An 862,500-nucleotide genomic window follows, 5' to 3' on the forward strand; every position below is an offset into this window, starting at 1 on the left:
TTCCTGGGTGACTAATGTCCCAGACCTTGACGCAACCCTTCCCTCCAGTGTAGACGTGTCGGGTGGGGTTACTGATGGTAACAGCGCACACCACCTCTCCGTGGTTCAGTGTGTTGATCTGACGGGCATGGCGAGGGATCCCTGGGCCCACCAAAGCATCTGGAGGGAATGGCACTGGCTGCATCTGTCCATCGGCCGCCACGTGAAAAGAGTAGGCACTGATGATGCAAAGAAGGAGGAGAGTAGATTAAACATGAATATAAAGATGGAAGAGGAGGGGGAGAGGAGAGAATATAGAAAAAGTGGAAGGATGAAGAAAGAGGTGGGAAGTAGACAAAAAAATGTATTTTTTTCTGAGAGGAGGTTTTTCTAGGACACTGACAGGGCAATGTGAGCAATCAGTCCTCAAAACATACAAGCAGCCACAGACACACTTACGGTTTGCCACCGGGAATTCCTGTCAGACTGGGAGGCATTCCAGGAACTCGCATATGAGGATGAGGATCAAAACCAACCTTGAGGAGAGAACACAGACATTTTATGATCACAGTGCAAACACATGCCCATGGGCATTGGCAATATGCACACAGGTCAATACTAACCTGTGGAACAGAACACAAACACTCATGAGCACAAAGCAAACAGACACCCTTGAGCACAAACACCCTCTGAATCTGAATGACAAGTATAAGAGTCAGCAAATACACAGAGGTAGAGCTGTCAGTACTTGTGCCCCTCAGTCCAACACACACACGCAGCTGGTGAGTACACAACCTGAGTTTCTATCAAGTGTTGCCCAGACACAGACACAGCTGTGATTCTACTAAACCTATTTAAACAGTGTAATGAACACTATGCAAATACAGCCAAGAGTGATGAGGTGACTGAACGTAATGCACACCAGCACACCCACTGTATAAATACTATCACACAGACAAGAGAAATACAGCTGTATAACTATTGACACTTTCCACACTTGGTAATATAAAATATACAGTGCTTATGAAAAGTATTTACAACCCCTTAACTTCTTAACGTTTCATTATTTTAAAACACTGGTGGATGTTATTCTGATTCTCAACACTGACCAACAGAAAACTTATAAAACTAAACTGTTAAAGTAAATATTCTATGAATAAAAATAAATAGAATATTATTACTGGTTAAAATATAAATTAACAAATATAAAAATTCACTGTGGCAGCCAATTGTTTTTAGAGCTTTGGTAAGTTGGATGGGGATCACAAAAATTAATCAGTGTTCTGCAAACTCAGGGGAAGAATACAACATCTCCAACACACTGGATTTTTCCTCAGAGTAGTGCAAGGTCATAAAAAAATGGAAAGAACATAGTACAGCTGTAAATCTGCCTGGAGCAGGTTATAGGGATTCATGGCTGAGTTGTGAGCACTGTGCATACAACTGTTGCCCGGGTGCTTCAAGGAGAACGGCAAAGAGGAAGCCACAGTTGATAAAACTCACATGAAGGCAGCAGAAGTAGAAGGCATCACTTTTAATTCACTCTGTTCTGTTCACTCACATTACCACGTAACTTCACAGAGCTTGAGCAGTTTTACAAAACAGAATGGGATAAGAACTGAAGCGTCTGATACCAGCCTATCTTCACAGAGTCCGGGCTGGAATGCCCACCAAAAGAGACTCTACTAAATATTGTCGTGAAGGAGGTGAATACTTACGTAATTGATAATTTTGTGCATCATATTTGTACAATTTATTTCACTTCGATATTTCTACTGATTAGGGTCAAAAAAGCCTTATTACCTCCACTGTGATTTCAATATTGTAACACAGTAAATTATGAAAATGTCTCAGTGTGGATAAAGCTTTATGTATGGCATCTCAACAATTAGTAATATAAAAAAAAACACATATCTTATGTACAGTTAACTGCTCATACTGATTTGATGATTTGCAGAGGCTCTCTTTGCACGCAGATATAAACTGTCACTTTACCAAAACGTAAGTCACCCTTTTCCACTCACCATGGGTGAACGGCCATATGCAGCCACAGCGGCCGCTGCAGCAGCACTCATCTGAGGTGACATGTTGTGTAGTCCAGCAGCATAGGCTGCAGCCCCAGCTGCACCCGCCAGCTCCCCGTTCATCCCTGCTGCGTGGGGCAACATGCCAAATGCACCTGGGTATGGACCTGGTACAGCAAGGGGTGTCCGCAAACCTGCAGCTGAGGATGAGAGGCAACAAAATAGTAAGACGCATAAAAAGCTGGTAACATCTAAAAGGGTATTCAAGTTTAATATCCTTTAAATATCTAGAAACACAAGCTTTAAGAAGTAAACAGAGATCTCTGACTCAAACTATGATTGGTGGCCATTAGATTTATCGTTCCTATCAAGCAGTCTCTGGGGAGCTCTGCACTTGCATGAGATTTTTGAGTAAAGGTGTGCCATGAAACCTTGGTGATTAAACTTTACAACAACAGTTATTTTGTAAGTAGGAAAAAAGTCCTGCATCATTTATCCATAGCTCTTTGACCTTTAATTGTGAAGCTGAATTTTTCTAGAGACAAGTTAGACAACACATCTCAATACCATCTTGCAAAAATTAGCATATTAAAATAACACAACCTATCATATTCAATTACAAAGGTTTATACTGGGCTTACTAGGTGGATGTGGTATCTCCATGGAGGGGGGTTTGGATAGACTGGGCCGGATTCCAGGTGTGGAGCTCGGACCAGGGGTGGAGTCACCTCTAGGTGTGGGTGTGCTTGACTTAAGCCCAGGTGTGCCTGCTTTATCTCGCTGCCATACAGAGAGAGACACTTCAGAAATACACAAGAAATATGTACCTCTTGGCATATCTATTCGCCTTCAATCAATCCATCCACCTAGCTTATCCAAGTTACACGCTAAAAATCTGAAACCTGTTCGTCTTATTCATCCCTACCATTGCCATCTCTTTGGACTTCAGGGAGGAGGAGCTAGCTGATGATGCAGTAGAGGCTGGACTACAAGGGTCTTTCTTGAGAAGACGTGCTTTATCCAGGCCATTCTCTCTAGGTGAGGGGAGAGGTGTGCCACGAGGAGAGGCTGGATCCTGGTGAAAGGATAAGAAGTCAGTGAACTACCTGAGAACAAAATCACTGCACAAAAGGGATGTTGGCTTTTCCTGGATAGAACATTTCAGTCCCATGGACAACTGTGATCATATTATAGTCAATTCAAAGAGCAACATCCCCCCACACACTACTGTGATGCCCTTCATTTTAATTTACACTTCCATCCCACAGGAAACAACCACAATTGTCACAACTATTAACAAAGAATAACAAAAAAATATGTATCAAAACTTACTGACCTCATTTGAGACATCCACCACTAAATTGTCATCACTTTTCTCCCCATCACTATCCTGCAAAGACAGACCATCAGTTAGCTCACCATCAAATATTCTCTTCCGTCACTTAAATCTGGTAATTTTCTTTAACAGAAGATTGTCATAAATGTCCTTGTCCTGTTATTAGCTGAAATGCAGACTGTTGCAAGTGACTTACAAGTGAATAAGTGAATAGTTTGAAACATCACTCTTAACATTTTATGTGCAAATATGATACATCTAAACAAACACTCAAAATGCATGTTTCTCTACTTGCACATTTGCACACAACAAAACACACGACAGCAGAACCATTACTTACATAGTGGCTAGAGTCCTTGTCTTCTGCCTTACGTTTCTTTGTGTCGTTTGGAAAATCAGGTCCGTTGCGTCGCTTATCTGAGTTCCTAAGACTTTCTGGCAGCAATGAGTTACTCTGCAGATGAAAGAAGAGAGGAGGAGTAGAAGGACAGAACACAGTGGAACGGGAGTGCAGAGGGAGGAGAGATTAAAGAAAGAAGATAGGGAGCGTAGGAAGGAAATAGAAAAAAGAGAAAGGAGTTTGGAGGACGAAGAAGAAAAGAAACAAGAAAATGGATTCGCAAAGGTAAGACAATTTTTCCAATTACAATTCATGTTGTGCTTTGTTGTGTGTGCATTCTGCATGAGTTCACTGGATCGGCTGATCCATCTACCACTAATTACAAAAGCTATTCAGCTATGTGTAGAGCAGGTTAGAAAAACAGAGTCTTACTTGCAAATAGGTTAACAGTTCACAGGAGCATGAATTAAGTAGCACTAACACTTCAGCACTAACAGCAACCTCTTTTCTCACTTGACCAATGCCAGTCACAGCCACACACAAACACACGCCTCTAAAGTTGATGATTGCATTAAGTGGCTCTCAAAATCTATCAGTGCTCCCTCTCCTGGCTCTGACAAGCTGCACTGGCTGCAGTGTGTGTGTGTGTGTGTGTGTGTGTGTGTGTGTGTGTGTGTGTAATTGACTGTGAAAGCCTGTGTGTATGATCAAGTGTGTAACAGACTGTGTGTGTGTGTGTGTGTGTTACTTGTAAAACACTCATGTGTCTGTGTCCCAAGACTACACGCACACGCGTGCGCGCACACACACACACACACACACGCACGCACGCACGCACGCACGCACACGCACACACACACACACACACACACACACACACACACACACATACACACTGCCCCCCTCTGGCCTCCTGACCAACGGATCCTATTGTTAATGGATTAAAGCTTCATGTTGAGTCCATTATAGTCGCAGCCTGTCAATGAAATGTGCATACACATGCGCGTGCACATATCTAGCAAGGGAGTGGGCTTTGCGGGGGGAAAGGGTAAATGAAGGAGGAATAGCTAAGAGAGGAGGAGCATGGGAGGAGGGTGAGAAAAAAGGGGATAGGGAGGGGATGAGATTAGAGGACAGAGAGGATGGAGGGAGGGTGTGAGAGTGTGGAGGAGAAGAAAGGGTGACAAGAGATTGGGGGGGCTGAAAATCTGTATTCTGCCAAAGGCCTCTTCCTTTACGCCCTCCCCCCTCTTCCCTTCCTCCCACCTCCTCCCCTTTTACTGAAAGGTTTTAGTGAGCTGGGCACAGGAGCACTGACCCGCAAAACATAAGCAATTTCCCCCCTCCATCCCTCCCCTGTTCTCTTTTTGCATAGTCTCTCTCTCTCTCTCTCTCTCTCACACACAAACACACACACACAAGCTCAGTGTCATATGACTGCTGCTCCCTCACCCCCCCACCCTTTCCCAAGCCCTCCCCTCTCAGTGGTGGTGATATTAAACACAATGAGAGTCTTTAAGCGCGGGATCAGGGGCGGTGAGGGGGGGGGGAGTAATCTGCTCACTGAGGTGTTAAATAGGCACAACAATGCAGGCTAGGCTGGAGGAGTGTGTGTGTGTGCATGTCTGTGTATGTGTGTGTGTGTGTGTGTGTGTGTGTGTGTGTGTGTGACCATGCTAAAAAGCTCATTTGGAGGAGAAAGGAAACCTAACAGTTCAGAGCAGATCTAGAGCAGAACCAAACAGGCAGGCCAAAGCTCTCCCCAAGAGATGCTCAAGCACACATAAAAACACACAAGCACACGCACATACACACGCTTTGAAACTGACAGTCAAAAATGTGCTTTTATATACATAATAATATGATGACATGAACTTCATTGATCCCTAAGGGGAAACTGGGTCACTACAGCAGCAGAAGAATGGATAATAAATGCATTTCGATTAAAAAAAAACAAAATCAGCAATAGGTTTAGTTTACGTGAAGTTACAAGGTCAAAGTTTTCATGTTGCTCAGAATAAATGTTCCTTTTTAGATGCTGTAATTTTAAGAAAATACTAAAGCATGTGAGAAAATTAAATGGTTGGCCCATGATGACCATGTCTGTACCTTTTTTTAGCCTTTACTGTTTTAACTGCATAACCACATGTAGATAATTTTGTAAGTGCAATAAGTTCAAACAATCACATTATTACATGTAATCTGTAGATTAAATGTGGTTTATTTACAGTTTAAATTTATTTTGAGCAGAGTTTACTAATCCCAACAAAGTGAATCTAAGAAGTCAAATTCCCCCGAAACCCCTTTAAGAAATACAACAAAATAAACTGAGTGGTTTGTCAGAACAGTAAGAGCAGAAAGAGTGAAGTACTTACGGTGCCAGGCTCTCGCTCTATTGCCATTGGAAATAAATGTGGTGGAGGTCACAGGGGTGGGTGTTCAGCCAAGCAGAAAACAAAAAAATGAGAAAGAAAGGAGACTGTATTGGAAATATGAAATGTTGTACATTTCATTAAAATGATGACTAAGAACCCAAACCTTTGAGAGGAACAAACAATAATGACACTAAAGTAATGCATCTCTAATAATACACAGTTGAATACAAGTTGAATGGCATGATAATTCAGTTATTCACAAACTTCACAGTTATTCACAAGGTGGAGGGTGTCTGTTCACCTCTCAGGTGTTCAGGTCCTCCAGTGTGCGCATCTGGTCCGGACAGGTGGGGCTTTTTATCACCTCCATCTTTTCCCATCAGATGGGGAGGAATAGCACCGAGTGCTCCTGATAGAGCCAGAAGGCCAGCTGAACCACCCAGCTGAGAGGGGTGGAGACCAGCAGGGTGAGGGGTGAGGGGCACAGGGGCACCACCATGGTTATGGGATAGATGCTGCTGCTTTCAGACAGAGAGAAAAAAAACAGATAGAGAGAGGGGTGGTTAGTTGAGTTGAGAAAAAAGATGTGGAACATTCAGGAAATATAATAAAAACATAAACTTAAGTTTTGATGTACCACTAAAAATGAGCAGTGCGTTCACCAGCAGTTTAGTTGTTTGGAGTGTGCTGCTAGAATTCATCATTCATGTTGGCAAGTACTAAAGGGATAAGATGGTGAACTCACTGGATGTAGACAAAAATTGCTATAATATAGCTGCCTTAAATGTGCAAAACACTGACACCTGACCCCTCGTGTGTCAGTGAATGAAACTGAGCCATCAATAGGTAAAAATCAATAACATTCTGTAACCTAATCAATATAGATTTCTGACCCTACTGAAGTCTTCAACAGATGGGACAGTTTCTTCAGTGTCTGGGTTTACACCATCTGAACAAGCTGCTGCAGTCTACAAGGCAGTGAACACATCCTCTCCACACACACACTCACACACACACACACTCCTCCCTCCGAGGTCAAACACTGAACAATACTGACAGCTGGGATCACAGCCCAGAGCCCGAGGATGTGGTGGGAGAAGAGGGGGGAGGAAAAGGAGGAATGACAGAGAAGTAGGGGGAGAGAACCGAGAACCCCAGCTGCTGCGTGCACTGTCAGGTCTTGTGAGGGTGTGAGGCGGCTGAGGAGAGGGGGGTGAGAGAGAGTTTGGCTGGCAGCCCTGCTCTCTCTTTCACACCAAATCAGGCGCTCGTCTGAGCGTGAAATGCCTTTGTGTTCCAAAACATCATTATTGCCTCCTCAGACAGTAGCCGCGGGAATCCAAGCTCACTGATTCGCCGCAGGAAGGGGAGGAGGAAGGAGGGAGGAGAGGAGTGGGGGGCACAGGGGGTGACTCGGCAGGGGTGGAAGGAGTGGTGAAGGTCAAACCGACTTTTATCTCATCTAATTGACTAACCCACTCCCCCTCTCCTGAGCCCCCGCCTTCTCTTTTCCTCTCTATCCACCCTTCACTCTCTGCATCCTGCCCCAATGAATGAAAGCAACACAACAAAATAGTCTTTTAGCCTCAGCCCCCATGCCCGCCTGTGTACACACACAGACACAGACACAGACACAGACACAGACACACACACACACACACACACACACACACACACACACACACACACACACTCAATTTCCTGAGTTGGCTCGCCTGCCAAACAATCAAACATAAACACACCCACATGTCACACTTCATCACACTAACATGCATACACAGAGTCTAGATAAACAAGGAAGACACACACACCCTCACTCAACCATCCTCCCTCTGATTGTTGTTTTCTGGGGATAACAGAAACGTACACTCTGCGACACACAGACACACACACAAACAGATGCAAAAACACACACACACACGGATACACAGACAGGCCCCCTGATGGGAGTAAATGGAGGGGAAGCATTGGTGGAGGCAAGGGGAGCCTGGTTTGTCATGGGATGTTAGTGTGAGCTGGTCTGTATGCATGTGTGTGTGCATGTGTGTGTGTGTGTGTGTGTGTGTGTGTGTGTGTGTGTGTGTGTGTGTGTGTGTGTGTGTGTATGGAGGTGAGGGCAACATGCTTCATTACACTCATTTAACTCACAAATGGGGTGAATGACAGGCTGGCGTGGGAGACGGGAGGAGAGGGGAAGAGGGGAGTGTAAGGGCAACGCTGTGACCCCCCTTTTACAAACACTGAAATCCTGCAATTAAGACTCAAACAGCAACTGCCAAATCCACCTCTCCCCCATCACATACTAACAGAGAGCGCCATCAGTCGACGCCAACTAACAAGCCCACCTCACATCACAAAATACCCTTTAAGCCCAGTGCCACTCTTTGCTAGGCTAAAGCTATGAAGGACACCGCCCCCTCCTCTTTCACCCTAATTTCCCTTAAGCACACGCCCCTGGCGTCCCCAATGGCAACTATTAATCTGAGTATTCTCAACCAGTTTCCAATCCCACCCAGCTCAACTCAGTCTCTCTTTTTAACTAAACATCTTCACTGAACTGCAAGCAAAACTTTTGTTTTTGCAACGTCTTTTTACTCTCAGCATAGCAATCAATCAGCAAACCAGCTACCAATGAATCAATCAATCCTCCCATTTTTATTCCAAGACCCATAGGCCATAAAAAAGAGAAATTGTCTGCCTTTCATATGTCACACATCTGTAATCCAAAAAAAAATTCTGTCAGGGAAAATGACTTTGAAATTAGTTTGGTGATCAAGGTGATTAGCATCTCATTTAAAATTCTGTCAGCCATATGGCTAAAAACTAAACTTATTTGTGTAGGTGTATCATTTATTACACCAGCACTACTGTAAAGACTAGTTGGCATCCTCTTCTTATGTGTGACGTTATAAAAAAAGCTATAGCATTAGCATATACACAGCAAAATGTTTATCAGAGTAATGTATCCTTCCCTCACATTTAAACTATCTTAGTTATACTGCTATACTTGTGTAGCAGTGTAGTATGGCATCTTGTGCTCTTTCAAATCCAACAACATTAGACATACTGACTATCACCGCTGCACACAAAGAACAAGTGCCTTTGGTTGAAAAAAAAAATTGCCGGTGTGGTGGGCAACAAGCATCTGAGAGATTAAAATTACACTACCCAGGAATCAAAATATTTTTTGATTGGTTTTTCATCTCTGTCTTTTCATGTGTGGAGAATTAAATGCATTTATTTTGGATCAAACAGACAAACACAGACAGTCAATATGAGTAAAGAGGAAATAGAGGAATACACACTGTAGGTGGAAGACCTGGCAGTCCACGTACCCCGATGACAGCATTGAGCTCTGCCATGGTCACTTGTTTGGCCCGTTCCACAGCTTGGACCACCTGCTGCTGATGCTGCAAAACCCAGAGACACACACAGTGTAATTGAAGACTGAGAGTAAAAGGCCAATTTATCGGTAAAGCTAGCAGAGACAACTAAAGTGTATAAATAGCATGAAAAACATAGTCTGTAGTAGGGATGTCACAGTACTAGATATTTGGTAGTCATTACCCATAACAATGACATTCCACAGCTGTCAATACCAAATTCAACACCACAGCAAAAAAACTGATAATAACAGAGGCTGCTGCACACAGTGTGCTAACACACACACAAGCACACAACTCTATATAGTCAGTGTACAAGCAGTAGTTTAAACTGACTAAATGACAGATCCATAGTGTTAAAATATTCATTTAGAAAGCCAACATTATATTTTGACAGACTGAACAGTAATAACAGTAGCCTGCTAATATTGTGAGCCTCCAGCTCATGTTATGAGCTGTCACTATGTTAGCCTAAACAAGCTAACGTTAGCCTTTGTGAACATTGTGTGGAGCCTTGCTACAACAGAAGCCAGATGTCACAGTTAACAAACAATAACAGTAACATGTCAGGACATGAACATTTTGACAACATATTGTTAATATTAAGTTAACAACTGAAACTCATAACCCTGATTCTGTGTACAGCACGGGATTTCTATCTTTGTGCTGCTACAATAAGTTTGAGGTATGTCCTCCTTTCATTTGAAATGGTCTGTGGCACCGTTTTCCTACTGGCTTTTGATCGTCTATAACTTGCCCCTGCTGATACACATCAAATGCAAAATATCTCCATACACCAGTCTTGACGTGTTTTTTTTTTTGACAAGTTGTGGTGGACCTGTTCCTGCACCCATACATGCTGCCATTCCAAATGTTGTTGTTATTGTTTACTGTGCCTGCCTTCTTCTTCATCAAGTTTGATGTCACACTAGGACGCTCCTATGGTTATATCTCTGGAAGAATCACATTTCAAGTATCTAAGACATCTGCTGTAAAAACAATTAATGACACATTTCCAGAATTTTGGCATTGACTTGATACCAAACTATCAGTTGTGGTGGCATCCGAAATCTGTAGCTCAAAGTCACACATACTTACCTCCTGAGAGAGGAAGGGAATGACTTGCGCACAGATGGTGTTTAGTCTCTTGGCTATCTCAGTCTGATGAAGGAAGAGACACACACAGACAGAAAGAGACCTAATTGTTAATAGCATAATTACATTCATTTAGAAAAGACAGATGTTCACCAATAACGTAATACAAGCGCAGACATGCACAGACACACACACACACACACACACAGACACACAGAGACACACACACACACCAAAACACTGGAAGTTGCAGGTCACGACAGCAAACCAACAAACACACATATACACTGTACCTACCAGTCTATGATATAACGACACTCATCCATCTCTCTCTACACACAAATCTAGCGTGTGCCATTTTCAGCATCACTAACACACACACACACACTACGATGAGATTTTCCTTTCTAATCATGAGTGTGAGCTCAAGTTTCTCTCTTGCCTGTTGTATTTCTTTTGCTCTCTCTCTATGCTCTGTACTCTTGTCCCTCTTCCCATCAGCACTTCAACATAATCTCATCAGCTACTAACTTCATTTGCTCTCACCCGGTATCCATGCCAACACATCCGCCTGCCCCCCAAACCCCCGGAGTTGGCTACAATTGGCTGAAACCAGATACCCCCACAGTGGCATTAAATCAGATAAGGGAACTCATATTACATATCATCCAATCAAATTGATACTAAGAAGGCCAGGGTGAAGAGGGAATTGGAGGAGCCATGTAACGTAGTAATGGCTCATCAGACACACAACCCATATAAATAGACACGCTGGATGTGAAAGCTTCAACAGGATATTTATTGTTGTTATGTGAAAACCCTGGAAGATTTCTATTGGTATGGGATGAAAACTAATGACACTTATAGCTTATGAAAACTTTTTTCAACTCAGTGAGCAAGGGCAAACAAACAAAGATGACCTTCTTTCAACTTCTTGTTGTATCTCCAAGCACAAAGCAACAATCTGTGGGGATTTAACTGACCCAACAGTTACTTCACCTTGTGTAGAAATAACTGGTTACAATGATACATTTCCCCCTTTTTACAGTCATCAATAATAACATACAGAACTTCCTCTTTCCAAGAGATTTTAGGTTGCATAGGTTTTACAAGACATATATTGCTCCAGTTTCCAATTTAACTTTTGAAATTTGTACTGATATCATGTCAGTTTTCTTCCACCATCAGATGTGCAAGAGACTTGTGGATATTGCTACTATTCTATTATTTGTTACTAATAGGTCAAGTGTCTACAGGCATGCTAGCAATTCTGTGAGACTGGACTTCGACACAATGGTGCTTTGAGCTAAATGCTAACACATCTTAGTTAAGCATGTTGGCATATTATACTAATGTGTAATGAACTACGACTGAAGATCATGGGAATGTAGATATTTGGTCATAAACCACAGTATTGGGCAAATTCAAATTTTGACCTGATGATGATGTCACATGATTGGTCAAATGATCAAAGTTTTAATAATTCACCATTAGAGGGCGCACAAATGTCTGTCAAAATTTTCATGACAATCCAACCGATAGTTGTCAAGATATTTCACTCAAAGTTACAAATGTCAATCTCATGGTGGCATGAGAGGAAAAGACAGAGGACGTGTTTAATCTTGGACCATGACAGTTTGCGCAAAATTTAATCTCAGTCCATCCAGTAGCTGCTGAGATATTTCAGTCTGGACCAAAGTGAGGGACCAACGGACACTGCCTTCCCTAAAGCCATGCCACTAGCTCTATGTGTTATTTAATGGGTTTTACCATTCCTGAAGAGCTGACATTGTGAAGACCCCCTCTTTAGCTGGAGCACACTTGCTCTCACTGGGCCTCTCTCACACACACACACACACACCTGCCAGCTCGCAAACTACCCTGCCACAGTTCAGCCAATTATGTACTTAGATGAGCTAAATAAAGTACTAGCCTATTCAAAACGAGTCCTAAACTAAACAAGTTACTGCTTAATCTATAATATGACTTGAAATATAACTAAAGGTAAAAAAAAAAAAAAAATCAAAGTAAGTAATTATGGATTAACGAACACTAAACACTATAAATAATTGAGAAGAAAATATGAGTTCTGAGAAAGCCTTCTAAACACTTGTAGTTCTATTTGCCATCTATAACTGCATGTGACTGTATATGACATGCAATATGGCATGTCCAATATGGATTTGATAATGTGAAAAGCTTAACATGCTCATTTACATATCTGGGTACACTGGGATATACTAGCTGCATAATGTGAAGAGCTATCAATTAACACTTGTACATCTGTTTTGCAGTGCTTATTATGGAGAACTACATTTCTATATTGCGCAGCAAAACAGGCTGCTGGTGACACAGAGCTGGTCTGATGTTTGTATTTAACTGTGCAGCGTTTATGTGATATGCCTTGGCTTTATTCTCCGTGTAAATGCTGCACCTGATGTACCCATAACTTCAGCGTTTGTACAATTCATCAGCTCAGCTTGTGAGACCTCAACACCATACTTCCAGCCCAGCAGAAAATCTGCACCCTGACCAGCACATGAGACTTCCGCAATCTGTAACTCAATCACATAATACCCAACTTATACTATGCCTAGACAGCAAGAAATAAAGAGCTATTTCAGGCAGACTATACCTGCACATCCAGTCACAGAATCCTGATTTGTAAGCCTATAATTAGCCTTGTAAAAAGGCTCACTGATTAGGCTGTCTGAGAATAGTCTGACTGACTATCAGGTCAGCTCAGCTAATCTAACTAAGCTAACTGACAAAACTAACAAAGATCAAACTAATGAGGCTGTAATCCCCAAGTGAGGCACCATTACAGATCATGACTCAACAACATTTAAGCAAATAAAATAAAGGTGCCAAAAACCCACAACTCACCTATGCTAGCACTTAGAGCAAATTTTTCATTTCAGCTCTTGAATAGCAACATAGGAGAATTGCTATGATGCACAATCCACTTCATACAATTGAGAGAGTAAGTAAACAAAAGTTGAGGATACAGAGAGAAGATGCAAGTATACCCACACAATGTGCTTACAGAAAACAGGCTTCCTATTACACATATAATTGGAGCATCATTGTCTCACTACATGCAAACACACACCCGTACTTCCCCAGCAGGAGGTGGGTTGTTAGTCTGTATCCCCCGTACCCCCCGCACGCCGAAGCTTGTTGCTCTGACAACTGCAGCCCCAAGCTAATGACCTCCCCTGGAGCTTTAGTGTGTGTGTGTGTGTGTGTGTGTGTGTGTGTGTGTGTGTGTGTGTGTGTGTGTGTGTGTGTGTGTGTGTGTGTGTGTGTGTGTGTGTGTGTGTGTGTGTGTGTGTGGACAATAGGAAAGAGATGCAGCTCCCTCGCAATGAAAGAACAGTAGCTTCACATGGGTATAAAACGAAAGAGGAGCCAAGAAAAGAGACACAAGGGTGGGGGTGGAGCTCAAGATCGAAGAGATCACAAAACTGTAAATGGAGAGTGAGGAAGGCAGAAAGAAAGGGAGAGAACTTGGGGTATAAAAAGGGGAGAATAACACAAGAGGAGAAAGAGATCATGAGAAAAAAAAACCTAAAAGAAAGGGAGTGTGACAGAGTCAGAGACGTATCCCCACTCTTCAGTGAAGCAGCCAGGCCAATCCACCTCCAATTTCCTCTGGTCTGACTGGTCGATAGCCGTGGTAATTACTGGTAAACGCTCTGAGCCCTGCGACACTCCTGTGGGGAAATGTGTGTGAGTGTGTGTGCATGAGAGAGTGTGTGAGTTTTCCTCCTCATCTATGTGTCTACATACTTAACCATGTGAGTATGTTTGCCTTTGCATGTGTCAGTGCATCTGCTCATGCATAAATATGTTTGACTTTCTGTGTTTTTGTGTATGTGTCCAATTTTCCCTGTCCATGTGTGTTTGCAAACATTTCTTTTCTGTTTGGGTGTGTAAATTACAACAGGTAAGAGTGTTGTGTATCTGTGTGTTGGTACATGTTTTCCTCCCTGCTTCTAACACAGGGAGCTCCACGCCTCGGTCTCTCCTCTCCTGGCTTCACCGTGATCGATTCCTCTGCCCTCCCCAGCCCTGCCCCTCTAATGTAATAAAGCAGGCCGCTCTCCGAGACAGCACCAATCAATCTACAGAGCCATTCATCCTGCCTCTGGGCTCAGCCGGCCGGCCCTAACTGGGGAAATGGAGACAGAGCCCCATCGATCACAAATAAACACACATCCACACACACACACACAGGGATACAGTAAAACACACACACACACACACACACACACACACACACACACGAATGAATGAACACCCAAATGCATTTGTGCGCACACAAGGACACGTCAACAGGCACACACACCAAATACATCAAAAATCTTTGCCATGAGAGAGAGAGACAGAAAGAGAAAGACAGACAGACAGAGAGAGAGAGAGAGGGGGAAGGAGAGACAAACAGGAAAATGCAAACAATGGACACGAGGCAGACAGATAAGCATCCATACCTGTTTGTGCATTTCGATGTTGAGGCCATAAGACATCTCATAGTACTGAGCGGACAGAAAGTCAGATGGTTCAATTAGTGAGAGGAATTCTGAATCTTTGAAATAAGAAGCTTAAAGAACTAAGAAAATATGTGCAACCTCACAGCTGAGCGTGTTTTACAGGAAAATCAGACAAGATGTTTTTGGAGTAGAGTGTCATGCCAGGTTATTCTCACAGGGCGATCAAACAGAGATCCAAATGAAATGCTTTATACCTTTGTAAAAGTGTCACCATAAAGGTAGAGTCTGTGTATGTGTGTTTGCAAACAGTTTAAGTTTGCTATCAAACTGAAAAAGTATGTACTGTAACTTTTCTTTTGATTGTGTGCATCTTAATATGTTATGCTCTTCTTTCATTCATTATGTGCCAAATACACTCAAGTGCTTTTGACAATTCATTATTTAAGGATCCAGGTTTTCAAGGTATTTTACTTTAGAAAGAACAGATAAATGCAGAACAGCATCCTTTCAACCAAGTGAAAGGTTGGCTTTGCTAAAATATTGAAAAATATGCCTACTGACAAGTGTAAAGTTGAAAAACAGTCTAATATCACACCATAATCATCTTCATTCACATGTCTGAGTGATGAAACTGCATAATAAAAGCAGGTGTTACTGTCAGGTTGTGTTTCTTTTTTTTTCATTAGGCCTCTTTCACTTCATTCACTAGATTTTTCACTTAACAGTGTTTGGAAGGATTAAAGTTCACAGTCAGCTCCAGAACCCACAAAGCTGTTAAGGACACACCATTTTCCTCAAGGACAATTCAAGGCAAACTGCAGTATGTGACATGTGATGATGTGGGGCAAATGAATTGAGTGCAAGGACCTCACCATGACATAGTGTCTCTGCATCTCCGTCTTTTCACTGGCCAGCTTCTCACACTCCAGTTTGAGACTGAAAAATACAGTAATTCAAATTTGATGTTTTTTCAACCCAAGTTCACCAGTATAGACCAGCACGTGTCTCCAACTGCCTGAGAATGTACACAAATATTATCGTCAGCCTTTTTTAATCCATATTTAGTTGTTTTGACCTTGTTTTGCACTATAAACACATTTTATTTCTGATCAATGAATATAAACAAGTATTTTGGACACAAACAGATGTGTGACCATCTCTCTTTTGCCTGAAACAGCTAGTCAGACAAGTGTGAGGATGTTGAATAAGCAATTTGTAGATCCTCCAGGTGTTTTCCTGCAATACAAAATTAACAACGGTGAAGCATAAGATTTGGTAGACAGGCTATAGTCTCCTCTGATTCCTCTTGTTTTTTGCTCATTGATTAAAGCGCCCACAAACACAAAGACTAACCTAAACAGTGTGGGGCACTGAGCAGGTTTCCAAGAGAATAAACGTGAAATGAAGACGATGACTCCTCCTGCCAACTTCTGATAACCATTGTATGTCAGCAGTAGGATGTTGGCTTAAACCTGCTCTCTGTATGTGTAAATCAGGATGTGAATTAGAAACAAAGCAGGCTGCCTTCACCTTTTGTGGCCAACCCTCCCTGACAATACAAATAAGTAAAAGCAAATTCACACAAAGCAAAGAAAAACACAACTGCACACGTACTCAGGCAGTCTCTTTTCCCAACACACAACCACACATACACACACAGGGGAAAATAAGGAGTGATTTATGAAACCCTGAGCCCACACGCCACCCTCTGGCTCTCACCCATCACCAAGACTTAGACCTACCGCAGTGTAAGCGCTAACACTGATGCCTGGGGTCTGCTGCATGTGTGCACACACTTTTGTGTGTATGTGAACCTAATCCAGGTTTATGGGTTAGCATGAGGCCAGAGGTGGGGTTTTGTTCATTATGGTAAGGGGGATGGCTGTGGTTAGGGCAAAGTTTAGTGTTAGACGGTAGATGACAACAAGAACACTGGCCATCGTGCCGCCCATAAAGACAGAGGAGCCTGCCATATGAATGTGCATGTTTGTATTATCCACCTGTGGTACTGTGCCTGAAGAAACTGGAACTCCTCCTTGATGCGGTCCAGTGACTCTGGGATGGTGAACTTGAAGGGCTGGCCTGGAGCCTGGTGGGGCGTCTGACACACACACACACACACACACACACACACACACACACACACACACACACACACACACAGGATTGTTAACATCATAGTGCCTCATTATGTGGTCTACAATTTTGATCCTCTCCAGGCTCACATGTAATGTCAACAACTTTTAATTATTAGGCGTTATTAAACAAACAATATTATCAATCCCACGCTGCTGCTCCGGGCAGTTGCAGAGCCCAATTAACATCCCGAGGGCTGTTAAAACTAAGACAACAGGAGGCGTGGGTAAGACAAAGAGGTAGTGTTATCTCCCGGGCCACGGACACCCAGTCACAGCCAGGTAACTACTGTTGAAGCTGGAAGGGAAGCGTCTTACCGGGTGTCGCCCCTGGGGAAACATTGTTATCTCCTGGAGGATACAACGGTTTCCTTCTTAAAACCCCGTTTCGAGGGATCCACTGGGGTACAATAAGGATGTGGGGTGCTCCCGATCAGGGAGACGGATCCATCCGCCGTTATTATCGGGACCAACTGTCGTTAAATTCGAACAAAACCGCCCGCCGCTCCGTCCGAGTTCACCGACCGTTTAATGTGAATCCCTGCTCCTCTCTATCTCTCGCTGTCTTTCGGTCGTTGTCTCTCCTCCGCTCCACCGGCAGTGCGGCCGTAAATCAACCGGAAAAACACGGGAAACGGCTCATTAGCTGGAGGCAACTAAACGAAGGAGGGGGGGGGGGGGGTGGACCAGGTGAGAAACGAGAAGGCTGGAGCCACCTCAATCACTCCAGGGTTTATTTTTGCGTAGGATCCGATGTATTCCGAGTACAGAGAGACGACCAGACAAACAAATAAGGAAGAAATTCAGGCCAGTGGACCGTCGGCAGACAGCCTCAAACTACCGGCTCTCAGTCGGTGCATCAGACACAAATCCACACAAGTTAATTGCAGTGAAGAGTTCCCACTTGACTCGCCGCGGTCGCCAGTTGGCGGTTGAACAGTCAACAAAAACAGAAATATTTACTTCCCCGCGGAGTTTGGATGCAAACCTGCGCCCCAAAAAAAGGTTTCAATAAAAAAAATGAAATAAAAAAAAAAAAAAAAAAGGAGAAAAGATGTTAGTTTTGATAACAACAACTCCCACAGCAGCGACAACAGTCCACCGTCTAGCTCTGCTTTACCTCAATGGCAACTTTCTCACGCGGTTTCACGCTCCCTGGCTAACCGAAACCGTGGGCCGGCCCACAAAACGGCTCTGGACCAATCAGAGCCGCCGCTCCACGTGGGGATAACGATGTGGAGTACGGAGCTGACCAATAGCCGCTCTGCAAACTGCCCCGAATCCGTTGACCTGGTTGAGCTACGCGGATTCTGGCCAATTAGCGCGCAGCAAAGAGCTACCATTCCGGAGGCGCGCAGGGCGGGCAGTGCGGTGGGTGAAGGCTAGTCTCAGCTGTCAATCAAAGTAACGTGGGCTCAGCAGGGTTGAAGATGCGCGCGTGCACGCACACACACACACACACACACACACACACAAACGAATCAGCCCTCACACAGAAACACAAATACTGTCTTTCCTAGTAGCTGCTGTGAACCTTCCTCACAAGTGTCAGTGCAAATCAACTCAAATCTCTCTCCCTTTCTCTTTGTCTGTCTATGTAATAACATATAGTGTGCAAATGTATTTAGTATTTAGGACTTCAACTCACTTTATGTTCCACTTTCCTTAAACTTATATTGCTCAGCTGTTGGTCACTACAATACACTATGCTCACTACATGTTTACAGTTTATAGTTGCTTTTAATACATTCACTCTTTAAGGTGAGCCACAGAGAAAACTCAGTTTGTTTCATGTTTCCACTGGCATAGGAGTCCAGGGACAATCCCAAAACCCCAAATTTGTTTGAACATTCTGAGGTCCAGAGAGTTATGTCACAGTGTGAATACTATCTCCACACAAAGAAGGGAAATTTGCCAGGGGAAATCCTGATTTGTAGCAATAATGTTCACAGAATTGTATGCTATTATCCAAGCACACAAATACAGACAGAAACACTTGAAAAGTGTTTCCAAGCAGGTCAACAGTGCACATAGGAAGGCAGAGAGGAGTTGTTGACAAATGAAAAAAAAGAGAAAAAAGTAATATGCTCAATTTGTGCAAAAATACAGGCACTAAGATGCAAAACGAGCAAAAAAAAAGATTGGACAAGAAGCTACTTTGGACTGCAACACATTTGAAGCTAGGCACTTTTCCTCAGACAGCATCAAGATGCTTGCTGACGTCTATGTAATAATACAATGTAGTTATGTAATTATTTCTTAGAAATAAGAAATAAGAATGATGTGACATTACAATTACAACATAGCCAAATAGTCATAAATACAAATCAACATTGGCTGTTATACTACAGGAAAAGATAGACATGCTAAACGCATAACTAACCAGAGGTGGCACGAGGTTGTAACTCAGTTATTGCATATCCATGAACCAGCATTTAAGAGTGCAGACTTCACAAGAGAGTAAAGTCAATCATCAGCCAGGTGGCAGTACACTTTACATACCTTACACACTGAAACATATCCAAGATTATTATTACATTATTTACAGTAATAACAACTTTGGTTACATTTCAGTGGAGTAGAGATTCAATTCAAAGCAAAATGTCTATGAAGCCTTCATCAAGTGAAAAGTGAACTTTTGTTGTTATTCAGACCGCACAACAAGGAGCGCAAAGCAGAACAAAATCGAGTTCCTCTGAGCTCAATGTATAAATGACTGACGTAAGTGAGAGAAGTAGGACGTGACAAATAGTGTGCAATGTTTTAGCGAATGTTGTACAATAGACAATCACAACATTGCTGCATTAGATTGGATAAATTCTGTCCCTGTGACTGATTGCACAAATGATGGGAATATTTTTCACTCCAGTTTTCATATTCTACAGTAATACAGCCAAAGCAGATAGTGACTGTTTGTTTTTGTGGGCATGGGCATTAGGTCTGTTGAGGAACCCCGAACTTCCTCTTCAATCGAGACCAAATACCTTGCACACAACATAAATCATGAATAATGCTATTTGAGATAACAAGATATATATGTCCTCATTTATATTCCAGTGGCCTAAAACAACACTACCATAGTCACACTGGTACAGTCAAAATAATGACAAATAGGTTACTTGCACCACTGATCCTGGACTTGCAGTCATGTATTTTTTAGTAAGCTCTGATGAACCTAACTGGTTAATTAACTGCTAAAACACTGAGTGTCTGACTAACAACAGATGTGATAAAGTGACCACGTCATGATTGGTGAGGTGGTTGAAAGTAGGTCGTAAAGCAGGCCTTTCTTCTCCTCCTCTTATGCCATCTAAGCACCACTCACTTCACATAGAAAGCCCCTCAGCCCCACGCCGACCTGTGATTGGCTTAGAAAGCTCAACCCCTAACCCTTTGACCTCTGACCTCTGCTGCGGCTGATCCAGTCCATATGAGAGACTTCTGACTGTGACCAGCCATGACCTTTTTCCAGTCTCACACACATTCACACACACACACACACAGACACAGGTGCTGGTCAGTGGGTGGCAATGTTAGTCACAGTGGCATGCACATGCTACCGCACTCCGTGTGTGTGTGTGTGTGTGTGTGTGTGTGTGTGTGTGTGTTTGATCCCATTTTGTCTTTCTCTATGTTTGTTAACACTTGTCTTGACCTTCCCCCTCTGTCACCCCTTCCTCCCTCAGCTGAACCAATCAGATTGTCCTGTAATATAAGCCAATCACAATGTTTAGCTAGTTGCTGCATTCACAGATGTGTACAGGCAGTATACAGTGGATTTCCATGAAAGGAAGAAGCCACAGTTTGAGACTTTCCGCAACCTGAACTTTTGAGATAAAATTTCGTCAAAGAACTTCTCCTCACAGTGTGGCAATTGAAATAAAAGCAGAACCCAACACAATGGCAACATGTTACATTACGGTTCCCTAAGTTGTTAGAAAAAGAGGTCATCTTTAATATTTTCGGTTCAGCGATTTCTCAGTTCTCTAAACAGCACTTAAGCTATGTCCACACTAATATATTTTCATTTTTAAAACAATCTCCATCCAGACAAGTATGTTATGTTCTGTATCAGCAATAATTTTCGTCCATAATAACACTCCTTAAAATGCATATTATATGACCATTCACATACACTGTGCATGCGCCTGCCGGTGTAACCAGGAAGCAGATTGTTTGCTCCGGAGTTGGTCGGATATTAGAACGAACAAGGAACAGCAATGGCGAAAAATAAGACCAGAGATTTCTCTGCTTGGACCAATGAGTTGGAACTGAGAGTAACATGAGTATAAGGCGGTCATGGTAGTGGAAAACTTGGGAGTCGTTGTTTTCATCTGGAAAAAAGGTCACGCAATAGAACAGTGACAAATCGGGGAAGGGTATGTTGTGACCGATAAGACCGATTCATGAAGCGAAAGTGTATGTCTGTGCCATCGTTTCCAAAAGTCTGCATTTCTACAGGTTCAGAGAACTAAAATTAACAAAAGTCGTATAGCTTGAAAACTCAGGAGTAGTATGGGCCCCAGGTGTAAATGTACCATTGCATTTAAAAACTGAAACATATTAGTGTGGGTGTAGTCTTTGGCACGGCTACAACAAAGTGCAAGATTATCTCCTCCCCACCCACACAAAGAAGCCTCTGCTGTGTAGTATCACATTTGGATGTTGGTCTTTCAGTTGGTCATATTTCCTACACATCTAATGCATCCACCTGGAAACAGCTTTTCCTCACTATAGCACGCATTAGTCGTCAACTCACCTCAAAACCTCCCATCAAAGCAAAGATCTACTGATATCACATCACCAGACAGCAGTTTGTCACACATCCAGCTACAGTAAGTTAGCTGTGGAACGATCGCACATCACTCAGGAATAATCATTTTAAAAATGGCGACTTGCCCAAGAATGCAACACAGTGTAATATCACATTTCTGTGCCCTTAAGAATAGCAAGAGATGTAAATAAAAGCATGAAATCTATTTAACTGCTTTTAGAAGCAAAGCAAACGATCAGGGTGTCCTGTCCTCAGTGATTTATCTAACAATCTCTTATGAATATATTAAGTGATCAGCAAATTAGCTGTATGGCCATTTAAAATGTAATAATTTAGTGAGTATTGAGACCTACTTTTGGGGCTTATAGAAATAAGACATTGCAAAACTGTTGAGTGACTGTAATGAAAGGTCCATGTGTAGGCTAGTGGATACTGCAGACATTCAGAAACAATATCAAATGTTCATAGGAAGTGAAAAAGTGTTCTTTCGTCATTCATTTTCAATTAAACCTAGGTTGAGTTTCCTTTTCAAGAGTTGATGTTTTAAATTGCTGAGAATGAAAAAGAAAAGAAAAGTAATAATGCTGGAAATGTTTGAATAAACTATTCAAAACATTGATACAGCTATGTGAGGAGATGATGTATTTTGCGAAGGTTTTATTACATCTTACTCCAATATACTCTACAATCTTCAGTTCAATGAATAGTGACGCTATGTGGCTCAAAACACTGTGAAAGGTTCTCCTTAAGGTCATGTCGGCACGTTATTAACTCAGACTACAGCCTGTGCAGTGAGTGCAACTTGATTAAGATTATAGGATTAAGACTTCAAGGTAACCATCCATTAATGGCTTACATTGTTGGAGTATATAGCCTCACTTAATGAAGGTGTTCCAGGAGGTCTTGGGATACAAAGTGTGTCCACACTGTGTGGCACACATGTCTCAAATCTGATAGTTGGTGTTCTGCTTTAGTGATCAGACAGCGACACTGACCAGGCAAATAGGTAATTGTACATGAGCTCACTGGCCTCCTGATTTCCTTAACAAATAGCCCTTCCCCTCGTTCACCTCAGAAGTCTCTCACCCCCATCCCCACCCCACCCCCTCTCTCCTAGTCGTTTGTTTAGAGTGGAGAAGCACACAATTAGCCTCTGCTTTGGCTGGGGCACAAGAACCTGCCATATAAGCCTCATTTGGTTTGCAAATTTCCCATTTCTTTCTGATTTTAGTGGCTAAAACAAATGGTTGAGCTTTGTTTACAAAAGAGATGGGGGAGAAAGTGGGTGAGTGAGAGAGAGAGAGGAGCAACATGAGGGAGAAGTGGCTATTTTAGCTGTGACCTGGTCAGCTTGCCTGTAGTGGAGAGAAGAGGCTCTCCCAGATAATGACTTAACAAGCAGCTTTGTGTGGGACCACAAATGGAGTGATCCCACTCTCGGCCCACTTACCACAAGAAGAGCGTTGGTGTGATGTGTGTGTCTTTGTGCGTGTGAGCTTATATGTAAACATTTGTGTTTTTTTGGGCTGTATGCTATTTGAACGTCTATATATGCGCATTTGGTTACTTTAGTTACTCACTATGTGTGTGTGTGTGTGTGTGTGTGTGTGTGTGTGTGTGTACGTGTGTCAGAAGAGGGTGTTAAAGATTGTATTCAGTCAAGAGGTGGTGTGTGTGTGTTAGTGTGTGTGTGTGTGTGTGTCAACAGCAGATGATTTGCGTGAGGGTTCTGGCCGAGCTGTCCCATGGAGCCCTTTTGCTTTGTTTTGACTCTTCTATTTTTAATGGACAACTAAGAACATCATTTGAATACCATCAGCCCCGCCTGTCTGCCACTTTCTCTGTATTTTGGTGGAGGGAGTTGAGGTTCACTGGTTGTTTTCTTATTTGAAAGACTTTGAATGCCTTTGTACCAAATCCAGTTTTCTTGAGCCCAGTTTGAACTTCGGTTCGGTGAAGAGGAGCAAGGGATATAGTATATATTTCAACACTGATAGGAAGGAGCTGTCCCCAAGCTGATGTAGGTCTGAATCTATTATCTCTACATGAAGGAGCACACTTCACATTTCACTATTTGGCAGGATCGGCTTTCACCTAAAGGTCAAAACCATGCAGAGAACAAAGGTACAAATCTGAAGTGTCAACTGTTGCCAGTGAGGACTTTTGATGCAAATGGACAAATGTATTTACTTTGCTCTTTCAGAAATTTACTCATGTGTCTATTTCAATTGACATGTCCTTAGGTCAAGTTCACCAATTCAGTTTATTTTATTTTTTTCATTTTCTGATCCTCAAATATATCCTGAAATTACATATTTATTAAACTTGCCTTCCACCACAAAAATGTGTTTTGATTTTAATTGCTTCGCTCATATGTTTGAGCTTCACTGTGCAGAATCTGTTTCTACATCCTCCTGTAAAAAAAAAAAAAAAACAAGCCCATAGGTCATCTCTGCAAGTAGTTCATTACAACCCATAGTTATGTTTTATTGTTAGGCAGCCTCTAGCAGCTGTAGTAATTATTGAAAAGCAGGGAGTCAGGTGATGTCTGTGTTAGAAGGTGGATGGGTCCAAAATACACAGCACTTAAACTCAGGAGACTGCTGTTCATCCCCCTGTTGAAACATACTTAGCATTGTTTGTTTTTCCATGACCGTACTATTAGTACTTAAATTATCCCAATCATCCAATCAAGTAGTTTTTGTGCCTAAACCTAACCAATCCATGATCAATTCCATAGGCTTAACCATGTGGTTATTACTGTAGCCATGTGGATGAAGGTCCAGGACACCTGTTGCTGTATGGGTGCTATTTCAGGAAATGCTCCCATGGGTCATATCAGAGGGTAGGGAGAAGAGGACTCATTATATATATACACACATACATGATATACACACATCTATATACATATCTCAGATATATGATATATGTATATGACATGATCTCAGACACAGATTATTATTTAAAGCAGAGTATTTGTATGTGTTTTGAAGCATGTCTGGGGGGGATCTTTTAAAACTGAACCTTTCTTTGGTGAGCAAATGATCTTTATAAGTTATTTGAATATGACATGACAAGTCATGATAAAGCTAACGTTGCTTTTTTGTCACTTGAGGCTTATCACATCATTCAAATTTTGTCCCAGATGTGTTTGGTGCTAACGTTCTCTCAGGTGCAGTCAACCCTTTTCTTGTCTCCCTTGTGCATTGTCACATATCCTATCATACAATTAACTGCTCACCTCATAAAAGTGTTCATTGCAACCTCAGTGACTGTGAACTCACTGCAACCTTGTTGGATTTTTTTCTGCACTGCCTACAGGTATGAACCTTCTTCTCCCATACCTTCAGTAAATCACAGCTGTCACATGTCCACAGAGTCTCCCATGCTCAGCGCTAGTCTGCACATGACATCATCCTCACAGTCTCTGGTTTCAAGCCTTTAGAGAGCAATGTTTTGATCGCTGACCAAGGATCACGGATGATGAAGATAACATATGTGAACATAATACTGCACACATTCTTACAGGTAACTTGTCCAAATTAGAAAAGAGGAAACACCAATGAAAATGTGGGATGCAAATCATATTGAAAGCAGATAGAAACCGGCTCTGTTGACTGTCAGAGAGATATTCTAATGACGTCTTTTAGGTCCTGTTCCACCCTCCTATAGGTCTAGTATATGTACAAATGTGCTCCACTACTGTTAATGATCACAATCGTGCTTTTATTGTCCTTTACCCTATTCACATGAGTGCTTTTACCTCATTATCAGCCATGCTTTATCTTTGCACTGTAGGTTCCGATTTTACCCCAGGCTAATTCAGCCCCAGTTTCCTCTCTTAATTCCTGAAGGGATAACTCTGTGAAAAGGTCAAGATAAAGTCTGAAGGAATCAGCATTTTGGTTTTGGGCGATGGCTATAATTTACTGTATTTCCATGTAAAACAGACTCTAATGCTTGGAGGGACTGTTTAATAGTTTGTGTGCTGGGCTGATAACAATCATAGAAAGTGATTCATGGATTAACATATAATCTGCAATGGCAGTATTTTTTGTGCAGTGACTGGAGCATCGTGAAGTGTGTACAGACAAGATCTTAATTTGTTTGTAGTAAAAGGAATGTACTTAAGGTTTTAATTACATTATAAAGAAATAATCAATTATACATGGCTAATTTATTACTAAATATGTATTTAAAATAGGGGATTTTTACTTCATTATGATTGTCGGGGCTTTCTTCATATCTGTGGGAATGAAATAGCCAAGAATTCGCTTCTTCTATAGTTTGAGGGTGTCCAAGCTATGTGAAACAGGTTTTTGGCATTTGTTGAGGCTGCAGTTTGGTGTTCATTCCCAGTTTGCCAAGTTCTTGTATAATTTATGACTGTGCATTAAACAGCCTAGCACCAGGCAGCCTATCATGTAAACAGATCAGGGCTTTTACAGGCAGCTTGCCGGCTGTTTAAACAGACGAAAGGAAAAGGGGAGAAGGAGGGAAATTAAATCCTAAATGGAAAACATGTGTGACTGTGTGTTTGTGTGTGTGTGTGTATGGGTAGGTGTGGGGGGTTGCAACTAGACGATGTGGAAGTGACACAGTGTGAGGCAAAAACGCACACATAAAGACGTGCAAACACATATAAACGTACACGTACAGACGACCATGCATGCACACAGACACACATAGACACACAGACATAAACCTATGTACCACAAAACCTCCAGTTTTATCAAGTCCAGCTGTGAGCGGAGTCGAATCAAAGGCAGCATGTGGAGCAGAGCTGTGGTGCTGCAGAGTAGATCAAGTCCAGATGGGCCTCAGTCTGTCAGACGGACCTGCACGCCTCTCCTGTTTTATCCCGCTCTGTTACGTCGTGCATTGACTGATGTTTTCTCTCCTGCTCTGTTCCTTTGTTTTATTTTTTTTTATTTTATGGCTTTCCCGTTTTAGTGAAGTCAAATGGGAACGACAAGGGTGAGTTGCAACAAAAGCGATGAGCCAGTCGCAAACTGACACTGTGTGTGTGTGTGTGTGTGTGTGTGTGTGTGTGTTGTGTACTTTGGCACAGAGCCACCAGGACGTCCGTCTGTGTTTCTGATCTCAAAGACAATAAGCTGAACCAGGACTAGATATTGTCAGGGGAGAATAAAGAGTACAGAACTGTGTGGATTGTGTGGATGTTTTTTTAAGAGGTTTTGGCGGTTACTCTGTGTGTCCTAACATGTGTAGTGGCAGTCAGAGCCCTGATCTAGAGCAGATGGTTGAGCAAAAGGCTGACAAATCAAGACACAAGTACACACACACACACACACACACACATACACACACACACACACATACACACGAGTTCAAAGCATTGTGCGGGGAGTGCATGGCTTATGGTATACTGTATCACAGTGGATAAAGCATAACAAATCACTTTAAATGCTGAAAAATTAATTCTAATGAAGACATCATGTAACACTGGAGCCATTATACAGCGATTAGTACAGACCACATCTGGTCACATTCATAGTGCTTGATTCCAAAGGAGGAGATTCTGGGGTCATCATTATTGTATGAATGCATGTCAGGATAAGAGTGAAATGGACAAATATGCTCTCAATTTGCCACAGTGACATAATTGTGCTTCCATAACAAAATAAGTGAATCAGGGATTTATCTAAAAGTATGATTGGAAATGGTTCTATTTTATTTTGTGTTGTTTCTGGTGTAAACATGGCAAACTTTTAAAACAGGTGTCTTGTTTCTATGTTGAATATGAGTGTAAACAGTGAATGAATGAAATGATGTGATGTGTATTTGCTTTGGATACTGACCTTAACCAACCTACGACTACATGTCCCCTGATCACTGCAAATGTGGCATAAAACGACACAAGAGGTTGTGTTGGCGGGGGCATGTTGTTTCAGGCACTGGTGGGATGATGAAACGCAATATATGAAGGTCGGTCTGAGTAACTGATCCATGAGTTTAAAGGCTTATCAGATGCCACAATGCTGCACATTGGTTTATAATACCATGAGACAGGATTTTACTACTGTGTAAAGTTATCACAGGAGCAATCATTTTATCATCAGTAACAACAACTGCCAGCTAAATGGTAGACATACCACAAAATATGAGCATATATTTGTCTGGACAGTGTAGCACCTTGCTGGATGATTTTGCGTTTCATTGCAGCCTTAGAGAAACCAGAGTGAATTCTGTTAGTCTGTGATAAAGATTAAAGATGTTTCACTGAGATTAATGACTCAAGAGGTTTATTGTTTCATGGTTTTACACATTTCTACTGAGAAAACAAACAAAAGAAGTATATTATTGGTAACCAGTTTTTACTTGGATTTGTGCTGTGGATTTGAGATGTTGTGTTTCCTGCTGCAACAAGACACTGACCACAATAGTAAAGGATTTTAATGGTGGACACAGCATAGAAAATGTTCCATCAACAACAAGGTGTTATTGATATGGGATTTTTCACTTTTTTAAATAAACACATTTGCCAAACACTTATTTAAACACTCAAAGGTAAAGGGAAACTTAAGGTGGAGTGAGGTTGCTTTGTATCCCCAGCACAGGCCCAATTAGATTATACACCTGTCTGTCTAATTACAAATCAAATATACTTCATTGTACTCTTCACATGCTCTATTAGTGCAGGAGAGGAGCTCAGAAATCAGATCACACAACAGCCTATAATTAAAATTTGTACATTCATTTCTGTGTCGTGAGCTAAAGATAAGCTTCTCCACCAAGTGCCATATGTTGAGGAAGATCTGGAGAACATGTGAGATCAAAATTCAAGGCTCTGCTGTTGTTTCAAAATGTTCTCTGACTTCTTTGTAGGATGTCACACATCTATGTTAACTTTATTTTATTCTATATAGCATCTCATGGTTTTACAGCATCTAGGAATGTTCAAAGTCTAAAGCAGAGAGTCAAACTTTATACCACTGGGGCATTTTGAACCGTCTTTTTGATCTGCCTGTTTGATCTGTCTATTCTTTTTGAAGCACTCTCCTCTCGTTTTCCTCCTCACTTTAACAAGGATAAAACAGAAAGCAGAATTGTAGCTGCCAAGTCTCTCAGCCATGAAAACATGAAGTCTTTTATGTTGAGTGCAGAATGAAAGATAAAGTTGATCTACTTCTGCAGCCTCTGGATTTGAGAAAATGTTGCCTGTTTAAATGCATTCTCTTTGTAGTTGTTGTTGTGATGTGTGTGTGTGTGTGTGTGTATGTGTGTGTGTGTGTGTGTGTGTGTGTGTGTGTGTGTGTGTGTGTGTGTGTTGAGCATGTATCTGCATGACCCTGTCCATGCACTTGCACATACGTTCTATTATTTCTGTCGTTGTTGGGTATGTCCCCAGCATATGTGTGTTGTGTTTATGCAAGGCTGCATACTTGTAGGTGTGTGTCAGGAAGGAGGTGTCAGGAGTGTATTCACGGTCATCAGGTGTTTGTTTTCTTACCAAGCACTATCAGACAATTGTGTGTGGATGTGAGCTATTCATGGATGGCCCTTTGTGTAAAAAGGGAACAAAGATGCCACTCTAGATACACCAACACCCAGTTTGTTTAACAGCCATGCAAACAGGCTTGGGGGAAATGCCCACCATGAGTAATAATCAAAGGCTTGTTATGGTCATGGGAATGCAAATAGAAGTGTGCACGCGAGTGTGTGTGTGTGTGTGTGTGTGTGTGTGTGTGTGTGATCATGCTGTATGTGTGTTATAAAGCTGTGTGCAGTTTTACAACCAGCACTTGCACATTTCATTTCTATACGACATTTTGACGTTACAGTTTGCTTGTTTCAATCATTTGCACACAGTTTGTATGACAATGATCTCTGCGTAAAAAAAGATGCAAATAATAGTGTGTGTGTGTGTGTACACGTGTGTGTGTGTGTGTGTGTGTGTGTGTGTGTGTGTGTGTGTGTGTGTGTGTGTGCGTGCATGCGTCTGTGTGTGTGTGCAGGCTCTGCTCGGTTGTCGTGCTAATCCAAGAGACGGGCTTAGACACTGAGACTCTTGTGACCCTTTAAGTAAGCACTAATATCGTTAAACCACAACTGAGCTCTTACACCCACTGAGAGCACAGATAAAGATAGAAGAAGCTTCAGTGTGTTCTCTCCCTCACACTCACACACAAACACATATATAGGTACACGTGCACATATTGTGCATGAGCCTGTAATCAGCAACTTGCATATTTAGTAAACCATGCCTTTCAGTTGTGGCAGTGGTGGTTTTGAACATGTGTACTTTAAGGACCTCTACGTCAAAGGCCAATCAGGTGGTGCAGTAAGAACAAACAGGGTTTAAGCCCTCATGACAAAGGCATCCATCCTACGTGTCCTTGAGCAAGACATGGAACCTCCACAGGTTACATCAGGTTGGATGTAGATTTTTATCTGCATGCAATGCAAAACAATAATTAAGCAGCAGAAAATAATTTAGGAGGCAAGCTAATTCCCCCGAAAGATCAAAAAAGCTTATTTATTGTTCATTATATTATTTATATTATTCATCATCATTAAATGTGGATTAACAGATATTATGCCAAGGCCAGTGCTACTACATCAGCTAAAGCACAAAGGGGGAAAAACCTTGTAGTTCATTCAAGTTAAAATGTCAACTGGAAAAGCAATTTTATTTGCTTAATAATCAAGAATTCATTCAGTGGATTCTTGCAAGTGAAAGCCACAATCCTTTGATCCCTAAACAGAATCCACTTCCAGTATTGACAGAATTAAAAGTGAATTCTTTGTCTTATTCTTAAACCTCTTCTCTCTGTTTTCTCTAAGAATCAACAGGTTGATTTTTCTCCCCCTTCAATTCTTTCTCCTTTCTGGTGGTTTGAGTATCAAAGTAATTGCTTTCAGGGTGCGTGTGTCCAACTTCACGTGTCTTTGCACTGTATATATTGCCGGTATGGGGTGAAGGGATGGCAGGGTGAAGAAAAGGGGGAGGAATGGGGGAGGGGTACAGTTGCAAAAAAAAGAGAAAGGAGAGAGATAAGGGAGGGATGGAGGGTGTGAGAGAGAGGAAGACAGAATGATGAAGACAGATGGAGGCAGTCAGTGAGGGACTAAAGAGATTTACTGTAACTGAGTTATTCAACACTGATGTTAAAGAGGCTTATGATTCCAGCATCACTCCAACACACACACACACACACACACACACACACACACACACACACACACACACACACACAATCTCTCTTGGTTTTCAACTTCTGGCATACATCTCACAGGTATCTGCAGGCATCTATGGTATTCATAAACATACTGATTTGTTTCTGTTATGTTAAATTACCATCTCATCATCTCTATGCTGGTCATGTCAAAACACAGTCAACATTACACTAGCCTGGGAGAGGGCTCTGTCTGATGCTGCTTCCCTCTGAAGATTCCCTGCTTCTCTTGCCAGTAAACCCTGTGTGAGCATCTGATCAGTCCAGCCCTTCATGATTACAGCAACACTGAACCAGTGCATGTGGAACTGAAAGATGATTACATCTGCCTCAGTGAGTCAATGTTGTTCTTCTGTGATAACAGTAGACAGTTTTCCTTCCACCCATATGGTAGCCCCCTTTTATGCACCTTGTTGTAAAAAATGCAATGACAACTTAACACGTCATGTCTAAAAAGAAACAGTCTCATTTATGTTTAAGCCACTTGTGGTGCTTCTAACACCGCATTAGCCTGAACTGAATGCCGTCATTTTATTTCACATTTACTGCTGTTCTCAGGCAGCTTCCATGCGTGAAGCAGGTGCCATGTAGGGTGCAAGCTTGTTGGTTTGTTTCATGTTACTTCAACCTTGACTGACAAAGGCCTTAAAGTACATTTATGCAATGGAAAACTATGTCTGAATCACAAAAGTTCATTATTTTAGTAAACAGATTAAACCAACAGTGCTGAAAAGGGATTCAATGACATTAGTGGAAAATAATGGATCCACAACACAGTTGCGTGCCAATAAAACTTACATTATGTTGCATTAGCTGTATGTATGACATTTTATGGGAATTTCACTGTTTTACTGCAACCACAGACATTTCTTTAATTTAATTTAATTTATTTAATTACTTCGAGGCATTTGAGGCATTAAAAAGACTAATTGTGTTTGTACACATATATTAATGTGCCACAACAATGCTTTCCACCAGTAAAATTAGCACCTGTAAAAATTGCATGTTTGGGTTAATGCAATATGCATTTAAATGTGTTTGTGTATAGTATGCAGAACTTGTGGCTCTGTTTTATCAAACACGCAGATTGTTACAAGGATGGCACAGATAGAAACAAAGAGAGAAACAGCAAGTGATTAGACAACTTTGGTCCATCTTCAGTTAAAACAATGAAAACACTTTGGTGACAGCATGAAAACACATTGCAGCAAACAGAAAGATGTGTATTTAAATTCACTTTACCAGAGCTCTTCATAGAGCGTCACAACACAAGAGAACAAGGGAAGGGATTAAACAACAAATGCTTAGTGACATAACACCAGAGAGGATACAGGACACATTTCAGTCTCTTCTTATGAAAGCACATTATGCCACTGGTATCCACAGAGCATATCCATAGGATAAGGTCATGTTTAGCAGTAATACAAAGACCACAGTCAGCCACCTGGTCACCATAGCAGCTCTCGTCTTTGACCTTTCATGAACCTTGCTAACCATTTTACAGCCCCACAGATCAATGCTAAATCTATTTGAACGGATTAGCATTAAAGCAGTGTGTAATGGCTAGCCCTGTATCTGTTGGGATCTCAGGTGTAAATACAGACTAGTGCTAATACCACGATTAGCTTTAGATCCGCCATGGCCAGAGCTGAAAGCCATTATAAAACCGAGGTCGCTTTAACAAGGTCAGTACATGTGGGTCAATTCTGAGGCTTGGATAAGGTCACATGACAAAGGTGGTGAGGGTGAGAATGTAGGTGAGATGAGAGAGACTGACAGGACGATAAACATGACATGTGGGTCAAAGGTTACACACACAGAACACACAAAATCGGACCAATGAGAGATTCCTCTCACTCACCCACACACTCCTCTTAACACACTGCTTTCTTGGCCTTCTTCTAGCTCGAAAAGGATATTGAGCCATCGAACTGTAAAACTTAAAAGCAGAAATAAGCCTTTTCTGAATTAGCAGCACGTCTTTAATGTGGGGGAATGAGAGATGGACAGGGAAGAAGAAAGGCGAGGGAAAGAAAAGAGATGAAGGAGAGACTTCGGCAGCTTTGTGGTTTCAAATGGAAAACCACAATCCCAATTTTAAGCCACTTTTTTTTTCCTGACCAGAGCAGTTAACCGGCAGCACATTTGTTTTTACAGTAACAACCACAGAGAGGGTTTGAAAAGGAAAAGGAGGCTTTCTTACGAGGTTAAACAACCTGGGAGGAAGGTTTTGGTTAATTCAGTGTTTTTAGCCAGACTTGCAGCGCTGCTCTGGGGACGCCAGTGTTGGCAGGTCCACCAGTTTGGTCGAGATTGAAATGTCTCCAACAGCGCTTTGATTGCCATAAAATCGAGGGCAGATGGTTGAATCCTATTGACTTTGGTGATCCCTAACATTTCCTCTTGCACCACTAGCAGGTCAGAGTTTTAATTTATCCAGTGAAATAAGATCAGCATGAAATTTGGTACAGACATTCATGGTTCCCAAAGGATGTAGTCTTATTAGTTTGGTTTTTCCCAAACTTTTCTTCTAGCATCGCCAAGAAGTTAACATTTGTGGTTTTGAGTGAAACGTTTTGACATTGCATGAACTGCCATAGCATTTGGTAGCAGCATTTCGTCAAAATGCTTTCATTTAAATACCTGCAAAATGTGCAAACTTGGCATATTTTAGCACGCAAACATGCAAAACAAAGATGGATAAATCATCAAATCAGTCTAAACTGATTTCCATTTGAATTTTATGAATGAAAAATGTTATTCGGACTGAGGGTTTATTGCTTTATCATGATAGTCACAAGGTTAGTGGTTTAGTCCCCTCCTGCTCACATGTCGAGGTCTCCTTCAGCAAGACACTCAGCCACAAAATCTTCTTCAAGGATTCAAGCATTGCTTCATTTGTCACACTGCCATACCACAGGATGTACGGGCAAGTAGTGACAAATATCTCAATCTATTTGTGTGTGAAATAATGTTGGTCACTTTGGTCACAACATCACATGCAAAATGCCAAATGAATGAACAAATTTAATGTAATGTTTTATGTCTACCCCAACTGCTCTGCAGACTTCAGGGTTTATGGAGTCATCAAAGGCAAATATATCAAATGCTGAGCTCTTTACGCTGCATAATCGAATTGATAGGCTGAAAAGGTTGATTCAGGCTCACAATCAGCATAAAAACCATTAAGTGTGATCAAGCTTCAAGGAGTTCAGAAGAGGTACAGTTGCAACACAGCATACGGAGGAGGACAACGATTCATTTACAGCTCCTGAAATCTGGGAGGTAGTTAACAAAACAGCAGAAGCAAGTTATTCAGATAACTAGATTTGAAAGCTATCCTTATTAGCTTCTACTAAACAACGTTAAATTTGAAATAACTCATTGGCATGGCGTGTACCGCTAAATCTAATAAATAAGCTCTTAAATGTGTTCATATACTTGCACTAAATTTTTCTTTATAAAATATCCCCCTGACCTGATGTTTACCATGCACACTGTCATTGAAAACAACACTGGAACACTATGACAAAAAAACAAGGGAAAGGATTCGTGAAGTGCAAAAAGATGATTATTAATGGCTAACAGTGATTTTTTATGCTGTGTTATCAGCATGACATTACAAGAACACAAAGGGTCTCATTGTGTCAGCTGTTACTGATCACTTACTGATGACTTGGTATTTTCTGCTGCCAGTAATACTGCAAATACCCATTTTCAAGGTCGTGGATGTAGAAAAGCATCAGATGCTAGTACCAACAAACACAGCCATTGTTCTCAGTGGCTGGAGGCTAAGTACAGCTGTTAAGTGGTGAGTCAAAGCAGTTTGATTCAGCTCCCAGACTCAGTTCATAACTAAAAGGAGAGCGCAGGTTTTATTTCTAAAGATCAACACAGTGAACAAAGACTCAAAGCATGGATCCCTGAGGTGAATTTCAACCCTCCATCAAGTCTCCTGTATGCAGTCTGAAGGAGTGGCAGTGTGTTGAACTGCTACATCCATACTGTCCAGTGCTCAACAACCATGTCAACACAAACACATGGAAATAGATCTTAGACATCTGCTCTGAGAGATGACTTTGTATTTCAGATAAGAAGCTGTATCTGTGCAGTCAGTGTGTTTGTGAGTCTGCATACAATATTATCCATATTGTAGTGCTGTGTTTCACTTAAATAAATATCACTGTTAAATCACACAATTTACACAACAGTAAAGTAAGAAATCATGGATTCTTGCAGCCTGGAATACAAACGTAATAAACTAACAAATCCTCACCCAGATACCACTGCTTGACAAGATGTGTAGGAATGAGATTATCCTCCCACAAGAAAGACGAAGCCTCGATTCAGCAAATGCCCCAAATATATGTTTATATATATGTTTAAATACATGACATATCCTCTAGCGGATACAGTGACTATGGCAGGAGCAAAGGAGGAAAACAGGAGATTTTGTTATGGAGAAGTCCATGTCGGGAAGAGGTTGGGGTGGATGGATGGATCAACAAAACAAGAGCCTCTAACACAGGATGCTGCTGTTTGTTTTCTCATTTCCAGCCAACAGCCTGAGTTTGTTTCTTTTCACCATGACAATGATCATTTTCTAACCTCAACAATGTGGTTATTATTGTAACCGCAACAACGAAGCTCCCCTAACCTTAGCAAGTTGCTCATCTGAGTCTAAACTACATCGCTTCCCCAACTTAATCAAGTTGCTTTTGTGCCTAAACCTAAAAAGAAACTTAACCATGGAATTGTAACATTGTAGAATAGATTTACAGCAGCTTCAAAACATGTTCAGACTGCTGTATTTCTGCACATTTCATTGTGTTGTAGATTTAAATTTAAATGTTTTGCCCATTTATCTACATTCTACAATCTGTAACCCATCATGACAAAGAGAAAACATGTTTTTAGAAATCTTTGGAATTTTAAATTATATGAGTGCTGCATAGGTCTTTCTAAACTTTCTAAAATCATGTTTTTATGTTTTTATCATGTTTGTGATGCAGCAAATTTATCTTAAGTTGATGCACTTGATATTTTTGTATATTTTTGGTCTGTGGACTTTGGACTACTGCAACAATGTAGTCAGAGGCAGAAGCTGCCCACCATATGTTTGTAATAGTGGACCCTCTGGTGGGTCTGTAGGGTTGGCCGAATGCACATAATCCTTATGGGTACTGTATATGTGATTACTTCAACAAGCAGTGAAAAATAATAGCTAACTAAAATATTTTTCCTTTGAGGGTGAGATGTGCTCAAATTACAGAAATTGGAAAGGAAAAAATAGGGAAAGTCTGCACGTCCCAGCTTTGAAGAAGTGTTGGTTACAGTCAGGGCGCAGAGAACAGTTAGTGATAGGCCTTTGTTGGTCAGAGTTATTGGTTGGGGAATTACTGGAAGCAAAATGAGTGTCATAAGAAGTTTAATAAAATGCATGTGTGCTGATGTGCATGCAGGCAGCATATGTGCATATCATACTTTTGCAGTTTGCAGCCTTATTATTTGTGCCCTGCTGCTGCCTAATCATCCTCTGAAGCAGCAGCTGGGGCAGTGGCTGTGCAGTGGTGTGTGTGTGATGCGTGTGTGTGTGTGTGTGTGTGTGTGTGTGTGTGTGTGTGTGTATGTGTGTGTGTATGTGTGAAACCACTGCACTTGTGGTAGTTAAAAGGAGATTTTCCATGTTGAGAACAAAGCAGTACAGTGGCCGAGAGAACGGCAGCAAACACTGCTGACGCATTAAGTGGGGCTTTGTGTATGTGTGTGTGTGTGTGTGTGTGTGTGTGTGTGCGTGTGTTAAACACTCCTGGGGGAATTAGGGTCTAATGAAAGGCAGACAGACTAAAGTCCCAGGCAGACTGTGAGGTAGCGTGACAACGTGCTAATGACTTTTGTTGCCCTTAAAAATGTAGATTTTTTTTAAGCTTTATCCTGAACTCACATGAACACATGAACTTCATCAAAGAAATATAAGAAGTAACTCTTGTTTTGTAAAACTCCCAATGAAACTGTAGTAAAACCCACAATTCTCAACCCACAATCTGATAGCTGAAAGCACTTTAGAGGGGTTGAATGGTCGAGTGGTTAGCAATGATGCATGTGACACCAGCGGTGCCGAGCTTAAACCCCACATCAGTGAAATTGCTTTTCCACAACCAAAAGCGTTCCAAAAGGAAAGTTGTTGCTCAGACAACCAAATGTCGTAGCATGACAGAAATTACCATCCTAACACTGACAAATTGTGAGCTGAAAATTATAACTTTCAAGGTGCTTCTGTGGAGTGCTGAGAATCAATATTTTGACATCCCAGCTGGCAAAACTTTTAGAAAGTGAAATCTGTCTTTATAACTCAACAAGGCCGGCACCCCAGTTGTACGTTCAAGGCAAAGTGCCATCACAATACTCATACAATTACACATTTTATTTTGTAGCAAGGCCTAAAGCAAACAGAGCCATTCTAGTAGATGTTGGCACTCATGTAACCCTCATATTCAAAATGTGGCTGAAAGAAAGGTAGAGGAGGAGAAGAGTGAACATTTACATCGAAACTGGTTAGCTAAAACAAAAAAAAGAGAGGCACATTTTACATTTCAGGCAACTGTAACCAAATGTCTGCGGTTGCAAAAAGGGATGTGATGTTTGCATATTAGCATATTACTATATGCACCCGAAAACTCTTATTAACAATGCTGTCCATGTAGTATTTATTTTATCCATCATAAAGCCTGCTGAGTTCAGACAACAGTCAACTGTTAGTCAAGACTTGTAAAGTGTAAATCAAGGTAATCATGTACTTGACAGCAGAGCAAGTAATAACAACATCCATGACAAAAATTGAATACATTTATCCAGGTGAGTTGCAAAGCAAGAAGCAAATGGCTGTCTATTTTTTAAGTGTTGCCAAAAAGCAATTTGCAGCCTGTAGAAGCAATGTTAATGATATTGATGGCAACCTCTGAGCCTCTCTTTCTTTAATGAGAAGAAAGCAAACATTTTCTTTTTTTTTTCACTAGCAAGCAGATCCAGTCAGCATTTTATGCCTGGGAACATTGTCATGAAGACCTGTCCAGGAGTGCACAGCTCTGTTTTAGCTACAAGTGTGACTGTTACACTGGGGATATATCTGCGCATAATGGCAGCTTTGTGTGGAAATCCATGCTGCATGTGTGCAAAATACAGTTACACCCATGAGTGGTGGTGGCAGTAAGTTAGGATGTGGGGTTAGCAGGAGACTGTACCCATGACATGAACAATGGTAAAAAGAAGAACAATGAATGTAGCTTGTTGTTACTACCAAGTTAAAATAAACATTTATAAGAGTTAGTTTAATAAGTGCTATGTTTAAATGAGCAGTTCTTAATAAGTATGGGTCAGTGGCAATTTGGCCCTGATCTGTGTGTCATAGACTTTTTAATCCACCAATTCCACACAAAGTATATAGGTAAATATGTGAACAATGTTGCTCATGTCACAGCCACTGGACTATGTATTTACAGTATACTGTATGTGAGAATACCATGAGTCTTATGTAAACAAAAAAAGAAAAGAATAAGATTGGAGGCCAAGGATGGCCTGCTGTTTTTATTTAGCTCAGGCCTTTAAAGACAGAAAACAAAACCTAAGACAGAATTCAACATCACGAAACAATGTGGTAAAAATTAGCATTTTATAATATGGGCATGACCCAGTTTTGTCGAACCATTAAACAGAGCAAATTCTAATTAATAACAGTGGTTCTCTTGCCTTCTTTAAACAGGTATTTTGTTTTCTTATTGCAGAAACACAAATGTTTCTTGTTAAACACTGAAGTGAAGCTGCAAAGAAATAAAAAACAGGGAGATGGTTCTCATTGTTTGATCATCATAAACAAAATAATGTCTCTTTCTAAGTTTTCTACAAAACATCATTGGATGTGTATGTTCTTGCAGGTGTGTGTGTGTGTGTGTGTGTGTGTGTGTGTGTGTGTGTGTGTGTTTGTGTGTGTCTGTGTATGTATATATTTCCTGATTGAGGGTGGGCCGATTAGCCCACAACCTCTCATAGCTTATGGGTCAGTGGTTTAGGAAAAAATGTTCCGAACCACAACTACACTCACAAAAACTCTCTCACACACACGCACACACACACTGACTAACCACAACACACATAACCACACCATCGTGCCAAACTATATATATATATATATACAGACACACACATGCTGAAAAAACACCCTGATCGTGTGACACACATCATAACAAACATTGCTCACATAAACCAAACACCCTGACATGCTGAGCGTGTGTGTGTGAGTGTGTGTATTGTAAGAGTCTTGCTTTATTGAAGTTTTATGATGAAACATGAAGACTGACCCTAATTCAAACCATATGACAGCACCAGTGTTTGATCTCTGCAAGCCCTCTGAGTCACAGAGGGGCTCACCGTGTGTGTGGTCACACATTCACTTTACACATGTGATGGGTTAATGGTTGCAGACACACACACACACACACACACACACACGCACGCACGCACACACACACACACACACACACACACACACACACGGTATCTGTATAATATAACTACCAACCAAGGGCAGTTGAATGAATAATGTGGGAAATGGATTAACCAAAAGGATCAAATGATCTGTTGTTTTTGCATATTTAAGTCCAAAAGTGTTTTTTCATTTCACCACATTGTAAAAATCAGAATTGAGATTCAAGATACAGTTTAATTATCATTATAAAACAGGCGATTATATAACAAAATTACAGATGCAGTCCCTTTATGCTACTCACAAAAAACAATAGTTATATAAATGAATCAATAAATAATCAAGTCATAAAAATGAAACTATTTTCAGGGTGGAGAGTTGAGGATGAATTCAGTAGTGTCACAGCCTGAGGAAAGAAACTGCTCCAAAGTCTGGTGGTACAGCAGCAGATAGTTCTGTATCACTTGCCAGGCAGCAGCAGGGTGAACAGGCTGTGGGTGGGTATTGTTCTTTGCATTGATCTGGTTTGGTGCATTTAAGTTTGAGGATTTGAGAATTAGCTGTTGAAAAAAGTAAAATTCATGAACTCAGGGCTGCAAAATGAAACCCAGAAGACAAACAATTACAATAACCAACCATGGATAATGAAGGTGATAATGTTACCATCTGTTTTTAATTCAATTTTAAAAAACTAGTTAAAATATGGCTATTTAGCATTAAGGACTGTAAGTCCTCAAATACTTCTGTATGCCTTATTAAGCGCAGGATCAAGAAGTTATATTACACTGATGTCCCCACACGTGGTCTGAATGGGATTAATTTGCCCTGGAGTTAGGTAATTTCAAATTAGTTATATTTTGAGGCAGTCATCACCAAATATGGAGTTTTATTGGGACTGTTCATCCTGTAAACTCTTTAAACTGCTTTGCACATGTGCTCCACCCTCTGTCTTCTTCTGTTTTTTGAGTAGTGCTGGCCAAAAATGAACAAATTTATCTCTTCTATTAACACATTTGAAAAAATTGAGTTTCTGCTCAATATAGCATCACTGGTCCTTTCACAGTACATTATTTCAGCCAGGGAGACTCCGATCCATTTGGCAGGATTAAGATTGAATGCTGTAACTAATTTTTGAAAAAAGAAAAAGCTGGATTCTGTGATTGTGGACGGCATCAAATAGTCTTGTCATCACATTGAGGTTGCCAGAGTTTGGTACAGAGTCCAAAAATCTGTGCTCATTGACTGTATCTGGCAACTTGTGCTATAAATGTCTATACTGATTGATGATTGAAATGAATTCAGTATTTCCTACAAAAGAAAACCTTCATTAGTTACTATGGTTGTCTTTCTACTAATATACAATATTCAGGAAACAGAAATACAAAATAAAGTGAAGACAGAAAGTTTGTACAGCAATTAAAACAAATACAGCAGTAACATTAGTCACAAATCGGCTGCAAAGATGTTCAACATCGTAAACACATCAAAATCTTGGCTCTAAATAATATTGAAATGTGGCTGCTGATAGTATTTCTTTTCACTCTGAACATAGCAGCAGCTTCTCCTTTCCTCTCAGATTTATTCTAAGCTAAAATAACCACATCTTTAATTACTGTAACACAAAAACATGCTACTGGTCTCAGTCTTACAATCTCGCTCTCAAAAAGAAAGTAAATTACATGGACCAAAATATTGAACTACCCCTTTAAGAGCTATTTATCTCTCTCTCTCTCTCTCTCTCCTCTCCTCCTTATCTCATTTTCTCATTCCACCAACTTTCTGTATTTTGCTTCTTTTTCCTGTTCACTTTTCTATTCTTCGTCCTCACAAGTTTTTCTTTTCCTCTCCTTTACAATTCACCTGGCATGCCCCTTCTTGCAGCTTTTCCTTTCCTGTCTCTCTCTCTCTCTCTCTCTCTCTCTCTCTCTCTCTCTCCTGAGATATCACTCACTCCTACTCTCTCCTCCTTTTCATGCTTTCTCTCTGTTTCTCATTGGTGGTTCTCTTGTGCTGATAGTCTTTTCTCAGGGGAAATCTCACAGAAGAGCAGTACAAAGCTGCAAACCCCCCGTGACTCTGTCTCTGTTTCCTATCACGGTCTTACAGGATCCACTGTGCACAGAGAGCACACACTCACAGTACACAACCATGCAACCATGCAATAACACAAAGACACAGATAACACATACACACACATTATATCAAAGGCTTATATCACAGCAGCATGTTTGTGTGTGTGTAATAGAGCGAAACAAAGAGAACACATCTATCTGTTTGTATTTATTCCATGTTGACTCTGAGCAACACTGTAATGATGCTTGTCATGTTCCACAGGGAAAAATGAGCTTAGTCTGACGCACACATTCACACACACACACACACATTCACACAAACCACATCCAGAAATACAGAAACATATACTCACAGACACAAAATAGATATAGGAAATTGGATAAACCAAGCAACGCACATATTCAGGCCAACAAACAAACACACACACGCAGTATGTATCTTTGTTCAGGCATAAAGCTCAACAGGCCTGAGTTAAATCCTGTGGGCCTCAATCCACATGCAGGTAAATCTGCTCAGAGAAGAGGAGGTGAGATTCTACTATTTCAGAGTTGAATTTCTACTCTCAGCAAGGATGCTCTCTCTAGGAAAGTTAACAGGTTAACAAGCCCCTATGTTTAGAACTGTCATTTGATCATGTTGTTGTTGTCATCGTCTTAGGGCTGCTCCCATGATGGGTCACCAAAGCAGCTCACCATGCACTTATTTGATTTGGCATAGGTTTTTCACTGAATGCCCATCCTGATGCATCCTGGGTTTAGGGGAGCCAGGGATCAAACCATCAACCAAGGGATCAGCAGCCAACCTGCTCTACCATCTGAGCCATGCCCCCACACCCCCCGTCCCGGGCTTTCAAATGATTATTGCCTCTTTCAAATTTTCTGATGGATTTTTGGTTTGTAGAAAATGAGACACACCTGGCAAAAATTGGTGTAATGGCTTTTGTATGCATAGACAAGCAGCTGCAATGCAATTAGAGTCTTTCACATAAATGGCTGCGAACTTCGTGTGTACCTGGAGGATTAAAACATTGACGGGCTAGCTTCCTTGAGAGCTTGTTATGGTTACTGTTGATGTTGAGATCACAGCAGAAAAAGCGGCAGCAGTGTCATCGTAGATTAGTCTCTCCTCCAAATTTCCCACCATTTGTATCATTTTTTCAGATTATGCTGCTGACCAACCTAATATGGGCTTATACTGCCTACCTCCAGAAGGAATGCAGGACACATAACAGGTAAAGACTGTTTGTGTCACTTTCAGGCCATTTATCTCTAAGTCTGCAGCTATCGTGTATTTTTTATACTTTCAATGGGGAGAACCAAATACATAATTTTATAAAAACCTCCCCAATCTAATTATAAAAATCTCCTTATACAACAAATATCTGTTTTTATTTTGAAACTGAGATGACCTTTACTGGCGTGGATCTTTGTTTGCAGCAGGTTTTACTTTAACATAGCACCAAAGATTATTATTATTCCACATAGCACTCTCCATGTGCCACTTAGTGTAAGAGGGTTTCACCTGCTACTTAGCCATCTTTCAAACTGGTATTTTCAAATAAGATAAGGATTGTTTTGTATTATAGAGTAAAACCTGATGGGTAAGGATGTAGGTTTTCTGTAGTTACTTTATGTATTGATTTTAATGTATGGTCCATAAAAGCATTAACATTACAAGCATCTCAAAATTACTCTAAACATAGATAGAAGCATCTCTTTTGAAACTATGCCCATCTCCATGTGGTGCAAGAGTGTGTGTGTGTGTGTGTGTGTGCGTGTGTGCGTGTGTGCGTGCGTGCGTGGATGCATGTGCGTGGTTTGTGTGTGCATGTGTTTAGCCCTGGGCTGATGAGGGAAGGCATGTGGTGGCCATTTAGAAGGATTAGAACTGTCAGAGACATCAAGCACGACTAATTATTCTGTTAGCACACTACACTGCAGGGACACAGTGTGTGTGTGTGTGTGTGTTTGTGTGTGTGTGTGTGTGTGTGTGTGTGTGTGTGTGTGTGTGTGTGTGTGTTAGCAAAAGAGGGCTGCAGGCATGGAGGAAAGATGGAGGGAGAGTAAAGCTAGAAAAAGATAAAAAAAAGAGATGGAAGACAGATGGAAATGAATCAAGCCAGACAAAAGAGAGCAAGAGGGAGAGAAAGAGAGGAGAACTGAGAGCTACTGTTAATACCCAGAGAGAAATAATTTTCTGTATGAAAGATGGATTGATAGGAACAGAGAGAAGGGCAGATTTAGAGATGTATTAGTGAAAAGCCCTGTGGGAAAATAGTTATAAATAGCCTATAGGTGTAGAGCCAAGATTGAAAAAGAAAGACAACAGAGAGAGAAAAAAATGAGAAAAGGATAATGCGAGGAAGGAGAAAGTAAGGAGGTTTGAAAAAGAAAGGATAGAGAGGAAAGGAGTGACCTACCTCATGCCTTCATGGATGACTGCATTTGTATCCAAACATCCCAACATGCACTGCTCTGCCACTCGGGGACAAAATCAGCCTGCAGCACCCAATCAGCCGTGGCCTTTTACCACCTCGCCGTGGGGCAGAGGGTGCGCAAGTGAGTAAGTGACTGTATTTGTGTTTGTGTGTGTTTGCATGTGTGTGAGCTCAAGCGTGAGTGCGCACACACATCTGTTTGTGTGTGTGTGTGTGTGTTTATGGATATATAGACCTCCTCACTACACTGCCTCTCTGATTTATCTTCAAACAGACAGCTCACCCATCTCCTCTCCTACACCTCCTTTTTCCATCTATCCCTCCGTGCCCTCCCTGTCTCTCTTATGCTCACCACCAATACATCCATCTTCCAAAATACCTTCCCTCTCTCAATCTAACCCTCCCTTCCTAAATCCATCTCTCCTTCCACCCATTTTATTCCTCCATCCATCTCTCCCTGTTTCCATCCCTCCTTCTGCATTTACTTCCCCCGGGGTAGACAATTTCCTGAATCCCACTGAAGTGGAAAGATTTCAGATTTAATACATCCCCCGCTTGTGATGTGCTCAGGCTTCAGAGGAAGGGCTCAGGGGTTCAAAGGAGGAGAGGGAAGGAGAAGGAGAAGAAGGTGTGAGGAAACTTTTAAGAAGAATAGATGGATGGAAACATAACCCAAGGTAGCTTTACGCCGATCAAATACATTGGTTAGTCTTCATCATAAGCCTTTTCTCTTGCAATGTAAACAGTCTACAGCCACGCTTCTAGCTCTCAGGTACTTAGTGCTTTGAGCACTGCTGTGCCTAATGCGAGCTTGTTAGTATGCTAACATTTTCTAATCAGCACTAGACACACTACAGCAGAGGATGATGGGAACATCAGCTTTGCAGGTATCTGGTTATAATCCAAACTAAAAAGTAGGAGTTTTTTCGCCTTTATTTCACCTTTATTTGACAGTCCATAATGAAGAGGCAGACAACAAACAGGGGAAGAGAAAAGGAGGTGTGACATGCAACATAGGTCAAAGGCTGAAGCTCAGCTGTAGACAATGTAGTTGTGTGGCATGCAATGTAACCATTTAGCTAACCCTGACAAACTGACTAGGATTCATTCTCTGGGGACTGTGGATGTCTGCTCAAAATGTTGTACCATTCCAGATAAGTTATAACATTTTACAGGATAAATGAAAATTTTGACCTATTGATGGCATTAGAGGGAAAGTCAGGTAAGCAACAAAATCACTAGGCATCATCCTCCCAGGATCATGAATGTCTGTACAAGATTTTGTCTTGCTCAGTCCAATAGTTGTTGAAATATTTCAGTCTGGACCACAATGGTCACCCAACATTACCATGCCACTAGCATACTAAAAAGTATGTAAGCTAAGCAGTCAAAAAGGGTTATGTTAGAACAAAACAGTCTAATGTTACGTTCTTTCTCATCATACTTAAAATACTAGGACTAACCAGCTCTACAATGCAATGCAAGAACACGGACGTTCCCTTTATTTTCGATGTTAAATACAGATCATCAGCTGATGACTTTGCTTACAGAGACAGGGACATGCAGCTTTAGCTTAAGCCTTTTAGTACAATGTCATGCAGCCAACAACTGTTTTTCACAAGGTTTTCATTTTGAAACGAGTCAGTCGGAAACATCAAAAAGTCACCCTGAGGCAGCATCTTCAACCAGCTCATGAAGCCATCGCGCCACAGACAGTAATTTCAGCCGACATAATCAATGGTCACTGACAGAGATGCTTTTGTCTTACCTCTGTGTCAGATCAAGGTCCCATTGTTTCAAAAATTACTTTACTTTCTGTCATCATTGTAAATTGCATATGTTCTTTATCCTGTTTTTGTTTTTTTGTTTTTTTATCTTAGCAGAGTCTGACAGCAAGAGTGTCACATCACATCACTTACGCTACTCTCTTGCTTGTCCATCTGTATTTACATGTGTGAGTCCGTTGATGGATGTACAGTGCAAGGCCCACACTTTTATTAACACACACATACCGAGCTGTCATGTGTCTTGCCTCTGAGGGATGGTTGTCAAGGTGATATATAATTGTCTGATCAACCTCAGCGTCATCACTGTGAAGACCCTGAAGAACATCAGCTTCAACCAGTCACACTCTCTCGCTTGTTTGTGTAATGTGTGTGTACAGAGGTGTATCACTTTGAAAATCCCTCTCCCCTGTGTTGTGTAGGTAAGTCCTAATCAATTAGCTGCCAGCTGCTCCACTATCATAAAACTGCACTAGCACAATAAACTGTCTGGAAAGTGTCTGAATAACCTGGCAACAGCTGATATTTACTCTAATTTCTGTCAGCTGTGTGAGGTATGAGATAAACTTCACATTTAAAGTGTAATTCCCTGTTTTTTCATGTGGTATCCAGATGGCCTGGGTGGTAATGAAAGCTATGGCTACTGCCAGACAAACATCTGCAGAATTACAGCCTCCACATCTAATGCGGAGTGAATGGCAGTCATGAAGACAACAGACACATTTCGCTTCATGATTAGTTCACACTAAATAAATTTTTGCAGCAGCTCTGATGTCTACATTTTGTCCAAAATGTGAAACCTACCATGGCTGCTCCTATGACTGTCATGTATTAAGCATGCTAGGAGCTAAAATGAGTGAAATTCAATTTTTAAGGCTCTTAACAGAAAGGGGGGCCATTCTTTCTAATTTAACATGGATCTAATACTACATCAGGGTTAAAACATTAACTGGGTACCTGGGTATAATAGAGGTAGTATTAGTATGGAGGAAAGACTGCAACAGTCAATCTCTGCAGTTTTACATTGTATAACTGTATGGGAGTTTCTAAAATAACTGAATACCAACGTGCATAATTTAAGTGTGGTGTCTCCTTGAAGTCAGTGTTTCCATGGTATATAAATCTGCCTCTTTTATTTTGAAGGGCATATGATTTTATTTTATTGGCTGTAGAATCAGAGCTAGCTCAGGCTTAGGCAATGTTATCAATACATCGTCTATAGACTACTACAGACAGGTCAGAAAGGGTCAACTGTGTAATTTGGATGAGGTAGAAGATGAAATGTATTTATATTTTACAAACTATATTTCATCACAACCCTAAAGTTAAGCTTTTCATGAATATGACGGAGGAATGTAGATTGCAAAGGGCGTTTACTTAATAAGGTTTTTGATATAGCAAGTATCAAAGCATGTGCGCATTGTTTTTTAGGTTTTTATCTGGTATATTTTGACACATAGTACCATGTGTCCGCTGGCTATTGTTTTGTTAATTTGACAGTGTGCTTTGTCAGGAGGTATTTCACTTATGTAACAACTCAAAACATGAAATTGATGAAGACAAAACATTCATTTGTATATTTTGTCTCACCAAATTAACCATAAACTCATGATAAACTTATTACAATCCGAATTTCTTCCCCAGTACTGCTCAGAAGATTTATAGGCTAGTGTGTACTGCTCCCTGCTGGTCAGCACAGGGAATCATTCAACATATGACCAAGTGAGAGGTATTGTTGAATGTTTATGTACCTTATGTATGAGGGAGGATTTATATTTCCATCTTGTCCCACAATCTCAGTATATCCATGCAATAAAAGTGGGTGGGAAAAGAGTAAGAAATAGAAAGAGTGTGAGAGAAAGAAACATAGAAGAGGCAGTGATAAAAAGGGGGGACAAAGAGAAATCAAGATGATAGACCATTAAAGTCAAATTATGGGAGCATGCCAAGCAGTTTAGCTACCAAAGCAGATGATTAATCATCATCGTGCGGCTTGTCAGTGGGTAATTTTCACATCTGTAATTGGGACAAATTGGTAACCAGTGGGGCATTTCAACTTCACTGTGTGTGTGTATGAGTGTGCGAGCATGCTTTTTTATTCTCATCAATGTAGTGGGGTAAAATAAAAGTGTCATCGAGAATAAACAGTGTCTTACTTTTCATTCTAGCTAAACATCACAGCAGCTGATGTCACTTCACTAATTAGCACCTCGCTAACCACAGCAGAGAAAACAATCTGTGAAATGAGCAGCTGTGGTGTCACAGCCAAAATAAAACGGTCATGTGTTACTACATTAGAACTACTGTAAATGCAAACTTAAGTATTTCCCTCTGCTGAGAGTCACAGTTTAACTATTGTCATACGCCATAACCTGTCTGTGCTATTACTGAGGCTCATGGTAGCTGCATGGTATTTGTGCCATAACCTTCTGAATATGGCAATAAAACAAACCAGACTCAGCTGCTCTGCTTTTAAATTAAATCAAACATTTCAAACATTTCTGTCCATAAACATATTTGTGTATCAATCCATAAACTAGTGGACCCCTCATTGCGAACAAACTCTACTCCAAAGGACTGCTGCAAATAACTACTTTTAAGTCTGGTGCAAAAAGATGGACATTTTAATAGAAAAACTGGCAACCAAACTTCATCTGTTTTAAAATAAAATTATATAATTTTATTTTTTATATGAGAATTAGAAAAACAATATGAAAGAAAGACACAGAAAAAGAAAGGAAATATTATACATGGCGCTATACAAATAAAATTGAAATGAACTGAATTTAATTTAATTGAAATGAACTGAATTATGTAGAAAACTTTTTTTTCTTTCACACTGATTTAAAAAAAAAAAAAAATTTATAAGTCATATTTACTCATGCAGTGCTTTTTCATCTTTGGCTTTGATGAGGCACAGCAAGGATTTAATAAGTTAATATAAACTGATCAACATAATGCACTATACTCACTGACTAAAACATTAAAAAAAAAATTAAGCCACTGAAATCAGGGTTGTCTGATTTCCAATATTTCTAGGTGCAGAGTTTCTTCAAAATCTATGTCTGGAGTGGAGGTTTACACTCAAGATAAACTGAAATAGTTTGAGGTATGTCATGCACTGATTATAAATCCTACCTCCCTTTGACTATATGCTTCATTGGACATGACATCTGTCAAACACTGAGTTTCTTCTGTTTGTGTAGAGTTGACTCCTACCTTCACCTTGGGAATGATCTTCCCTGCCTTAAGAGAGAACAGAAGTTAGAAGTTATATTTGTAGTTTGGAAACACACAAGACCTAAGATGGCTAAGTATGTACTGTCACTGAAGTCTATACCCGCTGCTGCAGGTTGCCCCATTGCTTTCTTAGATGACATGGGAAAGCTCTGGAAGACATGGTAGACTCAAATTAGTGTTGCCTTGTATCTGAGTAAATCAAATCATATATGTAAATAGTGAAACAGAAAACATCCTATAACCCCTTCATGAATGAGTGTTTGGAAACCCAAGACAGTCACGTTTTTATACAGATTATTATTAAGTCATGCTCAAGTATCTAATTATCATGACCTGTATGAACATTTTACAAACCCATTCATGTTACGCATGCGCAACGCGCCATTGAAGGAAACGATGAGAAGTGAGTGAAGTGGGTCGAGACTTCACATGAAATCTGAGATTTGACTCTGGCTCTATCCGCGCCTTATTTCTGAGCATGTAAGGCTTCAGCTGGCGGACAAAGACTTTTTTTAAACAGTGTTTTCGAAAACAGCTGGACAGAGCATAATCCAGGAGGTACAGAGGATCTGCATAGCCCCACCGCTGGCACGGTAACTTGGGACAGAGGCAGGGCTCTCTCGCTAGCTGCCACACCAGCTAACTCCAGGTAGCGTAAAGTGCTAGCCATTTACATAGCTTTAATTAGTCTCCAATTTTAAACTACATAGCGGGCACTTACCAACCCGTATTTTTAACTGTTGCACGAAATTGTTTTGCTGCTAGCTATCAAAGAAAGTGTTTAAGACATGCCTGTGCTGCGGAACTGGCCATAATAAATAAACAACATGCTAAATACAGTAGCATGCTACGTTAGCAAGTTTGCTATCAACAGTCATCGGCGCTAGCTGATGTTTTTAGTAGCAGGTAGCTAACCAATGTTGGGTCATTGTAGAGTAATAACACCGGGTATTTCCGCTTAGGTTCCTTCAAAATAAAGTCTCATGTGCGCAGTAATGCAGCTCACGTCACTCAGAGCAGTAAATGGCAAACATGCTTCAAAATACATTGTGAGTAATGCGCTTTTATGTTAAATATAGCAGTATTTATCTGTAGGGCTGCGATGAATGATATTTCATTACTCATTAATCTGCCAGTTACCCTGTAAAAGAACTTCAATCAGTCAAAATCTCGAAGATCTTCAGTTCATTATCATGCATGATAGAGTAAAATATGAAATGCTTAAATTTCAGAAGATGAAACCTTGAAATCTATGCTGGGTTTTCTTTAAAAAAATGACTGAAACCTTAAACCAATTATCAAAGTAGTTGCCATTTAATTTTCTGATTCAGTCATGGAGTCACAATTGTGTCTTCTGTCAGATGGCAGGAGGCTGTACACTCTCTGGCAGGGATAGGACGTGTCTGTAACAGTTGCGACGGAGAGAGGATTTTTCTTTACACTTAGCATTAATTGTTTTAAATATTTTAAGTTTGCCTTCAAGAAACTTCACTTTTATTTTGAAGGAAATAAGTGCTTACTTCCGGTTAGTTTGACTCCCATTTGCAGTAACTTCATGTGGTTTTCTGAGCAGACGGCAGCCAGAGTGGCGCCGCTAGCAAGCGAAGGGGAGCCAACAACTTCAACTTTATTTTTAGTCTAATATAACCAGTTCTGTGTTTTTCTAAACTCTCCTTTGAATGTAAAACATGCTGCTCTGTCATGTTATTAGGTCGTTGGTAAGCTACTGTTATCATTACATAGCTAATAGCTACGTTAAAACGTTACAGGTTGTGGTTGTTGCCCTCTGTCAGCCAGACTCAAAACAGTGGTGGAAGAAGTACTTTTACCTTAGTGAAAGTACTAATACCACACTGTAAATATGTTCCATTTCAAGTAAAAGCCCTTCATTCAAAATGTTACATATGTAATAGTATGTGGGTATACTCAGGCAAATGTAGTTAAAGTTTTAAAGGTAAAGTACTCACTGCAGAAAAATGGCCCCTGCGAGGGTTATACTATTATATATTGTTATTATTACTCCTGCTTTAGTGTGTAAGTAACATTTTATGGTTGAATTTAGCAGATCTGTGGGTGGTTTTTAAGTATTTGCTATTGGCTACATATACTAGTCATTTTGGATTAATCTCTTCATCATTTACTCTCTGAACTGATTGTTTTGTTTGTGATAATTCAGTAACTACCTATCACAATTGTCCAGAGTCTGAAGTGACACTGTCACAATACCTGTTTTATCCAACTGGTAATCCCAAAAGAGCAGCAAATCCTTACATGTGAGGGGGTAGAACTTTGCATGGAAAAATAAATTTTATGATTATCAAGGTAAATGCCAAGTAATTTTCTGCCAATCAGCTAATCATTTCACCTGTGCTTGTATGTGCTGTTGTGTAGTTTTATTTATATCAAAGCATCATATTGTATAAGTGCTTCATGTATTTTGCATGCAAAAAATTTCATTTGTAAAGTAACTAGGGAGTAAAACTGTCAAATAAATGTGGAGTAGAAGTAGGAAGTGGCATTAAATGGAAACACTCAAGTAAAAGTACAAGTACCTTAAATTTGTTGTTAAGTACAGTACTTGAGTAAAAAGTACTCAGTTACTTTCCACCAGCAGTTCTGTAATAAATACCTATCTTTAATGTTGCAATATTCAGTTAATAATTGACCTCTCAGTTTAACACAATATAACACCTCTCTAAAACAGTTTAATCTAAAACCTGCATGTTATCCGCTCCTTTCAGATCCCTCTGATGCTGAGAGGTTTGTGAACTGCCTGAAGTAGAGCTGCATTGCTTTTATCGACCCTGTGAAGATCATCTCTGCTTCAGCTTCCTGATGATGTGAAACCCTGTCAACAACATACATATTTTCAGAAATTGCAGTCAGATTCAAAAATCAGGATGTCTATCACTAATACACCTACCAGCAACGATGCTTGCCTGAGCATTGTGCACAGCCTGATGTGTCACAGACAGGGTGGTGAGAGCGAGACGTTTGCAAAGCGGGCCATCGAGAGCCTGGTGAAAAAGCTGAAGGAGAAAAAAGACGAGCTTGACTCCCTCATCACAGCTATCACCACCAATGGGGCCCATCCCAGCAAGTGTGTGACCATTCAGAGGACACTTGATGGACGGCTACAGGTAGGACAATACACCTGTATGGATCATTCATTTAATACTCACAGGCTCATTAGTATTAATTAGTTTTGGCAAGCTCAGGGAATTAAAACAGAACCCATGATAGTCAGTTATCCAGCATGACATCAAAGCCTGCAACTATGATTATTTTCAGTATTCATTGATAGGCACATTTTTTTGTCATAAAATGTCCAAAACAGTGACATATGCCTGTTATTATTTCCTAGAGCCCACAGAGACACCTTCATATAGCTAGATTTATCTGACTAACAGTCTAAAATACAAATTTTTCAATTTTATCTTATTTATATAGCACCAAATCATAATATACATTATCTCAAGGCACTTTACAGGGTAAGGCCAAGACCTTACTTTGTTGTTTAGAAAAACCCAACAGTTCCCACAAGAGCAAGTGCTTGGCGACAGGGGGGAGGAAAAACTCCCCTTTAACAGTTGGAAACCTCCAACAGAATCGGGAGGTATTATATACATTATGGCAAAGCAAAGCATCAAATCCTCACATTTGAGGAGCTTGTTTTTGGTTTCAAACAAAGAGAAGCAATTATAAGAATTATTATTTTCAAAACTATTATCAAAAAACTTCTGTCTTTGTATTTCACCTCCAACAACACCCAACATTTAAGACAGAAGCTTGCCAGTATAAACATTGCAAGCTTTGATTATAAAGTGTAATAGTCAGTAATTTAGCACCAAAAATATCTTGAATATGGGAAAGACGATATTTGTGCTGGAGCCATTTAAAAAACTATTTTTGACCAGTTTGTATTTGTCTTGTTGGAATGTGGTGTTCACCTCAGTGGAAAATCCTCTGTCTTCCAATTGAGTTAGCACCATGTTTGACCTCAGCTGTAAGGACAGTGAGTGAGTTTAAAAATGAATTAACTTTGTTTCCCTGTATCTGTTTCTCTGTGTTGTTGTTCCCAGGTGGCAGGACGTAAAGGGTTCCCTCATGTAATCTATGCCCGGCTGTGGCGGTGGCCTGACCTGCATAAGAATGAACTGAAGCACGTCAAATACTGCCAATTTGCCTTTGACCTCAAGTGTGACAGTGTGTGCGTCAACCCCTATCACTATGAGAGAGTGGTATCTCCTGGCATAGGTGAGAAACGGGAGAAACGAGTATTTCAGTTTGCAATTTTAAAATCTATTAAAATGTACAGTGGGAGGGGTTTAATAGAACTCACTGAAACTAAACAGAACTATAAGAAACTCTTAAGTTTCGCTGTTAGTGTCTCAGTTCTCTGTTTGTCATAGTGTGCTGAGGGGAACTGAGACCAAAAGCTGCTTTGAAAGGAGGAAATTATTGTAAACACTGTTTGTAGCAAATTGTCAGTAACACTGTTTGTAATTTAAGCATATGTACTTATGAATTATTCTTGTTGTTCTAGACGCCATTGTTTTTGTTAGATTTGTCAAACCCACCTGGGATGAGCTTTAGCAATGCACATAACAGCTTTATCCCCCTCCTTGACCCACAGACTTATCAGGACTAACCCTGACAAGTTCTGGACCCAGCTCAGCACTGATGGTTAAGGATGAGTATGATTTTGACGGACAGCAGAGTCTGCCCTCCATCGAGGGAGGGCACTCCATCCAGACCATCCAGCACCCCCCATCCAGCAGCCGCCCGGCCCCCCCTGAATCATTTGCCAGCCCAAACCTACTCCCACCTGCTGAGGCCTCTACCTCTGCCTCAACGTCGTCCTTCCCTGCCATTGCTACTGGATCAGGCAGTAAGATACAGTTGGAAAATATTTCTGTGTGTGTGCTTGTTTGTCATATGTTTATCCATACAGAAAAGGTCTGCAATTCACAGGAAAAGGCCATTATTGCGTCATTTTAGATTTTAGAGTTCATAAAGAAAATAGGTTTAGACATGAAAAGTCTCATTTAACATTTAAGTTCATAAAGAGAATATTTATAGATTTGTTCACTTGAAATCATTAATATCTAACACATTTTCTGCCTCTGTTTTGTGAATTGTTGCTGTGGGTGTTTATGAAGGCAAACAGTATATATGTGAGTTCTGTGCACTTAAATCACTCATCTGTCAATGTCTGACTTCTGTTCTTCTCAGGTGCCAGCTCCACCTGGTCCAGGAACAGCACTTTCACCCCCAACATCCCCCACCACACCAACGGTCATCTACAGCACCACCCTCCTATGCCACATCCAACACATTACTGTAAGTCCACACTGTTACCACAGCTGGAAGCTAATCCAGATTTTAAAAAATCACATACTTGTTCGTTTACAGTGTGGGCGATGGCTGCCATTACTCTGTCTGTTTCTCACAGGGCCAGTGCATAATGAGCTCGCCTTTCAGCCTCCTATATCCAATCATCCAGGTGAGAACACTCAACCCACATGTACCCCTAACCCTGGGCAGAGTTTTCAGGCCTATTCTAGTACAAAACTCATGAATCGATTCTACAAACAGTACATCTTTTCTTTAGGCATTTTTATTCACTCCTAGATTAAGTAGCGTTAAGTACTGCCCTTGCTGGCTATCATTCACATGAGCTAAAGGCAGTGCTGCCCCTTAGAGACAAGTTTAGGTATAAATCCACATTAAATATGCTTAGTTTGATTGCTGCTTATTCACCTCTGTGTTGGCAAAATAGCAAATTTGCTAATTAATTTTATGTTATAACATGTAGTGTTGAAGCAGCTTTTCAGTTTATCAAAAATACTTAATTCTTAGTGTTTTAGTTTTTATGATGAAATTACTCAAATAAATTGAACTAAAGTATTGTTGTTGATAAATGTAGTTTTAGTTCATTTTCAAATGAAAATATCCAACATTTAGTCATCAGGCTTTCATAAATGTGAAATGTTGCCTGTTTTTTTTTTTTTCTCTTCTTCACAGGCAACGCTGCTGTTTGTTTCCTTTTATAACTTGAAACCACTGACATCAGGTTTGTCCCTCTGTTTCAGCTCCTGACTACTGGTGTTCCATTGCCTATTTTGAGATGGACGTTCAAGTCGGTGAGACGTTTAAAGTGCCCTCTTCTTGCCCCATCGTGACAGTGGATGGCTATGTCGACCCTTCAGGAGGAGACAGGTTTTGTCTGGGCCAGCTCAGTAACGTACATCGCACTGAGGCTATCGAGAGAGCAAGGTAGGCTCCTACTGCCAACACACGTTGTACAATGACACTTGACACGCTTAAGTGCGTCTTAACATTTAAAACTTCATAGGTGAGCCATAAATATCAGTCCTATTAACTCATCAGTAAAATCACGCAACCACTCCTTTACACTCAGTTCCTTTTATTGCAATGTTTCATGGACACCACTCCCTCCCATATTGTTGGTATCTCAAATTCTTCCAGCATGTTCTCAATAATTGACATGCATACAATAATGACAAGGAGGATGTGAGAAACATTTCAGGCACCTGTTATCACTTAAACTTTTTCCCTGTTTCCTTTATTCCTTACTTTTCTCTGTCCTCTCTCCCAGGCTTCACATTGGTAAAGGGGTCCAGCTGGAGTGTAAAGGTGAGGGAGATGTGTGGGTCCGATGCCTCAGTGACCACGCAGTGTTTGTCCAGAGTTACTACCTGGACAGAGAGGCGGGCCGAGCCCCTGGAGATGCTGTTCACAAAATCTACCCCAGTGCTTATATCAAGGTAAGGATGAAGGGTTTTACTTCACTTATAATACTTATTCTGTAATGAACTCACTGGACTGTAAAAACAGGAAGTGGCAGAAGGATGACATTTCATAAAATATTTGTTTGTCTCTTGCTGAGTACAAGCTGCAGACACCCTTTCCATCCCATCTCTTTAGCCATTCTACCCCTTCTTGACATTATAATTTTACTATAGTTGTGTTTGTTTAACACAAAAAATTTTTCCCATCCTGCTGGAGTTTACCATCTTTTCCACTCACGTCTCTCATTAGGACTAATCTTGTGTGTACATCCTCACACAGCCCTGCTCTCGCTGAGTTCTTCCCTGTTTGGCAGCCTGTGGTGATATTTACATTTCTCCTGTGCAGGGGGCTAATTGCTGCTGAATGCACAGTTTTTAAATTCTCTTCTCTCCTGCAAGGTGTTTGATCTTCGTCAGTGCCACAGACAGATGCAACAGCAGGCTGCTACAGCTCAAGCAGCAGCAGCAGCCCAAGCAGCAGCTGTGGCTGGAAATATACCTGGACCTGGATCAGTAGGAGGGATCGCTCCAGCTATTAGTAAGATACAGTAACTACAAATACAGATGCTCATTCACAAATAGAGAGAGTTGGAAGTAGAGGTAGTGTGGCAGTGGCTCCAGCTGTCAGGAAGGATGCAGGTCCCTGCAAATGAGCAGTGACTGATGAGAGAGCAGAGAATTGCTCAGACAGATGTTCAACCTAATTTGAATTCAGATAAGAAATTAAAGCAGTGTGCTCTGGTGAAACAAATTTGATACTACAGCAGTTCAAGATTATATTGATTAGTATTGGATGGTTAATATTTGCTGGGTTCATCATTCCAAAAATGTTACTTTCACATAGACTAAGACTTTATAGGAGTAAAGTGGTTAATTGTCAGGCCTGTGATAAACCAACGACCTCTCCAGGGGTGTACCCCGCCCTCGCCCAATGTCAGCTGGGATTGGCTCCAGCCCCCGTGAGACCCTCATAGGATAAGCAGTATAGCTAATGGATGGATGAAAGTGGTTAATAATAGGGCTGCAATTATTTTGACAGTGTAAGTTAACCTGCTGATAATTTTCTTGATAAAAAATTTAGTCTTTTTAAATTTCAGATAGTTTTCATAGTGAAAATACCCATCACAATTTTCTAGTACCCATTTTAACATTTTTAGATTGTTTTGTCAGACCAAGAGTCCAAAACCCAATAATGTTCAGTTTATTCTTGGGTAAATGTAATTTACTTGAATTTTCCTCTCCTCCCGTCCTCTCAGGTCTGTCAGCAGCAGCCGGTATCGGGGTAGACGACCTCCGGAGGTTGTGTATCCTCAGGATGAGTTTTGTTAAGGGCTGGGGGCCCGACTACCCCCGCCAGAGCATCAAGGAGACCCCATGCTGGATTGAGATCCACCTGCACAGAGCTCTACAGTTACTGGATGAGGTTCTGCACACTATGCCTATAGCAGACCCACAACCCCTGGACTGAGATCTTTATAACTGCAGCGTCGCACTGCATCATACAGTGGCAATGGATAGTCTTCCTCAGTGAACTGTTTTGGGTGGAGAATTCAGCTGTGAAGCTGTGACACTGAAGCCGGGTCGTATGAAAAGATACTTTCAGGTGTGTTTAAGGCACCTTTGTGCACTGTGGCCCCTGCTTTTGCTTTTTAAGCAAGATAAACACTAAATCCATCAACACCAAAGCCAAATATCAAAGATATGTTTATCTATAATTTTGATCGGTGGCTTTGATGTGTGGTGACTGTGGTGATGTATGGTGAACTGTAGGACTAGAAAAAGATGTCAGAAGTAACTACAAATATAAAGTACCACACCACGCACATAGGTGACCTGCAGATCCCAAGAAACTGGAATGTACTCGGACACTACTCAGCGTCCTAGAGTCCACGCCCACCAACTACTGACTGGCGTCAGTGTCACTGAACAATACAAGAACATCTAAGTGCTGTTGCAGCTGCGGAATGAGGTGCTCTGCACTGAAGCTCTCATATCCGGTGTCTGGGCCCCAGAGTACTGCTGGTTTTCTGTTGTCAGTCTTCTTTGCTTTACACTTGGGATGACAAGCAAGTTCAGTCGACTGAAAAAGCAGCAGCACTCTGAATTGCAAGGATAATTGCTCGACGTCATGCTGATTGCTGCCTCTCAGCTATTAAACAGTGTTTGGGACCACCCAGCTGGATTAGGTCATACCAGACATCGATTGAAAATGAAATGACGTGCACCACACCTAAAGCCCACTCTAAGCATCTGAACTGAAACAGGTCAAGTCTAGGGACTTTTCTAGGTCAGGTATTGTCAGACTACGGGTTTGGACTTTAGAAGATAGTTTCAGGTCTGTGCCTGGTGGGCGTCCATTGACAAATCTTTTTTACATCCTTCTCTATTAGATAAGATGTGGAGCAAAGCACTCGGTTGAGATATCCTTCTCTACACGTCATAGCTACAATAATGCAGGTTTTTTGGGGTGTTATAACATCATGAAATACAAAGTTGGTGATGCAATATAACTGTCTTTACTGACTTACTGTGACTTTATTATTACTCACTCAAAAAACAAAGACAAGTGATAAGATTCTCGTTTCAGTGATCATTCATCATTGGTCACTTTCCACCCTCTGTTTCAGGTATGGTTACTGTTTTGGAAAATGCCCTCAGTTATGCTGCCACAAAGGATGACACTCATAAGCCTTCTGTGAATTCCTTCTTGCCAGCTGAGATGCTTTTGGTTCTGAGAAAGCAGAGTACAGGCAGACATTTGAGCAGATGTCTGAGATTTAATCACAGGGTTTATCAATGTTTTGGCAAACCAAAAACATACTTTTAAGTCTAGTGTGATCATGAGAGCAGGAGTCCAGCCAGCTGCTGGACTTTGCCCCAGTTATGTTAATATAGAGGTTTCTTTAACTGAATGTTAACAGTAATTATTTTTCTTTGAATTCATTTCAGTTTTATTGGATTTTATCTCCAAGCACGCCCAACAGTCTCCACACGCTAGTTGAGAATCTTTGTACTTAAGTATCTTATGACTTGCAGCCCACTTATGTATTATTTGATTCAGGTCTCTTGTGTATAGTTTACTGACAAAGATGAGAGAATTTAAGACAGTTTCCCATCAATATCAATATATTTTCTTGGTTTTATTTTTGTTACTTTTATTAATTGTATTATATTTTTAGCACTTTACGTTTTCTCTTTATTTTAATTAAATAACCCTTATTTTTTGAGGTGGTTGTCCTGGTTGATATGAATAATAGGGGAGTGAATAGGTTGGTGTATAATTCATGTAGGATTCTGAGCAGAGGCAGCATTGTGATGCATTTGTTTTGAAAATGTCTGTAACACTAAGACACCTTTTTAAAAATGTGTTTTTGCCCTTTCGCACTATAGACATTTACAGACATCTGTAGGGATTCTTTTGGCTGTTCTGAGTTATTCTTTTTAATTTGCAGTCAGCTTTTTCACTTTTTAATCCATGTAAATAACTTTGTTTTTGAAATGCATGTCAATGTTTGCATGAATTTTATTGGCAAATAGACCCTTTTATTCCTACCCCCTATTTGAAATGGCTTACTTCACCTTCCCTGCATTACACAGGAAAACTGGATGATGAAAAGAGTAGAAAGCAGCTTCTGCTGTATACTGGTGAGTTGTGTTGCTGCATTATGAGAAGAGCATTAAAGGCACAGAGGGAAGCTACAAAGTCCTAACTGATGTAAACGATTCAATTGAATTATAAGCAGCCAAGCTCCTTAAAAAAATGTTTTCCAAGACCTAATACAAATACAGAAACTCCTTCAGTCACTAGTGTGCAGTCTCTTTGAAAATAAAATAAGTACAAGCATGATATTCTCTCTCGGTGGTGTTGAAACAGGTGATGGTAGTGTGATGCACAGAAATTTGATTTCAGCACGAGTGCCCCCCTCTTCCCTGCCACACTGCATGTGATTCCCTCTGTTACACTGTTTTAAAGGCTTTTCTTATAGATTACACACATTGATTTAGGAATAGGAATTTCACTTATTCTCATGTTGACACATCTGTTCATGCCTGATAGTTTTCACACCAATATGCCAAACAGTATGTTCTCTTTGATCATCTGGTAACTTCGCTACATGACAAGGATTTTTTTTTTATCTTCTTGTGTTTTTGTCCCTATACAGGTGTCTTCTTTTTTTCAAAATGCTGTTTTAGTAAAACAGATGATATTATAAAATACTCATTGGATTTGTTCACGGTTATGTTGAAATTTGGGGTCTTTTAATCAAAGGAAATTATCCACTTTGGTATCCAGTTGACCAAGCAAAACTAGGCAGAGGGTTGTTTTGCCTCCTCTGTCACATCTTTGATTATTTCACCATAATTTGAAAACCACTGTTAAAAAATTTTGTCCTTCATCAGCAATTAAGAGTCAGACATTGTGAATTATTCACATAATTATGCATTGGATTGATTGAAAGGCAAGAAACAGGATTTTTTCTGATGTTATGTTACTGAAAGAACTGATGCTGAACTCTGGAGAAATAATCTGTTATATTCTGTTATGCTCTAAGGTGGACAGATGTTTTTATATTACATGCAGTTATTATAGAAGCCTAAAGACACAGCTCAGATGAGTTGATGTTGACTACTATGACAGATTGCAGATATAAATTTTACCTGTATTTCTTATGTGAGAGTCTATAATTAAACATGGCCTGATATTCTCTATGTGGTGTTCATTTTCTCAACAAGTTAACATATTTGCAAGGATGAAATTAGTCACACAAATGTGTTTTCAGTTATTCAGATTGCACGTGTGCTCAGATTGAAGTTTGGACCTACAAGGAGACCTTTTTCACAGCAGATATGTTCATGTCTTAGCAAGAAAAGCATAGTAGCATAGTATTTAATACCATTAATGATGTTGCATACTACTTAGTGCAGGTGCTGGTATTATCAGGTAGCCGCAGGTCTTGAAAAGTCTTAAGAAGCATTAAAATTATTTCCTTCAAAAGTTAGTAACAAATGTCTGCTGTAGACTGTAACAGTAGACGGGGTACACCTTCAGCAAACACTCACTACGGCAAGCTACAGTTGGTTTAGTTAATCCATCAATTTTCTGCAGCTCATCTGGTTTAAAGTCACGTTAATTATAGGAGTCATTGTTTTGTTTTCCCATAATTCTTTGACCAGTATGACCAGGTGTTAAATTTCATTCTGTGGTATTTAAAAGGTCTTTTAAGTCTTAAATTTAACCTTGGGGACATTGCAGAGACCGGGATTTTGCTGCAGGCTCACTGGAAGAGCCTGCTGGCAAGAGACATGTACACACTCACACTGGCCTGACAAAAGGTCTAATCACCTGCGTGGCTGCGTGCATATCAATCCATCCTAGCAGTCGTTGACCAGATGCTTTTTGCTGCAGTGAGGTTCAAACATCCCCCAGTTTTAATAATATCACATTGGTAAACATTAAAAACAAGTAAATGCCAGTGGTGGGAGACGTACTTAAAGTATTCCTATTCAAGTAAAAGTCCTGCATTCAAAACCTTACTCTAAAAAAGCATGTAAGCATTTTCAGGTGAATTTCTTTAAAGCATCAAAAATAAAAATATTCATTCAGAAAAATAGTCCCTGTCATTGTTTTAAAATTAGCAGTTACAAACCGGTTGCACTATATGTAACTACTTTACGTACTGCTGAGTAGCTTAATCTGAGGCAAAGCATATTTTATAACGTAGTCACGAATCTCAAGTCAACTTTTCATAGGTTAGAATAAAAGTTTCATGACACTGCAGCCAATCCAAGGGGTTTAATAGTTTCATTAGTCTAAGTCAAATCTTCTCAAACTGTAAATGCACACTTGTCACAGTAGGAAACATACAGGTGTAAGTAATATTGATGATGGCTGACCTTCATTTACTGCTTCAGTTTGAGGGCTGACAGTGGAGCCATTATTAGTGACACCGGTGTTTTTCCTTCTCCAATCAGGAGGTGAAAGTATTTCAATCCTAACCACAGCATAGTGAGCACTGTACCTTGTGTCATTTAAAACCATTCTGTACTGCGAACATAAACCCAGTAATTCAAAGCATACAGGCTACAGGGACTTTTTCTTGTGGCAGGAAGTATGGAGAAGAAAAAAAAAAAACAAAAAACACACAGTTGGAACCAGGGGCCCATTTCACAAAAGCATTTTTCAAGCACTGTTTACAAACAGATCCAAATGGTGGCAGCATCACAAATTATTGTCGTTTGTATGACTTGCAGATGAATGTGCAAGTCATACAAACAGGGCTCTCACAGGCTCATGTATGGCTCCGAAGAATGGAGTTGGTTTTTATTAGTCAAACATGTCCAAACAAGTGAGAGGAAATTCTCGTGTTGCAAATCATAACATGACAACCCTGTAGAATATGGAAGATGTACGAGCACAGATTTTAAAACACTCGATAATGAATCACAGTAGTCTGACGTGGCTTTAAATGAAAGTCTTTATTAAGTAACTTTAATATCAGAAAAATAAAACTCTTAAATTCTCTTTACAGCAAATATATAATATCAGTGCTTTGGCCGCAATAACTTAAAAGGCCATTATAAAATATAGTCTGCTTTTAAACTCCTGACTCAATTTGAAGAATTTATATGCCATAAGACTCCCCCCACATATACATAACAAAAGTGTAGTAAAATTAGCAAATACTTTGAACTGTTGGTACAGCTTAACAATATATGTATTTATACATAGATAAACTAAGATACATTTTACAGTATACCGTTCTTAATTTGGTGGCGTACAGACGTGACAGGCAGCTTGAATCCTTGGCCTTTTTACAGTTGCAGTGTGATGTTTTACATTGGCGGTACGTTATGAAGACATGCTCGCGATGCACATTCCATTTTCCACTAGATTAAACTGCGGCTATCAATACTATTATCATCAATACTGTAAACTAATAACTAGACTACAAGCAGATAGCATTGACACTCTCCTGCAACGTTTCTGGATTTCCAACTCTTCACTTAATCGCTCAGAGAAAAGTAAAAAAAAAAAAAAAAAAAAAAAAAAAATTAAAAAAATCTTACTGTAAACATTTTAATATAGATATATTTATGTATATATATGAAATGTAACAAAATAAAAATAAGTTCTGTATATTTATCAGTCATTAACAGTAATATTATATAATACATACACAAAAATGTCAATAGGTTCATGTCAAACTGAGGGCTGACAGAGTATTGCATTCCCTCAGAGAGAAAGAGAGCAAAGAGAGATCGACCCTTTGTAGAGCTGAGAGAAGTCAAATAAAAGGACGGATAGAAGACCAGAAGGAGCAGAAGCAGATGGGTTTTTTGCACTTTTGGGACTCATTTGGTTCCATTTCCCCAAGAAAGCTCAATCGTCCATGTAGGAGAAGACATTTAGGAAACAGCTAAGCGATGAAATAACTCCCAAATACTGTTTACAGCTGGAATGCTAGAGGAACTGCGCTCCAAAGTCCACACAGTAAAGCAATAGTATTGACCTTATGTAGTGTCAGCACAGTCCAAGATGAAATCATTCCAGCTACTTCCCCTTTGAAATGTCCATTAACTCAGTCAATCCTGCAAAACAAAGTCTAGAAAAAACACTGGTGTTTAAAGCTAAGTTTTGAGATGATTTCCACCAATTTGTACCTTTTCTTCACTTTTCAGGAAGAGGAGTGGACAGATGCACGCGTGTAAGGGGAGAAAAACAAAAATCCGAGTGTTTGGTGTCTCAGCCAGTCAATAGTGTGATTGGATGTGGGGAAGGTTGTGCTTGGTTGGGCACAGGGCAATAGCAAAGAAGCTGATGAAACACAAGAAGCAAAGGGTGTACCATTGAAACATCTCATCAGTGCATTAAAGCAGGTAATGAAGGTTAACCCCAACTGAAATGTTGTTGAAAAAACTGAAGGGATATGTCTGACTACTAGTTTAAGTCCAAGATTGTTTAGGCTCCATAAATAAAACCCACGTGTTTAATTAATCTAGTGCTTCCTCCAGTAGTTACCATACAGTTGATTTTTGCATAGGCCTGGTAAACAAAATATGGGACTAAATAAAAGAGTTAAGCGATTCGCGGGGGGGGTGGGGTGTCACCATCTCAACTGTGTATCCCAATGGAATTATTTTGCTGACTGCTTACTAACAAGTACACGAAATGGCTGTGGTGAGATGGCCACAGGGTGGAGCAGTCCGAGTGACAGAACATTCAAGTGAAGAAAAGGATCCTATTGAGATGGCTGAAGTCCACAGCCTGTCTGTACAGTACAGGGATTTGTGCCAGGTTACATTTGTCTTCATAGTATCGTTTCATACAATATCAGCTCTTTTGGCTCCCAGGTGAGGATCAAGCATTAATTAGCTATACTTATACCATCTGCAAAAGCAACTGCAATACAGGGGAGGAGGAATGTTACCATAGGTACAAGCTGTGCATATCTTTCTGGCTGAGACCCAGCACATGGTTTCCCAAACCACTTTTTTTTAAAAAGGCAAAAATGAAAAAAAAAAACAATAACAGGGAAAAAAGAATGAAAACGGGAGTGTTCAGTGTTAAAAAGATAAAGCAGTAGGTGGTAAATACTTCTAAAAGGCTCAAAAAAATAGGAAGCAAAGGAAACATCCCAGTGATATAATCTTTGTTCCACCAAGATGCGTTTAAGAGATTGAACAGATACATTAAGACTTCAGTCTGTCAGCTTGTGTTCTTTCGAGCCAAGATCTGGATTTGTAGATAGTGTTGTCAGTTAATTACAGGTTTCCCAAAAAGGCCACGAGTTTATTTTAAGACAGAGCAACACTGTGTCTGCTGAACCAGTTGTTTCTTTTTGTTTACTCAGAACGGAATTAGGCACAAGTTTACAGTAAACATTTTTTAAGTAGAAATTGAAAGCAACGTGGCAAAACTGAAGTGGTGCAACATCCTGGTCCTCTACAAAAAGGAGTTACCCACTTGTTGGTTCCAGTCTGGGAGAGAAAGAAACCTGTGGCAACAAGAGGTTGCCACTGGGGAGTGACAACTTTGCAGGTATGGGTTTGACCCACTTGGTTTAAAAACTCTGTGGGTGTGTTTGCATGTGTATCAATATGGTGCTAATATCAGTAATAATAAAAATTCTGATTTATGATCTTGAGCATGTAAACATCATATCCTGTTTTAAGTAGTTAAATTATGCAAATGATCTGGGACAGAGTGGCATTTGCCAGGACAATGTAGCATGTGTACATATCCAGTTTACTGTGATAGGCATTCAAATGCTGTAGTAACAAGGAGAATACTATTAATGTATACATATTCATATGTGGGACTCACTATATGTAAACATGCTCACCTCCTCTTTTTCTTCAGTTTCCTGTCATGAGCACAATAATTGAGAGGCGAAGGGGCTGGGCCATAATTAAGCACATAAAAACAACTGTAGCAGCAAAAGTAAAAAAAAAACAAAACTTTTGAGATGTAGATTTGACCCAAAAAGCCAACATTATGTATCTAATGGAGTTCAACATAGAGTTCTAATAGAGTTCAAAGAATATTTAAAAAAATAATAAAATATAGGTAGGCAAAAACTGATAACTAGATGTTTCAGGGAGAAGAGAATGTAAATCAAAAATCATGATGAAAAAAAATATATATCTATATATATCTATATATATATCCCACCCCACCTGATGCTACATAGAGGGCTTTTGGCCCTCCCATTGATCAATCAATCAAGAAGAAGACTTCACAATAGCAGGCATGAGAACGGGCTGAAGACCCTAACCCATGTCTTGAATACAGATAATTCCTTATTCACCTATTCTTCCTCACCTTTGTCAACACCAGTTTGGACAAAACCTGGGTGAGGACACAACTAGACACTGATTTGGGGCCAGTTTTGTAATCCCCCCCCCCACATTTTATGAGTTGGAAGTGTTGGGGAGGCCGATCCCTCATCTGCCATCAAGGTCAATGGAATAAAATCACATGTTACGGAGCTGAATGGCCTGTGTGACCGGGGACAGGCACACAGGGCACACAGCTTCTGGACCCTGGCATATCTGGGTGGCACAATCGAGACAGAAGAGGTTATGGCCACAGGGAACCAAGGCAGCGATCACCTGGTTATCCATACAGTGGATACATATCTCCTGTCCTCTCCCTGCTGCTGATCCAACTCCTGGTCGATAGGAGAGGGAAGATTCAGGAGGGGAAGAGGAGGAGGCGGTGCTTTCACTGGAGGAGGAGAAGGCCGAGCCATAAGAGGGGAACCTGTGGGCATCAAGGGTCCCAGCTGAGCCAAAAGGCCCTCGGTGAACACGCTGGGCCTGAGGGTGCTCCAAGGCTTCTGTCCCAGGGAAGGTTGGGGAGAGCCGGGGCGTCCCAGGCTGACTAGTCTGGAGACATTGATGACAACAGTTGTTAGATGACTACGATCACAAGAAATATAACATTAGCTTAAAACATCTTGTTTATGACACAAAACAAATGTTTCTTGTCACAATGAATATTTAAAGGGACCTTCATTGTGTAATTAATCACATTAATAACTGAGACAGAAACCCCCACCTAAACTGCTTTTAACTTTGGGCTGGAACAGTGTACTCCTGTTTGAATTTCACCAACCTGAGACTGAAGCACATCGAGGGCCTGAAGGGGCTGGTGGTCCACAAAGGGGCTCCAGATGTGTGGCTGTGCAGCAGGGTGCGGGGCTTGGGCAGTGGAGATGGTTAACGGGTCAAATCCTGAGGAGGGGCCTCCACTTCCCAGGCTGACCAGCTCCTCGGACCCCACAGGAAGAAGACTCTCGCCAAACCATAAAGTTGTACTACCGGCATTTATGTTGTTGTTGTTGTTAGCATTGGCATTAAACGTGCAGGTCGGGCTGAAATCTGCCATCCGATTACCATTCCCGCTGCCGTAGAAAGAATCAGCTGAGCTGGAGCCGCTGCCAAGGGAACTGGAGCTGTCGTTGCGGTAGGTGGAAGACATTCTGACAGCTGTGTTAATATTGCTATTGATTCGCTTAGTACCATTGATGCTCATTGGCAGCAAGCTGCCACTACCACCTGGTGATGATGCACCTGCGTGAAGCCACGCAGCCTTCGCCAACCCAACTGGTGTTGCAGAGCTCTCAAAGCTGACATCTGTCCCGTTGAATTGAAAGTCATTGTTGTCCACACCTGGAGCCTCAATACCTCCACAGGTTCCAGTGCGGAGGGCAATGTGTGCCTCTATCTCCTCTCTCGCCCGGTCCACGTTCTCTGGCATCCCGGTGACCTCGAAAACAGGCTCTTTGTCTCGACTTGGCGTCACGATGTAGGTGTGGGTTTGTTGCTGAATGCGTTTGATGGTTGCCCCTGAAAGACATGACCACGCCAAGATCCTTATACTTAAGCAACAAATCACTTTAACACTGAGTTTAAATAACTGCTCTAGTCACATGGCTACATCAATGTCAAGGATGCACCATTAAAATTTGGTTGGCACAGGATGTGTGTGACCATTCCTGAAAAAGATATGTCTGAGCATAAACAAATGGCACACGGAATAAGAGAAAAGAATAGCTAAGTGTCAAGAAGAAAAGAATAGTTAAGTGTCAATAGTGGTAGAGTACATTAGCTGGAGAACATCAGAAAGAACTACAGGTTGGGCTATTTTGCTAAGTACAAGTTGACAAAATAGTTGTTTTTCCTTGCAATAAAATCCGACGATGAAATCAGAAGAAACAGCTGTGCAATAATTATAGTCCTGAACTGCAGGCTATCCTGGTGACTCAGCTGGCAACAGCACATACTGGCCAACCATAACACGATGAGTTTCAGTCTACTGTAGGAATCTTTTCAAAAGTCAACATTATGTATTACAAGAATGGATGTGTAGCATTTCCCTTTGACATATGGCTCAATGGTAACCATTTAAAACAGAAGCACAGAAACAAATCCATTCACAAATCAAATGAATGTGCCACAGTTAATGGGCAAGTATCAGACACACCTTATATTAATGCTTGTAAACACTGAACAGGGCTCATTAAAATTCCACACGGCCTCTTGCTTTGTGTGGCACAGCATTTCTTTACCATTTTCAGACTTGTTGCCCCCCCCCCCCCCCTCCCTCCTCTCACATGGTTGAGAACCGCTGCAGTGCAATTTACAAATCAACCCCAGGGCCTTCTGACACTGAGGTGGTAATGTCAACAGGGCAATGGGTTAAAGACTCGGTGAGAGCAAAACGTAACCCTCTGGGGAAGAGCTGAACATATTAAAATTCTTTGAGATGCTATGATAACAGGACACAGTAGGTCATCTATTAGACATTTCATCATTTTCTTTAAATGCTCAGAAAGAAACAAAAAGCTCTCATGTATGGCATAGTACACTATTGTGGCTCATTCATTAGAAGAAAGCACTGCATTACTTTCATAATAAAAAAAATAAGTATGAACAAAATCAATTTTTGGGAGTTTACTTTTCCTATACCCCACTCCTCACATTTAAAATATATTATCTAATTGTAAATACTCATACTGCTCCTTCCATTGTGTAAATCAGATCTAATAACTTCTATTTAATTACAATTTGACTGCTTTGGTGTATGTTGGCATACACCTGTCCATACTTGTGTTTGCTAGCATTGTACGAGCTAGTTGTTTTTCCATTCATGCCAAAAAACAATATTAAATTTCAAAGCAGAAATCTTGTGAAGACTATTTATCACAGGAAGTCGAGCAAACAAAATGTATCTGAATACAGAATGAATTAAAGACCCACCTTTGGGACCAACAACCAGTCCAACAACACGATAGGGTACCCGCACCTGTAGGTTGGAAATGACACAGGGTAACTACATATATACTTTCAATGGTAAACACAACCAAGAACATAAAACAGAGTCATCCTTTATAAAAAAAAAAAAAAAAAAACAACAACAACAAATGTGTCTGGATGGTAATATACACTGCTCTTAATGTGATTCACTTCATAAGAATGTCTGCATCGTGTCTTTACACTGAACGACACTGTGATTCATAATCACATGCTCGCTGACCTGAATGGTTGTCTGTCCAGGTAGAGTGGGTGTCCCTGGACCGGTTACAGCAGACAGAGGACCCGTCTTATTTCGAGAGGCTCTGATGAGAGAGAAGTGCTCAGCCGCAGACAGGATCTCCCTCTTAGCCATAGCCACATCTTCTTTGCGCCCTGTCACAACAAAGACAGGCTGCTCGCCCCTCACTGGTGTCTTAATGTAGGTGTTGGTCTTGGCTCGAAGCGCCTTAATCTTACAGCCTGTTGGAGGCAAGCGAAAGAGATACAAGGAAATGCAAGGGAAAATCTGATTATTTCTTCTTTTAAATTTACCACATTAAGCACACATAATATTTAACCCCGATACTCAATATCATCAAGTTGAACTAATAAAAGATAATTGCACATGCAATTTAAGTTTCCAGTAGCTGATGCCATTTAAAAGTTGCATTGCTTATAAATTAAATATTCCTTTCAGCTGTGGTTGAGAGTCCAACATCATTACCAGAGCCATTTCCTGTTGTTGTCAACACTGCAGTCTGTGCACCCTCCCCCAACTGGTCTGAAACGCTACATAATAACACTCTCCCAACCCCACAGCATTAACTTACATAAAGTTCATGCACAAGATCACAAAGGCAGAGGATATATCTTAAGAAAAGCCAGTCGCGTTTAGATGAGCTCAGACGTCTTGGGCATGTCACGGAGCTAACTATAACCTACAGCTGATGTGGCAAAGCAATGGTGACCACCACACCGCTCTTCATGTTCCCCGAGACAAAGCCGAGCCCGGTTCAGCACGACAAGGCACGGCTGAGCGAAACCGTGCTCGCTGTCATCCAAGCACAAGCGAAACATCCTCACATGAACGATGTCTGAAAGCTAGACAGCACAGAGGGGTCCGCTGGTTGGCATAAAACTTGTGATGTAAACTTTTGTTTGAGGGTGTTGGGCGAGGGTGGCGTTGACCCAGTTAGGAGTGCTAAGCTAGCTGGATTCAAGCTAACGTTAACTATTGTGGCTGAAGTTGCTAAATGGTAGTTTGGTTTAATTACAGATAATTTTATGTGTAAACTATACATAAACAGTCAGATGCCTCATAACAAAATACTGTAACTTATCAAAACGATCAGCCTGTGTAAAATAGCGGGTTAACGCGACTACGAGTGACAACAATAAGTTACCAATTAGCTAACGTTACTTCTCCTAAAATAAGGTACAATTTAGCAACGTGTTTTATCATAATTGTTCGTTTTCTAAACGTAATGTCACAATCGCATGATTATCTTCTGCCCTGTTATCACATTTTATCTTGCTTACTTTACCGCTGCCCTAGCAATCTCCCACCAAGTTTCATCCCAACTCCCATTAGCAACTTTAGCTCATGAATCCAACCAAAAAGATCCGACAGACAACGACTCACCCTGTCTGCCCACAATCTCCGCGACGTGCTCGGAGCTCGGCACGGCCACACACTCGGTCGTGTTGACGCTCTTTCGCCGACTCAACAGCGACGGCTCGGCCTCGTATCCCGGCTCCCCGTACACGCCGGACGGCAGCATAGCCATGCTGCTAGCCGGTGGTAGGGCGCTGCCGCCGACCTGCTCATCCTGCTCGTCCCCGTTGTACAATAACACCGTCTCGACGTGCGGCGGGTCCATCCTGGACGGCATCACGGAGCCGCTCGGCCCCGGCGGGAGATGTTGGTGGCGGTGGGCCTGCGCTAGCAACGAGCTGCCGGTGCAACCCGGGGAGTCGACGGCGGCAACAACCTCCGGCTCTTCGTCCTCGGGCAGCGTCGCTGTGTTCACTTCATCTCCGGAGGGCGGCCGGTGCAGAGGCAGGGGCTTCAAGTCTAGCACCGTACCGAGGAGGTTGAAGTGAGAAACCGGGGGCAGTTGGTGGAGGTGGTGAAAGGAAAGGCTTTCGTCTCCTTGTTCGGGGGTTTGGCTCTGGGTGCCGTGGTGTTCGTCAAGGCCCATACCGGCGAAAGCGTGCACTAGCGGCGGTGGGACCTCGGACTCTCCCTCGTCCGTCTCCAGCAAAGACGTGCTACTAGGCATGATGCAAAACTTTTATAATATTGCCGTTAAACAGAAAATAGATATGAATAATTAATCAAATTTGTTTTGGTTTACAAAAAAAATAAAAGCGACCAGCGCCTGTTGGCTGAAATGTGTGGCTTTTGTTTTGTCTCTCCTATTCCCCATGCAGCCCTCCCTACGCTGTGATCTCGCGTTTCCTTTTCACGCGAGATTTTGTATTGGGGTCAGTTGTGCATTCACAATTGTCAAGAGCACACAATCAGGGCGCACCATGCAGTGATAGGGTGCCATAAGAATAATTTATTACACTATATTAATACATCTGTAGGTGCCCGTCTGCCAAAGGTTACACCCCGTCGCACTGAAGGAGTAAATTCATTGAAGCCTCAGAATAAAGTTGCTGTGGCATTTACACTACACAGATTTGCATTAAGACAAAAGTAAGCTTAGACTGAGGACACATATAAGTTTAACCACTTAGCAACTACCATCTATACTCCGGCCACAGGAAGTGTCCAAAGATGCTGTTTCTCTAATTGATACCAGTTTGAAAATAACTTAGTAGGACCACAACTTCATATGAAAAACTCCCCTGCTGACTTTTAAAGACAAAGCAATCAAATACAATAGAAAGCTTTCAGGGAGTTGATACAGAGGTTGTCCAACTCCTAGTGTAATTAGCCTGCTGGACCAGTGGCATCTGAGGACTGCCAGCTCTATCCTCGGGTGTTTAATAGACTCCATGGAAGAGATGAGAGAGAGAAAGTGATGGTTGACCACTACAGTAGGTCTTTTATCACTGCTACTGGAAGGCACTGTTCTCAGTTGTCTACAATAATCAGATAGGCTAGTGTATTGTAAATCAGTCCTTATTCAGTATGAGGATTAGTGTTGGGTATTTTGATACTGTACTCAGGTGTGTAGCAGTGAGAATGGTTTAATGTTGTCTCTAATGTTCTCTCTTATGAAACACAGCACTCCTCTTTCAGGGCAGTATAGCTATAGTAAGGTAGTCCTGCACCTCTGAAATATGCAAAGATGTCAGATTATTCAGGCTTTCTCTATGCTAATATAATGTTTGTGTTTATTTGCTGATTCAGTTATTTGTTCAAGTGTGAAGATGGGTGTATTAAAAGTGGAAAGAGGGCTGACTGAGGCTGCATAATACAGGCCCCAAATTTTTGTGCTGTGCAACTAATTGTGCCATACTTAAATCCATTTCCATCAGTATCTTGCACACAGGTTTCATTAGAATATACTAAATGCATGAAGACAGGACCTTTTTTTTCTCATATGTACAATCATCCCACAAGTCTCATAACAAAAAAATGGCTACCAAATGGAACCACCACTTCTTAGGCGCACATGCCTTTATATAGATGTCAGTAGCATAATAAAAGCTATGGTGCTTACATAATCTTGGGCATTGCCAGAAATTGTGTCACAACTGGATGCTATATAACGAATGATGATCATTATAATTCTGGACATATGTTACAGTCACACGTCTAATTATTTTTGTTGATTCAAATGCGTTTTCAGTGCTCCAGCCTTTTAGTTCAGTGTATGGTATTGTGTAAACTGCCCAGCACAACATAGCTTTCAGGTGTTGCATTACACCTCAAGTGTCAGCCACGTTGGAGTATATTGAAAAACGGAAGAAATGCTTCCGATGTGGACGTGGCCCACGTGATCTCACAAGCGCCCCGCCTCTATTTTTTTGACCAATGAGAGACAGAGAAAGGGGCGGGCTTTTACAGATGACAGCCAATGGCGTGTCACGTTTGTGATACGTTACTTAGAATTAGTTGCATCCGGGTGAGCGTTTCGAGGTGAGTAGCTAATGCTGACTGAGACAAAATAATGAGAAGAAGCCTTAATGTTTGAATTTACTTTAACTTGTATGATTACCAATGCTTTAATAAATATAGGGATACACTAGCTATAGGAAATGTGACAAATCCCAAGTGGCTTTTGCCTCTAAAATACAAAGAATAGCAAGCTAGCTTGTTAGCTTTAAGCTAACAACTTGTCGCTGAAATCAATGTCCGGGTTTGCTTTGTCACCACTTTTGTCTTTTAACCACCCTCATTGTTGATTTCAGTGTCATGTCTGTTCATGTTTATTTCGGCAGGTCCGCTCAGTTGTTTTTTTTAAGTGCTGGCTCTCAGTCTTCAGGATGTACGGATCCTTTCGGGTGCTGCTGCAGGTGCTGTGGGCCCAGCTGCTCTGGGGGTGGGTGCTGGGCTCCGAGCTAACATTTGAGCTGCCAGACAACGCCAAGCAGTGTTTTTATGAGGACATCACCATCGGTACGAAGTGTACACTGGAGTTTCAGGTGCGGTGTCTTCTTTTCATCCTTACTAATCGTCCTAATGAGAAATGGTCATTTTCAGTGTTGAATAGAGTCCAGACTGTCCTCTTGAAGACAACACCAAGCTTCAAAGATTAAAACCCCAAGGCTAGTAACAGCTCTTTAACCATTACGAAAACAGGACTTTGGTCTGTTTTTCCTACTGTATAAATTGATGGTCATACTGCATTAATTAGTACATGTGGTACATATTACTACTACATTTAGGCATTAGGCATCCAGATACTCAACATATAAACTGTTGGGTATCTCAATGGGTAACATCGCCTAGATCTGATTGCTGCACAACTAAGTAAGTTTATGGATATTTTATCATAACATAAATCATATGATTTACACATATTTTCACATTAATCTGTAAGAGTGCTGGTTTCTGTAGTCATCATCTTCATTTTTTTTATTTTCTGTAACAAGCTGAAGGTGCCAAACAATAATTTCAAGGCAAATTTTAGCTATGGCTGAACCTTTAGCTTTCATTAAATTTGTCTGTACTGAAACTATATAGTAGCAGACAGTCGCAGGCCACTGTGTTGTCCTTTCCTATCACTGAGTGATAATTCATTATTAACTACATTGTATTTTATCGTTAGCAGTCTGTTTATGAATTGCATTGACATAATTATATTCAGTTATCATCATCCACAGTTTCCATGCCTAAATAAGACCAAAATTTGTCACAGCTTGAGATATTACATACTTATGAACATATATTTTTTTTATAAGGATATGGTTGTGTTCTAGTAAAAGTATTTGACATTTTACATTTCAGTAAAAGCCATGAGACATATTGTCCACCCTCTTCTTTATCTGTTTACTTCTTGACAAAGTGTATAATGTAAAAAAGTGTCAGTAAATTTTCTTTCTGTCTGTTTCCCAGGTGGTGACCGGTGGCCATTATGATGTGGACTGTCGCTTGGAGGACCCAGAAGGCAATACACTCTACAAGGAGATGAAGAAGCAATATGACAGCTTTACCTTCACAGCATCCAAGAACGGCACCTACAAGTTCTGCTTCAGTAATGAGTTCTCCACCTTCACGCACAAGACTGTATATTTTGACTTCCAAGTCGGTGATGACCCTCCACTCTTTCCCAACGAGAACAGAGTCACTGCTCTCACCCAGGTTAGTTTGTGTGTGTATGCATGAATTCTTATGTGTTTGTGTGTGTGGGAGGGATCGTAACACCTAACTTATTGCACCTGTTAGAGCAGGACAATTTACATCTTTGATGTTTCTTTTGGTCCATGTTGTTTTGTGACCCCTGGCAATTCCCAGCATAGCTCCACCCTACTTTAGCTTTAAAAGAAGTTGCCACAATGACTGAAACACATGTAGGAGTGTGCTTTACATTAGTTAGTAATCTTCTGTCGTTCAATACGAGCATCCAGACTTTTAATCAGGATTGACATGATTTTATTGAGCACCAACTGTGTTATGTCAGGTCCAAATTTGTCAATAGTTTATTAGCTGTAGTTTCTACATATTTTATTGGTATTAACACAATCTATAATGCTTTTCTAAGCTCATTACATCTTCACCCAAGTTTCTTTTCTGCTGGCAGAATAACAGATGGAACATATTTCTTAGAAATAAGGTGGACAAGGAACTACTTCCACCAATCAACATAATGGTTGTGATCCATAAGCTAATTAGACCCTTGATTCCCAACGTAAATTAGCATTTCTTCATTTTACAAGTCACAGGATGTTTTAACATTGGAGTACTTTGCTCCCTCAGTGCCCCCTAATATTTGAATCAAAGTGATCTCTAAAATTGTTTTGATGTTAGTTAGTCAGCCATTAAATTCCAGCCACAGTCTAAATAGCTTACGTTGGTCTTTCCTTCCATTTTTTTGACCAATTCCAGATGGAATCAGCCTGTGTGTCCATCCATGAGGCCCTGAAGTCGGTCATCGACTACCAGACACATTTCCGCCTCCGTGAGGCTCAGGGACGCAGTCGGGCAGAGGATCTCAACACCCGTGTTGCGTTCTGGTCCATTGGAGAAGCCATTATCCTTCTGGTGGTCAGCATTAGCCAGGTGGTCCTGCTGAGAAGCTTCTTTTCTGACAAGAAAACCACTACCACACGTGTTGGATCATAACAGTCTCTGAGCTCTAGGATCTGATTCATCACTGTCTTTATCTTTACTTGGGCTCGGGGGCATAGAGTTGGGTAGAACAGCAGTGCTGATCTGAAATTGGATCATATCAAACTGCCAGGTCATACAATCTGACATGTCATCCACATTCAGCTCTGCTGTTCTTACAAACTTTATGCAACTGAGCCTTGAGCAAAAAGGTTGTGTGTTTAAAATGTTGTTGAGGGGTTAAACAGAAAGCCCTGAAGAAAGGCTTGATGCTGTTGCTTGTAACTATGTGTATTTGAGGCAGATCCAGCCGCTGGTGGAATAGTTAAAGCAAACCTTACATACTTTGAATATTTGAAATTATTTCTAAATGTGTTCTTATTTTATTTGTGTCCTCTGCCCCCATCATCTCATACCCCTCCAAGATCTGTTGCATTTTTCAGCCCCAGTTGTGCACTGAAATGACCAAGGGAGTGGGACTTGTAACTAAATGTACTCATAATGTAACGGTATTGTGGATTTTTTTCCTTATCTGCAGAACATTTTGTCTCAAAAACCAAACTGGCAAGGCAAAGATTGCATTTGTTTCCTTTCCTCTTTTTTGTTATTAAACCTCACTGTATTTAGTGAGAAAGACTAGATATTGTGTTTGCTTTTATCAGCCTTGTCATTTTAGATGAGTTATTTGAAGGGAGTATGCTGTACAGAGAGGAAGTCATTGTTTAATTTAATATTAACTTGAAGTATCTGAACAAAAGTTTGTTTTTGGATTGATAGACTGATGGTCTCTTTAGTGACCACAGACCCAGTTCTTCAAAACACTTTTTACACATCAGGCAAATGTAACATGTTTCAGTTTGACCACACCTATGTGAATTATCCCCTGACAATGTTATAATTAAAAACAGGAGCTTCTTTAATAAATCTGTGTGACTCAGAAAATCTGGGAAGAAATCCCTAATACTATTCTTGTGTTTGAAAATGACACATTTTCTGTGTTAAGTCCATCAACTTTCACTGGTTCCCTGTATCTAGTGCTGCCTTTGCTGTTTAAAGCACATCAACTTATTTATTTTGTGGGCTGATATTGTCCTCTTGGGTTTTATACAACAATTGTAAAATTCATGTTGTTTTTCAAAAATATTGCTTAAATATAAGATCATTCTAGTAACTTTTAGTTGTAGTTGTAATTTGAAATGATCCCCTTATTATCACCAAATACTCAATTTATGTCCAAGGGAAACAGGAAGAAAGATTTAGACAGTGAATGCAATGTCTGTACCTTATATGACTGGTTCTTACTTTTTACATTATTAGTAGTCACTTGTCATCATCTGATTCAATTAACAATACTTAAAGGAAAAATCTGAGTACACAACTTTCAATTTTTTATTTTTTAAAAGAATTTTATTTACCACTGGAAGGAAGCACCACATTCTGTCTCACTATTCACTGATTTAGACACAACATGAGTTTGATGTAACCATTTTGAAGTTCACTTTTAGTATTTTCATAGAACCTAACATCAATGAATGTGAATAAAATCTGATCACCTGTTTAAGATAGAGGACATTACTGTTGTGATGTGAGAGTTCTGTCATAAGCCTTGATAGGCTTCTACGCCTAATCCACTGAAAGATACCAAAAATTCAACACGTTTGGTTTTATAGACAGGTCTTGTTGATCTGTGTAATTTGGTCAGAACTGATTCCATAGATTCTGTTGGTAACTGATTAAAAACAACTAACGTTATTAGTTTTCATAATAATATTTTTTCATTTATTGTGGTTTCATGTTTTTTTTTTTTACTTCGCTTCCCTTGTTATGCTTTCCCCCTGTTGTATGTCAGTTCTTGTAGGTGGTGCAGTGTTGGCATTTCCCTTTAGGTTTGTGCATTTTTTTGGAGACAAATTCGAGGCATTCTGGGAACTTCCTAAATTAAAGGAATGGCTGAATAAACTTTCTGTTAAAATGTCTGGGTACACATTATTTAACTATTATTAATAAACACTTTTCTGTGAGGGATGACATTTCTGGATAAATCCTCTTGTCGTGCTTTTCATCCTTTTAACCTGTAGGGAGTGATATAATCAAGGCCAGAACAGTCAGCTTTGTAGCTATGTAGTATTTCACAATAAGTCTTAATCCTGTATATACAGAGGCCATATTTTAAGCCTTCTTTTGACGTCGGTTTCCCTTTCCATGGTAGCTAATTTTTTCCATAAAGAAAAGTCACAGTGCTTGAGGGGGACCCCTTATGTGATTTTGTTGTTTTTTAATTGGCTACGTAACAGTCTGCCTGCTCTGTGATTGGTCGCTGACACGTCAATCATTTGCTGCGGTCGAGAAAAAAGACTGCGTTGCGTTTGCGATTTGACAGAAACTGAGTCGTGATCATCCGGTCGAGCCGTGGGTGGATAGCCCTCCCTTATTTACCTTCCCCTTCGCTGAGATTATTGTCGTGCCAGCTCGCTGAGTGGCGACATGGACAACTGTTATTCGCTGTTTTCGGGGGAAACGTCTGCCGTTTTTTTCTCGATGTGTGTGTGAAAGAAAAACCTGGATATCGGGGATATCCCCGGAACCGAACGTCGTTTTCCCAGGCTAAGCTAGTAGCAGTTCGGCGTAACGGGTGGGGGTGGATTTTTTTTTTTACGTTTCGGCCCTCGGGAAGCGATTATAAATAACGTCTCAGGAGTATGTTGTGGAACAATGACAAGCACAGGAAGCAGATGTAATGGAGGAGAGCTTCTTGGGGCTGAAGAATCATCAATGGATGGGTATTGGTTGAACGGTCAATAAAGAGGTGTGATGTGGTTCAAGCTAAGCGGAGCTAGTCGGTTAGCTGAATTGATCAAGGAAGTTGACTAGCCACCTTGCTAGCTCGGCGACAAATGTCCTACTGGACCATGGGTCCTCTCAAACGCCTGAGTTATTTATAGAGTTAAAATAAAGTGGTGATGCCAGTTAATAGAGTCAACTAAACCAAATGCCAGTGGTTGAAAGCTTAAGTTTAGAAAGTCGTAATTTGCCTTGGGCTCTCAACCAAAACGCTACCGTTAGCTAGAAAGTCAGAGCTTGTTGTAAACAAAGGGTCCGGATCTCCATCTGTCCAGAGCTACGTTACAACTCGAGTTACCGCTCACCCGTTGTTTCACGGGCAAAGTTGCCTTTTTATCTATCGGTGAAACGAACTCCCAGACATGGATTTAAAGACGGCGGTGTTTAACGCAGCCCGGGACGGAAAGCTCCGGCTCCTCCAGAAACTGTTGGAGAACAAAGATGGACACGAGGTGACCAAACTGATGGGCGAAAAGACAAACGGGGCCACGCCGCTCCTGATGGCCGCCCGATACGGCCACCTGGACCTGGTAGAGTATCTGCTGGAGTGCTGCAGCGCTCCCGTCGAGGTCGGTGGGTCGGTGAACTTTGACGGGGAGACCATCGAGGGAGCACCCCCTCTCTGGGCCGCCTCGGCTGCGGGTCACTTGAAGGTGGTCCAGTCCCTGCTGGGCCACGGAGCTTCTGTCAACAGCACAACCTTGACCAACTCAACACCCCTGAGGGCAGCCTGCTTTGACGGCCACCTGGACATTGTGAAATACCTGGTGGAGCACAAAGCTGATCTGGAGGTGGCCAACAGACACGGCCACACGTGTCTTATGATTTCCTGCTACAAGGGACACAAGGAGATTGCGCAGTACCTGCTGGAGAAAGGTGCAGATGTTAACAGGAAAAGTGTAAAAGGTGAGTGGGTAACAGAGTCAGGTACCTGCAACAACCAAATGGCACCCAGTGACCTCCTTTATCCGCATGATCTCTGGCCATGAGATGAGCTAAACTGATTGTGTAGATTTTTACATTGCAGAGTTGAATAATGGTTTTGTTCCATCTTCCATAGTAACTCGGTAGTGTTGTGTGAGAAATGATAGATGAGTTGATCATGAAGGTATTTAACATTTGTAAGTATTTTTTTTTCAATCAAAGAGGGTTAAATTGTAAACAGCTAAATATTCTCTAATGCCGTCATACATTTGAGGTGATTACATATGTAGATCTAAATGCACACTTGGCTTTAACCAACAGGGAACTAAAGCATTAGATAATAAATCAATCCTTTGCATATTTCCACCTGAGATGACTCAACAGAATAACGTGAACTTCTGGTTTCACAATGGAAAGCTATGAAGATGACTATGTCAGCATGGACATATCTGTGGGTGTGCCTGAAAGATCTCGTTTTCTCCCTATGTGGTATTATAAAAATATCCAAAAAGCAGTGTCCATCTGTTTCTTTAGGTTATTGTCTTTTTGCGCTGACGGACCACAGAGTAGCTCTGTAATGCATTAAAGTGATATCCATGATAATCCAATTTTTGTATCAAACTGTTGACCGCTGTAGATGGAACGTTTGTATTATTCCTTCTGTCATGGAGCTCAGTAGCTGTAGTTGCCACCGCTCCATGTTTGTTACAGTGGATTTCAAACATGAAAAATTTTCAAAATTACCTTTAGAAATGTTTCAGACCAATCCTGCACTTAAGTCCACTTTTCTGCCCATCTAAATGCTCAGTGCTCCAAATTGTTACACTCTGAAAATATGGCTATATATATATATGTGGTAATCCTCATGCAGGATTCTGTCACACAGGCATATGTATTGGGCTTGCACACATTTACATGCTCACCTCCTGTACTTCCATTGGTCAGGGCCACGCTGTTGGTGTTGTAGCTCATCCTTGTCTCGCCTGATGAACCGCCTTTCAGCTGACTTCATTTATCAACATCCACAATATGAGTCAAGACACTTAGTTCTCTTTACCATTAGAAGAGCAGGAGGCAGGTGCTCTATTGTGTACAAACCAATGTATGTGCCTGCAAGCAAGCCTGAAAGCACCATGTGTGATGATTTAGGGAGAAAGCTCTCTTTCCAGCTGGTTTTTAATTATTGCCTTTCCCATAACAGCTGAACCAACAGGAAGGACTAGATGTGTAATATTAGATATGAAGAGGTAAATTTCCAAAAACAATGCACATTGTTTGGATGGAGGAAGGCAAACAAGTCTGGACCCCACAATCACAGCTGATTGAATGGCTTAAAAAGCTGGAGCCAGTTGTTGTCCTCCCCAGATGAACCAACACTTTATTAAATTCCTTCAGTACAACACCTAGGTACCCTCCTCTCTTGAGTTCAAGGTAGCCTAAATTCTGTTTGGAAGCCTGTAATGAGTATTCTGACTAACCTTGGAAAGGAGGTATCATCCAAATAACCCCCCCCTCCCCCATATCATGGCAAATTAATGCCTACATACTGATGAAATGGTGTATTCCATTGGAGAAAAAGATATTTAATATATGGAAAAATATTAAAACATGTACTGTTTATTTACATGTCCATTTGAAAGTATTTAGCCATCCAAACATCAGTATTAGACAAGGAAACATGGGTTAACATTGCAGAAAAATCATTTGTCTCTAATTACCTAGAGGAAAAGCTGCAGCATGGCTGCCCCCAAAGTTTTCTGCATCAAAAGTTTGCTTCAATGGAAAAAAAAGACTCTGACCTGTGTTAAGTTTTGGCAGAAATTGAAGTGTATAAATACTAGTTAATCCCTGACTAACCCTGTTTGGTCTTGTCTGCTTAAATATGGATTAGCCTCCGTGTACAGTGAGCGGTCAGGCTAAGAGGCAAGCAAAGGCAAAGCAGCATGACACAAAAGTGTTACATTGGAAAAATAAGTACTAAGGACAGTGTTTTTGTTGATAATTAACTCTGACTTCCTGGGCTGAGTGACCTGTTTGAAAGAAAGGTTTTCAGGACAAGGATAGACAAGACAAGCTTGGCACTCAAAGTATTACATCTCCAGACTTTCATATTCATTTAACAAATAATATACAAAACGAATTACAGTTCCATATGTCCTTCAGCTACTTGTTGTTACACCATATACTTGAGTGTTACTCACACTGCTCTGTCTTTGTCTTGTTGCTTCAACACTGAAAAGATATAAGGGGGCAACATGTGTGGACACTGTGAAAGGAACCCTGTTATAGGAATCTGGTCTTTGGAGTTAAGTTTAGAGATACTGTATTTAAATTAAAAAAAAAAAAAAAAAAAAAACTACCCAGATTCAGACTGTTTCGCTCTTGAGTAAATACAGTAATACTGAATTAGAGCTCCATGAAAAAAATATTCCTTGAGTATTTTCACTCAGACAAGGATTGCATTCATCATCAGCACTGAGTGGAAGTATGAACCTGAAATTGTCATTTGATGCATTCACAGTCAGGAATTATCAGAACACGACTACATATGTCAGTTCTAAATGTACTCCCTTATATTTTGATAGCTGCTCAAAATATCTCATTGTCTTAAATCACAGCCTTACCAGGTTTCACTTATGTGACACACCCACCAAGTGAAAATTAAAGTCACATGAGTCACAGACTGTGTGGGGAGGAAACAGATTTTTCAGTTTAGAAATGATTGTGAAGCCTTTTGTCTTACTGCATGGGCCCTGGTTTGCAACAGTTGAGCTGAGTGCTCCCACTGGAAGGGATCTATTAGCCAGGCTTACTCAAGAAGTTATGCTAGAGCTGTAGAAAGCATGACCTGCGATTTTCTGTCTGAATGAGAGCGGTGTTGGGAATTACATGCACATGCTGTGACCATGACGCATCTCACCTGAAAGGCTAATCATTGGGTGGAAATGAGCGCACCATACAAGTGGCTTAGTGGCAGCATCCTGGTATCAGCAGATCTGTATTTTGAATATGTTCAGAGTGAAAGCGCTATTTAGAAACACTAAAGAACCTTTTTTTTTTTTTTTTTTTTTTTTTTTTTTTTTTTTTTTTTATAAGCTTAAAACTCTTTCTTCTGTATCAGAAAAGTGTTGTGGCTCAGCAGGGTTTTCCAGTGGTTGTATAACAGCAAAGTCTACAACTACCCCTTTCTCTCGAAGCATGAAAACACAAATGTCAATTACATTTATCTGCAGGTTTTCACATGTTCTCTACTGGTTTATGCTGGCTACACATGTAGCAGAAAGGTTGCCAAAAATTGTAAAGAGTCGACTTATGTAAAGGGAAAGTAAGTTTTATCAAAATAATGTTAAAGGCATAGCATTGTATTTATACGCTTGCCCCATATATATATTTTTCATTTTATATATATATATATATATATATATATATATAATATATATATATACACACACACACACTGTGGATGACACTCCAACAACTTCTATGTGTGTGTGTGTGTGTATATATGTGTGTGTGTGTGTATATATATGTATATATATATATATATATATATATATATATATATATATATATAAAAATAAAAAAAATACCCCCTGCTAAGCATCTGTGTTGTAACACTGTCCCTGTCTGTGTTCTCATATAAAAAACAGTCTATAGCTTTTTTTATTATAAGATGTGTGTTCTCTCTGTTCACAGGCAACACAGCACTTCATGACTGTGCAGAGTCAGGCAGTCTGGAGATCATGCGGATGTTGCTTCAGTATGGAGCTTCCATGGAGCAGGATGGCTATGGCATGACACCCCTTCTTTCTGCCAGCGTCACAGGCCACACTAACATTGTAGATTACCTGACAACGCATCAGCAGGTCAGGCTTTCTGTCAGTTACAAATGAGAGTATGTCCGCATAGATGCGTTTGAGGCTATGATATTTTGAATCTACTGAATATTTAACTTGGAGAAATAAGAAATGTTGTTCTTTCCTCTGCAGACAAGCCACAAGGAACGCATTGATGCCCTTGAGCTCTTAGGAGCCACGTTTGTGGACAAGAAAAGAGATCTGCTTGGAGCTTTAAAATACTGGAAGAGAGCCATGGATCTCAGGTACATGGACAGTAACAACATTGTCCATAAACCGGAACCCAAGCAGCTGATCATGGCATACGACTACGCCAGGGAGGTGAGTCCGGTTTTTTTTTCAACTAGCAACATCCTGAAATGGTTCCATACTGCATTTTAATGTCCTTAAAATAGGATTTATTATTGCTGACATAGTCAGATTTTAATAAAGGAAGTACAGACTTAAGCAAGGTGACTGCATTTGAATTCACTGTGCATGAAAAACCTTGAAAGTCACGCTCTTATTGGTGTATTGGTGGCACAGGCTGCAAATTTGTGCATTTGCTGTCAAGGGATGGAACAAAGAAAACTGGGCATTTAGGACCCTGCTTTATTTGCATAAATGGTTTTCAGGCACTAGGGAAACTGACAAAAACTGACAGATGAGAATTGATCATATTTCACAGAGCACTTACTGCAGCAGTCCCAATTTATATGTATGTTTTGTTGGCTTCTGAAAAATCTGACTTCATTGCCTGTGCATGGAAAATCTTCTACAATGTCTCCACCTTTTAATCTTGTTCCAAGGTAACAAATGGAGAAGAGCTGGACGGGCTGATATCTGACCCGGATGAGATGCGCATGCAGGCTTTGCTCATCCGTGAGAGAATCCTCGGCCCACAACATCCAGACACCTCTTACTACATCCGTTACCGAGGAGCTGTCTATGCCGACTCTGGGAACTTTGAGCGCTGCATCAATTTGTGGAAGTATGCACTTGACATGCAGCAGAGCAACCTGGACCCCCTCAGCCCAATGACAGCCTCTAGCCTGCTGTCGTTCGCTGAGCTCTTCTCCTTCATGCTACAGGACAGGGCCAAGGGGCTCCTGGGGACATCAGTGTCATTTGAGGATTTGATGGGGATCCTTTCCAAGAGTGTGTTGGAGATTGAGCGGGCAGTCAAACAAAATGGGCCGATGCCTCCTGACCCTGCTCAACTCAGCAAGGCCCTGTCAATCATCCTGCACCTCATTTGTCTTTTAGAGAAGGTGCCATGTACTGCAGAGCAGGACCACTTCAAGAAGGAAACCATCTATAGGTGCGTTTCTCTGTAAAGTACTTACATTGGCAACAGTTTGTCTTTTAGTGAGAAAAATCTATTGAAAATGTCCTCAGTAATATTTAAATAAATATTTAAATATCATGGCATCTATGTGCAATACAAAATATGGAAGTTGTGTGGGTGGAGAAAATTTTCTGTAACAGTGATTTTCCGTGACCTTTTTTTTTTTTTTTTGAAAATAGCCCAGTTCGGCAAAAAACAGGATGTCATCTGAACTAAACAATGTCTACCATGTCTACCACATGGTTTTTGTGAATTTGTCAATGAATCATGTACATAAAGATCACTGTCTCATCTTTGTCATAGTTCAGTCAAACCTGAGGTCGTCACTGTCATTTGGAAAATTGTCTTGTACTAGCGCAGTGCTGTTACCATGATGTTTGTGGTTCATTTTTAACTTGGTTCTATTTTTTGACTGAAAAGTTGACATCTTTCCACATCCTCAGATTCCTGAAGCTCCAGCCGTGCGGCAAAAATGGCTACAGTCCACTACACCTGGCTGTTGACCGCAATACCACCTGTGTGGGCCGCTATCCTGTCTGCAAGTTCCCCTCCCTCACAGTCGCTTCCATCCTTCTTGAGTGTGGGGCAGATGTTAACAGCCGAGATGAAGATGACAACAGGTCTGTTGTTTGTTTTTTGGGTTTTAAATTTTCACCTGCATTTATGATAAATAATAAACAAAAAAGTAGACAGTGGTTGAAGAATTGTTGTATTTCTCCTGTCTGTATATCGGAAAGGGAAATGAAGAAGGACACATGCTATAATGAAAATGTTAGACCAGACCAGTCTATGATGACATATGTTGTGCAGTATAAGAATCTATTATCTGTGCCCCTTCCAGCCCCCTTCATATAGCTGCATCCAATGGTCACCCTGACATCATGAACCTGCTGATATCCTGCGGGACTCACTTTGACAGCACCAACGCCTTCCAACAAACGGCCTGCGACCTCCTGGACGAGAAGGAGCTGGCCAGGAATGTCATCCAGCCCATAAACCACACCACACTGCAGTGCCTAGCCGCCAGGGCTATCATCAAGCACGGCCTCGACTACCGTGGAAACATCCCTGAGAAACTAGAGGCCTTCGTCTTGCTCCACAGATAATAATCGTGAAGTAGTAGAGGAGAATGGATGGATGAAAAGAGGAGGGAGTGTGATTACATTGAGTGGACTGGACAGACTGGAGAAGCATTATGATTCAACGCCTGACCCACAAGGCGTTTGAGGAGCTGAAAGACACAGTTATGTGGGTTAGGTTTGAAAATTAAAACTATTTGGAGAGTATGAACTTGATAATTCTTGTGCACAAAAATGTCCTTATTCAACCAGGGTGTTCTGAAAAATGATTGGAGTAAATGGAGGAATGAGTGACTATTTTCTTCCTTTGTTTGCTATTTCATGGAGCCAGAGCTCGTCCTGGTCACAGCCCGATCTGTGAGGATGTGTTAGGAGTGGTTTGCAACATAGGAAAACACAGTTGTATTTCTGGATGAACTGAGCAAAGGGTTTACGTTTTTTGTTTTTTGTTTTTTTTCTTTAGAAAACATGAATTTTTTTTTTTTTTTTGCATATTCCACATTGCTATTTATTGAATGAAACTTGAGAGATTTTTCTCCATGCTGGCTCCAACCCAGCCTCAACTTTGCCTGTTTCTCTCCTTTCAAAGCAAGGATTGAGGCGTTTCTACATATGCTGGGACTTCAGGTTAATTTTTTTTTTTTTTTTTTGTTTGGCCCATCACTGTTGCCAACAGTCATGGACCCTTCCTCGGTCATATTTGGGTTAAATCTTTTTGTACTTTTACAATACATTTAGTTATTGTCATGCAAATCTGGATATCTGCCAAGTGGTATGGATTCTAGACTCATTTGTCGTTCCCACTTAAGTATATAACAAAGCTTTATGAGAAGGGTTAAATGTGTGTGAACACCATAAGTGCTTTATTCTTCCTATGCACAGGCTAGGCTGTTGGAAAGAGAGACTGTTGTATTCTGTGCTGGCACTTGTCTGTGCAATATCTTTCATGAATCTATGTGTTTACCTCATTGCTGCCGTTTCCTTCAGTATCCCCGTACTTCACTCAGAGGAGGCGGGATACACAACCATTGAACTGATTGTTGCAAAAGAGTGAATGAATTGGATTGTGTATGTTTGTATATGTGAAAGAGTGATTGTGAGTTCTACATGGTATGTCTCTTGTATGCAGAGTGTTTTTTGTTTTTTTTTTTTTTTTGAGCTTATACAAATTATTGAGGACAGGAGTTTGAAGTGGCACTCATGGAGATTCCATAATGCACATGACTGCCACTGGAAACCACAGCGGTCAAACTGACTACAACCGCTGGAGTGTGCAGGCTTGTACACTGAAGTGACCTCTTAACGTTCATACATGGCTGACCTTTAAATGCCATCATTGTTTTAATAATCTTGATCAAAAAAGAAAAGTCTGGGTAGGTTACCAACATTAGCCCACTGTGCATGTGCAGCAGCAGTATATCGACCAACCAATCACTGCAGAAAACCTTTCATAAGAACTCCTAGACTCCAAACTAGACTAGAGCTTGGATAGTTCTGCTTATTTGTTCAACGGTCATCCAATTGTATGAGAACTGAAGACACAAATGAGTGGGAGGACATGTTTAGTAAAGCTTTGTGAATTATCTTGTTTGCACATTAGCTTTAGATGTGTGGGTTGAAAAAAGGGCTTTTCATAATTCATAGGATTTCATATTGCAGTCTATTTAACCTGACAGTTCAAAACCAGACAGAAATGTATGAGGACTCCCAGGGCAACTTGATTTGAATCTGCACTTTACTACAGCGGAGTTTAAGATTTGATTATGGCATTAATCAGTTCATGTCTTAATAACCAGTTTGACAATAAACCCATGTTGCACTTGTCTCCTTGTCCAAATGTCTTTTCTTTATTAGATTTTGTATAAGGTCTAAGAACTATTTGGGTTTCAAAATTTTGTTTAAATTAAGTCAGTTTTTAGATGGAATAATTACTGCAGAGTCACTGAGCAATGGACTCATTCCAGATACTTGAACTGGGAGTGGGTGCGCTGAAGACCCCTCTGGACTGGAATGTCTCCAGAGAAACCTTTGACATTGCAGGAGGGTTTGCTCATGTTGGGCATCCAGTCGCTTCCAAGAACTGTCCCAAATTAAAACCTGCTGATTTACAGCTTGTTTGTTCAATACTTGTTGCTTAAAGCAATAAAAGAACAACAGTGGCTGAGTGGGCGCTCTGCAGAGAACTTGGACTGTCTTTCCTTGATTAGGGATGGAATGACAATGTTTACCCGTTCAGTCATAGGAACAAACTAACCAAATATGTTTGCTTTTGGTTGTATTACAAAAAGCACAGTTCCCAGCTTTGTGGTTGAACACAGAAATTAAATTTCCATCTGGTACATTAACGGATAATAATCTACATGTTCTTGTCAAATCTGGCATTACACGCAATAAAGATAAACCAGTTCAAGGATAAGGCTAGTAATATACCATAATTTTATCATTGTTAACAAATCCCATGAAAAGACCAAAGCCAACAATTCTTTAAACATACTAACAAATATTATCTATGTGCCATAGACCTTCATTGCTGTCAAAAAACTCTTAAGCCACACTATTGCAATTGGTGACACACTCCTTCATAACGAGAAACGTAGTTTATTTTGCCTGAATGCTACATATGTATTATACTGCATCAAATGTGATTCAATCGACTTTTGAAAATAGTCCCCAAGAAATACACTATTTACTCCTGTAAAAGTAACCTTTACTACAAACAATGCCCACCTTTTTGTGTGAAAATATTCAACCTTTTTATAAATAAAACTATGTATCTGTGACTTTAAAAAAAAAAAAAAAACCTTTTCAGTAGGAGCAAGTGCTCTTAGGGCTTGGAGTCACAAACAGGCTAGAGAAGTCAACTAATATTTAGAGCTGGACAAAGGCATTGTTGGATTTTAGCTATGCTGGCTGCTTGGTAGATCCACCACTTTGGTCCAGACTGAAACATCTCAACAACAACTTCATGGATTGTGGTAAAATTATGTACAAACATTCATGGTGCCCAGAGGTTGAACCATACTGACTTTTCCTCTAGTGCCGTAAAACAGGCTAACAACTTGATGATGGAGCAACTGATATGCAAAGAATTAAGAAGCTCAGTGGTACTTTGATTATTTATTACACTATATAAACATTAAATTGGAGATATCTCTCGATTGTACGCAAATTCAAGTGCAAAGCTGACTTGGTTTTTTTTTTCCCTCCCACTTCCTCTCTCACAGTGAGGATCTTGCCACCTGTTTCCTCCACACGTACAGGGGCAGCAGTCAGTCCCAGAATGTCACACCTATCCTGAATGTTCTCTGATTAGTCACTGCCAGGATCTCTAGCAAAGTGGAGAGTGGGAATTTCTTCATGAGTCACAATCACTGTAGGTATGTGTGTGTGTGTGTGTACTGAGCAGCTGAGGCAGAACTGAGCAGGTTTGGGTAAATGTTTTTCACCATCTACATGTGTCACAACAGCACAATCCACAGTCCATTTTGTGATCTATAAACAAGGAATTGTTACTTCTGGGGAGTTTTTTCAAACCAGCAGTCTCTAACAAGAATCTGAACATGCATCCATTTGATAACATACTGTACACCGTTACTCTTGCACAACAGAAACAGGACTACAACCCGTCTTGGATCTGGACCAAGAGTTTAACTGACCTGAGAAAACTAGTTGGAAAGAGAAAGAGAAAAAGGTGTAAAGAGGATGTTTTTCACAAACAAGTGGATGTGATTTACTAGCAGGGCCACTCTGAGGAGCGTCAGTGAACTGTGCTGTTTTGCTTTATCATGACCACGCCGCACCCTGTGCTAAAAATAGCACTGATATTATAAAGTGAAAGAGGACACGTGCTTATTTATTTTTACTTAGTGTAAGGACTGACATGCAACTGGGAATTATATCGGTTGGAAAATCAATTTGACTTCAGAGACATCTCCACAACCCCTTTCTTTCCAGCCTGTTATCTCAGTTATGTTACTGTAAGCTCAGTTAACATAGATTACCTCTGCCAGGAATGTTAACATCTCTCATTGAAGGTAATTGTTAGGTATATAGTATAGATGTTTCTGGGTCTCACTACCTGGAACAAGTTGAGGCTTGTCACAGCACAGTGTAAAACATGTGACTGTTCCTGTGGCACAGCCCCATTTAAACTAGTACGGGAGGTTAACAGTGTCGTCAGTTCTGTGGCGTACTAGATGTTGACACAATAAGGGAGAGATTAAAAGGACTGGAGAGAGGGAAAGGAGTATTGCTGAAATGAGCTCTGTGCTACATGAGGAAGATGTGTATTTGTAGGAAGGCTGTGTTCATAACAGCCAGATTTTCTAGAAAAATCACTTGTCAGCTCAGCAGGGAGGGGGTGCAGTGAGTCAGAGGGTTGCCCATGAAGTCCAAACTATGAAGTTGGTGAGAATTTACTTTGCTGAACTGTCTTTGAGCAAGATACAGACTCCCTACCAAATCCAAAAAGAGAGTAATATTAGATGGGCATGCTACAGTGGACATCATACACAGGGAGGAAGTGCAAACAAAGAAATAAAACCCTAATGTTCTGTTTGGGATCCTCTTCAACAGTCCAAACACATACTTAAAGGATAGGTTTACAGCATCTAAAGCCCGTCTTAAAACAACACTGACATGCTGATTTGTACATTAAAAAAGTAAGTAGTCACTGTAGCTGTTCATCCTGTCCATACTGACCATCAAGAAATCCTCTCTTAAAGCAACTTCTGTGAAAGTGACAAAATCCACAGTCTGCATTCTGTACAACAGAAGGCGTCAACAGCCTGAGCCTCCTCAGCTCAAGTGGATATTTTCAAGTTCTTGTCATTTTACTAATAAATTTGCTCTTTCTATTATTATCTCCCTGCTGTAGTTGTCTGTGAAAGCACAAAGGAAGAATTTCATAATAAAAACATTGTAACTTTGGAAGATACCTGCTTGATTTGTGTGGGTCCCCCATCTCTTTCACTGAAATCACTTGAGGATACGGCATTTTTGATGTACAAGTATTGTATTATCACAGAAACACATTATTAACCTTTTTCTAATTTCAGTAGAATTTCTTGTAAATGTTATTGTGAGCTAATAACATGTAGCAGAAGTCTACTTTAGAAAATTGCTGTTGTTTCTCAGAGTCTCCAGCTGTAACATTTACATTTACATTTACCCATTTGGTAGTTGCTTATATCCAAAGCCACTTATAAGTTTAACACATGGTTAAATACGGTGGATTTGATTTGCGTGGATAGTACTTGTAATGCAGAGAGGGGAGTACTATCCCCAAGTCAAGCATAATAAAGTTAATGCGTAAGATGACATCCAAACATCCAGAATATACAAAAAAACCCAACATATTTTTGTGTTCATATATCACATTATTTATAATTTTTTTGGTGGAATAACAATGCCTTATGGTCTTTTTGTGTGTGCAAACTCAGTTTGTTGCACTCTGTGGAGTTACCTCTTCACTACATATCTACATATTGAGTTTTAATAAAGTCAGGAAAAAGAAAAACTAAATATTCAGAAGAAAAATGGTTATGCATTTAAACAACGAGCAAGTGAAAGTTAACAAAACCCGGGGGTGTATGAGTGAACACCTTGTAGGAGCTAGAGTATTTGTAAGTTTTGCTACATAGCTAACATTAGCATGAACAGTTGTTTACTTACAAGTCTTGCCAAGAGCTTCAGCTGTTGTTGTTTTTACAAGACTTCAGGGCAGACTGGACACCACAGTGACTCAGTGTCAGAAAGTGATGAGACAGTCCAATGGGGCCAGGGCTAGCTGGTTAGCATGCTAACTTCAGTACAAGAAAAGGAGTGATAGAAACAGAAGCAAAATAAGAGAGTTGCTTTCCACCGCTGGACACAGCTCTTGGTTAATAAAAGAATGAAGTGTGACATTGCACTCACAGCATTTGTTCTAGACTGGTAAGTAAGCAGCCGTTAATGCAAACATTGCCTATGTAGCAATGACAAAACATGCATATAGCTTAAACCTGAGTCTCTAGACAATATGAAACATATCTGACACAGCCTTCACTCACTGTACACAAGACTTCACACAATGGCTTTTTTTTGTGGCCTTTTGGCTGTGCTGTCAGCTCAACCTACTTCTGTCCTGTCTATATTTAGGGCTGAATAATGCCCTGTTGGAAAGCTGCCCTACATTAAACCAGCTCCTCCGTCTCTGAATACCTGCATGTGAACTCGCCTCCGTCACCAGACACCTCTCCTTTCCCCATGCCTCTGTCTGTCTCCATGTGCCACTCAGTCCATTACAGTCAACTTCTGTGAGCTTTTACAGACAAGTAGAGTTCTACAGGGGCACATTGCCAAGAGCAAAGAAGAAAACGATGAATAAGAAAATTAGGCCTATTGTCTCTTGTAATGTTTTATTACTTTGTCCATTTCCAGTCTCTACTTTTATCTGTCTTTGTCATTTTCTGTATCTCTCAGTCTGCCACCTCCTCACCCTCCATCTTTTCTTATTTTCTCTGTCTTCTTCTCTCTCTTCGTCCCTGGTCACCACGGCAGCAGGAGAAACTGTCGTCTGCTCTAAGACCTCAGAGTTTTTGCTTCTCTTTAGGGATGAATCCATTAGTTAATGACTTAACAAATAGTTAACGCCCACCGTCACTTTTAGAACAAGCAACAAACCAAAAAAAGAAAAAGGATCAATGTAAGGAGGAGAGGAAATTTTTGAAATTTTTTATGAACATAGAGATATTTTTGAGTTTATATACAGTCTATATGCCCAGGTAGATGATCAAGGTACTTTGACAAAGTTTCAATGTGAATCCAGTCAGTGAGTAGGCTACAGTATATTTTCCAGCAATGACATAAGTGAAAACATCAAGTGCTGCAAAATGTAGGGCTAAAGTACCACAAATTTGAGTCTTGATTTTATGTTGTATACAATCATACAATTTCATCATCAATTTCAATCATGCTTAAATATAGTTTATCACACACTACAAATCTACTATAAATCTGATTAACCATGTGGGACCTCACAGACTCACATGGATTCACCATGAATCGATTTCTAGACAGGGGCTTGGTGACCTGTTCCACCATGATTGAATGATTTTAAAGGACTTCACCTGTCAGGCAGGTATCAACACAGAACAGACAATTTTGTGAAACTCTGGAAAGCGTCATGGACTTCCCTGCTATCTTAATTCACTACTGAGATTTAAAACTGAAACAATAGTTGATCAATTGATAAGTAATTCAATAGATATTCAGGAACAATTTGGAAAATCAAGGTGTGTTCAGTTTTTTTTGGATCAAGCCAAAATATCAACCATTCTCTGGGGTTTAGCTTCTCCAATGCAAGGCTCGGTTGTTTTTTGATGTCACAGTGCCTATGACATGGCATGTTTCACTGTTTTTCATAGGCTTAAGAATTAGATTAATCAATTATTAAAATAATTGTTAGTTGTGATCCTAAATATTAGTTACAGTAGTTCCTCTGGCCGTCATTATTCTGGCCTTTCCAAGCATGAAGAACCTCTGGCTGTCAGATTTCTATTTCTGCCTTCTTATATTCTACCAGACCTTTTGGTGCTGTTTGCTGTGGATAACGATCCTATTCCTAACAAAAAACTCTCCCCCCTCACTTTTATTTTGAAGGAGAACCCAGTTTGTTCCACACTCCAGAGTTCTACAAGTGCTGCTTTGTTTTGGGCCCTGCTCCAACCCTGGGACAGTAAACCTACATCAACATTGTCATTTTTAGTTTTAAATGGAGATAGATTTGTCCTCTGCACTGATTCACCACAGTGCCGCTCTTTGTTTTCTTGTTTACTCTGACACTGTGACAGAGCATCGCTATGGATGAGAGAAGCACCTGCTGAATGTAAGATGAGAAGGTGGTGACTGAGAAAGTGGTGTTTGGAGAACGTGACTGATTACATAAGAACCGCTACAGCTAAAATAGATAGGCAGGGTATTAACATGGGGATCACTGTCTACTGAATCTGATACTGGTCTGGACTGGACACCACAGCCTCTCTGGCTCAGTCTCTTTCTTTCTCACAAGCACACGAACTCAAACACACACATACTCTCACATATACACACATGCACACACAACAGATGAGTTATCTGGTGTGTGTGTGTGTGTGTGTGTGTGTGTGTGTGTGTGAGTAAGAGAGAAAGAGAGAAAGAGTGATTGCTGTTCTCCAAGCACACTGGCATGAAGACTTACCACTTAGAGTCAGCTGTCAAAACAACAGTCACAAAAATAGAGAGAGAATTAGCTGGCATGGCAGTGATTATATCAACAGATACACAAATTCATCACACATATATGCAAACAACGCACACACACACAGTCAGTCAGATCTTCTTTTAATGGTGGATTTGACAGCCACTCAAGCTAATCACTGCACAGTGTTGAATCAGCAGGAGTGATTCAGACACTTCAGGAATCACTTGAAAAAAGTATACACATATCAGTACAAGCATCTGCACTTTTATTCTCACTTTATTGTATAATTGACAGCAAAGATTGTTGAGCAACAAAGATGGTCGGGATACTGGAATCAAACCAGGGTTGTTGCTGCTATGTGGTATGCATCTCAACCACCAGGCCACCAGGAGACCCCCCTTTAAGGTCTATTTTTAAACTGTCTTTCCAGTAAGAGTACCACATATTGTTCTAGTATACTTGAGTTTGCTCAGTTGCCTTAATATTACATCAGTATTCATTCACTTTAATGCAATTTTCCGCCTCCGCTATTGTGATTAGAACTGATCTCAATGATCCCAACCATTGAGATCATGGATGGCTATGCATTTTCAAATATGTTGTTATATATTAAAGCCCCCAGTTGGTGTCAAATCTTTAAGAATTATTATTTATCTTTTATATTTTTGGTTTCATGAAGGTGTCCCATATGTTTACAGCCACATGGTGTCAATCAGACACAGACACCAACATGTCCCTCCAGCTAACTGATATTAAATGACCTCTTAGTAATAATAAAATATTGTATAAACTATAATGAACATACACACACACACACACTTCAGCAGCACAGAAAAAGCACAAATACAGAAATCTCCATGAAAGAGCTCATCACTCATAGTTAAGAATCTCTTTGAGAAAATATGTTTTCAGCAGGGCATTTAAAATGTTAAATGTTACAATACTGTAACCTATGCTGAGACAATTTTTTGGAAACCAACAGACAAAGAGCCCTACCGTTAACACCTCTGTTGCCTCATCTGATCTTCTGTGTGCCAGGATAGCTTTCATACTGATGAACGCAAGTCAAGAGCATGTCACCACCTCTCTACTAAAGATACATCAGTCAGCTCAGGAGATAATAAATAAGGATGGCTTTGTTTCTCTGTCTTGTTCTCATGCTCTGGGGAACTCAGGCTAACCTGGGCAGCTGATAGCCTACTGGTAGCAGTGCAGACACAAACATACACAGAAGTGGACATCCTGTAACTTAAGTGCCGCTTCAAGTCAGTGACAGTTGGCAGCAGCGACATGGCCATTTTACACACAGACTTATCAGGAATCCAGAAACCAGGCACTGCTCATGTACAGTTTGTGAAACTCAGGACTTTTGATATTAACAACCAAAGTCAATGTGAACCACACACTTTCTTAATCACCCATATCAGTGTCTCTGGCTTTACTGCATTACATCCTCACTCTCACATATGCTTTCTGCCAAGAGTGTGAAAGCTGGGGTTTTATATAAACGCACATAAGAGGAGTCCTGGAAGAGTCTGAATCTGGGGTTTCACTAACCCTTACTGAAAGTCACATTTAAAGGGCATTGTCGTAGGTTTTTGCCTCAAGAATGCCCTGAGAATTTACCGCAGCCTGCATATCAGAGAATTTTTCTGAATTTCAACATATCTGTTACAAAGGAAGAAAACGGTAAACTGGGCTCTTTATCTGTAATGCCCCATGAAGTTCTGCTATGCTATGTTCTACAGATGCAAGATTGTAAGATTTTGGATGTACATTTCTAAAATAAAAGTTAGGGGCTTCATGCTGAAATAAGCTTCAATATTGGTGTTGTGTTTTGTGAGCAGAAAATGCACAAATTCAGCCCTGTTCCAGCCTCTGTTTAAATAATCTGAACATTTTTTAAAATAGATAATCTGCTGGTGCTTTAACTTTTGTTTGCTTGGTGTTTTGTCATAACAAATAACATGAGTTTGGTTTTTACATCATTTTGTAAATCATAATTTTTCTTGCACGTTATTCTACACAGAGAGTCACTGCAATGAGTTAATTTCCTCAGCAAACTGTCTAGCTTCAGCTTAGTTCCTGTAGACACAGGCTAAGGTTGTAGACATACACTGTTAAAATATATCAGGTTGCAATAATACTTCACCAACAAGAAGCAGTTTTATTACCATTTACTGCATATCACTGCTGTGCTTTGGCAGGGCTGGTGAGAGGAATGAATCAGCAAACGTGAGAAAATAAATACCAAGTCTGTGCTAGTAGTTTTATCATGATGACTTGACTTACCCTTAGCTGCACCGAAAGCTCACGTTGTGGTTTTTATTGCTGGTAAATAAACACTACGTTGAGTTGCCAAAAAAAAAAAAAAAATTCCATCATGTTCTGTTTTTTTTTTTTAAATATGTTTTGTTACTTTAAATAGGACGTTTTACTTTTCATTCAAATGAAACGCATTCAGGTTTAGACAAATATGTTTCATACTTGACCAGGATAAAAAAGCTTTCATTTCATTTAAAATCAAAATGTGCTTTGTACAACAATTCCTTTTGATCAGTTTAAATGTTTCGCTGTGCCCACATTTGTTGCCAATGCCAAACCATCTGCCACAAAGCAACACTGACTCATCAGGCCCGCCTGCGTTCTTTTGAGAATCCATGTTTTCCACAAGGTGCCTCCTTCTCTATCTAATCACCATGTACTGTACCTTCCCCAGTATTTCACTGTGGCTCTGCAGTGCTGAATCAAACACAGATCTGGGTATGTGGGCGCAAAGTGTTGCAGATAAAAGAGCAGTCATGGCCAGAACTGCAGCACTGCAACAAAATGTGTGAATACATAATGCAGATTTTTGTCAAAGCTTATTGAAATTTCATAATTTGTGAAATAGGATAAGGCTCTTCTCTTCTCTTCTCTTCTCTTCTCTTCTCTTCTCTTCTCTTCTCTTCTCTTCTCTTCTCTGTGCCTTGTTTGGTATCTTAGTATTAGTATTTGCCTGTTTATGTTATGCCTCCAGTGGCCAGACACATTATGACTTGTATGTGTGAAAATGTACACACACACACACACACACACACACAGGCATGTTTCCATCACTTCAGAGGACGTTGCATCGACTTATATTCATTTCCTGGAGACCTAAACTAACCCTAACAATAAGTGCTAACTGTCTGACCCTAACCCTAACCTTAAACTAAGTCTTCACCATAGAATATTATGATTTACCTAATTGGGACTTGTTTTTGGTTCCCAAAAGGAAGTTGAGTCATGCACAGTCTTTTTCTGTCTGTCCTACCACCTATCAGCAGCTGATAAATTACACAAAGAGCAACAACAGTGTTTGCTCTGGTCCTGAGCTGCCAGAGACAGATCAAATGTCCTGAGGGTAAACTAGATGCTGCAACCTGCTGGTGTCTGTAACTCATGATCACACTGATGGATGCAGATGATAACCTTTAAAGTGAGGTATCATCTGTATATAATCTTTGTTTCTTTCTCCTTCTCTGTGTTCTTTTTTCATATATTTACCTATATGTAAATACAGATGGACACACATTGTGTGTTTACAGGTCAGTAATATCACATATGTGGAAAAAGTTGTAAAAAGACCTGGACTCAAGCTTGACCACAGACAGAGGAACGTGTTAAACCTGCTGGCCAAAAATGTGTCTTTCTTCTCAGGATGTGGGGCCACAAACCAGGCCTTTTACACCCAGACTATTGTGTTTGACGTAATGTCCCACACAGGGAGTGTCTGAGAGGTTCTCACAATAATCAAGGGCGGTGCACTAAATCACAGCATTGTGTATGTTTGCTTGAGTTTGTTTTCTGTCGCTCCTTCACAGGGCAGAAACTCAGAGCGAAAGTCACTGGCATGCCAAAGGGCGGGGCGGGAATCCCAGTTTGCTGATCTAAGCTCCTGCCAGTCAGAGCACTTTATTATGCTTTTCAAATTGAACCTTGTGTCAATGTGGCTGATGGGTGAAGAATCATGATTCAGAGGTGAACTTTGTATCTGTGAAAAAGAAACACTGGCTCTGACTGCAGCATTATCCCTCCTTATAAGAGACCAGCGGCAGGGTGAACCCTGAGCATCACGTTTGTATTCAACTCCTCTCTTAGCCCCCGCAGGCCCTCTCTGTAACTTCAGCACTGTCTCTCTCTCTCTCACGTTCTATCTCTCCCCCCACACATACACACAAATACAAAGAAAGCCACAACCTTAACTGTGGTCAGTGACACACACACACCCCACCCCACCCACCCCCCATCCCCCAACAACCTCTAGGCTCAATGTAACGTTTTGTTAATGCTTAATCAACCTGTAGAAACCCTACACAAAGGAGCCAGGCCACAGCTGCCGATCGTTATTTAGCAGATGCCATCACGTCAACTGTAATGTGTTTTCCCATCCCAATGAGAAGTCAGTGAAGATGATGTACTATATTGGGATATTTTGGGCATACAAACAGTTTCACATGACATTGCTTCACCATCTGAATTTGTTCAGGCTGATTTCGGGACAGTTACATTCCTGTGGCTCTTCATTTACTGAGAGAGAAAGAAATATATTCAGGAGGCTTGATTCACTGTAATAGCAGTTGTCCTGGTATAAAATGTCAACTTAGATTTAATTTAACTACAATTCTCTGACAACTGAGCAAACTCCAGGACTGAAGAAAACAATGTGATGTGATGGAGAGCACAGCTTTAAAGCAGCAGAGTAAGAACAAGTGACGCTCCCTCAGCGGGTCATATGAGGACAGCAGTGCAGATCACCATGTGGAGAGTGTGGGTAAGGTAAGGACTCATGTCACAGTGGATATGTGAGAGGCACTCCAGATAAGAGCATCACTTCAGTGGTGGATAATATAAGTGATACAACAGTAAGCAGAGAGCTACTGAGCTACCAACTGGTGGAAGATTTATTGGGTTTTCCATGATAAGCAGAATGTATAGCCTACCTGATCAAATCAACCAAATCAGCGTCATATGACGGGAGGTGTGACTGGCTCTCAGTTTAGCTCACTCATACAAGAGTGACATTCAGGGCTGCTAACCCTCTCAAGCCTCTGCTAATTTATGTTTAACATGTAGGAGGCACTGTCATAGCTCTCTTTTTTTAGGTGTATAATTCAATAACCTGTATTTTTGATACATTTTAAAGCAAAAAAAAGTATGCTTCAGTGAAAAAGAAATAAGGCATGAAGGCAGAAATTATGAATGCATCCTGTTCAATTATATATACATCTTTCTTTTCTTTTTTTATCAAATGTGAATGTTATTTCAAAAAGTCCCAATATTTCAAAGCAATGTGCTTTTTCTATAACGATGATAAGACATGTAGACAAAACTAGTCTTCTTTAAATTTTTTAAATGCTTTCTAGGGCTGCAACTCAAGCTTAAAAATGCCACAAAATCAACATTTTAAGACAAGTAAATTTATATAAAAACACCCAAATAGTAGCAATAGATGAGCACATTAATACTAGAAGTCATTTCAAACTATACTGTATGAGCTGCAGTGCTGGATAAGTGGAAACTTTGCCTGCTGGTGGTGTTAGATGAAAGGTCAGAGGATCACAGAAGCAATCAGCATTCAAACTCCAGGGACCATTAAGGTCTCTGTGCCAAAATTTCACAGCAGTCTGTCCAAACTTTGTTGTGTTATTTCTTTCTAGTTCAGTCAGTACAAACCTTTCCTGCCCTACAACCCAAGTAGGGTCAAACTGAGACCCAGCACATAAGTACACACATTAAATTAACTGAAAGTATGAGTAACACCAGACATGTTCCGTTTGACCAAAATGGAGGCTATATTTGGAGAAATGTTCATGTGTGTGAACAGACAGAGTAGGCACGAGTCTGATGCACAGCAGGAGAAGCAATTAGACTGATCACTTTCCCCCTGCCTTCACAAGCTCTTTACCACACACTGCTTAAGTAATTTACTGATATGTACGCATACACACACACACACAAATACATGTGCAGTTGTCTGTCTGAGTTTAACATATGCAACATGTGCAGGGCAAAGCCAGATCGTGTTGCTTTTTCACGCCATATACAATTACAGCACTAGTCAGGTGTCAGAGGAAATTGTGTGTGAGTGTCTGTGTGGGTGTGTGCGTGTTGTATGTTTCTGCAGGTATGCATTTTTGTCTGTGCACGTTGTCTGTGTGTGCTTGTGTTTGTCCACATAGTTAACCCTTATCAAAGCAGGCATGTTTATTGAAACCACTCCCATGTAGTAACAGCCTGCAGGTTTACACACATAAACACACTCACCTGTGGTGCAAGAGTGGGAACACAACTGACACTCTCCCACTGGAAACACACACACACACACACACAAACACTCAAATAAACACAGTGACAGATTTCATAAATAAACATGTCTAATTCAAAGAACTGGCATGGGGGGAAGCTCAGTATTTCACCGTCCATGAATGCAAAACTGACCTCTCAGTTTACTGGGATCATGTCTCATAACATTTCCAAACAGCTCATTAGCTCCTAGGAAGAGTTCAAAGGTCATGTGTTTCTTTCTCTCTTACTTGCCTGCATCAGCTACTCTACATTGGACTCCTCTATTCAAGGCTGCATTGATTCTACTCAAGTTTTAATAATGGCATGAAAGGACAGTTAAGATATAACATCTATTCCAAATGTAAGAGAAGATAGTTTTTTGACGTCGGTTGTGAAGGAGACACTTTGTGAGGGAAACACTGTGTAAAAAAGACCTAAATGTATTAATAGAGTAGAAAAAATATCTAAAGGCTCACTTTCTAGTTATTTCCAGAGCTTTATACTTTATCTTGTGATCCTCCTAAGGGGATAGACTTTGCCCAGATGTCATTGTGTGGCCTAAATTTAAGGTCATGTGCAGTGTTGAAAAGTAACAAAGTACATTCGCTCAAGTACTATGAGATACTTGTACTTTGAGTATTTCCATTTTGTACTACTTTATAGTACTACTCCACTATATTTTTTGAGAGCTTTAGACACTTTGCAGGTTCGGATTATTTATACAAAATCTGATCAAAGATCTGAGTACTTTTTCCACCTGTTCATTTAGGTCACCTGATGACAACTGAGCAAATCCTTTTTTTTCAGTTTGTTTGGTTTTTTTGATTGTTTTTGGACTTACATTGCTTTAATTTGTTCCTTTTTTTCCCCATCCCCATGGACATCAAAAGAATTTTCCTCTATAATGGAGAGAGTTATATCCCATTTTAGAGCCAGCCTAAAACATCGCTGCTCTTTGACATTCACATTTTTGTACCCAAATATACTCCGTCTGGTCTGGAAATGCTGTACTTTGTAGCAGCATGTTTCTCTGATCTGTTATGCCAACCAGCTGATGCTTCATATGATTGTCTCATTTATCAAATTAAGTGAGTCCCTTGGCTGAGGACGGAGAAAGGAAATTGTAACACTCTTCATTAAAGAGAGCGGTTGCTATTTATGTTGCGATGACAACTCTGCCTCTGCACCCATGGGAGAGACCATCCCCAATATCTGCACTCAATAATGGATTCAGGTTTCTATTTATACTCCCTCTCACTGTCTCTTTACTCTCTCACTTTTTCTCTCTGACTGTCACTTGGCCAGTTCTCATATTAATTATAGCTGCTGGCCATCATAAAAAGGCTGTTACAGAAATAACCAAGGCCTCAGTAGACAAGATAGGCAGTTATTTGAGAGAGTGAGATGTGTAGGTAACTCTAACCATCTAGCTGAAGCAGGGTACAGTGAGAGGTTTCTGTACCTCAGACACAGGGCCACAGGACATATATAGAAAATGTCTTAGATCATACAATACTATCTATCCAAGTTATTATCACAAAACCATTTATCAAAAACCAAGTACCACTCTCTGATATGGCACCATTTATAGAGGAGGTATATTTATGGTTGCTAAATCATTTTCTGCTGCTTTACAGACCAGTTTGGATTATTAATAAGAACAATTTTGGGTTGCCAGATTATGGAAAATCAACTAATTGTCTGTAATTTCTTTTCTATATGTTGAGTAATCCACAACCAGAAATCCTCTAGCAAAGTGGTATTATTTTATCATAGCAGAAGTGTAAGGCTGCAACCATCAATTATTAATTGTAATTATCATGATAATTTTGCTTATGAGTAAATTTGACAATTATTGTTTTTAATAATTGATTGCTTTCTTTGTATAAAATGTTGTAGCGTGAGAACATTTAAGACAGGATTTTTTTAGTATTTCATACTTTAAAAAATTACTTAAACGATTAATCAACTATACACACTGTTGCCAATTGAACTACTACCTATCACCTAATTGATAAATCAGCTGCCAGGCTCTGGAGTACAGATCGGTTTGTCTCCCATCCGCAGACCCTGATAGGAGCATGTACAGTACCAGCGCCCCCTGCTGGCGTGAATCACTCCCTGCAGGACAAACCTGCTCTGTCCGTTTAAATAAAGTTTGTTTTGTTTACAGGTTCACTTCAACATGGCCTCCCTAGCAACCACACGATGCGCTGACACAAATTGCTCGGTAGGTATCGTCCATCGCATTTGATATAAAATCGGGATGTATGAGTCAGTCGACAACATTTTAAGTGTCTTAAATGTTTGATTGTCGGACAGCTGACGAGCTAATGTTTCTAATTACAGCAGAGGGTCGCCTCTTGCTAACTTTAGGGCTTTGTTTTAGATATGCTTGCCACCGATATAATGTAAATCCATCCTTATTATATAATTATACAATTATAATTATGTTGTAGGATAGTTGGTAAGATGTCTTGTATTACCCACACCAGCAACCTGTCCGATAATGGGTGCCTATGGTGTTACTTGGTTACCCATAGCTCTGTGGATGCAGATTGGCCATTGACGAAGGACTTAGCGTGTATAATATTGTTGTTTTTATATATTGCCCTGTGGTCAGCTTTTTTATTTTGCTTTCACCAAATGAATGTGAGCAGGGGGATGCTAGAAACTCCAGCAGCGTCCAGCAGCCCTGCAAATCATCCCCGGTCAGCAGTGACAATGTGGACAGCAGGCTGGTCAGACAGAAAGCTGCACAGTTTCTCAGGGAAGCCGAGAAGAACAGGAGGCAGTAAGTGAAACTACTGAGGGTTATTTCACATTTAATGCTGAATCTTCAGTCATTCAGCGTTCACTGCAGAGATACAGTGGGTCAACAAAATGACGATAATATGAAATGAAATCCAACATCACCACAAACTACAGCCTCAAAACAAAATGCACCAAATAAAATTTACAATGTATAAGCTTAAAAAATATAGGCATTTACTGCAGGACTTGTTTATAGGTTTTGCATAATATTATACAGCATTTGCTTTGTTTTGTCCAATCGTGTGTTTCATCTGGGTTTGTATGTAATTTGCAATCCCAGTTGTTTCACACACATTTTGTTGTATAAAGAGTAAACTAATCCTCTCCACAATAGCAAGAACTGATCTGGTACTGTTGAGCCACCACTATAGATGAGACAAGCAAAACCCCTGTAACTTTCAGGTTCAATGTAATAATACGTTGAAAACAGAAAAGTAAGGCAAATTCCTCAGTTTTGCTGTATTCATGAACAAGTTACTAAATCACTGTAACATATCAAATCCACCATTGACCTTTGTGAAGGCTTGACACCTTGATATCAATGTGTCTTTACTTGTCAATGATGTAATATACCCATCTAGCGTTTCTCCTTCCTCTTCGCAGGATTGACAAGTTGGAGAAAGAGAGGACGCTGAGTGTTCAGTGCAGAAAGAATGGCTGGACAGATGTGTATGGAGAACTTGAAGAGTATGAGAAAGTGCTGGAGGAAGAGAGAAATGCAGACAGTAAGTCTATTTGTGTTACAGTAGCCTAGTATTTCCAAGGGGGAAGTTGCAAAGTCGCAAAGCCTGCCATCTTCCCCGTCCATCTCACACGTAGATTGAGTAATTAAGCAGAGATAAACCTTAAATAACTATGAATTAATTTATAATCTGACCTTTTTTTTCTTCCTTTAGAGATGAATATTCAGAAGCAACTGGTGAAGATTCATAATGGTGTGAGGAAGTTTCAGAGACAACTAAAAGATGTGAAGCCAACTCCTGAGTGTAAGTAAAATCAGGGAAGATCTTATTAGACATTTAATACTTACTTGCGGTCATGTTTGTGTTATGAGTATTTTTACTATTCTGCTCTATCCACATCCAAGATGCCATTGTAATTTAATTTACGGTGCAGTCAAACTTCTGTGATTTTTAATGATGTGTTTTGTATTTCTGCTTGTGATTTCAGTGATTGAAAAACTGAAGGAAATAATGTCAGAGGTGGAAATTTCAATCAACAGCCTTAAAGAGGAGCAGCGCTCATGGTAACAGGGCACACTAAACAAAGAAGGACCAATCTAAATTTATTAATCAGGCTGCAGTAGCCAAGTAATTACAGATTATAAACTATAAACAAACAAGATCTTATGGCAGTGCTCCATATCAGGAATAATTACATGCAGTGTAATAAAAACACCATGAATAATTGTCCTTTGTGTTTCTCTGTTCCTTGCAGCTTTGAGGAACTACTGAAGGAGGAGAGGACATGCAGACAGGAGATCACTGCTTATGAGAAGAAAATTGAAAACTGGAGCCTTGTTCTCAATACACACCCCAAACTACCCACAGCTCCCACTGTTAGGGTCAGTCTCTCAACATAATCCTCCTTATTTCCTCTGTTGTCCATCCTAGAATTAGAGTGTGTTACTACTTTTAAGCTCAGAGATGTCAAAAACTTGTCACAAAAAAACAAAAACACAAGAGTGTTTCGGAAATATTAAGAAAGTGTTTATAATCTGTCTTTCATAATATTATGAAAGACAGACAGATACATATTTTTCTGCTGACTTCTGCTTTTCTGCTGACTTCTGCTGTATTTCATAATGAAAGACAGCAGAAGTCAGCAGAAAAATATTTATCTTCTCCTCTGTGACCTTCTTTTTTCATCCAGAATTCTTATTATTATTATTATTACTTATTCAGCACTTCATTCATAGTATTGTCTTTCCCTTAAGACCAAACCCCCAGACAGAGACCTTCCTGCTGAGGTCAGAGCATTGGAGGCTTTCCTGCAGAAGACAGGAGGCCCTTATGGTGGCTGGGATCAATACGACCATCAAGCCTTCCTTAAAGTAAGACATTATTGTCATTCTGTCTCGATAACTTGTGTTGTAATGGAAATTCTTGTTTCCGATCACCTTCCACAATGTTTTGCTTCTGGCAACTTCAGCAGATGCCTGGCCAAACATCGACTGCCTCAAGATCCTTGTCTGACTTACTCTGATCTGTTTGATTTACAGGTTTGGACAAAGCACAGCGGGCAATCAGCCTACAGGAAAGAGGCAAAACTTTACCTGCCTGGTAAAACACTGGAGGAGATAGAGCAACATGAGGACTGGCATCAGGAGCTGATCTATCTGCAGGATAGAAAGAGAGAGGTAGAGAACTTAGGTAATAGTAAACAAAACAGGCCTCATCAAGCTGTGAGCATCACAACAACTGGCAGGTCCAGACATAGATGAAGAAAAAGCAACATGACTGTGTATTTGAAAAGTGAGTTGAATCCAGCTTGTGTTATTTTGACTCATCAGAGTAATAAAAAGTCACCATCACTCGTATTATGTTTTTACATATAATTTTAATCTTCAAGCTTCAGTTGTCAGGACTAATTCATAAAAATTGGATATATAATTTACATTATACTCTCTGGCCTGTGTCAGGTTTTAAATCTTAGGCAAGAATTTGTATTAAGGTATTTATTTTTTTATTTTATTATTGAAAACCTAATTCCACAGTTATTAGCCCACCTTTAGTCAGACAGGAGGAAAACTTTGCCTTTGTCTTTTTGTTGTATGTACTTTTTGTTGTATTTACAGTTAAGTTAAACTTTCACTATAAAGTAATTGGTTTGTAATATTATGTCTACAGTGCATGAACTATTATTTCATTAACCTAGATTTCATCCATCTTTATTCTATATAAACATGATAGAGCCAGGAGATCAGAAAGAGCTTTTATTCTCTGAAGCTGTGGCAATGGTTCTTGTCTTCATACCATATCCAGACTATTCAGCGCTGGAAGGCCAGCAAGCATCTGGAACGCCAGACCAGGATACAGAGTCAGGAGGAAGCAGAGAAGGCAGAAAGGAGGGAGAAGGAGGCCAAGAGCCAGGCCCAGCAATGCAGGTGAGTCAGAAGTAGAATAGAATAGAATAAAAGAGAAAGACAAGGTAGGGCATGCATCAATTCCTTGGCTAAAGCCGAGAAATATACTTCATATGCTGTGCTGTGTTCTATCCTCTTCTGTTTTAGGACTGAAGAGGAGAGAAAGAAGGCAGCATGGCAACTGGAGGAGTGGAGGGAAGAGAAGAGAAGGAGAGAGAAACAGGAAGAGGAGCAGATACTTGCTGAGGAGATACAAAAGAGGAGACGGGCAAAGGTGCTTTTGCTTGTGTGTGTGAAAAGTCATGTGGCTGTTGTTATTGGTATGTACTTACCTGTTTGTTGTATTCCGTAATTTATTTTGTGTAAGAATCAACACACATACAGAGCAAAAGGTGACATAAACAGATGCATTGTTGGAGACCTCAACAGCTATTTATCCTTACCAATTAAAATGATTTATTTTTATCAGGAAGAGCGCCGGCGCCAGCTGGAAGTGAAGCTGACCATTGAGGAGCAGCTACGACTGAGGAGAGAGGAGGAGGAGGAACAGAGGAAGAAGAGGAGAGAGGCGGAACAAAGGGAGATGGACGAGAGGAGAAGGGAGGCAGCAAAGGACATCAAACGCTTTAATGAAAGGGTACAAAGTCTTAGAATCATACACACTTGAACCCAGAGTACCTGGAGCCACTACTTTCAAGGGCCAGGCTTTCCCACTAGATCGCAGATGTTAAACAGCAAGTCTACGCAGGTGCTGTCGTCACACTGACATCAGGTGTTAATTGATATCAGTGTAACTTAGAGAACAGTTTTTGTTATGTGAGTTTGTTTGTTTGTTATGTATTTTAGGGATGTGAGGTTTTACCACTTTTTCAAATGTTGGTGGTTGGTTAATGCTGTGTATAAATACAAAGTTTGTCTCTGCCTTTCTACAGGATCTTCACAAGGTGGAGGCAAAGCTTCAGGAGAAACAGTTGAGGGCAAAAGAGGAAGAGGAAAGACAGAGTAGAATTGCTGCTAAATTGAAGGAGAAGGTGAAGTTTGCCACATATAACAAGTTCGATCACAAGATCTGAAAAATCTTTAATGGACCGGGGTTGAGGATTTAGGAAAATGTTGATGTTTATTTGTTCCTCATTCAGGTGGATGGTCATGTCAGCAGAGACCCCTCCAGGCTTACCCGTCCCACTAAGGGATGGCAGGAGCGAATGAAACACATCGGACCTTCAGGAGGAGGTCCTCTGCTACAGATGTTTCACAGGTCTGATTGACCCAGTGACTTTTTTATAGTCACTGGGTCAGGGCTTTATTAAGGAATGTTTTGGGTAATATTAGATGATTTCTTGCTGAATCACTGAAATCATCTGTTATTTTGTTTCAGAGCTGTTCCCACTTGGAGACAAGGCCTATGATGAGCAACAATGGAAGCCAACAGAACAGTCCTCAAATGCATTCAGTGTCAGAAATCAGATGAAATAGAAATTGACTCACTTGGACTCCATCACCACATTGTGCCTTTATTTGAATCGACTGTGTGCAGCTGTTTGAGGTTTTGTACAGTCTATGAATTTACAAAACAGTTTGTTTTATTTTAAATAAAACCTTTTGTGTAATTTCACAGCTTCTGATCTCCAGTGGTGGAATGTAATTAAGTACATTTACTGAAATGATGATTTTTGCTTATGTAAAGTAACATGAAAAGTTTATACATTGTGAAAAATAAAACTACCCAACCATATATACAAGTAGAGATGAAACATTAGTTGAACATGAATTGGCTACTACTTTCATAATCATTTAAGTCAGTTTTCATCTAAAAATGTCAAACATCATGCTTCCCGCTTCTCTTATGTGAGGATTTGGTGCTTTGCATGTTAAATTTATTTTGAATGATTTTGAGAAGGTGTTAAGTTTCGTGATGGTGTCATTGGAGGCTCTGGGTGTTTGTGAGGGCTATTTGTCACTTTTTTTTGTTTGTTTTTTACAAACCAAACAATCAGTTAATTGACAAAATAATCAGCAGATTAATCCATAAGCAAAATATTCAGGAGTTGCTTAGATGAGATAGTTAAGAATTAAATCCATCTCAACAACAGTAAAATGCTGCTTACACTTGAATGAATGAGCAAAATATAACACTTTATGCCATTTTTCAGCATTAAGTACTTTTGATTTTTACTTGAAATGCATTTCCCTGACTCACATACTTACACTTACATTACTTGCATACAGTAACATTTCAAATGCAGGACTTGAACATGCAATGGGGTATTTTACAGCGTGTCATTAACACTTTAACCCGAGTAAAGAACACTTCCTCCACCACAGATTAATGCCCACACTGCTCTGTCATGTGAGATTTTATTTTGAAAAGTGACTTACCGGAAAAGATTCCTCATAGGTGCGGATGCAAAGATGGCGGAAGAGGAGAGCCAGTTTGAAGAATTTGAGCAAATAGACTTTTTAAGAGATCGACATGTACGATTCTTCCAGAGAACACTTCAGGTGTTACCCGAGAGATACGCCTCGTTGGAAACAACCAGGTAAGTTTACTGGAATTAAAAATGCCGCTCTAGTGTATATGTTTTGTTGAGGAACTTGACTAGCATCCGAGCTAGCTGCGGTTTACCAGCCGTTTAGAATGGAGGCTAGTGCTAGTTAGCTTAGCGTACATGCTAACATCAACCAGGGTAGTGAAGTTAGGACAGAATGACTGGAGTAATATAGGAAACTAACTGTACAGCGAGGCACGACGCCCTATAAAACTTAATAATCAACATTTGCTGGTTACATTTTCACGGGTATAAGGCTCATTTGAAAGTGAAAATGGACCGTTAAGTTGGTCAGGTTCTTCATCTGTAAACTTAAACTCCCTCTAGTTTGCTCAGTTGCTTTTACTAGCACAACTTAACCAAAGCCTAAGCATAAGCTACTCAGGTTTTAACATTGTTTTGAATTGTGCTGTATCATCCAGTAATCTGATGTGATCGATCATTGCCCAAGTTTACACTGACACTGATTTATTGCAAAGTTCAGACCATGCATTCATAGTACGTGTAGCTCCATAATTAGTAAAAATGAATAACATTACTCTCTGCTTTCCTTCCAGGTTGACTATAATCTTTTTTGCCCTGTCTGGTCTTGATGTGCTGGACGCCCTAGATGTGATTGATAGGAACCTCATGATTGAATGGATCTACTCGCTACAAGTTCTGCCCACAGATGATCGTAAGTCTAATATCCTCTCACTGTAAAATAAACTGAGTTTAAACAGTTTATTGATAAAAGGTTTGCACTACAAATATTCGTTGCCAATAAGAATAACAAGGTGAACATGAAGCAGCAAATCAAAAGGTTGATGTCAAAGCAACTAACTACATCAAAGTCAGAAAAACTTGATGATCCCACAGGGAAATTTCTGTTCAACAATCACTGAGGAAAAAGAAAATAATAAGTAAAAAGGTGAAAATTGATATAAAATGGTAATGATAATAATAAATACACAATAGGTAAGTAGAAAAGGTTTTAACTATATGAATCACTGTTTGGACAAAAATGCAAAACATAGAAACATGTAAAGCATACTAACAGTAATTTAAGTGAATTACCTGTAATGTGCAAAGGTAAACTGAATGAAAAGTGTAACCTGGGTTAACAGTAAATTAACAGTAGATTAACAGCAGAGTAATGATGGAGATGTGCAGAAAGGGGAGTAACTGTGTAACTGGATGGCCACAGGAACCTTTACCCAACCCTGGAGCCCTTAGTCCCTGGCTGAACATGCTCCTCTGGCTAACCAGAGTAACACTGTAGCCAGAGTAAACTGAATGAAGCATAACAAAAATAAGCACTGTTAAAGCCTCAAGGCAGCTACATCAAACAAAATAATTATTGTTTTGTCTTCATCAAAATAGCAAGGATTTGGGTTTGGGGACATTATGCATGGACAGGAAATTGTCTAGTAATGTTTGAGCTTTTGAGGAAGACAGAAGAAAGAATTAGTCTTTGAGAAAATATTTTGAGGAATGGAGACTAGTTGTATAGAAGCTAGCATAGAAAAGGTGCAGGAGTAATGCTCCTTGTTGCTGTAACAGGCACACATTGTGCACGCACTCTGACATACACGGTTTCTAATTTCCAGGGCGGAAAGCCTGTGGGGTGGGTGGTAGTGTGTGTGAACGGTCACACCAAGAAAAACATAACCTTTAGGGGTTTGGTGTGGAAACAACAGAGGCAGAAACAATTTCTGAAACATGAGGTATATAAATCTATTGATGTTATGGAATGTGTCTGTGTAAGGGTGTATGGTTTCGACAGAGTATGAGAGAGGGAGGGCAACAAGGGGAGTGCTGGATGGAGGGCAGTTTATGTTACTGCCAATATGAGATTTCCCTTGAGCATACATTTCAAGAAAGTCTCATCAAATTGTCAAACTTCAAAGTCTGTGAAATATTTGAGTACTGTTTGGGTTTTGAAGCAGATATTGGCCTCCAGGTGTTCTCTGCACCTAACCTGTCCAATTGTACCTCTGTTCATCTCAGAAAGTTTGACTCTGAATATTTAATTACTTGTTTTTTTCTGTCTGCTAACAAGCCACTCTGTGCCATCTGTTTAGATGCCCAGTTACTTAATTATTCAAGACAGCAACAGAAATCATGTTTGGATAGCCGTGCTTGATTGGTCTCATTTTTGCTGCTGCCATATGTTTGGTGTCTGCCTGGTTTCTTGTCATTAGATGCAAAAATACAGCTTTAGAGGCACCTGAGATTTCCTAATGTGCCATCAGTATGGAAATACATTTTCTTTTGTTTGAAGCTGTTAAGACATTTAACAGTTGTTGATGGATGTGTTGTTGCTCTCCAAATGAGTGCAGGTGTGTTGAATATAAAAATGTTGATAGATTAATGCAGGCAATTCAAAATGTATTTTGTGTCTCTGCCAGTCTTTGTGTACAGAAGCTTTAGAAAGTATTCTGGCCCCTTCACTTTTTGCACACTTTATGTTGCAGATTTGATTTGAAAGGGATCAAGTTGTCGATGAATCTACAGCCAATAAAGTGACATGCTTATAGAAATCTTTGCAAATCCATTAAAAACCAAAAACTAGGACATCCAATTTACAAAAGTATTCAGTTGTACTGTCTCCCTTGGGGCTTTTTAAAATAAAAAATGGTCAACAGTTTGGTTTTCATTGTTAGAATACTGAAAAATTACATGAATATTGTGGACTTTGCGACAGAGTACAAATTAGCAAAGTGTGCAAGACAACAAGAATCAGAATGGTTTGTCTTATGTTGAAATTGTATTAAAGCATGCTGTTGTGTTTTTGTGCTGTGTTTGCAGTATGATTTCATTTTGTATACTGTGTCCTGTCGTAAACACTGGACCTGTCATGGCCACTAGATGGCAGCTGCACACTTTATTTATAGCTAGTATTCCATCAAGTTGTACATCTTCACAGCACCTTGCTGAAGGTCAATACAATCAGTATTAGACCTAGTTTGAGACGGTAAAACAGAGTACTGCTTTCTTGCTCCAGTTTCTCTTGACATAAATCAGAGTATTTCTCACGTCTCCTCCTTTCCTTGTCTTGTTCTCTTCCAGAATCTAACCTGAGCCGTTGTGGGTTTCGAGGATCATCACATATCGGAATTCCCTACAGCACTAAGGTACTCATCCCAGCAGTTGTATATTACCAGTCTGTCTGTAGACAGCTAAATTCTTGATCTGTCTGGTTCTGTTATTGTTTTTAAATCCCCTTTTTCTCCAGATGTTCATCGTAATAACTACTGTAACCTTATGTTTTTTGTCTTTCCACTGCTTTTGTCTGAATAACATCTCATTTTGATTTATTGTTCAGGGTCCAGGTGTGCTCCATCCATATGACAGTGGCCATGTAGCTATGACCTACACTGGGCTGTGCTCGCTGCTAATACTGGGAGATAACCTGAGCCGAGTTAACAAACAGGCCTGTCTGGCTGGTCTCAGAGCGCTGCAGCTGGAGGATGGCAGGTCAGTATGCACGCACTTACACTCTGACTCAAATGTACCCGAGGTCATGTGAACACCAGCCGTCTTAATGCAAACTGACTTAAACCAACGTTAGGTCCTACATCAGCAGTTACTTTGTCCGCACACACACATACACACATACACATAGACAGACATTGGCAGATAACACTATATCCTCAGAGATAAATATATTTCATTCAACACTTCTTTATTGCAGTTACCATGATGTGACTTGAATGCTCTAAATTTAAACAGTCTGCTAATTTCCAGTTGTCTCTGTAACTGTTGTTTTTCTGGCTTCTTGCTTCCAGTTTCTACGCAGTGCCAGAAGGAAGTGAAAATGATATACGCTTTATCTACTGTGCAGCCAGTATTTGTTACATGCTGGATGACTGGTCAGGCATGGACATCCAGAAGGCCATAGAGTACATCAGAGGAAGTTTGGTGAGTAGATCTTAAAAGCGTAGAATGAGGCACTGAACTGTAGGGAGAGGGTTAAGTTTGGGCTGCACCCTAAATCTGTGAATGAGACCTATATCCCAGGCCAACAGGACTGCCCCAAGCATACAAACAGTGTTTCTGCACCATTCAAAGCAGTGCCTCTAAACTTGAATGAGGAGAATGGGCCACCCACCATCAGTAGGTGGAACTCGGCCTAGAAATACTTCATTTATAATAAATGGAGGGGTTGAGCAGTGCATCACGAACTTAAAGCTGTAGCAGAGATTTTTCCTCCCCACCAGGAGGAAACAACAGCAAGTTCCAAGTTTATGATGTGGCACTTGTGTGATATTTTTGTTAGATTGTTGAGTGATGTTTAACTCAACCCTTATTTTGGCCTCAGTGTTTGTTTTTCCATCAGACGTGGGTTAGACAAGTCAAAGCAGTCGGAGCGAGGGATTGTCTTCATGCACATCATCTCAGTCTCTTGTACATCTCAAGTCTCCAGATCACAGAGATGGTTCCATTCACTCCAACACTTCAGCTTAGTTTAAGCTTGACATTTAACACAAGAGTGTTTCATTACATAGTTTCTTTGTTGTGTGCATGGGTGTGTATGCAACATATCCACTGTCTTTTTCCCACACACGCTAAGAAAGAAAGGGAAAGGAAATAGTCTGTTAATTAGTTAACTGTAAATCATATCTGAAAAGTATATTTATCCACATACTAGTGGGTGGATTCCGAAAAAGTTAGTTGCTGATGAATGTAAGTATGCAGAAAGCACCAGATGATGAGTGGTTATGTGTTAGATGGCCTGGAACAGTGGACAAGTTTACCAGCCACACCAAAAACTTCACTTACATTTGGATGGCGCCAGATATCCATTTACTAACCTTATTGTTATGGTCTGATCAGACCAGACACACACAGACAGAAAAGAACTAAACACTGTTAGTTTTTCCCAAGAGACGGCCATCTGTTGTGTAGTTTGTGTAATTTTGTAGGAACCACTGCTTATGATAGGCAGTTGTTTGAACTAAAATTGCTTCAAAACTTGTCACAGTTTCAGGGAAAATGAGGTTGTTCTAAATCAAGTGTTTAGCTTTTGCAGGTTCATGAAACCTTATTCATTTCCTTTCTGTGAACAGAAATGACCACATCCCATGTGTAGTCCCAAAATAAGAGCATACTCCTTTTTAGCTGCTCTGTTCCATTAAAAAAAAAAAAAAAAAAACTTGGTTTAGATTGAAATACAAGTAAAACCCATCTGGGGTCATTACTATTTCTTTCACAGCATTATTTTAATGAAATGAAAGAGTGACGCTCAAAGGTTGCCAATATGTTTGAGTAAAGCCTGAACAAAAAGCATATTTTAGCTGTTAGATAACAAATAAAACTTGAACTTAATTGAATAATGGCGATGTTGGCTTAACAATAGCAAATAAAAAAAAAAACAAACCTAGACTTGGTTTATTTTAAACCATGTACCTATCCTTTCAATCTGCCTTTCTTATTCTTTTTAAGACAGGAGGCTACTGTCTCCTCAGGACCCAGAGCTATGCTGCTGTGTATCCTGAATGAGATTATGTAATTTCTAACAGCTGGCACTTGATTGCAACACAGTTTAATGCATGAAAGAAGGAAACATAAAATATATCATGTTAGCATACCAGTTGATGATGCATTCAGCTGTGACTTGACCAATATGAAGAAATAGGAAGCCTCGAGATGAATTTTTCCTTTCCTCTAATTGAATGGCTTCATCTTTATTCTCTCCACAGTCATACGACAATGGGTTTGGCCAGGGAGCTGGGCGGGAGTCACATGGTGAGTATGATCTGCTTTTAATGCTTTATACTTAGTTACCGGTACCAGAAATGTGGGTTTGAAACCTTTTATTCGCATTAAGTCACAGCTGTAAGAGTAAAAATGAACACACTTGGCAGCCCAGGTTTAAAAGTCAAATGTATGAAAACCAAGTTGGGTTTTATAGCAAAAGGTTAATATGAGATCAGATGTTTTGTCCGTGCGTAGGCAGTGTCATGGTAGAGAGCGTGAAAGTGGCTGATGGGAATTAACTGGTTTAAAGGATTAGCCATTAAAATCCATCTCTGTAGATACATTGTCCTCATTAATCCCTGCCACACTCAAATCAAACCGTATTATTCTAACACAAAAGCTATCATCCTACAAGTCCACACTCCCACATTTACAATCACCGGTTGAAACATATCCATAGCCACCATTTTGACATGGTGAAGGTAGCATTTCTTGTTAACCTTGTAACTGACTGAGTGCATATATTAAATCTATAGAATTAAAACTGCTTGATGCGGCAGATCCTAGTGCATCTTGGTAATTCCCCTCCTTGCGATAAATTCAGCTATGATTACAGGTTTCAGTGAGACTCGGCTCTCTACTGCAAGCCAGCCAACTCCCTGTCTGAGGGTTGATTACACATCAGTGGAGAGATACAGTAGATGCACATTACCCATCCACCCTTGAAGCTTGTGTTTGTTGAGCACCAAGACCTCCCACACTGTGTGTTCTAAATGTTCCTGTTGTTCCTGGTTGTGTTTGAGCTGCCATGTAGTTTTATGACATGAAACATGGTATTATACAAAGTGTGTGCCAAGGTAAGAAATGAACTTTCTCTGTGTGTATGCATTCAGTGTGGTTGGCTTTTATCTCACTGTTTGAGTGCCTTTTTTTTTCATTTAATCCACTCGATAAATTCCCAGTTGCTTGTTTTCATAAATAAAATGCCCAGATCCATGAGGAAAAATAGTCTCATTCAGGTGTGAATATTTGTCAAATCATAGAAAAGGTTGCCAAAAAGATGCTTTTTAGTACCTTGTCCATCCATTCTTTGTATTTATTTATTTGTGTGTGTGTGTGTGTGTGTGTGTGTGTGTGTGTGTGTGCGCGCGCGCGCGCGTGTGTGTGTGCGCGTGTGTGTATTTTGTTATAAAGCATATGATAGTCACAAACCTAGCTTCAGAGTAAGTGGTTTTGAATTTCCCACTGTTGTATTTGATTCAGATTTGTATTTATCACCCTCTGATCTGTGCCTGAAGCAGATAGTGAGCTAGACATTGTTGATTAGAGGCAAGTGTAACGGGCAGATTTACACCCCTGACCCACACACTTCACCCCACCTTTTCTTTGTTTCCTTCGCTCACACTTGCACACACACAAACACAGATAAGTGGTGGTAATGTTAAAGGCATGGTGATAATGAAAGCAGTTGACATTCGGGTTGTAGAAGGGGATGGATAGCTGCTGCTTGTGGCTGTACCGATAACAGCTTGTCATCAACCGGCAAACACACACACACTCACTGTTTATATGACTCCAGCTGAAAAGACACTTTTGCCTTCTGGTGAAACAATTCATGATATCACCCCAATCAGATCTCAGGCCTGCCTAAAGCATATTTGTTCAACTCAGAAGTCTTCAAATATTGTACAGAAAAGTACAAAAAGGGCCACAGTCATTTTTATCATTAGCCCACATTTTTGCGTATTAATAAGAAACCACATTGTCATTACTTGCAAGGAAAGGTGGAAATGAGAGTAGCAGCATGCCATCAAGGATTTGGCAGTAAAAGAGCCCACATGCAGACACACCCTCTGTTTTTACTGCATTGTAATCATCTACCTGTCATCAAAACATGTCAGGGTGAACCACTGGAACCACTGGCTTTCAGTTTTAATGCTCTTGATTCATTTGTGCATGGTCCCTATCCACGGTGTGAATGTCATGCATCTGCCTGCCTGTGTGACCAGGTGGCTGGACGTACTGCGCCATAGCCTCTCTGTGTCTGATGGGTCGATTGGAGGAGGCGCTGAGTCAGCGGGAGCTGGACAGGATCCGGCGCTGGTGTATCATGAGGCAGCAGAGCGGCTTCCACGGGCGCCCCAACAAGCCTGTAGACACATGCTACTCCTTTTGGGTGGGAGCTACGCTCGAGGTACAGACTGGTGTAACAGACACAGTACACACTCCTTCATGTGTTAAATTGTTAAGTTCATTCAACTATTTTGCCCCTGATTTTCTGCACTTTTGTACTATTTCCTCATGGGAGAAGAGAGAGGAGGGAGAAATTTCTAAAAGTGTAATAGCATGCCCTAAATAGTAAGTAGCATTTTTTAAAAGTAGGACAGAAATATACTTTCAATGTCTAAACACATCTACAAACAAACACCCAAAAAGCCTGTGAGCAAACCATTCAGCATGTGGGTCATAATTATGCCAGGAGTACAAATATGACACACATGAACCAGAAAACTCTGAGCTAAACAACTATGAGTAAGTCAGGGATACACACACACACACACACATATAACACATATACATATATATACATATATATACATATATATATATACACACAATTCAGGATAATTGACTTTCTGGCTTAAAACTGCCAGAGGAAAATACTACTCAAAAATATTTGCACTCAAAAATAGTTGTGCAAATGTGCAGAATGGCAAACGCTGAGGCTTGATGTTGTCTCCACTCCTGTCTGCATCAGTGGAAAATATCAAACGTTTGATCATTGACCATGTGAAATTAAATTCAATAACATCTCTCTAAACACAACATGCTTCAGCATCTTTGAAGTTGAAAATTTTTTTTTAAATTGTAAAAACAATCAAAAACTTTATTTTTTATTGAATATTATTATTTATATTGAATATGTGTAATTATTTTTTATGTTTGCTCCCACATGTTGTGATAAAACTTCTCCCTCGTTCCCTTCTTTTTCTCTCCCACACGCTCCTGTCTGTCAGCTGTTAGACGTGTTCCAGTACACAAACTTTGACAAGAACAGGAGCTTCATCCTGTCCACGCAGGATCGGTTGGTGGGGGGATTTGCCAAATGGCCAGACAGCCATCCAGGTAAATGATTTGACTTGTAAATATGGATATTTCCAGTAAACAGTTATCAGAGGGTGTGCAAATAAGATGACATTACCGGAAAGCTAATTACAGAATGCTGCCAAGCTTGTTTACATAGGTTTGTATCAGTGTTGCTGTTTTCTGTATCTGTGGGAGGATTTCTGTCAAAGTGAGAGTGACACCAACCCCATGTACCTTTACACTGCTGTAAAGGCCACAGGAGTGGAGTACAGGTTGGGTTTGAATGGCATGGTGGGAACAAACAGAGCACAAATGGACTACATCAACATTACTGTTTAACATATTGCAGCTGTTTATTTTTTAGTCGCTTCAAAGATCTGGCATCATGGACAAAAAGATGCTGGAACCAAGTAGTTTCAGTGTCTTTGTTTTGCTCTTTCTCTCTGTTGGATGAACAGTTTTTACCCTGCCCTACACAGGTGCAGAGAGGTCAGGGTGGAGTTGTGGTTGGCAGTTCTTCTTGAGATCAATGGAAAAGCTCTTGTAACCCTAAACTTCAATGGTGTACATGCTTGTGTGTGTATGCATTGGTGTGTTCTTGCTCACCCTTGTAATGTGTAATTGATGAGGTGATTGTGCATGGGTAGCCCGAGGACACAGGAGATCGAGCTCCTCACATTACAGGAACAAGGCAGGGGAGATAGGCTGGAAGAAACAATGAGGCAAAACAGTCACTGCACTGACAAAGCCTCGGAAATAAAAAGAACTCTCCTGCATTATGATAACATTGAACTTGCATGTACTTTAACGGTTGAGTCATGGACGCCTACTGATGCACAGGAACTGGTCTGGGAAGATAGGAGGTAACAATAACAAAGAACAAAAGAAGGTGCTGTGATCTCTCAAGCAGATCTCAGCCCAATATAGCCAAAAAGGTACTTTGGCGGGAACAGTTGGTATTTCGTAGGGACAGAGTAAAAATTTCAGCGCAAATTGAATTGAGTCTTAATAAAAGCATCTGTCGTCATGATCCCAATAAACAGATCCACAGCTCTTTTCAATGTCTGTCTTCATTGCTGTGAAAAATATCTGAATGTAGTAAATGCCCAAGTAATGGACTGCAAATCAAAATATCATGACAAAAAGCTAAGTCCAACAATGGCCAATTTCATGTGATGGTGACAAAGCCACTCGAAAATGATGCATGTGATAGGGACTGTCTTAAAGAGTCTGTAATCAATATTATTATATCGCAATATATCAAATGAAAATGGAAAACAATGTGAAAGGGTTCGCTCAAAGTGAGGAACCTACAGAGGACTGTCAACTGAATCTGTAGCTTTATCTTATCTCAGCTTTATAGTGATTTGTAGTGAGTTTCAGCATGTTGTGTATAGTTTACTGTCCAGCCAGTGTACACTGCCAGCTCAGCAGCAAATGGCAGACAGACACAGTGTCCACTTTGTTCACCAGCAAGTTGCTGGTGAACAAAGTGGAGCATTTAGAAACTAAAGAGCCAGATATATCCCTCAGGAGTTGGTAGAAACCAAATACATAGCTAAGAGAGAGTGAATATTGGACCTGCATTCATTGTTGTTTCTGCATCTGCTCTTGTTTCTGCTGCCCCAAAGTGACCAAAAAAATCAGTAATCACAGGTTTAAAAAGGAAAATGGCTTGTTGATTTATAATAATCAAAAACGTTGCAAATATAAACCGTAATTGCACAGTTAGTTTGGTGTCAACTTATCTTAGATCTCATGTCCAATGGACCCAATAGTCATAAGGGGACGCCAGCCAGTTATTGTTTTTAATTCAACCACCTTCATGGGAGTGAATTGACCGCTAATCTGCTAATGTGTGAAGCTCTGCACCAGCTGTAAGATATAGTATCAAAATCATCCGATAAATAGCTCGTGCTGCGATAATTCAACATAATTACTCACCGATGTTTAGTGAAATGATATCTGGATCTTGCCATGTTAATGTTGTTTATTCTGAGCAAGCTCTCGTCAAACACATCGATTTGATGGTTTCGTGCCACAATTTGTGATATAAATCTTTACCAAAAATATAATTATTGATTAAATCTCACCTCAAACTTTTTTTTTTTCTTCTGTACAACCTTGAGTTTGAGTCCTCATGAGTCCTGATTGATGCAGCTAATGGTGCTTTGATTGATCCTGATGTCTGCTTCCAATCATCTGTCATTTCATTATAATTCAATTACTGCCCCATTTACTGGCCTGTACAGCTTTTACGCTGGTCCCACGGGAGGGAAAGGGCCATAGGGCCAACCTATGTGCATTATGTATGTCTACTTAAAGGAGCAGTACAACAAAAAATGTACCTCTGCATAATGATGGGTTTTGTGTGAAATGAGGTTACTGTTTTCTTGATTCAATATAGGAGAGTGATGTGACAACCATCATCTTTGTCTTATATCTGATTATTCTGATTGTTTCAGACCTGTCACATGCAGGTGCTTGTGCTGTGACACGTTACCATCTCTGACCTAGTTTTTCCCTTTTACCCTCCTTTCTCTCACTCATTCATCCCTCTCTGTGCTCCTCATTCCTCCCTCTCTACCTCTTTCTCTCCACTTCCGGTCTGCCAGACCCTCTCCATGCCTACTTAGGGCTATGTGGTCTGTCTCTGATCGGAGAACCCAGTCTGAGGAAGGTCCACCCAGCTCTTAACATCACCCAGAGAGCCTTTGAGCACCTCGAGCAGCTGCAGCAGACATGGAGGGACAGCACTGGCAGCTGCAGCAGACAGCACTGACAGCAGGATGATCCACAGGTCTGCCTCCGAACAGGTTCAATCTGGAGATCTAACAGCAGTCAGTCAAAGGCAACTGGACTTTTACTGTGTATCTTGAAGATGTTTGGCTACTCATCTGAGAGGCCTTCTCATTTCAGGAATCAAGAAGGCTTTTTGAGACTCCAGTTACACAGTAGAGAGGAGCTCATTTTAAGTTCATCTGAAACAACATTTATTTTAAGCAATATCTGCCACACTTTTTTTGCTGCCTTCTTATTAGTAGACAGTAGTAAATAACAATGTGCATTGTGGTTTATGGGAAAAGAAAAATGTGCCAGAAAGTCCAATATGAGTCGCTGGAGGCTTGAAGAAATTCCAGATGCCCCACTTTTTTACAAACTTTTTAGATTATGAGGTTTTGGAAGCTTTGTGCTCCTCAGCCTCATCATCATAGTCAACAACACCATCTGCTGTAAACCTTCTGCTAAGGATGAGCACTACTGACTTACTTCGAATGCACATAAGAAACATCCTCTAGTAGAAGTTATTAACTGTCTGAGGAGGGATGCCGAGGAGAGCTTAGGGAACATCTAAATTATCATTTTAAATGGTTGCACATTAACATCAGTATATCAAGGTTTTTGAGCTTGCTGGTCTCATGAATCGCCTAGCTAAGCTTTTGCCAAACAATGTCCCTATATTCTCTAAAAAAAATAAAAAAAGACTGATTTTCTTTTTTTTTTTTTACAAACCAGTATGAGCCCAGTGGTATTTTGGGGGGAAATGCTGAACCTGTGGAGACAAATATTCATGTTTCCTTCAGATAAAAATTCTACATTCTCAGACAAAAAACAACAACAATTGAAGGCCCTGTCCTCCAGACAGTGTATATATAGTGTTTTTTGCTTCCTGCCCTCATAAAATCTCCATCTTGCCCCTGACCCTCTTGAAAGCCTCAAGCTCTCCACTCCCAAAGCTGGTACCAGCTTGTCAGGTTTACTCTCCTGAGCTCACTTGAGCATCCTCCAGTTTCACCACTGCAGGCAGTGATCAGGAGAGATTTTAATGATAATACAACTGCTGGGGTAAAATTAACTGGAAAGGCAGCAAAGAGCCAACAATCACATCTGGGGTCAAATCTGTAACTGTTTTTTTTTTGGGGGGGGGGGGTCAAAAACCCCTTAAAAGAAGATTAAATAAAATGTAGCTACAGGGCTTATCATGCCAGATTGCAGAAAATATTATTTATTGTCCAATTTTTTCCTGAAGCTAACAGAAAAATAGATTGGGCCTTAAGGGAATTTGTAAAGATGGGGAAAATTCCTTCTTTTCCTGAAAGGTTATAGCTGTCATTTTTAGCAGCAGATCCCATCCCAACATCCCCTGATTCCTGAACCAGGAACTGATCTTAGCTTCAGCAGCTTCCATACTCCCTTCAAGGCACTAGCTTGCCTGAAATCAATAGGACAAAGATGAGACCGTGGCAGTGTAACTTGGGGAAATGTATTCTTTTGAACAGCACTGGGAATCGACATGTTGTTTTCAGAACAGAAAGGATGCGGGCAAAAACAAAGAACAGTGTACATGAGCAAGAACAATAAGGTCTGAAAGTCTGAGACCACTTTCCCATTCAGTTGAATTTGAATTTGTCCTAAAATGTGGACGTCTAGTAAGACTAGACTAAGGTTTGTAATCCTACCATCTACCCCTAGACTCTCTGAAGCGCTACTTAGCCACTTGCAGCTCATATAAGTGACCTTCCAGCCTTTGTGCCCTTGAGTTGAACTACAAATTGAAAAATTATAATTTTAAATCCTAATGAAATCCTTAAATCATGACACATAGGCACTGAAATTTTGAGCTGAGCACGACCGGCTCCTCTTGTCTCCTGATTACATCAGTGCTCTGGTTCCCAGCAAGCAGCATTCCCAGCTCCACAGATTCCTCCAGCCCCCTGCTGAAGCCACACCCTTTCATTGCAAGACCATTGCCACAGCAAACACCTGCTCCCTGACAGACGAGCGAGGAGGAGACAATATCACAGCATGTCAGAAATGCAGTGGCCTGTCTCCAACATGTTGACTGCGGGAGTCTACTGTGTGTAGCCCCATTTCCGACAGGATATGAAAATAATTTTGGCTCACTGCCTTCCTTTCCACCACCTAAAATGAATCTGTACCTGGCCCTATCTCATTTCCCACCGAGTTGCCTTCTTTTTCAGACTTGGAAACCAGACCAGGCAGACAGAGGAAAGGAGAGACGAGAGGAGGAGAAGTGAATAAATAAATAATTTGACCTATCTATTATTAAAAGTAAACTGTTGGAGACTGGAATCTCCTCTCTGAACCCTGACCAAATCTCCAGTGTTATAGAGCCTTGTTTTGATGCAAAAACCATTGCTTTTTAGCCGCTTGCATCTTATAGTGCTGAATTATTTTGTTAATGCTTTGCCTGTGACAGAAGGCTTTGCTACAGTTACTGTGATCTGGCTGACTTCTTTCCAGCTATTTTTTTTAACAAACATTTTGTTGGTTACCTCAATATTTTTTAACCTTTGTGAAAGGTAAGATATGACTTTCATTTGCTGCTGCTGAATTGAGTCTCAGACACACAAGTAACATGATATTACAAGCTCAACAAAATTAGCTTTTTGAATTATTCATCATATAATATTCTGCTATCATTTTTTTTTTTTTTTGTTACTTAGTTATAAAATGTCCTAAATCTTGAAGTAAAAAAAAAAAAATGCACTGCTAGAAAACGGCTACTGCTGCACCACCACTGTGGAGCCAGATTGTTTGAAATTGAATGATCATGTCTCTCAAGCATCTTCTGAAGTGACATTTATACTACTTGACCTCCCTCAGCTGGGTTCTGTCCTCAGCGTACACAGGCCAAATATCATGGCAAGACCACTCACTCAGACTTGACTGAAATGTGCCTCACGCAGCATTGTTCTGGGTCCCTGCTCTGAATGCTCTAACTTTTGATTGCAGTACATTTACAGCATGCTTAAATTGGGCTTAGCTAGGCTGTATCTATAAGTGTTCTCTAAAGGGGGGAGGGAGGAAAGGTGTGTCCTAAATCTGTGTAAACTGTTAGGAACGCCTACTCCCATCTTATAACTTATCCAGTCAGATGTACTGAAAGCAGACCAGTAGAAGTCATTTTACCAGAATATCGCCACCCCTTTCCTGTCCGATCGATAATGCATTTCCAGAAGGTGGAAAGACTTAATTGTGGCAGAGCCCATAAATGCTTACTCGACTTTAAAAGGGATGAAGGATTGGATGGATGGATCTGCCACTTCCTGCAGATGAAGGCTGCATCTCAGCAGTTGTTCTATTCTGCCTCCTTTTTCCACCACATCAAGTTGCAGCTGATGCTTTGAGTCCCACAGCATGAAAAGAGGGGACCATGGCTCAAAACTTGAAAGAAGGCTACAGTGCAGGCTGTTTGGATAGTCCAGAGATGTGAAAGGGTTGTTTAAGTCTTTTAAGATGCAGCCAAAATGCCACGTGGTCGATCATGAACCCTTGCTCTGTCACCAACTAATATACATAATGTAATAATAAATGATGTAACAATAAATGTAATTGAATTTATTTTTTCTATGCTTTGTAGAAATATTGAGTGTAGATAAATATGTAAATGTCTATAAATATGTGACTTCTATTGTGCAAGTGCTCAAGATGAAAAAATGTTTACAACTGCATCAGTGAGACGGACGGGGGGAATTGGATATGCAAATGTTCATATGTGATGTATTATAGTACTTCAGCTTTGTATTTGAGGACAGTAATGTTGATTCTAGCTTGGCAGTGCATACTGTATTTATGGTGAATAAAAACACATACTAACTTTTACAGTAGTTTTGGTGTCTGTGGGTTTGTTGTGCATAAAGATGTCATATTTGCCTCTGGTGTCAAGACTAAAAGTTGAAGGCTGTGGGTATGTTGCATTAGGGGGCATTTTATCACCTTGAAAGCATGAATATACTCGAAAGATTTCATGGCAACCCACAGTTTATATGATGTCTTGTGTGCAAAGTTGGCTTGACGAAAAGCTCATGGAGCCACCAAATACTTTTAGAGACATCATCTAGGGATGTAAATGAAATCAAACTATTAATTTTAGTTAAGTCTTTGAGGGGTTGGCCGAGGGGAAATTGTGGCTTTGATGATGATGCCAAACAAAAAGATCATGTGGTCTTCAAAATCATTGAAAAAAAAAAACACACACAAAAAAGACACTTGTTCTTTGGCTTACATCTTTCCAACATATTTAATTGAAATCATCCTCTTTGGACCACTTATATTTCCATAAAGGTTGCATAGCTATCTGGCCAGTCGATCTCCAGATACCTTGCTCTGGACAGAAGTGTTTGACAGACAAAAAAACACTATCACCCTGCTCTCACAAGGGCAAAATATGTAACTTTACCCATTTGGAGATAAACAGGTAAAACAATCTCTGTGTTGACAATCAATCAAATCAAATGACAAATGACAACAAAGCTCTGGCTCTAACATGTCTGCTCCGTACATCATGTCCTAATTTTAAGGCTTAGGTGGGGTTTTCCTTTCTTTCCTGTACCAATTTAAGATGTCAGAAGTCTAATGTGTAATATGTCTTCTTTCCTTAAGGAAAAAAAAGAAAGAAATCCTGTCATCATTCATTTGGGGGGGTTGCATGATTACCCACAACAGCTGAGTTTTTGTGTGAAAGACCAAGTCCTTACTCCCTCTCATGGTAGGCTCTCTGTGGCTGGATGACTCAAAACCATTTTTAACTTCAAAGATAACAGCTGGTCAGCGTTGTTCCTAATTTTCCACATTTGCCTTTCATTTTTCTGCCACGAGGGTGAGTTGTGCTTCAGAGTAACACTGATGATTTTTTTCTGTTCTTTGCAAGGTCAGTGACTAAGATGTGATTAAAAGCCTTGGGGGAAGGGGCATTTCACTGGCTGCAGAGCAAACATGCAAACACACTATATATTATATATAGAGTCCCACCTGGGAGCTGCATAGCACAGTCACAGACTTCACTCTTGGCACTGACTAGGAAATGTGATCTTCACAAATTTGGCCGAGTGACTCTTAGCTAAAAAGAATTTAAACAGCACATGATTATATTATTTTTCAACTTTAGGAAGCAAAAAAAAAGGTTTGAAATGTTTTTTTCTTCCCCTGTGAATAGAACCAAACCCAGATGGAAATTGTCTGGAGATGCTCCCTCGGCAGCCAGCTGCTGCAGCTGTAGTTTGGGTGTGGTTATGGTCCCCTGTTCCACAGACAACTTACACCTGTGACTTCTCTATAGCACATGCAACCCTATAATACCACCAGCTAGGAGAGGCTGACGGGCACAAAACTCAAGTTCAAATCTGGTTCGGTCAACTTTGATGACTCAGATTTTCCTTCGGTCTTGCAGTAAAAATAAAACTGAAGCTAAGATTATTGTCAAGTTGAAGTATTTTATTATTCAAGCACAGGCCTTGATGTTTGTTGAATGGAGTTGTTGCTACCACACAAGTATAAAGATGTATACAGTGTGCTTACCACTTTGCACCATGTGATATGAATGACTAATTTTTAATGATCCACAGGCCCTTAGGTGATTTAACTTGAATCAATTATACTTAGTAAAACACACTAATCAATGCACTCTATTGATTATAGAGTCAAGTGGAGGGCACTGTGACTCAGTAATATGGCTTTTTATGGGGTGGTCAAGTGTCATCTCCACAGATATTACACATGAGCACTTGGCTCATCTTTGCCCCAAGAGTCTATTGAAATGGTCATGAAATGCTGGATATAGTCAATTTGCTTGCTGCAGTTACCAGTGAGCCAAAGTGGTACAGCTTTCAAATGAGGCAGCCTTTACACAGTGTATGTATGTGTACCTAATACCTTTACAAATGGTGATTAGTTAATTTGCTTATGTTATAGATTGGTCAGAACCCTTTAGGAAGGAAACTGTCAGGTTGTGGGAAACAAATATTAATGGACCATTCAACTGGACCATCCATTTATACCATTATATTTAAAGATTTGATAGATTGTTTTTAAAAAGTCTTTCATTCATTATTGACTTGCTAACCTTTATAATTGCAGATGACTTTCTGTCCTTGAGGAAGTGTGAGAGACATTCACGGCTCACAGAAGATGAATCTTATTTAATGTCCAGAGAGAAATTTCTCAACAACTACTGGATGGATTCCCATTAAATTTTGACCTGATATTTGTGTTCCCCTGAGGCTGAATTGTAACCATGGTAATCCCCTAATTTTTCACAGTTGTTTAGATTATGCTTGATAATGTCTTATAACTGATCTATAAAGCATTAGCAAATGATTTAAAGCCAGGTAAACGTGTTATAAGTTACAACTTATAACTTGCATTAGAGGAGGTGATAGACTGCTGTTAAATTGTATCCCAGTTTCAGTTCCAGTTCCCAGTAATTTCAAAGTAACATTTCTGTAGGCCATTTGAAGGAAAACTGAATTTTATATTTTCAGTGATTTACATGTATACACCAATTTTCAATGAAAAACACAAAATCCAGATGAAAAAAAAAACTCTTTACATGTGAATAGACTGTATTTTAGTCTTTCTTTCATTTTTGTGGTATAGCCTAGTTTGTGTGTGTGAACAGTGAAACAATATTTTTACAACCTTGAGCTCTTGCATAATAACATTTTGAATGATTGTCACTAGAGATTTGTACATTTTTACAGGCGCCCGTGCCATTTTTCTTTTATTTTTGGGTTCTGGCAGCTTTAAACGTCTAAACTGACAAAATGAGAAGTCAGACAAAAAAACATGCATGAGAGGTAAGGGTAGCATAAAAGGGAGGGTTAAAATTTAGAGATGGCACCAGCTTTCCCTAAATGAGACCATGTTGTTCCACTGAAGTCAGTGAACAGTGATCACCTCAGTGGTCGGGAGCTTTTGGGAACACTGCTGGTTGGTAGATGAGTTATTAGCACCGTCCCCCCCCCCACCCCCCACCACCACCACATGCTCAATGGGGTGGAATATATCTGCATGAAGCCATGAGGCCATCTGGTGACGCGGAACAAGTGGCAGTGCCAGAAAAAAATTAAAAACACGAACTTAATCCGGCCTCACACAGTCGCCTCACATTCCGGCTCAGGGCTCTTTGAGTCTGTCACATTCATGGGGCGTCGGGCAGAGGCAGCTCCTCCCCAAACCCTCCAAACAACAGAAGACAAACCACTTAGAGACGGCAGACCCGCAGCCACAGATCTGGGTCGCAGTGAGGTGATATCAGTCCATTTAAAGCAACATATGCACATGTGAGTGCGCTGCCAGCCATGCGTAAATTCCCAACTTGACTGAATGCAGCACTAATAGATTTAAGACCCCCCCGCCGCCACGCCCCTTTAATCTCCGGACTCAGATTATTATGATCATTTCTAGTGACTGATGGATAAGCGGGAGTCATTCTCTGCGGGTTGATAAGTGACAGATCAGGCGGATACAAAGGGCTCTGTGAGTCGAGACGTCGGCGCTGAGGGATGATGTAGAGAGGGAAGGAGGGAGATGGTACAGTAGGTACTGGGGAGGCGAGGGCGGGGTTTCTCCTTCAAGATGAGGCAAACTAAAATAAAATTGGCTTCTCGTTGCGGGCGCATGTACTTTAGACTCTATACGGACAAACATAAGCCTGTACAGAGGGAGGGAGGGGGGAGGATGGTGATGAGGATGCGGACAGAGGAGCGGCTCTTCTCTTTTCATGTCATCTCACCTCTCTCTCTGTGAAGCTGTGAAGCTTGTGATCCAACTGTTTCTTTAAGCCGCAGCTGCCGCTTGTGTGTCTTTCTGCATTTTCATATTTCTGTGCGCCTTGACCGCTCTGTGTACCTCACTGTAGTATATCTATCATCATCATCATCATCATCATCATCATCTGTAACCATGTCGGACTCTGAGGACATGACGGAGTTCGCCAGCATCGTGGAGCGGATCGAGCGGGGAGAGGTGAGTCTCATCCGGATGATTTACGGTTCTTCTGACAGCAGCGGTCTGTCTGTCAACATGCTCCGACAGCAGCAGCGCCGGGCCGGCCTGCAGGGCTGACAGAGGACGGGGAGGGATGCTGACTAACCCAGACCTCTGTCTATTCTGTTCTATTAGGACCAACATTCAACTATTCATTGATATCACATTCTAGGTGGCCTATTATAGCATATAATATTATACACTATCTACTATCTACACTCTATGCTGATGTTGTAGCATGATCAGAATTAACAGATTATCTTCTCTTCTATTCATTGAATTGCCCATGGTTAGGTCCACACCTTTTCTGTTTCTCTAACATCATTTCAAGTGTCTGCCTCTGCTGCTGTAATCTTATTGATACAAAACCTATTCAGTTCAAATCAATCCTATTAACCATTTATATATTATATCATATTGTAATATGAAATAATGATATACTTCCATATATTCTATGCTTTATTCAAACATTGTATTTATAGTGATAGACTTACTTTTGCTCAAGACCCACGCATGCTATTCTATTCGATTCTATTGTATTCCATTGTATTCTATTCTATTCTATCCCTGTAAAATATGTCAAGTGTGTGCCAGTGCTACATTAACCATGTTAATGCCAACACTTTGCATTTCAAAAGTATGAATATAATCTTATATTTTGTTATATTATTTTGCATTATATTATTAAGAACTGACATATCCCAATAACTCTATTCTGATAATGTAAGGTTTTTTTTATTTCTATCTAACCTATAGATAGCCTAACACGTTCTCTATTCTGTGTCAAGGCTTTGTGGCTTTAAGGCACAGGCTTCTTTTCTATTCTTAGGAAAAGAAGAAAAAAAATGCGAACATAAAGAGTTTAATTAGAGGCTTCAGTTGCTGAGTGTGTTGGTAGTTAGATAGTGCTGCAGGCAGATCACAGTCTCTTGTCAATATGGGACACTTGGCAGCAGCTGTGTGGTGAGGCAGGCCACCGGGTTACTGAGGTGTGTATATGTGTCTGCATGGGGGGGGGGGGTCTTTACCCTTTTCACCCATTTCAGACTGACAGAATGTGTTGAAATGCACCTCCCCATGCTCACACAGTCTCTGACAGTCATCCATGCATGCATGAGCTCTGTGTGTGTGTGTGTGTGTGTGTATGTGCTTTATATGTCTGATGAAAAAAAGCAGATTGTACACCCGACTGACTTACTGGCCTGCTACAGTTGCTGAATTCAGTGATATTTAAAAATTTAATTAGGCCTGTCTGGCACAATGGGCAACAAGGTTTATTCATATCTCTGTAGTGTCACAATGATCACAGTGAATAAGATAAATGAAGATACCTATAAATATAAACACAACGTACAACAATGGTTCTATTGTTAGGTATTGATTGTTGGGTCTCTTTCTGTAGGTTACAGTATCAAAATACATAACAGCACAGCAAGAGGCTGTACAGACATAATGTACCCTTGAGTGTCTTTGTGTTGTCATTTTCAGCATGCTAAAAAGTGAGGATGTGTCACTAAATTCCTAATGGCTGTGTGAAGCAGTAAAATATATTTAATTATCTTGTTAAGTATTAAAGTTTGTCAAATGAACAGTAAGTGATTGTCTTTAAGGCTTTGTTGTATGCCCAGAAAATACACATACAGGCAGTAGTGAAAATTTTAAACCTTTTGCTCTGAGAATGAAAATAGATCAAACACTGAAAATGATGCAGACTTTTTTTGGAGACATCAGGATGTTTTAGCGAGCAGACAAGTGCTTATCCCTTTCCCTGTGTTTCAACTCCCATGGGTCCTTTAGGTCCCTGCAGGCTGCAGCCACAGAATATTCAAGTGAAATGTTTTGCTGTTGAAAAGCTGTGGCAGAAAGTAGATATAGAAGAAAAGACATAGAAATCTAGAAATGGGGCCTGTGTAGCCTCCTGAAACTGCCTATAATGTTTGCTGCCAACAAATGCTGTTGAAAAGTGAATGGATGCCTGCAGTGCCCTCAGTGACTGTGCACATTTTGGCCAGTAGACCTAGATTAATTCAAATACTTCATCCACTTCATTCTGTGCTGCTGCACAAAGCTGTCCATGCTACATTTTATTTCCTAAATAAATTGCATCAGCTCCCACCCAAAACTCACAAAAGACGTTTCATGGTCCATTTGGTTCTCAAACCAAAACATTGTTAAAATGACCTCTTAGGGGGGCCCGATGGACTAAAAGATGAACTGCAGACCTGACCAGTAGCCACTGCACCAAGCGATTAGTAGAGAATAAATCTCTTGAAATAATGGAATGGACTCTGACATTAGTGGAGACTATAAAGAAGACTACAACAGAAGTTATAGCTTTCATTGGCCCCTTTTATAGAGTATAGAAACCTTACGTTGGAGTTGGACACAGTAGCCTACTATCAGACCACAGACTGAATTAACCTATTTCACATAAGCACGAAGCAAGATTGTGTGTGGAACTTGACTTTTTTTTTTTTAAGGTACTTACAGACTCTTCAGTTGCCATTTTTCTCTGCAGAATAACTGGATAATGGAGTGTAGGTCATTCACACTGCCAACCTGCTGCATTATAAAACAGATACTTCTCACATGTTATTTTTGCTGCTACATGTGCTATAACGGTAGTTCATGCTGCAAACACTGCTATCTGCAGACACAAGACACTTAACCTATACTGCCCAACTCCGTTTTTCATTGTAGCTCCATTGTCTCCTCATTTTATTTGCATCAATCTTTGTTTCAGTCCACTCATGCTTTATTTTGTGTATAACAGATGCTTATGATGTTTACAGTATTGTAGTTTTTGCCCATGCTGGCTGTGTGGCATTATGCATGGCAGTGTTGATCAGTCCACTTTGGTCCAAATATTGGATCAACTGCAGCGTATTTTTGTGCAGACGTTCATGGTTCCCAGAGGATGACTCCTACTGACGTTTGCAATCCCCTGCTTTTACCTTTAGTGGCAACAGGAGGTTGACATTTTTTGGTGAGGATGGAAATATCTGCTGTATCTGCTCTATAACTACTGGATGGGTTGTGGTGAGATTTGTTACAGATATTCATGGTCCTTAGATAATGACTGGGGATCCCCTGACTGCTCTGTCAAGTATCAACAACAGGTCAGTGTTATTCAGTCAAACAACTTCATATCTGCTAGTTGAATTAGTGCAAAATTTGGTTCAGACATTTGCCTCAGGATGAAAAGCAATGAGCTTATTGCTCCCCTGACTTTTCCTCTATTTCCACCAGCAGGTTGACATTTTCGGCTCAGTGTGAAATATCTCAACAATTATCAGATGGATTAGGACATTTTGAACAGACGTTCATGTTTCCCAGAGGATGTTGCATGCTGACTTTGGTGATTCCTTGATTTTCAACTCTGCTTTATTTATAACCGAATGCTGTGCATTCCCACAACCCTCCTGTGTTTTCTGTTTAGTAAATGTTAGCCTATCATACTAACACTTAACTAAAACGATGAGCATGGTCATAATCTGCCAAAAATCTGCATGCAAATGTGAACATTTAGCCCAAATTACACAATAAAGCACAATAAAGTTGAGCTCTTTGATCTCACTGATTGCTGATTTAACAACACTGGCTTTCACCTGTGACTGACAAATGCAACTAGCTGGATTAATGACTTAAATCAAGTTAATGTGGAAAACATGGAGTCAGAAATAGTTCCTGTGGAGATTCACCCCCCTCCCTCCCTCTCTCTCTCCCCACCCCCTGCGTGGGTCCGCCTGCCCGCTCCCTGCAGCAGTGAATTGGCTGCTGATTCACCACAGCGCTGCCTCTCTGCGCAGCGTCACTGCGTTTAAACTCACCCAGCCGGCCGCTGTCGGCATCTCTCGCTCGCCGCTCAGAAGTCGGTTCTTAGGCGGAACAAAAAAAACGCCGGTTAAGGTGTTTTTTTATTTTATTTTTTAATTTACTCCAGCACACACACACACAGGCTACACTTTCTCCCTCATCATGTCTGCAGAGATGCGGCGCAGCAGCACAACTGCGGTAAGTGGCCGAGGATAAACAAAACCTCTGCGACTCGTCGTTGTTCAACAGCCTGTAAGAGGCCGAAAAAGTTAACCACAGTTAGTAGAGCTGTAAACTGCTGCTAGTTAATGTTTGTTCTGCACTGTTGGCGAGTCATTGTTTCATTTTTTTTTCTTTGAACAAGCTTTGGGAATGAGCCGCTGGCGTCTTTCTGTTTAAACTTCCTCTATGCTTCTGGGTATTGTCTCTAACACGCGTGGAGGCGTTTTTCCCCTTTCAATGTTTGTGCAAGCGGAGGGAGGACAGACTTCATTATGCTGTTCTATCACCACCTGAAAGAAATGAGCTGATCGGTCCTTAAATAGGGGAGGAAAGTTTGAATTTGGATATGGGGGGGAGGGGGGGGGGGGCTGGAGCTTGTAGAAATGTTTGTAATCGTGATTGAAATGTTAAAACGTGAGCTGCAGGAATCATGCGTTTTGCTGTTTGTCTATATTTAGCCGGGCTTAATCCTGTCTTATGTAATGTATCAGAAACATGGTAAAGACACCGTGGACTGCTTGTGATTGCGACCATCAGTGTCGCTTCAAAGTGAAGTTGAAGCTGTGCTCCGGCAGCGTAAAGAATGAATACTGGCCTGAATTTATCACCCAAAAGGCCAGTTCTTCCTTCTCAGTGACAAAGCAAATTATTGTTGTCACAGCTTGAAGTGACGGCGATAGGCCGATTTTAGCTGCATCTAAAAAAAAAAAAGGTCCTAATAATAGGTTGTTATCCTGACAATCAAAGAAAGCTGTGTCCTTGCTTCCAAACACTGAAGCTGTCATTTCTGTTTTTGTGTTCACCTTCTATTCTGTATTAAAGGATGACAGCAGTTGTGGTAGTGTCTCTAGCAAAAAAAAAAAAAAAAAAGCCTTAATGTGAAAGCACAGTTTAACAAGTGTCCATATGGCACCTCAGTAATCATATTTCCATCGCCAGGTCCCGATCAAGAACATCGAGAGGGAGCTGATCTGCCCGATCTGCAAGGAGCTCTTCACCCACCCGCTGATCCTGCCCTGCCAGCACAGCGTCTGCCACAAGTGTGTCAGAGAGCTGCTGATGCTGAACCATGAGGACTCTTTTGATGCCGGCTCGGAGTGTTCCCTGCCGGGCAGCCCCAGGTCCAGGGTGCCCTCCCCCTCCATGGAGAGGCTGGACAGACTTGTGAGATCAGGTGGGTCTCGGGGTAAGGAACCAAGAATATTTATTTTCCTCTGTAGACTGAATAAATGTGTTCTTCATAGGAGGACTTTCACTGTGTGCAGATTAGTGAAGGGAGCTGGATCTTGAATTTCTCCAAGGTTAAAGGCATTTCACAACAGTGTGTTGAGGCATTAGTAGGAACTGTGCTCATGCTGTTGTGGGGCAGGCCGGTCAGCCCGATTATCTGTGTTATGTGAGCTGATGGAAGCTCATAATAAGTCAATTACTGCATAAGAAATGCAAGTATCAAATGCATCTTGGGCCATTTGCGATTAGCTACCAAGGAAGGCAATACTAGTTTTGTGTCAGGAAAGCCAACTTCCTGTTTCATTGTCTTCCTCCCAATTCCCTCAACTTCAGTTTTTAGATCAGTTTTCATCTCTGCAGCTGCACTCCACAGGTGGCTAGATCCTGGGATATACCTCTATAAAGAAGAACAAAAGGTTTTAAAATATTTCTCAAATAAGGAAATGTATTCAAACAGAGCCTGAAGTGCACATTCGATTCCCTGGGTAGTGCCAATGTGAACAGGATTACATGAACCAATAAGCAAATATTTACCCAATGCAAATTTAAAGTTGCCAGTGAGTAGGGTTATGGAAACTGTGAGCAAGACAAAAAGCATTATTGTATGATATCTGGGCAGACATCACCCCTCCTCCCTCTCATGTCCTAGATAAACTAGAACAAACACAAAAATGATTTGATAATTTCACCTCTCAGCTATGATAATGTCAGTCATAACTTCTTGTTTTAATCCTGTCTGCTTTTACAGGCTTCATTAAAGAGACAGCAGAGGAACTTGACAAGCTGTAGTTTTGTCTACCCAGAGAAAAGAAATGTTAACAAGCTCTCTCAAGCCCTAATTGTCTTCACTGTCTGCCTCTAATGGCCCAGGGGCATCAAACATCCCCTTCAATCATGCAGGGACTCATGTATTCATTTGAAATGTTTTAGGAACAGAAAGAAGAGTAGCTAGCAACTTTTAATCAGATATACAGGCATGTTTGTGTATTTTTATGTATACATGAGTGAACAAAGCACATCCGTAAGCTCCTTTTTAAGGCATTTTAAACTCTCAAATCCAAGCTGAGCTGGAGGAAGGGAAAGCTGTGGGTTGTCACATCATTTTGAAGTTTTCTGCTAAACATGTGGCACTGCTGCAGCCAACCTTTAGTTGTAAATGTCTAAATCTTGAAAACAGCATGGTGGGAGCTCTGGGGCTCAGGCCATTTCCATAAAGATGTTGTCTCATTTGTACTCTTGTCCACTCTTCTTGACGAGATCAGAGTTGCGTGCGACTTCCATACTGCGTACTAATTCTAAGCAGGTTTTGCTTATGTACTGAAAAAGTGAGTAAATTAAGTAAAGTCAAAACTGTCAGTATGCATACTAAAAAGAAAGTTTTTTTAGTTTACTGTTTGTGTATACACACACTGCATTGCACAAAAACAGGAGCTACTTTACATAGACAGCTATGTATAACATTTTATGTCAGTATATGAATTAATAAACTTTTTTTTTTTTTAAACTTACAAAGTGCAAAAGCAGTGTGTTATCACAACTGGTATATAGTCCTGTTCATGCTGTATATGGTTAGTATGTAGTTTGGAATTGGGACACTATATCGCTGACATTTAAATGTATTATTTGTGACTTTAAATGCATCTTTAGGTTTGGTGTTGATAATAAACACTTCTGTATGTTCAGTGGCTGAGTCTCAAATCCATACTGCACACATGCTCTAAGCAGGGTTTCAGTATGTGGTGTGTTCATACTGGGAAAGTGACAAAATAAAGTATACTCACAGCAGTCTGTATGCATACTAAAACACAGTAAGTGATTTGGTGCTACCTGGTATCCATTAAACTAAGATGCCAAGTAACCTTAAAGCAAGACTGAGAATCTAAACCAGAAGACCAGAACTAAACGGACCCAGAGTACACCGAGGTGAACAGCTTTTTGGGAGTTATTCAGCCATGGTTCAGAACCACTGAGTCTGGGCTCTCAAACACAGCCTCCCTCATTCAGACTCACCCCCTCCTTCAACCTGAATGAGTTCATTCTTCACTGGCAGGACTGCATCTGTTGACGCAGGAATAATCAAATCCTGCTTTTGAGTAAACAAATCTCACGGCAGTTTGTGCACAAAGGGCAACTCTTGTGTCAGTGCCATTTCAATATTCTCATCCTGACTTAGTGTAAATTGATGCACCCTTTGTCATTTAAAGTTTAACATAAACTTGATTTTATTAGTGTCTCAAATGAAGAAACGTTAAGCTGAGTCTGTTAACATGAACCATTAACGGATCATGTACAACTGGAATTCCCTTGAGGATTATTCAGGTTGTTCCTGCGTTTAAGTGCATTTAATCAGCAGATTACAGAACACAAATAATCAGTGTGTTTAGGAATATTTAAGAAACCTTTAAAGGCGTTATGAGCTTTACCTCCAAAACAGAACACCAGTTATTCTGCAGAACGCCTTCAACACTGCGAGATCAGATCATTGGTAGTCATGGTGACAGAACCTGCCTGTAAGGAATGAATGAGGGATTAGGTGAAGGGAGAGACAGAAAAGACTTAAGGCTATATTTATCAGTGTGCAGCTTGAACAAGGCTTGCTGTGCTTGGGCAGGGGAAGGCGTTTACTAAAACTCCATCAGTTTTTCACCTCCATCTTATTTTATGTTATTGGGGTTCAAACAGAGTGTGAGGCCTTTATGATCAGTTAACTCTTGACAAGTGCACTTCTAAGTTGGTGTAAGTGCTCATAATGGAATAGTTTGACATGTTGGGAAATATGTAAAGGAGACTTAAATATGCATTTTAATGGCTGCATCTAGGATATCATGATTAAAGACTGAGGCTAAAGCTGCATGCTCAAGGTGAGGTGTTTAATGAAAGGTTAATTTAATCTGTAAACAAACTGAACTGTAAAAGGCTGGTAGTAGTGTAGTAATGCTGGTAGGATGTTTTCACCTTGGAAAAGAACCAAGCTAGCTGTTCCCAGTCTTAATGCTAATTAACTGGCAGAATAAAGCTAACCATCTCCTGGGTCTAGCTTCATATTTACTGTACAGACATGAGATTTCTTCTCGTCTAACTCTCAGCAAGAAGGCAAACTACATGTGCTACCCAACATGCCAAACTGTTCTTTCAGTGCAAATTGTGGATCATAGATGTCTTGACAAGTACACTTATATCACAGTTAAATCATTTTTCTGAAACAGTCCCAGTCCTGAAAAGCTGATTATATTCTGTTTTTAAGTTGCAGGGCTTTGTACTCACATGGAGACCATGTATGTTAATAAGTGCACAAATCAAGAGTTAATTTTACTTTAATAACTGTGTATTTCAAACGCTCTGTTTTGTATTTCACTCTGAACTGCATTACCACATTTTTTTTAAAAACCAAGTTCTTTTTTATTCTTTTTGTTTTACTTTTAAGTTGGCTTTGTTTCTCCAATGTCATGATGTTTTAAAAATTAACTGGTTCCACACCTCACTTCACATTATGTATTGTTTCATTTTTCTCATTGGTCTCACCTCACTTCTCTGTTCATTGCTTGCAGCCACAGTGCGAAGGTCGTTTGGAAGTCGAGGTAGACGCGGGCTCCGTGTTTTGAGTAGCTGTAGTGAGTACAGTGTTACTAGAACCCCTGTTAAACCCTAGTTTGGTTCTACTCTTTTCCTCTATGTAGTCTACCTTAGCTCTGTCAACACAACCATCCAAACTCACACCACTCCTTAGGTATAAAATAGATTTTTGCTGTAGTTACCGCATTTAATGTTGAAAAGCATGCTATTAATTCTTTGTGAGACACTAGGTAATAATAATTGAAATTTAAAGTCATATGCCCCTTTTTAAAAATGTCCACTGAGCATAAAAGTAAGCTGATTTTAAAAAAAAAAAAAAAAGGTAGCAAGAGGAGGCAAAATGCTTCAGGTAAAATTTTCAAACCTTGGAATTTAATTAATTTTCTTAGTAGGTTAAGAAAGACAGGGCAACAGTGAAAACCTTAAAGCGATGAGTCAGCATACAAGGAGGGCAACAAAAAGGAGTGGAGTAAAGTAGGAGAGACGAGAATCGAAGGGAGGTAGCGTAAAGGGGGGTTGGCAAGTGACAAAAAGAAATTAAAAGGAGCCAAGACTGAAATTGGTGAGAAGGGGGTGAGGATGTTGCCTAGGAGTTGAAGTGGGACAGGAATTTGTGTGTGTTTGTGTGTGTCCTGACACCCTGGTGTGTGTGTATCTGTGTACACTAGCTAAGCTTTGCATTCATTTTGTAAAACATGAAAGAACAGTAAAGCTGCTTTATTGCGATGTAGAACTGTAGGTGTGTGTTGTTTCTGAGTTAAACACACACTCATAATGAGGGAAAACCTGTAATATGTTTGGGCTTGCTAAGATTCTTAACTGACTTTCTGACTGATATCTGTGCCTTTAGGGTACTGTTTATGCTTCACTTGACAATCATAACTGTTTGAGAAACAGATTGTAAGAACGCAGACCTGTTTCAGCTTACCTCTAATCATTTTAGTCAAGATGAATTAGAACATGTCAGATTGCCGTCCAAGTAAAACAATCCTGAATACCATTTTGTTTTTGGTTTGATTAGGGCAGCTAATGCAGTAATTTGACATGCTCAGTGGATGTTTTTAAGAAAAAATGTCTATCTTCTGTGTTTAAAGCACAGGGGAGAATTATGTCTCAAGAAACTGCCTCTCGATACAGATAATCGAAGCTACCTGGAAATTCAACCAAAAAGCAGCAAATAATGACATAAGACGTGGTGTCATCAATAACAATATAATCTTGAATGAAAAAAAAAAAGCAGGAGAAATAAGAAGTAAAGTGATTTCTTTTTCTTTAGCCTTTCAGGGACTGGATTAACATTGGCTTCAAATTTTATATTTGCATAAGAAATGAGGAAACATTTCCTGGATTTCCCCATTTATTCAATTTCTATACAAATTACAGTCATATAAATGTTTGGATAATAAAATAACATTCAACAAGCCTAAACAAACAGGACTCAGAACAGACCAGACAGACTGGAACATAAAAATACTACTGCATCAGTTCAGGCATCAAACTGTGTCTGAGAAAAGACAAGCCCTTTTTGCTCAATAAGACTGTAGCAGTGCTGCAGTGACTCGTCACTTTCTGCCTTCGACTCTACCTCCCTCCTGCAGATGCTCAAATCAACACACAAACACACGTACACCCTTTGCTGCAGGCGTCTCCTGTCTGCTTCTTGTTGGCTCACACCTGCTGCAACGTCCCAACGTGACACGCACACGAATAAAGACGTGTCCACACGGTACATATAGTTACTGTCTCTGCCAGACTTAATTCATGTAGTGACATCACATGTCTTAACAAGACCATGTCACCTTCATCACCATCATCAGACAGAAGTTTTTCATCATTACATCACAATACAATGTTAAATTCGCCTTTCTCACATGGTTGCAGGTAGGAAGGGCAGTCGATATGTGGCAAACAAAGCTCAGTAGTTCAGTTTGCTGTCAGATCAGGAAAATTTTGCCTCTTGGTGGTAAACTGTCCCTGCACTGTCACAGTCTTCGGTTCTGCTCATGTCAGTCGTTCACACGGCATGCACATGGCTACTCGTATCCCATAATTTATATGTTTGCTGTTCTGCCACTGCTTTTCCCTCAGCTGCACCTTTTTGTAACGTGCTGTTTTGAAATAGTTTTCCTGTATTTCGCTTACCTGAGGAGTGTTTGATTTAATTTTCAGGTCCTCGGAAACGGAGTGGAAAAACTGGTTTGCAAACTGAGATAAATCCAGCACTCCTCGCTTCCCCTGTCCCCCCAAAACGTGAAGCAATATTTTTATTTCTGCGTGTATTGAATTAAGTTTGCTGGCTTTCAGTGTGTGGTAACAGTGTTTTACAGACCCTGCTTGTGTCTGTGATGTGACCTTGTGTAACAGATCCTTTGTTTCCACCTCATGTTACTGTGTTGCTGCCTTGTTATGATGCTGCTGCATCAGTAACAAGCACAATATTGTGAGAAACTCTTGAAAGCAGTTCTGCTTTAAGAGATTTGTCATGCGAAAATAAGTGTTGTTGCATTGAACTGGACAGGTTATGATAAAGTTCAATTGCTGGGATTTTTTAAATTTAAAACTTAAGTTCTGTTTCACTTTGTAATTCAGTTGTATTGCTTGATTTTTTTATTTTTTTTAATTGTGGTTTGTCATATTTTTTTTTCTCATTGTCTCATTTATTTTTTTGAAAAAAAAAAAAAAAAAATTCCTTTTGTCCAGATCATTGTGAGCACTTAAAATACTCTTCCCTCCTGTGGAAAACATTGAATGACTTGCAGTGTTAAACTGATTTCTCATAAAGACAACGTATTCTCTATAAGCTCCAAGGATGCTATTCTCCCCATGACTATCCTGCATCTCATCACTCCTCAACCTGCCCCAGTAGTCTTGCACTGTCTCTTGCTGGACTTTTTTCCCCTATGTGACAACTACTCAATTATATTGCCTGTATTGGTGTTTTGCTCCATACATCCATGTCACTATTGAGTAGTGGTCAGTGTGGAAATAAACCACAAGGGAGACATGCTGAGGCCCTGTTTGTGAAGACTTGATATTTCCATACGGGGTATCAAAGGGATTTTTGTCTTAAGATCATACTTGGAAAGTCAGTGCTGATGATGTAATGCTGCTTTTGTGAAACTCGGCCCAGAATCTGTTGAACACAAATGGGGCCGCACATTTTTCATAGCCCCAATTTGATTCTCTTGGAAACAATTCCTTGGCTGTAATTTTAAAGTCAAAGAACATTGTTGTTCAAAATGTCAAAATGGAGCCTCAGACAAGACTGGAAACTGGGTGACCCAAGGCCAGGAATCTATAATACACACTTTCTTATCTCATTTTTCCTCCTTTGCCCTCCTCCAGGCTCTATTTCGTCCCCAGGGTGGCGCAGAGGGTCTGTGACTCCTAGGGTCACCACCATCCCATGCCCAGGCTGCCAGCATGACATTGACCTTGGCGAGCGTGGCATCAGTATGCTATTCCGTAACTTCACCCTGGAGAGCATTGTTGAGCGCTACCGCCAGGCTGCCCGTGCTGCCGTGGCAATCATGTGTAACATCTGCAAGCCTCCACAGCAGCAGGAGGCCACGAAGAGCTGTATGGACTGCAAGGCTAGCTATTGTAACGAGTGCTTCAAGTTGCACCACCCATGGGGCACCCCCAAAGCTCAGCATGAGTATGTTGGTCCCACAACAAACTTTAGGCCCAAGGCAAGTGTCATCACTGGTCATCTTTTTCAGTATTTGTCTGCAATTTCCTGAAGACCCAAGGGTCCCCAAACTATATTCATGCAGTTGGACTATGAACATTCTCAGGTGATAAGTTGTCACATGAGTCAAACATAAACATTAACAAGTATAGATTTGTATTTTAAAAGGCTGAATGGATTAGAAATGTCTGATAAGGGTTCAGACGTTGAAGGTGAATGTAAACAGCTTGAAATCTGTCCCTGTCAAGTTATATTGATCATTAATTGCTGGCCAGCAATGTCTTTCTTACTTGAGTGGCCGTCCAACAGTCTGATTCACTGATCTTAGAACACTTAAATACTCAGATTAAAATCTGATGGGGATCTTGGGAGTAAAAAAGTCCTGATTTAAATTCTATTTTAAGACACTTCAGGAAATGGCTCACAGAGGGCTGTCTAGAAACTTTTTAAAGTATGGGTCATCTTCCTGTTTCACTTAGGCTAGTTTTTGATCACTTATGTGTAAAAGAACCACACATTAACCTGTGCTGTCAAATACTGCAGTTAAGTGGGTGTATGTGTAATTTAACTCCTTGTTTTGTTAAATATCCCAGGTGCTCATGTGTCCGGAGCACGAGATGGAGAAGGTGAACATGTACTGTGAGGTCTGCAGACGTCCTGTGTGTCACCTCTGCAAGCTGGGAGGATCCCACGCCAACCACAAAGTCACCTCCATGAGCAGTGCCTACAAGATCCTCAAGGTGCCACAATCAGACGCTGTTGCACTTTGAGAACAGATAGTTTGGCTACTGTGTGTGCTGGCTTTGTTATCTGTAATAACTAACACAATACTGGTTTATGATAGCAAGGATTAAATTGAGCTTGAATACAATGCCATTGTTAACTAAGGCCTGAAATAGTCATGGCCAAGCAAATAAGCTTTGCTACTTGAGATTATTCAAGTTTTAACACTGAAACTGCCAACAAACTGTTTACTGAATGAACCCCTCTAGGCAGATTGCTCCTCAGAAGTTCAGTTTAGTGTCATTTAATAACCTGAAACTGAGTAAAAGCCTTTTGAAGAGTTATATCTTCCCATTCAGTGGGATTAGTGTTGGGTCTTCGTTAATCTATTTAACAAAATCTTAGATGCAGGTTTTTTGTTGTGCTGCTGACTGCTCTCTGAATCTGTCATCTACTGCTGTAATATTAATGCCTGACCTGTACCTGTGCTGGCATGCACAGAGACTAGACTGGAGATATAAATCTCTTTGTTGGAAACTGAAACCCCCTTTTGGCTTACTGGGTTAAAACTAATTGGCCTTGCATGTGGTCATCAGATTTTTATGGTCATCAGTATAATTAATTTCAATCAGTCTGAGTGTTTGCTTTAGCTTATGTGCATTTTGATTGTGTTTTAGGACTATCTGGTTGCTCTAACAACACTAAGCAAAAACCCACTAAACCTTTTGACAGAAAAGGTTTAGGTGACATGTGTTGAATAGTAATTTAATCTTGTTGGCATGGGCGTGCCAGTTTAGACTTGGTGCTTGGTAGTTCAGCAAGTAGAGGCAGAATCTGTATGTAATTCAATCTGCAGGTCTGTGTTGACACAAACACTATGGTGCTTAAAATTTAATGAGACCATTTGTTCCCCATGATTTTGTGTGCACTGTATCTTCAAATTGTTGTAAGGTGTATCAGATGTCCTGACCAGTCCTGGAAACCTTTGCCATTTAGGAATTACTTTGGTTTCAGTTGCTCTGACAAACAGCAAAGCACTGTCATATCATCGTGATACTATCGTGAATGTTGTTTGACGTGCATCATCCACTGAAACAGGCTCTCATACTGCGTCATAGGGTCACACAGGACACTCTCCACGTGTCCAGAACTTCACATCCATCAGGGAATACTTCTGGTTGCAGCTGCACTCATGAATATTGTAAGATGAGACGAAAATGGTGTGAATCATGTCAGACCTAAAGCTTCGGAATGTGAGCACATAAGTTGCAAGTTGATAAAATCCCACCCTACTTTACAGTAGGACATATTTTAATGAAGTTTTGCATATGGCTTTGCAGTGTAATGGGCAGACGTCCCTTTAGTCACCATTTTGTATGCCATATCCTCTTTGTCCATGTGTACGTGTTTCTGGCCTGAAAGACCTTATGAAACCTGCTGTAAATACTGCTGATCTATTCTCTCACCAGGAGAAGCTGGCCAAGAGTATCCATTACCTCATCAGCAAAGAGGACCAGGTCAGGACTCAGATTACTGATCTTGAGGTGCTCATCAGTCAGACTGAGGTGAGAGAGCTGACTCATGCTGCTGCAACGCCAACATCCTTTATCCACTCCACTCCTACACTGCGCTACAGAGTTTTTACTTCATTTTCAAAATCTTTTTCTTCATTTATTGTCCTCTTATTCTTTTTTTTTATTCACCAAATTTATTCTATTTAAATGTTTTAATTCATTTCCACTTGCATTTTCTAATTTTAGACCCATCCTTTCAGATCTTCAACTTCCCCTCTCTCCTTCCTTTCAAAGAGAATTCACATTAATTGTATCAACATTTCTTAAAATCTTTCCTAATGCTGTTATAAAAATGGTAAATCACAACTCTTATCTCCCCTTTGAATATCATTGTTAGTTGTACAAAGCATGTGTGTTAATCTCTCTACATGGGTCTTTTCTTACAGAATACAAATATTTATAGAGCATTCTCAAAACCAGTCTGTTAAGCAGTGGAACAATTACATGTCTGTGTACGAATAAGGAAGGTCACTAAACAAACCATATGCAAACCACACAAACAAGGAAACACAGGATTTGCTGACTAGTTTCCCTCATGCATGTCTGGGTTTCAGCCTGTGAGCTTGTTCCCCCTTTTCTTTGATGCAGTTCTAAATGGATAGTGTTTAAATACGCCTATGCTTTCATGTTTGTAAGAGCATAGTGTGTTTGTCTAATTGAGACGATTGTTATGTTAGGGATACTCCTTGTTTTGTCAGTTCAAATGTTGTCTCTATACTGTGGTGTCCTAAAAAGTCAAAATGCTGTAACTACATATTTGATCTTTTATACCATGTAAGATTATTATACCATTAAAATGTGTTGTTTTGATGTTACATTTGCAGGAACATTTGGTAAAACTCAAACTGCTATGGCAGCTCTCCAGGTAGTTAAGGTTAACTGGAGTGCCATCAGAGCGTTAAAGCTCATTTACCAACTTTTTCCACCAATTTCCTGTAACTGAAAAGTACGTATCTTTAACTGATATTATTATATTGCAATAATGCAGCAGTGAAACGTAACCCTAATCAAGAAAAAAAAAAAAAACATCTGATAAACTAGTCCTAAAAGCTAGAGGTAACTAGCCTAACCAAAATTAGATGCACTTTCCATTATCGGAACATTGATTGTCCAATAGGATAATCGTTTGAAAAGCCAGTGTTACTGTGAGGTAATCCTTTAGGCTTCTTCTTAAGTATTAAATAATAATATTACCTACATCTACTCTAGAACTATTAGGTTCCACCTGTGTTTATTTAACTCAAACAAAGGCTTAAATACTATCGTAATGCTGAATGATTATAGTTGAATTAAGTAAAACTGTACCTTTACTGTTACTGTTTCCTCAATAGTCTTGTGAAGAGTAGAAAAACAAAGGCAATCATGATCCATCACACAGTTTAAAATTGTAAAAATAATGACGATGAGCTTTGACTGGCCACTCTGAAGAAGTGTTTATGTATACTACACCCTATATATTTATTTAGGGTGGGAAATATGAAAAGAGAATTGATTTGCTTTGCTCAAATTAATATCAAAACTTTGTCTCCTTTTTCTTAAAGGAAAATGGCCAGCTAGCAGAGCGCAAAGCCAACGAACACTTTGAGCGTCTGTTTGAGACGCTGCAGGAGAGGAAGTCAGAGATGCTGAGGTCCATTGAGCAGTCTCGTAACAGACGCTTGAATCATCTCAAGGCCCAGGTATTAAAAAAACCATGACTGAGTGTATTTTCCACTGAGTATCTCTACATACATGTATGATTCTTTACTTCATCATGTTCTTTGCTACTGACAGAGAGTACTTTTTTATGGTGTGTTTTTAATTTTTATAAACTTTCCTAGATCCATTTTCTCAAGATGCTGTTAGGATGACTGTAGTTACAAAATGCAATGGCTTATTGTTTGTTTTTGTTTTAATATTTCCCAGGTGGAGGAATACCAAGGCATGCTGGAGAACAGCGGCCTAGTGGGCTATGCCCAGGAGGTGCTGAAAGAGACCGACCAGTCCTGCTTCGTACAGACTGCAAAGCAGCTGCATGTCAGGTACAGCTGGGTGATAGTGGCATAATCATTTATCACAACATTTTTGACTGAATACATCAATTTAGTCAATTAGAGACAAAGAAACAACAACATTGAAGCAGTATCACAATATTATAAGGAAAAAGGAAAAAGTAACTGGTTAGGGTTACCCCTGACTCCTATCCCTCCTATCCTGACTCCTGCCAGCTAATGGCTTGCATCAAAGAAAGCATTTTGACAAAACTTAGTTAGTAACTTATAATATTGATGGATCATTTATTAAAAAAACAAAAAAAAAACAGGAAATATTTAAAATAACATTAAAATGAATTTAAAAAGTAAATAGAATTGAATAGACCATGATAGTAAAATTAATTGAATAGACTTAACATTACCTACAAAATTTTATACATAAAACTTAAGCATCATAATCATGTAGAGTGAAATAACAACAATAACAGTGCACTTAAGCCTCTCTCTGGAGTCTTGAAGTTGTCCTCCTTCAACCTAATAGCAGGATGCTGGGCCAAGACAGACAGTAATGGTTATCCATGGCTTTTACCCACTAAAAGTCCTGACTGTAAACTGTCAAATTAATAATTAAGCAGCTTAGTCCTCATTGTCTGATATAAATCCATTACAGAAGATAAACATGATTATTTAACAAGCTCCGCAGGTACAGACTGAAGTCTGTTACCATGAGTTGTGTTGGCCACATACATTATTAGCAACACCTTCCTGTGTCCAGTGGGATTTATAAGTGGGATTTGGTCAGTTTTATTTTAGTGTTGAGAGCATCAATCTGATTATGTGTTTGAGGGACTGGAGTGTGTCAGGAGCAGACAAAGCCACGTGTACAGAGGTTACCAAACTCAAGGGCATTTAAGGAAAGACTTGTGCTGCAGTGTCCAGTCAACACTATGTCTGGGAGTGTCTTCTGCTCTAAGCTTGATCTCTATTAACAGCTTTGGATAATCAGGGAACCTTTTCACTCTCAGGAGCATGATACTGTGGCCTGTTCAGTTTCCTCCTGTTGACAAAGACTTGGTTTTTAATCCCCTTTTCACTTATGAAAGACAATATAAATATAGATACAACTGACGATTTAAAATTATGATGGAAGATGCCTTATCTATTGAGAGGAAAAGTCCTCCTGCAGTGAATAGAGGTCTGTTTTGTGTCCTTGGTACAGTGAACTTACAAAAGTTAAAGTTACTCAAAATCAGCCTCCAGTGGCAGTGATTTCATCATGTTATGCCTGCCTTGTGTGTTTTCAGGATCCAGAAGGCCACAGACTCTCTGAGGACCTTCCACCCTGCAGCTGACCCCTGCTTTGATGAGTTTGTGCTGGACACATCCAGAGAGGAAACACTGTTAAAAGAGATGTGCTTTGGTGGAGGTATAACAAATTTTATCTGTTAAATGGTGCGAGATAGAAATGAACATTTTCTTTTGCTCACTATTATTTTCATGCTCCATGCTTTCGCTTTCCCAGGAACGCTCTTGCATCAGATTTTACCATAAGCAAGTTTGTGCTCAAATATTCTACCACTGATTTGTTTCCACATATAATGTCTTTCTGAAGAATTCTTAAAGAACAAGCTACTGCGTTGATGTCTGGAAAATATGATAATGTTTTCTGCTTCTATTCATCAAGATGAAGGCAGTGTTGTTATTGTGTCTACTAGACCATGGAAAAACATGGCTGAATTATGTAGAGCCTAGCCATGTCAGAAGTTAGTTCAACAAATAAGTTTGTTCTTTAAAATGTGACAAAAGCACCACAATAAGCAGTTTATCATCCTCTGTCCATCGCACGCACAACTCTGTGAAGTGTACTGTGCTAAAAGGTCAGAGATCATCTGTGGGTAGCTAAATTGGATAAACAGGTAGAACCCTGGATATAGTCAAAGCAGACTTTACTCCTCTGTGAAGCTTTGTTCTGGTCTGCTGATTAACAAAAGCTCGTTGTGTAAAGGACTGCTCAGGTAGAAGTTTCCCAGGGATGAAAGGATACACACTTTTTTGATATCCTTGTACAGGGCCTTTAAAATGGATAGCTAGAGGTATAATTCCACATTATTTTAGATTTACTCAGGTTTGTGAGACTGTGAAGCAAAAAACCAAGTTGTTACTGAGCAACAGGAACATTCATGTGTCCAATGACAGTTTGACCATTTCTTTTGTAAACTGCTGATTTTACTTCTATAAATTTAATCCTGATTATTTTGATTATAATTTTGAAATTTAACTTATTTTGAGAATAAAGATAAATATCTCAATAAGCTATAAAAGACTGAGCTACTTGTTAGGTTTAGAAATGTTATCAGACACAACAAAAAATAATCATTTAAAAGTTTCCACAGGCAAAAGTTAAAAGTCCGCAGATAATCGGGCAGGTTGCAAAATTGTCTAAATAAGGAAGTGTAAATAATCACAGAGCGTCACTGAAAGATGGCATCAACAACATGCAACATCAGCACCTTAGAAGGTGATAGTCATTCGCATGACTCATAAGGCAGCTGGATTGATGTGCACATTGCAAAATATGGTCAAAATTTAGTCATTCAGATTAAGCTGTTTGCTAGCATATCTAGAATTCAGTTTATATAGTTAACTAAAGCTGGAGAATTGCACTATACTGCAGTTATGCTTCGTCTAATAGTCCATTATTGCATTAACATTAACAGAGAACAACGTTTATATTGGATCCACTGTACTAACATTCATACCTTAGGTATGAGATGATTGGAGATCAGAACAGACTTGTTTCGGTTGAGTGATGGTTGGTGACATCTGGCTGCATGTGACTGAGGCTTGTTTCATATACCTTCAGTGTGGCTTGTTCTAATGTGACAACATTATATGTGTCAGTGACTTGGAGGGAGAGCAGTATTGAATATCATTGTTGCAGATAGAGACAGTAAGTTGTGACACATTCAGTCATCGTAAGTTGATAACAGATGACTGGTGTTTGAGGTTTGGGGCATCCTAAAAAATGACGAGCCGGTTATTGTCGACACTTAGCAAAGTGTTAAGTTTTGAGTGGCAGCTGTGCTTCCAGACCTCAGCCTTCAAAAAATGTCATATTAGTGAGGGATTAAATGTTGCTGACATTGTAGACAAACCTGAGGCCTCTCTTGGTGCAGAGCCATTATCCCTCCAGTGGATGCATCTAAACAACTGACAGTTATTCCAGTGGCCGTTGGTGACAAACAAAGCTGGAAGTAGCACTAGTTTGTGGCTGTGGGCCTTTGTGGCAACACTGGAGAGCCCCTGTTAGTTTGTTTAAAATCACTGATGTGAGATTCATCTCGGAGGCTGCAGTTGGCTTTGCACTTTCTGTATAGTTGGATAATTATCAAATTACAGTGGAGTCGATGGTTTGATAAATAACCACTTTAGACTACTGTGCTCACGGACATTAGACACTTGTTAATGGATAGAAAGTGTCAGAAAGATCTTTCTGGCAAAATTGTCATCAAATCATCAATATTCATTGGACACTGTGAAAAAAGCAGCAGTAAGATGTAATAAAGCAGAAACGAGTCACATTAAACACAAGGCAGTGAACTATAGTATTACCACAGCAGACAGTGTAAAGATGACTTTGAACTGTTTACAACATCCACATTGGAAGAAACTGATCTGACTTCACTATCTGTGATGAAATACAAACCAATACAATATTAAGTTTGATTAAGTGAACAGAGTTTAGACTTTAGACTTAAAAATTTAACCTGGAAAAACTAGAAAATCTCGTCGTTGTTGTTGTTGTTGAATTGTTATGTATACATCATTCTCTTGTGGAGTTGATTTGTGTCATAAACACTTTGAGACGTAAACTCTATATGAGACAGAAATAATGTAGATATTCAGTGCAGACGAACAGTTTTACTACATAAGGATTTGAAATAGAAATAAATCTGCATCTCCCAATCCTCAAATTATTTTTTTCTTTGGGTTTTTTTTAAATGGCTAGTCATCAATTGGCTCATTTGGGTATTAATTCTTTTATAAAGCCTATACTGGAGAAAATGCGTTTTTTCATATAAAAAGGTGCCCTAAACGAATCACTGCTGCATCACTTTTTGGGAAAGTGCTGCATGCGGCAGTTGGGTGGCCGTCATATTGATGTGTGTCTTTAATCTAAGTGGGCTGCAAGACTTAATGGTGCTCTTAGTCCGAGCTTAGAGAGAGAAAAGAAGCAGTGAGGGCATTTATCTACCGCAGTAATTTAATTGAAGTGTTGGCAGCAGTGAGGAACCACTACAGTGTCTCTGAATGATGCCCCTAAACCTTCATAGATCCATTATAGAGGAAACTGAAAACACATTTATGTTCAGTAATAATGGTGTTTTGAAAAACTTGAGACTGATTTGTTTTTGAACTGACTGTAAACCTGCCTCTATTATTGTCCTTGTGCTGTCCTCTGCTCAAGTGTCATAAAAAACATCACTTAATGTCCCATTTTCAAGTCTTGAATGTGACTGCCAGCTGTCTTGTTGATGTATAATGTTGTAAGTGTTGGATTTTGCTCTGCTTGTCCATGTTTTCTTGAGTCATCCCTTCCTCTTTTGGATAACGGCGTGTTTGTGCTCGCCCACGTAACCCAGCTGTGCCCTTACTGCAGCTTTTGACCCCATGCTCTTCTTCTCAAGAGGCTTTGAAAGGCTGTTCTGTCAAGTCTAAATGCCCATTTGTGGTCCATTTCAAACTCAGGTTTCCTTGAAAATGTCAGGCTGAGAAGAGTGTGTCTTAGAGATATCACAGCACAGGATACAGTTTATTTGAACAGATTGTAAGAAAATAACAAGTTTAAAGTCCAGTTCTCTCACATTTGCAGAGGGAGCAGTGGAATGAAAATGGACACAAGAGAAAGCAGCTCCCTGCAGTGTAACTTGGCCTTGGTGCTGTCTGCCTGGCAGCAGCCTGTGCTATATGTGATCAATAGTGCTGTTTTTTGCTGAACTCTGGGGACTACAGCCTGCTGTGCTGGATGGCTGACGGCCCTGTTTGGTCCTTGCCTCTTGGTCCATCTGTTGGAAACAGGTGGAAAAAAAGACATTATTCATAAGACATAATACAAAACATGTATCTTATTTGTCATTTGTATGTGATTTACACTTGAGTGGTAACTCATTATGTTCCTTGCTTTACTACTCATCTGACATGAGGATGAGGCATAATTCTGTTTTTGCAGGGGTTAAGATAGGAGTTAAAGTCTTGAGTGTCTTGACTCAGGAAATTTAGTTTATTTTGTAAGAGGCAGTTCCCAGTGGTCAACAGATGAAAATGAGAAGTTGGAGCTAGAGTTGACACAGAAGAGGATTTTCCATCCATTCTCCTTTGCAGTTGTATTCTTATTTGATTTTTAGGGTGCCTTTTTAGCTTTTTGCAATGTTTGAGCATGGCAACAGAAACAAGAAAGGTTACCAATTTTAATCCTGCATTATCTAATAAAGTACTCTCCATTTGCACATTACAGTATGTAATCAGATTGGCAGGTAATTGTATGTGAAAATGTACTGGGTTATAAAAGGACACAAGCTTCGTGAAGGACAGCTGTGCCCACAAGAAACAGACTTTGGAGACTGAGGATTAGCCAAGTGTCTTTTGAGAAAGCTCAGCAGCAGTGGTGACACTGGTCAGAGAGGGGATCCATCTGTACAGGAAGAGAGCTTTTAGAAGTGGAAAAAAAGTCAAACGATGAAGAAAATGGGAAGGGTAGAGAACTAGACAGGGCTTTATTACAAAGGAGGGAGGGCAACTGTAAATGATAAGGTAAGGAAATCCTTACACAATGGATGTAGCTGACATAAGTGAGAGGACGGATGGGAAGTTGGTGAGTATGAAGATGAATGTAAAGTCAGAGATAGACAGATTGATGCTTTGTAGGAAATCCTTGCAACCACCAGTAGAAGGAAAAAAAAGACAATAAATCGAGAAAGTAGAATGAAAGAACGGGAAATTGGAAGAGAGATGGTGGTGTTGGTGGGGGTGCTTTACAAAGTGCATTTCCTGACACTGAGTCTGTGTGAAAACCTCTTAACAGGCTCCATTATGTAACAGTTTTGTCCATTGTCCTGAGTGGATAGTCCAGATCCTGACAAACCTAATCTTTGCTGCACTTACACTGCCTCATTTGCTTAAGCTGAAGTTATTGAGCTGAAGTACTGTACTTAGCATGATTAAGACATTTTACTTGAATTCCCCTGTGTTCACAGTAGTCTTTCCCTTTATGCATAAGGTCTGCTACATCTTGCTAATCACCACAAATGAGTGTTTCAGTATTAACCTCTGTCATGTGCAGTGTGTTTTACAGCCTGGATAAGAAAGTATTTCATTTCTCAATTTTGGCGTGTGTGTGTATATCACACACACACACACAATGATATTTGGGACCCCTTCTTTGTCACACACTGAAAAAAAATCTACTTGATTACTCCATTCAATTCACTAAAGGATCTCTATGTTGAGTCTTGATTCTCTGATTTACATTCTACTAACTGGTTATCTCCATTTGGTTCTCTTCATGCAGTTCCAGACCCTCCTCTCATTGACCTGTCCCATAGCAGAGTCTATAATGAGGCCTCAATTTGCTGGAGGCTGTCTGATGATCACCTACCAACAGATCACCACGTGGTTGAGTACCGCAGGTGGGTGCAAACATACAAAGAAATAACAGCAAGATGAACAGATAAGCTATTTGGAAAAACTGAAATTAATTAAACTCTTTTTTTTTTTTTTTTTTTTTTCCCCCCAGACTCAGGGGCCCGGGCCAGTCCCCATCCCAGGAGGACGGTGAGGACAGTGGGGTCTGGAGAGCTACAGACAGGGTGTATGGACCCAGCACTGTAGTGTGTGACTTGGAGCCTGACAGCCTGTACTCCTTCAGGGTTCGAAGCTGCAGGAACTCTATGTTCAGCCCCTACAGCCCTGAGGTCACCTTCCACACACCACCTGCACCTGGTAAGCAAGAGTGGCGTGGTGAAGTTTTCCCTATAGTTGAATGTTTTTTGCATATCTCTGTTCCCCTTCTTCTGCCATGGGTGGTGTGTGTTCTTTGTCTGTCCTTTTGGAGTCTTTAGTTGGGTGTAGATATAAAGGAAGAGAGGGATTCAGGCAGTCTGAAGATGTTGAGAAGAAGCTGAGGTCTTGAAGACAAAATGTTGAATGATTTTAAAAAAAAAAAAAAAAAAAAAAAAAAAAAGGTTGCGATAAACTTGATGACTGTAATTATTTTTAAGCTCAATCATTACAATCTGTGATGTGATCTGTGCCAAGTGCATTACTTAATCCACAAAATGTTAATTATGCTCGGGATTAAGCTCCGGACTGTCGAAGAACCAGTCCCTGTTATTGGGCCTCTTTTGGCAAAGGCCACAGCTAAGCTCCTCTGTCCCTTTTTACTTCCCTGAGCATGTGTGTGTTTTGCACTGGGCTTGATTTTTAGGAAGATTATCAGCTGGCAGATGCCTTGCTGTTTTTAAATTTTGAAGTCTCTTGCAGCCAGCATGTTCAAGGTTATGAAGCACAATGGTGTTTTAGTTTATCACCATGGTAATGGCTTTTGTTTCAGATGGCTGAAACCAATATAGCTTTTGTTTGAGTGTGTGGGGGTGGGGACAGTATGACAGCTTGGACGAAGAGACCTGCAGTTGCATCTGTTGCTGGCATTTTAGGCTTGCCTGACAGACGCAAGGTGGAATTCATTAAAAACGATCATCATCCCCAACCATCTGCTGAACTTGAATTTGAATCATATTCTCCCAGTAGGGGACTGTATCACTTTGATTTTTATTCTGCCTAGCAATCATTACAGTCTCTTCATTTTGGACCGCTTGTGCACATACCTGCCCACTCTAGGTGTAAAAAATCTTGGCAGAGTTGTTTTTTGTAGTAGTGTCACTTTCCAACAATTAGAATATTTTCAGAGTACATTTTCCCCTTCCGTAACAAATCTCTCTGATCTGATACAGCTGTGCTTTGATTTGTGTCCTCATCATTTGTGTTGTGATTGGAGCTTCCACATTCCTGTGCTCTCTCGTTCATGTAAGACTGAGCAGACGGATTCACTGTGCGTCAGTAATGAGGTGGAATTTCAGGCCGGGGTGAAACTCGGACGACAGAACATGCATGCTTGTGCTTACACACACGCACCCTATTACTCATGATGCATATGAGGGGACACAGGCTTTAGTCAACAAAAGGCTTCTTCTGACGTCCCATGCTTAAAATTAGGTTTTGTTGTAGTTCAGATAGTTTTCTGTCCCAGGTGCTGAAAAGTCAACACTAACCTGCTGTTAAAAGTTCCCTTCAGTAAATATCAAGGTCTGCTTAACTGCATGTAAAATTTTAAACATAGTTTCTTTCGGACTAAATGAATGCTGCATCAAATGTGTTTGCCACCATTTTTATTTTATTTTCATAAAATGACAGGTAACATCAAATTACAGTACTAAGCAAATGTCACAGGTTCTTTTGCAGCATGGATGTGGATTGGCTCAGCTGGTCTGTTATTTTTGATGACAAAACTGGTGTCAACAACAACAATTGAGTCCAAATTTCATCATTAGAGAAGCTTGCATGTGCCAAAAATGCATAAAATTAAGCCAGTTTACTTATGTGTCTGACATGGCATTGCATTACATGTGAGGATTCCAGTCTTGCCCGACATGATGGCTGTCAGTATCACTGCATCCCGGCTACATAACTACACATAAAGCTGCACCATTAGTGGCTGTTCACCCTTTAGGCAGGCTTATACTATTATCATTATCATGCCCTAGTTAGTATAAGGACTTCCCTAGACGCATGCAAATTAACCATTCTTTCCTAGTATAGACCTCAGATTTCATGGGATGGTTGAGTGAACAGGCATAATCATGTCAGCCTTCATGCATCTTGGATTATGGTAATCATGGCCTTTGACCTATAAACTATTTATAGAATGTGTTTAAATTGCATCCAGATGAGAAATATAAATGGCAGCTACACATAAGTGAGGATTGAGTTTCATTATGCTGTTATTCTTCATGGTGCAATGATGATAGTAAGTAGGTCTTTTTAAGATTGTGCTATAGCGCCCTCTTGTGTCAGCCTTTGTGCCTACTCCTTGTCAAACTTGAAATGGAGGGAATAAACCATTGGATTTTTGTGTATGTGTTCGACAAAATGATTTATCTTAACTTGTCTCCTCTTTCTGGATTTTTCTTTATCTTTCTGTCCTCTCCTCCAACCCCGTCTTCCTTTGTCCACCTTTCCTGTGTCTTCTCTCCCGTTTGTTTATCCCCTGGCTCATTTGCCTCCATCTCTTCACATCCAGCTTTTGGTTTCCTGTTCAGTGATAAGTGTGGCTTCAGTACAGAGCGGCTCATTCTAAACAAGCAACGGGACACCGTGGAGAGCGTAGCAGGCATGGGCTTCCTCCTTGCAGCAGAACGTGTGCAGACGGGCAGCTATATTGGACTAGACTACATAATTGGGGACACGGGCATCTCTCAGGGAAGGTATGCCAAAAACAGACAACACTGGGACAAAGAAACTATTATTTAGCAAATAAAGCACGCTGCTGGACACAAACTACTGTTGCAAAGTAAGCCTTAATATATGATTTTCTCGAAAGAGGGCGAAAAAAGAAATGAGCTGTGCGCACATTAGCCATTTATAGTTAAATCAAGTAAAAAAACGACAAAAAACAAGCAGTGGAACACACAATGTGGGAGCCTACCTTGCTCATTTGAATAAATGAGAATATAAAATATTCAAGAGTCCAGAGATTAAACTTTATATTTGAGCACAAGGTGGTAGGTATATTAAATTGTCATTTCTGTTCCATCTTTATCAGCCTCCATGCAGAAAGAGCAACATTCACGAATCATTCAGGAATTCAGATTTCAGAACTTTGTCTTTCAGTAGGCAATGATGGGGCATTATTATAATTTCCAATTAAACCGGAAGTAAAAAATGAATTGCTCTGTTTATTTCGCAGACACTATTGGGCCTTCAAGGTGGAGCCATACTCCTACATGGTTAAAGTTGGTGTGGCTTCTGATTCCAAGCTGCTTGAATGGTTTCACAATCCCAGAGATACCAGCAGCCCAAGGTAAGTCCAAGAAGGCGTCAATAACACATGGTTATCATTTATAGTTTGTCCATAATCAAGACATTTTGAGAAACTGAAACCAAAATGTACAAAGTCTTTTGTTTTTTAACTTTTACATACCTGACTGCAGCACACATGGACACAAACAATCTCATTACAGTGATAAGTGTGTTTGAGTCACACCTAATCCTGTGATGTAAGAGAACCAGCATAAACTGGTTAAGAGCTTACTCACAGACAAAGCCTGCCTTTCTCACTAGACCAGCTCATGTAAAAACATGTAAAGGAGCACATTATTTACGCAAATACATTTTAATTCTATGGTAAAATGCATACAAGGTGAAAAATGTCAGGCAGCATTCAACCACTCGTTAGAAGGTTGAGTATTTATATAAAAGTTAACATGACCATAATGTGTCCAAATTCCCACATCTGTGTAGATCTCTCAAATTTTACAATGGGGATGAAATGATCAGCAATAAGTTAATTGACAGAAAACAAATCAGTATCAATTTGCGACAACTGGTTCATTGTGTAGAATTCAGTTTAAAACCTTAACATTTGAATATTAATATTTGTTGAGTTCTCTTTGTCTTTCTTTGATTTGTACATTGAATGTATTTGTGTGTTTTGGACTGTTGGTCAGACAACATATTTGAAGACATCATCTTAGGCTCTGGGAAAATGTGATGTGATTTTTCTGTTATTTTATCGATGAAACAGTTAATTGAGGAAATGATCAGCAGATAAATTGATAACAAAAATAATCATTAGTTGTAGCCTTAATGAACAATGTTGGCCAGAACCCGTTCTTTACATACTCAGGAATGAAATGGGGCAGATTATCACTCTGCTGTCTGTTTTTACACATGATTATGACTCTGGCTTTGGTATAAATTTGTAACCATTTTGATGAAATGTTTAATCCTCTTTGCCCATCTATCCCCCTTGTCTCCTCCTTCATTCAACAGGTATGACCATGATAGTGGGCATGACAGCGGCAGTGAAGACACATGCTATGAGCTCTCCCAGCCCTTCACCCTCCTCACCCTGGGCATGGGCAAACTCTTCATCCCCAAGGCCTCCTCATCTTCCTCTGTTTCCACAGCAAACGCATCATCCAGTGACCCTGGCAACCGCATGCTTCCTATGCCACAGCGCTTGGGGGTATGCCTTGATTATGATGCATGCCGGGTGTATTTTTATGATGCCGACACCATGAGGTGCCTTTATGAGAGGCAGGTGGACTGTTCGGGAACAATGTATCCAGCCTTCGGTCTCATGGGCAGCGGCAAGGTTCAACTGGAGGAGTTCATCACTGCGAAGAGACTGACCTTCTGAGGAGGGATGGAGTATGATGATGCATTAGGACCTGGATCTATTTAATGTTTGGCATATTCTAGAAAGAGGAGGTTTTATTGACAGGGTGATGGAATACAATCCCAAACCATTTTTCTGAAGGTCAGATGAGGCAGATGAGATCAGGGCCTTTGGTCCTAAATGCGAAAATGGGATCTCTGCCAGAGACTGGCCTATTTAGACTTGGCATGTATAATGTATGACCCACACATAAACGATGACACTGTATATCAGTATAAATGTGAAAGGTCTTCTCTACATACCAAAGTCTCTGTATCTCTTAACTTTATTTACCTATTTTTAGTTACCAGCTATGATCAGCTGTTAGTGTGGTGGAATTGGCTGCAAAGTTAGTCTTCAGCCACTTTAAATCTTTGTTTTAACAAGAAACGCCTTCGAGCTTACACTTGTGCTTCCTCTTTTGCCAGGTTTATGTTTATAGATTACTTTGTGTCTGTTAAGTAATGTTGATCTTTGTTTCTTTGGCTCTTTTCTGTAACTATTTGTCTAACCGTAGCACCATATGTTTAGAAGTAATCTTAGTGGACCTGAAAGAGCCTTGTAGCGACTTTGAAGCTAGTGCCTTTGTGCCTTTTTTTTTTTTCTTTAGAAAGGGTCACTTAGTTTGCTAGCAAGCAGATATTGGTGTCACTGCACAAGCATTATGGAAATGATTATCAGCATAAATACTGTATGTGAGTTTTTACTGTAGGCATAGTTTGATCACAGACACTGGTGTAAAACTTAAAACAGCGAATGGTACTCTTCTGACTTGTTGTTTATCTATTTACTCTTGGATTTGTCACAGAAAACACTACTTTTTCTCCTTGTCACAGTTATGTTCAGCTCTTTTTGCACAATATGATGAATGAAGCCTCGCACATGATAACCTTTACAATCATCACATTTAAATCACTACCTAGTTGGCATCATTGGCGTGATTGTTTTGTTTCACACTGACTGTCACTCTCTCAAGCGTTCACCTTGGATTTAAAAGCCTCTCACTGTTTGCACTCTCACATCTGTTACACTGAATGTGACTTTTGATATCATAAAACTAGCAGGTACCAGAATATCATGTACTTGTAGTTAACATTACTTTTACAGCTGCAAAGTCACTAATAATAGCCAAAGCTTTTTGGTTCTGGTGCTGACTTAAGTGCAACACACAGCTTTGTGGCCTCACAGCCTTTAAACTGTTACAAAAAAAAGACCACAGTAATTCAGGTTTTACAAAAAGTGCTATCACAAAACACAGTTCACATACAGTTGTTCAGTACCTTTGCTATCAAGACCACAGTTTACTTGCAGTGCAGACACATGATGTGTAGCATATTAGCATCTTGCTGGTGAGTTTGGCACACCTAAGTGGTTGATTGGCTTTGATTAAAGCAGCTCAGACATTTTAAGTCTAAGAGAGCACAGGATAGACTGTTCACTGGGCAAACACACTTGGTTTTTTTTATAGACGTGTATTGTATATGTGCCTGCAAATGGGTTTGTTTGTACATTCATGTATATTTTGATTTCTGGAGGGTTAGGGTAACTGGTGTGTGTATGTGTTTTCTCAGGTTTCTGGCCCTGACTGGGGCCCAATGCTACCTACCTCTATCTGTCAGACCTGGAAAACCTTAACTACTTTACCTACCCACAGAAACAAGTTTGGTTTGATTTGCAGCTTTTGTCCGTAACAGTCAGTTCAATATATCCGCCTTCTCTTTAAATGTCAAATAAGCTGATCTTTCAAAATATTTGATTTTAACTTCCATGTACATATTAATCCAGAGTATATTATTTTAGTGAAATAAAGTACATGTTAAATGTTCAAGTTATTAGTTGGTGTTTGCTTGTGGACTTGAAAGAGATGTGCATCACTATTGATGGAAATTACTGTTACCCTGTTCAGCTGCCTTTGTCAAGGGAGTGTTTTTGGAATGGTACGAACAACCTTTTATTCCTCTTCTTTTGTGGTGTTGGGTCAATAAGTCAGTTTAAAGGTTTTGGTTATAGCATATGAAGCACATAATGCGTTTTTGTTTTGGCTAAAAAACACTTAATAAATTCATGTTCTTACATTTAGCTGGACAGAAATGTCTCAAAATGAAATATTGGATTTCTGTAACTGTGCATATTTTGTCTTGCATGTGTTGCTGCTGATTATTTTCACTCCAGTCCTCACAGACCAGAGCTCTGATTCCTGTATTTTAAAACTGTTTCAACATCTCTGTCTGTGCATTTCTGAATTGGCAGAGCAGGTTTAGGGGCTTTATTTCCATCACAGAATGTATTCATGATAATTGCAGAACAAACAGCTGAATGTCTTTCGTTTTTAAGGTGGTTTCCTTCTATTGGTTTGTCACAGCACAGTTGTATGTAGTTCCAGAAACCTGTGAAAAGGCTTGTAATCTCAACTGCTTTTCAGTAAAGAATTTAGAACCAAATATTTTGCTGGCTGTCAATCTAATTCCAAGCTAGCACTTAAAAAAAATCTGTAGCATGTCAGCAAGTGTTCGGCTCTGCAGGTGTGTATAATAAATGTGTGTGTGCAATATTATTCAACAGGCCGTAGAGCAGAAGAGAAAAGTGTAGATGGACATAAGCCTGTCAAGACAATTTGCACTGTTAATAGTTTATAGTTTACCTTGTGGTTTTAAATGGGTTTTTCCTTGATACAGTGAATTTTAAACACTACTTGATTTGTAGTATCACTCAAATATTTCTGAACTCTAAATTAGTGACAGTGCACTTGTTTGTTTGTGTTTCCTCCAGAGGATGTGGATGTGGTGTGTAAATGGTGGGTTTCTGTATGTGTAGTATGTAAAGATGTGGAAATACTGTTCTTTGCTCTGATTCCTGGAAATGCTACACTCTATAATTTACTGTGTGGGGATTTCATCAAATAAAACTAGTGTGTTTTTAAATCAATTTTGTCTCTTTAATATTATTCATATTTATGCAGATGTATAGTTACTCTGATACATTTAACAGCTGTGGCTTGTGCAAATGTTCAGGCAGTGACTTTATGCCAGTTAAGTATATCTGTTCTTGCATTCGAATTTGCTCCCCGTTATTCCTTACAGATTGGTTATAATTTCAAAAAGCTGTCTGACCACAGATCTTCCATATTTACTTATCTGGGTCCTATGGAAGGATTGTAAAAGTTATTTTCTTTTAAATGGTTAATTTTTTGAGGTTTGTTTAGGATGTTTGTCCTGTAACACTTCTCAGACTGGATCATTTGCTTTAAGAATGCATCATGCATAAAATAAGATGTTGAAAGATGAGAGAGACAGCATTCATTAAGCTCTGGAGCTGTCTTTACTTACTGTCAGTTGATGGTATGTTCAAGAAAAAATTACACAAAATTGAGTTTATTTTAGTTTTTTGCAAATCCTGTATTCATATATCACTGCTATTGCCACTATCTGCTATATGCAGACTTGTGACTCTTACCACTACCCAATTCCACGCCCTTAGGTGCAATTTTTTATCCTAATGCACTTCATTATTACCATGTAGTACATATACATATAGTATTTAGTAGCCTTCTGCAATGGTACTGCAACAGATGGTGTGGCCCCCACAGAGCCCTGATCTCAACATCATGGAGTCAGTGCGCAAGTATGCAAGTGTACAGATGTTGGTGGTCACAGCACTTTGTAAGATAATTTACAAATAAAAACTGTTCATGGAATTATTTTTAAAAGCATCCTCACTTTACTTGTAGTGCCTAAAACTAAGTATGTATGGCCTATATAGTATTATATTCTTATTCTCTCTTATATACAAAACATAGCATACATGTGTCAAAATATGACTTACCTATAATATTACTTATAGGGCTAATAATTAGAGGGGTCGATTTTAATGACAATGGATGTAGCGATGGTGTTCGCCAGAGAAAGACTGAATCATCCATCCATCCATCCATCCATCCATCCATCCACCTGCTGAATGATGCTGAACTGCGGGAGCAGGAGGAGGGGGAGGTAGGACGTCACGGCCGGGGCCTGTCGGTGCAACGCGGAAGAGACGAAGCAGGAAAAGAGGCTCCACGTCACTGAGGTGTAACATTGGCGTCAGCGCCACACAAGGTGCTACCTCGGTACGGTTTCAGTACCATCGTACACTGACAGAAATCCATATGCGGGTAGCAATAACACGTATGACCGCAGAGCGAAGATATATTCGGCTGTTTCTGCGCTGAGCGGCCTCGGCAGAGACCCCGGGAATCCGCTGAAGGTAACGTACGATGTTGGACGTTGGTGTCTGTCCGCCGCCTGCTAGCCTGCCCGGCTGGAGCCCGACCACAGGACGGTGTTTCCTCTGGACACCGGTGACCTTTGCAGCCCGGGGGAAAAAACGACGCAGGGCATTTTCCTGATCTAATGTCGTAGATATCATTAGTTCAGGGGTTTTACTGTCAGCGGCTGAGTGTCGGTGTATTGGCACAGCTAGCTAGTCTGTATTTAAGCTCGGCGGGCTTCAAAGCGTTGTTTCGGTTTGACAGTTGTTGGTGTCCCGCTGCTGCTGCTGCTGCTGCAGCTGCTGGTTACATGGATGTACCTGTCCGCATCTCATCTCATGTAGACTGTATTATCTGATAACCACCTATGAATAATTCGTAGGCAGAATAAAAAGCACCCGGGCCCGCTGGACAGTTGTAGGGACTGTTGGTCACACTGTGAGCACACAGTGACAACATGCTAAGGCCCATTCATTGTTGTCATTTTGATGTTGTAGACACACTGTAAAACGTGGAGTAACCCCCAGTGTCCATCATTATAAGGTGCCACAATATAAGCAACCACTGTAAATACATACATGACAAATATGTAAAAACATATTTTCAGTGGGGACATGCAGATGCATGCCCATAGTATACCACTAGTGCTTAGAGCTGAAACAATCAGTGGATTAATCACTTAGTTGATATAAAATATTCTTTATTTGCAGCAAATCAAAATTAAGAATTAGTTGCTGTTTCTTGATCTCACATTATTGTATACTGAATATGTTTGTTGGGTTTTGAACTGTGGACAGTTTTGGCTCTGTGAAAAAGTCACAGGGAATTTCTTTTTAATGTAGACTAAACAATTGATTGTCCTAATAGAATTAATAATTGTGAGATTAACTGATAATGAAGATAACTGTTAGTTGCATCCCTTGTTTTGAATTTTGATACTCGTGTCAGTACGACTGATATAAAAAAAGATGAATCCACCTGATCTCGGATCACATCCTGACCATGAACAGTTCTTAGTGCTCCAATAGTTGCACCTCTGCTGCTGCTGTGTGTACGCATGGAGTGACAACCTCTGTCGTTCAAGTCACATCATGAACATTTGTTACCATTAGAAACTGTTTAAACTTGCATGTGATTAAATCATTAACAGCGAATATGTAATAGAAATGTGTCAGGTTTGACAAATTATTTGATGGTTATTAAAATATCCAGAATTAGCATATTAATAATGAATTCACCTCATAAATCACAGCATATTTCTCTCTCTGACATGAGTACATTGGCTGTTTTTAACAATAAACAGTATCAATATTGGTATTGATATTACTAATAGTAGTACTGCTTTGTACCACTTCTTATCAGCTCAAATAGACACAGATTTTGTGGTAATGACCACCCCTATTTTACAGCTAAAGATGAGGATTAACCTCCTCAGAGGCCCTGGGGCAAAAATTTTTACTTGACAGAAAATTAATGTCAAAAACTTTGATTTATTGTGTAAGTCCATTTTCAAGCAAAATTCACTCACCAGCTTCTTAGATATTAGTTTCCTGGTTTTCTGTGATAGTAACTCAAACGTTGGGGGTTTTGACTGTTGAAGATGAAAACTTGGGTGTCAGGGAATAATTATGGGCATACTTAACTACTACATACTTGACATTTTGTAAACGAAACAATCGATCATTCATTGATCATTCAAAAATAATTGTCAGACTAACTGATAATGAAAGAAACTGTTGGTTGCTGCTTTACATTTCTCTGATGGAATAACATTACCTTGCCTAAGGTTTTCTGTGTGTCTTGCGTAAGGGTTGTCTTGGCTTGGGCTCCGAGATTTATAGATAACCCATTTTTGGTCAAATGCATCTTGTAAATATTTGCAAGTTGTGGTCGGCCTGTTGAAACACTGATGCAGTGTTTGCAGATGAAGAAGTCGTTATTCTAGCATGTGCCATGACACTGTTCAGTATATTCTGTGATCACAGTGATCAATATTTATTCATTACCCCCATCATGACATCATATTATATTCCTGTACAACCTGCATCAGTTCAGTACTATGACTTGTAGCTATGAATTTAGGCTCTGATTAATAACATCGACCTCACCTAATAAGAATGTTTGTCTCTTCACCATCTATCACATATCTGCTCTGCTACAGACGTCATTATCTGAGTTACGTAATTGTATCCTGTGTTACCGGTTTGTCGATCTCTTGTCTTTTGGTAACATCCATCAGCATATCTGTATCTGCTTGTCTTTTCCTATTTGCAGCATATTTCTCTTTGCCATGCATATGTTGTCAAGTTAGTGAATGTGTTTTCTTTTTTTTTCAGCATGCTTTCTAAGTATGACATACAGAATGTGTTGTCACAGTGCTTGCTTATGTTTTGCTTGTTTTCTGTCCTTTTGCATTTGTTTCCTTATGTGGCATATTGAGCTCGCTTGAGTTTTCTTTGTTAACATGTGCAATATCCAAATGTCACACTGATGCTGATGTAATGGGATGTGTAGTCTGAATTAGAAAGGGTTTCTTCAGTGGCCCAAAACTGGATGGTTGTCATGTGTTTAGGAATGCAATGTTTTTGTTGCGCCAGAGGTAGGAGATTACATCTGTCATTTGAGCCACTGGTTAACAAGGCGACCTCTTGCTCAAGATAGTGTGTTGTTTTGACCGCATGTCCTCGCTTGCACAGATAAGGTTTTGCCTGCCATGAGGGAAAATATTTTGAATACAGTTTATCCAATGAAATATAGAACGATTGAAATGTACCTTATGTTTGTGTTTTCTGGTCTGAAAATCATTTTCTTAGATGTCTAAATAGTGTAAATTTTTGGAATCAGTCAACTACTGTTGTACATGTTTTGCCATCTTATATTTCCATGTCTCAGTATAGAGGTATTCAGTCAAAAATATTTGGATGTTTTGTTTTAAACACATCACCCACCCCAACGTTGGAGCCAGCTAACTTCTATGAAAATGTACACCCTGCAGAAGAGTCTTTGGATGATGGCATATCTGTCACCAGGGCACTGTGAAAGCTTCTATGAAGCATATTGTTTTCAGCTTCCACTCCACACTAAGCAATAGCCTACAGTGTTGCCTTATATGTCTTTCATGACATGTAGCAGAAGATATTGGTTTGTGCATACTGTTGTGAAAAAGAACCTGCTGTATAGGAAACACCCAGTTATTCACACCCCATACACGCCTTTTATTCTTCCAAACTGACAATCACGTGTCAGTGTAAAATTGCACTGTAATGGGAGTTTGGACTCATACATTAGCGCTCTGATAAATTACTCTATGTAAATATTGTAGGCTCAGGCTTTAGGGTGTGTTGATAAGACGGCGCAAACGATACAGTAGCGCAGGAATAAAAGACTTCAAGCTAAGCTGGTTTATTTGGCATATGGTGTGATCATTAGGCGCATGGCAGGGGGCTCCCCTGAACTCCTAGAGCTATTGATTTCAAAGCAGTGCATTACCAACATATCTTGTGTTTTGTATGTGAGAATATCAATTTTTTTTTAAACTGAACTGTTTTTGAAACTGAAAAATGGTGCTACAGTCGAGCACAATAGCCCTGCACTATCTTTCTGTCGTTAATGGAAAATCTTACAAGGTATTGAACAGAGCACAAACTTTTTGTAAGGAGAAAGATCAATGAGTAGCTGTATCTTTGTGGTTGTTAAGAATAACAATAATGTTATAAAAACAGCTCTTTTTTGAAGTTCCTATCGGGCCAAAACCTGTTAGGGTGTTTCTGATGCTCCACACCCTTTACACCAATGTTGCACTGATTGGCATTGTGTTGTTTACCAATCAATATCAGTAGCATTTGGCTGACTCTGAATGAGCATGGTGGCCCGAAAATGAAACTACTGAAACACTGAGAAAATGAAGCACTTTAGAAACCAGCAGGTGTCTGCACAGCTCAGAAATATTAGTCTAGTCCACTCTGAATGAGCTTAATTTATTTCAGTCAGTTTATAAGTCCACATTCAAATGAAAGCCAATAAAACTCACAGAAAATCAAAGTGTGTTTGCACTGCACTGTGTTATTCAATACAGCAGCACTATCAATAACTGCAGTATAGAGCAAAGGGAAGAGGAACTGAGATGTGGTAGAGTTTTGCTTCTCTAACAAAGGTAATTTTACTTATTTTGCAGTGGCTGAGCAGAGAGGAAGTAAGCCGCTGCTTCAGTGCAGAACTACTTTCTTTTACGTACCTTAGAAAAAACCTTAGCCTGGACAGAGTTCTTGTGCCTGTGCTTTATTGCTTAGTGCCATTAATGCCAGATACAATTGTAGGTAAGTTCATTAACAGTTGGTCAGTTACCGTGAGCATTTATCTTTGACATTTTCCTACGCAGAAGGCCTGACACCTCTTAGCCATTGATTCAAAGAGTTTTTTTTTATTACTGCTGATGGGTGGTAAATAAAAGCTGTGTTCTCAGTCTGTTTTAATCTCTCTCAAATTAGTTGGAAAATGTTTGCCAGGTCTTAAGGAACTGGGGTCAGACTGTCATGACCTGGTCAAATGGCTGTGTGGTAGTGTTCAATGCTGGCTCATCTGAAAAGAAAATCTCAAATGTTTCAAAGTGTTTGACAAGGCTGCTAACCTGCAGCTTTTATTTACACCGACGGCTCGAAGTGACCCAGGACAGACAGAGCAAAGTATAACAACATTTTATAATGTATGTGCATCTCATTTGTTTGCTTACGATGTCATTACTATAAATGTTATTGGCCTCCTCTGTCTCTGACATCGTTATTTACTTTACATTAGACTGAGGTAACCTGGTATGAAAATAGGAACTGCATCACTGTTTATTTAGAACTTGATCAAATTTACTTTCAAGGAGGCGACACACTCATAAGCCACTTCAGTAAAGGGTGTTAATGTAAGCTTATTACACAGAGATTGAAAACAAAACACTTCAGTGGCTCTCACAGGGGCAGCTTCGTCAACATTACGAGGACCACACAGTCACTTTTAGGCTCATTAACTGCAGAAAACAGTGAAAACGTGAGTATTTATTGAAATGAATGTCTCCCTTTAATCTATGCCTCAACATGTGGGACTTTGGTCGGCTCACACAATCAGTGAGACATTAACCTGGCTTTTAATGCGTTAACTGAGAGGCTTGCTAACAGTCAAATTTTAGACATTTAATGACTGCTGCATAAATCAGCTACCTGACACCCTAGACTTTATTCTCAAAGGGTAGATTGTTAATATGCCAAATGTAGCCCTGCCCCAGCCAGGACATTAAGGCTTGACATAACTCCCTGACTCCTATGTCCATGATTCCTGTTTATTTTTCTGTCAATATATCATATTTTTTCATGAAAAGACACGGTGAGAACTTTTATATCTACTTTTTACAGTCTATGGGTGAGAACCAATGCAAGCACCAGTACAATTAAGTAGTAAGCACTGTATGGTTTACCTCCCTCACTTTCTTTCAGTCTCTGTCTCTCTTGCTCTCCCTTGTTAGTCCTGTCTTTATTCTTCTCATGTGTAGATGTACCAGATTTGAAAACCACTTTATATGGAAAGAATTGGAAATGAATTTATGTTTTGGCTGTATACATTTTTAGGCAGTTGCATTTCGACATGGTTTCAACATACAAACTTCATGGAGAGCAACAACAACAGTAAACAGCACTGCCTAAATATCAAAAATCTATCACAACACACACCACAGTTTGCAGCAGGGTTATGATTTTTTTTTCACTTTCATTGTTTTTTGTCACTGGAAAATTATTATCTTTGGGTTTTGGACTGTGGGCCAGAGAAAGACACTTGAAAGACACTTGAAGCAGTCACCTTGTTAGCTACTGTCCCAATTTTTAGACAATTCACAGGCTGAACAATTAATCAAATAACTGAACAGATTAATCACTATGTAACATAAGATAGAGGTTTAATGTAATCTAGTCTATACCCCAGAGCTGTAGAGATTTTTCATGTGCCATAGTAGAAAGCATATTGCATGGTCAAAATTGTGACTGACTCAGATATTAAGTGTATTATCATTTATTAATCACGTACTACTCAGATTTGCAAAATTTAATACTATTGACCAGGTGTTCATTTGGTTACATTCTAAATGTGAAGCTGTTTTCATTTCCAAAAAACATTCAAATGTTATTTGTGTTTGATTGTTCCCTCAGAGTCCCCCACTGCCTCAGCTTCTAAATGGGTGAATCAGGCTCACGCCGTTCCACACTTGTGTCCCGCCTGCCAATCTTCCGCCGCAGCAGCAGTAAGAGGCAGGAGTCTCTCCCTTCCTCTCCGTCTTCAGGCGGAGTGGGAAATGGCGTCCACACTTCTTCGCCCTCCAGCACTAACTCCAGTTCTGGCAGTACTGGGAAACGCCGGAGTCTTTTCCGTACTCCATCTCTTAGTTTCACAGCTAAACGGAACAGTGAACCCCGTGTCCAGCCAATCAACCTAAACCTCACACCTCCACTGACACAGGGCACTGACGCAAATGGAAATAACCAGCAGACGATACCAACATCAGTGTCAACAGGGTTTAGTGAAGGTGGTGGACGTCCCAAGTCACGCCACTCATTTGGGTTTGGCAGCCACAGACAAAAGAAAATCACGCGTTCACAGACCGAGGATTTTGAGAAAGCATCCTCTTCGTCCTCCACAGCCAATCGAAATGTGTTTATAAACTGCATCAGTGGCTCAGGGGCCAATGAGGGTGACGACTCCGGGTTCCTCGATGACTACAGCGGTGGCAGTAATAACAACAAACGGTCATCACGTCAGAAGAAGCAACTGCTCCCCAAATCTTTCTCAGCTCACCACCGCTTCTCCCGAACCTCCGACCACCACAGACCTCCAGAGGTGAATCTTGAACCTCCAAGCTCCACCACCGTCACTCCAGGGGCAGGAGGGCTCACCCCAGGGTCATGGCCAGGCGAGTTGCTTGGTGCTGGTGGTGAGAGCTCACTTCAGTCCCCTATGATATCAGAGGACCGAACCACAGCCATCACCCCTTCAGAGTTCGTCCCCATCACGGAGGATTCTGTATCTGAGCAGGATGCTCTGCCAGCTCCCAGCCCTGCATCTGGTTTAGCCCCTGGACCTGTCTCTGTGCCTGGACCGGCTGCTGACACAGCTCCACCTGACCCTCCACCTGCTCCAGAGAACTTCAGCGTGGCTGTCTCTACCTCCCAGGTAGTGTGCCCTGTTTTACACTTTTTACTGTCTTTCTGACTCATCTCAGGGTCTTTGAAATGAAATGGGTTAATCAGTATAGACACACATTTTGTTTCAAAGGTTGCGTGTGATAATAATTCAACAAGTTTCATAATTAAAATGCAACATTTTACAAGCATTTTAAGTTATCTGAACAATCCGTCTTTCTGCTTGGAATTTATTTGTAAAGCCATTGCAATATTAGTGCTTCAGGAAAAGAAAAAAAAAAAAAACAACCACAGGTGCCTTTGGATGTCAAGAACAAAACCCACAGAAGAGGAAAATTTATGACCACTGTGTGGAATCTGTGAAATGTAGCATAAAAATTGAGCAGTGGGCATGAAAAGTCATTTTATTGAAAGAGCTAAGGCATGAAAAAGAAAACCTACGTATGTCTGCAAACTGTCCTCCATATTTCACACCTTTGTGCTCCCAACTTTTCCTCCTTCAAAGAATTTATTCTATTTTATTTCCTGGTAGAACAGGTATCTCCGGAAAAGAAATCATCTACCAAGTATAACAGTTGCTAAGACAAAGCTCTTTACTTAGGCCATTGAAGAGTAAATACAGCATGACTGTGCTATCTAAACATACACACATTGCAGATTGAGTACACAAATATCCACCTGTTAAATGAAGTGGGTTCTCTTCTCTTTGGGTTCGCTTTTTGAGTCATTAGGGGCACATTTTGTTTTTACACATGCTCAATAATATGTCATCTTTTCAGGTTTTTTTCACCCCAGCTCAGTCCAGCACTGAAAAACCCTTACTCCCTGACACCAGCACAGCCAACAACACAGACTATGAGACTGCCATTTCCCTATCTGAGCCAGAGACAGCTGTACCCTGCCTACCTCCGCAGGAACAATCACTGGAAGAGAGGAAGGAGAGGGAGGAGGAGAGAAAGGAAGCTAGGGAAGAGGTGTCAGCAGAGGAGAGGAAAGAGTTGGTGGAGAGGAAGGCGGGTTACCTCACAGAGACCACAAGTGAGAGCGAGGCATGTGTGGGACGCAGCGAGGGCTGTCACTCAAACCCAGAGCAATCGGAAAGGAGGGCGAGAAACACGCGCTCTGTGCAAGAAAGAGGAAGCTTCTGTGGCTGCCACGAACCCAGGTCATCTCACTTGAGGAAACCACACGCAGGTATGAAACCCATGCAAACACTAGCAGGTAAATCACAGATTTACATGCAAGGGCCACAGCCACTGACACACTCATAGACAAGTGTACAGTGGGAGTGACACAACCAGGATGATAACTGCATGATAACTGAGACACAGACACAGACAGTTACAAATATAGCTTTCATACTTGTTTGACGTTCTTTGGTGATGAGGGGTTCCTTGACATTGCTGACCAGGATTGTTATCTCAAAGGCAGCTGTTAAGTTCACTATACATGTAGCCGACTCTTACAGTTTCTTTGTTGAGTACGTATACGCTTTATATTCCATTCTCTCTTTATCTTTACTTCCTCACTTGGAGAAGAATTACATGATTACATTTACCATAATCACTTTTTGTCATTCATTAACAGAGGAACAGAGAACATGTTGGACATGTTAACAGTATGTCTACCATCATATATGAAGTCAATAAAGTAATACATGTTTCAAACATCATTAATGAAAGGAAAAACACTGTATAGCTGTAAAAATATAAGGTAATAGTTCAATCTTTGGTGATGTACATTCATAAGTATATGGTCAATATTATCATCAAAACATTCACAATGATCTCTACCAAGTGAGTCTGGAGGTAAACATTTATTAGGTGGTTGAAGTGATGCCATGTTTCTGCTCCTTCAGTGTTGTTTGTTTTTATTACTTCCTGACGCATGACTGAACCAAAGAGTGAATGTCCAGTAAAAATCTTTGCGATTTCATTACCACTCAAAGAGATTCCCCCATGAAATTGGTAAGTGGAGGTGGTGTGAATTAGTTTAAATGAGAATCAAAGAATTACAATAGTCATGTCTCACTTAGCTTGATGATTGAAAACTACTAACTGAATAGTATGCACAACATAACGTTTCCCCCAACTTCAAAATTCTTTAGTTATTCAAGGTTTGGATAAAGGTTGCAAATGTTTCCAAACATAAATATTACAATTTTACAGCTTCACACCTTCCAGCAGACTTCTGACTCAGAGAGTTAATTTTAAAAAATGCCTCCAGTCTAATAAATCAGTGCCAGTTGTGGGTTAACAGTAGTGAAACAGTGTGTGTCATACTGAAAACTTGTTCCTTAGCCAAAGATGATTTGTTACCATCCCCCTCACTTCTGCTATAGCTGCTCTTACTTATTAAAGAGGAGGTTGTTTTTTTATTTTAGCCAGGGCTTATTCAGTAACAAAAAAAAAAAAATTCTCTGTGAATCTGCAGCCCATTTCTATGTTTTTAACAGTTTTTACCCAATATCCGACACTGAAAAACTTTAAATTCTGGCTCAGTTTATTACCCCTTAAGGAAAAGACATAGATTATGCCAACTGATAAGGGGTGTTAGCATATTACAATTTCACTCAGACTCACTAACCAAGAAATTAGACATCAGAGATTAGTTACTGCAACCGATAATTGCATTTTTTCGATTATGAAATAACACTTTATTAATGCTGTGCTTGCAGTTGAAACTCTGGAGGCATTAATAAAAGATGTGGAAACTAATGAATATCATCAAACTTCAAATACTGTCTTCAATATTCAACAAAAATAATAAAGATTTCACTCATAAATGTGGACATTTACACACATGCCAGCACGAATGCTGCTGTAGGAAGTATAGGAGGAGCAGGAGTTATAGCTGACATGCTCAGTTTGACAGGCTGTTATCTTTATATCGCTGGGAAACTCTAACTGTGACTGATACAACTGCTCAATATCTTGTGTATTTTTATACACACATACTCATTGTGTTGCAATACATGCTTGCAGGAAAGGAGCTGAATTCCAGGCAATGGAAACCACAGACTTTATGGGCCACAGGGACAACAGGGTTGTCTGCTGGACTCAACAAAAACATAATTTTACTAGACATGGGCCGATCCACATTTTTTCAGTTCCAATCCGACTCCGATACACAACTGCTGATACAGATACAAATTCTGATACAAGAGCTCTTTTTACTTTAATATTATTATCATTGCTGGGATTGTGCTTAAGGTTACTTTACGAGGCTAAACTAAACCAGACAGCACTTCCTTTTAGAGGAGTAAAAAATTATATACAAATGCATTGAATTTAAATGCATTCTAAAGTAATTTATTTGTTACACTTAAGGTAGTAGCAACAGGTGTAACGTTTTTATATATTATAAACTTATGATAAACATCAACAATAAGCTTGGCTGCACCATCTGAATAGGTCAAGTATTAGGACAATTGTAAGGATTGTATAGTTCGGGTATAGCTGTCTCTGAAATGTATTTCCTTGAGGGCAGATTATACCTGGGCTCCAAGTGCTCCAACAGGTTGCGAAATCTGACATTTTCCACAACAAATAGTTGTTGGTCATCGAGTATAATGAAGTTGAGTAATTTCTCTGTAATCCCTTTAGCCTTTGGGTCGTCTGCTGGACGTTTATCGCGTTTCTGGAAAGCATCAGCACCTGGTGGTGTCGTCTTGTCCCTTAGCTAGCATGAAGTCCTGGCGCTCTTTCACATGAAACCTCTGCCGGTTCTTGATTAAATTGGTTGTATTGTACGACGCAACCTCGTCGACACGCAGGCTTAACACAAATTACAAGTAGCTGTCTTACTTTTCAGCGTTTCCAGGCTAAAATATCTCCAATCTCCATAACAGCTAACGTTATTTGCCCACTCAGTTACGAACTGAAGTTGCCGCGGGTTGCTGGTAAGATGTGGAATGGAATCTGAATCGGTGACGTGTCTCATGTTACGCTGTGGCGGGTTCATGGTCCAGCGCAAGCAGCGGACTGGAATATGGATCGGTAATTGGATCGGCCCTGTCCGTCCGATATCCGAATAATGAATGATACCGATATAGGATCGGATCGGGCCCATCTCTAAATTCTACTATATTTATTTTAACAAACACTGGCACAGGCCTTTGTTACGTTGTCTCCAGTGTACTGTAGGTTTGATATTCTTTTTGATATACCCATTCTGAGCCCCTCACCCTATCAGAGGACACGGTATTGTGTGTCTGTTTTCACATCTATCAATGGCAGTCCTCTGTCTGACGGTGAGTTTTGTCCCTGAAATCTCACAGTCCTCCTCCATTTAATTTTATTGTTACACAGCAATGTTAGTGTAGGCACTCTGTCCTCAACTTAATTAAAAAAGCAGAATCACTGTTAAAAGTTAAATTAATTCTTTCTCTTTGTTAATCTGCCTTTGTGCCTCCCCTTATTTCTTTCTGTCCTTCAGCCTCTCTGTGTAGCAGTGTCAGCCCCTATCATGAGGTGATGCGGATGGAGAGGCGTCTGCGCTCATCGTCTGAGGGCGCAGGTGGGCCGCGCATCCATGGAAACCACAGAGATGCCCCGGGCATGGAGGGATGCGGTCTGCTCAAACATAGAAACAACTCCTCATCATCCAAACTGGGAAGTCTGGTAGGTCTTGAGCTGTGTGATTTGTGTCAATTAGAATGTTTCTGTTCCTTTTACACACACACACACACACACACACACACACACACACACACACACACACACACACACACACACACACACACTCCAGTGTATGTTTTCACACACACAATGTTTCTGCTAAGTGTGATATGATGGTAATTGAGTATGACCTAGAACCTGTAAAAGAAACCACATAACCACATACACACATGCGCGCAATTAGCATGACTAATTAGCTTCGTATGTGACACTTCTTCTGTACATGCTCACAGGAATGCAAAGCCTGTTTATTTTCACAGAAACACACAGGCAAGCGAAAGTACTTTACATATGGCAAAGAAATGCATCAGAACAACATTTAAAAACACATTGAAGAGGAAAATAAAATCAATTGGATTAGAAAAATGAAATATAATTTTTAAGCTTTACACACATAGCACTAAACACTGTGTGCTATAAGGTGAGATGTGGAACAGAATAGAGGGGGAGAAAAAATAAATGTAGCCATTTCAGTCTTCTTCTATGCCTTGCAGCCACTTCCCCACACATGGGAAGAGAGGAGAACAAGTAACTGCAGATGTGGGCATTGTGTAAAATTACACACAGATATTTAATATGTCCACAAACTTGAAAAGAGACACCATCCATAGCAGTTTATTTGGATTGCTGTTGACTCACACTTAAAACTCTCTATATCCAGGACAAGAATAATAGTTTCATCATAGAAAAACTCACCACTTGATTACTAAATTGCCACAGTATCACTACAGGAAGAGCCCTGCTTTTAAAGGGGATGAAAAGAGCGGATGTAATTGGGCTCAAGTGTAACCAGCTGCGAACGCACTCCCTTATTATATACTGCATGATAAGGGATCTTTCCTAATCCTCACCCAGTACCCAAGTGTGCTGGTATGCTGCCTGCCTCTGGCCGTGAGAATACAGAGATTGGTCCAGCATGCTTTGGATGCAGTGCACTTAGAGCTTTCTCAAAAACAGTGTCTTTACTTTTCCATTAACTTTGATTAATTGGTGGACATTTAGGATCCTGATGTCACTTAATTTCACTCAATTTTAGATGTACAAGTTATTTAATTGAATGTGAAGAAACCTAAGTGAGAATTGTCACACATTTAATGGTGATCTACAGTGCTGTATTGGCTTAAGAAACTGGCATGTTGATGTGTTACTCAGTACAGACATACTTAAGTTCAAGTTAAGCATAACAATCTTTAAATAAGTAATATTGTATTTGTGTACACATGAAGTTGAAAAACATAAAAACATTACATTTGATGCTATTAAAGGCAAAGCTTTAAAATAAAGTAGTGAATGGATCAAGCACTCTGAAAACCATCTGCAGTCATTTGTAGGATTTTGGCATTATATTCTGCTTGTTGGCTTAGGCTGTCGAACAAACATTGCACCCGTCTTTGTTGATGCATGCTGTAGCTCTTTGTTTCTGGGGATAGTCTATAGCTCTTATTGTGCATGGGCTGCTTTTCTTACAACACACATGAGCAAGCTCAGTGGCAGGAAAGCTGGTCTGAGTCAATCCCATTTATTTTACCGGGGACTATAGGCTTTTGCTGAGAGATTAAAAAGGGCACGGATATACAGAGCACGTTCCTATGTACTTTAGAGACTGCACATGCTTCAGGACATACACTCCACCAAAACGTAGAATAATCTCTTCCTTTCCTGCTCTGGGCCTATGAAGGGCCCTTCAGGGGTCTGAGTCGTGGAGGAAAGGAAGCAATCTTGGAGTATATATTAAATTATGTGCCACCACTCTCTTAGCCTCATAGAAGTTTTTGGTTAGCAAAAAGCACTCGAAGTTAATGAAAAAAGTGCCTTTGCCTTAGTGCGTTTTCCATATCCCACAGAATGCAAACCTCTACATCTTTTACATAAAAAAGGAATAGAATGGTCTGCTCATTGTTTATGGTTATACACTGTGACTGACTGTGATGTGTGTTTAGGAAGCTCATGTGACAGGGCACCTGTGCAGGGCAAAACAGAGACAGACTAAAGCACACTATACTAAACAGTGTGCTATGTGAATATGCTTTATTGTTGCTGTGTCATTACATCCCAGACAGAATATAATTATCATAAAGCAATTGAAGAATTGGTTTGCAGAGACAAATGGCTAATTTGTTGAATTCTCAGAGAGAAACTGTGAGGTACCTCTGTGAAGCGAAGCAAGAATGTGTTTGCTTGAGCTGTTTGGTGCTCTCATCCCAGTTGTTATTGTTATAATATCCCTTCAGGAAGCTTTGGGACATTTATTGTACCAGCATAATCAGTGTTGGTTTTTCATAAGTTTCTCAATGACAGCTGAGGCTGACAGTGATTATGTTCAATACCAGCGGACAAAAAAGAATTACTTAAGATGATCTTGAGAAATTCTCTCTTATCTCAGAGACAAAATGACAAAATTGTTTGTAGTTTGACTGGCAGAATAGTTCAACTCCAATCCACTTTACTTTGGCTGTGGTAGTTATACATATCAACAGTTGCTTGGCAGCTTGTTTGCTAGACAGTGTTATAATGCAGTGCACTTCTTGTATTCATATACTCCAGTCTGAGTGCTTCCTTGTAAAGGCTAGAAATCATAAGTGAGGTTTGTATTAATCACACAGCCGATAAAGGTTCACCTCCTCTCCCAGACAGAATTTCTAATAACCACAACTAGACAGTTGGGCTTTTAAGTAAAAAGACAGTTTTCTCTGAGGTTGAGTTTCCTAATGCAAAATGGTCAGACTGTAGAATGCTGAGAATAGGGGTATAAATTCATCTCAGGATTAATACGTAACCATTTATTACCTTACCTGCTTTATTACCAAGGAGGTTATGTTTTCACCTGGGTCTTTTTATTTCTCAGCAGAATAATAATAGTACTGAAACCTACTGAACCTGGACGAATGGCCCAAAGAAGAGCCCATAAAATATTGGGACAGATCTGGATCTATTACTATGAATTAGAATTTTTTTCCTCTGAAGTCTGGTGTATGTTGTTGGACATTGGCCTTGGCAGAGGTCTGTGCTTTCTGAGTGCCCTTCTAGTTTTTATGGGCAACCATGGTTAGATGAGCAAAAAACACTGTAAAATAAGAGGCACTATTATTATTATTATGTTGTTAAAACATTAATTAAAGACCAGAGAACACGGGGCAAATGCAGTAGTATGCAGTGATCAGAATCAGAATCAGAATCAGAATCAGAATCAGTTTTATTGCCAAGTATGTTTTCACATACAAGGAATTTTTTCTGGTGATTGGTGCAATTGATCAGCAACAGTGGGGCTCTCTAGCCTTGTTGATGAGGCTAATAGCAGATGGGAAGAAGCTATTTTTGTGGCGAGAGGTTTTGGTCCTGAAGGACCGAAGCCTCCTGCCAGAGGGGAGTGTCTCAAAGAGTTTGTGTCCAGGGTGGGAGGAGTGGGAGGAGTCAGCTACAATCTTGTAGCTGACTCTTGTGATTTGCACCATTATTGCGATAAAGAACCATCTGTGTATCTGTGCATGTTCTTATGAAGCGTAATCGTCATGCTTTGTGTATTACAAAGAATAATAGTAATAAAGAATGTAAGATTGGGACGTTATATTAAATGAATGTGTTAAAACATTGAACAGTTTATAGGCTAATAATGGCAAATGTACCTAGAAAGAATGGCACTGATGGTCAATTAGGGGCTCATTAGCTATTAGGGAAGAACAAGTGTCTGCACAACTCATACCCTCCAGGATTTGGATTGACTACCTTTAAGAGATTCATTGAAAACTTCTTCTCACGTACAGCTATATGACTAAAGGATTCAAAGCTCAGTCTTAATATTTTAGGTTCATTCAGGGAGTTTTTATCTTTCTTATTTTTAAAAGACTATCAAGAGTGAGCTCATAAGCGGGCTATAGCTAGCTCACGAAACTTAAATGAAATTCTTCAAATGTAATTATAAACTGGTAGTGTTCAGTCATAAATTAATCCAGTACTTTGTTCTAGTGTTCACGTGTAGCTACTCCAAGCTGGTAAATTTAAGGCTCTGTTCTGTTAGTGCTCAAGTTATTGCAGAGCTTTGAAATGTATTTACCTTCTTCTGGTAAATTTTGTGACCAATCATTGCAGAAAAGGCACAGGTGTCCCACTGAAGGTTACTGCAACGCTGTAGCAAAAGTCAGACAGGACAGGAAATAGTGTGGGTTTGTTATTAATTACATATGCACTTAATCTTTGAGAAATCCTTTTCATGTCAAGACTACAAATTACACAAGCAGGAAATGTAAATGTTTCACTCTAAGTTATGACTGTGGACATATTTTCTGCCTCAGCAGCCTCAGTCACAAAATATTCTAATGAAGTTGTCGACCATATAATACGTGATAGAACTCGACTAAAATATACATATTTGAGATGCATGCACCTCAGATTTATGGCCATGGTGAAAATATGGATTCTTACAAAGTCAACAGTATAAAGCAGCGGGATTTATTATTTGTCTCTCTTTTAAATGGCATTGCTTGTTAAATATTAAAAGGACGTTTGCTTTGCTCTGGGATGAGTGATTATTCTGTATTGATAAGAGCAGACAGTTGTTAAAAAATAACAAATGCTAGGTGATATAAGTGAGAAATTGTGGGTAACAATCACTTTCTTTTCATTCAATAAACACATTTCTGATTTGACTGGACATTCAATCCTTTCTTCCCTCAGGCACATCGTAAACACAAGTGAAGTGTCTGCTCAAACTGAATGAAAGTCATTTGTTAGTCCATATATTTTCCATTGCTGGAAGCCATAATACCTGGCTGCACAGCTAAATCCCTCTCCCTTGATCTTAATGCATTTACCACCCTGAAGCAAATATAATTTTAATAGACTGTATATGTGATTTTCACAGAGTGTGGATAGAAACCAGTGGTTTTTAATGGACAAAAAGAACCTCTTGCTTCCCTTTTATCCCTGTTTTGAATATCTTTCTTCTTGGCCGTTAAGAGATGGATCCACCTTTGAATGAGACCTGAGTCTGATATTATCTCTATTAACTCAAGGATTACACTCACTCAAATCACACAAGCAAGGTAAAAAGGTGACATCTCTGTGTTATAAAATCATATTAACACATTTCTGTGGTTAGAAGGGCACATTAAAATGGGTAATTTAGCTTCAAATGAAGTCTGTCTTCAGTAGTATGACACAGTATGGGTCTTCATTTCTTTTCCAATACGTTTTAGCTATTAGCTTTAATGCCTAATGTAATGTGATCTTGTGTTCTATTTTATTACCCTGAAATACACTTTGGTTTTCTGATGTTTGCTACACTGAGCAGCTGATGAAACAGTGGAAAATACAGCAATGTTAAATGTTGTGGCCTTGAAGAACATTGACATAACTGTTTGGAGAAGCTGTGTGGTTGAATGGTCAGGCATACCACTAAGTACTGAGGCTCTTGTACTCAGATGGGAGGAGAGCGATACAGAGCGTGGCTGTGAGGTTCTTTATGTCCAAACAACAGTGATGAAAGCTGAACAGAGCTGGTTATTGGATTTTAGAATCCATCTGCATCTGCAGGTTCTTCGTGTGACTGGTGTGTATTATTTTTTGGCTCTTAATATTTCACCGTATGGTTTTCATTTTTTGTGCACAAAGTTTAGGCAAGATCTTTAAACCAATATTAAGGGGTCTGAAAGCCTGTGGCAAACATCACCTACTTATTTTCAATTTGAAAAAGGTTGTTTCAGGTAATAAAGTATATTCAGAACCAGTTCAAAGCACTTTTTACAGTATATAATGGTTATTTATAATAATAAGTAATAATAATTTATAATAATATACATATATATATATTTGCCTTGTGGGTTTATCAGACTGAGATTTACTGCACCAGGACAATTCAGTACCACTGGTATTACAGCCCACCTACTTGTTATGCCGTGTAAATCAAATAAATATATATGTAAGTCAAATATGCTGAATTATTTCCAAATATTGTTTGACCTTGGTATTACCATATTCTTTTGGGTCCAGATTAATTCTAAAGAAACCTTCTGATGGTGGTTGCACATTCTCAGTGAAGCTCATTTCACTGTTGAGAGCTCTTCACAACGCCTGGATGTGTGTGTGTGTGCGTGCGTGTGTGTGTGTGTTTGTGTGAAAAATGTAATTGTTGATGGACATGCACAATAATTCCTACTCGTAGTCTGGAACATCTTTGTCATATTTTGTCCTTTTTTGACCAGTTAATTTCCCTGCTACATTTATTTGCATACAGCTGCAATCATTATTCGTTATGCTTGGCTATGTGGTGTTTTAATCAATTTATTTGCCACCCTTTATTCTTGTAAGCAACTTTTTTTTCTGCAGTGGATTTTCCTTTCATGGCCATCAGATGGCAGCCTTGACTTTTGAAATGCAACTATGGGGAAAGAAACGTCATCTTCCTGCATCATTATAACCTCATAATAGTACCAGAGAACAGGGGAGCATTTACTGAAAGCCAATAATAAGAGGTGAAGCATTCCTCACTGCAGTCTTGTGGCTGTAGCTCATTTGGCACATAAAGGATTGGGAAAATATTATCAGTAATTTCTAAAGTTTAAAGCCTTCTCAAGAAATATTAAATCTTTCATGTTAGTGGGGATACTGTTGATCACTTAGGGCCACCCGGGTTGGAAGAGGCTTTGTAAAACATTGATTGTCATGGCTTTCTTTAATTGTTATTGCTGGATTTTGGAGAACATTGTCACTGATATCTGAGTTTATTTAAAAGGATATTTGAAAGTCTTGTTTTTAGCACAGTCAAGTTAGATTTAATGCAGATTGAAAGGTGGGAGGTAGATAAAGGCAGGTTGACATAGGCTTTGATATGACAAAGCATATGACAGGGACATTTATGTGTTTGTGATAACTTGGCACATTGCCAAACTTAATCGTATTTTTCTGCAATTTGCATATGATTATTTTTGGTTTCCTTTTACTTTGAATTTGATTATTTTACGATGAGTCCATTAGATTTGTAAGCAAATAGCCTGCATTGAATTCTGTTGCATTTATTATCTTTGAGTGAAAAGGTTCTCCTAAAAATACAAACTTCTGTTAAGTATTTAGATTGTGTGCTTTTTTTCTACTGTAATCTGAAACGTATGTCTGTTTATAAATATTTATGTCGGAATTAAGCTTTTGTCTTTTGCTAAGGTACATGCTACTGCACAGTAGTATTAGAATAGTTTGATTTATAGCCTTTAAGAAAAAGTTAAACATTAGTCAGGGTATTCCTGCAAATTATATTTTCTTCTGTGCTTTTTGTCTCTTTTTTTGAGTAAGTAAGTGCGCGCTGTTAGTTATGTCGCACTGGCTAGGAACATCCATTCGCTGCATGATAGATGAGATAATGAAAATTTGGATTATACAATCTTGAAAATCACTGGACCTTTCTTTATCATGGAGAGTAAATACTGCAAATTTTCAAGGTGTTTTTTCAGCAACAATTTTAACTTGTTTTTTTGCAGGAAACACTGACAGATGTTACACAAAACTACAGCCTCAGTTGCCACTGTCATTGCTTCCGCAAACCGAACAGTAATGATTCCCACATAACAAGCTTGGATGCAATGATGAGGGACTAAATGTCTCATTAAGTGTAGGCAAAGCGGAAAAAATCCAATGCCTTCATAAGAAAATATATATATATAAATGTAATTATGTCTTTTGCTAGTGTTAATAAAATGTAGTGTTTTTCTGGTTGGAGAATCACTATTATAATGTTATGAGCCACCTGAATAAACTTGAAGAAAATCAGTTGATAATTTGCTGTAATGTTGTCATATCTTCACTATATCTTTTAAACAGCATCAGTTTTTATTCCCAAAGTTTGCAGAACCTATAGGATAAATGAGTGTTTCGTAGTAACTGTTTTAAAACTGTTCATCATAATGACTTGTTTAGACCAAAGTCTTAGGTCCTAAAGTATTTTATTCCTGTTAGGACTTTAAGTGTATGTGTTTTTGCTTTTACTCTTCAGGATGTATTAAACAACCTGGGCTCCTCAGAGCTGGATGAAGATGATCTTATGTTGGACCTGGACCTCTCTGACGATCAGCGACATCGACATGGTAACTCTCACTGCATTATTACACGGAGGTCTTTATGGCAAGTGTGTGGGTGAAGGAAACAGGCGCGAGAGAAAATACAGATGACCAGACTAGCTCACTTTTTTACACTTAACTGTATGAAGCATGCTGATTTTCTGCATCTGTCTAAATACTGCATGCATTTGTGCTTACTGGACAATTACAACCATAATACAGGTATAGGGTTAAAGTCAAATGCAGAATTCAGAACTATCAGCACTATTTTTAAGTTAACTTAAGTTTAAGTTGATATTTCCAAAGTCATTGTATTGTTGTTGCTCTGGGAAGAAGCTTAAGAGTTTTTAGAAACTAAGAATTTAAATCAGAATCTGTCACATACAAACTCTTGCCTTTATCTATCCCTCCCTCTATTCAAGTGAATGTCTGCTCATATTTTCTCATTGTCACAGATTTTTTTCCCTCCTTTCTTGCTTTTCATCTCCTCACCCCCTCTTTGCTGTCTTGCTCTCTCTTACCCTGCTTCTTCCCTCACTCTGTCTCTCTTTTTCCTCATTAGGCCACCTCTATTCTATCACCTTAAATCATAAAACCAGTCCTCTCCCTGTTTCTCTCAACATGTGCCACCACTTTGATGTAGCTGCCTCATTTACAGCGATTTATCTCCTTTGTTGTTTTGGCATTTCAGTCACACTCCTCCTGTCTCCATGCCTCATGGTTGAAAAGTGACTGTCAGAGGAGAATTATTGCTCGTGCTCTTCCACAGTGCAGCATGGAGTGCCAAACACAGTAACCCTAGCTTCCTTTCGTAAAAACACATTTGGAAACTGTTACATTGAACGAGTGTGGTGATTGGCTGTAACCACACCACATGTGAGTGTGTTGAGAAGGACTTTAAGTATTTCTGATCAAACACATATGTTAATTCTTATCACATTCATGTCTTGAGAAGAAGGAACTTACTATTTTACTCTTGTGTATGGATGTAGTGAAGTGAAAGGATTGATTTAAAATGAAAGCACTATTCTTATTTTATCATTACTTGGAGTAACATCTTGTCAATTAGGCATAACTGTAAGCTCTTGTAAATACTGTCAGTATTGATCATGTTTCTGGTGATCTCAGATTGCAGATGTTTGCTTTGTGTTAATACTCATCAAAATGCAAAGACACAATATGTAGACATCAACTTGGGCGTTCAGTGTTTGGCTGAGTTTTACCCATGAATAAAAATCACTGAAGTGGGTAAACATGACATTGAAAAGTTATCACCTTCCATTTCTACGCTTCATGTTAATCAAATATAGGGACTACATGTTTAACAGTAAACAAAAGGTGACAGGATACATTTACCCTTAAGCTTGATTCTCATCATGTGTGAGCATGTTTGGCTTTGACTCTCACTTAACATGTTTCTTAATCAAATTCTATGTTGCTGTGAGGTTCATCTATCCCCTGTCAACATTTTAGCCCCAGATGGACTCAGAATATTACAGTTGCAGTCGAATAAAGTAAAATGCTCAGCTGCACTGTGGAGTAAAGGCTGCTACAGGAGTTTCAGCCCTAATAAAGTGAAATTTCTTGTGCTTGTGGGAATTTTCTCCGTCGGGGAGGGTGGGTTTCACTGAGCACTCACACAAACACACACACACACACACACACACATACACATACACACAGATTTATAACATCTCTAAAGGCACTAACTGATGAAGAGCTAAAGGAGGCACCATCCTTAATACACACTCTAACACACAAGCGTGAATGCTTAGTCATTAGAGCTAATGGTTTGCAGACTGTAGCATGAAATTAAAGGTTTGACAAATTGTTCTCATAAAGTCAAGGGACTAAGACTTTGTGCTGGTGATGGAATGGTAAGGTTCCTCCACACATTCAAATTAAAGGAACTAATTTAAAGACACACATACCTGCACACACATTCAGGCGTTATGCACAAAGCAGACAGAGTCAGATTTATGCACAGCTTCGTATACACTTTGTAAAGATGTATACACAAATCCCACACACCCACAGGCTCTCATTGGCTCTCCTCATTTTTACCTCTCTCAGGTGGCTTGTTGGAGCCTTTATTAAAAAGCAAGCAATTTCACAGCAATTTATGGCCAAGAGTGTTCAGCTGCAGGGCTGTGTTCCTACTCCAACTGTGACTCATGCCCTGTGGAATCAGAGAGGGACAGAAAGTGAGACAAGGGGACCGTTAGAAAGACATGAAGAACTGCCAAATCTTGGTTTCAACATCACTTTTTTTCCAGACTCTTTAAAAGTCTGCCATTTTAAAATAACTGATAGTGTCATAATTACTCAAATCTATCACAAATGAATTTTAAAAAGTTATTTGGTGACACAACTCTGTGCTTTACAGCTCTAATCCATGAGATTTAGAGAGAGTTATTACTGTATGTTTGATAGCTAAAATATGTGGTGCTAAGGTGAGGTACTAGTTAAACACCAGGAACACGCTGCTGAACTGCTGTGGCTCGCATGACTGCTTGTCTGCTGCGTTGCTCTGTCTGTCTACTATAGAGTTTGCCTTGGATTTAATGTTGGAATTCTCTTCATTTTAAATTCATTACTGATTTATTTTTGACAGAAAATGTCACTAAAATGCCACTGTCTTCACATGTAGCTGCTAAAGTGGTTGAAAAATACATGTATATTTTTTCAAGTCTGTGACATCCTCTGATTCAGCCTAGACATGGACGACTAGTGAAAGGCGTCAGTTTTATGTAATGTTGGTGGTATAACATCAATATGACTATCGACTGGTCTTTTCCCTGTCTATGTTTGCTGGGAGCCGCAAGTCACACGTGAAAAATAGATGGGAATGAGTCTGTAAATAACATTGATGCAGCTGCGTGTGTCTGCTCTAACCTGTTAACATGGGCCCTGAAATGACAAGACGTTTTGCAGTCGCCACAAACGCGCCACACAGCCAGTGTGTTTCTGGCCTAAGTGTCAGCTGAGATTACAAAATCAACTTGATGTAATGACTGTGTGTTTTGGTGTGTGCGCAGTGTCCAGAGAGGACTCCAGTCAGTCCCTGGCCTCCTGTCTCAACTTGCTTCCTTCCCCCATGGATCCATCAGGAGATCGCATCCCAGGGAAAGAAAACAATCAGAGGTTTGTTTCAATATACTGTATGTGCTGTTGTATTTTCCCATTTTCTCCAGGGAAGATTAATAAAATTGATTACATATTTTGTGATTAATTAATTATGAATGTAAACATAAGGTATGTGGCACTGCAAGTCACATTGCTTTGTGCTGTTGTTGTGATTTATTAGTGTTTAATGATTAAAGTTTTCAGTTGAATTGGCAAACTCACTGTAGTTTTTCCCACAAATGTTGGGCTGCACCAAGAGTAGGTCTCTCCTGATTCCTTGTGTGAATTGTCCTCATCTGAAATTTGGGACCACAGTGGCATAGGAGGGTCTGAATTATCTTTTCTTTTGAAAAGTGAATCGATAGTTTATTTCATTGTCACCAAAGGGATATAATATATATTCAATCACCTACATTTAGAGCACATGGATGGTACATGGGGAGATCTGTTTTGATGCTCTTACCAATTTGGCCAAATCGGTATGTATCCCTGGTACAGTACATCTTCATTACATTACAGCAACAATGTAGCTTCTTTTTTTTTGCACCACACACTCCATTGCCACGTGAGAGGCAAAGAGAGAGGGTGGTTATTGTCTATTCTAGGAATTGCTGATCTTGAATGTTCCCTGTAATGCATAACATGTTTTATGTCTTTCCCTCCCTTGGAGATGAGACAAGATTCTAGCACAGAAAGACAGAGGGTAAATAAATAAATAAATTCTGTTGGAATAAATATGCAAGCTGTCTTTCTGTTCTCCTCTGTCTCCCAAGTAGCCGACAGCTGAAAGAGAGCACTTAGAGTTTCTGTTTGTATGTGTGAGTACCACTGCCAAGGATAGTTCCATATCTGATTTGATTTGGAAACTTGTTTCTTCTTGATGCTCAGGAATCAGGATAGGTCTTACTGGGCACACACAGAAATGCATGCAGGCACACACATTTTGTGCAGAAAAGCATCCACATACACACACACACAGCAGCTCTGTGGATAGGGCTTATTTGGTTTTATGGAGCCAGTGGGTAATAAAGGGGTTGTATCACCAGTGGTATCATCTGGTGGTGTGTCTGACAAGCCACCAAATGATTATTACTTTACCTCTCTCCACTCCCTGGTTGACTTTATTTAATTTCTACTTGCACCCATAGAGTAGGTATATTTGTCTATAAATATTTTCCCCTGAATAAACTGGCTATGATTTTTTTTGTTTACAGAGACACTGCAGGTTAACTTGTGCGAGTGGTTTTGAAGTAGAGGTTGAAGGATTCATACTACACTGTTGAGACATTGGCCTTAGCCTGGGCTATTTCTGAGAAGGGTTTTTATCACACTTCTAACACTCTTTGAATGTTTCGCCAAGTAGAGAGATGTTTTCTGCATCTAGACAGTAAATCATATGAGTCAGGAGTCAACCGTTTCAACCTATCCAAGGTTTTTGTCAGATAGTTCATTGGTTGTTTCATTTATACTGAAGTCCCACTTCTTCACTTGTCTTTGAAAACACTGGAGGAGCATTCAGGTCTACACACACACACTCACACACACACACACACACACACACACACACACACACACACACACAAACACACAAACAAATATTTGCATTATTCCCTCTGCATATGAGGTCAATGCTGAAATGTCATTTGTGTGGAGCCAGCTTTCTTCTGATTGATTGGGTTTGTCTGGACTGCAGCATTGCAGTTCTGGCTAAAAATGTCATAATATGTGGAGGTGCCTCCATCCCTTTCAATCCAATGAGAAACACAGTATTACCATTGTAGCCCTTTAGCAGAGCAAGGAGGTAGTGAATAGGGAATAAGATTTGAGCTGTGGTGTGGAGCTAGGAATATCCTAAGCCTTATCTTTGAAGAGTAGCGCTGTAATGATCATTGGTTAATGTTTAGACATATTTTTAAACAAAATTAGTCTACATTCATGCCAGCAGCTCTATGAGTCTGTACTTACAAACAGCACTGCTTTGAGCCAAATGCAAACGCCAGCATGCTGATCTCACTTAGTTTAACGTGATACCACGCTAACATTTGCTAATTAGTACTAAACAGCTGAGTACAGCTGAGTCTGTTGTAAATGTCATTAGATTTGTGTGTGTTGTGTGTGTGTTTGTGTGACAAATTACAATTTTGACCTGTTGATGCCGCTTGATAAAATGTTGTGACATTACAAAAGTTGTTATTACTCATCCTGAGGGAGGCATGACTGCGCATACCAAATTTCAAGGCAGTCCATCCAATAGTTGTTGAGATGCAGTACTTAAGTTTGGACAGAAGTGGAGTGCTGACAGGCCAACAGATCCATCCACAGAGCCATGCTTCCAGTGTAGCTTAAAAAGCTATGCACTAGATTCACATTTAAATCATGGTATCCTGGAGTGATGACCTCATTAGCTCCTCTTTTGTATGCCATATTTACAGTAACCAAACAGTCTGCATTAAAGCCTCAACATTTTACTCCAAGCCTCCAAAATTGTAGACCCGTCACACAATCTGACAGTGCATGTGCTGCTGACAGTGAGACGGTGACATGATATAGTGGGCTTAGTGAGAAGTGTGTGTTCAGTTAATTTCTTCACAGCAAGAGAGCAGTTTTCATAGCTGAAGTGCAGAGCAGCAGAGTAACCTTAGTGAATATTGAATAAAGGCTGGATGGAAAGTGCGGCTACACTTCAATAAAGCAGACAAATCACACCATTGAGGCATAGATAGAATTTCAGCCTCTTCTCTCTTTTGATTTCAAAGTCAATTTAAACATTATGGCTTACTTTAAAAAAGCATAGAATCCATGCCAGTGAAATGTGTTTTGATCGGTTTTTACCCTTGAAATAGTCGGGTAGGTTAAATGATGGAGCAAGGTCTAAATTTCTTTATCCTAATCAACCAGTAGCTGCTGGCAAATGTTAATTTCCCACTGTGGTAGTTCAGTTTCTGATTTCTTCTTACAGAACATTTTCACACAGATTTTCCCGCAAAATGTGTTAAGTCTGTGAGTGAAGGAGCTCAGATTGGAGAGGGGAAAGAGAGCAAAATGTGTTTGCCCAGGGCTTGCTCACCGTCTTTCTTTCTCTCTCAGTCTCACTTGCTCTTTGTCTCAGGTTCCACATTCCCTCGAGGAGACATTGATTTGCTGGAGGCAAAGCCAGCTCCCTTCTGTTCGCACACAAGAAAACACAAACACATACACACACACACACGCATGCACGCATGCACGTACACACACACACACACACACACACACACACACACATATACATTCACCTGTCAGTCAGTCAGCCTGTCCAGAGAGAGCATCAGCTGCAGGATACTGCTGGCTGTCTGACAGGCTGCACAGAACATCTGCTGCACACACACAAACACAAACACATGCACACACATGCACAGTCTTGCACGTATACCTCCTCTTTGATGTATGACAGTTGAACGATTTTGATGGCAGGCATTTAATTCTCTGTGTTTACGACTTTGTAAACAGGAATACCTCAGTAACAAAGCTAAAGCATTAAACAGCCATGCACTAAATATTAGTTTCTACGTTTTGTGGCTGCATGGGTGTGTAGAGGAAGAGAGACAGACAGAGAAGGGGAGATGTAAGGAGAGTAAGGGGAAAAGAGAGACTGGAAACAGTCCTGTGTCCTATATTTACTTGAATGTAGGACAAAGAAATATGGAGTCACATTGTCCCTCATCACCTGGTACATGCTGCAAAGTAGCTGGTGAACAGAGATCATACAACAGAGACACAGTGTACTCTACAGTAGTTTTTAATCATGTAATCATTGACAGCTTGAGATAAAACTTAAGGGGTCAGAATAAAAAAGAATAGAGTATTTAAATGCTGAAAACACCAAATTGATGCAAATAGATGTTTTAGGGCTAAGACTAACAATTTATTCTATTATTGATTAAGCTGCTCATTATTTTCTAAGTTAATTGATTAACCATGTGTGGAAATTGTGAAAAAATACCCAGAGCTCAAATTTTTTATAACATATTCACATCCATATTCACATCATATATTGTCAGACCAACATTTTAAAGGCCAAAATACTACCATCATAGAAAAAAAAGAAATTCATTTTTGAGTCACATTTGAGTAACAGCGAATGTTTTGAATTTTTGCTTAAAAAAAAAAACTTAAACAGTTGCAGTATCAAAATAGTAACCTATTAATTTTCTGTCATTTCAGTGGAATTGAGTAGTTGACTAGCTTATGGCAGCTTTAGGTGCTACCACTGTAATGGCTTTGCAGAATCTTTATAGTAACAACAGCAAGGTCAAAACTGAGTATATAACTTTGCAGCCTATGGTCAAATCCTGATTTTATAACCGCAGCATCCTCCAACACGGTGACGTGGCATTGAGCTGACCAGTACTGGAAATATGATCAGTCAGTCAGGGACATTCCAGATTATAGGACTGGCCCCGCTGCTGCGGTCAATCCAAAAAAAAGTTTTTAGAATATATCATATTTGGGTCATGTTTGTTTTAGCAGAGCTTATTGTTGCTCTCAAATAAACTTTTAACACAGCATCTGGTTTGCTGCTCCTTCATGCTTGCATTTCATATTTAAATGCTGCATACAGGAAACTTATTGACAGAATGTAGATGTGCCAAAAATATTTTTGGCAACATCTACATCTTTTTTTTGTGTGCCCTCGTGAGTGTGCAATGCTCTTTTGCCAGTTGCTAATACTTACTTTAGATAGTGTTGCCCACCTTCACTGCAGGACAATGAGTGCTTTTTGGTTGGAGGAAGAAGGGGATGCAATGTCTATTTTCTGTTAAGACTCCTCCCTTGTCATTCCTATAGGAAGAGAAAATTACATTTTGACAGGAGGGTTATAGCTTGCCTGTTGCAATGTTATGGCAGCCTCTCTGTGGGTTGTTCCCCCTCCCTTATTCTTTTCCTTTTCCTCTTTTTGTTGCTGTGTATTATGATGCAGAACACAGGTGGTCCGAGGAGAGGACATGCAAACACTCAGCAGTGTCCTTGTCTGTCAATATACAGTGAACACTCATGAAAATCTCAATTCCCATATCTTCATCTCTTCACTTCTGATATTAGGATTATTGTGCAGCTAAAAATTCACATGCTTTTGTGTTGGCATGATAAGACTTTTCATTAAACTTCAAGTCTTAAGTTACAGGGTTACTTCAGCTGTCCTTGACTTTCAGTTTGTACTTTTCATGTGTTACATTTATTGTGTTTACTCAATTTGTGCCTATCTGAATGTAAGGGAAGGGGAGCAAGTAAAACAAAATCAGCCAGGTCTTGTCTACTACACCCAGCATATGCAGCAAGTGTGAGAAAGGCAGTGTACTCATAGTAGTTGTACTTGAGTCAGTTGGTTATTAAAACAGTGCTGAGCAGCAAAGATAAAAGCGGAGAAGGCGTATTATGGTACGAAAAGACACCCTCCTCTCACATTCGGGTAAATATGGTGCACAGTGATACACTTTCACTTGGCCCTGTAGTCTCCCACAAAGTCATGTAATCCATGATTATATAGAACTCACTCATACACACATTAAAAGAAGAACAAATTTGTTTAATGTTAATAAGATTATAAAGTAATTTATAGCATATAGTCTTTCAGCCAAGTTGTTTTCTAATCCCACCTGACTTGATACCGTCAGCAAAAATAACGCACTTCTCCTCCTACAGTAAGTCATATGCTGACAGACATTCACTCATACACACACATGCATATTTATAAAAATAGACAAGCATAAAAAATCCAACTGAGACTTGGGTTGGAGCTGGGGACTGATAAAATGCACTGCAGCATAATTTTCAGACATGTAGACGCAAACATCATAAAGTGGGAGTTAGTGGGAACATAGAGTGAATTCTATCTTCCCTCTCTGTTCAATTTGCAGTTGATGCCAAATGATACCATACCTGTTAATCCAACAAGCAGAGATGAAATTTAGTCTTTGATATTATATTAATCTGTGGTTTCTGAACTGCTTTTATTCTGCTCTCGGGTTGTCCATTCACCCGACCCATTCTCATGATTCACGAATCTTCATGAATTTTCATACCAGCCTAATAAGCTAAACATGTTCAAAATCCTGTAGTATGGGTCTGTCGTCATGCATATTTCTTTTGTGCACTGCTGTGGTTTAGTTTCTAATGTACTTAACTATTAGGTTTATTAAATGTTCATCACAGGGAGGCTAATTAGTGTTGGCTTTCATTTTTTGCAGCTGGCTTGGATCACAACAGAAATCTAAAAACCCTAAAATTGTGGGAGTTATGTGTTGTAACAATTTCTTCCAGCTAATCTCGCTGGATTAGCTGGATGCAGTGATTGAGCACAGCATTCTGAAGTCTTGTTGTCACAGTAATGTTGCCAGGTTTGGTACCATTGTGCCTGTGCAGAGACCAAACTTAAAACCTGTGCTCACTGACCCTGTCAACCCATTCTATAGCTGGAGATGCTGCACAGAAGAGCTGAACAGCTGCATTAACTTGTGGTCATCAGGAAACAGTGTCTTTTTTTTTTTTTTACATCCCTGCCTGGGTCTGGATAAAACAAAATAAATTCAATGTGTTAATTAGTAAGCTTTAGAGGTGTCAGCAGGCGTATTTCTGAACTTTGACTGTTTTCCCAGCACCAGTAATTCAGACAGATCTCATACTTGTCAGATCCTATTATTAACTTGTGTAAGGGTACAATAAATTACATGTTGAGTGCAATCAAAGCAAGATTCCACTTGCTTTCAGTGTAGCCTTTTATACACACAATACCTACTTAAGCTGCTCCTAGTTATTTTGATTAAAGATTCATTTGCAGCTTTATATTTTACTCACCAGTGTCCCTCAGTGCATAAATATACAGCATATTTTATTTAATCATATTCGGAGCTTAGGCAGGTATTTGTAAATGGGAAAAAGTGTATATGTGCACCAACTCAAAAAAAAAAAAAAAAAACATGACTCATGACTAAAAGATCCAGAATTAATAAGGGGATATTGGTAAACATTTATTTAGAATTGCTGTCAACAAGAATATCAGGTGTGAATATTTGAAATCTGTTTGATCTGATGAGTGCAGAGTTTGTTACAATAAAGGCACGCATACAGAGTATCATTGTAATGTAAATCATCCGTACCTTGCTATGATTCAATATGGACACTTTTGTTCATCAGTGCTGTTATTTTGTCACAATAACAACAAATCAGGACAATGACTCATCTTAGATAATATATTTGGCTCTGTGAAAGGAAATCAGGCAGCCTGACAGTGACAAGAGGAAATGAGATTAAAGGAGAGAGAGAAACAATATTTTAATTTATTTTGGTGTTGTTGATGTCACAGACCATCATCACAAAACATTAGCCACATACTGTGTTTGTCCACTTACCGAAAACATGTCCTCGAATGGGAATTAGCAACTTAAGTGTCAGATCCACCTCTGTGTTTTCTCTCCGCTGTTTACTAGAGAAAACCCACACTTATAATGCACCTTTTAACCGTGTGAGCTCTTTGTTGCTCTGTTAACCAGCACTGTTGGATTGACAGCATAATCTTATCTACTCCCGACTGTGATACATATTACCAATTTAGGCTTAGAATACATTATCATACACTTACTACATAAAGTCGATTTTCATGGTGTTACTGTAATATTTCATTTGCGAATCTCATCTGAACATTTGCACGTTAGCTTCTTGTAGCTGCAGGCTCAGGTAAAGCATAATAAGGCTGAGATTTCTCGAATAAACAAAACCCCACCACATTATAAAGTAATTGAAATTGTAGTCCTTTATTATCAGGGCTTTAGAATAAATAGTCCAGAAATTTTTTTTTCCTTAAGTAATGAATGCAATAGATAAACATTAATGTGCCCTCTAAATAATAATTCCCTTTGGGTGGGGAATTAGCATTTTTTAACATGGATTTGTTGATTTGAGTTTATTTAAAAAACAAAACAAAAAACAACAACAAAAAAAAAAAAAACAGTCAGTGGTTGCTTTTGTGATCTGTTGTCACCTTTGGCACTCTTGGTATTGGACTTTGAGAACTCATAGCAGTGTTTTTAAGTGAAAATGTTCTACTTTAGTGGAATATTGCTTTAAGGCATTAGTACTGGATAGAAGGTCAGTTTGGTTGGCAAAGCTCTCTGAAACTGGAAAATGTAATGTGACACATGGCACCAATATTAAATAGATCTCTCCAAGCTGCAAGAAGTGTTGCCAGTAATTATTGCAGGTACGTTCTGATAACTCTGTTGCTCCTCCACAAAAAGCTGCAGTTTTGGTCCTCAGCCTTTTTGTAGGCGATTATTATCATGATACTCACAGATACCAAAGTAGTGGAGAGTGGAGACTCTCAGAAGTTACCAGATACTAAGTCAGGGAGAGAAAAATAGAGAAAAGGTTAAAGAAAAAGCATAGATTTTGTTGGGAACAAGCACAGATTCGGAGTCCAGAGAGTAAAGGAAAGCAGAAAGGACAATTAGGTTAATCAGAAAGTTACCCCTGCCATATTACATTAGTTTTATATTCTCTCCCTTTCTGTGTCTGAAGACTTGAATTCACCATTAGATTCACTGCCTGGAGCTTGGCTTGTGCTCACTCTTTAGTCACAGATGCACTTTATGTTGGAGATGAGTTTAATGGCAGCATTAAACATCCGTAGCCTCAGGTGCAGAATGCAAATGAGTACACTGTGTCTGTCAGGTGGAAAGAAGGAGTGACAAATGGGGGCAATCATTCTCCCATAGCTGTGGTTTACTGGTGTACTTTACTTCAGCATGCACACAGGCACACACATGATGCACAGATGTCTACATTACACATATTTACACAGCCACACACACATACTGTATATTGGATTGTCCCCATAAATATGTTCCTCATTGTCAGTAAAAAAATAATGAGGGAAAAGTTGGCATAGGGGACTGACCGCCTCTCTCACTGTGTCTCAGTGTTAAAGTGTCCTTTATTATTATAACTGCTGAAACAATGCAGTCTTAACACTGCTGACTGACAAGGGTGCGCCCCACTACTACTTACTGCTGCTAAAGATAATGCACTTCGATCACACATAATTTATCTGTTTGACTTCACACACTGAACTGAACATTATGTAAACCCAGACTTTGTAGTGTGCATTCAGGAATGTGTTTATCTGTTTGTTGTTGTCCCTGTGTGTGTTTTGTTTATTGCCTATGTGGATGTGTATACTCATGTGCATGTGCAGGTATATGTCAATGCTGGGAGCCGAGGGCCCTGTAATATAACCTTGTGTGAGTGGTAAAATAATGAAAGTCATAAAAGGGCAGATAATTGGCTTTTTCAGGTTGGTGAAATGGATCACTTCTAATGCTGCTGTTGAGAAATAGCTTCTGAGAGGAGAGGAGAGCAGTGAGTCACAAGGATGGAGAGGGGAGTGCAGGGGAGGGAAAGACAAAAGGTGAAAAAAGTATGTGTTGAAAGGAGAGGAGAAAACAAAAAGAGATGGCATGAGCAGGGGAAAAGAAAGTGGGATGAAAAGGAATGAAGGGGAAAAGAGAATAGAGGAGAAAATGTATTGTGAGAACAGGAGTAAAAGACAAACAGTGCCAAGGAAGGGGGCATTTTTCACTTCCTTTGTGTAATTAGTCTGAAAAGACTTTATAAGGAAAATCAAACTGCACTTTAATCCATGTATTCGGTTGTAATTAGCTCTGCGTTGACATGGTCATGCAGTACCACTTTTAGCCACTAGCTGGTGTAGTAATACATCTTTATGAATTCAAATTAGCACTTTGTCCACTTGTGTAATATTCTAATTGACTCTTATCTCAGAATCCTATTCTCTGCACTCACACACATATAACCTGTTCAGAGGTGTGTGCATGTGTGTGTGTGCGTGAGAGTGAGACAGAGAGAGAGCAAGCTGTAAAAAAGAGAAATAGAGTGAGAGTGTCGGGCTATTGGCCCATGACAGTGAGAAGACGGATGACCCTGAGTAGAGGAACGGCCTCCCTGCCTGTATAACATCTATCATCACTGAACAGACTTGTCTTCAGCTGTGCTGTGCACTTCCTGGTGTGTGTGTGTGTGCATGCTCTTGCACTTATATGTGTGGGGTAATTACCTGCAGATGAGACTAGTTCTTAGCTGGAAAACATTGTCTATTTTGTAACTGCAGTCAAAAATATATGCTTTTACATGGTCATGTGCGTGCACATACACACACACACGCACATGCAAATAACACACACAATAACGGCAGCTCAGCAGTCTTTGCTGAAGCTGCTGTCACTGATGTAATCACTCGGTTCTAGGTTTTGTTCCTCTCTCAGTGAGACCAGGGTTTCTTTCAGTTCAACAGGTTTCACACAGTTTATTCTTCTGAAACTGCTGAAATGAGATTAAAGGTCCAAAATATCAGACCACAGGTAGTGTTAACATTGGTTGCAGGAAATAGCCCATTTGCTGGTACAATTCTCCTAAAAATATATCATTATTCTTAACTTTTGCAAATTTTGTTGGAATGTTTTCATGTTTTATTCCTACAGCATCTGTTTAGAGTAACATTGTGGTCATGTTTAACTATTGCAAATCCAAAAATGGACTTCTGGTACAGAATTAGCAGGGATGTGAACCTTGGTGTCAAGGATTTTGTGCAGCACATCTGTCTTAGCTAAAATTCACATCCTTAATTTTGCTGTGCACTACATGACCTACTTGCTGCATTGGCACTGAATATTGCCAGCACATGCAATAAAATACTGTCGGAAATTTGTTGCAGATTGTTGCAGTTTTTCATTGGAGATAAGGCTGAATAATTTGTTGAAATCATAAAGTCACCACAAAGTGCCATTTCTGCTGCAAGAGACAGCTTGGCAGTGGACCCAGAATGGACTGCGAGAGTGAGATTTAGTGGTATTCCCTTTTTTTTTTTTTTTAATGTTGCCTAAAGTAAAACACATTTACTGCCCTCAGCTGCTCAGTTTAACCAGAAATATTCCACTTTTAGTCCCCTGAAACAGTAAATGCTTTCCATAAGCATTATTGCTTCGGGAGAGGTGAGTGTTGTTTGAACCCTTCTCCCACTCATTTTCTTATCATGCTGTGGATTTGATGTGCACTATGTAGGTAAAAGAAAAATCCAAACTTGAACCCTGGTGAAAACTAGAGAAAGGGCTATAGTGTCAGGCACAGAGAAACACAGAGAAATAGAAAAAGAAAAAAACAACTTTGAGAGAAAAAAAAAAAACTTTCTTATGGCTCTGCAGTCTGCCACTTGACACAAGCTGTCAGAAAGAAGAGCGTGTGATTGATCATATGTCATTTATTTACACTCAATTCATCCCGTCTAGATAGCAGGGTGGACCAAAAGAGAAATAAATGGAGAAAGTTCACTTTAACTTCAGATGCCAAGCAGGAACAAAAGCTACAGTTTAAGAGGGAAAAAAAGCACCCATGGCTGCTTGACAGACAAAGCTCCCCTGTCCTCAAAAGACAGCCGGCTTCATCGACATTTGTCTGAGGTGCTCAGCAGAATCCCTGCGGGGACACCTTAGGCTTTGATACTGCATCAGTTTAGTGTAGAGATTGTCAGAGTGATGGGGGGAGGTGGGGTTGTTGAGACAGAAGACAAGGGCTAGACTGGGAGGGGCAAATGAGGGAAGCGCAGGTGAAAATGAAAAGTAAGATAGCGACAGGGTTAAAGATTGATGAACAGAAAGAGTGAGAGGGAGGGGTAGACAGAGGGAGGCGTGGTGGAAGAAGGCAAATGGATGACAGTGAAAAGAAGAAAGAAGGGCAGGATGGTGAACCTGCGAAGAATTCAGTATGAGGGCAAATGACAGAGCAATTTGGTACGACCTCTCCGGTCAGAAGTCTTTGGAGTGGCTAATGTTGATCGATATTTTAGTGATATGGCCTTGTTTTGCTCAAAGAACATTTTTCCTTGAGAATTTGCTGTCTGACTTAATGCTCCCCGCTACTGTTTACTTGGTTATTTTTCTAGGAGAATGGGACAAAAGGCATCTAATTTCCTCTCACCTCTCCTCTAAATGGCTATCAGTCAAAGTGAACGCAGTCTGTTGATGATAAAGAGCTCCTCATTTCTGCGATTATGTCTGCCTCTCTTTACTGCCACCCCTCCCTCTCTTAACTATTCTTGACATGCAGACTGTGAGCTCGCTGGTTGTCTTTGTGGTTTTCAGACAGGAGGTTGGTATTTCTCATCTCACCTTTTGAAAATGTCATAACGAAAGTGAAATACACAGTCCCCCTTTTATGCACTTCTGTCAGAATATCACAATTTGGCAGAGAAATGTTAATGCAGAAATTTAGCTTGATGAAATTTCAGTTGTTTTTGCAGTTTCTTGGTGGCACTTTTTATTTGACTACCTGAAATAGCTTAACTGTACATAACCATAAATTTGAGCTTTAATCTCATTTAACAAGGCATGGGGAAAATTTCTGTCCACAAAGATTCTTGATATTGTCCAAGATATAACATGGAAAAATATTTTTTATAAGAATACGTTACATTTACAGCATTATTCTATTACTATAGTTAAGTTAATAATCTAAAACTGCTTTAACTGCATATGGTATGTTTGGTTGTTTTCATGTCTGTATCGTAGTTTATATCATGCTATGGCGCTTCGAGAGTATTTGATTTGATAACTCAGAGGAGGGCCTCACAATCAATTAACATCAAAAAACTGAAAGTCAGATTTTATCATTCTGTGCTTGTGAGAAAGGAACACAACCTATTCGTTGTTAATAGTTTTTCTCTTTCGGACCACATTGGCCTTGAAGCTGAAGATTCAGGGCTTTTGTTATGTTCCCAGTTTTGACATTTGGAAAATCTCTTTGGGTCAAGTAAGAGTCATCATACACATTGTTACTGATTGAAAAGCTGACTGCAATTGCATTTTAATTGTTGTAAATTGGAAAAGGACACATTCTGCTTTTTAAAGGTTCACTCTTCAGCGTTTACTGAACATGGGATTGAGGTTATTTTCACTAAAAGTCAAATACTGTCAGTTATTTTTCCATTAATCTGTAGTTTTACTCTTACCAGTGTCTTCATTAGATTCTCCAGTAACTTGTTTCTTCACAGTTTGTTTCTATGAACATATCCAGGCCAAGTTAATAATAATAATAATAATAATAATAATTCCACAGCTTAGACGTGCTATCCCTGTATAATTATTGCTGTGTGAAAAGAGTGCTAAATGTACCCATGGACAGCTGTTAACCGAGGGCCAATATTAATACTAATGTGTGCATCTTTTTACAACCCCATAATTATCAAATCGTAAATATAGTAAATCATCCAATAGTAAGTATCGAAATTACGAACCACAACAGCTGCCATGCTGCCCTGATGTGACATTCATAATTGCACAAAACTGTCATCAAGTATTTCTTTTCCTAATGTATTTGACATTTTGTATGAGTGGCCAGATAAGGCTTAACGGACTGAATTAAAACATTAGTCACATAATTCTTCAGTTGAAACTACACAACAGAAGGAGAGCTTGATCTTTGCTTTGAGAGTGTTTTCATGGCAAGTGGAATATAAAGTAGTCTTACATCATAAGCAGTTAAAAAATATGCTTCTGGTGAAACTTAAACTCTAAAACTGTCATAACAAGTAACGTGGGCTCCGAGCAACGAATGACTATGAAAATGTAGTTTTTATAGCTAAGGTCATTGTTTGTAGTTTTGGTGCCTTTATTGGGCCTTAGTGTTGGCTGGAAGGCAAAGAAAGATAAAGAAAGTGGTGACACTGAGCAACCCTGACTCCTGCTGAAAGTTCCTGGCAGTATCTGCCCTTTGCTTTGCTAAATAGGTGTTGAAGGTAAGGCAAAGAACAGAGGCCATGCACTAGAGACCAGAGACATACTGCTTTAGAGCCCTGTTTACTGTTTAATGGACTGTGTTCTCAAATGGGACAGATAATTAAAACAGTGCTTTGGTTGATCTCCCCCTACTGTTTATGTTCATGTGTGTCTAAATCCAACCCCACACTACCACTTAAGTGTCATTGCGGCGTAGAGGAATAGAGAGTGACATCAGTTCAGAGGCTTGTTAATAACCAGTACTTAAACACTGACTTATGAACTTGTCTTTTTTTCTGAGAGTTTTCATCTCATCTATCCGTCAAGTAGCCAGGAGCTCTGCTGCGCTTAACTTTGAAAGCTTTGTTAATTAAAAAGGTGTTTGATATGCAGTTTTCCAACTGAGGGACCTCCCACACTCACAAACACCAACAGTCATACAATCAGCTGCATGCACAAACACATACATGGGGTTGTTTTTGCAGTAAAGTAATTGTGAACATGCACGAATACAAAACTCTATATTAAGAATCTTCAAAATATAAGAAGGACACACCAACAGGATCACACAGCCATGATGGGCTATAATGATTCAAAGCTCTTGACAATGAATCATCCTTTTGAGTTGATAATGATGATGAGACACAAGATTAGAAGATGGACTTGTGCGCTGTGGCCCCTTTGATCTTTGAAAGTAATAGCGTGCATTTGTCTACACGTACAAGCAGTTGAATGTGCTTTTATTTTGTCTGTTTGTGTCCTTGGTTTTAAATTATCCTTAAAAAAGACTTATAGAAATCAGTCCTGCTATGTACTTGAGGTCTTGATCTCCTTCCTGACCATTATAAAAATCTCTCCTCTGTCTGTCTTTTTGTTGTTCTGTCTCCTTTCTCTGGTCTTTTCACTGCTAGCATCCTTTTTTTTTTTTTTGATTCTACAAGGTGCCAAAGATGAGAATTTAAAATCTTTACATAGCAGTTTTAATAAAGTTGATCCAGATCCAGTATGTCTTTCAGTTTGATTAGCTCAGAGACTAACCAAAAGACAGATCTCTTTTCCGGGTTTAATGGAAGAAAAACTGCCAAAGTGATCAGTTTTAGCCCTGTATTGCTCAGCCTGCTTTAGCTACTTTCTAGTTCTTTTCAAATACAATTTGTATTGACATGGCCTGTAGAGTGGTGTTTTGTTGCCCTCTCGTACTTGATTTTGGGTTTAGGCAGTGTCATTGTATTCCATGTGTCTAGCCTGGCTCCACCAAATTGGTACATCCAAATTTTAGTGCTTCAGTGATCTATAAACATTTAGCCATTACGCCTGTAAGAACACTACAGTTTATTTGTTGTAAGAACCCCCCCCCCCCATAAAAAAAGCAAAAATAAATGCTTTGTCCAAAGAGTGGGCTCCTGACCTGGGCCATTTTTTCACTCCCACCCCTGGCTCTCAGTATAATGCAGACAGATCTTTAAAATACCTCTGTTGAAGGTGTTGTTTTCTGTGTTGCACATAATTGTCCACATTATTGAATTTTTGAGTGTTGTATTCCAAGTTACTTTGCTTGAAACTGGAAACTTTGGTTGCATATGAAACAACAATTTTCCTCATGTATCACACTGCCTTGTTTCTCTCCTTCGATCCATCTTTATTGATCGTGCACTGAAAGCTAGCATGAAACCCTGCAATAGCAAAACTAATAACGCTTCTTCACGAATGAGCAGTGTTGTCAGAGTGCTGACAGTTTTTCCCCTATTTGAGTAGTATCATTTAGGGATTTTGTAAAAGCCCAGATATACAAGGAAATTTGACATGCCTATGGTGCAGTGTACTGTATATATGTTATTGTAATCACCCCAAATTATCTTACACCAGCTCTCTATTTATGTACCCATCTGCTAGCATCTCACGAATGTGGTGCTCTGGATGTCCATCAAAACTGGTCACACCACAGTGAGGTAGGGTGGGTTGACCTCATGTTTGTAGCCTATACTGCCACCTTGTGTATGCATTGTGTAGCTGTAATTGTAGCTTTGAGTATTTTAGGCCTTATGTGTATTAACTGCACTTACATACACACATTTAACATTATTTGCTACTGCCAATTAAAGCTCGGTGAGCTGAATGAAGCTTGCAAGTCAAACAATGAATATTACTGGTTTAGATCATGTTTGTATAGTTGTTGTCAGTCACACATGATAGCACACAGGATTCTGGGAATTATTGGAAGAAGCAGCCGATATCTTGACATTGCTCTGTAATGTATCATCTTCACCATCGGTAACCACCAAAGGCAGGGATGAGATTTCGCTGGTTGCCTGTGGAGAGTGGAGGAGAACGATGAAGACAAGTCAAGTTTTCACACTGACTCATACTAACATTAAAACTCTGTTCTCTCTTTTCTTTTCACTCTGTCTCTCCTCCAGGGAGCCCAGCCGTCCCACCAGCCTGCTTCCTACTGACTGGACCTCGGGGCTGGGTTTGGGTTTGGGGAGGGAAGATGAGTCCTTACCCCCAGGGCTGGAGTCCCTTCCACTCAGACTGATGCAGCAGGACTGTACTGCCGTCAAAACCTTGCTTTTAAGACTGAGACGGACACTGCAGGAGGTGGGTGACACGCATACACACACAGGGTGCAGACACCTCTTAACACAACTTTGTACTCAAATAAAAGCATTAACTCTAAAGATTAAGATTACATCACAGTACGCTATTGTGTTAAGTGACATTTGATTGTCACAAAGCACATGAATAACACAACTAGAAGCTGAAATTCATTGCTATTTCTCTTGCGCCACACTGACAGGCCCTTCTCTGATCAAGTTATAAATGCATCAAATTGTTTTAAACCAGTAAGGGTTAGGGGTTAGAAAATAATATGAAGCCATTTCATCTGGAACCATAGCAGTATAGTTCTCTACTGACAAATTCTTCACTCTCTGTTTTAATCAGCTCTATTTCAGCTCCATGAAATCATCTCAAAGTGGATGTTTTTCCGCCTATAAAAGGTCTCTGTTATCACTTTGTCTTGTAAATTTAATCAGATTCTACATTTGGAGGACGAAACTGGGAGGCTTATTTGAGCATTTGCCATCATATTCTTTGTATGCATACATACACACTTCACACAATAATCCCCCTGCTCTGGAGTGGCACTCTGCTCTTCAAATGCTTTTCCCTGCTTAAAGCTAAAGTTTTACCTCAGGCTATGAGACCATCTCAGTGTGAATGTCAGGAAACCAGTAAAATTACATCCACACCATTATAGACGCGATTAGCTGTAACGGTCACTTAGTAAAGCACTGACGTGTTGCAATAGCTGCACAGGGTTTAACTGTAAAAATCAGGGAACCATATTGATGGCCACCCTGTGCAGTCATGCAGTCTTTTTAATTGTGGGACTACTTTTACACTAGAATGTAAATACAATGAAACTAGCTTTTAAATTTGAAGAACGTTTACATTCTATAATTTATTGAGATTTTTTTATAACATAAAATTATTGTAAATGTGATTTGGATGGTTTATTTGGGGTAATTGCAATCTACAGAGAGCCTAACTTGGGGCAGATTCTCAGTAATAATGATAAAACACACAATCGGCTGCTGAATGTAAATTTTACAGTCAATACCAGGTCCGAATGATTATTCTTCTAACTCTTTTTGAAAATCTCTGAGGCCTATATACAGCACAGCTTCAAGAGACCTTCTTCTTTGGAAGTTGGTGTTTTGTGATGCTTAATATATTTTCTTATGAATGCTGTGTTTTGGAATTAAAGCTCATATTTTCACTTATACCATTTGTTGCTGTTTTAAAAGTGTATAATACATTTACTTACCAAAGAGGGATGTTAGTAATACCATGAGCTCTGGAAAATCAGCTGAAAGAATATCCATTAGCAATGTCTGCCTGCTGGTCTCTTGTAATCTACATGGGTGGCTGACCCTTATCAAATACAACAATATTATACAGACTCACATACACAAAAACAAATACACAAAAGATGTATAAAAGACCTCCCCTAACACCCAACCATTAGTACCTCTAAACTAAGATCAAAGCTAGCTGTGAGGACCTATCTGTGAATTATAGTCCACAGAGGCATATGTATGGTTTTCTCCCTTTCCTTTTGCTGTTCATCTCTCTGTTTTTCTCCAAGGACCACAGTAAGAGAGAGACATGAGACATGAAAATGATAAAATAATAATTAGTGGAGAGAGATATACTCGAGAGTGCTGGTGATTGAGAGACTAAGGGGAGTATGAGAGAGAGAGAGAGAGAGAGAGAGAGCGAGAGGGGATACAAGGCAGCAGAACATGAATATGAAAGAGGAGATACTTTGCCCTCTTTGCTTACGCTGTTGTGTCATTAACTTGCAAATTTTGTTAACTTCCGTCAGCAGATGTAATCCATTCTGTCGCCGGGGGAGGGTGACTTGGCATGTCTGAATGCTTTGCATTTTATTTGCTTGACCTTCTGGTATTGAAGCCCCGATCTTCTGTTCTTTTCTTTTGTTTACCTTAACTTGTAGCCTTCTCTTCTACCTAATTTCCTTCCCTTTTCTCTGGAAGTGCAGAAGTTAGCTTTCAGAAGCCCCTCTCCTCTCCTCCTCTCCTCTCCTCTCCTCCTAATGCCATACTGGTCAAGTTAGTATGTCACACATAACATAGCACAGTTCTGTCAGTCATCTTTAAAACAACTGACAAACTGTGAAGAATGGAATTTCAAAGATAACCATAAATGACTCATTTAGTATAATCTAGCAAACAAGTCCAAAAGTCAGATATCTCCTAGATTTCCTCTATGTGTTCTACTCTACTCACTATCAAATTCACTAAATGGTTCCAAAGACTGTCTGAAAATATTGTTTATGTAATAGCATGCTTGAACAACCCAGACACAGAAAATAATATAAATTTGAAGTTGAAATTTACGTTACCCAAAACAAACAATCACACTGTTTTACTTTTAGGTTTCACAATAATACAATGAATTTAGTAAATAAACACACAGGACGGTGATGCAGTTTCCATAGAAACATCGCTGAAAAAGAGACATCTTCTAACAAAACCCTTATACGATATGCCTTCAGTTACATTAAGCATTAGACTTTTTCCTTTGCCTGTGGCTATTTTTTAAAAGGTGATGTTGCCAACTGAGACAGGAAACAAAACCGTAAAAAGGTGACTGAAATATAAAAAGTAACATAGCAGGCCTGTTTTTCAGTTGCTGTCAAAAAGTGTTGACAAAAGAGTTGCTTACAGAAATCACAGAGGGATGTTTATCATTACACAAAGGCCTGTTGGCAAACATGGCCAACAGGCCAGATAATACATCACGTCTTATAATTTCCTTTGTTTATTGTGCATCATATCTGTCAAATTAGCATATTTTAGCCAGCTATGGAGACTCCACCTACCCTTGATTTATTTCTCTTTCAGCAGTTTATCCTGATGGTTACACAGAGGAATGTTTCTAAAATGCTACTGTCCATGTGTGCATTAATGTTGCCTAGCACAGTGATCCCCATTTGTCAATGCCAGCCATGAATTCTAGCAAAACTGTGATGCTCCCATTTGTTACAGCATATACTCACAGTCTCTGTGGGTATGGCTGTGCAATATTCACACATGCACCACCAGACCCTGTTAGCTTGTGCCTCTGCAGCCCCTCTATCTCTCCCAGACCGTGACTCTTACCCTCTAGACAGCTGCTTTACTTGTGACAGCAGCTCATTCTTGCTGTTGGTACGTTGTTACAAGGATAGCTGTGGATATGATGAATGTATTTGAAAACTCTGTCGTGCATTATATTTCAGGAGGTGGCATTCACCTCTGCAGTCATTGTTAACACCAGTTTTTCAATAGCAGTAGAATTGTCATACAAGAGTTAGCCAATATGCTACCCACCAATATCTGTTAAAGTCTGGGTGAACTCCTGCAACTAAATTCTGTGCCAGTGTTAAAGAAGGACACATGGAACAGTCAACCATTCTTTCACAGTTATACCTTAACACAAAAACTCATGAAGCCCAGGCTTTAAAAAAAACACTAAAAGACACCAATTCAAAGTCCTTACCCTGTGTTTTCCAGATAGCTCACTAAATTGCATGACACTATGTTCTTAATGGTGCTGCCTTCTGATAAAAAAGCCAAATGTCAATGAGAGAGAGGGGGCATTAGGGCATCTTGAGTTATTTGAAGGTTTCATTTCTTCCTTTAACTGATGTGTGAATGTGATTAAAGGGGTGTATCAAGCTACAAAACCTGCTTTCTTTTCTTGGCCATTCATCATCTTTAGACATTTAGCTTCTGGGTAGTGCAAGTCATTAAATCCAGAGCTCCCAGCCAGCTTTCCCCATTCTTAAATCTGAAAGGCTTTTTACTGAACCACATCTAATTGTGGGGACAGTTGTGTGTTAAGGCCTGTGGGACAGGGGTGACCTTAAAGAGAATGTGTATGCGAGAGAGAGAAAGAGAGAGAGACAGAGAGTGTATGGGTGTCAGTGAGTGTGTGCCTCCCTCTCTCTACATAGGGAAAGGCATTGATCACTGATGACACATTGAGGGCCTGACGCCATAGTACACCTATAATTCTGATAGGGAGGTATGCTTCTTTAAAAGGTCAGCCAAACCAATAAAGCATTGAGTTTATGCTGTGCAAAGATTTGGGCTCTTGTTTTTTCGTAAGGTACCTTCAAAACCTGAAAGAAGGCCAAAAATATGCCAAACCTATGTGGATTTTAGCCTCAAAATCACCTTTTTAGGGCAAATTGATTTTCGTCATCTCTCTCAAACAACAGAGGGATAGGCTTGCATATAAATCTGCAAAAGGTCAGCAGATGGGAAGAAAAAGACCTCATCAGAAAACCGAGTGTGCGCAACAACTAGTTAGTTCAATTTTCACTTTACCTTTCCTTGTTCCTGGTCATGTCTTTGTCATGTACCTTGTCATACCCTCCTTGTGTGTGCTGTCATGTCCTTACCATGCAGCATTATATCAGTATCAGCAGCTGAGGTTGAGGACAGGAGTTTATCCTCTCTTGCTCTCCCATCTGTCCTATCATAAGCCCTCACAGGTGACATTTAAATCAACAGCATGTGCACCCTGTGTCACATTAATGTATGCACTGTAGTGTATGTAGCTGTAAGTGTGTGTGTGTGTGTGTGTGTTTTGGAACCCCTCTAGCTGCCCCTGCTCTCTGTCAGAGCCAAAATGTGTCTGATCACAGCTGGCGTTAGAAAACACAGAGATTATGTAAGACACCAAGAGAGAAAAAAAATACAGTTTACAACATGGAGTTGTGTTTAAACAGCATTTTGGCCAAGTTCTCTGAAACCAATCAGTCTACAATTTTGTGAACCAAAGGTGCTGCCAATCTAAATTAAGAGACCACTTGTCACCATGCAGACATTCAGTAAAAAAATATCAGGTTTAACAGCTTAAATGAGCACCTATCTTTATAGAAGTAGTCTATTGCACCTCCTCTATTTTCTTATTGAACAAGTAGCTTAACTTCTATGTGTAATGATTTTGCCAGTTTTAATTTACAACAGAACAAAGCTGAAAGAATTAAAAGCCAAAATGCTCACAGCTGTCTTTATTTTGTTTAAAAAACAGAAGAGTATAAACAGAGTCTGATCCTGTAAGACTCTTTCAGTGCACATCACCAGCTTACCAGCAACATTTACAATGTATATCAAAAATCTTGATGTTATTTTCACAGTTATGTTTTTGTCTTTTGTAGAGCACAGAGACAAGTCCTGCCAGCAGCCTCCAGTCCCTACCCATTAGCCCCTGCAGTGAGAAGTCCCTTCCATTTAAGGTAATGTAAAACAAGCAATTTTATGTTGCTTTTTGCATATGCACAAAACTGAATTTGTGTATGAGAAAAAAAGACAGTTTGTTGAGAAAGTTGAAATGTCACTGACTTCTGTTTTAAGTGCAAGCAACATCTACGTCTCTCAAGAAAGAGAATGTTTAAATCAGCCTTTAAAGCCACTGTATGGATTCAGCTCTATTTCAGCCCCAATTTGGTCGCCCCCAACCTATTTTAGAATTGGGCCAAACGTCAGTTCAGTCGTCGTTTGACATGCAGTTTAATGGGGTCACAACACTGATCATTGATCTGGCTCTCAAACTATTAAATGGATTTCTGGCCTGCCAGAAATTTTGAGCAGTTCCACAGCCCGTGTCTATCCACTGTGAGTAGTGTTTTTCATATTGTAGCTAAATTTATGGTCTTCAGACTGCAGTGATATAAAAGTCCAGCCATCTGAGGCACCTTTTTTTCTTCTTGCTTTTTGTTCATAGTAGGAACACAGGCTTTCTCTCTTTTTGTCAAAATTGTTAAGGGAAACCATTGTCTTGTTTCAATAAACTCCATTGGAATTGTCAATGGACAGTGTTTGGTGTGAGCTGCCATGTTGTTGCCAGTCAGATCTGTACAGTTTGAGCATAAAAGTTGCAGGCTCTGGTTGTGCAGAAGAGTCAGATTAAAATTTGTAAAAAAAAATGGAAAATGCATTTATTTATTTCATCATTTTATACAAGTTTTATACATTTTTTGTTGTGTTGTTGTGCTTTTAAGTAGCCACAAAACAAACTACACACTGGGCAACAGTTACTCACATTACCCTTAAATACACTGAGCCACCTATTTCAATTAAAAGAACGCAGCAGTCTGTCTGTGATCAAAAATATAAAACTGAATCTGCCTTTGATCCGTGTGTCTCCTTCAGTTTTGCAGGACAATTACCAGCTTTTTTCCACACTTGCTTCAAATGAATCATAAAGAGATCAAATAGAAAGAAAGAAAGCAGAGGGGCAAGGCAAGCAGGGAGGAAGAAGAAAAGGGAAATATATATATATATATATATGTATATATAAAGAAAGTAGCAAAGAAGAGTGATAAAAAGAAAGAGAGATGGGGATAAATTGAATGAGAAAGGGGCAAAGTGCTTTGCTTGCTTTGACAGGCCCCAGACCCCCTCTGTCAACCTAGTCCATCATAGCTGTGCGATCTAGATGAGATTTATTACTCTCTGCAGGGAGTGTGTGAGTCAGAGCTCGTGCTTGTGTGTATGTGTGAGCAGGGTTTAAGTTTACCAAGAGAAGGCTTTTGTCAAGCTTTTCTCTGGGATTTAGTTGGTTGGTAGCGGAGTTCTTGTTACATTGTTGGAGGAGAGGGGAGCAGTGGGGACAACACTCTGTGGTGCTTCTCATGCCTCAGCGCCGGCAACAGTTGTGGCTAGAAGTCCGTGGTCGTCCGTCCGCCTGTCCTGAACAAGATATTTCATGCAAGCCTTGACATTCACTTGGACTCAGGAATGAACTGCTAAGATTTCAATGGTCAAAGGTCAAAGCTCAAGGTTATTGTTAACTCACAATAAGGTTTTGGCAGTAAATCAAGAATTCATATGCTAATTATCATGCAATGTAACACAAATGTCATATGGGATAAAACGATGAAGTGATGACATTTTACACCTCAAAGGTCAAAAGTCAACGTCACTGTCACATCTGGATGTTCTGCAAAAACACTTTTCTGGCCATTATGCAACACTATAACTCAGAACAGAAGGGGAGATTATGACCATATTTCTTATTTGGTCTGACTGAATTGGTGACACTAATCTTCAGTGCCCACCTTGAAACTGTGGAGACTGTATAGATCTTCTGTGCTGCCTGGTTGAAATACATAAATGTACAGAATAGTAAAAGCCCCTTATAATATAGTCCAGTAAAACATAGTACCAGCAGTATACTGCAGTGCTAAGTGTATGTGTGAGCATGCATGTGCACTTTTATCTGTATACCAGCGTGTCTTCATATGCCTACTGTAAGTATTTCTCTTGGGACAATTTGTCACTGTGTCTTAGTTTGTGTGCATTTATTTGTGTGTGTGTGTGTGTGTGTGCGCGCGCTTGACAGAGAGAGAGAGAGAAAGATGGTGTTTGTGTGAATGTGTGCCCTCTTTATTGACCTACATGGAGTATCAGTGGCAGTTGGATGATAAGGAAAAATTAAAAATGTGGGGTAGGAGACAGCATGAACACAGCAAGCCAGGCTGAATATCTCTCATTGAGGAATGTGTGGATGGACCAACAGGGAAGGTGTGATCTGAAGAGGTGGTTTCATTTGGAAAAAGAGAGAGGAAATGATCCACAATAAAAATATAAAGACTCAACCTGTAACCAATAAATAATTCAATAGAAAAACAAAATATGCAGTGATACAGTGGAATCTAAAGGCTGACATTTCTCTCTGTGGATAAAGCCGGCAGCGTTGCTATCAGAAATCCATTTATTGAAGGTTGACAATCTTTGTCCTACAAGGTATTGCAGTCATACATCAAATCAAATCCAATCAAGCTTTATTTATATAGCATCTTTCGTGCAAAGACTGCAATACAATGTGCTCAACAGCAAAAACAGAAACATGAACAAAATTCAGTTTAATTTATTCTTGACAGTATCTGTAATAAAGATACTCAAAAAGCAAGGCTCATGTCACTTACTTGACAAGAACTGCTGTAGTGGAAGAAAATGTGAAGATTTTGAGTTTTGGATTTTTTTCACTTCATGGTTAAATATTATGTAATCATATTAATATATACTAATATTAAGCTATGCACCAGATTATTAAAATAATGCCATAATTTTTTGAAGAACAGGCACCAGCTGGCAACCAAGTGTTAAGACAAACTGGGCAAGAATATTTGCTTATGAAAAGTGAATGAAAATAAATCTCAAGGCTTTTATTCTGATTGTAAAAATACAACCTTTTGGAAAGTATTGTTCTTTCCTATTTGGAGGCATCTCCTCATCTCACCAGAAGAGGCCAATGGCAGTGTGGAGACTGATATAAAGAGCAGGGAGACAGCAGCAAGAGTTACAGGAATTGAGGTTCAACTGGAGATGAAAACAGATGGAGGAATAAGATTGGTATGTGTTTATGTGTATGTCTGCGTGTGTATGTATATATAGAGAGAGGGAAGCGAATGAGTAAGAAGGTAGGAGGCAAAGGCTAACCTTTTGACAGAGCTGAAGGCAAGGAAAAGAAACAACATAAAGATGGAGAGAGCATATTGCACAAGGAGAAGATGAATATGAGGAAATAGGTGCAATGCTGGGAATAGGACATTGTTCTACTTGACTGTAAGACAGATTGAGGAGAGAGGGGACTAGGGAGAAAGGCTGTGGGGGGAAGTGTGGAAGCTATAGTTGAGGTGCATACAAAAGAACTGCATTCAGTTTGATGATGTTAAGTTATAGATAGAGATAGGAGAAAATGAATATAGGCATGCAATAGAGCAAAAGTGAGGGAAGAGTTTGTCGTGGAGGGCGGTAGAGAAAGGGGGAAGGAAGGGAAGAAAGAAAAAGATAGAGTAAGGGAGGGGTGAGAAGAGGAGAATTTGTCCTGGCACTCCAGAAAATGACTCTGTGGGTATAAAAATAATCTACGGTAGCCACCTGAGAGGCTGCAGTGTCACAGTGCGCCCTAGTTTAATTTAGACCCAATGCATGTGACATGATTTTTACCAGATTCTGTCCCAGTTAAAGTGTTCTACTGTATTTCAGAAGACTGAAGTAAAAAATCTCACTCTAGAGTTGTTGCCAGAGGTGTATTCAGAGCACCAGCGTGTTAGCAAAAAAGTCTAGGACAGCAACTTTTGTATCTAATGAATTGACATTTGTGTACATTCACCTTTGTTTCAGCAGACATGAGGAGCTTCTTTTTATAGTGAAACATTTATCAATGTGTCAGATGCTGCATAATTAGAAATTAATAATGTATAATTACAATGACTGCAAATTTATTATTATAGGTCGTTCTCCACACTACGGCTACAGTATGAGAGGGTTAAAAGAATACATGTGCAAGAGTTTATATCAAGACTCAAGTTTCATAGACACACACATTGTAAACAGTCAAGTACATCACATATCATCATACACAATGACACATAAATAAACATGTACGAAATGTCATTTTCAATAAAGCAGGCTGCCAGACTTATCTGTCTACCTCTCTCCCCTTTTTGTCTCTTTTTTGGCTCACTCATCTCAGATGACCTTTTCCCCAAACACTGTTTCTGTCTGTTGTCTGAGCCTCACACTAACAGCTAGGACGGCCAGTTTCTCAGGCACACTGTCACCAACTGAAGTGTGTGAAAGGGAAAGAAAGGTTGATCAAAAGGGATCTCAGGATATGCTTTCCTGAATTACATATTTTCTGTTAAATTTCCTCTTCTTAATATCAGTGTTTCTGGAATATGGGTTATTGAGATAAAATCAAAACCTTTAAAGGGGACCTATTATGCTTTTCCTTATTTATTGTCATATATAATGTTTAAAATGTTGGATATCCACATTTAAACAAGGCTTAAGTTTCAGATAATGAGGGAAACATATGTAAAAGTTGTCCCTGTAAGACAAGATCTCAGGCGTTGCTCTAAACACTAGGTTTCCAGCACTTCTTTCTACTTTTGAAACATGCTGATGTCAGCTCATCACAGATTATTATAATCTTCGTTGCTGCAGATGTTTGTACAGGCCACTCTCATATTTCGGATCTGATTCAGACTCGAACATGTACGGATGGATTTGAGAAGTTGCAATTTCCTATCAATCATTTTGTATAACCTGTAAGAGGATGGTGTAAGAGGTGGTGCAAACTTCTGGAGGGTAGCCAATCAGAAGAAAGCGGGCTTTTTGGGAAGGTGGCCTTACAGAGCCGGTATTGCCTCTTTCAGTCAGCGGCACAAATGAGAGGCTGCATAACAGGCAGTAAGAAATAATCAAGGATCTGTATGTGTAAATCATGCAAAGCTACTCTAGTGGAGCCCCAGAATAAAGATATAGAGTTAGAAATTAACATAATGGATCCCCTTTAATAGTGAAATTTGAGTAGGCCTTTTACAGCTCAAATTATTCATTACACCAACATAAAAAGCCAGTTCAGTTTGGGGCGCAGAGGCATTTTAGACTGATCTGCTGCATTAGGTCAATCGTCATGTTTTTTTCTTAGCCTTGTCAAATGCTACTTTGCAACAGTTGTTTAAAAGGGAAAACCAAAATGTTTCGAGTTAACTGCCCTACCCCAGGCTATCTCAACACTAAACAGCTGTGTTTTTGAAATAACAGACCATGACACCAGCTGATAAGACGAACATGACTCATGATTTGTGGTTTGCTAACACAAATAAATTATAAGCGTGCGTGCGTGCGTGTGTGTGTGTGTGTGTGTGTATTTTCATATTTAGCTTTGATTATGTAATATTGAATATTCACGGTCAAACATTTTGAAACCATTTAAATTGCTCCAGAACGCATATGTTTTCTGCTGGTTAAATTGAGCTGAGCATCTTAAAAGGCTTGGTCAGCGATGCTTTTTAGTTTCAAAAGACTCTTAATTCACTCAGAGAACAGACAATTAATCCTACTGAAGAATTATATCTGAAGCTTGTCTTTTTGTTAGATCTAAGCCATAGTTAAAGTCTGTCTTTGCAACCAGCCTCTGGTCCCTTAATATTTCATCTCTTACATGATCATTTATGTGTGTGGGTTCCACTCTCTGCAACATGAAAAACAGCTGAAATACAATATTTCACAGCATTTAATTAGCCTCATTTTTATAACTGTCCTATACTGTACATAAATGTCTCAGTGATAACTGCAGACATGAGGCAACTCAGTGGCTCTTGCTCCATTTCAGGATTTCTAGGCAGGTGACATCTCTCTTCTATTTCAAGCAGCGTAAATATTACAGAACTGGTTTGACAGGTTACCTAACTGTCTTTGTGCACCCTGTCAGCTTTACTGCCTTTTGAGGTACTTGGTACAGATAGAGCACCTATAGCATCCATGACTGCTGCTGTTCACCAGACACTCCATGTCCTTCAGTTTGCTGCATTACAGTGTCACTTTGTCATGTATAGTAGGTGTCCAGATGCACAGAAAAGTTTATTTTCAAAGCTACTGAATCATAAGAGACTTGAGGAGGTAATGGTGACCTGCACTTTAGATTCTACTGACAGCTAAGTTAATTCATAAGGACAGGTGACAGAGGTCACAGCTTTTTATTGTACTTTCTTGAAGGCCTGATACTGTATCTGTAAAAGCAAATGACACATTTTTCATCACCTCCTCTCCTTTTCACACTTAAGCTGCTTTCCCTGCCCTCCTCTGTCAGTGTGCATAAATAGTATGCTATTACAGTCATAATTAAAGTCAGTCAGTCAATGTGCACAGGTTTGTGCATGTGTCTTTGAGATTGCCTGTGTTTTTTAATCCAATATTGAGAGATAAGTACTTTGCTAGGGGTGTCAAAGCAGACATATGAGACAACATATAACTACCCCAAGGCCTGACGTATTAAATTTAGATTCATGTCACTTTTATCCAGTGTTCATTTGCCTTGAGTAGCCTACATTGTGCCAATTTCTTACTCAGTTTTTGTGCTCCAGTTTCATACATAATATTAAGTACACCTCTTTGTACTCATGTTGAGGGCTTTTAGTTTTTTGTGTGCTTTAGCAGTTTGTACCGACAGGAAATGTGCTAATGGACATAAATCAGACAATGGGATTCATTACTTGTTTTTTGGTTTTGTGTTGTAAGTGTTTGCTGGATCATACCAACATGTCCTCACAGTTTTTTATCTCTTGTTTTTCAAGCTGTGCTCCTCCATTTCTCGTCTGCATTGCAGTTTGGGACAACAGTGTGCATCAGTACAGCACTCAAAATCAAGCAGTTTTTACTATGCATGCAGGCATTTTTCAATATTCTATTTATTCTGAAATTTCTCAACAGTGACCACACTATATACTCAAAACATTTACAGTTTGTACATAAGAATTGATTTGTGTAATATTTATGAAGATGGTCTGAGACATGGTTATTTTTCTCTATTCATTCTACCTAATATTCATATTACTCATGTCAGAAACTCCTGTTTAGTCCAGGTCTAACTGGAGATCTCATTTCTCACCTACGTTGGCTTTCTTATAATAGATTTTGAAATCAGTTTATGACTCTTGTGATCACATACTGTATGTGTCATTTACTGTTGTTTACTTTACGTCTCTACACTACTAGTAGAATAAGTTTTCTGTTAGATTTTCTAACCAAGAATTGTGGCTGTTAATCAGGCTTCATTAAAAACTAAAGGTGACTGAGCCTTTGAAATAGCTGCTGGAAACACTGACACTCCCTCCCTTTGGGGTCAGGATTCATGGATACTGCTGTGAGACCTTTAAGAAGCAGCTTAAAGCTCATCTTTCCAAATCAGCCTTTATTGTTTTGAGGTTTTGTCGATACATTTTTAAAGAGGTTTCACACGATATTTGCTTCAAACACACTTTGTGACTCTTTAATGGCAATGTTCTATATTAATTCACTTATCAAATAAAAGTTAAGAGAAGAGTGAATTTAGGAGAGGAGTTAAATTATCGAGGAGGCTCTGTGTCATGGCTACACAGGATACGGTGGTAGCCTAAAATGCAATGACACACTAGGAATGTACAGTACTGCTGAGGGTAATATACCCTTTTACATTCACCCTTTCAGCTTGTTCAATTCATAAGCACTTATGGTTTAAGAAGTGCAAAGTCATGGATAGATGTTGGTTACACTGGTATGAACATAACAAGGAGAATGCTATTAATTATGCCGATATTTCTCACACACCCTTCCCCAATTTCAAGAAACAGACAATTTGTAAAAAAAATAAATAAAAATTGAAGGCACAGGGGTAGTAAAATAGATAAACAACCTTCTCAAATGTTGTTTTCTCAAAAAAGTTAACAAATTGAATAATTTTCTGCTAACAAGGGGAATGTAATTCATCTCCATACCCTCTTCAACTGGCTGCAGATTGCAAGCATAGAGTGGTCTCAACCTCTATACAAAATCACATAAAGTGGATGCACTCCAATAATTCTGATCAGATTTATCCCCCCTGAGGCCATTCTAATCACATTAGAAATAAATTCACATGCCCCACTTTTCTTCCTCAGCCCTTTCCATTCAATTCTGCCTTGAAAAATTGGTTGGAATGCAACCCGATGGGTAACTTAATGCATATTGTGGTGCTTCCTTCAGCGAGCAGATTTATTTCTCATTCATTTATGTTTCCCTCTTTTTAAGTGTTTTTTATGGAGTAGTACATGGTAGGGCTGCTCAGCGACCGGAGTACCAGCCAACTGACAACAAAGTGAGGCCAGAACACAATTTTTAATTGTGGGTTGTCACATTGAAGTCATATGAGCATGTCCAGCCCTTTGGCATTGAACTCTGCCTGGCCTAGTTGAAGCACATTCTCTTCAATCTCATTTCTATCTCTATACATCTCTGACAGCTTATAACCACTTTGATCTCTTTTTTTCTTTTTCTACTAAACCCATAAACAAACCCCACAGCTTAATAACGTTTGCATGGATCTGGTCACAAGCCTGTTCTTTGCATTTGAGACACAACTACGTGCAGTGTCATACAAACACACACAGGGCACAGAAGCATACACACTGTGTGGTTCAGTCCTGTTTGTGTTAGAGTAATTTTAGTTGCTGCCTAATTGTTGTTATTGTCACAGGATGTTAGTTATTTTTCAGTCCATTCAAATCTCATGTTAGTATTTTTTATGCTGGCTCTTGTTTATGTGTGTGTTCTGGCAGTAGGAAAAAATATCCTTATTATCTATAAATACAGGTAAATGGGCTCTATTCTGATTCGACACCACTGGGTTTTGTTTCTGTTAATTGTTTTTTCTATTTCCTAGTGGGAAAGGTATTCTTTTGCAGATTTTATCACCACAGAAGCACTTAGCAAAGCTTTTAGCTTTGTCCTCCTTGACCATTATCTTGAACCAAGGTACAACTCCAACACAGACCTCAGGATCAATTAGACCTGTAAAATGAGGAAGCTTGAAAACAAAATCCATTATAGCTTTTTCAGACACAGTACAGATCTTTGGTATATTGGTCTTTATACAGTAATTGTGACACATGGCCACCATCTCTGTAGCTGTCAAGTTAGGATGGAAAGTGTTTGGCATAACTGTAAGGAAATAGACCACATTTTCTCAGAAACACAAAGTATTTAGGGCATGGTTATGCTTCAGTCGACACGTTTTCAGATGGTCAAATAGTGTGTGAGCATCCACCCTCGTGCACACACACACTTTTAAGGAAAAGCGACAGGTTAGTGTCAGGTTAGCTGCCTGTGTTTGCATCAGAGAGGTCATTTAAAGGACGGTGCTGTAACTATATGGTTCCCTGTGGTCTCCTCCTGACTCTCTGTCTGTCCTTTAGCTAGATGGCTCCCCACAGTTCCAGACCATCATGCTCAGCCTCAGGCCCTCTCTGTCCTCTCCCTCTCTCTCTATCACTGTCCCCCTTTCCTCACGTTTCCCCCTCATTTTCCTCCTGTTATCTTGCCCCTCTCTCTCTCCTGCTTTTATGTCCTTGAAGAGGTAATGACCATCTGTATGTCTGTCATTTCATTCGCTCCATCTTATCGCTCCTTCTCTCTCACGCTCTCATTTCTTTCCCTTCCGTCTCTCCTTCTCACTGTGTCAGTCTCTGTCTACATTTTAGCAATCTGTCCGATTTAGTATTAAGTTGAATATTTTAATAAAATTTGCTAGTTCTGGAGCCCAGCTACATTTATTATTTCAGATGAGACAGCGTGTAGCCTGAAATCCTCTGGCAGCTTGGCTGTTCCACAGTACAGCAGAGGTCTAAAGATGACTGGGCTTTGGAAAACCCTCACATTGAAAATCAGCTTAGCTGACTTGATTTTTTGCTGTTTTTACTTAATTACCCTATAAACAGAATTCATGTCAAATAATTTTACTTGAGGAAGTTTAAGTGCAGTGGGTAAATGTGACAGAGAAGCTAAACAACAATCGCAGCATAATTTTAGTCATATGCATGAATACATTATAAACATCAAACAAATTTTAATGAAAGACATTTTTAGGACCATTTATAATTTCTCTTCTTTTGCTCTGAAGCACTTTGTAACTGTTGTTTTGAAAGGTGCAACAAGAATAAAGTTATTTTTATTAGTGTCATTATTCTGCTCCCTCTTCTGTCTTCTGTCTCTGCTGCTCCTCTCCTTCCCCCCCATGGTAATGTCCCCTGACAGCACAAGGTCATATGAAAGTGCTGTGTGCTCTGGGTGCTGCCATAGGACACACCAAGTTTATCACAGAGACGTAGAGAGGGGAGGAGATCACGGTCCTGCAGCATGCTCCACATGACAACTTTATTACACGTACACACACATCAGCAAGACCAGCAACAAATACACTCATAAATGCACATAAAACACTTGCAAACACACATAAACATTTATGGAAACAGTCAGGGATTCATACACAAACACCCTTGTATGTTGTCATCCTCTTAGGCTCTATGTATCGTTTTTGTGGGAATGTGGTCCCTCAGATAAATCACTGCTGCCTGCAGTATCCTGAGTAATGTGTGACATGGTGTCTTTTTGCTTGTGTTTAGGACCCCGGCAGAGAGGAGGCCTTGCTGCAGCAACTGAGGGAGAAAGACGAGTTGATTCTCAGACTCCAGAGTGAACTGGTAAGATCCACTTAAAAAACATTCTAATAAGAATGTAGTACAAAACCTTAAACTTGTGAAAATATTGACCTCTCTGTGAGGTAGCATTCAGCATCTTGCAGGAAAGAACAAGTTATTGTTCCGGATAAATCCAGGGAAGAATTTCCACTTTCCACTCAGCCAGGAGTGCCAAAGCACTTCAATATTTAATAGAAACTAATCTCCAAATGTAATAGCACAACATGCTGTCAACACAAATATAAAAAGCATATTGTCATGGGACTGCAAGCACTGTAGGTGAAAGTCCATTTCTGATTTTATTGTTGTTCAAGCTATAGACTGTTCCATAGTTGTACTGGCCACTGGGAGCATTGGGAGAAATCCAAGTGGGCCGATCAATAAAGATTTTACCGGCCCTGCATGGCCTCTGTGTGGCTGTCATTCATTCCTTGAGAGCGTGCTGTGTGCGAGTTCAGGGACTGGGCTCACATATGTAATCAGCCCTCACTGACGTGACCTGCTGCTGCTGTTGATATCACTTTGGGGGAGGATAAATTTTGTCCCCAGCAGGGATAAAAATAACATTTATTACATGTACCATTATTGCTAAAGGAGGTATAAAAATAACTAAACATAAGACACACTGAGCAAGCGAGAGCAGTGGAGTGGGAATGGGAGAGAAAAGTCATTGTTAACTCGCATCTGAACAGCATGTAAACAACAGAAATGCAAGCAAGCTGAAATGAGACCGTACGCTTACTACAGCACAGAGATAAAAGCCTTGTAAAGAAATAAAGGGTTTCTTTCCACTGAAACATTAGAGGGCTTTTAATTTGAAATGGTTGCAGGAAGTGTTGAGTTTGCATTAATTAATTCATAATAAAGAATAATAAATGATGTAGTGTGCACCAAATCATTCTGAAAGAGCAGCTGCCAACCAGTGGTATAACTCAGTCACGGACATTCGTGCATGTAGTGTTTGCCCATGGCCAGTCCAGCAAAAAAACAACAGATTTTTTTCCAAAAAAGTAGAGAATGACATCTCCCTTCTAACTCCCTGTCATAATTAAATGATGCTAGATGGCAGCTGCCATTGCTGCTTTACCAGCCAGAAGACATACTTTTCTGACAATGACCATTCAGTGATCTGTGTACAGGATGTGCAGTTATGGGAAATAGCAACGAGTTCACTCAAGCAAAATGTTGTGGAAGAGAAGAAGGCACTGAGAAATGGAGGGTCTGCTAATCTAATTTTATCTCTGTCACAGCGTCTTTCTCTTGGTCTCTGTTTTTCTAAACTTTGAAATGAATAATTAAAGTAGCTTGAATGTCTTTAAATTATTTCTTATATGGATATAAATTAAAGACTAATTGCCTTTGAAGCATAAATCTTTTCATTCCCTTTCAAGCATTAAAAGCCATCTTTTTTAAAAAGGTTAAAAAACATATCAAAGAACTCTAAAGTTTCACTTGTGTGAAAGTAGCTTTGTCAGTTTTCTCCTCTCTTATGATCTGCCATATGAGGCTTCATAATGCAGAGAGTCGAGTGACAGTAAAGACTGACCACAACAAGATAGAGGAAATAAATGTGAGAATGGTTTTATAGTTGGCTTGAAGTCACGCCATCAATATCACATGGCATGGCACCAAGAAGCCCATCTTTTCCATCTTTGTTAATGTAAGCTGCTTGTTCCCGCCAGCCTAATGTAAGAGCAAAATTATTGGGGCCCCAGTCCAGCCAACAGAGAAGTATTATTTATTCAAAAATTGCCTCTGTAGACCAGGATGGAAAGCGTGAAGTCATTTCTATGTTTGAATATTTGGAATAACCAAAATATACTCATTAAATATAGAGATTTAAATGCAAACTATATTGGGTTGCCACTGTTTTTTTCCTCCACTCTTTTGGAAGCTGGATTGTTGGATCATCTGCAAAAATGCTCCACGCGGCAACATTTTTCATAGTTTGTCATCAACACGTCTGTAATTTGTCACCTGTTCTATCAAAGCAATGTAATGCAGACATTATGCCAGGCCTTCACAGGATAATGTGCCAGTGTTACAGTTTTATTGTGGGAGATGCCAGTCTAACCCACTGACTTGAGCCTCATTTGGCATCTGTCTGTTTGATCACTTTCTGGCACTTGTGTCTCATTTTTCTTTCTCTTTGTCTTTCCTCTCCTCTCTTGTTCTCTCTCTGTCTCTGTCTTCCTGTCAGCAGCTCCCATCCTCCCCTCTTCTCATTCTCTGTGGGCTGTATTCAGCACTGTGTACAGCCGATGTGGAGCTGATACCAAACCTGAGCACATTTGTATTCAGACCTTAGGATTATGAGGACTTTATTGGCCACTTAGACAGCTACATGCACAGGTACAGTTCTCCCAAAACATAGGCTGGTCTAGAGTTATCCACTGTTCAGACCTGGAGCTTTTTTCACATACAATAGCCACTCCAGCTGGGAGCTGTATTAAGTCTAGAGCCAACGTTTCATGTAACAATGATTTCTCTCTGAAATTCTTGTAGGTAGTTCTATTTTTAATAAATACACACAGTCTCTTCTAATATTCTGTAATAAATTTTACATTCAATTATCATTTTATTTCAGAAGGAAATTAAATTCATTAATTAAAACACTTGAAATGAAGTACTTCAGATGAGCCAATGATAAGTAATAGAAGCGATCGGAGCATTTTTTCAAGATGATAGTATTTCACTTCCTAAGGTTGATTCATGTGTCTGGGGGCTGCTAGAGCTTATATTTTTATCCGTCATAAAGGATCAAGATTGTCAAAAGATTGTAGTGTTGTGATCAAGAAGGTTATTAAACAAAATTTGTTTCACCTAACTGTGTCAGGAACTTTGATTTGCGACTGGGCTGGTGCAGTAAATTACTGATTAAAAACACACACGGCACAGTAGCAGTGTCATAGTAATATTTCTTTATTGGCCTGATTCAAGGACTACCAACGAATATCTCAAGGTGGGCACGCACACTCACTGACTGTCCCTGTGCCTGGTAACTCTTAACCTCTCTCTGTTTCTGAGATGGGAAACAAAAGAGCAAATTAACATTACCATCAATGAGATAACTATTAATAGAAATCTACACTTGGTGGCCACTTTATAGGGTTATTACAGCTGTAAAATCTAATGTGACATAATGTTTTGCCCACTCAAGCATGAGGGAGGAAGAATATTAAACACACATTTCAATATAATGTAGTCCAATACTCCACCAACACTAACAACATCGTCATGAAAATAGTTAAATTAAAACCTCTCTGATAGTGTTAGTCAAAACTGAACATTATTGTCTTTGTAAAGATGAAATTTATTGCTGAGCAGTTGCATTGGATTAAATTTAATACTTTGTAGCTCATAAAGTAGCCACTGAATATATTTTAAAAGTATAAACATCAAGTAGTAGTAGTAAATAGTAAGACAAACCTCACAGCTTCACAGTGTTGTGGACTTGATGTGGGTGATGTCAGTAATTTGAATTAGATGTTCAGAAATCAAGGGAATCATATTGTATTCACAGCACATCATACTGGACTTGCTTCACATACCTTTTAACTTAACATTTGATCTTTGGGAATATTTCATTTTTGATTTTCTTAATACATTCCATTAAAATTCCCACAAAAAGACCAAACCCAGCAATGTGTAAGTCTGTCTCTCAGTACTTTCTGACTTCTCCAGCCTGTGACACTCCATGAGCCAACCATGAGGCCAGTCACTCCCACTAAACATGCACGTATTTAAAAGCAGGTGGTAAATGTGTAGTTTCATTTTTTAGAAACAGGAAGCCACTGCAGTTTTTATTAAGCATCACTAAAACAGGAGTAAATGGTGTATTTGTTTGGGACTGTTGAGTATTGTGAGTATTTATGGCAGGAGGGTGATATGTGTTGGATTGACTCAAAATAAACTACAGTGCCTATGTTTATGATAATGAAGACACATGTAACACAGTGTGGATCACTGTGTTGTATTAGATATGTATTTGGATGCATATTGTCGGTTTTGGTTTTATCATAAGATTTGTTGAAAATAACAAAAATCACTGGACTTATCCTTGAAGTCTTCAAGCCTGGATACAGATATGATATCCTCATCTATTTATTTTCTGTTTGTTTTTTTTCACTTCTTTCTTTCTCTCATTACCCACTTTTTTGTCTCCTTTTCTCTCTCCCTTTCTCCCATATGGTGACATGGTGAAGCCACCAAGTGACTGAGTGTGTTTTTTCTTTCCATCAATCAGTCTTCAGGGCGTGCAATTGCTTGCGCATGCACAAACATCCACAGACGTGGATCAGCCTTGTCTTGTGTGTGTATGTGTGTGTATTCATCTGTTTGGCACTTCTTTCTGACAGTGATGTTCTGGTTCCTGCCACCAGCTGGATCCGATTTCCAGACATACACTGCTTGTGTGTGTTTTTATGGGCAAAAGTCTGCACATCTACTTGTCTAATACTATGCTGAATGTTTGCTGCAGCCACAGACTAACTTTAATTTTATCTGCACCATATGCCCTTGAAATAAAGGTCATTCTGTCAAATTTATGAAGTTGTGCATTTCTGGGGCCATGTTGTGCCTATAAACAGTGATGAGGACGTATACGTGCCTGTGAGTCTAAAAGGGAAACCTTGCCTGCCGCAGCTAAGTTAAAGTGCAGCATTTTGAAGGAAAGGGCAGCTCATAGCCAATGCTCTCCTTGCTCTGCCTCCTTCTGTAAATCTGCCAGTGAAAAGCTATTAATTATCTCCTAGAAGGACCTGCTAGCTGGCTGGCCATCACTAGCTGTCAGTTTTTATGAGATTTCTCCTCTCTCTCTGCTGGCGCATTTTGCTGAAGGACCGTGCTCCAACTGCAACATTTAACTGCGGAAGACCTCCCTCGCTTTTTCGTGTAGTCATGGGCATGACTAATGAAAACAGATTTTTAAGTCAATCTGTCAGCTCACATGTGCTGGATTTGAACAGGAGACAGTATATATTTGAGTTTCAAGCTGTCTCATAAATTATCTTTCTTTCATTATCATAAACCTATCCTTACATCTTGTCCTAATTTGGCTGATTAATTTTAATCAAGGTTAATGAATTTCTCAATATTTCATAGCCACTGCAACTTTAAGCCCTTTCTGTTCCCCGACCCATGAGCAGTGTAGGGCAAGCGCGTCAGAATGATTAGTGTCATAGTCATAAAATGCTTCTGGTGGAAATAGTGCTGGGTCCCTCTCATTCAGAGGACTTGCAACCTGCCATTTCAAAACAGTCACGAAGAGGTAACACAGGAGCCGACAGGTCCCTGGTTAAAGTAAAAGTGCTGTATTTGGAAGAAAAGGGCCAACGCTTTTCTCTCTACACCTCCGTCTGTAAATCTGCCAGAGGAAACCTATTAATTATCTCCTAGAAGGACCTTTCTAGCAGGCCGGCCAGCACTAGCTGTCACTTTTTATGAATTCTTCTCTACTTGTGCACTTTCAGGATGGCCTCTGCTCCAGTATTTGGCTGTAGAAAAGTTCTCCTGCAATTCAGCCCAGTTTTATGACCTCTTGGATTTCCAGGAGAGACAGGTGAAGGGGAAAAACAGATTTGGGTTTGTTGAGGTTGTTTAGAGTTGCAGTTATTTTTGATGATGGCTTGCTAAGCATGGAAGCCAACTGTACTAAATGGTACGAGTGGAGGCAAGGCATAAGTCTGCTGGGAGAGTATTTAGCTGTTCTCATTTATTTGTGTTTGATGTTCTTTTTTTTTTGGTGGGATTTTTGCCATGGTTGATGGGAGTATGTTTGTTTTGTATGCAGGAGAGTGCCAAAGCTGCCCTGAAGATGAAAGACTGCCAAATGATTGACCGCACAACACAGACAGAACACATGGGGCCAGAGGTGAGATACACACAGACCATTTGCAGGCTTTCCTTTGCTCTGTCAGACACAAACACACAAACAATGCACTGTGCACTGCATTTCTAGCACTAAAGATGTATTTCATGTAAGGATGCCTGACTATAAGATTGAAAATCACGAGATGCGGCTCAGTTTTAACTCTGAGCCTCTTCCTTTTCCGTCCTCCTGCTTTGTTATCCTATTTATGATAATACATTTTATGCTGAGCCACAGCAGCCATCTCTCGGTTCTTCCTTCCTTTCTTTTGCCTCTGTTGAAGAGCAGCCTTTCACAATGAGCTAAAACTCTAATCCATCTTATTCTTTCTAAAGATGTTGTACTGCAGTGACATTCATATTATAGTCCACTACTTCCTCCTTCCCTCCTTCCTCCCTTTCCCACAGTGCTCAGAGAGTATTGTGCTGCTTCCTACCTGCCTGCCTGCCTAACCCCCTCAGTTGACATGGCCTCTTTGGCCTCACTTGGGGCTGACAGTATGGGAACGCGGCAGACTTAATGGATGACTGTCTAAAAATGGCTGCCTGTAACAGAAACAGGAGCAGGGTTTTGTGGTCTTTTTCTTTGTCTCTCTTTTCTGTCTTTTAAAATGCCTTTTTCATCTCCTCTTCCTGCTCCAGAGGTTCTTTTATACCTTTAATCCTGCTGCGTATAAAGTCAGCAAGAAATATTGTTAAAGGGGGAAAGCTGTGTCATTGTGTGAGCGAGCGAGCGCACAATACCCACACTAACACATAAAAACACACAGACGCAAACTCACACTACACAACAGATAATGTTTGACTTAACTCATACAATGTCAGCTGCAAAATGAATGTATTATTAGCACATAACAGAAATAGAACTTTCCCTCTGTCGATTTTCATATATATGCTGCAGAACACCAAATAACTTTTCCACTACTCTGAACTTAACTTTAGTTACAGGCTACGCAGGGCACTTGCTTTATATTCTTTTACTTTGATACAGAGATTTAGACACAAAATGTCATTTGATTTAAATGCTTAATATGAGGATTCTGCACTGATGTCCAAATAATGGGAATGCCGGCATGAGCAGCAGTGTATCTCTGCTTGCACTGGTTCTGTAAAAGTATCATAAATTATAAGATCTAAATTGTTTGGTTATTTTTAGTGATGATTATTAAAGTACAACTCTCATTTATAGCACATAGTCAGAGAGAGAGAGACAGACAGGTGGAGAGAGCTTTAAAAATCAAGGCGTAGGGTGCTAAGAGCAGACAAGTGCTCCATTCATCAAAATGATCCACTTTTGGCACTGTGTCCACAGGGGTACAGGAAACTAAGGGGGCATGTATTATTAATGGATGTGTTAGAACCAGTTACAATCATGGCCAATCACATTGGAACCTATTTTTCCCTTTAAAAAGTGCTGTGCCTATCACAATGAAGTCTTGTAATGGAGTAGAGAACACTGTAACTATAAAATAAACACAGTTAAATGAGCGGTAATGATTTGACCGCATAATGTTGTTCTGTGCAAACATGGTTGTGTGAGGCTGGAGGTTGCTACATTTGCCAGGTGCCCTTTTAAAATGAGGAGATGAACAATTGTCCTGAGAATGTCCCCTGATTTAGAGAGAATAAAGGAGGGTTTTTATCCTCATGGGTTTTATTTTCATGGAGGTAAGTGAACTTTGCTTGTCAAGTTCATCCAGTCATTGCCTCCAACACCTGTCATGAATTTTATTGCATTATCTTGCAGTCTGTGTAGAATATCAAAGTTTGAGGTTTGGAGTTTAATGTGGTTATTTTGCACCACCCTGGTGATGGCATGATTAGATCTGATTAAGGTATTCACAGTGGATCTGGTGTGTTTATTTTTGTTTTAACAATGTGTGCCACTCAAATTGGAGACTCCAGATGGAACACACACCTGCTGCCTGATATAGAAATAAAGGGAGTTATTCAGCTGAATGGATATGCCTTAATGCAACTTACTGTAATGAAGAAATTTTGTTATGAACATGTTATAGATGTGTCTTTTGTTCAAAGAATGAAGAACTAATGTGAAACAGGCAAGGAAAACATAAATTTACATGTTGTTTGAGAGGTTTGTATGATTTTAAATTTTCATGTGTACATTGCGTATCCAGCAACTGAAGTCATATAAATGACACAGATCACAGTGCACTCCTGACCAGGCCTACACATCTGTACACTGTGAAAAAAATCAGTGAATCAACACTGAAATTGCAGTGCATGATTGTTAGTGGCACTCCCCCTGCTTTCATAATGTTTCTTCAACGGTGCACAACGAGTCACCAACACAGGTGCAGGCAAGGAAAAAACCTTGCTGCATCTCCGAAAAATGTCACTTTTCTTGTCTACATGATGATACAGCCCTGAATCCTACCATTTTACCATAATTGTCATCAGTCTTCCTTTATCAGGTTTTTTCCTTTAACTGTGTTTAAACTTTCCTTCCTCTCTGCCTCTTTCTTGCCTTCACTTTCACACACACACACACACAAACACACACACACACACACACACACACATACATACACACACATAGAGCCTTAGATATGACTGTGTTGTGCTCCATTTGCCATCACTGACTAATGCATCTCTCATAATGTAGCCTGAAATGGCCTCACATAATTGTATGTTTGTTGGTACTGGAGGCTAAAACAAACAAAGGTGTGGGTTTGTGTGTGCAGTATGTGTTAGTGTGCAAATTTGTATGCATGCCCATGTGTTTGTCATTGCCTGAGTGTCTGCTTATGCAAGTGAGTGTATGTGTGTGTGTTTGATTTGTGAAGCAGCCATTAGTCCTGGCCTTGGACGGCAAAGTCAATAAAAAGGCTGTTGAAAGTGTCAAAGTAACTTAGGTCGCATAGGTTGCATTTATGCCTCAGACAGTATAATTCACTCATTATTGTGATTGTTTGTGTGTTTCTATGTGTCGTCATGCCTCACGTTGCATAATTTGAACATTAGTGTGTTGATGCCCTTAACAGAGCATGAACTTTGTTGAGCTACTTTGATACTTACTAATTGTTTGTCCAGACATTTTCTCTGGACAAAAAGCCCAGAGAGAAATGGACTGTGTATTTAGACATTATGTATTTTAAGTTGTTTGATACCCTTAGCTCTGCTATGTTGTTTTCTGACATTCTGAGTAATGTAATTTGATTTCATTAAAACTATTTTTTTTTATTTGCCTCACCAAGAGGGTAGATAGAAAGATGCTGAGTTACATCACCTCTGAGGTGAAGTGGTTTGATTAATTGGTAGCTAAACATTTAAATTCAAGTAGTGCCGCCATGTCTCATCTACTTAGCAGATAAGAAAAGGTGAGGTAAGCTTTGCATATACAGTACAGTTCCTTTCAGAAAGAGTGGGGCAATTCTCATTTCAGAGTGTTGGGGGTATGTCAAAGGAAGGGAAGTGTTCCCAAACTCCTTTACCCTGTAGTGTCATGTCAGGACCGCAGTGACTTTATATTTCTAATAGAGTATGACCAGCTTTTGGAAGTCTGGCCAGTACCCAACCGTATGGCATTGCTATCTATTAAAAGACCAGTACCTAGCTATAGAGTCCCCCATATGCTCAGGCCCCTTGAGTAGATGGGCTCTTAATTAGAGGAGCAGCTGGCTGCCCGCTAGCAAGCTAGGCTAGCAGCACAGGTGACTTAACTCAGCAGTAGCTTACAGCATGTGCGGCCTGATTTTAGCCCCCCCTCCCATGTGTGCATGCCTGTGTGTATAGGAGAGACAGGGAGAAAGCAAGAGAGAGGGAGGAGGGGAGGGGGGGGTTCATGTGTGTTTGGGAGTGTTTGGGAGATGCTGCGGCATGGAGCAGGCCTATATAGGTTAGCTACCCCAGTGCATCGAGGACAGTCAGCTAGCAACAGAAAGTGTGTCTACAAGTGGGGCAGCTATTTCTACTGCCTCCGCCACTTCACGAGGTCGACCATCTCACTCATCCACTCTCCTTCTTTTCTGGAACGTCCTCCTACTTTTTTCCTCACATCGTTGTCCTCCTCCTTCCCTTCTGCATGCTTTCCTTTCCTTCTCTCTGAAAGTACAGAAGTTAGCTTTCAGAAGTTCTTATCCTCTCCTCTCCACTCCTCTCCTCTCCTCCTCACCCAGGTTTCCAGGGCTCCACGAATCCATCAGGGATTCTCCTGTCCTGGTTTCCCCACCGTCAGACACTCTGTCCTAGGGACAGTTCCTGGTCCCCGCACTCTGTCCCACAGAAACACAACTCTCGGCCAACTTGCTTCAAAGTTCCTCTTTTATTCTACTTTATCACAGGGTGAACTTGTGTCTTGAGGAGTTCTAGGAAGGTCAAGAAAAAAGGAAGAAAATGTTATTTGGATTGCTGTGGTGCATGCTACACTCACAATTCATGCTCTCAAAAGATTGTTTCCATTAAGCATCAGATTAAATGACATCTTAGAGGATCATCATTTGTTTTCACACCTATTGTTCGTAAATGGAATAGACCATTTTGACTAGACTAATCACTAATGGACCATTTTGCATTTATTACACACCCACATTCTCCCTTCCCACTACAGTAATTTCTTTTCTTGATTTCTGCAGAGTTAAGTTGATTTGCAGTACAGTAAAAAAATAGAATAAAATAAAGGGACTCTGAATCTACTTCATCAATCCTGGCAGTGTGAACTTCTTCAGCTCTAAATCCAGCCAATCATGATTTTCATTTTTGGTATAGAGGCAGATTGCAGCAGTAAATTAGTGAGAATGCTGAAAAAAGTAGGACTCCTGAAATGACTAAATGCATGATACAGCTCTGTGAATTTTACTTAAAATCTTCAAATGTAAATAAATCATCATCAGCAGACACAATGTCTTGGCATCACTGGTTTCCTCGGGTGGTACACAGTGCACACTGGATGATTATTTAGTAGTAATTTGGTCCTTTGTATGCCACATACTAAAACGGTCCTTAGATATGTGCAGAACAGGTGCACGACAGATGATATTCAAGGATCTCCTGAAGAGTGCTGCTAAGGAGTAGACCCAGATATCCACCAGAAGCAGACAAGTGGCAGTGAAATGAGAGAGCCAACACAAACTGAAACATGTGGACTGACCCCCATTTTTTAATTCTGCGTGTAAAGATTTCTTCTCCTTCTGTCAGTGTGCCAAGTATAGAGGTGGCAGGTTAGGTGAAAGGGAAACTCAGAAAGAGTAAGATAAAGAGGTAAACAGAGGAGGGTTAGAGAGAAAAGGCAAGAAGCTATTTTATGTCCTGCAGAGACTCTTGAGAGCTGGAGGTATGGTGGCTGTTTGAAAGTTTTTTTTAGAGGGGATTGAATCGATTGAGATTGCTTTCTTTCAGCAAGCTAATTTCATGGCCATTCTTAAAAGGAACATTTTATGGGGGGAATCAAAAGCTCTTGATGGTTAGCTCGCTCTTGTTCCCTTTCTCGCTCCGTCTTTCTCACTTTCTTCCTCTGTCGTTTTCTATTCTCTGCAGATTTGTGCAACTTTACTTCTTTCTCTTTTTCTCTCTTTGCTTCATACCCACTCCTCTTCTCATCCCCTCACTCCTGAGTAGCTTCTGAAAAGAATGAGAGGAGCAGAGGGATAGTTGTGGAACGTTTATCGTCTGTTTGTGGGCTATTATGTTTGAATGGAGAAACATTTAAGTCGATCATGCAGATTCTTCCCTCTTTGTCTCTCATTCTGTTTTTCTCCTCTTCATCTCAAAAGCAATATACTGAGATGTAGAGTGACTTTTTTATGTACAGAAGAATCATCATATTGGGCAAGATAGGTGATTTCATATAAAGAATGACAAAATGAGTCCTTGTCTATTTGTGTGGGAAAATGTATACCTCATTTCTGACAGCTTGTCCCTGAGAAGCCATCATTATAAGATATAAAATACGTATAAAAATCTATGTTACTAAATAATTTGATGAAGGTATTGTGGATGGGGCATCAGATTATTGATAAACAGAAGAAATAAAGAGCAATATGACAAATATTTGACATTTAGTTACCCCTACCCCTATTTGAAATTCAACAATTCAAAATAGACCAAATATCTTCTCTTTGAGATTCAAAAAATGCATTAATATAATTGGTACATTTATGGGTTCCTTTGTTGTAATTAGCAGATTTATGTTTCTGTGATTTCAGAGACTGCTGACTATTTTGGCAGTTAGATGTTTAGATAAAATTAGATGTTTTAGATAACCAGGAACACTGAGACAAGGCAGCAAAAATAGACGTAGATGTTCAGATATGTACCTATATGACCCTACAAAAAGCATGAGGTTTAGTTGGAAATCTGTAATTAAATGACAAATTTACTCTTCTAACACCTCCTCCGCCTCCACCCCGTTGTGAACAATCTCTTAAAGTTATTTCATGGAAAACAAAGTTATCAAGAAAACCAGCACGTAGAGACATTCTTACAGTTTGAAATGGACTGTGTGCCCTACATCAGTGAAAACATGACTTATCATTGTTTTCATCTGATACAACCAGCTTGGCACCATAGGACAGTTGTTCTTGTGCTTGGATCTTTCCAGTTCTCTGGTTCGATCATCATCTGATATGTCCTCACCTAGCAAGCAGACTTTATCTGTTCTTAAGCCTTTTGGTCTTTTATCTTGGAATGGAAGTGCAACAGTAAGAGATATGACAAGTGCATCAGTAACTACCTGCAAAGTCTTTATTTGTCAAACATCATGAGATCCACAGCTTTCAGCAAAGATGTGTTTAAAAATCATGTATGTTTTAAATATTTTGCAGCCTTTAAAGGTGAAAGAAAATCTGAGTTTAGCCCTGCTACATCTGCATGAATGCTCCAGTCACGATAGCTTTCCCAGTCATTAGCAGTAGCAGTAATGTCACTTTCTAACTGGTGTTACCTTTCAGCCTAGTGGAAATGACTGCCCCGACACTTGTACAAGCTGCAGCAGAGCAGCCATTGATTCTTTTTCTTTGCCTTTGTTCTGGGGATATTTTTTGTCCAGAATTATTGAAGACTTTGGTGTAGCTTGCTTTTAATTATGTCCACCTGCTATTGCTGTGTATGGTGGTGGCACAGATCATGTTAGGCAGAACCCTGTTGAGAGAACACTCCTAATGAATGCCACTGGTTGGTCTTCAAGTATCTTCCTAGAGCTGGGGAACCCTGAATCAATATGTGTGATGACATAGATCACATGAACCTGCGTCATCAGTGCTTTCCACGTCTTTGCCAATTTAAGCAGGAGGATGGAGGGTCCAGTGCTGATTGTGACTATGTAGGTCTCCAAAGCCTATTCCTGTAAACTAGATCATTTTGTACTGCTGTAGTCCTTACTGAGTAATGGTGCTGCTAGGGACAAAGATAGAGAGGAAGAGGAGATAGAGGCAGAGCACGAGAGATGCAGTTTTCTGCCCTAGTTAGAGGGCATACATTTTATACATTCTTCTTTTTATGTCTGTCAGTCCGTCTTGTCCTTCCATCTGTCTTTCCTTTCTTCTCAAAATTTTATGATTTCCTTAATCCGTCTTTTCTTCCTCTTCTGTGCCCTTCCATAAAAAATGCCCTTGAATTTTCTTTCTCCCTGCGCACTTGGATCTCTCTCTCTCTCCATCTTCATATTGCTTCTCCTTCCCCTGTCCCTGCCCCTCGCCACATTTTTCCCTTGGTTCTCTACGTTTCTTTATCTCCCCCATTTCCCCATCATCTGTCTCGCTTTTAGACTGCATGTTCGTTTTCTCAATCATTTACTTTATTCTTCTCTTTGACTATCTTTCTCCTAATGTTTCTCATCCATTCCTTGATTTCCTTTCACTCTGCCCTCCTGCATTCTCATCTTTATGGTCGGCCTTTCACCTGTGTTCCTCTCCGTTCACATCCCCTCCCTCTTCTCCCTCATCTCCTTTATTACTGTTACTCTTCCACCCGGCCCTGCCCCTCCTCGTCACTGTTCATCTTCTATTACAGTTTCTCTCTAAGTCTTGTCTTGATTGGTGTGCTCGAGCCTTCACTTGTTCACATGTGGGTATGGATGTACATATTTGTCACAACCATAATTCCAATAGCAATCTCTCTCTCTCTCTCTCTCTCTCTGGAAATGATATAATGGATATGTTCAGGGGAACAGGTTATTTTATTTTAGTTTTATGTGGCCATCAGCTTTTACTGTTCAAGAGCTCTTTCCATCTGTCTGCGAGGATTAGAAATTAGTGTGTGAGACAGTGTGAGTGTAAGGGGACTGTTTTGTTAGCTGCTCTTTCTAAGGTCAAAAAAATGAACTGTCTACCAGAGCAGTTGTCTCGACTTTGGGTAGATTTATTAGTAGATGTTAGTCAAGTGCTGTAATAGCAGGTCCTCACCAAACATTTTTGTTGTAAAAACTTTCACAAAAACAAGCTACTCTGAACTGGAGAAAAGAGGGTAAGTGTTTTTTTTTAGTGGGAATGCTTCTGATAAGCTTCATAGACAGAAGGAAAACAGAAAACTGTTTTCTTTAAATCGTTTTTTCTGGTTGTATACATCAGATCCAAAGTAACTTTAACAAGTCACAGGTCACAAGTAAATGTTTAAATTCTCACACTAACCACAATGTTAAAAATCAATATTGAATACAACTCAGATATTGTTAAAATATAATGATATAATTACACTGGTAAAGCTGAAAATAAGAAGATCTCAAACTCATTTTCTATTTGCTTCTGTTTGTTCTCTTTTAATTTCGTCCCTTTCATATTAACCATGACATACATAATAATTACACATAATTTACATTTGCAAGCTTTTACATCCGTAAGGTACAACAACAATTCACATTGATACTCTTTTACTCTCTTACTAATGCTAAATAATAAAATACAAAATATTAAATGACAATCTAATTTGAAAGTATTTATTGTCTTGAATTCTTAAGTCTTAACTAGGAACAGTAAAGTGAAAATAAAGTATTTACTTACCTTCAGTTTACAGTCTTCCCCAGTGAGCAAGCTGCAGGCAGGCACAGAGCATCTGGACAGAATGGCAGCTCCAGGTAGAATTTTTATTGTGCCACCACTGCTCATGAGAGCTGTGACACTTGATTTTTGGCGACTGTGGCAAGGAAGAACTCCCACTTAGAGGGAGAAACCCTGGGAATAACCTGGCTCTCGGGTTAGTGCTGGTATGTGATGGTGGCGGGTGTGCCAAACCTCCATGTCCACCCTCACTTTGCAGTGAGACGACACTTAGCTTTTCACAGCCCGTGTCATCCTTTGGACTCCATCACATCAGGGAGCCTGGCACATCATTTGCTGGGTTTAGGTCCCTGCTCCTGCTGTTGGGTTTCTATGCAAAGCCCCTTAAGGAGTGTCCTGAGAATAGAAACACACATGCTACCTCGGGAAATTTAGAATTTGTGTTGTGCCTCTGTCTTTGCCGCATCATCTCCATGATGTGTTTCACTTCAGTGCACATGAGACAGTGTTGTCCTCTTGTGTAAAACAGGAGGCAGTTCTTTGCCGCTGGTCACACACACACAGGCACCACCTGATATAAACTAGTTTCACAGAACATATCTACTAAACTCTGAGAGCTTTGCAGCCAAAATGGTGCCACCAGATCACAAGGTCACATTAACAGTAGGAGAATTAAACACACACATTGAGGCCTCCAACAGTGCCCACCCAGTGAAGGTCAAACCTTGGCCTTGGCTACTTCATAGTGTATAACACAAAACTACACAAAACACTTGACGTGATGCTGTGAGACATTTTTAAATTTTTTTTTTAATCCTTTTAAGTTTAAGCATCTGAGCCATTGTCAATAATAGAAAATGATGGGAAACACTGCTTTCATGTTGCAAGGGCAAGCCTTATGGTTCTCTTTACTTTAACCTTTGTATTTATATCATTATTAAGTCAAATCTTTTTATTTTATTTTTTTCACTCGAGGTTATTATTGTACACTGTTGTTCCATATTTTTATGTTTCTCATCCTTTATCTCCGTCTGTACAGCTTTTCTCTGCATGTATCATTAGCCAGCTCCACTGTGTTATACAAACATCCTATCTGAATGCACTCTTCGAATAGAGGGTATATTTTGTGAATACAAAGCCTTTCCTTCACTAAAACATAGTGTTTTCCTTGTCAGGGCTAGTCTAGACAAGGAGAAGGAGACAGTAAGAAAAGGGACCACAGCTCACCATACCTATCATCTCAGAACAGAACCATAGCCTTTGTATTGTACTAGAATAATACCTTTTTCTTTTTCATTTTCTACCTTTCAGCAGTATATAGAGGGTATAGATAGCTGACTTCAACTACCAACTGTTCACTGGACCCACTGTTACCACTTAATAATAAGCTTTTCACATGACACTCAGCTTTCAATAATAGCCAAGAAGAGTTGACATGCAGCTCCAATTTGTGTGTTATTAACCATTAGATGCATAAACCAATGGAACCAATGGGTCAAACATTTTTATTATGACTAGATGCTATCCTCATAATTTTGCACAAAATACTTCTACTCCGTGCCAGCATCCTTTAAAGTTTGAAACGTTTATTTGAATGAAAATGATCAATCTTGACAATATTAGAGTCCACAAGTTAAAAGCAGCTGTGGCTCATGAGGTAGAGTTTGTCGTCCACTAATTAGAAGGTCGGTGGTTTGATCCCTGGCACATCTAGGCTGCGTGTCAAAGTGTCCTTGAGCAAGATACTGAACTCCACGTTGCCCCTAATGGCTGACCCATCAGTGTGTGTTGGTGTGATGTATGAATGTGTGAGTGAATGGGTGAATGTGGCAAGTATTGTAAAGCACTTTGAGTGGCCAATAAGACTAGAAAAGCACTATATAAGTGCAAGTCCATTTTACCATTTAAGTACAAGTTAGACTCAAGTTATGCTACTTAGCTACAGCAGCAGCTTGCTTTGTTGGCAAGCTACTGTAATGTTAGCTATAAAGTAATGTGATCATTGTGGCAGAATCTCTTGTCAATACCCATTGATATAGTGATATTAGTTTTTAAGTAAACATTCAGAACACTGACATTTAAGTACATTTGTCTTCTTGTATATAATGTTAGTGAGCTTTAGAGATGCTGGAAGCAGACTCTAGTACCTCGGGATGGAGCCAAGCTAGGTGTTTCCTCCTGTTTTCAATCTTTAACCTAAGTGAACTGGCTACTGGCTCTAGCTCCATTTAGTCAGACACGAGCATGGTATGAATCTTCTTATTTAACTGTTGGCAAGAAAGCAAGTACCCATATTTTCCAAAATGTCTAAATATCGCTTTTTGTACAGTTTCATAAATAGTTTTTCTTAACACCTTTGTTGCTATGATACACAGCCACAAAAGTTTATTATACCTATACTATATTACTGTACACTTTATCATTTATCTTGATAACATTTTAAAATGCTGTAAAATTAAAGGAACAAAATGAACATTTAAAATCAGCTGTAATAAGGGTAACTCATTACTGTCTCCATTAAAGACCATTTAGCAGTCAAAAGTAGTGTTAACACAAGATTATATAGCATTGGAATAACAATAACAATGCATCCAGACTAATAAGGTTTATAATACAATGCCCACTTAGCAGCTCCTGAGCAGACCTTTGTATTGATGCAGAAGGACAAGTAATATGTTTAGTCCATTAATATGCCGTCAGCAAAATCCAGAAACAATCCACACTGGACTCCTCAAAATGAATTACCGTAGCAGTAGCATGATAACAAATTATCATTTAAATGCAAATTTCGATACAAACTGTGTTTCCTCTGGTATCCTAAAAGATGATGTACTGTTTATTCATGCAGTTTGTTTCAGATTATAGAAAGTAAATGATTGAATCAGGAATAGAGCATTGACAGCTGGTACAACATTAATATGGACAACACAGGGTACTATGTGGAGACAAATAAAATAGAAATGCTCATATATGTATGCACAGTTGCCTAAAAATTGTGTCCCTGTCTTACGGCCTCTAAACACATTGTTACAGAGTCTGTGTAACATTTGTAGTTATTGGCAAGCTAATCGTTGTGTGGGTACATAAAGAACAACCCAGCGTGGGTACATGAGGAACAGATCACCAGTATTTATAAAACTTTGCAGTTGTGTCACTCACTAGCTCAATTTTTTCTTCTCTTCATCAAAACCAGTGTCACTTATGCAAAGCGCCTTACATAGTCCATTAGTATTACAGAAAGGAGAGCAGTGTGTTGTCAGTGCACATCACCAGGTCTTTTAATAGACACTAGCAGACATAGTGTAGCAATGAATGAATGAACTAACCAGGTGAGTGAGTGATGTGAACATTGTACTTATAACAGCATGGCAGTGTCTACAGACAACAGAATGGATCAGCATTTAATTTTCTAAGGTGCTATGCATCATTGACCTATATATTTGTTCAGTTTGCAAAGGCCTGTTTTCAGTAATTTACACATAATGAGAAATGACAGTCTGCCACTAATAAATGCATTTTAGGGGATATTAGGGAGGCAGGCAGTGTTGGAGGTTGATTGATTGCTGTGAAATACAGCAGAGTAAAATATTGCTTATCTCTTCTGTTCTAACAACAATCCCTCTTTGTCTCCATCCCCCTCTCTTTTTTTTTTCATTGGTTGCTCTTTGTGTCAACATGTCTTATGTTTCCAGGGCATCAAGGCGCATGGGAGCGCCACTTTGTCGTCAAGGAGACAACTGAGTGAGTGTCTCTGTTCTGATACCACCTGATTAGATGTGACTGTGTCTTGTAGTGATCTACCTTAATGTACCTCACTAGATGGGAGAACAGGGGGTCTTGGTACTGAGGCTTGATTAATCTACACGGCTCCACAGGTTGATTAAACTCTGTTCTGTAGTTGTGTTACTTCACAAATCAGCTCATGTAGTCCTAATTCCATTTGTTTTCCTCAGTCAGAATTAACTGAAGTTAAACACTTGAGTTTAATATTAATTAATGACTACTTTAAGGGGGGTATTTTATATTTGAAAACAAATCTGCTGATGTAAAATATGTTGACAAAAGTGTTCAATGTAACAAAAACAAAAAATACATATCATATCAATTGTCATATCATTGAATACTCTAGGACACTGCTGGTTGTGTGAAGTAAAATGACTGTGGATGGGTTAAGATGAGCAAGTTTTGAAGTATAAATCAAGTCCTAGTATTGAGACCTTCTGTGTGAGGAATGACACCTGCACTGCCTTGTCCTGCAATGTAGACAAGAATGCTGCCGATTGTACCTATCTGAACAAATCCTACCCAAAGGGATGGTGACCCTAAATGATCTTAGCTCCAAGATAATTGTGAGGTTCAAGTCAGTGTAACAGAACATCTCTGTCTGTTGAAAGTTGATCTAAAAGCCAATGTATTATTCTCTTGTGGTTTAAGTCAGGGTGGAACAAAAATCTCTGTTCAAGCATGAGTCAGTGATACAGATAATGTCTCTTATATTGCAATTTGATGGTGCAGATCATTTCTGTTATAAGCCAATGATCCTGACAAATGACATGGTTTCAGATATTGAACAATGTGAAATACATTCCAGTCTGCATATTCTCAAAGCTCAGAGGGCACTGATGTGCTTAAAATGCCAGATCAAGAATATTAAAAAGATTTTAGCCATTTGAAATGACCAAAATGTTTATTTTGCCCCAGTATTGTACATTTTATTTACAGGATACTATTTGTAATGTATAGTCGTATACAGAAGAATGGTATATGGAATCCTAACAACTAACCGACCAATCAGAGATTTACAATGTATATGATGTGGTCACCATGGTTTTAAAGGTGCAATTTTATTTCTCCCCTCATTTTCATGAAATGTTTTCACTTATGGAAGTTAATCAACTGCCTGGCATGACAAAAAAAACAAAAAAAACAAAACAAAGAGCAACAAAAGAAAACACTCCAATAAACATGAGCGTGTTGTAATTTTACAGTCAAGTTATTGAAATAAAAGAGAGCTCATGATATCAGGCTGCAGACTATACGAAAAGTTTGCGTTTTAAATACTGTAATTTGAAACACTGCACTGAAAATATTATGTTGTTGCGGAGTTCAGGAATTTCCCAAAGTGAAAACGCCTCTGGGGAGCAAAGCTAAACAAAGTGCGCCTGTTTTTTTCCAAGTCTATTCCCTGCATACCTGCCCGCTCTGTACTGGATTGTGAAGTCAAGCATGCTTTAGGATTCAGAGCACCAGCCTATGAATGCAGCGTCCCAGCCTTGTCCTCTTTCTGTTCATGTGTGAACTTTAACCCTGCCTGTTGTTGCACTATGAACTTTAACCCCACCTGTCACAGCACTATAAAACCTTTTATTCACCCATGTGACCTGTGACATTATCCAGACAGGCTTGACTCCTCCTCTTCCCCCCTCCCTCCAACCACATTTCCATTACTTAACACTCACATATACAGCCACAGGCATTCATACAGTACATACACACAAAGACCACACTCCCATCTTAATAAGGACACATCTAATGTTAACCATAAGCTGCAAAGGACCTACTTCTGCCCAGATTTGTGTGTGTGTGTGTGTGTGTGTACATATGCACTTCTCAGGGAAATAACCCCTGTGTTTGGAGGTTAAAGCATAAAGAGACAATAAGAGCCATTAGAGCTTCATTTGGTTTGCTCCATTTGCGCAAGGGCACCTATGGGCTTCCATGCATGAGTATGAGTGTATGTTTGTCTGTGTGTATGTGTGTGTGTGTGTAGTTGAGTTATTTTTACACAAACATTCAGATTTGCTGCAAGAAATCCCCCATCGTCTTTGTGAGTGTGTTTGTGTGTGCGTACGTTTGTGTGTGTTGGTGATTCTTTTTGCTCATTAAACTCCTCGAGGACTGACAGTAGTGCCGTGCTGTTGAATTATTAGTCACTTCTGGACCTGTTTCAGGGCAAACAACATTAATGAGCTAAACCTCATTTATTGAGCAAGGTGAAACCAAGTGACAAGTATGATGGCTGAGTGCTGAAGCCAGAATAGCCACAGATGTATCTCTTATAATGTCCACCAGATGCTTGTGTCAATAAAGACACAGGCCGCATGTACTGTAAGTAAATGGAAAACAACACAGAGTTCTTGTTAGAAATACAAAGCCAGTATTTTTATTTCCATAACAACTGCCAACAGTTAGGTTAATAGAAGATTCTAAATTGCCCATAGGTGTGAATGTGAGCATGAATGGTTGTTTGTCTCTGCATATCAGCCGTGTGACAGAATGGCGTCCTGTCCAGGGTGTATCCCGCCCTCACCCAATGGGTTTGGCTCCAGCCTGCCCCACACGACCCTGTATGGATAAGAGGTATAGATAATGGATGTGTGTGTGTGTGTGTGTGTGTGTGAGTGTGTGTGTGTGTGTGTGTGTGTGTGTGTGTGTGTGTGTGTGTGTGTGTGTGTGTGTGTGTGTGTGTGTGTAGGGCATCTGTCTCAGGCTGTGATAAACTCCTGTGGTGATTTCCACTGGTTCACCAAAGCTAAGTTCCACCAAATTATTATTATATTATTATTATACCAATTATTTGGTTACATACAATGATATTAGTTCTGAAGTCTTGTGAATTCATTTGAATTGTAAATACACTGGCTCTTTGTGATTAAGTGCCTTGTAAATACACATCTACATTTGTTGGTATGTGTGCTGTGGGTGGTGGTCCCCTGACATCAACATACCGGGAAGGGGTACCAGGTGGAGAGAGATAGAGAGAGAATGTGTTTGTGGTGTTTGTGTGTGTGTGTGTGTGTGTGTGTGTGTGTGTGTGTGTGTGTGTGCGCGTGTGTGCGTGTGTGCGTGCGTGTGCGTGTGTGCGTAGATATGCAAGCTCGCGCAGTGGCAGTCACGCCAAGATGAAAGATTCCTTTACTCAGGTGGAGGTCGCATGCCAGAGGAACTGTTGTGTGTGTGTGTGTGTGTGTGTGTGTTTTGCACATGTGTGTGAGTTGTTCCTTCTGGGGTTGAATGAGGGCAAGAGCGATTCCCTATTTTGAGTGTTTCAGTCTGTGTGCACGCCTGAGTGGCTGTGTCACGTCTTTGATCCTCTATTTTGGGTAGCAATTGTGGTTCCCTTGTTGCCTGCCACAGACAGGCGGACCAGAAAGTACAGGTGTGTGGGTGTGCGCATCTGTGGATGTGGTTTCCAGCTAGAGACAGATTTTGTCAAGGTAAAACTGGATGCATCCAACTGGCCCCCGCCATCTGCAGGTGGTTATTTTCAGAGGCGGCGGAAGCCAAGTCATCCCCAACATCCACACCGCACTGCCACACAAGAACCACAGAGGAGGGAGCTCTCTGTGTGGTGGTGGTGTGTATATGTGTGTGCATGTGCCTGGGTGGGTGCGTGTCTTTGTGCATGCACGAAGCTAGCTCCAGTGCTGGCTAGCTGCCAGAGCGCTTATCTAACTCTGATCCAAAGTGCTACTTGCTGCACATATACACACCCTCTGTATATGCTCTCCTGTGTACCATTCACACTAATGAGGCACTCTCCCCCAGGAAGTACCCACACTCTTTTCCGCTCCTTGATAGAGGCCACCAGGACCACTTCCACTCCCAGCCTTCATGCTACTCTTCTACTCAGAAAGAGAAAGTTACACTCATGCATATGTAGAGACACAACGACCAGCAGAGAGAAGCTTAGTTAGATAGAAGTAGGAATGTAAAGAAAAAAAAAATGATGCAGAGACAAGAGTGAGAGCTGAAGAAATGCAGCGAGAAATGGAGCAAAAAAAGAGGGGTTGAAAGAAAGCTGCCGTGGGGAGCAGAGGAGATGAGAGAGACAGACTGCCAAGAAGTGAAGAAGCCAACAGATAGAGATCATGATGAGGGAATGGACGGCAGGGGATTTTGGAATGGCTTGTGAGAAGAGCAGAGGAGGGGAAGAGATGGAGAATATTTGTTCTGTTTACTTATTGAGATCCAGGATGCATGATCACAATCCTCCTGCAGTCCCACAGGCTCTCTCTGCCTCTGTCTATCTTTCTGTCTCCCTCCCTCTCATTGTTTCCTCCTTTATCTCTTTCTGTGTTTCTTTTCCTCTCGCTTTGTCCTCCCCCCTCCCCATCCTCACTCCCTGTCATATCACAACACGGTGAGGATGGCACTCAGTCAAGTGCTGAAATCCTTCAGGATTAGGTTCAGGTTGCATTAGCATGTTGTACATCGCATTGCAATACGTTGTATTCAATAAAAATATTGTTTCGCATAATGCTGAATAACTTGCAGCTTGAAGCCCGAATCTGGATTTGTTTAACTGAAGGCAACATGTCCTCTGTTGTTAACACATAGTCCACGCACTAACTGAGTATTGTCGTGAGCTCAATGAATCAGTTAGGCACTGACGAATAGCTGTGTATTTTCAAATACTCAAAAAAGTAAAAGAGAAACAACAATGCAGTGCATTTAACTTCCCTTAAACAGCCTTGAAAGGTTGATGAAACATTCCCATTCCTCATCTTATGTGCCTTAACTATGCCTTCTTCCTGTGTCCTCTAAATAACTTTATCAAGGTAACACTCCTGTTAGCACCCTCCTCTATATGTAGAGCTGACAGGAGAGAACAAAGCAAACAGAACAGAGCAGGACAGGACAGAAGGGACTGTGGTGGCTACTGCTGTGTGCCTCTCATCCCAGCTAACCCCACCTAGCCCCAGGGGCAGCACTGGGGAGAGAGGGGGCTGTCAGCAGAAGGTGTGTGTGGGTTCATGTGTCTAAGAAAAAAGAACAGAGAAAGAGAGAGTGTGTGCTTTTGTGTGGGAGTCTCTGATCTGCACCCCCATGTATGGCTCTCTCCCCTACGGGCAGGGCAGAACGGCACAGGGAGGCGGGCACCTAACTGAGTACAGATGGCAGCGACAGACAGACAGGGACATTGGCGACATAAACACGTTAATAAATAATTATCTGAACAATGACACTGGGTACACCGGACCAGAGTAGGCAGGGGGAGGACAGGATGGGAGAAGGAGACCAGGAGGGAGGATATGAGGAAAACGGAAAGATGAGGAGAGGATTTGAGATGGAGAAAGAGTGACAGAGAGGGTAAAGGAACAGGACAGGATGGGAGGATGGGAAGGGGGAAAGGTGTCAGGAGAGAACTAAAGAAAGCTAGGAGAAGCAGTCAAGGACAAAGGAAATGAAGGACAAATAAAAACTTTCAAAGGAAACTATAGAGAAAATAAAATGTATGAGTTCCAATAAACTTTAACAGCTGTTGATTTTACAGACACCGTATAAGAGTAATCAAACCAAGCAAAGACTAAACAAGTGTATGCTGAGCTGCTTTTTTGAAGAGCTCTGTATCCACAGCCCAATGGCAGTTTGAGTACCAAAGTTCAGGAGATACAACCTCAAGGACACAAGTTTTGTCCGTTGTGTGTCTGTAGCTCCTGTAAAAAGACTTTAGAGGACAGTGTTACAGAGATTTTCAAAACGTAGAGATCAACAGAAAAGTATGAAAAGGAAATAGAAGGTCAAGAGAGCAGAGGGAAGGGACGCAAGTTCAGGAAAAAAAGGCAAGGTGAAGATTTAAATTCACTAAGAGAGGGGACAGGGTACAAATGAGATCTGGTGGAAATTGAGGAAAACATGACAGAGGATAAAAGAGGAGGTCTACTCTACATGGAAAGGAGAGGTGAAAGGCAGATGAAAGCAATACTCTGTCCAATGACACAGTTGTGAAGGCTTAGGAGGATGAGGCATCCTGTGTGTGTGTGTGTGTGTGTGTGTGTGTGTGTGTGTGTGTGTGTGTGTGTGTGTGTGTGTGTGTGTGTGTGTATGTGTGTATGTGTGTATGTGTGTGTGTTTCTTGCCAACTGTGCATCCAAATGTGCACACACTGTCTGCACCACAGCACAAATGCATTCATGCACAAGTGTGTGTCATGTTGCTGACCTATAGCTGCACTTATCAGGAATGAATGAGGAGAGGCCCCCTCTGCCTCTTGGCTTCTTCTCCTCTCCTTCTCAACCTCTGTCTTCACCCTCTGTCCCTCTTTTTTTAATCTGCCACCTGTTTCTCGTTTCCCTCAGTCCTTTTTTCTCCTTATCGTTTTTTTCTCTCCCTCCCCCTCCTCCCAGCACCCTAGATTTCAGTACCAAGCACCAAGTCTGTGGTCACATATTCATGTATTTTAATAGGGGGTTAACATGATTAAGGGGGGTGACTGCAGCAGACGTGGGTGTGTATCTGTGTGTGCGCCTTCTGGCTCTCAGCCCCTTTAGTTATGTTCGAAAAGGTCGAGACTAGATTAACATTTTATCTCGGGCGTCAAGAGGCGTCTCTCCCTCTCCATCCCCCTTTTCCTCACTCCTCTCTCATTTTTACACCCTGTGTTTTTTTGCCACAGGAAGTCATATTTCGCTGCTCTATAGTGTTTCGTCTCTGTTTGATGACACAGTCACACTGTGTTGCAAGATAATTGTATGCCATATTTTGTCTTTACTATGCTGCCTTCGGTGCAATCCTGCTTTCACCTTGAATGATGAATTCATAATGACTCCGGTCCTCGCTGGATATTTGCACCGCTTTAAACCTATCAAAGAATGCAACTCTGAAATAGTCACAGCTGTAGTCAGCATTCTTTCCTATTTGTGCAATTGTCCTCTATTGTGTACTATATTAAGCCTTATGCAGAATAAGATAGAAGTATAGATTAAAAAAAAGTGCAACTTTTGTGTGTTGATGACATTCCTATTGAGCAAGAGCAAGGTGACAAAAGGGAAAAGGAAATTGCTGAAATGTATCACTTGTGTTGATTTCCTAAACCAAAAAAAGGCATCATTCCATTTGCAAATGGTGGGTAAGACTGAAAAGAAGCACTATTTAACTTCTCTCCCAGAGTTTTTGTTCACAGAGGAATAGAGAATGACAAATAAGAGAAAGGGTGTGTCCCTGATGAGAAGTACTCACTTTCAAATGCCATAGTATGTAATCTTGTCCACCGAAAACCTGTGTTTTGATTATCGACCTTTAAAGTTGAATGCTGCTCTGAGGAGAGTAAAGCTTGCTCCTTTTTGGAGGATGGTAGCTGAAGTCTGGTCGGCTTTACGGGAGCTGCAGTGAATTCCAACTCAACGCAGTTTCAAAGTGACAACAGGTATCAAAATGTCCATCGAAACCACTCCTGTATAATCCATTTCTCCACTGTTTGTCTGTGAGCAGAATAATCCAAACACTGTTATTTTCTCCAAAACATGCTTAGTTAGCCATTTGCTTTTGTTGTTGGCAGCTAATTTAGGCTGGCATAGTTTGTGTGCTTGTCAAAATCAGGTGTTTCATTTTACAAGTATGGTTTTCACCTCTTTTGAACATCATAATTAGAAGCATGTTTTGGTGTTATTTTTATCCTAGTCACTATAGGTATATAATATAACATTATTTCTTCTGTAAGTATTATCTACAGAAGCTTTTAAATACTAAGTATGTCTCGTCACCTGTAGATAGGGTATGAGGCCATTTTCAGAAAATCCCAAATTGAACTGGCATCTCAGCTCCTCATCCTGTCCTCCTGGTCTTTGATCCTCCTCTCATCTGCCTCCACTCTGTCCCTATTCCAGACCCCCTACTGTCTTGGCACCCTCTCCAAGGGCTGGCTTCATGGCTCCCCTCTCACTTCTCCCTCTCCCTCCCTCCTCACTTCTCTTTTCAGATCACCATTACTTTACCGACACTACAGATTTCTTGTCCTGTCTCCTTTTACAATTACTGCTGAGACATTTTTTATGTGTGTTTGTTGTGTGCATATAGACAACCATGTGCAGGAATATTCTTTTGAGTGGATGCTCGTTTGTCTGTTGTGTGTTTGAGGGTAAGGACGTGCATTTGCTCTAATTGTGGTAGACTTTCCCACCATTGAAAGAAGTGTTGCTGTATGATATATATGGTTTAAACCCTCAAACAGGCCATTTTCTTATGCATATAGGACACATGCACACAAGCACAAACAGGCAATCACACAGGTCTCTAATGGCCCTCTTTCTGTCACATGTAATCTCTTCATGGTATCGACTCATCATAAACAACTACACTTAGTCTCTGGAACACTCCTCTGAGATTTACCACGCTTTGTGAGCTTTATTGATAAACCTTGGTTCTTTGCGACTGGCTATGTTCTGTATGTCCGTGTTAGTGCTGTTTTACAAATAGTAGTGTGTATACAGCTGGATTTATTTTGAAGTGTGTATGTTTTGTGTGTGTCATTACTGTCTAGCACCATATATTCAAACTAAAATGATTATCTACCCATCAAAGCATTTTCTTATGACTTCTTAATTTCAGTCCTGATTCATTTTACTCTTCAAAGGGCTTTTGGTAAACTCTTGCTTTTGCACATCACTCACTGAGTTAATTTGCAAGCATATTCCTCTCCTTCCTGTTCTATTATAGTGGATAAAGCTTCAGTCCTTGTACAGCATTGTGGTGTTTGATTGTGGTCTTGTGCACATTTGTGACTACGTTTACCTCGTACCTTTCCTTTCCACTTAAATATGTCTCTGTGTTCCTTTGTGTGCCTCTACATCTACGTTCATCCATGTGGTTGTATTCATTTGTGTGTATTCCATTGCTGATGTTCCACCTTACTCATCTCACTACACCATCTCTTTTGTGTCTTCTCTTATGTTGTTTCCATCCATACATGTCGACCTCCATTTGTCCGGAAGCAGTAAGCAGCATGGTATGACGGTGGAATGAAACAGGTATGGGTGCCTGGGTTGGGTCACACTACAAACCTGGGTCTGACAATTGTTTTTTCCGAATGCCATTTGTTTTTATTGTATTCCAACCTTATATTCAATATTGTATATCAGCTGTATTATGAAGGGAATCATCAAAGAAGCAAGGATAATGTATGAAATCCACATGAATGTCTTGCTTTTTTTTTAGCTTTCCATTATTTTTTTGTAATTGACTGATCTAGTCTGGCAGGCCATAGACAATATAATGGTCTATTCACCCTCTAGGCAGGGATAAGCTCACAACTGGCCCAGGTTTGTATATGCCATCTGCCATCTATCCATCATTTATCTAACCGTTCATTGCTTAGCCTGTTTCTCTCTCCAATCAAGAGAGCTGAACATTTGATTTACCTTCGTTATGGTAAATGTGACCTCATGTGTGCATTCCAAAGCAATCTCAGTCTATGTAGGTCTCAGTGCTCTCAAGTGGCTCTCTTATCCCTGCCAAGTCTCCTCCTCTCCTCTCCTCTCCTCTCCTCTCCTCTCCTCTCCTCTCCTCTCCTCTCCTCTCCTTGCCAAAAGATAGAAATCAAATTCTATCTCTGTAGTCTAAAAACACTGGGGAGAACACAATGGATTATGGAGGACAGCCACTTCAGACTATTGAGACAATATTTTCAGTATCCAAAATTGACTTGAGCAATGGTGTAAGTGGGTAGTTTCTAATCATAACAGAAGAAAAGAAGAAACTGATTTAATTCCAGATGCTGGTTTCTAGTCTGACTCTCTCTTTGACAAGGGCTATACTAATGTATGTAAAATGAGAAATTTCCTTTTCTGATTTAAAATATTTACAGATATATTAACTCAATCACCAGCTTCATCGCCAGTTTGCCATAAAGCCATGTGAAAATAATATTCTATAATCCGACTGTGTCAAGTTTGATGTGCTTAAAATAACCATGATAATAAGTTTTCATCATCTCCTGTTCATTTCTAATCAACATTTGTTATTTGTTGTCTGTTATACATGATTCTCTTTTGATTTATAAAAAATCAATCCATTTGTCTCAGCAGTGATTTGCATGCCCTACCTACCTGGCTACAGGTAATTCATACTGAGCGAAGCCACAGGTTGGCCATTTTAAGTGATGGCACCTGATTTGCATAGTTGCGATTACACTGCTCTGTGGGCAGAGTTGGATGTCATATCTCATTTCAAGTTAAATTTGTCACAATATTGAAATCGAAATCGTTTGCTTAACTGCACTTTACATGCATTAACATGTTCATCAGATGTACCTCAAGACATGAATTACTGAAAAGAGTTATGTTTTGCTGCTTGAGGAGTGGGCATAAACTACTTTGTTTTCCCTTCCAGTGTGACTCAGCTATTGTATCTATTAATCTATCTTTATCTATTTATTGTTGTCTGGGCTGAAGACACCACACAGGTAACAGAGGTACAATGTAAAGGTTTGTGTGAGTTGTGTATAAAGCAACAATTACAGCTCACTGAACGGTTGCCCTAGTTCAGTATCTGTTTGTCATGTTGAGATTTGAAACCATCTCATATAATTTTTTATGATCAGCTGAACAAGACAGTGTTTGAGAAAGAGCCCAGGCAGATAACAGTGTCCTCTCTGTATATTAGCCTGTATTGGAGGGAACTGTCCAAGTGGGTCTGATTTTGTTTTTAAATTGGCTAGTCAAGACACAGAACAATGCTAGGCAAATGATCTTATGAAGAGAGAGCATGGAGGATTGTTAGCGTAAATGGTTTGGAGCTGTGTGAATCTGCCTCTGATGGAAATATCTCACCACTCGGAGGAAGGCCATGTCACTCAGTTTGTCTCCAGTGTGTTTGGCAGGATGGATGTTAAAAAAGAAAAAAATGATTTGTCCTCAAATTATGACGTATTTGTGCATCTACAATGATTAGATAAAAGATGTGCTGCTGACTGAGTGTGACAAATCAAAAAAAAAAAAAAAAAAAACGAAATAAAAAACAACAGAACAATGTGAGGCACCAAACACAGAGAGTGGTAGTCAGCTTTCAGACAACAACAAAGCCAGTAAGTCGCTCTTTGAAATGAGAGTGGGGGCATTCACTTCTCTCCATTAGAACCAGGGTAGATCAGACGGAGATAAAAAAAAGTGAGGGCACATAATATTAAGTTGAGAGTGCAGTGACCTTCAAAGCCCTTACTTTCCCTTGACCCCGCCTCCTCCTGACCCTTCTGCTAGGTTGATTCATTTGCTCTGGCCTTGTGACGATATATCAGATATATCAGATGTATCAGAAATATTGATTTGAGTGATTGACAGCTTGGAGCTTCAAGCAGATAATTTCATGGGTTATAGTAATTGAAAGGTGTGTACCTGTGTGTGCATGCGAGCTGTCATGCTTTATAAATCGGTGTGTGCATATGTTATCAAACGAGAGGAATCTGTGTTGGTGTGTGAGAGTGGTAGAACAGGTGGTATGCCTCAGTGTGTGGGGATCTCAAGGGGAAAAGACATGAGATTATCCTTAGAGCGCAACAGGAAGCTACTTAAACTCTCCTTGAAACTAACCAAGCACCTCCTTCAGCTTCAGTACACCTTCCTGGGCATGAGGGATTCTCGTCATGCTTCAGCCTCAGGTACACACTATTTGGCTATTGATTGCAGTTCTGGATATTCTTGTTTAGGCAGGCAGTTAATATCATTTCAGGCATTTCATTAGACATTCATTGCAAAATATTGCTGAATATTCCCATTTTAGATGAATATTCTGCAGCTTATTTGTTTAATTTACAGGTTTTTGGAAATGCCTTGGTGAGGTTAACTAACAGTCAGACATTTCATACAAAAGAGAATAGAATAGAGTTTGAAAAGTCAGGTAATGAAGCAATTTTTTTCCATCTCACTAGTCAATGTGACTGCATGTTGGTGTGTTTGCTTAGGGGGAGAAAAGGCGGAGTGTGTTAGTGATGTAGTGCAATATGTTCTGGTTCGTTACATACCACGCACATATACATGTCAAATATTATCTTTGTGAAGTCTTCCTCTCTCTCTCTCCTTTGTGCATGCTTGTTCGTTCCTTCATTACTGTGGTAGAGCAGGTCTTTATTAATGATGGGACATCTGTTTCATTAAAGCAGAAAGATGCCTGGGAGAGAGAGCGATGGAGGGGGTCTAAAGACGCACATGCAAAGAGCAAGAGTGAGGGAGGGCCAGAGTGTTGGTGGGTGGTTTCAGGGGGTTTGAGGCTGAGTGAAAGAAAATAAAAGGCAAAATGAAAGAGGACAGACATGCAAGACAAAAGGAGGGAGAGATACCAGACATTTAGACAGGAAGCTCCTCATAAAGATTGATGTAGTGCAGAAATGGGCCCAGGTCTCACAAGTATACAGTTAGATCTAGAAATTGTGTATATGCATCACATTTATCATCATAAAAAAACTACCACAGAATAAATTCCCTCACAAACACACACGACTCTGAGCCAGTATGAAATAGTAAAACATTTCATCAGTCATAATTACGGCATGTAGCTCGAAGGATTCGTGGAAAAACTGCCAGCAAATAGCCACTTTTAAACCACACAGAATAGCAAAGCTTAGGATAGATTAGAATAGAATAGAATAGAATAGAATAGAACAGAATAGAATTGCAGCTTGAAATTGCCTGAAATCCAGGGTTTAACATCCAGACTGTGTAAAAGATATGTCTGTAAAATCCTGTTTAAATGTTAAAGATATTAGAGGCTCTCATCAAAGCATCATCAACACGGCCAAAGCACTTGGTCATGTGAACAAGAATGATGAGGGTGTATCTAAGTGTACTTGTTTTTTTTTTTCACATAGATGGAGTGCCCTATGCTTTTGTGTATCTAGCACAATGGCTGTAAATAATGGGTGAAGTGATTAGTTATTATCCTCTCAGCCAGTTATACTGCTCATCTCATGCCTTTTAAATAGCTGTGCCGAAAACAGTGGTGCAGGGATAAAGTACTGTAGCTCACCAGATGATAGCAAAAACACAAATTGTCTTTTCCAAAAAATAAAAAATAAAAAATTATATATATATATATATATATATATTATATATACACACACACACACACAAATCCATACAGTCTAAAAGACTAGAAGACTGAATTACTGTCATTCTTGCTAAGAGACAGTTTTCACACCTTGCCATGTGCTGTGTCATTTACGAGAACTCTTCTCCTCTCACCTTAAAATACTAAACAAAGCAAGGCACATTTATCTGTTGTGAAAATACTAACATTTGGTGATACTTTGACACAGTCCTTTGTTGATATTTTGTTCTAAATAGTGAGTACAGCTAGCCACACATATTTGCTGATATGTTAGTTTGTGTCCAAAACAGACACATGAATAAGAACAGAACAATTTAATGACAAGAGTCAGCCACATCCATTACAGCCAATTTGTACTTGACAAATTGGCCTCCACTATACCTGGCAGAGGATGTGTTACATTTCTTTACAGCCCTTTATAGATTGAAATAAAATAGAATTGAGCCGAAACTTACTATTCATTATGGTCCTTAAAGTAGAAAGAATAAAACAGAATATAATATGTAAAACAACTGTGACATAGAACAAAGTAGAATTGAATGGATTCACAGTGACATAATAAAGTTAAATTGTACTTTAACCACAAATAGGAGATTTAAGGCAAATTTGATGGGTGCGGGAGGAAAAGAATGAGAGTAGAAAGACAGATGAAAAGGAGCAGTGTTGAAAGGCCTGGACATGGTTAGAGGAGGAATCAAATAGAAATAAAATGAAATGCTAAGAAATAAAGTTATACTAAAGTGGAGAAAGGGACCATGTGAGTGTAGGTCAGGGTTGAGGTCAGTCATGGGCACAGAGGTATCACACACGTGCACGCTCAGTGGCCAAGGTCAGATAGTGTCACAGTAGGATCACAAGGTCCCTGCAGAGGACCAGGTTATAACTGACAGCAATAATTAGGCTAATTAGAGCAACAAAACCATCATCACAGTGGGTAATGACCTGGGCTAGCCAGCAAGGATGATGGATGGATGGATGAGAGAGTGAGAGCAAAGCAGGTAGGCAAAGGGTATTAATTAGGGTAAGGCTAAGGAGAATGATGGATGAATTAGTGTTAGCGCAGGAGAGTGAAAGATAGACAGGCAAGCATCTATTAGCAGAGTCATGGGGAGAGCGGGGTTAGAGGTTTGCATCTGAGACACATATTGGTTAGTTGTCAGATGCCTTTAATCTGTCAGTCTTCAAGAGCCTGTTGTGCTGTTACTTTTTTGGTTCGTTTTTTTCACTGAAAATTCTGCCTGTGTTTGTGTGTGAAATGTGTCTTATACCATACTGGCTTTTTTCACACATACATACTTTACATGTTGTATAAATTACTTACTGCACAAGACACTGCCCTTCACAATCACTAGTAAGAGTGCTTCATTTGCCTTTCAGTAGTTTACTGCGCGTTGTTGCATTTAGACGAGACGACTATCAAACAACAATGTCTTAATGGAAGAAACCACCAAATGTACTGTATTTCTGGTGGTGATCTTGGTGTGGTCACCTTCCTCATTTGGCCACATACTCCCCCATACAATCACTTCAAATGGAGTTAAATGTCTTCGAAGCAGAGGACATGAAAGAGTTTGACATGTGACTGAAAAACTGACACACACTCAGGGGAGAAGAAATGGGAATAGAAAGAATTGTGAAATAGAGTGCAAGAGTGAGAGATGGAGGAAGGTAAGAGATGTAATTTTTTTATGTAGGATTATACATCACTTAATAAATGTCAGGTGCAGCAGAGTGCATCAACAGACCTATATATGAGAGCATATACAGGCATATGTATGTATTTTAAGATGTAAAGGCCTGTCACGTATAGTGCAGTAGTGGTGGATCTGACATGGATTTAAAATGCTTCCACAGGCGATGAAATGTCACAAGTAGAAGCTGAGGAAATTATGGTTGCACAAATATATTATATATTTTTGTCCTTCAGTGGAACATGCATACAGATACATGATTCCTGAACGTCTATACACAAATATGCACACATACACATTCTCACAATATAGTACGCTGTAGAGACGACATCCTCCTTTCAAATAGTTCTCTATCCTTTACCCCCTCCTCAACTCTAAAATGGTGGTAAAAAGCACAGTTGTAAACTGATCCTGAAACAGACTGTTGCTCTGGTTAAAGAACTGATCTCAAGCTGCTTTGCATCCTTCTCTGAAAATGAAACATGAGGTCTGTTAGTAATTCTGTCTTGCTCTTTTTTGAACTCTGTCTCCCTGTCAGGTTTAGGAGGAGGCGTTAGGTAGGTGTATGGATTAACTGGTAATACTGGTGCAACCCTGTGTATGACAAATTAGCCAGCTGTGTAGTACAGGTTGTGGTGAGATATAATAGGATGCCAGCTTGCCAGTTTTTTTCTCTGCCCCTTAGTCATTTTTATTTTGTACATGTCAAAATGTTGGTGTAAAGCTAGTTATGGCTGAAGCAAAAGTTTGAATCGATAAATCGGGGACAAATGGATTGATTCCTTTTCTTCATCTCTCCATGGTTGTTTGATTACAGGCCTGCTCAAGCATGAAGAAGCCTGTGTTAGCTCGCTGAGAGTCATGTTGCTCTGCCTGAATCCTCTCATTGTTTGACCATGAAATTTCTTCTGGGTGTGACCCTGGCTAACCTGAGTGATCTGGGAGCCCTTTTTCTTTTCATGCGACAACTTTTGATGTAGCTCTGTACAGAGGCAACAAGAGAGACAGAGGATTTCAAATCTACTGACAACACCTTCCTCTTAAAAAGACACTTATCTGGGAACAGAGATGATTTCCAGTCACTGACACGGAATTATATGTAGGAACTTAAGGTAAATCTATGTCATCTAAAATACAGAGGATTAGGCACTTCTGTGTTAAAGACTGAACCTAATATGACAGGAGCATTTCACACTCTTGCATAATGCAGCCTCAATCCATCCCAATTGTAATTCATAAAATAATCACTAGCATAGTTGTTATTACTGCCCTGGATCAGTGCTTTTGATTTGACACCACTGCACATTCATTTAGATCAGTTCTCAGTGTTGGCATGGGGACATATTAATGATTCCCCGCTTACTCTATCACTGTCTTCAAATTTACCTATCCTTGGTTTGTTTCATGTGACTCTAAATGATTTGTACTACAATGAGTCATTGCTGTCCTCTTTCGTTTGCATTGGCTGCTGGGTTTTTCAGGCAAGCTGATTAATCTCTCTACTAAATGTGTCTCAACAGCTTTAATGGGTTTTTCGTTGTTCCATAATGGATGAAAAATTATTCAGAAGGTCAGATCATCACTGATATCTTTGAAAAAAAATCATGACCCTTGGAGAACTGCCCTTTTAAAAGGTTTATTTTGTATATGATTATCATCTCTCTATGTCTTAATTAATAACAACTATATTTAAAAAAAAAAAAAGAAATTCCCACTTTGGTATCATGAAAGTAAATTATGTTTTCTATAATTAAGGATGGATACAGCAAGCACAGTTTTGAGGTATTAATGCATATTTATTCTTTTTAAAGCTCACACATGGATGGTAACCTTGTTATTATGAGTTAAAAATACACATGTATATATGTATGTGTGCTTCCTGAATCCAGTTTATAGTTTAGTTAATAAAATCTCACTTCCCCATGTCTAAATGGAAAATGGCTGCAGTCAGCAGTGGGAGAGACTCATATAACAGAGATAAAGCCGGAAATGAGAAGAAGAAGAAGAAGAAGAAGAAGAAGAAGAAAATAGGCTGAAAGTAGTGATTAGTTACTCCCACAGTTTTTTGGTTATCAGTTATCATATAACTGAAGAGAGGAGGAAGTCAGAGACAGTCTGTTTCTTCCAGACATCAGTCAGTCTTTTTTGACCCTCATTTAGAATTGACTCTCTGTATAAAGCACAGAAATCAGGAAAAGTTTTTTGAGAGCCGAAGTTACACACATACAAACTACTTTCCGGCACTGATGTGACAAGCTCAGGCTTCAGACTTTTCTGTATATATAAATGGCAATAACCAAATACTTAAAGGGATACATATGGGGATTAAATGTAGATAGAATTACATCAATCCTTGAAAAAAAATCATGTTGTGCAAAGTGGACAGCTGGTGTTATGTGTCATTGCCATGTCACTTTCCCGTTTATTCCATATTTAGCTCTTTACTCACAGTCTTTAAAAAGCTTAGAAAGACATGAGACTGCAAAGAGTTTACAACTGTCAGGCTCATTTACTAACTCTTCCTCCAAAAGAACAGCACAAGGGTGCAGTTGTTCGAAATAAAATAAGAGCAGCGTAGGTAATTTAGGACACAGTTTGTCAGGAAGGAAGAGAATTTAGGACACATATTTAGAAGGAGCAGGGGAATTGGGACAGAGATAGAAAATCTCAGAGTTGCCATGGGCACTAACGGAAAGGAAACTGGAGTCCCTTCAGTGTAAGCATACACTGCTTGTAAAATTCTCTAAGGCATTTAACCTGAAGGTCCTCAGAGAGACTTTCTCTAGCAGGCACTGGAAGACGCTATTTTTGTGCAACAATACGGATAATTGTAGAAGCTACCGGATGTTCTATTACATTACTTCACAGTTCCCTAAAGGATCCTGTGTTAATTGGATGTGTTCATATCACTTGAAATGTTGGCTCTGGTACTTTTCTCTGTGCTCATGTAGGTTTACTCCCATAGTCCAAACATCCAATTGTTGAATTCGAGTATCAGTGTGTATTTCAAGTGTGTTAGCCACTTGATGGATTGACGGATCTGTCCAGGGTTTTCCTGGCTTCTGCCTGATACTGAGCTTGGCTTCAGCCTCACTGTAACCTCAAACAGGAATAAGAAGGATGAAAGTCGCTTGAATCCATTCATCTGTGTGTTGTGGTGATTTCAGCTTTTAACAGTTGGAACTGCATATTTAGCAAGTGAGTAAACTGAGAGTGTTTAAGTCCTGTTTTGAGGCTGACATGTCCTTTCAATATGCTGTTGGTCTGTGTCAGTGACTGTGCCAGAGCCAGCAAAGGCATGTTTTCATTGATTACTATCAGCTGTATCACACCTTTGTGAAAGTGAACTGCAGAATTGCACAAACAAATAAATGCAGAAACTGGCCATCTTTGCTCAGGAATATGAACATTTAGAGTCTTTGCAACACCTCTGACAGGCTGTTGCTGGCTTAAAAGCTAATTTTGTGCAACATTTGTCCATCCTGGAACAGAAGAGAGGCTCGCCAATTCAAGCCTTTCGCTAACAACAGTGATACAACTGAAAATTTTCTCAGTAGGGACACTATACAAAACACTGTAGGAAACAAAATGCTGCCAGAAACCATTAAAAGAAAGCTGTGATCTAAGCCGCATTTTCTTGATGCTGAACCTTTCAGCTGTCAAACATATATGAATTGGGGGCTTGTATCAGCAGTTACTCAGTATTAAATCACTTGGATCATGATTGGGGCAAAAAGGCTTGATCAGGACATTTACACTTTGGGGAGCTATGTACTGCATTTCAATGTGTCTGTGTTGTTGTCTATCGGTGTATCTGTTGGCGAAATCTTCAGAGGCATGTTCCGAAACAGTTGAAGTCTGGTTATAATGCACTCTTCATCAAAGAAAGGTACTGAAAGAACTGAAAGGTAGCAAGAGAAATGGATGGTGTGTGTGTGTTTGTGTGTGTGTGTGTGTTTGTGTCTAAAAGTGAGACAGGTGGAATGATGACTGACAGGAATAACTGATCTATAACTATAACTTAGATTTTTCAAAAATTTAAATTTGTATTTAAATGTCTTGCACATACACGACACACAGGTGAGATCAATTATGTTTGACACCTCTTTGAGGACTGTGTGGATGTGTACAGACTATAGTTGACTGACATCTCCCTGAATCCCCTTTTAGCCGTGTTGCACCAGTTAGGGTGTGGAAAATTGATAAACACCGTTCTCATTTGTATTTGTACAGAGTCTGATGACCACACAGATTTTCCAGTATAGCTCCACCTCAACTTCAACAAAGGTCTAATCAGCCAGCAAGAGAAACCTGTGAGGTTTCATACTTAAAAAAAGGGAAGAAATACTTTTTCAATTAGTTATCTTGTGTTTTGTATTTGTTCATCATTTAGATTAACTTATATAGATTTGTTTTCACCACATAAGATAATCTTCTTTTTTTTTTTTAAATCATTGTCAAAAAAGCCTACGGTAATTACGTCTTCTGTGATTCAATTTTGTAAACAATAACAGAGGAAAAAGTCCAAAGGGGATGAATACTTTTTATAGGCACTGCATATGTGTGTGTGTACAAATGCTTGTGAGATTCTGAGGCTGAGATGAAAGGCCATTTGCCTTTGAAGAGAGGCCTGTATCAGAGCTCTGCACTGCTCTACATGCTGCTAGAAACCACAATCCTTTTTTTGTCATTTTAAAAATTTATTCTGAAACTCGGCTTTATTTTATTTATAATTTTTATTCTTTTTTAGAGTGACATGATGTCATGTTTCATTGTCTTGCCACACGTTGCCTGTCTCTGTCAGGCTTTCTTCTTCCATGATTATATTTTTTCACATTAATACTTCATGCCTGGTCTGAACTGTCTGTGCTAAGGTTTGAGTTTTTGAGTTTTTTATTATTTCAGTTTCTGCAGGCAATTACGACTAGTAACAGATTTTATATTGCCCTAAAGACTTGTATGAAGCTGAAAAACTATTTATGTTATTATCCTCTTCATTCCATTCTTCCACACAGACATCCCCAAGAGTTACATTTAATAATTTTGAAAAAATTAAAAGTGGGAAACAAAAATGATATTTCCCCACTTCACTCTTCGGCAAGCGGCTAAATAAATCTAGCGAATATCACAATGAAGCTTCAGAACATCAAACTACATCAAATAGCATGTTGACTGAAAAAACAAAATGAGAATACATTCAACTCCACTAGCCTCTTACATAAGTTACTGTAATCATATTATTCTATAGCTGCACATGTGCACACCCATACAGTCAAATACACATGGGACACACACTTGCACACAATAAACCATGTTCCAAGCTATTAAAAAAGCAATTAGCTCGAGCTTCATAAGAAGCAAGCATTGGAGAAAATGCCATGGGAGTTACATATTAGCATTGGAAAGAGAAGTATGGAGGAGGAGAGGAAAGGAGAGAGGGGAAAAAACAAGCTCCATGCATTTGAATTCGTGAGAGTATGCTGTTCTGTCTGTGTATGTGGAAAGCAGCAGAGGGAGATGATCAAAACAGGTGTTCTTGAGTTGGTGGAAAGAACTGGTGGGACGCCAACAGAGGGAATGCAGGAGATGCAAGACATATATTTAATCCACATGAAAAATACAGCACTGAGACAGAAGAGGACAAATTGCCTGTTATAGCTAAAACCAGCTAAATCTGGTTTCCCTCCAGCATTTGAGTTGAAAAAGAAAAATACAAAATTGCCATTCGCTCTGTTAATTACAGTTAAGATACAGCCTATAATTGAGATTTTATTTCCCTCCTTTTGTTATGCTTTGGTGCCCAAAGTACAATCTGGAGATTCCTATAAATTAAAGACTAAGTTTGAAAGTTAGAAAGTTTAGATGCTGGCCAGCCTCCGAGACTTTGAATTCAGCAAACGGAAAATTTTGTAATTTTAATCGTAATTGAACAAATACGAAAATGTGTATTTTCTGTCTGCTGATCTATCTCTCTCTGTATATGTGCATACAGCATTAGGGTGGGTACAAAATGAAATCCACTATAAAATCCCTGAATTTATTTTTAAAGTTTTTTATTAGGATGCTATCCAGAGGTAATTTTATCGCTATTATTGCACATCTCTCCAAACACTTTTCTAATTAAACCAACAAATAAGCACTTCATCACAATGCATAACACTTGCAAACCCATTTTTTTACAAATCATACACAGAATTACCCTTTTTCTGAATAAACAAGGACGAGAGCTCGAAGAAAATATGGAGAAATCATGTCAACGATAATATCACTTTATTATGTTGACTTTATTCACTGTATTAACTTTAGAAACCAGGCCAATACTATTAGTTTAATCCACTGGTAGAAGTTTTGCATCTTGTTTCATACATGAGATGCAATGGTTCATTCTTTCTCTCAGCTACATATCCCCATTGACCACATGAAAGCCAATTACATGACTCTCATTAACTCATAGTCGTCCCCTTTGAACATGGTTAATCATGCTTGGAGTGCCAAGCGGATAGAGATTAGGAGCCATGAACACACACACACACAGAAACATGTCAAGGCGCCGGGGATTGTTTATTTAAAGAATACGGCATGTGGACACATAAATGCTGATGTGAGATTTGCCTTGTCATCTGTGGTTGTATTATTACTATTATGCAAGAAATCCTGTGTTTTTCTGGACATCAGATGGATAACCCTGCTTTTGTGTGTGTGTGTGTGTGTGTGTGTGTGTGTGTGTGTGGGGCACCCCAAGCATAAATTTAGGTCTTACAACAAAGTGATGTCAAATGATACATGGTCCTATGATGTGTGGGTGTATGTGTGTTTGTGTGTGTGTGTGTGTGTGTGTGTGTGTGTGTGTTGCTCACTAACACATGCTGGTATGAAGCCAGATGACTAGAAGGGGCAGTGGTTCATTATGCACATGCAGGGCAATGGGATCACATACACACAACTTCAATATACAGTGGAGAGCATGTTAAATCAAGCACACTTCCAGGATGACACGAACTCAGACACACATCAAGCCATCGCACAAGCTTACACACATGCCAGAGGAAACACAGACACACACACACTGAGCACAGGGTGGTCTAACTGGGCCTCCGTGATTCAGGACAGAATCAGGACACTTTGGGTTCATTAGTCAAACCAAAGTAGGACAGATACCTTTAGAACTTAGCTCTCTTCTCTTCTCTTCTCTTCTCTTCTCTTCTCTTCTCTTCTCTTCTCTTCTCAGCTTCTCTTCCTCTCTTTTATCATGTTCTCTCTTTTCTCTTTCTTCTCTTGACCTCCTCCTTTATTCGCCTCCTTCTCCCTCCATCTGTATGATCTTCTCCCTTCTTTTTTCAAAGTCTCCTTTTCATCTGTTAGAAACATAGGGCCATCTGTAGCAGTTCTAACCCTCTCTTTGTTCTCTCCATCCCTATCCCCTTCTGATAACTCTTCCTCTCTCTCTTTCTCTCACTCTCACTTACTTTCCCTCTCTCTGTCTGGGTGATACACTAGTGTGGACGCAGATACAAGCTGCGAGTTTGATCTGAGACAATTTGCTGCAACATTAATGAAAGCATAAACTTACATGAATATTGATGAGCTATTCTTTTGGAATCTGCAGATTCCGGATGGCCTCGAGGCAAAATAGTAAGACACATACATGCACAAACACACACGCACACAGACACACACACACACACACACACACACACACACACACACACACACACACACACACACACACACACACCCAAAACACAAAGATGGAATATTTCACTGACAAATACTGCAAATGAATATTCAGTGACAACATAAAATCTGAAATTGTTAGGGTTTCTCGTGTTTTCCCCATCTGAGCTTGGCAACTCAGCCCACTTAAACACACGCACATACACACACATGCACACATTTTGGTGGAGTTTGTTTCTGTGTGTTGATTTCACATGTCTAAAAGAAAAAAAAGTTTTCACAAAGAATCTTATTCATCATGTGTGGAAAATGTGGCTTCATCCATAGGTAACAAGACCTGCTGTCCAGCACCTCAACAGCTCACTGATTAGCACATTTTATCTTGTGTGTTCAATCTGAGATAAAACTGAGGTGTAAAAACGACATGCTGTGGCTTTACGGTGGCTATGTGCTGGACTTTTTTTTGGCTGGGAGAAGTAACTCCATGGAGCCTTGTCGTCACCATGAGGTTGCCAGGCAACCATCAAAGACTCCAGACTTCTCATGTACCTTTTCATCCAACACAAATAAGCACAAAATACCCAAAATTTTGAATTGTTCCTTTAATCTTGTCAATTTTAGTCTTCTCCCTGGTGTGTGACCATCCGGTTCCCCTTTATCTTTGTCCATGTGGACACGCAAATCACCCTACGTGATGGAACAGTTTCCATTGTGTAGTTAATTTGGGACTGCTCACAGGAATAATCAGGCAGTAGGACACTCACATCATTTATTAGAGAAGTGTGCATGTGTGTCTGGGTGTTTTCTGTGTTTGTGTGCATCTCTGAGTGGGGCTGTCAGTATGAGAAATTGTCTTTCTGGGCTAGGGGCACTTTTTGCCTTCACAGACCAAATTTTCAAAGGCTTTTTTTAAACTCCAGGCAGTCTCATCAAAAATCAAATGTGGGCCTAATTTGTTTTCATGAAAGATAACAAAACTTGGACTGTGCCAAGTGAATTTTTTTATACACAGGGTGTATATTGAATAACTTCATAAACTGAGAGGCTGTCCACCTCAGTTGAAATTCTAGCTATGATTTATCTGTTATTTTGGCTCTGTCCTCATAACTTTAAAGGAATTTCATGAACCTTCAGAAATGCTGCTACTCAAACTTTCATAAACCTTTCTGGCTTTGCTTAATTGTGTATGTACTGTATGTGTATTTCAACGTGAATCCGTGTCTTTGTGTATTCATCCAGTTCCTACAGTTCCAATTCCTCAGCGCTTAAAGATACAATGAGGATAATTAATCACAGAATGAATATTTTCTTTGTATTTCTGTCTTTCCATCTCATCAGTTCTCTTCCATCAATACTGTTATAAGCACACAAAACTATTCTTTTCCATGTCCTTTATTATCCTCTCTATGTGTTGTCCCTCTGCCTCTTTCCTCATTCTGTGTTCTCTTTGCTGTTTCTCCTCATGTTTAATAAGTATAAGGGGAGAGACGTTCAAGGCCCGCAGGTACTCAGAGATATGAGACATGTCACTTTCAGTTGTGTGCACCCACATTCACTGATAAAGCACACAAAACCATGTGTGCGCACATGCACATATACACACAAGCCGTCATATGCAGCACATTCATCATGAATACCAGGAGTGGCAGTTGACATATTCACTCCAAAGGAACCTGAAGGATAGAGATCTTCTCTCAGTCACTCTCCCCCCTCCTCTCTCTTTGTACATATTTACATACTGTACATCCCTGTGAGAGATTTGATATTTAAATACTTAATCTTATTCTAATTTATTGTACATAATAGTTTATTTTTTAACATCACAGGCATTTGTTAAATACTCTCTTCTGACTGCTTGACCTCTAATTTCTGCTCATGTAAGCTTGTGGACTATTTCTGAACCAGATGAGATGCCTTGACTCATTTTGACACAGCAGATTACCAGTTTAAGTTTTACTCATTTTTACTCTATTTTCACATTTGGATAAATAGAGAAAAATTAGTTTTCCAGGCATTGAAAAATTATTCAGCTCTTGTTTTGCTCAGATTTGTATTTGCAGCTGCTGTACTGTGTTTCTGTGCAGATAATCTTCCCAGTGAGGTCGGTTGGTCTGTGGCCACCCTAACTGCTACGCACTGGGCAGTGATTTAAATACTGCCTTTTAATGTAACTGCCGATAACAAGACTAAAAATGGGACACAGTGCAGAAACAATGACAATACCAATGTAGAATGTAGGCTAATGATCTCTGTGGCTTTTATATGAGAAAAGATTCAATTATTCAGAACAAAAATAGTTCATTAAAACATAATTAGAACAAAATAACTTTTGCAAACTCATTTTCCGTGTCCAACCTCATTTGGAAAATGTGTCTCATTTGGAAAAATTATGTCTTTCTGGATTCTTTCCAGGAGCTGTGCACCAACAATTCTGCTCAGCTCATCCTTGTACAGTTTGTGTTTATAGATACAAAATTCTACCATGAATCTTTGCTCAAAAAGATGGCTGCATTTAATAATTTATTCCTATGATGGTGTGGCTGCAGTCTTTCTGTCTTCAGCGAATCAATTTTTGGTTGTGTGCCAGTATTAGGCTGCTCTGCAAAGTCTGACACAGTATGCCAATCTGTAATGTCTGTTTTAACAACCAAAGGCTTATAGACAAGTCTATCTTTAAATATGGATGTGTTAAGTTCATAGTAATAAAGCCCCCATGGTTTTTCATAAGGTGTTCCCAATCTTCTTGCATTTAAGGGAGGAAAATGCAAGGGAAGAGAAACTGTGTAAAGATTTTGTTGAGACGTCCTTCCTAGTCAAGCATCATCTGAACCAACAACAGTTACTAATGAAGGCGGCACAGCTGGATCACCTGTTTAACTGCTCTGGCATTTCTATTTACACGGATAATGTGATTGACTGCCTGACTAATGAGGGTGCACTGCAGTTTTTTATTCATGTTCACCCACATAAAAAAACAGAATGTAGAATATTAGCCCAGGCATTTCGTTCGTTAAAGGAAACTGTCTCACAGGCATCCACAGATGGACTGAAGACTTGTGTATAGATCGTGTACAGGTCAGTCAGTAGTTAAATTTGTTATTGTATTCCACACCATACACTGTGTTTAACTGCCATACATCGATAAATGTTTCCAATGGGCATGTTTACTTAATTGCAAGCACAACTATCAGTTTCTTTGTTGTGAGAGCTCAGTACTGTTGGATGCATCAATGCCAAGCTTGTCAAAAATACAATTCAAGAAATTAGGAATTCAATTCAAGACATAAAAAAATGTAGATTTTTCATTACTCATATGGAAAAGACTGTTTCAGAGTGTGACTATACAGTAGGCTGTATCTAACAAAAGTTAGTAAAGATTGAATGCACATAACTCAAGCCTTTTCTGTTGACTAAAACACACATTAATTCATCATTAATAACCCTGTTGAAACAGCAGAGATAGTGGCATCTATGCCGATTTTCTGGGTTTTAATTGCAAAAGGTTTTGTGACTTCTATTTCTGCTAACACTCAGTTATAAAGTAGGTAGATACAATTTCATTATTGGTACACACAGCAAAAAAATATTTTAAAAAGATTCAACAGCAACATGTCTTACCAGAATTCACGGTGAGGAGTTTTCACTGAATTTACTTTTTGCAAGAGAAATGGTTTCTAAAAACTGTTGACACTGTCCTCTGTGTTTATTGTCTCCACAAAAAGTCACTTGTCTGGAGCTAACTGACCAAATGAGGCCAAATGGGGTTTGATTTTGTGATTCAAGGTGCAGGCCCACGTTGTCGCACAAGCCCATGATGCAAGCCCTCAGGACAGGCCCATTTAGCTGTGACAAACAGGTACTTGGTAATTTCATGACCTGAGGTGCTGATGCTGCAGAGGCGCAGTGGGGGCGTAGATGTGAAATGGGTTGAAATAGGAAGAATTAATTGTAGGTGTTCTTAAGAGTTGGCAACAACCATAGCCAATCAGCTAATCTTATTTTCTTTAAAAGCAGTGTACTCAAGAGGAACTCAATGTTATGTCTAGGAGAAAGGAAGGAAGGAAGGAAGGAAGAGTTTGCAACTTTAAGGTCACAACTTGGCAACACTTTGGCAGCAACTTAACTTTTAGCCTTTGCATACAGTGCTTGAATCACTACACTGCTTGCAAATTGACGCCCGTTCACTGAACACTAAAACACTGTAAGTCAAACAAGACATTTTTCCCCTTCAGCTCAAAAAAGAAGGTAGAGAGGAACATTCGATTCCCAACAATCAAACACATTTTCCCATTTTTAGCCATGTCTCCATAGCACCATGTCAATCCAACAGAGTAGATGGTGTTAGATATCTTGCCTAAATGTATCACAGGAGAACTTCCCACCACCCCCCCTCCATCTTGTAGAGTGAAGTGTGGGTGCAGCAGGGCAGTCAGTTGTTTTCAGTGTGAGGACACAGGTGGCAGCTGCAACATTATCATCAGGCCTCCCAGACATCTGATGGAAAAATCTTCTTATATCTTTTCCTTCCTTTGACTTGACTTTTCTTTTCTCCTACTTTTCTCTTCATACTTCATTTTTCAATCTCTCTTTTTCTCCCTCACTCCCACCTTTTAGATTTCCTGTATTGTTTCAGCTCTCCTGGGCTGTCACACAGAACAAGATGAGAAACCGGGAAAGCAGCTTATCAGCTGCACCAACTGACAGGAGGGTAGTTGTGTGTGTGTGTGCATTTGCGTTAGTGAGACTGTATGTTTTGGTAATAAGGCTGGGTGCATGCCTCTGTGTGCTTTGTGTGTGTACTTGCCGCAGTGTGAGCACATGACTGCATGAGTGTGTATGAGTATTTGTAATCAGTTGGTGCACTGATGGTGGTGGAAGAGGCTTTGATATACACAGACAGTGAAAAATACTTTTGCTCCCATCAGCTTCATGCTCCATCAGTGCTCACCATTGTGATACAAGCCCCACTGCGCCCTCTCACACAGACACAGCCAGTATATGTAAATGTACACATCTGTGTGAAGATGTTTACACTCACACACACTCTTGCTGCAATTCCTGAGGCCTCCCACATGAGATGTATCAGAGATGTATCACTCTGACAGTCCTTGCCACGCTGTCATAACGACAGTCTTCATTGTTTTCCTCACTGCCAGTCTGTCAATCTATCCTACCAAGCTCAAGCTGTCAAGTCCCTATACTTTATTGTTGTCTTTTAGATTCTTATTTATGTTTGTCCACATTCATTCCAATGTTGTTTATCACACAAAAAATAGAATAGCATACTATAACTATCACAACTATGTCTTTTGCTCACACAAACATCTCTCTCACACAGGTGATCAGTCTTCCAACCTGCTTTATTTCTTTGTACAAATGTCAGCATCCCATTGAGCCTGTTGTAACATTTCTTCTTGGAAATTAAAAGCAACTGCAAGTATAAACACTTGGGCTGTGTACAAGTGTACTATATATATATATATATATATATATATATATATATATAGCATTACAATATTATTATATTATATTGTTATATTATATTTGAACAGGAGTTGTTCTGTACTTCAGCAGTAAAAATCCTTATTGACAGATATTTAATTTAAGAAAAGAATCTGGGGATATTCATTTGAATATTATATTTTTCCCATTGTTCTTCATTTAAAAAAGCCTGTAAGTGATATGTAAATCCACAAAAACCTCATTACCTTGTAACACTATAACAGCATCTCAGTATGCCCCCTTCTAGATTCAGCATCATAATTCCCTGACTTGAAATACATAATTTACATTTTTATGCTAAACTGCAACAGTGTTAACAAAACAGTCGATTGGGTTGTAGTGTTGGTGTTGGGGTGCAGTGTATGTGAGTATGAGAATTCTAAAGTTTTTGTGTTTTTGAACCATTGTCAAGTGTAACTGGGAAATGGCATAAGTGAAAATTCAGGCAGCAGAGTTTTGGATGAGTTGGACGTTTCTTTGTGAGTTTTGCGAGAAGTCCAGAGAGGAAGCACTTTAAGTATTTGAGCCAGAAGTTTGAGAGTATAAACTTGCAGTCCATGAGAGGCTTCTTATGTGGAACTAGAAGGATAGTGCACTGTTGGATGGTCACAGTGAGTCTAAATAAAATGTTTAGATTTGTCAAAGAAAAATTTGTCAAAAGCAAGACACGTTTATGACCAGAGACAGCGTGGACAGACATGGTCTGGTGTATAACCAGAGCTTAAAAGTTTAGATACGTTACACAGAAGTACAGTAAATTGTTTGGGTGTGCAACAGTCAGTGATTAATAGGCATGCATCAAGGCATGCATGCAGGCAATTTAGGGGTTACAGTGGAAGCCCTGGGCATAGAGTGGGACATTACAGCTTTCCCACCCCTGCAGCCTTGAGGGTGAGACTGATAGAGGAAGAAGCCAACAGTGGTAACCTGATTAAGGTGGAATAATCCCACATCTACTGCCAGGTCCCAGTTAGACAAGGAGGGTTAAGCCAAGGGAAAGGACACTGGCAAGAGTCCAACTCTATGTGTAGCCAAGCTTCACCGTTGTGAGGATAACTCTTGGTAAAGCAATATTGTCAACACAAATACGTCATAGTGGGTATTCGGTGAACATTCTTGACATTTCTGAATTGTAGTATGGGAATGGTATGGTAAGTTCACACTGATGAAGCAGCACATTTTAATGCAGAGGAATAGGACAATGCTTATGGTGAGCAGTAGTGACAGCGTACAGGAACACATTAGGCTGAGAGTAATGCTCGGCATAGATCACAGCCTCTGCAATAATTAGACAGCACCATCAGGGACCATGCTGACACCTGAGGGAGCAGCCAGGTGCAGCAATCAGTCCAGTTACAGTTGAAGTGCACAAGACAGTGGAGTTAACCTCATGTGTTAGTGCGGAGCTAAAATCAGGTGGACACTGAATTTTTGTTTGTGGCAGAACAGGTAAAACATCCATCCATTCAATAATTAAACCATTACACAGTATGTTCAGGGTTGTGGGGGGCTGGATCGTCTCCTAGGACACATTGAGTTAGATGTACTGTAGGTTACACTTGGACTGGATGCCAGTCTATCACAGGGCTAACGGGCATTGACAGGGAAACACATTCACACCTACAGGCCACGTAGAGCTGCCAATTCATCTGACCTGCCTGCGTTTGGATTGGAAATCAGATGTGACAAAATGAGCATGGCAGCACTCTCCTAGAGAGGAAAACCAATATGTATCATCTGCTAACCATAAAACACAGTAGCACCAGTTAAATTGAACTACTGTAGATCTCATAAGTGAGCAAGTATCACTTTAATCTTAGATGTATATTTTTAATGTCTAGCTTTTTCATGATAATTCAAAAAAATGACCAAAGGGAGGGCAAAATGATATACTGTAACTAGACATCAAAGATCCAAGCATGGATATGGAGATGTTTGTCCATTTCTGTTGATGGATTAAACCGAAAAGGTGAATATTGGATTGCATTTGGCAGTTTTTATGTTCAGGGTGACATAGATACATGGCTGTTTGAAGCCTAATGGGCTATTGGGTTATGGATAATTGAGTTCTTATGACTTAAATTGGGCATTAAATCAGGCAGCTGATCCCATTGAGCCAAAATGAGCAGCAGCTTATGACAAGCACTAATTCCTAGCAAACCTATAAAAATAGAAGTTGGTTTAAAAAAAACAAAAAACAATCAATGTCACCACATGCACTTGGGTTATACCTACAGCAATGTTGGTGTATTGTACATAGAGTTTACATTTAGCTCAGTGAAGATTATTGTTAAACAATTAACTAATTACAGTTAATGTTTGATAAGTAGACAGAATAAAATATACCTTGTTCCTGATATTTAAACAGGATTTCATTGGGAAATGAAGACTATTCTTTCTTTAGATACCAATGCAACCCTTGAAATTGTTGGCCTTGGCACATTAGTTGCTCCTGCAGTAGCCACTGTGTCCCTGCCTCTCCAACATGTAGTTTTCCACTGAGATAACTTTCTCTCTCAGGCCTTATAAGATGCTACCTCTCTAACACTTACCATCTCTCTGCTTTTCTCTTTATCCCCTTGTCTAGCCTTCTAATTATTTCTCTCTTTCATCTGCTGTAACTTTGAGTCTGTGTTGTCACCTTTTACTCTCACTTTATCCACTGTTGTTCCCTGCACTTGTTTGACTATCTACCCTCTTGCTCTTCTCTCCTCCTCCCATCTCTTCCTTTGTTGTTTTACTTCACTATTACCTGTATCATCCCCTCCCCTTATTTCTTTGACCTGCTCTTTTCTCTTTGTAATGTTTTTTGTACTATCTGTCTTTTATCCCACTTTCTTTCATGGTTTGCTTCTCTCATATGTTCTTTTTTCATCCTCTTTTTTCATCCTGCTCCTCCTCTCCTTTATTCTACTTTACCCTCTGCCCCCCAAACCTCGCTTCTTTCATCCTCTCTCATTCTCTTCCCTCATCTTTACTCATTCACTCATTTTGCCTTTTCCTTGCTTTTGCTTGTGGTGCTGGGCAGTGTTCACCAAGCATATTGGCACAGGCTGGTGGTCGATGAGTTTCGCCATGATTACACACACGCACACACAGACACATGCGTATATACATGCGCACACAGACCTGTTGGAGATGGTGGTTGATGAGCAATGCCAGATTCTCAGCATCCATGCCCATCAGAGCTGCTCAAGAAACCTCATTAGGCCTCCTGGCCACAGCATGGCACTGGCTTCAATACTTGCCAGCCTGCCTTTTTCACTCTGGGAAGAATTTGAAGTCCTGGGGCTGTACACTTCTCAACATCGACAATCATAAGTAGCGACTTTGAATCACTGATAAGAAGTTCAGCAACTCCAGTCAGGAGACGATCACACTAGACGCCTCAAAACCAAAGTGAACCATGATGCTTCTACCTCCTCCAACTGTGATCCAGTTAGAGGTGTCTTGCTGTTGCTAGGCAACAGCTGTCAATCAGTTGTGTGTCTGCAAGACGCACAATAACTCAACAGCAGCTAGATTCAGGCAATCAAGAAAATTAGTAACAAATAAATATAAAATGTAGCTGAAACTTTCCTCTGTTCCATTCATGAAAAAAAAATGTCAGGCTCTTCTGCCAATAATGTTTAGTTGTTTTTGAAGGAACAGAGGTTACTGGCTGCTCAGAAAGTCACTTGAAGTCATTATCATCGTGTACTAATTTGCGTCATGATTATGCAGTATTTGCCACACTGGTCCTTCTCTCCACAGGTGCTTAGAGGAGGATGAGGTTACACTGTGTATATGAATTGCCTTAAATTTTAATCCTTTATATGAGACAAGAAACACCCAACACCAGCAGATCAGTTTCTGTGAGAAGAGCCCTGTTCGGTATCAAGTTAGCAACAATCATTAATGTGTCCCTCAAGTATTCATCGGTATGAGAAGAGTCTTCAAGCAGCTCCCAAGTGTGCATTTGAACATATGCAGAATTTGGTGATAAGGTTTGCAACTTCTCCTCAAGGCTATTGCTGTAAATAAGTTTGTTTTCTTTTCCCAATTTCTTTTTTAGTGAAAAAGGCAAGAGATGACTCAGTCTCAGACATTGTAATATATTCAGGCCCTCAGCCACATTGATGTGCAGTGGAGTTGCCCTGTCTGAGATATTGTAAGTCTAAATATTTATCGAGTTACAGACACACACAACCCTGTTTTTTTAATACATGTGGGTTGCAGCAGGTTACTGTGTTTGGCTGCTGTTACTCAATATAACAGCGTCTAATGCAGATAATTTTCCTGTAGTTCAGTGACAGGATTGAAGATTGGTAGCACTGTGAGCCAATTAGCTGTGCAGTGCATCACATTAGTGTCCTGCCTCGCAGTGTGTGCCTCCAGCAGGAAGGTCCAGGATGTGACATCCAGCCAGCTGGTTGGCATTTTGCTGCTGGATTGACAGCTATAGCGACATAAGCTCAACTTTTGTCTTCTCTTATTCTCCATCTTTCTTCATCACCTCAGGCCCAACCGCACCCCAACTGTCACCACAGGAAAAAAATCCCCCTCCCCCTTCCTCTTTCTTTGTGTGGTCTCCAGACTGCAGTCGTGTACCATCAATCCTCCAGCTGTCAGGGCCTATCCAGCCCTGCTTGCCGCCGGCATTCTTAAGCACCAAGTTACATAACGAAGAAAGAGAGAAGAAGGGACAAAATAAAGGACAGTGGAGGAGAAGGTGAGAGATGAGAAAAGGGAGGTCAAGAGGGGGGAAAGAAGGTGAGAGTCAAGGAAAGGAATAGGCTTTTGACTATGCTCATGCCTCAGGCTGTCAGAGATCAACATGCATACTGTTAAATTCATATACACCCACAGTTGAAAGCATGTGTCTGGGTAGCGATAGCATTAAATGAAAGAAAAAAACAATACAGTAAAACACAGAAAGTACATAAAAGCTTATAGCTTAACTAAGTGACAATATCTTTTTCGACAACTGAGCCCTGTTGCATTATTCGTAATCTTGCTTCATAGCTTTAAAAATTTATTTTCACCAAGCTAATGTTTTGTTGTAATGAACTTTTATGTCTCAGCCCAGTTTTTGCGCCCTTTCCCTCAATTTCTGAGGGAAATTTCTGAGGGAAAGGGCGCAGTAATTCACAGTGTAGTAATTCACAGCATTAATTTTGACCTCTGACATTGTTTACTTGTTTTGTCCTCTCCTCTCTTGTTCTTACTTTGGTGGAATTACCATCCTGATTTATTGGAGATTTACTACTACTGCATTTTTTCATTTTTATGAGCTTCCTGTTCCATATAATGTTAGTTAAGTTTCACATAAAAATCAGAGAGACGGGTGAAGTGTGGAGTGAGACAGCAGTGAGAAACTGGGAGCGTTGTATAGGGAAATGCAGAGGCAGGGAAGAGAGGGGAGATAAAGATTGAAGACTACAACAAAGAGCGATGGGGAAAGCAAGGAAGCTGCTACAGGCTGTACAAGAAACTGACTTCCTAAGGGGATTGTATATTGATGAAAACCAGCAAGTTCAAAGTAAAGGTATACTCTGGCCTTGAGACACCTGGCCCAGACTGAAGTTTCACCCCTTCTTTGATTGTATGGTGCCGATTTACCCAGCAAAGTGCTTTTTGTTGATGTGGGAGACTCTGCTGTACACACCTTGTCTGTGAATAGTCAATGATGCTCTCTGGGCAACAGCACAGGAAATGATAGTTAGAGCTTTGTGGGATTTCTGAGCATGGATACCATGTTTCTCAGCCTGTTCTGGCTCTTTTTATCAAAAACTAATGCAAACCAGTGTGTAGCACGCGTGGTGCACTGCCCATTGCCTCAGAACTCAAGAAGGATTGTTTGTCTTTTGAGTTCCCACATAACAACAGTGTTGTTAATTATGGTTGAAGAGACATTCAAGACCCACTTCCTGGGTTTTCTGCACCTGGACAACTTTCTGTCACGCTGAGGATAAATAGGCAAACAAATATGAATGAGACTGTCTGTTGAGATAAAGGTAGACAGGATGAGGTAGGATGGTTTGGGCTCACGCAGCATCAAGGCTGTAAAATGTATTTGGTTATGATCTAAATAGGATGTAGAGTACCATCCGTGTGGGTGTACTGTACTGTTATTGTATCCATGCTGAACACCCCAGCATTTCACACTTTCAAAGAACCACAGGATTACTTTGTTCACGCACAGAGTTTGTGGGTGTCACAGAATATAAAGAAGTCACATTTACAAACTTTTACCTCTCTAATCTCACTCTGAAGAGTTGGAAAGTTTTTGGGTCCATGCATTTCAGCCCCATGGCCTTCATTAGAATTAGGTGTGTGGGTTTAGGAATACAGAGCCCTGGTGTGTGACTGATAGCAGTTGCCGTTAACACATAGCTATAGTCCGTGTTGTTTTCTATAATTACTCAGTTGAAGTTTGTTTGAAGGGTTAACAAAAGTCATGAAATAAATCTCCCATGCCCTCTCTTTTATGAAACTAAGACAGGCAAATGCTGTATAGGGATGTTTTAGGGTTTTAAAGAGCTCTTTTATGCAAACTTGGCCATTACCACATTGCTTTGTTCTTCACTGCCCAATAAAAACCAAGGCTGCAGGAAAGGGCCCCCTTAAATCACTCTGATTTACCTAGGTCTACGTGTATATGTGTGTGTGTGTATTTATAGGACTGTGTGTAAGAGGGACTCTTCAGTGTTTGCACACACACAGGCCGTTCTGTCTCTGGTGATGAGGCAGCCTGCTTGCCGCAGAGTGTGTACTTGAGAAAGGACACCTGAGTTTGTAAATCTGTCCTGCTCTCTTTTTTCTCTGCGCCTTGCTGTCTGTTCTTCTGTTGTTCTCATTTTTCTTTATCTGTTTTTAATCACATTCTCACTACTCTCTCATTCATTTACTCCTGTCTTCTCACCTCTTTTCCTCTTTTTTCTCTTCTCCTTGCTTTCATTGTGATTGACCTCCTTCTCTCTCCCTGTCGTTCTGCCTTTCTTGTGCACTCAAACATATGCCGCCCCAGTTTTACCCCAGTTTTAGTTGCATTTGATTCACTGTATTTGATAAATTTTTAACTTTTTTTTTTTCTTTCAAACTTGGATCAGAAATGTCCCTTTGATACACAGCATATGTCTCTACAACCAACTCTTGTACTGTGCCTGGTAATTATTTCTTTCAAACTGCCAATTTGTATCTTGCATTCTCGCCTTACCTTCTGTTGTTTTCGCAAGTATCTGAGGGTGGAAAAACACTACAGATTTCTTTTTTATAAGATTAGCAATTTAGCACTAATTAAGCCGTCCCACATAAACCTGCACGACCATAGTGGATATTCAACACTGGCAATTCCCTCATGTTTTTTCACAGCGCCCCTATGTAGAAAATTTGGCTGGAATGGAAATTCTCACTCCTCTTAATTAGATCAAGGATTCTGCGAGAAGTCTTGTAGTGTTTATCCACCCATTAGAGCCCATTAGAAAGCAGAGACACACTCCCCGAGCTCTTTAAGTAAGCTGTATAGACGACACACTGTTTGATGTTCGGCAGAGCGCTGTTATGCTTGTTTTTTTGTTTGGTTTTTTTAACAGTTGGACACAAAGACTGATCTTTTAAAGTGCAAACCGTTTGGCTGCAATTCAGATTTTTTAAACGCCATATCAAATGAGCATGTCAGAAACAGTTTCCATGTTTCTTTGTGCTGTAGGTGGGGGATTACAACCATCAGACACATGCAGCATGGACAGATTAAGATTAAATTAACAAATGTAACAGTCTTCTGTCGTCAACATTTCTTAATGAACTGGCTTAGACATGACTGTGTAAACTAATAATGGTAAAAAAAAAAAAAAAATGCAGAAATTCTGTTGATCTTTGAAGTAAGACAAGAAAGAAAATCTTTGTATTTGCTGATTATGAAAATCAGTATCAAGAACAGAAAGGTTCTGAGCAAGGTTGATTCTCTTCACGTCATTTTTTTTTCACTGTTCTCATGACCTTGTTTACTTATCATGTTTACCCCACCCTGTAGTCCGTACCGCCTCAGACTAAATTAGAGCCCAGTACAGTCACAGCTAAATCCTCACAGAATCGGCTCAGACTTTGAAATGCAAAAAAAAAAGCTGGAAATAGCACCTCACAGTAAGATATTAAAAGTCTTGTGGTGTTCAGGGGCTGGAAACTTTCACAAGTTATTGCACCCACTGAGTTTTCCAACCACATTGTATAATTAGCGCTACTTTCTTTTCACTGCATGAAAAGGACTACTTTATTGAATATCATTTCTACTGTAATCTGTTTGGACCACTTACTCTTTGAAGGTGTGTCCCATGTACAAAAAGGATGTTATTTTTTTAATCTGCTGACCTTATAAATACTTTAATTAAAGCTGATACTCTAATTTGTTCTAGAAAACATTAAGCCAAATCACTAGTATGACACTGGACATCTGTATGTACATGTCAATGCACGCTACAAAACACAAAAAGGATCCACAAAAAATCCTTTTTGAAGCGCATCTCACACTGGCCGTGTTAAATCATTTGATTAAAATGAATTGACACCCATAGCACACACTGGTCTTGTTATATAGACAGACCAATTATACATCACAGCTAAAGTTTCTCTGTCCAGTAATCATCATTTGTAATACACACTGACTCATTTCCGGTTTCATTGTGATCCTCCACTTTCTACCCCCCCTCCCTTCTTTAATTTGATTTTAGGTTGACAATATTATCTCATGAAAAGAAACTGTTTCATTGAATTAGCCTTTCCACTGTTATACTGTACTTATTCAGTCAGCTGTGTTCTGGCTAATTACATTCTACCTCTCACACCAAATTCTTGTCAACAGCTTCAATACAGTAATAACATTACTTACAACATACATACAATAAAAACACTTGGAAACATGATCACCTTCATACACATGAAAGCACATGGGCATCTAAATGAATGCATGTGTGTTTGTGCAAAAATGCATATTAAAACATGTAGCACACATACAATATGTGCGTGTGCACAATTACACAGACACGTGCTCATCCATATGCAAACCACTCACAGCAAAACACACAAAGTCATTGTGTTGGCAAATGTCAACTTGGCTTATTCTCCCATGAGGTTCAGTGTCAGATGAGATTGTGTTTCTTTAGTGAGGACTATGCGATTGGTCCCAGTGCGACTTAAGATTTGTGTGTTTTGTGTGTCTGTATGGCCCAGGTATTACTCATTTCCTACATCTGTTTACACAGTTTCCTTATGGGGACCATAAGTAAATCATTCAATTTTAAGGTGTGTTTTAAGGGTAGGGTAAAGTTAAATTTAGGTTGAGGTAAGGGTAAAGGATGGGGTACTAGTTACGGTAAAGGTTAGAGTAAATGTGGAAATGAATGTCAATGCAATGTCTTTTGAAGTCATGGAGACTGTGTGTGTGTGCGTGTGTGTGTGTGTGCGAACGTGCATGCGTGTGTGCGTGTGTAAGGGAGCTGGAGGGAGCGAGAGTGAAGGAACTGTGATGAGATATGTTGCATAAGGGGGTGCAGCGGAGTGTGAAAGAGAACAGGTGGCTCTTGTTTCTGCCATCTAGCTTTATGTGCCATCCTCCCCATTGTGTGTGCGTGCGTGTGTGTGTGTGTGTCTGTGTGCACGCGCAACACAGAGAGTGAGATTCCAACCGCTTTGTGAGTGGGGATTTTTCCTTTACCTTGAGCACATATCTCCATACATGCATATTACCTCATCCTGTTTGTCTCTTAGTGTGTGCGTGTGTGTGTGTGTCTGTGTGTGTGTGTGTGTGTGTGTGCCTGTTCTTTAGTGAGCAGGGTTCCGGTTGGTTTAGAAACAATTAGAACAAGCTGCAGGAGCCCAGAGAGATCGTTCGCCAAATGTCACCCAATTAACAATCTACAATCTATACTATAACACACAACAGCGCTCTTTCTCGTGCTGCCTGTCTCTCTATTTGTCTCTGCCTGTCCATGTCTCACTCTCTATCTCCTACTTGGTCCCCTGGCATATACTCAGTGAATTATTCTTGAAAAATGGCAGCTACAAGTCACACACTCAGAAAGACAATGACAGAAAGCAGAGTAAGTGGCAAATTCTCTTTAATATCTGTCTTTATCTTTTTTCTGTTTCTCTCTGTCCTTCTCTCTCTCAGACCAATCATCCAGGCCGGTGGTCAGGACTAGGCAGCAGCAGCAACTTGCCTTCAAGGGACCGAAGAGTAGTGCGGGGAGTGGGGGCAGCACTCGGAGGGGACCTATCTAACCAGCACCTCCCCCATCATTATCCACCTCTGCATGGCCAGCCCTCTGCTTCTGAGCGACACGCTGCCAGGGAGGAGCGCCACTGCCAGGGGGCCTTGGCACAGTCCATTGCCCGTAATCCAGCTCCAAATCTGGCTCCAGGCTCCTCCAACCTGTCCTCTGTCATTTCTGCAATGTCAGCCCAAGCCTCACCTACTACTCCAGCCCAGCTTCAAGTGTCACAAACGGGCCCAAGTCCAAATCAATGCCCAGGTTCTGGTTTGGCAGCTGCTAATCACAATTTAATGCCATCTCTGTCCTACAGGCAGCCAGAGGTGGTGTCCTCCTCTTCTGAGTCCTTAACTCTAGGAGGAGGAGGTGGAGTAAGTCTGTCAGGTGGAGCAAGGAGAGGAGGAGGAGAACACCATCCCCCTAGCCACATCCCTCGTGCAGTCGGGGCCAGCGCCTCTTCAAGCCTCCATAGTCTTGCAAGCAGAGGAAGCCCTTCTCCAAGCATCTCGTCGGCCGACCAAGCCTCCCCTCCACCTCCTACTCCATCCTCAGCCTCCTCCTCTTCCTCCTCATCCACCACATTTACAGGTCGTTTAGGACAGCCACCTCGAGGCCCTCTGTCTCTGCATAGCTACAGTCGTAAAAACGTCTTCCTCCAACATTCCCTACACACTGCTGAACTGCAAGCTCTGACGCAGAGAGACAGTTGAGGGCACACAAACATTTACAGCATCCCAACCACAAGCAGCCATATCACTGACTTAAGTGACAAAATGCGTGACTATATAGAAAACTGCTGCTCCTTCAGAACAAGTTGCTTGTGTTTTTACTGTCTCTATCCTCCCCCGAATCACGAACCACATGCGCTTACAATCACACTTGTCTCTCTTCTCAACGCATACCAACTATTTGCTGACATTTTGTTCATGGATTTGCTCGCTGAAACACAAACTCATATGCAAGTGCACGTACACAGGCTGTGAGTATGAAAAGGCACTCACCCGTCTATCAGAACTCCCACGTTGTGTCATGCTGACAGTTAAGATGTGCTTACACCCACAGACACACAAAGTACATACAGACTCACAACCTCATATCCATGTGTACGCTCAAACACACACACACACACACACACACACACACACAGACACACAGGTCTAGTCACACACACTTACACACTCTCACACAGAGACATCATCTGTGATATCTCTGCCTCACAATCTGTACAAGTAACAGGGTTGTATACCAGGACAAAGACATGAGATATGTATTTGTGTGTTTTGTTGATAAGATTTATTTTTTATCAGTTTATTTTACAATTTTTACCAGCTGAAATGTGCTGCTTAAGGAACTATGGGACTGACCATATTTTGCGCTTGTAAGGATATACTCTCACATTGCCAAACCCTACATCAGATCAACTCCTCATTCCTGTCCACTTACAGACGTCCAGAAAAAGAGACATGTTTCGGTGAACATCCACATCCATTACCCACTTACTGCATGCTTTTTAAAATTTAAGGAAATACAGGTGAGGATTTTGTACTCCAACAAAAGTGGAATTGGGGTGACTTTTAAAGTCTTTTAATAATGTTTCAGTATCAACTCTCACCTCAGTGTTTTAAGAAGGGAATCAAACATGCCATGACCTCTAAGACATGAACCTGTTTGAATAGTGTTTTGAGAACTAATTGTCTATCCTTCTGCTCACATAAATAAGGCATTACATGTTCTTTCAGCTTAATACTTGACTACTGTTTTTGTAGAAATTGTAGAAATACAATGTTGCTATATTACCCACATTATATAGAAGAATCAACGTGTATCCACAATGTTAGATTAGTACAGTACAGAAGCTGAAATGAAGAGTTTCATTCTAAAGTGAGATATCTGTCATTTGAACAATTGCACTCCTATAATTATAATTGTATAACAAAATGACACTTAATTAGCATTCCTGCGCACTTAGCTAACAAGATCAAAACACTTCAGACAATGAACAGAACAAAATTTTTTGATTTGGCACAACCAGCATTGGGTATTTTTTGAATGGGAGGAAAAGTATCAGGTTTTGGAATGAAGCCCTTCAAATCTTCTTTAGGGCTGGGTATTGAACAGGGATACCTACTGGTGCTTTACTAAATGATAGTGTCAATATCCAATTTTAGGAATCCAAAGGGAAAAATGTTTCAAATAATGGCATTGCTGTTCAACTGACACATTTTCTATGATGATTTTACTATTGGAATTAATTGGGAATAGTCTGATTCTGTTTAGAGAAGTAAATGACAGAAAATTGTTTTCTTGATCAAATAATGAAAAGAAAGAAACCGAAAAACATGATTTTATGGACTATCCCATTTGTAAAAGCATCAGTTTTTCCACTGATACCCAGTCCTTTTATGTAAGCCTTTTTTATCTTCCTGTTCTCAGATGTGCTGGTTATCTTTTTAAAACTGGCCTAATGAGATGCCATTTGGTATAATAAGGCTAGCAATTATGTTGTTTTGGACAGTAGGACACATATCTTTTGAGTGAGATTTACATACACTGTAACTGCCATGACCTGCTGAATCATACAACATTATTCACACTTCGGCTATGAAATGTGTTACAATTTAATAAGTGAGAAACCAACTTTCTGTGAACAACTGGACTGCATAACTACAGTGCTTGTTCAGTCGGCCAGTGCTGTATATAAACTCACTCACAATCACTTTATTAGGAACACCTTATTAACACTTGTCAGGGCCTCAACAGGAGGCTATTTTGAGACGCTGAGACACATCATTTCTGTAGATTTGCCAGCTACACATTCAACCTCCCATTCTCTGACATCCAAATGGTGTTCTGTTGGATTCAGATCTGGTGCCTGGGGAGGCCACTGAAGTACACAGAAGTTATTGTCATGTTCATGAAACCAGTCTGAGATTACTTTTGTTTTGTGACATGTTGCATTATCATGCTTGAAGTAGCCATTAGAAGATGGTCAATAGCGGCTATAAAGGGATGCACATGGTCAGCAACAATACTCAGATAGGCTGTGGCATTCAGACCATTATTGATTACCAAGGGATATGGTGAGAACATTCCCCACATCATTACACCACCACCACCAGCCTGGACTATGGACACATGGCAGGTTGGGTCCATAGATTTGTGCTGTTGACAACAAATTCTAACCCTGCCAACTGCATGGCTCAGATTTCTGTTCTTGGCAGAACAGGAAGTAGAACCTGACATGGTCTTCTGCTGTTATAGCCCATGCACCTCAGGGTTTCACATGTTGTGCTTTCCGAGGTGCTCTTTCTGCTCACCACAGTTGTAAAGAGTGGTTATCTGAGTTACTGTAGCCTTTCTGTCAGCTGCAACCAGTCTAGATATTCTCCTCTGACCTCTCTCATCATCAAGGCGTTTCTGTTCACAGCACTGACGCTCACTGGATGTTTCTTGTTTTTCACACCATTCTGAGTACACGGTCAAAGTCACTGAGATCACATTTTGTCCACATTCTGAATCTGTTTGATGTGAACATAAACTGAAGCTCCTGACCTGTATCTGCATAATTTAATGCATTGCACTGCTGCCACATGTTTGGCTGATTAATTTGCTCTGTTGAACTGACAAGACTTTAGAACAACCCTTTCTTTCACCATAGGATTTGGGGCAACTCTTACAATGTCAGCTGGGAGATGGGAGCCTGTTCCACTGCTGAGCACAGGCCAGGAGTTCAGAGCTCCTGGCATCTACAGAAATTGTTAGATTCTGGAAGAGTTGTTGACCTTATCTGTGTCTAAACAGCACCTGGCTGTAGGGAAGTTGTATAAATTGTGTGTGTGTTGTAATGCACACTTCATGAGGCATGGACCTGGTAGCAGTGAAGAAAAGCCTGAAGGAAGACAGGTCTGTTCCCACTGGTTGAAGGTACAATTCTCCCTCTGGTCTGCTTCTTTTGCTCCATTTCCTCTCTTTTCCAGCCTGTTTTCTTGTTTCCAGTTTATCCACTCCCCTTATTCTCCTTGAATCGCTCCCTATACATTTCCCTCTGCCTTTTCCCTCAGCATCCATTTTTCTTTCTGTTCTCATCTTTTTCAGTCTATTATCCTCCCTCCCCTTCTATCATGTCCCAGGTGTCTCATTTTCCCCAATCTCTCTCCCTTGCTTAGCCTACTTGCCCAGAGCTTGTATTGTCATATAGTGTATCTATCACAGACTCTGTTGCAGCGGCACTGGGCACTGGGACCTGCAACGCTGCTGATTTTTAATTCCACTTTTCTGGAAGGGAGTAATTTTACACCTGGTCAATAGCCAGCAGTAATGTGGCTCCTGAGAACCTGGACTCAGAACCACAGCTGTAATGTGAACTAAACATTCCCTACTAGATTTGTTTACAGGTGGAGGGTAGCAATACTTTGTCACTGATTGACCTCTCAAGAAATGCTATTTGCATCCCTCATCAATGCATGTATCATAACGTGAAATGTCATAAGGGAGTATTTGGCCTTGTTTGTACTGCCAACTCAGATTTTATTTTTTTCACCATGTTTGAAACAGCTGTGCTTGTTTCAGCTGTGTCCAAGAGGCAGGCTGCCAGCCATGTCGTATATCATAAAAGGAAAAGGCCACTTCTTAAATGGCACATTTTCATTTCTCCCTGTCCAACTGTAAGAATGAAATGATATTGAATTTCACTGGGAAGCAAGGGTCTACAATCATGAAGGGGATACACCTCACAAACCTCAGTTCTTCATTTTATTTAGCAGCATGTTGTACATTTACGACCTTTCATTTGTTGGGATGTTATTTATTGTTTCTGCCTTATTTATATTTATTGTCATAGACACATCCCTAAAAGCACCTTGGCACTCACAAATAAAGATAGTACTCACAATAATAATAATTATATAATTATTATTATTATTATAATTTTAATGAATCATATATATTATGCTGTCCTAGCTTTTTAATGTGCTTACTGTAATTTTTTTTTCCTTTTTGAATTGCTGTAATAAAGAAATTGAATTGTATAATTGTACATAAATGATTAAAACTGTTGATGTTGACTGTTCATGAACATGAACAGTTTGTGTTCACAAAAACGACACTGAATAATAGGATTTGCATACTGGTTGTTGGCACGCAAGAGATTAAAACACAACAAAAACTTTTTTAGATTTTGATGATAAATGTCAAATGCAGCCGTGGGTCTGAGCTATTACCAAAGCATTTCAGGCTATAGTTACACATCAGAAAATCAATCAAACTGAATAAACTTAGGGCCCATGTTAAATATTACATGTAAAGGCCAGTTGATTCAGTCATAGTCGTAGTTGCTGATTCAACCCCCCCTTGAAATGCAGCCTTTGCACTATGACTATTTCTGCTTGAGATGACTTTGAAACTTTTCACAAACTTTACTCTAACTGTGGCAGAAAAGTGGATGATGATAATCTATTAAAGCTGCTTTTGCAGTTCAGGATGAAGTCTGTGTCTAAGTATATAAATCTATTGAGTAGATTCCTACTCTGAGCCTCTGACCAGTTAGCTCATTAATTCATTAGGGATAATCTGTCCAAAACAAAGACATCTCTCTGCAGAGTCATTTCTCCCTTTTATAGTCCTGTTAAACTTCATCTGTTTGACGAGAACTGTCTGATGGGCTTAATTATTGTCAAAAACCGTTCAGTGTGTGTTTACACAAAGTATTTCTCTTCAGTTTCTGTCTGAGATAGCTTTTGTCACACTCACAGTTGTTTGTTCACATGTTCTATCAAAAGATTTCTGTCCAATGTCTGCCTATTGTTAATATTTAATACAAATAAAATAGAAAAAAAATATTTAGTGAAGATTTTTGATTTTCCATTACTTATGTCAGGGTTGTCATGAAATAAGGTGTAGCTGTTGAATGACAGGGATGTATTGTAGCAGGGAAAGAAAGAAAAAAAAAAAGAGCACTGCGATGCTGAATATATGGGACCTATGCTCCATCTCTCAGGCTGGGTAGATTTGGTTGTACAAATCTCTAAAGAAAAGAATGAATAAAATGTCAAAGACTTAAAGGAGAACGTACAATGAAGCATTGAATAAAGAATCTTTGGGCCATTACTTCAAAAGATTGAGAAAAACTTTTTACATCTGCAACATTTGAGTGGACTTTAAAGGTTGTACATGACAGCAGGTGCAGAGAGAAGTAATTTTACCTCGTTTGACATTAGCCTCCAACCTATTTGGGTGAGTTTCATTTGGCAGTGACCATAAAGTATGGAAGTGTTTAGAAAATCAATTACATTAGAATGGGTTTGTGTGGATGCATGTGTGTGTGGGGGTGTAGACGTTGACTGTTTACCCCTTAGGGAGGACCTGTACACACTTCTCATTTCTGGACTCACTCAATTAGTGTTGGTGATGTTATGACTGGCTGACTAGTGCACCCACACACACACAGAGATAGACACAAGGGGGGATCAGAGCACAGCAGTTTTGATACTAACTTGCTATAATTTAAATGACAGACGGCCAGTACATCAGTAAACTCATTACTAATAATCAGACCTTTGAAGTCCAAGAGATCAAGTAATAGACAGGACATGTATTTTTGCTCCTGATGATCCTCAGCTGGCCGTCAAATTAGATTTTCTGCTTTTTGGTATGTAGTCCAAAAAGTCTGCAGCCAAAACAATCAATTAATTTGCTGACTTTCAGAAAGTTAATCACGAGGTAGCTGTATTTATGCCATTAGAAATTGAGTATCTTTTTGGAATGATGGTCAAAGAAATGATTCAATTAGTTTAAAAAAGATGTCTGTGAAAGTATGAAATAAAGAAACCCACCCTCCTGACATCCAAGTTGCACCCTCAGCTCCTTCAGTATCACAGCATTGCCTCACACTTTTTGCTACTAACATCTGCTTTCAGACACTGCCTCACGCTGATCAAACAAACATAGAATGTGGGCTCATTTTGTTTGACTTTGCCAAATAGCTGTGGTCATCATCACACAGCAGTCGGATCAGGGTCAATACCTGTGTGCATTTTTTACGCACATAGCACAGCAGCAGTAATTTAATTCATTATTTAAATCCTCTGATGTGGTATTGTGACCATATGGTAGCCTTATTAACCTAAATGCCTTTTAGCGCAGTGAAGAGGTGAGCCACTGCACAGACTCACAGTTCATGCAGTGAAGTGATGGGGATCCAAGCAGCTGTGCTCAGATGAGCCCAGCAGCATTGATTTTTATTTTCAGCTATGGTCAAAATTTGGTTTTGATTTATTTTTTTCTGGCATGTCAAGGGGATTATTACTTGGATTGGTTTAAAATCTTGCTGTGTAAATACAATAATATTTGGAGAAGTACTGGCATTACTGCAAGAATGGAACTTATCTAATCACTTAAGGAAATAAAACAACATAATAATGAAACATAATGTATTTATTGTATTTTTAATTTAACCTAAGCCACTGGATATAGTGTAGTTGCTCAGTGCATGAGCAGGAATCTCAGTGTTTGGTGAACCATAAATTCAACTCCCAAAAGAAGATGAAAAAAAAGTATGCCACTGGCAATGTATTTGGGTATAGGTCTCTACTGTATGTCTCGGGTGTTGTATTATTGTCTTTTGGGACTTCTCGGTGCTTCATGGAGGTGAAGTTTGACAGACTGAGATCAATATTATATCAGAGATGAATGGATGTGTCGCTGCATTTTAAATGAGCATCACTTTCCAGAAAAACCATCATCGTTGCAATCAACATCGGCGTGCATTGTTTTCATTGGCACTACTTTTTACTGAACAGAAAGTCCCCATTAAGATTGATCTGTGGAAACCCCCTCACAACCCCAGAGCCTAATTTAAACCTTTTTCTTCAACATGCAGCTTTCACTGCAAATGTATCGCGCCAGTCATTTGCGTAATTAGTGTGGCGATGCAATTTGAGGCAACTTTGCCAAGTTGAAGCACACCTGTTGTGGCACCTGCTCTTGATTGATAACTTTAGGAACCGTTTGAAGTCAGGACTTTGATGTTACCGGCCCAGCATTTCCCTTAAAGGGCCAGAGCCTTGCGAGTAACCTTTCGTGTGTGATGTATAGGTGTTATAGGAAGTCGATTTTACTCGTATGTCTGTGAGTGAGAAGGTACCGCATGCGGTTGCAGCCACAGAGAAACTACATGCCACAGGTAGTCAGTAAAAAAAATGGTCTAGATAAGATTAGGATAGCGGCATACAAGTGTTGAAAGGCCGGGAATTGTGTTTGCTGCTGGAAAGTTACTTAAACGCCTCATCATTATTCCGTAAAGAGGTCCGGACCAACAGCTAGTTACCAGCGGAGTCATGAGCCAAGCTGAACAACCCAAGCCCACCCAAATAGGAAGAAGAAGGTAACATTGAGAACAACTTTGAAGAGAAGCCACATACTTTTGTCTTCACGTCAATGAAACCACATGGAAATTTAGGAGCGTGCTTCAAAGTTAGTGGATTAAGTTTTCTCCTGTTGCTAACGGTGCCAGCTTTCATGTTTTTGTGGATGCTGACAGTGGTTGCTAACGTTTCTTAGTAAGATAGCGGCACAGTTACTGGACTGTAGGCTCAGTGAAAACCAAACGAGTGACAAAAAGCCATGAGTGTTGGACATTTGACCCTAACTATGCGAGGAGTCTGTACTGAAGGACCTCAAACTGGACACAACTACACTCTTCAGAAACCAGGTAAGACAAACAACTCTAAATCTCTTGTTGCCTCTATGGCTGTCTGTATGACCATTCAGGCTCCTTCACATTTTTCCATTTGTTACATCTTGCCTTATGGCAAGAAAAATCTTTTCAGACCCCTTGCTATGCCTCCACTTTCTCTTGATCATTGTTGAGATGTTTCTACACCTTGATTATTCAATTGATTGGACATAATTTGAAAAGGCACACACCTGTCTATATATAGTCTCACAGCTGACAATGCATATCAGAGTAAACACCAAACCATAACTCCCTGTTGAATTCAGAGAGAGGGAGCCAAAAAAAAATCTGCTGCATTGAAGATTCCCAACAACACAGTGGCCCCCATCATACTTAATGGAAGAAGTTGGAACAACCAAGACTCTTCCTGGAGCTGTCATAACTGTCCTGGCCAAACTGAGCCATTGGGGGACAAGGGCCTTGGTAAATGAGGTGACCAAGAACCTGAGGGTCACTCTAGCTAAACTCGAGAGATTCTGTGTGGAGATAAGAGACACTTCCTCTAAGACCCTTTATAGACAGCTGTGTGCCTTTCCAAATCAGTTGAACTTACCACAGGTGGACTTCAGGCAAGGTGTAGAAAGATCTCAAAGATGATCAAGAGAAATGGGAGGCACCTGAGCTAAATTTCAAGAAGTGTCATATTAATTATCTATCTGTCATATATATTCTTTTTAATTAATCCTGTTTGAGTGTTAAGAGAGGTGGTCATCTGCATCTGTATTGTTTTGATTTGAAAAATGTTTTTGCATATATCCATATTTTATATCTTCTATTTACAACCCATTCTTGCACATTTTGTGTTAGGATTGCATGATATTTAGCCTGATTTGCACAACTGCCTGTGCTAAGCTTACATTTCGATGCATATTTTATTTTGGGGTAAAAGAATAAGCGCTGGAGACTGAAGTGTTATCACTGCTTTCAACAAAGTACAAATGTCTGAAGAACTCTACATTTTTGTGAATTGGCTCCATGTGTCACAAGTGATAAAAGAGGACAGTAGCGCCATGAGCTTTGCAGTAATGTGATGTTAACTAGTCAAGTCTTGTACTTTTCTTACTACAACTTGACTTCTAGATAGATCAATAAGTTTCTGATGCGCTGCCAGACCACTCACTCTGACTGTCGCTTCTGGCTGTTGGCTTAGTGTGCTGTGACAGGCACGCTTCCCTTATGTCTGCAAGCCTGGGGTGAAGGGGTGAAAGAGATTGGTGGTGTATGTGTTAGTGTGTGTGTTTGTGACTCAGACTGCTCTTAATTATTCGCTACTTGAATTTGCTTTGCTATTCTGGCTGAATTTTAAGTTTGGATTTAAACCATTTTTGGTTCTGTGACACCCAGTTATTGATGCCTCCAGTTCCATGTCTGAGACTGTAAGTGTCTGACAGTGTGTGTGAGTGTGTATCACAGTCAACTCTCTCTGCCACTGTGCTATTTGTCAAAATCAGTGTGGATGTGTTGGATCCATTTAGCTTTGTCCCCCCCATCTGCTCTTCCTTTCTCCATATCTGTCTCTTTGTCATTCTCCCTCTCTCCTCTTCTCTCTTCTTTGTCTCTGAGTAAACCACTCTTGTTTTCCCCCCATTCCAAAGACAACCTTATTGTATTGCATGGCCAAAATGCTATTTAATTGCTCACTTTGTGGCAAAGGCAGACACACTTGCACTCAGTGCATCATGCAGCTTTGGTTCACAGTTGCAAAATTCTGTCAGCTCTGAAATATCAGTAGCCTAACTGTGTTGTGTATTGATAAATCTGTGCTGCTGTCCATGGTGCTGAAGTAGCAGACAGATTTTTATCTGTGCCCTTTTCTCTGTCCTGCATTTCTGTTAGTTTTGTCTTGGATATTCTTTAAACTATATAATATGAATACTCAACTCTATACAATATTGTAGCCTAGATACTCTATAGAGTAGTGTCACCTTCACTGACAAAGTGACAAGTAGCAACATTTAGTTGCGGCAGAGTGAGACGATCATAGAGACACACTGCTGCCTGTAGTATTACTGTGATATTCCTTTAATGTTACTATGATCATTCAGTACTGTCTGTGCTGCAAAAGACAATTGTAGTAGGGAGAGAAGGAATATAACTGGATAAAATGGAATTGTAGATTAGAAATGTCACAGTCATGTTAGAGGCGTCCTGCAGCAAAGTCCTGGGGGGGGTGTACATGGGTGTGTCTGTTTGGTGTGGGAGCAGGGGTGTGCTGCCATTGGGCCATTGTCCCTGTTAAAAAGATAAAAAAAAAAAAAAAAAAAAAAATCATGTTCTGTGAACTTACATGTGGCAACACTGATAAGCACAGATAGTGTGGTAGGTAAGAATGTAGGTGAGCTACAGAGGAGGTTGCAAACTGCTGAGGTGGTGGATTACAGATGCCTCTTTTTGAAATCATTCACCTCTAAAAATCTGCATTTTCCCCTCAGTGTGAATAGCTTAGTCTGCAGCATTTAACCTGACTTTGGAGGTTTGCTCCTTATTTTGGTTTAATATCAGTCTGACAAGGATGAACACTGTTCACTGTAGTGAACACTGTTCACTAACATATAGGCATGGTAGAGTATGACCTCCAAACCTCTGTCATAATTTTTGCTCTTCTCAATGATATATAATATTCTAAAGTGTAATTTTATTTCAATATGAAGTTCAGTCTGGATACAATTACACTAGCAGTAACAATAGCACATACAATTTATAGAAACAACAACAGTGAGTTTAATATTTCTTGATGTAAAGTACATATTTTATATATTAATAACAGGATTAATATAAATTAAAGTATGGTAACATTTGAAAATGCATTTTATGCTTTTTAGGGAGATATCAGTTGACATTTCAGTTATATTTTTTGGCTTCAGTCTATTTAGCCTTGCCACCAGGTTTCATTTGCTGAACATTTTTGTTTATTAGGCATTTGGTTTTAGTTAGCTGTCTTCTTTCTGTCAGTCGTTTACAGGAGAAACCCATATGCATGCTCTTGGCTAAGTTTGCTTTCCTGTTTTGCAAGGAGGTGTGAACAAGAAGCAAGAATGATCATTTGCCCTCATCATGCCTATGGTAGACTGTGAGATGATTGCAGACCAGGGGTAATCTTGGCAGTTTTACACGTGTAACCCAAAGCAGTCAATCAACCCTGTAAGACGGATAAAAGTGTGCTACACTGAGCCAAGATCTCACTGATGTGCATGATTATGATTCATAGATGACAGCTATCTAAATATAATAGGCAATTATTGGAACTGTTTCCCTTTCATTTATAATTTGGTGTTCAAGAAAATTATAAGATATTTTTCAAAGGAAAACTAGTTTTGATTATAAAATGAGTTTAGGTTTTGTAGGCGAAAACAAGCAACGTTTACTGGACTACTGGAAGTATGATTAATTTACAAATTAAATTAAATAATTTAAAAATATTTAACTGAGTTAGTCTAGCATATCAACACTTAACTGTGCAGACTACCTCATCCAAACTGAAGACACAAAGTCTTTCAAGAAGAGAAATAAAAAATCAGTTGCTCTCATCCATCTAGTCAGGATTACACTCACTACTCCTCACCTCATCTAGTTTATTCTAGGATGGATTATTTTTCTGTTTCAAGAAAGACTCTCATAGGACAGTGTGTGAGGTCAGATCATAGTCCTGTATGTATGTATGTATGTATGTATGTATGTATGTTTTGTGTATATATGTATGTGTATATAAAAAAGGACGGAATTCAAACATACTTTGATTTGAATGACATGGCGAGCTGTAAAGTTGTAATGATGGTAAAAAGTATAACTATCACTGCTCATGATAGGAAACTTGGAAAGCAAGGGCTTCAGAATCTGGAGGGTGAATTAAAGCAGTTTCAGACCACCTAGACACTACTCAAGGGGAGGCTAAAGGGGAGGGAGGCTAAATCAAACATTGGAAAGAAATACACTAAATACACAATAAATTGTACAGTTATTTACAAAACGGCTTACTGTGAAATTGGTGGAAAGTCATTGAAACTTCTGTCTTACAGATTACACAAACAACAAGGATATAAAAGATAATAAATCCTGACCCAGGAGTGATTAAGAATCTAACACAGTTCCAAAATGTATTATACATTACTTTATACTTTATTCCCAACAATAAATAATAATTTTCAGATTCAGTCTTTTTTAGCCTTATTGAATCTACCTTATTTCTAATGAACAAAAGAGGACATATGCTATGCAATTGGGAAACTATAAGTAATTAAGTCCCCAGGCACAGGTGGTTTCACTTCTGAGTGGTATAAATCGATGCAGGAACATTTGGGTCCAACATTACTGAAACCCTTTAATTGAGTGCCATGGAAAAGGAAATTTTCGGTTTAGCCTGCATGACGAAAAGTCTGCAATGTCAATTCAAATACTATTGACATTGAAGATAGAATTTGTATGTTGAGTGTGAATGCAGGGTTTTCCCTAAGTTTCTAGAGCGTTTGTTAAGGTTGCAGTGGTGGTATAGTGCATCAGATGGAGCTACGTATTATATTTATCTTATCCAGTTTTGTATTGATACTCATATAGGCTCTTATTGTTTTTTTAAAAATAATAAAATTTACAACAGGTTTCATATAAACAAAATTAGTTTTACAGAGCAGCAATAATGTGTACAGGAGCAAAGTCACTGTATATAAACTCAATATCTCTCTGGAAATGAATGTAAAATGTCAATAAACTAATAATATTTCTGACATGGAAACACTGAGTGAAATTGAATGAAGAACAGACATCGGTCATCTCCTCCATCATCCTCTCTTTGCTGCTTGAGAGGGGGCAGCTGCTGTCTCAGCCTGTAGCTATAGGTTTACACAAATTAGTCATACAGAAAGCTTTTCTTTTTGGCTTGTTCATATAAATTCACTATTCGCTTAACACTACAGTGCTATGCTTGTGTAAACCACAGTAACACTACGGTGGATGGGAGCAGATGAAAATTTGGTCTTTCTACATTAAAGCATGTTGGAACAGGTGGTGTGATAAAGGACACTTAAAGGGTTATAACTACACTAACACTACTATGACCCTAGTTGTTGACCACTGTCGTGTGTGTGTGTGTGTGTGTGTGTGTGTGTGTGTGTGTGTGTGTGTGTGTGTGTGTGTGGACACCAAAATGTGTTAGGGAACATTATAGTTTTTTTTTTTTTTTTATTCATTTGGCTCAGATGCTGTGCATTGTGAAAACCCTGTGTAATTATTATTATTTTTTCTAATTCATTATGTTTCAGTTAGTCTTTTGTGATGTGTTTATTGCACATGTTGATATCACAAGGATTTTAAAAATCGGTCAACACTTATTCTGTCCTCTTGGAGGGATGCAATCATTTCTGACATACTAAAGGACTGGAAAGACAAACTAGATTATAGTAATTATTGTCCCATTAGTTTATTAAATGTGGACTATAAAGTGTTCACATTCACACTGTACAGAAGAAAATAAATTATTCTAGCACAGCTCACCCATTTAGGTCAGAGGGATTTCATCTGACAAAATCAAACATGAGATAATATTAAAACACTGCACATTATTAGATGTGTCTCACAACAGGAAATGGAGACAGCCAGTATGAGTTCAGACACTGAGAAGGCATTTGACTCAGTCAGATGGTCTTTCCTATACAGTTATTGTATAGAGTTATTACATTTTTGCTTTTGTGAGTCTGTTTTTGAAACATTTTAAAGAACTACATAGTAAACCTTCCGCAAGGTTAAACATTTATGGTGATTTGAATTATTTCATCCTGCAATGCCTTACCACTCCTTTTATAGAACAGTTAAGCCAGTGTATTTGACAAAATGCTGATATTAAGGGGATAAACATGTTATTGGTTTAAAAAAAAAAATAAATAAATAAATAAATATTGATGTATTTGCTGTTGATATATTGATATACCTAACACAGTGACTCCTATTACAGATGAGCCTTCAGAAAAATATGGGGCACTCACAGGTTATAATGTTCATATTCAGAAAACTCAGGTAATCACATTTATTTACGACCCACCCAACCAAATGGAGGAAAATGTCCATCAATACAGTACCTGGGTATCAACTTGTCTAAAGATTTATATATATATATATATATATATATATATATATATATATATATATATATATATATATATAATATATATAATATAAAAAATAAATAAATAAAAAAAAAAAACTATTACATTATTTGACCTTCACTATGGTCCATTGAATGCAAACATGAAATTGAGTCCAGAGTAGAGTGTATGAAAATGAACACTCTGCCAGGAATGCTTTATCTTTTTCAGACTCTTCCTGTGAAGGAATGGGTTGAAGTTCAGGTATTTATGGCAAAGAAAAGGTCTTCAGGATCAGGTATAAAACATCATAATTAAGATGGCATGGGCCTCACCAGCTTACAGATGTACATCTGTGCTACGCTACAAGATGGAAATAAACTTAAAAATGCAATGACAGAAGGGGTGCCAATAGCATCAATGACAGCAGATACTGAATTACAAAATAAGATGGTAAACAAAGATAACCCTTGGTTCTGGTGGTGTGCTGATGATAGATTTTGAAAATGGATCACAAAAGGTCTTCCTAATTATTATACATTTGTTCACAAGGGGGTATTCCAGAGCTTTGAATGCTTACAGAAAAAAACATGGTCAGGAATGCAATGATTTCTATAGATACCTTCAAGTTCAATATTGTTAAATCCAAAACCTGGTTGTAGCTTTAGAAACAGAAGAGACTGAAATCATGAAAATATTCTTGTCAGTGTGCAGATAAACAACGTGTAATAAGATTATTTCCAGAATGTATCATGGCATTCTGCAGTCCAAGTCTGAGAATACACTATATAAAAGAGGAGGGTTAAGAAAGGAATTTTTGATATTTCAGAAGAGGGCTGGAGAAGAAAATGTCAAGCACAATGGAAGTCAGGTAGTTCAACTACATGTGGAGAATTATTTTGGAAGAATATTGGAAAAAATGTTTTTTTTATTACGCCCTTACAAATTGACATCAGGGAAGTGGTGGCAGATGTTGGAGACTGTGGGACGCCAAACATTTGCATATTATTTTCTTACTGGCAGGAAATTCATAAACATTTTGATAATGCGTTTGGAGTCAATTATAAGAAACTGTTACAGATACTTCTGGCAGTAAGTAACAAAGCTGTCACAGGGAAGTGGCTAACATCATAGGTACCAACTGTTGATGAATGGATAGAAATAATATACAAAATATGCATAATATAAAGATTATTTTCCCGTTGAAAAGAAAACCTTTTCTAGATTTGGACCAAGCGGACTGAGTGCATAAAACCTATAAGGTCAGACTTTATCTTATTTCATAGAATAAATGAGTGAAAGTATAATTTCACATCTAACATCTTACTCTTTGTCCCTTTTTTCCCTCTCTTTCTCACCTTCAATCTTTTCTAGTGTCTGAGGTGAAAGCTTCCCTTGTTCAAATGTAAATAATTAAAGTTAATGTTATAAAAGAGAACCTCTGAAAGAGCCAGGCTGTAAAATGGTTATCAAATGTACTGCAAAATTTGTTTAAAGTGAGCACAATGCTATGTGAATCTACTTGCAGCAATACTATTTAATTGATGAATGAGAAATCAGTCCTTTCCCAAAATAAAATGAAAGGAAAATTAGCTGCTTCTTAAAAAAAAAAAAAAAAAAATTGGCCCACCTCCGCCTGCATCAAATAATCTTATATCCTATAAAAGGCACCAAACTAGTGAGAAGCCAAGTCAAACAGAGATCCAGTAGGCTGCTAAACTACAGTAGCTGAAGAGTACTACTGATAAGACTCTAATTTACCACCGGCGGCTTAACAGGAACTAGATCAGTCGCTGGCCTTCTTTGTAGTCCTGCATTTGGCACTCATATTACTTTATAACTCAAAGCATGCCTCAAACTGTGTATCAATCAGTGCATTTCACTTAACAACAAAGACACATCACTGCTGGCTAGATGATGTAAGAGGTAGCTGTGGTGGGCAAGAAAAGTGTGCGTCTCAGTTTACAATACTCCTTTGACACCCAGCCTCAACATTTCTGTGGCTCAGTAAAACTAGTTCTCCATAAAAGATGAAGAGTCTTGAAACTGAAGTATACCAGATTGTTTATCTCAGTCAGTGTGTGCCCATTTTCTGTTGAATGACTGTAGCTTTCATATCGTATCAGTTGCTAGTGAGTGATATAGTTGGGTTTGTTAAAATAATTGTTTAAAAAATTGAGCCCATCTCACCCATCCTGTAGTTCTGGCAAAGACCTACAGGATAATTAATACGATTAATAATTTCAGGTCTGGGACATGAAGCCATTCATGGTTTCCTGCTTTCCATGATACTGCCAATCAGGGTTTATCACATTACTTAATCATGAAACTGATTCCACCACACTTACTTGTTCACTTGAATCTATAGAAATTCGATACGTTTGCTACGGAGAAATTCTAGTCTCTGCCTTATTTCAACATTAAAGTTTTTGGCCCACTCAATCCATTTAGTATAAATCTAATAACTGTAAGTACATACTATAGGTATGCTAAATACTATCCACTTGCACAAAACCATAATAACTTTGTGTGTTTACCCCTTTCTCTAATTTTAAATGGCCAATTCCCCTTTATTCTTAAAAAAAAAAAAAAAAAAAAAAAAAAAAAAAAAATCATAAAAAACCCCCCCAATTCTTTAATAATGACAACGAACCAGTAATAGTATGATCTGGTTCAATAAGGATATGGCTAAGATCACAGTTCAAATCCCTTCACTTAAAGTCTTGTTAACCCTAACCCTAACAATGCGATCAGTCACAGAAATTTGAATGTTATTTCATCTGGAAGTCTATTCATTTGTAGGGAGAGCTTTTTAATATCTTCTCTCCTTGTAGTTGATAGATACTCTTCTAAAGCCATAAAGCCATCTGCTGCTTCCTTAGAATTTACACCGAATACGTTTTTGAGAAAATGTTTAGGCCTGAATCTGGGCTTATTCTATGTTTATTGACAGTGTGTCATGTAGATTTTAGAGGAAAATTAATTAAGATTAACTGGCTAATCGATGAAATAGTTGATTGATAGAAAAATAGTCGTTAGTGGCGTGATATTAGTGACTACATGTCCACTTTTTTTTAAAACAACACAGATAATACAGATAGCAGATTTAACTGCCATCCACAAAAGACACTGCTGGTTGCTTGCTCAAAATCACTTACCAACACTTTTCATGCTGATTCACATTTGTTGGCCCTGTCAGCCTACACTCTACCTCTGCAGCCCTGTGTGTGAAACCCAGAGATTTTTCCTGATTATGGGTCATCTTCTTAACACAGAGGTGTCATTTGACTCTCCACTGCTCTGCTGTCTTCCCAAATACAGAGGAACACATAACAGATTCTGCCTGACATTTTTAGAATGGCTTTTTTGTGTTTGGACTAGGCAGTTGGCATAACAGTTGGCATAGTTTTATGTGAATGTACTCTACAGTGTTCATGTTGCCCACTCAGTGTCTCTCTGCTCTTTGCCACTGGACTACCATGTGTACAACACAAGAAAAATTTAGCTTGGGCTTTTACAGGAAGCAGATGGTAGGGTATTATGTTGACGATACTGTTAGCCACTGTTGACTCTTCCATTCGGCCCACTCGGCATCTCTGCTCTTTTCCTCCTCCACTGAGACTCAAAATATTAAACATAATGGGCCATTTTTGGCTTGTAAGAGGAAACTGGCACACTGAAGAGCTTAATTTCGCTACCATTCTCTATTCATTTCTTCCTTTCACCCTCTCCTCCTCCAGCCTCCCAGTTCTCTTGCATCTCCAACTGGTGTAATATGAACCCAATATGTCCATATATAGTCCAAGCAACATTACTTTGACTGCCATGAATGTACTGTTCCCATCTGCATGAACTTTCTGTTAACTGCAAAAGACATTTTAGATCAAAAAGGAAATAGATTTGAGAATAAACATGGTGCTACTCAGGTCAACATCATATCATATCTTTCTGCTTTTCCGTCTGTAGTGAGTATATTTGAAATATTGAAGTCTTGCTCCCCCACACCCAGTAGAAAGTTCTAGACTTCAGAATGTTCACCTCTCAGGAGCACTCAAATCATACCATTAAATGCACAGTATGTAACCTCTGCCGCTAGGGGTCTCTCAATCAAAACAAGAACAAAATATGGCGTTGGTGATGTCATGAAATAGCATGGGATCATGGGAGTTGTCGTCTTCACCACAACTGCTGTAAACTGCCTTTCAGGAGGTGAATTATCTACAGAGTTCTCCACCTCTTCAAAATAAACAGACCTAGTGATTATAACTCTTCAAAGCACTTAAAGCTGTTTCACATTTAAAGTGTTTCACCAATGCTGTATGGCAGACACAGGTCATCAAGGAAGGGTTGGGAGCTAATCTAACAAACTAACTGCTAACTTAGGAACCAGATGTTTGGGAGTTCTTTGCCAGCAGCCAAATTATCTGCAGGGGCCTCTTCCTCTCCATATCAAACGGACCAGGGGACTAAAACCGGTAGAAACACAGAAAAAAAGCAGTGTCACTTTAAAAATCTGTGATTCACTGGCACTGTACAGCGGACAAAGTATGTCTTGGTATAGCTTGAAACTGAGACTTCTCACTGTGGTTTCTTTAATAATTTATGGACCAGATGTTTAGGATGTTTTTACAGGCAGCTGAAATATACACAAAGAAGTCCTCCTCTACATAAAAAATGGACCAGGAGATCAAATCTTAGGGCTGATCCAATAGTTGAGTGGTTAGGGCCCATACCACATAGGTGCTAATTCACCAACCAGGCAAGTACCAGCTGGGACTGCATTTCATTCCCCTTCTCTCTGTCACTCTTTACTGTTTTGTATTGGCAGCTAATCAGCAGAATGGTCTTCCTCTCCATAACAAATGGACCAGGGGATTAAAAAAAACAACAAATAAAATGGTTTCACTTTAGAAATCAGTGATTCGTCGACACTCTTCGGTGGACACAGGTCATCTCAGAGTAGATGCATGGACATCCATGAGTGGATGGGACCTGAGCTCCATGCCATTTGCTGGCTGTTTTCTCTGATAACTTAAGATCCAGATGTCTGATGACTAAAATCTTTAAAATATATAGTTGAAAATGAAAACTGCAGTGTTGTACTTTTTATTTGACAAACATTCAGGGGAAGCACAACACTGATACATGTGCATAGGGATAGGGGATATGATGTCACTGACAGGCGACCAAATAAAAATAAACTTACTTGGGTTCAACTCTCATTTAAGCATTGCTAGAAATATTTGGGATAATGTAAGTACAAAACTCAAAAAAATATATGACACAGATCTAGTCATTTTTAGACATTTCATTGTGGAAAAGATCTTCTATTAAGGCTATAAATTGTGAAATGTGTTAGAGGTGGCTTGTGCATGGGAGAGAGTGACAGGCAGTACTTACAGAAGATGGTAAATTAGGTGAACCCAGAGATTAAGCAGTTACTAGTTTGACACAAACTCACGGTGAAATTGCGAGACGATTAGTATTAACATTTGATTTTTAATTATCACTGTAACTGGTCAATTACTGTGGTTAATTTAACGTGTGTTAGGTACAGTATAGCATCAACTAGCAACAGTCTCCTTGATGCATTTTTTATTTTTATTTTTTTATATACACGGGTAAGCCCTCTAAAAAAAGTCTGCAAAACAACTGCAACTTACATGTCGTTATAGAGCACACACAGATGCTAGCTGCTGTGCAAATTTTATGAAACATAACCGTTGCAACTCATGCCTGGCTTGGTGCTCCCGTCAGTGTCGGAGCTTCCGTGTGAGACGCTTCAACCAGTGATAGTGTTTTTTTAAAACTTATTTTGGGGCTGCAGCTCCCTCTGTCATCCCCGAGTGCAGTGTAGCCTTGGTGTTTCTTGTTAAACAGCACCATGCTGGGCAGATGACAGGTGTTCTCTGAAAGACAACACAGCACAGAGAAAAAAAATGCATTTTGCCATTTCCTTGTTTACAGAGTGGTCGTGCAGCAGGCAAACTCAGTATCTCATCTGTGAGACAGAAGCAATGTTACTATTTTAGTGTTTAGTGCGGCAAATTTTTTGTTGTTTCCATTATAAAACTTGGTAAAATGATTTCTGTTTCATTACCCTACTTTTTGAAAATGTATCACATTTTAACAATGCCGCAATAATACTGATAGTATGTAGCATATATTACAGTAAAACTTCTTGTAATCGGAGGAGTTTGTGTGGTGCATGTGGTCTGTGTTGTATGTGTATGTTTGTGTGCACGGTGCTCTGGGGCTGCAGCAGTTCTGTCAAGGGGCCACAGCAGTGACAGCAGGCTCATTTGCTGCATGATTATCAACAATGTTGTTATGACTGAGAGTAAAGGCCGCCAACGTACACAGTCATACACTTTAACTCACACATAGACACTCCACTCCACTTCTTGTTTAAGCCAATTATGCAGGCCAGTAACCTGCCATATGGTTTGTGCTAATTCAGAATGTGTGTTTGTGTAGATTGTGTGGATGGTGTCATAACACAGTGAGTTTGAGCCTGAAGCCACAGAGCAGACGACAAAGAAAGAGAAATCTTAATCAGTACTAACAGTCCAGCACAGTCTAAGCAACTGTCTCGGCAACATGTTCAGGATGAATCAGAGAAATGTTTTTTTTATAAGTTTGATGAATTTCTGTTTCATACATTGGTCATACGGTGGAAGATAAAGTATATGTTTTTAAGTTGGAGTCCTGAGTCTGAACTATCTCATTGTTTCATCCAACGTAATGTATCCAAATCAAATTTATTACACAGTTATTTAAAAAAAGTGATGATGCATAATTTGTTCTTTTGGACTATTAAATATGACCATATCCTCTGGTAACCGAGGAAAATCCATGAAATTCTTAATGATGGACTACTTAGTTTTTTCTTTTTTTGAAGTGCTGAAAAGAGTATCCAGCCTCAGGCTTTAGAGGACCACTGAGATGAGAAAGTCCCCCACACCTGCTAAAACCTATTTCACGCACACGCACATGCACATCAATATGCATCAAACTTAAGAAGAGTGGAATTATGTGTGTGAAACCGTGGTGGTTGTGTGCAGGCATGCATGTGGTTGCACAGTCTTGTGTCCTTTCGTATTGTGGATTAAGGTTGGCTATGCAACTGCAAGATAATCTTTGCTTTTTAGATTTTATGACAGCCACTGAAAAAGTGTGTATCTGATTGAGGACTGATCATGTCTCTGTTCCTCTCAAAGAAAGAGGTTAATGTTTCAAAGGCAATGAGCTGTTGCCACAGGGTGTTTTTAAATTTAGCATTCTCCATCACTTAATGTAGACTGAAATCATTCTTCCATTATTCTACATGTTCTCTTTGGGGGTGTCAATGGTCGTATTCATATGAATTTATCTCATCATATTATACTTTTCAACAAGAACTTGTCATATTGTCAACTTGACAAGTTACACAAATGGTGACAGTATGACATGAGCTGCTTGAATCCAAATGCATTATGTTTATTAAGGCAAAGATGTCAGGGCTGAACTGCTTCAAAGGATATTAAAATCTTTGTTCATCATCTTGCCATTCTCAATGATATATTGCCTTTTTGGCTTCAGTGTCTCCTCCTTTGTGTACTGTAACATAATACCTCTTATTATCTGAGTCTACTAGCTCCTTACTCCACAATATGTTTTTCTCACAGTCTTATCTAACTCAATATATCAAGCTCTCAATTATGTTTCACAAGAAGAGTCCATATAAACCACCCACTGAATTAAAATCCATGAGATTATGAGTTGATATATACAGTATGTAGAGTTTTCAAAAATAAAAATAAAAAAATGTAAAAATTATTGAACGTATACAACTAGTTTTAATTCCCTGTCCTTCAGCATGGTGTTGAGAAACAGGAAAAACACATCATTCACTATGTGAGAAAATACAAAAGTAGGAACCTTATGTTGAAAACTAACCCACACTTTAATTTAAGGGATGCAGTGACAGAACAGCTAAATAAATATAACAAATGCTCTAGCACAGAAGAATGATAGTCTTGTGTAACTGGGCTGTATGCTTCAGAGAAGGTTGAAAAACACATGATTTGGGTTAATTGGATTTGATGCTTACTGGAGTAGTGTACTCACTATTTACTCATTTCATTGTCAAAGACTTATTGGTGGGCATAAACAAGACTTTTTCCAACTTGATTGTATCATGGTTGATTCTACGCTATTTGCAGATCAACTGTGTATCTATATAGTGATCTTGACTTGGAAAAAGTAACAATTGTGACAATCTACAAGTCTTGCAACCAGCCTCTGTCTCCAGATTGCACAAGGGAAATCAAGCAAGTAGGTTTTTATCTGAATCAGAGTATGAGTTAAAACAAAATAGCAAAGAGAAACACTAATACACCTTGTACAGTTCCATTTCCTGCAGACCAAGACAGGCAGGCAAATAAGCAAATCATACTCAATATGTTATCATTAAAACATCCAGCACTCCATTGGTAAAAAAAAAAATCATAAAACATGGACAGTAACATTAAAAACATATACCCAAGTTTAAAACCGACAGTAATACAGCAACATAGTATCACAATACAAAGAATATGACACAGTATCTATTTCAACAGAACTAATACACAGTAGTATTTTGGGGAAAGTGTCTTGTCCTACCCCGCAGTAGGCTGTCAGAGCCTGAACTGCTAAAAACTGGAGCAAGAGAAAACCATGCCAGACACAGCCACAAAACGGCACTACCTGTACCACCTTCCATGTTGTGGTCCTGGTAATGTTTGTGCTCTAGGCAAGATTGTGCAAGCAAGTCCCCCCTACACACTAGCACACACATACACACACACACACACACACACACACACACACACACACACACACACACACACTATTCCACTACAGCACAAAACGCCATGCAGGGACTTACCACACAGTGAGCTGTTATAATTTATGAATGTAAGAAGTGAAATGTTTGCAGGTTAAGGTGAAGATAAAAGATTATATAATAGATTATTGTATGCATGGCTGGAGTTGTTGAAGATAAATTTAAGATGAGTAATACGCAGCTTTGTGAAGATGGATTATTGGCTGGATACAACAGTCCCATGTATGCCTTCCCACTCATCTCAATTTTACCAAAAGCCAAAATGTTACATAAGAGAGTAAAAATAATCAGGAGGACACATACTTCTGTGTTCATCTAACTTCTCCCCTTAATCTTTTCTCTTAATTGTGAAGCTACAGTTGTGCCTTTGTCCTCCATATGAAGAATGATTGCAATGTAATAGGATATTCTGAGAAGATAGCAATAGAAGCAATCCTGTAAACATAACGTCTTTATGTAATAACTCACCAGTTTTCACCTTTGAATACTGAGTGTGCAGAAGACTCTTGACCTGTTTAGGTGTTCTTCACCTATGAAATGATGAAGCTGCATGAGGCAGGGTAATAGGTTTGGGAACTTGGGCATACCAGAGGGTCCCTGAGTGTCTTTGCACCATCAAGGCCGCTGACTGCCCTTGCCTCTTCAAGTAAAGACCTTGTCACCTCAATAACATTTTAATTTTATATATGTGAAAATTGTCCAAACATGTGCTATAACAGCAAGATTTTTTCTTGTTTGTTTATTATACATACTGAAATATGATTTAATTTCAGCTATATGCCCCCGATTGTGGTTTGTGACCTTAAGGGTTCTGCTCAGTTTGGTATTATGCCTCTCAGTTTCTTAATTCTGTTGTCAACTACCCGATGACGCATAAATCAGTTCAGAATTACATCTAGAGAGCAGGGTATTGGTCATATTATATTTAAGGACTCTACCTGTAGTCCACCAATGGTTGACTTTATATAGAGATATTATTTTTGTTGCCTTGTGTCTTCTTGTCATTGGGTATTGAAGTGATTTGAATTATTCATTTGTGATCTTTTCATTTACTCTCATTCTAAAACCTCAGATAGAGCTAGCCACTGGTCTTGGAGCAGACTAAATCAATCATTGTTGCTTTAATCCACACAAACCTGTGTGGGACAAATGTAGACACTGTGTTGCTTCTGTGAGCCACTGGAATATTTGGTGGTCAGAACCTGAACGTCAGCAGCCTCTGGTACAGAACAACAACCAAAGAAATCTGTATTGTTAAGTGACAACATGCCAAAGAGCTGCTTGATGTGAATAATTTCTGCTATTCTTGAGTTTTCCACTTCAGAAAGGAGAAACTGGTGCATTAACTGAAACATTTACTCTGTTTTTGTGCATTTAGAAATTCTGTGGGGAAAAGAGTGCCTTGTGAAAAGCTGAAAAAGGTGCACTGTGCCACACATTCTTCACTACTCCCCACCACCCTCCATTTGCTTCACTTACCCCACTGGCACTGGCTGCAATCAGTGGTGTAATTTTTAGGTAGTGCTGGTATGGACATGTACCTGACACTTTTCTAACGACCTAAAATTGTCCCTACCCCTAGTGAAGGCTCACTTGCTGCCAAATGATGAGAGTTAATGTCACTGTGCTGCTGCCTCTGCTGCAATCACTTCAGTACCTATACGTCTATGAAAAGTAACCATAATTACTTTATGATGATTTAATAAATCTGCTGCTTGCTTATGGTGTGGCAATCAATATCTTCTGATTTACTTCTGTGTAAGCTGATGAATTGTGAATGAAACTAGACAACATTATATTCTTTCTAATAAGTAATCTGGTTCTTATTCATTGGAGTATATTTAATGAATGAAAGCCATACTTGTATTATTCACTGATTACTTTGCAACCTGAAATAAACTGCCCATGTGGTTTAACTGCACTTTAATTTTAAATCAATTTGGTGTAGCTATGACTTAGTTAAAAAAAAAGGTGTACTGCAGGTTTTCCATGGCTGTACTGAATTATTACTTGCAATCAAATGGTTAAGCAGTGTCATTTTGGGATACTTGGTAAAATTATTTTGGTCATTCTGTGTTTTCTGTGATTGTGATATTCCCTGCTGATGGGAAAGTGGGAACCATGTTATTATCAATGTCAAAATGAACTTCCACAGTGAAATGTTTGGCTACCTATGGGTTTGTTTTTTGATTGTCTGCATTATAAAGAGTTGGTAGAAAATCCAGTTGAGATATTGTCAATTAGTTGGTTGGTTTAGTCAATTAGCCAATCAGAAGACACATTAATGATAGTTGGACCTTGCAAAAACTAGTGTCAACAGTATATTCTTGATTTAAAAACATGACACAATATCACAGTAAACATTCTCTCCAGTCATATTGTTTGTAGATCTGTGGCTGTTGCACTGAAGCAGCCTGCAGAACAAAAAAAAATGTTTAGAACAGTGTGATTGTATGCAGTCACCTCATAAATACACAGCACAATTCATTTTGTCACACCAGTTGTGCAGACTTTGTTTATGCTGTGTTGGCTGCAGCAATCAAAGGGCAGCATATTGTTGTTAATTTTGAGCAATAATGAGCTTGTGAAGGCCAACCCTAAGAGGGCACAGATATTTAATTGTTATATTTAATAAGTTTACACAGGTATATTGGCACTGTTGTCTGGTGTGTGTGGTTGCAGTTGAGGTTTTCTTGATAAGGCACGGCAGCATATGGTTCCTTGTGCATCATGTTTGAGTAGGAAATTAATCAAAGAATTTAGTTCACTGAAAGATCTAATTCATCACTTTCTGACAGTCTGAATGATTCTAGTTAGTTTAAAACCTGGCTTCTACACCAAAACCTTCCATTTATTTGTTATTCAGTGTCTTTGAATGAAGCTGTTACCAGCTCAACAACTTTGTTCCCACCCTCTTATTGATCTGACTAGCTTTAGTGACTTTTTTTCACCCTAATCAAAGAGACGTGCAGGCATGCATCAGCTCACAAGTAAAAGGTTGAACTTGCATTGCTTCTGTGAATCTCATGTACTTGTGTCCAATTATATATTACTGCTGCTGGTGTAGACTTTCAGTATGTCAGAAAGAATCTTGCCTGGCTGGCTAACATAAGCAGTAAATACTGTAAATCACAATCATTGGGAAGCACAAACAACAACATTATTTATTTATGGTATAAAGCAAGGCATGTATAAAAGGAAACAATCTTAGTCATTATTTACATAGCATAAATAACTGTATGAGACAGTTCAGTTTAATTTTCCCATTCTCACATATTATGTGTCTGGCTAAACGCACACCTTTTCAAAACTCCATCAATTTCTTAGTCTGACCCAGCAGTTAAAAAGAAACCACAACATTGCACATATTCTGGTGAAAGTTAGCAGCTTTAAATTGGTAGCTGATATCAATGTATGTTTTTGCTTGTCAACATTGGTTAGCTGTCCTTAACATGTAACATGTTAGTAATATAACCTACATTTTATATCATGTCAACTGAACAAAATGTCACTGTCGGTCGTAATAAGCCACTGGTGCAGATGACGTATGAGCTCATTTTTTACAGGACAGTCTCCACAGAAGAGGGGATTGAATTATAACATTATCTAATATACTGTAGCAGGACAATGTAAATTGAGAATTCATTGCAGCATATTGAATTACTAACTAATAATACCACATGCAAGGAATAAATATCTATATTGTACAGAATATCACAGCTTCTAGACAAGCATGGATTGTGTCCTCAATTGGGCATCTCCAGTTAAGTCTGAAATTTGTCTCCAAAATTAACCTCAAGTCAGATCACTCACTCACTCACTCACTCAGTGCTGTCTTATTCAGTCTAAATCATGTGTGTGGAGAATATTTATTTTTACCTGTTTTATGACTCCCTCGATGCATTGCAGCTGTGAGCAGTCATGTGTCTCATGCATCTATTTGATAATGATGACCCATGGTTCAGAAGTGTGTCACAATCTCAGCGGCGAGGCAAAGCATTTGACACGCTCAGGACATTCTTTGGTTCCTGCCTGCTTCAATTAAGTTCCTGCTGTTTGTGGCTTTAGAGCCTGTGGCTCCACTAATCTGATGTGTGTCTGTGTGAGTGAGTGAATTAGTGTTTGTGTATCTTCCTGTGTGCATTTGAGTGTGTGTGACTTTCTTCCTGTCACTGTGGGAATGTTTTTGCGTGTTTGCAAGGCCCCGCTGCTGATGTATTTGGATCTTGCAGGTTTGTTAACCTGTTCTCAAGTTGTTGTCTTTCATTGACCTCCAAACCAAACTGTGGTTCATCTTTTTTCTTCTAGGCTGACCATGAGGTTCAGAAACAAAATTTAAAATCTATAGCCACACTCGGTGTAATGCGCAACGAACCTCATAACCATATCTTGATGGATGAACTCTGAAGAGCCAACTTTGCTGTTTGTGTTGTTACTTAATCAAAGGGAATTATGGTCTGTGCATTCACATTCATTTTCTTATCTATACCCGGTCCCAGCTGCATTTCTCCCGCATCAAATCATTTTGTCTATCCAAGTTGTTAACCCACACTGCAAACTTTGACTGGTTGTGTTCATATGCAAGTAGGGGTTTGTTGTACTTTTAGGTGCATTACGGGGGAAGGTGGCAGCTTGTATGAAGGAATCTATCAAACATATCGATATGACTAATATTAGGTTGGCTAGAGAGTCATAATGTCAATTTTGGCTATTTTATTTTTCAAAAGTTGGCCAGCTCAAGTAAATATATAATGTTCCATCACCTTTACTTTGAAACCATAATGTTTCCCTCGTCCATACACCACTTCAGTATATTATGGTATCAGCTTATCAAGATTCAAGCACCCACAACAAAAATATACAGTGTCCATGATCTGAATTATGTTCAGCTTCGGCATGTGCTGCATTTTTGTAGCAGAACCAGCACTCTGATCTTCCTGTGGAGGTGGATGATTTTAGAAAGGATTTCCCTTTTCAGTCAATATACTTAACATTTTTGTCGAACCTAGAAAGTGCCATGCCACAACCGTCTTATCTACAGCCACGTCATCTCTAACAATCTCTACACAGCCATTATCACTGGTGGGGAATCTAGTCAGTGCGTGTCACTGAGTTCTCCATGACTTCTCTGTATCCCAGTGTGTCCATTTGACAGAGGCCCAATGGATCAAACAGTTGACTTCATTGTATCTCTGTCTGCTCACCCTCTCCTCCTGCAACTACTTTCTCACTTTCTCTATAGCTTTGGGGGTCAGCTGGCTAGAGAGACAATTAAGCCGCTGCTCTAACACCTGAGGAACACCAGCCCTGTGTACATATGTGTGAGTGTGTGTGTATGTTTCAATGTCAATGTGACAAGGCCACTAATATTATTTTCAGGCTGCCATAGTCTTTAAATAGAGCTGAGCTATAGCTATATATCTGTAAGCATGTAGCTTTTTTTTTAAACAACCAGAGGAGGGGCGGTTACAAAGCTTGATGGCGAGGCTATTAATATGCTACATGCCCTTTTGATAATGTTGTATTGTGTTGGTTTATGTACGCATACACACACACACACATTCAAGCAGCAGCACAGACATCCCACTCCCCACTCCTCTCCTCAGCCATCAGCTCAGAAGAGCAAAGCTCATCTCATCTCTAAGTAAGGAGAGAACAATATTGGGGGGCAGCAATGAGAATAGTAAATTTTGAAAACAGATCACCTCCCTCCTTCCCTCTGAAACAAGTCATTCAGGCAAACAAACGAGGGAGAAAGAATATTAGCGTATATGTGAGAGGGAGGATTGATGGGGGGTATTGATAGAATTTATACTCCTGGTTGAATTGACAATTATGTACCGGATGAAATTGGAATTGGGTTGCAGAAGTGGTGTGAACCTTTTTGCAGTGAAACCCAGATGCAAATATTTTGATAATTTACATGAGAGCTTGACACCCTCTCTGCCTCATATATCCAAGGATTTAATAGTCTACTTGCCTTGCAATTCTTCTTGAAAACAGAGAAAGAAGGGGGGTGGTGGGGGGTGATGCAGGAAGAGACAGATGCAGAATAGAGCTAGGAGCAAATTTAGCCCTTAATTTGCAAACTATAAGCAAATTATGGGTACACAATTTCTTCCCTCCTGCCAGTAGCTGGTGATGTGGTTTGTTTTGGCTGGCTTGCATTTCCTGCCTGCAATCAATAAGGTGGGTGAAATTCCAAAGCCACTTCTCTGACCTAGGGCAAAAAGACACAGGGGGTAGGGAAAGGAGAGAGATGAGCAGGAATAAACAAGAAAGCGAATAACAAGAAATACCATTAGAATGAACACAGTTATGAGTAGAAAAAGCTATGAATTATCTACACAGTTGAGGTTTGGTATGTCAGGGGAAAGCAATTCTGATTCAGTTACACTGGACCTTTTAGGATGCATGGAGCTGAGGGGTCTCAGAAGATGTAAAATGTAAAGTAGGAAAAATCTGCAAGGGTTACTGCTCATCTTCATCTTCATTTCAGTTGCCTAATATTAAATGGTAATGCAGTTAATCCTTTTTTTCATATTCTTTTCTCAATCTACTGTTTAATGCTGTAGAACATCAGTGCTGGGAAGATCACAAAAACACATTCAAATAGAGACACACATGCAGTCATGCCACAGTCACCTGTGTGGTTGTGAAGTAGGGAAGTCTCATTAATCACAACCAAGCCAATGAGGAGACAGAAAGCATAGAAACATATTAAATAGGAAGTAGGTTCTTTCCCCTGGCTTGGTCAGACAATTGCGTTTGTGACTATGATTGAGTGTGTTTGCCTGCATGCATGCTGGTTGAAAGTGAGCTCCTTTGTAAGTGCTGATACATCAGAGGCCGTCTCTCAAAGTAAGTAGCTGTCCTAAATGTGTATGCCCTTGAAATAATGGCATACTAGATATTAGTGGAGAGAAATTTTAACCAGAGCAACCCAATTTGGGATGTGGTTTGTGGAGAGTTAATTTCTTTTCCCTGAAACAAAGTTTGCTTTATTGATGTTGAAAAATTACAGAAAAAAAAGTAAAATTGAGCCAGACAGGGAACAATAAGAAGGTCTTTTAGGAGCACACATTGCACTATTGTCATTGCACTTTCATTAGTCTCAAAAGTAAAGTGCAGTATGTTTGGTAACAGCTCAGTGGTGTCTCTGTGAGCTAATAAGGGCTTACTTTGTATGCCATTTAACAAAAATCAGGATCTAATATAATTAATCCTTTTCAAGTATTTTGGGCAAACACCTAATGTCAACGAAAATGGGATGTCTGAGGAAAGAGAGTCGAAGTAGAAATCATGGTCTGTGTTGGCAAGAACTCCACTAACTTCGCTATTGACTGTATTTTAAGTAAGACTATTTGTTCATGTATTTCTTAAAAGCTGCTTAATTCATTCTTGTTTACATGCAATAGGACACAAATTGACAAAGTGATTGACTATATGAAGGATGTCTGTTCTATGTAAAGTTTTAACATCATCATTTACATTTAGTCTTTCTGCTTCAACACTTTAGCACAGTAGTAATTAATACAGGTCCTGGCTTTGTACATAAAGTAACAATCTGTACTCGATGTACTGTATAGAAAAAGTCACCCAACACAGGTCCAAAGTGGGGTCCAAAAGTCTGAGAATATTTTCCTCATCAAGTAAATAGGAAAATGGTCTCAGACTTTTGTCACACTGTACATGCACACACATGTAAGCAATTTTTCAATATATTGTTATTGCTGGCAAAGTTATAATGATTAAAGAAACATTGTTTTCAGCTTCCATATATTAATCATAGTATCATAAGATTGACAACATTTTTAAGAACTATGTAGTGGGCCTACCTGTCTGTAGCAACACGGGTATCTGGAGTGATAACAATTTTCACTGTAGACTTTTTTTATGCTGACAGATGGAGAATACATGAGTGTGTGACAATGGGACTTTCAGGAATTAAAAAATATAACAAAGAAACAAAGTTTCACAAAATAAGCGTTGCACACATTGCTCTTTAACAGGAAGAACACTGTCCATCTCTTTAACATTTATATGATGTAACAAAGTTTCACATTTACTCCCTGCCCTAAATCTCTGACAAAGTATCCCTCTTTTTTCACTCTGAGCAGTGTAGATACAGTGTAATATATAGTCAAAAATAAATAAAAGCAATTTCCCAGTATATATGCTGTTTCCCAGTATACTAATGATGACACAAATCCAGCTCCTCTGTATTTAAAGCAGTTTGTTCTTACAGGTGATTTCACTGAACAGGTTTTACAAAACCACCTCTCTGATATTATTTCTTCAATATGACCGTGACATCAAACTGACACAGCATGGTCCTTCCCTTTCCTTCCTCAGCTTTTGTGGCCAAGATATTGGAGCCCACAACATAACAGCCTTCCTGTCAAGCACTGGCACATATTGCAGTGATTCTGTTTAGTAATCTCCTCGCTTGCCCAAACAAAGGAAAAATGGATGATACACAAATAAGTTTTGCACATATAGGCTTACAATTCCCTATTCTCATCATATTTGGGCCAGATGAAAACTTGATGATACTTAATTTGATACTGTGCTTTCATGAGGGGATTTCATCTGACTTATGATCAACGAGCTCATATCATATAATATTGTGTTTAAATAGATTTATTGCAAAAAGCTTATCATAAATGAAGTTATAAGGAATTACCACCACATAGGTATTGTTTTTTTTATGCTGAGTTGCATACTATAGCTTTAAGAATAAAGCATTTGGTTTGTGTCTTAAATTGTAAGTCAAGCATTGCTGGCCTTCAGAAAAAATCTCTTTAGATGTCTCTAATCCTCACAAACACAAACAAAGAAAGGATGGAGGGCACAATACTGTCATGTAGGCTTTGTATTAGCTTCGAAGCAGCTTAAAACTTCCTGCCCTCCTAAGGGTACACCATTTGGCACCCTCTTTTGTCAGCTATATTCATTTAACATGCTTGCAGACGGACCAAAAGTTTAGATAATATCACAAGGCCTCTATTTACTGCTCTTGTGATGAGAAAATTGAGTGTTTGTTACCTTTGGCCCTAAACTCTATTTTCATAAATGTTTGCAGGCAGTAATTTGTCAAGGTTTAATAGATGAAGTAGTAGTCAGATAAACAGAAAGAAAAAACTACATAAATCACAGGTTGTCATCCCCCCCCCCCCCCCCCCCCCCCCCCCCCCCCTTCATGTGCATACATCAACACTAAAATAGTGTTTATTACCAGGACCAAGGATATAAGTCAGACACATAGCAGGAAGAGAGTCCTCTGCTGTTGGCAGAACGTACTACAGGTTACTGCAGACCATATATGAATTGTGACAATGCAACAGGCATCCACACCACTGACACAAATATCCTGCATACTCCCTGACTCAGTAGCTAATTCTAATATGCTGTGTGGGGGTGGGTGAGGATTCTGTTTGATACCTAAATATCATGGATCCCGAATCCAGATTAAGTGTTTAGATAAAATGGTAATATGTAGTTGGTTTTTTTTTATCTGAGGCAAAAGACACTGGTGAAAAAAATAAGACATCATCTTTACAGTAGGTGCTTTTGGTAATCAGGTATGTGGAAGTCAAGATTACAAAAATGATCAGTAAGATCAGGTGTTAACGAGCATGTTGAGCTTCAAATATGGATTTCTCACACTGTAACTTCACATTTAAAGAAGGATAATTTCTAGACATGATGGAATGTGGAAGGTGGAAAAGGGTTGGTGGTCAGTCTGTGGCCATTCAGTTTATACAGCTAAATATAAAATAAGGTTAGGGGGAGAAACCTCAACATCTCTGAGTCAGGGAACTTGTGAGACAGGAAGAAAGAGACAGTAAATCAGTGAGACAACCACATGTTCCTACAGGTGTTTTCTGTAAGAACAGGTCCTTGGACAGTTTCCAAAGGTGACAAGAAATCCTTGAAAGATAATGCAGAGGCAACATATGAATACATCTTTCTCACTCAGTTGAGGAAATCATTAGCTTTGCTTTCACATTACTTCCAAGAAATGATAATTATTCTGTTGAAGGTTTACAAACAATACCAGAATTTGAAATGAATAAGCTGCCAACTGTTCACCTGTTTCACCCCTACATTCTCAGAGTAATCAGCCAGCATTTCAAGTAAATATTATGATTTAGCTATAAATGTAAAGACAGACATTTTAAGTTTATAAATAGCATTAGTATATAATAATCAAATCTGTAAATCTAAATACACTTAAATACATTTCAATACAATACCATTTCTTGTGGGTTTTTTTTTTTCTCCATTATCTGCCCTGAGACAGTGTGTATGTCCATTTTCTTTGTTGGATGAAAAGATTGGGAATATATAATTTCAGCACCATCCCACTACCCCATGTAGTTAAATTTGAACAAATTGTGCACTGAATGCAGGTGAATACACAGGTTCTTTGATCATTTATTCCCTCCCTCCCACCTCTTTCCTTGGCAGCACTGATAAGGCACAATGAGTCAGTGAGCTGTTTTTACTTGTTCCCTCCTCTGTTTTTTCACCTCAGTCTAAGAGGTTGTAGCATTTTTGAATTCATATATGTATTTTGCATATGAATATAAGTTCCATCCATCCATTATCTATACCGCTTATCCATACATGGTCACGGGGGGTTGGAGCAAGTCCCTGCTGACATTGGATGAGAGTGGGGTACACCCTGGATAGGACACCAGTCTATCACAGGGCTGACATATAGTGACAAACATCCATTCATGCTCACATTCACACCTAATATGCATGTCTTTGGACTGTGGGAGAAAGCCGGAGTAACCCGGAGGGAACCCATGCAGACACAGGGAAGAACATGCAAACTCCACACAGAAAGGCCCCAGGCCTGGGTCAAACCCAGAACCCTCTTGCTGTGAGGCTAAATATAATTTATGATTTCTTTATTTTCCCCATTGGTCAATATTGTTATTTTTAGTCTCACTCAAACACATATCACATTTAAACGGAGAGTGACATTTAGTGTTATTTATGTGATTTTTATGTATTTTACAAAAGCAATTCACATTTCTTTTTTGATACAAGTTTAATATTAGCTTCCTCTGCTCTGACATCTGTAATAATAAAAGGAGAATCATTTATCATCTCATATCATGTTTCGTTTTGTGTAGCTGCACATTGTCATTACAGGCATGATTTCCTTTTGTGTGGGTCACTATCACACCAGTGAGTTCAGTCCTAGCCATTTGTAATAAAGCACACAGCAAAGGATCTAGGTTCCAGTCTGTAGTTACACATTTGTGCAACAGTTCAGAATCTATGTTCTTGTGACTCCAAAGCATCATTATATCGGCCATATTAGCTATTTCCAATACAATAGCTTTTTTCTTTCTATAGCTCTTTCTGGCAACCTTGTCTCATAACCACCATGAGATCAACTAATGGCCCCTCAGTTCAGTGGAGATGGAGAGGGGGTAGATAGAAAGAGCAATATGGGGAAAGAAGAGTGAAAGATAAGAGATATGAAGGAGGATAGATGGAAGGAGTACAGAACTCTGTGGCTGAGCAACATGAAAGTGAAAGTGGGCCGCAGCCGGGCTAAAGCTGGAGCTGCCTTCTATTAACAGAGTGCAAAAGTGCCAAGCAGGGACTGTACAGTGTGCTTCAGTCTGTGTCCTGGTCTCTACCAACCTGTGCTCATCATTCCCGACATATCATTTCTAAAATAAACTTTCCTCTCATTAACGTTAAACAACAGAGAATAATTTGGATATGCCTCATCATCATAGACTGTAAATAAGGATGGATATAGCCATTGTGACATCACCCATAGGTTTCTGAAGAGCAGTTTTGAAGCTCAGAGTGTGCAGCTCCACCATCGCCATCTGGCCAGTGCCTGACTCCGCTGGGCTCCCAACTAATCCAAAAATCGGCAAAGAGGTGGGGCAAATGTGGAGCTAAGACTTGTGACAAGCATATGCTCACTCACCTATCTCTGAAGTGGCACACCCTCAATTATGCAGAACTTTTAGCCTTAATAAAATTTAAACAGGTGAGTTCACCCCCCATACAGTTGTCATGAAGGGGGAAATTAGCTATAGGGAAATTAGCTATAGAGACCAAAATCGTTTTTTGTACCAGGCTGTTAACATGTTTATTTCTGCTATAAAGTTGGGCACTAACAAGGGAGTCTCTGGTGGTTGACTCACTTTTGGAGCCAGTCTCAAGTGGCCACTAGAAGTGCAGTTTTTGGCACTTCCATGTTAGCTTCATTTTTCAGCCTTGGAGGTTGCCAGTTATTCTTCATATCCAAATTATATCTGTATCTTACATAACACACTCGTTCTAAATGTATTTAATTGAGAATTGCCACCTCTGCATTTACTATTATTTCATTTTACCACCACTATTAGTTTGCTACATTCCTTTTTTTTTTTTTTTTTTAAGTTATTTTTTGGGGGCATTTTGCCTCTAATTATAGGAGAGTGGAGAGTTACAGGAAATGGGACAGAGAGTAGGGGAATTCAGCAAAGAGTCCAGCTGATTGGGAGTTGAACCAGGGGCTGCTTAGAGCATTTGCGCCCACATGTCATATGCCTTAACCGTTTGGCTATCAGGTTGCTCCTGCTACATTCTTTTGCCAAAACGCCACCTCTTCTTTTGGTGGCCTTCCATTCTAAAATAGCTTTAAAATAGGTTTGAATTTTAAGACAGTTCAATTAAAAGAACTATATGTAAGTTTCGCTATTGCTACTTAGTCAGCGTTAGGATTAACAGCTGTTTACTTACCAATCTTGCCAAGAGATTCAGACATCATTGCATTTACAATACATTGTAAATGGTTATACTATGTCCTTTGAGCAGCACTACTTTTTCAAGGCAGACTGGACACGACAGTGACACATGAGTCAACATTGGCATTGCTTTCAACCACTGGAGACAGCTGTTGGCGAGTAAAGGAATAAAATTTGATGCTGAACTCGCAGCTTGTTTCGTTTTTAAATGCTTGCCATCAAAGAGTTTCATCCTATGCTTGTTGAAAGGATTTTTGATGACACAATGTCAGTGCTGGCTCTAGCCAAGGTATTGCCTTAGGCAAGCTTGGAAATTTTTTTAGGATTTGGTTTTGCATCCTGATCTCAAGCTGGGTTCTTCATGAAATCCCTTTCAGTAACACATTAAATGTTTAAGGAAGTGGAAATCTTGTAATGGGTTAGAAGCCAGTTGACACGGACAATAGAAAGAACTCCCTGAGGTTGTATTTTAATTTACTGGACAAAGATGATACATACAGTGTCTAAAGACATTCTTTTCAAAATGTCCCAGCAAAGGGGAGTATTAGGGGCACCAACACCTTAATATAATTTACTATGCTATATTAATGACAAAAGTATTTCACTCAAAAATTAGTCACCTTGTGCTTTGATGACTTGCATCTTGATATTTCTAGATCAATGTAGTTCTTGAATTGACTGCCTTTGGAGTCAGAAAATCAGCTTTTTCTTTTGTTCAGTTTTTTTGGTTGCTTAACCAAGGATAACATCCATATTTCAGCATCACTCAGAGCAGAACAGTCCCTTCTGTGACTTTATTATACAGACACAAAGTGGTTTTCAGCACCACAGAGAATAGGACATTTTACTATTTTTTAGGGAGAAGGTTGAAAATGTATACTGCTAGTTTCTAAAACTGGATAAAATCTCATTTTGATCAGCATCACAGAGGGTGGTTTCCAGCTGTGATTATATTTACCAGAAAGCGGTACCATTTTTGTGATAAAGAGTGAGTGCACAGACAGAAAGGTGAAATGGTGTGCTATCCAAATAGAACAAATACATGCTAATCAATAAACAGTCTAAACTGTCAAAATCCAGTGTCCTGTAAACAGTATAGTGAAATTTTAGCCATAATGTTCACAAGTGTACTTTCTCTATGCCCATTGTGAAGCGCAGTACACATACAGTACACTGTATACGTGGTGTAGTTTACACAGTGTAGCTTCGTTACTTACCTAATTCTGTTTAATATAGAAATACAGCAGATTACACTCTTGAGCACCAATTACAGTAAATAACCCCTTCCTTTTGTGTAAGTTATACAAAGAGGTAAAAGGGCCTTTTTAATTATGATTGAGGTGAAAACAAAAGGTAGAGTGAGAAAGCTCCCAGATGGAAAACTTTTGTATAATCGCCACTTGATTTAAAACGATTTTCTTGTTTATACACACAGTTTGCACAGACAGCTCAGTTAAAATGACACTTCTGAACAACTTTTCAGTGGCACATTTTTTTGAAAGAAGTGTTAGAGTTAAGCTGACACAGTGGGGTCTCAGCAGCATAGAGCAGACAGAGCTCCTGCGAAACGTTCTAAAGCCTAGTGGGGTTTTGGATGGATTTCTGCAAATTTCAACAAGTTACTTTTGGTCAATAACATGATGTATGAGATGGACACAGTAAATACAACTGAATTGAATAAATACAAATAGAATCATTTTTACCCACAGTTGTGAGAGATATTATATAACAGCAATACACTATGGAATTAGTGAATGTATTAAAGGTAAAAACATTGTTTAACTGAGGTAGTTCATACTTTGAGGAAATCAACTGAATGAAATTGAATACAATATCACAAAAACATAAGGATAGACACCACTGTGCTTCAGTTCATCCCGTGTACTAGGCAGAACAGAACAGGGCAATCTGTTCTTCTGCACAAGCCACAGTGGGCGGCTCTAATGCTTTTTACTGGCAGAAAGTGAAGCTTTTGGTCATGGAGGACAGCAACTTACATTGAGATTTCTAACACCTTCTGTCCACATCGCACAATACATGAATGATTGTTAATATGTGATACTTGGATCTGTTTGTGATACTTGATCTGACATTTGAACATACGATAAAATCTTGGAGTACCTGCTGATCTCTTGGCTTTCTCAGTGAACTGAATTTGAGCAGTCACAGTGCCAAGATAATATGGTGCTTCCCATATTCAATAGGGCAGGCAGTGGAAAAATGCTAACTGCAGGAGGTTAGCATAACAAATAACTACAATAATGTGGTATGATAGGAGAGAGGGTAAAACAAGGTTGTGTCAGTATTGTTTTGCTTGTATAATAAAATGTGGATTTTCTGAATATTCTATGCTGTGCTTTACAGTTACATAGTAGTTATTCTGACTGAATATGCACCAAGATTTCAGATAAAGACTGTATTTTTATCTCTGTAGGTTTTGTCTCTGCAGTGAGCTGCTTTAATGTGATAATGGGCTTTATATTGGATAGTGCTGCACAACAGATCCACAGACTGCCATAGAGCTATGACAGAGAGCAATGAATGAGGGTTTTATGCTTCTGAGTGTAGGAGTACTGATACAAAATAGCTTATCAGATAGCATGTCTATTTACCAAAGACGCAAATCAGTTTTGTTGTGGAACTCTTGTTTGAGAATATAGTAGTTTGTGCATGCAGCACAAGCAACAGCCTCTGAAGCAGACAGAAACATGAAATAAAAGCATTAGAGAATTTAAACCTCGAACTTTAATTGTAAATCATTGGCTTTTCCTTGAAAATTGTATATGACTGGAAAAACAAGCACGTTTGTCAAACTTTTCAGTTCAGTTAAACTTTTTTTTTTTAATGTTTATTGAATTGGTGTCCAAATGTTCAAAGTCATTGTTTTTGTTATTTTCATCCAGGTAACAGCTGTAATCTGCTTCAGTATCGTTCCCCTTGCTCATGTCGTTAGCCACCGTCAGAACCACAACTTTAAAAAAACTTATTTTGGGCTAAAACAAACAAAGTTAATTATTTGAATTACTGACATTTGTATTGTTAGGTAAAATCTTGCTATACACTAAGGCAAGGCAAGTTTAGTACGTGATAGTATATTTCATACACAAAGGCTATTTTAATACTTTATATCACATGTTAATAATGTTAAAGAAAGAAAGAAAGACAGCATAAAACATTAAAATGCATTAACACCAAGATTTGAAAGAAAAATTAAAAACTTAAGAGCCAAGATTTAAATACAGAAAAGGAGGGTAAGATGGTTCATGATTAGAATTTAAGTCAAGAGTTTGCTATTTGGGAACAGTTAGCAGCCCTGATCAGCGGAAGTTCATATGACTGGGCTTGGATTTAAAATCCTGTAGTTTTACATCTTGGCAGAAAACCTGGGAAAAATCTGATCAAATGCAAATTTGAAGGCTCGCAAATCTTGAATATATTCCACCGAGAAAAGCACCACTTCCTGCTATATTATTGTGGGTACAGTTTTTTCAGTTGAAATAATATACACAGGCTGGATTTCTCTCCTCCTCCCTCTGTCACAGACAGATGTGTTAGCTCTCCATTGCTCTCTCTCCCTCTCACACTCTTATTGCCACTTATTTTCTGCGTGGTTTTGGCCAGGTTCCCTCTCTCTCTCCTCTCACTGCAGCTGTCCCTCAGACCTGCTGGCTACAGCTTCACAATGTTACTTCAAAGGTCATCTCTCTCCTTTTACTACAGGTAGTTGGATTCACGTGAGACAGTACTTGAAATTAGCATGGTTCTCAATGAGAGGTTTTTATTTTTTTGTGATGATTTAAAAAAAACTCTAGTTTACAAGCTCTATTTACAATTGCAAACAAACACTAGTGTCATAGGTGCAGCCAATCAGAATTGAGAATTTTCAGTTGCCAAGATGCAAAACAGAGAAACTAGAAAATGCTCACATATGACAATATGATGTTTATGTTTACTCAATAAGTGACCAAATTTGTCAATTTCTAATTTTTTATACAACTTGTTTCAGCACTGTAGATGTCAAAAGGGAAAAAAAACAAACATTTTATTTTAAATTCTGAGTTTTAGCAGGTCAGCAAAAGAGATAAATCTAGTATCTCAAAGGTTACAGAACAGCATTTCTAGTTTTAGGGTTCAACTCTCACTGGGGTCACTCATGCTAAAAAAGATTCACACTCATGGAACTGTAAGCCGCTTAGCATAAAAGCATCCACCAAATATCACATGTTAATGGCCTATATTACCATATTTTAGCTCCGCTGAGTGAGCACAGCTCCCAATGTGGTTTGTCTGAATGCAGTTTTAAATTTCTACCCCTGGTGGATGGCTACTGGGATATTTTTTGCAAAAGCTTCCTCTTGCCAAATTTCCCATTACACGGCATAATAGAAGCTGATCAGCTCACGGAGTAAACTGAAGCTGAATGTTAGTAGGCAAACTTCCCTCTGACATTGTGTGCATGAACTGAATAGATTCCTGACAGTATCTGATGGACATTCGGTATGATAGAGAGCATGCAGACAACCTTCATGTACTAGTAACCCCACAGGCACAGCAAGTCACTGATGCTGTTCAGTGTATGTTATTCCCAATGGGCACCATTTGTAAAATGTTTAAATGGATGAAATGTAGCACTCCTGACTTCAACAGCATCCACAGAGGAATGTTCCAATGCTGGGGGCTGTCAGAGTCTGATAAAAAAAAAGTTCCACTGTTCAACACTACAAAGCGAACACTTCTCAGTTTTAACAGTATATTGTATATCTCCCATGCTGTTAACAGCTGGAGCCTAATAATAGGCTTATGGCAGAGATGATGGCATACAGAGAGACAGAGTATCTATACTGTGTATGTCACTCCTAGATCCTAAAGCTGAGAGCCAACCCACTGTCACTGATTTCATACATAAGATTTTAGGGTTGGCTATTATAAAGCATATTGCAATTTGGGCCAGACTTCTCATCATTAGATATTCAAATTATTTAAGGTAAATGTTAGCTCAGCTTTGTTAGTCATTATCAGATCTATAGAGACCTTTTCCTAAATCATTACCTCCCCACGAGCACTTTTCTTTCACCCCACATTAAATCACATTTGCAGAGATGGTGCCCTTGAGAAGACGATATAAATAAAGAGGTTAAAAGTGAGATGCTCTTACTATCCTCAACGGTAAATGGGAAACAAGTGGTTACTGATACTGGTGGATGCTGATTGACTTGACATCTGCTGTCAGTTACATAATGTCCTGTTTCCCTTATTTTTTTTCAAATATGTGACAGTGAGCCCATGATGTGAAATAAGTTGTAGTCTTGGTAGAGGCTGTCAAGTTTTTTTTTTTTTTTTTGTTTTATTACCAATATAACAAACCTTCACAGGGAAACACATGAATGAAGTACAGGTTGTGTAAGGGTATAGTGGCCAGAATGGGACTGAAGTATAATCATGATGTTGCCATTAAAAATGTCTGTATTAGCACACATGGAAATGGGCATTGATCTCATTGAGTTTTGTTGCCTTGAGCATTGAAGCTGTTACTAGCTGAGTCTTTCAGCAACATCACATGGGGACAGCTCCCTAAAATGCATCTGCTACACTCTGGCAAACCTACAACTGAAATAACTGACATCCAGGGTAATGAAGTTTTCCTTCAAATGCTTGACCCCACTGATGGCTAACCTTAATCTGTTGATAATTGTTTTTTTAGTTTAAAGAAGTTCTGAGCCAGAGAAGGTTTCACAGATTTGTACTGCTAATATTATAAGTCAGAGTGAAATGCACACCATTACATTATCACCATGGGAAAATGTTTCATTCCTCATTTGTGTTTGACAGTGGAAACCATTGTACAAATACAAGGAGACATGGAAAAGGGAGAGAGTGATAAAGGGAGAGAAAAAAGGGGAAAAATGTGTGTTCCTGTATAATTACCCCTGAGAATCTCCTCTCTGCACCCAGAGTTAGTTCAGTACCTAGGCCCCAGGCTAGGATCTTTGTCTTTCTCTCAGTCTTTCTCATGTTTTCTCAATCTTTCAATCTCTGCCTGCCAGTACCTATCCCATCTGACCCACTACCCAACCCCCTAGTTCTCCCCACCCTACCCTTACTCTTTATCTCCTGGGTCAAGGGGAATGAAAGGAGTATAAAGGGATTTCATTTTATGGCTCACTTCAGAAGACTTCAGAAGTCCAAACATTTGATAGAGAGGTGAATATGTTACTAATTAATGATAAGCGAAATGTTGGGGAATCAAGATTTTAGCTAGCTCTTCTAATATGTAAATTCTAAAGACACAATGCATGCACATACACAGCAAACACATACAGATCAAAGCCTTGGTCACATTTCTTATCTTCACACAAAACACACCTTTTCTCATCCCATGAGAAGTATCCCAAAACATCCACTTACTTCAGGATGGATAAAGACCAACAACTCTTTCCACTCTTTTATGCTCTTTTCACCTCATCCTTTTGTTGTTCTTCCTTTCCTGTCTACACTCTTCTGCCCTCTCTGCTAGTCTTACCAGTCTTAGATAAGGAAAACTCTGAGTGTATTAATTATTCACATTAGATCTAGATTGTGTGCACAGGCAGAGAGGATATTGGTGTGTTTGTGTGATCTTAATGCCAGTTAGATTTACGATGGCCTGGAATAAGAGTCTAATTGACAGATTTTTTCCATGTTGCATGGGTGTACTTGGGATTAGATTGGGCCCTGTGATGCCCCAAAACGCATCCCTCCCTGTCACATTAGACAACCATTAGTGGGTAAAATTCATGGGTAGGTGGACAGGTGAATCACCTCTAAAATATGACTAGATAAACGCAAAATATAAATAAATAAAAAGGTGCATCCAATTATTAGCTGAACAGTGGTAATTCATTGCATTCCCGGCAAGGGTGGTGATTGATAGCTGAGCATTGCTGGTTTTAGTGATATTGTTCTTTCTTGTGTGCGGCCCACATCTAAACTACGCAGGTACCAAAAGATTTTTCACCAATATACTTCAAATTACACTGATGTTGCAACGAGGACTGCAATGTGTTTGGTTATTAGTTAGTATTATATTATATTTGACACTTGCAATCACCACACAAAAGAAAAAGGGATAATGATTGACATTTGTGGACCAGAGCAACCCAATACAGTATGTTCTATTGTTTCAGTCAGAAGGCTTGACACATCAACCTTCGTCTCCAGTGACAGTTTAAACAAAAAAAGTTGCTGCTTTGGTTTTGTTTATTAATACACAAAGATTGTGTTGTGTTGATCGTTGTTCTGTTTTGTTTTCTGTGTGAGCATAATTCATCTCTGTGGGTTGTTAGTGGCCATTTGAAAGTGTCTCATTATACTCAGGCTTAATAATTTGTCTGGTCTTTTGTTTGGAGGCACATACAAGCTAGCACACATGCATGTACACAGAAACAGCCTTACACATAGTATGCATGCTTATGATAGCAGGTTTTTCTTTATTGCTCTTACTGCCCTGTCATTTAATGGCTTAAGCTGCAACATGGAAGAGAGACATGGTTGCTTTATGCAATGTGCAAAATATCTGACAATAACTCACAAACACATCCATGTCCACATGAATGCAGACCTAAATCCTCTTTTACCTCCTAAGACAGACAATGTCCTTGAGAGATGGTGACAGCAGTGCATACTAAAAAGCTACACAGCTCACACCTGAATTACTCTTTGCATATATGCATGTCTATATGCCTTTCCTTACAAGTATTTTTTTGGACCTTTTAGGTTTGTAAGCTCTCAAAAGTCTTTTACATATATCCTCTGTAGCACCCAGATAAAATCTCACTTAACACTCACGCAGCCCTAAACACTTCCATCATGATTTTTCTGCCAGCTTATGGAAATAAAGGGCAGCAGCTGTTTAAGAACAAAGGAGTGCACAGACTTTTAAAGGGCATTTAATCTTTATATTTTTTGTGTTATTCATGTTTTATTCAATGCATATGATGTGTTTGGCAAACAGCATTTAAAGGACTCTGACAGCATGAGGAAAGATTCTCTGGTCTGAACCAAAAACTGAACTCTTTAGGCACTGCTCATCACTTGACTGATACTGTCCCTATGGTGAAGGCAGCCAAATACAGAGAGGTCCTTGAAGAAAACCTACTCCAGAGTGCATGTGACCTGAGACTGAGGCAGCAGTTGACCTTTTAGCATGATGGTGACCTGAAGCACACAGCTAAGACAACACTGGAGTGGCTTCAGGACAAGTTTCTGATTGTCCTTGAGAGGTGCAGCCAAAGCACATAAATAAACCTCATTGAACTGTGGAGAGACCTGAAGATGGCAGCTCAGACACTTCCCATCCAATCTGATAGAGCTTGAGAGGATCAGTCAGTAAGAATAGGATACGCTCACTGAATCCAGGTGTGCAAAGCTTGTATTGACCCCTTCTGCCCACCCACCAATGAAAACAGGAAAGCCAGTTCTAAGTCAAGCTGGAGCCCTTTAGCAGCTCTCAGGGCTCTACATCTCAGAAAAGGCAGACCAGTAATGGCTCCATGAATAGACTGGGAAAGGAATTCAGCCTTGGACTTATTTGCTGGGACCGGCCACACGAATGACACTGCCAGAGCTGGTAAAGACACTAAGGGAGCTAGTTAAACTTTAAAGGCTTTGTGGATGTTTTGATGGTCCACTGGGAACTGGTAGTCCCCATGACGAGTCTGCCTGTGTTCTGTCTGTGCTCTCTCTTTTTTTGGTGGCCTTTTTAGACAAATTGTGGTTTCTTTGGTGGAGGAAATTCTGGAAGGTGGCTTTCACCTGAATGCTGTGTATTGAAATGTGGTTGGTCTGTGTGTTTATAAATGTTGGGAGGGCCAAGAGTTTAAGGCCAGGAACACATTGGATGCATGCCGTGTGTGTGTGGCAGCTGTGGAACTTCTTGGTTTTCATTTTGGTGCACATGTTAACGGGTCAGAGCGGACACACTGCCTGCGTGAGACGATGGTGCAGGCAGTGTGTTCATGGCCTAACAGGGAGGGACTCACGTGTGCTAACATGTACATGCACTAACATGCACGTGGAACATGCACGCGCCACCATCCCAGATACCGAAGCAAAGAACAGCAGCTTAGATTACGACACACACAGAGGGTGTGACTTCGTTCTCTGCTTAGGACAGTATTACTCCCCTATATCTTTAAACACAAAATAGTTGTTTCCTGCTATAATATTGTTTAAAATCACGTTTATAGAAAGTTTACTAAATATTTTCCAAAAATATGTTTTTACTTTGTTTTGGCTTTTTGAGTGTAGATTGGTGGGCAAAAGTCTCTACAACACCATAAAATGGTACAAAGTGAAGGGGTCTGAATATTTTCTTAGGCAATGCATGTGCTGTATATAGACTTGAGTGACTAAGCTTCACCTGCTTTCATTTTGTGTCTCTGGAATTTCTTTCTTACAAAGAATATTTTGCCATTTTAATTTTGTTTACAGTTATTAACTGTAGTGAGGACTGACAAAAAGTTTCACTGCTGTTAGTGATGATGACTCCCCAGAGAAGAGTGCACTAGAGAGTGAAAAAGCTCTGCAAAAATAAAACACTGCTTTAAGACATTAAGAGTGAAAAACTTGTATTCCCCAAATGATCTTAAGTACAACACACTGAGTTTCTAAGGATTAGAACTATTGTGTTTTCATTGAAACAAGATCATATTCTCAAATGATCCTTTTGAGAAAATAAATTGGCAGTCCAAAAGGAGGTAAACAGAGGGGTAAATAATCAGGGGTATACAGTAGACAGTACTGTTGCTAAAATGTAAAAAAAAAAACAACAACCAAAAAACAAAAAAAAACCCAAAACATTTATTTTTCACATTCTCAGTAAAATTCATTAACTTTTTATGTCTCATATAAACTGTCAAATGTCCTAAAATGTCATTTTTAGAGATAAGAGGTTGTAAACTGACAGCAACAACTCCCACAGATGTACAGTATAATGGTGGGCCCCAGTCCATTAGAATAGTGGGTGTCGCAATTTTGGTGGCGCATCCATCAGAGAATGCATTTGAAGCGGCTCAACTAGGCTGTCCCATTTCAAAGGCTCCTTCAAATGTGGTGGAGAAATTTAGCCTTCTTTTTATGAGCAACAAACACTCCAACGGGTGGATCCTTAATGGCCCAAACTATCCCAGGATTCATTGCAGACTGGTAATGAACATAAAGTAAACAATGGCAGCAGAGAGCCTGAGGATTTCACTTTTGAAATGAAAGTATTGGGTTTTATCTCAGTTGAACAGCTAACAGTACAACTGATAAAAAATCAGGAGCCTTAATATTAAAAAAGTTACATGTTGTCAAGGTTGCTAGATGACAGGAGCAACGCAGTGTGACGGAACGGTAAGGGTGGGCACGGCTGGTGATGCAAAACAGAAATGTCTTTCTCAACGGCAGTGATACGGGGGTCTGCTCAAGGTTAATCAAGAGTGAACAAGTCTAATCTGGCACAAGCGGCTACAACACAAAGTCTGCCACTGAGTTTTTCAAACAACAGGAGCCATGAAACAGAGTCAGTGTTATGTGGCTAACACTGTAAAGAGAACAAAGGAGCAAGCAGAGACCTCAGAGACACAGAGGCCACCAACTAGACAGGCCTACACACACACATACACACACACACACCTGTAGTTTAGTTTAGACATTGTGTGGTTTTGTTTTTGCTATGTTCTAAAATACTTTTGCATATAACTCCTGGTCTATTTAATGTCTCATAAGAGTGAATGTTGCCAACCTCTACTCTGCTCAACTCCAAATCATTATTTGTTATTAAGTTAATTATTCAATTGTTTTATTAATTAACTTAAGTTTTTGAAATTGATAGCATATTTTGAGACTGTATCCATATTGGCTATCCTTTCCTGCATGTGGTGGTGTCTCGAGGACCTTTAAAATGAAAGTTAGTTGTTTAATGTCAGTATTATTAATATTAATATTGTGTTCATTTCTGATAGATAATTGATAACCTACCAATGCCCCAAAATATGTGTATGGTATCTATACTACACTGCCAGACGTGTGTGTATTCTTTGTGCGGTCAGTGCATACAAACCCACTCATCAGTAGCCACATGGTCCTCAGCTCCCAGTGCACCACTGATAGGGGGATTACAGTGAAGGATCAGTCTTCAGCCAAAACACAGGATAGATCTGGAGGTCTGAGTGTCCACTGCCCATCTGGTGCTAGATTTCTCTCTTTCAAATAGGAGATTTCCAGAAATACGTGTAGTGTGTTTTGCAGGGATGCAATTATTGAGTGTGGTTCAGGGTCACACTTTCTCAGTCTCTTTCTCCACTTAGCAGCAGTCCCGATATTTTCCAACGTGTTAGAAATTTGAACATTAAATCCAAGTTCTTGCTTTACTTGAGGCTTCACAATGAACTTGAAAAAAAAAAGATTGAAAAAAAAATGTTATACTGATTATTTCATGACACTAAACTCTGATAAATTTAACAGAAGGTCGACCCTCTCTGTTGATGGATTTTATGAATTTCAAATGGTTGTATTTCTGACAGAAAATGAATTAAAATTTGTCATTACACAAATATTTATATGCAGGAGTTTGGGTAGGAATGTCACAGACTGCCATAAATTCAAGGAGTTTATTTGTGTGTATTTAGCATGTAAATGAAAGGTGTAAAGCTCATTTATGGTAATCAAAGGTCTATTTAGGTCCTGACCTGAACAGGTTATGCTGTGAAATCAAAAACCTGTCTGTTTAAAAATGCTTCTTTTTAACTGCAACAAGAACCAAAACCCTCTTCAATATTTATGAAGTAAGAAAGAACAGCTTTTTTAAGGTCTGTCACTGTCTCAGTGTTCAATAATCAATCATATCACAATGTCACTGATATACAGATCATGTGAATTTCCCCACTGTTATTTTGATGCAAACACAAACATTGGACATTGCAAATATTTTATCCCGTTTTCATCTTCCAAAGTATTTTGTTTACATCACCTTTGCTTTTTTTCTTATCTCTGTTTTTCAGATACAGCTTGCTTGCTGAACAAGTGACGTTCCCCTCCAACGTGAGTGGTTATATAAACATTTAATAATAAATCAATAGCGTCAAAAAAGGAGAAGTGAGAGCAGCTTTCACAGCATCAGTATCACTGTCAGTTTAATCTCCCGTTCCTTGAATGCGTACAAAACAGTCCTTCTACTGGAAGCCTGAGGCTCCTAGCCCTCCTAATCCCTAATCCAAGGTCTGGGGCAGATTAAGAAGAACCCCGGGGACTCCAGCCCTTCAGGAAGGCAGGGATGGATAAATGGATGAAAGTGGGGTGGGGTGGGGGGGGTGTGGATGGATACAATAGATGGACAAAAGAGTGAGAGATAATTAGAGGGAAAGAAACCAAGTTTGTTAAAGATGGAGAGAGGAGTGGACATGTTATGGGCAGATACAGGAGAAGGTATGAGAAATTAAAGCATCCTGTCTCGATACCTAATATGAATAAATTAAACAAAGTAACTGCTTTGAGGGAGAGTGATACAGGATTCTCCTCAAATAGCACAACAAAAGGGTAATGTTGATGGACAGAAGTTGCTAAGGTAAAAATTTAAAATCAATGCTCAGTGGATGACCCAAATAACCTTATACATAAATCACGAGTGGTAACGAACTGGCAACCCGATCACCAGCTCTTGTTGAAGTGAGAGGTAGACACCGGGTCTGAAGTGCCCATGGGAGAGCGGAGGTTGGCAGATTAGCCCCCTCTTCATCCGTCTGTCTCTCTGTTAGACACCCCACTGCATCCTCCGCCTGCCCTGAGAGGCACATCTCATCTCTCTCTCAGACAGTAGATGCGCGCCCGGCTGGCAACTGCTGCTGCTCATAGTTGCTGCCTCTTCTCTCTCTCTCTCTCCTGGGTCTCCTCCCTGTCTCTCTCTTCTTCCCTCCCTCCCTTCCTCCCTCTCTCCTCCACACGAACGCGGCATACCTCCTCTTCACCAGCCAACGTGCGAGCGGAGTCTGACGCGAGTACCCGCATACGGTGTGCGGACCGCGGAGTGTCGTTGGCGCGCATCGTCGGTTCATTTTTCTCCAGATAGCCTAGCCCACATTTTTTTTTCCCTTCCTGACGCAGAGAAGAATAGTGGCTTTGGAGCCTTTCTTTCATTAGCCATACGTTTAAGAGCCCTCTCCATCCTGCGCCCTCTCTTTCATCTCTACAGGAAACTAGAGACAATTTCGGAAAATGGTACCCCACCGTGGTAATGCCATGTGACAAGGCTTTTCATCATTTTGCTTTTCTTTCCACTCTTTCCACAAAAGTCGCTGGTTCCGTCTGCATTCTGACGGTGGTGATATTCAAAGAGGGGCCAAGTGAAGGGAAATAAAAAGCCCCTGGGAAAATGGAAGTTTTGGCGTTGGCTTGGTCCGCTGAGGCTGCTGCTGCTGCTGCTGCTGGTGATTTGGTGATTGGTGCAGGGGGGAAACTGCGTCGTCAGGTCTGAAAGGCTGGGATCCTCGGGTCATTATAACAGGACCTGCTTTTCAAGATAACTCGGTTTTCTCTGACGTTATTGAATGATTACAGATTTATTCTCTTAAATGAGCGGCCACATCCTCCAGCCCCCCACTTCGCCTTAACGCGTCGGCGTTTGGATGCGGTTTGTTTTCTCTGCGGCTCAGCGTCTCTCTGCTCGCCCAGAATATGATTTAATGTTGGGAGGAATTTCAGCAGGGTACCAGTCTGTGACTACCCGGGAATCTCTACTGGTTTTCCTCTTACAGACAAACACCACACTCTAACATCAAGTGAAGAACATATCAAGGCACAGATTACAGGGAATTTCCTTGACCGCCTTACAGATGGACTAAAAAAAGAAGCTTCGGTTCTCGGGATTTAAACTCTGATCGCTCTCACTTATAGAGCTGTGTTTTTCTCTGGTTTCTGGGGGGAAATATATCTGGACATCATGAAAGTTATCTCGGCTATGCTGCTTGTTGCCGTTTTTTGGAGCCATGAGTGGAAGTCGGTGCTCTCGGATTCAATCATCCACATCGGTGAGTTCCTGCGCTTTCTTCTCTTATAATTCGCAGCCACAATAAGGCTCACTGTGCGTCTCTCAGGAAACACGTTGGAGGGCTCAGCCTCGATGTGCGCTGCGCTGCTTAGATCACCGAATTGCTGGCATTTTCTTCGACGCCTTGTGATGTTTAGTGGCTTTTTCTATGAATGTGAACTGTGGTATTGAGGATGTAGATGCAATACTTGAAATTATTTCCGGCACTCATTTGTATTCCTGGTAAAATAACGAACTAGAGATCTGTTATGCGCCATTGCTGACATCGTTTCAAGTGAAGTTTGCGTTTGAGTTTAGGGATTACGGGGCATGTATTACATATAGATAGCATAACCCACAAAATAGCTTATAGTCGTTTGTTCCAGGCGTTTAATATCATTAATGGTCATATAAATTGATCGATGACGGCGGGTGATGTCCAGTAAAGAGGCTGCACTTAAAGAGTGCAGCGTTTTCCTGGTATTTCATATGAAACAAAGGCACAGGATACACGAAAAACAGGTGGTTTAGGATGGCGTGATGTTCCCCTGGTTGGCGGCAAATTTTCTGCTTATAGATTTTCCCTAAGCATAATGGCATTACCACCTTCCACCGTGAGCTACTGCAGTGCCAGGAGGGGAAAAAAGCGTTTTATGCCCTGTCGTCTTTTCTGCCTTCTACCACCACCGGCAAAGTGTGGCACTGTTGTGTTGAATGTGATGTCGACATCAGAGAGCGTATTCTCTCAGGCGATGTAGCGGCGCCTCCGGCTCCGACTCTATAGAGAGAGAGAGAGAGAGAGAGAGAGAGAGAGATGACGCTGGAGAGCGTGTCTTGCAGGATGAGATGAGGACGCGAGGTGGTGATGGTGGGCACACACAATCATAGCACAACGCGGTGGCCTCCAATGGGCGACAGGAAACAGAGAGAGCAGTGTGTGGATGCGTGAGTGAGAGAAACGACCAAGCACACACACACAAAGATAAGCACCTGTCCAGTGCTGAACTGTTTTTAACCCACATTGCATGGCCAAGATTACATCAATATTTTAACACACACATTCACACATATGCAAACTCAATCATATATATGACACATTATAAACCATATACACCAATCTAACTCACTGCATTATGCTGCCCGGGGGTGGGGGTGGGGGTGGGGTGGAGGGGGGCTCCTGTTGGATCCTTTTAGACCCTGGGCAACAGATTTACACAGCAGAGTCCAGGCCAATTGAGTGGAGCCACCTGACTGCAATTTGCCAAGAGCTGGATCAGTTCTAGGTATTCTCTGGGCTGTAGACCAAGTCTATGTTCCATATCAGACACACAACAACAGCATGGCCAAATGAATGAGACTTACACAGGTCAGCTGACAGCGAAAGCATATTGTCTCATTTGCAGACAATGGGAAATGCAGCTGCTATGCCAATCACACCAGGTTGAAATCTCTTGTTGCGGAAACCATTAGATAGGCTAACTAGGTTTCTGCTAGTTTTGAATTGATTGTTTAACTGGCTTCCCAATTGTCATGGATTTTTGTTTAAAGATATTCAAATTAGGTTACACAGAAATTTTAGTGCACAAGAGTAGGAGGACTGCTGAAATATTAATGTCACACATGCTTAACAAGTTCCATCCTACATACAGGATTGTAGATTTTGGTAGTGGTCCTACAGGGGTGTCACTGTAATCCACTGGTTAGACAGATCACCCTGTGACTGGATGGTTTGATCCCAGCAGAAGCCACATGTTCTGCAAGTGTCTCACAGCAAGACACTGGAACTTAACCTGCTCACTGACTGTAAGTTTCTTTAGATAAGAGTGTTAGCAATGTCACCAAAACCCCTTGGTTATGAGACATTTTTAGGCTTACAAAGTCTAAGACAGGGAACTGCTGCTATGTAGGCTAACTGCACTAAGGTTCTTGTCAGCTGCTGAAACTGGGTCAAGGTTCTCTGTATGTACACTGACTAGTTGCTGTTGTGTTCATCTAGGCTTACTGAGGCTATGTTGTAGTTTTCAGACCTGGCATCTCTAGGTTCTCAGTATAGACTCCCCCAACTTCACCATTAAAATGCAAGCTTTCTTGAGTTTCTTGTTGTACTGGCATAAGAATAGATAACATGTTGATATCAAGCTGTGCTGTAAGTCTGAAACGTCGTAACTGTTGTAGTGCCCAAAAATACTGCACATGCAGACTGCATACTCAATAAGAAACATACACAGATACAGCCCTTTGATAGTATTTGGTGTTTGTGTTTATTTGTCGGTCTGTATTTATATAGAAAGAGAATGGTATACATAAAGATGGATAGATATAGTGCACTGCACTGTATTGCAACTGTCAGTGGGTAAAATTGGGCTGTACAGACATTGGATTTACAGAGGCAGAGGCTCTCAAATCACCCCCAGTTTGCAACAAAATCCATACAAATCCCAGATATATGTTTGAGGAGCAAATTTAGTGATATGGATAATGAGAAAACCCAGCTATTCCTCCTTGACCCTATTGTGGAAACCAGCTCAGTGAATGGTTTCCAATTAGTAGAATAGACAGTGAAAGCAATGTATAGTTCATTGGTTCCTGGTTAGTTACAGCTCCATTTAAGTGTGTGTCATGGGGTTACTTTTCCCCCTGCATAAACAAGCATGTGTCCATGTAAGTGTCTGTGAGTGTTCGAGGACAAAGGATCAGTGTGGGCGTTTGGGTGGTTGGTGTGATTTCAGTCAGTGTGTCTTGTCCCGTCCCCCCCCCCCCCCCCCCCCCCCCCCCCCTCTCTCTCTCTCTCTCTCTCTCTCCCTCTCTCTCCCTACACCTTATTTCTAATCAATAGTTCATTTCCCTGCTAGCTGCAAGTACTTCGAATCAAAACAAAAGGTTATCACCCCCAAAAACAATACTACTTTTCTCTTTCTGCCCATCTCTGGCACTCCATCCTTCACCCATCCCTCCTTATCCTCGCTTTTTCAGCAGACCACAGAAACAGCAGATAATACAGGGTGTCTAGAGTGGAAAGAAGTACAGGAAAGAGTGTTATAATTTGCTGTCATTATTTCTCACAAAAGGTGGTACTGTTTCAAGAAAGTAGAAGGCACAAAAACAATTCAGTGGTTTCATCATGCTAGAATATTGCATTTTGCAAGGGAGGATAATTAATACTCCTGAAGACTTTCAGATATTTCTTTCACTCTTTCCCTCCAACTCATACGATGCTGACCTGTGTGCGTGTGTGTGTGCGTGCGTGCGTGCGTGCGCATCATATTGACTTAGCACTGCATGAGAAAGGAAAAAAAAGTACTATACCCAGCAGGCGCATCACATTGACATGTCAGAAGTAATCCCCCTTTAATCTCTTTGTTGCCGCTAAAGATGGAACGAGGGAAAGAGAGGGAGAGAGAGATGGGCAAAGAGAGATGTATATCAAAGGCAGAAAAGATGGAAGAGAGAAAGTAAAAGACAGAGAAACCAGGGGGAACAAAGGGAGAGAAAGTAGACTTTGTGCCGTCATCATCTACCATTTTTAGCTTTTGATACTGAAAACCTGTGCCATCCTGTTACAGAGTTGCCATTATTTCGGTGAAACTAGCAGTGACCAGCAGACGTTTTCATCTTGCTCTGTCCAGGCATTAAATGTGATTGAACTGCTGGGGAGCTGGCACCAATGCCTCACTCGTCTCTCTCTCTCTCTTTCTCTCTATTTCTCTGTCTACCTCCCTCTTTCTCTCTCTAATGATCAGCATGCAGAAGGAAGGGGGGAGTTCGCTTGCCTCTTGGCCCTCACTGCATCGTGCACTGAATGGCAATGGCCCTCTGCTTTGAGGGCGGTTCATATGGATTCTGCATGTGTGTTGATTCTGTATGTGTGTTTAGAGAGAGAAAAAGAGACACGCACACACAGACACACAGACAGGGAGAGTGTGGAAGTGTGCGTGATTGTGTGTGTTCTTGATTAGTTACACTCAGAAAGTCACTGTGATTTGTGCAGCCAGATTAAGTCCTCACTGCAGAGTCACACTAGTTTTTAGCCGTGCCGTGTCAGAGTGCATCCACTGGCTCACCATGCTTCAGAGATGAAGGAAAGAAGCCGGCCTGTGAGCCTGGTTCACTCCGGTTCAAATAATGTGTTGTACATTGGCTCACTTCTATCCTCGCTCTCTCTCTCTCTCTCGCTCTCGCTCTTGCTCTCGCTCTCGCTCTTGCTCTCTCTCTCTCTCTCTCGCTCTCGCACACTCAGGCACCATTTTGATGCAATCACTCAGATACAGTATATTAGATTTGTCCTTGCTGTACTTATGAGTTCAGTGCGTGGTCCGAGCCTACAGATTAATATCATTCAGAGTTTTTAACACACTTCAAATGCCAAGGGCACAGAATATTGGAATTAATATGAGATGATTACATGTGTATATATGAGACAATGTCTTTATGCACCACAGCCACATATTGCACATGCCTTATATGGTTATGGTCTCTGTCTCTTCTCATTGCTCCTGGCCAGATCACTGCAAAACAGAAATTCAATGAACGAACACTTGGTTAAAGAAGAGGGGTGGGAAAAGGGATCGTCTCATATGTTATCTTGCAAGCACCAACAATTTTCAGCATTAAAATTGTTACTCACAGAAGCAAGTCTCTTTAAATTCCTGATCAATACAATATTCAGAGGCGTTTTTGGCAAGATCTATGTCCTGTCTTTCCTTGCATTGTGCATTGCCTGCAAAAATCTGTTCTGCTTGTAATCTTTACCTACACTATTATACCTGAAGTCATAGTACAAGACTCAGTGGGCTTCATTGATCTCGTAGTACACCATGAAATTTGTAAAGGATTTATTGTGAATACATACATTCGAGAATACTTCATATGTAAATCAAATATTGCTTTTTACCATTTGGCAGGTGTTTTTACTAAAAACTGTCTGGCCAAGATCTTTGTTGAATCATTGAAGATGTATAGTCAATACTGCCAACTCATTTTTAAAAGCACCCATGGAACACTTTTCAAGTACTCTCTTGCTGTGGCAATGTAGGAATACCTGAGAGTGATGCTGAGTAGATGAGAAAACACAGAATATCAGACACTGTGGAGGAATGTGGTCTAACAGACTGTGTTGTCTCTGCAGTCATTTAAAAAAAAAATTGTTGACATTTCATACAAGGACATCACAAAACATTAACGGCTTGATGCTCTGCAGAAATGAGGACAGCCGTTTGTGGGTGCAAGATACTTCGGTTTGTGTTATCATTTTCTGTTCTGTGGGTTTTATTGCTCTGTCAAGACTTGACTACCAAAAACCTGTATGTGTGGCCCCAAAACTGGGTCAATGAATGTGACATCAGACTTAATACTGAGGTCCTTTGAGATCCATTTTATTACAGCTCCAGCCCTAGTGCAGCTGTTTAGTATGCACGTTTCTCTATTCTAGTCTTTTTCATGGAGAAGAATTCTAAACATTTCAGTGCGTGTCAGTGGCTGACCCTGCCGTTTTTGTCTACAAGTTTCACAGCTGTCAACAGCACTTCCTCTTTTGAATTATCAACTTCTGTTTGTTTGACTGCATGTATACATGTATTTTAATCTGCAGTTATGCACTGATTAAGAAGAGAGGGGGCTAGGCAGTGTGTACTAAATGCTTCCTGTCTTTTGAGTTATGTGTCTGAGTGTTGACAGCTGTGTTGGTTCATGCTATCTCTGACTGGGAGGATTTAGCACCTCACATTTCTGTGTGCATTAACACTGGAGTTTTATTTGTGTGAGTATGATTCACAGATGTGTACTGTGTGTCTTGTTTGTGTATATTTTTGTGATATTTGAGACTGTTGTGCATCCTCTTGTGAGGGAAAGAGACAGACAGTAGCTCTGATGTCTGTACCTGGTCACTGAGGCAGAACCCTTAACCAGGCCACAGATACAGAGAGAAAGAGAGTGTGCGCGTGTGTGTGTTTGAGGTTGAGATGGACTGACAGGTAGCTGTGAGAAGAAGTATGATTACTTGTCTGAGGAGAGACAACTCAGCTCTGCCGAAGGTGCTTCATCTCACTGCAGCAGTCAGTGATGCAGGTAGAACAGACCAGATGGCCTGGGAAGGACTTGTACAACACAGGCCCCTGTTTCCGGATGATTATATTGTGTGTTTGTGTTTATCCAGTGAACACACACAGAGTCACACACACTTAATGTCATCTGAGGACAAGAACCTTTGTTGTTTGCTAAAACAAGTGTCGGCCTGCTTTTTGTGGAGATTGAGTTAAACCACTTCTGTGAGCACACAAGCATGTATATAGGTTACTCACTCAGACAGACACACACACACACACACTTACCAAACTAAATATTAAAAATGTTACAGCAGGCTTTTGCTTTGGCTATGTACTCTTAGCATTATCTTTTAAATAAAGACATTTTCACACTGAGGACAGTATTGCTAGCTGAATACAGAGGGCGTGCAGTGGCTACAAGTTTGCTCTTCATACAGCAAACCACAGTAACCACGAAACTCAACTCGTGTGCAGCATGTTGCAGCTGCTCCTGCCTAACTTGTATTAATTTTCTAGTTTCTAACTTGTTTTAACTTTGTTTTCTTTATTTACTTTTATTTTTTCTATGTCTATTAAAGTGTCGGTCATGACAGTTATGGCCTTTTTGTTTGCTGTGATATTGCTACTTTCTGGCACTGCAGCGCAACAACTCCACGCCGCACGTATTGTTTACTCCAGGGATCAGCTGATTGACCTTAAGCCAGCCGGCCTACTGGCCAGACCAACAGACATCCCTGCTGAAATCTGGACAAGAATGCACTGAGGATGCAGGAGAGGAAAGAAGCAGCAGAGGAAGAGAGATGGGTTGAGACAACAGAGGCTTACAGAAAAATATAGATATAAGCCGTGTCTCCCCTCTCTCTTAATGGGGAACGTGAGGTCCCTGGCAAACAAAATGGATGAGCTGACAGCGCTATCCTGGAGTCAGAGGGAGTACCAGGAATGTAGCTTAATGTGCTTCAGAGACATGGCTGCACCAGGATATTCCTGATGACAATGTTTCCATCAGGGGCTTCCATATTGTACGGGCCAATAGAGACTGCACCAATAGCGGTAAGCGTAAAGGAGGGGGGTTTGCCGTTCTAGTTAACAACCGATGGTGCAGTCCTGCTCACATCACCATCAAGGAGCGTGTTGGTGGCTTGGACATTGAACTGTGTGCTGATGGACTCTGACCCCCCCCCCCCCCCCCCCCCCCCCCCCCCCATCTCTTCTGCTGCCTGCCTGTAACCAGAACCTACTTTGCCCTCTCTCCCTCCCCTTCTCTCAGCCCCTCATCCTCCTGTGATGGCACCTCTCACACCTCCTCCCCCAGTACGTGCACCTGCAGCACTGTATGTCGGACAGAGTGATCAGCAACAGTGGGGCTCCGCAAGGGACAGTACTCTCTCCCTTTCTCTTCACCCTCTACACCACAGACTTCAGCTACTGCACGATGACCTGCCACCTTCAGAAATTTTCTGATGGCTCTGCTGTAGTTGGATGTATCAGCAAGGGTGAGGAGACAGAGTATAGGGGTGTGGTGGACAACTTTGTAGCATGGTCTGAGCAGAACCATCTGCAGCTGATGGTGGACATGAGGAAAACTAGGGCTTCGGTGACCCCTATTTCGATCCATGGGGTCAGTGTGGACATTGTGGAGGAGTCCAAGTACTTAGGGGTGTACTTGGACAATAAACTAGACTGGGCAAAAAACACTGATGCCCTCTACAGGAAGGGCCAGAGCCGACTCTTTTTTCTGAAACGGCTGAGGTCCTTCAACATCTGTCGGACTATACCGAGGATGTTTTATGAGTCTGTGGTAGCCAGTGCCATCCTCTACGCTGGTGTGTGCTGGGGTAGCAGACTGAGGGGAAGGACGCCAACAGACTCAATAAGCTCATCCGCAAGGCCAGCCACGTTGTGGGAAGGGGAGCTGGAGTCTCTGACAGCAGTGTCAGAGAGGAGAATGTTGTCCAAGATAAGGTCAATATTGGACAACTCCTTACACCCTCTCCATGGCGTGTTGGTCAGCCAAAGAAGCATGTTCAGCCAGAGACTCATTCCCCCACATTGCACCACAGAGCACCACAGGAAATCATTCCTGCCAGTGGCCATCAAACTTTTAAACTCTTCCCTCTGAGAATCAATCTGTCAATTGATTGATCACAGGACAGTTTTATGTGCAATTATCATATGTGCGCATATATAATTAATTTTTTTCCCCCCAATCTGCACTGTAAACATCATTTACATTTAAATATGTATATAGTGTCTATTATTGATGCGGTAATATTCTTTATATATTCCTTTTTTTTAATATTTTGAAGATGGGGGTTTGTTATTATCTTTTTTATTATATTCTGTAAATGTGAAATGGAGCACTGCAACATAACAATTTTCCTTGAGGGATTAATAAAGTATTTCTGATTCTGATTGAAACAATGCCAGATAACACAATTTTTCAGATGCTCATTATATGTTACTGTGGTTGCATACTATGAGATATACATATAATGGGGATCTGTATTTAAAAACTATTTCAAAACCAGAACAGGGACAATTCATACAATGCACAGCTCTCTAGCCAATCCCACTACTTCATCACACTATTTGGCAATTACTATTCAGAGACATGCAAAATACAAATACGGTGAACAAACAGTGAAACTCTGTCAAGTGAAACCATTTGTATGCGGTGAGTCTTATTCAGGAAGAAAGCCTGGTGTGCAGTAGGTCTATGTAATCATGCTAATGATGAGAAACTTCAAAGGAAAGTAGAATTTTCTAGCCAATGACTAGCATAGCTGTCAGTTTTTTAAGTGTGTATGTGTGTGCATGCTTGTACAAGTCTTTGGCATGTGCTGTATACACATATACTGTATGTGGGTGTAAGTGTCTTTGTGTGGTGTTCATCCATTTTGTACTTCCTACATTCTTGCAGTAGTGTGAATAAGTAGAATGAATATTTGAGGCTGCCCTCTCCTCCCTCTCCGCTTATTTCTTTTTCATGCTGTTGTTCGCTGTCTCTCTGCTGACACAAAAGCTGTTTTAGTCTTCCAGCAATCTGCACTGTGTCTTACTGGAGCAAAGGGTGCCATGAATGTGTATAAAATGTTTTCGTGTATATGCTGTATTTTCGTGAGGATGTCAGGCGTTGATGTGTGTGAAGATTTTCATGCATTTTACAGTGTGCATACTATCTAAACTTGAAAGCATAGCAAATTGCTTGTTTGTGAACTCATCTCTGGACCTTGTTCTGTCTATATGGGCACATGCCAGTGTGTGTGGGCATGTGTACTTATATGTCTTCATGAATGTGTGTGTATGTGAGTGCCATTGTTATTTGCTGGCTGTACCTCTCTCTCCTCTGAATTATTTCCCTTGACAAAAATCATGGGCAGGCTGCTTTTCATTGCACTATAAAACACAGGCAGCATGGCATTGGCAGTTTGTTCTACAATGTGCACACATGCACATAAACTAACACGACACACACACACACACACACACACACGTACACACTCACTCTCTCACACACACACACACACACACACACACACACACACACACACACACACTGCATTGCTTCATTCATTTGAAAATGATTCATAAAACAGTAAAGCGTAATGATATTTGCCAGTGAAATCCATGGTATTACAGCCTTTAGAGTACAAGTACATATATGTCTTGTGATGCTGTGGTTTTGAATCCAGCTCACTGTTTTTGCCTCAAAACACTCTACCCACCTACATTTGTAGAAATGAACTCAACCCTCACCCTTCTTTTTTAATGCTTTCAAATCATTACAGGAATTAATTTTAAAAAACGTGTGTTATTTAGGTAGGTTACTACCTGGCAAGGCTTTTGACATGTTACTTTTGACATAACATGGAGAATCCAAAATATCATTTGGCTATATTTGCCATTTTCTTAACATTGTATGCAGCCACTGCAACTATTGTGTGGAAAAGGCAGCTGATGCAAAGAAACTGTTATATGGGGGACAACAAAGACACACAAACAGTTGAAAAAATGACTACTTAGTTGAAATATGCAATCAGGACATAGCTCTAGCTGTACTCTCATCTCATCTTTACTTCTGTAGATTCAGATTTACTTGTTCTGTGGTCAAATTTAGTATTGTAAATCCATGATGTGAGTACGTATGTGTATATGTTCTTGTGACTGGTTGTTTCATTTCTTCTCAACACAATACCAAATGCACTCCCACAGTATCAGTCTTTTCCTGCTGTTGGTCAAACCTTCTTTTCTTTCATACTTCATGCATTTTACTCCTCTCCAGCATTTTCTTTTTCACTGTTGACTTTAGTCTCTCTCTCAACCTCACTTCCACTGTCTCAGTCACTCACCCTCCTTCATCTTTCCTCTGCTTTTCTGGTACATTTTCTCATTTATTCTCTTGTTTTATGACTCCTGCCCCAATCTCCCTCTTTACTTTTTTCTCTGGATTGTGTCTTTGTTTTTCCATCTGTGTCTGTACTGTATCAGCCCTTACATTTTGTTCCTTGTCCTCCCCCCACCTCTGTCCTTCTCCTCTCTCTCTTTTGTCTCCACCTCCTCCTTGATGTTTAATATGCTGTCGCTGATTACAGAAACAGGCATCATAACTGAGAGGTGTTAAACACTTTGGTAATCACTGTCGTGGAATCGTAATGTGCTGTTTGTTGTTTTGTCTGACACACTTGGCAACACGTCACGAAGCTGCCTGCCAGTGCCCATCTGGATTGTAGCTCTCAATCTTGTGTGCCTTTAGGGTCTAAAAAAGAAAATCAACAAATTGAGTGGGAGAGATCAGTAAGAGCAGACATTTGCATGTTATTTGCATTTTTTCTATTTTGAAAACTTTTGCACTTGCCTATATTAACAATTAAAGCCTACCACTGCTTATCAAGCCTATAATATTAGATAATATGGTTAGTCCCTTATTTTAACATTCATATAATTCAACTTCTTAAATCAGAAATGAGAGAGAAAGTGAGAGCTTAATAGATGGTGGATTATGCACAGTCTCTGTCCTGTCATGTTAAAATAAGGGTGCTGTACCATACATCAGATTCATCTAAACCAATTGTGCGTTTGTCATGGCTGGAATGGCCTGACTCACAGACCAGAGCCTGCCTCTGCAGCTGTAACCCTCATTAAGTGAACCAGTTAGGCCAAAGTGCAACTGAGAATGTGAAACACATTCACATTGAAATTAATCTACACGTCTCAGAGGAAAAAGGTATACGTGTGTGTGCATATATCACTTACATTTGTTGAGCACGCTGAACTTGCTGGGGCGTCATTGTGACAGAAGCATACTTTTAAAGGCACTCAGTGGAGTTCTTTTTATTGTAAACAAATACTGTTAATGACCTACCTCTCATTTACAACCATTTGTTGTCATGTGACGAAGTGAGGTCAAGTGACATATCATGTTAAATATCACATGCCTTAGCTAACGCTGGTTGCTTAATGAAGAGCTGTGTGATACAGTTGTAAACTTTGATGCTAAGTACGTACATGGACCCGTGTGCTTAGATTATCTCACTCAAATATTGTTCCAAAAAGTGAAGAATAAACATCCATTGATTGAATTACAAGTAAACACAATACACTGAGTTAAGTACAACCAAATGTAAAATATGCACATGAAACACCTGCATAGCCTTTTTCTGAAGGTTTTGAGACCTGGTATGCTTACATTGTCTTATGATTATCCTCCTATCCTAAGATTATCTCCTGTTTTTGCCCACCACAACCTTTGTTCCCACCGTTACCTTCAATTGCTCTCTGCAGTTGACTGAAATGTATATTACGCTATCCATGGCTGCAGGTGATAGAAACTAAACCTGCTGTTCTGTTCACTGCACTAGTGGTCCAAACTTGATACAGTAAAATACAGCCCAAATATGTTATGATTGAACATAGTGTACCCTTTTTTGCTGGACCACCACAGCGGGGTCAGCCCTATAATCTGGAATGTCCCTGACTGACTGACAGAGTGATCATATTTCCACCACGGGCCAGCTGTAAACCTAGTACTAAGTGGTTGTTCCTGAAAAAAGAGCTCCAGAATGTCTGTCTTCATACACTAATAATAGATGGAAAAATGTGCTGACTAGGTTTAGGTTTTGCCGAGAATGTACACTCCAGTTGTCATTGATTAACTTTTCACTGCCTGTGTGCCTGTGACCCTCTTAAAAGGGGAAAACTCACAAATATCACCCAGAGAATCTCCTCCAGTTACTTCCTGCCAAAGCAGTAGCAGAATCTCTCCCTGTAACATGTGCATCAATACTTGATGCATCAGATCTAACATGTTCATCCCTGCGTGACTCTGTTAGTCTCAATCAGCTACGCTCACTGTGGTTTGGGTGGTCAATAGTAGCCAGCATGATTCTTCCCTGGGGACTGATGCAAGTGTTTCCCTCAGGTCTTTTATGACCACCACTGATATGAATTTAGGAAGGGCAGCTTTTGCCTTCGAAAATATGAGCTTCAGTATGGTTAAACACAAAACAATATCTCCAGGGGTGGAAGGTCTTCTATTTATCTAGAAATACTAATACCACACTGTATAAATATTCCATTACAAGTAAATGTCCTGTATTGAAAATGTCACTTAAGTTAGAGTGTGTAAGTACAATCTACAAAATGTACCTCAAGTATGAAAAGCAAGTACTCAAGTCGTAGTACTCAATGCAGGAGAACAGTCACATTGTGCTGTCTTTACTATTCCTGCATTAATGTGTAAGCAGCACTTTACCGCTGTAGTTAGTTGAGGTGAAGCAATTTTTTAAACTACTTTGATCACTTTGATTGTGGAGTAACCTACTTAATTAATCAATTGATAGTTTGGTTTGTAAGAATTCAGAAAACTGCTGACAAACATCCAAAACCCCAAATGACATCCTCACAAAGCCAGTTTTCTTTAACCAATGGTCCAAACCTCAAAATTTGTTAAAATTATTAAAAGAATAAGCAGCAAAGTATTTTCCCACTTTCCATATACAGGACATGGTATTCTGAGTGGATGTGTAACTCTTGTGTGTGGCTCTTAATAAATCTACAAGTGCTTGTATCTCAGCTGCCCCAATGTGACATAATTCACAGCTTTATAATAGCTTACAAATTTGTATCCTCAAGCAGGTCGAATAAAAACTTCATTGTTATTTACAGCAATGAATGCCATAGGGACTGGTAGCTGGAAGGCTGGCATATTGATTATACTGCATTTTTTTGTGCTGATTACACAGTCACTGTAATAGTTACAGCATCCAGATTAAAGGGGTTCAGTGCAAGGTACTGTAATTAGGTCCTGGGAAATGTTTTGCTTTTTTATGTGTGATGTGCCTTGACCCTTCTCAAACAGCCAGTGACTTGGTTGTAATGCATTCCTGGGAGTCCTTGTCATTACTGTGTGTTTTCCACCTCAGAATGTGTCTATTCTATTACTCCTATTCGTTAAACTAGATAATGATATATGCTCAATGTATCTTGTGAGTCTAAAGATCTCAGACATTAAATCCTAGTACTGAAATTAATATGATAATAGTTCCCTCATGATACCATGCCTGGAACCCCTAGAGAAATGTCTTACTTCAAGGTAGACTCAAGCACAACCAGTACCTCTTGCACAATAGAATCTGTTACTGAGACAGCATCATTAGAACTTGTCTGGCTGTTGACAGCCCTCTGGGCTATTTCTCTCACCCTCTGCTTTTCACTTGTTTTTCCTTTATTTCACTGTGTCAGTCTCTCTCCTCTGCTCCCTCCTCTTGTCCACACACACACGCATTTTGTTCACTCCAGGCCCTTAAAACTATCTGCTGACCTACAATCAGAGGAAAATTCACACCTGCTTTTCTCCTCGTTAGCCTTACATTCTCATCTTTTTTTCCACATGTTACCAGCTTCATAAATGCATTTTATAGCTATTCTTATTTATACAGTCAGGAAGGAGAACCTGTACTGTAAGTGGAGTCAAGAGTTATTGCCTCCTCTGAATCCTCCTTTGTTATATACAGGGGACTACAACATCACCACCAATACTTCATTCTCATTCAGGAGTGCTTACATGGATGTTACCACAGACAATACATTAATGTGTAGTTCAGCTGGAGGTACACAATTGGACATGTGATCCTTAACTCTGAGGTATACACTGCAGTGGGAGATTTTAGTCTTTACTTATTGCTATAAACTACAGTTTGAAAAAACACACTATGAATGGCTTAGGCTTCTTGGGTTCCTCTCTCACCTGCTTCACTGTACCAATTAAACTGCTTACACTTGCTGCCTCAACCCACTTCTCTCATGTCTGTCTTTATTTGCCCTAGCTGTCTTTGATTAACAGTGTCAAAATGGAGTAAATATTATTGTTTCTTTCATTTACCTTTTTACTGCATTTGTTTTCAATAATGATGTGCTGCCTTTTATTCTTTGCTCATGCTTCATCTTTGCCAGCTGTCTGCTTAGTCAAAACAGATATGTTTGTGGGAAAGCAACTTTTTGATAGTGGTACAGATTTCATTACACAATATGTAAAAAGGTTTTTAGAAAGTAAGATTTTCTGTTGAGTGATCAGTGAAATACATGTATTCACCACTAATGACATTAGAATAGAAATCATTAATACTAATAAAAATGATTAATATTAATTATTTTTTGTCATCTTTATCACCACCATCTTGTTTTAAAATATGCAAGTCTTCTTGATTGATTGTGATTTTTGGGCTTTTACAGATCTCAATAGGTACTTTTTCATAGCAAACATTTTGACGAGTTACAACATTAAAAAACTTTAGATGCAGGGAAGTAATTTTGCTATCTGGGTTGTATTTGTAAGATGTATGTCTCTTTGGCTGCTGTAAGACCATTGTCACTAATCTCTATCATCAAAAACATTTAAACCACGTCTGGCTACATTAAATAAGATAAATCTCTGTTAAGTTTCGTTTTTTCTTTCATGCCAGGATGCATGGCTGAATTATGAGAAAATCTCTCTCTCTCTCTCTCTCTCTCTCTCTCTCTCTCTCTCTCTCTCTCTCTCTCTCTCTCTCTCTCTCTCTCTCTCTCTCTCTCTCTCTCTCTCTCTCTCTCTCTCTCTCTCTCTCTCTCTCTCTCTCTCACACACATACAGAGTAATTTATGTCTTTCAGCTGAAATGTTAATGTGGACCGATCAGACCCTCCACCTTTGTCACTGTGGTGCCAGTCTGCAGCTTAACTCTCTGTTTAATGTAGCATCCAGACATAGAAGATGGAGTCGACAAACAATAAAGAACGATTTAATTGGTATGCGAAAGAAAAGAGGTCTTTTGAAGTACTCCTTAAAAGTACTGTATTATTTATGACTTCACTTTATCGAATGGTAACTACACATTTTTTCAAATTTAACCAAGGGAAGCTCAGGTATTCTTTCCCCTCACGCCTTCTTCAAATCTATATTTAACTTAAGCAGATGCATTTAATTGTTTTTACTGTCCCTTTTTATTTTCTCCTTGTCTCTGCCTCCCTCCAGCTCATCCTTGTTCATGCAGATAGTCTCAATAAAATGAGAAGTTGTAGGATACTTTTGTTTAAAGTGTAGCCTTGCCTTTGTGTTTAATACTTAAGGGAAAGCTGTTTACTTCAGGCACTGTGTTGTCTTGGTTTAAGAGGAGAGGGGACCCTTAAAATGTTTACACAATCATGCAGTTGCATTTAGGGCATCATAATGCAAGTCATAAGACAATATTTGTATAGTATAATTTGAATCTTTTTTTTTTTTTTGCTCATTGTCTTCATCCTTCAGAGCACATCACAATGAGATGGAGAGTGAGTGTGTGTGCTTACTTTACCTTTGTTATTTATAACCATTTTTCACTTGACTGAAAATATCTCTTTGCTGTATTAAATAAAAAGAATTAGAACTGGGTACTGGTAATCCTTATGCAAATGTCTTATTCAATTACACCGTGGTCCTGAGCATAAGTCTTGTAGCTAAATCTTAAAAAGTTAAGCTGCAAATCCTCTTTAGTCTGAAGGTCCCAGCTCTAATCGTCAGGATATTGTTGTTTTTGGTCCTATTTATTCCACTGATTTCTGGTGACCTGTGTTTGTGTGTGTCTGTGTGTGCGCATAGAAAAAATGAGTGGACATTTTCTCTGTATGCGTATAAATGCTAGTAAGGAAAGGTCACTCTGATTTGTGTTCCACTTCCAAATCGTCTATTTGTCATTATCCAAAAAACTATAGCACACACACACACACACACACACACACACACACACACACACACACACACACACACACACACACACACACACACACACACACACACACACACACACACACACACACACACACACACACACACACACACACACACACACACACACACACACAAGGGAGTTAGCAGAGCTTATAACAGGACACGCACAATAGGACAATGCTGTAATTCAGGAAAGGTTTAGTGGTGAGAGGAAGAGTGGATTAGTATGTATTGTGGCTACAAGGCAGCAGGAGTCCAAAGTCAACATACAGCATAACATAGTAGAGCTGTGAAATTAATGCATGTGCACATGCTACCTGCTTTTACTGATGGCCATTACTGTCGTTATGTGACAGTGATGATATTGACCATTTTTGTGTTCTGTGCTGTAGATTTGTGCTCTGTTTACATGCATGTATGTGCATGTCCGAGTGTCTCAGGGGGATTACTACATTATGTAAAGTGTTAAGTGTTTTCTGGTTTAGTGTAACATCAAGGTAATACAATATAGATTGGTGCAATACAACAAAGCTTACTCTGGCATTAGGAAAACATTTAATCTTGCAGTTGTGGCACCAAATTCTCAGGAAATATCATCCCATTCCATGATTTTAAACAAATGTGATCACAGTAATAAATCACATTTTTAATGTGTTTTGATGAGTTAAACTGGAATCGTTAAAGGGCAGAGTGATAGGGTACTGCAAATGTCTGTATGTATAAATATGCATATAGTACACACTACAAGTAGTAGCACTCAGCTGTTTATGCAGACTCTTCTCTCCTATTAAGGTCTGTCCTGTTTGGCAGTGCAGCTCAGCAGAGAGGCAGAATATGAGAACAGACAGTCTTATTTTTCCATCTCCATGTAGTTGCCGAGGTTTATGCACAAAGTGGATTTGATGTGATGTGTGAAAATACAAATCTGGAGTGTGATTGCTTTGTTGCTATAGTGTTCATTGGAATTGTCCACACAGACTGATTTGTCTGACCAAGCTGGTCATTGCATACAGTGCAGTGACCAACAGTTGTACCCAAAGTAATGTTTCAGTTTGTAGACAAAATGTGATCTCAGTAACTTTGACTGTGGCATGATTGTTGGTGCCAAATGGGTGAATATTTCTGAAACTGCTGATTTTCATGCACAACAGTCAGAGTTTACTCAGAATGGTGTGAAGAACATAAAACATCCAGTGAACGTCAGTTCTGTGAATGGAAATGCCTTGATGATGACAGAGGTCAGAGGAGAATATCTAGACTGGTTGGAGCTGACAGAAAGTCTACAGTAACTCAGATAACCACTCGTACAACTGTGGCGAGCCGAAAAAGCACCTCAGAAAGCACAACACATCAAACCCTGTGGTGGATCCTCTGTAACGGCAGAAGACCATGTCAGGTTCCACTCCTGTCAGCCAAGATCAGAAATGTGAGGCTGCAGTGGGCACAGGCTTACCAAAACTAGACTGCTGAATGTAGAAAAATGTTACCTGTTCTGATGATCTTTGCTGAGCCATGCAGATGGTAGGGTCACAATCTGGTGTCAACAGCATTAATCCATGGACCCAACATGCCTTGTGTCAACAGTCAAGGCCGGTGGCGGTGGTGTAATGGTGTAGGGAATGTTTTCTTGGCACTTTGGGCCCCCTAATATCCCTCAATCAATAATGGTCTGAATCCCACCGCCTGTCTGAGTATTGTTGCTGGCCATTTATATATCACCAAGTATGATTTTAGTGTTCATATAGTTTTTTGTGTGAAATTGCTGTAGTGAGCACGAATGTGCTTTCAGCTGCACAGAGTGCACAGGAGACACCATGGTGTGGTGGAGTCTTGGTATGCTGTCATTTTCCACTGGAACAATATGTGTTCATGAGGGAATATATTGATCATTTGTGGTTAATAAAAGTTTTTAGGCGGGAGCATAAAGCTCACTGAAGTGTGCACATTTTCAAGTTGATTGTGATTTATAAAGGGAAATTACGTGGAGGCATGCATATGCATAATTTTATAAATCTGATTACTTTTTGTATGATCCATTTATGGCTTTTCTGCATTCATATGCTTTTAGTATCCTATGCACTGTTTTATGAATGAGGCCCCAGGTCTGAATCTAATAGAACACCTGCAGCATATTGGCTGCATGAATTTGCAGCTGAAAAACCATTTCTGCCTGGACCAAAATCTCAAAGGAATGTTTCCAACATCTTATGGAATCCATGTCATGAAGAATTGAGGTCCTACCAAGTATGGGTGCTCCTAATAAAGTGCTTGTGATTGGATATTTATGGTCATCCTGTCATTTCAGTACCTGAGGAAGGCAGCAAGAACAAGACTTGGTGCCTTGTGAAGTAGTTTTCGTTTACATTGTGTTGTAATGCACATATAGTAACACCTGTCATCTTACAGCAGATGATATTTGGAGGATCTTGTTGATTTAGTAGTCAGTACACCTCACACTGTGAGGTGAGAAAGATGTTGGCATTTACAACCAACAAGGAGTATGTGGTATGCATTTTATTCCATGGAGCAACAGCATGTTTGTGTTCTGGCCTTAAGACGTATGGTTGGATGCTTCTGGTTTATGAGCATGCTTTTTTCGATTGTAATGCAATGGATAGTGTCTGTAGTCTGAAGGGAATGCCTTTGGCAGAGTGAGACAGGAAAGGTAGAGTACATGTTCTTTCAGCCCCACTATCTCATATCAGTTAAGGGCTCCTGCCTTTGCCAGCTGCCCTGGGTGGAAAACCTTAGCATAGTAACGATAAGCAGTCCCTCTTTCACGTCATGTCAACTTTTGTGAGCTCCTGCTTTACCCCCTATAGTTATAATAGTAGTAGTAGAAGTAGTAATAGTTTAATTTCAGAGTTGTAAGGATCCAGAGGGTGCCAAGACATTTTTTGAAGGAAAGAAATGTAAGATTCATTCGTCATGAAAAGCCATCCTGCTTCTATCCACTCAGATAATTCTCCCTCTGATTCATTAACTGACAATTATACATCTTTGTACTACTGACTTACTATTAACATATCAACTGAATTATTGTTTTAGTTAGTTATAGGATAACCTATGCCAGCTGCATTACCTCAAAGCATGTTTAATAACTTCATTATGTTGACTGAATCCTTTTGTCTGTAACACCACCTATAATGCAATTCATCCATTATAGTTTTTGTCTAGCAAGTTAAATTGCATCATGTTTAAGTTGTTACAACATTCTAGTGAGTATGTTGCACAAAAAGTACAAACAGACCACAGGATACTAAACAGGAAACAACAGAGCAAAGTTTCAAAGGTAAAAAAAGCTCAATTTTTAACAGGCATCAGCCTAATAGGACAGCTATTCCTACTCCAGGACAAGCAGGAAGGAGGAACAAAAAGTAGTGAAATCAAATGTTGAGTCAGATATTACGCCTCATCCTCCAGGATCTGGATGTGAATGTTGTTGTAAGCAAATATAACTTTTATATGTAAATACATTAGTTTCAGACAGGAATGTCCAGCAGGGGCAGGCACCAAGATTCTGTAGGCTGTCTTCTCAGTCCAAAAAAAACTATTATTTTTCTTTTTAGAGTACAACCAGCCAAAGTGTAGCTTATACATTTACATTTTAAATGTAATGCATTTTTTGAAATTTTTAGGTACATTACAGTTAATTAGTTTACAAGGATTAATTATCCCAACTGACCTTGGAAGATATTCAGTAAATGTAACCAATGCCAGTGACTGGAATTTCACGAGGCTGTTAAGTCTCCCCCTTCATCTGACTTGGCAGGACATTAATGGGACCTGATGAGGTGTTGTCAGCTACCTGCTTTGCCAACATACAGGCTTGGTGCTGCTGGCGTTTGTAATTGGCATCAATTGTGATCACCATGAAAAGAGCCAGCTTGATCTGCCTTACTTGATTGTTGATGGTAAATGGTACAAACAGCACACAATTGATTCATCATTTTCAGTCTAAGGTAGCTTCCATTGCCTTTCTTTTTTACATTCACACTTATAATTTAAAGGCAACTGCTCAAAAACCAGATACTATGGCTCAGGCTGATCAGTGATATGACTGGCATGGTGTTTGGCAATTCAACACTGTTTAAGCTCCCCAAAAACAAGAAATGCAGACTGCGCTCAGTCACTTTGTAATTCACTCACAATTGGTCAATTTTCTTCATCTCTTAATGTGAAATTTCAGGGACAATTAAAGTTGCCTTCATGCCTTAATCCCTCAACATGTCCCTTCTCAAGAGTACTACTGCAAACATCTATTCTTGCATCAGTTACATTGACACTGGCTTCCAAAGTGAGCTGTAAACTCTTTATTAACTAAAGAAAGCCTACATCTTTAGTAAATTCATCCTGCTAACATGACACTTTTAATATGCAAGCATCTGTGTTTCTTTGAATATATTGTCATAATTCTAGTGGGGAAACTCCCTGTTTCCCTCCTACCTGCCCATCTGCATTTCTTTCTGTCCTAAGATACTAACACCATCCCTTTATTTCAGAGTAAAGAGATTAGTGGAGTAGAAGCAGCATTTCCATTCCAGTTTTTTTTCCTCTCTCTCATTATGAAAGACATGGGGAAAAGAAAAGCACAAAAGAGGGAGAAATGATGATAAGGTTAAATGAGGAAAGAAGTTAAATTGGGAAACCAGAGGCTGGGTTTTCATATGTCTCCTCTGAACTTCATTATGTCTGTATGTCTCATAGTGTCTTTGACTCGGTCAGTCTGAGGTGACCAAGGAACATGAATGGGAATGTTGTTTATACAGGCATCAAGAAGATAATGTATTGTGTTCAATGACCAGCACAGCCACATTACGTGCATCTTTTGCTTTAATTTACCCAATAAAGAATGATTAGAACAGTACATTTTCTCAGACTTCAGTCTCTTCTCTGTCCAAACAGTAATATAACGCATTACATTAAAAATCATTGTAGTTTGTGTCAGTTTAAAGTAAATTACAGCCATTCACCACATTCTGCACATGATCTACAGTACTGAAGTAGAACAATGTAGTGGCATTCTTGCCAGGCTTCACATCCTTAATTTGCTTCGTACAGCTACATGGTCTTTCTTTTCCTTATGAAGACATCAGATATAATTTACCAGCTCCTTCAGTTCTTATTCAGGCCTTGCTGAGATAAAGCAGATGTTCATAAGACATTTATGAGCTCTGTTCTTCAAAAAAACTGAATAAGAGTTTTAGTTTTCATTATCTTAAAGAAAAAAAAAAACTTATTTCATTTTTTTAATTGAAAACTTTTCTTATGTACTTTGTAATACCCACATGGCTACTTGCACTGAAGAATTTCATGGTTCCATTAATAAATAAAGCAATGAAACCCAACAAGGAGATGAGGAGAAGAAATTAAGAAGAAATAAAATCACAGCTAGAAAAAACCAGAAGGAATGTTGTAGAGAATGGCAGAGAGAGAGAAATTGGCACTGATTGTTACTAGCTGATTTTCAACCAAACACGCATATGGCTACCTCCCAAAAGTTTCATGCAGCATTTAAGGTATGCCTAAGGGTATTGCATTTTTTTTTAAAATGAACAAGGGAACAAGGGAAGTTACCGGAAATGAAAATTAGAATGTCAATGAATGGATTGCCTCACCAAGTAACTATTAAAACTTGATTATAGTCATTTCATTTCACCTATATCATGTACCTCAATGAGCAGCAGCAGGAAATGATCTTTTCAACCAACACTTCCACTCATTCTTACTATTTCATAACATTGTTAGTGACTATAAAAGAAAAGTGCTGTTATTCTTTGAAACAAGCAAAAGTGTAATTATGTCACAATGTTACATGTAACTTCTTCTGTTATCCATCCCAAAGTTGTAATTGTACATTTCTCATAGTTCTAAGGAGATGCTACAGATGATTTCTCAATTTGGTTTTCTCATAAGTAATATGATTGGTGATTGAAATGACATGATGATATGGGAAGGGGATAGATAGATAGTGAAAAGAAGACTTAAAAGGAAAGAGGATAAGTTTGAGGTAAAGATATGCAGTAAGATGTCTACTGTCATTATAATTTACTCCTTTCATATATACAGTGTCATGTCGGATTCCATGTCATGCCAATTAAAAAAAACAATGACTTCAAAATTTACATTTGAAAAGAATAGGAAGAATCAGGGTTTGGGGCAAATGGTCCACGGTAGAGATGGCCTCTGCGAGTACAAATACTCAGACAGTGTGACAGCACATTTGGCTTTCAAATTGCAGCAAATTGATTGCTGACTGAAACCTAACCTCTGTGCTAACCATGCGTCCAACCAATTTTATTTCAAAAAATAAATAAATAAGATTTGACAGTTTTTATTCCTTGCTGCAACAGTAATGGCCAATACACCATCATTAATTTACTGAAATTAAAAGATTTGACCAAAATTGTATACATTTTATAGAGGGAAACAATAGAACTGTATCTTTCATTAAGTTTCAGTTTGTTTATCATTCCTAGCTTTGCTGATTAATACAAATACATTTGATAATCACTGGGTAAATTATAATAGCCTCTGGAGTAGCTTTGTCCTTTCTTTCTCCTCCCTTTGTTTACTAACCTGTGGGTGTAAACAGGTCACAAGAGCAATCTAAATGGGTAAAATCATCTCAAACTCAGTATTCTGGTGTAAGCACTTGGTAATTGGGGGGCCGGACGTGTAAGACAGAGAAATTTCAAGTGAGAAATGAGAAAATGAAAAAGGAAAGTTTAAAAGATCTGAGGAGAACTGAGGGCAATTGGAATGAATAAATCATCAACAGATTAATATTAAAATGGATTAATTAATTTTCAAATGATAAGATACATGAATATATTGTGTCAGTCTACTCTATCATCTCACAAAACTAAGGCAGAGGGTTTTTAAAGATACTCTTTAAGTATGAGTGTGAGAGTCTTTTGAAAGACCTTCCAAGTTGTGAAGAAGCAGGCTTGATTTATCCGATGCAATAATTTTCCCAGTACTTTAGCTATACTAGCAAAATATATGACTACAACATGCAAATAGTCCTTGACCAAAAATTTATGAGAAGACAGAAAGGCTTCAGTGGAATAGAACAGAATTTCAGTGAACATAACTTAAGAAAGATACAGTGCCACAGTGAATATACATCCCAAAGCAACCACGAGTAACTCATCCAACAATACAATACAAACCAAACTAATTTGAATTAGACTTAGGGTGTTGAATATGCTGTTGTAAGCGAAATATCAATATACTCACTGCAGCTTCAGGTCTGTTGTTTACTAGGGTTCACACCAGGTGAAAGAGGTTGCAAGTCACAGTGGAAACAGATATATACTAAAGTTTCTTTAAAGAGGAAAAAACAGAAAGAAATAATATACCCGTGATTATATCTAGTAAAGAAAAAAAAATTGAAATATGCATATAGTCACATGATATAGCTGAACAGTTGTAGGCCACAGTGTATTAACCATGGTTAATAAAAAACACCCTTAAAGTGCAACAGTGCTGTTTTTAACAGTTTTGTCTTTAATGTCATACTGGTGCATTTATAATGTAAATGTTAATTAATGTGCATTGTCATTATAAATACAAATATTTGTCTTTACAGATTAAACCCTTATGTACATTACAGCTTAAAAGACTGTTATTCATAGGTTAAAGTAGCAACAGTTTCAAGCAACAGTGAAAGTTAACAGTGGAAAGGACCCCAAATATTGGAAATGTCTGTTCCATTGTGTGCATGAAAAAAAGAAAATCATGGCCAATGAAAGGCACAAAGCAGCAGAAAGCTGTAGGAAACCATCTAGTGATTTTTCTGAGCAGTTGCTTGACCAAACTAGACCAAAAAAATGATGAATGTAGCTAGTGAAGAGCAGTGTGGTATTACAGTGTGAAGTCTCTCCAGGGTGTTTCTGGGTCTACCCTGGGGTCTGGATGTCTCTGGAAAACATCAACTTGAAGGTGCCCAGGAGACATCCTGGTCAGATGCCTGAATCACCTCAAGTGGCTCCTTTCAATGTAAAGGAGCAGCAGCTATACTCCAAGCCCCCACTAGATGCCTGAGTTCATTAGGGAACTCGTTTTGGCTGCTTATATTCGTAATCTCATTTTTTTACTCACTATGTGAAGCTTGTGAGAGACTGTTAAATTAAAAGCTTCGCCTTCTGGTTCAGCTCCTTCTTCACCACAACTGTCCAATACAATGTCTGCATTACTGCTGACACTGCACCAATCTACCTGTCAATTGCATGCTCCAGTTTATCCTCACTCATGAACAAGACCTTGAGAAGCTTAAACTCCTTGACTTGAGGCAGAAAATCTCCCCCAACCTGCAGGGAGTAATTCGCTATTTCCCAGCAAAGAACCATGGCGTCAGATATATAGGTGTGGCCTCTTCATCCCTGCCACTTCACACTTGGCTGCAAACTGCTTCAGTGTAAGCTGAAGGTCATGGCCTGATGAAGCCAACAAAACCAAGTTATTCTGAGGCCCCCAAACCAGACACTGCATTCGCCCCAGCTTCTCCTTGAGCTCATATCCATTATATTCGTAGCAACAGCCCTGACAGTACCCCCCAAAAGACTCCCTTATGGATACAGTCATAATCCCTCTCCTAGTCCGTAAAGCACATGTAGAAAAGATGAGCCAACTCCCATGACGCCCTGAGTAATCTTGCAAGTCAAGAGTTGGTCCAGTGTTTCAAGAACAGACCCTTCTTTTCAGCACCCTGACATAAGATTCTCTTGGAAGGCTTTTCCTGGGGCTTGCCCCCATTGATCATTGTTTTATGAATCACTCTTAGTTTGGTCCCTCCCCTGGGACCAGTTTGCCTTTGGAGACCCTACCGGGGGCTGTTCCCCAGATCACTGGGAAGCAGAAACCCTTCCACCATGTTAAGGTGGCGATTCTTGGAGGAGCAATACTTTTGCGTAAATTCTTATTTGATCATATGCGCATCAAACTTTGGAAAAAAGCTCCTTGTGAGTGTCATATTTATGCTATGTTGTGCCTCTATCTATGTAGTATGATTTTTTTTTTTTGGGGCTTGTTCTCTAATAAATCTTTCTTTCCGTTGATGATTACATTGTCAAATCATTTAGATTTTAGCATGCTGGTGAGCACACATTCATTATTAATGTCCGTTTGTCTCACAATAGTATGTGAATTGTCAGTATTAAGTTTGTGATACGCCCATTAGCAGTCCTACGTACTAGATTAGCCTTAGCTGCTGTTGTAAGCTGGCATTTCCAGATATTTAGAATCACCAAGCACATACCCTGTGGCGATGTTTGCCCTTTAGCGCTCCTACAGTTTTTGGACAGCTTAGTGCGGTTAGTTCAGCCTATTTTTGATTCTCTGTTTCTCACCCTTTTGCTCTTTCATTGTTGTTGCACACATGTTTTTGTGAGTGTCATTGTATATATATATATATATATATATATATATTTTCCTTTTGTGCATATGTGCTCAAGGAGGCCATTGCTGCAGTGCAGTAAATAAAACATGAGTCAAAGATGGTTCATGTGTTGAATTGTCAATGACCTTCAGCAAACTCTTCAGTTGGGCCTTAGAGGGAAATGATGTTTGATGGGAATCTGTTTGGGATTTCAGAGTACATAGATAATGGAATGTGTGAAGATGATGAACTATTTCAAGTGTATATGACATTTTACAATTTGATATCAACAAAAGAAAAGATTCAGAAGCAAATTTACATACCAGAAACTACATTAATATGTAAACTAGAGAACACAAAGTAGTATACCACATAGCTTGGCTTTTCTTTACAAACTCATGGTAATCTTAAAGTGACACAGAATAACAATGAGTCTCACTATGGGTTGAACTAAAATCGATAAATGGTCTGAAGTTGGATGGCAAGCTCAGCATGTTTGGGAGAGTTAGACATGGTTAGTCATGGGCTTTTACAATGCCCCCCTGCCCCCTTGAGTTATTTTCAGTTTGATAGGAAACCAAAATTCTGGAGTGAATCCTTTATATACAGATACAAATTTTATTCTACATGTCATAGAAGCAGACAGACCAGAGCTTGTATTCTGCCACAGTTCAGAAGGACATAGAACATTTAGAACTTTTCTCGTCTTGTCCCATCCCTACATTATATTTGAAAATATATATTTGTATGTGTTTACAAGTGCTCAAGAAACTTTGTTATTTCAAAATCTATTGTAATGTTATTTGTGAAACATTATGAAAACAAAAAACCTGGTTTCTTTAAGGGTTAAGGGATTAAGAGAAACCCATTAGTTGTGTTGTCAGTTGAAATGGTTTCACAAAAAAATGTAGCATATATATAATGATATAATACAGTATATCACTAATGCAAGGTACATCTGCCTTGGTTCAAAAATAGTGTTTATATAATAGTTGTAGTGGAGAAAATTTATTACTGACTTGTTGCATGTGAACATGGGTTTCACAGTATCCAGGCTCTTGTAGAATAAAGGCATTCTTCATTTCCCTGGCTAAAGCTGATATCTCTAAGTAACCTGGTTGCTACATGTAAATGTAGCTCATATCTCCCTCTATTTTTAATCTGAATATCTGCTTTCTCTTTTTTCTCCTCTCTCTCACTCCCTGTCCCTGGCAATCCACCAACTAGCTACTGTAATTCTCTATTCTGTCTTTGTACAGGATTACATTCCTACTTAAGATTCAGTACTATTTGCTCTGTTTATGCATGTGTGTGAGCTAAAGCGTGTCTTGGTTTAGAGCAGAGTGATTAATATTGATAGCAGAGAGACATTTTTAAAATTGAGGTACTTTTTGACATCTAGATGGTGTCTGCACTTGTCTTTGGTGGGTTTAAGCAGATATACAGTATATGTATGTGAATCCATGTGGAACAATCTTCCCCAATTATGCAATATCAACCCTGTGTTGGCTGCATATTCAACATGTCAGTGTTTTTTTTTGTTTTTGTTTTTTTTCCTGAAGCCAAATTCAGCAGCTCTGTCATGTCCCAGCATCTGTTTTCTATTCAATTCCTCTGTTAGTCTCTGTTGTTTACTTTCCAAAGATTTTCAGCTGCATCATTTTCAAAGCGAAGGTCACCAGCTTGGGGCAAACAGCAATGGAAAGCAACATCAAAATCACCTTTTTTCCTGTTTCTTTTTTTTTTTTTTTTTTCTCCCCTAAATATGAAAAGGAAAAGGCTTTGACAGGAAGAACTACAAAGCATTACAGAACAAAGTTAATCACTGTGGGAGAATGCCAGGGGTTGATAAATGGAAAGACGGAAATATAAGCACAACATCAGCTATTTGTTTTCTTTCTTGTGAGTTTTTTCTCTTTTGTTCTCATTGTTCTCTTTCTCACTGCCTTATTTCCTTGCTTTCTCTGTCATATCTCGCTCCTCACCCTGCTCTTCAGTCTGCACTGCATTTTACTTTGTATGCAGTCTTTTTTGCTTTCTTTTTATCTCTGTGTCTTTCTCCCTCTCTCACCCGCTCAGCTTTCTCAGTAAAATTCTATTTGTGAGGTGTCAGAGGTCCAGGCAAGCTGGGTGTGAGCTGAGAGAAAGTGTCATAACAAACAACAGAAAACAGAAAAGATTGATTCAACGTTTATCGCGGTAGTGCAGTGGTGTTTGAGAAAATTGGTGTAGGACTGCAGAACTGGATAGGCTGCACAGCAAGAGAGACATTTCTGAAGTTTATATTGTTATGAGCATGAATTGCTAATCCAATGCATTCTGCAAGTTGTCTCCATACACAATTTCTATCTCCTGAACAGCTACAGAGAGTCTCAACTGATTGTTTATTTTCCATTGCAATTATGTTTTGCAGTAACAGCAGCACTGATCTTATTTCGAGGATATCATCACTTCTGGTTATGTAATGATGAGAAAAGGTGAAAATTATTTCTGTTGTATGTGTCTGTGTGCACAAGTGTCTTTGCTGTGTATGCCCTTAACTTGGTGTGTATGTCTGTGCGTGTATGCCTCTATGGGTGATGAAATGTTTTATACGGTCTTCAGTGTCCATAGAGAATTGTAGTGACAGCAGATAATTCTTTTAGAAGAGTTCATTTAAAATGAAGCACAGAGGAATCAAACCTCATCACAGCTTGGGGGTGGAGGCGACTAAATATAATCATCCAATAGATCACCCTATCACACTTGAACAGACACAAACCACGAGCTGGTCTGGCCTAAACCTACCTCATATCCCATCAATATTCACACTCTGTCACTTCTCTACATTTTTCAATTCATCAGTGTTGAAGTTGCACTTTGGATGGACTTTGTTGGATGTGATGCTTTAGAGATGATTATTCTAATTTTTAACTGCCTAGATAGACATAAAGACATGAAGCTACCATTTTATTGAACCACTTACTGTTATTCAGGATCATGGGGCTCCGGAGCCTCTTGTAGTATGCCTTCAGAGAAAGGATTAAGGGTAGGAAAAGATGTCCAACAGGTTATCTCTCTGAACTGTGGGAGGAAACCTTTGAATACAGTGTGAACATATTAACTCCTCACTACAATGAATGGGACAGAAAACGAGATAGATTGAAATAGAGGGTCTTTCTGCTGTGAAGCAGCTGAAATATCCGCTGACCCTAGGGATTTTGTCAAACCTCAGTGTCATATATACAATCAGCTTTAAATGGGCAAAAATGAAATATTCTCAGTGCCACATAATATAACATTTTATATAGGAGTGAAACACCTAACAGTTTGACTTTGAAGCTAAATAAGTGAATTTGAATGAATGAATGAATGAATGAATGAATTGTAACTAATGGGGACCCAGAACAGCCTTTGCTGTTGTTTGCGGACTGTTTTAATCTTTATAAAATTCGTAAGGATACCGGTATGCACACTAATTACAAGACAACCGTTCTTGTAGAGTGCAGAATCGCTTAGGGCAGCAGTTGTGGCAGTATCCACAGTATGATTTGAGCTTGTGCCTCAGAATGCAGCTCATCATTTAGTGGCCAATATTGTAGCAACCTGAGAATAGGTAGTGACATATTCAGGTCACAGTTGTTAGCAGTGAATATGGTATTGAGTACTGTTTCAGGTACTTCTCAGTCAGAGTACATTGTTTGTCTAAAGGGAAATGTGAGTTTGTACATATTCACTTGTAAGAAAAAAGGACTGTCTTATTTAGGTCACCACTGCCATGGTGGTCTGGGCACTAAAGGTTAGAGGAGCAAGCTTGAGAGTGGAAGGTTGCTGGTTCAATCCCTAGACTGATGGGAAAAGTGAAAGAGCAGCGCTTATCCAACCCTTGTCAACACCACTCCGGTGCCCTTAACCCCGACTGCTTAGGGGCCAGCGGGTCAGACTGTTGTTCTACTGGGCAGCTTCCAGGTGTGAATGTGTGTACGTGTGTGAATGTCTTCAGGGCATTCCTGTAAAAGAGAGGTTGGCTTTCAGTGAAATCACCCAGAATACAAAATGAAAAATAGACTTTCACTCACCAAGGAAAGATTTGATTCCATCTATCAGTGACAGTGTTGCTATTATGAAGTTTTGTCTCTAGATAGTTATTATGAAGTGTTTTCCTCTAGCCATCCATCCACGATCTGTCCTTGAACAGCATATTGTGTGACAAGTTCAGGTCTATCAAACAGTGACGTTCATTTGTGCTCACCAGGGAACGGCGGAGCAAGTTTGAGAGGAGACAGCGGGCGTGTTCTCTTTCTTTAATCCAGCTCCTATATTTGTTCCATGTCTTCTTGTGGCTCCAGGTTTTTTGTCATTTTGGTTTGCTTTATTATTTTTAACCCACCTCTTTTATTGGTGTCTGTCAATGACAGCTTGTCCATCAGTGGTGACAGTTAGGGTTGGAGTTAAGTTAGGGAGTGTCACTGTCACTGGATCTGTCTTCTTAGTCCTATTAGAGTTTATGTTCCACACATTTTGACCACAACTTGTTTTGACAGTTAAACGCACACATACTGCCATTACATAGTTTAAGTAAGGACACATGCACCAGCAATACACATATACTTGTTAACTTGAGCACACAAACAAATACAGGAACTGTGGCTTAGTATAGTGGTTTAAATACACAGAGGCAGAATAAATCCTGCTGGTAATAACGAAGGACAGATTTTAGTCTACTGTACTTATTTGAACTATATGACCATCACAGAGACACATAAAGGAAATGGCACATTTGTAAAAGTTAAAAGTATCTTCTTCTCTATTGCAAAATGTCATGACAAAAAGTCATGTACTTTAACATATTGACATTTTTTGTCATTTTGTGTTTGCATTTCTGTGTTGTGTGTCTAGATTTTAATTTCCTGCGTGCATGCCTGCCTGTCTCTCTGCTTGTCAGAGCCAGAGGGATGACTGGAGTTGGCAGCATCTCCATCTTATTACGGGGCTTTTGATTTCAACAAAGAAGCCAAATGGGACAGGAGATACAAGAAAATGTGCAAGGCGATGAAAGAGAGAGCGCATGTAATGTGGCTGTGAGCTGTCAGCTGTTAAGCTTATGTGTGCTTGTGTGACTTGAGAGGCTGTGGGAAGGAAGGCCCTCCTTTGCAGGTCACATCGGATACAGATAACCCTCACCCTTTGCCTCACAGACTTCAAACACCCACACCAGAGTCAGTGTGCCAGAATATATTTATTCATGGTAGATGACAGTTCCAACTCTCCAGAAACAAAGACGGAGTTTGACCTTAAACAGAATGAAACTGTACAGCTGTTGAATAGAAATTGTATATTGTGTGAATGTTATTTAAAATGTGCTTTTTTTTTTTACATACTAAACATACACACTTGCACAGATTTAAGCATGCTCTTAATTGGAAGGATAATTCTGTTTTGTTTGTGTAGTTTTGTATTGAACATATTGAAGCAAAGTAATTGTTTAGATGTTGGAACATGGCAGCACTTCAACAAAATCTGAATGGAAAAGATGATTAGACGAATGGAACAAATGTTAAACAATACAATTAATAATGGCTAAAACTATAAAAAATAAGATCCAAGTTTTGATAAATTGGAACAGGAAAAACTGTAAGAAAGATGAGCAAATGAAGAAAAATGAAGGAGAAAGATGGTTAGTAGGCAAGATGTGCAGTTGGAAACAAAGAGGGACAGAGCTTAAATACTCTAAAAAAATGCTTTTGCACACAGTACTGTATCTCTTTGAATAAAAGAGGTCACTGATAAGAGAAACTAACTGGAACAAAGAGAACATGAGAAACCAAAATAAATGGGACCAATCAGGGTGGGAGAAATCAGAACATTAAAAAGTAGACTGAGACAGAGCACCCAATAAAGAAAGATCAGAGCAAAAGACAAATCCTAAAACGACTGGAGATAAGATAGTGAGTGAAGGAAAAAGAGAGGACATGGATGCTAAGAATGAGAGCCATACTTGCCAGTGTCGGTCCCTTGGTTTTGATGCAGGTAAAACCAGCCAGGATAAACAGGGTGGAGATAAGCTAAAGACAGGCAGATAAAACCAAGGATCAGAGAATTAGGGGTGGATGATAGACTGAAAGAAACAGATGGATTTGTATTGTAATACAGGATGGATGGAGGAAATTCGGAAGAGAATAGAAAAAGATAAGATAAAGACATGAGTAAACAAAAATAGATGGAAACAAATCAACAGGGAAAAAGTATCGAAAATTGAAAGAATGTAATGAGGGCAAGGTGTGAGACGGTTGGTCTCCTGATATTGACCAGCCTTTCATGCTGTCCGCTGTGAGAATGCAGAAGATAAAAGGGAATACTCTTTGAGATTTTGAACACAAGTTGCCTAGAAATTGTTCTAAGTAAAGTGTAGTTTGCAGCGTAAACAATGCCAAATTGACAAAGGGGAATAAAGGGTGAGTTTGGCGTAAATATACGGTAGATTAGATTTACCCAAACAGGAAACAGTTTGACAGGAAACTGCACCAGCAGTCATAGAGTTTGGAACAACCTCCTGTAGCATCGGTTAGGAATGTATTTGAATGAGATCCAAATGGATCTTGTAACTGTTCAAATAATATTTGTTTTATGCTCTTCTTTTATTAAGCCAAGCTTAGGATGGCTTTGTTTCTGCTAGTTTGCCAGTTCTTTGTTTATATAATTTCTGATAGTCTGCTGTTGAATATGTGTGTTTTCAAACATTTTCAGTGCATGAAAACTGAAGCCTATAAACCTACAGGCTGTTGAAAATGGAAATATAAAAAAAATAATACTAGTTGAAAGTGAAAAATTTTCAAAGGAAGTGGGTTGAATAATGTTACAACGATGAATAGATATGCATGCGTATCTATAAATACATAGATCTTAATTTTCTGATGTGCACAAAGTATCATAGCCCTTTGTTTAATGTTTTGATTTTGGCCACATTTGAAATCATGTATGACTCACTATTGTGGATTTGCTTTGCTGTTTGAAAATAGGCAAGCTTGGAGAGATTTTGACTATTAATGAAACACTAATGACCCCCGATCCCACTTTTCACAGGCAGATTCAGTGTGATGTTTGGTGTAATGGGTAAATCTGACTATTGGAACAGATCTAGAGTCAGTGTGCTGTCTCCAAACATTTTGAACTCATAGGTAGAGGCATAGAACATTTTCAGAATTAGGTGTCTAAGTAATTATGGCCCATACCTAGCAACCGTCTTGATTTTTCTTGTCTCATCTGGCTGAGGTATTTTTTGTAACCCATTAGATTTCTCATTGAAATGTACAAAAAATGGCAACTTCACTCTGAAAAACTTAGCAGAAAAACAAAGCACATCTGTCAGTTGCACCACAGCTGGGAGAGCTTCATGTTGCAGGGTTGGCTTCTCCAAAGCCGGTGTAGCTGCTCGACTAACTGCATGATCATGGCCTGGGGTAGCCTGTATCTACTAATGAGGGTTTTGTCATCTAAGCACAACACAACGTTAAGGTCTGCCATAAGCCTCTCAATTAATACATTTTGCCTGGTGACAGGCAAAGAGCACCCATGTGGATTAAACAAGTTAGCGAAGTGGTGCAAAAGTGAGAGTGAGGACAATGTAACAGTTATCCCGAAGATAGGATAGTTTATTTAAGCTTGTGTCATACACTTTTTCTGAACTCAGGATAGGAACATTGACAGAGACAGGCTCTAGTTAGAGAGGGTTGCTCTAAGGTTTGCCCTGGGTTCACACATCATTCAATTAGCTGTTATCTTTTTCTAATGTAAGAGTGCACAGTTTTGAGACATGCGCAGTTGTATGTCTAACCAAAGAAACTTTATTTTGAATTAATTATGGCCTATGTTTTATCAAAAATGTCATGTTTAACAGGATAAAAAAAGAAGCTATAGCATTTCTACATTTTACCCGACCTCTTGTGCAGTTGCAGCTGCCTTTAATTAGGATTACATTTCAGCCCAGACAGTTGAATAAGTGGGCTGTCGTTTCCCTAGGCAAAAATAGCAGACTAACATGCAATCAACGAGAATGCAGAATCTGTGCAAATGCATCAACACTTCCATTTAACATCCATTTCGCACCCTGAAGTGATATTGATTCACCATCAATGTTCAATGTTATTTCAATCAGTGTTATTCACTCATTGATTTAACATCAACTTAACATTGACACAATATAAAATCAACACTGTTTTATATTCAACAGGGTTCTGTGGGAACCTGCCAGTAAAATAGACCATCAATATCAGTGCCTTTTAGTCTGACAAGAAGTTGGGCTGTGATCAAGTGTTCAGCTAACAATTACCGAAACAAAAAATTAAAATCAAAACACTACCAACCAAACAGTAATCTAAATACATTCTTTATTACAGTGCAGTTGTACATTATTTGTAATCAAATCTTAAATAATAGATATTGAAGAAAGAGACTGATGTTGTCTTGATTTATTTCAGAGCAGCTTTTTTGTGATCTTGGTGTTGGAAAAGTTTTTATCCCCAGTTACTTTAAGATGGATTGACTGGAGATCAAATGCTAATGTTGGATCCACATGAATGATAATATAACACTGATTGCAGTACTTTAGTTGTTCTTCTTTGAGTCATTGTTAGGCTTGTGTAAAAAAAAATCATGAAGATGGCCATGGAACATTTTATGTTTTCCTCTGGACACCGTTTATCAAATACCAACATGATATGCTGTAGTTAAAAAAATCCAATTCACAAAAATAATCCCTAGATAATAGAACCAAGCTATTGTAGCTAGTTGATCGTAAAGCCAAACCCATTAAGATCCAAGGCACCCTGTAGAAAAATCTAGAAATCTCAGCACTGTTTGAAAACACAGACAGAAAACCTGAGGGGTTTCTGGAAAAAAAAAACGTTATACTTCAGCCTCTGCAGCAGATAAAAAAAAAACAAAAACATTTAAGAGCGATCTTAAACCTTTGACTTTTATTGTAAATCATTGGCTTTTCACATGGATATCTGTTGATTAGATTAGTTTTAGTCCAAGCGAGAAAACAATCAATAAAGGACAAGCTGTCATTATATTAAATATCCTGTAAAACTTTTTAAAGCTTGTCTCATGTAAAATGTCACATGAGACAAGCAACTGATTAAATAAGATACTTGCATTCTTTGCTTTTATCATAGTGTTACGTCCCCAAGTGGTCCAGGGGAGTGGGGAGTAACAATGTTAAATAAACCGGGGAGAAGGAATAACCAGGAAACAATGGTAAGGTCGCAAATAAAGCAATTTATTATAAAGTAAACAAGGTAACCAAAATCTTTTCACAGTAACGCAAAACAAGGTCCGGGAAACGGGTGGAGCCGATAAAACCTGGGAAAGAAAAAAGCAACAATCAGGAACAACAAACAGAAAACGGAAACACCCTCCCAGCCACAGGGAGTAACACGCAGACGCTACCATGGTATACACACAACAACCCAGCCCACTGGCCAATAACAATAATTTTAGCACTGTCACCACTTGTTTGCTCGCACACAAAGCCTTCACACTGTCATCTGACCCACTGGCCCTGACTAGGCCTCCTTAATGCTCCTTATACTCCAGCTCTGATTGCGAAATCAGGTACAGCTGTGCTGGTCCACCTGCTGGAAAAAGGGGAGGGGCCAAGGACACAAAACACACACACACACACACACACACACACAAACACCACTCCGGCATGTAACAACAGTTTATAGTTGTCATGTTATTTTCACATCAAGTCATGTTGGTAAATCAACAATAGATATTCAATGAAGATATGGTGCTGCAGAACAACCAGTGTCACAGTGTAAAATGATAATTACAAAGTAATAATATAAAAAACAGAGTTGCTTTCTAAACTGATGAATCTTGTTTTCATAGAGATGGATGAAGAGAAAAACATTTTTATTGTCTGTTCGGCAGGAAAAGTGTTTATAGTGGCTTCAGAAAGTATTTAGACCCCCTCACTTTTACATGTATTCAGACCCTTTGTTGTGGCACTCCAAGTGGCCAGGTGTATCCTGTATAACTTATATATCCTTGGGATGTGTTTAGAACTTGATTGGTCCACATAAAGTAAATTGTTGAGAAAGGCACACACCTGTGTATACCATGTCCCACAATTTACACTGCATGTCAGGACAAAAATCAAGCCATGAAGTCCAACTCTGGACCTCTTTGATAAAATTATGGCTAGGCATTGATCAGGGAAAGGGTATAAAAAGGGTATAAAACCATTTCTAAAGCTTTAAATGTTCCCAGGAGTACAGTGAGCTCAAAAATTGTGAAATGAAAGAAGTATGAAACCAACAGGACCTCTCCCTGACCAAGCCAACTCCAGTAGGAGACCAGGAACCCTGCGGCCGGTCTAATAGATCTTCAGAAGTCCTCTGTGGAAATAGAAGAAACCTGATGGAAGAATGATTATCTCTGCAGCACTCCATCAGTTAGACCTTAATGGTACAGTGGCTAGATGGAAGCTACTTTGAGTAAAAAGCATACGACAGCCTGCTTGCATATTGCCAGATGGCATTTAAAGGACTCCAAGAGCACAAGGAACAAATGTCTCTGGGTTTGGTGAGACACAAATTCAAGACTCCAAACACTATGTGTAGTAAACACCAAGTAGTGCTCATCACCTGGCTAATGACCTGGCTAATGCAATCCCTAACACCATAGGTGGTGGTACCATCATGCTGTAGGGGTGCTTCTCAGCAGCAGGGACAGGGAGACTGGTCAGAGTTGAGGGAAGTTTGAATGCAGCCAAATACTGAAAGGTCCTTGAAGAAAACCTGCTCAAGAGTGCACGTGACCTAAGACTGTGGCGACTGTTCACCTTTCAACACGACAATGACCCGGAGCATACAACCAAGATAATTCTGGAGTGGCTTGGAGACAAGTCTCTGGTTGTCCTTGAGTGACCCAACCAGTAATTGCTGCCAAAGGGGCTTCCACAAAGTGCTGAATATAGGGTCTAAATACTTTTGTAAATGAATTGTTTCAGTTTTTGATTTTTAATAAATTTGCATACATTTCTAAAAGTCATATTTTCATTTTCTCATTATAGATTACTGAATGTAGACTGATGAGCAAAAATGGCAGTTTTATCCATTTACAATTAAATCAAGAAAAAAGTGGAGGGTTCTGAATGCTTTCTAAAGCTTGTGTGTGTGTGTTTTTGTCTTTCGTGGGTGACCTTTGGGACCAAATTTCAGACTATAGACAAAATAATTGGGAACAGCTTGTTCAGTTGGAGACAATTTGGAAAAAGCTGATCTCAGGGTTAATGGTTAAGGGTGAGGGTAAAGCAAATGTGTGATTGTGTGTGTATATGTGTCTAGATCTCTCTCAACTGTCAGTGGTAGAAAAAACAAAGCACAGTAAATCTGTATTGATTGTCAGTATATTGGTTTACACTTTTGCACTTATGACAACACTTAAATATAACTGCAGTAAACTCAAGCACTCACTCACACACACAAACATACACAGTCAAACACTCCCACACATTCCAGAAATGAAGCTTAAAGCAAAAAGAACTAACAAACTCAATAAACATGGTGAAAGCCCTGTATGCTGAAGATTGTTTTCTGTAGTCAGTGCCTAGTCCAATAAAGCAAGTGCATCAAGTGAGTATTCAAGCAAACAAAATGTCTTCTCTGAATTAGTGTTACAACGAGAGGTGTTAGGAAAGTAGAAAGTACTTATTTCCTTGGAACACAGCTACAGCGTATTCCCTTAAGTAATTAGATATAATCATCTAGCCTCTATATGCGCCTTCATTTGAAATGGTGAAATGCTCAAATACCTTGTCATTGCAACTGTATGCTTATGGACACTTAGATTATTATGTAATAAACATCTTTACCAGGGCAAGTACATCACTGTATGTCATGAAATAATTAAAATTATATTAGGTTAAGTATTTGGAAGTCTTTTCTTTTCATAGGCTATTGGCTATTGGTTCCTTTGCATAAAGCATAGTATATACAGTAGGCTGTATAAATAACAGTAGACATTACATAGCAAATTTAATCAAATTCAGTCAGAGTTAGAGTCAAGAGACTCTGGGATATGCATCTTTCTGTGTGGTTCAGATATAAATCCAGTCCCAGGCAATATGCTACAACACAAATCTCCAAAATTACCTCCAGTATGAAATGAAGCAAGAATATCATATTGCCCATTAAATTTTGAACTCATGAAAAGATGTCATGTTTTCTATTTTGCTTTTGTGCTCTGGCAGTAAGAGGTGAGTTGCTGCATCAACAGGAAGTATGAGGCAGATTTTATTGCCTTAAGTTAGTCAGTAAGATTGTATGCATATGAGCGTACCTTAGAACAGAACAAAGCACATGTTGATACTGGTGGGCAAATGTATCAAGAGTGGAAGTTACTCATTGACAAGACTGGGACTTATTGTTCAGTTAAAGGGAGAATTGTTTTCTCATAAAAGATTCTGCACCAAACTAAGCAATCCATATCCATCCAAGTATCCATAGCCATCAAGTCAAATGGAGTTCATTTCTGCATAAACAAGTCATTTAAAAGAATTATGAGGCAAGTCACCAAATCTCCTCTTCAAAGAGATGTGATAAATGCTTGAACAGCTGAGAATCTCCCATCTCTGTGTGCCAGTCCCAGATTACACATTTGGGGAGTCTAAACAGAAGTGACTGGAATCCAAAATCTAAGACGACAGAAGGCTCCTTTTCACTGCTCTTTGAAATTTGTTCAGATGATTCAGTAGCAAGTTTTCATTAGGTCTCCACGTCCTATTTGAGTACAGAGAATGCCTGAGCAAAATGTGCACTACTGTTGTTGCAGATTCATCAAATCCTTATGTATCAAATTCTGTTTTCCCTTTAATATAATTCAATAAGACTTTGGTCTCTCTTAGAGTCGCCTGCCATTCAGAGCGGAGTCGAGCTGTGAGTGTATGTGTGCATACATATATGATTATGTGTGGCTGTGTGTGCATTGTTAGCCATGCATTGTCAGACGGGTAGGTGGGTTCAGGAGTACAAGCTTCCATATTTAGAGGGTGATGACTTGAGTGATTCCCTTTCCCTATTTAATTAATACCCTGTTCCTATGTATGGAATACTCACTCACTCACTCACTCCCTCACTCCAGCAGTCTCCTATAAATTATGTTTCTGTGCAACTAGACTGCAACAGTAATTGTGTTTTGTAGGAAAAATAATTGCGATCGGATTACATTTTCTGTCAACATGAAGACGATGTGTTGTGAATTTACATGTTTGAGAAGTTTCATTTATGTTGATACTGAATGTATCAGTAAAATGTTTCTGCTCAAATATCTGATTTTGCAGTACAATATCCACTTGTAGTGACTGCAGCATTATCAAAATTTTTTATAATGTTTAGGCACTCATAGCACTTTGTTAATGTTTAGGAAAGATTGTTGTCTGGATTAATACAGAAGGTGTTCACAGTGACTACAAACACCGCACATTTATTTACATTTAACCGAAACGGCAATCTTGCTCAAACGTAATCGAAAATGCTTTTCTTACCTAAACCTGAAACACAGACCAGACTGTGGATGTGAGCCTCAGTCTCTAGTGTGACAGTTGTGCACTTTGTACACTCACCATCTACCTCAACCACCTCCTAACCATTCCCCCTTTTATGACACTAATGCTTTGCATTTTTTTTCTTTTTTTAGACACTGAAATGTATGCAGTTTTTAGTGTCCTTCAGGGACTTTCTCTCAGCAATTAGACCTGTTTTAGAAAACACAGAAAAAGCGATAGACACACAGACAAAGCAAAGAGACCTGCAACCTTGATCTGTAAAGCATCAGAAGAAGAATCTACTACAGACAATTGCATACCACATTGTGGAGCTATTGGAGAGCGCAAGGTACTTTAAATGTAAAATCAACTCCTGAATATACACAAGAAGAGTAATACTGAACACCAAGCTTTACAGGATTTCACAGTATATATTACATTCACAGAAACAGGAGAGGATTAGATTCTTAAATTTTTTTTCATAACAATTTACAACACTGTCAAAATTCCACATGATATCCCTAAACAGAAATGCCACGGCTCTGTATGTGTAATCAAACAGTGACATTTCTTGACATTTGCTTTCTTCTTCTGTCAACATAGGGCTCTGCAGGCTTTGATCACAGGCTCACTTGATGAGAGCTCTGAGACCTGAATGTTATTTTTATTTAAACACAAAGAAACGGCAAGTGTTGCCCTTGGATTCACTGAAATATGCACAGACTCACTGAAGGCGTATGTCTGGATATGTACAACATCTTAAATTATGTTTTCTTAGCATTGTTTCCTTTGTGACTGTGGCTTGATTAGGGTTCAATTGGTTCAGTTAGCATATTGTTGCTGATGACAGTGTTAAGTACTCACCACCCGCAACACTGCCCACTTTCATTTTCACCGGTAGTTTTCAGTTTTAATCCACAGAAGCTGTAAAAGTACAATAAGGTTTCCTTCTCTCTGTGAGAGCATAAATCTAATATTAATAAAGCCATGCTCATTGTGATATAAATTTAATATAGCACTGCCTGTCAACTTAATGACAGCAAAGTCTTCTTACTGGTTTGCAGTGCTGGCATTTTAAATTGCGAGGCATAAGTCCCTAATCACAGGCCAACATTTCATTGTAATTGCTGTGAAAAAGAGGGACTGAGAATAATAAAGGCTTGTGTTCATTGTATGTTACACAACGTGGCAGAAGAAACTAGCTGCAGTTAAACATTCCATTCTTGTGGCACGATTATAACTACATATCAAGACAGTTTACATTGTATGTGCTGTGATGTACAACTACTATAGAACATCAAAAAATTCACAATTTATATAACCCAAGATCACAAGTTTTTCCCAGAAAGCTGTACAATCTGTAATTCTGCAATCTTTATTTATCAGAACAACTTAACATTTTAACATTCAGCAGCACAACACAATATGGCTTATGACTGTCAAAATATTGGCCAGTGACTGTGGTTAAAAGCAATCATCCTAGACAATCCGACAGGGTATTATAGCACAATTTAATTCACAGCTTCTCGGTTGTTCATAAGCCTTTAAAACAAATAGGATTTCTGTTCACACAACGGTACGCTTTTTCAGCCTTTTGCACCAGCTAAACCAAATAGCCTATCTGTGATCTCATGACCCCCTCCCCACCCCCACCCCCACCCCCTTGTAGTCCATATCCATATGAACAGACTCCATATATATCTCAGACATAGTTAAACACCATAGGCGGTGCTCATAAAGTTTAATGTTAGCTCTAACAAGATGTCAAGGTCACACTGCTGTAATGTTATAGGAAGGCTGGCTCTCCCACAATGGGAAGTAATGAAGTTCTATTGGTCATAGTTGAGGAGGCCCATTGTTTGGCTCAGAGAGGGAACATTAATGGAATGGATTATTCACGGCAGCCTGTTGAGAGGTTTATCACTCAGTCAAACTGGGACATATATTGTCTGTACATGTCCCCTGTTGGGGTACTATCTCTTTATAGTGCAATACAAATGTGCATCCACACACACAAACACAGAGTGTACAGAAAATGCTGTGGACATTTTTTTTTTCTTATTGGGGACTGACATTGTCAGTATTTCCTGGACCTTCCATAAAGCTCAATTACTATAGGTATCAATTAGCTACACTGCACTTTAATATATTGCACAAAATATCTGAACCATAGAAAAAAAAGAAGCTTCATTACATTACCAAAGTAAGGTTAGCATCCATCTAGAAATCATGTTAGCTTAAAAAACAAAAACGAATAATCAAAACAAAAATGGAGCAGCAACAGCTAAATTATATTATCTCATTTCAGACAAGGGTATTTTCTCTTGCAGATGGGTCTTCATCTCTCCAAGATGTTGAAAAATACTCTTCTCATAAGTTCAAGACCTCTGACAGGCACTTAGTGGAGGAAGTTGTCTGCATATCTCTGGCAGATTAGTAGGCTTGGGCACCAGGCTTCAATTCTTTGTCTTGTTCTCCTTTTCTCTTGTTCTCCCGGTTGCTCTCTGATTGTTTTGATCAATAATCTTAATGGATGAATCACTCTTTAATGTGAGAGGGGAAAAGAGATTGAGAGAGCATGAGTAAGTGAAAGAGATTGAAAGGAGAGAGTGTGAGAGCAGTAAAGAGCTAAAGAGTCTTGAACACGTGTTATTTGACACGGGCGGTTGTGGAGCAAGTCCCATGGGTGTTTTTGAGAGTGTTAGTGGTTGTGCGTTGAGTCCTCACCTCAGAGCTCCCTATCATTAAGTACACCTCCTTCCTTTCCTCCTTCTACCTGTGCTTCTCTTTTCTCTCCTCCTGCTCATGTTCCTTCAGTCTGTTTCTCCATTCTTCACCATCAACCTCCTATTCTTCATTTACATATGTCATTCCCAGACATTTCTCCTCATAGAGAGCACATAAAAAAGATGTATAGCCCTGTTGTAAATCACGCCAACCCAATCTTCTCTGAAATGAGATGAGACAAAGAGGAGCCTAGCTAAATTCAGGGCTGATACATGAGCAAAAGGGCTGGTCTGCTTCAAGCACGTCCCCCAAGACCTTGTCGTTGCAAAATGTAGCTATGTGGGAAATTGTGTTGTATAAACTGTATATTACTGCAAGGCCTTGCATTTGAGTTGCACATTGTGAGACAGCAGGACTGAGATTAGAGAAGTGGAAGAGATTAACAACCTCCGGTGGCTATATGGACAAGAGGACATCAGTGACAACATTTCTTTTTCCAGATTTTGACTCCTTCAGATTCAGAATTTGGCTGCAGTGGAACATCAGTTCAACAGGGAACAAGGATGAATGAATGTTACCAAAACAAACACAAAACAAGTACAAATGCAAATCTGACTGTTTTTCTCTAATAATTAATAATAATACCTGGAAACAATCAATTTATTATACTATCCTTTAAGCTGTATGTTTATAGTTCCCTTTATGTCACATATATATGTCATATATGACAAAAATGAAATAAATATATATGTGATATGTGATATATGGATATGTTTTATTTTTGCTGTATTCAGTAGTTTTAGGCTTATTGACTCAGTTTGTCAATTTAAAGTAAGCCAAGTTTATCCATTTTTCCTAGGTGCACAAGTTAACCACCCGAAGGCTTGAGCAATATTGTCATTTTGATACAATCACGTAATTACATGCCACAGCACATATAAGTTATCACAAACTGACACCATCAATGCTTCTCCAATGCGAATGGATTTTTCCATGATTGCCCAGAGGACAGCTGAAGATAACCTCAGTCTCAACCTCATTTCAACCTAAAGATGATGAGCTCTATTTTGGTTGGCCTGATTAGCAGTTTGCGTTTATCTTGGGCTCCCATGTCCCAATCTGATATCTAGGGCTGTGTCTGCATGCACGTGTGTGTGCATCAATGTGTGTGCATATGTGTGAGTTCAGGCCTGTTTGGACTCCCCAGTGAGAGCTTTATATAATGTGTTTTAAACCAACTATAATGTGTGAATGTTTATGTGCAGGAACATGTGCATATGTGTCCTTCTGCATGGAAATTATTTATGTCACTTGTGTATAAGCTGAGGAGGAGGCCATAGTCTCTTATCAGATGGAGGGAAAATTTTTAATGTTTCACATGTAACTCTCTTGCTGTCTCTCTCTCTGTCCGGGTCAGTTGAGGCCAGTGTAATTATTGCTCCAGTTAGATTTTTCATTATAAGCGCTTATGTCATTGACAGGAAGTCAGGAATTGAAGCAGTGGGGAGCACAGTCTCCGCCGCCATCCTCAATTACAGCAGCAGCAATAACAAATCCATTATCCTATGAAATTTTTAATTAAAACTACCCTTAATAAAAAGTATACTTTTTTTTGATAATCTTGTGGTCCCGTTTTGTGGTAGCATTTTCTTAAATAAAAATTTAGTTAGGTCCTTACTCAAAGTCAAGTTATTGTAACATTGGATCATTAGTCAAAAATTATCTCCTACAGGTCATTTTTCATTTACTAACAAAATAAGAGTAAAATAACTCCCAAATGTTTAACCAAAATGTTTTCTTTTTTCTATATCTTTAGTATTTTTGTTTCCGTGCCATAGAAACTGACTCCACACATGTGGATTAGGCTTTGAATTCACATCTGTCTGACTGTAATGTGCCTGAGATGTATTAACAAAAACAGCAAGCCACATGTTTCATTTAAGAAAAGGAAAAAAACAAAAACAAAAAACAAAAAAAAAAAAACGGACAAGACTGAGCTATTAAATGAAGATGTGCATTTTTCTCATTCTCCTGCTTCTAACTTCTAAACATCATTTACTGACCAACATTAATGTCTGTTTCTTGAAGATAACAAAATGGATTTTTTCAGATGACACAGTATTTAATTAATTTGCACACTTTTTTCATAGGGCAATGCTTTGGCGATATTACAGGCCTGGCTCCTGGTTTGTAACGAGTTAGTCCACACATGGCTGAGGGTTCAAACAAAGAATTTATTCAATCAAACATACCACTAAGCACTGGATGAGTGAAGGGTATGTAGGAATAAGTAACACAAGCCAATATGAAATGTAGCCCATGGGAATGGTATCCCTCCTGCTGGCAGGTGGGGGAGAGGGGGAGAGAGAGAGAGAGAGGGAGAGGGAGAGAGAGAGAGAGAGAGAGAGAGAGAGAGAGAGAGAGAGAGAGAGAACCTCCAGGCAAGCAGCTCTTTGTCACCTTCCCTCTCCAGGTGCAGCCAACTATCATGGACGGGCCCCTCCATTCTGGCACTCAGAAATACAAGAAATCAAGTAGTAGAGAGACCATCACACCCCCTCCCATAAAGAGAAGGACCATAATGGCCTAATACAAGATAGAAAACATATAGTACACAAAATAAGGACATTTTAATAACCTCAGTCTGTTACACAATGATCCATTTTCCCTTAAAAGCAACTGCTCTACCCACTCAGCAACTTTAGTACCTTGAAACAAATTAGGTAGAAGAACAGCTTGGCAGAAGAGATGAACCGTATTATAGAGGTCTTTACTGACAGAGCATGAGCCACAACATTCTCAGAACCTCTTATATGGCGAATGTCTAAGGTGAATGGCTGAAGAAATACACACCACTTCATAAGACGTTAATTAGGATACTGTAGAGAATGTAAGAAGACCAAAGGGTGGACCCTGGTCAAACTTACATTTAGGATAAGACACATTTACATTGAGATTTGCCCATGCAGGATGATCAAACAAAGCTCTAATTTGATGCACATGCTCTTCCCAACTCTCACTATAGATGACAACATCATCTAAATACACTGTGCATCCCTCTAACCCTGCCACTACTTTAACTTTCTCTCTCTAACTTTCATCAACCGTTGAAAGGTAGCTGGTGCATTTCTCAACCCAAATGGCATTACCTTATAGGAATAAAGGCCTGTGGGTGTTGAATGAATGCGACAATGTCCTGAGCTTATTTTGACAATGGAACCTGCCAGTAACCCTTCAGAAGGTCAAACCTGCTTACAAATTTAGCTGTGCCCACTTGATCAACACAAACCTCCATACAGGGAAGTGGATAAGAGTCAGATTTTATTTGCTTTGTGAAAATCTGTGCATGGTCTAAACATTTGGTCTGGCTTGCTCACCAACACACAAGGAGATGCCCAACTAGAGCATGAGGGTTCTGCAATTTCCAACCTTTGAGTGCATTTTTCTTGACAAACCTGGTAAAATCTCTGCCAAATTGATGCAGCATCCCCTACATTGATATCATGCTCTATAAGATGGGTTTGAGATGGAGTGTCTGAAAACAAAGAAGGAAAAGACAAAATGAGATTTAACAATTCCTTATTCCTAATTCCCATATCAGGCAACTGACCCAACAGCTTGTCCAAATTCCTTAACGTATCAGAATTTTTGATCCAGCTTTGCATGACAATCATCTGGGGCAGCAACTGACTCTTCACCACCTTCCTCCCCCAAACATGGAGAAGACCACCCTGTACCCACTGAAACCACCAGGGCCACCAGCTTAATATCCCCTGCAGACTCCAGCTCACTGGAGCAAGATAAATAGCGTTTTCGCATATTTATGTGGCATAACTGGCTGGACCTCAGCCTGTCAGGAGTAGAAACTAGATAGTTCAAATCTGATACCTGATGAAGAACAGAGTATTGGCCTGAGAACCTTGCTTGAAAAGGAGAACCCATAACAGGAAGGAGCTCTAAAACCTAAGCACCTGGGCTAAAAACATGCACTCTAGCTCACAAGTGCTTCATTTTCACTTGCAAATTCTCCAGTAAGATTTGCCTCTTACTGGAGTTTTTAAAGTTATTTGAAGAAAGACAGAAGGTCACCAAGAGTCAAGCAAAAGTAGCAGGACTGTTCAAGCTGAGGGTTATCGTAAAGGCTGTAGGAGTTTGTTATCTTTGACTGACATATCTCACATTGTGTTGTGGGAGCAATGGTTTGAGCTGGTGAGAGAGGGAAACAGAACAGAGATCACAAAGAGATTCAGGATCTGAGAGGGAAATCACAGAGAGAACCAAAGAGAGAAAATGGAATTGCAGATCGAGCTCAGAGGGTGGTCTAGTTCTGTGCTGGCAGCTTTTCATGATAGTGCAGTATCAAGAATCAAACTTTTCACCTCTAGCTGTTGGAAGAAAGTAAAGTGAGAAATTGTAAAAAAAGGGTAAGGGCCAAAGAAATCTAAGCATTTTAAATCATGAGTTCTACGAAAGGAAGACAGAAGAGAGCAAAGAGCAGAAAGGGATTTCAGAGCTACACCACTAGCTGCACTGCATAATGCATGTGGTGTGATTTGGTGCATGTAAACGGTCTGTGAATCTTTTATAATATCAGGTTGACCAAGTGATATCATGTGGGGGAAACAAAACCTGGTCAAAGTGGACAGAGCAGAAGGCATGGCGGTGGAAGTGAGAGTCTGGGAAAAGACGTGTTTTTATTTTTTTGTGTTGTGCGTGTTGGTGCATTTGTATGTGTAAGCTCTGTGTGGATGGAGGCACTTGCTATCTCCAGCAAAGGCCTTTTCACAGCACAGCAAATGAATCGGGGGATTATACAGAGCCATCTACAGAGCAAGTTTCCACTTCAAAGAAATTATAGCTTTTAAAAGTTTTATAAAGATGCCTCAGTAGATTGTCTGAAGGACAGGCAGGTAGGGTTGATAGTTCTAGGATTTTAGTATGCCCAGAGTGTGCTTATGTGCTTTTCACTTTTCCTAAAATTACTCTAAATATATCAACATGCCAGGCCAATAAGCCAGGGTCAAACTGAAATTAAAATCATGTCACTTTGGTCTTAAATTTAAATCTTTCACTTCTGTTGCATCTCCCTCTATCCATCAATCATGGCAAAGCTCTAAGTCTTAGCTCCCTCATCTGCTTTTAAGGTGTGAATAGAATTGACTAACTCAACAGCATAATTTTGAATCTTCAAACTCTTTAAGTATTCAAACCCAGCTCTTCTTTGACATAGACAGATATTTCGGCTGAGAAGAAATTTAAAACAGTGAGTCATTGCCAGCTGTGTTTAAAGACCATAATGGGCCTTGGTCTCAATGTCAAATCTCTGAAAAAGTTTGAAAGAGCATGATGACTCTCTGAGTTAGACATATAAAACAAATAGCAGGCACAGTAAGTGAAGGGCTGAACAAGGAAGTTGTGACAAGAGGAAACCACTGCATTCTTCTTTTCTTTATGAAAATTTGAAATGCCTTTTAATATTGTGGTATTATAACCAGTGAGTTTGAAATTTGTTTAACTTTTTTTTTTTTAAAGAAACTGCTACCAGGATGAAGATACTTACATTTTTGACAAGTAAAGGCATCAGACTTTTCTGTCATCACAATTTCAGACCTCATTATTCATCAGCTTCAGAGAAGTAGAGCTCAGCAGAATTTCCTGAAAGCAGCAGAAGGCTGTTGTTCAGTGAATCCTCTCAGGATTCCCCACTGAAAGAAGAGAGAGTTCACCTGGAATATATTGTATTATAGTGTTGGTTTTGTTAATTATTAAACACATAAATCATGTCTTTCACCTAACATGCCAAGACTCAAATACAAATAAATTTTGAACCTTGCATAAATCCTCCCTGCTTAATACAGCAGACACATAATTTAATTGTGCAGGGATAGGGTACAGGATTACAGTGTGTTGACATAAGGACTTGCACAAAATGATGCGGTTAAAGAAATAATGTGCTCAACCCTCAAAGGTTTGGTATATTTGCCAGATGAGATTCTCAGAATCCTTTTTTAATAAAGGATATTATTTAGTCTAAAGAATCGACCCAGTGATAATAGTCCTACTTCACTCAACTCTATTCTGCCAATACTAACTGTAATTTACAATTTATGATGAGGATTTAATGATATTTATGACATCAATGGGAGTGTCAGATGATATTCACACTGTCTCTGTCTTATCCTAAACTGTTGTGAAATCAATTTTGCATCAAGCACGCTTGTAATTTAAAGGTTTCATATGAAAGCCTTGAACCTCTAAGGGAAATATCTTGGGTGGGGAAACTGAATGAATCATGCTCTCCTCTGCCGCAATGGTGCCCCTGAGTAAGTAAGGCACTTAACCCTCTGCAGCTCCGGTGGAGCAGCTCAGTGGGTCACAGTAGAAGATTGTGGGTTTATTCCCAAGTTTAAACGTTTGTAAGTGTAACCAACCCTGAAGACGAAGCAGTTACAGAACACCAGTTTGCTCAGCAGAACATTCAGCAAAAAATAAGTAAAGTTTTAGCTTCTGAAAAAAAAATTAATTTGCTGGTCCCTCAGGGTCAGGTAGTACCAGTATACCACTTCCCACCTTTGTGCATGTCAATTTTTTCTTTATAAAACCTGCTGTACAGCCACTGTGAGTGAGACTGTCAAGGAGTAATGAAACTGTGTTTATTAACAAAGACATGGAGGACGTATGCATTAATACACAAAGAACTGAACACTTAAAATAGGTTTTTCTTGCCTTAAGTCTTCCTTAGACATAATGTACTGTAGCCTTGTGGTGGACAATAATTTATTTAATCAAGAAAAACACAAACAAATATTCACATACTGAACTGCTGCATGGAAAAGGAGACATAGTGCAAGGAAGAAATTAGAAAACACAGCTCGACCGGGCAATCATACTGATGCATGATTTTAGAAGAAATAGGTCAGGTAGGAATAAGATGGTAAAGAATGCATAATCATGCTACGATGAAGCCCAAGTCAGTTTGCCATTCTCCCCCCACACATATTCTGTCTGTAATCACCTCAGGTGAAGCAGCTGTAGCTAGCTGTGGGGAGGTTTTCTCATTGTTTTCTCTCTAGAGAGACTATTGGACATAAAACCACTAATATGCCTCAGTACTTAAGAAACCAACCAGTTTATTCATGACTGACATGTTATGTGCCAGGCATCTTAGTTTTTAGTCCTTCCAAAGAGTAGTAGTGAAATAGAGATAGAAAGGAGAAAAATCGTACATTTTTTTGATATGGTTTGTTTTGTAGTTAGTTCTGTCAATGTAATTTCATAGGTTTAAGTTACTGATTTCTTTGATTTTCTCTGTCATGCCAGACTGTTAATCCTCACCTAGCTTAATGTTCCACGGAGCATTTATGGAAGTACCTTACTTCCTTAAATGCTCCATGGAACCAAATTACATAACATACTGTATACAGTTGTATAATGTATGTTGTGTAATTCGGTAGGTAGGCTCAGTGAGTCAATATATACAGCATATTTAGGTGCACATGGTGGGTAGTTTTAAGTGTGCACAGCTGTGTATTGTGCAGATCCTTTCTGTCTCCTTAGAGCAAAAAGAACAAATAAAGAAATGATGAATGGAAATGCATATGCAGATTTTATTAGATGCGTAGGAAATTTAAACTGCAAGCTAAAATTTTAAATTACAGTTTTAGATACAGTTTTCATATGGCTTTAGTGCTCAACCCAAACAAAAAAAATAGTTGTTTCACTTGTCTGCATATCATAAAATGTATAATAAATCTTTATCTTGAAAGTCGCTCATATGCAAACCTGATGTACATTTAAATGTGCATTAATTGAAAGATACTAAAGTGAAACAACCAAAACTCAGCATACATTAGTGAGTTAGTTTTATATGGTAAGCCCAATGTTGCAAAGAGAGTTGTGTCTCACAGCACTAATACCGAAACGGTGGTGCATGCTCAGATGTGTGTGAGAAGGGTAGATATTACATGGTAACAGAGCCTGCACTTGTCTACAGTCAGGGTGACAGGCTGATGATGTGGACCGGTGTATAGTACGACATACAGATATTACTGAAAATAGGCATTTATGTTTTACTTGTTTAACCATTAACTATGTCAGTCATGCTTCAACATGTGCAAACACATAACTGAAATGGAAACAAGATGGAGAGACTGCGGTCTATATCATGGCTGAGTCAAAATGTATTTTTAGAAACTAGTGAGACAGAGAAAAAATAACAGCAAAATGCTGTTTCAACACTTTTCATGAGGATCTTTCAGGGGACTACTTTGATGACTACACAGCTGTGTTGTCTCTTAACATCTATTGCTACAGGCAAAAACAGACACAAAGCAACACATTTTCATGAATGTAAAATGTTTTAATTAACTGAGCACACCCATTATCTTGGTCTGATCTGAGTCACACATATGAATCACAGCTGTCAAACAACTGGGCATTCCAAATTGAGACAAAATGGGTCAAATAAATAAAAGATAAGATAAAACCAGGACAAATAACCAGTGTTTGTCCATACGGTCTATTAATTTAATCGACACACATGTAATCTGATTTATTTAGGCATTTAATTTCCAAGGTGAAAAAAAAACTCACAAACATGGCTTTGGTGAGTAACCCCAATGTAATCCTTTGTCACAGAGAAAGCAAGTCCTAAGCCCCTTTAAAAAAAAGTTATGGTGGTTGCTACTGCACACAACAACATCCATTGGAATTAGACTGCAAATCATTTGAATCGCCGTCACACGTGCAGCTAATAAGACATTAAAAATATAAATAGTTTCATACAAGCTCATTTGATTTCAGACAGGTTTGCGTGCACCTTAGCCAACTAAAACCATTAAAATTGTCTGTGTGTGTCACAATAATAGATGGCATGCAGGCAAAAACACATGCACAACTTCATGCCAAAAGAAGCATTAAAACTTTTCAGCATAAACACAACACCAACTGCAGTATTCAACGCACATCAACGCAAGTGGGTTCATTTGCCTCAAAACTGGCTACGTAGACTTTCTGCTGGCACAAAATTAGAGTCCAGCTGTGTTCATATATATAAAAGGAAATTGCATTGTGTTGTGATATTGTTAAAGACACAGAGAGTTTTGAAGACAAACATACAAACAGTAAAAGTGAAAGCACATCCTTTTGCATCTGATTTACTTTAATTGGTGGATTTGGGACATGAACATTCTATAAATTTAACAACACATTTTTAATTGATTTAATTATACTGAACAATAATAGCAATAGTGTGTGTGTGTGTGTGTGTGTGTGTGTGTGTCTACTTGAGTGCATGCAGTCTTCATTTTGGATCAAAATATGGAGCGAAGGAAGAGGTTCAAGGTTGAGTTAGAAAATAAGAGCTTCAGAGGAGTGGGATGACAAAACTAGGCCTAGAGTGAAGGGAGTGAGACAACAGAGAGAATGGGAGGTACAGACAAATAACAGGGTTGTCTTTAACACACACAGAGAGAAAGAAGATGGAAACAAAAAAATATAGGACTGAATGGCAAGTAGTAAAACGGAGATACGGATTTGGACAGATTTGGAGGAAGGAACAAACAAAACAAGTGAGTATTTCTGGGCAGAGTGATGAAGTGCTGATGTATGGACTCAACAAAGTAGGCAGAGAAGAGGGAGGTAGGGGGTGTAAGAGATCCGCAGCAAGGGGCCATGTCATTGACTCACAGTCTTGAAAAAATCTTGGTCTCAACCCTTCCCATCGTCTTGTTTTTTCTTTTTTTTTTTTTTTTCTTTTGCTCTCTGCTGCTTCTGTTTTCTTTCTTCCCCTGCAGACCAAGCAAAGAAAAGTGAAGCCTTGGACATGTTCTGTCTTTTCAGTAGAACCTTTTACGTCTGTTTGGGGACTGGACAAAAAAAAACCGCAAGCCCGGCATCTCTCTAATGTATTAAAATTATATAATTATATATGGTGTTTGACAAATGCTTTTATCCACAGAACCCATCGGTGATACACCAGACACTCTTTCGGGAAAAAAGAGCAGGCGAGGCTCACACACATTGACACAAGAAGGTTTAGAGCTGCTACAGAAAAACAAATCTGCATTCAGTTGTCTGTTTACCAGGCACAATATCCGCTGTATCATACTGACTGATAGTGGATCCAGTATGTGTGATATGCTAAAAACAAAAAGTATTGGAACAAAAAATACTGGAACAACCTGATTCAGGTAACATTATTCTGAACATCATTAAGGCCAAGATGAAGGATTTAAGTAACTTTAAATGTGATCTGATCATTTCAGTAACACAACAATACTTTTTAAATAAATAAAAAGAAATCATACGACAGGAGTCTTGTGGGTGATGAACAGCTTGTTGGTGAGAGTCAGACAGTGGATGGCAAGGACTATGCAAGCCAACAGACAGGCTGCAAAGAGGCAAAAAATTGGCAGAGTATTGCAGTGTGTAATGCAATTTCTTCTTGTCGTTCCTTGTCATATGTGGGCTATATTAACAAGAGGAGGCGCACATGATTAGTTTACTTGTCAAAGACAACATTAGGTTTTGGTGGCTGATGTTGGACAGACATACTCATTTATTTAGGCTATCTGTTTTTTTTTCTTTTTAGCTTACTCTAGTGTCACTTGCTTGAAAATTGAACTGTCTGTTGAAACCACTTCTTCTATTTTTCTTATGCACTTTGATTGCACGCCAACCCATTTCGTATCCATCCATTAATCTGTTTAGGATGTTGCCTTTCTGTTATCTGTTCTCTCTAACAGTCTTTTCTCTCTCTTACGCTAACCTAAGGTGCAATATCTAGCATAGTAGTTTGTCAGGTTGGCCATAGCCCGTGAAGCCTCGATCACCATAACCATTACTCCATAACCATACAGTAACTGCTATGAACATTATTACAGTTACTGGTACTGAACCTCTTAGTGCTGTCAGACTGGGTTCTTGGTGGATTGTACTGCAAACACATGCACATTTTAAATTAGCTTTTGTTTTTAGTAATATGTTGGTTGAATATTCAGTGTTTATGTCTGCTGTTTGTATACATATAAAATAAGTAAATAATAATTTATTTAGGTATGTCTCCCCATGCACATCCCTGAGTTCGTACAAGTGACTCATTGACATCCAAAAACACGTGTACACACACATGTGCACACACACCATAAAATGGGCTGGTAGTTTCAAGGACAAGCAGTAATGGACACAATAACTAATACCATTTACTTACAGTACAGCCTGTCAACCCGCCCTCTGTCTCCCTTGATATGGTATTACCTGGCCAATGGTGTGTGTAGCTGACCACATGTATATTGGGGGGTGTGGGTGAGTTGGCGTGCATGTCGCTATGTGTAAATGTCACGGTGTGTACTTATATTCATGGCTGTATGTACACCATTTATATGTCAAAAAATGTGATCTCATGCCTAGCCGTAACTCACATGCCCTGAATGCAACTGGTCGCTTCCATGAAGTGTGCCTGCTGTTCCCTAGTAAGTAATGACAACATAAAGCAAATTTACAGCCATGCCACTCACATGAACGGAAAGGGATGCATGCACACATACAGATGTGTTGAGATATATGTCACCATGCTAAACACTGATTGTCTTCAGCTGTGTTTTGTCCAAGAGCAAGTAGGATGGATAGGGGCAAAGAAAATCTGAGCCTATGATAGAGAACGAGAGCAGGGAAGGGTTACAGAGAAGAGGTTTATGGACCAAGGAAGAGAGAGAGAGAGAGAGAGAAAGGACATCTCCAAAGCAGAAATTATAGAAGGAGAGAAAAAAGAAATGTGAGACAGAGTGAGGCTTGCTGCCTATCTAGCCCTGCTCCATGAAGTTAATAAACTGCCCAAGAGCAAAGCATCATGGTCATCAATCATTCCAAAATGGGAAGTAGGAGAAGTGGAGTGAGGGGAAGAGGAGGAAGGAGGGGGAACAGAGTGGGACAGAGGGGAAGAGGTCAAGGTCTAGACGAGGAGAGGATGAATAGAGAGAGACAAAATGGGCAGTGGATTTAAAGGAGAGGTAGTGAATGGTCCAGATATTTGCTGACCTTGTTCTCATTCTCAACTCTGCTGGATGCCTCTTAGATGCCAGAGGAAGTGAGGGACTGGAAAAGACAGACAGAAAGTAGCAGGTGAGGAAGAGGGAGAAAGTGGATAAAGATAAGTGTGAGATACTAAAAATGGCTGCGATGGGGAGAATAAGAGTGTGCTAGATTAAAGGCAAGCGTGTCGAAGTGAAAGACTTTCATTTCCCTCCGTCTCTACCTTTAACAGCCACCAGAGAGAGCCCAGAAAACTTTGATTCCCACATTTAGACATTGACTCACACTGGCCTCATTACCAACACAGCTCTCTCAACCTCTCATCTAAGACAAACTTTGTATGTTTGTGTGTTGATGTGTGAGTGCACATGCCCTGCTGTCTTCCTTGCACTGTCTTGGTGTTCACCTCCCTGACACAGATTAATTGGCTTCTATAAATCTAGGTGGAGTACCAGTTGTCTATGTAATGAGCAGCGTGGAGTGAATAAGCGGAAAATTAGCATTAAATTGCACATCATGCTCTGGGTCTCAGAGTATGGCAGCTCACCTCGTTTCTGAATAAGAACAGCATGAGGCACAGATGTTTCATCTCGTTTTTGAAAATATTTCTAATTCCTCTCTTGTTATTAATAACAAAGGGCTTCTAACAACCTTGACTGAACTCCCCGTGGTGTGTTATTTGCAAAGAACACCATTCAGTCATTGGCATGCTAGTCAAATGTTCTTGCTATTAGATTAGCTGCAGTTTTTCCAGACTTGGTGTCTCTCAGTAAGTATACAAGATTATGTACTTTTTTTGGATTTTTCGTGTATCTGCATCAGCATTTGTATGCTATATGTGTTTATTTATTCATCCACTGGATATCTTAGTTAAAGACTAGTTAAATACTTGGTACAACCTTGTGGAAGAATTGATGTGTTGTGCTTTCAATTCAGTTCTCATTCATTCAGCCAGTTTAATCTAGAATGACACTAGTCTGCTGTAACCCCAGTGCCTCTCTTTGCTGCTCAGTACCAAATAGTGATGGGCTGGCTCACTGCTATATTTGGTACATGACACAGCTGGATACCCCTAACTTCCTCCACATCAGAATGGACACGCAAATCAAAGGTCACCCCAGAAAATGAACAGAATTGAAACACATCCGTTTTGACAAACACATGAGGAATATTTTTTTTAACCCATTATTCAATTCTTTCTTGTTGGTAGGTTTTGGGCTGCTTGTTTAAAGTGCAGACATTCGTGGTGGTGAAAAATTGGCTGAGGGGAAAGTTGAAAACAAAACAATTTCATTAGTGTTCCTCTTCTGAAGTGATGCCTCTAGTTTACTTAGATTGCCTCTCACAGCTTTTCCCACCAGCTTGTGGCCACCAGCCTACGTCATGGAGACAATGAATTAATCACAAACTGACTCCTCTCCTTATCTACAGTCAGAAAAAAAATTCCCTCATCATCTACATGTCAGACTTGAGCCTTTCATTTTCTGAATCTTCCTAGATTTTTTTTTTCCATGACACAGGAGCAGAGAGAGGTTATTAATAAATGTATGAAATGGTGCAGAACTATCTCTCACTGTTACTCTACCTCTCTCTCTTCCTATTCCATTTTGTCCAATGCTCTATCAGGACTCTTGTGTTACCCTCATGGGACTAGTTTCTCCCTGCTGGTTCATTACAGTGCAGGTTAGTGGAAACAAGGAAGCCATTATGGTTCAAATGCTAGAGATGGAGCCAGGGAGATGGGCCATTGACTCGCCAGGAGATTATTTCAAATGTGTCTTTTCTCGAGGGAATGCTTTAAGGGCAGTTTGTGAGTCTTTGTTCCTGTGTTTTAGAAAAGTTGTTCTTCGTATGTCTCATAGACTGTAGGTGTGTCTACATCCATACTTTTTGCTGTACAGTGATTTCTTTCATATTTGTCAGTGCAAACTCTGGCCATAAAAAAGATCTCATCAATACCAGTTGCATCTCTTTTATGCGTGTGTGAGCTTCTGTGACTATGACGTGTGTACACTGGTGTATGAAACACCATGCATGTTTCTTCCCTCTGTCTGCAGATGCTGTATGAGATTGGACAAGCCCAGTCAAAGCCGTGCGGGATAAATTTAGCTCGTGCTAACACCCTTGGAGGCCTCTTAATAATTGAGAAGGCATCTGCTCCAATTAATATGGCCCTCTAAATGGAATCCCTATTTAAATTTTCTCTAACTGGGTCACTCTCTTTCTCACTCTTCTTCTCCCTCTCTCTCTCCCTCTCTCTCTGTGGTGCAGTAAGGAAGAAAATGAGCTGCCTTCTACTTTTAAATGGTTTTTAGGGTTTCTGAAACATCATCTGGGATGTTTTGCCTGAGGTCTCCCAAGTGTGCACACACACGGACACACACACACACATACATACCAAAATAAAGTTTTGACTGGTTTTTCATGTAGCCCTCTTTTGAATGAGAAGGAAGAGGAATTGGGAACTTCTTTGAACTTGATTTAGTTGCCAGATTTAGCCTATTAAATCAAAAACTTGAAGGAGGTGTTACCAGTTGGACTTATTATGACTGAGTAAGCAGTTACATAGCTTGTCTCCTTAATTTTGATTAATTACTCATTTAGCCTGTGATAGGATAACAAGATATTGATTCTTTGATTAAAATCTTTTATCTGTTATTTAGGCCTAAATCATGTTTCAGTTTGAATGAAAGGATGGAAATCTAGCATGTGAAAACTTGTATTGCTTAGGCTATAACAGCACTATGAGCATTAACTTGAAAAAATTCTGTTGGCTCACTGGTCGTGTTTTAGAGTTGATCAATGAACTTGATGTCCATGCGTGACCAAACAGGGTGATTATCAGTATAAATTCAAAGTAATCCAACAGTAGATTTTTTTTATAGATTCAATTGGATCATAGATTAAAAATATAATAGTATCATAGCAAATGACTTCACTGAGCGAGTAGTGAACATGGTCCACATATTCTCTTCTTTGACCATCTTGACTCTGTTTAGACATATTTAAAAAAAAATAATTCAAATTTATGTCCAAAGTTTGATCATCAAATATCTGAATGCTCGCAGTTGCTGTAACAGTGTTTGACAAGTCTTGTCCTAATGCATTACACCAACTAATTAGAACTCTTTTTGATCTCAGTCTGTTGTGAGATGAGCTGGTCATGCCCTCTCTTTGACTCCCTTCCCTCTTTACTTTCCACTGTGGTTTAGCACACTCACTAATTATGGCACCCTGCTTTACCTCTTTTCTTTACAGCCATGACATGAAGTCATAACTGTCGTGTAATTCCTAAAGGATTTCCTGTATTTAGGCTATCCCCTCCCAAGTCACAGACACACTGTTTTGTCTGTCTGTCCCTGCATTTTAGCTTTTCATCTATTTGTGTTTCACTTCCTTTCTGTTTTTCTATCACTCATCATGTCTGTTTCCATCTCTTTCTTTGTGTCTGGAAATCTAAGCCTTAAATCTGTTTGTCAGTAGCAGGAATCCAGGGTGCATGATTGCTAGTGTATAACTGTGTGTGTGTGTGTTCATATGCATCTGTGTGTGCATATATATGTGTGTGCTTGTGCTTGAGGGTGGGTGTGATGCTAAAAATAGCTCTGTGGGCCGTAGCGACAGGGAGATCCAGTGTGCAGCTGGAAGCTGACTCATAGGGCCGGACACTTTACTAGATGAATAACACACTGCTCCTTCAACCTGCCACACTGTACTCCTCCTCCTCCTCGCCCTTTCTCTCTTTCTTTCTCTCTCTCTTCTCCTCGATCTCTTTACCACTGCTAGTTTTACTGTCTCACTCTTCAAGCATCTCAGTGATACCCCTGTGGAAAACTATTTTATCCACTATCTCCCTCAGCCCACAGTCTCATGGTTCAGTCTGTATCATTCTTTTTATTTTAGCTTTACACCTCTAAAATACCCTAACCTTCATCATGCCTTCAATTCCTGTTGTGCTCTCAGTTTATCTATTCCTTCATATCTTTATTTTCTTCCTTCCAACTGATCCAAATGCACAGTTATACTCTTAAACACTCACATGCACATGTTATGTTACTTAGGGAGGATACACATTGAATAGGCACACATCATGGAAAATGGTATTTTTATCAAGTGACAACCTATGGGGTTGAAAAATGAAGCCAGTACGGAAATGCCAAAACTGCAGATCCTTGAATGACCACTTGAGGTACTACGGTACTGAAACTTAAATAAAATTTGACTGAATTACTTTCACTTGTATTGGAGTAATATTTGACAAGGAGATTCCATACTTTGACTCAAGTAACTGTGTACTTTGTCCACCTCTGGTGACCACTACAATAGGCTACAAGAGATCAATAATTAGCCTACAGGAAGCGCAGAGCTAGCTACACTTCCTAGTGTGTAACATATGAAGTACATGAAATGTAGGGAGAGGCTGTTGCTTACACATTTCACTTTACTTTGAATTTAGAATTAGAATTTGTTTTTTGTCGCTTTGCACCTACTGTGTAAAACTTTTTCCTGCCCTTAGAAATGCAGCTGTCAAGTAAAAATGTCAATACTTCCATTTTTCCCCTTTGTTAATTATGTGACAGACAGGATGTTTCATTGAAAAGGTGCAACCAGAATCATACTGAGGACATCACAGGTACGTTATATGTTTTAGACTATAACGTAACCAGCGTTTTATTCTTTTCTTGAGGAGATTTTCATTAGAGCAGAGAGAGGCTGCATTGCCTGCACGATATGATGGTGATGACACAATTGTCACCGGAGCAAAGAAAATAACTTTTCATGTTGAAGCTGAGGATTATGTATAGATTACATCTGTAGTTATATTTTATCCACTTTCTGTTGGTTTAATTGGATTCCTATTTAAAAAAAAAACACATTACAACACACAAAAAAGCTCACTCTCAAAGGAGTTTTAAATCGAAAGCAACTGGACTTGGTTATTTGTCTAGGAAGACGTTTCACCTCTCATCCAAGAGGCTTCATCAGTTCTTTCTCGCACCTGACCAGGCTGGACCAGTCCCAGCCAAACTCCTTTGAGATACTATGACCTGGACAAATGAGAATATTCACAGGCAAAAAAGCTCACATTGTTGTCAGGTATTAGTTATTGAATGGAGAAATGTCGGTATATGAGACTTCAAATGAAAAGAGGGCTTGGGATAGTAAGAGAAGCAGAAATGCAAAAGAGAGTGGGATAGCGAAAAAGAGAGTGAAGTGAATGAGAGTGGAAGAATGTCAAGGTTGGAAAAACAGAGAGAGAAGGGGCGAGTAGAGTATGTGTCTGACATGAATCTGTCTGCTTGTGTCATGCCGGGTCTGGTCTCTTTTCACCACTCCTATGCCTTGGTGATGCAAATCGAAAAAGACATCTTTATCTGAATTTAGCATTCATTCCAACCTGCATCTCAGCACAGTTCTATTTCATCCTCATGTTAAAAATGAGACGGAGGAGGACAGTGGTAGAGGAGAGCGAACTAGACATAGAGGGAAAGAAACGAAGAGACCGAGGGGAGGAAACTGGCTGAAAGTCAGACTGTATGAGAAAGAAAAGAATTGACTGAGATGGAGGGGAAAAGGTAAAAGTAAAAGAGAGCAATGGGTTATGAGGAGTTCACATGATTGAGGAAAACCAAAGATCTTGGCGGTTATATATCATACCCCGTCTGCTTCTGCTCTAGGTAATGTTCTTCAAAGCTTTTCTACATGGGAGCACCAGCTACTCTAGATCACGAAGCAGTTGCCCACAGTCATTGGTTACATTCTCAAAGGTCAGCACACAAAGATATTTGAACCTCAACAAACTCTTGGACTTCTGGTGCAGCAAATGCTACAGTAAGCAACAGGGGAAAAAATAATACAACAAAAAAAAATTCCATGCAATAATGGCCATGCAAAGCATTTTTAAATCCTGTATGTTGTGACTTTTTGATAGAAATTTAAAAATATATATATATTAACTTTTAATTTTTAGCAATGTTGCAGTTTCCCTCTTGATGGAACCCCCTTTCAGAACTGCCTATACTGAGTTGTAGTGTGTTGGATTCTACCAAATATTGTCCTGGTGCACAAGTGATATAAGTGATAAAAACAGTACATGTTTCTCAATCCACTGTCATCAGGAAGTACCAGGCAGCACACACTTGTTAAATATTTAAAGTGATTAAAAGTCCAGCAGACTGCATTGTGAATTCTGTCCTTGTGTTTAGAGTGCCACCATTGCTCCTGTTCAACACATAACGCTTTGATTTTAATGTAAATGTTGCATGTTCTTTAGGGGAAAAGCTGTGATACTGGCATTAATGCTTCAAAGAATGGACATGATGTGTGGGTGCACATGCTTGTTTTCCAGACAAAGCTTGACTGCTTGTACCCCTGCTGGGCTTAAAAGAGGCCCCTGTGTAATGAGAACACTGCTTCCTTTGACACAAAAACACACACACACACACATGCACACATACATATAAGGAGGGGATCTACTGAGAAACTACTTAGCATACGTGTAGGGTGCATGTCACACACACATACACACACATAACCTCCCACACCTGCCTCCTCCCCTGATCATATAAACATGCATGCTGATTAACACTCATGACGATGCACCAGCTCTCACACACCACACAGCTCAGCACAATACACAACCCTGCTCTCCACACACACACTGCTCCATCATTACAGCACTAGCATGAGCGCCTTCAGCCATTAAAATACACAGCTGAATGGAATACAGAGGACGGCTGAGAATTAATGTGTTGCGGTTGTTCCAGAGCTGCTTAACACAAGTTTCTCACTTGATCCTGCTCACAACAGAATGCACATTAATGGTGTGAAACCGTGGCAAAGATAGAGTGGCTCCAGAGCAGGCTAGCTTGTAGTTTCATAGCAGTTCCTGAAACGGAAGTAAACTCCCAGACCCCTAATAGTAAATGACCACAACAGGAGTGTGTGATTTGTTATTCAAGATGCTGCAATAATGATTGACAGACTCATAAAATAGCTATGGAAATATAACCATCCTCCTTCCATCCCAAAATACATATTTTGAACATAATTTAAATTGGCTTCAAGCTGTACAGTATGATTTTCTGTCTCCACTGAAGTGTCAATTATGTGTCTCTGCTCCAAGCTAAATCAACAGCAGCATAAACACAATCTTCACAGAGCTCCAGTATGTAACTTTAGCCTGTCACACCCGCAGTATTTACATGTTCTGTTTGGTACGTTTGTGTTTGTTCAAAGCTAATGGGATGGGCCCTAGGTTCATCTTCTTTTTTGTGTAGGAGAATGAATTTTACTTGTTTGACACTTTTGGAATGCGGCTGTAAAGCAAGACACAAATTTTATTATCCAGGGAACTGAGCTGAGTGGTCTGTGTATCTGCTGAATCTCCCAAATGCTTTCTACTTTTCCACTGCCTTTATGAATAATTTAAATAAATAAAAGGAATACACTGAGACCTCTGCAGACTGTCCCATAGGTGATTAGACACCAAATTCCTGTGGGTAGATGGTTAGCTTTAATGCTCCCTGCTTTAGTACTAAACCTCGACAGCAAATAATGTGTCCAGGTCTGCCAGGTTTGTACAGGGGATAGATATTGAGATTTTCCATCGGGAATAAGATTTTCACACTTTTGCGATAGAGCTTAAATATTTTCTTGCTCAGGCCTTAGAGGCTGCATTACCAATTACTGAAACAGTAACCCATTCAGTTATACAATAGCTGATTGAAATAATAATAATAATGTTTCCCTTTTTAGGGCATAATATCCAGGTTACTAATGATTTTTTCATCTCACCAAAGGATTAGATTAAATATTGCATGAAATTACCAATACTCATACCCATATTATCTTCATATTATGGATGGAACACACAAAAATATACAGTAGATGATTGTATGGTTGCTCACCATTTTGTTCCAAACATACATTTACAAATTTTTTTCAGTAGATGAGTGTACATGCAATTAATCACAATGTGGTTCTTTAAATAGTGCTAGATCTATTATTGTGACTTGAAATAGGGGCGAATGGTAAAGAGTTTGCATGGTCCATCACTAAAACATAAAATGAGTAATCTTGGTTCCTATGTCTAAAGTTTGTAGTGAAAATATATATTTTAAAAGTGTGAAACTTCCCATTGTTAACATTTTTTTTTTGTGTTACTTCTGCTGTGTTACTAGCAGTATTTGTGAGCCTGGATACTATCTACACTGTGACATTTTCACTGTCGTTGAATCATTCACGGGCTACAGTTAGCCCTTTAGAGGAGATACACAGATTCATTTCCTATTCATGTTCCCTCCAACAAATGTCCCCTTAAGTGAGTGCTGAAGACATTTTGCCCTGTTTACTCTCTTTGTCTCCTGGCTCTCATTTCCTCCTCTGACTCTGCCTTTTGTGGTTTCACCTCTGTAGTTCACGTTTTTGTGTTGTGCCTTTTCTCCTCATGTCTCTCTCTCCATATTCCTAATGCTTTTTGACTTGTGTTTTTAATAATCCATCTGTCTCATCTTTGCCTCCGACTCTACTACTTCTGTTCCTTACCCTCATCACTTGGTCCTTGACAGAGATTGTAGGAAGAGAAATTAGGAAAAAAGCAACTTTTGCAGTATGTTTTTCTTACCTGTGTGGTGTTTCCAGCAATGTGAGTTGAAGTCTGTTGTCCTTCAGGAAACCAATGGACAAATAAATCTCTCCCACCAATAGCCCTGTCTTTCCCCCTCTCTCGTTCCTATCTCTTACTTCTTTTTCTCTCTTGTCCTCTCCACTTGTCGATTCCACTCTGCTTTTCCCCCTCCATCACTGCTTTCCTAGCTGTTCTCTCCATGTCAGCCAGTGCTGTTTTGCCATTGTGCATTATGGAGAAAGATCAAATTTGCTGTGCCAGACTTTCAACCTGTAAGAAACTGTTGTTGGCATGGGAGAGTGTTGGGAAATAAGGGAGAGGCACACTAACGATGATGGTAAAACAGGAGACAGTAGGTCTGGATACTGAGAACTTGTTCCAGTTTTACAAAAATGGGAAATCATTTAGAAACATGTCGCTTATTTGGTGCTTAAAGCAAGGTTTGGTCCCATTATTAAGCTAACTTTCACCAACTGGGTTATTGATATGCGTCAGTGCACTTGTATGGTGTATATACGACAGCATATTGGAGTCCAAAAAAGTGTTGCCAAATCTTTCCAGCACAAGAGATTTTCCATACCACAGAAAGAGTAAAACATGACTGGGCCCAAAGTGCAGTTAAGTGCTCCTTGCACACACCTCTTTCTCCACTGCACAGCAGCTCTGGACCGTTTCATCGGACAAATGGCAGAAAAATGTGACTGAAGACTTACATCAAGTACAGTGTTAGCTTTATTTTTGCTTCTTTGCCAACAGCTCACAGAATGTTTGAGCAATAGAAAAGTTGTTGTTTGAGTAAGGGGCTAGAGACATGTGAGAATTCCTCAAACCTCAGGTATCGACCGTTCTGTTGATCTTAAACCACACCAAAATAGAGGTATGTCTAGTTTTTTCAAATATTGGCTATGTCCTGAGAAACCTTAAGAAGGTAGACTTGAACACTTTGCTGCTTACAATTTTTTAATTATATATTTGATACTGATGTCTGACAGAGAGAGAGAGAGAGAGACGGACAGACAGAGGAAATGGGTTCTTGTGAGGGTTGAAATTGATTTTCTGCTGTTATTGTTGTTTTTTGTAACACCTGTTGTTCAGTCTTGCGAAGAAAAATAAAATGCCAAAGAAAGTGGTCTATAAAATGCAATCTGAAAAATAACTCTGTGTGTGTGTATATGTGTGTGTGTGTGTGTGTGTGTGTGTGTGTGTGTGTGTAATCTTTATTAAGAGTAAGCCTGTCAATTGGTAGATTACCCTTATAATGTGTTTGTTTGATCTTTTGATTACTGACTCTTATACCGTTCTTTTTCTCTGGAATAGTAATGAGACAGATTCACTACACTGAGGACACAGGAAAGAAGGCAAAACTGAGGAGGTGATTGGAGAAAAGGGGGAAAAGAAGGGACATCAGCGGGATGTTATAGATGTTAAGAAACTGAAATTACTATTGGTTCAAACAGCTTTAATTTTTTAAATGTAGAGAACAACAGCTTCTTATCTCAAGACAGTTTGTCAGAAAATATTAATGAGCATTTCTGGGGGGTTGACAAGGGGTGTTGATGGTCTGGGCTTGAGGTCAGGGTTTGTGCACACTGCTTATTTTTTGGTTTGTTTTGTTTTTTTGTTGTTTTTTTGTTGTTTTTCAGCCTTAAGTGTTGCGGTCTAAAAAATGGAAATGTGTGGCCTTGATAACTTCGCATCTCTTAAGCTTAAATTGATTGAGGAATCACTGCTTGTATGACTGCTGTTTGGCTTTGTCTTATTATTCTGTAAATAGCATGTAGGCTTTGGTCTTGGTTGTTTGCAAAATCAGCAGATGAACATTTTGACAGTCCAGCTACAGTATTACCATTCTGGAATCATCCATACAGTACTGTGGTAAATTTAAGAATTGTTATTTGATTGATTATCTTACTCTGTAAATGTATTTACTGGCCCACCACATCCTAGGTGGCAATATGGACAAAGTACAAAATATTTATAGTGGCTTTTTATTCAACAGTTTAAAACTGTGTTTCAACTAAAACTTGTAGCAAGAGTTCATCGAGGTAAAACTGAGAGATGAAGAACTGTAATATCACATGTCTCTTCACACTTCATATGAAATGTGACAACTGTTTGGCATACTCCCCACTTGAGGAGGAAAATTTAACTTTGTTCCTATTGTCAACATGTGAGGGGTAGCAGCCCCTAATCTGACTCCTGACCACCACGCAGCAGCTTGAATACCGAGCCAAACCCCTGTTTTACCTCTAAATTTATGGGAACAATATAATATGTGGGTGGTGAAGACACTTAATGGCCAAACCCACTGGCAGTACTATTACATCTGCAAGCCATTAGAATCCCTGTTTGTGTTTCATAGAGCTCATAAGCTTATAAATATAAGATGTGTCTGAATTCTCTCACCTGTTCACTCATTCACTACCCTCTATGTAACAGATAGTCAGTGGTTTAAGTGAGCCGTAAATTGGGATTTCATACACTTATCAATTAGCACAATCACAGACACATATAATGTGGCACCTCTATAAATCTGCAAAAAGTCTGTGCATTGTAAAAATGCGATGCTTGCTTTGTGACACTGTTAGCAGAAATTCCATGCATTGGAGACTGATTTTTTATTCCATAAGCCTTTTCCACAGCAAACATTTCCACATATCATAGAGAGAAGGACACAAGGGTTATTGATAGCGTGAAGATGGCTCTTGGTGTTGCCAGAGGACATGTTTTCCTAACAATGCAGCGGCAGATATCACAGTAGTTATGGTTTCCTTAGCTAACATTAGTCAATAAGCCAGTGGTTGTCAAATCTAGGGGCAGTATCGCTACGGCAACTCTTGTTTATACCTTATCTTTTGTTGTTACTACTGCTGTTTAAGCCTGACGGCTGTGTAGATGCAGCTTTTATTGCACGCTGTGCCAGTAGAGTCCACACCAAAAGATGACTTCAGAGGACTCACTGAGCTTGTATACAAGGGCATGTTACCCAGTCCCAACCACCCCTTGAGTCCCTGGATCTTACACTGACAGGAGCAAGGGTTGTGGGTGCTCAAAAATTAAATTGTTTGTTTATCTGTAATGATTATTGATTTGCTCCTCAAAAAGATTTGGGGCTAGACAAAAAAACATTCCTGGCTAAGCCCTGGAAGACAGATTTTGACAACGCCAATATCTTGATGGAATTGGTTGAGTAGAAGCAACAGTTGATTGCATTTCACTGATCTGCAATATTCTGAATATTCTATATTAAGTTCCTTGAAATTACTGTCCTTTTCTGAAGTTTCAATGTAATAGCTGTGTGATTAAAAACCAAAGGAGCTGATATTTTATCTGTGAATGGAGCTGACTAGGTGTCTTCAAGTTATGTAACTGTGGAATTTAAGCCATGAGATGGTGGTCACTACTGCCAAAGCTGGTCTTTGGAGTCTGATGCAAATGACATTTGGTTTTTCTGTCCTGGTCAGTGACACTTTTCCAGTTGCTGCTGTAACCCATATTGGTCTGGTGTCCATAGACAGCTCATGTTTCAATATTCATCTACTCACATTTACAGGTTTCTTTCACTGATGTAGTATTTCCCCACAGCTGTTTCATGACATACCACAGCCCATCAGAGATCTTATAGTGTTTAATTGTTTGTGGCAAGTTCTGACTTCTTGAGACTTGATAATTCTGACTACATGCTCTGACAGCCAAGCCACCTGTGTCTGTACTGCTCTTAAATTAGATCAGTATTCCTTTCATCTGCTCCTTGTCACCAATGAACAGATTGTTCTGGAGAGCCACTCAGACCTGCTTCATCTTCCTACATCTGGAATAAAACTACTGAGTGTATTAAAGGCATTGTCATTGTTATGCCTCTGCACAGGCGACAGCCAGGGCTGGAGGCATTAAGTTTTCAGGTTGTCGGTCTGTATATTGTGAATGCGATATCTCAGCACAGCCTTGAGGGAATTTTGAAATTAGATTCAAAGGGCAAGGTCACTGTGACCTCTCAAAACACGCTTTTGGCCTTGTGAGCACAATATCATGGACTCCTCAGGGGAATCCCTTCAAATTTGGCACAAACATTCACTTGAACTCAAGGATAACATAATTAGATTTTTATGGTCAAAGGTCAAACTTCAAGGTCATTGTGATCTCACAAAACACATTTTTTGGCCTCATGAATGTGATATCTTGAGACTGCCTTGCCTTAAGATTTGGCACAAACAATCATATGGAGTCAAACTCTAATCAAAGATGATACGTTTTGGTTGTGAATGTGATATATCAGGAGCACCGCGGAGGGAATTTCATTACATTTGGCACAAACTTCCACTTGGACTCAAGGATGAAAGTCACTGTGACCTTACAAAACGTGTTTTTGGCCAAAATTTAGTTCACAAATTAATTTGCTAATTATGACACTATTACTACTACTATTACACAAATGTCAAATATTCATGCAACCATGTGGTGACAATTCTAGTTAAATATGTTGCCAGAGTAACAGAGTGAGACTTTGTTCATAAACTGTCAAGCATTTGTTTAGCACCAGAAAACACATTAATGTTAGGCCTGCCTTTGTCTCACTGTATTACCTGTGTTCTCACACAAACAGAACATCTCAGGCCTATTGCATTGTGGCCACAAACCAAACACCCAGTTGGTTGTCTGAATTCCTTTTCTAAACTTCCCTCTCTAAAGGGCCAAAATTAGATTTGTGTAAAACTACACATTGAGTGGAGGTGTTCTTGTTGATGAAATTGCTCAGGGAAACTGGGCTTCTAATCTTAATTTGATAAAGAAAGGACTATCTTGTAGCATAAGAAAGATGATTGGTTGCTTCGGGAAACATAGAAATTGAAAAGACAAGATATGGGGTATCTTTTGCTTAAGGGTTGAATTAGATGGTATGAGACCAGACAGTTAATACTTAAAAGTGGGAGCAGTATTAGAAGGCTGTTTAAAATATTGAAGTATATCTGGCAATACACAACTGTAGTTGTATTGAACAGCACCAAGATATTCAGGTGTGTTGCTGTGTTCATGTGAAGTAAAGTGCCATGGGCAACAGGCAATATGTACCTTTTTTCCAATGTGTTTATTGTATGTGAAGGACAACATACAGTAACAATACAACAGCTTGGGATCAGAAATACATACATTACACATACTCACACAAGCACATATACTCACACTCAATTTGCATTGCTAAGGGCAAGCTGAAAGACTTTCTTCAGCTGTGGGAACCATATATGCATATCGTAAAACATGGAAATGTGTTAACAACTTTCTTATAAGTGCTTATGAATGTCTTATAGTTTACCAAAAAGTGTGTTTATAATGCTATTAATAACACTTATGTAGTCTCATTAACACATTATAATGTTAAGAAGCATCTCCTTTCTTCATCTATGGGTTAATTTGTATTCTATCTTATCACATGCTTCTTAACATGATTACGTGTTAATGAGATTACATAAATGTTAATAATAACATTATATACACGCACTTTTGTCAGACTACAAGCCATTCATAGGCACTTATGAGAAAGTTGTTAAAAGTTCACAGATTGCTAAAGAACATTAAAAGCCTTAGCCTTATGAGTTTATTACAGTTGTTATTAATAGCATAGCATTTATTGAGTTTGAAAATGTTATATTCTCCCTTATATGGGATTTAAATGCTTTCATTTTAAGCTAGCCATGGTTTCATCTGTGTTTAATTTAACAAAGGCTTGATCTTGGAACGGATAAACTTGTAACTCCCATAGATACTGTTGCATGGTCTCTAATTATTATACTATTACACCAGCCTTTTTTGACATTGGACATAAATTCAATGGATGTTAAAAACTAATTAATGTGTGAATGAGTTTAATATGAGCTTTATTTAGTTAGCTTTTTTTTTAGGTTCTGTGCTCTCTAGATTTAAATCAATCTTAGATCCTCCATATAATTAATAAGTGTTTATCCAGTTTGTACATAGGTTATATCAATTTGGGTGGATCTAACCACCACTGAGTCTGGGAATATGGACATTATGAAGGTATACATAATTAATGGCAAAATCATAAAGAAATAATGAGATCAAACAGTGGACCGCAGGTTATTTGTTTGCAGAGTCACGTAACTTAATGCTTTCTTGCTCAATGTATTGTGCATCTGATGACACATGGTAAAAAGATTCCACAACTTCCCATTAGCATGTCAAACTCATCTGACCACCTTTGCCAAGCTAAGATCTCTTTACAAGACAAGTTCAAGGGGTATCATTTGCACTAAATTTGAATTTCCTCTGGGTAATATGTCAAGAAATTTATCAAAGCCCCCCAAAAAGACTAAATCTGAATGTGATGGAAAACTTGGGCTAGAAACAGATTGGTAAAGCAGATTGGAATTTCAAATGCAAACCTCCTGGACTAATTTGCATGTGGTGCATAGCAAATTGCTTTTGAAACTCACTAATCTCAAAATGAATATGCCTCCAACATAATTCTGTCTGTCGATTGTTGCAGAAACAGGGTGCCTATTTTTTTCTCTCTGTACTGCTTTCAGCGGCTATTTTTATTCAAAGAGCTGAGTTTTAGAAAGACCAATGTGTATCACATGATTATCTCCTAAATTATGAAATGGAACATTTTGGGATTAGGCTATATTACCTCCCTCCCTACTCCCTATTTCTTTCTTTTCCCCCTCCCTTTCACCTTTTTTCCCCCATTTTTTTTAACCTTCCCATGCTCTTGCTCTTCCACTCTGTCTATTATGTATGTTGGTTACAAGGGGGTATGTGCATTACAAGGAGGTGATCAGCATATCACGTTACACATTAATGTAAAAAATTGACACATTTGAACCTGCACAACAGCTATCTGTTGTTGCCGGTGCTAAATTCTGTTCACTGATCAGTGGCCATCACTACAATGCAAGCTGAAATGCACTGGCAGCTCCCCCAATCTTTACCTGAAAGTAAGCAAAAGGGATATCTTAAATTGAATAACTGATAGCTGTTGCTAATCTGGCTGATACGACTTCAAATCAATATCATGTTACTTTCAACTTTTTACCTAGATTCTGAATACTAAACGATTACTTTGGCGCTTATCGGTCTCTCTCTTTTTCTGAGGCATGCCCTCTTCGTAGTCAGAAATGTGATTGTGTTCCAAGCGATTAAACAAAATGGTGGTGTTACCTATGGTCGCCATGTGGCATTCACCACTGGTAGTCATGACTGATAAAACACAATCAGGGGGTGAGGTGGTTGTCTTCATCATTAAAGTCTCAAAAGCTCTGGAGTCGTGTGGATGCCAGGTGTAAGCTTAGCAAAAGGGATGTATTTTAAAACTAAAACATATTAGTGTGGACATATCCTTTGGCTCAGTGGTTGTGCTCATAACCATATCTGTAGCTTTGCTTTGAGTGAATATGGTTAACATTAGTTGGATATGGCAGAGGCACGTGACCAAACACAAGGTAGTATTTTCTTTTAGGGGACAGTTAAAGAATGCATGCATTAAATATTAACTGAAATACAAACTGAATTAACTGACATAGGCAAAATTAAGTTGGTGAGAGAGAAATTTCTAAATGTCGGTTTTGATACTTTTTCGGTTAGTTGCCCAGGGCAGGCTATTAGTTTTGCTGTGTTCTCGACTAATTCGATATTATTCCTGAACTGCTGATTAAATGTATTACCACTTCCATGATACACCAGGCATTTGCGCATGTAGAGTATTCATCATCTTGTATGTTATCATATGTGCACAGACAACAATAAATAGCAGTGTTACCTCTGGCTTTGTCCACTCTACTCCCCTTGGGATGTTTTGTTTTGTTTGGATCAGATGGCTTCCTGATTGTGCAGGAAAGCTGCTTTAAATGCAGCCAGTACATCAAGGTCACTTGCATTTTTCACAATGATGTGGATGTTCCAGTTTCACTGACAATATTATAGCCCCACATCTGATGGTGCACATTTAATTATGTGTCTCTTACCCAGCATTTCAGTGAGTAGTATTGCTGTTGTTTTATACAACATCCTGCCAACAACCTGAGTGCACCATTTTTCCCTTTATCTGTAGAAGCCAGAGGTTATCCCTTAAACGGTCTACAAGTGTTTTCATCTTGTGAAAATGTCAAAGGCCTAAAATGTCAAATGATGTAATATGTCTTTTTCTGCATCTTGTCCCTTGTAAATGGTTCTTGAAATATTGTGCTGGCTATAAAAGGTTGGCCTTTTATCTGTCAACACCATTTGAAATACACCTCCTCATGACATGGCTACCTAATTTAAGTCTCTCTTAAAGCCAAATTCAAGCATGTTGTCTCATGGGTATCTTATGTGTACCTTTATGTGTTTGTGATGCTTAATCACCCCCACTGACAAACATTGGTTGGTCAAGAAGAGGAAAACAACAGCAGACATCTGTTGTCTGGGGTAAAGAAGACTCACACCGACTGCACCAACCCCTGTCCACCTAAATATGGGTGACAAGATCAAAGGAAAATCTAACATGGTACCTTGGTAAGGTGTTGGGCCACCACTTGCAGCAAGAAAAGGTCCAACACTCCTTGGTATTGATTCTGGTGCTGTCTGAAATCACTCACTCATTCACTACTTCCAACTCACTTTCTAGGGAGTTATACTGTCTTTGTAGTGAGCTCATCAGCAAAATGAAAAAACCCTTTCAGAAACTGCTTGGGTCATTTTCTTCTTCATTTTTTCTTTTTTTCAACACAAGCGCAATGCATGATGGTCTATATTGCTTGGTTAGTGACAATCGCTTGTACATTACTTTTCAAGATGCATTGTGAAAAACTGTTACTCCATTATATGGGGTATAATAATTCTCACTATGCATTTGGGCAGCACTACAAAATGAGCAGTCACTATATAGTAGACTATGAGCAGTGAGTGTTTTCGGACACAGCCTCTACAAATCTCTGGAACTCTACCAGAGGCATGGAACACCATCCTTCCATAAGATATTGTTCAATTTGGTTGAGATCTGGTGAATGCAAAGGTCACAGCATATGATACACACCATTTTCATGCTCATCAAACCATTCAGTGACCCCTCATGCACAATGGATGGGGTCATTGTCATCTGGTTTCTCCACTCATTTTTCAGGTCTTTCCTTTGTCACCCATGTGTACATTTTTTATAAGCAGGAAAGTGATTGTAGGTGGTGTTGAGTGGCTCACTTATACACATTGTAAATATCAGGCAAACACACTCAAATAAATACATATCCATACTTACACGCAATCCACCACCTATACCTCATGTACAGTACTCTGTGGGTGCTGGATCCTGAGGACCACCCACCTTACCGCAGTGATGAATAAAACAACAGCCATTTGGACCTGTGTGTGTGTGTGTGTGTGTGTGTGTGTGTGTGTGGAGAGAGGTTCTGCTGATGTGCTGGCTTTTAAATGAACTCCTCTGGCTGGCAGTATGGCAGCTTCTGGGTCTGGCTGATGGGAGTGCCTGTGCTCACAATTGTGTCTACATGCATACATGATAACTTGAAATAAAATTATCTGAACAGAACCAGCAGCAGCAGTGAATGACTACTATCCACAGAAAACTACGCTCATCAATATAAATTATATATATACATACTATTCAATTGTGATCAAATGGGGTAAACAAATTAATATTTTTGTTCACCCCAAGTGATTTATTTATTTATTTTTAGTTTTAGCAACTCGGTTGTTCCATTCTATTAAGCTTTGATCTGTGCACACAACTTGAAATGGTTAAACTAAACATTGCTTCATTGAATCATTGAATCACTGAAATTCTTTGAGATAGATACCTGCACAAAGTTAAGGAATTATTGCAAATTATATCCTGATTCTGATCCTCAGAACACACACTACCTCTTTACCATCCATTCATTATGTACTGAGACTGGTGGAATCCAGCTAAATTACCACAGAAAATGTTTGACAGTGCTTTGAAGATTGAATTCTAGTGGACAAATTAAGACACTGCCACAATGAGTGTGCTAGAGAGGCAGGTGAAAGTCTGCATCTGTCACAGATAAATCAGGAAAGTTTTAAAAAAGTTTCACTTAAGATAAATGGAGCAGAGAATGAGGGCATACTGGGCATGGATTGAGACTGTATCCTTCTCCACTGTTCCATCATGAAAGCTACCCCCAAATTCCCCTCTCATGGATACCTTCAGTAATGGGTTTTGTAAATTTTAAGTCATTTATTAAGAATTAAGAAATTATAAATAGAAAATACTGTGCCCCTTTTTGCAGGCCCACAGGAAAACAGGGATTCCATGGATGATTCCTTTGGCAAATTTGAAAAGGATCTGTATTACCTTAAATATTACTAGGAACCTGAGGAATCTGAAAAAGTGTGATTGGGGTAAATTAGATTTATTGCTACTGTTCAAAGGCAGGAAATATTTTATCTAAAAAAAATGGCATCAATGTTGGCCTATGCCATTCCATTTTCCAAATACCAAAAAAGTAATCCATGATGGATGGGAAGAATAGGTGGCTGGGACAAAGGCGCAAGGAGACAGCCATTTTGCCATCCATCGACCCTATTAGTAGACCATATTTTCAAAGACTGTGTTACAATGGGGTTGTTCTTAACATTGTGTAATGATAGAGGCATCAGATAAAACAGGAGGGCAGTCAGGGATGTCAGATAGGAGGAATTTTGTACCATTTGTACCCAAATTGGATTTTCAGCATGCTTATTAGATTGAGCACAAAAAGCGAGAGCATGTTACACACCCAATAGTACAGATGAGGTAAATCCATTCCCCCACTTGGTCCTGACTGCTTCAAATAAATAATTCTAGGGCTCTTCTTGTTTTCCATGAAATAGAAATTATTTTTATTTTAATATTATATTAATATTATAATATTATTTTAATATGAAAATGATAATTATATTAGTATAAGAATAGTTTGAAATAGTAACAAAAATTTTGGAAGAATATTTTTACGGCATTAATTCTGCCAGCCAAAATGATGGGCAGATGGGAACAACTCCCAAGTATATATCATGCTTATATAAGGACTTCAAGTTTGCTTTAGACAAGTTGGCAATACCCTTTGCTATTACCACACCCAAATATTTACACAAGTTTGTTGTTAGTTTCAATGGCAAATGTGAATAATGAAAGGCTTCAGGCAGACTTGCTGGTCAGCAACATTTAGCTCTTCAACAAGTTTAACTTATAACCAGATATCTCACCATATTCTTTCAAAGTAGGCATTAGCATGGGGATAGGTTAATTAGGGTTTGAGACATATAAAAATGGGTCATCCACATATAAAGACATTCTGTTATCCACCTCTCCTCTAAAAATTCCCCCATAATCCTTGAGAGAATGCAGAAAAATATCCAAAGACTCGTTTGCAAGAAGAAATAAAAGGGGGCAGCCATGCTTTGTCCCTTGTTGCTGGGGCAGATGAGATCTAAAGGAGTTGATCTGCACAGAAGCAAGTGACCCAAAATGTGAAATTGTCACCTAGGCCAGGTCTCGCTGCCACCGTTAGTCCCCCCAACTCAAACACTGACCAGATGATCCACTCTCCAGCAATGTCTTTTTATTGTGAAGACTGCTCACATACACTTCCAATATGAATTCTACTTTATACTGTGTGTCTCTGGTTGCCTGGCTCTATTGGTGCACATAGCCCTGTCACTCTTATTCTCCTAACAGTTCAACAGACTCTGGTGGGCCACTGTGGTTGTCTTCCTCCTGTGTGTGTCTGTGTGTGTGTGTGTGGTGCAGTCATCTGTAATCCAGCACACTACTGCTTTTAAAGAAGGAATATGAGTAGGTAACAAGCAGCAGCTGATCAATCAACTCACCTGGCACTGCTTTCATAACCATCTTCCCACCTCTCCCCTGCGGCTGCATGCCGACCATGCCCATCCCCACACAAACATTCCAAGAACATGAAACTCAGGTTTGACTAGCCTTGTGGTTTACTTCTATGATCAGAATTTGTAATTTGTCTAGAAAGCCACTTATTAATGAAGGGTCACCTTTGGACTCTGAAGTTTAGAGATAAGAGATAAATAATAGTGACAAATTAATTGTCAATTTCATTATTAATTAATTAATTAATTGTTAATTTGCTGTTCCTCAGAACGAATTTTGCCAGAAGCCCTGCAAATTTCAGCTGTAAGTCTTGATGCAGCTGCCTGATGTCTCTGATCAGCCTGTTGTTGCCCACCCTTCTCACCTTTCTCATACAATCTATGTATGATCTGCAGTAGTACTTTAGCCATTTCATCAGTGGGAAGTAAATCAAACTCTGATTGGAGAGAGATCCTTTTATTGAAGAGGCCTGGAGAGGGTGTTAATGAATGCTGACAATCTATTTCTAATATCTAATCTGAAGGCCTTTAAAATGGGGGTGGGTAGATTTAGTATAAGAAACTACTTATCAACCAAAAATAAGCTTCAAGAGCTTCCCATGGTGTTCTTTTTGGTACTTCTCATTATCATCAAAGAAACAAATTGTATTCAACAAATGCACTCTGTCAGCAAAAAATTATTCAATCACCAGAAAGCATCTATTTATGCTGAAACACATTGGGCTTTATTTTAACAGTCCAAAGGTGTAGAGCACATGGCGCAAATGTATTTAGGGCATGTCCATGTTGCTTTTGCTATTTTAAGGACGGAAAGAAACTGTTGCTACGCCAGGTGCATGGTTGAAAAGGGTTGTACTAAATACTCTTAATTAATGATGGGAGTGTTTTGGACATAACATGCACTAAAAATCAGAGTGCCATCTGCCGTTCCCTTTTAAAGCCAGGTATGCTTGCACCTTGGTGGATTGCTTTTATAATGGTGCAGTGTTTCACACAGAATTTGTTTCTATTTTGGGTCATTTGATAACATTTTGTGACTAACCAGTGAGCCCAGTCCCAGCACACGCATGCAGCAGCCCTGTGCACCCTGAGGGGCAAGGAAGGGCTAAGTGGATCTGTACGCTCTGCACACCTCTGCTTAGATGGATGCAAATGTATCTGCTATTTCAACAAAGTGAGCGCTGGACAAGAAAATTACAACTGCGTCGGTCTGGAACTAGCGAAGACACTTATGTTGTGCTTTGCAGTGCTCTGCGCCCAATGTAAGATAGGGCCCCTTGTCACAAATAATATCTGCTTCATAGTCACAGTGCTTGACAGACTTTTCAGTCAATAATCAATATGTGAATCAAATTGGTGGATGGGTAGAAGAAAGGAAAGCAACTACCAAATGGATTTTTTAAACTGTTAATGGTCAACAATCCCACAGTATTTAAGAAAAGATTGTATACTCTTTGCTGACCTCAAGAGTGAATGAATGGGTTTGGAGGATCTGTCTGTCTTGGGGTTGAGGACAAAGTGAAAGAGTATTCAAAATTATGAAAAACAAATCATCGTCATTGCAATTTGGGAGCACATATAGAGATATACAGATTAGAATAATCATTATAAATGTGCAAAATACCCACTCTTGTTTCAAACCAGCACTGCCCTGCCTTTTCAACTTCATGCATGAATTGTGTTATCTATATTCTGGATACAGGAGCCAACAGCTATATTTAAACACAATCTAAAATGAACAGAATAATTTATATATATAATTTGGGACAGCATGTTCTGGGAAATGCCTCCCCCATGAATTTAATGGGACAGGATTCCTCTGCTCCCTCCTGGATGGCAATGAACCTGATGTGGTGCCAACGACTCCTGCTTTCAAGATCAATACATTTGTCCTTTGTCCTCTTAGCTGCTTCAGCTCTTATGTTCTCAATAAGTCGAGGTGCTCCAGTTGTTCACTGCAGTCAAGAGTGTCTGTGAGATTGTGTGCCATGCCAGCTTGCTTAGCTTTCACTGGAGCATGGTCCTGATGGAGTCTGTTTTTCTCCTCTCCCATCTCATGGCACAGGCCTTGCATATTGGTGGTTGTCTCTGAACATTTGGCCACAATTTCTTGCAACAGGTCTTTGTGAAGGGTGAAACTTTCTGACATTTGGTGTGTTCGGAAAGCCTCATGGGAGACCTGAAGCTCCTAACAAAAAAGTTAGCTCAGCTGTCTGTCGTGAAGCAGCAACCTTTGGGGCTGAAAAATGAAGCCAACATGGAAGTGCCAAAAACTGCTGTTCCTCAAATGGCCACTTGAACCTGGCTCCAAAAGCAAATCGATTCCCATAAATGCCAGTGTTAAAATACTTAAATTTACAGCAGAAATAAATATGTTTACAGCCTGGTACAAAAAACGGTTTTGGTCTCAGTAGCTAATTTACCCCTTTGTTGCAAGTGTACGGGGAGTGAATTTCTATATAACTCACCTGCTACATTTTATTAAGGCGTAAAGTTATGCATAATTGAGGGAGTGCTGCTTTGAGTGACAGGTGGGTGAGTGCATGCTTGCTGTAAGCCAGCACCAAAGTGTCAGCTCCATCTCTTCGCCCATTTTTCAATTAGTCGGGAGTAAGGCAGAGTCAGGCACTGCCAAAATGATGCGGAGCAGGCTACTCTGGGCTTTAAAACCTCTCTTCAGAAACCTATGGGTGATGTCATGGAGGCTACACCCATCTTAATATACAGTCTATGTCTGTCACTCTTGCCGCTCACTAGTTTATTTATCTCTGTGTTTGTGCAAGGTTAGATTAGGTGGCCGGTGAGTTATTAAGTAGTATCACATTAAAATAATTTAGCTATGGTTATCAAAGTGTGTAAAATGTGTAGAAAGAAACAGGAGATATGAAGACCTGCGTCTGCTCCATACCATGACAGTACATTTGTGCTTCTTTTTGTGGCCCATAGGGCTGCCCATTTCTAATAGATTTGCAGATGGAGGAGCTTTATTATGCTCTTTATGAGTTTTTAAATGACTCACTGCTGGTCATGAACATTGTATGCGTGTGTGTGTGTGTGCCTATGTGTGTCTGTAATAGTAATGAATATGAGCGAGGTGGGTGCAGGTTTGGAACAGAAGGTTTTCTGTGGGGGTGGTAGTGTACTGAGGAGTGGCCTTGGGAAAGAGGGCTAGAGAGATAAAGGAAGAGAGTGAGAGAACATGATAGAGGGATACTGAGAGTGGGAAAGAGAGAAAGTGTTTGAGGTAGAAAGAGAGATAAACGGATAAAAATACAGAGGGAGACAAAGTGATGGAGAGGAAATGAGGACGACAGGAGTGGTACTAACTCAGCTTTATTGTGTGTAGGCAGATGGATTGATGATAAAAAAAGAACAAATTAGTGAGACAATTAATGAAAGAGAAAGAAGTAGATAAGACACACACACACTGAGTGTATTATTGATGATGCATAAAAACTGCTATGTTGGTCATAGGTCAGCATAGTGGTTATTTAGAGCCGTCTTATATCTGCAGGCTACCAGGTACAGAGGCTTTGTTTATGAAGAAAATATCCCCTTGAGCCTCTATACTGGTGTATATGTGTGCCTTTTTTCACATTTGTATTAGTGTTACTTTTGTTGTATTACTGCACAGATAATCCAGTAGGGGAAGTGCTTTTCTTTGTAAATCCAACTCCAGCTGGAGCAAGGCTGCAGCAGCATCATCAAGGACAGGAAGGAGGAGTGTTTAGCTACTGAATTGCTTGAGTAATGATGAACTGAACCCTCTCCAGAATTTCTGTTGGTTGTATAATAGGGCAAAGAGGACAGGAGGGGAGACTTTAGAGAACTTATGAAAAAAAGAGAAACCTAGCAGATGAGGAGACAGAAGGGATAAGATAAGATGAAGGAAGCAACAGAAGAAGGTGGTTGGTTAGAGTGAAAGGAGGAATGGAAAGATGTGGGATGAGTGGATAAGAGTGCCAGAGGATAGCAGGTGAGGAGGGACAAAAAGTGCTTGTGAATTTGTGGAGGAGGTAGAGGACAAGTCCGTGGTAAAGGATAAAGATGAGACGGATAGAGAAGAGGGACTTTGTGATGAGAGAAAAGAATGAAATAGAGCAGTTTGATGGAGGAGAAAGCTGATGAGCGAGAGAGACAAAGGGGAGGAGCATTGTGATGTTTTGGAGTAACAGTACATATCTAGAAAATTGAGATAGTATAGGATTTGATAGCACAGGGACCAAGAAGGAATGTAAGAGTCTGAAGATCATGAAGACATGCAGTTTGGAATGGGGAAGGAGGGCAGGAGAGGGGGGATCCTATAAAATCCATTTCTCCCTGAAATATAATATGACGTTTATGATGTGTACAAATCTGGAGCTTCTTACCAGCGCTTCAGGCAAAATCCTCCCAAATATTCAGCATTAATCAGGAGAGTGAGCTTAAAGACTCAAGGTGCTTAAAATGACTGGCTTCTTGCTTTAAAGGCAGATTTGAGAGTTCAGTTTCCACACAGTTTGGTATGTTAACACTTAACAGAATGAAAGAAGAATACTTTATTTTCTTTTCTGCTTTTTTCATCTTCTTTATTTCTGCCCACTTTACATCTTTTATTTGTTTCTTCCTGTCTAATGCTCTTCAGTCTCATTTGTCTTTATTTGAGTTTTTGTCTTTTTCTCTGCTTGGCGCTTAACTTTACAAACACAAGTCAAATACTGATGTTTTTTTGTTGAAGAATGGACTTTACCCATGTCTGCCCACTATTTTCCCACCAACATTGTAGTGAAACTCTCTGATTTCCACATTGTTTGCAAGTGAGCATGACAAACAAACTTGAAAACTTTAAACTTGTTTGACAGAAGTAATGACTCAAAGTGTAATGTATATTCACTTGCCTTTTAAGCCAGTGACTGTACACTATACTTTTATGGTAATGCATCAGAAATTCACAGGCTTGGATCGTTGTGTTCAAGTACTGCTATTCATGATGTCGGTGTTTGCTTCTTGTCTGACCTTTGGGTTTTATTTTCTGACAGAATAACATGAATATTATGCTGTTAAACAGCTGACCCTCAGGTGTTGGAACTTCCCACCTCCACTTATATGTGCCAGCAGATGCTTTAAGGTATCAAGGCTTATAACTGCATTGCCAAACAATGACAACTCATCTTTGACAAAAGAAATTAAAAAGGAAAAATGCTTGTTGTGTTAGATTACATATATCTGCAAGCTGATTTTCACACTGTTCTGGCACATCTGAAAACAATGGCTGCTTGTAGTTAGAAAAAATGCATGTCTCTATAATCATCAACGACAACAAAAAACATTCTTTGGAAAATGGTTGACAGTACATATGATTTATTCTATATGCTATACACATGCAAAAGCATCTGGTCGATTCTTAAAGCAAATGTCAAATACTTCTTAATTAAATCTGTCTTCCTGTTCCTGGCTCTTTCACTAACGTCTTATCAAGGCTGTCCAAGCCAGGGCAAGTTTACTTGGATTAAATGTCACACAGGGTGTTACATTCAGCAGTGAGAAAGGGCAGTGGAGAGGACAGGGGTAGAGAGCAGGGATAGTGAGTAGCATGATGCTTAGGGAAATGGCATTAAGCAGAGAAGGATGTACAAAAGGGGAAGGGGTACAGGGAGATAGGGAGACTTGAGTAGTAAAAAGGGTGGGGGATGGAAATAAATGAGGAGAGAAAGGGAAATGGGTAGAAAGGTAACAAGGGTATGGCAAAGGAGTAATGAAGAGGAGGAGAGCAATGAATAGGTGGAACAAAACTATAAAGCAGAACAGCAGCACAAAGAGAATGAGGTTAAGGTGGTTATATTAAAAGGGAAGAGGAGAAGAGACACGGAGAAAGAAGTCAGGGATAAGGAGATAAAAGTGAGAGGTGGGGTAAATTGTACAGGGAGTGAGAATGTGAAAGTAAGAAAGTTTACAAAGACAGGGGGATTACTTGAACATTTAGAGCTGGAAAGCAAGAAAATATTTTTTATGCAGCATGTTGATATGAAGGAGAATATAGAGGAGCAGCAAATTGCACAGAAGCTGTCAAGGGTATACACAGGTACACTGAATATACAACTTTTAGAAGGTACATTGCCATCACCCTAATTATCATTTACTATACCTTGACTGGGGCTTAGAAATACTCTAATATCTGGCTCTCAGCCACCAGCTGTACTGTTTTAAAATCCCAGGCAAGCCTGGCTTGACCGGAGCTGAGTCAGCTTGTTGTTTGCAAACAAGCTGGACCTGGCAAAACTGGCCAAGAGCTGACATGAAGGAGCTGAACTGAAGGGAAACAGAAAGAAAAATGGTGCTGTCTATTGTCCTTTACTTTGCTGGATTCACGCTCACAGACTGAATCTAAACGTGCCGTAGATTAATTGGTTATCTCTAAATTATGTTCAGCTTGCTGGCTAATGAATGGAGACACAAAACAAATCCTCCACCCACTCAAAGTAGGTTCATTTGTGTGGGAGGAAAGCCCTGGATATCTACAGCAGATATTTCCAAAGGAGGGAAACAGACTGAATTCCATCTACATAAGCTGAGGGGAAAAGGTAAGACAGGGAGAGAGACATGGCAGAGATAGCAATGACCTTGGCACAGCTTGGTGTGACACTGTGTGACACAGAGCACTGGAGTGCCACTGAACTATGACTACAAATTCTCCTGGCTGCTCGCCCCCTTAACGATGGGGCAAATTCATTTACACACCTATCATGAAAGAAGAGAAGCGAGAGAAGGGAGAGAGAGACAGAGAGAGAGAAAGCAAGAAAGAAAGAAAGAGAGAGAGAGGGAAAGGGCAGAGGGTGAAAAATGTAGAAGAATGAGAGATGTTTCTGCACAAACCAGGTGACCTGGGATAGTTCTCCTTTAATACACAGGGGAAATGAACTGGAATCTCGTGGCATCCTTCTGTAATGCAGCCATTCACACACACACAGACACAGGCATACAGTTTGCAGGTGGATATGCACATACATTCACACACAATTCAAGTATGCTCAGAAACTGTTAACCAGGTAACAATGATTTTGGCCTGCAGAGACCTTGTTCCCAATAGTCTGTCATTGGTGAAAAACCATATGTTCTATCATATTAAAGTAATATGTCAAATACAGTAATATATATTATATGCAAATCTGCAATACACTAAGGTACTGCATATGAACAAAGATTGTCAGAGATGATTCAGTATCTTGGGTATATCTTGTGTTGTATCAACATTTCTGCTATACAGTGTCGCTGGTGCTGTAAACAGACACAATTCTCCTGCTGACCTACAATATTATATCTACACACATACACAGACAGACAAAAAATTGATTACTACTCCCTATACCCTCCAAAACCGCATGAACATTATGTGAGTCTTGTGTCAGCCCATATGATAAATATTAGAGCTGTTTTCATATCTGTCCCTATCATACGACACTGGCTTGCTCTGCTCTCCTGTGACCATTAATTCTTTGTCCTCCCCCTTTTCCTCTCCCCCTCTTACACACACACGCACACGCACGCGCGCGCACACACACACACACACACACACACACACACACACACACACACACACACACACACATATATTAATTCTACTCTGTCCTCCCAAGTGTCAAAACGCACTCCCTTCCAGCTCTCACATCACTGCTGTAAATAACAGCCTGTTTGTGTGTTCTTGCATCTGTGTGTGTGTGTGTGTGTGGGGACACTTCACACTGCAGGATGATAACCTCCCCCGTTCATCACCATCATCACTCAGCGCAGCCGCCACCTTGCTTTCATCATCACATTGAGACAGCAACACTTCGGTCCAGCCTTGTCACAAGTCAGCAATACATCACCCATGTGTATATGTGTGTATGTGTGTGTATTCCTCCATAGTCATTATCCTTGTCAGTCTGTCAGTATTCCTGTCACATTACTGTCATCAGCTGCAACCTCAACAACAGGTGTGAGAGTAAGTTTGAGAGACAGTGGAGCATATCCCCCGTAGTCTTTCAAAATTCTTCAGTGCCCTGTTTAGGGTTGTTTGTGAAAAAGGGAGGGGGTTTAACAAAAAAGTAGAGCTTGAGTGAATTAGAGTAAAAGGCCAGGATGCAGGTGTAGAGACAGAGTCAGATGGAGAGGGATTTGGCACAGCTCATAGCTGTTTAAAAAAAATAAATAAATAAAAATGGCACACTGATAGCAAGCTCAAAACCATCGGCTGAATTGAATTACAAGAAATTAATTTTGTTTTAAATGTTTTTCATGACCTCATCTGCCCATGCAGATGAGATCAAGCCCCCTCTTCTAACATTAAATCGTCCTTAACAATCATTCCTTCACTCATGCTGAATGATTATCCTGAGAAGGAGCTGGCTTAATTACTGGGTCTTTACAGAGTGTGGGAACATAATAACTCTGCACTGGATGATGTGCCATCCTAATTTGTTCATTTAATAAGGAAATTGAGCTGTGTTTTGTACATTCAACAATGTGCCCTTGTCTGCCTGAATGACATTATCTGATTTTATATAGTTACTGGGATGGCTGAGCTGTATCAATTATTTCTTTTTAAAAAATGTTTAAAATGAATATACCCACGTTTCTCCTACTGGGCCAACTGGACTGAAACTATTCAGTATCTTGATATTAAAAGGCAGTTTTGATCAGAGCCTTCTTCCTATGAAAGGTGATGACTGTTTTTGCAACAGGTCATAAAAGGAAACAGACAAAACCATTTTAGCTGTGCTAGCAGCATGACTCTGTGGGTGGCACTTTTAGTCACCTACTTCGGTTCAGACTGAAATATCTCAAACACTACTGGATGGGTTGGCATGAAATTCGGTTCATATCATACACATGCATCTGCGGTTTTGTCAGGATGAATTGTATGCGATTTGTTGATCCCATGACTGGTCACTCACTGGATGAATTTTTCACTTATTTTGTGAAATATCTCAATATGTTCTTGATGAATTGGTACTCTTCTGCTGTAGTCTCAGCATGTGGGTCACTTCTTTCTTTCTTTCTTTCTTTCTTTCTTTCTCTCTTTTTTGAAATGTATCAACAATTGGTGGATTTCTTTGAAATTTGGTTCATAGTTCTCAGATAATGTTTCCCATTGACCCTGGTGATCCCCAAGTCACAAATACAAGTTTGATATTTGTGGTGATCCCCTGACTTTTCATCTAGCAGCATGATCTGGTCAAAAATTCATCATATAATTTGGTTTAAGACTAAATACGACAAAACTGATGACATTCCCATCAGCCTTAGCTGGACTTAATGTTCATTGCTAATTAGCAAATGCTTACATGCTGAACTAGGATGGTGAACATGGTAAACATAATACCTTAGCATCAGCATGCTAGCATTATCATTGTGAGCATGATGGCATGCTGATGTTAACATTTAGCTCAAGGCATTACTGTGCCTAAATGCAGCCTCATGGCTGTAGACTCTCAGTTTAGCTTAGGTTGTGATAATAAGAATGAACCTTTGGTGAGACTCATGTTGTGGAAACCAGACTATTGACTAAGAATGTGCATGGCTTAGTATACCATGGTAAAAATAAAGCTGATGTGAAAGCCCTGGGAAGACCTGCTTGGCCATATATTGACTCATTAGCCCATTATCGTTCTTTCATCTTGCATGATTTTTTTCATTCATGTTGTTTGCCTGTTTTGGAAATTATTTAATGATATTTTAGATGCTTTGATCCCTTTCATCAAGGGTAAATATCAAAGAGCTTGTGATGGAGATAGTGCTATGTAATGCTATGTATTTAGCAGGTTTAAAATCAGAAGGAGAGAGAGAGCTAAAAATAATTTATGATAGTATATGCAGCTTTTTCCTGCATAATTTCTTCATCAGTGCTTAAAAGTTTACAAGGTTGTAGGTAATTAATTACTGATTAATTGCTCTATTTAAAGTCAAACATTGTTGTTACAACAAGAAGACTATATGTAAAAGCTAATATTACTGAGATTCAAAAAATTATATTGCAATGAGCACAAAGAAGGAAAACTGAAGAAAATTCTACTGTCAGATTTATCAGTTATTTGTGCTCCCTTGTGACAACAGGCTCCCCACCTCATTTTTCTTCTACCTCCAGCATCCCTCATCCATCCCAAGTGGTTATTTGGCAGGAAGGTGACAAACAAGTTATTTATTACCTCTGTACCAACATAAACAAATGAGGAAATGATAACCAAACACTTGACCAATGACAGACATTTGACCAGTACCTCTTGACCAAACAGTCAGGGGTCTCTACTCTTGGATTCTGCCTCCATTCAAGGTGTCCACTGTTGTTGATGCTGCTTTGTGTGCTGTGTGTGTGTGTGTGTGTGTGTGTTTGTTTGTGTGTGTGTGTGTGTTTGTGTGTGCGTGTGTGTGCCCGTGTGTGCCCGCCCTTGGGGCGTCTGTGTAAAGCAAGATTCAGTGCTTTTATTCCCTGGTTGATTTATGTTGTGACGTTTGCCTTTGCGCTCACAATCACATTACTGGAGAGGATGTAGAGACAGGATTGTACATGTTGTGTGTGTATGTGCATGTCTGCGTTTGTAAATCAGCATGCAGTGATGTTGTTCAAAAATAAGAGGCAGGGAACAGCAGATATATACCCATCCTCCTTTCTGCCCTCTCCTCTTCACTTTTCCCTCTCACACAGTTCACAGTATATATGAATTTCTTTTCCACAATATAAAAATAACAAAATACACATTGAGAATATTTGTGCATATGGGTGTCTGACCACATATCAAGGAACACTGGCTATATTACACATTCAGAATTGCCAGTTTGTAAATGGACAAAAAGGACTTCAGGAAATTTTATATTACTGGATTCTTTTTCATACATAGGAAATGATATTTAAAGCACATTTGAATGATGATTCAAATCAGTTTCATTGGACTGTAGACATTTCTTTCTGTCACATTGTCTGTTTGGCTCTCACTCTCACCTACAGTTTTCCGTATCTGCGTTGCCATCTGTGTGTACCTCCTCAGTGTGCCTAGATAAAAGAGTGTGGTTTTCTGATAAATCACTGCACAGATGCAACAGCAAACAAAGAAAGATATAGAAGAAAGAGAAGGCTGGTAAGAGATCAGGGAAGAAAGAAAGAAGGAAGAAAGGAATATTACTGATTAATAGCTGCAATATGGCAAACATTACTCCACTTTAATATTCTGCTGTGTCTGCTGTGGTCACTAGATTCAAAAAACATATTTCTGGTGGGATATTTCAAAGTGAGAAAGGAATAAAACAATCAGAGAGACGACAGCACTGTGCAGCTTTTAACATATTTCTGGAAGCGTGAGTAAGGGTACTATGGCAACTCGCAAAGAAGCCATTACAGTGAGTTTTTTTTCTGCTCTTTTTTTCCAATTAATTTTTGTCTCCAATTTAATTACAATTTTTATGCTGTTTATACTGTAAAGTACAAAAAACATAGATGTGAAGTGTTCTGACATACGAGTGACTAAATGTTTCCACCTTTTGTTTGAACTTCCTCTCCAAAGCATCAGTTCAAAGCCATGTGTACAATCTGCTCCTCTCCTCCATCAATTTGTCCTCTAGACATACACAACCTAACATTGTCCTCCTGTGTCACAGAACTAGTTAAAATGTGTACAAATCCTTCCCCACCAGTGTCACCTTCAAGCTGATTGGAACTCCATTCATAATTTATCTCTTTAATGGAATAGTTAATGAGTCTTTGTGTTTCACTCTGTATCGCTTTGTCCAGGCCTGTAGGTCTCACCTCATCCATACTGCATGATTATAAAAACAACCAAGAATCAATCAGTGGGATGGTATTTACAGTTGCCAAATGCTGATGGATCAAATTATTGAGGGATACATATTTCATGAGGCCTTGTGATGAAGAGGCAGTTAGCATTTTGTTCCTAACTGACTTCAAACAGCAGCTAGTTTTGAATTTGGTGCGTGTTAAAAAGCTGTGTTGAAATTACTTGTCCTTCAGAAGTTAAATTTGATCAACTGTTCATTTGAAATAGAAGGAAGAGAGTAAGGTTTCAAGATTAATACCATCCACAAATTGTTTTAGACTCTGTAATTACCTTATAGTAACCAGCACAGGGTATAAGCTACACATTTTTTAGCTAATTAAGCTGGAAAGTGGGTTTCCTAGACACAAATTAGAATACCACTCTTATCATATTAAAGTGATATATATATGTATGTATATATATATATATATATATATATATTTTTTTTTTTTTATACGCACTTTGCACTACCAAGACGGCATATTTTCCTCAGTAAGTTTGGCCTCTGTGGGAATTCAGACTGTAACCTTTGTGGTATTAGCGCCAGACACTGCTCATTGAACTATACAAGACCAATTACAGCAACAGTCCTCTAAATGTGGCACAAAACAGCCCTCAGCCAATGTAGCCTGTGTGGTTATTAATGGAATTTGCAACCTGTGTCTCGCACACGCACATGCGCACACACACACACACACACACACACACACACACACACACACACACACACACACACACTATACAGTATAAGGCTTATTTTCTGGTCAGTGAAATACAGTTAGCAGTGCTTCACTGCACTGACTTAGACAATTAGTGGTCCAATGGATTCAGGGGATAAACTGGGTTGAAATTAGAGGCTAAAAGGGTAGAAACAGAGAAAATGATAACATGTGGTTAATTGTGTGTAACAGGCCAAAGCAAAGACCAAGTCTCTACCAGCCAGTCAGTGTCCCATGTTGCCTCCTTCTGCTGTCTCACCAACACCACAGGTTGATAATTATTTTAATGACTGATTTCACATTAAGTCGCAGGAACTTTTTCTGCCAATACAGATACTAAAACTCACCAGTCACTTCCTTCATTTCCCTTTGTTCAGCAACCTTGGCTGTGTCAGTGTGTCCTTGGGCAGAGTTTGATCTTAGATTGAACGCTAATGTCGACCCATTTCTCCCTCACACCCCTTTTTTCAGAAGCTGGGTACCAATTTAGGGGCTAGATACAAGAGCTCACATTTCTAGTCTTAGTATGTCACAATAAATCAAAGGTTCTTCTTCAAAATTTACGAACTCAGTGGTTATAGATTTTGCAGCCCTCAGTATCCCATAACCTATTACAAGCTGGTCAGCTGTTTAAAGGAGGTTTCTGGCAGTCGTTCTTACATCCACTTGGGTGAAACATCAGTTTTCATATCGTAAACTTCAGTGTCATTGTTTTTTACACTTTGTCAGTTGTCTATCAACTACTTGGAGGTCAAATTGAATTTTTTTTATACTTAACAGTGTGTCACAGAACTCTTCAAGCCATAACTAGATTGAGGTTGCTATAAAGTTAGACCAGCTGGGACAGAATGGAAGGTTGCCTGGGTTGCCTCAGTCTCTGGAGAACTTAGCCACAACATTACCATATTTCTTTCTCTACCCTGTTTTCTATTCCAAAAGTCCTTTAATAACTGAGTAATAGCTTCCTCTTTTCCTTTCTCCTTCCTTCCTTTTCAACAGGTGCCATCTTTGATGAGTCAGCACGGAAAGATGACGAGGTGTTTCGCCTTGCCGTGGCAGATCTCAATTTGAACAATGAGATCTTGGAGACAGAGAAGATCACCATTTCTGTGGAATTCGTTGATGGAAACAACCCCTTCCAGGCTGTGCAAGAAGGTAGGATGATAAAACTGTGTTGTCTTTAACATTTGTGCCTGGGATCAACAGGACCAGATGCTTAAGTCTCAAAGTAAAATTTCTCCTTTATTTTTGTGTGGACATGAAAGGATAATTTAAAAAAGAGGATATTAATTTGCTTCTGAGGATGATTCTTCTTTGACCCATAAAACTGAATTGAAAAGGCCTCTTTGAGTATTCATCCCATCCCATCCCATTCAAATATGCAACAACACATTTTTCTTTTGCTCTAACCTTGTTTAAGCACAGGTCTGTGTTTTGTTGGTTATTCCAAGTGTCTCTGAACAGTTTATTTACTATGGGTTACTTCCAGTAGCAATGAGGCTCTTCGACGAACTTGTCACTGTTTTTGTCGACGGCGTCAATAAATTGAGAACAGTGAGGCATGGGGAATTAATTTATGTTGAAACACAGCATCAGAACATTGGCAAAAAATCAGCCTGCGTCTTTAATGTTTTAATGTTCCCTAGTTTTTCATGCATGGGTTGCATGTCCTCTGAGTTGACCCGTATCAAACAGTCAGCAGAGAATGGGACAGTGTTTTATTTATTTTCTCTTGCCTTTGTGTTTTGGTTTATGTTGATGTGACAGTCAATTTATTTAATAAACTTTGGAATGTTACATATTGAATATGCCAAAGCATTCCTGTCAAAGAGTTACACAATGTTGCTGCTGATTCACAGCCGAAAACAACAGGATTGATTTAAATTGAGCATTTACTGTAAAAGAAAGCTGTGTAACACAGCTTCATGAGGTCAAAAACCTTATCTGACTAATTCAGCGAAAGACTCACAGGTGTAAAAGTGAAGCATTGGACAGTACACATGAGAATCAGTTTTGCTACATATATTTAATGAATCAGGTCAGCATTGCAATTGAGGACTATAGGAGTCTTGTGCTACTTCACTTAATCTTTTTTACATTCACATTACCAGGAAAATGAAAATATTTACCAGATAGATTATTGAAATTTCACTAGATTTACAATATTTTCTGTCAGCAAATGGAATATGTAAGAGCAAGTTATGCTGTTTAGTTTTGATGCAAGTTTGTTGCTAACCTCTTCTAGATACAGTGCATCAAGAAAGTATTGAGACCCTGCACTTTTTGCACCTTTTGTTATATTGCAGACTTATGCTAAAATATTTTAAATTCATTTCTCCTCTCATGAAATCTACACTCAATACTCCAAAATGACAAGGAAAACAGAATTTTAGAATTTTTTTTCAAACTTATTCAAAAGGATAAACTAAAATATCACATTATCATAGGTATTCAGACCCTTTACACAGTATTTAGTTGAAAAACCTTTAGCAGTAATTACAGCTTCTTGAGAATGATGCTATAAACTTTGCACACCAGGATTTAAGCGCAGTCAGGTTGGATAGGGACCACTGGTGGACAGACATTTTCAGTTCTCTCCATAATGTTAGACTGAGTTCAAGTCAGGGCTCTGGCTGGGCCACTCCTGCGTCCTCCTGGCTGTGTGCTTAGGGTCATGCCTCGTTTCTTCCAGACATGACGCATAGAATTGAGGCAAACTAGTTCAATCTTGGTTTCATCAGACCAGAGAATCTTGTTTCCCGCAGTCTGACAGCCCTTTCAGTTCTCCTCTTTTCACTGACGAGAGGTTTCCGTCTGGCCACTCTGCCATAAAGCCCAGATTGATGGAGAGCTGCATTGATCCTTCTGAAAGTTTCTCCCATCTCCACACAGGATCTCTGGAGCTCAGCCAGAGTGGCCAACAGGTTCTTGGTCACCTCCCTTACCAAAGCCCTTCTCCCCTGATCGCTCAGTTTGGCTGGGCATTCAGCTCTAGGGACATTCCTGGTTGTTCCACGCATCTTCCATTTAAAACTTATGGAGGCCACTGTGTTCTTGGGAACCTTCAGTGCAGGAGAACTTTTTATAGCCTTTCCCAGATCTGTGATGTGAAAAAAGTGAAAGAGTCCAAATTCTTTCTGAATGCACTGTAAACATGTTTTAAAAAAAACTAATTACAAAAACCCACTATGTTACATGACTGCTTTAGAGAATCTCAAAACCACGGTTATATCATTTCGTTCAAGGTTTTCAGTTGAGAGCACATCTTTATTTGTTGGTTTGATTGCTCTTAACACATCTGTTAAGCTGCTAGTAGCAGTCTAGCTTGCTACCAGGACACACTGAGAAAGTGAGGATGAGTGTTTGGGTAGTCCAGGGTGGCACTGCAACATCACAGTGATCTGATTTTCAGTGCTGTATGGCAGGCACTAACACACAGCAACCATGACATACAACATACAATAGAAACATTTAGTCAGACACAAAATACATGCATACTTAGACTGGCACCAATCCCAACTCATGATATTTTGTAATTCAAAGAAATAAGAGCTGGAGTTGTTTAAAGAACAAATTAATTTGTACTTCAAACAAGTTTGTGTACATTTCAAAATGAATACTGGAGTCATTTATTATTGGGTCAGTTTTACACCACTAAAAGACATAAGACTGAAGAATCATTGTGAAGTGTAAAGTGGTCAAAGGTAATAAGAAGTTAATTTATCAAGTTGTGGACAGAACAAGAACTCACTTCTTCGACATAATTCAAACACTGCAAAAATAGTATTGGCATTGCCCGTATAGCTAATGACTCATCTGACAAAACGGAGGGTGTGTCACACACATTCTTTTCAACTAGAGTGCATGAATAGCTAATTAGGGCATTTGTTTTTGTGGTTGATAGCCATCCAAGAGCTATTGTGAACTAGGTGAAAACCCAGCAAATTATCTTCTTCTTGATGTTTTGTGAGAAACAGCAATGGTTTTCTTCAGAAATGCCAATGTTGACTCATACTTGTATATACAGTATCTTCAGTGAAGACAGAAATGTTTTCTATAGAACTTGTGTGTTCTATAGAACAGTATTACAAGTAGGGATGAGCTTAGTGGGCTGACAGTCAGGCTGCCTGGTACAGATAGAACTGCTGCCCATATGGACCAATATCTATGATTGGAGAAACATATTGCATTGCATGTAAGTTTCTAATTGGGCAGCCAGCATGATGGCACTAAGTAAAATGGGATGCTAAAGTGAATATCTTTGTGTGTCTGTGAGATGTGTATTTGTAGTTGCTACATAGTAAGAACCAAAAAAAGTATTTTACTAACAGAGTGAGGACATTGTGGGAAAGTGAGGACATTTTGGCCGGTCCTCACTTTTTGAGACACCTTAAAATCACATTTTGAGGGTTAAGACTTGGTTTTAGAGTTGTGGTTAGAATTAGGTTTAGGTTAGGGTTAGGGTTAGGCACTCAGTTGTGATGGTTAAGGTTAGAGTAAGGGGCTAGGGAATGCATTATGTCAATGAGTGTCCTCACAAAGTTGGAAGTGCAAGTATGTTTGTTTGTGTGTGTGTGTGTGTGTGTGTGTGTGTGTGTGTGTGTGTGTGTGTGTGTGTGTGAGAGAGAGAGAGAGAGAGAGAGAGAGAGAGAGAGAGAGAGAGAGAGAGAGAGAGAGAGAGCGCCTTTATGACTGTGACTGGCTTGCTCCCTTTAGGAATCAGTTCTGTCAAAATAAAACTCAAATTACTGCCTCGCGGTTGTATGCCTTCGCCAACCAGTCAAGTTGCGGGAAATAAGGTCACAGTCTCCCCTTCCTGAGTTACAGAATGAATAATGGCCAGAAGTGTTTTTGCGGAACATTATGATGCCACAGTGAAGTTGACCTTTGACCATTCGGATATGAAATGTCATTACTTAATTTTATCCCCATACATATTTGAGTTAAACTGTGTCGTAATTAGTGTATGAATTTGTGAGTTATGGCCAAATATGTGAGGTCTCAGTGACCTTTGATCTTTGACCACAATCAGTTCATCCTTGATTCCAAGTGAATGTTTGTGCCAGAGGAATGAAATTCCCTCTGGGCATTCCTGATATAGTGCATTCACAAGAACATGAGATCACTGTGACCTTGGACTTTGACCTTTTCCCACCAAAATCAAATCAGTTCATCAAGAATCAAAGTTATTGTTTTTGCCAAATCTAAAGAAATACCCTCAAGGTGTTACTGAGATATCGCGTTCACAAGACTGGGACTGCTGGGTGGATGTACAATAAAACGAAATGCTTCCAACCCCGGCTGTGGCCGGCATGGAGGCATAAAAAAGGAATTAACCAAAATACCAAAAATATCCCATATTTCTTTATTGATCTTTTTATGGATATATTCTATTTTATGAATGTCACATCTCAAGCTTTTCCTGCAGCTGTCTCGTGTGCAACAATGAAGCATGATATTGCACTAGATTCAGTGAACTAGAGCAAACTATTTTATGTACACATTTGTAAGTGATTATTCATTTAATGTTAACACAAATCCTTTTGAAGCCTATCTCCTAGTTACACAAATACATGATGCTTTGCAACATTACAGCATCCACTGCAAAGCCGCAAAAGGAGATTCGCATCATTGCAGGAAGAGCAGTCATCCGTGCAGTGCCACATATCTTGCGAACATAAATCGATAAGCTGAACAGGGTAGAATATCAAAGCCAGCTTTATATTAAAACATATTGCAGCACAGTACTTTATGCAAGAGTCCTGGTAACACCTGATAATTATATACCATTTTTACCTATACCTATGAACTGATAAAATCTAATCAAATACCAAGGCCCCATTATAATAACATAAAGACAAAAAAAAAAAAAAACATTAAACATGAAAGAAACATAATGAAACATTGCATTAGTCTTGGCTGAGGGACTGAAGGAAAGAGTAGAGAATATATCTGTCAGCTTGTTTGTATTTCAGGCAGCAGGCTACAAACAATGGTGGCCAAACTCATGAGTGTTTGAGAGATTAGCTTGGATGACCTTGTCTGGATGTACTGTATGTGTATTGGTGTATGTGTGTTTGTGCATCTGTAAGAGCCTTGTTAAGGCTGTTGCTTTGATATAAGGGCTCTGCAGTTTTGTTTGGTTGTCAGGCTGTAATTCTTTGAAGTTCCAACCTGAGTACTTCTATTATCTGGGCTCTTTGTGCATGCAGGCTAAATGTCTGTATTTGTTTCTTCCTCCTTTATATTTGAGGACAGGGAGCCAGCATCTCAAGTGTCTTATTTAGAGTATCAGCATTGAGTGAAATGAAGGCACTGAGTAAAGAGAGATGTGACAGCGCAGCAGGAGGCAGCATTTGAACACTTGCTCTTTGACCGAGCAGACTGAGCCAACAGCAGGTTCCTGGATCCTACAGTATGTGTCGTTTTCTGTCTTTTTGTGTTGCTTCCAATTTTTGCATTTATTAAATTTTTTTTAATTTTAAGTTGCCATTTGTGCTGGTTTATTTAGTAACTTATTGTTTTAAAAATTTTTCAGTTGAATGCTTTTTTTTTTGCTGGTAGTGCACATTCTTTTTTCAGCAATCTCATACATAATATTCATAAATATTGACACAGTCACAACTTGGAACTGCCAGCTACTCCACTGGCTGCCATAGAAAGCTCATAGGGAGAATCTGAGTTAGTTTCTCAAGCGCATACAGCATCTATTGGCAGTGCCGTAATGAAATGAAATGCCACTAATTCATTTTTGTTTTGTTTTATTTAGAACTTCAATCAACTAGATTTCAATAACAAACTGGCTTTGCTTCTCATTTCTGCTTTTTTCATCCCTGACTGATTAAACTCCTGCAGCCCTCCAAGTCCCTCAGTCTGTTGACTGGCCTTTCCAAATTTGTGGGTGGTACAATGAACACTTCCCTGTCATCCTGTCTGCCTGGTACTGAACAGACCGCCTAACTCATTTCCCTGCCAGTCTGCCTGCCGGTCTTTCTGTTTGCCCGTCTGTTTGTGTAGTTAGCTGGCTGATGAATTGATTGCCTGTCTCCCTATCTGCCTGTCTAACTGTGTATTTGTCTGGCTAACTGGTAACCTGGCTGGCAAATCAATTGTCTTTGTCTCTTTCTGTCTCTCATGTATCATAGTTTAAGTTGCTTTGCTTGCTGGACTTTAAGGAGAAACAAAAGTGACACTGGTTACATCAGTTTAAAAAAATAAAAAATATATATATTTGAAATTTAAATGCTAAGCTGTACATTTTCTATATTAAAGAGAAAGGATCAAACTTACAATGTGACTGACACATTTTCAAAAATGGCTTAAAATTGCTTTGCCTTTGAGCATGCGTTTGTTGAAATTACAGCAGGTAGTTATGTATTATAAAATAAAAACATATGCTACCTTTCATTAGCTTCAGTTTTGTGCAAGTTAACACTTCACAAAAACTAGCTCAAAGTTCAGCTCACAGTTCACATTCATTGTTCACAACAATAGTCCCAAAAAAATGAACTACCTCACATTCATGTTTTCTGTTCATGTTTTTTTTATTTTTAATGAGCTGCTCTTAGCTATTCTTTTTCAGTAGAACCTCACCCTACCCATCCACCAGCCCCCAATCATTACCACTTAACACAACAGACAGACAGATATTACTTTTAACAGCCAAGAAAAAAACAATGCGAGTATATGTTTTATCACTGAAAGAAAACAGTACAACTCAGATAAGATTTAGGTTCAGGTTTACAGCTCTATACATTTTTTTATGATGCAGAGAGCCTGTATTAGCCTGTATGAACTAGGCTTTCCATTACATCTACATTATACCTTTACGGCACATCTTTTTTCACGTTATGCATCATAAGAAATGTGTATCGAGCTGAATTAGAACTGTAAACCAATTTGTTTTGAGTTATCTTGCTTTATAACAAATTGTTGAAGTGATGAAACATATACTGGCTTCAGCAGTATTGGTAGCTGCACTTTTTGATTTACCAGTATTAGCCATGCCAGACACTGGCTGCAAATCCTCAGGTGTTTTTGCAAAACAGCTCTTCTTCTTATGTTTTTGGCGTCACCTTCTGGTGAGAGTTAACAGTGCTGTTGTGTTCATTAGTTGCAAATGTTCAGTTCACCATTCACCAAAAACATGAGCATGATAATGAAAGTGCTCATTTAGTATGTTCATGCACAACACTGACATGACATATACTGCAGTCAGTGTGAAAGTGTATGTAGTATAATCAAAAATGTTTAGGGATGTCCCCAGGTGGTTCATAACAGGATTGTTATAGCTAATCATTTGTGAACAGTTAAAGCCTGCTGCGGTCAGTACTGTGAATAATAGCAACATCAACTGCATGTCCTCTCTAAGGGCTAGATTTATGTACATGAAGGCGTATATGGCAAATTTTTGCAACTCACCTTTACATGCAATTTACATATAGTTAGCACCATACTCAGAGCTCAGTGGGTGTAATTCAGTGGTAGGATAAGTCAAGGGTTAACAAGGTTACAAAAAAATCATAATACAATAATGTTGCATAGAAATACAAATACAAACAGCCTTTAGAAATGAGCAATACAGTACATCAAGCCCTCTCAACTGGTGTGGGTAGGTGTGAGAGCAGCAGGTCAAGCAGAAGCTCAGAGTGGAGCGTGGAGTGATGATGTCCCAGGAGAATATAGAGGTAAATGAAGCCAAACGTATGGTCAAAACTGCTAGCTGGTAGTAATATCTGTTTACTAAACTTGAAGTTTAATGAATAAAAACTTGTTAAAATAAACTCATTCAAGTTTAACAAGCACTAAACTGTTTAAATCTGTTTAAATGCTTTATCTAGTTGATTTAATACGTTCTCTACCCCGTGTGTGCATGTGTGTACAGAATTGTCTCAGGTGTGTGTAAAGGGGCTCGGATTAAATGACATGACCTCTGTTCCTCCTCCTCCTGTATGATACTTAATTGTTGATCTGCTCATGTCACTTATATTCACATTTCACTCCCTTCAGCCTACCCCCCTATTGGCATAGTGTGTGTGTATGTGTGTGTGTGTGTGTGTGTGTGTGTGTGTGTGTGTGTGTGTGTGTGTGTGTGTGTGTGTGTGTGTGTGTGTGTCTGTGTGTGCCCGTATATGTCTCCATCGATTAAAGCAATGAGAGTCACCTAATTGGATAACAGTCTATGGGAAGGGGGGTGGGCAGGAAATGGAGAGCAGGAGGAGACCACAGGAGGGAGGGAACTCAATAGTTGTCTCAGCTTATTTTTCATCTCAGCTTAGTCCTGACACACAGGGCACACAGCTGCATTTATGCACACACTGCCACACACAGAGAAAAAAAATAACACACCATCACTACGTGGTGTACAGACTGAAAACCACAAACTACCTGTTTATACATTGTTTCTAATCACTGGCTCTCAGAAGTAGAATGTGGGAGTCCCCATCAAAGCATATTGTTCATTTCCTCAATTATTATACCCACACACAATATGCAGTGTAGACACTAAATCAAGAACAAATTGGTAGGCTACTGAAGTGGTTAGTTGATTAATAGTTTTGAAAATTTAGAATATGAATCTGTACCAATTAATAATTGGTAGCAGTTTTCTGACATGTGATCAACTGATAAATCAATCATGAAAATAACTAGATAACTAATTAGTTATAGCCCTACTGCAAAAGCCTATGATTGTTTGTTTATAAACCAAAGTATCTCAAATGTCTGATTTGTGCATTAACTGGAAATGGCTTCTGACAAGATTCAGCACCATGGACAGCACCAAACATCACACTGAATCAGAAAGGCTTGCCTTGGAACTTAGAAAAAATTGTTGCAATCAATGAATGATTGGAGACAGTATTAAAGAGCTTTCTTGAAACCCACTCTTTTCATTTGCCAACTTTTAACATTTACAAGGACATCACTCTATATTCATTTTTTTAAAAAAGTGCCTTTCATGTGCCTGTATTGCTAGTGTAAGTAAATTCCTTCTGTAATCTAACAGCTTGGACAACTCAGAGGATTTGGTGTCACTGGGAAGGCCCTTTAAGTGCTGCTTTTGAACAATATGCTTTATTGACAGAGTTGAGAAAACATGGGATACTCGAGTGAGACATGTTTCCTTTTAACCTTTTTCATTTGCAACGAAACTTCAACAGCAAACAAATTCTCCAATAAGAGAAAAAGTGGCATAAAGACAAGGGATTTAAGTTCTAGTTTTACACTGTGCTGTCCCAGTGGTCTATACTGTATGTCTAAACTTACCTTCTTTTTCAAATCAACAGTTTTTTCTTAAAAAAAACTTCAATACAGAGGATTGTGGTGAAAATGTTTCAGTAGCAGTGAAGATTAATTATGAGGCCTGGTAATTCAAAAAAGGGGTTGTGTAAAAGGATGATAATAAAATGCTCCATCTTCTTAAGTTCTTAATTAAAGTTTCAGTGGATTAGAGTGACTGAAATTTATATTTAGAAGATTTGTCGTCTTTTCAATTGATCTATTCTGACACAGTGGAACTCGTTGTGATTCACAGGAACGATGTGGTATAGTGCTAAAGTCAGCATGAAGCAAATGCCTTAAGGGTGTGAGAAACACTCAACTGCACGAGTGTGATGAATAACTAAATCAGACTTTGTCATGTTGATGAGCACACTGTGATAATATAAACACATTAACAAAAGCAAAATTTCATACTTAAAGGGCAGAACTTGTTAAATTTGATCATTTACTCCTTACCCAGAATGTTTCTCTCTCACTCTCTCTATCCTCATCTATTTTTGCAGCAGGATTTGCATTCAGAATGCAAAGAAATGGAGGACTTCATTTTTGCAGTCAGGGCATTTTGAAATTTACTTCAGACTATCACAGCGTTAGATGATCTGCCCTGTTCATAAAACATTAATGTACCGTTTAAAAGATTTAGAAGACCCCCTCCTCTGTTGGAGTTTCAGTCTGTAATCCAAACATAAACAGGAGTGTCAGTACCCGAAGGGGGGGGGGGTAAGTAGCAAACGAGTCCTTCCTGTTTTCAACTGGTTTACTGCAAAGTTTGATTTTACTTAAAAATGAATGTCAAAGTATTGTTTTCTTTTTTTTGACATTTTTCATTTTTGGTCAAATTTTCTGTTTATCAGACTTACCTATGAAACCCTTTCATCAAACACTTGAGTGCACATTTCTACAATTACAGAAAAGAGACTGTCCTTTATTTCAACAAGCCATTCTGTTCACTGGAGTGAAAGTGACATAGTAAATGACCAGGTTTTCAGAACATAGAACAGCCTCTCAGAAAAGACCAAAAACGCAAAACAAAACATGTGTCTTAGCTACACTTCTTTGCTTCCTGAGACTTCTTAAGACAATCTGATTGGGCTCAGTATTCTTGATTTTTTGTAGTGCATGTCCTGACTGTGACTGAAAGTTGGTGAGTCCCTTGAGCGCAACATGAAGCCTTTTACCCAAATTATGTTTGACAGCAGAATTAAACCTTGATCTCTGGTAGCAGTTTAAAACTGGGGTACATTTATGTTAAAAAACCAAAACATCTTTAGTAATGTAGGTCTCTTATCTCTGTAAACCAACTGGTTTATTTCTTTATTGATGTATCAACCTTCATCTGCCAAACAGTATAACACAGTCACTCACAGCTGCAGTTGTATTTGTGGACTAAGTGTTATTATCTGTCTCTAAAAAAAGGCACATCACCATCTTTTAGGTCATTAAGCTCCTCTTCCTCTCTGCTTCCTGACCCTCCTCACTCTCTGTTTCCCCACACTATAATTTGACACATACAAAGGAGACTTACACAGACATTAGCTACCATGGAAACTGGGGCCAATATCATAGTCTTATGTCTAAATAACTCTTTCTGCACCCTTGCCTCCTTCTTCCATGTCTCTGTTCGCCCTCCGCGTCTTTGTCTTCTTTCTCTGATGTGAATGCACAGAGAAGTCTCGTTAGCTGCCATAGCGACCAAAGACATCTCATTTTCTAAGGCTGTTCCATCACTCAGGGCCTGGGAGCCCTCCTCCTGCTGCCATCCTCCCTTCATTTGTCCATTTATCTAACAAACAACTGAATACACAGTCAAACTCACACACATGCGCACACACACGCACAAATGCACTGATACATGCACATGGTGGCTTTCTTGATGCATTAACATTCCTCTGCTCATCCTGCTCCACTAGATTTATCCTTCCTCCTCTCTGCAGTAGTCAGGGCTAAATTGCAAAGATGTTAACGTCTCTGTTCTTTCAGCTTTGTACATTTCCATCTGCTTTTTCTCATCTCTCTCTCCCACTTCAATTTTCTTTTTTGCTTTCAATCTTTGTCTTTAATCAGTGATGAATTGCAACAATTCAATTAACCTCCCTACTAATCGAGGGAGGTGGGGGGCAGGGTATCCATGGCAACACTGACATTTTACAAGAGGCAATATGATGCTATTTTGTGTGTGTGCATGTGTATGTGGAGTCCAGCAGCTGACAGCTGGGGACAAACCAGATCCAACCAGACTTTTGGAGCTTTGAATAAAGTAAGTGTGTGTGTGTGTGTGTGTGTGCACATTCGCAGTTGGTGGTTTGTCTGTTGATTGGTTGGTAGATAGAAAGTGTCATTTGAATAGCTGTCAGAAGTGCATCTCTATTGAAAGGTTTTCCTTCCTCCCCCTACTGAGCATGGCTAGTGCACACTCCCCCCCCTCTCCGTCCGTCTGTCTCTCTGTCTTTGTGTCTGTCTTTATGGCTATTTGACAGCCAGCTTCCCCTCTCTACATACACAAAGACAATCCTTCACTACAGATGGAGAAAGATCACTGTGAAATTATTTTTGTTGTGCTTTCTCTTTTTAAAGCAGCACTGTCCTTCAGCTGAAAACTACATTTAATTTTTGAAATTATTTTTTGTCCTTGAGACTCAACATGAAATATTTCCTTCAAATTACCATTTAGAAATTTTCAGACCAGGGGCCGGTTTCACAAAGACAGACTTTGATTATGTTAGACATAACTGATAGTCAGACTTAAGATAGACATCTGAATTCATCTGTTGCACAAAGCAGTTTAGTTCTTGACCATCTTAAGGCAGACTGTGGTACAAGGAATTCTGGGTAAAATAAGAGTTTTTCAAAATAAAAAAAAAATGGCAGACCGAGGAACTGCATCTCTGTTTACCCCAGCAGAAAATGTTTGTGTTTTGGAATTCACAAGAAGACACAGTTAAAAGGACATTTTAGTTGGGGAAATTCAGGAAAGAGTGTAACAATAAAAAAAAAAAAAAGATTTGGGAAAAAAAATCCTGCAGTCTCTAATTTTTTTTTCCCTCTCATTGCTTTCTCCTTAACAATGTTAGCAAACCACAAATTATAAACCATTCTATTCCCGTTTTATTCCCGTTTTTTGTTGCTGAGTGCTACTGGTCAACACAGGTGTCTTTGATGTTACCATGGTAACATTGGTCCTTGGCCTGAGTTAGCCTGGGGATAGGCTGTCTAATGGTTTTGGCTTAAAATTAGTCAATCTTTATTTTTGTGAAATGGTATTATTTGCATAAGACTAATTTATGAGCAAAATTAAGAATGGCCTAAAAGTACAGACCAGTCTGAGTCCCAGTCTGAGATCTTTCTATCCCTCCTCCTGTCATGCAGCAGAGAGGGTGAACTACCATGAGACCAGCATGGACATATTGCACTATGACATGGATATAAATAACTCCACATTAAAACGCTCATGATAATCTGTACTGTCTATCTCACTCTACTGTTTGACTGTAACTGGCAGCTTTACATACTAGTGTCTAGATACGTTTGGATGAGTAAAGATAAGAATTTTATAGTATTGTAAAAGTAAGTTACATAAGACTATGAAATTATCCTACATTATTGTCTTTTAGATATGACACATGAATATGGGAAACAGTATGATGCATTTGTGCGTTGTGAGTATTATATGACATTTTTATCTTCTTCACATACTACAGTGTTTTTATGCCTCTGCTTTAATGACATTTGTGGCCAGGGGCATTATGTTTTCAGGTTTCCGTTCATCTGTCCATCTGTGCATCTGTCCATCCATCCGACTTAAAGTTGAATTGATTAGATTAGATTTGGTGGTCATAGATCAAAGGTCAAGGTCACTTTTATCTCATGCATTTTTGGCTAGTGTCACTGGGACTTCTGTCCATACCATTCTTGTGAATGTGATAAATCAGGAATACCTGAATGGAACTTCAGTATGGCACAAACCTCCGTTTGGACTAAAGGGTGGACTGATTAGAATTTCGTGGTCAGAGGTTAAGGGTCATTTTAGCCATATCTTAAGAATTCATATGCCAATTATGATACAGTTTAACATGAGTGTCTAATAGGATTAAATGATTGCATGATGACATTTTACATCCAAACGGTCAAAGGTGAACTCCCTTGTTGTGACATCATACTGTTTTGCAAAAACACTTTTGGCCATTATTCAACTCTGTAACTCAGAAACATAAGGGGAGGCATACAACCGCAAGGTTTTAGTGTGTGTTTATTATTGATGATGTTCATGCAATTTCCATGACATAATTTTTGAATCACACTTGTATTCAACAGTTTGTTAGCCTGCCTCTTCAATTCTTTTTGTTCTGGCTTCATATACTTCAGCATAGCTACAACTTTAATCACAATATAACAGATCAGTGGTGTGTCCACATTGCAGAAAACCATATTATATCTGAATACTCACCTTAGCTCTGTGTGTGTATTACATTCCCTCAGGTGGAGCTTGATTCAGCTCAACAGTCATCTTAATTTTATTTTTTTGTCCACTCTGTCCATGCGATCATCTGCCAAGCCACTACACAGAGATATGAATGAAAACACACACACACACACACACACACACACACACATATAACCTAATAGCAGAGCAGAATAAAACAACTTTATTCACTGGAGGATAAAAATTGAAAGTAACTCCCCCTTAAGAGCATTTTGCCTGGTAGAGTGCTATTTGACCAGTGGACAAAACACTCAATAAATTAATAAACAGCACTGATATCTGTGACAGTGCAAGTGCACACACATCAACACACATACACAGAGAGCAAGTAGAAAGCCTCCCCACTCTAATGCTTGTGTTTTATTAGAGTCATAAACTGCACAGGCAGGGAGCAGCCAAAAAACTTCTTCCTGATTTGATTTGATGCTTTTTGGATATAAAGTGCTCTCTTGTGGTCTCACTGCTTTTATTCAGTGCAATTGAATTCAAGGCTTATATTGGCAGCACGAGAGCTGACTGTATTACAAAAAAAATCTAAATAATCAACATGTTTTAGACTGGATTTTATCCCCATTACACCTGTCGGTTTCTCACACACACACACACACACACACACACACACACACACACACACACACACACACAGGAAGAGTTCCTTCTGTTCCAAAAATGCAGTGAAATGCTCTGCGTCCAGGGACTACAAAAATAATTCATCCATTGTGCGTGTGTGACTGTGTGTGTGTATGTGCATGGTGTGTGCATGGGCACATGCGTGTATTCAGACCCTTTTCATCCTGTAGGGAGATTGTAATTGTTTTGTCCACTGCAAGACTAGCCAACAAGCTCACACATACACTCACACCTGCCCCCTCTGCCTCCTGTGGCCTCTATTGTCAGAGAGAGAACAGCAGGTAGGGAGGAGGAACATCATTTCCAATGAGATTTCTTTGATTCATGATAAGATGATGACAATTTATACTGAAATTCAACTTAAGTGTTTGAACAGACAGTCTCTTGCAACTTGTTCCGTTTGTAGTTTCTACATAAACAAAGAAAATTGTTTTGCCATTTGTTCAGTTATTGCTCTCTTTCTCACTGTTTTTCTCTTTCTCCATCTCTCCTCCAAGTTTTACACTTTGCCACCCCATCTATCACCAGGGAAATGATTACAGGCTTCTTTTGGCTGATGGTTGACGCCCAGTTGACAGGCTGTCAGTCAGACCATTGAGTTACCATAGTGATAGCTCAAACTACTCTTTCTCCTTGACAAATGGGTGACGTGTGTAAATCACCTGGGTCCGACTGGTTGAGAGAGACAGAAATAGGAGAGGACAGGCGAGGGGAGGAGTGGGTTTCAAGGGTATTTCTTCTGTTTTTTAGGCCATTATTGGAGCAGTTACTGGCAGTTCCCAAGGGCAAAGCTGTACACATGCATGCACGCACACACACACACACACACACACACATACACACACACAGGAACACACAAAAAACTAAGTTTCAGGGTCAGGCAGGTGGACATGGAGAGGATTGAGCTACGAGTAGCACTGTAATGAAATGCTCAGAGCTGATGCAGTGGCTCTAGTCAAACACAAAGAGATAGAGAAAGATGCAGAAAGATGAAATGAGAGAGAGTGGGTGCAGAAAGAGTGAGATGCAGAGAGTGTGAGATGCAGAGTGAAAAATAGGAGTAACATAAGATAAACCTTACCCTCTGTGGTTTGGGGGAAGAGAATTGGGAATGGAAAAGGTGAAGAGGGACTGACTGGGGAAATGAGCAGTCAGTAATGATTGAAATGTCAGCACCATGTTCAATGCCTTCATACCCCACCTGACCCACCCCCGCCTAAATTTTTCTTATTTGAAATCGCATAAGCACCAACAAAACTGGGAACAACTCAAATCCATGTAAAAGGGGCAAAGGAAACCAGAAAATTCACTGAATATCACTGTTTCACTATTTATTCTGCTAAAGTCCAAATTTTTTTTCTACTTAAATTTGCTACATTCTTTTGTTCAGGTTTGTTTTACATTACTCCAGCTTGAGCCCTCTGGGCTCAAAAGACACACAACACTTTTTAGATTGTTCTTTAGCTGTCAGCTCAATGTGCTTCTGTTTCTGTTTCTTGAGTCTTTTATAGCACTTACAGTCCTTCATGTCAAGGTCCAAGCCTCTAGTATGCCTGAAGCAGACCACAGGAGATCCCCTTTGCTTGAAAAAAGACCTCAATATCTTTATCCTGTATTTACTGTTACTGACTTTATTTCTTAGCCCTACCCTCCAGCATAAACCCAGAGCCCTGAAGTCCAAAGAAAATTGTTCAATTTCCTCTGAGAAGTACAAATAACTCTTTGCACTACTTATACGGCTATTACTGCATTCCTTACACAGTGTCAGTCCCTTGTATTACATTTTAGACAAGCCTTTTGATATGTTTTCATAACAGGCATACATTTATTTTCCTAGGGTTAAGATTTCTAGGGTCAACAGTTATAAAATTAATGAATTATACTCATGTTTATTCTTCAAGGACCAGCCAGTCAATGTATTTTTCATTAACTACATGCTGAAGTACTTGGTGCTGTCCCTTAATTCCTAGACAACTATAGACTGTTAGGTTGCTTGTCTCACTGCTCCCTCTTTATTGTTCTTTCCTCAAGTCCGCTGCTGGCCATTCTTTCACTTGAGGGTGACAGGGTGGGAAAGAGAGAGTGCGAGAAAATTTGAGACAAAGAGATTGAGCAATGGGTAAATCTCTGCAGACATCTCCCTTCTTTCCCTCCCACAATGAGACAGGCCCAGAGCCATGCAGGCATAAAGGACATTGTTTGTAGACAGGAGAAAGCACTTAGTTCCCCCTTCACACCTTTTAGCCAACAGGTCTTCCGGGAAACAGAGAGAGACCCAGAAAGAAAGACAAGACAGAGGAGAATAACAGTAGGTTGAGAGGTTATAGAAGGTGAGTGGTGCAAAGAAGAGAGGGAGTTGGGCGCTAATTTTTCCAAGACAAGAAAAGAGGAGACAAAGCGAAAGAAAATGTGCAGATGGGTAGAATAGTGGAAAACAAAATTAAAGGAATGAGGCAGGAGAGGAGGATTGATAAGTAGAGGGGAGAGGCTGGAAAAAACAAAGCAAGGCCTGAGGAGAGGAGACAAAAAGCAGGGGGTGTAAGGATAGTGAAGTTTAAGTTGACATGTAGTGCCAGCCAGTTTGAGATGTGAATCCATGAGTGTTGCCTCATGAATAATGGGAAAGGGGCATCTAATCCCATCACCTCAGTAAATGGAACAGTGACATAAGAGGGCTTAACAGGTCAGGAGAAAGAAAGAGGGATGAAAAGAAAGCTGTAGAAAAAGGTCAATGTTGACATGAAGTACAATGATATTCTGAAAGCTAAGAACAGAAGAGAAGAAAAGAGCAAGAGGGAGGTGAAAATAAAAGTTGCCAGAAGTTAAAGTCAAAGAAAAAAAATTGAAACTGTGAAAAGATGATGAGCGAGGAGAGGAAAATTAGTTGCTTAGAAGGATGGTTTGGAGGGCTGAAAATGGAAAAACCAAAAATGAGGGTAGAGAGGAAGGCACAAATAGAAGGACAGTGGTACCTATTATTGTTGTTTTTTTAGCAAGAGATGAGTGTTTGGGTGATGTAGGAGGAGAGATATGCCCACTGGGCGAGAAGTGCCAGAAGAAATGACTGGGTGGACAATGGGGTAGTGGAGAGGCAGAGAGGAATGAATGAAGAGGATGGAAAGATTGGGGAAGGAGATGAGAGCAACTCCAGAGAAGTGAGTGAAGGAAAGGAGGATTCCCTGTGTGTATGTGCATGTTCTCCACCAAGCTATGATTTTATCACAAATTTCCTTTGGGAGAATAGCACCTGGTGTAAACCTTAAAAGGCAACCAGCCATTCTGTTCATTCATATTTTATCGCTGTCCTGCAGAGACCACAGGCACTTAATGGGAAAGGGATTTTTTGCACCCACATAATGCTTGTGTGTATTCTGTCCTTAGAGGATGCCAGTCACCTTTGCCAGCTGTCCCAGTTCATTTTGCATTTCAGCAGCTGCAGATTTTGCATCTAGCTGACATGCCAGGCTGTTTATGTTCACAAATTCTCTAAGGCAGACACCACTGTTACACTGTTGCAGGCCATAAAATAGCAATTGTATTCACAAAGAATCTCAAACTCAGTTTTTAGATCCTTTTGCTCATAAAGTATACCATTGAGAAGCGGTGGAAAGCAAAATGGAATGGAAAAATGTTGAACCAGGTGAATAACCATTAATGAGGAGGATCATGGAACCTGTGGTCAGGGAGCAGCTAAATGGGTTGTGACAACTTATTTCATTGAGGAACTTGTTAAATGTTGTGGATTCAAAATCCTCACTAGTCTGATTAATACGTGGTTTGTTTTGGTCTTCACAGAAGATTTGCTGATAATAAAAAAGATAAAATACAACAAGCCTTGTTAAATCTATACACTTAACTGGGCTTATAATAAGTGACATACAGAAAGTCACTGTTTGCATCTAACATGACAATAGATTAAGCATATTGAGATGAACTGTAAATGCAGTTTAGTTTTCAGCAGACAATTAAATCCATTTACTCTTCACACTTCCTTAAACTATTGACATCATCAGTAGGTAAGGCTAAACAATACAAAAGATTGAACAATTTTGTTAAGGCAAAGAGTCTGGGCTGGTGGTTTGAGGAGGAAAGCCAAGGCATGAGGGAAAAAAGCCCACTAACCCTAACCCTAAATGATCTGACTGAAAATGAATGACTGAAAAAAAATGAATGACTGAAATGAAGAGAAATAAAAGCCACAACCAGCCAGCTATCACACTCTGCATATCTTAATTCAGAGCTATACAGAGTGTTAATTGAAGAGGAAATTGGCTTCTGTACTTCAGGCCAGGCTATTAGTAACAACTGTCACACAACAAACTGAGGCAAGTAAAGGTTTGTGAATTAGCAAAATGGAGCAATTTTTAACATCTTTAACGGGGGAGCATGAGAAGAGCTGTAATAAAACCTTGGTATGTAATGAGCTCTACTTAACTATACTACTAGACTATACTATTACTATACTTAACTATCTACCGGCCACTTTGGATTCAGAGTTTGAATTGCAAAGTAGTGTAACCTAGTGATAACATGAAGCCTAAAAATCTTAACTGCCAATCAAAGACCAAGCATGATGAATTATCAAGTAAAACCCCCAGATTAGCCAAACAGAAGGTATGGGTGTTTCATGGAGGGAGCAGAGCTGTTACCAGTGGGGAAACTTTAGTTCATTGCCAGTCTAGGACGGTTGTATGATGGTGCTGGGGAGAGACAGCAGTGGACAAGCCCCTGCTCTTCAACAACAACTTGGCTCACCACATTTCACATTTGGCTCTGAATGTTAACAATCAAGTCCTTGACAGCACTCAGAAAAGCCAAATATCTTTGTGTTGCAATGAATAAATCCAGCGATGTAGCCAAGCTGAGTGTATTTTTAACAAATTAGAGATGGGTTCAGTTACAAGTTTTTATGTTGTTTTGTGTATCATGTAGTGATGGTGCAAAATCAGTGTCATGCTGCTAAAAAGCCAGAGGAGTGCTGTGACATTCTCAAGTCTGTCTATCTGATTTAGATGTAGGCCATGGACGTCTGCACCATGGAAATAAGTGCTCATCAAATCAGTGCACATACTAGAAGTCTGCTGGCTGTCTTGGGGCAGGCTCCTGTCCCAGCCCTGTGATTTACGGGAGGAAGTCTTTTTTCCTCCCAGATATCCTATTGCCTCTGATTCAGCATATACAGAATACAAAACAGGCCACCAAGCGGGCCTATCTTTCAGACATATTTGAACACATTAACACGCCATAAAAATAACTTTTTAGCAAATGTATGCATTTGGGGAAAAGCCAGATTTGTTTTGAGCAGGGGAACATGAAGATGTTTCCTACTCTGGCTGGTGTCCTGTGCCAGGGAGACCTGTCCATGGCTATCATGGAACCTGTGGTCGGGGAGCAGCTAAATGGGTTGTGACAACTTATTTCATTGAGGAACTCGTTGAATATTGTGGACTCAAAATCTTCACTAGTCTGATAAACACTTTACTTGTTTTGGTCTTCACAGAAGATTTGCTGATAATAAAAAAAATAAAATACCACAAGCCTTGTAAAATCTATACACTTAACTGGGCCAATAATTAGTGACATACAGAAAGTCACTGTTTGCTTCTAACATGACAATAGATTAAGCATATTGAGATGAACTGTAAATGCAGTTTTCAGCAGACAATTAAATGCATTTACTCTTCACACTTCCTTAAACTATTGACATCGTCAGTAGGTAAGGCTAAACAATACAAAAGATATTAACAGTTTTGTCACGGCAAGCAGTCTGGGTTTGTGGTTTGAGGAGGAAAGCCAAAGCTTCAAGGAAAAAAGCCCACTAACCCTAACCCTAAATGAATGACTGAAATTAAGAGAAATAAAAGCCACAACCAGCCAGCTATCACACTCTGCATAGCTTAATTCAATTACACCCTGTACACTGCTTTGTGCACTGGGTGTGTAAGTCGAAGGAAGATCAAGACATAAGAGGCGAGGGAGAGTATGTGGGTGTGTGTGTATCCCTAAGGCAGTAATATGCAGAGCATCTGCATACAGAGTGTGTTAGTGTTGAGAGTTTCATTAAGACTTGACACTGAATACAGTGTTTTGGCCACCAGCGGGTTGACGACTGTAGCACCAGTTTGGGCTGTGTGAGACTTTGGTGTGTGTGCATTAGTTATATAATGAATTTATACAACAATACAGTCTAATGCACAGATTAACACACAGAGACACACACAAAAGAAAGAAAATGCTTACACTTGCCAAAGACATTGGTTTTCTCTAAACCTGAGTATAGGAGGTTATCATGAGACATTTTTCAGTGATACTTGTATCAAAATATTTTTTCACAGTTTGCACAAGTTTTCGATAAATATATTTGCTAATCATTTTTTTTGCTTATGTCAAGTGATGTAAAATTCAACGACAAATCCACTTCACAAATATAAAATATTTGAATACACAGTAGTGGATACAGCATTTGTTGAGCTGTGCCAAAAGCCATTTTTATTTTCTCGTCTTCTTTTTTATGTCTTTTCATTCAGTTTGTTGCAATGAAAAGCCTTGAGGCTTTTCCAAACACTCCTTTGATTCAAGCTCAAGGTAATATAATTTTTAACATTTTGACACACATGGGAGTCCAAACTCTCAGCATGAGGATCCACTGCAAGACATCACTTAATTCCTCCTGAATAAAAAATGACCATTTTAATGGGTTGTGCAATTCATGATGACTTTTCAGTAAGCTAATTTTGCCTGGCAAATATGGTAGATTCCTAGAGTTACTGGACAAATTCATCCCCGGGGTAGGTTCCTCATACAGAAAATCCACCCTAAACCTCAGTGTGTCACATTTATGTGACTTTGATCACTTCAAGATGGATAATGAACAAGTATCTCCAAAAACTAGCAACAAGAAGACTTGGTTTGATATATACTGTGTTTGTTTGGTGATTCTTCTGTTGTTGTGGAGTGTTGTTTATATGTTGGTTTGACCAAACATTTGATTTGACAAGTGATATTTTTATACATTACATGCAACTATTTTATTCTCAAGCTGTGTACAGTATAGCTGATACAGATTGTTGGTAGGTGGATGGCATTAGTTTGAAAGTGTCTCCAAAATGTCATCATTTTTAGATGTCAGCCTTTCTGTCTTGCTGGTCCTCTCTGGCCTGTCAGATGTTCAAATACAAAGAGGCAGCCTTGCATGACGACCACTGAATACCATTTAAGTGTCAATAACACAGTGTCTGCCTCCAATAGATTTTTTCCTTGACACGCCACAAATCCCTTACAGGAGAGATGAGGATGTTAGGGACCCTCCGCTGATCTTGCAGTTAGAAGTTAGCAAGTGTAAAGCCAGTGAAAGTGTAGGCCTGCACATCACAGTGCTTATTTCAGCCAGTGTCTGCTTGTAATTAAAGCCCAAACCGAGAGCTGGAATATCTCCATTGGCTAAGCTGCTGCCCAGGCACTGCATTCCTGTGTTTGCTGGTTAGAAAGGGCAGGGTGCCACAACGAGAGACTTGATCAATTTGACCCTGGGCCACTATCCACTGACGTGGAACAATGGTGAGTCAAGTATACAGTGTGGTTAGGGAGGCAGAGATCAGGAGATCCATCACCACACTCCTTACTGCTACCATCATCCAAATGCAACACTGTGAGAGGAGAGCAGTGAAAGCGATCCCATAAGTGTTTACCCTTGAATGGCTGTAAAAAATCTGTCCAAGCATGCAGGTGGACTTTCTGTGCTGACAGCAGCATGCTCGATGCCAAGGCAGATGAAACCTGTCTGGTGGTGATTACACAGGGACAAGGGGGGCAGAGGCAAGTGGAGTGTGACAAAGCCAACTTTGGCTTTCATTGTTTTCATGCTGGTCACCAAAGAAGAGTGGATGAGTAGCAGACCGAGGAGCCATTACTAAGGGCCAGTTCCCAGAGATATGAGTGTGTAAGTGAAAATAGTCTGTATAAAGACATGCAACAATGATTTGTAAGGCCTAAGAGAACCTTTAGAATGCAGGTTTTAGCACTCTGCTGTTCTTTAGAAAATGCATTGTAGCTAATGTAAAGCACACATTTGTAGCACATGCAATAAAACATGTAAAAACACTAATATGGTTCTTTAGCCTCAAAGAGAGACATGGAGAGCACTGGCTGAATAATAAGGGCCAAATGGGAGACAAAGAGAAAAAGAGAGAGACAGAAGCCTATAATATAAGTCAAGGTTGGTAGAAAGAATTGATGCACTGTATCCTCTCTTTCTCTCTCTCTCTCTCATGCTCTCGCTATCTCTCTCTCAACTCCTTGCCTCAACTTCGAAAGATGGTGTGTTCAGCATAGTAATGAATTGGTCGCACTCCCCTAAGCCTGGAGAATGGGCCCCATTAAACTGCATTAAAACACAATAAGGCCTCTGTGTGTGTGTGCGTGTGTGTCTGTGTGTCTGTGCCTGTGCACGCGTGTGTGCATGTGTTTGTGACTGAAAGCCAATATTTCTCCTCCTCTCACCCTGTATTGCATTCTCACCCTTGATTTCTCATTCATTCTCCGTTTGGCTCTGTGGATCTCTCTCCCCTCTCTGTGCCCTCACTACCCCTTTGTCCCTTTACCTCCCACCGTCAGCCATCCTTCCTCCCTCTCTTTTCCTTCCACTTCTTTCTATCTCACCGGCTAACCCCAGCTCTTACACCCATCTTCTATGCCCCTCCTTTTCTTTACACGTCAGATTAATATTCAGTGAACGTGTTTTTATTTATGAATAATTTTGCTGTTGGCTGCATCCAAATCCAAATGGCTGAAATGCTTCCTCTGTAAATCAGATTGTGCGTATTAATGTATGTTTGTAGTCGTTGTGGGCTTAATCTATTTGTTTGATTTGTCCCCTGGATATTACCAAGTGTCTTTCATTTTATTGTGAATTTGTGTGTACCCCTCGTTGTCTATGTCTTTGTTAGGTAGCTGTGTGTGTGTGTGTGTGTGTGAGCGAGAGAGAGAGACTTCATACCCTCTCCTGTGTATTCAAATGCTAGGGGATTAGGAAGCATGACTTCCAATTTCCAGACACTGCCTCTGTGCCTTTCAACCCTTAGACTTCTAAAACAGAAAGGAAAAAAAAAAGACTTAGTGCAGCACAAACCAGCACATAGCATAACACAACAAACCAGACTGTAAAGTGGAATTCACATCACCACAGGACAGAAACAAACAAGTACCCCAAGAGTTGCAGAAAACGTATGAATATAAAAAGCTGATTTCTTCCGATCATTTCTTTCGTCCTCCAAGACAAATCTGTGTTTCTATTTACTATTTTGCCAGTGCCATGCATGAAGAATATGAACACTCACAGCACAATTAGGTTTAACTTTTTCAGTATCTAGTCACCAAATGGAATTATAGTTATATGTCCCCTTTAAAGGGCATTCAATAACTGATAACCTTTAATAACCTCTACCATTTGCCATTGGTAGCTTTGGTGAAAATACAACAAAAAAAATCTGTTGTGACTAGGTGTTTACTGTGCTTTTTCCATAAAACCTTTCAGCATGAAAATGTTAGTCATGTTAACACAAATGGGTCATAGGTCTGCTGGGGATCTGCTGTCCCTGCAGTGTCAAAGAGACCTCTCTCTTTCAGTGCTTGAATGGAGATCAGTGGAACTGTCTGATAGAGACAATGAAATATGAAATACTTTTTTCCCAGCAGGTAGGGAAAAAAATGTCTGCAGTGTGGCAATTCTTTGATCTCAGGAAAGCAATGTGCCAACTTGCAATGCTGAGGGAGGAGAATAGGTGAAGACGCCCCCTCAATCCAGCCAGAAGCAGAATAAATCCAGAAGTGAGGCAAGACAGTAGATGCTGATTTTCATTCGGTATCAAGACCCAATTGGAATGGCAAAATTTGAGTTCTGGCAAAGTAGTCAATAAATGCAAAACAAGGATTGTCCTACAATGTCTCCTCACTGATGCACTAGTCTAAACAGCAGCTTCAGGTTCTTTGATGTATGTTAGAAGTCCCTGGATAGCTTGACACTGGGTTTGTTTTCATCTCCTTCATAAACTGTCTCACATTAAGAATACTGATGGTGAATTTCTCTGAAAATCATCAAAAACATTGCGGTTTGATCCAGTTGTGGATGCCTCACCACCTTAGTTTTAATGCATAAGTCAGTGTGTGAGGAGAACATGTTCACCAAGTTCCTTTACAGAAGTCAAACTAATGAAAGCATGAACATGGGGGACATCCTCACACTCTAACCAGCCAGCACATCGTTCGTTGGCAACTGAACTACTTGGCTCTTAATCCATCCAAGTTTTTGGAATCCCCCTCCAGTATTTAGCTATTAGGTATTCTATCAAATGCACAGACACAAGGGTACTTGTTAATGCCCTGTCCACACTAATGGAGACAGATCAATGAAAACCAATGATCAAATATCCAGCTGAATTGTACTGGGGTATTTGTGAATCATATATTTGTGACGGCCTCCCATTTTTATTTGAGCCTGAATATACAAAGAGAACAGGAGGAGGATGAAGGCATATGCAGAAAAGCAGCATGTCCTGCAAGACAGCCTGCTTCAAGAGACCTGTGTCCTACAAAGTGGAAAGTCATGTTCACAGCCTAACCAGTGCACTAGAGTATTTATGTCACTGTTGCAATGACAGGGTTAAGACTCATGTTGCATGCCCTAATGGACACAGATGTTAAGATGTGTGTAGTGGCATCTTTTTCAAAATCTCTTCTCTCCAAAATCTCTGCTTTGGAGTTGATGAATGACCATAATCAAACGGAAATATTACTAAGGTTTAAAATAAAGATGGATTAATAAAATTGAAGTGAATAAATTTTGCATGAATTGAATTGTGATCTAAGTTTCTAGATAATTAGTAAATCAAATGCTGACAGGTCTTGTTGAAATCTGATGTTATTGTGTTGATGGGACATGATGAGATTTTTATCATCTTGCCCCTAAAATTCAGCACTAATGTTGCTCTAATTGCTGCACAGTGACTTTTCTGGTCAGAAGCTGCTCTGTTTTGTAGTTATGCAATTACCATATCAAGTTCAGACTACTGTTTGCAATTCAATTACAACTATGAATAACTAAAAGAATCTGGGTCACCATACTGAATATGCTATCTGAATTGTTAAGACTACTTTGTTGTTTTTACTGTTACTGATTTCGATGTATGGACCTTTTGGAACACCGTTTGATTGGGATGATTTGGATCTTGAATAAAGCTTCCTAAAAAGTATACTGTGTCACTCAACATTTTTGTCTGAGTTAAAACCCTGCATATTGCCAGTTATCAGATTGGTCATCCTTTGTGAAATAGCAATTTTATTGACTATCAGCTAAATCAACATTGGAAGCTTAGGAGAGTTTTGCTCTGTTCATACAGTAGGCTAATGATGCCTTGTATATAAGGTAATTGGAAGCAGTCTTGACTGTGCTGTATAACTGTGAACACTGCAAAAATTGGCACACATTACAAAATAACCATGGTGTTTCAGCAGGAACTGTACAGTGGGCCTCTATTACAGTGTACTGAATACATCAGCTGATATGTCAGTGAAATTCATAGGGTGCAGGTTGACAGAGCATTCATTTAGAACCACGTTCAGACCACTTCCTCAGAGCAGTGTGGTACTTCAACACCTTTCAAATGTTTGTTTAGAGCACAGCGTAATATTTGATATTCAAGAGACTGACTAACTGACTGAACTGCTTTAGTTAGAGTCCTACAAAATCTGTCCTCTTCTCATGGAGATATTACAAAATAGAGGATGTCCTATCATCAGCTACTTTCCTTACTGCTTTATTCTGATTTGTTTTTCTCTCCCTATCGTCTTAAAACTAATAATCATGCTGAGCAGGTAACCCATTCTACCTATTATTAGCCCTGTGTGTTGTTTGCTATAGTTTTGTAATGGCCAGTGAAGGCTAGCTTAGTTAGCCTTTAGCTTTGAAATACAGGCAATGATCTTTTATTTTTTTAAATCTCCATCTCTGTCTCTCCCATTTGCTTCTTTTCGTCTTGGGAGTCAAGAAGTCAGAGGATAAATCCTGATGAAAACTCCCCCAATCAATGTGGCAGTCATGCGCACACCTCACTTATGTATGGGGAGCTGTCAATCAAGCAGGGAGATCACAGTTGAACAATGTGACAGTATGGGTGGCACTAAATTTCTCCTGAGTATTCTCATGAATCACTGGGGGTTCAGACAGGTGATTTTCAGTCTGGGCCTTCTCTTTCCTCCCTGCATATGCATCACTACCACAGTCCTTTGCCTTGTTTGTTTTTCTCTGTATGTTTTTACCTGTTAACATCCACATCTCCCTCTTCTCTTTGTTCTTACCCTGCCTCCCTTCCTCTTCCTAATCATCATCCAACTTGTCCTCAGTTTCCCCCTCTTTCATTTCCCACTTTTCTTCCCTCTTCCTTTTTGCAGACATGATTCATTTTCACTGTACTTGTTTTCTTTCGTGTGTGTGTGTGTGTGTGTGTGTGTGTGTGTCAGTGTATTTAAAAAAAAAAAAAGCACTGCCACTTAGCTCCCATAATACCTAATAGGAATGAGTTACCTGGTAAAGCCTGGTCTGTCTCTTATGAGAGGTAAGAGCCTAACTAATCAAGCAATAGCCCAAGTAATCGAAATATCAGTTCACAGGCATACATACTGTAAAGTTTGTTATTACTTTTACCAGATGTTTGCATGTTGAAATCTTTTATTAACTATGGATCGGGATTTGCTTGTCCATCACCTTGCTGTGGATAAATCAAGAAAAAAAGAAACCACACCATCATTTACACCACTTACAGACCTGTTAATTGGTTGGTTTTATGTGTTTTCTGTAAATGAACAAATGGTTTCCTCAATCAAACTGATCTATGTTATCTGGTTTTAACAGTGTGTAAAATGTCTCCAACTAGTACTGCCATTAAAGATGTGCTCTGGGACTGTCCTGCAGCATTTTTGTATGTCTTTGATCCTGAACACTGATCAGCTGCATTGGCTTCATATCCACTTTTAAGCCTTGGAAACTTTTAGATGTTTTTTTCTGTCAATAATAATCAAAATTGTTGGCTATATATCAGATAATTAGTAAGAAAACAACACTCACTATCCCCAACTTTGGCATTGTTTACCAGTTCTGAGTTTGACTCCTGACTCAACTAGTTCCTAATAAAGGCAGGTCAGGCAGGGTGTTTACAGCTTTTTTAAAGATTGCTGCGAAAGATCTAAATAGGGTTATCTAAGTTATGCTCATTAGGCTGATTTCCACCAGAAAGATTCTTGGCATCTAAACATTAGCCTCTTTTCTGCTACATCCCTGAACAAAGCTAGCCACACATTCATTATTTGGCCTTAATATAGAAATGGTCTGACTGCCTAATTCCTTTTTCTGAATAAAGGTAACCAAGGGTTCATTCAGTAACCTGCTGAGCACACCAGGTTGAAAACAGTGCTGCATAAAATCTGTAAGCCTACATTTCCAATGTAGCAAGGTCATAATTGGATGACTTTACACTTTCACCGTGGCTTTCACCTCTTTCACTTCCATCACCTCTCTGGCAGAAGTGTCATCACTCTTTTTGCTTCTTCATTATCTCTATAGCAGTCTCTCTTTCTCTCTCTCCAACACCACTCTCTCACTTACAACAGGAAAAGCTAGTTGTGTGCATGTGTGTGCAGCTCTATGTGCATGTTTTCTTCCTCCCATTAGTTGACATCTAAAAAGTAAATCAAATGATCAAAAAAATAACAAAAATGATTTATTTTCCCTTGTACAGTCACCAGGTTATCAGCCTGTGAGTGTGTGGATGCCTCTGTCTGTGTGAATAAGTTCTTATTTGTCTGTACAGGTGTGCGATGTGTTTGTCTACTGTACATTTGTGAATGTGTGTTTCCCCTTCTTGATGGGAATCAATTTAAGCTGCCTTAGAAAAAGCTCTGACACTTTATGAAAAATACCAGGCTTAAGAAACCATCCCCTGAAGCCACTGTATTATTGAGTCTGTGTTTCCAGTTGCCAAGATACCACTTAAATGTATTGGAGTAGAGGAGGGTGATTTATGTGCTGTATAGCCCTCAGGTTGTGACCTGCACAGATGTGTCCATGGACACACACGTAGTGTATGTGTTCATGCACTGTGCCCAAATGCAGCAGGAGGATTTACTGCACATACAATAGGCAGCTAAAATATCTAATATATTACATATTCCCCCTTTCTACATTTTCAGTAGACAGCCATGTCTGCACTAATACATTAAATTTGTATTACATCAGATAAAAAGTGTCATCACCTTTTGTTTTCACCAAAGTGCAGAACCAAACACCCTATATAATGCTAAATTGAAAAAAATATGACTATTTGAGATCATAAAAATTGTCGACTGTTGAGCCGTGCTGAGATGCTGATTCTCTAACTGCTTGTGGATCTTACATCTATCAAATTTCTATGTTGTTCGCAATAGTAGCATGGATCACTGCCAATCAATGCATGCTTTAATGGTATAGTAAACATCACTCATATCATACATGTGTGTTCAGTGGGCAGTGTGCCATAGCTCACTGCCCCCCCACCCGTCAAACACATATCTGTGATTAAACCTCTGCAGACCACAAGTCCTGATTGGATTGTTAGGTAGTGTTTCCTGCTTAATATCTTCAGATTACTGGAAACAGGCTGTTGAAATGTATGTTGCTGATTATCTCAGGGAATCCCATTTTAGGCAGAGGAAAAAGAGGAGACATGAGTGGATGATTACTAGTGTGTGTGAGAGAGAGATGAGTATTGGATAGGAACTGGAGATGTGGTGCACAAGTAGATAATGGAGGGGATGATGGTAAAAAGCAGAGACAGAGTGCCTCCAGAGTGATATAGATGCCATCTGACACTGATGGAACCTGAACAGAAACAGAAGAAGGGGTTTTACTCAATAATTTTCCTAAAATGCAGGTTGGGATCAAAAACGATTGCAGAGCTTTTGAATGGGTTACAAGAGGTCAAGAACTGTTTTATATCTTAGTCACAGGGTGGAAGTTTTATTCAATTATGGCACTGTAATAATTTAAGTACCAGTGTTCTGGGTAGAGGAGGGCATGAGTGCACAGGATAAACAGAGTCTAAGAGGCAGAAATAAAAAAGTGGTAAGAAATGGAACAGCACTGAGAGATAACTGTGAAAAGATAAACAAAAGGAAGGTTTAGTGCTCATAGTTTCTATACTCATATTAAAACCAAAACCATTAAAACCATCTGACTTTGTCACAAGTGCTGTGTTTGATGGTGTGTTGATAGCCATAACACACTTGTTTTTTGTGTGTATTTTTGACTGGCTATGTTTATTGTTCGTGTGTAGATGAAAATGTTGACACTGACAGTTGGAGAGATAAAAGGGGTCCCACTCTAGCGTCTTATTAGGGGCACTGTGCAAATCTCTACTACCCCCAAAACACACACACACACACACACACAATCCCTCTGTCTCTGTCCTGTATTCAAACTTTAGAGGACACACAATATTTGTTTTCCATCTTCCCCCTCTGCTCTCTATTCTTGATTGAACGTGAATGCTGCCACTTACACAACCAATCTGTAAAACAATTAGTCGCTAACAATGGCAGGAGGGAGAGAGAGGGTGTACGCAGATTATATTTAAGAGATAAAACTGTTGACAGAAAACCAAACTGTTTGACAGGGATAATGCATTTCCCTGTAGATGACAGCCACCAGTTACTGAAGATGCATCGTGAGGACTTGTCACATTTTCATTAAAGTAATGTAGAAACCATATGGCAGATGTATCCATAACTCTCTAAAGGGTGGGTCTGATGAAAGTTGAGGTGCTTATTACTCCTATTTCAAGTAGGATGTAATGATATGGATCAGTAGGTATCAGTAACATGATGTTAATGTTTCCAGGGTTAAGAGTTCCATTCCTGCTGGGACTAAAGCTGGATGTTTACATTTATGGAACTGTTAGATGGACGAAAACCTTTTCTTAATGGTTTATACACCCCCATGGTTATAGATATTTAACAAAGCTTGTCTTTGCTTTGTGAACATAATGGGAATCTTGGCATTAGAGTCCCTGTCATTGTACATGACAAACAAGAACTGCACAGAAGGAGCAATTTGAATCTTTAGTCAACTTTTAAGTGTAGTTTTATCACTAGTCTGCGCTGGCAGGAAGCTTGGATCTTAGTGTAGGGATCTGAAGTGGTCAGTTTGGTCTTTAAATGGACAATCAAAAATGTTTAAACACCTTATGATTAGTCTCACACACAAACAGCCAGAGAGACAAGTGGGCAGATGGACAGTCAGATGGATAAATGGCCAGTGATAAAGGTGCAGCACTTGGCAGGCCACAACACACATTTGCAAACACACAACCATGTGCATGTACACACATATAAACAGCCATTTGTTTGTCTCTGAACTTTCCAGACAAACACACCAACATATACAGCCAGAAAAATCTTGTTTAATGGCGCAAGCACATGCAGACAGCCACAGCACACCCATTTACACCTTCCAGGTTTCCCCAGAGTGGGTCTGATGGATGTGTGACAGCTGTACTCCTTCACCCCCCCTCTCTGTCTCCCCTAATAAATTCTCCATTTCGCATTCAACTCATTAGTTAATTCACAAATCAATATCAATGAAACCTTTTAGTTACATAGTGTGTGGCGTATGTAGCCTGTCCTGTTTGCTTTCCTCCTCACTGCCTCTTGATATGTACTCCTCCGATAACAATCAATATCAATAAGACCACTTCTAACTTACACTTTATTTATTTTTTTCTATTTCCTTATCTCATGGATATATTCTTAGCTTTAATTCCCTATTTCTTTTTTAATTTCCCCAGGAAATTTAGATATTTTATTCTCTGTGAGTGCGTTTCACTCCCTAATGGACATCAATCATGGTCTCAGTCAAGCTGGCCAATGTTCCAGCCGTCTCAAACTTCATCCCACAGGGTGATTTCCTTCTTTGCTTCTCCTTTATTTTAAAAGTGCCTAATTAGAATAAAAGTTTAGCAAATAACAAACCAACCAGACTTTGTAATCATCATTGTCTCTTTCTCTCCCTCTCACTTTTATGTTTCCATTTTTTTCTGCGTGTTTTAAAGCCATTTTAATAAAATTTGTAATGAGAGCTGGCCAGCGGCGCATGGCAGAGATTAGCGCTGGTCGAGATTCATACTCTTTAGTCGAGTGATGGATATACATGCTAATAGCCTTTCTGTCTTTCGCTTACATTCTCTGACAAACACACATAGCAAAGCTTGCTTGTCAGGGAATGTTAAGTGACTGTTAGCGTTAGGGCAGAAGAATGTCAGAGAGACCCATGGTGATCAGAGGTCCATATGTGTCTCATTAGCAGGATCACAGCTTTGTGTGTGTGTCTATGTGTGAAAGGCTAATGAAGGAGGCCTCTGTGTGGTGATATGCCTCATAGCACAGTGTCATCACATTTGTCAATTTGACTGCCATGAGAGAAAGACTTACAGAGGATGGACACAATACCATGAACACATGATTTTTTTACGTTTCAAAATAATAAGCCACAGTTATGCTTGTCAAGCCAATAATAAGGTGTGAAGTACTGATTCAATTTTAGAGTATTTTAAAGGCCACAGTTTCAGTTGCCTTATTAAATTGCATTCAACTGACTGTTCTTGCTATCAGAGTAGCTACTCATTTTGCAATCAGCCGCTTAGACCAGTTACTTCTTGTGAATGAGGTAAATGAAATCAAAATGTATGTGTTAAAACATAAAAGGAACACTTGGGCATCTCATATTCATAGTAGTTATATAATCTTGGTTGGTAAAATCTGTGTAATATATGTCATTGAACAGGCTTGAAATGGTCAGATAGTGTGCCCATGTATTATTCTATTTTTTACAAAACTGCTTTCATAACCTTAATTAGAAGCTACATTGGATACTTCTTTGTGGTACACTCACCTTTTGTCTGCTGTCATTGAGATGCCTTGAGAATACAGGTAAATTAAGTTTCCTCTTGCCCCACAACAACCTTCCTTTCAATGCTCTGGCAATTTTTTGCACCTGCTCTTTTGAAGCAGCTTTTAATTTAATCCAAACTGACCCTAAAAAAATTGCTTGAATGTTCTGTTCCAGCAAAGTGTCTATCACATCTTCACCCGTCATTTTTGTTATCCTCCATTAAGAAGGGCCCACTTTGCTATTTACACAGACGGTGCACTTCAGATGACGGGCAACCCGCTCTTCCAGACTGGTGCGTCTGATTCATAAGTAACATGCATATCTCTACGCGCAGAATGCAAATAAAGCAAAGTGCAAAAGGTTTTGTAAGTCTGACCCTGAGTTTCCTCCATTAATGTCATACTGGTAAAGACAAACACTGAGTATCCTGTTAATGCCGTGCTTGTACAGGAAAACACTGAGTGGTTTCCAGACTTGCCTGAGTGGAGCTCTCTGATCCCTCCCTCCCCCCGGTCTCTCCGACCTGCAGTGCTTAGTAGCAGACTGGCACTGATTGTGGGTGTACTCATGCTCACCCTCTGTCTCTCTGCCACAGTTTCAACTCCCTCCATCTTGTACAGATGGGTCAATACATTTGCCCTGTGGAGCCCTTATTCATGCCAGGTCAGCTAGCTTGTCTTTTTTCCTCACAGGGTTGTTATCGCTCTTCCCAGTTCATTGCCATCTCTATTTCCCTCTGCCTAGTGTTACCTTTTCTCTTTGCCCGTTTTGCCTCCCAGGTTGGCCCTTTCATTGTTGCTGGCATTTAATCATGACACTGTTATGTAATGCATTAAAACACATGTGCCTTTATGTGCATTTATTCACATGGGAATCTACCTTACTATGTTCTCACCCAAATGAAATCTGCATCCTAATTAATAAAAATTAAGAAAGAGCATTTAATCTTTACCTCAAGACCTGCTGGCATAATGCCAGCTAAATGAAGCTGTAACATTTGTGTTTTCACAACCCCTCTCTTTTTTGTCCAAATTTTCTTTGTACTGTAGCTTTTAATTTAAAAGCTCCCAGGAAGAGCTACCAATCATGGTATTGTAATGGTGAATTCTCTTCCTCCTTGCACTTGGCAGCTATTCACTGCAGAAAGGCCAAATCTCAGAGGGAACCTTCTTTCTGCCCAGTGCACTGTCTGTTAAAATGTGATACCACAGTGTTGTGACACTGTAGACACTGCGGTGCTATAGGCAAACATCTTGTAAGTCTTTTGCATTTAATCTGTTGTATTACTTCATAATTTTGGCTGTTACCACTTGATCAGGTTGTTAATGTATGAGAGAATTTTGGATTGTTAATTATAAATCCTAAAAGATGCTTTTGTACACTGGCAACGTCAAAAATGTATTTTAGTTCATTTTCTTTTGAATGTGTTTTATGGAAAATTGTGATATATCACAGAACATAGTCCAGATTTTGATTTCATCTGTAGCTGCGTTCTCATGTCCCCTGATAGTACTGCGTTGTACCTGCAGGCAAACAAAGCTGCCACCTCAGTGAGCATCTCCCAGGCAGAGGTTGAGCTGTCTGTGCCCTGTCTGTCTCTGCCCTGTGGCATCGTTACAGTAGCCACAGAGAGGTTTTCACCTCCCTGACATGCGTGTCTCCATGCACATGTCTCTGTGCCCCTACCCCGTGTTAGCTTGGCACACAACAGCACCTCCCTGGCAGAGGTTAAGCTCTTTGTACCATGTGGAGGTACAGCTTTCCTGTCTCTCTGCGGTGCTGCACTTGCCCTGTGCTAGGCTGGCACATGATGGCCTCTTCTTGGCAGAGGTTGGATGATAACTCTTGCCCACTGGGGCTCTTGTTCAGCATCACGATGGAACAGACTACACCAACACATCTGTGTTGCTACCTCTCTGGCATCCACTCACTTCAACCCCCACATGCTCCGTCTGAGGCAAATCTCTCTGTTGTCCTGCAGTTTCCTAGCACAGTGGTCATCAGCTTTGGAATTAGTGTGGCGCAGGAGGTTGCAAGATTATTTTAGCAGCTAGAACGATCTAAATATTTTTGTCTTCTCTCTTAAATACTTACTGCCTTTTGGCTGCCTTCAATTGTTGTGTTTAGTAGAAATGGAAACATCCCATTTTGACATCGTTATTCAGCTCACACTTGTTCACACTGAGGGCAAATATTAATATATTCATTCAGTTTTGTGGCCCACAAGCCAAGAAACCTGCTTGGCCAAGTTGGTCTGTGAGTCATTGACTTGGCTTGTGGGGACTTGACTTGTAACACAAATGGCATTTTCTTGGCCAGGTATCAACAGCCTCTTCTGTCTTATGCATTGGTAATGCCTCATCTTTCATCCTCTGCATGCCATGGTGCCCTCTGTACCAGAATGCCCTGCAGGTCGACTGGTTTGGCAGCTATCTTTCTGTGATTCAGAGGTTTAGTGCCGTTTTGTCCAAGGCAATGTGTATGTGATTGTGTGCCCATGAGGGTCAGTAAGTAGAGAGCTGTTACCTCCAGCTCTTCTATTCTCTTATGTTTGCTTCTTCGCTTTCTATCTCAGTATTCACGGCTCAGTGTGCTTTCGTCCTGTGTTCCAAGCATTTCTGGCCTCCTTTCCTTCATCTCTTTTTCTTCTATCATTCTTGTTTTCCTTTCCTGTTTTCCTTTTCTCTATTCCTTCCCTTCTGTTTCTGTCTCCCTTGATTTCTGTCTCTTCCATTCTTCATCTGTTGCCCTGTTTATTCACTCCCACTCTCTTCCCTGCTGTCATTTCTGTCTTTTTGTCTTTTGTGCTTTCTGATCTTCTTTTATCTGAGCTGTCTACATGGTGGGCTGACAGAGACACAGTCACACACAAGGGCATGCACATGCTGCATGTAGAAACACAGTCATTCTCACACACACACACACACACACACACACACACACACACACACACACAGTCAAACTTAAAAAATTGGGCACAGAAGAGATTCACAACCATATACACCCACACACACACAATACATGCATGTACACAAATGCTGTCGTACTGTGTGGCTTTACCAGGAAGAGGGCTGTTTTCAGGATGAGTCACTCTATACAGTGTTTATTTCCCTCCCTCTGATGCAAAACAACAGCCTTCAGAAGCTAAAACCATGGCAACAGCCTCTGCAGCCCTGACTATGGGATCTTGGCCATATGACATCACTTCAGGAGACACACATAAGGAGCCTAACAGACTAACACACAGAAATTGTGTATATTCACTACTGATGAAGAACTGGATAAACCTAATAGAGGACTAGGCATTTAAGAAAAAATGGACCTGACTAAAACATACTTCTTCAGTAGCAGTAGCAAATTTCTCTTAAATTCAGGGCCCATCCTGTCTCATGGTTTTGTGCTGCTTGTCCTTCCTGTGCTGAAAAATCTGTCTCCTGCATCTTGCTGCACTGTCCCTGGACATCTTCACCTTTCTGCTCTTCACCTTTCTGCTCAGTATTAAATATCAGGATCATTCCTTTGAGTTTACAGTGAACATATCAAATGTGCAGTATAGAAGAATAGTATCTAAAAATCACTTCTACAGTATCTTTAAAATATTCACCATTAGCTGACTAGTACACACTCCAGTGAGTGCAGAATCCTGTATTTTCTTGCCTCAATATGTTATGAGAATAAAAGGCTTAAAATGTTACATGGTTAACTGTAAATGCAAAAGGAGTTGTTAAAAAGGCTGCTCCATAATACACTAACTTCTTGTTGTCACACATTTTAAGCAAAACGAAGGTGATTAAGACAACTTATACTGATTTGAGATGATGAATCACAGTGTAATTTGCTTGTTTACTTGCTGAATGTGACTCTTGATATTAGCATTTTTATGCCTTTATCTGACAGTGACGGTAAAGATGGACAGGAAATGTGGGGAGTGGGGAGTCAGTTAAGCCATTAAGTAATTCTTTTAAGGAGAACTGTCAAGAGATTATTTGATTCCAACTTCTAAATTGTGAATATTTTGTTTGTCTTAGTATTTGTGAACTGAATATATTTGGGTTTTGGTTTGTTGGTTGGATAAAAACAAGACAAGATGTCACCATGGATTCTGGGGGCTTGAGTTTTTTCAATTTTCTAATATTCTAAAACAAAATAATCACATAAGGAAATAACCGGTGCTTACTTACAGCCCTAAATTGTGGCATTCACTGTCTTTCTTTACTACAATTAAATGTGTACCGAGGATAACCAAGGGATCAAAAACAACTACAGTATTATGCATACGACCTCCTAAGAAACAGCCATTCCATTATTTGGTATTGTTAAATCTCTGTTTGGGAATATTCACTTCTTTTCCCTTCGCAGCAAGAAAAGAAAGGGAAGTATTTGTCTTTATATTGAGTCTGTGATGTTACATCTGAGTATCAATTAACAAGGATAATTGTGAGAACATTTAAAGAGTTTTCTGAACATGAAGGTGAATTTTCTGGTTCAGAGCACTTCTTACTTGTAAAACAATAAGCTCTCCTGGCTATACAACACAAAGGCGTTCCTATTGAGAGTAGCCCCAGTCTCTGTCACTAATTCCTAATGGCCTTTATAGGAATTCACAACATTTTAATGCAAGGGTAATTTGACTGTTTAGAGTGGTGTTTTTTTGTGTGCTATAAACTATACTGCCTTGCTACTTATGGTTATTATGTTTAAACTGAAAAAAGATCTTCCACCAGAAGGCTTTCAATACTTACTAATTTCAAAACAGTACACAACAATTGCTAAAATTCAAGTACATGAATCTGATTCACTGAGTCACTTTTCTACACATTTAATATAAACCCGTGCAGTGTATATCATTGATAGTTTCTAATTCACACAGCATTAAAGAAAGCTGAAGAAGACCAAGAGTTGAGACTTAACCCAAATGTACAGTTGCCAAGGAAATGTAATATAATGGACAATAAATAATAAAATTTGTTATTAATATTTGTGCATTTTGGTTCAGTTTTTCTACATGATTTTACTTGAAAAGCAAAAACAAAAACAAAAAACGCTAGCTCTGACGTGTAAAATTAGAATAACAAATTGAGAATGTTTGTCATTTTGACTTGAAATCTGAGGAGCTTTGAGTTTTCACAGTTGGCAGTTTATCAATTCATTAAGAAAAAGGCATCATGTTTTTGTAAGAGCCATTACTGTCAAGTTTCCCTGGGTGTGAGAGATGTGTGCTCTACAACAGAGGTGAGAGAGAAACAGAAGGGGAAGAAAGCAGAGCGAGTGGCCAATAGAGATGAGATGGCAGTGCTCTGAAGTAAGGAGCCTGATGATTGCTCACACTGGGTGCTGACCTCATGCATCCGTAAACAGGCATAGTGTTGCTTCTCCTTAACACACAGGCAAAGTGGCACACATGCACTCACCCAAACAGACTATCCCATTATGCATCTTGCCACTAGGCACATACACACAGCATGAGTCATTTGAATACACCTGGCAAATGTGTTTGCATCTCATTTCATGCAGGAACCATTTAGAAATTAGAGTCCTCTCACTGATGGGTGAAACGGTCAACAAGGGAATGTGTTGACTTACACGTCTGACTCATGCATTTGCTGAGGTGCACCTTGACATATTAGGCATGGACACACAAATCCATGCACACACACTTTTGGAGACAACTTACACATTCCTGTTTTCAGGCGAAGTAATTTTCTAGCCTACTGCAGCCAGAAAAACTCCACTCAAAAAAAAACAAATGACACCCCAGAGGCTTTCGTGGACCAAAAGAGTAATTACTCGATTAAACAATAGCTTTTATTTAGTATTTAGAGTTTCTTGGATGATTCTTATTCAGTGTTTTAAAGCAACACATAATATACTGTACTGGCCTGATTATATGTCTTTATCTTGTCTGTTGTACTTGGAAAAAAGGGAACATGAAACATTTTTCTAGACATAACTGATATTACACATTTAACACACTCTCTCTGACTATCTGACTCTGTGTCACTCTGATTTTCACGCTGTCCCTCTTCAGTCCTTTCTCTCTTCTGGTAGAGAGGCAGTTGTTATGAGAAGCAATAGTTACCTGGATGTTACTCCCTGGTTAATAATGGTTAATATAGTGCACTGACTGAAATGCTAATAGGTTATAAAGGTATTGCACACCCGTGGTATCACTTTTTTTATGATTACAGCTCTTGTGAGTCTTCCTCAGACTGGTACATAGAGTTCAATGAGCTCATGTAATAGCCAGTGTAGCTCAGCAACCGCAGAGGTCTAATCCACCAGGATAAGTGAAAAATACTTTTCTGATGCGCTGGGCCTCTGCAATAACTCAACTAATCACTGTAATGACTGCACAATATGATTAAACCCTCTGAATGAATATAGCACAATCAGAGGTGAAACAATCCTCGTACAGTATTAGAAATTAGTCAGGAATTAATTAATGAATTAATATCATGTATTGTTGCACTGCAGGTTTGAAAATCCTTGTTGACACTGATTTCTAAAAAGTGATAGTGTGGGGTTTTGTTGATTGCTGTTGTGTCTGAAATAAATAATAAGTAGCACATTATCATATGTTGTTATTACTAATATATTATAAGAATCAGAATTCAGTGACAAATTGGCAGTTTAGTTACTTTAGTTACTAATTTAATTTAGCAAAGTCAAAACAGCAGTAGTAGATCAAATATTTTCACGATAGATGGTTTTTAAAAATTTCTAGCAAATGGTCACTTTATGAAATGATGAGTTCATATTGCTTTAGTACATCATATAAAATCATCATAGTACTCAAAGTTATCATACTATAGGTTTTTAAAAGGTCTGCATGAGATTAGTGTCTCCTCCTTTGGGCATTCCACTGTTAAGATTTCACTACCACAATGTGACATCAATGCATTGTTTTATGTATTATTTTCATTTATTTATTGATTTATTTTTTGTAGACAGACTGTGTTTCCTTCTCCTCTACACCATCTATTTGAAAGTACAGCTAGGTAGGTTTATGTGTCTTTCTCTTGTACTTGAAGAGAATCTTCATTTAATACAGCAAGGAAACTCTTTACTGTGTACCCTCATGTTGACATAACACAATTTAAACCAATTTATTAAGTGTTACCTGATAGGCTGCCACAGATGAGTTTCCATGCTCTGTCAGGTGTTAAGATAATTATAAGTCAGCAGCTTCCATTTTCCATAATGAAGTGCCCTTGAGCAATACACCCAATTTCTACCAGCAATCAGAGGCCACACTCTATACATTGCCTAGAACAAAGAGAATCTCTCTATTGTTAACAATTAGGTAGATTGTTATTATAACAGAGGACATATTTGACTTGAGCCCAAAATGGATCTAATGGCTGGTTTTTGTTCCTCCCTTCTACTGTGACTTCTAGTATGTTTTAATGAGACTGTCCTATGGTGAGGCTAGAGTAAACAGTTTGCTCCCTGCACTGAAAACATAGCAAAAATCCCTATTTTGTAGAATTACCAACCTCAAAGGTTGTTTTTTTCTGCTAGAGAGAACAGGAACATTTTATACACACAAGATTCCCTTTGCTCCTTTAGTGTTCATTAAAACAGTACATTAACCAGCTGTAAGAACCTTTTTGAAGCTGGTGCTACACCTTTGCTTGTATGAACCTGACTTGTAATTACCAGGAAGTTTTCCTCAAAATACACTCTGGAAAGGGTTTAGGGCCACTGACATATATAATGCGGTGTGTAGGGCTTTGCAATTAAGTGCTGCTTTGTGTCTTGCTGACTTGTGCTCAAATGAAACATAATCAACTCGTCTCAATTATTTTTGTACATAAAGGTTGGAAAGGCAGCTTTTGTCATAACACAATAAAAGACATTGTACTTAAGTACTGATTTATGTTCTTATACGTCATGGAAACAAAAAAAAAAAAATGTACACGTACAGATTTACCTTGAAGGATCAGCTAGAAAAAATAATTCTAGCAGCTCATTTCTGTCATCAGGAATTTTGCATTTCTGCTATCAAAGCCCCTCAGCCCAAAGCTCTCCTTATGAACCCCCTTCTCCTACTTCTTCCCATTGACAGTTGGTTTATGTCCATTGCCCAGCCTGTGCTGTTAAAAATAATTCTTTTATTGTCTCAAAATGCATCAAGGACTTCCACAGCAAATCCACTGGTAAAAAGGGGTCATTCATGCCATTGAATGCCCCTACCCTAAATGCACACTTCATAGTCATGTTAACAGATAGCGCAAATCATTCCATCTCACTGTGCATTTGATCTAACATGGATATTCTGCCACAGATCTGAAGTTCTGGGAGATTGAAGTTATCACACCTTCTAGCTGAGATGGTGATCTTAATCACTGCCTCTTCTCAACAGAGGCAAGATATTTAACCCGGGAACGGTGTCTCCCTGTGGATTTAAATAAGGAAATAGACCCATCTTGTTTCATCTAAACCTTGTAATAAATTGTGCATACAATTCCATATATTATGTCTTAGCACTTCATTTTAATATTTTTGCATTCCATAGCTTTCTCCCCTTTTTCTCTGCTGTTGTATCTTTCAAAGTGTGAAAAAGATGCCAGTGAGCAGCCAAAAATGTCATCACAGCCTAGAGAAACTTTTTAACATTGCTGAGATACACCAGCACCAGTCTTGAACATGCTCGCTCCCTTGTCACCTCTTCCCGCGAGGATGCAACATTTCTCTCTTGGACTGCCGCAAAGGGCTGAGTCCTTTTTAATGATTTTTCCACAATCTGATAACCCATAAGCAGATGAGGCTACTTGTGAACCAAAGTCACAGAGCTCAAGTCAATTAAAAATCGTTTATCTTAAGAATGACAAAGAATCCTGATAGGTAATATGCATATATTTTGATTATATTTATATATATTTTTTACCTGATTGTCCTCAAATGGTGTAACATGACCTTGTTAATTTACAGCCCACCATGGAACTCTTTAATCTGTACCTGATTATACACAACAATTAGATGTATGATTCAAATTAAAATGACAATTAAAATGGCAATTGCAGTTTACTTTATCAGTCTGACTAATATTGTACAATGTGCATATAACCCTATAAGGTTTGCTGATTGGGCAAGTGCACTCTTTTATAGCACTGTGGGAAAGGTACGATGTAGGTTCCGACTGTCTGATTTCTGGGTCTCTCACCAAGACTCAAAGCAAATCCAGATGTTGGTTTGCATAGCATTACCCATCACTGTAATCAAGACACTGGTTTGTGTGCGTGTGTGTGTGTGTGTGTGTGTGTGTGTGTGTGTGTGTGTGTGTGTTTGTGTGTGTGTGTGTGTGTGTGTGTGTGTGTGTGTGTGTGTATTAACATTATAAAGCTTAAGTGATTTTTATGGTTTAGTACCATGTCAGCTGCTTTACTATAAGTACATAGGTCATGGTGCAACACACGTTTGCTGGTGGAGCACACCATCACTGTCGTATTATCACTTTCCACTCTGCTGTTTCCACTTTCTCACTTCTTCAGGTGCCCGCGTCTTAGGTTACATTTAGGTTAAAGTTAGAATTAGGGTTATGCAGATGTTTTGTCATAAATGTTTGATGGTTAAAGGGAAAACCCAACTTAAAAAAAAGTGTATTGTGGTTTTTCAAATAATTATGTAAAGTCAGCAGCTTCAAGTTTTTACCTATGTTTTTACTTACTTTTTGGTACAAACATTCATGGTTCCCAGAGGTTGAATCTTAATGACTTCAGGGATTCCCCAACATATCTTCTAACACCACCTGCTGACCCAAGTTTTCACATACCTGGTGAAATATCTCAACGTCTACTTGAGGGATTGGGGCAAAATCTGGTTCAGACATTCATGATTCCCTTGCTGAAATCAGGGTCTTTTTTTTTTTTTTGTCCTATACTTTCTGACCAATTACAGCATTTCAAGCATGTTAACATCAGCATTTAGCTTAAAACACTGCTGTACCTACAGCCTCACAGATCCACAAGCATGGCTGTAAAATATGTAAAATATGTAAAATATGCTCTTTGATTACACTTTTGACCAAAAATGATAGTTACTTCAATATTGTATTGAATAGGCTGCAAACTACCTGAATGGAATATGACAGGTTGAAAAATATGATCTCATGCAAAGAGAAATCAAAACCTTGAAAATAGATATTTTATACCAAGCAAGCCAACATATTCAAACTTGAAATATGAGCTTAAAATAAGTGTCAAAGCATACTGGTTGTTCTGTAAAAGATATGCTCCTTGTATCTTATTAAACATAACCCCAGATATGATAAAATTGGTAATTAGGACAAGGCAAGTAGCATTTATTGAATTATGTCAAACAGCCTTGCGTAGGCAGCAGAAGATAATCCAATCCATAGAAACAGACTAGATTTTAAATGAAAATACAAGATTACCTCACTGACTCAGAAATACAGTTTTTGCAGTGTGTAAAGAGCTTCAGAGACTACCTTTGACCCCTTGAATTTTCTGAAAGATTATTGTGGTGGGAGGCTTCAAGGTCAAATCTATGTCATTCTCCAATTACCAGCCAACGTCATACATCATTACATCTGGCCTATCAGTGAAGGGGCGGGGGTGGGGGGCAGCATGTTTGGACAGTTATGATTCAAGGAGAGGCTTTTCTCACCTTCCCACATCTGGTGGAACACTGAGATCTCAGGACATGTCTTACAACTGTTCTGCAGCCGGCACAGACAATGTGTGAATGTATTAAAATGGAGCTGAGCGAGACAAAAGACATCCCCAGGACACTTTGACAAACTAGGGGAATTTAAGACAAAGGGTAATTTGAATGAAAGTGAATGTTTATGATTGAGCAAAGTGATCTGAGAATAAAGAATAAGGGAATGAAAAGCAAAATGGCCTTTCAGAGCAATTCATATACAATATGTCTTGCCCTCCCTGCTCCAACTGCTATTTTTTTTCCCTTTGCTTTTTTGAATGCTAACATAAAACCAGAGGTAGAGTGAAAGACAGACCTTGGCTAATTGATAGTCTCTGCATCTCTTTCTTTCTCTATCAAGCGCTGTCGCTCTTATTTTCTCTCCTTTCCTCTCTCCCCTCTTTCTCCCTCCATTTATGACAGATCCCCACAGTGTCCTTCAGTCATGACTTACGGTTAAAAGACAATTACCCAGTTAGATTCGAGGAGTCTGAATCAATACAGGGCCGCATGGGCACACACATGCGTATGTGCAAACACATAGACACACATGCATGCACACTTGCACACTTGTACGCATGCACGCGCATACACACACAGACTTTATAGATCTCCTGGGAACACAACAGTATTATTAAATACTTATTCTTTTCTCTGGTTTTTGAAAAAAAATGTGTAGGCTCTGTGTGTATGTGCATACGATTGTGCATGAAGAATATGGAGAATATGCAGAATGACTTCTATGGAGTTGTCAAGTCTGAATTGTGATTGGAGGTTCTTACAGTCATTTTTTTCTTTCCTGCAGAGAGACAGACAGTGGGGCAGAGAGGCAGAGGGAAAAAGTTTGAACAGTATTTCTCTTCACTGAATTACCAAGACGCTTCCTGTGGTTTTCTTCTTCTTTAGATATTCTCTCTCTCTCTCTCTCTCTCTCTCTCTCTCTCTCTCTCTCTCTCTCTCTCTCTCTCTCTCTCTCTCTTTTTCTCTCTCTCTCTGTGTGTGTGTGTCTGTGAGTGTTGTAACATTTTATATGCCTCCTGTGGCTTTCCTCTTTTGTTTTAGATCTGTGGGATATCCTTAGTGAATGGTCTCTGTGTATGCAATGCAAAATGACAGAATCGCAGCACAGGTCCAAGTGTCTGTCTTCAGCAGCACTGGAAAGACACACAATTTATAATTCAAGCATATATTTTTATGGAATAAGAGTGACTGTAGTAGTCTCATTAATGACTATATAACTTGAACATTAACCAATGACGTATGTGAGAAACCCAAGATAACAGTTAGATAACAATAGTTACAAGGCTGATTGTTGGTTTGTTTCAGCAGATGTATTTCGATAGTCCACAGTACTGTGAAAGGTCCAATACTAGCAGTAACAAGGAATACATTATTGCAGTTACAGTGGTGACTAAGGTGCTGTTGATCTGGCTGGTTGGCTTTAGCACTCTCTGATGTGGAAGCTGGGAGACTGAACCACCACTACAGTCCAGTGCACATACCATATTTTTACTGTAAAAGATGGTTAGTAAATTTAATTAAAGAAATAGCCGTGTAATTTCTACAAAGTAGTAAAAATCAATGAGGCGGTCAGTTCTCGCTTATATGCTGTTATGGGCATAGGGACAAAATGAATCAGCTCCATTTTAGGTAAAACTGTCAATGTTAAAGACCCCCTTTATGTTCAAGTAAGGGGTATCTTCCTTTCTCATTTTTCTCTGTGAATGAAGATATGTGTCTTACATGGTGTTCCCAGGGAATTAAAGCTCCATGGTGCAAAACACATTGAAAGCAGAGCCTGCCCGTTAAGTCAATTGGCATATTTTAATTTAATCTTGGTAATATTTAACACTTCAAGTGCTGGGATTGTCAGCTCGTCAGTTTTTCATATGTAGTCATGAAATGCATTATTCATTGAGTTCATCTTGCACCTTATGTTAGGTTGATTATTTTGATTGCTACAGAGTGCTCCATTAATAATTAATAACTTTTTTTATTTTGTTTAAGTCATATTATGTTTCATGTAAAATTGAGCTGTCAATCACTGAATCCTGATTGTTGCTTCTTTTTTTTTTAACCATACTTATATCCTTGAAACCACATGCATACAGTTTTAACAGACTACCTTTCTGCCATTTAATTAGTTTGGAAGAAACTAAGCACTTATCTAAGTCATATACTTCAGGTCGACAGAAGCTATATGCAATTAACCATGGAATCATCTTTTCAAAGTACTAGTGGGGGAGGTATTGTTTATTCTGTGACATTTTCCGTCTTCTCTGTTAAAGAAACTAATGACACATACAGTAAACACACACTCACACCTAAAGACCCTTCCTGATGCTCCTGATGTGCTCTCCTTTGTGCACTAACTGAGGCTGTTTCTGTGCTCTACGGCAGTGGTTCCCAACCTTTTGGCTGCGGCTTTCAAGTTATTCAAGTTGGCTCACAAATCATTTGTAAAACGGTACAATTTTGGTGAAAAAAATTTAATTAAAAAACAAAAAAATATAAATAATGTTTTTAAGTTTTTTTAAACTAACTGATCTTTAAAAAAAATCTAAAATGTAAAAAAACTTTACTTTCTTGTATTAAGGCCTATCACTATGATATGCCAGTGATAGGAACTTTTATGTTTAACGTTAATGTTGTCACTGGTCAGACCACTTCGCTGCCAGACCACGCTGTATACTTGTTTGATATCCCATTTAACTTGTTTGATATCCCATTCAATCCCGGATGTTTGATCATTACTATTAAAGGCCTCCATATTGTTATGGGGTCAGACGTGGACTGTCAACGTTTTTGGGATTCTCAAGTGGGCTATGAGTTGGAAAAGGTTGGGAACCGCTGGTCTAGGAGGTGTGTCCATAAAAAAACACATACACATATCAGCACATATGCCCGCAGTACATTCAAACATGCCTGCACATTCAAGCTCATATGCAAAAGCCTGTGATGTAACAGTTTGATAAGTCTTCTGAAACCAAATTATTTAGGAGGAAAATAACTTCACACACTCATAACACACATTCATGTGCACACGTACGCGTGCACACATGCAGAAAAACTACTTCCCCTCCTTATACCACAGAGTTGATTAAGTAGGGTTTATTATGGTGTGCAGTAACCATGGAAATTCAGATTGGGGTCATTCAGGTCAATCTGTAGAAATAAAAGATTTGCTTCGCAGCTGAAAACCCCATCTACAAGTTCTATTGCCAGATTTGTATAACATATTCACATTTTTTCTTTTTATTTAAGAATGCTTCCTTTTCAGTGTGACCATGTATCCTTTATAGCTGAAGTCTCCTGGTTTAGACACTGATTGTGTCAGACTAATGGACAGCATGTTGAATACATGATCAGTCTTATAACAATCTCAGTGAGATGTATCTACTATTTCTACTGTACTACTAAAGATTTTGCATAATGTAAATATCATGCAGTGTGCGTCTGTGTGTGTTTCTGGGTTTATTAATGATCCCATTCACAAACATTGTGATTGCAAACAATAGATTACATAAAACATGGGATAGATTAATTTTGTCTCTGAAAATGTTAAACAGAAGAATGAAAAGAACTGTGGTAGCTGGCTGTTACGATAATGTAAAAGTTGTAAAGGTATTCTTTACATTACATAGACATGGAACCAGTTGGCTGAGTAAACAGTTCCACTAAAAAACCAAAAAAACACACAAACACACACACACACACACACACATATTGCAGATAGGGGTCTATCCTTTGTCCATTGTTGTTTACAGTATACATGAATATCAAAAGTGCTTCTAATCAATATTTCAATGTTCAGTTTTTTGCTGACAACATAATTGTATATGCCCCAGGCTCCCCTCCAGGCCCTGACTTGTCTTCAGTCTGCTTTTAATGACTTCCAACTGTCTCTCCTTATTCACAGATTAGTCCTAAATGCGGAAAAAACTAAGTACCTGGTTTTCTCCACCTCTAGACATGACTCTGAACCATCGAAACTTAAAATAACATATATATATATACTCTTACTGATTCATACAAATACTTAGGAATCTGGCTTGAGAGAAGACTATAATCAAAATTCATGAACACTTGATTAAAAAATTAAAAATTAAACTAGGTTCCCTGTATAGAATTTAAGGATGTCTGTCTTTTTCCAGCTGTAAAACTATCACACAGTCAATTTTAGTGTTTGTCCTTGACTATGGAGATATTCTGTATTGTCATGCTGCCCCATAAGCACTCAGCAGTTAGACCCTGTGTATCACAGTGCACTATATTTTATCACAAATGACAATTACCATACTTATCATTGTTTTCTGTATCACATCGTGGGTTGGACCTCATTTCAGTCAAGAAGAAATAGCCATCTCATGTGAGTCATTTATAAAGCTTTTAAACGCTTATAAAGCGTTAAAGCTTCCAAACTACCTCACATCTCTTCTCTCATTTAAATCTAGAATCCACGGTACATGATCCAGTACCTCATGTACTCACTAACAGTGGCAGAACTGGTTTCATGTACTACGCACCATTAAAATGGATTGAACTACAAACTTCCCCCAAACTAGAGTCTTACATTTCCCATGGAGATTTTAAAGCTTTTTTATTCGACATATTTTATGACTATTGTAAATGTTTTTCTTGTTTCTTTCTTTTCTTAGTTTCTTGTTGGGTCGTTCTGTTGTCTTTCTGATTGCTTCTTGTTTGATGGTCTCTATTGAAAAAGAGATTTTAATCTCTATGAGATTGCCTGATTAAACAAATATTAAATTTAAAAAATAATGATAATAATGTAATTTGACCAGTCCAGTCTCTGCAAACACTGCATATCCTATGATTAATTCTGTTACGGGCACCTGAAGCATCAAGCTGTGAATTGGAGCACTATAAATATGTGTGTGATTTCTACAGTAGTCAAAGAGGAGCTCTGGCAATTTCCTGACAAGGGATTTATTATAGAAGCCCAGCCAACCCTATCATATATGATGCAGTGATGAGTGTTGTAATTACCACCAGTAATGAAGCTAGGAGTAAAATGTAAACAGGATCTAATGGTGTAGGAGTGGAGGTAGTTGCATATCTGTGAGCCCCATAATCCAGGCCTAAGATGTAAACTGTAATTGTACACAGTCTTTTTCCTACAAGTGACAGGAAAGCTTCCTGCACTTCTGTACACAAGAAACCAACGGATGTTTAGCAAGGTTTTCTGAGGAGGAATTATGGATCTTGATAGTATGAAGTTTGTTTTATATATGTTAGATCATTTGTCATTTTATGTTTATGAATAGGATTTGTCTTAAGGATGCATTAACAATGGTTATATGTAAGAATTAAGGAGCAGCACAGTATGGAAAGATTTATTTGACATTTATGTAGAGAATAGACAATGTTATCAACATAGCGGGTGAACAGAACATGGCCGAGAATGGAGCTTTGTGGCGCACCTATATCAACCAGCAGAAATCCAGATATTTACAGGCATATCTTCTAAAGCTAACTGATATACAGTAAGTCTTAATAAAAGTAAGGAATGATCATGTATGTATTTTTTGGCTTTTAATAAATACACAATACACAGTCGCCTTAGTTTTCAATCAATGGTGACAGCAAAGATACTATGAATGGCTCCAAAAGCAGATGATATATATCATGACTTGACGAAATGGATAACGGTACACTGTTGTCATACAGGCTCTATTTCCCATGATAGTGGAGGTAAGGGAGAGGCTTTATCTAGTTTGTCTCCTCTGTTTTGCTCTTGCTATGAAGATGTGTAATGCTGCTTCACCTCCTCCAGGTATGAGTGTTAGCCTTGGGTAAGGGAGCCAGTTTGCCCAATATGATCACTGGACTGTAAACTATACCTCTATAGAGACACGAATGTTCAGAAGCTGAAATAATCAAAAGAACCGAGAAAAGTCCTCCTAGTCTCTTAATACTGACTTAAACTGCAGTGGGCTCAAGTGAAATGAAATGGACGAAAAATTGACATGACAACTCAAAACAGAACACAGAGCAGGAACTGGCTGCCACCAGGCTCACAAAAACTTGCACTCCATGTATTCACTGGAAAACATCTGGACGTTTTCATTTTCTCAGATCAAGTCTTTTCATGAAGGAGAATTGCTACATTAGGTAGGGCTGAACAGTAGAATGGGTGCTTCCATGATAAGGCTTGAATTTTTTTAAAGGGATTCTCTATAAATATAACAATGAAACGCACAGCCAAGTCTTGGATTAGAAATGCCTTTCATCAGGGACTATGATTTGGTAGAAAGTGAATACAAGACTTCAATTGGCACTGATAAAGCAGAAGTCTGGATTACATGTAGTATCACTTACACTGAAGGATATGTAAGGATTAGTCTAATTCTATGTTGTAGAGATCTATCCAGCTGGGGATTTGTCCATCAAGCCTTAGAAACACAAACACATTTCATAGTGCCATTTGTGAATGAGGTGCTAATATCACGTCGCAGTGACACAGATTCAGGCTGGTTCTCTGCTCAGTACTGTACATACAGTTTGATTTCTAAATTAGGTCTCCTAATTGCTGAAGATGAAGCATTGTAGCTTTTGTTGCATTTCATTATAATGTCTGCAATCCTGTAGGGATTAGGTTATTGAATGCATAGAAAAAACAAACAAACAAATAAAAACACATGGTCATTAACAAACTAATTACTTTTTAAAAAGATGCCGATGATTATTTTCAGTTACAAAGACATATGTAGCTTTTGTAATGGTTGATACACCATATTCAAACACAGCACTGAAAAGGAGAGAAATGGCGGAAAATCACACATGCATATGGTTAGTTTTTTTTTAAGCTTTCATCCACCCACCATTTTCAGTAGACTAGGGGTTTAGTTGAACTTGTTGGCATCTATACATCATGCACTGAGGTTTATAAAAAGTTGTGTATACTGACTTTCATTAGTGAGGTTAAGTATGTTCTCCTGATATATTCTCCTGTGTTTGGAGAAATAAAACATTATTTAATCAGCCAATTTTCTTTTGGCATTTACTGCAGAGTTGTGATTAACTAATTTCTAATGGTTACGAGAATAACATTAACTTATACTTTTGTGTTATGATTCTCACATCTTGTCTTTAAATAAAAAAAGCACCTGTAAATGATGGTGCTGATAATTTGAGAGTGGTGAGAGGTCCTAATGGTTTCACCTCCTACATTGTTACAGCTGCCAAGGAATTGTGTTTTCACCCCCGTCTGTTTTTTTGTTAGCATGATTATGCAAAAAGTACTGAACTGATTTGCAACAGAACTTGGTGGAGGGATGGAACATGGGCCAGAAAAGAACCTACGAATTAAATTTTTATTTTTTCTTCTTTGAAATCGGGTTTATGTTGTTTGACATTGGCCTTGGTGGAGGTCTGCGTTATTTGAGTGTCATTATAGTTTAACAAGTGAATTCAAATATTTTTTGAAGATGCCATAAAAAGTACTATTTTACTATATAGAATGGGATGGAGGCTTGCGCTAGTTTTACAAGTACATAAAAAAACAAGTGGGAGACAGGTATTTGATGACTATACTTTAATTCAGTATATTCATTTTGTGAGATTTTTTTTAATGCAAACCATCAAATATGATGCATTATAGGCATACTTTAAATCTGTCAGTGTGACAGCCAAGAATGTGTTGGATTTAACTAATTCACTAATATTTATTTAATATTCTGAAGGGTGTCTGTGCTGTTATTATCCTTATTAAAAATAGGTGTAACAGAATGAGAGCAAGAGGTAGTTATACCAGAACAGGAACAGAAGGTACAACAACAACAAATCTAATTTTGTTATTGACACTACTTTGCTGTACTTTTTTTTCCCCTTCTTTTTTTAAAATAGAGTTCATATTAACTTCTGACATCCATATGTTTGCTGTGTCTACATTGACATCATTATATATTCTTAGTTAGCCAATAGGTGAGGTATGGAGTCATAACTTTTGAAATTCAATGTTTTGATAGCAGGCTGTCAATGGTAACATACAGTATATTTGTAACTGGAACCTTTATATGCCAGTGAACCTCAAAAATTTTCTGAATTATAACTGCTTATCAAGGAGGAGCGTGCTTTAGATATAGTTATCACACTTACCAGTTAAACCCGGTTTACATGCACAATGTACAGATACACACTATGTTTGTTTGGACTGCACCACTATGTTAGTTAAGCAGTGTGTCAGTCAGTAAGTCAGACAGTTCCTTTAACTTTTGGTCTGTAAGTCAAACATTTAGGTGGCTGGGGAGCCAATCAGAGTCACTAATTCATACAGTGAGTCAGACTGTCAGTCAGAAAGCTCTCTGCCTTCCAGTCAATGAATGTACAACATCAAAAGGTTGGAGCCTCCCACTGAGTGCCAAGTGTGAATGCTCTATGAGCAGAGTAATACGATTAGTGTGGACTGTGTGATATTTCAATCGGTTAGCGCCCTACAGCCAGATGGGAAACATGTTATGAATATGAAACGCTGCTTAAGAGGGCTGCTGGATTGACTGGCTTTACGTGGGAATATAAAAATCTTTAGACCATTTGTGTCCCACCACCCCATTTAACCCAACAATTAGCCAGAACTCAGCAGCTCAATGGTTCTCCAAGGTTCTCAACTGGGAAAAACTAAGAAATAAAAAACACTTGGAATTAAATATTAAAGGCATGATGACACCCTAAATGGAATAAAATCTTAACAGACACATAGCCGACACTTTTATTTTGTGTTGCTTTAAACATAAATATCAAGAATATTTTTCATCTTGAGGGCCACTGAATACATTAGATATATTCAAGAATTTCTTTGTAGGACCTCAGTTTGTGTCGGTGTATGTTTTTCACATATTCACCTCAATCAGACCATACAGCAGTATTCCCCAGTGAGTAGGATATGAAAAAAGACAGAGAGAGAGAGAGAGAGAAAGAGAAAGAGAAAGAGAAAAAAAAAGCACAAAAGAGAGAAGATTGTAGAAACGGAAGAGAAATGGAGAATGTTTATAGAAATGAGAAGAGGCACTAGATTTGCTATTCATACCTTGCTTTTCTTAGTGAGTGTTTTATCTTTGTAGAGGTCTGCGCTAGGGAGGAAAAGTTATGTTCTGGTGTTGAAGGTTCTCACAGGCATTACTGGCATTGAAACCTAAATTATTTATGACTAGACGGAAAGGTGGCTGTGGCAGCAGCTGACTCTTTCTCCATTGCAATCACTTGTGAGTGTGTGTGACAGAAAATGTACAACTTTATACTGCAGGCTAGATGTCAAGATTGCTAGAAGGTGTGACACCTAAGGGAGAGAGAGAAGACAGAAGCAGACAACAAACACCTGCAAAAAGTTTGACATAATGTGGCAGTTGAGAGTATTTGGCCTCTGTGGTGTTAGCACTGCTATGCATCATTCTCCATAAAGTGGAAAGTAACCAAACTCTTCTAGAGGTACTTTCTCTAATATATTATCATATTATGCAAATGATTATTTTGTTAGAGCCTTGTCTATTGTTATAGTACATAACATACATCATTAAAATTCTTCCATTTTACAGAAAATGTAGCTGTTGGTAGTAACACTCTAACAGGGTGTTGTCATGGCTGCTTAAGTCAGCACACAAACCTGAACAGAGATAAATATAAAATCTACAAGTTAGATATAATAGTTAAATGGAAGGACTCATGAATTTAAAGAGGACTTCATCACAAGCTCTGTCAACTGCTGAGTAGTTTTAAGATATCTTTTCACTGTCTCTCCAAAAAACGCTTTTAAACTCACTGTTGTCCTTCTGCTTCAGACCTTGGCCTTTCTAAAATGAGCAAAGATACAAAATGTAGAAACAGCCAGTAAATAGAGTTTACTGAACATTACAAGATTAATTTGAAAGACTGGTGACTAACCATCTTTTTAGCTGAGTTATGCTCATTATAATTACACATAATGTGAGTAAAATAACCAGTGACCACAAATGTAATTGCAGTATTACCTTACACTGGTTATAAACAATTTATTTCCATTTATTTAATTACAATGTGTTTTGACACCATTATTTTGTGACACCGCTTACACATTATACTTTAGGATTATTGTCATGGTCATTCTGCTTGAGAGTTCACTGACTCAACATTTGTGAATTTGTGTGTATATATCATACTCATGTATTTCCCTTCCACATCAGTTGGTGAAAGAGGAAATTGTTCATTTAAATAATTTTAATACAATACTATTGTCAGACTGTTATGAAAATTCAATGTGGCACAGCTCTCATACTCACAAATCAAAAGCAGCAATTACCACTGTGAAAGATAAATTGTTGCTGGTGTTAATAGAAAAAATGTTACTAAGCTGATGGTAAACGAATGCAACATGAACTTGTCCACATTTTGTTAGCTTTGTGAGCAGTGAATATTTTGAAATCAATAAATGTTGTAACAGGTTATAATTAATAATGTAATAATTAGTCATGTAATTAATATTTTTCTTAATAGTTTTTTTTTCTCCATTATATACCATAATTTATATTTTATAGTCCACCAGAGAGCACTCACAATAACATAACAAATAACAACAACACAATGACATATGGTTACAAATGTTGTCAAACTCTAAAACCACAATAACTGAATCAGCCTAAAAAATTCAATATTGACTATAAGCTCCATATTCACTGAAGACTCTTCAACCACTGAAACCAACAATCATCTGGACTGATAGCTTGATGTAAAAAGCATCTCCTCTTACACTACTCATTTGTCTCCCCTTTTTTTTATGGGGAGGGCGTGGTTGATTCTTATTGTGAATTGAAATATGGAATTGCTATGTTCCAGTGATTTAATGGAGAGAAGAGAGGCTTGAGAGGGTGAATTGTTTTTGGGACAATAATGTACAGCCAGAGACACAAAAAGAGATTGCACAGTTAAGAAAGAAGAAACATTTTGTCGAGTGTGAGAAAGATGGAGAGAGAGAGAGAGAGAGAGAGAGGTGGAGAGGTCATTTCTCCTCCTGAGCCCCTCTATTTTGCAGTGTTTTCCTCAACTCTCCCTCTGGACATCACCTCTCTTCCCCTTCAAGCGATTATCCTTCCATTTGCTATTATGTGTGTGGCACAAAGCCTTCACTTACACACATACTTACAGCATCTGTGCAGTTACACCAAAGAAACTGCAAGCTTCCCAGGATGGCCATTAGAGGAAGCCAGAGATTTTCAAGTGCTGCTGACTGCAGATATAGAGTATCTGCCATGTCTATTGACATTTTATTAATACTGTTGTCAACACCTACTGTAAAATAATGATTCAGAACCCAAAGCCACACAGGACAGGGTAGCCTCTGACTGATTTCTTTTTTTTCGAAGAGCAGTGAACCTCTTACATAGAGGACAGAATTGCTGGCAGTATGGGGTAGGCAGAAGGTGAGGGCAGCATGGTGGGAAAAATACAGTGTAAAATTTTTCCAAAAAGACTTTGGAAAACATGATTTTCAGGACAGTTTCCTTTAGTACTATGAGATCTCTTTGTGCCTCAGCCTGTTTGGTGGATATACACTGTATTTGATACTCAGCATTTTTTTTCCTTTTGCCTTTATTTGATGGTTGGCATACAACAAAGGCCCCTGGCTGGAATAAATGTTACAGTTCTGTGGCATGCACCATAACAGTAGCTGCCAGGGCACCAATCAAACTGAATTTTGATGAGCACTGCACCAGGACATCTGTCAGCAGGTCAGTAGCTATGATCCAACTTTTTGAAAAACATTTTAAAACGGCAACAAAAAACAAAAGCTTTCTTGTCCTTTTTGTGGAGTCAGGTCAAAAGTATGAATTACTTTTAATGGTCAACAAGCAGTCAGTAAATTTTTGACCACAAAATGGTAAACAGATCTGTTCTGATTTACTAATGGTAGCCAGGCTGCACTAGGATATCCATCTAAACCATAACATTGTTTTAGCAGCTTTTCAGGCCCCACTGACAATGTTAAGTCTAGTGATTATTGAAACTAAGCAAAAATAAAAACTGGATCATGTCTAACAGTGTCACAAAGATGTGCCACCTCTTTCACAAGATGTACTCCATTTTTTGCGAGAGGACTAATACCATGCTACTAGTGACAGCGTGGGTAGCTGACGGATTAAAAAGCAATAAAAATGATGGTTGGCATATGCTGGGCCAATCCCAAATGACCGCAGTCATGAATTTATAGAAGATCAAATACAAAGCCTGAAACAGTGACTTTTACCACCCTTCATTATAATGGAGGGTCTAGATAATCACTTAAGATCATTATGTTAGTAATGATTGGTATTGACCTTGTCGTCTGTAGGAGACGAATGGACCAATGCAATGCAGTAAAAGCACTACCAATCAGTGCAGAGCCTTTATAACTTAAAGAGGTTTTCATGCCTGTGGTGCCTTTTTTTCGTCCATACTATATCTATATGCTCTTCAATCACTAATACATTGTGGGGTGGGGGAATGGGGGGTAGCATTACACAAGACACTCTGTTTCCTCTCATTTTCTGCTTTCCTTTCACAGTGTCTAAATCCAGCTCCCTGCATTTTTTTATTTTCTTATTTTTTTAATGCCACTGCTCCAGCGACAGCCGTGGCCAGAGGCATTGTCTTTCTGTCCATCCCTTTCTTGTGAGTGCAATATCTCAGGAATGCCTTGAGGGAATCTTTCAAATCTGGCACAAACATTTACTTGGATTCAAAGAAGAAAAGAGATTTTGGTGGTCAAAGGTCAAGGTCACTGTTCACTCAGTTCTGTCCCATTCTTGTGAACATAATATCTCAGGAATGGCTTGAGGAAGTTTCAAATGTCTGCTTAGACTCGAGGATGAACTGTTCAGATGTTGGTGGTCGAAGGTCAAGGTCACTGTGACCTCACAAAACATGTTTCACGGTAACTCAAGGAATTCATACATCAATTATGAGAAAAATGAACACAATGTCTAATAGGATAAAATGATTAAGTGATGACATTTTGTATCCTAAAGATCAAAGGTCGTCTTCATTGTGACTTAATGATGTTCTGCAAAGACACTTTTCTGTCCATAATTCGACGCTGTAATAGGGGAGATTGTGACTATATTTCACATTTGGTTGGATACCTAGTTGGTTACAGTAATCTTGGGCGCCAACACCTTCAAACTGTGGTGACTGTATAGATTATCTCTGCTGCCAGGTGTGTGTGAAAGTGAAGACAGCATGTTTCTCACCGGAAATTATTAACTGGAATCATCCATGTCAATATAGTGAGAAATTCCATTTTGTGAAATCTGAATATCTCTTATTAAATTCCATCAGTATAATGCAGCTCTCAGTATATTATATGACAGACGTGGATGTAAATAAAACTGTGAGTCAGTAATTGAAGTCATTTCATGCAACACAAATAAGATGTGTCAGACCAAAAAAATCAAATGCATTTTACAAAGTAAATACAAACATGTACACATACATTTCTTAGATGCTTAAACATGTACTCAGTTTTCATTATCTTGCTTGAACATTCTGGTGTTTCTGTGTTGCTAAGTGTACGACATTAAGTGGAGCAACGTGGAGCAATATTAAAGCATATGTATGTGGGTGAAGAGGCTTCATTCAAGGGTATAACATCACCAATCCAGTTATTAAACTTATGTATGGTAATCAAATTGTAAATCAGGAGATTGTTTTGGACAAAAGAGATCCAGAATCAGTAAAAGATAACTGAAGAGATAACAGGGAGATAACTGAAGAATTCAGAACAAATTGTTTAAAATCTATAGTTTAGGTTGTATATTTTTGAGTTAACAGTGCTAGCACTTATAAATATGTTTATAATGTTTCTTCTATCTTCCATTAATAAACAGTCTACATAATCATGACCGAAAGAAATATATATGGTGTGAAGACAAACTGGATGTCGAATCACTTACAGGATAATCGTACGACAACGTGTTGCTGTCTGTTGTTCTTTCGGCTGTGAGAAAGGAGTATTGAGTCAAAAAAACAGGAAAAAGGTTTTGGGTATACAGTGAACTCACTGTCCTACAAGCTCAATATTTCCACTCCATTAAAAACAACCCGGCAGTGAACTACAAGATACAGTTACTGGCCCTCACGTATGACACAGCAACTTTGCAGTTTGTTGGACAGGTGTAAGTGTATCTAATGTTCTTGCTGCTAGGGTTATGTGAACATGGACTTAGATTATAGTACATTCCCAACATTTTTTTTTTTTACTGTATATGATTACACATAATTGATTGTGTTTGTTTATGCCTTTGCATTCTGATGATGCAGCTTGTTAATATTTAGTATTTCCAAAAATGTGAACTTAATGCCCACATTCAATTTAATATATGGTATTTTAAGAGGCCACAGTAAAAAAAAAAAAAAATACATTAAACTACAGAGCACATGGGGGACACTTGGTAATAAAAATGTTAAATGGGGAAATCTGTCCTCTTGTACATTCAATTTCCTCATTTAAATATTTTTTTCTACAAATGGTTTCAAATTACATTCTGTCCAGTTACTGAGTAGAATCATCTTAAATGGATAGCATCCCATATACATGTGTGGCTATGGGCCAATATAAGTCATCTACAGAGGTGCAAATTAACTTTGAAAAAATACTCTGACTAATAAACTTTGCAATTTGTTTTGTATGGTAGATCTGCAGCACAGTATTTGTCCTTAGGACCCTTGCTTTGAAAGAATGAACCTCTTAAATCTCACTGACTGCATTGTACTTCCAGGAACACACTGTTAAAGGTAGACAGTCACCATGTTATGTGATCTGGGGTAATCAGGTTTACATTTCCTCCATGTAAAGTAAAACCGTAACGTGAGCAGAGTTACATAAATAAAACAAACAAAAAAAATGCTGAAGAGCTTTGTTAATAGCAAATGTTTCTTAAGAGGAATATTATTCTGGACACAGACTAATAACATCCACACATAGATATTCCACACTACATGCAAGATCTACAATGTTTCCTGTAGGTAATAATCATTAGGATAGAGATTTATTTTTGTGTCATAGTTCATACCTTACATGTCATACATTTTTATGTTTTATTTCTCAGCATGCATGAGACATTAAGAGCTGCATTGGGCTATAAGTCAAGCCTATGAAACACTTGTTTTATAGAGTTGGGCTTTTCAGTCCTACTACATGGGCACATTACAGTTTGAATGTTAAATGACAATGCAGTCATGTAAAGATATTAGTTGTTACATCTAACTTTAAATGAAATGTAAACTCTCTGCATACGTGACTATGCTTTTTTAAATAGGTGTCTAAACACTTAAATCTTCTTGTTATCTTAAATAATTTACTGACTTAGATGACAGCTACCTGAAAGGAACATTTCTGGGAGCATTTGCAAAATGAGCAATCACACTTCAATCTTTACGTGAAGCTGCATCATGCTGCACGCCATGCATATTATGACTGACCCGCTTTAACATCCATACATGATTCATATCCTAAGCTATTTAGCCCTGGAATCAGACCTATTGATCACAGTTACATCTGGCTGATCAATCACTTTCTGGAGGCCATTTTTCAAAGGCATTGGCACAAATCAATACAGACTTGATAGATGACAGGGGTGGGGCCTATTTTCAAACAGGGCTCAGACGATGATGTGCTCTTCTTGCTCTTGGTGGTTGAATGAATAATAATGTTCTTAGATTTTGCACATTGTTTACAGCTGGGATTGGCCCCTTCTGTGTGGTCAGATGGACATAAAACAACAGTCAAAACATTGAACAGTCAAATGTATACAGGGTACAATCAGCTGATTTGTTTCCTCCTCCAGTAGGGGAATGTGTTTTGAATGTGGTGGGAAAAAATAAGTGAACCCTTTGAAATAACCAGCATTTATGTATAAAATAGTCTTAAAATATTGTCAAATCTTCATCTAAGTAACAATAATGGACAAGCATAATCTTTTTTAACTAATAACACACAAATTATTGTATTATCATTGTGTACATTAAGTACATCATTCAGTCATTGACAGTGTAGGTTGGAAAAAGTATACGAGCCCCTGGGCTAATGGCATCAGCTAAAGCTAACTGGAGTCTGGAGTTATCAAACCTGGAGCGCAATCAATAAAACCAGAAGGAAAGTGTGGGTTAGAGCTACTTTGACTCATTAAATCATTTAACCATTTTGACTTTGTTATTGACAACAAGCATCTGCTGATTTGAAACTTGCTTTGTGAAAAAAAAAAAGATATCTCAGAGGACTAATGGCTTAGAACAGCCAATTTGCATAAAGCTGGAAAAGGTTACAAAGTCATCTCAAACAGTTTAGATATTGATCAGTCTGCACTGTCTATAGATGGAGAAAATTTAGAACCGTGGCCACACTCCCTAGAAGTGGGCGTCCAGCTAAGATGACTCCAGAGGCACAATGCACATTGCTCAATGAGGTAACAAAGAACTCCAAAGTAATAGCTAAAGGCTTTGAGGAATTATCTGAGCTGCTTGATATCTACCACAGGTGCATGGCTGCATGGAGCATGGTGTCCGTGGCAGGACAACATGGAGGCTAAAAAAAATAGAATAGAGTGCCTGAAGTTTTGCAAAGAGCGCTGTGACTGTCCACAACACTACTAGGAAAATGTTTTATGGACTGATGAGAATTGTTTGGCAAGTGCATACATATATGGTGTAAAAAGGGCACTGAATACTAACATGAAACATCATCCCATCTGTCAGGTACAGTGAGGGGAGTATCATAACAAGAGAAATGTTCACACCACCATAAGGAAGAATGGCTGTGTTAATAGGTTAGGCACATTTTGTTTGCCTATACTGAAGATCAGATCACATTTTATGACCACTTAATGCAGAAATCAGGTAATTCCAAGAGTTCACAGACTTTTTCTTGCCTCTGTACTTTTTTCCCTCAACCATTTTGAGTCTGTATCTTTCTTTGTCACTGGACTTGGCTCTTGAGTTTGTAAAGTGTAGAATGTTAAATGGCAAAAAACAATATGGTTTCCTGTTACCTCCAACTCACAGCAACATTGACTTACCCGCAGTTTATCTCGCTGACTATTGTTTGAATAAATGGTTTTGAATCTTATTACTTTTTCCCACACCAGCCGCTCATGCTGCCCATATACTACACAAATATATTGATAGTACACACAGGAGGCCTGCCAAAGAAAATGAGAAAAAGTCTCTTCATTGATTTTTGTGCAATGAGACTGTACTTCTAAGTCCATACTAAGGAAAAAGATATGAGAGGGTTTTTTACTATATTGTGGTGGCGGACTATGCGAGTGGCTGTCATAAGAGAAATTAGAGCCAAACCATAACCACCGTTCAGAGCTGTTAGTGTAACGTACTGACTGCCATGTCATCCAGGAAATGAGGTTCAAGAGATATTAACTGCTGTGGGAATGACAGGTGGAGTAGTTTTTATAATGTTGGTAAAGTGCTGTGCCCCCTCCTTTGACAGGCCTGACCAAGAAACAACAGAACAAAAGAGATAGATTGAGTCGCGGTCGTCAGATGGGCAGCTAAACAAATAAAGCGTCTGAAATTGCTCAAGAGAAAATAAGGAGTATAAGTTTCATAGTGAGAGAACATGGATTAAACTTGTGAGAAGAACAGTAGAAACAAGAAAAAGAGGAGGATGAGAGAGATTGATGTAACCCAATCTATAGGCAGTCAGTGTACAGGTTCCCAGGAAGTTATTGATTTGAGGCCAACATTGATCTTGATACTGTAAATAAACACCACCACATTTATGCAAGCAGAGTCAGCTAATAAGTAAAGGGTGAAGAGGAATACCCTTGGAGGTATCATCAGCACTGGAGTTGGGAATCCTACATCTTGTTTCTCATGCACGGCTATAATACCCAACATGAGAACCAGCTTTTTCAAACCGATTGATTAAAAATTGTGACATGATTTCTTGCAGATCTAATTAAGGATAGCTCTGTTAGAAGTTCCTTCTAACAGATTTTCTTTTTACAAAAAATATAATAAACTTAAATAAAGCTGTGAAATTTTCACTTGAGGAACACTGCCATAAGCAAAAGACCCTTGAATACTTGAACAGATAACCTACTTGGATAGTCAAATCTTTACCCATTTATCTCTCTCTCTGTCGTTTTTGTTACCGTTTTATCGACAGCACATGTTAGACCCCATGTTGGCAACACTTCTCATGGAATTCCAATAGTAATGCTATACATTACAGGCTTCCCTAAATCCTCAAGTGCCTCCACTGTGAATACATTTTCAGTCTGGGTCGAACTGGCAGTCGATAGTGATGTGATTCCATTTAAGGAGGCGCTATTGATAGTGTAAGTGATGCTAGGACAGAATAGCTTTGGGAGTTACTTACAACAATTGCTATATCTCTTTGTATTATGTTTTTGTGAGTGTGGGCCTCAGTGTCTGTGCCTGCTTTAAATGTGCACAAGAGAGAAAAAAGTGAGCGACTCAGATCCAGTCAGTAGACAGTAAATGATGTGCTCTTTCCCTAAAGTTGATAAAGGGCTCATAAATCCTGTTTCAAAGTGCTCATCAGGACCGTATGGACCCATCGGTTCTGAAGAGGAACTCTGCAGAATCATTAGTTCCAAAAAAGAACAATTTCATGTGGTTTCATCATCTCAAGGCAATTGCAGTATGTATGTGTGCTGGCACACATGCAGCAGTTTTTAAGTGGACCCTTATGACTATTACAGTTTGGAGATCAGAGAAAGCAGCACTGTGTGGTTGCAACAGTTGTGTGCGTGTGTGTATGTGAGCTTCATCAAGTATAAGTTATTTATAAGATAACAAAGAGAATGTCTAACATCAACTTTTAACCTTGAGCAGGGAGCTGTCCTTGTTGAACCCCACCCTTCCGTGAGAACTGGGGCAGTAGTTATATATCGAGTCCATTGTTGCAGTCACATGTGGTCTTCCATGTGAAGATTTATAGGAGCAGCACTGAAGGTCACGTCGGTACTTTACAACCTTGGTTTAATATCTAAACACTACCACAAATTCAGAGTGCATTAGCAAAAACCTGAATACAAACACAGCCTCACATGTTCACATACTGTATATGTGATACTGAGCACACATCAGTACACACACACACACACACACACACACACAGAGCGAGAGAGAGAGAGAGAGAGTAGTTCAAAACAGTTAAAGATCACACAGTGAAAGATGCAGTCTCAGCATTATTAGCTAATGCTATTTGTTAGCATTCTCAACTGTAAATTTCCCCAGAGGGATGACTGAAAACAAATGACCAACCCAGAATTCTATACAGCGAAGTATACATGGGGTTGTTCTTCTCTCTCTTTCTCTCTCTCTCTTTCTCTCTGTCACTTCTTTTGTACCTCACTTGAAAACCTTCTCTTTTGAAATATCCACCAAACCTTCAGCCTTAAAAGCTATATTACCTCTCAATGGCCAATTGCTGTCTTTTGATGATTAGAGGTATACAACAAAGTTAAGTTTTCATCTAGGGTCAGTGTGTCACTCATATACTTTAGTTAGAAAATATATCTATGCCACACACACTCACACACACAAGCGTTCAGTTGTCCCCTCTACTCTCAGGATTTGGCAGAGACACTCACAAGTCCTTGCAATTAGATATACAGCTACAACCAGGAAATGGGACTTGAAACAGAAGTCTCTCTTGTCCGCACGCTTGATGACCACTCCACATCGTTACACAGAGACGCAGTGAATGAGACACTGTGACAGTCTCAGTTACACTGAACAAACCACATTACTCACTGGAATCACGAAACCTTTCTTGTTGTGTGCATCCAGGCAAAATTGAGTCTGTTGCATTGAAAGGAGGAATGTGAAAAGAGGCACACAGATTGAAAGACCTTTCCAGTGAGACTGCCATGCTCCCACTTTGAGAGAGAGAGAAACCCAGGGGATGTGTGCTTGGGAATTGTTTATGAAGGTTTTTGAATTCAGTGAGTAGTATTGCAACACCTAAAGCACAAGACAGAGGTTTTGGACTTTGGGAAGAACAAATTGAATCCCCTCTGTCCTCACAGGGCATTGTAATTAAACGCATTTATCATTACTACAGAATGCCAACTCAATGTTCCAAGGAAGTCAGACAGTGCAACAAAGGGAGAGAGACTGAGCAAGATTAGGGCAAGACAGGGAAATAGAAAGCAGTAATAGCATGAGTACATATGTATGTTGAACAGATTATATTATATGTAATAGGTTATATTTCCCTTGATCTGCAGCCTCAAATCGCACTCTAGGCTTGACTGCCTGCCTGTATTGATCTGAGTATTGAAATCACAAAGGGAGCGGAGGATAAAGCAGGACAACTAAAAGTGTGCACAAGCAGAGATCTAAGCTTTTGAGTAAAGATTAGCACAAAAAAAAAGATAAAAAAAGACAGAAAACAAAAAAAAAACCAATTTGTGTACCACAATGTCTATCATTCTGTCATAATCATGGGAGGAAATTAACAATTACCCTTCTTTTGTGTTTGTCAGTCAGTGTCTGTATCCTCCTGTCTGTCTGTGTGTGTCTGTTTCCCTTTCTGTCTGCAGTATTTCCTCTCTATCATTGAACTATAGAGCAGAGCAGGAAATTAACAATTATTCTGTTGATTCTCTCCCTTGGAGTGACTGTCTACAGGCTGCAGGAAGAAATCAATGGCTATCTCTCAAATGCCCTAATGCCTGTGTAGTTTGTGTAGGTGCATACACACATACATATGAATTCTGCAGTGCTGAATGTGTGGTGGTAGTTGAGGTAGTGAGTATGTCTGTTGGGTGGGCAGTCAACAGCTTTTTGATTAAGGTTTGCTCTTTGTGCAAGGTTTTCTTTAGAGATGACAACACACATCCATCCAAGCTGTGTTTGTTCCTTTCGGCAATATTGTGTATAAGCTTGTGTACAGTGTGTGTGTGTGTGTGCGCACAGGTGTATTTAAGGTATTTAAGCTTGTTGACCAACAAAGACAAAAAAAGAGTTGCACCAAAATCTCTCAATGTCTATGAAGAATGTAGCTGTAGACTGTAAATTAATCTGTCTCTCTTGTCTTTTCCCTCATTCTACATCGATGTCTCTTCTCTCCAACACAGGTAAGAGAAACACAAGTGTGTGTAAGTGTGAATGATGAATGATGTGTGTATGAGCATGTATACGTCAGTTTATTGTCTAGTAGCAGTAAAATAGAGGTTATCATTGCTGCCTCACATGCAGCGTTCCCAAGTTCAATTCCTGACCAATGTGCCATCTATAAAACTTGATCTCTGCAAGACTGAAATCCAAAAGGGGTGTAGAAATGGATTATACCTCATCATCAGCACTGAGTAAATCTTGTTTTTCCTCTCTCTCTCTCTCTCTCTCTCTTTCTTTTTCTCTCTCTTTATTCATTCTTTCCCTTTCTAGGGTAATTGATAGCTTAATTAAATATAGACTTATATATCTCTAATTTACAGTATAAAGTATTGCAATTTGTATGTTCAGTAAGGCTAATGTTAAGCTAAGCAAAGACAAATACATATCTATCATATCCAGAAAAAATGAAAATTTAACTTGTGTAGTGTAGCAGGCCCCTAGTCTGCTTAAATGATTACATCATATTGCAGATTTTTAACAAGTAACTGATAACCTACCACATACAAGATGTAGTATATAGAAAGGAAGCAAAGTGCACTGCTTTGACGTCATTTTCTACCATTGTTTGCCCAGAGGTGTATCGTCACAGTCAGTTAGCCATTTATGCTCACCTTAGCCTTCAATGTTAGCATGCCTCAACTGACAATTACCCTGAGGGCAGGGGTTTCAGTCAAAGCTAAGACTTCATAGAGCACAAGTCATGCAGTGGTGGAAGTAAACAAAGCATTGGTGATCTTTTCATCAATACTATGACATTATCTTCAAGGCCAACATGATGAACTACTGCACTTACTAAACATAATGCAGCACATAAATATTTTGTTTGTTGCATGTTAGCAGTTAGCTTTATGTGATATTCATTCCTTTGCTATAGTATTAAATATTATTTACTTTGTCCACCAGCAATAATGATTTGGTTCTGAAGATAGACAGGCGGTATGATAAGATAAACTTGACAAATGAAGCAGTGGAGGCCATCACACATCATAGACTTACGATCCATCTGTCCATACATTTCAGCTCAATATAATACAATTTGTGAATTATGGAATCTTTTTCACAGATTGCTGTATAATGCCTTAGTAGGCTACAGATCCATCATGAAAAACTTCAGTTGTGCTTCAGGAGGGGGACTTCTTTGTTGCAGAATTCATAGAAAGCAGAATAGTTTGTTTAAGAGTGAGATGTGAAATATCATGCATTCATTTGGTAATGAAATGAAATGTTTGACCATTGCAACTGTACTTTTGATGGATTGTAAACCCATGAGGGTCGGACACTTTGTGTCACAAACAGAAAAATAAAATAAAATACAAAGACACGTTTAAGATAGCAGATAGTGGACCCCATACCATGAACATCTTTAGAATCTAGCGTGATTAAATGCAACAGCGCTGTGATTAATACAGTATTTGTGAAGCCTGTGATGTTGTTGCTGTATCGTAAAGTTTTCATGTTAATATATCTTTTGCTCATTTCATGAACAAAGTAATACTGTAGGAACTATTTCATTGTGCCACAAGATATTGCTAGTAGAGATTACTAAAGGGTACCCCTCTGGCACAAAAGTAGTATAAAATGCAGCATCCTCATATTAAATTGTATTGTTTCATGATTGTGCCCACCTTTACACACTGTAAATGTCACAGAGTAGATGGATTTTCTCAGCCTGTAGTATCCAAATGAAATGTTTAGACTCTTGTCATTGGACCCCGAGTTATGAAAGCATAATCCCTTTTATGAGAACCACTTAAAGCAATTATAAGGTCATATCCCACATGGTTGTTCCATTTCCCTCTTTAAAAAAGACATTATCTGTTTCTCTAGTAGGGAGATTAGAGATAAGATGAACTGCATTGATCCCTGAGGAGGAGTGAGTTCACTACTGCAGCAGATAATAGGGCATAAAGTAAATCAAACTATTATAACGAAAACACAAGCTTTTAGATGATGTCGTCATCATGCAAACTGAGAGCTATCCCTGGCAACAGGGAATTCTTATTACAGTGCATTCAGAAAGTATTCAGACACCTTCCAATCAATTGCATTTACCACAGTTGGATTCAAGTCAAGGTGTAGAAACATCTTATAGATAATCAAGAGAAATGGGTGGCACCTGAGCTAAATTTCAAGTGTCATTCCAAAGGGTCTGAATACTTATGTCAATGTGATATTTCAGTTTTTCCTGGGGTAGTTGAGGTAGATCAGAAAAAAAAGAAAAAGGTCAAAGGATCAAATATTGTACATTGCAATGTACATTAGCTATTGCCAGATTTGCACAATGCAAAACATAATGAATCAATGTACACAGCTACTTGTTAAACTGAACATAAAATAGCATAGAGAAGTTTAGACCATGAGTCAAACCAAAAGATGAAAACAAGTTGTATGAAACATGACATAGCCAAAATCAAACATGACTCAGTTAAATTGAAAGCATCACACAGCAAAATGTTGCATGTCAGTTCTGCTCTATACAATTGGAGTGTTTTATGACACTGTCATCTGATGAAAGTCCAATTGCCCTAAAGGAATCTCTTGTGCAATGACATTTTATTTCTTTAAGATTTTCAGGTTGGTTTGCTTTGCAGTTGTACTGTTTTTGACTGCCATCCATTCAAGACATTTGTAAATGACACTTCTTTTTGTTCATATACTATGTCAAGCCAGACTTACTGTAGTCATTTTACCTTAAAATGCAATCAAGAACTGCCTGATTTCCTCAGAGAAGCATATAGTTGGCTGTATTTCTTGGTGTTGCAGCAAAAATGGTTGTGGGAGCTTTCCTCCTCAATGAAATACATTTATACATTTGAGCTTTTAAATGGATGACTAACAAATTGAACTCTTAAGCTTTGTGGATTGTGTTGCTTGTGTGTTTGTATCTGGAAAGAGGGTGTTGCTGGAGCTAAATGAACATATAGTATTTATCCCCACAGCTAGAGTCAAAAATAGCTGTGGAATGGTTGAGAAAATAGCCAGAGGATCTGTTAAATCTACACTTTGACATCTCTCTCCACTGCTCATTTGGCTGCATGGATGCCAACACAAAGTACAGAGCATATACACAATTCACATATGCACACATATATACATACCATTAAATCACAGTCTGAGACCCATCATTGAACATACAGACCCTCACTCTTAAGTGTCAGACAAAGAAGATTTTTCTGTTTGTTAGTGTGGGTATCGTCTCTCATTCTAAAGCTTGGATTCTACTTACTGCAGTCAGCTAGTTATTCAGCCAGTTAATCAGTTAGGCAACCTGGCGTACAATGAGGCCCAAACTCAGTGACACTAATGAACAAATGAACAAATGAACAGCCGGCCTTTCAGTCCATCAGCCAGCGAAGTGTGTGAATTCATGTAATTCAGCTCATTAATAGTTTCTAGATGGACTAGCAGTACTACAAACTTGGCTGTCTGTAGCTGAGGGGTACGATGGTGAGATGTGTGGTCTTTTGTGAGGTATCGTCAAATTATGCTGGTTAAGACGATGGAAGTGATGGCGGAAACAAAGTGTGGGTGGAGGGAGAAGCGGAGAAGGAGTGATAAATGAGGTCAGGAGGAAGAATGAGAGGAATGAGATGGAGGTAAGGAGATGGGGAGGAGGGGAGAGGAAGATGTCTGGAGGTCAGTGAGTGTATTGTCTGAGCATTATTGTATGAATTGGAAAATACACATATACACACACATATACACAATAACTCGCAGAGCAGCAGAATGCCAGTGCCGCGAGCAATAATCTCTTCATCCATCAACTGTATTATAACAGATCCATCACAGTCCACACACGTTTGTTACTGCTTGCATGTGTGTCACTCGCATACACATGCATACATATTTGAGGCATGGATGAAGATCAGACATTGCGTACAACTGATATGTGCTTACCTTTAACCAGATATTCATCAGTAGGTTTTTTTTTTTTTTTTTAATCTAACATCAACAGGCATATTGCTTCAGAGAAAGAAGATATGAGAAATGCCAGGCAGGAAAACGACATCATTTTTTAGATAGGAGATTATCATTTCTTGGCAACAACCCATGTTATCTAACAAACCAAGAGGAAATTGTTATTCTATTTTTTTCACCCTTTAAAGTAAGATTTTCACTCTGATACTGGCACAGAGAAAATCTGTCACAGGTAATTGATGATGATGAATTTCAGTCTGCACTTTGTCTTTTGACATATTAGTTAAGAATATAGATGTAGTGTGTAGCCACTCAATTAATCAAGCATCCCATTTAGGAATTACCAACAGTTATTCATGTAATTGTGACAAACTACACAAAATGAAACTCCGAGTTTATTTTTTATTTTTTTAGTAATTGAGGATTGATTGAATCTGACAACACCAACAGTTTTCTCCAAATGCACCATTCCAAGGTTGTATTTAATTAATTTATTTTTAATTCAGAAACAGCTGGGGTGCGTGCATGTTGCTTGTACTGTATGTATGTGTATGTGAGTGTGTGTGTGTGTGTGAGTGTGTGTGTGAGAGAGAGAAAGCATGAGTGCATGTGTATTTGTTTCTGTCTGCTTGCTTGCATGAACATGAAAAAACAGTGTTATATGGTAACGTACACAGCTTTCTTTGAGAGACTCTGGTAAAGCAACATTGTGTACAGGCTGATATACATGGCGTTGGCTCACTATTGGACAGTTTTCAGTTAGATTTTAATAACAGTCAATATATAAATCTGCAAATTCCACATTTGTTTACTCGTCAATTCTTACCTTCAGTCTCAACTGTACTTCAGAAAAGAAGATTTTAATAGCTCATGTTAAGCTTTTGATTGCATCACATGATCTTCCTCAGTAGACAAATTGCCTAGTTGCCATGGAATTTTAGATGGACAAAATTTCCATTACTCTGAACACTTTAAAGACTTCTCATCGGTTCATTCGTTTTATCCATGTTGTTTTGCACAAGTATTGAGTGAATTATCAGAAATATAAAAACATCCATGCTTTTATTTTGGGGTAAACTTTAAATGCAGGCTTTTCGTCAAATGTTTAATCTAAGTCTGGCTAAAAGTCACTTTTGATTTCTCCTGCGCTTTAGTGTTACTTCCTGTCTAAAATAATAAAGTAAGGCAGCACGTCAAGTGACTCATTATAAAGTCTGATTGCAGCACGAATGAAGCAGCTGCCAAAACTCTCAATGCTTATCATCTGGAAAATGGGTTTGAAAGTTGCGTGTGCGAGTGCATGTTTGTGTGTGTTTGTGTCTTCTGTTGATTTTGATAGGAGGAGACATACTCAGCTGAGTGCTTTTATCATCAGACAGAACTGCCCTGAATGTTTTTTGCTGTATTCCCTCCGGGTGTACATGCACTGGATTTTGGACTAATTAAAGTGATATTTCACTTTTGTGTAACATTTACAGTTTTCACTAGTTACATCCTCATTGAAGTTCCTGAGAGGTGAACCTCCGTCATTGGCTGCCTCAGTAATGAACAATGACTCTCATACTTCAATCTCCCCTTCTGGTAGTCAGGAATTCACACATCAAATACTTTTGCTAAATAAAGTGAGATAATGTCATTTTAGGTGTTTCTAGGTGGATAACTTTGCCACTAGGTAATTTAGTCCCATCTTTAATTATAAAACTTTGGGGTTTGGGGTGTAAAAGAAGATGTTTTAAAATAGTTTTCAACTTCATTTCATTCAGAAGGTTCCTCCACGAAGGCAGAGACTAATGGTTACCTCTGGCTGTAAATTCCCCATTAATGAATGCCACCCTGGTTGATAGTGTCTTAAGTGAAATGAACTTCATAAAATGTCCTAATGAAAATTGAAGAAACATACTAGAAAGTGTAGCAACTGTGACCTTGACTCTGAATCCCAGTGATGTTGTGAATTGCACAAGAAGATACATTTAGTATTTCGATCTCTGCAAGCCACAGATTAATCTTACTCGATCTTTGTATGTTTGTATGTTTGTAACCATTATTGTAGTCATTATGTCATTTTCTTCAATTTAGGCCTCTGTTTTTCAGCAAAGACAACAAAGTGAGAGGGGGGCACAGACCGTAAAACAGCCCTCATGCACTCACACTCTTCATATCCATCTTTCAGTGGGCTGTACACACACACACACACACACACACACACACACACACGCACACACACACACACACACACACACATACTTGTACTTCTATCTTTGTGAAGACACTCATTGACATAATGCATTCCCTAGCCACTTACCCCAGGAGGACCAGCCAAAATGTCCTCACTTTCCCAAAATGTCCTCACTCTGTTAGTAAAATACTTTTTTTGGTCCTTACTATGTAGCAAGTACAAGTACACACATACACACACACATACACACAAATCCAATAAGTTCTTATCTGGATCTGAGTGGCTGTACTGAGTAAAACCTCTGTTGTGCTGAAACACCAGGTTTCATATCACATGTGTATCATAGCCAGATCTGCCATCATCTCTGAGTGTGTGTGCATGTCAGTGTATGTGTGCATGTGTGTGCACGAGTTAAGACTTCAGCCTTGAGCAGCCATCCAGAATGCTTATCTAGTAAATCCAACAGCTTGACCGCTTTTTGCTGTGGCAGCAACACACAGGCACACTTTCTGTCACACATATTGCTCACAAACACAGACACACTCACACAACACACACACGTACACGCAGAAACCCTTGCCCTGTGCTGTTCTGCCCGACATGCCAGTGTATCAACTGTGCCATCAGCTGAGCCCAGATCTGGCCATTCCCACTGCCTTGAATTCCCAGTTGCAATACTGCATTTGTGTGTTTGTGGACACGTGCAAATGGTTTTCTTTTTCAATTTTGGCTTTTATGCTGACATTGTCCAAATTCAGCTTTCTCTCTTTCCCCCTTTCTCTCTCTGTGACTCTCTCCATTCAGATATGTTACAATCTTCTGTACCACTGCTCTTTATTAACCTGTCTCAGCTTGTCTACAGCTCACAGTTCATCTCCAAACATTATAGTGAAGCAAGTGCACATTCTTTCTAGGTATCTACTTGATATGGACACTGAGAACAGGTGTGCATACATGTGGGGGTTTGGTTGCAGAGACCCAAGTCAAACCACATCCAATGAAGATGCACAGGGACAGCAAAGTAAAGGCTGTTGTTTCAGAGAAGCAGGGGTTGAGCTCACAGTCTATCATAGTGTAACTGCATAGAACATTTGTTGAAATATGAACTGACTGATTAATAAGATAAGCTGCTTTTGCCATCTCATTATTTTACTTTAAGATAATACTTTTCTTAGCTTCCTGAGTGCCACTCAAGTAGCAAATATCTAATTGCTGTTACTTCTGGCAATCACACTCATAACAAACCACAAAAGGAATAGTACAGGAATAAATTAAACTGAACAAGGCAACTGGTAATGATTTGAGTGCATCATCCTAAGGACAGTGATTATAACATATTGAAAATATTTATTTTTGCAACTCTTATTATCATTAGCAGATTGATGTTATTTCTGCGGGCTCCTGCATGTTGGAGAGGAACAGATTAAATTGTCTAATCCACCATTTAACCCACACAGCCACATGCACACAGCCCACTAATGGGCATGATGATTATTAATGCATGCAAATAACAAAGCACATCTATCAAACAAACCTCATGTTTGTGTGTTTGTGTATTTGAGGAGCGAGAGATGTTTGAAAATTAATTTGTTAAAGATGACTGTGTACATGTTTTTTTGTCTTTTTTCGTGATGAATGTTCTGATTAGTTATGTCATTTTTTAATGTCAGGATTTAAGTAATTATTAAAGTTTTGTTAACTTGTTGAAACCTTTTAAGTTATTTTTTGGGGTATTTGTGCCTTTATTGTGTCAGTCGAAGTGAAGAGAAACAGGAACGTTTTTTGGGGAGAGAGAGGGGACAACATGCAGCACAGGGTCTAGGTTTGATTTGAACCTGGGCTGGTTTAGTAAGGACTCAGCCCTAATGGAAAGCGTTTGACCAGGTGTGCTGGTACTGGTGTACTGGGACTAACTTGTTGAAACCTTATGCAATGGACAAATTCTGTTTCACCATTGATCATACAGTACAGAATCCTGGCCTTTGTGTGTTGGTTTCTAAACATTAAAATAGATTTTGTGTTATTCCCAAAGATAAACCAACCGAGGAGTATCCTTGAAGTTGTTCCAGTCAATTTATATAACGGTAGTTGTAGCATTTGAATCAATCAGAAAGATATATATGTATGATAATTAGTGTGATACATGTCGTCTTTTTCACCCAACTGAAAATATCAAGGAAGAAAAATGGACTCATAACATATTTGCATTCCCCCTTTTTTCCTGGGAAGAAAAGCAAAGTCATCTGGGAGGTGGAGTGTGATGCACTGACAGTAGCACTTGATATCAAGAAATACTTTGGACAGGCTTCCCAAACTATTAGCAGCTGAACTTGCCTTTAACAGGGGCAGAAATGTCAAATACAAAGAATTTTATTTAGATCATGGAAGTGTGTGAAGAAGAGCACATCAGGAGCACTGGCACTTTGGGAAGGGTGCATAAGATGTGTGTTTGTGTGTGTGTGAGAGGGTGAGAGAGAGACACAGAGGAAGAGCAAATGCCCTCAGGCTATGAACAGCACACTTAACTTTCATCTGCACTGATACACCTCTGTACTCCCCAGTGAATGGCACTGCACAGACACCGACTCTCTCATCCCGTTTCAATGTCAGTTTCCTGGCTTTAATAACTGTGGCCATCTTCAAAAAAAACTTTCAAATGAGAATAGATGCACTAAGTTTGTCTGCTTATAACTGGAGCTGGACAGGCCGTGATAGAAAGAGTAATATGTGTGTGCTTGTATGTATTTCTGTGAGCTCGCATACCTTATTTTGATGGTTGATGTTGGGTGGTTCTTTTTTAATAGGTCAAACCTTAAATGGTTTCTGTATCCGGGGGGATACAGGCATTTGACAGGCCGTGGAGGGAAGGGGCATTAAGTGGGTGCGCTCTAAATCATGTCAAACATTGAAGGTGACATGGGTCACGTAGTCATATCATGTGACTTCATGCCAACATTCAAAAATATTCTCACCCTTTGTATCAAAATACAAAAAAGGCAGCAACATGTACATGTTGTTCATGTGGTAAGCTTTGTTATTTTTTTATGCTTGCTATACTTTAGGGGATTATGAGTTGTTTTATGAAATATGGTTTGTTAAGGATATTATTGATATGTTCTTGTTGAAAAGTAATGATTTACACTTTCACAACTTTGATAATCAGGAATTGAATGTCTGTATCCTGGAGGATACATCGCCCAGTTACAGGTATAAAACAAAGATAATTACTCACAGATAATGCTTATGTTTTGAGGCCTATACTCTACAGATAATCAATGACATAAATGTGTGAAATATTGATTAGTCTTTATTTTACTCTTAAATGTGTATTTTTGATTAATTTACCAGTGTACACATGTTTTCAGAGAATTTCTGTCAACAGTTTCTACAGTTCAAGAAAGAAAGAGGTGCCTAACCCTAACCATTACTCTGACCTCAACCTAAACCTAACCTTACCCTAACCTTAAAACATGTCTTCACCTGTATACAAACTGAAATAATATGTTTGGTTTAGACATGTTAATAGCTCATTGTTTATTTAAAGATTAGATTTGTTTCCTGTATACAGAACATATATGTTAAGAACTATATTTCAGTTTCTTTCACTTTTTTAAAACTTTGTACTGTACTGTGCTGTAAAACTGTCACTCAGAGGAACATTACACTGAGTAGTTTTATGACTGCAAAAGCTGAAAGTTTTTATAAAACGAATGAGATACTAAAGATGCGGACCCCCACATTTCTCAGTGGATCTCTGTTGGCCTTGTGATTTCTTTCTCTAGAGGTTTACTGGAATTTAGACCTTACGTATTAGAATTATATCGATAGCAATGCTGTGCCAGTCAAGAATAATCCCACAAATGAGACTCAGTCTATGTAGCACAGCATTATGTAAAATTATACATAACCATATCTCTCTGGGGTGTCTTTGGAAGCTGCTTCCGGGACACTATTCTGAATTGTTCGGTTTCAATTATCGATTTCACATGATCCACCAAGTAGCACAACATTTCAGTCGCACTTCAGCATTTGAAATAGTTTTGCCTGTTACTTCAGTTTTCTTTCATCAAAAATGTACAGTAATCAGAGGGCTGAAACAATTCTAATTGCTTATATTTTATTTAAATGAACCTTTCCTCGGTAAATGAGGTGTTTGTTAAAACATTAGTGATACATAGATAGGTAAAGAGTGAAACAATAAACAGTACTGTGTTTGTGGAAGTTTCCATATTGTATGCAGAAGGGTATCAGTAAGTAGTAGACATTTTGAGTTTTGCATTTGAATGTGTTAATTTGGAGTGGTAAACTTTGTGAGGAAAGTTCAGATTGAAATATTTCCCATATAATGCCCTATGCCTGGTGCACTACTGTTGTTATATGCAATTTGAGAAACATAGTTTTACTAAATAAGGACAGTTGTTAAATCTTCTTACAACTTTATCATTAAATAGTCTGATCAGAGTGATTGTTACAGGGCAGAAGTTGAAAATGGCAAAAACAACTTTGAGGTGCTTACCAAGAGAATTGGAAAAAAAGAAAAAACTGTGACATTTCCAAGTGAGGCAACAGACCAAATGCTTGTACAATAGGGTATAGGTTTGTTTAGTCTAGGTTCTGCTCCAAGGAGTAGAAAAATGACTTGACTTGATGAAGGATGACATCAGTGAAGGAAATACAGACACACACTGCACAGTGTTACAAACACACACGCAAATACACACAAACACACACAAACACCACGGGCAGCATGTCAAGTTCCTCTTCAGCAAAGCTACTGTCACTGCTTATACCCCAGAGCCAGACTCTCTAAGAGCATCAGCAGTTTGGAAAGAGTGCCTGAACGTGTGTGTACGTGAATGCACTTGAGTGCTCCCCTTGCCTCTCACCTAGCGAGACCTCTTTTAAAAACATTAACGCCTCACAGAAACCTGAACATCCATAATTTATTACACACACATCCTTGGTTTACTACATTTGTGTCGACCCGTAATAGACATAATACATTCCCTAGCCCCTTATCCTAACCATACCAATCACAACCCAATGCCTAACCCTAAAACCAAGTCTTAACCCTTCAGGCTATGAACAGCCATTTAAACTTGCTGGTTCCAGATTTTGGTTATCACAAAGATGTCCAATCCTCATAAGTATAGTAGGCTCCCTGTTTTCAGACCCTATAAATATAGTAAAACAAGCACATGCACTTACACACAGACTTGATATCTAAACTTTTCTTTCAAGTGATGTTGTGAAATAAGAGAAGGGATAAAGGGCATGTGGGCGGTTGAGCAGTGGGATGGTGGGCAGTGAGAAGAAGAGACATTTGGCCATGTTTGCGAACAATGCAGAATGGATCAAGGGCAGAACATTCACACTGAATATACCTCAAAACAATCACTGTTTTTCAGAAAATTTTTGCTGAATTTGTTGAACATGTAGTTTTACAAAGACCACACTTTATAGATTAAAAAATCTTTGTTGACAGGGCAACACCACAAGGGAAGAACTTTGATTAAAGACCCCCTTTGATGAAAATCAAGTTTTTAACCTTGTTACCTTAACCTTGTTGGTTTTTTGTATAACACACAACACCATGACTGCATATTTCCACCTGAGGACTACAGTGAACCAATGACAATCTCCTAAATAGGGATTCAGACAGCCAGGGTTTTATATGGCTTGTAACCTAAGGAACCACTCCCATGAACTTGTGGGGATGGGGCCAGGCAAAAAAAACAAAACAATCTGAAACCTTGTCTGTATAGAGAATGAGAGTTTGCATGAGCACAACCACTGACACCGTCAGCCACTGCCAGTTGCAAGCTAACAAACAAGATAAAGAAATAAAAGATGCTAACAGTGCTAAGCACTCTTATATGTCTGCTAGTCACCAATTTTGGTGCTCAACAGACTCATCATCTGAGTCTGGGTCTCAAACGTGTTGCTGAGTCTGCTCTGAGTCCTCTAATTCTCACCATCTTGATATGCACTGCTCTTTCACAAGTCACCAAAACCTTGTTAGAACAGTAAGAGTTTGCATCAGCACAGCCAATAACACTGTGTCAGCTACTGCCAGTTACAAGCTAACAAACAACATAAACAAATAATTTTCCATTACTTTCCATTCTGGTACGTCCTCTATTCACAGATTTCAGTGTACAACAAACTCCTCACTTCTCCCCCTGAGTCGGGGTGTGATGCACTAAATGGTGCTGCAATTCAAATGTGGAAATCTTACTAGTTTCATTCAAAACCTTAAACCTAGTACAACTGATTAAGCAATCAAACAACATAATAAATGTTACCTGAAGGTAATGGTAAACAAAAGTGGATTACACAGCAATCTGCTACACATATTTTGTGAACTATATAACTGTCATTGCCATGGTGACAACAAGAAGAAACAGTTGCAGTGTTTATCTACGTGAGTACTTGAGGAAGCTCATGAAGACTTTGTCAAACTCTGACAATAATAACTGATGATAACTGCAATGGGTTATAAAGTAAAAATATAATGTACAGATTAATATGTTTTTGGCCATGTTTAACTTGAGTAGTTCAATTTCTGACCTTGATGCAGTGATGTCAAAGTGCACAAAATGTGTCAGTACACTGTAGTACCACTATTGAGTGGTTTAAATGTAAAGTAGCCCACCTTGCACCACACTAACAACTAACAGTAGTGGTGAATGTAGTCTGAGGTGAAATCCAGAGATGGTTATGTAACACTGTGTTTCAGCCTGGTGTTTTTTAATGTTTTAGTTAGGAAACTGCAGGTAGACTTTCTGTTGAATAAATGGTCTCTGTAGTCTTTTCATTTTTTAACTAAACTGTGACAAATAACTTCAGTTACTTGCACTGGCATGTCCTGGCTGTTATTCATCAATGAAACTGACTTTCCACTTTTAAATCTGTTTACAGTTGCGAAAAAAAACAGAAAATGTCTTTAGCTAGGCTAAAGGGGAAGAAATAATCTGTGAACAACTGACATTTCATACTTTCATTTATAGGAAAAGAAAAACTGTTGTTGACCTTACATAATCTCTATGTGGAGCAATGAACAAATGCCTTGATGATCTTCTGATTTCATCATTCCTTTGATACATTCAATGCTGCCAGTGCCAGAGGCAGCAAAGCAACCCCACAGCATGATAGAACCTCCATCATGTTTTACTGTAGGTAGGATGTTCTTTTCCTTTTGGGTTTCACTTTGTCACCTATAAACAAACTGACACACTGCATTACCAAAGACCTCTACTGTGGATTTATCAGTGGATAGAACTTTATCCCAGAAAGTCTGTGGCATAGCTATGAAAGTTTTTGCAAACATTAGTCTTGCCTTTTTTGCCTTTCTGTCAATAGTGGTGGTGGCCTTCACCAATGGAGCCCTACTTGCTTTAGTGTGCAGTGTATGATAAGCTATAGGCTGAAACGACCACTCCAGATTGCTTGAGGTTGGTCTGAAGCTCTTTAGATGTCTTGCGTGGTGTTTTCTTCACAATCCACCCCAGCCCCCACACTGAGTTTCTTCTTAACGCCATATCCTGGAAGCGTCTTAAAAGTTTTGACTGTGACTGTGATGACAGTGAAACTTTTTCTGTGAAAATGCTGAAACTTCCAGCATTTGGAATTATTTGCTTTCAGATGTTCTCTGTTGTCTTTGCCATTGTGAAAAAGAATTTGAAACCAATCAGCCCCTTTTTATGCAGTAAAACCGTCATCATTTGTTAATTCATGTCATGTGAAACTGAAAATTTAGCACAGGTGAGTCATATTTGTTCTTTTTTTTATTTTATTTGAGGAACTAATTTAAATTAATCAAAAGGCTGCCAAACAATTGTGTCTGTGGTAAATTTTTTGTTTGTATTATTTCACTATGATTCATTTTTTCTTTTCTTTTTTTCCAGTAACCTTCAACATTTTATTAAAATTCTGGTTATACAAAATTGTTTCTTTTGGATTTCTTTGTTAATATATTCTGAATTATTTACTTGAGACTCAATGGTGCCAATAATTGTGGTACCAAAAGTATCAAGTAGTATATCCATGAATGAGCAATAGATGGAAGCCAAATGGAAATGTCTGCACTTAGACTTCATCTGTTCGTGCCTCATGTCACAGATGACCTTCAACTTTAGAGCTATACTGAGCCAGTGGCTCACACTGTCAATGTGAGGAAAGCTACATTAGTCGGCAGGCACGACACAACTGGGAGGTGCAATGTCTCCCACTCATTACACTCTGCTCTCCTGTATGTCATTAGCAGTCCCATTTTATTTGTGATTAATGTGCATAGAAAGTAATACAAATGTGTATACAACATCACTAAAGCTCATTCATTCATTACCTGGACCTACCTCACATGCAGACCAACAGGGCCCTTATAGCCTTTACATGTGAAATAAAGATAAATTTAATTCTAATGCAAAAGTTGATTAACAGCCAGCCAACCATCACTGTTTGTGTGATATTTGCTGAAGATGGCTAAAAATCAGTAGTAGTGCTTTGTTATTCATTTTTGTTTTCACTACTATATAGGTACAATAAATACCAGAAATCCCAGAGCCACCTTATCATGTTTAAAAGTGTGAATGACTTTGCTATTCAGAAATGATATGAGCTTCATGGCAACACCTATATCCCATAGTGACAGTAATCACATAATAATGAGGCTCGTGATGTGAGCGCAATCATTGAACAATGGGTGTATTGCATTTAAAGGATTCAAGTTATTTATCACAGTAAAAAGACAAAACTAAAATTATGGTTAGGCTGAATTTGTTCAGATAGACACTTGCACAGAGCTAAATGGGTGTGTACTTTAAGAATTTGAGGCTGCAACATGGACATCCTTTTACTGTCGTCTTGCAGTTATTGGTTTCAGCTCCACCTGTGCAGTGGTTTTAGTATTTTATAACCTCAAACTTAAAACATGCAACACAGTAGTTCCCAGAAATTGTACAATACTATGTCAGTGGGTTGCATCTGCATCTTAGTCCGATTTTGATATCATCTAGCAGCAAAACAAAAACCACCCAGTGCTCCACCTAAAGCTCTGTGAAAAACTGGCCACTTTTGGGCAGCATGACTGTATTATGATTGAGTGTGCTTTCCATGCTAAGATACACTTAAGATAATTTCAGTGCATTTGGAACAAAACTAGAGCCTCTGCAACATAATACAGCCCAAGATAGCGTAGATTATTATAAATTATTCATTCAGAAAAGGACTGCATTAATTTTAAAGTGAAGTTGGGAAAATGTGTGCCTGGTAGCTGCAGTTTAAGATAAATGTAAGCAGGCTTTCCTGATATTAAACCAATAAGAAAAACAAATGAAAAAGCAAACAAATCAATCATGGTATAGTTTCGCTGGAAAAATCTCTCTTTAATAATCTCCTGCTGCTGACTAGAAGTGAGTGCAATTTCATTGTCAACTTAGCTGTCACTGATGAAGTGAGACCCTGAATGGCTGAGACCACTGCTATCTTCACAAATAAACAAGTCTTTTTTCAATAGAAGAACAACAGTCCTTAAAGTCTAAAGATGAGTGTCAAAGAGACGACGTGCAATTCTCTCTCTTTCTCACTTGCCTTCTTCCTCCCCCTCAATCTCTTTCGACTGATGTAAGGTAGAGAGCAGGCTATTATCTGTCAGGAGCTCATTTTCCAGTTCCCACACTCTACCACTGTGGCCGATCAGCATTTGATGGGATAGACAGTGTCAGAGCCCTAATCCTAATGATCTGCGTGGTGAGAGAGAATGAGTGACGAGTGGTATTAGGGAAAGATAAACAAGCATAGTCTAAAGTCGGGCGGTTCTAGAGAAGAGAGATAGAAAAAAGGAAGAGCACATTAGAATGACTGAGAGAATCAGGCTGCAAAAAAAGGAAGTGAGTGAGTAAGCAGTGGGATTGTCATGGTAAGCTGTTGAATCCGCATGTCACCGTCATTCACCCCGCCCTCATCTGCCCTGCAAAGCTTTGCAGTCTCTCTCATTGATGCTTGCTATATCGGATGCCTTTGTAGTCACTGCTGTGTTAAACATAGCTGCCATGCCTCCCATTTCTAGTTCAAACAGTGAGAAGAGTGTTATGTTGTGATGCATGCGTTCACAGGATCTTACAGGGGCAGAGGGCCCTGTACTGTTGAATTTATGCCAGAGCAAGCCATCTCTTACTGACACAATGAAAATGGGAGGAAATTTGTTTCACTGAAAATGCATGAAAGCAGTAAAGCTCATGTACATTCATATGCATACATATTCATGTTACCAGAGATGGCCACCTACACACACACACATTATTGCTTATGACTATGTTAAATACTAGTCTTTAATAAGCGCTTTCAGTGTCTTAGTCATATGTTTTAGACTATTGCGGGTCTTTTTAGTTTGTTTCAGACCTTAGCCATGGGATCTTCTTCTAAATATTCACAGCTAGAATTTCAGTATGTCACTCTCCTCTCCCTGCCGGTTGTGTTCCAGTGCCTCTCTGTGTCTCAGTCTTCATCACACTTCTAGAGAACTACAAGTCTTGAAGGCACAAACCCTGTTTCCCTCTGAAATAATTCCCTACACAGAGTTCAAATTCCTCAGTCCTCAAGAGATGTTAACATCAGTTGACACCACCAGTCATTTCTGAAATTGTATGTAAATGTCATTTCAGATTCACTTTTTCTTGAATTTATTAAATTGTCTTTGCTAGTACTGTACACTTTGCTAAAAAAAATGACCATGGTATAGAAAAACATCCTGGACTCGCAACTGTCAGAATGACTCCATGTTAAAAAAAACAAAAAAAAAAAACAAGCCTAGCTCAGTTTGATCAAATTTTTTATTTATTTTCCATCTCAACTCAGGTTCTCAGGTTGTATTGTAATCATCAATACAGCACCACTGGATAGATGTAAGGCGATGAACAGATGGTTTGTTCTTCATCACTCTCTTTGTTGTTCATTGCTGTCTTTGTTGTATCCACTTAGATGTTGTCTTAGTTTGTAGTTCTCCTCCTGGCTGATTGGCCATCTGTATTTCTTCAAAATAGTATTTGTGTATAACGACAAACAAAAACAAAAAAAGTATTTTTCCAGGCTGTTTGATTGCGCCTTTTGATCACATAATTTCACAGTAACTAGAAAGTTGCTGTATGAAACTCTGCAAGTGATGCATACATGATGTCAGATTAAAAATGACAGCAAAAAAAGAAACATTTCAAGCAGGTAAAAACTAATTTTAAAAAAATACAAGAAAGGAGAAAAGTATAGATAAAAGAAAACTACTTAAGGTTACCACAGCAGAAACACAACTTCATAGCCACTTTCATCTGCTCGTGTTAGCATTGATTTTGTCCCCCACCCAAATATATCTGGGGTCTCTTTGTCTCGCTGCCTGTTCAGTAGCTTCCAGCTACTCCTGGAGGGTCCCATGGCATTCCTAGATCAGTTGGGATATATAATCCTTACAGCATGTTCTGGCTCTGCTCCAGGCTCACCTCCCAGTTGGCCATGCCCATAATACGTCCACAGGGAGGGCATCCTAATCAAATGCTTGAAACCACCTCAAAAAGCTTGTTTCAATGATATGGTTTTATTCTGAGCTTCTTCGGGATGTCTTAGGACTGCACCTTGCCCCTAAAGATGAGCCCACACACCCTATGAAGAAGTCCTGTCACAGTGCATATCCTCCTCCAATCCACAGCTTTGTTGGGTCACTATCCAGACCAGTCTAAGGTGGGATATTGGGACCAACATCTGAAAAATAAGGAAATGCCTCTACTAAACCTTACAGTATAGGGTACTTGGCACATGAAATGGTTTATCTAACAAATTCCATTTTCTCTTGGATAAGAAATAATAATTAAACATGAATTCCATTACAGATTATAATACGTCTGTGTTATGAAGGCTGAAGAAGATCTGCATTTTTTTCTGTGATGTTCAGCTTTGCGTTAATTCACTAAAAATGAGTTTGAGATGACTTGTGACAGTTGCCTGAGCTTTTAATTCATATCTGCTGCATATGTGGTATGAACATGGTGCCAATGATGGCGTATCTGGTGCTGACTGTATCTGTTTCTCTGATGTACATGTTGCATGCCTTTGATACAAACAGCAGTTTTTGTAAGGCAGCAAAACCAATAGGTTATTTGACTGCATTGCTGCTGAGCTAGCATCTGGTTACTCAAGGTGTATAAAGACTGAAAGACATATGGCTCATTGTAGGTGTATTGTGAACACCAGGAGAATACAGTCATATTTAACAGTCTTGGAAAGGCAGAGGAGCACCACAGAGAGATAAAATAACTGAAAATAAAGATGAGAGATAGGAGGTAAGAGAAACTAGTAGAGAACCACGTCAAACAGGGGAGATGAATCCTCCAAATGAGTACAAGGTGTCATGAAGAAGAGGCATCACCATTCCCGTTTCATATATCTCTAACAAACCAACACTGCCAAGCCCCTGCCAGCTTCATGCTTTACACCAGCTTATCACCCTCTTAAAAGTACAAAAATTCTCTGTTTTGTGGCATTGTGGGAATACAACCCAACACAATCCTTTGATAGTGAAATAAGGTGCAACCTAACGTCTAGCTTAGAAAAAAAGTAAAGACGAGTGTATGTTGTACTTTGTTTCATGTGTTTGGCAGCATTGCCGTAGTGAAGAATTGGATTTCACATTGCAGCACAACCAGCTCTCACCTGTCAACCTACAGTAGTCCCATTTATCACAGGAACAGCGTGAGAAAGAGACCTGTGAGAAATAAGAGGAGCTGGACCAAAAGAAAACAAAAGAGAATGATTGCTTCATTATGTGAGAGAGAGAGGGAGATTGGGAGGGATTCCCTGTTTAACTGCATGACTATATTTTAATACATACACCCAATGTGACCTTTGCATAAAGTATTTAAGTAAAAAAAACATATTGGAGTTTGGTCTTCAACAGCCTGTTATTTTATTAATAACCTTTGTGGATTCGGTGCACAGAACACGAGAGAAAAAAGAGATGAGAGAAAAGCTGGGGTAAGCACAAAAGCAGAAAAGTTAAAGTAACTTCATGGGAGAGGAAAGACTATGCATGAAAAGATGAATAGAAAGTGTGTATGACTGACTGAATGGAGGTTGAAGGAGTAAGAGTGATCTAAAATGCCAATTAGGGGTGGCAATTTTTGGGAGAATAAGGCCACTACGATGTCAGCTGTTAATATTTCCACATTATGCCACAAAATACTGAATGGAAGAGGCAAATTTCTGCAGGGCAAAGTAATCAAATATTTCAAAAATAAAGGCGATTTCCTCTTATTATTTTTGACTCGACTGCACTGTTGTTATTGATAGACCAGGCAGGAAAGGGCATTCATTAGACCAGCTAAAAATGCAGTGCTTGTTTTCCCTGTGCCTCAAAGACTACAAATAAACCCAGGCTTGCAACAGAGTCATTCACACATTGGCTTGTTTACTGACCATTTTTGTCCATCATGACTCACCACTACCGTCATCTCCTACCAGATAACCATTCCCAAGGGAAAAAAAGTTTAACCAGTTTCAGATCCAACTGAAGGCTTTTACTATTACAACATAGCTAACAATACATTTCATCTTCTTCACAACTTTATGCTGCCCACATTAAATTCACTGTGACATTTAGTACAGTGAACTTAGTTGGGCACTTTTATAGTTAGTCTTTTGTCTAGTCTATTATTATTTGTGTATTATTTGTCTTTTTAGTGTTTGTGGATAGAGAGAGGCTAAAGAGTATCAGTCTAAAGAGTATCCATCTCAAAAAGGACAAAAAGGATGGAGTGGGCAAAAGGTTACAATTGAACTTCTGTTGCTTGCTAAGCTAGCCAGTGTTGTATCAATATACTTACTTTATGCCAATCAGATTCTCTCCCTCGTTGTTTTTTTAATTTCAAGACTACTGCCCTTCTTCCAGAAAAAGTTGTCAGTCATCCCAATTTATACATAGCCCACTTGTGTTTAGCCTTTATTACAGCTGACTTAAAATACTATCATTGAGGGACTCATGGAGTCACTCATCAAGTTTTAAATAGTCCTGGAGAAGCCTCTGAAACAACTTTACTCTTTCATCAAGATGTCCTATTGAAAGCTAAAAGGGGACAGTTGAATGCTAACAAGTAACTGTTCATATATCTGTCAAAATGACAAGTGTTAGAATTTTAGTAGCCAGTGAAGCTTTAAAATGGACAGGATGCTTTGACTTTTCAGAAAGATCAATGATGAATCCCCTCCTTTAAAAAATGCATTGTGGAATGAAAGCCAGTTGAACAAAGGCTAACTTTGATGTTGGGCACCCACTGCAGGACAGCTCTTTGCTAAAATGAATTTCAGTATGCTACAATTTATGAATAAAACCTATGATAGTGCATCAAATGCATGTCCAAGATTCATTGGATTATCTGAAAAGAATATACTGTAAGTGGTTGGTGGTATACATAATATAACGTACAGTATATAACATATGACATTTATTTATAGAAAGTGTTATGCAAAAGTCTTATCCCATTAAAACTCACTTATCAAGTTAGAGTCAACCTTCATATTGTGATGTATAATTATTCCTTATAAATGGGAAAATTAACTGTGAGTGAATGATCAGTGTTTTAAATGCAAATGTGCCTTGACCTCCTACAACACATGCATTTCAAATCAAATGTTCAGCACACAGTCAGACACCTACCACCCACATAGACATCATATGCGCAAGAGGACATGTGTTTGTATGTAGTGACAACTGCAGCTTGCTGCCCTGCAGAGCAATATTTATACTGACTAATTTGTGCAACATCGTTGTTGAGATGGTGGTATGAGAACTGTTGTAAACATTGAAATATGTGACATGTTTTGCTGCAACATTTTTGCCAGCACTGTAGCATCTGTCTGGACAGCATTTCTGATATAAGCAGGAGGTTTGTATGTATGTGTGTGTGTGTGTGTGTGTGTGAGTGAGAGAGAGAGAGCGTGTGCGTGTGTGTGTTAAAAATAGCAAGCCCCTGCTAGCTAGTTGTCTCCATATTAATTAACCTTTATGGACTGTCTGCCAGCTCTTCACTTTAGTCTCTGTCTTCTGACACACTCACACAGGCACATACACGCTTCTGGTTCTTCCCTCCTCCCTCTATCTGTGACATTTACCACTCTGATAGAGAAGTAAACTCACATGGTAAGGACTTTGACTGCAACTGCACAGCATGGGTGTGTGGCCAGATTTTGCTGTACTTGCGAGGACACAGTTAATTGCCCTAATATGATTAAATTATTGATAAAGGCTTATTGATGAATGTTGGAAGGTTGATTTTTGCTGAGCTAGGTGACAGGTGTATGTGTATGCCATTGTCTGTATGTTTGAGTGCGTGAGTTGCTCCCTTATGTACGTCACCCACAGGTATACACAGAAACATGCATAGAGTAGAGTACATTGTGCACACCTTAGACAGAACAGTCTGTGGTAAAGGTTGAAAAGAATGAAATCGATGGAAAGATCATTCAAGGTGGGAAGGTGAGGACAGATGGCGAAAGTGTGTGTAAAAGGCAGAGTAATATAAAGTGAAAAGGGATTGAAGGAAAGGTGAAGGAGGCCCCAGAGTATGAGTGGTGACAATAAAAAGATAATAAGTATGGGCTGGGGAATATAAAGATGGAAAACTACAACGCTGAAGCGATACCTTTTGTTCCTCCAAATCTAAAATACCATGTCCTCAAATGTGTGCATTTTATATAGATGGGGTTATTTTAATCATCAGCGTGTGTATCTCTGGCTTTGAATTATGTATCTCGGCTCCTGGAAAGGATAAATGTGTGTGACATATTTAGGTGTGACTAACTCTTTAATAATATGCATCATGCAACCTTGTTCACATTAGCAATAAGCATATCACGATGCTGTTGAACTGAACAGCTTATGCAACAGGCTCCTGAATCCAGCAGTTGGCATAGCAGAGCTTGGCATCATCATGCTCTGTTCTCGGCATTCTTCTGTTCAACTCACAATCTCAGAAAGCCAGCAGATTGTAGATGGAGGACTCTCCTCCATCTGCCTTGGTCTAGACAATTGTCAGCTGGCAGACTCTCAATACCCACTGCCCGCAGTTCTTGTCTCTTGTTTCCAGATGCAGTATATATTTGGCATCATCCTCTGCACTGCTGTCCCACTCTCCTAGGGGACAGGAAGCCATACTGACTACCCCTCCTTTTCCGAACGTCTTTACAGACAATTAATATGCCCTTCCAGTACCCTCACTAAGCAAATCCTTGGTTTACAAGGCAAAACAGGTGTAACAAACACTGCCTGCCAAATGAAAGAGACACAGCTGTGCGGACTCGTCCTGAATGCTCTATTGCAAATTTCAATCACATTTTGATTTGGGATGAATTCCTGTATTGCTGCAAGAAACAGTGCAGGGCAAAAGCAGTGCAGGGAAAATGACATAGTTTTCATTTCTGCAGTATCCTCTAAATATTAACATTAACAACCGCAGTGTTTGAAGGAAAACTTCACTCACATTTGTCAAGGCTTTAGTTGACGTTAACTAAGCATCTGGCGTCTGATCATCTGTTGGCTGTCCTTGCTGTGCGCTAAGATGTCTTTAAAAGGAACTTGATGATGAAAGTATAGCAACACAGTTATGTGTCAAATCAACATGTTTTATAGAGGCAGCACTCGTCTGTCTACATCCCTGGCCAACAGAAAACATGGTATAGCGAAACTGAAGCGCAGAGGGAACTAGAAATACAAACTTGGGGCAAAAACGAATGCATCTTTGCTCAGATCATGGTTCTTTCAAAGCAAGAAGCCTTTCAAAGCCTCATTTGTGAAAGAAGCTTCACTACCATGTTTATGGTTCATTCTTTCAAATAGCAGACCTATCTTAGAATCCCATATGTTTTTAAAGAGCAAACCACAGTATCACAGACAAACCCGTGCAGATCGGAGGACTAGCATGTCCAGAGACTGCTAAGAAACTATGGATTATGCCTGACCCCAACCCAACCTCTCTCACAGTCTGTGTTGGCCCACTTTGTTTTTTTCTTTAGCCCCAGATCATGGCATTGTTGGCACCATTTTTCACTTTCATTATCAGTGTCTCATCCTGTCTTCTTCTCAGCCAGAGGGAATACAAGAGAGAAGGGGGGATAGTGGGTGTGTGCAAGGGAGGGAGAACAAGCAAGATAGAGGGAGAAACCAAGTCCAAAAATCATGCCCCAGCATTAATTGGCAAATGCTCATACTGTTTCTACCAGCCAGTCATAATCCGGCCCCTTTGGCTAGCCTGCACTTGATTGACTAGATGTGCTCACACGGTGCCCTGAGTGCCTCACGATTTGATGATCCCCTTTAATTTCTTTCTATCTATCCTGTATCATTTTTCTCCTACATGCTCTCTTTCTTTCTGTCTCTTTTAAGCAATTTAATGGTTTCGCTGCTCCTCATTTCTTCTTTCTTCTCTCTCTTCCTGTGAATTAGGCAGCCAATAAGGCATGACATGAGGCCAGAGGGAATTGTGGGTATTGGAGTTTATTGGAGGTCACAGTCTGAGAGAGAGAGAGGGAGAGCGAATTATATCAGCCAGACAATTTTTTAGCTTTTCATTATTGTATGGAATATCTGTGGGCTGTTTGTAGTTAACGTGAATGTAAAGAAAAAAGAGAGAGAAAACAAGAGAATACGATGGATTGAGGGCATGAGTATTGTCGTCATCATCAAATAATTTCTGCTCTCAAATGACAAATTTGTCACAGAGCAAATCTGATGTCTCTCTCTCTCTAACCCTAACCTGCCATCTAACACAGACAATTTTATTTTGCTAACATTTAAGTATATAATTGCTATAATTAATGACAATGAAAGAAATCCATTCTACACTGAAGCAAGAAGAATTTCTGTTTAGGAAATTAACTTTTTAAAATTGGGGATGATTGCAGCTTAGTACAATAAAAAATAAATCCATTTATTTGAAATTAAATTAAGCTGTTTGAAATGTTGAGAGTTTTGATGATGAAACAGGCCCCAAGGACTGAATTATACTAATGTAATAGGACACAACACAAATGTTAATTGGGAGACAGGCAGACTGTACAAAGTCAGTCAAGAACGACCGATTGATGGAGGGAAAAAAAGAGGAGTCAGGATTGCTTAGATCCTCCTGAATGTCCTCAGTGCTCCCCGTGTCCTCTGTTTTGCTTCCCATGTTTGCTCACCCATCAGCGGTGGTCTGCACCCGCACACACTTACACTGCAGATTGTCTAAGTCCATCTACATCCTGTTCCACAATTATTTCTGACAGCGCTGTAACAATAACCTCCCCTCCATCTTCATTCTTCTCCTGCCTTCCTGCCGACCTTTCATCACTGTGTTTGACAGACATTTTAACCCTAACATCCCCTAACAGCTTTTCCCTTTACACCTGATATAATTTTCCTCCAAATAATCCTTTACATCTGAGTTTTGACTCCACATTTACTATATATTGCTAAAATGATTAAAATCATACTCATCTGATCCTTAATTGGTATTAATATTGTAATGACCTATATGCATTTTCATAGCTGTATACCTATATATGTATATGACCCCTGTGGCACAGGGGCACAGCGTGACACTGGCAGGCTGGTATTTTCCTGCTGCGCTGAGGTTGTTTCCTTTAATGAGCCTGTCTGGTGTCTTGGTGACTCTCAGAGGAGATTCACAGAGGTGGGCGTGGCAATGCTCGTACAGTGGTGCACTCCATCCTTGGTGCAAGAATGAGTGTGTCTTGTGTGGTCCACTACTCTCCTGCTCAGTGCAGGTCAACAGCTCAACTTTTGTTCCATAATGTACTGGTCCATTTGTTTGGTGGAATATATGAAAACATTTTATATCAAATTTATACACATTTTGTTCATCTTTCCACTTTTATCAGACATTTTTCAACCAACTAACATGATCAAACAGACTAAAAATTTGTGTTGATTATGACATTAATGTCAGCGAGAGATAATTAAGATGAAATAGTGATTTTTTACTAACTCTGCAAGGTAGAGATCAAAATAAACCCATAACCTTGTCAGTACAGCGAGTTAGAGTTTGCATTAGCACAACCACAAACACTGTGTCAGCCACTCCTAATTAAGCTGTCAACCTAGTACAAGCAGCGGTGGTGAACAGAGCATATGGCCTGATCTAGATTTTTCATTGAGGAAGTAAGTGTAGATGTGCTTACAGCCCCAGTTTTTTATTTTTATTTATTTATTTTTGGGTCATATCAGAGGGCTTAAAGGACTTGTCGCAAAATGTCTATTTTAGTTGGGAACCATTTCCTCGATCACATTTATGTCACACTCTGAATATTACGGTGGCAGCTGTTTCCTAGATTGTTAGCATTATCATTTATTATTTATATGATATCATATCTATAATTTTTGCATGTAAAACAGTCAAAGAATTTATAGATAGAGAATAAATTTTAGACATAAAGAAATGAAATGTGAAAAACCAGACTGGATTACATAATCATTCACTATTATGCATAGGAAACATGGCCGTAGGATCTTTAACTTATAACAAAGAAGAGAGAATTCAACTTCATGTGACCTTGGCACTATATGTGAGCTGCTGTATTCATATTTGAAATTCTTGTCTGCAATAGCTGTAAAATTTCCTCTGAGAAAAACTCTCCACAAAAAGACCACCATCAGTGTGTCATATCAGGGAGAGCCCTGTGTTTAAAGGGGATGAAAGAAGAGGATGTGATTGGTCATGATTGTCACCACCTCTAACACACCCACCCATAATGTATTACAATATATTTTGAGCCTGGCTGAGCACAGTTTCTGGCACGGAAAAGTGTTTTTTTGTATCACATTCCAAATTCACATTGTTCTAGAAACAAAACAATAAGTAAGAGTAGGTAAAAGAAAAATAAATCATGAAGTATCCATTTTTAGCTTCCTTCCTATTCCCCATTCTTTTTTATGTCATATATATCTGGTCATATGTGCCATTTATAACTTTAAATACACAACAATTTTTGTAATTAGTATGTTTTTTTTTTGTTGTTGTTTTTTGTTTTTTGTTTCAAACTATTTCTCTCTTGAATGTAGGATGCAACAGTAGCTCTGTAAACCTGAGACAGTGGCTCTTTCTCACCAGGGAGCAGTAATACAGACCAACAGGAGGAATAAAAAACAATCAGACTTTATTTCAGTTCCTGGGTCCTCAGCTGGCTTGATTTGCTGAAGTAATTGCTCTCCAAGGTCCTGGAAAGAGGAATAAATCTCTTTCTCTTTCAGCCACACATAACACACACTGATATCCAGCGGACAAAATACCCATACCCATGGACTCAAACAAATGTGCTGTTATGCACACATATGCATGTATGTGTGCACAGGCTGACATGAAGAATAATACTCTCAACCCAATCAGCTAAAAGGAATAACACTTATATATTATGTCAGAGAGGTAATCCAGGTTTTCTCATGTTTGGCTCTAACTCCCTGCGAATGCAACTCATAGTAGTTGCTTTCTGTTTCTGTGGTTCATCATGCGTTATCAATTCTAAATAGGTGGGCAGGGAGTGGAATGTTGAGAATTATAAAGAGCTTGTTAGGTGGAAGCTAGATAGACACAGAGAAATAAACATCTGGCAAGTATGCAGACAGGATGACAAATATGACTGAGCTCACATAAAAGTGAATGTGTTGCAAGGCTGGTTTGCACTGTATTATCATGAAGTCACTGGAATGCACACAGAAAAAGGTGGATGGGGAAACAAAAGATGAGGAATAGACTGAATACTTAAAACTTTTCAGCTAATAATGTTGGATTTTGGGAGTATTGTTGAAGGAAATACCAGTCAGAATGGATCCTCCATCAGTAAAATGCATGATTAGGGACCAGGAAATGTTATTGATGGGAATGTTCTACTACTTGATAGTTAGTAGCATCTGCATTTGAGCTTAATTGCCATTATCTTGGCCCCCACATACTGTATGTCAATATGATTTTAAAAAGAAAGAAAACAGAGAGAGATAGTGATAGCCAGACAGTGAAATATTTTGTTAATGTGATGTTTTTAACTAAGCATAGCACACACCATCCCTGTGATATACATACTGATCATCATATTTAGATTTCAGTGACAGGTGCTTACCCAATAACTAACTTTTGAGGTTTTTTGGGTTTTTTTTGCAACTGTCTGATACAGATAAATCATGTTACTATATATATTATATTATATACTCATATATTATTAGTTTTGGCAGTCTTCTGTAAATTGCTACGGAATGTCCTCATTTATAATGGAAAAAAAAACAAGAAAAGGAATAATCAAATCATGGTAATCATAAAAATATATGTTGACTATATTTCTGTATATAAAACATAATATAAATATAGACAGAAATAACAAACAGTCGTGTTGTAGCTGCAAATAACAGCTAGTGATATGGCCATAATTGTTCATTTAGAACTGATTAAGAGAAATCAATACACAACCTGCAGCTCTAAGCAATCGATGCAAGGCTCGGAGTGGAGAATGGGGCAGATTGTTTGTTTAAGTGTGGATGAGAGGCAGAGTGTCGGTGTGTGTGCCTGCCTGTGAGTTTTTTTACATCGATTGCCTGGCTGATGTGTGTGCATGTTAAACTGTGGTTGCTATTGTGCCCTACAAGGCAAGAGACTTGAGCATTTATCACACTGTGTTTCAGTACAGTGTAATTGTACTGTACTTACCAGTGCCTTACCTGTTCTTCTTCTTCTCTTTCTGTCTGTCTCGCTGCATTGCTTAGCTTGATTCCTGTCTTTTGTCTAATTTTTCTCTGTGATGTTCGATGCTTCTTCCCAGCTTTGACACATGAAATACACTTCTCTTTTTCATCTGTTAGAATTTTCAGTCTACCCCATTGTTTTCTCCCTGGTTGTCTGTGCCAATCATAACCATACTGTCATTGTTCATGCATGCACCTACTGTCATTCCCAAACTTGTTAAAGTCTCTGTATTACTTTCCCCACCACATTGTTTAAAGTTATACTAGGTCTTGTGTTGGTTTTATATGGGACTTCTCCTTCAGGAACCCACAAGCTCAAACACCATGTTTACAATATGCACAACTCACAAAGTGCATTTACACACACACACACACACACATATGAATATATATATATATATATATATATATATATATATATATATATATACAAACACTCACTACTCCTTTACAGTAAAGGAGTACTGGTTCTTTTATTCACATCTCACAGCATTCACCACAACACACAACCATAAACAGCCCAGAGAGTTATCAATGAATATCCCTTTAGTACACATCAATATGCACTCACACACACACACACACACACACACACACACACACACACACACACACAAAATAAACAGTTCTTCTTTTTCATTTGTGTTCCTTTGCAGCTGTACAAGAAGTATTGACTGTGGAGTCTATCTGCTCTGGCTCACAGTTAATTGCACGAAGCTCATGTCCAAAGCTGTTATTTGGTTCTTCCCACCATGGGATTATACACACACACACACAAAACAAAAAACATATAAGCTGCATGGGCAAGGTATGTAGTCAATATTAAACACCAGCTGCTGAAGCATTCATTACTTTTGTGTTCCTCCAACCTTCTTTCAATGTTTTGTATTGCACTGTGACCATTAATCATTCAGACCTTGTCACCACACACATGCACTCTCTCTCTCTCTCTCTCTCTCTCTCTCTCTCTCTCTCTCTCTCACTCTCACACACACACACACACACACACATGCACCTACAGAAGCACACCCTAAATCTGATTTATTATAATAGGTTACTGCATTATACAGATAGGATTTAGATTTTATAATAGTAGGGGAAACACTGGCACACCTTGGCAATTGTCTCCATTGTTTCACCAAGACCCATAATCACAAACTAATTACCATTTATTTACCTTTGTTTGTATGTGTTTGTGTGTGTGTTTATGTGGCTCCTTGAGTGTCTGTGTGTGGCCTCATGTATATTTAAATGAGTTGGAGGGCTTCTGGGTGAGCCACTGCAATGGAGAGGTTGCAGGTGCTCTTGTGTGCTGCTGACTGTTCTTACTTTTAATGGGATTGAATAAATTTGTATTCATATACTGCATTTGTGCATTTGTGCATTTGTATCTATGACCGTCTGTGTGGTTGTTATGTTGATGAATGAATTTGTAAACAGGTAGATACTGTAGTCATGCAGGTCGACCCACCAAAAGGGATGAAGGCAGACCTGTACAGATAGCCAGACAGATAGGCAGTCTGACAGAGAAGCAGACACATGTTGCTCATAGACAGTTACAATAATAACCATCTGTTAAGGCCATTGAATGGTGATAGATAAAAGAAACACTGACTATCTGTTTTACACTGAAAACAAACAGTGATCTCCTGTGTGAAAGCCCTGCATTTTGTTAACCCTCAAACTCCTCACTCTGTATGTGATGCCACCTGACTTCCTCCTCTCCTCTCATCAAAATTACTAAGGCTGCAATGGTAAAATGTACCTGCAGGTTGTAATAAGCTGCTCGCACACACAACCTATGGGGTCATTTTTTCACAGGACAGTCTCTTAAATTTTAAAATGAATAAATAATTGCCAAATCTATTTTGAGACACTACTTTTACACTTCATTTTCAGTGGAAATCTCCCTCCTTTGCTTTAGGGATGTTTGCTTTGTGGTTAGAGAACAGCGAAGAAATTCCACTGGCACCATTTTGTTAAATGACAGATGGTGAATTGAATGAAACATGTTTATTCTCTTAGTAAATTGAGGGCAAAAGGACCGAAGTGGCAAGATTGCTTTTGGGACAGGTAGCCTTAATGAGAAATTTGTAACCTTGAGATTTGTTACAGCATACAGAAGCATCCCAGTTATTTTAGTTATGAGGAGGATGACACTGTCCTAGTGATTAAAATGATTTCAACTAGTGTCTGAACTGCCAAAGCCACAACAGCCCATTTTCCCAAACGTGCACATTTAATGAACACTTTAAATCGGCAGCTTTGGCTAAAGTGATATCAGCATGCTATCAGTGTAAATAATTGATTACTCGTGGCATTAATTTCTCAGAACAAATGCGATCAGTGGAGAAATTCAAATGTGGACATGTTTCAGTAACCTTAAATGTGGACTAATGAAGAACAAGTCAGAAGAAGTTTGATTTTATTTTTATATATTTTATCAGACATGTCATGAGTAGGAATATTTGCTTTGAAATTGAATGGTTAATTATCACATTTTATGAAAATCCTAAACTTTGACTATTATTACTTTCATTGGCGGTTCTGGTTCCAACTGGATTCCTCATATTTCAAATGGTGTTTTTTATTGCCTGAATCAGCATTTATGTGGCATTTAATCACATATGTTCTTTTGGGCTATGCTCATGTGTGTATAAAATACACCATAGCTTTTATTTATTTATTTATTTATTTTTTGCCCTAACGCAGTTTAGTACCATTAAAAGTAAATGTCGTTGCGCAATTAAAATAGCAGAAAGAGAGAGGAATTATGCAGGATGGGGGTCCAAGCTCTACCCCCATACTGCAGTAAGGATTGAAGCTATGATTAGACTGGGCAGCATGTGATGTTATTTAAATGTCAGCTACAAAGCAGGTGCTCAAACATGAGGTAGACTTTGCAGGAGGGAGAAGAAAAAAAGAGGTGTAGGTTAAGAAAGAGGAAGTCAAGAGAGAAGTTTTTCATTTATTCAAACTGTATTTGATAAAAACTGTACAGGTGTGGAATGGAAAGTTGGGACATGTTATACAAAAAAAAAGGTCATGCTTATTCCTGGACTTTGAATTAAAAAAACACGCAAGCAAGCAAAATTACTACTTATTAGTGCCAGCAACAGTCTAAGACCATTGATGGCATTACAGTCCCCACATTATGGTACGCAACAGTCTGAGAGACAGAATACTGGGATGGGTGGAAAGACATTGCCCGCTAAAAAATAAATTTAGAAAAAGTCTAACCATATGTAAAGGAAAACACAATGATGCTTGATTTTATATTGGAAGGGATTATTACGTTAATGTAGGTATGGCCTGCGTTTGTATTTGACCTCTTCACTTCTTCGACAAGAAAACTCAGCACAGCAGAGAGTGTGATGTGATGATAATAACTTTTATTATTTGGCTAAAGAGCATACCCCCAGTGCCTCTGTTTTCCAAAGCAGAGGCACAGGTGTGTGCCTATCTTTGCAGAGTAACAGCGGTGGCATTAACATTAAGGAGTAACCGCAGGCAACATTTATGCTTTGGACTGAAAAAAGCCCACACCACATCAACAGTGCATCCGTTTGATTACTTAACAATACTTGTAAAATAAACTTTAAGTCGTCCCCTAAAGCAAAACTGCTAATGCTAACTAGATGTAGGGGCAACATCTGAAGGCCACATCTAGTTGGCAACCAGGCAGTGCATTAGCCCTATAGCATACTCTAACAGCATTATAATGATCTCTGTTTTTTCTTTGCTTGTTTGTTTGTTTGTGTTTTACACAGTTCTTTAAACTGTTTCTCCCCATGTTTGTATACATTTTCTCCAAGTATTTCCATCATCCATTATGATCCCTAGCTTTATTTTTTTTTGTCCTTGGATGGAACACATAGCACGAGAGAGGTTTCTCTCTCATGCTATGTGCTCCATCTGTCTCTTATAAAAGGTTTGACTTGTACTTAATTGGTTTTTAACTGACACGATTCGATATCCTCCGCTATCACAGTATCACAACACTTTAATCACCACTTATCAGTCAGCAGGCCACATGGTTCTATGAAGCATCAGGACTTTAAATAGGAAGAAATGGAAAGTAAGACAGGCAGCCAGAAAGCAGAAATATGTATAAAACTTGGATGGATTATAGAAATCAGCAGCGATAGACAGCAATAGAAAAGGAGAGGAAAAAGAAAACGAGATAAAGAGTAGATATGTGCAGACGACAGTAAGAATGGAGCGAGAGGACGTCAGAGAGGAAATGTGAGTGTGAGAAAGTGATAGAGACGATGATAGAGACAGTGAGATAAGGAAAAGGTGTGGGCAGAAGAGTAATTTGAGCCTTTGTGAAGAGGCATGCGTAAATCCATTTACCTGAAAAGAGACACTTTAAGCTTGTGGGTCCTTTGAAAGGCCAACATACTGTTTCCTACAACTCTCCATCGCCTGCCTGCAGGAATCAGCCCTGCACTGAGCGCTGAAAAGTACCGATGTGAAATGGAGCCACATTTATTCTTTAAGAATGAAACGAAGAAAGATGAAAACAAAGAGAAAGGAACAGCTAGCTTATGGTCAGTGTTTCTTTCGCCCTTGTCCCGCAAGTGGCCATTTTCACAGCATGGCAGTGGACTGCACAACAAGATAAACATCATACATTATACACTCTCCCAGCAGAAAATCACAGCCCCACAACCAATGTTCCTTAGCACTCATTTGCCATAAGAGACACACTTAAGTGGTTCACACAATGGTTAAAGGTAATAGTTGGATAGGCTGCCAATGACAGCATAGAGGGTTCAAGTCCAAGTCACGAGCAAGATTGTGTGTGTTTCCCTCCTGTTCAGTTTCTTCTATCTATGTCCTTTTACCAAAGAAAGTAAAGCAAGGCACACAAAAGGTTTATTCAGCCCGGTAGCTCTATAATTTGGTCACATACATAAATATGGTTACACACATACATGAACATGCGTACACTCAAAAAAAACAAAACAAAACAAAACACAATCAGATTACTTTGATGAACAGATGAACAGAATTGAATAAAATAGAACAGATAATAGTTTTGCACAATCTGCAGTGCCCTCACAGACAACATGCTGTATAGTATAGGTTCTATTTGTCCATATCTTTACCCCTGAATATGGCAATCTCCTGATGTAAGTCAAATTATGTGGTGCAATAAGGCAAGCAGAATGCATTATGCTGGCACTGGAAAATCAATTACTCTCTACAAATAGAAAAGGTGTACACTTATCAGAAGGCTTAAATGCTTTCACCGTGAGATTAAGAGGCTCGATATCAGATATATTTAAATATCTAACATGCAGTCTCCGTATTTCTTGGTTGAGAGTCATGACATTCAGCAACCATGTTTCCCACAGAAATCAGTAATGTACGGGTTTAGCAGTATGAAACTGAACACAGCTCACATTACCTTTAGCTTTGCATTTGAGGCATTTTTCCCCTCTGGGGTGCAGTGTGAGTATCCCTGCCAACAATCATTCACCAACTCTCATGCACCAAATGAAACATGAGAAAGTGAAACACAGACACACACACACAGACACACAAACTGATTATATTATCAACAGAAACATGCATCTGGTAGAAATTAGTATTTAATTAGTGTGGTTTCTACAGTTACATTGAGCATAGAAGTCCCATCTTGTACTAAAAATATACTGATGCGGCACAATAGCTTCTCAGGCCCCACTGCCAGAAGGTGTTCCTGGAAAATCATGTTATACTCTCTTTACTATGGTCAGCAATAAAATATGGAATTATGTGGTAATTACTTGGTTGGAAGGCACAAGGTCTTAAAATTTCCTCCTAGGACAGGAATGAGAATAGTACAGCAAGTATGAAAAAGCACACCAATGGCTTCATCTGCACAGGGTATTTGCCATTTTTGTCACACTGAACATCTATAGCCCAATAATAGTGCAGGATTATACAGGCCTCTGCAAATATATGGACCCCCTATGGCAGGGAACCTATTATGCCCTGCCACAGTATATGCTGTATGTGAGCTGTGTGCATATTCAAGTTCCACTTGATATCTGTCTGAGAGTGAAAGGGTCTGAATAAGAAGGTTATTTTTAAGCTTTTATCTTCCTGACAAAAGGCATCACATCCCTTGCTGTGGTGACAAATGTAGATTCAAAGTAGCACTAGTAGATGGAAAATGTTCGCACAATTTTTCTGATTGTATCTGTGTTGTATCTGACAGTGAGCTGTGCTGATGTTCCTCAAGGCTATTGTTCTAGGTCACACAATACTCAAGCATTTACACACACACAAACTGAGCCGATCACCACTATACATTTACTGTATAAACAAGATATAACACAAATTATAGCTCTCTGTGACACCAGTCTGGGTGTTAGTTGTTTCCTGTAGCTAAAAGCAACACTTGCCATCCTTTTATAATGCATTTCAGTCAGATGAACTTTGTCAAGCATTTCAATAAATATTGATGCTACATTGTGTTAGCAGGTGCAAAAATTGGCTTTTTCCGTGAACATTTATTTATTTAACAGTGTCACTAATTGTTTGTTTCCTTGTTGGATGCAACCTTCATTTGGTTGAATCACTTTGTTCAAGGGATCCCCCCTATTCTGAACAGCCAAACCTTTCACTTTTATATAGAAAATATTTTCTGTTGTCACTTGGTCATTACATTGTCATTGCACGTAGTTGTGGAGAGAGAAAAACTGTAATCCACTGAGTACCAGACAATCAACATGTTCATTGAATATTAGTTCAATTTCTGTGGTGTGCCCTAAAAATACAATGTACAATTTGTAAAAGAAAAACAAAAAAAAAAGTTGATGGCAGTAACAGATGTCACATATATTTCAGTGCATTCAGTCTGTTTTTGTGTTGGAGTTGCTGCCACCACTTATGTGGTCTGAGTGCAACCCAAAGACTATGCTCTACACTGAGCACCTTAAAAGCCACTTAAAAGGAATGAATTTATCAGAAAGGAAAACATGTGAAGTCAGAGTAGATATAATTTTCTCACAACAGATAACCTCAAATGTCAAAAGACAGTTCAAAAAGCAGTTTTTAAAGCAGCTGAGATCACCCCCTTTAGTCTGTGTTAAATGGTGGCGGGGTTGCAAGTGTCTTTCATGTCTGTTGTAAAACTGGATAAGCAAATGGACCCTTATCTTTTCGTAAGGCAAAACAGAAATTCACTCTCATTAATAGATAAGGTTTGCAAACATTGAAAACATGAATGTAACCAGGAATATTTTAGAGAGTAAATCATGGGTAAAAAAAAATGTGTGTTTGATGATCAAGGCAACAACTGTTCTGATGACTTAGGTAGAATGTTTTTTTTTTTTTAACAAAAATGTAGACACTGTGTTAGACGAATTGGTTGCTCTGTAAAAATAATAAAATTCAGAAACAAGCAACACCTCATATTTTGTACGAGAATGTGCTCAGTGATGATACTGCTGAAGTACTTTGCAGTTTAGATCAAGAGCACCTTGTTTCAAACCACTTTCAGTTTTGGGCCTTAAATCACACAACGTGTGCACTCAGAAAAGAATCTGTAACCATTGGCAACTGGGTCATCGGGGATGGGGTTGCTAATGAAGAGCCATCCAGTAGCTGTTAACTCTGATCACAGAGGCGGGTTTTGAGCCTTGACAGGGCCAATGAGGGCAACGGTCTGACCGTGACCTCATGAATATGAATGAACCATGCAATGGTAGGACCTCTTTGATAGGCTATATGCAAATTTTTCTGACTAGGTTGTCTGAAGTGATTTCACTGCACGGTGTTAAGATCTCAGAGAGAGAGAGAGAGAGCGAGAGAGAGGATGCATAGCGCACCATTGGAATATTGATGTGTCCTCACATTGGCAGAGAAGGTCCTTGTTCATGTGGATGTTAATGAACATAAACTGATGTAACAACTAATGAATATAGTGATATAGACGCAGATAATTACATGAGAATAAAGAATCCTATACCAACTACGCTGTATCCACAGACCCATTAATCTTTTTAAATAATGGTGTTCACCTCCATGCCCACCAGCAGTCTTACAAAGAGATACACCTTTCAAAGTGTAATGAACACTTGATTAGTTTCTTCAAGTACCCTGCAGGTTCACAGCTGGCCACTGGTATTTGATAATTGATTGAATGTAAGTTGACCAAAATTCAGTATTGGGCCGCCCTATGTCAGTGGTAATATAATGTAGAATGCTGATGACAGCTGATGTTGATATTTTGTGTAAGTTGTGTTGTTAAGTAACCAAAATTGAACATCTTCCAACACCATCTAGACATAAAATACAGACATTCGGGTCATGAGCAAAACCCATTGTTTGCTTAACACCACAGTGTCAGTTAGCCAGTGTTGGATTTTCACGTCAACCCCATTTTCTTTTCAAACCAAAATTCAACATCTGTCTTTCTGTCATTACAATGACATCAGGTGCCTGCTGGGTATACATGTTCATTGAACAGGCATGAAATCTAAACTCTCTTGATGTACTAAAATACTAGGGACAGACATCTGTAATAGGGGAAACATGTCTAAAATTACTTACAGTACTAAAATAAGATTATAAGCAAATGCTTGGAGCTCTCAAAAGGTTTTCCTGCTTCTACCTGTCAACTTTTATAACAATGTTCAAGCATGACACCACTGTAGTTTACAGATTTTGTCCCACTTGTAAAAAAGTAGGGAGCAGGGTACTCTGTGAATAGCTGACAGTTGTTTTGCTGCATTGTGCCCATGTGCTGTGAGAACCTCCAATTTACAAGGCCAGATATTGCTTTTTATGACAGCCGTGTTTCGTTATTGTTTATTTTCCAGGTTTGATTGTCTGAAAACATATCAGGCACATGCAGTATTGTTGGCTAGTCTAGTCAAATGTAAGATTTTCACACTTGTGTGTTTGTATATAGAGAGAGAGTGTGTGACAGATCAGTGAACACTGTATCCTCTACTCTCCTTATCTTGCCACCTGGATGTTGTCATCCCAGACTGTCCTGACACCTCTGTCAGATAATATTGACAGTGAACAGAGCTGAGCTGAGGGGTCATTTTGGAAAATCATGTGCAAGAGGTTTTTTTTTTTCTTCTATAGTACTACTTGCCATTATGTAGGGTACAGTAGCTAGCAAAATATCAAAACAAGCAGAGATTTGCATGTTTGAACAGTGTCAGAGCTGCAGGGGAGCTGCTGGGGGGTGGGTGAACATAGATGCAGGGCTAATTTAAATATTCATAGATCCGTGGACACTAAAAAACCAAAGCCATGAAACTTCCAGATATAAGCTTTTAGGGGTTTAATCTATGCCAGGAGAGGAACTTAAACTTCTTTCATCTAAACTTTTGAAGTGAGTCAGCAACAGTCCACCATTGGCTGCCTCTGTCTTTAAACAATCATGAAGACACAACCACATAAACACTAAGTGGGTGGGTGGAGCCGCAATGACTTGGGGAGGGAGATAGAGTCAAGGGACATGACTGCCACACAGAACCACAGTGGGCTGCTCAACTGGAATGATCAACACTACACAGCGCTATCTCCTTCACTGTTGCTCTCTCACTTCCTTCCTCTGTCTCTCTCTGATTTTTTTTGTTTTTCTTTGTTTTTGTGTTTGTTTTTTCACACTGATCCACCGCCAATTTGTGCAGCGGCCCACTGAGCCCACTGACAGCCACTCCGCCATTGATTATGGCCACTGTTGTTAAACAGATGAAGAAAAGTCTGACATCTACAGTACATAAAGACAACAAATAGAAAAAGACACAGATTATTCATTTAGAGAGAAAGCAGCCACGTCTTAGTTGAAATGAACATAGACATAGTCAAGGATGAATTGCCCCACCTTCTTCCTCTACCCACCTAAGGGGATGACAAAGAAAGTGAGTGATCTGTCAGCAGAATAAGAGTCAACATCAGTGTCTACTTTGCAGTCTTTGCCCTTCTTCCACTTTTCCCACCCACCAATACTGTGTTTCATGCAGAAACACATCAAACTATTAAAAGAAATTACAATCTCAAAGCCATTTCATGGGATCTTTAACTACAAAGTGAATGCTATTTACATAGTGATCTTTGTAATAGCACACAGTGCAGCCTGCAAAGGTGTATTCCTGTCAAGCTACAAAGGTTTTTTTTTCTCTAACCTATGCCCATTTGCTATTTTGGGGACATGCTGTGAACTTGATTACCTGGAGAGGAGCAGTACAGGAGTGGGTGTGTCAGTAGTGGTCAAGCAGTGAAGTGCAACATGGTGAAGGACTGTTACCGGCTGTTCCCACACCTACTGATAATGTACTCCCTCTATTGTCTCACCCTGTGTCCTATGCCTAAAAATTAGACATACATGCATTCTGAATCTATCACCATATATCTCATATCAAAGCATACACCCTGTTTGTGATGACACAAGAGACCATTTCAATCTTCAGACACAAAAGCTGTTCATCTTGCACATACTGTAAGGCTACATTACATTACTTTTAATTTTCAGTCTTTCACAGTAACTTAATGTGCCTCAGGCCCACCTACCGCTTCATGTAGGAGTACTTGATTTTTTTGTTATCTCTTCTAAAGTGCAGCTAATTGCTACTTTGAGCTATAGAGGGGAAGCAAACTGAATATGTTTAACAGCATTAATAGCACAGAAGAATTGAACATGGGGTACATAATGGAAAACACAATTGTGCAGTAGCCAGAGATCTCTCTCCCTTTTTAACACTCTCTCTCACTCTGTCACTCACACACACCCAAGGCATTTCAATAAGAGATCATTTTTTTCAGAAGTCCAAACCCCTTTTCATATTTCCATATGATGATGCAAAAAAGTGCAGTCTAGTTTGTTACCTGTCTAAATCCATATATGTGAGTGCAAGTTTTACAGCTATGTGTGTGTCTTTGTATTCATTGAGTGCAAATAAGAACTTTAGAAAGGGGTTGAGCGCTGTGTGTGTGTGTGTATACTTCTAAATGTTTGTATGGGAGGACAGACCACTGCACTGCAGACGTTTTAGCAGCTAAAAGCACCCCCTTGTGAGCATCATGCCATCATTACTTAGAGCATGGCCTGGTTCAGCCACCAGCACTAAACATGGGGTGGTAGACACTGTGCCTTATGGGGTCTTTTAACTTCACAATTGGTTGTCCCAGTTCTGTCAACCCACCATGGAACAGAGTGTGCACAAATGCACATGTGACTGCGTGTGTGTATAATGCTGTTCATCTCTTTGAATGTGCATCTTTGTGTATATGATTGTTTTATTCTGCCCTTCTTTAATGATGATTTCTCAAAGATACTAAGTTTTTTGTTGGTGGCTAAACTGATAAGATGTCAGTTACTTCTTCATAGATAGGCCTAGATTAGCAAACAAAATACTTACATTTGTAGACACAGGGGCTGATCATGTCTGTTACATTGAAATAAGTTTCTGGTTCACACCAATTTTTGCTCATTTAAGTTTATTTAAGTCGTATGAACTCGTACTCTGAGAGTAAATAATGTAGATTTGATAAATACTGTCCTGTACTGGTCCAAATAGACTCACCAGTCTTGGTGTAGATTTAACCATCGTGTTTAGTTAAGTCATTTTAAAAAAGATACGGTAAAGAGACGTGATAAATTATTAATTATGGGCCATGGGATGGTGTGAAAGTTTGAAGTGGGCCCTCGTGTGTTCAATGGGGATATTTAGTTTTTAGTGTTTTTGTGAACATTTTACTAATATGCTCAGTATGAATGTATTTGTGACTTCCCAAATATGTAAATTAACAACATATCATCATTATGTTGTGGAAAACATAATTTGGTTGCAGTTACATTTCCTGCAAAATGTATTTTCCATTTCAGATTAGCAAAACACAAGAGCAATAATTTAATACTGTCTCTAAACATTGCTGCTCAGGTACACAGCATGTATCAAAGGCTGAGAATGCGTTCTTATTGAGAAGCAATCCAGTCTGACCCAACAGCTCATCCCCTCCGCTATGGTAGTCTGTTAAGGCTCAAAACATGCACGCACAGAGTACACACACATGCACACACAAACACTAAGACCCAGTAATTGAGTTGCTACAGTAGCAAACTACCACTATTCACTCAATGCTTTTTTAAATTGTAAATAGGAGAAATCACAGGGGAGCATTTTCATATTCTCTTGTAGCATTTTTCTTTTGGTTTAATGAGCACTTAACACCAGCCTGACAGTGGGGGTTGAGATTAATGGGCATGAAGCCAGTTGGCTTGATGGGCTCATTTGACTTAGCATTGTCTTGCACATGGTGATTGGGATGTCTAGCACAGCTGGTTAATAAAAGCTGGACAGTGGCTGACACTGGTGATGTGTGCCCACTCGTTCCCTTTATCCATCGTCTGTTTTCCTTGGTGGAGCCCATTTGCAGGGCCTTTTAAGAACACAAAGGGGACAAAATATATTCAGAAGCACAAATTTCTCCTGCCCTCTCTTGCTGCTTTCATTTGTATCAATCACTGGCCTGCAACTCCATTTTCTTGTTTTTACATTTCATCGCATGGTACGACATATGAGCAAAATAAGCAGTCAATGCCACGGCTGCATATTTCCACCTTGAAACTGCAATGAATCAATCACAGTCTCATAAAAATAGATTCAAACAGAAGGGTTTCATACATAACATAACTAAGGAACCAAGCCCGTTAACTTTCGGATATGAGGCAAGGGCAAAGCCCGAAACCTTGTCAGTACAGAGAGCAAGAGTTTGCAGTAGCACAACCACTAACACTGTGTCAGCCACTGACAGTTAAAAGCTAACAAACAGCATAACCAATTAACTACGCTTACCATTCTGATAGGTCTTCTAGTAACTGATTTTGGTGCACAATAAACTCCTCAAAAGCTCCTGAGTCTGGGTCTGAGGCTCAAACATGTGGCAGAGTCTCTTTGACGTTTCAAGGTAATATTAGATATTAATATGTAGTAGAGTCTCTTAATATAGCAACAAATCGTTGAGCGGAGCTCAATCATTAACATCATTGTCATCTTACACCTCTCATCTAAAACCTGTGTTTTGACAAGAATGCCCTTTACATTGACCACACCCTCATCTATGACTTGCTTCATGTCTTTGGTGGTCTCCTTAAACATCATCTCGGTAAAAACTTTACAAATATTCAGCAGAAGCAACTTTGCTCAACCATGAATTTGACTTCCCAACTGCTGTTGGTGCTTTGAATCTCTATGCCAGCTCCTCTTCCTATATGATGCAGTTGGCTCCTCACTGAGAAAGGAAGCGATGATAAAGCAAGTTGTCAATGCATGATCTGGCTGGTGAAAAGCTTATTTGGGCAAGAGTTACACTCCTGCAGCCAAACAACCACTGAATGTATGAAGAGTCTATCATTCAGCCTTCTGTGCTATTATACCCCACTCAAAAGAGATTAACACAGAATCAGAGCTAGTGTCAGCTGCCAAGTGCACCATGTCAAAATATGCACATGCATGTGCATCCATATGCAACAGCATACACACTTGCATGTAAAAAATTCCACACCTGTCGTCATTGTACATTGCACACATATGTTTCTATTACTCCCTCTGTCTCCTAATTTTGTTGTATACAGAGCTTACAATGACAATTAAGACTTTCTAAATTCTAAATTTCAAGTTAACCCCTCTCAACAACTGTTGTTGTCCATTACTGGCAACCAATTTGTGTTTGCCATGTTTTCACATTTGAAATCAAGCCTTTTTTATTCCTGAAATTTCCAAAACTAATGTGAAGTTATCTACCAGAAACATTAACGAAAAGTATTTAGTTGCTGTCTCATCCTCATCTATGTGTTTAAATACTTTTTTGTCAATCTTTTTTTGTCAGAGTTATAATCTTGTTCCTTTTTTTATTAGTAGATCAAGGAGTCTGTCTTTAATACACATTGTCTTATTGTGAGTTTACTGACAAAAGAGTTGAGACTTTAACAGGGATAGAAAACACTCTGTGTTATGCAGCAATTACACCTTTTGCCCATAGCAATGCAATTTTCAATAGCAGGTTGTGTCTTTTATAGCTCCATTTATTTTAATTGTCTGTGAGAAGAAGTGCTATATAAATAAACTTTGCTTGCTTGCTGTAATTAGGACTCTGAATCTGATAGCCAGTGGTCCCTGTTATTTAATCTAACCAAAGCCACTCTGATTGACATTCAGTATTTTCCTTGCTGTGTTAGACGGCTTAGTGCAGCCTCAAAGGTGGGTCACAGGAAAATGAAAACCAGATACCAAACTGAGAGTTCAGACAGTCATTGGCATTGGTTTTTTGCTGAAAGGCATAAAAATAAAATGTAAATCAAGTGAAATAAATGACTTCAGGAAATCGCATACCTCATACTGTGACTGTATTAATTTATATAATTGTAACTGTTGACATACCAGAGGATTCTGTTTTGTAATGTGAATAGGTAGACTTTGCACCAGTGCTTTAATCCTTCTATCATGTTGGGGGTCAGTTTGATTTATTTCAGTACTTGGGTTTGAAAAGAACATTCAACAAAAAACAATCCAACAAATTTGGACACTTTGATCTGTTGTGAAATCACACTAAGTTAACCAGATGCAGTAATGTGTAATTTATGGATTAGGCTTTTATTGAATGATATATTGTCTTTCAGTCTGCTACCAAGGTAATTGGCTTCACATCACATATAAAAATATCATTGGTATGTTATTACTGAGTCCTTGCAGATTAAAATGACCCTCGAGGAATATGTACGAATGGAAATGTTTATTAAAAGAACATAATAAAAGAGTTAAATTGGACAAATATTAATTTGCATCCTCGAACATGACTCAGAACTAAAAACACTGGCTTTGCTAAAGGGATTAAGGGGAAGAGAGACAGTGTATGTATCAGATGAATGGTTTCATCCCTGGTCATTTCATCTCCAGTGCACTGATCCAGTTCATCTTGACTGCACATCTGAAACAACACAAATGATCAATAGGGAATCCTTCTGATATAACAACACAGCAGTCTCTGCTCTCACTCTCTCTCTCCCTCTGTGTGCAGCCCTATAATATGTCTGATCGACAGTCTGGCAGGCACTGACTTACACTGGAACTGGCATCAAACAGTATTTCAGTCTCTTCAAAATAGTACAAGACATAAATGTGTTTTAGCCATATGCTTCTTTTGAGGGAACTCCCAGTTATCTACAGCTCATTTTGAATACAAGTTTATTTGTTTACTCAGCTCAAACAAATGCTCCTTTCTTCCACCACTGATATTTTGTGGATGTTTTTTTATGATTAGGAAGCTAAAAGTGTGTGTGTGTCTGTGTGTGTGTTTGCATTTGTATATCTTTGTGTGTCTTTGGGCTTTTTTCTGTCTTTTGGCTGTGAGCAGGGATGGACTGGGTTCGTTTCTGTCTGCACTGATAAGAGGAAGCCGCTTACATCCCTCTCTTATCACTCTGCTCAGGGTTAATATCCCTTTTATTTTTTTTCTCTTTCACTTATTGTCACCCTTTGTTGTTGGTGGACTGGGAAAAGGTTCAGCAACTTATCAACTGTCTCTCTCGCTTTCTTGTCCTTCATCTTCTTTTATTTCTTCTTTTTTTCTATTGGTCTCTCTGCCTCAATGCTAAAGCACTTCATGTCACCAGTATATTGCTTTGACTGGCACCAGGCGGTGAATTTATTATGAAATCATGTTCACTCAGATGCCTGAACAATTTATGATTAAAGTGTTTAAATATATCAACTTTAAGCAAGTTGTAGGTTTGACCAAAAACGACACTCACAAACAATCGCACAGACTTTCAGTGATCTTAGTCTTCTAATGGAAGCAGAATGTGGGATGGGATCAACACGCTAGATTTAATTTTTCAAACAAGTTTGCTGTCTTATTTCCTGTTTTTCTCCCTCTCTTGATGACTTTTCGGCGGCTTGGATTGCCTTTCCTAATGTATTTATTGGAGAGATAAATTGATTTCTGTTGCAACTCGTGATGTGCTGCGTCTGTTTGCCTGTCATAACAGATGCAAATTTAAAGCTGCAATCCGACGTAAACAGGAAGAAAAAGAAAAAAATACAGAGCACACAAGTGTAGACATGTATCAGTCCACACACCACCCAAGAGAACACACACACCCACACACACAGAATACATTATAAGGATAAAACACAGGGATACTGTATGCATGCATACTCTAACCAGTAGCCATTTGCTATATGTAATTGTATATGTATATATGTAAATTTCTAAGTCTCTCCATTTAGCCAAAATGTTAATGGTGCCATGTACAAATAGAGGACCATAATATAAATTCAGCCACATAACCATGCCATGATACAAGTTTGCGTCGAGGTGTAACAGTGTTATATGTCCTACTGTCCGAAAACAAGTGGTACTACAAGGATCAGCTCCTTCGAACAATGGAGTTACTGGCTCGTAAAGTGCCTGATCGATGATACACAGATGCACTTGCACTTATCACACTCACAGAGAGTGGATAAAATAACACCTGCTGTAGGCCCAATGCTTAACATGATCATAATACATTCCAATGCAACCAAATGTTAATAATGATCAACAGCAAATAGCAGTTTTGACAGTGTGTGTGTCTTGACTATTCAGGTGTTTGTGAATGCACTCAACTTTCCAGGTCTTGCATCATTGCCATTCAGGTGCCATAGAAATCTCTACCTGTATGTGATGGGGCCAATAATTATCACAATCACCCACAAATTAATTTCATGGACCTTTCTTTTGGAGATTGACAATTATGAGAAAAAAATGGATGCAAGGTAACAAATGATGAAACCAGTGGAGTGGAATATTTCCTCAATTTATTGCTTAAATGTACTGATGACTTCAATGGGCGGGAAAAATAGATTTGCTGAATAGGTGCAGGAGAGACTAAAAATACAGGGCAGGTAAGTAAGGATGCAGGATGTGTTTTCATTGATGACATTTTGACTGCAGCTCATATTAAACCCACATTACAGTGCTGTATAGATAAACATATATTCATGTACACATACTGTACAATCAATGTCCACAAGCTCAGCCACAAATACTACTTTTACAAAGCTATCAGAGATGTGTTGATTTAACTATGTATTTGTTATAGAGATATTAGTTTTCAGTGGAATGCGGTTGAACTGGACTGCATCATATGAAGATGTATTTCTAATGTTTAGCATTTACAAACATGAAGGGGAATAGTATAAAAAAACATTTCAATAAAATGCAGTCCAGTACAACTCCTCCACTAAGTATTACCTTAATAATAAACATACATTATAGATTGCATTACAGTCTACAAGTGTACCTAATAAAGTGGACACTTAGTGTATAGATGCCATGTCCAATATTTTTCCAGTAGTGATGATAAAATGAAGCCTTTACAGGATACCATGTTGTGATTGTGCAACTGGAATTACTTTTTCCCCCAATGGCTGATTACATACTGCAGTCTTAATTTACCACCCACTAAACATGCACACCTTAGATCCTGCAGTTGTACATCTTTACAGCACACCTACACCCTCAGTATATAAACAAGCACACGCTAACACTTGTACACAACATCATACCCTGTGAGTTCTTGTTTACCTTTGCATCCACTTTCGAAGCAGCTTTGTGCCATGGCTTGTAATCTGTGCTGAACATGAAACACCTCAGAACCATTGATCCATTCCTTTCATCCTCAACATATATGCTGGATACGAAAGCCACAGTCGATGATGAGACGGGAGTTCAAGTCATGATAATCTGATTGACTACTTGAAAAGATGCAGTGGTTTCGTGCACCTACACACACACACATACAAACACATACCCACACATACTGTACACACACACACACACACACACATCAAGGAGCAACCTTGATTGTTTGATGTTCTCTCCTATCTTGCATCAAAGCAATATCTCTTTCAAAGAATGTGTCCTCTTGGTTAGACGTATGTTAACCATGGCTGTATGCCACAGTAAGTGGCTGAATGATTGAATTAAATAAGTCTCTTGTACTTTGTTATTGATGGTACCATTGGCTATCGTCCCCAATCCCCTGTTCTTTGTATACTGGGACAGAAGAAGAAGAAAGGATATGAATTACTCTTAACATCATCTCTTCCCTGAAGGCACACTCACCAGAGAGAAGCAAGGAGAAAGTAGTTGCACGGAAAGGGAAGCGTATTCCCAGTCCACCACTTTCCCTTTTAAACTTATGATATGTAATACACTAAGTAAAAGCTGGGACATATTTTGAAAATTATCTGACAGCATGGACAGAGGAATGAGTCAGTGAATCAGAGGAGTGCAATTTTATGTAGGCCTATTTATCTTGCACTCTTCTTTGTGAGCACTCACCTTTGTGTGTTAGAAACTCTGCATTTGGTTAATAGGAAACCTAAGAGGTTAGAGAAGCAGGCCTGAAAATTAAAGGAAACTGCAGCCCTCTGTAGCTAGGCTGGGAAAAAAAAATAATGACTACCCTTAAGCAAAACATTTCAGTGCCAGTACCAAGCACACCAGCTGTTTCATGAGAAGCAGTGGGATCATTTTTTTCACTGCCTGTTTTCACTAAAAATGTATCACCCCAAGTTTATTGGACATTAGCCACAACAGCATCAGACTCTTTTGTGTTAATTACACCTTTAGTCTAACTCAGTCCACACAATACCTTAGAGAGTGTCTTGACCGTGCAGTTCTGGTTGTCTGGTCAATAATGAGTAGAATAGCATCAACATGTTGAGGCCATTTAGGCTAAAGATACCATCTGCCACTATTTGCATTCAAATTAGAAGGAATGTAGTCTCTGCAGGAATGTAGTCTGTGACGCTTTCAACTCAATTACAGAGCTTCTTCTTGTGTTTGGTTTAAATATGTCTATTGCAGTATTTTCTCATCTCTGTTTTTTTAAAAATATAACAGTTTTTTAGTGATATTGTATTTAAGCACTCCTGTCAAACACCCTTTGGAAACAAAGTTAACTTTAGTCAATTAATTACACAGCATTATTCTCACCTGACAAATTTTGTATAAACAGTTACATCTTCCAGCAGCTTTTTAACACTAAGTATAGAAAACCATCTGCACTGTGTAGCTGCATGGTATTTGAAACAATCAAGAGCCAAAGAGCCACATTTATCATAAATCTAATAGTTGGTTTTGTTTTTGTGTTCCTTTGGCATTCCGAAATGGATTTTTTGTAAATTCAATGAAGTCTTTTACTTTTCAAATAAGGGCTGAATAAGTAATGAAAAAATGTTTTTAAAAGTTCTGCAATTACTTCCAAAATGAGGATCATTGTGTCAAGTACTCACATGCATCTTGATCTTCTTTTTGTGTGTGCCTGTGTGTGTGTCAGTGTGGTATTTTAATTGCCTATTTTGTTCAGTGAATACAGATCCAAATTAATTTGTTATTTTTGTTATTGTTATACTGGATAAGAAAAATCTAACATATTCAATATTTTCTTTGTGTCCTCTCTCTTTCACCTACCTCCCTCTTTCTCTTTCCCTCCCTCCCAAATCCTCTTATTTGTCCCATCACTTCCTGCTTCGCCTCCAACAAGGTAAGACCCAAGTCTCTTACACCAGTTAGTACAGTGTCATCACATTGTCAGCACCTTGTCAGATTTGTAATATGACCATGGTATATCCCTGACTCCCCCACATGAACACTATGTCCTGTTTAATCGTGGCATTCTTTCATTAAGACTACACAAGCAGACAGGAAAGCACTCATCTTTCACTTTTTATAGTCTCTGTAGGAGGTATTCACCAGGCCATCACTGCTTCTGCTGACATCTGAGTCTTGTAAATTCTTTCTTCCTTTGGAGGGAAGACATTTTGTGCCATGTGGCAACCATTTTAAATATGCTGATAACATGGCTGGACAGGTTCTAATTTTAGCTGTGCTGTATAGAGGACAGGGAGTCTGAACTTTTTAGTTGTAGTTTTAAACTGAGCCAAGGGAGTGATTTGATGTGAGCATTTTTCCTCAGTGAAAGGTAACGTTTATTTTCCATTTGAGCTGAAAGTGTTGATATTCATCTGTGAAGCATTTATCAGCTTCTCAGGAACATTGATATAGAATAAAAAATAGCCTTTAGCTGCTCACTGACTTGCGGAGGCTTGCAAGACTTGTTTGCAGGCTGCAGGTATTTTATTATTAACTTTCAATAAAAAACCAGAGGCACTTAAGTGTCACCTTGACAATTGCCTGTGAACCATAAACAAAAGAACAGACAAGAACTCGCTCCATTCTGCTGTGATATTCCCTTATTGTCTTACTGAAGTAAAACAATATTGCACTGCTCTTACCCTTTGTTAACTTTTTTCTGTAGTGTGTTGTTATTTTGTTTGATAAAGATCTGGATTTTGTCCACACAACCTACACTCATTATGTCAGAGCCATAGACAGGGTGTTAACATCCTGAAGTGTGAATGCCATCCTCATTCATCGCTCCACTCAGAAGGCTGTTGCATTTAACCACTGAGACATTGAGACTATTCAAAAATTATTTTCACTCATAACTCACATGCCCTCAGAAACTGTGAACAGTGTGATGAGGATGGTGGACGTTCTCTTAGATTTCCCAATTTAATGGGCTTTTAAAAAGCTTTTTTGCTCTTTTGTCTGTTATAGTCTGATCAATTGTGTTTAGTTGTATTGTATTGTGCCTCTCATTATCCCACTTGTTTGCCGTTTGGTGCTTAATACTGTACTCAGAAGGTGTTTGCACTCAGCTGCACGGGGTGTGGAAAAAGCATGTAAACACTACAAGTTGGCAGCACAAGCAAGATTATTTGTCTGGGTGCAGCTCCTCTTTGAAGTATTCCATAATTAAATTAGCCTTAAGGTTAAGAAGCATGTAAGCAATGTGCTGGAACCAGGTATCCCCTGTAATCAGCTCTTGGTTTTGGCTGAAGCTAAAATCCAGGGCTTTGATTTCTTTGTCTTCATTCATGATGTGGACAAAAAAAGCAATATACTCTCTGTCTTCTCTGAATGTCCTGTTAAATGATTGTATTATTCACAGTAACACACACACACACACACACACACACACACATATACACACACACTCATTGATTTAATGCCTTAACCATAACCATTAAAACTAAACGCCTAACCTAAACCCAATTGTAACCTGAACCTTAAAACCAAGTCCCATGGACCCATTTTTGCTCCGAGCAGTGACAAGAGTCCCCATAGGTAGGTGTGCATTCAGTCACCAACTGATATAAAAACAAACCCCCACCTTAACCTCTCCCCCTTCACACACAGACACACACACACACACAAAGGTCTTTCCATCCCAATGGATCATCCACCTGCTGTGCTACATCTGAAGTTCTGGCACTTTCTCTTTTCCTCTGATTAGCTTGGAAAGAAGTGGCTGAAGGCCAGCACCACTGTAGTGGGGTGCGCACGTGCATGTGTGTGTGTGTGTGTGTTTGCGTATGTTACTAAGAATTATCCCTCTGCTGTGTGTTTTTGCTTCCTGTTGTGGGATTCTGGGATGTGCACATGGAGGGGATTTGCAAACGTCTCAAAGACAGTACTCACGTAACATGTAGACACACACACACACACACACACACACATACTTGTACTTCTATCTTTGTGAGCACACTCATTGACATAATGCATTCCCTAGCCCCTTACCCTAACCTTAACCATCACAACTGAGTGCCTGACCCTAACCCTGACCCTAACCTTAACCTAAACCTAATTCTAACCATAACTCTAAAACCAAGTCTTAACCCTCAAAATGTGATTTTAAGGTGTCTTGAAAAGTGAGGACCGGCCAAAATGTCCTCACTTTCCCAAAATGTCCTCACTCTGTTAGTGAAATACTTTTTTTGGTCCTTACTATGTAGCAAGTACAAGTACACACACACACACACACACACACAGACATATACACAGCAAGTTTCCTGATGTGAAACATGCTCTGATTACCTAAGATAATCATCTGCCATAATTATCTTTGATGAGCAAACTGAGTGAAGTACTGTACAGTATAATAAAGTCATATTCAAAATTCAGAGAGACTAACTGCTTATATTAACAACACATAAGCAGGCTATACATATATTATGCTGTTACTTGTTGTCATGATCAGTCCAAGCCATACTGATTGTCACTGGCATTTAAGGTGTTTTTTTTTTTTTTAGTAAATATAGCACATTATTTTTGCCACATCATAGCAGGACAAAAGTTCTTTAAGGACCTGTTACTTTAACAGTGTCTTCGCTTGATGTGAACAGTGCAGACAGCGACCTTTAGTCAATTAACTCACAAACTGTCTCATTAGGCCTTCTCTTAATCCTCACTGACAGGTAATGGCTTTTAGGTTGGGAACCATCAACTAAATTTGAGACGCACTTTTGAAAGACAAAATAAACACATCTCTGAACTTGAATAATGCACCGTGTAAACAACAGAGAAAAGGTTATTATAATTAAATCCGACTAGCTTTATCGCAGATTTACAGCACATGAATATTTATGCACACACACAAATATGGACACAAGCAAGACTTCAGGCATTGTTTGATTATTGGTGGTCATGGTGGATATGAGGTGCAGCTGAATGGAGGTTTCTTTAAATCACTGTTAGGCCTACAAATTGTGAGTCAAGCATTGTAAAATCCTGATTTATTCTGAAATAAAGAACTTAAAGCCTAAATCTACTGGCTACAATATAATGACAAAGCAATTTTCTGGCAATGTTAGACAGACTGCACAAAGCAGATTAGGCTTCTGGAAATGAATAACCTAAAACATTAGGAAGAGTTTAACAAGAGAATGCTCCACTAAAAGCAGATTAAAGCTGCGGATGTTTTTCCCTAATTAGAACCTGATACAAATATTTTACTAACACACTTTTTATTCTTCATCTTGCAGTTACAAGCAGGAATTATTATGATTTCAACTCCTGCTGCTATTGCCTTTGACATGTATAGGCTAAGTCAGCTACAGAACGGCATTAATTGTAACGCATTATACTCTACACGATATCCATGATATGTCTCCTACAGTAGCCTATATTTAGTACCTTTGACAACATAGCTCATAAATACGAATCTTGCAAGTAGGTGCTTGTAACTGTGTTGTCACCCAGCAACAATTTTCAACATCTTGATAAATTTAGACAACATCATATAGGCCTTGATAGTGTATTTTTATCAAGCATGTTGCCAAACGGAAATCGATTGAAAACAGTAGCTGTTGTAATTACTGTTTAAATACTTAGTTGTTGATTGGCTAAACCATGCAAAATGCAGTATTAAATTCAGTTTTTTAGGAAACAGAGATTGTTGTTGAAGGAGCTGTTTTTCTGCTCTGTTTACTAACCACACACACACACACACACACACACACACACACACACACACACACACACACACACACACACAGTTCCATCATCCATTTCACAGCTGTCTGTCTCATCACTCCAGTGACTCTCTCTGACATCAATGGCTATGCCAAGACAGCAATTTTGGTTCCTGTATGGCCTCACTCTCTTCCTCTCACGGTTTCACTGTTGCATAACTCTCATTTATTTAGTTTTGCATGACTCCCTCTCACCTCTACCTTTTCATGTCCTCTTCTCTCTGCCCCTCCCACTGTCTTTATCTGTCGTTTATATTTTAATCTCTAGTTGCTACCGCTCTGTCTGTGTTTTTCTCTTTGTTCTTGAGGGTCATGGGTGAGTGTGTGTCTGTTCTTTGAAGTGAGAATAGAGGAACATGGTGGCTCAAAGCCCTGGTCAGTTCACTGGGGACTAGGGGATTCTCTGCTTCTTACACGGTAAATAACTCTCTGCTAGTCCAGGCCAAAATCCTCACCAATGTCTTATATTAGTATTGTTGACCATTTTGAAAGTATAATGATGTGTTTTGTTTTTGTTTAAAAAACAAAAACACACAAAAAAAAAGAGCATCAAACTATATTCTATATGCTATAACTATATATATTCTCCATTTTGTCTTTAAGATAATTTCTTTTCACTTTTTTTCTTGCCTCTTTTTTTCATGTTCTTGGATCTTCATCACTCCACTCTAATCAAGGTCTGAACACATTAGACACCTACTGTTTTAATCAGTGACATCTAGTGAATCCATTCAGCAATTAATACTACTGAATCTGTGATGCTGTTCGCCCTGACTGTTCTTGATTGCTAGACTTTTTTAAACATCAGTCATGTTGTGTTCTCTTTAAGTTCTTACATGTTCCTATCTGCAGTTATATACATTTATCCAATTAAAATGTACATCTTAATAGCATAAATTACACAAATCAGAATGTTTTATGGCACATCAGAACAGGTTTGAAAAGTTGCCAAGGTATACATATCCTTTAAATGTTTGTAAGAGTGGTTTTAGAGTGAAAGTAATGGTCTTTGGCTTAAATCTGTTTTATATCACAAAATTAATGGACTTGAAGATTGAATTTTTTTAAGACCCTAAAGAGAGACCGTTCTTCAGTGAGCTATTGTGGTTTTCTATTTGAGATGGCGTCTCAATGCATAGTGAAAGGATCCTGGTCTTTCAAACATATCTTTCAAACATATATATCAAATAATTGGCCACATACTGTATAAGCATTTTCTCAGCTGTTGTCCCAGTTGTCATGGTTAATTTTTAGGCAACTAAAACGATTTGTAATCTCAGGTTAGGAAAGCATTTCTGTCATGTTTGATCAAGATCAGTGTTTGTTGGGATGAGAAATTAAGTCTCTGATGTCAAAATAATATTCTTTGTTCCACATCGACCTTCTCCCAACAGCTTTGTGCAACATGAACATCTCGCGTCATCTGGGTTTCAAGTTCAACATAATCATGTTGTGTTTACAGATTCTTGATCAAATGTTAGTGTTTTTACCTTCAGGGAGCAGTCTCTGATCAGAAGATGATACAGGTCAAGACTAAAGACTACGGAAAATTAAATAAGATTTCATGTCTTAACATCGAAATAGCATTAGGACAGCTCTACTACTTCCTTCATTTGACACTTTATGAATTTTGTTATGCCTCCTCACCGGTGACAGCCAGGGCCGGGGGCATTATGTTTTCAGTTGTCCGTCACAGTTTTGGTCTTGTGAATATTATACCTCAGTAACGCCTTGATAAAACTTCTCCAAATTTGGCACAAATATTCAAGGTCAAATTCATACACTAATTATGACACAATATAACTCAAATATACATAAGGATAGAGTGAAGTATTGACATTTTATATCCAAATGGTCAAAGGTCAGCTTCACTGTGATATCACAATGTTCTGCAAAAACACTTATGGCTAATATTCAATGCTGTAACTCAGGAAGGGGAGATTGTGACCATTTGATTGTGACAGTGTTTCCCTGCATCTGAGTGGTTGGCGCAGGCATACAACTACAAGGCTGTAATCCTAGTTAATTTAGAAGCTGTTGTTTTGACTCACACTTTGGTGGGTTGTCTTGACTTTTAGTTTTGAGCCCCACTTTCTTTTGGCTTTAAAAGAAGTGATGAAAAAATGGCAGAAATCTGTGCAACATCGCATATGAGGGGGACTCCCTGCTGTCAGAGTGGGCTGAGGTCTGACTCACACAGAAGCATACGAGAAGGATGTGTGATGGTGCTTGTGTGACATTCCCAAGTTAGACTTTTATCTCATGCGCACTTGGAAGGACAAAGCCAGACCCACACTGTTATGATTCTCCAGGGTACCTTCAGTATGCTGGTTTAAATTCAAACTCCTTTCCTCTAAGACTCTGTCCACAGAATAAAAACAAGAGCATTGGTCATTTGTTCAAACATTAGCTAAAACTACTTGTGCTCCCGGTCAAAAGTTTTAGAACACCCCAATTTTTCCACTTTTTATTGAAATTTAAGTAGGTCAAGTCCAGTGAATAACCTTAAATAGGACAAAGGTAAGCAGTAACTGCCCAAGGAAGAAAAAAAAGTCTCTCTCCTCCAAAGGGGTACAAGTTACACATACAAGATTGTCTGATTGGTCTAATTACAAAAATGTTGCTGATTTGCCAGTATGGCAGAGGCTAGGAAAATACCTCATTATCAAAGCTTCTCATCCCTATTGGGGAAGTTTGCACCTGTCTCTAGCTACCGTAACCTTGAAAGTTAACAGATTTGCTTCCTCTGCAGGTCCACTCTGGGCAGACTTATGCTTAAATGTTCCATTTATATTCAACTAATAGGCTTTATTGAATACAAATGAGACCAAATGTTAATCACATGGGCATCACAATTTTCTTCAACAGTGGCTCAACTTTGGTATATTACTTTCATACCCTCTGTACAAAGGCAATCTTGCAGCAAATTGTGTTACTATACCCACTGATGCATTATTAGGACATTACTGCACTATAGGAGGTAGTACTGTAGGTTGCTATCAGAATGGTCTGAAAAAGGCAAGTCACAAAGGAAGAGAGACTGGTTACTAAGGTTCATCCTAGAGCAAGATAATGATCCAAAACAAGAAGAATTAGATGGTGGTTTTATATGATAGAAGACCAGCACAGTCTCCAGACTTATAATCTTATGGAGCTGGTTTGGTCAAATTTTTCAAACAATGTTTCATTTCTGTTGAAGAAATAATGTCACAATTGTGTCTGGCTGCTGAGTGAGTGAAAAACTTAAATTTTACTATACTTTAATATAGTTTTATCTATTCGCTCTATGTTGTAATGTCAGAGTACACTGACACGTTGCACAAGGCACATTTCAGTAACAGCTGGAAAAATAGGGATGTATTCAGCCTATTGACAAAGTAGTGTCTGTGCACTTTCCTCACAGGAGACCTCTTGTGGTCATCCGAATAATGACTATACTCTCTCAGAGGCAAAGAGCGGAAGTCTACATGATGTTATTATACTCACAGTTTGCAATGAAATCCTTCCAACAGTCAGCTGTGGGTTCTTGTTACCATGACCACAATCTGTTCCTAACCTCAGCCTAGTTGTTTTAGTTTTTTAGTAAATTCTATTATTTTGCATTTCAGATCTGTTTTCTCTTGCTTGACAACACATAACCGTCGGTCTGTCTGAACTAGAAGCTAACGTTAGCATGTCAGACGTGTAATTTTGAAGATGTCTGATAATTTATTTATCTGTAGATGAGCTCTGGGTAAGTTATGTTTTTAATATTCCAACTCATTTGATCTTAAGCAACGAGGCATTGGATTGAAACACTTTAGGTCTCCTGACACGCCCCTTTATGCAGACCGGAACCACCCCCCATTTGCTCCCATAGACATGACTTGCCATGAAGTATCTTGTTCTGCCATGTAAAATCTTTGCAGCAAGTGTCTTTGGCAGGTTGACAACAAGTAAGGGTGCCTCAAAGGGTCAAAGCAGGAGCACCCAAACATTCTAGATTGTAGCGCTCTAGAATCTTTGGTAACAGCACTGGTGACGGTGTAAAATAAAGAATCTTTGGCAGCAGGCGATTAACATGATTAAAAAAGTAATAACACATTATGTCCGATCCTTAATCTAATTGTGATTAACGCGTTAGTGCTGAAAACTATGGGGCATATAGATGTTTTTTTAGGAATGAGAACTTGTTGTTCCTCTAGTACCTTCTCTGTCTGTCATGCATTTTATCTCTTTATCTCACTCAGGACTTTGTTCAAGCCTTGTTGTAACATGGTGCCATGTAAAACTGTTAAGTATTTCTGTTTACACAGGCTGTTTCTGATGGCTGCAGTCCTCCTTGGCCCCAGCACCTGGGTGGATGGTATATAACTTGTAATGTCAAGGCTTGGATTATGTGGGTGCTTACTTGGCATCAGAGAGGCTTATTTTTAGCCAGCAGAAATGGATGAATCACAGGCTCTCAAAAAAATCAGCTTTAAAGCCTTTTTTCTATGAGTCTATCATGAAGGGAAAGCACTAAACAGAGCTGGTTTTAACTTCATATAATGATAAGGAAGTAGAGGAAAGTCTTTTAAAATGAATTTGGAATGCCTTTGATCCTCCTTTATCCATACATAATACTGACATCTGAGCACTTTGAGTGTAATATGGTGAAAATGTATGGAAAGTGTGGAAATATGTGAGGGATGGATGGGAAGACACAAGGCTCTATTTTAATAACCCAAAGTGCATGACCTAAAGTGCATGGTGCAAGTGCATTAAAGGTGTATCCATGTCCAATTGCTAATTTAATGATGGAAAAAAAACTGTCTCTGTGCCAGGTGCAAGTTTTCAACAGGCTTGTACTTGGTAGTATCTTAATTTGTCATGGGAGGGTTTTGGGCATAATGTGCCATCTCCCATTCCTTTTAAAAGCCAGACACGTTGCACCGTGGCGGATTGCAATGGCGAGTGTTTAACACTGAATTAGATTCTAGTCTTGGCGAGATGATTACATATTGTGACTGACCAGTGTCCCGGCAAATGCACATGGCTGCACTGCCAGGTAGTAAGACAGAACGCTCCACTACAGAGCCTCATTTAGAGACATTCATGATGCATGGCAATGTTACACAACATTATATGGCACAAAGAATCCTTCACCCTACTGATGGCTGTATTATAATGTCCAAACATCTGAAGCACGTTTTCAGCACACTCTGCTTGTGCATAACAGGCAGAGTGTGTGTGCAATGTGTGTGCATAATGTGACCTTAAAATAATGTGAGATAGTAAGATTGGGCCCACAGACTTAGCACCTACAAGATGAAAATATTTTTTTCTTATTTTACTTATGTTATTTTGACTTCTCAAAAGAAAACAGATGAATTGTTATTCAAAAGACAAAGAGTAGAGTGAGTTGTGGTGTATCCTTGTGTCCTACACAGGACTCAAGTCAGTGTACAAATATTTTTCTTTGTCCAGTGATTTGTGTTCATGACCGACCTCAAGGATAACATTGATTTCTAAAATACAATGCAGGTTGCTGTGTGAAAGAAGGTCAAAGCAAAATGAGGAATTCACTGGGAGATGTAGCAGAATTTAGGTGACAATGTTCAGATTTAAGTGAAGTGTACTTCCAACAGGTTCTGCTTGTGTTTGAATCATGCTAATGGTGAATGTGCCTTCTTATCTGTTTCATCTCCAGGCCTTTTACATTAAACAGTGACATTTACAATATTCCTTGATGAAGAAATATTACCACAACCACTGTTACACTCTATGGGCTGGCTGTTGTGTGTGAATGTATGGCACTCATGTTGTTGTTACAAGTAAACCCCACCATTATAGCTCAAACATTAAACCTAGCATTTATTAAAACAGAATAATGGAGTCATGCAGGAGAAACAGTTTGGCTCCAATTTGAACTAGCAGTAATCACACCAGTTTTTTGAAGCACAGCCTGACTTTTACCTTTTTTGTGTATAGGTTGATGTTGTAGATCATAAGCACTGGGTTAAATGAGCCCCATACAGGTCCTCCTGTGGTGGAAGAAAATGAATTTTAAAATGTCCGCATTGCTTCTATAGAGAGAGTCCTCACTACACAGAAGCGCTTAGTAGAGTAATTTCAGAAATAACAGACCATGCACAATCTAATATGTCATAGTATCTTTGCACCAGAATGAAAATAGTTCAGAGCACATTTGACAGTGTGTGCATGGTAATGGCCACATTAATTTTGACAAACTCTGACCAGGGGATGTGCAGGAAATAACTCCTAAAGCTTTTGGTAAGCAGAAAAGTTTTCTTGAGAAAACTGGGGTCACATAAGGAAGTCTGTTTTGGGTTGACTTTTTAGAAGAAAAGCGCTGAATGTGCATGTAGGCGCAATGGCCACAGTGTGATGTCACACATCAGCACATAAACACACAAGCATGCACACACACACACTCAGCTGACCACTACACTGTGTACTGTTGAGTCAAGAGAACAAGGGAAAAGAAACCAGAGACATAAACCCCCAACAGCAGGTGCTGAATAATGTAGAAGAGAAAGGCACACACACATACCCACACACTCACAAACACACACACACACACACACACACACACACGTGCACACATACCTGCCTACACCTGGTTTTGGGGGTCTAGGGGGCATGAAGCTGGCATAAGGCCTGCTGTGCCTGTCAGAACCAATCAGAGCATTCAGCTGAGGGCTGGCATTTACAGCTGATTTGTCAGGATCGGCGGACCAACGGGGTTTGGCCAATTATAAGCTTCCACCTGTGGTGATGGATCACCTGTGACACAGCTGGCCACACGGGGAGAGACATGGCCAGTGGCATGCTTTGAGACAAGACAGGACCAGACACAGGAAGGAAGGGAGGGAGAGAGAAAAGAAAGGAGAGCAGGAGGAGCATTTTTCCTCCTGTTTTGTACGGCACACAGTTTTAAAACAGTAGCCAGAAACCACAACTGGCCATGTCTGGGGCATGTTTGGATTTGCAGTAAACAGAGCAATTCAGATTTGGAATAAAGCACAAAGATTCATCCACTTCTGTCATTTTGATGCACAATTATTCTTATTTAGTATAACTAATTTAAAAGCCAATTTGCTGTTGACCCAAGAAATTTAGGTGCAGTAGCACACAGGTTTGAATTTTAGTAAAACTGTAATTATAGTGCTCAGAGGAAGTCCAGCTGCATGTAAATTAAGGCTTTTGATGGTTGATGATGTGTAGTACTTTTTTTAAATTGCTTGCAACCATTCAAGCATAACTTTGAAACTGTGAGCAAAAAGTAGCTACCATAGAGTAAGTGTTTACTCACCTGTCATTAAATACAGAAATGACTTAAAGGGCTACAGAAGGGAGAAACAGACAGCTTTTCACTGTGGTTTTGCTTTGTAAAGTATGTAAACACAAATAATGATCAGCTCAATTTATGGCTGTTGACAGGTAGGGGAAGGTGACTGTAGGCAAGCTCAGAGACACAACCAGAAAGGGAGAAAGACAGAGGTGCGTGGGATGTTGGCATGGTTGGAAACGAAGCAAAGAAGGTAGAGAAAGGAAAGAGGTAGAGAGAGGACTGTGCAGCATTATGTGAGGAGTACAGATACACTGTAGGTGTGCTGCATCTTGACAAATGGTATCCTGGCAGATCAAGCATAGCAGATGAAGGACAGCTATAGTGTCCAGCGTTTAAGTATGATTCACTGAGCATGTCATATGTGTGGTGTTAGAAGAGCCTCAACTGCTGACTGCAGGTCAAGTGCTGAGACAGCGGGAAGACTGCAGATAGGGGGTTTGCAGAGAGGATGCTGGAATATCGTGCTTGGCAGTACATTATGGTATGGGAAATCAGTTCATTCTCATTATTTTTTTTAAATAACTGTCAACAGATTTCAGCTAGTTTGATTCTAGAAGAATATAACGGGAAAATGAGCAGTGAGGCAAATAAAAAAATTAAAAGCCCCAGTGTTCTCGAGTCACATGCAAATGAGATACAAAAATTCGGAAAGTTTGAAGTTAAGTCTCCATACACAGATGGTTCATTTACCCACACTGATTTAGAGTTTTATTTGCTGTATAAACTGTTGTCTACTGTTGTTGAAAGATGTTTAAGCTCATCCGCCCTGTTATAAAACAACTGCAGAATTTGCATGACACAGCAACAGAATATTCTTACTCCTTTTCTTTTTCTTTTTTACATACTTACTCTAGGTTTTTACCCAAGGTTTTGGGAGGGCCTAGGGGCAAATTACTAAAACAAGGCTTATTGTGCATGGATTTAAACTCCAATTTTCTCGTCCTCACATATGGCAACTTACTAGAATTTGTGTTTAACCAGACATCTGTGGGCAGGTCACTTTCTCAGTGGTTGTACCCACTAGCCAGTTGACTGTAACTGTAGTGAGTCGATTGCTCTCTCACTCTCATTCCTCTCTCGGAATCATTTTCTGACAGAAAAGACGCTCGGAGATGCTATCAGCTCTTTTTCAGTCCTAACCTCCCCCAGCTAAAACTTTTAAGGGCTAACGAACTCTTTACTATAGAAGGACTTGAAAAAGCTTCATAGCTTAGCAGTATTAGGGCTACAAACCCGTAATGCAACACTCCTGTTACACGTACTCTCTTCATCCAAAAAGAATATCCGATGTAATAAACACGTAATTGTCTCATGTTCAAATATGAGATTACAATCAGTTTTTTCAAACCTAATCTCCAGAAAACAATATGATATTATATTGTCCGGTATCCTTTTAGGGTGGTAGGGAAGTGAGTGTAGGTCCCTCTGTCAAACTTTACTTAGCCGTCTGTCACTTACACATGCTGAGAAACAGATACACGCACACACGGACATATGCACCTATGTACCCAAATATTCAAACCCAGAGCCTTCACTTAGCTCAGTGCCCTGTCAGTCCTTCAGTGTCTTATTTTAAGTAGCAGTCATTAATAATGGATGTGCTGAGGGGAATAATTGATGGGACACACAGCTTCCTCTAATGCTGCTTTGACGGATGAAGGGACAGCAGGAACTCTTTGGTAAAATCGTCCTCCACCCGCCCACACACACTCATATACACCCACACTTAGTTTGATGGATGGATGAACAGCAGGAACTCTGTAGTTGGATCTTTTTCAGCACTTTTACAGCAGTTATTATCTACATCATTTAGAGCAATATTAATAAACTATCTTTCAGATACCCAATAATGGGCTTTAGTCCTTGTTCTGTGTATCAAGAGTGAAAGCGTGTTTGGAGTCTCGAGCAACTGAATTTCCTCATTATGAATTTTATGGTTGACAAGTCTAAAGATGTTTAGCCCAGAACTGCAATCAAGATTGCAACACACCTAACTGGATTGGATAATTGTCATGGTTAGACAGTTGTTTGCATATTAAATTAGACTATGGCCAGCGGAAAAAAAAAGATCATGCGTGATATTATTGTTACCAAAGGTCCACTAACCTTTCTGCTGGTATGCTCTTATCCAAGGGTAGGGACAAATGACCCATATAGTCAGATAAGTTGGAGGGCTTATTGCATATATCGCGACACTAGGTATGTTTGTAAGTGAGATTGCACAAAAAGCACTGAACCAATTTGCATCACACCTTGTGTTGGGATGGGGTATAGACAGTGGAAGAACCCACTAGGTTTTGGTGCTGATCCAGTTAAGGGGGCAGATCCAGGAATTTTTTTTAGCGCTGTCCCAAGCATTGACATATTTCCACATTTTTTTCAGTTTCTCAGAAGATAATAATTCAATGTTGAGATATATGACTTTGTACGATTTGGTGAAAATCCATATCTGGATCTGACAGAAGAAAAGGCTGAATCCACATTATACACTAGTAAGTAACTGCATCAGCATTTAGGAAGGCTTACATCAGTATGTCATTCAACACGCAACTATAAAATTACACAAGACCAACAGTAGTTGTGACATAGCAATGAGACAATTGTATGAATTGTATAATGCTGACGTCATTACTTCATACAACAGGTACCATACAACTGTCTTAAAGACAATAAAAAAGTGCTTTACTAGAGATCAAAAGATGTGTAGGATTGTTTGGCCTTGGATGATGTATATATTGTTCTTAATACCATTCTACTTTATTCTGTTTTTCTCTTTATGTGGCCAGGTATGAGCCTGATAATGCTTATGAGCATTCCACTCAATAATGGACTTGGGGTCTCGATGACTCAGCCCCAAACACCCAAACACCCACAGAGACAGATTGTGTAACAGAAGTGTAACAATTAATGTATTATGTTGACCATGCCACACTTGTTGGTTTTAGCTACTTTATGAAAGTACAAACTAGAGACCATCTTGTGATGGGTTCACTCCAGTCACACCCACTGACATGTCTGACCCATGGTTTTATTTTGATCTCAACTACACTGAATGTTCCACAGCTGCAGCCCTACCATAGTGACAAAACCTGCCAGAGTACTCAAAGCCACCTCTGTGATAGTTTCCGCTACAGTAAGTGTCTGATAATGACACATACTGACACACGCACACACACATACAAGGTGAAAACTATACCAACCACGCTGTCGCGACTGGTAATGATGATGATTGTTGCTCATTGATAGAAGAGTGGGATGAGCGTCTGCCCTGCGCGGGATCACCATCTCTTGAATTCTTATTGTATGTAGTTTGACGACACTGGCTGTCGTTGGGAAGGAGCTAAGCACCTACAGGTGCTGTGAGACCAACTGCCTCCTGATTGCCACCTATGGGCATGGTCACTTTCGCACAAACACACCTGTCACAAGTGCAACCCATTTAGTCACAGATTGAAGCAGCAAACAGAGTATAGAACACACAGAGACAGCAGAACCTCAAGGTCAGTTTTTTAAAATCGGTCTTTGTGTGTCTTCTCTATAGCAGTATTTCGGTCCCTCAGAGGGACTCATGCCCTATTGATGACCTAAGCACCCAACTGGACCGTGTGTCTTTTTCCTCTCTGTTTGTGTGGATGTGTGTATGTTGAGACGGGAGAAACTAAAACAGCCCTCTCAGCATGGAAAACTTTGCTCTTGCCTTTGGAGGTGTTGCTGTCATTTTATGTGCAGCGACATCCACTAGCTACTGCAAGGCTATTTAAAAACTATGAAGAGGACACAGGAGGGTGTGAGGGAATGTAGGGCCACAGCATAAGTGTGTGCTGAGATTTGTGTGTGCATCTGCCCATGCCTGCATATGTGTTTATCAATGCACATCTCTTAGTGTACCGTTCCCTCTCCTGTTTCAAAATCTAGCAGTACCTGAAGCCAAAAACTAAACATTACCCAACATGTCACAGCAAAATAGATATTATCTTGACTGACTTCCAGAAAGCAGGGACCTCTTCTGTCTTTCCCCAAGCACTTCTTTGATAGAGAAATAATATTTTAATAATAATACAGCAGATTTATTTATCTTCTTGACATTTAAATTGCCAATTATGAGTTCTACATTAAAAAGACAACTTTCCATAGTTTCCTATATTTTATTCTGTCTCTTATTTGAAGTGTGTTAGTGTACACTGTTAGTGCTTGTATGTAGATATGTGCACATTTGTGTGTGTGTTTTGAAGCACTGAGTTCTGTGTGGTCAAATCTGTGGTAGATTTGGCTGACTCCTCAGGAATAATGCTGCCATGTTGGAAAAACTGGGATGCCATCTGGCAAGTTGCATGTGCCTCGCTTCATCTGTGTAGCATTTGTGGTGCATGACTTGTAAACAGATCTTTCTATGTTCACATATGTACAAACCTAAGCATGTAAGAGCTTGCATTTGTGATTTGTGTTGAACTGTGTTTGCACAGGCCTAGTTTTAATACAAATGCTTCCTTCTGTGTGTTCACTTGTGCATGACCATGGCCGAGTGAATGTGTCTGTTCCACAGTTGGCTGGTATTCATGGGCATCTGTATGGGTGTGTGCATTCACTGTATGTGCCTGTCAAGGACTCATCACAGATAACAGTGGTGGAGTGTTTCTCACTTTATCCAGGTGTCTCTTCTCACCAGAGAAAGTACTGGAGTGAGTTCTACTTGTCTAACGTTTTGTAAGACAGTGAAGCAACCAACCACAAAATAAGACATGATGTATTTACAGCTAAAATATTTCATTCCAGCATGAATTATAATTAATACTCATTTCACATGGATCACAAATGAATAATGTGAAATCATTAATCATTTTTAACTGACCTGATGAAGTGCAACTTTTTTCTTTGTAAAATCTAAATTGTGTTGATAGTCTAGTTGAACGGCTTGCTACATCCATTGCATGTATAAAGGGACAGGGACTGGAGACAGTAGGATCTGCAGCACAGCTACATGATAGTTGAATGTTTTATGCTCAAGTGTTAATAATTCATAAAGAATTAACTATAAATACACATGGGTTATGTTAAAAAGGTACAAGTGTTGTTGTCTTGGAATACCCCTCGACATGTCCTGCTTTCCACTTTCCAACCTTTCCACTGTGCTTCTTTTAGGTAGTCTGTCCCTAGTTGTTTCTTTAAATAACCAGTGAGTCAGTCAGAGATGCTATGTTCCAAAAACACTTGTATTTTCATTTGAATAACACATCTGCCAGATTTATTCATTTAAGGATTACAACTGTTCCCAATTATTCTCCCATGCTTCCACGTCTGCCTTTAAAAATAGCGAGGGTTTTTGGTTCTGCTAGGATTATTTTGGATGAGGCCACTGTGCTTCTGCTTCAATACAGGAGCTTGATAGGACCATCTGGACACTTACACACATTATCTTGCATAGCCATGAATTTTGAAACTGACTGATGTGTATACTCATACAAACCCCATCATTAGCAAATGGAAGAGATTGTTAACCTTTATCATACCTGTTTAGCATATTTTTTGAAATGACAGATGCCTCATCCAAAGTGGCAGTTGAGATGCCGAGTGTAAACATCACTGGGGCCCATTTATCAATCTTTCAGCAGCTATGCTGATGCTGAAATGCTAGCCAAAATCCCTTTTGTTATAGGCTACATGGAGCACAGTGGAGCTAGATGACAGTAACAACTCCCTGCTGTCTAATTTGCATTTCAAATGTTTACCATGACATATATTGACCATTCTCTAAGTACAAATGAATTCTCTCAATTGCTCAAATCTCTCCAGAGAGTTGAGCATTCTTAAAGGTAACCACACCACTCAATGAATATATTTTCTCATCAACCTAAGCTATCATTACAATGTCACTGGCAATAGATCTGTTATTTAGTGTGGGGCCAGATGTTACATCACAGAGATGTTTTACATAATGATGAATAGGAAGTATCCTTATTTTATGGTGTGTGTGTGTGTGTGTGTGTGTGTGTGTGTGCTCCTGGCCATATGGACTGTAATTGTGCATTCTTAGACCATATGGGTCATGCTAATAGACAAATATGTTGTATATAATTATGGGGGAAGAACATATATATATACACACACACACACACACACACACACACACACACACACACATAGACATGCATATTCAGGTCAAGCTGTTTATGTTTCTGTCAAAGACAAATTACAACATAATTGCTAAAAGAAGCAATGAGGAAGAAACCACCATTAAGACATAGTAATAAGAAAGCAGTACCTTGTGATACATATGTAACAGTATGTGGTATCTCAGACTGTGCTGAAGTTATACAATGCCATAGCTGAAGAGGAAGATGAATAAATGCCATTATAAACAAAGCGAAGACTGCATTATGGGAAAATGTTTTACTGCATGGCCAAAGCAGTGCACTAAGTAATCTGTCAGTGTAACAATGTTATGACATGATCACACTGTCGTACAAGTACAACAAAATATTGAACCAAATGTTTAGACACAGCACTGTATGTCCAAGATACGGTTGAGTGGTTGAATGCATGTACATAAAGCTTGATATGAAGAAACATGCATAATGTGCAACATGATAGAATAAATAATGATGTTGTCATTTGAGGAAATGTGCACTCTGAATGACCCCAAAAGTCATTCTGCACTGAGTATTATGTGAACTTGCACTGAACCATTGGAGGTAGTGTAGTAGTGCCCTGGTTACTCTTTTGTTGTGACCACTAACTAATAAGTTAGTTTTCAAGTTGATACAAGGACTACTATTTCCTTTCCTTGGGAAGTTATAAAAATAGTTTCCACAAAATTGGAATGTTAAAGAAGAAGAAGATGGCAAGAATTGACTATGTACAGATGTCATATAAAAGACAGATGGTTCTTCCAGTCACCTGCCAATATTTTTTGAAAGTGCCTGCCCTTTTCCAAACAGTTTCCAACGAGGCCTACCAAGATGGTTGTGTAACAAACCATCTGGTGCATCAGGTTGAACTGGAATAACAGTTCTGAATAGATGTTGTTTACCTACCTTTCTGCATCTGTGTGTAAAACAGGAATTGCATTTTTCAGTCTGAGTTTTTGTCAGCAGTTTAGATTTTCTTTTCCTTTTAAATGTCCCACTCACACACACAGGCACTGCACTCAAATAAAAATGTGTTAGAGCATATTATGACACATTGTGACTCCCAAACTGAGCAGTCTGCAAGTTACAGGTGCTTTGAACATGGCATGACCAGCACACTGAGAGAGAGACTGGCTAATGAAAAAAACTACCCTGGGCCCTGTGTATGTTTGTTTGTGTTTGTCCAGTAAAGTCTAGGGGCATATGGGCACAAGAATCATGCATGAGCACACACACACACACACACACACACACACACACACACACACACACACACACACACACACACACACACACAGGATGCAGGATTAAACTTGGTGTGCGTGTGTCAGAGGGATCAAACTGTGAAGGACTACCTTATATTTTTCTCACTTTTCTTTACTTAAACTCCTTTCATTTTATATGGTATTTATCTCTCAGGTCCAGATTACATGCTCCCACAGTGTAATGGCAGCTGTTACAAAGAAAGCACCACAAACACTCAACTTCAAAGACACCAAAGTTGAAAAGAAGAGCTAAGCCTATAAAGAATTTGTTAGAATAAAAATGTTGTTTAGCCCTCCCAGAAGTGGCTCTTGTGTATCACACCACTTCAGAGAGTTGAGCATGCAGATGTACCCATGGTAGAAATCCCACTCTTCACTATATGCTCCCTGAACCACTGCTGCACTTTCTATCACTCCCAAGTGGATTTGTTAGGAAATATTTTGCTCTCACTGCAGCATGCAGAGTTTACGAGGGTTGGTCTGCAAAAGAGTTGATTAAGACATTTTGTGCAATTTGCTTGTTTGCTTATTTTTTATTTATGTGTTTTTTTGGCTGTCATGTGTAACATCAAAGTAAGAGCTGAGGATATAGGTAAAATAGAGTGGTGGCAAAATAAGTGGCAGATTTTAACAATAAATCATTATTCTGTTTCTTTACAGTTTAAGTGATTTCTCTCATTTGTAGAAATCTGCACAAACTACAACAAAAAACAGAGAATCACCCGTGCAGTGTTTGCATTTGCGCAATTGTTTCACTTGGTTCTTTCTTGTATTCAGTGAATAATAGTAACATATAAGGCTGCATTGATGCTGTCTACTGGATAGGTGTGACTTAATTTCGCACACTTTTCCATGCTTTTTTCACATAGAAATACATCTTAATTCATTTTTGATCAAGCAAAGAAAATCTCGAAGCAAAACCTAAGGCAGCGTCTTCGATCATGCTGTAGCTTTCTGTCAGGGTGTAAAATAAGACTGTGATGGCAGTAGTTAGAATGACGTTTCAAAGTTATGCAGAAATGATCTGTTATGCAGAAATGATCTGGTTCATAGCTGTATCCATTTGAAGGAGGGATCTTGAAAAATAATGAAGGCTCACTTTGGTGCACCATAAAAGCTAAAAACATCAGTCCATAAACACACAGTTTAATTATTTCCATGACATAGCTCCTGGGCTTAGCTCTCTGATTCTTCAATAAGTACTTACTAATTAGTTTAGGTGTGAAGGCGTCTTTTTTATTTGTATTTTACTGTTCCAGTACATACAACAGTAATAGTTGCATGCACAAGAACACACAAACATGACACTGACAGCATGGAGAATCCGTTCCATTTATTGCATTCATTATAATCCCCAGCCTGTATTCCTTCTCGTATGTAGGGAGGAAGTTATGATGTCCCAATTAAAGGATTTGAGAGTTCTCCATGATTGTGTTCCCCAAGGTACTACTCAACTAAACCTGTTCAAAGTGACCCACTGTAGTTTTCCAGAGAGTGATTGGCTTCCAAGAAGAGACAATGAGGAACATAGATTGGTATACAGTAACAATTTCTGAGGGGATGGATGGTAAGGGTTTTATGTCTTTTCTCTTGGTTCTCGAGCCAACTCATTAATTTAATTGAGCAATTAAGCTTGAAGGTAACATGTTAACTGCGTGAACTGGCACTGCCTCAGAGAGTGCTGTAGTTCTGAGGTAGTGTGTTCTTTAGTTATGTGTTCTCCAAGCATGTGTGTATTCATTCACACATTTGGTTGTTTGAGGAAACTTGTGAACATGAATTCTGGCACTGAATGTGTCTTCTCTCCTCCATATTATTACTTCTCAGTTTCTCGTGCAAAGCCTTTAGCTGTTTATTTGTTCCTGACGTTCCTGACGTACTTCCTGAAGTTTTTGTTGTGTCTCAGCATTTATATGAATCCAAAATTACAAAAATAATTAAAGTGCATAGAATAAGTTTGAGGGCAGTTTGATAAAATTATATCAAAGTGGAATTAAACTGCCAAATATGGAGACGATTGAAAATGTTGCCCTCAAGGGACCAAAAGAATGACAAGAAATCTCCAGCCATTTTGTCACATATTGAGTCCTGAAACCTTTTTTTCTCACAATTAAAAAAGAAGAGATAAAATATGAAAATAGGGATATAATACAATTTCCATTTGTTATGTTCATGATATTTTCATCATATTTGTGCAGCAATATGCTGTATTCTTGTTTCAAGACTTAACGAACAGATGGTGAAACTACAGACAGGTTTTCTTCGGTGAGGTGAAGCTTCAAATACCAAAAACCATCTCAACTTAGTCTCACATCTCCTCTGTGAGGCTTCTCTCTGGAGCTCTAGGTTGATCAGCCAGTCAGAAGAGACGCTCAGAGGCTCTCTCTTGTTTGGCTGACTGTTTTCTGAGTGACCCTACCACTGTTTCTTGGTAAAACTCACTTGTAATGGCGATGATCAGTGGGTGCTGACATGAGACTGGCTGGATTTGGTGAGGAGCTATAGACCGGAGACTTCGGCCTGGTTCCGGTGCAAACCACTGGATCATCTGGCAACATCGGGGTGACGATCCGCATTGTTGCAGTGCTGAGGTTCAGTGCAGGGGTGATGGAGCCTGCTGCCCCTGCCTCCAGTTCACTCCCCTTGGCTGCTATAGTACAGTGTGGGTAGACCAAACTATCCTTCCATCGAGTTTTGAATGGGATTTATTGGGACTGCAAATGAACAACAGGCAGCAACATTAAGGCGAGTGTGTGGAAGGAACATCTACACGCAGTGGCGTGATGGCAGTGTATATGGGGAAATTATGGTGGAAATGTGCTTTTCCTGGGAAGCAGCTAAGGAGACAAACCCGTCAAGCAGCTTATCCTTTTTTCAGAGCTCCAACTGCAGGCAGTGGATATCATCCCTTAACCATGAGTAAGCAAGTTTACAGTCCGCAATAATAGCTGGTTTTCAGCCGAAGTGTAACTCATAAAACAACATGAAAAGTAATCCAAAGAGCAGTAGAAGAATAGTGTTAAAAACATAAAAAAAAACATAAAAGATAGTCAGAGAGGCCAAACAAAACGCAACTAAGAGTCCTTAATAGAGAAAAAGCTAAAAGTTGGATGGTGAGTCTGCATGGTCTGTGCTGGGGTTATAGCTGAGGGTGGTGACGAACTTATGGAAGTCCTGATGGTTCGTTTTCAGGCATAGTTTCTGAATACGAGCTGTGTGCATTTCTCTGTTTATTGAGCATGTTTACCTTCACAGTATTTATATAGCACCAAGACCTTCTAATCAAATAGACATAACAGTCTCACTTTCTACAATATGGGACCTTTGAATTACACTTTTTTTAATGATATTTTGACCAAATGTATTCTTTAGCTTATTAATTAAAAGTTGTTCCCATTTGACCAGTACTGGTATGAGAAAGCCAGTTGAAATGATGAGTTAGAGGAGTTGTCAAGAGGTACCAGGGGAACATACTTGCAGTCTGTGGTTGGCGCTGGGGAGACAAACCTGTGATAAATATTGTATGATGCCTTAAATAATAGATAGGGAAGCAGGAGAAATACACGACCCTGCAGGGACATACAGACACACAGACACACACACACACACACACACACACACACACACACACACGCTTTTGCACGTACGCAACAAGATATGGTTGTTTTGGGAGAATAATTGGCATATGTAGATATATGTATGTAGATGATGGAATATGATGTTTCATGTCAGTCTGTTCATTTCTAGGCAAGATAGAGAAAATCAGAGAATTAATTAACAATCAGGGACTCAAACTTCACCCTGAAACACACAACAACATAGTCAGTCATAGACTTGCATATTACTCAAATTTCAGTTTGAAGTATCTGTGCGTCCTCATTAGAGGATTAAAGTTTATACTTTTACACTGAGTAAGACAAAGACTGACCTGAAAAACCTTTTCTGAATACATATTTTGAGTAAATATCGATGTTTGGAGACAATACCTTAAAAAGACTATATTCTTTTTTTGGGATTAAAGCCTAGGGCATACAAATAAAGGCAATGTCCCATGAATAATTCCAGTAATTATTTTCTTTCTTTCTTTCTTTCTTTCTTTCTTTCTGTTTCTGTATCACCTTCTCCTTTCTCATTGTTAGCTGCCACTTCTCTCTCTATTCTTTTTCTTGTTTTGGCTGAGCAGAGAGGATCTCTTTTTCTGTCTCCATCTGTGTCCAAGTGGAATTGTTTAGCATAAAGTCAGTACTTCTCAGGGGAGAGCTGAGTAGACCACATCATTACTGTGCAGCAGCTGTTCTGGCTTGAATATTGGTAAGATGTACAGTGGTAGTTGTAGCAGCTTAAAACGATTCTCTAGAGAGAGGGGCATGGTAGAGATGCACAAAAATGCCAAGGGAAAATATGGTAGAATGTACCAAAAAAAAATATATCTCAAAAAACTTTGTGACCTTTTAGTCTCTTGTCACTGCAGGAAAGCACAGTGTGACATTGAGCTTTGCCTGGTGACATGGGTAACATACACACAATTCTCATTCCAGTTTAAAACCTTTGTAAACTCACTTGGAACAATGCTGGACTTTGAGGCAATTAATCACAGTGGCCACAATCAAAATGCAGGTACATTTTAGTAATCAAAACTTGACTATTTGGTCAAATATATGAATCAATATATTATTTTCATGCTACGTGTGAGTGTATAGGCAATCAGTAAAAACACATGTTATGTAAATCTATTAGCTGGCGAAACCTTGCACAATTTTTGAGTTGGCTATGCAGCTCTCAGGAGAATGAATAGACCACCATTTCTTTGATCTCTCACTGACTGTTTAACACAGGACTTCCCAGACTTTTCACCACGTGCAGCACCTTGATGTTAGAGGTTATTAGACTGACGAGCATCGGTCGCGTCCATTTCTCCCACCTTTAAAAGTTTAGTAATAATTTAGTGAAAACTTCAAAAAGTGGCAAAAATGTTCCCCCCAACTTCCATTCTCTGTACCCAGTAAGGCTAAATATATCACTCTATATGCCAAATGATAATGTGATTTGACTAGCAAATAGATCATGTGAAGTTTATTATCAAGGTCTTAATACACTCTAAAAATTAATTTTGCTTCTCAGTAAAACTTCTTGTACATTTACCTTCCTACATGGCACATCCTGGATAGGCTTTCAGTGGAGTCAAAGAACCAGAGTAACTTATCATTCACTCAATCAGTCAATCATTCAGGCAAACAATCCAACATGATCACCAAGGTAGAAAAAAGTCTGCAATACAGTTTTTCTTTTTTGACAACCCGATTGACAATAAAAACCTAAAGAGCCTTCTACTGTACATCTGTTTCAAAGCAAACAGACAGAAACTGCTCCATTTTGGACTTCCAGCCTTAACTGCTTCTTTACAATCTCTTGTTTCATTCTGGCAGTGATCAGGTATATTGACCTCGCACTGGTGAAGGGTTTTTTTGGCTTTCAATGTCATTTTTTGCATTTAACTGGAAGAGGGAAGAGTAGAGTTTGGAGTGGTTTCAGTGTCACATTTTCTGCCTGCATTCTCTCTTCTCTATTCATGGATTGTTACATTATATCATATACATTATAGTTGTTATAGTTAATTTTCTGGACATCTGGAGTAGTATAATGATAAAAATAAAAAATAATAATAATGATAATGGAATAACTTACAATTCAAAGCAAGTATTTCAGTTATGTGAACAGGAAATTATGGGACATTGTCAGTTTCTGCAACATTATAAAACATTCAGAGCACCTTGGCCGGGTGCACACTGCTTTTAAAAAACATCAGAGGAGCTGAATCAAAAGGACATGACTCATTTGAGCCTCTATACAGCCACTCATTCATTTACATTGAAACTGAAGTCTGATATAACTGCACTTCCACCCAAGGATGCACGAAGGTCTTGACATTACCCTGTCAAGAGCACTACTAAAGCTTACTAAAACTCTGTTTTTGACAAGCGCATGATCCATTTCTTTCTTTCTTTCTTTCTTTCTTTCTTTCTTTCTTTCTTTCTTTCTTTCTTTCTTTCTTTCTTTCTTTCTTTCTTTCAATTAAAATTGGGTTGTTTTGTACATCTAACCCATTAAGCGTTAACAAAGTGTGTTAATGCACCTGTCTGCTGGCTATTGGAAAATCCTGGTATGGTAGACTGGGCTGCGGAGCCAAACAAACATTAGTCTGGGTTAAGGTGAAGCAGGAGGTGCTCAGACTCACCAGCATGTTCCTGTGTGTGTGTGTGTATGTGTGTGTGTGTGTGTGTGTGTGTGTGTGTGTGTGTGTGTGTGCGCATGTACATGAGTGTGATGTGCCTGTCCAGGCTTATTCATCTTAATTTTTTTCAAATTAGTTTCTGTGTGTATATGAGAGTGTGTGCATCAGACTGAATGTGTAAAAGGTGCAGTGCTCAAGCTTATGAGTCATTGGCTGGCAGTGTGCAAAGCGCCTAGCAGAGAGCAACAAACAGGAAACATTGGGAGAGACAGGTAGCACTGTGGGTAGACACAGGTTGTGAACTGTGCTTTCAGATGATCTAGTAGTGGGATGAGTCAACCTGCCTCGGCTTTAAGAAGGATCCTGGTTCTGCTTCTGTTCAGTCTAAATATAGGAGTGTAAGCCGCTCTGCTCTTGCTAGTTTCATTTAGTCTCATATCTACTTTTCTTCAAATGGAAAATAGACACTCAAAGACACATTATATACAATGAGAGGTCAGGGATAAAGAGCGTTATTAAGCGTCTTAAAACTGCACCAGAAGCTAGACTCGGATTAAAAATACTCTTTGAGACTTGACATGTAGCTATGAAAGGTCATATGTCCATGTTGTGTGAGGAATAGAAGTTGAGAATGAATGCAGTCGTATAATAATCATGAACATGTGTGTAGAGTTTAACCTAAATGATTAAAAACTGGAAAAGTTTTATCTGAGAATTTGCACGTAATTGGAATCGAGCTCCTCTTACATACAGTATTCATATACTGCCTGCTTCCCTTTAAATCCTGTTACTGTTGACTGCTTTCTACATTACTTTTTTTGGCTGGACCACAACAGTGGGGCCAGCCCTATAAACATGAATGTCACCAACTGACTGTATGACCAATGAAGTTACACCATTGGTCAGCAGGATACCGTGTGACTGAGTGAAAAGGTTAGGGTTAGGGTGGCCAAGTATTAGACTTTCCTCATTGATCGTTGCTTTTTCAAGATTATTTTGGGTAAACAAACAATGTGAGAAACCTTTCTGACTTTTCAGACCACTTTAGCAATTATTTTTCAAAAAAGCACTTAGTGACATATCTAACGACTTTCTGGATAAACCTTAGCTACTTTCCACACAGGAGACTACAAGGTCGGGTTTTCCTTCCGCAGACACATCTGTCTACACTCACCACATGACAGCTGATGTCTGAGTGATTATTTTATAAGTAAAAACAGCCAGAAGCACAGTCTTTGTCTTTAACTTAAGTGTTTGGTTATTCTGTAGGACAACATGATGGTTATAAAATCAGGATTTTAGCAGTGCAGATCAGCAGCTGGGAAATGGCTTGGAAGTGACTGCTGCTGGTAGCATGTAGTCTTAATTGGCTCTGCAGTCACTATTACATACTTTGTCTGTTTTCTGACAACACAGACAGCAAAACATGGAAACTAAGATCAGCTTTATTGGTAAATTTGGCTGCATTAAAATGCTTTATATGTAAGCACAGAGATTAGGAGAGAAGCAAACAGATAGAGGACTGAAACCAACTTATGCTTGGCAGAATGCAAATATCCCACTACGTGGTCCAACAATATACAAGGTTTTGACCTAGTGCTGTTACTCACTCATCCGTGAGTCTGCTCGCCTATACTATCAGAACATCATTCCTATTATTGCTTTTTTTGAAGGAAGTGGACACCTGAAGGCTGCAGAAAAAAAAACCAAAACAACTTTTGATCATGCTTTATTTAAAACTTTAAAACTTTTTTATTGAGTTTTATCCCCAACAGTGATAAACCTTTAACACCATCATGAACTCACAGAATTTAAGTGCTGTGCAGATGTCATGGCACCCGCTAAAACTAAAACATTTAACTGCTGTATATATATATATATATATATATGTATGTGGGTGCTACCAAAACCATTTTTTGACAGATTCAGTCTAAACCTAATAAAGCTGTAAGTGATTAATTAAAATGTACTTGGGGCTATTTATTTGCATGTACTCTTGCAATACGTATGTAATGCTACTATGACTCTGCAGTGATTCACTGTGTAGTCAGGCTCTAATTTAGAGGCACCAGTGATTGAAATAGGTTTGCGAGGTGAATGTTACTATATAGAGAAGAGACATGAGCAACTTTTTATGTAAGGTATCTGTGTAATTTATCCACCTTCATGTTTGCTTCATTTTGGAAAACAGTCCACCCATCACTATATGAAAGAGCACTGCTGTGCTACATGGCAATAACACCACACCAGACATGCATAAAAGATTTTAAAAAGATTTTTATATAAAGATATTTTGTCCATCACAATAAGTATGACCTGAACCATCAAAACTAGGTCTGGATGGGACTGGAATTAGTATTGCTGGTGGTGATCAAGTTCTACTGTTGGGAAAATTAAGCATTGTCTGAAACAGTGTCAGTGACAGTAAACAAAAAAAAATCATGTCAACAAAACCTAATAGAACAGAATAACTACCTATTAAAATACCAGCATATAATGTTAGCCTACTTTTGCCTTGCAACTAGGAAGATTGTATACAAGTGTTGATCCCCCCCCCCCCCCCCCCCCCCCTTTGAAGACTTATAGCAAAGATTTAACACTACTGATAAAACATGCTGTGTGAGTCTTGATATGTGTGTACAGCGCATATAGCATGCCTCGACAACTGTCTGTGAGGAACTTTAATCTCTGCAAATCTTACTGAGACATACATTCTTCTTTTATTTGTGTGATTTCAAAAGAAAGAAACAAACGGGAAGATCTGAGTAAACAGTGAGAGACTAAATTTAAGATTCACAAAGGAACAGAGTTGACTAAATGAAATTCTGAGCATTTTATCTTGAAGAGGTTTCAGCTGAGTGTTTTGTTTGTTGACTATTACACAGCCATACACGCAGAGGAACATTAACAAGGCATCCACAACTATACATATGGGTGCTTACACAGATATGTGCACACGCACCTATTTTTTGAATTGACAGCCTTGAGGAAACTCAGAAGCAATGGAGTTTCTATGTGATTCTCTTCAACATCTTAATGTGGTGTTATGTTATGTTTGCTCACTCACCATATTGCATAAGGGCTCATTTAATTTGATCACATATTATACGGCCTTTCATGTTCACTCACCTCTTTTCAATTGCAGGCTGTTTTAGTGTATTTAGAAAGCAGCTGCCTTCAGATCGGTGTCTACTAAGGTGCACTGGGTTTTCTAGCACGTGTAATTTGTACAAAGTAGGTCTTACTTATCAATTAATGTAAGATTTATGATTAACATTTGAACATTGTAAATGAGTGTTAGGCAAGATCAGTGTCAAAGTGAAAAGTTCAATTCAAAGGAAGTGAGACACAGGATGCAGAAGTATTTAATATCATTCATTTTTTTTTTCTGGCATTGAGGAGCTAGTTTTGTGCCCATCCTCATAAAATGATGGATCTGTGTTATTGCTGAAAAATACAAGCCCTCCATTGTTGTTTAAGTAAAGATGCCCTCATACTATAGCACTCTAGAAAAAAGCTTACCACTTTAATTTGATTTTTTATTCAAGCATGGATACTTAAGTGTTTTCTCTGAAATGTTGTGCAACAGGTACATTGTGCACGGAAAGGTCCATGCTTCGGACTGAGCGTTGTTTGGTTACATGTGACACCTGATGGTTGCTTGGTTGTAGCAGCCCTTTCTACTTTCTGTGAGGGCTGTCAAAAGGAAAGCAGGAAAAGCACAGGTGTAATTACTAACACTACCAAAAGCCCTGGGGTTAACATGAAAGTAAACATGGCTGACTGGAAGACTGCTATACATGTCACTTCTGGAATAGGAGTATCTAGATGCATACAGCCATTATTATTCTATTCACGTCAAAATGGCTACAGTAAGAAAAGTCTATGGTGGAAATAATTGACCCTCTTGAGTTTGCCCTTTGCCATCTTTTCTAGCAGCTGTTGGCTTAAGTGACAATTGAGTATGATTGTGATAATACCAAAACAATGAAAATGATGAATAGTTCCATCATAAATCCTCAGCTGCCTCCACTGTATCTGCTAGCAGCCTCAAAATGTTTATTCTCTCTACAGTGGAAGAATGACTGATGAAGTATTTATAGATATCTTTGAATATCCTAACTCACTGCGGCTTTTTCATAGTGTACATTTCCAATTCCATGCCTATTATTACTTACCTAAAATAACCAAACCCTGCTATGGTAAAAATAGTGAAGGCTGAACTGAAATATTCTGTCTTACACATTTACTCTGTCATATTAGCAAGCTCAACTCTGTTTGTCTTTGTGTTCAATTTATTAAACACAAAGGTTACAGCTGGTTATGGGCATCTAGTGAGGCTGGTACAGATAGTGTGCACACCACACAAAGCTATTTGTAAGAACTATCTAGAGTGGGTTGGATGTTCCTTGTCATATTTGATGAGATGACAATATAAATAATGCGCTATAGCAGATTGATTGCCACTAGACTCAATGTTGTCAATCAGCCTCTTCTTTTCTTTTTACAGTGGTTATACTACATAGTTTATTCTTTCTAACATAATAACTCAAGAGAAACTCTATTGTAATGAGCCTTACTCTTTTTGTCTCTCCCCCGCTACTGATCCATTGTTTCTCAGCAAACAATACTGATAATCCAAACACCTGGCAACTGTGATCATAATTCTGGCAACCATCGCACCAAAGCTGTCTTGGCAAACAGACTCCCAAATCAGATGAGAATTTGATTCTTTCGTGCAGCATTTAAATCAGATCTATCTATCTATCACTTAGGTTTGGAGCAGTGGGAAAGAGGGGGAGGAATCTGGGGAAAGAGTGGGAGTAAATACTGAAATAGTCATTTATTTTAATTTGTCTGCTTACTGGCTCCAAGAAAATGCTAAATAGACTGTGGTATATTATGTATGGTGTTGAAAAGAGAGAGTAAATGTTACTTCAGGGAATATGATGGAGCTTTGTGGGCATGAATCCACATATGTGAGTGAAGCTATGTGGATGTGTGTGAGCACATTTGCACGTGTTGCTTGCGGGTCTTGTCGTCCTTGTTTTCCTTTTCCCTTCCTCCTCTTTACCAATGTGTCTGCAGGCTCCCTCACTCTCTTGCACACAAACACAGACCTACAACCAACTCAGTATACTCCACATCTGTTAAAGCGCTCTGTCTCCTCACTTTTACAATATAGAACAGTAAATGTGAATCACCTCCAATGAATCTGCTGAGCTTAAAAGTCTAGTACTAGCCATTCCTGTGCTTTAGAGTCAGGTGGTGTGTGGGTGTGTGTGTGTGTGTGGGTGTGTGTGTGTGTGTGTGTGTGTGTGTGTGTGCGCTTGTGTATGTGTGTATGTGTATGTGTGTGTGTGTTGTTACATTACAGAGGCAACTTCAACTTGAATACGCACTGACCCATGGAGACTCTTTGTCACTGTGTGGACAGAAATTGAGGTCCCCATGGGCAGAGATTGCTTTTGGAGGGTTAAAACTTGATATTAAGGTCAGGGTTAGATTAGGTTTTGGTTCTGGTTAGGGTTGGTCTTATGGATTTAGTTGTGATGGTTAAGGTTTTGGTAAGGGACATGCATTATGTCAATGAGTGTTCTTTTGTCCATTTGTGTGTGTGTGTGTGTGTGTGTGTGTGTGTGTGTGTGTGTGTGTGTGTGTAAAGAGCTGAGGCATCTCAATAATGTATCAACAGCTATCTTAACAACTGAGCCACAAGAAGCCGCTGAAAGCCAAGGCTAGGTCATATTGTTTATCACCAGGCTTTTCCCATGGTTTTTCATAAGCTTAGGTACTAACATAGCACCGGGCCGGGTGCTTCAGATACTCAAATAGCACATCAAGTCCTGTGGGAGCATATATAAGACTATTAGAGCCGATTTAGAATCCCTATGCAAGGGATTGCAAAGTTACTTAGTAGCAGAACACAAAGGGATTTGGATATTGTCCTTGTGCAGGACAATGTGTGTGCATGTGAGTTGTCCTTGAGTGGACAGATAAAAAGTTATGCAGCTTTTTAAGCAGTATAAAAGAGAAACCTTGATAGCTCAACTTAGAAATAATGCTGATGCGTCACACCAAGTCAGCCGACTGTCAAAGCTTCTTTAAGGCTGCTATAATAACTAAAAACTAAAAAAGTTATTTTTTTTCCAAGAAAAATGCTCATTTATTTCTGAATGGGTTGTTAAACAGGTATTTAAGGAAGAAAATACTATTAAGATTAATTCTCTTTTGTGTCACGTCTTTGCTGTTCTCCTTGAGGCAGAAGGTTAAGATTTAAGAAAAAGAAAGAAAAAAAAAGAAAGAAAAAACACACATTTGTGATTAAACTTTATTTCTTTTCTCTGTCTTCTTTGCTGTCTCGTTCTGTACCTCCAGCAAGATTCTACAGACACCGGCAGAGACTGATACATAAATCATCTCAGGAGGCTTGTTGCCCTGAGAAACAGACTAGGATCATAGGAAGGATTATATACAACACTGTGGTTTAGCCCCAGGCACTCTGATAGGCTGGTGCCATAGCAACCACAAGTTAGTGGTAATAAGTAGTCTTGGTGTGAGCAGTTTAGGTGATTTTGTCTTGTAATGTATGCTTTCATCGGGAGGGTAGGCTTGCGTAAGTATTGGGCTAACATGAGATTGGGTGGGAGTCTATGCCATGTCAGATAACAGTTCTCAAACTATGTGCAAAGCCAAGAAGCGGCAGAGAAGGAAAAGTCGGCAGGCACAGCAGCATCTGGGGCAAGCTGCTGTGATGAGAATGCAATTTATGAATAATTAGATAAAAAGCACCCCACAAATTATTAAATTTCTGTGGGAGAGTAATCTCTGCAAGCCACAGGGAGGGGGTAAAAGTGAAATTTAAATTCATAGTTCATACAGTACACTGCACCCATTTATCACAAATATGACTCAAAAGAACTTCAAACAGAAAAAAGCCTACCTACAATTAACTAATCAACGATCAGTCACAGAACAAAATAATTATGTACTTGAACCCAAAGCATAAGTCAGGCTGCCAGGTTTGCATGATGTTATCTGAGACAGAAAGTCAATAGGAAAGGAGGGCAGGTAAAGAATTGCTCAGAAGAGGATGAAGTATTTTGAAGAGAGCAGAAAAATTGTACACATACAGAGCTCCATGCACATACATAAAGTCACCGTGAATACACTGTAAAACTATTAATTTGGTAGTTATTATTGGACATAGACAAGGGGTTCTTGCTTGCATGTGTGTTTAAGACTTTAGCTCTTCCTTTCTCTGCTTGCAGTGAAGATGTTCCATGTACTAGAGCTAAGAAATAAAAAGGACTGATTAGTGATGATGAAGGAAGAAGAATATACATCTACAGATTGTACTCCATGAGGAGTTAGAATGAAATTTCTACATGCATGCATAAAACCTTGTTCTTGTAATCATGTATCTGGAATCTCAAAAATGCCAAAAAATATTAAATGACATAAGCAGGAAAGCACATGTTTGTACTCTTTATTCCATCATGTGGGTACATCATTTTGTGTTTCTCTGTCATATCATCATGTTTAAAAGCTATATCTCTGGCACATTACTGCAGACAATAAAATACATTTTTGGTATTGCCAGGACAACAGTTTATATACACTTGTTGAAGATATGTCCAGAAATGATGACACCGAATAAAAGAGATCATTTGTACTAACCTGCATGGCTGCTGGTATTGGATGGCCCATGTTGTGGCTTCTCTCTCACAGATAATAACTGGCACTTTTCTGCCACTCACTCTCCCTGACACACTGAAGATTATGGAGTAGTCAAGCATTAAATTGAGCTAACTTGTTTTATATACAGTATATACACCAGCACTCTCCATCTCTCCTTCTGTCTCTCTCTGTTTCTCTCTGTCTCTCTGCCCCTCTCTCTCTCTCTCTCTCTCTCTCTCACACACAAACACACACACACACACACACACACACACACACAGTTAAAATGACATTTGGTTTTCCTGTCATTTATGTTTTAAAGACCGCCTCCAAGGAAAGTCAAGGTTTTAACCTTGTTAAAATGTCCATATGGTGCTTTTTGTATAATATAAGACATATCATGAGCAAAATAAGCAGTCAACACCATGGCTGCATATTTCCACTTTGGAACCAGTGACAGTCTCAAAACAGATTCATTTTTCCTCCACTATCCTCCATCTTGATAGACTCTGCTCTTTCACTGTTCATCAAAACCTTGTCAGTACAGAGAGCAGGATTTTGCATTCATAAAGCCACTAACACTGTGTCATCCACTGTCAGTTATAATCTAACAAACATTAACAAAGAACTATGCTTACCATTGTGAGACATCTTCTAGTTGATGATTTTGATGCACAGTAAACTCCTGCCTGGGTCTGACTGAGGCTCAAACATGTGGCTGAGTCTCTCTGATATTTCCTCCTCTAACTATCTTGATACACTGCTGTTTCACCTGTTAACCTAGTGCAAGCATTTGTGGTGGGTGGGGCACAAGGCCTGATCTGGAATTACTCATTGAAGAAATCAGAGTAGATGTGTTTCCAGTCCCAGTTTTCCTTTTTTCCAATTTTTATGTGGGCAAAATCATTTTAAACAAAATATGAATCATGGCAGATTACTTTGCATAGTTTAAAATATGTCTGGAGAGGAACTGTAAATGTGTTTACAACAAAACAAAAACTTAAAGCAGAGACAAAGGTAAGTACAATTGCTGTGTGGAACATTTCACTCAGCAATGCCTAACATATCCATAGAAAGTACAAGAAAATGCACAAATTACAAAAAGTAAACTAAAGTAAAACCAAGACATGAAAAATCACCCACTCATCTACCAAAATACACTTACAAGCCTGCAAAGGAAGGCAGTTTTTAAACATTTGAGCAGTTTATTTGAGCATCCTTAACACCAGAGCTGCTATCAGTAACACTAAACACACCTCTTCACTTTCCTGCCTCTGCTTTCCTCTTATACCCATTGTCTTTTCATCCTTTGGCATCTTTATGGAGACCTCAGTCCACCTGAGCTGTTCATACTTTAACACTTACTTTCTTTCTTCTTATCTTTCCATCAGCTCATCCTCTTGTGCCTCCTCTCATCGCTATGACAATGGTGTCCTCTCGGCTTCTTTTTCTACACATACCCAATCACACTTGCATGCACATACTGATGGATATGAAAATGAAGGATTGAAGAGGTTACATCAACATGATGGACGGAAGTTGAGAGCAAGGAACAGACAGATGGAGAGATGGGTGGGGCAGTGACGTTAGAGGGAAATCATAAACGTGGGTGACCATTAATCCTTCAATCTTACAGTTCATCCTTCAGCTCATTCAGGGAGAGAAGTAAATGAAAACGTGGCACAGAGATGGATGGATGGAGAGATTAATGTGCAAATGAGTGGATAGATCGGCGAATGGGTAGATGAATAGATAAGTGAAGAGATAAATGGATGGATGGTTTGGATATTTAGGATTCACAAGTCATTACAGCTGCACATACATTCAGAGGGAGAGGAAAACTGTGTGAGGGATGGCTGGAGGAGTGATGGAGAGAAGGGGGCAGAGTGAGATATTTAATGAAAGCAGAACTTGCAGATAAAGATTTCAAGAGATGAAAACTCAAAGTTAGGGTTTTTCACATTGCAATACATCAATAAGTAGATGGGTACATGAATAAATCTTGGCTTAATATATTAACAGACCTTCATGATGTGTCTTTTGAAAGATAAGCTTTAGTGATCTCTTTTCCATTTGTTGTTTACATAATCTTTTTTCTTCTATGTGCTGGCTGATATGTGGTGACTGACCCACACTTTTTCCATACTTGTCTCTGTAAGAGAGGGACTGACCCTCATAGAAACCTACAAACACTCTGCTCCATTTTACCCAATCATCATTAGGCTTCCTTTCCTGACTAAGTTTGCACAATTATATAAATCGACTGCCTTGCTTCCATGTATTTGCCCATCATACTGTGGCTGACTGAGTTATGAAATCATCAAGACAGCCAAGACACCATGGAACACATATCCTGTATTTAAAGAGCCAATCAACTTACCCTCACTTTGACATGTGTCATCATGATAATGGGACAAATTCCTTGTTGCTTTCCCTCTAAACATCTTTTCAGACATACTTTCTTTCAGTTGATCTGTGATAGCCCCTGGTAACCAGTTTCCTTTCAGTCGCATTACATATGTGGCAAATTATTATATGAAGTTATGTGATACATGGGTTTTGTCAGTGTTGTCAGTGATTATTACCCTTTGCACATACCAATAAACAGTGGTAGATGACCAATTACGAGCACACTCATAGTGACAGACGACCTGTGTTCTCAACCTGAACCTCTTTCACCTGTTACCATGGCAATCCGCAGGGCGAGATCGGAGTGACAAAAAGAGATATGTATATAGCGAGAAACAGACTGACAGACTGAAATAGACGGTTAGAAAAAAACTGACACTATATGTCTGTGAGGGAGGCAGCATTAAGACAGTGACAGACAGAGATGGAGCAAATTAGTGTTTAGTGAGTGCAGTGCGCTCATCAAGGATTCAGCCCTGCGCCTCACACAGTGATAAAGTTTAGCTTGCAGCATTCGATCCGTCAGATACACTCCATGACATTCTCTTTATGCCCCTTCACATTATAAGCACATTCGTTCCCATTTTAGAATAGAATATGGGCTCCTTTGTTTGCTGTATCGTGTGTGTCTACAGCACAATGGAGTGGCTATGTCAATATTCCATTATCCCATATAATGTTAGGGCTCCAGAGGACTGAGAGAGAATGAAAGTGGGAGAGGTAGAGAGCAAAATAAGAAGAACAAGAAGAACTAATGTAATCCTTATGGCATTCTACCCACAGAGCTGTGTTCCACAGTACAATATCAGCAAATGGGATTTGATAGGCATATTATGGATGATTTGTCTTGCTAATATTCGCTCCAGAATAGAACGATCCATGATTGTTTTACATCTTATATCTGCGTAACTGTATTTGGGAATATCATTCTCCTGCTTCTCTTAGTTCAAATCATCCTTTGTTTCTGTCTTCTCTTCCAGCTCTCTGCTCTCAGAAAATGTCTACGGCTTTCTGCGTAATGATTCGAGGAAAGCTCGGCTGTGTCATATTATGGCTTCATACCCTCCTCTCTCCACAGTCACACACTTACATCTTTGATTCAGTTGCTGAAGTTTTCTTCCCCAGTACTTTGAAGACCCCTCCTTTTGTTCTCCTGCTATGATTAAGGGAAACCCATGTCACACACATTTGTGTCTGTGTAGTCTTGTGTGCCGTGTGTTTACCTCTCGAGTCAAGGAATTGCTTTGGTATGTATTTTAGAAGAGAGAAAGAGAGAGAGACTGACAGAGGAAGGTCAGCAATCATAAAAATGAAGGAGGCTGAGACAAGCGACAGCAGGAGGTATTGTGGGAACAGAATAGATCATTGGTGTGAGCAGTGCATTCTTTACTGTACTGTTATTGGTCGACTGTACCTGTGCCTACAAGATATATGGTTGCCAAATATAGACGAACATATGCACACATTGCACACATGCCAGAGGAAATTCTGTATTGCTTTTTGCTATGTGTCAACATCTACTTTGTTTCACTGCCTTTGCACCCTCCTCCCACACCAGAAGGTTGTTTATAATTTTCTAGCATGGTAAGCAGTGGTCACATTAGCATGAAATTGACTTGTTTAAATAGCCATAAAGCATTCCTCTCACATGCTTCCCCCTTCATTAAAAGATATATCATCATTTATTCTGTGTGTGTGTGTGTGTGTGTGTGTGTGTGTGTGTGTGTGTGTACACAAGTGTGCCAACTCACAAGTGGAAGCAGTGAAGTTAAGTGATTGTCGTCATTCAGACAACCTCTTCCCACAAATCACCCTTTCCTTTTTCTACCTCGATTCCTTACTCACTCTATGAACATGTACATCAATCTTTACTTTTTAATTGGCTTTGTTAAGCTATTTTATTCTTGTCGCTACTTGTGGGAAAAAGGATTATTTTCTGTGTGAGCTCCCTGTAGAGTGGAGCAGAGAGAAGGATGGAAGGAGAAAGAGAGATGGATCCACAATAATAATCTGCAAAAGTAGACCCCTGAGAGAGAGTGAGAGAGTGTGTGTGTGTGTGTGTGTGTGTGTGTGTGTGTGTGTGTGTGTGTGTGTGTGTGAGTGAGAGAGAGAGAGAGAGAGAGAGAGAGAGCGTGAGCAGGGATTGGGAGAGATGATCCCTGAAGGATGAGGGCAGAGAGATACTGTGCAGGCCATCAAGCTTGTTTCCTCTCACTTGTTCTTTAGAAAGAAAATTGACTTCTGTCTCAGCCAACCATTAATCTTGTTACAGTGACTGACTCCAGTTCAAAGACATGGTGATATACATATGCATACTTCTTACACATGTGGACACACAGCCACTCAGAAATACCACTGGTTCAGTAGTGCAATTCAGAATTAATACTTCTTGGGTTAGTATGCTCTCTCTTTCATTGTCGTTGGTGAAATATGAAGGTGAAGACTCTGCTACAACTGGCTTTGTGTTTGGGGGCACTAACTTCTGTGGGACGGCACACATTGACACAGAAATATGCTTCCTTGGCTCCATTATCTGCACACAAAACATACACCATCTTTGTATTGCATTATTTTGCTTTGTTATCTAAATTCCTAAATGCAATTTTCCATGCCCTAAATGCCTGTGTAACAATACTGGTAAACTCAGAGACTCAAATGCAGAGAGACACACAGCAGACTGGGCTTGATGCAGAAAGGCAGAGTCTTTACTGAAGCTTAAACAGGTCATCCACAGGTAAGCAGTCCAAACAGCGCAAACAGGAGCAGACAGGGCACAGGCAGAAATCCAAAAACAGAGACAATAAACTAAGTCAGAAACCATGGAATAAAACACTAGGTGAGAAATGCAATGCACACATGAGGTAACAAAGAAAACCTGGCAAAGGGAAAGAGAAAGCGGGGGAGTATAAATACACAGGGTTGATAGACAGGAACACCAAGGGCAGGTAAGTAACTGGAGGCAGGTGTGGATGATGAAAGGCAGGTGACACACAAGGGCAGGAACTGAAATGACAAGGCAGGTAAGTGTTTCAAAATAAAGCGGGAAGTATTAAATGAAACTGACAAGATGTCACTGCCTGTGCTTTTGCTCTTTTTAACACAGAGCACCGGGGTCTCTGAAGGAGCTGGTGCTGCATGACTTAGCAATTAGGTTTTTATCTCTGCTGCATTCTTAGCAAAATTATTCTTTTTTCTGAGATGGATTTAGCAAAACCAGGCTTAAGAATTATTTGGATAAGATGAGATTTACTGGATTTTGTGGGATAATGTTTTGTAAACAGGTTGCTTTTAGATTTAAGATTGCCAAGAAAATATTGTGTGGTAGTTTTTCACTGCAACAAGCTTTTGTAAGTCTGATACCAGCTCTTAAGGCTTAGTTGAGTTCATAATTGCTGTTGGCCTACCTCGTCATCAGGTGGACGCCAGCAAATCACATCAGTTAAAGACAGAAACACTTAGTAATTGTGACATGTTTAGGTCAGTTGTTCACAGTAAAGACTGTGCACATGACACATATACATATGTAGCCTTTTACTGGAGTATTTCTGCTGCCATCATCAGTGTGTGTCTGAATCGGTGAATGAGAGGCATGTCGTAAACTGCTTTGTCCATTAGGGCAGGTAGGATAAAGTAAAAGTGCTCTATAGGTGCAGTCCATTTACTGTTAACCATTGTATTACTATGGGATGGATGCTACATGTTACATGTGGAAGCCACAACAACTCACAAATACAAAAGACACTCCCTCTGTAAACAGGGCGACTGATTCCAGAGAGCTCTGATCCCATTAAAACCGGTCATTAACATTAGAGATGTCCTGTCATAGCAGCTACTTTACTGACATTATTCAAATTTACACTGGACTACAATTACCTGTTGTGGGTTCCTATGATTTTGGAATTTACAACTCATCTCATTTGGGTTTCAATTCCAATATATGGAGTCTGTGTTTAACTCAAATTTACTGAGTCACTGATTTGATTTTCTGAATGGATGATAATCATGAGCTTTCTGGATTTGCACCAAAATTTATATCAAGGATTTCATTATAATTTCCACTGCAGCCTCAAAATTGTCCCGAATCCAACATATAAAAAGACAGAAAATCCTAGTGAATAAAATGTATGCCAGTATTATGGAGATCCAGTTCACATTATCAAATGACCTGTTTCAAGATATGTTTGAAATTAGACTTTTCCTAGAGAACTGGAGAGACAATTTCTATGACTATTACAAATAACAGGACAAATCAGGACTAGTACACAGGCAGACACACATGCACACACTCACCTGGAGGCTACCCAGTATAAGCATTAGCAGCTCAATCAGCGCAATTTGTAGAAAATGACTTTGCTCAAGGGTATATTGGCAGCCATTTGTGGGAGTATGGTGGGCACAGCTTGCTTCTAAAAGATGAAACAAAAAGTTGTGTAATGATATAAAAGGAGCAAGGGAGGAAAGAGAGGGATGGAGGCCCTGATTGTAATTGGACTGACAATTCAAGCAGGCCACACTATTGAGGTAGGCTTGAGAGAGAGAGAGAGAGAGAGAGGCTGCTGTTTCTGTGTGTGCCAGTGAGTGTGTGTGGCTAAAGCAAGGGGAAAGTGAAGGGTCTAATATGAAATGACGGAGTCAAAGTGTTTGGGAGTGAAAGCATTTTTCAGAAACAGAACACTGGTGCATTTAGATACTTGTCTGACCCCCTATCATGCACCACTGGAAGTGTAATTCTTTTCACTGAGGGAAGGAGTGAGAGAGGGATGGAGGGAGGAAAAGAAGGAGGGAAAGTCTGAAGGAGGCAGAAAGCAGCTCAGCATGAAGTTTTAGGCTCACTGGTGAAGAAAAGGGGGATAGAAGAGAAGGAAGCTAGAAGCAAAGGGGTAGTAAGGCAGTCAAAAGGACTGATAACCAGGAGGTGCACAAGAGGACACAGCAAGTGGGAACTGGTGGAGAAGAAGAGACCAGCTGAGTGTGAACATGAACAAAGGACAGGGAGAGGGGGAGGTAGAGAAAGTGGTGGCTCATGCTAAGCACAGACAGTCAGCTGAACTCACACCCAGTGTGAATGAGCCTGAGAGCAAAAGAGGATATAGAAAATTGCTGGAGAGGAGAGCTCAGATGGCAGTGGAGACAACTGCTGGATTGGGAAAAAGGGAGAGTCGATAGGCAGGGTAGGAATGCATGTTGAGCTGGAGAGAAAGACAACCTGGCTCGCCACAGAGTTTTTGCTTTAAGGGGGAGGTGGGAGGGTATGGAGTATGAATAGCTCAGTGTGAAAGTGATGAGAGAAATGACCGTTTTCTATCTGACATAAGGAAAGAGGAAGAGAAATAGGGGCAATGAATATGAGAGAGGACGAAAGCCAGGGAGAGAAAACATGGACTTGGTTGATCAGCCACAGTGTGATAGTGGATGGCATCCCATTCATGCTGAGATGTGAATGACTGACTTGAATCCACATGGTGGTAAAAGACAAGATGGAGGCTCCTCCATGTGAACAGGACATGGATAGTAAATGGAGACTATACCTCCCGGGTTCAGCTCAGTTTCGGCACCTTTGTCTTTTTATTTCAGGCGAGATGGCTCACCTCCTGTTGGAGCCTTCTATAGGTGTCAAAGAATCTGTCTTTGTCTTTGTCAGTTCTCCTGGGAGCAATTTTCTACAGGAGATCTTACCAGGAACTAATTTTTCAGACAACACGGCTCACAGGGTCATGGGGGCACTCAAACCTTTCAGTGCCAATAAGGTGGCAATTCCAGGAGGGGATCTTTCTCTGTCAGAAGCAGATTGCTCCCTCCCTTGGAGGGAGAGAATCACTAGAGGAACATATTGGAGACAGACGAGGAAAAAAAAGGAATGTGACATTTCCTAACAGAGAGGTGGAAAAAGGAAAGAGGGGAAGGGAAGAGGTGTAGTAGCTGAGCTGGAGAGAGAGGAAGGCCCGAAGCAAAGTAAGCCATGAGGAGGAATCGTAGCAGGACAGGAGTGCTCCCCAGTGAGATCAGAGTGAGAAAGAAGGAGAAATAGCTGGCAGTGTGTGTATGCCTGGAGGGAGTTAGGGGAAGCCAAAGAGAGGTAAAGACAGGCAGGAGGGAGGGATGCGGAACAAGTGGTGGAAAGAGCAGAGTTCAATGAGCTAGTGGAGTGGACAGGGCACCATGCAGTATGCGTGAGAGGAAATGACAACGGGGCAGCCAGTGTGTTACGAGCAGGAGGGAGAGTCAAACTATATGTATTTGCACCTCTGTTTTCCCCTAGAAATGTTTCTTGGCAGTGTTGTAAGGCATCTTAAACAGCATTTAGACCATATGGCACCAAGGCTCTCCAGAGCAAGTTTTTTTCTGAGTTTGAGAGGCATCTGAATTAGGCACAATATGTTGTGCTCTTCATTATAACGGACCTTGGCATTCTCTGTCTATGATGCATTAAGAATTTTTTCTCATAGGCATATATATATATATATATATATATATATATATATATGCCTATATATTTGCTTGCGTCTCAGTGGTGACTATGTTGGTGGGTGTAAGTGTAGATACTATAGTCTCTAGTGAAACCTTGTCAGTCCTTGAGATGTTTACACTGTTAATGTGTTGACATTTCTCTATGCCTATGTACCCGGCTAATTGTCTCAAAGGACTGGTAGAAAACACATAAACATGCAATGAAATGAGGCTTCCCAATCACCAGCACTAAAAGGAAGCACCACTTGTTTTAAAAAATTAAAATCTCACTCTCATCAGTATTGTTAACATGAAAAACGCTCTCCCAAAGCTAATAGCATACTAATGCATACCCTGCCTCTGCTCTGCTATAAAATAATGTTGTGCAATATTTGTCTGGGTTTCCATATACAAATGAGTCCAATATTATAGTGGTGTTTATCAAACCCAAACCGCAGAATGATCACTAATCACCAGAAAATTATGCAGTAGGACTTTGTATTCCCAAATCCCTGATGAATGGAGTCCAGTTGAGCCAGCAAAATGTTCTGATGACTACTAAAGACTGGGGAAAGTGTTACTTGTAATGCCCAGCATGCATGCAACCGTAGTTCATGTACTAATTTTGTACTAATCGGCATAAGTGTGTTTAATTGCATAGTCATGTCAGGAATATGAGTGAACTTTTCTTTGATAATTATTTTACCAACATTTAGACTTTCATGTGTGTCAACTGTCAACCATGTAGATATGATTAAGACACAGTGGAGTAAAGAGGTAAACACAGGTCTGTTTGGGACTTGTTTTGGGCTGCATTAATTGTGGCGCAATACAGTTTAAAACACAATGAGACAGAAAGAAAATTTTTCTCCATCTGCGTGGATCTGCTGTGTTGAGAGTTGCTCTCTTCATGCTTGGATGAGTGCGTGTGGAATTCAGATATTTTTGTTTGTGCCCAGCAATCTGGTAATGTCAGCTTTAAGTACATATCTTGTTGTTCTTTTGATTTGCATTTTTTGTTTTTGAGCATGTGTGAGTCACTGAAGAGACTGCAAGCATTTGATTCAATTTCAGAAATCCGATTTTACAGGTGACTTACTATTCTGTTTTCTCCCATTAAGAACTCACTTATCTGGCTTCATATTTTGAAGAGAAAGATACCCTTTATACCATTTGAGGCATAATTAAAGACAGTCAGCAGGATGGATATGTTTAGAAAATGCAAGGAAATTATCATGAGTAAAAGAGAATCAAAGGTACTGGGCGAAATAAGATGCACAAAGTGTCTTTGTTTGTTCAGATGATTATGAGGAGGCAAGCTAAATTCATTAAGGAGGAGACAGCTCTATTGGGTCCTATCTCCTTTCTCTGCTCCTCACTGTAATGGCCTTGTCGTCTTCTCGTTCTTTTCTGTGTTTTCTTCGCAATTACACTCTAACTCTTCCCTCTTTTCTGGTCTCTGTTGGTCTGATGTGAGAACCATCACACATCAAAAAAGCATGGACTTCTCTTAATCATGTTAATTACACCTTGAACATACTCCCATGGAGAGTGAGAAGGTTGTGATATTATCATTGATTCTTTGCTAAGTCTAGTGTGCAATTGATCACAATGGTTGTGAGTGTACCACCAACACATTACATCCTTGGATGCTCTGATGAGAGGAATGCATGCATGACAATTTATAGAATTATAATGATGCTCACAGCGATGTAAAAGTAATTATAATTTTGTGTTATCATAATTAAAATGTACTGATGAACGTGATGCATGGATACATCCAAACACAAGTAAATAACACGCACATATACACACAAGTAAATGTGTTCATATTTGCATAGATACATAAAAAATATGTGCACACACAGAGACACACACGCACATATGCACACACACAGTTGCATCCAATCTTCCTGCCCATCTCTGTGCAGTAATGTGTGGCAAAGTTTTTGTTTTTTAATTAAAGCTCTTGTGTTTTCACTGATAAGACACCCAATCAAGTGAAGAGTTTCCACATTGTTGACATTCAGCTCATGTACTCAGCACAAATAATGAGGAAAGCGAATGGAGCAGCATATGGAGCAGGATGGAAGAAGAAGGATAGATGGATGGCGGTGGTCACAAGAGAAAAACAGAGAAAGAAAGGAGAGGGAAGAAAATGATAAGGATGGGAAACCAAACAGTGATTAGGATACAGAGGATGCAAAGATGCAAGATTTCACAAAATGCTGTGAAATGAACATAACATGCATTGCTAGAAAGTGGAAATTAGTGACAGTACCAAAAATGACATAATATGACAAGAGTGCAAATTAGACACTCAATTTTCTCTGGTTCATTGTGTCATATCCTTGTTAGAGATATATTTATGCAGTAATTGTAGTTGTAGTTTGGGAACAAAACAAAATTTGTTGAGGTCTGGAAGAAGTAATCATGTGATAATAAGAAAATCGCACAGTAGAAATCCTCACAACTCAGGAAATTACGTCGTGCCTTCACAGTTGAACAAAAAAGTATACATCAATTTCCAGTATCAAATTTGTTTTCCACACTGAATGGCATGACACAACAACTTGCAATTTTTGCAAACTCTGTTTTCGTTTTTCTTGTCATCTTCCTCCACCTTTCTTAGCACTTCCTCTTAAGTCCTTCCTGCCACCATCTGTCTTTTAGTATCTGCTCTCTTTTAATCAAGTAAATGGCAATTGCAGTGTGTACACTAAGTTAAATATTGACCATTAGCGACCTCACAGATATTAGTGACTAAATGAGAATAATTGTAGTGGCCTTCAAAAGGACATTTACCCATTAGTGAATGTGTCTCAAAAATCATTGCAGTGGTTAGGTGAAGGAAACACTCTGGATGTATGTGTTCATCTGTTTATCATTGGTGCCTCACACATATGAGAGACAGGTGTGGGTATGCTTGGACTACTAAAGAGACTCTTGTCTTAAATACGGATTGTACAAAGGTCTCATTGACCCATTACACACCCACATGAAAAGGTCAGAGGAGCAGACATAAACAATTGCACACATGCTCACAAACACACACATAGGATCTAATTCACCTGTTTAGTGGTCAACTGACACTTAAGCTTTTCATCTGCAGCAAGGAGAAATGAGCGCTTCTACCTCTTCAATCCTACACAGCAGCTGTCCACGACATTTACTCTTGCTGCCACATTTTCTCTTCTCTTCTCTTCTCTTCTCTTCTCTTCTCTTCTCTTCTCTTCTCTTCTCTTCTCTTCTCTTCAGTGCATAGTTTATTCTCTTCTTCACTTCACAGCAGACAAAGAAAAAGAGTCTGGATTATCTATGACTTGTTCCACTAGAGGAGGCAAAAAGGCAGAAATACATAGCACAGGGTGCAGTTTCCAGATGTCTGTTTCTTAGTGGGGGAAGCATAAATCACATTACAGCATTACACTCTGAAAAAGCAACAAAGTAGGAAATAAGTCTAAAAGAGAGAGGGGAGAAAGGAAATGGAATTTTGAAAAAGAGGTGAGAGAATAAGGAAAAAGGAAAATTTGTGGACATGTGAAGACTTCTCCATAGTCCAACAGCTTTCTTGCTGACAACAGCCAAGCATCATTTTAGGCTGTGGTATGATTTCCATGTGATATTGTCATAACAACTAAACCTGAAGTTCTTGGTGGGCTCAACACACATACAAAGGTGGAGCTATGTTCCTCCCACACACACACACACACACACACACATATACCACATCCTTTTTAAAAGCATCACTGCCACTATCACACATCCACATAATCATGGATACATGCAATGGACTTGGACACATTAATTGACACAAGCTGATTGATTACTTGGAAAATTAATTCAATTACACACCACTCCCAGTTAGAGCAAATGGGAAAATGTGTTTAGCAGCGAGCAATTACCAAGGCTGTAATGATGGTTCAGACTTGTGTTCAGTTACACAGGGGAATACAACTCATTGACCCAGAAGACAAGTATAAAGTATTCCCCAGAGAAAAACCGATCAGAAAGACCATATTCAGACAGGTGCAAAAAGCATGGCTGAATTGAGGTGCAGGATTTGAGATGAATAGATATTGGTGCTACAGCGCGAATAGGTTACCAGACTCATAGCACTTAAGGTGTAGGGTAATTTTTAACATAGAAACGTTTTTTTAATTTCTGGCACTTTTTACATGATGGACAACATTTTCCAAGTTTCAACTTTATAAAGCTGCAGGGAGTCTCAGGGCTTTCAAAGATATCCTGTAAGTGGTGTGAAGGTCTAGGTGTTCCATTTGAGCGTAACATCTTTGATGCCTTTCTCTCTTCAACATTCAAGCAGGATTTCTGTACAGCCTCTGACTGGTCCACTCTACGAATATCTTATTGTATTGTCTGGAGCTAATCCAATACGCAGTTGCCGGCATGGATCATTTTCCTGCGGTAAGCAGGTGAGACAGTCTGTAATCCAGTATATCATGGCACAGTTCACCTTCATGGTTATAACCTTCTCTGCAAGCAGGAGTCATTTTGTGGCACTGAATGCACTTGAACAGTCAAAGAAATATTATTCTCACAGTGCACCCGGACCTGTCCAGGTGAGAGCAAGCATCATCCACACCAAGGTTACCCTGGTCAGTAAATTGTTAGGGGTCCAGAGTCTGCCACCAGTGACCTCAGGTGCTGCAGCCTCTCAAAGGTCTTCATTAAGTGAGAGCTCTGGTCTGAAGTCCCTGACAGCACTGCTGCATCCCCTCTTAGGTACAGGGATGATGCATGCAAGTTTTCCATAGTAAGGGCACTCTCTGCTGATCAGCACAATCCTCTACTTCCTAGGGTACTGATTCCATTTGGGTTAGTTGCCCTGCCTGAGTGGAGCCTCCACAGCTCCCTATTCACCTAGTTTCTAGTGATGGTCAGGCAAGTGTAGAGTGTTGGCCGTTATGATTGAATGGCTAAACGGAAGCCACATTTAGTAAAAGGCATATGACAGCATGCTTGCAGTCTACAAATGACCTGGCGAACACCAGGCACTACTCATCACCTGGCTTATACCATACCTACAGTGAAGCACAGTGGTGGCAGCATTGTGCTATGGGGAGCTTCTCAGCAACAGGGACAAAGAGACTGGTCAGATGAATATAGCCAAATATAGAAAGGTGTGATGATGAAAAGCTGCTCTTGACTGCAGTCTTTCAGCACAACAGTGGCCTGAAGCACACAGTCAGAGTCAATGTTGGAATGACTTAATGACAAGTCTATGATAGTCCTTGAGTGGTGTAGCCAAAGCCCAGACTTTAACCTCATTGAACTGTGGAGAGACCTGAAAATGGCAGCTCACAGACACTTCCCATCCAATGTGACAGAGCTTGAAAAGGAAGTGCCAGAATGGAATAAACTGCCCAAACTGAGGTGTGTAAAGCTTGAAGAGATGTTTCCAAGAAGACTCAAAGCTGTAACTACTGCCAAAGGGGCTTTTACAAAGTACTGAATTAAGGGTCTAAATTCTTTTTTAAATGTGTGATTTCAGTTTTTGATTCTTAATAAGTTTTCAAATATTTCTAAAAAATCATTTTCACTTTGTCATTATGGGGTTTTAAGCACAGATTGTTCGGCAATAATGTCCATTTTATTGGTCTGAAATGACATCTACTTTCTGAAGACACTCTATTTTCTTTTTGTTTCGGTCAAGGGTTGTTCCTCTGAGACAGACCTACTGTCTATTCTGTGACTTTTTTCTTCAGTTAATACCCTGCCACACAAAGCTGTATTTTTATTACAGCCCTTGAAAGCTTAAGTACTCATTCTGTAATTAAATAAGAAAAAGAGAGAGAGAGACAGAAAGAGAGAGAGAGAGAGAGACAGACAGAGAGAAGACGCAGCTAAAAAGCTTTGTATGTCTTAACAAGACATCTGGGGATACAAAAGAGTCAATTAAAAAACTGTTTGTGTTTAAGTCAGTTTTACAATAAAACCATACAGATGAAAAGTCATGTGCATAAGTACACATGTGGACATCACCAGCCACATGGCTCCAGTATGTGAGCTGTCTTAAATGCTTGGTTTTACTAAGTAGGGTTCTTTTTGTGTGTATACTTTGCCAGGAGCTTATTTTGACTGTTTCTTTTTCTGAGGTTGGCATGGGAGCCAAATGTATTGCTACAGTAAAATGAAATTGAAATTCACTGAATTGTTTATACGTGTGATTTGCCAGTTTAATTTACTTGGTGGTAGTATTGGCAACATGTTTTAGTGAAGCTTACTATCAGAGAAGAGACTTTGATTGTACAGGAGAATATCTGCGACCAGATTTCTAAGCACTGCATGAATGCACAGAAATATTGCATGAGCCATTTTCCATAAGTAAACTTTATAAACATAACATTATTCAAATGTTCTCCCCATTTTGTGATGTCATGCCATATTTTATTTTTTACAGACAGGCAAACTGTATGCTCACTTTCCATGCATACTATGTTGTGAGCTAAGTTGTTGTTGAGTTTTTTCTTCATTTGATGATGATGAAGACTGACATATCGGTGCTGCTAATGATTAACAGGTGCATGCGTTAGGAAGAAATGACTGTGGCCGCTGGACAATTGGGAATCAAAGTATCAAATAGAGAGAACAGCCGAAAATCAATTAGTACGTGCCATGATTAAATAGCCCATAGTGTTGGGCTGTTAGTGGGACAGACAGGGGTGGGCGTGGCCGTTTTGATATGATTGACTATGGTCTACCAAACAATATCACATATCCCTACGTCGTAGCCAGTCAAATTTGGTCCACATTGATCTGTCCCACCCCCTTTCCCTTCGCTATTGGCAACAAATCAGACACTCCATATCAGAACACGATGAAACGGATCAAATGCAAACTTAACCCCTTTTGAGTGTATTGGTGCATAAAAACATGGATAAAAAACATGCTCCGAAATGCAAGGGTGGTACCGATAAGTAAGAAGTAAAAGGCAAAGCATCAGTGACATGGTAAGGTTGGTGATGTTATGGCTTATTTGGTTAGCTTGCTTTTTAGCTCTATTAGTCTCAAATGAGTGATCTAATGGTTCTATGAGACAGTATCTATGAGACATTAACATGATGGCTTACAGTTTTTTGTTTGATTAGCTTAGAGACTAACTACAAGTTAGATCTTTTTGTTGACTCTTTGTTTCTCAACCTGCTTTAGCAGTGTCTTGCTGAAATTAGCGGATGACGACAATGACTACCACAGGTGGATTTAGTGAATTGGGGGCCCAAGGCAAACCCTGTCTTGCTTTATTTTCATCCTTTCTCTGCTGGGAAAATCTCAATATATTGTCTTCAGTAAAACTATTACAGAGTAAAAATATTGTCTGTACAGCCACTAGGCTTGTATGTACACTATAATGTACTTGTTGTAATCAAGGATTCAGGTGAGGTGATAACTTTACTTGAGGAGAACTAGATAGGTATTTCTAGTTTTGAAAAGGTATTTTTATGGCTCATTTCACAAGCCATTAAAACTCTTGCATAAAGTTCTTAAGTATGCAGGAATAAAGGTCTCTGAAGACTCAGAGCCCCCTGACAAATGCTTTGTCCAGAGAGTGGGCAAATTCCCGGGCCATTTTTTTTGTCCCAGGCTGCCCCTTTTCAGTGATACAGATGTCCAAACATTGATAAAGGATGTGTGTTTGTTCATTTAAGGATAACTGTAGGAGTGGAAAGAACGCTGATGCAGATGTGCACAATTCTGCAAGTTTTACAAAACAGACGCATGTATGCATCTGCCACTGAAGAGTTGCTTTCACTTGTTTTGACTCGCCACTGCTTTGGTCTGTATGTCAAGTTTGGTCTGTCTCCTTGGGTAGGTTTAAGAGACCTTTGGGTGCCTGCTGAACCCCATTTGGCATATTATGAGGTGGCCTTGTTTGTACAACTGTAATTTGCCACACTGAAGGAATTGCTAATGTAAAGGTCAATATATTTTCAGTTTGACAAAAAAGATAAATTAAGTGTGTCTCTTATGTGTCTCTTATATGTCTTACCATAAACTGCTTGGTATTCAGATTGCAGGGCTGTGGAGTACAGAGATAAAATGAAGGATACACAAGTTATGATAGATAACACACTGTTATCTATCATTATTATTGATAACACCATATATATGTATACAACTACAACCTGCTCTGAGCCTGGTTCTGTTGGAGGTTTCTTCCTGTTAAAGGGAGTTTTTCCTCCCCCCTATCGCCAAGTGCTTGTTCTTTGTGGGAACTGTTGGGTTTTTCTCTGTAACAAAGTAAGGTCTCGACCTTACCCTGTGCCTTGAGATAATGTGATTTAGCACTATACAAATAAAATTGAATTGAATTGAATTGAAGTTAGCAGGTAAGGACTGACTGTAACTGTGTTGTTTCATGAGGAAAATACTAGCCTTTCTAGCTTTTGAAGTGTTTGATTCAAGTTTTTTTCCTGACTGTACTATATGGCCATTTCCTCTAAGAACTTCAATTTAATGAGCTGAGTGTTAATCTCCTCTCTCTCTGCCTGCTGTTTGGGTTGTCTGTCTCTGACATTTGGACTTGGCATGATTTCACCTTCTTTGCATCAAACATTAAGAAACTTTGTGACACACACAAACACACAACTGCCCCCAGGCAGCTGTCGACCTGCCCAAACTTAATCACAGTCTTTCAGTGGGCAATGATTTAGTTGGTGCCACATATACGAGCTAAGCTTACTCTTATGCTATTATGCTGGGAGCATTTCTTCTGCTTGTGATGTTTTGGACAAGGACTATCCTATTAACATGAGCTTCCTGCCTTTATGTCTATAACTAGTTGTTTTCATGTTGTCATGTTCAGAGAACGAAAACAAAAGCTTAAAATACATGTCAGCTGTTACTGGCTTAAAACTTTACAGGGAGGAGAAACAAAAAAAATTAATCAGGAGGTAAAAAGTTCCTTTTGTGATCATAGTAAGTTGTGGCAGCTTAGAAAGTGTCTTTTGTGGGAAGAATACATGCACACATAAGGACAACTGTGGTGAAGTAAAATGGATTGGATCCATAAATCCGTTAGTTTTCAGTGGCACCAGAGGAAAAGGACATAAATAAATAAACATAGACTTTGTTTTCTCTTTCTCACAGCTCTTTTCTCACCAGTATTATCAGGCAAAAGGCAACATTTTATTCACAATGGATTGTTGAGCCCAGGGGGGAAAACTGAAGTCATGGCGTTTTGTTAATTGGTCTTCATCAAGATAGTATTTAGAAATACCTGCTAAATTTAAATGTAATTTTTGTTTGCCTTTACTTGTTTGTGGGTTTGTTAATACAGATGTTGTGTATGCAGTTTTGGAATGAAACTAAGCCCTGTACTCCCTTGCCAGAAATCTCAGTGCAAACACAGGTGCATTGAGCTTTTGTCATTACTGACAGAGGAGCACATACTGATTCAAAATTACTCCAATTATTTAACGTAGGTTTGCCACATTAATAACAAATTCTTGTCAATGTTTTAATTGCATTTCGAAATTCAGTTTAAAATGATTAGCGCAGAATCTGTACTCATTTAGGTTAATGGGTGACACTTTCCAATATTGTCATACACAGCTGCTTGTAATTCATCTTTCCATTCATCCATTTATATTCATCCATTTTGGCCACTTTGATTTAATCTAGTGAAGAAGTATCTACTCTTTCAAAATAAACGCTCAGAAGTCCTTGCTTTGTTGTCTACACACCAACACTACGAGAACAGAGACACCCTGAAAAGATTGAGTTTTTTTGGAAAAAGTCTTCAATGCCAACTCACCTTCAGTACGGTTAGACTCCAGGCAGACTGAACTGAAATTCCTTTTTTTTTTTGAGACAACATCCACAATCTGTCTTTATAAGAAACCAAAAATATATGCAAAGTACAAAAAAAGAACATTTTAGGGTTTTGCAAAGTAGCAGCATGGATAACATTGTTTTCTAAAATAACTTGTGTGCATCACTGATCACTGGAAACAGCAGCGGGGATTTCTCCTGAAATATCATTCAACTTCAAACTGGGTATAATCTGCCCTTAGAAAGATAGGATATTTAGGCTGCTTTGTATTCCGTAGAGGCTCCTAGAGGCTGGCCTGCATTCTAGCATCAAGTATATCATGATGAAGGCCTCGACTTTTTGTGATTTAAGAAGAGCCAATTTGATTGATTGGCCATTGTTGGAGTTACTAAAGCGTTCTTCCTATTATCAATAGAGTATATTCACTTTGGTCCAACCCCTTTTTGCGATTACTCTGTGCTGTGCTGCTCCAGGGCTGTGCTTGCTTCTGGTAAGCATTTCAAACACTGCACTCATTATCCTGGCAGCATTAATTACATGTGTGTGAGTGCCCGTGTTTGTGTGTGCACGAGACACTTTGTGCTGCCAAATGAAAGAAAAAAACCCTCTTTTTTCTCTTTGTGTCTCTACTCTCCCTCCAACGCAACCACACACATACATGCAGTGAAATAATTAAAAACATGCACCCTTACAAACATGCCAACACACTCGAACAGCACAGAGGAAAAACTGTGTCGTCTCACAAACCCCTGTCTCTCTGAGTGGATGCCAGATTGCCCAAATTGGATCACAGTGTCTTCGATGGGACTAGGTGTATTAGGTGTAAGTATCAAAGAGATTGAAAGGCTGACAGCCAGCCAAATTAAGGCATTAAACCTTAGCATCTGTGTGGTTTCTCTACAGAGCAGGGCAGGAGAGGGGAGTGAATGGGAGAGAGATTACAGAGAAGAGATTTTAGGGAGGGAGACAGACAGGTGGTGGGGAGTGGAAAGAGAGGGAAACAGATAACAGTTGCAGCATAATATAGTGAGAAAAAAACAGCAGGGTAACCGGTGAGTAGTTGTGGGAGAGTGGGGGAAGGAGGGAGGAAGGAAGAGTCAGGTAAGGTCATGCCAGGTCAGGTTCACTTCGAATACTGAGTATACTAACTATACTAATTATTCTAAGAGCAGAGGGAAAGACAAAGGAAAAGAGTGAAAAATCATCAGAGAAATCACCAGGAATGACTGTAGAAGACAGTCTGTCACACACACACACACACACACACAAATATGCAAATAACTACAGCACACACACACACACACACACACACACACACAATATGTACGTGTGCACCCTCCACATTTACTATTTCAAACATGACAAACTCATTTGTTTTGATTTCTCAAGTGAAAAGTGCTTGAGGCAAGGACGCAAGGATAAACCATCCATCTAAATCCTGTGAATAATATGCTTGACATGTACTAGGCTGTTGTTTTTACATTTCAAGTCTCAGTAAAATATTATGGCGCTGCTTAAAATACATAACCTTACATGACCACGTTAATGTGCATCCCTAAGGGCTTTCCTCATTTTCTAAAAACTATGAGTTTAAAGTCAATAGTTCATGTCATGTATTTTGAATAAACTTTTGTGTAAATGTTTGACCATGAACTGATCTTTGGAAAATTTAAATTTTACTTATTTTCCAGTAAGGTCAACCTCAAGACTTCTTGATTACTGGAATTAGCCTCTTCTTTGCACTCCCAAAATGGTTGGAGATGTTGCTGTCTTCCCTACAAGTGTACATATGTTGTTTTTCAGTAGTTTATATAACATTTACGAATTAATAACAATGCACTCTTATCAAGATCTATTCAGTTAAGAGAGAAAACATGTAGAAAACATTACTGCCCATGCTTTTACAGGATTGTACCGTACTGTATGTACGGTATACAGAATTAACATACACTCCAACATATAATCCATTTGAGACATACTAGAACCCCTCTGGGCGTGAATGAATGTAGCCGAGTGAATGTAAAACAGGGTGTTGGAAACCAGGAGGTCAGTCCATTTTCCCTGTAGAAGTAAAAAGGAAAAACAAATTATTTGGCTGTCATCCCCAGTAATACACCTGTTCATGCGCAAAATTTCTCAAGCATGATGTTTGCACATATTATACATTCAGATTATATATTGAAATTCAAATGTTGTTGTTCATGTGGATTTTAGTTAGACTGATGATGTAGATTAGGTCCTCTGCCAATGTTTGATGCTTAAAAATCAAGCTATGTTTATGCCTAGAGAGATACAGATGGAAATTTGTTGCTACACAACAACAGATAGTAGAGTTGCTTGCAAAAGTTGATCACTCCGTTATAGAGCGGCTGGTGTGCACACTCTATTCTCTGGTGGGGTTTTTTTTGTTTGTTTTTGTGTGTGTGTGTGTGTGTGTAGCTGCTTGTATTTTCTGATCATGGTATATATACATCTATATGTTTCCATGTTCTCCTGTGCATTTGTGTTTGTAAAAGCCCAGAATGTATTTCTCTGATCTCGACTTAAACATTGTATTGACTTAACTGACAGTGACATGTGTACAGTCTGCTTGCAAAAGATATATTGGTGTGACAAATTAGGATTTCTCCATAAGAGCACAGTTGGTGCTGTCATTGTCTGCTTCCCAATCCTCCACCCAGCATATGATACAATGCATACAGATTTGCAGACAGACGCACACTGAACCACAATCATGCATGCATACATGTGAGAAAGCAGGATAAATTTGCATCAGCTAGATTAACAGGCCATTTTAGGTGAAGCAACAATAGACAAACAGAAGCTCAGTCAGACTTTCCAAAATCCCTCTTTTCACTGCAAAACAGCTGGGTGAGTTATTCTATTTGTAATCCATTCTTGCATGAGTCTGTTTTATTTGTAATTCTATCCCTTCTCATTGATAACCTCTGTAGCAGCAGTCAAATATTTACAAGGGTTCTAAATTTCTACATTACCACAAGATGATTTGTTGATTGATGATTCTGTATTGACTTTTTATTCTTTTTAGCGCTGTTCTTTTTAAAAGCTTACACTATGGTGTGTTTCCCTGCTCCTCTGATCACTGTGTTCTGGTTGCATGTGAAAACACCTCAGACAACTGTCAGATCCCCTCTGCATTGTGCATTTGATGAGCTTTATGAGCATATTTCTACATGAAACATACAGCAAAAGATGAGAAAAATAAGAATGATAGAGATTATGAAACCTTGTTTTTTTTTTTTTCAAAACTGACACTTTTTTGTCATTTTGCGCTTTTCACTTTCACGTTTCCCTTTCATTGCAGTATGAACTATCATGCCCTTATTTCAAAACTACATGTGACAAATATACAGTTGTACAATTACCATTACTGATTATTATTTAGAAAATCTTTACCCTGTTCAAGTAAAGTCATTACCTTTTAATGTTCCAGATCTCCCCATGATATATATCTTTTATTACGTATTGTGGATCAAATGTAATAAAATCAGAACGGATCCTCTGTATTAGGCTTCGAGAAATCATCTTTTATCTGGATGATCTATTCATGGATGATTTATTCCAGGTTTTTGCTCTTAATTATAATATTTCTCCACACAGTTGATCTCCTATCGCATCTAACTATGTGTCTGAGTACAGTGTCACAGTCTGCTGTTCTATGTCTAACTCGCCCACCTGCACTCCTCCATTGTTTCTATGTGCCTTTCCTCTCTCACATACTTGTCATCTCTCACTTTCACTGAACTCCATCTCTCTGTGCTTGCAAAAGACAGTTGCAGAGAATGGAAAGTGTGTTCTTGTTTGAGTAGATATCAGTAACGATTTCCTACCAGACTCTACTTCCAACCATAGCTAATAAGTTTGATTGTGAAATCAGTACAGGATGAAAACACATCATAATCATAATTTTCCTCACAGCATGTGTGTGTAATGTAGCTGAGAATGTAATCAAGCTCATCGATCTGGCAGTATGCAACGCATCCAGTAACATTACGAGGCTGATTACACTGATGGAAGAAGAAACAACAGAGACTTGTAATTTATAGTCATTCAATGTGGAATACACACACACACACACACACACACACACACACACACATACACACACAAACATGTGCAAATAGAGCAAATACGACTGTTACACACCAACCATCCATGTGAACAATGGATCAGACCCAATGGATCAGTCACTGAAAATCTGTCAAAATTATTACCCTCACTATCATGGCAAATACAGCTGATTTAGCACATCCACAGCTTTACTAGCATCAATACAACAACATAGACCGTTTCTGTAGATAGATTCTCGATGTTCAGCAGTTTCTCAGTGTAACTCAACAATTCCTGCAGATATTTCTGTTAAGCTTTTAGAATTTAGTGGACCCAGGAAGCAGAACACACAAACTGAATGGAGACAACGTATGGTTCTTTATTTGGCAGTTTGAATGGAAGGAGTCTTTGTAGGCCGGAGAGGGTAGGAACTGATGAGAGGGCTTGTCCATGGTAGGCAGGGACTGACGATGTGGAAGTCCAGGTGGGGGCTGACTGGAGCGTGTTAGGCTGAGCCCGGTGTGCAGTCTTCCACAGAAGGCAAAAAGGTTAGGCGAAGCTGGGCTGCTGGCAAACTGACGATGCAGTTACTGGTAGCAGGAGCAGGGACCTGGAGCACACAAAAACATGAGGTACTGCGAGATACAGCAGAGAGATCAACAAACTGAGGTAGTAGGCCAGACGTGATGCCACAAAGAGTGAAGGGACGATTTGGCGATGAGTAGAGATCTGACCAGGTCTTAAGTACTGCAGGAGCTTGAGTTGCTGAGGTGATTACACTCAGGTGTGGGGCCCAGACCAGCAGGAACTGTTGTACTGAAGGAACGCCCAGCTACACCAGCGACACACCCACAATCACACATACACACACACACACTTTAAAAGCCCTCTGTGGAAAGTGAAGGGATTGTGCCCCCTGAACCACTGGACTGGTTTTAATTTGAAGAGATGAACATTTAGGAAGTGTTGACGCTATATTGCAACAGCCAACAGCAGTACTAGCAAATTAATGAGGCAAAAGAGAGGTTTAAAATATGATAACCTGTACCTGTAAAATTAAAATTAGCCACTGGTCTCATATCAAAGGAAGAACATAGGTCTCAGCCATAATTTAAGGAATGGCTGTTTAAGAATGGACACTTTTTGATTATTTTTTAAAAGACTAAACAACATATTCTATCAGTGCCATGCATTTGAAAACAAAAGTTTGTATTTGCAGTCGATTATAGTCATTTAACTTTATTTTGAAATTGATTTAATTAGACAGGGCCGTAATGTCTAAATAATGCCCTCTTTGACTGGAAAGACAAAACAGTCAAGAAGGATGAAAATCATTTATAAACTATTTATAGCCACAGTCTTAGGCAGTGGTTCTGTGTGTGTATGATTGGTTTGGTTCATTGCTTTGTGTCAGTGGCACAGTCATAATAAAGAAAGATACCAATAATTCATTTCCCTCTTATATTTCCCCACAGACAAATGTCTTTTTCTTTTTTTCTTTTACAGACAGCAGTTTTCCTCAACAATTCATGAAAAGTAACAATAAAAAGTTTTACAGCACACAGACATAGACAAAATATAGAAATCACACCAAAAACTAACTTCATTTCCAGTCAAGCTCTGCCACAAGGATGTTCCAGTAAGACAACATTTCCAATCAAAGTTTTAGCCTGAAAGTCAATTACTTTCCATCAGGAGGTCACACAAACAACTACTCAACAATGTGCCTCTCATTAAAGCAATCAGTGTTTTGGTAAACACATAAAATTCAAATTAATTTCTCAGAAATGATGCTCCAAAAAAAAAGACATTTGTTATTCTCTGTCAATACACAGTATGGTGACTGTAGGCTTTTTTCCATTTCATTTTTAATGAGTCCCTGCTATCCTTATGAGATACAATTACAACATTTGTCACTAATTGGCATATGTGTGAGTGTACGTCTGTGTGTGTGTCTGTGTGTCAGTGTATGAGCGCCCATGTGTGTTTCTCGCTGTCTGACTCTCAGTGGTGGTTCGTCTCTTGTCCCATTTCCATCCGGCTGGTTGTGCCACTCAGCAGCACAGCACAAAGAGCTGTTATTATTGTCATTGTGTTGAAGCAGTTTGCATCTCCCATTGTTGTTCTCAGTTGCTTTTATCTGAGGAACAAATATCAGACAGCTGTAAACCCAAACCTGTGAAAACAGTGGTATTACTGAGTGAAGGAGTATTTGCAGTTCAATAGAAACTATTAATGTCAACTATTATTCAATATCCAGTTTCCATTACTGAGGTATTTGCCCACTGTATGTGCCAATTAATCTCTGCTGTAAGTATCCAGTGTTTGTGTATGTGCTATCAACAGCTTTTCTTTTCCCTTTATTACAAAATATGCTTTTGAAGTATTGTTGTTTCTTAATGACACCTCTGGTTCTGTCTTTTCAAAGAAAATCATCAGTTCTTAATGGATAGGTTAGGGCTAGGACAAGAGACAGTGTTTCTTATATCAAAATATTGATGAAGTTTTCTGCAGAGTCTCCAAGTCACAATGCTTTTTTAGTCTGTCTTGTTTGGAACCAATGTCATTTTTTTCATCATTATTTTACTGATTCTCTTTCTTTCTCTGTCTCTCTCTCTGACACGAACACAATCCCTCAGTGCAAATAATATTTTCCTGAAACTATGCACAGACAGTCAAGGCACACACGCAAAAACCCACTGAGGCACCAACCAGACACACAACATGCACATAGATATACCTGTGCATTTGTCAACACGAATGTATAACCCACTAATCGTTTAGCATGCTTTAGAACCAGACACCCACCCACATACGCAGTCCCCTTTTGTTATAGCTAGCTGAGACAATTTCAAAAAGATATACAGTGTGCTGTAGATACAAGGGTTTGCTCAGTAACACAAACACATTTGCAGACCATGTATATTTAAAGGTGACTCCACCAAAATGACCAGTATCCCAAAGCATTAGAACTGACAGCTATTGTGCACAGCATACACTGAAATAATTGCATTCCTGCCAATTTCATACAGTGACAATCTGCCTCATACTGGCACACACACACACACATATATACAAGTGCAAAAAAGCTGTATATCACTCATTTGACTCTGACTTTCAGGGTCAGTTTTCATTGTGAGAGTGAATGACGTCTGCTATTGAACAATTCTTTATTCAGCACTCCTCCAGCAGACAGGCAGCGACAGAGCTGAACGTGTGGGAAGAAAACAGACGAGGCTTAAGGCCTTGACAGACTCAATGTGTGCGAGCCTTTCAACAAGCCAACAGCTATCACAGTGATCACCGCAGATTTACATTGCAATCATTAAAGCCAAAGCTGACAGCTACTTTAATGAAAATGGATATTTATCAAACACAACTACAGTCAAGGACCCAAAAAACACAAAGCATGTCTGTCTGTTAATGTTTTCATGCTGCGTGATTGGCTATAAACACTTGCTCATTCAATTATGGATCAACAGAGTGACAGCAGAGAGGCTCTACTGAGTGCTTTGAACAGATTCTGCTGTCGCTTTTCAACTTGAAACACATCAGTCCCTTGCTCCCCTCTTCTCTCTAGGTCTTCACAGGGGGCCTGCCATCTGTCATATGGCGCACTCACGCAGAGTCACACACCATGCACACACTGTATATGAAAAGGGAACACACAAACACACTCACAAAAAACAACAAAAAAAAAAAACAACAAAAAAAAGAAAGATCTGGGAAGAAGTCTGCAGTGGCACAAACATTAACACAACAGAAATGCGCAAACACACACCCACGTGCACACACTTTTTGCTCCCTCTGAGTTCATTCATTCTTGTTACAGAAACATAAAAGTTATCAAGCATGCTGTCAGTGGAGAGAGTGAGCGAGAAATAGAGAGGGAGAGAGAAACAGAAAGTGATGGCATGGATTTGGCTGCAGTGCAACTCTTGTATATTTTTCTCAATTTAGTTTTCTGGGACATTGGGTGTGTGTATCCAGTGTGTGTATTCTGTTTATAGTTTGTATTACTGTAGATATCCAGTTATACTACAGTTTAGAAAAGCATTGTGGTGCACCGAGGAGGACCTGAGAGCTGTTGGTATCTCTTGCCTGAATCACTGTTTCTCTGAAGGACGGATGCACACATGTGATCACATGGAAACAAATATGCACTGACAAACATGTATACTTGGCAATCTCCCTGTTGAACAACATATCCATAGCAGTGGTCCATTTCTGCCGATGATTGGCATGCAGACGGTGGGAGAGTTGCAGTTTTGCTTGTCTTCCAGAATGGAGCTCATTCAGTTCAAATTAGTATACTTTCTTGGCATGAATGTCATATCAACAGTCTAGCAAGAGTGTCCAAGTTCAATTGGAATGCATCAGAGAAATCATGAATGTCTCTATCTTTCTCTCTCCTCTGTATCTGTCATTACTCCGATGCTGCTGTGCTTTAATCTCTTCTTTTTTCTCCCAACTGTCTCTTTCACTGTCTGTGTTCTGCTCTCCCTCTGTCTCTGTCTCTTTGTATCTTGATTTGTGTGTATCTCCCATTCTGCCATAACCTTATATGTGTCAGGCTGTATTAATCTCTCTCTTTTTTCCTCTTTCTCTCACATACGCTCTCCTGTCAGTTTTCTTTCCTTCAGTTCTCCTCTCTCCCTCCATCTGGCTCTTCTGTGAAATAAAAGGTGAATGTAGCCTTTAGCTAGACACTAGCACTTCAAAGCCCTCTCATTTTCCCTCTCTCTTTTCATCATGGGCAGGTTGAGTAGTGTTATAACCCAAAATAACCTTTTCACCGCATGGCCCTGTCTCTCTGTCTAATCTCTCATAGATGCCAATTGGGGAGGCTTTTATCTCAAATGCCACAGAGAATATACTGTACAAACAGCTTGAGTATACAATATGTGGCTCCAAGTCGACTCAACCTTCTGTGCCAAGAAGGTTTGAGTCCATTTGGTATAGGTAATTAGATCTCAATACTCCATACAGACAAACATGAAGGCTGTGTGCGAGAAGGACTAGGTCTAAACATACCGTCTCCATTAATATAATCAAAAAGAAAAAAAAGCTGTCATCTAAAGCACATCAGGTTTATCATTATTTTCAATGGTTTAACAGGAAAATGGCAAATAGGCATCAAAGGTGGTTTTAATCAACCAGCTTTTGTAAGTAGGTTTACAAGCTGTGGTCATGAAGTAACATGGAAAAACTTCTGTTGAGCTTCTAATACTTCTAAAGCCAGGCTGCTGACATAATAGATTTCAGATGATCAACTGTCAATAAGCAATTGATATATTATCACATTTAGTTTCTATACAGATGGCAAGTAATTAATTAGGCTTTATCATGTTACTTTACATAATCACTGTGTTTCTAACAAGTTAACTGGCTGTGCCTGCTGGCTGGATGATGTCACTTTCAGTTACTGTAAGCTTACTACCCACACACTTATGTTCAGTTGCTCATTTGGATAGCTATTGGCATACAAGGCTGCAGAAACACAAGTACCATGACCCTCCCATGATCTCTCCCACACATATGCACATGTGCAAACAAACTAACACGCATGTACAAAAGTGCAAGGTGTCCCTAAGGAATATATTTTCGAATACTATTTTTTAACCTGTCATAGTCACACACTACACAGTACTTTAAATCGAAATGAGATCTAAGTTTGATTGGAGACGACTGTGCTCCCCGAACTGAGGGCATATGGGGGACTGTTTTTTTTTGTTTTTTTTGTTTGTTTTTTCTTAGAATTAAACTTTTCCATTCCACTGTTAATTAAGGACCAAAAACAACAGTGTTTGAAATAACTTGTATCCCATTTGAGAGAAGGGCCACTTCACAGCTTTGTAATGGCCAAGTTTAATTGTGAGTTTTATTGTCATCCGCCCACATCAGAAAACTGACTGAAAACCAAAGGATAACAGCGCAGCATATCGCTGTTGCACTTGTTACACTTTAATGAGATAATTCTTTACCAGTGAATTATGCAGACTCAACTGTAGGAAGATAATACTTGTATTTCTTTCATGTAAATATATAATTAACAAAGGATCTTAATGCGTTTGATGGCATGGGTTCGGCTGCATCTAAGAGGCTAATACACTGGCAGTTGTTGATCTTGTGCTCCCACTTAAACTACAGAATGCATATTTTAACAGTAAAAACACTAGTTAGAGTGGAAAATGCACTGCATGACTAAAATATTTATCGACTGACTGGCTGTAGTTTCAATTATTATATTAAATGCATTATTTTTTTTACTACTTACTTTTATTATTCAATTTTTCACATTCGCAAACTACAAATTCATTGCTCAGGATGAATCTGCCCTGGTCAACTATTTATTTTAAATATTAACACAAGCCCTGTTTTTTCTTTCATGTTTTTAAGCAGTGCATGAAAAGAAAATACTATAAAAGTACAATAAAAGTGAATACTGAACATTGGTATTGAAAGGTCTGGAAAAAACATTGCTGTTGCCAGAGGTGAAGATAATAGTAAGATGACTCTGAAAGATAAAATTTCCAAGATAACACTATTCATGTCATCTTGTGTAATTACATTTCATCTCATTAAAAACAAAACAAAATTAAATTAAAATAAAGAAGAAGAACATTCTGCTGTATTTTATGAACTGAGGCTAGTTGGAAGTGAATGCAGATGATATGTGATTTTTGCATATATTTACATTAGCATTTTATACATTTAGCTGATGCAGCCTTACAGTCTTTGTGGAATGATATATTAATACATACAGGACAGGAAAGGTCAGGGTGATTCTGCCTTTTTTATGTGAACAATTGTGAATACAGAGCAATCATGTAGAATAAATGTCTTGGGACTAGAACCTCAGAAGAGTTTTTTTTTTTTTTTCCTAGAAGATAGAGTGAATAGAAGAAAGATTATATCAATTATTGATACAAGACACCCCTGGAAACAGTTTTCACCTTGTTTGGGAAGCTGGCAAGTGGCTACTATTCTGACTGACTTTGGAAGGTCATTTCACCGTGAGAGAGCCAGGAGAGAGAACAGCTGATACCATGCCGAGCGCTGACCATCCCAGCTCAGGGAAAGGAGAGCAAAGAGGTGTGTAGTGACAGAACACGAGACACTAGCTGGCATCTTGTGCTGGATAGTCACCTGGAGGGAAGGGGCTAGAGATCCCTTCATAGTCATGTGTGCCAGCAGCAGGATTTGGAATTTGATACAAGCAGCCATGGGCAGCTGGATGCATACATTAACTCTGCCAGTGCACGTGTGTTAGTATGTGTGTGTGTACGTGCACGTCATATCACTACTGACTCATCGCTTATGAACGCTTGAGAGCTCTATGCCCGAACCTGCTGTGGCAAACTGCTGGGGGTAGAATACCTGATGAGTGTATGTGTGTCAGTTTGCAAACTTGTACAAACTGCATGCATATACATGAGTTCATTTGTTCTTATCAATGGTTTAGATAATGAAGCAGACTATTTTTCATGCAAAAATTGCTGTATATGTGTGTGTAAGGAAACTTGGGGAAAAACATGAAAAATGCCTCCACAGTGAGCTCAGAACAAAATCACTTAAGACTATTATGAAAGTAATCTGAGAGACTGGAAGGTGGGTTCTGCATAAAGCAATTAAAACTCTTGTGTAAGGAATACAAAACATCAGTCAGCTGGTGGCAATTTTTATTAATTTTAGGCCTGAAACATACAGCATGGTGTTTATTCTCATTTAAATGAATTAAACTGTGATCTCTTCATCTTCCCTCTCAATACAATGTATTTTTCTACTTAAATTATTCAATTAATTAATTTTGGTTAATCACTCTAACCTTCCATTACATGCATGCAAATGCTCTCTATTGTTTTCCACTCTGTTCCCACCTCTGCCAGGGAGGGAGCCGGCACTTTCTTTCTCATTGAAGTAAATCTGATAGAGTCATGTATCATTATGGAGTTCCCCACAGTCTCTCCATTATTCATCCATCTCTCATTCCCTCCCTCCTTTCATTGCCATCACCCTCTCGCTCTCCTGCCCGCTGATTTGCATTTGCCAGCATCTGTCTCTATAGCCCTTTATCCCACCTTCATTTTCTAGAACTCTTTACCGCAATACATCGATTAAATAATTTCTCTCTCCCTCAATCCAGTCTTCATTTCTACATTCTTTCTGAAATGCACACCCCTAACTTACTCTCTCTGGACCAAAAAAAGTCCCTTTTTTTTAAACTCATCTTATTCCTCTCCATTTCTTACTCAACTCATCAGTTTCTTTCCTCTCGCTTCCAAATCTCTGTACACAGCTACAGCTAATAATGTTGTGTCATCACTCAACATGCTGCTGTCTCATGCACAGGGAAATGCACCATACCAGTGGGGAATATCTTTTACTTGTCTCGGTTCGTACAAATTGTGTGTCATTCTGCACACAGACACACATTCACCAATTCAGATATCAAGTGTTAAGCTAATTTGCTCCCCTTGAATATAACAGTCAGTCACTGGGTCAGTCAGTTACAAGTAAATGAACATGTCCTCACCCCCCACCTCAGTCCAATCACTGCAGTGTTTACAGTGAGTGAATAGAGTGATTGAGGTGCAACACCCTCAAACGTTTTGTCAAAATCAGATCATGAAGAGATGAATAGCGCCATGATTATCTGTAGTCACTTTTCCAATTTCATTATACTATCAGCCAGGCAGTCTTTGTTGGGAGTGAAAACATCAGAGAACCAGGCAGGATAGCACATTGGAAAACAGAAATAGACTCACCCCACATGCACACACACCTGTGTGCAATTGAATATTGAGATACCAAGTGGGAAAATATGACATCTGCCGTGTACACAGGCAGTGAAAACAGAGACACATTGAGCCATTAGCAGTGAACAACAACCAATCCATTTTCTAAATATGATTAAAGCATTGACAAATGGGTCATTACCCCAGCCAACAAAGAGAATGTGATAGAGAGAGAGAGGGGTAGAGACAGAGTACAATAAGCAACAGATTCAAATGTCAACAAAATGTTTCCAAAAAGAGACACAAACACACACATACAACATGTAATTCTGTCAGTTTGTATGTACATGCAGAATAAAGCCAGAAAGTCCAAAGCTGGAGAAAGGAAACTGAAAATAGAAGTGTGGAGAAGTGAGGGAGGAGAAAGGGAAGGGCATAGATCTGTCCTGGGGAAGTAATAGCAGTAAAAGCCCTGGGGCTGTAAACAGGGGAGCTGTGGATTTTCCCAAGGGGCACGTTCATCTCCCTGACTTTACAATGGATAGAGCTTGGACGCAAAGATATATATATATACGTCAGATCTCTTTGAATTGATTGAGGGTGGATGGAGGGAGGAATACCCAAAGGGGACAAAGAAATGAGAAAGAGGATAAACTGTTGCACAGTGAGCCATTGTAGGAGATGTAAGGCCTTTCACACCAAGTCTGATCAAAGGGCAATTTATTTTCATTCTTTACCTTATTTCTGTTTGATAAAAATCTGTGTCAGTCATTAAAAATATTTTTTTTAGCTACTGCTAAAATGAGCTGCTGATAAATTAGTATGACAAGGGGGACAGCAGGTACAGAACTAAGAGGAAATACATGGCAGAAAAATGGCAGACGACCTGGAGAATGTGGATGGTGGGTGTATGTTATTAGTATCAGGAGAAAAAGAGAACTATATGATACTAAAAGTGGGCAGGCACCAGGAAAAGAAAATTACACAATTACATGAAGGCAGTGGAGTTTCTCTACCAATTCGTAGAGCACAGGAGGAGGTAGCCAGACGTTTCATTTTTTTAATTTTTCTTAACGCACAATTAACACTGGCCTTGGTATGAAAGAGAAATGTACATAAAACTGAACCCTTTTTATGTCAGATTTTGTAATAAAATGATTTTCTGCTTGGCTTGAAAAGGCTCTTAAATGTGGAATGGATACATGAATGGATGAAGGGAAATAGAGGGAAGCAAAAGAGATAAGAGCAGATCAAATGGATAAGAGGAGGGATGTTAATTTCCTGTGGTTAAGTTGCATATAAAGATGCCAGTCAAACACTGTCACAAGTACTTTGATAAGATACTTGTTCAGTGCTGGTTTTCATCACAGTATGTCACTTGAATTTATTTTGATATTTGAGTTTCAGTTGGAAAGTTACAATCCTCTTATATCTTAGCTTTTCTTTCACCTGCTGTTTAAAACTGTGAAACTCTGAAGTCTTCATGGGTATAGGTTGGATCTTTATTGCCTCTATTAGTGGAGGAAAAATAGTGGTGAAACTCACATACTGAGTAGTTAATTGTTGTAGATCACTGTTTGAGCAAAAGATGGTGTTCAAAGTGATGCTAAAAGTCCCATATTTCCACTTTTTCCACTAATTGCATTTTATTTGAAGTTTTGATATCCATAAGAATATGCAGTAGTGGTTTCAAGTACCAAAAACCATCTCAATATAGTTTTACATCTCCTCTCTCATGCTTCTCTCTGGAGCTCTAGAACAAGTTGGTCAGCCAAAGCGCCTCTCTTCTGATTGGCTGACCCTTTTCTGAGTGATGCATGGCCGGGCCAAACACAGGTAATGAGTGGTACTACTTCTGTAGCTTTGTTAAAACCCACTGGTAAATGCAAATGATGATAGTCAGTAGGCGCTGAAATGAGCTGAACAGACCATCAGATTCAGATTAAAATGCTCCAGCCTCAGGCCTGGATCATTTGGCAGCATTGGGGTAACTGTCAGCAGTGTTGCAGCATCCTGGTCCAATGTAGGAGTGGCGGAGCTCTCTGTCTTTGCCTCCAGCACACTCTCCAGGCAGACCGGTACGATGCCAGTGTGTGTCGAGGCCAGCCAGAGGATCATGCATGGCTGTAGAATCCGAGACCACTGGGGACATTAGGGAGGTGGGTGAACAAGAGTGAAATATGGTAAGTGGATTACCAGGAGAAGGAGCAGGCGCACTCTACCCCTCCATTGTTGCCAGACTGTGTGAAGTTTTGAATGGGATTGATTGGGCCATAGGAGACGTTGAGGCGAGTGCATGCAAAGAACATCTACCAGTGGCGGTGTGAATGTCATATGGGGAAGTTAGGGAGGAAATATGGTTCTACCTGGGCAGCAGCAGTTTCATTGAGACATGACAAACTTAACAGTCCTGACAGCCTGTTTTAAGGTGCAGTTTCTGAATATGGGCTTTGTGTATTTCTCCATGGACTGAGTATTTTGATACCTTCACAGTATTTATTATACTATACTATATTTATTATTATTTATTATTATTATTATTATACCTGCTTTATAATGAAAAAAGACATGGAAATCTCACTTCCTTTAGAGCATAGCGTGAGGGAAGGAGGGTACAAATGGGAGTGCAAGGTTTCAAGAGAGAATGAAGAAGGTGCTAGAAAAAAATGCATAAGATACATTTAATTGGATTGAACAAACAATTGAGTTGATGGATAGATAAATGGAGGGAAGATCTACTGTACATGCACCAATCTCAGACAATGGAGTAGATAATTTAGTTGAGTTCAGATGGGTGGCAAAAGGTGAAGGAAGGAGAGATCAGTGAGGGATGGAGAAGAGACAAGAGGAAGGAGAGCAGTGTGTGGATAAGAGGCATTTATCTGGTGTGCTCAACAACATTGGAAGGTAAAACCTGGGGAAATTATACAGTTGACTCACGCTGAATAGAGGGAGCTAGTGGTGTAGAGGATGGATACAAAAGGAGGATGTGGTAGAAATATCAGTGGGGTAAAAGAAAGGGTTATTGAAAAAAACAAAGCAAAGGAATAGTAGCAGAGTGAAAGTATAAATTAAAGAGAGAGAAAAGAGAGATGGGGATTGGAAAAAAGGGAAAGGGGGCATTCATCTGGGGAGTGTGATAACTGGATAAATACAGTGGTAAAGGGTACTGAATTGAGGGGCAGTTGAAGGTAATGGGGAGAAGAAGCACAGATGGAGTTACAGAAGAAGACAAAAAAAACAGGGGGCTCAATGAAAGAGAGGATGTATACATCTCCCGGGCACAAAGACACCAGTTAGCTAGGAATAGATGATGTTAAATGTGACAAGAAGAAGGGACCAAAGGGGGTCCATTAAATGTTAATGGGAACAGGGTAGGGGGTGGGTAGGCGTACTGGGGGCAGGAATAAGAACAGATTGTGTTTGCGAGAAATCATTGGTCTGGTATTTTCAGCAACAGGAAGTGCCAGCAGTCAGAGAACTTATAGTGATAAATTTCTAGAGAAACAAAGTCGAAAAGGGCATGTTATCTTTTGCTCATTCTACCTCCCTGACCACATTAATTCAAACGCTAATTCCCTCAAGGAGTGTATATCAGAGCTACACACACACACACACACACACACACACACACACACACACACACACACACACAGGCATATATAGAGCAGAGCACATTTTCAGCCTGCCAGCTGTGTGAGTAAGCATCTCTCTCTGCCACTCAGTGCTTAGCCGTGTATGGCACAGTGCATGGCAGCAGTTTGGAGCTGTGGATCTGGAACAATACATGAAACAATACGCAGACACAAGTAGGTCATCCACACACACACATGTACTAGACTTGAAGATACACTCTCTGCTATGACAGTGCTGTGGGCACTGGCTAGGACTTCCTCTCACTCTGTCAGTGAATTTCTGAGGAAGCCAAACACTTGATTATGATTACATACTCATCTTACAGCCAGCAGATAGGCTCTGTCTCAGCTTATTGCTTTACATAATTGAGTATTTCGCTCATGTTGAAGACAAATTGACTTGCCCTTGTTCCTGTCAGCTAAGCCATAGCCTGAGAAAAAGGAAACATGCTTAGCTGATATACCCCTTATCCCACTCCACCCCACCTGCTACCTGGCCATAATGAACAGCTGCTGTTGTTATGAGCTTGCTACTTATGACATGGCAAACAAAGTGTTACTATGTGGCCAGCATTTAGATAAGGTTTCTGTATCTACTGTATGTCAATTCATACTAACGCCTTTTGGCTAGTATCCACCCACTGATAGTTCAAGGGATATTAAATGAGACATGCAAACTAAAGGGAGCATGACAGACTATTTATACATTTTACTCTATTTAAAGCTGTATTACCAGTGTTATTTAAGTCTCTTATAGTTTCTAACTTACTCAAGAAATATTCTAAAGCCACTGGCATACACACATGTATCTCTTTCCTCTCACTTTGCATCCTCAGTCACTGAGCCACAGAAACTGAATGACTATGTATCAGAGTGATGAAGTGTGTATGGTTTGTGTGAGTGTGTGGTAGGTGGAGAGCTGCTTGGAGAGACACAGATAGAGAAAAGAATCAGTCACACCTGGGTGCAGGTGAAGTACTTGCAGTCCATTTGTTCTGACAGGCCGAGAAGCTGGAGGGAGCTCAATAACATGCATGATGTTGCAGACAACACATGTACAATACACACCGACATACAGAACATTAATCAGAAACGTCTGCATGTAAACAAGACCTGTGTGAGGTTCACTACACTTCGAATATAAGAAAAATCATGAGAATGAGTTGATTTGTCTCATTGTGCAAGCTGTGGAGACGCAGTCTCGCAGGATTAATCAAGCATTTGATGCTGAAAAACAGAAAAATACAAAGTCTGATGAAGAGATGGACTCCCACACAGGTATGATGACATCCCAGCAAAATAGCTAAACAAATAAACACAGAGCTGATGAATTAGCACAGTAGATGACTCCCACAGTAATCCCTGTGGCTGACAGTCTGAACTCTTGGATGTGTACATGTCTCTGTCTATGACTGACATGTACATCCCTCAAATAAACACCTCTGCATGACTGCTTGACAGGCCTTAGCTGCTTTAGCGAGATTGATCCCAGAATGATTTATCATGTGTCAGAATACTGCGCATGTACAGGAGCGGTGTGTGTGTTCTTGTGTGTGAGTTGGCCATGTTGGTGGTGGTGTGTGAGTGAGTTGTTTAGTGGGTGGTTGTGGTTCAGGATGATAGGTGAAAGATTCCAAATGGCTACGTTTTGTATTTGTTGGCACTCCTACACACCTCTCACTCTGAAATCGAAACCTTTTTTTTGTGCTCAAAGTGCAGTCATTGTACACAGTGTTTGTGGGGTATGACGTTATCCATCTGTGCAGCTTAACATTCAGCTCATACTTAGTCACTCAGGACTGACTTTTTAGAATTATTCATATACTTCTAAACCTTTCATAATGTCAGCAAGGTGTGTTTTTGTTAGGTACTGTCAAACTCTTCAAAGTGACTACACAGGTTTTACTGCACCAGCAGATCTAGCTCTTTCTTATTTTCACTCTCCTTTAACTGTTGCCTGCTTCAGAGTGATGTAAAATTGGGCTGGGTTAGCGCAACGGGCCCTTTAAGTCATTAGCAAAGAGTATTAATGAGCCTAGTGCTTAGAAAGCCCCCTGCAGACTCAAGAGTGTGTGATGTAGAAAGGATGAGGGCACTAATTCTCCAAAGTGCCCTAATAAGTAGAGGATTAGCAAAGCCTTCCATTAGCCAAAGCCTTGATGATGCTAAGCTAATGCGCTATAGCTAGACTAGAGCAAGGCAGCTAAAGCATTAGTTAGCATGACCGCTATAATAGGGATGTGGAATCTGGATAATGTAGCTTATGATACACGACTGGCTTATGCGGCTCAAATATTCAGAGAAATGCAGACTCACGTACACAGGCATAAAATGCATTCACACTTAATGTACGCATAAATAAATCCACAGGTGCACCTTCCCACACACACCCGCAGGCATGCATATGCTCAAACACCAAGGCGATCGTAGATAGAAGATGAGTCCAGGGCTCATTGGTTCTAAGAATAATGGCCATGACTAAGCAGTACACTGAGACTTAGTGAAGTTTAATCATATATTGTTACACTTTAATTAATTCCTCAAAATGTGGACTTGCACAATGGGCAGTGAGATTGAAACTGCTTGAGCTTCATTAATCATCTACATCAGTGCATGAGGAAATGGTTGCCTGAAATAACCCTTTAGCTATTGCTAAAAAGGAAAATCATTCCTAACAAACTATTGGCAGTTAATTACAGAATGGGTTTTGTGTTCATATATTCATAGCTTCTGCCTCCAAATTAGATTTATGTCACTGAACTGCTTAAGACTTGAGTGACAACTGCAACCAATTTACCTCATAAGCTGTGACTCTTTTGAGCAGATCAGCCCCAGAATATCTTTAATCTTGTGCATTCAGCTTTTTTTGTTCAGTAATGCAGACTGTTTGAGACAAGTGTCACATGAGATTAGTTTCCAGGTGGCCCATACAACTCAAACCTAGTGTATCCAAGTTGAATCAGTGATACTTGAACTATGCAAAAGAAGTGAGACAGACTTCATGTTGTGCATCATTAATATACAGAGAGACACACATTCTTGGGTTTGTCACGATTTGAGAGTTCAGCCTCCCAAACCACTTTGAAATTCAGCTCATCATGATTTTGTGCAAACCAGCTGACATGGAAGATATTCTCATACTGTGTAGCTCTCATGTTTTCCCTCTCTCTCTCTCTCTGTCTCTCTCCCTCTCTCTCTTTCTCTCTGTGTCTCTCTCTCTTACACGCACATGCTCACATACAATGTTTTATTCTTCTTTTCTAAGCACCATGAATCTCCTCAGGCTTTTCTTTCTTGGAAACTTTCTTTCTTTGGCTTTATTTTTGCAGTGTCAACAGATTACTCTGTGAGGCATTATACGGGCTCACTGTGTGTGTTTTAGATTGTGCTTTCTTGCCATTGTACATTGTCATTGCAACGTGTGTGTATGTGTGTTTGTGTTCACCGTACTGTCCTTAAACTTATTTTTCCACCAGCTTTTGTGTGACAGGGTTTTAGTCTGCTAGAAGTGAAATAAACACCTAAGTCTAGTGCTTAGTACACAGTGAAGGACACAGTGAGGAGCAACATGGGAGCAGAAGTGAGGGATGAAATGAGGATCAGGATGGATGAGGGATGGAAAATGGGGGCAAGGACATAAAGGGCAAAGTGCAGGTGGCCATGTGGGTAAAAGCATTGGAAGAGCTGACTGTAGAAGGCAATGGTGTGTGCAAAAAATAAAGGAATAAAGAGGTGATGAACCACAAAATGGCTGGAGTGAGGGAAGGGAAGGGGATAGATGGATGTTTGTGTTGCCATGAGGGTAAACAAGACATGCTGGAGAAAACTGCTAGTGAGTAAAGATGGTGAGTAAGAGATTGGTGGGTGGAATGGGAAAGATGCTGAAGAAGAGCTGTTGGGAAGGAGGTGGAAGGGAAAGGCAGATGACTCCAAACTGAGGACAGTGTACAACATTCTGTGCCGCTGTAAGGCAACTAAAATGAAAATCACTGCAAGACCCCAGCTCTGAAATGATTAGGGCTGAAAGGTAAGCACTCAGAGGGGCTGTTTTGGACAAGACGGGAGATAACAGGGGAGAGGGTTGAGAGGGTAGGAGGTAGAGGTGTTTTTTGACAGCACTAGAGGCCTTGCAAGGAAAAGGAGGGAAAATAAGCACAGATAGTGTTTCAGACCTGAGGAGCATTTAGGCAGCAGAGCACAAACAACTGGGGGACTGTGGGTAGTCTCTCGTGAGAAGGGAAAATTTTACAACATGGTTTTATAGTACAACATTTAATACACTTTTTTATAGAGGCATAATTTAATATGTAATCTTCTATACAAGACTGCTTTATATTGTATTGTCAGGAAGTAGCCTGGAGGTCAATTAATAATGTGACTGTAACACTTCAGCCTTAAGGCTTGACTTAACTTTGATTCAGTAGCTAGTATAGTGCTTGCCATCAGCAGATGACTGCTTCTGTGAGTATGGAAAACTGGAAATGGGGGTCACAGGGTGGATGGAAAAACATGCAGAAACATCAATCATCCTGCTCTGACTATAATAAATATAAGTGTTTTAGTGATGCTGTCATCCTGTATCATACAGGTCTCATGTGTCAGTCTGTCAATAAATGTTAAGTATTATGTTGTTTTGACTTATATTCTTGTTTTATACACAAAGCCCTACTTTTATATTGACTTTTATCATGTCCATGTTGCCATTCATTGATACATAACTGACATTATTCTGTGACAGCTTGACGTGAGAGTACTTTGAGTATCTTAGAGGTTTATCTGTATTTAATGACCTTTTGTAGCAGCTTTTGTAGCAAAGAGAATGGTCCAACTCTGCAGTCACATATCTTTACCTGTATGTATGTGTATGTATACCTCTGTTTCCATCCCCCTCTATCTGTAGTTACCACAGAGCAGCTTGTGCATGGATTGAACACCTTTGGGCCTCAAAAAACCAATGCAATGCATGTGGAAACTAGAAAACAATTTCCCTGTCTCTTTCAGTTGGTGCTGCAGTGTGGTGACCTGTAGAATAAGAATTATTTTCCTTGCTGCTCTCTTTGCACAAATAATTACTGGAATCAAAATATGATTGGTGTTGTCCACAGTTGTGACAGATATTGTTTATCACTAGTGCTTCCAAGCATGAAATGAGTATTAGAATGATTGTCTTTATATGCTTTATAAAACAAAACATTCCTCTTCTGTTTTTCTTCTCCCCTTTCCTTCTTTCCTTTCTCTGCTGCTTCCCTCCCCTCCATCCAGCCTGTGAGCTGATGAACCGTGGGATCCTGGCCCTGGTCAGTTCAATCGGCTGCATGTCGGCGGGCAGCCTTCAGACTCTGGCCGATGCCATGCACATCCCCCACCTCTTTATCCAGCGTTCCCCAGCAGGAACACCCCGCTCTGCCTGCCCGCCCACCAGTCGCGTCCCTGGAACAGATGACTACACCCTAATGGTCCGCCCACCTGTCTATCTCAATGAGGTCATCATGCAAGTGGTGTCTGAGTACAGCTGGCAGAAGTTCATCCTCTTCTATGATTCTGATTTTGGTAAGGAAACATCTATCTGTCTGTCTTTCTATGTGCACTGCAGTAGATAAGGAAGATGATTCACTTGAGCAAACATCTATAGTAGGTCTAATCTATGAAACTGGTTTTGTGTGAATTTTGCATTTATCTGATGTAACAGTATCAATGGTTTCTCAGCATGATAGGACATTAGAGAGCTAATGGATGTATAGTTATGTAAGTCAAAAACCTTGCTCTCTCTCTTTCCCTTCATCCCTGTTTCTGGCAAAAAAAAACAAAAAAAAAAAACATGGCAGGCAGACATGAACATGTGTATGCATATCCAGAGAAACACAGAATCAGGCCCACATGTGTATTTTTATACATCTTTTTATATGTATTTTTATCCATCTTCATGCTGGTGACACATCAGTCTGCTGTGTGTTCTTACTCTGTCTCATTTTACCCTCCTTCTGTGTCTCTCTCTATCTCCTCACCCTCTCTCCTTCCAGTCCATTAACTCTAACATTAGACGAGAAACACCCTATGTCCCTTTTATAAAGTGCTACTTTGTTTCTTCAGTCTCTTAGCTTCCTTCGACAGAAATATTTTTGTTCTGTTTTCTGTATGTGTACAGGTGTATTCAAAGGTGTAGGCGTGCAGGTGTACTATAAGATCTTTGCTACATTTTCTCCTTATGTTCTGGCACAAATTATGTTTAAAGATAAGTTAACTTTGAGTCATACAGGGGAGAGGACTGATGGTGCACTGCTGCTAATGGGCTGAAACTACTGAAATTTGGATAACACCTCAGTGAGTGATGTCAAAACAGATATGTAATTGAAAACACCAGCTGTGACATCACTCACTGGTGAGTGGACAGAAATATAACGTACCTAACAGTTTAAGTCCATAGAGAGCAGCATAATAGCTTTCTGCCTTGGGTGATTCAGTGTTGATTTACCCCTTATAGCCATAATGTGGCTCCATTTCCCTCATTGTAGTAAATTAACACGATTAATGCGCTGTATGCATTGATCTCAAAAGTGAACTCTCCAGTGGAATAGTTTAGAAATGCATTTCTTAGGCTTAAAATCAATCTTTCACAGCATTAAAGTATTTTATCAGAGTATTGAATATGTCATATAAGAATTTATTCTAACTAGTGAGCTCTACCACGCAGTTTATATTGGATGATTATTGAATAGTGGCTAATGTGGCCTGTCTGGAAATGCTTGTCTCACACTGCAGATCAGTGCAATAAATTAAATTACGTCAATGCTGAGCAACATTTGGATATAGGATCGTCATCCAGTCTGTACAGTAATTGGCAGACTCAAGGTATACAGTAAAACAATGGAAGTGTGCCAAGTACTAGTTTTACTCTGTGTGTCTCTTACACTGTTTAGCATCTATCAATTTTTACCATGACAACTGATATACTTCACAATAACAACAATTGTCAAACTGAGCCATGAAGAATGACGTGTGAAGCCCAGCACAACAATGTAGTATCAGTATGTTAAAAAAGGATTTATAAATTAAATGAGAATTCTTTGTGTCGAGTTTAGGCACCACGCTGACCTCTCCTTAATAATAGAGTGTGAGACCATGGGTATATAACTTTCATGTACTTGACTGCAAGTTGTTGAAACAAACAGTTATGTGCAGAATTTTGTTGGTGAGTGCATTTTTCAGTATATGGAAATCTGCAGCAACTCAGTATCCTCACACACACACACACACACACACACACACACACAAAAGACACACATGTTGTCACCCTACTTAAATCCTTCTATCCCCCTTGTGCTCTGTGACCACTGATTCAGCACATGGATCCTCTGGGTTTAGGCAGTGCTGTTCTCTCCAAAGAAGGCCCTTTAAAGATATCGTGGTTTTTCCCTAATGGCCTCACCCCATGTTCAAGGAGAGAAGGGAGAAGCAAGAGCACAAGAGAGAGAGGAAGCGAGGGAGCGAGAGAGCAAGAAAGCGAGGCAGAGAGACAGAGATGGCCTTTTAAGATGATAGTAATGTTCCCAAAAGGCCTCGCCTCTGTACAAGGAGAGTTCTTTAGAGAACAGACAGCCGAGTGTGTCCTCTTAAATGAAGCAACGGTGCAACTGTCCCAATCCCTATTTTCAGCTCTACTGGTGCGTTCCGGACACTGAGAACACATGTTTTCTCTCTATTATCTCCCTCTCTCTTTCCTCTCATAGTTTATCTCCACCTCCATCTTCCTTTCTTTTCTCTCTTACTTTTTTCTGACTCTTTTTTTGCTTTCACTATCTGTCAGTCTTACCATTGGTTTCTTGTATTAAAACTGTGAAACCTGATATATATTGAAAACATGATTGACAAGTTACTTGCTGAGTAACCTTGCCTACAATCCAGTCAGAGCCAAACTGGCCTTGTTGAGCAAATGTGGGAAGTACCACTTAGTGGTAATAACACTGTTGACATTAAGATGATTTGTTTTGTTTTGCTTTTAGCCAATGACAAGAGGGGCATGAGGCACACTATTAAAAGGTTACAGCTGAATGAAAGAGCTGTTTTAAAGTGTGATGCTTGTTAGGTTGCCATGCTTTTATTGGATAAAAACAAGAAAAGTGCTTATATCTGCTTTGATCAATAAAAGTGAAAGTGAGTGATAATGATGAAACGCCTTAAATCTTATCAATGGTAAACTTAAAGTTCAACCAGTGTTGTAGCCAAGTCACTAAACCTCGAGTCTGGAGTCCCTCGAGGAGTGTTTCAATCCACATCCAATTCAAGGTTCAAAGAGGAGTCCAAGAGTCCCCATTACCTGAGTCAGAGTATGAGTCCAAGTCATTAAGGTTGAGTCGAGTTCCAAGGTGGACTCCAGTGCTCCACTCTGCCACAGTCAAAAAGAAGACATGTACATTACATTAAACACAAATGACACAACTGCCACCCTTTCAAAGTAAGTTTATTTCCTGCGTGCTCCAATCCAATCCTGTACTCAAATACTACAGAAAATAGTAATAGTGTGAGAAGTGTTGGCTCTACAGTTTTTAAATTAAATATAAAATGAATATGGTGCCCACCTCATGAGGACACCATTTATACCAGGCTTGTCATAATGCAGTGATGCTGCAGTGTCCTGTGTCTCTGCCATGTGCAAAAAGTATTGTGAGTAGGGGTTCAGGTTGTAACCCATGTCCATGGTCATTAAACATGGTTCTCTCACCTTACATGCTGGATAATGAAGCATGGTAATAGTTTTAAAACAAAATTTCATACCTTCAAATCTACTTCCCTCCTATCTTTACACTCCCTGTTCACAATTGCTGCTGCTCATTAGTGAGTGATAGGACAGAGGAGAATAGAAAAATGAGTCTATCCCATATTGTGTCTGTTGGTGTTACATGCAACATGGTGGGAGTGTCACCTCACCATGTTGCATCTGCCCCTTTGTAGAGGTGAACAAAGAAAAATACTTGCCAGGGCAGATAGGGGTGAGGTATTTGATGAGCAGAGAAAAAGAGGAGAAAGAAAAGGGACTGGGCATAGAAAGGCTTTGGTCATAGAACAAAATTTAATAAGTAATATTATGTTGTTAAAGAAGAGACAGATACAAAATCGGATTTTATCCAAAATGGATTATACTGTATGTAGAACTTTAAAGTGTGAATACAAAGAAAACTCACTGTATTTATGTAAAAATCTCAGTGTCAGTTTGATCTCTCTGAAAGTTTCATGTAGTAACACGTTAAGCAGAGACTAAGAACAGGTGCTTGTCAGAGAATACTTGTGGAATTTTTCTTTTTGAAATGCTTTGACTTCCAGTAAATGAAGAAATACTGAATATAACAGGTTAGATTGAAATTGTTTATTAATCACTTTTCCCTACTACTTGAAAACCATCTTTAAATTCGGCAGGCACACATGCAGACTCAGTCATCATATTGGGATTCATCATACTGGGGACAGCTGTCTCCCCTGTCATTATCTGACAGGGGAGACAGCTGTCATATACCCTGGTTGTTGGCTTGAATATTTACAGTATATTTCAAATATTGCAAAACATTTAGGTATAAACATAATAGCTGAGCAATTATGCTTTCAATGATGGATTTTCATGGATTTTCTATACATCAACTCTTGTATGTTTGAAAATATAGAAAATATTGTTATTATTTTCCAATTTGATCATTTTTTTCTGAAACTATTTTTACTTTGAAGTCGCCAGATACAGACCTATTATGTCACATAGCCTTATTGTGGGAGGATATGACTGAGAGAACTAGTGACACAAAAGGCACAGAGAGAAGGGCACTTGTGGTAGCAGAGTGAAAGGGAAAAAGAAAGGAGGACTAATGAGGCAAACGTCTGCAAATCCATAGCCTTTAGATTGATGCTTGTCTGGACTTTACCTGGAAGTGATGAGCTGCCACATTTGAATCATGTCTGAATTGTAAGGGACAAAGGTGAGGGAGGGAGGAAGAAAAGGATAGATGGATGCACGATGAAACTGACGAGCACAAAGTTGTTTATAGAGACAGGGGAAAGAAAACAAGAAATGATGAGAGATGAATCCTTAGATGGATATCTTTTCTAACGGTAGAGAAGCCCAGAGATGCCACAGGGGGGAAAACTGGTGGGAGGTGAAAGAGGAGGTAAAAAACACATAAAAGCTATGCCAAGCGAGACGTGGGAAAGTTGATGATAAAGGCAGATTCAGAGGAATGGAGGCAAACAGGTACACTCATGAGCCAAACACCAAAGATCTACAAGCTTTATACAGGGAGGTCATGTCTTACTTTGTCTTCTCCAGAGTAAAATCGTTCAGAGAGAAAGAGAGAAAATGAGATAAAAGAGATTGTGAATATATAAAGGAAAACAGAAATAGTAAAGCAGAGGGGGGGTAGGGACAGAGATCTAAAGGCATAGTAGATCAGGTAGGGCAGAGTAGAAACTAGTCAAGAAAGCAGATAAACACAAAAACAACAACACAAAAAAGGGTGCAAAACCTTTTACAGAAAGGTGTGACCACAAAGAGGTAGTTTACACCCTTGGAGGACACTGCAGGGGAAATAGAGTTAGAGAGAGAGACTAAAACTGTTTCAAACACATCTTATTGGACATCATCTAAGAAGCTAAAACTGTATTCCAAATAGGTAAAATTGTCAAGTTTAGGTTTTTGGTGGACTTGCTGTGGGCATACAGAGAGGGCAGCAGGAAAAGAAAGCTTTCATCCACTACATAAAGTAAACCATATTTTCTCCATAATTTCCACATACCCAAGTCATGCTTGAGCCATTTGAACCTGACTTCATCATTTTGCACAGCATTGTGTGGAAAACAGATTACCCTGTTGCCCAGATACTTTGTGCTTCTGTTTTACAGTTCTAATTACTTATCATATCTGCTGTTCCTGAATGGGTTATATTAGCAGAAAGAAAAATATAGCTTTTCTTCTTCCTCTTCACAGACCCAGGAGAAGTGACATTAACAAACACAAAAACTAGGTAATACATTTAAACTGTCAATAAATATAGACATTTATTAACATTCAAAGAGGAAATTCATGTATTATAGATGTGGACATTGGTATAGCAACAACAATGGTAGTGAGTTGCCTCTGGCAAAAGGGTAAGAACTCAACTACATTCAGCGGTCAATGCGGCTAGAATCTCAGAGCACTTGTTTTTGAGAAAAATGTGCTTGCATCTAAAATCCTTTACTCCAGCTTAGTACTGATTATCATCTAATAGTATGTGCAGACAATGTCAAAGTAGCTTAAGGCATAGTGTTACTGTCAAGATCAAAATATGCCATAAAAATTGGAAGAAAACAAGAAAGAAGGGAGATGAAGGAAGTGGAGAGAAGTTTAGACGCATAAGGTATGTGAAAGGCAGAAAGGAGGATGTGTGGGGTGTGAGGGGGATTAAAAGTCAGAGAAGATTTGGGGAGATAGGGAAGGTGATGCACGCCTAAAAGGTGCCAAGCCTTTTATAGAGTGTTGGTTTTTTACAAGTGTTAGTTAAGCTCTCTGTGGGGACTCTGGGAATGTGAAGCCTAGGGCTGTGAGAAAAAAAGAGTGAAAGAGAAAGAGGGAAAAAAGCAAGAGTGGTGGACGGAGATAGGCACTGAGATCTGAAGGAATAGATGATTTAGAGACCAATAGGCAGCCGGGAGGAGTACTAATGCTTTAGGGCTTAAAGCATTTTATTTCCAATATGGAGGTAAATTTCCCAAATTTAGGTTCAGATTCTGAGGCCTGGGTACTTGAACATTTTCTGCCAAACCTTCAACTGAGATATGAATTCTCTAGGCCTACGCTTACAAAAAACAGGCCCGTAGTCCATTTTAAGGCGCAATCCATATTTCAAAAACCACTGCCTTTGAGCCATACAACAGTGAAATGCCTGGGGCAGGGATAAGGATAGCCAGAAGTAAATGCTGAGGGGAAAGACAAAGCTAAGAGATAAGGATGTTGGGCTAACAGCCAAACAGAACAGGATGGAGAAAGTATGAGACAGTTGCTTTCCCTGAAAGTTCCGACTATGGTGCCTTTAAAAGATTTGTGTGTGTGTGTGTTGATCAGGGCCAAAAAAAAAATTTGTGCTATCCAAATCTATCAAAAGTTTTAGTGGGTGACTATTGTGTATGGGCATTGGATGTTAAATATACCTGTTGCTAAAAAAACAAGACAGGGAGATGGCTTGTAAGACTGCAACCACTCCTTGCGGAAAAAAATGCTAACTTTGCATTTTCAAAAAGTTCTCAATCACTACTGAATTACAATAGAAGTTTTTGAAGGTAACATGTTGTGGTCCTTACAGCAACTGAAAGAGTTATTTAAGTATAAAATACTGCAATGTACTACCAGCTGTTGAAACTGCATTTTTACTCTGCTATCCAATTTGGCCTTGACCCATCAAGCTGGCTTTAAATTGATAGAAAGGTGATGCAGTGTCACACTTACCCTACCCCGTTGCTCTTTCAGCTTGCCTCACTAAGTGAAACTAATTCATGTCAGCATGGATTCCATGGTAGCAAAAAACGTGCATTATGATATGGACAATGGGCAATCAGGCCTCACTCCCTTTTGTAGAGCAAGCCTGAGCAGAACTTGGTAGCTCTGATAGCTCAGTCAAACTAGCTGTTATGATGGATGGATGGATGGATGGACAGATCTTATTTTATTATATGATTTTTTTAATTATATTTTTTTACTTAGACAGTATGTAATGGGGCAAAGACTTGTGCATTGTCTCAACCAGCCATTGTATCTTTTCTTCAAATCACTTCACTGACAAATTAAGGTAAGGGAATGATCATTCAGATCTTTCGGGTAAAGGGAACTAGCACTGACTGTTGGTGGGCTGCCAAAACCAGTTTCTTGCATTAAATTTATGGACACAACACTTGATAAAGAGCCTGTCTTTCAGAGTGGAATAACAGCTTGGACTTCACATACTTTTGAAATGAGATTCAGCCCGAGAGAACAGAGAGCAAACTGGGGAAACTGAGGGGGGTTGCAAATGGAAAACCGAGGGAAGAGAGAAGGATGATGGGGAAAGCAGGCAGGGGAAGAAGTAGTGGAGGCTTCTGAACACAGACAGAGCACCTCTGAGCTGGTCGCTACATGCAGGTGAAATCCCTGTGTGCTGTTGGCTGCTACACTACATTACCTCTAGCTTTCACTTTGAGCCAGGGACTTGGGGGATAGATCGGATAGAGGGAAACAAGGGAAGCCTGACGAATAGGGGAAAAGGACACAGAGACCCTTACAATGCCTCAACCTTGTTTTATAAGGAATTATGGAAACCATTCCAGTTGATTGAGTTTGCTTTGCAAAATGACTCTTCAGTTACGCTTTTATAACATTTGAAAACTAATAATGGCATATTGCAAGGTGATAAAAGTTGCTCTAGGAAAGCAGTCAGTATTATCGTCCTCTGTGGAGACATGGCTGGAACTCCATTTTACAAACTAGCACATCCTTTAAATCAGAGGCAACAAAGAGGAACACTGCAAAAAATAAACTTTACAGTCAACGTTGTGGCACACAGTGTGGATACTCTGGGTCATACAGACACTAAAAGTTTTTTTTTAAATGCTGCAAAAACCACTTAGTTGAAAGGGAATGGCATTGCAGCATTAATACAGTCATCCATATTAGATGAGGATGAAGAGGCCTGGGACTGAGGGGATGCTCAGTACGTCTTTGCATCAGAGACTCCGGGGAGTGGTTGAGTGAGGTGACAGCGCTTGGGGAAAAAGCTGTTGAGGTGATGGGTAATCATGGCGTTAATGGACCGGTACTGTCTCCCTGAGGAATGTTTTCAAACACATGGTTGCCTGGGTGGGCAAGGTCGGTGGCAGTTTTACCCGTCTTTTTATCTGCTATGGTGTCCTGAAGCTCCTTGATGGAAAGCAGCTGACAGCCAATGATCCGCTCAGCAGTGGGGACTACATGCTTAAGCCGTGTCCTTTGAACAGCAGGAAGCAGGAACTCAACCGAACTTTGATGGGGGGAATGAGGGTGCTTTTTGACTATTACTATGTAAACTTGGATGAGGATATGTTCAAATTTGAAAGACTTTTTTTTTTGTCCAAGCGATAAAACATAAAACAGTCCTACACTGAACATCTCACACATCACTACTAATCTCCACATGTCTGGCTACATTGCTAAAGGATCTCCTAACCTGTGCAGTTTATTATAATTAATTATGCTGCTGTTTTGCACTTTTTAATATAAATGTAATTTATTTCATTAGCTATTATATATAAATGTTTTTGATTTATTTGTGTACCTTCTTTGTCTTAAGATTTTCTTAAATCTTTAGCTTTCGTGCTTCATTGTTTTTTCATGACTGCCCTACAGAGTTCCCTCTTTAATACAAACTAACAATGCATATTGCAATGTTTAGTCAAAGTATTACACAAGTAAGGCTTCCACAAGTAACTAATAAATACATTGTTTAGTTTTTAGTGCAGTTAGTTTTAGTGAGCTGGAGTGAGACAGTTGAGTTTAAGCTCCTCACACAGAGGGGAAAGGTAAATGCATTAGGCGCACAACCTGTTCCATAAGCTAGCATGGAGAAAGGATTGATGATGGCAAATAAAGCCAGACCAACCGTCCAGTCAGTCACCGAGGCAAGCAGGCAGACAGAGAGAATAGCTGACAGGTGACAAAGAGGCCCATAATACAGCCACTAAAACAGGAAGATCTGACATAAAGCACAGACAAGGTTTACAGACACAAGGGCTGACTGGTAAGCACATGTTGGTGAAAATCCTTATATAAAACAGACATGAGATGCATAAGAATAAGCAACCAAGTGTTATGCACTGGGTTCTTTATATTGTTTAATTTCTTCAGACAGATGCTTTTTGATTCTGTTAATGTACATATCTTTCTTACCATAGAGAACAGTTAGACACTGTGAAATGTTTATGCAGCTTGGCACCATTAAATGCTGCTCCTGATGTAACACTGTTGTGACTGTCATTCACTCTCAACGTGGATAAAAGTATAATAAGCATCTCAGCTGGGAGGAGATTCTCTATTTAGATATATGCTACAGCTTTATGTGAGACTGTCAGTTCGATATTGAAAAAAAAAACCAGATTATCAAAATAATGTGGTGGACCAGATATTATTGCTGGCCAGTTTTGGCCCACGGGCCGCCACTTGCCAACCACCGTTGTATGTTATCTTAATTTTGTATTAGCCTGTCTGTGTGTAACGTAGGCTATGTATGGATGGAAATTATTAGGAGTCACAGCAGTGGTGATGATGATTGTGTTGCCAGTGATAATATAGTTAGCAGTAATTACCACTGTTACGACAAATAATTATTTCTACTAATTAATAATAGTAATAAGATTTTAATAGCTTGATAACTCTGTGCTCTGGGACAGATTAGCTGTTGTTTGCCCGTTAAGGATGCCATTTCGATGTCTCTGTTTGCTCATCTATCTTTTTCATCATCATCACACACACCTAGGTACACAAAAAGATACAACAATGAACCAATTAAAATACAAACTATGATTGTAGATCCATGAACCATGATTACATTTAGAACTCACTTATTCCATGTTGTGCTAACACAGCAAGACATGCACATCTGCATATGCCCAGGCATACACACAAACAGACACACATACACACACACACACACACACACACACATTTACACACTGCTCCAATTTCAAACACCCTTGTAAACAGATTGGGTGCCCAGCTGTCCTTTGGAGTTCCTCATCTGCTTAAGTGTATGACTGTGCTGTTATGTACATGTGCGAGAAAGGAAATGAAGTTACAAGAGAAAGAATTCAACTTTCCACCACAAACCACGATTACTCTACTGTCAAGTTTTTCCTTCCCATGTTATGTTGTTGTTGCTAAAAGACTGACAACATTCCCTCTTAATCTCCTCACTGTGGGAAAAGGTGTTTATGTGATATCTAACACACACGCAAACTGTCCAAAATATCTCCCACTGTCCTTGCCTAACCTTCTTAACTCACAGCCTGTTTGATATTGTTAAAATCAGTGCCATGTGTGTATGTGTGTGCACAGGATTGTGTTTGTCTTCCTTCTAAATTAATTTCTTTCTGAACCAATGACATTGCATGGTGTCTCTTCTCATAATATGCTGTTGAACCTCCAAAATTTGGCATTGATGCAATCTCACTATCGCCCCAGCCCTCTGGCCCTTAACAAGTCTAATCAATCCAGTTAATTGCTTAGCCATGACACTGGCAATGACGACAGTGTCATCCGTTTTCCATATCAAATACATCATTAGGTAGTTGCTTTACATAGCCACACACACACACGCACATCTCCCAACATCATTAGCAGTGGTCTCAACCAAAGTGCCTTAATTAGGATTACCTTGACCTGCAATGTAGCTCATTAAGTATAGAGGAGACCAGGCAGTAAAAATACTGACACCAGCATCCTGGTTTTGTTATCATACAAAAATAACTGTTAATAGAGATAATTACAGTGGTTTGGCGCGTTAATGGAAACTCTTAACACTGTCATGAGTTATTCATTTTCTCTGCATCTCGGTAGCAGTATATCTTAGATTCAACAAAAATGACAGTCATTGGATAATGCACCCCTGTCCTCACAGCACAACAATAAAACCTGTTTTCATGATTAAGGACGTAACTACACTTAAGACTTTTTCAGTCACATAATTACAATATTACACAACATTGACAAAAATTGGGAAAAAAGTTATGGTCTGACCACTATGAGATTTAATTTGAGAATTTAAACTGTCCTTATTCACTGGTCTGACAGTCTTTTTTGGTTCAGAAGACACACACTCCCATATATCCCATAAACTGGTCAAGGTTTTATGTCATTGGGGGACACAATAATCAATTATAGATTTGGTTTTTTTCAGCTGGAGGAAGTGATTGACCATCTAATCTTTGTCAGGACAGTCCTTATAGGTCTGGATGTATGCATAATATTTGGGTTTAGCTGTAGGTAAAGCTGAATATCATCAGCATAGACGTAATAGCAGTCATGAATAAATAATTTGACCAAGGGGAGGCATGTATGAGGAGAAAAAACAGGGCTAGGACAGATCCTTGAGGAACACCACTGGAAATAAACTGAGAAATGTGAATTCAGGAGTTCATGTTCACCCATTTATGGAAGCTAATCATCACCATAATAATTGTAATAATTTCAACTATATCAGCAACTGCTAAATACCACTAAATTGATAGCACTGAAGTAATTGACTTTGAAAACCATCTTTCTGGATGTATAGAAAATTTGTATGGCTAAGATTAAAGTATAAATTCAAGATTTAAACTTCAGTTCTGAAAATCCTGGACACCAAAGAAAAGCATTCGAGCAAAAAAAAAAACCAAAAACAAAAAAAAAACGTTGGTCTTTTCTTCAGTAGAACTGTAAATCTTACTTAAACTTAAATGTTTGTATGTCTTTTACTACTGATATTTTGTCTATCAAAATCAGTGGACCACAGTATCTACATCAATAGATCAAACAGGCAAAAAAACATGCCTCCCACATTTAATGAATCACCACCATGTGTTTTTATTTTCATGTCTGTGCATGTGTAAGAGAGGGCTTGTCTAGGAGTTATTCAGTACTGACAGACGTACTGTTGTGACAACAAAAGCCTTAGTACAGATAAATACAAAGGATAAAATTTGGGTGATGCAAATGCTCTGATAGTAAAGAATCACTTCTAGTAAGAGCTCATGAATTAGGGTATTTACTGAACCTATTCAAGCAGAAAGATAACCAATAACCAGCTACAGCAGAAAATCTGGTGTGAAGTCATCAGTGATGGTCTTAATATTTGTGCTAATTATGAGTGCACTTTTTTATGCACTCATAAAAAAGACTCTCAGTGGAATTTCTGTCCCCCTAGAGCCAAATCTATAGTCACACCTCGATCTCTATCTCTTTTTCTTCAGATATCCGTGGTATTGAAGATTTCCTGGACTGGACCTCTCAGCAGGGAATGGATGTGTCCCTTCAGAAGGTGGAATCTAATATCAACATGATGATCACAAGTCTGTTCAGAACAATGCGTGTGGAGGAGCTGCATCGATACAGGGATACACTACGCAGAGCTGTGCTGTTCATGAGTCCAGCCACTGCCAAGGCTTTTATCACTGAGGTAAGGAAAGTGGTTTTTGGTCCCACATTTTCCAGTTAATAATATAAGTGGAAAATATTAGTAACAGTAGTCCAGTCTTTCCTCACAGCCCTATCTATTGAGATGTTAGGATGCCTTGTGGATCTAAATGCTCTGATACAGAGCTAGAAAATTGGAATCAATGAGGGATGGATTTTTTGGACAAACTTAATCTAACTGAATACATCAACACTGCATCTTGTCTACCAGTATGTCCAGAGTAAAGTTGAAGTCATTAGGTAGACTCTGTTGACTGTATGCATGAAATACTAGCAAATGGAGGATCTGCCTTTGTCAGGGTTTAGTTGTTGTGTCACATAAGTGAGGATGAGAACTCAGTTTACTACAGATACACTGCAGTACACAGCAGTACACATAAACACAGTATTTTTGGTTTTACTTAACAGTTGTGTATTTTAGGTTCTCAAGTGTGTTTTGAAGGGATTATGTCTCACACTGCCACACATACACTAATCATGTTAAGAGGCTCATGGATGTTTCCCTGACTAAAGTTAGCTCTGTGTGTCTCAACCAATTAACCAGATCAGCTAAAAATATAGCAGTTATAGTCCTCTAAAGTCCAATGAAGTGTTATTCATGATGCCCTGAACATGGCATGGCAGTCATAAAAATTTACATTCGACATAAGAAAATATTCTTCAGTTTCTTTCCTCTGGTCTTGCTTTCTTTTATCTCTCTCTTTAGCGTGCAATCACAGACAAGGCATATAGCTCAGCTTACTTAAAACAGGATACATATAGATTTAAATATATTTATTACATTATGTGTTTTAACTACTCCCTTCCCACACACGTGTGCAACCCCTCCCAACATGGTTTTTATCTCTGCAGAGGAAGGCAATTAGGGGAGTTCCTTTTGCTCTTACACATAATGATATGGAGGTCATGGCTGAAAGCAATAGGCGCTAGCATTAGTTATGAATTCATAATTTGAAGTGGTAGGATGGGTCTTAATCCCATGTGTCATGTTCTCATCTCAATTTAATTAAAAGTGACCTCGGAAAGAGCAATCACAATCTAATTTGGTTGAGGGCGTAACGCGGATGGGGGGGGGGGGGGTTATTGTGTGTCTGTGAGTGTGTTAGTGTCAGTATATGTGTTTAAGTGCTCGCATAGAAGTGCACTGTGCCGGCCAGAGGACTGTGACAATGTGTCTCAAAGGTTTCACACTCTTGGATCACGCCAATGAAACCTTTAAACCTGCTTTGAATGATTTTTGGCCAATAGAGAGCAAAAACACATTAAAAAAGGACACAAAAAACTCAAAACCGTGGACATTGTACTGCAGTTTTGTGAAGGTGTGAGACCCTCAAGTTAGCACACAAACTGTAGGCAATAACCTCTTATTGCATTGCACTGTGCATGCAGCTTCTCCCATACTTAACTGTACGCTACACCAGGTTCAGTAGGTTGGGCCTGTGCATCTGCATAATCTAATGGATGTAAATGTATTTTTTTTATTTCAATTTTTGCTTTCTCAGCACCTAATGGCAATACAAGAGTGTATCAAGCACACATGTAATAGCTGTAATTTACAACCCAGAAACATTAAGTATCTTTTCTATGACCACATTTGACTGAGAGGGCCGACCAAGGTTAGATCATCTGTGTCCCTTTATACATGATCTACCTCACAGATCCCCCAAAACAAGAGAGATGTATTCGTTTTAAATGGAAAATAAGGACTGCAATAAAGACAAAAAAAAACTGTGAGACAGATTCAAAATATTCAGAAATTGATGATTGAATTCCTCGTTATTACCGCTCACTTATTTTTTAAATGAGCTCTGATCTACAATAGATGTGGAAAATTGCATTAGCTTTAACACGATATGGAAGTGCCAGCCTCAATATTTACTATGTGAGTAGAACCCAAGTAGAGTTTCTCTCACTCTCCTTTGGGAAGGTTGACAAAGAAGTCATTTAATCTAATTTAGCCAGGCATCAAGTGGAGAGGGGTTTCTGAGATGAAGTGTCGCACGACGGATTGGTGGATAAGAAAGATTGGTGGATAAGATTGATGATCGTAGATCTCTCCCTCGCTTCCTGGCAAGATGGTGAGGGAGAGAGAGACAGATACAAGGGCTGAAAGAGAGACACAGGCAGGCAGAGAGACATGTGGAGACAGAGAGAGATTGCTGGGACCTTGTTTTTTCTCTCCATCAGAGTTATTTGTGAGGTCATTTGTCACAGAGAGCACCTCCCACCCAGATGCATTAGGCCCTGATGTTAGACGTGAACTGAAAGCTGTTCCAAAATTCTGCAACTTGGCAGAAGGAGTGCGACAGGGAGGTGAGATATGGCAGATTGAGAGAGTGATTAGAGGATGAAATACAATTAAGAACATGCAAGGAGGTGCACAAATCTAACCTTCCCTAACCAAGTAGATTTTGTGCTTTAACTTTACCAAACCTGAAGGAATATGCTCACGTTGTTTTCAGTTATGTTCTCAAACAATACTTATTTGCCCACAGGTTCTCTGAAACAGTGTCTGTAATCATCCCCACTATCCAAACATGGTTGTGATGAGATAGGCAGGAAAACACAACAACGAAGGGACAACTTCTGTGTTTTAGTTAGATGGTGTTGTTGAGAAATTCAGAATTTAAGGAATAAAATGAGGGACATAATGATCTGCAGATGAACACAGGAACAATTACAGGTGGGAAGATCGTAAAACTAAATGTTGTGAACAAGCATATACAGTAATTTGTTGAACTCCCACCACATTGTTGCAGGCCCCTGGTTATTATTTCTTTGGCTACTGTAACAAGTTCTGTGTTAAAAACAGCCTACACTTCTTGATTGCACACTATGTGTCGGGCTAACCAGTGTTTGGTTTTGTAGGCCTTATCAGGTTTGATAAACAATATAAAAGTGTTGAAAAGTCAGATTTTGTCAGATTGAAAGATTGACAACAATTCAATTCAATTCAATTTTATTTGTATAGCGCCAAATCATAATATACATTATCTCAAGGCACTTTACAGGGTAAGGTCAAGACCTTACTTTGTTACAGAGAAAAACCCAACAGTTCCCACAACGAGCAAGCGCTTGGCGACAGGGGGGAGGAAAAACTCCCTTTTAACAGGAAGAAACCTCCAACAGAACCGGGCTCAGGGTGGGCGGCCGTCTGCCTCGACCGGTTGGGTTTAGGGGAAGATAGAAAGAGGGGGAGGGGGAGGAGAGGGGAGAGAAGAGAGAGAGACCAGGAACAGCTGTGTCGGTAATGGCGTTATTAATAATAAAGACAGGTAATAGTAATAGTAAAGATGAGTAGTGGTGGATCTGGATCCTGCTGTTCCCGAGGCAGAGATACCTGCAGAATGAGGACAGAGAGAGGGAGAGAGAGGAGAAGCACAAAACTACGGGAGAGAAAAAAAAAAAAAACAAAGTTAATGGCATGAAGTCATTGAGAGAGAGCGGGGGAGAGAGACAGAAATAGGGAGAGAGCGCCCAGTGAATCATGGGAATCCCCCAGCAGTTTAGCTCTATAGCAGCATAGCTAAGGGATGGGTCAGGACATACCCGAGCCAGCCCTAACTATAAGCTTTACTAAACAGGACAGTTTTAAGCCTGATCTTAAAGGTAGAGAGGGTGTCTGCCTCCCGAACCCACACTGGGAGCTGGTTCCACAGGAGAGGAGCCTGATAGCTGAAGGCTCTGCCCCCCATTCTACTCTTACTAACTCTGGGAACCACAAGTACAACAGAGTGACTTATGTCAGTTAATGGTTGCACCTACAAAGGACCAGATAAGGAAAACTGTAAATGTAAGAAAGAATGTCAGATAAGAGCCTGTGGGCTCATCTCGTTCTTATTGTGACTTTATTGTGAGTGTGTGTGTGTCCTCATTTTCCTGTGACTTGTGGGTTTTATGTCTCTGTTGTGATGTGGGCCCAGCAGGAACTATAGTTCAACATCTCAGCAGAATCTCTTCCACCATGCACATCCATGCATTTCAACACACAAGCACACACAAGGACATATTCTCAGGATCAACACACTCATTCACTTTTTTGCATTATTTAACATTTTCCTTCTTGCATTTTTTTTCAGTCTAGCACATGTGGGTGGATGTACCAGTCACTACCAACAAGGCTCCTTGCTGGTACATACAGTACTTCTGCCTATTCCACCCACTTCATGTACACAGAAGAGCAAAGTGGGTTTCTTGTCCTGGGACCCTTGTCTTCTTAAAAATATTACTTTCCATGAGTTATGAATGACCAACAACATAACATATTTAAGGAATTGAAAATGTATTCATTTGTTGCTGTGAGGTTTTCTCATGGTTAAGATATGCATGTGATACTTAGTCACTGACACATGAAGTAACAAAAAAGAGACAAACTACAGTATAATAATCCTACAACATTTGGTATGGAGTCATCTACACATGGTGACTATCATCTTGCTGTGATGGCAGGTTCACTGTTAACCAGTGTAACGTGTAGTAGAACAAGCTTAAGCCAAGAGAGAACATGACTTTTTACATAGCCTGTTCATGTTCTTTAAGTAAACAGCACTATTGGCATCTATAGGATGTTGTGTTATAAAAAAGAAACTTTATGCTGCCCATCTGTGTTTCAGTCAATGCTTTTCTTTTACATTTTCTTGGCAGACATAGGATGAAATAATGAGTGAACTGATATGAACGAAAGTATTAGTATTTGGAAATTAGACAATATTACCCTGAGTCAAAATTTGCTCAGGCAGAATTAGTCTTCTGTCTCACTTTCCCTGTCACACACATATACACATAGACTTCATATTAGATATGCAAAGAAGTGGAAAATATGAATTTTGCCATTTGATCTCAAAGCGTTAAATTTTTAAAACATTGCCATTTTGGGACTATTTTCTGACATTTCTTACTTGAAGGACCATCAAAGGGTTTGGAGATTATTTCAGAGATGACAGATGTCGCAAATGAAACATGAAGAAAAATATTCTGTATAAGACATGTTGAATAATGTATTCCCTGAATATGGCTGTATCCACTGCAAAAGTTTTTGCCTAAATAAGTCCAACTATCATCTCTCTCCCATCTTTTATGACTGAAAGAACTAGAGAATATTCAGACACTATATACGGCCCCAACATATAACAAGAGTGTATTATATAGTGTATATGTCAGTAGAACATGGGGAGACTCATTGACTGCATATTGACTACATAATATACAAAATATGAATATACCAGCATACACACATCAGTGCATCTTTCTGGCTGTGTCATTGCCTTAACTCAGTCGCTTGATGAATTGTAATACCAACCTGGGACATGTTTCTTCTTATTTATGTATCTGTGATCATACTTCCAGGTCTGTTTAATTCTGCTTTTGCTGACAGTTCCTCAAACTCTGACAGATATGGTGTATAAAGGTCCTATGATCTATGTTCTTCTCTTCCCATGTCTGGAATAGCCTGAAGAAAACGCATTTGGAGCAGAAGGAACTTGCAAGTTATTTTACTTGGTGGGTGGAATTTTGCTGTTATAGTCAGGGTGGGTGGCTCTGCTGGGAGCTGTGTTGTGAGAAAGTTGTTGAGCTGTTGTCATAGTTTCAGGATCGTACTTTTTGTACTGTCTTTATCTCAGTGTGACCGTTTCTCTTCATTGTTTATGACTGTCTATTTCTTTTTTTTTATTTCTCTCATTTTAGCACACAATCCCTTAAGACTTAAAACGCACTGATTGCAGTGTATTAAGTCAAATTAAAGTCTAAGAAAATCTCTTTGTAAAATTCTGACAGACCTGCCTTACTCAACTTCATGGGACTTCTCTCAAAGAATGGAAACACTAGAAGGAATTAAAATTTTAAAGCAAGCTATTTCGAGTTACACATACAGAAACTCAACAGAATATCTGCAGAATGTGAGAGATCTGATGTTCAAAGATTTAATGCAAGAATTACAAGTGCCTTGGTCACATGTGAAAATTTGGTTCATTGCAGAGGATGACATCTGAAATTGGATGGGTGTATGGGTGTTCTTTGACTGATTGTCCCCTTTTGTTGATGTACACACATGCATATTCTACTTTTTTGTTATTATGTTTAAACATTGAATATGCAGGCATTTGACTTAAGGAACAGATCAGTCTTGTGAAATAATCTAGCAAGGGACTTCACAGTTGGTGCTGAATGAAGTGAACAATTTGTGAGTTATCAAAAGATTGCATTAATTCTTAGGCAACAAAGACAGGAATTGAAATAAGAGACAGAGAGTAATGGTCGGCTGAAAGGGGAGACACTGGTGGGACTTTGGGAGGGGGAGTTTGTTAGAGAATTATTTTGATTACACGTTTCAGATGAGCACTTCACTGGCAACCCCTTAATTTTCAGTTCTGCTGATTTCTGTTGAAGTGTTCTACCAGAAGGCAGTTGTTTCCAACAATTTCATCTATTTGAATTAAATGAAAGCAATACAAATGAGGCACAGTAACAGAACATTGGCAAATTTAATAAATACTCAACACATCTTGTGTAAACTCAGAGATCTTTTCTTTCTTTTCCTCAGAATTCCTCTCCAGACATGTTTTAAATTATGTGAAGAAGTGTGGAATTTGTTGTGCACCAATATTGGTGACTAGAAGAGGTATCAGAACAGTAAGTGTATGTCTTCGTTTGTTAGCTTGTAACTGGCAGCTTAGTAGTTGTGCTAATGCAGACTCTCGCTCTCTGTACTGACAAGGTTTTGGTGACTGGTGAAAAAGCAGAGTGCATTAGGAGAGTGTTATAGGAAACACTGGAGAGACTGAACCACACACTTTACTCTCAGTCAGACCCAGACTCAGATGAGGAGTCTGTTGTGCACCAAAATCAGTGACTAGCAGACATTTCAGAAAGGTTAGCGTAGTTAGCATCTTTTATCTGTTTTTGTTGTTTAGCTTGTAACTGGCAGTGGCTGGCACAGTACTAATGTAAACTCTCACTTAATGTACTGACAAGGTTTCAGGTTTATTTTGCATGCCCCCATCCCTGCAAATTGACCGGATTGGTTCCTTTGGTATGTTACATTTGAAACCCTGGCTATTTATGAGACTGCCACTGGTTCACTGCAGTTCCAAGGTGGAAATTCGCAGTTATTGTGTTGACTGCTTATTTTGCCTAAAACTTGTCTTGTGTTATGTAAAAAAAAAACCATATGGACATGTTAACAAGGTTAAAAAGTTGATTTTCATCATAGGGAGTCTTTAAGTCAGTCTTCTGTAAACAAGGGTTTGTCTGGAGACCTGACGAATAGGTATCACCTAAAATATAATTATTAGCTGCTCTTTAAAAGATGGGAATTTCATGTTGATATTGGGATACATTACCATTAATCTAAAGTATATCCTTTCTAGACTTTGGTATAATAGAATTCCCATGAATGCAATAGAATACCCACGGATATTGTAAAGAAGCACCAATCGAAAATATGCAGTCTTACGTGTGAAATATGTCTTGTGCAGAGCAGTTTTCATGGTCATAGAAAATTTTCATACAGATCTGATCACCTTTTAAAATACATTTGAATTCATTCTCCACAATCATCCCTGAGGGGTCGGGATTAGCAGGCTTCCACTGTTAATGGAGCCTTAAATCAGATGTTGTGATTCTGCCCTGCTCCACTGCCATTGATGAATATGTATTTTGTCATCAACACGCTGTGTATGAATTTTCCACAATTTATAATGAATTACCTCTGATTCATTTTGGTCCCAAGGGCCATGAAATGTATGCCATTGTGAGATGATGTGGGCTGTCAGTTACAGTCAAAAAGGGATTTCTGCAGGATATATTATATTATATTATATTATATTATATTATATTATATTATATTATATTATATTATATTATATTATATTATATTATATTATATTATATTATATTATATATGAAAAAATACATTCTAAGTTTGTAGTCTGGAATATAAGAAACAAATTGATGTAATAGCACCTCATCTTCTTGTTTTTATTACATTTTAAAGTCACTGTGATATATTTTGTCTTTTTCATATATTTGAGTGCCTTATACCCTTCTGTACTATGGTTGATTTAATAACTTTGGTGTAGATTTATAATCTGTCTGACTTAATTGTTAATCATGTTGAGTACTCTTACATAGAAAATTGCTGTATCTCAGGATTATTTGATAAATGTCAGTGTCTTTTAAAATGAAGGGGTACTGGAGAAATTCCAACTTGGAAATATATGACATGGTTCAGTATGGTCAAATTCAATCTTGCATATGCTCTCATTCTTGGTGTCTTTGTGCTTCCTCTTTTGCTTACTGACATGTGAAGGCCAAGATTGTTGCCATTCTCTCAGCCTAAAGACAACTTCTACCAAAGTTTTTCTAAATTAACCTCTCAGCTATAGAGGGCAGTAGGTTGGCCAGGCATTGTCAGGATAAATTGAAAGGATGAAAATCACTATGAGTGACTTGCTGATTTGTGGGTAGTTTGACTGAATTATTTGACTTACTGAGATTTCCTTCAGCTTGGTGTTTCACACACAATTATGCATCATTCCAGTGATGTTTTTGCTTTGGCAATGGAGCATGAGGAACAAATGTTGACACTTGTAGTTATGGGACAGCATAGGAGAGGAGAGGGAAGGGAGGATTTCACAATGTAAGGACAGACAGGAAGAAGGTGGGCAGAAGGGTAGGCCTACTGAGGTTCATTTTAAGAAAAGAAGCAATGACAAAGTGAAGTGATATGTGAAAAAGTGGGGTTACACAGGAAAGCAGGGGAATAGAGAAAGAAGTTGAGAGATCAGTTGAGGTATGTAAAATGGGAGGGTAAAGTGGCATAAAAAAACGAGTAGGGATTAACAAAGATTAAGGTGTCTTCAGATATATTTAAACTGATAAATGTGATGACTCGAAGACTAATTTTACCAAACTTCAAAAACTAATGAACTTCCTATCAGCTACAATACAGATTGCTCAAGGCTTTTACGTTTATCTCAAATTAATTCTGACATGCATGGCTCAGACCTTCTTGACTTTGAAATTTGTATTTGTTCCTTAGTAGAGGTCAGTGGAAAAGTGATTTAGAAGAGCCAGGTGGAAAGCTGGGATAGATAAAAAGACATAAATGGAAGATGTAGAGTGTGAAGGATGAGCATATGAAGAGCAAATTAATAGAAAAGGTAAAGAGAAATGGTGATTGGAAGAAAGCAGATCCTCCTTTAGCAGAGAACAAAGAAGAATCAGTAAAAAAACACACACCCACAAGCAACTCTATCTCCCTTAATACGATAAAGTGCTGGACGTAGATATTTAATGTATTAAATATAGCTCTAACATTTATGTTCCCTAAGAGCGCACTCACGAGAAAGAAAGTAGTCATCCCAAATTGTTATGGTATTAATAATACGACAGATAAAATGCTTTCTGTGTGTTAGCTTCTCTCATGCAATTACTGTACTTTTTCATATAGTGACCAGGGCCTTTATTTACCTCAACCACATAAACAGGCCTTTATTTGAGACAGGCTTGTATTACAGGCAGGGTTCTATTTAACGAATCATCTATGTTCATATTTTAGTACGAAGACTCATTTTGATCCGCTCCCATTTGCCCTTTGAAGGACACTGCATTATACTGTTAAAACAAACTCAACACTTCTTGTAATGGGGAAAAAATAATAAATGTGTCAACCCTAATCATTTGTAGCAGTGCTTAATTTTAAGGTATTCTGAGCTTTTATACTGAAAAGTTCTAACATGAAGTTACAAAGGTTCCATTGCTTGCTTGGCAAACCTCTGAAATAGCAGACATTCGATGTGTTATATGAAAAAAATAACACCACTTCAGTAAATCAGTCAAACGTATAATATGTAACTAGGGTTGGACAATCTCACTTTGGCATATGATCTACTCTACGATCATACGATCTATGATCTACTCATTAAAATGTGCTATATTTAGATAAATAATTCATAATAGGTTCAGTCAATGCTAACCAGCCTGTTGTCAACTGTTAAACAGCTAGCCTGCTAACTGTAGCTGGCGACAGCAGACCACTGCTCTGCAGTGTTCGTGAGTTTAGCATAGCGGCACATGTACCACTTCTCCACCTGAGCAGAACAAGAACCACCATCAACCTTTGCAGTCCAAGACAGTGGAGTTACAGTCCACTCATGGGACAAGAGACCTGGCTGCAGGCATGGAAACAGGAGATGTCTCAAGCCAGGGCAGCATATCACAACTCAGTCAATGTTCAATCGATGTCTTAAATTAGCCTTTGATTATGTTCTGGCCTGCCATCTACTGGATTAGAAAAAAAATGGCCCAAGGCCAAAGTTACTTGCCATCCCCTGTCATAGGAGTTGTCTTGCAAGAGAAGGCAAAAGAGTTCTGACTCACCAGTGTTTTTTTTTGCTTTTATTGTCTTCCACAGTGACACTTGCCTCTCATGCACCTACTCACACACACACTCTCACACCAATGGCAGCGAGCTACCGGGCAAGACAATGGCATAACCATTAGGAGCAATTGGGGCTCAGTGTCTTGCTCAAGGACACCTTGACATTTTGACAGGAGGAACTGGGGATCACGCTGGGTTTAGTGGACACCTGTTCAACCAGCTGAGCTCCACAGTTGTCCCCAAACATTTAGCAGGCTTATATTGTGTAGTCTGGACTCTGGATCTAACCGGCTAGCCATCAGTCTAAGTGGATATTTACATGATTCCTTTTGCTTGTTGGTCCATCTCTTTTTTCAGATTGTGTTGTCATACTTGTGCAGTATATGAAAAAAAAATATTCTCACCAAACAGACACACACACACACACATATCAAGAGAGAGAGCGAGAGAGGGATAGTATTTTCTGCCCACCATTTTCCAGTGCAGTTAAAAGGGCACTTGGCTTGGCTCTAGTTCTCTCCTTGAACTTTATCACGAGACAGAGGTGGCATTATGTTCTTATCGCAACAAACAGGGTGTGTGTGTATGTGTGTGTGTGATGCACGATGACATTAAGGTTTTTATCTGTGCACATGGAGGTGGAAGCACAATGATTATAGAGCATTACTGCTAAAGGACTGGAAGGTTGGTCATTTGTGTGTGTCTATGTGTGTGAGGGGCACCAAAGGTTAGCACTATTGACTGCCGCTAGTACAGCCTCTAATGGGGATGCCAGTAAGTGCTTTGGAGATGATATGGATTTGTGTGTGTGTGTGTGTGTGTGTGAGCTTGTCATCACACATTTTTTTTCAGTTTGCCAATGTGCTTATCTGTTGTCCATGTCTCTCTCCTCTCCCATTTCCCCGCGACATACTTGAACACCCACATGTATAAACACACACATACTTTACCACACCTACACACTCTTCATGCACTCTATGCCCTACAAGCATCCTTTAGGTCCCTACTCTTCCACTATCATGTTGCCATCTCTATCAGTTTATCTTGCCTTTATCAATTTATCTCCCTTCACCCTCATGCACGTGCATACATGAGTCTTAATACAGGCCACAGATCATTACATCAATGATGACACGCACCTACAAACACAACGAAATGATACATTATTGATGAGATGTGTAACAGAGGTGAGTGTGTGGTCTTTAGATGGAAACAATGGTGTAAGTGGGATGAAAAAATTAAATGCCTTCCCCCATCCCTCCATTCCTCCCTGTACTTCCGCTGCTACAATTATAGAGCATGTTTTGGGCCGTTGCGTCCTCTGGCAATTCCTGTACTCAGTTCCTAAGGGAATTTATGCTATTGAAGATGTATTAGATGTGAAATTGGAATTGTCTTGGGTGAAAGAGAGGGAGATCGGAAGGAGGAAGATAAAGAAAGGAGAGACAGAGAGAGATGAAGCACAATGAAATCAGAAATGAGAGAAGGCGGTTTATGTGAGAGACAAATGCAGGCATAGAGTGTGTGCAGTGAAGAAGGACAAATGGGGAGATGATGGTGGATGGGAGACCCAGGGAAAAGACTCCGAAACAGATAAAAGCATGAGATGTTTCAATAGAATCCACTCTTTGTACAGTACCTTGCTAACAGCTGACAATAAAACAAAAGGCTTCTTTTCCAAAAGCCTCTTACTGTGTATGGCTGGATGGACACAAACAACGTAGTAGCTTTTAAGAGGTGAATCTGACATCTACACTCATGTGGAATGAATTCAGTTTGTTTTAGTTCTACCAGAGAGAGAGAGAGAGAAAGAGAGAGAGAGAGAGAACAGTGAAAAATACAAGGGTATCTATCCATTGAGCTGTGGTTGCTGTCTGTGTACAGTGACTGAAGTGTTGTCTTGTAATTACTATAATTTATTATATATTGTATAGAAAATTTTACTTAACTGTGTTGTGCCGTTACACTATCTGCACAGAAACTGTCATCGCCACATAAAAGATAGCATTAGTTGTTTGTTCACAGTCCAGAGTTCTTGTTCCTCGATGGTGGAACGGCTACTGAGTGCTATCATAGCAAGGGTGTCCCTCTCTATCTTCAGGAATCTCTTGAAGACCCCTCTTTTCATAGAGCAGTTCCTCTCCTATCACCTCTAAGACCGTAACATGGTCTTCTTTACCTGATGTCCTTGCACTTTATCTTATTGAACAGATTTAGTATTCGGTACTTACTTCAAGGTTACTTCACTGTACTGCAGCTTTAGTGTTGTTCCTCACCTGTAAGTCACTTTAGATAAAAGCCTCTGCCAAAAGAGTAAATGTGATGTAATGAAATGACATAAGTTTCTGTTTTCTCGAGAAGCAAGCTCTTGACGTTGTGTGAATGACTGCCCTCAAAACATAACATGGTTAGACCACCAAAACCTTTTAGGGAGGAGCTTGGAGAAGAGGGAGGACAAATTGTGTGACTTCTACACCAGCGTCCATGCTTTGCTTTGCGATGTCTATACCGACAGCGTTTATGTTTTTGTAACTACGAAGGCGACCTTTTCCCCAACAGTGTTCATGTTTCATTTAATATTTGCACATTGTATTTTTGATGGTTCAATGCAAGTATCATATTACATAATCCCTTTGTCTAAGCATCCTGACTGCAGCTGGTGCTGGTTACTGTATCATGATGTAAACTGACAAGTCTCTGCTATGCAGTGTCAAGAAAATACACACACACATACAGAGTCCAGTTTCCAAACTCTCCAACCCATAGAGACTCTCTGCTGTGTTTGTGCAAATGTGTATATTGGTATAGGTTTGTGTATTTTGTGTGCATAAGTGAGGGATTGCAGGGTTGAGTGTAGTTGTTTGAGTATGTGCATTTATGTATTTACTATTATGTTATTATTATGTTAGTAAAACTCACTCGTTCATGTAATTCTTTACTGATTAGTTTGTCTGTCATATGTGATATTTGGGAGCATGTGGACTGCATTTTGAACTAACTTGCCGAAGGGTTTCATTTCACCACAGTATTTCAGCAAATTGCTGGATGGTCCAAGAGGAGGGCGACAATTGCATGACAAAAGCTGGTGCCATGTTTGTTACTGATTAGCCCAGAAGCAAAGGCACAATTCTTGGACAGATGGTCCATTCACTGCTGCCTGTTGGTCTAATTTTTCATCTCACCTCTTCTTCTTTTCCTTGTTCACATCCCCTTTGGTCTCATTTTCTTTTTTCTCCTCTTCCCATCATTTACTATTGTGTTCTCCTCAGACTATTTGGTAGTGTGTTGATAACACTGGATGTCTTTCCCTTTTTAAATGTACTTGAGGATCCATCTGTCTCTTTTTCTCTCAGATGCACAAACATACAAATACTACACCTTAACACATGCTTGCCGACTGTCATGTTATCACCTTCTCTCTGGTCTTGGTAATAGGGTCAGGCTCAGGGTCAAATAGTCCCCTCACGACAGGTCCCAGCAGGAAATAGAGGAATACAGTGATTTATAAATGAGAGAGGCAGCAGATGTAATCTGTCTCTCGGGTCAGTTGATCTATTATCTCAGCTTTGCTTTGATTTTAGGTCACATGGCCTCATGGCTTTGATTCTGTAGACAGCATTTTGTGTCTGAGTTGTGTTAACTTATTTATTAAGCAGCCCACATGCTCTCAACAAGGACTACAACTTGAATTTGCTGATGGCATCTTTTAGTTTATGCTGTAAATAAATTTAGGTTAGTGTTATTAGGTGTATAACAGACTAAAATAGTTTCCTTGATACAGATTTCAACACAGTATGGCCATGCGTAATGGAATGTGTGTGTGTATAATACAGTGATTAGATTAGCACAGCTCTGTAGCTCTCGTAAATGAAGGCAATGGGAGGATTGTCCCAGTTTCACTGATTGTGAAAGCTTTTCGGGCCACTGAGGACCAGTCTTCAACTCCAAGCTGCTTGAAAAGTCCAGGCACTCGAGCAAAGTTGTTCATCAAGACAAACATCTTTGTCTCCATTTTAAATGAACTCAATTTGGCAAAGACTACACTTTTTTAGAAATAGTTAGGGAAAACACAATGACTCAGTTGAACAAACAGGATCTTGTGGGATTAAAATGCCGTTGTTACAAGTTTTCTTTGTTGGTGTCTTTAAATGGATTTTGATAACTCAAATGTGCCTGTTACCCTCAGAGTGACTCCAGTGTGATCCAATCCTATATATCATCAAAATAATTGCATATGTCGTTAAATTGTTACTTCCTTTGGAAAGCTCAGAAGCTGCTTAACATCTCAGTAATGCAAAAGTGATGCTGCACAGGCTTGTAAGTTTAGTCAAAGTAAGAGAGGCACATGACATTTATCTTAGAAACATCAAAACAATAGAACGGAACAGTATCTAGGTATCAATTAATTTTGAATCAAATGAACTAAATATGTAATTAGCAGCCCAATTTCACAGCTGAGAGACACAGAATTTCAAAGAATGGTTGTATAACATTATAATGTACAGTCTTTTCATCTTTCAAAGCCAAGGTAAGGAAATAATAATTACTTAATTAAATTGGTTTAAAATGACCTACATAATGCCAAGCTGCAGTCAGCCTCTTGAGTTACCTGTAAAACAGGAGGCCACAGTGTGGTCAGCTCCTCTGGCTCACAACTTTAGCATATGCTTCAGCCCCTGGAGGACAGATCAGATGTGTAATTGAGGACCAGAACATCTGCTGCTCTTCACCACATGCAGCTGGTTATTCCACAAACACCAACCCTTCATCCTGTGACACTAATATGACCCATCTCACTCTTCCCAGTGCTGAGTGCTTAATGTCACAATGTAAAGTTCTCACTCCAGCACATTTTACTAATGCAGTCTATGTGAGAATTTGACTCCAGTGACCCCATGTGCTCCAACTTTAGTGCTCCCTGACTAAGTTTTCCACACACATACTCCCTACCCCTGAATATAAAATGATAACTTTGAAATAATGAACTACACTGTTAACTAGAAGCTGAAATGAGTTAACTCAAGATACCCTTTGACCTGGCAAAGCTGACAGCAGAAAACTTCCTGACTTCTTGACTCCCACAAAAGAGATTTACTGTATAACACTTTAAATGAAAATGTGTTACTCTGTGCAATGCTGGACAAGTGTAGACTAAATGAGGACATATTTATCATTTTGCTGTTATAAATGCTGAGAAAACAGGGTCTAAAATTCCTGTGCACTTTGCTTGTTTTTAGCCATTTCAGTACTGTGAAAATATTGCTGTGTTCTTCTGTTGATGTTGTGAAAATGTGACTTTAACACAGATAAATAGCTGTATAAATACAGTCTTGCTGTTGATTAAAAGACTCATATTTCTTGTGGTTATTGGTTTTGTGGTCACAACATTATCCTCCAGCAGGGGAGCACTGGGCTTTGTGACTTTGTTGTTTTGTTTGTGTATCTCTGCCCTCTGCCAGTTGTAATTTAACTGATCCTGCTCTGTCTGACTCCTCATTTTAAAAAAAAGTAAAAATGAATTTGTCTGCTAAACTCATAAACTGTTTAAGCGTGCAGTACAATTTGTAAGTTTATAGTTCAGACAGTGTGTGTAATGTTTAGCTTCCTGTGTTCATTTACGGTATGTGTGTGCTTTTGTGCATGATTGACATTTGTAAAGATACACCTATATGTGGTGTCATGAACAATTGACCTATGGTGTGTTTTTCATATAGTGCAGACAGGGAGAGGGGTAGTGGGAGTGACAGATAAAAGGATGGATTGCAAACAGATGAGAAGAGGTAGAAGAATCATTTTATATTGGGTCAAAGATTAGTCAACCTGGAGAAGCCAAGCTGGCTTACAGAAACACTTCAGGAGCTTGGTCGGCACACACATTCACACACTCACATACACACACGCACGCACACACACACACACACACACACACACTCACACACACACGCACACTCTCCCTCCCTATCACAGACACACAAGCATGTGCAAACAAGTGTATACATGCTTTCTTTCCCTGTCTGTCGATCCATCCATCTCCATCTGTCTGGCTCTCACACTCTCACACACACAAACACGTGCACAGCCAACCTTTCAGTCCTCTCAACTGACCTTGCCATAGGCAATTTCAGTTGGCATGGGTTCTGACATTGTAGGGCACGGGTTAATCTTTTAATTCGCCTGTGTTCTGCTCTCTTCTGGCCTGTTTTTCTTTGCACTGACATGACCTCCCGTCAGTTGGACCACTGAGCTAATGCTGAGTATTTTTTTTTTTTTTTTTTTTTGCTGCAGTTGTCGTAAAGATGTTTTACAGAAGCTAATAAAAGCCCGTAATCTGAAGATGATTGTCTGTTCTTTTGGCTCATATTCTACTTTTAAACTTATATTGATATTGCATCAAGATGAGTAAACAGCATTACTTTGAATTACTGGCTTGTGCTTGGATGTGTAAAATATCTTAAGCATACAGAGTCTCGTTAAACATTTTACTACTTTAATTCCAGTGGCTTTTTGGGAAGTAGGGATGCAGAATATAGATCAAATTATCTTCACAGGGACAGTTGTAGTTTATTTTGAGATAGTAGTGGGTTATAAATTCATTGCATGCAGTGCAGTAATCAGTCAATCTGGCATGCCAACCAAAAAATGATTTTGTCCACAAATAGATATAATACTGCTCTGTAGCAATTTATCTTGTAAACTATCTTAAATTACCCTGCACAGAAAAACTTCCTCCTCATCATGTTACTGCAAAATTATATGAGCAACCTTCTCCACACTTAAAAAGCTTTCTGTAACATATGTAAGTGACCACTCAGTTGTCTGAACTGCATCAAAGATTGGCTGATCATAAATGGTTCAGTGTTCAACCTTGAACATTTATGTGGGCCAGGCAGCGATGTTTACAGGACAGGTATTTGTAGTGATACTTAACCACTGAAATGCTTTTTGTCCTGACAGTGTAGTATACCTTTATTTGATGTACAGTCGAGTCATTATTGCAAAGAATTTGAAACACATTAATGGGCACTTCCATGTGTAAATGGTAAGGAATGTGCAGAATACAGACTGAACTGAATCTTGATGGGTAGATGGATATTTAATATGGGTTATGGACATGCATCCCAAATGTGCGAAATGAAAAAAATCCCCCTTTTGCTACTGGAAAAAGCTGTTAGTAAATAAATTAAAGAACATACACAAGCACACACACATAAATACACATGCACACACAACTGTTTACCTTAGACCTATCAAGACAGCTTATTCTATTTGTTCCAGCCATTGATCTGTTCATATCTAAATGTCAGGGTGGATATCATCATATTTGCTGGGGAGCTGACTGTAGTGTATGTGTGCAACTGTTTGTTCATGCTTGTGTGTCTGTGTGTGTTATACATTCACTCTGCGGATACAGCATACGCTTTGCTCCTGTGGTCTGATCAATAAACTGAAAGGCCGACGTGCATCCACACACATACCTGCAAAGTGGTGTGTGGTTCTGTGTATACACATTGACACACAGAAGAATGAACACACACACACAGACACACACACACACACACACACACACACGGTTCAAGGATGATAGATGTGTTGCATGTTGGCCCTGTTACCCTTTGCCATAACAACACGTACTATCAAAGACCTTCACTGTCCTACCATTATATTATATGTCAAAAAGAGAGACAAAGAGAGGAGACAGGGAGAGCAATAGAGAGAGAGAGAGAAACTACTGAGAAGTGTCTGCTGAAAGGACAAAAAAAGTGAATGAGTCTGCTGCTCTTTTTTTCCCCTTGTTTTCATCAAAAAGTGAGTGATTGATCAATAATGCCGATGGTGTGTGTGGTGGGTTGGTGAGCAGGCCAGGACCTTGTCAAGATGAGGTTTGGTGGCTTTTGTTGAGTGTGACAGCTCTCTATTGTGTGTATGTGTGTGTGTGTTCATGTGTGCATGTGTGGGTAAGTGAGAGACCGAGAGAGAGAGAGAGAGAGAGGAGCGAGAGGAATAGAGTAAGAGACCTTGTCAAATGGAGTTTGCAAAGAAACTGTTCTTAAGCAATTGCTTAAAAAAACACACACACACACACATAAATTAACACAGACACACACATAGCCACAATCCGCATTTTTTCAATATTTCTCTTTCTCTCTTCCTCACCAGCACACGAGCACAGCCTTTATAGACTTTGTAGTTTATTGGTGTGTGACCACGGCTGTATCAGACTAATTAAACAGACAGTAATGGTAGTGATTTAGAGTCATTAGTTTTTGGAGAAATCACACAGGCCTTTGACACCCCTCTGACTCATCTCATGGTACGGTCCAGTGCATCCAAGGCCAAGTCTTCATTACGTTGCTCCCTGAAATATCCTTTTTTATAGTGTAATGCTAATACACACAAAAGATAGTGTTTTTAGCTGCATAGGATTTTCAATGGTATGTTTTCACTTTAGCCAAACATTTTTGTATACAAATATATCATATTTACACTTTTTCACACTCTGCCTTTTGCTTTCTTCTCCTACTGTCAGGCCACACCTCGATACCAACAACTTTAAAATACTCCACTACTGCTTTCTCTATTGCCAGCCAGTACACCTCAGCAAACAGCATTTATTTATTTATTCTAGAGTGATATTATCTGAAATTTTCAAAACACTACAAAAAACACAAGGATGTGGTAAAAAAGATTTGACAATTATGTATAATGTGCCACTACTGTATTTGTGGCATTCATATGGTCAAAATCTCCAAAGGAGATCTTTCATTGATTTTATTTTTAAGAAATAAAATCTTGGTGAGCACACTTTGTGTTTTATTGGATTTATTAATCATATGCCATTTGTCCAACCCAATCACTGCACACTCTCATCAAAATGTCTGCCATTACTCTACACTACCATGAGTGCATACCTTTTATGCCTGAGTGGCCCCACTATTGTATGTTAGATTTATCATTTACTTAAGTTTCCCTCCACCATGATGTCTTTCTTTGACGTTTTCCAAGACAAGAGGCCTAGTATCACTTTTATTGCTGAACGTATTCTAAAGCAGACAATGAAGACAATGACAGAGATGTCTTGGAAATTAAACACAATAGTTACTCTTTATTCTTGGCTGTTTTTGCTGCGTGTTATCCAGAGGTCTATGGGCAGGATGCTCTCTCCATAGCTTGTGAGGTATTTACCAATGCTCTACCTGGACTTGTGTATCCATTGTGGTAACAAATCATACAACACAAGGTAATTTTCCAAACAGCCCATCAAACATGTGAATATTCACTTCCTCAGTCATAGCTGTCATATCCCAGATGTGTAGGTGCGATGAACACATTTGTGCATGTTGATTCATGCAACATGGCAGTGGAGGAACAAACAAAAGGCTTGAGATTAGCAATTTTAGCAGCCTGTGTGCTAACTGAATGTGCATGCCAGTGCAGTGCCTCTTTATGCGTGTTTGAGTGTGTGTGTGTGCGTGTGTGTGTTTGCGTGTGTGTATCTTTGTGTTTGCCCGTTTGCACACCATCAGTCTGAGCTCAGTGCTGCTCTGCCAAGTATATAAATCCATAGAGCAAAGCAGTGCCATGATGTACCGCCCTCTGCTTGACATTCTTTCTTTTTAACACACAAATACGCACACACATGTGCACACATACTTGACATCAAGACACACACAATCAAACATGCATAAGGCGCACTGTGGGAGTAGCATGAGTGAGGCGAGTGACATTAAGCCTAAATGGCAGCGGTGACATGCAGCAGTTATGATGTATCAGGGAGAAAATGCTTCAGTTAGCATGCACTAAATGCTCAATTCATAAACAGGCAGGGGGAGAGAGGGGGAGAATGAATGGAAGAGACGGGTTGAATAAGAATGAAGTAAGAGGACCAGAGTGTACACTCTTCTCCTTATTTTGAATAGGAGTGGTAATGTTTTAATGTGCTTGGTAACTTATTTCTGAGACATGCAAATGAGACACAGGGAAAAGAGTCTGTGATTAGGTAGGAGAGAGCGAGGGAATGGAAGAGGAAGGTGCAAAGAGGTTACATAGCTCACTCATTGATGAAAGGGAGGGCTTAAGTGGCATCAAGTAAAACAAGGAAAACTGATTTGTATGAAGAGCCTTGGAAGGAGCAGAGAAGGATTGACAGTAACACAAGCATGCTAGCAGGCAGTTCACAGAAAGTGAAGGCCAGGTGGTCAGACTACCATCTCTGCTAATAAATGGATTGGAAAGCTTTCACATGAATGCACGTGCGATTACTAGGTTGTTTATACTTTAAATTGAAAAAAAAATGTATGTCTGCTTTTTTAAATTCTAACTCTGATTTCCATCATATTTTTAGGAGGAGTTGACACTTTGCTTGAATTATCTGTTGTCTGTACATTTTACTGTGAATGGTATGAAATGTAATTGTGTTTGTTGCTGTTTATTTAATTATTTAATTGTTGTTACAAGTATAATCTTATTTCATCAAATACACCTCATTGACTCACTGGTCTTTTCAGCAGCACAGTGGCTTAACAGAAAAAGAGAAGTAAAGACAGAATCTATATCATTCAGAAATGCAATAAAGAAAGGCTGCACAACACTGATTACGATTACAATTGTGTATTTCCGTAAAGGAAGCAGTTTCCTTGCTTTAAGTCTTTCTTCTCTCCTCCTATCTGTCTCTGCCTTCTCCTCTCTTCCATGCCCACTGTCTTCCCATCCCTCTGATGTTGTAGTTCCTCTCTATATCTCTCTTCTGTCTTACAACATTCATGAATGAAGGGTTTCAGATGATAACAGTAATCACATTCCCCCACCTCAAGACTCAGACATAGATATCTTGTACCCCAATATAAATATGCAGACACAGAAACACAAATTAATTATAGTAATCAAAACACAGGCTTGGACGGACCAGGTTGATAGCACGGTTATTTATTGGGAGCGTGTCAGTGGAAGCATAACCATATAGCACAGCAAATGAAAGTACTTTTCTCCAGGCAAATAACGCAGCAGTGGCTGGACTGCAGTGGTAGAACTGGAAGTGCAAGTGTGAGTGCTTGTATCTTTAGATGTTTGTCTCTGTGTAACTTTTGTATGTGTGTCTGTACTTTCACAGCTTGTGTTTGCATGTTAAGTGCGAAGCTGGGATATGCCTAGTTTGGAGGGTGGGCTGTAGGCTATTTGCTTGATTTGATCACAAATAGTGCATGAAATTAAATTACACAACTAATTTTCAATTTAGAGCACTTTATTCAATAGCAACGCCCACTCTCTCTTAAAGCTTCCCCTGTGAGGTACTTTGGCAATATCTGCTTTTGCATTAATATTTTGTAACCTCTCATGCATAGAGACACAATAAATGGCCGTATATATGAACATACTGTAGAAAAACAAAATCATTGAAATCATTTTTATCTACTTGTGCATATTTGACAACAACTAAAGAGTGAGTTGTGCGTTTATATGTGTGTGTTAAATCAACCCTACTTTTGTCAACTCAGGCCTTGGTATGAGCAGCAGACCTTGACTCTGCATGTCAGCCAACAGCAGCCATTTGCCAGAATCAATGATTTTCTCTTTGTTGAGCTCCTTCAGGAGTGACAGGTGGACGGAGGTCATTACAGGATCGAAATGGCGTTTGGCTGTATCGTGGCCACTCGATAAAGCATGTACGAGACCGGGGTGCGCAGTGGTATGATGTTGCAGATCATTCTTAGTTCTCTCTGTCTGCTTTCAGACTTTGAGAAAAGGCTTACTTATATTGACACTGAGTGATTGGATTTGTCCCGGTCCACAGAGCTGGTGTTTGGTGTGTGTGATCTTCTGACTTCAGAGAGTGAGAACTGAGCCGAAATGAAGCTTTTGTGGAGCTGGTCAGAGAGGTTAGAAGGATCTCTGGCAGCACTAAGGGTAACGGTGCCCAGGTGACTCCTGCCTACCTGCAATGTTGGCACTGAGTTGTTAACAAGGCTGTTGTAGTTTGTCAGTTTTTGTGTAGACAAACACACACACACACATGCACACAAACAAGGCAGTCTCAGGTGTTAGCAGCAGTATTTGTTGTAGCCCTGGTTGTTTATGCTTGTGTGTAAGTGTGTGTGTGTGTGTGTGTGTGTGTGTGTGTGTGTGTGTGTGTGTGTGTGTGTGTGTGTATGTGTGAGTGTGAGAGAGAGAGTGAGGCAGTGAGTGTATTGAACAGTTCCAACCCCTGAGGAGTCATGTCTAGTGTTAGGAGTCTGCCCTTTCGCTAATTAGCTTGAAACATCTGTCCAGACGGCTGCCAGAGGGAGGTCATAATGGGACGAGTGGAAACACTCACATCCACTTGCACTTGCATACAAACAAAAACACATCAACATATATATTTCTTTTACATTATTTTACATACCCAATTGCATTCACAAATTAAGCCACACACTCACACAATTTTGTCTTCGAATTTGTTTAAAAAGTGAAAGATTTGCCCACAATCCCATGTGATTATTTACTAAACTCTTAATGAGCACCAGGGGAAGGGAACATGGAGAAGGACAGTAAGAGACAGAAAGATAGGGGAGAGGGGGGAGAAATGGAGAACAGAAGAACAGCTCGCCAAACCTCCGTCCTCTCTTCTCTCCTCCCTGCTTTACTGCTTTGCTGCTGTGTGTGTGTTTCTGCAGTTCTCCAGCAGACAGAGAGAGAAATAGCATGAGCTGTTCCCATACACAGCAAAGTGGAAGTCGAGCAGAGATTCTGACAGAAAAGAAAAATTAATCCAAATAATGTATTTTGCATTCTCCTTCCTGCCTTACTCCTTGTCTGTGTTGCAACCATGTTTCCTGTAGACAGAATATTTTATGGCAGCTGTCAGTGCTATAATGATGAAGTTTTATGGAGACTCTGTGGCAGATTAAACCACTATTAGCCATGCTCCGTCACCCTCTCCAGCTGTTGCCTTTTGTTTACGGCTAAAAAGTGTTTTATGACACACGGTGCTATAGTCACCTAGACAATTATGGCTAATGATTTACGGGTGGCTCTGTATTTTTACACCATGAGTGGAGGGTGAGGGAGTTGGGGTGGAGAGAAGGGGAAGGAAAGGAGAAGTGAGCAATTAAGGGAGAGCAGGGCTGATGGGATGAGAGGTGAGGCAGGGGCAACGACAAGAGAACAAAACTAGACGGCTTGGGTGGGACTAGGAGGGAGAAAATGGGAGGGGAAAGAAGTGAGAGGCAGAAAGTGTTTCTGATAGAAGAAAGTAAAAAACAAGGCAACAAGACTGAAGGCTGAGCACTCATTGCTGTTTCAAACGTAAATAATACAGGTGAAGTGGTGTGCCTTGAAAGGGTTTTCTGAAGAGACATGTGGGTAAATGAATAGAGACATGATAGAGATGATAGATAAGAACAGAAAGAGAGTGGAAAATAAATGACAGTGCTGGTTGGAGAATGAGAAAGAGGCAACCAGAGAGCAAAAGGAAAACATCAATTTTTTTGCTACACTATATCTACTCAGTGTAGATTATTAATGGTGCTGTGCCGTTCATTCTTTAGAAATCGATCCTTCAGCCATCCATAAGTGATGATCTGCTTACTTAATTCTATTTTGTGTCCAGTTTGACGCTACTGCCCATTCAGGTGGAAGAAAAAAAAAAGCTAAGCTAAATATACACTGATGAATGAAACTTAATCACTTCCCAGCTGTGTGAGAGAGGCATCTTACTGTCAGGAGCTCAAGAAGTAGCTGTTAAACGTGTGCCTCACTTACTGTATGTTGGGTGTAAGAAAACAAGGACGCACAAAGAAAAGGATGGGGTGAGGAGAAGATGAATGTAACACAAATAAAGTGGTGTCAACATTATGCTTGTCACAGAAAATAATTGAGAAGGTGCTAGACACAGAGAGAGTTCACTGATAACAGGGGAGAAGGGCCACTTCAGCTGAAAGAAAGTGACTGCTGTGATATAAAATGGATGACGTTATAACAGAAGTCTACTGTGGATGAAAATGTACTGTGGGTATGTCTGGAGTTCCAAATGTTTTTGCCCTGCTAGCTCTCTCTGTCATCTCTGCAGCACTGTTTCAAAGTGTCCTTGCTGCAGTGTTTAACAATTGTGTAGTTACTGGTTAAGAGTTGACACATATAAATATTTAAGTTGCACTGTTAACAATTCATGGGAAAGGTTTTCTTTTTCCCTTTGCTGAAACATACTATTTTGATGCAGTGTATGTGCGGCTGTGTGTGTGTGTGTGTGTGAGAGAGAGAGAGATTAAGAGACACAGGCAGTGACACAGAGAGAGAGAGAGTGACTTCTACTTGTCTAATGTGTGTAAATTAGTGAGAAAAGTGCTAATGTTGAAATGTAAGGGTGTGTTTGTGCAGGTGTTTCTGGGTATTTTGTCACACACAAACACGTTTTGCCACTTCTGCATGTGTTTTATAAGATTCTTGGCAGATACCTTCAGCACCTTTGAGACAAGTTTTCTCAACTCACTTATGCTGAGTTTCACACTGGGTTTCATCCTCACACATTTCCATAATGTTCTTTTCCATAATATTCACACTTCAGACACCATAAATCACATTATCCGAGACAGAAAATACATTTAAAATGTGACAATAAGGAATTTCTTTCTCTTTAAAAACAAAAAAATACACTACCTGTCTCCTTACTCCTATCCTATATTTCAACCTGTCATATATTTAAAGCTTTTTTTTCTACCAAAGCCATGACATTTTCTTTTCTCAGTTCCAAATGTGATGGTGTGGTTGTTTGTGTTGCAGGTGGTGGAGACCAACCTGGTGGCCTTCGATTGTCACTGGATCCTGATAAATGAGGTGAGTGCCACGGAAATGATTTATGGATGCTGTGCTGGGTGTTCCGTCAGTTCACCTTATTGTTTCAATTATCCTGTGAATATTTATTGTTTTAAACCTAGATCCCCTCTGATCTCTTCCATGTCCTGGGTGTTTGAAGGAGAGAGGAGCACTTACAAAGTTGTTTCACATCACTTCATCCAATAACACACAACTCAATGACCAAGGACAATTTAGTTTTATTTTAGTGAGCACCTGGAGCTCACCAATTATTTGCAATAGAGCTACTGTATATAAATAATAAATTCCCATAGATGAGCATGTATTCCTCGGTTCAAAATCAGTATCACCACTGAAATATTAAGAGCATTTTGGCTTATCAAGAGCAGGCAAGTCACTCTCTTACTTCTCAGAGTGTACAGTTTTGTCCCATGAGTTTTCTCTCAACCGTGTTCACAGTCACTGATCAGTTTGACTATTGGTCCTGAGAGAAACATAATTAAACTTTAATGCTTTTGTCTGTAATTTCCTATTAACTTTGAATAAAAACACATCTTTGATCTTGCTTCATGAGAAGTGCCTTTTACAAAACCGGAAGGATCAGCCACATTTGTGTGTGTGTGTGTGTGTGCGCGTGCACGCATGCGTGCGTCTGTGTGTGTGTTTGGACGTATACGTACCCTGATAGCTAATGTGTCTTTTTAGCCTTGGGCATTACAGTGAAGTGGCAGGGCACAGCAGGGGTCCATGCCGCCACACACTCCTGCACACAAGAGAAGGAGCACAAACACAACCATATACACAAGCAGATGTGTTGGAGGAAGAGCAAAAAAACATTTACTGTAGGACCGATGGAAAACCTAATTTGGAACAAAACAAGTAAAGACACTTCTGTGTCCTATGTTTCTCTCGCTCTCTCTCTCTCTCTCTCTGTTTCATTTTCAAATCATAGCCTCTAACTATAATAATGCTACTGAACACCACAAGGCTCAGCAGGCCTATTGCTTGCTCAGTTATGCAAAGACAGTATTTCTGTTTGACACAAATATATGCATGATATCCATTAATGCTACAGGGACAGGGAGAATAATTTTGTTCTGGTGTTCGCTTTTAGAATGTTAGTCTTGCTATATGAAGGTACAGATTTTTTCATATCTGATATGGATGATAGGCTGCAGCAGCATTGTCCCCACCCCCACCCCCACCCCCACCCCCACCCCACACACACACACACACACACACACACACACACACACACTTTGATGAAGATGGTAGCATTTTTATCATTGCATCAAAGTTACAAATATGGATAGATGTGTAGAAAACAACCACTCTGTATTAGTCCTTGACGCCATGTGTGTCATGTTACTTAAACATGTCTCCTCTGCTAATTGAAAAAGATGTGTTTTCACAATGTCACACTTGAGATTTTACCACCCGTGCACTCAAAAAAAAGTGTTCTTCCTGACAGGCAGTCTTTGTACACTGTGTTTGGCAGATGGCAATGTCAAGCAGCCTACTGAGCAGTCTATCATTACCCGACTGCCTGGTAGGCTAAAGTCACATCTAGCAGTCTGATAGACTGCCTTCATATTTGTCGAATCCCATCAGGCATCTGGTATCACTCTCCAGGCTTCCTGGCAGCGACCTGCTCTTTGCTTAGCTTCCTGAGAGGCTTAGCATGTCAGTCTGCAGCCTGCATGTACGTCTAGCAGCATGGAGCCTGTAACACCTTGTACCTGCTGCCTTTGAGAAATCAATGGTGCTGTCTGACAGGCCAGTGCTCCCTCAGTTATTAATGTTTTAGCCATGGCAGGATATCACTGGAGTACTCTTATTATAGTTATAGATTAAAAAAAAACATGTAACAAAGATATAAAATGACAGGTCACAACTTCACACAGTCACAAATAAGAAAGTTCTGGTTTTAGCAGTTTTACTTATAAATGAATATAGATTTCAGCCTTTTATTGAGGCTACCATGTGATCGGCTACAAGACCTCACTTGTTGTTGGGTCACTGCAGGATAAGAGAGTTTCTGGCAACTGACCACTGTTATTCAGCGAGTAAAAGTCTCTCAAATAATAGTAGAAATGTTCATGTTAAAAGTTTTGTTAATATGGGTTGGCCCAATGGCGGAGTGCTTAGGGCGGGTACCGCATGAGCTGATGCTCTTAGCAGGCAAGTGCCAGTTCGACTCTTTCCTGCGTGTCATTTCCCCTTTCCTGTCACTCTCTACTGTCCTATCAAATAAAGGCAATAATGCCCCCAAAAAGTTGTGTTAATATTAAGTCAAATCAATTAGTAGGTGTCATTACACTTACAGTGTCCCCGTTATGACACATACAGTAATGCAGCCCCTTTGCGCTAAAGTGTTAACAACTCTCATGTTTTTGCATGATGTCCTCAGGCTCTATCTCACGCTCTCTTGCTTCTCGAACAAATCTCATGCCACAGTTTGCGTTGTCATATAAAACAAGACTCAGTCGAGCAAAATGAGCATGATGGGAGGAGACCAGACTTGGTCGCATGGAGAACAGACAGCCTAAATTCTCTCATCTCTCTCGTCTCGTGCTGTCTGTACACATGCTATGGCACTTTCCAATCTAATCTCATGTGTAATGCTGAGGTGAAGGGGAAAGGGAGAAGAGCAAAGTGAAGAAAAGAGAGAGGAGATGTGGTGGCAAAGACTGGGACTCCTTCTCTGTCTTACCATCTCTTTCTCTCTTGCTCTTAACTGTACTATAAATCATAAATGCCTTCAAATAATTTAAAGAAAAGCTTCACACATAACTTTTAAATGATATGGTGTCCTAATTCTGCTTATCAAGGCTGAAATTTAGTCACACATTGTTCCGATGTGGACACTCTATTCCTGCGATGGGCTGTGTGAAGCCATCTAGCAGACTGTTTAAAATGGATGAGCGGCTACAATATTTTGTCATACGTAATGTCTTCTAGTACTGGTTCTTTGGAGAATGAATATTCCTGTGTGTGAAAGTGCTTTCCCTCCCTGTGGTTTATTATGGATGAGGGGGCACTGTATGGTTGTCATAACTCTGCTTTATCTACAGCCAGCAGTCAGACAGCCACACTGAAGAGGAGTTCACAGTTCATAATTGATCATCCTTCCTCTCCCTATCTCCTTCGTTCTGCTCAGGATGAGAGGATGACGATGAGGAAGAGAAATAATAAGGAACACTCATGGCTACTCATTCTCTCTGTCTCTCTCTCTTAAGTTTGGAGGATAACTCCACTATTGACCTTAGTCATTCTGATTCTCTTCATGGTCTTTCACCTTCTGTCATGCTATCTTTCTTGATCTTCCCTGCTGCCGTTGCTCACTCTGTTTTTCATCATTATTTTTCTCTCCCTTCATTTCTGCCTTTTAGTCCCTCAAGGGTACAGTGCACGGTAATGAGATGAGACGAGATTAGGCTTTTCTGTCATTTTGGCTCTTAATTTAACTGCATGATATCCGATGAAAGCCATGTAACTGAAATTTTGGGGATTTTCATGCTGTGACAACCCTTCCCCTAAAAATTACAGCTATACAGCTATACAGCTAAACTGCAACAGCAGATATATTTTGTATGAATGTAATTTCAACCATCTTAGGTTTTCTATTAAGATGAGGATATGCTGTTAATTTACAAATTTTGCAAGTCGAAAATATGTTGATACTAAATGTATCAATAAAACAGACACCTTGTTTGTTGTCCACCAGAATAACAGATCTTGTAGTACAATATGCACTCTTAGTGACTACAACATTACTGAACTTTTTTATGGTAATGTTGAGGCATTCACAGCATTCGGTTCATGTCAGGGAAAAATTGTGATTTGGTTTAATACAGAAAAACTTCACAGTGATTTCAGACAGTACATTTAACCAGTACAGGCTCTTTCCCTAACCTTAACCAAAGCAGCTTATTTTTGTTGCCTAATATAACCATAGACAGGTCTCTGCTGTGACAGCCGTGCACTTTGTACACCTGCCATCCACTCCAGCCACCTCCAGCTGTTATGAAAAACAGGCTTTGTTCAGTTAAAAAAAACTGAGTTGCTTCTGAACATTATCCAGCCATTTCCTACAAAACATATTTGCTGTAGCAGTTAAGTTGTTTAGAGGCGTAGTTTCTAGGAGACAGGGTTTGCTGGGAATGTAAATGAAGGTTTATATGGTCTTAAATGTAAAAATTCTACAAACCTTTGGTTAAATAAACCCAATAAAATCCATTGTACAAACTCTGAAAATGCATAGTGGTCAACATGAAAAACAGAAACTTTAACTTGAAATTCTAGGCTGCAATCTCAGCTCAGTTAAAGAGTCTTATTTACTGCTACAGAAGTGCTTGCAGAGGGAGAACAAGTTAACAGTTGTGCACACTCTGTGCACAGCTGGAGGTTGCCCAGTAGGACTACAGGCTTCTAAGACTAGTGTTGTTGCTAAGCGGCTCCCCTGGAGCTGTTGGATATTTTGTGTCTTGTTCAAGGCAAGTGTGACACTTCACCTATCCAGATTTCCCTGCCCTTGTTTTGATCACAATTTTATCTTCCAGCTCATATAAAAGATTTTTTTTTAACAGTGACGATGGAGCTTTATATTACTTTTTCCACTGCCTCTCTCATCCACTGACATCTCAATGTACTGTCTCACTGCACATCTCACTAACGCATTCATTTTTTTCAGGCTCTTTGTCCATCATTTTGACGTACCTTGTTTCCATCTCAGAGTATTTGAGGATGGAGAGACACAACAAATCTGAGTGTATCTGAACTAAAGTAAATCACCACTCTGTGGTGAAAAATAAAAAGATCATTCCTGTCAGTCAACATTCAAATCCAAAACAAATAAAAAATCACCCAGCCAGAGTCACCTGTGGCTGCATTTACAACTCCCATCATCACCAGGCTCTGTCCCTCTGTCGCAAAAGCAGTGCTCCACTCCGTACAACTCACTGTTCTTCATGCCTTTTTTAAGGACATTGATAAATGTCGTAATTCATTGGGAATAAGCAAAGAAATGAGACATAGTCAAAGCCAGAGCAGTAAATTAGGGGCTGTTGAAGAAAATTGCCCAGAAGAGAAGGCAAATGAAATCAGATGTGCTTTTGTTCTGATTTGTTTTTTTTCTCACACCTGCAAGCAAAACAAGGATTTGGTGTTCTCATAGACGGGGTGAATATAAAGGGGCTGAGAGGTTGGGCAGAGGAGTAGGAGGAGCAGAAATTTTCGAAAAATAAATAAGAAAAACTGGATTTTTTCCTCTCATCTACAGATAAGGAGAGGAAAGGGGGGATTTGGTGTCTCTAGGGGAGAAGTAGGAAGAGGGGAAGCAGTTGAGAAGAGAAATAATTGAGGACAAAGTATAGGGGTCAATGGAAGAAGTGCCAAGAAGGGTTGGGGATGATGTATGTGTTTTTGCGTTTGACTCTCATCTTCAAATAAAACACTAAAGATGAGGATTTAGTGCTCTTGGGGACTGGTGGGAAGGCGAGAGGTGATGGGTTGAGGGTGATGGGGAGGCCTGCAGACCAAAACTTCACGCTCAGGGAGTAAACAACTCATGATTCACACCAGATATGAGCTGCAGGTTGTTCTGGGGGTTAAAACTGAACCAAAGCTTCTGGTTTCAGGTGATTGGACTCAGAATTTGGGGACACACTTAACTATCCTCAGGACTGAATGATTTTGTAGTTGATTGTTCAGCTTGAAGGAGAATTTTGATTAATGAGGTTAGATTAACAATAATTCTACCTTTGTTGAAGTGCTGATTAGGGCTGAATGATTAAATAGGTCTTTGAAAACTAGGCAGATATGTTGCTTATAAGGTGGGATAATACATTTTCTCTAGCCCTTAATAAGACAATCACCAGCAATTAGTTCATAATGATTTCCAATAAAATGATTTGGTTTCATTTTTATAAGCCAAAATTTACTAAATGTTGCTCTTTACGTTAACAGAGAGTTCGGAAGATTTAGTTTGGTCTTATTTGAATGTATTGATCGAGGAAGCCCATGAAAAGTTGACAGTAAGTGGCCTGACAGAATTTCTGGGAGAAATTAAACTTAGGAAAAAAGTGATTTGATCATATGAGGTGAATGTCAACTCTGCACGAGTACCTTCTCCCTCCTGGGACCCCTGTGTGGTGACATGCTGTATGTGAGAGCATGCATGATTTAATGTGTTGCTACATGTCAGTGCGTGTGTGTATGCGTGTGTGTGTATGTGTCACATTCATTTAGTCTCAGTTGCTAAAAGGCTAACAGCTTTTAGAGCACGCCACCACTGAAAGTCATACTGGGTGAAGTCTGTCCCCAGAGACAAATGCCAGTTGAGAGGACAAATCTCAAAATGATCTTTTCCTTTTAAGTTTCTGTGTGTGTGTGTGTGTGTGTGTGTGTGTGTGTGTGTGTGTGTGTGTGTGTGTGTGTGTGTGTGTGTGTTTGTATGCATGTGCATTGGTGCGTCTATATTTGTTTGAGTCTGATCCTTTGAGTGGGGCACTCTGGATAATTCTTGCCTGTCGATGTGTCTTTGCATGCCCTTGACTGCCCACTGTGAATCTTAATTCTCTTTTGGCCCACAGATCTGCCTTTTTAGCAATTTTCAGCATTTTCTCTCTGTCGTGCTTTTTTTTTTTTTTTTGGGGTAGCTTTGTAATTCAGTCTCCTTCAGGGTCTTTATGGAGGCAACTGTTTGGGATTTTTGCCACGTTTTAGCCCCAAAAGCCAGCAAATAGATTCCTTACTTGGACTGTTTAGTAGATACTTCTGAGCACAGGGCATTCATACAAGGTTAAACCTGTTAAATTCAATTATTTCTCATGGTATAAATACCTCTTTATTCAGTTTTTATCTTCAATTAATAGTTTAAATCAATTGTAGATCCAGAAATCTCAATTCACTTACTGTATTTCAAGAAAATTAAATTAAAATTGAAGAAGCAAAATCTTGAGTAAAAGTGGCATCTTTGAAATTAACTGTCAGTGTCCATCTTTCAATCTCAAATCTAATTTACCTTATTTAAGATATTCAAATGAGTGTGAATTTGATATCAGGAGTAAATGCATATTTGTATATATATAGAGTTAGGGCCATATACCACCTTAATGCAGATGAGTACAAATACACCAATGAAGCCTGCTGCCCCTAATCACCATTGATCACATCCTGTGAGGACTCAAAGGTCTTAATGATCGTTAATTACATCCATATAGAATCCATTGAGATTAGTCAATGAAGCGGTGGTACCTATAATATTACCCCTCTCTAATGTGAAGTGTGTGTGATGGCTTGTTTATGTGTGTGCATGGTCTCTCGGCAGAATCCCATCCATCCTGTCAAGCAGGCTGCAGTGTGCAAATTAAACAGAATCACAAGGGTCTTTTGCATGATCACAAGGCTTAGAAACAATCTCATGAAAACATATGCACACATACACACAGATTTACACTCAAACTGGCGTGTGCACACAAGACACACTCGAGCACACACCGCCGATGACAGTTGCCGCGCACATAGACAAAGAAAGCAAAAGCTGTCTCGGTTGGTGGCAGTGTTACCTCCACCAGGGACGATAAACGTCAGCTCTCATCTCATCACCACATGACCCTCTGCACTTGCAGAGGATGGATGGAGATCCACGGATGGAGAGAGGGAGAGAGAGATTGTGTCCTAGGGCTAAAATTAGCAATGATTCCTCCCTCAAGGTTTTGCAAGGACATGCAGAGTACGTGCAAACACTCATGTATGTACACAACAAGCACACACAAACACATGCGCTCATACACACACATACACATTTTTTACCCCTCTCTCTCCCTCCTTCCTTCTTTTTGCTGACATGTAGCTTTCATATCAAATAACTGTTTTTGCAGATAATGTAGACAATGGTTTTTCCCTGTTCAGTGTGGCAAGAATGGGAAAGGTAGAGCATATAAAACAAGACCTTAACTATTTGATACTGTACTCTGTATCTTTTGGACATGAATTAGAATTACAGGCACTTTTGGGATAAGTACCCAACTTAGTTTTTGCTTACATTATTTCTTGTTGTGACTTGGCTTGTCAAAAACATTAGCTGTAGGTCTTCTGCAACAAAAAATACATCACTGATTTGCTGATACTGTTCACTCATGTTATTTCTCTCCCACCCTCTCCATCATTCCTCCACATATCCCTACCACCCTCCTTCTCCTCTTCTCCTCCACCCTCTCAGGAGATCTCAGACTACGACCTGCAGGAGTTAGTTATGAAGTCCATCGGTCGGCTGACGTTGGTGCGGCAGACGTTCCCCATGCCCCAGAACACAACACAGCGCTGTGTCAAACACAACCACCGGATTAACACTTCCTTGTGTGACCCTAAAAACCCCAAGGCTCAGCAGCTGGAGGTGAGTTGCTTTGGTGATTTGTCCACAAGGCAGCTCAGTGATTTTCAATAAATTCAATTAGGGTGCTAGTTTTATGTTCAAAACAGGTTTAAGAGTCATACTGAAAATAACTGATTTTCTTAGCTGGCAGCCACAAACAGTTGTGTGTGTTATGTGTGTACTTAGTGGTTAATGAGAGAGTGGTGTGCCAAGAGAGTTTTTTCTGACATAAACGAGAAAGAAGGTTGTAAAAACCGAGGGAGGTAAGTAGTAGTTAGGTAAAACACATTTAAAGAACAGTAATTAAACCCATCAATTAGTTCAGTTCAGTTCAGTGTCAGAGTTCAAGTGGTTGCAAATCATTCCAGAAAGAAAAAATTTAACAAACTCTGTTCTTCAGTTTCTCTATCTCAGATCCATGCATTGCCCAATTGAGTGAGGATGTTTCTTGCTGTCGTACATTCACAGCGAGCTGAAAAGCTGCTTAGTTGTCACTGAAAAGCTTCAGCCAGTAACAGCAGTGATAGCTAACTAGCCAAAGCTGCTTTGGGGAGTTGTTGTTGTCCTGCTCTTTTGCACTTTGTCCCTTTGAATGTTAATTAACTGGAATGATGATCAGAAAAAGCAAATAAACTCAGTCTAAATCAAGAAAGACAAAGAGCAAGACATCATTCCAGTAGGAATGATGTCTATGATGTCTTTATAAGGCAACTTTGCCTCAGTAAGAACAAAAACAACAAAGTGCATCAGTGTAAAGGACTTGCAGAGCAAGGCTCATTTGAATGCAGTGACTCTTATTAATCTGAATTCATTTCCAATAAATGTCCCTTGCTGTAGATATGTTTGATTGGTGTTAAATGTGAGTCTAGTCCCATCATACCTTTTGAGGTCCAGGATGTTACCTCCATCACAGAGTAATATTCTGTACATTCTCAAATGCTGTCAAATTTAAGATTTTATTTTAACACTGCTCTTTGGGGTTTTACCCCCAAAATTTTCAAAACTCAAAGTCCCAGACTACTTAGGTATTTAAAAGCTGCTCTGGTGCTCCATTTCTGTCTCATAAAACAGCTCTCAGTGTTTTAGTTTGACATTTCAACATGTCTCCCGTGCCAAAAGCCTCCCATTACACCAGGCTGGCTGATTTGACATTGTCACTGCGTGCGTCTGTGAGGCTTTTTACCTGGAACATGAATCGTTTTGGGAAAGGTTGAAAGGTTGGCTCACACCCTTATATGTGTTTATCTGAGAGCACACAATCCATCTTCTATTATGATCATGGAAAACACAGTGATGACATTTTTTTCTGCTTTCACATTTCCTTATCTTTACTTTGTTTTGGTTTTTTTTTTTGTTTTTTTTAAAATACGTCCCCCAGGGTGGCAATATGTATGCAATTATCATCCCTTTTTGTGTGTATGTGAGTCATCAAGCTGCCATCAAATAGAGCGGAGAAGAGGGAACACACTCTTATTTATGTGTCAAGACAAAAATATGAAATTGAATTAATGTGCTGTTGATTTATGTGGATGCACAATACCCTGGGGGAACACGTTTGATGAAAGTTGGAAATACATTGAAAAAAGAAATGTGGTATAAATGTTTATGTGGATATTTCCCTTTTAAGTTCTAAGATAGTCCAATTTTAGACTTTCACCCACTGTAATCAGTGCATGGACATATAAGAGTATGGCCTTGTGCATTTCATGTTTATTTAGTTTTTGATTAAATGAAGTAAAATAATAAAATGAAAAAAAAATGCCCAGAAGGTTAAAAATAATTTAAATACATAAATGTGTTTTCTAATTATCTAAAAGGTTGATGGAAGCCTAGGGTTAGTTTGTGCCTTGCTAAAGAATATGTGAAATACAGTGCCTTTTTAATGCAAACACACTGTTAACTCCTGGAGCCCCTGAAGCATTGAATAATGTACATAAATAAAGCTTACATTGTGTGTCCTAATGTGAATCAAGTGCTTCTCAAGTGTAAAAAGCTATTACAGAGAATCAAGCCCTTCGAACACACTCATTATTTCTGTTGGTATAGTCCAGTCTTATGTGTTCATTCTACTGTGGAGGGCAGAGAGTATGCATGTGTTCATGTACTGTATGTATGTGTGTGTGTGACTGTTAGTCCTTTCAGTCAAGGACAATGTGTTTTTGTGTATCTGACAAAGAGAGTGAGAGTAAAAAATATGGGGAACGTACAGTTGAAACACACTTTGCGCATGTTCGTTTCAACCTCCTGTTTTCATGTGTGCGTGGATGAGTGTGTGTGTGTGGGTGGTTGAGTGGTTGAATTGGCGAGAGAGAGGAAACGAGGGATGGGAGAGAAAGAAAGAGAGAGAGAGCGAGAGAGAGGAAGCAGATCAGCTCAGCGGTCAGAGAGTGGCCCAGAAGCCCAATTTCACACTGCACTGAAGCACATCAACTCAGGCTGACCACACAAGCACGCACACACACTCACATATAATGCTCGCTTGGAGTACAGAACCCACCGATCATTCAAGCTCCCCATAGAGCAGCAGTAGTTTCACTTTAATTTTCAGAGAAAAAGCACTCGGTGCAGAGACAGAGAAAGAATGATAGTCAGACATAGACAGCAAGTGAAAGACTAAGACAAAACTGTGAAAGTCAAAATAGTTCACAAGTAAGTGGGAGAAAAAGTTAGATGCAAAATAAACTTGACACTACTTTTTTCTCTCTCTTGGCCTGTCTGACTGTCAGAAAATATTTGACAAGTTACAAGGAACGTCATACTTTTTATCAACTTATCATCACTCGTATCATTTTTTAAAGCAATGGAAAACTTTGACATGGCCACATTTCCACTTGGTTCCTTCACTTTTTAAAATAAGGCGTTGCCAGGTGAGAGATCAAACAAACAAAACATGATCTGAAACATATTTGTAGAGGGTACTGCAATATTTCAGCTGTCAACCTTTTCTTTTTAAAGTAACAGGATAGTCCCAAAGAACCACACCCACTACTGCAATCTTTTTTGTTTAGCATTTTCAGTCCATGATTATTGAGAGTAAATTTGCAAAAGGCAATATCTTGATTAGAGTGATTAAGTATTGTGAAATATTACAGTTCTTCTAATAATCCTGTTTACATAGATTTATTTAATCACTCTACCGTAAGCTCTAGAATGAAATGTGTTCCTCACATAATTTCTAAAAATTATAAAATAAATACTAATACAAAATATGGTATAACATCTGCATTTGAGGTAAAAGGACACATAGAAAGAAAAAAAGGCTCAAACCAAATGTGAAAAAAAAACTATTTTCATGCCAGAGGCAATTGTCTTTCTCTGACCATGACCATACACTAATTGAGGCCATAAGAACAAGATGTTTGGGTGTGCGTGTGGATGTATGTTTCTTTTGAATTTCTTTTGAAAGCATTACTTCTGAAAGCATTACCCATCAGTTGACTAATGGACTCACTAAAAATGGATTCCAGAAACACAACTTAGTCATGTGATGTTCCCCAAATGTACTGCTGAGGAAGATCACCTTCATAACCTTTAAACAACTGACCAGTGCACAAGTCCAAATTCAGACAGAATAAGACTGCATTTGGACGAATTCTTTGAAAGTTTTATTTCAAATTATTCCACACAACCATTGAAGCCTCTTGATGGATAGAGTATTTTCCCATTTAAGTCAACATGCTTACATGTTAGGTTAGTATTCTGTCTGTCCCGTATTATAACTTGTAATAGTGTGACAATTAGTGCTTTTCATGTGGCAGCATTGCAAAAGCAGCATCGGTATTCTGGCCCATATACTGAAACATATTCTTGACATTTAACATTCTGCATCATTATAAAGCATTTATTTTGTATGTGTGAGAATTATTGAATAAATTAGTTTTAAATAAAGGACATAGAAATGTTTGTTTTCATAGCAAAGATGCAGAATGACCTTTATCATTAACTGGGATTATTATTTATATACCAAATACAGAACATTCTGTGTGTGTGTGTGTGTGTGTGTGTGTGTGTGTGTGTGTGTGTGTGTGTGTGTGTGTGTGTGTGTGTGTGTGTGTGTGCGTGTGTAGGGCCTACTTCTTTGTGATATATGAAAGTCATCGTTACTGAGCTAATGGCTTTTGCTTCTATAACATGATTGTGTTTGTATATGTGTTAATGTGAGTGGTTATACATCATCTTCATGTGCGTTCACGTGTGTGCATTGAATTATGCCGGTTATAGTAAATCTGTTTATTATATTCCCATTAATATGGAGACAAGAGGCTCAGTAGATCACGCAGCAAGTGATCACAGACTGAATAACTCTCCCTCTCTCACCCCGGCCTCTCTACCTCATTCTATGGTGCCAAGGTCCTGTCAATACATTTTAATTCATGTCTGTGCGATTGTGTGTCTGACGGAATCAGGTGCACAATACATCCTGCATATTGTTGCTTCAGAGAGAGCCAAACTGGGAGAAAAGAGAAGGGAGAAGCTGCAAAGCAAAGCTAAACAGTCAGTGCTTGTAGATATGTAAGTAAAGAAATGAAAGTAAAGCATTTAACTTTGATAGCATTTCAGCATGAAAAGGTGGCCTATTTCTCCCACTTCTAATATCTGCTGGCTTTGGTCCATCTTTCCTAGCATAAAATGTGAAAGACCTCATAATAGTCTTAATTTCTTGTGACAAGTTGTAACACAGCAATGTGAGAAAATACCTCCAAGACAGTCCTCAGCAAAAGTAAAATGTCTGCACTTTTCTGTTGTTTCATATTTTTCCTTTTCTGTCTGTCTGCCTTTCTGTCATTTCCTTCTCTGCAGATCACCAACCGCTACATCTATGATACTGTGTTGCTGCTGGCCAACACCTTTCACAGAAAACTGGAGGATAGGAAGTGGCACAGCATGGCCAGTTTGAGCTGCATCAGGAAGAACTCCAAACCATGGCAGGGAGGCAAGAGCATGCTGGATACTGTCAAAAAGGTATGCAAATGCAGATAACCAAGTACATACTTTTTCCCTGCAGGTCTAAAAGGGAGCTATTCAACAAAGTATGTAAGCATGTCTACTTCAAAGCTCTCACACATACACAAGCATGTAAAATTTTACTATGACCATGACCATTAGTGACATAAAGTACAAATTAATGGCTGTTATGTAATTCCTTTCACTCTCGGTCTTCTTTAAGTAAAGATTGTTGTGATTGTCGTTTATATATTATAAACAGTGTTTGTCCTGACTATCTCCATGGATACAGGGATGTAGTAGAAATATGTGAAATATGTGAAAGACTAGACCATAGCATATAGCATACTGTGTGTATTGATCACTATAAGTGGTTTCCACTGTATTGTGTTCATAACCATATGTCGTATATCAAATCTGATTCACACTATACAATCCACAGTGAAAGCCTTCCCATTCCCAGATCTGTCTTTGAAATGTTGTTGATATCTCAGTCACCCAAAGTCACATACATCTAATCTCAGTTTGTGGACCGTCCATCTGTTTCATCAGTCTCCTGTGGCACTCTACCGCTGTGCGATGCTTGTAGGTGTGTGCATGCCAGTTTGAAAATAGCTCATAAATATGTGAAGAGAACTTATTCTGAAAAAGTATTCTCAATATATGTGCCAAAAATCAAATCTTGACTCAAAGCAGAAGACAACTTTGTGTAAGTTTAGAGCTGGGACTTGATTACTCCAGTTGAAAGCAAAAGCACATGCGCCCATCCCCTAACCTAACTACAACATACTAGTTTTCAGATTTCTCCCTATTTATAGATGTGTCTCGTGTATCTTTTAGCGGTAGGAAAATGCATGACTCGCACTTCATTTAGGGAGCATGTATTTCCATTTCAAGACATTGTGCTCATTACACAAAATTGTGGAGACCAGGCACTATTGTTCCTTGGCTGAGACACTCTACTTGAAACAGCAAGATGCAATCACTGCTAAATTCATTTATGCATTGCCATCTTTTGGTATAACTGAAATCCCCTCCAGGGATGAAGAGTGACATGGAGGAGGCTCTAAATAAGTCTTCTGTTTTTGTATTGTTCCTGTCCCATGGAAATCCAATTTTGTACATTATTTCAAAAGTTCCCAATTTCCTATCTGCGCTCAGTAGACTTTATGGCCCAAGCACTCATGAATTCAAAGGATTGCATACCTTTCAAAGAACACATGCGTCAATCAGCAAGTTTTCCTCAGTTCCTCAACAGTTGACTTTTGGGAGATAGAGGTTTTCATCCTGCAGCTGTGATTTTATGAATCTCTGCATTTCACCTTGTGTTTAGACCGGGGTTTGGCAACACTTTCATCACTGTTAAATCCAATTGGATCAATGCTCTCTGTTTTGATATCAATAAAAAAAACTACTCCAGGGATGGCAGTTTGACTGAATGATGAAGCCAAGTGAAATGCTAATTTAGGATTAGTGTCAGACAATAATAAATGCAGCGCAATGGCTTTCATATCTATCTCTGCATTTCACCTTGAGATCAGGCTGGGGTTTGGCAACACTTTCATCAGCCAGCCCCGGCTGTTAAACCAACCCTGATGGCTGTCTCAACAGAGCTGTGTTAAAGAGCCCTAAGCAGTAATAGAGTTGAGTTCAACAGCCTGGCATCAGTTCCACTTTCCAGTGTATCAGCAGTGTGCTTTATTTACTGTGGGTGCCTGTGTGTTTAATCAGCGTTTTGGTATGTGGAGCCATTATGGCAATGATAAATACTCATTTGCAGGTTTTAATGAGGAGCTCTGTTGATGTTGTTTGGTGTTCACTGACAAATTCAGAGTGGGGAATAAAATGCAGCAGGTGAAAGTGCTGTTGCACTGATCTTCAAAGTTTGAAGTGTGCGCCGTGTTTGATCTGTAGACTACACATCACTACCCTGTCATTGGCAGTCTCAGTAACTCAAGCACTTAGGTTTAAGATTCATTATTTTAAAATTTTATTGATTGCTTTTAAGGCTCCATAAGTCCTGTGATGCAGCCCAACATCCCCAGCCAGGGCCCATGAGTCTAAGTCTCCAGATTTACTGTTGCTGTTATTATAAAACACAGATGTGTTCACTTTCATCTTATTTTTAAGAAGCTTTCAGATAACAAAAAGTATCTTTCCTAATGACAGCCAAACAGAATTTATCAGGGCCTGGTTAAGATGTGAATTGAGGATAAGGTTAGGGTTTGAGTTTGGGTTAGGCTGTCCACAATGAATGGAAGTCAATGCAATGTCCTTACAATGATGTATGTATGTGTGTGTGTGTGTGTGTGTGTGTGTGTGTGTGTGTGTGTGTGTGTGTGTGTGTGTGTGTGTGTGTGTGTGTGTGTGTGTGTGTGTGTTAAATATGTTAACAATATAATTGTGTGTCAATTTAGATGAATTGACCAGATAGCATATTAACATAATTTATGAACCATATCATATAGTTTATTAGGTCCACCTTGCTAATCTAAGCCTAATAAAACTGCCTTGCAATAAATACATTATCAACATCATGAGAGCTTTCATGATGGTGATAATGTTCAGTTTTTATTGACATTATTTTAGAGAGGTGTTGATTCAACTTTATAATCAGTTTTGGAGGATGAAGTGTGTGCTGCTGTTGAATTATATTGCATTATATCGGCAGGTGTCTCTATTATTTTGCCCATCCCATTTATATCAGTGAGGGAAGGCTGAATAACAGAAACACAAATTTGTCTGAATATTTTAGCTAAATTGGGAGGTAGGTCTCTATTGTGTGATTTATCCACACACTAAATAAAGCTGGTTTAACAACCTGTCCCATGCTTTTAATTACAGGCATGTGAATTTTAGAACCTATTTCTCCATTCTTTATTAAACTGTTTTTATTCTTAATTAGTTGATACTTTTAGTACTATGAAATGATTACTACTGTATGTGTCCCAAGAATACAAACGACAGCTTAGTTGCTTCTTTGCTCTTGTAAATTATTTGCTTTGTTGCTGTTTCTGTTAAAGTTAACTTAACATAATTATCATGTCATGTGTGAACAAATGTGTCATTTCTGAATTATGATGGCAAATGCACTAATGAATATAATGATTTACAGGTGATGCTGAATGTAAGACGTTTAGATCATATGAAATAGTGTAATCACTTTAGATATAGGGTGTGGAGGGTTTCTGTGCAAGTGTACATGTGGTTAAGTATAACCACACACACAGGTACACACACACACACACACAGGATGAATCATATTAACGAGGATAACACCTCTCCTTCCCTGAAGCAGCTGTGGTGTCACTCTTACTGACAGGTTACACTACTGGAAGGCAGGGCAAAGGTTGGGGACTGACACTGTGTGTTTGTATATATGTGTGTGTGTGTGTCTGCATCTCCACTAAGGACACCGTACTCCCCCACTGCAAAAAAAGAAATGCCCATTGGCTCCATCCGCACTATTCTTTCATTAGAATGGTACTTATTGCAGACGTCCCTGCATACTGTTGATATTCCCCCAATTTCTTATGTCTTGGATACGGAAACATGCAAACATGCAAGTGTATTACAGCATTGTACTTATCCAGTATCTGCACTTGCTGACGAGATATGATCATTTCATAAGAGACAGACAGATAATACATTTTTCATTTTCGCTGTGATCAGTTGTCATATCTGATCTTAATGTGGATAACACTATAATGTTGTCCAAATCTTACAGGCAGAATTGATGATGAGGTTATTATAGCCAAAAACCACAATGAAATAAAAACATTTCCTCTTGTCCTTACAGTTCGGAGTAAGCGGCCTCACCAGTTTCCTTGAGTTCACTGACAACGGCACTAACCCCAACATCTTCTTTGAAATCCTGGGAACTAATTATGGAGAGGACAGGGGTAGAGGAGTCAATAGGGTAAGTAGTTAAAATAGAACCTCTGTGCTGTGTGTGAGTGTGTGGGGAGAGGGAATAATTTCTGCTCTAACACACAGAGTGGATTTACATAATTCTGGGATTTACCAGGGAATTTCAGTGCACCTGCTCCCTACATTATTTTCATCTCATATTTATTCAGGTATTTCCTTCCTTGTGGCTGTCACCACTGTGTAGCAGAATACAGCCCTGCTACCTTTCTGTATTTACTTCTTCTGTGTAGGATTGTTTTTTTTCTAAACCCTGTATAATTGTGGCAGAACAAATGCAAAGGCGCAGTCAAAGCATTTTTACAGTTTTATCTCGTTCATTTCAGAGTTTTTTCCTTTTTTGCAGTGTTTAGTCTCTTGTTTATTTTTTTGTATTTTTCTGTGCACCATTAGGATGCAACATTTGCCCAGCAACTCACCCCCCCTTCCATAAAGCTTGGTGTTAATTGGATTAATTAGAAGCATTTTCAAGTGCTGTTTGGTAATGACACATGCATAATGAATTTTAAGAGGCCTCATGAAAGACAACCCTTCCCCTTACAGGCACATACAAACACATTCATAACACTGTTTGTTTATTGTGTGTGTGTGTGTGTGTGTGTGTGCACACTTATATGCGTGCATGTGAATGTGTGTAGTTTATTGTCTGTGTACATATGCAGGCATGGTTGTGTAAGTGTGTGTCAAAATATTCTCAGTGAATCAAATCTTGTATGTAAATTCTATATTTCATGTATACATATATACAACACGCAGAACTAAATTCCTAAATGTATGCATGGATAAGCAAAATCCATGAAATACATCAATGTAGTTTTGAAAAAGGAAATTATAGATTGCTTTTTCTCAGTCACATTCCTGATGCTTTGGGCTCAGAAAAGGCCTCACTGATGTCATTATCTCCTCAGTTTTGGTGAATTATGTGAATAGGTGTGAAAACAGTAGATATGAGCATGTGAGACCCAGACTTTGCAATGCATAATCCTTCATATAATTGAGTAGGACAGATAAACATCTGTGTACACAGGTTGGGCATCTACATACACTTGTGCAACTCACACATAGCAGTGCACAAAAATAACACACACACACACACACATACACACATACACACACACTTTGTCTGTCCTCCATACCAGAGGGAACTCTTAACAGATAACAGTTGAGATAGTGAGCTGTGATTATGGATAATGTGGTGAGACAACAACATAACACAGCATGCCATCACAGACAAAATTAATCTTTAAAGCACAGCATAATTACATTAAGGCACAATTCCCTAATCACAGAGCATAATTACTTCTGAGGGAATTAAGGCACTTGTTATACAGTATTCCTGCTACAGTCCCCCTTAATACTCCGAGCATTTGTTGGTCTGTCGTTGGGATTCAATTAGATTCATACAAGGCATCAAATGACTAAAGAGAGGCCGATATTCCTCTCAGAGTGCCAGTACATTAATTTTGTTTTGTAGCTGAATCATGCCTTTCCAAATGACGAGGACCCCTCTAAAATGGTGTTCATGCAGAACATCTGACCTGCAAGAAAATAATGGCAGAGAAAGAATGAATAAGAAATAACCTGCCTCTGACGATGCCACCACCAAGAAGAAAAGCCAAAGAAATACCCCAGTTGACCCAGTATGTGTGTGAATGTGTGCAAAGATAAAACTTGAGGTACCAGGAGAAAATAAAATGCTAACCATCTCAGGTTGTTCAAGCACTCCACCTGCATTACACTTGTGTAACTGTGAGGATGTTACAGAAAAGTTGGCTTTAAGTATTCCTTTTCATTGTGGTGGACAAGCTGTTATGTATGTAAAATAGTTCCACCTATCCTCCTCTGCAGCATGGGCCTGAAAAGACAGGTTAGAGGTGAATAAAGACCTTGATATAAATTGATGATTGTGAAAAGTAACCCTGTCTCTCTGACCTCAGGTTAACATCTTCCCTTATGTAATGATGGCCTGAGTGACAACACTTAATTCTCAGGTTGATTATACTGTATGAATCACCACTGTGCAGTGAAGATGGCTTTTTATTGTAATGCATTCAAATATCAGTCCAAGATGGTTGTGGTGCTTCCTCCATATATATTCTTAGAAGTAACCACTGATACAGTACCTTCCTAATTATGTGACATGATGGAAAAAACAGAAGTGACTTGAGCTAAAAATAGTCAGCTTTAGTCAGAAATATTTGCACATTGTTTCTTTTATGGGGAAACAGAACTGACCTTGGTGTGATGCTCCGTTTCGTCTCAGTCAGAAAGCAAAAATCCCATTAGAACCAGTGTAAACTGAGCCAATAAATAACATTCTGATTCAGTGTTACCTGTGCACATCTGCCAACATGGGAACTAGATTAGAAATGATTGGTTCAGGTCTTAGGTATTATAGAAACAGTAATAAGATTAACTAATTCTTTAATACTATGAATACAGTGAATTGGCTTGTAATCACAATTAGCAAAAGCAATCAGCAGCAGCAATAACTTTAATGTAATAGCATAGTTGAAGGAGGTGGGGGTGAAGTTTTTCATCTTGCAATGGAGTGGAGTTTTTTTTCCAATAGCAGCCACTGGTCAGGTCATTTTAGAAATCTCGTAATAATAAGACTAAAGTATAGTAGTTCTCTCTTTTTTTCACAGATTGCTTACAAAGTTCCTTAATTTTGTAGATTTTAAGTAGTTGTATTTCAATCACATCACTAGAAAATAGCTCTTAATTGAACTTGTAGTAAGGTCGGTGGGTAGGTGGGTGGATGGAGTGGTATTAAATGAGGAGATGAAGATTGGGAAAGATTGGTGCAAGGCCTCAGGTGCACAGTGGACCAGCACAAAGGTTATCCCCGAGAACATGATTTAGATAGGAATGTCCCTGCTATAGGCTGTAACCTAAGCAGGGTGCTAGCCTGTGGAGGAAGCTGCACCATCTCCCACCTTGAGTATCCCTCAGACCCTCAGGAGAGGGCCAGTTCACTGTAGGTTCCAGTGCCTGTATGGGTAGCATAGAATTTAGTTTAGTTTAGTTATTACCTCCGCCAAGGAGCTTATGGTTTTACCCATGTCTATTTGTTTGTTTATTTTTTAGTTTGCAGGATTACACTTAACGTACTGATTTGCATTAAACTGTGTGAAGGGATGGGGCATGGGCCCGGAAAGACCAATCCAATTCAATCCAGTTAAAGGAGCAGATTCAGTCATTTATTATCACTTTCCGAAATATCAATTTCTCAGGAAATAATGTATTGATCTTGATCTGAAATATATTATGAGACATGTGACCTCTACAATTTGGTGCAGATCAAGAGAATGAATTTTTATGGTAGAAAATGTTTGGTCCTGGTGGAGGTATGTGCTCTACTGAGTGCCATTCTATTTGGTTTGTGTATTTTCTTGTCAACAGGATTACACAAATAGCACTGAACCACTTTGCAATGATATTGTACAATTTCGTACAGATCCAGATAATAATCTGTATCTTATAGATATTTGTAGAATTGTTTGACCTTAGCTGAGGTATGCTCTCTGCTTTTTGTCCATTTGCATTTGCAAATCTCCCCTCTGCCTGTTGTGTGTGTGTTACATTTTAACGTTAGCCTACATTTGACATTCCCCTTAGTCACATGATGCAGTAGAAGGCTTATCTACTAAATATTTGATTCTCAACCTTCCTTTGACCAAGCGTTGTTCTATCATTTAGTCTTAACTCGGTGGTAATTTTGTGTCTTAATGGTTGTGGACACTAAGGTTTCTCCTGAAAATGACCTTTCCTAGAAGAAACATGCCTTACTCTTGAACCAGATTAAATCAACATTGGTTATTTTCCTGAATAAATTATAGATCATCATCATCTTTCTCTCTCTCTCTCTCTCTCTCTCTCTCTTTCTCTCTCTGCCCACCTCATCCCTACGCTATGTGCATTAACTTTCATACCATATGAAGCCAAATGTATTTCTCTTGTATCCGACTGCTTTCAGGACACTGATGTGTCTCATAAAAACTATGGATAATGGGTGCATCCCCATGCATTTTATATAGGGAAGCCATTCACTGTCTGCATGAGCAGGATTTCTGAATTATAGACAGCAGGCTCCAAAGAGCCCAACTGCATTGCAACCACTGGGATACTGACACATGAGTGTGTGTGTGTGTGTGTGTATGTGTGTGTGTGTGTGTGTGTGTGTGTGTGTGTGTGTGTGTGTGTGTGTGTGTGTGTGTGTGTGTGTCTGATCATACCATTAACAGTATGCATAATCCTCCAATTATAGCATTAACTCTACCTTCTGTTGAGAATACCCCTTAACCTGTGCTTTCTTTGCTATCCTCCTTCACTTCTCTCTCTCCTCTTTCAGTCTTCTGTCTTATCCCTGCTGAGAGCCTCATTAATGACAGCCACACAGTCCAGCTTTTTTTTTCTTTTTTTTTTGGGTTTTGTTCTCCTATCTTACCTTAATTAAGTTATTCTTCTGAGGACCTCTCTCCTACTCCCCCTTCTCCTCTTCATCTTATCTTCTTTTTTCCTTACCTCTATCCTGCCTGTCATTTTTTGACTTCCACCTCTCCTCAATCTGCTGTCACCTTTTTCAATCCTTAATCCCATGTCATGATATTTATCCCCATCATGCTTAACACATACGCATACAGTTGTCTAGTGATAATGATAATAGGAGACACCTGAGATCGGTCATAATTATTACTGCTGCACTTTGGTAGAATTGGCTTTCTGCTCCATTACCTTCATACAAGAGAGCCTATATCTCTCTCTATACACATCTACAGGCATGCCAGGCTCCACTGCTCTTTTATATGGAGGCGACAAGTCTCCAATGTGTAATTGCTTCATTAGCTATCTGTGACATCTTAAATGACTTCAGAGAGGAAAAACGGCATCAACCAGCACAATAAAAAAGGGTTGTGGCTAAGCAGGAAGAAAAAGGAGCATGTGGAGGGGAAGGTGATGAGTTAAAAGAAAAAAGTCTGATACATTGCTAAATTAAGGAAAGGGGTACATGTGAAGAGGAGAAAGGTAAAATCAAACAGGCAAGAAGAGCTAGAGAGACAGCTAGAATGGAGATAGATGACCCAATCCTTAGAGGTCGCATACAAGAGATAGAAAGGACAGCACAAGTCAGGATTGAGCCCCAATCATTACAATGTTACTCTGTCACACGTGCTCATGCATCTCTAACATATCAGCACATATTCTCCATCTTTTGGTAGAGAGACAGAAATATTCTCCTCTTTACAAGAATCAATGGCCCGCAAACTGCACTGTCCTTAAATTGAGGTCACCTTCAATTATCATCTCTAGTCTCATCTGACATGTGTGCTAAATTATGTTAAGTGACTTCAGAGAGTCAAAGGACCTTGGAAGCCCCCTCGGTGACCTGTCATCATGCAAGAAACAGTTCCTTCCATTATATGTTTTGAACGATTGAAAGACATTTTTTAATATGATGGCTTAATTTGCCCAGCAGCTCAAACACACATAATATCTGCAGTTCACTTGGGAACACATGCAAGCTTTTGCAGACACACAAACACTTGCATAAATCTTCTGACAAGTTTGGAAAGATAACCCTTTTGGCTTTGCATGCCAATTAATGTCTGTCTGCTCACCCATCAGTACATAGCATAGAGAAACACTGGGTTTCTCCCACTGTGGGGGTGGTAGGGTAAGTGGGTTATTGGAGAGAATATCAGGTGTTTTCTGGCACAACACAGTACCTTAAGACCTGGATAGCAATTCCAGCTGTTTTTGTTTTTTTGTTGTTTTTTTCTTAAACACTGTCCTGTTATTGGCTTACAGAGTAATATCCTGTTGCTGGTGTCGGTTCAGATGTTACTTTCATCCACAGTAGTACACCAGGACTCATCCAGACATCAGCAGTTGAAATCAAACATGTCTCATATATGAATAATGGCTGTTATTGGACTGGGAGTCCAAACTAATAGGGACTTTTTCTTAACAAAAACTCTCCTCAAAAATCCCTTTCTCTACAACTGCAACAGCAAGTATGTTTTATGTTCAGAAGCAACATATTTTTTCAATAAATAAACATTTTTATTAACTTGCCAAATAGGTACATTAACAACACATCTTTATACTAATAGAAAACGTAACCCAGTCACAGTTATGTTTCCTTCAAAACATTAGATTTTGCAGTTTAGTTGCATAGAAATGCAATTTTTAGGAGACAGGGTTGTCTACAGCCATACCAGTGGCTCTGTGATTCTGAGTCTTCAGCTGTAAACCATACGTCAACCTCATGATGGTGCTAGAGAAAGAGTCAAGTGATCACCAGCATTATTAGGATATATCCTCTGGGGACCATGACTATACAAAAAGTTTGTGCACATGATACAAACCTAATTTACTAACCATGTAACAGTCCTTCTAGCAGATATTTTATGGAAGTTTACCTGCTGGTGTAGCTAGACATGAAGTAACCAAAGAATGAACCATGACTGCCTACTTAGAATTTCACGGCAATGCGACCAATAGTTTTTTCGGTCTGGACCAAAGCAATAGACTGATTGACCAACTGACATCGCCATCCGTAAAGCCATGCAGCCAGTATGGCTAAAATCAGTTCTAATACAATCCAAGTCTTAACAATATAAAAGTGCATTTTAAGCAATTATTTTAGTAGGTACAGTAAAAAGAGCTGCTTAACAATGAAACTGTACATAAGAGTATCTTAGTGTTTCAAAGTAAGCACAGTTAAGTTTTGCCTAGAGCCAAAATAATAAATAAGGTCAGATCAAGATTTCTGATATATATCAAATGTTACAGCTGCTAACAAGGAAATGGGCATATTAAGGTGTTTAATGAATTCAGATTTTTCACACAGAGCATGCAGATGGTGTACAGCAGCCTCTCACCCATGCTCTGATCATGGAACAAAAGAGCGAGGATGCAGCTTTAAAGGGCATGTTCACAAGTGCTATTTTAGGGAGGTTAGATGAGGGGCAACACCAATGGAACTGATTATTACAATTATGTAAAAAAGTCCTAGAGGGTGAGATAGAGAGGGTGATAAGAAAAGAGAGGGAGGTTAGAGATGAGGTACGCGGTGAGTCACATCGATAAAAGGCAGAGGGAGAGATGGCCATTATGTGAGGCAGAAAAATGAAACAGATAGTAAGTTAGAGAGGAAGTAAAGTAAAATAAATAAATCAGAGGGAGAGAGAGAAAGCAAATCTCGTTGAAAACATGCAAGGAGTGAAGGGCGGAAAGATAGTGAGGGAGAAAAAAATATCTCCAAGGGGAAAGATCCCTATTTCCCTCCAATTTTCCATCCTATTAGGTAGATTTGCATGTATCTTTATTCAGCATGTCTCCTCCACCTCCAAGCCAGGTGGGTTATTGGGGAAAGGATGGAGGGGGCAGGATGTTGAAGAAGAGGAAATAGAGTAAAAGATGCATGGATGAAGGGAAGATGGGAAAAGGAAAAGAAACAGGGGGAAAAACAGAGGAGTAAAGAAGGAAGGAGAGGACATCATTGATTTGTCTTGCTTCACAGATTCTTTCCCCACACTTCTCCCCTTCTCAGTCATCTCACCTCATAGCTGTGTGTGTGTGCGAGTGTGTGTGTGTGTGACAGACAGAAAGTACTGAAACTATCTTCATGAGGTGTAAGATGTTAAAATTTAGGAGTCACTCTGACTTCTTCAAAGCACGTTGCAGCCTTTCTCCTTCCTTACACACCCACTCGTTCAACGATGCCATTCAGAGAGTCTCTGTGCCCTTTTCACTACCTTCCCCTTTTCCATTTTCTTTGCATCTCATATTGAATTATTCTCACATTTATTGCAAGGTCTATCCTGATGCCATCATTTGGTGTGAAATGAAACATTTCAAGAAAAAGAGATTTTTTAAGTGCATTAATTTGCTGTTCTGATTAATATATCCACATTAAATATTTATGTTTAAGGTGCAGTTCTCCAGCATACAAACTTGTTATTTCTTGGAGATTTTAGAATACTTGACATCTTGCAGGGGTTTGTGAATTTTTCAGCATACCAAATTTTACAACTTACATTTAGTTCTTTGCCATCTTGTGCATTGTTGTGAGCCAAAGGATCGATATTTAAGTTGAAGTTCAGGAGTTGAGGAAGGGCAAACAAGTGCCAAAAACCACAGCTCAGTGTTTAACTGTTGGGAACCTTGCCTATTGAAGTTAACATAAATTACCAATTGCCAAGATAGAACAAAATATTGGCTTTGACATTCTTAGAGGACTTGTGTTTTTTTCCATTCATTGCAATACTACCAGGGCTTTTGGAGACAACATGTAGCCATTAAATTAGCAAGTCCTTCTACATTCACTGCAACACTTAGCTGTGGTGTTTGCTACTTGCTATGGAGAGACTTCATTAATTTTTACAGTGGCCTGTGGGTGCAAGAGCACTTCAGCTTGGTTTTCCATTTAATGTTACAAAACAGTTTTATTTGGAACCCCTGCTATGTAAAACCAGCTCTGCATTAACTGAATAAAAAGTTAAAAAGCCATTTCCAATAAAAGACAATGTAACAGTGAAGGTCTGATGTGTTGTGACTGAGCCTTTCATACAAAAACTGTGTCTGTGTAAAATGCTCTGACATTTTTTAAGAAATACTCTGTTTTTCTGAGTGGAGTTAGATGAAAAGATTGATATTAATTTATCCTCCCGGTATTCAGTACGGAAATGGTGTGTTCAGGACATGTGCAGCCTAGTCTACCACAAACAGTTGAAGTACAGAGGAACAGCTTGTCTTGTTCCATCAAAGGTACCTCTAATGAATTATGTATTAAAACATGAAGACAAAGAAAATAAAACAACATGATTTAACAAGCAGTTAGCTTAGCCATCGGAGGAAACAGCTCGGCCCAGTGAAGGTATGCACCGTCTCATGAGTCTTGTTCTCATATTTAAGTTAGTTGTTTGCCCAGGTGATGTGTGGATGTATTGGCAGCAAGATGTATCGTTTCTGTTTCTTACTGAGGTGAGCTGTTCCCCCTGTTTTGTCTTGGATCTCGCTACTGAACTCACGGAGATTAAATAGATACTGATCTCCTCATTTAACTCCCAGGCAGACAGAAAACAAGCATATATCCCAAAATGTTGAAGTATTCCTTTCAGTTGTCACTTTTATCGTTTTCCCTGTCCTTCTCTGAAGTGTGGCTGGGGCAGGGGTGCTAAAAGCTACTATTTCAACCTTTGTAATAACAGCTTTTTTCGTTGTTAACTCATGAATTTGCAAGCTTCTTCTATTGCTTGATTGATGTCAGCGATTTGTTGTAGCTGGAAGGTCGTGTCAATCACGAGTGAACACACATGCACTGACCAGCAAGTTATATTCTGGGTGACCACAGCACAGTGGACACTGGACACAAATTGAAGCTGACAGACTGCCTCTGGTGTCCTTGGATCAGCTTAAGTGTGGCAGTGCATGTGAATTTTTGCTGTGTGTGTCTGTGTGTGTGAGAGAGAAGAGAGATATCAAAAAGCATAGAGAGAGGCAGATAGAAGGATGGAGAGCAATAGAGAGGTGTAAGGGAAACAAATAAGTGAAGCAAACAAATATGAAAACGCAGTGGAGTAGGAGACAGCATTTTTTAACTATTACCTGCTGTCACACAAACCCCATTGGGAAATTCACTGTGGTGCCAAACAAAAACTTGTGTTGAGTTGAGTTGTGTAAACAGTATGGGTAACACCAAACACTAGCCCGACAGCCACTCGTCTGCTTCTCCTTTTGTTGAGACAAGCCAGGAGAAGTTTTATTCCCCAGATACTCTACTGTCAATCCTGTCTCACGTCTCAGCCAAGACAGATTCTGTGCTGTGACATAATGAAACCAAGCATGAGCGCACTGATTTTTAGGGAACTGCTGCTACTGTATGGGAGCACGCATATGATAAGGTTCTGCTGCATATTATCATTTTTTTCTTAAACTCTGGAGCTGAAGCTCCATGGAAAGAAAGAGAGCAAGCATGAAAGAAAGGATGAAAGAATGGCAGTGCTATTGTGTGTGCACATACAAAAGTTTTCACTCTAGAATACCGAGTGTCTGTATAAAACCTGTGCCTGAAAAGAAAAACCATACAGAGGAGTGCTCAGGAAGTCAGTATTATAAATCTCTGATGCCAGCAACCTTCACCATCTCTTACTTTGTTGATTTGCTCCACTGCTGTGCTGCAGTGACGTACGAGATATCCCTGTCTGCATTTTAACAGGAATATTCCCTTTTTTAAGCCATATTTGACAGTAAAACAGGGTTCTGAAAAAATGTCATTCCTGTAATTTTGTTTATTTGTTTCCAATTTTACATGAACCTTTTGATTCACTTGTATATTCTGTAAGTTAATAGTCATCATGACTTCTGGACAGACCACTGTATATGGAGACAGATGATGGAATCACTTCCCAATCTCTCTGTATCTGGGATGTGATGATATTAATACAACATTACTTTGTGTTGTAGTAGAAAGAGAAAGTCTGACAGGCATGTCTTGGTCGATGGAAGGATAAAGGTTCAGAGAGATTAAAAGAGAGTAGTGGTGGTGGTGGGGGGGTGGGGGATGGGTGGGGGCTGGTCTGAGAGCCGTGTGAAGTAGTGGGAGGGTAGGAGGATAGAGAGGAAAAAAAAACGAAGAACGAGCCATGTTTGAGCCCTCAAGCTAATGTTTTTACTTAAGTCATGTCAAACAGATGTATGGATGGATGAGTACAGGGGGGTGACGGATGGACAGAGAGGGAAAAGAGAGGAATAGGGAGATGAGATGGGTTGTCAGTCCTTGGGTTAATCTTGGCTACATAGTGGATGGATGGATGGATTGATGGATGAATGGATTGACAGGAGCGGGGATGTGAAGGCGAGATAAGGGGAAGGCCTAATTGGTGGTGACCTGGTGGTAAACATAGCACTACTAAGCTGACAACAGAGAATGAGGGAGGGATCAGTGGCAACAAAATGAGAGTTAGAGAGCAGTGGTATCTGACCCCGAGGTTGGGTCCTTGTGTTCAACACACCTTGGCTTTTTGAATGGGAGCAGACATCTGGCTCAGAGAGAGGAGAGGGGAGAGGAACTCAGCCGAAACTTTGAGGCAGGAGGGGAGCATTTCAGTGGCAGAGAGATTGGTCAAGGATTACCGAACAAGGAAGAGCTTAAGTGAGGTGAATAATAAAATTGGTAGAGGACAGAATGGTGTGTGGCTATGGAGACAACAATGTCACTGAGGTAGGCCAAAGTATCATGTGTTAATATTACTGCTCTAGCAAGGGAAAAAAGAAGCAGAGGTCTGGTGAATCATAAGTCAGGGATAAGGTCTTGCTTCTCTTCAGTTAAGAAAACCGCCAGCCCAAACTTAAGTCTGGGGCAAAGCTGCCCAGCAAGATCAAATTTAATCTGCACTCAAGCTGAAGAATACAAAGGATATGGACAGGCAAACACACTGGCAGAAAGGATTTCTGGAGGAAAAAAATGGGAAATGGGAACAATAACTCAAACACAGTCGAAGGGCTAGAAAGGTCAACTAAATCAAGATCCCAACACCAATGTCGACACTGTTTGAATATAAGGTGCTCAGATTTTACAAGTTGCATATAAGTTTAAAACTATCAATTGTCCAAGGAACCAAAACTGGCAGGGGTAAAAAGAAAAAAGAGAGAGATACACTGACAAAGTCAGACATGTAACATGTAAGGAACTGGACAGCTGCCTTGGTTAGTGAATAGCAGTACCTGACATTACCTTACTTCACCATGAACTTGGCAAATTTCCCACAAACTTCCTACATTTTCTTGGAGCTTAATCTGTGCTGGATCTGTGTCAAACACGTCGGCTGGCACCAGCAGAAGCAGAACCTGCTGCAATGATGTAACTGATGAAGGAGCTGTGCGGATTGATGAAACCCATCATCACATTGGTCTCATGTGGTTCTCGTTTCAACATCTTGTCCTTAACACAATTATAATACCAGACACATAATCCTCCTGCCGAAAAGAAGCACCACATATGACTGGTTTGGGTCACCAGTAAAACCCTGCCTTCCAGGCACACACACGACACTGAGCCATAATAGCTAGCACCATTTCCTGTAAGTCTGGACTTGTTGTCTGAGCATTACTGTCCAAAGAGTCAAATCATATCTACACATCCCAAAGTGTAAATTTTGTAAGAAATGTAAACTGCTCATACTTCTCTAAAGCAAAGACATAAATGTAGAGACACTGAAGTGCACTAAAGAGAGGGTTAGAGAAACAAAGAGTAGCTGCATGGCTTTAGTTGTTAGGTGTAATCCTGCCTCTAGAGGCCAATCATGGCTTCTTCACTCTTCCACTGAATAATCAGTAAATATTGGCTCAAAGCTATTAAGAACACCAGCCAATTATTCCCCCTTATAATTACTAAGGCCTCATTTTCAGTATGAAGTTTTTTCATCACACATACACTTACTATGATAAGAGTTCCCCAGGCAGCAGTTAACCCCCTAAGAGCCACTTTACTATCTCAGTAAGGAAAACATTTTCTTTAACCCACGCATAATGCTATGGTCCAAACTATAGGAGAGGGGCACCATCACCCCACACTTTACATCTGCTCCTCATTATAGTTGCAGTCTGTCCTTACACAAGGGGATGTGGAGCTGGATATGTACTTTGTGTCTCAAAGCACTGCCTACATATAACTTAGTGCCTGTCCTTGTGGTTTTCCTTGCTTTCTGCCCAGTGTATGCTGGGATGACATGTGATCCCTATGACCCTTAAAAGGAGAAAGAAATTAAACTGAACTGCAGGTGATCTACTGATCCAAATGTGTTGTTGGTCCAGTCCACTGATGCAACAACTTGTCCTTTTGAAACCTTGTACTTGTGGATGTGTACCTACTGTTATTACTACTAATCAGTTTTCAAAACTTCTCTTAAATATGGTTTTATCTATCAGTGTTCAATCCTAAAAATGAGGAAATTAATTTCTCTTTATCTTTTATTGCTTCTTTTTATTTGCTGCTCCTGGTTTGTCTTCCTCATTCCCTGATATACGCACACATACACTCACACCACAGCCTATCTCAGTCTAGCAGGGGAATGAATACCAAACAATCGTATCATGGAATAATCTGTGAGTGAATCACCACATGCCTACAGTAGATTTTCTCATAGGCTTAATAAGCATAGGCAAGAGGGATTTACGGTGTGTACATTCCTCTGTTTGTGCATGTGTGTGTGTGTGTGTGTGTGTATGTGTGTGTGTGGTTAAACATACTAAAGTGATTAAATTGGGTGGGGTGGGAGTGGGGGGCAGATTTGCATTGGTTTGATATGCCATCCATCTTTCCCTCCCTCTTCTTCCACCTCTTGTCAGCCCTCCCTCCTTCATTTCATTTCCTCTCCTCTCATCTTTTTTCCTGTCATCTCATTCCGTGCCTTACTCTCTCTCACTCTGCGTTCTGTGACTTCACAATCGGCCCTTTCAGGTGCGCGCTTTCACTGGGCCACTGAGTTATGTTAGGATGTGACCATCCATGCTGTTCCTCTGGTCTGTCTATCTTTGTCCTCAGACCATCCTCACACTAATGCTGGTGAATTTGCAAACATGTCCTTTTCTCTGTTTATCTTATTCTCTGTTCGCTCTTTTATTCACAGCAAGTCAGCGTTTTCTAATCCTGAAAATTGGCTTTTGGAAAAAGCTCTCCTAATTGGACAAATTTGAAAATGCCAGTCTGAAGTTGTAATGTGAATAATAAAGACAGAGGTCTTTGACAATACTGATGTAGGCAAATATAGCCTAAGTACTTTACCTTAGCAGTAATGTTGTTACTTTCAGTAGTATAGTGTACTCTGTCTTAGTGGGTGTACTGTGGATTGGCTGTGCCCTACCCCCCCGCCCCCCCTCCACTTACACTTCAGCTGCCATGGGTACATAGGCAGCACCTGCAGCTGCTGTTTAAGATCTTACATCCCTGCAAGGGCGACTGAAAGAGTATGTGTCGCCAGGGACAGTGGTGAGTCACAGATACTCTGTCTCCCACTTAGCCCCATATTTCCACAGCCTTTTTCTTTACTCACAGTGAGAGGAGACAGTACAGTCTGGGAGAGGGAGGGGGTGACAAGTCGCAAAAGGCCGTGCGATGGATTTCAAACCTGCACCAATGAGGTTAAAACAGAGCTTTCATGATATTCGCTTTACCTGGTGAGCCACCATGACCTCGTACTGTAATACATATGTGGTGAAGGCAACCACTGACACTGTATTTTCTCACAGCACATGGAGCTCGTCAGTCTACTGCTCACTGATAAACTTTTCACTTGACATTACCTGATTCACAGCTGTTTTTTACATGAACAAATAGTAGAAGTGTAAGTTCTGTTCATGTTGTTACGTATCCTTGTGCATTTTGAAGTGGTTATACAGGAGTTCTGGAGCTTTCTTAGAGGGTATACGGCATATACCTGCGTATCACAGGTTACTTTAGACATGTGCCTACCAAATAAATGTGACAATATTGTGTGATAGGCCATATTGAAACACAAAATTAAGTAAAAAATTAAAAAGTCATAGAGTCAGGGGCTGACGGAAAAAAAGAGTAAAAAACTGTTTTTATTTCAGACACTGCACCAGGTGGAGTGTGGGCAGAAAAGTTTTGGTACATAAACTCAGTAAGTAGCTCTTTCAACCTAACCTCTCTTGAAATGTAAAAGGAAAGAACAGTCTCAAACTCAACTCTACCTTAACTGGCACAAGCACACACACGCACACCAAAGGAATGCATTGGAACTGATAATTATAATTGGTGATAATTGGTGATCGTACACTGTTCCTGTCCTTTTAAATGGAACAGCAAAAAAAAGCACACAAATGCAGCCACAACAATGTACTCGCAATAGATAAGGTCTATAAAATTTTATTTTAGATGAAGTCTGGAAGTGAATAGTATTTAATGCAGAAATTGATCATGTTTGTAGCAATTCATTGTCCCTCTAATTAGTTTTTATTATGAACAGTATTGATATAAATAACCCACCTTACTTTCTAACAGTTAAATTCCTTCTTGCTCCCTTTCTTACTCTACATTTTTTTCTGTTCTTCCCTCTCCCTTTTCTTCATCCATACTTTTATCCCTTCATTTATAAGTCTAATTCTCATCTCTTATGACAGCCTTTTCCTTGTCTCCTCTATAATGTCCCTCCTTCTCTCTCTCTTTTGCTCTCCCTCACTTTCTCTGCCAGCAAGGGCTGCAGGCTTTCAGCAGCATTACAGCGTGTAAACCTCGGATTACAGCAGCCCGAGTCTGCCTAGCACTGCATGCCTCTTTGGATCACAAATAGACAAGTGTGAGAATACACACCCACCCACACACCTCTTGCAAATACACATGCAAGATATTTTCATAGTCGCAGACACATATGAACACAACATTGTATATAGCACACAGGCATACACATACTGTGTACAAAAACAGTATGAGTGCGCATTCGGTACACACTCAGCTTACTGCGCAAACATCAACACCGTTCTGCTCCATCTCAAGTTCCTGAACTCCATCTTTACTCCCTATGTCACTACCACAGCTAACTCGCTAGAGGATTAGCTCCCCTGTCCTTGGGTGTGTTTACCTAACTTCTCTACTTCTTATTGCTGCCATTTACTCCAGCTGCCCTCCCTGTGCCTCACTCTGTTGCTGGCCTACTCTGTCCACTTAAAGCAACTTGTGAAGGTCATGTGTAAAGATCACACATTTGTTTGGGCTCTCTTGACATTTCCTGCTGCAATGCCTGTGAGCCATCTTCTCTTCTAGAAATTATATTTATATAAATGTACAGTATTTGTAAAACATTGACTGACATATTTAAATTACTACTCCTTTCAGTATCCTCTCTTAAAATACAGCATCTGCTCATAGCAGCTAAAGCATGATAAAACTTAATGGGTGTGTTGAGGCGCTCACAGTGCTTTGTTAATCTTAGATAATAATTGTGGTCTTGGTTAAATATAGAAAAAGTCAACAGAGATTTGGAGCACAAGACTACTAACATATTACTACCTTTTCCTTAATTTAAGGAAGTACTTCCATTGCATGAACGTAACCACACATGGGACTCAATGTTTGAGCTCTGGTCTTCTGTATCACCACCATCCTTCCCAACCACCTACCTGCAACTTTCCTGTAGAACCAAAACATTTTATTCACTGGAAAAAAGCATTGTTGATGAAAACAATACTGGTATCAATTGTATTTTCTGCAAAAGATGTTTTGTAAAATTACTAGATACTGTATACACTCCTGAATGAAGCTCAACCATGATGGTGTCTTTGTTAGGGCTTGGTGTCTGGAATCCACTGTAGGAAGCCATTTGATTGTACAGGGGCTGAAGAGTTCTTGTTTATTTCAAGATACCCACTTTACATTTCATTCTTTCTTTTTGTCTGAAAATTGCCCTTCCCAGGGCGACACACCAGAAAATATTTATTAGTTTTTCTGGGCAGGAAAGCTGTAGGCAGGGAATAGGTGAGAACAGAGAGAAAAGCATTATGTGCTGTGAATTTAATACTGTTTTGATGTGAAAAGGTGGCTGAACCCCTTTATACCACATTAGTTCATCTTTATTTATCTTTATCTGCTCTTAGCTATCTTATGATATTGCTGTTGCAAGTGGATCTGCCTTGTTTTGTTTGTTGACTGTCCCTTTTCTTCACCCCTCAGTGCATCTGTGTGCATGTGTTTGCTGTTCTGAATATTGCTCTTTGTTGAATATGCATAATGATCTTTCATCTATTCATTCATTTCTCTGTTCCCTATCTTTGCTTGCTGTGCTCTTCGTGCCTCTTCTTGCTAGATGAGTGTCAGTTTACAGGAGAGGTTAAGACGTGTGTTAATGCAACAAAACGACTGCTTTTGGATATAGCAGGCTCAGAGACAAGCCTCAGTGAACAACAGAAATCAAAGTGACGGGTGACAGGACTGAATGTGTGTTTGTGTGCGAGAGTGTTGGACAGCTGAGAAGTGAAGGGTGCCAAGTGTATCCCGCTGCCAGAATGGCTGCAAAACAGCCCCTATCTGTCCACACGTGCGACACACACACTCTTACAGTCCAAAGATGTCAGTGTCCATTTCTTCAGAGGTACAGTACATGATGTACAGAAGTCAGCTGTCCACCAGACCTGTCAAGGTTTTAAAAACCAAGTCACACTTACTGACTGAGTGAGTGACCAGCTCACTGGGTATCTGACTGACTGTTCAATGCATTTAGTCAACTGACTGTCACATTGGTTAACTATCAGAGTGCTGCTGCCGTTCTGTAAATTTGTTAGGTGTAATTTTCTACTTCACAAAGTTCTACCTCAGAGTTAAATGCAGACCTTCTATTTTTTTTAATAGATAATGGGATTACATGCAACCAATCCGCTGCAATTTGAAGTTTAACCTGCTACCAGATGCCCCCGTTTCTGTGGGCCAGCGCAAAATTAATGCACTCAGAATAAAAAAGGTAACTGTTCTTTAGTTGTTGCAGTCACACGGGGATCCTGAAACACTTTGCACAGATAGAACCAGGAGATTCCAGTACAGACCAGAACACACCTAAAGTAGCACTACTGTGTAGCTGGAATGTGTGCATTATCAAAAAATGTTCAATATAGATGGTTTATTTCAGAAACAAAATAATCTCTACAGACTAACTGAAACAGCAGTGGAGGTTTTATTTATTTATTTTTTGTTTGTTTTTCAGTCCTTCTCCCTCCTCTGCTATGATTTTTTTAATCACCTTCCCAGCATGCAGTCAACTGGTATAGTGGAAATGGAAAAAAAAAAGAAGACAGTAAAACTGGCCTGGTGCAGCCTCACTTATAAAACAGAAATCCATCTACCAGTGAGCTTTATGTAGAACCTGCAAAAAGGTGTCATCAGGATTATGGCTTTCTGTTTCTGTAAGATAGTTATTCACAAAGTTCTAGTGATGTTCCGGATAGATGCTGTCATTTTTCTGCGGATGTTAAATAAAACACCTGTGGTGGGCTGAAATTTGAACTGGATTAAAAGAAGGTTATGAGGACAAAAGTATAATCATGTTAAACATGACATCTATCTGATGGTTTGAAACCATAACTCTAAGGCAAATTTTAAATCATTCCATTATCCCACTGCACACGGTATGCGCATGTATAATTTCTTATCCCACATGTATGTGCATGTATTATTTATAACCCAGTGGTATTTAATGACTTCAGATAATTCCTGCTGTGTTAAACTTCACTCAACAGTCCCTATGGATTCACTTCTTCATCTGTAAATGCATCCTTATGTCAGTCTGTGCGTGTGTGTGTGTGTGTGTGTGTGTGTGTGTGTGTGTGTGTGTGTGTGTGTGTGTGTGTGTGTGTGTGTGTGTTGGGGGGCTTAGCACATGTGAAGGTTTGCATACATTTTCAGCCTGCTTGCATGCTCCTTCAGCTATATGTGTGTGTGTGTGTGAAGTCTTCCTAGACAAATGTAACAGAGGAGAAACAGCACACACCAAGCCACAGGCTGAAATATTATATACACACTACTGCACTTGAGTAAGATAGTAATTTTTACCTCCCTGAGTGTGGGTGTGTGTGTGTGTGTGTGTGTGGGAGACTGTGTGTGTGAGAGTGTGTGTGTGAGAGAGAGAGAGAGAGAGAGAGAGAGAGAGAGAGAGAGAGAGACCTTAAGACTTAAATAGAGATGCACTGTATGCCTGCCTGCCTGCATTTATCCCAAATACCAGACAGGTGTGAGAAATGATGGACGGGAGAGGAAGGCAGAGTGACGGAAAGAGACAACAGACAAATAAAGTTGAGAACTTTTCCTCCTCATAACTTTATTGAAGAACTTTGCGGGTAACCCTTCTCAGGTCATACTTCTCCACCAAGTCTTCAACCTTTCAGCAGTCTTCCATCAGTTTCGTCGTCATCATACCTTACTGCCTAACATCTCTCCCCTCATTTTCCTGTGGGAGGAGTAAAAGCAGTGACAGAGAACATGAACATGAACAAATGACTTTGCTCCTGTTTTTTTTTTCTTTTCCCCCCAGGTCTCTCACTTATTTTCTCTGTCTGCTGTCTAGTTCTCACTTGGTTTCTGTCTGCCTCTTTCTCCCTCTGTCTTTTTCTCACTTCCCATTCAAGAGAACACAAATGGCAAACACAATAAATACATACACAGATAAACACACAAATTATGTTAACACCTTATTGTCAATTTGTAATGCATTTCTTTCTGATGAGGTGCCCTTGGAACACCTTTATTTAGTTTGGTCGTACACAAACAAATTTATTCTCATTTGCAAAGAGATGTTATCCGAACTCCATTGCGTTCATGATTTTTATTTATTAAGAAAGAAAAATTGATAAAACATTTCCCTCTTATTCTATTAAAAACAAACGCACAATAAATTAAATGATAATAGGGTTTAATTATTAAGTTATTTACTAATTTAAAGTTAGATATTTAAAGACACATTAAAGCAGAAAGTTTGAATTGTGTATACATGCACCAAAACACCATCTTACCCTCCCTAACACACACAAACACACACACAGACACAGACACACACAGACACAGACACACATCTTCCCAACAATTCAAGCAAGCAATAAAACAGCTTGCAGCTCATCTGGGAAATCAGAACAGAGCTTGTTGTTGTCGCTATTGTAATGATTGGTTTATATAGACTGCTGTGTTAATGTGGGAAAGCGTGTGTGTGTGTGTGTGTGTGTGTGTGTGTGTGTGTAAGAGAGAGAGAGAATGAAAGAGTATGAGTGATATGACATAACCAAATGTACAATCTATTACTTTATGTCCTGACCAGATCATCTGCTATCAACCCACTCCAGCTCTCAGTCTTTTTAGTTTTTATTTTTTCCATCTCATGCCACAGCCATATATTCTCACAACTGCTTTGTATAACAGAAAATACTACTTAGTTATTCACATCAGGCCCCATTCAAACCTTCGACCTAATAATACTGAACACCATTTCCAAACTGTGTATACCTCATGCCTCTCTTACACACCTGAACCCCTGCAATCTGGTGAAGACAGCTGATGATTTCTTGATATCAGAGAAGAAATCTACATTCTGAAAGCACAAACCAATATCACAAATTAAGCGATCAACCAAATGATAATTATTAATAACAACTCAGAAATGTTGCTCAAGGGTAGATGAATTTGATGTTTAATTTAGTTTAGTTTTTTTAATGTCTTCTTTTTCAGTAATGTCATTCATGCATTAAGTGATGAAGTAAGTTGAACTGAAAGTTAAGAATCCAGTCGATAAAACCTTTGAGTGCTTTGAATACTATAATGTACAGACTGTTCCAACATGCTGCTGTACAGCTCACATGCAATTTGAATTTGATAAGTCTTCTAAACTAGGCGATATCATGCTGCCGATACTCTCCTATGGATCATATCTGAGGGCAGGGACAAGTGACCAATGTGGTCATTTCGGTTGGAGGAGTTGCTTGAACTAAAATTATGTAGGTTTTCACAATCAAGCAGTGTAGTGGGAGAAGATACTGATAAGACCATCTTCAATCAATGAGGAGGAAATAATCAGTGAAGCTTCACTTCTATTCTCAAACACCATACGGAGAGTGCAAGGAACGACTTGTCCAGATTTCTGTGTAGATCTATTCTGGCAACATGTGCTGTGTAAGCTAGGTGTCCAGAGGTGCAGGGAACATAAATCAAGTCACTTTTTCCTGCTGTCTGACAATTTTTGTCATGGTAGTCAAAGACATACAATAATGTCATAAGCTTTGTATCAAGAAATGTGCAACCAATTGTTCATTTATATTCATCAGAACAAATGTATACAAAAATACATAAACAATCACTAGGACTTTTTTTGTTATTTGTGCAACATTTCAATGCAATGCCCAGTACACCAGGGGAGGAGCCCAGTAGTGTTTATGAAAATAAAGTTATTTAAATCTTCGGATATAAATATTCAGTAATATTTAATATTTTATAAAAATTATGGTTACTTGTTGAAGGTCGTATTACAGAACAGTCTACCATCAATACTAACGCATTTAAATGTTTGAATGTTTTTTGGGGGTTTTTTTTCGCTTTTTACCAGTGAGTTGTGAAAGGTAGATTTAAGGGAAATGGTAGATAGCCAATAGACCAAAACAAGTAAAGCATGTTTTGTTTTAGCAAGAGACTATTAGGTCAAGATTTGCACAGGGGGGTTGTGGGTTTTCCACACACTCAGGTAACATATTGACCAGTTTAATTCAGGCTTGAAACATACAGATGTCAAGACTCTCATAACTGCACAAAAGAGGCCCATCTTTACTTTCTTATCGGCCAGTCCAATCAGAACTGGTGAACACTCTTCGAGAGCAAAGTGCCATCTATTATTCCATTTGATGTTACCTTGTGGAGCTCTCTTCCAAAAGCAGTTAAATGATTGAATAACAGTGCAGGTATTTAAGGTGGTTTTTTGGAGGCGAAAACTTTTCAGAACTAGTTAGAAATTTACCCAGAGCTGTAGTCAAACACCCCGTCTTCGATAATTAGTGGAGAAGCTAAAGATACTGCAGGTCGGATCATTGATTCTGTAGATCTTTCGGAGTGGTTCTTGTTCATTGAGTTCTCTGAGATAACACATGCATGCAGCATTGCGTGTGAATTATTTTTTCAGTTGTCCTCCGCACTAGGTTTCCTCTGGAATCTCCTCCTGTTTGAACTCCCTTCATATGTTTCTCACCCTCTCAAGTGTTTGAGTGTGCTTCTGCACATTCAGTTAGATGCACAGTCTCTATGCATGTGCTCCAAATGCACAAATATGAGACTGGTCCTCTGAAAGTGAGCAGGTGCTTTCAGTGCTGATGACCTGTTTTTGATTTCCAAAATTATGCTAAGATTTATAGCTACCAGTTGTTCACTGGCCTAAACAGTTAGAAGGCCTAAACAAGAGACGAAGAATTAACACCAATAGCTCTTTTGTTGTATTTTTAAATGATTTTAAAATTGCAAATTCATTTTTTCCCCATGCATTGAAGAGATAATGCAACCCTGCTGGAGAGAAAGAGCCATTTCTAACTTACCATGTTTCCTTTTTACATTATTAGCTTGCATATTACACACTTTATCAGCAATTTGCCAGCAATATTTCTTTTTTTCCCTTGTAATTGTTTTCCTGGAATCCAATTCTATCAGGGAACAAGGCAGTTGCGCAGAACTTGCATAAGTGGGTTTTTCAAGTATAATTGCTTTCCAGGTAGTAGTCTCATCAAAGACACAATGATTTCAATAGGGCATGTGTTTCTTTATTATATAATTTCATGATACTAACAGCTTAGAACAAAACTATCAAATAAAAGAGGTGAGTCAAAAGGAATTAAGAGAACAGGGTTGTTGCGATTATTTGAGACACAGCGGAGAGATGTGAGAGATGTGTGGGCATACTTTCAGAGAGTAGAATAGAATAGAATATCTACAACCTAGCAAAGGAACTACTTTTCACAGAGGAACAAGGGTGGATGGACACATAGACTATAGGGTGGAGATCAGGCAGCCATTGGTGCAGAGCACTGATACCAGTGCAGCGTGGACTGCTTGCTGCAACAAGCTGTCCCCTCTCTGTTAGATGCGAGAGAGAGAGAGAGAGAGAGAGAGAGAGAGAGAGAGAGGTCGAAGAGATGTAGAAAAGGGATGGAAGGAAAGAAGGAGAGCGGAGAGGACAGAATGAAGGCTCGGGGTGCAAGCTGTTTGGAGACTCACAGACACACATGTTGCTCATCAGCAGGGGGAAAGGGGGTGGGGGTAGGTGGTTGGGCACTGGGAGTGGGAGACAGGAGTGGTAAAGCTGCTCGGCAGCTTGTCTGTGTTCGTGCCTGGCTACTGTCTCTTTACTGCAGCGGCAGACATATGAGTGTTTGGCAGAGACAATAGAAGGAACTACGGAGGCAGCGACACACCGGTGTTTGGCAGATGAAACAAGGTTAGCACAGAGAAAAGAGATAGTTTGTAAATGGAGGGATAAAAAATATCATATTATATTTTCCTAGCTGTTGGTGAAGGGTAAGCAGATAAACCTGGAGGAGAGTATTCTACACTAACAATTTAATATTGCGCTGCATTAGAAAGCCCAAAATCGAATCTCTCCCTCCACTGGTGGAGCTCATGATGTGGGCTGAGAAGAAGTGCAGCAATACAGCAATTGCCCAAGTCCAATTTCATGGGGAGTTGATTTTTTTGTCCACCACCAGTAATTTAAGGCAGCGTATGAGGGAATTTCTGACAACATTTATCCATACCTTTCGGATTGTTTTACTTTTTCCAACTTCCTGTGCATATTGATTTTGTTGCAGCTGCCAATTTCTGTCAGTGACACATACACTGTTCCCAGCTCTGTTGCTTCAAAATGTCATCTGCTGCAGATTTGTGTTTGTGATCACTTCAAATCATGCATGTAACAGTCAGACCAAACGCCACAGTTTGTTGCACAGTGTGCCTTGATGTGTTTGCCACAGGGAGGGAAAGTGAGAAATTCATGAAGCCTCAAAACACCCATCAGTGATTGTGAAATGCTATTTAGGCTAGAGGATACCTACATGCTGTTCGATTGTGTGTCTGTTGTGATACGTGTGGTTTGTGTTCATCTAAGAATGTGTGTGTTTATGTGTGTGTGTATAGGATGGGAGGGTGAGGTCTGTAGAGGGAAAGGGTTTGTTGTAACAGTAAATGACTCTTCTGGCCCCCACACAGCACCGGTCGATGGTCCAATTACTTTTAAATGTGTGTGGTTTCACATCCCTTGCAGTGCCCGAGGTCTGTGTGTGTACGTGTGTGTGTTTGTGTTTGTGTATTGTATCGAAGTGTTTGGTGGTCATGATGAGGCTGGAGGTGGGAAAGGTGATTATGTTCAGTTTCATAGTATTATAGGCTGCTTGTCAGGTCACCATAACAAAACAATGCTGAAATGCACACATTTTCCCAGTGTTTGTGTGTGTGTTTGTGACTTTAATGACCTTGAGCCCATCATCTTTGCGTCATACTTTTTTCTTGTCCCAATCTCTCCATCAGTTTTTTCCTTCTATCCACTAAAACAAACAGCACTGTTAAACTATTTTGCTTAATTAAAATTAACTTTTAAAAGCAGGTGTGTTATATCCAGAAAACACAGGTGGATAGATTATCTCACTGGTACAAAACTATCATTCCTGTTCCAAGTCCCCTAAAGAAAAAAGAAAACAACATAGGAAAAAAAAGTTAATGAAAACAAATGACTTGAGGAAACAATGAGCAGCATCAAGCCGTGATGAAAAAACATAATGCCCTGCTGTGAGATATACAAAATCTCCCATATCACTTCTGCAAAATGACATCAGCTGCTAGTGAGAGTGATATGAATAAATCAACACTTATTCATAGCATATTGTTTGCTTGAATATCTGTTTGTTCTTACAGATGCAACATTGATTCCCCCTGAGAACCACATAAAACATTAAAGCTACAATTTACCAATGCTACATGTTTGTGTTTTTCAGTTTATTGCCATCACATTAGTCGTGATGATTCTAATGACTACAAAAAAGGAACTCAAATGATGATAGTGAAAACATTTTAATGCCCACATTTCTTGATGGCTTTATACCGACCTTAATATGCTTTTCATCGAATTCTAGCTTTGGGAGAGCTGCATCTTATCACTGAGTTTTAACAATCACTAGAACTGCATATAAGTGAGTTTTATTTTCTTTTAAATATGTTGCCCTAAAACTTTGATAGATATTTTCCAATCTTTTGAAAGAGCTTGGTTTATTCTGCAAGTTTCAGTATTTTTAATGTAGACGCTAGCAACCGAAGCTCAGCGTTTAGCTGAGTTAAGGTATGGAGTGTGTTTCACTAAATCGCATGTAGCGCACAGTTGTCTATTTGGATCAAAACTATAATGGATTTTTCAAGTGTTTACTCTTGAGTGAAATGAAGACTTAGAGCTCTGTGCTTGTGTGCGTTTGGTGCATTCGTACAAGAGAATGTGCGTGAATCTGATTTAGGTGAATAAATTAGCAAATGTTGCAGAGAATGTAGGTGTAGGATGAGACATGCAGAGAGTTACAGAAACAGGAAGAAAGAATGCACTTGTAAAAAAAGGAAAATAGAGATAGCATTAGATGAATAGGAAGAAAAGCATTATGGGATGCTAATGGCAGTGTTTTGAAGCCTGAGTCTGCATCGTAACGGTCGAGACACAGTGGGTCATTTACTTAACACACACACACACACACACACACACACACACCAACACACACCAAATGCACATTTATTTCGTACTGTTAGGGGGAAATGAGCCCTTATCTGGAGCTGTGGAGATAAGCAGAGGCAATGGGCCACTCTGCTAGCCAGACTGCCATTTTAGCTTCAGACTCATGTGCACATCCAAAGACACACATACACAAACACAGAGCTGCCTCCATGGTCTCCTGTTAACTGAAAGTCAAAACAATATCAATATATAGTGGAAATATTGATATTCAGATAATGTAGCCTAGCCAATTTTGTTTTAATACTGCAGAGCAGTTCTTTCATTTTATTCTGAATTACTTTCATCTCCCCCACTCTCTCTCTCTCTCTCTCTCTCTCTCCTCTTCTTCATCTATTCTTTATCCCTAGTAATAATTAAAATAAACCTACTCACGTTTGTTAATTATAGGCCACTGCAGAATTGCTAAATGTTAATAAAGAATTGATAGCTTTTATTAACATCTGGTGGTGATCAAGAAATTGTAGCAATGTGCGGTGGCCTATTATGGACAGAAATATAAAAGTAATATTTTCAAAGTACAATTAATGAGGTGGCTAATTAAAGCAGAATCCAAAAGGGTATCAGTAATAGCATATCATATTTTATTCACCACATTCATTGCAGAGATGCAACCACATTTTGAGTAAAAATACAGTACAGCTTTACATGGTGGTCATCGCATTGTGAGAGAACCAGACATTAAACCAGCGCTATTTTTAAGTATACTTACTTAAGAACTGACAGCAAAATTTAAAGGAAATATGCCTAAACTGACTGTGCTTCCACCAGTGGATGCACAGTTGAATTTAGTTGAACCAAGAAAATGCTAATCAGTCCAGTTGATGTTTACAAAGTGCAATTTGGATGATAATCTTAATGTTCACTTTCTTCATCTCCTGAAATTGGGCTTTCTAAAACACACAATTCTCATTGGCAATTAGTGACTCATTGACTCATACCATTCAAAATCCACAATATGTCATGGTCATAGTGAGAGTGGGAGAATGAAATTAGATGTGCCTTTAATGCATAATGTGCTTGTGTGTGTTTTTGTCTGTAAGTGTGTGTGAATAAGCCTGATTGATAGCCTCTGTGATTACTGTAGTGCTCTGTGATGTTGATGGATATGTTTCTTTTTTTTCCCCAATGTATTTATTGTCAGAGACAATACAACAGTTTGGGATCAAAAATACATAATTTACATATACTCACACAACCACATAGGCTCACACTCAACTTACGTACTGATATCAGATAGAATATAAATAAAACTAAAACATTTGCCAGCAGGTGTTAACAATTTCCTTTCATTTAAAGCCTTTCCCTCTTTTATGATATGCATGTATGGTTCCCAGAGAAAGTCTTTCAGCTTGCCCTTAGCAATGCAAGTTAGTCTTTCCAGACTGACACATTCTGACACATTCTGAAAGCTTCCTCATCCACATGAATGATGGAGCATCCATACTCTTCCAACATTATGCAATAGTGCTTCTAGTCCAAAATCTAGAGGTTTAGTCTGTTTTGATGTTTGTATAAAGCCTTCAGATACAGTATATTCCAAGCACACATAGTTTGACATTTAAAGGGATTTTGGTATTTAACGTCTCTGACAAACATCCTACAACATCCTTCCAGAAGTTTTGGATCTTTGGACATTCCCATATGAACTGAAATAGAATATCTCTCTTCTCCAAACATTTAGTGCAAACATCTGGAATATTAGAAGACATATGATGAATGCTGACAGGAGTTATGCGCATTTTCATACAGCACTTGTACTCAAGGAGAATTCCTCCTTCTTTGCACTGTTTTTGACATGTCAACAATAAGGTTTTTCTTAGAAAAATAGCAACATATATTAGTGATATTTAAGTAAATCATGTACAGTTGCTTGGAGCCTCCTTGCTAAGCTGCCAACTTGGTCTTGTCCTCATGATCTCCCCATTTCCCCTCATCTTTTTGGCTTATGTTCAAACACTGTGGGAAATGCTCCACAAGCTGCCTTCATTATAGGCCACTGCAGAATGTTCATTGTTGAATCTTTTTTAATAGTATTCATATTCTCTATTCACATGGTCAAAGAGCAGTCTTAACTTCGAACACTGGCTAAGGTATTTAGCACCTCAACAAAAGCTAAAACAGATGTTTGGTTTTTTTGTATTGACTGATAACTGATGTAACCTGCATTAGAGACCTACATAGATTTCAAGATAGTCTTTGAAGAACTCTTGTTTTATTCATGCAGTCCAGTGGAATCAATATTATGTGCCTTGCTTAAGGGTAACATGACAGCTGAAGGCAGTTTTTGTCTTCCAAAGGCAGCACAGGAAACACTAATAAAAGAAAAACACACTCATTATCTGTAAATCTTATCTGTGTAAATTCAAACTGACTTTTAATATAAGGACTGGGGCTCAGTACCATATAACTAGACAGCTCAATACAAGCCTGAAATACAGTGTACAGTGGTGTGGTGTGTTTGCTATGGCTCACTTACTTACATTTGACTGTTTATTACTTTTTCTTCAGGGTTTTGCCCTCAAATAAGCTGCATTATCGCTGTTCACTTTTGAGAAAAATACTTCCTCTGATCCTGACGAGTTTTTTTTTTTTTTTTTGGATTGTTTTGTCGGACTTTGTCTGTGTGCAGTAGCCACTGAAAAACAGGCTTTCCTTCAAACTAAATTATTCTGTTGCAAATCTAAATTCTTTTAGTGTGCCAGCCTTAGTGTACATATCACGTTTGTCATTTGCGCGTTATTAAAGGACAGACAAGCAACAACACAGGCATGTTCCTTCATGTGTGGCTTGTTTCTGTGTGCCTGTGTGCTTACAGCGTGTGTGTGTGTGTGTGTGTGTGTGTGTGTGTGTGTGTGTGCATGTGTGTGTGCGCGCCTCTATGCTAAAAAGGCATGTACTCTTGTGTGTATGTGTCACACTGTCATTGTGAATCAACAACATGCCAGTGTTCAGATTCACACCTGTCAGAGTTATGTTATGCCATATAATAAGCCAGCTCTATGAGAAGATGAGTGACGCTGATAAAAGACACACATAGATAATTCATCATTTTTTATATACATGTATCTGTGTGATTTTTGTTTTTGATTTTTCATTTATTCTTAGCCTAAAATAATCTAAAATATAGTCATTTCCATTTGAACCTTTTTGAGTTATAGGCCCGGTTTTTCTGCATTTGTATTTCTTGAAGATGAGATCAGGTGTGAATGGGAAGTGGAAACTGGTGGCATGTGGCTGCAACACTAATGTTTTATTGATAATACAGGATCATGTTTTTTTACAAGCACTTAGAACAGCTACGGCGCTGTAAATCTACCTTTTACAATGTCTCACATCATCTCAATACGTACCAGTCTCTTGTTTTTCTGCTGAATGCTCCCCATCCCTCTCTCTCTCTCTATCTCTCTCTCTCTCTCTCTCCTTTCTCACCTCAGTCAGCTCTCTCTCTTGTTTATGTTATCTCTTCCCTCTCACATGTGTCCTGTCTCTCTCTTTCCATCCACCCCCTTTTCCAATATTTACAAGTTTACAACTGTTGGCAACTACACAAATACATACACTGCACATGTATACACTAAGATAACTGGGAAGGATCACAGGCAGCATGTGTATGTATATAGTAAGACTTACACACACATCCACACTATGATCAAGTGCTGTCATTGGGATGGGGATTGTAGTGAGGAGAATTACATAACAGTAGTTTTTCGATGTTATAAAATAAAAGTTAGTTGGCTCATCTTCAGAGAGACAGAGGCTTACAAATGCTTCTGTTTTCTGCATTTAAAATAGAGAAAGAACAAAAATAGAGGATACAGGTTTTGGTGTGTGTGAGACAGGAGCCAGACTCATATTCTAGCTCCACAACTCCCCCTCCAGGCTGCAAACAAGGATAACATGTAATATCATCTACCCGGCTGTGTCTGCGTGAGTTACATAAATGCAGACAGACAGGCAGCTTATCGGTGAATTTCACTTTTTGAAGTCACAGCAATGTTATAATGATAATTAGGACTGTATATAACAGCAGTGAGAAGGTCAAACTCCCTGCAACCCTTACAGATGTTTTCACTGATTCTGGCTCATGAAACCTTTGTTCAGGTTGAAGGTGGGTGAAACTGTGCTGCTGGGAATAAAATGAGGTCACTGAACCCTTTGTACTAAAAGGGATGATGAAGTTGTAATATTTCACACCTCAACTGCTGCAACAAAGATGAAGGGTGAATCAGAGAGGTGTCAATCAAACAGTCTGTGCATTCCTACACAGTGACGAGAAGAGGTCTAATCAGGGAAAATAGGTAAAAACATCTGCAGGGATCAACCATGGGGCTTCTAATTAAACATCACATTTCTATGAATATGTGAAGAGGTGAAAAGCTGTGAGATTTTTACTCTCTCACTGTTCCCCGTTGGTCACCTGCAGTGCCAGGAGTATATTGTAGTACATAAGTTAACTATAGGTGTCTCATGCAGAAACCTGCTCTTAACTACACCAAGGAAAGTCATTCTACCAGAGGAGCGAGTGAGTTGTCTTCTGTTCTGCCAACAATACTTCAGACAGGATTTATGATGTTAAATGAATGGTATAGCATAAAAAAGAAACCAGTTCAGCTCAGCTTTATTGTAAGTATTGGTCCCAAAAGGGAATTGATCAGAATTGGCAGAGAATTGCACATTCAACAGTAACTTCAGGCTTTAGAAAAATGGATTATCCCACATTTCCCTTTGCTGCATGCCCTCTGCTTCTCTGGTGTGTTTGTGTTTTCTTCTAAGCACAAATCATGCCATGCAGTTTTGTGTGTATCACAGCGTGTGTGTGTGCATTTGTGTGTGTTTGTCTTTGAATAGCAGACAGCTAAATCACTTCTTTTTTTTTTCTTCCTGCCTCTTTCTCTACGGGGAGGCCAGGCTAGTTTGATCTTTGAAGCTAAAAACAATATTTTATTGAAAGCTGAACGCAGCACATAGATGAAGAAAATATGGTTAGGGACTTAAATAATGTGGTCTGGGGGAAAAGACTGGAAGTTTATGATGCAATTTGATAGACATAGAAGTCAGGGATAGACTCATAAAGCATTTTTGAATAAAAGAAAATCATAATTTTCCCAGGCACAGTGCACAGTGCGTTGGGAATAAGCCTTGGTGTGTTCAAGAAAATAATTTCACAAAAATACATACTAGTGCATACAAAAGGGGGACATAATAGAAAGGGGACAGTGGAAGATAAAATATTCAGTTGATAGGTAGATATTTGTGTTTTACAGTTGCTGTTCTTTAACACTTCAACTGAGAGTTTTATTATCTCTTTTCTGTCAAACACGCTAATGCATCTCTTCCTTTTCTGATTTTGTTAAATCCTGTCAGTATTCTCTCTGCAGCACAATGATGTACTTTTATTGTTTTTAAATCTTCTCTGTTTTAATCATGTGCATATGCTTGAAGTATATGTTAACGTTTATGTCTCTCTGTGTGTTTGTTTGTGCGCACAGCTGGCAACGTGGGACCCAGTTCATGGCTTGAACGGCACGCTGACAGACAGGAAATTGGAAAATAACATGAGAGGAGTGGTGCTACGAGTCGTCACTGTCCTCGTGAGTATACCTGACCAGTGTGTTCATATGCGCGCATTAATATTTTTATTTTTTGTTTTCTTTATGATTTTAAGTGGCCACACATAAAAAAAAACACCTGTTTCAGAAAACTGTTCTTTTCACCCTCAAGAATCAAAAGGAGACTGTTGTGAATAGTGCTGGCCTGTTAGACTTCATCCTTTTTCACTATTATCCTTTTGTCTAGTTTTCTGCTCATCATTCAGCTCTGTCTCTGTGGAGATGTAGAGAGGAAGTGGTTGAAAGCTTGTGTGGGGGAAAGAAAATTGCAGACAAACATTTAAGAGACAAAAGGTTGAGAGGAAAGAGAGGAGTCAGGGAAGGCGAAACAAAGAAAATGTAACAAGGTGAGTTTACTAATGGACTACGCTATCATCATTTCATTAGCTTCGGTTTTGACATTTGACAGCAAGATGACAGAGGCCGTTGGAGTCTTGATGATAGTGAGACTGCAGCTCTGTCTGTCTCGCCTGCAGCATTGATTTGAGTACATCCCACGTGTGCTTTAAAGATTCACTGCTGTAAATTCTTTATATCCTCTCTTTGAAGTGAGAAGCAGAAAAGAACGAGATAATGCTAGACATCTTTGAGGCTACCCTCTGCCTCTCTCTAATTTTTTTTTCCATCCTTTGATTTTTATCATCCATAAAGGGAAAAAGAATATGGATTGTGTTTTTGGATATCACCCTTTTTCCCCATCACTAGTGTAGGTTGGCCCCTATAGGTGTACTGCATATCATATTCTGTGTTCTGTTGCTCCTCCACCTTTCATTTTCTATACCTCTGGTTGTGTAAATGCTTGTGTGTGCTATGTTTGTGTCTGTCCATTGGTGTGTTACTCTAGATGACCGGTGCCGTGCAACGGCTTAGAGACAGAAAAAGATAGATATAGTGTAAAATGTCCAGGGTGCTGCCTGGATGTTCGGTTTTCTTTTGTGAAAATGGTTTGAGGGCACATCCAGATTGTGTGTGTGTGTGTGTGTGTGTGACTGTGTGTGCGCATGATGTGAAGGTTTCTAGAGGGAACTTCAGAGCAGATTGTTCTGTGTTGCCCTTGGTCTTTTATTCTGTGATATAAGTGTTTTCTGTCTGTAAGGTGCGATGGTCTCATATAGTGTCATGAGTGACATGCAGTGTGAACACAGACACACACACGAACACACACACAAATGCACACCCACATGCACAAACATTAACCTGTAAGAGGACATGTTCATTCTATTTTATCTGGCAGACTGTTGAATAGCTATTGATTAGACAATTGATGATGAGATCATACCACTATTAGAGCAAATGACTCTAAATCAATGCCATTGATTAGCAGGGTCTGTATTGATTATTAAATGGATGTTACCAAGGAATGGCTACATCAATATAATTATGTTCAGGGTTCAGTGGTGCAACACAAACTGGTCACAAATGTGTCCAAAATTGATCATTTGCACCGGGAATTAAATTTGAAGCCTTATACGTTTACATTATAATGACCTGCTCTGGACAGGAACTTGATTTTCTTTAGATGTAAGACACTGAAGGTGGAAAATCAGACTGCCTATAAATTACCACCCACTGACTTGCATATCTTCCTAATTTAGTTTGATTCATCTCAGCAGCTGAGTTTTCATCTTTTTGTAATATTCTGTGCTTCTTAATTTTTTGAGGGTGCACCCACATTTCCCCGGTTTTACTCCACATTTATGAGTAGCAAGCCGTGAGTGTAGCTACAGCAGCACAAATATGCAGCCAAAGGCAGAAGATGTCCCTTTTTAAGTTGAGTTCACATTTTCAGAGATAATGACAGAGAAATCACAGTGTTCTCCCCAAATGAACCTAAAGTTTTACTTTGGAGGACAATCAGGTACACAGTAAGTGAAATTGTGATAAGTGATGATGATAATCATGATCAGTGATGGTTAAAAGTGGTTGGGCAATACAACAACAACAAGACAGTCTCGTATGCACACATGGCAACTACAGCATGGTTAACAACAAATGCTATGGGAAGCAGCAATAGTCATTCGTACTCTTTGTACCAGTATGAAAGTCCTTGTGCTACAGGCCCAACCCCCTCTGGGTACATACTGTCATGGTCATGCCTCTAATGCACTGGCAGTGAATGTTTGCATTGCATGTATGTAAAGCTCTTTTTATACTGGACCCAAAATCTGCTCACACCCGCTAACATCGGGCTTTTTTCGTAAAATCAACATTTGCTCCTGGGTCAAATGACTGCAGTAGTCACGGGAATTTATCAGCTCTTGGTCCATACTGCACTGCAGCTAGTGGCTCACTCTTTGAATCTGTGAAGATATTTCCTCCCCTGTGTCTGTGTGCTCTGTAACTGCATGTGATGACGTTGCTCCCTGCAGTTTTATGTTTGTGTCCTCTCAGTCTGAACAGAAAGGAAAACTGGCAGCGTGAAATGAGTCAACTGCCTTTCTTTAGCAGGTTAAGGCAGGTTTAAAAACCCACTTATACTCACTAATTTTGGTGTAAAAAGGGTAAATGTTAACTGCAGATTTGTCCAGTGTGAATGTAGTTCCTTGAGATACTTAGCAGTTCGCTGACTTGTCGATGACTTGATACCAGTATTGCACTGCAGTGCTTAATGATTACTGACAGACTCATCCATGGCTCTACTCACACTTTAGAGTACTTTTTCTATTGCAACAGTAGTAGAGAGATAAGAGCCAATGAGAGAAAGACAAATGTGACAAAGGTCCCTGGGAACACTGCAGTTCATTGTTCTTGGTGTCTTAACCCATTAGCTACATCCACACTACTATGTTTCCATTTTAATTCTGCATTTTAAGATGAAAACGATCTCCGTCCAGATGTCCATTTTAGCTTTGTATCTGAAACGATCTCTGTCCACACTAACACACATGAAAACGCATACAAGCCTGACCATTCACATACACTGGGCATGCACGAGCAGGTGTAAACAAGAAGCAGTACTCTCCAGTTGAATAGTTGCAGAAAATACTATGAACAAGGAACAGCAAATACACTCATAGTGTTTAAATGCAACATTTCACTGCACAACAGCTGCTAGTAAAGACAATAAGGCATGTATTTTGTTAACCATGTTGCTTTCACCACTGGTAGGAGCAACCATGGGTGTCTACATCATCGCTTCCAAAGGTCTCTGTTTTTGCCCGTCCAGACTGCAACACAACCCCAGAGTTTTTAAACTAAGTCAGAGGCGCTCAAAAACTAAGGAGCAGCGTGGACCCCAGGCTAAATGTAGCAAAAGAGATTTGTTTTAAAACATAACTGTAGTAGTGTGGATGTAGCCCTAAGCTAGAGGGAGGTCCGAAAACATGCCGTTTTACCCAGGAAAGCATATGGGACACAGTAGCAGGAGTGGTGGAGAGTTGCTGTTGAGCCCCAATCTGCACTGCTTGTCTATTGTTTGGTGATACACTGTCCATCTTTGTCAAACAGAAATCAAGGGAAAAATCATTTATGTAATAATATGAAATCTAATTTTGGTATTTCCAAAATGCACCAATTTACACCAATTTCAAAGTCAAATCCAGTGTTTTGTAAATGCTCCCAATGCCGCAAATCACCACATGACTCTTGTCATTCCCGGCATTCCCTCAGAGGGCTGTTCAGATGCCATTATTGTCTTCATGGAAAATTGTTGTTCTTTCCCCAAATCATGTCTCCAAAAATACACGAGCAGCACTGAGACCACATGTGGTACTTCCAGTCAAGAGGAGATGGGGGATGAACTTGTGCCAAAGAGATTAGTGTAGAGTAAAGGGACAGGGAGGAGGGATGATGGGAATGAGAGATGGGAGCAATATCGGAAAGATGATGAGGAAATGGAAGAGAAGGATATTTCAATATGTAGGGATGCGAAATAATATTGCACAAATGACAAGAGGGAAGTATTGTAGACTAAATGGATGGATGGATGGAGAGAGACAAGGTATCCTAGGGAAGGCAGGGGATGCTGTGGTGTGGAAAGATGCTAAATTGTGTATCTCACAGCTAGTGTGTGGCAGGAGGAAAGAAGGGACTACAAAATAACAGCAGAGAAAAAAAGAGAGAGAGAGAGATTAGCGCCACAAAGTCAGATTACATCTCACAAGGTAATTTTTCCCTACAAGGTTTTAGTCTGTAAACCATCGACTGAGTATCGATTGAGCCCGGCGGCTCAAAGCAAGACCAACCAGTGAACTATGGGAAGTATTTAGATTACATGAATCGCTACCTCTCAAAAGTCAAAACTTGAGCAACTCTTTAAACCAGATTTTATACATTTGCAATTTCTCTGCTAATGAATGGTCTATTGTTTTTTTAAATTTTTAGATTCATTCAAACTGTGATCTGGCCAGTTAGTTTCAAAGATATGATGATGATGTGTCCCCAACAGCCACCATGTTGCACAAGCTTAAAAAAAAAAAAGAAGGAAAGGCTGATAACAGTCCAGCAAGCAGTGCATTCATCAAGTCAGGTGTTTGGAATGGTTCATGTTCAGAACTGTCACGTACTTTGCAGTAAACTTGAAATGACATCTGTCAGCCAACCAGTGCCCCTGCCACAGAACAGAGAGCTATGCTAAAATTATGGGATGGCTTTTGGACACTAGAGAGGCAAGACATGCTTTCATACATTGTGATCTCCTACAATACACCATAATCAGATAAAATACCAATTGTGCTTCCATTATTTTCGAACACTGCCATCACAACAGGTCCACATGTGCTGCTTTCCTTGTATTGATTTGTTGCTTCAGTATACTATGTATATTGTACAGTATAGGTGTCCATTACATGTGTACTTTTGTGTGTGTGCGTGTGTGTGTGTGCGCGTGTGTGTGTTCATGGTATGCCACAGGGCCTGTACTTGGAGAAGCAATCAATGCACAATGAATTGAATTATTATTAGGAAAACATGGAGCGAAAATGGAAATGGAATAAAAGACAGGGAGACAGGTTGATGGTGTTTAGAAATAAGAATCTTTGCAATTTTTTCAGGAACATCTCAAGGTTTACAGTATGATTTCCATCAAATATGGTGTAGGGCCAAGTCAAAACCAAACGAATTCTTTTTTTTTTTTTTTTTCATAATCTTTTCTGTTGAATTGTTCTCATTCCTTTTCTTCTTTTATTGCTTGGTAAACATATAACAGCCCTTCTAGTCTGATTTACCTAGTTTATTATATATATTATATAAAACTCCTGTAGTCCTACCCTCAGACAGAAAATGTGCAAAGAGAAGTGTACATGCACTCATACAAACTTGAGCCATCGTGCAACTTTGAAATATTGTGTGTATAATAAATTTGCACCCTCATGTGTATGCTGGCAAAACCGTTTATGATGAAACCTAGATATCTAAATTTTCAGCTGCATTCACCCGTGACAATTAAATTCTAATAATATCATTATAGCTATGTGCTGCATGATTTACCTGGGAAATGAGCTGAACTCTCACCTTAAAGGTGTAAGTATTGGGGCCTGGACAAGTGGACTGTACAACTGGGTCAGCCATGTTTTCTCCACTGTGTTTATGTTTCTTAATAAAAGTTTAAAGTAGCCACATAGGGAAACAATCAGTGGCACTTGGGGGATTATTCAGTATGTATGAGTGTGTGTGTTGGCGGGTACTCTTGCTTTGATTGATGGATGCTTGTGGTGAGAGAGGGACTTGGCATGCATGTCCACTCACTGCCTAATAGCTTATTGAACGGCAGCAGCTAGCAAGGATTAGAAACCGCCAAGTTAATGCGTAGCATAGCCTGCGTGTGTATATGTGAACTTAATGTGCAGCCAGTATCCAGTCAATAACTTACAGGCCCTCATAAATCTGCAAGACATATTGGTCTAAAACATTTCGCTCATCAATAGGGATTTATTAAAGTAGAGAGAAAAAGAGGGTGAGGGAGAAAGGGGTTGGGAGGTGAATTAGAAAGTGAAGAGAAAACTACATGAAATGCTCAATGCAAGTACAGGAAATACAAGTAGACATTTGTTTTTCTGTCCTAAGATCACATACTGAGCCTTAGATGCCATGGTGATGGCAATAAACAAGATGTTAACTCGCTGCACAGTCATGAAAATTACTTTTTTTTTCTTTTTTAAATCTGCTGAATTGCATTGTGCAGTTATTGATTTTCAACATTTTAATTTACCTGAAAATATTTTATGAATTGAATTATTAAACATGGTTTCCTATGTGAATAAAAAGAGAGCTGAGTCGGGAACTTTGGGATCATAACCAAAGCAAAACTGGGGGGTACATCTTGTTTTGCTCCTGGAATCCCAACTAGACAGTTAAAAAAGGAAAGTGCATCATCATTTAATTTAACCAATTTAAACAGGTGGATAGATTTTAAGTACAAAATGCCTGCTTGCATCAGTTTTGGTACATGTGTCAGCATCCAGCTTACCTTCACAACCACATCAGAAGGCAGAATTATTTCTGGTAAGAGAAACTGCACAATTTTTTCTTGAACTTTTTTTTCTTACTATATTCGTAAAGAAAATGGGGGCTACTGATCGCATTTACTTTGCTGCAGCTTCCAATTCTTGTCATGTATAGTCACTGCTCATCTAAGGTCCTATGTGGAGTTTTTGGCCTCTAGAGACACTATAGAGATTTTTTTCCTATGAGTCCCCATGCTGTTAGAGCCTGTGAATGAGGAAGCCCACACATGGCACAGGAGAGGAAGATGTGATACACATTTCACCCACAGGGATTAGATTTCACCCTGGCTGTGACATTTCTCACATCGGAGGAGTGACAAATCACATTTGCACCCAACATGGATGGTAATGCATACTGAGAGGTAGGGGCGGTTAGGTAGCTTTCAAAGGTAGCACTGATGAAGAACAAGACTGCAAACCATTATAAAACATGCAGGTTTTTAAGACATGAAAAGTCTTTGTTTTTTTTAGTGGTATGCAATTTATTCAACTGTCCAAGCTGTTTTTTACATTGGAAACTCCACAGGGAAGCCTACCTTTATGTTATCTGTTTGACAGCACTAATATTAATGTTACATCTACTTTTCCTTTTTAAGCATTTAACCAAGCATTGGAAAGTCACTTAAAAACCTTTGTATATGTGTAATTTAAGCTCTTAAAGGCATTCTCCCACCCCAGGATGAGTGTTTGTGGTAGTACAGTGGCCACTTGGGTAATTGGTTGATTTAATGCTTGAATGACTGGTGTATTGATTAGCTGCTTGACTGACTTACTGACACACTGATTGATCTTTGCCTTCTAGGAGGAGCCGTTTGTAATGGTGTCAGAGAATGTTCTGGGGAAACCAAAGAAATACCAGGGATTTTCTATTGATGTCCTGGATGCCCTGTCCAACTACCTGGGCTTTAAGTACGAGATCTACGTCGCCCCAGACCACAAATATGGAAGCTTGCAGCCTGATGGTCAGTGGAACGGACTGATGGGGGAATTGGTTTTTAAGGTGAGAGGAAAATAATTTACATACAGTACTTGCACAAACACACATGAGCACACACAAACACACACACCTACTATGCAAGAACAATAAAATGGACTATTGGAGAACAATGACATGGATTGGATAACTGAGAATTTAACTTGCAGAGAAAACATGCAAAAGAGTGTTTGTTGCCTATTTATACACACATGCTATACCAATACAAAAGGAGGAGAAGCATGCATTCATGCAAGCAGGCATATGCCATAGGCATCACTTATGCTAAGTAGGACTATAGCTTCCCTCAGGTTGAGTCTGCACAGTCCTATCATAACATTCCCACTAGAAATCATGTCACTTCAAAAGCAAATATTTGAATTATGCTACCATAGGGCAGAGTTTAACTTCTTTAAATTAGAGAGAGGGATTTAGAAACTCATTCACTGTCTGCTGCAGAATGTAGTCTGAAGTGGACCAGGGAGGGACTGACCTTAAAGGTTCAGAGATGTGATATTGCATATTGCTGAAAACACCAATCATAATTTGACTAATTTGGCGAGTTTCAAGTATCTTCAAGTATTTGATGTGTAAGTACTGCCACACACTTGAACTGTGTCAGTGAAAAATGGAAAAGTCGAAATGATTTTACTTATGAGAGCTTGAAGGTATAAATGTAGATTTTACAAAGATGGTGAGGCCTCTAGTTTGGGGGCAGTAAATTGGCACCGTTGGATAATAACTACTTAAACGTAACACAGCCACATAACAGGGTTAGGGATAGCTGAGGTAGCCTAGCCTTTGTAGTCCATTAACACAAAATGTACCACAGAATGTACATTTCACTGCTGTGTAACAAACGTGTGACCCAAACTTTTGTGCTGCCAGGTTTATTCCCCTCAATTTAGATGCCAGAGCAGTCTGTTGTCCATCTGTCCATTCCAATGTGCCGTGGACAGTTTCCGATGCAGACATGGACAGATTTTCTAGTAGCCATTGGCAAACAGTACAGAAGATTTGAGATTATTTTGTCAAAATACTGAATATGTTTGATATTACAATCCATCTGCTCATCTTCTACTGTTTACAGAAAGAAAGTAAGTAGCAGAGAAACAGAAGGAAAGAATGCTTCCTTTCAAGAGCATATGGTCTGCGCAGTCACAGTAATTCAGATTTTCATCTATAGTTACCAGCGTTTTTGAAAAGCTGAAGAGCTCCCAGCGCTTGCTCATGCTCATCCTCTATCCTGTAGCAAAGGCATTTAGCTTCAGAAACAATAGCTGAACAACTCATATAAACATTACAAGCAGCATCTGAATGTACTAAATATCTCATGATTTCACAGACATTTGCTGTTCCTCTGGGGCCTTGGTTCCTTGGAGTGTTGTCTTGTGGGGGCCTGCCAGCAATAAGCTTTGAGCTTACCTAAGTTCCCTACAGTCACACCATTCTTTTGTTCCCAAAATAATTTATGGATTGCTAAAATCAGATATAATATTTTTATGAAGCTTAATATTAATCCATGATCGCTACTACAAGCACCGTCTGCAATTAAATTATTCTTGGGAATTTTATATACTACTGTACATGTAAGTGTGCCTGAATGAGGGAAAACAAAATATCTTACATCCTGAAGCCATATTAGTGTAGCCAGTTTGGTCATTTCTCTAGTATGAACACATGGCAGACATTTTAAACCCAGTCAGATTTGTTAAGTAGTATGATATTTGGAGACAGGTGATGTAAGGTGTAAGATTTTCTTTGTACAATACTAATCTGGTCTTTAGTCACCATTTTATACTGTGTATACATTTGTGTGTTTGTGCAAGTGCATTCTCGTATCTGTGTGTGTGTGTGTGTGTGTGTGTGTGTGTGTGTGTGTGTGTGTGTGTGTGTGTGTGTGTGTGTGTGTGTGTGTGCGTGCGATGCCCTTTGTTGTAATGAGCTGCTGCATGCTTTATTCATCCTCAATAGGTCAAGGATGTTTTTTGTTATTATCAGCAATGTTTTTCCCAAAGTTTTCCATGCCTTAAGTTCATTATATTCATTTGGCTGTTTGTCAGGCTTGAGCATTTTTTAAGACTGGGCTCTCCTTCACCCCTGACTCCCCCATCCCCCTCACTGCCTCCCCACCAACACCACTGCAAGAGCTCACAAAATGATACAGAAATGCTTGGAGCACAATGCATATTTATGTGTACACGGACGAGCGCAGGCTGTAAATAAACTGAACGTGCAAATAATTTTGTTTTCCCCATCAGTCAGCAACAAGATTTATCTCTCCAAAAAACCAATTATACCAGATAATGATTATCCAAAGTGCTCTCTGGAAGTTTCTATGTTGACTGACCACAGCAGTCAGCATGGTAATTCATCTCTACTCACACACACACACACACACACACACACACACACACACACACACTTGCATGCATATTGTTGTGTCAACCAACAGACATCCTGCAGGGTTTCTCCTAATATTCCTCTTATGCAGTGTAAGTGACAATTTCTGCACATTTAAGCATTTTGTTTCATCACTCGACTGTGAAATTAGCTGATTTTTTTACTTACAATGGATTAAAATTGTGTTTGTTTTGTGTATGTATGTGTGTGTGTGTGTGTGTGTGTGTGTGTGTGTGTGTGTGTGTGTGTGTGTGTGTGTGTGTGTGCAGATAAGAATGTGGTGTGTTGTGGGTAAGCATGCAAATGTGTGTTTGTGTATATAATCAGTTTGTGTGTGTGTACAGTGGCTGTAAGGCTAAGCATTAGCCTACAAGATCACATAACCTGCTACAGTCAGTTGTTTCTAGCAACAACGACAATCTCATTATCGAACAAGTTGGTAATATGTGCCCTCACTCGCACCAGTATAGATTTCACACACACGCACACTCACAACATCTTAAATCCTTGTTATGGTACAAGCAGATGTCTACAGCTGCTAGCCAAGCACTGAGGACTGAAAACATTTTAATTAGCCATCATTGTTTCTGCATTTAAGCTAAGCACAGTCTATTTTTCTTGGCAGACACTCACTGACAGCTGTTTTCAACTTAAAGTCTTTACACTTGAATAATTAAAGCAGTCATTTGTTGCCTCTTAAAATTCCAAGAATTCCAAGTGAAAGCAGATCAATGGGCTAATGAATGAATGAGTCAAAGGTCATACATCAAAATATACCAAGTCTCCATGCAGCTTACAAGACAGTACTTGCATACCTTTGTACAGCACACAATGAGGACATCCATACATGATCTTACTTTTGGCTTTCCTCTTCTTTCTACCACACCACAGTTCTAGTCTGCATTTACTACTAAAGCAACACACTGTATGGGAAGGTCATGGTTACACAGTCAGAAAATCTTTGTGAAAGTCAACGATGACAACGATTCAAAACAAAAAAAAAATCAACTCCTGCACGCTGTCACTGGTGAATTCATTGAACAGCTACATTCACCATGAGCGTTGACAGTGAACAGGATTCTTTGTTTTGAAACTTTGCTTTTATCTTGTTCGTATCTGTCTGTGCACAGGTGTGCCCAGACCACTTTTTCTGAAAGTCTTGTAAAAAAAAAAAAAAACACACATCTCCCCACTGGTATTTTTACATTCATTTTTAAAGCAAAAGAATACATACTGTCAACAAAAGCTCTGTTCTCAGAAAAGCCATTTTGTTTATCTATGAATAGGTCTGATATCTCCAGGCAGCAGTAAGGTTTCTTTGTGTTTAGAATTTATTGTTTTATTTTAGAGGGTGAGCAGAAACAGAGGCAGACCTTAAAGCACTTGCCTACTGTATCTCTGGGAACAAAAGTCCACATTTTTTGGCTGTGTTTCCTCACCTACACATTTTCACAGTGTTGATACTTGAAACTCCTCTCTCCTGCCTCTTGCAGCGAGCCGATGTGGGACTTTCTGCCCTGACCATCACGCCTGAGCGAGAGAGCGTTGTGGACTTCACCACACGCTACATGGATTACTCTGTGGGTGTTCTGCTGCGCAAGGCCGAGCGCACTGTGGACATGTTTGCCTGCCTGGCGCCCTTCGATCTGTCACTGTGGGCGTGCATCGCGGGCACCGTTCTCCTCGTTGGCATCCTGGTGTACTTGCTGAACTGGCTCAACCCACCCCGGCTACCCATGGGATCTGTGTCCTCCACAACACTGTACAATTCCATGTGGTTCGTGTACGGCTCCTTTGTACAGCAAGGTAAGGAAGCAGTGGAATAGAGGGATTGGAGACCAGGAGAGAGCAATATTAAAAGAGGACTGTCTGATGGATTTTTGGCTTCTTGGTTTGGGCAAAAACAGATGAAAATGTTTTAGCAGCCTTAATCTACATGTCACCACATAACGGGCACACAATCAAAACCTTGGTTTCTGGCGTCAAAGTCCTAGACTTTGTACACCCACCTTCACTTCTGCACAGGACAGGAAGGTAGCACTTTGGACTGGATAAAATGCTGTCAGAGAACAGACACATGGTAATTGTGTTTTTCCCCAAACATCTTTATTAGAAATGGTTCCATGTTTACTTATCACATGATTCCCTTACTATATGACCAAAAATAACCTTTAACTGACTAGATCACTTAAGGGTTGAGTAAAACTGATGAAGCCAGCATGTTGTTCGTTCTTCTGTGGCCATTAAGGTAAGTGAAATCAGTCAAGCTGGTTTCCTGAATTATATATTTATAATATATTTTCCTAGGTTATGATTTTTACCCCAGCTGGAAACCAGAATGTGCACAGTAGTTTTGTCGTTTAATGTTTGTCCATAGGGAGAAGGACTAAACACAACACCATAATGTATTTGCATGGTCCATCACAAAGGTAAAAGATGAGAGGGAAGCATAGAAGAAAAAATTTGATTGCTAAAGCAATTTAATGTCAAAAATGTGATAGTAGCTGGCCTCTGGGCATCATAAGTGTTGATTGACCTTTCATGTTCGAGCACAACAGACAAATGAGAACAAAAGGGAGGAGAGGTTTTGTTCCACATGGAGTGAGTCAAGGATAATGACCTCATCCCGGTTATCCAGCCAAAGATTTTCTGGAATCCGTCAGACCGTGCTCAGGTGTGGAGATCAGACAATTGATACCTAGGGAGGGATTTAAATTTAAATTTAAATTTAAATCGGTGCAGGAATAGACCCATGGCAGGGAGAGGAAAGGGCAGTGGGAACAGGGAAAAAGTAAGATCACATTAATTTGTATCTTTATAGGGTGCCACAGGGATGATGTATTTTTGCAGGCCAGTGTGGATGTTAGCGTCACCCTGGTTCCCCCAACAAAAAGTCAATGGGATTTTAACATGGTTTTTGGATTATTGCAGAAAATAAGTATATGATGCTGCTGTTTTATTCAGCAGGATAATATTCTCAAATGAACAACACTTTTATGTTTTTGAAGACTAAATACAATTACCAGAAGTAAAAAGCTAATGTTAGGTATGCAAGAACTATACCACAGTCACATGATTTCAGTGTCACCATCGCTAAACTTTCAACTTGTAGTTTGATGTAGCTCTTACCTCTTCTTCAAAAGCTCTTCCTCTTACTAAATTAGTAATAGTCTCCAAAAATGTGAGTATAAACACATGGAAGCTGTCAATGCAGACTACTGAGTGTATCGGTTTTTGTGATCGGCGTGATGGCATTTAACATCCCTGACAACCACTGTAGTCTCTTTTAGCCACTTGTTAGCAACCAACCTTTCTTAACAGATGTAGAAGCTTAAAGACATCATGGCTGGGGTATTTACTGATGTTTTCCTGCTGTAGACTAAAACATTAAAATGTCTTGAGCTTGTGTTAACGACAGATCTTACTCCAGCCATCTAACCAAAAACCCATTAAAAAAGCCCATAGACTTCGGAACGGGGGAACCAGAAGTGCTAAAATGTTAACTAATTTCCAGCTTGTAGGACTCATTCCTGCAGCACTCTGTTCTGTCTGTTTTCCAACTGGTTTGGGTGTTTCATTGAGAATTCACACCTGTGTTGAGCATTGTATGAAAGAAAGACACTAAATATGCTCACACTCATTGTCATGTTTGTGTTTGTATGGATGTGTGTGCATTGTCTGTGGTACAATTTTTTTTAAAACTGCTATTTTCCAATGAGCACAGTGTGTTCTTGCTATCATGCTGCGGGACTTGCAATAGTTAATTTTTTAAACTGCATTAATTATGCAAATTTTAGGAGGAATTTTTTTTTTTTTTTTTTTTTTTTTACATTGCCTGTGAAACATTTCAGGCCCTGAATAAGCAACTGATGAGCATTCCACCGTTTGATAAATAATCCTCCATCTTGTGCTGCAGCTAATGGTGGTAATGATGATGATGATACATTCTAATTGCTGTTTGATATTCGCAATCGTTTCTCTTTTTAGCTGTAATTAACATTTTAGTCATGGCATCATTAGGGAGAAAAAAGAGCGAGAGAAAGGGTCTAATTCTTCAAGAGGGTGCTGTCCTTTGTGTGTGTATGTATTGGGGTGTTTTGTGTGGGGTATGCAGTATACAGTAGGTGCAAGTGTGTGTGCGTCTGTGTGTGATATCAGGAGCTCCTTTCTGATTGTGTGAGAAGAGCTGTGCTGTATCCACAGGTAATTCATTTCTGATTTCGCTAGCTAGAAATATCTCTCACAAAATTAACTGAGCATGAACAGTCTACTGCCGCAAGGCTAAGTGGGCTGACCTTCACTGGCTTTAAAAGTCACCTGGATTGTTTTTTACTCTCATCTCAGCAATTATTTAGTGAAGCGGGGATCTCCTCTTTCAGACACCTGATAGTTAATTAAAAGATTAAACTGTATCTTGACTGACAAATTAACTGACTGACAGGTTCAGAAAGAGGGTTATAAAGTCATTGAAAATGTAAGAACACAGACACACACAAACACACACACACACACACAAACACACACACACACACACACACACACACACACACACCAAATATTCATTCTCACAGCACCTCTATAATGTCTCAGACCTTTGTGCTTCAACCTGAACTATTACCCTTTGGAAAAATCGATTCGGATGCAAAGACACACACACCCACAGCAGGAACGAGTTCAGGTGAGTGATGAGAGCGAATAGTCAAACATGACACCAGAATTTTGCTTCTGGGCTGCAGGTGAGAGAGGGAGGGGGAGAGGAGAAAGAGGGAGGTGCAGAGGTATTGCTCTCTTAACTCTTAATCCTTTTCTTTTCTTCCTCCCTTCTCTCCCCTTGACTATTTCTTTGTCTTCCTCTGTCTTTTTTGCAACCTATTCTCCATGCTTATACTTTCACTTTCTTCCTGTCACCTCTTTTTTCTCCTTTTGCCCATACTCTTTATCATCTTTTCAGCCCCCCCACCCCCCCACCCCCACCCCCAACCTCGGCCTGACTGGCCTTCTCTCCCTCCTTTTTCTTTACTTGTTCTCTCTTTCCTTCCTGCTCATCACAGCCACCAAGGATTATAATGGGAAGGGCTGCATCTGACAAAATCTGCTGGTTGGTTCTTGACTTTGTTGACTGTTACATCAAAGACATGTTGGAAATCATGGCATCAGGTTTTGCTATTCAATAGTAATACAGTATCTCCTCAAATAAAATAACAGCTCAGAAAGTAACTTTGACCCTTTCAACGATTTTTCACAGAAATAGCTTTAAGCTGTATTAAAGAGAAAATAAATAAAATATAACAAGTCCCACATGCTTATGTACAGTAATAATCTCATTTTAGTAATTGTGAGTAACCATTAATATTGGCAAATGCCTGTTTACCTCAAGTCTTGGGAAAAAAGAGGCAAAAAAGGAGATTGAACATAACTTCATACGATGCTACCTTTACAAGCAGCCATCAGGTAAAGGGTATAAAAGGTGAATCTACAGCACACTCAATCACAACAAGGTCAGACACAACATCAGCCACCGTGAAGTTAAGTTTTACATACTTTAAAGAGTGATAAACCATACTGAGGGCGACAACCGTAAGGTCAAGTAGTCTATGGTACAGAAGATTAATAATCAAAAACACAGTTTTGCATTCACAGGTAGCAAACAGGTAGCTGCCTTTCCTGCTGTGTGTTGAATACCAACTCTGTCACCTTAACTCAAAAACATGCAGTGGAGGTGGCTGATGGGTGAGACCATCTATCAGCACACATCTGTCCTGAATGTTGTTCAGAACGGTTATGGTCGCACTCTGTCTTCTGACAACAGACCTCATCTTTACTGCCGCCAACACAAATGTGACTTGGGTATTTCAGCAGTGAACACAGGCAGTGAGAGAAGCAGGCATACAGGAAAATAATTTGCAGGTGATCACATAAAATTTAAATAAGAGCTGAGGACAGAATTAAGTAGTGCGTGGAGAGAGGAAGATGTGGGATGCGGGGGAGAGGATATGATTTAAAGGATGTGAAATGTTTCCTAAGGAGATTAATTTTCAGCTTCAGTTGGGTTACTCTTTGGCCCTGGCTGAGGTGGGAAGGTCATTCCAATATTTTTCAGAGCCAGGAGGGAGGAGAGTTGAGGCTGGGATGAGTGATTACCAGGTCACATTATTAGGAGAGCCAAACAGGCAACATTAGCAGAGTGCAGCGCATTGAGTAGCTGGTATGCAGACTCTGGACAGATCATGGCCTGGAGGGATGGCCATGTACACTCATTTGCAGTCTTGTACACCAGGTTTTGGATTTTGAAATGAGCCACCACAGGCAGTCAGTGAAGGCAGAGCAGGAGGAGGGTGACATGCAAGAATTCAGGAAGATAGAAGACAAGACAGCCCACAGCAGTTTGGATGAGTTGAAGGGAGCATGGTCAGAGGAAAGTTGCAGTGCCTCAGACTGAAGTTTCAACAAGCTGAGCAGAAGTGCTGATAAAGAAGTGCCTGCTTCCCACAGTGTTGCAGATAATTGTAAGCCATCAGGAGCAGGCGAAAAGTTGACCCCATGACATGCTCTGAATGACAGCCCCCTCATTTGCATAATGAAGAGGAATGCATAAAGAAACGTGTAAAGAAAAAGAAAAATACAAAAAATACAGAAGGAGAAAAATGCAAATGAAGGAATAATAAATTGAAAAATAGATAAATAATAAATTAATTAGAAAATAGAAATGTAAATGAGAAAGTAAATACATACAAACTAACTAAATACAGAACGTAATTAAAACAGAAATATCGGTTTATTTCACAGTTTACTTAATCTATTCCTGTATTGATTTTTTATATTATATTTGGTGCATTTATTGGGAAATTAATTTGTTTTTCATTTTGACAGTTTCAGTCCCCAGTAGAGCAGAACAGAGCAGGAAAATTTGCTTGAAAACCAAAAAGCCTTTGCAAAATGGACACATTCATACATGGCAAGGAATTAAAGTGTTTTTTATATAGTCCAAGTAAATGTAGTAATGAAGTGAATAATTTGTGCTTAATTTTCATTAAAAGTAAACCTTAAAGTCCCACAATAAAAGACAGAGACAGGAAGAAAGACAGGAAGCCTGGAAATTTTAAAAAGCAATGGAAAGATAATTTAGCAGTTTCTAAGAAAAACATTTTGCTGTAGAGAGAAGTTTCTGGGCCAGTTTTACACAGAAAGCTTAGGGTCAGAGGTTCAGTCCGCCATTGTGACGAAAAGTTGTACATACAGCACTTTAAAAAGCAATAAACCATGCGAGCGAGAAAACTGTGAGCTAAAGTAGTCTATGATATAGAAGATCAATAATAAAGCTATGGAAAACCAATCGTGTCACCTTAACTCATGAACACAGTAGATGTCATTCAAAACGGTTTCGGTTGCAGTCTTCTGAAAACACACCACAGTGTGTTTCACTGCATGTACAGCTCATTACATTTTAAAGCTGTGACACCCACCATACTCCTTTTTTATGTACTTAAAAGCAAACCTCAGCTGATGCAAGGCAACACTCTCTAAGCAAGACAAAAGCTGATGTTGAAGTAGCCCCAGCTATCAAATGGACTGTGAACTCTGTGAAACAGGAGACGGAAGCTGGCAGTCAAAGGAGGTATCCGGGCTGACATGTAACCTGTGTAGGAGGGAGGGAGGCTCTGTTATGCAAGTCAGATTTGTTGGAGAGACAGTAAAATTAAACGAAGAGAGACAGATTGTGAGAGTGAACACGTTACCCCGTTACATATTACCCATCCCATTTCCTGTTTTCCTGTCTTCTTTAATCTGTCTCACCTTCTCCCCACTTCCTCTGTGTCCTGTCCTGACACCCAAGTTTTGCCAGTAGGGTTTGAGCTAAAGTGGAACAGTCAAAAACAAACCTCTGGTGTCACAGTGAATATGCATCTTTCACAAATCTCCCCCTGTTGCTCTCTCCTTCTTGCTTTCTGGTGTTCTCCCCTAATTAATGTCCTAAACAGTAGGGGAGGAGAGAGACACTGTGGAGAAACAGACTGTGTTTTTGTGGGTGTGTGCACATATGTGTGAGTTATCTTAGCATGCAGCCCGCACTGACAGCGTGAGTGCGGCTGCCTCTCAATTAGAGCTAACTTTGTGGGAAATACATACACAGTCGCACTCATACGCACACTGTGAATTACTTCTTTTCACCGTATGAAAAAAATTGCACAGATACACAAACACACAAACAGTGTCAGGGCCATAGGCCATAATCAGCACTTTCATCTTTCCATCCGCTGCTCCAAACATCTCTCTCTTTCTTTCCTTCATTTTTTTTATTCTTTACTCGCACTTTGCACCTCTTTTTTTCCCCACTGTCTCCTGCTGTGCGTCTAGCTGTCTGTATGCTGGAGTATGACTGTGTGTCTGAGGGGGGAAGAGTGTGTGTGTGTCTTTTCACAGCCTTGTTAGAGAGCCATACAGAAAAAAAAAACCAATTGTTTCTCTGCGTCCCTCCTGCCTCCTTTTGGATTTCATACCTCCATCCCTCAGTTCTCTCCATTCTCCACTTCTCTCTACTTACTGCTGAGTTTTCTCAATGTGAGTAGTGTTCACGTTCAGCACTCCCCATTCCCTCTCTTGCTTCCTCTATGTGTCGCTCCCTTTGTCATTATCTCAGCTTCTGCTGTGCGATGCTGCTGGGAAGCCAACGTTATCATCATTTCCCTGCTCTCTTCTTCTCTTTTCCTCCCTCTCTTCCTCTCTTTATGACTCCCTCTAATCCATTATCCCTCTCTAACGACTCTGTTGTGCTGCTGTGAAGTGGACCCAACTTTAGGACGCCCATCCCTCCTGATTGTGCCCCTCTATCTCTCTATCTATCGTCCTTCTTTTCTTCTTTCTGGCCCTCTCACAGTCTCTTTCTGGCTACAGAGATGTGCCACTGTGAAAAGACACCCTCGCTCAGCAGTTCCATTAAATGCATGTCTTTCTCCTGCACTTTCCTCCACTCTGTGCTCTCTTATTTCTGCCACAGTCACTCCTTTTCCTTCACTGTTTTTCTCTCCATTCCCAGAGATCTCTCTCGGCCTCCCTCTGTCCATTACTGTCTTACTGATCACATGTGATTAAGGTACAGTTGTTACTAGTTCAGCCTCATCCTGTTCAAACCTGTTTTCATCCTCTCTGCCATCCTTGCATGCATTCCTAACCTCATCCCTCTTTCAGTGATGGAAGTCAAATGATTTATGTTCTGTACTTCAGTGTGATTTTATGGTCCAACACTCTGACGGGAGCTGCTTGTCCACTTGGGGGCAGTGAAATTAAGCTGCAAAAATAACACTTACATATTATTGCCATTTAAGTTGATGATGTGAACTTATTCACCGTGTCTTATTTACACAATCAGCATATAGAGAGCATCATTACTGTTCATTTGGTCTCCACCAACTCCCAAGGGAAATATCTTCTTTGGCTGTTTTGCGTTGAGCAGGTAGCAAAGCTTTTCCTCTGCCTGTTGCACCTGAAATCTATGCTATGAGTGTGATGTTCCAGTTGTGGTCTGGAAAACCAAAACAAACAATAAGAAGAAGCCACACAACTCTATAGAGCTGAGGAGAACTGCAGCCAGGTGCCAGTGCTCCGTGCCTTCATATGTGCGACCCCTTTCACGTACAAGTAGTTAAGTTATCTTTCGTTGTTGTAGAATTTGTGATTCTAGTTTCTGTAAGTAAAATATCCGAATACTGACTCCAGTCCATGTGCAATAATTCTTGTGGTTGACATACAAAATTGTCAAATATGATTACAAACTAAAAGAGCTACATATTTGTTACTCCAAAGAGTGCATTAAAACAGCTTTAACTCGTTTTTACACTTGCAAAAATAGTAGTGGACATGACATTTTACAGATTCATAGTGATGTTCAGCAGTTTCAGTCCTTGTAAAAAAGAGTCATGTTAAGCAATTGGAAAATGGAAATGTGCCTCCTTTCTGTGTTTTGATTGTCGTCACAGGGCAACAGAGTTGGCCTCCAGCTTTAATTACTTTGCCTCTCTCCCACTGGTGGAGACAGGAGCTGCAGCCACCAGCTCAAATGTCCTTTTTCAAATTACCCAGCATGCTTGTGTTATACATGTCTGGGTATAATGTATGTGTTGACTCTTTCATGCTGTTCAACCCCCCTCCCCACCCCACCTTAAGTGTTTAATCATGCTCAGTTAAGTTGCTTGAAAAGAAAAAGTCTCCTGCTGTTCTCCTGCAGTAAATGTCACATTCAGCTGGAGACTGCAAAGAAAGAGACAGGGACAGATAGACTGACAAATACACAGCAAACATTTGCAGAATGAGAGAATCTTTAAATTAAAATACATATAACATTTATCCTCACCTGTTTTTCACTGTGGATATCGTAGTGATGTTGACTGAATATTTCCACCTCCCATATAATATAATATGTATGTTCATCAAAGCAGCTCTGACCGGTCTTGTTTTATCCAGATTCTTTCACCAGGGAGTCAGACAACCTGCAGCCAGCAGGGACAGTAATCAGGAGGGTGGCTTAATTGTAATACATTGTAGTGTAATTATTTTGGGCTGTCTGTTGTTAACTGCCTCAGATAAACAGACCACGTGAACTCCATTTATTTCCCAGCGAGTGTGTTGTAAAGGTCAGGCTTTCAGCAGATTTCAGCTGGAATAAACTGGTTCCTTTTGTTCATCAGCAGAAAGCATTGCAACAAATGACGTCCTGATTTCCCTTGATAACTCTCAGTAAACCCAGATATTTGCAAGATTTGTGTGATCATTTATGTTAACAAGGCAACTCCCTCTCTGCCACCCCTCCCCCCAGCAAAACTCCAAAACACCTCAGCCAGATGGAAGAAGAAAGAGAAAGGGAGGAATAGAAGATTGAAAGAGATAAAACAGTGGGAGAGCTGAGTGCTGCACACCTTGTTAGACACCTTGTTAGTGCTCAGTCAGTCATTATAGTGTCTGCCGAGGCAGGGTTATATAATAATACACCAGGTCGGAAAGAAAGCAAGAACAGCTCAAGTTTTCTTAGTGGCCAAATGAACATAAAAGCTGGTTTTATGACTGTAAATAAACATAATGCTGCAAGGTAGAGAGAGGCCAAAGGAGGCAGGAGGTAGATCAGAGGACTGGACAAAATAACATGAGGTACAGCACTGTACCTCATTATCTGAGCCTGATAGGGCGTACGAACAAGGATTAACATCACTTGCCTTTTGACAAACCTGAATGTGATCATAGTTTGAGTTGGTGATGTATGAAACTCAGTCTGTCTGTGAGATGTCTGGTGTCTGAACAGCCTGCTGGGATTTTTTTAGTCACCATGTATGTTCCTGTCTTCAATGAGATGAAGTTAATATCTATAAATGCCAGTGCAAATTGCCTCCATTAGAACTATGTGGAACACCGTGCATCATCTGCATTCTCATGTCACAAACATCACCTGCTCGACACCTGTGTTGTAATATCCACAGAAATTAGATGTTGGAACATGTATTTACTGCACATATCTGTCAGTCTCAGCTGGTTTATCATTGTCACTTTGCAAAGAGTAGCTGGACATCTGGCTCTTGTGTTAGCTACATCAGTCCTTTCATACTGTATTTTTCTTGGAGTTGAGAAAAACACTGAAGAGATTTCTCTTTTTTTGCTACAGTGATAATTCTTATGCAGCTTATGCATGTCTGTGACAGACTGCCTGCCTGCAGGAGTGGCTGCACGGAACAAATCTAAACGTATTTTATTTCTGGCAAGGTCACATTGTTTACAAACACAACCAGACCCTTAGGGTGGGGCTGATAATTAAAATTGTAGCAGCTGGAGATAATTTAAATTTCTTCTTTAAACATAAAAAATTGTTTAAAGTTTCCTGACATCCTCTTTTATTTCTGTTTGACAGTCCAAACAGTATCTGGATACAGTTACAGTCAAAGTGGAGAGATAACATTTCCTCCATAGCCTATAATTCAAATAGCCATCGATGATAAGCCAACTAATGCTGCAGAAAAGTAAAACTGTGTGAGCTGCCCGTAGAGTATCTGTACGTTATAATTACAGTTATAGTATTTGTTACTTTTTACTTACTTATGTTTTACTCACTAAACATTTATGTGTATTATGAATATTATGAATACCGAGTAGCACAAACAAGGTTTTCTTTAACAGCATTTTTTTGTTTGTTGTCAAAGTAGTAAGCAATGTCTTTCATGAAAACACGATCTGTTATTTGCTCTTATTGCCACAGTGACTAACTGAATTATAAGATAATAATAATAATAAGCATTTTTGCTGCAGGGTAAAATGGAACAAATTTGAAATTGGTGGGAATGTGATGGAATACAATGAATAGATTGTCTGTCTTTTAACTAGTTCATAGAATTGAATAAAAGGGCCAGTAACCTTTACCTTCCAGCCATGGAAACACTCATGGTTGTTGTGTCTGTTTTGTGCAGTGTGTGTGACTCTGACAGTGTGCAGCATACGTATGCGACTGAGTGTGTGTACGCTCACCAGCAGGAAGTTTCCTTTATCTGTGGAAACAAATAAGTTTTCATTGAAAATGTCATGTCTGCAGACGTTACATTAGAGGAAGTGTAGTGGGCAGGAGGAAGAGCTGAGAGGGGAGCACGAGAGCATGGCAAATTACATGTTATTGGTCTCTGGGAAGAGGAAAAAAAAAACAGGAACTGGGAGGAAAGTGTTTAGATGTCTACAGATTTTTGTTTTGTTCTGTTTTGCTTTGTTTTGCTTTTCTTTGCTTTGCTTTGCTTTGCTTTGCGACAAGAAGAGAGAGCAGCAGAGCGAGCTCATGTTAAAACTGTTCTCGGAGGTCTTGTCCCAGCTACATTCTTTTTCACTTTACCTTTCTGTTCTCCAGAGATGAGGACCACTTCACTGCCTAATGAAATGTGGCAAAATTGAATTTTGCACTCAAACTTATAAAAAAGAAACTAGACTGACTTTTAGCAAATCAGAGCATTAATTGCTTTCCAAAACTCCCCAGTGTAATAATGTCAGTGAAACGGAAACAAAATGGAGGAGGAGAGGCCAGATAAAGACAGAGAGTTGTGTGGAGATGGGAGAGCACATTGCACTGATGTGCTGTGTGTAGTTTTATGTGTGTATTCGACATATGCATGTGGATGCTCACTTTATATTGGTTACAATTACATGGAAAATATGGTTGTGATATCTCAAACTGATAGCAGTTTCATAGCTCCACACACAAACATACAGATGTGTGAACCCAACTAGTCCCCCAACCTATGTAGGTCGCTTGTTGGTGCCCATGGATACAACCCATTGGAGTGCATCTACCATCTACTGAACCGATGGAGCCCAAAATACAAACAGAACTGGAACCTGCCCATCAAAACTTGCTCCACAGCGGCTCTGCTGGTCTAAAACTCATCTAATAGATGCCACAATTCAGGCCATGACCTAAACATATCCCATTACACAAATGAGGATCAGGTCAAATGCGCTTAATTAGAAAAGTTTCATCATCTGCTGATAAAAATGAAATCACTAAAATATGTGACACTCACAGACAAACAAGGCACATACACAAATTATGGTTGTGTAAAGTATGTGTGACTAATTATAGAGGAAAGTGTGGTGATTCTGGCCTTGAGAAAAGCGAGAGGAAGAAAAAGCCAGGCTGTGGGAGAGGAACGCAGGGTGGGGGGCTGAGGGGGGTTTAAAGCTGTGAAATATTGAGAATGACATTATTAAAATTGAATATGAGCGACTCAAACACAATCACTATCAAGTAAAAGGGCTTAGAAATACAAGCGTACCCACAGACTTTAGCATGCGTGCATAGCGAGACGCACATACAAATTGCCCTAGTCAAGTGAAAATTGCTGAGAGAGCCTTCTGTCAGAAGTTGCACTCAGAAGGCAGCATGGTCTTATTGATTTGATAGAACAAGACACAGTCTGCATACAGTCCCCTATAATGAGAACACAGAACTGTAGCTGCTAGCTGACTTTACTGTGCATGTGTGTGTGGCGGACACGCATGCATGTGCCACTGTGGGTTTTTTTGTTGAGGGAAACGCAGAGTGATCAGAGAGCCCTGGATCTAATCTGACTGGCTTTGTGTGATGCAGTATGTGTGTGGGTTTGTGTTTATTTATTTATTCTTTTTTTTTAATTATTTTTGTCAACAAGGGTCTTACTCTTTTTTTTTTACTTCATTCTTCGTTGTAGATGTGCTTTGAGATTCAACATCAGTCTGTGGGTGGGGAGTATATTCATGAGCACATACTTTACAGAATGGGCCGCAAGTTTCTTGCTTCTAATATTTCCTATTCTCCCATGAAGACTGTCAGGATGTGATATTAAAAACAGCGTCATTCATGACCACTTTTTAAACAACCTACAGATGTTATGGATCAGCTGTATACTGGCGCCTGTTTTTCTGCAAGAGAAACCCTTATTTTTGCCCTTTAGAAATATGTGTAGACATACATAAAAAGTGCCACATACACATGAATACGAATCCATTCATGCGCACATACACACACACACACAGCCTTGACTTCCCGTTGGCTGTTGTAAGCCTTATATTATACACAGATTGTATTGATCCATATATAGGAGGCGAGCAGGGAAACACAGCCTGTAAATAAGCTCAGAGAAATTTCTGCTGACACCATCATTTTTATATTCCTTTCAACTGGGGAAAGGAGGCAAAAGTGCTGATGAGGCTTGAAGAAAGGAGGAAAGAAGAGGAGAAAAGAGAGTTTCTGTAATAAGTCCAATGTCAAGCAATTTCTGCATATGATACACACACACACACACAGACACACACAGACACACACACAGAATCACACAGAAGTTACCACACTAAGCAATACACACACATATGCGACACACACATGCACATCAACGCAGAAAAAGACCTGGGCTTTATCGCCGGTCTCCACTCTTGGCCTGATGCAGACTAGACCTTTACTGGCTGCTCCACCTTATTTCATTCCAGGGAACATAAAAAAAGCGCTCCAAGGCCAAAAAGCAGTCAGATTTAATGAATGTTTACAAGCGATGATGCAGCAAGTTGGTCAGAGTGTCTCTGAAGGGCAGACACACAAACTCACAACTGTGTGTGAGTCTGGTTAAGTTTAGAATAATTTTGCTAAAGGATATATTCAGTCAGTGTGACTGAAAATTGAGTAAAGCTATAGAAAATACTTTGTACACAACACATTTTGTGAGCCGGTGTAATGTACCACATCTTGAACTTATCAAAATCTAAATCAAACAAAACTTGGTGTGTGCTGTGTCACAGTTTAGTGACTGCACAGAGGTTATAACCAGCACATTTAGCCTTTGCAAAGCAGAATCTAATCCAAAGATGTACAGCGCACAGGAAAACAAGACAAACACAACCAAAAAGTCAGAAAGCAGAACTGTAAATAATGCAACAAACTTCAGTGTTTTCCTTCCCTTATTCTGTGATTAGCGACTGTGTTTTTGAACTAAGCCGGCTCCAAATACTCAAGAGGTGTGTGTACATGTCTACGTGGTGGTGAGAGATTGAGTAGCTGTGGCTGTCTGGGTACAGTATGCTTCTTATCTGTGCATTAGTGCCTTTCCCAGTGTGGTTCTTTTCCAAAAATAGCATCATTACAAGCAACATTTCAAAGCTAACAAGAGAAGGGAGAGAGAGAAAGCAACAGAGGGAGAGAGAAAGCGAGGGAAACTTGAAGAAAACTGGCAGAAAATTCAATTTATGAAGTTGCCTTATCCAATTAATTTCAATTCTCAGTGAAGGGCCATCAAAACACTCCTGTCTGCCCAGATGTAAAACATGAAGCGTACTATCTTCCATAGGGATGACAAGGGTGAAATGAAATAATGTAAAGTTTTATCTGTTTCCCCTGACAATACACACATGCACACACACGCACACACATATACAGTATGCAGGCGTAAGTGCAAAGACTCTTGCTCTGTTTTGCACACATTATGTCCCTCTCGCTCGCACGCAGAAATAGCAGATATCTGCACAGTGAGCCACTCCAAAGCGCAGCTAAGTGGGGGAATAATTTGCATTTCAATCTTTTATAATTTGCTCCCTTTTTGTGAAATTGAACCGACTTCCACAAGCTAACCGCTGTGAGTACAGAACCCCATTTCAGCGTCCCCCCCCCTAAGGGCAGCTCTGTACAATTTGAATATCTATTTTTTTCCCCAGCTGAAGTCATATTGAAACTCGTTCTTGTTACACACGTTGAACTCTTGTGGGCTTTTAACTTAAGTCATGTCCTCAACATGTCGACTCTGCAAAGATAGAGTTAAAGATATATTACAATCAAAATTCTGGGCAGACTTTGTTCTCTGGTCTCTGAAGATGGATGTGACAGAGAAGAGACAGAATAACTGCAGCACTTTGTTTACTTTTTAAATGTACCAAAACATATTTTTGCTTTACAGAATGTGCTGCTTGTCAAAATATGGTCTGTTGTGGTTTGCTTTTAATCCTCCAAAATTTGCTGTTGTAGGAGAGGTAACATGTTTCCCAGAAAAACTGTGGGAAAAAAAGGATGTTCAGTTTTTCACCTTCTTTGGATTAAAAGAGAGGTTTTCACTTCAAATGCATTAAATATGAGATAAATGAATGATTGTACCAACTAAGAAGAATCGGTGGTGTATTTGACAGTTCTGTAGTGAAGTCATCAGAATATCAATTTTATTTTGTTCAGATTTCATTGATTTAAAAAAGTGAGTAGAATTGAAACTTTTCTAACTTTTGCAATTGGTTATCTTTTTTCACACACTGTGTAGTCAGAGTTAGTCAGACTGTCTGTAAAATGGACCTTGTGTTGCTTAGTGTTGTTAGTAGTAGTTTTGATTTCAATTCATTTTGAACTTAATGTTTCAGGGTTTTATTACTTTGCTGATGCCCATATCATGAATAAACTTTTTATTATTATTATTTTCCAAAAAGCGGAGAAGGTGGATTTCAAACTGGTGACACTGCCTTACCCGACTGCTGCTTTTTCACTTGTTAAACAAAAAAAAAAAAAATCACATTAAGACTGAAACTCAAAATTTAATCATTTATAAAGATTTTTTGCAGTTTGGAGGCAAATGTGTGTATGTGAGTAAGTAGAGAAATGAAGTTTTTATTCAGTTTTTATTCACTGTGTTCAGTTTTGTTTGTTTGTTTGTTTTGGTACATGACTTTTCTGAAATGGGGGCAAGGGAGCAGATGACCAACAGAGTGGACCAGTGTTTTTTGTTTTTTTTTTTGTATAACATCTGTGTCCTGCACAAATCAAGCAGCATGTTTACCCAGCATGCAACTAGATCAAACACTTGTATAACACACTTGCATTACAAATGCAGAGCTTATTTAATCCATTTGGATGATTTCTGGTTTGGTGTCCTCACCAGTTTGGCTGTTTCTCTCTGACCCCCGTCCTCTCCCACACTCACAATGACTCTCTCTTCTCTTTACCTCCTCCTATTTGTACTTTATATGCAAAGATATTGAATTCATTAAACAGAAGATATGGAAATCATTGAATTAGTACCCACAAGAAGTAGATAACTTCTTTGTTTTGAATCATTCCATTAGCATATCCCTGAAATTAGTGCAAAAAATCTTCAAAACATATAGTTTTTACACTCACACTGTGAAACTTTTCACCTCTCTTCTTTTTTTATTTCATTTAATTGAAAACAATGTTTTCTGTCCCTCTGAAACCTTTGGAGTGTACGTTGTGTTCATGTCTCTTGTGTATGCGGATATAAATGTACATGTGTATTCAGTTGTATGTTACTTAGTGTATTACTATACATGGGTGTCTGTGTGTAGTGCAAATGTCAGTACCAGCAGGGTCCAGAACAATTTGTCAACATCAGAGGTGAATCATTGCCAATATGAAATATTAATGAATCATTCATGAATATTAATAACTTTATTGAAGCAATTACCATAATACCAACACTCCTCCAGCATATGTTGCACTTTGTGTTATAGGGAAATAAATTATACACTAACTAATATGGATTTATTCTCTTTATGGGAGCTCTGTGCGCAACACAGAGAAATTAAAGCTCTCACCTCTGAGAGCTGCGTCTAGCGCCACGCTGCTCAGGGACCACACATGAGACTTAGCTGTTAGCTACAGTACATCTGGTGCAATATACTGTATATATTGCAGATTGTGTCTGTGAAATAACAAAATGAAATGAATATGTAAATAATTTTGATTTATTTACATTATATGGGGACACACAGTAAATTAAAGTACTGTCTACTTTTTCAGCTGAAATACCAATAACAGAAAAAGAAAAAAAGAACAATGTTTTCTGTGAAAACTTTATATAACTTTGGTTGTCAGGTTGCTGGTTGCAATTTGTATTTGTTACGCTAAGTGCAATCAAGACCTCTCTTGTAAAATGACATTCACATAACAATCATTTTAAACTCACTTTATTAAAAGTCCTCCTGCTGTTGGTGAGATCCTGTAAATGCAATTAGCCAGAAGTTAAATTAGCTTTGACCTCCACATAATCAGCTCCCTTCAACTTTTTAAGTGGGTAGAAATTAATACAAAACATAATTATGTGTTGAATAATACATGTTGAGAAATGTTAGCAAATAAAAACAAAAAGGGAGAAGAGTAATGTGAACACTCAGCCACAGCTGTAACCAAAAGCAGCTAATCTGGATGATTTCTCAGTGCTCACAGTTGTTTGGTGTGTGTATGTATGTGGTGCATGAAGATGCTTTAATGTACCTCCTCAGCGCCATTACTCGCTCCTTTAATTCCTTTCCCCTTTGCCTCCACACTCTTCGTCATCATCCTAACCACCTCCCTCAAACTCTTTTAAGAGCACACATACCACAAACACAAACATGTCTTTACCACTCTACCCTTCCATCAGGTTTTGATGATGGTCTAAGGTTCTTACAGGAAATCAGAGAGCATGCTGGGAAGTGAGATACCATTAGGCACATCTCCGAATTGTAAACTTTGCGCAAATCCACAACATTACTGGCCTGCTGGATCATTATAATGGTGGCACTTGATGGCTTGAAAAAATTGCTAACCACATGGAAAATCCCTCTTCACTCTGGCTGATAGCCAGGGGTATTAGAGGTGGCACATGCACAATGGAGAGATTGAAGAGCAGAAGGCAGGAGAGGCTCTGGGGGAGGGTTGCATGGACTCTGTCATCCCTCTCCTCCATTTTTCTTTTCTCTCACTTTTTTCCCCTCTTCACCCTGGCCCCCACACCCTAATATGTCTTTCCCAAGTTTTTTATAATCACTGGGACACCATCAGTCGAGTGCGATTGAGGTGCTAGAGGAGAAATAGATAGTAAAAAAAAAAAAGTAACGATGCCTGCAAGTCATCAGACGACAGAGGAGTATAATCTGAGGGAGTGGAGGTGCTTGCTCAGTGGTGAGATTTGAAGCTTTACAAGAAAGCCACACATATATAAAACTCTCCTGGATCTGCCCACCGCTCGACTGGCTTCAAAGCTGCTCTCATCTGGAGCTACCTTTAACTGCAGCATGTCAACAAGGTGGGGGTGGGGAGAGCAGAGGAGCAGAGGAGAAGAAGGGAGAGGTGTTAGAGAGGTGGGGAGAAGAAGGGAGAGAGGCAGGCAGGTAGAGAAACACAGTGAATGTGTTTGATGCAGATGAGTTGGCTTACAGAATAATTTTGTGCGCCAAACCTGCAGGAAACAGCAGCTCTTGTATCTGACTAATTTTCCATCCCTGTTTCCGACTGTCCCCGTTTATTTCACTCAAAACAAATGAACAACTGTGTGTAGACATATGTTTATTTGGCTTTTGTGTGTGTGTGTGTGTGTGTGTGTGTGTGTGTGTGTGTGTGTGTGTGTGTGTGCGTGCCTAGCTTTGATTTTTTTTGCCTTCTGAAGTCATTGAATTTGTTGACTGAAACAAAAAGAAATCAATAGCAGCCAAAATACAGCATACAGCCTACAGTTCCACTGACCAAAGCTCTTTGATCATTGGATTATTCAGACTGTCCCAACTTCTCTTCACAACAATCAAGGCTCTTTGAGATTCTTTGGTAACCTGAGTCCTACATTTAAAATCATGTGGTAATATTGTAGTCATAATGATTTTCAGTTTCTATGTATTTTGTTGTAACTTCAGTAATCTGGTCAGCACTACTGCTGCTGCTCATCTGATCAGTGCCATGCAAAAACATTCTATCATCACCATGCGTCTTCTGTTTCCCGGAAAGTGTTAATTACATTACTCATATTGTAGATATTTTACTGTTTTCATTTAGATTTGAAGGAAAACTTTTCCAGACTTAAAGGTCACCTAAAATAAAATGTAACTATAGGTTGTAATAAGATGCTAAGGACAGTCGACATATTCAGGGTTATAACTTAAAACTGTTTTTCTCATGTGGGAAACATCTTATTTCTCCCATTTATATTTTCTTTCTCTCCCTTTCACTCAAACTAGACAGAATAGTACAACGTGATCATACAAAATAAGTAATCATGTTTAATGATTGAATGATGGAACATTTTGAGGCTTTGATAATGAAAATGTGTTTTCTTTAATGAGATGCCGTTGCTTTGAACAGCCGGAACAGAGAGTTTCAGAGGCTGTGGTCATTATTATTTTTGTTTGAAGACTTAAGGCTCTGAGAAAACATATCTACAGAATTTTGTGACATGAAAAGCTGTCTTCAGTGTTTTAGAGAAAATCTAAAGATGTTTTATAAACTGGATGATCGGCAAAGTTTGTTGTGTGCGATTATTTAGATAGCAGATGAAAGTTTGAAACATATCAAAATAGTTCTGAGAAAAGCTTGTGCTCTCTGTTTTACAGTGATTTAAGATTCAAAGAACCTCACTTTACCATCATGTAGGGCTCTGTTTTCTGACAGCGCACAGACAAGTGCAAGCAGTGCTGCAACAAATTTTCCTGACCTTGAAATGATATATGTGTGTCCCTTTGGTATGTACGTGCTGTGCACAGTGTGCAGAGCACAAATGTGGACAGGTGTGACAGAAAGGTATAGCATCTAGAGAAGAATGCTTAATAATGTAAAAAAAAAAAAAGACACTCTTTAATTTACCACTTGCCATCCGACATATGCAAGTTCTGGGTGACTGTAGCAGGAATGCCATTAAAACAGACTGACTGAAGAATCATTTATGATTCTCACCAGCACTCCATCTGTCATACACCATTTATTCAGTAACCTATATGAAACCCCTGTCCTGTCCAGCTTTTGCATGGATCATTGAATTACAAAATAAGATTGTGCAATACTAGGCATGGAAAACAATATGACATGACCAGAAATACAATACCTCAATATTTTTTTGATACTGAACCTCAACCTGGTTTAGCATTATTCTCATACTTGGAGAAGCAGGTCAGGTCCCTAATTTTTGTCAACCACCATTGATCCGTACAGCTGATAAAAAACATAAGACAGCTAATGTTACTGAGTGCAGCAAGGATAATAATTCATCATTACATTTGAGAAATTTTACATTACATTGAGAAATAATTCATTCTTTCTTTTTGATGTTTAAAAATGTAAATTCATGTGAATACATTTCAACTTTTAGTTTGTACCTAACATGTCGACACATTATACCAACATGGTGGTGTTGCTTGATGTGTACAGAGACCAACCAGCAAGTGGTTTTTCACACGCCTGGTAGTTGTGGACCTACCACTGTACGACCCCACCAAAATGTCCTTCAGCTCGACACTTTCAGTGCTGTGAAAGAATGAAATCGTCCAAATTGTAGTTAAAAAGTAGTTGCATCATTTTGTGGCAAGATTGCAGTGATTCCAACTGGGAGCTGACATCAGCTGAACATATTCCAACTCCCCTTTCCTCGTTTAAAAAGTTCTAATAAACTGCTCTAGTCGTCTTTCATCCAAGAATAACTGGAGTTTGATGCTGTAACTCTGAAGGGAAGTCTCAGAGCAGTTGGCAGTGGGAATGTAGATTTTAAAAAGTGATGGTGCCTTTGATAGAAGTGGATTTACAAAGCAGTGGACAGACACTGTGTACCCTCCTCACTGTCTGAAGCCATGAAAAGTAGAAAGAGAGACTGATTATTCAAACATGTTGCTGCTGACACTGTTGTGCAATGAAATTATAGAGCCACAAGTCTGCACAAGTGGTTGCCTCAAGCACCTCTCATCACATTTCAGCACAATAAACTAGTGACTGACAGTGCTGGCTTACATTGACAGCATTTGGTGAAGAGTATGGAGGCCGTTGTCTGAAGGTCATGCTAATTCTTATCACCAATTTGTCCCGTCACTTCTTCCACTTGACCCATTTTGTCTTGTTTACACTGAAATGTGAACGTGAAACCTCTCCTCCCTAAACCCTCTCTGCAGTGCATATTGTTGTCATGTAGCATTTTAACCAAAACACCTCTACATAGCACAGCACAGTCCGAGAAGGTTAAGAGCAAGTTGGTTATCTTCTGATGACTTCTGGTTGTACTTTCAATTACAGCTTTTTCACTGTTGTAATTAAAGTGCACAAATTGTCTTATTCCAGGGTGTTACCAGCCACAAAAGAATCTATTTTGTACTGTTGTAAATGTAATTGCATGTAATTAATGCTAATCACATTATTTCTATACAGTTCTCATATTTTGGCATTTTTATGACTAAAAGAAATACAAAACCGAGAAAATATTTACCACATAATATTAGTCTGTTGCCATTGAAACATTCTTTGCTTCCTAAACCAAGAAATGCCAGGAAGCAAAAATTTAGGATGATGACATAATTAATAATAGTTGATTAAAGGATTTTTAGTTTCTCAGTGTAAAATTAAAAACTCAATAGCATGCCATGTCCTCTACATGCCCCAAGGTTTATTGACAGGTCATCTACCAAAAGGCGTACAGGATACCGCTTACCTCCTTAAACCTGAACAATAAGCCTGACCAAGAACAGACCTACACTCAAAGACTAGAAAATGTCAAACATTTGATTCATTTAGATCTAGGGACTCTGACAAGTCAGTGAATAGATTAAAAAAGGTAACAATTAATAGATAACTAAGGTCTTACAAGCATGGGTAAAAAGGCTGTGTCTCCTTTAAACCCCTTTCTAAACAAAATGGCCTCTTAGTCATCAACCAGATTTACTGCACTTATACAGGCGGCTCAAGGACCTTTTGACCTAGTCATCATCCTCTCTGATTTGTCTCAGGAGGGAGTCATGTCTGGTCCTTTCATATTTCTTGGTGCTTAATGTTCTTGCTAGCTGTAATTTTGTTGAAATGAGTTAACTCTGGTTCAACCTTTATGTACGCTAAGGTACACTCATCAAACTTTGTCTTCTGTTGAGTTCAGTAGTCATCTGTGTAATGTATTCCTGATTATCTTTCACTCAGCTTTTATCTCCCTCTTCTTCCCTCTTTCCCTGGTAAATGGCAACAAAACAGTGACACACTTTTAATAAAAACAGAGAGGATTAGAAAGAGAAGGAAGTACTAAATTCTAGACAGTCTGCTAAGCAGCATTTGTGGTGGTGTAGTGGTGATGGGCAGCTCTCATTTTATGTAACTGTATTGTTTCTAGAGACAGCATTAGCAGAAAAGGCAATACCCCTTCCAGGATGACTAATAAAATTTTAAAAAATCATCTACTGACTACTATTAAAAGAGACGAGTGCAGATGAGAAAATTGGAAGTACTATAGTTTTTCAAAACAAAGAAAAACAAATCATTATATCCAGTCAACTGTCAATCTATTCAGGCAATTACCAAATTAGATCATGAAATTGGAAGAGAATGAGAGAAGCTGGAGAAATAGCAGAGTCATGAAATGCTAAATGGGAAAGCGAATCTGTCGGCCAGCTCGTACAATCAGTCAGTCAGCCACACAGCCAAGGGAGCAGGCAGCCAGCCAGCCAGGCTGCCAGCTGTCTAATTAACCAATCAGTTATGTGGACATCCAGCAAGCCAGTGACTCAGTCAGTGGAAAAATGCAGACAGGAAATAAACCAGCAATTAGGGTCTGCTAACAGTAGTGAAATGAATGAAGACCAATGGTGACCTAGAAGTTGGGAAAATCCATTAAGAGTATTATACATTGCAAAATTATGTGCCGAAATTTTAGCAGCAAAGTCATCCATGTGAGTTTGATTAATTGGGCTCAAATGTGTAAAATCATTGGTATGGTCCCTTAACCACAGTGGCAGATTTTTGAATGAGTAGGAAGAAATAGGGAATTGCTGTTTGGCAGCAGGTACAGGGTAACACAGCAGAGAATGAGAGGGGAGGCAGGGGAGATGTGGTCGTAAGAAGGCAGCGCTATATTGACACAATAAGGTGCCTTTGAATCTGCCGACCTGGCAACCGGAAAAGCTTCTTCATGCTTGCTATGCCTCCTCTGGAATCCAGAAACATACACAAATGCAAACAGAGACACGCACACTGAACTTGAAAGGTGCCTTGAAGAACACCTCGAAGAGAAGCACCTTTATTCTAAGACCTACATTATGTAGTTGTACTGGTCAGCTTCACTGAAGGAACTCCTACAGAAAGATTTATGTAGAAATTATTCTATGGTCATCGCTCTTAACAGCCAATCAGATTTCTGTGCCTCTTCTAAAAGTATGTTGTTTTAAGTAAGGCAGAGTTCAGGCTGTACTGAAGTTGTGTGTACGCAGGGTCTTTAGAGTGCTGCTTACTCACAGACCCTATAATACACAGCATGCATGTTGTTCGCCTTTTTTTTTTCTTTGCTGTCATTTATCCTCATGGTGCTGCTGACAGTCCTCAAAAAGGACGGTTTTTGAAAAGATGCAAAAATGTGTTTAAACATGTTTGCACATATGCAGACACATGGCATATGACTCAACTGCTCACTGACTTGAAGGTTTCGCTGACTGCCTGTTTTCTTCCTCAGCTGTGACATCCATCTGGTTGTATTGTCCTGTATGAAAATGGTTTTGACAGTGCACAGTATGAACGATGCTGCCAATGAGATCGCATACTATAATAGAGATGGGTTGGTAGCACAATACATTGTTTGAAAGTACCCAGTTTATACAATGGTTTTAATAGTTCAGTGATGTGTGTCCAGTGATGCATTCATATTTCATGTCCTTTATTTGACAAAAAAAGACAAATAGATAAACAGCAAATTGGCTTTATCATTCTCTGCTTATTTCTGTTGTTGGATAATCTTACACAGTTACACACTGATGAATCATGCCCTCTTAGTGTCAACACAATGTTGCACAGTCTCATACAGCCTAAGTAAAAGTAATGATAATATTCTGTCTCTAAACAGCAACACATTGTAGTTAAATACATAAGCTCTGAACGTGGCAGTGCTAAACTAAATGGCCAACATGACACTTGAAATACAATGTATAGCACCATAAAACCATGTATGCTTATTGTTCAGTCACATGACACCAGCAATTTACGATCTGGTATCTAAGTCCATAGTGAACTTGGAGAGAGGCACCCTTAGATATAAAATAAATATATAAAAAAATAAAATTAAATCAAAATCCAAGTTCATATATTATCTTACAAAGATGTTATCTCTCTCTCTCTCTCTCTCTCTCTCTCTCTCTCTCAGACACACATATTCAAAGCAGGACACAAAATGATCTTTTGCAGTCTGTTGCAGTTGATCTTGATTTGATACAGACATTGTCCTGGGACAGAGAGGGAACTGTTAAACCTTACCAAAGTCTGCCCACCTTTATATTTTGGGACATTCAGATGTCGGAACTCAGCTGAGTCATTTTCCCAGCTGTATTAAATATTTTATAAAAGTCACTTGTACAGCCAGAAATCAACATGAAAATTGTTCTGAGACTCAACAATAGGTTTTTTTCTGCTAGCTTAATCGGTCCTCCATGGATATTGCCGGTATGAAACCCAAAATCCCAAAATACCTTCTGCGGGTGGAATGATTCACAAAGGTCAGGTTTTAGACGCTATTGAAGTCCAAGATACTGCAGTCACGGTTTGGCATATATTTGGACATTTGTTGGCAGCCCACATTATGAGGAAAAAAAGCATCTGTGCCTGCTGGTTGCATTTATCCTTGGAAAAGATTCAGTTCATTTTCCCAACAGCAAATTCACAGTAATTTCTCATGAACAGTTAACAGCATGAATTCAAAAATATCATTTACATAAGTATTATATTTTAATTGATAAAGTTGTATTCTAGATTTGATAAAGGCAAAGATACTTTGCTTTATTTTCTTTTTGTATTTGCAAAGACCTCTAAAAGACTGAATGGCACCTTAAATCTGGAGAAAAGAAATATACATGAAAGACTGCATCAGTCTTTACTAAATCACTGCTGAACAGGTTACAGCTTAGACACTGAACTTTTGTATTGTGTGTTTTTTTTTTAAATCCAGGTTTGAATGTTTTCTCTATTATCTTCTGATGTATCTTCAAAAAGAGACGCCAATCTGTGGCAGCTTACATGAAAAGAATGATTTCATTACCACTGCACAAGTGGTCCTCTGCAGGGAAAACACTCTATTAACCACAGAAGATCGACTAATTTTAAGAACATACAACAGAACTCAAGATGTATCATTCTTCAGAAAAGCCTTCAGTTTTAAAGGGAAGACGTGGGAGAATAAGACACAGGCAAACATGTCATAGGGATTATTTGAACTGAATATACAGTAGATTACAGGACTGCACATTATTCTGTCTCCAGGCTTGTGATAAAACCTGATGTGAACAGCAAAGGTATGTATTGCCTGAGAAAGATACAGTAAACCCAGAGAGAGAGAGGGAGAGAGATAACAAACTTGAATTAAATCAAATGCTATCAGCAGTGCAGAAAAGGCCTGAGAGGAAGATGGCAAAAGCAAGGATGCATTGGAGAAAGAGAAGGGGAGCTAGAGAAAGGGAACCTGGCATTATGTGGGTGTCACATATACTATTGAGTCTTGGCTGAAGGAGGTGGGAGTGAGGTGGAGTGCCTGTTGGTCTGGGTCTGAGCTGACGTAGCTGTGATCCCCTGCTTCAAGGATGAATGGGGCTAATATCTGTCAGGCTTCAACAGGGCAGCAAGAAAGAGCTCAGGCTGCAAATCAATCATTACGGTGTGTGTGTGTTTGTGTGTATGTTGGGTATGCATACCAAATGTGTGTAAATGCAAAACGGGCAGTAAGATAGCATGTGTGTATGTGTGTGTGTGTGTGTGTGTGTGTGTGTGTGTGTGTGTGTGTGAATACAGGGTCCAGCCCATACATTCTTTTTTTTTTTTGTGAGGGCCAAAGGTAGGCAGATTTTTGAAGCTCACAGAGAGCAGAGGCAGTTAGCTTTTTACTGTAGCACAACAAGCTTTCAGAGGACAAGGCAACAAAAGCTGTTTATAACACAAGACAGGGATAAAGAGGTTTTATATTTGCAAACGGACAAGTCACTTTTCATTGTAGTGTGCTACAGGCAGCATTAAATCCTAATGGGGAGGTCTGACAACATTTGTGCATTCTGTTGATTAAAGACGTTTATCACTTTAATTTATGGCAACAGCAGGTTACAAAGCAGTTATGCCAGCCAGTATTTTGAGAGCGACTGTGCAATAAGACATTATATCCAGAGAGTCTGCACAGGCCACCTTAACCTGAATATATAAATCATATCTCAAAGATGTGTTCTTTTGAAGAGCATAGATCCAATTCTCAATTCTCTGCAGTTTCCCCCCTCCTTTATGTGGCCACGTGACCATCGGATCTGAGCCAAAGCATCAGATCCAATCTGTTAATCCAAATTTATAATCTTTCAGGATGTGCTCTGCTGTTCCAACAGCTTTTTCTCCTGCAGGAAAGAGTTGATTGTATGAGCTGATGTGTCTTTATTCTGTTACTGTGTATTTGTTTAACTCTATCTATCTTTCTTTCTTTCTTTCTTTCTTTCTTTCTTTCAAGGTGGAGAGGTGCCCTATACCACTCTAGCTACGAGGATGATGATGGGTGTTTGGTGGATGTTTGCTCTAATTGTCATCTCCTCGTATACTGCCAATCTAGCAGCCTTCCTCACCATCACACGCATAGAGAACTCCATACAGTAAGTATCCAGCTGCCGTCTAAGTTTGGTTCCATGGCTTTAATTTCTGAAAACCTCATTGGTATGTGATACAAGAACTGACAAGCCTTTAACTGTCATGTATCACCAAAACTGATCTTTTGTAGTATTACTTTAAAGCTGCATATCAATTCAATATAGATACATAAGATCCATAATGTAAAGAAGGGTAAGCCCAGAACACAGAAGTATGTATCCCAATTGTACACTCACACACATACACACAAACACACAGATGCTAGCTCACACCTACTCAATATAGAGCTCGATATAGCTGTGTGTACGTGACAAATTGCCATTACTTGACTGTAGCTTAGTGTGGAAATCCATTCCACTCACACACACACACACACACACACACACACACACACACACACACACACACACACACACGATTACTTCTCTATCCCTCCTTCCTTTATCAATCCTTCTTCTTCACCCCATCATAGGATGGTAATTTCCTGTATGCCTCAAGTCTGTATCTGTCAGTGTGTTTTAAGGAATGTTTAAAAGTATTTTGGCCGGTCCTCACTTTTTGAGACACCTTAAAATCACATTTTGAGGGTTAAGACTTGGTTTCAGAGTTATGGTTAGAACTAGGTTTAGGTTAAGGTTAGGGTTAGGCACTCAGGTGTGATGGTTAAGGTTAGGGTAAGGGGCTAGGGAATGCATTATGTCAATGAGTGTCCTCACAAAGATGGAAGTACAAGTATGTGTGTGTGTCTGAAGATAGGAAAGATAAAGGGGGAGACAGACAGAGAGATAGAGGAGGCGAAGTAAAAGCGAGAAGTTTTTGCATGTTTCTCACAGGTTGGTTGCAGAGAACGTCAAGGCAACTTGCAAAGGTTTCTGCCCTCATTGCTATGCTATCACATGCACACACACACACACACACACACACACACACACACACACATTATTTCCCTAAGCTCTGTGCCCTCTGTTTATCTATCCTTGTGATAATATGTTTGCCAGCTTCTCTCCTGGTGGCACTAGGAAACGCTCATCTCTCATTGGACTAATCAGCATGCCAAAGCATCCACTATGCCCGGCAGTGCCACAGTCAATTGTGCTTAGCTTTGGAATACACAACATTTATTTCTCTAAATCTAATCACTATCTGTCTCTTAATTTGTTTCTGTCAGTTTGTCTCTCAGTTGTGGTCTTTTTCCTTCTCTCTTCTCTATCTTTGGCAGACCCTCTTCGTTTTTTTCTTAGGTTTACTTTTGACTCCATTGTCTCTTCTTTACATGGTTTATTTTTTCTTTTTTCATGTCCTTCTGTCCAGTCCTCTGGAAAATGAAGAAAGACTTGCTTTTCTTGTTTTCTGTTGTCTTGCCTGTTTTTTTTTTCCCGCCTGTCTTGTTTTGCCTCTCAGTTTGCCGCCTCATTCAGCATCCATTGAGCTAATTAAGGCTTTCCATAAATTTTAATGCATTACCTTTAATGTGTTGACTCTTCTGGGGTCATTAATGGCATAATTACCACCTAAACAGCAGCACCCACATGGCCTTAGGCCTCCAAAGATGGGTGGTGGGATGAGTGGTGAGAGGGAACATGCCCAAAATAAACTGGGAGCAAGTGTAAAAGCATAACAAATCCTGAATGGAATAGATGAAGAGAGTAACCGAGGGAAAAAAAATGAGACTGTGATGTTATGATTAGTGTATTAATATTTGTTTAACATATTTGAATTTGTTTAGTATGGAAAAGAGCAAGCAAGCAAATGCCCGGGCAGGAAAGGAAGAGAAGGCCGGGGAAGTCTCAGTGAGCCATCAGGACAGACAGGGTTTTTAAGTATTAATGCCCTTGTTTCATCCTGGAAATGAAATAACAAGTGAGCGTTCAGAACCCTCTCTGGACTATTTCATGCTTGGGTGTTTTCCTTCAATTTCAGTGTGAATCCTTCAGGAAAACAGTGAGGGATGGCAGTGAAGAGAGTGGCAAAGAGCAGGAGCAAGAGAGCAACATACAAAGACACAGACGAAACGGTATAAACGTTATAAAGTGGAAATGAAGAGAAGAAGCACATGGAAGAAAAGATGAGATGAATTAAGAAGGAAAGGGGAGGAAAGAGGCAGAGGCTGGGAGATAGAGAGCGGACGGAAAAGCAGAAAAAGAGAGTAGAGGGGCAAGGAAATACAGAGAGACGGGAAGGGTTTGGGCGATGAGTCAGACTGAGAAATGGATTTTGGAGGGGTAAAAAAAAGTTAGAAAAGAAGCAGCAGCTGTTGAGAGAGGGAAGAGAGGGAGGGGATGAATTGGACAGGATGGGAAGGTTGGAAGTTAGGCAGAGTGGTTGAGCACAAAAAGCTTACTTTCCTGGCCCAATCTCACATTGCAGATGTCATATTTTATGGTTGCTAACGATTGCCAATAAAGTCAATCAGGTGTTTTGGGGTTTTTTTTTTGCTTGTGTGCAGGCATGCGTGTGTGTGTGTGTGTCTGTGAGTGAATAGCCTCATGTCCCCAGGTGACTGTTCTGCATGTATGCATGCATGTGTCATGTGTCCCTAAGCTAAGGCAGCAAAGTGGTTACATTGGTCAAACTGGCAGCAGCTCATTTGCTTATTTAAAAGCCTCATAAATCTTTTTTTAAAGGCTCATGATGTCAAGACTGACTGTCACAGTATCACTTTATCACCCTCTGTTGGTGAGATAGGGGTTGTAATTGCCAATAAAGAAAATATACTCTTTCACAGAAAAAGTAACAATATATAAGGATATTGCTTGGTTGTGACCAACAATAACGTATGAAACGATAATGAAGTAAAATCTGATTTAATCTTCTGTGGCTTGGATTGTAACTCATTTGTATATTGCTTTTGGCAAAATCATCCCCCTGATAAGTAAACCTAATTGTGAAGTCTCGCTCATTGCACCAGTATTGAATTATATTGATGCATACAAAAATATCTAGGATATACTGTCAAATTGTTACATAGATCACAAACAGTCAAATAAACAATCATGATAATGATAATTAAACTAAATAAAAAAACTTGGTAAGCTTACTCTAAAAAAAACATGTCTAACTGCTGCATCAGTTGGCTTCACATAGATAGCTTGTTGTTAAAGGTTGCACAGCTGTCTGCAGTGATTCAACAGTCATTTGTTAAAACGTTAATCAACTGATTATGGCTCTACTGCCTTTACCCACAATTTCCATACAGAATCACAGAGCCAAGATCATCCTTGTCCTCTGGCTTCTGAAAAAAGGCCCAGTTTAAAGTTTAACTATCTGCATAAAAGAAAAACAATGTTTAAAGACCTGAGGTGGCACAGCAACCCAAGTTGTTCCAGGAAAAGAATAAATAAATGAATAAACAGCTGAAATAACAATGATTAACTATGTTTTAGTTTTATAATGTTCCTCTTAAAGGTTAGACAGCTTTTAGTTTTGCTAAATTTGCTTCTCTCAACACATTATTACTGTGTTATTATCTTTCAAGGCGGACCAAATATGCAGAAACAAAGACACAGAGATTACACACATATACACTGAGAAATCTGCAATTACATTGATCTCTCTCAAGCCATTCTCCCTCTACATGTCTCCCTCTCAGTTACATGCACACACACACACACACACACACACACACACACACAGAGAGACAAACACACATATACTGACTATCTGTCACAAGATACATTTGGCTACTGTTCACTCCATTTACTTGCTCATTTGGCTGCTTAGGAGAAATATAATTGGTTGCAAAATGATTTAACATACACACAGGAGAGAAACACGAGAGGGCACGTGCGCGTGCGCACACACACACACACACACACATACACACACACAGACAGTAAATTCACACAAGACAGTAACAAAAAGACAATTAAACACATAATTCATATATGCATATCTCCATGAGACAGTACACACACAATAATAAATTCGGAGATAACCAATGTCAGTGTTTTCATTAAAACTCAGAGATTTAATAGTCTTTGATTAAAATGAAGTATTGACTTTTTATAGACGTTTTTTCAACCTCCTTTTTTAAGTTTTCCCTCCTTAAATGAGTTGCTGTCTGGGCATTTGACTCCATTCTGCACGCTAACACTTTGTATCTTCTTCTATTATCTCCTTATCATGTTTCATTGTTAACCAAAATTTAGACCATTAAACCATTTTAGTCTGGACGTTTTGTCTCAGTAAAATCTGAACTTGACATAGGCCTATTTCCCCCTCTCTTTCTCTCACTCTCTCTCTCTCTCTTTTTCCATTAAATAACAAGCTTAGAGCTACTACCCAGTGAAACCACTTCACAAAGGGGTACTCCTGGTCAAAGAGTGTGCTGACAGGCGTACATATTCACAGGGGAGTGGTGGGGAGGGGAGATTATTAAGGGCAAAGATTAATTGATGGGAATAAAAGATTCATGTTCACAGCAAAATTCATTAAAATCTTCAAAGTTTTTTTTCTCTTTCTTTCCCCTCAGAGCAGGCCAGAGAGATAGTTAAAGAGGGCATGAGAGAGAGGAACCGAAAGAGCCAAGACCTTCCATAAAAAGTGTGAATGTGTTATTTTGTGTGTCTGTGTATGTCTGTGTGTGTGCATGTGTTTTTGTCTGAGTGAGCAGCCTTGTAATAATTCAAACAGTACCTACTTCCATTTGTGTTTGTGGGTGTATTATAGCTGAATTAATGAACTAAGATACTGTACACTTGTTGTTCTTCATTAAGCAGGACATGTTGAGTATTTTTGTGTGCATGTTTTGTTTCACAAATGTGTGTCTTTCAAATCCATGGGTGGTACGTAGCAGCCATTTAACAAACAAATAGTAATTAGTTCCTGTAATGGTTCTCCATTACATTTCTCAGCGGCCAAACTCTTTGAGAGGCAACCCTAGCACTGTTATGTTATAATTAACAATAGCTTGAGTATTCCCCCAGAGGTGGCAATTTATGGGTGAGGGGTAGAGCAAGAGAGAATGGAAGAGAGAGAAGGAAGCAAGAAAAAAAGCTTACAAGACAGACTGACTTGTGCCTTTTGTTCCACTTTTTTTTTTTATTAGTGTCCCCCTTTTTCTTAGTATAGTAGATATCAGCTGTGTGACGTTAGCCAAGCCACTGAGAACTGAGTGAGTGCTGCTGTCTAAACTGCTTTCCACTCTCATTTTTATCTCATTAGTTGGTCACAGCCTGTTCCCATTTTTTTTCTGTCTTATTCCATGTCAATTACATGTTGCTGCCAACTCCTACTGTTTGTCCATGGAGAGTTTAGATCCATCTATCAGTGGGAGTTACCAAGACAGTCACAAAGGCTTCATCAACACCATGTCCCTTCCTGTAAACATGAGAGTGCCAGAAGCACCAGAGTTATAGGGATTTAATCAGGTCATTGGATTTGCAAATGCTGTCAGTGTCGTGCATTTTTCACCCCTGTGTCAAACATGTTTTTTGTGTGTTTGTTTGTCTGTTTTTGTGGACATTGTTAGATGCAGTAGATTTGCGCGAGGTATACAGTTGAGCTTTCAGAGTGATGTGAGTGTGTAGAAGGCTGATAACCCTGTGTTGCTAAAGTTTCCTTAAGTCAGGCATTGCCTCAGAGTTGTCATTTTATCAATTTTCCCTGAACTCTTACTACCCTGAATTTCACATCATTACCCCAAAGCTGTCACTGTCATAGTAGCTGAATTCACACTTCTATGTGAATACTTCCTCTTTTCACCACTTTAAAAGGAATGTGAGGTAATGTAATGGGGGCTGGTTATATTTTACAATCATAGTGTATTACTAGGTGATTACCATGGACTACCATTGTACCAAAAGATTAACTCCTCAGTTGTTTACATTGTTGGGTAGGCTTTTGACCCCAAAGCCATAGACACTGTCATCATCACAGTTGATGAGAAAGCTGTGCAGTTTGCTATCTACCGTTATTGTGGGTACTTGTAGCACAAGTACAAACAGGGTATTTCACATCTGCATGGTGCTTATATGAATGGATGGCTCAAAACAATGGGTTTACTAACTCTTCTCATCACTTGTCTCTCTCTAGGTCTCTACAGGACTTATCCAAGCAGACAGAGTTGCCCTATGGTACAGTGCTGGACTCTGCAGTATATGATCAGGTGCGCTCCAAAGCTATGAATCCCTTTGAGAGAGATCCCATGTACTCCCAGATGTGGCGGATGATTAACCGCACTGGAGGTGGCGATAATAATGTTGAAGAGTCAAAAGAAGGCATTCGCAAGGTAGGTCATGACTTTTTTTTAATTAATTTTCAATTCCAAACAAAAGAGCACTGGCACATTTAAAATCAGGATGACTCATGTGACAGGTTTTAAATACAGGGGAGCAGGTGCAGAACTTTGGCAACATGGAAGCAATTATTCATTACCCAGTGCAAAGCATTCACATTCAGGCCATCATTTACCAACATCTGACTTGTTGTTTTTGAGAACACACATAGTTTGATGGTTGATCAACCTGAGGGACAAAATGGCATCAGTCTCTGAGGTTGTCACATGCATGACATATATTTTCAGTCACCACAGCTTTACCAACTTTTGAATCTAACTAGTATTGAGTCTTTTTAACATATCTAAAATATTTCCTATTTTTCAAACAGTGCTGTAATTCAAGTTACAGTTAACCCGTCATGTTAAAGTTAGGGGATAAGGGGATCAAATTTGACTCTTACATGTCAGGATTTGCTGTTTATTTTATATGCGTGTGTGTGGTAGCATAAAGCAGTTCCATCATGATAAGCAAAGCAATCAGTGCTTGGCCTGTTAAAGCTAAGAATAGACTTCAATTAGGGTGATACCCATCTGATTATTCCCTTCATGCATTCATCTTGTAATTTACAGCCCTCTTGTGGCCACAGTAGGTTATTGTCTCTGGCATCTCAGTTGACTACCATTTCTCTTTTTTTTTTTTGGTGTGGTGTGGTGACAAAGGCTGGGCCTTGTCAACCAAAGGGGGGAGCAGCATTTTTTGGATGTTTGTGCATGCTTATTGGGGATTATCCTGGGATGTTTGATGGGTGACTAGTTATAGCTAGCTACAGACAAGTTATCCTTACCAAGCTACGCTTGACTCAGCTTCCACTGATCTGAGATCAGTTATGATATTGAGTGCAGTATTATACAAATGTGCAAGAGCTGCTGTAAGACTGAGAAATTTGAGACAGAATTTTTTTACACAAGTAGCTACCAGCTCAGTGCATAAGGTTGTGTGTATAATGGGTGAGCTAGAGAGAGAGAGATTGGGTATATGACGGTGAGGCTATCATAAGCACTATAGCTGTAAGTGTAGCAGTGCAATGTAAGTGCAGTTTAGGCTATTTGTCAGTAAATAAATGCTACAACTTCTCATGACCTAAGCCAAGTTTTGCCAACTTCAGCCCTGGAAAAAAACATAATCTCCCCTTGCTTCCTGACTATGGTCCAGAGAAAGAGTCACTGGAGTGCGTCATTGTCAGTTAATGGTAAAGATTTTAAGATATTTTTCCTCTATACTGAACTTGTTCTGTTTACTGTCAGCCCAAAGGAATAATCCTAATACTTTCTCAGCCAGGAAGGAGAATAGTGAAGCTGTCCAGGCAGAGACCAGCAAGATGCAGGAGAGAGACGTTCAACTCTGGAAAGAGAGGCAGCACTAAAACATGAGACAGGCCGTGAATTTAAGATAGAAGAGAGGGAAGGTATCTTGTAGTATGTGTGTGGGGGTTGGGTTGTAAAAGTCATCACACTGGAATAAGGTGACATTAATCCTGAAAACCAAATGAGTCTTGTGGTTTGATCACTGCAAAATTCATCCTGCATCCAGAGAGCAATTTCACTTGAGAGCATTGCTGCCCAGCATTATGCTAAATGTCCAAACCAATCATAAAACAAGTCATATGACAAAGTGCTGTTGTCACTGAATAACATGGGCAGCTGGTAAATAATGTCACATTGCTTCGCGAATAGGGATAATATAACTATATATGTGACGTGATGATACCAGAAGGGGTGAGAGCCAAAACGTCTCCTCCAATAGAAGCACTCAACACATTTATTTGTTGGACTCTTAGTGCATTTATGTCTATACAGGTTCTGTAACTGAGATTTTAAACAAGAATCTACAGCAAACAGCTGTTCTCTATGGAAAGATGTGGTGGACTAATTGGGTCCTGAGCAGAGAATGAAGTCCAGCCCCATGCTTATGATCCTGTCTGGGTGTGCACGTAGGACATGGATGTATGATATGTACATGTGCATGTTAGTGCATGTGAGTCCCTCCCTTTATATACAGTCTATGGTCCCTCCCTGTTAAAGCCCCCCCCCCCCCCCACCCACGGGAACCGCCCACACCAAGATGGCACCGCGCAGTAGGCAGCGTCCAGGTGATCTTCAAGGATTTCCTCTGTGGAAGAAACCGCGTTTTTTTGTTTTGTTTTAAATCTAAAAATGCCTCTGACAAAGAAACAGATAAGACCAGAGCACATGCGGACAGGCCATGTGGACCATTGACTCATATCCCGCTCAGCTGGTGGACCTCGAAACATCCAAAAAGCCTTTAAAGGTTTTACTGGCTTCCTCTGTGTTATTTGTGCGGCCGCGCATTTTCTTTCCCAGTCTGACCTTGGAGCCGAATACTGGTCTGACCCCTACAAGCGGCTAAAGGGCTCCAGCTTGACTTGGAACTGGCTTTTCGCCTCCTCCATGTGTAAGTAACTTTATGACTGCTTGGTGTTAGATGTCTGTTTTCATTAGTGACCGGCTACAGTAGCATGATAACGTTAGCTGACTATTAATATGAATTTGTTCGGGAAATGTTGCTATTGCTAGCTGGCTAACTGCCAGCGTTGCTGCGCAACAACACGACAATGCTAGCGTAAGCTAATAGTTGTGGTTGGTTGTTTTTGTTGGCTCTGGTTTACACTGGTTAACTTTACTTAGTTGTGTTTCTTGTTGTGTGTTTAGTGGCCCCTTTTCCCTGGGCTTTGTAACACCTTGCTGACCGAGAACTTGAAGGCAGGGCGGGAGTTTGGAGGCCGGAGGTGTAGCCGATAAAGCATTTGTTTTAGTGTTTAAATATCAATATGCTAAACACAAGATTTCACCAGCGCAGCAAATGTTGTCATGCTTCAACCTGCTCATACTGTATTTTCGCTGTGGTGTTTTCTGTAGCGTTATGTCAGCACCATTAAGAAATTTGCATTTGATTGTAAATCTTCATCGCTAATTCATACTGCATTTAATACAAACATTGAATTAAGAATTTAGAGGCTATAGCCTACAGTTTATCCTCATTGTATACGGCTCAGTCTTATTCCTGTTTTGACATACAGCTCATGCTACAGGGCCGTCTGTGTTGATAGAAGATAAATCTATCTAAACGATGTTAATGATACACAGATAACATGCGCATGGTTAAATACTTAATTCCCTTGGTGATTACCCAGCATCATAAATACCTGACTGCTGCATCTCATTTGCACGCATCCCACTTAATGTTTGCATCGCCCATCTCTCTTCCACTGAGGACCTAGCTTTATCCCTCCTCCCTCTAGAATATATTAGACTTGAACTGTAGCCAGCATTGGAAGCGCTGGAAGTGTTGGGAGGAGTGATTAAAGTGGCTGGAGGTGTTTTTAAAATGATGAGATAAATGCAGTACAATAAGAGCATATAAGCACACAACTATTAACACTCACTCACACACATTGCTTGTTGGCATAGGTGTTTATTGAGCATGTGTACCTATTAAATAGTGTGTACAGAACCATGAATAAGTCGGCTTTTTATTGCTAAATAGGGCTTTATATTTATCCTCTTGAACTTTACACCAGCGGCATGACAAACACATAAAGACCCTGATCTGACTGAACTGGCATGCATATGTCTTTCTTTTTTAATAGTATGTCAAGGTAATAAAAGGTCTCAGTATTGTAAAAAGGTAATTTTATGTCCTGTATAAGAATTTTCCCACTTTTTATGTGTGGCTTATAAAATTACAATATATTTTTTGTTTAAATACAATTCATGTTTAAGAGTGACCAACACAGAGAGATGTATAACTTTTGATGGCATATATATAAAAATATCCAAGAGTTTTATATGTATTCCATTTCTCAATAATACATCGGTTTAAGTAAAACAATCCTAAAACTTTGCCACTTAGAGACTTGCGGTAGATCTCTTAGATCTCAAATGTTTATGTTGGTGTTGGTGACAGTGGCACCATAGACAAAATTCCCCTTGAAAGTGGTAGAAATAGTTTTTAAAATGGTTCTAAAATCTTGACATTTCTACTGCTCAATTCTGAGGAATAAAGAAACCAACATGGTACAGAGGGATAATGTCCTTATAGTGTCATTTGTTGACATTGCAGAATGTGCCATCACTGCCATATATGAGATAGTAGTGTAGTTTGACATGATATTTGGTGCATAGACAGCATAAAATAATAGGTCACGATTATGTGACTGACTGCAGTGCTAATCACTAAGAACAACACAACCAAACTCAAACTTGATGTTGTTTTCTACTGATTGGCTACAGGGGTTGTTGGAATATCGATTAACACTGTGTGTGTACATCAGTGCTACATCACAGCTACCAAAGAGCAGCTAAAAGGTGACTGCAGTATCACTTCAACAGAAATACACAGAGAATAACCTGAGCCTCCTTTCTGGTATGGAGCTGACCATTCAGACAGAGCTTGCTTGTTCACAGTGAGAACACAGCCAGAGACAGTTGACAGGCATCAAGCTGTTGTTGTAGACTGGTTTGCTGCAACTTCAGGTGCAGGATAGGTCCCATGTTTTATCAACCTAACGTGCACTAGTAAGCCTAGCACAGTAGCACGATACTTTATTTTTTATATCCCCGTGTGTCATCAGAAAGAGTGAGGGAAATAGTGATAGTAACAGAGTATGAGTAAGAGAATAGAGTCATCCTGTGGCTTCAGTGCATTAAATGTGTTGTAGAAACTGATACACATTTCCAGAAGCAATGCTTAAGTGTAAGAATTGATGGTTTCTTAGTAACAACTGACTGACTGCTCTATGATGAGTTAGTCATACGACGAAGGCTGCTTTTCAGTAGCAGCAGACTGTGAACAGGCAGGACTGACAGGAGATAGGACTGGACCAAGGGCTGGTCATAAGCAGGGTGGAGAGAGGATCTGTTTTCGTGGATAAATTCTACATGACAGAGGTGACACCTCCAGAGTGGCAGCAAGCGCTGCACAGCAGCAATGAGAGAGAATGCAACAAGCAGAAAGACCTTCCCCTTTGACTGTCTCTCTGTCTCTCTTGATTTGATGGGGGTTTTTTTCCTGTTTTTCCTTTATTCTTTCCTCTGCTCTCTCTTTATTTTACTCCGCCTTTCTGCTTTTTTCTTTGTTTCTTTCTTTCTCCACGTCCTCCACTCTTATTTAATCACTGAACATTTGTAAATATTTGTGTTACTGTCTTTCTGTTTTCTGACACTACTTTGCCTTTCTCTATATTTTGGCCCTCTGCGATTCCTTCTGTCTCTTTGTCAATCTCATATTCATCTACTTTGTGTTAAAAGCGACAGGGTGCACTCTAGTGGTTTGCTAATGCCTATCCCTCTCTCTTAGGTGCACTGACACAGGCTGATGTTTTCTTTCTGCATCATCAGTGATGCTGCTGCCATGTTTGATTGTATATTTAAACCTCAATTGAAACTAATGAAACTAATATTATTTTATTTAATGATTCCAGCCTAAGCTGAGTTTATTTCAGATACTATCAAATACTGTGCTCTGTGTATTCGCTGACTAAAATCAATCTTCCTTTCAGAGAAAACTGCTTAAATATATTTTTATGTTCAAGCTTAGTAAATCCATAGAGGAACTTTGGTGCATAGAGGGAAAAAAAAGAGGTTTCATAGGCTAAACAATATCTTGTTCTGAGTTTCTTTTCAAAATTTCTGCTAAAAGGAGTTACAGTATCTAGACTAGCCTGAATTCACTCCTAAAAAAACGTAATGGCGAGGAAACTGAAACAGTCACTGAAAAGATTATTTTAAAGCGGAGACGTTAAACCTGTTTTCTCATACTGACAAATAGATTGGGAAGCCAGTAAACAGTACCTGGAATAGTATTTTAAGCTGGAGGCTATTTGGAAGGCCATGATGTTATTAACAGACCCTGTGATTCAGACTCAGACAGCTTTTGTTCCCTGTTTCTGGCACTTGATTTATTTGGATGTGTTTGTCTTCTTCAATCCAGTCCCTTTGCTATATTTGATTCTTCTGAGGTTAAGAACTTGATATATTTTTCCCCTCAATGTCATGCTCTTGCTCTTCTTGTTCTCTCTCTCTCTCTCCTTTTCCTAATGCTGCTTTCTCTCTTCCTCTACCTCTCTGTCTCTCAGGCCTTTTCTCTTTCACAATAAACCTCTTAGTCCTCTCTGTCACCGTTGTTTCCTGTGCGCTATGGATTTTCTCCCTTTTCAGTTTCGATCCCCTGCAGCAAAATAATATTATATGTCAGAATGGGTCAGTATCTGAGCTGTCTCTGGTATCACTCTCTCACACACACACACACACACACACACACACACACACACACACACACACATTATATATATATATATATATATATATTCATGCACACACGCACACACACACACACACACACACACACACACACAGGTATGTACATGTGGAAACACTCAAATGCACACACAAACAAGTATGCTTGATTCATAAACAAACACACACACAAAGACAGGAAAGCACTGCAGGGGTGAGGCCTGTGACAGGGTAATATACACTTGTCTCCCATTTCAGTCAATGATCAAGGCACTCAATAAAGTAGGAGTTGTTGCACCTCATGCTTGATATCTCATTTACTTGGTGTCATGTATGATATCAAAGACAAGCGTGCTGTATGTCACTGTTTGAAGTACTGCTCTCCATTTAAGGCAATGTATTTCTCAACTGTGGTTTACTCCATTTATTCTTGCATGGTCTCAAGAGGGGAAAAGAAGTCTTTTTTGTGTATTTAGTGTTAAGCCAGCCTTTTAACAGAGCAGCTCCTGACAGGTCAGCACTCTGTTATAGATATTTTCTTTTTTTCTTGTGCATTATATACGCTTACTCTTTATCTTTTACTTATGTGTCCATATATTAACATGTTTTATAGTATTAAATCAGTATTCATAAGATAATTTCTTCTGGTCATGGCTGGTTTCAGCTGATGCCACAGGAGACTATGACATATAAAGGAATGATAAATAGGTACTGCAGTACGTGCATGCTTATATACATACATACACTCACATACCTAACTTCACATTTGCATGCCTACTCACATACAGCATCTGCTGACACGCGCGCACACACACACACACACACACACACACACACACACACACACACACACACACACACACACACACACACATACTTGTACTTCTATCTTTGTGAGGACCCTCATTGACATAATGCATTCCCTAGCCCCTTAGCCTAACCTTAACCATCACACCTGAGTGCCTAACCCTAACCCTGACCCTAACCTTAACCTAAACCTAATTCTAACCATAACTCTAAAACCAAGTCTTAACCCTCAAAATGTGATTTTAAGGTGTCTCGAAAAGTGAGGACCGGCCAAAATGTCCTCACTCTGTTAGTAAGGACCAAAAAAAGTATTTTACTATGTAGCAAGTACAAGTATACACACACACACACACACACACACACACACACACACACACACACACACACACACACACACACACACACACCTGGTTCAGTTGATGTAAGTGTCCCTGTGTGAATATATGACAGCTACTCTCTGTCAGGCCTCAAGTGTCTCTGATGACTGCTGAGTGATTTTAAAGTTGAGTGGATTGCCAGTTTGAGTGATTTTCTATCTGTATGCACTATGGGAAGGTTCCACTTTAGAAAATGCGTCTTTTCCCACATGTCCTTGCGCCCTATATGTTATCATTAAGTCTCACATTGATGGCTGCTTCATGAGAAGAAAAAAAATGCATAGCACTTTTACTGCAGCATTAACTGAAATCAAACCTACAGGAAAGGATAGCATTCAAGTCCTGTGCTTCAACAAAGACACATAACGCTGGGTAAATATGGCAGCAGTGAATTCACTATCTTTCCAACCTAAACCCAAGCTACACAACTTTGAATCGGAAAATTACGCATTTGGCAAAGTGTGGATAATTCTAAGTTGCAGTGATGCATGTTTCAGCCAGTCAAGGCTAAGGAACAGGAGGAGAAAAAGAGGGCAGATTGGTGTTGGAAACAGCGTGTGTGAAGCCAAGTGCCTCATACATATGTACATATTTGGATTATACTGTATGGAGGACATTTACCTCGGCCAAACCACTTTTGCATTTCTGCTGCAAACTCCAAGAAAAATGGCCATTTCTTGCATTTGAATTTCAAATTTGTTTTGGTTTATTACCATGCTGAAATGGATCTGACCCATTCAGCTGATAAGGTCACACCAATCAACAGAAGCACTGAGGGTTCATTCATTCTGTATTATCACTTATATTCAATTTCAATATCCTTTAGGCATGTGCTTGTGCTACTGTCCAAAATGTCAAGATGTTTTCATCTCATAGCACTTATGTCACATCGATTTAATTTTTCTGGCCACTGTTGATAATGTTTTACTGATACTACTCCTCACACATGCCTGTGTTACATGTTATATAATACCATTGATGGTGGAAAATTTCCTCACTTGTCCTGCATATGCTTAACTCCATTCTGTAACGAGCCCACCTCCCATCACTTAATGTCTCCATATCACCATCTGTCCATTTAGTAGAATGACTCCAGAAATTATGATAAAAATTACCATAATTTCTTTACCACAGCCAAATATCTGTAGATTGGAAGTAAGGAGTTGTAAAATGTAAGCCTATAGGCTTTCACCAATTTACCATAATGAATTTAGTGGTGATGATAAAGATTACGCTGATTCCTCCGCCAGATAGAGATAATGGTAGATCAACCAAGCCCTGTTTGGATCCTTCAGCCCTGGGTGAAGCCAACATGGCACTCTGGAGGACAATTGACACAAAGCAGAGGAGAGATGAAGGGAGGAGAGGATGATATGGATGGTGAATGGGTGCTATGGGAATATGAAGAGGGACATTGAGAGATTTAGGAAGGTGGAAAGAGTGATAAAGGAGGCGAAAGGGGCTGAAAGATGATTAGAAATGGAGGGAGTGACTGTAGCTGGGTGAGAAAGGACAAGAAAGAAGAGAAAGGATAGGGAAGGATGGATAGAGGAACAAAGAAAGAATTGACAGACAGGGACCTAGATGGAGTTGAAATGCGGGGAAGGAAGATGGAGGAAAAGAGCATGTGGAAGATGTGCGACAAAAGAGAGGAGATTGAGTGGAATGAGCACATGGAGAAAGGATATGGGTGGATTTTAACACCATGTTTCACTACTACATACATTCTTTATTTTCCTATTGCTTTGATGGACTCTTAGGCACATTAATCAGTGGAGCTGAAAGCCATCAAAAAAAAAAAACATCCAGTCAAACATTAAAGATAGACAGAAAGAGGCAGAATTTGTCTGACTACAAATGAGGCCTCTTCTTCATTGACAATGATGCGTTAAGTGGCTGGGTCACATTTTTCCTCACTGTAGAACTTAATTATCTGAACCTTATATTATTATATTAAGATAAAAAGCCAAATGAGAGAGAAACATTTAAGAAATCCTGAAGAGGGGGTGAAAAGTGTGGGGGTGGATTGACAGACAGAAAGAGAAGACTGGCTAATACTGAAGTAGTGAGGGTGATAAAGGCAGGCAGGTAGAAGAACAAGGAAAAGTGGGAAGAGTAATAGGAAAGGTTGGTGAGAATTATGATGGTAGTGTGGAGAGAGAGAGCGTGATGGTGAGTAAACACAACAGAGAAAGAGTAAGCATTGGTAACAGCAAGGGAGACTGATGGTGAGCAACCCTGTCTTCTATAGCTTTTATCTGTTCTCTCCCGTCATCTGTCTGTCCCTTCCTCCATCTCTCTCTTCCCCTCATCCCTGTCCTCTCGCCACTGTCCTCATTCCCAAATGGAAGGGAAAAAAAATAAAACAACATGCAGATAAAATCATGTAGATGTGTCTAAAGATTTTAACACTATGCTGTCAACTCCAAGCTTTCCCTCCCTCTTCATTAGCGAGTAAGGCAATGTGAGGCCAGCTGGATGGGGAAAGATGATGTCTAAACAGAGCATATCAATGAACCTCATCCCAGATGTTTCACAGTGTGTGTGTGAAGGTGTGTGTAGGTGTGCTCTCAAATTGGAGAGGCCTCCTTACACCTGTTTACCCTCTCAAATCACAGCCAACAACAAATCTGTGGGCAGTGATGTTCTGTGTGTGTGTGTGTGTGTGTGTGTGTGTGTGTGTGTGTGTGTGTGTCAGTGTCACAGTTTTTTAAGGACCTCCTGCCAACCAGCCATTGGTCAGGGAGTTGCCAAGGTTACCGAGCAGGGTGGCCCAGCTATGTTGGGGTGACAGATCTCTGTGTTTGCGAGTCCTCTCTCTCTCTGTTTGAGAGCGAGGTTGACTTTCATGAGCAAAGCTTTCAGGTCTCAAGGTTGCCTACAGCTGTGTGACTTGTATCTCTTACATCATGCCCACAAACATACAATATCCTTCCCATGCTTCCTCTTGTACTCCCTTTAATTTCCTTCCTTCATTCCTTTCTTCCTTGCGTGCGCTTGGCCTCTTTTCCTGCTGATGTTGTTTGTGCTTCAGCAGTGATGCTTGTGGTATTTTGTGTCTGAGCCAGTGCAATGACATGGTGCAGTTACAGAAGGGCTGGGTAAAGACCCGTTTCATTAGATTTTTAAAAATTAATGTCATATTTAAGTGTCTGTCATGTATTTTATTGGATTTGAATGAAATCTCTGCAGAGGCATAAGCTGGCTTGATATGCATCTGTCACTATGTCTGGGTATGACTGCTGCAATATCCTCTGTAATAACCCAGCCTCTGCTAAGACCAGAAAATGCCTTTTTGGCTGCTGGGCTCTCTCATTTTCTATTTTCTAGTAGTGCAAATCACCCTGACAGGAGAGCGAGAAAGCGCTTTTCCTGCAGAGTCTGATAGCTCATTAGGATTCAACTCAACAAGCCCAAACAGCAAACATATTTTCCTGCTGTTACAATTCTCTGCCCGTGTGATGACAGTGTTTCTGTATTGTGACTCAGATTCAGGGAGAGCAGATAAAAAGAGGAATACAGAAGAGGGAAATTTACCCTCCATATTAAAGAAAGGGGATGGACTGTAAGGATTGTAAGACACATCTGCAATAAGGGAATGATGGGTGCCAGATTAGGAAAAAATGGAAAGGTAAAGATAGATTGAAACCACTCTTGCCAGCTATGCCGATTGATTAAAAGCTGGTGAGTTTTATCTGTTTCCCTCTCTTCTACCTGTCAAGACTCAATCCCTCTGACACCCATACGATTTTTTTTACACTCGATTTTGCTTTCTTTCTCTCCCTCTTCTTTCTCTTAATCATTTTGCCCTATATAGGTGCTTATGCCTTTACATTTGTGTGTGTGTAATTGTGTGCATATTTGAATTTGACTTTATCTGTGTGAGGACACATATCCTCCTGTATGTGCAGGCATGTGTGTCTTTGTGTTCGGATATATACATAGGCTAGTGAATATCACCAGCAGAAACTTTTGTGCATCAGTTCCATGATTCTCAGCAGAGAATTTCCTTATCATGAGCTTGTAGTCTCACTGAGACAAACTAAAATTTGGGGATAGAATATTCCTGCTGGGACATACTGCTGTTGCTGTACTTGCTCTAAAGATTGATTATTGAAACAGGTTTATGGCTAAGAAAAGAGAAAGAAAACAAGATGCAAGGAAAGGGAACAAGTAAACTGAGCTGCAGTGAAATTCCACTACAAAATTACAAAGACACCTGAGATATTTCTAGAATAGGAATTCACAATTCTGTTTTAAGAGGTGTTCTTTTTATCTGTTCTCAGCATCATAGCCTAGTCCTATACTGTGTGTGTTCAAAAAGCAGTCTGGCCAATAACCAAACTATTGGGCCCCATCAAAATAAAACAAATTTACCTTGTTGATAAATTTCAAAGATTAGTTCAAAGATCTACTATAAATACGATAATATGTTCTACCGTATTTTCCGCACTATAGGGCGCACTGGATTATAAGGCGCACTGTCAATGAATGGTCTATTTTCAAACTTTTTTCATATATAAAGCGCACCGGACTATAAGGCGCATTAAGCGAAACAAAACAGTCAGATAAGTCAGTCAAACTTTATTAAACACGTTCACAATAACTCCTAACCTTGTCCAGTTGTAACACGTAAAAAAAACACAGTCTGATACCGCTAAATCAAACGTTAGCGTATTCACAATAACTCCTTATAGGTCCTTATACACACACACTGTAATATTATGGTGAAGCACAGTATGTATTACTCCGCGACGCTCCTGACTACGATAGCCGTAATGCTGCAAGCGGTGCGGCTTTGTAGTTTACCAAAGTCGTACTAAAACATTTTGACAGAGCGCCGTGAGCACCGTGTACCACACAAAATCGCTTCGAGGTCAGTAAGCACAACCAGAATTAATCCATATATAAGGCGCTCCGGATTATAAGGCGCACTGTCGTTTTTTGAGAAAATTAAAGGCTTTTAAGTGCACCTTATAGTCCGGAAAATACGGTACATGTTTTAAAGAGTAACTTAACATACTGAAATAGTACTTCACTTCCTCTCTGAGGTCAAAGTTTCCACTTTGTTGTCCTCTGTTGTCCCTGTAACTACATTCAGCAATGATGTGACATTGTGATGACACACCTGGGAGTAAACTACATCACTAAGGTGTAAAATTCAAACCACCATAACAAATGTATCCTTTAGTTTCTAAAACTTCCTGATAGAATAATTCATTTTCCAGGCAACTAATTTTACTTAAACATACTGATACAGGGTATATTGGCTAAATCACAAGAGGCTTGAAAGAGTCCCAAACTACAACAATATGACAAAGTATTCTTAAATCAGTTTATACATTTCTCTCAACATCAGCGCGCATGTATAATTTGCAGTCTCTGCAGCAAACTGGCTTACAGTTTCATTCTCCTTGTGCTTGGTAGGGACAGACTTCACAGGACAAAAGAAACCTCTCATCTTTCCAATGTATTTCACATTATTTACTGGATCTAGTACTGAATAAAACAGGAGAACAGCAAACACTTAATTTCATTCAAGTGAGTGTGTGGTTTGGGTTTGGATTAGTTTTATTTTTCCTGCTCAGACGTGATGACTGATCAGAGGTTCAGTCTGACTGCCATTCTTCTCATTGTGTGTTCTGTACGTTTGAGAATCATGAGCTTGACTCTGATTACTCTGACATTTGTTCTCTAATAAAGCAATAACTACACAAACAGGAGGATACTCTTGAGAAAACAAGCATACAAAAAACCTAAAAGAAAATGCAGAGAGCTACACCAAAAAAAAAAAATATATATAGATTTTATAAGATAGACACCATACATTTGGAGACCTCAATTCTTAACCAGCTATTGGCTATGTAATTAAAATGTCTCAGGCAAGCTTTTTAGGCAATAGATTTAAAGTTTTTTTTTTTTCCCATGGATATTTTTTTAAATCTATTACTGAAGCCCAACATACAGAGATACACATCATTAATACACTTATAGACCTGTAGGAGATTAAAATGCACTCAGTGTTTGGCTGAGAAAAACATGGAGAGTACAAAAGCAATTAGAAGCACAGAGAGCAAAGTTGCTAAAGTTAGACAACAGTATTAATCAAAGGGCCAAATGGCTCTGCTGGAAAACAAGAGGGAAAAAAAACTTTTTAAGCACATTTTTCATCTGCCTGGTCAGCGTCGTGTCTAGCCAGTTCTGTGACCTAAAGCTAACCATTAGATAACATTTTTCATTCCAAGATAAAAGAGGGCAAAAAAGAAATGAAAAATGGAGTATGAATCACTGTAACTCCCCTGTATTTTGTTTTGAGGAGGAAACAGCAAATTCAATTACTGGATTTTAGATGAATTAGGGGGACAAAGTAGGAGGTGGAAGGATTTGAAAAGAAGAAAAAGAAAGCATGATATAAATGGGTTGATGGTGGGATATCTGGTTAAAACTGACCCCTCTTTCTTATCCACACCTCACCCTCAGCTATATCTTCCTTTGTTTTCTCTACTTGCATTCTTAATAGAAAGTCTTTCCTTTCCATGTCTTTTTTTTCTCTCATATCCCCTGCCCTCTTTCTCTCAACCTTTTACTTCTCTCTGCCCTCTCTTCTTTCTGTCCCTGTTTTTTGTCCTTTCATTCTATCATTCTTTGTTTTTGCCATCCTCCCCTCTCCTACTCCTTGCCTTCCTTCATTCTCTTCTCTGCCCCTTTGCTCTTGGGCTTCTGGCCAGTATCAAGGTGTTTTCACATCCGTGCTCCCCTTTCTCTGGCTACCTCATCTCCCTCCATCTCTCTCTGTCTTTCTTCACTCTTCTCTCATTTTCATGCAGCTTGCTGGGGAGCCATGCTATGCGTCTTTATCTCTGTCTGTGGGAGAGGAGACGGCCCAGTGCCAACAACTAATGGACTTTTGGAAAACACAGACAGCCATGCATCACAAGTCCAGAGAACTAGGGAGACAGGGAGAAAGGATTTGGAGAGAGGCCGAAGGGAGAGATGGAGGAAGACTTAACAGGGAAAGAGTGGTAGTGAAAGAAAAATTAAAGTCAGGGGTCCTTCTAAAGCAACACGGGGGAAAAAAAAGAGTGGGAGTGAAAATGTCTCAATGCCCATGAGAGCTATAATCAATAATGAGATCTGTAACCCATTCTTACTCATTTAAAGATGCAGAACACTGCACAACACTTCCCGTAATTTACCCCATGCAGCCTCGTCAACCAGCCTCAGAGCAGTCGTGCAAACTGAGAGGACACTCATAAATATTGTTAAACATGTTTAGTGTTGCTGCTTGTTGTTTAAAAGCCAAAAATGAATCAAGAATGATTGATAGAACTAGGTCAAATAAGTGACCAAGGAAGAAGTTTGGGAGTGAAAACGACCAGTCTGACAATTCAAAGACATACAATATTTAAGAATAAAAATTGGACATATTTAGTACAAAAATGTTTTGTCTATAATAAATATGTGTGCTTCCTTTTATGCCCACTAGAGCAGTTATTGACAAAATAGTTTATTTTGGAATGTTTATCCTTTTGCTTTAAGGTTTATTGTGTTTATTCCCCTGTTACTCTAGAGACACAATAAGTTACCAATCATTTTGAACTGAACCTCCAAACAACATCTGACACCGCCCACCACAAGCCTGGTCCTTTGAGTCTATGTGTGAACAAAGGGTTAGACTTAAAATGATTAACTCTGTACGACATGAGAATCACTATCATCATCATCACCTCAGTGCTACAGTGTTGCTCTATGTGGACCTCTGTAGCACCAATATTGCTCTCAAAAAACTTAAAAGTAGCTTATGAGAAGATGTGAGAGATCCATGGGGGTATAATCAAATTGGTGAAAATGTTAATGGAAACCCACCAAGACATAATTTGCAGTTAATTTGCTCTGAGAAAAAAAATCTCATCTAGAGAGCCTAAATAGAACAGCATCTTTCTTAAGTGAGACCATTCAGCTGAAGCCCTGCTCATATCTGTACCACATCTGCAAAGCTGCCACACTACAAACTCTAAAGGGAGCAGAAAAATCAGATTTTGTATTTTGTAGCTTTTATGGTCAGCACATTTGTACTTCAGTTAGATCAGAATGGCCTTTTCCTGTTTTATCTAAAATAATCTCACAACATCCACTTTGTGTCAAATGGTAAAGTTTTAGTCCTTTGTTTTTGATATAGTCTCTTTCTCTAATACTACACCGAAGGACATCAGTAACAAACACAAGTGTTTTTTTTTTAAATACACCTCTAGAGAAAGAAAAGGAGGGAAAAGATTCAGCTGTAGCTTAAGGCTTAGCACAGGGAATAATCTCTAGGTCACATCTCAACTTAGGGAGTATGTATGTGTGTGCAGGTGCACGTACACACACAGTCACAAATATGCACACTGTTTCTTAGTCTCTAATGCACCAAAGAGTCATGACCTTTGCCTGGAAAGGAAGACTGAGTTCCAGTGACACACACACACACACACACACACACACACACTCTCACACAAACTCACACTCATACAGGGACTTGCCCAGTAGTTACAGCAGAGATCATTTCCACACTGCATACTCTCTCCTCATGGACTGCATGTGGTCAGGTGAACATTGAAATGCATCTGTAATAACCAATTGCCGACCTTCAATGGCAAACTCATTCCCTTGCAGTCCCAAAGCAAACCCCATCAAACTGCCAAGTATACACCTCCGAGTCTCCCAGAAAATGTAGTCTGCAGTGACGATGTTAACATTCACCTCATGTCTGAGTTGAACTCCAGGGCAGGTTTCTGTGAACCGTACTCATAACTAAAAGAATTTTGGATAATCTAGTATCTGATCTCTTCTCTCGGTCTGACAGGTGTTTGCATTGACTGAATGAGTTAAGACACACAAAGGATTTCCAGTCTGCCTCACTGTTTACACATGTGTACATATGCAAGAGGGACTGGAAGCCTTTGAGGGTCAATGTTAACATCCCTGTTGGGCGGAACAGGCCATGAATGGTGAATAAAGAGCGGTCAAACAGCATGACAATAGCAGATGCTTTAAATGTTAGACAGATTCTTAGGACCTATGGGACCATATGATCTGGAAGATTCATTTTAGCAAACACCAGCTGTTCATTAATTTGGTGTGAGTGCGACTGTAGAACCACTCAAGTTAACACAACTGTTGGCTCAGTGTGTCAGTCAGCCTGCTAACTGATAGTGATGTAGTGCTCTCCGATGTTAGGTCTTCTGTTTCAGGCTTACTGACAGTCATGGACTGAAAGAGAATTTTCAGCTCCTACAGGTGAAGTTTCTCCTGAAATTCAAATTATTCAGGGATAAAGAGCAACTGTTGAGAAAAAAAAAGTCACTCCATTTAATTACCCCTGGGAGTAGATGGAGCTGCAGTGACTGATGGTGTGAGAGCACTCATGCACCTAAATCTGTTGCTGGAAAAGCATCTGAGTGTATCAGTCATCATTTTTCTTTCCTTGCCTTCATAACTATTTCTTTCCCACGGTTCCAATTAAAACTCCTCCAAATCCGACTGTATTTCCTCCATATTATCATATGCAAGTTTTTTTTTTTAAATACGCACACACACACACACACACACACACACATATATATATATATATGTGTGTGTGTGTGTGTGTGTGTGTGTGTGTGTGTAAAAGTGACTTGGTAGAAATTCAGTCTAAAAAGACTTGCTTTGGTGTATGTGCCAGCATTTTCCCTAGCAGCTATTCCTAGGTGGTGCGGAGGGCCTTTGACACTTTACTCAGACCATTTGGCACCAAAACTCACCACTGAAATCAATCCTAATGAACTTAATTTAGGAGGCCTGGCAGCCTCTCGGTGATGGGTCGAACACTGCAGCCTGCATTTAATCAGCCTTTTATATTCTCTATTGCTTTGGGAGTAAGATGTTGAATTGGCAGAAGGCGTACAGGATCTCGCCTTGAAACTGAGTCTGCAGTGTTGACCATGGTGTCAAATAATCAGCGGTACGCTGTGCTTATAGCTTTTTTGGATCATAATGTCTGATGTGTTTTGGAGAGACTGTGAATCTGTAAAACCAAAAAAGCCTATAGGCCATCTGTGCAAGCTTTTATTTTATTATCATACCCATAGGTAGGTTTTATTGTTATGTTACATCTAGCGGCCGGAGTAATCATGGTAGAAGCAAATTGGCACAGGAGACCACTGTTTGTTTCCTGTCTGTTTGTTTTATCCATGATCGTTCCACAATCTTAACTGCATCTTTATTATTGTAACCATGATGACAACTGTCCCCTAACCTTATGGAAGTACTTATTTTAACCCAAATCATGATCTTTGCATAAATCTCACCAAATTGTTTTTGTGTGTAAACCAACCAAACCATGACCGTTTCATTAAAATGTGTGTTAATTATTATGTGATGACAAAGGTCCAGCATGCTGCCACTGATAAATGTGGTTGACCATGGCAGTTAGAGAACCACTAAGCAAAAAGTTGTGATCAACTTATTTTCTCTCTGGCCTTACCAGTGGTTGTGAAGTTTTCAGTCTGACCAGAGTACAGAGATTTCCAAGCTACCAAATGAGGTGGGGTGTCATCTCATTGGTCTCGACAAGGTGAGCAGCTCAGTAATCCAGGACGACCTTCAAGTCAGTCATTGATCCTTCACATTGAGAGGAGCAAAGTGGCAGATACAGTTCAGACATTTAGTGTGACCACTGAGCATGATTGACTGGACAAAGGTGCAGACCCTCTGGGATAGGCCCTGCCTCACTGGCGCCGCAAAAGCTGGAACAGCAAGACTTTTTTGTGCTCCCTCCCCCTACTTACTAAATTACTTAATAAAGTGGTAATGTCTAAGCCAGGTAGAACAGCGATAATGCCCCTTAAATACAATCATAAACTCAAACTCATTCTGGTGCTACTGACCTGCTCATTGATAGATGGATTGAAAATAGATGGTCGGATAGGTGGATGGACAGACGTTATGTACTAGCTGTTCCATCTGCTTGACTTGAAAGATCATGTCATGTTTTACTGGGACCAAAGCAAAAAGAAATCAGAAAAATACTCGCATAGATTTCCCATACAGTAGTAGGGATGGTTGAGGAGAGAGAATATGGCACCTGAGAGTATCTTGGTTTTGCTATCAGTTATTCTTAGCCATAGAGAGAAAATATGATTTAAAAAAAAAAACACACTTACTCAGTGAAGTGGCACCACAGGGAGAGGGGGCGATGGAAAGCTCTCTGGACCACTTTCATTTCTGTATTTCAACCTGAAAGCGCATGTGTAGGTTGTACGCACATAAGGTGCTCTGTGTGTCTATGTAGAGATTGTGAGCTCTTTCATGGCCTTGTGTTTTATGTTTTGGAAGCCACTTTTTACAGTAATAATGCAGAATTTTCCAGCTGTTAGAGAGCTTATTGATATGCCTATGACTCTTAGATGAAACCGTACAGAGACATCATCATTCAGCTTCCCATCCTGTTTTGCTATCTCATCTGCAAGTCTCATCATGCTTTCTGTTTTTTTTTTTCTCCCACATTTAACTTGCTCTCACGTCTGTCTCACTCTGTCACCGTCTGTGCTTGTAATGGACAGATTTCCCTTCTTTTTCTTTGCTTTGCTTTTAATCTGTTTCTGTTTCCTTTAGCTTTCCTCTACTTGGCTGCTCTGTTGTGCGGATGATGATAATAATGTTGATTTTTTTTTTTTTTGTTCTTTTTTGTTTGTTCTTTTTTTAAAGGAGATCAAAGAAAGAGAAAATTAAATGCAGAATAAATCTTTTCATTTTGTATGCGTGTGCTAACCTTGGTATTTGAAAACTTCAGGGTTATGTTCATCTTTTTGATTGTTTTTATGTGTGTTTCATTTACAAGTAGAAAAAAGAATCTTTCTTTGAGGACATGTTAGGTTATAGACCACATGTTCCTTCTCAGACAGAGAGGTTTCACAGACTGACCTCCAAGTCTTTAGTCTGATGCCTTCACTGTTTGTTTGGCTGCCTCAATCACTTGCATACTTGCTTTCCAGACAATAGGAAAATATAAGAAAGCTAACTACGGTATGCACCTGAGGCATGAATGTAAACCTAACCTAAGTTATCGTACACTATCATATTATACATCCCTTCACCACTAATTCAATGTCTTTCTATGTCACATCTAAATCCACCTTCGAGGGAAGTGAAATGCATGGCGGAATTAATGGAGTCAGATTATATAAAGCCTGCCAACAGTTTGATAATGCACTATATATGGGCATTGCTAGAAACAGACAAAACACTATTTAGAAATAGTTTCAGTTGTTTGCAATTTTGTCTTTTTTTTTTTTTTTTTTTTTTTTTTTTTTTTTGGATGCGTAATATGCAGGACCTGTGCCAAATTGCTCTTGACCTTGAGAGGCAACATATGTTTTGAATGAATGTAGCGCTGCATTTATAAACAGCAGCAGAGTCACCAGGAGGTGGTTGGGGTTGATGCTGGGTGTACAAAGTGCAGAACTGTCGTACCTGAGACTGGAATTTGAATTCAGAGGCGCTTCTGTGCTTATAGGCAGCAAAATTGCTTTGATGAAGGTTTGGGAAAAATTGTGCTTTTGGTTCCATGTGACACTGTGTCTCTTCTGCTTCAGATCTCTTCTTCTGAACAACAAAAACGCTGGTTGCACATCACACAGCTGAATGACTACAATTCAGCTCTGATTTACTCCAAAAACCTACCATGTAATTAGTTGTAGTGATGTTTTTTTAGCCTTTCAACCAGACGAGGAGTAAATTATTGTCCATCTTTATTGAAATTGTATTATGTGCCTGGGGTACAGCAGCAGTGTACATCAGATAAGCTGCTTTGTGCAAAATAGATTTAAGTGAAATGTTATTGTCCTGTGGGAGGACTTCAGTTCACAGAGAAGTTTCAATTTTGAATAAAAGCACACAATTAAAAAAAAACTTCCTAAAAACTAACATAATAAAAACAACTCATCAAAATAAATACCAGATTAATGATATTTTGTTTTTAAATTTTTTGTGAGAGAAAATCTTGTGCAATCTTGTGCAGTGCAATTAAAATGTCGTCATAAGTGCAAAATACACAGTTTTAGAACACGGAGGAGGACAGCTATATAATTTTGTTTGCAAATTTGAAAATGTAATTGGTAATTGGAACCTGCCTCTTTTAATTCATAGTTTCCACTAGCTTGCAAATCCCAATTAAACCTGTGACCTTCAGTGAGCTTCTTGGGCTGCATTCATAAAGTATGTTCAAGTGGAGGTTCTGGTCTTGACACATCACACATATCACACACATGATTAAACAGTACCTCAGGTCATGTAATGCAGAATACCATGAACATGATTCATGTAATTAGAAGCTCTGCAATCTCTGCCTGGTCTGTTGTATTGTATTGTATTGTAGAGTGGTTTAGTCCAACCTTTGGTGCTGTGTTGCTGGGCAACAGGGTACAAGTGGGGCAGACACCCAGGAAGTGGCTGAAGCCTCCCCATGTGTTAGTTGCACACACACATCTGTTTGTCCATGAGAACTGATTAAGAAAACATGTGAACACATAAGAAAGGGAAAGAATCATACTTTTCAGAGGCAAGCAAATGTAACACAATACTTCATGATGAGAAAGTTGAATGAAGGAAAGATGAAAAGGAAACAGAAAGAAATCGTTTTTCTGCCAGATTCTATTAAGGGTGGCATCTTAGTTGTGGCTCACTGATCGGTCATGGATGATCCGTCTCTCCAACATCTGTCTCCAATTACTCCCCTCTTCCGTTATCACATCTCTCATCGGCTTAACGGGGTCTGAGCAAAGATTTGCATACACTGTGGCAATAGGCGATTAATTTCCTTTTTTTTTTCTTTCTTCCTGAAGAAACAAAGAGGACTAATGACAGCTGAGGGTAATTAAACAACAGAGAAAACAAAGAGAGGAGAGCGGAGTGAAGAAGTTGTCATATTATGTCTCAGGGGATGGAGGCAACTGTTGCCACTAGAGCAAGCAGTGGGACAGAACGTCTCATGAGGGATTGATGACACCTGCGTGTCAGGCTTTCATCATCTGAGATTTGGCCATGAGCATCTTTATGTGTTTTTCTCTGTGGTAGAGTGAGGTGATTGTTCACTGATCATGAGACAGTGACAAGAAAAAAAACTGCAATATACAGTAATACAAAGTAAATGTAAAGTGGTGATTGCACACATCTGCTCTATCCTCTTAAAAGTATTGCAGGTAGAAACGTTTCAGTTATTCATTTCATATCATGGTTGTTGCTATTAAAGCATATATATATATATATATATATATATATATATAAATCACCACACTGCACCTTCTCCTCATATATTTCAAGAGAAACTGTCCTAAAACAACCTTCCTCGCAGATATATATTGATGCAGCATGATGCATGGAAGGGGAGGTGCTGTCTCTCGTCTGTACCTTGATTGATTTGCTTGCACCTAATCTTATCTTTATTCAGATCTTCACATATCTGCAGGAAGCCAGCTAGTGCAGACTGGGGGGGAATATTTGGCTGGGGAGTAGCCTCTCATTGTAATGCTCTCTGATTTGTCAAATGAGGCCCGAACAAAGGCAGCAGAGAGCAAAAGAAGTAAAAAGACAGACAGGGAACAAGCCAAGGCACAGAGCTAGCTGGCTTAAGGAGAGACAAAACCCTTTGTAGGTCTGTGTGTGTGTGTGTGTGAGAGAGAGAGAGAGAGAGAGAGAGAGAGAGAGAGAGAGAGAGAGAGAGAGAGAGAGAGAGAGAGAGAGAGAGAGAGAGAGAGAGAGAGAGAGAGAGAGAGAGAGAGAGAGAGAGAGAGAGAGAGAGAGAGAGAGAGAGAGAGAGAGAGAGAGAGAGAGAGACTGGGAAGGACAAATATAGCAAGAGGAAGAGCGACTATATAAATTGGGAGAAGTTATTTGGTGCATGTGGCCTGAGATATAGAGATAGCAGTAGATTTCAGCTTGTCCCTGGGCTGTCATTTCTTTCTCTCCTTGACTGTCTCACATGAACCTTTCATTTCTCAAAATCAAACAAATCAAAGTCAAAGTAGAGTGATGCAAGAAAACATATGCAGAAGTCTGCAGTGAGTGTGGGCTGTGGGGAGACATTTCAGAGCTGGGAGCAATTATGTGTAGACAGACAAAGATGAGAGATTTGACGGTAAAAACAAAGGTTAATGATGTAATTCCTGAATTAAAATCATATTTTATGTCTCCATTATAATTTGAAAACCCATTGCTCATTCCTATAAAGTGAAATGGAAGTCATGGTGGGGGGTGATTCAACAGGCAGACTGCAATGTTGAGGCAGTCTTTAGCAGAAAAATCACAGCACATGCTGTCTGTGCAACAGTTCATACTTCGACAGAGGATGATAGATAAAAGTAGATGGTGACAAGTTACAGTAGCTTCACTTATCTCTCTGTCAAGACTTTCTTTTAACCATGACTCGAAACTAACTTAACCAGGTAGATTTAGGCTATTTCATAACTAATAGGTCCAGATGAGTGTTGAAGATCTGCATCAGAAATAATCTCCATCCATCTAATACACCTGGAAATGCATATCACATGACCATTCATGTGCACTGGGCATGCGCATGCCCATGAAAGAGGGAGCAGATTGTCTACTCTGCAGTTGGCTGCTTAGTTGCAGAAAATACTACAAACGTGTAACAGCAAGGACTAACAATGACTAACAAAGTGATAGACCCATATTAAAAAAGCCAGTGTTATATTCTGACAGACTGAATGGTAATCACTATAGCCTGCTAATGTTGTGAGCACCCAGCTTGCATTACAGGCTGTTGCTGCATTAGCAGGAACAAGCTAACGTTAGCCTTTGTGAACGTTGTGTGTGGAGCTTTCCTATAACCGATACCAGCTGCCGCAATTCACAAGCAATAACAGTAACATTTCAGGATATGAACATTTTGACGACATGTTGTTTATATTAAGTTAACAACTGAAACTCACTCACCCTGAATTCTGTGCACAGATCTAGATGTCTTTCTTTGAGCCGCTTCGACATGTTTGAGGTGTTTCCTCCTGTGGCACAGTTCTCCTGCTGGCTTCTGATTGTCTATAACTTGTCCCTGATGATCTGCGTCAAATACAAAATATCTCCATTCACCAGTCATGGTGTGTTTTGAGTTGTTTTTTCCCCCCCTGAAGTTGCTGCCGACCTGTTGCTGCACCTGCACTTGCTGCTGCTGTCCCACATGTTGTTATTGTTCACTGTGCCTGACTACTTCTTACTGCTCTCATCGGCCCTGGAATAATCGCATCTCTAGTCCCTTACACATCTACAATACCTTCGGTACCTACGGTACTACAGAAAAACAAACACCATCACATTTTTAGAATTTTGACATCGACTTTATATTGAAGTATTGGTTCTTATGACATTCCTAGTTTTAAAACTTAAATTTATCAGTGTGGAAGTAGCCTTGGTTGCCCAACCAGAATCAAGCCTTAACAACTGAGGTGCCGATTGTATATTTGTACATCATATTTGTTGTTTTACAAGACAACTGCTTTATTCTCTACTGGCCAATCTGATGTGCAATGCCCAACACACTTCTTGGAATCCACATTTATGTTTTGCAGATTAAATTCTTAATATATTCTGATCTCCACCTGCGATCAAAGCAGATTTCTTTTTGTTGAAAGCCCATTATTTCACTGGCAGGTTGAAAAAGTAATGGATATGGAATATGATGTCCATATCCATTATGTTGCTGTGAGGATAAAGATGTGCAGCCACCACAAATACACACAGATGACATAAAGCTAAATAACAAAATAAAGCCTGAATAAAAACTGGAAAATATGTCCTCCTTTATTATGAGTCTTCATCTTAAGTTTTTACTGTTGCAGCCACTTCATCATTGTATTCCCACTGGAAAGAACAAAGCACACAACCTCCCATGTGTAAAACATTTCACATCCAATGCTTAAAGGCTAAATACTGATCATTTAAGAAACTGACTTCACACTAGGGGATGATTTGTTATGTGCTACTTTAAAAGTGTTTGTAATCTAAGATGTAATTTATAGATGAGGAAAAAGATGGTTTTTGATATGTTTTAGTTCAAACTTAGAGCAAGATGAAGAATCTGCTATTCCTTTTGCATGTTGGGTGCCCTTGAAGGGATCTCTCTGAGAGAGGGGAAGAGAAGGAAAAAGAGTCTGACAGAGAGAGAGAGAGAGAGAGAGTGGACCCTGGAGTAGTTTTGCCGTTTTGAAGTTTCAGCGTGGCTACACTCTGAAGCCAAACTGTTTGAACCATGGATGAGATAGAAGGACCTCTTGAAACCTGCCTTGGCACTCATAGAGCCAGTGCTGTAATGTAATTGGAAAGTGTTGTCTGGAGAGAATTTTATGAGTCCGAATGTGTATGAGCTCACCTTGAGGAGTACAGTCATGAATAGGTGGCTTTCTTTCAGTTGAGCAGTCCTCAGAGTTCACCCCTCACCCTTCCACCTTTCTCCTGTTGATTCATCTTGCTGATCAAGAAGTGGACTGACCTCATTTTGCTTTTCTGTTTGTAAACTCTGAACAGTTCTGTTGATTGAAAATGTTACCGTTGCTGATAAAAGTGTTTAAGAGTCCACTGTAGCCTTTTTTTTAAATGAGCACACTCCTTAAATAATAAATTTTAAAAATTCAGACTAAAGCTGTCTTTATCACTCTCTAGATAACAATGTCTGATCTACCTCCTGGATGAGGGCACATCATTTTAGGTTTCAAAAGGATGTTTAGAGATTTTTCCTTTAAAGCCTGTCTTGGTCAACTATTTCTCTTATCAATGAAGTTCACATAGCATATGAATTTACTTTGGCTGATCTGCTTTTGAGGAAATGTTCTCCGTATATGTATGTTTTATGGTTGTTTTTCAGAAACTCAGAGAGTCTAGTTAAGTTTAGGAAGTAGAGTACGGAAAGGTAAGGTTAAGGTTAGGGCAAGTAAATACTTGTTTAAAGTTAGGGAAAGATAGTGGACTTGGGTAAATATTGAAAAAAATACATTTTTATGCATTGCTGCATAAGTCATAATATTAATATTATTCATAGGAGACAGGACTTGTTTAGATTTTCAAAAGTCTAAACTCAAGGTTGTTTAACTGTCCTTTTCGAGGGCTGAGAAATTACCAACAGAGCTAGAATCCTTTCCGTCTAAATCCACTTTCTAGACCTGTTTTTAAATTTTACCAGATGTTCCTTTCACTTTAATTATTTTATGTTTGGATTGTTGACTTGACCTGCCCCACATTTTCTAATGACAAAATTGTTGCTTGTGCATAACACAGTTTGCTTCTTATTCTTTTTGTTGTAGAGTTGCAGTGGTATTAACTTTATTATTAATCATTTAAGAACTGTTTTTCCTTTATTTTGGTTATTCTGTTGACTATTTTACACACTGGTTAGGCAAATGATGCTGTACAACATGTTAACATTCATGTTAACAGTCACAATCCAGTAAGTAATGACAGTATTAATTACAAATAATGGAGGAAAAGGAGGAATAATTAGTTTCATTTTAACTATTCCCTGTTTCCTGTTTTCATGCGCTTGGCGAAAAAAAAAAAAACGCACATCAGAGCTGCAGCAAAAATAGCTCTGTCTCATGGTTCAGTGGTGTTATGGCTTCATTAAATGAGCTCCACCGTCACAAAAACCCTTTAAAACTGATAAACAGGACACACAGAACATAAGCAATGAAAGAGCAGCAGAATTAGTTTCATTTTCTCTCCTCCGTGCGTGGAAAGGAGGGATGGAAATGAAACAGTGGTGTGAGTTGTGTGATCGAAAAAAAGAGGAAGGAGAAGGAAAAGAGACGCTGAGATGATTTTAATTTAATGATTAGGGCTCTAACTGGGTTGTCCATGTCACATTCATGAGAGGAAAACAAGGTCCAATGCAATGATTAGGATTCATTGGTGGATGTTTGATAGGATGCATGTGATTGTGTGTGTCCCCTCCTGTTTGTGTTAGTGTGGTAGTTGCTGGAGTGTCTGTCAGTGTTTCTGAGGAAAATAGATTCTGGTAATTACCTTGGCACAACTATCGTCACAACCATGGACATGGAACAGAGGTAAAAGTGTGTGCAAGTGTACAGTTTGTGCATGTGAGTCTCTGTGCGCGTGTTACGTGAGGGACATATTTGAGATGCAGCAGTTAATGATGAGTTTCTTGCATATACATACTGCATTTTCAGTAGTAATGCTGAAACACACCTGCTTTAATAGGACATTTTGTGTATTAAGCAAACTGAAACGTTCTCTGGATGCTACTTATAAGAATAGATGGCATGTGCAATATCTTATCTCTTGTTCCTCTTGTTCTATCCTTTGTATGATAATATGGCATTTTATGAAACTCTAAAATGCTACTTAGAAGGTTATGTTGAGCACCAAAAATACCTAATGAACATAGCCCACGTGTGGGCTGTATTCATGAAGAGTCTTTTTGGATTAGTTGATTGAGGCTTTTGTTTCAGGGATGAGCACAATGTTACAGTGAGAGACAGGCTGTTCTCTTCTATTGTTGGACATCCCCTCCTGTGACTAAGAGCTTCCCATTTCAGCTTTTTCAGCTTTGATCAAGGCGCCCGATGCAATAGCTACTACTGAGCAGGAAAAAAGACATTTAAAACAAGTTTTCATTTATTATTATTATTTATTTTTTTATTTTTTGTTCTATGTTCTGTCTACTATGGCACAGAGATAGAAGCAGTTGTATAAGAAAAATGACAATAAAGCAAGAATGTATTAATTATACCATATGAATTAAATGTCAAAAATGTGTATTTAATTCAATGAAAGTTACTATATATAAAATCCCTAAAATATAACCTGTAATGCAAAGAGCAGTATACAGACACATTAACATTTACAGTTTCAGCAAATTTCATGTGTAATCATGAGAAAGGTTGTGGAAGGGGGGTTTGAGCATGTTGTTGACCTTCAGGTTGTTTCCCTTCATCGAGCTTCATATAGTCAGTTGTTCTACTTCAAACACAAAAACCATGACTAGGGATGCACAGAAAATTCAGCCACCGAAAGACCTAAATCACCGAAACAACACGGCCCGAAATTTGTGACCACGCGGCAGACAGCGCGTCCAGCACACGGGAAACGTGAGCAAACAGCGCAGCCAGCAGCATTCTTCTCATATTCAGAATGGTGATGGGGATGTTTGGATTTCAGATGATAAATTAAACCCGACGTGGAGAAACTCTTTGCAGATGCACCCCCTCTTTAAATTTCAGCATTGCATGTTTTGCAAATCGCTATTCGTGGGTCTTTCTCTGAGATAGTAAAATAAGTCCACACCGCAGACATGCTGGCTCTTATCCCGTTTCCTGTGTGTAGTAGTCCTACAGAGAAATATTTAAAAAGCACTTGACACTTTGTGTTTTTATGAGAGAACATATTTAATTTTACAGTCTTTCAGCAGGCCAGTCAGTTATAAGCCTGTACATTACTATGTAATGTACACATGAGTGGGGTCAAGTTAAACATTTTATTTTGAATTTTAATTTATATTGTGCATTGTTGTAATGTCAGTGCTAAATAAATATTTTCATACTTTTGTAATTGATTTATTGCAATGCCTTGATTTTAGTGAGGTTAGTACACATCGTAGCCAAAAATGCTATGGTTCTAATAATTGACATAATCATTTCTTTCGGTGTTTCGGTTTTCGGTTTTCGGCCTTGGTTTCCTCATTTTTCGTTTTCGGTTTCGGCCAAGAATTTTCATTTCGGTGCATCCCTAACCATGACACATGAAATCTCTTCATGCCCTAAAATCACTAGTTCAGAATCTGCACTTTCCTGATGTGTGAACTGGTGGTAGCAAAAATGTCTCTCCCCTTCCTCATAACTTATCAACTGAAAGCTCAGAGCGATTGCAGAATCTGGTGGTTTCCTTTTCGTCTAAATCTCTCTATTCCTCACCATTCTTAACTTGATAAATCAAGTAACCTGGTCCAAGTGCCCGTGGTAGCATCCTAGCATGTTTGTTTTTCTTTTTTTTCCCACCAGCAGAGTTTTTTATCTGTGTGTGCGACATCACAGGTGGACAGGAATATTATTTTAAGTGGAAACGCAGAGACTCAAATTCAGGGTGTCAGAGGTGCATGTAAAGAGTTTAACCTGAATAACACCTTAATTGGAGTATGGCCCATTGCCAGGTTCCTCTTTGCATGCAAATGCGGCTTGTGTGCATATACAGCTGCCTTGGCTAGATAACCCCACTCAGTCCTTACCAAACAAAGAGCTCATCCATCTTGTTTGCCATCAACCTTACATTTCCTATAGCAACAGACAGAAGGTAGAGTTTAAGTGTTATGTGTATCAGACAATTGGAAAACAGTAGTATTGTTGATAGTTTGGAGAAGAAGACCAGTACACCTAACATGCTCTGATTCATGGGCAGCTAGAGAGAATAATGAATGCTTTCAACAGACTTCTCTGGCACAGACAGCTCCCAGCAGTTAGAAAACTGTGAACCTTTTCATATGAGCTGCTTCAGTAATCACAAACACAATCAAAGGCACAGCAACAGGAGTAAGCTGGCCTTTGACACATCACTTTTACGGTACGGCTCTGATCATGATTTTGTCTTCAATAATTAGTTAACCTTGAGCCAATATTAAACTGATGCTTTCATATAGAGTACTTGTTCTGGTACATCAGAGCAAGTTCTCCCTGTTCACCGATACATTGTCTGTTTATGAAATGCTGCAGCAGCTGCAGGCAAGAGCATTTCCCTTCACCAGCTCCAGCATCATTTTCATTGTGAGGTTAATTCCTTTTATGTCATTGTATGCAGTGTTTGCATTGTTGTAATTCTAATTTTATTGAGTCTAGTTTAATAAAATTAAAGATTCACTACACACGACACTTAAAAGAAGTCTTATTGTGATGTTCAGACCTGGTATTTACATCAGTCCTGAGTGATCCGATCACTAGTGGACAGCTCTAAGTACAAGTGTGAATGCAACGAAGACACATTCAGGACGCATTTGAGATCCAATCTATTAGATCACATTCGGAGGTGGCCTTGGCCACATGTGGCCACATTCTGTTAGCTCCCATGTTTTTTGATACTGTTTTTTTTTTAATATCTCCTACATCCTGCTGGACTTTGTTATCTCGGGAATGGCATAATTTAGCCAACAGCATGAAAGCCTGATATGCTCAACCTCTTCAGCTTCATAATACTGTAGTCTTTTAGACTAGGGGTGTTTATTATAATGTGCAGAACTCTCTCACTCTCACTCTCATTCTCATTCATTCTGTTATTTTCACCATTTATAGACTATTTTATACTCTTTCTTTGTTTTTTCATGTGGTCCAACTTTTTTTTATTTTTTGGTTGATGAAGAGTAAGGCATATATCCAAGTCCAAGTTATTTTGCACAACACCTAAATTCAAAGGACAAAGATGCTGTCACACTTACCTTTCCTGATGTATGATTTATAATGCAGGGGCTTTTTAACAACTTAGTCTAGTTATTGATGTTTTCTGTTAAAGGGTTTGTCTACATCTTTATTTTTATTTATTATATGTTGACAAATAGATTTTATATCAAGATAAAGTCAATTATGTATGTAAACTGCACTTAAATTTAATATTTAAACAAAATTAACTGTGGTCATTATGACATCATCATGTATTTGGTTGTACAGGTTTAAGCTTGTTTGTCATCTATTGATGATATCGATGAAGATTTGTATCATATGACTGCAATTCGCCTATGCTCTCAGAAGCCAAGCGTTGCAGTTAGAGTGCAGCTCAGGCAGCATATTTCTGTCCAAACCTGACCTGAGTCCAAGAGAGAAGTAGCCTGACCCGAACCTGACAGGCATTTTGTTTTTTTAATGTCCTAACCCAACCCGAGCCCAATGTAGTTAAGCTGAAGCACTGAGTTTGTGTTTCCCTGTCATGCAGTTTTTGTTGCCATGGTAACAGCTTGCCTGTTTCCCCTAATTACACATGTGTGGGCACCTTGTAAATGTTGCATGACCAAACCCGACCTGAATCACAACATGATTTCAGTTTTTTTTCCAAACCCAGCTCGGGTTGGGTATCCATCCTCTCATTGCTGTATAGGATTTTTAGCTAAAGGTGGTGTACATGGTATGGGCACTTCTTGTTCCACTGTGGAAAGCTTTATAATTGGTTTTTCAGGTTCTTCATATGTTAAAGGAAAATCATAGATTAGCAAAGCTTTGGTTGTGTTTTCCATGAGGCTCACATCAGAGGTCACTGCATACAGAGTGTCCATAATAATTCTTTTCAACCCTTTTCACCCAAATGTCGTGAGAAAAAAAAGAGTCCTTAATGTTCAATAGCAAGCTGTTGAAACAGATTTTTTACTAATTTCCTTATTACAAAGCCCATAATCTTTCCAATTCAAAAGCAATAATGAAAAGCCATAAAATTATTATTCAAAGTAATAAAGCACTCTTTCTACTCTTTTTAAGGTTGTAAAGAGCAGAATGAGCCATTCTGATGCCCTGCAGTGAATTATTGCACACACACACACACACACACACAGACACGGGCACACACACGAATACACACACGTACACACATATACACTTCAGAGGACTACAGACTGTGAAATTACCCAATCAGAGGGTCTTGTCGGTTCTCAGACATTAGTCATCACACATAAGCCAACTGGGGTGATACGCGCACACACACACATGCACACACACGCACACACACACACATGCACACACAGTCCTACACAGAGGGAAGACAGAGGGGTTTTAAAATTTCATAACATTCCATTAAAGTTAATGACACACCAAGTCCAAAATAATGTGTTAGAAGAAAAGTGCGTGTGTGTGTCTGTCTGTTGTTCTTTTCACCTTAGGCTGTGTGAGTGAGGGACTTGTCAGTAGAGGTGTCACAGCCAGGTTGTTTATTCTCCACTTTTCATTTTCCTGTGAAAATATAGATTTATTAAATGTTAACGAGAAGCCATGTTAACAACATACACCTAAACATCTATAAAATTAACTGTGATTCTCACCTTGAGTCACTTTGACCTTCACATTCTTCTCAACCAAAAACTGCAAGTACGTACTTTCCACCTGCAGTCCCTACAATTTTACCACACATACACAAAACAAGGACAGGCATATAAAAATGTAAAACGTGTTCATCGCATACCTACACAGGGTGTAATAAAGATGAGCCAAAGCCATTAACACTTATGGATCTACAGTCAAGAGGGAAGGGTAAACAGTAAAGTAAAGTTTCCATCCTGCAACCCCTCAGATCACCTCTCCAGTGCCTTGACCACGATTCAGCTCGTCCACAAAACATACCCACAGGAGTAGTTTTACAGATCATGTCCTGGGTACTGAATCAACAACCTAATTTTACTGTTATTGTGTGTTATTTATACAGAGGATGGTACAGAAACAGGTAGATGTATGTAGACATTTAACCAAGAAACAAGGAATGAAATACCCAAGGAATATATGTGGTGCTATGATGCCTACACACAACTGCACAGTAGGTCAGTGTGTAGTACAAACGTGCCTCCACTCATGTTCGTTGAATTAAATAAGTGTTTTTGCAAACTTAGCCTGAATTACAAAATACTTATATAATACTTAGATAGATCAAAAGATTAGATCCAGTAAAGATGCACCTTTATGACCACTGTTAACTGTGCATGAATGTCTTTTTTTTTTTTCAGGTGAAGTATGGCCGGTTTGGCTTTGTGTGGGATGCAGCAGTGCTGGAGTACGTTGCTAATAATGATGAGGATTGCTCCTTCTACACTGTCAGCAACAGCGCACCAGACCGTGGATATGGTATCGCCATGCAGCATGGCAGCCCCTACAGGGACATTTTCTCCCAGAGGTAAGAGTCGTAACAGTAGACAACAGTCAGCAGCATCCTTCACTGCATTTTATTTGTTATTGAAAGCACATGTTTCACATGCACAGTGATGGAGCCATCACCTTTGTTCTATACTCTTTATCTCAGTCACATTGTCTTCAGTTGTAGGTTGAGAAGTATCCTCTGCTTTTGAGAAGAGTTATGGAAAATTGCATTCATATGTATTCTACCTCTGGAGAGCTTATCTCAGTTTTTAATGGGTGCTCCAAATAAAAATGGCCACTCCCGTAAAGTTTGCCCCTCTGCAGTGGTTGAAGAATCTGTTCTCTAGGTCAAACACCAAGTAAATAGCAGATTAAATTGTGCATCTATCTTCCAGAGAAAAGAGGTGAAGAGGTTCATAACTTGTGTACAGCTAGGTAGCTTAACCTCAGGATGAACCATTGGTTCACATTGAAGTTAAGCATGTGTGACAACTCAGACTCACAAATGCGAAGGGTACACAATGTGGCTGTATCCAAACTGACCCAAGCTATTTATCTTGTTGCTGTCATACACAGTGGGGGTTTTGTTGGTTCCAAGTATTTCATGGATCAAGACAGTACCTGAATTTATCTCTCTGGTTGCTTAGGGCTACTAGGAAGCTTAGTCATGTCTGGAGACACCACAAAAAGTTCATTAATCATCTCTTCTCAGCTGATGAACTGTCATCTGTGTTGTGCTTCTGCGATGCTGAGTGTTCTTTTTTTGTTTGGTTGGTTTTTTGGGTTTTTTTTGGGATTAATTTGTAATGCCATACTGCCATGTAAACCACATCTTCAGAATGTCAGTTCGGTCATATGAATTGTGTTTCTATGAAGGCCACATAAGGAGTGCTTGCATCCCTACAGAGAATCATGTTGGCTTTATTCGTCATCAAGCATGAGCTCATCGTGTCTAATGCCTTCATTAAGCTCATAATTTATATTGTGTAAAATAGTTAGTGTTGTTTTATGTGTGTGTGTTTATGTGTATTTTTGTGGTAAGAGATGGAACCACATTTTATGTGCATGGGCCAAAATGTGTGAGCTTTACAGAGTGTGTGAGTCACTAGGCCTGTCTGTTTATAGCTCTATATCCAGTGAAGCGTTTCGCTGCAGAATATTGCCTATCATGGCCTATCAAATAAACAAGCAATTAATTGACAGGTCGTGTTTTCAGTTCCCGCCTATTATTTCAGGGGGATGTCACACTCTCAGGAGGACAGTTTCAAACAGTTTACTCACACTAGTCTCCATGGTTCAAATGAAAACAGACAGAGGAATTATCAGGAGAAAAAATAATCACAGCGGTGTAATTGTTTTGTTTTGTTTTGTTTTTTTTTTGTTATGATTTATATATTTTTCATCTTGACATTCTGTATTATACAGATTAATGAAGCACTAAGTGGAGGTTCGGTAGGAATTATATGAGCAGTCTGTGCACTGACATGGAGAGAAACGTTTCACTCTGCTTGATTATCTTTGGTGGCCCGGTCATAACAAGTCTGGCGACTTGTTAATGCATCTTTCAATTGTTTTTACTGGGCCACTTGCATTTGTTCAAAATAAAATAATATTTACACTGTAGATTTAATCTATATTTGTATTGATTTCTGCAAAGGTTTGTTTGATAGCAGCTGCACTCAGTTAGTCTTAGTTATACAGAGCTGTGGTCAAGATTAATGTTATGGCAAATTCTTTTTTTTTTTTTTTCTTTGAAAGTAGCAAAAAAAATTGGGGTTGTTAAATTATCAAGCAGCCAGTCTCTGCAGGCAGCAGTAAGCCCAGAATGCTGTGACGGCATTTTTCAAAAATAATTGTTGTGGAACTAGTATACAAGTCTGAGTGTTATTAGGTTGCAGTATCTAAAGAAACGAGATGAGCATGATTTTTTGCTCCATCTGTGCTATACTGTACTATATGAATTTCATCCACTAAAAGGGGATTTCTAAAGTGGTGCAAGGCAGACACGGCAAAAGCCAGCCAAAAACCACTAGAGCCAATGGGAGGAATTATATAAGCAGCCAACATTTGCTGAGCCTGCCTAACCCTTCTCAGATGCCAGCACAGACAGATCTGTCTACTCAAACTGTCTGAGACCACAGTGTCAGTGTAAAGGTATTGAAGCCCATGTTTCAGTATACTCTCTCAGGCATTTTTCCCTTTTTGCAGTTTATATTTCATGTCTTGACATGAAAATAATGACTTAAGCCTCAGGTTTTTCTATCTTTGTTTTAGAAAAATACATTCTATATCAAGATCTATGTAGGCTTTTGATTCTGGCTATCACATTTTGTCAGATAAGTTGCTTTTCATAGGTTTGGATAATTCTTCTTACAGCTGGTTTTCATACATCCCTGGTACACAGCTCCTATCGTCATTTTCAAATCAAGTTCCATTAAATAGTCTGAAAGGTGTCCCATAAGAATCAATATTAGATCCTCATCTATTTATTTTCTTTACATTTGTTATATACTCAGTTATGTTAATGATGTCATCTTGTATTCCACCAATTCCATCATACACCAAGTCTTCCCCAAGCTTGTTTTAAAGTCCAAAACACATTACACATCTCAAACTGTTGAGATCTGCTATTCATGCTTTCACTGCTACTCTAGTTGATATGTTACAGCATTGCAAACACATAGGAATTTGGTTTGATATCACACTGTACCACAATGGTGGAACTCACTGTTCATTAACTAGTTGTATAACTAATTGTATTTCCATTCTTATACACAACGTTCAGTTTCTCCTTTGAAAACAGAAGAAAACAAATGTACTATTATGTATTCTGTGTTGTGTCAGTTTGAACTTAGAAATAGTAATTTCTCTGATATTTTTAATGCTGTTTTTGATTAACTAATCTGTCTCTGTGTGATTGTTTCTGTTCATGATTTGTTCTTTGGTCTTTTTTGCTAAAGAGATCTTGATCGCAGTTAAATGTCCCAGTATATAAAAGTAACGAACAGGAAAAGAGAAAATAAAATACAGAAAAAAAGAACACAAACATAATAATTTAGAATAATTTAAATTGGGAGCATGGGAGGTTACACCAGTAATCAATAAAAATGTGTTGTTGTTGTATAGTATGTGGTGTGTGTGTGTGTGTGTGTGTGTGTGCGTGCGTGCGTGCGCGCGCATGTGTTCTGCATACTTGAGGAGTGTTTACTATCTGCAGGACCCTGTTGGTAATATGAGAGATGAAAAGGAATGTATTTGCATTGACACTTGGAGAGAAAGGCAGTATCTGTAGAAATACACAGGCTGCTACAACTTCATCGTTTTCAACGCTTTTGTTTTGTGAAGAAGCCATTGCATGAGTTCAAGTGCAGCACCACTTCATGCCTGTGTTTCTGTTTTTGTGTGGGACTGTGTGGATCTGGGCACATTTATCGGCACTGTAGAACAAATAATGGGGGACTGTGGACATGCTTGTGGGTGCTGCTGTTCTGAGATTGATGGAGACAGCCCGCAGATTTACCAGACTCAGAGAAACTGTGGCGTAAAGGGTTAGTCTGCTAATTTAAAGTGACAGCTACTGACAAGTTGTTTTGAAGTGCTGAAGGGGGCAAGACTGTGAAAAAATAAACCCTCTCTCACAGGCATATATTATTTTTGTCTATGTGTATCTGCAGGCATTGAAGTGAAAATTGCAAATCGAAGATTTAATCCACAGCAGATGGACATCTTGAGCTTGCTGCAGTCTAAGATGATAAGCAGTGGGCAAGACATTTTGTTGTGCATATTGAACATATTTACATTTTACATTCTCATTGCAAGATAGATGAGGTATCTCTTTGTGTGGTATTATGGTTAGGACTGCAGAATTTAAATCTTGACTTCAACTTTGATGTAGCAACAAATTCAGCCGAAGTTGATGATAAATGTCAGTAGGAACAAACAATTTAGAGAAAATGAATTATATGCTGATTATGATATCAGTGTCATGCTCTTGAGGGGTTGTTTCCATAAAAATCTTGCTTTTCAATTCAGGCACAGATAGAGTCCCACATCTACAATAAAACAAAGTATAATAATAATAAGATGGATTTGATTATAGTCAGGCTGCTTGTTACATTCAGTTCAGCCACAAAGTTGCATTCATTTTGTTTTATTACCTGGCTGCAGGCAAGTGTACATCAGTGGCCTGAGGGCTGATAGTTGAGTGCTTTTAATAGAACTGTGGCAAGCTGTTTTTCTGTGTGGACCATGGCAGTGAATTTTGTGTGGTATGCTTGAGGGGCAAAATGACGCATACAACAGCGGCAATTCATTGCTGGAATCATGGCTACATCACACTTCAGAGACCATTGGTTAAATTGCAGCAGTGAGCAGGCACCAGAAATAGGCTTCATATTTTGAAATGAAATTAGCCTGTTTGTCTGTGCCTTGTAATTTCCTGACATGGTTAATATCGGCCATCAGCTGATCTGATTTCCTGAGCAAACAGGTTCAGCTTTTGGACAAATGTGAGAGATTGGAATGTTTTGAATTTCAAGTGGTTTGTTCAGATTTATTCCTTAACCTTTAAGGAAACACATATTTTTCCACAAAAAGAGGATGGTATTTTAACAATAAGAGAAAAATCTAATTCCAGAGAATTCCTTGATATTAAGCTCAGTGTTGCAATGTTGAATATGGGTTTCATGTCAGTAATGTCACAATGTAAGAATGAGTCACTTGCTCCTGAACTCCACTAATGTTTCTCCCTTAATGCTACACTTTTAAATACATTCGCGAGAGATGTAGCAGAGTGAGGGGTGAGTGTATGTGTGTATGTGATTTATTTTTTGTCCCCCCTCTCTCCTAATATCTTTGGTGCAGACCTGCCTTTAATTCAGTCTTAAATCCACCAATCCCCACATGCATTCTTCATTGTTCCCCCTACAGCCTCAGCTTCTTCATCCATTTATTTTAAATCCTATTCAGATGATAAATCGAAGTCCAACCACAGTAAGTGATGTGTCATTAATGTGAAAGTAGTTCTCCACTATAAGCTGTTTTTAAGTGATATTAAAGTGTTCTGGCTACCAGTGAATATAAGTAAACTGTATGGCTCATAAAATAGTTTGTTTGTGATGCTTTCAGTATTCTGGCAAGATTTTATATCAGCAGTTTTCATGACAGTAAAATTGTCAACGGTATTTGAGTGTAAAAAAAAACTGTTGATGAACTGACTTGTGAAAGTTTGATTATTGCGAACCTTGAAGGGAAATTTAATGAATCGTGTAGTGGAGTTTTTCTTTGGAAATGTATATGATAGAGATCAACTGAACCGCACTATTGAAGGACACATATAATTGGCTTTTAAAGCTGTCTTTGTAAATCTTACATTTTAGTCCCAGCAGAAGGGTTGTAAACAGAGTTTGCAGCTCTCAAAACTGTAAAGTAGTTCTGACACAAAAAATGAAAAAAAAATTCTCTCCAAGTATTCCTGTAATAAGTCAATATAAATTCTAATTTCATCTGAACCTTATAATAAGGAAATTTGCAAACTGTCAGTCACACATACATAACTCGGTGCAGGTGTACAGAGTGCAGACTCACACCCACAGAACAGATGGCATTAGAAACCAAAATCAGGTCAGTGAATCAACCAGAGGTTAAACTTAGTGGATATAGTGATGTGATTCATGAATTTGCAGAGAATTAATAGGCAACTGTTTTAATAATAATTTTAGTAATTTCTCAAGCAGAAAGGTCAATGTTCTCAGATGTTTTGCTTTCCTTTGTTGTATAGCCTTGAAAATTACAAACATCTCTGGGTTTTGTTGGTCAGGACATTCTGTATAGCACAGTTTGTGTAACACTTGAGTGGTACAGCTCAACAAATGTTGCCCAGAGCAGCTCCAGCTTGTTTACTTAGTACATAGTATGTTATACTGTATTAGCAGAATAACTCAAGTCTTGGAGCTACAGTAGAAAAAAACACTTTTTACTGAGAAAAGTTTCACTTAGTTCAAACAACTGTGAAAACTGACTTTTAGTTTCAGTTATTGTTTTTTTCTTTTGGGGGCCCATGGAGCTAGGGACATACTGACTTGAGTATTTGTATTTTTTCAGGTTTATTGTTTTATTCCTCTCTGTCTCTCTGGCTCTCTTTCTTAATGATTCATTTTTTGTATTGACCATGTCTATTTCATATTATAACTCAAAATTCTGATTTCCATTTTCATCTCATGGGAAGGAAAAAAGACAACAACAACAGCAGAGTGGAGAGAGAGACACCTGGATGCAATACAAGTTGCAATTGCAACATTTTTTGTGTATTCAGTCACTGAAGACCCTCAAAATGGTTCAAAATGTGTTTAAAATGTTCTTATTTTGAAGGTTCCTTGTAGTCCCATGATGCTTTGAGCTACATGTATAATCGAAATAAAGCTTAATCAAGGCTCCTGCTGAAGAAGCCAAAAGCTATAAAGCAAGTAATCTGATTCATCACCTCTCCCTCCCCATCACACACACACACACACTGATTTACACAGTGATCTCAATTTAAGATGTAGGCTCTGAAGCCTTCACTTTCCAATCCATGGAAATCACTATCCATGGGGGAAAATAATACACTTCTTTCCAAGGGTGCTGAGCAAAGAAAGAAGGATTGTGTGTGTGCTTATGTGTGTGTATGAGTGTTTGTACAACAGCAACATTGTTCCAGATGACAAAAAATTGGATTTAATGTCAAGTGTCAATTAAATCTCCCTCACTCTCTCTCTCTGACTTTGCTCTAAGCTCTTGTGCTTTAAAGCTGTCACTCTTGTACCAATCTATCACAGTCAGACTCAGCCCACACGCTTAGTACATTCATTAAATCTTTATTAATCACAAATCATGATGGGGATGAGGCTCGCTCTCTTTCTGTCACTCTCTCCATGTCTTAATGATGGTTAATGACTGTGTGACTTCTGCATGTTGTTTATCAAAGTTCAGCTTGATAACACAGTGTGGGGGTGTTCTAGTTCACCCCCACACTGTGCTTTAATGGTGCTTAATTGAAAACTTTGTTGACAAAGTGTATGACATTGGACCCTGAGAGTGCTAATTGGAATAATTAAGCTTTGCAAACTTTACTTGAGGGGACCAAAGACTCATGGGTAAATAACCTCTCTTACCCAATTTCTTGGGCTTCAGTATGGTGGCAAACTGTTAATTGAAAGGGCAGCGTGTTGGTTCAGTGAGTTGGAAGGTCTTATTGTGGGACATTGGCCTTGCTTGTTTCTCTGTGGTGTTTCCACCTTTCTGCTGTGGCGACCAATGCCATATCAGCCATATCTCCATTTAAGCCAGCTTGAATGACAACTTTGCATTCTGCAATTCTGAGGCTCAGACAAGAATTATGCAAACAAGATTCTTAACATGGATTAACTTCTTCACTTGACTTAACTGTGCTAGATGGAGCATGGAGTTTGCTGTGTCTCTTGTCTGTAATAATTTGTCCAGTAAAGACGGAGAATGTCAGGCTCTGATGTTAGGGGGCTGCAGCAAGTATGGACTGTGTGTTTGTCAGAGGGAAATGAGGTGAGTTGGAAAGCTCACACAGCTTGAGCATTGTTTGTAGTTTGCACCTGATGTACATTAGAAGTAATGGGGTTTAAACTTATCATTTGTAATTATTCATCACCCTGATAATAATATGTTCAACAGTATGTCATCTGATCCTGACTGTCCTCCTCTAATATGCACCCAGCTTTAGAAATTCAGTAAATTTCCTCAATATCCAACTAACCTGTAACTGTGAGACAAGCATATTATAGAGGCAGAGAAAATGACCAGTCTATGACTATGAAGGTCACTGGAAAGACTTCTGTGGTTCACTCTTTTTAATATTTGGCACCAAATAAATCCACTTGAAAACAAGCTCAAATATGCACCACCAGTGGTGGAATAATATTTCTGTCTGAGATGACTCCAGCAGTGGTTGAATAAACATACGGTCCAGACACTGGGGTATTGATGTGTGGCAGTGGGTCAGCGTACTTGAGTCTCAGTTTCTATCATCAACACAGGAAGAGAACAATCAGGAGCGGGTGCCCATCACTGACTGCGTCAATGATGCAGAGTCTCACTGCTCCTCACTGAGACTCAGACAGTGACCTGCTTGCAAAAGTGGTCAACTGATTTGGACAAATAAAGAAAGTGTGTGAAGCGTAGGTAGTATCTTGTAGTTGTTCTTTTAACTGTGATTTTTATCACCAAGCGGCAGGTTTGGCTCATTCTTTGAAGCAGGTCACATAGCAAAACACGACATGATGTAATACTAATAATCTGATGCTTTATTGATTCCCCATCGTCTCTACAGGCAGGTCAGAAATTAGGTTCAGCAGGCTTTTAGCTTGTGGTGATTCAGTGGATACTTCAGTGGGTTGTTTGCTGACACCAGAGCTAGAGTTCAGCTCTTTAGTTGAAGGCTGGCCTCCCTAATCAGTATGTCACTCTCACCTACCCAGAAAGCAACAAGCAATGCTCAAGCTGTGTGAACTTTCCAACTCAGCCCATTTCCCTTTGAATTGAAATACCACTAGCCACACAAGGTTTGACCTTGAAGAACCTGATACATGTCTGTCTCACTGTACAGGGTTTAGTGCAGATATATTCCCCAAAAAATCATATATTTTCTAAGACATGCTCAGCCTCTGGCACCAAATATTTTGAACTCTTCTGACACAGCACTCATCACAACTACAGTGAAACTACTTTTAGAAACTTTTTTTGACTCATATTATGATATGGACACTATTCTTCATCGTGTTTTCCAGTGAGGCTAACACCAGAGAGGCAGCCAGAGACTGCTGATGTTGCCAGCTTTGTGTTAAGCTAGTAACTGAGGTGTCAGTCCAGTGTTGTTCTCATTTAAGGAGCTGACAACCAACAGTCGTCTCAGGGTAACAAACTCATTTTACCATAGTACTGTTTCTCACCCCACTCTATCCCCTCTCTCTGCTCATTTCATTTGACATTCTTCTTCTGCTCACCCATCTCATCCATTGTCTTTCCTCCTCTCTTTTCTCAGCTTACTTCATCCACCCAGTCTCCCCTACTAACTTTCCTGTGCTCTCCTTTCCTCCATAGTATGATTTTGTTGTCAGCCATCCGTCCAGACTTTTTTTTTTTGCTATCCTCTCATTGTTTCACACAATCTCCCTTTTCCCTTATTCTCCACCTCGCTCACTTCTCTTCTCGCTCTGTCTTCACGTTCTCTCTCCACCTCTCACCTCACTGCAACTTCCACTTTTCACTGTCTCCAACTTAAAATTGTGTTTGCTACAGAGGTGACAGGAGAAGAATATTTGTATAAAAGATCAAGACTGTTGTAGTTGCTGCAGACATATGTCGCTGTTCCTCATACGGTAGTACTCTCTGAGATGACGCACTATGCCTCAACACCTCTCACAGAAACAGTGAAGAGGTCTATCCAGCCAGTCCTGAAATTCACTGAAGTGTTTCACATTATGCTTGATCATCTAACTCACACTGCTCTGCATTTTAACTGCCTACAGCTGCAGTAAATCCTGCTCCTGGGGAAAGAGCAGCATGGGACATAACCTGCATTTATTGAGGCCTTATGGATGGGCCTGGGAAAGACTGCAGAAACAAAGCAAGATATGGAGTTGCAGTGCATTTAAAGGGGCAATAAGTGAGATTTTTACTGTCCCTGAGCAGAAAACAGCCATAATATATCTAGGGGGAGTTGATAGCCGAGTTGATCAATACCAATGACTGAGCGATCAGTTTACCAGGTGCTGAGATAACAGGCTTTCAAAACTCACTTTGTAGTCTGTAGTCTCCAGTTGGAACGGTCCCACCATCCATTTGAATTAGAAAGACACCCCATACCCCAGCAGTGGTGCAGCAACACAGTGTGTAATCTCTTAACAGTCCATTTTAACTCCAGTAGGGATATCATTTATAACATTAGGGGCTGTTCATTAAACTGTTACAAATAGATGTTGCTGTCAAATGAAGTCAAATGAGCTCTTAAAAGCCCACTTTTTAGGTAATATTTATTTAAACATAAAATGTTTTTCTTTAGAATAAATTACAGCGATTCAAAATCATAAAGTGCCATTCAAAACTTTGATTAAGTCAAACACAAGAAAATTACTTTTATGTCCACTAAAAGCTGCATACTGCTTTTAACATTTTTTTTTTTCGCTTTGAATCCAGTGATTTATTTTCAGTATGTGAAATTTTGTTTGTGCATATTCTCACACATGTTTGTACATGTCTGGACTTATAAGAACAGCCATTAACATAATGCATTCACTTCTGTCCCCTGTGTAAGTCACTATGGTATTCTTCCTTTCAGCTTGAGTCAACTAATAATGTGTGATCATCCCACCATCAAGGCTGCTGCCATTGAGTTGCCATGGCAACATCTAGTCCACGCAGTAGCAGCCTCTGCAGAGAGAACAGAGAGGCAGAGACAGAGCGCACACACTCTCACACAGACATATACACACACATACAGGCATACAGCAGTTGCCCCTCACCACACTGGAAACCCTTGCTCATTTGCTTTAACAGCCAGTGGGAGTGTTAAAGTCATTATAGAGCTCCCCAGTCAAAGTCAACGATCTTAAAGCAAGGTGATAACTCATTACACACACATGGTGTTAATGTGTCTCACAGCAAACCAGCTGTTTCATAGATATACTCCAAGAACCACGGCGATGCACACATGCACACATGCATACACAACACACATACACATATGCAATATAGTAATACACTATTGCAAAGAGACACGCAGTCATGCTGCACATGCATACACATGCACATCCAGGGCAGCTGTTTCACTCAAAGAGGCCATAACAGACACATGGACACAGTTAAATTAACCCTTGTTCTGTAATTACATTTGATCTGTCAAACACAGTTTACTCCCCTCATGCATGCAGCTGACATTGACATTGAATCCTTGACATATACTGTACATTTTACAGGGGTTTTCCTTCTGTCAACACCGTAGGCTTTATATAAAAATGGATGTAGACTCTGGGTCTGAAAAGTGAGGCCAATGTGAAAGTGCCTTAAACCTGCATTCTATCTAATGACCACCGGGGGCTGACTCCACTGGTTACAAAAATAAGTCAGATTGTATTGAAATCTATGGAAAAATGGCCCTACTTCTGTCTTGAATTATTACCTCAGTAAACATTTTCCTAATGAGTTTATGGTCTCAATTGCTAGTTTTAAGTGTTCTTCAATATAACACAATGTTCTTTTTTAAAATGATTATTATTATTTTTTTATTTATTATTATTTAGAGGGAAAATAGACATAAAGCAGGGTATACATTAGGGCGGGGCTACTGTGCGAATGACAGACTGTACCACACACGGCAACCTGCCTGACAATCAGGATAGTGTACAGAGCAGGTCAGAAGACCCCCTCACTCCTCCTCAGTTCCACCTTATTGTCCAAATGTGGTTTCGTCTGCTTTCAAAAAACCAAGATGGCAATGGCCAAATTACAAACTCGAAGCTTCAAATCGGCAGCTCACAAACCAATGGGTGACATCACGGTGTGTTGCCACTTGATCTACACATTAACACTGAGTTTCACACATGACCTAAAACGCAGTTTGCTTGTCTAAGAAAGGCAAAAACACATAGAAAAAGCAACTTTTTGAAAAAAAATACCTGTGTACATGTGGACTAGGCCTAAGTTGATCTATTATACTTCATACTATACTTCAGGCAGCAGTGTGGTGACTCATGACATCATGAGGAAGAAAGACAAACAGCCCTTGAAGGAAGGAAAAAAACTAAGAAGCACATCTAACTGCACACATCATCAGTTCAATATTCTACATATCCAGACGGAAATTAAAACAAAAAAAAAATGTTTTTGGAAAACTGCAGATAAAAACACACTGCTGTGGGGTTAAATAAACGCATTGTCAGATTCCTTCTCCTGTGCTTTACCATGAACTCCATCAATCTCTGAGTAATGTAGTGAATCTTTTATGAAGACATAAAGACTTTGACACACACACATACACACACACACACTTTAATTAGCTGCTTCTAGGTCTCATTATGTCAGTTTGTCATTGTGTCAGAATTATAGTATATTTTGAAAGCCTTTACTGCTTGTGCATGCTTTCACATTTCTATCTGTGTCGACGTGTATTTTGTGCACATGTGTGGGCAGAGGGAAAATTTTGTGTGCTTGTGTGTTTTGTCAAGGGAAGATGTGTTTCTTTGGTTAGACAGCAGCAGCCAAATTAAAAATCTAGACGGATGGTATACTGTGGGAAACCTTTGACTCAACCCATGTTTTTGTCTGGCAGCTGACAGTGGCCTTTCATCCTCACTGTCAGCCATGGGATAGAGATAAATGAAGCATAGTGGTAACTGCTTTTGTGAATTTAAAAATGAACATCACTACGCTCACCTTTTCTCACAAAGAAGTTGAAGAATTCCTTGTCCAGTAGCTCCATGATTTAGATGTCAGTAAGTGATTTTTATATGTGTGGATTTATTCTGAACACACTTATGTAATCTGTAAGTTACAAGGCTCGAGACAGACACATCAACAGAATAAGAATTACTCAAGCAAACTCATATTCCATTTATAAGTTCATATGTTTAGATTTAGCTGTGACATGAAAATGCCTTCCTCTTCACTTTGGTTTGCACCATCTGTCTAAACTCAGGCAGGGCTGAGTATTTTGATGTGTGGAAAAACATTTTCAGCAAGCATCATGTAATATTACCAGGATGGTCATCATTTCTTTCCTCATTCCTGCAATTATTTTACTGTTACAGAGTCAAACCAGTGTGTTTTTCGTCTAGCCGAGGGAGCAGCTTAATCGTAATGTGATAAATGTAAGGTAACTGTTAATGTTGCCTGTGTGTGTGTGTGTGTGTGTGTGTGTGTGTGTGTGTGTGTGTGTGTGTGTGTGTGTGTGTGTGTGTGTGTGTGTGTGTGTTCTTACGAGTGCATGTCAGTGCTCAGGTTTGATTCAAGGGCCTATCAGGAAGCAGCCTTTGCATAACTCTGATAGGCCAATTACTGCAGAATGATAGATGATGAGCTCCACAGGCAGACAGGTCGTAATATCGGGGAGAGAAAGAGCTCTCTGTCCTGAATCACAAATGTGCTCCGCTCTGCCCTCCCTCAAAGTTACACACGGCTTAGTCACATCCTCATAATTTCTGTGATGAAAGTCTCTTTTTGAAATGTTTGTTTTTATGTTTTGATCTGTTTGATCTTTGATCAAGTTGGGGAGTGTGTCTTTTAGTTAATCTTTGTTGTTTTGTATGGCATCCCTTTGATTATTTAGAATTGGAAAAGGTTGGCATTTAGTGAGTTTTTTTGCATTAATATTTGAAAAACACATCAAAAAAGTGATCTTTATCTTATAGATACAGCCAGTAACCTCAACACACAATAATTTTATATTTAAAATCATCAGTTTTTGTTTTTTTTTACTTATAAGATATTTCACAGTTAAATTCAGGTGGCATCGCTGTTTCTCTCTTCAAGACAAGACATGTTAATTAACCTTTCCAGTGTTTATCTGTTTTCCCCTTAAAGGTCAACAGTAAACATCTTTGGTAACATTTTGTCACAAAGGTATTTACAGTCCACAGTAATTGTGTTCACAGGTGTTAAAGTAGATGAAACAAGAAAATGCCACTGCTCATTGCCGCTATTTAGGTGCCATACAAAACCTGGGTGACATGACATTTGTTACACATAAGAACAGAGCTAAGAGACAGCGACTCCAGACATAAAACATGCCTTTCCTTTTGACAGACATGAAAAGACATCATCTCAAACAAGAAATCTTTGGAAGTTGGCTGAATTCCAAGCAAGAAATGAAATGATGGAATATTTTAACAAAACATTGCCTGGCTTCTTTGATAGGTGGGATTACTCTTATTCCATCTCATTAGCCCCTGTGTAATCCGTCTTTCTCTGAAGCTGTCTGTCAGAGCGCAGGCTTGTTTATGTATGTGTGTGTGTACGTGTGAGAAGCATCTGTTGTCAAAGTGACTGATGAAAAGGTCAGTACTGTGTGAAAGGCAAAACATTTACCTTGGATAAAAAAAGACTTGTTTTAACTTTCATTTACGACTGATGCTGTTTAAATTTCGATTAAACACAGGTGCTGTTCAAAAACCTCATCGAAGCCATCTGGAGCTTGCATATCAACAGTTTTTTGGGTGTTTTTTTTTTTTTTTGCTCCTTCAGCAATCAGGATTCTAGCACTCAGAGGGTGCGAGTAGTGGTCAAGCATGAATCAGTATCAGAGGCAAAAGCCCTGTATTACCCAACATTATAGTCCAAAAATAAGTTTGCAACATTTTTGAAAGAAAAAGGTGCAGGGCCCACTGCATTACAAAAACAGAACAGATGCAGAATTGATGTGTGTGGTGGCACATTCTTGCATGTAGTATAATAACCAGGGCATATAACTAGGCCTGAGCTGTCACCGTACTACCACTACTGAACTATATATACTGTATATGCCTGGTAATCGGAGCAGATCAGTTTGATGTCTTTTGTTTTGAGTCAATACTGCACATCATCTAAACAAAGTCTTTTCTAATCTTGGTGCTAATCTGCGCTGATCTGAGCCAAGCAATCCCACAATCCCCCATCAAGCCAGCATTTGGTTGACATGATCTCCTATTAATATGACTGTTGGTAGATTTGCTGGTCGAATTTCTTCTCTTCTCTTCTCTTCTCTTCTCTTCTCTTCTCTTCTCTTCTCTTCTCTTCTCTTCTCTTCTCTTCTCTTCTCTTCTCCTTCTCCTTCTCCTTTTGTTCAGTCCGAATCACAACTGGCATTTTAACCATGCAGCTCCCCATTTGCCCAGTCCCACCAGCACAGTAGAGCCCAGGAAGTGATAAGAGAATGTCCCTAAATGAGAGTGACACGGTGTTAGAGCGACGTGCTGAGCCTGTTTTGCTGATTTACATTGAAATGAGCCATGTTTTTGTGGGTATTGTGGATGAAATTAATTATGTAAACTGTCTGCAGGACTCATTTGCATTTCTTGATTGATTTCGGCCCATTTTGCGTATTCTGTATGAGGAAAAAGGAAGATGTGAGATGGGCACTGTCATTCATTTCAACATGTTATCGAAATCTCTGGAGGCATTTGCCCCCAGCAAGTTCTGCATGTAACTGCAAACATCTGTCTCTATGTACACATTAATGAATCCTGTTTTCTTGGGCATGCATGTAGTCAAATTCTTCACTTTCTGAATGTGCATCTGCCCTCTTGGTGTCAATCAGTGTGGTAGCTTAGTTTATTACTTCATTATTTGTGTCTATTTGTTTTCTGTGTGAGTATGTATGTGTCTGTGAGGCAGTTGTACGCATGGACACGTGCACACACGTTCCCATATTGGATTTTTCCTCTTTGTCTCTGTCTTTCCATGTGCTCCTCGCTTATCCACGGCAGATTGCCTGTTAAATATCCAGCCGAATGCTAACAGAACCTCTGTATGCTTGTCTGTCTGTGTGTCTGCTGCCCCCCTCCAAACCAAAACCAACGACCCAGTTAAATAATAAGCTGAAGCCTAACAGAGGGACCCTATCAACCTCTGAGCTGTATCCTCTCTGAAGCCATCAATTGCGGGACTAAAGCTAGGCTGCATAATGACATTGTGGCAGTGTACTTGCGCTGTGCTGCAAAACATATTAATGTTAGCCATAATGAGTTTGACAGCCCAATATGGTTGTCAGAGATCAGGGAGGATTTTAACTGGCAAACAGTGCCCTCAAATGGAAGAGAGCCATTATAGCATCTGCAGTCAAAGCTGCAGTGTTGTCAGGTTTTGTGCAGTTGACTTGTGTGGTTTGTGTTTTCATTCTTTGTGATTGTTTTGAATAGATAAAAAGCATTTGGAGCCTGTTATCATTTAAATGGCACTCACACCACCAATTATCATACCAAGTAACTATGATCATTCTGGACAGTGGTGTGTTACTCTTCAGACTGTTGTTGCTGGCTTGGTGCTTATTCATACGTCCACACGTTCATTCATGTATGCCTGCCTTTTCATGTATGTTTACTCCTGTCTGTGTTGACCTTTTTCGCTTTGCAGAAACCTGAAGTTATGAAACCATAGATTCATAAAGTGTCTGATTTCACAACACAGATACAATGTTTTAACTGACTCATATGTAGGCTGAGTACTTACATACCTGTTTTTCTCCTAGAATCTTGGAGCTCCAGCAGAACGGGGACATGGACATTCTGAAACTCAAGTGGTGGCCCAAAGACAGCCCCTGTGACCTCTACAGCTCAGTCCAGACACGACAGCGTGGCAACGCCCTGGACATCCACAGCTTTGCGGGAGTTTTCTGTGTCCTGGCAGCTGGCGTGGTGCTCTCCTGCCTCATTGCCATGGTGGAAAGCTGGTGGTCAAGGAGGAAGGGATCCAGGGTCCCCTCCAAGGAGGTAGGGGAATGAAGGGGTTACTAAAAGGCGAAAAGACGGTACAGAGAGAGGTATAGGGGCTACAGCAGATCCCAGATCATCTCTTATGTTAGGAGAGTGGAAGAAAGCAGTGTAATAGTCCAAAAATGGAATCAGGGATGAAGGAGGGATGAAAAAAATAAAGTAAGACTGGACAGGTGGTAGTTTCAGGCCTAGCTGAGGCACAGGGAGAAGGATGTAATACAAAGTCTACACCTTGTGGCCGGTGGTGCTAAGCTGACAAAAAAACAGCAGTTCCTCAAAGTCAGGATGCATGTGGAATAGTAACAAGAGCAGAACCTTCTCTGTGACGGAGTTGTGACACTGCCAGCATCTGAATCTTTCGAAAAGCTCCTGCAGGCACAGTGTGACTTCACCTGAAGTAAAATTTCACACAAGCAGCATCAGCAATACTATCCTGATACCACAGGCAGGAACTTTCTTTGCAAATCTGTCATAAAGAATCTTGGAGGTGCTACATTAGCTCTGTACTGGTAGAACTGGCACTGATCTTGTGTATATAACACTGCACAGTCTTGTGTATACAAAGGAATGTAGAAAGAGAAGGTCAAACTCTGAGAGCGTTGTATTCATTTCCCTTTCTCACCCATAATCATGATCGTAATGGGCCTGTACGCTTATAAAGTATCCTGTTGTGTTATTAATTTTAATTGTTTGCCTAATTAAAGTTACCATCAAATTACCAAAATGATTAACCACACAGACATTCTCAGCTAAAATCAAATTAAATGTGAGTGTAAACTGAATTAAGCAGAAAATGTTACTCAACTTAATTGGAGAGGATGTTTATTTTTCACCCGTGTTATTCCTGCTTTGTCCTTATTAGTTTATCTAAAGCATTGCTAATTAAACTAATGCCAAATAAGATGTCTAACATTATGTATGATATAATCTTAGATGCCCTGGGTGACATATCCACAATACACGTACTAACATTACACACATACACAAACACACACAGAGAGAGTTTAGGTAATAGTTTACATACTATGAATGAGTTGATGTAGCAGCATGTTTCATAGCTGTTCTGTGATCAGGCCCTGAGCTTCAGCACATTCAGTTTCGAAATAAAATAATGGAGGTTACATTAAAGTGCCAAGTATCAGCTTTAGTTTGAGAAGGTTTACACAATATAGAAAGAACTTTGCAGCAGATAAAGCTATTTAAAGCACAGTGCCCAAGTAGTGCCCAAGGTTTAGAGGTTCAAAGTAACTGGACAGATACACATTAAGCTAAACAATCCTTTGCAGTGAGTGACTGCCTGAAGTCTTTGATCCACAGACAACAGGAGATGCTTTGAGTCTTCCCTGGTGATGAGTCTCTCTGCTTTAGTCTGGTCTTCAGCGTGTGGAATGCAGCACAGTCTGATTGAGATCAGCTGACTGACTCAGCCGATCAGGATTATTCCACCTCTTCACCCTGAAAAGCTCTTTGGTTGCTTTGGCTGTGCATTTAGGATCACTTTCCTGTGGTGAAATGTTGTCCAATGAGTCATGATGCATGTGGCTGAATCGAAGCACACAGAGTGCTATTATACATATCTCTGTATTCATCCTGCAGTCAACTCTGAGCCAGGCGTTAGGTGTCCAAGAAAAGTGTCTAATTACTTTTGAACCCTTGCTGTTTGGGCACTATGTGTTAAAACACACAGTTCTTTCAATTTTGACATAAATCTGTTAAAGCTAAAGCTGATACTTGGCACTTTAATGAATTATTCATTATTTTATTTCAAATTGAATGTGCAAAAGCACATAGCCCGAGAACAACAAATGTATAACTGTTCAAATGATCCCCTAAGACCATGTTTATATCTTTACACCCTGACAATACACAAACACAGTCTAGATCCTCAATGTGGATAGCTTAGTGGCAAATAATCTACATTTACTTGTTTTAAACTAGCAAATATTTGGTCTGTGGACCCTATAATGCATTCAGTAACCTGCTAATGCTGATGTCCTGCAAAATCTCACCTTTTTTAATATGATGGTGTTGATTAATTTAAAAGAAGCCAAATGTGTCAGTGTCAACAGGGTATTCGACCACTTATCTTTCTGAAAAGTTAATGTTTTGGAGAAAAGAGGACTTTGGGAACATTAAAAGCCTAATACAAAAACAGCCTCAGGGTCTGTTGGAATTCTACAGTGTGCCTTGACCGAGGCAGAGTCAGAAACTGACTCACAGTATTAAACATGGATATTTATACCAACGCTCTCTCCAAAACAGTGGCAACACTCCACCTCGTAAATTAGCAGCAGTGCCCAGTAAAAATACCTAATCAGCCTACATGTGGTTGATCACCTCAGCAGCGTTACCATTTGAAGTGATCACAATGACTCTGGCAACATCTTCTCCTGGTACAAACCCTGCACTCTGTTACGATGTGGTAGTAGCTTTGTTTGTGCCAACATAGAGTAGAAAGGTAACATTGTCAAAGAAAAACCCACATTTTCTGTTAATGCGCTGTAATTACATAAGCTTGGGCCCTTTTCACCAGAATATAACACAGTGATAACCATCATTGCAACCTCTCTATTTCAGTAGCCTTTTATCCACAAAGGGGTTTGACAAGGATTTGACCCAGCTCCCAATTCAATTTCCAACTCCAACCCACCTCATCACATCCCATGCCTACTGCTATGTTTACCAAAACACAGAGGGAGGAAGTGTTTGAGTAAATGATCTAAATCAAAAATGTGAAATTGCAGCCAAGTGTGGCCAATTTGGTATGCAAAACATGCCACTGATGAACTGAAAGAAATGTAATTATGTGTGAAATAATATTTTCACTTTTGGTTTAGAGATTATTATATATGTGTTGGTAACAAATTAGGCTGAGGCATGAAGAAGCGCAGATTAATTTTAGCAGAAAACATATTTGCCATCAGGTAACTTACTTCAGCTTCAAACAAATGCTTCTGAGGAAGCTATGTGATAAAGACAGGTTAAGGTTAACTTGTAGATAATGACTTGATAATGAGAGTTACTGTAGGACGGTTTTTCTAACCTATCATTCAACATCCAGTCCTTAGCTATAAAAATCAAGAGGTATTTTGAAAGGTCTATCATAATGTATTACAGATATTGCTGACTGGTTACCAAAATGGGCTTTGATGGGGGGAGAGATTCCACCATTACACTAATTAGGATTCTCTAAGTAAAAATCTTTGCATGACTACCAGAAAAAAGTAAGAGAAACCTGTCCCGTCACCTTAATCTTTGGTGTCATGCTAATTTAAAGTTCCACCAAGAATAACTTAGAGAAGATGACAAAAAGATGAGAATAGAAATTGTGACTATACCCAGGAGGATTTAGTGTCAGCTCAGATTACTTTTCATGATAAAAGGCCGATAACACCAATCCCCTCGAAATTAATTAAAAGAATAGTTTCTACATGAAAACTCTATGAACCATTGGTTCCAAATGATTAATGAGTAGCTCCTGTTTGAACACTGGTGCATCATCACAAATTATTGCATCACTACATCACTTTCTAGCTTTTGGAAAAAGATGCTTAGTTTCATTCAGAAGTAGTTGTTTTACTGTTGTCAGTTAATGATGCAACTTGAGTGTTGACATCCTTTGGCATGAAAGACAGAAATATGCTACAAACAAAACTGAAATTGGTGTGTTATTGCAGGGAAAATGGTGGTTTGTGACTTGAATGATGTGCCTCATTAGCTGTGATCACTCTGGTGTGCACAGGCTTGTTTGACAAAATACTTGTAAGTTTCATATAACTTTGTTTACTGCAGTCCAATACACCACCTGCAGTTGCTTGCAACTGATCAACAGTGGCAAGTGATTAGTTTTATTCATCACATCCTTTGGGCTATTTGTTCATTGATCTGTTTAATTGTTTTAAACAATTTAACTTTCACTCCATGTAGATTCCTCTTTGCTCGTTAGAAACCGAATCAGTTTAAGGCTAGACTTGCTGAGGCTGTGAGGGGATGTGTGCACTTCTATGAATACATAAGCAGGGGCTATAAAGTCACATGCAGACTTCTCCCATCTAAGTCAATTCGCCATGTGCCAGTTCCCCATGCATCTGGCATGATGTGCCATTAAACTGGGTGAGAATGGAGCAACATATTCAACAGGAGGTTGACTGCAGTCTGCTTGAGCTTAATTTAGTTTCTTCTGTTTTGCTAATTCCTCCATTATCTAATTGTTTCAGTAAATCAAGTTAAATATATTAGATATTTACCCAGCATGCTACTGCTCATCATGCAGAGATCCTACCGTATGTGCCTGAAACAGAGATGGCATATTGTTGCTGATTCAACATTGTGAGTGTTGTCTTTTTTATTATTAGGCAAGATTTTTTACCAGTACACCACAGACACACAAACCACATACCCCCTACCTCCAGTCCCCTGCTCAGTTACCAGCTTTAATCTGTCATTCAGACCAGTAGTCTTGTCCACCACTGAGCAGCCACAAAGACACTAAAGCTTCAGTTGAGTCCAAAGTCATGTTAAGCACAGCGTGGTTCAGCTGCAACATACCCGCCCCCCCGCTATCTTCATTAGCCACTAGAGCAGCCAGTGGAATCAGCCCCTGACTGAGCACAGAAGGCAGAAGTGTAGTTGCAACAGTGAATAGGAGGAACAGCAGGGATCTAAACGGTAATAGCCTTTGATTCTCTTTGTAGATCTTGTTAAAGGTTTTGCATATTAAAGCACCGGGCAGTCACAGACATGGGAGACTGTAAGAAAAATGACCCCATCGGTCGACAGTGCAAGCAGCTTATTACGACCCATAGTTGTATTTGCAAAGGAGGAAGTTAGGTGACATAGTATCAAGAGTGACTAAGTCCAGGTTAGGAGGAGGTTAGGGTCAAAGGATAGGTCCACAAAACACAGGACTGTCACATGGGAGGCCACTGTTTGTTTCCCGTTTCAAACTGATCCATATCCATAACCGTTCCACAACCTCAACTGCATGTTTATCATTGTAACCATGACAGCAAAGGTCCTCGAATCTTAAGGAAGAATTTAATTTAATCCAAACCAAACCAAACCACAATCTTTTCCTAAACCTAACCAAACCGTGACTGTTCCACAACCTTAACCGCAAGTCTATTACTGATCTATTATGAAGGTCTGGTATGCCTGCTGCTGGTGCATTCTGTAGATTGTATCCAAGTATAGAGACAAGCAGTTTCTAAGGTCATTGAAGTCTGAGGACTTGTTGGACATAGGGAAATCACTATTATTGATTTAGAAATCACATATGGATGCTCTTTTTATAATACAGTTACAGTTTAGTGATCGCACATTTAATATCTGAAGACACGTAGTCTATGGTATAGGTTAAATATAGCTTCAGTCAAGTGCCTCAATGAGTGACAATACTATAGTCATATAATCTCAAAGATATATTGTTTTTTATGCTTGGAGGAGGGAGTAAGATTGTATTTGTGTATCAAATAAAATCAAAGCATTTGGAAGTCAGTGTGAGCAAAGTGTTAAATTAATAGTGTATTAGTAGAACAGCCCTTTCAGTGCTTCCATGGTGAAAATGAAGTTGGCTCAGTCAGCCGTGATTATTTTGGTGGTTGACCTCTGACTTCACTCTGTCAAAGCACTGACCTATTGATTGCCATTGATTTAGCTCACAGGCTACTCAGAGTAACCACTGAGCCTAAAGGGTTCACTATCCTTCAAACAAAGTCTTGTCGGATCATCAAACAGCATCTGAGACCCCCCACATTAGGCGGGCTTCATCAGAGTACTTTTGCAATTTTCTGAATCCTACAATTGAACAAGCATGCCCACTTCACTCAGCAGCTCACCAGGTTGCACAGAGGTGAGAAAGTAAGCAGGATTTGAAATTTCCTCTCAAGTTTGCTGTTTTCATTCTCCACATAACTACTGTCATCACTTTTCATGTGAACATGAATGCCTTTGAGGAGACACTGCCCCACTTTTTGCATTATTTGAACAACTATTGTGTGTCCTGACTGCAAATTTTTCACCTCTCCTTTGAGTGCAATAAACATTATTCCCCTCAGACGTGGTCAGACACTGAAAGACCACTTGACTGTAAAAACCACTGCAATTTAAAAATAGAACTCACCTCATCAATCAATTTACTCTTATAACAGACTTTTCATAATACATATGAAAATAGTGCCAATACCATACATACAAATCACCATCTGTGCAGAATGTTTTTAAGTTTTTAAAGATGGTTGCTGAGAACAGAACAGGAGAGAGTCAGGATGGTACCACTGCAGCATATCCTGACTCAGTGGACGACGGAAGACAAATTTTAGTCAACTTCAAAGCAGCTAATTAGATAAATTGCATATGTTGCGTTTTATCGGCTGGGGAAAAGTCTGCCTCTGCGTGCAATTTGGCCTTAGTCATGGCCAATGGAGTTAGTCTGGTGTGTTTAATGTCATCTAACTTCCTAAAGTTGAATTAATAAAGTGAAGCAAACCATAAAGCTTGTGATTAACTCCACCAGACGCCTTGCTCTCTGTCAGTTTAAATGAAGAACTCGTTGGCCTCGATCTTGCTGTCACAGTAAATGCTAACATTACTTGAGTCCATCTCACAGGGCCAAGAGCATGCAGTCCTTGTGCATTTTTGCAACCTTCACACAGAAAAGGGAAGTCTGGTGACCCACTGTTTATGAATAATCGAGAAGACTTGGCTTAGTCCAATACACTGGCACCAGGAGTATGAATAAGGAGTGCAGACTTGGCATGAGGACTCTACTCCCAGTGCTTTACTCCCACGCAGCGAGAGACCTACTGTTTAGAGAATTCAGGCTAATATCAGCTACAGCTTTTCCCATGGTTTTCACCACCGATACTGAATGTATTATGTATTAATGAATGTAACATTTCTGATAAAATATAGTGTTTGTGGATATCACTAGAATCATTCTTTTCCATTGGACATTTTTAATGAATGTTCATACTATTGAAGTCATCGGGATTATCAGTCGGGTCTCACCGCTCACACGTTTGCTAATCATTTCTAAAGGTTCCTAATTAGAAAATCAAAAGACATACCCTCATTTGTCCTCTGTGAAGATGACAAACAGCTTTCCCAATAAGGCCCCCCTTACAGTAACACACACACACACACACACACACACACACACACACACACACACACACACACACAGCAATGAGCTTGCCTTCTCACATGCATGCATACACATCACCATCTCACTTCTCACTTCTTCCATCGTGTCAGGCTTGTGTTAATATGACGAATGCTCAAACTTTGTGTCAGGTATTCCATATCATGAGACCCATTAATGCAAGATATACATTTGTTCAGTTTGTTTTAAACATGCTTCATAGACCCCAGTGGTTTTCTGTTCATGTTCCTTCCATCTCTCAGCAGTCCAGAATCAGGTTATCTCACTCACGATGACACACACACACCTTAAGATGGATGTGATTCACTTAAAATGAGTAAATACTGGCATAAATCATGACTGTGCTTATCCATCAAACTGTATGGGCAAAATATCATCCCCACTTGCCAAACACATGCACCCATACATGCTTCCTGTATACATGAAAGTGCACAACCCAATTTTCATACTCTATTTCAACTAAGCTGTTTTGTGTCTGTCTCTTAAACATACTTAAACACGCATAATCACATACTGTGCATACTGTCTTCACATTCATACCTAATGCTGTAATGCTGTGTTAAACTGCTTTTGACTGCAGGCTCTCTGTCAGTGTTTGCGTTTGTGCTGTGGTTCTGTGTTGTGTGTGGCGGAATGGCTGACATAGTTATCTGTGAGGCTTATGAGTGTTTCTACTTGTCTTAAACAATCACAAACACAAATGCACACTCTTCTACACAGCTGACTCATGTGGATTATCAGTTATAATAGATCTATCATGATTGAGCACATGTAACAAGGATATGTACAAATTAAAAGGGGATTGTGTAAGTGTCTCCCTGCAAGTCATCCCTGCTATTTTGGTAGTTTTCATAGTAAACATTTTAGTCAAATGAATTATGACTTCAGTGCACTACAGAATGTTTCATTTATATATTTTGAAACACTTAGTCAACCTCCTCTGTATTGCTCTTTTACTGTGCTCAAAAGCATCTGAACTCATTTTGGGTTGGGTGTGTATCTGGGTATGTTTGTAATGATATGGAAAATGGATCAAGGTGCCCTTAACACTGTTTCGGAGGCGAGTCTAAATTTTGACATCTTGATTCTTTTGACAAGCTATTAGCAAGTTGTCAGAGTGTCTTGAGGCCCATTTCATTCATAACAGGGCAGCTGTATTGCTTTAGCCTTTTTGGCGTATGTATGTTTCTCCAGAGGTTTGTATGAAAGAGTTCTGTCATTGGAATCAACGGCATCTGCATAAATTCAAAACAGAGAGTAACTCTACTGCTGCGTATAGTCAAAATAGAGATAATTGTCATTGTCAGAACTCTTCCATAAAGGTTACATCTGTGGTTTTGACCATGTCTTATATTTCATATAATCCATGTAGATTTAGCATGAGAAGAGCAGGCACTTCCTTGTGTATCAGCTTCTTTGATGCACCTAAAACCTCGTCTTTTTGAATTTTTATGATTTGGATGGGAATTGCCGGTCTCCTCGTTCTAACTCTCTACAATGATCTGTGTCACTGTGGCTCAAAGCTCTCATATTTTGTCTCATGTTTTGTTTTTGTAGATAAGTACACTGTGTTGAGGGGTGTAGCGGGCGAGGGGGAGAGAGAGGGAGAGAGCAATACAAAATGCCATTTAAACATCTCCCCTTTCCAGGTATATAACCACTGTGTGATTGTCTCTCTGAGGACACAGCACAGAACGACCTGCTTAACTGTGTGTGCTGACTGACTGCCATGTCTTTCTTCTCGCTCACCCCCCACCCGTCTGTCTCTCCAATTGACTTCTCTCTCTCCTCCACCTTACCATCCATCTGCCTGATCTTGTCTGTCACTCATCCCTTCTCTGTCTCCGCCGGTCTGCCGTTTGTCTGCCTGTGTGTCTATTTGGCTTCTTTTTTTTTTTTTTTGGGCTTGTTTTAATCTTCCCACTCAACTTGCATGCACACAAACACACAAACAAATTTATATGATACTCCACATCTCTCTTTCATATCCCTCTCTCTTTCTGTCCCTCTCCTTCTGTCCCGTTTGCTCACACACACACCCATATACACGTCACACACTCACACCAGACACAGGCAGATGGCTCATCTGCCAGGCAAGCTGCCGATCCGTGCCCTCACAGCCCCAACGAGCACCCTCTTGCCCTGGGTGGTCAGACCCAGAACCAGACGCCCAACACCAGCAACACCACTGCCCCCACCGCCACCCATTACCAGCCCCCAGCATGCTGCGACATTCCCTGCGCCCTGATTGTGCAGCACTCCTACGAACCCACCAATCCCTCTGAGCTCACCCCTAAAATGAGAATGACCACCTTCACCACCTCACCTCCCACCCCAAGGTTATACATACAATAGAAGATAAAAATAAATCATTGGTTAGTAATGCTTGAAGACAGATGTACTTTGGAATGTCATGATATATTAATGATAATGGAACTAGATAAATGATGCACAACAGGGAGAAAGGTTCAAACTTTTGGATTCACAGTATAGCGAAGCTCTCTGCTGGAAACATATGTACCTCTTTCAAAATTATTTATTTACCTGGCAAGTTGCCAGTTGACTACAATGATGCCTTTCTGCCAGTAGATGGTGCTGTCTCTCTATCTTGAGGCAAGTCGAGCGTCATCTTTGACCAAATAGTCAAAGTGAAATGCTCTGTATAATTATATATTCAGGTAAAAGCCTGCAAGGAATTATTTATTTTATGTAACATAGACATTTTATAACAACTGAAGCCAAAAACCATTTTATGGTGTAAACTTGGCTTTGTTGTCCAAGATAATGCCTTTGCAATACGCAGTAAATTAGAGATGTATATTTAAATACATATCAGGCACCTAGATTTGTGATTTTATTTCAGTCAGTATAGGTTTTGATCATTTGAGTGATTCAGTGTTGACTTCTCTTTTGTAATGTTACAGTGTGTATTATAATGGAGGGAAAAATTACACTTTGCTTCACTGTAATGTAAATGCAGTCAGATCCTACCACTTTTCCATGAAAGCCTTCCACTTTTCCTTACCTTAGTCCCTTTCAATCACTCCTCATAGTTACCCATTAATCTCCTTTCAAAGACAGCAGACTGACCATTTGTGATTCACTCTTCTCTTTCACTTCCCTGAATTTCGTTTGTTACCAACTCTACCCTCTCAATATTCCTTCTTTCAAACATTTAGTGTGTGTATGATAGTGTCACGACAAACATTAGCGCCCTCTCGTCCTCTCCTTCCCCGCACTGTCCCCTCCTTAGATGGCAACCAGGGGGCGCCACTGTTGGTCCCCTCTGTGCGTGAGCAACATACAGTAGGGCCAGAGCCCCCTCCAGAGCCCCCCAGACCAAAAGGACACGGTCAGTAAATCTACTTTCACCCACAATAATGTGACTCCTTTACTCACAAACCCTGTTTGCCTTTACCCAAACAATGAAGTCTGAAACACCAAAATGAGACATCTCAAGACACCCCACACTACCCAACACCTACCTCTGAGACCCGTCAGAAATCCTCGAATCAGCCCACCTCTCAGAAACGTAGAGACGCACATTGGCACATTTGTTGACAATGTGAAAATTTTAAAGTTTCCAGCATCTTCTAACACTGTGCACCTGAACCCTCTCACTCTTTCTCCTCACCTCATTCATTGCAAACTGAGCTCCCCTGCACTACTGTCCACCCTCCCCTATCCAGTAAAAGCATGAAACACCTCTCACTGAGTGTTACCATCTTTTAGACCATGTGGATAAGTTATTTATATGTGAATAGAGTCATATAATGTATGCCTTGTAATTCTATAAGTTTCATTTACCTTTTACTATAAGTTAAAGCTTAAGTAAATGTATGTGCATTGTCTATAGGTGGACTTGTTTAGATTAAGACTGTTAAATATTGGTTGATTAAAGTTAAAGCATCTCTATTGTATGATGCAGTTGAATAGATAAGCCAGAGCAGCTGCAGTGATGAATTGTATGTGGCCTGGAAAAGATTCACTTGAAAATGAGATGTCAATCTCAATGTGAACTTTTTGGCACAAGTCCAGATTGCAATACAGGTGACAAGCAGCAGGAAAAATACTTAAGATAAATAAGGTATTGTTTAGCATTTGGACTGGCTTCCATAGTATAAGTTGCATTTTTAGTGTAATATTAGATAATGGTATGGTAACGCTTGCGTGACAATAGACCTAGCACCCTGGAATGCAGAACACACAGCATGATGGCGTTGTGTGTATTCCAGATTATCTGCACCCCCTTTTAGAAGTGTGTTTATGTTTCTCTTTCAATATCCTGACCACAGCTCAGAGTGTGCTTCTCTATCCTTCCCTCCATTTTCCCCCTCCTCTCTTTTCACTCTCCCTGCTTCCTGTCATCCCCTTGCTCACCTCTCATCAAAAATTTATATATTGCTTTTATTTTGTGTTACTGTCATTGTCACACTTAACTACCGCACTAACCTCTACTTGTATCTCTTTTTTTAATTGTGCCAAAACCTTTGTTTGGCCACATGCGTGTCATCTTTCCCTCATATCATCATCTGGATTGTCCAATACTGTTCTCTTGCTTTCACTATTATTCCTACTATCCATTTATACTGGTCGGATGGATGACATCCCATCCCTGTCACTTGGACACAAACACAACCCATCCTTGTCCACTTCTTTTCCAAAAATATCCTCTTTGCACACACTCTGTTTCCTTCATTGTTCCTCCATTCCTTACTCCTCTATTGGCACTACCTTCATTCCTTTCCTTCACCTCCTTTCACTCCTTTCCTTCCTTACTTTCCTGAATTCATACCTCCTATCTTCTTTCTTGCTATCTCACTCCTCCAACTTTCTCATCCTTCTTTCTGGCCTATTGTTCCCTTCTCTCTCTCTTTTCTTGCCCTCATCCCCCTCTCCCATCCTTAAACACTATTCCTGGATCTTTCTCCTATCCCATTCCTTCTCATCTTATTATACTCTTTCCAATTCCCCCCCTTCTCATTAACCTCTCTTTCCTTCTATCATTTACCATCATTGCTTCCTCTTCTCCTTCCTGCTCCTTTCCTGCCCCTCCCCACCTGCAGGACGATAAGGAGATCGACCTGGAGCACCTACACCGCCGGGTTAACAGCTTGTGCACCGAGGATGAGAGCCCCCACAAGCAATTCTCCACCTCTTCCGTCGATTTAACACCCCTTGACATGGATGCACTGCCTGCTGCACGCCAGGCACTCGAGCAAATCAGTGATTTCCGCAACACCCACATCACCACCACCACCTTCATCCCTGAGCAGATCCAGACCCTCAGCCGCAGCCTTTCTGCCAAAGCTGCCGCTGGATTTTCCGCTGGTTTCGGTAGCGGTGGCGGTGGCGGGGGCGTTCTCCAGGACCACCGGACTGGCGGGGTGGGCCCTTTCAGGCAGAGGGCTCCCAACGGTGGCTTCTTCCGCAGCCCCATTAAAACAATGTCCTCCATCCCCTACCAGCCCACAGGTCCAGGACCCAACTTTGGATATGGCAATGATCCAGACAGGGGCACCTCCATATGAGGAGTTGCTAAGGATACAGTTGGTTCAGGAGAAAGAGAAGGAGAAGGAGCAGACACAGGAGGCGAGGTGGTTAGAGTCAGTCATGGGGTGTTAGAACAAATACATTATGGCTAAGCTAAAAAGTCAGAAGATAGAGATCTGTGTACATAGGAAGCTCTCTGTTTTATATGTGGAGAAGATGAGGGAGGCGGAGGGGCGTTCCTTATCCTCCTGCAAACCATGCTGGTGAGGTGCAAGAAGGGAAGTGGGAGGGTGGGGAGGTCTTGAATCTTTGCTTTGTTGTTGTTGTTCTTGTGATTGTTTGGGGGATTATTTTTGGGGATATGTGTGAAAAGGGATCTTTTTTTTATTGTTTCTCTTTTATGACATGTGGACTGCCTCATGTAATGGAGATTTGCTGAAATGACCTGACTCCTATTACTGTCTGAACCCCACCTCAGAGGGTTTAGTTTCTATGACTCCAACCGCAGGAAATATTTCTACATTCTTGTGAGCTCCAGGGCTGCCATTTGTGGATGAATGGTTGTATCTTTAGCCAAGAAACAACAACTAATGAGCACTTATGGGGCAAAAGTTATTTTGTGAAGGCATATATAACCCATAGTTTTGTTTGTAGCCCTGGGAAGGCATACAGCAGCCCCTTGAAATTTTGAAAAGGCCCCATCTCAGTGAATATTGGAAGACTCCACTTCTCCAGGTTTACTCTGCCTTTTCACTATGTGGGAGTCCATGCTCAGTTTTCTCTTCTTCTCTGGTGTTGTTGCAGCAATACCTGGGGTTCTAAATGTGTAATCATCTCCAAGATGGTGTCCACACAGTGGCCTGACTAGACCTAAGACTTAACAGCTGAACACATGTTGACACCTCAATGGTGCGTCGGTCTGAAAACTGTTGAAATGCCATGACAGTGCAACAGTACGACACTGTAGAATCACCAGTTTGGTGCATCGATCTTAAACTATTTCTGCCATTTTGGTGCATCAGCCTGAAACTGTTTTCACCATTTTGATGCACATTAAAGACTCTTTATCAATCCCACTGCACTGTACCAGTGCCCACAGACCTGTAAGTGATTGTATGTAGATCTGACCTTTTCTTTTCTCACCTGTATTGTGTGCTTTTCAAGTCAAGGTGAGATCCTCTAATCAGACACTGAGGGATAGTAAAAAGGGATGATACAAAAAACAAAGAGAAAAAAAAAACATAAAAGACAAGCTGAAAGACTTCAAAAAGCTTATGCTTATTATATGTCTTTTATTGAATTTTGTTTTTGAAAAAAAAAATAGATTTTAATGCGTGGAATGTGTTTTGGTCAGGAAGTACAAAAAAATAACATTGTTCTGAGCTGTCTACTTGTTTTTTTCCCTCAGCAAACTTTGAAAAACTGCTAATTGAGTGCTGTAGTCTCTGGTTTTGCATCATTGTCATTCAAACTTTTACTTTTGATTTTTCTTTGTTTTGCTTAATTTTACTGCCACCATGGCCTGGGTGTTTAAAAGATAAAAGCTCATTCTGTAAGGTCATGTCATGTTTGAGTTCATTGATCACTTATCAGGTTCAAGTGGTGAAATGGAGTTGATTTTGTGTTGAGGAGAAGCCATTACAACAGCATCTTCAGTACAGGCCTTACGTCAACTAGAGAGTTGTACCCTTCCAACTTCCAGTCAAACCCAAAATATCACCGTATATCACCGTATACTGGAAACATTTAAGAACAGCGAATCAGTGGTTGTGCTTTAGGGTCATGGGAATGTCACAAAGAGTTAAAGGCCATCGGAATCCAGTGGCTGCCTTTTATGAGATCAGTCCGAAATATACTTCTATTTCATATCTGTAATGTTAAGGGTACTGTTTATATAACTTGTTTTTAAGTGCCAATTAAATAAAGTGAGACCATTAAGGTGCATTTTGGGGTGGGGAAGGGGAATGGTACAATAAGAGCATTAAAGGATATTTTGCGGATTCGGGGCTGGGGTGGTAAAATGGAACCAAACCTTTTTCACTAACACTGTATTAATAATTGATAATGTTAGTTGTTTAGAACAAGTTTTCAGTTTGTTATCTTTAAGAACTAAAACCGCAAAATGTTGTGCGTAGAGATCTCAGTCGAGCCACAGTGTTTTGAAGCAAGCATTCTTAGGCATTCTTTTCTTATATTAGGCTACAGTATGGCTATTGAATGACAAATAGGACACAGACATTTAAAAAGTTTTATTTAGTATAAATGAAAGAGACATTATAAAAATGTATATTTTACATGTTGATGCTATTTTTCTTTAACAAAAGAGAAGAGTATATCACGATGAGCTTTAGTGCTGAGTTTAGCAGTCACATTACTGCATTTGGTTTTCCCTTGTCCTGCCCCTGGTCAACATAAACACAAACTTTGCTTTTCTCATGCCGTCATTCTATTATTTGCTGGCTAAATAACAAAAAGTGGCAAGTTGATTAAAAAGAAAGCATGCACAAACTTGCTATTGCGCTATCTGTTAACATTTTTAATTTCATACATAGAACTACAGGATTTACTTGATAATTTTCAAAAATTTATGATGTACAGTATTTAATATAGGCCTATTTTGTTGTATGTGTTGCATATTATTCAAAAACTGAACAAACTTGGGCCTCTGTTACAAGTGGCAAAGCTTTCTGTGTATAATTTGTCTAATAAACAGGTTTTCTACAGTGGGATTGCATTTGTTGTCTTTGCTACTCTAGACAACCATGGTAAATTTCATAAATATTGATCAGCAAATTGTGAATAATTTCTGTTAATATTGTATTATTATTCTTTGTGATCTAGGGTCTCACCTCTGACATGGTGAATGGTGAAAAAATCACAGCAACGACAAAGTGATGTCACACCAAACATCAGTAAATTTAAAGAAAAAGGCACGTTACTGAAAGACACTTATTCAGAGTTAAAATTTCACACTGAAGAAGCTTCTGCATAACAAGTGTCACTGTGTGTTCTTTTTCGTGAACAGAGGCATGATCACCAAATAATCAAAACGAATACTTCACCAGCAGACACCAGTTCCTTCACCCCACAGTGTTCACCAGATGTGCACAAGTCACATCTTACTGGTAAGTTGATCCAGGTGCAGGTAAGTAATCATGCTTGCGAAGACAGTTGCTGTCTACAAAAGTGAATGATTCTGCAGAAAAATCCAGTCTTAAGGTTGAAACCTGTAATAATGACTGACCTAGCCTTTAGGGGATTTGTAAATTTGCATGTCAGTGTAGTTTTGACCATTTAAATTTCAAAGAGCCAATTGATTCAGAATAAGTAAAAATGTTTGATACAGGCAGGGTGTCCTTTTTATTGTTGATGAAAAAGGATTTTAGCCCTTGCAGCAAAAACCTAACAGATTTAAGGAGGGAATATTAGATTAAAGTTAAGTAAGAAGTAAATTGGTTTAATTGGTTCGGGTGATATGAGATGATTTTTATGTGTGGGACAGATTTTAAGTTCAAGCATGAGCTGAGCTTTTGTGTCCTTCACTTCAAATGGGCTATCACTTCAAAGGCCTGTATACTGCTGTTAACAGTTGGAGAGACGCACTGCTGAGGACAACTGCTGTCAAGTTCAATGGAGCACTACGTTGTAATAGCCTTTTTTAACCAGAGAGGGGCACTGTTTAGCTCGCCCAAGTTTCAGTGAGATTTCCAAGTCTGTCAGGGTGAACTCAGTTTGTACTTTATGACAAGATGAATGGCAGCCAGACATTGCCAGAATTGTTGAAAAGTAATGTAGAAAATCAGTTTATCAGATGTTGATTGTGCTTTGAATTCCACTGGGCATAAGTGAGTGACAACCAACTTGATACTATACAGTTAGAGGAGAGATCACAGTCAGCACCTTGATGTAAAATTCACCTTCATAAAGAGCAATTAAACACCTAAATTCATTCTAGCCACCTTTTTGTTTGATGAATATTTCCCATCATTTAAAGTGTTTTTACAGTTTTTGAGGGCAAGCAGGGTTTTGGGCATAAAAATATTTTCTTGTGGCAGAACCGCATAGCTTTTAGTTGAGCAAGGAACAATGTAGAACTAATCAATTATAAGTCCTAGAACTGTACTTAAATAGAAGTACAAAAATATTAGAATCCAAATGTATTTTAAGTTTCAAATAAGTTATATTAGGCTTATATGACTGGATTCGTAGAGAAAGCCGGCCTAAAGCAGTAATACCCTATGATCTTAATGGATAGTACATAGTACTTTGCAACATATTTGTAACTAATACAGGAGTGAAATTCATAACACATAGGCCTACATATTATAATTAGCCTTCTTTGCTGCAGTTTTAGTAGCCTAAATGTATAGGCCTAGTTACTTTCCAACACAGCTGAAATAAAATAGACTTATTAGTTTGACAAATGGTTAAAAGTTTCGAGACAATAAAGTTTCCTTGGTGAAGGCTTCAAGTTATATTTATATTTTGGGTGTAGCCTACTTCATCAAAACCAACATCAGACCTGGATTTATTGAATTGAGGGAAGGATTCAGTGACGTTTTGAAATCCCTGTCCCGCTCCCCTCACTCCAGCCCCGTGCCCGTCGCGCCTCGGTCTCCTAGGTGACGGGAGTGAGAAGCGGCAGCACGCAGACTCCTCCAGCGCGTTGGAATGGGAGCCCCCCCCTCTCCATGGAGGAGCCCCCCAGGCGTGACCAATGGAACATAGAGTCTCTATTGTGGCTGCGACACTTTAATAATCGCCAGCTACAATATCCAACCTGTCGGTAGCTTCAGGAGCCCGGGCCGGCCCGTTGGATGGGGGGCTTGTAGGTGGGAAGAGGGGGCGAACGCTCGGCGCCAGACCTCTAGCCCGCAAGACGTCCCCATGATGAATACATGAATAAAAAATAGAAAAGCATGATGTCGAGTTATCTCTGAAATTATGGGATTTCCTCCCGCAAGTTGTTTTTTTGCACATTAAGGTCCAAACGCATATTTCTAACCATTCCTAGCATATAGCCTAGTATTGGCTGGTATTTGATGTCAAAGTTGTGATGTTTGTAGAGTCACGGCCTACTGGTTGTATGTCGTTTTTGGGGCATTTAATGTTGCTGACAAAAGGCTGTGGCTGAGCAAGGATCTATAACACGTAGGCTTGACTTGACCCTCTTGATCATTGGGACACTGTACTTAACTTGTATCTGAGGCTATATCCTTCTTATCCTAAGTCGACCATGGCAATTAGGTTAAATAGCCAATTTCCACCCAGTAATTAGCCCATTGTTCATTTGCCAGGTTAGGCCTAAAGTTTGCATCTCAGTAAGCCTGGCTTAGCTTTGATCAGTCGACTGCAGGTGGATTTCTCATTCGTTATGAGCTTTTCTAGTTTGTTTTCCTGTCCACAGCTACAATGTGTTCTGTGTGTGTGTGTGTGTGTGTGTGTGTGTGTTTTCTCCTCACCGCTCTCCCAGCGCGAGGGCCCTGCTCATGTTTCCGCTCACGTGAAGCCCTCTCTCGCGACAGGCCGTTCCGAGCCGGACCAGACGTTTTTAAAACCGATGCACAAGAAAAATGCAAACTGGAGATGATCTTAATGAATGCGGCCCAGGAGCCGCAAATAACCTTTTTTTTTTTTCAGGCTGACTCCTGGCGAAGCCGCAGGTACAGACACTGTTACACTGTGAAGGCGTTTTATCCCTTAACTCTGATCATTTGTGCAACTTATTCTGTGTTTTGTTTTATTTCAAGAGTCTGTAGACCTGGGCCTGTGTCCATATTGAGAGAGATTGATTTTTTTCTCTTTTATTAAATTATTTTCTTTCAGTATTCTTACCTAATCGTGACGGTAATAGACACATGATGCACAGTCGGTGTTGACTGAACTTTGGAGTTTGGGTCTTTGGGTGGAAAATGTTTGGGTTCTCGGGTTGAACAAGAATAACTGCGCTGGAGACACTTCCCATCCTCTCCCACCCCCTGACACGCCTGAGGTGGAAGACAGACCCACGGTCAGGTGGGATCGGTCCACGCCGTCCACGCTTCTTCACTGAAACCCCCGCCGCCTCCCCCTGGTGCACGTGCGTCCTGTGGGAGGTTCCCCTTACCTCGCGTGAAACACTCCTCGAATCGTCGCGTTATCATGAAACACTCCGGCTCGTGGGGCCACGATCACCTCTCTCGAGGCTCCTCATTGGACGTCAACACGCGACCGGCGCGGGGAGGGGGGCTCCCAGGCGCGTGCCGCCTTTTAAACCGACTCTGCGCCTCGAGACACCAGAGAAGGAGTCTCGCACGCGACAGCCGTATCCACGCAGTGCGTGCCTCCGCGAGCGTTCTCTGACACCTGCTTTAACTTCGCGCGCCTGGGAGACATGGAGGTCCTGAGCGCGGGCGACTGGAGCAGAGGGGCCCCGGGACCCCGGCAGCTGAGCCCGGGAGCGGCCGAGCGTGGAGGGGAGCGGCAGCTCGAGGAGCCCCGCTACGAGCCCGGACTGACGCTCGTGGACAGCGGCGGCGACCCACGCGCCTGGCTGACTTCGGTGCAGCCGCCTCGCGCCTGCGCGGACTCCTCGCGGCTGTCGCCCTGCCCGAGCAGCGGCTCCTGCCACGGTGAGAGACGCTGCTCGTCCGCTCTTTACGTCTCCTGCAGTGAGACCTGAGCTGGCGCCTGGGGAGGGAACTCGGTGCTTTTGTATCCACTGAAGGTCGCAAATAAGAAGCAAGAGCTACTTTTCTTTAGAGAGAGTTTAAGTGAAAAAGAAAAAGTGTTTTATATCCTATAGTTAAAACATTGTTGTGCTCTTGATTATGAACTAAAAAAAATGATCACAAGACTGTAAAAGCTGCTTTTATTAGGCTAGAAGTTGTTTCTCAAACGAGACCAGTTAAGTGAAATGTTGTTTTTATTTATCAGAGAGCGGCTCCCCGGGGTCATCGGGCCATCCCAGCCCTCCCAGCTACAGAAAACCTGCCAAGAGCCCCCCCTCCTCCTCCTCTTCGCTCAAAGTCAGGGGCCTGTGCCGGCTGTCCACGGCCGCGGGGCCCGGCGTGGAGGACTCCACGAGACACAGAGCCGCGTGCGGCAGACCGAACGGAGGCGTCCAGAGACAGAGGCGCGTGGCCGCCAACGCGCGCGAGAGGAGGCGCATGCACGGACTGAATCACGCGTTTGACGAGCTGCGCAGCGTCATCCCGGCGTTTGACAACGACAAGAAACTCTCCAAGTACGAAACTTTACAGATGGCGCAGATTTACATCAACGCGCTGGCGGAGCTGCTCGAAGGTCCGGTCTCTTCCAACAACAGCAGTACCGACATCTCCATCAGTAACAACAACTCGCCAAAGTGTGACATTATGCTTTCTCCCGCCGTGGGTTCCCCTTCCCCGATGACCTGTAGGACAGCGGCGGCTGTGCCCGTCTCAGGCAGCAGCTTACCTGTCCACATCGGCGGGACGCCTTTCCGCTCCTCCTTCGACGACGGTTCGTTTTCCGCCATGGTTGAAGGTACGATGTGTGTCCCTTCTCCTTCATCCTCCACTCGGCCAGGCAGCTCGCTGGCACCGGCCGGAGCGGGAAGGAAAGAGTCTCCCCGGAGCGACGGAGAGTTCTCCCCGCACTCCCACTTCAGTGACTCCGATGAAATAGCGATGGAGCTTCACTCAAGCGAAGAAGATGACCTTTCAGAACTCAAGCTACCCAGCCACCATCATCACGCCGTTTCTTTCTAAATGATTAAGGATAAAGATTACACAACTAGCCTACACTGAAGGTTCATTCCAGCAGACAACAAAATAACGTCAGTCCGTGTCAATCATCGCCTACCTGTTTATCTGTTGCTAACAAAAAAGCATTTTATGAGAGGATAGAAAATCTAGCTACTTCAAAAAGGTCATGTTCAATTTGTATCAATAATTCTATTTTATCAACTTGTTGCATAGTTTAAAGATGATTTTTTATGTGATTATAGCCCTAATTCGGTTATGCCAATAGATGTATAGCCTATAATTTCCAGTTTCCATGGAGACGTGGCTGGAAGACCCCTCTGCCATGTCGCCCGCAGCACTGCCATGGGTATTTCCCACGTCACTCCGACCAAAAAGCTGTCTTCCACAAAATCATACATTTATGCATAATTGTTTATATTTGATAATGTAAAAAAACAAACATTTTTTTTGTAGTTATAAAATGAGTTTTGTTGTGATTTATGTTTTTGTTAATTTGTTTGTATTATGTATTTTGTTTTGCAACTTTAAAAGTTCATGATGTGCACTTTAAAAAATCTACAAGCCAGAGGCTTGAGAAATACGATTTTTGTTTTCAAACCATAAACATTATTGTTTTGATTTGTTTGATAGTGTAGTATCCTACTGCCAATTCCATACAAATAGCCTATTTAATGTAGCCATCATTGCTGCCTTCTTTTGTATTTTCTTTTGTATCTTCAGATGAACTTGTGTGTCTTTTGCTTTCACTGGGTGAATATTAATTGACATGTATTTATTGCTATGTTTCATTTGATTTGCTTTTTATAACTTCATAGTTAAATTTGCTGAAACAAGCTAAAATTTTGCCATTTATTGTTAATTAATTTGATGTTGGGAATAAAAAAGTAAACGAAAATCCAATGTTTCTTTGTTCCCGTTGTTTCCACCCTCTTTAGATTACTGCGATGAACTTATCAACTATTGTTTTTAAAATAAAAATTGAGTCTGTATTTCCATCTAAATGTTTCCCCCATACGCTGTAATAATAATAATAATAATAATAATAATAATAATAATAATAATAGTGGTAGTAGTAGGTTATCTGTGATTTAGCATGAAAGAAAATTTAATAAGTTAGGACCAGTTCACCATTAACAGCTAAACAGGTTTATGGCTTAGCTAATATAATTATCAACAGCAATACGTCTAATAATAATAGACCTACATGTAGTAGGCTAAAAAAGATTTTGATCAATATATTATGCTAATAAAAATAAATAAAGGGAATTAAAAGGTTTTAGCTAATTTTTGATATTAGGCCTACATTCATTGCTTTGGATGACCTTCATGAATACTATCATTTTTTTACAAACCTAAACCTAAGTCAGAGTAAATGACCAATCTGACGAGCAAACAGGCTTCAAACAATAATTCTCATTTAATTAAAGAGACCTTCAGCCCTCGATCCCTCCTGACGTCATGTCTGTAAACTGAACAGTTCAGCACGCGCTCGCTCGCCATATGCCGCAGGTGCACGCGCCTCCCGGAAAGCGGCTAAACCGCGGCGCTCGCGCTGACCTGGGCAGAGAAAGGCTGCGTTAAAACTAAACTGTATCCCCCCCCCCCACCCCCCCACCCGGACTGTTGCCAGCTCGTCCATTTGGTGAATAGCGGGCTCGCTGATGGGGCGCGTGCGTCGGGCTCGTGGGCCGAGGTGTCGCATGGCCTCTGGAGCACGCGCTGTCAGCTGGTGAGCGCTCGCGGGTCCCCACCGTGTCCCCGAGGACCTGACGTGAGAGGAAACACACTTTCTCCACTGAAGAAAAGACCTGCGCACACACACACACACACACACACACACACTCCTCCTCTCCGTCTCTCCCCTGCTCTTTTATTTCTCTCTCTCCATCAACTCAAACAAACACGACCCGTCCCGCTGCGTGACTCGGGCTGAAGCGAGTCTTTTTTTCTTTCTCTCGCTTATTTGCGACTCGGTGTTTGAAAAGCTTTGGCGGACAAAGGATCGTGGTACAAAAAAAAAAAAAAAAAAAAAAAAGAAAAATACTTCGAAATTATTTATGAAATGACCTGAACTACCTGTTTGCGCTCTGTCAGTGCTGTGTCCCACACCCACTGCTTTTAGCCAATCACAACCCTGCCCCTTAGCTCGCCTCTGGAAGGCAGGGAATAAAGGGGAATATAATGAAGATGCTGTGTTAAATTATTCACAGGAGTTATGCGTGTGGAACTGTATCTGTATGATCAGACAGCCATCTGCAGCGAGTTCGTGTGGCGGTGAAATGTGGTCAAGTTTCCGTGCACACATTAAAGGGATGCTGCCGGAATACAACAGCAAAATCACACTTCTCTGTGGAAAGACAAAGGGCCTATCACCACAATTGTCAAGCAGGTTAAAAAAAAAAAATCGAAAAATCCGAAACGCCCCTAAATTTTCCTCGGTATTAACCGCAAGCCGAAATGAGATAAAATGAAAGTGGTGTGTCTGTAGGCCTGTTGTCCAAATTCATGTGTGGTATGCAAACAGCCTAAACCACCTAATATGAAAAACGAGGAAATCCACAACCGCGGCTGGGCATTGATAGTAGTTTGCATAATGTTTACGATAATAATAATAATAATACCACATTCTTATCTTCATCTTGTTGTTGTTGTTGTTGTTGTTGTTGTTGTCATCTTGGAACCTATAACTCACTTTGCATTTTAGAAGGCTAAGATAAGACGATGTTGTTCTGAAATAAGATCAAGCTATAATAATGGCCGCTAATAGGCTTTATTTGTTTAACTAATGGTGCTCCCTATGGAAATCGGGAGGTAAAAACAGCCTGTCTTCAACAGGTGGGATGCTGGGCAGGTTGTGGTTTCACTGTTTCACGCACATTAATTATTTACACGCAGACGTTGCGAAAAATAAAAACACTGGTGGCACCGGGGCGTGTGGATGCTGTTCTGAGGAAGAGGAGTCAACGAAAAGAAAAACTTCTGTCATCATGAGGGGCGTGACAGTAACTTGCTCCTGGCTATTGTTTTCGCTCGGTTGTACTTTTTGAACAATGTCGTCACTGCCATAGTTGCTTCGTTGCTCTCTTTAGTTGTGTTTGTTTTTACGAGAAATTGTATAACCATTAACTTGTCGTGGCAAATAAGCTGAAGTGCATCAAGCAAAATATAAGATAAATACAACTGTGAAACCATGAACTGTACCCACACCATGTTCTAGGAAAAAGTGGGCACAACTAGAAGTCTTAATATAGCTCGGATTATTATTATGCATAAATGTAGATTTTACTCATAAAAGAAAAAAAAATCATACAAAAAAAATCCAGTGAAGTCAGGGGTTTATCTGAGATCTTTAAGAAGTGCATTCAACATGTTTTAGGCCTCTGGAGTCATGCTCATTTCAATAAATATATTCAGAATACATGCATTCCACAGGTTCTTTTTTTTTTTTTTTAATGAAAAGAAAGGCGCTTGCATTTTGTATGAGATATGGGGAGCCGAGCTGTGTGCTGTCCAAAAAGCCACAGGTCTCTCTGGGGACCCAGAACAAAAGGCAGAACTGGGCCATAGTCTCCATCTGCTGTCCCAGAGAGAGAGAGAGAGAGAGAGAGAGAGGGAGTGAGGAAGACAGAGAGAGCATGGCAAGTGAGGACACCATGGGCAGATAGAGACAGAATAATAGGTGAGAGGGAGGGAAAAAGAGAGAAGAGATAACTGCAAGAGGGGACGTAGTGGGTAGTTACGGAGAGTAAGAGTAAGCAAAGACAGCCATAGATAGATAGATCAATAGATATAAGACCATAACCACCCCTTTGTTTAATCTTACCCTTAAATAACCCTAAAGCCTTCACCTCTCATTAGCCAGCATACCCCTGTATTACCTAATACTGTAGCGTAACCTATAGTGATCACACAAATGCACACAATGCAGCTGTGACGCAATGAGCACCTGTTGCATTGCGTGCTCCAACTCAGTATTAATTGTTAATGAGTTTCCCTGGCAGTGCTGTGGCACACAGTCACTCAAATTGTGCCATTTGTACCTGGAAAGTTGTCTTGTGTGTAATGGTACTGAAATTACTAGATAATAAAAGCAAAATGTACACTGGATTATGAGCACAGGTCCCTAGATTAGATTAGATTAAATTGGATTATAAAATTGGTTAACTTTTTTGGAAATATTTTTTGATATTTGACAAAAGACATACTTGGTATTTAGCCAGTAAAATCATTATTCCTTATTTAGTTTATAAATGTATTGCATGTATCTGGTTATGATCTTTGAAATTTGAGAATTGTTACTGATAACTGTTGACATGTTGACTCTTATCTGTTTGTATAGGCTATTTAGAAAATGCACTTCCTTATACAATCGTCCAGCACTTATTAAACAGATGTTGTACCTAATACTTACAAGAGGGTTTCCCACTGCAGTGTAGCTTTACTATTGTCCCTCACTTGCAAGTCGATTTGGAGCATTGTGTCTGCCAAATGAGTAAATTTAATGTAAATGTAAATTTGGTTCCGGTGACCAATAGTTTAATCATATTAAATTGCAATTAGAGACACTTCACAAAATGAAACTGTTAAAACAGAAAGTAGTTTAAACACAAAGCGACTTAAAGAGAACTCAAACCATGCGTAAGTCTGATAAAATCACTCAGAGAGTTGGCATTCTGGCACGAAAAGTTGGTCGAGAGTGCAAAAACAACACTTGAAACAATGAAGCTGAATTAAAGTGGGAAAAATTAGCATGAAGTTCTTTTCCTCTTCAGTTTATCAACCCTAGCTCCCGAGGCAGTTTGCTCAAACTGAGAGAGTAACCAGGACACACATGAGTCAGACATTAAAACTGTGCCCCCAAACCATGTACTAACTCCACTAACTGTCTATTTAATGTAGCTATTGATTTAACTTATGTTCTTCTATTAAAAAAGATTCAGAAATAATGAGAGACTCATTGTACTGTACATTTTATAAGTTTATTTGTATTTGCATTTGTCACATATATTTGTCATTTATTAGAGTTGCCTTGAAAATGTATTAAATTCTAAAATTCTATTGATGTTTTGAGTTTTCAACACAAGTAAAAAAATATTTGCAGTGACACAAAGGGATCAACGGTATGGCTGTCACAGTGTTTATGACCTTTCTGCAGCAGAAAGCAAGTTAAATACTGTAGGCTAATGTGCTTTGGCCATGAGTTTGGGTATTGGCAGGAAATCCTCTGCAAAGTGAGAATAGAAACAGAAAATCAGAGAAGAGGTCTAAAATATGCTGAGATAAATTGAAGTATGTGAATTGTTATAGAGACAAAGTTATTGCAACATTTATTTCGAAAGTTTCAGAGAGCTGAGGCATTTACATCCTCTAAAGAAGAGGCGTTAAACTATTTTGACAAAATACATCCTGTGGTTTCTATGATGACAAGCAGCCCATCCCTGAAAGACCTTAATGTCCATCTGCACATACACAGACTGGCCCCGTCACACAGAGCATATACACACTGTCACAAGGAAGAAGATCATTTATCTCTGTGGTTCTCTCCATGAAAGACATCTTTGGGTGAAGCAGGGTCTCCCAGGGCTTTGTTCTGGGCAGGGTTCAGTTCTTTGTGTCCGCCACCTTCAAAGCAAATGTACATGAACACGAACATGAGGCTTCTTGGGTAACCAGCCCATTCAAGAGCAGCACAATGGTGCTACCAATTATCCACAGTACTCAATGCTCCTGCGGAATCAGTTACATGGCTTTGTGTGTGTGTGTGTGTGTGTGTGTGTGTGAGTGCGTTTGGGAGATTTGCATGTTTGAGGATGTAATGGTTTGATGTGTATGCTTGTATCTTTCTGTGAATGTTATTTTATGCAAATCTGGGTATGTATTTCATTCTGTGTGTGTGTGTGTGTGTGTGTGTGTGTGTGTGTGTGTGTGTGTGTGTGTGTGTGTGTGTGTGTGTGTGTCACCTGTATCATCTGTATCATCATCTTAAATCACTTCCTAACACTTAGCCTTTAATCTTTTTGTGATGTTTTGTGTATCGTGCTACCCTGTAAACCTTACATATTTTATATCTTTTGATCTCATGCTCTCTTCTTGCTGTAGCTCTCATTTTGATTTACATTGGGTCATTTTAAAAATTCCTGATTGATTTTTTAAAAACACTTTCAACAATTTCTGTCATAGAAATGCAATGCAAACACCTCAACTGCAACGTGTGCACCTACTGTGTGTGCGTGTGTGTGTGCATGTGTGTGTGTAGCACAGTTATACTTCCCAATAGGAAACACCTCAACTTAAAGCCCTTGTTATTTACTCCTTTTGACACAGTATGACTTCCAGCAGGGTCAGGTTACAGAGAGCGTGCTGCCGGCCCTCCTCAGCTGGGGAAGAGACCTTCACTCTGACTGACTCTGCACACATGAAAAGAAACCTCTGGACACTTCGGAAGTGATTTGGCTTGAGGTGCTTTTCTATCTTTTTCACACCTTAGAACATGAGAGGTGTGTGAGAGGGTAAGAGTGCAGAGAGGTAGTTTGCTTTTGTATGTGTGTGTTGTGTGTATTGTGGGTATTGCGAGTGTGTGTCCTCAAACACACGTGAGCAGTCATTAGTGTGTGTCCAACACCTCCACACCCGCCCACTCACTCGACGCCGGTCATTTTCACCACACGTAACCTCCACTGGCAGTCTGCCAGATTCACGTGTACTGTACAAACGTGTACATGCGAGAACATGGAGCCGTACATCACTGATTGTCACTTCGATGAGTAACCAGTGTCAGGTCCATTAGCTTAATCAGGTGGCCAAACTCAGTGTTGCAGCATCATCTCAGGGACCTGCACAACAAGGTTGAATAAATTGATGATGAGAAATGATGAGGAGGAAGAATTGTTTTTGTTTTTGTCATCATGTATCATCATGTGACCAAAAGGGTTCATAACTGCATATAGACTTCACCTAATTCTATCCAGGTTTGGTCAAAACAAATACTGTTTCCTAGCAGTCCCACTGTTATGCTATACTTGACTAATGCCTGCTGGTGAATCTTCCATTTTCATGTGAGTGCAAAGGTCAGTGGCAGAACTTCTCAACGACTGAAATTTCTAGCAGGCTCCAGATGATGGTTCTATTTCCTTTTTTTGCCCTGACTCATCTATTAACTACATCTCCTCTCCTCTCCTCTCCTCTCCTCTCCTCTCCTCTCCTCTCCTCTCTTCTCCTCTCCTCTCCTCTCCTCTCCTCTCCTCTCCTCTCCTGTCCTTCCTGGGCATTGTACAGTTGCCCCAGCGGATCCCCTTTCAGCTAGCAGCCCTACTCAGGTGAGGGATACAGTATATTGAAGGAGATTTTGCTTGTATTTGATTCCACTTCTTTTCATAATGGCTGAAAGCCTTGCCTCCATGCTGCACAGCCCCCCTCCCTGTCCTGTCCAGTTCCCAGGGGACCCCCACTCTCTCCTGGGCTGGCCTGGGTGGAGCAGCCTCAGAGTGGGGCAAGTAGGGAACAGACAAGGATATCACTTACAGCCTTCCTCCTGCCCTCAAACACTACACAGAGCACAGACAGCAACAGTGCACCCCCTCGCCTTGCCTGTCTCCCTCTCTCAGGTGCACATAGACACAGAGTGAGGTTGATGCATGCTCACACATACATGCACTTGCACATCTTTTCTTCCATCTTACCAACTAGAGATACATGTTCTGCAGTCTTCACCGCCCTTCTTTCAGTCTTTCCATTCAACCACCAATCCAGGAAGGAGGCACAGCACAATGGAGTTGTGGAAAGCCATTTCTGTGCACTGAAAAGCAAGCAATTGAGACTTGGTGACTAAGAGTGACACAAGAATTTACAAGGACAATGGCACAAGTGCATTTACAGGGACAAAAACTTGACGCAGTAGTCATCGCACAGGTAGATACCCCCCCCACACACACACACACACACACATACACACACACACACAGACATGTAGTTACATAAAGACATAGAAAATGAGCTGGACCTGGGCTCCCTTTTTGTCAACACATCATGTACTGACACACCTTTGACCTGCTGCATAAACCAGCCAGGTATATCATATAACGTTCCTGTTCAGTGTTACAGCATTAAGCTTTAAGCAAGACCACTGTCAATGTGTTAACTGCCTCACTTCAGACCCAGAACCACATTCATCTGGTTCACTGATAGATATTCCACCAGACACCAGATGTTCACTTAATTCTAAAGTTAAGGTATGGACTGTTACTGTGTTACATTCAGCAAAGACTGTTAATAACATTTATTTTTAATGTAGGCTATTGCAGTTTCTAAGGCATAGTGTATACTTTATCATGTTTGGTCAAATTTTGGTTCAGTATATGAGTGCTGCTCTTTCTTCCAGGTGAGCTCTGTTTAAATTATATAATATTATAAATAGGATTGAATATTAAGGCCACATGTTATGTCACTGTTAATCCCGGTACAAGCCAGGCTCTCTTAATTTCTGAATTAATTGATGTTTATTCCCCAAAAAATCTGTTAAACAGGTGTTTAAAGTGTAGTTCAAATTTGCCCCATTCTACTGTCACAACTTTAGTGCAGCCACTTGAAATGATGATACCAAACAAATGCAGTGTATTTAGGGTTACTTAAGACATGATGTTTTGTTAAGTGTTGCCTGAGTATCAGTCCTCTCTCAGACCCAGAGGGACTATGTATCCTGAGGAAAAGCCCACCCAGTTGCACATCACCCACTCAGCAGAGGAGCAGTGCTATCATGTATTTCTCGAGTCCTTTAACACACAGCAATAGCTGCAGGGCATATTCAGAAACAACAAGCCCCCTGCTAGATTAAAACAACAGCACACTACTTCCCACAGTGAAAGAATTGGATTAGCATGGATCTTTTCAAATGGACAGGAAACGTAACAGTGGGTCTGTGAACCTCAACCCTCACAAAAATGGCTTAAATACCTCAGCTCAAGTTTGTTATTGTCAAGCGCTAAAATTTAATTACAACTATTTAAAATCAATTCATATTATTCCTGAATCAGCATACCACTATTCATTATTGAGCTTTTCTGAAACTGAAATTTCTACCATAAAGCATACAGAGCGCTAGATGTGAAAACGTCTCTCAGATGGTCTTAACTCCACTCATTTCTAAGTATATTTGTTGTCTGTTGGTTGGTAATGCCTGTGGGCATCTTTAAGAGTAAAGGACCCTTACTGAGATACAAGATCCCAGCAGGATAACACAGCTAATATAGCTAGACATTTCCTACTGCTGTAACGGATTAGCAAGCCTCTCTGCAGGGTAACACAAACACATAAACAATGGTTGTTTGACAGACTGTGAGATCAGGCTCATATCCCACCTGTTAAACTCCCTGAGACATTTTCCTTTTCCTCTTTTAATTTTGGAATGAATCATGTCCCCCAGTTGCATTATTACTTGCTCCAGTGACAATTAAAATGCCTAAATATTAGGCAGTTTTTTTCTGCGAAAAAAAAAAGTTTGTTGATTTTTGGAAGAAATGCCTTCTGCATAGAATAAATTACCCTCGAGGTAAAGGCACCAGTGAAATGAAAATCCATTTTTATTGCAAACATGAGAAATTTCCGAGCTCATTGGCTCTTGTTTGTTTGTAGATGATTTGGCTGTCCTTATCTTCCTCCTCCTCCCAGATTAGTGCCACGGTCTCCCCGTTTTCACACCATTAAGGCCAATCCACATCCTCTTCATTGGGGGGGTGGGGGGGGGCTCCCGTGGAGATCAGTGACGCCTCACTGACCACATCAATCAATCATTCTCCCTCCGACTACCTCTCTCCAGCTCTCTTTTGTCTCTCTCTGTATGTCTCTGTCTCCATATCTCTCTGTCTCGCCTACACAACTTTAATATCTGTCTCATCCCTCTTTCCCACACATGACATGGGAACTACTTATCATAAAAACAGAGATAAAAGTTGTTGATGCCGAGAGCTATTTGTCGACCGGACCTGCCATGGATGGCGTTTTGTCTTGTGAATTATTAACATCAGCAAATGGCTGTTGTAGTTTTAAAAGATAATCATTCATATATATTTTTTTAAATCATATTTTCTGAGAAAGCAGGATGTCATTTCTTTCATCATTTGTCATTTCAAACCCACAAAATTAATTTCATTCATTGCAGAAATTATTCTATTCCTGTCTGTTTCTTATCTAGATTTCTGATATCTCAGGTCTTTCCCCACAAAGAAAGTTTCTCAATGTGCCACGTGTCCACCTAAAGTAGCCATACGTCCTGCAGTCTTCCTGAAAAACTCTTTACTTGTCTCCATAATGAGGTCAACTGCACAAAATCCGTAAAAGAAGAGAGGCAACAATAGAGATCGGTTGAACTTATACTCCCTGTATACCAAAGGGTTTTTGTTCCTGCATTGCCCTCATGGGAGGTCATGTACTGTGACACAAAATGCAGACCACATATGTGTGTCCCATGAATTGTGACAATAATATGGGCTTTTTCAATGCTCATATGCAATCCTAGACTCTGCTCAGGCAAAAATCACTATGGAGACTCACGCAATGCTGGGATTTGAGTTATTAGTCAAGTAACATAAGTAACATCCTCATTACGTTACTAGAAAGGTAATCCAGTTGCAGTTGAGTTTCATATAAAACATACTTTGTGTTGCAGTTTAGTTGGATTGAAACATAATTTCTGGGAAACAGGGTTGTTTCATGGAGCTCTTTGAATATCTTGAGCCTCATTCCTTTTCTCTGTTCACATGTTTCTCGTTTTGTATGCCTACCCACCTGTCTATCAGTTTGCCAGGCATTTGCCAAGTACTTTTATCTTTACCTGCTTGCTTTGTCTTTTATTTATTCATTTTTATGTTCAAGCACTTTAGTATTTGTCATTATCAATATCATTATTCTTACATTCTCATCCACAGTATCTGTACCCAACAAACTTGTCATACCGTCTCACACCTGTCTGTCTGCATACCAACCTGTCTACCACTCAGTGTGCCTTACCTCTCAGTCTGTATGTCTGCCAGCTAGGAAAGGTCAGAACTAAATGGGCTGAGTGTAAACAATGCCCTCAATACCTAGGACAGGAGCAGCCAGTGTCCCACCGCCGACGTCCTGCCACCACCACATGTGATGTGTGGCCAGCCCTCCCTATTCATCTTTGCCCTTCTCCCTCGTCATCCTCACTGTACCTGCCTCATCTGTGTCTGTTTTTTCCGCCCTTTTCTACTCTTACCCTTTCTTGTTCTGATTTTGGCCACTTCTCCCTTTTTTTCCCCACCAACCTGCTTTCTCTCTCCCGCCCTCCATCTTGATGTCTGTCCTTCCCTGCTTTCCTTTCCTCCTCTCTGCTCTCCCCATCAGTCCCCACCAGGAGGAACCTAATAGGAAATCAAAGTTTCTGGTGGAAGAATGGAGTGGGGCTTAGCGTTACCATCCCCTGGGTCCTCCCTGCTGAAAGAGGAGTGCAGAAAAGACTCTATACTGGCACTGTGGAGGGGAAGGTTAATGCAGCAGATAGTCTTTCCCTTGCTCTCTTTCTGTGTCTCTTTATCCAGTCTTTTTTCTCAGACACACACACTCTCTCTATTTAATTTTTTCTGTCTTTTTTAGCTCTTTTCCCTTCTTGCTGCCTTTCATTCTCACTCAAAAACACACACACACACAAAAAAAACACACACACACTCAACGCACAGTCACTGTTTTTTTTTTTCCTCTCAGAGTGACTAGCATAGCAGGTGAACTCAGCTGCCCTTGTCCGAATGGTATTTGGTGAGGTTGGATCCAGAGCCCCCCGTTGCACCGTCCGTCCTTTGGGATGTGGTGTGTATGGTTGTGGAATGGATTGTGTGTGGGAGTGTGTGTGCCTACCCCAGCCCGGCACGGCACGCACCCCTGCCCCTCAAAGCACTGCCTATGTGTAGCAATTGACTCCATGGCCCCTGTGAGCTCAGGTAGTGCTGCCTCGTCAAGCATGTCATGAAGCATTTACAAAGACTGTCCCTGTATATCACTTCATATGGAATGATGTTTTCCATTTTAATAGTGAGCGGATTATTGAATATAATTCATTACTACACAGACAAACTCCTGCATCTCAAAATAAGTAAATTGTTTTTCACAAATAAAAAATGTTAGGATAAAAGTTTTTATCCTAGATAATATTTATTGGAATAGACAGTCAGGCTTTATTTCAAGGTTCAGAGTAGAGTAGAGCAGAACAGAATGCAAGTGAAATATCACCTCATTTAATGTCACTTTTGGGAAGCTACATTTTCAAAAGAGGACTTAAAACAGTATGACTTTTGAATTACTTTACTGAATGCATTTCACCCTCCCTTCACTTTTAAGAATTACATCGTCCACCTGCAGTGCCACTACCCCACGACGGGTATCCCAATGGCTTAATGCCGCCACAACATCTCCACTTCAAATGTAGCTGGGGCCATTTGTTGTATATCTCTCCTCCTTTTTCCTGTTATCTCTGTACTATTTCTATCTGATGGCATAAACTGCCCTGAAAAATTATAAAAAGAACATTTGAAAACAACTGAATGAAATAATTCAGTGTGGTAAGGTTGACTGATTTTCTTAGAGGGGAATGAGTGGTGTGTGTCTTGGAGTGTAGGCTCTCCTGTATTGGTATCATTCATGCACATGCTTATACATGTAAGGCATTGCATACATCAATAGACTGGCAGAAAGTACCATGTAAAAAGCCTAGAATTAGTCCTGTATTAGCTGTCAAGCATCAGCCTACTCTAGGCTGAGCAGTTCAGATCCTGCTTTGTTAAGCTGCTTAAACCCTCAGAGGTGGAAAAGATTAAAAAGTATGAATGCCTTGAGGCATGAGGGAGTGCAGGCAGTGCTGGAGGAGAGGGCAGGGGTTAGGAGCAGTATTGAACAGGGTGGGGCACAGGAGTCAGGCCAGGCAGGGGTGGCAGAAGATAAAACACACATCACTTTGTGAGGATTCAGAACAGAAAGCCATTAAGAGAACACATGTGGCAGAAGCGAGAGATGATGCTGTAGCTGCATCCAGATTCCCATAAAACAAATTCCAACCCCCCGAAATGTCCTCCTCTCTGATCCCTTCATACGTCCTCTCCACTACCTTTTCACTCCACCTTTCCCCCTCATGCCTGCACACCACCCACCTGCCCTCTGTACTCCCCCACACAAGAGTTGGGATTCTTGGAAGGTGTTGGGTGTCTAAAGTGTCACAACTAAACAAAACCATTTGAAAACAAAGTGGGCCAGTGAATGTGCCGGCGCAATCTGACCCCTCTCCCTTTGTGGCCATAGAGAAAAACGGCCTCTCAGAATCAAGGGGATGGAGGGCGGGCAGAGGGAGGCACACCATTTCAATCCACAGGTTACCCCCCCTACCCCCCCCCACCCACCCAGACCCACTTTTACCGCCTCCTCTCCACCCCACATACACCCACACTTTTAAGTGCACCCTTCAAAGGTGAACATGCTATCTAAAACAGAGCTGTCTGTGTTACAGTATCTCCAAGAACAAGATACTCATTCTCTTTTCCTCTCTGTTATTTCTTTTCCCCTTAACCCACTTTTATTGGCTCTTTACTCACTTCAGACATTAAACCATTTACTTTTGTGGATGTCTTGATTATATCAAAATATACTATCAGAGTGGAGTTAGGCTGGACTTACTCTAGAAGAGAATAATACAGAATCCACCAGGACTTTAACAGATATATAACGTGACAGGTTGACACAAAAGTATCACAATAGTAAAAGCATAAGAAAAGTTATGAGTAAGTGATCACATGTGACATTTGTATAACAAGATGATGATGAGGTTGTGAGTCATCCCACTGCTTTCTAGGTAATTCAAAAATTTTGCGATTAACACTCCCAGGTCAAAAATAAAAGTGATAGCTAATCATTATATGCATCAACAGTAAATGCATTGTTAAATGTCTAAAATGTATAATAATATAATATAATAATAGGTTAGGCACTTCGTGGCATTTACTGTAGAACCAGAGGTGCTGGTGTTAAGATGTCCATATAGTCAGAAGATAAACTACAACTGTTTTAAGTTGTGCCCACACCCTGGACTAAAAATCATTTATTTTTATTATCTTTGAAGTGTTTAGTTGAGTCATTTTCTATATTTTAACTGTGAGAAACACAAAGAAGTACACACATCATCTATCTTGTCTATACTGCTTATTATGGGAAAGGAATGCCCCCTGTTTGTGTGTTTGAGTGTGTGTGTGTGTGTGTCAGTGTGATGAACTGTCTGTCAATCATAGTCAGAGTTAATTATTTCGTCACCCCGCTGGGTGTGTGTGTGTGTCAGGAACTCTGACCTGGAGACCTGGGGTTGGGTCACACACATACACACATACACACAAACACACACACATGCGCACACATTCTTACCCCAGACACTAGAGTGGTCCACCCATGTCCTTACATGGACGGTCCATTGGCCACCTGACTTATCACTTTGCTGACAATGATGTGGTAACTGTATGTGTGTATCTTTTTGTTTGTATGTGCGCACACTGTCTTTGCTAATTACAGCATTAATTTCGAGTGCTATCCCACCATGATAAAATAGAGAATATTAAAAATTTTTTCTTGTCTTTTCTCAGTTTGTATATGTTATTTGTAATCCTACACTGTATGTGGAAATATTTTGCACTGATTTCAAGAGTGATCATTTTTTGCAATTCATAATGAACATGAACGTATTTGGTGTATTTGGTAACCATACAAGTAGAACTATGTTTTTTATACAGCAGAGACCACTTCCCCATTGGAAAGTATATTTCTACAGAGAAAGCACTGTAATGTATGCATACCACGTTGATCTAGCTAATAAGCTAAAATGGTTGCTTGTCTCTGTGGGGGGAGGGGAGGGGGGGCAGGCAGGACCCATGGGAGATCGAGTAATCCTGCAGGCAGCACAATGGACACCCCTGGATAGGGTCGTTTCTGTCAGACCACTGGAGGCAGGGGGGCAGAAAATAACCCAGTGTAACACACTGCGGTGTTTCAGTGCCTGGTTAAGTCAGCTTGTGTGTTTGTCTCTTGTCAGTCTGTGTCTCTTTCTGATTGATTGTTCTAAGCAGCTTCTTTAAATCTGGCAAATAAGATGAGACAATACATTACTGAATATCAGTGAATATTAAATTCAAGAATGTTTTTTCTAGAGAACAGGCTTCTTAGATGCAAATGATGTGCTGGTGATGCTTCATCCTCACGGTAGAATAGAATTTGTACCAGCCAAGATAAATAAATCCTGTGGCCCACAATAATTACACTATATTCAGGTTTAAAGAAGCAGATCTTCTAACCATGTACATTTTATTACATTATAACAACAATATGATGCCCTATTTGGTTAGCAGATGAAACATCCAGGTTTTCTCTTGTCCTCAACTGGTTCTGATTCTTCTCTTGTCCTCAAATGTACAGTCCTTCAGCTCTTGAGCATAAACATATTATGACTACAACAAGTACAGAAGATCACATGTTAAAAAGACCTTTCCCCTACGGTGACCAGATGCTCTCACTGTCCAGGTGCCTAGGTAAGGTGAGATTTTACTATTTTAAATGGAAATGATCTGTGTCATATTTTGATTTTCTTTCCTAATAGTTTAATATCCCCACCATGTTTATCGCCCTGTTTTCTTCTCTAGAGTACAAAGGCTGGTTAGCTTTCCCACCACAACAGAGAAGTAGGGTCTTTGCCTTCTGAAAAACATTTTGACCTCACTGACCGACATCAGTTATCAAAGCCAAATAATCAGCACCAAACTGCTCGGCTTGAACAGATCTCACCAGTATGATCCAATGGACACTGCTTCTGTGAATAAACAATAACAGAAAGCTCCTGTTTTAATCACATCTAAACCGAAATCCCTGCTCTTCATTTTCCCACAGGAGAGAAATAAAAGCTTGTACAATAACCAGCACCTACATGTGTCTCAGTCCATAAACTCCACCACACACTGTGAGCCAAATTGATGGAGAGTAACCCAAGAATGAAAATTAAAACACTGTCACCTTGTTTTTGTAGATGAAAGATGCCGAGTAAAAGAAAAGTGAGCGGGGTCTTATTGGATTAACAGCTGACAGAATCTCATCTGTGCAGATTTGCCTCTGTGCTGTAAATGTGATTGTGGGCAATAACGTGTCGATTAAAGGGCCATGGCTGGACTATTGGAGGCTTTGTGTGACTCTGTGGAGGAGGTGATTAGATTAGTGAGGGCCGGAGTGGGAAGCTTGAGGGAGAGGGAGTGAATACTGATGAGAAGGTCCAGAAGTAACCACTCGAAAAGTAACACTTTTTGCCACATTCAATATTTGCTTTGTTTCATTTCAAAAACATTACAAGGCACAGGAAACAATGCAGTGATTCGTGAGATACTGTTTTTGTTGTAAAATATTTACGACTAATTATTTACCTTAATGTTAAACCCAGGCAAAATTTGATAAGAGCAGTGGTTGGTTGATTCAGGAACAAAAAAAATGATCATTGATATTCTGATACAATACAATTATATCAAGGATGGAGAGTAAGTATAGATTGATGAGAATGGCAGACATTACAATTCCTCATTATTTTACACTGTCCTTACAGCAACAAGCAATATCGTGGAGAAGAGTGGCACAGGATGCTGATCAGACTGAAATATTGTGTTTGTCCCTCAGACAGTTCACATCTTCAACTCTTAGGTAAGAACCACTTTCAATAACCTGGTGTAATAAACACATATTTAAACTGTGCATGATCTACCAGACTGCTGTCACAGGTCTTCAGTGTTAGTGCTAACAAACAGCATTATACCAGAAGAAGAGTAAAAAGGGTTGCTGCTATGCATACAGTAGTGATTAAACATGGCAGACACTGAAGCTGAACTGATCGAGCAGCTTCAAATGACTAAGCAGTATTCATTACATTACAAATCTGAAAGATTTTGTGAGATATGTCAGATTTATGCTTTCAGTCTTTGTACTGTTTCATTTTTACAACAGAACAGGCTCCAGGAGGAGGACAGACTGAGACAAACTTCACCCTCAACTTTGATTTTGCTTTGCGAGCCTCAGAGACCAGTGCTAAACCAATTCCCATTGTGAATATGCCAGTTAGCCAGGCATGGCTAATGTTAGCAGTTTACATTAGAGAAGATATACACTCTTAAATCCTTCTTTACAATTCTGTTGTGCATTTGAAAAGATGAGAAAAAGACATAACCCTCCAACCTCTGTCATGCCTCAGTACAGGTTGATAAGATAAGACTGGACCGTTGCTGTTTGAGGGAGCCGTTTCGCAAACAATCAGTTGTACACCTGAAGCGACATAGTCATATCAGCACTTACAAAGAGATCTCCATACTACAAAAAGCTTCCTCTTCAGACGCAGTGTCTCTGAAAAAAATAAATAAATAAGAGGTCTTAGCTGTTGAGATCAACATTTCCCTTTAGCAATGATAACCATACCTACCTCACTTTCTACACGCTATACTTCTTTTCACCTCATGTCACATCTTCCCTGTCTCCACCTCTCAGTCTCCTCCCTCCTCCACCTGTCTCCCCCAAACGACCAAGAAAAGGCCTCTCTGATTTCCACCTGACAAATTGTCTTATCGGTCTGTGAGCCGATTGGGGCGAATGAAAACATGACCTTCTCAGGCGGGGTCTCTAACAGAGAACTCCGGGTACACTGATCAGGACTGATAAAAGCTCAAGGAAGAGGATACCGCACACTCACACAGAGACTTATCTCCAGGTAGACTACACTGATCAGCTATGATAAAGCCATAGGAGGATAAGGGGGAGCAGTGAAGTCGCAAACAAGTACCATTAGGGTTATTCTATTCATACAGACAGAAAGTGAGGGAGAGCAGGGTAGGCAGTTAAGTGGCTAACAAGACCCATTAGTGGTACTTAAACTTTCAGAGTGATGGTGACAGACTGACTGACTGATTAGCTTGGTTATTGACAGGAGTGGGCAGGAGCTGAAAGGGAGAAGTAGTAAAAAAAAGAGAGAGTAATTTTAAAGGCTGTGACAGAGGTGAGGAAAAGTTACTTTTCGAAACATGTGTAAAACGTGTTTAATGTTCACTGTTGTTGATATATAAAGAGAGAACATGAGCTCTAGTAAGCAGTTTTAAGGCTAATCACACACTGCTGCACTGCACAGGTATGAAACTGAAATGTACAACTCTACAAAGATATCAGAGTAACTATTATTTCATCGAGCAACTGTGAGCAGTTCAACTTTGTTGTTATTATATTTAATATCATAATAATATCATAAATGTGCCCTTGCTTGTACGTATTATATAATATACAATTGGTCCATGTGATGCTACATTGCCGCCGTGGTAAAAGATGGTTTAATGAAGAAAGGAGCCACAGTTTTGATGCAATGCTCGTACTGGTGTGAAACAGCCTGAGTTTAGGTGTTTTTCATTTTGTTAACAGATGTCTGTTATGAGCAAAATGTATCATGACACGAGGCTTGCTTGCAAGCTCATCTGGCTGCATCCCTGAAACAAGATCAAATCTATCTGAAATGCGCAATAATGAGAAATACCATATATAACATTTTTACAAGAATTTAAAAGATCAAGGGGTTGTGCAGAGAAGAAAGGCAGGTGTAGGTGGTGGTGGGAAGAAAGAGAAGGATCACTGGAGGGTGGAGAGTGCATGGGGATACAGTGCAAAGGGCTGGCTAACCTTTCAGATCTGCCCCATTGTCCCACATTAAAAGCATCAGCATCCATTGTGAGTGCACGGGGGCAAGGTTTCCCTGCAAGCCGAGGGAAGTTAGACGAAAAAGAGAGAGGAGCAAGATAGAGATCGACAGAAAGTTAAAAAAAAAAAAAAAAAAGTCTGAGGTTATGGCTGGAACATAAAGTGAGTAGAAACAAAAAGTATGATGGAGGAAAAAAAGGAAAGAAAAAGGGGTGAAGGTAAAACAAGTTGGGGTGTGTGCACAAAATTAACAGCCCCTCCTCTTTACCTCACGCTTGACTGCTTCAGGATGGAGGGAGAAGGAGAGTGAGAGAGGGGATGGGGGAAGAATAGAGGGTCACACTAGACAGTGGGGGCTTTGTGGGCACTTATCAGAGACTGATGGCAAAGCACTGGACCCAGAGACAGTGAATAAAAAGAGGGATGGAGGTGTGTGCGAGTGTATGTGTGTCTGTGTGTGCATGTTTGACTGGGGATGTAGAAGAGAATGAGCAATGAAAGATTAGAAGGACGATACAAATAAAGATGAGACAAGAAACTGTGAAGTGCAAAAAGAGTATGAAGAAGAATGGAAAGCACATGAAGCAGCAGCATAGCACCCTGTAGATCACTTTACCAAACTGAATGCACCCTCGGGTGAGACTGAGCACGAGAGAAAGAGAGGGAAGGAGGGAGTACAGGGACACCAACAAAGAGCGAGAAGGTCAAGGAGGGGTATATGATCTGGAGGGAGAGAAAATGGAAGGTGGAGGAAGGAAAGGACCGGAGAAGATTGGGTTACACAGGAGGAGAAGTCCTGTGTCACGTCCATCATGGTGGTGTTTCGCATGGAGGGTGACTCTGCTGTGAATGTCCCAGAAATCAGGATTTGTCGTGAAAATGTACCAGAACACTGAAAGAAAAGTCCTGTTTTGTTGCTTTTGTTGTTGTTGTTCTTCTTCACTTTCTGACTCCATCTCTCTCCTTCACTTTCCTTACACACACGCATACACAGACACACAAACACACACAGTCAGCAGCAGCTCCCAGCTCCCTGCGGTGTGCCTGCTGAGAGGGGTCATGTCAGACATCAACTCCCGTCGCGTCAGCTCTTTTCTCCCACAATTCAACACAGCTGAGCCTGTCACCATTCTAACCTCCCTTCCCCCCAGAAAAGGCCCAGACACTGGCCCCTAACATTCACATAGACGCGCACATATTTATGATGTACACACATAAGTCAAAATGCACGTACACTCACATACACTCCCACTCACATGTCTTATCAAACGCACACATTTAGATGCTGGGGCGTCCCAGAGGAGACAGACCCCCAACTGGTGTCCACCAGCAGGGGTGCTGATCCTGTGCTGACATTCCCATCTCAGCCGTCTCAACCTCCCTGCCAGTTTACACAGTAGAGGCCAGGACACACACACAGTCACAGTTGTCTGCCAGCAAAAGGAACAGCTTAACAAGTTTTTCATCTCTTCCTGTCTAGGCTCTCTTTTCTTACTACTTTGTAACTGAGTTTAAAAGTTTTGCTACACGTTGTACATGCATGTTTGTGTGCATCTGCATAATGCATCTTGGTTGAAACAGTTTGCATCTTCATGTGCATCAGGCTGAAAGTGAACTACTAACAAAAGTTTATGAACTCTGTCAAATGCTGTCAAATGATACTGCAAGCAAATGTCACAATACTCTGTGATTCCACCTAAAAGCACCAATACATACGCACTAAACGTAAGACCATGATAAATAGCAATCACTTGTCATTGGTGAACAACTGCAGGAAATGGTGCATTGAAGGGCTATAAACCAAGCAGTTAATTTGTGAAAAGGGTTTGGCCGGTCAGTTTGTGCACTCAAAGCCAAAAATAATGTTTACCACACTGCCGGTGCTTCAAATGTCCTTCGGAAACTCACAAAGCACATTTTGTTAGTCCACTGGTAAAATTTCAAGTAGGTCTTGTCTTCTTGTTTTCCAGAGAAAGCACATCAATGAGATGTAGTGACAAATGCTAAAGAGGAAATAGGTGTCATTTTCTAGGAGTAGATATTGACTCTCTATATTTTGAACATAATAACAAGCAATCCAGAGGACACCCACTGCTTGGCACTATTAACAAGGCCTATATTTCTTACAAACTACTTAAATCCCATGACAAAGACAAATAATTAATCATATAGCTCATAATATTAAATGTCTAAATGACAGAGATATAATTGGCGTCAACTGATTAAACAATTGTAGACAGGAGGACAATTCAAAGGCATGCAGCGCCAACAAAGGTCTGTCTGAACAACGTTCTGTAAGGCAGCCTGGGGATCAGTCATTGTCCCCCTGTCTTTCTGCACGTCTCCTTCTGTTTAATTAAAACACTGTGTTAATGTGACAGACCCATACAAAGTTGACTCCTGCCACTGACTTCTGCTGTCATAGAAAAGAGTGAAAAACAAAGGGCAACCTCTGAGTTGAACTGCACCTGTAAGAAAAGTTGGGGTGTGTGCACAAAACAGTCAATAATAATCCACAATCACAGCAAAGGATGCTATTATGATAAAACAAGTGAACAGTTTTAGTGTCAAAAAAAGAACATGTGAAAGAAATGAAATTAAAATTGGTTGATTAAGGAGTGCAAACAGGACAATACAGAGGAATGCAGCGCTAACAAAGCTCAGTTTGACTGATGTTCTGTAAGTCAGCCAGGAAGATCAGTCATTGTCTCTCTGTGATTGGTGGGTTGTCTCGGCTGCATCACCTCCAGCAACATGGGAATTCTCCCCTGCTGCTGTTTCTCTTTGCCTGCAGAGAGAGAGAGTGGTTATATGAGTGATGACTAAACAAAAGCAGTACAAAAGAAGTCAAATTAGTGTTTGATAAGTTATCTGACAGCAGATATGGAAAACGATTTGAGAGTATTTTAATGATATCCAGTGGAGATGTCTAAAATATGGAGCAATCCAAATTAACTTTTGCTGCTTCGATCAACTATATGTGTGGTATATTGAAACATGCATCAAACTCTTCAACCCTTTGTTCACACATATACTCTCTCTATACTCTAGTGTACAACATGTAAATAATCTATAGTTAATAAACATAAAATAATGATCTATTAGGAAATTCATTAAGAAATTATTGATGATGATTAACATATCAGTTTTTGCATTAAATCATCATCAGTCATGGGTTAGCTTTGCATAAACTACGCTTGAGTTATGCTCCATCACGATACTGTTTGCCAAAGCTGAAAGTGATGAGGTTGTTAAAGTGATACTCAAACAACAATCTCTAAAATCTGTATTATTGTGAGTCACTCATCTGTGTATCATCACACCACTAGATGAAAACATAAAAAGTCTGAAGTCGGGCAGCATTGGTTGACAAACTACATTCCTGTGGCTCAACCGACTGTGGCATAACAACAATAATAATGTTTTTCGCTCTTTATCTCAAGTTCTTTGTTCCCTGTGCAGGTCCAGGAACAGTCAAGCACCACCAGTGCTGTCTTTCTCAGGGACTCTTCAACAGGCCACATGATCTCCATTAGCATAACACACTCACAACGTACTCTGGTTTATCAAGTTATTATTCCTCTGTGTTTTCCAGCAATGCGTGCTGCTATATATTTGGAACTTTCAATATTCAAACTGGGCAAATGAAAACTCATGTTTCACTTTATTTCTATGATATCTTGTTTGATTTATCCCTGTGCTGACACACAAGCCATAACAAATTAATCTGTAGAAATTATACTGTGCAGAAACTAATGACATGCCCCTGGGCCTGTGATGTGGTGTAGGATAAACTTGGCATAAATGAAGAAGTGAAGTGGAGCTACCAAACTGGTTTGAAATGAGTCATAAACTATTCAATAGCAGCCAATAGCAATAGCACAAAAAATGAAGCAGCCCCCATGTTCTGTCTATCTCACAGTTAATTTCTTTGTCTCTTTCTCTCTCATCTCAAAGCCGTATGAGTTACTCACTGGCTATCATTATGTTTAACATGAAATGTGTTCTGCCCTCAGAAAGAGCTTTCATATGGGGTGGTGTGTGTATTTCTTGGTGGTGGTGGGGGGGTTTACATCCCAGACGTGTTACCACGGTGACAAGGTGCTCCCTGCCGCCGTCGGGTCTCGGCCAAGTTGGGCGCCATGGTGACTGGGTGGTGACAGACTTTGTGACGAGTCCACTGGGACACCATGGTTGGGTCAACCTTAAAAACACATGCATATGCAGACATACATGCAATGCGCACACTTACACATGCACTTGACACATAAATACGCAAAACTGAAGCACACATAGCCTAAGTAGCAACTAAAATATGCAGACACAAACTTTTTACATTACATGTACAGTTTGAGAAGCACACACACCTACAGGATGCTTCTTGTGTGTGTATGTATGCATGCTGACATGTCTAATGTCTACATGCATTTTGTGTGACAATTTATAATTTAAATTAAATTGAAATTTGCTTTCAAAAGCGGTAGAATGTCATATCACCTACTTCCCTTTTGTAGTTGGAATGATTCCAGGCTTTTATCTCAGATATCGCCTCAAGCCAAAACATCCATTAAAACATCCACAGTACTCATCTATTTTTGTTGATGCTATCTGTGTGTGTGTGTGTGTGTGTGTGTGTGTGTGTGTGTGTGTGTGTGTGTGTGTGTGTGTGTGCACGTGCGCGCACATGTTAATGACTTGCCTCAGTGTTGGGATGGCGTGGTGATTTATATTTCAGTGTTGCTGCATGTGCGTCTGCTTGTCTGTGCATGTTTGTGTGTGCATTTTCCATATACGCATAGACATCTATATAGTAGACAGAGGCATACACAAAAATCCTGACAAAACAAAACAAACAAAGGAAAAATGATAAACATCTATCCTAATTCAGATGCAAGATGCACACATGCACGCACACACCCACATACATGCACACACCCACCCACACACACGCGCACACACACACACACACACACACACATATATACACACAAAAACCTTGACCAGGAAGACAGGAGAAGGCAAGGAGCCACAGTTTGAGCTTCCTGCTGTGAGGGGTCATGACCCCTATCAGACTCTGTGTCAGTCTGCCTATTGTGCCCTGGGTAGAGCAAAAACACACACATACACACACGCAATGCTATAACTTACATGGTCTCCATGACGATGGTGGGGGCGACAGTAAGGCGGCAGGATGGCGCTGTATGGACTGTTGGGGTGCTCTGATGAGAGGACCTGATCTAATCATCATAATACATTCACTGTATCTGAGCAAGATCTGCAGGTGTAGACACAGTATATGATCAAGTGTATTCACAGCTGTGAAAAGTGGATTGGGGCAACATTCGAGGCTCATACAATGAATGTGATATATGCAGTACAGTTCATTTGTATTTTGTATTTAAAGCACTGTATAAATTACTATGATTTGACTTATATTAATTGGAGAAAAGTTTTTTATAAAAATAAAGGTTTTCTGTATTTCTATTTGTTATTTTAAATGTAACATTCACAGTACAGGACAGACTAAGTGTGTGTGTGTGTGTGTGTGTGTGTGTGTGTGTGTGTGTGTGTGTGTGTGTGTGTGTGTGGTATATGGAAGAAGTGATGGTGCCAATAAACTCTCTTATGATTGTACTGTAAGTCTGGTACAACTCTGAGTAACAGAATGCCATTCAATCTAACATTTTATATTCTTACACCATATCTGTTATTGAATATGCACAACTCGAGCCAGAAAACCTAGAGGGTCAGAGTATGAAGTTGCTCCTTTTTTTTAACAATTCAAATATCAACAAACTCCTCTTAATGGAACAAATTGGGCCCAGTTTGTGTCACAGATTTTACTGCCACTGTTACAGTAAACTTTAAAATAGACTTTGGACAGCTCTCATTGGATCATTTCCAAATTAAGAGGGACTGGCTTCCTAAACTGTCTTTGTCCTAATCCTAATCAGTATCAATGATGTTTGACCAAATCATACTCCGTTCTTTTCTATCCTGCTGGTGTCTAGTTCACTCTAGTAAGCTCTTTATGACACTTTAGAATTGGTTGTAACTTACAATGGGACACAGAGACCCAGCACATACAGATTTCTCTGTAAGAGCAAGCTGTCAGAGGAAGTATGTCGTTAAACTTGTTCAAATAAGTAAAAACGATGTTGTCCTCACAGAAATGTCTGCATTAAAGGACACAAAACACACCACAGGGATGAGGACGTTGCAAATGGGTAGTATTATTCAACACTTGCAGGTAAACCTCGTCACATAGACGTCTCCCATTTCAGAGAATATGTATCTGCTGCCCCCTTTTGATCAGTAAATATATGACAGTCTTTGACTCATCAGGAAGATATGGTTTTCCAAATTAGTGTGACATCTAGCGGGCAGCATGCAGAAACGAGAGAATTTGACTAATTTTAAATTGAAATTTGAATTTTAAAAAATCTGTTTTATTTCTCATTAAACTTTCTCATGGTGGATATTCTGACAAAAAATATTAAGAAGATGTAATTTATATATAATGTCATTACTATTTTATTGTTGTCCAAGTTATGTTTACTTTGGCACCCAAAGAGAAAACTTGAATGCAACTGACTTGATTCCCTTAACAATACCAGTCACTCCCTCTAAGGATATAAATAATAATAATAATAATATATTTTTTTAAAAAACCATTTACACATAAACAACTTTGCAAAAGCCCAGTGTTGTGAAAGGAATCTGTGAAATTGTGTGTTTTAATAAATTAATAAACTGTCAAAATCAATGCATTTTCTGTCTCTAAACGTAGGTTAACATTGTGTAATTCTTCATTTTAAAATATGTAAACTGTAAATCTTTTATTGACATAAGATAAGACTTGTGTTAAAAATCACTGTGAAGTAGTGAAATTTTGCAGCAGGTGGCCAAAAAAATTCTTATATAAACATTACACTGTAGAATTAAAACTTTACACCTGTATCAATATTTCAAGATACAAATTAAAAATAACTTCTTTATTTAATATTCTAATTAACAAATTCAACTGGAAATGATTTGTGGATCACATTTGGTTGTACTTGTGAACTGTGTTTGAATTAGAGTAACCTTGGTCTGGATTTATGGTAAAAAGGGCACCTGTTACTGTAAGACAGAAGTGCACTTGAATGTAATGCTGCAAACAATTATTTTGATAATCACTAATTCTGTGGATGATCTAGTGGCTCAGAGTTGACTGAGAGTTGAGAGTTGCCATTTAGAGCAGAAGTAAACATACCACAGCCTAGCTGAGAGTGAGTTTGGTCATTTAGGGAGGGGTAAAAGTACACCAGTGCAAAGAAAAGGGGTTCATTGGTTTTAAATCCTGTAGCTCTTCTCCGAATACTTGTTTAGTTATCAGTTTTTGAAGTTTGACCCTTGGAACTAAATTTCATAATTTCATCAATTTCTTATTTTTTCTGGCTTGGGTTGAAATTTGTAATAATCAATATGGATACCTTGTATTCATGTAGATAGTTGTCTTAGAAGGCGAAAAAAAAAAACCCTGAATATTTATTTCTTTCATTTGCGCAACCCGGTTTTCTATCGCTCATTCGCACATCAAGTCAATCATATGGGGACTGGGCGCCCTCTATTTTGTGCAGGAGTGTCTGCTCGCTGCTGAGAAGGTTGTGGAAGAAGAGGAAGGGGGGGGGGGGGGGGGTAGGTTCACCTCTGGACCTCAGGTCTCCCTACTGGAGCGGGGACGCTGAAGGGGGGGTTCGCCCAGGTCATCATACAACCTAGAACCGCCACTGCCCAGACCAACAACCTTTAATTTTCAAAAAATAATATCTCCACTAGTTTTCTCTTTCTTGCAACCAAATCTTAATTCTGTGTGGTATTCTACAACTTTATCTAGAAGTTGGGCCTATTGGGTCCTGCTGAAAAAAAATTATACAGACTCCACAGATTTTGCTAAATATAGCTTCAGGGCTGAAAACCCACTTTCTTTTGTCTGAAGGATTATTGTAATTTACTTGATTAGTTTTATAGGAAAGTGCCAATATTCATTCTAAACACAGAAAAACAGATAACTCTTTTCCCCCCTTTTTTCACTGCCTGTAATGTTACACTAGGTGGTTTTATTTTAGATATTTATACTATGTTGACTTCAGGGTTTTCTATCTCTATGTAATCGTAAATATAGAAACTGTAAATCATGCAATACATTATAATGTCCAATTAAGATTGTTTGCACTCTATGGATTTGGAAACGGAAAGCCCTAAAGTCCTACACTTTGAGAAGGATGCACATTATTTTCAGGCACACAGTGAGTGAACCATCCACACAAATACTTTTGTTACATTGGGGGTCACTATGCTAATACGCAGTGTTTGGTTTACACGCGTTTTACACGCGTTCTCTACTCACATCACCACATCTTCGGTTTCATAAGCGACATTGGACCGACTGTCATCAAGATAGTTCACCTCCCACTCGTAGTCACAGTCGTGGAAAACACCAATTGCCACGCCGTGACGCGATAGGAGCATAATACACCGTATAAATTAGGTAATAAAAATTCAAGAGGGGAGAGGAAGGGGAAGATACAAATGTGTCATCCATACATCCATGGTTTGCTCTATATTTACGTTTTAGCCTGTAAAAAAAATACTTTAAGCCGAACCGGAAGTGCGCTGCAGTGTAACTCTTGACCCGCCGGTGAGTTCACGCCCACCTCTTCCTCTGACCAATGAGCGCGATCGGCACACCAACCTCCAGGGCCGCCGGAGTTCGCGGGAAACCAGCCGCAGTCGGGATCCAACCGTAGGATACAATAAGCATCATTTTACTGGAGATTAAACAACCTCTTTCTGTAGGAAGCCGGCGTGTCTTCAATCGATGCATTTTAAATTGTCACGGCTACAAACGGCACAGCGACACAGCGTAAAAAGCTGTCCAGCACGACCGCTGCCCTGGCTGCTATGCTAACATCCGACGGTCGTTAGCTAGGTAGTTACATTGGCTAGCAGGAGCGCTGCTTCATACGACTGGACAGAGAAAATACTACTAGGTAGAGACAAAGGGCAGCCGCTGTGCGGTACGAAGTAGGCTGTTAAAATGAGCTTGTTCAATCTTGACCGTTTTCGTTTTGAGAAAAAGGCAGCGACAGCAAGGGACAAAGACCAGGGTAGCGGCTCCAAAAGTCCAGAGTCTGAGAAGGAAAACAAGCCAGGTAACTAGCATGTGTTAAAACTAGCTTACATTGATGGTAGCCAGATGTGGGAAGCATGCTATCATTAGCAGTAGTTAAGTAATACGATTGTTAACACACTGTCTGAAAAACCGTCGTGTCATTATATTATTATTTCTTTTTTATTGAGTGAGGTTATATGCCAGTCTTGTAGCTGGACAGTTCGTTTGAACACCATGATGACAGTATGTCAGCACCAATACTGTGAAGGTATTTATGAAATAAGGCTTGGAGATAAGATTACTTAATGCTCCAAGACCGGAATAACATCCCACTCAATTTACATCACAATATTATGATGGGATCTTACATGTCAGTGTGTTGTAGTTTAGGTAGGTGTGTGTGTGGTAAGATTCAAGATCACTGAGCCCATTACAGATTCTGGTCTGGGTCCTTACATGTCCTCCATCTTTAATTTCTGCCTTCAGGGGTCTTTGAAGGAGTTTAGATGGCTTCCAAATAAAATGATGTAGTGGTGTAATTACACTACTGGGTCATCATTTTGGAGTTTGATAGCAAAATATGACCATTGTTTTCAAGTGTCACTCTCCTTGTTATTACCCCATTTGTACGATGAACAGGCAAGAAGCAGAAGAACAGTGACATGCACCGAGAAACCAAAGAAGCTGCGAAGTTAGCAAACAAATGAGAAAACATACCTTTTCCTTTGAGTCCATCCCTGACATCTTGTCTCTTATCTATTATTGCTGTAAATGCATCTAACTTGTTATTGTTTTTATCATTTTACTTTGCAGCTCAGATGAAACCAGTCAAAACCTCACCAAAGTCCCATGCACGAGGAGTGGTTTTTGAGGAAGTCATTACTATTGATTTAGAGGAGGATGAAGTTCTCTCTGAACCACAGACCAAGATAACATCAACGAGCAAATCCAAGCAAGTCTTGTTAAAATGACAACATTTCCACTTTTTTCACATTCACAATGATTCATGCTGGTTTACAGTCTTCTTGTTTTACTCCTACAGAAATTCAGTGGGAAAATCAACAGAATTTGTATTGGATCATACGGATGATGAGGACAACGAACTGGAGGAAAAAATTAAGAGACTCCTGGACATGTTTCCTCATTTGACGAGAGCGGAGGTCATAGAGGTGAGTCAGGATAAAGCACAGGCATTGCAACTTATCAATACAGAACACTAGAGTTAGTTTAACTCTATGGATGCTAAATTCCAAATGTCTTACGATGAAATAAGACAATATATATAATATAATATATCAGCCAGCTATGATCTGGACACTGTTCGATTTACTGAATTTGCACTCTTCAAAGTACCTTTTGTGTTGTGTTTGTAGGTCATAAAGAGCACAAGCACATTTGATGGAGCGGTATCCGCCTGCCTATTGAGGTTTGGTGATAAAAAAGGTAAATAATCTTTTTTTTATACATAATGACATCCTTATGTTTATCGCTTTCCTGTGAGGCGTTCAAGTACGAAGAAGGCTTAGTTTACAGTTGGAGAGAAATGAACGACCTACCAAAACACCATAAGTCGTTTTTAAGGAGGAAAGTAGTTGATTTGTTTTCAGTAATTAGTTAATAGTTAAGTTATTTAGTTAATTAGTTAAGCTCATTCTCAGGGCCATAAAGCAAATTTAAAACTTGATGCAAAATGGTATATCTGAATTTCATGTGCATTTGGAGGAAATTAAATATTTCCAAATATGTGGAAACTGTTGCAGTAAAAGCAAAAAACAAACCTGCCTAACTGGCTACTTCTAACTCTTAATCAGGAGGTACTTTTGAGAACGCTGGTTATGTTGTCTTTTCAGCCCCAGATCAAGGCAAGAAGAGAAAGTTGGATGGATCCAGCAGTTCTCAGGGCAGTGACGAGATTCAACCCAACAAGAAGAGGAGACCATCAATAGTAATGGTAAGCACGATAGACTTGCACAGTTGCAAGCACTGCATAAGGATGATCAGACTGACTGTGTTATGGTTATGCGGAGTTATGACTATTCACCGGAGACTATGCCTTGTCTTATCTCCCACGGTCTGTACTCAACCTTGGTTACTATGGTAACTGCCAAAAGAAGAGTGGGTATCTGGACACTAACAGCTATGCTGGAAAGAAACAATACTAAACTGCTTACAGTAAAGGACCTGTGTGTGACCTGTAGAGAATTACCCTCTACTTCATGGAGACCTACAGACCTAATATTAAGGGAAAAATAGCTAAAGAGGGAAAAATTCCTATATAGAGCCCACTTACTAATCTAACTAACCCACGGTCAGGGCAGGAAATTCTTCAGAGTTGAAATAACACACATTTAAAATAAATTAATCCTAGTATATACAACCCTGTTTCTAAAAAATTTGGGACACTGTTTAAAATGTAAGTGAAAACAGAATGTGCAAATCATGTAAACTCATATTCAATTGAAAACAGAGCAAAGACAACATACCAAATGTTTAAATGCTGAGATTTTATTGTTAAATGAAAAATAAATTCTCACTTTGAATTTGATGCCAGCAACATGTTTCCAAAAAGTTGGGACAGGGGCATGTTTACCACTGTGTTGCATCACCTCTTCTTTTAACAACACACTGTAAAAGTTTGGGGACTGAGTAGATCAGTTGCTAGAGTTTTGAAAGTGAAATGTTGTCCCATTCTTGCCTGATATAGGATTTCAACTGCTCAACATTTCGGGGTCTCCTTTGTCATATTTTTCATTTCATGATGCACCAAAAATGAGCTCGGGCCCAGAGAAGTTGGCAACGTTTCTGGATCTGGTTTGGATATGGTTTCTTCTTTGCATGGTAGAGTTTCAACCTGCATTTGTGGAGCAACGACGAACTGTACTCACAGACAACGGTTTTCAGAAGTGTTCCTGAGCCCATGCAGGGATTTCCACTATAGAACTGTGCCTGTTTTAAATGCAGTGCCGACCCAAGTTGCACATCTCAGTCGTTTATTAAAGATCTTTGCACCTTTTCTTTTTTCTCAAGGTCTCAGATGAAGAGGATAATCAAGTTAAAGAGCCAAGCTTTGAGAAGCAAGAGGCCATGGTGAGAAGACTGCAGAAAAAGTTTCCTGACCAGGACAAGGAGGTGAAAACACACAGACGCTCTGTTCCTCTCTGTAACACATTAAGCCATTTTGTTTTAGATTCATGTTAGTCCATTCTGATTCTACCCTCCCAAACTGTATATAATCAACATAACTTGACAACTTTGCTCTGTGTGACTGAGCCTATGAGTTTTTGATGTTACATGATACAGTATAATGTGATGTTCCACCATTCCAGAGTAACGAAAAGGTATTACTCCCCTCTGTTTTACCTTACACAGTAGCAATAGCCTTTAATCTAGAATTACCGCATCGTGGTTGTCTGCTGCCGCCACTCAGACTAGTTTCAGATTACATCCCTGTTTATCCAGAGTCATAAAAAATATTAACCATTTTATTGAAACTTTGTCATTATTACTGTATGAAGTCTTGAGTCATGGCTAAAAAGCAATCATTACCTTTGACCTTTGACCACCAAAATCTTATCAGTTTGTCCTTGAGTCCAAGTGAACGTTTGTACCAAATTTGAAGAAGTTCTATCAAGTTGAGGAAAGTAAAAGAGTTTACAGTTTGTCATAGCCTTAACTGTGAGAGACTAAATTATTCAGTGAATGAATGAATATGTAAGCTGTGTTGAGGTGATGTGATTTGCAGCATCCCACAACATCCAAACCTCTTTATCAACCAGTAAACAAAGGCACTTAGGACAACACAGTAAACCGTGAATCATTTAGAAACACAGTTGTTGTTCTGTCATATTTATAAAACATCTGCCTTATCTTTCATTTGAAGCAAAAACCAGTGATGGTCTTAGTTCATAAACTGTTTTACAGCTATTGCAATGATGACTGATCCTAGGGCTTTACTGCACAATTAGAAAAGAAGACAGTGTAGGCTGATTTTTTTTCATGGCTGTTTCTGGAAACAGTGGATTTTTGTGTTTTAGTTCTGACGATTGCTGGTGTCTGTTCTTGTTGTAGGAGCTGCGGCTGGTGCTGCAGGAACATGACTGGAAAGCCGAGGACGCTCTGCAGGCTCTGCAGATGTTCTCAGATCCAGGTGTGAACACAACAGCTGTCATCTAAATCTAGCCACTTTTTTCACTGGCTTCATGTATATGTGTGTACTTTTAACTTTCATGTTGTCAGATGATTCTGATACTTATTCAAGCTTTTTTTTCTCTGTTGTCAGATAATACCAGTTTCAGCTCACCTGAGTCAGAAGAAAAGAAATCCAGAAAATCAAAGAGCAAAGACAAGTATAGCAGGGACCACAAAGAGTTAAAGCACCACAAAGATCAGGCAGAAAGTAAAAGGCAGAATGATCGTAAGGACTCTGAAGACCTCAGTCATATCAGTGAAACAGAGGGGAGCAGTGCGGATGATACAGAAGCTACAATGGACAGTGAAGATAATTCAGACTCAGATGACGACAAAAGTCCCAAACGAAGAAAGTCTACACGGCATAAGAAAAAGTCTGAATCAGTGTCTTCACCCTCCTCTGTCAAGAAAACAACTAGCTTTTCCTCCCTGAAGACACACTCCTCTTCCCCTGCTGCCCAGATGCTGTCCAGATTTGCCAGTGGGACCAGTATAGCTAAGAAGCAGGCCGCCGAGAGAAAGAGAAAGGCACGTGCCTCAAGTGAGCATGTCAGCTCTGAGGAGGAAAATGATGATGGTGATGAAGAGGACACAGTGAGCAGTGAATTTGAAGACTCAGATGATGAGCTGGACAACAACGGCAGCATGACAGAACTCAAGAAGGAGATACTCGCCTTCTTCCAGGGTGCATCTATAGATGAGCTCTCGCTGATCGCTGGGTGCTCTGTGAAAAAGGCCCAGAAAATTGTGGAACTGAGACCCTTTGATAGCTGGAAAAGCCTGGTGAGAGAACATGTGTGGTTCTAAACGAATACATCAAATAGACAGATTCCTTTATGTCAAACAGTTTGCAGAAGCTATCAATGGGGAGAGGTGAAAAACAAAGAACAACAGTCAGTACAGCAGTCATAGACTGCCAAACACCTGGGAAATGACTTTGTGACCTGTTAGGTTTCATTCACACCGTATTTACTTATGAGCGCACTACACCAAGGTCTTCTGTGTAGAGACAAGACATTCCTCAAAATCTATTGAATTGCAGAACTCTTCGCCTCCTGACATATCTCATCTCATGCTCTATGTAATCAGCCTTTCAAAAGTTTTCCATACATCTATCTGTTATCATAGAGTAAATGTTCTAAGCACAATGCAACAATAGGGCAGCGTAATATTTAATATCCTTGTATAAACCAAACAGAACAATAAGGCAGTGTTGTTAATATATTTTTAAGTGTGTTTGGTGTTTTTAAAACCATTTATAGTCACACAGCTATACTACATAGATATATGAAACCTGGGAAGGCAGGTCAGTCAGTGAAGTCATTTTGTGATCATGTAGATTGTCATTGTAGATCATGTAGTCCCTGTCCACTGCCATGTGATGAAATGATTTATCAGTGTACTTTTTAAGAGGTTGTACAGTAGTGATGAGTGTAATGGTTCTGTCCTTTTCAGGGTGAAGTCTTTCATAAGGACAATGGACTCTCAGAGGACTTACTGGTGGGCTGCAAACTTGTCCTCAAAGAGCGAAAGGTTGTATTGGGGCTCATGTCCAAATGTGAGACCATTTCCTCAAAAATGGTAAAGCAGGTCACTCAAGTGATGAAGAATGGCACGGGGTCCATGAAACAGCCCAGCGTACTCAACAGCCAGTGAGTAAAATGCACATATGCACATTCTGTAATTAATTCAGGGTCCATGAAATAGTTAAACTAATAAATTATTTAAAAAGTGGTCAATGGATTGTAAAGAGATGTGCCCACAGTTGGAGGATGTATTGTTCTTGAATGCCTGACAGTTTTCTCGGTTTCAGAAACTGGTCATTTTATTTGAGGAGGCAGCAACATAAGGACAAAACGATTAGATATAATATGAACAAACTTTTTTTTTTTTAGTATTTTGTAACTTGCTTTTATCATGGAACCTTTTCTTATGGATTTACAATGCACAAAACAAACAAAACATTCATTAAAATATGAGCCTGGGGTTTTCAAGCTTCAGAGGAGATGTGAGTTCAAATGTTATTCCCTGTGGATACAGGTTGATAAGTTATTCTTTAGTCGAGCTTGCAAACACTCTGTTACTTTGTGTTACAAGAACTGTTCACTCAATGGGGCAGTGGGGGTCCTCAAGGTGATTTGTGCCCATACAGAAAACTTGCTGCTGTCAGTTTTGTGTGTTTGTTTCCGTAAATGATTTATTCAGACTTATCAGAGACTTCCAGTATGTGATTTTATAAAATGGAAGATCCGATTCTTGGTCTCAGCCAGTTATTGATTCTCTTTCAGGTTCCAGCTGAAACCCTATCAGCTGATTGGTCTAAAGTGGCTGCTGCTTCTGAATGAGCACAAGCTGAGTGGTATCCTCGCTGATGAAATGGTAAGGCAACCAGCTCAGAACCTGTAGGAAGAAGCAACACCAAAGTCAAACACAAATGAAAGAGCCTATCTGTAAACACGAGTGTTACTATGTCAGACAGAGTGCTTTGTGTGGAAAGGTTGCCATCCTGCAGGTGAATAAACAGAAAGTGGAGGGGAAGAAAGAAACAGAGTAATACCAGAAGAGAGTTACATTTGTTGTTTTAGCCCCAAGATGGTGAGAGAGATGTGAGAACTTTGATTTGTGTAGTTGCTGCAGTGTTGTTGAAGTCTGTCAGGATTTTTGCTGTTCACACTCGTGATATGTGATCTAACACACAGATGTTCAAACATCTTTTTGTGTCTGTCCACCTGGCTCTTTGTTTGTTTTTTGTGTTAGTGTTTGATATCCAACTGACTCTGTATCTCTCCTTCACTCCTTTGCTCAGGGTTTGGGAAAAACTATCCAGGCGATAGCGTTTCTGGCCCAGCTATACCAGAATGGAGAAGAGGGTCCTCATCTCATTGTTGTGCCATCTTCTACACTGGGTAATAGTCTCCAAAAATGCACACACTTTGCTTCATATTATGTGATATAATGTAAGAACCCTTAGATAATAATGTTCAGCATATTGTTATCTAAGGCAATGTTTACATATACTGTAGGATTTATATTAAGAAGAAGCACTTTGTGAGGACAGAAAAAGAATTAATAGTTGTAACACTTCTGCAGCTATTAATACAACCAAGCTGCATCTTGTCTGAAAGGTGCTATATAAATAAAGTTTAAATAAGTTATATATTTATTATTGTTGTTTCCATAACAGAAAAAGAGCAAAAGGTGTGGTCTTTATGAAATTGACACTTAAAAAAATCCGATTTAATTCTCTCTGTTTTGTAGATAACTGGGTTAGAGAGCTGAAGCTGTGGTGTCCAAGCCTCAAAGTTTTAGTATATTATGGTAAGACTGCTCATTCATCATTTCACATTGAAATCTCTCACGTTGTTCCTGATGTAAATCCTGTAATTGACCTGCCATGAAGTGCATCAAGTGTTCACAGTGATCAAACATGTACAGTGATAGATGAAGAGGACTCAATGTAATGCTTAACCCACGTTCAGAACAACAGCTGCACTGTAGCAAAAACCCAACAAGAAGCTGTGATGGTGAGGAACATGTAGAAGATGAAACATACACCAGAAAGTCAATTTCAGGAAGACTTATTAAAAACCAGAGCTACCGCACCGGGAATATCGTTCCTTTGAGGCTAGGTGTTCACCTCTTGAAATATATAATTTGGTCCTTCGTGTTGATTGTTTCAAGGTAAACAGTAAATTAACACAAAGCTAAATGTTACAGTACATCACTGGAACGGTGACTGCTGTGTGGTCATGTGCTTTTGTGCTATTGTATGTACAAGGTCTTGCTTTGATCAGTATATTTGTTGGATGGACATGATATTTTCTCAGTTTGAGACAAAAGCAGAGTGTGTGCTCATGTAATCTATACAGGATCTGTGGAGGACCGCCGCTACCTCAGATACGATATCCTCATTGAAAATGTTGACTTCAACGTCATAGTGACCACGTGAGTAAACACACACCATGTTTTACAGATCATTACAGCAAAGGTGCTACTAGGAGACCAAATTAGTGTCATCTGTACGAACCATCAAGAAGCAACTTTTCATGCACAAATCACAAAGCGACTGTTGTTTTATTTTGCTTGGCTTGTGTTTGCTTTGTTCCATAGGTACAACTTGGCCATAGGGAATGATAATGATCGCAGCCTTTTCCGCAAGCTGCATCTGAAGTATGCCGTGTTTGACGAAGGTCACATGCTGAAGAACATGAATGCCCTGCGCTACCGCCACCTTATGGCTATTAATGTTAGTTACCTGTCACTTTGTAATGTCCTTTCTAACACAACGGTCCAACCGTTTCTTTGCTATCTTCATATCTGTCATAGAAATCTTTACCTTTCTATCTTTTACATCCAGATGTACTGCACATAACAGTTTGTGATGTCTCTTTCACTCTCTCACTCTGACCCTGAAGGCTGAGCATCGCCTGCTACTGACAGGAACTCCTTTACAGAACAACCTCTTAGAGCTGATGTCTCTCCTGAACTTCATCATGCCTTCTATGTTCTCCAGCTCCACCACACAGCTCTCCAAAATGTTTTCTATGGTACGTGTGTGAGAACATGTGAGACAGTAGGCTCAGTTTGTTTGGACAGATGGCAGCTATGTCATTTGAAGATTGATGGCATCAAGTAACTGCACACACACCACCTGGCAATACAAGCCTGTCCTCTTCCTTTATATTGAAACTGACTCAGTGTAGGGCTGCCACTGACAGCAATTTTTATTAATGATTAATCTGTCATCCAACTGTCAAATTTGAACTAATTTGACTAAGATCAGTTAGACTTTCACACAGACAGCTTTCGTTTTAGCTTTTCCTAACAATGCGGTTTTATTGCACTAATAATAACATAAAGTACAGTAATAGGTGTGCGTGTGTGCGTGTGTGCGCGCGCTGAGTATGCAGCCCCGCCTCACCCAGAGGGGAGAGAAGCAGTGTGACCATAAATTATAAAATAGAAAATAAATATATGGTGGTTAACGTTTGTATAGTGGCTAGCCACCATGTGGGAAACAATGTGTCAATTTAAAACATTCATGTCGACGCATTTTCAGCGTTGACGTTGTAGATCATGGTGACTAATTGCGGCAGCCCTTATTCAGTGCTGAGTTATTAATCAGTCAGATATTCTGGTATGAAATCTTGGATTTGAAATGCTGAGATACAGCTTAAATTATAGCAATACTGCTGGTACTTCAGAAGACAACTTCACTTTGACGTCTTACCTTGATCATATTTCCTGGCCCTCCACTGTCCGTTAGTCTGCTGAAATTATTTGTTTCAAGTGTAAAACAACAACAAAAATGTTTTGTCTTGCAAGCTACATAACCAGACCAGTAAAAAATCATTTTAATTTTAATCTAACTTTTGGCCAGTCTAACCAAAATGTTTTAATGTTTTATGTGTCAGAAATCCCATGAGGAGAAGAGCCGTTTTGAGAGAGACCGTATTTCTCAGGCTAAACTCATCATGAAACCATTTATCCTCAGAAGAGTCAAGAGTGAGGTGAGTTGATCTGGCAAAATTGCTAATTTGTAATTTGTACATTTTACATGTGTTTCAAGTATGTTGTGAATGAAAAGCTGGCATTAAAATCTCCCAGTTTTATGAAACATTTAACATATTTAGTTTCTGTTTTGTTTTGTTTTTTTGTTTTTTTCTTTCATCAGACTGTGTTAAAACTTGTTGAATCCAATTATTTGGCTATAATTATAAGTTATACTTCAACAAAGAGTAATTAAACCTTGCATAAAAACACAACAAATGTAATTTCCATAGCATTTGTTACTCTTCTACCAAAGAACACTTGCAGAAACAATAGATTTTCTTGGGCAACACCATTTGCTTAATAGTGACAATAACAAGAAAATCATTAGTTAAGACCCTTTGTAAGTATTGTAAATAATTAATTTTTTTTTCCTATTCCAGGTCCTCAAGCAGCTGCCAGCAAAGGAAGAGATTATAAAGTTCTGCTCAATGAGTGAGAAACAGCAGGTTCTCTACAAGACCCTCTTTCAAAAACTCAAGACTTCCACCAATAACGAGAGTAAGCCTCATTTAAATGGCTGCATTAACTGCTCCCGATTGTCACTGTTTTTTTTTTTTTTTAACAAATAAATGAAATCATTGCCTTTTCTCTGCAGAGCGTGAGTTGTGTAATGTGATGATGCAGCTGAGGAAGATGGCAAACCATCCACTGCTTCATAGACAGTACTACACCACAGAAAAGCTCAAAGCCATGAGCAAACTCATGCTCAAGGTCAGTACTAATCCTTGACTCTCCCTTGTTTGTCATTTCTGTTTGTTTTTGTTTTTTTTTTTTGCTGCATCTAAAATCTTTTGTCAAGAATCTTCTTGACAATCCTCTGACCCCAAAATCATGTTCACCCCAACAGCATTAGTACCAACTTTACTCCAACACAACAAAACAGAGATGGCTTAAATGAGTATTGAAAATATTTCACTTTCCTCTCATGGCTTCCATAATTTTCATTGTGTATAATCTATCATTTGTTTATTCCACTACAAAGATTTCTTAATCTGCAACATTTTTGGGGTATTTCTTTGCCCCCTCATGTTAAATGTTTAAATCTTTCCCTCCTCAGGAGCCAACTCACTTTGATGCAGATGCTGCTCTGATCCAGGAGGACATGGAAGTCATGTCTGACTTTGAGCTACATTGTCTGTGCCAGCAGTACTCCTCCATCAGCTCCTACCAGCTTGAAAACGATATCTTGCTTGACTCTGGGAAATTCCACCACCTCACAGAACTGCTGACCTCTCTTAAAAACAAGGTAAACACAAATGTGCAGAATCGTGTCTGTGGTTCATGCAGGAGAAATGCACACTGTATGTATGAAGGAGTAAAGCATAACTTTCCTTTAATCCTACAGGGAGACAGAGTGGTATTATTCAGTCAGTTCACCATGATGCTGGACATTGTGGAAGTGCTGCTGAAACATCTCAAGCATCGTTACGTCAGACTGGATGGATCTACACCCATAGCCGACAGGTCAGAGTTGTGTCAGATTTAGTACACTGAAGTCAGATCCACTGTCACCAATAATTCATATTTATTAATTCAAAACCTTGGAAAAACCTATTTGTTCACCCCGACTTCAACCAGCCTAACTATCCTTATTACGCAACATCCTTCGCAATGGGACTATTTTATTTGCATGCATTGATTTTGATGCTAAAATTATATATTTATAGTTATATATTAGTTAACCTAGATAAGTTTAGCACATATGTTACTTTGGGATGAAAATGTCTCTGTCACATTGAGAATTTTTTTTTTCAAGAATGTTCTTTGTTAGCACGGCCTAAAATGTGTCACATGTAATAGCTAAAATGATTTCTTTGTCCTGCAGGATTGTGTTGATTGATGAGTTCAACACAGACCCTGACATATTTGTGTTCATGCTGTCAACACGAGCTGGTGGCCTGGGCATTAACCTCACTTCAGCTAATGTTGTCATTCTGCATGACATTGACTGCAATCCCTACAATGACAAACAGGCAGAGGACAGGTGTCACCGTGTAGGCCAGACCAAGTAAGATGGACTCTGTTACTATTGCTCTGAGTTTCACCCAATGAGGTCTTGTAATTGCAATTCCTTCTTATTTATCAGTTACAGTGCTTTATGTGTTGAGTTACTGTCGCGACTAATGTAAATAATGTTGCTGTGTCTCAGGACTGTAAAGGTGATTAAGCTGATTAGTAAGGACAGCATAGAGGACTGCATCCTGCAGCTGGGCCAGAAGAAGCTGAAGCTGGAGCAGGACATGACTGCAGCTGAAGAGGGTGAGGAGATGTATACACACACATATTTTCTCAAATGCATGCACACCCTGTCTGATAATAACTGTAGATTAAGTTCAGGAGGTTGATTGACATCCATGTAAATGAGTTAAAGGATTGTTGCATTGCTATAACAAAAAATATCTTCTATGCTCTATGCACACTAGAGAATCATAATAAAACAAAAAGTGTGAGCAATGCAAAAGTTTTTCAAAAGTTTTCAGCAATGCATTTTTCGGTCAACATTGTGTGTTCTTTGACAGAGCACGGTAAATATGCATGTAGTTCTTTGAAAAAGACGGAGAGTAGTTACTCCTTCAGTAGCAGCCTTCTGCACATCATTAACACATGAACAATAAATGTGTGATAAGTGGGGAATAAGCACTTCTAACCTTGCTTTGTGACTTCCAGCTCTGTTAATGAGGGTTTGCCACCTCTCCAGGCCATTTATGAATATTTCCTGCTTTTTAAAACCTGCAGAGAGGCAAAAAAAAAAAAAAAATCCCCAACAATAAACAAGTATTTGCTGGTGAAAGTCTCATAAATCATTAAAGGTATAAAAATGTAAAAGAAAAAGAAGAAATGCCTGAGAATAGTTGATTCAGTACATCCACATATGAGATGGGATGAGATTTCTTTCACACACCAGTGTAACAAAGCATTTCTATGTTAACAACTCAAAGCTTTTGATAATCAAACATGTAGAGTTTGTTTCCAGGGCCACATGCAGGCAGTAGGCGCAAAGCTTGAGGCATTGTCATGGCATGCAGAGTCTAAATTAGTCGACTTGCGTTTACCCTAACCTTCTTAATTAATGACAAATGAAAAAAATAAAGCATTGTTTGTTCTTTAGGTGGTGAGGGAACCATACCTGAAGATATGGCATCTTTGCTCAGAGCTTCACTGGGACTGTGATACGCAAACTCAAGAAATGTGAGGCCGTACAAATACATTTTCGATGGCATTCCTGTGATCCTGGGCAGACTTTGGTGTTCTGACTGAGCAAACCACTTTTGCGTCTATACCAGAAAACTACTGAGAACCATATGCTGCCACGAAAGACCGTTCTGATAAAGACATCTGACTGACTGTGTAGCTAGCTGTGCCTAAATCACAATTTTTACATGCACACAGTTCTTGCTTTTACTTTGTCTACGAGACCGTTACATAAAGACTAAACAAAAATGTTGCCCTTTAAACATTATGCACTCCACACGTTACACAAAGAGTCTCCGAGCTGTAGAAACTTGAAAGATTGGGGTATTTAGAATTCAGACCAAACCGTCATTAATGCAGCATGTGTTGGAGTAGGCTATATTCTCACTTGTGATTCTCTAAATATTATGACTGAAAGTATCAGTAAGTTTTTACTCAAGTTCACATAACCATGTGAACGCAGCCTTGTATTATTCACATTTAGATGAGTGTACTGTATGCTGGTAAGGACAGTGAGAATGCTGATGAAATACTCAAAATTGTTGTATGGATATTGTGATTACATACCGAAATAGGTGGTGCATAGAGAATAGTAGATTTTCTTTTACCATCCTTCATACCAGGCAGTGTCCCATTTGACCTGTCGTACTTACCAGTTCTTATGAAAAAATATTTGTTTACATCCAAATGTTTTTATTGCTGTGATCCTCAGTGCCATTTGAACAGCAGCAAAAATATTGCCATTTTCATTGATTTCCTCTGCTGCCGTTCCTGTTCGGTTGTGGTTCCATCAAAGTCAGCCACATATCAGGAAAATTATATTCTCTGTCACTGTTAGTGTAACGTGTCGTATTTCATCCTGATGTCATATTTAAAAGTCAAACTCTGTTACCATCAGTGACATTTTTTTTTAGCCAAGATGGGTTTTAAAATTTAACATGGAATGTCTTACATAAATATGGTGCTTGAATTCATTCGTTTGCTGTTCTTTTTGGGGTTTTTTAATATCTTGAGCCAAGTGACACAGAAGATGATCTGAGGAGGAAGCTGCTGCATTCATGTACTGTATAAGTGGCTAATGTGTTGTCAGTGTACAAGTGTTAATGTAAAAGCTTTTACTAGCTCATTTGTATGTTTTTTAGGTTCCTGTTTGAACTGAATAATAAATATTGGAATAAATATTTGTATCGTCGTGCCTACAGGGATTCAGTCAGAGGAGCCGTCTATAGGTTCATGTATCAATTCTGATGAAAGGCTTGAACCTTCCTAATACCATGTTTGGTAACAAAGCCTGTGTCGTACATTTGGAATGGGATTTGACTGAAATGGGATAAAATTTGTAAAAATTTATGTTTTGTAAGAAGAAGGTAGTGGAAAACTTAGACCATTTTGAGTTTCTTTTTTAAAATGGCACTCTACAAAGATCCCAATCAAAACTGATTTAAACTTCACCAATCTTGCTTCCAAAAAAAGTCATCATTATGTCAAAACTCAATGCGTCATAAATGTACACTATATATACTAAAAATGCAAATCTGGTAATCTTGAATCATCTAATCATTGCTCAGTGGCTTTCGCTACTGTATATGGCTTTATGGCTATTATTGTATTCTGCCACTTCAAGGAAATTTGTGTTTGTCCTTGAGCTTATCAGTGCATGGTCAATATGTCATTGCATCAGGTTTAGGACAATTCAAGGTTACTTGTATGTAACTGGCAGTTTCCTAAATCGAAATCTTTTTTATTTTGGTATGTACAATGGATGTATAAGGACATTGATATGGTTATTTCTTACTGAGACATTAGAAAACATTACATAGAAGACAACTGGCTACTATTATTTTTCTATTCTAACAATGGCATGGCCTCTAAATGTTTCCAGTTAAAATGCAAGGGAAATCAGTTTACTAGTTCTAGTTAAAAATTGTGACAAGTCACAATATTTATCAAGAAAACACTCAAATATATATTAAAACATTGTAATCTAATCTACTCAGCATTTGGTGAGTATCGTCCACACTTAAAGCCTGTCAAGTGAGCATCACATTTAATGGTGTAAGTGAAGTAGAGAACTCCTTTGCTGAGCTGACAGCTGAGAGAGTGAGTTCCTCGCTCAGGAAATACAACACATATCCCAGCTCTGTCATTATAGAGCACATCCCTGTCCCAGACTTCAAACCTCAACTCCTGACCCAGTTCAACTGAGCCAAAGTCATAAGTGGCATTCCACACTGGGTCATTGTTGTCCATTACCGTCTCAGTCTCCTCGTACATGCCGTTGTAGAAGATTTTCACATAGGCGTCTGTTTTTGTGAAGGTGTCAGCCCTCAGACCCGCAGCTCTGTGGATCTCCAGTCTCAGAGTTCCTCTGCCAGCCCTTAAAGGGCAGCAGTTATGGTCCAGGTTGGGAGTTGGCGAACAGTTCTTGAGCTGATCGGCCTGCAGCTGGCTCTCTTTGATATACTCAGTGACAATGCCTCTCAGATTAGCACTGATCTGTGAGTCCTCCACCAAATGATGCAGAGGGAAGATGGCATAAGAAACCACATCAGGGTTGTCGTGGAGGCTGTTCATCCAGCTGTGGTATGCTTCAGATGGGTCCTGCTGGTAGAGGATGTCGGGGAAGTACCTCTCCCCTCCGATAACCTCAATCTTATGGGTCATGAAGCCTTGGTAGAAGCCCATGCTCATATTTCCCTTCAAGAGGCTGTCACACTTGTTGGAGAAGGATACATTAGCAGGAAGGAAACCTAGAGCCATTCGTAGTTCAACATTCAGGCAGTTTTTGATCTCAGACTCAGAGAAACCCCTCAGTGTGGCCAGGCAGGTCCTGAAGGCAGTGATTCGCTTCACTTTACCACCAAGCTGGACCTAGGAAATAAACAATTCAATGAAGGTTGAAACTCCCCAGTAACATGATTCATCACCCATCTATGTCATTATCTTCAGCATTATTTTGCACAACTATATCAAAAAGACGTTCTGTAGCGTAAAAGGCAAGTAAATGGAAAGAAGACCATGTGTATCCATCACATTTCTCTGACCTGGTGTATGTAGTGTGTTCCATAGGTGTCTATCAGCCGTCTATACAGGGCTCTGCTCTGGCTTGTGTTCAAACTCTGCGGGAGTCTCTTCAGATGCTTTGTGAACTCTGCACTCAGCTGGGGATGGTCAGCCAGTCTGTAGCTGAAAAAACAAAAGCCATGTGGAGTTGAATCAGGACATCATGAAAATATAATTTATAATAATACATTTTCTGTAGCAAACACAAACAGCTGTGTTCACAGAGAGGTCTCACTTTAAGCCATTGTAACTATGCAAAAAACGTGTTTCTTTTATGTTCCATTAGTTCTTATTTACCTGTAGTAGGTGCAACTGATTTCATGGATGGCAAAAGTGGCTTTGTCCACGCTGTGCTGCGAACGAGCAAACTTCGCTAGGTCCGAGCGGCTTCCTCCTAGCACTGCCTTGCCAATATTATCAAGGCTCAAACCCAGATCCCAGTTGTTGTTAACCAGGGAGCTGGAGCTGCGCAGCAGGGAGTCCACAGAGTGGTGGAGGGCACTAGAAAGCTGCTTATTGCAGCGGCTGAAGGGACGCCAGTCAAGCACTGCTGCTGGGAGCCTCTGAACCTGGGGAGGTTAGAAATGACAGGATATACATGAGGATGCAGGTGGAGGAAGAAAATAGTTAACGGAAGTGGAAAAAACAGAGGAGGAGGCACTCTGTTTTCAATGGAAATAAGTGAAGAGAGTTTAGACTGAGTGAAGATGCCATGAAGAAGACTAAGAGGACAGGGCTGAGCAGTGAGTTTTTACAGCTTTCACCTGTCCATTTTGGAAGCGGTTTGGACACAGTGTGCAGGTGTGGTTGTCAGCCAGATGAGCTTTGACATTGATGACATACGCCCCTGTTCGACGCATCCGGACCACATCAAAACCCTCTCCTGCCAGGTTGTGGCCAGGGACAAAAGGAGCTTTCTCACACTCTGACCCAGAGCCAGTGCGACAGCCCTGGACCACACAGATCTCCAACATAACAGGCAGAGCCAATGTCATCAGAAAGAAGTTGCTCCGTTGATATTCTGCTGCTTTCATGGTTACCTAAATGTAACAGAGCACACTGGGGTTGAGAAAGTAGTCTGTGAGTTCTGGATTTTAACAATTACTTTGTATAAGGACATTTTGCCATAAGGTACTCCCTATAATATGTCTCATATGAATCCCAGTAAAAGTATTTTTCATAGTTGTTTCATTTGCCTTTAAATTCAAACACATTTCCACAGGTTTACCAGTGAGCAGACTTATAATAGGAGATGAACTATGTCTGTTACACAGTAAAGGCAGATGAGCTTCTAATCCTCTCTGCTTTTTAAACTGGAGTAATCCTGCCACAGATGTGTCAACATTAAAAACGTGCACCACAGGCATGCTCTAAAAACAGTACATTATCAGAGAGCACGGCACTCTTACCTTGTATGTGTTTGTTTTACCGTCCTTCAGTTTGTGTCTTTGTCTTCTTTTAGGAGTTGTCAGGCTGTAGATTTCTTCCCCTTTTATAATGCCTCTCTTGATTTAACGCTTCCTCTTCACCAAAGCCCATCGATGGCACAGTTCACTGTAAATGATGAACTGCAAACTGGCTAAAGTCTTGATCCTGCTGAAATTTAAATCACGGCTGAGAGAGCTTTGGCTTCTCGGGCAGGCTACACTGAAAGCTTACTGAGCGCACTCTTTTGTCTGTCCTCCGCCTCATGAAACAGACCAAGGAGGGAGTTCCCCTGCTTCAGTGCTATGTATCTGTCTCTCTATCCCTCTTCCTCTCTCTCTCTCTCTCTCTCTCTCTCTCTCTCTCTCTCTCTCTCTCTCCCCCTAAGGCCTTACCAATTTCCTCAGCATGAGTGGGTTTGTTTTCATGTTCAAGACCAAGCTTTATGAATCCCTCACAGCTGCGTGTGTGTGTGTGTGCACGTGCATGTGTGGGGGAGGGAGATTTCTGTATAGTCACGAGAGAAAAGATGCACATTGGTCTGAGCACTCTTTACGGGAAATGGATGTGTGCATGTATATGTACATGCATGTGAGTGTACAGTACATGTGTGTATGTCTGTGTGTGTTACTGAGTGTGTTTTTGTCTATATAATGTCTGAGCCAGCCTGTCTGTGTACTGATAACCTGACCAAAACCATGAAGTCAGCTTCGCCTTTGTCTATTTATGGATGTGGGTGGAATGTTAGTGGTTTTCTCAGTGAGGTCAGGGCAGATAAAAGTGTCGCTCTGTGCAAGATGTTTCATTCAGCATGAGATGGAGAAAAGATTTATTTTCCAACCCAGTTTTGATGTTATATTTAGAGAACCAATATGTGCTTTGGTGCCACGTTTACAGACTTATGCATGCCTATTTAGTGTGACTTCACTTCAACTGGCACCGCTGTGTGTTTGTACTAAAATTTACATAATACTTACGCATAATTACACATTTAGATATATTATAAACATCATGCAGACCTGTTATCAGGCCAATGACTTTGTGCAAGTGACCACTTACCAATGGTTTATTTTAGAGAATTTCAGATGTTTCTAAAGTTTTAAATGACCAGAGACATAAATATAAAAATATAATATTAGAATATAAAAATGAAGATACAGATCCATGAAATTGTTTTAAATGGCTTTAATTAATACTTAAGAGCAGTGCAGAAGAGTTTGATTTACATACATTTACAAATACTCTTGATTTTAGTTGCATGATTAAAGAAAATACAGTACAAAAATATATCCTAAATCTAATGCTTGTTTTAGTCAGACAAAAAAAATAATTTTTCTAAACATCATGTTTGATGAATGGTATATTCAAACAAAGTCATAAAAAGCATTCAATTTCTGTACCAAGTATAAAAATGTTTATGTACTAAATGGCAATGAGTGTCTTGGCCTCATGGGGGCAGTATTGGTTCACTATGGCTTTTGGAAATCACTTGTGCTCTGTTTTCAGTTTACCATTCGTGATTTTAAAGACAGAACACTTTAGAGTAATTTGTGTCTTAGATCTTATTTAATGGAGTATGATATTGTCTTAAGTTAGTAAATGCAAAATGGAAAGTTAATCAATGCTAAACAACAGCCTAAAGTACACATCATGATATTACACAAAAATCTCTACCTATTAATCTATAATTAAAACTATTACATTTACTATCTTTTACTCAAATGTGAAACTTTTCCATTCCCATTAGACATGTGAAAGTGATTTCTGAGGAGAAATTGAAAATTTAAGAACAGAATTTGTCACAGTAGATTAACCTGTCTCTGTGTGCCAAGCCTCAAAGTTTTGGTTTTCTTAAGCCTCATCTTGCAGTGTCTCCCTCTCTCCTTCGTCAGGCCCAACCTCTCCACGTATCTCCTGATAGCCTCTAGTCATGCTAAACCCAGACAGCCTTCTCCTTCTCTTCACCAAGACTACTACCCCAATGACAACCAGTGCCATCATGCCCATCACCCCAAAGGCTACACCTGCCTTTTCTCCGCTAGACATCTGACTAAATTCTGGGTTAAGCTTACGTGCAATTTCCCTGATTTCCTCTGGCTTGGCAAGTTTCCATGTCTTGGTCTGCCCCACTCTAACCCAGCTATTTTCCCCTTCAGTCATAACCATTACAGTGTTGGTGGCTTGCATGCTGATAAGTGGAGGTTTAGTGAAAGGTGGAAGATGGACTGGCAGCAGCTGCCCACCTGTGAACAGTCCTGACTGGACACAGTAAAGAATTTCACAGCCATCGCTCACTGTAGCAAGGTGCTGACTGAACTTGGGAGGGCAGCGTCGTTGGCCTCCGGCCAGCGGGTTGTTTGACTGACAGCTGAAGAGGCCTCCGAACGGTACTGCGTATCTGGCACCGGTTTCATAGTCATTACTCACACAGATCACTTGGCCATCCGAGAGAAACTTGACTGAAATGAAGTTTTGCGGGCAGCTTTTAGTTTTGGTGAGGGGGTTCAGGAGAGAGGGGCTGTATAAGCCTCCAAACAGATAACCTGTGTTGTCCGGAGCCTGTCCATTTACAGAGCACCAGTAGGTGTTGATGCGAGCGGAGCGAACATAGTAGATGTCCTGACAATGTGATTTATAACAAGTGTCCAACCATAAAAATCCACAGTCATAGCTTTCGTCATAACAGTGGCGAGCCCTGTAACCCTGCTGTCTCACTTCTGATCTCAGTAAAGTTGGGGAGTAAGGTGAACGACAGGAGAACCCACCTGTATCAGGGTTTTTCTGGGCCAGGGAATCACAAAGTGGACCTGCGTCTTGGCTGAGTTGTATACACTCTTGATAGACACCACCAAAACTAAGGTTTGTAGCAGGGCCCTCACAGGAATTATCATCCACATTGGCCTGGAAGTTAAAGTTCTTGGAGCTGATGTCAACACAGCCAGGGCGGGTGTTGACCTTGTAGTATCGTTCTATGGCTTGACTCACTCTAAGAGCCACTTTGCCAACTGTAGGCTGTGGCAGATCAGGGATGGTGTTTGTGTTTATAAAGTAGTGTAGGGGAAATCCTGAGCGATCAATAGCAACCAGGTTGTTTTTGGTACTTTCCTGCCACTTCTGCAGAGTGATGCCAGGATAGAAAGGTGTGCCACCTCCATGGCTTTGAATAAGAGAGTACTGAATGTTGGACTGATATGTTTGAAGTGATGAACTCTGTTCGGTATTTTTACTGCTTATGTCGAACTTGAGTTTGTCAAAAAAGTTGAAGCCAGCCAGAGCTGTGACAGAGGAACTTTGTGATACGCTGTCCGACACATATGTAGAACGGAGGTAGTCTTCCTGCACCAAAGAAGCCCCAGCATCGACGCTAGTAATAACATGAGTTCCATAGTCCAGCACCATCTTCTCTGAGAGATAGTCTGCATTCCTTGTCTGGTTGTTTTCAATTGCATCAGCTATCTCTTTGGCTTGTTGAGCAAAGCGTGTGTCCAGAGTGAAGTCTGGATAAGCCTTAACTGTGTAGATGAAATTACGAACCTTTGAAAGAAAGGAGTATAACATGAAATGTTGTGTCATTTTTTTTTTGTTTTTTTTTTTTTTTTGTGTTTTAAAATGACTGTAAAATGTGTCCAGTGATGAAAAATAGCCTTCTGACTAACAGTGTTTTTAATCCAGTCTGCCCATGTTAAATTGAGCAATAAATAAATTGAATACTTAAGGCACTGAACAATTTTCAGCCAAATTTATAAGCAGTCAAAGTTAGAGTAGGCTTAAACAAAATAGCTTCGATTTTAGCTCTTGGTCAATAAACTGCTCTTTATTTTTAGTGCTTTTTTATTTTGTACATCTAAACTAAAGCAATATAAACTCGTACCTGCACTCTGGCTGTAGTTGAAGAGTCTTTGACTTGATGCGTTTTCATCCTCTGGCTCTCAGTAGAAAATTTGCCATTCAGCACAGAGAAGAAGGATATGTCTGCATTTATGGTGTGAGCTGTCGTGCTTTTCTGCTCCAGCCAGGAGTCAATTATCTCTGAGTTGGTCTCCACACCCGTCTCTTTGTGGGGAATGACAAACACCTCATCTGGGATGAGGTAGACCCCGTCCTCAGTGGTCTGGCACTGGAAGTAGCTGAGGTTCATAACTCGACCCATATCCATGTTCCGGAGGTTGTCCCAGCCTCCACCTGGCAGCACCTCCAGTGCTGTGATGGAGAGGTTGGTGGAGGCACGACATTGTCTGAGCCAGTTGGTTGGGCGACTGATTGGGATAGGAGAGCAGACATGAAGGAGAGAGAGAGCCAGGAGAACCGCTGCTGTCTTCATGCTGTCTGTGTCAGAAATGAGGGTCAAGATGGTTGAATACTGTATATCATCTAAGCCAAGTTCCTCCTTTTCTTATGCAGTTTATCATATGACAAACAGGAAGATCTTGTTTAACCACTGGCGTGGGTGGATAAGGTCTTACTTTCATATGCAAGTCTGCATTTCTCTATGTGCCAAAACATATTCTGTAAGCTACTTATTGATCTAGAACTAAGACTTTAACCTGAATACTCTTCCTAAGTTATGACTAAGTGCTAAGTAAAGATTATTTTCTATAACAGAAAAATAAACAGCATAATATAACCATGGCAATATCATAAAACCTGTAGCAGAATTGTGTTGTTAAGCTATATACTGTGATTTAGATCCTGCAATTACTGTCATTTGTGCTATTTTATCATTCAAATAATTAAAAGATTACAAAATAAATGCTTTGTAATGTAATGATTAATATGCTGCTACACATTAACCTAAAATAAACAATGAGGATAAAATGGAAAATACAGGTGAAATAGGCTTAGGTTATAAAATAGTGCTGGAATAAACTTGAGAGTAATATGCACAAGTTATGATGACTCCCACCAAAAACACACAAACCGTTACCTGTTGAAAGAAAAATGATTGAGTTTCCACAAAGGAGGTGTTAAGTGAGAAAAAAAGGGAAACTAGACCTTATATTTGATCTAAACCCAACAGACCAGAGGTTAAATGAACCAGGTACACTGCATAAGTATGTAGATACACTGTTCTTTATTGGCCCTATGTGAAGTTAAAATTGTTAGGGGACTTCCTCCTCTCAAAAGGAAGAGAAAGCAGATATGAAAACAAACTCTATTGTAAGCAAGTTGCCGTGTTTGCATGTGTTTGCATGTGCAAGAGTCACATGAGTGCATGTCACTGGAAATGCCCTGAGAGCCTGAGTCACCACCCAGCAATCAGACCAAAGCTCTAATGTCTGGCAAACTACCAATGTTGGAACAACCAGCAGCATTTCAATAAAATGAAATATATATTTCTAACAATATAACAAAAAAAAAGTGAATGTTATGTTTTATACCACCAACAGGGAATTTTCCTTTTTTTTTTTCTCATTGTTTATTTTAGGTTAATATGTAGTGGCAAATTAATCATTACATTACAAATTATCTAATATTATCTCTGATTATCTGCTTCCATCACAACACATCTCTGAAAAAACAGGAACACTAACAGGGTCACAGGTAATAGGACTCGGAAATACACAGTGCAACCTTCCCCATATTTAAGCTTATCTACATCATAAAGGAGAACACATGGGTGGAAAAAAAGATTACTGGCTGCCCATCTTTCAAGTGATTGAATTACTGGTGTAAAATTACTTCATAATCAATAAAAAAAAAAAGAGAGATGTGAGAGATTATGAGAGATTACGTTTTTAGAAACGGTAAAATACATTCATATGTTCTATATGTTTGGGGGTTATTTGTTAATTAATGCCAATTCCATTTGTTTGACTACATACTACTTTATACTGCTTTGCTCACTGACTTTTAGAGCTAACTTATTTCAATTGACTGCACATTTATTTTTTTATTGGAATGAATACACAAAACTAAATCTTAGTTAGTTTATATGAATAGTTTTTTTTTCTTCTATTAACAGTTAAACATCTAATTCCAGATGAGAGTTTCTGTAGGACTCTAAATATGGAAAACGCCGAGTTCAATGTGAGCAGAATATCATTTTACAGAAACGACTTGTTAAAATGATTTAAAACTGAGCTGTGATGAACCTCACCAGCCAGCAGTCTGTCAGTACCAGTGGCTTCCTCTTCAGTGAATGAGCTGTTCCTGAAATCGTCCAGTAGATGGCGACACGGAACGATGTTAAGAGGCGCCTTCACTGTGCGGGTTCAGGGCCTCCCTGCTCCAGCCCCAAGCACCAAAACACTATTAGTTGTGTGTGAATATGAATCATATCATTTTGTCTTTTTTTTTTTTTTTTTTTTTTTTAACATTGACCTCAGTACTAGTTGAAATCCCAACGCCGTTCGCCGTTCTTTCTTTTTTATGAGATAATTGAATCTGCTTTCTAAATCCCCTCATGATCTTGGATGAGGAAGAAATGGCGGACATCACTATCGCTTCAGCCCCACTGAAACCCTGCCGTGTTTTTCCTGCCGGAGATAAGAGGAGCCTCAACGAACACGTCCTGTCCCGCCCATCCAGCCTCGCTGTTGTCAGAGATGATCAGCTGCGTTTGCAAGCAGCTGGAGATTGTCAGCAGCTGCTGCTCTATGACCAGCGCGGTCCCACCCCTTCACTTGAAATAAGCGCAAACAAACAACATCGTTACAAAGTTACTTCTTAACAAATTCAACAGAGATGTGAGAAGTCTTTTTTTTTTCATGCTAATATGTGACTGCAATAGCTGCATGTGCCGTCTGCCAATTCACAACAAACATGTTCTGTAAGTAGTGATAAAATCATCAACAGAAGCAACTCTTTCTTTTTCTATAATGAACTCGATGGCACCGAATGACAAAGAAATATTCAGAACTAAATAATGCCCTTAGTCATAAGTGTAAATATCGACTGAAACTCTTCTTGTGCAGACAGAGAAGATAAAATCTGCTTTATATCCAGTTTGTCTGAGTCATTTTTGTTGTTCAAAACTGATAAAATCACACATCACGCTCTGTAAATTAAAAAAAAGTAATAGGTTTATTAATTCCAACAATAGCAGTTCAATTCATTGTAAGCCACAGCGCATTGTGGCAAGAAAAGGTGTGTAAAAAAAGCAGGGTCAGTATTTTCTCCTATAGAAAAGCTGTAAAATAGCTCAAACAAACTCATGTTCTTGGAATCAATGCAGAAGTTGAGTCCACACAGTTAATGCCAGAGTTAAATGCCACTATAAACACTTTTGGGCAGCATTTAGTGTTCAGAGAGAGGCTTCACTTCTTGGCAGCAGCCCTGGTCCTGGTAGACTTGGTGACCCTGCGCTTGGCCTTCTTGGGACTCTTCGGCGTCTTGGGCTTCTTGGCTCCAGCAGGCCTCTTGGCTTTCTTAGGACTCTTTGCCTTCCTCTTCTTCTTAGGTGACTTCTTGGCTGGAGTGCCACCTGCGGTTGCTTTCTTGGCTCTGGTCTTCTTGACCTTTTTCGCCTTTGGCTTCTTCTTTTTCACCACCTTCTTCTTTCGAGGTGTGGGGGGCTTCTTGTTCAGCTTGAAGGAACCTGAGGCCCCAGTACCCTTGGTTTGGATGAGGGATTTGTTGGCCACCAATCGTCTGATGGCGATGAGGATTCTGGCTTTGTTCTTCACCACGTCGTATCCTCCAGCCTTCAGAGCCTTCTTCAGGGCTGCCAGGGACATGCCACCGCGCTCGGTGGACGCAGACATGGCTTTAAGTATCAGGTCTGAAACTGTGGGACCTGTCTTCTTCCTCTGAGACTTGGCTCTCTTCTTTGGAGATTTGGCCGGAGCCGTTGAGGGCAAAGCAATCACCGCAGAAGACATTGTAATGGCACCACTGCTTGGATCGGATGAGTGAGGTTCACAGAGAGACTAGGACAGAGTGATATCTCTGCTTGCCCTCTTGACGCGTTCAGGGTTGATAAAGCCCTGATGAGAACCGTGTAGAGTGAGACCCGCCACCACAGTGCGCCTCTTCTCTCCCACTCAAACTTGATAAAGTTTGTGTTTTCTCCAGCTGGATTATTCTGTAAAAATCCTGCATAAAATGATGAATATCCATATAGAAAGCACATCATAAGAATCAGCATGATCTTAACTGTCTCTTTATATTTTTATATTCAGGGATTTAATAAATGTTTGTTGTGCAGTTAGTAGTTAGCTGTGGTAAAGTGTAATTTGAGGCATGTATTTTGAACATTTTAACAAGATCACACACTCAAAATAATCAAGTACAGACTTTTAAGATTAAATAAGGTTAAATAGTAATGTGTCTGTTATACTGGCTTCAAAACTTAGTTTTATTTCATCTGTTTTTGGTAATTAAATTCATTTAAATATGACCAAAGAAACACAGTTGCCTTGCAGACCCATCAGAGAGTGACCTCAACATAGATATTAATTCCTGAAATTCAGAAGCAAGGGCAGTTTTAATGAAAGCATGAAGTGAGAAGTGAGAAGTGAAAAATTAGATTACAGAAATGAAGTTTTATATTATCACATTTATGTGCTGAAAATATTACTGTAGGCTACTGTATGTCTTTGTGACGGGAGCTGGAACTCAGCCAGAATAGGAGTTATCAGCCTATGAGGAGGGGCAGCCAGAGAAACGAATTTAAGATTAATTTCCCGGGTCTTTTTGAACTTTATTCTCTTTATGAAACAACCAGTGAGCTAGGCATTCACATTAGTGTGCATGTCTGTACATTTAAAACCAGATTCTTTCCCATTAAAGTGACAATCCATAGTTTGATAACCAGTTTAATCATTTTATCTAGAACATGATGCCATAAAAAAGGGATTGATTCAATTTTAAGCTTTTAACCTGCTGTGTCCTCTGCATATACATAGACTGGTTAAAGCAAGTGCAAAAGAATCACTGAAGCCATATATCACACTACACTGAATATTCCTCTGATGGCCTTTCTTCAGTCTGTTGGTTGATGAACAGCATAAACATGCTTTAATGTACAGCGGAGTAGGTTATTATCGTACTGAAGACTATTTGAACTATGATGTTCAGTCAGATTTCAGACATAAAATGCATTTTTTTTTATTATTTGTAACCATTTTGTGTTCTTTTACATGGTAGTGAGAAATTTAATTTTGACCAAATTACAGGTATATTCAGATAGATTATATAATTCATTGATTGAAAATCAGTATTTTTTGTAATTCTCACATTAATATTATATATTGAGGTCTGCTTGATTGTGTGTTTACAAATGTTACTGATGAGAAGAAAGCTTTAACAACAGTAGAAAACATGGGTTTGTTTTATTAGTTTGAATTGCATTTGCATGACATGAACCTGATCCAACATCTGGATTACTCTATTTTGTTTTTCCTGGAAATGATTATTAGACAAATGGACTGGAATATCAGTAATCTTAACTGTTTCAAAAATACTCAAATAAACTGCTTGAACCACAGAGATAAAGTGTATGTGTCTGGAGGGAAAAGATTGGCAAATGTAGTGTACCCTCTGTAGTGCACTGATAGCGCCTCCTTCTGTTACACACAAATACACACACAAACACACAATTTGTGTTGCGATAAACTCAGATGAAATTTAACAAAAACACAGTTCTGTTTTTTGATGGCCCGTCTGTGCCACAGAGTTTTTTTTGGATTAAATGACTATCTGCTGGGGATGAGCATATAGAAACCTTCAAATCAACACGGACTGAAGTGGAGAACAGAGGATGATCCCAGATCAGATGAAGTTGGACCAGAGGAACAGAAACAGGCCCATTAATGTCATGTTTTTACTGTATGTAGCTTGGATTTGATTTTGACAGTGTAACCAACGTGTTATCACCATAATCATTAAACCAAAACTTTTACGAGTTTGTCTACAGGGGCTTTTAATGAAAACGTAAGGTGTTTTGTACTTGTAAGTGACTCCCTTTAGGTTATGTGCTGTTGTTTGAAAAGTGTTAGGAGTTATTTGTGTCACAGTCAGAAGAGCAGCTGTTACCTTATGTTGTGCTCCCTCAAGTTTCCGTGAGCTAAATGAGTCAATGGATTAAATCACCCAAATTCAGCCCACCTACCAGTGCCACTGTGAAGTAACTCAGGCATTCACCTCAGCCAACAGAAGACCCCCAACCCCTATGTTGATGTAGTGTTTTTCCCCCAGGCCTCTCTCTTTTTCTAATGTCTGAGTAATTCATGTCATTGAGCAGAAGAGTCCCAGTCATCCAGTCATATACATAAGTGAGTATAGTAGTTTGTGGTGTAGTTGTTATGAATAACGTATGAAAATGAAAAAAAGAGGCTGAGCGCCGCTGCGTTTGTGTGTGTGTGTGTGTGTGTGTGTGTGTGTGTGTGTGTGTTTTTTGTTTTTTTTAAACAGACACACAAATATGTAGATCAAAGGTGACCCTATGGCATATCAAATCAAGATTAAAGTGCATTTCTCTGTTCTGTATAGAAATGTTTCCCCAAAATGACACACTAGCCTCAGTTTTACTTTTGTGTCCTGCGTCTCTGCGGGTTTTTCCGCTCTCCTCTGAGAGCCCTGTGTGATGTGACACGGCTCTCCAGCTGAGGGGCTGTTGGACCTGCTGTTACATCGCTCTCCTCCCCGGAGCATGTGACCATGTGATCACATTCACTGCAGCCGGGCTGAGTGAGAGAACTTGTGACCAAGCGAGCAGCGGCAGTATTGACGCGGAGGGTCGGCGAGAATAAAAACCGGAGCCCAGCGACTTCACAGTTCTTCCTTCACTGTCCTCACCTCGGTCAGCCAGCATGGACTGCGGGATCTTAACGTCCAAGACCATCCTCCTCTTCCTCAGCTTGATATTTTGGGTAAGTCGTGGTGTCATTTCTTCACCTGGGAAGGTCTCCTCGCAGCTGGAGAGACGAGAGCAGAGATGTGTTTGGTGCCTTTTTTCTGTAAATCATCCTCACTTGTTCGGTTGTGGTCTGTGAGCCCTGTGTACTCTCAGGTTTAGATTAAAAAAAAAAAAAAAAAAAAAAATCAGGGTTACGACTTGATAACCACCCTGATGGCCTGCATCCTTACCACCACACTGCAGGCTTCTTCCTCATTTTAACTGTTCCTCAGTCACATTGGCGCAATTCATTTTAAGAAAGGCCGAGTGATTCCTAGAGGTCTTTGAGTGACATTTCTCAATAATGTGAACGGAGGTCAAACTGCGTTCAGGGGAACAGTGATTTACTGGGTCACCCATCCCGTGTGACCCAAGAGGTCCTACTCCATCTGTCTTAGACTTGTGTTTGTCTATAGTGCTTATACTGTAAACTAGAGTTTAGGGACTTGTACTGAAAAGTAAGGAAGTGAGTGGGCTGCTTATGAGTGACTCGTGACCAGAGTCTGACAGGAGTTCATATCTGGCTTTTTGTCAAAGTAAACTCTGGATTTGTATATCTCTGGTTTATAATTCACCATGTCTCTCCTCATTTGGCCTCCCTGGCAAACAGTTGCCGGTTGTCCTCCCTTTCTCTCAGAGCAAATGGGTTTTGAAGGGACCGACTAGACTTCCCTGCCTGTTTGCGGCTGATGTCTGTTATTAGATTACTGTGAGATAAAACTGTCCTGTGTGTTTATTTGTAAGGGAAACCACAAACATGGTTTATCTTTTCAATTCAAATATTCACATACTTTTATTTTTTTTTTAACTCCCCTATTCTTTCTCTGTCTTCCTCCCAATCTAATGCTTTACCTTCCCCCTTGAGTTTCATGCTTGCCATTTTCCAATTTCTAATGTGATGTTCATTTGAGTCATGATGAGTCTGTGCTGAACCATTTATAATGTGTATAGGGTTTATTGCAGGCCTCTGTCCTTCACCGTATTCCAAAGTTAGTCTTTCCTTATTTCTCACCAGCGAGGCCTTACACACAACATATCTCTAAAGATCACCCATATGAGGTTCATCCCGTTTCTCCTAACAGCTACATCTCAGTTGTGTAGTCTGTCATGCCGGTTAACTGTTTATAAAGAATATGAGACAAACTTTGTTTGGCCAACAGTCAATTGCTTAAACAAAACAAGTCCATGTAGTGGAGCAAAACACTAATCATCCATCTTTGATTTTTTTCTACTGATTCACCAGGCCAAGAGTCTTAAGTAGCTGTGTGAGTTAGATGATGAGAAACTGCACATTTTTGATAAATAAGACTAACTGAAATGAGGACATAGGAGAGATGCTGAAAAGATGTTATTAAAGACAAAAAGAAATCATAATTCGACCAAAACATCAGCTTATCCTTTTACACTCTGCCTATACCACCACTAGGTCTGTCTTTAACAAAACATATTATGCGGGAAAACACAGAACAAACCCAAAAAAGTTTATCTGAAGTATTTTGAAGATCCCAAACTTCCAAAGGACGGCAGATACATTGTAGTGAATTAAGCGACAGTGTGTATAAAATGATCCACTTTACAACTGATGTAATGGTGCTGTGATAAAACATAGTTTCTTTGTTTTCTAAAATTGAATCAGTGAATGTGTCCAATTCTGTAATAAAACTGTTTTTCTAAATAAATTGGCTAATTTAGGGGGAAAATCAAAAGTTTAAAAGGTTGTGTTCTTAATGTGTGGAATCACATGAGCTGAAGCGTCATTTGTTCCCGGTTGGCTGAACTTACATCATGTCTGCCCCTTGAACCTGGTTCCTCGGTACAGTGTGGTTACAGAACATTTGCTGTGCAGGGACCCGCTAAAATCATGGCCACAGACTGAGAAACTTCGGCCCAGAGGTTTCTCACATTCCAGAGAGGTGGCACCATGCATGGGTGCTATATGTTGTGTAAGCGTCTTTGTGCTGCTTCTTAGGCACAAGATCAGAGTTTCTGGAAAGATTAGGGGTGAGCCACAGGGGGGGTAGACTCACTACTCCACTGGGATCCCGTGACTATGGAGTGATTAAGACAAGTGAGTCATGAGGTTGAACTGAGGGATGAATGATTGTGAGGCCACTCAAAACACACATTTTCACATGAAAAAAACACAACCACACCAGGTGTAAGTCATGTCATTATAGGGGAAGTAATACTGAACATGACACAAATACACAGACACACATGAAGGGGATTTCCAATAATTTTTTCTTCCCTTTTTTTAATGTTATAAAGCGTCATATTTTTGCCACAAACTTTCCAACTGGAAATTCAGCTGGTCACATATTTTCTTATTCTCATATTCCTGCTGTGCTACCAGGAAATAAAACAGCTATATTTGAGCTTAATTTAATTTGCAGTTTAGATTCTGAAGTGTTATTTATCTAGCTTCCATCGCTGAGCCTTTTTGCTCTTTTTTGTTTCGTTTTTTTGCCAACTGGAGGTGAATCAACTCTGACACAATGAGTGTCAAAGGGCAAAAGGAAGTTAGGAGTGCTGATCATGAGATAAACATATAACAGCCATTGTTTTCTCAACTGTTACCTCTGTTCTTGAAGTCTTTGTGGCCTGGACCCTCTAGACTTTTGAGCTTTTAGGCCAGATGGCTAAACAGATAAAAAGAGCAGAATAAACAAAGTAATTGTACACAGTCATTTTTACAATAAAACGATAAATCATGTATAACGCTGCAATTGCAGTCTGTACTGTGGATGCACAAAATTGTAGTCTTATGACCGGTGAGTTCACCACTGGAGCATGACTTGAATAGTCATGAAAAGTCATGATGATGGTGTGACTTAATGCCTAATCTTCATCTGACTCCACAGGGACTGACCACCAGGGACCTTATACCCTGTGTTCATCATATGAGGTCATATCAGATAATTAAATTAGAAATCCCTCTGTGCTCTATCTAAAAGTGTTTGAAGTGTTTTTAGTGTTGTTCTCATTATATATTCACTGGTATTCATGATTATAGGCAGGTTATTATTACCATTTGTAAAAAAAAAAGAAAAGAGGCTGAAATGTTATAATTCAATAAAGCCCATGTTATTCAACTTACTATGTTTTAACTACATCATTTTCACATAAAAAACACCTTTGTACAGAATATGAGCATGACCCTTTCAACTACAACAAAGAGAGAAAAAACATCATGTGACAAGTCCCTTCACTCGTATCGGTGTGTGTTTGTTGCTGCAGTACTTAACTTTGTTTAATGCAGGTATTTTTGAGGTTTTCTGGAGAAGCTGAAGATCCATTATTTTCTGGTTGTTGACTGTTTAGCACAGATCTATACAAGTGGAGCAGAAACAGTCAAAATTAGGAGATTGTGTCATAATTTAGCTCTCAACTCCGTAGCTAGAGCTTAGTTGTGTAATTAAACAGTGTCAGCAGATAAAGGTGTACACAGTTCAATAGTGTTAATCTCAGTGGGATCCTTATTTTTGTGTTCATTCCCAGAATACCAACTATGACAAACATAAAGGGAAGTACTGTCCAATAATGATCATTTTTAAAAATGAGTTTTCTTTGCGTGTACTCTTTATGTTATAATCGTATAATTCATTACTGATTATAAATGCAAAATTAAAAGCATTCTGATCTGTATGCACACATGGTAATTGTGGAAGTGTAACACGTGATGTTGATGTTTCTCCCTGCAGGCTGCAGGAGCGGCATTGACCTATGTTGGCGTCTATGTGATCAAGAGCTATGACAACTTTGACAGTTTCATCCAGGACAAGTACACACTTGTACCAGCGGCTATCATCATCGGCATCGGTGTGGTGATGTTCATCTTTGGTCTGGTGGGATGCTGCTCTACACTCCGGGAGTCCAAATTCGGCCTCAGCTTTGTAAGTGTGTGTGTCTGTGTGTGTGACAGAGCGGCAGGAGAGGTGAGGTGTAGGCTATAATTTGTGCTTCAGTCAGTTCCTTGGCATTTGCCAATCCGAAGGTGAAAATGCAACCGCAAACATTTATTTTCAGTTGCCATTTTAGGTGTCAACATTTATGTTTCATTTATGAACTTTTGTTTTCACTCTTATTTTAATCACAAAATTTTTTAACAACTTCTTTCTGTCCAGTTCTTCCTGATCATCATGGTGATCTTTGCCGCTGAAGTAGCTGCTTTGGTATTTAGCTTCATCTACCAAGGCAAGGTGAGTCACAGTCCCATATTCTCTCACACACAATGTTTGTTGCAGGCCTATATTAGCATATATTTAATCTCCACCATTTTCCATTTTAAATCTGCTTTGGCACACTTGTATACTGTGTGAGCCTTTTAGTAAAGCACCTGACTGCATACATTATGTGTGTGTGTGTGTTTTTTTTTTTTTCTTCTTCTTTTCTGTCCAGATAAGCGGAGATTTGGAGCGCTCTATGAATCAGACCTTTGCAAAGTATGATGGACAGGGCACTGAGACCAAAGGTGTGGACTACCTGCAGCAACAGGTCGGCGTTATGTTCTACTGTATATCTGCATATGAATAGTTTGTCTGGCTTCGTTTTCTCAGTTGTACTTTCATCTCTTCTGCTTCACCTGCTTTCTCTCTCGCTTGCTTACTTTCATTTCCCTCTCTTGTTCTTTTATTTTGCTCTCAGTCTGCCTTTCTCTCTCTTGACTTTTGGAGAAAAAGAAGCCATCTTGAAACAGCCACAGCTAAAACACAATATACTGTAAATTTTGCTGGTGATGTATTTATTATTATTTCTTTGAACAACTGGCCAAACTGACTCAACCCTCGTCCTTAACACATAACGAACAATTTTCTCTGTCAAAAACTTTAATGACTTTAAAGTCACACTTTACTTTTGCAGTTTGCTGATATACTGTATATCAATGACAATGAATAAGGTCAAAACTGATTTATTGTTCAGCTGTACAAACAAATAAAAATCATGCCCATAAAGCCCTACTACGTACACAATCAACAATACGTGCTTTGATGCACCAGATTCACACCTCTGGGTCTGTCACATGTCATTGTGGGAAAGGCAGGAAGTTGCTCACTGAGGTAGAAGTTAAAGCAGACTGATGGAGAGCGTGCAAGGTCAAAAGATATACAAGACTTAACACATCCAAAAATAACTTTCTGTACCATAACTCACTCACTATACTCATGTAGATTGATGGTAATGTAAGAAGGTGAACATTTCCCGTAACTCTCTCTCATATAGCCTCTACTTTTCCCTTTCTTTTAATCATTTAAAAAAAAAAAACTTTTTCTCCTGTCTTATCACCTGTCCGTTCTCTCTTTGACTCTGTGCAGTTGCAGTGCTGTGGAGTTAAAAATTACACCAGCTGGTCCAACACGACCTGGTTTACCAGCCACAACAACACGGTGCCTCGGTCCTGCTGTAAAAACATCACTGCACAGTGCACAGGCAGACTGGATCAACTAGACCTGCTCAACATAGAGGTAAATCATACAGAATCACACTTCATTCTTTTACTGTGTCAGTGTACATATGGTTACACATGTTTATGTCATCGTTGTGCCCGGGACTGCAGGCTGTTCATTTGGTGTTGCTTCATAAATTCTTTTGACTGCTTCTCCAACTGTGATTTGGAAGGAATTATCTTACACTGAATGATTTTTAATTTGAAAGTCTGCAAAACCAAATTATCTCCCAGATATGTTCAGACAGACTTTTCCGAGGTGCGATGAGTACATGTGTATAATCACTGCACTTGTGCATGTGTTCCAGGGTTGTGAGCCTAAGCTGACACGCCTCCTACAGGATGTGTGGGGTTATGCCATGTTGGTGATTCTGGGCTTTGCAATCATCAAGGTAAGGACAGGCGCAGTCACCATGACAGAACAGATACTTATACAGTAATGGGTTTTCACAACTGCTAAATATGTGCTAGTTAGCTGTTGAGTCAACTGATATTGGAGATACACACCAGTCAGTGCAACAGATGGTGTATTGTTTTGGAGAAATAGCAGTAGGCCACATATTATACTTCTCTATATGCTTTGTTGCACCTTCCAAGTGCATGGATTTCCTAACCGAGCAGAGCTTATCAGGGGTGACTGACAAGATGAAGTACTGTTGATTGAGAATCTAATAGAGGATTATCTGTCTTCAAATCCACACATGTGAAAGAACAATGAAACAGAAAATGTGCAATGTGGCATCCTGTCAGCCGTCTCAGAATTCCTACACTTCACTGATTCAATTATGCTTTTGAGTCTTTCTACGAAAGCTGAACTCAGAGATTACGAGGCCTTACAAGGGGAAAATATCTGAGTGGGACGTCCTCTTCATTGTCCCATAGACAGTAATTCTTGTTCTTTCACAGTGATTGAGTGCAGTCCTTGATCCTAACCTACTCAAATACAGCAGTTAAAGTACTTGTAACCCTTATCATTCCACTCCAGAGCTTATCTGTTCAGATAACCTACGCTGCTTCAGAAAATACATTTTAAGAGCTTGTGTCTGATTACCTTTACTCTTTCTGTTGCAGTTCTTTGGGATGCTGAGCGTATGTGTGATCACCTGTAGAACTGGCACCCTGAGGAGTGGCTACCAGCCTCTCTATGCCTGAAACACACCCCTGAAACCACCCACCACCTCCCTGCATTTCAGTCCATTAGGTTTGCTGACCACTTGATAATGGCAGACATCCTTATTCTAAGACTTCCAGTTCAAACATTCTGTATACAATTACACATAAATACACTGATTTATTTAAATTATACCCACAAGTGGCAAACTCATGTCATTGTAACACCACTTCTCAGATGAGATTGACATAAATGTGACTTTGAATTTTGAGTGATTGTCTTAATTTCCCTCTGGAGATTGTTATGACAAGATTTCTATTTTGGTCGAGCTGCCAAAGGTTTCTGTACTGTTACAACCGAGCTGTGGCCCTCTTTGACATAACACATATGACAATGACACATAGTAATTAAATGAAAGGAAACGCTTATCCCTGTTGGATTTAGCTTGCTGGAAGACTTACTCTTTTGAAGCACCCACCTGTTTAAAATGCATGCCTGTGAACCACGTGCGGCTGCCGTGACATCACAGGAGAGAAGAGGTGCCGGAAAAGAAAATTATTTTTGGACATTGAGACTTTCACTTGTAAATCTTGCTGAGCCTTCTCATTCTGCTGCATCATGTAGATATTCTTTTAAAAAACATTATTATCTGTATCGTGCTATAATGTAGGAGTACAAACTATATATTAAGCTTTTTGTGATTGTGAACAAAACAACAGCAGTTTAATTCCTCATTTAGGATTGCAATATTTATAGCCAACTGAATGAATGAGTACAGTATATATATATATATATAATGATATGGTCAGTTAACTGTATTTCATTAAGTTACAGTTCTATATAGTTTGACTTTGGCTGTGTTTATTATGTTTCTAAATTAAAAAGGTGAACATTTCACAATAATTTGGAGTTTGGTGAAGTTATACATCCTTGTGTTGCCTTGTTTTCAGTGTTTTTTTTCTTTGTCTTTTTTAACCTTTTGTAATTCAAGATTAAGTCTGTATAGATAGGACATACTAGCAGTTGAACACATATTATTATGTGTCCTTCTGAAATGAAGTGGAGAAAAAACCAGTCATGTCAAGCTCTGTGCCAAAAACACCTTCCTAACTTCAGATGGGTTATTTTTTGCAGGAGGACTCTGGTACATGGGGTACACTCAGAGCATTACACTGAACGAGAACCACAGGGGTTATCTCTCTCTTACCTCCTGACTCTGCTGATAAAGAGGCCTTTTAGTTGGGCACATACAGAAGATAGGAGTGTCCTTTTTACATAAGCCTCAAAGAGATAGATTAAATTATAAACTCATGTCAAGGCGTGTCATAGTCATCAATCATCACACAGCACAGATTAAAGGCTGGGCCACCTACTGATCAGATTGTAGATACAACAGATTTCAACCATTAGTCTAATTCAGACTTCAATTATCCCTTTACCTTTTTCATAAATGATTCAAACCAGCTATGCATCAACCTCATTCTTCCCCCTTGTCCCAGTCATGTAATAATCAAATCCCAAACAACAATAATTCAGCTGCATTAGAAGACTGTATCATGGGTTTTTGCTGGTGTATGTCTAGTTGCAGTACAAAAGAAAATCCTGCAGGTGGTGGTAGAGAACACGCTCTAAATTTGAAGTATAAACTAGAAAGAAACACCTAATATGTGCGCTCTGCTGAGGTAGTAGAAGATAGAAGGACATATTTTGTCATTGAGTTATTATATTTATACATGAATGAAAAAATGCATGAATGCATTCTGAGTCTGTTTTTTAACATAATATGATTTTTTTTATGTTTCAGAGATTGAAGAATCTCATATCAACAATTATTTGGCTATTTAAAATTAACAAAACTTTCATGTAACTTGTTACTTGTGTTGGAGTTTCAATTATCTGCTCTATGTGTGATCAATAGCTGTACTCCTGCTGTTGCATTAATAATGTCCATTGATGTAAATGACCCTTCTGCCCTGTCTCAGTCTGTGTCCGTCTCACATGTCTCTTCGGCATACCTTATTCAGTGTGTATCCTCACTGCTCCAGGCTGTGTTGGCATTTAGACACAGCTGGTCCTTTTCAGAGAGAGCTGTTGGTGCACACATGGCAAGATAACCATGTCAGTTCTGAGACCTGTTTTCCTCCCTCGTCCCTTAAACTGTCTTTTACTCCTGTCTCCCTTTCTTTTTCATGTCTGTTTATCTCCGTGTGTGTCAGGGTGTCAGTTTCTCGGCCCACCTTTTCTCTCCTCACGTATCTTTTTCTGCCTGTTTCTGTTTTACACTCTCGTATCTCTGCTTCCTATGTGGACAACTCATCTGTTTTCTGTTCTGCGCCCTTGTTTTTCTCAAATTCCCTCACTCTTAGTATCTTACGTGTTCACCCTTGATATCAACTTGCTTGACACGGTCCAGAGAGGTGAAGGCTTATTCGAGGGTTTTAACAAAAACTTATCATCTAAGACTGATGCACTAACACTTTTTGCTCCCCATTTAATTGCATTTTGTATTGTATATTTGTCTAGTTTTTTGCTCCTTTGGTGTTTTTTTAGGTGTACTGTAGAAATCAGTGTGTATTGACATTAGTATTTGGGGTTATGTTATGTTTTTGATGTTTTTCTTGGTTTGCAATATGACGTAAAAGGCTATAAATAAATAATTAAAGAAGATAGGCAAGTAAATCAAGCTTGTCAGAGAAGGTTGCATTTCTATAAAGTTGAGAGATTCTGAGGGCAGAGGCAGATTAAGAAAAGTAATGGTCAAAATCAAAGCAGCAGAGATGTCCTGACTTGAAGACCCTGGGGTTTAGCCCCAAAAACACAGGATCCTACATTTCCCATAATGCAACTGGATAGTCTTTCATTAGCCCCTCCCTAATTCCCTAAATGTCAACATAATTCAAAACTCACACCTCATGTCTCTCAAGTCCAATCTAAGAAATCCCTGATGAGTTCATTGAGATGAATAATGTGGTGTGCTCATTTAAATTTTTATAAATAATATATTTGAATATATAGAAAAACAATAGATTTAGGTAGCATGAGGTTTGATTCAGGTTTTATAACAACCTGTTCAGCCTTTACTCTCTCCCACCTTAAAGGTAAAAATGAACTGGAAAGCATTAAATTCACTGGAGTAAGAGGTGTTCATGCATATGATTTGCTATCTTAGCATTTTGATTTCAGCCTGACATCTGATTTATTTATTTCCTTTCCTACTTAGACAGGGATCTGTTGGAGCATGTAACCTGAGGAGGACACACATATTGCTGCTGCTCACTCTGCTTAAGTCAGACAGGCAGTTTCTGTGTGATTTTGTTGAGATCCATGGGCTGTTGTGCAGAGAATGCCCCCATGATTCACAAAACATTTCTATTACTAAACATCCTCTCTGGATTTGTTTTCTTTTGTTACATATCTGCTAGCTCTAGCATCAAACAAGTTGCAAAGACCCCTGCTTTACACAAATACCTTGCGTTTGAAGTGGTAGAAGATTGGCAATGTTTGTCTTTATAGGTTTTATAAGACAAAAAACCCTTTCCCTTTGTGTTCAAAAATAATGTAAACAAACAGGGAACCAATACAGTGTCATGGTTTTATCTGGATTCCTGCCCTACACATTTCTTTTCAGGGCAGACTCATAAATAATGACCACATATTGTCGAGACCAGGAGCAGGTGCTGCTGACAACTTACCTGCCCCCCCCCACCCACCCACCTCTCTGTGTGTTTGTGTCTGTGTGTCAGATGCTATCAGCTTTAATTAGAGAGGTCTGCCTGAAAAGAGGAACAGAAACGCAGTACAGACACTGGGAACAAAGACGCAACTGGACCAAATGTGCAGCAGCAGTATCATACCATTAACCATATTATCGATCATTTTCTAATTTAATCTTAGCAGCATAAGTTGTTACAAGAGATATTCATGTCATCTAGCTCTTTCTTCTCCCCTTCATCTTCTTTTTCTTTATCTCTGCAGGATTTTGTGTTGCCTGTTCTCAGCTTTTTTTTTTTACATTTTTTTTCTTATTCTTGTTTTCTTTCTTCACTTCTTTTTTTTATTGTTTATTTTAAGAAGGTTGTGCTACTCATTACTTTTTGAAATATGCATAAAATCAATTTTGCTACATACCTGGTTATTTTTGTGAATGTCATCGAGCTGATACATCAGAGCTAACAGCTTTAATGGCGGGTTGTGATGTTGCAGTGTTTCAGAAGCTGCGTCAGTGCAGCGAAATAAAATCACCAGGAAGTGGAGACAGGAGACACCAGAAAGTGTTGTTTTATGCTTTTGTGATTGTAGATGCACTTTTGAACTGCACCGCTGTTAATCCCAGTAATGAGGGAAGCATATCACAGCATCAAAAGAGCTATAAAAAGTTGTGTTTTGTGTGTGTGTGTGTGTGTGTGTGTTAAAATTCATTTAATCACATCATCAGTAATTATTGAAGTATGCAGCTTGCCTTGGATTAGCAGAAATGGTTTTGTGAAGCATTAAATCAACAAAAAACACACATCGTGACAAACAATATATAGATGGTACGTTTCATTATTAACTGGTCTTTGTTTCTCTGCTACAGGATAAAAACATCTGGAAAAAGACTTTGCTCTGATGCAGCTGCAAGAAAAGTATTCAACAATTTCCTTTACACTAAATTCCATTTGTAAACCTGTC

General features: G+C 39.6%; 16 protein-coding genes across 37 annotated transcripts in view; 11 read left to right on the forward strand and 5 right to left on the reverse strand.

The window, feature by feature from the left end:
- The window catches only part of LOC139624205 (transducin-like enhancer protein 1), a 24,812-nt gene extending 6,505 nt beyond the window's left edge, over positions 1-18,307 (reverse strand). Inside the window, exons 1-15 of one of the 3 annotated variants that reach the window (XM_071483128.1) lie at positions 18,281-18,307; positions 17,026-17,126; positions 15,898-15,961; positions 15,026-15,070; positions 10,536-10,598; positions 9,360-9,464; positions 6,356-6,572; positions 6,055-6,071; positions 3,680-3,793; positions 3,340-3,393; positions 2,929-3,078; positions 2,645-2,783; positions 2,004-2,203; positions 439-515; positions 1-218 (exon numbers count right to left, since the gene is read on the reverse strand). The exon at positions 1-218 is cut by the window's left edge and continues 32 nt beyond it. In XM_071483128.1, coding sequence (XP_071339229.1) covers positions 1-218; positions 439-515; positions 2,004-2,203; positions 2,645-2,783; positions 2,929-3,078; positions 3,340-3,393; positions 3,680-3,793; positions 6,055-6,071; positions 6,356-6,572; positions 9,360-9,464; positions 10,536-10,598; positions 15,026-15,070; positions 15,898-15,918 — 1,420 coding nt within the window. In that variant the 5' untranslated portion in view covers positions 15,919-15,961; positions 17,026-17,126; positions 18,281-18,307. The other 2 variants (XM_071483127.1, XM_071483126.1) reach the window with 2 other exon arrangements.
- The window catches only part of LOC139624209 (RNA-binding protein MEX3B-like), a 222,134-nt gene extending 150,911 nt beyond the window's left edge, over positions 1-71,223 (reverse strand). The window contains exons 1-5 of one of the 2 annotated variants that reach the window (XR_011691635.1): positions 70,406-71,223; positions 69,005-69,243; positions 68,728-68,773; positions 66,581-67,314; positions 64,450-66,351 (exon numbers count right to left, since the gene is read on the reverse strand). Coding sequence is in view for 1 of the 2 variants with exons in the window: in XM_071483137.1 (XP_071339238.1) it covers positions 65,938-66,351; positions 66,581-67,314; positions 68,728-68,773; positions 69,005-69,243; positions 70,406-71,045 (2,073 nt within the window). In the remaining variant the exon portion in view is untranslated. Of the gene's footprint in view, positions 1-62,420; positions 66,352-66,580; positions 67,315-68,727; positions 68,774-69,004; positions 69,244-70,405 lie in introns of those variants that run through there. The other variant, XM_071483137.1, reaches the window with a different exon arrangement.
- On the forward strand, positions 49,531-60,672 carry LOC139624206 (mothers against decapentaplegic homolog 4). The gene is made up of 10 exons (XM_071483129.1): positions 49,531-49,796; positions 51,889-52,287; positions 53,230-53,404; positions 53,784-54,038; positions 54,383-54,490; positions 54,603-54,653; positions 55,243-55,426; positions 55,770-55,938; positions 56,362-56,500; positions 57,219-60,672. The coding sequence occupies exons 2-10, from the start codon at positions 52,048-52,050 to the stop codon at positions 57,428-57,430; spliced, it is 1,533 nt and encodes a 510-aa protein (XP_071339230.1). The 5' UTR covers positions 49,531-49,796; positions 51,889-52,047; the 3' UTR covers positions 57,431-60,672.
- A 1,516-nt stretch (positions 71,224-72,739) lies between the features above and the next one.
- On the forward strand, positions 72,740-77,462 carry tmed7 (transmembrane p24 trafficking protein 7). Its single transcript, XM_071483151.1, has 4 exons — positions 72,740-72,859; positions 73,162-73,365; positions 74,279-74,524; positions 75,269-77,462. The coding sequence occupies exons 2-4, from the start codon at positions 73,207-73,209 to the stop codon at positions 75,503-75,505; spliced, it is 642 nt and encodes a 213-aa protein (XP_071339252.1). The 5' UTR covers positions 72,740-72,859; positions 73,162-73,206; the 3' UTR covers positions 75,506-77,462.
- A 404-nt stretch (positions 77,463-77,866) lies between these two features.
- Positions 77,867-87,342, forward strand: fem1c (fem-1 homolog c). Its single transcript, XM_071483154.1, has 6 exons — positions 77,867-79,237; positions 82,952-83,121; positions 83,245-83,433; positions 83,901-84,412; positions 84,883-85,059; positions 85,281-87,342. Exons 1-6 carry the CDS (start codon positions 78,694-78,696, stop codon positions 85,543-85,545), a joined length of 1,857 nt encoding a protein of 618 aa, XP_071339255.1. The 5' UTR covers positions 77,867-78,693; the 3' UTR covers positions 85,546-87,342.
- A 14,845-nt stretch (positions 87,343-102,187) lies between these two features.
- LOC139624221 (coiled-coil domain-containing protein 112) lies at positions 102,188-107,692 on the forward strand. 2 transcript variants are annotated; one of them, XM_071483168.1, is made up of 14 exons: positions 102,188-102,281; positions 102,712-102,845; positions 103,469-103,590; positions 103,762-103,851; positions 104,036-104,111; positions 104,303-104,429; positions 104,802-104,918; positions 105,087-105,224; positions 105,850-105,971; positions 106,098-106,224; positions 106,420-106,587; positions 106,883-106,981; positions 107,090-107,208; positions 107,329-107,692. In XM_071483168.1, the coding sequence occupies exons 1-14, from the start codon at positions 102,237-102,239 to the stop codon at positions 107,357-107,359; spliced, it is 1,515 nt and encodes a 504-aa protein (XP_071339269.1). In that variant the 5' UTR covers positions 102,188-102,236; the 3' UTR covers positions 107,360-107,692. The 2 variants fall into 2 exon arrangements, with proteins under 2 accessions (XP_071339269.1, XP_071339268.1); XM_071483167.1 differs by having other exon boundaries at positions 102,231-102,281; positions 102,709-102,845.
- A 636-nt stretch (positions 107,693-108,328) lies between these two features.
- pggt1b (protein geranylgeranyltransferase type I, beta subunit) lies at positions 108,329-123,900 on the forward strand. The gene is made up of 9 exons (XM_071483169.1): positions 108,329-108,490; positions 109,057-109,175; positions 111,551-111,615; positions 111,807-111,958; positions 112,270-112,402; positions 114,184-114,229; positions 116,191-116,375; positions 117,199-117,307; positions 119,884-123,900. Exons 1-9 carry the CDS (start codon positions 108,363-108,365, stop codon positions 120,048-120,050), a joined length of 1,104 nt encoding a protein of 367 aa, XP_071339270.1. The 5' UTR covers positions 108,329-108,362; the 3' UTR covers positions 120,051-123,900.
- A 3,832-nt stretch (positions 123,901-127,732) lies between these two features.
- On the forward strand, positions 127,733-159,278 carry trim36 (tripartite motif containing 36). 10 transcript variants are annotated; one of them, XM_071483157.1, is made up of 14 exons: positions 127,735-128,038; positions 133,037-133,283; positions 136,876-136,938; positions 140,246-140,592; positions 141,185-141,331; positions 142,784-142,879; positions 144,430-144,567; positions 144,794-144,909; positions 146,166-146,287; positions 151,430-151,547; positions 151,655-151,860; positions 154,217-154,400; positions 154,883-154,996; positions 155,968-159,278. In XM_071483157.1, the coding sequence occupies exons 1-14, from the start codon at positions 127,976-127,978 to the stop codon at positions 156,335-156,337; spliced, it is 2,331 nt and encodes a 776-aa protein (XP_071339258.1). In that variant the 5' UTR covers positions 127,735-127,975; the 3' UTR covers positions 156,338-159,278. The 10 variants fall into 10 exon arrangements, with proteins under 10 accessions (XP_071339265.1, XP_071339258.1, XP_071339260.1 ...); XM_071483159.1 differs by having other exon boundaries at positions 133,037-133,271; XM_071483161.1 differs by lacking the exon at positions 127,735-128,038 and adding an exon at positions 131,814-132,073.
- A 757-nt stretch (positions 159,279-160,035) lies between these two features.
- ccser1 (coiled-coil serine-rich protein 1) lies at positions 160,036-277,837 on the forward strand. The gene is made up of 11 exons (XM_071483155.1): positions 160,036-160,597; positions 166,787-167,804; positions 168,553-168,967; positions 172,211-172,395; positions 180,431-180,521; positions 183,533-183,638; positions 199,855-200,035; positions 205,176-205,253; positions 215,949-216,026; positions 221,815-221,895; positions 272,675-277,837. Exons 2-11 carry the CDS (start codon positions 166,812-166,814, stop codon positions 273,482-273,484), a joined length of 3,018 nt encoding a protein of 1,005 aa, XP_071339256.1. The 5' UTR covers positions 160,036-160,597; positions 166,787-166,811; the 3' UTR covers positions 273,485-277,837.
- A 2,430-nt stretch (positions 277,838-280,267) lies between these two features.
- grid2 (glutamate receptor, ionotropic, delta 2) lies at positions 280,268-790,115 on the forward strand. Of its 7 annotated transcripts, none has more exons than XM_071483174.1 (17): positions 280,269-281,481; positions 411,193-411,348; positions 595,584-595,871; positions 608,286-608,491; positions 633,644-633,697; positions 641,901-642,074; positions 646,854-647,015; positions 650,797-650,916; positions 681,709-681,810; positions 689,074-689,271; positions 693,141-693,453; positions 719,568-719,706; positions 725,735-725,930; positions 758,139-758,305; positions 774,494-774,734; positions 783,967-784,274; positions 786,966-787,103. In XM_071483174.1, the coding sequence occupies exons 1-16, from the start codon at positions 281,394-281,396 to the stop codon at positions 784,252-784,254; spliced, it is 2,892 nt and encodes a 963-aa protein (XP_071339275.1). In that variant the 5' UTR covers positions 280,269-281,393; the 3' UTR covers positions 784,255-784,274; positions 786,966-787,103. The 7 variants fall into 7 exon arrangements, with proteins under 7 accessions (XP_071339277.1, XP_071339275.1, XP_071339276.1 ...); XM_071483175.1 differs by lacking the exon at positions 783,967-784,274 and adding an exon at positions 321,236-321,275 and having other exon boundaries at positions 280,270-281,481; positions 786,966-790,115; XM_071483173.1 differs by having other exon boundaries at positions 280,271-281,481; positions 783,967-784,238; positions 786,966-787,219.
- On the forward strand, positions 787,381-795,998 carry atoh1a (atonal bHLH transcription factor 1a). Of its 2 annotated transcripts, XM_071483178.1 has the most exons (4): positions 787,381-787,496; positions 790,234-790,322; positions 790,418-790,517; positions 794,308-795,998. In XM_071483178.1, exons 2-4 carry the CDS (start codon positions 790,287-790,289, stop codon positions 795,120-795,122), a joined length of 951 nt encoding a protein of 316 aa, XP_071339279.1. In that variant the 5' UTR covers positions 787,381-787,496; positions 790,234-790,286; the 3' UTR covers positions 795,123-795,998. The 2 variants fall into 2 exon arrangements, with proteins under 2 accessions (XP_071339279.1, XP_071339278.1); XM_071483177.1 differs by lacking the exon at positions 787,381-787,496 and having other exon boundaries at positions 790,288-794,003.
- A 26,603-nt stretch (positions 795,999-822,601) lies between these two features.
- Positions 822,602-837,129, forward strand: smarcad1a (SNF2 related chromatin remodeling ATPase with DExD box 1a). Its single transcript, XM_071483179.1, has 23 exons — positions 822,602-823,057; positions 823,831-823,969; positions 824,060-824,186; positions 824,391-824,460; positions 824,868-824,968; positions 826,045-826,146; positions 827,086-827,164; positions 827,297-827,988; positions 828,661-828,857; positions 829,494-829,584; positions 830,012-830,111; positions 830,464-830,523; positions 831,075-831,150; positions 831,316-831,451; positions 831,621-831,752; positions 832,620-832,715; positions 833,139-833,256; positions 833,354-833,469; positions 833,816-834,004; positions 834,104-834,222; positions 834,584-834,766; positions 834,908-835,017; positions 835,868-837,129. The coding sequence occupies exons 1-23, from the start codon at positions 822,943-822,945 to the stop codon at positions 835,927-835,929; spliced, it is 3,210 nt and encodes a 1,069-aa protein (XP_071339280.1). The 5' UTR covers positions 822,602-822,942; the 3' UTR covers positions 835,930-837,129.
- Positions 837,130-837,667: 538 nt separating this feature from the next.
- On the reverse strand, positions 837,668-840,759 carry prf1.5 (perforin 1.5). Of its 2 annotated transcripts, none has more exons than XM_071483180.1 (5): positions 840,423-840,759; positions 839,778-840,053; positions 839,311-839,582; positions 838,995-839,136; positions 837,668-838,821 (listed from the first exon to the last, which is right to left on the reverse strand). In XM_071483180.1, the coding sequence occupies exons 2-5, from the start codon at positions 840,045-840,047 to the stop codon at positions 837,940-837,942; spliced, it is 1,566 nt and encodes a 521-aa protein (XP_071339281.1). In that variant the 5' UTR covers positions 840,048-840,053; positions 840,423-840,759; the 3' UTR covers positions 837,668-837,939. The 2 variants fall into 2 exon arrangements, with proteins under 2 accessions (XP_071339281.1, XP_071339282.1); XM_071483181.1 differs by having other exon boundaries at positions 839,778-840,072; positions 840,423-840,536.
- Positions 840,760-841,608: 849 nt separating this feature from the next.
- mpeg1.1 (macrophage expressed 1, tandem duplicate 1) lies at positions 841,609-844,930 on the reverse strand. Its single transcript, XM_071483182.1, has 2 exons — positions 844,310-844,930; positions 841,609-843,972 (listed from the first exon to the last, which is right to left on the reverse strand). Exons 1-2 carry the CDS (start codon positions 844,757-844,759, stop codon positions 842,290-842,292), a joined length of 2,133 nt encoding a protein of 710 aa, XP_071339283.1. The 5' UTR covers positions 844,760-844,930; the 3' UTR covers positions 841,609-842,289.
- A 2,508-nt stretch (positions 844,931-847,438) lies between these two features.
- On the reverse strand, positions 847,439-848,340 carry LOC139624230 (protamine-like protein). Its single transcript, XM_071483183.1, has one exon. It carries the CDS (start codon positions 848,256-848,258, stop codon positions 847,695-847,697), a length of 564 nt encoding a protein of 187 aa, XP_071339284.1. The 5' UTR covers positions 848,259-848,340; the 3' UTR covers positions 847,439-847,694.
- A 2,694-nt stretch (positions 848,341-851,034) lies between these two features.
- On the forward strand, positions 851,035-859,805 carry tspan36 (tetraspanin 36). The gene is made up of 7 exons (XM_071483187.1): positions 851,035-851,249; positions 854,977-855,168; positions 855,400-855,474; positions 855,674-855,769; positions 856,588-856,737; positions 857,027-857,110; positions 857,790-859,805. The coding sequence occupies exons 1-7, from the start codon at positions 851,190-851,192 to the stop codon at positions 857,868-857,870; spliced, it is 738 nt and encodes a 245-aa protein (XP_071339288.1). The 5' UTR covers positions 851,035-851,189; the 3' UTR covers positions 857,871-859,805.
- Positions 859,806-862,500: the final 2,695 nt, after the last annotated feature.

This window comes from Trachinotus anak, unplaced genomic scaffold (assembly GCF_046630095.1).
Source record: "Trachinotus anak isolate AG129_WGS33_773 ecotype Australia unplaced genomic scaffold, CSIRO_AGI_Tana_v1 ptg000008l, whole genome shotgun sequence".
Lineage (NCBI taxonomy): Eukaryota > Metazoa > Chordata > Actinopteri > Carangiformes > Carangidae > Trachinotus > Trachinotus anak.

Excerpts from the sequence above, each read along its gene's own strand:
- tspan36 (XM_071483187.1), top strand. The coding sequence starts at position 851,190 with ATGGACTGCGGGATCTTAACGTCCAAGACCATCCTCCTCTTCCTCAGC. Across the intron at positions 855,770-856,587 it reads TGGACTACCTGCAGCAACAG|TTGCAGTGCTGTGGAGTTAA; the intron begins GTCGGCGTTATG and ends GACTCTGTGCAG. Across the intron at positions 857,111-857,789 it reads TGGGCTTTGCAATCATCAAG|TTCTTTGGGATGCTGAGCGT; the intron begins GTAAGGACAGGC and ends TTTCTGTTGCAG.
- smarcad1a (XM_071483179.1), top strand. The coding sequence starts at position 822,943 with ATGAGCTTGTTCAATCTTGACCGTTTTCGTTTTGAGAAAAAGGCAGCG. Across the intron at positions 824,969-826,044 it reads GGAGACCATCAATAGTAATG|GTCTCAGATGAAGAGGATAA; the intron begins GTAAGCACGATA and ends TTTTTTCTCAAG. Across the intron at positions 835,018-835,867 it reads CATGACTGCAGCTGAAGAGG|GTGGTGAGGGAACCATACCT; the intron begins GTGAGGAGATGT and ends TTTGTTCTTTAG.
- trim36 (XM_071483156.1), top strand. The coding sequence starts at position 132,593 with ATGGTAAAGACACCGTGGACTGCTTGTGATTGCGACCATCAGTGTCGC. Across the intron at positions 142,880-144,429 it reads TGCTCATCAGTCAGACTGAG|GAAAATGGCCAGCTAGCAGA; the intron begins GTGAGAGAGCTG and ends TTTTTCTTAAAG. Across the intron at positions 151,861-154,216 it reads CCACACACCACCTGCACCTG|CTTTTGGTTTCCTGTTCAGT; the intron begins GTAAGCAAGAGT and ends CTTCACATCCAG.
- grid2 (XM_071483170.1), top strand. The coding sequence starts at position 281,394 with ATGAGTGTTGGACATTTGACCCTAACTATGCGAGGAGTCTGTACTGAA. Across the intron at positions 689,272-693,140 it reads TGGGGGAATTGGTTTTTAAG|CGAGCCGATGTGGGACTTTC; the intron begins GTGAGAGGAAAA and ends TGCCTCTTGCAG. Across the intron at positions 774,735-786,965 it reads CCAGGGTCCCCTCCAAGGAG|GACGATAAGGAGATCGACCT; the intron begins GTAGGGGAATGA and ends CCCCACCTGCAG.
- LOC139624206 (XM_071483129.1), top strand. The coding sequence starts at position 52,048 with ATGTCTATCACTAATACACCTACCAGCAACGATGCTTGCCTGAGCATT. Across the intron at positions 54,491-54,602 it reads GCCACATCCAACACATTACT|GGCCAGTGCATAATGAGCTC; the intron begins GTAAGTCCACAC and ends TGTTTCTCACAG. Across the intron at positions 56,501-57,218 it reads AGGGATCGCTCCAGCTATTA|GTCTGTCAGCAGCAGCCGGT; the intron begins GTAAGATACAGT and ends CCGTCCTCTCAG.
- LOC139624221 (XM_071483167.1), top strand. The coding sequence starts at position 102,237 with ATGGCCTCCCTAGCAACCACACGATGCGCTGACACAAATTGCTCG. Across the intron at positions 105,225-105,849 it reads TGCAGGATAGAAAGAGAGAG|ACTATTCAGCGCTGGAAGGC; the intron begins GTAGAGAACTTA and ends TACCATATCCAG. Across the intron at positions 107,209-107,328 it reads CTGCTACAGATGTTTCACAG|AGCTGTTCCCACTTGGAGAC; the intron begins GTCTGATTGACC and ends ATTTTGTTTCAG.
- mpeg1.1 (XM_071483182.1), bottom strand. The coding sequence starts at position 844,759 with ATGAAGACAGCAGCGGTTCTCCTGGCTCTCTCTCTCCTTCATGTCTGC. Across the intron at positions 843,973-844,309 it reads CAACTACAGCCAGAGTGCAG|GTTCGTAATTTCATCTACAC; the intron begins GTACGAGTTTAT and ends TTTCTTTCAAAG.
- fem1c (XM_071483154.1), top strand. The coding sequence starts at position 78,694 with ATGGATTTAAAGACGGCGGTGTTTAACGCAGCCCGGGACGGAAAGCTC. Across the intron at positions 79,238-82,951 it reads TAACAGGAAAAGTGTAAAAG|GCAACACAGCACTTCATGAC; the intron begins GTGAGTGGGTAA and ends CTCTGTTCACAG. Across the intron at positions 83,122-83,244 it reads ACCTGACAACGCATCAGCAG|ACAAGCCACAAGGAACGCAT; the intron begins GTCAGGCTTTCT and ends TTTCCTCTGCAG.
- atoh1a (XM_071483177.1), top strand. The coding sequence starts at position 793,766 with ATGGAGGTCCTGAGCGCGGGCGACTGGAGCAGAGGGGCCCCGGGACCC. Across the intron at positions 794,004-794,307 it reads GAGCAGCGGCTCCTGCCACG|AGAGCGGCTCCCCGGGGTCA; the intron begins GTGAGAGACGCT and ends TTTATTTATCAG.
- pggt1b (XM_071483169.1), top strand. The coding sequence starts at position 108,363 with ATGGCGGAAGAGGAGAGCCAGTTTGAAGAATTTGAGCAAATAGACTTT. Across the intron at positions 114,230-116,190 it reads AGCTGGGCGGGAGTCACATG|GTGGCTGGACGTACTGCGCC; the intron begins GTGAGTATGATC and ends CTGTGTGACCAG. Across the intron at positions 117,308-119,883 it reads ATGGCCAGACAGCCATCCAG|ACCCTCTCCATGCCTACTTA; the intron begins GTAAATGATTTG and ends CCGGTCTGCCAG.
- tmed7 (XM_071483151.1), top strand. The coding sequence starts at position 73,207 with ATGTACGGATCCTTTCGGGTGCTGCTGCAGGTGCTGTGGGCCCAGCTG. Across the intron at positions 73,366-74,278 it reads AGTGTACACTGGAGTTTCAG|GTGGTGACCGGTGGCCATTA; the intron begins GTGCGGTGTCTT and ends TCTGTTTCCCAG. Across the intron at positions 74,525-75,268 it reads GAGTCACTGCTCTCACCCAG|ATGGAATCAGCCTGTGTGTC; the intron begins GTTAGTTTGTGT and ends GACCAATTCCAG.
- LOC139624230 (XM_071483183.1), bottom strand. The coding sequence starts at position 848,258 with ATGTCTTCTGCGGTGATTGCTTTGCCCTCAACGGCTCCGGCCAAATCT.
- prf1.5 (XM_071483180.1), bottom strand. The coding sequence starts at position 840,047 with ATGAAAGCAGCAGAATATCAACGGAGCAACTTCTTTCTGATGACATTG. Across the intron at positions 839,583-839,777 it reads ACCGCTTCCAAAATGGACAG|GTTCAGAGGCTCCCAGCAGC; the intron begins GTGAAAGCTGTA and ends TAACCTCCCCAG. Across the intron at positions 839,137-839,310 it reads ATCAGTTGCACCTACTACAG|CTACAGACTGGCTGACCATC; the intron begins GTAAATAAGAAC and ends TTGTTTTTTCAG.
- ccser1 (XM_071483155.1), top strand. The coding sequence starts at position 166,812 with ATGGGTGAATCAGGCTCACGCCGTTCCACACTTGTGTCCCGCCTGCCA. Across the intron at positions 183,639-199,854 it reads GGGAAAGAAAACAATCAGAG|GGAGCCCAGCCGTCCCACCA; the intron begins GTTTGTTTCAAT and ends TCTCTCCTCCAG. Across the intron at positions 200,036-205,175 it reads TGAGACGGACACTGCAGGAG|AGCACAGAGACAAGTCCTGC; the intron begins GTGGGTGACACG and ends TGTCTTTTGTAG.